This window comes from Phascolarctos cinereus, unplaced genomic scaffold (genome assembly GCF_003287225.1).
Source record: "Phascolarctos cinereus isolate Bilbo 61053 unplaced genomic scaffold, phaCin_HiC Scaffold_3;HRSCAF=262, whole genome shotgun sequence".
Taxonomy (NCBI): domain Eukaryota; kingdom Metazoa; phylum Chordata; class Mammalia; order Diprotodontia; family Phascolarctidae; genus Phascolarctos; species Phascolarctos cinereus.
Window position 1 is genome coordinate 158,794,341 of NW_027555736.1, and position 1,049,341 is coordinate 159,843,681.

The 1,049,341-nt window shown below is 36.9% G+C and overlaps 1 protein-coding gene and 3 pseudogenes across 1 annotated transcript; 2 read left to right on the forward strand and 2 right to left on the reverse strand.

Moving 5' to 3' along the window:
• Window positions 1–52,147: 52,147 nt before the first annotated feature.
• On the reverse strand, window positions 52,148–757,147 carry UNC13C (unc-13 homolog C). The gene is made up of 32 exons (XM_020981173.2): window positions 754,088–757,147; window positions 605,113–605,135; window positions 604,449–604,510; window positions 515,844–515,922; window positions 513,952–513,957; window positions 512,209–512,280; window positions 494,726–494,945; window positions 467,092–467,319; window positions 458,870–459,011; window positions 419,456–419,625; window positions 413,584–413,699; window positions 410,324–410,487; window positions 385,095–385,251; window positions 377,879–377,947; window positions 375,457–375,546; window positions 372,757–372,885; window positions 305,823–305,956; window positions 273,808–273,893; window positions 211,010–211,136; window positions 210,241–210,337; window positions 209,239–209,382; window positions 192,616–192,693; window positions 183,466–183,543; window positions 155,141–155,229; window positions 141,738–141,887; window positions 130,014–130,137; window positions 128,583–128,639; window positions 118,313–118,393; window positions 108,378–108,525; window positions 59,828–59,920; window positions 57,533–57,692; window positions 52,148–54,859 (listed from the first exon to the last, which is right to left on the reverse strand). The coding sequence occupies exons 1-32, from the start codon at window positions 757,071–757,073 to the stop codon at window positions 54,574–54,576; spliced, it is 6,645 nt and encodes a 2,214-aa protein (XP_020836832.1). The 5' UTR covers window positions 757,074–757,147; the 3' UTR covers window positions 52,148–54,573.
• Window positions 423,076–437,367, forward strand: LOC144456222 (BPI fold-containing family A member 1-like; annotated as a pseudogene).
• Window positions 486,006–486,293, reverse strand: LOC110204944 (small ubiquitin-related modifier 2 pseudogene; annotated as a pseudogene).
• A 102,037-nt stretch (window positions 757,148–859,184) lies between the features above and the next one.
• On the forward strand, window positions 859,185–859,967 carry LOC110208240 (metaxin-2 pseudogene; annotated as a pseudogene).
• Window positions 859,968–1,049,341: the final 189,374 nt, after the last annotated feature.

The following is a 1,049,341-nucleotide window of genomic DNA, read 5'->3' on the forward strand; positions in this document are numbered from 1 at the left end:
CTCTTATTATTAGTGGTTTGAAGCTGTGATATCAGACTCAAAAAGAAATGGAGGCCCCTAAACCATACATATAGAGCCCTGTAGGTGACATATTGACTTAGAAAATCCCATATTAACATTATCTATGTTCTATTGTATTTTTATTTAATTTATTAAATATTTCCCAATTATGTTTTAATCTGGTTTGGGCAGCATTTGAAAGTGTTGCCAGCTGTGTTTGGAGTATTTGCAACTATATTTTGGAGAATACTCTGATTTGAAGTATTTTTTTCATGTGGTTGTTAATAATTTGCAATTCTTCTTTTGAGAGCTATTTGTTCATATCTTTTGACAGCTATCTATCCTTTGTCTTTGTCTTTTTTGTCTTCTTTGCTTTTTTCTTTTTCTTCCTCTTTTCTTCTTTCTCCTCTCCTTTCTCTCCTCTTTTTCTCCTCTCTTTTTCCTTTCCCTCTCCCCTCCTTCCTCCTCTCCTCTCCTCTCCTCTCCCCTCCTTCCTCCTCTCCTCTCCTCTCCTCTCCTCTCCTCTCCTCTCCTCTCTCTCTCTCCTCTCCTCTCCTCTCCTCTCTCTCCTCTCCTCTCCTCTCCTCTCCTCTCCTCTCCTCTCCTCTCCTCTCCTCTCTCCTCTCCTCTCCTCTCCTCTCCTCTCCTCTCCTCTCCTCTCCTCTCCTCTCCTCTCTTTCTCTCTCTCCCTATCCCATCTCTTTCTGTTAGTTGTTTCAACATCCTGGATTCCACACCCTTCTCAGAGAAATTTGATGAAAAGATTTTTCCCCCACTCTGCCTCTTCCCTTCTTATCCTTAGGTGTACTAATTTTGTCTGTGCAGAAGCTTTTCACTTTTATATAACCAAAGTTACCTATTTTATCTTTTGTAATTGCCTATATCCCTATTTGGTCAAGGATACACATCCTACCCAAAGGAGGAGATGAAAGGTATGTGATATACTTCTCTTCTAATATGATCTATATAATCTAATATGATCTTTAATATTAAGGTCACATATCCATTTAGAATTTATTGTGGAATATAGTATAAGGTGTTGGTCTAAGGCCAATTTCTGCTAGACTGCTATCTGATTTTCCCAGCAGTGTTTTTTTGAAATGAGGACTTTCCTAATTATTTTATGTTTTCTGATTTGTCAAACACTGAACATTCTATTGTTTCTGATTCTCCTTTGTTTATTCTATACCATTGATCTACCTCTCTACTTTTAAAATAATCCCAGATAATTTTGATGACTGCTGCTGTATAATATAGCTTGAGGTCTTAAGTGCTATTCCCCCTTTGTCCCAACCTCTTTTCCTTTGATCATTTTCCTTAAGGTTTCAGCTCTTTTGTTTTACTAAATGAATTTTGTTATGATTTTATCAATTTATTTACTTTTTATCAATATGTAAAGTATACATTTGGTAATTTGATTTTTGTTGTTGTTGTCATTCAGTTGTTTCAGCCATGTCTGACTCTTTGTAATCCAATTTGAGGTTTTCTTGGCAAAGATACTAGAGTGATTCACCATTTCTTTCTCCAGCTCATTTTACAGATGAGAAACTGAGGCAAACAGGATTACATGACTTGTCTAGGGTCAAACAGCTAGTAAGTGTCTGAGGCCAGATTTGAACTCAGGAAGATGAAACTTTCTCACTGCCTCAGTAATTTGACATAACATTAAAAGTGTAAAATAATTATGTTGGGATTGTAATTTTTATTAAATTGACACAGCCAAGCTATGAGCACTGAATATTCTTCCAATTATTTAAGTTCTTTATTTCTTTAAGGAGCTCTTCATAATTGAATCTATACAACTTTCTTCTGTGCTTCAGTAGATTGACCCCCAGATACTTTCTTCAATTTTTTAGTTATTTGGAATGTGATTTCTTTTTCTATTATTGCTTCTTAGAGTTTATTATTATTATATACAAATGCAGTTGATTTTTAAAAATCTTATTTAATATTTTATTTTTTCTCAATTACATGTAAAAACAATTTTAAACTTTTTTCTTTCAAATTTTAGTTCCAAATTCTCCCCCTCTTCCCTCCCCCCCATTGAGAAGTTAAGCAATTTGTCATAGGTTATACATGTGTAGTCACGCAAAACACATTTCCACGTAAGTCATTTTGTGAAAGAAAATACAAACAAAAAAACCCCAAGAAAAATAAAGTAAAGAAAAAGTATCTTTGATCTGCATTCAGGCTCTGCCAGTTCTTTCTCTGCAAATGGACAGCACCTTTCATTATAAGTCCTATAAAATTTTGTTGGATCATTGTATTGCTGAGAACAGCTAAGTTATTCATAGTAGATCATCATACAATGTTGTTACAATGTGCAATGTTCTCCTGGTTCTTCTCTTTTCACTTTGCATTCATTCACATATGACTTTCCATGTTATTCTGAAAATATCCTGCTCATCATGTCTTAAAGTATAGTAGTATTTCATCACAATCATATGTAACAGCTTGTTTAGCCATTCCCCAATTGATGGACATCCCCTCTCAATTTCCAATTCTTTGCCACTATTAAGAGAGAATGTAGTTGATTTTTATGGGTTTATTTTGTATTATTGTTATTGTTGAGTCATGTCAAACTCTTTGTGACCCCATGGACCATAGAATGGCAGGCCCTTCTAACCTCCACTATCGCCCAAAGTCTGTTCAAGCTCATGTTCATTACTTCCACGACACTATCTATCCATCTCATCATCTGCCATCCTCTTCTCCTTTTGCCTTCAATCTTTCCCAACTCAGGGTGTTTTCCAATGGGTCCTGTCTTCTCATTATATGGCCAAAGCATTTAAACTTTTTAGCTTCAGTATTTGTCCTTCCAATGAGTAGTCTGAATTAATTTATTTAAGTATTCACTGATTTGATCTCCTTATTGTCCTAGGAACTCTCAAAAATCTTTTCCAGCACCACAATTTGAAAGTATCAGTTCTGGAGTATTCAGCTTTCCTTATAGTCTAGCTCTCACAGTCATACACTGCTACTGGAAAAAAACCCACAATTTTGACTATACAAGCCTTTGTCAGCAAGATAATATTGCTGCTTTTTAGTATGCTCTCCAGCCAGATTTAACAAAGCTTTCCTTCTGAGAAATTCAAAAGGGCCTAGAATAACAGGCAAGTTTGGTGTTGGAGTACAAAATAAAGGAGGGCAGAGACTAATAAAATTTTGTCAAGAGAACTCAATGATCATAGCAAACACTCTTTTTCAACAACCCAAAAGGTGACTCTAGACATGGATATTACCAGATGGTCAATATAATAATCTGACTGGTTACAAACTTTGTAGCCAAAGGTAGAGAAACTCTATACAGTCAATTAAAACAAGACCTAGAGCTGACTGTGACTCAGATCATGATCTTGTTGCAAAATTCAGACTTAAATTGAAGAAAGCAGGAAAACCATCAGACTATAGATATGACCTAACTAACATCCCTTATGAATATTAAATGGAGATGATGAATAGATTTAAGGAATTAGATATGGTAGAGTGACTGAAGAACTATGGACAGAGGTTTGCAATATTATATAGGAGGCAGCAACAAAAAACATCCCAAAGAAAAAGAAGAGCAAACCCCCCCCCACAAAAAACCACCAAAAAACAAAATTACTATCTGATGAGGCTTTAAAAATAGCTGAGGAAAGAGAGAAAGTGAAAGGGAAAGATATACCCAACTGAATGATGCATTCCATAGAACAAGAAAGAGAGACAAGAAGGCTTTCTTACATGAGCAATGCAAAGAAATAGAAGAAAACAATAGAATGGAAATGATGAGATCTCTTCAAGAAAATTAGTGGTATTAAGGGAGTGTTTCATGCAAAAATGGGCATTATAAATGACAAAAATGGTAGAGATTTAACAGAAGTAGAAGAATTAAGAAGAGGTGGCAAGATTATATAGAAGAACTATATAAGAAAGATCTTAATATCACTGATAACCACAATAGTGTGGTTACTGATCTAGAACCAAACATCTGGGAAAATGAAGTCAAGTGGGCCTTAGAAAGCATTGCTAACAATAAGGTCTAATCCCTTAAATCTACTAAGCATCTCTACTTCATATTCATAAGGAATGTTATTTAGGTCATACCTATAGTCTGCTGGTTTCCCTGCTTTCTTCAGTGTAAGTCTGATTTCAGCACTAAGATGATCTGAGCCACAGTCAGCTCCAGGTCTCATTTTAACTGAGTGCATAAAACGTCTCCACTTTTGGCTGCAAATTATATACTCCATCTGATCTTGTTATTGACCGTCTGGTGATGTCCATGTGTAGAGCTGCCTCTTGGGTTGTTGAAAAAGAGCATTTGCTATGATCAGTGAGTTCTTTTGACAAAATTTTATTAGTCTCTGCCCTCCTTTATTTTGTACCCCAATGCCAAACTTACCTGTTATTCCAGTTATCTTTTGATTTCCTGCTTTAGGATTCCAATCCCCTATGATGAATTTGACATCTTTTTTGGGTGTTATTTCTATGTTGTAGGTCTTTATAGAAGTGAGGAGTTTTGGCCTCTTCAGCATTAGTTGTTGGAACATAGCTACTCACCCATTTATCCTTCCCTCATTTAGGCATTCTAGCTATATGTCACCCAAAAAGATTTTAGTAGGGTGCTCTCCTCAGGTTTTGAGAACAATTTGTATAGTATGGTAGCTTAAGTAACTTCTAAAACCAAACTGAAAATGATAGAGGCAAGAATTCATATCTTTACTCCCAATTCAGACCTCTTTTCAATACAACATACTGCTACAAAAAAATTAAATGCTTAAACCAAAAACAAATTTTAGTCCCTTTAGTCAGTAACACACAGTTACCACCTTACTTCAGGCTTCATTGGTTCTTGCCTAGATTGTCATACTAGCCTCTTAGTTGGCTTTCTTCCTCAAATATCTCACTGTTCCTGGCTATCTCACACACTGCTGCCAGCGATCTTCCTTAAAAGCAATACAACCATGGCATTTCCCTTCCTGTTACCTTCAGGATTAAATATTAACTTCATTTTTAAAGCCCTTTGTAGCCTACCTTTCCATTGAATATTTTGTTTCCTCTCACGCTCTGCCATCTAGCCAAACTGGATTATCTTTCTCATACAAGGCTCCCCACCTTCCTACTCCATGTCTTTGCACTGGAATGCCACATGCCTTTACCTCTATTTCATAGAAACCCTCTCTTCCTTCAAATGCCACTATATGTAACGCTTTTCCTGATTTCCTCCTACCACTCCCCTACTGTTGGAACTCTCCCTCCAAAACTATCATGTATTTGGCTACTTTGTATTTGTTCTCATGTTTATTTTGTATATAATTACATATGTATTTATTATCTTCCCCGTTAGAATGTATGTTCCTTGTAAATAGAGATTCTCTAGTTACATTTCATTCATTACATTGGTATCCCCAGCACTAATACAATACCTGATATATAGTAAATAAATGCTGATTGATCAGTTTGTTGGTTGACTAACATTTGTAACTGAAGAGACCATAGTTGGATGTAACATATATAGAGACAAAGTTTGTACTACATGGTATGTGATATTTAAATGGAATTGTAATGTTAGTCCTTCACAGAATCCTCCTCCTCAAGGCCCAAGACAATGGTAAGCATGCAGAAGCTATGGCTACCATGTTGGAAAGGCTTCAAGAACAGTCTTGGTAAGAGGATATATCTGCTTTTTGAGGGCCAGTCTAAGCACAGAAAGGCTTATTTACTAGTATTCTGGCTGCTTGATGACAAATTATACACACACATATATGCATATATGTATGTACATATATATGTTTGTGTGTACATATATGTATATTTATGCTTTTATGATGTATTTTATTTCTATCACCATAGTTTTCTCCTGTATCCCTCCTCTTCTCCTTCCTAGAGAGTCATGCCATATAACCAATCATATTTTTAAGATGAAAAAAATCAACACAACTGATGAATATATCAATAAAGTCTGAAAATATGTACAATATACACTTATGGACCCCTCACTTCTGCAAAGAGGTGGGGGTGTCTTCTCATATCTCTTCTTTTAAGCCAAGGTTGTTGTGCATAATTTTGCAACCTTGACTTCTGATTCTTTTTTTGCAGTTCTTTTCTTTTACATTGTTTAGTGATCTTATATGTAGACATACACATGTTCACATACAAACACATATGCGTGCATGCACACATTTGACTATGCTAACTTAACTCTGTGTCACTAATGTAGGTCTTTCCATGTTTCTTTGTAGCTGTCACAGTCATCATTTATTACAATACAGTAATATTCCATTAGACATAAATACCACAATTTTCTTCAGCCATACTCTAGTCAGTGGGCTTCTACTTTGTTTCTAATTCTTTGCTTTCACAAGAAGTACTGTTATAAATATTTTCACATATATGGAGACTTTGTTTTTATAATTTATTTCTTTGGAGTATAAGTATAATAACTCTCTGGGTCAAAGAGCTCAGACATTTTAATCCCTTTATTTGCCTAATTTCAAATTGTTTTCCAAACTAGATGTACTGATCCACAGCTCCACCAAGGATGTATGATAGTGGGAATATTTTCCCTATAACTCCACCAACATTTACTATTCCTATTGAAGTAAAACCTCAGGGTTGTTTCAATTCATATTTTTCTTATTATTAGCTGTTTGGAGCATTCTTTTGTGTAGTTGTTAATAGTTTGAAATTCTTGTTTACTGAACTGTTTGCTTATGTCATTTGACCACTCAGATGATGGATTCTTTGCTCATGGCAACTAATGTTACAAATAAAAAAATTTAAAAATCTTCGGAGACCCAACCCTTGAGTGTGAATGCAAACTGAGGAAATAACTTGGAGGATGCTGCTACACATACATCAGTGACATCTTCAAGAATGGTATTATTAGGGAGAAGACAAGTGTTTACAATGAATATTTGATAGCAGAACATATCTTTACCTTCTAAAACTGAAATACATAGAGAATACAAGGTACCATTGTGATTATTTGTTGATGATCAAAAAGCATTGATTTGTTAGGGCAAAACACCACATCAAAAACCTTTCCAATGGGGTATCTCTCATGCATTTATCAACATTACTCAAGATCCCTTGAAATATATAAAGAGGTACTCCTTTGATTATTTATATCAAGTGAGGCATGCAACAGAGAGGTATATGCTTAGCAAGGGTTATTCGCCACTCTCATGGAGGAGCTTGGGTTTAGAGTCCAAACTGAAGAGGGATTTCCTGCAGATGGTAAGGTCCCCCAGATGCTCTTATTGCTAATGACAATGTTTTAGCTATGTTAATTCTTGGAACATTGCAGAACCTCCTGGATGTGATTGACAGGCAGTAAAAAGAGCATATATAAAACATCTACACAGGAAGAACCAAGTAAATGAAAATTACCTTTTGTCTAGACCGAGACATGCAATTTTGTGAACAACTAATAGAGTTCATCTATCTATTATATATTTGTCTATCACCTCTGTCTATCAAGCACTTAGACAGGCACTTAAACGAACAATAGATTGGACCCAGAATTAAACAGAAAGAGGTGAGTGAACTGGATTTCCTATGGGAAATTGTAGCTTTCCTTTAATGATTCTAAACTTCTCCTTTAAACAAAGGCCTATCTTTTCTTTTTAATATAAATATTTTTCAAGTTTTGTTTCATGACTGAAAGTCATGGAATACCAGTTTTCCAAAAAAAATTAAAATCAAATATCACAAGACAGTGGTGTGCTTGAGTAATCTGTTCCATTAAAAATCAGGGCCTATGAACAACTAGATTAAAATGAATCATCAAAGAAATATATAACTGAAAAAGAAGATGGGCTGGTTGTAGGGTGAGAGCAGGGAATAACCGTTGAACAACTCTACTGATGTGGTTTTGACATCAGGAGAAAACTAGGAATGTTTCCAGAACTTTGGGTGGATTTCTGGTGGTGGACTTGTGGGAATGTGGATGAAAGTTTCAGGGAACAGCAAATAAAGAATGGGTTATCTCTATCAGTGCAGGGATGTTAATGAGATGGTCAATTGGAATGATCATATTGGGTAGGTATTTTTTCAAATAGGGCCAATTACATGCCCTTCATGCCTCTACCTGTGGGATTCCTGGCCATGTTCTATTGTTTTTGTTCAGTCATTTTTTTTTTAGAGTTGTGTTCAATTTTTCATGACTCTGAGGTATTCTCAGCAAAGATACTGGAGTGGCTCACCATTTCCTTCTCTAATTCATTTTATGGATGAGAAACTGAGGCAAATAGTAAATGACTTGCCCATGGTCACACAACCAGCAAGTGCCTAGAGCTTTATTTGAACTCAGGAAAATGAGTCTTTCTGACTCGAGGGCTGGCACTCTATCCATTGTACCACCTAACTGTTCCACTAAATCACTGAATAGAAGAGCTGAAAGGGAGCTTAGACATTACTTGGTACAATCTAATAATCTTATAGATGATTAAACTGAGGTTGTGAAAAGAAAAGTGATTTGCTTTGCTTAAAGTCTTATAGCTAATAAATGGTGGAGATGATTTGAACCCAGGTCTTCTGACTCCCAGTTCAGAGCTCTTTTCACTATCCCATGGTATACCTAATGAGCTAGAGAGTATCAGAGTAACATCCAAGCTGTACATCTGTTTGTTAATTCTGTTGTTTTGAGTTATGGCTCTATACGATTTTTTGCCTGATGGTGATTTTTTTGGTGTTTGATCTATGGGAAAAATTCAGAGGAGTTTATACTATTGGATAAATCTTTGTTTAAATTCTGGCAGTTTCTGAGAGTAGGGAAACATCAGGATGAACTAACTACAGCCAGAAAATAAATGTGATGAGGCCAATCTCTTTTCAGTTGAGGAACAATTTCTTCTTCCAAAATACAGCTCCATGCTGAGATGATGGAACTCACTCATTAGCTGAGTTATTAAATTTCAACAAATAATTAAGAGTCTACTTGCAAAATTAAACTAGGATTGGTTTGGGGAAATGAATGTTAGATGAAAAAGATGTGTCTTGGTGCAATGCAGGGAGAGTTAAAATTTTAAAGGGCCCCAATGGCCCAGGAACCCCAAATTTTAAAATGTAAAAGCTTATCTCCCTCCATCCCCATGCACAGCAGCATCCACCTAGGGATCCAACCTTCTCAGCCCCTCTTACTGTCTCTGTAGCTTTGTTTCCTAGGCTGTCTGTTGCTAATCTTTGATCTAGTGCTCCATTCCCTGCAGATTCAACTGTCTCGAGGACAGCTTTTCTAAAATACATCTGTTGTGCATAGTGTAATGGCCCTTGAATCAGTCCTACCTCAGATGAAACAAGCTGTGTGACCCTGGGCAAGTTACTCAATCTCTCTCAGCCTCAGTTTCCATATCTATAAAATGGGGATAATAATAACACCTTCTTCACAGAGCTGTTTTGAGGATTAAACCTTACAGTGTCATGCAAATGTTAGTATTATTATCTACTCATCTGGGTGTTGTATTAATCATATTTATTTGGTCTTTGTGGTGAAGGTAGGTGAGTGGGGCAGGGTTATTTCTATGACAGGGGTATTTAATTTTTGAAATAACCGCAAAGGATAAACATTCAAGGAAGAGCTCAATGTGAGATGAAGCTGACTCAGCCAGTATATGAGAATCAAGCTTGATTTGAAATCTCTCCAGAGTGGCGGGAGCTTAAAAAGTCCTCTCCTCTATACTGCAGTCCAGGATGTTAGCTGTGCATATTAATTTGCAGTTTACTGGGTCACCAGACACTTCTTTCACTTCTCATTAGAGCTAAATTACTGTTGACTGGGCTTTTTGCATTGTGCCCTGGGAATTTCTGATATAGTATTGTTATTCAAGTTGCTGTGAATAAAATCATACAGCTGGAAAACGATTAGAATAATAAGTCCCCCAAATAGAAATAAAAGCAGCAGCTCTAGCCCTGACTAGATCAGTGACACAGCAGAGTGAAGAATCTACTGCAGCCAACTATAAAGCATGATGTCAGAAAGGGCGAGAGGAACTTTTGAATCTTTGCTTTGTGAAGGTCAAAATTATTAATGATGCTTTATGACAGATAACTACCTACCTTAAATAGTGGAAGTCTTTATTAAATGTGTGCTATGAGCCAGGCACTGTGCTAAGTGCTGGGAATACAAATTGTGTAAAAAGAAAGACATCACCTGCCCTCAAGGAGCTTATACTCTATGGGGAAAGATGATCCATAAAAAAAAGAAATGAAAAGCAGATGCATGAGGGTTGGAAAAGTTTGGAGTATAAGGAATGAAGCTGAGAAGTGAACCAAGGTTGAGTCCAGAAGAAGCAACTGGGGCAGAAGAGTATACAAGAACAAAAGCTTAGTGCTTCCAAATTTCCAGTTGTAATTCTTCATAAGTTTCTTAGCCTGTGATAAATTGATTGACTTATGGGTATATGGTAGGGTTATGTTTCCATAGCCAAGATAAGATACAGTATTCTTACCAGAGAGAGACTGGTTAACCATTTCAACAACTCCCTCTATGCCATTAGGGTTACTGTCTTGATGGTTGCTATGCTGGACATTCCCATAATGACTTGCATTTGGGCCAGAAATATTGGTGGATGAATCAGATTTCAGCAGGAGCAATGTCCTTTACTCTTTGGGACAGAAACCCTTTATCTACCATCCTAACTCATGCCATTGAGTCATAACTCATTACTGATGACTTTCTTTGGAGACAGCTGTTATTTTTGCATTTGTGCTTTGCCCCCCCCCCACGTTCTAGGTTATAATGTTCCTGATCTAGGGAATAACAAAACCAAATTTATGTTATTATTTAACATTTTAAGCAGATTATTTTGTTAGTAGTAAGCAGGATGGATAATAAGAAAGTAAAACTAGAGGCAGTTGGACCATGGAGAAGTTAGTCAATAAATATTAAGTGCTTACTGTGTGCCTGATTCCATGCTAGGTACTAGGAATACAGAAAAAAGCAAAATACCGTTCCTTCTCTCAGAAGAGCTCACAATCTAATAGGGGAAGAAAACATATGAAATGAAGCTGAAAAAAAGGTAAGGGAAGGAGGCTCCCTGGAGAAGGGAGAATGATGACAGACCAGAGTTAATTTAGATAAGAAATCATAAAATGGTTGCCTTAGACACCAATCTTAAATGGAGGGGCTGGGAGAAGGTTTCCCCATCTACCTTCTACCCTCTCCAGTCAGAGGGAGGGAGGTGTCCTGTACTGAAGAGGTATGAGTTTTAGAGTTGATATGATCTTGCATGGGGACTAGATTCTGAGGGCATGATTAAAGTCAAGAAGGGTTTGACTTGATGAAAAATGAGTCTGAAGTCTGCGGGCACTTGGGCATAAGTTGTTGAGAATTTGGTCTTGGGCAGTAGGAGAGAGAAAGGAAATGGTGACATTCTAAAGAATAGACATAGATTATTAATGTATTGGATATAAGGAATGGATAAAAAGAATGTCAGAGATCATAGAAATTAGAATTGAAAGGGACCATCAAGATCATTAAGTCCAACTGAGTCATTTTACAGATGAGGAAACTGAGGCAGAGAGTGAATTGACTTTCCCAAGGTCATATAGATGGCATGACTCCATAGTTTATAGTTTGGGACATAGAGATAATGATGATACTATTAATCAGAACATGGAAGTTAGGAAAGGATGTCAGTTTTCAGTGATTTCCATGAATTAGACTCTGCAACAGTAGTCAGTGATAATAAAGACATACAGACGGAGAGGCATTTGAGAACATTATAACATGTTTGAAATGTATTATTCATATGGGAGATATATATGTTCTTTCAGTAATGTGTGGCTAAGAATTATGGAACAGTCTTTGAAGAATTGAGACTGAGTATTACCTAAGAGGCAATGGAGAAGTGAATGGAGGGTGTGAGCAGATAGTGATACAATCTCATTATATTGAGAGGTAGAAGTACATACTAAATAAAGTGTAGGCAGCAATTGAATGCTGGATTTGGGAGTCTGGAAGCCTGAATTACATCCTGCCTCAGATACTTAGTAGATGTGTGACTGGGGGGGAGGGATATTTAACTAATCAATCAATCAAATATTTATTAAGTGACTATGCATAAAATTCTGCTGGTACAAAAAGAAGTAAAAGATAGTCTTAAGACTTAACCTCTCTGGACCTCAGCTTCCTCATTTGTAAAGGGAAGGGCTTGATGACCACTAAAGTGCTTTCCAGCTCAAAATCTATCATCTTATGATCCTAAAGCTGCAAATTATATAGGAGAAGTGATGCCTAGCATAACATTTGAAAAACGTATGTAGGGGAAAAAAGGATAGGCTTGGCAAGGACAAGGGGTAGACATCCCACGTGATTCCTTGTTGTTGTTCAGTTGCTTTTTGGTCATGTCCAACTCTTCATGACCCCTTTTGGGGTTTTCTTGGCAAAGATACTGAAGTGGTTTGGCATTTCCTTCTCCAAATCATTTTACAGATGAGAAAACTGAGGGAAACAGAGTTAAGTGATTTGCCCAGGGTCACACGCTAGTAAGTGTTTGAGGCTGGATTTGAGCTCAGGAAATGAATTTTCCTGACTCCAAGCCCAGCAGTCTATCCAGTACTCCACCTAGCTGCCCTTGGTATAAATAATATGTCAAGGAAACAAGAAGGACTTTACTACATTAGGTAGATTCTATATGGGAAAATTCATGGGAGGACATGGACAAAAGTTCCAGAAAGTTGGCAAGCATGGCTGGTTTGTGATCTGCATCTTTGGAGGAAGGACCCACATGGATGAGAGCATAAATCTACTGATAAATTGTTTATTATCAAATGCTTCACCTAACAATACCTCCCAGAAGTACAGAACATCAGGTCACTGCTAAATACTTTTGTGCATGCCATAGCAATGGTAATGATCAACTAATCCAAAGTTAGGACAGTTTAATCGGTTCAATTCAACAATCCATTAAGTACTTGCTGTGAGAAATGATCTCTCAGAAGTGAAGCCTCCTCAAAGGGTTAATAGTTCTCACAAAAGGCAGCAATTACAAGATCACTGGTCATTTGGAGAGAGCTGTCTCAGTTAAATGATAAGGTCAGAAGCCAGATAGAAAGAGGTTAAGAAGAGAGTGAGAGGAGAGAAATTGGAGGCACCTGTTGTAGACGGCCTTCTCAAGGAATTTGGTTGTATTGTTGAAATACACTCCCTTCTGACCTTGTCAAACCTCCTCACTCCCCCCACCCTTCTCAGACCTTGTTTTTTTTTTTTTAAAGCACGTGGCAGAAAGAATAGCCCTACCCTCAACCTAAACTGTTCACCCTTGCAAAACTTCCCGCCTTTTTGTTGCTGGGGAAGATTTCCATGAATTGAGTATGCTTCCTTAAGCCCAGCCAACGGGATAAGGGGCAGGGGTTTAGGGAGGAGGAGCTTGCGTTAGGATATAAATAAGCCTTGCTTTCTGTAACCAACTTGTATTCCCTGGCTGTACTCTGGTGCCATTAGTGTGACGAGGGGTGGTACCCTTTCTCATGAGAAAGCAATAAACTCCTTTCTGCTTTCAAGGTATCTAAGTCTTTGTCTTGATTTTGAGTAATGCTCTCTGTCCCACACACTACTGTATGTAAGGCATTGTGCTGGATGATGGGGACACAAAGACAAAACTTGGACAAATCTCTGACCTCAAAGAGCTTATGTTCTACTGGGAAATATAAAACATAAACAGATAAGTAAATGTAAAAGTGTGTGCAAAATGACACATAAAAAAAAGTTGGAAAAGGTTGAGAAAGGTAACAACTGGAGGCACTGGGAAACACCTACTATAGGAAGCAGCACCCGAACTGTGCCTTGGAGGGAACTAGGGATTCTTTGAGGTGGAGGTGAGGAAGGAGTGAATTAGGGGCTTAGAGGACAGCCTATGCAAAGGCAGGAAGGTAGGAGATCGAATGTTGGCCATATTGGGAAATAGCTGGTAGGACAGTTTGACGGGAAAGTGGGAGTGAATGAAAAGGAGTAACTTGAAATAAGACCAGTAAGGTTGGTGGGAGCAAGACTGTGCTAGCCTTTACATGAGAGTCTTAGGATTTTTATCCCATCCTAGAGGCATTGATTAGGGAATCACTGAAGATTTTTGAATAGGGGACAGACATAAGCACCTGTAATTTATGCAATATTCTTAGTGTTAATCTCAGGCTTTAATATTTAATACTTTTCCTTCCCACTGATATGGGTTTCTAGGTTACATAAAGGGTCAAGCCAATTGTCACTTTTTGTTCTTTCTAATTCAAAGAGATATTAAAAAAACCCTTCTTTACTAAAGTGTTCCTACAATAAAATGCATTTCAAAAATTCATTTTGTGGGAGCACTCATTTTAATAGTTTTGAAATCACTGAATCATAACACAGAAGCTTCTGTAGGTGTAATCTGACAGTGTTAGGAACTTCTGAAGAGGAAAGCAGATTTTAGTCCTTGATAAAGGATTTGAATGGCCAGCAACTCTTGTTTGGTTCTCCTATGTCCCTTAGCAAAGAGCCAGAAGGTCTGTCCCACCCCAAGGAGCCAAAGTGTGGATGGCTAACTCCATGGGAGTTTTCCAGTGCAGCAGCAAATGAATTCCCCTGATATACCTGTAAGGTAGAAACAGAAAGCCCCTTAGTGAAATGTTTGGTATGACATAGACCCATAACTAGCACTAGGTGACTAGGGTTTTGATATGGGGTGCTAATATGGTGGGTGGGATTAGGGCTAGAGGCAAGAGAGTAGTGATCTTCTTAATGGCAAGCACTGTCTTTTATTTTTACTTTGTGGTCCTCCAAGACTTCATGGCATAGCTACTTCCCCCTCGCCCCCAGGCCTATTGCCATTGTGCTCTTCTTCTGAGCCCTACTCTTCCTCTTCCTGTCCCTTTCCTCTCTCACTCCCTTTCCTTCTACCTCTCTCTCCAATATGTTCATTAACACTACCATGGAGAATCCACGATAGTGGTAAACTCTTTAGTGAACATATTTCTCTTTGCTTAATAGCTAGCTTGACATTAATAACCAGATAGTCCTTTAAAGTTATTTCTGCTGTTGTGTTATATCTGTTAAGGAACCTTGCATGATTTTAAAATATGCGTGGAAGGTGTAATGGTAGGATTGGCCCTTCTCCTGCAGCAAATGCACTTGCTCTAATGTGACAGGACTTTTTCTCCCCGTGAATTTGGAGGAATCATGAATATATTGGGTTCATTTACAATAATAGAAAGAATTCCCAAAGGAGTGGAGAAAGGATTTAAATAGTGTGCTTAACCTCTTCAATCAAGTTCGTATTGAGGAAGGAGTTTGATCTGTTTCAAAGGAGGAAGGAGTTATTTAATATCCATTAAATATTTTGTGAAGCCCTCAGTGACATGCAGAGAAGACTGATGTAGAGGCAGCCAAAGGATTGTTTAGTGGGAAATAGAGGGAATGCTGTTTTCCAAACCAAATGGTTTCCCTGAGCAGCTATTGAGCACTAACAGATTAACCAGTGCCAGGAAGGTAGTGCCTTAATGAAGAGGACATCTGCATTAGCTCCTAGGATTCTCTTCTTTGCAAGATGGCATATTAATGTGTCTTCTCTCTGACAGGCAATAAAGGTGTATGAATTCCAACAGGAATAACAGCAAAAATGCACCTCTATCTGGAATGGAAATATAGCAAGCTTCTTTTCTGACATTTATGCATTTGAAACTGAATTATTAAAAACCCCAAAGTCTAAAGTTTCATGAATCTTTTTTTTCTATTGTCTTATTTTTCCTAATAGAAGAAGGAAAAATACATTCTATAGTGAACAGAACTTTGATTTGATTTGATTCCAAAGCTTGAAGGCAGCTAGGTGGCACAGTGGACAGAGTGTTGGACTTGGAGTCAGAAAAACCTGAGTTCAAGGACTGCCTTAGATAATTACAGCCTCTCTCTCAGCCACAGTTTTCCCATCTTATCCAGGTGGTGTAGTAGAGGGAGTCTGGAGTCATGGCTCTGGAGTCAAGAAGACCTTAGTTAAGATATGAATTCAGATATTTCAGATCATCACAAGTTGTGAGACCTAGGGCAAATCTTTTAACCTCTCCCTGCCTCAGTTTCCTCATCTGCAAAATAGAGATAATAGCAGGACCTATGTCCCATGGTTGTTGTGAGGATCAGATGAGATAAAACATGTAAAAGGCTTTGCAAACCTTAGAGTAATATATAAATGATAGCTATTATATATATTATATATACTCCACTAGATCTTTTATCTCGTCAATGTGGTCAGTCCTTTCAATGGTACAGATTACAAATGATCCACACCTTCTTATTCTGTCATTCTTGTGCATGTCTTCTTTAAATCCTCTACAGGGGAGTCAATTCCATGTTCTAGAAGCCTGCCTTTAGGTTTTAACATTACATGAGCAGAAGCACAGGCAACTGGCAGTCCATGTTACCTCTCATCTGTTACCTCTCACTTTTGTTTCTGTTTGGCATGCCTGCTTTTCTGGTCAATTATATCACAGAATTTGAGAACTGGAAAGGCCTTTAATGGACATCTAGTCAAGTTGTTCTTTAGTTATTTTTCCAATTGTGTCCCATTCTTTGTGACCCCTTTTGAGATTTTCTTGGCAAAGATACTGGAATGGTTTGCTATTTCCTTCTTTAGCTGATTTTACAGATGAGGAAACTGAGACAAACAGGATTAAGTGGCTTGCTTAGGGTCACACAGCTAGTGTTTGAGGTCAGGTTTGAACTCGGGTCTTCCTGATTCCAGGCCCAGCACTCTATTCACTGTGCCACCTAGCTGCTCTCATCTAGTCAAACCCAGACCTTAAAAGAATGTTTACTCTAATTTATAAGTAGGCATCTAGCCTTATCTTGAAGGTACTCCAAGGAGAACTCGCTTCTTCAGGCATTCCACCATATCTCTCTTATGCCCTCTAGGCCACTTCTTATATGTAATTTGTCTTTGGGACTATGCCTTAGCTTATTTATGCCTACCATATTTCTCTCCTTAGTCGTTTAGATGACCTGCAATTTTGGTCCCTTCAGAGACTGTAATGTTCTATTATTCCTATCACTGCAAGAATATTGGTGTTTAAAAGATGAGCATTTCTTTGGGGGATAAACTTGCGGTCAATGAAAATGCTACTTCATTTCTCAAAATCCATCCAACCTCCTCTCTTTTTCTTTAATTTTGGGCCCAATTAATTTTCTTTTCTCTAAGCTATATACAGTGATTTTCCATGATAATGGAAACTGTTTTAGTGAGCATATTTTCTCTTTGTTTAGTAGCTAGCTTGATATTAATAATCAGGTTGTCTTTAAAGTTACCTCTGCTGTTGTGTTATATAGGTTAAGGAATCTTGCATGATCTTAAAACATGCATGGAATGCATCTGGTTGAAAGGCAACTTTTAAGGCGGCATTTTGCTCTTAATCCCCTCAAAATCAAGTGCTTGTTTATATCAACAAGCAGTGAGTACTTTGACATTATATACTTTCTGTATCTGTCAATTGTGTGAGCTCAGCAAGGGCAGAGACTATCTTTTTACCTTTCTTTGCATCCCCAAAGCTTAGCACAATGCCTAGCAAACAGTAGGTGCTTAATAAGCTTTTATTGATAGTTCCAGATGGTTTTTTTTCCAGCCTTTTTAACATCAACTACTTTTGTCTTTTTCTAACATTGCCAACTTTTTGGTTATAAGGTGAAACCTCAGTTCTAATTTGCATTTCTCTTGGATCATTCTTTCAAATCTTCCTTAATAGTTTGTAATTCTTTATTTAAGAATTGCACATATCTTATGACCGTTTAAATATTCAGAAATGTCTCCTGGTTCTTTAAATTTTAATTAATTCCCCATGTATAATGGCTATCAGACTTTTGTTAGAGATACTTGATTCAAAGGCTATTTCAGGCAAAAGTTTGGGAATTTTATGATGTTTAAGTTGTCTGTCCCTTAGGATCATCTATTCCGTGTGTGTGTGTGTGTGTGTGTGTGTGTGTGTTGTATGCATTCTTCCCTTACTCATAGTTGTGAAAGATATTTCCTCTCATTTTCTTCTATTAAAAAAAAGATCTTGTCATTTAGGTCGAATGTCAATTTAGAATTTATTATAATACGGGCTTGGTAATTATTGATGTCCTTTCAATAGCCTTCTCCCCCTGCCCCCCAGGAGTAATAGGCTTTTCCCCCTGATCGTTTAATATCTTCCTTTGAGATATTTTGAGAAATCTATCCTTCATTGCGATCAAATATTTTTTCATATTTTACACAGACCTCTTCTGTATAAACTTGGTCTCTTCCAGTACCTTTCCCCATCTTTGTTAAAGTGCTATTTCCACATCTTAATAAACCCATTGGAGACTATAGTGAAAGAGCATAAATGTGTTAGCTTCATTTTTATTGATGAATGAAGTAGCTTGTTATAAAAGTGATGACAAGTCTTTTCTTATTGCCTTCTTACCAATTTAAACTTTAAATGTTCTTGGGATGATCTGGCTTAATTGGGTCTGATTCCAAAATGTTTTCTAAGCATTTTTTTCTTTCACTATCCATATTTTCCCACCATCCTCATTTGAAAATGATGTTATATTCTCAACTGGTATTTCCCTTAACATCCAAATGTCTCCACTTTGTTGTTGTTATTTAATTGTTGCAGTTGTGTCCAACTCTTCATGACCCCATTTGGAATTTTCTTAGCAGAGATACTGTAGTGGTTTGGCATTTCCTTCTCCAGATCATTTTACAGATAAGAAAACCAAGGCAAACAGGGTTAAGTGACTTACCCAGGGTCACACACCAGTAAGGGTCTAAGGCCAGATTTGAACTCAGGAAAAGTAGTTTGTCTGGCTCTACGCTGGGCACTCTATCCACTGTGCCACCTAGCTACCCCAGTGTCTTCACTACAATCAATCAATCAATATTTGCTAAATGCCTACTATGTGCCAGGTGCTGTGCTAAGCACTTGACAAAGGGATCAAGTGTTTATGGCTAAGATAGTTTTGAGGCTCCCCATGGTGGCAATTAAATTATAACAATAGCTTATTTAAATAGTGAAGGTATTTTACTTACATGCAGTAACACTGTTTTGTCTTTTTTTCTCCTGATTTGTTGCTGATTTCAGTCTTTGCCATAAAAAGCCATTGTCCATGAAAAGTTGATTCAAAAATGACTCTTGCATCTGTACAGTCATTTTCTTTCTGTGAAGGTATATTCATCCATATTTTTGGTGAAGTAATTTCACGTTAATAATAATCATCACCTTCCATTCTCATTCTTGTAATGTAGAGGCATATAACTCTGTGTATTCTATAGGACTTTTTATTGTAGCAAAAGACTTAACAAACTTTAAGTTGGACCTCCAACACAGAATATTAAAAAAAAACTTTTTGCAAATCATTCTGCTTTGGTAATCTGGACTTGGGAAAAACAAATTCTAGAATTGTCATAGTCTCATAAAATTTTTGAATTAGACCTTAATTGTTACTTAGTCCAGGATCCAGCAAGTCTTTTGAAGGGAAAACAAACAACTTTTTGAAAACAAGTCAATATAATTTTTGAAGAGATATAAATTATATACAGATACATATGTATATGTATATATGTGCATAGATATCTCAGTTGATGACAGAGACTTCATACCAATATCATCTATACAGTTCAGTGCTCATTTATACATTTTTACTCTTTTAATGCATACATTCTAATATAACACATTACAAAGATCTAATACTTGCTGCCGAGTGAGCCTAGGACCTGGATGGGGTATCTAAATTATTTTTATAGCCTTCTATCATTAGCACAATTCATATTTCAGTTTAGTTACGTGCTATTTCGGGGAGAGGGCAGCTAGATGGCACAGTGGATAGAGTGCTGGTCCTCCTCTTTGTGAGTTCAAATCTAGTCCATACACTTACTGGTTGTGTGACCCTGGGCAAGTCACTTAACCCTATTTGCCTCAGTTCTTCATCTATAAAATGAGCTGGAGAAGGAAATGACAAACCACTCCAGTATCTCTGCCAAGAAAACTCCAAATGGGATCACAAAGAGTCGGACACGACTGAATGACAACAACAGTTTTGGGGAGAGGCTGACCCTTAGAAGTATAAGTGATGAGATAATAGAGATGAAGATTGGAAGAAAGAAACAGGTCAACAGCAAATGTGGGTTGGAGATTTGCCAGATGGCAATATTAACTAAGGACAAGTAATCCTGGTGAAAGACTCCAATGGGGGTGTGTGCTTTGAGCAACAGGGGAACAAACAATAGGGGAGGAGTGAGAACATGAGAATTCTCTATTTGAGCTCTTTAATACCAAAGGTTAGATATTCTTTTGTTTTTTTTTTTTAACTGCCAGAGGTATTGGCATGTTAATAAGATAAGTCAGTGTTCAGATACAGAGTCACTTGATTCTTTTAGCTAAAATAGCTAAAATTAATATTCTTAAATCCCTATTTGGGACACTTGCGCTGCTGATTACCAAAACTGAATTTAATTCACATCTTCATTTCATAGATGAAGAAAAGGAAGTGTAGAGAATTTAAGGTTAGCAGAGTTAGAGCTGGAGCTTATATCTCTTACTTCTAATGTAGGTATCTTCACAACACTATGCTTATGCCCTAAAAAGGAGCTCCCTACGCAGGCCAGGGAATGTGAACAGAGTTGTCTGACTGACGATAGATAAGATTAGTGAGGAAGCCACCAAACTCTACCTAGGTGTTTATTTCTTTAAAACGTGCTCTTTGATCACCTACTCTATTATTTAATGATATGTTTGTCAGTTACAGTATTATAATATTTTTATTTTTAAAAGTCTGAAAAATTTGGGCCTTAATCTTTCCTTTAAACCTATGAACAAACCCTTTTAAGTCAGTTCATGGGTCAAAGGTCAGTTATAGGACCTCATAGAAATATACCCAGTTGAATAAAAATTCACTTCCATCAAATGATGCCTAAATATGCTGAAAGTTGAATTTATGACATATAAAATGTTGACAAAATGTCATACACATAGCCTTGCTAACAAAACAGAGGTAGGGGCACATTTCCCTTCATACTTTTGTGAAGGACCTTGGTCATTATAATGAATCATTTAATATCTGGAAACAGTTATTCCTATGGTGTTTTATGATTGTTGAGACTTTCGCCTTTCTGTATTTAAATGAAAATCATGTTTTATAAACACAGCCAAAATTCAGTGGTGATTTTATCAGAAGCTAATTATCTGTGCTAACAGAGATGTCTAAGGAAGATAAACAACTAAACATGCAAATAATACCATTAAAGACCTGTGATTACTGCAGACTCCTGATGTTTAGAGATTGAAAATAAGTTATTTCAGAACATCCTTAAAACACAGTATTATTAAACTTCCCTTGAGATAATATTAAAGCTGTGTGTAAACAAAGTAAAATGAAATGAAGAACTGTAATAAATACTTTGGTTTTAAATTAAGTATACTGTTTTGGTGATATTATAGTGCTGTTTCCCTGACTAAACCTGTTATTTCATCAGCATAGAAAACTGCTAGTGTGGAAATTCCCTCTGACAGATAAGATTAGTAGTTTCTCTATCATTTATATTTTCATTTCTAACACTTTCATTCATTCTTCTTTCCTTCCATTTCTTCCTTGGATTCCTTCCTTCTTCCTTCCTTCCTTCCTTCCTTCCTTCCTTCTTCCTTCCTTCCTTCCTTCCTTCCTCCTTCTTTTCTTTTCTCTTTCTTTTCTCTTTCTTTCTCTTTCTTTCTTTTTCTTTCTTTCTTTCTTTCTTTCTTTCTTTCTTTCTTTCTTTCTTTCTTTCTTTCTTTCTTTCTTTCTTTTTTCTTTCTTTTTTCTTTCTTTCTTTCTTTCTTCTTTCTTTCTTTCTTTCTTTCTTTCTTTCTTTCTTTCTTTCTTTCTTTCTTTCTTTCTTCATTTGTTAAGTACCTACTCTGTGCCAGACACTGTACTAAGCTCTCAGGATATAAAGAAAAGAAAAAAAAACCAGTCCCTGCTTTCAAGGAGTTCAAAGTCTAATGGGGAAAACAACCTGCAAACAATATAAATTAGCATAACATAATAAGAAATACTGAACAGAGGGAAGGCACTAATACTAAGGGCTGTCTGGGAAGGCTTCTTGCAGAACATGGAGCTATAACTGAGACTTGAAGGACTCTAGGGATTCAAGGAGTCAAAGATGAGGATGAAGAGAGTTCCAGGTATTGAGGGACAGTCAATGAAAATGCCTTGTATGAGGAAGAGCAAAGAGGTCATTGTCACAGAGCATGTGGGGTGGGGAGGCAGTAACATGTAAGAAGAAGTAGAAAAGTAGGAAGGGGTCAGGTTCTGAAGGGTTTTAAAAGCCAAACAGAATATTTTGTGTATGATCCTGGAGGTAACAGGGAGTTACTGGAGTTTAATGACTGATAAGGTGACATGGTCACATCTGTACTCTAGGGTGATATCACTTTGATAGCTGAATAGAGAATGGATAGGAGTGGAGAAAGACTTGAAGTGGAAAAGCCAACCAATAGGCTATTGCAATAATCCAGGCATGTGGTGATGAGGACATGTGCCAGAGTGACAGTGTCATAAGACAGAAGGGAGCTTTATATGGAAGATGTGGTGATAGAAATCATGAGGACTTGGCAACTAATTGGATATGGGCAGTGAGAGAATGAGGAGTTGTGAATTATGCCTAGATTGTGGAGACCCAGGTGACTGGAAGGATAGTGGTACCCTTGACAGTAATAGGGAGGTTTGCAAAAGGTGAGAGTTTTGTGGGAAAAATGAAGAGGTCAGTTTTGGACCTGTTGAATTAAGAATAATGTCTATGAGAAATTCATTTTGTGATGTCCAGTAGGGAGGTGGAGATGTAAGACCAGAGGTCAAGAGAGAGTTTAGAGAAAGAGAAATAGATCTGATAATTATCTTGCATAGAGACTGATTGTGGAATCCACAGGCGTTGATGAGATTACCAAATGAAAAAGTATAGAGGGAGAAGAGAAGGTAGCCTGACACCTTGCCTTGGGAGATACTCACTCTTATTGAATATGATCTAGATAAAAAAATAATCCAGCAAAGGTAACTGAAAAAAGAGTGGTCAGATAGGCAGGAAGAGAGCCAGGAAATAGCAGTCACAAAAACTTAGAGAGAAATGAGTATCAGGAGAAGATGAAAGACAGTGTCAAAGTCTGCAAATTTGGAGAGAGCAATTTCAGATGAATGATGAGGTAGAGAGCCAGGCTAGAGAGAGGGAAGAAAGGAAATGGAAGTACTGATTGTCGGATCTCCCTATCTTGCTCAGCCACTCACTTTTGACCTGCTACATTTCTAGCCTGGGTGTTTGTCTCCCCCCCCCCCCCCCGCCCCACTCCCTTTAGGCGGCCTTGGTACTTGGCCCCTTTAACTATTTGAACCCTTTAAGTTTGAATCTACTGTTCCTAGGGATCTTGCATGAAAGAAGAGAGTATATACCTAGGTTGGGGGTGGGGAGAGGAGAGAATTACCAGGTAATTCTTACCAGGTAAGCTATCCCGCTATAGTAAATACCAGTTTCTAAACACTAATTAATTCTGTCTGGGTAATTGATAATCAATAGGGAATATATTGGATAGAGGCTCATGAGTGTCCATAATAGGCACCTGTAGCCATTCAGGGTTATCTCTTGAACCCTGAGAGCAAAAGTAATAAATCCCTTCCCTAGAGTCTTGACCCACCAATGCAAGTGGGAGTTGGGGAAGTAGCCCCAGTGAAGATATTACAATATACATTATTTCATTTTATTTTACTAGGAGAGTGCATAGGTAAATATATAATTTGTCCTAATGAGAAAATAGACACAGGAAATTGTTAACATTTTATCAATGACCAAGATGACCCATTTCTAGCCAGATACATTTCTAGCCCCAGTACACTGTTCTCTAGTCATCTTTATTCCATGCTGTGCTCTACCCTCTGATTCAGCCTTGTATATAACCTGGGACCTCAGCTTCTTCTCTTCAGTGTTAGATCCCAGATGGGTGAGTTTTCCTATAACTTGACCCAGATCCCAGCATACTTTTCTCTTGTCATCTTTATGACATTCTGGCACATGCACATATCTGTCCTTCTCTCTTTCCCCTTCCCTTCATCCCTTCTTCTGAATATGATAATCCAATTGATAAAACCTTTTGTGGAAAGCAAATGTCAGTCGATTGTCTCATGGCTCCACTTAAAATCCCTGTGACTTCTGAGACCAAGATATCCTTTTCACAGGCATCAGTCCTCTATTAGAATATATGCTTCTTGTGGACAAATTTATTTTGCTTGGTTTTTTTGTATCCCTAGTCAGTACGTGCACAGTGCCAGGCACATAATACACACCTAAATGTTTTTCAGTCATTCATTTACCCCATGAATCAGTTGTAGGGATGATACCAGAACCTAATTTGTTGGATCTGATACTTTTTCTGTATCACCAAATGGACTTTGTATTCTGAACCAATCAATTCACATGCCAAAAGAGGCATGCATAGAGTAAATTTCAGTCCTCTTTAGTGACTTATCTGACTTCACATATTCATTCATTCACTCATTTAAAAGCACTTATTAAACACAAACTGTTTGAGAGTACCTTGTTAAGCACTGAAGTAGATAAAATGTTTATAGTAGATAAGACACATTCCTTGTCCTCACAGCTTTTGGTCTTCTAAGATAAGTTCAAATATAAACCACTTAGATATCCTTACTTGTCAGTGATTCAAATAATTCATAAGCATTTATTATGCATCTACCACTTAGATATCCTTATTTGTCAGTCATTCAAACAATTCATAAGCATTTATTATGCATCTGTGGTATCTTCCAGGCACAGTTTATCAGAAGGACCAAAGCAGTATTGGTCTGCAGCTTGGGGAAGAACATCCCATAATACCCTGAAATTCAACATTGTCCTTTCTTGTCCAGTTCTTCACTTTTCTCTGTCTCCAAATATTCCTTCTGACTTCATAGCGTCTCTACATCATGGAAGAAGACATTTTGTAGTCCCCTAATATACTCTTTCTGATGGCAATGGAAAGAATCCTGGATTGTGCTGGAAAGAATTTAGAATTATGCCCTTAAAATCACTGAACTGTGCATACCCATTGCATGTGCATACCAGTACCAATAATGGGTTTATTAAAGACATAAGAAAAAGAAACTCTCTCTCTCTCTCTCTCTCTCTCTCTCTCTCTCTCTCTCTCTCTCTCTCTCTCTCTCTCTCCATATATATATATATATATATATATATATATATACATATGTATATATGTATATATATGTATATATATATATATATATATAGTAACTCTTTATTAGAAGAAAACTAAAGTAGGTACCCATCAACTGAGGAATAGCTGAACAAAATATGGTATCTGAATGCAATGGAGTATTGTTGGACTGTTGGTTAATTCTCATCCTTATTCTTGAAGAAAACCAAAATGACATCACCATATTGGAGTCAAGGTATAATGTGTCTGACTGTGGCTGATCAGACCAATACAAGCTTGGGAGGCTCTACCACAGGTTGGGCACAAATTGTCTATGAGAAATGACAAAAGGGATGGTTTCAGAGAACCCAAGAAAGACTTATATGAACTGATGCAGAATATTATAAGCAGAAGTAGGACTGATACAACAATAGTATTACAAAGACAAACACCTTAAAAGACTTGAGCATTTTGATCAATGAAAGGATCAACCACAATTCCAGAAGATGCTATCCACATCCTGACAGAGGTATGATGGACTCAGGGTTCAGAATAATAAATATATTTTCAGACATGGTGATTTGGGAATTTATTTTGCTTGGCTATGTATATTTGTTACAAAGCTCTTATTTTCTCTTTTTCTTTCAATATCGGGTGAGTGTGGAAAAAGGGGTTCCTGATATGAGAGAGAGAGAGAGAGAGAAAGGGAGAGAGACATTGATAGGTGAGGCCAATAGATGGCACAACGGATGGAATGCTGGGCCTAGAGTCAGAAACACCTGTTTTCAAATCTGACCTCAGGGACTTACTGGTTGTGTGACCCTGGGCAAGTCACTTAACCTCTGTCTCAGCTTCCCCCATTACAATGGGGATAATAACAATACCTACTTTACAGGGTTGTTGTGAGGTTAAGTTGAAATAATATTTATAAAGTGCTGAGCACAGTGCCTCACACATAGTTGGTGCTATAGAAATGCTAGCTATCATCATCATCTTTGAAAATTCATTTTTTTTCCAAAACATAAAATGAAACTAATGAGGGTTTTTATAATATTTAAAGCTTTTAAAACATAAAAAGGGGGCAGCTAGGTGATGCAGTGGGTAGAGCACTGAAGGAGGACCTGAGTTCAAATTCAGTTTCAGATACTTTGCTAGCTGTGTGACCTTCAGCAAGTTACTTAACCTCAATTGCTTAAAAAAACAACAACCATAAAAAGTTGGATTTTGAGTCAGAAGACCTGGATTCAAATCCTATCTTTGCCATATATTACCTGTCTAACCTTGGGCAACCTGGACCTCTTATTTCTCATCTATAAAATAAGAGGGTTGGATGAGGTGACATTTAAGGTACTTTCATTTCTAAGTTAGAATCTTGTGATCTTCAATAGAGAAGACATCTTTCATGCTTTCACCACCTTTCACTTCCTTGGTGAGAGACAGGACAGTGTAGTAGATGGAGTGATGGACTTGAAGCCAAGAAGACCTAGATTCAAATACCACCTCTGTCATTTGCCATCTGAGTGACACTGAACAAGTCACTTAACCTTTCTCAGCCTCAGTTTCCTCATCTGAAAAATAGAGTGAGAGTTGTACTTGGTGGCCTCTAAGGTCCTTTTCATCTCTAAACCTATTACCCAATGACATTCTCTACTTTTTGCATATTCTAGGAGTGACCCAAAGAGCCCATTAAGGTCATATGGCTTTCAGTGTCTGGGCTGTGACTAGAGCAGGACCTCTAACATGCTGGGGACCAAGAGCAGTCTTAAAGTGGGCTCATATCCATAGCTTATGGTAAATCTAATTATGGACACTTTAGTGAATTCCTCCTAATAATGAGCTTCATGCTAGCAGGATACACATATACACATAAGAAAAATATGTAGGGATCCCAAACCAGGATGGTCTTACTACTTTGTCACTATACTTGATTTCCCCCATGCTAATCTTACATTCTCTTACATAGCACTTCTAGCAGCTGAGGGCTCATTTCAAAAAGTACCAGTAAGGACTATATTACCTCTCCTTAAATAAATACTCTTGCTACACACAACCCTGAATGGGAATATCAGAACATATTTGAAATGCCTACTTCATTCTTACCACTGTAGTTCTACTGCACTGCCTTCCTTATTGTGCTAACACTACCTTGGCATGAATATTCCTGTTTCTTTCTACCAAATGGTGTAGATTTTCATTGTTATTAGTCCTGATCTCTTTTCCCAGTCTAGGAACTTAGCTTGTCAAAGCCACTAGATGTGACCTTAAACATCTGTTCTCCCATTCTTCCATTCAATGTCTGCATCAAGAGCTTCACACCTCCTGCATCTCCAACTCCCACTACCTGTCAGCTGATCTTGTCTAAAGCCTTCCCCCCACCAACCAAATTCTGCCCTTCTGGTACTGTCAGCTTTACCATTCTCACCTTTTTGACCCTCAGCTCCAGTCAATTCCACTTGGAGGTCAGTAATCATCAGCATCAATAGCAGCAGAGATACAATCACCAGTTGGGTTAATCCAGGAGTGAACTAGGTTTGCGAATGTCTGAATGTATGATCAGGTTGAATCAAGGACTTAGGTGAACATACCAAAAGCAAAGCTTCTAGAACAAAGGCATATTGTTTAGCAAGGATAGCAATGCCTCCCATATTAATGCTCCTCCATGTCCTTTTAGATATTACCTGAGTTGGCTATTTGAAAATTAATTTTCATTCTTGTAGTGTTTCCATAGTTCATTAGTTGCAGCATGTAAGCTCACTGAGTGAAGAGACAATTTTGTTTTTCTTGGTATCCTCAGTGCCTACAACAATGCTTTACACATAGTAAGCACTTGAATTTCTTGAATTGCATGAAAACTAGTTATGACTTAGCTTGTGAATCTTTTGAATCCCGTATGTTTTTCTCTCTATATAAGCTAGAAATACATTGTTACCCAAATGCGCATTTCTTCAGTTTTATCCACGGAGACATATCCAACTCTTCAAGGGAAATTGCTAGAAAATCCTTTCTGGGTATAGATGACAGACGTCTATCTTGTTTGGATCAGTCAGCTTTATGTCAGGCAGAATGGTTTATAGCTTCTGGGTAAAAAATGGTTGGAAAGTCTAAATAAAACTATTTACTGATCTGGTTAGGGAAAGTCAATTTGATTGACAAAGTGATACATCACCATGGAGTCAAGAGCTAATTTTTCCTAGGTCAGAGGCATCTGTCTTGTCAACTGATTGACATCAAGCATATTTCTGCTTCAACAGTGGCAAAGTCAATAAAGAAGCAAGACATATTTTTAAAAAATCACCCAAGCCATGTAAAGCAACGTTTGCTAGAGTTTCTGAGGTTATTTTATGCCATTTTTTGACAATGTCGGCAAAACATCATGGTCATATTTCTCCAGACTTGCCCTTTTGTGGGAATTATTGAAATACCTTTCAATATGCTCATGGGCATGGTTAAGAGCATTCTTTTTCATTCAGGTGCCAATGCAAGGAGAACTGACTCATCTGGCATCTTTAGGAAATAAGTTATTGTGTATTAATGGATTTTTCAACTATTTAGAGACCTTTTATGAGCTGAAAATTTTAATTTTCACCATTTTAAAAGTAATAATCTGTGAACAATTGCATTTTCTTGACTTTAAAATGTTTTATAAGTAACTTTTATTTTTTTAAATCAGTTAGATCTGGAAATTCCCATTTTCCTCTCAGCTTCAAGCCCTATAGATTGTATATTTCTTTGTACCAAAGAAAAACAGGTAAAAAAAATTGCTACAGTGGCTTTGGCTGAAAATATAAAAACATTCTGTACTTATAATTATTCCCTGACTATGTCAAGATGGGGAAGGCATGTTTCATGATCTGTTCCCTAGGATCATTAATGTTTTGAGTTTTTTCTTTTGGTTTCCATTTGGCCAATTCTAACATTTACAACTATTTACTTCAGCATTTTTGTACCTCTTTTTGCCAAGCTGTTAATTCTCTTTTCATAATTTTCTTGCATGGCTCTCATTTCTTTTTCCAATTTATCTCAAATTGGCTTTTTTAAAAAAAGTTGATTTTTTAAAAATAGTTTTTTTAAGTCTTTTAGGATTTTTTTGTTGGGCTTGTGTCCCATTTGCGTTTGTTTTTCTTTGAGGCTTTACGTGTAGATGTTTTCAAGTAATTGTCTTTTTTTTCTGTGTGTATCTCGAGCTTCCAGTTAACCATAGTAGTTTTTTATGGTTAGGTTCTTTTTTTGTTTGCTCATCTTCCCAGCCAATTTCTTGACTTTGGATTTTATACTGTGTAGCATTCTGCTCACCCCTGGGAGGAATATCTGGCCTGAGCTTTTGTGTTTTATATCCTTCTGAGCTTTCACAGCTCAGTTTAGAGGTCTGTTAAGTTTTTAGTGCTTCCAAAGTGGTGTGATTTGGGGAAAGGTCTATTCACTGACTTTTTGTTTGATGTCCTGCAAATTCCTAACTTGGGTCTGTTGACTTCTGTGTGGTTGAGTTTCCATAGATTTTTGCTGGACTCAGTCAAAGTTAGCCTGCTGAGATATTCTGCATGTTCAAAGGAACTGAACTATTGTCTTCCTCTTAGTTTTGATCTCCTGCCTTGGTTTATGCACGGCAGGCTTATGTTAGGTTTGGGCTGAGTCCTCCCTCTGCTCTTGAGCTCAGAGCCACCCTCAGAGCTATGTTTCTGGAACTCGTTCCCTGCTACTTACACAGGCAGAGTACCTGCTCCCTCATGACTACAACCACCCCTTTCTGCCCTTGACTTATGATCTGAGACTGTATAATAAGTGACAGAACTGCCAAATGATAGTTATTTCTGTGCCCTGTGCCCTAGTCCCTTCCATCCCTGGGTGCTGGGCTTCTCCTCCCCACTGTTGCCACTTCCATTGTCCTCTTCTGTTTCTGCCTGTTGCCCCATGCTCCTGGCCAGCCCCAATCCCAGTGTCTCTGACCTCTCTGTCTTTGTAAGCTGCTCTGGGCTGGAAAAATGTTTCGCTGTAACTTTTTCTTGGCTTTCACAATGAGAATTTGTTTCGTCACATTTTCTGGGTTGCTGTGGAGGAGCTGTGTTGGGAGAACTAGGCAAAAATTCTGGCTCTCACTCCACCACCTTTACTTTTCCCATTAATGGGTTTTGATTACTCAGAATTTACCTTGTTTTTATTGATCTTTTCATTCACATTTTTATGGCTACTTTACAAGTTGTTCTGGATCTACCCATTTTCCTTCATTCATTGACAGACATCTTTCTATGTGTCTCTGAATTCCTGATAATTATCATATATTCATGCTCAATAATTTTTTTTTTAGGCTATTGGGATTAAATGACTTGCCCAGGGTCACACAGCTAGTAAGTGTCAAGCATTTGGTCTGAGGCGGGATTTGAATTCAGGTCCTCCTGATTTCAGGGCCAGTGCTCTATCCACTGTGCCACCTAGCTGCCCCAATAATTTTTCCATTACATTCATATGTTACAGTTTGTCCATCCAACAACAAAACATTTCAATTGCTTCTTTCATCAGGTCATCATCAAAAAGGATATCGTTTTTAGTAATGTCATTCTCACTAGAACATAGGCTCTTGGGGACAGGAGCCATTTTTCATTTTGTTTTTGCATCCCCAAGGCCAGTCAGAGCCATAACTAGGGTGGGACCACTGAGGCACCAAATTTAAAGAGTTTCAATTTTAGAGGGCCCTGACAGCACTTGAAATCCTTTAGCAGAATAGAAACGGCAGAATTTAGCTCCTAGTTAGCAAGCATAATTAGTTAATAGAATAATCTAGCAGGTTCCTGTCTGGGGTAAGCTCCTCTTCTTACCCCTGAACCCTGAATTATCTTCAGCCTCTTTATTTTCCAAAAGCCATGGGGCAATTCCCTACTCTTCATCTCCAACTGAGAGATTGATTTCTTGGTTTGTTATGCATGTCTTGGGTGCAATAATTTATAGTTAACAAGTGTGTGTTAAATTGAATTGGATTGATGAGTATGATAATAATAACAGTAATAGTAATAATAATAATTTCCTGGAATCATCAAAGTAATATGTGGACTCTTTGGGGGTTTAATTTGAGGGGATGTAAAGCCTTGGAAGGATGCTGGGACTGGGAGGAAACACTAGATAAATGGGAAATCAAGGGGAGCCTTCCCACTGAGGAAGTTATTTGCTTCTGAACCCATTAAGGCTGGCCCCTTTAGTCAGGGTTGGCTTTATGGAGCAGAATAATGAAGCTACCCAATGCTAAATGTATGATATTCTGTGTCCCTGAACCATCAGAAGAGAAGGGACAAGAAGCAATGAGGCCACATATTCCAACACATATAAAACTCTTTAGAGCCATCCTCATGGGATACTTGGTCATTGAAAAAGGCTTGACCTCTTACTCGTGTTTCTGTACCACTGCAGTGGTAGATTCAGAAGGATTTGTTTTTGCTTTTTATGTTCTGTAGCTGGCCGATGAAGGTACCTATGGCTACCCTCCTGGTAATGAGAGAGAGATGCAGTAGAAACAGATTAAGTTCAGGAATAAGCAAGCAAACACAGTCTAAGGATTGTGAACCCATGCCTGGAAAGATAACAAGACTGTTCTGAGAGCTACAAACCCTTCAGAGTAAAAATAACAGGTTCCTGGAGGGAGGTTCAGGTACGGAAGCTCTTCAATTGGGGCTATTTTCAGACAAAACCTGGTGAAAAGGACTAAATAGGGGTTGAAGTTCAGCCTCTGCTATAGATCAATGGTGTTCCTTTCATCTGGAAAACTTTCACTCTTCCTCTGCATCTTTTTCCTCTTCCTTCTTTTTCTCCTTCTCTCTTCTTCTCCCTCCCTCCCTCTCCTTTTGATCAAATTGGATAAAGCCTCACCCAAGAATCCTTGACATTTCAATAGGACACGATTATGCCAAGGCTACCTTGAGCTGCCTGTTTCTGCCCTTGGGTTGAGTCAGTACATGTTTAAACTAGCCTAATCAAATAACTGTGGACTTGTTTAGTATTTTCAGTTGTGTCTGACTCTTTCATGACCCCTTTTGGGGTTTTCTTGGCAAAGATATTGGAGTGGTTTGCCATTTCCTTCTCCAGCTCATTTTATGGGTGAGAAAGCCGAAGTAAACAGGGTTAAGTGACCTGCCCAGGGTAACACAGCTGATTAAGTGTCTGAGGCCAGATTTGAACTCAGGAAGAATCTTCCTGACTCCAGGCCCAGAACTCTATCCATTGAGCCACCTAGCTACTCAACTGTGGACTTCACTCATTAGCTTTACACTCCCTTACCCTCCCTCTTCCTCTCTCCTCCTCCCTCCTCTTTCTGCCCCCAATTAAACACAGATTCTATCAAGGAGTAAGAGGCTATACATCATTAGGTGGACTTTTTACCCACTTGACCTGAATCCCTAAAGAATAAAAAAATGTAGATGTTCCCAGTTTAGTTGGGCATGATCTGATTTTTCATTAGCCATTTTTAGCTAAGTAGGTGATGCTAAAAGAATGAAGTATTATCTGATCTCATATACATTTAGTGTTAATAATGTCTAATCAGTGTTTTACATAAATTAAACTCTTTAATCCTCACACTGAATCAGGGAAGTATATGGTGAAGAGGAGATAGATATAGGTCTTTGGAAACTTTTTTCTTTTTTTTCCTAACTTCACACCATTTCACTGCTGCTTACATGAAGTTTGATTTTAAGATGAAATTCTCCTACTCTTACTTTCCTAGTTGGAAAGAGATCTAAAGATGATCCAACCCAGGCACTTCAGTTGTCAGATAAGGCAGGTGAGGACCAGAGGTAGAGGTGAGTTGCCCAGGCCCACACACAGCCAGTATTACAGCCCACTTTCTCATGACTATAAGTTGAGGGCCTCTTGATCAAATTTCATTATTTCCAAAATGATCTGTTCCTTGGATACCAATCAGTTCATGCAACAGAAGTAGAGTAATATCACAGGATTATAGATTTAAAGCTGCAATGGATCCTAAAGATCATAGTCTAAAATACTCATTTTAAAGATGAGGAAACTGAGGCAGAAGGAAAACAGATAGCTTGTCTAAAACCATACAATCAGTAAATATCAGAGTCAAGATTTGAACCCAGGCCCTCTGATTCAAAATCTTTTGCACTTTCTCCTACAATATAGCTCTTTATTACTATAGGAATGCTTTAGGTATGGTTGTCACTTTTGTTGTTCTACAATGCCATTATTAGTCCATAAACATTTATGTGCCAGGCAGTGTGCTAAGTTCTGGGGATACCAAGAAAGGCAAAAGACAAGCCCTGCTCTCAAGGAACTGACAGTGGAGGACAGGGGAGGCAGTGTGTAGTCAACTACATACAAATAAGCTATATACCAGGGAAACTGAAAATAATCAATGGAGGGCTGGCATTAGAGTTAAAGAGGATTGGGAAAGTCTTTCTGTAAAAAGTGGGATGTTAGCTAGGACTGAAGGAAGCTAGAGAAGCCAGGAAAGTAAACCTTACCATAACTTCAAAACGACCCTTATTTCTAGCACTATTCATATGTTCAACTGTCCCCTGTAATGTTGTATCACCTTACATCTGGATGTCATGAAATTAACGACATTTGGTGGCATGTGCTTTTATTCTGATATCTGGAAGATGTGATTCGTCTTATTTATTCCCCCTTGTGATTGTACAGATTTGTCTTTTCACGCAGACAGAGCCTTTCTCTTCTTATGTCTACCCTCCCCACTACTAAGATGTTTGAACCCAAGGCCTAGAGAGTACAATAAATCAAGTCCATGGTAAGTGGCTAGCCATAATACCTATGTTAATTGGCATGCCTCTCATGAGTTTGGATTTCAACGTAGAAAAGCATTTGCTAGGAATTGGTGATCTATTATTCTAGGTATAGTTTTATCTTGAATATTAGATTTTAAAAAGACTTTGTGAGGAGAATGAATTAATTCTTTATATTCCAGAAAGGACTGCAGCTAATCCATTTGCATAAGGATACTTGTTTAACCTTTAACTGTATATATGTGTGTGGGACAGAGACCACTTACTCAAAATTAAAAACAAAGACTTAGATACCTTTAAAGTAGAAAGGAGTCTTACTAGCTGTGTGACCCTGGGCAAGTCACTTAACCCCAATTGCCTTAAAAAAAAAGTAGAAAGTTTATTGCTTTCTCATGAGAAAGGGTACCCTCTTAGTCGCCACTGTGGGCCAGGAGAGTAAGAGTTTAGTACAGAAATCAAGGCTTATTTGTACCCTAACGCAAGTTCCTTCTCCCTAACCTCCTTTCCCTTATCCCATTGGCTGAACTTTCAGGGGGTACAATCTATTACACAAATTTGCCCAGAGACAAGAAAAAGGCAGGAAGCTTTTCAAGGGCAAGTAGTTCAGGTTGGAGGCAGACTATTCTTTCTGCTAAGTACTTAAAAACAGGGTCTGAGAGGGGGAGGGTTTTGAAAGCAACAATCAAGAACCATTAACAAGAACCACTGACCCCCTGAGGAGACTTCACTTCTGAGAGATCATCTCTCACATATGTATATGTATATGTATATGTATATGTATATGTATATGTATATGTATATGTATATGTATATGTATGTGTATGTGTATGTGTATGTGTACGTGTACGTGTACGTGTACGTGTACGTGTACGTGTACGTGTATGTGTATGTGTATATGTATATGTATATGTATATGTATATGTGTATATGTATGTATATGTATATGTATATGTATATGTACATGTACATGTACATGTACATGTATATGTATATGTATATGTATATGTATATGTATATGTATATGTATATGTATATGTATATGTGCATGTATATATATGTATATATACACACGCATATATACGCACATACATAAACATATATATGTGTGTATGTATATATATAGATATATGTTGTTGTTCAGTCGTTTTTAGTTGTGCTGGCTCTTTCATGACCCTATTTGGGTTTTTCTTGGCAAAGATATTTGGAGTGGTTTCCATTCCTTCTCCAGCTCATATTACAGATGAAGAAACTGAGGCAAACAGGGTTAAGTGACTTGCCCAGGGTCAAACAGCTAGTAAGTGTCTGAGGCCAGATTTGAACTCAGCAAGAGGAGTCTTACTGACTCTAAGCTGGGCACTTTATCCACTGCGCTGCCTAGCTGATATATACACACATATACACATATGTGTATATATATTCATGAAGGCATTTGTGTGTGTGCGTGTGTATATATACATATATGTATATACACACACACATACATACATACTTGTGATGTGTAAATATATGCATGTGTGTGATCTCATTCCATTGGTATTATTTTTATGTTGATACTTCAAATGGGTAGCTCTGCCATTTTTATGGGCATCACTTGATCATTTTCCACATTTTTCAAATTTGATCATAAAGCTTTCAATTATCTTAGTACAAGTCAGTTCTTTTGCAAATTTCGCATCCTAACCAGAGGCACTATTTCTTTTAGCATCTTGCTGATTGTTAGGAATTTTCATAGCTTGTGAAACCTTGTTTACTGGGCCACATATTCCCCTGGGAATCTAAGGGATGTGTTACAGTTCAAGGTTTTATTGGCTTTGTGTAGGATCAAGCATAATAAATTTGGTGTCAGCAGATCTGAATTTAAATCCTGGCTCTAAAATTACTTACATGTACTTGAGCGAGTCATTTATTCTTTTGGGGCCTCAGTTTTCTCATCTGTAAAATGAGAGAGTTGGATTAGAAATCAGAGGTCCAAACCTGGCATTATAGTCTTGTTTTTAAAAATATTTTGGTAACTATTTCCATGTAATTGGTTTTCTTTATAATCCTGTGTGTTTTATTTTATGCATTCTAAAACATTATCCTGAGAAGCCTGCTGGCTAAAGGTTAAGAACTCCTTGTGCATAATCTTTGAGGCTATTCTTCCAGCTCGAGAGCCTATGGAAAGCTGATCTGAGTCCCTGCTCACATTTCTTGCCCTTTACCACCAGGCTTCCTGGCACATAAGTGTTATTTTCTTCAGTGTGAGTATTATAATGAACACTGAGTGGGAACTGACCTTTTTCTCAAAGACCGTTTTTTAGGGGAAGATGAAGAAGAGCCAGGATCTCAGAGCAATAATGTCCCAAACTTATATATGATTTCTTCTTCTCAGTGGCAGGTCCTTCTTTGGTAGCTTCCAGAAATTCCTTTGGTAGCACTCCCCAAATTCATCTTTGTATGGCCTTCCAAATCCTGCCCTAGGGCATTTGAAATTACCCATTGCTCTAGGTATTCTAGCCTTTCAAAATATACATATAATACGCAAATAAGCTTGGGTAGCTAGGTGGACTAGTGGATAGAGTGCCCAGTCTGGAGTCAGGAATACTCATTTTCTTGAGTTCAAATCTGGCCTCAGACACTCACTGTGTGACCCTGGGCAATCACTTAACTCTGCTTGCCTTAGTTTCCTCATCTATAAAATGAACTGGAGAAGGAAATGGCAAACCACTCTGGTATTTTTGCCAAGAAGACTCCAAATGGGGTCATAAAGAACTGGGCATGACTGAACAACCACCACCATAAATACAAATAAATAATAATAACCTTACATGAAAATGAAAATGAATGCTGAATCGGAAAATAAAACTTTTTAAAGTATTAATGAAATACCAAATGTTGTGCTAAGCACTCCGTATACAAAAAAAAAGTGAATTGGCTTTGCATTTTTTCCACAATCCTGTAGCTCCTCAACTTGGGTTTACATTTTTTAAAAACCACACCATAAAAGTGTTTTAATTTTTGATTGAAGTACTCAAACTATTGCCCCAGAGTTTCTGTTAGTAGTAGTGCTTAAAAGGGTATGTTGGGGCAAACCTATCTGTAGATTGTGAAGCTCAGGGTTTCTGTATATCCCAAGGGAAAGGAGTAATGCTTTGCATATGTTCACTTTCAGCCAATAAATGAATTTTCCAAGCTTCAAAAAGAGTACTCAAAGCAGCTAGTTCCTGAGGGGGAAAAATCCAAACTAATTAGTATATGAACTATATTTAGTTACTGACCCTGGGATCTGGCCAGTAAACAAATGCTTTGAGAAAACTTGTGATCTCATAGATGTGAGTATTCTCTTTAAAAACACAGGTCGCAATTTAGATCCATGTCCTCTCATCTTGTGTGAATCTAGTCCACATTCTTCTAGAAATTCTTCATGGGGGATCCATGCTACACTCTTGGGGAGGGGAACCCCAGATTTTTTGAAGTTACATGACATGCCAGTTGGCTCTCTTTGTTTTGCGGTCTTTTTTCCCCATATTTCTGTTGACATCTGTTCTTTATCACTTCTCTTGCCGGATTCTTAATTGGTCATGCATAGTAGCATATGAATATCCACTTTCTACATCTCCTTTGGCCTTTGGCAGTTCTCAACTTTAATTCCTAATTCATAGACTGATATCATATGACATATTCATAAAGAATCACTGGAGGAATATTAGTGTTAAAAAGATAGGCTTTGGTTTCAGGGGAAAATGTGAGGTTATTAAAATAGCTGCATAACTTCCCAAGGCAATTCATCCTGATCTTTTCTTTTTGGTCATTTTTTGGTCGACATCATTGTCCATGCACAATGTCTATCCAAGAAACATGTACTGATAGACCATCTCTACCGATTGTTTTTCCTGCATGTAGAGTTAGGCTGAAGTCTTTTGAGTAATTATGAACTTCATTTTGTAAACTCATAAACATTTCAGAGCCTAATGCAATCAGTACAGTGTCATCTGTAAACAGGATATCTGGAGGATTTCATAATTTATAGGGAATTCCTCTTGTATTTGGACTGCTTGCTAGGCATCCATTATGATAGGAGGAAATATCTATCGAGACCATACATATATCTTTATACCTCTATTGATATCAATCAACTGAAGGTCATTGAACAAAGTTATCTCTGTTTTTATACTTTTTTGAAGAATCTTCTATAATCTCAAAGTATTCATGAAAGACTCCTCATTGGAGAAGAGCTTTTAAAATATCATTTTGCTCAATTGAGTAAAATTTTTAAAAAATTATCAAATAGTCTGGGGTCTTTTTTTTTTTATTCCTTTAAGGAAAATGCACATTAGTTAAGATGCTGTCTACTGTGGAATATTGTCTGTGAGTGCCTGCTTGCTCCTTTTTCAACTTTCAACAAGGATGCCCGTGATATGTGTACAGATTATTCTCATAAAAATTTTGTGGTGATAGGCCTGTAAGTTTGTAATTATTTATATTCGTGTGTGTGTGTGTGTGTGTGTGTGTGTTTGTTTGTTTGTGTGTTACAGGGGAGGCCTGTGACTCCTGCAGATATTCATAATGCTGATTACTTATGGATACCTGGGCTTTCCAGGACCAGTAGCTGTGTTATCTATCTGCAGATTCGCTTAGGGGGAAGCTTTGAGTTGAGAGTTCTTTTTTATAAGAATAGCACATGAAAGGAAAACTACAGTTATTGAAATAATTTTCCTTCTCTCCTTTGATTTTGATATGTGGATGTGGGATAGAGTCAAGTGTTCCTATCTGTAATAATAGCAAATGAAAGGACAACTAGGGGTAAGGAAATCATTTCCTTTTCTGCCTGTAATTTTGATATGGACTGGATATGGGATAGAAAGACTACATTGAAGAACTTCTTTACCAAGGTGTTTTTCCTGTGATAGTAGCAAGGCATGTCACAGAAGGTGGTGGATAAGTTCAGTTGGAACTATTCACACTGTTCAGATGTAATGCCATTACGCTTTTCTTTCTTTTTCATTTGTACTAAACATATTTTAGTTTTAAAAAAAATTTCTCTTGGTCAGTATTTTTTCCTGTTACCAAATAATGGTATTTTCCCAAGCCTTTTATATCCTTCCCTCTTTCACATATCTTTAGAATCATTCTATTAATGTGTTCAAAATTATAATTTTGAATTATAATTATCATTTCTATAGCACAGACCTCTTATGTACCTCCTCCTTCCATTTTTGTTTTCTTCATGCTAAATGTAGTAGTGATTCTAATGTTAGACTTGGCATCAGGAATACCCCAGTTTAAATTTTGCATCAAACACAATAGCTTTATGATCCTGGACAAATCACTTACCTTCTTTTCAGCCTCTTTTTCCTTATATATAAAAAGGAAATAATAATAATAGCACCTGTTTCACAAGGTTCTTGTGAAGATAGAATGAGATAACATGTGTAATGCACATTGCAAACCTTATAGCACAATATAAATGCTGGTTATTATTATTGCTGTTATAATTATTATTATCATTATTAGTTTTTTCCAATTCCTTTTGCCATGTATTATAGACTGTCCAAATGTGGGATTGATTGAGGGAATAGTTTGTTAGAAAATTATTTTTAGATCTTTTCCATTTTTCATCTTTTGCCCTTTCTACTTTATTCTTTTTTTTAGGGGGGTAGGAGGATGGAAATGAGGGTTAAGTGACTTGCCCAGGGTCACACAGCTAGTAAGTGTGTAAGGCTGTATTTGAACCCAGGTCCTCCTGACTCCAGGGCTGGTGCTCTTTCTGCTGTGCCACCTAGCTACCTCTTCCTTTTTTATTCTTAAATGCTTTCAGGATGATTTTGCTTAATTGGGTCCTTTGCTCAGTTTTTTTTTATAAACTCCTTTTCATCTTTACATCTTTTTGCTGCTCTATTATATGGCATTGTTCATATTTTCCCATTATATTTCATTGTAGTATTTTAAAAACAAATTTGTATTATAAACTGGTATTTCCTTTGGATGACACAACTGTTTTGTAAGGAGAGCATGTATTGGTTAGCTGAGGCTATTTCTGGTTGCTTTTATTCTCATTTTCTGATTGTTTTATAAGGGCTAAGCTTCCTTAATAAATGATAGTTATATCAAAATCTGTTCTTTTATCTATTTCCTATTTTACAGCATTAAGAACTTATTAAAATGACTCCAGTAGGTGTTATCTCAAATGTATACCTTACCTTATTTTTTCTTTATTCTCATTTAGTATTGATCTTACTTTTTACTCTAAAAAGTCAATACTCTAACATGTACACAGATAACTCATTGAAAAATAATTTATCCGTTGACAACCAGTCATCTTCTGCTATTTAAGAATTTAGGTCCGTTATTCCAGGGACATCCAATATGGGGGTAGGTGGAGTGGAGAGTTTTCTGGTAGTCTTATTTTAAAAGTCTCATCAATGGGCACAGTGTTCCTTCCCCCCCCCCCAATAAGTTACCATTTGTTCTCTCAATGTTTTATAAGCATTTTGGTAATGCAGTTAAAGCTGTATTCTATCTTAGAAAAAAAAATCACAAACTTTCCTGGTTCCACTCCTGACCCTGGACTTTCTCCATTGCATCAGAGCAATCTTCTCATTGTGGAAGTTCACTCAACCTTTGACTTTGTTATTCTTGAAGTTCTTTCAGCCCTTGAGGCTGCAATTCCTCCCAGAACCTTCATTTTAGAGAAAGGGCCCAAGCCAGCTATGTCTTCATTTCTCTCTATCACTCCTCTGCTAACTCTTTAGACTTTCTCCACCATGCCAGTACCTTCTCCCTCCATCATTCCCCTTTTCAGCTTTGTCTATGTATTGTCTGCCACCATTAGAAGGTTAGTTCCTTAAGGAATGGGAACTGTCTGTTTTTCTGCTTATGTTTGTATTCCCAGTGCCTAACACAATGTCTGGCATAGAAGATTTTTATTGACATGATCCTGAAAACTTTACCTTGCTGAAGGCAGCATAGTATATTGAATGAGACTCAGGTGCCCAAAGGTTCATTTTAGCTCTAAATTTATGATCCTCTGATTCACTTTTTGGGGATATTTTAAGGATTTTTGTTCATGTGTGGATTGGATCAAATGGTCTCTACAGTCCCTTGCAATACTGACGTTCTGAATACTTTAGGTACAGGGATTTTATTTCATAAAATATGATGCTCTAAACCAAATATTATAGTTTGCTGGCAGAGGCAAATATGCTTGTCTATTTCATCCATTTTGGGGGGTTTGAAATTATAAATGCTTATGTTGGAGGCCTTACTCAGCAAAGTAAATAACAGAACAGCATCATGTCCTTTGGTTTATAAGACTCAGAAAGGCATTTTAAAAAGGCAAACTGAAAAGTGGTTTGGGCTGGCCAACTTTATGCCTAATTTCAATTGGTTAAGTGCTAGAGGAAGGAAATATTCTACTTAAACTGATTTGAACAACCCAGTGCTCCATTAGGTGCTTTAAAAAAGAATTCAATTTGGTCCCTGCAGTGGAGTGGCAGTGAGAGTGCCTAACCTCATGCTGTCATGGGCCATGTGACACTCCTAGGAAGATGTCAAAAAGCCCCACTTTCCTACTTTTCCTCCACTCCCTTCCTCCACATGCTTGCTGTGCACAGACATGACAGCACTACTCAGCTTTGCTGTGATGGGTTTTACCCTCAGCTGGATGTGGACTGTGGAATGCTAAAAGTGGCAAGTGGATTGTGACAGGACAGGAGAAAACTGGAATCCATGTGTGCAGCTGCTGATTTCCTGGGGCATATTTGCTGGTTCCATGACAGTCTGAAGGGAAGGATGAGTAGAGGAAACAAAGGTACACCATATACATCTGTACTTACGAATTTTATGCCTGAAATAAAGCCCTACTAAAACAGAACAAAACTTTATTCTCCTAGTAATTCAGGCAGCAAATTAAGAATCCTGCATTCTCCAAAGGTTATAACTGTGGATCAACAAGTTGACTAAGATATTTAATGGAGGATGGTTGTAAATAGCCCTTGCTATGGAGTATATTGCTGTGGAGACTTGATTGCAAGAAGCATAAAGTGCCAGAGAGAAGCTTAGCTGGAAAAAATGGTAGGGTGGTTATAGAGGCAGAGAAAAGGATAATTGATAGAAAGTCCATGTGCTCCACTGGTAGCCAAGCAATGTCAAGAGAGGTAGAGAAAGGACCTTCCTCTTCTTCCAGTCACCCAGAGCATTTATAGGAAGATATCAACCAATAGACCAGAGGCTCCCAAACCTTTTTATGTTATGGTCTTCTGGCAGACCGGTAAAGCTTATGGATCCTCTCTTGGAATAATGTTTTTGAATGAATAAAATAAAATACAAAGGAAAAAAATGATCTATTTTTCATATATGTATACACACAAACATACAATTAGGATTACCACTGAAAATAATTATATTGAAGTAGTTACCAGTATATATAAACAATTATACTGAAATAATTGTCAGTATATATAATTAAACAATTATATTTACATACTTATCAAGATATGTATAGATCTAATTAAACAATTATATAATTATTTCAAATTATCAGTATGTAAATATCAGTTCATGTTGATAACTATTTCAATGTGATTATTTTCCATTGTAATCCTATGTATTTTATGCATATAAAAACATCATTCTAAGAAAGAATCCACAGATTACCCACCTACACCCATGCACCAAATTCAGAGACTCCTAGCTAGGGACTCTTGAACTAGAAGACCTTTGGTAAATTATGAACTGTTCATCTTTTCGCTTGTGACTATACTCTTCTTTTCTCTTGTCCCATAGCATTTGTTGCTTTCTATACTCACAGAGTCACGTGATAAGACTTCAGAGACTACCTAGTCCACCTTGTAACTAAGAGAAGAAGGACCCGTTATCTCTGAAACAACCTATATAATCTCTGTAATTTCAAGTAAGAACTTTTTTCTTCATATCAAGCTTCAGTTTGTCCTCTTCAAACTCCAATTATTTCTCCTCGTTTTATCCTCTGGGACCCAGAAGAAACAGACTAATCCCTTTTCCTTGTATCAGCCTTTCAAATACTCCAGGACAGCCATTATTCAATCATAAGTAATGGAAGATGAATAAGACTTTGACCTAGGGAACCTACATGTAAGGGAGAGGGAGTAATTCTCTGTGCCTTGCAGTGTGGTTTTCTAGTGGCACCCAATGTAGCCATCCTTCTCCTCAGGTCTGCTTTTCCTCCTAGCTCCCTTGAGAAGAAGTTCTGGACGGGGAGGAATGTGTTACCATTTTCTGCTACAACTATCCCTATGGTAGAATTATCCTTAGTATTTTCCCCAAGTGAATTTATATCAGATTCAGTTACAGCTAGTTCAGGCTGTGCTATCATGTTTCTTCTAAGTTTTCTCTAAGTTAAACATCCTCAGTTGCTTCAACGGATCCCCCCATGGCATGATCTTGAAGTTGTTGTGAGGGTCAAATGAGGTAGTATTTGTAAAGCCCTAAATATAGTGGCTGGCCCACACAAGGTGCTTAATAAATGCTTATTCCCTTCCCCTTCCTGTCTTTGACAGGTAAAAAAACCAGGTAAAAGCCAAGCATTCCATCAATACCACACAAACCCCAAAGGATTTAAAATTGGTGTCTTATATGATATAATTAATTGTGATAGTAACTGTTTGAATTGGGGGTTTTCTGTGTGTGAACTCAGGAAATGAAAGAAAGCAACTTTTCTAGTGTATGCAGAGAGGCTTATGTTGCTGTTACCTTCCTAGACGTAAAGGGAAAAATCTTATACAGTATTGATGTAATTAATTATTTCAGTGTTAAGATAAAGCAGTGGCTATATCACAGCCAAAGAATCCTTATAGAATGTAGACAGGGAAGAAGGAGGCAAACTTTTGATTGAAATCAGAGCTGTAACTAGGGCAAGGCAACAGGGGCCTTTCCACAGGGCATTCACTTTTCCTAGTTTCTGCCAGCACCTTTCTCCTTCCCATTTCCCCAGGAGTAGTATCTTCCAATGTCTTGAAGTATATTTTTCCTCTTCCACATAGCCCATTCCAAATGAATTCCATCCCTCTTTATCTTCCCTTTGCCTCAGGTAAAAAAATTTCTGAGGCAAGTCGAAAACCAAACATTTTTTTCCTTAAGGAGGTTACATGGTATAGTGGAAAGATGACCCAGGACTTGGAATGTAGGGAGAGTTCAGTCAGGATCCAGTCTTTGGCACTTGCCCATTGTGTGACTGTGGACAAATTACTTAATCTCTCTGGGTCTTAGCTTTATCATCTGTAAAATATATAAGGAATACCTTATAGGATCATTTTGAGGATCATATTAGAGAATGTTCCTACAGTGTTTTGGCAAACTTTAAAAAGTTCTAAAACACTAGTTAGGGGCAGCTACATAACACTGTGAATAGCACACTGGGCTTGGAATCAGGAAAATTCATCTTCATGAGTTCAAATCCAACCTCAGACATTTACTAGTTGAGTGACCCTGGGGAAGTCACTTAACCCTGTTTGCCTGTTTCCTCATCTATAAAATGAGCTGGAGAAGGAAATGAAAAACTACTCTAGTATCTTTGTCAAGAAAACCCCAAATGGGGTCACAAAGGGTCAGACATGACTGAATTGAATGGACAGCAACAACAGTACCAGTTATCATCGTCATAATCATTACCAACTACCATCACCATCATTAGTAGCAGTAGTAGTAGCAGTATTAAGCCTGATGTGTGAGTTTATTGGTGTAGGAAATGGCCAGTGTGGAGATTCCTTGCACCAACATAGGTCAATAACATGTCTGTAGCTTACAATTCTTAGTGAGTTGTCTTGGCTGCAGAGAGTTAATTAATACTGTAGAAAACAAGGAGTAAAGAACTAGGATCACAGGTATACTCCACACTAAGAAAACTCTATATGTAAAAATTCTTTAAAAAAAAAAGACGATCATGCAATTTAGAGCTTTATAGAACACTAGGTGGTGCAATGAATAGAGTGCAGGGCATGGAGTCAAGAAGACTTATCTTCTTGAGTTCAAATGTGGCCTCAAACACTTACTAGCTGTGTGACCCTGAGTAAGTCACTGTTTGCCTCAGTTTCCTCATCTGCAAAATGAGCTAGAGAAGGAAATATTGCACTGACAGTATCTTTGCCAAGAAAATTCCAAATGGTGTTACAGAGAGTCAGACATGACTAAAAAAAAACAACAACAATAAAAGAGACCGGCTAGTAATACCCCTTCATTTTGCAAATGAGGAACTGAGGTTCAGAGTCAACAGTGACTTGCCCTAAGTCACTCAGGTAGTAAGTGGCAGAGTTAGGATTTGAACCCAAGGTCTTCTGACTCTGAATCCTGTAATCTTTTTATTATTCTCCACTGCCATTACTATTCGTGTTACAAAATAATTCAAATGCAAGTTTTCTTTGAATAGTTCACTCCTTCAGTGAATTTAAAAATAATTCCATTTACAAAAATTTGATTTATATACAACTGATTAAGAACATAGATTCTGCAAAAGTAAGGTAGGACCTTCAAAGCTTTGCCTTTGTATTTTGTATCTCAAAGAGTATAAGAGAAACTGCCTTTGCATTTCAATTGTGTATCAAATGCACCTACTTCTTGCTTTTGTGAATTTCTGGAAATTTTTGTATAAAGCAGGACATATTTTCTGAAAGAATCAATGTAGTAATTGTCGAGTCAGGCCCTTAACAAGGAGTAATCATCAGGTAAACCAAAGATTTGACCAATATTATACCATAATAGTAAACATACAACTATTATGGCTGTTCTCAATAAAAATTGAAAAAAAATGGAAAATGCTTTTCCAAATCCTAGAAAATGGCTGCAAGTAATATACATATTGATTGTATAAAGTCCTAAGAAACATAATACATAGCACTTAAAAATGCAGCTTGACTTGATAAATCTGACATAAAATGAATTTACTAGCTGTAATAAATATCAAATATTTAATTAACATTGACTCTATACACCTTGTAGAATTTAGATATAATTGGACAGGGGTGCGAGGGGAGGATGATTTGGATAACCCATCTTTCTTTTAAAAAGCTATACCAGAAAATTTGGACTAACAGCTTCATTTTCTCTCAATAAATTCCTCGGTAGCTAACAGCTTTTTTCAAGTATTCCACTGACCCTTGAGCTTGGTTCATGGTAGTAGGAGGCCAATAAATTATATGCTTCTTGTTGATGATGATTCATGTTGTTTCTTTTCCTGAAACACATTTTTTAAGGTAAAGGCTAACACCGAGTTGTGACAAGGCATCTGTATACCTTGGGCAAGGTTTGAAAATTGGAGTTCCCTATATCTCAAAGTCGGCCTGGGGCTCTGTGCCTTCATTTAAACACGTGAACAGACTAAGCATAAAACACATGTGTGTGTGCTAGAGAGAGTAAGATTTTCGGGCTTAAAACTGTGTACATTTATAAAAAGGAAATATTAATCCTGTTCCTTGTTACATTCCCCTGTCCCTGGGCTTTTGCATACTCTGCCCATCCTATTTCTCATTTCTGTACTAACCCCCAAATTTCCCCCTTTCCATTCTCTAACCACCTCTCATCTTTTAGATTCTAGTCTCTAGGTTCATAATCTATATGCTGAATGGTAGCTCAAAGGAATGGAATAGAAAAGAAAGACCTATTAAACCTTTCCCCCTCCCCCAGTCCCCTAATTGTTACAACAACTAACTGAGTTAATGTAGTAGTCTTTTATATATCCATATATTTTTTGCTAGGCAATGGGGTAAAGTGACTTGCCCAGAGCCACACAGCTAATGAGTGTTATGTATTTGAAGCCAGATTTGAACTCAGGTCCTCCTGACTCCAGGGCCTGTGCTTTATCCACTGCACCACTTAGCTGCCCCAAGTAGAATTCTTAAAGAAGGTTAAAGGAGACTATAATCTATTTCCCCCTCATAAAATATTCTTACCTTATCACCCTCCTAGAAACTCAAGGGAGGAAGTGTTTCTTCTTCTTATACCTATACTTCATGCTACCTTCGAAAATAAAACTAAAAAAGATTACCTTTAGCATAGCTTTAACTAGGGCATGGTGAATGGGCCTGTGCTCCAGGGCTCCAAAATTTAGAGGCTACTGAAAGCACTTAATGCTCTTTCAATAGAGCAAAAGCAGCTGAGCTTAGTATTTGTTTTCTTTTTCTTTTCTTTTTTTTTTTGAGGGGAGAATTATGACAATTTTTATAGGACATTCTTATAAAGAAATTTCTTTTGCTAAGGAGGATTGGCAACTACTCTCTAATTTATTGTATTAGAAGTCTGCTTGGGTGCACTAACTTTGTGATTTCCCTAGGGTCATATTGTGTATCTTAGAGTTGGGATTTCCACCTCCTCTTCATGACTCACTCTTTGACTGTGTTTCCACTATGGCAATTGCCTCCTCTAGTATACCCCTTCCTGCTGTCAGTTGCATTCTAATAAAACTTCCCTTCTTACTCTGTCATCCTCCACCACACTCTCCTCCACACTGGATGTATCTTGTTATTTCCTCTCATCAGAGTTGTACCATTCCTCTAAACAGAATTAATCTTAGAAATTTGATTTCAGGCTATGTTTTGTGAAGGATGCCCTGAGTGCCAAAGTATTAGGCTCTTGCCTTGGACCTATCAGAAATGTCTGCTAGAGTGTGTATGTCTTGATAACATGCTATGGAATGTAGTCAGGTACAAGATAAAAATGCCTTTTAGTGGCTTTTACAGTACTTGACATTTTTTTTTGACATATTATCAGAGTACTTCACACTTCATTGAGAAACTATGAGAAAAATCAACCAGGTCATCAGAACTATTTTTAAAAACAAGTTTTAAAACATTTTTCACTAGGAAATTGTGAAGATAGGCATCTGACAGTGTCCTGATTGGGGATACACCAATGCCTTTGTGCAGAACCTATCAATAAAATGGATATTGGTGATAAAAATTTTTAATAAGGAAATAATTATGTGAGGAAAGATGGGGAATACCTGTGTTCCTTTTCCATTTGGAAAATTCTCATATTTACTCTAATCACTCTGATTTTTTTCCTTTTTAGCACTGACGGATGGGCTAATTACCTATTAATATCTCACCGGGAAGAACTAGTTTTCTCTATAGAGAAGGAAGAGTGCGTAATGCAATTTCTTTTCATGTAAATATTTCATATGTTTGTAGGTGGTAAAGTCCTATACATGGGTTCAAAAAATCAACCGCACAAATATATGAGGGAGATGTTGCTAGAAAACTATTCTTGTGAAAAATATGTGGAGATTTTAGTGAACTGAAAACTCAATATGAGTCAACAGTGGAGTAGCCATCCCTCCTTTACCCCCCAAGCGATATTATATTGCCCCTTCTCTAACCACCCCAAAAATGATGTTATATTTAGCTGAATTTTTCAAAAAGTGTCATGTCTTAAAAAGGAGGTAATAGTTCCATGGTATTTTGATCTGGTTGGAGTATTGTGTTCACTTCTTGATATCTCATGTTAGGAAAGAAAATTTAAAAAAAACAACAACTGTAATGGGTCCAGAGGGGTCACCAGGATTGTGAAAGCCTTGAGACCACAATATATGGGGTTCAGCTGAAATAGCTGGGGATATTTAGCCGGGAGAAGAAAAGACTTAATAAGGAAGTGACAGCTGTCTGTATCATCTAAAAAGGCTTAGATTAGGCTTGCTTTGCTTGACTTTGAAGGTAAAACTAGGACTGATGGTAGGAGTTGTAGATCCAAGCAAAGAAAAACTTCTTAACAATTAGAGGTATCCAAAAGAATACTGAATTATCCAGGGAAGGCTGAATGATCGCTTTAGGAATGTAAAGGAATGAATTCTCGGTAAGGCATAGTTTAGACTAGCTGAACCTGAAAGTTCTATGATTCTGTGATAGCCTTGATACCAAGTTGAAGGTGGAAAAAAATGGAAAAGAATCAGTCCAATTTATTATTTATTCTGTTTTATTATCCGTTTGATTATTAATTCCTTTTTCTTGTCAGCTTCCTCCACCAATGAACCAATGAACTGACTTGGTTTGTTTTTGTATTATGTAAACTCAGCCTGAAAAATATGTTTAGGTGAATACTACTGTTACTTGCATTGTATAACTTCTGTGTCAAGACTGTGGTTGTTGTTGTTTACTAAATACTGAATACGTTACTAAAGAAGTAAAGCAGTCGTGTCTGACTCTTCATGACCCTGTGGACCATGCTGCCCAAGGACGGTTCTTGGCACATATATGGAGTGGTTTGTAATTTCCTTCTCCCATGGATTAAGGCAAGCAGAGTGGTTTGCCCAGGGTCATACAGCTAGTAAGTGTCTGAGGCTGGATTTGAACTCAGATCCAGAACTCTATCTGGTGAGCCATCTAGCTATCTAATGTAACATGATTTCTATATAATATCCCCTAAAGGGTCAATGGCATAAGTCCAATTAATTTGGCTAAACTAAGGTCCAGTCTGGATTTCTACCTAGATTATGTGTACGGATAGCATACTATCAAGACAAATTTTTATGAATTCCAAAGTTACCTTGCCATGGTTAATTCAGTTATATCATAGGTTCAAGGCCACAGTGAAAGATGTTGCAGTAATTAGAATGGAAGAATCTTAATGACAGAGATTTAGAGATTATCTGGTACAGCCTCAGAGATACATGGCTTAGATCCAAAGGCCACGGAAACATTCCTGTGCTCAAGGAACACTAAGGTTTAAGGATTAATGGTGCCTTCAAAATTACTACTTGTGTTTCCTGGTGGTGATAAACTTCAGTCTGATGCAATTCATACCACCATAGTTAGTCATTGCTAGGTACTATAGCCCAAAAACCTAGAATGTATGGATCTCATTAAATTGAATCCAGGGGGCAAAATATCAGCTATTGGGGTGCCAGCACCAGCCTGGTGAAGTGGAAGGAATATTGGAATTGAATCCTGACTCTGTCACAATTACCAGTTGTGTGAAGTTGGACGAGTCATTTAAGGTCTTTTAACCTCAGTCTTCTTATCTGTGCAATAGGGATAATAATTCTTACATTGTTTATATTATTGTATGTAGTATCTAATCTAATATAATAATATATTGCGTTATATTATAACCCTAATAGGGTTGTTGTGAGGATCAAATGAAATGAGAGGAACATTTTACGTTGCAAACACTATTAGTAATAGGTCACATTACACACTTCATCCTCACCTCTACCTCTTAGAATCCCTGATTTCCTCCAAGGCTCAACTGAGGGACCACTTCCTACAGGAAGCTTTCCCTGATCCCCCCCCTCCCAGTTTTCAGTTGTGTCCCTCTCCTCAAATTATTTTGCATTTATCCATCTGTTGTATCTTCCAGGAGACCATCAGCTTCTGGGGAGCCAAGACTTTGATTTTTTCCTGTCTCTCTTTCTGCCTCTCCTGGATTTTGGAGCTATCAGGGTCACCAGAGAATACCTACTGTAGTCTCCTCATTTCACATAATACTTGATGAATGAGGCTCCATCGAGATCTAGATGTATATGATAAATAATGATAAGGTAACAGAGTCCGTCAATCAGTAAGCATTTATTAAGTGTCTACTGTGTGCGAGGCACTGCAGATACAAAGAAAGGCAAACGACAGTCTCTGCTCCTAAGGAGTTCACAGTCTAATAGGGGAGACAGCATGCAAACAACTGTGTACAGACGTGCAATATACAAGAAAAATGAGAGAGAAACAGCAGAGGGAAAAGGGCCAGGGAAAGGTGTCTTGCAGAAGATAGGACTTAGCTGATATTTGAAGGAAATGAGGAGGAAGAAGTAAAGGAGGATAGAATTCCGAAAGCCAGTGAAAATTCACAGAGTTGGGAGATACATTGTCTGACAAACAGGAAGAAGACTGATATAACTGAACTGCAAAATACAAAGGGATAAAGTGTAAGAAAACTGGAAAGGTAGGAAGGGGCCACATCATGAAGGGCTTTGAACACCAAACAGGATTTTATATTTGATACTGGAGGTGATTGAGAGCCATCAGAGGGTATTAGCTGAATTAAAATGGGGAGAGACTCCTTAGGGCTTAATGACTTGAATAAGGTAATACAAGTAGTGAAAGAAGCAGTCAGGATTTGCATCTGGACCTAGCCCTCATTCTTCTCCACCCCATTGCCTCTAACACTTAACTGCAGTGCCTTGTACTTAGAGGCACTTGACAAATGTTTGTTGAATTGAATTTTTACCATTGCTTTTCTTACAACTCTACTAAATAACAAAAATAGCTAGCATTTCTGTGATGCTTTAAAGTTTGCAAAGTACTTTCCAAATGTTACCTCATTTGATCTTCACAACAGCTTTGGGAGATGGGTACTATAGAAGAAGAGGCAGCTAGGTGGCTCAGTGGATAGATTGCTGGGTCTGGAGTCAGGAAGACTCCTCTTTTCTGAGTTCAAATCTGGCCTCAGACACTTCCTAGCTGTGTGACCCTGGGGAAGTCACTTAACCCTGTTTGCCTCAGTTTCTTCATTTATAAAATAAGGTGGAGAAGGAAATGGCAAACCACTCCAATATCTTTGTCAAGAAAACCCCAAATGGGGTCACAAAGAGTTGCACTCAACTGAAACTACTGAAAAACCACACAAATAGATGAAGAAGCCTTAGTTTGGCTGAGAGCAATGAAGTCATACAATTTAGGGTCATATGGCTAATAAGTGTCCAAGACAAGATTTCAACTGTAGTTTTCCTTGACTTTAACATGGGGATAAGAATGGCTCCCATCTCACTGGGTTGTTCTGAGGAACAATTGAGATAATATTTATAAAGTGCTTAGCACAGTGCTCCACGCATAGTAGATGCTACATAATTTAGTATTCCTTTCCACCTTCCTCTTTCTGACTCGATTCTCATACTCTAGTCTTTGTACAGATGAGAAAACAGGTTCAGAAAAGGTGAAGTGGCTTGTTTATGGTCACAGAATTAATTAATGTTAGAGTCAGGATTCAAACTCAGTTCTCTACCTCCTATTAGTCTACTCTTCTGTCCACTCCCCTTTGCTTCCTCTTAATAATGACAGTAACAACAGGTGGAATGAGGATGATGTGAGATCATGCTTTCAGAGTGATAGAAAAGTACTGAATTCTTCTTCAACCTAGTTTTGATATCATAAATGAAAATTAAGCCTTCAGAGGAAGCCTGCTATAATGTATGGACAACAGGCCGTGGGGTCACTGTGACCCAGGCCAAGTCACTTAACCTTCCAATGCCCCTAGATAACCCTCTGAGAATCTAAGTTACACAACAGGTACAAGTCTGTGCCCTAACTCCTGTCCATTCAAAGAAAGAAAAAGAAAAATTGAGCCTGATTTGCTTTCCTTTTATTGTTAAGAGTGGCACATGAATTTGTTTATGGATGTATTTCTGAAAAGCGTACGTCAAAACTTTAGAAATGGAACCATGTTTCAGATGACTCACATTTCTATAACCCTTTAAAGCTTTACAAAGCATTTTCCTGTGAGGTAGTCAGTACAAGTCTTACATCTTACAGATAAAGAATTGAGGCTCAGAGGGTTGAGGCATCTTACTAACGCCTTCACACAGCTAGTAAAGACCAGCATAACTTGTCTGATACTCTATCCACAATACTACATTGCCTCTTAAATGTCCCAAGCGTTCTTGCTATAGGAAATCATATAGCAAATCCTTAAGTATAGTAAAAATTACCCCATAATTTATTTTGCAAGTTCTCACTTTTGTGTATCAGGTTTCTTTAGTGGGGCAAACAACTATATTCAATGAAGCATCAATGTAAATATTCTGAGCAATGCAATTGTTTAAAAAATTATGTTGCTTCTTGTCTTCAGTCATTTCTGTAACTACAATTATGTAGAAAAATGTTTTCCAGACATAACATTATTTTTGAACTTCACAAACATATTTCATTGGTAATTAGAGTCAAAAGAACCTGAGTTTTTCATTTCTAAACAAGGAAATGATGCTCTATCAGTGAAAGAGGGAGGCAGGAAGTCCTATAAAAGGTTGTAAGTTTTCCATATACAAGTATTTTTTAATGCATGTGCTAAAATATTGTGTTTATGCCATGCATTATAAGCAATCACTGATCCAGCAATTGCCCGACAAGATGCAACACTGACTATGCTTTAAGAAAACAATCTAAGGCTTGTCAAGCCAGTTTTATGCATAAAGACATTGTTTTCCATATATGATGATACCATGCCACAGAGGTTTTCTTTCCCATTATTTTGTATAATAAAATATTTTCACTATATAGGGCAACAAAAATTGTGAGAACTATCATACCCCCAATATTTGATCTAATTGATCAGCAAAACCAGTCTCAGTCAGGTTTGGAGGATCAGTAGTGTTGAATTCATCATATAGATAGCCTACTACAAGTGATTCATTCATTCACTGCATTTGGAAAGTACTGTTGTATACCTGAGTGTAGCTATTCACCTGGGAAAGTGGGACCATAGGAATATAGAAGATGAAAATGTCGATAGTTTATATTAAGAAAAACAAACCATAAATTTGGTAAGAACATTACAGATGTATGGAAGTATCATTCAGTCAATCTTACAGTCAGGTTGGTTTTTGAATAGAAAATATTTTCAAGCACTTCCATCTTCTCTCTCTTTCAAGTTAGATAGTATACTTGGTATTTTGTGGGTACATAAGTAACATAAATTACAAAACTGAAAGCAGTTTCGTCAGACTTTATTTTACATTTTTTTCACTAAATATATGAAGACAATTTTTTTTGCTTCAGTGCATTACATAGTCATGTTGCATTCAGTACAAACTGCTGAATATTTTTTAAAGAAAAAAGACAACTGATTATACAGCTAAGTATGCAAAATGATCTTTATAACTGTCAGAAGGAAAACACTAACAGTATCATTACACGTAATAGATGACTTAGAGAAACAAATTTGCCTTCCTACTTCTAAATCATTTACCCTGACTACATCACTTTCTAAAAAAAAAAGGATTTTGGTAAAAGCATTATGCCACAGAGCAAATACATTAACTTACCTTCTTGTACAAATGTGACATGACCTTGGCAGTTTTGAAGAACAAAGGCTCTTTCACTATATCAAACTTTTTTTTTAAACAAACTAGTGAGCATTGCTTTGTATAAGATTGCTTTAATAGCGTTTCTTCACAGTGATAGTTCAGAAAGGTTGGAAAGTGGTCAGCATAAAATATTTCCCACCATTTCTATTTTCATTTGTATGCAAAAATCATCACATTACATCAGTAATTATAAAATTACAAACACTTTCTAGAAGTAACTGCATTTCTAGCTATGGTAGAAAAAGTTATTGGTCAGACATCTAAAAATGATGGTGAAGTAACATAAAAAAGCTACGAATACAAAATACTTTCTAATGCACAGATAGGCAGTTAACTTGTTAAATGACATATAACAGTAATTTAAGGAAAACTATTAATGAACAAATGGGAAAGCACAAATAATTTATGAATGAGTTGAGGAGATGGAAGTTTGATCATGAAATGAAATTGACATCTGAAAAGATACTCTTGATAATGCGTCTTTAATCTTCATTATGGCACTTCATGGAACTACTAACTTTCCAAATCCCAATAGGCATCAAAAGTCACACAGGTCTTCCACTCACCAGAGTGCTGATAAACACTGAAACATAGTTGATTATGCATTCCCACTGATTTGCACACACATGCACTAGTCAAACAACAATAGCTTATTTAGGTTCTTGAAGATGCTACCTTGCAATATTGGTTTCAGGCAATCTCTTCTGCGGATCTTGTGTCATATTTCAGTCTTACAAATTCCTTAGCCACATCATCATTGGTCCTTTGAGAAAGTATCCTAAGGATTGTCAAGCCAGTGTCATCCATAAAGATGTTTTTCAATAGTGGATACCATGCCCCAGAGCTCCCCTTCTCCACTATATTCTGGAGTTGAATCACTGTCATTCCTATAACTCTATCTTCCCGCGCAAAGCAGTAATCTTTAACTGAGAGGTGAAGCTCATAGGCCTCTGGGCGGTTTTCATTACTCAGGATGCTGTAGGGATTAAAAATATGAATTTTGATCAAGGATATTAATTCTTTCCTGCCCTCTGATCCCCTAACCAACTCTGAAATCTTGTTGATGATTTTGTACATTGTTCAGATACATTTGTACTTGAGTAACTGGAGAGCAATGGAGTCAAAACCCTGATTTTCTCATCCCTTAAAAATCTCTGAGCTTTTTTTAAATGTAGCTATCCACTGTCTAGTCTTTAAATCGTATTGATTTTATAGACAACAATATAGCTTACGACAAATATCCAGAGACATTCAGATAAAGATTTTGTATTACTTTCTTGTAATTTGTTCATTGTACACATAATTTTTTGTTGGACTAACCACTTAAACTTTGTTTTCAATGTGTTTTTTCTGGTAGTTTTAACTGCAGCTAGTTAGACCACATGTGGCAAGGGCTATAGTAGAAAGAGCACTGGATTTGAGCTTTGTGTTCAAGATTAGAGTTCAAATACTGACTTAGCTACTTACTACCTGCAGACAAATTACTTAACTACTCTGATGCTCAGTTTTCTCATCTATAACATAATAGGACTTGACCAATTGATCACCAAGGCCCCTTCCAGCTTGAAATCCTATGATGATCAATGTCACTCTATACTACTCTCATTTTATGGGGGTGGCTATACCACTTCTCTATTAGCTGAATTTTACCCAGACTATCTTCCCTTAAATATGATACTGTGTGACCCTGAGCTATAAACTGATGGGGTCATCCTTAATAGTTTCTAAGTTCCCTTCAGGCACTAAATCTATGATCTTCTGATTTCCATCATGTGCCTTGTTCATAAACCCATGATTTTTTTGTTTTTGTTCAATTGTTTTACTCACATCTGATTCTTTGTGACCCCATTTGCATTTTCTTGGCAAAGATGCTAGAGTAGTTTGCCATTTCTTTCTCTAGCCCATTTTGTCGATGAGGAAACTGAGGCAAACTGAGTGAAGTGACTTGTCCAGGGTCCCATACATAGCTAGTAAGTGTCTGAGATTGAATCTGAACTCAAGTCTTCCTGATTCCAGGACTGGCGCTCTATCAGCTGCTCAAAGTCTCAATATCTTCCCATTAGGTAATGTTCCAACTCATCATTCTAGCATGCAAAATCTTTGATAAAGCTGTCCTTTTGCCCATCCAGTCTATTCTCCCACTTTGCCTTGGGTGCTCTTCATATTTGTCGACTCTAATTTATTTCCTGCAGTTCAGAGCAGGTTCTCTACAATGATGAAAAGATCAGAACAGAAGCTGGTGCTCAATGCCTAGAGACTCACGGGATTGCTTTGTAACCCTACTTCTACATACCACAGTTCCCTATGTCTTCCCTTTCCCCTTCTCCCCCTGTCCAAGCCTTGACTAGAGAGTCATATCAATGTTGATTTTCTCAGGGGGATATCCTGCACAGAATATCAAGATCTACTCTCAAGCATTTAAATTGAATACAAATTCTCTGCACCACAACAGAGCTCATGCCAATTTTTTCCTATGGCAACAGTTAGACCTGTCAGCTATGTGGCTGATGATGGCTTCTACTAATAATCTGAGACAACTTGGCAATGCAGAACAGAACAGAATGAAGAAGGCTGAATAGTGATATTCCAGGAACATTCCTTCCCCCCACCTTCTTTTGATTCATCTTCAGATATTCTGGGCTCTTAATGAATACACTATATATGCCCCAGCAGTAAAAATTTCCCAATTGCTTTTCACTCCAGATTTTTTCTGATCAAACGTTTTACAGGGTCTAACTTTTCCTCCTGGAAGAAACTGTTAACTAAGGTGAGAGTGCATTTTTGAGATAGTCTAAAGCAAAAGTAAAGGAAATAGTGACTAAAGCAAGGTGGAGATTGAGAAATGTTAGAACATATTTAGAATCAGTCTGTGCTATTGGGACAGAGAAAAGAAACCAAATGCAATGCTACCTCTAAAAGAATTCTCCATGTAGCCGATGATGGTTTCACTCCATAAGATCTTCTACATATATGTGTGTATATACACACACATTTTAACCAGACTAAGACCACCTGTTTCTGGGAAGTATATCAGCCTGCAGGATTTAGTTTCTTTGAGAAACTCATTAGAATGATGTGCTATAGCAGAAAGGGTAATAGCACTTACGTTCAGAAGATGTGTTCAGATCCCAGCTCTGTCATTTACTAGCTATGTGAGCTTAGGTAAAAGCATTTAAATTCTGTGAAACTAATTTCTTCATCTATAAAATGGGGAGAAGGCTACTTGTACTGGGGAGGGCTATTTGGAGAGTCAAATGAGACAATCTATATGGAAGTATTTTGCAATTATAAAGTTATATATATATATATATATATGTATATATATATATATATATATATATATATATATACACACACACACATATATATAATTTTCAGCATAAAATCACTACTATGTCTCAATACAAATAAAACCATAATAGCCATCATAATGTTATTATGATTCCCACTGTCACCTAAGAGGGAATAGGGTCTTGAGATTATGGGACAAAGAACAGGTAAATTATGGGCCCTAGGTTTTATTTTATTCACTAGAACCATTTCTATTTCTAATTATTTGACAGACTCAGTTGAGTTATGACTGATAGCCAATTAAATAAATTGTCTGTAAATTGTTAAATTTAATAAATGAGATTTAACTAATACTCACAACTGGAAAGTTTCATTGTACTTGGGCGACCAGGTGTTGCTTTTGGTCTTGGTGCCTTGTTTCCTTTTCTTGTCACCGAGGTTGGGTCCCAGGATAAAAACCTCCACAAAAGGGCGAAACATTGCTGTGGTTTGCCAGTGTAGGTCATTGATGGCAATGACTAAAATGAAAAAGAGAAGGGAGCAGAAAGCATTAGCATGAACATGTGCAGAAAGATAACATTTCCACATTTTGTCCTTAATAAGAAATTCAATATTGAGTGGTTGGTTTACTCCTGCAGTTAAGGAAATGTATCTGAAGGAAAACTGGATAGCTTCCAGGAGGATAATCTAACCATGGAGGGTTCCACTTCAATGTAACTATGAGGGCCTTCGGCTGGAGTTGAAATACTGCTGGGCACTAATCAAGAAGGATAATTTCTAAGTTTTCTTACTGTTCTTATTGTGATATGTAAATTAAGCCAGAATCAATATTTATCTTTAATTAAAGTCAACAAATCTTTTCTTTAAAAAGGGGAAGGTTCTTAGTTGAGATATTAATATCCTGGTTCATTTCAATTAGAGTCAATAAAAATTCACGGTCCATACACTGTGCCAGGATGCAAGAGCATAAAGACAAAAACAAAGAAGTTCTTGTCCTTGAGGAGCTTATAATCTATAATAGCTAGCTGATAGTTAAAGCGATATGTGTGTGTGTGTGTCTGTGTATATATATATATATATATATATATATATATATATATATACACAGACACACACAATATATGTGTGTGTGTGTGTGTGTGTGTGTGTGTGTGTGTGTGTGTGTGTGTGTGTGTAAATCAATACTGAGGGGCAGCTAGGTGGTGCAGTGGATAGAGTGATGGGCTTGGAATCAGGACTCAACTGCCTGAGTTCAAATCTAGTCTCAGATACTTACTAGTTGTGTGACCCTGGGCAAGTCATTTAACCCTGTTTGCCTCAGTTTCCTCATCTGTCAATGAGCTGGAGAAGGAAATGGCAAACCACTCTAGTATCTTTGCCAAGAAAAACCCAAATAGGATTACCAAGAGTTGGACATGACTGAAAAATGACTGAAAGCAAGAGATTGATACTGAGAGGCAGAGTGGACAGAGAGCTGGCCTCAGATTAAAGAAGAGGTAGATTTAAGCTCTACCTCTCACACATACAGGCAACTTTTAACTTCTCAGTACCTCAGCAAGACTATGTGTTACAGACCTGCCTTGACAGTGGGAGTTGTCTCTTTAGGAGTTCCCTAGATCAATGAAATCCCAGGTCCCTACATACTTCCCTTCTCTCACCTAATAATAATAATAATAATAATAATATTACAAAACAAATTACTTTTCCACCAAGCAATATGTAGTTGCCTTTTAAGGCTTATCTATCAAATAATTTTCTAGTCTAAATTAACATTACTGACTATTCAGATTGTGTTCCCACAGTGCCAAAAATCACTAAGTCATTCAGTGATTGTTTTCAAAAACCCAAATATTGGAAATCACAGAGATAAAATCCATCAAATACTAGACTATCCCAATAGCAACACTATCCTGATACCAGTATTCTTTAAATTTTAATTTTTAAATTCTAGACTTAGTAAGCTTCAAAGAAATATTTAAATAAACAAAATGAAGGGATTATGCACAGAACCACAAACACTAAATTGTTTATAATTTGTTAAAAAGTATATATCAAGTTCAACAAATTAAATTATTATATTTTCTTCCATATCCCTTCTGATCATCTTTTCCTCAGAATAGTAAAAAAAAAAATTGCTATCATTATTCTTCAAGTATCTATACCAAGGTCTAAGGAATAGTCCATAAATACTTTACTCAAACCCACTCATTGACTCCACCTGGGAGAAAAGATGGTGAAAAACATTTCCCTCCTCTTGAAAGAGACAAATTGTGAAGCTATGAATCCAGAATGTTGCATATCCTGGTATTTAATATTGATTAGTTAGTTAATAGCTATTTTGGTGCTGGTTCATAGAATTTTCTATGTTACTATGGAATATGGCAAACATTGTATGTGTGTGTGTAAATGAGGAAAGTGTCATGATATAAAAACAAAAATCATTATAAAAATCTCAAAAAAAGAAAAAAAAATCAAAATATTGAGATTTTTTTTCTAAGTATTGAGTTTTCCAACTTCTACCCAAAAACATCTAGAAAATTTCAAAGGCATTTTGTTTTGAGTAGAGATTCAAAGAAAAGAAAAATCACACTTTATTTCACCAGTTATCTAACATTCTAATCAAACACTTGGGTTGCTCAGGCTTCAGATTTACCTTTTACAGTCACTTTGTGCTCCCCAGTTCCTGGAATGGTTGAGATATCCACATGAACGGATATCTGTCCCACTGAATCATTCTGGGAGCGATCTGAAAATAACATTAATAGTATGCTTCAGTTTGTATTCAGATGACATCAGTTCTTTCTCTGGAGGCAGATGGCATTTTTCATCATGAGTCCTTTGGGATTGTTGTGGATCATTGTACTGCTGAAATAGCTAAGTCATTCACAGTTCTTTTATCATGCTATGCTGTTATTGTGTACAATGTTCTCTGGTTCTGCTCACTATACTTTGTATCAGTTCATTTAAGTCTTTCTAGTTTTTTTCTGAAATCATCCTGCTTGTCATTTCTTATAGCATAATAATATTCCAAGACAATTTACACCACAAGTTGTTCATCAATTCCTCATTTAATGGGTATCCACTCTGTTTCCACTTCTTTGCCACTACAAAAAGAGATGCTATAAATATTTTTGTGCAAATAGGTTTATTCCCCCCCCCCAACCTTAAAAAGAATCTCTTTGGGATACAGACCTAGTAGTGGGATTGCTGAAGCAAAGGGTGTGCAGAGCTTTATAGTAACATTTTAACATTTTGCCAGTGTTGTTGTATGGTTCTGAGTCATGGAACACTACATTTTCAAAAGAATTAAAAATGAGTCCACAATGATAGCATGAGGGAATTTGTCAAATGCTCTGCAAAACAAAATCATCAATAGATCCTGATGTACCATGGTATTCATTACTTGGAGTAGGGCTGACATCAAGATACTCAACAGTTATAATTTAGAAATTTAAAGATGATAAAATTAAGGTATAAACTAGGTGTCTTAATTCCTGGTTTGGGACTATTTCTACTGTTCTTGAAACTTACTTGAAAAGTAGTTGGCGGCATTAAATTCTATTGAATCTGATTAATTTTGGTATTCTTGGGTACAGACCAAGTTTTTAAAAATTTTATTAATTTATTTTGATTTATCAACAATCACTTCCATATGCTTTTGAGTTTAAAATTTTTCTCCCCCTTCCTCCCCACCACCCTCCCCAAGACAGTGCACAATCTGATATAGGCTATACATTTACATTCCTATTAAACATATTTTCACATCAGTGAAGTTGTAAGCAAAAATTAAAACCAATAGGAGGAACCATCAGAAAGAGGAAACCAAACTAAACAGAAGAGAGAAAAAAAAAGATAGCGATTCATCTTTCACAGTTATGATTGCTATCTGTGTCTTTTTCTCCATCCTTTCCCCTCCATTTATGCTTTTCTTTCTCCTCTCTCCCTTCCCCCCCATCAGTACTTTGCTTTTGACCACCACCTCTTTCAGTCTCTCCTCCCTTCTATTATCTCCGTCCCCCCTCTTCCCCTTCACCCCCACCGCTTCTTCCATCCCCCCTACTGCCCATAGGGCAAGTTAGATTTCCATACCTAACTGATTATGTTATTCCCTTCTTGAGTCAAACCTGATGAGAGCAAGGTTCGAACAATGCTTACCCCCCTCCCTTCTTTCCCTCTGCTGTAATAGGATTTTCTGTCTTTTCCTGTAATGTAATTTACCCTTGTCTGCCTCCTCCTTTCTCAGTACATTTTCTAAGATCAGACTAATCCACTTACTTGGATCCATTTAACCCGCTTGATTAGATTTTTTTCTTATCATTACATCAATGTCAACTAATATCCACCCCCTTTGTGAATACTCCTTTAACATGGTATAACAACAATACAGTTCTCAAGAGTTGCAAGTGTCATCTTCCCTTGTGGGGATGTAAACAGTCCACCCTTATTAACAACATTTTGTATCTTTCTGTCCCATTTACCTTTTTATGTCTTTCTTGAATCTTGTGCTTGAAGATCAAATTTTTTGTTGAGCTCTGGTGTTTTTATGAGGGCCTTTCTGATTCTAAGGACCTATGGTTCTATGTCTCTATGTCTCACTGTTGCTAGACAGTAGGGTTTGTTAGAATGATATGCTGTTCTGGGAATGATGCCCCTTGAGATTTGGCTCTTTCAACGAGAGGGAGACAGAAAGTGCTTAACTTGTGGGGCAGAGCTGGGAGGGGAGGGTCATTCTGGCTAGGTCTCTGAGGCTCTAAGCCTTCCAAGCTGGTTTCTCCATGGAATCTTGATCTGTGTCATCATAGGGTGACAATCTGCAGGAACCTTGTCTTGTTCATCCCATTTCCAACTGGCAATGTGTAAATAAATGGGAACTCTTTGTGTTGATGATCTAAGGAGTAAGATCCAGGGACACACCATGAGGAAAAAAAATTAGCTCCATCATTTACAATGCAACAGACCACTGAAGGGATGGTTTGTGATTTAAGGGTCAACGTGTCAAGGGCTCATGATTTTAATGGCATGGAAACTTCCTTCAACAACTCAGATAATACACTTATGTACTTTTCTCCATTATGGAGACAGTGTGGCCAGCTAGATGGAGACTGAGGCCTAGGAGTCAAGTGACCTGGGCTCTGGAATTTTGCTATTATATTTCTTGGCGTTGTCAATTTGGGTTCTCTTTCAGGTGGCGAGCATTGTATTTTTTCTATGGTTACTTTACCTTCTGGTTCTAGGCCTTCCGGGCAGTTTTCCTTTATGATTTCCTGACAGATACTGTCCAGGCTCTTTTTTTCATCATGATTTTCAGGTAGTCCAATGATTTTTAAATTGTCTCTCCTGGATCGATTTTCCAGGTCGATTGTTTTACCAATGAGGTATTTTATGTTTTCATCCGTTTTTTCATTTTTTTGTTTCTGTTTGACTGATTCTTGCTCTCTCAGAGTTATTAGTTACCATTTGTCCAATTCTAGTTTTTAACAGATTGTTTTCTTCTGTTAGTTTTTTGTACTTCCTTTTTCAATTGGCCAATTATATTTTTAAGGGATTTGTTTTCTTCAGTGTACTTTTTTTCCAGTTTGCCAATTGTGTTTTTTAGGGACTTGTTTTCTTCAGTGTACTTTTTTTCCAATTGGCCAATTATATTTTTAAGGACTCTTCTACCTCTCTCATTAGACTTTTAAAATCCTTCTTGAGCTCTTCTAAGAAGGCTTTTTGGGCTTCAGACCAGTTCATATTCCCTTTTGATGTTGCAGATGTGGGTTTGTTGACAATGTTGTCCTCTTCAGAATTTCTGTCTTGATCTTCACTCTTCTCATAATATGAATCTATGGTACATTTCTTTTTACTCATGGTTTCTTTATTCCCTGGCCTTTAAAGAGATTGAGCTCTCCTGCTGGGGAACAGAGGGCACTGACCCAAGCTTCTTGTGTTGGGAGCCTAGGTCTTGGTCACTGGCTTTGTGTGCTGGGGCCTCTTATGTTGGCAATTGGAGGCTGTAGGTTTCTGGCAGCTTACCTCATGTTGGGCTGGAATCAGCAAGGCTGGAACTTTCAGGCAATTCTAGGTTGCCTGCTTTTCCTTTCCCTTTTAGCTTTCTTCAGCTCCTTTTAGATGGGTGCTGCAGGGTGTTTATCTGCCTGGGGCCCCTCATAATGCTACCTCCCTCATTTCTGCTAATGTACTGGGAGATTCCTTTGTGGTAGAGTGCTGAGGCACCTGGTGGTTTTCTGAGCTGGTTTCCACCGGTTCCCCCTGCCTTCACTGAGGCACTCAGAGGTCCAGGTGTTGGTGTTTGCCTGCTCTACCACCTGGGCTTCAGGATCTCCTTCTGGTTGACAGTTGGTTCTGACAGCTTACCTGGTGTTGGGTTGGAATCAGCAAGGCTGGGACTTTAGGAAGACTTTAGGTTGCTTTCTTCAGCTCCTTTCAGATGAATGCTGCAGTGTGCTTATCCTCCTGGGGCCCTTTGTAGTGCTGCTTCCCTTATTTTTGCTGAGGCACTGGGAGACCTGTTTGCTGGGCTGCTGCACTGCTGTTCCAGGTTTTTTTTTCTCTAGGGTGATATTTTCTGGGTTTTCAGAGGTTGATAGGGGAGGGTGAGAGCTACTACCTTTTTACTCCGCCATCTTGGCTCCTGGAAGCAGAAGCCAGACCAAGTCTTCTCAATCCTTCCTCAGATGGAGGCCATCTGCTTCCATAAGCCCTAACAGTAGCTCTTCCTCATATTTCTCAAATCTAAGACCCCAAGCATTCTGGTTGCAAAGCCTCTTCTCAGGTAAACCTATAATATACCTCCCTAACTTGGCCCTTCACAGGCTCTGGGTTAGTACTACCACCATTATTTGTCATTTACTTAAAGCTTCCTTGATGAATAACTTCCTCCAGATTGTCTACTTAGTTGTATGGATGCTTAGAATATCCTCCCCAACCATCTTACTAAACCATCCCCTTTACAAAGTCTAAACCTATTTGGAAATATTTCCTTCTTGAAGCTTGCCTGGATGGCTCAGAGTAGAGTGAACTTTTGCTAACCACCTGATATGGAAGTCCTTTCTATTCTTTCTCCTGCAGTACCTTCAAGAGCTGTGCAGATCGTAAATTGGTGTATCTGTAGAATGGAGTGCCCTCATTACATTTTCTGGTCAAAAGAGGGTTAACCAGAATATTTTTTGGTTGGAACCTTTTTTGCTTTTCTGGTCATCATCAAAATTTAGAGAATTCATTTATCTTGTCTTTGACTATGAGCAAGTTTAAAAATGCAAGCTACAAATTAGGAAAATACATCAGTTTGTGCTTGGATCCCTTAAAGAGAAATGTTAGTTATGTTATTTTTTGAACAACTGAAAGTTAAGGAAACATGCCCAGAATCTTTTAATAGGAAATGATTAAGATGCTTGTTAACAACCATAATTTTCCTCATTTCTTCCTTTTTTTTTCCAAATAGCTCTTCTCTATTCTTCATCTACAATATACTCAGGATATATGTCTTCACAGTGATCTATAGGGTCAGATAGGAATAATCCATAATTGTACTCAGCATTGGCTGAATACTTGACAGCAAACCCCTGGGGTAGAAGCATTTACCAGACTGCAAAATACACATTTCCTTCTTCTTGACATGCCAAGGTGTGGAAATCCACTGCTCAGCTGACTCAGAGGTAGCCCTTAAGAATAAGTTGCTTTTTATGCCAAGGAGCCCAAAGTAAAGCAGACCAATTCTCCACCAAAAATAAAGGTTTTCTGCAAAAAGCACATTTTGGTCATGTCTTAATAATATTCTTCTTCAGAATGGCCCCTTAGAATTCCATATAAACAACTCTGTTACTGATCCATTTGGTGGGAAGGTGTGGCAGAAGCAATATTTAAATGGGCTTCACCATGTGGGTTGGGCTAGCTTTCCTGTAGTCCTATACCTCAAAGGCTATATTAGTTTTTTGTCCCAAAAAGTTACTGAAACTATCCTTAAGACTTAATTGACCAAGCTGTCATGGCTTCCCAGTCACTCCAGGCCATAAAAAGTCCCATAGGGAGCCAATGCCCTTCAGACTTGGTGGATGCCCCTTAGCCTTGAGAGTGATCATACCCAGCCGACCATGTGTGCTTGTGTATTTAGATGAAGAAGGTTGTATCTATCTAAATTAATGCTGTATTTTTGCTGAGTATTGCTTTTCATTCTATGGCTAAGCAAACTTTTCTTAATTGTTAGATTTTCAATTTCATTACAACATCAAATCTACCATCAGACTGGCCTGAGTCAGGCTAGTCTACCACATAAAGTATAAAGCATTCAGTAATATGAATTAAAATTCAGACAAGAGGATTAAAATAATAAATATCTATATAAAGAAAACTAAATTATTGAAGCAATTTTTATAGTCATGGAGTTTCCAAAGTTATAAATGAAAACTTAGTTGTATATTTGATCAAGTTAATCCATCAAGAATTTAACCTCTCTCTTAAAATGCCTCAAATGGAAATAAGAACTGGTTTTCTCCATATTGTACTTCCAGTTGATTTCTGCCTCTGCAGAAAATACCAGGAATCTGCCTCCCTCAGACCCAGTAAAGAGTCCTCCAGATCTACCATTCTGCAGGGGATTTTGCAAGCTAGCATTACCGACAGAACGGAAGAACTCTAAACTGTAAGAGATTAAGAGTTCTGATTGCCAAGGAGAATTGAAGCTCCTTAAGAGCAGAGACTCTTCCATTTTTGCATTTGTTTCTTTGGTGCCTCATCAAGCACCCAAGAGGAAGTGCTTAATAAATGCATTCTGGTTCATTGACTGCATTAAATCTCCATGGTGGCATTAAGCAGTAGAACCCCAGCAGTGTTGGTTTCTTGCTATGTGAATTGAGTTTGACATTGGATCTTTAGGTCAGACGTAGCACTGCCAAAACACATGTCACGGACTAAGAGATATGCAAGGAAATGATATATAGGTGAACCAAAAGCTGTTACTTCTCTGTTTGGGTCTGCAGTGAATTTAGGTTTGTTCTGGTCACAGTCCTTTAACTGGTTTACATGAGACAGCTGGCTTTGGAAACTGTAGTACCTCCATGAGGGACCTCATTGGATATGTCATTAACTAGTTGGGCTTTTCTTGTTGTCTGTTTCCCGTGTGGATCACTTCTCTATCTTGGTATGTCACCTATAGTGAAATAAGCAGATGGTTTTTCTCCCCATGTGTCATTATGCATCTCAACCCCCTATAGGTCCTGTTGGTACCTTTGGACGCTGGGACTCTTGGGTTATATAATTTGGGCAACTGTTTCTTTGCAAAATCTCTTACCTGGTCCTATCCCTTTGGGCAATGCTTCCTGATTTAGGATAATATGGGGTAGGGAGTGATAAAAATGTGAGATAGAATTTGGCAAGGCTATAAAAATTCTTAAAATGAAAAACAGTCCATATCCTCAGTGACCTGAGTTTTATGGCTGCAGAGCAAGTCTCCCTAGAAAAGGGAGATAAATTGCCATTGAATCCTCTGAGACCTTTTTCCCATGGGTTTATGACAGCCTGGCCTTTAGATCTATGGCATTTGTTCATTGTAATGACAGTGAATTTTCTGTCATGGAATAAAAGACAAAATGGACAGTAGTATTTTCCAATTGAACTAAAAATATAGGAAGAACTAGTCTGGCAAGGAAAGTAAAAAGATTGAAAAAAAGGAAGGAGAAAATCTTTACTTTCTCCTAAGGATGAAACAAAACAAAATAAAAACCCGAGACAGAATTATAGACAAGAATAAGCTATAGTTTATTCTCTTTTTTTAAGAGAATGAAAATTTTAAACCTAGGCTTATGTCAGTAGATCCAGGATTTGGCCCCCATTCATTCTCTTCTGCCATGGATATCAAATATTATTTAACACAAGACTGTACAGTGCTCTCTTACCAAATGGCAGCAAAAGGCTTGTACTGATTTGATTTCTTTGGCTGGAATTTAAAAAATCCCTACCAGAAATCTTTTTCTCTAGACAAGATGGGAATTCTTTCTTGCATGTACGATAATACTTACAAACACATCATGACCGAGGCTGGAGGGATGGAAGACACTGCAAATTATGATATCCTGTCAGCAGTTTCCTTTACAGAAGATTCTCTTGCCCCTTGCTAATGTGATTTTTGTAATTTCTGCATGGTTATAGAGATGGCTACCTTTTAGCCATCTGTACTGCCATAGTATCACCCAGACCACCAGACTTTAGACTATAAATCCTTGAAGGCAGGGATTGTCTTTTGCCTCTCTTTTGCATCACCAGTGCTTATCACCGGGCCTGGGTGCTTAATAAATATTTATTCATTCAATGTCCCAAGAAACTAATCCACTCAGTTTTGGCCTTTCTGCCCATGGCTATGCTGTACTGCTTCATGAGTTAGTAAAGTCAGATTTACATAATATGCTCAATATACAGAGCTCCACAACAGACTATGCTTCCACTCCCATCTAGTTGTCCTTGCTAATTATCTATAAAGTAGTTACTCTAGAGATGCTACTTTGGAACTGTATTGCTATATAGCTCCAGGCTACTTTCTTTCTACTTTTAAACAAAAACAATAAGCATTAATTTTCTCTTCCTTTCTTCCCACCTCCATTGGGGTGGAAAAAAATCTTTCTTGTAACAAATATGCATACCAAAGCAAAAAAAAAAAATGTAACATTAGCCATATGCAAAAAATGTATGTCTCTCTTCCCTCCCCCCCCAATCTTGAGTACATTACCTTGAATCCTCTTGCTCTCTCAGGAGGTAGGTAACATGCCATGATTTTATTTCATCATAAGTCCTTTGGGAATCATAACTGGTCACTGTGTTCACAAGTCTTTCAAAATTTTTTGTCTTCACAATGTTGTTGTAGGTAAATTATTTTCCTGATTCTTTTCCCTTCATTATGTATCAGGGTACTTTTCACCTTCTCTCAGAATGTAATTCGCACTTGGCTCCTAGCTGGCATTATGCCATCATTGACTAGAAGGTATGAAGTACAGGGCAGGAATCTAAGCTGGAGAACAGGACATCTAGCTTTTAGTCTAAGGCTAATGTGATCTATTTTCTCTCTCTATCTTCTCCCTGTCTATTTTTGTTCATTCATTTATTCATTCATGACTTAATTAGTTTCTGCTATTATGAAGCCTAAGGCACTGGGACATAGGCAAGGATAAGTGACATGGTCCCTACTAATATGTTATCATCTAGTCAGGGGAAATATATCACACTCACAAATATGTAATACTATATAATAAGAGTACAACAACTATGCAAAACTGTGAAGCAAAATGGCATATAGTAAGAGCTTCAGATAAGTGCAATATTAATTACAATAGCCAACATTTACATAGTGCTTTAAGCCTGGAAAATTACTTTGCACATATTATCTCAACCTCACAACAACTGGGGGAGGTAGGTGCTATTATTATCTTCATAGATGAGGAAAGTCAGGTAGACAGAAGTTAAGTGATTTGCCCAGAGACACACAACTAAGGAAGTGTCTGAGGCTGGATCTGGACTTAAGTCTTACTGACTCCAGGTCCAGTGCTCTATCTACCACACCACCTAGGTGCCATATCCAAAGTGCTTTGTGAGGCTGGTAGCAGTCTTTTGAAACATATCATCGAAGAATTGCAAAATTAAGGAGTTAATACTAGTTGACAAGTCTTACTGATTTTTCTCTCCATGCCCATGGCCACCATCTTATTTTAGACCTTCATTGATTATTTCAATGGATATCTAATTGGTATCCCAGACGTAAGATTCTCTCGTCTTTTAAGATTCTCCATGCAGCTGCCAAAATTATATTCCTAAAGCATTAAGTCTGAACGTGTCATTCTGCCAGTCAAAAAATTCTAGTGTTTTCTTATTTTTTCTAGGATAAAATGCAAGTGCCTTACTTTGACATCTAAAACCTTTCACAGATGGGCTCCAGAATATCTTTCCAAGTTATTACACATTGCTGCCCTTCATACAGTCTTCAGGCTTGCTGTTTACAGGGATACCTCCAAGTCTTGGGCAAAGGGTCCCTCACAGCTGGAATATACTCCCTTCTTCACCTCTGCCTCTGTGAATCTCTACCTTCCTTCAGAACTCAACTCAAGTGCCACCTCCTACATGAGTCCTGCAGATGCTAGTGTACCTAGGAATGACTTTGCATTTATTTATATGGGTACATGTTGTTTCCTCCCAAAAGAGTACAAGCTCTTGGAGGACAAGGATTGTTTGATATTGGTCTCTGCATCCCCAGTGTCAAGTATACTATCTCTCTCATAATTGGTACTTAATGAGTACTTTTTGAATAAATGAGTACCAGAAAAGAAGTTATTTTAAAGTTTTCTAATTAGCATTTTGCAATAACAGTACATCTGTCTGTTGTGACAACTCTTCGTTCATTTGTACACTCTTCAAAATTATTTTAAAATTCTCGTCCATGGAAAGTTATGGCTATTTGGTTATTTTGCTAAATTAATACCAGACATTCTTGATAAAAATGGAAAAAAATCCAGCTAAACATCTTATGTCTATAATGCAAAGTGTTTGGGATTTTTGAAAATACCCAGATAATTCAGCATTTTTTTCTCGATCTGTTAGTATCATGTAGACACAGCCTCAAAACTAATTTTTAATTGTTTGTAGCAGTCTATGGGGAATGGGGAGCATAGATCCTATGTAAGACTGGCCTCTGATAAGAAAACAGGATCTGTAAACAAAACTATTACAAAATACAAAAATGTTACAAAAAGTAATATTTGAAAAATATTAAATCAGATTTTAATTTTATGAATTTAATTTTTTTGAAAAAGAAGCCTGTATAAATGTAGTTCAATTAAAAATGGGCTAAACTCAAATACTATCATGGAACAGGGATGTTCTTTTTCAATTACATGTTTTGGAAACTATATCTGTGTATTATTTCAAAAAAACCCATGGACAGTATTATCCACAGGATCATAAAGAGTTGAACATGACTGAACAAGTAGGGAGCAGCTAGGTGTATGGTACATAGAGCACTGGGCCTGGAGTCAGGAAGACTTCATCTTCCTGAGTTCAAATCTAGCCTCAGACAGTAGTTGTGCGACCCTGGGCAAGTCACTTAACCCTATTTGCCTCAGTTTACTCATCTGTATTCATTTCCATCTGAGATGGAGAAGGAAATGACAAACTATTACAGTATCTTTTCCAGGAAAATCCCAAATGGAGTAATGAAGAGTTGGACATGACTGAAACAACTGAACAACCACAAATTTTTTTAGAAATTTTTACAAATAAGATACAAAAGGTCAATGGCTAAATACATGTACTATATTAGAGGCCCAATTTTATAAGTCTTTCCAAGATTCCTCTATTGATTAATTCATAAAGTCTAATGAAAATTTATGTATATGTAGGAACAAGCTTAATTTGATCTCTTGGGACCGTCACCTACTATCTTGCCTCTAGTTGTTAATTTCAAAACTTCTCAAATTAGTAGGTTCTATACTTGCTGCTTCTACCTAGTTCTACTTCTACCTTCAACTTCCTGCAGCCTGAAATAAGTCCTCAAAACTATACCAAAACTGCTCTTTGAAAGCTCTGCAGTCACCTTCTCTTTTACCAAATCCAGGGTTTTTCTCCAATCTCATCACCACTGTTCTCTGCTTAGTTTGGGACACCTAACCTCCTCCCCCTTCCTGAAGTGCACTCAATCAACCTCTCTCTCTGTGTCTTTCTGTCTCTCTCTCTCTCTCTCTCTCTCTCTCTCTCTCTCTCTCTCTCTCTCTCTCTCTCTCTCTGTCTCTATTTGACACTGATGTTATAAGACATCTGTCTCCTTTTCTTTTTCTGGTCCTATCTGGATATGTTTTCCAGGCTTCATTCCTTTTCTTCTTTTTCTATACTATTTCTTTCAGTGACCTTCTCTGGTTTCACAGTTTTAATCATCACTTTTCTGCTGGTTATTATGTAATTTGAATTTCTAGACCCCATACCTCTTATCAATTGAGATAATATTTGTACAATGCATAGTTCCTGGAACCTAGTAGACTAGATAAACACTTATTCTCTTTCCCTTCCTTTCCCTTTCTTACCTGAACTCCAGTTTTAACAGCCTTCAGAATATATTCATGTTGATGCTTACTAACAGGTGACACCTATTGCATAAAAATAAGAGTTCTAATATAATAAAAAAGATAAACTGAAACAGCTCAAGTACCAGAAACAAATTGCATGTAAAAAGAAACTGTGAAATTAGAAGTCTGCTCCAAGAGATAGTACAATGAAGGAATTTAAACAAGATTTAACATTGGTAAGAAATCAAAAGAACAAATAAAAAACACTTTAGGAAATTTGAAAATTGTAGTAGGAACTAAAGCTATAATTAAAAGCTGTTGGGAAAGAGTTACAGAAAATTATTTTTAAATGACCAATAGAATTAGTCTAATAAACTTTTTAAAGAAGAAACAAGCAATAGACTAGCTACAGTAAAAATGTAAATGCAGACAATGTAAAGAAGGTAGAAAAACAAGCTTGGATAATGACTACTGAAAAAATTTGAAATGTGCAGATACAAGTGACAGATCTTTAAGACATGTTAAGATTGGGGAGGCATGGCATTACTGACATCTCAGCTGATTTAGAAAAAACAAGAATATTTGCACATTGTACTTAAGGTGTTATTCAAAAATAATTTCAAGCATTATGAAAATAATCAACAACAGATAGAATCCAGGACCATGAAAGTAACATGATAGTTAAACTCCAACACTACAATGACAAAGCAAAAATACTACAAACTGTAAGAATACAAAAATGCCATGTCAAGGAATATCAGTAGGCTCACAGCAGATTTCCCAAGGAAGATAAGGGATGATTAGAAAAATTGAAAGATGGCATATATTAAGACACAAATCATGAAATCACTTAAAAGGAAAACCTGTAAAGGCTACTTGACACCTTATGTAGTAATATTTTAATAATATTTAATAATATTTCTTTACTGGGGTATATGATAGGCAAGTATGTAGAATATTAGCTCCTTGGAAAAAAAGAACTATATAATCTTTCTATTCTGAGAAAATGGTACACAACCTTATGCATAGTAGGCACTTATTAAATATTCATTGAATGAATGAAAAGGATGCAAAGTGCAAGTAATGGAAGAAAGAAATTTAAAGCTTGTGGTCTTATACCTTTTTAGAAGAGTGTTGCCTTGAAAATGGTTAATGGGATGGGTCTTAGCATATGGGATCTTTCGTGCTCACTGTATGGTAAGTGCTTAATAACTGATTTGTCATTCATTCAGGTTAGTCACATATCTAATACCTTGATTATTCTGAATGATGGAGTATTGTCTTAGACTGTCAGCTTTTGGGTCAGATTTTTGAATGTCTTAAAGTTAGTTGCATGGGACATGATAGCTGCCTTCAAGGTATACCATGTGAAAGAGAAAAGAGATTTTTTTTTTTTGTAGTTTCAGAGGGCAAATGAAACCACCTCTGATGCTCTAGTCATGATTTTATGTCTGCATTGAGTAACATTAACACTGTTGTGGTAATTACATTAATACTTTTGTACAGAAGGACCTTTTTTTTTGTCCTGGGCCTCATGAAAATGGCCTACAACTCATTGAAATATACTAAATGGCTCCTAAGATCACTTTCACCTCTAAAATGGTGCAGTAATCTCTGAGGTCCCTTTTAGCCGTACATCTCACAATCTCATGGCGTTCAACTAGAAGAAAGTCAGATTTTATAGTTGATTTTCCATTGCATATTACATTTTTTTCAGTATCTATATACATATATGCATAGAGATGTAAATGATTATCACGAGGGCAAGGGAGTAGTGAATGTTGGATATCAACAGGCTTCAACAAAACACCAGTAAAGGATTTCACTGAAACAAATGACAGAAAAAGAAAGTGGGCCAGTCACATAGAAAATGCTAGGGCTGATAAGTGGACACTTCTATGCTCCACTGTTATCAACTTGTTATCAGTGATGAAGGCCTCTAGAGCACACTGGGTAGATGACTTGTAGTGGATATGGATACGTTATTCAGGATGCATAGGTATAGATGGGCTATGATTTGCATTTTGGAAGGGTTATCTAAATTAACGAAATAATGGAGCCTTTCGGATATTTTTAGTGATTCTAGATGGTTTGCTTCTTCAAGGTTCAATCTCCTCAACACCAATATCCTCTAGTGTGACTAAGAATCACAGAATATGTGATTCAACTCAGTCAACATTAATTAAGCGCTTACTATGTACAAGGCATTGTTATAGACCCTAATCTCTGGAAGTTAAAATTCAAGAGTTAGTTTCATTGGATGCTGAGTTTATATCTGACTGAAAAAGAAGGGATCGTCATATTATGTAATAAGAATGAGGAAAAAATGGTACATGGGTAACTTCCCCACCCCCAAGTAGTTAACTGAACCACCTTGGACAAGTCACTTATCTGGGTCTCAGTTTCCTCATTTGTAAAAAGAAGGGGTTGGTCTAGATTACCTCTCAGCCCTGAATCTGTGATCTTATGATACTGGAAGAGGAAAAAAAGTCTCAGAAAAAAGGCCTGTAAACCCATTGGTTAGATGATAGTTTGTTAGGGAAAATAGGCAAGAACAGGATAAAAAATCTACAAGGAATTGAGATCAGCATCTAAAGCAATGAACTCATTTGAATCCTTCAAATCATCTAACCGGGTAAATTCAGGAAGATATATCCTAAATATGTAGGGTTATCATTTTACTGTGTCAAGATTATGATCTTTAACTGCCATTCCAGAACTGGCTAAAAAACCCCGCCAAACTCTGCTTGTTTATGCAGCAAATTCTTCTATCCATGTAGTTAAAAACAAGAGTTTGGGGATAGGTATCAATTATGACCAGGACATATGTCCACCCCACAGAGCAGCAATCATGACCAAATTGCTGAATACACTGAAAGAGGAAGTAATTGGACAATGTGTAAGAGCTGACAAGACAAATCGGTATCCTGAATGATCCAGTAATAGGTGTTTGCATGACAAGAGAAGATGGGGAAATTTCTTCTAAGAGCAACAATGGATACATCTGGAAGAGCAGACACAGCAGAATATTTCTAAGAAATAGCTATACAAGCTCTAATGAACCGAACCCCCTCCCCCAAATGTCTAGTGTGAAGCCTTATTGCTGACAATGAAGCAAAAGTTTCTAAAAGAAGCCAAAAAAATATAAAAGGAGCATTAATAACATATGATTACAGTGCTCACTTAATGCCAAAGATTCCAAAAATAAAGACTAATGAACTACTTTTCTAACGACATTGAAGCAGATACTCTAAAGGAAGGAGGAATAAATGAATTAGATCCCTCAAAAGGAAAGGGAAAGATGGATGAAAACATGAAGGAAATGGGAAGGCTTTTGCAAATGATTCTCTACAACAGTCAACATCTTCACAGTCAGACATTTGACCACAAAAAGGACATACAATCCCAAAGTACTTATTATATGTGGAGAAAAGGGAACAACCTTAAAGATTCTCCTGACAAAACATTTCCCATTTTCATATGAGAGGCATTGAGATAGAGTAGATAGGATGACCTCAAAACCAGATAGGGTTTGATTTTTTTATAGATGAGGAAACTGAGGCAAATAGGGTTAAGTGAGTTGCCCAGGGTCACACTGCTAGTAAGAGTCTGAGGTCAGATTTAAATTTAGGAAGATGAGGGTTCCTGACTCCAGACCCAGCACTCAATCCATTGTGCCAAGTTGCAACGAAGTCTATAAGATACTGACATACAGTGGTAGATGGAATTTCCTCACCTGGGAGTTCCTTATACCACTGAAATCAGAGGTCCATTCCATAGCCCTAAGATCACACAATATTAACTTTGTTCAAAGATAATCTCATTACTAACATTAAGTCATGGGTAAAACAGGAAGATGTGGGCTTTGTAAAGATGTTTGTCACTGTTTTGGGGGAAATGTCCTAAACAAATTGCAAATAGAGGAGAAATTCCCTCTAAACGGAGTTCTACAGAGCCTGCTTTTCACTGATGACAACATGCTGATTGCATTGAGCCTAGTGACACAACAGGGTCTCCTAAATGAGAGCTATACTACCCAAGATGAATCCTCATAGCAATCTATATAGGTTAAATCAAATGGATGAAGAGTGCATGTTGTCCTGATTATGGCATGAAATTGATTGGGCTGCCCAGTGAATTAGTACATTAGTCATTTATTTTGGACAGGCATTTCAGGTGGCTAGTCAGGCTGAATTTATTGGGGAAATTGCATAGGATTTTTATAGAAGCCACAGTTACTCCCTGCCCCCAAAGCACATTTTTTCAATGTCAATATTCTCCTGCTGTTGCTATATGAATTTGAATTATGGAACACCACAATCTCAGAAGAATCATAGTGGAAAGATTCATGGCACATAGTATAATGGATGACCTATTGCATGAGAAGCAGCATAAAAGACCATTGGGGGCATGTAAAAGGTAAGCTGATCATGTAATGACAGTGAAGCAAAGCAGCTGGGCAGACTGAGTGCTGCACTATCATGAAATATTAAAAGACCCAGAGGAAGGCCTCCAGCACTAATGGTACATCATGGATGAATTTTTTCTCAAAATCCCCAATTTAAACTTGTTCAGGGTGAGAAGCCCTGAACGGGCTGTAATCTGTTCTGGTGGAGGGAGATCCGCCATCAATGAAACTGGAAGCCCACTGAAATATCAAAACAATTACAGTAATAATTTAACATTTATATATTCATAGAACTACTGCCCTTTTACAAAGTGCTCCTATGTATGTTATTCAATATAATTTTAACAACACTCTTGTGAGACAAGTAAGATTGGTGTCATTAACATGTTACAAATCAGGAAACGGGCAAAAAGTGTTTAAATAATTGCACAAGGTCACAGAGTGAATCAGAGACAGAACTGAAACTAGAATCCAAGATTTCTAAGGTGTAGGTCAAGATGCTGTCCATTGTATTATAATAGTGCTAGCTCCTTTTGCAGGATAACAATAATTCTTTACTCTTTTGCACTTAAGAATTTTAAATTTTGAGAAGTTGTTGGAGCCTAAATAAAAGCTATAAAAGTCTAAAACTGTTCTATTCCAAGTCACTCCTTGGACAGTGTCACTCCTTAACCTAATATTTTAAGTTTCTCAAATTGAACTGATTAAAACAATCAATTGAGTTCATGTTTTAAATAATACATTTATAATGAAAAGGTAAACAATTTAAAAACTATGCTAAAGTACCTACACGTGTATAATAGGAACACATGCTTCAAGTAAATATACACAATACATACAACTATTATTTTAATTTAATAAAAGAATTTATTTTTAGTATTGACAGTTTGCTTCCTAGTGCAGTTAACTTTGATGAATTGGTAAATGAGTAAATGGTAGTTTTAAAAACTGAAAGCGGAGGCAGCAACATCATCGTAAATTTCTCAGGGGGTGTTTTTCTGAAAGCTTTAGGAAAGAAAATAAATGTTTCAAAAGTCATTTCAGAAAATTTTACACATTGATTATAGCCATGCTATCCAACATTTTTATCAAGGACTTGGATCAAGACATAGAAGGCATACTTAGCTAATTTGAAGATCATACCAACATGGGAGAGAGAAAAGCTAACAGAGGCTTGATGGGCTAGAGTTATGGACTGAATCTAATAAGACGACATTTAATGAGGATAAATTACCTGCCCTTGATGGAAAAAAACCAGAAGCAACAGGTGGAAACTGCAGGTTTAGATTTAACATGAGTGGAAAAGCCTTTCCAATAATTAAAAATATGCCAAACTGCCATAGGCTTCCTTAGGAGGTATAAAGTTCTCCATCACTGGAAGTCTCCATAGGGAGGATGGATGGTCAATTGTTAGTAATGCTGTGGAGGGAGTTCTAATTTTGGTAAGGATTGGACTAGATGTCCTCTGAGGATGGTTTCTTCCAGTTGAGATTTTATAATTTTGATATTGGACCCATTTCCTTGTGCCTCCATGTGCCTTTTTTGTGATTTATAAAATAGGAATAATACCAGTCTTGCCTATTTCACAGAGCATTGGTACAACAGATGGTACATCAGATGGTGCAATATATGAGGAAGTACTTTAAAAAGAATTGTAAAAATTTTGTGGCTATAAAATGTTGACTGAAAATGTGGCATTGCCCACAGCCATCATCTCCCTGTATATTCATGTATAAATAACAATTTATCTTTCAGTGACTATATATAAATATATATATATGTGTGTGTATGTGTGTATGTGTATATATATATATACACATATATATATGATTATATCTTCTTCAGTCAATTAATAAAATATCCAAATCTTCATTTTTATTAGAAGAAAAATTTATCTGGAAGAGCTAAAAATTAATTTAAAAAACTATAGCAATTTATCACTGCTTTAAAGGAAACTGAAATGCCTATATTTGGATGATGAGGAATATTTTTTGAGGTTTTATTCATCAATCAAATATTTACTGAATACTTACTGAGGTACCCAGAGGGGGAAAAAAAGGATTAAATGAAATCTTTTGGACTAAGGAATCAAAAGTGGAGTTTAGATATTTGGATTTAAATAGAATGTACCTTAAAGGTATATGAAATACTACATACTAAAAATACCATGTATGTTTTCACTATTGGAAAATTGTTCCTGACACATCAATAAATCTATGGAGAGGATATAAAACATGAGCTATTGACTCTGAAAGCCGGTAGCTGATATAAATGTGGGATAATGAAAATAAATATTAACTCTGTAGGAAGATGCTCTTTGCTCTTGAGACATGGATTGATCCAGAGACATAACTAAGAATTTTTGCACCTAAAAGAGCCCCACAAATTATGTCCAGGGCAACCAGTATTAAAGGCATTCTCATTTGTGGGGAGATTGGAAAGAAGGTGATGATCACCACTGTATGGTGGGGAAATGGAGACTAAGATACTGACTGGCATTGCCCTAAACAGAAGAAGCATGTCACCTGGTAGCTATTTCAATTGATTATTTTTGATAACTGTGCACTGAAGTCAGATCTTTCTTTATACCTATAGTGAGAGAGTAATGGTAACTACCTATAACAAACATAGGGATGCATTTGGGTAGCAGCTAAAAGAGGGCTTGAGGCCAATGCCCCTAAAGTCTTCAAAGTATAATAACAGAATGTTAGAGCTAGAAGGAGCTTTAAGGATGACCTTGTCCAACCTTTTCATTTTACTTGGTAGGAAACTAAAGTCCCAGAAAGGGGAAGTAACTTACTGAAAGTCACAGAGGAAGCTTCAATCAGCTCTTGCCAAAACGGGCTGAGCTGAGATGGAATTATATAGAACCTAATCTTAGAGAATCATAGACTATTAGACCATAGAAAAGAGCCATAGTAATTACTTTGTCCAACCTTGTTATTTTAGAGAGGAGGAAATAGGAGCCATGAATTAGGGCCACAGTCGGAACTAGGACCCAGATCTCTTGATTCCCAGTTCATCTCTTTCAACTAAGCAATTAAAAATTTTAATTTGATTTTTTTGCGATATGGTCAAAATTCTCTCAGTAATGGCAACTAGTTCTTTCCAAGCATTGACCCTGAGTCTTCTGACTAAAACAGCAGTTGAGCAGGGAAATGGCTCCTCGTTCCTTCTTGGACATCTGTACGCCAATGTTTATATAATTCAGGGAGCAGAGCCTAGCAGGGGAGCAGAGTCTTGGACTTGCTCCATACTGGAACTGGGTATAGGCATTAGATGCTTCTAAAGCCAGGGTCCCTATTTACCCTCCCCTAGACCTAGGCCAAGCTAGACCTTGGCTTGAGAAACATAGCCATCCTTAAACCCTTTGGCCAGAATATATTCCCCATAGAATATCTTAACACCTTGTTACCAGGTTCTACTCCTCCCCTGCCTTCTTCCTTGGAGGAATTTATATCACCAGCTATATTCCTTATCTTGGAAAAAGCCCCAGTGGTCCTGTCTTACTTTTTACTATACTGATCATCTCTTCTGAATAGCTCCACAAAAACTGAGTGTTGTATTTATTTCACTGTCACCATATGTAATCCCATGAAACTGAGTCTGTGTATATGTGTGTGTTGGGGGTAGGTCAAGAAGTAAACAATTAATGGGCTTGTTTATCCTCACTCCCTCTGAATCTCACAGATCTAGTCATAACTATAAGGAGGGAATAGCTTAGGTTGTGTTATCTCAAGGAATGTGTTTAAATAGATTTTAATGGAAACAATAACTTGTGGCAAGACTGTCACTGTGCATATCAGGGATAGGGAAACTTCTTTTAACTAGGGATCACTGATCCACAGAAAAATCAACCTACAGCCACATACAAGTAAAAGGAAATTTACAACCAACTTGCTTTGGTTCATTTCTTTCAAGGAGAAAAATAGAAAAATAGTCAATTCACTTAATCTTAAAATTTAAATATTAGGGATATAAATTTTAATCAAATGAACATATTTAATAAGGCAAAATCTAATGGGATGCACATAAAATTCTTCAATTGCATTTGATAATTAGTGAAGGAGAGTAAAAAGGGGAGGGAGGGAGAGAGAGAGAGAGAGACAGAGAGACAGAGACAGAGGAGAGAATAAGAGGACAGTGAGGAAATAAATGAGAGAAGAAAGAAAAGCAAAGGGAGAAGGAAGAAAGAAGGAAGGACAATAGAGGGGTTCTGGAGTTAGGGACCTGCATTTTAGCCTCAGTGTTCCTTCTTACTATTTTTGGGAACTTGGGCTGGTCACTTCCCCTTTCTAGGCTTCAATTTTCTTATCTGTAAATGATCTTTAAAGCCCGTACCAGGTCTAAATCCTCTAAGACAGGAAAGAAAAGTTAACAGTCAGTATCAAATCAAAGAGCAGTGCACAGAGTGCAGGGTCTGGAGTCAGGAAAACTCCTCTTGATGAGTTCAGATCCCGCTTCAGTTACTTACTAGCTGTGTGACCCTGGGCAAGTCACTTAACCCTATTTGCCTCAGTTTCCTCATCTGTAAAATGAGCTGGAGAAGCAAATGGCAAACTACTCCAGCATCTTTGTCAAGAAAACCCCAAATGGGCTAATGAAGAGTTGGACATGACTGACAACTTAACAACAATCAAATACTGACCTATGACTTTCCTACAATTCTAGGTGCCACCCATAAACCAAACACACCTTTCCCCATTCATCTAAAAGCCAAGTAGTTAATATTTTCTGCCAATTCTCTGAGTTTCTCCATCTGCCCTGACATCATGTGTGATGATCGTTGTCACTGCCATAATTTCTGATTCTATAGCAAAACCACTTTCTAGGTCCTCACCTCTGGCAATTTACCCTTCCTTCATCTGCTCCTGTTTCAGAGTGCCAAGTTAAAATAAATCAATACACTGAGAGTGTTACTTCCCAAAGGAACTTTTTGATGATCGTTTTTTTGAATTTGTTAATTCTGAAAGCAGATGAGAGGAACAAGAGAAATTTTAAGCACTTGGCAGTATTTCCCAAAAAGAATGGAAAACTGGTGCAACAGAAAGAGAGCTGAATTTGGAGTCAGAAGACAGTCATATCTTGCATCTGATGCCTATTTCCCATGTCATGTTACGCAAGTCACTGTACTTCAGTGGGCCTCAGTTCCCTTATTTGCAAAATGAAGGGGTTACACTAGCTGGCCTCTAAGGTCCCTTCTCATTTGGAACAAGGACCTTATCTTAAGATGCTATAATGAATATCATGGTGTTAATGCAGTCAGTTGCTACTTGGGCTAAATAAGTTCTGCCATCCCTGTTCTGCTAGACCAATGACCCTAAAGAGGAAGGTAGGACTCAGGACTATGCATAGCCTAGTTCATTACAAGAGATATGAAACTCACATAGACAAGGAAGGTCAGTGGGCAAAGAGAAACAAGGTGGATGATTAGATCTAACTGGATAACTACTACTGCATTTTTACCAGTGGAGCTGTTGTTTGTCCTTGGTTTTCAAAGAGGACCAATGATATCATGGGGTGATGCCTTGACTTGCTCATGAATTGAAGTGAGGCAAAGTGTCTGAAGCCAGATTTGAACTCAATAAGTGAGGCAGAGATGCACAGTCATCAGCCTCACTCTCTCTTCCAGAGACCGTGAAAAGAGGACAAAGGACTGTGGATCTCACTTTGAGTAAATATGAAAGGCAAGAAGAAGTCTGTAAAGACGTATAGAAAGTGCATCCCTTATAATCAATTAAAAGTAATGAAAATGACAACAGGCACTGTGTTAAGTACCAGGTATACAAAGGAATGAAAACAAATAAGCAAACAAAAAACCCCAAAATAAAAACCAGTCCTTGCTCTCAAGGAGCTCACATTCTAATAGGAAAGACAGCATAAAAACAACTAAGGACAAATAAGATGTAGACAGGATAAATGAAAGGTAACCAACAGAGGAATCCTAAATCAGGAGGTTGGGGGATGCAAAAATTTAACAGGGAAAGAAAGGAAAAAGGATGACTAAACTCCTGGAGCTACCGGAAGTAAAACATATGAAGCTGTTCCTATATCAACACTCGTTTGATAATGAGGATAAGCTGGAATATCTCAGGAGGAAGCTTCTCTTTGTATACTAAAGAATGATAATATGGATCTAGAGTAGAGGGACTACAAGATAAGAAATCATAAGGCAATGTTCAAAGAAAAAAAAGACACAAGTGACAATAGTTATCACCATGATAAGGAGTCCTGAAGATAAGCTGACCTGAGAAAACAACAAAGGACTTGGCTATCTTCCTGGGGTGTGTATCTAGGATGGGATAACTGCCACCCCCATCATGTGTTAACTCCTGTGAATAAAGCTGGTGTCATTTTCATTACTTTTAATTGATTATAAGGGATTCAGAATAGGACGCATTTAGGAAATGAATAAGGTGTGGCAGCTAGGTGGCATAGTGGATAGTGTGTTGGCCCCAGAATCAGGAGGACTCATCTTTGAGAATTCAAATCTGGCTTGAGACACTTACTAGCTGCATGACCTTGGGCAAGTCACTTAACCCTGTTTGCCTTAGTTCCTCATCTGTAAAATGAGTTGCAGAAGGAAATGGCAAGCCATTTCAATATCTTTGTCAAGAAAATCCCCAGTGCGGTCATGAAGAGTCCAGCACTACTGAAAAAAATGACTGAACTACAGCCTCTGAGCGTCTAACTTAAAATACATACACATTGAACTCTTGATTATGAAAGCATGGAGTGTGCCTCACTAGGATTAGTAAAGATTTATTAGCCTAGAGTCTTGCAAATCAGAGCAAGAAGGCTTTAAGCTGAAGAGGGAGGAGAAAGGGGAAAATTACCCACATATGTCATAGAGAATATCATAGAGAACTTCAGAGAGAACAACAGAGAACTAGCAAAATCCACAGCAGACAACTTTGTAAGGACAAAGAAAGCAATGAAAAATTATGGTATTCGATGTGTTCATATAAATGCCTACCTATGGTTAACAAATAGGTTGAAGCATGTATCCTAATTGTTATGAGGAAATCGGGCCTCATTAACCTTGAAATTTAGTTGGATGAGGTTCACAATGAAAACATGGCTTTGCAATTCAAAAAGAACAGAAAAGACAAAAAGGGGTGATGGAGCTACATTATATGTTTAAAAAACATGAAATCCAGAAACCCGTAAAGGAAGCAATGAAAAAAAGAACAAAAGTGACATTATCACAGAAATATAAAACAAATCGCTTGGACAAAAGTAGGAATTAGGAGTTCAGGAAACACATCACAAGTCTAGTATGGATACACGTGATATAAGATGGGAGACTTTGTTTTATCTGGAAATCTGCTAGAGCAGACTTCATCTCTTCTAAAAGCAGACTCACTTTATGGGGATGGGTGATATTCATTAATGATAATTTCAGTCTTTAAAAGGCTGAAGAAATGCTATTCTAGACTCACAATTTAAAAAAAAGACCAATATAGAGGATGGGATCTAGGGAAAATAACATTGCATAATGCTAATAACAATAACTTTATATAGCTAATATGAAAAACGTATATAGAACTTGCTATGCACCAGGTATTGTTCTAAGCACTTTACAATTATCATCTCATTTGGTTCTCACAACAATTCTAGGATGTAGGGGCTATTATTAGCCCCACTTTATAGATATTAAAACTGAGGCAAATGGAGAGTTAAGTGACTTGTCTGGGTTCGAACAGGTAGTAAGTGTCTGAGGCTGGTTTTGCACTCAGATATTCCTGACTTCAGGACACCTAACTGCCCCTACGAAAGAGTAGCACAGTTCTGCAAAAATAATCAGGAGTGCTAAAGTCCAGATGAACCAAGGCTAATGAAAAACATTAATGACAACTAAAAAGAAAAAAATAGAGGTATGGTGAGGGCAAAAGGAAGATTAGAAAAGGGATAAGAGCTATGCTTAGGGAAGATGGGATGATAAGAAAAGATGGTGGTGCAAAAGGAAAAGTATTAATTTTTATTTTTTTTGTTTTCTTTTTCAAGGAGAATGATCTTTGGCCTGGGAAAGATAGAAAAAATGCTTAATGGGGATATGAAACTAAAGATAAATGGGAAAATGAAAAGAGTACTTTGTCATCTTCAGCGAGTTTGGGTATCAGATCCTGAGGAAATGTATCCTAGGGTTCTGAAAGAACTTGATGGGTACTATCTGTGAAAACATGTTGGTTGGAAGAAATGCCACGAACTAAAAAAGCTGGTTCAATTTTGAAAAAAAAAAAGGGAAGAATCTGAGGCCTGAAACTTATAGGCTAGTGAGTTTGACTTCCATTCCTGGGAAAATTCTATTAAAAACAGTATTAAATGGATAGTTTGTGAACACTTTCAGCAGTGATCATTGAAAGCCAACATGGCTTTATCAAGAAAAGGTCATGTTAAGTCAACCTCATTTCGTCTTTTGATGAAGTAACTAGACTGGCGGATCAGGGGAATGCTATTGCCATAATGTATTTAGATTTCAGCAAGGCATTTAATGATGTGAGCTACATGATAACAATTGATTCTACCTGGTTGAATGAATGTACTTGAAGAGTAGATGCTAATGGATCATTGTCAACTGGATTGATGTCTTTATTTGAATGCTTTAAGGATCTCATCTTAGTACTGTGCTCTTAGATCTTTTTTAGTTAATGAACTGGATGAAGGTAGAGAAAGCATGTTTCTCAAATTTTCAAATGACATAAATTTTAGAGACAGAGCCAATATATTGGTTAGTAATTAAGATTTTAAAATATATTGACAATGTGGAGTAATGTAACAGATCCAAGAAGATGAGATCTGATGGGCTAACCTAAAGTTCTATACACGGGTTCATAAAATTAGCTTCATAAATACAGGCTGGGAAAGGCATGGATAGAAAATAGGTCATGTGAATAATATATGAATAACATCTAGGGGTTTTACTAGACTGGAAACTCCATGTTAGTCATTGATATTAATCAGTCAATTAACATGGGCAACTGAGAAGTTAATGATATCATAGGCTGCATTGTGAATAGCACAGTATTCAGAACAAAGGAAAATATCGTTCAGTTGTACTCTGCTGTGGACAAACTACTAAAGTATTGCATTCACTCCCTAGAGCCACATTTTAGGAAAGATGTTGACCACTCCAGCAGATACCAGAAGATGAGCCAGATGATGAGAATATTTGAAACCATAGCATCTGAGTCTCTGAAAAAATGAAAGTGTTTGGCCTAGAAAAAAGACAATGTGAGAGTTGAGAGAAATCAATAGCTCTCTTCCAATGAAGACTGTTAGGTTGAAGAGAGATTGGATATCCTTTGCTTGGTTATATAGAGTAGAAGAAGAAGCAACAAGTGAAAATTCCAGAGAGGCAGATTTAGGCTTGTTGTAAGGAAATACTTCCTAATCTTTAGATTTCTCCAAAAATGCAATGTACTACTACATCAGGAGTTAGTGGGTTCCTGTTTACTGGAGATTTTAAAGAAGAGATTGTTGATCTACTTGTCAATAATATTAAAGAGAGAATTACTGGTTAGTTATTGATTGGACCAGACAGATTCTTAGGGCTCTTCCTGAGACACTGTGAGTGGAAAGGCATTTCTCACCTATTTAAAAATAACATTCACTTAGTTTATAGTATTTAGAAGTGTAAGGGACTTTAGAGGTCATCTCACTTTTATGGTCATCTTACAAATGAGGGGATTGAAACCCAAATCATTTTCCAAAAGTCACAACATAGTGAGAAATAAATTTGAGTTACAAACTCAGGTCTTCTGACTCAAAATCCAGTATTCTTTCTACTATGCCATGCTGCCCTTCAAAAAGAATATTCAATCTGGAGTCAAGGATTTGTGTGTTAATCTTGCTCTCCTACTTGTGGGATCTTGAGCAAGTCCTTTATGTCCTGAGGCTTAGTTTCTTAACCTGCAAAATGAGTGAGTTGAATTAAAATCTATTAAATCTCTTCCAGTACTAAATAGACTATTATACTGAGTAAGATCTACATCATATTCCAGGGCTACATTTTATATGGCACATTCCCTTATTCAGCTTTTCTGATATTCAGGTACACCTATATAACTTTAATTTAGCCATTAAATTACCTGTCAAAATGCATAAGACAAAAGACCCTCACTTTTCCAGCCAACTTAGCTCCAGTGAATTTTTATGGGGCTTAAATGGTAATTCCTTCTACAGAAAGTATTGGAACCTAGCCTGGATGCTTGTATCTCTACATGATAAAACATATGTGTTCTTCTTTGTTAACATATTCTCTTCAAATTACTGACTGAAGATTGCGTTTTGAATAGCAGTCCATTCTTTGAAATGATCCAATCCTTGGCAAGTTCCTTCACAACACATTTTCAGTCATTCAGAATAAAACCACATACGGTCTTACTCATATCTCTGTTCAAGGTCCTATCCTGAATAACAGATGAGTCTGCTGAGTAGCATATAATTGTGTGTAAGTGTGTGTTTGTGTGTGTCTCTGTGATCACATACACTCTGGCCAGGCCTTGATTATTCTCTTTACACTGCCGATGACTACAAGGGGGCTAGGAAGCACAGTAGAATGCATTTATTCCCCCTTCACATTTCTCCACCTATATGTCTTGTTTGAAACAATAATTAAGCCCCTAACCAATGGAAAACTTCCACCTACTTTTGACTCTGGTACACAAGGGAAAAATAATTTTAAAAATGTTTATAATTTTTGGAGGACAGATAGCACCATTTTTTCATCTAAATGCTATCAGTCACTAGCAGTCTCTATGTCCCCTACAATCCAGCTAAACTGGCCTTCTTACTTGTGCTCATGTATCCATCTCCTTGTCTTTACTTTTCACTGGCTTTCCCTTACCCATGCTTGAAGTGCTTTTCCTCCTCACTTCTGTCTCTTAAAACCCATAGTTTCCTTAAAGGTTCAACTTAAATACTATCTCTACATGAAGCATCCACAAAACCTCTGTTAATGTCTCCTCAAAATTATTTTGCATATGTTTAATTTTATATACAGGCTATTCCAAAAATCCTGGTGCTTGAATAGCTTAAAACATACAATTGTGACAAAAATGGCTAACAGAATTAAGATGGAAGACTGAGGGAAATATATCTGGAGCTAAGGAAAATATGTTTCATTTGAACTTTAATCTAGGAGGGATCAAAGGATCATCAATTTTGAGTTGGAAGGGACTTTCAGAGATCATCAAATCTAACATGATTTTATAGAGAAGGAGATTGAGGTCCAGAGGAGGCCATATAGGAAGTAATAGTAAAGGTAAAATTAGAAATCATATTTTCTTACCTTAAAGCTAGTGCACTTTTCATTATACCACATGTTAAGTTGATATTATTTTTACAATCCCTCAGGCATGTCTACATATCTCTCCTCTTTCATTTGCCAGACTCTTAGAGTAGTCTACTCTCACTATTTCTACTTTTTCTACCCACTCATTCCTTAATCCTAAAAATTTTCTAAATATCTCATCTACAGATTTTAATGACCCACTTGTCTGCTGGTTTTTGAAATACATCTATTATAAAAGAAAAGGATTCTTCTTTCCTTTAACATAGTAATCTGGCTATTTTTTTTTTCCTGGATGGCTTTTCTACTTCTCAACATTATCTTCTTCGATTACAAAATTTTTTCTCTTCTGCCCTTTGCACTCTTCAATTATGTAGGGCATATTAACTGTAGGTTCATCTGTTAAATTTAGCTTCACATTTTGGAATATGATTTCCATGGGAAATGCTCTCTCAAATTACCTTGCTGCCTCTTGCCAATCCCAGTTTAAAAAAAAATGTCAAGGTAGTTGGTACACCAACAAAAAATGATTTTTAATTGGAAAATTAAATGAAGCTAGGCATCGTGACACACTAATGCCCACAAAAATCAGAGTTAGAATGGGTCAAATATTTTCCACTTTTCACTCAAAGTAAACATTCTACATTACAAGCTGATGTTATAGGTAAATGGATAAGCTTTTTGTGGAAACCTAGCTTCTGATTCATTAATGGACACACATATGGAAAAAACAAAAGGACAAATAATTGAAAACTGTCCTGTTGGCTTATAGAATCTGCTAAACATTAAGTTTTCCATTGGCTGCAGAGAAAACAATAGAATTTTTAATTGAGTCCCATATGACAGGATGAAAAAAAATGAGGGAAGTTCAGAGTTTATAGAGTTCTGAACTTGGATTTTGTCAAGCCTTTCTGTTTATCTTTAATAAGTCATTCTCTTTTCATTTAACCTTATTTAAAGCACAGCAGCTGTGACGTGTGCCCTCTTGGAATATGGGAAGCGTCTGCTTACACTTGAAAAAGCACAGTATTATTGAGTCTCTACCTTTGATTCTTATGCTTTTGAGGTGATGCTGGTTTTTTCCCTTTCTTGATGCCTGTGTTGCAGCTTGTAAAACAGTGTAAAATAACTTGCATGCTGCAATGTACTGCAGTCAACTCACCCTCCAACCAGTTACACTAAAACAGTTATAAGTATCCCCATTTTAGGACAACTTAATATGCAAACATAGAGTATTTTAGAGTATGCGTAGAATCCAGTCACATTTGTTATGTTACCTGTAAAATTCTGACAGATGAAATGTGTCAATATCTGAGATATCTTGCCTCCTTGGATGGACCAGATCCAGTCTTCCAAGGGAAAAGGTTAACTCTAGCTATTGGAGTGGTGATTGTCCTATTTGGAACACCATAACCATATTTGTTCTTTGTGGCAGGGTTTGGTAGGTATGTGATAAAGCCTATTTCTGACTTTGAGTGGTTATGTCTGCATACAAGAGGCACAGGAATGTAGCTGAGTAGGTAGCAGAGGCAATGAATGACCTTTTCCTCTGGGCTTGGCGTTGGTTGTGTTTTCTTCCTCATCTAGAGGAAAAATAGAATTAAGCTTTAAAACTGGGGCGCCCTAAACTTCTAGAGCTGTTTGGCAATTTTTAGGCAAATAACTAATACCCTGTTTATTGCTTGGTCTTCTGAGAATGAAAAAGGGAACTATATGGAATGACTGTTCTAAGCTAATGTGAGATCTCTGGGTAAGGGACCTGAGTCCAGGAGAACCTTATTCTTTGTTCAAAGTTAGACACTTAAGGCTGAAAACTTCCTTCTAGAGAGATATAATGCCTTAGTAGCCAAGGCTTCGAGGGAACAAAACAGTAGAGACTGATGATCCTAGAACATTAGTTTTTTTTTTATAACTTTTAAAGAGCTTAAGGAAGCCTATAGGTTTTAAGTTAATTATGGAAGCATCCTATTTCTTAACAAAGAAGTAGCCATATATTTCACCTCAGCAAGAAGGTAGAGGTAGTAGAGATTAGCTCTTTGGACAGCAAAAAAAAAAAAAATCCCAGAGGAGGATGTGAAACGAGCTTGGAGCAGGCCTGGTGGAAGCAGTGTAATGACATCATTAGAACACACCAGTGATCCTTTCAACATGTTAGGTTTTCTTGCACACATAGGCCCTGGACACATGGTCACTACATGTGCTTTATTTGTGTGCCCACACTTCCCATGGAAGCTCTGGTTAACTCTAGGTATTTGGGGAAAATGTTTTGTTTCTACTTTTCTTATTAAGATACTTCAACAAATGCTTTTGATCTAATTTGTTGTCTGGCTGACAATTAAAGGTAAATGCTTTGGTGAGTGCTTGTGAGGCACAGTTTTGGAGGCTGAGGACCCGTATCATCTTGAATTTGGGTGCCTGTCCTTTGAGAGGTTGGCCATAGCTGCTGCAAGTGGGAGGTGGAGTAGGCATAGAAGATTAGGCATTATCATTATTATTATTATTATTATTATTTATTATTATTATTATTATTATCATCATCATCATCACATGCCTAGTTAGGTTTCCCCTCAGCCCAAATGTACAGAAATGTTGTTGCCATACCTGGAATAAAATGGGATGATCAAACTTTTTCTCCTATCACTTATATACCCTCTCTAGCAGGGTCTACAACTACCAGCATGTAGCAGAACCTCTCTTTTTCATAATTGAATGGGGATTGAGGACTCAAATCTTTATCTTAACCGTTTGTTCCTAGATATCATAACCAAAACCTTAATGAGATCTGACAAATGCGAAAGGGCCAAAGGTAGTTGAAAGAAAAGTGTTTCTATTCAACATACCACCATCAGACTTATTTTCCAAAAATTTCCCTCTACTCCTGTCACATGTTTGCTAAAAACCCTCATTGACTATTACCCATAGAATAAAGTCTGAACCTGATGTTTAAAACCCTCCACAGTATTAACCCCAACTTCAGTTTCTGCCCTCATTTCTCCCTATTGTTACCAACCAAAAAAGTCTACTCACTATCTCCTGAATATACACCATTCAAATTTCTGCTTCTCTAATTTTACTTAAATAATTCTCCTACATGAAAAACTTTGTTTGCTTAGGTAAATCTAACCTGTTTGTTAATGGGCAGCCATCCTGAGAACTTTTTAGTACTACTGACCCCATTAGTAGTTGTTTCTTATTCTGCTAATTTGTCTCACTCTGTCTTGTCTTGTCTCCCCTGGAATCTTCTTGGGGCTTATGACTTACATTGCTTTGAATCTTTCACTACATAGCGCTTTTCATGTAACAGTGATTTAACAAATACTTGTGGATTGACTGACCAAAATGGATTCATTGGAGCCAAATCCCTATATGATTCTCATGAGTTCAAGCAGCCAACTATTCAGCTGCTAGCTACCATGAGTTTTTAAGTGCTCTCTTGGTAGATGGTAGATTTCATGAAAGTAGTTCTATCAGGGGTAGAACTGTGAATTCAGAGTTGGAAAAGACCTCAGAGGTTATCTACTCTAAAGCCTTCATTTTATAGATGGGAAATTGAGGCCCATAAAGGTAAAGTAACTGGCCAAGGACCATAAAAGGAGTATATAGCAGCACCAGTATTTGAACTTGTCTGATATCAACAATTTCAGTGCTCTTTAGCTGTATCGTGTTATCACAAAGAGAGCTGTCCACCTAATAACTGTTTAGTACAAGTTAGAAAGCAGAGCTGACTTCATATTTTTGGACATTCAACAAAAAATTCATGTAACCTACAAGATGCTGAGTTCAGCAAATTGCCTCAGGCTCACTGTTAAACTTGGGACCTTCTGATACTCGTGGTACACGAACCTTCTGTTAGATCCTTAACCTCTTCTCTTTATCTAGCCCTAGCTGTGATCCTCTGGTACTAACTTAAGCCTCTGATTTGGATCCTGCATCCTATTTTCAGTCCCAGTGATATACATAAAGTATTAAGGATGCCTAATATCTTATCCTTGGCTCTGCATGATTAAGCTGGTATTTGTTGTCCCTCTTGGAGCAGGGCTTTTCCTTCTGCTTGAGAAACTTCAATCTAGACCATGAATATATATTGTCCAGTCTCAACTGATGGCTGGATCTGTCCTTTACTGCTGGTTTGGGAAGGGAAGAGAGTAGTATGACTATGAGAGGTGATCAGGGGCAGGTATGTACTAATACTAATGAAATACTAATGGCCAAAAATCATCTCTGACCATGACCCTTTCCAAAGCTACATGCTGAAGGCCGACTTTAGGAATACCATTGCATGGGGTCCTCTTTCTTCCCATTATTTCCTAAATATAAAAAGATAGAGAACTTTATTTGTAAGATTTGCAGAGCTTGATCTTCAGTGTCTAACAACTAAGAGTTATAATCATTTGGCTTGATCCCAAATGAGTTGCCTTTTTAATAGAAAAGCATAACTTGTAATTTTAAAGGATAAACTACTGGGAAAACTGTCAAAAGGCAACTCTTATAGACTGATTTTGGGGAGCCTCTAAAAGTACTAAGTCAACACTCTCTAGGTTTCAGTCTATTCAATCTACTATGGGCTGACCCCATCAGAATTCTAACCGGCTCTCAATGAACAGAGAAGTGGTTATAACTTCAGTAAGTCTAGGAAAACATCAGATTTTCTGTCCTTGACTCAGTCATTAGAAAAAAAATATTTTTTAGACTCCTCCTTAGTTTATTAGAATTAAAAAATCCAACAACCCTGCAACTGGCTTTAATCTCAGCTTGATACTTTTGTCAGTTCTAAACCAACCAACCAACCTTTGATCTGTAAGGTATGTGTCCTACATAAACAATGAATACAAAGTTGAAGGAAAAATATGTTTTATAATCTATTTAAGCTCACTTAATTCCAACAAAATAAGTTGAATTTGTCTCTGAAAATTAATTACGATGATTAAGTTTAGCAATTTCCCACAATAAAAATCTTTCAATGACTTTGATACTTCTTTTTACCCGGGATCTTCTCTACGGTGACATCCTCTTTACTAGTGCTTATCTCAAGTCATCTGGGCTTTCTTATCCAATGCAATTCTTGTCTTCCCACAAATCATCTACACCTTTTTGTTGTTCAGTTCCGTCTGATTCTTTGTGACCCCATTTGGGATTTTCTTGGCAAAAACACTGGAATGAGTCGCCATTTCCCTCTCGAGTTCATTTTACAGATGAAGAAAATGAGGAAAACAGGGTTAATACTTTCCCAGGATCATATAACTAGTAAGTATCTCAGGTCAGAATAGAACTAAGGTCTTCATAACTCCAGGTCTGGAATTCTATCTGCTGTGCTACCTAGCTGCCCCAAAATCATCCATAAAGAATCAAAGTAATATGCTGGAGATCTACTAGATATTTTAATATTTTGTGGATATAAGTGTAGTGCTCAAATTGTCCATGTTTCCACATGTCTTTCTCCCACCATTTAAACAGCCAGCCTTCATTTCTGGTTATATAAATTCCAGATGATGTTTTTTATACCATACTTTGCATATTGGTAAAATTATTGGTAATATGCTATATGCACTTTGTGACTGACTTTTTATTGTCTGTAATATTTATTCATCTGAGCTCTTAGTATTTTTGTTATCACACAAAATGATTTGGTTTATGCCTTCTAGAATGCTGTGTATAAGCTCTGCAGCATAATAACATCACTTAGAATGAGCAACATAGTTGTAGGTTTTTTTAAATTAAGGGATAGGAGCCTTGTCGAAGTGGCAAGATGGTCAGTGTATAGTGTGTGTGTATGGGTGGACGGGAGGATGGGAGGAGGGCATTGTGATAGCTTGCATGTTTAGGTACACCCCAGGGAATTAAGAGTAAATATACAATTAAAAATAAAGGACATATGAAGAAAGATGCTATCTGCATCTTTCAGAAAAAGAACTTTCATCTTCAGAAAAAGAACTGATAAATAGAAGTGTATATAGACTATATCCATATCATATATATCTGAAGTGGGAGAAGTTTCATCATCATACAGGACTTCCTTTTATCAATAAACTCATAGGTCTAGTAACTATCCTTTCAATTATGCCTTATTTTATTAAGCCCAATGTTCTAACTTGTCTTTTTGAATCCTGACTCTGATCCATTATGTTAAATCTCTTTTGGTTTATGTCCTCTGAAAGTTTGATGAGCATGACATTTATGCTATATAGACTATATATGCTATATATAGACTATATCCATATCATGCTCCTGACTTACCAATTTAGTTAACCTGTCAAAAAAGAAATGTAGTTCTTCTGTTGTGGCCTATTCTTGAGGAAATACTGTTAGTTTTAAAGTATATATATATATATAAAATACACGTATACATGTATGTGTGTATATGTATATAGATAGATAGTAGCCACCTCTGGGGGGGGAAGAAAAAAAGAAAATTTACATGATAATCTTGTATATTTGGAAGGCATAGCAAGTTGTACATGGTAGATTTGAAGTTTCATGTGCAATCTTTTTTTTTTATTGTACTGTGTTATGGAAATGTTTGTTTTGTTCTGTGAATTGAAAATAATTTTTTTAATTAAAAAAAAAGAATACAAAGAGATCTTTTTTCCAGACAAACTACTGTCTAGCCTTCTTAAGTTCATTTTATTTTTATCTCAAGTCTAAGGCTGAACATAGGGAGGCAGCAGAATGCAGTGGAAAGAACATTGAGTTTTCTTGTATTCAGATCCCAGCTCTGTCATTTACTACAAGTGTGACTTTGAACTAATCACTTACCCTCTCTGGGCCTCAGTTTTTTTTTGTGTGTAAAATGAAGAGCTAGGACTATAGGTTTTCTAAGGTCCCTTTCAGCTCTAAGACTGATTCTATGTTTGGTCTTACTTTACTTTTAGCTTTATTAAATTTCATCTTGAATCAAAGGGATGCAATTCATTGGAGAGAGACAACTAAGTTGCTGTTTGACCATGGAAAAAGATATACAACCTCTGAATGCTCTAGACAACTTCCCAAGACTATCTGTTGCAGAAAAGGCAATAATCTGAAGTGAGAAAAGTATCATCATCATACAGGAGTTCCTTTTATCAATAAACTCATAGGCCTCATAACTATTCTTTCAATTATGCCTTATTTTATTAAGCCCAATGTTCCAATCTGTCTTTTTGAATTCTGACCCTGATCCATTATGTTTAATCTCTTTTATGTCCTCTGAAAGTTTGATGAGCATGGCATTTATGCTATTACTGAAGTCACAGATAAAGTTCTTCAAAAGCATAGAGTTAAGTAGAGATTTTGAAATATTCCCTTGGAGACTTTCTTTCAAGAACATAAACTGTGAATGACAGCTCTGACATTCAATCCAGTCCTATCTACCTAACTTTACTACCATCTAACTCATGTCTCCATTTTTCCCCCATAAGAATAGCTTGAGACATTTTGTTGAATTCTTTTTTCAGATATAGGTCAACTATATCCATATCATACTCCTGACTTACCAATTTAGTTAACCTGTCAAAAAAAAAAAGAAATGTAGTTCTTCTGCTGTGGCCTATTCTTGAGGAAATCATGTTAGTTTTTTTTTAAGATCACCATGTTCTTTTCCAGATATTTACTAATGATACCTATGATAATATATTTGAGAATTTTCCCAAGAATTGAAGTTAAGCTCATAGGCCTATATTACATATCTTTTTCCATTATTCCCTTTCCTTCCTATCCAGTGGCACCACTCCTGTTCACCAGGATTTTTTTTAATGACTTGGCAATCAAACCTGCCAGTATCCTCGGATGTAATTCATCTGGGCATGGAGAATTGAACACTTTAAGGTAGGCTCAGTATTCTGTCACTGTCTTCCTATTTGTCTTAGATACCAACCTCTTATTGTTCAGTTGTTTTTCAGTCATTTCCTACTTTTTGTGATCTCATTTGGGGTTTTCTTGGCAAATATACTGGAGTCGCTTGCCATTTCCTTCTCCAACTCATATTACAGATGAGGAAACTGAGACAAACAATGTTAAGTGACTTGCCCAGATTACACAGGTAGTAAGTGTCTGAGACCAGATTCAAAAGCAGGAAGATGAGTCTTTCTGACTGTAGGGTTGGCACTCTATTCACTTTGCTGCCCCAACTCCCTATTTGTCTTTTTTTTTTAATTCTGTCTTTTCCAATCCACTTATTTTAAATCTACAGTGTTTGGGACTTGGGATAGGGAAACAGTTGCTTGATTAAGTTCCAAGTTCCTCTACTCTATGATTTTATGAAACATTATATGCCATACAGTATGTTCGGTAATAATGAACACTTTTATAATTTATAGAGTCAAGATTGCCTTCTTTAAGTCCTTTAGGAATCAATTACAAAGCCAGGAGTAATTCCACTTACCTAGGATTTCTTTCTGCTAACTCAGTCTCTGTGGGTGCTCCATCATGGTAGTGAGTATAGAAAGCTCCTTAGCCTGTGAGGCAGTCATACATACATACATACATACATACATACATACATACATACATACTTTGGTCTTACTTTATATTTAAGTTCATTAAATTTCATCTTGAATCAAAGGGATACAATTCATTGGAGAGAGACAACTAAGTTGCTGTTTGACCATGGAAAAAGATACACCACCTCTGAATGCTCTAGGCAACTTCCCAAGACTATCTATTGCAGAAAAGGCAATAATATGAAGAGGGAGAAGTTTCATCATCATACAGGAGAGAAGGAGAGAGAGGAGGGAAGAAAAGAGGGGGAGGGAGAGAGAGAGAGATAAAGACAGAGGGAGGGAGAGGGGGAAGGGGGAAGAGAGGGAGGGGGAGAGGGAGAGAGAGGGAGAAAGAGAGAGAGAGAAGAGAGAGAGAGAGAGAGAGAGAGAGAGAGAGAGAGAGAGAGAGAGAGAGAGAGTGAGGCCTTTTGACTGAATCCAAGTTTTACAGAATGAATCCTTTTATTAAGTGGACTTGTTCTGTGAAGTCAAAAGGCTGCACTTGAGGACCTAAAGGGTCACATGTGGCCTAGAGGCTGCAGGTTCCCCACCCCTGCAGTCTAGACCAACTACTTCATTTTTATAGATAAGTAAACAGAACTTGTGCAAGGTCGCACAGGCAATAAGTTTTATTGGCTAGATTTGAGTCTAGGTCTTTCTACACCAGAGTCAATGCCTGTGTTCATTCTCCTATACTTGAGTGTTCTTCCACAGGCAGTTTGGGAAAAAGTACATATTTCAACTACAGAGGATACATGAACCGGAGGATGAATTAATACAGATCAGCTCTGTCCTGGCCTAAGGACCCCAAAATATTGTATTTTCAATGAGGTACATTTAAGTAAATGACACCCTCCAAAAGCAAGCTGAATAGTGTTAGGAGGACTTGATTTTCCCAATTGATTGTAGTAGGCATTTAATCTTATGCTAGGCATCAGATCATAGACTTAGAGATGGAAGGAACCATGCATACCATTGAGTCCAACCCCCTCATTTTATACTTGAAAAAACTGAGGCTCAGACAGATGAATTAACTTTTCCAGAATCAAGCATTTCTGAGATAGGGTTTGAATCCATGTCTTCCTGACTCTTAGTCCAACATGATATCTGCTTTTCCACACTGCTATTTGTATCTTTTAGGCAGCTAGGCAAATGGACAATATTCATAGACACGAAGAGCTTATAACACTTTTGTTCAGTGTTGGAACTGTTTAGTCATGAAAGTACCTGAATTCAGTGAATAGAGAAGTTTCCTGACGTCTACCCTCATTATTTCATGACAATAACATGTGACCAGACAAATAGAGGAAATGCCCATAAGCCAAGGCAAAGTAAATGAGTCAGGCATTTCACCATGGCAAAGAATCCTTGATATCCATTCATCTGGAAATGTCACACTGAGCTAACAAGAGCACAGTGGTGTACTTTATGTGACTGGTGGCTTTTAAGTAACATAATGGGAGAAATAAAATATCATGAAGGTTGCAAATGGCTTATTTTCCTATCTATTCTACTATAATGCATCTCTTTCAACATGTATTTAAAAACATACGTGCACGCACACATATAAAAAACTAAGACTGTCCACCTTCTGAACTCTGTAATGGGCTTCACAGATTAATCTCCTGTTTTATTACTTTACAATCTGTTTTATTTACTTGTATAATATCCTGACTCCTTCAGAAGACATTTTAACTCTAAAACCAAGAACATCATGTAAATGATGTTGGCAGTTGGGATACAGATTTTTAATGAATTGAGGAAATATTTTCTGATAACCATTCATTCTGGCTCCTCCTGGGGTCTAAGCTTTCAATGCATGATTAAATACTTTAACTCCTGAGCATGTCCAGTGGTTATACGCTAGATAAAGGAAACTGGAAGGAGAAGAATCAGGAAGCAGTATGGTAAGAGAGGCCAATTATTGCTTGTGCCTAGAAAAGCAGAGGCTGAAATTGTAAAAGTCTCTCCTGCTCAGGAAAGAGCCTTAGTTATATTTAAGTAAAGAATAGGAAAGTAGATGTTGGGAGGTGGAAGAGACCTGTGGAGGAAGGAGATAGGATTTATTTCCTTTTCAAAGTTGGAAGAGAAAATATGAAAGTACGTTTCCATAGGGAAAAGCATAGAAGTGAATTTGAAAAACTGATAATTATGGATTATATTTCATGTTATAGATGCCATTTCTGACCTCATAACATACTTGTTATTTCTACATTGGTAGATGAAATGATGTATTCTTCCCTTAGTAGGAGTAATAATAATAGCTAACATGTTACATATACATACATATACACAGAAACATACATATATATGTGTGTGTTTATATGGTTTGTAAAACACTTTACATATGTTATTTTATTTCATCCTGACAACAATCCTATGATGTAGTTGCTATTATTATCCCCATTTTACATGTGAAGAAACTGAGGCTGAAAAAAGTTAAATAACTTTTCCTGGGTCACAAAGCTTGTAAGTGATTGAGGAAGAATTTGAACTCAAGTTTTCCTGATTCTAAGTCCAATGCTCTATCCACTCTACTACCTAGTTGGCATTTACCAGTTTGAACAGAAAGATGGAAATTTTTAATATTTGGAATTTTTTTAGTTCATAATTTTTTTTAAAAATGGCTTCATAAACTTTACTTTCTTTCTGCTCCTGCCCTTCAGAGTCCAATGTGACCTGCTGAAGACCATATCCTTCCAGGATGGTTCTAAGTCTAGAACCCTGGAAAATGTTTTATGGAGAGAGGCATAGCTGTGTGACCTTGGACAAGTTATTTAAATTCTATTGACCCTAATTTTGTTATCTGTAAAAGGGAATTTGCTTGGATGATCTCTTAGGTTCTTCTCAAGTATGACCTTCTTTCACTGATTTTGTGTTGCTTTATTGCTTACTTACAGCCTACCAGGCAAGAATAAAAACTATCTTTCATTACATATAAAAATTAATGGTAGAGAAGGACATGCAGAGAAGGTATATAATAGTAAATTTCAACATTCCCTGCCTATCTTTGAACTAAGAATATGTTTCCTCTCAGAAAAACAAAAATTCATGTTGTACAGTCGATGGTGCAAATGCAGTGGATGCAAATAGAAAAATAAAAATAATCCTTTTCTGCAAGGAATATATATTCTATTAGGGGTAGGGAAATATGCATACAAATAAATAAACACCAAAATATATGCAGTGTTGTTTCAGGAGAGAGAGAGAGCACTAAATTATCTGGAGGACTGGCAAAGTCTTCCAGTTGGAGGTGGAATTTGAGTTAAAACTTGAAAGAAGCTACAACAGTCATTGCAGTCATGTCTGACTCTCCATGACCCCGTTTTGGGGTTTTCTTGGCATACTGGAGTGGTTTGCATTTCCTTTTACACTTCATTGTACAGATGAGGAAATGGAGGCAAATGGGGTTCAGTGACTTTCCTAGGGTCACAAAACTAATAAGAATCTGAGGCCGGATTTGAACTCATGAAGATCAGTCTTCTTGATTCCAAGCCCAGGGCTCCAAGCCCCAAGCTACCGTCTAGCTGCCTTGAAGGAAGCTAACAAATTTCTAAAGTAGAGATGAGAAAGGAACATATTCTAGAACTGAGGTGGGAGATGGGATACTGCAGATAAGGAATAGCAAGTTGGCCGGTTTGCCTGTAACATAGAGTGTACAAAGGGTCTTAATATCCAATAAGCCTAGAAAATCAGGCTGGAAACAGATTGTGAATGACCTTAAATGCCAAAGAGAGGGGTATATATTTTGTCCTACAGGCAATGGTGAGCCACTAGAGCAAAAGAGTAACATGATTAGACCTATGCTTCAGGACAAATCAAATAGTGATGACTACTGGCTTCAGAAAGTGCATACTTTGCTCTTGTCCACTAAATACCACAAGTTTACTAAATTTTAAGGGTATTCATTTCTTAGGAACATGAAATTAATCGTTCATTGTAATAGTCGATTTAAAAAGTGGTTTGTTTTTTAATACTGCGCGTAACTCCTCTCCCTCTGTACCATAAGTGAGACCAAAAGTTACAGTGCTAGATAATAAAAATGACTAGATATATGTCATTTCATGTCTCTGGGCCTCAGTTTCCTCATTTGAAAATGAAGTCCTTTTTGAAATAGATCTTTAAAATTCCTTCTAGTTAGCAGCCACATGATACAATTGTTAAAAATTACTCCCAGAAAACTGGGACACTAATGCATTGTTGGTGGAGTTGTGAACTGATCCAACCATTCTGGAGAGCAATTTGGGACTATGCCCAAAGGTCTATAAACCTTTGATCCAGAAATACTGTTACTAAGTCTGTAAATCAAAGAGATAAAAGAGGTGTGTATGTGTATGTAGAACCTATTTCTACAATATTTATAACAGCTCTTTTGTGGTGACTAAGAATTGGAAATTGAGTGGATGCCCATTAATTGGGGAATGGATGAACAAATTGTGGTATATGATTATAATGGCACATTATAGTCCTATAAGAAATGACAAGCAGGATGATTTCAGAAAAACCTGGAAAGTCTTACATGAACTGACACGAAGTAAAAGGAGCAGAACCAGGAGAACATTGTACACAGTAACAGTCATATTGTATTATGAGCAACTTAGCTATTCTTAGCAATACAATGATCCAAGATAATCCCAAAGGATTTATGATAAAAAATGCTATTAGTCTTCTGAGAAAGAACAGATATTATCTGAAGCATATTATTTTTCACTTTTTTTTGGTTTTTGTTCACATTTTCTTGTACAAAATGACTGATATGGAAATATTTTATGTGACTGCACATGTATAAACTATATCCAATTTAGTGTCTCAGGGAGGGGGGGAAAGATAGAATTTTGAACTAAAAAAAATCCAAATGTTAAAAGTTGTTTTTACTTGTAATTGGGGGAAAAAATAAAATGTTATTTAAAAAAAATCACTCCTACTTTGAGTTCTGTGATGAAATATTTGGACAGAACATTGTTATTAACAATCTAATTCATGTCCCTTCTCTGGGCCTCAATTTCCTCATCTCTAAAATGAGGGGGGTAGGACTAAAGAATCTTTAAAGTCTTCTCAGTTTGAAACCTAAATATATAATTTTCCACATAATTTCTTAAATGCTTCTATTTCTTCCACATAGAATGTGGAAGGTTTTTTTTTTCCTGTAAAAATTAAACATCTCTTGACATCACAAATATAACATCCATGTCTGTGAACAAAGCCACTCCATAGATGTCTAAAATGTAGGCAAAATCACTTTTTCTACTTGAAAACAAATATGTTACAGTATTCTTTAGCAGTAGCTGGGCTATTAAAATGATCAAGAGTATCTCATTTAACTATTTAGAGCATTTGAAATAAGTAGCAATTTCAAAATGTTACTAATAAAAAAGGAAAAGAAGAAATATAATAGGAGAAACACTTTAGCTAAAATTAATTCATAAAGTCATTAACTGTAAAAGCTGGTTCATCATTCAATTGTAACTGAACATATCTTTGATATAAAATAGCCTCTTTTATGCCTACCGCCTATACAATTTAAGTTCTCTGCACCGTAATGTAAGTTCTGTTAAGAAAACTGAATTAAGATGATTAATCACACTACACCTAAGTCCAAACTGTGTTATCCATTTCTTGAAATAAAAATCTATACTTAACTAAGTTAATACTTTCAACATTTTTCACTGTCTGCCTATGAAATATTCAAATACCCCACTAGCAGAATGAAGGAGCAGTTAAGAAAACCATTTTTGATGATGAATATTTTGATTAAAAAATAGATATTTTAGCTTCTGAAACTGTTACACATAATAGGGGAAGAAAAACCAACAAGATTTGCCCACAAGCTGATCGACATAAACTGTAAGTGACCTTGGAAAGGATAATTCTTTGGTAATTACTATAGATCGCTTAACTCTTTCCATGTATATAATACGAGGCATAGCAAAACATTTCAACAGATACAAATTATAATATGAACTCTAGGGTAGGAAATGTCTACTGCACAGAAAGCAATGGTGGTGGTGTGTGTTGGTAAGAATAAAAGAATATAATATGTTTTACAGCTTTCCAAAACAAGGAGCTATCATTTTGCATGAAAGGCTATACTCTGTGAGTATAGCATTAAATACTGTTATTTTAAAATGAGAATTGCTATTATCCTGGGCTCTTGGATTGGATATTTGTGTGCTCCAGTTAGCTACTTAACAGTTGTGTACTATTCACTGTGAGCAAATTGCAGTAAAAGGTATACTGCCCTCCCACTCCTCTCCTACCCCCCACCCCTAATCCCTAATCCCTCAGTGGATAAACCCTGAGAGGTCAAATCATTCATTCTGGTTCTAGGGTAGAATACCCTAAATTCTTCACCTAAGGATCTTGAGGGAGAAAAAGCTGCACAGTATAGTGGTTAGGCACTGGATTTGGAGTCAGGAGGCTCTGAGTTCAAATCCTACCTTAGATACTTGCTAGTTGGTTGATCATGGAGGTCACTTAACCTCACTATGCCTTCTACAATTTCCTCATCCTTAAAATGGAGAATGGCTTGCACTTAAGGTCTCTTCCTGTTCTAAATCTACAAATGAAAGCCAGTTTAATTGAATTTCTACAATAGCTTTTTATCTTTCCTTTTTATATTTATATAAGCATTCTGTGATGTTTTCTACATTCTCCTTTAGAGAGGGTGGGAGTGAGGATGAGAGGATATCCCCAATATTTTTCTTTCAGCTAACATTGTGTTTAACAGTCATGGCCATGATCAACCAGATTAAACTGACTAACCCTTGAGGAAAGGCAATGGAATCTCACAAAAATCCTACTTTGACCTTCAGGGGATTGTTTTTCAAGTCCCTCACACTTGCCCTTAAATACCTTGAGCCAATTAGAAAGCCGATTGATCTTCTTCGTGCCTTTACTATGGTAGCATGCTCACATAAGTGCCCCTAATAAATAGTTGGGATACATCAGGACACCAACCAATTTACCCCAAGGTTACAGTATGCAGAAGACAAGAAGCCAGCCCTACCATAATTCCCATCTCAGCAACACTAGAGTTCAGTGTTTATTAGCCTGCTCTGCAGCAAATAATTTGCCATCAGAAGATCACAGTGGCCTGGACCTAATATATCCAGAAATCCTGAAATTCTACTCTCTTTTTATTTTTCACCTAGACATTGCAGGACTTGTTTATTTGGCCTTCTGATTTCTCACTGCCAAAGTCTCTCTCTATCTCTGGACTGAGGTTCCTGCTGCATGGTTTTGTGTGGTGGAAAAAACCACCAAGGTTTATCTTCCTTACTTGGAATGCTTAAGGAAGATAATAAGGAGCTTCTCTTATGTATGTTCTTTTAGAAACTCATTATTACATATTGCAGGGAAATATGTATGTGTGTGTATGTATATATATATATATACATATATATGTATATGTATATGTATATATATATACATATATATGTACACACACACTTATATACACGCACACACACACATATATATATATACACATACGCATGCACATATATATACATGAATAACAAAAAACTCACAGATTAATAAATCTCATTAATGCTGGGCCCCCATGTATAAGTCCTGAGCCTCTCTTCCTCCTTTACTTTTTTCAGATTTTATTTCTGCATCAAGCCCATTGAAGGCTGTTTGCCTACTTTTGTCTATTAGGTCCTGTTCTGAAAATATTTCCCCCTGCCTTGTAGCAGGAAGTAGACTCCAAAAATTATTACCTTTTCTCCTTGCAAACTTTGTCCTCACTTACGTAGCATTATGCCAAGAATGGTGGAAAGAACACAGAATCTAGGATCAGATAGTGAAATCTTCCTAGATCCCAGGGTCAGAAAATAGGTGTAAATCTAAATCCAACCCAACTAAAATACATTTACATCTTATTGCAGAGGTATCAACCTATAGGCTCAATACTCCAGAGTGCTTCCCAAACCAGATTTAAATATTTGACAAAATAAATAAACATACAATAAAACATAGAAAATAATACATTTGAAAACTATGTCATTGTGCAGCCTGCAAGGAACCTTATATATGGTTTAATGGTTCTCATTTCTATTTGTTTGACATCATTGTCTTAGTGGGGTGCTCAAAACTGACAGTCCCAATATTAAGAATCTAGCTTAATGGTCAGTCATGGGCCATTTCAACATAAAGGCAACAGATATTACTACTTCAAATAACTTATACTTTTTGTTTCACTTGAAAAAAGATTCTTCAAGGACCTTTGTTTGGACATTTTCCCATATTTGACATAAAAGAGAATCTAAGTTGATAAAAAACTCATTTGACTTCTGTGACTCATAAATTTATAATGAATTTTCATCCTTGGCAGTTTGTGTCCTGTTTGGCACCAGAAAAGAAAAAGGCAAAATCCAGTTTCATCCAGAAGGATAGAAGAGAAGGTGAGAAAGACACCAAAATGAAGAGATACAGAGAGGACACAAGAGAAATAACGGAAAACAAAATAGAAAATAAAATTATCAATCAACAAATTTTAAGAACTTATGATAAGACAAAAGTCACACTTATTTAAGAAATAGAGATAGTATGGCTAATTGAGAGAGAGAGAGAGAGAGAGAGAGAGAGAGAGAGAGAGAGAGAGAGTGCTGTGACCCGAGTTCAAGTCTTTCCCTTGATGCATATTGGATGCACGTCCCTCGCTTAACCTGTCAGTGCTCTCGGGTGCCAAGGTGATATTTTTAAAATGTAAGTCTAACTATATCACCCCCTCCTTCCTCCCCCCTTCTCATGAAGCCTCAGTGGCTACCTATACAAAGTCCTCTGTTTGGTATTTAAAGGTCTTTGTGACCTGGCCCCTTTCTAAATTTCCAGTCTTCTTATACTTTCCTCACCTCTATGCCTCTATGATCCAGGCACATTGGGTTACTTGCAATTCCTCAAACATGACACTGTATCTGTTACCTCCAGGCTTTTGCATCGTGTAGCCTTGACCCCCCCCCCATATTCCTGGGATGCTCTGTCTCCTTACTTAGCCCTTTGACTTCCTTCAAGACTGATCAAAAACCACCCTCTGCAGGAGACCTTTCCCAGTCTCCTCAGCTTCTACTACTTATTTTCTCAGATTACCTTCTAATCTACTCTACATAGATCTTTAATACCTACTGTGATATGGCCCCTATGCAAATGTAATCTCCTTAAGGGCAGGGATTGGCTTGGCTTTGCTTGCTTTTGGATCCTTAGTTCCTAAAATCTTACAGTTTTATTCAATATTTCCTTGGACCAAATTCAATTGATTTTCAAACAGTAAGAGAAAATGGGCTCAAGCAAAATTCTTAAAAAAAAAAGTGGGAGTGGGGAGGGAAAGTGACACAAAAACAAAGAGAGAATGAGTAGAAAGGAAATGAGGAAGATTACCTAGTGAAAGCAGTCCATTTCTAGAGTTAACTATAATAGTATCATTCACTTCTATACAATTTTGAGATTTACAAACCCCCTGCTAACAATAACTGTGTGAGCTAGGCGGAACAAGTGTTATTATCCCTATTTTATACATGAGGAAAATGAGACTCACAGAAATTAAGTGAACCATAGGAAGCAGAGAAGCCCAGACACAAAGCCCCTTGAACAACATTCCATTTCATGAGATAATATCTGCACAAAGTTCTAATAAATTGCAAGCAATGATTTCCCCACAGAATATCAGCTGAAAATTAAATGAAAAGTTAACGAACAACGATGTCTGTATTTTGCTGACCTCATGGTACCTTAAAAAAAAAGGCCATTTTCCAAACAAGAAATGGAATCAGATTATATCTAGGTTGCAATTTTTTTTCATTGGTTCTGCCACAATTTTAAAATGTCACGTAAGAAATGGAGTAGGGGGAAGGGTTGGGGAAGTTAATAAATGTGGGAGGTGAGGGAAGAGTACAGAAAATTCACTTGGAACTTAGGTGCTTAGACTGATAAGGATATGTATAGAGAGGCAAAACTGATGCTTTAGTCACCAACCTATGAAATGCATCAGATACTGTCCTAGACTCTGAAGTTACATTTACCCAGAACAATTTACTCAAAGGCTGAAGGACTTAGGTAAATCAAATATTCCCTAGATTCATCTAGATACTTTAAGGTGGGGCTTTTTTTTTGCCCATGTTTCATACAAATTTCCAATTTATTCTCTTTATAAATGTAGACATGGTTTAAATATTATTTTAATTTCAAATATCTAAACAGAAGAATACATGTCTTTATATATATATATATATGTATATATTATGAGAATTTTATTTACATAAGAATTGTCAATAATTCATCTATTATAGCCACAGCCATTTATATAGCCTGGTGTGTGTGTATGTACCACAATGCATTCAGAAAGCAGAAAAGTGAGACACAGCTCTTGTTTCTTTTCCCTCTACAACTTAGCACTCCAAAATTGGTAAGGTAAAATACTGATTTTACATAAGAGCAAGAGGGAATGAAAGATTTAGTAGCTGAAAGTGACAAGTCAGCAGAACAATTCCAAGAAGTGCTTTTTTTTGTTATTTTCAGCATTGTCAGATGAGCAGATTGTAAAATCTAGATGGTAAGTCAACATTGCATATATTGAAATTTAATCCTATGCTTGCTGGTGTTGCCTGATATTTGTCTAGCTAAAACTTAAACATCTATTTTAACCCTGCTTCTGCCTGGGGTACCCCATCATTGTTAAAAGAGAAATTAGGAAGCCTGCCTTAACTGGAAGTAATTAGAAAACATCAGGGGTTAAAGAGAACTATAAGAGAAAATACTAGCACCTAAGGGACTTTCTCGCTTTTGCAATTAGATTTGGAAGAGCTTCAATAAAAGATGAGCTTTGTAGAGACACATTGGCAACTGTAGAATATTCACAGTTCTCTTGGTACACAGGGATCTCTAGGACCCCTAACCTATGAATCAAAATGGTTTCCTGAAATTTCTTATTCATTGGAGTTGAGGTGCACATTTAGATTCTGTACTTTTGTTTAATGTTGAAATGCAAAATAAATTCCCTAGTGTCTGATTAGAACTCTAAGGATTACATTGGATCTATTTATGATAGTAATTTCTTTAAAGAGTCAAGAAACATGGCAAAAAAAATTGTTTGTAGGAATAATATCTTAAGAATCTCAAAGATCAGAATGTTTTCCCTCAAAAATACAGCTTTTACATGTACACTCTCATGCTTTTCACAGAAGAAGTGAGGGTTTTTTTTAAAGTGTTGGGGGGAGAGAAGGAGGGAGAGAGAGAGAGAGAGAGAGAGAGAGAGAGAGAGAGAGAGAGAGAGAGAGAGAGAGAGAGAGAGAGAGAGAGAGAGAGAGAACTTAATGGAAAATGAAAGATTTGATGAACTTTTCAGATAATTTGGTGGTTTTTTTATGTAAATCTCTGTATGGTACAATCTTAAATATATCTTAGAAATGGAGAGAACACTGAATGTAGACTCACAGGACCTGAGTTCAGTCCTAGGTCTGCCCCTTACTGTGGGTTTTTGGACAAGTCAATTAACACCAATATGTCTGAATTTTTTCATCTCTAAAGTGGGATGGTTGGAATATATAACCTCTAAAGTGCTATCTAGACCTAGAACTGGGATCTTATGAATCTCTCATGGCACTGAGTATGTGCACTGGTACCTTGCTGAGAAGATATAGGCAACTACTTGGATTAATTCTCTGTGACTGTGGCTTTCGCTGAGATAGTTGGCCACTGAATACCAGAGGTGTTTGTTAACAAGCCATTCCCTTTCCATTTCCCATTCTCTTCCCTTTGGTCTTCCAGACCACAGCAAGGAGAATAGAGCTGTGATAGAGGCAATGAAAGAGGGAGATTTCTTCCCTTGTCCAAAGCAATTAGTGGAGGGTTACGGTAAAAAGCACATAGTGAGTTCCTTGTGATTATGTACCCTAGAATTCCTGTACCTTGAGTTCCTGGTGTCTTCTGCCTGTTTTCTTTTCTGAAAAAATGTCAGAAACTACAATTTCTGAGAAGGTACTTTATCTCAGAAGCTGGGCATTGACAGTATTCCTACAGAAGCACATCACAGAGATAAGAATGTATTCAGGTGCTAGAGGAGAGATACAAAAAGTAGACCTTCCCAGTTTGGGGGCTCATCTTGTGGATCACATCAAAATAGTTTAGGCACTGGCTTTAGAGAGGCAAAAGTTTGCTCAACAACATGCTTCTTGGAGGAGGAAGAGGATGGTTAATATGTCTTCTATAATCGGAGGACTGGAGTAACATCAAGGGGGAAGAAATAGAGGAGAATTGGATATGTTAATCTTCTTTGGTATTGCTATTCATAAGCCTCACTGAAATTTTTGCATTTTATGTATTTTCTGTGGGGGAAGAAATTTAAAAAACTGTCCCCAAACCAGTGCCCATATTGCAACTTAGTTCCTGCGTAGCATTTGAGGTACATTGCTACTCGCATTTGGGCAAACATAGTGCTACAAAATGAGGATAGCATGTTATAAAATTTCTTAGAGATTTTCTTAGAGAACCTGATGTAGTAACAACAAAACAATGAGACTTAGTGTCACACTCCTGAAGTTGGATCTGGCTTTCATGGGCCCAGGATCTTTAAGGGATCCTATGTTACATATATTAAAAACTGTTAGTGTTCACTCACTTTCATTGTCCAGAGGGTTTCCCCCCCAAGGATAGAAGAATCAAAATAGGTAAACCATGGAGTTTCTGTGAGTTCTTGTTCTATACTGAAGAAATTTTATTGGGAATGACACTCCAAGACTCATAGTTATGTAATATCTCTCAAGGAAATTTTGGAATGCTTTAAAAAAGTTTTAATTATGTTCAGTATGGTTTAGCATTTAATACATTTTATTGCATTATAATTATCTCAAAACTCATAACCAGAATATCCAATTCTCTATGTAGAAAACAAAAAAAAATTACTGTAATAATAGATCCATTAATTAGTATGATTTGTGACAATGATTTCAAACAATGTTAATAAAATAACTTACCATACCTCTGAGTTGTTTTTATTTCTAGCTCCATATATTACTTACTCTGAGAGGTTTGAGTGTCTATGAATTTCTTTATCAGGGCATCAGTAGTTTGGGTGTAAAGACTGAGAGCATATCTAAGAGACTGAAGATCAGGGCTCTTCTCCAAAAAGTGCTTTTTCAGACCATTTCCTCCAGCATGAAAGTATTGCTATTAACAAAAAAAAAAGAAGAAAGAAAATAAACATAAACATACCCACAAAGAAATTAGGATTAGAAAGAAAACATATTCACACTTCTGATGTGAAAGTTAAATTGTAATTAAAAAATATAGGATACTAAATAGGATCACAGATTCAGAGCTAGAGGGAACCCTCAGAGATCATCTATTCTGACCCTTTTATTGATAAGGAAACTGACAAGGCCCTTTGCAGTTATGTTACTTGCTTATAGTTACACAGCCAGCAGTTGGTCAAATCTGTCTTTTACATTCAAACCTAGTGCCTTTTCCACTATAGAAGGCTACCTCTTGGAACACAGATTTATAGTGTTATAAACCATGTGATAGAATTCAATTCAGTTAACATAGATTAAGTGCTATCATGGGGGGAGGAGGAGGGGAAGGAGAAGAGGAGGAGGAAGAGGAGGGGGAGAGAGAGGAGGAATAATTTCACTTATTGGTTTACCTAATATTAATTGAATGCCTACCCTAAACAACTTAAAATCATCATCACATAAATGGAACCCATCAGAACTTAAGAGGATCCTGGGCTCTAGACTATCTTATGATTAGGAGCTGAAGTCTAAAGTCTCTTTCTTCTCATCCTTACATTTTATTATGCAAATGATGCCAAGATGATTTTGTGATCATAAACAATAAGACGTTGAAATAAAAATCTGCTAATCCCTTTTTGGTTTTGGAAGGTACAACTGTTACCATGGGAAGACATTGTCATGAAACTATCATTCACACTCATGTAGGCTCTGGGCACCTCTAGACACATTTCACAAAACATGACCAAGAAAAGCGCAGAAAAAAGCCTTATTCATTTATGTCATTTAAGGCAAAATCTAATTAACAGCTTTTCCTCCCTGCTTTCTTTGTGTTGGCATACATATTTTGTAGGTCAGTAGGACATAGGTTATACCCTACGTTGATTGGGCTCATCAGCTCTGAACTTGCCCTGGTTCTTCATGACTCATGCCATTTCCTTACTCATTAAATCAGAAACTCCCCTCAGTGCTCCCTGAATCACTGTTTCTCTACTCTTTTGCATTCTCCAATGACTTAGTGCAGTCTTATTTTTTCCAGGCTTGCTCAGTCACACTTTCTTCATACACAAAATGTTTTCTCTCATTTCTCTCCAGCTAGCATCTACTAGCTCTCTATTCATTCACCCACATTCTCTCCTTCTGTGCTAGCCTCTCAAACTTTATTGACTCAAACATTCACTCTGAAGACCTTTTCTAACACCCTTAAATAAGCCTGGGGAATTGAGGGCAGCTGTGCATGTCTCAGCCTCAAGAACACAGCTATTTCTCCTTTTCTGTTTTCCAGAGCATCCTCTATGTGAGATAATTATAAAGGAGGTGACCTTTCCTTTCCTTAGGACTGGGCAATCTCTAAAAACTACATATGGAATCTAGTCCCATGACTCTAAGTCATCACTTGGAGTTCTCATAATTGACAACAGAGACCACAACAGCTCTCTCCACCATCATCTCTAAAGATAAAGATTATATCATAGACCATTAGGAAAAATGCTTAAGTGCTTGTAGCATAGTTTTAGTGTCCTGTTATGTCTGGCACAGGTCCACCCAAGGGGAAATGGAAGAACTTAAATGGTGTTTTCTGCGATGCCATTGTGGCCCTATTTGCCCAGTCTTTTGATGTATGATTTGCCTCAGGTAGTGATGGTAAGAAAGTCTTCCCAGGGACATACGTAACACATTGCAACACAGACTCAGATAGTGAAATCTAACCTCCCCAATGCTGCACTTTGTTGTTTTCCACTCATTTCAGTTTTGCCCAACTCTTTGTGATTCTATTTGAGATTTTCTTAGGAAGGATACTGGAGAGATTTGCCATTTCCTTCTCCAGCTCATTTTACAGATGAGGAAACTGAGGCAAACAAGGTTAAGTGACTGCCCAGGGTCACACAGCTAGTAAGAGTCTGAGATGAGATTTGAACTCATAAAGATGAATCTTCCTGACTCCAGGTCAAACACTCTATCCACTGCACCACCTGGCTGCTGCAGGTAAGTGGATACCTCTTGGTAAAGTAGACAAAAACAAAGCAAGGTCTGGAGGATATTTTCAAAAAGTCTACTGTGGTCTCAATGAGTAAGTAGTCTCTGCACATACTAGTTACATTTTACATGCTGTCTCTAATGAATAATTTTGGCTCAAGAGGAGAAACTTCTTTTTCAGAAGTGGGGTACTCTGGGCAAGAAACATTCCATATAATTTTAATCAATAAGCATTTATTAAACTCTGATTATATGTTGAGCACTTTGTTAAGTTCTGGGATTACAAAGAAAAAGTGAAAGTTGTCTCCGCCTCTGAGTAGTTTACATTATAATGTAATAGACTTTTTTTTTGATGTTTTTCTTGCTTTGTTTTCATTCTTTCTTATAAGGAATGACTCTCTTGGACAGAAAGGGAAGGAATATATTGGAAAATATAGGTGATATAAAACCAAAAGATATCAATAAAGAACATTTTAAAAATATACAATGGCATCAATTTGGGAGGCAGTACTTCTAAATAAATGCCATAGAAGCGAAAGATTTCTCTGTTATCACACAAGCTTAGACTGGATCAATGGAAGAATGGAAAAACAATTAGAATGAGCCTGATCTTTCCCTATATAAGGAGTAGGTGGACTGTCAGGCTCACAAGGGTGGACAGTATTCCTCTGTTTATGTTTAATACCTTAAAATAGGCCATGATCCAGAGGAGAAGCCCAGGGCACTCCAGAAGGGAGCATGCAGTGCTAAAGCTGCAATGCTTCCATTTGGCAGTCAGGCTTCAGTCAACTCTCCTGGGGAGAAATCTACATTCATTTAAAAGCAAGCTTTTCCCAGGCATAGAAGCCTATACAATATGAGGAAAAGAAGCTGTTGTAACTAACTAGCAGGCATAGTGCTGAATGGGGAAGGGGGAGTGGGAAGAGGTTGGAAGTGATTGCTCTTATTCTTAAAGGGGAAACAAGTCAATTCTAAAATAAACAAATAAAAATGAAAACTCTGCCATTACATTTGGCATTTCTTAGAAGAAATTCAAAGCATTTTTATATTCATCAATCAGTCAAATATTTCTTTACTGCCTATCATGAGTATTACGTCATACTAGGCATTAAACATTCCAATAGGAGATAGTCTTTTCCCTTAAGAAGCAGCCATAGTCTGGTTGGAGAGATAGGACTGATAGACAATTAGAAAACAGTGAAGACTTCACTATGAAGCAGGTGATGCAGGCAATAGGAACTCAGAGAAGGCAAGAGGTAAGTATAAGCTGGAGCAGGAGGTCATGGATGGGATTTATGGAGAAGAATGTAAATCTTGAGCTGTGCCCTGAATGTAAATGTTATCTTGTCATTTAATTATAACACAGATGCAGTTGGTGCAAGGGATAGAATGCAGGGCCTGAAATCAGGAAGACTCATCTTTCTGAGTTCAAATCAGACATTTACTAGCTGTGTGACCTTGGGAAGGTCATTTCACCCTGTTTGTCTCATTTTCCTCTTCTGTAAAATGAGCTGGAGGAGGAAATGGCAAACCACTCTAGTATCTTTGCCAAGAAAACCCCAAATGGGTCAAAAAGAGTTGGACACAACTGGACAACAGATAAAAGATAGGTACAGTTATTATATATAGTTTACAGAAAAGCTCACACTTTGGCAGGAGCCTGGAATTGGTGGGGCTAATAACAATAATTATTATGAATATTATCATTAAATTGTGTTCACTTATTCATTTTTTTAATTAATTGTTAAGATTCTACTTTTAAATAACCTACAGAAAATGGAGAGGAGAAAAGTCAGTAAGTGACAGGAGATAGCTATTAAGCATCATAAGAAATAATGACAGAAGTCTAAAAATTAAGCAAGATGGTTAGTTTGTATTAGAGTACGGCATAAAGCTTTCTCTTGAGTTTGAGATAACATTGTGCCTGGCACCTAGGACAGGCTTAATCTGTGCTTGTTGATTTAATGGCAAAGTAATTTGCTCCTTTCAAGCAGTCAAAACATTTGACTGATTTTCACTAGCATAACATTCTGAAGGCCTCTTTTTGGCAACTTAATAAATAATAGGAGACTTGTAAGAACAGGAATGACTTCTCTTTCTTAAGACAGAAACCCAGAGTGCAATAGGTGTCCAGAGGAAGAACAAGTTCTAAGATATATAAACTAAATAAGGTACACTCTAGTCATACAAACAAAAACTCAATACAATTCTAAAATATAGAAGCTTAATATAATGTGAAAATAGCACCCCCCCACACCATCCCAATTCAATTATCTCACTATTACAGACAGAGAAAATTCAGGAAATTGTCTTATCTCGTTGATAGACTGCCAATAAGAAAGCCAGTTTTAATACCTTCATTACAAGGTTAGGCAGTAGTTACTTGTAGACTTTCTCCCTGCAGTGTGAAGCCAAGAGCCCCACTGAGTTTTGCAGATGCTTTGGCTACCTTGGAGGCATAGTAAGAGAGAAGAAATCACCAAATGGCATGTGTCATTTCTGGCTAATTCAGATAGTCATTTCAGCTTTTTAGTTTGGCTACTCATTTTAGCTTTTTGATAAGAGATTACCTTCATTAGTAACCATACCAAGTCATTTAAACTTCCAGCCTCAGTTGCCTTATCTGTAAAATGGAAATAATAATAGCACCTACCTCACAGGTTGCTTAGAAGGATATAATATGATAATACACACAAAGTACTTTGCAAATCTAAAGTACTATAGAAATGCTTGGTCTTTGGCTATCTTCTCTATAGCTTTCACAATAATCTTTCTGTACTGGAGAAATTTTTCCCTGGGACATAGTTCTCTAGACTGGTGACTACCTCACCAGGGCCATTATTTCAGGGAAAAAAAGAAAAACAACAGCCAAGCTTCACTTCACTCCCCACTATCCATAGCCTCATCCCTGGGTATTTTCTCCATTCTTTTCCTTCCCAGTCCTAGAATCGTATGCTGTGATCAAATCAAATCAATTGTGTTCCTAGACAGGTTGTGTCAATTTACTTTCCTGTGGCTCTATTCACTAGCCCAATAAATTTCTGGATCAAAATGCTCCTTCTTGGCTACCATTCTCCCTTTTATCTTGCCTGCCTTTTGTAGAATGTAGTCGAGGCAGGGACTGTCTTCACCTTTGCATTTGTATACAGAGTGTTTGGCAAGTATTCAGCGCTCAATAAATGTTTTTTCTTCATTATTTTATTAATATTATTAATAGTAATATGCTTGTTATAAGCTTTTATACCACTGACCTACTATTTAATTTTATGTTGCCCCCTACAAATGTTTTTTCATGATTTTTTTAAACTGAATCTGTAATTTCTTTAGTATAGGGAGCTCTTAGTGAAGAAACTTCCTTTGCCAATGCAGATTGGTAAATGTTTTTGTGTTAGAGAGGCTCTGGGGGGAATGAGAGGCTAAATGACTGGTTCTTGATCACATAACTAGGATGAGTGGGACTTTAATCTAGGTCATGACTCTAGGGTCAATCTGCTGAGTCATGCGGCCTCATCATGCCAAAGAGATGATTTAGCTTGGTTGGGCCTTTTGCCAAGCTTTTGGCAAACTGCTTGTGATAAAATAATATTTCATATTTTTTATTCTCCTTGATAGTATTTTAATAAAAGTTGATATCCTAAACTAGTGCTGCCTTGAACTTCCACATCTCTCCACTTGTCTATGAGATTAAATGTTTGTTGACTAAGGGTGGTTTCTAAGCTCTTCTAGTACATTCATTCCAGCAATTGTTTTCAATCTGTTCAACTTCCTTAGGAAATGGTAATTTGTGTCAATGTCTAGTAGTGGTTGTGGTATCAAGGGACTTGACTGATACCCATCATTGATGCTCCTTATGTGATTCTCAAGAAATCATTCAACTTCCTTGGCCCAAGTGACCTTATCTAGAATAACGTTATTCTCTGAGGTCTTTTCTGGATCTAGATGTATAATTCTATGAAATAATATTGTCCACACTTTCATTTTCCTTCACATTTCTGTTTGTAGGAATAAATATTGCTATGTTTGAAGGCTATTCATTTCTTGTTTATATACTTCCTAAAACCTAACCTAAAAAAGTTTGCTCTAAAGTAATTTCTTAACCGTGTGTTTCCTTGTGTTAGAAATTCTTTTCCCACCAGTGGAACATGGCTGTAGTCTTTGTTTATTGGAGATGCTGAGGCTGGTGGATTGCTTGAGCTCTGAAGCTGTGATTTGCGGTGGCCTAAAGTCAATGATTAGGTATATGCCCTAAGTCCAACACTCTTATGGTGAGGTCCTTGGAGCAAAGGTCCTCCACTACCTAATGAGAGGCACAGGTTATAAACTGAGAAGGTCAAAACTTTCTTATCAATTAGTGGTAGACTCTGGTCTATGAATAGCTGCTGTGTTTCCAGCCTGGGCAAGATAGGGAGTCCTGGTCTCAAAAAAAAAAAAGAAAAGAAAAGAAAAGAAAAAAGCTCCTCCTACCACAAAATGAGACTTTTAATTACTTATATTATACAGCTAAAATTGTAATTTGAGATATAGAATCTACGTGTTTCATGATATATTGCATTGCTGTCACCACATGTCACAAAGCTGTAACCTGTAACTTTGTTTTACGGTGTTCAACACTTAAGGACAAAAATCAGGCTCTTAGGTGTGCAAAGTACAAAACTGAGGCTACAAAGTGGCAGCTTTGTGAAAAAGTTCAATTGTTATGCAGGCTGATTGTTATTTTAATGCATACTGAATGGATGTCTGTTTCCACAAAGTGAGACTTATTTCTATCAGCTGGCAAATGGCTTGTAGAAACAGTGCTTTGCTAATCTGGTCATAAATCACGCACAATAGATGCCTTCACCAGGTAACAACAGACAAACTGGTGCACTGTGAAAATATAGGGAAAAGAAAAAAAATCTAATTTTTGAATAGAAGACTTTCCCCAAAGTGTGCTTGTATATGTGTATATGCAAATAGGGATATACACACATACGTATATGTGTGTGCATATATACATATCTGTACATATATAAAAGAGGCAGCCTTAGAGTCAAGAAGACTTGGGTTTGAGACTTGCTTTGTATATACTGGCTGTGTGACCCTGGGCAAATAACTTAACTTCTTAGGGCCTTAGGCAACTCTCTAAGACAAGGGTTCTTATCCTGGGGTCTGTGAACTTTAAAAAAAATGGTAATTGTAAACTGTATTTCAACATAATTTTTTGTAATCCTATGTTTTTTATTTATTTCACTCATTTGAAACATTCTTCTGAGGAGTCCTGAGGCATAGACTTCAACAGCCTGGCAAAGAGGTCCAAAAAATAAGCCCAGCTCTAAATTGCAGAACGGGTGCTTATCTCCATTAGCAGAGGATGTTTCTTCTCTACAGTGTCCTGTAACAATGAAATTATGGATCTGGACTGCCTTCTGACTACACACACACACACACACACACACACACACACACACACACACACACACATATGAGTAAACCTTCTTGTTTACTTTTTAATTAAAATTTTATGTTAACTTAATTTTTTCCTCAATTCTCTCAGGAGAGAATAAAAGGTAAAATTACAAGAAAACAAGTTGATACCTGAGATTTAGTTTTAAAAACAACAACAACAACAACTTCCTTCACCAAGTCCTATTCTGATGCTTTATCCTGGTGTGATGGCCCAAAGCTCTTGAAGGATTTGCCAGTGGAGAGTAAGCTCTGCCGGTTCCGCTCTGATGGAAGGGATTCAAAGTGCAACAGCAGACTTCACTTACTATTTGCTGACCAGTGTAGCTAAGTATGCAGAAACTTATCAGCAATTGGCCAGGCATTAGGTGACAAAAATCTTTGGCTAGGGCAATGCATAAAACACAATTTTTAAAGGCCTTCAGTCTAGTGGGGTCCCCTTCTGTTTCTGTAGAGGCCTCAATGGAATGGAAGAAAAGGAGGGGCAGAAGGTGCTCAGAAAATTCCTAAAATAGCTGTAAATCTTTTCTTGCTTTAAATCTCAGCAGTCCAAATGTGAAACCTTTATTCAACCAATAATGATTGGTAGGTCATTTGAAGGGCTGTTTCCTGTCATCTGTGGAGGCTTATCAAGAAATCTGGGAGAGGAGTACCAAAGGATGAAAAGGGATGGATGTGTTGCACTTTGCAGCCACAGAATAAGTACCAACATAGATGAGATTACATATCCATGGATATTCTGAAGTTAGAAGGAACAATTTCCATGAAAACCCTCCCCTCTTCCTAAGGCCCTTATTAATGTTTAGTAAAAGCACTATCATCCCCCCAGTCCCTCAGGCTCACATCTTAAGTGTCATCCTTGACTCCTGACTCTCTCCCTCCCCATCATTTCCAATTGGTTGCCAAGGTCTGTCGATTTTGCCTCTGTAACATCTCTCATATATGCCCCCGTCTTGCCTCTGACATTACCATTACCCTGGTGCTGGTCTTCATCACCTCACACCCAGACTGTTGCAATATCCTGCCTGCCATAGGCCTGTCCCCACTCCAGTTCATCCTCCACTCAGCTGTCAAGGTAATCTTCTTAAAGCATAGGACTGACCATGTCACCCTCCTACTCAATAAATTTCATTGCCTGCCCTCTAGCATCAAATATAAAATCCTCTGTTTGGGCATCAAAGCCCTTTGTAACCTCTCCTCATCCTCCTCCTCCTCCTCCTCCACTTTCCAGTTTTCTAACACCTTCCAATCCCCTCCCCATGTACTCTGTGATCCAGTAACATGACCTCCCTTCTGTTCTTCATATAAAATTCCATCTCCCAGCTCTGCATTTTCTCTGGCTCTCCTACATCCCTAGAATTCTCTCCCTCTTCATCTCTGCCTTCTGGTTTCTATGGCTTCCTTCAAGTTCCAATGAAAATCCTGCCTTCTACAGAAAGTTTTTCCTGTTTCTATTTAATGCTTGTGCCTTCCCTCTGTTGATTAGCTCCAATTTGTCCTACATATGGCTTTTTTATATGTAATTATTTCCCCATTAGACTGTGAGCTCTTCAAGAACAGAGATTATCTTTTGCCTTTCTCTCACCAGCCACGCAGTTATTGTTGTTCAGTTGTGTCCGACTTTTTGTGACCCCCATTTGGGGTTTTCTTGGCAGAGATACTGGAGTAGTTTGCCATTTCCTTCTCCAGTTCATTTTACAGATGAAGAAACAGAGGCAAAGTGGGTTGAGTGACTTGTCCAGGGTCAGACAGCTAGAAAGCATCTGAGGCCAGTTTTGAACTCAGAAAGTTGAGTCTTCTGACTTCAGGTCTGGCCCTCTATGTGCCACTTAGCTACAGGCACTTAATAAATGTTTATTGATTGACATTAGTGTATGTTTAACTCAGTCTCTGTACTAGGTACAATGAGAAAGGACATTTATGATACAGTGTTTTAGTGCTTTAATTACATTCGATATATTGTACTTACAGGGTCAGGGGAGTGGACTGATAATTTTGGGAAGATTTCCAGCATCCAAGGATGAAAACAAAAAGTTAACCAGATTACTTGATTAGCCAGAACATTCATTGCTCCAAATATTTTTGTTATGTATATGTTTTTATTCTTAATATGTAGACTTCACCCATATTTCATGCAGTGACATGAACGTTGAAGGACCAAGAGTGATAGGGGATGTGTGGAGAGGAGTAGAAGAGGGAAAATATTGTACTTTTAAGGAAATAATACTATGGAAATTCAGTTAGCTTCCCACAATATAGCTGCAGATACAATGTGTGTGTGTGTGTGTAGAAACAGAAAACTGTACCTTAATTGTGGCCAAGACTACTTCCATGACAGCACACTGTCTTAGGGTCAGACCCTTGGCTTCCTCTCGAATCATGTGATCCTGAAAAACAGGTTAACATTTTGCATTTCATTCATCTGGCAAATATTTTTCCTTCTCTTCATGTAGACAGCCACAACCTTAGTTCAAGCTAGCATTTACTCTCATCTGACCTATTGCAATAACCTTTTAACCCCTCTCCCTCCACAAGTCTCTCCGTCCTTGCCAGTCACCTGCCTAGGTCATTTTTCTAACATGTTGATCTGACCACATTACCCCCTTCCTCAATGAGCCTGAGTGACTCTCTTTTTCTTCTAGGATCTCTATTGAGTATTTAAAGCTCTTTATAATCTGGCCCCTTCTTAACTTCCTATTTTTTTTTTTACCTTTTTCTCCTCCATACATTCTGCTAACCAGCTACATTAGCCTGTTTGCAGTTCCTACAACTTATCACTCCATTTACTGTCCCTTTATCTTGTCACTAGCTATTTTCCATGTCTGAATGTTCTGCCCCATTGACTCCACCTCTTGGTTACTCCAGCTTCCTTAATAACTCAGTTCAAAGACTACCTTCTTTAGGAGGCCTTCCTGGTCTTCCTACTTTCTAGAGCCTTCCCCTATTGGATTACCTACCACCTACTCCGTATGCATCTTGTATGTTATTTATAAGTTCAATCACCACTTAAAAGTAAGCTTCTTTTTTTCTTTTTTTTTTTACTTTTTACTTTTTATTTATCAACAATCACTTCCATAAGCTTTTGAGTTTTAAATTTTTCTCCCCCTTCCTTCTTCCCTCCTCCCCAAAAAGGTGTGCAATCTGATATAGGCTATGCATATACATTCCTATTAAACATATTTTCACATTAGTCACATTGTAAGGAAGAATTAGAACCAATAGGAGGAACCACCAGAAAGAGGAAACAAAACAAAACAGAAAAAAAATTAGCAAATACTATGCTTCGATCTTCATTCATACTCCATAGTTCTTTCTTTGGATGTGGATAGCATTTTACATCATGAGACCTTTGGTGATATCTTAGATCCTTGCATTACTGAGAAGGGCTAAGTCTATCAACGTTAGTTATCACACAATGTGGTTGTTACTGTGTACGACTTTCTCTTGGTTCTGCTCACTTCACTTAGCGTCAGTCCATACGAGCCTTTCCAGGTTTTTCTGAAATCTGCCTGCTCATAATAAACGTAAGCTTCTTGATGGCAAGGGCTGTTATGAATGCTTGCATTTACACCTACAGACTTTATCATTGTGCAGGGCACATAATACATATTTGGTAAATGATTGATGACTAATTTAACAACTCTATTTTAAGGAAAGATGAATCTTAGTAATTGTGCAATTTATCATCTTGGATCCTTAGTTTCCTCATCTATGAAATGGAGGTAATAACACCAATGTTTCTGACCTAGGCCACTAGGTGGCTGTAGGATCAAATGTATACATTTGGAAACTGAAAACATGCACCAAGGATCTCTATTTTCATCTTCATGAGAACTCCAATGAAGATGATCCAAAAACTGTTGTAACTTAAGGTATTGGATCTTGTTGCTTGAAGTTCAGAGAGTGATTTGCCTATTCTTAAACATCCATTAAGTATAAGGTATGGTATGTGAACACAGGTCTTCCTGCCTGTAAGTCAAACTACTCGATTTACTTTGTTATGTTGCATCTATAAAACATATAACAGATTATTATTATTATTACACTTTCTTCATGTGCACAAGTGTTGATTGCAGATAATATTTCATCATATATTAATTATTAGATACTATTTGCTTAAAGTTTGTTTTTTTTAATAGAAAGTGGAGATTTAGTTTTACAAAGCAGTGCTTTTAAATATGTGTACTTATTTCGTTCACTGTACTTACTTTTATTTGTACTTATTTAATTTCAGTGCAGAAATAAAAGACAAAAAAATTTATCTTAAAAGTTCCTCTCACAAAAAAAGTTCTTTTGGCTAATTTTGGAGTAAATATGTTGTCATGTCAATGAAACTGAATTTTAATATCATAGGATTTAGACCTAGAAGGGACCTAGAGATCATCTAGTCTAAATTCTGCTTTTTACAGATAGGTTAGCTAAAACTTTTAATAAAGTCCTCATTTTATAAATGAGGAAACTAAGGCACAGAGAGATAAAAGTCCTTTGGAAAGGAGCTAAGGGGAAACTGATTTATGCCAGCCACCACAGCTAATAAGTATGGTATATAAACATGATTCTTCTTTATTCTCTTTTCTGAATTCCTCATCACAGTTAACTTTAATGAAAATTCCCAAAGGGTTAGCTGAATGTTGGACATACAATATAGAGATCAAAAACAAAAAGGAAGAAAGAAAAGAAAAAAGCAAAAAGCAGATGAATGAATGAGAACATAATAATGAAGAGAAACATTGTCTTTAAGGCTTATCATTTTGTGTCTCACAGATGAGAAGATAATATTTCAGAATGATCATTTAAGATGCATATAGTAAAAATATTTTCAATATACTTTCTTAACTCAGAGGTTGCAAACTCAAAGAAGGATAAAGTTTTGATCAGTTTCCTAAAATGGCAAGCAAATTGTATATTTAAGACATATTAAAAAGTTTGAGCCATATATCAGAATAATGACGAAAAGTTTTTTGGCTTAGATTAACCCAAGTTCATAAGTGAGTCAATCCCCCCTATATCAAGATACAGTGGATAGGGCACCAGCTTTGGAGCCAGGAAGACCTGTGTTTAAATCCTGCTTCTAACACATACTAATAAGCCTCTAAACAATTCTCTATGACTCTAAGTGACAGAAAATTCATTGATATGCTCTGGTACAAGGAGTGTTCTCATTCAGGAGTTCTCTATACCAACCAAAGAAATTTCACAGATCCAGTCCCTATCTCCGTCCCCTAATCCAAGTAGTTTTTGAGTTGATCCTCCTTCTTCCATCAAACTTCACTGAGTTTGGATTGTATCATTCATGCATTTTCCACAACTACTTATCAACAATTTACTTTGATGTTGTTGACCAGAACAGTGCTTGCTAAAAAACAAAAATTATTAAGTTTGATGTAGCAGAGTCTAAGAAGCTCTGAAGAAGAGGCTTGGAAGTGAGTTATTGGTCTAATAAAAACCCAACCCAAGAGGCTCATGTAGGTTGCTACTGCTGCCCTCCATATCTCTAGGCTGCTAGTAACTAACCTCATCTGCAAAGGAGATACAGCAATATCTCTTAAGAGACTTGCTTAGGGGATGTTATATAAAAAAAACCCTATCTTAACGTGAACAAAAACAACTCTAAAAGCCAAGAGCTTTCAGATTCAATGCAATGACTGATCTTGGTTCTAGAGGACATATAATGAAGCATACTTCCATCCTTTTCATGGAGAGGCTCTGGGGGTGACTATGTTGGTAAGTTTTGTTTAACTATTTGCCACTGTTATAAGAAAGGGCTGGGGGAAAGTACTGGGAAATGATTGTGTTATGAAAAAAGTCTAAAAAATAAATAAAGCCTTTTTTTTAAGATAGAGATTTGCTTCATTAGGATATATTTTAGTGCTGCAGTATCTATGGGACTAGGTTAAAAATTCTTCCTTAATATTATGTCCAAGTGTCTTCTGAAGAATGATTACTTTTCCTTATTATTCCATGATATATCCCTCAAAGTCTTTAATATGTCTTGAACTCATAATTTGCTTGCCTTTTAAGGAAAGTTGATCAAAATTTGTCCCTTCTTCTTTAGTTTGGAACTACTTAATTAAGAAAGTATATTAAAAATATTTTACTGTATGCATTTTAAATGGTGGTTATTTTAAAACATGAATCATCTTCTTATCTGTGAGATACAAAGTGATACAACTTAACAGCAAACAATCACTCCTCAATGTCCTTCTAAGAGTCAAATCTCATTGGCATCAAAGTTATGTTCATCAAAGAATTAATCAGAGAGAGCTTAATGTAAGTTTTTAGATTTTTTTTTGGCTACAATATTTGACACTATTGAATATTCCTCCTCAATTTCCTCTGTGGTACTGAATGTTGTCCTAAATAAACACTTATTCAATGCTTACTAAGTGTCAGGTACCATGCTAAGCACTGGGAATATAAATACAAACAAACAAACAAACCAGTCCAGTCCCTGCCCTTAAGGAGTTTACATTCTAATAGAGGAAAACAACATAGGTAGTGAAGAGGGGTGGTGGCCCCTGTGCACTGTGCCTCACCATACTGATGCTGAATTTAGTGCAGACGCCTGATCAGAGTAAATCCGCACTACTGTAGCTCAGAACTTCCAAATTCAGATCTGCCAGCCACAGCCTCCTTGCATTCTGAGATTACCAACATGCACTATCATGCCCAGATCTATTGGTTTGTTTTTTCCTTTCAAATCCCACTGTCAACCACTCCAATGCAGATCCTCATTACATCTCAACTAGACTATTGTAATGTTCACCTAACTAGTCCCCTTGCATAGAGTTTCACCGCTTTGCAATGCATCCTTCAGATAGCTGCCAGAATAACTTTCTTAATACACAAATGTGATCATGCCATCTCCTGATAAAATGCCGTAGCTCCCAAGTGATTAGCAAATACCATATAATTTGGTACTCAAGGTCCTCAGGATTCTGGTTCCATTTTCCAGTTTTATTGCATGTTATTCTCCTTCTAGATAATCCACTGTTATCCAGTCTCTTTGGCCCTTTCCACCTCTATCCCTTGATGCATACTATGTAGTATTCCCAGAGCTTAGCATAGTAATTAGTATATAGTAATACTTAATAATTATGTGTTGGCTGATTAACCTCTTTTAGAAGGGTCTTCCCCAGATCAGCTCCCACATCCTTTCTGAAGCCTTTCTTGAAACCTTTACCTATAAAATGCCTCTCTATTCTCAAATTCCCCACCCTGCTTGATTTGGACCTCTCTTATGCACTTACACTTTAACTTGTATTACGTGAGTATGTGTGTACAGGCTGTGTGCTTAAATATATTTGTCTCATTCTCCATACTAGATTCATTCAGCCAATCAGCAAGCATTTATTAAGTCCTTACTATATTCTGGGCACTATGTTTTGTGTTAAGGATACAAAGAATGAGTTAAATGACCACCAACAATAATTATTTTCCAAAAGCTTGCATTCTGTTGAGGAAGACATGTGCATGTATAAGTACATACAAAATAAATATTTACAGAATATAAACACAAGGGACTTTGGTAGGGTCACCGTTAGAGGGATAGGGAAAGGTTGAAGAAAGGGATGCTTGAATGGCAGCATGATGGAAGAGAGAAATTCCATTAGGTAGAAGGGGATTGTCAACTTTGTGAAAGCTCTGGGTCTTGTTCAGTTTCCTGTGTCCTTGGTGGCTAGCATAACACTTTTTATGTAATAGAAGCCTCATAAATGTTTGTGGAATTGAGTAGCTCTAAAGGTGAGAGAACAGTTCTGACAACTTAAAATGAATGACCTATGTTAGGTATTTCATTGCATTTTCTTCGCTAAAGAAATGGGAGCAGGGAGCAAGTCACAGCTACATGCACTAGTAACTGGAAACTGTGCTATGAAGGAAATTCATCATGTAATAATATTCTTTAAAATGTCTACTGTTATTGCCAATCATAGTCAGTATAGCTCTTGCAAATATCTATTTGACACAAAATATGATCTAATACTATTTTTAAAACATAACCAAAATGAAACAAACAAAAAAAGAACAAAAGAGCAAATAAATTGTTAGTGATCCTTAAATCTCAGAGATTGTTCAGTTGTTTCAGTCGTTTCTGACCCTTTGTGACCCCATGTGGAGTTTTCTTGGCAAAAATACCAGAATAGTTTGCCATTTCCTTCTCTAGTTTATTTTGCAGATGAGGAAACTGAGACAAGCAGGATCACACAGTTAGTAAATGTCTGAAGTCAGATTTGAACTCACGAAGAGGAGTCTTCCTTACTCCAGGCCTGGCACTCTATCCACTGCCCCACTTAGCTGCCCCCAAAGCACTAAACTTGGAATTAATGGATCTGAATTCAAATCCTAAATCTACTACTTACTAGCTTTGTGACCTAGGAAGAAGTCCCTTCCCTGTTTAGAAGTTCAATTTCTTCATTTAGATAAGGAGCAGATTAGACTATAATCCTAAAATCCTCTTCAGTTTTAAATCCTAGGATCCCAGTCCCACCCACAATTCCATCATGCTTGAGAGGTTTGGCTCTAAATACATATGATGAATTTCCCTAGACATAGGAGTTATGACCTCCATGCCTTCACTCCATTTAGATGTGGCCATATCAACATGGCATGATATTTTTTTCACAACTGACATTTTGGGAGTCTGTCAAAGATATAACTGAGTCAGTAGGCTTACAGTGACAAGGCATTCTCAAGGAAGAGGAAAATTTCCATGCATGCCAGAAGACACTGTTGATTTGCATTTGGTTAGCACGCATAAGAGTACCTTAGAAATTGTTGTGACAGATAATACCATTACTAAAAATTCAAGTAAGAACTAATAAGAAAATTAAAAAGGAAAAAAAACCCAACAAACCCAGTCATTAGGTTCACTGTGACTACTACCTCTTACCCAATCCTTGGAGAATAGTAGGAGCTTAGAATTTGCAAACTAGTCAAGGGTAGGGCACTTTTTATCTCTATATTTCCTCAAATCCTCTTATAGTGATTAGCACATGGGTCTTACATTTGAATTCTCCTCTAGATCCCTTTTCTAGATCCCCCCCAAAAATACCAGGGCCAAAGAATAGAGACGTCGTGGAACCTTTTCAGAAACCAGTAAAGGGTCCTTTAAATCCACAGAGACTGTCCAGATGAGGTCAGGCTGAATAGGTGAGCATGCTTTATTTAAAAAGGTAGCAGAAGCCCTTCTGTTGTTAAACTGCTTCTCTGAATAGAGAGGGATAAATCATAATAAACATCCTTCAGGGATTGGTGCTAGGACTGGTCATATTTGCTATTTTCATAAATGACATGAGAGAGATTATACATTGAAACATCTCAATTTATGGATGATGCTAAACTTCTGTTGCTGTGGAGAGACAAAATAGAAATAAATGGCTATATAGGTCAAATCAACAAACATTTATTAAGTGCCTACGCTAGTAACTGTACTAAATACTAGGGATACAAAGTAATAAAAAAATCCCTTCTTTCAATATGGGCAGCAGCATTACAAGGTGAGAGGATGAGTAAATGGACCAAATGAATTTTAACAAAGCTGTAAGTACAATGTAATGCATTTAGGAATAGCTAGTTTGATCTCTCTCTCTCTCTCTCTCTCTCTCTCTCTCTCTCTCTTCTCTCTCTCTTCTCTCTCTCTCTCCCTCTCTCTCTGTTTCTGTGTGTGTGTGTGTGTGTGTGTGTGTGTGTGTGTGTGTGTAAAATGAAGGGCCCTCTTGTTTATGAACTAGGAAAGGGCCCTGGGAATCATAGTTGTTCATTTCCTGAGGACATCAGTCCAATGTGCAGCTGTCATTAAAAATTTTTTAAAAAGCTAGAAGGCTGTGTAGCAGGGATGACCAGGGGAATTTCTGGTTTATTTGCCTGTGCAATGTCCCATAGACTAAGACATGCACTCTTGCTCCTTATTTAGAGACATATACATTGCTAGGATGTTAGAGTGAACTCCTGATTGGTCCCTAGTGACTAGGTCTGTGCTGAAGATGATTGGCTAATAAGTCAGAAGATATACTCTTATTACTGGAGACTATTCAGAAGTCCCTGTGTCATCCTAGAAAGGTGATTCTTTTTCAAGGAGTCAGGACACATGCCCGGCTCTGTGGGAGGTACCCCAGTTTAGTAAATCAAAGACTCTCCATTCACCTATTGAATGTGAATTAAAATTAGATCTGAGAACTGAGTATACTCAGCACTTACATTCCCTGATGTATTTCAGTATTCCTTGACATTCTTGTGGTTATTGTGTTAATTATTCTCCTTTTGCCTGCTTCTTCTCTCCCTACTCCATTATCATACATCTATTCTGTATTTATTTTTAAAATATCTTCGTATCTTCACACTGTATCCCCTTCTTGAGGACATGGACTATTTAATTTTTGTCTTTATATTTCCAGCAGCTAGCGTGATACCCGCAACATAAAAAGCACTAAATATTTTTTGACATGTTGGCTTCTTCGCTTGGCATCAGTTTACATAAGACTAAGAACAACTTTTTAAAAAAATGACTTTACTACCTGACTCACAGTCTTCCTCTTCAGCCTGTTCCCTAGCACAGTCTTTGGGGGCTGCTTCAGTATTCCTATTGATAACTCACTTGGCAATATGAACATATAATGCCCCATTTTTCTCAGTGCCAAAAAACACCTGAACCCCACATCAGCCACACACTGACACATGTTATATGGCAGCTGTTAAATTTCATAATTACCCACTATCTACATCCTGAAATGTCGCACTACAACCACAAACTCTCCCAGTCTCTCCCTCATATTCAACCTATTCTTTGTCCTTATTGTGACCTTCAATCCCCTTATCCATCCCTATTTTTCCACTTTATTTCTCCCACTCTGGTTTCATTTGCCTCCTTATGATGTCTTGTCATGTATGCCAATTTAATGTTCCCTTAACTGCAACAGAATCTCTGGGATAATTCATGTTATTGCCTTTGCCATTCCTAATCTGGGGATCCACGTCCCTGGATCACAAAGAAATCTTATTTTGCTTCCCCTAACTCAAAGCTTCTGAGTGAGAATTACCTGAAAAAAATCATGAAATTCAACTGTTTTCAACAATTAATTCATGATAAATAACCTCAGTTTTGCCCTTGCTGCTGCTCGACAATCTTACTGTATATCTATCTTTATTTCCTCTATTCTACACTGTGAATATTCTATATTTTTCTCTTTGAGCCACCATATCTCCACACCCCCTACACACCTCCAGCAGAACACCTAGCTCCCCACTTGCCTGAGAAGACAAAGGCCACCTTCCACAAATTTCCTCAGCTCTGTCCATTCTTCAAACCTTCTCAGCTCCTACCAACACCCTCTCCTCTTTTTCTTCTTTCTAGATAGTCACACAGGAGAAATAGCCTTACCACTCATCAAGGCTAATCTACTATCTACTTCCCACTCCTGCTTCACTCTCTTTCCCCTCCAATCCATGCTGAATACCACTACTATAATTATCTTTAAAACAACAATGGGAGCAGCTAGGTGGTGCAGTGGATAGAGCACCGGCCCTGGATTCAGAAGGACCTGAGTTCAAATCTGACCTCAGACATATAACACTCACTAGCTGTGTGACCCTGGGCAAGTCACTCAACCCCATTGCCTAGCCCCCCCCCCCCCAAAAAAATCCAAAAACCCCCAACAATCTACTAATGCCTTTTGCTATATACATTATAACATTTCTGAAGGTGGGAATGGGTTCCATCCCCTCAGATTGACTCAAAGGAAAACAATTGAGCAAGAATACCATATACCATAATTCATCTACTAATGTACACATCATTCAGACAGAGTGGTCCCCTGACTTTGTCATCAGGATGACTTTTTCTGTTCCCCAGGATCATTCATTTTTCTCAGAGTACAACTTCCTTTTAGCCTTCATTTTTTAGTCATTGTATATAACACTCTTCATTCTGCTTATTTCATTCTTCATCAGCTCATACAAATGAGAAATTATATTTTTGTATACATATCTCTTCTGTTCAAAAACTTTAGTGACTGCGTACTGTCTACAGAGTAAAGTTCAAAGTCTGATATCAAAAGTTCTCTGTAATTTAGTGTCACTTGGAACTCCTAGCCTTGTCACGGATTACTCTATGCCTTCTAAATTTATATACCATGCCTTCTAAAATATCTCCATGTCTGAAATATTCCCCTGCCCTATATTTACCTGTCAAATTTCTGTTCAATCTTAAAAGCTTAACTCTTATGTCACCTAGTCTAAGAAGCCTTTCCTGGTTCCCACAGTGAGTGCTTCCTCCTCTGATTTCATGTAACACTTAGTGTATAAATCTCAAATATAATTTTATGACACATTGTTATATAATTATCATATGACATTATGTAACATTGTGTGCTATATTTCTTTGTGATAGTATCTTATCTCTCTCCTAGACTATAAAGTCTTTGAGAGTAGAGTTTAGGTCTTATAAATTAGTAAACCTACCCCCTCCTACTCCAGCACCTAGTACAAGGTTCTACACATATAGGTGCATAATAATTTCTTTTTTACCCCCTAAATGATAGTTATTATAGGGATAGTCAGATATTCATTTAATGTTCTTACCTTCAGTTTAGATAACTGTCCAAGATCCTTAGCTGCACTGAAAATCATTTGGGGTCCCTGAAAGCAAAAGGAGAAATGCTAAGAAACTGTTCTTTGTAACACAGTAAAAATGTGGCAAATGATAGGAAAATAAGCTAAGATCTGGGTTCAGATAAATACTCCTTGTAACATTTATTAGCAGTATGATCATGGGCAAACTCTTTTATCCTCTCCAAACTTCAGGTTCTTCATCCATAAAATGTGGCTAATAATACCTGCAATAAGAACCTCACAGAGTGGTTGTGAGGATTAAATATAAGAATGTTTGTATGACATTTGTGCAAGCATTAAAACACTATGTGTTAGCTTTTTCTTTTATTATTACACTTATAATTACTAATTTAAGTTCTAGGCACTGTGTTGCACCTTAATTAACACCTAGCTACATGTTGCCAAGTATAAAAACTATATTCTACCAAAAGAATGTGATAGTGCTGGAATTTTCTGTTTTGCTTTTTCACATTGAGAAGGTTTGGGTTCAAGGGATTTATGGCTTATGTAACTGTCATCACTTACTTAGCCCAGTGCCTGTGACCACAGTTTCCTAATAAGGGCAACTTTAGCTCCACCCCTGCCCCTTGCACATCTTTGCTGGCAATAGGTAACTGCTCAACCCCTGCCTTTTGCTGTGCTTTAAAGTTAAAGTCTCATATTCCCCAAACTCCCCAAACAAGTCTTCTACACTATTAAACCAAGAGTGAAGACATTTCAGGAAAATTTAATCATTCAGAAAAAGTCAAGGGCACAGGAAGGGTAAAGAAAGTACACATATCTCAAAGCAAATCCCATTTCTTTTTAGAATTTCTACTCTTAGAGGGAAAGGGAATAGTGGCACAATTTTTTAAACCAAATTTGTGTCCCTGTGAGTGTTTAATAAATAACAGCCAACATCTGAGTAGCTCTCTAAGGTTTGCAAAGTTCTTTAAATATGGAATCTACTTGAGCCTCACAAATATGCCATGAGATAGGCAGTACATGCCTGATTATCATCTCCATTTCACAGATAAGAAAACTGAGACACAGAGGTGAAATAACTTGTCTAAGGTCATATGGAGAAAAATGTGGGCCAAGACATTGTAAAAATTTAATTTGATAGCATTCATGCAGTTTGTAGGGGTAATCTAATGACAGTGCATTTTGAACAACATTCTTATTAAAGGGATGCACTTTGGGGAGGTATAAACCCACAGTTTCTCTGCAACTGGACAATCACTTAAATTATATTCCCAAGGGAAAGGGCCATTAATATCATCGGTGTTAGGAAAAATATCCCCTGCATCAGAGTTTTTTAAGGAGGCTGGCTCAATTTCTTCAAATTCCAAATTATTTAATTAAGCAAAACAGTTAAAACCAGTGTTTGAAATGTGTATAGACCAGAGCTGAATTCCTTACTGTTTGATCTGTCAAAGGAGGAAGGACAATCTGCTTTTCTATTTTGTTGAGGACGAGCTTCCACAGCTCTTTCAAAACCCGCTTCAGCACTGTCTTTTCACAGATTTTCGCAGAGAGACTTAAACTGAAATAAAATCAGGGAGACATTTATTTTGAAATTTCAAGTCAAGACATCCACATCTCTTTATAATCAGGACTTTAGGGCATTAGCCACCCAATTTCTCATGACCCATCATTCTACCAGGTCTTCATGATGTTCATGGGATCATAGGTTTAAGGTTGGAAGAGATCTCAAAGTGAATCTAGTTCATTTCTCTTGATCTTACAGATGAAGGAACCCAGATTCAAGGAGTGACTTGTCTAAGGTTGGACAGGTAGTAAGCAACAGAGGAAGGAATGAAAGCAGATTCTCTGACCCTAGATTCAGTGTTCTTTCCACTTGTCTGCTCCCAAGGTCACACAGGTAATATGTGCAGGGTGAAGCCTTGAATTTGAATCCTCTGATTTCAAATCCCACCCAGTTTGTATTGCATAATACTTTTATGTAATGAATAACTATCTAATTCATCATACTGTGTGTTTAGTGCAATATAAATTCACTACACATTCTTTCATCATTCATTGCTTCAGTAATGGATAGTCAGACTTCAAAAACCAAAGGAGAATCATAAAATTTTCAAGTTGCAAAGGGCCCCAGTATCCATCTAGTCTAATCCATACCTAAAATCAAAGTGCATCAATAGTATACTGACAAGTGGTCATCTGGACTTCGTTAAGAGACTTCCACAGAGTGGAAACCTACCACCTCCCAAGGCATACCATTTTACTTGCACTCTTATTAGAATCTTGTTTCTTTGAAGTCAAGCATAAGTTTACTTCTTTCCCATCCTTTGTTCTTCCCACTGGGACAAATAAGTCTAATCCATTTTCCATATGATAGATTGCCCTTCAAATACTTGAACACAGCTCTCTTGTCTACTCCAAATCTTTTCTGCCTCAGGTTTACCTTCCCAGGTCCTTCAATTGATGCTCATGTGACAAAGACATAAGGTTGATTATCATCATGACCATCTTTAAAGAATGCACAAAGTAAACATTCATTCAAAACCAAAACATTTTTGATGTTATTTCTTTTTCTAGTTGATCCAAAATCAATGCCTGAGATCAATATGAAATAGCTGATTTGGAATTGGGAGATGAAAAGAGAGGTCTGGGATCTCTCAGCCCCATCTAGCTTATACCACTGAACAGTATGCACATAATTAAGCATAACAGATCAAGGTTCCCACAGCAAATAATTCCCAACATCATTCTCAAATGGCAAGAATTAAATGGCACTACGAAATTTCCATTTTCATCACTATCTGTTGCTAAACCAATAACGGACTTAGGGATTTTTGTTCCTTGGAGACAAATTACAATTGACCATCTCCTGTGTATGGAAAAGCTATGCATAATTTCACTGGAGAAAGACAACAGATTATATTCTTGGTTGTTTAAATTAATTCACCATTAACTCTATTTATGAGAAGATTCATCTAACAATCACTGTTAAGTAAAAAAGGGTGTACAAAGCAGTTGCAAGGGGCCATGATCCATGTCTAGCAGTAACAAAAAGAACAATAACAATTTACATCTATATAAAGCCATTCTTTTACAATGTTCTCCTCTCCTACCTCATTGACGTATGGAGGTGACCCTGAGCTTGTTGCAGTTGAGCCAAGGGACTGCAAGGTTGAGCAGTTTCTGCTGGAAGGACTTCAAATACAGTATTGGCAACAGACTAGGCATACATTCTGAGAAGTAGCCTAGATAACCATGGAGAGGCTCATTGCAACTGATGAGAAAATTCTTTGGCCCTGGCAGACCACAAAATAGCAACAATAACAACAAATAGAGAATGGTGCTCAGTCCTGTTTCCTTCCCTTTATGAAGTGACTGTTAGTGATAAAGAGAAGCAGCAGGTACTAAGAAACGATTTTTGCTGAGAGAAAAAGATTTATCAACTGCCACTGCTAAAAATCCAACAGCCAGAATACATAGACAACTGACCCAAATACGTAACAGGAAGGGCCAAAGATAAGTGGTCAATGGATATGAATACTTTCCAAAGGAAGAGTTGCAAACTGTAAATGACCACATGAAAACATTAAGAAATATTAAAAGAAATGCAAGTAAAAAAGAACTCTGAGATTTTACTTCATACCATGCAAAGAGATGCAGAGGACTCACAACAGAGAAGTAGGACAGAATAATGTATGCATTGTTAGATACAGCCATGATCCCAACTATGGATTCAGAGGGATAGAGGTGTGGAGGAATTTTGTTTTAAGCTCAGAGGTCATCCAATGCAATAGATGGAGATGGGAATGAAGTATTGTGAAGAAACAGAAAGAAAGCCAGTTTGGTTAGACTGCACAATGTGAGGATGAGAGCACTATATAATAAAGCTCATAAAGTAGGGCAGGACCAGATTGTCAAAGGCATTAAATGCTAAAGTAGAGATTATAATTTATCTTGGAGGCATAGGAAGTTAATGGGGTTTATGAGTAGCAGAATGACCTGGTCAGATGTTTGCTGTAGGAAAATCTGGTATCTGTGTGAAGAATGGATTGAAGAAGGGAAATACTTGAAACAGAAACACCACTGAGAAAGTTAATTGCAGTAGTCCAGGCAAGGAGAGATAATGACCGAGACCACAGTGCTTTGGGATTTTTTGTGGAATGACCAACAAGTAAAAATGAATTGTTCTGAGTCTGACATTTTCACTATACATAAAGCCAGGAGATAACAGAGAAGTTGAACATAAAGATAACTCTGAAGTTCTTATTGGAAAGACAAGTGAAGGAGGTGGTTGAGTGAATTTTTATCATATGTTCAAAAGCAACAGGAACTATCATTTCATGGCATAATTTTTCAGTTCATATTGTAGTGTTTATGTATTTGTAAGAAGAGCAACATGAAAACAGATGCAATTTGGGTGCCAACATCTTTTGCAAAGGATAAAATGGAAATAAAATTCAACAAAGGAACTCATTAAGATTCTCCAAATTAAATCAACCTATACCTTGATACTCAGTGGCTTCAATTTAAAGGGGAAGATGGTGAGAAATACATTGGAAAATAAAACTCAGGAGTTAGGATTGAGAGAGACCAAAGGCTTGTAAACCACAAAGAAGTCTTATGCTTAGAGAATATGAATGCTTTCAGAAAAAATCATGAGAAGCTAGACATGGTGAGCACTAAATAATATAATTAGAACAAAGCTGATTTTTTTTATGCACAGGGGGAAAATTCATTACTTATGTAGAAATAATTCCCAAATCAGTTTCCTGTGTATAGCAAATCTACACACAGAGTTAAGATAAAATGAAATGAGAATAAAAATGAGAAAAAAGATATGGTATGTAATTAAAACTTCACCCTGACCATTTGAATAAGCTGTTGACCTCTCTCCCAAGTGGAAAACAGGTGAAAGAACATGCATTATCATAAATCATTTCCTAAAGAAATTTAAACAATGTAAAACAAATGTCAGAATGAGATTAATGAAACCTAAAACCTGTTTCAGCCAGCAAATACTGGATATCTCCTTGTCAAGCAGAGTGATATGACAGTCAAACATAATATTAGTTTCAATAAGTGAATTTATTTGTAAAGTCTTACAGAGAAAGATGATGGAAGATTTACAGGCCTGAGAAAACAATGAGAAGCAGTAGAGGGAAAAACAAACTTAAGGAAAGCTTGGAGAGAGATCCAAAGAAGCATGCAGAAGGTTTTTGAGAATGAAACTGGAAGATAACAAACACATGAAAAATGGAAAAGATCTGTGAAGATTGTTTAATGCTTACTGTCCAGAATAAGACATCTCACCTGGATGTACAACCCCACAACCCATCTCTCTCTCTTTCTCTCTCTCTCTGTCTCTGACACTGTAACTGGACAATGAGCTAAGTATCAGTATATCTAAAACTATGGTTACAGAAAAACCACAGTGTTCAAAGAAATGCCATCCACGCTACAATTTCCAAAGAAATGAAGGTGAGGATCACTCACAGGGCAATGGAAAAATCTCATGGTAGATAGTATCAGGCTGACATAGATTACAAATGAGAAATAATTCAGGAAAAGTTCTATAAACATGTCATAGAAATATATAGCTAAGAAGAACCAAAAAAGGTGGCCTTGTTATGGAATGAGAGTGACAGATAACTGATAGGCAACAAGCTTCATTTTATCTACTCAATACCAAGAAGATCAGAAGATGGTATCCAGCATATTGAATGACTTCCCTGTAGCAAAAATATGAAAGGACCTAGATAAGAATCTCACAGGCTGAGAAGTCATAGCTAGGTTGTGATCACAAATGAGAATACCCACATTGATGACTTTGTCACATTGGACCCTCGCAAAACCTTATCTAGGGCAGATACTATTACCTCATTTTATAGATCAGGAAACACTGAGAGTTTAATGATTTGCTAATCTTATACAAAGATGAAGTGACAGTCCTTAGATTCAAGTCTAAATTATCTGATTCCAACTATAGTTGACATCAAACTGTTACCCATCTAGCCAAGTACAATATTTACTCATCAGTGCATTCCTTATAGTTGGCACTTAATTTGTTGAATATTCCGGATGAATGAATAAGTGGTTCCTGCTTTAGGAAGGGCCAGAACTTTCAGGTTAGAGTGGGCCTAGAAAGGTAACCTCACTAATTCCAATAGTAGTGCCAAGAAAATTTGTATACTTTTAGTGCTGGACCAGAGTTGAATTTAGATAGCATTATCCAGAATGTGGTTACAGCATAATATCACAAATTGAGCATTGGAAGGGAACTGAGGGAGCATCTGGTCCAAGCCCTTTTATGTTGCAGATGAGGAAACTTAGGGCTTGAGAAATCAAGACCCTTGCCCAAGTAAACATTAGAGTTGGGATCTGAACTCAGGCACTGTGGTGCCACAGCCAATAATGCCTGACATGTTATGCTTGTCTCTGCCGCAGTTGTCAAGGTCACCCATTTTTAAAATTCCTAGCACAGTCTGGGATCAAGGGGTTCCTCTAGGGCAGAGATTCTCATCCTTTTTTGTACATGCGTCATGGCCCCCTTTGGCATTCTAGTGAACCCAGTGGACCCCTTCTCAGAATCATGTTTTTAAATTCACAAAATGAAGTACGTAAGACTTCAAAGGAAATCAAAGTTAGTGAAAATAAGTACACCATTTTTTTCCAATCAACATGACAGACCCCACAAAATCTATCCATGAATCTGTCCAGATTAATAGCCTCTGCTTTACAGTGACCTTTGTGGTATGTTCTCTCTAACATTCAGACTATTGAGGGTAACACTGAAGCCAATGTGTATGATTTCTAAAGCATAACTGAGCCTGCAAAAAAGATGCTCTTATGAAGTTCAGGGGCACTAGGGAATTCACCAAATTTTCATAGATGTTTATTTATTTATTTTTACTTCTAATTAGAAATTGGTATTCTGTTTGGGATCAATATTCTTTCTAAGAGCAGCAGACTAACTCTGAGCACAGGATTGGAAATGAAATTGTGGGAATAGAATTAGAGGTGTTCATAAAATACATGCCAAATACAAACTGGATTTTACTAGAGCAGGTTTATAAAATGGCAAGCTTTTCATGACATAGTCAAACCATAAATCACATACTTCATTCATCAAGTCACCGACAGTCAAGAGGGACAGGGGTGTGTGTGTGTGTGTGTGTGTGTGTGTGTGTGTGTGTGTGCACGTGCAAACAAAGAGTGCAAACAGATCACAGATCTGGCAGAAGAATAGATCATGGAGGGCAAATCCTTCCTCACCATTTTGTAGATTAGCAAACTATGATCCAGGTCACACATCTATTCAGCATCAGAGCCTTCAGACCTGCAAATCCAAATCCAGGACTCTTTTCACTGTACCTTACTGCAAACTTTCTGTATTCCATTAATAAATTTATGTAAAACAAGATAGAGGGGAAATGAATAAGTAATTTTGTTAATGTAGGCTGTGTAGGCCTTTAAACATGAAGTGGGTCAGATCTTTAGGCCAAGTGATCTATTTTAGACCTGTTTTAATGAGACTGACTGTCCATATTGGGTAGATTAATCGGGTAACTGATAAACAGCTTTTATTCTAGATAGATAGAACCAGTGCAAGATTTTAAAATAGAGCAAATTCTCTTTAACACTACTGTGAAAGGCTTCTGATGTAACAGCATATACCATGGAAAGATCACTGGATTTGGAGTCAGGCAACTGATGTCTGAATATGGGCTCTGTTTTTTACTACCTGTAGAACCTCTTTATTTACCACTAATATATGACTGATAGCAATATGTTATCTTATGTACTAAGGAAAACAGATTCAAGAGGGCCTATTTACATAATTAAAATCAAAATAGATTAAAATGTTAGGAATGATGGTCCTGCTAAAGTGATAAGATAACAAGAATCAGATCTTGTTGAAGAATTCAATTATTCTACAATTGTTAATTGGGCACTTCCAAAGATAAAGTATTGTTTGCAGGCTATTTGAGACAGTAAAGGAAGAATTCATTAAATAGTTCTGGCTTGAAAGAGTGTGTGTATTCCCTCAACAAACCTAATTCAATGTACAATAATTCTCTAATTGGGAATAAGAGATGTAGTGTGGAGTGATCTGGAAAATCCATGTAAAAGTTTTTTGGTTCTCCCTTTGTACCAGAGAAGAAGTCAGAATTTTTTTTTCTTTTTCTTCTATGGGGTGTTTACAGTACCTTATTATGAGATTTCAGTAAAGTATTTGGTCATAGGCTCTGTGTTGTCTGCTGGCCTTTGTGTGTTGTCAGCAGCTTCTGCGAAACTCCCCAGAAATTCCCATTTATTTTCTTATGGTAATCCATGGTATACTGAAACCTCAATGGGGAAAGTAGCTATGTAGAAGGGATAACTGTAACCACTAACCTTGGTTGTCTCCCAAGACTATCTCATGGGCATTCATCTTTTTTCCTTGACACAATTTCATTTAGTGATCTCATCATCAGCTCCTGTGGATTTACTTATTGCTAGGCAGATGATTGTCAGATCAATTTATCTAGTCCTAATGTGGTACAGTGCCAGGCCTGGAGTCAGGAAGACTCATCTTCATGAGTTCAAATCTGGCCTCAGACACTTACTAACTGTGTGAAACTGGGAAAGTCATTTAACCCAGTTTGCCTCTGTTTCTTCATCTATAAAATGGTAAACCGCTCCAATATCTTTGCCAAGAAAACCCCAAATGGGGTCACAAAGAATCAGACATGATGAAAAAGCAACGACCACCACCTTTCTTTGGACCTTCAGTCTCACATCTCCAACAACTATTATTCTCTAAGTGAATGTCCCTCATAGGCATCTTAAACTCAACATATTCAAAACAGAACTCATCTTTTTCCCCTAAACCTCCCATTTTTGTAACTTCCCTAGTAATGCTGAGGGCAGTACCAACCTCCCAATAATTCATGTTCACAAATAAAGTGTCAAACCTTAACTACTCACTGTCTCATCTTCCACTGCCAATCTGTTCCCAAGTGTCATAATTTCTACCTTTATAAGGTCCCTTGTATATGCCCTGTTGCAGGCCCTTATCACCACTGACACTTGGATTGCAATAGTTCAGGTCTGATCATGTCATTCCTTCTCCCCTAGCCCCATTCATATAAACTTATGTAACTTTGTATTACTTTTAGGATCAAATGGAAATTCTCTACCATGCTTTTAAAGCCCTTCATAGCCCAGCCCTTTCCTACTTCTAGTCTTTTTACACTTTACTGTCTAGTGATGTTGACTTCCTTGCTGATCCTCACAAATAGCATTCTATCTTCCAGTTGTAGGAATTTTCAGTGGCTTGAATTCTCCTTCCTTACCTCTATCTTTTGTCCTTGAAGGTTTATTTCATGTCTCAGTTAAAATTCTACCTCTAGAATTCTACCTCTGCGCCTTTCCTTATTCCTCTTATTGTTAAAGCCTTCCACCTGTTAATTACCTCCAATTGATATAATATATATTTTGTTTGTTCATAGTTGTTAGCATATAGCCTCCTGCGTTAGATTATGAGCTCCTTGAAGGCAGGGACTGTCTTTTGCCTTTCTTTGTATCTCTACCACTTAGTATAGTGCCTAGCAAAGAGTAGGTGCTTAATAAATGCTTGTTGATTTGACTTGATAAACGTATCCTAACATTCCTTATGTAATTTTTCACAGGGCTATCATTTCATGACATTATTTTTGAAGATGCAGCATATGATGGAAATGTTTCATGGTTGCAGAGATCTGAGTTTCTAAAGAATATTCCGTTGTGAAATTCAAGTTAGTGGATCTCTGCTTAAGTTCACTTCATTTTATAACCATGTATCTACAAGACTTTTTATGTAAGAAATGTCTTTTATAACTATCTAGAACTTAAACACCAAACTTAAAAATGATGTTTCTTTAAAGTTATTAAAAAAGACAAATGGCATTCTTGTGACACACATGTATATATGTGTGTTTATAGGAATGTATATATTGTGTATATACATATATGTTTACATGCATGTATATAAATTTATCGGTACATATATGTAGATTTGCATGTACATGTCTACATATATGTAAAACATTCTTCACTAAGTCTTAATTGTTATCATCCTTGAATGATCTTTCTGGAATTTTCCAGAATTTAGACTTAATTAGAAATCATTTGCTCTTTTCATTCATTTACTTAATGGTGGAATTAACCCTTTCTTTTAGCAACTTATCACTTGCCTCCAACTTTTAGTATTCATTCTCAGTGAAATATTTCTAGCTGCTTGCAATGGTCATGGAGCCATTTGGTTTCTTCTGAGAACAACTTTTTCTTCTTTTTTCCTTCTGCCCTTCAGAATACTTTTTTTCAGGAGTGTGGGGTGGGGTATGGGCAGCTACTGCTGAGGAAAATTACTTTTCCCTCTTCTCATTCCATTTCTAAGATTTTCCTACTTGTTACTCAGTTTTTATAGTCCTGTATCTGAATGACCAGAAGATCACTTCTTCCCTTGTCTAAGGAATATAAAGTTGCACGTCTTTTTCTGCGCCCTCCTTACCATCTTTCTTCCCTCTAAGAAGTTCTTCTGATCCTACCCATGAACATTTAACAAGTCATGCCAAACTGAACATGATGTTTTTGACTAGGTTACTAAACTGGAAGATTGTGGAAATAACATTAGATTTCATAGCCAAATATTTTATAAAGTATTGATAGACCATTGTATTTATACTTATAAAGTATTATGATATTATGAAATCATAAAATATTTTATAGCCAAGCATTTCATAAACTATTGCCTGCTATTTGGGGGGAAATGATGAAGAGAAATGGATTAGTGGAAAGTATGGTCAGGTTGATTCAGAACTGGGTAAATGGCTAGACCCAAAGAGTATTTCTTAATGGTTCAATGTTAACTTGGAAGAGGCCCTCAGGAGTTTTTGCTTAACTATTGCTGTTCTACACTTTATCAATGACTTGTGTAAAAGCAAAGATGGCATGATTATTTTCAGATGGCACAAAGCTCAGCAGGCTGGCTAAAGTTTTGGCTGATAGAGTCCACATTCTAAAGGTTATTGAAAGGCTAAAATGTTGTTCTGAATTGAGTAAGATGAAATGTCAATCCATTCATCAAACAAAAAAGCATTTATAAAGCACATCCTATATGCCAGACATATGAATGAAAAATCTTTGCCCTTAAATGGCTTAAATTCTACTGATACTGCAAACCCAATATGAATAAACAGTGTGATGGGACAACCAAAAAGGCTTAATGTTACCTTAGGCTATAGCAGTGTTGGTGGTGGTGGTGGTGGTGGTGGTGGTAGTGGTAATAACAACAAAAATAGTTAGCATTTAGATAGCAAAGTTTGCAAAGCACTTCATGTATTTTCTCGTTTAATCCTTACAACAACCCTGGGAGTTAGATATTATTATTATTATCCTCATTTTACAGATGAGGAAAATGAAGAAGACAAAGGTCAAATGACTTGCTCAGGGTCACATAGCTAAAGTCAGGGGCAGAATTTGAACTCAGGTCTTCCAGCCTCCAGCTTTAGTGCTTTATTCTCCTTAAGTCCTAGCTGCTTCTAAAAGCACTCAGAAAAAAAAAAAGGTAATGAAAGCACCACTATACTCTGCCCTGCCAGACCATATCTGGGGTAATATATTCATTTCAGGGGTGCGCTTTAGGAGGGTCACTTACAAACTATGTAACAGAGGAAGAATGAGAAGAAGGGTCATGGAGGACCTCAAATTTGTACCATATGATGGTGAGTTGAAGGAAATGGAGGACTTAGCCTGGTTAAAAGAAGACTGTAGGGCATAATAATTATTCTGAGGGTCTGAAGGACTGGCATATGAAAAAGGGATTAGATTTGTTCTGCTTGGCTCCAGAGAGCAGAACTAAAAGAGGTGGGTAGAATCTATAAACAGACACAGCTAAGGGGGCCAGGGGAATCCACTTTCTTACAGGTATCTTAACATAGAACAGGTTACCTCAAGATATGCTAACTTCACCCACAATGTTGTGGGCCACACCTAGCTTAGGCCAATTCAGTGATTCAAGCTGAGGTATAGAAGGCAATGATATGCTTGTGTATATAATTATTAATTCAAATGGATGTTACTCCCCTCCTCATTATTGCCCTGGTTCAGAAGGACATCCTACAGGGTAGCAGGAATTCTGCTAAACCTCCACAGCATCACCTTCTCACAGGTTGAGCATTTTTATGCCTTAGGTAACAAGGAAGGAATACTCTTGGCCCTTGTTCTCTTAAAAGGAAAGCAGACCAGGCAATATATAACAGAAGTGGTGCCTATGAAAGAAAGTCTTCAAGTATTGGCTGCATAAGGTTTTTTTTTTTTTTAGTATGGATTGGTCTAGATGGACAGTGATATCCCTTTCAACTCTGACATTCTGTGATTGTGCATATAACTGAGTTTACTAATTAACAGTCAAGTCTAGCAATTCCTTTAAAATTGTATCACACAGAAAAGCATTATTTTAAAAGCTGTTCTACTGGCTGTTCATTTTACAATACATTCTTCTACCTACTTCCATGCATTTTCAAAGGACATCTTCCATGCCTAAAATACTTTCCCCTATACATCTCTGCCTTGTGAATTCCATGTATGACTTAGATCAAACTCAGATGCCACCTCCTCAATGAAGCTTTCTCTGATTCCCCCAGGTGGAAGGCATCTTACGTGACTCAAATTTATTAGAACATTTTGCCTAGAACCCCTTCTTTGCCCTTATCACATTCTACCTTGTGACATAGTCATGTGAGTATGCATCTTAAACATCCTATTATATTCCTTGAAGGCTGGCACTTTTTTTTTTACCTTTCTAATTAAATTTTTTTTATCATCATTTCTTAATATAGTGTTGCACTCATAGGATGCATTTAATAAATCCTTATTAAATTGTTGTAAAAGCACACAAAACCCATAGCAAATAAACTTGGAATGACAAATTAGACAGAACAATGAAAAGAAAATTAACTTCAATTCAAACACTTATTAAGCACCTAACACATGAAGGGCATTGCACCTGGCATAGAGGTAGATAAAAAAGATTAAATTTGACACCTCTTTGCCTCAAGGAGTTGACAGTCTGGTTTTGTAATAAACAGAATCAAAATTAAATGATTCCCAGGGTAGTAGTTAAATAGTTGAAGTACGTACGTTTTGTCCAAGAAGTCCATAAGAGGTCTTAGTACAATTTCTGCATCCATAGCTGCATTGTTCTTGTTGGAGGTGGTATTTCCATTTCCTTTCATCTGATTCAATTCTAAACTCATCTGCTTCACGCACTCTTCAATTATGAGCTGGAAACTAAACATATACACAACACCCCCCCCCCAAAAAAAAGGAATTTTGGAGTGAAATTTGACCATGTTCAACCTCCTCTGTCAAATGTCTTAAATAGCTTGTTTGGGGTGGGGGTTGGGAAAGGGGTCAGGTCAAGTTTCATTACTTAAAGTTCTCCATAAACATGAAGATACGTGGAAACGAGCAAATAATACTCAGTTTGTGGGCATGCTTACAACACCTCTGTGTGTAATTCTGACACAAACTAGATCCTTAACTGTTTATGCTCTCCTCCTGCTAAAATTACTTTTATTTTGTCTGTTTCCATGTTTTATTCACCTAGAATTTAAGTTCCTTGAAGGGTACTATCATTTGGCATTTTCTTATTTGTATGCCTAGGACACAATGCCTTGCACAAAGTAGGTGTTTAATAAATGATTGCTGAATGAATGAATTAAAAGAGCATTTATTAAATGCTTACTATGTGCAAAGTACTGTGCTAAGCATTAGGGATACATGTGTGCTTGTGTGTGTATATGTATATGTGTACTTATATGTGTGTAAACACACACTTACACACATCATATATATATATATGCGTGTGTATGTGTGTGTGTGTATATATGTATATGTATATATATATATATAATATATATATGTATGTATATGTATATGTATATGTATATGTATATGACAGCCCCTGTTCTCAAGGAGTTCATATTCCATTGAAGGAAACAACATATATGTAAGGTTTAAGTAGCAAGTCAAATGTAAAGGTTCTTAAGGTGCAGCGGCAAAGCAGATAGATGGTAATGCCTCCTCTTTAATTCCATTTTCACTGATAAAATATTAACAGTTTTTGATGCTAAACCATTTGACAGAGCCAAGGACATTGATGGCAGAATTTTTTTTCCTGGGTCTTTAGTAGCTGTTGGTTATAGCCATATTGTTGAATGACCTTGGTACCACTGACTTTGGACAGTGCATCTATATATATTAATTAATGATGTGGCTCATGATCTCCTCTGCCTAATTTAGTTCTAAGACTTTTCTTTTCCTAAGATATTTGGACATTGAACTTCCATTTCTTTTCCAGGGATTGTAAGGAGCACTAAAGAGTTCATTTCAATCTAGTGAAATACCACTAATGCAAGGATTCAATTTTTTTCCTTCTCTCCTCTAATCCTTGAATACATTTTAGAGATGATTGTGAAGCTAAGTATGTTAGGAGAAGAAAGGAAGCTAGAAGTGGTGGGAAAGGAAAAAGGGTGCAAAATATTCATTCCATTGAAAGAGTACTGAGAAAGAAGGGAAAATTAATTTTAATCATATATTCAAAATAGGGAGCAAAGATAATATCCTCCTATCCCAGGCTAAGTCTCTTTTCCCCACTACTCATTCTGGTTAATGATAACAAAAAGTAAATAATACTGATAGATTCATTAGATTGCTATATTTAAGCAAGGTAATTATAACCCTAATGATTCTCTCAAATTATCACTGTCATTAATATCTCAAAGCAATGAAATAATAGAAAGATAAATATGCCTTTTTAATTTTGGAGTTTAAGATCATGGGTTTGAAATGGAGCAGAACTTAGAGATTATCTAGTTCAGCTTCCCCTTTAAACAGATAAAGAAATTGAATCAGATAAATTTAGTGTCTTGATCAAGGTCCCCATAACCTGTGACTTTGAAACCAAAGCTCATTTCAATATACCACACTACTCAGCAAAAGCTTATATTCGGTAAAATGATAGTTCTTTGTCATTTATTTCTAATGCAATCTCTTCCCCTTTATTTTTGATGCTTAAAAAAAAGAATGTCGGGGGGCAGAGCCAAGATGGCAGAATGAAAGCAGTGACTTGCTTGAGCTCTCCCCCAAACCCCTCCAAATACTCATAAAAAATGGCTCTAAACAAATTCTGAAGCAGCAGAACCCATAAAAAGACAGAGTGAAACAAATTTCCAGCCCAAGACAACGTGGATGATTGATCAGAAAGATGTATCACGCCAGGCTGGGAGCACAGTGCAGTGTGGGCGTGCAGGCCACAGCGAACCTGGAGCAGGCCTCAGAGGACTGAATCACAGGCAGCTGTGGAGGTTTCCAGACTCCTCAACCCACTAATGCCAAAGACAACTTAGAAGGTCAGTGGGAAAAGTCTGTTTCTGGCGGTGCTGGAAAAGGAAGGCAGGTTCTCAGCTTCATTCCCCAAGAGCGTGGCCCTGGTTGGGGCAGCTGCTTCCCGAGCTTCAGGCCCACAGACTGAGGGGGAATCCAGTGGCTGATCAGAGAGGGATTGCAGGAATCTCTTGGCCAGCGCTAAGGCAGGAATCTCTTGCCTTGCCTGTGTTTGGATCTGGGTCACAGTTCTGGATGATGGTGCTGAGGTAAGGAGGAATGTGGAGTTGGAGCTTGTAGTGGCTGTTGAGAGGAACCCCTCCTCACAGTTACAGGACAGAAAGGAATACTTGTGGTCACAGGCCAGGAAAGGAGTAAACACCTCGCCCCTTATCATACCACCTTGCAAGAACTGAAAATTTACAGGTCCCTGCAAGTATCTCTGAAAACAGCTACACAAACCCCTGAAGCTTGGGACAGTACATTCTCCACATTGGAAGCAGACTCTTACCTTAACAAAGAGTTTAAAACTCAAGTAATTGGCCAGGATCATGAGCAAGCAGCACAAAAAGAGTCAGACTATATTATCTTACTTTGGTGAAAAAGAAGATCAAAATATACAACCAGAAGAAGACAACAAAGTCAAAGCTCCTACATCCAAAGCCTCCAAGAAAAATATGAATCAGTCCAGGCCTTGGAAGAGCTCAAAAGGGATTTTGAGAAGCAAGTAAGAAGTAGAGGAAAAACTGGGAAGAGAAATGAGAGTGATGCAAGAAAATCATGAAAAACAAGTCAACAGCTTGCTAAAGGAGACCCAAAAAAATACTGAAGAAAATAACACCTTAAAAAATAGCCTAACCCAAATGGCAAAAGAGGTCCAAAAAGCCAATGAGGAGAAAAATGCCCTAAAAAGAAAAATTGGCCAAATGGAAAAGGAAGTCCAAAAGATTACTGAAGAAAATACTTCCTTAAAAATTAGAATAGAGCAATTGGAAGCTAGTGACTTTATGAGAAATCAAGACACTGTAAAACAAATCCAAAAGAATGAAAAATTAGAAAACAATGTGAAATATCTCATTGGAAAAACAACTGACCTGGAAAATAGATCCAGGAGAGAGAATTTAAAAATTATTGGACTATCTGAAAGCCATGATCAAAAAAAGAGCCTAGACATCATCTTTCAAGAAATTATCAAGGAAAACTGCCCTGATATATTAGAACCAGAGGGCAAAATAGAAATTGAAAGAATCCACAGATCTCCTCCTGAAAGAGATCCCCAAAGGAAAACTCCTAGGAATATATAGCCAAATTCCAGAGTTCCCAGGTCAAGGAGAAAATATTACAAGCTGCCAGAAGGAAACAATTCAAGTACTGTGGAAACACAATCAGGATAACACAAGATTTAGCAGCTTCTACATTAAAGGACCACAGGGCATGGAATATAATATTCCGGAGGGCAAAGGAGATAGGATTACAACCAAGAATCACCTACCCAGCAAAACTGAGTATAATCCTTCAGGGGAAAAAATGGTCATTCAGTGAAATAGAGGACTTTCAAGCATTCCTGATGAAAAGACCAGAGCTGAATAGAAAATTTGACTTTCAAATACAGGACTCAAGTGGAACATGAAGAGGTAAACAGGAAAGAGAAATCATAAGAGACTTATTAAGATTGAACTGTTTACATTCCTGCATGGAAAGATGATATTTATAACTCATGAGACCTTTGTCAGTATTAGGGTAGTTGGAGGAAAAAAATTATATATATGATAGATAGATAGATAGATAGATAGATAGATAGATATGATAGATAGAGAGGCACAGGGTGAGTTGAAGATTAAGGGGTCATATCTGGAGAATAAAATTAAGGGATGAGGAGGATTATACAGAGAAGAAGAAAGGGAGAGGTAGAATGGGGTAAATTATCTCACAAAAAAAAAGAAAAGAAAAGTCTCTTACAGTGGAGGGGAAGCAGGGGAAGGTGAGAGGGAATGAGTGAATCTTATTCTCATAGGATTTGGCTTAAGGAGGGAATAACATACACATTCAATTGGGTATGGAAATTTGTCTTACCCTACAGGAAAATAGGGGAGAAGGGGACAAGAGCAGGGGGATGATAGAGAGGAGGGCAGATTGGGAAAGGGGTAATCAGAAGTAAATACTTCTGAGGAGGACAGGGTCAAAAGAAAGAATAGAATAAATGGGAGGGCAGATAGGATTAAGGGAAATAGAGTTAATTTTTCACAACATGTCTACTATGGAAGTGTTTTGCGTAACTGCACATATACAACCTATATCGAGTTGCTTGCCTTTTCAATCAGGGTGGGTGGGGAGGGAGGAAGAGAGAAAATTTGAAACCTAAAGTTTTAAAAACATATGTTTAAAAAAAAGTTTTCACATGCTATGGAGAAATAAGAAATACAGGAAAAGGGGTACAGAAGGCTATCCTGCCCTATAGCAAAATAGAAGGGGAAGAGGATAAAAGAAGGGGGGAGAGAAAGAAAAGAAGACAGACTAGGGGAAGGGATGCATGCCATCTTGGGGGGGGAGGGTGAGACGGGGTGAAAATTTGGAACTCAAAAACTTGTGGAAATGAATGTTGAAAACTACAAATAAATAAATTAATAGTTAAAAAATGTAAATTCCTCAAGGGTGGAGCCTATTTTATTTTTGTCTTTGTATTCTCATCATCTACCAGTGTAATCAGCACATAACAAGTACTTAATAAATGTTTGTTGATTGATTGATTAAAAAAAAGAATGTCTTTAATGGTCTCTGAAAAAAATAAATCTAAATAAACAGTACTATAAATATTTAATCAGTTGATCCACTGTTCAGTCTTTAAGGATAACCAGTAATGCCCCTCTTCCTTATGGAAGGCCAAGTCATTATGTGAAGGTAGGAGGAAAGGGGGATATCTTTTTGCTATCATGGAAGAGAAATACTCTTCCAACACTCTCTTCTCTCTGAGAAGTGATATTTTCACTTCAGAGGAGTGAAAAGTCATTCTGCTCTTAGAATCCCCTCAGGGACCACTGCTGTAGGCCATATCCTGGAATTATGGATCCATTTCACTACAGTAGTCAAGATTCTGGGTGTCATCAACAAGGATAATGAAAGCACAACTGAAAACATCATTCTACTCTGGAATTAAATGATGGTGAATCCACACTTGGGATACACCATGCAGGTCTGCTTTCAAGGACTGTTGTTTTTCTCCCTTCCAATCATTTTGCAATTAAAGGGGGTGTTATTTTGTGTTCACTTGAAATAAACAAAGACTAAAACAAGCAATCTTGGACTTCATGAGCTCCTAAGGAACAAAAAAATCACACAAGAGTTCCTAGGAAATGTACTTAATTGCTTTATTTATTCAGAATCATATCAGGCCAGCTTCAGGTGCCAAGTGCACATTTAGAAGAAACATAAAAGAACCACCCTTAGTAATGTAGATAGTTGCTTGTACAGCTTCCTGAGAGACAGTGTTTGGGTCTGAGCTCTCGAGTAAATGCTGGTGTTCATCGATAAAGAATCTAGGCTTTTAATTGACTGTCTCAAATATGCCCTGAATTCCCTAAAAAGATACAGCAATAAAAATCACAAATGACAGAATTATTGAATCTTAAGCTTTAAAACACAAAGCAAAATTGATCTTTGTGCAATTATATACTTAATTTCTTTAATGGAAACAGCCAAATTGGCTAATTTGGAACCCCTAACTAATAAATACTTTGGGGCTTACATGATTCAAGTGGACATCAGAGCATGAATCAATCAGTTGGCTGAATAAGTCTTATCTACCTTGCTGTAGATAGAGACACAGTGATGGAAGCAAAGCCATATGTCCAAGGGTTAATTTCTCTGTTAAGTTTTGAGTATGTCAGCTGTGGTAAGAAACAGGTATCAGGTAGCTTGCTTCTTTTTTTCATCATCATAAACCTAGATTAGTATTATTTTAGCTAATCTCAAACAAATTATTAGGTAAAAGGCATATGCATGGAAGGTAGCTATATATACCAATTTGAAGAATCTCACTTTAATAAAATCACTCTCCATTACCACATAAAACTCATTTTGGAAGATTATAATTTTGCATATTAATAACCTGCTTCTTGGCCAGATTTTTTTCAAAGTCCATTTCATATTTGAGGCTCTATAACTGAAAGATTCCCTTTCAAGAATAAGAAAGCAGAACTCAGGGGGCCAATTTGGGCATATTATACCACAATCTGCAAAGAAACCTTATCCATTGGTATATCAGGGCAGATCATAGAAATGAGCAGCACATTAGGCCCAGAATTAAATGGGAGGCGGGAGTATGCTGGATTCCTTTCAGGAATTATAAAACATTTTTATTGACTCTCATATTCACTCACAAAGGTCTATCTTTTTTTGTTGTTATATTGCATTTTTATTCATTTTGCTAAACATTTCCCAATACATTTTGTCCCTGAATCTTTAGAGAGTTAGCTTGACTAATAGATAGAGAACCCACTTCTGTACCAGAAATTCTTTTAAAAAATCTTATTTAATATTTTATTTTTCACAGTTACCTGAAAAACAATTTTAACATTCTTTTTTTCTTCAAATTTTGAGTTCCAAATTCTCTCCCTCCCTCTCCTCCCCCTTCATTGAGAAGGCAAGCAATTTGAAACAGGCTATACATATGTAGTCATGCAAAACACATTTCGATGTAAATAATTTGGTGAAAGAAAACACAGACAAATAAAAACAAAGAAAAATAAAGTAAAGAAAAAGTATCATTGCTCTGTATAGGCTACCAGTTCTTTTTCTGAAGATGGACAACACCTTTCATCATAAGTCCTACAGAACTGTCTTGGACCATTGTATTGCTAAGAATAGCTAAGTTATTCATAATAGATCATCATATAATATTGCTGTTACTATGCACAATGTTCTATTGGTTCTGCTTGCTTCACTTTGCATCAGTTCATGTAAGTCTTTCCATGTTTTTCTGAGAGCATCCTGCTCATCACTTCTTAAAGCATAATAGTATTCCATCACAATCATATCCAACAACCTGTTTAGCTATTCCCCAATTGATCGACATCAATTTTCAATTCTTTGCCACCAATAAAAGAGCTGTTATAAATATTCTTGTACACCTAGGTACTTTTCCTTTTTGTTTTTTTTATCTCTTTGGGATACAAACCTATAAGTGGTATTGCTTGGTCAAAGGTATGCATGGTTTTATAAAACTTTGGGCATATTTCCAAATTGCTCTCCAGAATGGTTGAATCAGTATGCAATTTCACCAATACTATATTAGTGTTTTAATTTTCCCACATCCCCTCCAACATTTGTCATTTTACTTTTCTGTCATATTAGCCAATCTGACAGGTGTAAGGTAGTAGCTCACAGTTGTTTTAATTTGCATTTCTCTCATCAATAGTGATTTAGAGCGTATTTTTCATATGACTAGATAGCTTTAGTTACTTTGTCTGATAACTGCCTCTTCATATCCTTTGATGATTTATCAATTGAGGAATGGCTCTTGTTCCTAAAAATTTCACTCAGTTTTCTATATGTTTGAGAAATGAAATCTTTATCAGAGAAACTCAGTGTAAATTTTTTTTCACAGTAATGATTACCAATTATGTATTTTCCTCCATCCTATTTTCCCACTGTTTATCATACTCTCTCTCTCCTCCTACCCTGTCTGTTCTCAAAAGTGTTTTGCTTCTGACTTTTATCCCCCTCATGTCAGCTCCCCCCAACCTTACCCTTCTCTCATCTCCTTTCCACTTTCCTGTATGGTAATATAGATTTCTACATCCAACTGAGTGGGTATGTCTGTCCCTTCTTTGAACCAATTCTGATGACCCCTTATGGCTTCTCCCATTTCCCTCTCCACTGTAAAATTGCTTCTTTATGTCAATACATTTTTTTAATGTCATTCCAATTTTTACAATCTTTATGTCATGACATTTTAGCCCATTTGACCTCTCTGTTTCCCCTTCTCCTCATGCATTCTTCTTTTTCATCCCTTAATTTTATGTTTTAGATGACCATACCATCACTTTCAACTCACACCTCTGCTTTCTATGTATACTCCTAACTGCCCTAATAATGAGAAAGTTTTAGGAGTTACAAATATAATTTTCTCATGTAGGAATATAAACAGTTTAACCATATCAAGTCCCTTACGATTTCTCTTTACTGTTTACGTTTTTATGCTTCTTTTGAATCTTGTGTTGGAAAATCATATTTTCTACTCTGCTCTGGTCTTTTCATCAGGAATACTTGAAAGTCCTCTATTTCATTGAACAGCCACTTTTTTTCCTTGAAAGATTATACTCTATTTTTCTGGGCAGATGATTCTTGGTTATAATCCTAACCCTTTTGCACTCCAGAGTATTGTGTTCTAAGCCCTCCAGTCCTTTAATGTAGAAGCTGCTAAATCTTGTGTTACCTTAACTGTGACTCCATGATATTTGAATTGTTTCTTTTTGGTGTCTTGCAGTATTTTCTTCTTGAAGAAGACTGGGAGGTCTGAAATTTGGTTATAATATTCCTGGGAGTTTTCCTTTTGGGATCTCTTTCAGGAGGTGGTTGGATTCTTTCAATTTCTATTTTATCCTCTGATTCTAAAATATCAGGGCAGTTTTTCTTGGTAATTTCTTGAAAGGTGATGTCTAGGCTCTTTTTTTGATCTTGACTTTAAGGTCATAAATTATCTTTCCTGGATGTATTTTCAGGTCAGTTGTTTTGTTTTTAATGAGATTTCATATTTTCATCTATTTTTTCATTCTTTCATTTTGTTTGTTCCTTGATGTCTCATAAAGTCATCTTCCACTTGTTCAATTCTAACTTTTAAGGAATTATTTTCTTCAGTGAGCTTTCATACATTCTTTTCTATTTGGCTAGTTCTACTTTTTAAGGAGGTCTTCTCTTCAGTGAATTTTTTGTATACCTTTTTCCATTTGGTCAATTCTGCTTTTCAAGGCATTTTTCTCTTTATTGGAATTTTGTGCCTCTTTTATCATTTGGCCTAGTCTGTTTTTTAAGGTCTTGTTTTCTTCAATATTTTTTGTACCTCCTTTACCAAGCTGTTGACTGTTTTTTCATGATTTTCTTGCATCATTCTCATTTCTCTTCCCCTATCTCTTTTACTTGATTTTCAAAATTCTTTTTGAGTTCTTCCATGGCCTGAGACCAATTCATATGTTTCTTGGAGGCTTTGGATATGGGAGATTTGATTTTATCTTCTTCTGAGTGTATGTTTTGATCTTCCTTGTCACCACAGGAACTTTCTGCAATCAGAATTTTTTTCTGTTGTTTGCTTTCTTTCTTTCTTTTTCTTTTCTTTTTTCTTCTTTTTTTTTTAGGTAAGTGGGTTAAGTGACTTGCCCAGGGTCACATAGCTAGTAAGTGTCAAGTGTTTGGTGTCAGGCCAGATTTGAGCTCTGGTCCTCCTGACTTCAGGGCCAGCCCTCTATCCACTGTGCCATCTAGCTGCCCTTGTTGTTTGCTCAGTTTCCACCCAATTTCTTGACTTTTAACTCTTTGCTAGATTGAGGCTCTGCTTCCGAAGTGGAAGAGGCACAGCCTCAATCTTCAGCTTTTTTGTACAGCTGTTTTCAGAGGTAATTCTGGGGAATTGTAAGTTTTTGGCTCTTCCAAGGTAGTATGATCTAGGTACAGTTGTGTTTACTACTGTCCTGTACTGTGCACTGATGTATAAGTGACCCCATGTACTCTTTTTGGGAATGTGACTAGGGTCCCTGCTCTCCTGCAGCTGAAAGCTGTGCTGTGCTAGTGCTCTTCCTTGCACTGGGACTAAGACCCAGGACTGTTACCCAGATCTAAGTATTGGCAATGCAACAGAGTCAGGTCCTGATGCTGGCAAAGGGACCCTGTAAATCTCCTTCTGACTCACTGTCTGATCCCCTTACCATCTGTGGGCTGAGAGGTCTGGAAACCACCTGCTACTGATTCAGTCTCCAAGGCCTGATCCTGGTTTGCTGGGACCTAGTCTGTGCTGGATTGTGCTCTTCTCTTACTCTGGTGCAGTAGATGTTTCCAGCTGAAATTCCAAGTTGTCTTGGGCTGGAAAATTGTTTCACTCTGTCTTTTTATGGGTTCTACCTCTCTAGAATTTGTTTAGAGTTATCATTTAAAAGTATTTGGAGGGGTTTGGAGAAAAGCTCAGGTGAGCCCCTGCCTTTACTCTACCATCTTGGCTCTGCCCAAGGTCCATCTTTTAAATAGAAATATTCTAATAGTGTTATATGATGATCACAGAGATTAATTGAAAGGTACATATTGGGAGTGAGCAGAAACATATAACAAATATGGAACTTTAAAGTGGAACTGGAGAAAAGGCTCTTATTATAGAAATATGTGATTGAAAAAGAAGATAGGCTGACCTATGAAGACAACCTCTGAGTTCTTCCCATCAGAAGGTGAGAATGGCCCCAAGTGTGTTACCATACCCTGAGTAGCAAACTTGTTGGAAGCCATGGAAAAGATTCACATAGAATAGGCAAGCATGGGTCACATTGTTGTCTCACCCAAATTAATAAGATTAGAGATCCAATTGAGTATCTGAGTAATGAGTCCAGAAACAGGCTGATCACTTCATTTCCTATAACCACAATAATCTCTCAAGCTTTTCCTGAATCCTAACTTCCCCTCATTTAAAAATAAGTAACATATTGTTGTGGCTTTTGGTTATTGGGGTTTTTTTTTTTTGGTTATTGTTTTTTCAGGGACTAATGAGAGAAGGTTGTCTGCAGACTTGTGATTTCATTAGTATAGTGAACTCAAAACATAGAAATGTCCACAAATTCTAGATCTGCACCTCATCCCTAAATTGTAGTCTTAAAGATGCTATAAGGTAGTGATTTGCCCATAGTTCCATAAGAAGCATGAGTCAAAGGCAGAGCTTCAAGTCAGGTCTTCCTGACCTCAAGGCTGATCCTTTAACACACTATGCTGCCTCCAGGCTGAAGGTTAATGGGTAAACAGCATGTGGAGAGTAAAGACATGGAGAAAAGACAGAGTCTGAGAAAGACTGTTAAGTATTCCATTTCCTCTACTTTGCCTGATACCTCTGTCTAGCAACCAAAAGGCTTCAAAAAATTGTTAACGTATCTTACACACACAGGTAGTCACATCAAATCAAATAAGTGATTATTGTGAATCTGTCTTATTGAAGGCACTGTGTGTGGAGATCAGTTTAAGCTGCTTTTGACATCCAGGAACTTAAAAGTTTGATAGGAAACTATATACTTAGTTCAGATGCAAGCATTATTTAAAGTTCATTATGTGGATATATATGAAACAAGCTTTCTAATAAGTCAATTAGTTTTTCCAAATAGGCAGTTTCCAACTTATCTTTGTCGTAGAGTCCCCTGGTCAGAGAAGGCTACCTTTGCTAAATTCCTAAAAGACAAGTTTCTCTTGGAGAATTATACCTGCCCTCAAATCAAATCACAAGAATAGGAAGTTCTGGGTGAAGTCTAACTTAGAGTTAAATTTGCATAATATATGCATATATGACAAATACATAATGTCCTGGGTCCTCTTCTCTCCCCACACTATTCGTTAGCATTTGTATCTGCTCCCATGGGAATTATCATCCTTGTTCATGTAATTCCAAAATCTATATATGCAGCCCTAATTCTCTCCTTTTCTTGCTTCACCACCTGTTGGATATCTGTCTACACCTTGGTGTTCCATGACCACCTTATCTCAATGTGCTCAAAACCGAATTTTATCCACTCTCTAATTTGACCTGTACTATCATCCAAAATTTCCTGTTTCTTTGGAGGGGAGGCAAGTGTAATGAGCTTGGGTTTTGAAATCAGTTAATTGGTTCAATTCTCCAGCTTTGTTCCTTGCTATCTGTATGACTCTTGGCAAATTACAGCACATTCTTTAGACTTTCTTTTTCCTCATCTTTAAAATGGGAGGGGGTACGGTAAGCAGGGGGAGGTATGAACTCTGCTCCCTATTAACCTTGATTTTTAAAAAATAGGAATAAGGACAGGGACTGGACTTGTGATTTCATTAGTACAGGGAACTCCTGGGAGAGGAGATTCCCTCTACCAATGCAGGCCAGCATCTCAGTAAATGTTAGTCTGAACCTTGCCTGGAGCATTAAACGTTTAAGTGACTTATCTTGGGTCACAAAGCTAGTACATGTCAAAGGCAGGATATGAATCTAGCTTTACCTGCTTACATAGGCAGCTCATTATCTCCTGTACCATAATACCTCATTTTCAGTAGATATTTTCTATATATTTATGTGAGTATACATTGTCTTCTCCTGTCCCAGTAGGATGTAAACTCTCCAAAGGGAATCATTGTATTCTCAATACCTAAGATAGTGCCTGGCATATAATAGGCATAATATAGACCCTTGAAATGTATCTGTGGTCCATGGATGTCTGGTTAAGAATACTTGCTCAAATGCAAACTTCTTAGCCTGGCATTTATGGCCACAGAAAATCCGCATGCAACCTATCTTTCCAGTTTTATTTGATATTATTCCCCTTCATATAGTCTACCTTTTGGTATTAGCTGTTTTCTAAACCTGGTATATTAAGCCTTGGTGATATATTCCTTCCTTTCCTCCCATAACTTCTTGCATTGTGTTTTATTTAAATATGTACATGTCATTCTGTCCCCTTCCCAAGTAGAATGTAAGCCCACTGAGGACTGTGACTATCCTTTTTTTTTCCATTTTGTATCCCCGGCATCTAGCACAACAGCTTGTATGACAGTTAGATTTTGTGAAGGTCTTACACACAGTAAGTGCTTAATAAATCCCCACTGAATGTGAAATCTTTGCCTCTTGTACACTCAAATGCTAGTTTCTAGTAATTTTGCTTTCTGCTTCTTAATTACCAACTGGAGTCAAATGCACATACAGCATATCTGTGGAAGCATCATTATTTATCATGAGAGATGATAGATTTGGCATCAGAGGGCAAGGGTTAAAATTCTGTCTCTGTTGCTTATTTCTTCTGATATCATGGGGTAAGACCTTTACCTCTCTGGGAATCAGTTTCCTCACCTGTAAAATGAAGGTGTTGTACCAGATGACTTCTAGAGTCCCTTCCCTTCTAGCTTAAAACCTATTACTATGAAAATCATTGCTTTAGGTTCTTATCAGTCATGTTCATTACCTTTCACCGTAGATTACGCTGAGTTCATCCAGGACCCCACTGAGTTTTACCTGAAGTTCTTTGAGAACACTACTAGCTTCAGGATCTAGCTGCAAAGAGACCAGAAATAATATTAATTGGGGCTTCAGGTTAACATTTTTTTTGCAAGTACTGTGATTATTATAAAATAAAATACATGTAATATGACTCACACATTTATTTTTGGAAAACAAATATGGAAACACCACCCAGATAAGGAAATCATAAAACAAACCATGAGGGTCCTTATATATGAAAGGATGATTTCAAATCCATAGCATGCAGAAAAACATAACAGACTTGTCAAGCTAAATAGCAAAGCCTTTGCATGCTACTGCAATGGGATTCAAAGCATGTAGGATCATATCTTTAGACTATAGGGGGCCTCTAAGCTAGAAAACTGAGAAAATGACATACTAGATAAATGTGTGCTGCTTCATAATATAATAGGATCCTCAACAATGATGTGAACAAATAGGGCCTCTAGGTACTAATGGGGACAAGCACCAATTTTTTTTTTAGGCAATTGGGGTTAAGTGACTTGCCCAGGGTCACACAGCTAGGAAATGTCAAGTGTTTGGTCAGAGGCCGGATTTGAACTCAGGTACTCCTGACTTCAGGGCCAGTGCTCTATCCACTGCGCCACCTAGCTGCCCCTGACGAGCACCATTTTCAAAGGCTGATTCCATTTACAATTTACTTCTTTGGTTTAAAAAAAATTGCTTATATTAAAGAGTAGCATGTCTCCTATTTGAAGGTGTTTTCATATTTTTCCATAAATGGAATCAAAAGTAAACAAATGAAACAGAAAGGAACCAAACTCTCCAAATGTTTCTGCAGGCTGTGACAGGATTGGCCTATGCTGGGTCTCACTTTCTGAATGCCACTGGGCCACTCAGAAGTGGATTCTTACCTACATCAAGTTCAGCAACTTGACCTCCCTTGGAAAAAAAAGCTCCTGGAACTGATTCTGGCAGCACTTGTTTCTGCATAGAAAAGGAGCTCCTAGCGGAGGTCAGATTCTCTTTCAATGGGATAAGGAGAATTCTGCACAACACAGCAATGTTTCCTCTACCCACAATCTTTTTGGAGAAAAAAAAACCTATCTTTACTTGAGATGAAATGCAGTTTTTCCCCTTCTCCTCAAGTCTCAACATTTTGATCAAATATCTGACATGACATTACCATGAAATGATTTCATGAAAGAGGTATAGTTTTTTACCTTAGTACATCTAAGAAGGCAGTGACATTACATGGATAGATGACAGATGCACTGGAGACTGAATTCAATTTCTTAATTCTGAGAGTCAATAATTTGTTAGATGAGTAATAGACCCAATCAAGCAGTTTTTTTCTTGGTACAATGCAATGCTTATAAAAATGAATGGAAGCTGTTTTGCAAAAACAAAATGGGTTTGAATGTTTCTTTATTTATGGAAAATTAGTATTTTGAAAATACTTATACTTGGTTTCATCCCTGTTGCTGTTTTCTAAATTGTAAAATATTTGAAATTATCAGTAATATAATGTTAAAGTTGAATAATAAAGTAAAAAATGCTGTTTTGAATTTGAGTTAACATGTTTACATAACGATATATACATGGATATGCATATATCAATATTTATTACATTAAAACTAACTCCATCTGTTTCTTATTTTGGATAAATATTTAAATTTCTATAACCTTGCAATCAGTATTTCATAACGTCATAATCCTTAAAATGTCTGCAGGTTCTGCATTCTCATTGTCTTATTTGATTTTCAAGTGAAAGAGAGATATCATCACCCCCATTTTACAAATGAGAAAACAGAGGAACAAAAAATTGAAATCATTTGTCCAGGGTCACACTGGATTTAGGTTTGGAACCCAGGTCACTAGATTCCTACGTCAGTTCATTTTCCACCTAACAAAAGAAACAAAGGGAAGGGAAAGGAAGCAGTAAGGTAATAGGATTATTGTCCTATCAGCCTTAGAGTTGGAAAGAGCTGTAATGAACATCTTTTTTTGTCCCTCTTTCCCCAGAAGAACACTGAAGACCAGAAGGAGAAAATTACGTTTCCCAAGATCAAGAATCTACATTTTTCTTAGCCTAATTTTCCTCTTTGGTAAATCCAGAATGAAAACTTTTAGTGTGGAGGTATTTATTGTGCTTGAACTAGACAATAGGAAAAGCTTTGGAAAAGATAAATTAATAATCAAAATTTACTGAAATATCAAGGACGTTCTTTTTGATGTTGTTCATTATGGTCCAAAGTTTAAAACCAAACTCTTTCCTTTATGCATTAACAGGATGTTTCTTAATGTTCTCTTAAAGACCAGCCTTAACCCCAAATCACTCTGATCCCAGACCAAGCCCTACTTGGTCACTGTTTGGGCCCTTTTTAGCTCAGCAGAATAAATGTAAATAACAATCGTTTCTGTTTTGGCCAGAAACCTCGAGGGTCTTCCTCCCAGATATTTTTTTTTAAATAGGCCACTCTTTGCCTGATTTTTTATTAAGCCTTAATCATTGAATGAGTACTACCTCAGTCAAACTGAGACCTGTTAAAGACCTTAGCTTGAAAAGGCCAAGGCCTCACTGCATCCTGGGCCATCTGAGTCGTCCTGATCCATATCTGGCCACTGGACCCAGATGGCTCCAGAGGAGAAAATGAGGCTGATGACTTTGCACAAGCTTCCCTCATTTAAATCCAATTCACTAACATGTCATGGTATCACCTCCCTGATGTCATGGTCCTCTTAGAGAACCAGAACTAAAAGTAATAGGATGTGTAGAAAAAAAGAAATACTTTTAGGGAACTTCTTCAATGTATCAAAAGAGTCAAAATATACTTTACCAAGTACTTTGTAAATCTAGTGATACGAAGTTTTATCCTATTTATTATTCCTTTTTGGTGGGCAATAAGTAATATTCTCAGACTATAAAGAAACCATTAAGAATGTCTCTCACAGGAATTAATGAGATGGAGCATTCATTTACATGCCATACTGCAGTTGATTTTGATATTTCATTGTGTTAATATGGTCATAAAAATTTGGATGGAAACTGAAAATTAAACTGATTTCTGATGAGTGTAGGTCATATTTAACCAATCCTTTAATTCCATATCTTATCCAATTAGTCAATTGGCTAAGACCAGCTTGATTTTTGTTTAGAGTGGTTGATTTCTGTTCCTATAAAATAGCTAATCTGATTTGATTGAATTTCCTTTTTTTTCTTTAGCCATGTTTGCTATTTCATTGACTGAAGGCTCCCTCCTGCTGATTGATGTTCACCAGTAGAGATAGAATTATGGGGAGGGGAGGGAGTGATCATTCTTGGCAGTCACTCTGGGTCCTGCACTCTCATTCATTCATGGAATGCCATAGCTAGACTACTAAGCATTGTGACTCAAGAAGACCGCCAGTTAGTCCTTCAAAAAAATCAAAAATTTAAAAACACAAAGACTGACATTTACAGATAGAGTAAGCCATAAGCTAAATTACTGCTAGCCACCAAGTCAAAGTGAACGAGGCTTCCTCTCTTCTATTCCATTTAATCCTTTTAAACTCCATGGTTTGTGATCCTTTACCTCTTTCAATTCATGTGATTTCATTTTCTAAAAACATAATGGAATAGAAAGGGTGGGACCTCAAGAGAGGAATACATGTCCATATATACTTTAGAGACCAGAGGATTTGAACCTAGAAATGATCCTAGTGATCGTTTAGTTCAGTGTCCTCATTTTATAGATGAAGGAACTGTGATCCAGAGCTGAAGTGAGAATTGCTTAGTCACATGGGTCACAGGCCCAATAGTTGTAATCCTGGTCTTTGTACTTTGATTCCAGAGGACATTTTCCCTCTAGACTACCCATCCCCGACTAGAGATGATTCTGATAAAGAGTTATTAAAAATGTTTCATTTTCTGTCTTTTAAAATAATTATATTATTTGTTTTTATCTATTTCATGTACACTATGAGATATAGTATTACATTATAGATTTTAAAGTAATACAAACTGTTATGACATAGTATATCTATTTAAGTAGGAGTAAACTTATAATAGTAGGCAGCTAGGTGGCTCAGTGGATACAATGCTGGGTCTGGAGTCAAGAAGACCTGAGTTCAAATCCAGTCTCAGATATTAGCTGTGTGACCCTGGGCAAGTAATTTAACTTCTTTTTGCCTTAATAACTACTTAAGTATCTTTGCCAAGAAAATCCCATGAACAGTCTGGTCCATGGAGTCACAAAGAGTCAGACATGACTGCATGATTGAACAACAATAATACTTACAGTATTTGCTTATAAAATTATTTTGGAATATTTTGAGCATTTTTGGCACAAATTTATTATTTGAAAAATCTGCTCCTTTACATAACATCAAATGGTGTTGATTTAGGTTGAGTGGCCATGTTTATCTCTCAGGAGGGGACAAGTTTCTAAACAGGTGAATTGAATTAATTTCATTGTAAAATACTTCCAACTTCAATTTAACTAGATACTTAGAAATCCTTAGTTACAATGGCATGTTTGTCTGATTACAAATATATCTTAAGAACTGGCAAAATTATTTTAAGCATAGTTTAAGTCACTGAAATTAGTTCTAACTTGCAAAAATGAGAACAGCAATAGAAAAATTATGACCATTTAATTATAATATAATATCTGTAGATGATCATATTTTTACCTTTGTCAATAACATTAGATCACAGAATGTTAGACCTGGAAGGGACCTTGAAAATCACCTAGCCTAACCCTTTTATTTTATAGGTGAAGAAAGTGAGACTTAGGGTCAAAATGATTTGCCCAACATCACACAACTGATGTCTGCCAGAGCTAAAATGAGAACATAGTTCTCCTGACTTCCAGTGCTTTCCATCATACCCAGTTCCTTGCTTAAATCCACATGTATTAAGAGTGCCTTCTCCACTATTGTCACAAGAACTGCGGATGGTAATAATAACAATGATAACAACAATATCAATATTAATAACAATAATGACAAAAGCTAGCATGTATAAAGTACTTTAAGGTATTCGAAGTGTTTACTTATGTTATCCTGTGAGGCATGTATTATTATTATCCTGATTTTACAGATGAAGGAACTGAGGTCAAGTGACTTGCCTAGGGTCACTGGGCAAACAGGATTTAAAGTCAGATTTTCCTGACTTCAAGTCCACCCTGTACACTGCTCCACCTAGCTACCTCTAATATTCGCAAATGTTATATTACAATTTTGAGCCTTAAAAAAAAATTTCACTGTACAGATTACTGGTAATAATAGCACATTTTCCCAGTATTATTATCTATTTAAAAGTTTATAACAGCAAAGAGATAGAAAACGCATTCTTGCACAAAATGTTTGAAATATGCCCTTAGCTGATCAGTTACTTTAAGTGGTATGGCATATCCCAATCTACCTTGTTCTGAAGTCATTTGTGTAAATGTCTTTTTGTTTCGCCTACATGAATAATCCCATGAAGACAGACACTGCATCTTAAATTTCTTTGTATCAGTCTCCCTTTTCCTTTTTGCACATAGTAGGCATTTGGTAAGTATATATTGAATAACTGATATTAAGACCTGACATCTTTCTTCTTTATTTGGACTGACTATAGAGTAAAAAGTTTTTTTTTTAAATTTTAAGAAGTTTGACCTCTGTAAATTTATTTGGCATGAAAAAGTGAGTTTAGTTTATGCACCTGCCCCTCTGGGGGAATAAGAAAAAAAAAGAGAAAAGGGGGGAGAGGAAGGAGATTGACTTGAAAAGAATAATTTCAGTAATAAAAAAATAGAAAATGCTAAGTCAACTCTGGTCTTCATAATACTTAAATCAGATTTCAACTGCATTCTGGGCAATGTGTGGATTTTAATACCTAAGTGCAGGCAAAATGAGTGTGATTCAATTGCTTAAACCATGGAGCAAGGTTAGTTAGCTTCTAAATTTTCTAACCACTAAAGTAAAATCCACCAGCTGTGGTCACATGTACCATGTTAGGTGAGGTAATCAGAACCTCTCTGCACCATTTCTGTTCTTTTCCTAAAAGGGTTATGAGATGAATTCCTAAATAAAGGCTCTTACAAAGGCATAGATGTTTTGAACCATTCGTTGACAAAGAACTTTTGTATTGAAGACATCTAGGGCTCAGATTTGTTCTGAGGAAAGTTTTTTTTGAGAGGAAAGGTGTAATATGAATGGGAGGTATCCTGTGCCATCGCTATAATGTACTTTAGGTTTTTTTTCCTTCCCCAGTATTAGTGAGAGGTTGTTATAAGAAATTATAGCAAGATTGGGAAGATTATTATAACTTGGCATGGTACCAAATTTTAGAATGACCTTTGGATTCATGCTGAACACATCTTGCTTTTGTGTTTACCATACTAGAAAATGGCCTGTGAATCATGTTAAGGACATAGGATTCCATGGATAAAGACCAAGATTTTGTCTTGGGTTCCTTTTCAGAGTGCCCTGGCCTATCTATTTCCTCTGGAACTTAAACAGTCTCTTTCATTTGAAAGATGGTTTCATTCAGTCAGTTGCCCTATTCCCATCTCTTAATGGTTCACATGTAAATAACGCTTTCAAAGTTATCAGCCTTACATTACCTCATTTACATGGCCATTTGCTGGAAATCTTCCTCTTGGGTCATCTATCTAAAATCCCAATTTCTCGATAAAGCGGATGTTCTAGACATCACTCTGTTTAGTACTAGAACTTGTATTGTTTCTCTTGCAAACTGTACTTCTTGTATAGTTCAGTCTCCCAACCCAAGAGTCTCAAGTCATAGATTTAGAACTGGAAGGTCATCTAATTCAACTCCCTCCTTTTACATATAAGGAAAATGAAGCCTAGAAAGATTAAGTGACTTGCCCAGGGTCATACAGGTAATAAATGGTATTTAACTTTTCATTTAATAAACATTAAATAATTAATTACCTACTATAAGCAATATATTGTGTTAAGGAGAAATACAAAGATAAATAAGGCATATCCTTACCATCAAAGAGCTTAAAATACAGCTTATTAAGTAAGACATCTACACAAGTAAACATAATAAAAATTAGAATATAATAAATGTACACAAGGAGGATAAAATGCCATGAAGTCAGATGAGGGGGGAAACCATTATTTTCAGCTAGAACAATCAAGGAAGTCTTCATGGAGGAAGTAGCATTTGAACTGAACCTTGAAGGGTAGATTGGATGCCAAAAAGCATCAATTGGTGGGGTAGGGAGTTGGCAGGCATTCCAGGCATAGGAGAACAGCATGAGCAAAGGTGCGGAGGTAAGAAAGCATGAGGAGTGTTTAGGGGACAGCTAGCAATCTGCCTTGGAGGTAGTACAGAGTACATGAGGGGGAGTTGTGCTTGATAAAACCAAAAAGCTAAGTCTAAACCTACAGATCCCTGAATATGGAAGGAGCAATGAAGAGCCTTTGTCTTTTTTTCCACTTACCAGAAGGTTTTTGAGTACTGGAGCAATATAACTGAGCTGCAGGAAGAACAATCTGGTGGTTGTATATTGCTGGGGAATGTTGTAGGAGGCTAATGAAATTGCCTAGGTCAGAGATGAAGAAGGTCTGAACTAGAGTGATGGCAGTTAGAAAGAGACAGATATGAGAGGTACTGAAGAAATAGAAAGAACAAGGCTTGACAATTGAATGAATGTATGTGATAAAGGAGAAGGAGATATGAAGGAGAAAGGAACAAAGATGACTCAGGCTAGATTGAGTCAAAGTTTACAGAGAAAAAAGTAATTCTATTGACAAAAAATAGGGAAGTCAGGTGGAAAAAATGAATAACAACAAAACTGACAAGTTTAGGTTTAGATATGTTGAAGATGTTCATGAGGCTTTCAGGTGAAGAAGTCTAGAAGGCAGTTGGAATATGGGCCTGGAGCCTGGGACAGTGCCAGAAAGGTAAAAATCACAGAAAGATTGAAATTACTAGAGGAGATGATGTAGAAAGAAGAAAAATTCAAGGACAAAGCATTGGGAGAATACGCTTGTTAAAGGTACTGATACATGAAGCAGACACAGACAGACAAAAGAGGATTGGTTAGAGAGGTAGGAAGACAGACCAATAGTCTGGTGTCACCAAAACCAAAGAAAAATCATATTAAGGAAGATGCAGGGAAAAAAAAAGTGGTGTAAACACTTTAATCAGTGCATTTCCCACATGTCAAGTTTTCAAATGCTTGAAGCCAGAAATCATCTCTAATCCCTCCCTCCATCCATCCATATTTCCTTAGATGTAGGACATAAAAATGAACACAATATCCCAGATAGGGCAGGACAAGCACAAAATAAACTGGGGTTATCACCTCCACCATCCTGATATTAACCCTCTGTTAGCCTAGTATAGAGTATTAACTTTTGGGGGATATCATGTTGCACTACTGATTCATATTGAGCTTGCAGACTAATAAAACCTCTAGATTTTTTGCAGAGGGGCTTCTTTTTAGTAACATGTCTTTCATTTTGTATCTCTTAAGTTGATTTTCTTAAATCCAGAGTAGTTTACCTTTATTCCTATTAAATTATATCTTATTAGATTCAACTCAATATTTTAATCTTCAAGATTTTGGGGGGAGGTTAGTGCTGATTCTGTCATTCAATGGATTAACTAGCTCTCCTACATTTGTGTCTCATAAAAATTTGATAGATATGACACCACTGTCTTTATTAAAATCACTGAAAAATATATTAAATATCATAGGGCCTTCACCTAAGGCCTTTTAGCATAGATGAGAATAGATAATGATTTATCTATTATATATAAATAATATATTGGTATATATGTATCACATATATCTACTAGAAATCATTATTGTCAGATATGCTATAGAGGGAATTCATTTTCAGATACAAGCTGGACTAGATAGTCACTGAGATCCTTTCATCATCCTGTGAAATCATACCATTCTGTCCTTTCAGAATTTTATTCTTGAGAAATTTCTCTCTTCTAGGATTTTAGCCTCAGCTATCTTATTCTTTTCTTAATCCTTTGAAATCTGCTGTCCAAAATAATAAGATGAATGTCAGATTATGTCTGTCCTCCATCACAAATTTATAGAATCATAGAATCAGAGGTTTTGTGCTGGAAAGGATCTTAGAGGCCAGAGTCCAACTCCCTCCTTTTTTCATGGATCAGAAAACTGAAAGAACGGAGAAGACATTCAATGAACAGATGTCTGATGCAGGATTTGAACCCATATCTTTCTAAGTCCAGGGCACTATTTACCAAACCATACTCCCAAAGTTTCCCATCATTTCTACTTAAACAACTGATTCCTCCTAGCTGTTGAGATCTAGAATAGATGTTCCCCTTATGGCTTCTTCCACTTTTTGAAGGATTAAATCATCACTAAGGAAAGGCAAGAATATCTTAGCTGCTTTGCTTTTGGAGGAGAATTCTATCAGATATGTGGATAAATGAAGAGCCCTATCACTAACATATCATGTCACCATATACAAGATTTGTGATCTGTTTCACAAACTCTTTATCTATTTCCCTTCTGTCCTGGTAGTCTGTGCCATACTGTGATATCAATATTGCTTTAATTTCAGCCTTGATTGATCTGTTCACCCAAATGTTCCCCACTCTAGTTTCTTCCTCTTCAATACCTAGATTTCCTCATATAAGCATCTCATTTTAATACACAAATATCTTTTGCCCTACATCTCTTCCCCCTTCCTCCAGCTTTTTACTTAATCTTTTCTCTGTGAATAGGTTAAGCCATAAGGTATCATCTTCTGTGTTCTTGGCTCCCATTCCATACCAAGTATCACTGATGTCCTGTGGGTTTGTTTTTTTTTTTTGCTGAGTCATTTTTTTAGTCGTGTCTAACTCTTTTTGACCCAATTTGTTTTTTTTTTTTTTGGCAAAGATACTGGAGTGGTTTACCATTTCCTTCTGCAGCTCACTTTACAAGTGAGGGAAGTGAGGCAAATAGGATTAAATGATTTGCCTAGCCAGTCACACAGCTAGTAAGTATCCGAGGCTAGATTTGAACTCAGGAAGATGAATCTTCCTGACTCCAGGCCTGACGCTCTATGCAATGTGCCACCTAGTTGCCCACTGATACCTGTCTTAGGTTAAATTTATGTCCTTGTATTATGCTCTTTAGACAATCAATCAATCAATCAACAAATATTGATTAAGTACCTACTGTGAGTCAGGAACTGAGCATTAGCTCATTGGCTACTCTAGCTTTTTATCAATTCTTTATTCTTTTGTGTATAGCTGTCAGAAACAATGGCTTTTATTGCTGGCTCCTTTCTTGTATTTCATTTTCTAAAGATTACTGGGCATTTCTTCTGTTATTCTCTTTCTTACATCATATGTGATCTCTAACCTGGTAGACATGTAGAGGCATCATCCTTTTTGCAGTTTAAAGTCTTTTTTATTAGATTTGCATGACTATAGGCAAATACTCATTTTTTTTTCAGTCCTTGTTACCTATGCTCTAGCTCTTGCCAAGAGCTCATTATTCCTAAATTCAATCCCACAAGCATTCATTAAGTGTTCTTTAGATCCTAGACACTCTGCTGCATACTGGGGATTCAAAGATGAGCAAAATAGTTCCTACCTTCAAGTAGCTTTCAGTTTGCTAGTAAAATAGACCATGAACACAAGTGTATGCATGACAATTTGAGGATGGAGAGATCATTAACAATTGTGGGTAACAAGAAATGAAGTGATAAGTCATGTTTTGAAGGAAGATAACAGAAGAGATGAAGGGACAGTGAAAAGATAAGGCAGGTAATGCTACAGAAAGAAGGAAGGAAACAAACATTTATTGAGCTCCTATGATGTGCCAGACCCTGTGTTAAGTCCTTTACAAATATTATCTCAGTTAATCCTCACAAGAACCATGGGAGGTTAAGTACCATTATTATTCTCATTTTACAGTTGAGGAAATCAAGGCAAACAGAGGTTAAATGACACAGTCAATGTTTCTGAGACCGGATTTGAACTCAGATCTTCTTCATACTCAGTCTAGGACTATACCCACTTTACTGTTAACTGCACATCTCATAGAGTGCTGGACTTGGAGTTAAAACAATCTGAATTTGAACCCTGCCTTCCCTATGTGACCACTGACAAATCACTTAGCCTCCGTTTCCTTATCTGTAAAATGGTGTGATTTTAAAGGTATTAATTTTTGGTATCACCTACCTCACAAGGTTGTAGTAAGGATCAGATGAACTGAGTCTGTAAAGCACTTTGCAAACCTTAACACCCTATGTAAATGTTAGCTATTATTATAATATTATTATTCTAGGCATGAAGAACAGCTTACAAATTTTGGGAAACAGATGTCTGCCTAATTTTGCTGGAACTGATCAAAGATGAATAATGTGAGATAAGGATGAAAAATAATGTGAAATCAGATAGCACAGCACCTTGATTAAATCCCAGTTGGAAAAGTATGTTGTTTTCTTATTTTTCAAAATTCTACAGGCAATAGAGAGTCACTGAAGGCTTTTGAGCAGAGTACCACCTCATAAGTGAGATCTCACCCTGTTCTTCATTGTTAGAACTTATTATGTCTTGAAAGTGTACTGTATTTTCTTACACATGTTCATGACAGTTAGCTGATGCAGCAGATAGAGTGCTGGGCCTGGATTCAGGAAGATCTGAGTTAATTTCTGGCTTCTGATACTAGTAGTATGACCTTGGATAAGTCTCAGTTTCCTGAACTGTAAAATAGGAACAATAATAACCATATGGTTGTTGTGAGGATCAAATAAAATAAGTCCCTGGCACATAGTAGGAGCCTAATAAATGTTTGTTCTTTTCCCTTTCCCATATCTCCCCTTATAGCTCCTCAGCAGAAAGTCTGCTTTAGGGAAGGGGCTATTTCATTCTTTTCTTCATTTTTAGAGATTTAGCCCTGATTCCTAATTGCATTTAACGTTGACCTACATGTTATTCTCTTCCCCTATAGTGTTTTAAACCTATGCGTTTGCGTTTCATAGATATGAGTCCATATCAACATATTCTATGTTAGAATATAAGGTACAACAATTTAGAAGAATTTTAAAGCTGGAAGGGACATTAGAGATGCTCTCTACCTGGAAGAACCCTGTTGAGATGTTATTCTAATTGCCTTAAGGAAAAATGTCTAAGAATTTCATATAGCAAAGTAATCATCATTTTAGATAGCAGTTTGTGGCATTTCTTTTCTTCCTTTGCAATTTCAATGAGCTGCTGTCCTAGAGGCATCTGTTATGTAAATTCATGTTCCTGACTTTATGGTCTCAGAAACCTAGAAGCATCAATATTCGCAGCTTCCATACTGATTAAGGATAATGCACAGGAAACAAAATTATAAGAAAGTTGTCATTTTTAGCTCTAAAGCTACTCATTGACTTCAAGATAAGTAACTCAGTCTAGACAAGCAAAGAAAGATTGACTTATCTCTTTCAACAGACTTAGGAAAGTACTTGAGGCTAGCAAAATTTTGACTTTTGAAATAGACTTTTTCTATGGGAATTAAATGAGGAAGACTTTTTAATTTTGTCAGCATATTTTTTACAAAAATTTTGTAATTTATTATTTTATATTGTTAATAGTACCTTTTTATATATTTTGGCTTTTACTCCATAAAAAAGTATTCCTTAATTTTGCAGAACTGAAAAAAAAACAACTTTTTTTATTTATAACAGGGTTTGGACTTAATATCACAGACTCTTGGAGCTAGTAGGAAACAAAAATCAATTCATGAATTTTTCTCTTTTTAGTGGTGAGGAAACTTAGGAAACCAAGTAAGGCAATGATTTCTTCAATAACATACAGAGTACCAGAGTTAGGACTAACACCCAGGTGTTTTGACTCTCAATTCAATTCAGTGGACTTCTGTCAAGTGCTTACTGCATGCAAGGCATTGTGGCATCAGACAAAGAGAAAAAGAAAACAACACTTTCTCTAAAGGGACATATATCACACTGCTGCCATTTTCCATTGGGCTGCCCTGCTTCTTTTTATTACCAGCTGATGTTGAAAAGTTCAATTGCATCACACTAAAAGTAACATTTCTTAATCTTAATGGGTTTAATTAAGGTCACGTTTTGTGCTTATTTGTGAAAAAAATGACATGATGGTGCTTTTCATTTTGTTATTGACAATAGAATTTGATTACTATACTGAGTGAATATACTAATGAAGTATATGAAAAATACATATGTATTTAAATATTTTCTAAGGATGGAAAGAAATGTTTTCTGTAATGCAGACAACGTTTCTATAATTGCTACTATTTATTCTGCAAAATTTTGTTCCTGTCTTCTATCTTCTTTGGGCTCATTGCTAGCTGTTTTCACATTCTTACAGTTGCTAGTTTGTCCACATCAACTTAATAAAGAAAAACAGGCTGCAAAGCCTTACGTTCTTACAGGGGCAATTTCACATAAGAATTGAGATGGTGCTCCTCAAAAATAAGAAAGAATTGTATTCTCTTATAAAATATTTATCTGAAAGATTTGCTTTTTACAATGCTAACCAGTCTAGACAGGGATTGTGCCCAGTAAAAAAAAAAATGAACTAGAGTTTAAAAAAGGAAATAGTGAAAAAATATTACAGGGGTATGCCTTGGTAAAAATGTCTTAAGGCTTGCTGAATGAATGAAGAAAAATGAAAATGTCTGTGAAAAAAACAGCAACACAAATTCTAGTTTAAGTGTCCCTAGAAATCTTTGAGGAAACAGATGCAACTGTACTTTGAATGACTTATAAGAGTTTAACGAGTAGATTTCATGAAGTCTTTCCATAGTCAACAAATATGTGTGTGTGTATACACACACACACACACACACACATATACATATTTCATTTTTGTATTTGTACCCCCAAATTTAATACTAAATGGATATGTATGTATCCTTCCCTTCTCTTTACGTATATATATTCATAAATTTAGTATTAAATTACATTTAATATTAGAGTTTAGTATTAGAATTGGGAATACAAATACAAAAGAGAAATCATCACTCATCTCAAGAAACCTGCATTCATCTGAGGTCTACCCTAGCCTAGATAGTGCAAGTAAAGTCAGGGAGTCAGTCAGTAGACATTTATTAAACAACTACTATGGCCAGGCACTGTGATAAGCACTAGAGAAGCAAAAGACAGTCCCTACCTTGAGAAGCTCACAATCTAATAATGTAAAGGGGCTGGTGAACCTTTAAATTTATATAAATTTTAGCCATCATCATGATGATTCTCTGTGGTAGCGTGGTACTCAACATACTAACACTGGTATGTAGGCAGTAATAACTAGTAGGAGGGACTGAAAGAGATGATGCTTAACAGGAAGTTATACTAGTTATTAAGAAGGTTGGATTACTAAAGAACATCTGCTTCTGGGACTAAGAAGTCCATGAAAACTTAAGCTTCACCAGTTATAATGGGTCAGAAAAAAAAGAATATAACTATACTCTGTGTGTGTGTGTGTGTGTGTGTGTGTGTGTGTGTGTGTGTGTGAGAGAGAGAGAGATTGTGAGTGAGACAGAAAGACATTTCACATTTCTATTCTTGTAGAATTTCATTATAACATCACATTCTAGGAATATTTTAGGGAATATAGTGATGTGGTCCCCATGCTTGTAGCTCTTCTGTAATCAGTGTACTGCATATGTGTTAATTCTATAGATGAAAATAAGTATTATCTATGTCTTCTGACAAGATCAGTGCTTTTTTCCTCAAATTCTCAGTCAAGTTCTGGGGCTTCTTCAGAAGTCTAACTACACCATCATAAACTTTGAAAAGAGGTAATTTTGTTACCTTTTATTTAAGAAAAACACCTATTCAATTCACCTGTAACTCTACCACTTTGTGGATACAATGGGACTATTTTTCTGCTGGTAAATGAAGTCTCCTCCCTTCTTCCCATTGCCAGGTTCCTGCTGACTAAGAATCTCTAGTAGGGTTTCACTGGTTTAAAAAAAAAAACGTGATAAGAAGATGTGTTATGCAGGGGGAACAGGGAAGGATATCTCTCCATGTTGGTGGCTAAAACATGTAAAAAGACTTTGCAAATCTTAAAGCCCATAAATGCTATTATTATCATCACTGCAGCAAACCTTTCAAACAATTAGAAAATTCCTAACAAAGTATTCTTTTATATGGGGTGCCCACCAAGAAAGAATGGTTATGGGTTAGCTGTGTTTGAGAAGTAAGATTTCATTAGTTTCTGATTTCTTTATACTTTGAGAAGGTATAAACAGAATGATTAGAGTGGGAAATAAGTAATGCAATGAAAAGGAGCATTATTCATAGCTAGAAAGAACCTTAAAGATTATCTAAAAGAGAAGAAAACAAACATTTATTAAGTACCTACTATGTATCAGGTACTGCTTTAAAAGTATAATTTCATTTGATCTTCACAACAACCCTGGGAGGTAGGTGGTATTATTATTCTCGTCTTATAGTTGAGAAAACTGAGGTGGACAGAGGTTAAGTGACTTGCCCAGGATCACACACCTACTAAGTGTCTGAGGCCACATTTGAACTAAGGTCTCCCAGACTCCAGGTCCAGCACTCTTATCTATTGAACCAATTAGCAGTCCCTATCTAATTCCCTCATTTTTAGATGAAAGAAAAGAGATGTCAAGTGACTTGTTCAAGGTCATGTAGGTTATAAGTGACAGAAGTAAGGTTTGAACTCAGGATCTCTGTCTCCCATATTCTTTCCACTACACCATGCTTCTCTTGTGGGGGTATTGTAGATCCCAGCAGAAATGAACTACATTAAATAGAACCCCTGCTTCCTTTCCTATCTCCTGAGCATTTCCTTAATGTAAGAACTTTCTTCATTAGGGACAGAAATAAACTAGTTGAAAATAGGAGTCTGAGTGATTTGTGTAGATTGTGATGGGAAATGAAGTTAAAGAACATCACCTGCTTGGGTGAACCCTTCCATTTGATGGGGATTATGGTAGAACAAAAACAGACAAAAAAAAACCTCTTGACCTTTTCATTGCTTTAATGAGATTACTGGCTAGGTTTAACTCAAGGCGGTTATTGTGGCTAGTTTCTAATTACACCTATTCAATCTCCTTAATGGGTTTCCTCCCTCCTCCCCCACTTTTGGTCCCTCCAGTTCCTATCCTAGTGTCTTACTCATAGTGGACATTTAATAAATGATTATTGTGACTCCATTTGGGATTTTATTTGCAAAGATCCTGGAATGGTTTGCTATTTCCTTTTCTAGCTCATTTTACACTTGAAGAAACTGAGGCAAACAGAGTTAAGTGACTTTCCTGGGGTTGAACAACTAGTAAAATGTTTGAGGCCATATTTGAACTCAGAAAGAGGAGTCTTTCTGACTTCAGGCTTGGCATTCTATCTATTGTGCCACCTAGCTGCCGTAATAAATGATTATAAGATTGAATAATTCTGAGTTCCTACTAGGTTCCATTTTGAGGTGAAGTTTAGTGGGCAGACACAAATAGGTACTAATCTACATTTTTTTGGCTAGTCAATGGGGTGAAGTGATTTGCCCAGGGTCAGACAGCTAGTAAGGGTCAAGTGTCTGAGGCTGGATTTGAACTCAGGTCCTCCTCACTCCAAGACTGGAGATCTATCCACTGCGCCACCTAGTTGCCCCATGATCTACATTCTAAGGGGGAATATCCACAGAGAAGAGATCTCAGGGACACTGGATTTTATATGTACCACTGTAACAGGAAAGGGTAGAAGGAGGCAGGCTAGGAAGAGTAGGAGCTCTGGACACTAGCCATTCTTTATGATTGCTTTGTGGTGCCAAATCAGGTGAAAAATCAAAACTTTCAGTTAAATAATACTATCATAGAGATAAACATAAAATTTTAAAGTAGAATTCAGTAAAATGATACTTAGGATTTGGCAAATGGGTTAACAGTATCATAGGATGATAGGATCACAGATATAGAGCTAGAAGGGACCTCACGGGCCTCTTTGTCCAATCACTTCATTTTACAGATGAGGAATACCATGAAGGATCTGTCCTTTTGAGGTATCTGGCATCAGAGGATATTTTTAGTCTACTGGTCTTTGAGTTATACTAAGCCTGAGAGTGCTGACCATGGGGCATTCTATAGGCTTTGAGGGGTCAGGTCAAGGCCAGGACCTTTGGGCATTCTGAGCTCTTCTTTCAACTGTGGATGAAAGGTTATTGTTACTTAGAAAAAAAGCAAGCAGACTTCTCCCACAGAGAAGAGCAGCTTCAATAAATTATTTTTAGAGAAAAAAAAGCAAAAAGTGATAGATGAAACTGATGGTTATTTTATTATGAGTCAACAACATATTCTATATTAATTTAGCTTTTACGTGTTGAATCATATAATATTCATGTTAAGAAAAATGAAATGAGTAAGCAATACTACATACTGAAAACTGAACTGAAAAACTGCCTGTCAGCTTCCTGTCACTGCTAAAATGACCCCATACATTTAGCAATATACAAAATAGGAATAATAAAAGCCAGAATGTTTTTTTAAAACACAACCCTTGAGATTTGAAATGTGTTTGCAAATTATCCTCTCTCTCCCCATTTTTGAGACATGAACTTTTAAGGATCAGTAAGTTTTTTAGTTTCAAATGTGTGCTATTTTAGTTTAAAATTTATAGTTTAAAGTTTGTACATTACAGAATGTTTAAAGACCAATAGTGTGTAAACCTGAAGTGATCCTTAAAATGACATTGATGAGAAAGTCATAGGGTAGGCTTATATAAAATGGTAAGCCTTGCAAATAAGCTAGTTCTTGAGAGGAGAAATAGTTTAATTTAGTCTAGGGGAGGGGAACCTGTGGGCCTTGAGGCACCTTTTGTTCTGTGAAATTTGGATTCTGTCAAAGGGCTGCACTTGAGGACATAGAGGGCCACATGTGGCCTTGAGACCTCAGGTACTTCACCCCTGGTTTAGTCAATGGGGAGCTAGACTTGGGAGTCAAGAAGACTTGGGATCATATCCTGCCTCAGGTACTTACTAGCTATATGGTCATGAAGAAACCACTGAATTTCTCTACATATCAATCTTCTCATCTGTAAAACAAACGTAATAATAGCATGTATATGATAGAGTGCTGCTAGAATTAATAGAATGTATCTTAAAGATTTTTCAAACATTAAAATATTTTATTAATATGAGCTATTATTAACATTTTTATTATTTAGTATTTTATATTTATATTATATTATTTATAATATCTATCAAACATAATGTTTAAAATATTGTTTAATGTTTCATTATTTATGTTTTATTAACATAAAAGAGACCTGGTTTAAAAAAACAATATTTGTAAAGATCTTTGGGTTTTATGAATTAATTTTCAGAGGGTGCAAATTAAATTAAAAGTCAAAAAAATAAAGAACATAAATCTGTTTATACAGGTTTGTTTGTTTTTTACTAGACTTTTGATTTCCTTGGGAATTCCTAAAAGGAAATTCTCTACTAATGCAAAGAGCACCTCCTTGGCACCTTCTAGTCTAAAAAGAACAAACAGGTTAAGTAACAGAGAAAGTGAGATGTGTTATAGGGTTATTCACTTGTAAATATGCTCCATGTAGGTACACTTTGAAAGGGATAAAAGAAAAAAAAATTGGAACGACTCACTGAAGATTCACAAGGAGGAAAAATAGTCACAGTCTGTTCTGAATGGTTTTCCCCTAAACATACCCCTTCCCTATTACTGCAGAGGCAACATTATCCTCCCAATCTCCCAGGCTCTCAACCAAGTAGTCATCTTTGACTCCTCACTATCTTTCATCCCTCCCCTTCATATCTGATCTGTTTTGCTAAGACCTTACTTCTATCTTCTGACACTATCACCGCTATGGCACAGGCCCTCTTTCCATCTGAACTACTGCAGTAGCCTGCTGGTGTCTCTACCTGCCTCGTCTCTCCACACATCAATCCATCCTCCATTCAGCCACCAAAGTGATTTCCTAAAGCACAGGTTGGACCATGTCACTTCCCTACTCATGGTTATCACCTTAAGGATCAAATATAAAATCCTCTGTTTGGCATTCAAAGCCCTTCATGACCTAGCCCCCTCCTAACTTTCCAGTCTTCTTACATATTACACTCCTCTACATGTCCTTTGATCCAGTTATACTGGCCTTCTTGTTGTTCCATGAACAAGACAATGTATTTCTCAAATCTAGGCATTTTCTTGGACTCTCCCCCATGACTTGAAGGCTTTGTTTTATCAAATCTGCCCACTGACTGCCCCAACTTCCTTTAAATCTCAACTAATACTCCATCTTCTACAAGAAGCCTTTCCCAACCCTTCTTAATTCTAGTGCCTTCCCTCTGTTACTTATTTCCTATTTGTATAGCTTGTTTGTATAATTCATTGTTTTGCTATATCCCCTATTAGATTGTGAGCTCAGTGACGGAAAGGATTGTCTTTTGCCTCCTTTTGCAACCACAGGGCTTAGTTCAGTGACTGGCACATAATAGGTGCTTAACAAATGTTTATTGATTGACTTCAGGTTCATTCTGGTACCATGAGCCTCTGTTTCTATATGGTAGCATTATCATAATATCATGTGTAGTTACGCAACCTAGAAAGAGGGACTGTTAAAGAATCTGATTGCTTACCATAGTGCTGAGAGTGTGCATTGCTAAGAACTGCTCCCGCATTCTCTCTTCTAGTTGAAAATGAACAGAGAAGGTGAATAATCGCAATTTTTATACAAGTAGATAGTGGCTAAAAGGAACATCAAGGACATTCTTGATGGGGAAAGGAAAGAGGAAATGGCACAAAAATGGACAACTTGTAGAAAGTAGGGGATGTGCAAAAATTGGGAAGGGGAGGCAATATTGTATAGCAGAAAGAACACCAACTCTGGATCTGAGAAACTGGGTTCATATCTTAATTGACATTACCTATGGCAACCTAGAGTCAGTAAAGTGGGGCAGTGAATAGAGTGCCAGACCTGTGGTCAGGAAGACAAGTCTTCCTGAGTTCAAATCTGGCCTCAGACATTTACTAGCCATGTTATCCTTGGAAAGTCACATCACCTTGTTTGCCTCAGTTTCCTCATCTCTAAAATAAGCCGGAGAAGGTAATGGCAAACACTTCAGTATCTTTGCCAAGAAAACCTCAAAGGGATCAAAAAGGGTCATACACAACTAAAAACCAACTGAACGACATGCCACCATAGTTATGTCACTTAACTTCTGTGGTCCCTGAAATTCTCATCTGGGATTGAACTAGCTCTATGATCACCAGGCTGAGAACCCTGTGAATTCATATGAAAGAGTCTCAGGTGTCTTTTTTTAATTAAAAAATCATTTTTAGTGTTGTGGTTACTTTATTTACAGGGCTGGTGTTTTCTCAGGATTATAGATAACTAGGTGTCCTATAATTTAGAGGGTGAGTATTCAAATGTATTATTGTGAGAAATAGTAGAGATATATTTGAATGAATAAATAGAAGTTTTATGGATTTATTATTTCTGCATCTACAACACATTCATACTTCTCATAAATCAGCTATTAAAATATTTCTTAAGGAACTTTGTAAATAACACATCACAACTTACTGAAAATAAATTTCATTTTGGAGAATTTTTTTCTTTTGTAGTAAAGATTAGTTTATAGACCAAGTAGACTGAATCTATTTTTTTTCCTGAGTAGTGGCAACACATTTGGTGAATTAAGAGAAACAAAATTAGTTGTTTTTTGTTTGGTTGCTACTACTATCACTGTTGCTGTTGCTCAGTCATTTCAGTCATGGCTGACTCTTTGTGACCCCCATTTGGGGTTTTCTTGGAAAGGATCCTGGAGTGGGTTTGCTATTTCCTTCTCCAGCTCATCTTACAAATGAGGAAACTGAGATAAACAGGGTTTAGTGACTTGTCCAGGGTCACAAAGCCAGTAAGTATCTGGGGCCAGTTTTGAACTCAGGAAGATGAATATTCCTGACTCTAAGCCTAGCACTCTATCCACTGCACTACGTACCTGCCACCAAAAAAAAAAATTAAGATGATGTAATGGGGTCTGAGAGTTGAGATTACAATGCATGCTCCAAGATTACAAAACACCAAGAGAAGAGAAAGGTCACCATGGAACTGAAGGACTAGAGGCATGAGTTCCCTTGGCTATATGTGTTTCTACATGTGTGCTTCACATCCAGTTTGTACCTACTCCTCTCCCAGACACTTGTATATATTGAGAGGTAGAGTAGGTCTCAAATTAATAGGGGGAGGAAGAAGGGGGGTGGGTGGGATTGTTTTATAATGTCAATTTTGTACATGCTTTTTTTTTGGGGGGGCAATGGTGTCTACTGGCTGACTATTAAAGATAAACACATTGGTGAGGGCTTATGAGCTACAGCTTTGAGAGTTGGGGCCCAAGTTGTACCCTTGAAGCTGGGATTCTTGAACTTTCTCTCCCCAGGGATATAAAAGGAAACCTATGCATACTGAGCTGTGGCAGTGACACAGAAGGGCTGTTACATATGCAATTATGGGGCTTAGATATACTTTACAGCTTTGGCATACAGTCATAAGAACATAAAACTTTAAATAGGTATCACTAGATGATGGTCTAATTTGTCAAAACCTGTTGTTAAATTGTAATATATAAATGATGAAAGTAATAATTTACACAAACTACTGCCTTTCTTCCTGGGGTGGGAGGGACTAAAACATTGCTGGAGGACATTGTGAGGAGTTAAGTTAGAAGATTGGTGGACTTAGTTAAAAAGAATGGCCTATATTAATAGAGTATAAAGAAAAAGCCACCCTATTTTATGCTGTTAGCTAGCAAGAAACAGAGTTGAATTTTCAGTATTCATTTTGAAAAATGTAGAGCCATTTTTCAATCAAAAGAACACAGTAACAAACTGATCCTGAAGTCGGCCTCACTTGCCTACTTGTAGCTTCAGCACCTAGGACAGTGCCTGGCAGATAATAGGCACTTACAAATGCTTTTTGATTGACTGAAGTTTTTCTAATAATATGTGTGGTGGATTTCTGGACGTGTTCCAGATAGGCTAGCATTAAAATGTGAAGGGCATTAATCTGGCTCAAGCCTATTTTTCCAGGCATATTATATATTGTTCCCCTTCAGGCACTCCCTGTTCTAACTCACTGTCCTACTTGTGGCTTCCATTATTCCTGGGATTTCATCTTATGTCTCTCAATCTTTACATGAACCTAGGGTACATTCCCTCCTCATTTCTGCCTCTTGGGAGCCTTAGCTGCTTTCAAAGCTCACAGTAGTGCCTCTACCCTACTGCAAACCTTTCCTGATCCTCCCATCACTTGGTACTCTCTTTTCCACAAATCTAATTGAATCACCTGTATGATTGTTGTCTCCCATGTGATGTGTTGTATCTCTCACAAGAGAGTGCAAGCTCCTTGAGGACAGGGGCTGCTTGATTTTCATTTTGTATTAAACATTTGGTGGGGAGAGTGAAACAGAGTTGCCTACTATAATGAAACTTAAGTGACTTGCCCAGGATCACACTAGAAGTGTCAGAGGTATCTGACTTGAACCTAAGACTTTCTTACTCCAAAAGCAACTCTGCACTGATCATGTTATTATTACCTCTCATCTGTATACAGTAGGTACTCAACTCAATGCTTGTTGGATGGGATTGTATGTTTGTGAACACTATTGTAGAGTTCTGTTTGGGGCTGCAGACAGAGCACAGATGTATAGCTGTGGCCACTGAATACACATTCTTATAGTTTCCCATTAAGCAGAGCTCACTTACTGCCTGAGAGTGATTTGTTGTGAAGGGATTCAGAAAGGCTTCTTTCCCTCTGTGCTATGGGTAGCCCAATGATTTGTGCTTTATAGAGTTATAAGGAAAGAATCAGAGAAGTTATGACCATCATCACTACCATCACTGATAATCATTAATAAATATCACTGACATTTATGAAGTAGTTTTTTAAGTTTACAAAACACTATCTCACCCAAGCCTCATGATAATGCTGTGTGGGTAGTGCTTCAGGTATTAGCCCCATTTTACAGATGAGGAAACAGGCTCAATGGTTTGACTGAGGCAGGATTTAAATTCAGATCTGGCCTGATTCCACATCTAGCATTCTGTTCAGTCCAGTAGTTACTTGGAAATTATTTCAATTTTTTAGGCACATACAAACATTAAAAGTACCTTTCTCATCATCAAAAAATGACTTTTTTGGGATAGGGTTTTTTCTTTTAAATTAAAATACTTCATAGGCAATCTTCTGCATAGACTTTTCTTCTGGGCCAAGGAGGGTTACATGAAACTGTAGATAAATAGAGAAGTGTTATATGGTGGCTTTATCTCATTTTAGACTCTGAGCCAATTTTCCCTTCAGCAAATAAATAATTTGCATAAAGTACTCAACTCCTAACTTGAAAAAGAAAAGAAAATATTCCCATATGGTCCTTTTCCTATTTTAGCTGAAAGATGCAAAAAATTCAAGGAATAAAACCTTCCTGTTTTGCTTCTAAGATAGAGTTGGAATCTTCACTTAACCTAAGGTAAATAGTAAAGTGGAATTTCTAAAGTCTTTAACTGAGTCCTTTGTCTTCTCTACTACTGCCTTTATTCCATCCTACACATTACTGCCAGATTACCAACCAGAAAACATTACTTACTTATGGACCTTCCCAGCTCTAAAACTTGCAGCAGGCCTTCACTGACCACATAGTAAAGTCTAGCATATGAGGACCTCCATAATCTGGCCCTATACAACAACATTACTCCAACCTTATTTACCATTACTCCCCTGTATGAACCCTCTGCTCTAGTCAAATTGATAACTCCCATCTATTCTCCCCCCCCAAAAAAAACCCCACACACCATCTGTACATTCTAGCTTAAACTCATATTTTCTCCCCTTGCATGTTATTTCTGCTCTTTCATTTCCACTCATCTTGACATCAATCTCAGGCTCAGGTCTTATTCCTTTATAAAACTCTTGGTAGTTCATTTAACACTCAGTGATTCCTCTTTCCTTTAAACTCCTAAAGTATTTATTATAATTTGACATGCATTATTTACTGCATTGTATTATTATTTATTTAAGAATATTTCCCATGTTCCTAAATTGTCAGCTACTTGAGGTCCAAGACTTTGCTTTATACATCATTGCAATCCCAGAGCCTATAGGTTACAATGATGGACATTCCATAGTGATTGCTATTGATGATGATGGGTGAGGGATGATACTTGGGGTTGGAGAACATGGAAAATATTAGGTCAAGAGCTCTTCCTCTCTCTTCTCCTGTCTCCAGACCTCTTCTCCCTCCATCAATATTCCAAACAAATGAAAGGAACTTCAGCAAGAATTTAGAAAAAAAATGTATTTAAATATACCTAAAATAAATATTTAAAATGTTAAAAAATAATCCCATAAAAATGAGATCTCCAGGAACCTTAACCCTAAAGAAGTCCTTTCAGAAATTTGTTTTAATTAAAGAAAAATACATGAAATAAATGAAAAATTTTGTTATTCAATAATGAAGATAGATTATAGCTACTGAACTACAGAAAGAACTATTTCTAGGCTGTTGCAAATTGCATTTAATTCTGGGGAAGAGCTGCAGGAACCACATGGCTTAAGCTAGAGAAGACAGAGAGAAGGGGCAAAATAGGTAGAAGAAGAAGCAAGCACCATCAGGTGGTGCTAGGTACACATAAACTAGATGATGTGATATGAGGTATACATAATCTAGCTAACTGACAAAAATGTACCTTTATACCCTCTTATATTCTTCTCCTACCATCCAAGGCTATTTGCTATTCTTTTGTGTCATCTTCCTTCTTTTCCGCCATTGATACACCCCTTGACACTCGTTTCTACTGTATGTCATCTATATAAAAATAGGAGTGTTGGGAAATAAGGATGAGAGAAGATGAAGACACATAGTGTGACATGGTGTGACTTTGCAATTCTTAAGTGTGATCATGCCTATGGGTCATTACAATCTAAAGGAGTCGGAAATGTGAAAATAAAGCATAAATAGTTTTCTACACAGTTAGTTTGCCTTTTTCCACTGTGTATTATATTCTTATCTGATGGGTGGAAGGCAGTGAGAGCGTTATAAGGGTAAAAAAACATTTTTGAGTGGGGAAGATGGGGCAGGAGGGTTGGGTTAAAATTGACAACTAAAAACACTTTCAAAGTTCAAGGTTTTATTTTCCTTTTGTTCCAATTAAATTCTATGGGAGAAATGTGTGAGCAAAATATATTCAGATTTGAATAAATTCATTCTGTTTTACTAAAAGCTTCACTCCCTTGACATGACTTCATATCTTTATCTGTTTTCTATCTCAGGGAAGAAAGAAATGGAGGGGAAGAAGAAAAACAATAACAGTAGAAAGAGAGATATAGGAAGAGAGAAGGCAAAGGATAAATGGAAGACTCATGTAAATGTGTGGGGGGTAGGGGGAGAAGTGTGAGAGATTGAAGATAATTAGCATTGTGTCTCTAACAAATAAAGAAGTGGAACATGTACCAATCAATACATTAAATTTCTTTTAGAGGATTTTTTTAGGGAGAGGGTTCTCAAATTGTGTATGAGCAGAGGATATAGGGATGAGAAAGGTACAAGGACAGGATGAAACATAAACTTTGTTTACTTCATCATTTTTGTGGTAAGAAACTGATCCTTTTTAGTTTGACAGAAGTATACTAACTATTAACAGTTAAATTTGGAACAGATGTGACTAAAGAATTCTGTTGAAGTGAGTGCATCATTTTGGGTTAGTAAGCAGTCTCCTATACTAAATAGCTTTCTACTCCTATACAGCTAGCATATTGGAAGGAATACTGGCCTTGGAATCAGAAGACCTGAGCTCAAGTTTGGGTTTTGGTACTTATTCACTGTGTAACCCCAGCCAAGTCACTTAACCCTTCTGTTCTTTAATGTCTTGATCTATAAAATAAGAAAGATAATAGTGACATTACATGGGTGTCATGGGGAAGGTGCTTTGTAAATCTTAAGTTCCATATTAATATTTATTACCTGCCTCACAAAGTGGTTACTAGGGTGAAATGAAATAATGCATGCAAAAAACTTTATAAATTTTAACTTTAAATGCAAAGAATCATTATTACCATAAAATAATAGAGTTGAGAGAGACTTTAAAAGTCATCTAGTTTAATGCCTATATTTTCCAGGTGAGACAAATGAAAATCAGAGGTTAAATGACTTGTTCAATGGATCACAGGCCAACAGTCAATATATCTTAGAGAGAACATAAGCTCCTTGAGGGCAGAGAGGGACTACTTCATTTTTGTTTTGTATCCCCAGTGACTAGTACAATGCCTGATTCACGGTAGGCATTTAAGAAATGATTTTTAGTAGATTAAAGTAATGAGTGCTAGAGCCAGGAATAGAACTCAGGTATCCTGATAATGGGGCAGCTAGGTGGATCTTGAATAGAGCATTGGGCTTGGAATCAGGAAGACTCATTTTCTTGAGTCCAAATGCAGCCTCAGACATTTGCTGGCTGTGTGTTCCTGGGCAAGTCACTTAATCCTGTTTGCTTCAGTTTCCTCATTTGTAAAAATGAGCTGGAGAAGGAAATAGAAAACCACTCCAGCATCTTTACCAAGAAAAATGCCAACTGGGTCATGAAAAATTGGTCATGATGAAATGACAGAATGACAACAAAAAATCCTGATACTGTTCTAGCACTTATTACTCTACACCCCATGACTTTTTGTTAAGTATGGTTTAATAAATAAAGGATTTCTCCCTTCCCCACATCATCTTGGGTAATACATGGCTCTATGGAATGTTATTTATGCTGAAGCTGAACCCTGAGGTTAACAAATAAACAGCAGCTCTGAGGAGGAAAGATGACATTTAAAATATAGCTTAAAACTTAAAAGATCTGTGGTCCTAAAAATTCATGAAGGAGGAGATAGGATTTCCCACAAGAAATCAGTAATTTCTCCAAGACATCCCAAAATAATGAAGATATTTAAATCCTGCATATAAAACCGATCACTACAATGAAAAGGGAAATCTTACAGTTGTGAATATCTAATTCAGCAGGAGAATTTGAGGATGAGATTTATTTTCTCAAAGCTTGCAAAATGTTAACACTTTGGGGAATGGAGCCTTATTTTATCTAAATTGAACAGACACTGCAGGGGAAATGTAGTTCATAAAAAGTCCTTTGTAAAGTTTTGCCCCATGACATGCAGAAATCAATGTTTCTCATGTATTTGATTCTAATTATAAAATGTAGTGTTAAAATGAACCCAATGCCCAGCACTTAACCAGATATTTCATGGAGGTGGGGGAAGAGATATTGAGATGGGAATAAACATAAGTGCCACTTGTGATTAGAAACAATATCCCATAAGAAGAGATGAGATCCTTGAAGAAGAGTTTTATAGCATCTTTAATTTATGAAAGATTAGCTGCCTGTATTAGAGTTTAAATTCAGTTTTCAAACATTTCACATATTCGTTATTACTACAAATGATTTAATTTTGTTGTTGAATGATGGCCACATAGCTGAGGCCCCTGCCTGGTAGTCAGTGTAGAGGGAACAAAGCCACTTCCCCAATGGCTCTTTCTCTGTGCACAGCTCTTCCAACCCCCAGATGAACATTAGCCTTCCCATTTTTAAGCTGGGGAGGGTGATGCTGGTGGCAGGAAGGGGAAGGTATGCAGCTAGTTTTAAATGATCTGCCTGAGCTACGTGAGCAAAAATCAGTAAGTAGGGAGTGCATGGTTTTTTACTTTAGAAAAAAATGGTCAAGATGCTTACTATCACAAACCTCATAAGAGAATCTTTCTCCTTCTTTCTTCTGCTCAGGGCATTGCGAGTCAAAAGTATTGGACAAAGACATGACAAATTACAAAGCACAAAGCACATTTTGGACAGCGAATTTCAGATGTAAACAAATCCCATTGAAACATTAAAAACATACACACACTACCACCACAAATTAGAATCCAATAACAACATTAATATCAAGCTGGCACTACAGAGTACAACATTAAACATCTATAATAGGAGAAAACTTTACAGATCATTAGCATATGAGTTTATGTATGTGTGCATATATACATACATACACCAGAAAGCTACAAGTCTCTCCACAAGACCCCCACCTGCACCTGCTCCTGCCCCTGGAACTAAATTGATTTTCTATCATATGACTTTTTTAGGTAATACTGAATTACATTTGTTTAAAAATAAGCCCCCCATAGTTACTAGCATTTCAGTTTATCATTTTTTTTCTTTCCTGATAAACTAATTGAGAACTTGCTTGACCATGATGCTTTCCTTTGTAAAGACCTGTGTTGCTAATGATCTCTAAATAGAGTACAGCGGGGTGGGGGTGGGGTGGATTACCGACCTCTTTCCCTCCCATGGATTCAAACATTTTTTCCAGCTGGACTCGCAACTGTTGGATGTTGTTCATCAAAATACAGGGCTGCAAAGGAGAAAAAAGGGAGTAAGAGGGCGTTTATCAAGTACATTAAATTCGTGAATTTAGGAAATACAGGCAAATTACCGTGCAGTACTCAGCAAATTGAGCAAAATGAACGGGCTGCTTTCTAACCAATCATCTCTTTCATGAATGTCTTTTCACAATAAGTCTTAAGACAAAGATGGTAAGAGAAAGAACATAATGCATAGAAGTGTTTGGAGAATGAAAAATAGTATCCTTTGATATCCTTAGAACAAGAAAAACTTGCTGCTAAGACTTCTTCTGTTCCTTGCATTAGAATATTCCTTACCTAGAGGGCAGCTAGGTGGCACAGTGGATAGAGCACCAGCTCAGGACTCAGGGGACCTGAGTTCAAATTTGGTTTTAGACCAGACACTTGACACTTACTAGCTGTGTGACCCTGAGCAAGTCTCTTAACCCCAATTGCCTCACCCCAAAAAAATAAAAAAAGAGAATATTCCTTAGCTAGACATTAATTAACCAATAACATTCTGTTTAGAGCAGGGCAGACATAAGAGAAATAAATGTAAGTGAAATCAACAATTACTTATTTTAAGTGTCTAGTATATGTGAGATGCTACTTAGCACTGGGAGTCTCTGTCCTCAAGGAGCTCACAGACTAATGGAGGAAACAACATGAAAAAATTATATACAGACATGATTTAGACAAAATAAACTTGGAGGGAAGGCACAAAGACTGAGGGAGGACCAGGAAAGGCTTTTTTTTTCCCCAGAAGGTAGGACTTTAGCTGAGATTTGAAGGAAGCCAAGGAAGCCAGAAATGAGGAGGGAGAGAATTCCAGGCTTGTGGGATATCCAGTGAATATGTAAAATATTAATTCTAATGTATCTCTTACAACATCATTTGAATTTTTAAAATGTTTCATGAATCCTCAGTGGCTGCAGGACAGAGTATATATTCAAGGCCCTTCCACAAATTGCTTCCCACCTGTATTCAACTTTATCTCTCACTGTTGCTCTATGTCAATTCCTCATTTTAGTTAGACTGGTCTATTTACTATCCCTCCAACACATTTTATGCAGTACTACTTCTGTACCACTGCTCACATTGGTTTTTTTTTTCCACCTAGAATAATCTTCCACCTATTTCCTATCCTTCAAGACTCAGCATGTATCTCTCTTGCTACATGAAATTTTCTCTTATTAGTAAAGCCCATACTATTTTCTCTTGCTTTTGTCCCATGAGTTTGATATTTATCATATGCCACTTTATACTATTAGTTGTTTTTGCTTTGTTTATTTATGAACTCCCCACACACATTGTCAGTTTTTTTTTAAGGTAGGGACTATTTCTGGGACATATCAAAGAATCTAATATAGTGTTTCGAAATTAGGAGGAACTGAAGAAATATAGTTTGATTAATTTAAAATAGCATATACATATATTGGTGAGTAGATTGGTAGTTATTTAGATACAGAATTCATTAAGCACTTACAAGTCAGGCCACTGTGCTAAGTGCTTGGGAATACAAATATAAGAAAGAAATCCTTTTCAAGGAGCTTACATTGTAATGGGAGAAGACACCACATAAAGGGAAGTTGGAAAGAGTAGGGAGCAAGGTACACTGATAGCCAGGAAATGTTACAGAATTCTGGGTCCAGGGGACAAGATAAAGCCCATACTGCCCTATTAGAGCCAAGGTTGATTCCAGGGGCAAAGTCCAATTTGCCAGTGGAGAATAAGGGGAGATGGCCTGAGTGGACATGGAATGGCCATGGAATGGAGATAGCCAGGAAAACAAAACATGTGTGTGTGTGTGTGTGTGTGTGTGTGTGTGTGTGTGTGTGTGTGTGTGTGAGAGAGAGAGAGAGAGAGAGAGAGAGAGAGAGAGAGAGAGAGAGAGAGAGAGAGAGAGAGAGAGAAGCCGTCTAAGCCAACTGATACTCAAAAGGAAGACAGAGATCCTGGAACTTATCTTCTTCCCAGCTCAAAAGAGGTTAGTGTTAATAGGGGCTTTTTCAGGGTCACATAGCCAGTATTTACCAGAGTCAGATCTTCTTGTGGTAATGAAAATAAAATTAGTCCAATCAGTGGTTGTTTCTACTCTCCTGCCATAAATTGTTGCTCAACCAAAGCAAATAGGTGAGTGGATATTTTAAAAATTATATATACAAATAATCACATTTATAAATGGAGATCAATACAACTTTGACAGGTCTTCTTTTAAAATGTAGTGCCTAACAAGTAGTGGAGGTACAATACTTATGATTCTACCTAACAAAGAGGTTGAGGCTGGTGGCCCTCTCGAGCTCAGGAGTTCTGAGCTACAATGAGCTAAGCTGATTGTCTACATTAGTTTGGTATTCACCCCAGTCTTTAAAATTTTAAAAATATTTTAAAATGTACTGCCTTACTTTGATGCATTTGCATTTCATCTTTATTTAATTAAATTGATGATTCAACATTGAGAGGAATTGAATAACTCAAATCTACCTTAACCTCAATCATGAAACAGCTTTTACTCTAATCCCCTTTATATCAAATGAGAAAAACAGGAAAAGAAATACTAATCTAATTCAGAGGGCTCATAACAATTGATGGATTAAGCTAGAGAAACATATCTAGAAGATTATTAATAAAATAAATGACTATCTTTGGAGTCTAGTTGTAATCCCATTTTGCTTTATTTTTTTTTAATCCTCCTCTCTAACAGAATCAAAATGGGGCTCATATCTGAATGATAAAGTTTAGATTTTGGAATGCTTCTAGAACTTAGGAATAATCATAGTGGGGGAGGAGGAGGAAGGGAGTAGGAATATGGTCCATATTTGGACTATCTTTACACTGCTGTAGCAAAGATCATTTGGTTCTTATCGCTGCCTCCTGGATTCCCTAGATTCCTTCAAGCCTCTGCTTAAATCTTTCCTTCTGCAAGGTGGACTGACAATTGAGTCAAATCTAAAACTAACATGTTAAAGTAGAAACATCCTATTGTTAATAAAGAAGTTAGGGTACCTTATATTCTTTTTTTTGACATTGAAAATCTTTTTTTTCTGTAAATAGTATTTTATTTTCTCCAATTACATATAAAGATAGTTTTCAACATTCATTTTTTACAAGATTTTGAGTTCCAAGTTTTTCTCCCTCCCACCTTCTCTCTCCCCTCCCCAAGATGGCAAGCAATCTGATATAGGTTATACATGTATAATCACATTATACATATTTCTACATTAGTCATGTTGTGCAAGAAGAAAAGGGAAAATCCATAAAAATAACACAACAGAGAAAGTGAAAAGGTATGCTTCAATCTACATTCAGACTCCATCAGCTCTTTCTCTGGATGTGGTACCCCATATTCTTGATCAATTTAGACCCAACTGAAATCTGTCACTCAATCAACCAGAATTTATTAAATGCCTACTGTCTGCCAAATACTGTGCTAGGTACTGGAACATCTGTGAGTTCTTGTAATCTCAGAAGAGTGACTTATCAGTGGAAGGTTTCAGGTCAATTTATTATCAACATTATTATAGTACTATCCAGGCAACTGGGAATAATAAATACTATTGATAATCAAAGAAGTAAACCTAAGAAAGGAAATCCCTTTAGTCTGCTTAAGCTAAACTGCTACCTTATGAAGCATGATACAGTCCCTGGGGAAGTTTTGTGTTGGAGTTTCTGGTATACGTACTATTTCAAGAATAATGTGCCTATATATAGATGTCAGGGAACTATTTCATCCAGATCTGAGTGAAAATGGAGATGGGGGGTGGGAAGATGGGCAGAAGGAGAGGAATGGAAAGAAGTCATGATATTATTTTGACCAAGGAACCCTAGAGGTCAAATCATTCAACCTGCTCATGAATATGCAAAGACAGTGACACCAGGACTCTACTAACTATGGGATGAGTCTAAATAAATAAAATTGGGTTTCCTTTGCAGCTTACCAAAATTAGTACTGTTATACATAGCCTCACTTTCTATTTCAGTTTGGAATCTTTCAAGTGTTTGATAAAATTAGAATAAGGATGTTCTGAGAATTTATTTTGAATTTCAAATAAATTTGTAATTCTTTCTACTTGGGTTTTATATATATATATATATTTAGAATAAATGCATATATATGCAAAATGGGGATAATACTTGCATAACACATATATGTCACAGTATTCTGCACATACAAAAGGTGTTTAGTGTTTACTGAATAAATGATATAAAAGGGGATAATAATATTTGATATTTGTTGTAAGGAAATGCTTCGTGAACCTTAAAGTTCTATTTTAATGTTAGCTACTACTATTATTATTGAAATATACGTCTACATGTTAACTTATTTAATAAAATCATTCTGACACTAAAGTGTTCTGGTGTCCCAGTGTGGTGTGTAGGAGGACCCTGGGTTCCTAAAGACTATGCTGTTGATTTATGTAAATGCATGCCTTCCTAGGTCCTATCAAGCTAGAAAGGCCAAGCGATGGATTATACATGTCTGTTGTCCATAAACCAATGTAAATAAATTCCAACAGGCTCATTCCTAGGTTGGCCATAGGGTGATGAATTTTTCTGCCATTACAAGGCTGATATTAAACTATCTAAGGGTCTGAGATCATCATTAATGTGCCCATGTTATTAGATGGCAGGTCTTTGAAACTTTGAAATAATAAAAAGAATAAGTAACATATCAAAATATATTTACTTTTAATTAAATAGCACTATATCACATACTAAAGGAGCTGTTATCAATATAATCTGCTATTCATTGTTGAGATTTCTAAAATTCTGCATAAAATTCCATGGATTCAATCAATCAATAAATATACATTTATTAAGCAGCTACTATGTGCCAGGCACTGTGCTAAGTGCTGGGATACAAAAAAATGTCAAAAGACAATCCCTTCCCTTAAGGAGCTTATGATCTAATCAGGGCGACAAAATGCAAACAGATATACACAAAGCAAGCAATATACAGAATTAATAGGTAACGGAGGGAAAGGATTAAAATTAAGAAGGGCTGGAGAAAGCTTCCTGTACAAGGTGGGATTTTAGTAGGTATTAAAAGGAAGCCAGGAAGGTCAGTAGTTGGAGTAGAGGAAGTAGAGCATTCTAGGGTTTTTGACATACAGAGTGAATGAATTGAGAGATGCAGTATCTTGTTTGTGGAATAAGTAGGCAGCCAGAGTCACTGGATTGAAAAGTATATGGTGGGGGTTAAGGTATAGAAAGACTGGAAAGGTAGGATGGAGCTAGGTTATGAAGGTTTTTGATACCACATACACTTTAGAGGAATGAGTGGATAAAAAGAGTATTTATTAAGTGTTTCTAAATTAAGTATTAAGAGCAATACCAGTACCAAGTCCAAGGAATACAAATGGAAAAGTGAGCCAATCATTGAACTTAAAGAGATCCCACTGTCATTGGAGAAGTCAATACATTTACAGAGAAAATCATCTCTAAAACAGATGGAAAGACCCAGAAGTCCTAAGGGTTCAGTGGTATGGTGAGTATCAAGGCCCAAAAGTCCTTATGGTACATCTACAAGTCAGATAGCAGCAGCCAAGTGACTGGAGAGTGTAATGGCAAAAAATATTGTAAGGTCAGTGGGACCTTAGGACACAGTAGCTGGGCAGATAAGTCTTGTTGTTTCTACTTCTTGCCAGTAGGTTTGTTGCTGATGCCTCCCCACCCAGGAAAGGGACCCAGCTCACAACAGCTGGGAAGTTTAGAGAGAGCATGAGGTTTGGATTTCTTTCTAAAGAAAGAGATTCTTTTAGAATTTCCAAGAACCATTAAGATTGAGACATCTTTGTGAAGTATCAATGAGATGTTATTGAATTTTCAATAAAAAGACTAGCATCTCTTCTCCTTTCCTGGAATTAAAAACTAATTTGTGTAACAAGATACCTAACCTTCCTCTACATTTATGGAAAATTTCCATTTCTATTGGTTCTTTTTTGAGTGATTACATTCAAACATGTCCAAGTGCTAAGACTTTCCTTTCTCTATGCTAGCTATGCTTTTTGGTTTAATAAGCATGATTTCATTTCAAAACTGTTAGTTGATCTTATATAGGAAATTACAAGACGTTTCCTTAATTCATAAGATTGCTTTGGATCTTATAGACATTTTCTCAATCCTATTAAAAGTTTTAGTTCTACTAAGGATTGTTCAGGGATAAAATCCATTTCATTCTTTAAATTTACCACCAATCTCATTCATAAAAACAGAAGAGTGAATCATGTTGGTACTGAGAACCTTGAGCTGGGTTTAATGTAGAAAACAGAATATAGTTTTGTTTTGTTTTTGGCTTATGCCTCAAATCTAAACTCCCTAGTTCTCAGCTCTGAATTGCACATGTAATTTATATCAGAAGTATTTATATTTGGGGCTATATGTGGCTTTCAATTATTTGCTCTCTTTCTATTTACTTATCACCATTAAAAATCTTGAGATGATTGTCATGAAATGGCTATTTTTGTGTATATTTTAAATAATTTTTTATCATTTAAAATTTTGTCATTGTTGCTATTTTACATCACCAAATGTCTCCCAGTATTCTTCCCCCCTACCAAATCTGCAGGGATTTGGTACTTACAGAGATCAGTACCTCTGAGAAAGTGTCATGTCACTATGGACAGCATCCTTTCTCAGGAGAAGGGAAATCAGAGCTTTTGGGAAGGGGGGAGTGATAACTGACATCTAGAAGAGTGGGAAGGCTTGCACCTTGAGAAGAGATTTTGTGACAAATAGAGGAAAATGATGTAGGAGAAGGCAATGAGTGGTAATGAACTGTACAATCAGTGGCATACAGGAAATGATGGTAGGAAAATTCCTTCTGTCAGGCAGTATTTCTCTTTTCTATCTCCTACAGGAATTGGCATTTCTAAAAGTGAAGCAAAACAGGAAAAGAGGAGTAGGGGAAAGATATACAAGGCTATAATGTACAAACTTTAGAGGAAGAACTCAAAATAGGAATCTTAGAAGCTTTAATCCCTTGAGGAATAAAGAGACTAAAGAAGGAATAAATAAGTATGAGAATGATGACTATAAGAACAAAATCTAGACTAGACAAAGAAAGAGAAATAATGAAGAGAATAGGTAAAAGAAATGCTTTTTTAAAAAAAAAGTTCAAAAAATGAAACTAAAACTAACAAACAAGTTGAAAAAAAGGAGAAAGGAAGGTTTACTTGACTACTTAGAGGAAAGAAAGAAGGGAAGAATTAGATTGCTAGATAAAAGGAAGAAAGAAAAAAATAATGAACAAGTTAATTAAAACTCCAAAACTAGGGAATAGGGTTATAAACAGAAGAAGTGACTTGAGGGTAAGAAGAGAGCCAGTAAGAAGAGAGCTGCCTTAAAGCAGATTTAACAAAAATATCTGAAGAAACAAAGTATTACCTTTACAGGGAAAGAGGGAAAACATCCTAATTACAAAAATTAGAGACAAAAGGTGGAAATCAAACTTAACTCATAAATTTAAATATGTATGTTTTCAGTAATATTAGGTGATATGGTTGTTGTTTCCATACTAGAGCTATGATTTCACTGGAAATCTGAATAAGGGAACTACATCAGCCATTGCAGCTTGGGATCTGCCCTGCAATTTATCTTCTTAGAAAATAGCCTGGGAATAGTTAGAGACTGAGTTACTTGACCAGAATCACATAGCCAGTATATGTCAGAGTTAGGATTTGAATCCAGTTCCTCATTACTGAAAGGTTGAAAAAAGGCGGGGGGCAGCTAGGTGGTGCAGGGGATAGAGCACCAGCCCTGGAGTCAGGAGGACCTGAGTTCAAATCCGACCTCAGACATATAACATTCACTCACTGTGTGACTCTGGGCAAGTCACTTAACCCCAATTGCCTTCACAAAAAAAAAAAAGGTAAAAAAGAGGGTTAGCATTATGGCTTTACACAAGTAATGATATTCTTATCTGGGACATGTCTGTGGGAAGGTGGGATGAGGCAGCAGCAAGCAGAACCCTCAGGGTGTCAGGTAAACATGAAAAGGAGTAGAGGGAGGCAGATGGAGCTAGGAAATGAGGCCGCCATGGAGCTGGTGCAGCTGTTCATGGGTTAGCAGCAGTTGGTGCCGCTGCCCAAGGCCAGCAGAACATGGGAAGGTCACTTTGCCTGCATATACAGTTGTCTTCTCATTTCTCTTCCTTGGCCCTAAAGAAGGCTGATGAGGAGAAAGTGGCACTACTTTACTTCACTACTCTATATTGTCTCTCAGCTGACATTTATGGAATATTTTGTTTGTTAATGTTTGTTAAGGACTATATATACAACTTAAAACTACACTAAGATTTTTGGGACTATATGTGAAAATAAATGGCATTATCTACTAAGCTATATCTTAATATATAATATATATTATGTAATATATACTAATACGTGGTTCTATTTGTTTCTTTTAACAATCTTGTGAGGTAGATGTACTAAAGGTATTATTATTTCCCTTTTTACAGATGATGAAATAAAGGAAAAGATTAATTGACTTATCCAGAGTCACAGAGCCAATAAGTATTCGAGTCTGGATTTGCATCTAGGTAGCTGCTGACCCCAAGTCTAGCCTTCTTCCTAGGCACCAAGATGAATAGCTGTGGTCTAGTTTAACCACCCTGCATGGTGACTGGAAAGAGGGCTAAAATTGGAGTCATGTGTGACCTGGTTTTGATTCTAGACTCAGACTAGCTGTGTGGTCCTGAACAAATAATTTAAACTCTTTGAATCTTTACTTCCACACTGTAAAATGGGGATAATAATGCTAGTTATATTTATCTCACAGGGTTGCTGAGAGGAGTAAATGAGAGGATATATATAAAGAACTTGGCAAACCTTAAAATGCCCCACAAATGTCAGCTGTTGTTGTTGTTATTACTAACACATTCTCCTCCCCCGCCTCCTGGTCCCCATTCTTGGTTTTATACTCCCAAGTGAAAATCAAGTGAACAAATGAAAATACTTTGAAGAGGGGAGGGAAATGAGGAGAAAGTAGAACAATTATCTTATGTGTACATTTTCATTTTGTTTAATGATTATTTTAAAAGAATAACTGAAATGCTTTTGAAACACGCTGATATTTTTACTCACCACATTTTCTTTATCACAGTAAGAACTGAAGTCGTTGCAGACAATTGCAGCATACTGGAGTAGAACTTTACTGATGGTCTAAAAAAGAACAAAGAATTTGTTTTATCTGCATAACTGAATATACACTTTTATATATACATATAGTCCAAATAATTGCTATCTCAATGACATTTTCATTAAATCTTCTGGTTAGAGAGGACATTAAGAAATTATTTTATCTATCCCATTGCCTAAGAAAGGATTGTTGTTAAAAAGAAAATAAGAGAGATGAGAATATACTTTTTTTTAAGGGACCCCAGAGAAGGAGGTTTTACAATCTTCCTCAGTGACCTGTTATTCCAAAGTGAAACAATCTCCTCTGTGAGAAAATTATTATGGCTAACCTAAATCCCTCTTGCTGCATGTATCTTAAGGATGTTTAATTTTGTTGGTTCTCAGAGGAGATAGTGAACATCTGGCCATCATCCTTTATGCAAAGAGGTCTTAATACTCAAAAGTTATTATTAAATCATCCTTCAGCCTTCTTTTGTTCAGACAGAACATAAGTTCTTTTTAACCTTTCCTAATAGGGCCTATTTTCCAACTATTAATCTTTGCAGACCATCTCTCAGTTCTTTCCCATGATTCCATATATCAGATACTAATTGGGACTAATGAATTCCCATTTATGTTAAATCCTAAAGATATATTTCCTGGAATTGTATAAGAACCAATTTTATTGAATACTACCTCAAGAATTCCTGAAAATTTTTTGCCAAGAATTTTATTTACTTCAGTAATTTTTGTAATAACTTTTTTCAACTTTTATACTTGTGTTTCCTCTGTTGAATTTTCAAATCATGTTTTCTATACTATCATCATCCTAATTGTTAGTTCTTTATTCCTTTACTCTTCACAAATAAGCAAATGACAGAGAACGAGAGAGAGAGAGAGAGAGAGAGAGAGAGAGAGAGAGAGAGAGAGAGAGAGAGAGAGTGAGTGAGTGAGTAAGTAATGCTAGACAATTATTTTCATCAACATTTGCTCCCTGGGCTCAAAATCTACCATAGTAACAATCCAAGGAATTAACAAAATGGCAAAATGCAAAGTGAAAGGAAGGGGCTAAGTTTACTGTCTGTTCACAAAGATGAATGTCACTATTACCATGGTTTATAGATTTTTGAAAGTCATATTGAGAACCTAGAACTGGATATAAAAATGCAGATAGAAAATATGCTTTGTGGAGAAACACAGAGGTTTACAATAACATGTTAATTCAAGTAGAAACTTGGTTTTGTAAAACATAAAATCTTATCAAGAAGCAGTCTAATAAATCCAGGAGACAGATGGCTGATCATACCAAAATATCTCACAAATACTGCTGTTCAAACTTCACTTTAAGCATAATGCTGAAAATTATTATGGGATTTACCTATGGAGTTAGTTCTCAAATCACTGTTTCACAATGAGAATGGAAATTGTACAAGTAATTTCATTATAGCTCTCTCCACTGGAAAAAAAAAAGGCAAACCATCCTGATTTTAAGAGCCTGTTGTAACTCAGTCATTAGCACCGGTGAAGGTTAAAACTTGATCAATACAAAAATCTTCACTGATGCAAAGCCTGTCGAAATGCAGGGCAAATGCCATCCTGACTTCTCCACCTCACCTTCCTGGGATCATTTTTTATTACTCCCCTTCACATATATTATCTTCTAGCCAAACTGATCTACTGATCCCCTGAACTCAGAGTTTCTTGTTCTGCTTCTGTGATGCTTTGTGGGCTATTCTCATCCTGGCTATAAACACATTACTCACCTCCACCTCTTACAATCTCTACTTCACTCAAATCCCAGCTCATGTACTACTTCTTATCAGAAGTCTTTCTTTGTTCTCTTTTCAATTCATTCTCTCTCTCCCTCTTCCTCTCTTTCTTTCCCTTTTTCTCCTCCCCTCTCTCTTCCAGCCTTCTCCCTCTCCCCCCCTCTACCCTTCTGTTCCTCCCTCCCCTCACAGATTATCACGTATTTATTTAAGCACTTATTCATTTCATCTCATCTCTTAGTAGAATGAATGCTTTTTGAAAGCAGGAATTTTAAATTTTGCCTTTGTTTCCTCTTTGCTTAACATGGGCCTTGCACATAGCAAGCACTGAATAAATTCTTGTTAGATTGAATTATTAGGGTGGGAGAGGGAGTACTAGCATCCTTTCTATAAGCCTCACTTTGGTTTTATCTCCAGATCTGCCCCCTAGTGATATCACAAAAGACAGCAGAATCCCTGAATGCTTTCTTCCCAGAAGACCTGGAAAAGATATTCTTTTCCTTGCAAGTTACACCACTGACCTCCTTTGAAAATGCCTTCATTCACTTCAGTCTGATTAGTCTTATAAGAATAGCATTTGAAAAGCGAAGGTTAGAATGCCAGTATAGTTTGGTAGTAGAGAATACTGGGTCCTTTTCATGATTTGACCACTATTTAGATTAGCAAATCGAGGAGAGGGGAGAAGAAATGGGAAGTGAAGAAAAGACAAAGTCATGAGGTAGAAGGCAAGATAAGAATTGTTCTAGTTTCCTTTTATTTTAAAAATAGACCATGACTTGTTTTACATTGCCTAGATTTTACCCTACATCCTTCCCTCTCCTCATCCCAAGCAGCCTTTCTTTATTATTAAGAATTTTAAAAGAGAGAAAGAAAAGGAGGAAAAAATCCAGCAAATTCATTAAATACATCCCCCTCTCCAAAATGATGCTATGTACAATGTTTCATACTTTTCCATAGACCCCAAAAGAGAAAGGTGATGTGTTTTCTCATATCTCTTCTTTGAGGCTTTTTAGGGATTTCATTTTTATTCCATATAAAATGACTTCAAAATGTGTAAACTTACATGCTTGTCTTAAGCACTTTTTGATCCAGTCTTCCAGAAGACTAGTGGGGTAAAATTATGTCTATCTGCACCATCTCAACTATCTCTGTTCTAGGGGTATGTGTCAGTTTAGAAGAAAAGCCACTTCTCTGGTTGCTTTTAAGAGGGAGAGTAAGCTTTACACTCACCATTTAAGTCTTTATTACCAAGAAGGGATTACACCAAAGACAATCCATCACAAATAAGAAATAGCAAGTAAATCCATTTATCCAAGCAGTCAATAGAAATTGGGGAAAGGATATAGAATAGAATATACTATTATGCCTTAGCTGCCCCAGTGGAGTTGCAGCCATAGGATAGGGTGAAGAGCAGTTTTCAATTTTTACAACAACAGCAACAACATTTTCTTCTACTTTGGGTCACTAACATGTTTTAAGAAATGGACTGTGTGTGGTGTTGATACTACCGACAGCTATTCCATCTGCCATATTGTTATTACAATTAGTAAGATAAGGCCTTTGGGACACAGTCTAACTATTCAGTTACAGACACTTGAATACAAAATTATACTGTTAAGAGGACAATGAGGCTACGTGTAATTGGCTCAATAATAACAACAATATTGGTCTCTACTTAACTTTGCTGAGAAGTCTTTTTCTATGTCTGGATGTAGAAATTCTTCTAAATGATTAGCACACATCTTGGAGTTGAGTGCTCAGTCTCTTATGCAATAAATAAGCTTCCCCCCAGGCTCCAAACAATAAAATAGGGATAAAGACTAAACCCACGATTTTCTTTGGTATAGAAAACTTTTGGACGAGAAAACTCCCTGTACCAATGTAGATTGGCACTTTCTTTGCTAATGTCTTCAAGAGTTGCCTTAAGTTAATAAACCCAAAGACACCAGATTCTGTGATAAGAACTCACTATTTGACAAAAACTGGGAAAACTGGAAAACAGTATGGTAGAAACTGGTCATAGTCCAACATCTTACACTGTATATCAAAATAAAGTCAAAATGGGTACATGATTTAGATATAAATGCTGATACTAAAAGCAAACTGGGAGAGCAAGGAATAGTTTACATGGCAGATGTATGGAGAAAGGAAGAGTTTATGACCAAACAAGAGATAGAGAACATTAGAAATGCAAAATGGATAATTTTGATTACATTAAATTCAAAAGTTTTTGCACAAACAAAGCCAATGCAACCAAGATTAGAAGGGAAGCAGAAGATTGGGAAAGAATTTTTACAACCAATGTCTCTGATAAAGGCCTCATATCTAAAATTTATAGAGAACTGAATCAAATTTATAAGAATATAAGCTATTCCCCAATTGATAAATGGTCAAAGGATATGAATAGGCAGTTTTCATCTGAAGAAATTAAGCTATCTATAATTATATAAAAAATGCTCTAAATCACTATTGATTAGAAAAATGCAAATTAAAACAACTCAGAGGTACCACATCACACCTAACAGATTGGCTAACATGACAAGACAGGAAAATTATAAATGCTGGAGAAGATGTGGGAAAATGGGAACACTAATATGTTGTTGAGGGAGTTGTGAACAGATCCAACCATTCTGGAGAACAATTTGGAACTATGCCCAAGGGGTATACACTTTGACCCAGCAATAACACTTCTAGGGCTGTATCCCAAAGAGATCTTAAAAATGGGAAAAGGACACACATGCACAAAAATGTTTATAGCAATTCTTTTTATGGTGGCCAAGAATTAGAAATTGAGGGAATGTCTATCAATTTTGGAATGGCTGAACAAGTTGTGGTATGTGAATGTAATGGAATACTATTGTGCTATAAGAAATGATGAACAGGTGGACTCCAGAAAAACCTGGAAGGACTTATATGAACTGATGCTGAGTGAAGTGAGCAGAACCAGGAGAACACTATACAAAGTAACAGCCACATTGTGTGATAACTGACTCTGATAGACTTAGCTCTTCTCAACAATACAAAATCTAAGACAACTCCAAAAGACTCATGATGGAAAATGCTATCCATATCCTGAGAAAGAACTATGGAGTCTGAATGCAGATTGAAACATACTATTTACTTTCTCTTTTTTTGTTTTGTTTTGTTTCTTCTTCCTCCTAGTTCCTCCCATTCATTCTAATTCTTCTTTACAATATGACTAATGTGAAAATATATTTAATAAGTATGTATACGTAGAGCCTATATCAGATTGTATGCTATCTTGGGGAGGGGGGAAGGGAAGAAGGGGGAGAAAATTAAAAACTCAAAATCTTATGGAAGTAAATGTTGAAAATTAAAAATAAATTAATTAATTAAAAAACAAAACAACAAAAAAAGAGTTGTCTTGAGTACTGAGAGGATAAGTGATTTGTTTACAGTCACACAGTCAGTTTGGGAAGATATGAATGCAGGTCTTCCTGATTTTGATGTCAGCTATCTACCCACTAATTCAAGTCAATTCCCATGGCCAGAAAGGACAGAAGAAGTATGCACCATCTCTATTCCTTACTGCCACCTCCCAACCCCCTTGCCTAACACCCATTTTAATCTTCATCTAAGAAAAGACAGGTGCAGCTAGGTGGCTTAGTAGATAGAGTGCTGGGCTTGGAGTCAGGAAGATGTGATTTCAAATATGGCCTCAGACACTTACTAGCTGTGTGAGGCTGGGCAAAGTCACTTACCCCTATTTACCTCAGTTTCTTCATCTATAAAATGAGCTGGAGAAGAAGTGACAAATGACTCCAATATCTTTGCCAAGAAAATCCCAAATGGGGTTATGAAGAGTTGTGCATAACTGAAATGACTGAGCAACAAGAAAAGCCAAACACTTAGGCTTCTATTCAATAATTAATTAATAATAATAGGCCTTCGATGTGCCAGGTATCATATTAAAATCTTTACAAATATTATCTCCTTTGTTCCTCATAACAACCTTGTGAGGCAAGTGCTATTATGATTCCTATTTTATAGCTGAGGAAATTGAAGCAAACAGAGGTTAAGTGACTTGCTCAAGGTTCTACAACTAGTAGGTATCTAAGACCAGATTTGAACTCAGGTCTTCCTGACTCCAGGCCTAGGACTCTATTCACTCTGCCACCCACCTGCCTATAACATTATTTATTAATAGATGGAGAGCATGTATTATTATCTGTCTTCTGAGCATTGTGAAGACCTATGGTTAAATTTCAACTTTGGTGCTAATTACCTATGTATCTTTATTACCTTTAGTTCCAGAGACTAAAGGTCTTCTCTGGGACCATTTTTTTTTTATCTGATGAGAGGTTGGGGAAAGGAGAAGGCATGCAGGGCTTGAAGAGGGATAACAATGTTTGGAAAAGTCATGGTGGTGAGTGGGAGAAGGAGCCACTTGGTATTGTTGCTGTTGAGTCTTTTTGGTCATGTATGATTTCGTGGCCCCACTTGGGGTTTTTTGGAAAAAATATTGGAGTGGTTTGCTATTTCTTTCTCAGTGGATCCATTTGTTGGGCAATAAGAAGTTAGGTCACAGACGCAGCTAAGATGGCAGAGTAAAAGCAGTGACTTGCTTGAGCTTTTCCCCAAACCCCTCCAAATACTTGTAATAAATGTCTCTAAACAAATTCTAGAGCAGCAGAACCCAGAAAAAGACAGAGTGAAACAAATTTCCAGCCCAAGAAAACCTGGATGGTTGATCAGAAAGATCTATCATGCCAGACTGGGAGAGAAAGGTTATCCAGCAGAGGCACATGTGCAGGGAAAGACCAGGACTCAGCAAACCTGGAACAGGCCTCAAGGGACTGAACATGAGCAGCTGTGGTGGTTTCCAGACTTATCAACCCACAAACTCCAAAGACAACTTAGAAAGTCAGTAAGAAAAGTCTGTGATCATAGTGAGAGAGAAGCTCAGTTCCATAGGCTGCTTTTCCACATCTTCTGCCCCATGGACTGAGGGGGAATCAAGTGGCTGATCAGAGGAAGATTTAAGGGATCTCTTTGCTTTTTCTGAGGCAGAATTCTCTTGCTTTGCCTGTGCTTGGAAACAGGTCACAATTCTGGGTGGCCATCCTGGGGAGAAGAAGAGTGCTGGCATGGTGGAGCTCATACTGGTGATGAAGAGGGAATCCCCCTCACAGTTCCAAGGCAGAAAAAAGTGCTTGTGGTCACTCATAGATCAGAGCACTGGCCAGGAAATGAGTAAACACCTCACCCTTGATCATACCTCCTTGGAAGAACTGAAAACTTACAGGTCCCTAGAAGTATTTCTGAAAACAGCTACATAAAACCCCCAAAGCTTGGGACAGTACGTTCTCCATAATGGAAGCAGACCCCTACCTTAACAAAGAGGCTATAAATCAAATGATTGGCTAGGATCATGAGCAAACCTCGCAAAAAAGTCAGACCATAGAATCTTTCTTTGGTGACAAAGAAGATCAAAACACACAACCAGAAGAAGACAACAAAGTCAAAGCTCCTATGTGCAAAGCCTCCAAGAAAAACGTGAATCAGTCCTAGGCCATGGAAGAGCTCAAAAGGGACTTTGAGAAGCAAGAAAAAGAAGTAGAGGAAAAACTGGGAAGAGAAATGAGAGTGATGCAAGGAAATCATGAAAAATAAGTAGTAGCTTGCTAAAGGAGGCCCAAAAAAATACTGAAGAAGAAAATAACTTAAAAAATAGCCTAATCCAAATGGCAAAAGAGGTCCAAAAAGCCAACGAGGAAAAGAATGCCTTAAAAAGCAAAAGTGGCCAAATGGAAAAGGAAGTCCAAAAGCTCACTGAAGAAAGTAATTCCTTAAAAATTAGAATGGAGCAACTGGAAGCTAGTGACTTTATGAGAAATCAAAACATTGTAAAACAAAACCAAAAGAATGAAAAAAATAGAAGACAATGTGAAATATCTCACTGGAAAAACAACTGACCTGGAAAATAGGTCAAGAGAGATAATTTCAAAATTATTGGGCTCTCTGAAAGCCATGAGCAAAAAAAAAAAAGCCTAGACATCATATTTCAAGAAATTATCAAGGAAAACTGCCCTGATATTCTAGAAACAGAGGGCAACATAAAATGGAAGGATTCTACCAATTACCTCCTGAAAGAAATCCACAAAAGAAAACTCCTAGGAATACTGTGGCCAAATTCCAGAGTTCCCAGGTCAAGGAGAAAATATTGCAAGCAGCCAGAAAGAAACAATTCAAGTATTGTAGAAACACAATCAGGATAACACAGGATTTAGCAGCTTCTACATTAAGGGACCGTAGAGTTTGGGATATGAAATTTTGGAGAGCAAAGGAGATAGGATTGCAACCAAGAATCACCTACCCAGCAAAACTGAGTATAATCCTTCAGGGGAAAAAAATAGACATTCAGTGAAATAGAGAGCTTTCAAGCATCCTTGATGAAAAGACCAGAGCTGAATAGAAAATTTGACTTTCAAATACAAGACTCAAGAGAAGCATGAAGAAGTAAACAGGAAAAAGAAATCATAAGGGACTTATGAAGGTTGAACTGTTTACATTCCTACATGGAAAGATGATATTTGCAACTCATGAGACCTTTGTCAGTATAGGATAGTTGGAGGGGAAAAATTACATGTATAGATAGTTTGATAGATAGAGGGCACAGGGTGAGTTGAAGAGGAAGGGGTGATGTCTAGAGAATAAAATTAAGAGGTGAGATAGGATTATACTAGGAGAAGGAGAAAGGCAGAGGTAGAATGGGGTAAATTATCTCACATAAAACAGACAAGAAAAGGCTTTTATAATGGAAGGGAAGTGGGAAAAAGTGAGAGGGAATGAGTGAATCTTATTCTCATAGGATTTGGCTTAAGGAGGGAATACCATACACACTCAATTGGGTATGGAAAGCAATCTTACCCTACAGGAAAATAGAGGGGAAGGGGATAAGAGAGTGGGAAGATGATAGAGGGGAGGGTAGATTGGGGGAGGGGGTAATTAGAAGCAAACACTTCTGAAGAGGGACAGCGTCAGAAGAGAGAATAGAATAAATGGGGGGCAGGATTGGATTAAGGGAAATAGAGTTAGTTTTCTGCAGCACGACTACTATGGAATTTCTAGTATCCATTTTTACAAGATTTTGAGTTCCAAATTTTTTCTCTCTCTCCCTTCCCTTCCTCTGAAAATGGTAGTTAAATAGATCATGTTTGTGTCATCATGTAAATCATATTTCCATATTAGCCACAGTTGTGAAAGAAAAAAAACATATCAAAGAGAAAAAGAAATATGAAAAAGAATAAGTGAAAAAAGGCTGCTTCCAAAAAAAAGAGGTTAGTTCACACAGCTAGGAAGTGCTGAGGCTTGATGTGAACTCATGTCTTTCTGACTCTGGGCCTAGTGCTCTATCTACTGGGCCACCAGCTGCTTCTGAGTCAATTAGGGAAATATAAAAGGATTGTTTCCCACAATGATAAACTATTTGAGATGATGTAACATAAATATGTGATGAACCCAGTCAGCATGATTTTATAATTTTTTTCCAGCTTTGTTCAACAGTCTTTAAATAACAGCAAAGTCAGTGGATGAAGATAACAGAAAATTGATGCTTGGCAATGCAATACTGATAATAGCATAAAATGGCAAAAGACCTGAGAAAAGAGGACAGTGCATAGTTGAACTGGTTCATTAAGGTGGTAAAGAAAGAAGAATATAATCAGTGGAAGGGAGATGGCTTGAAAAAGAGTGGAAGGGAGTGGAGGTCACATTGAGGATGAAAAACAAATTTGAGGTTTTAAGACAGAGGGAAAGGTGGAATGACAACAGACTGTGATCAGGTAAAGGGAATTTCAGAATTTATGAACATGGAAGTGATGCATTCATGGGTGATGGCAATATCAAGGGTAGGACCATCTCTGTGTTTAGCTGAGGTGGGGTAGATGAGTAGGTTGTATGAAATGAATAAGCTGAGAAATTAGGAGCCTGGAAGTATTAAATAATATGTTGAAATCCCCTATTATGAAGGCAGTAGTTGAAGAGAGAAAGATTGTGAGCCAGGCACTAAACTCATTAAGGAAAGAAGAGTAGGGTCTTTGAGGCTGAAATACAACAGCTACTAACATTTTGATTAGGCTATAGATATGAATTGACTGAACCTCAAAATAGGAGATGTTACTGAGTGAGGTTGGTGGAGGGAAACCCAGAAATGACAATGGGAATTCTGCAGTAGTCCAATACTCCCACTTTATCCAGTGATTGGGGTCGAGGTAGGGATGAGTTGAAAGTGCAATCAGTGGTAGAAAGGATGGACAGGAAGGAACCAGGTTTCAGTGAAAACCAGAAGACAAGAAAGGAAAAGGTTTAAGATAAAATAAAATTTGTTACCCATGGAACAAGCATTCCAGAAAGCACAGGGGAATAGGTAAGTAGACACAGAGTGGGACATTGCAACACTTGTTTTGAAAGGGATAGGAGTAAGGAAGCAAGCAATAGGGAACAAGTAACGTATACAGAGTACGAGATTTTGAATCAAGAAATCTGGGTTTAAATACTGGTTCTTCATTTTCCTAATAGTGAACCAAGGGTAAATCATGTCATCTTTCTGGATCTCAGTTTCCTCAACTACAAAATGAACAGGTTGGACGAGGTAACACCTAAAGTTATTTCCAACTTTAGTTAATCAACAAGCATTTGTTCAGTGGTTATTATGTGCCAGATGCTGTAAGCACTGGAGATACCGAGAAAAATCAAATAGGTCCCTGTTCTCAAGGAATTCACAATGTAATGGGAAACCCAACATAGGAACAATTGTGTATACACATACATGATATTTACAGTATAAACACATGAAAAAATTAGAGGGATGGCACAACCAACAGAGGAGATTAAGAAGAGCCTCCTATAGAAGGTAGAATTAGAACTGAGTCTTGAAGGTGGAGGTAGGAAGGAAGGAGTAGGGAGAACATTCCAGGTATGGGGGAACCCATGAAAAGGCACAGAATTAGAGTCAAAAACTTCTACTGTGATCCCTTTTCTTTTTGGAATAGCATGAGGTATGCCCATTCTGTCAGTAAAGTTATTAAGCAATGTATCCAGTATATATGGAAATGATCTGAGATAAATGAATAGAAACTCTGCTTTGAGCAAAATTCTTTTTGGTACATGAGGCCTAAACAATATAGGTACACTGTCATTGTAAAAAAAATCATGTTAAAACACCTCGGTCAGCTCTACATAACCCATTGCCAGCCTCCTATATTGTGGTGAGGTTTAGGCACCATTAGAATTTCTTAATTAATTAATTAATTAATTAGTTTTCAACATTTACTTCCAAAAGATTTTGAGTTTTAAATTTTCTCCCTCTTCCTTTGTTCCCCCCTCCCTAAGACGGCATGCAATTTGATATGGGCACCACTTATACATTCATATTAAACATATTTACACATTAGTCATGATGTAAAGAAGAATTAGAACTAATGGGAAGAAACAAAACAAAACAACAACAAAAAAAGCAGAGCAAATAGCGTGCTTCCAATTGCATTCAGGCTCCTAAATTCTTTCTCTGGATATGGATAGCATTTTCCATCATGTGTCTTTTGGAGTTATCTTAGATCCTTGCATCGCTGAGAAGAGCTAGCTCTATCAAAGTCAGTCATCACACAATGTGACTGTTACTGTGTATGATGTTCTCCTGGTTCTGCTCATCTCACTCTGCATCAGTTCGTAGAAGTCTTTCCAGGTTTTTCTGAAGTCCTCCTTTCTCATAGCACAATAGTATTCCATTACATTCCCATACCATAATTTGTGCAGCCATTCCCTAATTGGTGGACATCCCCTCAATCCCTAATTCTTGGACAACAAAAAGAACAGCTATAAATACATGTACATGTATGTCCTTTTCCCATTTTTATGATCTCTTTGGAATACAGCCATAGAAGTAATGTTGCTGGGTCAAAGGGTATGCACATTTTTATAGCCCTTTGGGCATGGTTCCAAATTCCTCTCCAGAATGGTTGGATCAGTTCACAACTCCCCCAACAACAGATTAGTGTTCCAATTTTCCCATATCTTCTCCAACATTTATCATTTTCCTGATTTTTCATGTTAGCCAGTCTGCTAGGTGTGATGTGGTACCTGAGTTAGTTTGATTTGCATTTTTCTAATCAATAGTGATTTAGAGCATTTTTTTTCACATAACCATAGATAAGCTTTAATTTCTTCTTCTGAAAACTGACTTCATTTCCTTTGACCATTTATCAATTGGAGAATGACTTGTATTCTTATGAATTCAACTCATTTCTCTATGTATTTTAGAAATGAGGCCTTTATCAGAGACACTGGCTGTAAAAATTGTTTCTCAGCTTTCTGCCTCCCTTCTAATCTTTTTTTTTTTTTTGCTTTTAGGCAATTGGGGTTAAGTGACTTGCCCAGGGTCACACAGCTAGTAAGTGTCAAGTGTTTGGTCTGAGGCCGGATTTGAACTCAGGTCCTTCTTCCTGACTTCAGGGCCGGTGTTCTATCCACTGCGCCACCTAGCTGCCCCACCTCCCTTCTAATCTTGATTGCATTGGCTTTGTTTGTATAAAAACTTTTCAATTTGGTGTAATCAAAATCATCCATTTTGCATTTCATAATATTCTCTATTTTTTGTTTGGTCATAAAGTCTTCCCTTCTCCATAGATCTGACAGGTAAACTATTCCTTGCTCTCCTAGTTTGCTTATAGTACCAGCTTTTTATGTCTAAATCATGTACCCATTTTGTCTTTATCTTGGTATAAGGTGTAGGATGTTGGTCTTTGTCTACTTTCTGCCATACTATTATCCAGTTTTCCCAGCTTTTTGTTAAATAGTGAGTTCTTATCCCAGAAGCTGGAGTCTTTGGATTTATTAAATAGTAGATTGCTATAGTCATTGACTATTGTGTCTCCTATACTTAACCTCCAATGATCCACCCACTCTATTTCTTAGCCAGCACCAAGAAGTTCTGATGATGGCTGCTTTATAATACAATTTAAGATCTGGTACAGCTAGGTCACCTCCCCTTGCATTTCCCTTCATTAATCCCCTTGATGTTCTGGATCTTTTGTTCCTCCAGATGAATTTTGTTATTGTTTTTTCTATTTCTATAAATAATTTTTGGTAGTTTGATTGGTATGGCAATGAACAAGTAATTTAATTTAGGTAGAATTATCATTTTTATTATATTAGCTTGGCATACCCATCAGCAACTCATATTTTTCCAATTATTTAGATCTGACTTTATTTGTGTGAAAAGTGTTCTGTAATTGTGTTCATATAGTTCTTGTTTTTGTTTTGGCAGGTAGAATCCCAAATATTTTATAATGTCTACAGTAACTTTAAATGGGATTTCTCTTTCTATCTCTTTCTGTTGGACTTTGTTAGTAATATATAGAAATGTTGATGATTTATGTGGGTTTATTTTATATCCTGCAACTTTGCTAAATTTGTTTATTATCACAAGTATTTTTTTTACTTGATTCTCTAGGATTCTTTAGGTATACCATCATATCATCTACAAAAAGTGATAGCTTTGTTTCTTCTTTTAGGCACCACTACACTTTCTTTAAAAATATAATCCTTATACATATATCTGGCCATGTCACTCCTCCTTTCCTAAATCTTCTATTGCTCCTGGACTGTGTCTTATCTAAATTTCACATCCAAGACTTTGCACAAAGTAGTAAACTCAATAGGTATTTACAAAACATTTTGAGTTTAATCTATTGAATTTGGTGTAGTAATATATTATATTAAACATACTTTATGATAATATAATATAATAAATATAACTTTGTTCATCTATCAGAAATATAAATCTGTTCCAATCAAGCATAATATAATAATGTGGGCCTAGCATTTGACATTTTTTTGTTATGTACCCTATATTTACTTAACCATAAACAAGTTTTATCCCCTTAGTAAAATGTAAGCTCTTAGAGGGCACAGGCTATCTCATTTTTATCTTTGAATTTCCAGTTCTAGGCACGGTTCCTGATTCTTAATAAATGTTATCGATGGATCAACTGACTTGGAAAACTTCAAAATTTAGAATGGGAAACGACCTGAAGAAGAATCTAATAAAATTCTCTTATTTTACATTTGAAAAAACTGGGACCTAGAGAGGTCAGATGACTTGCCCAAGATGACCAAAGTATTGAACAGCAGAGCCAGGCCAAGAGTGCTGGTCCTTTAATTCCCAGTTAAGTGTTTCCCCTGCACCAGAGATTCACATGCAACTATTCCATTTCTTTCTCTTCTTGGCAGACAGCCTGAACCCAGCTGCTAATCAGGAGATTCACTTTCAGACTTTTTTTTTGAATGGTTCTTTCCCCTAGTGTTTATCTTGCAGAGGGAGTGGCACAAATATCTGTGTGTTACAAATCAGGAAAGATCTGCTGCCTAGAAAGCCCTTCCCAAGTTGCATCTAAATAAATGCTTTGAGGTCATCATGTGAGAGCAAAGGAGCAGGCTTCTCATTTTACAGGTATAAAAACTGAGGGACAAAGGGTTCCTTCTCAGATTAAAAAGTAGGCTTCAGATGAAAACTCCCTAAAGATTCTATGAGATCACCAACCACTGGCTATCTTGCTGAAGTACACTATGCCCCTGGAGTCAGGAAAAGGTCCATGAAACCTGCATTCCTAAAACAATCCATTCACTGTGTCAGTCCCTTACTCTGTCGAATGACTCCCAAATGTCTCTGAGATAGTAAGAGTTGTTTACATTAATAAACTACTTTTATGGTTAATAAAACCCTATATATCCATGTCAGTTAATTTCATAGCAGGCATATTAGGTAAGAAGGATTGATAAGTATCATAACTTCTGTTTAGGCGTGAGAAGTCTGAAAATTGGAGAGGTCTAGCGATTTGTCCAAGGTCACCCAGCTAAGAAAGTGGTAGAGTTGGGATGGGAACATAACATTCAATACCCTTTTCTCTGTATGATGCTATCTCAAATTCAAGTTCCTCAATGTGCTTGTCAAGCTCTTCCACAATTTATACCCACTTTGGCTTTTTAACCCTATTTTCCAGTATGATATAATAGAAATATCACTAGACAAGGAGCTAGGAAGGAACTGGAATCAATTTCCACTTCTGACTGATCTTGGATAATTCAATTAACTTCTCTCTATGAGCCTCAGTTTCCTCATCTATTAAATGAGGATTTGATAGATTTACCTCCTGGATACCTCTGGGAATTGAGGTATTTACCTTTTGTGCTTGTTGCAAAGATCAGATAAAATAATACTGGAAGGTTCTTTATAATCTTTAACAGTACTTTTAATAGTGGTATCAAACCATTGACTGCATATAGCCTATGATACTCCCAAGTGGGGTTGGAAACAGATGAAAGCATCTCCTTTATGATTTTAATATATTGACATATTAATTTTTGTATACATACATATGTACACATGTACACACACATATACACACGCACACATAAGTATACATACATACACATACAGATGGGGTTTTCTTTTTTTTGGTGAGGCAATTGGGGTTAAGTGACTTGCCCAGGGTCACACAGCTAATAAGTGTCATGTGTCTGAGACTGGATTTGAACTCATGTCCTCCTGACTTCAAGGCCAGAGCTCTATCCACTGCACCACCTAGCTGCCCCAGATGTGGTTTTCTAAGTCATTATGTAGCCTGCAGGGATCCTTATGTACAGTTTGGTGGCCCTTGTTTCTATTTCAATTTGACACCACTACTTAGAAGGACCGAGCACATGTTTGCATTAATTGACATACCTGTTCCTTCTAGTGTTAAAGTACTATGTAAATATTAAGCATTACTGCTATTTACCTATACAAACATTCAGCTCAAGTGAGGCCAGTTTCATACAGGTCATGATCATTTCAATTTTTAATATCTTCATTCATTCTGTTTCTCTGTCCTGGAATATTTTTTCTCTTTTCTTTACCTTTCAAAGTATATTGAATACTCAAAGCTTAAGCTTAAGCCCCATATGGGTAATGAAAGTTTTTCAGACTATTTATTTTTTGTACCCCTAATTTTTAACAAAATTATATATGAACTTAGCCCTGCCATTATTTTGTGCATTTGTCTTGTACCTCAATGACTGTTAAGCCCTTTCTGGAGCTTACAAATGTGTGTGTGTGTGTGTGTGTGTGTGTGTGTGTGTGTGTGTGTGTGCACGTGCATGTTTGCTTCCCATAGAGAAGAGCAAAATGTGAGCTGGATAGAAACCTTACAAATCTGATCGCCTCAATTTTACAAATAAGGAAACTGAAGGACAAACTCAATGGCTTTTCTTCGTAGGGAAATATATATGGGGGGAGTAAAAAGAGTATTGAATAGACTGGGAGTTAGGAGACCTGTGTTCAAGTCATGATTCTATCACTAGTCATCTGAATGAGCCAAATTATAAATTTATAATATAAATTATATGATTCTAACAGAGCTAAGATTTGACCCCCAACTCCTTGTCCAATATTTTTTGTACAGTAGTACATGTCATGGTCCTCTTAATAAGCATGTGTTGCATTGAGACAGAAATGTTAAAGCTTTCTTTCATATGGAAGTTGCATCTCAGAAAAATGGAACTATTCATTATAAACTCTTTAGGAATGTGAACATGAATAATTTTAAAATGGCAAGTATATAGCACAGAAACATGCCTCTGTGAAGCTGCTAGACAAAACTGAAGACAACTGAAGTTGTTGATACTGTCATGTGAAAAAAATTGAAATTTGGCTATTGCCTCAGATGCTGCAACACAACAGACTTATTTAGGCAGCCATCAAGAAAATGAGGAAATTTCACAGACCTAGAAATGAGAGAGAGGTTGACCATTTTTAATCTACCTTTGCAAATCTTCTCATTAAATGGGATAATGCTTCAGGATTAGGGCACTCCAATTTCTTGATAATCTCAAAGCTTTGGTTAAGCTGTGCAAAGACATCTACCACAGAGCAAGAGAAGAGGGCATGGTCTGAAGTCTGCTGGAACTGAGAAAGGAGAAAACAGAAACCATTTCAATGAGCCGGCACATTTGAGACAGTAGATTCATTATTATTCATTAACTGCTGAATCTCATATCATCCAACTCCATCCCACAGTAATAAAATGCTTGCTTTAAAGCAGTCAATCTCTTCCACCTGAATTTGTTGTGGATCCAATAAAATAGGGAAGGTTTATACTACTTGAAATCTCTTTTTGCTGAATTAAGAACTTTGTTATATATCATTTCATTATTTGTCCTGGACAGGGGGCTATGAAAGGTGGTGTTAGAATATTGTAGCACATTCCTCAATAGTTACATATAAGCCAGAGGCAACTCATGCTCCTGATATTTGCTCCAAATGGATTGAAAAGGTCACTTGTCTACATCTTGGGATCTCAGCCAAGTTCTATGAGATTTCTAGGTTTAGGATTCTGGGATAAGGCCTTGGGAAACCAATGTTGTCTTTAGCTTCAGTCTTCAATTCATATTTAGGTTAATGACCATGGAAATTATGGTACCATCTTTCCAACTTATAGTCTTAGGGAGTTGCCTGGGACACTGAGTGGTTAAGTGACTTGAACAGGATCACACAGCCAGTACGTGTTAGAGGCAGAGCCTGAATAAATGTTTTTTCTGACTGAGAATAGCTCTCTATTCACTATACCCCACTGCCTTGTATAACTTAATCTTAAAGTAATAGGAGTTTTTCAGACTCATCACTAATCACTTAATTTTAATTCTCCATTATTGATAGAGGAATTTTCCTCTCTGGGAAATCTCTGTATGAATCAAATCACAGGTCTATTTAAAAAAAAGGCTTTTCTTGACAATGACCAATTTGAAAACAGGAAGTTAAACTTACTCCGTCTTTTTTGTCTCTTCCTAGCGCACCATGAAGAAACTCCATGGACACATCTTCATTTTCATCGAGCCACTGAATGACAAAAGGCTCAAACCATCTAAAAAACAAAACAAGACAAAACTTCATTTGGTTAACATTGGGGCCTACAAGAAACAATTCATTTGTACATAATTAAACTTTAAGGCTGTTTTTAATGGTTTTTTTAAGTGTGTTTTTAAAGTGAGTATACTCAAAATGGCAGTTGTAGCAAATTGAAACATTGTAAACTTATCAAATACCATTCTACCCCTTCTCCCCATGGGAAAGTTTTAATGGATTTTCTGAACTATTTTTTTTTAAATTACTATGAAAAATCTATCTAAATGCCTTGGTATGTAAGTACCTTGCCTAAATACTATGGCAAAGACAAGGAAACAATCTGATAGTATAAAGGATTTCATATATGCCCTCTCCAATTCCAGAGTAGCCTAAATTCTAGCTCTTTAGGAATTAAATTCATATTGTTAGTACCATAATCCAGTTTTCCCCTTCAGTCTGATCATCACTTTTAAATTAGACATTCTTCTGTGTGATTTTTAGTAAAAAAAAAAAAGGAACAGAAAAGACAAAGCAAAAACAACTATGAAAGACAATCAAGTAGCTGCGAATATTTGAAATCTATCCAATCAGAAGGAGACTATGAGAAAGGAACATTAGTGCTGGAGAACTCAAGTGAACTCGAGCTCTGTGTACTGAGAACAAAACTTAAGGGTGAAAAATCACTACTTACAAAGAGTATTCAGGAACAGCATCTTTGAAGGCTGAGAGCTCTCGCACATATTCATTATAAAACCATTTTACTTTGAAATGCAAATTCATATAATCGGTACTCTTGCATAACCGCTGCTTTTCATGTTCTATAACAGATAAAATCAAACATTTAATAAAGTTTGGGTTGCAAATAATGCTTTTTTTGTCACCATCTCTGTCTATCACTGCCTCTTTATCCAGCATTTGAAAAGAAACAAACCCATATATTTGATGTAAGGACAAGGTAAATTGTTAAAGACAAAACCAAAGTGTTTGCAAAATGCTGAAATGATCTGATGGTAAGTTGCATCTAACACTGCGGTGCCATAAGTCAAATACTCCTGTCTCTCAAAGAGTTGGCCATGAAGGGTGATAAGAGTAAAAAGAGAAGTAATATCCTAGGCCTTTTATATTTATCCCTGGACTTCCATGTTTTTATTCCTTTTAGACTGGTACAAAGTATCCTGGTACAAAGCACATTAGACAAGAGTTAAATGCATAATCATGAATAAAACATGAACCAACCTAGAAGCCATAATTGCTGATAGAAATTGGAGATGGGAATAAGTAGGCTCCATTTATCGAGTGGGTTATTTAATACCTAAACACTATGGTAGTTTAAAAGAAATTTACCTAACTATTCAGCCACACTATTTCTCTTTCACACTTAGGCCAAGACAAAAATATTCTAAAACTATAGAATTTTCAACGTTGTTATTACCATTAATTCTAATTTCTACCATCTGAAATACTTTTTTTAGATACCCCCAAAATAATTTAGCTTAAAAAGGTCACTCTAAAGTGAAAAAAAATGATGTTGGGGATATTGATAAAGTATGATGGTGGATCTCATGAACCTCTCAATACAACAGCTATGTTTCCCATGACCATAAAGCTTTGCTGCTGCTACCACCAAAGCAGCCCAAACCAGGTTCTTCGGCTGTGGCATACGTGTCACTAAGAAATTCTGGGGTTCTCCAAGAGGATTGTGTATTTAGGAAATAGAAATCCTAAAATGTTTTCTCGAGCAAATACAAACAAACCAAAACCTACTTTTTTTTTTTGTCTCTTAGATATGCAAGTAGAATCTAAACTCCTTGAGGGAAAGAGATGATTTATTTCTTACCTCTTTCTTTGATGATTCCTGACAAATAGTAGTCCCTTAAATACTTGTTGAATTGAATGGAATGTCTCCTTCCTTGCCTCTGGCTATTGGCTTCCCTAACTTCCTTCAAGTTTCAGTTTAAATACCAGAGGCAGCTAGTAGTGAAAAAAAAAAAAAAAAGAGTGCTAGGCCTAGAGTAGGGAAGACCTGACTTCAAATCTAGCCTCAGACACTTACAAGCTTGTAAGCTCTGTTTGCCTCAGTTTTCTCAACTGTAATATGGGGATAACAGTAGTCTCCACCTAATAGAATTGTTGTGAGGATTAAGTAGAAAATATTTGTTTTAAAAAAAAGTGCTTAGCATAGTAGGAGCATATATATATATATATATGTATGTATATGTGTACACACACACATATATGTGTGTGTGTATCTATCTATCTTACTACTAGTGCCTTCACTGAGAGAACACCTCCCATTTCCAGCACACATAGCTTGCATATACATAATTGTTTGCAGGTTGGCTTCCCTATTAAAATGGAAGCTCTTGAAGATGTGATATTTTCCTATTCTTTGTTTTCCCAGCACCTAGCCCACTGCCTTTCACATAGTAAGTGCTTAATAAATGCTCATTGACTGACAGAATTTAATTCTAACCTTCCACTTCCAACTACATTTTATGAGAGTAAGAAGTTTGTAGAATGAGCTAGATTTCAGTGTTAAATAAGGACATCTAAGTATTATCAATTTAAATTTTTGCTTTAATGATCAAAACAAAGATCAATCCAAATCAATTTACAAAATCAACTAATACTGAAGAGCAGAATTACCAAGATAATAGGATTTACCACCAAGACTTACCAGAAAGCAAAATCATAGAATCATAGATTTTTTGATATTTTTTCTATGAATACTACTTTATTTTTTCCCAATTGCATATAAAAATTTCAACATTCAATTTTTTAACATTTTGAGTTCCAAATTCCAAGTATACCATCATATCATTTGCCAAGAGTAAAGTTTTGTTTCCTCATTGCCTACTCAATTCCACCAATTTCTTTTTCTTCTCTTATTGCTATAACTAGCATTTATAGTACCGTATTGAATAATAGTCATAATAATGGGCATCCTTGCTTCATCCCTGTTCTTATTGGGAAGGTTTCTAGTATATGCCCATTGCAGACTGTTGATTTTTTAAAAGCATTTTTCCATTGAGACCCTCCCTCCTGCCTTCCCACTTCCCCCCTTAGGGCCACTTTGGTATGCCTCAATTCGCATTTTTAGCAATTTAATGTTCACAAGAACATCTTTGCCTTAGTAAGGAATATAAAAGAATAAAATAGTAATGGAGGAACTTCAGGCATTATTGGGGGAGATATTCTTCAAATCATATCCCTGATTATTCTAGCTCCTCTTATGAATAACCTGGTATAAGATGAACATAACCCTATTTTGAAATAAGGCATACCAATTCCTAGCCTAGAGCTCCAGCCTTTTTCTAATTTCTGTTCCCTGTTAATGTGTATTCTTGGTGATTGTCCTCAAGAATGAAGGACATGAACAACAATAACAACAACAACAAGAACAACTGTCCAGGTATCCCTTCCACACCATAGGGGTTAGGGGTGTGGTGCCCCTCTGATCTAGAAAATTTGTATAAACATTTTTGGATCTCCTTTTGTACCAGAGAAATCCGAATTATTATGGTATTAAAAATAAAATATGTTGATATTATACAATGCTATATTTATATTTTATGCATTTCTGAGTTTCTAAACTTTTTCTGTGGCATCTGCTTGCCTTCATGTGTCATCTGCTGCTTCTGCAAAACTCCCCCAAAATTCCTGTTTAATTTCTTATGCCAACCTGTGATATATCAAAACCACAATGGGGAAAGTTGTGATGTGGAAGGGATAACTGTAGGTCATGAAATTTCAAGGTAGAGGTTATTAAGCTTTTTTGAATTATTGACCTTTATGATTACCCTCATTTTACAGATAAAGAAATTGAGGCAGAAAGAGGTTAAGTGACTTGCCCAGCTTCACACAGCTACTGAGTGTTTGAAGCATGTTTAAACAAAGGTCTTTCTGCCTTTAAGCATAGTCCTCTATTGGCTTAGACACCTAATTCTCTTTTCAGATTAATATTCTTAAATTAACAAAATACAATAAATAAAAAGGACGACAAAGGCAACGAATTATATTGAAATAGTTCTTTAAAAAAAATAAGTTCATGAGGCAGCTAGCTAGGTGGCACAGTGGATAGAGCACTGGCCCTGGAGTCAGGAGGACTTGAGTTCGAATCTGGCCTGAGATACATAATACTTCCTAGCTGTGTGACTCTGGGTAAGTCACTTAACCCCAATTGCCTCAAACCCCACCCCTCCAAAAAAAAAAAACAAGTTCACAAACCACAGATTAAGTGGTAAAGAACTCCCATTTCAGAGAGAGATATAAACAGGTCCTTGATGTTGTCTTTTTTTCCCCTTTAAGGATAAAAAGAGAGGAGATAGGAGGAACAATTCTTCTGCTTGCTGATCTAGAAAACATTTCTTCCTTTAGGCCAATCGGAGTCAGCTCCTAAGAAGGTTCTTATCCTTGAGATGTGAGCAATCAGGATTGTAAAGATTCTAGTAGCACTTCTGTTAGGTCAAATTGCATTGAATAAACCTTGGATTTAACATAGAAAAACAATTTTCCCAAGCCTTCCTTTCACAGATAGGCTCCTGGGAACCATTAAGAATTAGACTTTCCCTTTAGCTCTTATGTTTCCCAGAACTACCAATTTCCATAAATTGTTATTAATAACAATTTCAGATGCCACAGATGGCAGTGGTAGCCCAAGAGACCAATTTTATCTACTTTCAGTTTTTGCTAATTCAACAAAGGATTTTGCAGTGTTATCAGAGACTTCCCAAACTCCATAAACCACTGTATTTACATGTAATGTTAACCTCAGTTAAACTTGTGGGGAGGTATCATTTGATCAGTTTTTACAAAATTATTGAAAATCAATTACGTATGTGTCTCTGATATTCAGAGGGAAAATACAAAATCCACCAATGTACAAGCATTAGGTACAATGTGTACAATGTGTACATGGTGCTAGCTGCTGGGGACACAGGAACAAAAATCAAACAGTCCCTGTCCTCAAGGAACTTACTTTCTGTTGAAGAAGACATGCTTATTTACAATTATATGAGGTCTCATTGTAGGGTTCCTCCATGTTAGGAGATCTGGGCACAAACTTTTCAACCCCTCTCACACAATTATATTTAAAATACATATGAAATAAATGTAAGATCATGAGAAGGTAGAGAGATACCAACAGCTGGGAGGTAGGGGTTCAGGAAAGTTTCGATGTATCAAGTATTATTTTTGCTGAGTCTGGAGGAAAACTGGGGATTCTAGGAGGTGAACATGAAGAGAGAGTGAATTACAGGAATGGGGAATCAACACAAAGACACACTGAGAGGAAGCTGGATGGAATTAAAGCGATAATGAAAAGTATGTAGAAAAGACACCCCCTCTACGGTAACTCTCTGTAGTTGGCCATTATGAAAATTGGCCAACATTGAAATAAGAGCTAACAATGGGAATTAAAATGCTCTATCCCCTGGAAGCTTAGAAAAAAAAGCAGGATATGAGTATAGCCTAAGCAACAAGTTTGGGGACATAGTCATCCTAGCATTATCATATGATTTCTTCCTTTGAAGTGAGATAATAAAGGACATGGGAGGATTTCTATATATTTGTGCTAGCCTCAGCCTATCTTTTATGGTAAACCTCAAATCTCCTGCCCATTGATTTTCTTTGCATGTGATGATGGGTCATAGGTATTCCTTGAAGAAGTGAAGAAAGGAGTTAGTAGATGGGTTTCATACATGAGTAGGCCCAAAGACTACAAGAAATATTATTTCACAGGGCATTGGGTCATCATCTATCATAACAGTATTGATGAGTATTTACAAAAATACCATGGAAATAATGGAAGTTTATGCACCAACATCAATCAGATCATGAAGATGAAATGGAAGAGAAATTCTCTGAAGAGCTTGATGAGACTTGACAAACATATGTCAACATATACTCTGATACTTGGTGACTTCATTGCAAAGGTGAGAAAAGGTAAGGAAAGGGAGAAATATATCTGGAAAAGTGGTTCAAGAGAAAGAAATGAGAAAGGATAAAAGTTTTTAGATTATACGGAATCTTTACATATCTACATAATGAACAGTTTCCTTAAAAAATTGTTGACACCGATATGGAAGCACTAAATAACACCATAAAGACTGAAAGTAGCTACATTTTAAAAGATAGAATAAAGACTTTTTACTGATGATGTGGGAATTATCCCTGAATTGTAGGATCATAGATAGAGACCCAGAAGAGACCTTAGAGACCATTTATTCCTAAACCTTTATTTTAAAAACAAAGAACAAGCCATGAGACTGAATAAGTCAGGTTTACAGTCTGACTATAATCATAGTTATGGTCAAAATGTACAATAAACAATTAAAATAATGATACTGAGAAAAAGATATGGCTTACAATTTAAGATGTTTGACTTTGAGTTATTTAAATGTTATTAAAATAAAAATAGTAAATACATAATGGAAAGGACATTGATGCTGACTATAATGATTTTATCCAGAAGTTAAGTTACAGAAATTATAATGATATAAACTATTATAATTAGCATATATTAATTTTCACAAGTAACCCAAAATAATCTAGAAAACACCTTTGGTAACATCTTCATGGTGTTGTTGTATGGTGTGACAAGGCGTGCAACACAACTTCTTCCCAAGACCTGAAGATAAACAGCACCCAGAAGGCAATGGAGGAAGGGAAGGGAATAAGTATACATAGAGCACCTACTATATGCCAGGCACTGTGCTAAGTGATTTACAAATATTATCTCATTTGATCCTCACAACTCTGTGAGCAAAGTGTTGTTATTATCCTCATTTTGCACTTTCAGGAACTGAGGCAAACAGAGGTTAAGTAACTTACTAAGGGTCCCACAGCTAGTAAATATTTGAGGCTGGATTTGAACTCAGATATTCCCACTCCAGGTCCATCATTTTATCCACTGTGTTATCTAGCTTCCCACAATGGAAAACAGCACAGTCAGCAATTATTAGCTTACAACATATAGCCTACAAGGAACTCTGAAGAAGTAAAATATCTTATCAAGGAATTTCATGAAAGAAAGTAAAGAGGGGTTAATCATGTGGAAAGAGCAAGTGATGACAAATGGACAGGCAGAGCATTATATCAGTATCTTTGGGCTGTTGGGAGAAACTGAAGAGGGGCATGACGACATTGGCTGTGGGGCAAAATTTAGAGGAAAAGATAGGTTAGAATCACATAATGTTAGATAGGTTATAATCTGCATCTGTATGGAGGGGATCTTAACTGATGAGATCACAGACACATTTGAGTATTGGTGTAGTCCCTGCTGTCACCTTCTCGCTGATTTAATGCTTTTAATATGATGAAGATGTAGAAATAAGGTTGTTCAACTTGTTGGGTTATCAAAATGGACAGTGAGTGAGGGCTAAGGGACTCTCCATGAATAAAGTTCATGAGTTTTCATGTACAGATTTAGGGACAGCTACTTTGACAGTTTTGAGGACTTTTTACTTCCTTCATGATTTTCTAGATGTATTTTTTTATTGTTGATATTATAAGTGATTCCTGATAAGCAAGGCATTAATTGTACCAACAGCCATATACTTCCTTTCCCCAGATCTCTATCACTTCTAAAGAATGGTGCCACATATTACACAGTAAATTTCAAAAGAAGTTTAAATAATTAAGTTCATTAACACTTCACTGATATTTTAAATAAATCCTTCCTACTTTACAATAAAATGAACAAAATTCCAAAGTCAGATTCCAAAACAGACTGCTAATTACCTTTATTTCTACTCATTATTTTTCACTCAGTGATAGACTAAGTTGACAAAATTGAATCTATCTTATCCAAAGTGAATGATTCTTGTGAATTTACTTAGCCATCAATCCTCCTCCTTATTTATGACAACTAAGTTCCCTGTATCTCATTAACTTAAAAAAAACCCTTTAATTAGTTCCCCAAACTGCAGCATAATAATTTTGTACAAAATTTAATCTCTTGAATTCCAATGAGCAGTATGAATATTTTACCACTAGAATAAAAATGCTTCATAAAAATTATGAAAAGAAGACAACCTAATGCTGCAGAAGAATAAGAATATTTTACAGTAGGTGGGTGTTTTTCCTAGTATTCATTTGGAAACGCATATTCTTTCCCTATAATTTAAGTGTACCCACTTTTAAACAGATTTTTGTATATAAAACAGAAATTAAAAATTGTAGATTGTTTGAATATTGGGGATGAGTAATGTCAACTGCTCCACTCTAGAGTCAAAGCAAGTTTGCTTCCATTCCTACAGCCTCAATTTCCTATTTTCTGTATATCAAATTACTTTATTGCAAGACACTTTTTGTCCATACAGTACTTATTTTCTAATAGTTGATAAATACATAACTTTGATGGTGGCTTTGGTGCCATGTTAAATGTTCCATGGTGGGTTCATAATAATTTGCTCCATCCCCTGAGATGGATATGAGATGCTAGAATTGTGCTGAATATCTGTGACACTCATCATTCTACATGGGGAATAAGGTTATGTGGGTGAATTGTGCTGAATATTACTCAGCAGTGGTCTGTAAGTGTCAGACATATGTGGACAATCTATTAAGTTAATATGGTTCCTAACATTTTGGTACTCCATTAGCCTATTTGATGAGATACATGCCTATAAGGCCAAAGAGCAGGGGTTTGGCTTTTACCCAGGAATATGCCATTGTGCTTTAGTGGTCCAATACTCAACTTATTTGAAAAGACTAAATGTTGAGAGGAAAGAATAATATGAAGAAGCAATGCATTTAATTTCAAAGAATGGATTTAAATCAGAAAACTTGGGTTCAGATCTAGGTGTACTATGCACTGTATGTCCTGCTCTCCTCATCTATAAGATGAGGGGGTTGGAATAGAGGATGTTTAAGGCCCCTTTCAAGTCTAAAATTTATGTGGTCCTAACTAGCACTTAAAAATGAATGTAAGCTCCTTAAAGGCAGAGACTGTTTAATTTTTGTCTTTACAACCTCAGTGTTGTGCCTTGCACATAATTGATGTTTAAAAAGTTAGTTGAATTGAATTAGTTCAATAGGATAAATGCTTACATATGCATCTATATATCTATATAAGACACCAAAGACAGTTTGATATTCAGGACACGCACAACTGTAGATGCACAAATACATAGTTGCAACATATAGAACTCAAAAATTTCTTGGATTTTGCCCTATAGGTAGTTTCCTGGACCTGCGAAGGAGAATTGTTGTCTATTTCCCATTCAGAGAAATCTTCATGAAAGTGGGGTTATTTCAACAATTTGGAAATCTAGAAGGGGAAAAGGTCTAAAGAATAGACCTAAGGAGGGGAAAAGTTGGGACTCAGTAAAAATAAAAAATGATATGAACAAACACATGAATGGAAAAGGCTACAGTATTTCTTTCCTTGCTTAATGAAGTATTTTGTTGATGCAATGGGATTTGTATTTATATTGCTTGTCAGGAGCGCATGCAATAATAGCAATAAACTCCCCATGGAGTATAGAGGAATCAGCAAGTTTGAAGAAAGAGCTTGGTTTTAGGCTGGCTCTTTGTCACTCTACTTGGTGATCCTGTATATTCTCAGCATGGAATTAGGAGGAAGAATCATAATAATTACAGATTTATAGCTTGAAGAGACCATAAGAGGCCGTTTAGTTCAACCTATACAAAAAAGAACCCTATCACTTCTGCTTGAAGATCTCCAAGGAGTGGGATGGGGTTCTACCATCTTTTAAGGCAGTCTACTCCACTTTTGGAGAGCTCTAATTGTTAGAATGTTTTGCTTGAAACCAATCCTAACCCCCCCCTTTTTTTTGCATTTTCTACTCATTACTCCTAGTATTACCTTTTGAAGCTGAAGTGGATGCATTTAATTCTTTTTCTGTAGAACATCCCTTCTGTCACTTATAAACAGTTACCATGTACGCCACCCTCAAGTTTTCTTTTCTCTAATTTAAATAAATCCATTTTTTTCCCAACAGATCCTCTTGGGACACCATCAAGGCCATTCAATGTCCATGACATACTCTAGCTTATCTGTGCCTTCCTTAAACTGTGGTGGCCAGAAATGAACACAACAGTGCAAATGAATTCCTATAGGAGCAGAGTACAGTGGGACTATTACCTCCCTATTACTTGGACTGAACCACTTTAAGTTACTGTTTTAATAGTTTGCTTTTAGCATGAAGAACCCCTAGATCCAAAACACTTAATGTAAATGCCTTAAATAGATTCCAATATTGATGATTTTTTTTTTCAAATTACCCATCACCTTGGACCATTGCTCCCTTCTGTTAGTCACAGATGAGTGAAAGATGACTATAAATGACATAAACCATGACTCAAATCTAGCTGCCTCTGAAATAAGGGCACTCCATGCTTTGGTGAGTTACCCTGGAATAAGCATATACTTTATGGTTAGTGGAACTATTTGCACAATGAGGCAATGTATATACTTTCCAAACTTCAAAGTCCTCAGTAAAAGCCAATTATTATTTCATTTCCAAATAAAACTTCATGGAAAACCACCAATGAGAAGAGGAACAGCAATTGATTCCAGTGTTTTTAAAAACTCAGCACTAAAATGGTTCATATATAACTTAGCAATTGATAATTGTTATTATTTTCTTTAGAATTATTTTTCCTTCAGTAAAGCTGACAGATAAAATGTTTTATTTTTTAAAAAAATAATCAAATTGGGATTTTAGGCTGAAGTACTGATTTTTCTCTATACCTATTTTTGTCATCTGAATGATTCATTCCATCATTTTTTATTCCTTCATTCAAGGAGCATTACAGCTCCTTGGGGGTGGAGACTGTTTCATTTTTGACTCTGTATTCCCAGAACTCTTCATGATGTCTCATATGCAGCAGACATTTGATAAATGCTTGTTGAATTAAATTGAATTGAATTCCTTATCATTCTCATCAACAATATAAAAAAGAATTGAGTGCATACTGTGTATAGTATAAGATGATTCCTTCCACTATAATCACTTTAGAGGGACAAGGTATATACATATGAAGGATAAGCAGAAATAGGTTGTAGTATATAAGTGACAAATCAGAGATGTGGATAATAAATGCTATAGAAATTCAGGGGAGAGATCACTGAGAAGTGGAGCCATCAGGAAAATGAAAACAAAATGGGGCTTGAAGAGGGTAGGACCCAACTTGTCAGCACTTATAAAGCCTAGTTTCCCCTCTTGAGAAGGCCCTGGAGATATGAGCTACAAGGCCATTAGCCTCTTTATAGTATATTTTCATTTGGGAGAGGTGTTGTCGGGCAAAAGAGGCACAGGGAAGGTTGAAGAGTTTGGTGTAGAAAAGGGCAGGTTTGGATGGGAAGAGAAACAAGAGACGCTAGGGAGAATAGGGTGCCTGTTAGGGGGTACTAAGTGTCAGGAAGTAGACCTGTAAGGCAGAAAGCAGTGAGCACTAAGAACAGCTTCATCTACTTCATAATTATGGTTTGGACTGACTAGATCTGTCTCAAAATTTTGGGCAGAACAAGTGGGTAATAAATGTTAAATTAATTCTATCATAGATTACCATTAAAGCATATGAAATCTGAGAGAACAGATTAGGATGGGATTTAGAGAGCAAACAGCTCTGTACACCTTGTTCTTTTGATTAATACTCAAATAATTAAATTCCAAATACTATTAACACATTCTATAGCATTTTGAAGTTTACAAAATGTTTTCTTAACAAAAACTTTGCCAAGTAGAAAATCAAGTTTCTAAAAATATCTGTTACCAACAAAGGAAATATCTCTGATCATATGAACTTGAAGCAAAAGAAAGACAATTGCTGGACCCAAGAGACTTACATTCTATTGTTTTAATGGGGGAAGATAGGACATAAAAGAAAGCTGAAGGACACCCATACACAGGCAACAAAAGAAAAATGAAAAATCAGTTGTGGGGGCACAGTTAGGTGGCACAGTGGATAGAGTACTGGCTCTCGAGTCAGGAGAAACTGAGTTCAAATTTGGACTCAGACATATAACACTCACTGTGTGTGACTCTGGGCAAGTCAACTAACCCCAGCTGACTTCTTTCTTCACCATGCTCCAGCAGCCTTCTAACCCTGAAAGCTATTTTTTACCAAAGTGCTCCATCATCTTTCTTTTCTTGGAAATACTATAACCCCTTCTTCCAACTAGTTGTTTCCTGCTGGAACCTCCATTTTAAGGAAGGACCCCCAAGCCAGTCATATTCGCTCCTTCATTTCTTTCTGGGACCCACTATTGATAATCCAGATTGCTTTTAACACAATATGCAGGGATATGCTTTCCCCTTTTCATCCCCCCCCCTTCATCTTTCTTTTATATGTTGTCTTTTCCCATTAGAACATTAGGATGTAAGCTCCTTGAGGGCAGAGGTCTTTCTTATACTTCCTTTTGTAGCCCTAGGTTTAGCCCAGTGTCTGACATATGGTAAACATTTAAGAAATACTTGTAAACTATAAGAAAAGAATGACCTAAGGAAGATAGAGAGGGTAGAAAAATACAACCCAAAGAAGTAGAGGGTAGATGAGAGAGAAGAAAAACAGCAAAATTTTGAGTAAAATTAACAATATAGCTGAATTTTGATGCCCTGCTCTTACTAATAAAATGTTCCCTCTGGTTTTATTTCTCTAATATTTTTTATAAAATGTGGATTACATGCTACAGTGGATTTGCAATTAGCTAGACCAAACTTTCCTTGCAGTTTAATAGTCCTTGGTCTGGACTTTTTAGTACCATCAAAACTCCTTGCAATATGTAACCTCAATAAGATGATAGGGTTCATGGAAAAGCCTAACTCTAGTTCTTCATTATGCAACAAGGGATCATGGATGAATGCCTTCTGCAATTTGATCTTGACTTTCTATGTCTGAAAACAAGAATTAAGGAACTCGTATCTTTCACAAGGTTGGTATCTCTCAACCTTTACCTAACTGATGGGGAAGATTGTTCCTGATAGAAAAGAGTATAAGACCTGGACTTCACTGCAAGGGATATATGGCTAACTAATTAATTGGTAATAATTTCACATTATATGAGTTTCCAAAGACCTATAATAACTTGTTCATAATTTAAAATAGTAAGGAAGAGAGTCCTTTTGAAAATTTAAACTTTGATGAGTTAAAAATTAAAGGGGTTTTATTACTGTGCTGCAGGAAGTGATGAATATGATGAATCTAGAGAAGCATAGAACACTTTGCTTGAACTGATACAAATCAAAATAAGCAGAATAAGGAAAACAATCTACACAGTCTACACCATGACTACAAAATAAGGTAAATGGAAACAACGACCACACAACCATTGAAAATAAATGTGAAATTATAAGAACTAACTTGGCTCCAAAGAAAAAAATATGTCAAGACACTGTGCCCCCCCACCCATTCTTTTACAGGTATCTTATGTCAAGTTTTCTTTTAATATATTGATCAGTTTTTAATCAGTTTTTTTTCTCTTCCTTCTGTCTCTCTGCCACCCCCCTTTTGAATAAGAAATGATTCTGGGAGAGGGGAGGAAGACTGATAGAGTAGAGAGAGTTTAGGTGATAGAAAACAAAAGGTTAATAAAAAATTATTCTAAAATTAAAAGATTCTCAGATACTAATGAATGTATATCAACAAAATAAAATGCCATTTATTATGCACAAAATATGGATTTCTATGTTTATATAAATCAAAAAGCAAAAAATATTTTATTAAATTTTGAAATACTTTATAAATAGAGGTGATTTAAAGTCTAAAAATAACAAATGATAAAAAACCCTACATTTTATTTAAAATAATAGCCTTTGATATAAATGAATGTACCTGGAAGCCTTTACATTAAATGTGAGGTCATATAAAACCAGAACCTGAGGTAGGTCTTGACATAATGTCTATGTTGATGGATCATCTATGAAGTCATACTCTGTAGTTAGTGCAAAACCCATCACTATGTGTACCTCCAAAGGTTTATCCCTTTAACTTCTGCAGTTTTGTTTGCTTTGTTCTTTGGCTTCTTTTAACTCCCTCAAAGAGCTCAGTATTCTTGGCAACTCTGACATTCATCTTGATGACCCTTCAGAAACCCTGGCCTCCTAATTCCTTCACTTTTTTAAATCCTCACTCTCTCTTATCATGTCTTTTCTTGTCTCTTTATCCAGCCTGAACCTCAACCATATGCCAACCTACTGAAGCTAATAACTAGTATATGGAATCCTCTTGAACCAACACTTGATTCTAATTTGCTGATCCCTGGCCCTGGGTAATTCCCAGCTGTAGCTGCTCATCCTTGCTGCTCCCAGGCTAAGTGTCATGGGAGAATTAAATATTGCAGATTGTATGCAGTACAAATTCATGTTTTCTAACCTCAACTGAGCACTCACTATCATTCAACAATCCTTAGAATCATTTTTTGTTGCCTCCCAAATTCCTGAGGGTTGACTTCCAGACTTGCCTACTCTTCTTAAGCCACATATCCAATTTCCACTTCTGCTTTCTCCAAACATAACCACACATCCTTTGTTGTTGTTGTTGTTGTTGTTAAGGACTTGTGGTTTAGTTGGTATAGTAAGCTTTCTATATGAATTCAAGTTAGCAACTGTTTTCCAATTTACAGTCTTAGACAGTGGACTGGGGATAGAGGTCAAGTGATTCTGCCAAGGTCATACAGAAAGTTTGTAAAGAATCCAACTCTTCCCGACTCTCTGGTGGATGAATAAGTATATGATCATGATGGAATACTACTATGCTATAAGAAATGAGCTTGATGATCTTAGAAAAACAAAGATAGACTTGCACAAAATAATGAAGTGAAATGAGCAGAACCAAGAGAACCTTATATACAGCAACATCAATATTGTTTTAAGAACTTTGAGTGACTAAGTCACGAAGACCTATCTTCATCCAGAGAAAGAACTGATAAACATCAGCATGTACAGAATGATTTTACATACATATGTACACACACACACACACATTCATATTTCTGTCTAATGGTAGCCATCTCTAGGGTGGGGAGAGGTGGGGGAAGGAAAAAAAAGTAACATGATATTATTTGTAATTAATAACAAGTTGTACATAATAGATTTGCAGTTTCATATGCAATAATCTTTTTTCACTATTCTATTATGTTATAGAAATGCTTGTTTTATTTCATAAATTCAGAATAAAATTAAAAAAATATAACTTAATGGTCCTATTAACTAGATGGGAAGGAAGAATTTGACAAGTGGGTAGGCCACCTGGCAGGCACTTCACTACTCATGGTGAGATAGATGGCTATATGATCTTAAAATCCCTCCCAATGGCCTGGCAGCACCAGTGGAGAAAGGCCGCAGTTGGGATTAACCAGGATCGAGGATTAAGAAGGCATTGTCCATAGAGACACTTAAAGATTTATTGCATGAATTGATGAATGAATGATGGACCCATTATTCCAAACTTGAAATATTATGATCATGTTACACTTTTTTCTTCATCATTGCCCAAATCCAATTGTTACCCAAATTCTATGCATTCTACTGTCTCTGAAATCCATCATCTCCTTTTCATTCCAACAGATATTGTGTTAGTCTATTCCCTCCTCCTGGATTACTGAAATAATCTCACAACATTCTTCCTACCTCCAGGCACCCTCTCTTTTATCAAAGAAACTACTGTTCAAAAGAACCTTTAAGGTTGCTATTGAAAATGACATCATCTTTAATCCTGCCTATCTACTGCTGCCTAATAACATCTAATGGCTTTATATTGTCTACCAAATCAAGTACAAACACATTAGCTTGGTATTAAAGCCATATCTTGCTCAGACCCAAATCCAGGTCAGTAGGGCTCAGATCATTGGGCCCTTACTTTATCTTGGATCAGATCACTTTTAGAGGAAGGAAAGCTTGCAAGTCTACAGCTCCAGCTATCCTTGAAATACCTGAATAACACAATATTCAATATCCTAAGAAAGAAGGAAAAAACCCAAGAGAACAAAAGCTTTATCCAGACATTCCTTCCAGAAAACTGCCGAGCTTGGCCATAACACAAAGCCTGAAGACAAAAAGTAGACTGGAGGAATGAGTAAAGACTCCGAAAGAACCCCACCTTAAAGAACTGTTATGGTGACAGGGATAATCAAGGAAAAAAAACACAGAAGAAAAGAATGACCTCAAAACACTGACAAGAAAAGCCACAAAAGAAAATACTGCTTGGATACAAGTAAAACAAGAAATTCTTTGAAAACATGAAATGAGTTTTTTTTTTAAATTAGAAAACTAATTTTTAATCAACAAAATGAAAGTGCAAGAGCAAAAAAAATGTGAAGACAAATTAAAGCAATGGAAGAAAGAACTGCAAAGAGAATTTACAGACTGGCACTAGACATACAAAAACGTACCCAATTAACAAATTTCCTGAAAATTATAATGGATAAAATAGAAAATAATGATTCCTTAAGATATAAAAAATATTAAAGTCAAAAGACTGCAAAAAGATGAAAATATAAGGTATCTCATAGCAAAAACAAATGACCTAGAAAACATATCAAGGAGAAATAATTTAAGAACCACTGGACTATTTGAGAGCCATCACTCCCCCCCTCCACCTCCTTAAGGAGCTTAGATATCGTAATTCAATAAACCACAAAAGGAACTACCAAATCTTGTAAAACAATAGAGAGAAGGAAAATTGAAAGAATCCACCAGGTAATACTTGAAAGCAACCCCAAAATGAAACCCTCCAGGAACATTATATCTAAACTCCTGGGATTCTATGTCAAAGAAAAATATACTTCAAGTAGACAGAAAGAATTCAGTACCAAGAAATGATAATCAGGGTCACAGAATATTATTAGTCACCATTATTAAGGATGAATGAATTTGAGGTAACATATTCTAGAAGACATATCCAAGAATAACTTAACTAGCAAAAATGAGCATAATATTACTGAGTAAAAATGGATTGTTGATGAAATAGAGGACTTCCAAGTATTCCTGCTGAAAAAAAAAGAGCTTTCATGAAATTTCAAAAAATAAGTACAAAAATCAAAAGAAACATAAAAAAGTAAACATGGGCAAGCAATCATAAGCACCTAAATGAGGATAAAATATTTACATTCTAATGTGGGAAGAAGACTTTCACATTCCCTTTGAATCCTATCATCATCAGAGGTCATTAAAGGTAGTCTAATAAGACAGAGGAACTGGGAGTGATTTGGTTATGTTTTGATGATCTTAAAAGATTGAAAATGAATGGTAAGAGGAATAAAGTGAAGAGGGGAAAGAAGAGGAAAGTGAATAAAAATTATTTCATATAAGTGGGGTGTAAAAGCATAGGCTTATACAAACAAGGAGAAAGGGGTGGAAGGACTGGTTGACATGTGAACCTCACTCTCATTTGAACTGGTGAAAGGAGGGAAGTATACTCATACAAAGAGATGAGTACAGAAATGCATTTTGCTTAACAAGTAAGCAGGAAAGATAAGGGAGAATAGAGAGAAGGTAATGAGAGGTACAATAAATTAAAGGAGACATTAGTTGTAGAGGTATTTAAAGGGGGTGAAAAGGCAAGATTAAGAACTTGTCTCTGGGTGAGGCAAAGAGAAAGACAGGGGAGCAGAAGAAAATATCTCCAAACCTATAGTACTAGTATTTTTTTTCCTTTAAATATAAATTTATTTATTTTTAGTTTTCAATATTTACTTCCACAAGATTTTGAGCTCCAAATTTTCACCCCATCTCACCCCTCCACCCCAAGATGGCATATTCTGAATATCCCTTCCCTAGTCTGTCCTCTCTTCTATCTCTCCCCCCTTCTCTTATACCCTTCCCCTTCTATTTTCCTATGGGGCAGAATAGACTTCTGTACCCCATTTCCTGTATTTCTTGTTTCCCAGTAGCATGTGAAAACATTTTTTAAAAAAATATATTTTTAAAATTTTAGGTTTCTAATTTTCTCCCTTTCTCCCTTCCCACACACCCTCACTGAAAAGGCAAGCAACTCAATATAGGTTATACATGTGCAGTTATGCAAAACACTTTCATAGTAGACATGTTGTAAAAAACTAACTCTATTTCCCTTAATCCTATCCTGCCCATTTATTCTATTCTTTTTTTGACCTGTCCCTCCTCAGAAGTATTTACTTCTGATTACCCTTTCCCAATCTGCCCTCCTCTATCATCCCCTGCTCTCTTGTCCTTCTCCCCTATTTTCCTAGGGTAAGACAGATTTCCATACCCAATCGAATGTGTGTGTTATTCCCTCCTTAAACCAAATCCTATGAGAATAAGATTCACTCATTCCCTCTCACCTTCCCCCATTTCCCCTCCACTGTAAGAGACTTTTTCTTCTCTGTTTTTTTTTGTGAGATAATTTACCCCATTCTACCTCTCCCTTTCTTCTTCTCTGAGTATAATCCTTTCTCATCCCTTAATTTTATTCTCCAGATATGACCCCTTAATCTTCAACTCACCCTGTGCCCTCTATCTATCTATCTATCTATCTATCTATCTATCTATCTATCTATTTATCCATATATATGATTTTTTTCCTCCAACTACCCTAATACTGACAAAGGTCTCATGAGTTATAAATATCATCTTTCCATGCAGGAATGTAAACAGTTCAACTTAATAAGTCTCTTATGATTTCTCTTTCCTGTTTACCTCTTCATGTTCCACTTGAGTCTGTATTTGAAAGTCAAATTTTCTATTCAGCTCTGGTCTTTTCATCAAGAATGCTTGAAAGTCCTCTATTTCACTGAATGACCATTTTTTCCCCTGAAGGATTATACTCAGTTTTGCTGGGTAGGTGATTCTTGGTTGTAATCCTATCTCCTTTGCCCTCCAGAATATATATTCCATGCCCTGCAGTCCTTTAATGTAGAAGCTGCTAAATCTTGTGTTATCCTGATTGTGTTTCCACAGTACTTGAATTGTTTTTCCTTCTGGCAGCTTGTAATATTTTCTCCTTGACCTAGGAATTCTGGAATTTGGCCATAATATTTCTGAGAGTTTTCCTTTGGGATCTCTTTCAGGAGGAGATCTGTGGATTCTTTCAATTTCTATTTTGCCCTCTGGTTCTAATTATCAGGGCAGTTTTCCTTGATAATTTCTTGAATGATGATGTCTAAGCTCTTTTTTTGATCATGGCTTTCAGATAGTCCAATAATTTTTTTTTAAGTCCAATAATTTTAAAATTCTCTCTCCTGGATCTATTTTCCAGGTCAGTTGTTTTTCCAATGAGATATTTCACATTGTTTTCTAATTTTTCATTCTTTTGGATTTGTTTTACAGTGTCTTGATTTCTCATAAAGTCACTAGCTTCCAATTGCTCTATTCTAATTTTTAAGGAAGTATTTTCTTCAGTAGTCTTTTGGACTTCCTTTTCCATTTGGCCAATTTTGCTTTTTAGGGCATTCTTCTTCTCATTGGGTTTTTGGACCTCTTTTGCCATTTGGGTTAGGCTATTTTTTAAGGTGTTATTTTCTTCAGTATTTTTTTGGGTCTCCTTTAGCAAGCTGTTGACTTGTTTTTCATGATTTTCTTGCATCACTCTCATTTCTCTTCCCAGTTTTTCCTCTACTTCCCTTACTTGCTTCTCAAAATCCCTTTTGAGCTCTTCCAAGGCCTGGAACCTAGGAGCTATGACTTTGTTGTCTTCTTCTGGTTGTATATTTTGATCTTCTTTTTCACCAAAGTAAGATAATATAGTCTGACTCTTTTTGCACTGCTTGCTCATGATCCTGGACAATTACTTGAGTTTTAAACTCTTTGTTAAGATAAGAGTCTGCTTCCAATGTGGAGAATGCACTGTCCCAAGCTTCAGGGGTTTGTACAGCTGTTTTCAGAGACACTTGTAGGGACCTGTATGTTTTCAGTTCTTCCAAGGTGGTGTGATAAGGGGTGAAGTGGTAACTCCTTTCCTGGCCTGTGACCACAAGTACTCCTTTCTGTCCTGTAACTGTCAGAAGGGTTTCCTCTCCACAGCCACTACAAGCTCCACCAAGCCAATGCTCCTCCTCACCCCAGGACCAGTGCCCAGAATTGTAACCCAGATCCAAACACTGGCAAAGCAAGAGATTCCTGCCTCAGCACTGGCAAAGAGATCCCTGAAATGCCCCTCTGATCAGCCACTCGATTCCCCCTCAGTCTGTGGGCTGGAAGCTCGGAAGGCGGCCAGCCTCCCCCTTCCCCCAGGGCTGCGCTCTTGGGGAACTGGAGATGAGACCCTGCATTCCTCTCTCAGCACTGCAGAAACAGACTTTTCCCACTGACCTTCTAAGTTGTCTTTGGCATTTGTGGATTGAGGAGTCTGGAAACCACTACAGCTGCCTGCGATTCAGTCCTCTAGGGCCTGCTCCAGGTTCGCTGTGGCCTGTGCACCCAAGCCATGCTGCGCTCCAATCTCAGACCACTGCGATATACCTTGGTGATCAATCATCTAGGTTGTCTTGGGCTGGAAATTTGTTTCACTCTGTTTTTTTGTGGGTTCTGCTGCTTTAGAATTTGTTTAGAGCCATTTTTTATGAGTATTTGGAGGGGTTTGTGGAGAGCTAAAGCAAGTCACTGCTTTCACTCTGCCATCTTGGCTCCTCTCCCCCATAGTACTAGTATTGAGCACACTTATTTCTCACTACCATTTTATTTATAAAAAGGGGAAAATAAACAAAAAGAAGGGAAAGTATAAGAGAGAGGAAGGAGGGAAACATAATTAAAGTTCTTAACTGTGATTGCATAAGCAAAATCAGTACGGGTAAAATTTGAAGGGAAGCAGGTAAATATGGGGAAAAATCCTTACAAGTTTTTCTAATAAAGGTCTCATTTCTAAGATACGTAGAGAGCTGATCCAAATTCATAAGAATAAATGCTATTCCCCAATTGATAAATGGTCAAAGTATATGAAGTGGCAGTTTTCAAAGGAAGAAATCCAATGTATCAATAGCCATATAAAAAAATGTTTTAAATTACTAAGAATGAGAGAAATGCAAATTAAAACAACTCTGAGGTTCTATCTCACACCTATCAGATTAGCAAAAAAATCAATACAAAAGAAAAAAGAAATTTACACAATAACTTTATTATATATTTAAAATGAATAGAAACTTATATAGAATAGATTTGTAGTTTCATGTGCAATCATCTTTTTATTATACCATGTTATAGAAATGTTTGTTTTATTCCATAAATTAAAAATAAAATAAAAATAATTTTTAAAAAATTTGTGGGAAAATAGATATATTCATTATTGGTCGGGCTGTGAACTAATCCAGCTACTGGAAGGTAATTTAGAACCATACCACCAAATTCATTAAACTCTGCATGCTGTTAGATCCAGCAATAGCACTACTAAGTCTGAACTCCCAAATACATTAAAGAAAGAGGAAAGAAAGCACATGTACAACAAAATTTATAGCAGTTCTTTTTTTGTAACAGCAAAGAATTAGGAGGTAAAGATTATATCCAAAAATTTGTAATGGCTGAAGAAATTATGGTATAAAGATGTGATGGAATATTATTGTAAGAAATGGTGAAAGAGATGATTTCTAGCAACCTGTATGAATTAATGCATAGTGAAGTAAACATAATAAGGACAATTTATACTGCAACAATATTTTAAAGACAAACAACTATGAAAGACCTAAGAACTTCCATCAATGAAGTAACCAACCGTGATTCCAGAAGACTCACGAAGAAATGTACTGACCAAGTCCTGAGGTAGAGGTGATTAATTCAGAGTATAGATTGGACATTTTTTTTTGGACATGATAAATGCTTGAATTTTTCTTCATTACACAAGTTTGTAACAAGAGCTTTGCTTTTCTTTGAAATAAAAAAAAGCACTTTCAATGATTGAAAAAAATAAAATTTGATTAAAAATACTTTGTGTTAAGGCAAAATTTATATCATATGTCACAATAAGTTCCAAATGTACACATAAACTAAATATAAAAGATAATGTGATAAAATTAGAGGAAGGGGAAGTAAATACATTTTATAATTATGGCTAGTGAGGCATAGAGATGGTAATAGGAGATAAAATGGGAAATTACAATTAGATAAAATTAAATAGCTTTTTAAAAATAAAATAAAAAGTAGTCAGTTAAAAATGCAGTTAAGGGGCAGCTAGGTGGCGCAGTGGATAGAGCTCTGGCCTTGGAGTCAGAAGGATCTGAGTTCAAATCCAGCCTCAGACACATAACACTTACTAGCTGTGTGACCCTGGGCAAGTCATTTAACCCCATTGCCTAAAACAATAAATAAAAAATAAATAAATAAAAATGCAGTTAACTAGGAATAAGTCTTGGTAGCAATACCTTCAAAAAGGTTTGGCATCCCAGATATGTAGGAAAATGATACAAATATTTTAGAAGAAGAACAATCTCCCAACAGATAAATGGTCACATGGCAAGAATAGGCAATTGCCAAAAGAGGAAAGAAAAGTTATTAGAAACCATATGAAAAATGCTCTTAATCACACAAATTTAAACAACTCTTAAGATTCCACTTCACAAGCAACCAATTGATAAAGATGGCAAAAGACAAAATTGGGAAATGTTGGAAGGGACATAAGGGAACATGCACACCAACACACTTGGTGGAATTATGAAATAATCCAACACTTCTGAAAAAAACAATTTGGAACTACTTCTTTAATCCCAAATCACTAAATTACGCATACCTTTTGATCATTCTGATACTGGGAGTATATCCCAATGAAGGCAAAGACAGAGGGAAAGAACATAGATGTACAAAAAACTTCAGTGAAATATTTTTTGTTTTAGTAAAGAATTGGAAGCAAAGTGGGTGTCCAATTATTGGGAAATGGCTAACCAAATTGTAGCATATAAATGTAATATTTCTGATCAATGTAATAACCGATCATGATTTCAAAGACTGATGCTAAAACATATGATGAAGCATATATGATAAAGCATGCCCCCTATCTCTTGGCAGAAAGATGGTAAAATTTAGGTATAGAATGATACATTTTCAGATATAAACAAGATACTAACTTATTTTACTTGACTATATATGTTTGTTACTAGTGGGAATTTTTTTTGAAGCAAAGTCTTTAAAAAAAGATTAAAAATTTATTTAAAATTTTAAAAAGGACCTTACTTGTCTATCAAATCACCCAATGACCTAAGCTGAACTTCAATAGTCAAGTGAAAAAGATGCTTAGATCTGGTGATGTGCTACAATGGAAAGAGTGGCTAACTTGGACTTATAGAATTTGAGGTCAAACCTTGTATCTGCCATTAAGTGCTTATATGACCTTGGACAAATCATTGAAGCTCTCTGGCCCTCAGTTTGCTCATCTGTGAATAGAGAATTGTGGTCTAAATCACCTCTAAAGTTACTTTCACTTCTAGATCTATGATCTATTCTATAACCTTCCCAAATAAGTCAGTATGCCCATAAAGGAATATACTCTGAACTTTTACGAATGATTCACTAAAATTTGCCAATGTAGCAATAGCCTCAGGGTAATTGATTTTATGTTTCCATTAGTAGATTTTTTATTTTGTTCTAGATTTAAATATCTGGTCAAGAGAAAGACAATATATATTTTAATATAATTTTCAAATCAACAATAAACACATTTTTATACCTTTAGTTATTACTTTCATTTTTCTTCACAGCTCATATTCAGAAATCAGTTTTACTGATTTTCTTGATTTTAAATCCCTGTTCATACTTTCACATGATTGTAAAAGGAAAGATAATAATTTCTGGTGATTTCACCTCTGACATTACAAAGATTACTTTCTAATAAATAGTAACATACTAGTACAATGATAAAAATTGCAAACCGTATACTTATCTCCAAATTCATAACAATTGTGTATACTTACAGGTAGGAAGATATGGATAACTTAGAGTTCCAAGAATGCCTGTGTATGTATAGGAATATCTTGTATTTTTTTTCTTTAATTTATTTTCTATTTTGTGTGACCCATAATTTTTCCAGTTACCAATTGGGATTGCAATTATAAATTGCTGCTAATCAGGTTAGTCAGAGGATGATAAGAAGCATAGATTTCACACTTAAGAACACTAATTTAATTTTTCCTACTCTAAGTGAGAGAGTTAACAGTTGGGTTAATACACTCCTAGAAAAACTGAAAAATTTTATAATGACATTCTTACCATAAATGAAATGAGATGACATAAAGAATTTGCAGCAAAAAACCCCAAAAGGATAGATTAAAGATTCTTCTCAGTGGTATATTAAAAGAAGTTCAACCAGTCAAGCAATAAATATGCATTAAGCACCTATAGTGTGCTGGAGGTATGAATAAGATGAAATAACTGTTTCTCTAAATGAGCTTATATTCCAATGTGTCATCCAAGAAGTACATATAAATACATACAGAATAAATGTAAATAAAACATTAAAAATAAATTTAAAGTAGATAAATGCAAGGTAGAAGAAGGGAAGACACTAGCAGTTAGGGGGAATTAAGAAAAGTTTAATGTAGAAGGTAATGATTGAGTTCAATCTTGAAGAAAAAGAAGAATTTAATGAGGTGAAAGTGAGGTACATTTAAGGTATGGGGGGCTTACAATGACATGGAGACAGGATAGGGAGTTCTGTGTATGAGGAACAGAAACAAGGCCAGTTTGGTTGGAATCCAGAGTGTGAGCAAGGGAGTAATGTCCAATGAGGTTAGACTTAGGATGTGAAAGACTCTAAAAACTAAACAAAGGAATTTAAATTTGAACCTTAAGATAATGGAGTAGGCAAATGACATGGACAGATATGCAATTAAAGAAAATCACTTTGGTAGCCACAGGGAGGATGAGCTAGAATGGGGAGAGACTTGAGGAAGAGAGATGAAACGGAGACATTACAGTAATCTAGGTGAGAGGTAGCAAGATTCTGAACCATGGTGTGGACTGTATGAGTAGAAGGAAGGTTTGTATTTAAGAAGTACTATGCACACTGTGTGCCCAAAGACAAGAACTATCATTTCATGGGGCATGAACTTTTCCTTAGGAGTATAAGCAAACACAAAACTATAAAAATAATTGCAACTTATTCTAACTGTGAAAACCTTCCCCACTGTTACTTCCCGTACATCTTCTTATGAAGAGAGTTTATTTCATTAATTATACATGGCTTTCCAGTGCATAGCACAGTGCTTGGCTCATAGTAGGTGCTTAGTAAAAAAAAAATATCTTGATTGATTGATCTAATGAACCTATCTCCTTTGTACCTATTTACATAAATGGTGTCTTCCCCGTTAAAATGCAAATTCCCTGAGGGCAAGAAATGCCCCTTTCGCTTTTTTTTTTTTTGTATCTCATTGTTGTTGTTTGTGCTTACTTGAGGAGGAACATGAGGTCAGGGAGATAATGCCATGACATGAAAGTGAATTGGATTTAAGGGAGGGAGGGCTGTGAAAAGTCACCAACCTCACTTTCTTCTACTGAGACATCTGGGTTCAGTGGACAGATATGGTTCAGAACAACTAGAGATGACCCAGGGTGCAGTGGGGACCTTGGTCTTTTCAAGCTAAGGTCCTTCACAGGTCTCAGTTTGATTGAGGCAATGCCAATTCAATGATTGAGGCTTATTAAGAAATGAGGTAGAGATGGCCTCTTTAACTGGTCAAAAAAAAATCATAAAATTCCTCAGGTCAAGTCATTCTTCTAATAAATATTAACTCTGTGATCATGAGTAAATGTCTTAACCTATCAGCCTCTAAGGCTAGAAGTTACAGAGGAATTACCAATCCTTATTAATAGAGGAGCTTTTGATATTAGGAACTCCTTGCACCAATTAAATAACCAGTCAGGGAAGGGGAGGAGGAAAGCAAAGCAAAGCAAAACAAAACAAAAAATCCAACCAATCAAACAAACAAAAACCAAGAGGCTGTTCAAAACCTGACCCTACTGAGGCCACCCTTTAGCCCCAGAGAGGTGCTTCACTTCTCGTAAAATCTTCCAAGTAACTCAGTTCTGGATAAAAAGGAGCACCCAGGAGCCACACACATACCAGAAATAGATACTGAGTGTCTAGAATAATCCAGTTGTCTGCAGACACATTCACCCAAGGAAGGAGAGGGCTATAATGTGAGCAATCCAATCAATTACATAGCTACGCAAGCCCAGACACAGATTTTGTGATGAAAATGCCAAATGCTACGAGAATTACAATTTTCATAAATTTGGGAGCATCTGTTGTGTGAGTTTCTTTGCAGCTTATGTAATAGATACAACAACAATATTTAGATGCTACTGAATATTTATGTCAAGCTTGCCAGCTGGAACCTGTTTTGTGACTAAAATATCATGGACATAATCAAATGGCTAAAGATGCACTTCTTACATGTTCTATATTGGGACATCTGGACACCTGCCAATCTAAGAATACTGGAAACTAAGTGGTGGTGTCCAGTGAAAGCCAATTTTTCAAGAGGAAACTAATTTTGCAATTGTAAAAACATGCTGGCTACCCAACAAGCCAAGGCTGTAAAGAATGTGAGTAAAAGCCTGGTGAGTGTACGTAAAACATATACAAGATTCTGCATACTGAATGACACTATCTATTGGCCATTAGGGCATGAGCAATCAGAGGGAGAACAGTGTTATACTTTCTGCAGACACTAAGCCTTGAGTTAAAGCTACCTGGGATGGCCTTTATTTCACTCTCATTAATGAAAAAAAATGGTTTAGGAACTCAAAGCCTTCATTATTTGTAATGAATTGTAGTGTGCTGTAACAGACTACTTTTGTGCCTTGGAGTTAGAAAGGCTGATCTTCAACTTATGCCTCTAACACATCATACCTGGATGACTATGGTCAAATGAGTTAACTTACCAGTGCTTCCAATTAAGCTCTTTAAGATTAAATTGCAAATGAACTTTGGTCAATATCAGTGGAGGTAGTTTCCACCCTGGGAATTCCTCATACTTATGAAGTCACAGGTCTAGACCCTCTACCCCATTCATAGCTCCCCAAAAAGAGGGAGATTTTTATATAAATGTATTATTTTAAAGTTTTCTTCGTTTTGACTTTAAAACTGTCATATTTGTTAATTTTAAGTAGCAAGTGCTTATTTAAAAAATTAATTGTATGTTCAACTTCAATCCTAAACCCGTGTGCCAAAGTCTTTTCTAAGGATTATATAAAATCATATATTGAGAAGTCCATAGTACTAACAATGAATGTCATAGGAAACTAATTCTCTCAGGAATAAGTTAAGAGAATATAAAGATGACAGTAATTCTTTTTTTTTTAATTACACTGGCAGCTGATTTGCTTTAAATTGCTAATATAATAATTGTCCTCATTTTAAGCATATTGGTTTCACAGTATTTAAATCTCACAAAATTGAAAATGTAGGGCACTAGTGCATTTAGTAGATAGTTCTTGAAATCTTTTTTCTGGGGAATTCTTTGTAAAATGGTGGCAATTTGTTGGCAAAGTGAATAACATTATAAACTAGTCATATTAACACTACAAATGTCCAGACCAAAAGAAATGGAAAGGTAATTTGTAGGGACTTAGAATGAAGAGGTTTCCAAGAATGGTTAAAACACCTGTGGTCTGGGGCCTGGTACTTTCAAGGGTCAGGAGGTAAATATAAGCAAGGGTGATTCCTTATAACCTTACTACATCTAGGAAGCTTTTTTTGGTTTGAGGTAGGAAATGAGTTCTAGACAAAATTAAATAGGCTTTATAACTTGCTTTCATAATACAGTTTAATTTGTAAACCCCACTACAATAAAATTAAACCCAAGGTCTGAGGTAAAATAGATATTCTGGTAAAAAAACACTGAGTAGTAAAATGGAAAAGAATGGTGGTGGAGAGTGCAATAAGAATCCAGGACTTCAGAAGTTCCTAATGTCTTGCAGAAGTTTCTTTTAAATAGCATTTTGCTATATGATTTGCAATAATTGAAATTTCCAAGAGAACATGTATGGGTTAACTTGGATTATTATCTAGGCAAAATCTGTCCAAGCCCACACACCAACTGTTCACACTGCTCTATTAGCAATTACATTCCATTCAGTTGCCAAATTCCTGATCCTGTCAGTGGAATGAATGAATGAAGGCTTTCCATGACCCAGCAGGGAAGTTTGTTATTCATCAGGATGATTCTGCTTGTTGAAACTGCAGAGATAGTATTTACTTCAGCTCTCAATCTCAGGGGTCATTCTACCATGTAAATGGAAAGAAAATGTGATTTAATTCCCTTGCAAACAGCTTTATTAAACAAACACTGATTTAAGGAAGAGAACAAATTTTAAACTAAGGGATAGGAAATCTATTTTGACATTTCATTTAACTTCCTTGTACTTTTCTACTAATATTATTTGACACCTATTTACTTCACAGAATTTTGATAAGTTTAATGCATTAATGAGAAAAAACAATTAATAAATTAAATGTGCTTAAATTAAGATATGAAATGAAACAAGTTAATGCAAAATTGAGCATATAATGATTGCTTACTTCCTCAAGGAGAGGGAGAGGAGTGATGGAGAAAGAGAATTTGGAACTCATAATTTTAAAAAAATGAATATTAATAATTATTTACAAGTAATTGAGAAAAAAATTAAATTAAATGTTAAAAAGAGCATCTTTGATGAAGATATGAGAACAAAACAGGCAGGCTTTTGCATGCTACATTCTATCACTTTTTAGTCACAGATCTGTCTGTAGGTAAAGTGGCAAAGTACACCGAGAGCTAGTCTTGATGTCAGGAAGATCTGGGTTCAAATATTGGTTATCTGCCATTAAGCTTTGTGACATCACTTAATCTCTTAGTGGCTCCAAGAAACTCTCTCAAATTGCCAAGAAGGTACAAAATCCTGATTCTCCTTCCTGCTAATACCTTTCCTCTGAGATCAACTCTAATTTATTTTGTATATTTTATTCAGATGTGTCTTACTCTTTGTGACCCCATTTGGGGGTCTTCTGCTCTTTGCATTATATCATCTTGATGTTCAAGTTACCTACTTAACATGTAGCAGAAAGAGAAACAATTAGCTTTCTAGACTGCTATGGGAAGTCAATTTTTATATAATTAGAGGCTCATACAAACATTTCATTTTAGCAATATTTTCAGTTTTCTTGGAATATTTTGCAAAAGCTGCAGACAAGTAACATTTGCCTAAGTGGAGTTTTACTACTTCTTCTTTTGCTTATCTTTTGCTCTTGTTATTCTGTAGATGGAATACCCAAAGGGTGAAATGCTTTAGAAAAAAATGATAAAAAAGAAGGGCTAGATTATCAACTCAAATAACTTCAAGTCAAGTGAATTAATCTGGTCACACAATGATCCTTAACATTCTACAGTTCTTTGCCAAATTCCTACTTCTTTTAAATTTTGATTGGGGGGGGATAGAAATAGTTGAAAATGGCAATTGCCCACGTTACTGTATATAATTGGATAGGAAACCTGTCTAGTTATTCTATCAACATATATATTATGGACATGTGTTAGAGATAGACAATAATTCCCAGAATTCCCAGAGAGGTCCCAACATTGAGTTGGAGAAGTAGATCACATTTGGGAAATGGCACTGTTTTTGATGATATCAAATTAGTTTTTGTTGAAAGTTTTTATTTATTTATTTTTTTAGCATCAATATTCCCCCAGTAATGCTATATGGCTACAATCACTTAATAGTAAAATGTATCAGAAGAATAGAGTTACAAATGATCTGAAGAGCAATGACAAGATGGATCCAGGTCAGATATAAGTAACCTGTGACACATTATGAAAAATGAGTTGCTTACAGTAAGAGGAGCTAAGTAAAAGAATTAGTTCCGTCAGAATGGGGATGAGAGAAAAACAGATGGACAGCTGAATGGGTATTTGTACCCAAAATACTCAAAATGTAACAGGAAGACTTCAAGGACATTGCATAGCTCCTCTCTGAAGAATTTCTACAAAGACCTACATGAAAATCACAGAAGAACAGAATGGATGAATTGTAATCTATATCAAAGGAAGGAAGGATTATACACAATGCTGAAATTATAGATAATTCAAAGAATCACGAAGTACCATTCACCACACTTTCTTTTTGGCGACTCTAGTACAGTTAAGTTTGTTAATCAAATGGGCCTTCCAAATGAGAGAAGAATCCTAATAATTTACTATGAAATTGTTAATTAGACTCAAATTTAAATACTACTTGAGGGTAAAATTTGATTCCTATGAGGCATAGCTTAAAAAAATCAGATGAGGTTAGACAGGTACCAGAACACTTCTGCAATTCTCTCATGATCAAACTTAATCTTTAATCTCAAATTGCATCAAGATTTTACTTAATTAAAAGTCTACTGCTCTTTTTGTATCACTACCTTAGCTTTTATTAAAGTGAAGCTGTGGGAGCCTTGAGGGGGTATAGCCTGGACCTGTGATTTCATTGGTACATGGAACTGCTGATAAGGAAACCTCTTCTACCAATGCAGATTAGCAAGCACTACACAATTACAGAATTGTCTTACAGAGTTGCCTGGGACATGAAGAGGTTAAGTGACTTAGAATATAAGCTCTCTTAGTGAAAGTACTATTTTTCTGCTTGTATTTGTATTCCTGGCATTTACACATTTAGTAAATGTTTGTACATTGATTGACTAAGGTTACACAACCTAGTTAAAGGCGAGACTTGAACGATGGTCTTCCTGACTCCAGTGTCCACTCTGCCTAAATCTACTTTTTCCAGCCTTATAATTTATAATTTCCTTTCATTCAATCTCTGCTTTGGCCAAATTTTCCTTACAATTCATTATTCATAACACTCCATTGCCCATTTCTACAATTTTTTTTGTTGGGCTGCCCTTCATGCCTGGAATGCACTCCCTACTTACATCTCTTAAAATCCCAAGTCTTTCTCAAAATTAGGCTTGGACATCATCTTCTACATAAGGCTTTACCTGATCTTCCTGGCTACAACTATAATTCCTTCACCAAGTTATGTATTTTTATTTATATTTAACAAGTGGCAGCTAAGTGGCTCAGTGAATAGAGTGCTGGACCTAGAGTCAGGAAGACCTGAGTTCATATCTGCCCCAAGATACTTACTTACTAGTTGTGTGATCCTGGGCAATTCACTTAACTTCTGTTTGTCTTAATCCACTGGAGAAGGAAATGGCAAACCACTCGAGTATCCTTGCCAAGAAAAGCCCATGGACAGCATTGGTGTGCTATGGTCCACAGGGTCATAAAGAATAAGATATGAGTGAACAACAACAATGTACATGTTTTCTCTCCTGATGAAACATAAGCTCCTTGAGGGTAGTGATTCTATCACTTGTCTTTGTATTCCCAGCACCTAGCACCCAGTGCTTGGGATATAACAGACACTCAATAAAATAAACGTTTATTGATTGATTGGGTGATTGTAGAAAGAGTTTTCTTATTTGGGAGATGGAATCACAATGGAATCACAGATCTAGTTCAAAACAATACACTATATATCAAAATCATTGCCATTAACAAAAAGATTGTCAAAGAAATAGGAACTAAGAAAAAGCTAGAACTTTTACAAAGTTATATTCCTGAAATATTAGCACTAAAATGTAGTTAATTTTTGTGAATTTTTTTCTTATAGACTTATTTTGGAAAAATGGAGGTGTGTTTTCACAGAAAAAAAAAACGGTGTCTAAAATGTTAGATCTCAGGTCAGCTGAGGCACTTACACTTGAAGATCCTACAGGGCTCGGGAAGCTTATTTCACCAGCAGGTAGATTCACCTCCATTGTTACTTGATCATTGATCTGTGGTATCCTGATGCTCCTTGGATCTTATTCTGACAATATTTGTTCTCTGCTTTGTCATTCAATTTACTCCTGCTGCATTCAAGACTTAGTGCCAGTTACAGATTTTCTGTATGCCCATTTTTTCCAGGGTGGCCCTTGGCCTGTTCTGCTAAGCTGAAACCTTAATTCCCATCCTTCTCTCTTCAATTGGAATACCATGGTATGTGGCTGGTTCTTCTGGTCTATGATCTTTATCTAGCTGGCAACCTTTATTGAGCTATCAGTTCATTTGTTGATTTCATCCAAATCTATCCAACTAAATGAGCTCTGTGTTACCCTGGTTAATCCCATCCATACAAGTCCTATCTTAGGCCATGACACTCTAAAATAAATAAAAATCACATTCCAGAAAATGATAAAACTTTAGAACTACTTAAAGTTAAAAATCATCACTTTCTTGAAAAGAAATGTAAATAGCATTCAGATTTTTTAACACAAATCAAAATATTAAAACTAGCAGATTTGTACAGAAGCCATCATGGAAGATGCTTTGTTCAAAGTCCTTCTAATGGAAGAGAAATTCTCCCTACAGTGTAAGACTTTCCAGATACACATGCCTGTGAACAATCGTGTGATAGCATCAAGCCCCATCATATCACAGGGTCTACTGAATGAGATACATAATTATTCAATAGTTTTCAGTCTAGTACTACATACAGAAGGAAAAAAATAATGAATCAATGAAGAAAACATTTTTAAGCTTTTTTTGTGCCACAAAGAGAAAAAGTGATATAGTCTCTGTTCTCAATATGCTTACACTCTGATTGGGAGAGACAACACATACAAGAAAGCTCAGGTCTAGAGCAGATGAAAGGTCCTAGAAGTCTGAAGATCTCAGCAGCCACCAAGATGGCATGGTTCACTGAACCACAGGTGACATTAGTATGGCAGTATAGAAGCAGGGAATGTGGTAGGGTCTGGAGGGCCTTAGAATGCAGTGACAGAACAGACAGCAAGGCCAGGTGATCCTTCTCATTGTCAAAAATAGAGTTTGTGACTCTTGTCTCTGCTGTGTGGGCAGCCAAGCAGTTCACAAATAATTTCTGGGTTACCCTAGCCAGGAAAGGGGGCAAAGGGATATCCCCAGTGGTGGCACAGGTCTTCTCACTCTCTGTTTCATATAGGTTCAAGTTGACCTAGGGCCAAGGTAGGGAATGAAGGGAGAAATCAGGGTCAGCCTGGGTTTTGGTGAAATAACTTGAATGAAAGTTACACATTTTAACTGTGTTAAAGAGCTCATCAGTCTTCTGTTGCAGTATATCTAAAATAAAAATGACTAAACCTATCTTGGACCAAATTAAGAAAGGCATATTTTCCACATTTTGGCAGCACTTGGATAATCAGTCCATTGAGTTAGTCAGTATTTAGATTTAGGAGAGTTGCAGAAGATGAATAATGAAGTGAGCTTAGAACTGGAGAAGAGAAAGAAGGGTAAGGGAGTGACAGTGTGAAAAATGACCAGTACTTTTATTGATTCCTGGTACAAAGACTTTTCTTTTCAAGACAAGTTCTGTCAGTTATGTTTGGCAACTATAAAACTTGAGAGAATTAAAGTAACCCAGAGGACAATGGAAATACAATAAGGAGAAGCATATTTGCAGACTTGACTTATGTTCAAGTGATATAAAGGACATCATGGAGGAAATCTATGTTCAGGAAAGAAGATCAACCAGTCATATGGCAGGAACACAAAATAACAGATGGACAGCATGAGTCCTTCAATAATACCTTTTAATACAAAAGTGTGCCCTCTCACACATTCCATAATACTCAATGGAAGATTGTGTCTGAGGCTGGGTTTAAACTCAGGTCTTCCCAATTACATGTAAAAATAATTTTTAACATTTTTTTTTAATCTGAGTTCCAAATTCTCTCCCTCCCTTCCCTCTCCACTCCCTGAGATGGTAAGCAATATGATACAGGTTATACATGTTCAGTCATGCAAAATACATTTCCATATTAGTTAAGATCACACATCTATTTTTAAGGATTGAAATATCTTTGAATTAGAAATAGTCCTCAGCTAACAATGAGCCAGGACAAAGTCCAGACAAGGAAACAGGGATGGAAGAAGCAGTTTGGGTTCACATAGCATGCAGCCTGCTCCAAAGGTCCACCAAGGACCTTTGACAGAAGAGTCACATGGGCAGTGAAGCTACCTTTACAGAGAAAAGGTTTACAATGAGGTTTGGTCGCACAGGAGGCCAACTCAGCCACATGAAGGAACCTGTCGTGTTCTTCAGGTAAACCAATGAGAGTTTCATAACACTGTCAGCCACTTTGCATGAGAGTGTGAGTTTGAGGCATTAAAAATAAATGGGGGACACGTTAATTGTATACTTCTCTGATGTAGTCATTTCTACCCTGAGAATGTTATGCTACTAAAGTCTCCATATTTTAATTATCCTTCACTGAGCTAGATAATAAGGTGAGTTAGCTGGATTGCCAAAAGTTAAGATAAATAATATCACTACAAATATTCCCAGAGGCCTCTTTTCTTTTCTGCTTCTTAGAAGCCAAATATTTTCATCAGCGTGTTTCTGGATGAATTAAACGCACAATTTATATTCTCTGTGTACTCTACAAGTATGGGTTGAGGAGTTTTAACTTAATTATGGGGGTAAAAAAGAAAAGCCAGAAAAACTGTGGAAAGGCATTTCTTACAGTTTTAGAGTAATTATTTATACCTCTTATTCAGGTCATTTGGATTAACACAGAAGCTTTCATCCTACGAAGTTTTTAGATGAGGTGAAGGGAAAAAAAATCTCAAATTTTAGTCAGATAAAGAAAGTGAAAAGCAGAAGCAGGCCACCTTTATTACTTTACCTACACATTTTATTTGGTTCTTCCAACCCCAGGATTCTAGTGAAAGAAGGCCGAGCTTACAACCAACATTTTCCTTTTTCCTCTCCATGGGATACAAAATCCTGTACAATAATAATCTTTTTCCTTTACCTGTCACAAGCTGACCTCTAAGGTCCTGAATTGTCCAGGATGTGCTCAAATAAGAACCTTTTATTATAAGGAGAGAAAAATTACTTTAGTGTTACTGCCACAGAATTTTAGAGGTTGATGGAGGGGGGAGGGAGAGAAAATAACTGCTTGTTAATTGAAACAATTTAAAAATAAGTCCTCTAGTCTTATACCTACATTTTATGGATGAGTAACTTGTGTGTGGGTGGCAATTGAGGGGGAGAAACCAGTGAAGCATATTGATCCCACAACCACATAGACTTGTCTTCCCAGGCACAGCAGAGAGGTCAGGGCTGGCTACCTGAACCTTCCTTTCCTCCTGCCTTTCATGCACTGATCTTTTCTCTGATCCTGCAAAAAACAAGGGGCCCCTCAGCTTGACTCAATGGAAAAGCAGAACTGTTTAAAACAGCAGGGAAATATAAAGAGGCTATTTTTTGTCACAGAAAATGCCATTCAATAACCATGAAGCTGACACAGTCTTAAAAGGCTTTGATAAAACTGGAATTTCCAAGAAATAATAAGAACAATTACTGCTTATCCATGGGAGCATAGTAGACAGAATACTGAACCTGTAGTCAGGAATATCGGAGTTCAAATTCAGCCGCAGACACTAATTAGCTTTGCGACCCTGGGCTAGTCACTTAACCTCTATCTTAATAGGATCAGCCTCCAAGGGTTGTTGTGAGGTTCAAATGAGATAGTATCAGTAAAGCACATTGCCTGGGACATAGTAGGTGCTTAATAATGATTATTTTCCCCAACTCCACCCCTCTGTGGTAGAAGAATAGGTCAGAAACACCAAAGAGTAAATCTCACAACAGCTTGTGTATACATGAATCTCAGTCTTTCAGTCTCTTTCTCTGTCTCTGTCTCTCTGTCAACAATATGAGGACAGAATTCATAAAAGGGGAGAGGGAAAGAAAATGATAGAAGAGAATATGTAAATGATGAAGAGAAACTTCTGTAAACTCTTAGGAAGGAGAGGGGTTAAAGACGAAGGAGTGAGGTAGCAATGGGAGTTAATGAAACTTGAAGAAAGGAGAAATCTTAACTCGGGGATGGAGGGGGATCTCAACAAAGAATGCTCCCATTGGAGGAGAGATAAATTCTACACTGGAAGATAGGGATCTTACAATGTGCATAAATATGCAGGAATTTGGCACTCAGAGAGACTATCACTGACAGAACTGTTGTGTCCCCATAGACAGCATCCTGCCTCAGGAGAAGAGGAATCAAAGCTTCTGTGGATAACTGGAATCCAGAAACTGAGAGGCAAAGACTGTGAGATGAGGGGGAAAAAATATGGGAAGGGGAAAGGGTAGCAATGAAATGCACAATCAGGGACATAGGAAAATTCCCACCATGAGACAATGCTTCTATCCTATATTCTCTAGGAATTGATATCTCTAAGATTTAGGTACACCATAAAACAGGAGATGACAAGATCTATACAACAATAATGTAGAAACTGTTTAGAAAAGAGAACTCAAAAAAGGTACCTTAGAAGCTTTAATTCTATGAGGAAAACAGACTAGACAAAGAATAAACACAAGAAGTACAAATCAAAGAATAAAAGTCTAGAATAGACATAAAGGGATGATAAGTAATGAAAAGAATGAGAGAAAAATATTTTATAGAAAAAGAGAGAGAAAAAAATTAAACCTAGCAAACAAATTAAATCGAAGGGGAGGAAAACAAAGGGCTTTTACTTGTCTATTTCAATTGAGAGTAAAAAAAGATGGAAAGAATTGTTTAAATAACTAGACAAAAGGAAGAAAAAAAGGAATCAATAAACTAAATACTCTAAAACTAAGGAAAAGGATAATAAATAGCAAGGGGGAACTTAAGGGAGAAGATTAAGCAAAAATAACCAAAGAGTCAAAGTACTGTCTTTACAGAAGAAGGGGAAAAAATTGTAATGAAAAATATTACAGACAAATGGGGAAAAATACAAAATTAACTCTCATAACTTTAAAGTATGAATGAATTAGTCAAACCAACAAAATGAAAAAGAGTAACACATTGGATAAGAAACAAATCCCCACAATCTCTTGCTTACAAAGAAACACAGCTAAAAAGCAAAGTCATACACAAAATAAAATGAGGGTCTGGAACAAAATTTACTGTGAATTGAGTGACTAAAAAGAAAGGAAGCTCTACTAGACAAAGCAAAAATGAAAATTTACAACATAAAAAAGAGATTTTAAAAAAGGAAATAATGTCATATTGAGAAGGATCACAGACAACAAACCAATCTAGATATTGAACACATACTCCCAGTACTTTAGCACTTAAATTCATAGGGAAAAATTAACGAATTAAAAAAGAAAACATAATAGTAGCAGGAGATTTTAATGTCCCCCTCTTAGATTTAGATAAAATCTAACAGAAAGATGAACAAAATGAAAAATACAGAATCAGACAAATTGCAGAAAAGGAAAACTATAGACCAATATCCCTAATGATTATAGAAGAACAAATTAAAATATTTACTAACAAGCTTTGCCCTTCAGCAAAGACACTAGAAAAGATGTCACAAAGATTATATGCTAAGACCATATTGGATTTATACCTAGAATTCACAATTAATCCATTGTCAGGGAAAACACAAACTTAGTTATATTAATGACAAAATCAGCAAAAATCATAATATCAACAGATACAGAAAAAGCTTTTCATAAAATACAACACCTATTTCTATTAAAAACACTAGAAAACATAGGAATAAACTGACCTTTCCTTAAAATGATAAATAATATGTACCTAAAACTAAGAGCTATCATTACATGTAACAGAGACTAACTAAAATCCTTTCCCCTAAAACAGAGGTAGCACAAGTATGTCTATATTCACCAGTACTGTTTTACTAGTACTAGAAATTCTGGCTACAGAACTAAGACAAGAAAAGGACTTTGAGGTAATAAGAATAGCTAAGAAGAAAAAGAATCATCATTTTTTCTTGCAGGTAGTATGATAGTATAGATAACTCCAAAGAATCAGGTAAAATTTAATTAAAAAAATAACTTCAGCAAACTTGCAGGATATAAAATAAACACACACAAATCATCAGCTCATCAGTTTTTCTATGTAATATAAATAAAACTCAGTAGGAAAAAACAGAAAGAAATTCCATTTAAAATAATTACAGAATATATGAAATACTTTTGAGTCTACCTATCAAGATACAAATAAGAACTACATGCATATAACTACAAATCACCATGCTCAGAAAGACCAAAATAACTGAAAATTATCAATTGCTTATATTTTGTGAATATGCAACAAAATGGTATTAAATTAACTTATTTATCAATGATGTGCCAATTAAACTATCAAAGGATCATAGAACTAAAAAAAGTAATAAATTTCATTTGGAGGCAAAAAGTCACAAAGATTAAGGGAAATCATGAAAAAGAGGAAGTGAAAGGGGCACAGCAGTGTCAGATCTCAAACTATAGCATAAAACAGAAATCAAAACAATTTGGTACTGGTTAAAAATAGAGAGATCAGTGGAACAGGTTCAGTACACAACACACAGGAAAAATTGTATTTAGTATTCAACAAATACAAAAAACTTGGCTACTGGAATAAGGACTATTTAATAAAAACTGATGGGGAAAATAGACAGCAGTAGGAAGAAATTAAATATAGACCAACAGCAAAACTTACACCAAGATAAATTCTAAATGGATTTGTGACCTAGGTATTAAAGATCACATCATAAACAAATTAGAAAAACATAGAAAATATTATCCAATAGGAGAAAAGTTCATACCTAGTGAAACAATTGTCATATCAAGTCAAATGTATGTCAATAACACAGATAAAATGGATAATTTTGATTACATAAAATTAAAAAATTATTACAAAAACAAATCCAACAAAGCTAATATTAAAAAGGAAACAATTAACTGGGGAGTATCTTTTAGTGTTTCTCTGCTAAAGATCTTGATTCCAAGATATATCAAGATCTGATTCAAATTTATAAGAATAAGAGTCATTCTCAAACTGATGAATTCTTATAAGAATAAGAGCCTTTCTCTAAGGTTATAGTTCGCAAGGGAAGAAATCCAGGCTTTCTACAGTGATATTTTTAAAAAAATACTCTAAATCACTACTAATTAAAGAAATGCAAATTAAATCAACTACATTAATATTAGTGCAATGATGACAAAAAGAAAAAGGAAAATGACAAATGTTCAAAAGGCTGTGGGAAAACAGGCACACTGATGTTCTGTTAATGGATCTATGAATATATATAACTCTTCTGGAAAACAAATTTGGAATTATACTAAAAAAGTTACTAAACAGTACATGCTCTTTGACCCAGCTATATCACCCCTAGCTAGGTCTATGCCAAAAGGAGAACAAGGAAAAAGGAAAAGATCTTATGTGTACAAAAATAGCCACAGCAGCTCTCTTTGTTTTGTTTTGTCGTGGCAAAAACAAAACAAAAACAAAACTTTACCCTGGAAAATAAGGAGATGCCTATCAACTGAGGAATGGCTGAATAAATTATAATATATGGAGGTAATAGGATACTATCGTGTATCAATAAATGATTGATTTATTAAAATATAGAGAAACAGATATTTAATAAATATATTTATTAAAATATAGGAAATAGATAATTTCAAAGAGATAAGGACATACTCATATGAACTAATGCAGAGTGAAATAAGCAAAACTAAAATAACTATGGGCAGTATAACATCAATATCATAAAAATAACAATTTTGAAGGCCATTATAAACTGATGAAGAATGAAATGGGAACAAACAGGGGAATTTATATAACAGCAACAAGAATGAAAAGACAAGTTTGAAAGAGGAAGAACTACAATCAACAAAATGACGATCCAGATTCCAGAGGCCTGATATTGAAACATGCTATCCACCTACAGATAGAAATGATAGTTTTAGTGGGCAGAATGATGTAACTTTTTTTTGTATGCAGACTACATGATAATTTGTTTTGCTTTACTATGCAGGTTTATTACAAGGATTTTTTTTCAATACAGTAGTGAATAAGTGGGAGACAGAAATGATTTCTGTTAATTAAAAAAAACCCTAAAAATAAAGAAGTTGCTGGGGCTACAGATATGGAATGTTAAATGTATTTTCAGATGATTAGACTATCAAAGGGATGTATTACAGAACTTGACAAAATTCATTTGAAAAAACAAAAGGTTTTCACACTTCAAAATATATTACAAAACAACAATCATAAAGAAAAGTCACAAAGATAGCTAGGAGGCATAATGATTGGAGCGCTGGTCCTGGAGTCAGGAAGACTTGAGTTTAGATACTTGAACGAGAAAAAAAAATTTGTATCAAATTTCTTAGTAAAGGGTTTAGTATCCAAACAATATAGCCAATTAAAAAATACATTATATATTTGCATGTATGAATATATACATATATATGTATATAGTTATATGTCTGCATATTTATAATGTTTATGGATATATACATACACTAACATAGCTATATACCTATATTAGGTTTATAGATATAGATCAGATATATATCTGCAAAATCCATTCTCTAATTTCCCAATAAATAAATGATCAAAGGAAATAAACAGAATTCTCAAAAGAAGAAATGCAGATTATTAACAAACTTAAGAAGAAATGCTCCAAATTCCTCATAATAAGAGAAAAGCAAATCAAAACAAACTTGAGGTTTTATCTCACATCCCACCAATTGGCAAAGATGAAAAAAGATGGGAATACTCAATATTGGAGTGGTTGTGGAAAGACAGGCACACTAGTGTATCATTGGTAGAATTGTGAATCAGTAAAATAATTTTGGAAAACGATTTGGAGTTCTGAAAACATAGTGACTAAAAGCTTCATACCATTAACTCAAAATTTCCATTACTAGTCATATACCTCAAACAGGTCATTGATAAGAAGAAAGTATACATGTATGTGTATATGTGTGTATGTGTGTGTGCACATGTGTATCTATATCCATATGTAGATATAGATAGATATCCATTAACAACATGCTATGTATATCATAATATAGCAGCACCTTTTTGATGGCAAATACAAAGTAGATATCCATAGATTCAGGAATGGCTAAACAAATTGTGGTACATGAACCGAATGGAAGATTATTGTGCTGTTAGAAATATAACGAATCCAGAAAAGCATGGAACAAAGCATGTGATCTGCTGCAGAGCAAAATAAGAAAAGCCAAGAAACCCAGGAGCATATTGACAACATAATGCAAATGGAAAGATCACAAAACAATTAAAACACAATGTTGCAAAATTATAAAGAACAAACATGGCTCCAAAGAAGGGCTATGAGAATACATTCTCACTGTGCCCCTTTGCAGAAATGAAAAGTACTGGGTGTGGTACAGAGCACACATTTTATAAATCTTAGATGCGCTGCTTGGCTTTGTTGACTTTTTTTCTCCTCCGAACCGAGACTTAAAGAGAGTCAGGGATTCGAAGGGGCAGAGATAAGAAGAAAGAGAATCATAGGTATGGGAGACATGTTACAAAGTTACATTACTGAGAAAAATATTGTTATGCAAGGACACCAGCAAATAGGCCAGTCTAGCTGAAACACAGGGTATATGAGAGAGAGTAATGTGAATTCAGTCCAAAACAATAAGTTGGAGCCACATTGTCAAAAACTTTAAAAAGCAAAAATAGGTCTGTATTTTATCTTAGAGTCAGTAGGGAGACACTGAAGTTTCTTAAACAGAGGAATGATATAGTCAATCCTATGTTTTAGGAATATTAATTTGGCGACTTTATGGAGGACAAATTAAAGAGCCTAGAACCCAGGAAACTTGGCTTTTGTGACAATAGAGGCAAGGGGTAAGGAGGGCAGAGCTAGGATGAATAGAGAAAAAGGGAAAGATTCTAGAGATTTTGTGGATGTAGAATCAATAGGTCTTGGTAACACTGTGTACAGATCAGAAAGGAGGGTGAGGAATGAAAAATAAAAATTGCCCCAAATTGACAGACATGGATGGATGATGGATCCAAGGATGATGTTCTTAGCATGGAAGTTAGGAAGAAAGATGGTTTATGGGGAAACAGAACAAGTTCCATTTTGGGCATGTTGAATTGAATACAAAGAGGTTAAAGATCTTTCCCAATATCAATCATATTGCTTGCTAGTGGCGGAACAAAGACCAGGACCCTAGATATTTGACTACCAACCTAGTGCTCTTTGCAGGTATAATACTCTCTTGTATTACTCTACATAAATCCAAGAACCTCAACTAACTGATTTTAATCAACAGTTTGATATTCAAGGCTTACTTAGTTAATTATAAGACCACAACCATCAGTAAACTTTTCATTATTTTTCCTCATTTCTCCAATTACTTACTGTTCTACAAAAAGTTTGTTTTTTATGGTTCTGTTTTTATTTATTTGTGTTTATCCTTGCTTGCCTATTACATTATAAACTCTTTGGGGGTATATACTATTTCCTACTTATTATGAAACTCATTAAAGTACCTCAGATCTTGGCAGGGGCCTCACATGCTAGGCATCTTATTCCCTGCATTGCTTTTTACTACTATGCTACAAATAATGAATGTCTGTTGCAGAGACTATTGCTCACATTCATATGGCACTTTAAGATATGCAAACATGTTGTCCATGACATGTGGTCTACATAAATCACTTCTGCAGATATGTTCATGAAAGAGGAAAACTAGAGCTAGCATAGAATTTAAAGTTTGCCTCAATCATTTGTCATCATCATGGTAAATCATGGATGCACGAGGCATGGTTATTTTTAGGAACATGCAACATTTTCTGGACATTGGAAGATATTTGGAATACATTTTCACAGGGAAAAAAGGCTTCTTTCAATAGGACACTTACAGAAATGACTTTGTGTGCAGTAATCAAGTGTTGGGTGAATTTCCCATCAAGACCCACTCATGTGTGAATGTGTGGCAAAGAGCATCATTTTCAAAATAAGCACAACTTTCCTGGAAAAGGCTTTGTCAAAATCCTCACTTACAACATCAGCCTATTAACTTACAAGTAGAAGGTCAGAAAAGAGACAATTTCTGTTTATGTCAAATGTTTTTGACCAGGATGGAACCTGGATGGGTATTTCCTATATTAACGAATCATTTTGTCCCAAGACTTAACAAATATAGAATAAAGTGCCAGATCACTAAAGATAAGTAAATACCAAGATGAAGAAAGCATAATTAAACAGTTTTAAAACTTTAAAGTGTTTGGTTTTTCTTCATAAATTCTGGCATTCATTTTGCCAATTCATCTTGACAGATAGTTTAAAACACACTTTAAAAATCATTAAATTCAATCTTCCTTACAGAGAAGCAAAGACATCTTTCAAGGAGATCTCAGCTCTGTGACAGACACAAAGATCCTATGTCCATTCTAACTTTATAAACCTTGCTCTAGTACTATGAAATTTATTCCAAAGGGGGAAAACATGCTAGTACATTGCATCAGCCTTTACTGCTTATACCAAAAATTTCCCTGTTCTTATGCAATATGTACTTTGCATATATATATAGATGGAAAAAGCAATATATCTCCTGGTTGGGCTGCCACATTTTAGGAAAATTATCTGCCTTCCAGAGGAGACCAATGAAGGTGAAGAAATGATTGAAAGGTCAGTTGAAAAAACTGAGCATGTTCAATTTAAAGAAGAGACAACATGAGGATGAGATAGTTGTCTTCAAGTATTTTGAAGGACTGTCATGAGGAACAGATTATACTGGTAATTTAAGATCACAGATTAGTGCATGGGAGGTGCAAGGGATAAGAGCAAAGTCAATTGAGTTATTGTATTTTCATGGTACTGTACTTATTAAACCAAGTAAGCTAATACACTTTAGAAAGATATTCCAAGGAAATTGAAACAAACAAAAAATCTTCACCAGATAATTCAGTCAACCAAAACTTCCCTCTTCTTCTCCGTCATGAATATTTACTGAACTGCTGTCCATACATGAGCAGTGACCTTTACTGGACTAATTTGTTTTGCTAACAGAAAATGTACCTTAAGAGAAACTCAAATCACAATAACCCTGAGGTTTCGCCTTATACCCTGAAAATTGGTAAAAATGACCAAAAGTAGCAATATTCGTAATTGGAGGGGTTGTGGAATGATAAACACATTTGTACCACGTTGGTGGAACTGTGAAATAATATAACCATTTTGGAAAGCAATTTGGAATTATGCAAATAAAGTGACTAAAATGTCTATATTCTTTGAAACAGAGGCTCCATTACTAGATTTATACCCCATAGAAGTCACCGATAAGAAAAAAAAATCTCCATATGCTCCAAATATTTATAGCAGCACTTTTTATATTAGATAAGAATTGGAAACAAAGCAGGTGCTAAATAAGTTGTAGCACATGAATGTAATGGAATATTACTGTGTTCTAAGAAAGTATGTGTTGTGATTACAGAGAAGACTGATGCAGGACAAAGTAAGCAGAGGCAAGAAAACAGTTAACTACAGCAATGTAAATAGAAAGAACCACACGCCAGAAAATCAAAAGTAAATATAACAAAATTATAAAGATACAGTAAGACTCAAATGGAGAGATGAGAGGATTTCCCCCCAAGACACCTCCTTCATAAATGTGGGAGGTCCACAGGTGTTAAACATTGCATAAAATGTCAATTTTTTTTCAATACACTGATCACTTGTGCCAATTCCTTTCCCTCTCTAAAAATGCTATTTGTTTTAGGGGATGGCTCTCTGGGAGATGGATGAGAAGGATGCGCCAGGTAACTATGATGATGTAAGAAACATGAGATACCAAGAAGAACTTATTTAAAAAATGAAAAGAAAGGAAATGTATATTAGAACATATTAATTACACTTGTGTTTAAGCAATTTTCTCCATCAAATATAGACAAAAAATATACGTTTGACTATTAGAATAGTTATGGGAAACCTACATTAAAATACACATACATGACATATTTTGGGGCAAAGCCATACTTTTCTTCAAACACTTCTAAGCGACTAAGAAAGTCATTATCCAGGCAATCCATTATATTAAAAATCACCTTGGAATTAAATGAAGAAAGTCTCCAAAATGTCCACACCCTCAGACCCCAGGCTTCTACTTCCAGGCATATATCCATGAAGAAGGTTAATGACAAAAATTTTCATATAGACTAAGATATTTATAGTACTTTTGTAGTAACAAAGACATAGAAAGGGAAGAGATAACCATAATAGCTGATCAAGCTGTGTAAAATGAATGCAACAGAACGTTACTGTGTTATATGAAATGACAGCTAGGAATGTGGAGAAGCATATGAAGTTTACGTGAACTGAATAGAGCAAACAGACTGAAGAGAATAATATACAATGACTGTAATAATATAAATGGAAAGAATAACAACCACAAAACAAACTAAAATGAATGTCATAAAATCACAAAGAACAGGATTGGTTCCAAATAAGAGCTATGAGAAAACACTTTTCACATTCCTTTGAGGAGATAGGGGTGGGGTGGGGAGTGGAATATTGGATATATTGTCAGATGTTCTTTTTGATGCATTAGTTGGTTATGTGATTGTTTTCTCTTCTTGTTAAAAGTACATCCTATATAATACAAGAGATGGCTCTCTGGAAAGAAAAAGTAGGAGATACATAGAAGGAAATTTGGGAAATATAAAAATAAAAGACATCTATACAATTATTTTTTAAAAGATTGCCTTATACATTCCCCTAATGTAAAAAAAGCTAGCAATGTAATTTAATGAACATATTAATATTAAAAATGTCATGTAAATTTTTGCCAAAAAACAAAGCATGGCACCAACAGCAACAAAGTCAGTGTCATAATTTCTATAATCCAAATGGCAAAGTAAGTCACTTAACAGCACATTTTTTTTTGTCTTCAGTAACATTAGGCTCATATAGCAATGAAAATTTTAAAAGCAGCATTAAGTTCTTCACATTAGGTTCTACTTAGAGAAATAAATAAGGACTCAAAGCACAATGTGAAAATATGAGGAAATTGATTTCCACTAACAGGGATTTGTCTGCAAGCTGAAAAAAAAAGTGTCATGAGACATCTGGGTAGTTATTTCAATTTCTAAAAAATGCAGGTCTATCTTATTATGAAATTAGCCAAAACTAGCAATTTCTTTTTAAAAGGGCTTCATAATTGTAAGGCCATTTTTATATTTTAAAAATAGGCATTTCTTAGCTCACTTATGTTCTGAAAAAGGCCATACAACTCCTTAGCACGGTCAGTAATTCATTACTTTTCATCGCCTTCCACCTTCTCCACTTCTGTCTTGTGTTAGAAGGTTTGTAGGATCAGAGATCCTATGTTTAGAGATGCAAGGGACCTCCATCAATAAAGTCTACTTTATAGATGAGAGAGGGAACTGAGACCCTAAGAAATTCAGTGATTTGCCCAGAATCACACAAGTATTAGAAGTAGGACTTGAACTCAAGTATTCATTTCTCCAAGCAGGGAGCTCTACGCTCTGCAGCAAAGGTGTCAAACAGCTCTGCATAGGCTGCTTTCAGCTTACCCAGAACCAGATTAAAATGTAATTGGGAATCATTTGAGAAGATAAATAAAAATACAATGGAACATAGCTAATAATTGTATGTGGTTTTCTGAGTCAATGTGCTCAGAGATCTTTATCTATAGTTTGGTGGCCCCTGTTTTTATTTGAGTTTGACATTACTTCTCTACACTATTGCTTGGTTAACTCAATTGATTCTTTAACTTTTTCTGTTTTTCTGCCCATGAACATTATTATGTCTTTACTTCTCCCTTCTCATTTATTTCTCTTTCTTTGGGACTTGGCTTTTTTGGGTTATGCTTACTCATCCTGATGGCCTTTGCTCCTTGTATTTATCTTGCCTTCTTTATTTGCTATTTGTTTTTTATGTTCATATGCTTTTCTATATGTTAGCTCTGAAAAAGGAAAGTTTCCACCATAATTATTCAGTCATGCAACTTACTAAGAGTTCAAAATTATAATGTAAAATGCTTCTTTGTGTATCTGATGCTAGATTATAAAGGATGGGGAAAAGGCACAAATCCAAACAAACCTACTCAGTCAGTCTTGGCCAAGTCTAGAATTTTAGGAAGCTGCAATGATTCTTCTAGGTCACTGGGGTTCCATTTGTGCAGTTTATCCATTTATGAAGATTTCTAGAACTGTTGGGCCCATAACAAGGGATTTGAGTGCTAGAGCCCATCTGCTTGGCAGCCAGATCACAATGATTGGCAATAAAAATCTCTGCTTATCAGGACTTTGTTAATTCATATCAAAGATAAAAGCATAAATATAGAGCTGGAAGAGACCTTATGGATGTACAAGTTATGGTTGGAAAGGTTGTCAGGATTGTATTGCTATCTTATGTGTAAACACAGGTTTTGGTGCATTGAAGTAGGAGCTGAATTAATATTATCTCAGTCAAAGCAGTTTTTTTTAAAGCCTAATTCTCAGCAATGAGGTTTCAAGCAAAGGCCCTATCACATCTATCCAATGCACAAAATCATGTTCTTTCAAAACTGGCATTTAGACCTCATGACAGAAACCCAATATCTCATATTAGCTTTTAAAAACTAAGATACTGGGGCAGCTAGGTGGCACAGTGGACAGAGCACTGGCCCTGGAGTCAGGAGGACCTGGGTTCAAATCTGATCTCAGATATTTGACACTTACTAGCTGTGTGACCCTGGGCAAGTCATTTAATCCCATTGCCTGGCAAAAAAGACAAACGAGCAAAACCCACCCCCCAAACCCCAACATATCTATGTTGTATATAATATTTTACATTAATACAAAATAAACTGTCAAAAAACCTTATATGTATCCCTCAAATGTTTCACACATTATAAGAGTAGAATAATTTAAAGACACTGATCTAGTAATAAGGAGATTTGGTTCCTAATCCCAATTTAGCCAATAATTATGTGAGGTTGGGCAGTTCACTCTGGACTGTTTACTTCTTTAGTTCAATAATAATAGCTAGCATTTACATAGAAGTAGCATTTATATGTGCTAGGCAGTGTGCTAAATACTTTGTGAATATGATCTCATTTGATCCTCATAAGAACCCCGAGAGACATGTGCTATTGTTATCCCCATTTTACAGATGAGTAAACTGAGGCAAACAAAAATTAAATGACTTGCCCCAACATGGCACAGTTAGTAAGTCTCTGAGGCCAAATTTAAACTCAGGTCTTCCTGACTCTGGGCCCAGTACTCTACCCACTGTGCCACCAGCTGCCTCTACTTTGTAAAATTTGAGGATTGGGAGGTAACTTCCAGGTTCTCAGGTTTACTAATCTAAGAACTGCAGAATGAGAGAATCACAGAATTTGAGATGTAGAAGGTATCTTGGTGGCCATCTATTCCAGGGTCAGCAAAGTGGTCCAAGAACTAAATCTGGGAAATCTGGCAAATTCTGGTTTTGTATGAGAATGGTTTTTACATTTTAAAATTAAATAAAACTACATTTACAAACATACCCAAAAAAATCCGTAGCTCAACAGCCAGCCATACAAAAATCATAGAAAGGTTGGCAGACCATGGTTTGACGACCATTGATCCAGTCCATCTTATACATAAAAGGAATATTCACTAACATTTTATTATAATAGAATTGGTATAATATTTTTATGTTTTACTTAGCATTAAGGAATATGTGAGTTACAGAGAGGCAGAGTGGCAATAAGAGGTTGAGTCAGGGAGACCTGCGTTCAAATTCTGTCTCTGGCATTTATTAGCTAGGTATCCATAGAGAAGTAATTCAATCTCCCTTAGTCCCAGGCATCCCCTTACATTACAAAGAGGCAGCTAGCTGGTCCAGCTGGGTCGGGAGTCAGGAAGATCTGCCTTTCAATCCAGCCTCAGACACTTGCTAGCTGTGTGACCCTGGGCAAGTCACTCAACCACTGTCTGATTCAGCTTTCTTGTCTGTGAAATGTGGAGCACCTACCTCCCAGACTTGTTGTGAGGATCATGGGAGGCAGTATTGGTAAAGTGCTCAGCAAAGCGCCTGGCACATGGGAGGCACTTAATGTTTGCTTTCTTCCTTCCTTAAGAAAATAAATTATTACATATAAAGAAGAATTATAATATATAAAGAACATACAAAATGTACAGAATCATATAAAGAAAAAAGATTATATAAAGATATACAGATATATAAAGAATAAAGAATTATATAAAGAATATCTAAAGTATAATATGTAAAGAATATGAATTATAATATAAAGACAGTAATCTGCATTGATGGAGGTCTATCATACTTACAAAATCAAAGGTCTTTAATATACCAGCACATCTGAAGGTAAACTGATTCTCTGACAATTGAATTTAACCATAATAATGAAAATAATCATTCTTAGTGAAAAAGAACATTTTTCTTGAGAAGTATAAAGGTAATATCCTTTTCTTTATTTAAAAGTGTACCTAAAATCTTTTATTCAGCAATGCAATATGCCTTTGTGATCATTTACTTCATCCCAATTGTACAAAGAGCATGACATTTGGAGTTGGAAAACCTGGGTACTGGTTCTGCTACTTAACTAGCTTTGTGATAGCTGAGCCTCCTCTTTGTTATATTCCTTGAAGTGGCTATTACAATCCTTCCTGATTCCACTAGTTTTAAGTGCCTGCTTGTTCTTCCAATTATCTTATTTATGTATCTGCTTATGTTGTATCTCCTAGTAGAAGGGAAGCCATTTGAAGTTAAGGACTATTTTGACTTTGGAACCCCATTGACAAGCAAGGTGTTTTACACTTAGAAGGTGATTAATAAAGGCATGTGGATTTGAATTGAATTGGAATCCTAATATATGTATTACCTACTTCATTAGATTGTTGTGAGAGTCAAGTGACACCATTTATATAAATAATCTTATAACAATAAAATTGCTATGAAAATGTAAAAAAAATGTACTTAACATAAACATTTGACTCACTCATTGAGGATTGCTAGGTGATGTCTATATTTATTGGAACCAGGATCTGAGGTTGAATCCTGTCCTCAGACACTTACTAGCTGGGTAACTGGGCAAGTCCCTTAATCTCTCTAAGCTCCAGTTTCCTCATATGTAAAATTGGGAAAATAATACTACTTGCCTCATGGGATTGCTGTGAAGACTGAGTGATACTGTGTTTATGTGTGTGTGTGTTTGTGTGTGTGTGTGTGTGTGTGTGTGTGTGTGTTGTATATATATGTATATATATATATCTCATACATATATATATTTTATTATATATACACACATATATAAAGCACTTCACAAACCTTAAAGCACTATATAAATATAGCTATTACTATTATTATAACTGTAATCTATATAGAGCTTTAGGTTTATAAAATGCTTTACATATATTATTTCATTTGCTCCCTTCCAACTCTACATCTACGGTCCCATGATTCTCACTTTAGAACTATGAGGTAATTAATATAGTTATTATTTTTCCCATTTTACACATGAGTAAACTAAGGCTAAGGTTCAGTTACTTGACTACAGTCACATAGGTATCTTAAGGTGGGATTCAAACCTGGATCTTCCTGATCCCAAATCCCATGGCTCTAACTACTGGACCACTAGTGAGCACAGGACATTTGTAAAGAGGGAGTGGTTACCAAGACTTAAAAGCTTCAAATACTCAAGTACACAGATGCAAGATAAGTTTCATGATTTTTCTCAAAACACCGTGCCCATAAAATTGCAGCCTTTGGCAGCTCCCTGAAAATGGGTTTACTGCTTTCTGGCAAGAATTCTCCAGAACAAAATTCCAGCAGTTCATTAATAGATGTGATGTTTTACCTGAGTATTTCTTCCTTATTTCTCTTACACTCCTTAAACCACCCAAAGTGAGTTTTCTTCTTAAGCTATAAGAACATTTTCTCTGATTCCATCCAAATAAGTTAATCTCCCCAGTGGCCAAATTGATTACTGTTTATCATGCCAGGAAGAAGGTAGATAAATGTCAAATAGGGAACCAATTAGAAACTTACATTTTCTGAAAACAAGTTAGCACATACAGGTGAAATGAAAAGCTAATATTTATCTCACTTGTTGTCAGCTATATTATTTTTTTTCCTGTAATGCCTGTTGAATATATATCTTGGAGTAATAAATTATATTTGAAGGCTGCAGGCCTGTGCACTTTCAGCCACTGTTTTCCACTGCTAGTTTGACTTTATTATTATTCAATGTGTTGACTTAGATCCTTTAATCACAAGACTGGCTATGGAGTACAAATTATATAATCACAACTGAGAGCTTTATAGGTCAGCAATCTGAAGCATTACTACAGTATAGTCGATTAATTTTAACAACATACTTCAGGGCATTCAGGAAACTAAAGAACAGAACCATTGCTATGTAGAAGGTCATAGAGCCTGCCAAAGAAATGAGTTCTCAAGTACATGTACCAATCCAGGAAATGTTGGTAGACATCATTTATTTCTTAAGATTTTTTTATTGTTTTTTAAAATTAAATTTTACTTTAAATTAATAATAATTTTCTTCTTCCTACCAGCTTCTCTATCTACCTCTAGAAAAAGAGGAAGGAAAAAACAAAACTATGCAACAAATATGCAGTCAGTCAAAACAAATAGCATTGGCTATGTCCAAAAGTATATGGCTCACTCTACATCTTGAGCCCAACACCTTTTGTCAGGAGATGCTTCATCAGTTCTCTGGAATTGTGGATGGTCACTGCATTGGTTAGAGTTCTTAAATTTTTCAAAGTTGTTTGTCTTAATGCAGTTGTTTATTGTCATTGTATAAATAATTTTCCTGGTTCTGGTCCCTTCGTTCTGCATCAATTCATATGTCTTCCCAGGTTTTCCTGAAATAGTCTCTTTTATCATTTCTAATAGCACACTAAATTCTATTAAATTCATATACCATAATTTATTTTGCTAGCCCTCGTTTCTTTAAACTACCTGTTATTGTAGTCGATTATGATGGCCAGGATTGCTTCCTCCTTCAGACATACTATGGTCACGAGAAGAGAAGTTTCAGAAAAAAATGGAGGAGAGACATTAAAGATATTGGTGGGTGAATTAAAATTTTTGATCATTATTTATTCTTCTCTTGGGAGTAGAGAACTACTGATGAACCCAAAAGACTATTGAACTATGTGGTGTCATGTGACTTTGGTCATTGCTACAAAAAAAAAATGTAAATCATGGCAACAGGAATTCTCCCACTATAGACTGGAAAAACTGAAGAAGCTACATATAGCCGGGTATAAACACACATGATGCCCACAGGCCACCTAGTGTAACAAACTGAGACTACTCTCACTTTGGTTAGTTCTGTGCTCTGCCAGTACTGAACTCACACAGCTACAACTCATATCTTGATTCTCACTAGCCCTTCTCTAAGCCCTTATTAAGATTCTAGAAGAATGCAAGCTTCTTGTCGACCAGTATCAGTGCACTCTCAGTGTCTAGTACAGGGCCTCAAATACCTTAGACAATTAACGAAGGCTTGTTGAATTAATGTGAACCTAACTGGTTCCTTAAGTTTCCTGGGGCAGCTAGGTGGTAGAGTGGATAAAGCATGGGGTCTGGAGTCAGGAAGACTTATCTTCCTAAGTTTAAATATCACTTCAGACACTTACTAGCTGTGTGACCCTGGGCAAGTCATTTAAAACTCTTTGACTCAATTTCCTCATCTCTAAAATGACTGAAGAAGGAAATGGCAAACTGCTCCAGGGTCTTTGTCAAGAAAACCCCAAACAGGGGGCGGAGCCAAGATGGCGGAGTGAAAGCAGTGACTTGCTTGAGCTCTCCCCCAAACCCCTCCAAATATTCATAAAAAATGGCTCTAAACAAATTCTGAAGCAGCAGAACCCACAAAAAGACAGAGTGAAACAAATTTCCAGCCCAAGACAACCTGGATGATTGATAAGAAAGGTATATCGCGCCGGGCTGGGAGCGCAGCGCAGCACGGCATGGGGCGCAGGCCACAGCAAACCAGGAGCAGGCCTCAGAGGACTGAATTGTGGGCAGCTGTGGAGGTTTCCAGACTCCTCAATCCACAAATGCCAAAGACAACTTAGAAGGTCAGTGGGAAAAGTCTGTTTCAGTCGGTGGTCAGAGAGGAAGGCGGGGTTTCAACTCCATTCCCCAAGGGCATGGCCCTGTGGGGGGGCAGCTGCTTCCCCAGCTTCAGGCCCACAGACTCAGAGGGAATCCAGTGGCTGATCAGAGAGGGACTGCAGGGATCTCTTTGCCAGTGCTGAGGCAGGAATCTCTTGCTTTGCCTGTGTGTGGATCTGGGTCACAGTTCTGGGCTGCAGTGTTGGGGTGAGGAGGAGCTGGCATGGTGGAGCTTGTAGTGGCTGTGAAGAGGAACCCCTCCTCACAGTTATGGGACAGAAAGGAACACTTGTGGTCACAGGCCAGGAAAGGAGTAAACACCTCGCCCCTTATCATACCACCTTGGAAGAACTGAAAATTTACAGGTCCCTACAAGTATCTCTGAAAACAGCTACACAAACCCCTGAAGCTTGGAACAGTACATTCTCCACATTGGAAGCAGACTCTTACCTTAACAAAGAGTTTAAAACTAAAGTAATTGGCTGGGATCATGAGCAAGCAGCACAAAAAGAGTCAGACTATATTATCTTACTTTGGTGACAAAGAAGATCAAAATATACAACCAGAAGAAGACAACAAAATCAAAGCTCCTACATCCAAAGCCTCCAAGAAAAATATGAATCAGTCCCAGGCCTTGGAAGAGCTCAAAAGGGATTTTGAGAAGCAAGTAAGGGAAGTAGAGGAAAAACTGGGAAGAGAAATGAGAGTGATGCAAGAAAATCATGAAAAACAAGTCAACAGCTTGCTAAAGGAGACCCAAAAAAATACTGAAGAAAATAACACCTTAAAAAACAGCCTAACCCAAATGGCAAAAGAGGTCCAAAAAGCCAATGAGGAGAAAAATGCCCTAAAAAGAAAAATTGGCCAAATGGAAAAGGAAGTCCAAAAGATTACTGAAGAAAATACTTCCTTAAAAATTAGAATAGAGCAATTGGAAGCTAGTGACTTTATGAGAAATCAAGACACTGTAAAACAAATCCAAAAGAATGAAAAATTAGAAAACAATGTGAAATATCTGACCTGGAAAATAGATCCAGGAGAGAGAATTTAAAAATTATTGGACTATCTGAAAGCCATGATCAAAAAAAGAGCCTAGACATCATCTTTCAAGAAATTATCAAGGAAAACTGCCCTGATATATTAGAACCAGAGGGCAAAATAGAAATTGAAAGAATCCACAGATCTCCTCCTGAAAGAGATCCCCAAAGGAAAACTCCTAGGAATATTGTAGCCAAATTCCAGAGTTCCCAGGTCAAGGAGAAAATATTACAAGCTGCCAGAAGGAAACAATTCAAGTACTGTGGAAACACAATCAGGATAACACAAGATTTAGCAGCTTCTACATTAAAGGACCACAGGGCATGGAATATAATATTCTGGAGGGCAAAGGAGATAGGATTACAACCAAGAATCACCTACCCAGCAAAACTGAGTATAATCCTTCAGGGGAAAAAATGGTCATTCAGTGAAATAGAGGACTTTCAAGCATTCCTGATGAAAAGACCAGAGCTAAACAGAAAATTTGACTTTCAAATACAGGACTCCAGTGGAACATGAAGAGGTAAACAGGAAAGAGAAATCATAAGAGACTTATTAAGATTGAACTGTTTACATTCCTGCATGGAAAGATGATATTTGTAACTCATGAGAACTTTGTCAGTATTAGGGTAGTTGAAGGAAAAAAATTGTATGTATGTATATATATATAGATAGATAGATAGAGGGCACAGGGTGAGTTGAAGATTAAGGGGTCATATCTGGAGAATAAAATTAAGGGATGAGAGAGGATGATACTCGGAGAAGAAAGGGAGAGGTAGAATGGGGTAAATTATCTCACAAAAAAAAACAACAGACAGGAAAGAAAAGGCTCCCATAGTGGAGGGGAAACAGGGGAAGGTGAGAGGGAATGAGGGAATCTTATTCTCATAGGATTTGGCTTAAGGAGGGAATAACATACACATTCAACTGGGTATGGAAATCTGTCTTACCCTACAGGAAAATAGGGGGAGAAAGGGACAAGAGAGCAGGGGGGGGTGATAGAGAGGAGGGCAGATTGGGAAAAAGGGTAATCAGAAGCAAATACTTCTGAGGAGGGACAGGGTCAAAAGAAAGAATAAAATAAATGGGAGGACAGGATAAGATTAAGGGAAATAGAGTTAGTTTTTCACAACATGTCTACTAAGGAAGTGTTTTGCATAACTGCACATGTAAAACCTATATTGAGTTGCTTGCCTTTTCAATGAAGGTGGTTGGGGAGGGAGGAAGGGAGAAAATGTGGAACTCAAAGTTTTAAAAACACATGTTTTAAAAAAAATGTTTTCACATGCAACAGGGAAATAAGAAATAGAAGGGGAAGGGGATAAGAGAAGGGAGGGGGGAGAGATAGAAGAGAAGGCAGACCAGGGGAAGGGGTATTCAGAATGCATGCCATCTTGGGGTAGGGGAGGGGTGAAAATTTGGAACTCAAAAACTTGTGGAAGTGAATATTGAAAACTAAAAGTAAATAAATTTACATTAAAAAAATTAAAAAAAACACAATGAAGGACCCTTGGCTAACGAGAAAATAAGAATTTGGCTTAGCTCTTCCTTAGGATCATATACTTTTGAGCTGAAAGGTTCCTTCAGAACTATCTAATCCAAACTTTTCATTTTGCAGATAAGTTAACTAAAGTTCAGAGAATGGAAGTTACTTTTCAAAATTGACTTATGTAATAAATAGCTGCACTGGTAAAAAAAAAAAGAAAAGAAAAGAAAAGAAAACCCCAAACAGGGTCATAAAAAGTCAGACGTGACTGAAAACAACTGAAGAATAGAATCCTAGTCTTGTCCTTGCTACTACCAGCCAACACTCTTTGATCCCTTTTGGCTACATGTTTCTTGAGCTCAGATTACTCTCACTTTATTTCTGACCCTACCTGGGTGGCATTATGCTGGGCAATATGAGGCAGTTGAGGGAAGGGGTATTAAATGAAGATATTAATTGATCCCTCAAAGGAGACTAATAAATCATCCCTGGGTCATGGAGGATTTGAATAGCTCACCTGTGATTAGAGGTGGGCACCCTTGTTCATGAACTTCCATTTAGGATTCCCATAAACACTTGCTTATGTAAATATACCACTGCCCCAGGCAGTTTAAAAAACCTTAGCTGAGTCTGATGTAGTTCAAGAGGCAACATACCATGTGAAAGCTGTTTTTTTTTCCTTACACTTCATAGCCCGTTAGTGGCTTAGTTATCTCCATCTATATTTCAATTAAACTTTGGAGAGGGATGTTGGCAGGGAGAAGCTATACCAGCCTTAAGAGGGGAAAGTGAAGTCTTAATGGAATGTAATATATTGTGGAGAGGGGTCTGACATTCATGGAGCAGTGACCAATTCTTCTGGAGAAAAAACTGATGATGTTGGGGCAGGGTAGTACATGTCTCTTTTCACTGCTGCTGGGAAGCCTGAGGCTAGTAGATCTCTTGAGTTCAGGAATTCTGAGGTATTGTAGGGATAAAGTTGATCAAGTGTCCACACTAAGTAAGCATCAATATGGAGGGGTGCAGATAGGATGCGTAAGGAGAAGTGAACTAGACCAGGTCGGAAAGAGGAGAGCAGGTTAAAGCTTCCACGCAGATCAGTATTGGGAGCAGGAACGAGAAAAGCCATTGTACTTTCAGTCTGAGGGAGATAGGGAGATCTAGTCTTAAAAAATATTAAAAAGAAGAAATAAAGATGGTATAATGGGATATGGATTTGAATTATAATGGTTACTTAAGTTTCCAAAGTGGTTTAGGGGACTCTTAACCTTATACAGCTGAGCACCACAGAATGAAAGACTGAATAGCTTTCAGAGATTCTCTGGTCTAAACTCCTAACTTTATAACAGATGAGCAAACTGAGGTTCAGAGAGATGACATGACTTGTCCAAGGTCAAGTTGGCATAAAATAGTTGTCAGGCAGTCAATTAGTATTTATTAATTTCTAACTGTCTATTGGGCACTGTGTGAAGTGTTAAGGATATAAAGATAGGCAAAAACAAGTTTCCTTCCAACAAGGAATATGCATCTTGATAACATGCAAATAATCATGTGGATACATGTGGATACATATGAAAAACATGTGTATTAGTTTGTAGACACATACATGCATATACACACATATATGAACAGACATAAGCATGTATATGTGTCTATATAAATGTATAAACATGTATTTTATATATATATATGTGTGTGTATATATAGGTATGTGTATATGTATACATGCAGGTGTCTATCTATCTACCTTTATTTCTATCTATCCACACACACACAGGTGGGGGAGAGAGAAGTGGGAAAAGCCTTCTGTGATATTTAAACTGAGTCATAAATGAAGCCAGGGAAACCAAGAGGTGGAAATGAAGGGGGATGTCATTCCAAATATGGCAGCAGCCAGTGTAAATTCATAGTCAAGAGATGGAGTGCCAGCATGAGAGAGACCAGTAAACTAATGTAGCCAGATCATAGAGTGTTTAGAAGGGAGTAAAATATAAAAAGACTCAAAAGGTAGGAAGGGGTCAGGTAGAGAAGGGCTTGAAATGCTAAAAGGAGAGGATTTTGTGTTTGGTCCTAGAAGTAAAAGGGATTCATTCACTTGAGTTTGTTGAGAACAGCAGTGACCTGCATTCGAAGAAATCCTTTTTGGAAGTTCAGTGGAGGGTGGATTGGAGTGGGGAAAGATTTGAAGCAGAGATCAGATTCCAATTCAATTCCTTTGACTAAAAATCTAGCCCCTCTTCGTCTACTTTGCCAGGGTGTTTTTAACTTTTATATGAAACGGCTAGGTGGGGCAGTGGATAGACTGCTGGGCTTGGAGTCCTGAGTTCAAATCTGGCAAGTCATTTAATCCTGTTTGCCTCATTTTCCTCATGTATAAAATGAGGTGGAGAAGGAATATCAAACCAAACTAGTATCTTTGCCAAGGAAACCCTAAAAAGGGTCACAAAGAGTCAGACATGACTGAAAATGACTGAACAACAACAATGAAACTTAGATTTATTTTTTCCTTCTGATGTTTGCTAGTGGTCTGAATATGGGCCAGTCATTTGATCTCTCTTATCTCAGTTTCCTCATTTATAAAATTAGAGTAATACAGTAATGCATGGAGTGCCAACTTATAAGGTTGTTATGAGAATTCAGGAAATGATGTATGTGAAGTACTTTATAAACTTCAAAGTATTATATCAACATTAGCTATTACTCCTGTTTTTCTTTCCTTTCCTTGGAGGGCTAAGTCCATAATTTTTCTGGGTCAGAATAGTTTGAGTTTATTTTAAATTCTATATTCTAGACATTGATGTATCCCATGAAGCATTGTTTTTATTGCTGTTATTAATTTGCTTGCTGTTGCTGTCTCTGATTTGCATTATATTATGGTGAATGTAATATATTCTGTATGAACAAGACATAAAGCTGAAAGATTTGGATATATTTCATCAATAGTTTAATAGGCACAAACTAGTAACAAACTGGTCTCTGGCTAACACTGATTTGGGGAGCAATATAGCTAGCCAGCTACATAACATCCCTGTAGAGAGTTTGAATTTTTTGTAATAATTGTAAACAATAGAACTTTTTGTGTATAATGGAACCCATTGCTGCTACAATTGCTTCTTATCTGAGAGGTAGATTAATATTATAATACCCAATTAGTGCTAGAAATGATTATTGAAGTTTTGGGCATGGTATTGAATTAACCACCCACCAATGGGAGGAGAGGATGGAGAACTGATGAAATGTAGCCTATTGGAGTTCTTACATAAGCTATACTAAGGTCTTTCTAATGGATGCTTGTGTCACATCTAGATATTCAATATGTCCCAGGTGGATTTAGGGTAACAGTGCAAAAGGTCATAGAAGCAGATTCACAGATATGAAAGTAGGACTTTTCTAAATATCCAATTGCTTTCCCTTCATTGGAAAGGACAATCCCTACCTGGTTGACCATAAGATTATTATTATACCCCTTAAAGAGTAAGGAGTCATTTTGCATGAATTGACTACTTGAACTGCAATTTTTTTTCAGTATCTAGGATCCAGAAAATTAAGCAAGGCATGTCTTTAATCCTTAGATCCAGGCCTGGTTGAGCAAAGTCATCACAAGATATCCTCTTTCCCTTCCCCAGACAAAGTTCTGGCCCTTAAAGATTTCCAACAACTCTATAATGATTTTTATTTGGACTTGGATTTCATTGTTACATGGAACTCCCAGGAGAGAAAGCTCCTTCTACCAATGGTGGTTTGTATTAGTATCTTGTCTGCAACTTAGAAAATTCTCTTAGGGCATGGAAAGAATTCTCTTAGAAAGTTTCTTAGGGCATGGAAATGTCAGGTTACTTGGCCAAGATCAAAAATCCAGTAAGTGTTAGATGTGGGACTTGAACCCAGGTCTTTGTAGCTAGGAGGCCTGCTTTCTACTCACTTCAGGTTGTTGCTACTTTTTATTTATACAACTATTTAATTTGTGTTTGTGGAGATAAGAGAAATGTTTACAAAAACCAACCTGTACTAGAGAGATGGCAGAATGAAAAGGCTACCTCTTAGCAATTCATACTATAGACAACTACAATGGTAAGAATAAAGAAATGGAAAAAAGAGATAAATATACCTTGAGCAGTTTTTTTCTTCCCTCCCCTTCCCTTTCCTTTCTCTTCTTACCCTCATGTATTCTTGCTTAGGTAATTTATTTATCTTCTAATCCCATGGACAGAGACTTATTCCTAAGGAAAAACCCTAGGCAAATACATCTGTTGTAGTTTTATTTGCTTTGCCATATTCCTAACAGTCAAGGGTCCATTCCATAAGCAAGGGTATGACCAAATTAAAAATCAAAATTTCTTAAAGTGAAGACCCAAAAATAGGTAACAGATTGCAACTTGCATCCTTAACAATTAAATCACAGGAAAAATCAAAGTAGAGAATAAGAAGTGGGAATCAGGGACTATGAAAAAAAACAGATTGGGAATTGTTGCCTCCATTCATAGTCATGGCATCGTACACATCAGAATTCAACTATCCATGCACAGGAGACATATTCCCCAGGGAACTATAAAATGAGAGGTTCTACAGTTGACTTCAAAGATCTCTTCTAGCTCTAAATTTATTACTGGAACTGAAACACTAAAGGTTTCAAGGGTATCCATGTGGTATGATGGATAGGACATTGGACTTGGAATCAAGAAAACCTGAATTCAGACAGGCAAGGGTACAAATGGTTCAAAGGTAAAGGAAGGAATAATGTTGCAAGAGGGGTCCACAGTGTTGAGTGTACTAGGGAAGGAAGTGAAATCATAAGAGGAATGAGCAATTGGAAAAGAAGGTAGTGATTGAGAAGCCAAAGATCTCAACAAAGTTTCAGAATGAATTTAGAGATCAAAGGGTGGGAAATGTAGAAGGAGAAGATGTCATGGTCAGAGAAAAATTTGAAAACCCAAGAACTTTGAAGTGGTCTAGTTTTAATTGACAATGAGGTCTAAGTTGTGTTTTCCTGGTTCTAGAATAGAGATGGAGAGCACGAAATTGAGAAGACCACAAAATTTTGAAGCCAAAGTGTTGAGATCAATAAGAATGATATCATATTTTGAAGAGGAAAACTATAAGCTAGCTGTTGACATTTTTGAAGAAGATGTAAGAGTGTCCTTGAAGTAGATGGTAAAGATCTATAGAAGATGGCATTTGATAATTTAAATTTCAGAGCAAGAGGGACTGTTGAAGGAAGGTAGGGTATTAAAGGTCTGGAAGAGGTAGTATAGAGCAATGAAGATTTCAACCCTACCTACTAAACCTCTATATGCAAGAACATGGGAGTATGATTAACTAGCATTGGAGATAAAGGTCAGGAACTCAATGTCTTCAGGGACTAGCCAGGAGTCTTCTAACGTGAAGGGAACTAATGTACCAGTAAAAGATGGGATGAAAAGGAGTTTGTTTACAATAGAACCTGGATTCCAAAGGTCACCGTAGATGTGATGGAAGATAGGCAGGCTAGGACTGAGTTGTTTAGGAATAAGGATATATGTGAGGAAGCAAGAGTAAGAGGTCCTCAACTTGACTAATCTTTTTTAAGACCTTGGAATTAGGGATTTACTTGCAAGTGAATAACATCATATTAAATCTTGATATAACATTGCTTCTGACCACTACCACTACTGCCACCACCACTATTACTACAGTCAAGCATAAAGTAGCAAAAGTTTCTTTGAAAAGCATACCTAGTTTGAATGAACTATTCTCCATTTACAAAAGCAGAGACTTGTTGTCATGTGATTGCTTTAAAAGAAGGGCCCAGTCATGCATTATTTAATGCCAAAAATCCTTGTCTGCCTACTCTTGAAAGTATTAATGATATTGTTTTAAGTTGAGGTTGTTGGGGATGGGAAGCAAAGTGGGTGTAAAACATGCTATATGAAAAAACTGAGGAGCCATTAGTCCCTCACTGGATATAGGTTAGAATATAATTAATTTCATAGAGGAAGTCAAAGAGTAAGAAGAGAGATTCAAGAATGATGGTGTCCATTTCTACCTGAAAAGAACAGGGAAGGCTTCATGAGGAATAGCAGCATAAGTGCATCAAGGGCTTAAAGATGACACAGAAATTATTTAAAGTGACATGAACTGGGTTTTGAAGGAAGATACGTATTTCAACAAGTAGATCATTTTCAGGCTCAGGTTACATGCAAGTTTATGTATGTATGTGTAAATGTAAGTCTACAGAGATGGAAGAAGGCAACATATCATTAGGATATGAATAGTAATACATTTTGATTAGAGCATAGAACTGATGGGGGGTTGGAATAAGTCACAAAAATTGGAGATGTTATGAAGTATCTTAATTATCAAGTTAATACATTTTTATTTTTATTTTTTAAAGGCAAGGCAAAGAATTTCACTAAAGATTTTGAGTGGGCAAGTGATATGAATATGCCTGTGCATTAGGAAAAAGTGATGCATTAAAAAGGAGAGGAAACTGAACACAGGAGGACCAAATAAGAAATTATTACAACAGTCTAAGTAACAAGTATTGAGGACCTAAATTAGGGTGCTAATAAAAAGCAGTATGTCAATTGAGATAGACATTACAGAGGTATACTAAATTAGAAAATAATAACTAAGAGATACATATATATATTATATGTATATGTGTGTGTGTATATATATATATATATATATATATATATATATATACATATTAGATTTACAAGATGCTTTCTTTAATTCATAAGACTTCACAACTAGTTGGCAGCCTTCAAGTTGTCAAACTTTAATGATTAGTAGAAAAATGATCTTACCAATAAAAAATAGAGAAGTTTGGAGGAAAGACACATTGGGATATCTTGAGTTTGAGGTGGTCTAACAGGCAGAAATGGGAGACTGCAGCTCAGAGAGAAATTAGGACTTTGCACATATATTGGGGAGTCATCTAAATAGAGGTAATAACTGAAGGCATTCATTTGGATGAGATTACTAAGGGAGAGTGAATAGAAAGATGAAGAGGAGAAAAGAGAGGAATACAGGAGCAGAGAGGAGAAGAAGAGAGAAGAGGGTCAAGGATAAAAACTTTGAGGACTCCTAAATTGGAGATGGGAGAAGAAAGAGGACTAAATGAAATTTTATGTATCATCCATTTGTATCTTAATCAAAGAACTGGCTTGGTGGGGCTTGGGAGGCTCTGTGTGAAATGTTGCATATATATCAATTTTTTTCAATGCATACATGGATTTTTCTGCTCCCCCCTTCTTCCATTAAAAAAAAATCTTGTAAGAGATGGTCTGGAATGCAGTAGGGGTGGCGGGGCAGAGTGAATAGGAGGATCTAGGCAATGTCAAAATTATAAATGACATCTATTTCACGTAAATATACTAGATTTGCTGCATGCTGAATCATTGTGTCCTACTGAGGCAATTTCCCAGCTAGAGCTTTATAGCTTTTCGTGGATAGATATCTAATCTTCTCCAGATCTGATGTGATAGAAACATGGCTCCATGGTCAGAGTCATAGCTAGCAATTTCTGCCTCTTGAGTAAATGCCGGGGGTGGTGGTGGCATAGAGGTGGGGCTCAACTGAGGTATGGCAGCTAAGGACAAGAAACAGAAACAGATAGCATTCGGTTTCTAAACTGCTGAATCTTGGAGAAAATGACCCTGAGATTAGGCTATTGCTGTTGTCAGTGTAGGAGTGAGGTAGGCAGTGGAAGACGTATACTCCATATTTGCATTTAGAACCCTCCAAATTGCCCAGCCTAGACAAAAGCCCATCACCCTGTCCTTGTCAGGTCTCTGCCCAAATCATCCTATTTCCAAGTCCTGCCAGGTACCAACCAAATAATATAGTAGGAGCTGAAAATATATATATTTTAAAAAATGACTCAGGTTTGCAGGGCTAGAACACAATTCTCTTGAAGAGACACTCATCTAAATCCTGCAACAGGAATGATCTGATTAAAAACATGAAGGCTTCCTCAATGATCCTAAATCCTCCAAGGTCACATTCTCCTTTAACATACAACCTTTAATACAAATTCCTTCTTAACTTCATTCGAAGCTGGAATACAACTGGAACACCAACAATATATGTTTCTGCATGTTTCAACTCTTGCTATTTTATGCCAAAGGTGATTCTAATAAATAGATTTGACTTTCATTACCTTCCAGTGCATACTTAATATCCAGTGCAAAGAGGGTCCACATGATCTCAGCACTAATTTTTCCCATGTTCAGTTCTTGAGGGAACCTGTAACCAAAGACATTTTTCTAGGTTACCAGGTAAGAAATATCATTTAAGGTAAAATACCCACAATGTAACTATGATTTTTCATAAAAATATCAATGATCATTTCAGTGCTATGACACAGAATACACAATGCATATACTAGTGCTAAGGCCACTGGTCATAGCATCAGAGGAACTGTATTCCAATCCTTCCTTTGATTATTATTTCCTGTATGACCTCAGACAAGTCACTTAACTTCCTTAGGTATTGATTTCCTCATCTGTTAAATGAGGGGTTTGGACAAGATGGTCCTTAAGTCTCAATTTAGATCTACAGCCATGATACTTATTAACCTCTGGTTTTCATCACCTTAAGGCATTAATAATAAAATATAGTAAATAAAATAATAAAATATTGAAGGTAATATATCCTCACAATTTTATTATTCACTTAAGCTCTCCAGGCTGTATATACTCCCTGTTACTGTTTCTTCCCTTTTGTCTTAGCCCCATTAATATAACTGTATTAATAACAACCAGGTAGAAAAGGAAAAAAAAAAGACATTAGCTCATGAAATTGAGCTTCACGGAATGTGTAAAATTTTTATTTTAACATGTGGTAATTGCTATAGAAAGGGAATACCATGCCTTTTTTTCTCTCCTGAATTAGGAATAGTAAATGAATTCCTAACTTCCAATCTTCACATTTCACCCTCTTTCTGAAGTTGAGCTTTTATTGCAAACCTTCTCCATGCAACACTCCATTTTCCATCTCTGCGCCTTTTTTATGGAGCTCATCTCCCTTTCAGTTCTAGCTCTTACAACCCTTGATTTCCTTCAAGACTCAGCTGAACCATCATCTTTTACATGAAGCCTTGACTGATTACATCAGTTACCAGCACCTACAAATTACCTTACATCTACTTATATGTATGTGTGTGCAACCCTGTGTATAAAATAAATATTGAAGCTCAAGGTTTTTAAGTCAGATATCCATTTATCTAAATAAACTCATTAGTTGAATATATAATTCTTTGTTATAAAGGATGATTCTCTGGGAGGAGAGGGAGATGAATATAGGGGAAAATTTAAGCAATGTAAAAATAGCAATAAGGTTTATTTCAAAAATTAATATTCAAAAACAGTTTGACAAAAAGAAGGTTGATATGCATGTAGTTTGCTATTTTTAAAAAATGCAGAAATAGGTCTAGTTTTCCTTATCTTCAATATTCTTCCCACATTATCAATTTAGTCAATGATGAAAATGGGAATGGATCCCATGCCTCTTGACCTTCCCATCCAATATTCTATCTGCTAGACCACATTACCTTTCTATGCATTTTTTATAAGGCAGTGAATCAAAAATGTTCCCAAGCATTAAGAGTGTCTCCACAGCTAATCTGTTATTGCATTGGTCTATTGGTTTTACCTTAAAAGATTTACAGTTTGGATTATTGGTTTTGTATTATCTGCAATATTCTTTTTTATACTGGATGAATTCTGAATCTTAATAATAACCATTTGTAGAAGATGTACTCTTACACATAAAACTGTTTTTTTATACAAATGTGTTATTCTCAGGTCTGTTTCAGATTAGATTTTTGGCTCAACATAATGTAATATAAAGAATGAGTTCCAGTTCTTGCTATACTTATTTTTATCTATTAAGATGCTGCCCTTTATACTGTAATAAATACACAAGACTCAAAACTTCAATTTCTGATAGTAGTACAACTTTCTGCAGCACTGCCTCTTTCATTTCTTTCCATCTTTTTTCCTCTCCACCATATGAATAAGAGCGAACTTTAGGTTACATTTACTAAAGTAATTTGGCCAAAGAATACCTTTTGAATATATCGCTAGAACTCATAAACGTTTGGTATAGAAAACAGTTCCAGGATAAAGTTTGAGCTCTCTTCAAATCCTATCTCAGATACTTACTAGCTCTCTAATCCAGAGCGAGTCACTTGACTTCTGTCAGTCTGTTTCCTCATCTGGAAAATGTGGATAACAATAGTACCTTGGTCTATGGTGGGAGTAAGAGTATGATAATATGACTTGGGGTATCACATTTACTGTAAATAGCAAAACAGCTCCATTCCATGGGAAAACTCATATGTGACCATGGACGATCTTTCAGCAATAAAGCCTTCTTTTTTCTGTCCTTATATAACATCTGTCTAGACTTGTGACAGGCCTTTTAAGTTCTCCCAAATAAAACCTATTTGCTATTATGCTGGCGTGGACCCCATTCATTTTATTGATATTTTGATGCCTTCTCATTAGAGTGGGACATCCCTCTAGATGGTCTGATCCCTGACACTAGGACATAGGGTTATTGTAAGGATCAAACAAGGTAATACATGTAAGTACTTTGCAAACCATGAAGCACTACATAAATGCTTGCCATTATAAGAATCATTATTAATAAGTTGCTAGAAATGTAACAAAACTGAGGAAGTGTGGCTTATTTTCATACTGTAAAATTTTTAGGTAAAATAATGTATATTACAGAGAAAAATATTGCTAGCAACAAAATTTTCTTACATGCATTCACATCACGTCAAATGTTTGGGAAATGCTATGCTAGGGCAGTTTATTTGGAAATATCTTTAATCATGTTTTTTTACTGGTAACAATAATAATAATAGCTAGTATTTATATAGCTCTTTATAGTTGGCAAAACGCATTACATATGTTATCTCATGTATTCTCCACAACAACCCTACAAGACAAATATTGTTATTATTCTCATTTTACAGATAAGAAAACAGGCTGAAGAAATTTGAGCAAGGTGCCCAGGGTCATTGAACTATAAAGGTCTGAGGAAAAAAAATTATTCATCCTCCTAACTCCAAGTTTAGCACTCTACCAGTATGTTGAAGCAAAGGAGGATTTTCTCTCCACTATCAATCAGTCGAAGAGAATGAGTGAAGGTGTAATCAGTACTGGAAAAGGTGATCAGGGAGGCTATGTATGAAAATCTGAGCTCCGCAAAATGACAAGAACAGTTTCTCGACCTTTTTTTTTTAAATCCACTCTGTACCTAATATAGTACTAAAGAGAGTTGGCACTCAGTACCCTGGGAAGCCAACTTAGAGTTGTAGAAAATGTGCTACCCTGTGAGATAGGTTCTATTATTATCCTCCTTTTACAGTTTAAGGAAACTGAGGCAGTCAGAAGTTAAGTGATTCATCCAAGATCACACAGCTAGTAAGTGTCTGAGGCCAGACTGGATCTCAGGTCTTTCTGACTCTAGGCCCAGTGCTCTATCCACTTGAGTCACTTAGCTTCCTCTTTTCTGTTTTGTTTTCTTTCTACCTTGTCTGTGAATACCACAATTCAAGAAAATTTTTACTTTTACTTGTCTTTCTTAAAGTACCATCAAGGAATAATTATCTTTTATATATTCCTTTAAGTGAATAATTAAAAAATTCAATTAATAATAAGAGTAGAATATTTTTAAGGATCTGGAATGGAGATATACCCCTCAAAAATATCCCCCAAATAAATACCTTCCTGAGACTTTGTCTCCTATACTGATTCATTGCACTGAAATGAAAGGAGGAAGAGCCACAGATCCCCAGGGCAAAGCTGTCATGGTCTAAAACATTTGGAACAGGCACCATGAGGTCTAGGAGTGATGCCCATTGTTTCTATTAAAAGGGAGATTTGCCAAATTTGGATAAATTATTGGCTGGCTACTAGGTTTGTAATTGTATCCCTGTCTTTCTCCAGTCTTGTCTAATTGTATCAAACTTTCTTTCGGCTGCTTGCTAATATCAAACCTCAGTTAGACAAAAAATGCTCTAGGCTTCAAGCTTGTATTTTAGCAGCTATATGACCAAATCTTGATTCAGGAGGCAGAGCTGTGCTTTTTGTCTCTCTCCACCCCCACTCCCTGGCCCCCCCACCAAATAGCGCTTCTGGGCTTTCCTTATCCTGACAAAGCATCACAATTTATCTGCACATTTGTTGCATGAGTACTTGAGATTCAATGATATATCAAATCATTTATCAGAATTGGTAGTTGTCTTTCCCAAGCTGAAATATTTCCTATGCATTTCCTCCTTCCACCTCAGGCCTTTGGCAATTACAAATTTAAAAGGCCTGGAAAAACTGTCAAAAATATGATTACTGTCAATTCTGCTACTTTTAGACAAAACCCAACTAGTTTACTTTTGGGCTCTCTATGATAAGTGGGTTTAGGATTTGTAGCATGAATTAATTATACAAACTACATTACAGAAGCCATATTTAATATGTTTAGAAGAACAAACACCTTACAAGTCCTGCAAATCTACGATCCTAACACTGGCTGAGTTGAATACCTAGGGACATCCATGTGTGGAAACAGCTTCTGTCTCCACATCTTCAGCCTACCATAAGTTCTGAGTCTGGTATCATCTTGAGCGAATATTTGAGGATGCCATAGAGCGATGACAAAGCATCCCTTCCGGGACTTGTTAGTTTTTTTAAAAAAAGCTTACCCATCATAAATTCATCCCTGTATTCTCAAAATTCATCGCTAGACTGCTTCCCAGGGATCTTGCTTTTTGGATTTCTAATTTTCCCAACTACTACCAGGAAAAATTCCTTTTTTTTCCTGTAAATTATTTCTATGCTGTTATTCCTATTTAATTCAGCCCTAACTTTCCCTAGGCATACTCCATTTTGTTACCCTTCTCTTAAGACTTTTATTTACTTTGGAATCCTTGTTTTATGATAAACGATTTCATGTATGTTATTAGCATTTTCTTCAGTTTCTTCTTCTTTCTCCTAGAGTAATTGAAATTTGGCTATTCCTATGGCAAAGAAGCATCATTTTCTCCCATATCTATCCTCCTAGTTTCAGCGTAAGGTAGAGTGGCTGACATATCCCTTGTTCTTCCATACCATTGTTCTGCTGTTACCAATCAATAACTACTTTCAAGTTCAGATCACTGGAAAATATAACCCTAATCCTATCTTTGGCATAGTCATTCGCCAACTTCCTTCCTTTTTCAGTGATGCTCAGTAACTTTAACATCCATGCTGATAACCTTTCTGAAATTTTGTCCTCATAGACCCTAAATCTCTTCTTAAACTCTACCTCAATTTCCATTCCATTTCAGCCATCCATCAAGAGGGTTACTCCTTAGATCAGGGATGAGGAACCTGCAGCCTAGAGGCCACATGTGGCCTTCTAAGTCCTTGGGTGTGGCTTTTTGACTGAGTTCAAGTTTTACAGAACAAATCCTTTTATTAAGGGGATTGTTTTGTGAAGTTTGGATTGAGTAAAAGGGCTGCATTTTGAGGACCTAGAGGGCCACAGGTGGCCTTGAGGCCACAGGTTCCCCACCCCTGCCTCAGACCTCCCCATAGCATAATGAACTTTTAATGTCTTCTGTTCTCTTTCCATTCCTTTTGATCCTCTTCCATGAAAGTGTCATCATCCTAAGGGCCAAAATCCTCTGTTTAGTATTTAAAATGATTTATAAGTTGGCTCCTTCCTTCTTTTCTGATCTCCTTATGCTTTATTCCTTTCCATTTATTCTACAATCTAGCAATATTCTGTTCCTTGACACAATTTTTGTTCCTTGAACACACTTCAACTCCCAATTCTAATCTGATGCCCTTCAATGGCTGCCTCCCATGCTCTTTCTCCTTACCTCTGAATCCTTACTTCTTTTAAGAATCAACTCAAATCTCACCTTGTGCAGGTGGCCTTTCTTTCTCCCTTTCCCCCTCTCTGTCACCCCTAAATCCTCACGTCTTTCCTCATAGATTACTTCATATCTTTTAAAAATAGTATTTTATTTTTTCTAATTGCATGCAAAGACAATTTTAAAATTTTTATAAATTTTATTTTCCCCCAATTACATATAAAAACATTTTTAACATTCATTTTTACAACTTTGAGTTCCAACTGCTCTCCCTTCCTCCCTCCCCCCCACCCTCATTTAGAAGGCAAGCAATTTGATATGGGTAAAAGTGGGTAGCCACGTAAAACATATTTCCATATTAGTCATATTGTGAAAGAAAACACAGACCAAAAAAATTATCCGAAGAAAAGTAATCAAAGAGTATGCTTCAATCTGCATTCAGACATCCTAAGTTCTTTCTCTGCGGATGGATAGCATTTTTCATCATAAGTCCTTCAGAGTTGTCTTGGTTTGCTGAGAAGAGCTAAGTCATTCACAGCTGATCATCTTACAACATTGCTGTTACTTTGTAAACAGTACTTTTCATTTTGCATCAGCTCAGTTAAGTTTTTCTGAGAGCATCTTGCTCATCATTTCTTTGTCAATAATATTCTACTTCATTCTGCTTCATCAATAGTATTCCATCACAATCACATACTACAATTTGTTTAGCCATTCCCCAGTTGATGGGCATCCTCTCAATTTCCAGTATTTTGCCACCAGAAAAAAAGCCGCTATAAAGATTTTTGTAAATATAGGTCCTTTTCCTTTTTTTTTTATTATCACTTTTTGGATACAGATCTAGTAGTCATATTTCTAGGTCAAAGGGTATGTATAGTTTTACATCTCTTTGGGCATAGTTCCCAATTGCTCCACAGAATGGTTGAATCAGTCCACAACTCCACCAACAATGCATTAATGTCTTATTTTACCCACATCCCTTCCAGCACTTGTCTTTTTCCTTTTCTGTCCTATTAACCAATCTAATAGGTATGAGGTGGTACCTCAGAATTGTTTTAATTTGCATTTCTCTATTTAATAGTGATTTAGAGCATTTTTTCATATGGCTATGGAAAGCTTTGATTACTTCATTTGAAAATGGTTCATATCTTTTGATTATTTATCAATTGGGGAATGGCTTTTTTATAAATTTGACTCATTTCTTTATATGTTTGAAAAGTGAAGCCTTTGTCAGAGAAACTTGCTTCAATTCTTTTCACAGTTACTATTGCAAATTGCATTTCCCTCTACCCTATCTCCCTCCCTCCATTTATTCTTTTTTCTCTCTCCTCTCATTCTGTCGCTTCTCGAAAGTGTTTTGCTTCTGACTACCCTTCCCCCAATCTGCCCTCCATTCTATCACTTCCCCACCTTCTTTTATCCCCTTCTTCTCTTATTTTCCTGTAGGGTAAGACAAATTTATATACCCAATTGAATATGTATATTGTTCCTTCTTTGAGCCAATTCTGATGACAGTAAGGTTTAATCATTTCTCCCCCTACCCTATCTTACCTTTCCTTGTAAAAGTTTTCTCTTGCCTCCATTATGTGAGATAATTTACCCTGTTCTACCTCTCCCTTTCCCCTTCTCCCAGTTCATTTCTATTTCTCTTTTATTTTTTTATATCATCCCTTCATATTCAACCTATATACATATATATATATACATACACATATATATACATATACACATATACATACATAGACACACATATATGTATGTATGCATGTGTGTATATATGTGTGTGTGTATATATACATACACACACATACACACACACATACACACACACACACATACACACACACACACATATATATATATATATATATATATATATAATATATATATATATATATATATATATATATATATATATATATATATATATAAAATATCATCTTCCCATGTAGGCATGTAAACAGTTTAACCTTATTAAGTCCCTTATGACTTCCCTTTTGTGTTTACCTTTTTATACTTCTCTTGAATTTTATATTTGGATGACAGATTTTCTATTCAGTTCCCTCCTTTTCACCAAGAATGCTTGAAAGTCCTCTATTTCATTGAATGCCCACTTTGAAGGATTATACTCAGTTTTGCTGGTAGGTGATCCTTGGTTGCAATACTAGCTCCTTTGGCTTCTGGAAATCATATTCTAAGCCCTCTGATCCTTTAATGTAGAAGCTGCTAAATCTTGCGTTATCCTGATTGTGGCTTCACCATATTTGAATTGTTTCTTTTTGGCTGTTTGCAATATTTTCTCCCTGATCTGGGAACTCTGGAATTTGGCTATAATATTCCTGGGAGTTTTCATTTTGGGATCTCTTTCAACAGATGATCAGTGGATTCTTCCAATTCCTATTTTATCCTCTGGTTCTAGAATATCAGGGCAGTTTTCCTTGATAATTTCTTGAAAGATGATGTCTAGGGCCTCTTTTTGATCATGGCTTTCAGGTAGTCCAATAAATCATTTCTCCTGGATCTATTTTCCAGGTCAGTTGTTTTTCTAATGTGATATTTCACATTGTCTTATTTTTTCATTCTTTTGGTTTAGTTTTATTGTTTCTTGATTTCTCATAAAGTCATTAGCTTCCATTTGCTCAATTCTAATTTTTAAGGAATTATTTTCTTCAATGAGCTTTTGCATCTCCTTTTCCATCTGGCCAATTCTACTTTTTAGGGAGTTTTTTCCTCAGTAGTTTTTGTCTTTTTTTCCATTTGGCCAATTCTGTTTTTTAAGGCATTCTTCTCCTCATTGGCTTTTTGTACCTCTTTTACCATTTGGTCTTTTTTTTAAGGTATTATTTTCTTCAATAATTTTTTGGTATCTCCTTTACCAAACTATGGACTCATTTTACATGATTTTCTTGCATCCCTCTCATTTCTCTTTCCAATTTTTCTTCTACCATTCTTACTTGATTTTTAAAAGCCTTTTTGAGCTCTTCCGTGGCCTGAGACCAATTCATATTTTGCTTGGAGGCTTTGGATGTTATATCTTTGACTTTGTAATCTTCTGAGTGAATGTTTTGATCTTCCTTATCACCATGGTAACTTTCTACAGTCAGATTTTTTTCTCTTGTTGGCTCATTTTTCCAGTCTATTTCTTGACTTTAACTCTTTGTCAAAGTGGGTCTCTGCTTTCAGGGTGACGGGCAGGCTTCAGAGGTTTTGTGCAGTTGTTTTCATAGATACTTTTATGAACCTATAAGTTTTCAGTTCTTCCAAGGTGGTATGATCTAAGGAGAGGTGTGTTTACTACCCTTCTGGCCTGTGCTCTTGTCTGTGAGTGACCACAACTACTCTTTTCTGCCCATATAACTGTAACAAGGGTTCCTGCTCCACTATGGCCACAAGCTCTGGCATGTTAGTGCCCCTCCTCACCCTGGAACTGCCACCCAGTATTGTGACCTAGATATGAGTATGAAAAGCAATGGAATACTTGTGGTCCCCCAGTGACAGCAAAGAGACCCCTGTAATCTCCTTCTGATCAATTGTTTGACCCCCTTACAATCTGAGGGCTGAGAGCTTCCAGAGCAGCTGCTGCCACTGCTGATTCAGTGGCTGTCAAGACCTGCTCCTGGTTTCCTGGGGCTGGGTCTGAGCTGGTGTGGCCTGTGCTATACTGTGCTCCATTCTCATCCACATATGACACACCTTTCCTGCTGACCTAAGTTTTCTTTGTCTGGAAAATTATCTCACCCCATCCTCTTGTGGGTTCTGCTATCCCAGGAATTGTTTTAAGGTATTATGTAAGGGTATTTGGAATGGTTTTGGGGAGAGCTCAGGTGAATCACTGCCTTTTCTCTGCCATCTTGGCTCTGCCTCCCTAATGTTCATTGGGAAAAAAAAATTTGAGTTCCAAATTTTCTCTCTTCCTCCCTGCCCCCTCTCTAAGATGTTAAGCAATTTGATGCAGGTTATACATGTACAATCATTTAAAACATAATTCTATATTAGTCATGTTGTGGAAGAAGAAATGAACCAAAAGGAACACACACACACACACAAAATGAAAATGAAAATGAAAATAGTATGCTTTAATCTGCATTCAGACTCTATCAATTTCTTCCCTGGATATGGATAGCATTTTCTATCATGACTCCCTTGGAATTGCCTTGGATTACTGCAGATTACTTCCTCTCTATTCTGTTTACCCATTGTACCTTGTCTCCCCCATTAAAATATGAGCTCCTTGAGGGAAGAGACCATGTTTTTGCCTTTCTTTCTATAACCTGTGCTTGGTACTTAGCGTTTAATAAATGCTTATTGACTGATATATGTCCTTCCCAACTATTATCCCATTCTACCATCCCTGTTCTGGAATCTCTTACTTTTGGACTTCACATTCAGGCATCTCAATGGTGCACTTAGCACCATGTTAAATTCTGTCCTCCCGTCTACTTTCTTCCACTTCTACTCTAATAACCTCAAAACTTGGGTAACCCCAACTATTCATTGCTCTGTTTCTCTAAACCTAGATTACTTACCCCTACTGGATGACATAGAAACTGCTGATGTCATCCATTATAAATTCCATCCTTATTGACTCCCCTATCACATTCAATATAATGCCTACCAGTTATAAGCTGGTAAAATTTTAACTGGTTCTGTAAGAAAAAAATGTACATGTGACATTTTTTAGACTTGATCTACATTACTAATGTTTTCTTTGTCACTTTTTTTAAGTTTAGAAGTTAAAAAAAACAATAAATCAAGCCTTGATTGTTAGCCTTCGCTAACTTTTGAGGTGTAAATGCTTACCCTGAAAATTTAACAATTGGTTCTAGACAGCAGCAGCTCATCCCTTCCTGTTCCAAACACTCCTCTGTCCTCATTCTCCCTAACTCCATCTCTGCCTTTCTCCTTTAAGCATATGACCTCATCTGTTATTGTTTTCTTTCTTTTTTTTAACCAAGAAAGGTTTTATTTTCTTGCAGCAGCTTTGCTAATTGCGCAAAACAATTTTATTTTGCCATTTAAACATTATCACACAATCCTATTACGAATGGCAAACATTAATTAAGAACAAAACAAAAACAAAAAAAAATTCACAACCTTAATTACCTAGAGGATTTGTCATTGAAAGGGGGAAGAGAAAAACTGCTTTTCTTGCAAGCTTTTCACAAATGTCACATTTTCTTTTAAAAAAAGAATAAAAAACAAAAGTAAAATAGCTAAAACAGAAAGTCATAAAAAGAACTTTACAGAATTGTCAACAATATTAAGACAACACTGACTAGTCAGTTTCATTACAGCATCTCCCAGATCCAGAGCTTCTCCCCTCCCTCCCTCCACCCCTTACCCCTCCCGCTATTCTGGCCAGGAACAGAACTGGCATTTTCAGAGACAGAGGTCAGGACAGTATTGCCAGTGAAACATACATCTGGATCAGAATTTGATACTGCACCTTCCCCATATCCCCTCTCTTCTACCACAAGTTTCATTTCTCAAACGTAGGCTGTAAGAGGATAAAGGGGACAAACCTCCAGCTGCGGGGGAGGGGGGAGGTTGGGGAGGGAAGAAAAAAGAAAACCAAGCTCCACCCATAGAGCTGTCACTTATTCTTCCCTTCTCTTCTCCCCTCTGCCATGAATATGAAACTTAAGCTTTGACTTCAGAAAACCAATCCACATAAAGGGAAAGGCAGATTTAGGATTTCAGGGATAACAGCTTCCTCTTGTTTCTATGTACCATTTCAGTCCCATGCAGGTACCTCTCCAAAGAAAATACAGAGATTGCAAAGGTGGACTTGGGTTTACCTATCTAGTCTCTCAGGACCTGTCTCAGGCCAAATCTTCTCTTTCCCCAAACAGGGGGCCTTGTGGCCGCAGAGGCATGAAGATCATGGTGCTGGCTGGAGTGCAATTACTCATTCCTTTACTAAGAACTGATCCCATGATTGGTTAGTGTTGGTTACCCAAGGTAGGGGAAGGTAGGTCTGGGTCAAAGTAGCTAAAAAGACACCCACTGTCTCTTCAAAGGCAGGCATGGGTAGGAAAAAGAAAAAGATGATGACATGCACAACAGGGCTCGCTGTATGGACACGGAAGGGCCTACCAGGGATATCAAGAGGATTCTAGGAGTCAAAAGAGCATGTGATGTAAAGGAAATAGAAAGGAGTCATTCTTCCATACACACCTCACTGCTCTGAAACTGGTAGGACTCCCCTCCCACCCACCCAGGACTGGAATGTAAATCCAAATAATAAATCAAGTTCACGATGGGTAAATCCCAACTATATTAGATAAACCCCTTCTAGTATTCTCATAAGGGCCAGGGATTCCAATTTCAGCCTGAGCCTTAGCAGATGGTAGATACTATGATGGTATGGTGATGGTGAGGTGGGCCTGTTCTTCATTCAAACCCACAATCTTTCCAGTCCATAAAACCATGTAAGGAGGAATTAGTTTACCTGGAGTTCTTTCTTCATAATGTTGGTAGCTTACACACCCAAATGCTCTCCAACTGGTTGCTTGTACCCTGAAGGATTGTAGACCCTTTCTGGTTGTTCTCAGCTAGGCCCCTCTTTTTCTGTTGTCTGGTTCCATATATGACTGTATGACCCATTTTTAGCAAATTGGAGACAATGCCACTTCCCATGAGGCCAAAGCCTTCAGATCCTACATCTTTTTGTCTGTGAGAGCGTTGCTGCCATTCACTGCTGTCCTATCTGCTGTTTGGACAGATGTGGATCCAGTGTCTTCTTTGCATACTTTTAACTTCTTCATTATTGCCTGATAACAGACAGCTGGCTTCTCTGTTTGGCTGAGCAGAAAGTGAAGGAAATGTGGGTCCCCATCTTTTATGGGGCTGGCTTATATCTGGTTGCCATTTAAACTCAGCCATTGTTCCTGCCATCATTCCTTTCTCTGTACTGGATTCTGGGATTGTGAGACCCATCTCATCCCTTGTGGGGCGACTTCACTTTCTGGGACTCTGTTCCTGGGCCCTTTTTAGTGGTGAACTTGAGCTTCTTTCTGCAGAGGCTGAAGATACTCTCTTCTTTCCTTCTCCTATATTCTTCCTCACTTTCCCTTCAGATAGGCCAGTTTTGTGTTTCTCATATCCTGAGTGCTGCTTACTTCTTTCTTCACTGGAATTACACTGGTTCTTCTCATCAGCAGAATTATCAACTATGATCTTCTGTTCCAAAATAACTTCACAAAGAAGCACTTCTTTCCACAAGGTTTCTTCAAGTTTTTGGGTGGATTTACAATTTTTCCTGGCCAAGGAGGATACCTGCCCAGCTTCCCCCATATCAAGTCTCTGAGCCACAGATTCTCGTCACCATCTTACTGACTTAACTACCCACAGTGCACCTATTGTTTTTAAAAAGCCTGACAGGGGCAGCTAGGTGGCACAGTGGATATAACACCGGCCCTGGAGTCAGGAGGACCTGAATTCAGATCATGCCCCAGACACATAACACTCATTAGCTCTGGGCAAGTCACTTAACCACAATTGTCTCACAAAAAATAAACAAAAACAACAACAAAAAAAACCCCAAACAAACAAAAAACCCCAATCTCCCCCAAAAGACAAACAAAATAAAACAAAAACAAACAAAAAAACCAAACTCTTAAAAAAAATAAAAAGATGGATGCTAATTGATTTAGGTTCCCTCAAATTTATACCCTTGAAGCCTTTGTGTCTTAACCCATCCCTTTCTCATTACATACAGTCTTAGAGGAAGAAGTGGCTATTCTGGTGAGCAAAGGTAATCTCCCATGTGCCTTTGTCTGTTCTATTGTCTCACATCTTCCAGGCCTTACCCACATTCTATTCACCTCTTTTTCTTATATTTTCAAGCCATCTCTACAATACTTCATGAATCTATCCCTTCTAAAATGTATGCACTGTCACTACCTTAGTTCAGTCCCATACTATTTGTTGCCTGGGCAACTGCAACAGCTTTCCACCAACTCTCCCTCTTTCCAACCAATTGTCACAGTCAGAGCAATTTTCCTAATATATATCCCTGATCCCACACTTAGTACAATGCCTGAGATATAGAAGTTGGTTAATAAATGTTTATTGCCTTACTGACTGGCTGTCATTCCACTTCTCCCATGATTCTTCATGAAATGCAAAGCAAAATCCAATCTCCTGAAGAGGAAGGTAGGTTTTTCCATAATCTTGTTCCTGGTTACCTCTCAAACATCACCTTCTATGTCAAATTCTTCATGATCCCCTCAGCTGCTACTGCCCTCTGTCTCTAACAGCTTGTATTAAACAATGCTGCATTTATTTGTATTCTATTTCATTTGTATGTGCATACTCATATAAATTAAAGAAAATAAATATATTGGTGTTGTTCGGTCATTTCAGTCATGTCTGACTCTTTGTGACCCTATTTGGGTTTTGTAGGCAAAGACAGTGGAGTGGTTTCCAGCTCATTTGGCAGATGAGGAAATTGAGGCAAAGAGGGTCACAAAACTAGCACGTGTTTGAGGCCAGATTTGAACTCAGGTTTTCCTGACTCCAAGCCTGGTGGCCTATTCTGCACCACCTAGCTACCATACACACACACACACACACACACACACACACACACACACACACACACCCCCTATACATTCATGTATAAATACATATGCATGTGCATGTATAAATATACACATGTATATGTACATACATGTATGTATGTATATGTGCATGTATGTATGTATACAAGTACACACATACTTATATGTATATTTTCTCCTTTGATCTTAAATTATTTTAAAGATTTTAAAGTTTCTCTCTAGGCTTAAATTCTCCACTCCATCTCAGTGGATACCCTGTGTCCTTCGCTAGCCTCTATAACGCGTCTTCCAACTGTATAAGAGTTAGTTGGCCCTTTTATGAGTAGTGTGATTTCAAGATTTACAGGAAAGCCCAGTTATACATGGTTTTCCTCTCCTACTAGGTTACAAGTAAGCTTCTTGAAGACACCTTATCATGTCCTAGTGACCTCTGTGGGTGCTAAGGTACATATACTATACAGTATAATGGAAAGGACACTGAATCTGGACTGGAATCTGGAGGATTGGGTTCATATTCCATCTCTGATGTTGATCTCATGAGCACACCATTAGAGTGGTGCCATCTTGGCCAAGGTATTTGATCTCCCTGAGACTCAGTTTCCTCACCTGTAAAATGAGAAGATTAGACGAGATAGTCTCTCAAAGCTTGAAGGCTCACCTTCCTGCTGTAGAGCTATAATGTCCATATTGGCTAGAATAACACTCTATGTACATTAGGTAAATAATGGATGAATGAATAAATTGGATTGAATTTTATGTTTAAATACTCACTAGAGCAGATAATCAAGAAAAATTTACTTGATAATTTTTTTTTTACGCAAGTGTTATAGTATATCTTTGGAAGTTAAAACAAAACAAAATGTTCAATAATTAAAATATAGCATTTCTTTAAACATGTTTGATAATTCATACTTTTTAACTCATTTAGTCCTGCCTTTGACATATGACACCTGTGTGACTTTACACAAATCACTTGACCTCTTAATACTTTAGACAATGCTCAGAGAGTGTAAGTTTCTTTTCTTTTCTTTTTTTTTTCCTGGTGAGGCAATCTGGGTTAAGTGACTTGCCCAGGGTCACACAGCTGGTGTGTATCATGTGCCTGAGGCCGGATTTGAACTCAGGTCCTCCTGACTCCAGGGCTGGTGCTCTATCCACTCCACCACCTAGCTGCTCCCCAGAGAAGGTGCCAGAAGGTGCCAAACCTGCTTTGGTAAAGCAGAAGCTCCCATGGCAAGGAAATTAGAGGTCCAGTCCCTATCCCCAGTCATTAACTTAGACAGGCCATCTCTCAAATTAGTATGAATTAGTGAGCCTTAATTGTATACAACCTAATTCAATCATACAAAGAAGTAATTCTCAATCACCAAGTGATGGTTCCTCTCCCATCCATCACTTATAAAGAAGGCTTAATGAAATAACCAATTTATTCTAGCATTATGAGTGTATCTATACTTATTAATGTATAGCAATTAAGAAAACACATGAATGTGTTATACATTAAATCCCATGAGTAACAAATAACCTGAGAATTCAATTTATTATCATCCAGATCTCTTGGTGAAATAAAGAAAACAATCTTACTCCGCTGAATGTGGTAATACTGATTCATGAGTCACAACAGAGAAAATTAAACTTCATTAGATGTAAAGTATTATTTTGATATGCAAAGTTTGCCTTTGAAGAAAATAATGTTCATTATTATAATTCTACAAGCAGTGGTTGTACATTATTGTGTGTCACTAACACAATTAGAGCTGCATTTTCATTGCTAGAATTCAAGAGAGATTTGTAGCCCTTTCACACCATAAGAATTTCAGCATCTGCTAATTCATTCTGCTCTTAAAGCTTGACATATATTACTGTAATTAGCTACAATTTTCTCAAAGGAAAGAGAATAGGCAAAAAGTAACTGTTAACAGTAAAACTTCTTTCTAGCGAATTATAGAAGACTAGGAAGAGGTTTTGAAGCAATGATAAAAGGAAAAAAATAAGAAAGGTTTAACGTAAGAGTGAAAAAGTTTGTTTCTAACAGTATGAATAATAATAATAGGTACCATGTACATGCACTTTAAGGTTTGCAAACATCTCATTTTGTCCTCACAACAAAAATGGGAAGTTCTCTACTTCACACCTGTAGCTTTGCCTGGTTTCAGCTCAGATGCCACTCCCAGGATAAACAACTCATTTCTAATTTCACCACCATGCTGCTAACTCAAGCATTGATGGACACCAGTCCTCAACCTCTGAAGCTCTCAGCTTTACTCCACTTTGCATTTGCTGCTTTGCCTGGTTTCAACTCCACAGAACAACATGCCCCCATGACAGGTACTCCCTTGCCTGGCCCCTCTCCATGCTTTCCTGTCTTTTGTTGTGTATTGTCTCTCTCTTTAGACCGTCAGCTCCTAGAGGGGATAGACTGTCTTTTTATTAACTGTATCTCTGGGGCTCGGCACATAGTAGGTGCTTAATTAATGTTTATTGAATTGGGAAGTAGATGCTATTATTATACCCATTTTACAGTTGAGAAAACTGAGGCAGACAAAGGTTAAGTATGGTTCATACCATATGTGCCTGAGATCGTATTTGAGGTCATAGCTTCCTTTCTTCAGGTCCAGTTCTTTAGCTACTATGGCACCTATCTATCCATGAACTCAACTAATTAAAAATACTTTAAAAATCTGCTTCTCAATTTTAGATCTTGATTGTGTATAATTAAGTAAATTAGAATCAACGCCTAAATCATTTCCTTCTTTTTTCTGCCTCTGCATTCAAATTTTCTAGCTGATATTGGCCTATAGTCAACTTTTACTTAGTAAAATGGAGGTAGTAAGATGAATATGAGTCTGAGTAATAGATTATTCATTGTGCATGTCATAATAATCAACAGGATCTGTGACATTAGTAAAGGAATTTGCTTTAATACCAAGTCTATGGCTGAGAAGTAAGCCCAGGTTATTTTCTATGTCAAATGTAAATGACTTGCCCAATGTTACAAAAACAGCAAATGTCAGAGGCAGATTTGAACCCAGGTTTTGTGACTCAAAACTTAGCACTCTAATATGTCACAAGAAACAGGAAGCTGGGCAGAAGTCCTAAAATACATTAATATGTATTCTAATTTTCCCTTTTATACCTTTTAGTTTTCAACAGTCTTCAAGGGAATTTTGGGTATCTTCCTCACAGTAGATGTTCTAGTTCATTAGCACAAGCACAATCTAAGGAAATAGGGGTAGCTTGTTGGGTTAGTGGGAATCAAGGTATAGGTAAATGTGTAAAGAGATGATATAAATCGAAAGGTTTAATGATTTCAGGAAATTGTTTCCAAAACTCACATAGGTCTTTCAGATATGAGCCAAAGTCCTGGAGAGCAAGGCCTCATTCCAGTATTTGATATAATGAAAAGTTGTTGTTGAAGAGCTATTTAATCTTAATAGTCACATTTTTCACATCTCTACAGTCCGATATGCTATGTCTATAAGCTATATATTTTGGATGGAGTGTGATAGAAACAAGACTTTCAATGTTAAAAAAGGAATAATTGTGATAAAAAACAACTAGACTGATTAGATTAGCATTAAAATATAAGATATAAAATAACTGGAGTTGGAAAGGACCATAGAGGTCATCTAGTCCCTCTTTGTCCCCTCAATTTATAGATGGCCCCCAAATAAGTTAAGTGACTTGTCTTAGTCAAAATGTAGTAGATAGCATAGCTGAAATTTGAATCCTGGTACAATGCACCCTTCTAGCACTTTATCTTAATATTTTCATCATATGCAAGGTCTATGTAAATTCAAAGAGTTGTCTTAAACCTTCCTGGGAAATGTGTATATGTGCATACAGAAATGGAAAATTGTACTTTGTTTCTTATAAACATAGCCGTATTGATTGAAACACACACACACACACACACACACACACACACACACACACATACCTGTTACATAAGAACATAGATTTAGAATTTGAATAGGAGAAGGGAAGGGGAAAGGTATAAGCATTTATATAGCACCTTCTATATGCCAGGCACCATGCTAAACCCTAATTTTTTTTTTTAGAACTATCATCTCATTTGATCCTCACAATAACTCTGTGATATAGGTGCTGTTACTCCCATCTTACAGCTGAGAAAACTGAAGCAAATAGAGGTTAAGTGACTTGCCCAGGGTCATACAGTAAGTGTCTGAGGCTGGATTTGAACTCAAGTCTTCCTGACTCTGACCTAGCACTCCTACAGGTTTCTATAGATCTTTGAAATCATCAAGTGTACCTCTCTCTCTCTCTTGTGTATGTGTGTGTATATATATATATATATGTATGTATGTATGTATGTATATGTACATGTATACACATATATACGTATGTATATATACATGTATGTATATATACACGCACACACATATATGTGTGTGTATGTGTATACATATATCTGCATATATCTACATATATCTCTGTGTATATATGTATATCTATATCGGTGTGTATATGTACATATATGTACATATAAATATACAATATATATGTATTTGTGTGTACATGTGTATATATATATATGCATGCATATACATACATACATACACATATGCATACATACACACACATATATATACATATACATATATATTCATATTCCTGTCACCTGGATACTGTGGGGTTAACTAGTTGTCATGTTAGTTTTAATAAATAGATAAGATACACCAATGTTATAATAACTGACATTCACATGACACTTTAAAGCATGTGTCATCTCATTTGAGTCTCAAACCTTTGTAGTAGGTATTACATTTATCAACATCCACATTTTCCCATTTTTAAAGGTGAGGGAGACTAAGGTTTAATTAATGAATTTCAGAGGAAGGCCTTGAATGCAGATCTTCTAGATATGAAGCCCAGCACTATCTTTCATGAGGAGCTTTCATACACATATTAAAAACAACAACAAGTTGCAGGATAGACAATAAACCCACAGAAATCATCTGCATTTCTAGATACTACCAATAAAACCCAGCAGGAAGACATAGAAAAAAACATTCCATTTAAAATAATGTTAGATAATATGAAATACTTGGAAGCCTACCTTCCAAGACAAATTCAGGGATTATATGAACACAATTACAAAACACTCTTCACACCAATAAAGACAGATCTAAGCAATTGGAGAAATATTCATTGCTCATGGGTAGGCTGAACCAATATAATAAAAATAACAATTCTACCTGAGTTAATGCACTTGTTCAGTGCCGTGCCAATCAAATCACCAAATAATTATTTCATAGATCTATAAAAAATAGTAACAAAATTCATCTGGAAGAACAAAAGGTCAAGAATATCAAAGGAATCAAGGAAAAAGAAATGTGAGGGAAGGTAGCCTAACAGTTCCAGGTTTCAAACTAAATTACACAGTGATAATCATTAAAACAATCTAGTACTGTCTAAGAAATAGAGTGGTAAATTAGTGGAATAGATTGGCTATACAATACATAGTGGTAAATGACCGTAGTAATCTAGTGTTTGGTAAACTCAAAGATCCTAGCTTTGGGGTTAAGAACTCAGCATTTGACAGAAATTGCTGGGAAAACTGGAAAGCAGTTTGGCAGAAAATAGATGTACACCTCACACCATATACCAAGATAAGTTGAAAATGGAACAATGATTCTGACATAAAGAGTGGTATCATAAGTAAATTAGAAAAGCCTAGAAGAATTCATCTGTCAGATCTATAGATGAAGGAAAAGTTTATGACCAAACAAGAGATAGAGAGTATCATGGGAAGTAAAATGAAAAAAAAATTGATGATATGAAATTTAAAAAGATTTTATGGCTTAGATTCTTATAATCTAGCCATGGTTCAGATTTTTACAATCTAGTCAACAGCTCACTCCTTAAGATTCTGCCCAATATGACTGATGTTCTAATAAACCTTGTCTTTGGCTGAAAGAAGGCTTGGGTCGAATTCTTTTGGGCAGAACCAATGTGTTGTGATATTGGGGTCCCAGCACCCCTAAACCCTTAAACCACATCATTTTGGTGGCACATATGGGGAAACTGCCTAAGCCCAAGTTCTTCTCCAGCCAAGATTGGAAGGTATGTAAGCCTTCCCTCCCCACTCCAACCTTTCTTGCTCTACAGGTGGGGTCGCTGTCCAAGCACCAAGGCTGGGAGGTGCTTTTCTGGTAGACAGCTACAAGACTGTCTCACACTCGGCCTGACACTCTCATGCTCTCGGTCCATTGGGTCAATTCGAGGCCATGGACCTGGGTACACTTTCTGCAGCATGGAGGACAAGTATGGACGCCCTACGTGGAAGTGCATACCCAATTCTGTCAGTTCTCTCAGTACTAGAGAACTGGGGAAAACGGTACTTGCTTTTTGGTTCCCTGAGGCTTACCTACCCCCTTCCTTCTACACCCCTGAATCCTCCTTCATGGAGCTTACAGAGGAAAGTTAGAACAGCTAAAAATATCTTGGCAGGTTCTCCTTACAACCCTGGTCACTCTTTTCTCCCTCCCTTCACTTGAGTCAAGAGGGTATGTGTTAACCCCTCTAATAGGGGAAGAGAGTTTCACCCTTTACCCCTCACCTTTGATTTTACCCTCCCCCACCTGGGAGGAAGGAGGGAGAAGGGGCAGCAGCTATAGTGTGGTGCCCCCCCCCCCAGACAATGGCCATTTGGCCCTAGGGCAACCTTTGCCTAGAAGCATCACCCAAGTTCAGCACATCCTGCTCAAGATAAAGAAGCTAGCCTCTGAACTTGGGTAAGCCCTCTCTTTTAAATTTGTATTTTAACTGTTAACGTGAGATGTTGATTGTCTGTCTAAAGTAATTTGGAAATGCATTTAACAAAACTGAAGTCACCTGATTGGTAATGGGTTTGTTTTAAGTTTCAAATTTATGAACTTTTTATATCAGTTATGTCAAGCAACTTTTCATAATTTAGTTACTGCTAGAATAATTTGGCTATTGTTGGTTATTATTTTAATGTGTAAACTAGCTAAAAAGCTTATTTGGGTTATGTATGACTTGCTGAGAATTTACAAATATATAGAAATCTCTAATGATTGGCTTTTTGCACCAGGACAAATTTAAGTTTGAGATGTAAATCCTAGAAAAGTTTTTTCTAAGCTGTGATTAATGAAACTAGCTGTTTCAGGCAAAAGCTCCTAGGATTTTATTTTGAGTTGTCTGATGGGTCATAATCCATCAATAATCAATAATCCACCATCTGAGAGAAATGCCACAAGCTACTCAGAGAATGTGATACTGGTGTTAAGTCAGCATTGGGAAAAGCTGAGAGGACAATTTTAGCCTCAGTCTAAGATGGGATCCTCCTGGCTCAGTTTCCCTATTATGTTCCTTTGAAAAGGAATGTTACCCTCCTGGCCATTCCTGAGTCTGGCTATGAGGTAGATTTGATGCTACATGGTTGGAAAACTAAATTATCTGAATCCAAACAGAGCTAAGGATGTTTTATCCTGTCACATCTAGGCTCTGCAGTCTTTTCCATCAGATTTGTGTCTTCCAGACTACAGGCCATTCACCTACAGTTGGTAGCAAACAGAAGGTACCAGTCAATGTCCCTCCCCATAGTTCCCCAATGCAGCCTGTGCTTGGTTCCAGTCAACCTCCTCTTTGGGACCCCCTCGAGGCAGGGACAGCTCTACACCCCTTGCCAGCAGGAAGCAGTTTCAGAAGCCGAGACCTTCCTCCCTTGCCCCAGAAGAATTTATGTCCCATTTGTTTGAGGGCAGAATGATGAGAATGGGACCCAGACCCCAAAAAAGAAAAACCCTGGACTTTCCCACATGGCCAAATCTCTGGCTTTCCCCTGAGGCTATAATCCCATCAACTGGCCTTTCATTGTGTACCTCCCTATGGCCCCAGGCCACTTCCCACCCTTAATTGTATCTAGGCTCCATTCTCCCTGGGCCACTCCATCCAGGTCCCTGGAATTCTATTACCTCATAGACTACTTGGCCACTCCTAGATCCCTCCCATAGTCTTTCTGTATATGAAGTCCATCTTGTCCATTAAGGTACTTAGATTCTTATGATCTAGCCAAAGGCTTGGATTCTTAAAGTCTAGTCATAGTTCAGATTCCTAAAATCTAGCCACTGCTCTGATTCTTATAATCTAGCCATGGCTCAGATTTTTACAATCTAGCCAATAGCTCACAGACGCTCAAATTCCTTAAGACTCTGGCTAATAGGGCGGATCTTTAATAAACCTTGTTTTTGGATGAAAAAGACACAATTTTAAACAAGCAAAACTAGTGCAGCCAAAATTAAAAGGAAAGCAGGAAACTGGGGGAAATGTTTTACATAAGTTTCTCTGGTAAAGGGCTCATTTTTCAAATATATAGGGAACTGAACCAAACTTATAAAAATAAGAGCCATTCCCCAATTGATAAATGGTCAAAGGAGATAAACAGGCAGTTTTCAGAAGAAAGAATCAAAGATATCAATAGTCACACTGAAAAAATGCTGTAATCATTATTGGTTAGAGAAATGCAAACTAAAACAACTCTGTGATATTACCTCATACCCTCATATTGGCTGACATGATAAGAAAAGAAAAGGACACATACTGGAGGAGATTGGAAAAATTGGGACACCAGTACCCTGTTGGTGGAGTTGTGAACTTCTCCAATCATTCTGAAGGACAATATGGAAATATGCCCAAAGGGCTATAGAACTTTAAGCCAGCAATAACACTGCTAAGCTTGTATCCCAAAGTGATCAAAGAAAAGGAAAAAGAACCTATTTACACAAAAATATTTCTAGCAGTTCTTTTTGTGGTGACAAAGAATTGGAAATTAAGGGGATGTCCATCAATTGGGGAATGACTGAACAAGTTGTGGTATACGATTGTGATGGAAAACTACTGGGTATAAAAAATGACATGCATTTTTTTTTAAAAACTGATGCAAAGTCAAGTGAGTAGAACTAGGAGAACATTATACATAGCAACAGCAATATTGCAACAATAATCAGATGTGAAAGACTTGGCTACTCTGATTAAGACAATAATTCAAGACAATTCCAAAGTATACCATGATGAAAATACTGTCTACTGTCAGACAGAACTGATGAACTCTAAGCGCAGATTGAAGCATACTTTTTTCATTTTTTTATTTTTCTTGTTTTGTGTGTGTGTGTGTGTGTGTGTGTGTGTGTGTATGTGTGTATGTGTGTTTTCTTTTACAACATGGCTAATGTGGAAATATGTTTTACATGACTTCACATGCATAATCAATATCCTATTGCTTGCCTGCCCAAGGGATAGGTAGGGGAGAGAGGGAATCTAGGACTCAAAATTTTAAAAGATGAATGTTAAAAATGTTTAAGTAATTGGGAAATAGTTAATGAAAAAAATAAAAATACATTTTGAAAAGCAACAACAACTCAGAGGCAGAGAAAAAGATGAGGAATTGTAAAACATAACTGAATTTCTGGTCTAAGAATGTTAGTCATAGTCATGCTGTGAAACTGCTTGCCACAAGAATACCTCTAAAAAAGAGTAAAAGGATTTGCCTCAATAATTCTCTCAGGTATGCAAAATGGTACTGGTTGACAATATGTCATTCACAAGTACTTCATAGAATTTAAGGGTACATTTGGAAGCAGCATTAGGTAGTAGAAAAAACAACATACTTGGAGTGAGACAATTCAAGCATGCCTCACCTCTGTCACTTAGGACCATCACTATCACTGCTACTACTACCAGTAGCTACTATTTAACTATCAATTTAAGGTTTACAAAGCACTTTATAAATATTCCATTTGATCCTCATAACAACCCTGGGAAGTGGGTAATAATAATAATATCAATAATCATAATAACAGCAACAACAATAAACAATAAATTTGCAAAGTACTTCATAAATGTTATCTCATTTGGTCCTCATAACAATTCTGTTATTTTTATTATTATTATGTATAATATGTGTTATATGATATATAACATATATTATTGTGTTTTTTTCATTATTACAGTTAATATTATAGTAATAGCTAGTATTTATGTAACATTTTAAGATTTTCAAAAGTTCTTTACAAATATTATCACATTTGTTCCTCACAAAAACCCTGGTGGAGGCAGGAGTTAGTATTATCCTTATCCTTATTTCACAGATGAGGAAACTGAGGCAAACAGAAGTTAAATGACTTGCCCAAGTTCACTCTGAGGCAGAGTTTGAACTTTGATCTTCCTGACTGCAAGTCCAATGCTCCATCCACTGTATCACCTAGCTGCTCCTAAATGGATTATTAGCCTTGTGATCTCTGCTGAATCCCTATCTAGATGAACTTCAGTTTCGTCATAGAAAAAAAGGGCATAGTCATACATGTACTATTGACATTAAAGTATTGTTGTAAAGATTAAATAGGACAATGCATACAAAGTATTTTATGATAGATAATTAATAAATCAATATTTGTTAAGTATCTACTATGTGTAAAACTTAAGCACTAAGGATACAAAAGAAGAGAAGACAATCTTCAAATAGCTTGCAATCTAATGTCAAGCCCTTATAAATGAGGATGAAATGGCTTTGAGTCAAATAAGTGTACAAAAATATCATATTGCAGAAGTCTATGAAAAATTATATGCCAATGAGGTATCACAGTCTAGTCATCTGGATTCAAACATTGCCTAGCAACGACTAACTGTATGACCCTAAGAGCGTCACTTGACCACTCCATGTTTCATTTGTAAAATGGACTTATAATGATCTCTAAGATCATTACCGACCACTGACATTGAGACTGGCAGAGTGAGAACTGTGGTTCTGTGGACTGTCCATGGATACGGTGAACATCTTCAATGAACAGCAATTTCCTTGTTTTAGATTTCATTAGCCAATCAAAAACGTTTATCAAGAGCTTACTTTAAGACAGATGTTGTGCTTGGCATTAGAGGCACCAATTTACAAAGTGAGAAACTCCCTGCCCTCAAGGAGATTACATTCTAAATGAGAGGATCACTGAGCAACTTTATCTTCATTAAATCCTTCAAATAATTGTGTGTAATTTTGACAGTACAGTGAGCTATTATGGTGGCATTTACTCTAATAGATCAAATACATTCTCAGAGTCAAATGTAATAACAACAGGAGATATTCTCAATACCTTTCAATCAACAATTGTGTGATTGTAAAGATGTAGCCTGGTAGAAGAGAATTTACAAAAGCTTCCCTTTCCCCCTCCCTCTCAACTTCCACAAGAGTAACAAAAGTACTAAATTAATTTTAAAAATAAAGTTTAATTCTAAATGGAAGAACCTGAAAATGGTTGTGCAGAACAATGGAGCATTTAAAAGCACTTGCTAAAGCAATCTATAATTGTAAATCAACTTGCTTTTCTGGATCTTCTAACTGGCAGAACCAATATAGAATTCTAGACAATGGAGCTGAAAGAGGGCTGTGATTGTTCAGTTTAATTTCATCATTTTCCCATGTAGAAAATAAATGGAGAGCCAAACTGCCATGCTTAAATTATTTTTTCCTGACCCTGCCCAGTGTTCTTTCCACCATATCTACCTTAATTTAGAATTAGTCCATTTTTTTCTCGAGTCAAGATGATAGTTTAAAAAATTTGAAAGCAGAAATCAAAATTTCAGAAGTTTTCAGAAAATGGACAAACACTTGAGTCATAACACTTGAATGGATCCCTGAGGTTAACAGTGTTGGCATCTCCTCCATCACTGCAAACTGAAACCTTCATCTCAAGGTTCTTGACTACCTATTTCTTTCCATAAAAATCTTCATAGATGATCCTCCCAAAGGAAGGAGGTTTTCCTCTCAATATCCTGGTATTTCAGGGATACCAAAGTATTCATAGTGGTGTCCAGTTTTTGCAGCACTGGCAAAGGTGGTAGGGTGAATATGTAGACAGAAAACGAGACATGTCTTTGAGTATGTCTTTTATAACGTTTCTTAAGCACAAGATATTTCCCTAGGTCCTTCTTTCCAGTCTTTTTTTTTTAGTTAATTATAATAATTCTCACATCTTGGTGAAATAGAATTCTTAGTTCATTTAGTCTGCACTCCCTTCCACTGCCCAAATAACAAAGCTTTTGTGTACTTTCATATTTGCCAGGAGCAGAATGATCTAATTTAAGGTTCTTGATGGTTTCATTAACAAATGTAGAAATTAACATACTGCAATTAACATATGCAAAATATTTTAAATGCCTCAGTTTCTGATGAAATCATGGCTTTTTCACAATATTAAAAAACACCACCATATTTCAAGGTAACATCTGAAGTTTTCTTCCTCTGCTTAGTATTCTCAGAGGGTCTACTTTTGAGGTCTTTTGGGTTTCTGGTTAAAGGTTCACTCTGTTGTCCTTTTAACTTCCGGCTTCCGTGCTGCTTTGCTTACTGAGGGGGCAGTTAACTCTATAATGCTACTGTTGTGTGTCAAGGTTTTAGAAACAGCTTGTTTTCCTTAACTAGGTTAAAAACAAATCCCTAGGGGCAGGTAGGTGGCACAATAAATAGAGCTCTGGCCTTGGAGTCAGGAAGACCTGAGTTCAAATGTGACTTTAGACACTTGATACTTACTAGCTGTGTGACCCTGGGCAAGTCACTTAACCCTGATTGCCTCAGCAAAAAGCAAAAAAAAATCCCTGTAAGTATAAGTCATTGCAATATTATATTTAGTTTTTAATTTAAGTTATTAATGGAATCTCAGTAGAATATAGGTTCTTTGAGAGCACAGAATGCTTACATTTTGGTTTTCATATCCCCAGTACCTAGGATCTCAGATTTTATTGGTGTTGTTTTACAGTTGTGTTTAACTCTTTGTGACCTCATATAGGGTAGTTTGCCATTTCCTTCTCTAGCTCATTTTACAGATGAAGAAACTGAGACAAACAGGGTTAAGTGACTTGCAGTGTCTGAGGGGAGATTTAAATTCAGGAAGATGAGTCTTCCTGACTCAGTAGGTGCTCAGAAAAGGCACCTTTAAAAGTCATCTTGGACTAAATGTGTTTGGAGGATGCCTTATTCATAAATAACATAACTCCACCTAAACCAGAGTGAAGAATCACAAATGCTATAGTACTGGATTCATAAAAGTTTGAATTCAGGAGGTTTTAGAGACTCATCAGCACATCAACAGGAAGTTGTCTAGTAATAGAATGGTTTTTAAACATTAAATCAATTCTTAAAAAGGATTGAGGGATAGTGTTCCATGTTGGTGGAGAAAGCAAGCATACACTGAGGAAATTACGTGTTTTAAAAATATTTTGTTCAGACATTAAGCAGCAGCAGGCCCGTGCCTGGAGCCCACTGACCTGTTGCTTTGGTTGGGTATAAAATGTAAACAGCCGCTTCTACCAAGCATCAGTGAGAGAGGCAAAAGGCTTTTTGTTTGTTTAGTCAGAACTTTGATTTTATTAGATTGGAAATGAAGAGTTATTATATAGAAGAAAGATTAAACTTGTTCTTCCAATTTAATTCAACAAGTACATATTAAGCACCTACTGTATATAAGTTACTGTGCTAAAGAGTAGGGATATAAAAAATCCCTCCCTTCTAGGATGCTTTTTTTTTTTTAGGGGTGAAGGGAGGGAGTCACAACATGTACACAGTTAAATAAATATTATGTTATTTCAGGAGAGAGATATGCTTGGGGAAATAACTTTGTGAAGAACATAACAAATAAGCTAAGCCATGCAAGAGAACCTGTGCAAAGGCAGGGAGATAAATGGAATGTGATACATGGAGGAACACAAAGAAGGCTGGTTTGGCTGGAATATAGTGTGTGAGGTGAAGTAACATGAAACATCTGAAGATACTGGTGGATACATACTGCAAAGGGCTCTAAATGCCAAATAGAAGTTTGTTTTTTGTTTTTTGTTTGTTTGCTTGTTTTTATTTTATCCTAGAAGCAATAGGGAGCCACAGAAGCTTCTTGAGCTAAAAAAATGTCAGAGTTAGATTCGTGTTTTAGGGATATCAAGACACAGCCACATTGAGGACTGACAGAAGAGCTGAAAAACTGGAAGAAGACCAATTAGGAGACTACTCTAGGAGGCTGGAAAAGAGATAAGAGATGAAGAGGTCCTGAATAGGGGGTAGGGCATGCATGTGAGTAAAAGGGAGGGAAGGGTATGTCTGGGAAAGAGGATTTGTTGGGAATCAAAAGAACTAATCTCTGGCCAGGAAATTTGCCATCTCTAGATTTTAAGCCATGGTCCAGAAGTCCAAATCCCTTTCTCAGATGTCATCTCTTTTGCTTCACTTCCAAATCAAAGTTTCACTTCTGAATCCTTTGCCTCAAAGGAGAACAAGTTGGAAAACCCAGCCTGTGTCCCCATGGTTTTATTTCTTGCCTAAAATTTCATAATCATTGGCAATATTTTTTTTTTCAAGGAAACATAGGTCCATGGTACCAATTACCACAAAGAGGTCAGGGAAGATGCAAGCAGAAAAAAAAAAAGACTATTGGAGTTTGTAAGAAGGAAGTCAGTCACATCAAATACAATAGGGCACCCAGGGAAATGGAAGCAGGGGAGAGAATACGCATTTATATTACACCAGGAATTGTGCTAAGTGCTTTATAAATATTATCTCATTTGATCCTCACTACAACCCTGCAAGGTAGGTATTATTATTATTATTTTCCCCATTTTACAGTTGAGAAAACTGAGGCCAAAAAAAGTTGTTTCTTGACCAAGGTCATATAGCTAGTAAAGTGTCTGAGGCCACAGTTGAACTCAGGTCTTCCCATTTCCAGGGCCCAGCATCTGTTGAGCCACTTGGCAGGGAGGAAAGTGATAGCTTCCTTACATTATCAATAAATGTTTATTGACTGAAGGGTCAAAAAAAGTTTCTTTTTACTCTAAGGTACCATTTCTCCTTTGCCACATGGCTATCCTCCACTACCCACTGGGCGATGATATATGTCCTTCACAAAGCAGGGTAGAAATATTTCTCTAATTAACTATCATCCCTCTTGCAAGTGGCGAGGCTGTATTTAACCTGTTATCTGCTGTTATTACTAACAGCAATATTTCACAGTATGTTGATAGCAAAGGATTTGGAAGGTTCTAAACTGCTTATCTTGGGAGGGATAATTCATACACGTGGCCGTAGAATTAACAGTAGTTATGTAACTGGGCTTTAGCTAACAACCTGTGCTCCTTTGTCCTTACTGCCTCAAACCCTGAAACCTACAGAGACAGTTTATGAGGCTGTAGATTTTTTTCTATTTCTACTATTAGCAATTACATTAGTCCATACACTAGCTATCTCCTCATCTAAGAAACTATGGAGATTAACAACAAAATAAAAACACAAATTCCTATGAAATCTTATGAAACAAACAACCACACCAAACCAGAGAGGGGTTGGTCCTAAAGAGGCTAACAGTGTCAAGTAGCAATTGTCTTCAGGCAGATTTCTTTATTCCACTTAGAAGAATGGGAGAATATTAAAACAAAGAAGGAAGAAGTGTCCAAAAACTTCGGTACCATTTTCTTCAATATGGCAGCTTTAGGCTATTAAGTCAATATCAGAATAAACCAAAGCCCAGACTTTCACTAAAGACATAAAGTCCCAGGGTCAGATCAAAGGAAAAACTGCTTAATTATTTTGGGCATTCATTTCATTAGGCATTAGGTATCATAAGCCATAACATTTCTTTCAAAATCTTTTTTTTCCACTTTATTTAGTAGCAGAAATTACTCTAACACAAGTGAAATGTAAATATGACAATTTTCCCATCCCAATTTCAGTAACCACACTCATTGCATGTTATTGCCCCATACAAGCAAAATCTTGAGTGCCACTCTATAGTGGGACACTGATTTAAAGATTTAATTTAACATGCATAACACACAATATGGATCACATGAATGTACTGTTAACTAAGAAACTGGCTATCTCTGGGTAATAAGGTGAATAAAAGAGTTGTGAAAAAAGTTAATATCCTACCATTTTATAACAGACATTTTACTGGTTATATGTTGGAGGGAGCTAGGTGACTCATCTTTCTCAGTTCAAATCTGGCCTCAGGCATTTAACTGTGTGACCTCATGCAAATCCCTTAACCCTGTTTGAAGCAGTTTCCTCATCAGTAAAATGAACTGGAGAAAAAAAATGGCAGAGCCACTCTAGTATCTTTGCCAAGAAAACCCCAAATGGAGTTACGAAGAGTCAGACACAACCAAAACAACTAAATAACTACAGTTCTATGTTGTTTTCTGAAATTCAGTAAGTGTAAAGGCATAACCAATTATTTTAGGAGGTATATTCCCTGATAGCAAAATTCTAATAGGAACGAACAGCCATTACCCTGATTAAAAATGACCCTTAATTTAATACTTGTGTTTTCAAGAAAAAAAACTGCTATGTTTTAGGGACCTTCTTTTTCTTCGTCTTCTCATTCTATATCTTTCTTTTCCATTTCTCTTTTGGACTTGGCTTGCGATTTCATTGATACAGGGAACTGCCAGTGATGAGTCTCTATCAATAAAGAACTATATTTGCTCTGTAATTTATAGCCTCAGATGGTTACCTGCGAACACTGAGCGTCTAAGTAACTTGCCCAAGTTAAAAAAAACTCCAGAAGTGTCAGAGATAGGTCTCAAAAGCAGTTCTTAATTCGATGCCAAGTCCTTACCCTCTATACCACAATACTTCTCTAAGCAAAAATACAAAGACAACAAGTAACAGTGCCTACCTTCAAAGAACTTACAGTTTACTGAATATAGATGTTTTATCAAATTTATTTTCTTCAACAGATGTTTTATCTAAGAAGCTCATTCAGTTGCTATCAAAACAGTAACACCATCATAAATACACCTGCTTAAGTCTATCATGTTCATATCTACTAATGTGCCAATATCCTCTCATTGGACATCCTGTCCAAAGCCAGATTGTAAGGCCCTAGGAGGCAGGAACCACCTTTGTCTTGCTCTGAGTGCCTCTAGGTAAATGACTTAGCTTCTCTAAACCTCAGTTTCCATATCCATAAAATGAGAATAATAACACTTGCACTGTTTATTTCACAGGGTGGTTTTGACTTAAGGTGCTACAGAAATGTCACATCTCCATCCTAATTATCATCCACCATGTTCAAAGCACAGTGCCAAGGCAGATGCAAAGATGGATAATACAGGAGCTTTGTTCTCAATGAATGAATAGTACAGTAAAATATTCCAATAATAATTCAGGACAATTTTCTCTATGCTTACATGACAAACTGATATTTTGTGCATGCAGGTATGGTTCTTTAGTGAAGGGAAATTTAATCCAAACAGTTGCTTAAAATTAATACTTTCAACCCTATTAAGGTGAGATTTTCAGACACAAGCATCCTTAATTATTGTCAAGTTCTGCATTATTTTATCTTTAGTATTCTTTCTAGCTCTGCATAGATAAGAAAGGGCAAGGAGATGCAATGAGAAAACACCTGGTTCTAAAAAAAAAAGTGGTCAGAAAAACTTTGCCTCGCTATCCAATTCAACCCAAATTCAATGAACATGTATTAACTATGCCAGGCACTGACTGTATCCAGAAAGTTAAACGTCTTAAATTAGTTGAGTTAATGTTAATGCTAATTCAAGTAGTAAAAATATATAGAAAGGCTCTTTAAAATTTCATTTGCAACAATTTAAAATTGTTTGAATAGTAACTTATCCTCTTGTGGTAATGTTGATGAATTGTTATTTTATTTGGCTGATGCACTTGAATGGAACCAAGTCCATCCATTTCAAAAGCAGAATACTTACTGATTCAGGACAGGTGTGTATGCAGTTTTATCCTCATCAATAATTGTGACCATCAGAGTGATGAGCTGGGGCCAAAAATCCAAATTCTTGGTGGTTGGACCCTGATCTTCTCGAGGAATGTCCTGTTTCTTACTCTGATTAGAGGACCACAAAACAAACAAACAAAAAAGTCAAATTGAATAATTTCAATTACATCTCAGTGTACAATGGGTAGAGAAAACTGTGAAAAAAATATTTGTGGTTACTTAAAAAAACAAAGCTAAATAAAATGTCCTTTCTTAGTTGAGTAACCATTTGTAGATTGATAGTGACATGGGCCCACAGGAAAAAAAATCTTGTGGGGCAGCTAGGTGATGCAGTGGGTACAGCAGTGGCCCTGGAATCAGGAGGACCTGAGTTCAAATCCAGCCTGAGATACTTGACACTTACTAGCTGTGTGACCCTGGGCAAATTATTTAACTCTGTCTTGCCAAAAAAAAATCTTGCTGATCTGAAAGTGACCCAGTAGAGTGGATTAATGGGAAGGGAAAAGGAAGGGGTCTTTGTAGAAAGTACAAAAATTGAGTAATCCTACTGTTTTAGCAGTCTAGAAATTAGTATAGTAACTAATCCCCATTTCTACTGAATTTGTCTTAAGTATTTTTTATTAGTTTTACATCACAAATTATAGTTGATTTGAGAGTTCATTTCTTGTTACTTATGATAAATACCAAAATTGCTAGCTACAGTTCTGCACTGACTAGTGTGATTCATGATTTGGTGACCTTTAATAGGACAGACTATTTCTTTCAGAATGCTTTGATCAATGTCTTTGATGAGAACTTTACTTGGGGAACCACGGAAGGGGAACACTGAATTTCACTGTCTCTAGTTCTTATTTCCTAAGACCTTAAATTAAAGTATTGGGTCCAAGAACCTATGGGTGCTCAAGTAATGAACTCTTTGGTGAAATCTATATAATTCCTAAAATCACATGCATAAGCACACAATTTTAGCTGAATGACCAAGAACCTATCATTCCAGATGCTTTCTCCCTGTACCCTTTAGTCTCATCTTCATAATCAGAACTGTATAAACATGACTGAATCTTTCATTCTATCAAAACCTCTCCAACTGGCACACTGGCTATATTCTAGAACTCCCATTACAGATCTGAAGGCATGCTGGGATGGAACTGATTCTGAATGATCATACTCAGCATTGAGCAGCCCTTCAAACCATGTACCCTTACTCACAAATAACTCCAATTTGATACTATATACTTATTTCAAACACACCAAAACAGATCAATGGGTTTTTCATTCAGTAAGTATTCTCCCTGCAGGACCACTTGGGCATTTATTGACCTTTCAAAATTAGGCCAAACAGGCAAGGAAGACTTTCTGCTGAAAAATGTACAAGGCTTTAAGTCATTTAGTCAGAGAATTCTGGCTGACTTTATTGAATTAATGACAGACCTGTGGCCTCAGGTGGTCCCAGAACTATGGCCATACATTTAAAATATTGGCCTCAAGAATAGCAGGGGACCTTTATCAGTCCAAGCCTATCCATGAGATTGGTATCTGTGTACCTTATTTTTTGAGTTGTCTTCACTGAAATTGAATCCCTAATACTTTAAATAGGTCTCCATTAAATTTTGTCACAATTAATTAGTTGCATTTTCTATTACCTTCAATTACATCTTCTCTTTCCTGAGAATTTAGGAAACAAAAGAACCCTTAGAATTTTAACAAGGCATAAATAAAATTAATTCTGATGGTTCCAGGAGACAATAATAGAGTACTCTCATTAATCACCACCCTGCATATGCAGTTTTACTAAAAAAAAAAGTTACTGGTTGTAAATATTGTGGTTAAATGAAAGGAAATTACAATTGATAGTATGACTAATATGACAACCAACTTATCATCCCACAAGCAGGAGGCTTTAAAGAAGAGAGTCAAAAGTATATAAATATATGCCAATTCAAAAGCCTAAGAGATGTTACTGATTACATACCCATTAGTCTTATATGCTCCATGGCATGAGGAATTTATTTTTGGTACCATTGTTGCATGAGGATTCTGAATGTTTTTTATAAGGATTAACTAAAAGGTTCATTTACCCATTAGAGTTGTTTACATATCCTACAGCAGTGATTCTGATGAATCAGGTTCCTAATCAGTAACTTTCTTGTACATATAATAACAACATCATCTATAAGGTTAGTGATGGTGGTGGTTTTCAATTCAAGTTTACGGGAAACTGACTGGGCTCTGGAGAAGAACAATTTCTCAAAGTGTTTTCTTTATGTATAAAGAGAGTCCATAGAGGCTTTCACTGTGTGGGAAAAAAGTATCTGTGTGTGGGGAGATGATTATAGACTATATAAGAATTATGTTCCTTTTGCTCCCTCATAATGGTATGTTGAATTTTTCAAAAGTGTCACTCAGAACTTCTCTTAAAGTTCTACTCTGATGCCTAATCAATGCATGGACGTGATGTTGGGTTCTTTAAGGCTATGCAACTGGAGCACCCACTTTGCCAGGTCCTACAAAGACATGGAACCAATGGCAGACTGTGCTTCTTTTTAAAGACCAGACTCAACAATTCCAGAGAAATCGATTAGGAGAAGGTTGGCCAATGGGTGACTAATTTTTTGGCCATAATATCTTATGAAACTATCTACTAAAATGCTGAGAGTTGTGATCTCATTACTGGAGGGATTACCCACAAACCTGGAACTGACATTTGAGTGGGATTTTTCTGCTGTCCCTAGTGGAGTGCTGAATGCTCAATCAGCACATTTTCTCAGCTGTCTCATAGGATATTTGATTGTCACATCTCTCAGGGCTCACTTTTCCATCAAACTACATAGGATGCCTCAAATCACAATGGAACTATGGCAAAGAAAAACCTCCACCACAGTAAACACAGCCTTGGCCTTCTCCAGGTCTTATCTATTCCTTGCCCTCCTTTGCCACTATGCCCTCTGGAATTCTACTCCATTTTAACAAACTCTTTTTCAATTAGGATCTTTTTTTTCGCATTCCTTATATTTTCCAGTTAGTATTCATTGTAACCCAGGTTTCTCCTGAAGGAATTAATATCCCTTGATACCATCTCCATCAGGCTGTCTTACCTTGCGACATCTAGAACAAAGGACTAGGAAGAGAAGTTGCCATATTCCTTGCTCCCTATTGCCACTTTCATCTATTTTCACTGCTACTATTATTCTGCAACGACTCCTTCTCCTTTAAAGTTCCCTCCAGCACCAATCAGACCTGTAATTGCCATCTTTTATCCATTTCTAAGTCATTCTTCCTCTTCCTGAATAAGTTCTTATAGTCATCTTCTTCATCTCTACCCTAATCCCCTTTGAATACTTTGTCTTCCCAGTCCCTCCACCTCAACTTCCATAATCTCTATCTCCAATCTACCTCAATCATACATGAGTGATCATATTTGAGACATCCCCATCAAAGACCTCTTGATGGAAACCAGGAGGATGGTAGTTGCAAGATGGGCAAACAGAAAATAACTTAGCAAAGCATGTAGAGCAGTTCCTAAAGGATCTGGTCAATAAGGTAGGAAATTACTGAAAACATTTTGACTGAAAAGTGTCAGAAGACCTGAATTCACAACCCAGCTTTGCTAATTACTTCACAAATGAACCTTTTTGAGTCCTTGTTTTCTCATGTGAAAAATTAGTGTATTAAACTAACTGCCCTCTAAGGTTGTTTCCAACTCTACATCTATGATCCTTTGGTCCTATGAACTAAGGATTCTGGATGGTCAGGACAGAGTGGAGCTTGGCATACATAGCGCACACACACACACACACACACACACACACACACACACACTCAAAATAAGACTAACATTTTATTGTAAATACAAGAACCCAGGGCAGGTAGGTGGCTCAGTGGATAGAGCACTGGCCCTGGATTCAGGAGGACCTGAGTTCAAATCCAGCCTCAGACACACAACACTTATTAGCTGTGTGACTCTGGGCAAGTCACTTAACCCCATTGCCTAGCCAAAAAATAAATAGATACATAAATTTCATGTGAATACAAGAACCCAATAAGTATAAGCCCACAAAAAAGAAAAGAAAGAAAAGTATATTAATTTAAGATTTTTAAAAAATACACAGAACATAAGTCATTCAGAAGAGGACTCAGACAAAGAATTCAGTTTTCATACTACTGTGTTCAATTTATTATAGATTTAAATGAAACCATGCTGTGCAAACCAGGTGTCAAACATGTGGCCTGTGGTAACATTACTAAGTGTGGCCTGAACAAGATTAAAATGAGAAATATTTAACAAAATAAATACAAATACAATAGAACATAGATAATGCTAATATGTCATTTCTGTCAATATATGGACTGCAGGAATTCTTCCACATTGTTAAGTAGTTCCCATTTCTAAATGAGTACGACACCATTTCTCTCAACATAATAGACTCAGTTTCTTATACAATCCTCTGTTTATGTTCTTTCTATAAGAAAATGTTCATGTTTGTTGATGTATGTGCAGCAAATGATTTTTTTAAAGTTCACATAAAAATGGACAACTCATATGTAAAGCCACCTAATTAATAATGTCAAGGCCTTTCTGACTAAACAGGTATGATGGTCTCCTACTTTGGATTAACAAATTAATTCATAATTATTTACATGTTGCTAATGACAATAATAATTACTTACTTTATATACTATTTTATAGTTACATGATGTTTTTATATATTCTCTTACTCTCACCAGAACCTTAATGGTAAAATAGACATTTAGCATTTCTGAGATAAAAGGGCCCGAATGCCTCTCCCCTCAAAACAAATTGTAGATAATAATACTAATAGGCACTCTGATGCCTAGAGATGTGAAAAGGTAACAAAAAAGTCATCTTTTCTAGCACTTTGCATCATCTAGAACATTATAGGTACTTAATAAATACTCACTGATTTCACTCATTACTTTATACAACAATATGTCCTGGGCATCTTGATTTGGTCATGCAGCTTCCTCTCTTTTCCAAACCTGTAATACTTCCTTCTGACCAGACCCCCAGGATATACCCCAATCCCCAGAGGAGTTAATTTATTCAGCATTGGAACATGACACTGGCGTTGAGCTATACTGATTGGTGAGTGAGTGTAAATTCATCTAATCCCTATATCTAGCCAGGTCCAGACCATACTTCAGATGCAGTCCAATAATATCCATCTATCTACCCTGAATATCTTGCCATATTTCCCTCCCTGCCACCATATTGTCCCTCTACCCTAATGCTTTCTACTATAACTCTTGAAACATCAAGCAAATTAATACAACTATTGCTTCTGAAAGTTTATGGAAATTAATTGCCCTGTGGTTCTACTCATCATCTTTATCACTGCCCAGACCAAAACTACTTTCTTTGGTCACATCTTTTCCTCTGTGTGTTATCTTTCCCCACCATTAGGACATAAGCTTCTTAATGTCAGCCACTGTCTCACTTTCATATTTGCATCTCTAGTGCTTAGTATAATACCTGGCACATTACCGATCGTTAACATATCATTTAGTACTCATCCATTCTTCCCTTTTTATCTGGGAAACAAGGTCAAAAGTGGAGTGGTCTGGTGGTATCTAGAAATATCCTATTCTACTTTTTTTCCCTCATGAAATTAGCTCTTATTGGGATATGAAACTTGAGATTTAATTATTTTCTCTTTTCAATACCCAAGCATATTCTGTGAGAAATATACATTTTTTCTGAATGTTTTTCCTCTTTACCGAAGTGACTTGTGTAATTTTATATCTGGTTTTCTTTCCTAACTTTAATGAGCCCTGGCCCTTCACTTGTCTTTTTATTGTTGGATAACTAATTTTTTATTACTTTCAGTTTTACTGATGTGTTTTGTTTTATATTACCTACATTTACAAATTACTCCTACTTCATGAGAGGTCTCTTGCAACAAAGTAAAACAGTTAATTAAAATTAATAGTACAGTGACCTCATCTAAAAGTGTATGCATCATTTCACACCTATTTTTTTAATCAACAGAAATAGATTTTCTCTCCTTCCCATCCCTCAGCCCTGGCTGCTTGTTTTATTGCCTGATTACCCTTCACCTCATTCCCACCTCCCTCAGGCCAACAATACATTTGCACCTTATTTCTTGCCACCACATCTCAAACTAATAGTAAGCACAGAGAGATAACATTTTAGATTAGAGCCTGTTTCTTTGACATAATTAATACCAAAGTAAACTGTGCTGTTTACAGGTACAAATTAGAAGAATCAGTGCCACTCTCCAGTAGGGCCAAGGTCATCTCACTGGCTTTAAGAACATAAGGGAAAAGGATACAGATTTAAGTCATTATTGCGCATCTATTCACCTTTTACCATACTTTTACTGATCTTGGAGGACCTTCAAGATGCTAAGCTATTACTGGCAGTTTGGAGACTATTTGGTTAAAAGTGGGCTAGCTATGAATAGTTTCTCTGTAGCTATGTATGTAGTCCAAGGGTTTCCTTTGTTATTTCTGTGGTTTCATTAGCACCTCATTGTCCCAAGTGTTAACCCTATAGAGAAATCCCTAGAGCAGTTATTAATGCCCACAGAGAGAGCATCTGTTAAGATAACTGCAGGTGTCATCATCATATTCCAACCATTGAATTGGAGCAGAAACAACCCAAAGTCAATGAGGAAGGAAGCAACACTGACTTCAGCTTTCCATAGTTCTTCAATACTGTCTTAATGACAAGGCAGTGCTTAAAAAAAATGAAAAGCTAATGCCATACTTTGACTACGAGAGCAACAGTTTCAACAAAAAAGAATGGAAAATTTTATTGGGAAATAAAGACCTCCTTGATGAAATTCCTGGATAGAAAAGAGTAGCAATGTAATAGAGTCTTTGTAGTAGTTATAGAGTCATGAAGTCCTGGGTTTGAGTTACACCTATAATAATAGTCATCAAAATAGACTTTTGAATCCCTGTTTTACTTTACATGAACTCTGTTGCAAAGCTATTTGATCCTTGGGCCACTTACTTTCTTCCAGCAGGGGAGAAAGAAAAATGAAGTCATTCATCCAGAATTTCCTTTTCCCTAAATCCACAACTTGAAATCACCTTAACATCAACTTCTATCTTCCCCTCCCCCACTCTTCATTCTCAGGATTGGCTTTTCTTGCCTATGCAGTCTTGTATACTCAATCATGTCACTTTTCATCTCCTTCAAGAGATTGCTCCCTAAATTGTCTCCTCTCCTTAATTTTCAACCTCTCCTGGCTTCTTCCCTGCTGCCTACAAACATAGCCAGATCTTCTCTGTCCTAAGACAAACAAAATAAAACTCTCATTGGGCTCTATGGTCTCCTCATGTTATTCTCCTACATCTTTCCTCCCTGTAATAGGAAGTCTCCTAGAAAAAAGCTGTTTATTCTCATTGACTGTAGTTTCTTACATCATGCTTGCTTCATAACCCCACCCCTCATGAAACTATTCATTTCAAAGTCACCAGTGATCTTTCTATTGCTAACTGCAAGAGCCTTTCCCCTCTTCTCCCAAAGTTTCAGAAAAATGTAAGGTTCTTGAGGGAAATCTATCAATAACCATTTATTTAGTGCCCAAGTGCTAGGCACTGAAGCCCTAGGGATACAAAGAATAAAATGATCCCTATTCTCAAGGTGCTTACATTCTGATAGAGGAGATAACATATGCATTTATAATAATCATGTTTATGTGAAATACCCAGAGGTATACTGCAGTTAGGTGCATTAAGAATTAACTGGTTGAAAGACCCAGACTCAGAGTAGTCATTCATGCATCAAGGCCATGTTGGAGGCCTGCAGTAGAATGCTCTAGAGATTTGTCTGCTCATGATTCTAAATATTTCACCACTTTTTATTGATGATTTGGATCAAATCATCACTGGCATACATGTTGAATTTGAAAATAGCACAAAGTTTGGAAGTACAGAGAACACACTGGAAGACAGAATCAGAATCCCAAAGGGTAGGGAAGAACAACAGAACAAATAAAAAAGCTAAGATTTTTTTAAGGGATAAATGTAAAATTTTGCACTTAGGTAAAAAAAATTAACAAATCTTCAAGGACAAAAGAAGTAAAGCATGGCTAGATAGTAGATTCTCTGAAGAATCTTTGGAAATTTTAGAGAACTAAAGATTTTATATGTCAGTAGAATAACAATGTAGCCAAAAACATGAAAAAAAACCAAAACAAAATTCTAATGCAAACTTTATACTATATTAATAGAAGGATAGGGCCAGGAACAAAGAAGGTCATAGTTGTGCATTATCCTTCCCTAGTCAGATCATATGTGCAATATTATGCTACGTTCTGGTAAGGATGTACATAATGTAGAGCAAATATAGAAGGTGGCAACCAGGCTGTTGAGAGAACCAGAGACAATGTCATGAAGGAACTGGGGATACCTAGCCTGGATAAGGGAAGATTTGAGGGTTAAGTGGGGATGACAGTTGTCTTCACACTTCTGACATTGTCTTGTATAGAAGAATAATTGTACTTGCTTTGTTTAGCAGAGCTAGGAATAATGGATAGAAATTGCTGAGAGGAAGATTTAGGCTCAGTGTAATGAAAAACGTGTTAGGTTAGAACAGGCCAAAAGTGAAATGGAATGCCCTCTAAGTTTGGACTCTCCTTTACTGGAAGTCTTCAAGAAAAAAATATGTCCACTTATTGTAGATGATATAGAGGAGATTCTGGTTTGAGTATGTGTGATACTAGATAGCTCTGAAGTTCCTTCCACCTCTTAGAATCTTTGAAGAAAGATGTCTCATAAACTTATAGATTGTTATAGCCAGAAAGCACCTTAGAGAACATTTATTCCAACCTACCCATTTTACAGGGCAGCTAAATAGTACAGTGGATAGAGTGTTGGACCTGTATTTAGGAAGATCTGGGTTCAAATCCTGTCTCAGATCCTTCCTAGTTGTGTGACTCCTGGCAAGTTACTTAACTTTTCTCAGTATGATTTTCCTTATCAATGAAATGGAGATAATAAGAGTACCTGCCTGAGTTTGTTGTGAGGAGCAAAATGATGGGATAAATGTAAAGTACTTTGCAAACCTTAAAGCACTGTGTGCTGGCCATTGCTATTGTTAAAAGAAATTGAAGCCAGAAGAGGGAAAATTAAGAAAAAAAATCCCAATTCTCATAATTAAGTAGCTGAGCTGACTTGAACTCAGATTTTTTGGATTTTAAGAGATGAGAATGCTGAGAACATACATTTTACTGCTTCTATTGATTATCCAAGGAAGTTTTCATAGGACCCCTATTTAACAAGAAAAACAAGCATTTTCTCTGCAGAAGCTGTTTTCATAATAAAGCATCAGATTGCCATTATTTCTTACAAATACTGTCTGCTCATTAAACAAGACAATTAATTTTTTCTCTCTTTGGGTGCCTACACCAGATATTTACCGGCTACATCAATCTCTTCTCATGATAAAGAAGGGCCTATATTTCGGTCTTACCCCTAACTGTTTGCAAAGAGCATGCTTTTCCCTCCTTTTAAGTATAAAAGTGAGTATTCTGGCTCGTTAAGTTAAAAAAACAACATAAACCTTATAGGACAGTAACACAGGAACCTTCTTGACCACTGTCAGACTAAATAGACACAGGTCTAGTAATGGATTTTATGCCAACATTTATAGACACCAGCATGTTACTAGAATACCTAAGTGAATAAATACACTGTTTTCTCCCAACTGAAAAGAAAGAATTGTGAGAGCATTGTTCTTAAATCACAATAATGCCTGAAAACTTTTTAAAAAGGTTATTTGGACAGAAAAACAGGAAATTTCCTTTTACTATAACACAAAGAATTAAAGAACCTTTAAGGAGAAAATCTTGGTACACTGAACAATTTTGGGTAATAATAGGGATCAGAAAAGTTTTGTTAAATGCTTACTTTGCTTACAGGATTTCCTCCACCTCCCCCCCCCTCACATGAACTTTAGAAGTACACAAAAATGGAAATATGCTTATTTGTATGTAAGTCTCATCCAAATTCATAAAGTCATTTACAGTCATTCAAAACTCTGAAGACCACAGCTTTTAGGACAAATAAAGCAAAAGAAATACACTTTTGCCCAAGGTATATATGTACCTCAGGCCTTTCTCTACCATTTGAAATCATTATACCAATATTCTAAAAGTAGAACCTGATGAAATGTTCATTGTTTTACTGGTTCTGATGATCATGAATCAGAGGCAAATGTAATATTTTCATTGCTAATATATTTATTTTCTAACATATGTATTTCAAAATGTGTTGACACTAGTTTATTTGGAGTAACTCTAAATGGTTCTATGGATTTGGAAGGTATGTTAATCATTTACCTTTAATGTAAACTTATCAGTTTTAAAGACTAATATGTCAAAACTTACATTGTATCATAGGGATGGATATATGCACACACATATCTGTTTATAGATCTGTAGATTAAGAGTTGGAAGAAAATTTGTCTCACCCCCTTATTTTACAGATGAGGAAACTGAGCCCCAGGATAGTTAAATGACTTGCTCAAGATTACATAGCTAGTAAATTTTTATCTGAACATAGGCTCTATGACCCCAAATCCAGAGCCGTTTCCGCAGTAACATACTACACTAATCTTCAGCGATTTGACTCTGTTTTTTGTATGCGTGAACACATAAAGAATGAAAAAGAAAATTGGTTTTCCAAGATTTACTGAGTTAAATTCAGCTTATAACATTTTAAAAGAGGCATGGAGAGACTGCAGTATACCGATAGGCATGAACGAGTGGATGAATGAATGAAGCAATTGATTAATTACATAAAAAGCATTTATTAAAGACATTCTGCTAGGTGCTGGGGATATGCAAACAAAAACAACAACAACAGAGTTTGTATTCTAGGAGGAAAAGCTCGTATGTTTAGGAGAAGCACGACGGAGGAGTAGTTTTGTTTGGTTGGTTGGTTTTAGTCTAGTTCTATTTCTTTTCTAACAAAGATTAAGAGCATTCTGATGATCATGCCATGAAGAATGATTAAATGAACCGTGACCACTTGACTTAGAGAATTAAAAAAAGAAACAAGAGGAGGCTTTATAATGATCTTTGATTGGGTTATTACATAGAAAAGAAAGAAGCTATTGCTTTAGAAAGCAAAACTAGAGCAAACAAATGTGAAGCAGTCTACCTTCATTTCAGTACAGGAATGAACTCTCTGAAGATTGGAGGTAAGAAGCAATTGCCTCAGTGGGTGATGAGCTACCTGATACTAGATATATTCAAGCAAAGTCTTCTTGATATCAGTCACAGAGATGTAGGACAGATTCCTGTAGAAGGCAGGGGTTTGCAAAAGATGATCTCTAAGGTCTCTTCCAAGTCTAAGACTTTATCATTCAATGCCTGCACCTAAGTTTGTTTAAGAGTGCTAAGAAGAGATGAAATCTTAACTCCCTACATCAGAGAACTTTAGTATGCAAGAGGTAGGACATTTTTCATAATAAGTAACTATCATTGCAAGAGAATCAAAGCTAGTGAGGCGACCTATGCATATCACCTTGTTTTATAAAGCAAAGTTCTCCTAGCCAAGTCATACATATGAACACCACTGCTCTGATTTTTCTAACCATTTTTTTTCTAGGTTTCCATCTCTAATGATCCCTTCCTAGCTTTTCTGCAACCCTGAACCATTTCCAGTTTCTTGGCATCTCCCAACCTATCCTTTCTTTACCTTGTCTATCCCAGGGCACATAAAATAAAACTGTGTAAGATATTCAGTTCTTTAAAGTGAAATTTTTGTTTTCTCCTTGCTATACAAAATTACTTGTCTTTCCCTACCTCTACTACATTTCCTCTTCCCCTCTTTTCTATTACCAGTACTTCACTTACTTCCATTATAGCGACTCAATAATCATGAGAAACATATAGAAACCATTTTTATTTTCAAAGTTTATTGTGATCTATTGAAATTCATTCATTTATTCAATAAACATTAACTAAGCACTTACTATGTGCAAGGCACGAAAATCAAATACAAAAATAGTCCCTACTCTCAAGGAATTTACATTCTACTGGGGTATACGAAACATAAACGTAAGCAAATATTTTTCCAAGATTTTCTTTTTATGGAGACATGGAATTTTCATTCCTTTTTATATAACTTATCTAATTAAAATATTCATCTTAGTAGTTACCACAAAAAAGTAACAGAAAATTTTAATCACATCTGGGGACCAAAACGGAAATGCAGAGCAGGCCAAAAACAAAGCCTCCAAGAATCCACTCACCACACGTACCAGAGAGCACAAAGGACTAGTTTGGTAGTATCTGCGGGTAGTGTAGCACGGAACGTTTGAGACTGCATGAGTGAAGGATCAGAAAGGCTGAGATGCCTGACATTGTTTTTCATCATTAGCATAGGAGGCTGTTTATACCTTTTCTCTTCATGCCCCCACTCAGGCATCTATTCCAGACTCTGAAACACTCAAGAGAGGCAGCATGGCCCAGTGGTGAACAAAGCTAACTGGAAGCCTATTAGTGTGGGACAAATGAGAGTAGATATTGAAGGATCCAACATGCAATAGAATGAATCCTCCCTAAAAAGTCTAAAAGCCATTGAAAAAGGACTTTCCTACAGACCCAACTGAGTCTCTGACATCACGAAAAGGTATCAGTGGTAAAAACTCCAAATACACAGTTAAAAACAGACTAAGGATTGTGGACATGGAGGATGACCTATTGTGCCTCCATAATCTCCAGGTTGATACCAATCTTCAAGAGGTTGTGGCTGATAAACAAGGGAGATGGGGAGGGAGATGTGGAGGAGACACTGTATGTGTCCATAAAAACTTCTTTTTAAACATAACCTGTGTAGGAAACTTAGAGTGAGTTACTCCTGCTACCAAAGTAGACTGCCACCTTCTCTACCATTTGTAGTCTTAAAGAATTGCCTAGGGCACTTATGAGTTAAATGATTTTCCAGGTTCAGTTATATATAGGTATATATGTACTTATATATAATACCAAAACATAAGTATACACACATCTATATTAAAGGCAAGTTAATTTCGAGGTGAGGGGAGCACTGACAACTAAGAAGACTAGGAACAGCTTCACATAGGAAATAAAACTTGAACTGAGCCTTGAAGGAAGCCAGAGATTTGAAGACAGGGTAGTAAGTAGAAAGAATATGTAATAACCAGAACAAAGGGAAGGAGATGAGAGATGGAATGTCACATCCCTGGAACCACAAGTAGTCCAGTTTAGTTGGAATATAATGAACATTGAAGATGGGATGGGGAGCAATAAGAAGTCAATCTGGAAAGATAAGTTGAATTCAGATTGTGAAGGCCAAAAAGGAGAGTTTTTATTTCATCCTAGTCATGAGAGCAAGCCAACTAGAGTTTCATGAGCAAGGAAGTGGCATGGCCAGAATTAGGCTTTGCATATCATCTCTGTGGACCACAGATTGGAGGGAATGGGATAGGGAGAATAATTATGAGGCTATTGCTATATTTCAACATTGGGAGAGTTTATAGGGAGACAGATACCCTAATGGACTGTTGGTGGAGCTGTAAATTTGTTCAAGTATTCTAGAACACATTTTTTTTCCACTTTTTTGGCTAGGCAATGGGGTTAAGTGACTTGCCCAGGGTCACACAGCTAGTAAGTGTTATGTGTCTGAGGCTGGATTTGAACTCAGGTCCTCCTGACTCCAGGGCCGGTGCTCTATCTTCTGTGCCACCTAGCTGCCCCTAGAACACATTTTGAAATCAAGTGAAAAAAGTGACTAAAATAGCCACACCCTTTGATCCAGAGCTTCCATTTCTTGGTATATACTCCAAGAAAGGCTCCATAAACACCAAATTGTATATAGTAGAACTTTTTGTAGTTCTTAGAAACAAGAAAGGTACATGAAAGCCTGGAATTTGATGTAAGTAGTGATGACAGATAAAAATTAGTGATAAAAGGGGTAGCTAGGTGAAGCAGTGGATAGCACCGGCCCTGGAGTCAGGAGGACCTGAGTTCAAATGTGGCCTCAGATACTTGACATTTGCCTGCTGTGTGATCCTGGGCAAGTCACTTAACCCTAACTGCCTCAGCAAAAAAAAAAATTAGTGATAAAGATACCTAATTGTACCAAAGTGTTTGGATTCCTTAAAATGTTCTAAACCATGTATAATTTTAAAATATAATCATTAGTGACTGGCAAATGCTTATATAGTTTGCTTAGCTGATTTAACAGCTATATTGTAAAACTGAAATGCATAATTAGTAACTGACACATCTATAACTGTTCCAAGTTTACAAAGCTCTTTACATACATCCTCTTACTTCAGTCTCACAGCAAACACATAAGGTAGGTATAATTACCAGCTTTTTATAGATTAGGAAACTCGGGCTCACAGAGGTTAAGTACCTTGCACATCACACAGCTAGAAAGTATCAGAAGCAAGGTTTGAATACAAGTCTTACAGACTTATGTTTGTGTATTATGTATACATACATACAAGGTCAGCATTCTACAGATTGTGCCAAATTGCCTCACCAACAATTAGGTAAAAAAGTATGTCATTTTCTTTCATTTCAGTTAACCACACCAATATGAAGCCTCTATTGTTTAAGCTAAGAGAATAAAACCTAGGTACCATTTTGGTACTCTGCTTTATCTAATTATATGTAGGAATAACTTTTTTTCCCCAGTGCTATCCCTATAAACCTAAACATCATAAGAAATCAGGGGAGAAGTCACAGAAAAGGAATTATAGCAATTTCCCCCAATAGACAAGACCCTTATACTAAAGGTAAGGAAGAGAATATCATGATATATTCATTGCCAAACCTACTGAATAAGTATTATAGGAATTGCCATCATTATCATCATCATCATCATCATCATCATCATCATCTTCTTCTTCTTCTTCTTCTTCTTCATCATCATCATCATCATCATCATCATCATCATCATGATTTCCTTTGTCTTGATTCAAGTAGGTAGACTCTGGCTATACGCCTATTCTTGTGATTTTCATCATGAATTATTTACTGATTTTAGAGTCAATTAATTGCCTAAGATGAGCTGGAGGGGCAAGGGGATTTGAAGGTTTAACTCATACTTGCAAAAATAGTCAATGTTAGGGTCTTGACTTCTTTTTTAATGCAGTCCTTTCAAATACTTTGAGAGGCGGAAGCTTCAGAATTCAGTTTACTGGGGTTAGTGGGGGTTTCACGATAATTTGGTAATAGCTTTTTCACTTTGATAGCTGTATAACCTTGAAGAAGCCACCATGCCTGACTATATTTCTTCCTCTCTGCCTAGTTAAGTGGCCATGTAGTTAACAAAATATTAAAGATTGTAAAAATATTGGACAAAGAGGGTCTTTTAGTTCTACAGCACCTAAAAAGATAAGGGATAAGGGCTGGATCTGGGTTTTGGTGACATGAAGAACTCCTGGATGAGAAAAGTCCTACAATTACTACAAGTTGGCACCTTCTGTATCACTCATGCTCAGAGAGTTGCAAAGAACACAGAGTTTAAGTGGCTTTCCTAGAGAAGTAACACAGTCAGTATGAGGCAGGAGGGAACCTGAACCAAGTTCAAATAAATAGACAGCTGGGCCTGGAGTCAGAAAGACCTGAGTGCAAATCTGACCTCACACACTTTCTTAGCTATGTGATCTCACGCAGATCACGAGTGCTCTCTGCCTCAGTTTCTCCATCTGTAAAATGAAGGTAATAACACCTACCTCCCAACATTGTCATGAGGATAAAATGAGATAACATTTTTAAGTGCCACACTAACCTTAAAGTCCTATACAAATGTTATTTGTTACTACTACTACTACTACTACTACTACTACTACTACTGCTGCTGCTACTACTACTACTACTACTACTACTAGCTTTGAGGACAGCTCTTTTCTATACCATGGTATCTCTCAATGATCAAGTGATAACAAAGAAATAAACTATTATTATAAAATAAAAAGGCCTTTGTCATATGAAACAATACTGTGGCGGCTGTATAGCAAACAGGGAGCAAAAAGCCAGTGTTGCATTATAGCAGAAAGAACAATAGGCTTAGGGTGAGGAATCTTACCTCCTTGTGTGATCACAGGTGATTATCAATTCTATCAGGGCTGAATAAGGACAGTTTCTCATATCTCTGAAGCACTCTACCATCTATCTCCATGCATTTGCACACAATAGACCCTTCTTCCTAGAATCCACTCCTTCCTGGTTTCTGCTTGTTGCAATTCCTTGTTTCCTTCAAAACGCCCAAGTGCCACCTTCTACATGAAGCCTGTCCTGATCTCTCCCTCTGACTAGTGACACTTCCTTCCCCCCAAAAAAAAATTACCTTGCATTTCTTCTGTATACATATATTTATATACACTTTGCCTCCTCTAAACAAATATAAGCTCCTTAAGGACAGGCAGGGACTATTCCCTTTTTTGTCTTTTTTGTCTCAGTGCCCCTGGTATGTAATCACTACTAATTAAATAGCCTAGTCAGTCAGCTAAGTTTCATAGTGGATAGAGGGCTGGACCTGGAGTCAGGATGATCTAAGTTCATATTCAGCTTTACCAGATGTGTGACACTGGGTTAAGTCACTTAACTTCCGTCTGCCTCAGTTTCTTCATCTGTAAAATGAGAATAACAATAGCACTACTTCTTAAGGTTGTTTTGAGGATAAAAATAAGATATCTGTAAAGCACTTTGCAAACATTAAGACACTATAAAAATGTTAGCTTATGTTGATTAATTGATCTCATCTTTAAAATAGGGATCATAAACCTATAATTTACTTTTAAGAACTATTGTGTGAAAAACACTTTGTATGTAAATGTGAGGTACTGTTATAGTAAATTAAACTAGATTACAAATTTGTATTATCCATGGTCTATCATCTGAGACATTTATTTACTAACCCATAGAATATATAGTTTGTATCTCACAACTTCTGAAATTTCCAATAAAGTTCTTGCTTACCCACAATAATGGGGAAAATTAATATATAGGTAGCATGAAAAGTGCAAATGATCTAAAAACCTTCTTACTCTCAACTTTCTCCACTGCCAAACCACCTGAAAGAGTTCCCTATAAGTAAAGAGGATGACCCATCTGCAAGTCACTTCTCTCTTTGCTTCTCATCCCTTTGGCAGAGGCCATAAAGCAAAGAAATAGCTAGAGAGCAGCAAACAAGGAGAAAAGGGGAAGTAAGGGACAGGGATAATCCACAAACTCAATCATTGTTTAGTCAATTTTCAGTTATGTTTAACTCTTTGTGATCCCATTTGGAATCTTCTTGGCAAAGATATTGGAATGGTTTGCCCTTTTCTTTCCCAGCTCATTTTACAGATGAGGAAATAGGCAAACAGGGTTAAGTGACTTATCCAGGGTCACACAGCTAGTAAGTATCTGAAGTCAAATTTGAACTCAGGAAGATGAGTCTTCCTGACTACAAGCCTGGTGTTCTATCCACTGAACTGACCCATAAAGTCAATAGCCAGTCTGCAAATAATCAAGAGCTGTTAGTAGTATTGTGATGTAGCTGGGTTAGTCTCCCAGCTAACACTCTGCAATCAGAGTTTTCCCGAGGGGTTATCAATCTATTCTACAGGCATAAAATTTATGGGGCATGCTTCAAAATTGTGTTACTTCTTACTAACTCCCAAGTCATTATTTGGAAGTTTAGGGTTACATGGGGAATAATGATCTAAATAGACAATTACCGATTCGATAGTCCTGCTAGGGAAAGAACACTTAGTATCAGGATAGGAAAAAAGGACTCCTACAGTAGTTATGCATTGTATTAGCTACATGGCATGTAGACAATATTCTTTGATTTAATAAATCTGGAGATTTTGAGAACTGGAATTAATGTTCAAAAGTCTTCTCCCTACTCAGCTTACTTCTGCCAGGCAGGTAGTAATTCATCTTATTCTAAAAGATCATCAGAGAAAGAAATTCAATAACATCAGAGAAATATCCAAGTAAATAAATAGTAAAGACCCAAAACTAGGAGGTTCCACTGTTCCTTATGGTCCTGGGAAGCAAGTTAACTGCATGCTCTGTCTTGGGCTCTATTGCTTTCTAAGCAGCATTAGCATTCTAAGATGAGGATCAACCTCTAGATTGCAGGTGATTGTCTTTCCTCCTAATTCCTTCTTTCCCTATTTATTGTTCCCAGTTCTCCTCTTCCCTCTTGGCAATATGTGAACTCATTATCTTTCCACCCAAACTCTCCCCCTCTTCCTAACTTCCCTTTTAAGGCTGTGGGTACCACCCTCCTCCCAGTCCCTTAGGATTGCAACCTAGGAGTTATTCTCAGCTCCTCACTCTCTCTCACCCTAGCTCCTTGTCTGATTTGTTGCCAAATCTTGTCAATTCTACCTTCATGGCATCTTTTGAACACGTCCCCTTCTCTATTCTGACACTGCCAAAACTCTAACTGAGGTGCTCATCATCTCATGCCTGCTGGTTGGTCTACAAGTTTCTTCCCATTCCAGTCCATCCTCACAAAATATACTCAATAAACTCCAGTGGTTTCCTATCACCTTCAGGATGAAGAAGAAAATCCTTTGTTAGGCATTTGAAGTCCTTCATAACCTGCAACCTGCCCACCATTATAGTTTTCCTAAATCTTATACCATGTACTCTGGCAGCTAGGTGGCTCAGTGCATAGAGCACCAGGCTTAGAGTCAGGAAGACTCATCTTCGTGAGATCAAATCTAGCCTCAGACACAGACACTTACTAGTTGGATGATCCTGAATAAATTCATTTAACCCTGTTTACCTCCGTTCCTCAACTGTAAAATGAGCTGGAGAAGGAATTGGCAAACAACTCTAGTATCTCTGCCAAAAAACAAACAAAAAACCCCAAATGAAGTCATGAAGAGTCAGAAACAACTGAAAAACCAACTTAACACACACACACACACACACACACACACACACACACACACACACACTCTGTGATCCAGTTACACCAACCTCCTTGCAGTTCCTTGAACAAGGCACTCTGTCTGCTAATTTTAAGCATTAAATTTTTTGTTTTAATATTGGAGGCAATGGGGGTTAAGTGACTTGCCCAGGGTCACTGTTGGAGGTCGAATTTGAACTCATGTCCTCCTGACTCCAGGACTGGTGCTCTATCTACTGTGCCACCTTGCTTCCCCCATAACTTTAAGTATTTTCACTTGCTGTCCCCCATGCCTGGAATGTCTTCTCCCTTCTTGTCCCACCTCCTGGCTTCCTTGCTTCTCTCAAGACCCGGGCATAATTTCACCTTTTATAGAAAGCATTTCCCAATTCCCCTTAATTCTAATATTGAATCGAGCTCTATTGATTGTATATAGTTGTTTGCATGTTGTCTGTGCCATTAGACCATGAGTTCCTTAGGAGCAGAGACTATTTTTTGCCTATCTTTGTTTCCCCAATACTTAGCACATTCTCTGGCATATGCTTGCTTGTTTAGTCGTAATTCAGTAGTCGTCCAACTCTTCGTGGCCTCATTGGCAGTTTTCTTGGCAAAGATACTGGAGTAGTTTATTATTTCCCTCTCCAGCTCATTTTACAGATGAGGAAACTGAGGCAAATAAAGTTAAGTGATTTGTCCAGGGTCACACAGTTACTAAGTGTCTGCAGCCAGATTTGAAGTCAAGTCTTCCTGACTCCAGACCCAACACTCTATCCACCATGCTACTAGCTACTCCTCCTTTATCTTTTGTCTCTCTTTAACCATTGCTTATCTTCTTATAAGCTTACACAATTCTCTTCTACCATTGAATAACCTTCATTTGACTCTGTCAAATGAAGGCAGTGTGTTCCAGTAGAAAGAGTACTAGGTTTGAAGTTAGAAGATAGGAGTTCAAATCTTGCTTCTGCTACTTATTACCCATGTGACCTTGTATAAATCATTTTACCTTTATTTACCTCATTTTCCTTATCTGAAAAATTAGGAGGTTGGAATAGATAACCTCTAAAGTATCTTTGAGCTCTAAATCTATGATTTCATGATTCTGTGATCCCATTAAGCTACAGTCTCAAATTTCTTTTACTTTGTATAACAAAAGTAAAAAAGGGTTATATACAATAACTGCCTACATTTCCTTAGCTTCCACTCAAAATCTCACGGTTTCACAATCTGGTTTCTGATCCCATTAATAGACTGAAACTTCTCTCTCCAAAGTAATCAAGCATAACTCAATCCCCAAATAGGAGATTCTGTCATTATTGATGTAGATCTCTCTGCCTGCCTGCATTAGGGGTAGCAGAATTGGTGATAGTGAGAGCTCCAGTCTCTTCAGTCCCCTTACAGCTCAAGAGTCAAAAATCTTCTTCTAGCTTTCTTCAGGTCACTGTCTCTTCACATCTTGGGCACTTCTGACTACCAGCTTTGAGAGAGAGGATGGAAGATGCCAATTCCATGTCAGATTGCTGAAAGAATAGCCTCTAGGAAGAAGTTCACTTGAGAGGAATTGGCAGTTTCTGTCATGCCCCTATCCCCAGCCTGATAAACCAGAGACTTCAGGGGAACTTCCCCCATGAGATCCAGGTACCTCTCTCTTGGTTGAGTGGAGTTACTTTGTTCCCACTGTGAAAGCTGTTTCACTCTGTATTGTCTGGTACATTATTCTCCTATGTATACCTTCTCTAATTTTTGTTTGGCTACTGATTTAAATAAATGAGTTTTCTTCGATAATTGTTATATGTGTTCATTGTAGAACTGATATTTGGAGGGAAAAGGGCTAAGCTTAGGATATAGAGCTTGGGATCTCTTCTCTGCTCCACCTACTATTGAAACAGTGATCAGAAGTTAGTTTGAAACTAAAATCTGTATCACGTAGACTAGTAATATCTAAGGTAGCAGATAATATAATTCTAGCTCAGTACCCCCCCTCTAGAGTGGGCAGAGTGGTGGCCTCTAGCCCATGCCCTCCTGTTTCCCTTCCTGTCAGGGAATAAATACTTCTCTGGAGGAGATGGGGAAGAGACTAAAAATGTCTATTCTGCCTCCCTTTGAGCCACATAAAGACATTCCCATGCCACAGTGGATGGGGACAGTTCTCAAAATACATGGCCTCACTACACAGACTTCTCTTAATTGCTCAAGCTAATGCCTTTGTCTTAGTCCTCACTATACTTGACCTTGCTACCCTGATGGATACTATCAACTTCCTTCTGGTTTGTCTAGCAACATTCTCTCATTGTTCTCAGTACCAGTTTGAGAGGCAATTAAATAGAACTGTGGATAGAAAGCTGGAGCTTAAGTCCAGGAAAGCCTGAGTTGAAATCCAGCCTCAGATACTTGGTAGTTGAGAAACCCTGGACAAATCACTTCATCTCTGACTACTTCAGTTTCCTCAACAGCAAAATGTAGATAATAATAGCACATATACCTCAGGGTTGTTATAAGAATCAAATGAGATAATATTTGTTAAGCACTTAGCACAGTGCCTGGCATATGGTAGACGCTTAATAAATATTTGTGCCCTTCCCCTTGTCTATTTGTTTTCAGTTTTTGCTCTGCTTCATCATTATCTGTCCTCTGTTCACTAAATATAGGTATACCTTAAGGTACTATAATGGAAGAGATTCTCTTCTCTCTCTATGCTCTTGGTAATCTTCATGGGCTTTTTTTGTTGTTGTTCAGTTGTGTTCAACTTTTCATGATCCCATATGGGGTTCTCTTGGCAAAGATACTGGAGTGGTTTGCCATTTCTCCTCTAGCTCATTTTATAGGTAAAGAAACTGAGGCAAACAGGGTTAAGTGACTTGCCCAGGGTCACAAAGCTAGTAAGTCTCTGTGGCCAGATTTGAACTCAGCAAAGTGAGTCTTCCCGACTCCAGGCCCAATACTCTATCCACTGAATCACCTAGCTGCCCCTTTGTCAGCTCATAAGGGTCCAATGAACATTTCTATGAAGATGACTTAAATGTATATGTACATATACATAATATGTATATATGTACACAAATGTATGGATATATACATATGCGTATCTGCATGTGTATAGACAGATGTATACATACAGACAGACCTTATCTCTCTCCTGAACTCAAGCACAACATTGTCAACCTGTGCCTGCTAGATACAGCCATCTTGATTTTCCATTGGATTCTCATCTTTTCCAAAGCAGATCTCATTAAACTTTTCCCCAAACTCATGCCTCCTCTCTTCTTTCCTATATCTGCATAAGGAAAGGGGGGATTGGAGGGATAACTGAATAGGGAAAGCCCTACATTTCTTATCACCTAGTTTTACAATCATGGAATCATCTAATTATTTCTTATCCCTCACCACCCCATGTTCCCCAACCCCATATCTATCCATGTCCATTTAGTTGCCAAGTCTTGTCAATTCTCCCTTTAGAACATCTTTCACATATACTTCTTTTTTCTCACATAACCGCTACCCTAGTTTAGGCCTGCATCATGGTTTACCTAGTCCAGAGCTTCTTAAACTTTTTCCACTTGCGACCCCTTCAGTGCTTTTTAAACAGTTTAAGAAGTGCCTACAGTCTACTGCAATCAACCCATACTTGGCCTCCATGCTTTTGGAATCTCCCCTCAGCAATCCATCTAAAATACAGATCCAAATGTCTCATCCCCTTTCAGTGACTCCCCATTGCCTCCAGGAAAAAAATATGAAATCCTCTCTCATTTCAAGCCCTTCATAATATGGCTCCCACCTAGCTTTCCAGGCTTACTTCATATTACTTCTCTTCACACATGACATGTTCTAGCCAATGGGGATTACCAACAATTCTCCACACTTGGCATTCCTTCTCCAGCCTCAGTTTCTTGCATATGTGGTCCTGCTCTACCTGGAATTTGTTCTTTCCTCTCACCTCCAACTGTATAATCCACAGCTTCCTTCAAGATTTGCCTCAAGTGGTCCCCTCCTTCATGAAGCCCTTCCTGATCCCCTCAGAGGCATTTGCCCCTACATACTGTTTTGTATTAACTTCATACATACTTTGTTTTTACTTCTATTGCATCCCTGTCCACCTCCAGAAAAAAATAAGCTCCTTAATGACTGAGATTATTATTGTTTTTTCTTTGATTCTCTAGAAATATAAAATAGTGCCTTGTACATAGTGGGATGATGATGATGATTAATAATAGTAATAATAACAATAGCCATCATTTACATAGCACTGTAAGGTGCTTTGCATTTGTTATTTCTTTTGATTCTCACAAAATTCTGTGGAGTAAGTGCTGCTATAGCCAGGTCTCAATAAGTATAAAGCATGAATTTCCTGAGCTGGTCATATGTATCCAAATTTATACTATTAAAAGTTTTAGTCATGGAAAATATGGTAAGTTGCTCTAGCCCAGTGGAAACATACAGTGTGAATTTGAATAATGCTACTACTTCAGTAGCAGCCAGATGACTCAGTGGATAGAGTAATAGGCCTGGGGTCAGGAAGACCTGAGTTCAAATCCAGTCTCAGATACTTACTACTGTGTGACCCTGGGGAAGTCACTTAACCTCTATTTGTCTTAATCCACTGGAGAAGGAAATGGCAAAACATTCCAGTATCTCTGCCAAGAAAACACCAGGACAGTACTGGCACGCTATGGTTCACAGGATCATGAAGAGACAGACACTAATTGGGATATAGTTACATCTTCGTTTTTACAGCTGAAGAACCCGAACTTAACTCATTTGTCCAGGGCATATAGCTAATGTCTGAGGTGAGATTTGAACTCAGGCCTTCCTGATTCCAAGTCAAGTATTGCAATGCACTATGCCACCTAGCTGCTAATAATAATTTATTACTGTTTCAGATGCCAAATAATTAATGAATTATTTGTAAATAGCTATTTATAAGTAATCAAAAATTCATTCTTCTTTTCAAAATGATATCTAATTGAATTGGGAGGTTTCTTTGAAACAGGGCCAAAATTCTGATCTATGTGGGACTTAAGTAGACCTCTGACCGGGTCTTATTTGTGTTTTAATGTGAATAAGGGAGTTGGACATCACTGTAATAAGGAAATTAAATGTATTACCTATAGATAAAATTCAATGAAATGTAACATGTTGTTGTTCAGTCATTCAGTTGTGTCTAACTCTTCATGACCCCAAGGACCGTAGCACACCAGGCCTTTCTATCTTTCACTGTCTCTTGAAGTCTGTCCAAGCTCATATTCATTGTTCCATGACTTTATCTCTCCATCTCACCCTCTGCAATCCCCCTTTTCCTTTTGTTTTCAATCTTTCCCAACATCAGTCTTTTCTAATGAGTCCTGCCTTCTCATTAAGTGGCCAAAGTATTTAACCTTTAGCTTTAGTCTTTGACCTTCTAGTAAATGGCCTGAATTAATTTCTTTAAGTATTGACTAATTTGATCTCCTTGCTGTCCAAGGGACTCTCAAGTCTTCTCCAGCACCAACATTTGAAAGATTCGATTCTGCAGCACTCAGTTTTCCTCAGAGTTCAACTCTCACAGCCATACATTGCTACTGAAAAAAGCCATACCTTTGTCAGCAAGGTGATGTCTCTGCTTTTTAGTATGCTGTCCAGATTTGCCATAGCTTTCCTTCCAAGGAGCAAGTGTCTTTTAATTTCATGGCTGCAGTCACCGCCTGCAGTGATCTTTAAGCCCAAGAATATAAAATCTGACACTGTTCCATTTCTTTTGCCTCTATTTGCCAGGAAGTGATGAGACCAGTTGCCAAGATCTTAGTTTTTTTTATGTTAAACTTCAAGGCAGCTTTTACATTTTCCTCTTTCACCCTCATTAAGAGGCTTCTTAATTCTTTACTTTCTACCATCAAAATGATATCATCTTTATATGAGATTGTTGACATTTCTATGGGAAACCTTAACTCCAGGTTTTGATTCATCCAGTCTGGCAGTTTGCATGATATACTCTGCATATAAGTCAAATAAATAAGGTGACAATATACAGCTTTGTTATATTCCTTTTCCAATCTTAAACCAATCAGTTGTTCCATGTTTGTTTCTAACAGTTGCTTCTTCATCAGCATTCAGATTCCTCAGGAGACAAGATGATCTGGGACTCCCATTTCTTTGAGAGCTTGCCACATTTTGTTGTGATCCACACAGGCAAGAAAAGTAACATGCCTTTATGTTTTTATTTATTTTTACTTAATTAATTTATTTTTAGTTTTCAACATTTACTTCTATAAGATTTTGAGTTTTAAATTTTCTCCCCCTTTCTTGCCTCCCCTCTCCCCAAGACAGCAAGCAATCTGATATAAGCTCTACATATACACTCATATTAAACCTATTTTCTATTGTGAGCAGCCAGAAAGAAACAATTCAAGTACTGAAGAAATACAATCAGGATAATACAAGATTTAGCAGCTTCTACATTAAGGGACTAGAGGGCTTGGAATATAATATTCCAGAGGTCAAAGGATACAGGATTACAGCCAAGAATCACCTACCCAGCAAAACTGAATACAATACTTCAGGGGAAAAAATGGGCATTCAGTGAAATAGAGGACTTTCAAGCATTCTTGATGAAAAGGCCAGAGTTGAATAGAAAGTTTGACATTCAAATACAAGACTCAAGAGAAGCACAAAGAAGTAAACAGGAAAGAGAAATTGTAAAGGAGTTATTAAGGTTGAACTGTTTACATTCCTACATGGAAGGATGATATTTGTAACTCATGAGACCTTTGTCAGTATTAGGGTAATTAAAGGGGGAAAAATTATATGGATAGATGGATAGATAGATATATAGATAGATAGACAGACAGATAGGTAGATATGTAGATAGGTAGATAGATAGATAGAAGTACAGGGTGAGTTGAAGATGAAGGGGTGATATCTGGAGAATAAAATTAAGAGGTGAGAGAGAATTATACTGTGAGAAGGAGAAAGGAAAAAGTAGAATGGGGTAAATTATCTCACATAAAACAGACAAGAAAAAGGCTTTTACAGTGGAGGGGAGGTGGGGGAAGGTCAGAGGGATGAGTGAATCTTATTCTCATCAGATTTGGCTTAAGGAGGGAATAACATATACACTTGATTGGGTACAGAAAGCTATCTTACCCTACAGGAAAATAGGGAAGAAGGGGATAAGAGAGTGGGCGAATGATAAAACGGAGGGCAGATTGGAGGAGGGGGCAATCAGGAGCAAACTCTTCTGAGGTGGGATAGAGTCAGAGTGGGGGGCGGGACAGGATGAAGGGAAATATAGTTGGTTTTCCACAGCATGACTACTATGAAAGTGTTTTGCATGACTACACATGTACAACCTGTATTGAGTTGCTTGTCTTCTCAGTGAGGGTGGGGAGGAAGGAAGGGAGAAAATTTGGAACCCAAAGTTTTAAAAGTAAATGTTAAAAATTGTTTTCACATGCAACTGGAAAATAAGATATATAGGCAATGGGGTATAGAAATCTATCCTGCCCTACAGGAAAATAGAAGGGGAAGGGGATAAGAGAAGGAGGAGGAGATAGAAGGGAGGGCAGATTAGAGGAAGGGGTATTCAGAATGCATGCCATCTTGGGGTGGGGGGAGGGACAAGATGGGGAGAAAATTTAGATCAAAATCTTGTTGAAGTGAATGTTGAAAATTAAAAATAAATAAATTAATAAATAAAGAAGAGAGGTAAAATGCAAAGAAAGGAAAAGAAAGAAAAGGAAAAAACAATAAAAATAAAGTTAAAAAAGGAAAATATTAAACACATTTTCACATTAGTCATGTTGTAAAGAAGAATGAGAACCACTTGAAGGAACCACAAGAAAGAAGAAATGAAACAAAACAGCAAAAAAGAGAACAAAATAGTATGCTTCCATCTGTATTCATGGATGTGGCACCATGAGTCTTTTCGAGTTGTCTTAGATCCTTGCATTGCTGAGAAGAGCTAAGGTTATCAAAGTTAGTCATTGCACAATGTGGTTGTTAATGTGTACAATGTTCTTCTGGTTATGCTTACTTCACTCAGTATCACTTTATGTAAGTCTTTCCATATAGTTAGTAGATGTACATTTCCAAGACGATAAATTGTAAAAACATCATGGCTTTCCCTTCTCATCAACACGTCAGAAACATTTTTTCCTTCCAGTAAATTATACTTTCTTCAATTTCAACCAGATTTCAGGGACATTCATTTACTCAAAATTTTCAAATAAGTCAACAAGTAATATTTACAACAGCAGCATCTAGACTGACATTGTACATGGACATGTATATTAAAAATTAGTTTGACTAGAGTGCTTTACCTATCTGCATAGAGCAGTAGGGGTGTGTGTGTGTTGTGATGTGCTGTAAATATGATTAAGGGGGAATGGGAAGTACAACCTGATGAATTATTTTCAGGACAGTCATGTTTTCCAATTCAAGGAGCTGGTTTAATATTGTAAAAAATGAATCTCAGGCAGAATATGTAGTAGGATTAAAACGTATAGCTGAAAAACACAAAAGAAATCTGGGTTGGCCAAACATAAGTATTCTAAGCTTTCCACTTCTCTTTTTGTTCATCTTGTCATGTTATAGAACAAAATGTCTTCTACAATCCAGAGGATAGTTAGCAAAAGGGATTATATACAAATGGCTGATCAAGAATTACTTCTGTATCATTTTATAACCAACAAATTCATTTAAAGCATAAGTAGGACCTCTGCAATGGTAAGAGGCATGTTGGATCTTAAATCATTCAGCATTAATATTTCAGGCTGCTGGAAGCTTGAGAACAGACCTTGTTCTCATTTCTGTGCTCCATATTAAATGATTCAATGAACACTGCTGATCTATTTATGTGAAAATATCGGGCCAATTTCTCTCCATTATTAGCTTATTCAAAGTTTAAATTGCTTTACCTGGTGTAGAAAGCTATTCAGATTTTTCTTCATAAAATGTACTTACAGCTACATAAGCTAAAATCTTATTGTCCTTCTCAACCCATCCCTGGCCTGATAGAATGACGATCAGACACTCATCAGTTAGAAACAACTGATTGCGAGCTAATCTCAAGATAAAGATGATACCACCAAGAGATGGCAGAGAGAAAAATCAAACACAAATATGGTCCTGGGGCCAGTCACCTGAAGCTAGCAACAGTGCCAACCCATTATGAATATTGCATTTGTGATGGAACTGTGTTGGCCCAAAGAAGTCACATATTTATTCGAATTCTGTTCACTTTTCATGTGTATTTGACTGGTCACTGAAACAAAGAAATCCAAGCTTGATTTTGTAATTTATCTCATCACCCCACCTACTTTAGCACAAAGTACACTTAGTATTTTTTATGGCCAAATCAAGTTTTTGCTTGAATAGACATGTAATTTTTAAAAATTATGGGTTGACAAGAAGATGGTTCCTATTTGAAAATTTATCTAAAAACCTACTATTGTTCTAATAGAGTCGAATACGCCATCTGTAAAATGCAGTATAGTAGAGTGCAAAGAGAGCTGGATTTAGAGTTAAAAAACCCAATTAAGAAATCCTAGTTTCTATACTATCTGTGTGACCTTGGGCAAGTCACTAGGCCCCACTCTCTGGGCCTCAGTTCTTCCTCATCTTACAGATGCCAGGGGGTTTGGATTGATGGCTTCTAAGGTCCCTTTCAATTTGAAATCTATTATCCTGTGATCATCATATATCTTATTTATACCATGTATTCTATTAGAACATAAAGTATACAATTTATTGTCCCACCCAGACCCGTCCTTAATAATAACTTCACAATTTTTATTGACAGTATCACTATTGTTTACATTCATCCTGTCTCAAAATCTTGAAGGCATCTCTAATTCCACAATCTCCCTCCCCCTCTTCCCTGTGCTAATTAGTTCCCAAGTCCCATCAACTGTAACTTCAAAATGTCTCTTTCCTCTTTGTCCATCTTCCTACTCCGATAGCTACCTCTAATTTAGGCCTTCATTACCTCCATCTTTTATAGCTGAAAAAAATAGCCACTAGGTAGCACAGTGGATAGAGTGCTAGATCTGGAATCAGGAAGACTCATCTTCTTGGGTTCAAATCTGGCCTCAGACATTTACTAGCTATGTGACCCCAGGCAAGTCACTTAACTCTGTTGGCCTCAGTTTCCTCATCTGTAATATGGCAAACCATTCCAGTATCTTTGCCAGGGAAACCCCAAATAATGTCACAAAGAGTCAGACACAACTGACTTTTAAATTAAAGAATATCATCTCTCTTTTCCATTTATCCTTTGCATTGCTATTAAAGCAATATTCCTAATGCATAGATGTGATCCTGAAAAACTCCTGGTTAACAATATTTAGTAATTTCCTACTACCTATATGACAATATACAACTTCAGAAGCTTGGAAAAGATCCTCTCCCATCTACTTCAATCAGTATTCCTGACTTTATTTTCCACTTCCCATCGTATCGTTAATGTTACAGCAGATCTCATTTTGTCCTCTCCCACCTCTCAACGTTTGCCCAGGCTACCTTCTAAATGAAGAGATCCATGTGAACTTTCAAAAACATTTCATACTGGCCACTACTATACTCAAATTCAGACACGTATTGGCTTCTTGAAAACTCCCTTTTCCTATGTGAAAGTTACTGATGTTCAGAACTACAGCAAGCATATGTTTATATTAGCCAGGGCTTCATCATTGCAGCTCCTAAAATACTGATGTAACTCAATGGGGATCCACACCCAAGGACTGCGACCTTTCCAGTCAACTATGCAGGCAGTGGTTGCCCATCTCTGCCTGTCCTATAATCCACTTCCCGTGAACCCAACATGAAGGTTAGGTTAGACATCCTACCTCACAATAACTCTAAACATGAAATTGTTTCCAAAGAGTTGCACTTCCATCTAGGGCTGCCTTCATTATTTTTAATGGCTCCATATATCCCTCCTTCCCTACATTCATTGCCCAGTATTTCACTTCTGCACTCAACTGATACACATTCCATTCTCTATCTTGTTCTACTTCGCTTACTCAATAACTGTTCCACACTCTATAAACATACCCAGGGGCCATATCTCAATACCACTTCAAACCACTCTCTTTTATTAACATCAAGAGAACTTTTCTAATCCAGGGGATTGCAGAAAGCTGTGCAAAACATTATTTTCCCCCACAGAGCTGTCTGGCATCCCCAGAGTTCTCAGTCTTAACATCATGCCTAGATGGAGCCTCCCTCTATCTCCATGCCTTTTAAAACACTTCTTTTTCAAAAACTTGGTACCATCTTCTCCATTCTTCCTTGATCCTCTCTTCTTCAGCTAGATTTGAACTTTCCCTCCCAATATTTCATGATTCTGACTTCTCCTAAATATATACCACATTCAAATTTACTTATACCCATGTTTTATTTCCCTAAATATAAGCTCCTGAAAGGAAGGGACTATGAAAAATATTTATCTTTGTACTACAATAAACAGTGCACTGAATGTTGATTAGATGCAATTGAGTTTTTCACTTTGCTGAACATGTTATTGATTTTTAAATTTAACTTTTTGACTCATTTGTGAACATATTATCAACCGTAGAAAAATGCAAAACTAAAAGTATGTGAGATTCACTTTTGGTGCCTCAGATCTTACTTTTTTATGCCTTTCTCCTCCCTCTGTTGAACCTCATTCATCTTTCTTAAGATGCTCAATACCTAAAATTGTTTTTACATCTAATTGGGGGAACATAAAATATTTAATTTTTCAAAAGATGATCAGTATCTTTATTTCCTCTCTAGTTTTTTTTATTACCAAACTTAGCTCTTAGGAAAAATATGATGAGCTTATTCTAAACAAAATGTAAATGACTGGTTTAATGTATTACCTCTTGCCTGGTTATTTCCATTTAAAGGGACACAACTTTAAGGCAACATATGGAATCCCTCTATGTGGGCTTTCTGTCATTAGTCTGAGGGGACAGGTTGGACAACAAAACCTAAATGTCCCTGACATCACTCTGGGCAGGGGGCTCTGTGAAATCCTTTTCTGAATCATTTCAGTTAAGAAGATGGCATTTCCAGTGGAATGAATACTTTGGTAGGTTCTCCCACCCCAGGCTTTGAGCATAGTCCTGGCAACAGACAGTTTGCATTATACAAACCAACTTAGCTAAGTATATAGACTCTCATTACCAGGAGACTAGTTATTGGGGGATAAATTCTCTGGCCATCACATAAAATAAGGAAATTACAAAATCACATTCAGTCCCATTGAGCACTCTACTGATTTTGCAATGACAGGGCAAAAAATGCTAACAATCATACCCTTTTAGACCATTCACAAACATTAGTTGCCCTTCTAAACATGAGGCAGCTAGATGACACAGTAGAGAGAGCATTGGGCTTGGCATCAGGAAGACTCATCTTACTAGCTGTGTGACCCTGGGCAAGTCGTTTAACTCTGTTCCTCACCTGTAAAATGAGTTGGAGAAGGAAATGGCAAACCATTCCAGTGTCTTTGCCAAGAAAAAGCCCCCAAATGAGGTTACTAAGAACAGAACATGAGTAAAATGACTGAACAACAACAACTTTCTAAACACGAGATCTTTTGTCCAGTGACCGAGTGAACACACTACTGGAAGAACTGCCCAAATCCTGAAACCAAAAGGATAGGAGAATGTGTAGCTATGTGGAAGCTGTAAGGTGGCCAATAGCTAGAGAGAGGCCTATAGGTTCTCCTTGGAGAAGCAAGTAGTTTGTTGTATAATGTATCTGAAAGCAATACATCATTTCATAGAAGTTATCTTATATTGTAACCATTAAAATAATTGTTCCTTATGCACCAACATCTGTTGTGGAGGATGCAGAGGTAAACAGAGAAATTCTACAAAGAGCTTGACAAGAGAATCACAATTAAATTGAGATATACTTTGATATTTAGTAACCTTAAAACAAAGATGGAAATACGTAAGGATTTTGAGAAACCTGTTGGATAACATGGAATAAGAATAAGGTAGGAAAGAAGCCAAAGACTTACATATTGCACAGAGATATTTATTTAAGTTTAAGCTGGTTTAAGTTGAAGTGGAAGTCATTATTGGTCCTCCAGATACTCATGATCATGAATGGAACCATGGTTGGTTGCATGCTGCTTGAGATTTGCAACCACTCCAAAAATTTGGCATATATGTATATCTATATATGTATATGTTTATGTATATACATGTATATATGAAAAACCAAGTGGATGAAGAACGCTTATTGTCCAAATTATGATGTAGAGTAGAATGGGAAATTTATAATGCTTGTCTATCAGGATATATACCAAGTAGACAGGAGGTTGAGAATGAGTTGGATTGCCACTGGGAAACTGACATGCTCCTTTAGTGATACCAAACTACTAACACATAATGAATTGTCTTTTTAATGACAATATTTTATAAGCATTGTGGAACTGTTAGTCATGAAACATTATAGTCTCTGAAGGATTAAAAACGAATATAATTCCAAGGGAAATGGAGAGACGCATGGTACGTGTGACCAGGCTGCAGCATATAACAAATCTGGACAGCCAAGCCAATCTAGCTGAAACAGCAGGTCTCTGACTTTAATAAATGACATTCTACCAATTTTATTAGGTGAGAACTGCAAAGAAAACAAAAACAACTTCAGCCATTTTCTAGTGAACCTATGGCTGTTTTGTATATTAGAAGAATCGAGCAGAAGGTAAAATGAGTATCATGCCAGTATTCTTCCAAAATTGGAGGTGCTCTGCCATGGGGTGTGCATAGTTAATTAAGCTACTTCACTGTATTGCCTATTTATTAGAAACTGGGAAGACAAATTAACTTTGAGGAGATCATTTGTAATTCTGTAATGAAAGATCAGGTAGATAAAGCATTACAGTAAATTTGTTGTTGAGAAAATATTGGAACCATATGGAACAAAAGCAAAACAAAAGACAAGCCAAAGTATCAAATACATAATCCCAATATCATGAACAATTCCAAAGTTAAAAAAAATCAGTAATGCAAAATATAATTTAAAAACAACAGAACACTTTTTTTGTAATTAATATTATCTATGTAGAAAGAGATGGTGGTGAGGACTGAGTATTAAAATCCTACAATTTCCTGATTCTAAAAAAGAGAAGGTAGGAAAAACCTTTATCATAATAGCATCTTGCTGCAAAATACATTTCTATCATGAAGAAGCCATAGAATTTTACCATTCCATCCTACTTCCACCCCATCAGACACACTATCCCTTCCCACTTATGTATTCTCATGAACACATAGATGATAACTCAATTTTATTATATCATTTTAAGTTAGATAACACATTATCCAATATCCATGTCTACTAAAAAAAATGCCTGCATAAGCAGAAAGCTAGCATCAACACATGCATTCTAGAGTGTCTGTCTGGAAGGAAGTCCAGACACAGCATCGTAAAATGGTAACAGTACCAGACTGTTTGCTTCAGTTTCCTTATCTGTAAAATGGGGATAATAGTTACACCTATCTTTTCAGGGTTTTTTATGAGGATCAAATGAAATAATAATTGCAAAATGCTTAGCATTGTACCTGGCACATAGTAAGAGCTATGTAAATGTTAAAACAAATAAAACAAAAGAAACAAAAATAAAATTTAAAAAAAAACTTTGGAGGCAGGAAAGTCCTTCGTTCAAATCCTACTTCTGGCATCTACTAACTATATGGTCGTGTGCAAGTCACAACTTCTCTGAGTTTATTCATCTTTAAAAATGCATGTGTGGGATAGGGTAGGGGGGAGATAATGACAGTATCTCTTCATAGGTTCATCTCAAGGATCAAATAATATAAGATATCCCAAAATTATTCCAAAATTTTTATTGTAATTTTAAGTTTTAGTAGCTAAATGCTTTAATTTCAGCTTTCATTAAATTTAAATTCACTAAAACTCCTGTGGCATCCTGTATCTATAAAATACTCTGTGAATATTAGTTATTTATTATCCTTCATTCTCTTAGTTCTTCTTTACCAGTCTGACTAGTCTCTCAGTCTACTTTTCTGGATTAGCATACATAGAATACCCCACAGTTGTAAGTACACCCCAAGGTTTTCCTTAGGTTTTTTTTTTTGCGTCAACTTTTCTCTCTTGGTGACTTCATAATTTCATGAGTTTAATTATTATTTCTATTACAATGATGACCAAATCTATACCATAATTGTAATGATAATAATAATAACAACAACAACAGCTTTTATATAACCAGCTAAGGCTTGCAAAGCACTTTACAAATATCTCATTTATCTACACAGCCACCTGGAGGCATATGTATTATTATTATCTTTGCTTTACAACTGAAGAAACTAAGGCTAACAGAGATTAAATGACTTACCCAGGCCCACACAGTTAGGAAGTGTTTGAGGATGAATTTGGACTCCACTTTTCCTGACCCCAGGCCTACTTCTCTACTGCAACCAACCTCCCCACCTCTGATCCTCTTATTCTTCATATATCCAACCCCAATTTGTTTCCCAACATCCATTGCTACATCACCAATAGCATATTGGAGATTTCAAACTGAAATCCTGTCTCTCTAAGTAGGAATAATGTGTGGCTAAGTTGGAGGGAAAGTTGAGCTAACACACATTTGGCAACAATGAGGCAGAAAGGGAGTGGGCAGTTTTCAGAGATTTGGTGTACAGCACTGTATTTGCTCATCTGGGTCAGAACACTCACTAACATCAAAACTGGTTTGATGAAAATGATGGGGAAATTCAGAAGCTGCTACATGAAAAATGAGAACTACACAGGGTTTACCAGTAGGACAGTTCATCCATCTCTAAGAAGGCACCATTTAACCCCATCAAAAGCAAAGTATAACATTTATTATTTTCCTGTTTTGTCACGTTGGCCAATCTGTTAGGTGTGATGTGGTACCTTAGAGGTGTTTTGATTTGCATTTCTCTAATCAATAGTGATTTAGAGCATTTTTTTATATGACTATAGATGGCTTTAATTTCGTCATTTGAGAACTGCCTGTTCACATCCTTTGACCATTTATCAACTGAGGAATGACTTAATTTCTTATAAATTTGACTTAATTCTCTATATATTTTAGAAATTAGGCCCTTATCAGAAACTCTGGTTGTAAAAATTCTTTCCCAATTTTCTACTTTCCTTCTAATCTTGGTTGCATTGGCTTTGTGCAAAAACTTTAATGTAATCAAGGTTATCCATTTTGCATTCAAAATGTTCTCTATCTCCTGTTCGGTCATGAATTCTTCTGCTCTCCATAAATCTGATAAGTAAACTATTCCTTGCTCTTCCATTTTGCTTACTGTATCAGCCTTTATATCTAAATCATGAGCCAATTTTGACTTTATTTTGGTATACGGCCTGAGATTTGGGTCTATGCCTAGTTTCTGCCATACCATTTTTCCAATTTTCCCAGCAGTTTTTGTCAAATAGTGAGTTCTTATTTCAGAAGCTGGAATCTTTGGGTTTATCAAGTAGTAGATTAGTATAGTCATTGAGTACTATGTCTTGCAAATCTAACCTATTCTACTGATCCACCGCTCTATTTCTTAGCCAGTACTAAGTAGTTTTGATGATTGCTGCTTTATAATACAATTTAAGATCTGGAACAGCTAGGCCACATTTCCCTGCATTTCTTTTAATTAGTTCCCTTGATATTCTACACTTTTGTTATTCCAAATGAATCTTGTTATTATTTTTCTTAGCTGTATAAAATAATTTTGGTAGTTTGATTGGTACGGCACTGAATAAGTAAATTAGTTTAGGTAGAATTGTCATTTTTTATTTTATTAGCTCGGCCTACCCTACCTAATGTCAGAGAGATGTGGGGAAATTGGAACACCCATACATTGTTGGTGGAGTTGTGAAATGATCCAACCATTTTGGAGAGCAATTTGGAGCTATGCCCAAAAGGCTACAAAAATGTGCATACCCTTTGACTCAGAAATATCACTTCTAGGGCTGTATCCCAAATAAATCATAGAAATAGGAAAAGGACCCACATATACAAAAATATTTATAGCAGCTATTTTTGTGATGGCAAAGAATTGGAAATAGAGAGGATGCCCATCAGTGGGGAATGGCTGAACAAATTGTGGTATATGGATGCAATGGGATACTATTGTGCTATAAGAAATGATGAGCAGGTGGACTTCAGAAAAACCTGGAAAGTCTTGTTTGGACTGATGCTGAGTGAAGTGAGCAGAACCAAGAAACCATTGTACATAGTAACAGCCATGTTGTGCAATGATTAACATTGATAGACTTAGCCCTTCTCAGCAGTGCAAGGATCTGAGACATCTCCAAAGGTCTCATGATGGAAAATGCTATCCACATCCAAAGAAAGAATTATGGAGTTTGAATGCAGATTGAAGCAGGCTATTTGCTATTTGCTATTTTTTTCTCTTTTGTTTACTCTTTCTGATGGTTCATTCTATTGGTTCTAATCTTCCTTACAACATCACTAACGTGAAAATATGTTTAATAGGAATGTATATGAATAGCCTATATCAGATTGGGAGCTGTCTTGGGGAGGGGAGGAAGAGGGAGAAAATTTTAAAACTCAAAAGCCTATGAAAGTGATTGTTGATAAATCAAAATAAATTAATAAAAAAGTAAAGTACAGGAGAAACTTAGATGAAGGATTCTTGGCTCAGTAAGAAGGCAGATAAAATTCAGTTTTATGATGATAGTAACAATCCAAAGTGCTTTTATGGTGCCCTGAAGGCTATTTATGAGCCAAAGACCTATGGTGCATCTCAACTACTGAGTGGAGCCACACTGATTAGGGATAAGGACATAATCCTAGAGATAAGGGCTGAAGACTTCCTTAGTGTTCACAAAAGACCATCATCAATCAATGCTGAAACCACTGACTATTTACTTCAGGTTGAAGTCAGTCCTTCTCTAGCTGGAGTTCTAACTGAAGAAGAGGTTTTGAATTCCATTTAGGTTCCTTTCATGTGGCAGAGCACCTGGTGCTGATTGTATTCTAGCTGAAATTTACAGGTGTATGTGGGGGTGTCCATTGCTCATACAAAAGCTGATTGAAATTTCCCCGGTTATCCCCCAGTTCAAGGACACCTTTATTGTCCATCTCTATAAAGGTACAGGAAATAGATTGTCCTGTGACAACCACAGAAGGATCTCTTTCTTAGTCATTGTGGGCAAGATTCTTGCCAGAGTCCTTCTTAATAGGCTAACCCTTGACCTGGAAGATGGTCACCCACAAGGCTGTGTGTTTGCTCCCATGCTTTTTAGCATGATGTTTTCAGCCATGTTGTCAAATGCTTTCAATGAGGAAGAACATGGTATCAAGGTCAGCTACCACACTGATAATAAATGCTTCAACTTGAAAAGGCTACAAGCCAAGACTAAAGTGGTACACATTGATAATAAGGTTGACACATGCACTGACAGAGCTACCTCAATGTTCAGGAGGCTCTGAAGGAAAGCGTGGGAAAAAAAAGGTATGAGTCTGACTACCAGACTGAATGTCTGCTGAGCTGTTGTGCTGACCTCATTGTTGTATATCTGTGAAACCTGGATGGCATACCAGCACCATGCCAAGAAACCGAAATGCTTCCAATTGAATTGTCTTAGGAAGATTGTGAAGATCACCTCACAGGATAAGATACCAGACACTGAGGTCCTTTCTTGAACTAAAATGCCAAACATCCAAGCTGTATTTCAGAGAGTGCAACTCCAATGCAAGGGCTGGCCACATTGTTTAAATGCCAAATGTGCACTTGCCAAAAAGACTATTTCATGGAGAACTCACACAGGGCAAGCGCTCATACGGTGGTCAGAAGAAGCGATACAAGGACACTCTCAAGGTCTCTCTTAAGAACTTTGGAATTAATTGTGTAACATGGGAGACACTGGCACGGGACTGCCCAGAATGTTGTGCCTTCATAAGAGAAGGTGTTGCATTCTATGAGCAAAGCAGAATTGAAGTAGCTCAAAAGAAATGCGAGATGCTCAAATTTAGAGAATCTATCCCAAATGTTCACATGGACTATTTGTGCCTGACCTGTGGTAGAGCATTCTGAGATCGTATTGGTATGATCAGCCAGAATCAGATACACTGCAACTTGACTCCAACACAGTAATGTCATTTTAAATCCTCTTTGAGAACAAAGGACAGCCAACCAACCAACCAATAGAGATTTCAAACTGAATGCCCTGCCTGTATCTTACATTCAATGTGTCCAAAACAGTACTCTTTATCTTTTCCAAAAACCCATCCCTCTTCTGGGCATCTATATTATGAATGAGGGTACCACTACCCTTTTCATCTCCCAGGTTTGCAAATCTTGTAGTTTATCTCAATTCTTTCCTCTCCCTCACCCCATATATCCAATCAGTTACCAGGTTTTTAGTTTCTAGCTCTGCATCTCTCACATCTGTCTCCTCTCTGTTCACTTGACCACAAACATAGTTCAGACACTTATCACCTTTTATCTGGATTATTACAATAGATTTCTGATTGATTATATCCATTTTAAGTCATTATATTCTATAATACATCCTCCACACTATGGCAAAATACAGTACAGGTCTGACATATAACTCCTCTGCTTGATAAACTCCAATGATTCACTAAGACCTAAACAAAATTATTCTGCCATGCCTCTTGTGTTTGGTTTTTGAAATCTTTCATTCTGGTTCCAAGTCAGCTTTCCAGTCCCATTCCCCATCTCTGCATCTTTGTATTGGCTGTTCCCCATTCTTATAAAGTGCACCTTCTTCATCTCCATCTCTTAAAATCTCTAGGTTCCTTCAAAGCTCAACTCAGATCTTCTATATTAGGCCTCTCCAGATCCCTTTAGTCACTCAGTCAAGAAGTATTTAAGTGTACTTAAATAATTCACGTGCTAGGAGTTACACTGGAATTCAGTTATCTCCCCCAAACAAATGTAATATGTGTGTATACATATACATACACGTATACACACATATGTGTGTATGCTGCCTTGCCAAGGGAACATAAGCCCCTTGAGAAATGATTCTTTTTCATTAGCACATTTGTATTTCCAGTACTTGGCATGGTACCTGAAACTTAATACTTGTGGATTGATAAGCTTTTATAATAATATTGATAGCTCACATATATATGGCAATTTCAGTTTTGTTAAGCACTTTATCTACATTATCTTCCAACCTAACTTCATAGAGTTAATGTTGTAGTGTCTTTGATGGTGGCAAGCAACCCCTAAATGTCACTGCTATGCCCACTTGTTGCTACATGAGAAACCTCTAAGAGATTTAGTGACTGGAAAGCATGAGGAGAACACAGAAAAAAATCACGTGTGAGTGTAATTCACACAGGTGAACCATTATCATGGCCTTCATCTCCCCAGGCATCAAGCAGGATATGATGATGCTTCAAACAGGTAGTCAGCAGCTTAGCTGTTGTCCATTTGTGGACAAATTTAAGCAACCTCTCTTTGATGTGAAACGCAATAGTCTCTTTGTTGTGAAAGACACAACAGATCATCAATAATGCTGCTCTGGGGGAAGAGATTTCTAGTCCATATTGGCAAGGATACCAGATTCACAGTGAACTATTCTTGTCCTGCTAATCCTCTCACCCAAAGTAACCTCCACCATCTGCTTTCTCTGCTCTCAGGCAGCTGAGCATTACACAGATATTCATATTAAACAAACAAATAATTGTAGTGGATTGAGACCACTACCAACCCACACTCCTTGTACTCAGCTACGTCTACGATGATGCTCAATTTTACTCATTTCTAATTCCCATTCCAGCTCTGATTTTGACTTATAGGTCTCCTTCACTATGCCTGAGTTGTCCTCTCCTCTTGGAAATTTCCTCAGCATCTGTGGTCTTCTTGTCCTGGAACATCTTCTCATCTTTCCAGTCCCCTTTGCTCTTCAGTGATTTTTTTCCCAGGGCTGGTTCTGCTTCACTATTATTTCCTATCCCTATTCCTATTTCTGTGTTTCCTTTCTCCATTAGAATGTAAGCGCCTTGAGAGCAGGGACTATATCTTTTTGCTTGAATTTGTATTCTCATGGCTTAGCATAGCGTCTGGCACATGAAAAATGTTTAATAAATATTTATTGTATCTTTCATTTCCTTATGGACTCCCTGTGACATTACCCATTATGTCTGCTCCAAACCTCTTTCTTGATCTCCAAATCCATCTCTTCTTTCATCACTCTCAGGTCTTACTTCTACTTTACTGAGGAAGATGACACATCCCACAAGCCCCTTCAACCTCCCTCTTTTTAACTTGAAACTTTGTATTATCTACCACTCATCAATAAGTAGATACTAATTAAGCACCTTCTATGTGCCAGGCACTGTATTAGCTTCTAAGGATATAACTACAATTAACAAAACAATCCCTGCTTCTGAGGAGTGCTTTACAAACATTCTAATTTGAAATGATATGTCCTTTAGTCCTTCAGGGAATAAAGGTTACACTATACTGGGGGTGTACTGTGGATTTGAGATCCTTGATCTAAGAAGTATTTTTCCAAACCTCATCAATTCTACTTCCATGATATCTTTTGCATCTATTCTCTCCTTCCTACTTCCTTACCACAATCCTAATTTAGGCCCTCATTACCCTTGCCTGGCCTCCTGCATAGCTGCCTCACAGTTCTTACCTGTATCCCCCTGCACCTCACATGCATCCTGTGGATCAAGGCTGGATCAATCATTTTAATACACACTTCAGAGCATTTCACTCATGTGCTCAAAAGTCTTCAGTGACTCCCCTTCACTCATATAATAAAGTTTGAAAGTCTTAGCTGACATGAAAATACTCCATAAGTAGCTTCCAAGCTACTTTTCCAATTCTTAATTTTTTTAATTAAAAAAAAACCTCCTACGTGGTTCTTTAGAAGGAAAGAATGGAAAGAGGAAATAAAGAAGCAAGGAAGAGAGGGAGGGAGGGAGAAAAAGAGGGAAAAAGGGAAGAAAGGAGGGAGGAAGGAAGAAAAAAACAGGAGGAAGGAAGGAAAGAAGGAGAGAGAAATCAAAGGAGGGAGGGAGGAAAGGAAGAAAGCAAGCATTTTCGTATTTATAATGTGTGAAGCACTGTGCTAAGCACTTTTTACAAATATTTCATTTGATCCTCATAACAATACTGTAAATTAGGTTCTATTATTATCCCCATTTTACAGTTGAAAAAACTGAAGCAAACAGAGGTTAAGGGACAACATTCCAGGGCAACCCCCCACCCCCACCCCAATTCAGGAGTTGAAGAGGGCCTGTGTGTGATCTTGGTGCAATTTGTTTTTTCCTGGACAGATATGGCAGAGGTCTGAAGCAGGGCACTGCTGATACTGGAGTGGTTTGTCACTTCCTTCATCAGCTTATTTTACAGATGAGGAAACTGAGGCAAATATGTTTAAGTGACTTGCCCAGGTATACACAGTTAGTGCCTGAGGCAGGATTTGAACTCTGGTCTCCTGACACCAGGCCTGGAACTTTATTGCCTGTAACACCTAGATGCCTTAATTTCTGACTGCTTGATTTGTACTTACAGCTAGGTGTCATGGGCAGCACTGAGTGTGTGTAAAATATATATGGTAATGTTATCTAAAAGAGTAAACACACCACTGTAAGGCCAACTCAGTGTATGACACTTTCCAGTTTATGACTCATCCAGAGTGTGATAGGTGCCTATGAAATCATCCAGATACCTAATTATACTGTGTCATGACAAAGGGCCATGGACTATAGGGACATCTGTTCTAAATGAATGAATTTTAATCAGTTTTCTTTTATAGCAATGTTTGGGGAGTAAATCTTCATAATGCCTATTGTGAAGCTTGTAACAATTATACATTGTGTTACAATAGAAATAGCAACATAGTATGAACATTGTGGATATGGGGCCATCTTCAAAGCAAAGTAAAAGTCAAGAAGACCTGGGTTCAAATGCTACCTCTAACAGCTACTAGTTCTGTGACAATAGGTAAGACACTTAGTGTCTCAGTGCCCCAACTTTAACACAATAAGTTACTGGAGGGTAATTGATCTGCTTCAGTGAATCTCTGCACCAAGAATACCTACAGTCATGGGGCCTCGAGGCCACATGTGGCTTTCTAGGTCCTTGGGTGCAGCCTTTTGACTGAGTCCAAGTTTTACAGAGCAAATCCTTTCATTGTTCTACGAAGTTTGGCCACAGGTTCCCCACCCCAACCCCCAAAGAAACCAGAATTTTGGCTCAGAAGGGAATGAAAAAGAAAGGAAAGAATTCCTTGAGTTTGTTTGGAAATACAATGGAAATTATCCACTATATCTTACATTGAAATATATGTTTAAAATTTAAAATTCTACTTTACTCAAAATGTCATAATATTTGTTGTATCATAGAAGAAAACTATGTAGCACCATTTATACCAGACATTTGATTTGATTGGTATATGGATATATTTGTTCTCAAGTTATTATGCATTCCATAAAAAAGATTACATTTCTCCTTTTGTTAAAAAACATGACAAAAATCAATTTCAATTCTGTAGATGTCACAAAGAGAAAATGAGGTGTGGGAGTAGGGGTGAATGTGAGGGAAGACTATTTTTCAAAGAATTGCTTGTTACAAGATAACATCAATAAAAAGGTACTTGTTATGATTATTTCATAGAGGTGAGTTATCTACAGCATCAGCATCAGTGGACTCTGGAGACTTCACAAAGGCACAGGAAAAGACAACATTAATTTTATTTTAGTTAAAAAGCCATATTGAGATTCATTTGGTCTAAATCAGCAGAAAATTCAGACCTTCTGACTAAAAAATACCCAGTCTCTTCACTTGTTGTACCTTCTAAGACTTATATCTCCAGTATTCTGAACTTCTACAGGATAAATAAATGTACGAGCATAAAGTCAAAGTCTGTCTCATTATTTACTTATAGGTACAAGAAATCCTAGGACAGATGTCATTGTTATAAAATCCTTATGTTAGAAAAATTCACCCAAGTCATGGTTTCAAATAGTAGGCAGCATAGCATAGGAGACAGAGTGCCTGACTTGGTATCAAGAAACGGGTTCAAGTCTTCTCTCTCAGCTTACTTGCTGTGTGACTATGGATAAGCCACCTAACTTCTCTGAGGCTCAGACAACTCTGAGACCACTTATGAAGTTAGATACGGGTTGGAACCTGCCTTGGTAGAGGGAGTTCTCACACTGAGGAAATGATAGATCCTTGATGTATTGATGCAGCATTAACTCTTAAGAACAAGAGCAGGAGAATCATCATTCTAGGACGGATTTATTACATGACAGTGGTACTAAGGAGCCTGTTATGGAGAAAGATAAAATTATCTTTCTTGACATAAACCTCAAACAAACATCTTAATTTTCCTTAATATTAAATTATGAGTCAAGCTCTTGTCTACAAAGTCATTCAAATATTTTTAAATTGCATTTTCAACTAACTCCTAAAAAAATGCCTTCCATATGTTTATTACCCTCTCCGGCAAAGTCATGTTTCCTTTTATTTGTCTTCAGTTTACCCACTATAAGGGGTACTTCCCAGTTGTAATCACCTGAGATGAGTAGGTCAAATTCATGCATACTAATTCATGCTGTAAAGAATATTGAAATGGGGGGGGCGGGGAGAGACCCAGCTAGGTGGTGCAGTGGATAGAGCACCAGCCCTGAAGTCAGGAGGACCTGAGTTCAAATGTGGCCTCAGACCAAACATTTGACACTTACTGGCTGTGTGACCCTGGGCAAGTCACTTAAACCAATTGCCTTAAAAAAAATAAGAATACTGAAATGTATCTGATTGTTTACAAGCAACATTGTATTTGAATTTAAACTGTGGAGAAACAATTAGGGGTTTGGGCTCCTTTAAAAAAAAAACCCATACAATTAAATTGTATTAACCTTCAGCTGAAAAAAGCATCCTTGAATAACAGAATCAGGAACAACTAGGGAAAAGGCAGGACAATTGAATGCTTCACCCTCAAAAAATTGTGGCAAGTTCCAAGAGCTAAGTGAATGATAATGTAAATGAGATAAGAGATCATTTAGAAGAGGGAAGAATTGATTGGCTGGAGACATGGCCAACTGAGAGAAAATAAGGAGAGCATTGAGTGTTGAGAATGAGCAGCCAACAGGTACCAATTATTTACTTAACTCCTTGCCCCGAACAATTAAGTATAGATTGGAAAAGATATGTAGAATGACCAATGAAAATTACTTGGACAGTCCCTGAGTGGGAGAAAGATATAAGCTAGTGTCTGAAAAGTTCAGGTTAGGAATAAGAAATGCCATGTACACTTAAACGTTTTCATTTTATTTTAGTATTTGTTCTATGAAGAAACAGAGACTTTTAGATATTTTTAAAGCTAGAAAAGATCATAAAAATAAGTTAACCCAATGGGGCTATTATATTTTTGGTAAGTGGAAAGCAAACTTGCTTGTGCTATCATTTAAATACTCTCCCTCATATTTTTCTCTTAAAAATCAAATATATGTTATTAATTAAATAATCAGATTTTAATGTGCTGATAATTTTCTTCATAGATTCATTAACATACCACCAATACAATAATATCTTTGACATTTATTTTCTTGCTTTTTTTCTGTACAGAGAATTAAACATTATTGATTGCTATTTTCACAGCAACTTTTGGCGTTTTTATTTTTCAAATCCTGTCACTTATTTGTGTCTACCTCCTCTTTTCTACATCTATCCCACTTTGACTTTTCTTTCCATTAACCCAAATCTGACTCTTCCTTCCATTAACCTAAATCTGACTCCTCCTTCCATTAACCCAAATCTTCCCTCCTCTAAAAAAACCTTCTACTGAAGTGATCTTTCCCTCCTGTGAATTCCTCTAGAATTCTAATTATTTGCATAATGTTCTTAGCAATGTATCAAATATTGCTTTATAATTTATTTTCAACTATTGCCTTGAACATTTTATTTAACTTTTCATGTGTTCCCATATAGATTATGAACTCTCTGAATTCACAGGGAACAATTTTTACCTTTTTTTTTTTTGGCATCCCTCTGAGTACCTAGTACAATGTCTTTCATATAATAGCAAGATCTTTTATTGAATGCATGCTGTCCAGATAGACCACCCAGTTAGATGGGCTACACGTCAAGTTAGTCCATTGCTTAAACAGGCACTAAGAAGAGATGATGAAGTGGTCCCAGAAGTGAATAGGAGGAGAAGATAAGGCTGGATGACATTTAAGAAGCTGCATACCATTTGCATTGGTACCAAGCTCCTCTCTGGAATGAAAGCCCATCTTTTAAAAACCAATATTCTGCTAGTTCCAAGAGGTACCATGGCATAATGGATAGACAGCCAAGAATATTTGTGGTCAAGTACTCTCTGACACATTCAGTCTAGGGGACCATGAGCAAGTCATCAATTAACTTCTTGCTTCAGGCAACTCTAAGATCTTAAGTTGCTGAGCAGTTGCTGACCTACATTGAAAGATTTTTTTTTTCTCATTGGATGTTCTCTATATCAGTAAAATTATGTGTCCAGTCCCTACCCTTATACTCATTCACTGGTTCTGAATCATGGAGTTATGATTTCAGACAAATCAGTCAGTTAGTAAATAATCATCTATTAAATTCTTACTATGTGCCAGGCACTGTGCTAAATGCTAGGGATACAAACAAAGGTGAAAAGACAGTCCCTGGCTTCAGATATTTTGTATTCTAATGGGAGACATACTAACTATGTACATAAAAGATATTTGAATTTTACAATTGATACATTATAAACTGTATAGTAAATGGATGGTAATCTCAGAGGGAAGGCACCAGCAATGGTGGGGAAGAGTGGAAAGCAAAATTATAGATGACCTAAAAGGTCACAAAAAGACATCTGGTGGGTTTAAGTAGGCTGCAGAATAGTGCAAGAAGGCTGGTATGTACACGTGTGAAGTGTACTCTAATACAAAGACACACGTGACCAAAGAAGGAAGTTGACTAGCTTTGTATGGAGTGTGAATATCATGATGTTTTCAAAATATTGAAAAAAGAACAAGGAAAGCCACCATTTATTTGTCAGGTCCTCTACCGGGGAGGAGGGGATATATAGAAAGAAATGAAAGTGAATGAGAGATCACAGATGGTTGGGATATACAGCAGTAGGTGGGAATGCTTCCATTGATTAGTTTGGGGTTCCTTCAAAGTACAACCAAAACCTTTTAAATCTATCAAGAACCCAGACCTTTTGGCCATTTTAATTGACCTAGATGACTTTTTAAGTGTTGCAGCTTTTAGAGCCACACATTTTTTTTAGCCAGTGTGGTTATACTATAGCTTTGTTCAAGGACAAGATTTTTTGGTTTTGTTTCCAATACTCTTACTGATATTGCTTAACATTTTATTGTTATCATTTTAATCCTTCTTGACTACCTTGTAACATTTGCCATTACAGACTTTCCCTTCCTCCTAGACATTCACTCCTTTCTGGGGTATAAGGACATGGTCTTCTCTTGGTTCTTCTTCTGTCTGGTCGCTTCACAATATCTTCTTTTAATCTTTATCTAAGTCACACTCACTAACTGTGGATATCCTCCTAGACTTTGTCCTGGACCTTGCCCCTCTTTTCTTTCTATCCTTTCTCACTTGGTGATCCCATTAGCTCTCATGGGTTCAATTACCATCTCTATGTAGATTAGTCCCCTACCTATATATCCAGACCCAATTCTGACAGTTCTGCATCACCAGCTGCCTTTTGGACATTTCCAGCCGGATGTCCAATAGGTATCTCAAAATCAGCTTGTCCAAAACAGCCCTCATACTCATTTTCCCCTAAATCCACCCATCCCCCAAACTTCTCTATTATGTCAAGGGCACCATGATCCTTCCATTCACCTAGGTTGGCCTACTTTAACACCTGCCTGGATTATGGTAAATGACCCTTAACAGGTCTCCTGGGTTCTCTCTCCTCTCTAATCTGTTATGCACATAATTACCAAAATAAATTTCTTAAAGCACAATTCTGATTATATCACTTCTCTTCTAGGTAGCTAAGTAACTCATTATGTAGAGAGCCGGACTCATAGTCAGAAGACTTAATTAACTTTAAATCCTGGACCTAGAGTCAGTTTTGAAGACCTAACTTCAAATTCTGCCTCAGATTCTTACTAGCTGTATGACCCAGAGCAAGTCATTTAAATGTAATCCACCTCAGTTTCCTCAATTGTTAAACAGGAATAATGATAGCACCTCCCACCAGAGTCGTTGTGAGCATCAAATAAGACAATAGTTGTAAAGCACTTAGCACAGTTCCTGGCACCAGGTAGATGGGCATTAATATTCCCTTCCATTCTTGCAATCATATTATGCCTAGGATAACACTTATTATTTTTCCGTTTAAAGCTCTTCACAGTCTTGATCCTTCCTAACTTCCTAGTCTTTTTACACATTACTACCCTTCACATACTCTGTAAGTCAGCCAAAGTAGCCTTTTTATTGATCCTCACACATAACTCTTCATTTGTGTGGCTTGGTACTATCTGTTCTCCTTGCCTGGAATGTTCTCCTTCCTGATTTTTGCCTCTTAGAATCCCTGATTTCCTTCAAGACTCAGTTCAAAAGACACCTTATGCAGAAGGCCTTTCCTACTATCCCAAGCTGTCAATGCTCTCCTCTAAGTTAAGCCTCCACTTGCTCTGTATGTAGTTTTATGTACATGTATCCTTCATTAGAATTCAGCTCCTTGAAGCAGAAATTGTTTTTTTTTCAAATTACATGTGAAAACAAATTTTAACATTTTTTTTGAAGTTTTGTATTCCAAATTCTATCCCTCCCTTCTTCCTTTCCCCCTTCCCCTAAGATGGTAAGCAATCTGATGGAGATTATACATGTGCAATCATGCAAAACATTTCTATATTAGTCATTTTGTACAAGAGGCCTAAAAAAAACCCCTAAAAAGAATGATAAATAGATAGATAGATAGATAGATACATAGATAGATAGATAGATAGATAGATAGATAAAATAGAGACAGAGATTGAGAGAATAATATGCTTCAGTCTGCATTAAGACAACATCAGTTCTTTCTCTGGGGGCAGATGATATTTCATCATGAGTCCTATGGGATTGTCTTGGATCATTTGTATTGCTGGGAATAGTTAAGTCATTCACACTTCTTCATTGTACAATGTTGCTGTTATTGTGTATGATGTTCTCCTAGTTCTGTTCACTTCACTTTGTATGAGTTCATGTAAGTCTTTATAGGTTTTTCTGAAATCATCCTCCTGGTCATTTCTTATAGCACAATAATATTCCATCAAATCATATGCCACAAATTGTTCAGCCATTCCTTAATTGAAGGGCATCCCCTCAATTTTGAATTCTTGGTGACCACAAAAAGAGCTGTTCTAAATATTTTTTTTTGTACAAATATGTCCTTTTCCCGTCCCTTTTTGATCTCTTTGGGATATAGACGTAGCAGTGGTATTGCTGGATTAAAGGGTATGCACAGGTTTTTTTTTCTTTTCTTTTTTTTTTTGTATCACCCAAGATTACACAGTGCCTGACATGCAATAAAAACTTAATAAATGCTTATTGAGCCAGGTAGCATATTGGACTGATGCCTCTGAGGTGTAGTCTACAGTGATTCCCAATCCCTTTTCTGAGTCCGAACTGAAGTAGCCTAGTACTACAAAAAGACTGGTTTGGCATATGAAGACCTGGCTTGGAATCCTAGCTCTTCCCATTATCTTCTGCATAAACTTGGACAAATCTTTTCATTTCTGCGGGCCTCGTGTTTTGTCATTTGTAAAATGAAGGGCTTGGACAGGGTGGTGATTAATGTCCTTCCAGCTCCAAATCTGATTCTATGGCAGCTCAGAGATCATCAGCCTATGATTTCATCTGTATGGGCAATTCTTTTCACTCATTGCTGACCATAATACCTCTACAACTTAGTACATAGTCTTCAAGAGTTGCTCTGGCCCAAGGATGCATCATCCTATGGCCAGCCTGGAGACGAGCCTCTTGGAAAGCAGACATCCAAGCCCACACTTGAAATCTTTTCATATAGGTAGGGTTATATTTTACAGGTGTAACCTTCAAAAATCCTGAATCACCTCCATGCCACACTGAAGCATGAGAAGAAGATTCAAATGAGAGATCATTCTATGTAGCTTGAATTATTTTCCCTTAAATTTATTACTCACTATTTTTTCTATTTTCCAAGAAAGCTACTATAAAATCTCAGAATTTATACTGGACCAAGAAAGAAGACCCTAAAGTAATATACAGTCACTACATTTTTAAATACAAAATAGTAGGACATGGTGAAAGAACTAAAGAAACAAAAAGAGAAATACAAAGTATTAGGGAAAAATAGAAGGCAGCAAAGACACAGGGATTCTCTTTTCCTTTTGGCTAGTTTCAGAGGACAGCAAAGGAAACTCAATTACATTCTACATTACCATCACAGACAATCTATTTTTAGGGAGTGAGCTATAGAAATGATATTTGCATAATAACAAAACTCTATATCAATCTAGAATTCTATCATTTTGGTCAATTTATTAACTCTATTTGAACATTTCAAATTTCATAGTTCTAAATTGTAGTGGGTCTAGAAAGAAAAAATTGCTATTTTTGGATTAAAAACAAACAAACAAACATCTCCTTTCCAGAAAGGATCATGTCCAAACAAAACCTTCAAAATTCCATTATACTCAAGGCATTATACTTCCTACCTGGATTTGTTGATTATTAACTTAAATGATTAATTATGACTTTAAACAGTTTGATGAAGATCACACTACATAAAATACCTTAGCCCAATACAAAGTTTGATGGATTTGGATTCAGAGGTCCAGATTCAAATCCCAGCTGTGCCACTGACACTGAAATTATCTTGGACATGTTGTCAAAGCTTTCTGAGACCTTGAAGTGGGACTGATGCAATTAGATCTATGTTTTAGGACTGTCAATTTGGCAGCTGTGTGTAATAAATACTGATTAAGCACTTGCTGTGTGTCAGACTGTTACAGATACATAGAAAAGTAAAAGACAGTCCCTATAAGCTCCCCAAGGACCTCACAGCCTACTGGGGGAGAAAAAATGAAAACAAATGTCAACAAACAAAATATGCACAAGATAAATTGGAGTTAATTAGTAGGGGAAAAGTACAAGAATTAATGGGGCTTTGAGAAGGGCTTCCTGTAGAAAGTAAGATTTTAGCTGGGACTTGAAGGAATCCAGGAAAGTGAGGAGGTGGAGATGTAGAGCATATTTCAGTCCCAGGAAACAGTGAATGAAAATGCATGGGAGTCAGGGAATTGAGTGTCTTGCATGAGGAATGACAAGAAGGCCATTGCCACCTCATCATGGAGGATGTAGGGAAGAATAAGTTATAAGAATATTGGAAAGGCGAGGTAGACAAGTAAGTTATCAAAGGCTTTGAATGCCAAAAAGATGACTTTTTATTTGGTCATAGAGGTGACAGGGAGCCACTGGAGTTTATTGAATAGGAAGGTGACATAGTCAGACCCATGCTCCAGGAACAATGATTTGACAGCTAAGTAAAGGATGTCATACAGTGGGGAGAAATGAGACAGGAAGACCAAACAGTAGGCTATTGCAATAATCCAGGCATGACATGTTGGAGATGGAAAAGAAGGGATACTGGGAAACCAATCTGGAGGTGAGTACAACAGTCTACTACAGAGGAGTTGAAATCTTGAATTAGAGGGATAGTAATGTAAGTGGAGAGAAGATATATTTTGGAGGTAGAATACACAAGACTTGGAAATAAATTAATTAGAGAAGGAAGAGTCAAAAGTAACTCCAAATTTTCAAACTTGAGTGGAAGATTGATGGTACCTTCAACAAAGAGGGTCTGTACCAAGATGGTGGCCGTATGACAGGAGATAAGGGGGCATATGCAGGATGTGTTGTGAAGGTAGAAACACAGGACTTGGCAACTAATTGGATATGGAGTGGGGTGAGAGAGAATGAGAAGTTCAGGATACCACTCATGTTGCAAGCCTGTGTGACTGGGAGGATGGGTTTTTTTAGTTCTGTTTTGGACATGTTGAATTGGAGATACCTATGGAGTATCTAGTTAGAAATGTCTTATAAGTAGTTGGTAATAGAAGACTGGAGTGCAGGAGGGAAGGAGGGATGGGGGGGAGGGGGAGAAAAGAAGGGAGGGAGGGAGAGAGAGAACACTAGAACAGGGAGAATATAAATAGAAAAGAATAGAACCTTGGACATAGCCTTGGGGCACACTTACTCCACAGAGAGCATTACAAGGATGGTCCAGTGAAGGAAAATTTTCACATAGAGATTTCTCCAGTCTCAGGCACTTTCAGTACTGCTCTGGACTCCAGCAAAAGTCCCTTTGACTTGCCCTTCCAAGTACGCACTTCCCTTAATAGCTCTTCCAATTCTCTGTTCAGAGTTGGCATTATAAAGATCACACATCAATTACTCCTGCAAATGTCACATACTGCCGCTCTCCATTACAATCCCTTTCACAGCCCGGCAATTCTTTCTTGCTCATCATGTTGTGATTCTCTCGCCTCCACTGTGCTACCTAAGGGTATACTTCCCATAGCTCTCTTCAGCTCCCAGAAGATGCTGGTGATTCCCTTTCTTAGGCAGCTCTCTAATTCCAGATACTCTGGCCTAAGGCTAAAAAAAAAATTGCAGGCACATTTTTAAAAACTTCTCTGAGATCAAAATCCCCATAACCCTAGACAATAGCAGTGCAAACACAGGCATAGTTAAGACTCTGGCTTCTCAAGGCTGACATTCTCCAAGAAAGGAGAATCAAGGAGGAGGAGAAAAATGACTTCTGGGTTCATAACAACTAGATCCTAAATTTAGCTATTTTCTCTATGCAGATGATTCCTATTTCTTTTTTTTTCCAGCCTTAGCCTCCTTGCTGATCTCCAGTCTTGGATCTCCAGTTTCCAATTGGATATTTCAAACTTGATGGCTCATGGACATGTTAAACTCAACATGCAAAAAACAACTCATTTTTCCTTCAAAACCTTCCCCTCTTCCTGGCTTTCCTATTACTCTAGAGAGTACCACCATCCTCCCAGTCACACAGGCTTGCAACATGAGTGGTATCCTCAACTTCTCATTCTCTCTCACCCCACTCCGTATCCAATTAGTTGCCAAGTCCTGTGTTTCTACCTTCACAGCACATCCTGCATATGCCCCCTTATCTCCTGTCATACTGCCACCATCTTGGTACACACCCTCATCCTTCATGCCTGTACTATTGCAATAGGCTACTGATTATTCTCCCTGCCTTGAGTCTCTCTCCCCTCCATCCATCCTACACTCACCTCTCAAGCTGACCTTCCTAAAGAATATATTTGACCATGTTGCTGTCCTATTCAATAAATTCCAGTGGCTCCTTATCACTTCCAGGATCAAATATAAAATCCTCTGAGTTTTGAAGCCCTGCATAACCTAACTCCCTTCTACCTTTCCAGTCTTCTTACACCTTATCTTCAGCTATGCTGTGAACTAGCCACAGTTGGATTCCTGGTTGTTCCTTACATGTGACACTCCCTCTTTCCAGACTCTAGGCATTTTCTGGCTCTCCACCATACCTCCTAGATTCCCTGGATTCCTTCAATTCTCAGCTAAAGTCCTACCTCCTACAAGAAGCCTTTCTCCATCCCCCTTAATGCTAGTGCTTTCTCTGCATTGATTATCTCCAATTAATCCTCTCTATACCTTTTTTGGACAGCTAGGTGGTGGATAGAGTGCCAGGACTGAAATCAGGAAGATCTGAGTTCAAATCCGGCCTCAGACACTTACTAGCTGTGTAACCCTGGGCAAGTCATTTAACTCTGTTTACCCCAGTTTCCTCATCTATAAAATTAACTGGAGAAAGAAATGGCAACCCATTCCAGCATCTTTGCCAAGAAACCACCCAGAGGGGTCACAAAGAGTTGGACACAACTAAAAATGATTCAACAACAACTTATCTTGTTCGTATATAGTTGTTTGCATGTTGCCTTCCCCATTAGACTGAATTCCTTGAGCGGCTTTTGCCTTTCTTTGTATCCCCAGCTCTTAGAACAGTGCCTAGCATACAGGAGGTGCTTCATAAATTGCGGTGAGTTGATGACTTCACAGAGAGTCCTCCCAAAGGCTTAAAGGAACAATGTGCTCACACACCTGGCAATTTTACATTTCTCCAATTCTACTTCAGTTTCTCTTGACTTATCACAGTTTGATACCCTCTCTTCTCTAGTTGGAGCACTCCTTGCCTGCATGAGAACTTTTCACGGATGTAGGGGCTCAAGAGTACACTCTGCTCTCTCCCCAAGTGTCTCACTCCCACAAGATGCTCCATGGAGTATCTGAGTGCTATTATTCAAATTTTGCAAGAATGCATCTCTTAACATCTAAGTAAGAGAGCAGGGGTGCTGTACTACTACATGACAGGGATGGATGTGTAGTCCCTGGGACACATATTTCACCTGTATCTGTTATTTCCTGTATTCTAGTGGGGGGAAAGCCAGTATCATAGAAGAGCATAACAATGTTCTTTGCTAAGCATTCTTCCTAGTATTAAAAGCATATGGCACAAATTCATTGTTATGCTGTATTTGCTAAGTGTTTTCATTTATAAAAATGCTACTTGTACAATAAATGAACTGAGGGCACAAATTAAAAATATAAATATTTAATTAATACTCATAAAAACAAGATACTAGGAATTTAAATGCACATTTAAAATACCAGCTCATTCCTTCACTACATTTGCTTTTTCCCTTCAATTTTAATGCCTCTTTTCTAGTAGAAGGGGTTCCTATCTCTATTTTACAACACTTTTTTTTTATCTTATTCATAGTTTTCTACCTAAAATTCAAATTCACCTAGACTTCTAATCTGTGCTATAGACCACTTTCAAATTCATCTTCTTAATGTACAGACTGGTGCATGTCACACCATTACTTAGAAATATTCAATAGTTCCTCATTGTCTGAATGTAGTTCAAAGTCCTTAGCTTTACAATAAATATTGTAAATACTCTGATTTCAACCTACCTTTCTAATCTTATCTTTCAATCCTCCCTTTCATGTAGTCTATTCTACAGACAAATTGGATAACTCACCTTTTGATGAATGCTTTTCCCATCCCCATCTCTAGTCATTCTGCTCCCTATGCTAGGGAATGAGCTTCCGTTTCCATCTCTGCCCATGGAAATCCTACCTATTCCACAAGACATGAAACAAATAGCATTTTTCCAATGACAAAATGATTTCCCCCTCTCTTCTCCATACCTAGAAATGTTGTCTTCCTCTTTGGCAGAAGCAGACATAGTGGATAGAGAGCTAGCATCTAATCCATGAATACCTCTAACTCACACTACCTACGTGATTCTGAACAAGTCACTTAACTTCTCATGGTTCAAGACTCTAAGTGTTCTGTGCTCAATACTCTAAGACTTGAAGTTGAAGACAATATGACAACTTGCAGGGATAAGATGAGTCAGAGTTCTGTATACCAATGACATCACATGTCCAGTCTCCATCCTAATCAGATTTTCAATCTCTTTCACACTCAGCAATCCATTCTGTATTAGTTATTTTTTTGATGCTGTATTATGTTATAGCAGCAACCCTGGGTTATCCAAGATTATGGCAAGAGAGTGTCAACACTAAAAGCCTAATAAACTGAAAAGCCTTAGATGACTGCCTGGGCAAGGCTATCATTTGCAAATCAGTATAGCTGTTTATAGAAAATATTAAAAATTTTGCACAAATTCAATGCAGATAATATTAAAATGAAAACAGTTAACTAGTGGGGGGAAAAACCCTTTCCTGCAAGTTTCTCTGATAAAGGTCTCATTCCTAAATATATATAAGGGAATGATTCAAATTTATAAGGTTAAGAGCCATTCCCTAATTGAAAAATGGTCAAAAGATGTCACCAGACAGTTCTTAAAGGAAGAAATATCTCTAACTGTATATAAAAAAGTTCCCAATCATTAATACGCATAAATTAATACAACTCTGAAGTTACCTCACATTCATCACCTTGACAAAAAGGGGCTGATGATAAATGTTTGTGGCGTGGCAGTTAACTAGACATATTGAAACACTGTTGGTAGAACTGTGAATTGGCATAAACATTTTGGGAAGCAATTTGGAACTGTAAATAAAGAGTTCCTAAACTGTGCACACTCTTCGGTTCATCAATACTACTGCCAGGTCTATATCTTAAAGAGATCAAAGAAGGGGGAAAGTGTTATGCATACAAAAATATTTGTAAGAGCAAAAAAAAGGTAATAAGATGGGTGCCAATCAAATGGTAAATGGCTGACCCAATTAGGGTATACTAATATAATGATGTACTATTGTGCTGTAAAAAATAAGGAACACTCAGAAAAGACTTGGAAGACTTGTGTGAAATAACACAGGTTTAAGTGAACAAAGCCAGAAGAGTAATTTATAGTGTAACAATAATGCTGTACAAACAAACAACTTTGAAAGACTTAAAACTCTTATCAACTGGATTTCAGAATGCTACCACCTCTTGACAAAGAGATGATGTATAACTAGAAGACACTCCTTTTTGGACATAGCCAATATGAACATTTGTTTCGCTTGACCCGGCGTATGTGTTACAAGGGTTGTTGATTTTATTTTGTTTTTTTTTTTCCTCACCCCTCCCAGTGAGGTGGAGGAATTAAGAGGGAGAAAAACAAATGCTTGATAACTGAAGAAAAGTCAATTAAGTAGGAGAATCAGTATAATTAAATTTGAAAAGGTTCATAATCAGAAGGTTGAATGTCAGGAACTATTTTTTTTTTTGCTGCAGCAATTAATTTAATATGTCATAGGATCACAGATTTATGACTAGAAGGGATATAGGAGGTCAACTAATCTACCTTCAGCTTACAAATGAGGAAACTAAGGCCCAGAGAGTAAGGGAATAACCCAAGGAATTCATTAAGACCTTTGAAGAGATGAAGGTAGTATGATCTTTGTTAGTGGAGGACATATTCTAACACCTGCAATCACAGATTTTTTGATTCATTAAAGTAAATTTGGAATAACAGCCAAGATGAGTAGGATAGTGGATCAATTAGGGAAGTATAAAAAAGACTTTTATACTCATAATAGCTCATGTTTATTTATTGTTTTAAGGTTTGCAAAGTGCTTTAAATATTGTCTCATTTTATCTTCAGAACAGCCCTGGGAGGTAGGTGCTATTGTTATCCTCATTTTACAAATAAAGAAACTGAGGAGGGCAGAGACCAGTTAAGCTTGATCAGGGTCATATAGCTAGTAAGTGTCTGAGGCAGGATTAAAAGTCAAGTTTTCCTTATTCTAAGTCCCTTACTCTATCCACTGAGTCCCCTGGCTACCTTCTGTGGAGGCCTTGTTGGTACTATGTAACAAGAATTTCTAATCTACTCAGACAGCACGATTTTGTGATTTTTCTCCACTTCTGTGAAAAGAGAAGAGAGTAACTAGCACAGGAATGATGGTCTGGAAGAGAACTGAGGGATTAAAAGTCACAGTGTGGACAAAGAGCAGAATTTGTTAAGGGAAAGTTTTTGATCCTGTGAAAACTGTTTGTAAATTATAATTGTCCTTTTACTGAGAGATTTTGGCACAAGACTTAGTGTGATTTAATATAGCTACCTTTTACAAATTAGCTCTAAAAGTACTGCATTTAATGAAAAGTACACTTTAAAACACAACAGTGAAAAAATATTATAAATGTACAGAGCTTGGGCTGTTTTTTTGACCATCATCCTGCAAAACTTTTTTTTCCCCCTGGTTGTTACTTTCATTGCTGAGATACCTGATGTCATTAAAAATAACTGCAAACCATCACAGAAGCACACTGTGATATGTGCCATAAAATTGTTTTCACGTAAATGCAATGACTTTTATTATCATGCTAATATTGCACAGAAATAAAATGTAAACATTATTTTTACTTTATATCAAAATTTTAATGGAAAAATGAAACATGATATATGGGAAAAGTTTTTTAAGTAAATATCGGTATACATATTATTAAACCATTAGATTGTAAAATCCTTGAAGGCAAGGATAACTTATCTTTGTAGTTCTCAGCATCATTTATCATTCTTTTCACCTAATAGATGGTTAAAAAATGTTTAGGGGATTGTTCAATTGCTATTGCTATGGGAATTCCTGTCAAAAGTCATTTTTACAACTAGTTTACTGTTTGTTTTTAGTATTTAATTTAGTATTTGATATGTCCTGCTAATGACAATCTGATATTTAATATTAGTGAAAAAGCTTCTATAGAAACACTAACCCTGATATTCAAATTCAACCTGAGATCACTGGTGTCATTGATGTCCTAATCTTAGCTATGACTATTTTCTGAATCAATACATTCTAAATCTAGAACTTCAATGTTTGCATTCACTTTAGCCATTTCCCCAAATAGCTCCAGAGATAGAAAGGACCCCAAAGGATACCTTGTCCAACTCTCTCATTTTTAAATTTTTTAAATAGAAATTTATTTTTAGTTTTCAACATTTACTTCCACAAGATTTTGAATTCAAATTTTCTCCCCATCTCACCGCTCCCCTCACCCCAAGATGGCATGCATTCTGAATACCCCTTGCCCTAGTCTGCCCTCCCTTCTATCTCTCCCTACCTTCTCTTATCCCCTTCCCCTTCTATTTTCCTGTAGGGTAGGATAGATTTCTGTACCCCATTTCCTGTATTTTTTATTTCCCAGTTGCATGTGAAAACATTTTTTTTTAACATGTGTTTTTAAGACTTTGGGTTCCAAATTTTCTCCCTTCCTCCCTCCCCACCCTGAAAAGGCAAGCAACTCAATACAGGCCATACATGTGAAGTTACACAAAACACTTCCATAGTAGACATGTTGTGAAAAACTAACTCTATTTCCCTTAATCTTATCCTGCCTTCCCATTTATTCTATTCTTTCTTTTGACCCTGTCTCTCCTCAGAAGTATTTCCTTCTGATTGCCCCTTTCCCAATCTGCCCTCCTCTCTATCATCCCCCTGCTCTTTTGTCACCTTCCCCCCCCCCCCTATTTTCCTGTAGGGTAAGACAGATTTCCATACCCAATTGTCTCTCATTTTTTAATATGAGGAAACTGAGTCCCAAGAAGCTGAAATGGCCACAGTCATATCGGCAGTAAGCATCAGAAACAGGATTTGAACCCAGGTGCTCTGAGTCCAGAGTCAGTATTCTTTTCAATAGCTTGTTAGAAATGCATTCATGTGATTTTGTAGACTTAGACACATTCTGCTATTTTGATATTATAAAACCTAGTTTATATGAGTTTTTTGATAATTTGATTACATTTGAGTTTGTAAATATTGTGGATTGTCTAGATCGACAGACTATGAGAGTGGCTTAATTAAGATTTCGGTAAGAGAAGGTATAGAATGAGAGCTATAGCAAAAAAACATTCTTCCATTCCTCCATTCATGTTTGCTTGATTTGTTACCTAAAGAACTTTATTTGAAATACCTTTCTTACTTTAAGACTCTATCAATGCCCCAAATCCCTTCAACCATTACAGAAACATAAACAATACAAGATTCGTTCAGTGACACCTAAGCCTTGGGGGGGAAGGGGGGAGGGGCAGGAATGAAGTGTTACAAACATCTTAATTAAAGGTAGTTAAAATGCCAAAAGGCAAAAATAAAATGAATCCATTCTTTTTAGCCTGTCATCTTTTGTGAACAAAAGAAATCATTGAGGACTTGGAAGAGCATGAAACCAGAACAAAGAAAAAAAAGTCTCTTCCCTGAGAGAAGTGTGATGTACCCTGAGCAGAATCAAATAACCTAAATGGATTTTCGAAAGTCAGAATAATTTCACCACTGTTTGTTTTGTCTAAAATAAGCTTAAAATGACAGAGTGCAAAGCTTACCAAAATCACTTTTATATCTATTATTTCATTTGGTCCTTTGAGCTGCTTAACTAGTAAATAGCAGGCCTGGGACCACCCTTAGCCAGGTCTTGTCACTCCTAGGCCTCTCACTCTTACAACTACAAATCCCTATAAAGGCCCCTGGCCCAGAACAACAGTATGGGTAACCATTTCATTAGCTCAGGTAGGGGCTGAATAACCTCAGTTCTGTTCCTCTTCCTCCCATTAACTAGTGCCAGAGGCTGACACAGAAATTCAGGAATAAACACTGTTTCAAACCAATTTAACAAATTTTAGATTCTAAACTCATAAAGCAGATTGAATTAGGACATCATGGTTGATTCCAAATTGATGTCAATCATAGTGTACTTCATCCCTGAAGGTTCCATTTGATTTCTTTAAATATGTGTGTATAGTTTTTTGAAACAGAACTTTTCGAAGGGTGTTGAATTGTCAAAATACTTTTCTTAATTCCTGTATTCTATACTCTATCCTGTACTCTGGAGAAGGAAGTGTCAAACCATTCTAGTATCTTTGCCAAGAAAACCCCAAATGGGGTCACAAAGACTCAGATACAACTGAACAACAAATATTCTTTACCTTCTCAATATGTACTCTACATATGAATTTTATGTATATGCATGTATAAATATGTATTGTGTGTATATATAGAGACAGCATTTGAGACCAGAACTTTTCAACTTTGAAGATGACTCTCTATGTACTACAACAGGCTGCCAAATGTCATACTGATGTTAAATATACATTTGTATAGGAGTGTATCTAGATCTAGACATAGATCCCCATTCAGATGCTCCTGTTTTCTGATGACATTTTACTGACTGAATCAAGCTTCAAATGTTATCAGAAAACTCACATAAAATAGGTTTTATAACATCAAAATAACAGAATGTATTTAAGTCTACAAAATCATGTGAAAGCATTTCTAGCAAGCTATTTAAAACCTTTGACAATGTGATTCCAGCCTATCTTTCCAGACTAATGTTTATTGATTACAATGGTTGCTCAGTGGTCTTGGGGATATTTAATAGTTTTAAGAAGCCTATAGATATATGTAGAATTATTCTATAATAAGATGACCCTTATGTTTTGAAGAATAGGCTTATGGAACAATTTAGAGGTGGAAGGAAATTTTAGAGATCATCTAGTCAAATCTCAGTTTATAAATGAGAAACAGATTTAGAAGTCTTTTTGTCATTTTGTTATTGTTCAGTTATTTCAGTCTTGTTTGACTCTTTGTAACTCCATTTGGGGTTTTCTTGGCAAAGATATTGGAGGGGGTTTGCCATTTCCTTCTCCAAGTAATTTTACAGATAAGGAAACTGAGGCAAACAGGGTTAAGAGACTTGCCCAGGGTCACATAGCTAGTAAGTATCTGAAGCTAGATTTGAACTCCTGAAGATGGGTCTTCCTGACTCCAGGCCTGGCATTGGATACCCTGTCCCACCCAGTGGTCCTAATTTAAAGGTTAAATGACTCTGTGATATGCAAGACCTGAAATAAAGGGAAATCTATGACCTCTCATTCCCTATTCCTAATTTTTAGGATGTTTTTCTTAGATAAGCTTAAATCTGCCTCTTTTTGACTTCCGTGCTTTCTCATTCTGCCTTTTAGGGCCAAACAAACCAAGTCCAATCCCCGTTTCGTGCAAAAACCCTTCAAATATTTGAAGACAACTAGATGTTCTTGTGTCTTCTCTCCCAAACCACCAATATCATCAACCAGGTCCTTCAACAAGTCCTTACGTGTCATGTACACAAGACCCTTGAAGTCTTGGCACTCATTTATCAATGTCTTTCTTAAAATATGGCATCCAAGACTGAACACAAGACCATAGGTGAGGTTTAACATGGGCTGAATGGTATTATTACTTTCTGATTCCTGAATACAACACAATTTTTTGCGGAACCTAACATTGAATCAACTTTCTTGTCTGCCATAATAAGCTACATTCTCATTTTGAGATTGCAGACAGGAGAATTCCTATCATCTTAGAGATAAACTACTGTCTGGCTATGTCTCTTCTGTCTCATTCTTATGAAGCTGATCTTTTGAAGCCAAGTTTAAGATGGACAGGCAGCTAGGTGGCACAGTGAATAGAGTGCTGGGCCTGAAGTCAGGAAGGCCTCAGGTCAAATTTGGCCTCAGACACTTACTAGCTGTGTGACCCTGGGTAAGTCACTTAACCCTGTTTGCCTCAGTTTCTTTATCTGTAAATTGAGCTGGAGAAGGATAATGGCACTTTAGTATCTCTGCCAAGAAAACTCCAAATGGGGTCATGGAGAGTTGGACATGAAAAACTTTGCTAAGGATACAAAGAAAGGCAAAAAATTCTCTGCTCTCAAGGAACTCACAGTCTAATGGGGAGACTGTATGTAGAGATCACCATGTTCAGATAAGACAAAGACAGGATAAAGTGGAAATAATCAACACAGGGAAGGTACCAGAATTAAGAGGATTGGGAAAGGCTCAGAGTGAATATAAATAGCAATTATTTCTGTCTGTGCCAGAAACCCTTAAGGTTTTCCCCTTCAAAATTGATTTTTTTTTAAACTAGGAAAAAGAAGCCATTCTCTGCCTCAGTTTTTACTTAGCCTTAATCACTGAATGAATGTTGCCTCAAACTGAGACCTGGTAAAGACCTTAGCTTAAAAAGGCAAAAGTCTCCCACTACATCCAGGGCCATCTCCAGTCGCCCTGATCTCTATCTGGCCACAAATGACTATGGAGAGAAAGCGCAGCTGTTGACTTTGCACAGCCCTCCCTCACTCAAATCCAATTCAATGCAAGGCATGTCATCATCTCCCTGATGTCATGGTCCTATTCAAGAATGAAGGACAACCCACAACCACACAACTACAATCATGGAGGGGATATGATTTTTTCAGGCAAAGAATTGGAACAGATTATTTCTGAATCAATATCTCTATGATTCTATGAACCCAGCTCCACCGCCTCCAAAACAGTTCTATTTCTAGGTTACCACACTGTTAATTTCTATGTGGCTGTCATGTAAATATTCTGCTTTACAAATCTGATAATGAAATTAAGTTGTTGCTGCTATTTTTTTTTTTAGATTTAGATGATAAAAATGTATTTGTGATGGGCCAGTATACAAAGGATCCTCTTTAGAATGTCCCTTCTTCTCTATCCTTTTATTCTCCAGGATCCTTGAGGCATAAGTATATGTACTATATTTGTGTTTGGGTACACACATACAGTTTGTTGTTGTTCAGTCTTTATTTCAGTTGTGTTTGACCTTCATGACCCCATTTGGGGGGTTTTCTTGGCTAAGGTACTGAAGTGGTTTGCCATTTCCTTTTCCAGCTTGTTTTACAGTTAAGGAAACTGAGGCAAACAGAGTTCAGTGACTTGTCTAGGGTCACACAGCTAGTAAGTCTCTTAAGCCAGATTTGAACTCAGGAAGATGAATCTTCCTGACTCCAGGCCTGCACTGGATACACTACGCCACCTAACTGCCTCACATGTGCAGTACACGCACACATTCCCTTTCAGGTAATATTTTCTACCTATAATATGTTCTTTCCTCAGTCTTTTGTAAACCATAACAAAAGGGGCAGCTAGGTGGCGCAGTAGATAGAGCATCAGCCCTGGATCCAGGAAGACTTGAGTTCAAATGCGGCCTCAGACACATAACACTTATTAGCTGTGTGACCCTGGGCAAGTCACTTAACCCCATTGCCTAACCAAAAATCGAAACAAAACAAAACAAAAAAACCATGTAATGAAGAACATTTGCCTTATCCAATGTTTAGTCATTATATTGTATAAAGATTTCAACCTTAGAAAAAAAGGGGAAAATGTGCTCCCTCTGATTTCATAGTTTTACCCCTGTTGCTAGGGAACTAATTTCCTACTGTATTCACCTGTTAGTCATACCACCTTCTAAAAACATACTGTGTATTTAAGGAACAAATTCTCAAAACAACCAATTACATAAATCCAAAATTATTTCAATTTAATTTGTGGGTGGGTTTTTCTTTATGTGTTAAAAATTCCAACTCTGTGTAAAATTAGGCTCAGTTGTGAGTTTCAACTTTAAAAGTATATAACTGCATGTAAAAATGTATACAGGAAGATAAAAGTATCTCTATCTACTGACCACAGAACTTGGTCTAAAAGTAAATATAAAGCTTAAAACTTACCAATATATTTAGAGTTAATAAACAAGCATCTTTAAGTGAAAAAATTTTTTTACATCTGTATCAATGTTCTCTTAAGAAGATCATAGCTACATTTATATGACGCCAAAGGACAGCCAAAAAATTATTTTGAAGACTCAATTTTGTAATTTCCTATTCTCCAAAGTATCAAACAACTAGTTTGATTTGACTTATTTTCCACCAAAGCTGTTGATGTAATCCTGGATAGGCACAATCTTTAAGTACTTTGTCAATAAATTTAAAAAACAACAACAACAAAATAAATATTTCTTATTTAGCCACCTTCTCCAGCAGAAGGGGAAAGCACCAAGAAGACATAGTAGACAAGATTCAGGTAGTTGCTGTTATTGTTTTTACTTTGTTTGTACTTATCTACTATCTTGATATAAGTTTCCTACTGAAAAAATAATAATAATAAAAGAAGACAGGAGGAAAGTTTTTTTTAAGCCACATATATGCCAGTCAATGGTTCAGAGCCAATTATCATTTAGGTTTGTGTAGCTATGTGCAGAATCTGTTCTGTACACATGCACGCGCACACACACACGTACACTCACACTCTAGGGATCAAGAAAATTATTCCCCAAAGCACAGGAAGAATCCATTTTCTTCTAGTTATTTCAGAAAGGCAGGAAGACAAGCTGTTAGAGCCCATAGAAAATTGCAACAGAACTACTTTCCTTTGTCTTTACACTCTACAGCCTGAAGCCACTCAAGCTATGGGCAAGTGAAAGTTTCACACCACTGACAAGCTGCAAATTCAGCCACTCTCTGAAACACTGAAGGACACCCTAAAACCTTGTTGTCTCAATTACCCACTCCTTCTGTAACTTCAACAGGTGGGCCGGGGAAGCAGGGGACCCAACTGATCAGGAGTCCTTATCAATCCTCTACAATACATGCATACAAATATGGATACATAGACAAGTATTTGCATATGTATACACACACATTCTACCTCAGCCATCCACAAGTATAATCCCACCTTAGATCTCACCCACCATCCATGATTTTGAATTCTAAAATTCTTCTCTCTGATCATTAATCAAAGGAGCATAAATTTGGGGCTGGAAGGGACTTTAGAAATCCTCTATTTCAATCCCCTTCCTTCTTTTACAGGTGATGACACAGACCTAGAGATGTTAAGTGATTCAGTCCTCCATTCTGCCTCCTCCCAAACCCCCACAACACTGTTCTGCTTCTCTTGAACCAATTCTTTATCTTCTCCACAACCTCAAGTACCTCTTCCCTTTCCTGTTTCCCAAAATTATCATTTTTGTTGTGGTCTCTCTTCTGCCTCTTTACAGTGGCGACCCTATAGTTGATGAGTTCAACTACACACCATCCTTCATCCTTGAATTCTTTGCTTGTTTGACCTACTTCTGTTCATACATTATCAACACTCAATCTTGGATGTATACAATTATCTACCTTTTTTCCATGGGAAGTCATATAAATTCCCGGTATCCTAAACTCAACAGCATCATTATTGGTATAGAACAATGTTTTTATTCTTCCCCAGTTTCTTAAAAAGCAAAATAACTTTTAAATTTTTTTTTATTATGAATTTAATAATCATCAAATTTTTTCAAAGTGTAAAGAACTAAAAGAAACTATGAACATCTGTTATATAATTTGAAGATGTAAAATAAATATGTGCATATGCAGCATACATGTGTATGTATATATTATTATATCTAATTTAACAAAATGGAATACTAACCAGCTCTATCACACTTCCATACATCAGCTATTTCAAAACTTGTTTTCTTTTCCCAAGCCTCCTCCCAGTTCTTTCTTCTATCAGTAGAAGACCATACCTCCTACTTTACTAACAGAGGTCATCAGTCACAAGCCTTTTTTTCATCCCCTATTCCATGACTCTTTGACATTGAAAGCTTCTCTATCATCACCCATTCTATCCTACTTTGTTTTTTTTTTCTATGAGGAAAAGGTACAGAATGAGAAAAAAATGTATGGGTTGTAATATTGCCTAATAGAGGTAATGCCTACCTAGGCTGATTTCATGAATTCATTGTAGATTTAGGGTATAGTTTGTTATGGTGGTATTTTAGCTGGACACCTAGTTTCACCCTATTCTTAAATTGTTTGTACCTTAAATTGTGTTCATCTGCCTTACTCCAGAAAACAAATAAACTTCCTGAATGGTAGTCAATGAGTTAGAACCTCTCAGTTATTTAGGTGTGGACAACAGAAACAGAGGCCATACAATAAAAGATACTCAAAAGCGTAAGTATTGCAAGATATAAGCAGTTCTGCCTATGTGTGACATAGGTTAACCCTTACCTTGCTAATCCCTACCCAACAACATTCATCTAAATATATATTATTCTCTCAGGCAACAGTCTAAAGCTAGCTGTATGACCTGTCCTTGTTTCCCCTATCTCTGGGGAAGTAAGTTCAGAGGGTAACTATATGTGACTATACAGCTGGGATACTTATATAAGCCTTTTTACCCTTAGGCTATCCATATTCATTGTGTCTGAGATTTTTTTGTCGTCTGGTCTTTAGTGTGAGCCCCCTTTGAGCAAATGCCTTAGGCACAAACATAAGGAAGATGTGTTTTGGCCAGATGTTCTTGACAGAATGGGGAGTAGAGTGGGTACAAGTGGGGTGCTAACCCAAGCGTCTCACTCTTGAAGTAGTAAGAGCACTGAACCAAGCAAGTCATGTTTCAAAGGTAAGTGTTTGCTGATAATAATTGACCTCTAATTAAACTAATGAACTTTGCTTGAGAATGTGACTTTGAGGCTTCCTGCCATAAACCAAGAAGCATTTATTAGGCACCTACTAAGTGCTAGGTGCTGGGAATACAAACACAAAGCAAAAAAAAAAATCTCTACTCTCCAGGATCTTAGATTCTTGAAGTCCAAGTCATACAGGAGGAACATACTCTTAGATTATCTCCTGCCAATGAACATTGTTTTTAACATCACCATTATCTTACTGGTGCAAAATATTTGGAAATGATAAATCATAGTTTGGAAGCTCAGGTATATCTACCCTGATTCAGATGTAGACATCACTTTTCCAAAGTGCCTAAAAAGTGAGTGTTTTATTTTATCTAATAATTCTGGAATTCTCATTCTTTGGCTTTAAGTAACTCTACTAAATTTAGAGAAGTCCCAATCAATTCAAATTGAAACAAACAAACAGAACAAAGGCCCCTTGAAGATAACTAGAACTATTTGTTATTCAATAAACCAATTAGCAAACAATTCATTAATGCAATTCTAATTTCTACCTGAATGTCTAGTATTGCATGTTTGTGACTGAGCCTTTGCAAGAGGAGAATAATGAAATATAGTTATCCTGGGCAACCTTGAAATCTCTTAGGGGGATGACCAAATGAATGTGAATCATCTAATTGAGTAGCTACACAGAATGCAGGTTGATTAAAATACATTTTGGTTCTAAATTTTAGGAGCTTAATAATTAAAACTGTGTCTTCACAAGAATTAAAACTTTTTACCTCTACCTGGACAACCTTTCACTCTGGCGATGCTTTCACTCTTTTGGCCTCCTCTTCTGATTTGTTATTTTGATCTTTGGAAACTCCATTTGAGGACTTATTCATACTAGTTATGCTCACTTCTCATTTGGGTCAGCCCCCAACCCTTCAGATTACTTTTTACCTTCCTTGTCTCCTCACTTCCTGTTCTCTTGAGAGTAAAGACTATCTTTCTCATTGCTTGTATTTTTATTCTCAAACTTTGGCATATACTGAACCTTTAATATATGTTTTTATCTAATCTAATCTTCCCTATCAAGTGTATGGCATATTCCTAAGAGGGAAAAAGGTTTCATTTTCCCCTAATATTCTTCCTTTTGTGTGAATAAAATGATATAATTCTAAGATTTTGGAGTGATGTAAAATTAACAAAACGTATATTCTGTTTTACTTCATTTTAAATCCGAGGAAGCAGAATCACAAATAGCATACATTGATCTTACCGGATCTATTAGCTGTGTGTAGAGTTCATGGCAGTTGTCAAAAATATACTTGTATGTGGAGTCTAAACAAGCCCTGACACAGTCCTTTACAACAGTGCTGGCTCTTGGTGGACTTTGGAGTTCTAAAACCTGAGAAAGAGAAGTTTTCCATCAGTTGAAAATACAATTAAGTGAGGAATTGTACGTAGTAATGATCCATCATTTAAAATATACTATTAATTCTAAAAAAAAGAGTGGATCTATATTTTCAATGGTATAACCTTAGCTGCCTGGGACACAGACATTAGGTGATTTGCCAACATTAACAGAGCTACTATGTTCCACAGGTGGAACCATAGCTTTATGATTCTGAGGTTAGCTCTCTAGCTATTTCATCATGATGCCTTTCCATTGATAAATAAATGTAAAATATTGTAGCAAAATATGCAACATACAACATTTATTTATAATGTATATCATATGTTTATAATAAATAAAATTTAAATTTATTTTAAATTAACTTAAATAAGTTTCAGATACTTGGATGGACCTATGATTTCACTGATATGGATATTCTTTTCAGAGATGCCGATCATCAACCATCCATGCTTGTGCATCCTTTTGTCCTTGTCTTCCTGGAAAGTCTGTATAACAGATAAAACCAATATACTGGTAGACTCCCTCTAGATCTCTTGACATTTCCCTTGCACCAACATCTGGCTCTCCACCGGTCATTGCTTCCTTTCGGTATGTGATCACCATACCTTTTTTTCTGTTTTTTTATATCTCTTATGGTATCCTTTTCCAGGATTACTTCTCCAGCGCTTCATCCTGACTACCATATGCAATTCTATTGCCCTTTGGATGATATTGTTTGGCTGTGAGAAAAATGATTATTAAAGAGTTCTTCTCTTCTTCTAAAGTCCTGATTTAAAAAAGTAAAAAGCTTAGTCTCTTGAAGGACATTACTGAGGAGATTGAATTAACTTCTCCTCTAACTGACACAACCCAATCCTACAAGAAATCTCTACTCTCTGGGGAATTCTATTTGATTAAACTTGGTTAGAGACAGATCCTTTTTCTAGATAGCCCAAGGCTGGGGGTGGTCTGAGTATAGAGATAGTTTTTTTCTGTCCAAGGGTGACATGATATGATTCTCAGCCCCTCATTTTAATATAGTTCATCTCCCACTCTGTTTACCAAATTTGATTGCTACTCCTCTTCCCAAAAACACATAAGCTTTGAGCCTGTTGCCATGATTGTCTTTGATCTAATAGAGATGGCTAAATGACTGTCATTTTATTAATAACATGCTGACCTTGTTAATGAAATGATTAAATTACCCAGAAAACATGTTTTTCAATTTTTTTAATCATTACAGCTGTAAGACACTGTATGTGATGCTCTCTAAAGAAATGAAATTAAAGGTCACCCAAAGGGCAATAGAGAGGGGTATGTGTGTGTATTTGTATCTATATGTATTTATTTTAGTGTACATGTATATACATACATACATACATATATTTTAGCTGACCAATCAACCAATCAAACTTGAATTTTAGAAGTTTGAATTAAAAGAAATCTCAGAAATATTTTTTAAACATGGAGTTTTTTTGGAACTTTATTATAGGGTAATTGGGATTTTTTTTACCTACAATAGTAACATTATAATATATATGTGTGTGTGTGTGTGTGTGTGTGTGTGTGTGTGTGTGTGTGTATATAGTCTTTGTCAAAACAGCCCTATTACAACGACTAATAGGTATATTTATTTCCTAAATGCTTTGTCTACTAGACTCTGCAGCTGTTTAACTTAGTCATCCATTGCAGTTCTGACTTTTAACCTAGAAACAGAACTTTTAATCAGTTTTTTAAAAGCCTTGTAATTTTTCCCCTTCCTGATAATTTGTAATCTTTCTACTGAATATAAGACCTTAAGTAACCAGAAGGGGAAAAAAAAGATTTTATAGTATCTTTCAGAGTAAGCAGTAGAACTATACGATATTGATCAAGAGGCAACAGTTTTTAATCTGTTTCCTTGAAAACTATTTAAAAAAAATGTTTTTTGAGGCATTGCATGAGCTGTGCCATCACCAAAATCATCACTGTGCCAAGTAATTACTAGTAAGGTAGGGTAAGATAAGGAGACGAAAACCTAAAAGTAAAACGTCAGAATACATCAGGAACAAGAACACTAGCTGATGAGAATTAAGCCTTCTGGGTAAGGAGATTGTACTGTTTCGTTTGTCTACAATCGAGACCAGAGTTTGCAGGGGTTAGTGTGACAAATGCTAAACCAAGGAACACCATCTAAATGTTGAAGACCATGGGTTGAAATTGGAGGAGCTGCTCTCTCTCTTGGGGTGAATGTCAGTGATGCCATTTGATTTCAAACAATGCAAGGAAAGAAGTGCAATTCCACTTTAAATTCTTTCTCAAAAGATTCATATCTGCTTGGATTTTTTCAAAGAGCCTTGCTCAAGATGGACTTACTTTAAAACTAGGTCAGGCTGAATGTATCAGAAGGCCATAAGTGGTAGACATTTGCTTCCTCAAATCAAACTTTATTGGAAGATTCATCAAGTTAAGGCAGAGGCTAGCACCATAATCACTGAGGCTGAATTGTGTGGAATCAGGAAGAGACAGTAAAACATTACTTTTCCTGAAAAATAAATGTGTTCTGTGTCTCACCAAGACAATGACAGAAATAAAATGAGATACCTTCATTCGAAAAAAGGTGATGCTTGTTAGCAGGTCAACAGTTGATTTCAGATCTTGAAGTCTCTCTGAATTGCTAGCAGGAAAGTTGTCCTAGTTAATTAGAGAAAAGGGGAAATGTAGAGGGTGAAGTTATAGGATCAAACCCTAAGGAAAGAGAAACTTTTTTTAAAGGAAAGTATAAATTTGGTATCTTTTTTAAAAAAGACATTGAGCTATTAAGATGAAAAAGTTTATTCATTAAATATTTCAATCTTTATGTGCTCCAGTTTAGGGGGAAAAAAAACTCCAGAAGGATTCATGTGTTGTTGTGGTCTTCTTGATAGAGAGATGGATTTGGAATCAAAAGACTTGAGTTCAGGTATTACTTTTGCCACTTACTACCTGTGTGACCTTAGATAAGTCACAAAATTTCCCTGGGCCACAATTTCCTTCTCTGTAAAATGAGTCAGATTGGATGACCTTTAAAATCTCTTCTAGCTCTAAATCTTTGCTTCTTTGATTTAAAAAATGTGGGTACTCAGTTTATAAATGTAAATTGTAATCCTCCCAGTTTCTTAGTAATCATGAGTCCCTGTGGAAAAACAATGATGGAAAAAAAAAGAAATTCTATACCAAGCATCTACCCTACACTCAGAGACTTTATATCTTACTATATATCTTATCAAACATCACAAAGAAATAATCAAAGTATGAAACAACATAAATCAGAAATAAAAGATTATGGTATAATAATTCAGAAAAGGAAGTTATTTGTAAACTTCCCTTGTAATTTTCTTAATCCTTATAATTTTTTTTTTCAAATGTAGTCTGAGAAATGCCAAACATGCTGAGTAAGTCTTTTGGGATGAAATACAACGACTTTTTTCAATGCGTAATACATTTTGCATTTAGGGGTCTACTTCTGGGAATAAGGGTGAGGGGAGGGAGGGCTACCTTTCCCACCAGATTCAATTAGAATCATTTCTTTTGTATTATTATGTACAGAAGAGCACTGTCGGTTTCATGGTGGCTAGAGCACTAGACCTGGAGTCAGATCTGAAATTCAAATTCAGCCTCAGACACTTATTAGCTACGTGATCCTGGGCAAGTCACTTGAACTTTGTATGTTCCAGTTTCCTCACCAGAAAAAAGTGGAGATAAAAATAGCACTTATCTCCTAGGGTTGCTATGAGGACAAAATGAGATATGTGTGAAGTGCTCTGCAAACCTTAAAGCACTATATGGAAGAAAAGGGGGAAGGAATAAGTAGCTATATACCACCTATTATGGGCCAATCACTATGCTAAATGCTTTCTACAAATATCTCATTTGATTCTCACAACAACCCTGAAAGGCAGTGCCAATTTTACAGTTAAAGAAACTGAGACAAATAGGTGTTAAGTAATTTGCCCAGATTCACACAACTAGTATGTAGCTGAGGCTGGAACTGAGTGAAGGACTTTCTGACTCCAACTCCAGCATTCTATCCATCATGCCACTAGCAGCCTCTGTATATGCTAGTTGTTATTGTTACTAATATTATTAAAATTATTTATATCACTAGAATTTTGAAGAAGGTTCCTGGTTCTCTTCTAGTCTTCTCTTATTGCTGACTAATTTACAAGATCAGCTAATTGTTACATTGTAAAGTATAGAGTCCAGTATTGAGGGCAAGTTCAATAGGTCAGATGTGGTAGTGGGCATGAAGTGGGGAACATGGCAGTAATCATCTCTAGCTGCAGTAAGAGAAGGCAGAGCCATTGAGGCAGCCCCCATGAGGGCTCCGATTGGCTCTGGCTACCTGATAGAGTTGTTTTGGAAGTGGAAAATCATTGGAGGACAAATTGTGATCAACTCATTTTTACCAGAAGGGTACAGGAACTAGACCTGTGATTTCATTGGCTTGTGGAGTGCTCAGAGGAGAAAACTCCCTCTATTAATGCAGGCTAGCATCTTTTTTTTTTTTTTATACATCGTATAGCTTAGAGTTGCCTTGGCTACTGAGGATAGCCAAGTGATTTCCTCAGGGTCATACAACTGTATATATTGAAAGTAGAACTGAAATCCAGGTCTTCCTGAGTCCAAGGTTGGATCTCTTTTCACCATTCCATGTAGACTCTCAAATATATGACTGCTAAAACACACCAAAAACCTTAGCTGAATCCAAATATTCAGAATCCTTTAATAAATGGAGATCTGAGGGATGGACATAAAACAAACAAAAAACCTTTGGTTTAAAAGAGAAAAATAGAGAGACAGAGAGAAAGAGAAAGAGAAAGAGAGACAGACAGAGAGATAGGGCTTCTAACTTTAGAAAACATCAAACTCCTCAAGTTATCATGGTGGCTTTAAGATTCTACTCTATAAATGATTATTCTGTAATATGACAGCCATTTGGACCCAATTCTGTATTTTCCTCTCAGGAAGATAATTTTGTACATACCCTGTACTTTGACAAATCAATCCTCAAAGAGTTGTGCAACTGATCCAGTAGTTTTATGAACTTTTCTCTCTGTAAAAAGCAAAAAGAAAAAGAAGAAAAAAGGACATGCACTCATTGGTATTTGAATGTTTTTTAAAAAATCACGTCAGGGACAAATGTGCCATTTAAAATGCCTAACATAAAGCATGGGTTGACTGCCTTCCTCTTGGGATCTGTTTGCAAGGCACGTTGTTTTTAATTTATAGTCATATAAGCATTGCTAGGAGATAATAGGAAGTGTATCAGAAATTGCAAAATGTGTTTTGCTGAGCTTCATTTATGCCTGCTGCCATACTCCACCATTCTCCTAATGTAGTACAAATGCTCCTGGCGTCCAGCCAGTAGCCTTCAGATTAGAATGCATTAGCGAGCACCAATCTCCTCCTCTCTCCTCCTCTTCTGTTCTTTATCTCACTAACCAGCTCATTGTGAGGTAAACAAGCATAATCTCCATGGGAAGGGGAAAACATGAAAATATTGAAAAAACAAAGGTTTTGAACCACCTGAACAAATGATAGTTTCATTTCCAACTAAAGTACAGAGATTTGTTCTAATACTCTTATGAGCTCACATTTCTTTTCTTCCTTTCAAATGCATAGAAGTGTATTTGAATGTTCCTTAAACTCTGATCTCAGGATGCCCAAAAGGAAAAAAGACAGAGCTTTCTAACTTCCTGCCCCTTCAGCTAACCAGACTTAATTACCAAAATGAGCTTTCTCATTGGAGAGAAAGCTGTTTCCTAAGCATAAACTAGACACTTTAAGACCACCAAGAGTTATTTCACAAATTAGATCTCTTGAGTTCATACCCTACCTCCCTGAGCACTTTGCTCATTATTAGACACTGACATAGGCCCTCTGGATCAGTTGAGTCTGATAATGTATTATTTGGTTCAATAAGCATACTTCCAATGATTAGTCATTCAACAGGTGTGTATTAAGCCCCTGCTATGACTTGTGCCAGGAACGAGGATGAAAAGACACAAAACAGAAGTTCTTGCCATCAAGAAACTTGAATTCTATCAATAAAGATGGTACAATGTATCCATGAGGCACTGCGCTAGCATCAGACGTGTTGGTTGCTCCTTGTCCTTCATTTGGAAAGAGGACCAAAATGAGGTCACTACATTGGAGTCAAGGTATAGCGTGTCCAATGATGGCTGATCAGACTAGGACGAGCTTGGAAGGCTCTACCACAGGCTGAGCACTAATAGTCCATATGAACATTTGGAGAGGAAATGTCTCTAAATTTGCACATCTCACATTTCTTTTGAGCTACTTCAATTCTGCTTTGCTCATAGAGCACAGCATCTTCTTTTATGTAGGCACATCATGCTGGGTGGTCCTGTGCCAGTCAATAACACTTGATAGAGACCCTGCTCTGAAAGAGTTTATATTCCATAAATCAAAATCTACTCAGCAACAGTGACCACTGATAACACCAATTCACTGAAGATTCACTGAGTAAATAAGGGGCTTCCTGGATGGAAGATAATGAACAACACTATGCTTTACAGTAGGCTGTTCATCAGGGTTGACTGAATTTGTGTCCTATGCAGTTGCACTAGTAGAATTCTAAGAGAGTTCTATTTAGTATTGAGCAAGAGGTTATTCCCCTAGAGTGACTATCAACGTGGGAAATTGTTCCATTGTTGTGTATTCTCTTGTTTCTTATACAGAAGGACAACGCTTTGAGAATTCACCAGTGCTTTACTGGCACCAGTGGTTGCAAATCATTGACAGAATGCCAAGATTGTGTCAAAATAAGCAAATGAAAAACCTGCCAGAAGTCTTTTCTACCCTTGCCTTCCCCCCTCATGTTTTAAAAAGGCTCTAGGTTGCCTTTGGAACCTGCCAATTTATCTGCCTGGGACTTTAAGCAAGTCACTTAACCTCTCTTGGCCCTGTACATTTCCCCTTTTCTCTAATTAACTAGGACAACTTTCCTGCTAGCAATTCAGAGAGACTTCAAGATCTGAAATCAACTGTTGACCTGCTAACATGCATCACCTTTTTTTGAACCAGGGTATCTCATTTCATTTTTGTCATTGTCTTGGTGAGACACAGGACACGTTAGTTTTTTTCATTTTATAGATGAGTCTCTCCATCATAACAAATGTACAATAATTTGCTCTCTTCGCAATTTTAGCCTCACAACGTCTCTCCAACTTGGCCCCTTTTCCCTTTTCTCCACTCACTCAGTCTGTACCCTAGCTCAGGCCCTCAATGTCTCTCACCTGAAGTATTGCTATAGCATCCTAACTCTGCTTCAAGTTTCTCCCCTCTCAAATCCATCCTATACATGGATGCCAAGTTGATATTCCTAAAATACAGATCAGGGTATATCACTCCCAAACTCAAAAATCATCAGGGTTTCCTATTGCTTCTAACATAAAATACAAAATCTTCAATCTGACATTTAATGACCCTCACAATCTTGCTCCCATCTACCTTTATGATTTTATTTCATATTACCCTTGTTCCAGTCATATTGGCTGGCTGTTGTTTCCCTATGTGATGTTCTACTTTTTGCTTTCATTCCTTTGCACAGGTTGTCTGTTTTTCCACTTCCAAAAAAAAAAAAACATTCCCTCCTTAACCCTTGTCTTTTAGAAATTCCTTATGTCTATCAAAGAACAGATAAGGTACCAGCTTCTCCCAAGGCTTTTCCTGATTTCCCACAGTTATTCACACTCCTCCCTCTTGAAATTACTTCATAGTTATTTTACAATTAGCAAAAGGGAGCATCACACTGTAACTAATGGAGTTCTAGGCTTTGAGTCAGGAAAACCTGATATCAAACTTGTCTCCCACTTTTAGTAGCTATGGGACTGTGAACCACTGTGTGCCTCAGGCACCTCCTTATGACTTACGTAGGGGGAGTCTCCCATGCTCAGGAAATCACATGGGGTCTAGCTATTTCCCAGCAAAAGGAATCAAAAGCCCCTTTCAGATTTGTGACAGTATGAATACATGTTGAGGGACAGTCATTTTGTCTGGTTAAGCCAATGACTGGGGGCTATTGTAACGAAGTGTCCTGGTGCCAAATTATTCAGACAACTTCAAAAGTCATATAACACAAAGGCCTAAGACAGGCTTTCTTATGATTTCCCCAGTATAACAAATATAGTGTGATCATTACCCCCATTATATAGATGAAGAAATTGAAGCATACAGAGGTTAAGTGACTTTCCTAGATTCACAGTCACTTAGCAAGTATCTGAGGCTGAATTTGAATTCGTGTTTTCATGAATCCAAGTCCAGTACTCTACCTATTAGGCTACTTAAGTGCCTTGAACTCCTAAGAAATTTTCTCTTGCCTTATATTACTTGCATAAATAGTTACATCCAATTTTAAAATATATTTTCTATGCTCTTCCTTCTTTTTCATGGTATTGGTGAGGGTCTATGGACATAGATTACTATATATATAGTCAGATATGCCCAAAATATGCATGTTAGTTTTGGTAAACTACCTCTTTGTAAAACTTTGCTGAAAGGGATGGTTCTCTGAGTAGGACAGTTTAAAGTTTAAAGAATTTTAATATTTAGAAGTGAATATGATATAAAAAAAAGGTATCAATAAAATTAGGTATAATAAAAAGGTATCAATAAAATTTAAAAAAATTCAAAATAAAATGCATTTTCTTCGACAAAAGGAGAGCAGAATCATCAACTAACAGGAAGAATAAGTCAGCATTGAAGTTTTTGAAATGAATGGAATTTAAAGCATTGAGGCACCTTTTCTGTTTCCTGCCCTGTTTCTATTTCCTCTGAAAGAGAATTTTTTGTAATCACATTGCGGCTGAAGCACTGGCCTCTATTGAAATGCACTCTGCATTCTCTTTCAGGTTAACATGAAATGAAGGGACTCTTCATATGACTTCCTTATAAGTAGGTTTCATGGTTGATGATAACATTAACATCCTTTCTCCCTGAAGGGTGAAAGGCCTAGTGTTCCACAAGGTTAAGCTATTCCTTATAGCAGAGCCCGGCATGATATTGGAAACATATAGAGTATAAAACATAGCCTGCTTCACATGACAGGTAAAATCCCTTGATGATACCATTCCAAATGTGAGGTTTGTATAACAAAGCTCAGCTGGGTTCCAGTGGATGACCATAAATAGCTATACTCTGTTGATATGGCTACAGTCAGTTCTCTGGTCCCTGGCCATGCAAGAGTAAATACGTATAACTAAACTACTAGCCCATAGCTGTTTGCACAGTGTGACCCAAAGTCCAAAAGCATGCTAACCTGAACTTAAAGAAGGATGAAGATGTTTTGCTTATGTTTTGACAATTTTATATTGAAAAAATTTTCATTCCTATTATTGTATTTGATCTGGACCATAAAACTATAGGCTAGAGAGGCAATGTATCCCTTCCCATTTGGCAGACAGGGGTAACTGAGGCACAGAGGAATTAACTGACTCACCTAGGTCACATACCACCAGACCTTCTGAATTCCAGCTCTATGTTCTTTTCATTTGATTTACTGTACCATTTGTGGAAGATCATTTAATCTTTGAGCCTTTCTACTTTGTGCCCCTTCCCCCTTCCACACATCCTCACCAGAAAAATACAACACCTCCCCCAAACCACATACACTCCCTGATTGCCTGCACCAAAACTTACATACAAAAACATGAGAAGAGAACAAAGACTGGGGCTACATCATATCTGTGTTTCCTTTGCCCTACTGGGTTCAGATTCAGACTTCATCTACTCATTCACTATGTTTTATATCTATAGATTGAAAATAGGATTTTTAACCAGGCATAGTTCAGACATGCCTCTCTGCAATTACACAGTCCTTAACACAACATTCAACTGTAAAGTCTTTTAATATGGCCATGCAAGATACATTTAAACAATTTACCGTGCATTGATATTACATAGTAGTGTCTCTCCAAAAAGCTCAATTCTAACAATCATTTAAACTAAATGTATATCCCTATTTTTTCTTATCTATTACATTGGGTATTTACTCTTCTCTTTATTAAAATGGATGATAATGAAGCAAAGTTTCAAAGCTATAGTTTATTTTCACTTGGAAATGAATTATCCCAACATTCAGTTTAAAAAAAACCAAATAGACAGGAACAAAATTTGCATAATCAAGTACACTAATAATTCAACATACAAAGGTTGCCTTAATTGGATATTGGATGCTCAAGAATAGAAAAGAGCTCCCTATTGAATTAGGTGTTGGTATAGGCATGGCAAGAAAAAGGGAATTTAATCAACTTTCTAGATAATTTAAGCTGCAAGTACACTTTTACTTTTATCGCCAAATAAGCCTGTTTGGGTAGGAATGATACAGATAACTCCAATTGTGTCTTCACTTCACTTTTCAGGCCCAAACAGAGTCATGAATTACTTCTATATTTCTAGAGTGAAGCAGGATGTTATGTATGCATATATGCCTTTTATATATATATATATGTTAAATTTTTTAAAATATATGCTCAATATTGCCTAACAAGGTCTCAATAAACATGTCATGAATTCAATGCTGGTTGACTGTTATTTAATAGCCACCATTGTCACCGACAATTATACATGTGGGAACAGAAGGAAAATGTTGCTATACTTTTTTTGCCTGCATCCCTCTTCTGAACCTCCATCTCAAGCCCTCCCCAAACTATACTTTTCAACTTGGGTGAGATAGTTAGGTCACATTGACAAATGAGGGCTTAGTTCATGGTCCTGCAGTGACAGATATACCTTCTAGTATGGTGCAGAAGAGAAATGGTGTGATTTAATAGAATGCCAGCCTTGAAGTTAAGATGGCCTGGGTTCAAATCTTGCCTTGGATGCATACTAGCAAGACCCTTCACCTCTCAGGCCAACAAGCTGCAATTCTGTGGACCAGCATATGCAGATTTCCCCACACTGATGAAGTCAAAGGTCCAGACAACAGTAATAATAATTACCATGATAATGGTTCACATTTCCTTTTTATCTGCAAAATTATCTTGTTGTTATTGTAGTTTGGTTGTTTTTGTCACGCCCAACTCTTTGTGACCCCATTTGGGGTTTTCTTGGCAAAGAAACTGAAATGGTTTGCCATTTCCTTTTCTAGGCCATTTTACAAATGAGGAAACTGAGGCAAACAGTGTGAAATGACTTGTCCAGGGTCACACAGCTAGTAAGTGTCTGAGGCCAAATTTGAACTCAGGAAGTTGAGTCTTCCTGACTCCAGCCCCAGTACTTTATCTACTGTGCCACCTAGCTGTGCCAAAGTTCTCTTTAATACTCTTTAAATTATTTTTCTAAGGTGAGGGAGAAAACCTCTGACTAGGTGCTACTAAGGGGAAGTCTCAAGTAGGAAGGCCTTAATCAGGTGTTAATATGACTTTAACATCTCTAATACCTGAAAATGTTGATATGTGGATTTGGGTGACAGGAGTCTAGGATATCTGAATATACCAAGAGCTGCCATAAGAGCCACAGTTGTGGTGGATGTGGTAGTAGGAATTAGTAAACAATTACACATTTTACTTTAAAAAATGAGAATATAAAGAAAATATCCTTTCTACTACTGAATCAAAGGACATTCTCCAGGTTTATATTTAACTGAATTTAGATTCTTCTCTGACTCAGTAATTGCCTCTGTAAATCTATCTCACCAAAAATACTCAAATAAGTGTTAAAGCTTTAGCACTATAAGCTAGATAGGAACAGGCATGAGGATTCTATAAAGATATTCTGGAAACAACCTAAATCCCAAGGCCCTGGGAATAGGACCAGGATCAGGCTTTCCCCTAAAAACCTGCGAAGAGGGATTAGTTTTCCTTAAAGGCAATAAAACTGTCACTGAAACTGACCAGACCCTGTCTAGCTTGAAGAAACTGGTGACCTAAGGATATAAAAACTCCCACTCATATGGAGTTCGGACTTTGTAATCTGAGGATATTTCAAGACCAAGTGAATCACTAAACCCTCCTTTTCTGATCAGATGCATTTGTATGTGGAGGTGAGGGGGGACCACAAAAGAAGTTAAGTGCTTGTTGCAGAGTAAACTTTTTGTTAATTGTTTAGTGACTCACAATTAACAGGTACCGGTGTCAGGTCCTCCTGTAACAGCCCCACAGACTTAAAAATATAGACAATCATGGAAAAATCAACTCAGAAAAGCCAAAGTCATTGTAATGTACTAAAATCATACTTACGCCAAAATTGGTAGCAGCAAACCGATCCGAGGCAGACACCTGCACATTAGTTGAGACTGTTGGGTGGGCGTAAAAAGCATTTATGTTTGCCAATAAGGTACTCATCACTGCTGGGACACCAGGACACATGTACTTGGAAGACAGACACGAAAAATGCCTGTAATACAAAGGGATTAAAAGCTTTTTAATACATGTCATGTTTATTTAACAAAGATGCAACATTAGACCCAAGGCTAGAAAAGTAGTTTTTTTCAAATGTAACACACACACAAAAAGAAAGAAATAAAAAAGATATAGAACTAACATTTCTAAGACAAAGAAGAAGAATTTCTTTATCAAATTTAACCTTTTCAAGTTCTCTTGTCTCAAGTGCAAGATAACTAATTAGGGCCCTGCTCCCAAATACTACAACATTCCTTTCAACTTGGGAGAGAGAGGGGCAGCTAGGTGGTGTAGTGGATAGAGCACTGGCCCTGGATTCAGGAGGACCTGAGTTCAAATCTGGCCTTAGACACTTAACACTTATTAGCTGTGTGACCATGGACAAGTCACTTAACCCCATTGCCTAGCCAAAAAGAAAGAAAAAAAGGAAAAAAAACAATTTGGGTGAGGTAATAGAATTAAATATTCAAAAGCCAAAGGATGAAATTTCTGTTGACGTTAAGGGATTGTCAAAAAGACTGAGGTCCTTTCTTTAACTTCAGCTTCTAGAACACCATCCTCTCAATGGTCTCTCCCCATATACTTATCCTGCTATTTTAAACATTCAGCATAAAATAAACATTCAGCTTTAGGGATAAGGACTAAACCTATGACTTCATTGGTATAGGGAATTCCCAATTGAGCAAACTCTATTTCCCAACACCAGTCAGCATCCTTTTGATAGAGAATTGTCAAGAGCACTAAGAGATAAAGTAATTTATGTAGGATCATATAGACTGTAGGTATGAAAGGCAAGACTTGAACCCAAGCTTTCTTGGCTCTGAAGCCACTTATGTATCCACTATACCACTTTGACTTTCACCATTCAAGTGAAAAACAACAACGACAATATTTAATTGGAAGATAACATCTTATATGTGAATGTTGACCATTGTAGCCAACTTAGCCTTCTTTTCTTGAACCCTTTGACGCGCATGATCCTGATCTACAGTAAAATGAGCACTCCCCATAAAAGCTCTATCTGTGCTTTTTCATTTGGTAGGCAAAAAAGTAAATCTGAATTCTCGAAGGCTATGGTTGATAAATTGATGCTGTCCCTTTTTTCTTCTTCTAACTGGCTATTGATTTTTGACCTTTGATTTAACTAGTCTAAGTAGTCAGCTATACACAGAGAGATGATTCTGAAATAACTGTTAAAATACTGACAATTTCATTTAAAAATATTCATCAGCATTCTCTGTGTATACGGCCTTCTGATACTCTCTTGAAGAAAATATTCCTTTTATTAGAGATGTGAAGTTCCAGAGTAGTCTACTGCCTTTGGCCTCCATTTCTTGCTCCCAGTATATGTTTCCCAGCACCTTTTCCCAGGAATTCCCTTGTGCCCACCTTAACATTGAAGTCACAAGTTATCAAGGTGCAGATTGACTTAATTTGGAGGCTCTCATCAAGGTCTTCATAGATGGTGTGACTTTCTTGTCCTCTGCAACTGACATTGGCATATAAGAAGTGATTACCTAGAATGGTGGTATGTTTGCTATACAGGTCATGAGCTGTGTAAACCAAAACCATCCAATGAAAAGATCTTTTTTGTTACCATTAGATATCCTGGGAAAACAACTGTGCCAACCATTTTATTCATCTAGGTGAACTTCAAGCCATTTTCCATTTAGCTGCAATTTCTTCTTTTTGTTTCATTTATGGTAAAATATCAAAGTGAATCTGGTTCAGCACCACCAAATTGTTGGTCAGTGAACTAGCATTTGTTAAGCACCAGGCAGTGTGCTGAGTACTGGGGATACAAAGAATGGGTGTTGCCTCAGACAGGTTGAGGCCTGGGAAAGACCTTAGCTTAAAAAGGACAAGGTCTCCCACTGCATCCAGGGCCATCTCCAATCACCTTGACTTTTGTCTTGCCACTAGACTCAGATGACTCTGGAGGAGAGAGTGAGGCTGATGACTTTGCACAGCCCTGCCTCACTTAAACCCAATTCACTTGCAAGTCAAGACATCACCTTCCTGATGTCACTGGTCCTCTTCAAGAACAAAGAACAACAAACAAAACCCAAATCCCTGATCTCAGGGAGCTCACAGTCTAATGAAAGACATAACATGCAAATGACTATGTACAAACAGAATATATACAAGATGAATTGGGGATAATTTCAGAGGGAGGAAATTAAGATTAAAGAGGATTTGGAAAAGGCTTCTTGTAGAAAGTGGGATTTTGGAAGGGGACTTGAAGGAAGCCAGGGAAGCCAGAAGTCAGAGATGAGTGGGGAAAGCATTTCAGGCATGAAGGAGAGCCAATGAAAATGCCCAGCGTTGGGAAATGGAGGGTCACGTGTCAGGAACAACAAAGAGGTCAAAGTCATTGGATGTCATTGGACAGAGTTTGATTAATATTTGTTGACAGTTTAGGGACTATGAGATTCTTTGCACCCTCTACCCACTTTTTTCTTTTTTACCAATCTTCTTTTGTTACTACAGAACAAAAACCAGAAAACTGGTGGTCCTTTTGTTTCTGTTCCCATTCTGCTGGACCTCTCTGCCATGTGGTATAGTGTTCAGTAGTATAATGGTAAGAAGGGAAGTACAAAGTTAAGAGATTGATGGAAGTATAGTTAATGGGACATGGTCACTAATTTGGGATTGCAAAATTTTAGGAATAGGTACAAGTAAGTGCTTCCCATTATGGTGCCTAAGGATATCTTTCTTAGGGTCAAGGAGGTAGCACAATGGATACAGCACTGGATCTATAGTCAGGAATACAAGAGTTCAAATTCTTTCTCAGACATTTAAAAGCTATGTGACCCTGGGCAAGTCATTTAACCTCTGCAGTTTCCTCATCTCTAAGAGGGGAAAGAAAGGGAATAAGTATTTATGAAGTATCTATTATGTTTCAGGCACAAGTATAACAAATATCAACTCATCTGATCCTCATAACAACCCTGGGAACCATTACCCTATTATCATCCTCATTTTATAGTGGACAAAAATGAGGGAGGGGATAATAATATTACATATTTCCCAGGGTTGTTGTAAGGATCATATGAGGTAATATTTATAAAGTACTTTCCAAACAATAAAGTGCTATATAAATGCAATTATTGTTGTTGTTGTTTTTATTATTATTGCCTCCCCATATTTTCTTCATGGTAGGTATACTTCATCTATCCATAGACCTTTCCAGTGATGTCAATTCCTCTAGAAATACAACAAAATAAGACAGGCCATGTGTTCTGATTTCTAAACCTAAAGTCTAACTGTGAGGTCCTTGTCCAGTAAACAACATGTAGACATATTAGAGTGACTGAAGCATTGATTTTATATTTAAAATTAATTTTTGCTGATTTGAAAAGTGTAATTTTTGTGTGTGTATTTAATAAGGATGATTTAAAGATGAATGACCAATTTTCAATCTGCATCAGTAGATGAATTTTCCAAAATGGAAGTTCCCTATGTGGATGAACATCATGGGCCCAACCCTTCCTCCCACTGCAGGGGGAAAATCGTGGTTAGGTTACCTTTTATTCTGCTATATCAAATGACTTTTAAAATCACTAAACAAGCAAATATCATTATTTTGTATAATGTCTCTGCTGGGGCCACTCCCCTCAATTTGTACTTTCATTAACAGGTGGTATTCTCAGGGGGTGGCTGCTGTTCTCAGGTTCTAGGGCAATTCTATGGGTTGTTGCTCCTACTACCATAGCTCTAAAGCTCCAAGCAGTTTGCTTTCATTAAGACTCAGCCAACAGACTTAATTAGCTTTTGGCAAAGGCATTTACCGAGATGGTATAATAAGAACAATTCATGAAGCATTCCTCCAAACAACCTGAGGGCACACTTCCCATCAACTACGTAGGAAGAGCAGGCTTGACTTTACAGTAAACGATGGTAGAAGCACCTGGGTAGGAATCACATCTCTTGCTACTGGCATTTCTTTCTTTCTTTACAGAGTCCTCACACAGCATCCTTTGAAGGTAGCTTTTTACTGGACAAGCTACTTCTCTGGCCCCCAGGGGCAGCTTCATTCTTGAGTCCATAGCTAGTACTTGTCTCTGCCAAGAAGGGGTATGTTCTCTGATGCTGCCTTTGCCCTTTGGTAACCGTCTTTCCTCATTTGTTTTTGTCTTCATTGGATCTCAGCTCCCAGGTGGGTGACAACTCACATATTCAGCATTTTTGACTACGTGGCTTATACAGAAGCAGAGAAAATATTCTCCTCCAACCCTAACTTTGCTGTCCTCTGAGCAAACCTGAAAGGGATATGTCTCCACAAAGTTCTCCTAAGCCTGGAATTCCCAACTGTTGAGTAGCTTACTGTTTTTAGTATTGGTTCAAAGACTAACTGTTGTCTCAACCACAGGTGACTAAGTATACAGTCTCACATTTGTGGCGAGTAGTGGGAAAATTACTTAACACCTGCTCAATACCCTGTGATTACATTCAGGGCTCTGTGACTATACTGCTTGAGTTGGGGAGGGGTGGAACCTCCTCCTTAATATTATCTTCTTTATATATGTCAATTAATTGGGTAACTGAAAAGATTTAGTCCACTTCTGAAATATTTTTATAAAAACTTCCCTGTATCATTTTTATGTTTTCATCAAGGATTTTCTTGAAACATTTAGACTCCATTTGTGCAAAGTTATGTTTCTAATTTTAGATGTCAAAAGTTGATTATATAAGCAGGCAGTTACTGTACTGATACGTCTTTCCGCCTTTTTATTTTGGTAAAGGCATCATCATCTATCAGAGTTTAAATTCTTTTGGAACTTTCCTTTTTTAAAAGTATCTTGATAATTGACCTTTATGTTATGCTGATTTAGCCTGATAATTAAAACAGGATAATATCAGCGATAGGTTTCATGATCTATGCTAAATGACCATAGTCAATACCTTGGAGTTTTCTATTATCTATTTGTATGTTAGGTACACAGTCACATCTATCAGGGTTTGTGCTGATGTGTGGGCTAAGGTTATCCATAAGGTTCACCAAAAATACTCCATAAACTAGGGATTATTTGTTTCATGTTTTTTACCTAGAGATATATTATGACTTTTTTTTTTCTTTATAAACTTGTTCCTGACTTACTTAGCTTGGTTTGTTATATTCTGGTGCTAATGAAACCAATACATATGGCTATCAGAGTAACACCAAGGATGAAGTGCATAAGACTGGGATAAGCAAAAACAGTTCTCATGATTTCCTGAACTAGTCAGTAAGCCTGTGCTTTGTAAATAGATAAATAACAGATAGATGAATAAATGAACAAATGATTGAATAAGTAAATGAGTAAATAAGTAAACCACTTAATAAGCAAAAATGAATAAACAGATAAAATATATCTATATCTTCATTATTCCATAAGCTATGCTGTGTACATAATGTATTTTTCTTAAGCATTTTCCTTACCCTGAAATTATGAGAAGAGCAACTCTCATCCACTATGCTAATCAGAGTTGCATCTCAACTGGTCAACTCAACAGAAGAATCTCACTCTAGCCCAGGTGCAAAAGCTTTCCCCAGAGTGGAAGATTCCCACACAAGCAGTTCTGTTTGCTAAGCATTTTGTCACAACTAGGATTTAATTAGATGAACATAAGATTGCTGATTAAATAGGGAAGACAACCCTGTGTTATTTCAGCTGTATGCTTAAAATTCATATCTTTCAGAACCTCAAATAGTATCATTTTCAAGCATCAAATACCCAAAGGGTTAATTCTAGCACTCCTTGCAAAGAAATCCATTCTATTTGAACTACAATAAAAGACTCTAACATTGATTCTTGCCTCATCTAATTGACACAGGAACAACTGCTGAACTTCAGGAATGGTAAACTTAGAAAATGAGAAGTATCCCACTAAATTCACTTCATTCATAGTGTTTGAATATAATAGTAGGTATAATAATGATAGCTAATGTTTATATAACATATAACATGTTAAGGTTTGCAAAGCACTTTACCTTCATTCTCTGACTTGATCCTCACAGCAACCTTGGGAGGTAGGTCATATTATTATCCTCATTTTACAGATGAGGAAACTGAGGCTGAGGGTTACAAAGTTTAGTAAGTGTCCAAGGAAACATTTTAACTCATGTCTTCTTGACTCTAAGTCCAATACTCTATCTACTATGATGCTTTTCTAGAGCCAATGACCCCGGCCCTAATGGATAATTAGTAGTGTATACCTAAAACCTGGGTGATGGGTATTACGTGGGAGGCATAGGCTTGGACATGGTCTTGCAAGAGGGAATTGACCAGATTTGAGCAGAGGAGAAAGGGAAGAGAAATGAAGAAAGAATGGATGTGGGCACCAGGGTTTCTATCAGACTAAATCCCACCCTGGAAATAATGATGTGGAGCTTTCCCTCATCCGGGTTGGCATTAAACTTCCTTTGTGTTTGGCTCCTGCTGCTATTTATGGAGTTTTCCCCTGTCCTGCTGGGAATCTTGGGGATTTACACAGTAATGTACTGAAAAACAGGAGGTTTTGCCCCCTTCTATGCAGGATTCTGAGATGAATTCTTGTCACTTGTCTGTAACTCAGTGAAAAAGAGAGACATAGGGACTCTAGCTTCCTCTTTCCCCGGGAATTGTGGAGTAATTTGATTGTAATCTAGGAAATGGGTAGAGTTATATTCCTTGTTATTTACCCCATGCTATATATCTATCAGAAGGGTAGCTAGGTGTCACAATGGATAGAGAGCTGGGCTGGAGTCAGGAAGACCTGAGTTCAAATTCGACCTCAGACACTTACTAGGATAATAATATGACCTACCTCCCAAGGTTGCTGTGAGGATCAAATCAGAGAATGAAGGTAAAGTGCTTTGCAAACCTTAACATGTTATATGTTATATAAACATTAGCTATCATTATTATACCTACTATTATATTCAAACACTATGAATGAAGTGCCTAGTGACTAGGCAAGTCACGTAACCCTGTTTGCCTCAGTTTCCATCTGCAAAAAAGAACTAGTGAAGGAAATGGCAAACCATTCCACGATCTTTGCCAAGAAACCTCAAATGGGATCATGAAGCCTTGAATATGACTGAAAAAAAATGACTGAACAATATCAACAAATATATCTATTGAGGGTATTATATATGTGAATGGTGTATATATATGTATATTATCAATTTTCACCATTATTATTTATGTCATATAACAGAGTAAATGCCTTGGTTATGAGGAACAAATTCATAGAGATTGATGGGATAGGGTCATCATGAACATCGTTTTGAGTAGATTGAACCAGAACTAGATTCTAAGAATATAGAAGTAACAAAAAATTGCATAAAATTGCTTACTTAGAAAATAAATAATGACTTCATTTTTTTTACTTTTATACATTTCTACATTTATACATTTATATATTCTGGCATAATGGAAAGAAAACTGGCTTTAGAGTTAGAGGATCTGAGTTCAAATCCCACTTATGAAGCAAGTGGATAATACAATGGACTTGAAGCCAGGAAGAACGAAGTTGAAATCTTGCCTCAGATAGTGACTATGTAATCTTAGGCAAATCACTTAATCTCTTTCAGGCTCAGTTTTCTAATCGCTAAAAATGGGGACAATAATAGCACCTTCCTCCCAGGGTTGTGGTGAGGAACAAATGAGATAATACAGGTAAAAAACTGCATAAACTTTTAAGTTTTAGATAAAGAAGACAATGATTGTGGTTATTATATAAGTCACTTAACCTTCCTAGGTATGTTTCCTTATCTATAAAATGGGGGTGGGGGTTGTAACAGATGCCCTCTGATGTCCCTTCCAATTCTAGACAGATGATCCTACAATTCTATCCTATAGCTCAATCCATTGATTGATTGATTTTTTTTGACTGAAGATGCCCTAGTCTTTAATTTTGTGATGAAATATAATGGTTATGGCATCCTCCAGCAATTTTTAAAAATTCAGTACAAAAGTTTGACATCCTACACCACTCCTTTGGTTTATATTTGGTATAAATTCCCATTTGGTGGGGATATATAAGTTGATTTAGGAAACCTTATAAATTGAACATAGGAAAAAAAGGAGTTATTGGACGTAAAAATAATTGTTGGCCATTCAATTTAATACATAGCATAGAATTTTCCCTTACCACAAGTAAAATACATATCATTAATAGAGGTTACATATGAAAGCATAGAATAAATATCAAGAAACAATCCCAAATGCACTTCAATCTTTTTATTTTCTTTTTTTAAAGTGGTAATTTCAAGGTCATAACCAATATCTTATCATGAAATGTATGACTTATTAAGTACTATATGGTTAGCTTTTTTTCTACTATGGCTTCTTTCATATTTCAATATCAAATTGAAGGAATCATAAGCAGATGTTTATTTACTGCTAACATATCCATAATACTTAGCTGCTTTTAGTGTGATAGTTTATCATGCCATCCAATTATTCTGTGAACATTTAGTAGGCATGTACAGTAGTTAATGTTGTAATGTATTTAATGGTTTTCAGTGTTAATAGTAACCTATACATAATCAAGTTTTTCTGTGATTAGCATTTCAATTTCCAGGGAATTAGATATCATGTGGAGATTTTTGACACATTTTTTTTTGGGAAAACTGACTGAAATATTTCATTTTTCATTTAAAATTCAACTAATATTCTACTATTGCTTCTAAATTATGTTACCTTAAGAACCAAGGAGAAATACTAAATAGGGCATAAAACAAACAATGTTCGCACCCATTAGTAGGGTTAGTCATTTCCTCTATTGTGGGAAAATGAAACTTTGCCTCAAGGCTCCAAAATTAAAAGGGTTCTAATAGCATTTCCTTCAGTAAGTAAAAATAACTGAACTTTATACATATTGATTAAAGAATAGTTCATTAAATTGTAAAATTATGAGACAGTACCTTTTCTCACCTTTCCTTTGACCCCTCAGTGTCAGCACCCCAGTTAAACTTTTCCCTGAATTGGTGACTTTCTAGTGGTGGCCTCATGGTGTTCCACAGTCTCTTTATCTGTCCCTGAAGCCAGTGCCTGAAGGTCTCTCTCTCCATTGGTACTAAGTTCTGTCATCTTTCATGCGGTCTTCCCCCTAGACTGATTTCCCTAGGTTCCAGAATTTTGATTTATGGCTCTGGTCATTCATAAGAAAGAACATTTTGTGATGAATCAGATGTACATTGTCCTCAAAGTCTTAGTGCAGTTTTAAGGTTCAATAGCTTAAAACAAGCCTAAGACTTTTGGGTAAAATCCAGTGGCTGAAGAGGAATGTTAAAGATAATAGCTAATAGCTAATAGCTAATAGCTAATAGTACCTTTGCTTTTCTCAGCCTGGAAAATATGCATGGGATGTCTAAGAGTCAAAACCGCTGCCCAGGTGCAGATTAATGTCCCCAGGCTGGCACTTGCCAGACAAAATAATGAGTTCAATTTCCCTGATATCCCAAAATGTAAACTAAGGAACTGATATGGCAACTGTAAATGGCACTGTGGAGGAAAGAGTATCTCAGATGACTGAAGAGAGAGACAGAGCCTGCCAAGATGACTTGCCAATAGTCAGGGTCTCACTGGTAGGAGTAGGAGGATGGAGTGGAAGACGATTTAAGCTTATTGTCAGGAAAAACTTCCTAAGAATTAGCATTGTTCAAAAGTGGATTGGGATGTGCTGGGCCGCGGTGAAGGCCTTCAGGCAGATGGGTGATACTTGATGAGTATGTTATAGTGGGAATTCCTTTTGAGTATGAGTCCTACTAGATAACCCCTGAGGGGCCCATCCAATTCTCAAATTCTGTGACTCAGGGATCCTGTGATTCTTTGGGGTTGTTAGTGTGTATATTTCCAAGGAAACTCTGAAGAAGGTGCCCGAGGGATTTTTGTATTGTTCCAGGATGGCTACTAAACAGAAGTCCTCTCATTTCCCAGATTTTCTGTAGCCAGCCTGATTTTTGTTTTAGATGACCTAGAACCATTCAAAGATGAATGAAGCAGCCCAAGATAGAAAGAATGAAACAAGAGTTAGTAGACTAATTCAATATACTGGGTGACATTTTACAAGTCACATGACCCCTTATGGTTTTATTTCCCTCATTTGTAGAAATGCAATCTCTCAGGTCATTTTTACTTCTAGTTATGTAAAAAGTAAGGCAATGATCTTTTTCCAGTTTGGTGTTTTAATGTGATCATTCAATTATATTGGAGCCTAGAATGAGCTAGCAATAGCAAAGGGCTGTTAAAACAACGACAACCCTTCCTTTACTCATATGAGAGTTTTAAGTTAATAAGTTTCATAATGGAAAAACTGTACAAGCTCCGAGTTGTGAGACCAAGCCTGAACAAAATTTGTTATTTCTTACTTCTCTCCACCAAAGATGATTTAGCTTGGGGGAATGTTAGGGGAAGGAGAACTATGCTGTGTACCTTGCATGAGAAATCTTCTGTGAGGCCAGGAACAAGAGTATTATATCCTGATGATTGAAAAGTAAGTGGTGAAATAATCTGTTCCTCCGAATCTATTCCTCAGAATCTCAGGAACTTTTTAAATCTCTGCCTTCCCCTTTACAAGATATGACTAAAAGGAATTCATTGAGCTTATTAAAACACATTGGATTCAGTTTTACAACAAAATTAGCCTCGTGTCAAAACAAATTAACAAGTAAAATTCTAGCTTCACAAAGTTGCAACAAAGATGATTTTTAAATCATTATTAATGAAAGGGTTTAGTGGCATATTTGCTGCTGAGAAAAACAGCTATAATTGCTACTTTTAAAAATTAAATATTCTCAAAAATCATGGATATTTAAACTGATGATAATCATTCAAATAATGAGTAAACTCTTCCTGAAGAGATGAGAAAGGGACTCCTAGAATAATAATAATAGTAATAATAATAATAATAATAAAAACCACTTAATGCTGATGTGGGACCACAGGGAATCCCAGTGACACATTCATTCAGTAAGGTTCAGAGGAAGAGGACAGGAATAGCAGTGGTTGGGAATTCTCTGCTGAGATTCTTGAATTTGAGAGTTGCCAGCTTGACTCTACAAGGATAGGCTGTCTTCATTGGTATGCATCCAGGATATGCCAACAAATGTCCTAGGACCATTACCTACTTCTAGTAATTCATGCAGAATCAAATGATTCTGGCAGAAGGTATCTGTCAGTCAGTCAACAAGAAATTTTGCAAGGCACCTAAAAGGTGCCAGGAACTGTGTTAGGCACCAGGGAATCAAAGAAAGGTCAAAAATAGTCCCTGCTCTTGAGAAATTCACAGAAAATATTGCTGAGAATTATTTAGTTCTGGGGTAAACAAAAACAAAAAATGAAAGACTTTAAGGGCACAATGTTTTCATCATTTCTATTGACCAAAGGCAAGGGTTTTATAGGAAAAAGAGAGGGCTGGGAAATAACTTGTAAATATGATGGTATCTGAGAAAAGAATTTGGATTTCTTAGCCACTGATAAAATGCAAGAATGATGGATTCTTGACCGAGGATAGAGTGAGTGCCCCTAACAAAGAAGGTAAACACATTTCCTAAGAGTCTTGAAAATGTAATCAAAAAGCATTTAAACTAAAAAAGGAAGAGGGAGTGAGAAAACTGTTTTTATAAATCCATCAAGCTAAACATAATAGAGATTAGTGACAATGTAAGAAAAAGAATAACAGCAGAGAATACTAGAAATTCTAGGGTGACAAATCCAAGAAATGAGCCAGCCATGAAACAAAAAGGACCCTATGTTTATACACAATGTAAGATATATTGTCAACGAGCCAGCAGAAAGAGAAACCTTCCTGGAAGGAAACACGTTTGATCTCATCTATGTTACTAAAGCTTGATAGAGTGAGATTTCAGATGTGGAATATCCACACCTTATTTAAAAGGACCAGGATAGGGAAAAAAGGGGCCAGAATAAGACTGTATATCCATAGTATATATTCTAGTGAGAAAAATCTAACTAATTGAGATAAGGAAAGGATTTGGGTGAAAATCAACTGAGGCAGAAGAAAAAAAATGTTATTGTTAACAGTGCACATTCTAGGCTATGTGGACAAAAAGAAGATATGCAGAATTTGGCAAATAGACCAAGAGCCTGGCAAGGAGACTTCATACAGTAATGATGGAGACTTTAATTGTCCTAATATATCATGGGGTGTCTCTGCCAATCATATTATCTAGAAAAGGAAACTTACAACAGCACAACTTCATTAAGAACAGTTCATGGGGCAGCTAGGTTGCATAGTGGATAGAGCACCAGCCCTGGATTCAGGAGGACTCGAGTTCAAATCCAGACTTGGACACATGACACTTACTAGCTGTGTGATCCTGGGCAAGTCACTTAACCTCATTGCCTAGCCAAAAAAAAAAAAAAGAACAGTTGATGCTAGTTAGTCCAGTTTCTTTTTGGAAAGTTTTCCTAGATTGGCAGATCAAGGAAACACTATAGGTATAATTTACCAAGTATTAGGTAAAATCTCAAATACTATTCTGTGGAAAAGTTGTAAAGATGTGTTCTAGACATGACTTTGGAATTGGTTGAATGGGCAGGACCAAAAAGCTGTTTTTACTATTTCTACATCACCTTGGAGCCATGTCTTTTAATGGAGTTCCCTAGAGTTCTGTGCTTGACCCTGCATCATTTAACATTTTTATCAATAACATGGACAAAGCAAAGATCGAATGCTTATCAAATTTGCAGGTGTCACAAAACTAAGAGGGAGAGTTAAAATGTTGGATAAGTCAGACTGTAAAAAGATCTCAACAAGGTAGAAGATTGGTCCCAGAATGATGAGTATAAGGTACAGTTGACATGACCAGACAGTCCTTTGTCTAACAGAAATCTGAAGGTCAGACACTAGCTGAGTGACCTTGGGTAGGTCACTTAACCCCATTTGCCTCACTTTCCTCATCTGTAAAATGAGCTAGAGAAGGAAATGGGAAATGATTCTAGTATCTTTGCCAAGAAAATACAAATAGGGGCATGAAAGGTTGGGCATGACTGAAATAACTGAACAACAAAAGGATTTAGTGCTAAAAGTTACAACAACAAATGTTCAATATGAGTCAGTGGTATGACATGCAAGAAGAGATCTAATGAGAGAACTAGCTGCAGTAATTGGCACAGTGTGAAGGTCCAGGGAGGTGACCGTTTCACTGTACTCTAATTTGGTTGGAGTTAGATATGCAGCACTGTAATCAATATCTGGTAACACATTTTAAGAAACACAACGATACATTGGACAGTGTGACTAAGAATGTGAAAAGTCTTAAAAGCATGCCATGCAAGTAGCAGTTGAAGAAACTTAGGATGTTTGTCTGAGGAAGAAATGATTTAAGTGGTATAAGAAAGCTACATGCAAGTATAAGAAGGGTTGTCCTGTGGAAAAGGAATAATTTTTCTTTTGCCTGGGCTGAGAGGGTGGAACCAGGAGCAGTGTGTGGAAGTGGTAGAAAGACAAACTCAAGCTCGATACAGGGAAAAAGTTTCTAACAATGAAAGGTGTCCAAAGGTAAAAGAGCATGTCTTTGGAGGAAGCTGGGTTCTCCTTATTTGGGGTATTAAAGCAAAAGCTGGATTATCACTTAGGTAGGTGGCAGGGGGTACTGCAGTTCAGGCACAGATTGTAATATAGAGTCTCAGATGTCCCTTCCAATTCTAGGATTTTCTGTGAATCTTGGAAAACAGTCCAAAAAATTCTGCCAACACTCTTTGTAAATAGGAAAGCACAAATGGCTTCTGATTTTCCTAATGTTTAATAGCTAGGAAGATGGAAAATATCAGTAATCAAGAATTTCAGACCTTACCAATTGCCTTATCTTACATGAAAGACAAATAAAACCCAGAAAGATAAAGTGATTTGCCCAAGGTCAAATAGCTACTCCATACCAGAACTGGAAATGGGGCTCATCTCAACAGTTTTCTTTTCTTTATGTTATGCTGCCTCTCCAGTTATAATCAAGCTCACAAGATTTCCCACATGAACTTGTCACCAATTGCATCATGAGTCAAGAGACTGGCTTTCTTTTGCTTCAGAAGGTAATGAGAAGTAAATATTTGGGAAAATGAGCATAATAAGATAGAAGCACTGAAGAGAGATCAATGAGTCTCAAGTCTGTCTTAGAAGAAACTCGAGAGGAAAACTTGTGTAGATGAAAGGAAAAATTATCTGCAATGATTAGCAATAGAAACACTTTGGAAATTTATGCACTACCATTTTTTTATGAAGAGTATAGAACAATCTATGCGTAATATTTCATCCATCTTAGACACTTGAGAGGTTGTGTAGATTTCCCAGACCCCTTATCCTGATTCAGCAAGCTTTGTGGCTGCTTATAGAACCAGGTGAGGCTGGTTAGGTTCCTGGGTTTGAGACAAAGGGAGGCATCGTTGAATATAGCAGGATGAATGGGCAATATGAGCCACAGAGGCAAGGAAGGAGGAGACTTATATTTTTCCCATTAGTCCTTTGTGCAATATGCCACAATAAATGTCTTCTGTACAATCAGCTAAGAAGGATTACCTTTGTCAGATGAACCTTCCTTATATTTTCCAAAAAACAAACCAAAAAAAAAGCAAAACAAAAAACATTAGTTTGATTCAGTTTACCAACCCTCAAGAATATAGTTGTTTGTTTTGTTTTGTTTTTTTGGCTAGGCAATGGGGTTAAGTGACTTGTCCAGGGTCATACAGCTAGTAAGTATTACATGTCTGAGGCCAGATTTGAACTCAGATCCTCCTGAATCCAGGGCTGGTGCTCTATCCACTGTGCCACCTAGCTGCCCCTCGAGTACAGTTGTTAGACAAATTAAGGTCAAGCAAAGTCAATGGATACTTTTGTTTTTCACTATTTACTCATTTATTTTGTTCTAGAGGTAAGGTCATAACTTAACAGAGACATAACTAAGAATTTTTAAACTCAGTGAAAGTTCTATGAACCATATCTAGAGCAAGAGATAAGAAAAATTCCCTTTGCTGAAGGTGGGTCAGGGTCAGGGTCAGGGAGGAGCTCATCAGCTGGTACAGTCTTATTTTAACGAATTATTTTTGCCAACTTGGTGGTAAACCATGCTGGTTCTCAGCTGCTAAAATGCTCTCAGTGCCCTATCAATTCACTATCCTGGGCCAAAGCTCTGGTCAGCCTGCCCTAGCTGTAGCTCCTCTAACAAAGATCAAGCTTTTGTGAAGCAACTTGAGCTTCTCTTTATCTTTATTAAGGATATTTTAACATTAAATAAAAATTTTCATGAAATTGCCTGTAGATGATTTAAACAATTTTGTCCAGTCCTCTGTCTCTGATAAAGGCAATAGATAACTCTCTTGGTATATACTTGTATATGATAAACTTTTTTTGTTATAGAGATATATTCCATTTCATGTCTGCTGGTTTGTCCTTTTGATATCATAAAAAGTGTCAAGGGGTCCCAAAAACTCTGTGATGGAAATAGGTACAATGCTTGACCTCATAATAAAAAAAAAAAGTTATTTACAATAAACGGCACTCCTCTTGGCAAAGAGGATAGACTTCTTATGCTTTCCCAAGTTAGAAAATAGTTTTTATTTCAGATTGATGATTGTAGTTGCCATGTGGGAACTAATCTTTCCAGTCTTTTATCAATCACTTGTCCAAACATGGAAATCACACACATTTTCTCTGTTATTATGAATGTTCCAGAACAAAGAATGTTTTTCAAGCAATGAATAGAGCTAATAAATTGGGGCCCCAAAGGTAATATTTGTGGGAAAAGGGCAGTCCATTTATAGTAAGCTTGAGGGAACCTAGGGAACTGGGAAGTATGATATTAGTGTTCAGGTTGTTTACTACCAAAATAGATTGTTTTCCTTTTCAATATGATAAACACCACAGTAAGGAAATTTAATAATTTCCCCTTAGAATTTTTCTTCTGTAAATACTATCCCATTCTTCCTTTCTGGCCCTAATTCTTTAAAAATATGAACATGTGATAAAGAATTATATATTTGGAGTGGGGCACAACTAAGCTTTAATAAAAGGGTAGAAGATCATGGCTTGTACGTGATAGTAATGGAAGAGTTGGAAGGATAAGCAAAGAGAAGATATTTTGTTCACCACATTATGTTTTAAATACCTATAGGGGCTAGCCTTGTGTCAAAGTGGTGCTAGGTAAATGAACAGCCTTTTGATAAAGTCCCAAATAATCCATTTCTGCCCATGTTCTCATGAAGGTGACCCTTGAATTGATGTATAGGCCTATAGCCACAGGCTTGTCATCTTCCTTGAAGATGGATTAACTTTATAAAATAAGTAACCTAAGCAGGATGTATTTTTCTCTGACTCTAATTTTTTTTTTGACACTAGGTCCCTATCTTATCTGGCCTGGAAGTGCAGCAGCCAGGGGCCCAATCCCATCGTTGATTGTCATGGAAGCTGTGATCTGTTATATTTTTGACCTAGGCTGGTTCACCCTCTGAGTCTATCTTTGCCAGAAAGAAAGCTTCAAGATGATATGAGAAAATTTATCCAGTTAACTATTCAACCATTTTTGAGTATATAAAAATGCATGGCATAGTGGAAATAGTCCTAGATTTATAGTTGGTGAATGTGGATTTAAATCTACAGTCTTTTATTTAATATCTACGTGACCTTAGGCAAGTCACTTAACCTCTTGAGTGTTCAGTTTTCTCATTTATCATGTAAGGGTGTTTGGATCTGACATCTCCTAAGGTGTTTCCCATTCCAAGTCTATGATCCTATGACTCATTCATGCATATTGATTCACTCTTAATCCAATGATACACTGGGAATAATGCTTATATTGCATCTTCAAAACTGCTTTGTTGTTAATATATAGTCAAAGGCATCTCAACAAAGGACATTTCAACGTCTAACAGAAAAATGTCTAAAACAGGAATGTCAAACACATGGCCTGTGGGGCACATGGAGCACACCGTGCCATTGGAACTACATTAAAATGTAATTAGGAAATATTAAACAAAATTAAAATACAATGAAACATAAAGAATGTCAATAGTGTTTTTCTAAGTCAATATGCAATTCACAGAGATCCTCAGATATGGTTTAGGTGGGCCTTCTCCACTCATTTCTATTTGAGTTTGACACCACTGCTAAAATACTTAAATTAAATGCAATAAACGTCTATTAAGCATCTACTATGCCCAAGTCATTGTGATAGATGCTGGAGATAAAGTAAGAAATAAAATAAAACAATTCCTGCCCTCAACGAGCTTACATTCTAGTACAGGATCAGGAACGGCCTCAGGTATGTTAGGAGTACCCGAGCTGTACTTTGTAGGAAATTAGAGATTCAAAGAGACAGAAATGAGAATGGAGCACAATCTAAACACGGGTAATAGCCTGGGTAAATGAATAGAGGCAAGATTTGGAATGTCATTCACGGGAAATAATACCTAAGTCATCTGACTCGAACAAAGACCATAGGAAGGGTAGTTATATTAAATACTCTGTAACTATCCATTAGCACAAGACTAAATTAGAAAAATGTTTTCACTAAAGATCTTACCAATACACGCTAAAATTAAAACAAAGTCTTTGTGTAATTAAATCACAATTGACTAAGTTGAAGAACTGGAAAAACAAACAAACAATAACTCATGTCTGATAAACAGATCTTCTTAGCACAATATGAGAAGTGAACTAAGTGTGTCTATATGGGTGATCACAGATTTCCTAGTTGTGCTATGTCAATCAGGTATGAAGAATCAGGATAACTAACTTTCCCCATCTTATTCTGGTTTTCTATTGGCAAATGAAATCAGTTTCAGACCCATGGAAGATGGAAAAAAATATTATTTAAGTCATTTGATTTATTGAGGCCCAGTTACCTGGCCAGATTTTTTTGGTGAGGGAGGAAGAAGAAGGGTATAGATTTCTGATTTCATTAGTGTAGGAAACTTCCCAATAAGGAAATTTTCTCCAAAAATACAGATCAGCAGTTATTCTCAAGCTTATAGTTGTCTATCTTCTTATAGCATTAACCAGGGTATCCAATGAAATCTCAGCATGGTTTTAAATTTAAAACTTCAGGGACATTTTTTTTTGGAAAACATTATAGTACTTTAAGGCATGTAAATAACTTTATAAACATTTTTCTTATCTGCTCCAAAACCCTGGGAAGTAGGTACTATTATTATCCCCATTTGACAATTAAAGAAACTGAAGCAAGATAGAGGTTACACAGGGTGTGCCAAGGGTTAGACAGCTGGTAAGAGTCTGAGGTTTGATTTGAACTCATATCCTCCTGACTCCAAATCCAGTACTCTAAGCACTGTATCACCAGGGCACTAAGAAGGGAAGAAACTTGTCCAGAATCGCATAACCAGCATCAGAAGTGGAACTTGAACGAAGGACTTCCTCCCACTTCAACCACTGGTCTCTCACTAGAGCTTCATATATAAAAGCATAATAAATGGCCGTTTTTAACAATGAATTTTTGAATTAAGCATTGATTGGGTTTTATTGTGCCAACTTGCACCAGTTCAATACATTCAATTTACAAATGTATGCAGAAGTTTGCCATAGAGGATACTTGAGTCAGAAAGCTTGCATAACTGCTGGTTGGTAGTTGTCCTTCATTCTCAAAGAGGACTAAATGACATTACTATGTTGAGTTCAAGGTATAGACTGTGGCTAATCAGACCAATCTGAGTCTGAAAGGCTCTACCACAGATCAGACGCAAATAGTCCAGATGAACATTTGGAGTGGAGATGGCTCTAAATTTGCACATCTAACTTTTTTCCAGCTGCCGTAATTCTACTTTGCTCATACAGCACAGTGCCCTCTTTGATGTAGGCACAGCATGCTGGGCAATTCTGTGCCAGTGCCTCCCACGTCTCACAATCAATTCCAAAGTTCTTCTGAGACTTTGAGAGGGTTCTTGTATTATTTCTTCTGACCTCCATGTGAGTGCTTGCCTTATGTGAGTTCTATATAAAATAGGTTTTTTTAGGCAAACATATGTTTGGCATTTGAATAACACGGCCAACCTGTTGGAGTTGTGCTTTCTGCAGTAAAATTGCAATGCCTGGCAGTTCAGCTCGAGAAAGTACTTCAGTGTCCAGTGCCTATCTTGCCAAGTCATCTTCTGAATCCTCCTAAGACAATTCAGATGGAAGCAGTTCAGTTTCATGGCGCTGGTGTAATATCCAGGTTTCACCGGCATGCAACGGGGCCAGCAGGACAGCTCTGCAGCCCTTCAGTTTGGTAGGCATGCTCTTCTCTCTCACACTCTTCTGCAGGGCTTCCCAAACACCGAGCTAGCTAGATCCAGCAATGCGTGCATCAAGCTTACCGGCTGCGCAGACGTCCCTGGGAGGCATGTTGCCACGGTAAGTGAACTTATCCACAACATGAAAGATCTCTCCTTCTGCTGTAACTGACGGTTCTGCATTCGGATGATGAGGTGCCGGCTGGTGGAGAAGCTCTATTTTCTTGGTATTAATTGTCAGGTCAAAATTAGCACAAGCAGCAGAGAATCGATCCGTAATCTGCAGAGGCTACATTGAAGGCACAGTCATCTGTGAACATCTTTTGATTCACCTTTGCACTGAAATCAGTGAGAATTAAAATATGGTGATTTAATTTGGAGAGTCTTGCCAAGTTATTTGTAAAATGTTCCACCTCTAAAATAGATTTTAGAGCATACGTTGTAATTACTTTCATGGCAATCTTTTTGCTTATGTTTAACATGAACACTACACTGAAATGTGGTCACATGTCCCATGAAATGAGATTTCTTGTTGCCTCTGGAAGTACAGGAAAAGCAAGATGTCAACTTGTCTATTTGTCTCTCCAAGGAGAAACTGTGAGCCATTTACCTAAAACTCATTTTTGTCTTCTGTTTTCATATATAGCAAGAATTTTAAGAATGATGATTCACTTCCTCAAGTGGCATTTCTATCTATCAGTGATGGACAAGGAAATCCCATTGATAGTGCCAGATATATTGTCTATAGATCTATAAAAAATGTTTAAAATATGAGAATCTTAGCACCCTATTCCACTATCACTGAAGAATTAGAAGTGGTCTAGACAGAATGTGGACAATTCTGTATTTTTCTTTGTTTAATGGGTTACCATGGTCAAAGAATGCATCAGCTAGGCTAGCCTGCTAGAGAAAAACTTTTCCGTATTTACCTGGTTGGGATAGTTCTTAGGGAGAAGAAATAGTCTGTCAAATACTCAAAACCTTTCCAATGTGGTAGAACCCACTAGATATCCTGTTGACTCGGTCATTAAGAACCCATGGTTACTTCCACATTGAAATGAAGCATGAGTGGTGAGAGAGGATTATACTGGGAGAAGGAGAAAAGGAGAGGTAGAATGGGATAAATTATCTCACAAAAAAAACAGAAAAGAAAAGGCTCTTACAGTGGAGGGGAAACAGGGGAAGGGAATGAGTGAATCTTATTCTCATCAGATTTGGCTTAAGGAGGGAATAACATACACACTCAATTGGGTATGGAATTCTATCTTACCCTACAGGAAAATGGGGGGGGGAAGGGGACAAGAGAGCAGGGTAATGATAGAGGGAAGGGCAGATTGGGAGAGGGAGTAATCAGAAGCAAACACTTCTGAGGAGGGACAGGGTCAAAAGAAAGAATAGAATAAACGGGAGAGTAGAATAGGATTAAGGGAAATAGTTTTTCACAACATGACTACTATGTTTTGCATAACTGCACATGTATAACTTATATTGAGTTGCTTGCCTTTTCAATGAGGGTGGGTGGGGAGGGAGGAAGGGAGAAAATTAGGAACCCAAAGTTTTGAAAACACATGTTAAAAATAATATTTTTGCATGCAACTGGAAAATAAGAAATATAGTTAATGGGGTACAGAAACCTATCCTGCCCTACAGGAAAATAGAAGGAAAAGGGGATAAGAGAAGGTGGGGAAAGACAAAAGGGAGGGCAGACTAGGGGAATGCATGCCTTGGGGTGAAGGGAGGGGCAAGATGGAGTAAAAATCTGGAACTCAAAATCTTGTGGGAGTGAATGTTGAAAACCAAAAATAAATTAAAAAAAAGAAATGAAGCATGAGAGCATGACTTTCATACTACAGTCAGTGTTCATCATTGTTCAAATATGATTCAAAAATTTAGAAGCTATACCTTCTGTTTTTAACCTGATGGTCTATTGGGCAAACTCATCATCCATAATCATGGTGAAAGAAGGTGGGAAAGTGACAAATTATAATAAATAGCCCTCTGCTCATATTAGCATATTTCTGCCCAGGGTCATGAGAATAGGAAAATAAAGAAACAGTTTAAGAACAGAGGTGTCAACATGTTGGCATTAACTACTTTATAGATTGTTGATGCAGATTTGGTGACTGGTAGATATTACTTTTACATTTTTGCAGATAAATTTGCCTCTCCCCTAGATTGTTTTGTCCATGAGGGTAGGGACTACATATAATCAAAATTCTATCAGCCTGAAAGCACCCAGCTCTGTACTTTTTACCCTATGTGCATCAGTAAGTGTTCCCTGCTGCTAGGCAGAAATAGAAAGACAGAAGAGGATGTGATAAAAATACTGTATGGAACTGAGAAGTATGTCTCCTCCTTTCAAGCTTGACTACTTCTCTTATTCTATGTGAATAGGGATAAGTTTTAAGCTTCTTCAGGACTAATAAGATGAAAACAATATAGCCAAGGTGATTAAAAAAAAACTGTTTAGCCAACAGCTGTCCCTGGGATCCTTTTCTGTGTTCTTTTTTTTTGTTGTTTTATTTAGCTATGTCAGCAGGAAGATGTTTACTTTACTTGAAACCATTAGTTATTCTTTTATTTTAATTGCATCCAAATTCTACCATTAGCAGTATGCAGAGCTATAATAATTGGCATAGTGAAAGAATTCAAGAACACAGTACATTATCATTGGTGTATCCCATGAACTAGAAAAGTGTACCCAGCTTTCAACAATAAGAGAAAACACCTACCCATATACTAGGCTATTCTAAATTACAAGTGGAAGGTAAAATGCTGAGGAGAGTATGAGAGCTCATGTTATAGCTATTCTACAGAGCAGGAAGGAAACCTACAGGCACAAATCTATGGGGAAGAACAAATTGAAGAAGAGCTGGAGACTTCTTTATAATAGCAAAAATCTGGGAAAGCATGAGTGTCTTTTGATTGCTGGATGGCTGAATATATTGTGTGACATCCCAGACTCACAAAATTTGAGAAATGAAAGGGATTTCATCAGCCATCTAACCCAATCCATAAACAAAAGGAATCCCCATCATAAAAAAAAAAACTAATTAATGATTGTCCAGCTTCAGCTTGAAGATGTCCAAAGAAGTGAAACCCACTACCTCTCTAAGGAGACTTTTCCATTTTAGATAGCTCATTTCATTGAGAAATTTTCTTGACATGTAACCTAAATTTTCAACTTCCTAAATTTTAACCTCCTTTTCAGCTTCCAGCCATGGTTCCTGGTTTGGTCCTTTGTAGGGAAATAGAAGAAGTCTAATCTTTCTTCCCTGTGAAAGCCCTTCAAATACTTGAAGATGGCTTGAAGATGGATTCCCTCCTAAGTCTTCTCTTCTCCAGGCTACACAGGCCCATTGTCTTCAATCTATTCTCATATGCAATGGAATGAATGCCCCAAAACATCCTGACTGCCCTTTTCTGGAGATGGTTTATCAATATCCTTCTTAAACCCTGGTGTTTAGAACTGAACATAATAGTCAAGATAAATGATGGCAAAGTACAATGGAACTGTTACCTGGGTATTCCTGCTAGTTTTGCCTTTTCCTACATCCCCAAATTAATTCATGTACACACTTCTGGATGTCATTTTGCCTTAACTCATATTAGGCTTGCAGTCCCCTCAAAAGCCTAAATTTTATTAAGAGCAATGATTGTTTATGTATACCTTTCATAAAATGGAAGCAGATAGCAGAATGGATTAAAAACCTGGATCCTACAATATATTGTTTACAAGAAACACATTTGAACTACAGAGACACATACAGAGTAAAGATAAGGACTACAGCAGAATATATCATGCTTCACCTAAAGCAAAACAAGCAAAGAAACAAATGGGTAACAATTATAATATCACACAAAGCAAAACCAAAAATAAATCTAATTAAAAGAGATAAGCATAGAAAGAGAAATTCTATTTAAAATAACTGCAGACAATCTAAAATACTTGGGAGTCTGCCTGCCAAGATAAACGCAGGAACTATATGAACATAATTACAAAACACTTTTCATGCAAATAAAGTCAGATCCAAACAATTGCTCATGGGTAGGCTGAGCCAATATAATAAAAATGACAATTCTACCTAAATTAATCTATTTATTCAGTGCAATACCAATAAAACCTCTCCTATCTTATGCCTGTAAAGTTTATTTTTTGTGCTCAAGAGCAACAGGTTTCATTTATCCCTTTGTTTCATCCTCTTAAATTCAGCCCAATGCACTAGATTATATATATATATCATTTTAACTAATGTCTTTGTTATCCCATGATTGATATCTCTCCCAGTTTTGTTTCATCTGATGAGCATATTCTTTATGCACTTATTGAAGTTATGGATAAAAATATTAAACAGGGCCAGTCATAGATTATTGAGACATGCTAATGGAGAACTCAGACCACACTGACATTGAACTGTTGACTGGTACTCTTTGGTTCCTGGATTTTCTCATATGAATACACCTTCTCAATTTACAATGTTGTCATACCATCTTTTAACGTAACCTCTTTATTTGGAATAAGGTATGTGTGGGTGTATACACATATATCATATATGATATACATATATATGTGTGTACACACATATACATGTATACACATATGTGTATATATAATTTTGTTATAAAATACAAATATTATAAAAATTTATAATGTACTGGATCAGTAAGTATGAGATTCACATTCCCATTACTGAAGAGTAGAGCAAGGTAGTAGCAGGTAATAACCTTTAATAAGGTACATCCTTTATTTAAAAGAAAAAGGATAGATCAAATGGAGGGAGAGAGAATTAACATTTGTATTTTTAAGATGGTGTACTCATATTGATACAACGGAACATTATTGCATAACAAGAAACAGATTTCAGAAACATAGGAAGGCTAGTGTGAAGTGATACAAAATGAAGAAAGCAGAAACAGGAGTACAGTCAATACAATGGCTACATTGTTTCAAATGAAAATAAGAGTAAAATAGAGTTGAGCTCAAGAGAAATGCAATGACCAATTCCAATTCAAAAGGACAGATCATGAGAAACCTTCCCCTCCCATTTGTAAAGCAAGGGAAGGTGGAGAGGTGTACAGCAGTGGGACTTTGTAAAGGCTATTAGTTTCAGTCCCTGACAATTGTGTTGGCTTTACTATTTTATGCCTATTTTTCTTTTAAAATTTTTATGGTAAAAAAGCATTGGTAAAACTTGTTTTTCAAAGAAAAAATGGCAGCTCTATGAATTTTGGCAATCTTAAAGGCTGATACCCATGACTGAAGCTGGACTAATTGTGCAGCATTATAGAATCCCCCAGCATTCAGAGAGCATCAATGAGGATCATCAGATCATCATAGCTCATCAGAGGAATGACTGTTTCACTTTTCAAAAAAAAAAAATAAAACATGGCCTATGAATATCAAAATCAATCCTCAGTTTCTGCCTTTGGAAAGTAAATATTTCATGTATATTAAATTTTGTAATTGAAATATATTTTCAGATTAAAACTAGGTTTTACAAATATTTCTGCAATTTTAAAACATTCTTTAAAAAAACCTGAAGTAACAATAACTAAGAAACCAAGTCTAAAGTACCAATGTTAATTTAAAGATATTCAATATATCTTTCAAAAAGGCACAAATGTCTCCACTCTGTAGCAACGGCAGCCATGAGGGGAAATGAAGGATGTGAGCTAGCTAGATGAGATCACCAGACTCTGTATTTCTATTTTTCCAAATTGTGGTTGGTATGACATTATCAACTCAGATCAGAATTTCATTAGAAAATGGGCCATAGAGATGTGAGATTTCTCTCTTTTCCTTTAGATTCTCACAGAGCTTTAAAAAAAAAAAGACCCAAAACAATGTGCTGTACTCACGTCATTGCTTGATAAATAGACTCAATTCCATAACGCATTGCAAATTCATCTACTATTTCTTGGGATGCATCATCAAAGAAAACCTTCCAGGCTTCGTCTCCTTTGACTTCTGGGATTTTCACTCCACCATTAAATTTAACTTCAGTCAAGTAATGGAACAGGTTCTAAAGATAAGAGGGTTTTGAATTGTTCAGGGATTCCTCAGTGGAGGCCAGAACTGTTTAAATATAACTCACAGTGAAATTCACTCATATTATCTTTGCTTCTAAAGGTTTCTTACCAAGTACCTGCTTCTAAGTCCACTGGGGAAATAGCAGCAAGAGTGTGGCACATTCTTAATTCACCCTTTCCTTTCCTTCAAAGCCATTCCTGCTTTCAATTCTAACCATCTACATGGACCTACTTACTCAAATGGTTTATTTTTTAAAAAAAAGACATTTTTGATGCCTAACTTCAACCTTAATCTTGATGATTAATGATGTTAAACATCTTCAAGAGCACAAGAAACTACTACAGGTGAAATTTGGTACTGATGAGAAATACTGACAAAGTATACACTTCTGCATTGCTGAGCACAAGCTGATTTACTGGTCTGGCTTCCTTGGGCTGCCAGTCAATTACTGAGCCTTGGGGAATAATTTGGCCTTTATGACTATATTGATATAGAAGAGAATTAGGTCAATACAGTGCAGTGGTGGCAAAATAGTCCAGGCAAGGCTAAAATTAAGTGTTCTGTACTCTTACTAATCTCTCAGTCAAGAACTCTACTATATCCCAGAATACTCAGGGACTGTAGTGTAGACACAGGCTGTAAGTTGAAGACCACTATCTAAGATCACTTCTTCTTCTGGTTCTGAGACCAGCATGAAGGAACAGGAAGTGAAATCTATATAAGTGGTTCCATTTAGTCTGCCTCTTCCCTTCCTATATTTTGGTGCCAGAATTCCCTTCATATAGAAGGCAAAGTACCTTTGGGCAGTTTAAAAAAGATGTTTAAAATGTTTGGAATAGAAAGGCACCATGGTTTAGATAAAGGTTCTTAGCTTGGAGGTGAGGGGGGAGGTGGTTCCATGAACTTTTTTCAAAACAAATTTTTATAACTACAATTTAATATAATTTAGTTCCTATATAATCATACGTATTTCGTTTTATGCATTTAAAAACATTATTCTGAGAAAGAGTTCACAGGTTTTACCAGACTGCCAAAGGGGTCTATGACACAAAACAAGATTAAGAACCCCTAGACCAGGAGGACAAGAACAGTGGATTTGGAGTCAAGAATATCTGGGTTCATACACCTCAGATATATGCAATAAGTGTAACCTTAGGCAAATCACTTAATCTCTCTCTGAATCACAGTGTCATCATCTGTAAAATGTAGATAATGACAACACTTACCTATTAAGGTTGAAGATAATACATATTAAATTAAATGACACTTTGCAAACCTAGTTATATGAATTATTGCTACTATTACTGTTGGTATTATTGTCATGAGTAGAGTAAGACTTGAAATCAAGGCTCTATTCCTAAGTAATTTGTGAACTAAATCACTTAAATTCTGTGGAATAACAAGAAATTAGTTTTAGACTAGTGAAAAAGCTGTTCCATTTGGAGTCAAAGGGAGGACCAGGGCTAGACTCCTGCCTCTATCATTTGCTCCCTGGGTGATTTTAGGGAAGTCCTTTAATCTATCTGGGATCAAGGTCTTCATTTATAAAATGAGGCAGTTAGACTAGACAACCTCTAAATACAAAATCTATTATCCTCTACATCTCCCAAAGTTAATGTCAGAAACAAAAGACATAATTATTTTACCTTTTTTAAAAAATGTTTATGAAGCCAGTAGCTATCTGGACATGCGAACATCTAGACAAGTGCCTCTGTTCATCCTTGCCCCTCACTATATTCAGATGCTGACCTCACACTAGGATGTGTTCAAAAATGGTTTATTCCTTCTGTAGTTTTGCCCCTACCTGCGTGCAAAACACCTGGAAGAGAAGCCTCTGTGTATACAAATGGGGGTCCTTTGAAATACCAGTAAAACTGGTGAACCTCTCTTAAATGTGGCAGTCACTCTCCAATTAGAAGAAAAGAGTTGGGATGAACATAAGAGCACAGTGCCTGGCACACAGCAAGTGCTTAATAAATGTTTAGTGACTGACAAACTCAATATTTATGAATCACTTCAGACTTTCAGAAGAGGAAAAAAAAGTACATGAAAAGAATCTTTTCCAATAGCTGGGTTCCAGGTGAGGGGCACTGTTCTGCTGTTAAATTGTGAAATGAGTCATTAATAAATTTATGAACGTTTTATTATTCTAGCTCTATACAAGGTCTCCCAATTGACTTCTGAATTGCGTCCAAATTATAAATTTTGAGCTTCAAGGCCTTTTATCAACTGGCTCCTCTCCCACGTAACATTAGTTATACTATGGTTACCTTCCTTCAAAATACTACTCAAGATTCGCCATTTCTGTGAAGTCTTCCAAATATGTCAATATGTTTTAAAAATTTTCAGTTTCATAAGTGTTTTCATGAGAAATCACATCATGAATAGAGGGGTCAACCATGAAATCAGGAAGACTTGTTTCTCCCTCAGTCACTGAGCTATGTGCCACTATAAAAAAATTGCTAGTGTTTTAGGTTTTCCTAGAGTTTTAGACAACTCTTCAAGATCATAAATGACAGAAGAATTGCTGATCTGCATTGGTGGAGGGTATTTCCACATCAGCAGTTCTATACACCCAATAAAATTTCAGGCTCTCTACAATTCCTTGTCTTCCCTAAAAGATTAAAAAAATTGGTTCATTAATAGTTGTCTCTTGTGTTAGTTAAATTTCTCTTATTATATTGCAAGCTCTCTAAGCAAAATTCTATGCCTAATTGTTCATTTATTCACACATGTAGGATTTATTAAGCATCTACTATGTGACAGTCACTATACTAGGCACAGGTGGTAGAGAGATAAAAGAGCAATGCTCTTGTTATCAAAAAGCTTATATTATGTTGATAGAAACAATTTATATGCAAGGAAATAAAATGTAATTTGAAGAAGTGAAGGGCACTCAGACCTGGGCTGACCATCAAAATTAGAACTAAGCTAACTCTTTCTTTATACTTCCCAATAGCATTACCTGCCACCATATTCTACCCAATGTAGATGTTTAATAAACACAATTGCCTGAAGGTTCACATATGATAGCCAATTAAGTTAGACTTATCTAAACTTTATTATAGTCATTATTTGATTTACTTACCTCATGCAAACATGTGTACTGTATATGATATGGTGCAACCTTCTCCTCTCCTTTTATTTCAACATTGATTTTCAACCTAATGGCACCAGATACAGCTGATTTATCTGTCCTTTTCTCTGATGAAAGGAAAAGCAATTAGTCATTTTCTACAGTACCATAATTCTATGTCACAAGAGCTCATAAGCTCAAAGCAAATAACGAATATTAAAAATGAATATTTCTAACTCCCATAAGACATGTCCATTGAGTAAACATGATTCACACAAGTCAGATTCTAAGGTGAAATCCCTCTGTTTCTATGTTTTGTGGTAGGATGATCTCTAAGATCACCTTCAATTTCCAAATGCTTTGAAAAAATTGATGTATCTTGTTTTTATATCACCTTCATTTTCAAATATATTCCTCCCCTTTCTCTACCCAGAGAGCCATACCTTGTAACAAAGAATAAAAAAGAGAAAGGAAAAAAGAAGTTCAGCCAAACAAACCAGTATATCAACTGAGTTTGACAGTACCTGCATATTTCTACACCCATAGTTCCCCCAACTATAAAAGACTATTTTTCAGTTTAGGTCAAGCTTTACAATCCTTTCAGAGAGACTCACCATGCAGATAAGGCTGGCCAACAGGTAATGAATTTATTTTTTATCCACACAATTGATGAATATCATCTACTAGGATATGGAGAAGTCACCATAGATGTTTGTCACCAATGAAATCACAGATGCTTTAACCACTGAAGTAATGCTATCATTAATACAAGTTAATTTAACTTTATTTAACAATACCAGGCACTTCTACAGATGTAGGTATATTTATCATGTTTAGGATTCTTGAAAAAGTGATAATTTGGATAGTAAGGGAAGTTATCCATACTAATGGGGCCAATGGAAGTAAGACTATTAATGTTTATGGACAAAACAGCAGCGTCATTTGCTCTAAAGCTTCAACAAATAAAATGAGTGATTGGGAATTCCTCTCTCTCTCTCTCTCTCTCTCTCTCTCTCTCTCTCTCTCTCTCTCTCTCTCTCTCTCTCTCTCTCTCTCCTTGGTCCCTGTTTGAAGGTTCTTGGAAGATAGCAGGCACTTAAAAAGAAGCTTTTAGAATAGAAGTTCAAATGGGAGGCAGAGGGAAAATCAAGAAAAGCAAAGAGAATAGATAATACGCATAGTTAATAATCATCCACTAATAATTGAAGTTCCACAGCATCTTTGTCGTGGAACAGAATTTTATTCAAATACACAGCCTGGTCTTACAAAGAAGACAACCAGATTAAAATTGTAGAATTCTGTAATGTTCATTTCAATCAAACAAATGATCAATTACATCACACATTTAAAAGTGAAAGGGAACTAGCAGTTATCCAAATTAAACCCTGCATTTTACACATGAGGAAATGGAGGTTCAGAGAGGTTAAACTAATTTGCTAGATGTCATACAGCTAGTAGGTTGGTAGAAAAGAAACTGAAATGTGGGTTCTCAGATTCTAGATTCAGCATTTGTTCCACTATATCATAACATCTCTAACAGTTGCCTTGACTTTTTAAACTGAATTAACTGAAGTGGCTACTTTTGGGTTTCCTTCTCTCCTCTTCCTGTCTCTCCATCCCTCTTCCTTCTTTCCCTCTCCTCCTTTTTCCCTCTCTCTTTCCACATGTACTCACCATTCATACCTTCCCCCTCACCCCCCCAATGTGATTTCTAGTACCATATGTGAAAGGAGGGATAGAAGCAAAATCATGACACTTTAATGCAAATTAGAAAATATGACCCAAAAAGGGGAAATGGAAAAGAGTCAATGATAGGATGTTTTCTTCACTGATTTTCTACATCTTTGCCAAAACCTAAGCATATTCCTGTTATATATCTCAATTGGAACAAATTATGAATTCCCTGAAGTAATTAGGCACATTAGAATTCACAGTATTTGAAGTTGTAATTATGTAAATGTGGTAACTGATTTCAGCAATGGAAACACACAGTGCAAATTTGAATAACATGACCAGTTCAGGTGGAGTTATTATTGTCACCAATTGGGACCTTGCTATAGTCATGAGAAGTATTATGGTATGGTGAAGAGAGAATTGGCTTAGGAGTCAAATCCTGCCTTATTAAATACTGAGTGACCCTGAGCAATTTACTTAACCTCTCAGTGCCCTCAATAATTCTCTAAGACCATAAGTAGCCAAAAAGGCTCTGAAATTCATAAGTGGAGGGAGTCCCCAATCATCTATCTATCCTGAGATTCCGCATAATTCTTACCACCTATTTTTATTACTTTGAATTTTAAAAAGGGAACTATATTTCACTGATACTTCCCTTTAGGTGTGTCAATAGCATGAAAGATCTCGATTGCTGAAAAGAAAACCTTTTATTTTATTTTATTTTTTCCTCCATCCTAGGTCTGAAGTATCTTCTGGGAATTTTGAAGCAAAAACAAAAAATCAAACAACTTGAGATATATTAGTCACAAAATTCTCCTCTCAGAGCCTCAGGGCTGTTTTCACAGTTCTTTGATTTCAATTATCATTATTCCAATCTCCTTTCTACCCATCCCACCTCCCACTTTTTATAGAAATAAATTCTATTTTTAGAAGCACTAGGTTGTTTTTGTTTGTTTGTTTGTTTTTGTTTGTGTGTTTTTTTAGGACTTCTATTCAGTATAGTGGTATGGGTGCTGAATTAAAAGAAAAGAAGAATATAGATTAAGAATAAAGTATTTGTGTGGATTCAGTTTTTATCTATTGTATTAATAATAATAACAGTAGTATTGATAAGTAACATTTATAGCACTTCAAGGTTTTCAAAGCACTTTATAAATATTGTTTCACGTTATCCTTACAACAAACCCTGTTAAGTAAGTACTAGGAGGAAACTGAGGCAGAGGTTTAGTGAGCTACACAGCTAGTAAGTGGTCAGAGTCTGGATTTGAACAAAGGTCTTCTGGGATTCAGCTCTCTATTCATTGTGTCATCTAGTCAAAAATCTCTTCTTTTTAAAAAGAAATAACTCTCAAGAACATTAAGAATGAAGGGTAATAGGGTGAGTATGTCAGTGAGGAAAGAAAAGCTTCCTTCCGCTATTATGCTTTGTAATCTTCAGTTATAGAACCAAACTCTAGTTATGAGAATCTATTGTTATTAAGAACATTCAGGTTCTTCTGCAAAGCTCTACATATCTGTAGTTTATTCTCTATATGGGTAATTAATCAAAATACCAAACTGAGGAAGCCCCTATTCTAAATCATAGCCAAACTGGAATGCATTTAAAGACAGTCAAGTAGTTTTGTCACACAGAAAAAATATTCTAAATACAGTTTAATCTCAGTGACTCAGATTTCAGTAATTCCAGATAATTGAACATTGATTGAGCTGAAATTTACTCCTGTTTAGCAAACTAGTTCTCAAAATACAGAGCAAATTAATAGTAATTTTTTAAAAAGTTAAGAAATAAAGGGTATTCTATTACTTGAGAAAGGGGGGGAAAAACAAAACTTGTCAGGTAACCACAAGCATTTTGAAAGTATCTATTTACATACAAAGAAATATTTTAAAGTATTTTGAAAACTATTCTTTTTAAAAACTATTCTTTAAATTAGGTACCCTGAAGATTTTTGCTAAGTAACTTAGTCAAACCTAGTTTGACCTGTCATGTGCTTGGAACTTACAAAATCACCTTTCTAATATAGAAGACTCATTCATTCCAATGGCTTTCCTTTAAATCTGTCAAGTGTGAAATTATTGCCAGCATGAAATTTTTCAAGAAGAAAAAGCATTCTTTCATTTGCTGCAACTGTATTTATAGACTAATAAGTGTACTTTAGGACATTGTTATTTCTTATTGGATAATGATTCACTGAAGACTGAAAGCAGTGTAATTAAAATAAACAAATGCTTTGACTAAATAAAAGTCTCTAGGATCAGTTCTTTAAAAGGAACTCTGGTGAATGAGATGCCCTTTAACTATTGAGTGGGGCAGTAAACCAGTTTTTTGCATAGACACCACATCTCAATTTTGCCAGTGGTCAAAGCCCAGTTATCTATAGCTGACTCCTGGGAATATAATTTAGATTTTTGTTTCCTTAATTTTTGCTTACCAGGTGACCTAATTTTTCTTTAGGGGTTGGGGAGTGGGGTGGACCTTCTAAGGAATTCCTTCTAAGGAATATCGTCTACCAATACAAATAGATATAGACAGCTTGACATTGTAGATAGAGAGTTGGTCTAAAAATTAGAGAGAACTAGATAAATCCTGCCTCTGAAACATATTGGCTTTGTGACTCTGGGCAAGATGCTTGACCTGTCAGGGTCCCAAGTATCTCTCTAAGATTATAAACTACAGGGAAACTAAAAAAATACTGTCGATAATAATATCAATTGACATCATCAGCAGCAGTACCGTAAGCATTTATGTAGGGATTTAAGGTTTCAAAGCTCTTTTTACAGATAATTTCATTTTATCTTTATGATAACTCTGAGAAGTAGATCTCATTATTACCCCCATTTCACAAATGAGGAAACAGACATAGGCTAAGTGTCCTGCCTATGGTCACAGCTAGTGAGTTCAACCTTGAACTCAGATCTTTCTGACTCCAGGCCCATCACTCTATCCATTTGGACCGCTTAAAGTTTTGCAAAGTACTTTACGTAAATTATCTCATTAAAGTCTCAGGACAATCCTAAGAAGCAAATATTACAGTTATTTTTATCCTCATCTTACAGATAAGGAAACTGAGAGTCATGAATGTTAACTGGCTTTCTGTCGGCCACAAAACTTTTAAAGGTCAGTGGCAAGATTTATGCCCAAGTCACTCTGAATTCATTTACAGAACTCTAACTTTCACAAGTCCTTGCCTGTCAAATGACTTTATCACTAGGCAAGAGAACTTGAAGTATATTAGATCTTTTTATGATGCCCAAAGTATGGTTATTATCAAACATTCATTTCCTGATATATAAGTAAAAATAGGGATCCAAAATATATTTTTAAAAAGTGTTGCCAAGTTCCATTTAGGGAACCACAATCAAATAAGTCCATAACTGCAAAAACATATTTGTTGGATATTTGTTTTCCTGGAATTTGGCATACATCTTTGCCAATGCATTTTAGTTCTTGGAGGTATTTTTTAAAATGATATAATTACCTTAAACTTTCCCTGAGATACAGTTTGGTGTAGTGAATAGAGGTCAGCTTTAGCGTCTGGAAGACCAGTTTCTGACACATACTATCATGTTCCGTAGGAAGCCTTTCCTGGGCTCCCACAGCTAGTAAATTTTGTAAGTACCTATTTATATACTTGTTGTCTCCCTTACTAGAATGTTAGCCCCTTGAGGACAGGTATTATTTTGTCTTTCTTTGTATCCCTTGTTGGTTAGCATAGTGCTAGGCATATAGAAAGTACTTATGTGAATTTGTTGATTGATACTAGTGGTGTGATGAAAGGCAAATCACTTAACCTCTCAGAGCCTGAGAGAGGTATCTACTACTATAAACTACAGATATATGTAAATGAAAAAAAAATTGTCTGTATAGGAGGTTGGTTCCTTATATTAATGAAATCATAGATCCTAGACAGGGGTGGGGAACTTGTCCTAGAATAGCATCAATGGTTTTTATTACATATTACATGTAAGTCTTTCTTTGAGTTATAACCCCATTTCCCTTTCCTTTGAATGTGCATTCAGGGGAAGTAACCATCTTTACTTTCCAGTTGAATTATATTGTTTCATCCTCAAACTTAGTCTATAACTCAAAATCCAAGATCAGTTGACATTAGGAGACATCGCATAGTTGTATACCTATGGAAATTTTGGTACATGACTTAAATTAGGGGCCCTTATTTAATTTATTCATGAAACTTATAAAGATAGTTACCTAGGTTGTACCAGACATCCATTTCTCCACTCAGTGTCCTTACTTCAACAATTGTTTGTCCCAAAAAATCATCTGATTCCTTTTTGAAATGTTGCTTGACTCTTGATTTAATGTCATCATCTTCATCCCATACTCTGACTTTGATTCGGTCGGTAGAGTTATGGCATTCACTAAAAATAGATATGTAAGTTAACAACCATTCTTCATAGTCTCAAAAGGAATCTGGGGCAAAATTTATTTTACATCTATCAGATTCCTGAAGAAGTACTGAGTAACATAATCTGTGAGGTTTTGAACTAGGTTGATCTCATTTTAGGGAACATGAAGATACACAGCAAATCATGATTATACATAAGCTCTAATAGTTTAAAGCTGCACTAAGACTTTTGGGACACCCTGGATAAACAGCATTATTTTCATAGAACCAAACAGAACCTCTGACTTAAAGCTGAATCTTCTAACTTTACCTCTATGACTTATTACCTTATACTGTTGAACCATAATCAAATAGAGTTAAGAAACTTTCCCTGAGGCAGCTAGGTGACACAATAATAAATTGCTATACTTGGAGTTAGGAAGAGGTGTACTTGCATTCTCTGCCTCAGACACTTATTGGCTGTGTAACCCTGGGTAAGTCAATTAAACCTCTCTGTGCCTCAGTATTCTTATCTGTAAAATGGATTTAATCATAGCATTCACCTCATAGAGTAATTGTGAGGCTCAAATGAAATAATCTATAAAATACATATCATCTACATCTATATCTACCTATATATAAAGAGATACTGTATAAAATACACCACACGCCTCAGAATGCTATGTGGTTAACTATTATGATCACCATTATTGCTATATGTTAGCTCATGACTTTTTTTTTTTAAATTCAAAGAGGATATGTTAAGCTATCAGCTATCAAAAGCCTAATCTAATTCTGGCCTCACTGTGGCCTAGAAGTGACTCTGTATTTTTGAAAGCTGCTCTAGCAGATCCTAAAAGGTTGAAAAAACTTCAAGTGAGGCCTGGCACCAGATTGTGTATCTCAGTCAGTCAAAAAGCATTTATTAAGTATTTGCTATGTTCTAGGAACTGTGCCAGGTGCTAGGGATAAAATGGAAGACAAAAACAGTCCCTAGCCTCAAGGAGCTCACATTCAGATGGGTGAGCCACCTTATAAATAACTAGGTATATACGAGAATATCTATCTATTTATCTATCTATCTATCTATCTATCTATTTATATCTATCTATCTATCCATCCATCCATCTATCCATCTATCTCTCCATCCATCCATCCATAAATCTATCCATCTATCCATCTATCTATCCATCCATCCATCTATCCACCCATCTAACCATCCATCTATCTATCCATCTATCTAGTTACAGGAGAGGGAAGTTAGAGACAGAAGGACAGAAAGAGAACATGTAGAAAAGAGATCTCATATCTGTCAGCTTAGTACCAGACTAAGTTTGAAAAGACTCATTACCAGAAAGTTGGCCACCAGGCAATGAATTTTGTCAATGGCTGTAACAACATGATATAGAAGAAAAAGTACTAAATTTGCGGTCAGTGGGCCAAAGTCAAATCCAGGTATTCTTTACTACTGATATGATTGTAGGAGTGATGCTTGTGGAGATGTACACATACACACATATAATACATACTTTGTACATAAACATATATATGTGGGTATGTGTGTATACACACACACACACATTATATATATACACACACACACACACACACACACACACATATATATACACACACACACGTGTGTTTTTGTGCATGTGCACACATTTATATATGTCCCTCCTCATGACAGAGCTGAATGAGAGCTCAGCAGGAGATTGCCAGGTCCAGCAGAAGAGGAAATTCCCCTGATCATTACATTGAATCTCAAGTCATTTTACCTCTAACTCTCAATTTCCTCATCTATAAAATGAAGGGATTGAATCAGATAGTAAGTAGGTGGTGCAATGGATAGAGCACTGGACCTGGAGTCAAGAGTACCTGAGTTCAAATCCAGCCTCAGACACTTACTAGCACTGTGACCCTGGTTAAGTCACTTAACCCTATTTACTTCAGGTCCTCATCTGTGAAGTGAGTTAGAGAAGGCAATGGCAAACCACTTTAGTATTTTTTTCTGCCAAGAAAACTGCAAATGGGGTCATGGAGAGTTGGACATAACTGAATTGACTTAACAACAACAACCGATGTCATGTTGGTAAATGTTTAACCACCAGCTCTCTAGAAAAAAAATGAACATGATACACTTGAAAATTTAATCTGCATTACTGGCATTTTTCCATCACTTTCAATCAGCAAGATAATAAATGAATCCCTGATTTGTAGTTTTTCTTTTTTTTCCCCCCAGGTAAAAATGCGCACATTGAAAATTTAGCAATCAACCCACAAACCAGTTTAGGCTGGCTCTAGTATATCCCTGCCTCTGTCATTACTCCCAGCTCTAAAAACCCAAGATCCTATTAACTTCCAGAGACTCTCTACCAAAGTACAGAGGGGTTACAATGGCTATTCTCAGAAAGAACAGCTACACCTGTGAAATCACAGACCATTAAAGTAATAAAGTAATAAGTTCAATATTCACCTTGAGAAAAGCTAGCCCCAGATTTATAATTCTACTACTGCTATAAAACATCTGTAAGACACAGAAGAAAATAGAATTGAAAGTTTTAAAGAATTGTTTTTCTAAGGTGAAGTTTTTATTCTTTTTGAGACAACTCAATATATATTTGCCATGCATTCAAGAATGAACATTTAATTTTGATTATCATTCTCAAATGGTTAAAAATGTAAATACCACCTGTCAACGTATTTGAAATTAACAATTTCTGTAAAAATTTTAGAAACGCAAGGGATTCTAGAGATCTTCTAGGCCAGTCTTATCATTTTAAGGATGAGGAAACTGAAGCTCAGGAGCTAAAGCTGCCCAGGGTCCCATAGCTAGTTAGTGTCACATCTAGGGCAATACTCCAGGACCTCTGCCCCAAGTCCACTGCTCTACTCCACTTATAAATCATTTAAATAACTCATGGATTAATTTCAGGCATCAGAGTTTTACAGATGCTACCATCTCTTATCAACAGACACTGTCTCCATTTCTGTCCAGATGAAAAGAAACCTTTTGTTCTGGTTCACTGAGCATAATTAGCAGAAAGCAAGGTTCATCAGCTGATTCCAAAGGCAGCAACTTTATAGTCCTTTAGTGATGAAGTAAGAATATTTACTGGAGAGCTAAGAGTGTGGCATATGAGAGTCCAAGGAATAAAAATTAAAGGAAAAAAAAACAGAATAACAGAGTTAGGATAAACAACTGAAAAAAACCCTCACCCATCACAGTGGAAGTTGCCTTCATTGATTAAATAAAATTCTTCATTCTTCTGTGACAGTGGCAAAATGACCTTGCTGGACAAATGCTGTTCCTTCCTTTAAGTTTCTTCATAAATTTATGATTTTTAAACAATTTGTTCTCATTGGCCATGGTGGGCCTTGTCCTGCTACCAGAAGGCTGAGGTTGGTGAATCTCTTGAGCTAGGGAGCTCTAAACTGCAGTGGGCTAAGCCAGTTGGGTGTGCCCTCTAAGTACAGCATCAATATGGTGGCCCCAGAGCAAGGGGCCACCAGGTTATCTAAGGAGGGAAGAACCAGTCCAGACTGGACAAGAAACATGAGCAATCCCTGCTCTTTTAGCCTGAACAAGATAAGAAACCCAAGGTGGGTAAAAGAAAAAAGAGAAAAGAAGAGAACAGGAAAAAGAAAAGAAAAAAGAAAAGAAAATTCTTAGACATAAGCTCAGTTTATAATAATGCCCCCCATCCCTCACTAAAAACACCACTCTGTATTTAGATTCAGTGGCAGTTGGGTGGTACAGTGAATAGCGTGCCAAGCCTGAAGCTGAGATAACTCATCTTCCTGAGTTCAAATCTGACGCAGATACTTACTAGCTCTGTGATCCTGGGCAAGTGGCTTACCTCTGTTTGCCTCAGTTTCCTCCTCATCAAAATGAGCTGGAAAAGGAAACAGCAAACCACTCCAAGAAAACACCAAATGGGGTCATGAAGAGTCAGGCACAACTGAAATGACTGAACAACAACTAAAAGGTTTAAAGGAAAATTTCTGTTGATGATGGAAAAATAGTAATCTTTGTCATTTTATGGAAGAAAGCTCAGGTCTCTAATTCTTTTTAGTTCTATCTTGCTCAATTTTTCTTAATGACGGTACTTTCTTTCCTTATTTCTAAGGAATTATTTGGGGGAACTAAGAAAAAACACCTTACCATTCAGTGTTCATATCTTTCCTAAAGTTAATGCCTGCCATTTGCAATTATAGATGTACATATGTGTGTATATTTCCATACATGATTATATGTAGCCTCACAGTATGATGTCCCAAATATCTCAGTGCAACTTACACCTTAATAAGTACATAGTACGTATAGCATATGTGTATATATATATACATATATATACACACATATATACATATATGCATATACATACACATATGTGTATACACACACATATATGGATACTCAAATTATTGGGCTTGTTTGTTTTTGTAATCAATGAGATCAGCTCTATAGTTGATCCTATTCAAGTACAAATATACAAACTAAACTACCAAATTGATTTTCTAAGATCGGTTTTTTGTTATATAAAATAACCCTATTTCCTCTTCCATTCCAGCATAAATAAGCACAGCTTAACTCAGCCTGAGATGGATTACTCCACATATAGAAATATTCTGAGGTTTTATCAAAGTTACTGCTACCTGACATTGATGGAAACATGAGGTACTGGAGATGTAACAAATGTGAAGCTATAAGAAGGCTGATAGAAGGGGAGAAATAACTGTTCAGAAACTAGAAACTGCCTCTGTAGTCTTGGGGCACATTTTGTAAGTCCTCACCACCTGCTTTTTCCTCAACTCCTTGCAATATGATTTCTATCCTCAACATTCTCCTGAAAAAGTCAAGCACCCATTATCAGCTCTGAAAATTGGTGGTTCTAGTTAACTTAAAGTTTGAGACCAGCGGTGGCTAACGCTGTGTAGATTCTGGGAATCATGAGGGGGGAAAACTCTGTCTCTGCCTCTTACTCTCTCTCTCTCTCTCTCTCTCTCTCTTTCTCTCTCTCTCTCTCTCTCTCTCTCTCTCTCTCTCTCTCTCTCTGTCTCTGTCTCTGTCTCTGTCTCTCTCCATACACACACACACGTATATATAAATATGTATATATGACACACACATATACATATGTATACATGTATGTATGCACACATAGGATATAAGCATACATATCCTATACATGGGCATATATGCATATAAATACATATACATCCATGTGTATACATGCATATATTTGTGTGTATATTTATATTAGATCATATTCCGAGAACTCCCAGACTGAATCGTAGAGGACCACTACAAGGAAAGAGTATTGTAGATCACCTGTTGTGATCATTGCCACTTCTCACTTTATAGTATTTATTTTCTCAAACACAATCAAGTGAGGACTTAAAGAAATGAAACATGAATTATTGTTTCTTTAAGTATTAATTTTTAGAGTGACTAAAGATTCAAAACCAGACCTAAAAAAAAAAACAATTTGAAATGGAGAGACAAGGTATTGCAGTTTTCTATATATTTGCAATTTAGGGTAATTATTTTCCCATCTCTGTTTCAAAGTCATGTGGTATTGACATATGCTTTTATAAGATACTGGAGGGTTAGGATTGAATAGTGACTTTTCAGCTGAGTGAGAAAAGCAGGCACTAGTAGTGACCTGAAGTGTTCATATAAAATCCATAGACAAATATCATCTTGGTGTTTCTATAGCCAAAGCAACTAGGCCCTTCCTTTGTTGACCTTAAGCTTCATTCTTCCCTCTTGAGACATTTTTTCCTAACTGGCAACTTCTACCTTCTGATTCTCCAGTATTATGACACTGACCAAGACTGGTCTTGATGTTTGTTTCACTTGTATAAAATGTTGTAAGGATGGCACACCTCTTCCTACAGAAGAAAGCTATTTGTTGTAGACAGAACTTATCAAACTGTTAGATCTGAACTATCTTCTTTCCCTTCAATTCTCTATGGCCTTGGTAGCATACATAAACAGATTTAGAACAAAAGTAATTTTAATTAATTGTTCTTTTCATAATGTGGACACACACAATATGAGCTTACTCCAAATGGATGAGAAAAGGAAAAAAAAAGACAAGTAGGAAACGCTTATTCAGGGGTCACCAAGGTATAGTGAAAAGAGTGATCTGAAAGCTTTGGCGTTACCATACATGAACCTGGAGTGGGTGACACCGACTTAACTTGGACAAGCGTGTTATGTTTGTGATCTCCAGAGAAATTTCTGGGAGGTCAGATGCCTGCAGGAAACATGACATATGGCCTCAAAAAACCCCATCAAAAACAAGGGCAAAACTGCCATTCAGTGGTCACTCATCAGACAGTGTATTAGAAGCATGATGCAGAACAAATTGAATCTTTCAAGAAAGGGAAACTAGAGTTTTCCTCATATGGGACTAGGATCTAATGAAGAAGGATGACAATGGTGTCTGCCAAGATCTGCTTCATGTTAGAGGAAAAACCTATCCCCATTGAAAGCAAAACCTGCTGAGAGCCTTACTCAGTTCATGACTGTCTGGAGACACTGGACAGGTCTCTGGGGAGTAAGATGGGGAGAGAGATCTTCATTTTCCAAGAACTCTGTTATGAACTGTATTTTGTTTTCTTTGGCCTGTTAATAAAATGCTTCTTCTTTGAGTACAAAGACCTGCATACTTACAAGGAGACTTGTTGTCATCAATGTGTGGTGCCATAGAATAATTTTCCCAGAACTTCTGGGTGGGAGCTATGAACTAGAGAGATTTTTAAAAAATACCCTATATGTGCCTGGCCCTTAATATCACGTTAGACCCTACCTTCACAGTTACACATTTGCTCTGTTTGTTGTTGCTCAGTCATTTTTGCAGTCATGTCTGACTCTTTAATCTCATCTGGGGTTTTCTTAACAAAGATACTGGAGCAGTTTGCCATTTCCTTCTCCAGCTCGTTTTACAGATGAGAGAACTGAAGCAAACAGGGTTAAGTGACTTGCCCAAGGTCACACAGCTAGTCAATGCCTGAGGCCAGATTTGAACTCACAGAGATGAGTCTTTCTGACTGCAGGCCTGGTACTCTATCCACTGCAGAACCTAACTGCCACATACTTAGTCTTAAATGGGTAGATTTATATTAATATAACCTCAAGAGGTGGAAATTTTACATATGCAATTGGCTCATTCATTTTGGATATAGGTTAGTAGCCAGTCAGTCATCGACCATTTATTAAGTGCTTACTGTCTGCTGGGCAATGTGTCAAGCCCTGGAAATGGAAACAAGTTAGTAACTAAGGTGCCTGGAATAATGTATAGGAAAGTACACTTGGAGTCAGGAAGACCTCGGTTCAAATGCAGCTCTGACAGTTACTAGATGACCACAGGCAACGTCCTTAATCTCTCTCAGTCCCAGATAACTATCAGTGACCACAAGTTAAAGATGAGTTGCTGATCTTCGTTGGTAAAGGGAATTGGCCCACTGGGAGTTCTTTATACCATTAACTCACATATCTAGACGTCTTCCCCCCATAAAACCTCTAATATTTTATTCACTAAATAATTAAGTAATTAATTCTTTCTGTATATAAGGTCCATCTTGTCTCCATTAAGGTGTGTAGATTCTTAAAATCTAGCCACTGCTTAGATTCTTACAATCTAGCCAATAGCTTACTAACATTCAGACTCCTTGAGAGTCTGCCCAATATGATGGATGTTCTAATAAATCTTGTCTTTGGCTGAAAAAAAGATAATTAAGTAATTAAGAATAACAGTTAACTAAATAATAAGATGTCTGATTAAAGAGACTGAGTATGTAGACAGGTGAGTGTGAGATGGCAATTTGTATAGCTCTAGCCAGAATATGTCTATTGTTAATGTGTATGTTCATTTTATTAAAGTGGGCTAAAAGAAACTGCTAAGAATTAGGTCACGTCATCTTTGTTTCTCTAAAGCTGAAAAAACCCCACATATCCTTTGTTACATTTCTTCTCTGGAGCATTCACTATAATACCCAACAATCTGATACAATTTTGTCTCCAACAAATAGCCTTTTTTATGTAATAATGCAATCTTTTGTCATGTAAAACTATAAGACCATTTTCAAAACAAGTAGTACTAGATTTATTCCTTCCTTTTATTCTTCCAAAAGCAATTATATTGTCTCTGAAGTAATTCAACCATTGATGCTGACATATACAGATACCACTATCCCTCCCTTAATGGAAAAGATGAGACATTACCTGGAAAGTCTCAGCATGACTTCTAAGATTTGTCCTGTTTCCCTAAGCAAGATCTGATTACGGGGGCAGTGAAACAGGAAACTACTAGAAGTTATTGATCATCAGTGGCGGTTACAGAATTCCCTTTTTGGATCCAACTAGCTACTCCACTCACCCAAATCCTCTCTGACTTCAAAGAGGCAACATGGTATAGTGGAGATGACAGTGAATTTCAACACAAGAAGATTTGTGTTCACATCCTGCCTTAGATGCTAGTTGAGTGACCTTTATTACGTCACTAAACTTCTCTCTGACTCAACTCCCCCAACTGTAAAATGGAGATTAGACCATACCTACTTCACTGGCTTGTCATGAAGTTCAAATGAGATGATGTATGTAAAACACTTGGAGACTTTAAAGAGCCATAGAAATGTCCCCCTTGGGTCTATAATAGGCCATCCCTATCATTTTATGCATTATGGTGTTTTTGACTTTCATTTTACTATTTGCTATGGATCTCCTGTACCTCCAAAAATAATGGGTCCATCCTGAGATATAAGACAAATATCATTTAAAGACACAACATATTTTTTCATCATATGTTTAATGAGGGTGAGAGTTAGGACTAGACCTATTATTTTATTGAAACAAAGAATCTTCACGGTGAGGAAATGGACTCCACCAATGTAGATACACACCTGCTCCATTACTCAGAGTTGTCTGGAGGCATTGAGAGGTTAAGTTAGTTGCCTAGGGATCACAGAGCCAATATGTGTCAGAATGGGAACTTGAGCCCAGTTCCTTCCGATTTTGAGGCCAGTTTTCTACTTACTATGCCACACTGCCTCTCATATTAAAGTAATTTTGTAATGAGAAGGTAGTATGGCAAAATAAGTCAATAGGTTGGTCTTAGAGACAAGAAGCCCTGGCTCAATTCTACCTCTGATATATACATATTGGCTGTAGGACCATGACAAGTCATTTAAGTTCTCGGTGCCACTGGTAACCTTTGAAGACTAAGTTATAAATGAATCATTTATTTAGATCATTTGAAAGAATTTCTAGAGGGGACGTGCATAAAGGTCTGGATGAAAAAAAAATAGTAAACAGTAAAAATATGAAACATAGCGAAGTATAAATACGAAAGCAAAATCTGAGATACCATACCAGAAACTATGCATCCTTAGGAGATCTACCTAAGGAAAAAGCTATTTCATGCCTGATGGTCCTTTTTAATTCAGTACCTTAAAGCAAAATTTCCAATCTTTAACACAAGATTAATATTCTGATATGTATATGGATCTATGATTTCATAGACACAACTGCTCCCTCCAGCAATGCAGATTGCAACCTATCCAATCCATGCCTGCCTACCTGGGGTCATCCAAAGACATGGGCATGGAATAGACAATGGACAACTGAAGTAATAAATAAATAAATTAAATACACAAATAGATACATAACTAGACAAATAGATAGACAGATTAAAAAAACAATATTTGTTTTAGCAGCCAGGTGTCACAGTGGACAGAGTACTGGACTTGGAGTCAGGAAAATCTGGGTTCAAAGCCTGCCACAGACAAGTTAAGTTAGTTGCCCAAAGTATTAGCCATGCGACTTTGGGCAAGTAACAACTTTCCTCAACCTCAGTTTCTTCATTTATAAAATGAGAATAATCTTAGCACCTATATCACAGGGTTATTGTAAGGATCAAATGAGATAACATGTACTTTACAAACAATAAGCCACTCCTTAAATGCTAGCTATGTTATTACTAATGACATTTAAACTATATATAATCTCATAATTATTTCCTTATCTAAAAGCTCTGGTAAGGGTTGTTAATGTATTTCCTTGGTATACCTCATAAATTTCTTGTTGAGGGTCAGTTTGTCTTTATGGATGTTATTAAAAGGATCATTTGTATGCCTTATCATTTCAGGAAATGTCAATTTCTACATAGCACGTGTCATTCAGGTTGGCTCACCTACTGCAACACAGATTCAAGCAAGAAAATTTTGAATTCATATTGAGTTTTATGTCTTTGTGTTTAAATGAAACTCTTCTAGCTAATTAAAAAACATACAGGAACAGCTAGATGGCACAGTGGATAGAGCACTGGCCCTGGAGTCAGGAGGACCTGAGTGCAAATCCGACCTTAGATACTCACTAGCTGTGTGGCCCTGGACAAGTCACTTAACCCCAATTGCCTGGCCAAAAACAAAAACATACAAAACCCTTCATGTTGCCTTTCTTGGGTAGATTTTTAAATACCTCAAAATTGTATCAATGTGGGATTAAAACAAGCAAAATCTTTTATTGGGTTTAAAATTGTAACAACACAGCTCTTTCTTATTTTGTACTTACTTTCCTGAATAAAATGCCATTCCTTACTACCCTGATATGTCCACCCTGAAATATGTATCCTATGTCTCCTTTCTAAAGCAGTAATTAGAAATTCTGGTTACCTTGGGTGAAGATCATAAACCATACCTGAGGCAAAGGGAAGAGGGACTTTGGGAAGAGACCTAGGAGGTCAATACCCAAGTCCCCATGGCAATTCAAACAGAGGCTAACTTCTTATTTCAACTAATTATTCTTGCTCACTAAGTACTAAATTTAATTGTTTCTACCTTCTGAAGAAGTACAAATGTTGCTAATGTCCTGTAAACCATGGATAAATTTCTATCAATCCACCCTAGCAATAATTCTGTTTTTCACTAAAGGCTCAGGGATTTTCATCTGTTAAAGTATTTTAAGTATGTATTGGTTTCTCCAGGAACTGGAAAAACCAGGTTCCTTTTATTATGGAAAGAAGAGCCAAGGTCTGATCATTAGAAGAGTATAAAATGACACAGTCACTCTGTAGAAACCATAAGAACCCCAATTTATATTGAGGTACAGAGTCAAGGCATGTCAAAGTAATGTTGTCCTCCAATCCTTCAAGAACTCTCATTCATAGGTTTATAATGTCCCTTCCCCCATAAATTCTCAAATTTGTAGTTTCTTCCAGGTCTATACAGAGTTTTCCTCCCAAAAATACTATGAAGTAATTAGTGCAAATATTAGTGCAAAAATTATGTATGGGAAAACCAAGTCTCACACAACCAGTAAACACCTGCAGCGTGATTCAGACAAATGCCTCCTGACTCTAAGTCCAGTCCTTCCTGGCCTTCAATTCTCTCTTCTGGACAATGAGGAAGTTGGCCTAGATGAATCCTGAGGTCCCTCCTAACATACCACCTACCTCACAGAGTTGTACGGATCAAATGAGATAATGTACCAACTCATGGTATTTTGCCAACCTTAACGTGCTACACAAATGCTAGGTCATCTCACTCCAAGTTCTTTTTCCTTTCTAACACACCACACTGCTTTTCTCCTCTATTTACCATTTCTTCTTCTTAGTCTTCACAACTGCTTTTCCTTCATCCTTTTCTTTTACATTATTTTGCTTTAACTTGACAGAACTATCTCCTTCCTCCTCCTTTCATATTCCATGTTTTTTGTCCCATATCAATGTTCAAAACCCCCAGGGCCGATGAGAAACCCCAAATCTAATACCAATTTCCCACCCCTTAAGCTACAACCTATCCCTTTTCCCTAGATGTAAATTTCCACTCTCCTATAGAGCAATCTTCACATCCTTCCTTCTGCTCTCACAACACAAACTTCATACCCAACTGCTATATGCCCAGTTCTCATGGCCTGATCCCCTTCCTAAGCACTTTAATCTCTGCTTATAGACTTTTCCTTTTCTCTGAAATCTTCCTATATTCCAACCCAAATATCTCAAACCTTTCCTTATCTTTCAGTGACCACACTCCTCCCCTTGCCTAACCCTCAATTCTCATCCTGTCAAAACCTCTACTCTCCCCATCCTTGTATTCCATTTCTCCCTTCTACTCCAAATGTCATATCTTGGATTCGATCCTTATTTCCTTTCCCTAAGCCCCAACACTTACTCCTCTATCTCCATACTTCTCCCATATCTATCTCCTCCCTCACTTTTCCTCACAATCCACCCTTTCCTCAATGATTACACCCAGTCCTAAACCTTCCTCCAATGCCCACAATCCTATATGCTCCCTCTCCTCATCTCTGCCTTCTTGCTTCCTTCGAGCTGCAGTTAAAATCTCACTGTCTACAAGAAACCTTTTCTAATTCCCTTTTATTCTACTTCCTTCACTCTTTCCATTATTTCAAATTTTTCCTGCATATAACTTTTAAAAAATACTTAGTTGTTTGCCTATTGTTCTTTTATTAGAGCTCCATGAGAACAGAGACTGTCATTTGCTTTTTTCTGTATCCCCAGTGCTTACATAGTGACTAGCACATAGTAGGCACTTAATACATTTTTACTGACTAACTATGCTAATCCTACACCTCATATCCAGAATTCCCATATCTCAATCTTTAAACCCCTTTTATTTGTCCTCAATGCCTGCAGACCTGTCTTCTATCTTGACACCTACACTTCTGATCCTTTCCCAGTGCCCCAGCCCTCTCACCTCAACCCTTTTTTTCCCCCAAATCCCTAAACAAATACCAAAAAAAAAAATCAAAAGTTAACAGCAACCCCATAGAAATAAAGTTCAAGCCTTAAAAAACAGGGTCTTAGACTGAGTGAGTTTTAGAATGACTTCCCTTGTTTTTTTCATTGATCTCACACCACGGAAATTGACTCTGTAAATGGAGATATGTCAACTTTAATAAAGTGTACCTGAATATATAACTTATGTAAGGTACAGATATTTTTTGTTATTTTTAGAACGCAAGCTCCTTGACACCATGTCTTCCAATTACCACCACAAGATCCTCTCCAAAACAGTCTAATTCAGGTAGCTCAGAGACAAAGTGAACACTTGAAGGATCTTATAAAGCCAAGAGTATCATACTCAGTCTTTCTCCTACCTTATGGCTAAGTTAATCTATTCATTCTTTTTCTCTGTTATAACTACAACTAGACTAAGCAAACAGTGACTCCCTTACCTGATCTTAACATTCCCCAATTTTTTAAATTTTCTTGTGTTCTGTTTTTTTCATCTAAGCATGGAACTCCCCACAAAACAACTTCCTTTATTAAGACAAATTGGACTTGCCCCGTACTTTATGGTCTTAGACATTTGCCCAGGGTCAAGCAGATAGTATGTCAGAAGACTTGAACCTAGATCTTCTTGAATCAGTTGGAAATTTATCCATTATGCAACACTGCCTCTCCAGAAATCAGAAGAAGGCATTCCTTTCTATTAGCTTCATAAAACTCTGTCTCTGTCTCTGTCTCTGTCTCTCTCTCTCTCTCTGTCTCTCTCTCTCCCTCTCTCTCTGATCTGTTCTCGGACATAATAGATGTCCTTTGATCTTAGCCTGGAGGAAGGATGTTATCCATAAAGGAGGAAATTATCATCATAGCCCCAAGTGGAAGGAGCCATTTGGACTCAAAACGGCATCAGCCTTTTATATAGCAATTCAGTTCTCATATTACAGCTTAATCCCTCCAACTCTGACCTACCAAATGGAAATTCTGTGAGAGATTCAACTTTCACATTTCCTGTTATTGATTAATTATGAAGCAAGAAGTCCATTTCCATTAGAATATTGGCATCCAACTCATTATTGAGTCAAAAATGCTAAACCTATTAGCTTTATTTTTGATTGCAGGATGCAGGCAGATGTTAGGTTACAGTCCTGGAGACAAACTCAGTTGCATTTAATAATGACACCTTCACGTATAGAAGAGCTGAGGATCCCAAACAGTCCCCAACAATTTACTTTTGATTAGGTTTTCTTTGTAGTGTTGGGCTGTACTATTTAAAATAACCTTGTGTCAGAGACAAAGACACAGTGAATAAATGAATAGAAATAGGTATTGAATTCCATGATTAGGATCATTTTCTGACAAAGACCACTAGCATTAAAAATAACTGTCTGAAAGATGTCTCCAAACTTTATTGCACCTTGTACCATTCACATCTGGCACCTTGTACCAGATGCACAGGGCCAGAATGTATACTGAAGGATCATCCAGTCTTCCCTTGCCCCTAAATTCTTTCTTTTCTACCTACTCCCCAACTCATATGCCATTAGACTATAAAGACATATTATGTCTTAATGGAAAAAAACACAGGCTCAGTAGTCAGTTCAAATTCTGTCTTTAATGCCGACTACCTGGGTGACCTTGGGCAAGTAGTGATTTCAATTTCCCAAGCCTCAGTTTCCTCAGCTGGAAAAATAAAGGGTTGGACAAGATAACCTCTGAGATATTTTCTAGCTCTAGATTTATAATATTATCATTCCCTAAGGTTATAGATTTTATTTCATTCCCACTCAGCGCGCGCACGCGCACACACACGCGCGCACACACACACACACACACACACACACACACACACACACACCTTTAATGACCACAGTCCAAATTCCTTAGCCTGACATTCAGGGGCCTCCATTAGTTGAGCTCAGCCTATCTTTTCTTTCTAAAATAAGTTTGTATTGATTGTTTTTATATCGCCTATCACCTCTCCCCCTTTTCCCTGCCCATCTTTAACTACTTTTTGTCTTCTCCTTTCCTGATATTTCTCCATAAGAAATCAAGCCTAACTGAACCACGCCCATTTCCTAAGCATGCTTTATATCTCACTGACCACTGTTCGACTTCTCTTCATGGTGCTGCTTTACTCTCCAATGCCTAACTTCAACTGAGTCTCTACCATAACAAAACAATACCATCCCCTTTCAAGGCCTAGATCACGTACAACCTTCCCTTACCAATTCATCTGGAAGTATTTCAAAGAGTGTTATAAGGGAATGAATACCAGAGGTCACCTAGCTCATTTTACTACATAAAAACTAAGGGCCAGGCAGCTGAAATGTTTTGTTGAAGTCAAATAGCTAGGTCATGGTAGGCATAGAAGGTACACCCAGATCTCCTGACTGCCAGTCAGTATCTTTTCTACTTCATCACATTCCCTCCTTCCCTTGAGCCATCTATGATTCTTAATTTGTTCAACTCACATGGGACTTTACCATGAAGTATTTGAACATGTATCCTGTTTTCTCTACTAAAAAGTGAGCTCCTTGAAGGCAGGGATCATGATATATAGATTTAGATATACATGTACACATAAATACACACATATATAACTATATATTTATATATATACACATATATAATTTTATGTATATATATGCATACGTACAAATATATACATATATATACAACATACACATATGACACAATACATATATATAATGGTATAATAGTCATTCGGGCAAGGCTTGGACTGGATTGAGAACCTAAGTTTCTATTTCTTCCCAGATTAAGAACCAGAAAGGTAGATATTGTTTTATATAATAGTTTTAAATCTTTCTAGAGAGGGGTGTGGAGAAGAGAGGGGAAAAAGAGAGAGACAATAATAGAAACAGAGAGAGACAGAGAAAGAGACCCAGAAGAGACAGCTGAAAAGGAAGAAGTCCACAGCTAGGCCAAAATAATTTATGGCAGTAGGTAATGGGCAAAAAGAGATTAGGCTGAGTAGCAATCAAGGAGGGCCATCACAGGCATCTTGGGCTGGTCAGTTTGGACTGTGGCCCCCATTGTGTCTGCTTCTTCAAGGACTGAGGGAAATATCAACAAAAGGTTTATTCTCTTTCCCCAAGAATCCTTCCTAAGGAAAAAAAATTGAAGGAATTAGAATAGGCGATGAAGAAACAAAGCTATCACCCTTTGCAGATGATATGATGGTACACTTAGAGAATCAGGTAAAAAATAATTTGAAATAATAAACAAATTTAGTAAAGTTGCAGGATATAAAATAAAACCACATAAATCATCGGTTTTTCTATATATTACTAATAAAGCTCAGAAGCAAGAGTTAGAAAGAGAAATTCCACCTAAAATAACTGTAGACAACATAAAATATTTGGGAGTCTACCTGCCAAGACAAACCCAGGAACTATATGAACACAATTACAAAACACCTTTCACACAAATAAAGCCAGATCTAAACATCAGTTGCTCATGGGTAGGCAGAGCTAATATAAAATACCTAAATAACCTATAACCTATAACACAAATTACCTAAATTAATTTACTTATTCAGTGTCATACCTATCAAACTACCAAAAATTATTTCATAGAGCTAGGAACAATAATAATGAAATTCATCTGGAAGAACAAAAGGTCTAGAATATCAAAGGAATTAATGAAAAGAAATGAAAGAAAAAGGTAGCTTGGCTGTACCAGATCTAAAACTGTAGTATTAAGCAGCAATTATCAAAACTACTTGGTACTGGCTAAGAAACAGAGTGGTGGGTCAGTGGAATAAGTTACGTACATGAGACACAGTAGTCAATGACTATAATAATCTACTGTTTGATAAACCCAAAGACTCCAGATTTTGGGATAAGAATTCACTATTTGACAAAAACTGCTGGAAAAACTGGAAAAATGGTATGGCAGAAACTAGGCATAGACCAACATCTTACACCACATACCAAGATAAGGTCAAAACAGGTACATGATTAGACATAAAGGCTGATAGTATAAGCAAACTAGGAGAGCAAGAAATAGTTTACCTGTCTGATCTATGGAGAAAGGAAGAATTTATTACCAAACAAGAGATAGAGAACATTATAAAATGAAAAATGGATAATTTTGATTACATTTAATTGAAAAGTTTTTGCACAAACAAAGCTAACGCGACCAAGATTAGAAGGAAAGCAGAGGCTGAGATTTACTCTAGCTGTCTTGTCAATACAAGTGTTACAAATGCTTAGATTCCTTAAGAGTCTAGCCAATATGGTCGATCTTTAATAAACCTTGTCTTTAGCTGAAAGAAGGCTTGGGTCGAATTCATTTGGGCAAGACCCTCATGTTGCTATTTCAGGGTCCCAGCACTCCTAAACCTCTAAACTTCAACATATCCACTGTGTCACCTAGCTGCCTAGAGGAGCAACCATTTCATCACCACCATTTGCCAAAGTTTACACAGCCAACTGTTGAACACAAATACACCCAGAAATCTTAAGAAACTCTCCTTTGTGGAAGCTATGCACACTATTCAAGGTGGATTGCTTGGAAATTTGCATGCAAGAGTGAATACCAAGTTTTTTGGCCTGGAGTTTTCTTTGATTAAAGTTATAGAGGCCCCAATCTTTGATATTAATATTATACAAAGTGAAGACTGACATCAGCTATCAGCAACGTTCCCTACAACCTTGGACGTGGAAACAAATAAAAAGTTTCTTGGAAATATTGACTTCATAATAGAAGTGAACAACAAATTTCAAATTGGAATACAGATGGATGAAAATGAAGATGATTACCTGGTCATTCAGGACTGTAACACTGACTTTGTCAGTTTACAAGTCAAAACCCACAGTAGGGTACTCAATCTTATCCACAATGCACTTACAAGCGTTCTGGATGCTGCAGTCCCCCGACTGGTAGAGGAAGCACTCTGCTGGGTAGTCAGCACATGCTTACCGAAATTAAGTGTTAAGCTGAAACTAGCTCTTGTGGATGCACTAATATGTATATATGATCTTAGTATTAATTAATAACCTTCCAGAAAGCAGACCAACTTTTTTCCAAACAGGACTTCAGGGCCAGAGACAAATTGCTGTATTTGGCATCAGAAGAGATAAAATGTGTTGTATCTGCCAGGGTCCATCAAATTCTTTTCCCTTGTATTTGGAGCCATTTTCCTTGCATGAATATTCTCTCTGGGAAATATGATTTCTCTTACAATAAACTTCCACTGTCTAAGCAAAAAAAAAAAAAAGCAGAAATCTGGGAAATATTTTTATAGCTAGTCTCTCTGATAAAGGCCTCATTTCTAAAATATATAGAGAAGGGAGTCAAATTTATAGGAATACAAATCATTCCTCAATTGATAAATGGCCAAAGGAAATGAACAGGCAGTTTTCAGATGCAGAAATTAAAGCTATCTACAGTCATATAAAAATGCTCTAAATCACTATTGATTAGAGAAATGCAAATTAAGACAACTCAGAGGTACTATATCATACCTATCAAATTAGCTAATATGACAAAACAGGACAATGATAAAGGTTGGAGGTGTGGGAAAATTGTAACACAAATGCATTGGTGGTGGAGTTGTGAACTCATCCAACCATTCTGGAGAGCAATTTGGAACTATGCCCAAAGGGCTGCAAAACTGTGCATACCCTTTGTCAACATCACTACTAGGTCTGTGTCCCAAAGAGATCATAAAAAAGGAAAAAGGTACCAAATATATGCAAATATTTGTAGAAGCTCTTTTTGTGGTGGCCAAGAATGGGAAATTGAAGAAATGCCCATTAATTTGGGAATGGCTGAACAAGTCGTGGTATATGCATGTAATGGAATATGATTGTTCCATAAGAAATGATGAACAGGCAGATTTCAGAAAAACCTGGAAAGACTTACAGGAAGTGAAGTGAAGCAGAACCAGGAGACCATTGTACACAATAACAGTCACATTGTGTGATGACCAACTTTGATAGACTTAGCTCTTCTCAGCAATGCAATGATCTAAGACAATTCCTAAAGACTCATGGTAGAAACTGCTATCCACATCCACAGAAAGAATTATGGAGTGTGAATGCATATCAAAGCATACTATTTTCTCTTTTTTGTTTTTTCTTCTTCACAGTTTTTCCTTTTTGTTCTGATTCTTCTTTCACAATATGACTAATGGGGAAATATGTTTTATATGACTGTACATGTCTATACCTATTAGATTGCATGCTGTCTTGGGGAGGGGAGAAAGGAGAGGGGACATATTTAGAACTCAAAATCTTATAAAAGTGAATGCTGAAAACTAAAAATTAATTAATTGAAAAAAAAAGAATCTCCAAGTGTCTCTCTATTAACAGGTACTGTAGGATAGTCTGCTTACTTTTTTATTCAGATGTTTCTGCTGACCTGAATTTTGCCTCTACCATAAAGAAGCCAGGAGTTAGCTAAAGATAAACATACATTCAAATTAAAGCAGAAAGTCAAACCTCTGCCTAAATGTTAGGGATGTTCCTGTCTTGGGGCACTGAGCAATTATGAATATACTCCAAATTTGTTGTTTAATATAAACTCCATAATGTAGCAGAAGAGGGAATCACATGAACCTGAGGGGCCATTTTATTACCCTTAGGCTAAAAGAAAAGAAATAACTAAAATAACGGTAATAGAGAATGGAAAATTAAATCTCTAGAAGCAAAAGGGGGTAGGAAGAAGAGAACAGAGGTGCTGGCCATTTCTTCCACTTGAGTTTTACTAGCATAGTGTTTTCTCCAAGTGGGTTGTCAATGAAAAATTACTAAACTCACAGTTTCCTAATATTAAAAAATGTGATAGCCTGAGTTTTCATAAGGTAGATCCATTAAAGTTTTGCATTTTTCTGCCTTCAAAAAAAAAAAAGAAATGTTTCTGAGGAATTTCTTAGCAATTCTGCAGACATGATACCATCCTTTCTGTATTCTATTAAATTGTTACACCTGTATATGTTAATGTCTAGGAAAGATTAGGAGAGAGAGAGAGAGAGAGAGAGAGAGAGAGAAAGGCTAATAGAATGCTTAGAAGAGTTGATATAGCAGAATAATTGAAAGAAGTCTAAAATACAGGTGAATGAGGCAAGAGGAGAAAAAGAACAATTATAAAGAAAAAAGACGGAAAGATAGGATCAGATAAATAGTTTGACAATGAGTCAAAACTCTTAAAAACTGAAAGGAGGATTGAGGGCTTATTCTTAACAGAGCATAATATAGGAGAAGTTGGATATTGATATCCCCTTCTTCAGGAGGGCTGAGTCAAGAGAATCAAGAATGAGAGAAAGGGTGTGGGGGAGCGGGGCATGGAAAATTTAGCCAAGTTCTGGGGGAGCTGGCAAGTCTGGGAATGATGAATAGAAATAAAGGTACAGGAAGTCAGCCTGGGCCAGAGAGCAATACAGTACAATTCCACAGTTATTAAAATCTACCTTGGGCAGAGTACTGTGGTAGGAACTGAGCACGTTATGAGGTTTAAATAAGAAATTGTCCCTGCCTTCATGCAAATTACAGTCTGGTAGGGGCCCCCTACACATAGCATCACAAGCAGCAAAGGACTATGATCCTAAGGTTGTGGCCTAGGAAGGATTCCATCTCCAAATCTTTGTAAGATAGCAGTTGTAGGGGAGAAAAATCAACAGAAACTGACATTTTGCCACAATATGCATTAATGGATAACTTATGGAAAAAGTCTGTTTCCAGACTACAAAGGTATCTTGTGGAGTATACTATAAATAGAATTTTGGTGGAAAATGAGAGGGCTACAAAACAGCTTCTAAAAAGGAACACTTGGTTTCTCTCTCTCTCTCTCCCTCTCCATCCTCTCTCCTCTCTCTCCTTCTCCCTCTCCTTTCTCTCCCCCCATTGCCAAATGTAAGATGGGCCCATAGAGAGGAAATAACACCAGTACATGTACGTGAAAATATATTGTCTAACCCACTGGCCTTTTGATTAAATAAATCTGTAGAATTTCAAGTGTTAGCTACTGTTCCTGTTTGAAAAATTGAAGCTTAACAGTATTTCAAGCAGAATTTAAAACTTCTATTGCTATGAATGACTTCTTCAGAGGTAATGGCAGAAATTAAAATACTTAAAATACTCTGCAAAATACTAACGTAAAAAATAGAAGGGAGAAAGAACTAGATCTTCTAAGTCATAACTGAAAGTTGTGTGTGTGTGTGTGTGTGTGTGTGTATGTGTGTGTACGCGCGTGCGCGCATGTGTGTGCTGTGTTGTGTTGGGGGGTAAATCTCCACTGTATTTTTGCTTCCTCTTAGCTTTCTGTGTTTATGTCTCCATAGGGGATGTCTATCATACCATAGCTATTAGCATACTGTGCAACACAGTTCAAGCTCCAGATCTTTGGATCTAGAGACAAACTTTGGCATCAGATACTATACAAACTGAACTTGAACTCAGGTCTTCATAACTATGAGGCCAATTCTCTATTTACCATCTTTCATGAGGTAGGTACTACAAGTATTATCATTCACATTTTAAAGATAAGGAAACAGATTCTCAGAATTTAAGTAACTTGACCAAGATTGCAGAATCAGAAAATGGGAGCGGATTTGAATGCTTATCTCCTCTCCATTTGCCACTATATTATGCTGTCTCTATCAACTTACCAGCTATGACAGGAGCAATATCCTAACCCCATCTCCCATGCAAGTTGTGTTAATCTTTTCCTGAAAGGTATTGAGACATTCCTCAACACTTGGTTGGCCCAGGGTTCTAAAGGCTCAGGCCATTGACACCACTTTCTCATTACCTGAGTACAAAGGAGCCATGTGGAGCTCCAGGCCAGGGGCTCTGATTCTTGGCTGGTGGATCACAATGGGTAATCACAGTAAGGAAGCTTCCTTTAGCTAATTCCATTCAAGTTGTCTTCAATGCCAGTCTTTGTATATCTCTCTCCTGCTATGACTAAACAAATCTCTTTTTGATAACTATGAAATGACCTGTGAATGTTGGACTCTGTCCCAGTATCAAACTCAACCTACTAGGAAATTGGTCTGCTAGACCTGGTCCAGAACACTGTGACCTAGAAAAGTTAATACAAATTCTGAAGAGACCAAGGCATCAACACAATCTAATTCAATATTTAGTAAAGGAGTCTGACTATATTAGCGGCTCTTAAATTACCAGGGGTTCTTGAATATATCAGCTAGGTGGCTCAGGGGATAGAGTGTTGAATCAAATCAGGAAGATGAGTTGAAATCTGGCCTTAGACGCTTAATAGCTATATAACCTTGGGCAAGTCACTTAACCTCTTTCTTCCTCGGTTCCATCATATGTAAAATGGGGATAATAATATCACCTTCCTCCCAGAATTGTCTTGAGTTGTTATTTATAAAGTACTTTGTAAACACTATTAAAGTACTATGTAAATGCTAGCTTTAATTCTTATCTTAACCTGGGATATGCAAATTAAAAAATAATTCTGATAATCAAATTTTGATTTCCTTGGTAACACTACATATTTTATTTTATGCATTTAAAATCATTTTTTCCCAGAGAAGGGGTCGATAGGTTTGACCAATCTGTCAAAAGGGCCCATGACACAATAAACAGCTAAGAACCCTGGACTATATACTCCTCCATCAACTCAAATAGATGATGATCCCTCTTCTATCAGGCAGATTGTACTCTTCCTATGAATTTAAAATATTTAATTTGAAGATTTCCATGTGTAGTGATTTTGGAGAAGGAAATGGCAAATCACTCCAGTATCTCTGCCAAGAAAACTCTAGATGGGATCATGAAGAATCAGACATGACTGAAAAATGACTGAACAAAAAGAATATGTGTAGTAATTGGAGAAAGTTGATTTGGAACATTAATATTTTTACCTTTCACACCGGTCTCCCAATGTTGATGCCATGAAGAAATCACCAAAAGCCACCAATTCTAACCTAATACAACCCACAAGTTAAATTCTTCCTAGTTAGAGGGAGGTCACAAGGATATGTTCAGTGTGCTTTGTCATCCATTCCCACAAAAGCTTCTATTTAAAAAAAAATTAAGCTTATTCATTTTGCCATAACTTGATGATTTTTTTTGTTTAAAGTCACTTTGCTTTCTTATAACATAATTTAGGCTGATTATTAAAATGGAAAATAAAATGAGAAAATTCTAGTACCAAATATGGAGTAACATGGAACTAAGCATTATTCCAGACAGACTCAGTCTACAGATTTATAAGACAACATTATCTAATGAGTAAAGTAGACAGAAAAGAAAGAGGAGATGCTCCCCTGCTCAGGGATTCTATGGATTCTTACAGAGACAGAGGGAGGGATTGTCCCCACAAATCTCTTTTATCTCTTGTTTGGCAAAAAGGGGGCAATAGCTGTTACATGTTGGGAAGATGGACACATCCCATACCACCCCTGGCCAAAGTTAGAAGCACTGTTATTGCACAAGGGATTGGGGCATGGCCCTCAGGTCAAAGAATTTAACCTTGATTCGGAAACATACCACTTTCTTGGATAAGTAGACCACTCCTCTTTATGAAACTGCTCAGGAACTTTTGAATGAACCAGCTTCCCCTAAACTGAACAAAAGATTCCTGACTAATTTCCCAATCAATGATGTTAGAGTCCATCTCTGACTTGTCTATCTAAGCAGTTAACCTCTGCCTATATCATAAGCTGGCCTCCCTGACCTAACTATCCGTGCCTTGGAGTTTTTAATCCAACAATCCAGTACTACCTGTCTCCCTCACCCTAGCTGAGCCTTCTAGACCCATCAAGACTCTTAAGTTTTCTGTACCTTTGGGGAGACATGATTTTCTTTAGCCTTTGGTCTACTATATGACAGATTCCCTGGCCACTCTGTCCATTTCTGGATGTGCTTCTGACTTTATACCTCAAAAGCATTCTCAGCTTTGCCCGGTACCTGGGACCTTCCCACTCTGGAACATCCCTTCTCCCATTGACAAGTTCCTCCATTTGGTGAGGGTCCCGAGCCAATTAACCTTTATCCCCCACCCAGCTGTGCTTGTGACTTTCTAGACTTCAACACCATACCTTCAAATGAGTACTCTCTTACACTCTATGTTATTCCTCCCCTCCTTCAGAATGTAAACTTTCTGATGGCAGGGACTGTCTTGAGCACCTTCCCTAGCCTCCTAGCCTGCAGATTGATCTCTCCTACTTATCTGATTCCCTGGATTATCCTTATGACTGAATCTCCTGGTATAATTTGGTCAGCCTGTGTGATCCATCTAGTTCCCTGACCAGTATTCAATTTCACACAATTCTGCATGAATACTTCCAGTGATGGAGAACTTACTACTTAATGTGGCAATCCATTCCTTCTTTTTTTTTTTAAGGCAGTTCAAATGGTTAGAAAATAGTTTATTATTCTGAGCCAAACTCTACCTTCCTACAACTTTCACCCTTTGGTCCTAATTCTCCTCTTTGGAACCATACAGAACAAGGCTAGGGGCAGCTAGGTGGTGCAGTAGATAGAGCACCAGCCCTGAAGTCAGGAGGACCTGAGTTTGAATCCAGTGTCAGATACTTAGCTGGGTGACCCTAGGCAAGTCACTTAACCCTGAATGGTACAAATAAATAAATAAAAGAACAAGTCTGATTCCTCTTTCACACATCAGATTTCCACATTTTTGAAAACAGTGATTACATACCTTTTAATATTTTTTCTTCTGCAGGGTCATCATCTCTAGTCCTTTCAAATGTTCCTCATAAAACATTGATCAGAGATCTCTTACTGTCTTGTCCTCCTCTGGTTGTATTCTATTTTGTCAATATCTCCCTTAAAATATGGCATCCCTTGTAGACCACAATGGGCCAGTTGTGGTATGACTCATCACAATAGGATGAGATGATCATCTTCCTTATTTTAAAAGGCCTGCTGCATTCTTCTGTTTTTCTCCTTTAAGTATAGGTTTCTTGCATTCTTCCTCTATTATTATATGCTAAGACTGCATTACCTTTTTTTGGCAGACATATCATGCTTGCAGTTCATTAAAACCTCAAAGACTATTTCACAGGTAGTCAAGTCTCTCCGTTCCTGTATTCATGCCAACAACCTTTCAATCTAGGTGCAGGATTTTGTCTTTTACCCAGTTAAAATTCATCTTATTAGATTAGATCTATATTTATACTCTGTTGGAAATTTTGTTCTATCCCAAGTCTGACATCCACTGCATCCACCATTCCTTTCAGTTTTGGCCCAATTTGATCAATATTAAATTTATGCCTTTTTTCTAAATCTGTTTTTTTTTTTTTTAATACTGAACAAAACAGAGCTAGGAAAAGAATGCTGGCCCATCTTCACAGTGTTCTTGAGGTTTAATTTCACATAATAACATTAACCAAAACTAAGAGGAAGAGAGAACAGAAGTAATAATGGTATGGAACAATATGTGTGTGTGTATGTATGTGTGTATGCATGCATGCATGTATGTATGTATGTATGTATGTATGTATGTATGTATGTAAAGAAACTGAGCCTATTTGGCATCATTTATGATATTACATCATCTCACAAATAGACTACTCTACCCCCTCCCCATTGACATCAATCTCCTATTCAACACTCTTTGAAGCCAGTCATTTAACCAGATATGAATCTATCTTACCATATTATCATCCAGCCAGAAATTTTCCACCATCAATTTAAAAGTGGAGAAGGCCTTATTTATCATCTATTCCAAACAATTCTCAAAGTCTGGTGCAAGAAAACAAAAGGATCCCAAAGACCCCTTCATGGGTGTTTTCCATTAATTCTAGCAAATTTTTGGCTTATCCTTCACAATCTGTCATGAATATAGTCATATCCATTTTTCATAAGTATAAAGATCACAATTTTATGATAATAATGCTAAGACATTTAAATTATAATACAATAAGTACCAATAGACATAAACTATGCAAAGAAAAGCTCTTGGGAGCCTCCCCAAGAATTTTAGAGTGGAAAGGGTCCTAAGACCAGAAATCTGCTAATCTATTGATCTAATCTAACCCCTTGATTTTATTTTTTTTTGGTCTTTTATATACATGTTTCCCAAATTAAGCATTTGTGGATGAAATCAGTTATTTTGTGATTTTTAGTGACTTATGTTTTCTAAATTGATTGGTTTGGCTTTATTATTTGAAAATATCAGTTTAACCATTTTAAAATCCTTTTGAAGCAGGGCAAGGGCAGTTGGGTGGCACAGTGGATATTGCACTGGGAAGTCCTGAGTTCAAATTTCACCTCAGACATTTATTAGCTTTGTGACCCTGGGCAGTCACTTGACCTTGTTGGCCTCAGTTTCCTTATCTGTTAAATGAGCTTGAGAAGGAAACCACTCCATTATCTTTGCCAAGAAAACCCCAAATGAGGTCACAAAGAGTCAGATGCAAAAACAGCAAAGAGTATGTGTTACTATTGCACAGACTGTCTCCAGTACTGCTTTTATTGAATGCTGGATTTTTTTTGCTTTTCTCCCCATGAGTAACTGGAGAAAGTGAGTAAGTGAAGCCCAGAGATAAGGCCCTTCCCCAATGTCTCAGAAAAATTGAGTAGCAGAGTGGGGATTTGAACCCAAGTCCTCAGACTCTAAATCAAATACCCCTACCATTGTGAACAAACTGCCTCCCAAAGCTAACTAATCCTTTTATCCAAAAACTATCAATTTTTTTTTATAAAAACCACTGAATTTCCCTGATTGTCACTCTAGTAACTCTGAAAGAAAAGGAAATGAAGTCATTTTTGCATGATTTGTGTTTAGCAAACCCTGCTGGCTTCTAGTCTTTACCATTTTCCCCTATAAGCCCACAATCTGAAAGCTCTAATTAGGTTTTTTATGGGGATGCATCAGTATAATGTATATAAGCCTGGAATTTATGCCATCCACATTTATAATTTTTATTGGCTTTAGCTTATTCTACAACTTTTTCTTTACCATATGCATGATACCTTTCTTACTCATCCATGCCAGTCTTTGGTATTCTTCTTTGGCTAAGCATCTCTGCTTCCTTCCAAATGGAATCCAAATGGATTAGAAAACTCCCTGTGAAATAACATTTATTTTTACATGCCTCTCCTTTTCTTTTTTTCTTTTCTTCATCTGGTTCATTTGAAATTATGTCATCAGAACTTGATTTCTTTCCCTCTTGACCATCTTCCCTTTCTGAGAGTTATGCCAAATGATCATAAGTATCTTTCATCTCAGTTTATTGAAACCTGCTTTTTTTAAAGTATAAGATACATGGCTGATTATGCTTAGTACTCCCCTTCTTGACTATAATGAATTCTAAGATGATAGGATCATTTCCTCTCAGAATTTCAACCTTTCCCTCACATTAACTGGGCCCTGCAGATTAAGAGTTCTCGACTCACTCTATCTTCTGAGAAAAGGTAATAATTTCTCATGAAAAAGTAGTTGGACTCTGCTTTTTCATTTTTTAAATTTCTCTCAAATACAATATTTCATTATAAAACTATAATTAAAGTTATAGGATTCAAAGTGTACTCTTTCAAGCCTAAATTCAGGTAAGTTTTATAGGCTCACAGATTTAGAACTGGAAGGAACAGTAGAAAGCATGTAGTTCAACCTACTCATTTTGCAGATGAGGAAACTGAGGCCCAGAGCAGTAGGCTAACTTGTCCAAAGGCAATAAGACACGTCTTGCCAGAAACCATTTCAAACATTTTTGCTTTAAACATCATAGCATATTTTGAATGAAATACCTTCCTTCCATATTACTCAGCTTTACCTTTCTCTTCCTCAAACTGGGACCTGGCACTTCAGCTCCTCCTGACTCAGGACTTATGTTTCTAACTCACCACATCTCTAGACACCCACAGACCCATCACACTGCATTTTGACTATCTTCCAACAATTGTCAATTCTATCCTGCCCTTTTCCAGTTCAACATTAACCCACTCCATACTAGCATTCCTAGAAAGGACATATCAGTCAATTGACAATAAATATAGTAGGAGAAAGGAACCAGAGCACAAAGCCTTAAGCGGCCAATTATGAATATGTCTACTAGCCCCACTCTCTTTTTTCTTTTTTTTTTGACCCTTAACCTATATTAAGAAATTGTGGATAAAATTGGTCAATTTTTTACTTTAGTGACACGATTTCTGAATTGATTTGGCTAGACCATTTGAAAATATAAGTTTAACCATTTTAAGTCCCTTTTGAGGTGGGGCAAGAGTATGCATTGTCATTGTGTAGACTATTTCCAGAACTGCTTTTAATGAGTGCTGGAAATTTTTGCTCTTTTCCTCATGAGTAACTGGAGAAAATAAAGTGTTTCTGTCACAACAAACATAATGCCAGGTGACAGATGGGCTAATAACTGAAAAAGAGGCAGTGCCTTATTGGAGAAAGATATTTGGGACTTGAGTCAGAAAGGCTGAGTTTTGTTACTTTTTTATCTGTGTGTCTTTAGGCAAGCTGTCTAATTTTTCCAGGCCTCAGTTTCTTCTTTAAAGTAAAGAGTTTCAATTAGATGGCACCCGAAGTTCTATTATTTTTAGGCAGAGAAGACAAAAGGCCCAGGGAAAAAGAACTGTGAATGCCAGGGAAGACTAAATCTATGAAACTTTTTGCCTCTATCTTGCACTGGGGATATGTTATCAAAATACTGAAAGATTCAAAGCAGGGAGGGGTTCCTAATCTGGGGGTCATGGACTTTTAAATAAATACAATAACTCTGATAACTAATTCTTTCTCTAATATTATAAACCGTGCTTAGTATGTGGAGACTTAATACTCACTAAACTGGGAGAGTACACTATATGCATCGTCTCAGGTTTCCAAGGTTAATACAAGCCAAGAGAGGAAGAAAATTCCCTATAGGATAACTAGACCATTCAGAGATTAAATTTAAAAAAAAAAAGAAGTTTTTCTCTGCTTTCTTATGAGATTCCACCAAAAGTTTTTCGATTGGCTGACAATAGGGGCAACTTTCCATACTGTCTGACATCTAATTACCTTTTCTGGTTTTGGTATACGAAAGTGTCAAACTTGAGGCCAAGAAAACTCCTGGCTACAGCCAAACCAGATTAAAATATAGTTGGGATATGTTTAGCAAAATAAAATACAATATAAATAATGTTAATTTGTGGTTTTCTAGTCAATATGATACCCACAGGGATCATTTCTATTTGAGTTTGATACCACTGGTATACAGCACATATATTAGCCATATGTTTAGCAATATTTAAGGCGTGTGGATCCAGCTGGAATTAAGTAGAAAAGCTTACTTTTGTCATTTATCTTAGTTCTGCAAGTATATTTAGTAAAGATTCTCTCCATGCCTCTGAGTTTTTATTTGTCCATGGGGTCCAATTCTAATCAATGACAGCATCAAAGTTTATTGGTAAGTTATAGTACCAGAACAGAATAGCAAACATCACATAAGGGGAGAAGGCAACATCAGGATCTCAAGAAGGAAAAAGTTTCCACTCACAAAAAACAATTGTACTTCTTAAAATATTGCACCAGTGATGAAGAAAGGGTATGTAAAAGTAACCTTTGAGACTTCTTAGAAGAGAATGTTATAAAGACAGTTATAGAAAGGGAGCAAGCAGTGGTTGGGCTTTTCAAGAGAAGAACAAAAACAATTTAATTAGGAAGGGCACATGACTAATATGGAAATATGTTTTGCATGACTGCACACATATAAATCATATGAAATTGTCTTCTCAAGGAACAGGAGGGGAGAAAAGAGGAAGAGAATTTGGAACTTAACATATTTTTTTTTAATTTCAAAATTGTTTTTACTTGGAATTGGGTAAAAAGAAAATATTAAATGAAACAACAAAGAAAACAAAAAATGTTTAGAAGTGCAAAACACATTATGGGCCAGTAGGGTATAAAATTAACTGTTGGCAGTACGTTTTTAAGGGCAGCTAGGTTGCGCAGTGGATAGAGTGCTGGTGCTGGAGTCAGGCAGACTCATCTTCCTGAGTTCAAATCTGGATTCAGACAGTTACTAACTGTGTGACCCTGGGCAAGTCACTTAACCCTGCTTACCTCAGTTTCCTCATCTTTAAATGAACTGGAGAAGGAAATGGCAAACCACTCCAGTATCTTTGCCAAGAAAACCACAAATGAGATGACGAAGAGTAGGACGTGACTGAACAACAACAACCAAAAGTCCATTTTTAACCAATGAGGAGTGCGCATCAATGACCTACAATGTGCCCTGTGCTATACGAGGTGCCTGAACCACCGTAGCAAACAACATGGCTCCCATCTGTCAAGACAGAAGTTCTTGATGGTGGTTGTTGTTGGTGTTGTTGTTGGTGGTGGGTGTGTGTGTATTTGTGTGTGTGTGTGTGTGTGTGTGTGTTGTGTGTGTGATGGACCCCTATGGCCATCTGGTGAAGCCTATGGACACCATCTCAGAATTATGATTTCTTACCAACTTTTGTAATCAAAAGGAAAGAAAAATTTTAGTTAAGAATTAGAGAAAATGAAGAATTTTTTCCAAGTTCAATGATCCCTGGAAATCTACCTATAGATCCTAGGTTAAGAATTTGTCTGCTAAGAGATTCCAATTTAAATGGGATAACAACACAAAATGCAAGAAACAACAAAAGTACAATTAAGGTCTGAGCTTATCGTAAACTAACGGCTCATACAGCCAACCAAAAAACTGTAAGCCCTACAAAAAGTAATTTCTGGTTACAGGGCCAATTATCTGATACTGTCCAACTGTCTCAGTGGATTTTCAGAAGATCATTTTCTTTTAGAATCACTAGTTTGGAAAAAATGGTTCATTGGAGTACTTGGGAGAATTTTCAGAACTATCATTATGCTCTAATTAATATAATTTTGCATAGTCTTAATTTAGGCAGTGACCTAGATGGTGTCTAAATTACCTTGAGGTAATAAATATATTTATGAGGTATAAATGGAAAAGTTATTCAATATAAGAAACATCCTTCACATAGCTGCCAGAGTGATATTCCTAAGATTCAGATCCAAAAGTATCACCTTCCCCTTTAAAAAAAATCTTCAACAGCTTCCAACTGCTTCTAGGATTGTGTGTGTGTGTGTGTGTGTGTGTGTGTGTGTGTGTGTGTGTGTGGTGTAGTGGGTGAAGGTACTTCAAAAATGTAAGCAACTGTACTGATGCAGATAGGTAACTAGTCTATTACAGCCTTAGACAGTTGCTTGGGGTCTGAAATGTTTAGTAATTTTCTTATAGTCAGGCAGGTACCATGCGTCAGAGACATGGATTGAACACAAGTCTTTCTATTGCCAAGCTTGGCCATCTTATCCAATCAATATGCCATGCTATTTCTCTCTTCAGCTGGGAATTTACAATCTACCATAATGACGTCCTCCTACTTTTCAAGTCTTATTTCATATTACCCTCATTAACATGGTCTCTGTTGCAATCAAACTAGCCCACGGCTCTTCTTCATACACAATATTTTATCTTCCACTTCTTTACCTTTGCTTAAGTGGTCCCCATGTCTAATAATGCTATTATTATAATTTGCTGTTTTTCTTTTCACCTTTCTGCATGAGGCCAGGAATAGCATTTTTTCTGAATCATATGACCACACTTTATGCATATCATTGTCCTCTTCCCATAGCAGACACTTAATAAATGTCTCTTAAATGGGCAAATTCATGACTCTTTAGATAGTTTTACTGAATGATGAACACACTCCTGACAATGTGTATGTATACAGCAGTGACCCAAAGGACTAATGAAGGATATCACAATTTTTGTGAGGGTTTCAAATGTGATCTGTTCCGTGAGCTGAATTGTGATTTGGTGCAGGTCTACCTGGTGAGACGTGAGCCTAGAACCTAGATCTCCTGGACTTCCACCGCGACATTCTTGCCACCATACTAGATTGCTTCTCAGATGACCAACTTTCAGTCCCTATTTATTAAACAAGGAAGAAATGACCAATGAAATAACTGATATAACATAAAGTATATTTTGGGTGCATGTGTAACTTGTTAATCTTATTTACTATAATCAAGAGCAATCCTTATGATTATATACTTTGCATGTCATATTCCTTGAATAATTTCAAGCTTTCCAACCTAATCAAGTGTGATTACTATCCTCTACATTCTGGTGTCACTGCTGACATATATGGTACAATCTTGCATGACAGATTACTTGATGATACTAATGGGGTCATTATGAGTTGGCAGAGAATACCAAAAAACAAAACAAAACAAAACCCAAAACATTCTCACTTTCTACACAGTATTTATATATTTTATGACGAAGGAGAAAGGGAAAGGGAACAAACATTTATCAAGCACCTACTATGTTCCAGGCACTGTGCTAAACACTTTAAAATTTTTATTTCTTCAATATCCGCAACAAACTTTGGGAGATAGATGCTGTTATTATCCCCATTTTACTGCTGAGGAAACTAAGGCAGACAGAGATTAAGTGACTTCCCCAAGGTCACACAGACAGTTAAGGGTCTAGAGCTGGACTGAACTCAGATCTTACCGACTTTGTACCCAGAGCTCCATTCACTGTACAAAAAGTTCCATGCTCCTAATCTAGGATTTAGGGACAGAGATTGGACATATGATAGTATTAGTACAGGGAGCTTCTCAGGTGAGGAAAAGCCCTCTACCAATGCAGATCATGATATTTTCTGCAATTTATATTCTTAGAGAATTATCTAGAACCCTGAGAGGTGAAGTGACTTGTCAAGGGTCATACATGTATATGAGAGGCAGGACTTGAAAACACCTTTTCCTAGCTCTAAGTCCACCTCTCTCTGCGCTATATTGCATTTCCTCTCAATCTAGGATTTAACTGATTTTAAATCTTTGATTTCCTCTACATTGCCATTTTAATCTTAGTCGTGAAGGCATTGTGAGATAGACAAAATCATAGTATTTGATACGAACTCTGCAACAAAGTTCAATGTATGCTCAACTCATAGTCTGCTCCATGTTTTTGCACTATAGGTTGGGCCAAGATAAAACCACACAGCATACTTAGGTGGATGGAGAATGTCTTACCTTTCTACATAAGGCTACAGGCCTGAGCATCTACATCGTACTCACAGAATGCCAAAGCTAATATACAGGTATGACTGGCACATGCTTCAAGTGGGATTAACAAGCAGATATCACTGGTGTTTCAGTGAATTTGCAAAAGTGTCTTCATGCCTGACATGTACCTTCCCCTCCTGGCTTGCAGAACCTCAGACTAGCTAGCTCCTCTCTGAAGCCTTCCCTGATTCTTACCCATCTGGCCCCTCTCTAGCTGTTGTGTGCACTCTCTCTCTTCTTCTAAATCACCTTAAATTTACTTTTCTTGTATATGCTCTATGACCATGTAAATATACAATCCAAGCCATCTAACTCCCAAACTATTTCACTTGAACACCAAGATGAGTCTCCCTAGAAAACACAAGAAATAATGCATCCCCTTGCTTCTAAAGAAACAGTTTAGATCCGAAGTACCAGATTTCAGCACTAGCTGAATATGAGCACAGTTATAATTAGTCACGAAATGCTATGCTTTTCAGTTCTGCCCTGGGAGCAAAGATAAAAATGATGCTTACGTTTGGATAGTGCTTGTATTGTTCAAAGCACCTTTGCATGTTATTTATTGTCCCTTCACAGGATTTTATTAGAAAAGGCAAAGAAACATTATTCATATTTACAATTCTTCTCTAAGTTACCATAAAACACAGCCCCTCAAAATCACACAATACTATTTCTGGTCTTATTGAATAAAGCAAATTCAAATTATTTTTCCTTGTTTTCTCTCCCCATCCTCTTTTCTAAGCACGATGAGAAAGGCAAGGCAAACATTGTTTTATAGATAAAGAAACTGAGACCCAGAGATGTTAAGGGATTTGCCTAAGAAAATACAAATAATAGTACTGGATGAGAATGGAAATCAAGGTCTTATAACTCCTACTTCAGGGCCCATCCCACGATGCCACACTACTCTTTATTTGCCAAGGACTGAGGGAGGAAAATAGAGAAGAGACTATACAGTAGCAACATGGATTCTGTATTGTAATTATAGACAGTCCTTGTGGCCCTGGATAGCCAACCAGGGTCACCATTTTACATATGGATCATCCATCAAGCGCCACTGGCCAACTCTCTCATCTTCTGGCTGTGATGACTGAGCTGATTAAAATTTCCCTTCTTACCAAGACTACAAAATTACCATTATCCATTTCAAAGAACAACACAGATGCTGATCTTTTCTCTCTAATAGACAAATGCATAATTCCTTGTATCTTTAGCAGCAAATTAAGAAACATGTCATAAGCATTTGAAACACTTACAAGGGAGTCTCCAGGATGATGGCATATCTGATGAATACTTAATAGATTGTTCATATTCTAATATTGTAACTAACTTTGATTGGAAACGAATTATGCACTGTAAAATTCAGGGCTGGTCTACATGGCTTAATGATTAGAAACAGAGAGAATACAGAGCAAGAGCTAATTTTAGAAGAAGTCATGCCACTTTTCTTTACCATTGCTGAGATACAGATGACATTACATGCCATCGAATATTTTACTTAATCTATGAAAAGGTATTGGTATGTCATCTGCACAAGGTGAAACTTCAACTCAAACTTTAAATGTAAATTTCAAAGACTATTTATATGACCTCTCTATCTGATTAGCTTTATGATCCACTGTGATACGCATACAAATAGAGCTTTTTCAAAGGCAAAGGTGACTTTACCCAAAGTTTTTACAAAGACAAAGGATGGCCAAAGCCTTTTCAAAGGCCACATTTGCCATTTCCTCAAACATTCTTATTTGCTTCTACCCTGGCCCAATTATAACTTAGCATTTCAATAGTACTTCACAGTTACATAGTCACTCTGTATCATGTTATATTTTTGACATGATCAAAATATTATTACTGTGTTTAGTCCACAGTTTGTCATGGATGACGATGGATGACATGTGAGGAGAGCTCAGGTTTATCTTGCCTGTGGCAACCTGGAAGCCCAAGCACAGACCTAATAGCCCAGGACAGGACTTCTAGATTAGTGGTTGTTTTAGGACTGGAATAGGTTGCCAGTAACATGTGCATATTTGAAAAAAGATATTTTAAAATAACTCAATATGAATTAATTTTCCTCTGGTTAAAGAAGAAACTCCTTAGAATGAGAGAGATAAATTTACAATAACTCATGTCATTTTATAAGTAAAATGGACATCTGCATTCAATAGATCAGTTCTGAAACTAATTAAAACTTCTGTGATCAGGGCAAAGACCTAGAATTCACAAAAAGATCTGACAAAAGTTAACTGAGTTAAGAGATAATAATGGCATCGATTGGAAATATACCAGCCAGAGAAAGATGGGAATATGCAAAGGATGTATGACTTATTTAGAGGTGAAATCCTGACATATAAACTCACTGTGTTAACTTCAGATTGGCTCTGACTTAATAATAAGTCCTAAGCAGTTAAATGCACAGGTTGCTAAATGTTTTGTCCAGGGTTGTAAGAGTTACAGGTATGATCTTGAACTCAGGTTTTCTTGGCTTTAAGTTTATCACTCTCTTCATGGACTCTCTTCAATCACTTCATGTTGCTAGAGGAATCAGTGAAGTAATTCTCCCTCAAACTTTTCTTACAACTCAGAGTCATTGGTCATAATAAAAAACAAAATGAAAATATAAATTACAAAAATAAGTGTATGATTTTAATAACTCTCTGGATGATTTCCATAAAGAAAATCAACTGATACGTTAGCATTTTATACCACAGACTTTTTTTTCTTGCATATCTGTTTTATCTACAGGATTCTATATGGTTGACAGGGTGCCACTGATTCAAATTGGAATTCCTGCTGCTTCATTGAACTATATAAAGAATGCCACTGAAATGTGCAGGAAATGGGTACATTGTTAATGTCAATATAATTTTGAATGCTTTATTAAAAATGAACCTAAACACAGTGGCATCCATCTCAACCAAGATATACAAATGCAAATTATTCATATTTTCAATATTTATTCCAGTGAAATCCATCTGAAGGATGAGGATGGGATTAAGTGTTGAAGCCAAGATTTTGGACTAAATTAAAAACTCTTCCATTTTCTAACTCAGATGCTTTGGCAATCTTATTTAATTTTATTTTCCTATTTAATTCAAAGGAGTGATTTATAACATTCTTTCCAACTCACCAGAGTGGAATTAATTTAGTGAATTCTAGTATTGCCTCACCTGTGCCTTTCCCATACCTAGTCTAGTGTAGATCTGTAAAAAGCAATTCTGTAGCCTAGGGGAAGCATAAGGAATGAGAAGGAGTGTGGCAGGAGAAGGAGGGACAGAAAGCATCCTCCCAGATATCAGGCACTAGGAAAAATGACCCTTGTTGTTCTGCCAAATTATAGCTCTGGTTTTGCCTAATCCCATGTAGTAAAACTGAGTTCAGTCTTAATTGTGGGAGTTTGGATAAAGAAGATCAGGTATGGGCTTTTTTCATCCATATTAGATTTTCACCGTTCTTCTACACCATTCCTTATCAGAGGGTAGGCCCAACCTCAACAGGACAAATGTTCATTATACATCTACACATGCAAGGGGAGCCCCATTCAGACTATGCTACTTCAACATAGGTGCATACTTTCAAAATGAAGCTTCCAGGTGTTGGAAGATGAAGGGCCATTTTTCCTGGGTATTTAGTACTTTATCATCACGTGCAATACAGGCAAAGTTCTGTGAGTCACAAAGAATTGTCAATAGAGCCACTAGAGTCAACAATATTTACTTGACAGAAAAAAAAAGGTAGCAGGAGACAATACACACCCTTCAACTACTCATGGAAGCAACAAAACAAACAAACAAAAGGTTTTTGGAAATGTATAGCAAAAAGATAAGATCAAAAAAACAACTGAGAATCATGAAAGAAAAATATGTGTAGCATCCATGAATGCTAAAGGACAGTTGCAATGACTATAATGGTAGTCATGGGAAGCTTCATGAAAGAGACAAGAGTAATCTCTGGGGGTAAGTGTACAGGAAAGAGAAAGTGAGATATATGCAGGAGATAGTAAACAGGTCATCTAGGCACATGTGAAGGCTACAGACCATGTCTAATGAGTCTAGAAAAGGGAGAAACAGTTTTCTGTTAGAAAAGGCAGAGTCTGAAATCTATGATGAACATTTTTATTTTTGCTTTCCTAATATGTTACTGACAGTCATTTTATACTCTTTTGAGCAAAGGAGCAAGGTAAAGGGCACTTGAGAAAAATTATTCCAGCTGCTGGCTATAGGAACATTACAAGATGAGTCATATTTAAGAAAGAATTCCCTAACAAAAAGCTGCTACAAATTTCATAGGTTACAGAGAAACTAAACAATCTCTTCTCGTAAATGGTTAAAAACATTCTAGACACCTCCTCAGTCTATGCTGGTGCAAGTGTGGTTCAGCCTGAAGTAATGAACTAGCTGACATCCTGAGGTACCTTTCATTTTCTTTAGGCACAAATTCTTCTGTATCCATCATTTTTATGCAAATGTTTTACAGTGGTATACTTCCAATGTGGGAGTGGGAAAGGGAGAGGGAGAAGGGAGAAGAAGAAGGAGAGGGTAAAGGAGAGGAAGGAGGAGAAGGAGAGGGGAAGAAAGAAGGGGGGGAGAGGGGCAGGGGAGGGGGGGAGGGAGGGAGGGAGGGGAAGGGGAAGAGGAAGATCCTCTGATGATTCTAAGCTGAATCACTAGCTCTGACTTTGACCAGATAAACCAGATTTATCCAATTTCCTCACCTTTATGTACTTCTCTGTCAGTGGAGTGCTAGATTGTTTCCCATAAACACATTATGCTGCTCTTTTTTTTTTAAACTGTGTTTTTAATTCTGTGGTTTTTAAGAATGGATATTAGTCCAAGGAAAAGTGAAAAGATTATAGCTTTTAAAAAGCCATTTCAGTTGTTAGAGATATTGCAGGAAATGTTGGGGGACAGAAGCCAAATGTTTCAAGGAACATTCAAGACCACAATGAAATGGATCAGTCACATCAAAACACAAAGGAAGTGAGAAACCAACACCAAAAACTGACAAAATATTGCAAAAAATTAAGCAGCTTATTATTAAGCTTAATAAATTAAGCTTATAAATTAAGCTTAATAAAGCAAACAAAGTCATTCAGAGGATCCTAGCAGCTGGGTCATATGCTTCTTGAAGTTTGAAAAACAATGAGAATCAGGGGGAAAAAAGCAAACTAATAATAATTTCTATGAGGAAGAAAAAAAATGGTTGTCATGGGGTAGTTGTTAAGGACTGGAGTACTAAAAAACCGATGAAAATCACTTTTTAAATTCAAGACCATACCACAAACCACTGTCAAAAGAAGTCTTTAAGATCTGCACCTTTTTATCAGATTGTTAAACATTCACCCCTAAAATGTTTGGAGGACTTTTTTTTAACTTCCTGTAGTTGTAGAAGTCTTGATGCTACCAAGGGGATGATGAACTCTGATTAATGATAATGAACTCTAATTTAAGTATTGATGTAGCTCCTATCTCTGGATCACAATGGGTTCTGGTAATTTTATGGAAGGAAGGAGGGGAGGTAAAGTGTTCTAAAGTAATAACAATGAGAGTGAAAACAGAGAGGGAGGAAAAGGGTTAAACCTTGTTCAAGGTGCTGCCACTGGGGACAAGTGCAGTTCTCGTTCTCTCCCTCTCTCTCTCTCTCTCTCTCTCTCTCTCTCTCTCTCTCTCTCTCTCTCTCTCTCTCTCTCTCTGTGTGTCTCCCTCCCTCCCTCTTCCTCTATAATCAGTTCCCTCTTTCAATTACCAGATTTTCTGTGCTTTCCTCTCTGCCCAAGTATAAAAACTTGACATGTTTTCTTAGCCAGGAATATGAGTAAAAATTAGAAAATTGAGAATAATCGGTGAGAATCAAAGACTCAATAGCACCAGCACCATGTTCTAACTCTCAGATGACTGCTAGATTCTACAGCATAGCACTGCAACATGCCACAAAAAGGTAAGGAATCTTAGCTAAGGGCTGAAGAAAAACACTTTCCAATGCCCTAGGAGCACTGATAGGCTATACAGATATAGGCTAGATATAGAAATATGGACAGTTCAGAAATATGCAAAACAACCAATGTGATATGTGGTTTCATGAAGAATTAAATGATATTTGTCAAAATCTTGTAAACTCAATGCCATATGTAAAGCATGTAATTGTAGCAAAAGAAGGAAATATCAGATATTAAAATTTTTTAAGGTTCATTGTATATATCAATTTATTTAATTATTTTACTTTGGTCCAATTGATTTACATACCTTGCAGGGTCATCCAAATTTTGGGCCACATAATTTCCTTAGCTTCCTTATAAAATGTTTCCATTATCATATCACACTGTTTAAAGAAATTCTTTGCTTATCATGACTAACAATTTTATGTCAGGAGAACAACAAAATATATTCCTATTACTAATTTTACTAAGTACTTTCTGAAAGAAAAATGAATTTTTTTCTTGTGTATTTGCTTTATTTGTGCGCTCCAAAATCATTTTGCTATATACTGCATACTCACAAATAAAACTTTTCATCCCAGACTGGATTTAAGTTTCCAAAAATAGTTTTGGTTCTTCTCTTGTTCTTTCCAACTTGAACTGTAACATATGGATCACTTGATCCTGTTTTGTCCTTAGCCTGTAAGCCTTGGGCAGAAACCACTGAAATAAAACCAAAAGAAAGGGCTTTTACTGTTAAGAAATTCATAAGATTATGACAACATCTTGTATCCCAATCATTGGTAGAAGAGAAGAGTATAGGCACATGAAGTTTTGTAAAAATGGGTATTTAACTAGATTTAGTTACCCCATTATATTTCTTTATTTTATTTCTAAGTAATGTTGCTTACCCTAGAACACTGCATTGCTTCATCTATCTAAAGGATGTTCCACTGGTTCTTCAAACGCTGCAAGTTCCCTAAACTCATTTCTCTTTCTGGCTTTACTATTTTTGTCCCACTATTCACTTAGTCTCTTATGTTGGAAACAACATTGTTCTTGACTTTTCCCTATCCCTCACCTCTCACATCCAGGTGGTTTACCAAATACTCCTTTGTGTGTCTTACTGTCTGTTCCTCTTTTTCCACTATTACCACTACAATCCAAGCCCTTATTACCTACTGAATGTGCTGAATAAACTCCCAATTACTCTTCTGTTCTACTCTTTCTTTCCATTCCAATTTTTCCTTTACAATCCTCTCAAACTGATTTTATTTAAGTACAGATCTAATCATATCACTCAACTTAAAATTATTCACTGATACCCAATCTCATAACCCAAATTCAAACTCCTTTGCCAGTCCTACACAACTCAATGTGGTCACTTGTAACCATATTTATCTCCTATTTCCCTGCATGTATTCTATGTCAGAGTTATGTGAGGTTATTTATTGTCTCCTAAACACAACTTGTACTTTTCTTCCTCCAGAATTTGCACATGCTATTCTCTATGCCCATGGCCATGGCCAAATACTGCAAAGAACACTGGATTTGAGACAGAATTAGATTGAAATTCTGTTTCTCTGATATTTAATATTTCTATGACCTAATGCCAGTCACTTTACTTCCCAAGGCCAATTTTTTCCCCTACAGAATGAAGGGACTGGATTAGATCATCTCTAAGGTCTCATTCAGATCTAAATTCAATAGCTTCTATGTTCTCTCTCCTCCTCTTCAACTATTAATTCCTATATTTAAAAGTTTAATTCAAATTACATTTCTTCCATGAAAATTTCCCTGATTCCACATTGTCCTCCTCTCAATCTATGTCAGTAATGACCTTTTACTGCCTGGATCTTACAAAGCATTTAGTTTTCATCTGTCTCACAAACTTTTCAGATACTATCTTGCATTCAAAGTTATCTATGCAGGTGTCAAATTCTTTTAATTAATAATAAGCTATAAAATTTAATATTCATATCTCCTATTCCTGATACTGTGATCTGTGCATAGCTTTGTTTCAATATTTTAAAATTCAGCTGAATTAATGTGCACAGTGTAGTCTTTGGGAAATAAATGGCAATGATTGAAATACTATTTATGATGTATGTTACTATTTTTGGTCTTTGCATCTGAAGATGTATTCAATCCTTGCCATGTCTACAGTGTCATAGATTTAGACCTAGGATAGAGGCCATGCAGTCCTACTTTCTCTTAGTTGTTGTTGTTGTTTACAAATGAGAAACCTGCGGTCTAGAGGGTTTGTTTTTTTTTAATATATGTTGGTATTTTTTTTAATTACCAATTCTGTCCCTTCTCAATGATCATTCTTCCCCCCCAAAAAAAAAAATCTTTCCTAATAAATAAGTATATACTCAAACAAGCAATGTGCTCAGTCATTTTCAGTCATGTCTAACTCTTCATGCGCCTATTTGGGGTTTTCCTCTCAGAGATACTGGAGTGGTTTGCCATTTCCTTCTCCAGATCATTTTATAGATAAGAAAACTGAGGCAATTAGAGTTAAGTGACTTGCCCAGAGTTACACAGCTAATAAGTATCTGAGGGCAGATTTGAACTAAAGAAGAAGAGTCTTCCTGACTCTATCCACTGTGCCACCTAGTTACCCACCAAAAATCAAGACATCAGCCATATCTGGAATTGTATGCTTTATTCTAGATCTAGAATCCACTACCTTTCTGCCAAGAGGTAGGAGAGAAGTTTCACCAACCAGTATTTTAAGGCACCACTAGTAATGACATTGATTAGAATTCCAAAGAGATTAAGAGACTTGCCCAAGTTCTACTATAGGTCGTAAATGTCATAGCCAGGAGGTGAACCCACAAGGTGTGACTCCAAACTCAAATATTCTTTCCCTTATACCACATGGGCTCCTCCCATGATTGTCAAGACTTAAATGTTACTCATAGTTATATTCCTATCATCACTCTTTCCTTCCCAGCTTATCTCTTTCCCACAAACTGGGAAAGAGTAAGTGATGAGAAGGAACACAACTATGAGAAATGTAGATACATGCGCACACACACATATTTATCTTATTTTTGAACCAAAGTAAATGTGTATATGTTCACACAAGAAAACATACATATATAACATATGTGAATCTACATATACATATACACATATAAATATAAATTTAACTTTTTAGCCAAATGTGCATATGTGTATGTGCATATACACATGAACATATATTTAGTGTGTGTGTTTCTTTATATGTATAAAAATAAACATAAATGCATATATACTAATCTTAGTATATTTGGTTTCATGTGTGTATGTATGTGTATATATACAGACATGAAAACATATATAATAAACACATATCCATATGTCCACATGTATGTATATGTATATGTATATACAAAAGATATTATGTATATGTTTTCATATCTGTATATATACATACATATACATATATTTACCTTTGGCATAAAAAATAATGGGAAAATTTCTAATTTTGCTGCAAATTTAAAACTATTTATAATTCTTCCTTTTTAGGAAGGAATGGCACTTAAGAACAGTTGTCTATTTTTAATTAGATTTAGGAGTAAATTTTAGATGGTTAATAAAGTTCATTTATAACTTATACCCTTGGTAAGGAGGAAAAGTTAGTTCTAGTTACCTGCTACTAATGAAGCACTAACAGATACTCAAGATCAACATAACATCCATGAAGTCCTCATTAACCCAGGCCTTGTCACCTAAATATTTTTAATCTTTCCATCAAGCATAATTTTAAGGGTTTTATTACCTGTAGTTACTATTTCACAGGTTCTTTATGAGGTCTATATATATAATATATGCAAAGCACTTTGCAAAACTGAAATTGCTATATAAAGATTAGATATTATTATAATAGAGATAATGATAATAATAATTAACATTATCATTACTATTATCATTGTTTTCTATGAAAATGTATGCCTTTCTACTCCTTCCAATGTGATGGCAATAATAAACAGTAAACTAAACCTAATTCAAGATATTTGTACCTGGATTGAGGAGGACCTGAGTTCAAATCCAGCCTCACACACATAACACTTACCAGCCATGTGACTCTGGGCAAGTCACTTAACCCCATTGCCTAGCCCCCCCATCCCCCAAAAAGAAGAAATTTATAGAGCAGTATTTTAAATAAGAAATCGGTGGGGTTTTTTTTTTCCTCACATGTATAAAAGAAGCAAAAGTTATCTCCAGGTTCTAACTTTGTTCCAATTGTTATTAGTTCAATGAAATTTTCAATAATATGTGTATTATTATAACTAATTATCAATAGGTTAATATATAATAACATTAACCCAAAGGGGCTGTTTAATATTCAGAATATACCATAATACAATAACCTCCTTTCCCTCGAGCCAGTTTAGTTTACTCAGTCAAGACAAACTTATGAACTCAAAGGTTCATGCATATCTCAGATATATGGCTGTGGATATTTTCATTTACACTGAAGCCCCTCTGACAAGACTTGATATTAACCTTTTGTTGTGCATAACCTATACATGCTTATGTCATCTCTACCTCTATAGATATATGTATAGAAAAATTCTTTAACATAATCTCCAAGGACTCCCTCTGTCACTTTTTTAATAGGCTAAATCTTATTAATCTTGCTAATCTATAAGCAAAATCAGAATACATTGCAGCAAAGTGGAAGGATTGCTGGTGGATTTTCCTTGAAGAAGCCAATAGAGGAATTGGCAGGGATGGTTTGGCCCTGTGCCTAGTGGTAACAAGAAATGTTCTACAGGACTTCTGATCTATCACAATGTTAAGTACTTGCAAAAAAGACTACCATGAAAATAAGTGCTGCTTTCATAATGTCATGTGTTGCAGATTAAGAGATTAAAAAAAAACAACTTCTAAGAACTTTATAAAATCCTTTATACTCAGTGACTTCTACATAAAGAAGAAAAATAAGGAATTTGTAAAACAAGCAGAAAATATGAATCAGTAATAGGAATGAGAGAGGCCAACGATTTGTAGACTACAATATGCCTTGTGGCTATAGGGTACATGATAAATGCTCCCATCAAGAGGAGAGTTGGAAGGTACAGGACACCCAGAGAGTATTGAATAAAATCACCAAAAATGAAACTAATTGTATTTTAGTAGAGAGGAAATGACTCATTATGATACAGGAATCATTCCAGAATCAACTGTGTACAGTCAGACCACTGACTTGGTGGCTCAAAAATAAAAATTGGTACAAAGAAAAGAATAAAAATGAGAGAAAATGTGGCAAGCAATTAAAACAATGTCATCTTCAGGTATTGCAATAAGCTCCTGATACCAAAAAATGCGTATTAACAAGATGATTTTTCACAATAGCTCATTTGTTGTTGTCATTCAGTCGTTTCAGTTATGTCTGACTCTTCATGACCCCATCTGGGGTTTTCTTGGCAAAGATACTGGAGTGGTTTGCCATTTCCTTCTCCAGTTCATTCTATAGATGAGGAACTGAGGCAAATAGGGGTAAGTGACTTGTCCAGATTCATACAGCTAATAAGTGTCTGAGGCTAGATTTGAACTCATAAAGAAGGATGTCTTTCTGATTCCAAGCCCAGTGCTCTCTATTCACTGCACCACCCAAGCTCCCCTGGCACAGTAGATCCTATCTTTGACATTACGCAATAGACAGAAAGATATAGAGAATATAAGATTCCACTGAGCTTATTGTGTGTTGGTGATATAAAAATGGCATTATCTTTGGAGAAGTACATTAAAGGCTGTCTCTTAACAACATGTCAAAATATATCAAACTTACATAAGAGTCTTTGTAAGACACAAAAACAGAAGTAACATTGAAGACAATATAAGGAGAGGCATTCAAAAAGAAGAGCTGTATTTCTCTAATAGTATCTGCCATTGTTACAGTATTTACCCCATATAGAATCCATGCTGAAAAGAGTTTTTCTATAGCTGTGGATCCCTCCCAATGCTCCTATACATGGGTGACAGTGTGCTTGATACACCAAGTCTGAGAATCTGGCAGAGCCTCCTGCATAAGAATTGTAAACACTCAAAAGATTTTTGGTCTAACCATCTGCAAATGAAAACTATCATGAGGATGAAGAATTTCTATTGCCCAGATCATGGCATAGTGTTAAACAGTCTGACCTATGAGAATCATCCATTGGTGCATATATCTTGCACCAACAGTACAAATGGACAATAAGTTGGGACCTAGAATTAAACAGGAGGAGGACAGAGGATTGGATTGACTTTGGGAAATTGCAAATTTCCATTAATGCCCCTAAACTGCTTTCAGAAAATTAAGATCCAACTTTGTCATATCAATATTTGTCATATCAACAAAGTTATGGACCACTAGTCTCTCTAAAAAAATTAAACCTGCCCTAAGACATCTCCAAAAGTCTCATGATGGAAAATGCTATCCACATCCAGAGAAAGAACTATGGAGTTGGAATGCAGATTGAAGCATAGTATTTGCTCTTTTGTTTCTTCTGTTTTGTTTTGTTTCCTCTTTTTTGTGGTTCCTCCTATTAGTTCTAATTCTTCCTTACAACATGACTAATGTGTGATATGTTTAATAGGAATGTATATGTAGAGCCTACATCAGATTGCATGCCATTTGGGGAAGGGTTTGGGGAGGGAGGGGGAGAAAAATTTAAAAATTCAAAAGATTATGGAAGTGATTGTTGAAAACTAAAAATAAATTAATCTAAAAAAAAATCAAACCTGAGAATCACTCAGAAGGCAATTTAAAGGTAAGTGGTGGATATTAGCAGGCCATAATACTTAACAAATGTGGAGTTGTTTTTTAGCTGTGCCCAGCTCTTTGTCACCCTATTTAGGGTTTTCTTGGCAAAGCTACTGGACTGATTTGCCATTTCCTTCTCCAGATCATTTTACACATGAGGAAACTGAGGCAAACAGGGTTAAGTGACTTGCACAAGGTCACATAACTAGTGTCTGAGGCCATTTTTAAACTTAAAATGAAAATGAGTCTTTCTGATTCCAAACTCAGTGCTCTATTCACTGTGCCACTTAGCTGCCCATACATAGCAAATAAAGAATTACAAAGAACTAGAGTAAAAGATATCATTAAAAAACCACTACAATGATAAAAAATGATGGGATGTTTAAAGACCAGCAAACATGCTCCATTTGCATCCTTGTATCAGGAAAATGGAACAAAGTACTTCCCCAGGACTTTGGGTGGACTCCTTGAACAAAACGATGTGAAGATGTGGATAAAAGTAACTACAAAATGATCAGGAATGGATCAGTCTATCATTGCAGGGAACATGACTGATGAGATAACAGATCCATTTAAGATTGTATTAATAAGGTAATGAATTAAAGTGAATTCGTTGGTGGACAGTGCATTCAACTGCACAGTGCAGATCAAAGGATCTGCATTCAACCTCCCACTCTGTACCTACCTATGTGACATTGCAAATAATTTAATTTCTCTGGGCCAATTTTTATTATATGTAAAATGAGAGATCCAGTGGTCACTAAAATCTCTTTCTGGCCCTAACTCCTATGATCCTCCTATATCTATGAATTAGATGATTTTGCTGCCTTTGATCAAATTAACCAGGTAAGAACATAATCTGCATGTTATTTTTCACCATGTAAAGTCAACACAGGTGACTCAAGATCCTAGAATAGAGTTTTCAAGATGCAATACCAGTTGTTCTTCGTGACACAGAAGATTCTAAATATTAGACTCAAGAAGTAAAAACAGATAGAGAACCTTGAACTTCTATTTTCAAGTGCTAATTGGAGGTGATCTTTGTTTTATTAGGAAACCCATGGAAAATGTCAGTTATTTTTACAATTAAGCAATGGCACACACACAAAAAAGTGGTATCTTTTACAATTTGTTTGGTATTCAGAGTAGATAAAAAAGGAAAATAAAGTAAATAGTCTCAACTTGAAAACAGAATATCTTTAGGCTAGAAGAAATACTTTCTTTTTTTATGTATGGTTGGTGTTGGAAGTTGATAATGGCATTTGATAACAACCAACAGAAAGCTATTTGATGTATTGTGATAACCACACATATTTTAGGTTTTAATTTTAAGACCATTGCATTTCAGAATCACAAAATGTCAGAACTCGTCATCTTTCCCCTCAAACCCCACCACTTCCTACCTTTCCTATTATAGTAGAGGGCAACAGCAATCCTTTAAGTATCTCAGGCTCACAACCCTAGAGTTTCCTGGATTCCTCACTATCTCTCACCTCCACATCCCACCTGTTGCCAAGGCCTGTCAATTTTACCTTTGCAATATCTCTCCAACATGGCTCCTTCTCTCTTCTGACACTGTCAGTCACTAACTTGTAAATATCCTTTCTCTAACATAGTACCCAGAAGTGATCACAATACTCCAGATATTCTCTAACCAAGGGAGAGCAAAATTTTCCTCCCTTATTCTTGTCATCTTTATTGTTATTAGTTATTTGCTATAATTTTTTGTTATTTAGTTTGCTATAATTTTTTTCTACCATAATCTATTTGCTTTTTATTATAATTTCCAAGGTTTGGGATAAAAATCTCATTATGAAATAGTAATAATAATGAACTAAAATTTATATAGCATTTATAAAGCTTGCAAAATGCTTTACATATATTATCTCATTTGGATCTCAAGCTAAAAGATGTGTTTTTATCACATCTGTTTTATAGATAAGAAAAACTGAGGCTGACAGAGGTTAAGTCACACATCTAGTAAGTTTTTGAAACAGGATTTGACTTTAGACTTCCCAAATTCAAATTCAAAATGAGATATATTTTATTGGATTGTCTTACCTGTGATGGTTATTTTTGCTGACCACTTAGATGTCCCATCCAACACACTCTGTTTGGCAGCCTTTGTATATTGTACAAAGTCTTCTTTGGAAACTTGGAACATTTCCTGAATCACTTCAAATACCTCTGGTCTATTTCTCTCTCTTATTTTCATCCGTTCCTTCATGGCTGTAATGATTGTCTGAGTCTTATCTTCAGCACCATGCTTGGAACTCTTCTCTGCAGCTCCTAGGATAAAAAAGTTAAGCATTATCAGTATACTCATTTTTTGATGGTTGTATGTCCACTTGGCATATGTTGCTCTGCCTGGTTTCAATTCCATCAAACATGATGCCCTTGAATCAGGTACCCCCTGGTGCCCCATCCCCCCCACTTCCTGGTTCTTTGTTGCCTCCCACCACCCATAAGCTCTTTTAGGGGAGGGACTATCTCTTTTTTTTTTTTAATTGATCCCTACTGCTTAGCACAGTTCCTGGCACACAGGAAGCACTAATAAATGTTTATTGGATTGCATTGTTGGCAGAAGTCAACAGAAGTCAACAGGTGGATAAATAAGATTACCCTATTATGAAGAGGCATAAGGAATATTATAACAATGTCAATGATATAATTTGAGAGACGTTACAAACTCCTTAAGAGCAGAGACAGGGTCTTGCACATTTCTTTGTATCCTCAGTGCTTAGCATAATATCTGGCTCATACAAGGCACTTAACAAATGTTTGCTGACTGATTGAGATTTATGACTGGAACATTAGTCACAGTAAAAGTGAAGGATAACTAGTTGACATGCTATATTTATATCCATTCAATACCTGATATTGAGAAATTTGAAGGAAGGCAGCTAGATCATTGGGTAGATACTTATGGAGCATTTATAGAAGAATATGGATAAGAGATACACTGGATAGGATGGCATAAATAGGTTTTTATCTGTCCCCTTGGAAGAAATATGTATACCACTGAAATAACAGAGACACTGAAGTACAGAAATAGGAGGAGGCAACATGATGCAATGGGAAGAACAGTCTGGGATTCAGGAAACCTGAAAGCATAACTAACTAGCCTCAGAACACAGAAATCTTCACTTTCCCTAAGATTTGGCATGAGCACCAGATTTTTCACAAGGCCCCTGCCTCCTTGAATTTTATTTTTATTGTATTTGTTTTATATGTACTCTATATGGACTTATTTGTGTGCCTTCCCTAATAGAATGTAAGAATCCTTGAGAGTAAGGTTTGTCTTTTTTAATTGTCTAACACAGTTGCTGGCATATAGGAAGTGCTTAATAAGTGTTTTCTTCATTGAATTATCAACCTTGAATGAGGTACTTAATCTATCTGAGCCTCAATTTTTTTTTAATTCTGAAAAATGAGAGAATTGGACTCCCCTTCCAGTTTAAAAATATATGATTATTCCCTTGAGTGCTTTTGATGTGGTCAAGCAACATTCCTCAAAACCTGTACATTTTGATAGTTTTATATTTTCTAGCCATGATCCTCTCAAATTCACTTCTCACATATTCTTCCTCTCAAGTATATCACCTACAGACTGAGAAATTCTCAAGTTCAACTTAAGTTCTAACAGTTCCCTGTTCTGTCCTGCATTATAGGACCATGGGTTTTACTTTCATTGGTCTTCTGTCTTTGACATATAGAAGGGAGGAAAGGGAATGCATATCTGTAAAGCACCTATTATGTACCAGGCACTTCACAAATATTATCTCCTGGGTTCTTCACAATAACCATGTGAGGCAGGTACAGTTATTATCCCCATTTTACAGTTCAGAAGAGTGAGGCAAACAGAGGTTAAATAACTTACCTAGGGTCACATAAGCCAGAAAGTCCCTGACATTGGATTTGAACCTAGATCTTCCTCACTCCAGACCCAGCATTGTCCACTGCATGACCTAGCTGACTAGGAGCTATACATATGTACTCAACTACCATTGCAGTGCCTGCATCTGGCCACATAAGGTTCTCTGTCTACATAAAATTATGATGATGCAATAGCCAAGACAAATTGAACATAATAAAGATGGAGCCACTCATCTTTACATCCCCTTTTCTTATACCACCAGGCAATGGTGAAGAAAGGACTAGTTAATTCAATTATAACTATTTCCCAATTATATCTTTCTGTTTACTGGGCATACTATAAGGGATAGCATTAAAAGCTCAAATATTGAATTCCTTTTTGATCTCTTAAAATACAATTTCTTAAGAAATAATACAGTTTAAATTTTTCATTTTTAGTAAGTACAGTATTTATTTCCTATAGTGAACAGATTTTAAAAAAAAATAAAACGACTAAATGACTAGAACTGCCTAAAAGTGATGAATATTATGAATACATAAAGAGCTGATTACCTGTTTTTTTATCTTAGCTTAACCTCTGGGAATTTTACACCGACATTTAAAAAGCAAAAGAAAGTTTAAAATGGAAGCATCCCACTGAAACTAATTCAAAAGATCATGCTAAGTGCCCTTGTCATCCATTTTAATGTGCACTATAACAATCACAACTTGTGCATACTAAAATATTAAGTGTATTTCTAACAAGTTAATAACAGAATGAATATATTTATATGGTATAATCATCTTATGCTGGTTTTAAATTGCTGCAATTACATAGCTAATAGTCTTTAGGAAAGTGGCAAAGTGAAAGGTTCTGGTCAAATCTAGTTCTCTCTACTTCCATTTCAAAACCCGTAAGAAATTCACCAAATATAGTAAAAGAACAAGCATTTTCAGGCAAAAGATCTCCATCAGATTAAAACAACAACAACAACAATAACAAAAACCTATTAACACAACATTCTGCTTGTCCCTCCAGTTACGACTCCAACTCTAGTCCTGAGCTGGATGCTTCTTATGATTGGTAGCTAAAGGGGCTACTGAGTGAAGAGTTTGAAACTAATTGCAAGAGAGACAGACAAGATCCTCACTAATTGTCACAGATTTCATCATAGTTTGGGAAAGAAGTTTCTGATTGTGAATAATCCCAATGACAAAAAAAGAAATATTGAAGCCAAGTCAAAAAACCAGGAAACTAGATCATTTAATATATGTACCATTAAAATAACTTACAGTAAAATAAGGACATAGCAAGAGAAAAGAATCAAAGAATCAATTGACTCCAAGAAGAACATAATGCAACAAAATGACAACAAATATCTCACTACTATAATTCAAGAAACATAAAAGAAAAATATCCAGAATTACTGGAATCAGAGGTCAAGATGTATATTCTAAAATCTATAGGTCAAAACCAAAGAGAAATGCCACATATAATACACCCAATAATGCAACTTCCAAGGTTCAGTAAAGCAAGCAAAACAATCTTTATTTCAGAAAAGATAAAAGTTAATGATGCCACATATAATGAAAAAAATACTAAAATTAACTAATGCATATAATTAATGGTGTATACATATTCACATATAAATATGTCCACATATACTAAATATATGTACATATATAAATGTGTATATATACCCTATACACACATTAAATGGCAAAATAAGTACTTAAAGTTAAAGCTAATTAAATTACTGGGAGATCTAGACAGTAAGACAATATTTGTTGAGGATCTTAATAGGTGTTTCAGACTTAGACAAATATTATGAAAGATAATTGGGAAAGAAGTTAAGGATCTGAATAAAATAATCAAAAATAGATATGAAATATATTTGGTGATTACCAAATAAATTAAGATTACACTTGTTTTTTAGTATAGTACGATGCATTTATAAAAATGGACCACGTACTAGAACATGAAGAACTCATAAATGAAAAAAGGCATAAATTGAAATATATATTTTTCAAACAATAAAGGAAATAAAAAACGTCACAATAGAAATGCGAACAAATGACTAAGGCATCAATAATGGGAAGATCACAAGACAATTTAGAGAAATAAATCATTGTAATAAAAAATGAAAATGAAGTTAGTTGGCACAGTAGATAGAGCTCCTGCCTTAGAGTCAAGAAAACTTGAGTTCAAGTCCAGCCTCAGACATTTGACACTAGCTGTGTGACCCTGGGCAAGTCACTTAACCCTGAATGACTCACCAAAAAAGCAAAAAAAAAAAAAAGAAAAGAAAAGAAAATGAGACAATATGCTAAAATTTGAGAGGTGGGGGGGTGATAAAGAAGGCCTTAGGGAAAATCTGTATCTCCCTAAGTTATATTAACAAAAGACAAAAAGGATGTAGTTTGGTGGTGCAGTGATTGCCTTGGAATCAGAAGTCTCATCTTCCTGAATCCAGATCTGGCCTCAGACACTTACTAGTTGTGTGACTCTGGGCAAGTCACTTAACCCTGCTGACCTCTCAGTTTCTTCATCTGTAAGATGAAGAAGGAAAGGGCAAACCACTCCATTATCTTTGCCAAAATAACCCCAAATGAGGTCAAGGAGTCTGACTTGACTGAAAGGCCTCAACAACAATAACTACCACAACACTTTCAAGCACCTAGACACCAGGAGTTTGGGAGAACCTGTTCTTAACCTAAGGACCTAAACTCAACACATTCAAAGATTGTAAACAAAGGAAATAGTTTTTACAATTCACTTTGAGGGACTTTATAAATATCAATCAAGTAACATAAAGCTGGTGTATGAAATTGAGGCTCAGGCAGATCAATGGCAAGTAGAAACATTTGTGCTTTCTGTGTTATGCCAGTTATATCAGCTAAACTGACCGGGTACAGGACCTGGGAACCCAAACCCCTCCCCTCAACCCTCCTTGAGTTTTCTCCTTTGCCCACATTGTTAAGTCTTTGGTGTTCACCTGAGGCATCATCCCAGTAATCCTTATGCCCAATCTCCCAATTCTGTTACCTCTGACCCAGCCCAACCTTCATTGTCTATTACCTCCCTCTTGTCCCTGGCTACTTCTCAACCTATCTAGACTCCATTGTCTTGGTCTAGGGTTCGACCTCCAGTCACTCCAGCGTACTGGCCACTCCCATCAAGATCCTCCCTAGACCCCCTCCTCCAGTCATCCCAAACCACTTGGCCACTCCTATATCCCTCCCACAATCTTTCTGTATATAAGATCCATCTTGTCTCCATTAAGGGGTTGAGATTCAATCTGGCCCATGGCTCAGATTCAATTTACCCCACTTGTCTATACAAGTATCACAAATGTTCAGATTCCTTAGGAGTCTGGCCAATATGGCAAATCTCTAATAAACCTTGTCTTTGGCTGAAAGCAGGCTTGGGTTGAATTTATTTGGGCAGGACCTACATCTTGCTATTTTGGTATTTCAGTATGCCTAAGTCTCTAAACCTCAACAAAACTAGATTAATTTATTTACCAAACACTTCTCAAGAATATCTACACTTCTTATTCCTCTCAACTTTCAAGCATAGGGACTGAGAATAAGCTAAATGCTAAGTTCCTTGAGGCTGTGGGTCTTGTTTTATACAGTTTTTTGAATCTCTTCCTTTACTCAGGTCTATTTTGTACCTAAGAGACACTTACTAGTTTAACTTAGATTCAATAACAATAATCAATCAATCAATCCATACACATTTATTTTTGCACTTTGGATAAAACCAGATGAAAGTATGAGGATGGGTAGCAGAGCAGACAGTCTGACAATGGGTGCTTTCTCAATGGGAAAAAGTTGAGAGGGAAGATGGATCCAAGTAGAGAGGCAATTTTTGGAACTGGGGAGCAGGTGACGGCTCAAGTATGGGTGCTCTGCCTACCAAAATAGGACCTTGAGGTGACAGATGGAAACAATAGTTTCCACATGGAGGAACTGGGATCACAAATCCTGGGGAGGAAGCACACTCCCCAGATGTCAACAACCAAGTGCATAGCTCAATGTGTTTCATGCTAGTTTCAGTTCTATTGAGTATAGTATTAACTTGATCGTTCAGAAATCAGAGAAATATAATACCAGATTTTTAGTTTTTCTAATTATTTCAAGAATTCCTTTCCCCAAATATTTTTAATAGATTCTTATATTAACTTGGAAAAAAATACTTTAGTGTTTTAAGCTTTCAGACTTTATGCTTATGATTATTTTAGGCTTTTCAGATTTTTTAGGTTTATTTCAGTGACCTGAAGCCATCAAATACAACTATAATTTTTGTCTTCATTTTTGAAGACTTTGAAAATGTGCTGATGATGCAGCTGAGATGCTAAGATGTGTGCAGTCAGTTCCACATGGAACTCTGGGCAAGTCACTTAACCTCGTTTGCCTCAGTTTCTCATCTGTAAAATGAGCTAGAGCAGTAAATGGCAAATCACTCCAGTATATTTGCCAAGAAAACCTCAAGCTGGATCACTAAGAGTTGGACATGACTGAAATGACTCAATAAAGAATCCGGTGAGGTAGGCAGAATGTTTCAAGAAATACTTCTTTTACAAAACAAACTGTACATGATATTGCTTTAGATGAATGAATATAAGTTCTATAAAGTGCCTGACAAGTGGTCATCCTGAAGACCTCCAGGATTCTTTGACGCAATCATACTTTTTGATAGTTCCTAAATGTCAGAAAGGCTTCCCCTCCCCCCATACTAGATTTTTAAAATTTACCATTTTATAACTTCTATCCATTTTTACTATATCAGCCACATGGGAACAAATAAGACAAGTCCTATCCTTTTCTTTTTCTCCACAAGACAGTCCTTTAAATCCTTGAGACTATCTATCATGTTACCCTCAAGTCTTCTCTTCTCTAGGCTAAAAATACCCAATTCTTTCATCTTATCCTGAAACAGCAAAGCCTCTAGTGCATACACATCTAGCAACCTTCTCCAGCTGTTAGTAAAAGTGAGCATGAGATGGTGAAATTCATCCTGATATGGGAATGAATAGAGGAATATAGCAAGGATACTTCTAATCTAACAGCAAAATATTCAATGCAATAATAGAAAATAAAAATAAATTAAGCAGAGTTGTGGCTAAAGAAAATTTGAAATAATAGGGATACAAAGATCATTTTTTTTTTGCAATATAATTCACAGCATGATAATCTAAAGCCATAAGCAGGGAATATTACATTTGAGGTGGGATATGGGGAGAATTCATGTGACCAGATGAGGTTCCCATGGTGCTAAAAGATCTGGCTACTACCAGGGAGGTGAGGGAGGGATGGTGTTATTGAGATTATGGTGAATGAAGAACAGGAAGCATCCTTCAAGATGGTGCTATCATCACTCTAGATTTTGATTTCCTGGAGCAAAGCTAAGGTCACTTCCTCTTAGAACTAGCTCTGTAGCAAACCTAGATCAACAGACAAATCAAAATCATAGCTAACACAGGGAAATGATCATATGCCTTGTAAACTATGATTCTGGTGCCTCTGTTCTATCATTAATGCTGGTTTCAATTTAAAGTGACAAACACTATTGAACTGTAAGATTATTTTAATGGACCTGTGGTCCTGTGGGAAATTGCCCGTAAGGTAACTCCATCTACCAATACACATTTGCAATGACAATTCCAAGTTTTAGAGTTTCTTGATGATCTTGACAGATTAAGTAACCTGCACAGGAAGGACCTCGCATCCACTATGATCAGAGGTAGGATTTGAACCCAAGTCTTCTTGACTTCTATGCCAGCTCTCTCTTCACTACACTATGCTGTTTTTCTAAACCAATACTATTGAAAATTACTATAAATCTAGTCCTTGGCTTCAGACTTGTATCTTTCAAGAAAAGGAGGTCATGCACACATGGCTAGAAAGTAGAATTTGGCTCATATGCAGCACGTACTAAAAAAACCAGCACAAAAGCTTGGAACCAGCCTAATGCTTAGAGTGATTAAGAGGAGATACATTAAGAAACAAACCATTTTTAAACAAGCAAACTGAGGAAGGGGAGGGAGGAGCAGAAGGACAAAGGTGAGGAGATGTTCTAATTGAAAAATAATTTCAAGGGTTTATCCCTATGATCATTCCAAGTTTCTTAGAACTCTTAAAAACACCTCCACAAAAACATAGTAGGTATGGAATTAGTTTACATTAAATTAATATTTGAAAATACGGACATTTAACATCTGAAGAAACTAGAGGGTGAAAAAAGTTATTGCTTTGGAGCCTTACTTACACTTCAGTTTGCAAGATGATAGAAAGCAACATTGCCCTACATACATGGTGGATCTCAGACCATCATATCATTCACATGCTATTTTTTTTCCTATTTAGGGCATAATATTTTTAAGCATCTTTTTGTTTTTCTTTCCATTTCTTGTGAAAGTCTGTAGGTGGCTGAATGCTTGGTGTTTTCTTCGCTTTCCTTTAATTGCCTCACATATAAATGGTCTCATCTACTCCCCCTTTAACTTGTCTTCATATCCTTCCAAGGAACAGAATTGCAACTCCCCCATTCCCAAACTTCTCCTCCCCCTCCTCTTCCTCCTCATGAAATCAAAGCATAAAAGTCCCAACACATTTTCTTGAAAACAATAGAAGACTCCAGTTTTATCACAAGGGTGACTTTATTTTTAAAACAGGCAGGGTTCTTAGACACTATGACCCAGATTGACATATGGCACTATCTGATCCTATCAAAAGCAAAAGAAAATACCTGGCCAGTTACTGGCTCTTTAACCATTCATTTCAGCCAAACAAATTCAATATTAATAAACACTATCCTCCCACAACAGAAAAACAAAAATAAAACAGAACAACAACAACAAAAACACCTTTCCCTTCCAATCACCAACTATTTTACTATTATATGACAAAGTGTCAACAATCTTAAGCTACTTGAAAAAATCATTTAAACATAAAGGAGTGCAAAATTTCAAAGGTGTTTCCAATATTGTCAGCCAAAGTAATAACTCCATCTCAAGAACTTATATTTCTAAAGATCATGGGTTTTTAATCTGGGGGCCCATGAACTTTCCTAAAAAGTATTTTGATACATGAATTTTTATATAATTGGTTTCTTTGATGATCGCATGCACTTTACTTGATGCATTCAGAACCATTATTCTGAAAAAGGCTCCACAACACCCAAAAGGCCAAGACTGTCTGTTGCTTCAGTGCTCTAATGTTTCTAGCATCCCTTTGATGTGGGTATCCCTTCTGCTAATGAATGCTACAATCTATCTGTACTGGCCCATCTCCTGTGATTTTTGTCCATGCCCTCCTATCTAAGTTTATCCAGCCTACTCAATATATTTGGGGCCTCCCCTGCTTTTTCCCAAAAGTAAAAGCAGACTGATGGATTTCACACATTATCAATCAATTATCCTTACTCAAGCAATATGAATATTGTCTTTAGATCTCATATGTTGATATGATGACATCCATTACAGTGCTTCTCCTTTGTAATTTCTTGTTTATAATTGGTTACAGCTTATTCAAACTCACCAGGACCCTCTTCATTGCCCTCTGAGTTATATTCAACTTCAATTTTTAGGAGACTATAGCTATGACTTGCAGCCCTTACAATATAACGAGTTAGAAATGAGAGAAATATTTTGAAAGGGGGAAAAGTGTCAACAAAAAACAGTATCAATTCATAGAAAATAAACAGGTCATGCCAAATGAGCTTTACTTCCTTATGAGAAAAAGGAAAAGAAAAAAAACTAAAGAGAGAATAAAGAAGAGACAGAAACTGATAGAGAAAATGAGGAAAAGAGAAGAGAGAGAAAAGAGATGGGAAAGACTATATATGGATCACTTGAAGAAACTACGGATGATTAGCCTGGAGAACACTGAGTATTTGAAGGACCATGAGATCTGAAGAGGGATTAAATTTGTTCTCTCCGGTCACAAAGGAAAACAGTAGGTGGCAATATGAAGAGGCAGATCTAGGTTCAATACAAGGAAAAACTGCCTAAATTGTTGAGATATACAGAAGTGGTGGGCTTTGTACCACTACAAGTCCTCAGATGAAAGCTAGACCATTTCTTGGGACCTTTTCTTCAAGATTCCTGTTCACTTAAGGATTAAACAAATGTCATGTTTAACTTCGAGTCAGGTAGACATGAGCATGAATCCTGCTTAATGTGATCTTGAGAAAGTCACTTAAGTCACTTAAGTTAAGGAACTAGGAGGGCATGGACAAAAATCATACAAGATTGACCCCTTAAGTCAACATGTTTCTTCATCTATAAAATGAGAATAATAGCATCTGACTCATAGTTATCATCAAATGAGGTAACACATATATAAATGTTACATTGCAAAACAAAAAGTGCTATATAAATGCTAGTTGTCATTGTCATCATCATCATCATCATCATCATCATCTTCTCTGGTGTCACTTCTAACACAGATTTTTTTTTATTTCTCTGATGCAGCAATCTAGGTATTTGGGAGTCACTTTGACTGTAATCTTTGAACTCCTAACTTTTCAAAATATTGTAGGAACATAGAAACACAGACTTGGAGCTTAAAGAGACCTTAGCAGAAGCCATTTAGTTCAACTGCTTCATTTTACAGATGAGAAAACTGAGATGCAATTGAGATAGGAGACTTGTTCTAGGTCATATAGGTATTAAGTGGCCAGGCTTGGAATGGTTGCTATTTTTTAAGAGAGGGCTCTCTCAGCTAACTTTATGTTATGAAATATTATAGGAATTAGGGCAAGAAATTATAGATATATCCCTTTAGATTAAAGGCACTGTTTCCTTTTGATTAGGGTGTTTTCTTCCCAATAAAAGTAGGTAAATAGAGGGAATTAGGATACATAAGTAAGCTTTCATGAGGAAGTAAGAAGTCTGGAATTTGAGAAACAGCCTAGCCTTGAAAGGTTTGCATGTTGGGAGGAGCCCTATGAATAACTGTTACAGGTAGCATGAGTGTTAAGTAACCAGGGAAAAATGATTACCAAAAGGGAAGTAGGAGGGTACTAAAAAGAAAAAAAAATGCCTATATAATAATAAAATAATAATAATACCTGAAAGAGGTTAAGTGATTTACTTAGGGTCACACAGTAAATATCCTAGGCATGATTTATATTTATGTCTTCCTGACTCAAAGTACAACATCATATCCACTTAATATATAAGTAAAGGAGAAAAGGCCCCAAGAAATGATCACCTAGCTTTCCTTTGAAGACTTCTAGTGATGCAGAACCCACCACTTCTGCATGACTCAACAGTTTAGGCAGTTTATTCCACATGGCCCTACCAATATTCCTTAATGTATTAGACAAACAACTCTCTCAAAAATACTTCTGAGTTCAAGGCCTGCCTCTAACGAATAGCTGTAAAATGAGGAAAATAATAGCCTACTTCACAGGATTGCTGTGAAAACCAAATAAGCTAATACCTGAAAAGTGTTTTGTAAATGTTAAATGTCAGCTATTATTGTTGTTGTTATTATTATTATTACTATTATTAATAGTAGCAGCAGTAGCTCTGTGCCCTTTGGAAAGTCATTTAACCTCTGGGCCTCCCTTCACTTATCTGTAAATTAGAGTAATTTCTACCTGGTCTGCTTACTCAATAGGATTATGGATAAATCAAATGAGATTATGTATGTGAAAGCACTTTGGAAATTGTAGAATCTTATGCCAAATTCAGGTATTTTAAAAACATAATCTTTCTGGAAACCAATAGACACAATATTCTATTGAAGGTATACTGTTTTCCATTTCCTTAGACTAATCGACCCATTACTTAGCTTAATTTTTTCCCATTTTTTAAAACACTGAAAGTGGCAATATTTTATTCTGTAAAATGTTATCCACACTGAATTGAGCTGAAATTGCTTCTGAAATGTTAATAAAGCATGCTATGGAAGCAAAACTCTGAACTAGTAATTCACTGAAACAATGACTGTAAAAGAAAATATTAAGAATATAGTAAGGTGACATGTCTTACAGACATTTTTTTTGCAAGCATGACAATATGACAGTGCCTTTATCTCATATGCCTTCCTAGAACAGCAGAAGTCAATAGAGCCTGTTTAACATTACCACAGCATATCAATCAGATAATGACTGCAATGAATGAAAAGCTTTTATTAAAGGCTTATGCCATGTGTTACACATTTTGTTGAGCCTGCCTCTCTTTTGGGGGACAGAGTGTTATATTTCATTGATATAGGAAAACGGCCATGATGAAACTTCCCACACATACCAATGCAGACCTGAACCTGTTATACAATTTATAGTCTTGAGAGAGTTTCCTGGGACAATGAGAGGTTAAGGGAATTAACCAAGGTCAGATAGCTAGTCTGTGCTCAGTGGGCCAGGTAGCCTCTCTGGGGCCTAGATTTTAATGGTGGAAAGGGTAATGTGTGTGTGTGTGTGTGTGTGTGTGTGTGTGTGTGTGTGTAGCACAGGGAGGAAATTAGAGTCTCAGAAGTTACAGTAACGACAAGACCTTTTCAAAACAACAATAGTAGTGTTGATTTAATTATAATTTTCTTTGGAAGAGATTAGAAGGGGGAATGGGGAAGTCCTTTGTCAGAGTGGGAAATGGCTGGGTGAAGAAGAGTCTTCCTAGTCTGAAGAATGTTGAACTGAGTGGCTTAGAGCCTTGTTTATAACATCAAAAGGAGGACTAATCAACAGAGGCCATCCACCAAATGAAACTGACTGATTTATTGATTTAAACTGGCCCTTATTCTCTTGCTCCAGAAAAGCAATCCTACTTGTTATGGTACAATAAAGAATTCTTGAGTACTTACTGAGTGCTGAGCACTGGGGCAGTTAGAAGATTAGATAAGACAACTGGTGTCTTCAAGTTGGTGACAGTCAAGCAGAGGGAAAATGCCACAAGCAAAACACTCTAATGCAAAGTCATATTACAAATGTGTTAAGGAACAGCAAAATAATGTGTCATGTGAAGTTAAATGGGATAGATAATTAACAAGAGTGGGTAGTGATGAGAAAAGACTTCATAGGGAACATAGTATATTGCTACCTCTCACACTCTGAGCCAATTCGCACAATTTGCCTTATCTGAAATGCAGAGCCATAGCCAGGATGGATTGACTAGGGCCTTTGCTCAAGAATACTTCCTATAGCAAGTTGGGATTTGAGTTGGTACTTAAAAGAGTCTATGGGGGTTGCTAGTCAAAGTGGAGGAGGGAGAGCATTCTAGGCATGGGGGACAACCAGAGAACATACCCAGAGCCAAGAGATGGCGTGTATTGTTCGAGGAAGAACCAGGAGCCTAGAATCACTGGAGGAAGAGGTGAGAAGACTGGAAAGATAGGGGAAGCTAGGTTATGAAGAGCTTTGAATGCCAAACAGAATTAAACTTTTGCTGAAATGCCTTAATATTTCCCCCCTTGCCAAAATACTATTCTCCTTTCAAACTCACTCAAAACTCACTTTCTCTGTAATAGGTAAAACTTAGCTCTTTAGAATGGCATATAGGATGAAACACTGATTGTACAATCAGCGGACCTGAGGTAAAATCTCACCTCTGGTGCTTACTGCCTATACAATCCATATCACTTAATCTGCCCAGCCCATAATATTTTCATCTACAAAGTGAAACTTCAGGAAATGAAGTGACTTAATTAAGGCAACATAGGTAGTAAGCATCAGAGGTGGGTCTTGACCTTAGGTCCCCTGTTTCTGCTGTGCCATTCTGAGTAATAAGGCATTATCCATTTAAAAGAAGTGAGTTTTGAGCAGTTTGGAAGGAAGAGAACTAGCCTGGAGAATAATAAGGTAGCAATGCATTTTAGCAGAATGGCAGGTAGGATTTTCTGGTCTCCAAGAGAAATCATTCTAAAGTGAAGAGTTGGACTAGATGACCTTCGAAATCTCTTTCAGCTCCAGATCTAGGATCTCTACTTCCAGTCACTCCAATGAACTTTCCCCATCCTTTATTCTTCTTCCCTTCTATCTCCCCAATACTTGATACTTCAGTGTGTATCCTAGTGCAAATGTAGATGAATGTGTGTGGCTTTATAAATTTCTTTTGAGTCCATCTCCATCTCTATCCATGCCTTCCTTATCTTCTTGCTGGACTTACACATTAGAGGTCAAGGTTCCTATCCTTCCTGACTCTGAATTGTTTGTATGTTGCTTTGCCATAAAAATTGATACCCAATAAGTGCTGTCTGATGGATTTAAAGTGGTGCTGCTGCAACATATGGATAATAAAGGAAGTAAAACAAATTGAACCTCATTTCTGATTTATAAAAAAGAGCACATCAAATGGATTTCACTAATTCAATCAATTTCTAGTGCATTGTAATATTATACATTATACATTATAAGTGTTGAGTGCATTAAATAATGTATGCTAAATATTACATATTATATTGTATTACATAAGGTAATCTATTTTATAAGAATATGTTAGGCACATTAGAAGGTTAAGATGGGAGGGAACATATAAATTAAGGAACAAATCTTGTTTGTATATTTTGATGGAATTATTTATATCTATAGGCAGGTGATTAGATGTTATTGTCCTTGGAATGTGCGATCAAGGAGGCTATGGAATCTCCTTGAGCCAAATTTAAGAAAAATATAGATAACTCAGTTTGACAGCATAAAGATGCCAGTATGTCGTAGAGAAATAAGCACAGGCACTGAAATCAGAAGATCTGGGTTCAAATTCTACATAGGACAATTACTACCTGCATGACTTCCTAGGCAAATCACTTAACCTTTTCCAGCCCCAATTTCCTCATCTGTAAAAAAGAAAAGGTTGGAATAGATAACATCTGAAGGCTTTCTAGCTATAGATCTAAGATCCAATAATTTACACATTCTTCCTTCTTATTTAATTTTCTCTTCCCTATTTGAGGAAGAAAGTTAAGAACAAATGTTTTTTCCACATGATCTCTCTGACCTCTCAACACACAATTTTCTCCCTTGAAATAATTAGCTATTCTTGAGATCCTTAAGACCAGGTGTACAGCTGCAGACATAGTGATTTAAAGAATATAGTAATGATTCCCCTATTGCTTTTTTTAAAAAAACTATTCTATCATGGAATAAGCTTTTGAATATATATATTAATAATATAGATATTACGTGTAGGTGTTGGGGCTAGATGCGATTTGATTTGTAGCCCCGAAGATTTCATTATACAAATATACGTACATATATGTGTGTGTATATACATATATATATACACATATACATATATTTACATGCATATGAATATAAAAGAGCTATGTTCACTTGTTTGTTTTGAGGATGAGAAAATCTCAGGGAGAGAACTTCCTCTATTGATACATATATCAATTTATGACTTACTAGATAAATCTGACATAGTTTCCTGAGGCAGCCAGGTGCACACAGTGCTGGGCTGGGAGTCAGAAAGACCTTAGTTCAAATTTGGCCTCAGACGCTTACTGGTCTTGTGTCTCTGGGCAAGTCACTGAATCTCTGCCTCAGTTTCCTCAACTATAAAATGGGCATTATAATAACACCTATCCCTCTGGGTATCTGTGAGAAGCAAAGAAGGTAGTATTTGCAAAGCACAAAGCACAGTACATAGCACATAGTAGGCACTATATAAATATTTATAGCCCCTCTCCACCCCTGCCCCATTCCTGTGGTACAAGGAATAAAATGACTTGTCTAGGGGACCACAGATAATAAGGGTCAAAGACAGAATTTGAAACCAGGTCTTAACTCTGAATTTTCTATGCATCCTACCTCTGTTCATGGTCATCCCCACTATTCTTCATTAATGCTGACAAATATAAACTATACTTTCATAGAAGTTCTCTCCAATACTGTTTGTATACACACACATATGCCACCACACACAAATTTCAACTGGTGCGAGAGAAATTTTATACCAATTCCATTAGTACTGATTTATAGATTTGTATTATTTGATTAAATTTACCAAAACCGATATCATAGAAAGGCTATTTGTCCTCCCCAAGAGATCCTTGTTCTAATGCATATATTGCCTAGGAACTGAAGGATGGGCTCTGAGGATTTTGATAGCCTTCTCCAATTAACACATGCCTATAATAAGCTTATTCTATTAGCTAAGTGAGACCTTCAGAGGCAGACAAAGTGGGGAGCTAATATAATAGCAAGGAGACTCTAGAGGGGAATGGGGAAAGGGAAGATCACCTAAGGAAGAGAGCCAAATGCCATAACCCACTAGGAGTTGGGAAGAACAGTGACAATTTAGGTGGTAGAGGATTTACAGTATAAAAGTTCTAGGTTTGGGCTCTACTTGCCTACCAGGGAAATGATTCACCATCTTGAATGGGGATTCTACTCATGCTAATATAAGAGCCAATAAAGCAGTGTGTGTGTGTGTGTGTGTGTGTGTGTGTGTGTGTGTGTGTGTATTCATATTAATTAATTTGGCACAATGAGCCTCAAGTATGTTCTTGAAAGAATAGCATGTGCCCAGGGTGCTGTGGCTTGCTCATCCTGCCTTAGGCTATCGGACAGAATGTGGAAGGCAGAGAACTATAGAAACAACTACTGAGCAGACTCATCCAAGGAACAAATTGAGTGGTGGTTCCTTTGGAAGAATGTTCTTTTTTTCTGTCTTTTCTTAGAACCTCCATACCAGCCCATATCTCTTATGTGGCTCCCTCCAGTTGGGAGAAAGAAAGACAGGCCTTAGGAAGAGAGGTATGATTGTTGTTGTTATTGCTCTTCAGTCATTTCAGTCATGCCTGGATCTTCATGACCCCATTTGGGGTTTTCTTGGCAAAGATACTGGAGTGGTTTGCCATTTCCTTCTTCATTTTACAGATAAGGAAACTGAGACAAACAGAGTTAAGTGGCTTGCCCAGTGTCATGAAGCTAGTAAGTGTCTTGGGCTAAACTTGAACTCAGGTTTTCCTGACTCCAGGCCCAGCACTCTATCCACTGTACCACCTAGCTGCCCCAACAACAACAATACCTCTGAAAACAATTACCTTCTGAAAAAGCATCTTTATCAAATAGGATTCAGGAAAGGAAGAAGACTCCCTCCCAATTATTTCTTTTTTCCTATCTTTTCTTAGAACCCCCAAACCATCCCATATCTCTTATATGGCTTCCTCCAACTGGGGAAAGACAGGCCTTAGAGAGAGAGGTAAGATGATGCCATTAACTATGACCAAAAGGCTATAAAAATGTGCATACCCTTTGACCCAGCAATAGCACTTCTAGGATTATATCCCAAAGAGATCATAAAAATGGGAAAAGGACCTACATGTACAAAAATATTTATAGTAGCTCTTTCTGTGGTGGCAAAGAATTAGAATCTGAGGCCCATCAACTGGAGAATGGCTGAACAAGTTGTGGTATTTGAACGTAATGGTATACTATTGTTCCATAAGAAATGATGAAAAACCTGGAAAGACTCGTATAGACTGATGCAGAGTGAAGTGAGCAGAACCAGGAAAATGTTGTACACAGGAACAGCCACATTGTGCAATGACTAACTTTGATAGACCTAGCTCTTCTCAGCAATGCAAGGATCTAACACATCTCCAAAAGTCTCATGATGGAAAATGATATCCACATCCAAAGAAAGAACTGTGGAGTTTGAATGCAGACTGAAGCATACTATTTGCTCTTTTTTTCCTTCTGTTTTGTTTTGTTCCTTCTTTCTTGTGGTACCTCGTATTGGTTTTAATTTTTTTTTACAACATGACTAATGTGAAAATTTTTTAAAAAAGAGGATACCCACTACCCTTATGCTTTGACAAGAAAGAAGTACCACAACAGAGGTACTCAGGCATTTCTGAAAGGGAAGTACTTCATTTCTACTTTCTCACACTTCTATAAACATTTAAAAATCATAGGACGCTATACTCCTTTATTAGGAGTGAAAAGGATACAAAAACAGACTTTAAAAAAATTAAAGCATGCTTTCAAAAGCAAGGGGGAAAATGATTTCTTCCTGGTTGCTAGGCTAAATCTCACTTTCCAAATTCTACTCTTCCTCTTATTAATATCACATTTAGAAATAGGACATGTACTTAATTGACCCAAGGACTTTTAACCAGAAAAATACAATTTCTAGGAAAGAACCTCTCCTGGTTTTTGGCAGCCCTAGGTCACAGAGGTAAGGCTTACATCATAGAATGAGGTCTGAGATCCTCGCAATGCTCATCCCAAACCCTTATCCATCTCTGAAACAGTCAAATGTAAACATAACACTGCTTAACTGACAGATTATAGGGAGGTCAGCCACATTGTCATTTTCATTCATGTTCCTTTTTCAATCCTATTTTCTCTGAATAGCAATTACCAAGCTCAAAAGAAGGCTTTGAAATGAAACTGAGAGCTCAGACCACTTCCAGCTGAGATATGTTGCCTCCCTGTTGTCTGTAAACAGGTGTAGGGTGGATGCCAGTTGATATGTGAGGTGCCCTCTAATTCTTATTGTCTATGTTTTATTCTCTTTCACAGAAAGAGCACTATAGGAATGTTATCTAGAGTAGTGACACCAAGTAAACAGCCTAGAATTGGTTATTTATTTACTTATCTTGCTTTCCCCCCATCCTATCATAAGCCTTTTGGAATACAGGAACCATGTCTTATACATATTTGAACCCCCTCAGTAACCAGTACTAATAGCCTTGCACATAGTAGGTACTTAATATGACTTGGCTGGATGAATGCATTCACATATGTTTGCATGAACTCATAAAGGAATGAATGCATGCATGAATAAATGAATAAATACAGGTCTAGATGACCGAGCAACCCATGACTCTCGTGAGTGTGTCATGTACTCTGATATAATCCATTAATTTTTTTTTTAAATTACATTTAATATTAATCCCCATCCTTCAGTTTTTCTCAAGTTAGATTCTCTGCCCTGAAGCACGCTTTTGTCTTCATCATTGTTTTTTGTTTTATTTTATTTTATTTATTTATTTTTTGGCCTGTGACATAACACCAGTTATTTTATGTATAATAAAGGAATGGTGGAAGGGAATCAAAGGAGAGAGAAAACTATACTGCAGTAGTCAGGATATGGATGAAACAAATCTTGGTTTTCTAATTGTGAATGTATTGTTTTCCTTGGGAGCATGTTCTCTTTTTAGTAAGCACCTCCTGTCTGGTGCTGGAATACATCAATTGTATCTTCATCCTCCATTTCCAAATGTGCAGGTGTGTCTGTTTCATTGATTGGTTGCCCATCAAATCGGAATCAGATCTGCCTCATTGACAAACCCTGTCATTCACAATAGGCTTTCATTGGTTTACTAAGTGGTGTGTGCCTCTTAATCTGAAATCACACTATTGAACCATCTTGTCCTGCCATCTTCAAATTAATGTGGTAGTTGTTTTCAGTCTCGATTCCTTCCTTTGGCTTTTTGTTGGCCATGGTGAGACTGAGGGTCTCCTTAGCTGCCACTTCACAAAAGAGGCACCAGGATGGTCCACTCCAAGAGAATGGAGGGAGAAGCAGCAGCAGCAAGAGCAGGAGGAGCAGCAGGAGGAGAAGATGATGGTGGTGATAGTGAGGAAGAGGAGGAGAAGGAGGAGGAGGAAAAGGTCTTTATCAGTTTTTAAGAAACTTTTCTTGAAATTATCTGTTGCTTTGAAATTAGGCTTGAAATCGTGCCATTCAGTCATGATTCAGTGGTGTATGACTCTTCTTGACCCAATTTAGGGTTTTCTTGTCAGAGATACTGGAGTGGTTTGCCATTTCCTTCTCCAGCTCATTTTACAGATGAGGAAACGGGCAAATAGGGTAAGTGACTTGCCCAGGGTCACACCGCCAGTGTCTGAGGCCAAATTTGAACTCAGTCTTTCTGACTCCAAGCCTGGCATTCTACCCACTGTGCCACTTATCTGTGCTAAAGTTATCTACAACTGTTTTAAAGGTAGGGGACAAGACAAGGGAATAGCATTCCTATCAACAAGGAAACCTACAATAAGAGGCTTTGAATGCAATGTAATGCAATGCAAATGAAATGAAAGTCAAATGAAAGCAGTAAATGTTTCTTTTTAAATTTTATTTTTAAAAATACCATGGGCAACATTATGACAAAATCATATTTATCAGGGGAACTATCAATGTCTATGTGGTTAAACTCTCGGTCACTCTTCAAAGACCTGTTTAGACTATAACCTGAGTGCAATTTTGATATTCCCCTCTTTCCCCATGGACCTTGTCTGTATAATAGAAATTGGTGGATCATGAACCCATATAACTGCCTTTGCAGTTGGCTCCCCAAGGATCTTAACAATGAATACAGATTGCCACAAAATGAGCAGCTGTGGTAACCTGTATTCATCCTGAAGTCAGGCTCAGAAAACTGCACATACCATAAAGACCACTTTACTGACTATAATTCTGACCTCTAGTTCAAGAAAATGTCTCCTAGCAGACTGGTTTATTTTACTCAAACATTCTTTTCTATTTTTCTCAAACATTCTAGAGACAGGTAGGTGGCACAGTGGATAGAGAGCCAGGCACAGAGTCAGGAAGACCCAAGTCACTTAACCTCTGTTTGCCTTAGTTTTCTCATCTGTAAAATGGAGATGATAATAGCACCTATCTCCCAGGGTGTTGTGAGAATCCATTGAGATCACAAATGTAAAGCACTTAACACAGTTCCTGGCACAGAGTAAGTACTATATAAATATTAGCTATTATTATTTTCTTTTTCATTGTATTTGCCAAAATGGTTCTTAATGAAGCAGATGGCCATTTGGCATGGGTGCACTAAGTGGCAATATGGTGTGGGGGAAGGAGACTACTAGGTTCCAATAGGGCTTAGTTTGAGCCCCAGCCCTGCCAAGTGGCATTGAACAAGTCATCTGACCTCTATGGACCTCAAGCTTCCTGTCTATAAAGTGGGGATAACCTACATTACGGAGTTGTTGTTTGGAAAGTGCTTTTGAATCGCAACACATTATTTACCTGAGAGATTTTATTTCAGTTTCAGTTGTTGTGATGGACATATGATTTCATTAGTGTAAAGACTGAAATTTCTACTGATGCAGATTGGCCACTCACCTGCAACGAGAAGACTTAGAGTTGTCTGGGAGTGCTGGGGTGTGGGGGTGGGTTCCGTGACTTGCCCACTGTGGCATAGAGATGATGTGTCAGAGGAAGGATTTGAAATTAAAGTCTTTCTAACTCTAAGGCAGGTCTTCTATTTACTACACATGTTGCTTCTCATTATTCATATTCTTATTGTGGTAGCAGTTGTTTTTGTTATCATTCTTACATTATTATTGCTGTTGCTACTGTTTTATAGTTAATAATTATGTCATCTGAACTTAGGTGAGGAGATATATATTTATGTATTAAAGGATACATTAGGAAAGAACTATGGCCTATTCAGCTCATTATACTCTTTCCAACAATGGTACCACCAAATATTATATTGGAGATATTATTTGACTTATGAGATCCATCTCAAGAGGTTTTGAGACAGTCTGAGTAGGGTAGTAGAAAGTATCCTGGACCCGGAGTTAGGAAAACTTGGGTTCAAATCCTTCCTCAGACACTTACCAGCTGGCTGACCCTCTGATTAGCCACTGAACCTCCTCACGTTCCTTATCTGTGAAATGAGGGGGTTTGGACCTCTGGCATCTGAAGGCCATCCAAATCTATGCTCCAAGTCTAAGATCCTAGAATCTCCACACCTGAATATTTTGCTACTCCCCCTGTAAACTGTCCACTCCATATAAACTATAGTAATATTCTCCTGGACAGGCCAAGTGCATTTGTACCTGAGAACCTCTGTTCTTCCCGTACAGGATACACTCTCTATTTCTCCTCATTAATCTGAACTCTACCTTTCCTTCAAGGCCCAGCTCAAACTCTGCCCTGACCCCAGAAAATGGTTGCTCCCTTCTCTGAATTCCAATAGCATTTATTGTCTCTATCACCTATTTTGCAATCATGAAATTATTCCCACTCTTTTTATCTTTAAAAAAAATGGATGCCCTATATAGATGACCTGACCCTTGATAGGGACTCCAATCACAGAATCTCTGAAAAAGGAAGCTTTCTGTTGTCATGTGGAACCATCTACTTCCATGAAGAACTCTACTATCCCAAGCTACCCAGTTGAAGAGACTTCAGAGGATGCATGAGGGCAGGGCCAGGCATATATATGACAGGATATAAAAATGCAAATACCCAAGGGCAAAATTCATATAGCAAAAAGAAAATCTTTTGGCTAACAAAATACTGATACTTGTTTCATAACAAATAATTGTAGCCTTCACCTTGGCCCTAGCATATCATCTTCTTAGATGGAGCTGTAATTCCTGGATTATGAGCTCACTTCTACTTTAGATACAACATTCCACCTCTGGCCTTTGTAGCTTCACAAATTGTTAATTCCATTCATAACAGCATTGATTTAGAATTGAAAAGGACCTTAGATATCATTTAGGCCAACTATCTCATTTTACAGGTGAAAAAACAGTACAGGTAGCAATTTGAACCCAGGTCCTCTTAACTTCATTTGACTGAAATTCTAATTCCTACCTATACAGGTAGTGCAGTGATTAGAGTGCCCATCTTCCTGAGTTCAAATGTGTCCTCAGACACTTACTAGCTGCATGACCCTGGGCAAGTCACTTAGCCCTCTTTGCCTCAGTTTCCTCATTTGTAAAATGAGATGAAGAAGGAAATGTCAAACTATTGCAGTATCTTTGACAAGACCCGAATGGGGTCACATGTTGGTCATGACTGAAATGACTGAAAAACAACACCTCCAAATAATATAACCATACTGTGCTGGTAGATGACTCCTGGCCCTATGTATTTAAGAAGTTTGGGATTGCAATGACCATGCTTGTTATGAGAAACCCTGTTATTTAGTAGGCACAGGAATGTGGTGCTTCTGTAATAAATTTGATCTATCCACCTCCAACAGTTATCACCCCATCTCTTCTCCTCGACACTCTCTAGCTTTTTGTGATACTGCTTGCTCTTGGCTTTCCCACTACCTACTGCTCTATCTCATTCTCACTAGAGATCTCTTATAAATCATCAGAGCTCAGATTCATCACTGAGAGAACAAACATTAGGCAAGTGTCAGCACAAAAAGTTCTCCTTCCCTTTGTTGCTGAACTCCTGAGAAGGCTGTCTTGAATAGATTCTCTCTCTCTCTCTCTCTCTCTCTCTCTCTCTCTCTCTCTCTCTCTCTCTCTCTCTCTCTCTCTCTCTCTCTCTCTCTCTCCTTTCCTCTTACTCACTTTTAAGGCTCTATAGACTGGATTCTGACCTCATCATTCCACTGAAACTGCTTTCTCCAAAGCTACCAGTGATCTCTTAACTGCCAAACAGATTGTCCTTTTTTTTTTAATCCTAAGATTCTTTGACATCTTTGTAGCCTTTGTCATTGTTGATGACTGTTTTCTTCTTGATACTCTCTTCTTCCTAGGTTTTACTCTCTCCTGGTTCTCCTCCTACTTGACTGCTACTCATTATCCTTTGATGCATCATACCTTTTAGTGCTTTTGTCCTGGGGTCTCTTCTCTTCTTAAACTCAATATGTCCAAAACTGAACTCATTATCTTTCTCTCCAAATCATGTCTTCTTCCTAACTTTCTTATTATCGCTGACAACATCACCGTCCTACCAGACACCCAGACTGGCCATGGAAGTATCATTCTTCACTCTTTTCTCTCTCTCCTCTCTCTCCTCCCCAGAGCTAATCTGTTGCCAAGGACTGTTGAGTTTACTTTTGTAATATTTCTTATCTATTCCTCCTTCTCTCTTCTGACACTGCCACCACCCTCTTATGGGCTGTCACTCTTTCTCATCTGGACAAGTCTCTCATCACTCATCTACAATTCATCTACAACTCATCTGCCTAACTGGGCTTCCTAAAGTGCAGTTCTGACTATGGCACCTCTCAACAAATTCCTGTGACTCTGTCTAAGATCAAATATGAAATCCTCTTTTTGGCATTCAAAGACTGTCATGACCTGCTTACCCCCTAATTTCTAATCTTCTTACACCTCACATCTTTCACCACGTACTCTGGGACCCAATGACGCTGGCCTTGTTGCTTCTCCCCAAACAAGATATTCCATCTTCTGACTCTAGGCATTTTCATTGGCTGTCCCCAGTGCAAGGAATGTTTTCCTCTTCATCTCTGCCTTCTGGCTTTCTTCAAGTCTCAGCTAAAACCTCACCTTCTATAGGAAGGCTTTCCTAATCTCCCTTAATTCTAGTGCCCTCCCCTTGTTGAGTATTTCTAATTTATATTGTCTATAGCTTATTTGTACATATTTGGTTGCATATTGTCTCCCTCATTAGATTACAAGCTCCTTGACAGAAGGAACTGTCTTTCATTTTTCTTTTCATCCTCAGTACTTAGCACAGTGCCTGGCACATATTAAGTGTTTGGTAAATGTTTATTAACTGATTGTAATTGTGGAGATATCCTTTTGAGGTTTGTGGTCTGCTGTAGGAAATCATCTGTGAAAACCTGCCTGTTCCCTTAATTATTTTACCTAAGAAGACTCACATGAACAGATCTTTCTGTTACAGACTTTTATGAAGATAAGAAGTAAGTATATGAGCTGGCGATTTCTGGTCTATTTTTGCTTGCCTGAGGGCTAAGACTTTTAATAATAAAATGTGATGTTGTTCATTTGTTTCATTCTTTGAACTAACATGAAAACAGACTCCTAAGTGCCTTTAAAATTGTGTCCCTCCAGAGCATATTTCTCTAATATGCATTCAATTAGTTCCAGCTACTTTTCCAGACTATTCTTGATTATTAGCCCCACATTCTCAAACAAGTTAGGTTCTGAGGTGTTAGGATCCATATATGGGGGTTCCATTGTCACTGGGGAGATAGAATTTCCACAGCCATTGGGGCAGATCTGTTTCCTTTCATACAAATTTGTTACTCTTTCAGTTTCAGCTAAAAGCACCCTTGGGAAGAACTGGCTTAACTGAGTTTCACAAGAAAATTTCTTCAGTCTAGTCCCCCACCACCCCCACCACACACTGCTTTTTGTTGTTTAGTGAGATGAAACTGCTTATAAAGTGTATATGGATGCTGTCTTGGGATGGGGAGAGGAGGGAAAATTTAAAACTCAAAAGCTTATGAAAGTGAATGTTGAAAACTAAAAATAAATAAATTTACAAAATTTTTAAAGTATATATGGAAAACCAAGAGAAAAATACACATATACATGTCCATATATAGTGTATGTATACACATGTGTTATCATTCATTCGTTTTAGTTGTGCTGGATTCTTTGTGGTCTCATTTGGGTTTTTCTTTGCAAAGATAATGCAATTTCCTTATCCAACTCATTTTACAGATGAGGAAACTGAGACAAACAAAGTTAAGGGTCTTGCCCACAGTCACAAAGCTAGTATCTAAGGCTGGATTTGAAATCAGGTCCTCCTGACTTCAGGCCCAGTGCTCTATCTACTGCACCATCTAGCTGCCCCCAACACACACACATACATATACACATGTGCATATACACATAGACATACATACTTCTGCATACATACAAATAAAAAACATTCATTTCCCTCACACATACCTTTGACTTCTCTGTGTCCTCTCTCACATATTAGCTCCTTATATACACATGAGTATATATGCCTACATACACATTTATGTAATAAAGATTTCTATTGTTTTTATTCTTATTTCCTGTAAGAGATATAGGGGATGTATAATCATACCTATTTAATAGATGAAGAAAATCAAGCAGAGAAGGGCAGTGACTTACCAAGGAATGAACCACAACATGCCAATGGCAATGCTAGAGCTGAGACTCTCAGTGCACGTAGCCTCCTATGGCCTGCGTTCTCTTTTATTCTTGAGTTTCATATATGCATTTAAACATGAAAACATCACTAACCTCAAATATTCTGAGTGCATTCCACTAGTATTTTAAAGAACTACACATTTAAACCAATATAAAATATTACCCACTTACAAACAGTGAATATTAGGATTATATGCAGAGGTTTTTGATATTTAATGATCAGTTTATTATCTATTGTACATGAAAGAACAAAAGGGGAGTGAGCTAATTATTTATGTGTGATCCTCACCATCTTTCTCGAAGGACACTAGTCATTTATTACATGCTGCAAATACATTTTTTTCTCCTCCATTGACTTCGCCCCACCCTACCATTCTGATTGGAGTATTTCTTAGAACTACTATATACAATTAATCATTTTTATACAGTGGGTCAGATTTTAATTGCATCTGTGTTCCTCTAAATAAACTGGATGAATAACATTGATTGTAAAGAGGCTTTGTTTCCTCTTTAAGTAGGCACTCCAAATGGCAGATTTCTCTAAAGAACAATACTATTCCTTGAGCTGAAAATATATTCATATGTATTCATTACCATTAACATAGCTTCTGTGTGGTCATGCAGAGAGAATTTTAATCAGGTAAAAAGGCTGTGGAACGTATATGGCTGAAATTATGACAAGCCCTGGCAGTATCTCTGATTTCATCTTCCCTTTGACATTTCCCTGTGTTTTCTACAAAGGAATCTGCTCAATTCACTCAGTCCCTGTGTTGGACATTCCACATAAACAGAAATGAAATAGGTAATGAGCAGATGGGTCAAAGAAAGCAAGATTTGTGAGTGCATATCAGCATTTAAACAGAGGGTCCTGGAGATAGTTTTGTTAGTATCTTAGATTAGAAAGGTCCTTTTGTTTTGCCTACAGATGCAATTGAGGGCCTCATCAGAAACTTAAAAAAAAACAAAACCCAAACATCTTTCATAGTTCAGTACTGTGGTGGTTCAGCAGCTAGCCAAAGGTTAACTAAGGCAAAGAACGTGCTGCATGAATGCTCTAAAGTACACAATTCGAAATAATCTGTTAGAAAAGGCCACATCAGGTACTCATGCATCACTAGAAGAGTTGGCCACGGCAGGATCCTAGCTGCCAGGTGAGACTCTGTGCAAATCATTCCTTTGTCCTCAATCTGGGAAGCTCAGGCAACAATTTATGCTGCCACAATTCCACGGGAATAATTTGGCCACTGAAAATGAATTGCAGATGCCACCTACCCATCTACTTCCTCACAGGGCCATTGGGTTAAGAAGACATAAAGGAGGTTAACTCTGGAGAAGAAAAAGTATACAACATTGTGTAAATGCAAAATATTCAAATATCTCCCTCAGTGCCAGTTCCACTGACAGCATATGGCTGAAGAATTGCTTGTGGGGTCACTTTGTTTTAAGAAGGCTTACTTCACTGAATCGAAACCCAAACCCTTTATAACTACTTTTCATGTTATGGCTGCCCTTTTCTGCTATAAAACCTGGATGCTGTAACAGAGCTATTACTATGGTTTTGGTGATCAGGAAAATGGTCCTCCAAACAGCTTTTTAGAACAAAATCAGTTGGTGGTGGAGAGACTGTGGGACAGGAGAGAAAGAGAACCTGGCACAGAAGCATCTGTAGGCTGGGACTCTAAGAGAGAGAGTTAAGGGCTGTTGCTAACAAGTCTTCTTAAAGAGGAGGAAACAGGGCAAGGCCAGGCCCAGGCCCAACTCCAGGAAATAAGCTCCATTATACCTAGTGAAGAAGTGCATGTTCAGAGCCCTCTAAATCCGAGCTGTATGGGACAGAGTCTGACCTAATTATGACTCTGCCCTTCCATGTGAATGACAATATAAAACCAATTCATCACCTTATGAACAGTGCCATGTCTCCACTCAGTGGCTATTTAACTGGCCAGCCTAAATAAATTGTGAGAAATGTCAAGTTTTTACCTAGAAATCATGCAGGTACCGTATTGCTTGAATACATAGAATACTTGACTGAATACTCACTCTGCAAACAGTCAGCATTTAGAAGGTCCTGACACTTTTCATGACATTTGACACCGCACTCCATGCACTTCATGCCTTGTCTTGCTATCCCCCACAGAAGACCTTCACATTCATAGCAGTAGGTTGGGGTGGTAGCTGTCCACACCTCAAAATTGTGAGGGGTGGTAGATGACATTGGGTAGATCAATGCTTGTAGAGTCTTTTTGAAGACATGCATCTTCTGTTGAGTGGGAGGAAAAAGGAAAACAAAACCAAGAAAAATCAGTCTTTTGGGGTAAATTTGCAAAATGATATTGCACAGAGACTTCAAATAAAGCATTACAACAAACCAATTCCCCACTTTATTTCAAAATAGTTGCTCTGAAAGAGCTCATACTTATACATGAGTCTTACATACTCCCTAATTCTACTGTATCTGCTATGGAGCCCAACTTAGTTGGGCATTTATTTCCATAAGTGGCCAAAATTGTGAAACAGGGTAAATGTGTCTTCTAGGCCATCCCTTCCACCTTTCATATCAATATCTCTTGACTCTCTTTCTCCATGTATTCAAAGGACCTTCATGATATTCCCTGGCTGTCTAGAAAAGTCCTGCCCTAAAACCTACTCAGGCCAGTATTTATGACTCTGAATTTGTTTGCCCTCCCACCTACCGAATTCATCAATGAGATTTTAGGAAGCTGCTCTCAACAAGTTGTCATTTAGAAAAACTCTGATAAACTCAATCACAGAATTGAATAACTGTTAAGGCTTATTCAATCACTCCTACAAGCACTATCAGCTCTTTAATGGGACTATTCCTTAATAATCTATAGGAATTAATTTCTGATGGTAAAATTTTATTATCAGCAACAAGATAATGAAGGAAAGAGGTATTTTTTGGGGGGTGAGGCAATTGGGGTTAAGTGACTTGCCTAGGGTCACATAACTATTAAGTGTCAAGTATCTGGTCTGAGACTGGATTTGAACTCAGGTCCTCCAGACTCCAGGGCCAGTGCTCTATCCACTGCACCATCTAGCTGCCCCAGGAAAGAGGTATTTTTGAAGGGGCTGTCCTGGTGCTTCCCAAATCATACCATGTAGATGATATGCCATAATAAACTCAAATCTGTCCTAAGTCACACTTGAAGGTAATTTTGCATGAACATCTAACACCTAACTAGGGAATATATACATTTTAAAGTAGCTTTACTGCTGCATAAAGCTAATAGGGAAAGTAATATTTCAATGATCTAAGAATGACATTGATTTTTTTAAGAACTTTTTTTCTGATTTTTTTCCATTACCTTCATATTTTCCCCCACCCAGTGAACCATCCCTTATTCCAAAGAAACATTAAGAGAAAAAAAAATTAGTTCAACAAAACTAATCAACACATCAACAAAGTCCAATAATGTATTCAATATTATACACACATAGTACTCCACCTCTCCAAAGAAGGGAGAAACGTGATTCTCATACCATATCATTTCTTCAAAAACAAGGTTGATTGCTAGAGTTACACAGTACTCACTTTGGTTTTGTTTTGTTTTGTTTTATTTATTTCCATTTACAATGTTGTAGTTGTTCATCTTGTCCTGCTTACTTTACTCTGTATTAGTTCATACAAATCTTTCCAAGCATCGATATATCCTTCATATTCATTGTTTCATTTTGAACTGTAATACTCCATTACATTCACATAGGATAATTTATCTGGCTATTTCCATTTCAGTGGACATCAATATTATTCAGTTCATTTCTTTTTTTATAACAAAAAGTGCTATGGAATAGTTTGGTGTATATGTCACCTTTTTTTCCATTATTTTTTTTTTATCCTTTGGCAGTATATATCAAGGTATGGGAATTTTAGAATAACCACATTTAAATTATTATACTAATGTAATTTCTCTACAATAATGGTAGCTACAAACTTTTTTATGTTCATTGTACTAACTCAGATTATGTTCATTTTTGATGCTGCCAAGGAATCTGTTTGCCATACAAACTTTAGCTTTGTATATAGAGATATAATTTTCTTATAATATAAATCTTCTCCCAGTCTTCCATGTACTACTCCAGTAAAATGTAAATGCCTTGAGGGAAGGGATTGAGTCTTTATCTTTATATCCCCAGAAGAATAGCAGAAACTTAATAAATGCTTGATGAATTAAACTACACCCTTATATATAATATTTCAACATTTCAAAGGGGGTAATAATCTCACTGATTTGCCAGTTCCCACCAACAGATGGAATAGATGTTTGGGGAATTATGCCCTTCAATCTATTATTCACACTGTTGCTAAAGTAAGACTGCTAAAGTCCAGCCTAACCATGTCATGCCTCCTATATAAGAATTTCGAGTGATTCCCTATTGCCTCCAAGACAAAATACAAACTCTCTCATTTGGCTTTTAAAGGCCATCACAATCTGGCATTGGCTTCCCTTTCATGCTTCTTACACATTAGTAAAGTCTTTTCATCCTATGTAAAATATGTCATTATAAATTTTCCATGAGAAAATGATAAAAATTGAAATATGATAAGAGTGTGCACATTCTTTTTTTCTCTACCAAATTGTAAACTCCCTGAGAATAGGATTCACATTTATTTCTTTAATCTTTCTCTGGAGCTCCAGCTCAACATTACCAGCTACTTATTGGTTATTTCCAGTTGGTTGCCCTATAAGCTTCTCAAAAATCAACATGTCAAAAACAGACCTTATCACCTCCACTTTTTTTCCCCACACTTTCCTATCTTTTTAAGGGCACCATCAAGGCTGAGAGTTACCCTCAACTCTTGACTTTTCCTCATCCCCTCTTATTCAATCAGTTGCTAAATCTTGTCTACCTCCACAACATTTTTACATAAATTCCCTTCTCCCCACTCACATAAGTCACCACCCTGGTTTAGACTCCTAATCACCTTTGGGCAGCAAGGTGGCAAAGTGGTTAGAGTGCCATGTCTGGAGTCAGGAAGACTCATCTCCTGGGTTCAGATCTGGCCTCAGACACTTATTAGCTTGTGGCCCTGGACAAGTCACTTAATCTCATTTGCTTCAGGTTCCTTATTTTTTTTTTTTTGGCAATTAGGTGGCACATTGAATAAAACAGTGGGTTTGGTCAGGAAGACCCAAGTTCAAATCCAGTCTCAGACTCTAACTAGCTGTGTGACCCTGGGCAAACCACTTAACTCTGTCTGCTTCAGTTTTCTCATCTGTAAAATGAGCTAGAGATGAAAATGGCAAACCATTCCAGTATCCTTGCCAAAGTAACCCCAAATGCGGTTGCAAAGAGTTGGACATGACTGAAAAATGGCTGAAAAATCACTTTTAGACTGGAGTAGCCTATCATTTGATTTCCTTGTCTCAAAATGTCTCCTCCCTTGAATCTATTATTCACATGGTTGTAAAGTAAGACTCCTAAAGTATGGCCTGGCCATGTCACACTTCCTATGTAAGAAATTCTAGTGACTCGTTGCCTGTATTACAAAATACAAACTCCCCTTTTAGGCATTTAAAGCCCTTTCCAATCTGGCTTCGGCTTCCCTTTCAAGCTTCTTACATTTTAGTCTTCTTTATGCACTCTATAGTCTAGACAACTGGTCTACTTGCTTTTCTTTATATACAACATTCCATCTCCTGTACCTTTGACTTTATATATGCTATCTTCTTGACCTCAAATACGTTCCCTCCTTGCCTTTGCCCCTTAGAATATTTAACTTCCTTCCTTTCAATAGCACCTTCCATATGACAACTTTCTTGATATTTCCAGCAACCAAGCCTTCTCCAACAAAATTATTTTGCATTTACATAGATGTGCATGATTTTCTTCCTGTGGAATGTAAGCCTTTTGAGGGCAGGGACTACTTTACATTTGTTTTTGTATCACTAGCATCTAACATAGTGCCTAGAACAATAAGTTAATTTTTTTTTATAAATACTTGTGGATTGATTCCTCAATTCCTAACAAGGTTCTATTTATATCATAAACATAATGCTTATTTAATGAATGTGTCATGCTCAGCTTTTCAACTGATTATGTTGATCTTGTCTTAGAGAAAATCTTTCAGCTATAAAAGTTGCCTGCTAGAGTGTAAAATGTTATTAAGCTTTTCATTTAGATGTACCAATAGAGTTTCGGCCAGTCTTCAACAAAATCTTTTATGGTGTTACTTTTTTGGAATTTAGCTATTGAGCTCTAAGAGATAAGAATGGAGTTGAGCTCTGTCCAGCAACTTTCTGGCAGAAAATCATTGCGATAGTTTGGGGAAAAAAAATACCACTATAGCAATTTTAACATTATATTGCCATAGAATGTCCAGCGGGTACAGAGCAGAGCCAGCTACAGAATCTAAGGAAGGAAAAGGCATGTATATGGATTCTCATTAGTTCAAATATTTAAAGAGCCACATTGGATAAAGAAAAGATGTTCTTGGTTAGCCAAAGGGTCTTGCATCATCTTCTAAGACTGAATAATCCATATTCTTTTACATATTTTAGAAATAAATTTTATTTTAAGGAATAGTTGCTCAGTTTTCCATAGAAGCAATTGCTTTAGGATAGAGTGCTCATTTAACAGCAGCAGAAATTGTTACATCATCACAGGTGCTGGGGAAAAGGAATAAAAGACTAAGGTACTATAGTTGGCTGCTTGTATTTTCTTTTGTTTAAGCACCATGACCCATTATAGCTGAAAGAGTCAGGTTAATTTTTAAAGGGAACATGGAAAATCTACTAGATAGTACATTGAAAATCAATTGAATGGGACATTAAAGTAAATCTTAACATTTAGAAGTTAGAGAGAAGCTAGAGAAAAAAATGCTAGATAATTAAATAGAGAAAATTCATCCACAGTGGCAAGAGAGAATGATAATTTAAAAAAATATTTTCCATTTTAAATTTGGGGAATTATAAGCATTAGTTAGCCAAAGATGAAACTAATTAAAAGTGGATGGCTTGTAGAGATGTGCAGTACTCCAGTAAAATAGAAAAAGTAGGGAATATGATATGAATAAAAGGTCAGTCAACTCAGATGTCTTTACTGTGGTGTATAAGTAACCCTGGGAAAAGGCTCTGCCAGGGGAATGTAAGCTGTGGCAAGTTAGACAGTACTGGAAAGGCTTGTGGTATTCCTGGTAACAGATTGTTTGCTTCCCAAGGAAAAGTCTAGCTAAACATGGAAAGGATTGTCACCACTTGGTTGGTGACTTACTGATAAGTTCCTTGGCCATAGCAACCCATGAAACAAGAAATATTTAAAATTGCCTTATTCCTATGCAATCCACTTCTACTTCTGGAGTAATGACCATGGCAGAATCTCACAAAAGGGAGGAGATGGTGCTAATAATCACAGTTTTGACATTTTCTGTAAATGTGAACTTAGCTATTATTACTTAAATGTTAGATCCACTGATCAATAAGTGGTGATAATAGTAGAAAGACTGGATCATGTTAATATTGGCATTAATCCCACAAAAGAAACTAGGAGAAAAAAATAATTTGCAGCTAAATGAAAGTCTTCCCTGGTAAAGCAAATAAAGGTTTGGGCAGTTAGTTTGTTCATATATCCAAAGGCAACAGCCAATAGCTTTATGTTTGGTCATCTTTCATTGATATGTTCATGGTTACCATTTATAGAAACCCTTCAAAGAAGATAATAGCATCTTATGGACCAATGCTCACTGCAGACCATCAGAAGGTAGCAATTATATGAAGAATCTGATTAAGACTTCAAAAAGAAATGTACGTGTATTTTAATATTTTATGACTTTGATCAAAAATGGATACAGAGTAGAACAATGATTAAATATGTTGGAAAATATGGCAGAGGAGTAAAAAAGTAAACAAAGGAGAGCAAAGGCTGGTAGTCTTGCATGGAAGTCTCATGTCTAAAGATACCACAAATGCGTTGATCAAGAAGATAGTGTAGAGTCACTGTACATGGCAAATACCATCTAACAACAAGATTGGATTATAACTTAATAGAAAATATTAGTTATCAATGTAGGATTCATGGCTGAATTATCTACATGTATAATCAGACCATTAACTTGTTAAAGCAAAGATAAAAATCAATATCAAATTAGAAGAATAAAAATAAGAAGCCATAGAGTGCAACTGAAACAGGTGCAACTTTACCCATTTAAATAAACTGTTGATGACAAAACTGGGAAATGAATTTTTAAAAACCCAAACATTCATCTGGACTATCACCATTTCCTAAGTACATTAATTGATGTAAATTAGATATCACAATGAGAAGAACAAAAGAGTCCAACATGGCCTTACCTAGCAAATGTTTGATCTCCTGGACAAGTTTACATACAATATAGCAATGTTTTGGGAACTTAAACTCACTTATAAAATCTTATTACAGAAGATAGTGGAATAACATGAACTACACCAAGGGGCAGCTAGGTGGCGCAGTGGATAGAGCGCCGGCCCTGAAGTCAGGAGGACCTGAGTTCAAATCCAACCGCAGACCAAACACTTGACACTTACTAGCTGTGTGACCCTGGGCAAGTCACTTAACCCCTATTGCCTAAAAAAAAAACCAACCCAAAAACATGAACTACACTATCTCATAAAGCAGAAGCAATGGAGGGGAAAACAAAGGTACAGAAAGCTTACAGAAGACTCAGTTAATCAAGATCACCCCCAGGCAATTTTAGGATGAAATCTGAATGACAACAAATAGGTGAAAAATAGAAAAGTTCTAGCATAATTATTAAAGCCATTAATTCCATTTGAGACAACGAGTCATCATATATGGATTAATCATGGTCCCCAATGTGCTGCACCAAGTTGAAATGAAGCTTTAAAAACTGAAAATAGCTGGACTAATCAAAATATATGCAGAGAACATGGACAGCAAGTATCCATCCTGAAGGCAACAATTGTGAGGATACTAAGGAATTAATTCTCGTTAATTAATCTGACATACTTGCAAAAAATCATGAGTTACCACCAACAAAAATGATGATCAATATTCCAATAAGCATTAGCCCATTTAATCTGTACATGAATTGAGGATATCCTTGATGAATATATGAGAATGGAAAAGGCAGGCTTTCACAAACAATATTCTACAGCAACTACATATTTACAATAATATAACTCTCTGAAGAGAACAACAAAATCCTATTTGTTGGCCATTTTTAAAAAGAATTTGATTTGGTAGAGCAAAATTTAGCCTTAAAGGTTCTCCTCCAACAAGGTGTCCCCCCTCATATGTTAAAGCATGTAAAACTCACTTTTTTTAAATGCAAGAGTTAAAAGAGAAAGAGTATATGTTAGCAAAAATAAAAAATCCTCCTCTCCTGAAGGATCCAGTGCAGAGTCCAAATTAAAAAGGAATTCCCTATACATGATGAGGTCCTATTTGTAGGTGACATTGCATCAGCTTTATTAATCATTGAATATTGCAGAACCTTCATATTTAGCCCCACAATCACTGAAAAGAACTCAATATAACTGGTTACACAGGAGGAAAAAAAAAGTAGAAGAATCTCTATTGCCCAGACTATGATAAATACCTGGGTGGGTGGCTCACAGATCTGTTCTGTGTGTGTATGTGTGTATATACAGACATGCACATATATATCCATAAGTGTACACATACATATATATTTATATTATTGACCTTTCTCTGTATACACACTACATATAATATATAATAATTACACATATATCTAGATGGAAAACTCATGGAGCTATTGCGGCTTTTTTTGCTACTAGAAAGATAGGGTGGTACAGTAGACAGAAGACTGAACTTGGAGTCGTGACCTAATTTGCAGTATGACCATAAGAAAATAATATCTTTGTACCTTCTTTCTCCCATATGTAAAATGAGGGTAATAGTACTTTTCATATCTATGTACATATATATAAGCATGTCTATATATGCATATAATACACATCACACACACATGTATTTATTTAGTAAACACTGCATTTCAAATGTATGATAAACTGGGTGCAGAATTGAATAGGAGAAGAAATGAAATTGGGAAGTTTCACAATGCTTTTATTGACACTGACGCAGAACGTTGTCAATAAGGCCACAGTCAGTCAAATGAGTTTATATTAACAATCCCTACCAGGCTATCAAATAAGTGAAGAATGCAAATCACCAAGATAATGATGTGGACACTAAGTTAGTCCATCAAAACATATAAAGAGTGTGTCTAAAGTTTTAGTGCCATGTTAAGCTTAAATAGATTAATAGCATGAGTAGCTTTAATAGATTAAGATGTGTCTGAGACTTTTAGGACACTCTGAGTATTGGATAGGTCCTCCAAAAAGAAAATAGATTGCACACAAGCTTGAACAGGAGAAGGATACCAGGTTGTATTTCATTTGGGAAATGAGCAGTGCTTCCAAAAATCCTGACCCATTTCCTGTAGCCAAAAATCCATTTAAAAAAAAATCTCTGTGATATCATATTCCTATAAATCATGGGACACTGTAATCTGTGAAATCTCCTAATTACAGGAGACCCAAATAGCCTTATAAAGACAAATAAAGTGTCTAAATTGGAGGCAGCATAATACCAGTGGTGATTGACACGTGACAAGTAACATATAACATACCCTTTATGATTTACATCCCCAGAAAAAGAGGTGACCAGTCATGTAATAAAAAAGGATAGATGGATAATTCAAATGTTATATCGATGTTCATTTGAAAAAAAAAAGAGTCCGAATGTAAACGTAAAGCCTATATCAGATTGTGCGCCCTCTTGGGGAGAGTAAGGGGGAGGAAGTGGGAGAAAAATTTTCAACTCAAAAGAATATGGAAGTGATTGTTGATAAATCAAAATAAATTAATAAAATTTGAAAAAAAAAGAAACAAAAAGAGTCCATAGTAGGTTCTATGGCATGTTTTGTCTTTCCTTTATATAGGCAATTAGGTGATGTAGTGGATAGAGCACTTAGTCTGGATTTAGGAAGACCCAAGTTCAAATTCAGCCTCAGACACTTACTAGCTATGTGACTTTGGGAAAGTCACTTAACCTCTGTCTGCCTTGTTTTCCTCAACTGTAAAATGGCTATAATAAAAGTACCTATCTCCCAGTGTAATTGTGAGGATCAAATGAGATAGTATTTGTAAAGTGCCAGGGGTTAATAAATACTAGTTCCCAGGGGGAAAAACATAAAATTGTAAGACAAGATGAGAAGATGTAAATCAGCTGTGATAATAAAAACTGGCATTTATGTAATATTTTCAAGTGTACAAAGTGCTTTAAGCATTATTTCATTTTTGCCTCAAAACATCCTCTGAGATAAATGCTATAGCTATTATTATCTTCACTGTATAGATGAGGAAATTGAGGCATAGAAGCTTAAGTTATTTCCCTGTGATTACACAGCTAGTCAGGGCCTGAGGTCACATTTGGAATCTGGTCTTCCTAACTCTAAGCCCATCATACTCTCTACTATATCATGCTACCCTTCTAGCAAGGGGTCTCTAAGAGATCCATTAATATGTGATTCAAGAAAGGTATTCAAGTATCAGTAAGTATTGTGACCACAAATGGTTTTATACAAATTGAGCACCCATCTAACTTGTTAGAATTGCCTCCAAATGACCTGGCTATTTTGTCATTATTTAGAATAGTTAAATCAACATGTTATGAAACCCTAGAAATGATCTCAAAAAATATTTTGACCAATGACAGTGTTAGTGAATAAATTTATGACCTTTGAAGACTACAAAGGGAATGATACTTATTCTGACATTGTTTGGGTTTATTCATTTTAAAATGCATACAACTAGTTTAGAGTTATATGGTATCTGTTGAAATAGATGCTCAAATAGCTAAGAGTAGTGTCAGGATATTGGTCTCTGAGGGTAAAAGTAGTCCACAAGGGTTTATAAGCAAGAGTTGTGGGGAATAACAGAATGTGTTTATTTTTTTAATGTTTTTATACCAATACACCAATGGACCAGTTTTCTTGTTGAAAATGAACATTCTCTCAAATGATGCAGATCATAATTTAATATTCCCTGCCCATTTCATATGACTCATCCATGTTTTTGCACAAATTTCCCATGAGGGATCTACTAATGAGCTGGGAGCCTTTCCCCATGTTCTCTTCATGCTGAATGGGAAGCACTGCAACTATGTACCAATCGTCCTTGGCTTATGATAAGTGAGGGGTCCATCTTTTCCTTTAGTTATATATTTCAGCTGGAAATTCAATTAAACACAGTACTTTATCAAAACAGGTCCTGTGGTATAGCACTGAGCACTGGAGTCAGAAAGACCTGGAATCGCATCTGGTCTCTGACAGATGCTTGTTACCTGTATGACCCTAAGTAAGATTCTTCTATCAACTCCCTAGGACTCTCTGAAGTTATAAACAGGATTTGTCTGTGTTTATGTATCACATGTAGAATTTCCTATTATTTAGAAAAAGATTGATATAATCTGTTGATTTTTTTCCATCTTAACAATCAAATCAAATTTATTTTATAGCCAAACCCCTCTACATGAACTGAAATTGGGTATTTAGATGTGTACCTTCTCCTAAAATTTGACTAAAATCAGTTTTGCTAATGTCTACAGATATTTTAAACAATAAACTTAATCTAAACTTAAACTTGCTTCAACTCTATAAACATATATTATGGTACACATACAGATTTATTGATCTTAACAATGGCAAAATCTCCTCCAAATTCTTCATTCAAGAACCAGAATATTTAGATTGCAGGAGAAGAAAAAAAAAGATTGGCCACAAATACGGAATTAAAATAAGTCTAAGAGTTAAATAGTAATAGCTGGTATTTTTAAAGTGCTTGAAGATCTGCCAAGTGCTTAAAAGCAGACCTTGTCTTATTTGATCCTCACCATAAACCTTTGAAATAGCTCCTATAATGCTGGGTCTAATGTCAGAAAGACCTGAATTTAAATCTGGCCTCAGGCACTTACTAGCTGTGAGATCTTGGTCAAGTCACTTGACCCATTTACCTCAATTTTCTCATCCATAAAATGGAGATAATAATAGAACCTTCCTCCCAGGATTGTTGTTAGGATCAAATGAGATAATATTTGTAAAGTGCTTAGCACAATACCTGGTACATAGTAAGCATTATATAAATGTTAGCCATTTTTCTTATTATTAATGAATAGTAGTAGTAATTAATTTTATGTAGTAGTATGAAGAAAAGGAGAATAGCTAGGCAGTATATTGGTTAGAGTATGGGTTTGGAATCAGGAAGACTCATCTTCATTAGTTTAAATTTAACCCTGGGCAAGTCACTTAACCTTGTTTGTCTCAGTTTCCTCATTTGGAAAATGAGCTGGAGTGGGAAATAGCAAACCATTCCGGTATCTTCACCAAGAAAACTCCAAATGGGGTCACAAAGAGTTGGACATGACTGAAATAACTGAACAATAGTAGTAACAGTAGTAGAATTAGTAGAAAAAGTAATAGTAGAATTAGCAGAAGTAGGAGTAGGAGTAGAGGAGGAGGAAGAGGAGTAGAAGTAGTAATAGTAGCAGTAAGTAGTAGAAGCAGTAATAGTAGTAGTTAGTAGTAGTAAGTAGCAGTAGCAGTAGTAGTAGTAGTAGTAGTAGTAGTAGTAGTAGTAGTAGTAGTAGTAGTAGTAGTAGTAGTATTTACAGCTAAAGAATCTGAGGTTCCAAGAGGTTAAGTGACTTACCTTGGGGTCACAAAGCTCTCATGTATCTAAATTAGAATTTAAACCTAGATCACTCTGACTCCAAGTACAAGAATTTATGCACTATACGTATTACCCTGTCTGTATAATAAAGAGCATGAGTCAGTAAGAATTTTTACCAAGGGTAATGATGTGCTCTTTTATATCATATTGGAATCAATATCCAATTTTCCAAATGTTAAGAGTTGTCATTGAAATGGTGACAGTCTTCTTTGGAATTCAGCATTCTCTTCTCTCCAACTTAGTTAATAGTGTGTTAATGAATAGCACTCCCCCTTCTCCTTTATGAGTTATGTAATATAGAGGTACATTGTTTGTAGTCTAGGAGACCTAGTTTCACATTCTGGCTCTAACACTTCCTAGCTGTGCATGAGGATGTATAAACCAGTGAAATTCTCTAAGCAGGTTTCCTCATCAGTAAAAGGGCAACATTTGTACAACCTGCCTCATAAAGTTACAGTGAAGAAAGCACTCTGTAAATTATTATTATTATTATTATTATTATTATTATTATTATTATCATCATTATTATTAATTTATTACTATACATACCAATTTACTTGACCATTTCTTTCCCTGGGTTCCCAGTAACAAGCTTCTAAGACTTTGGGATAAACCAACCAGCCCATTCCAGAGCTTTCATTGAATAGTTTAGTTGTTGTTTTCAAGGCCTGGTTTTATTACTGCAAGGTTGGTAGGGAGTGGGGAGAAGGTCAAGCAGGGAGAGGGAAAGAAACACCTTTAAATGATTTCATGGCCTACGGCCAGGTCAGAACCGTATTGCTATTGGCCAAAAGCTGTACAAGACTTAGGAAGGCTATGTACAATGTGACCTTTAAATTAAGTTATAAAGATCAAATCCAGGGAAAAAAAGTGAATTTCAGAGTGTCAAAATAGGTAGTATTTCAGAGTTAGTTTCATAAAAGAAGCCATTAAGTCAACATATCACTGTGTTGATTTAAGGGCAATGTCTAAAACACTTTCAGCTACACTTTTTGAAGCAGTTAATGCAAAGAGTGACTCTAAAAGCTATATCCCTATCCATCTCAGACAAAAACGAATGCTTTCCCAGCAATGTTCTAGAGTGACTAATAGCCAAAATTACTAAAAAAAAATACTAATAACGTGGGGGTATGAGATTTGTAAGGCAGGATGAAAGGTAAGGTAGCTGATCCTCTGATTCAGTCTTACAAGTACAATCACAGTGGGCTACGAGTGTCTGGTGGTCTTCATTATTCAATCAACTAATCAACAAGCATTTAATAATCATCTCTTATATACTAGCCACTGACAACTATCTTCAGTCATGGTCAGAAGCATGATTTGGAAATGGATTTCCTAAAATGTCTGATATGTCCCCAAAGACTTCACTGTGGTGGTTTTTTTTTCCTCTTCAAATTCAAACTTTTGAAGAAAATATATGCATATTCAGAGCTTAGATTATACTCGATTATGTTTTTGGATGTCTACTCCACTGGAGCAAATTATATTCATTTTAAATGATATGAATTCATTTTTGTATTCCCATAGCCTGGGCTACTACACACCCACACCTACACCGCCCCATATACACGCACAGGCGCACATGCGTATGTGTGTGTGTGTGTGTGTGTGTGTGTGTGTGTCTACAGTTACCCCTGCCCCCATAATCTGGAAAATCCACATATAATTTTTGGCCTTCCTTTCATACCAGAGAAGAAGTCTGAATTATGATATTTAAAATAAAATATGTTGATATTATACAATATTTTATATACATTTTATGCATTTCTGAGTTTCTAAACCTTTTTATGTCATCTGCTTTGTGTGTCATCTGAGGCTTCCACAAAACTCTCCCAAAATTCCCATTTAATTTCTTATGCCAACCTACAATATATTGAAATTGTAATGGGGAAAGTTGCAATGAGGAAGGGATAATGGTGTATACACACACACACACACACACACACACACACACACACACAAGTGTAAAGGAAATAGAGAGGTTAGGAATGGTGGGGAGAGATTCTATTTCCTTTTCCCCAAGGACACAGCATAGGAAATATAACTTATCTCTACATAACCCAGATGCATAGTTATGAAACAAGTGTAGCTAGTAGTAATAGAGGAATAAAGCCAGCAGCATTTATGATTAGAACTTCTCACCAGGCAGCTGCTGACACTCTACTCCTACTAATAATACCCGATTTTAGTATCATAGGAAAGGGATTTTGTGCCTAGCCATAAGAGTCACCAGGGGCTCTGTGATTGGCTGAGGCACAGGGTGATTTGTGGTTCACATGGATATAGAACATCAAACCCACAGAAGGTCCTTGTTTCTGCCCTTCCTCTGAGAACCTGACACCCTGCACCAGGGTTCAAATCCCACTCTTTACAGTCCCAGTCATGGGGCTGGGAGGACAGAAGTGGGGGTGGAGGGGGAGCTGGGGAATATAAGCTCACTGAGGGCAGGAACTGTGCTTTTTGCCTTTCTTTGCATCTGTACTGCTTAGCCCAGTGCCTAGCACATAATAAGCATTTAACAAATTCTTATTGACTGAGCTGAATTCAAGCACGTCTTTCAAATGCTTTCTATTGAAAATGTGAACAAAAAAAGTTACCAGCCTTATAATGCAGGAATGATGACAGCTACCTATTCAGACACAGAAAACAGCTATAAGTAGTGATGTCTAAATTGAAAGTTAAATAATGCCACTAATACGGAAATATAGTTTGCATGACTTCACAGATATAATGGTATCATATTGCTTGCCTTCTCAATGGATGGGAGAGGGGCTGTAGGGAAAGGGAGAATTGAAACTCAAAAAACTTTTTAAAAAATTAATGTTTTTCACAGAAGATAATGTCAAAAATAACATAAGAAAAGAATGTCTATGAAAAATAAAATTTTACTCTCCCTACCAATTCTTCCTCATATATTCTGTTATTGATGTTCAGATCTGTGAATATTATTAACGTAAGGAACTCCAAGTAGAAGCTCTTTCCACTAAATTAGATTGCTAACTCCTTTGTAACTTAGACTTTAAGAAGGCAGTCTGGAGGTTAAATGACTTGTTTGGAGTCATACAGCTAGAATGTGTCAGTCAGAACTTAAACCCTGCTCTTTCTGTCTCTGAAGCTGGCTCTCCAACCACTATATGAATTGGTCTCCCTTACTAGCTAAGTGAGAAAAAAAAATCAACCCTCTGTATATTATTTTAACATTAAAATTTAGTCCAGAGCATCTTTGGAGAATACAATTCATTTACTTCTCCCAAACTTAAATTAATCTTTTTACTCATAAAGGGGAGGAATTGGTGAAATGAAGCACTTGGCTTTATTTTTTTCATTCCTGGCACAATTTTAATGAAGAAGATGGCCCCAAAATATGAAACATCATTTTGGATCAATCATTGAAATCTTCAATTTCCTTAGGAGGAATAACATTTTTTTTTACTGCACTTTGCTTTTATGAAAATAGAAAATCAACCTCTTGCTATTTTTTCACCTGGTCAGCCCTTTATCATTAATATAAGAGCAAATACTTTCAGCCAGTTCCTTTTACCCTGAGGATGCCAGTGAAGAGTTCTGACATTGAAGAACTGATTTTATTCTATTTAACATTTATCATTGGTTTTCACATAACAACTGAATGTGACAGCTTGTAGAGTCTGACACTGAAATGGGGCTGTGCTACAGAAGTCACATTTCATTTACATTGCCAGACATGTGCCCTTTGGAAATGGGCATCTGAGGTTTTGAAAGGGTTCTCTGTGGACTCTGACCTCACCTCTACCACGCCACAAACCAGAAGCCGCATCACAAAGCTGAGTGGTCATTTCTAGGCTAAAACATAGCTCAGTATATGCTGTAACAAAAAATAAATGAATAAAATCCCATGAAATTAGAAAAAGTCGAAGCTGAAATTTAATAGTCTTTGCATTTTCATTTCCTTTTTCTTAGCCTTCGTAAGATTGCATGTCTAGGGTAAAAATCAAACTCCATATTTCCAAAGACAATGAAAAGGAGTTCCCCCAAACCCAGGTGAAGGGCATCCTTGTTTTACTTTCTTTCAAGGTACAATTGATGATGTAGCACTTGGGAGGAATGGGGAAGTCTCCTATCCCCTCATCCTGGGGAAGAATAACAGAAACATCAGAAAGCACTCATATATTCATGAACCAAAGCCTTCTCTCTCTGCCTGCCCCAGCCTCCAACTCTACCTCAGTCCTTGGACACAAATAGTCTTCACACTTCCATTCCAGTCTCCTTGGAGAATACTCCTAGTCATCTATGCTGCCTATACTCCAGCTCCCTGGGCAAACAATGCCTACTGGTCAATGCCTAAATTTGTTGTGGAGAGCAATTAAGTAGTTGATAAAGCGAACAGATACAAGAAGACTGGAGCTCAAATTCTTTCATAGACAATAGCTGCATGACTCTAAGAAAGTCACTTGACCTCTTCTAGCCTCAGTTTACACATCTGTGAAAATGGGGATAATAATAGCACCTATGTCACATCGTGGTTATGAGGATCAAATTTGATAATGTAAGTAAAGTGCTTCTTTATGCACCTTGAAGTACTATATAATATATAAATGTAGTATAGCTCTAATAATTAGTAATTAGTAATATTTTGTATAATGTAGTATAATAATTTATATTTAAAAATTTTAATAAATAACATTAATTATATTTATAATTTACAATAAACAATATTTATTTTAATATATTAAATATAATTAACAATATAAATAAATGAATGTGTTTATAATTTATAATAAATAATAAATAATTTAGTATGATAATTAGTAAAGCTCAAATATATAGTGATATATAATATAGCTCTAATAATTATCATGTATGATAGAATATTATTAAATAATAATATAAAATTTAAAATTATTATTATTATATTCAACAGATAAGAGGACCAAACTTACAGTTCGAAAGATCTGACTTCTATCCCTTATAATCTCACAGCCCTAGAAAACTTTCTTAAACCACGTTAGAGAAGAGCTTCTTATCTTCCTTAATAAAGGGATTCTTTAACCCAGAATTCCCTGCATAAATGAAATGACAAATCTAGATCCGCCCTTCTATGTCCCGGCCCCCCAATGGTTGTAACCACTAAAAGGGATAAAGGTATCTATGTTCCCATGTCCAATGAGACAGACAGAATGGCAGACAGAACAGCAGACAGACAGAGTCAGAGAGAAACAGACAGAGAAAAAGACAGTGAGAGACAGAAACTGAGACAGAGAGAAGGTGAGTTGGGAGAGGGGCAGGGCTTGAGGTTGTATAGGATGCAACATGGGTTATCTGAAAAGCAAATGCTTATCTGTGACAATAAAAAGAGAGAGAGAGAGAGAAGTTATCAGACTGGGTGTTGCTGATAGCTTGTGATTATCCAAAACGATATCCTGATCTGAGAAGATAGAGAGAGTGATGCCAGCCACACTCCATGCTGAGAGCTTTATGTGGGAAGGGTCTGTCATGACTTGTCATGAAAATCTTTATAGCCATTAGTACATGTAGGGACAGTGTCTGAAAGTTACTGCACTAGAAAGTTGAGGGAATAATGAGATATGGGGACAGATTTTCCCTTCATTCTCTCTGCTATTTACCTACATCTTTTTCATATTGTGTGTTGCACATAATTTATCTCAGGAAAAATGCCCCAGTGAAGACTTGTTTATTTTTCATCTCAGTTATACATCAGAGAACATCACCAAAACTTAAGGAGATAAACTTTCTGCGGAGCTCTGCTCTACTCCCTCCCCATTAGTAAGCCCTTTGATAACATACTTCATTTTTACATTAGATAACACTTACCAATTCCTCATTGTTCAGAGATGTCCGAATAACCATGGCCAGGGAGATTCCAGATTTTCGGGCAGCTAATGTCTAAGGCAAATATCATAAAACCATTACTAATAAATAGAGCAAGAAATGCCAATAAAAATACGAACAACAAAATATTAACCGTTCCTGCCTGACACCTAACATGTGACATCTTAATTTCTCTTTCCTTTGGTAGCATTAGGCAGAGTACCATTTATTTACTTTGGCATGTTCATATAAAGACCGCAATTGGGATTTTCTTGGCAAAGATACTAGAGGTTTGCCATTTCCTTCTCCAGCTTATTTTATAGATGAAGACACGAGGCAAACAGGGTGAAGTGACTTGCTCAGGGTCACACAGCTACTAAGTGTCTGGGGTCAGATTTGAACTTGGAGAGATGAGTCTTCCTGACTCCAAGCCACTCTGTCCACTGTGCCACTTCATTATCCCAATCTAGACCATTTCCTAAAAGTTTCCAGATGAGGGCACTAGGGTCTACGTTATTAAAGAAGTAGTCAAAAGACTTGAGTTTCCCTTCTAACTCTTACTAGTAATGTAGCCTTGGACAAAACCACTTTACCAATATAAGCATCAGTTTCCTTTCCTGTAAAATAGAGATAAAAATCCCAGTCTTGCTTAAGGGCTGAGGAACAAATGACATAATGGAATTGAACTTAGTTGGAAGGGTATAATGTTCCATATATAGGTATAGAGCATTGCCATAGAATAAGTAAGGTATAAATACTATTAACTGACTTGTCTAAAGTTTAACCACAGTCTAATAGTATTTATAGTTTTTTTTAAAAGAATCTCTTAAGTAAACACAATCAGTTTCTTAAGTAAAACTTGATTTATCATATGAAGTTGTTGTAAACTAAGCAGATGTTAATACATGATGGATCTGGAACATTGATTTAGGACTTAATTTTAAAAAATCGTTCATAACCCCATTGAAATGGTCTTTTAGATCCAGCCTGAAAAATGCTGTGCTACTTTCTCAAAAATAGTCTGGTTTAATGAGAGAGAAGTCAAGATTGGGTGTCAAAATACTAGGGATGTATTTTTGTATTTGTCATTATGAGGATGCAACTCAATTGGCCTGATTGTCAAAATGAGATACCTAATATTTATGAAGATTTGGGGCATATAAGGCATGCAAAGTTTTTCTAATGACTGAGAAAATGACAACTATGTAAGTCTTTAAAAGTAGCTTTCAGTTAAACACAGGGAAATCAGGAGAATCACCAGTTGAACTCCACTCTACTGCAAGCATAATTCCCCTTTGGAGCTCCATAGTTTTGTGCTATGTTTTCTAAAGGAGAACCATTCCCTGAGAAAAACCATGGCAAGCTTACCTTCAAAGTTTTTAACAGCCTGATTTACTATCTCTAAAGAGAAGAAATCTCCCCTCAAATTTGCAGGGACTGTTTTGTTTGTCCTTTGTCACAAAATTAAGTTGTTGATCAGTTGTCCTTTGGCTGAGTCCAATTCTTTGTAACCCCATTTGGGTTTTTCTTGGCAAAGATACTGGAGTAGTTTGACATTTCCTTCTCCTTCTCAAAAAGTATACTTAGTCTTTATCTATTTATTTTGTTGTTGTTGAATGAGGTGATATATTCTTGGATTAGCTCTGCCTCATATAACAATCCAGTTTCCCCTCCTCATAAATTAAATGCAATATACCCTTGGGAGCTCAACATATAGTAATTGAATGAATTTAAAAAAATACTTACCATGGCCTGAAAAATTCCAGCAGTGGGAAGAAACAGAGTATGAATAATTAGCTATTTAAAAGTAGAAAACTGTATAATGATGTTAAATAAACATAAAACATTCTTAAAATTCCACATTGCATTAGAAATGAGATAATCATTCAGATGTACATACAACCTCTTCTTTTGTAATATAAGCATTTGGAACTAATTTTTTTTGTACTTTATAACTATAGTGATAGTTTTTGAATAGATTATCATTAGAAATAAAAATCACTGATATTTATGGCAAGTTTTTATGCATTACCAGAAATAAATGGTGCATTCTAGGCAATACTTAGGAAATACTAAGGAATACTAAGAAATACTTAGGAAAAAATGTGAAAAGATTTTGTCAGACATTAAAAGAATTTCATAATAATTTCTAAATTATTAACTTATATTTTAATTTAGATTTCAAATATTCTGGAAGGAGAAAACTGTATAATCTTAAATAGTGTATTTCTAGTGGAATCTGAAACATATTATATTCTGATTTTGAAGCTGATTTATTTCCTTAGTTATATGCTATTTCATTGGTTAACATCTAATCATATTCCAAAGATGGTAAGGTAAGTTCAATAAGGAGTAAATAGCACAATGGATGGAAACAGAGTGGGAGAGAGGGAGGGAGCAGAGGAGAGAGAAAGGGAAAAAAGAGGGATAGGGTAGAAGGCATATTACTCACAAAGTGAGTAGTACACAATAAGATGATTCCTTTTACTACACTTTCATTGCATATGTTTTAACTGGCATTTTAAAGATTCCTATCCTGTTTACTTTTACCACTATTCAGATCTCATTCTAAATTGTAGGGGATTGCTAATCACTGTGAAGCTCTATAATGTGCATGGCCTAATGAGCATTTTAATGACTAGAGTACCACAGGAATTTTCAGTGGTAATTAATATTCTTCAGCAAAAGACGATTTCTAGTTAATTTTGTTTAGACCAGAGCTCACCAAAGAGTAAGAATTCTCATATGCCCTACCTGAATTGATTTCTTTACCTCAATTACTACTACCTAGTTCCATAGTAATAAGTGAATGCTGAGTGAATTGAAAACTTGAATTGGTCTTTAAATTTGGCATATTAAACTCAGTCATTTTTTTTTCATTAATGCAAACAATTCCATTTTAAAAGGGCCAAAATACAGCTGTTCACCTAAGGTTCATATGGCACTCTGCTGGATGCTTTCTTACTTAACTGTAGGGTGATTTTGCCTCAATTCATAATTTCAAATTGTATCAATAGCAGGCATAAAGTTATATTACTACCAGATTTAAAAATATAGAAGGCAATACCTTCACTGAGGAGAAGGAAGAAAATATAAATATAGCATTCATAGGCAGCTAGGTGGCTCAGTAGATGGAGAACCTGCCCTGGAGTCAGAAGGACCTGAGCTCAAATCTGGCCTTAGACACATAACACTTACTAACTGTGTGGCCCTGGGCAAATCACTTAACCCCAATTGCCTCACAAATTTTACATCTATCTATCTATCTATCCATCTATCTATCTATCTATCTATCTATCTATCTATCTATCTATCTATCTATCATCTATCTATCTATCTATCTATCATCTATCTATCTATCTATCTATCTATCTATCATCTATCTATCTATCTATCTATCTATCTACCTATCTTTCTGTCTGTCTGTCTGTCTGTCTATCTACATATATATACACATGTATATATACGCATATATATATATACACATATATATATATGCTAATTTGGATGAATTCAACATCTTAGATATTTTAATTCATGCGACAATTGTAGGCTAAGAAGTTAATACAAAAGGCAATTTTAAAAAATGAAGTAGAAAACAATATACGCAATCAGATAATCATCCCAAAGTTACTTACCACATCTCGTACAATGGGCAAGGTTTTTTTTCTGCGAAGGTCAGGCATGCTGTCAATACCATAGAGTCCCCTGCCAGCCCTGTAAAAAACATAATTATTAAAATTATTAATTTTTAAAATTTAAATTATTTAAATATTAAAATTATTTTTTTAAAAAATTATTTTATCAAGTAAAACAATGTTCCATCAGAAAGTAGCATCCTAGGTCTGATGGTTAAAAAAAAAGTCATACAGTAAAAACAAGACAAAACAAAACTGAACTTGGACTGTGGAATTAAAGTACCCTCACAAAGTCCACTGTACAAATTTTAGGATAGTAAACCACTGTAGATATTAGAATAAAGATCCACTACTCTTCCTTTCTAGCTTCCCCAAATTACTCAACTGACATCTGAAGAAACCCAACACTTTGGGATTATAAACCATGATCTTCTTGGATTGAATTACTCTTTATGGGACAAAGGCATACTTGAAAGAATACACATTGTTGGTTTAGAAATATTAAGGAAACCAAAGTGAACAATGCTTTTGATCTAGACCCAAATTGTCAGCAATTATAAGAAAATTATCAATAGTTTAGAAATCACTTCCCTAACCTTGCTCTTCCACCAATGTTAAAACTTTAAAAACTCATCTTTAATAAGTAGAGGTCCTTTATTTTAAAAAATAAGATGAAATTTATGTGGTATAAATGATATATGTTGGGCCCCAGAGTTATTAAGATCTGGGCATAAGTCCTATTTCTGTCACATAGTAGTTGTATAACCATCGACAAGTTGCTTAATCCCCAGTTAACTCTCTAAGAAGCTAAATTATGGAACCATTACTGTAGCTTTGCATAAAATGGGCAGAATTTCTAGACCCAGGCATTCCCCACACCCATGAAATTACAGGTGTGGACAAAATAAAATACAGTAGGCGGATATAATTCACCTGAGGTTCCCCCTCTTCCCCCAGTAATTAATTTAGAAGTATCACACAAGGAAGATAGTTAAATCCTCCATGAAGTCTGTTCTATGTAGGCATTGTAAAAGGCAGACATTAGAAAATTTCTCCTATCCAGTTTCTATACATGATAATGAGAAACTATGTTTTTATGATACCCATTTGCCACTTTGTCTATAAGGTATATAGTAAGAAGAAAGGAGAGTGATTAGAATGTAGTGTGTGTGTGTGTGTGTGTGTGTGTGTGTGTGTGTGTGTGTATCTTTGTTGACTTTTCCTAGGTATCAAAGACAAATTACACTTATACACTCCCAGCAAAGAGAGTATTATTTCAATTCAGAATTTAGAGAGGTAGAGGTGGAAAGTGGAGTTAAAAAGAGGGAAAGGGATTAAGAGGGATACAGAGATAAGATGAGGAGGGAGAAATGAGAAGGTAGAAGGAGAAAATTGGAGGTAGAAAAGAAGAGAGACAGGAGTAACAGGCAAAAAAAAAGTTGGAGCTCTAAGGGCTCTTTCTGCAAAAAAAAAAAAAATCGTATGACTTATGATTTTTAAAAAAGTTCAAGAGATTTCCTTAGTCATCTAGTAGGGTACTGAAGCATCAGGCAAAGTCCATTATATCCCCTCAATTGAACTAGATAAACATTTACTTGTAAGCTGATAAATTTAATAAAATTTACATTTTAAGTTTTAAAATATTCCCTGAACCTGATATTGATTTCTTCAGTAGTTAAAGAATGCTGTACCACCAATCATTTGCCTCTTATAATGAGACCATCACTATCACTGCAATATCTGGTGACCATTCAGTCAGACTACAGAGTGCAATTTACCCAGTATAAGCAAGAAGTGAGAAGAATAGGATGAGGTTAGCACATACTGCAACTACTGTGAGAAGTTAGAAGAACTTATAGAAAGTAGAGGTCTGGTAGAGAAACAAGAGTGAGTTGTAGAATACTTTTCTGGAAAGGTATTTCCAGAATACACCTTCTGGAAAGGAGTTTAACTTGCTGTATAGTACCTGAATGGTTTATACCAGAAGCAGAAAAAAACCAAAAACCTAATCTAGGTCAAGATATAGACTGACTATGGCTGGAGACAGAGCCAAGATAGCACAGTATAGTCAGCAACCCAACTGAACTGTCCCCTCCAAACAACTTTAAAATAACTCCTCAAATCAAATTTTGGAGCAGCAGAGCCAAAACAACAACAAAAAAAGTTGGATTGAGGTTTTTTTTGAATATAAGATGACTCAGGAGATAGGTAAAAGAGGTCTGTGACACTGGTGTGGGTGCCAGCCCAGAGAACATGTGGGCTATGACAATGGCAGCAGCCTTGGGTGCTCTCAGCCCAGAGAAGTAAGGGAGTTGGAAAATTAGACAGAAAGTGATTACAGGGGACCCTTTACTGGTATTGGGTACAGCTGGTGCTGGTTGGTGCTGATCTATTGACCATACATAGTTTCAGGGCAGAGAAGAGTGCTTGTGATCCATTACAAGGGAATAAAGGTTCTGGTCACATTCCAGGGCCAAGAAGAGTGCTAGGGCTTGTGGCTAAAGGAGCAAGGAACCTGGTCACAGTTCCAGGGCCAAAAGGAGTTCTGGTACTTGTGGTTGCAGGGGATCAGGGGACTTTCCAGGTTAAAGACCAAAGTGCAGAGCAGGAGGGCAGTAACCACACCTCTGCCTGATTCACAGAGCCTTGGAAGCACTGAGAACTTGCTGACTCCCAGACCTAGCTTTGAAAATAATAGCATGAAAAAGCCTGAATCTTGGGAAAGTATCTCCCCACTTCCAGGTGAGCAGAGGCAAACTTTAACATAAAGTTCAAAGTCAAGAAATGGACTGGCAAAATGAGCAAACAACAACAAAGAACTTGACTATAAAAGCTACTACAGTGGCAGAGAAGATCAAGACACAATCCAAAGGAAGATAACTAGCTAAATAAACCTACAACAAAAGCCTCAAAGAAAAGTGTTACTTAGACCCAAGCTTAACAAGAATTCCTGGAAGAATTAAAGAAAAAGATGAATGGCAGAAGAAATATTGTGAAAAGAAATGAGAGTGATGCAAGAAAATTATGAAAAGAAAATGACTAGCTTGGTAAAAGAGGCACACAAAAAATACTGGAGAAAATAATGCCTTAAAAATATAATTGACCTAATAGTAAAAGAGGCACAAAAATTCACTGATGAAAAGAACTTCTTAAAAAGCAGAATTGGCCAAATGGAAACAGATGTATAAAAGTTCATAGAAGAAAATAATTCCTTAAAATTTAGAACTGGGCAAGTAGAAACTAATGACTCCATGAGACATAAAGGAACAATAAGACAAAGTCAAAAGAATGAAAAAAAAAGAAGAAAACATGAAATAATCTCATTGGAAAAACAACTGACCTGAAAAATTGATCAAGGATAATTTAATAATTATTGGACTACCTGAAAAAAACGTGATTGAAGAAGTAGCCTAGACATCATATTTCAAGAAATTATAAATGAAACCTTCCCCAATATCTTACATGCAGAGGATGAAATAGAAATTGAAACAATCCATCAATCACCTCCTGAGACCCCAAAATGAAAACTCCTGGGAATATTACAGCCAAATTCTAGAGTTCCCACGTCAAGGAGAAAATACTGCTAGCAGCAAGAAAGAAATAATTCAAATGTCATAGAGTCACAGACAGAATCACACAAAATTTAGTGGTTTCCATGTTAAAGGAGCAGAGGGCTTAGAATTTGATATTCCAGAAGGCATAGCAGCTAGAATTATAAACAAGACTAATGTACCCAGCAAAACTGAGTACAGTCCTTCAGTGGGAAAAAAAGGATATTTAATGAAATAGAGGACTTTCAAGGATTCTTGATGAAAAGATCAGAATTTAATAGAAAATTTGATATTCAAACACAAGACTCAATAGAAGCATAAAAAGGTAAACATATACAAGTAATCATAAGGGAATCAATACAATTAAACTATTTATATTACTACATGTAACTCCTAAGAATTTTGTCATTATTAGGACTAAAAGTCTCAATAGATAGAGGGTATGAATGTGAGTGGATTATGATGGAATGAGCTCAGAAAAAAAAGAAGGGGTGAGAAAGAGGAATTGGGAAAGGAGGGAAGGGAGAGATAGAGTGGGAGATTTTTCTCTCATAAATGGGAGAAATACAAGGAGATTTTTTTATATTGGATGGGGAAATAAAAGGTGTGGTAGACAATGCTTGAACCTCACTTTCATCTGTATTGGTTCAAAGAAGGAAGAATACACACTCAGTTGGGTATAGAAATCTATTTAACCCAATAGGGAAATAGAAGAGAAATGGGATAAGGGATTTGTGTGTGGGAGAGAGATGATAAAAGGGAGGTTGGATTAAGAAAGGCAGTAACCAAAGCAAAACAGACTTTTGAGGAAGGACAGGATAAAAAGAGAAAGCATGAAAAACAGAAGAAAATAGGAGAGAGGGAAATACAAAATTAGCAATTACAAAATTGTGAGCATGAATAGGATGAGCTCACCATAAAATGGAAGTGAATAGCAAAATGAATAAGAACCCAGAATCCAACAATATGTGGTTTACAAGAAACACACTTGAAACAGAAAGACAAACATAGATTTAGAATAAAGGGCTGGAGTAGACTCTATTATGCTTTAGCTGAAGTAAAAAAAAAAAGCAGAGGTAGCATCATGATCTCAGACAAAGCAAAAGCAAAAATAGACCTAATTAAAAGATACAGGGAAACTACATTTCACAAAGAGGTACCATAGACATTGAAGTAATATTTTTAAAAATTAAAGCAATTTTCTTTGGTAAGTCTCATTTCTCAAATGTATAAGGAACTGAGTCAAATTTATAAAAACAAGAGCCATTCCCAAATTGTTAAGTGGTCAAAATATATGAACAAACAGTTTTCAGAAAAAATAAATCAAAGCTAACTATAATCATATAAACATGTTCTAAATCACTACTGATTAGAGAAATACAAGTTAAAATTACTCTGAGGTACCATTTCACACCCATTAGAAATGACAAATGTTGGAAGTAATAAGGGAGAATTGTTGCACTAATAAACTGTCAGTGAAGTTGTGAATAGGTCCAACTATTCTGGGAAATAATTTGGAACTATGCCCAAAGGGCTATAAACTTGTACATACCCTTTGACTCAGCAACACAACCACTAGGTCTGTATCCCAAAGAGATCAAAGAAGAAGGAAAATGATCTATATGTAAAAAAATATTTATAGCATCTCTTTTTGTGGCGGCAAAGAATTGGAAGTTGAGGTGATGCTCATCAATTCAGGAATGGTAGAACAAGTTCTGGGATATTATTGTAATGGCACTATTGTGCTATAAGAAAAGATGAAGGCGACAGTTTCAGAAAAACAAAACAAAATAAAGGAAAAACATGGCAAGACCTATATGAACTCAAGCAAAGTGAAATGAGAACTGGGAGATCGTTGTTTTGTTTTTGAATATTTTTTTCTCCCAATTACATGTCAAGACAATGTTTAGCATTTATTTTTACAAGATTTTGAGTTTCAAGTTTTTCTCCCTCCCTCTCCTCCTCTCTTCTAAAAACGGTAGGCAATTTAATAAAGGTTATACATGTGCTGTCATGTAGAATATATTTCCATATTAGTCACAGTTGTGAAAGAAGAAACAGATGAAAAGGAAAATGAAAGAATAAATAAGTGAAAAAGTATGCTTTGATCTGCATTCAGGGTTCAGCAGTTCTTTATCTAGATGGTAATAGTGTTTTCCTTTGTTAGTCCTCCTTAGTCCTTGTCTTAGATCACTGTGTTGCTGAGAAGAGCTGAGTCATTCATAGTTGATCATCACACAATGTTGCTGATATTGCGCACAATATTTTCTGAGTTCTGCTCATTTCACTTTGAATCAGTTCATACAAGTCTTTCCAGGTTTTTCTGAAATCTGCCTGTTCATCATTTCTCATTACACAATAGTATTTCATTACATTCATATACCACAGCTTATTCAGTCATTCCCTAATTGATGGGCATTTCCTCAATTTCCACTATTTTACCACCACAAAAAGAGCTGCTATAAATACTCTCACACATGTAGGTCTTTCCCCCCTTTTTTAATGATCTCTTTGGGATACAGACTTAGTAGCAATATTGCTGGATCAAAGAGTATGCACAGTTTGGTTGTCCTTTGGACAAAGTTACAACATGCTCTGTAGAACAGTTGGATCAGTTCACAACTCCACCAACAGTGCATTAGTGTCCAAGTTTTCCTATGTCCTCTCCAACATTTATCATTTTCCCTTTTTGTCAGATTAGCCAATCTAACAGGTGTGAGGTGGTACATCAGTATTATTTTAATTTGCATTTCTCTAATCAAAAGTGATTTAGAGCACTTCTTCATATGCCTATAGATAGCTTTGATGAAAACTGCCTGTTTATATATCCTTTGACCATTTATCAATTGGAGAATGGCTTGTATTCTTATTAATTCAGTTCTCTATATATTTGAGAAATGAGGCCTTTATCAGAGACATTTGCTGTAAAGATTGTTTCCCAACTCACTGGTTTCCTTCTATTTTCTATTTCAATGATCTTATTTTTCCTCCTTTTGTCTTCTCTCTCCTTTTACCCTTTCCTTCCTCGAAAGGGTTTTGCTTCTGTCTACCATCTCTCCTAGTCTGCTCCATTGAATTCCTTGTTTTCTTTTCCCCTTTACTTTTTTAGGCTTCTCTTGGATCTTGATGTTGGAGATCAATTTTTTTTTTCAATTCTGGTCTCCTTATGAAAGCTTGAAATCTTGCTATTTCATTGAATGACTATTTCTTTTTCTCTTGAAGCGTTATTTGTATCTTTTTTTTTCCATTTGGCCAATTCTACTTTTTAAGTAGTTGGCTTTTTTCCAATTTGTTGACTCTTTTTCACAATTCTCTCATTTCTTTTCCAATTTTTCTTCTACCTCTCTTATATGATTTTAAAGCTTCTTTTTGAGCTTTTCAATGAGTTCTTTCTGGGCTCAAGAGCACTTTCCAGTTTTCTTTGAGGTTTTGCCCATAGGTATTTTGACACTGCTGTCCTCTTCTGAGTTTGTGTCTTGATCTTTCCTGTCACCATAATAATTATCTACGGTTATATTCTTTTTGTTGTTGTTGTTATTTGTGCTCATTTCTCTCTCTCTCTCTCTCTCTCTCTCTCTCTCTCTCTCTCTCTCTCTCTCTCTCTCTCTCTCTCTCTCTCTCTCTCTCTGCCTTTTTCTTTTCTTTTAAATTTGAGCTGTGCCAGGGTGGAAGGGGCACTGTCTCAAGATTCTTGTGCCAGGGGCTACAGGCCCTAGGTATTTACCTGATGCTGCTGTTATGTTGCCCTGAGGCCCAAAAAGGGATTCTTGAGTCTGGTGCTACATCGAAGGGGGGTTCAGTGGAGGGTGGCTAGTGCTGCTGGAGGCCATCGTGTTCTGGCAACTTACCTGGTGCTGAGCCAGGGTCCTGGTGCTGAAGCCCTTGGGGATAGTGTGTTTCTGCATTTCCCCAGGACTACACTGAAGCTGTGGAGGTCTGGCCTCTGGTGGCTGCCTGTGTGCCCGGGGCTATGCTGAAGCAATGGGGGGAGGGGTCCTGGTGTTGCTATTTGCCTCCTCTACCACACTAGGGCTCAGGATCTCCTGTTGGTGAGGTGGGGCTTCCTGTTGTCTTGTTAGGATGCTTCTTGTCTTGGACTGCATTCCCTTTTTTCACCCAAGTGAGACAGACCTTTCTTGCTGATCTTCCACATTTTTTGGCTAACAATTGTTTCACCCCATCTTTTTGCTGGTTCTGCTGTTCCAGGATTTGTTTTGGGGTACTATTTTATGGTTGTTTGGAGGTGAACATGGGAGAGTTACAGCAATTTACTGTTTACTCTGCCATCTTGGCTCTAAGTTGGGGAGATGGTTGTGCACAGTAACAACAATGTTATAATAATGATCAACTGTGAAAGATCTGGCTACTTTAATTAACACAATGATCCAAGACAATAATACCAAAGGACTCATGATGAAAAAAAATGCTATCCACCTCTGGAGAGAGAAATGAAAATCTCTGAGTGCAAACTGAAGTATATTTTCTTGCTTTGTTTTTTTTTTCTTTTGCTTATTTATGATATGGCTGAGATGGAACTATGCTTTGCATGATTTCACATGTATAATTGGTATCATTTTGCTTGCCTCATCAGTGGGTAGGGGAGAGGTGGGAGAGAGGAAGGAAGAGAATCTGGAACTCAAAATTTAAAAAGAAAAAATTTTTTAACAATTTTTCTTTTTCAAAAAAGATCTAGTTGAATCAGTATGGTCAAATTTAATAAACCAAACCAAACTTCAATGTCTGCTTACCTGACTCTAAAAAGATGCTTAATTTAAATATGTCAAATAAAGTCCAAATATGCCTAGAAATATAAAATTCATTATTTGTGCTGTATGATAAAGGATTTATAAGATTTGCGAGAGGAAGTGATAACTCCTAAAGATTAATGTTTTATAAACTCATGGTTAAAAAAATTGAAAAAAGAATCATTATCCAGTGAAAATATTGAAAAAATTAGATAGCAGTTTGTCAAAAAAAAAAAAACAAAACCAAAAACTTAAATTCATTTTATGCCAGATGCTAAAAATAAGCTAATTGGGTTGATGCTATAAATATTCAATGAAATCATGTATTATGGAAGAAAAAGCAATACTATATTCAGCTTAAATATAGAAAAGAGAAAATAATATCTGTACAAAGAGTGGAAAAATTACTGGGAATAAATAAACATATATATGTATATTAGTTGGATTATATGGAGGTGGGGGGGGCAGGGATTTTGCATGCCAAAATTCTTTGATACAGAAAGAAAAGGGGGAAAGGGAGTTGAGAAATTTTTTTTACAGTAAGTTTATAATCAACTCATCTTTATAGGATCATAGGATTTTAGAGCTAGAATAGACTCTGGAAATCAATAATCATACATGGAGTATCTATAAGGGTAATACCCATTTTCCAAAGGAAAGAATGGTCAAAGATAGGAACAAGCAATTTACAGAGGAAAATATACAAACTGTTAGCAACCACTTAAAAAGTTACTCAAATTCTCTAGTCATAGAAATACCAACTAAACAACTCTAGCATAAAAACCTGTATGCAACAGATAAGCAGAAATATAAAATCTAAAAGGGATGAAATTAAATATAAGTGGGACTTCAAGGGGAAAGCATTCTGCTAGAGTTGATGGGCTATACCCTGGTACAAGTTTCTTGGAGAGAGACCTAGAAATAAGCGTAAGTTTCAAAATTAATCATTCCTTTTAATCTAGCAATCTTCCTTCTGGAACTATATAATAAGTATATTATTAAAAGGAGAGAAAAAATATCCTTCCTTCCTATAAATACTAATTGTATGCTTGCAAAGGACTACACAATGTCTTAGCTGAGCTGGTAATTTCATACTTTTCATTGTCTTCCCCCCTCCCATCTAGTATATTTTGTGTGCTAGAATATATAGGAACACATGAACATAGTGCTAGAAGGAATCTTCATTGTTGTTCACTTGTTTTTAGTCATGTCTGACTCTTCATGGTCCCATTTGGGGTTTTCTCAGCAAAGATACCAAAGAGGTTTGTCATGTCCTTCTCCAGCTCATTTTACAGATGAAGAAACTGAGGCAAACAGAATTAAGTGACTTGCTCAGGGTCACACAGCTATTAAATGTCTGAGGCCAGATTTGAACTCAGGAAGATGATTCTTCCTGACTCCAGGCCTGGCACTCTATCCACTGTGCCACCTAGCTGCCCAAAAAGAATCTTAGAAGTAATCAAGTCTAGTCTCACGTCCCCCTAATTTTATGAATGAGAAAACGAGGCACAGAGATATTAAGTGACTTGCCCAGGGTCAATCATCTAATAAATAGCAAAGGTGGAAAGTGAAACTTTCTTATTCCAGGCCCATTATTCTATCTACTATACCAAACTACCTTGTTTTTCTCCCAGTTGACATGTGATGATGCAAGGAACAACTATGTATTAACTGTTTTTTCTCTCTCTCTGTCTCTCTCTTTCCCTCTAATATTCCTTGAAAACAGGTCAGATTCCCTAGTCTTACCCAGAAGCTCCCTAGCTCAGTTTTCACACTCCTACATGCTGTGTACAATTATACGAGTATACATATATATATATATTTTGCCTGGCCCCATTTACCTTAGCAGTTCAGCTTGACCCTTGCACCTACCACTCTAAAGTGTAAGGGAACACATCAAGACCAAAAGCCTATCTAATTTGGGGGTAGGAAAGTAGGTCTGGAAGATGCTTTCAGATGCAATAGTAAAAAGAATCAGACATCTGAGGAACAGATAGAGTTGAAAGGTTCAGGCAGATATTTTAAGTCAGATGTGCAAGAGAATGTGAGATGCTATCATAAGGGGCAGGAACATGGGGTCCAGTGCCAGGAAGTTCTCAAAAAGTCATCAAGAAAAACACTAAGAAGCAAGCAATATTGAAATAGACTCTTCTCCCACAGCAGAGGGAACAAATTTCCCTCTGCCCTCTTTTATCCTACCTGCTAGGAACAGGGAGCTCATTAGGCTCTAGATCCATAGGTGTTTATCCTAGACAGAAGGTGATCAGGAGTCTACAGACCAATCTCATAATGAATGCAGAAAATGTGCTGATGACATCACCAGAAAGTCCTGACAGTATTATGGTGCGATACCTCCTCTCCCACTCAAGTAACCTAATTGCTTCAAATGTAACATTGAATCCACTTCACAAGATGCTCCTTATTCTTTCCAAATAGACTTTCTGTATCAAACCAAATAACTATCCACTGAATCTCAGTATGTCCCTTTCTCTCTACTGACAGGTCCCCTACCTTCTTATTAAGACTCTCATCATCTCTGGACTATTTTTTTTTTGTGAGGCAGTGGGGGTTAAGTGACTTGCCCAGGGTCACACAGCTAGTAAGTACCAAGCGTCTGATCTGAGACCAGATTTGAACTCAGGTTCTCCTGACTCCAAGGACAGTGCTCTATCCACTTCACCGCCTAGCTGCCCCTGGACTACCTCAATAGCCTCATAGTTACTCTCCTTGTTTCCCTGTCTATCCCTTCTCCAAATCCTTTCTCCATAGAACTGCCAAAATAATCTTCCTAAAGCACATGTCTAACCAAGGCATTTGCTTGTGCAAGAATCTTTAGTTGTATCCCGTTGTCTCTAGGATTAAATCAACTTCTCTACTAGGTTTAAAGCCCTTCACCATGTGACTCCAGTTCAATTTTCCAGATTTAACAGCATTCCTCTACCTTTCCAGGTATCACATTATTTATTATATTTTATACCTGTCAATGACCCAGTAACACTAAACTACTCCTATTCCTTGAACTCTACAGTTCATCTCCCATCTCTTGCCTTTGCTCAAGCTATTTCCTATCCTGGGATGCTCTTTCTTCCTCTAGCTCTCTCAACCTTTGGTTTCCGCTAAGACATCTCAAATTCTGTCCTATGTCTTTTCCTGTATCCCTCAGCTGCTAGTGTCTTGCCAACACAGATTACATTTCATCTACTCTATATATTTTTTGTATGTACCAAGCAATCTACATGTTGTCTCCCTTATTAGAATGTGAGCTTCTTTAAGGGCTGTAACAATTTTTGCCTTTCTTCGTATACCCAGAATTTAGCATAGTGCCTGGCATGTACCAAGTGCTGAAGAGATGCATTTTTAAAATTTTATTTATTTTAAATTTATGGAATAAAATAAGCATTTCCATAACACAGTATAATTAAAAAAAATGATGATTGCACACAAAACTGCAAATCTATTATGTACAATTTGCTATTCCTTTTAAATATGTAATAAAGTTATCATGTAAATTTCTTCTTATTCTTCCCTCCCCTCCCCTCTCCCTCAGAGATGGCTACCATAAGACACAAATATGTATGTGTAAATGTGTGTGTATATATATGTTTATATATAACATGCATATATACATATATACACACATACATATATGCATACATACACACATACATACATACACATAAACCATTCTACACATATTTCTATTTATCAGTTCCTTCTCTGGATGTATGTATAGTCTTCCTCCATAGGTCCTTTGTTGTTAATTTGAGTATTTATAATAATCAAAATGACTTAGTTGCTCAAAGTTGTTGTTAAAACTACATAGCTGTTATTGTATACAACAGTGTCTTGGTTCTGCTCATTTTGCTCTTCATTATGTCATGCAAATCTATCCATGTTTTTTCTAAGATCATCAAGCTCATCATTTCTTATAGTACCATAGTATAAATGTTTTTTGATTGATATTTTATGTTCCAGCCAAATTAGACCATGTGTTGCTCCCCAAAGTTCTATTATATCTTACTGCCTTCTTGCCTTTACATGTGCAGTCCCCCACACCTGGAATGCATTCCCTCCTAACTTCTGCCTCTTGAAATTCTTACTTTCCTTCAAGGCTCATATCAGGTAACCTCCTTTTAGAAAAAGCCTGCCTGGAATCATTCCAGTTAGATATTTTTTCACTCTTCAAATTATCTTGTATTTATTTTATTTATATATGTAATTTCCCAGTATCATGTAAGTTTGAAAAGGATATTTTTTGGTCATTTTTTGTTTTTATATCTCCAGGACCTAGCACTGTACCTTCTGGAAAACAAAGGTTTAATTTACTTTACTTTTTTATTTAACTTATTGACTGTGAGTTGCAGGAGACTTAAGAAGCCATCTAGGCCTACTGTTATCTTTGAAAGAATTGCCTTAGCAACTTTCCCAATAGATGGGGTTAACTGGCTTTTGTTTGACATCTCAAGTGAGGGGGGAGGAAGAGATGCATTTTTAAAATTTTATTTATTTTATTTTATTTTTAATTTATGGAATAAAACAAGTATTTCCATAATACAGTATAATAAAAAAGATGATTGCAGTGAAACTGCAAATCTATTTTGTACAATTTTCTATTTTTTTTAAATGCATAATAAAGTTATCATGTAAATTTCTTTTTATTCTTCCCTCCCCTCTCCCCCAGAGATGGCTATCATAAGACACAAATATGTATGTATGTAGATATGTGTGTGTATATGTACACTACTCTCAAGGAACTTACTGTGTAGTAGAAGGGCAAAAAGAAAAACATTTATTAAACACCAACTATGTACCAGGTACTGTTCTAAGCACTTTACAAATTTTAGCTCATTTGATCTTCACAGCAGCCCTGAGAGGTAAATGCCAATATTTTTCTTATTTTACAGTTGAGGAAACTGAGCCAGAGGTTAAGTGACTTGCCCAGGGTCACATACATAGCTAGTAAGTGTTTGAGGCTGATTTTAACTGAGGACTTCCAGACTCCATGCCCAGAATTCTATCCACTGTACCACTTTGCAGTAGGGGATAAAGACAGGAAAATTTCTGGAGTTAAGAGACCTGGTTTCAAATCCTACTTATGATATTTATTACCTATGTGACTTTGGACAAGCTACTTAATATCCCTGGCCTTAGTTTCTTCATCTGTAAAATAAAGACAATGGCCTATGTGGACCTTGAGATACATTCTAGCCTAGGTCTAAAATCTTATAAAGATAACTATAATATACATTACATGATAAATGTATTAGATAATTCCTAGAATGTAATCTGCCTAAGTATATAGAATACATACATGCATTTGTGTGTGCATGTATATGTGTATGTATGTATGTAAATGTGTATATGTATGTATATGTATACACACACATACACACACACATTTTGTCTTTTCATCCCCAGGACCTAGGATCTACTTTGGTCACAGAGTTGGCCCTAAATAAAAGTTCATTGAATTGAAATAAATTGAATTAAATGAAATAGAATGTGATGCCTGAGGGAAAAAGTTATTGCCAACCAAAAATAACAGAAAAGACTTCCAAGAGAAGTTAAATTTGAGATGACCTTTACAGTATCATTAGAAATTAAACAAGTGATGGGCGAAGATTTGATGTATAGGGGAAAATGTTATAAGGATTTTGAAGAGCTTTACTGTTTATACTGGAGCTAATTCTGAATGTTGCAAAGTATATGACTTCTGAATTGCCCATCACTTCCTTGAAGATTTTATGTACTAAGGATTTGGAATCCTTTCAAAGTGATTTAAACAAATAGTTGGGAAATTATTTTGATGTTTGCTGTCTAGTGAGTCCATCACTCACAAAGATAAATGTGAAAGGATTTCCTCCTTGGTTGTTGCCAAGAAAAAATATAAGGCCTGGCATTTCTTACAATCTATCACTGTTATGGTATTCAGCGAGCTGTCTAGCAAGCCCTACCACACTCGTAATCCTTACAGAAGAGATGGCTTAAGCCTCCTGGGTCTTTAATTCATTGTAGGCAAGTGTGGCCATCATCGTTATGGTAGGTTGGTAGGGCTGCTGGTAAACACTAAACAATCATTTTACTTGACTTGAATAATTTCTCTGAGAAGCTGCATCCAGTCTCTTCCCACTCCAATCCAATGAATATAGCACTGATAGAGGAATATACCTTTCACTAAATGGCTTCTGAGTTATTTTCCTGCTCTAAATCTATGATTATCTAAAACACCAAGTTATTCATATTGCACTCTTAATAAGAAATCTTTAATAGTTTCCTATTACTTAGAGGATAAATTCCAAATTCCTTAACCTGGAATTTAAGGCTTTCTGCCATGTAAATCCTATGGCCCTTTCTAATCTCTTAACTCAAAACTGAAGATGCTGTAGTGAAATTGGTACTTACCAGGCTGTTAGAATACTGTTTACCATCCTGCCTTTGTCACCCTAGGCCATTTTACTGTCAAAATACCCATCTTTTCCTCCTGAATCATCTTTGTCCTTTGAAATCCTATATACGCACCCAAATTCATCTCATATGATACTGCATTCATGGAATGAATGCACTCCACCAGAAGAGAGCTCACCTTTGGCTCAAGACCTACTAGCTAGAACACTAATACGGAACTTTACAATACTTAGACAGCTAGGTAATATAGGGGATAGAGTGCTAAGCCAGGAGTCTAGAAGGACTGAGTTCAAATGTGGTCCTTGATACTTACTAGTTGTGTGACCCTAGGCAAGTCATTTAATCTCTGTGGGATAATAATAACACCGACCTCAAAGGGTTGTTGTGACCATCAAATGAGATATTTGTAAAGTGCTTAGCCCAGTGCCTGACACGTAGTAGGTGCTATATGAATGCCAGCTCTTATATTAATTGCAGACATTAATTCTATATATAAGGGTTATCTCTTTATTAAACTGTAAATTCCTGGAGAGAAGGTACCATTACTTATCCATCTTTATATTCCCAATGGAACTTTAAATATAGTAGGTGATCAATAAATATCTGTTAAATGAATGTTTACCTTCCACTCCTCAAACTCTATGCCAAAAGCAAACAGAAATTGGGCATAGTGCTTTGATACTGAACTGTTCATCAAAATAAAACTGTGAAAACTACATAATGATAGGAAACTTTTTTTCATTGATCCTAGCACAAAGTAGGTGCCCTGACCTTGCTTGGCATAATCAATAAATCATAAAAAATTGAATGCTAGAAAAGATCTGAAAATTTATCTAGTTCTTACCCAGATATTTTGAATCCCAGGGCCAATGCTCCTTGGCTGTGATAGCCAAGTGAGGTTTAAATAGCATTTGCTTGAAAGTTTCTTAACTTGAATTTCATCATAGGTATGTCATTCAACATGTCTCTGCAGATAAATTCCAGATCTATATATCTAGCCCTAATCTCTCTCCTGAACTCTAGTCTCTCATCACTAAAATTGGTTATTTTTGAACTGGAAGGCATAGAGTCCTTCCCTTAGATTCCACTGGATTCCCCTTCTTCTTGCTCACCTTCCTGAAAACATCTTTCCCCACATTTCTACCTGGAAGCCAGTGCTCTATCCCACGTATCATGGGAAGGAAACCAGAGTGTCAACTCAACTCCAATACTCAGGCCACTCCTGCCTTCTCAATGGTTCTGGACCCAGGAACACCTAGCTATGCTCATTGGGGCAGACACAGTCACTCATATCCCTACAATGAACAGAGTCACCAACTATGAATCTTTCTGAAAAGATGGCAGCCATTTGCCCTTTTACTATTCCCAAAAGTTCCCTGGACTTTATCCCATTCCCTACTACCACAATGTCTATGCCAGGGATGGAGAAATTGCATCCTTGAGGTCACATGTACCCTTCTAGGTCCTTGGGTATAGCCTTTTGACTGAGCCCAAGTTTTACAGAACAAATCCTTTTATTAAGAGGATTTGCTCTGTGAAGTTTGGATTTAGTCAAAGGGCCTCTTGACCTAGAGGGTCACATCTGGCCTCTGGGCTTGCTTTTTTTTTTTTTTTGCATCACCAGTACTTGGTAGAGTATACTTTATTCATAAGCTTTTCAATTTCAACAGGGCCACCCCAACCCTCAAACCCACTTCTATTCATAACTGCCCTATTTCTACCTAGGGCACTATCATCCTTCCAGACAGATTGCTCCACAAACTGAGTCATCTTCAACTCATCAACCTTCCTCATCTACATAATCAATTAATTGCCAATGCATATTAAATATGCCCACATCACCATCTCTCATGGCTACGTCCTTCTCACTATTCACACAGTAGACACCCTAGTTCATTGCTCTCATTAGCTATTGCCTAGGTGCTACTGTAATTACCTCCTAATTTATCTTGCGGCCTCAGATTTTTCCTCTAATACATACTCTGCACAGCTACCAAAATGATATTCCTAAAGCCCAAGTATGACCTGGGTATTATGCTGTTCAATAAGCTCCAGTAACTCACCATTGCCTCTAGATTAAAATACAACTTTTTTTTTTTTGACCTTTAAAGTCTTTCACAATCTGACTCCAAAATCACTTTCCTTCTCACACTCTGTGATTCAGGCACACCGATTTGCTTGCTCTTCCCAAATTAATGTCTTTTTACAAGCTTGTCAATATACCTTAATTTCACTTTCTTCTCATCTTTGTCTCTTAGAATGAGGTAGCTAATCAGTTCTGATTAATACTAATTGTGTGACCTCAGGAAAATCAGAGCCTCTCTAGTCCCCAGTTTTCTCATCTATAAAATGGGGTTAATAAACACTATCAATAGCATTAATTAATAATGTTTATACTACATATTTCATTGAACTTTTGGGAGAAAGGTACTTCGTAAACTTTAGGATGTAAACTTTCAACTCATTTAAATATCAGTTGAAATGGATTTTACAAGCCAGGTAGGGATTTTAGTGGAAAAAGAAAAGAAGTAGGGAGATGACTATACCTGGAATAGAAGAGTCATCTGAGCAAAAACATGGCAGAATAAAATAACAGTATATGTTGAAAGCAATGAAAATCATCCAGTGTGAGCTACAGCACAGAATGCATAGAGGGGGAAGATAAAACTACAAATGTAGGGTGGTATCAGGTTGTGCAAACATCTGAAGGGAAATGATTTTAATTTTAGTGCTAAGCAATAGGGAGCTACTGAGGATTTTGACTAGATCTATGTGTACATCAGGATCATTGAAGAAGGGAATAGAGTAGAGGAAAGGAAGACCTCTGTTAAGGTTATCACAGTAGTTTAGCTAACAAAGATCTGTTTTAGGGAAGTAAGTTCAAACTACAATAAGAATAACAAGAAGTAAAGCAGCATAGTGCCATTCTTTTCAATGCCTTCTCATGCCTTTATAAATCCTAGTAAAACTTCAACTAAAATTTCTAGGAAATTTCTAGGAAGGTAAACAGAGTCATTTAAGAGAAAAAAAATCATCTTTCTGCTTTTCTAGGTATTTACGCTGCTAAAGCTACCTCATATGTCTTAATATTTTAAGTTTTCTTCAACCCCCTGCCAAATGTTGTTAACATTCCAACCTGGATTCAGTCATGTTTCAGGTTTTATATGTTTCTATAGTACTATTATAATAGCTAAGGATTAAGAGGAAAAAAAAGACATTAAATTTTTACTCATCCAGTGGGATGGAAAAAAAAAGAATTCCAATTAGTGTTTCAGTGTCTGTATTTTTCTGACACAGCAAATAAAATTGACTAATCTTGTTCAGGTATTGGTTTTATTCTAAGTGTGATTAAAGCAAAGAAAAAAAATAATTCTTTAAAATTCCTCTCAAGAGTATTAGTTTTGGGGGCAGCTAGATGGCGCAGTAGATAGAGTGCTGGCCCTGGATTCAGGAGGACCTTAGTTCAAATCCGGCCTCAGACACATAACACATACTAGCTGCGTGACCCTGGGCAAGTCACTTAACCCCACTGCATAGCCAAAAGAAAAAAAAGAAAGAGTATTAGTTTCAACTCAATTCAATTCAAGTAAACACACATTAAACACAATATGCAAGGTGATGTTCTAGGTGCTGAAGACAACAATAGTAAAAATGGTAAGAGGGGCAGCTAGGTAGCACAGTGGCTAGTACACTGGCACTGAAGTCAGGAGTACCTGAGTTCAAATCTGGCCTCAGACCAAACACCTGACACTTACTAGCTGTGCAACCCTGGGCAACTCACTTAACCCCAATTGCCTAAAAAAATGGAAAGATAAAAAAAAAGAGCTTCAAAGAGCCTTCAAAGAGCTTACACACAGATTCATACATCTTAAATAAAGTAATATAACTTCCAAATGAATTTAACTTTGATTAAAGGAAAAAAAGAAAAATGAGCCACATCTACTTTCTAATTAATGCATGCACATAAATTCTTTCCCTAATAAGCACAGCGGCCAATAAAATGTTGGTCTTTTCCTCATAAGGCACATCCTGAGAAATAACATTGCTTAGTGGATGAACTATTGACCTTGAAGTAAGGAAAACCTGAGTTCAAAGTTTCACTCGACATACACTAGTTCTGTGATGACTATAAGCAAGTCATGAAAACTGTAGAAATTGGGGCAGCGCCAAGATGGCAGAATGAAAGCAGCAACTTGCTTGAGCTCTCCCCCAAACCCCTCCAAATACCTATAAAAAATGGCTCTAAACAAATTCTAAAGGAGCAGAACACATAAAAAGAGTGAAACAAATTTCCCAGCCCAAGACAACCTGGCTGATAGAAGAGCGCAGCTTGGCATGGGCACACAGGCCACAGCAAACCTGCAGCAGGCCTCAGAGGACTGAATTGTGGGCAGCTGTGGCAGCTTCCAGACTCCTCAATCCACAGATGCCAAAGACACCTTAGAAGGTCAATAGGAAAAGTCTGTTGATGTGGTGCTAAGAGAGGAGTGCGGGGTCTCAGCTCCATTCCCTGAAAGCGTGGCCCTGGTGGGGGCAGCTGCCTCCTGAGCTACTGGCCCACAAACTAAGGGGGAATCCAGTGACTGATCAGAGAGGGATTACAGGAATCTCTTACTTTGCCCATGCTTGGATCTGGGTCACAGTTCTGGGTGGAAATTCTGGGGTGAGGAGGACTGCTGGCACAGTGGAGCTTGTAGTGGCTGTGGACAGGAAACCTTCTTCACAATTCCAGGACAGAAAGGAGTGCTTCTGGTCACTAACAGACCACAGCACAGGCCAGGAAAGGAGTAAACACCTTGCCCCTTATCATACCCCACCTTGCAAGAACTGAAAATTTACAGGGCCCTACAAGTACCTCTGAAAACAGCTATATAAACCCCCTGAAGCTTGGGACAGTACATTCTCCACATTGGAAGCAGACTCTTACCTTAACAAAGAGTTTAAAACTCAAGCAATTGGCCAGGATCCTGAGCAAGCAGCACAAAAAGAGTCAGATTATATTATCTTACTTTGGTGACAAAGAAGATCAAAATATACAACCAGAAGAAGGCAACAAAGTCAAGCTCCTACATCCAAAGCCTCCAAAAAATATGAATCAGTCCCAGGCCTTGGAAGAGCTCAAAAGGGATTTTGAGAAGCAAGTAAGAGTAGTAGAGGAAAAACTGGGAAGAAAAATGAGAGTGATGCAAGAAAATCATGAAAAACAAGTCAACAGCTTGCTAAAGGAGACCCAAAAAAATGCTGAAGAAAATAGCACCTTAAAAAATAGCCTAACCCAAATGGCAAAAGAGGTCCAAAAAGCCAATGAGGAGAAGAATGCCCTAAAAAGAAAAATTGGCCAAATGGAAAAGGAAGTCCAAAAGATTACTGAAGAAAATACTTCCTTAAAAATTAGGATAGAGCAATTGGAGGCTAGTGACTTTATGAGAAATCAAGACACTGTAAAACAAATCCAAAAGAATGAAAAATTAGAAGAGAATGTGAAATATCTCATTGGAAAAACAACTGACATGGAAAATAGATCCAGGAGAGAGAATTTAAAAATTATTGGACTATCTGAGAGCCATGATCAAAAAAAGAGCCTAGACATCATCTTTCAAGAAATTATCAAGGAAAACTGCCCTGATATAGTAGAACCAGAGGCCAAAATAGAAATTGAGAGAATCCACCCATCTCCTCCTCAAAGAGATCCCCAAAGGAAAACTCCTAGGAATATTATAGCCAAATTCCAGAGTTCCCAGGTCAAGGAGAAAATATTATAAGGTTCCAGAAGGAAACAATTCAAGTACTGTGGAAACACAATCAGGATAACACAAGATTTAGCAGCTTCTACATAAAGGACCACAGGGCATGGAATATAATATTCCAGAGGGCAAATGCAGTAGGATTACAACCAAGAATCACCTACCCAGCAAAACTGAGTATAATCTTCAGGGAAAAAATGGTCATTCAGTGAAATAGAGGACTTTCAAGCATTCTTGATGAAAAGACCACAGCTGAATAGAAAATTTGACTTTCAAATACAAGACTCAGGTGGAACATGAAGAGGTAAACAGGAAAGAGAAATCATAAGAGACTTATTAATGTGGAACTGTTTACATTCCTGCACGGAAAGATGATATTTATAGCTCATGAGACCTTTGTCAGTATTAGGGTAGTCAGAGGAAAAAAATTATATGTATGTACAGATAGATAGATAGATAGATAGATAGATAGATAGATAGATAGATAGAGGGCACAGGGTGAGTTGAAGATTAAGGGGTCATATCTGGAGAATAAAATTAAGGATGAGAGAGGATTATATTTGGAGAAGAAGAAAGGGAGAGGTAGAATGGGGTAAATTATCTCACAAAAAAAAACAGAAAAGAAAAGGCTCTTACAGTGGAGGGAAAATGGGGGAAGGTGAGAGCGAATGAGCGATTCTTATTCTCATAGGATTTAGTTTACATAGGGAATAACATACACATTCAATTGGGTATCGAAATCTATCTTACCCTATGGGAAAATAGGGGGAGAAGGGGACAAGAGAGCAGGGGGATGATAGAGAGGAGGGCAGATTGGGAAAGGGGGTAATCAGAAGCAAATACTTCTGAGGAGGGACAGAGTCAAAAGAAAGAATAGAATAAATGGGAGGGCAGAACAGGATTAAGGGAAATAGAGTTAGTTTTTCACAACATGTCTACTATGGAAGTGTTTTGCATAACTGCACATGTATAACCTATATTGAGTTGTTTGCCTTTTCAGTGAGGGTGGGTGGGGAGGGAGGAAGGGAGAAGAATTGAAACCTAAAGTTTTAAAAACATATGTTTAAACAAAATGTTTTCACATGCTACTGGGAAATAAGAAATACAGGAAATGGGGTACAGAAGTCTATCCTGCCCTACAGGAAAACAGAAGGGGAAGAGGATAAGAGAAGGGGGGAAGAGATAGAAGAGAGGACAGACTAGGGGAAGGGAACTCAAAATCTTGCGGAAGTAAATATTGAAAACTGAAAATAAATGAATTTATATTAAAAAAATAAAAATAAAATTAAAAAAACCTGTAGAAATTAAGGGAACAAACTAGGCATATTTGAGTTACTTTGCATTTGCCCTAGAAGAGAGGGAAGGAGAATAATGGTAAAGAAGAAACAAAAGCTTTATATTTAAAAAATTAAATTAAAAAGCACAAAATACTAAAAGTTATCTCTTTAGAAATGTGTAACTCTTAAGTTGTAACCTCAGGAGTTTCTATCTTGTAAATACTAAAAGCCTTTGCATCTACTTCCATGAAACATTATCTTCATTGTTAACATTTTAAATTTGGAAGTTAAATGAGAAATAAAAACTTAGATGACAGGTTCTTAATAATTTTTTCATCATTTTTTCACCACTAGAAATCTAGTGGTGAGGATCTATTGATGTCTAAGAATAATATGTATATATTATATATACATAGTGAGTGAAGAAAAGTCTTTATTACACTTCTGGAGAGGAAAGCAGGCACAACACACTTTAGTAGCATGTGAGTGCTGGTTCAGTGGTACAATCAACTTTCAAACAGTTAACAATATTCATACTCTACCCACCAGGATTACTATTGGTCTAGTTCATCTGAGTTACATTCTTCCTGGACAGCCCATGTCATGTTTGTCCGTGTTCTTCCTTGTCATGTTAGGTCATGATCAAAAGTGGCAGCCATTTCCACCCTTGAGGTGTGTCAGTTAATATTTTTTTTGTTTAATTAATGCTTGTTTTTTAATTCATTTGTTTATTTTTAGCTTTCAACATTCACTTCCATGAGATTTTGAGCTCCAAATTTTCTCCCCATCTCTCTCCTCCACCTCCAAGATGGCAAGTAATTTGATATAGGCTCTACATATACATCCATATTAAACCTATTTTCACATTAGTCACATTGTAAAGAAGAATTAGAACCAATTGGAGAAACCATGAGAAAGAAGAAACAAAAAAAAAAGAGTGAGAGAGCAAATAACATGCTTCAATTTGCATTCAGACTCCATAGTTCTTTTTCTGGGTGTAGACAGCATTTTTTTTCTTGAGTCTTTTGGAGTTGTCTTGGATCCTTGCATTGTCAAGAAGAGATAAGTCTATCAAAGTTGGTCATCACACAATGTTGCTGTTACTATATACAATGTTCTCCTAGTTCTGCTCACTTCACTCAGCATCAGTTCATATAAGTCTTTTCAGGTTTTTTTGAAATCTGCTTGTTCATCATTTCTTTTTTTTTTGAGCATATTAAATATTATTAAATTTTATTATTTTAATATAAATTTATTTTTAGTTTGAAATATTTACTTCCACAAAATTTTGAGCTCCAAATTTTCACCCCATCTCACCCCTCCCCTGACTCCAAGATGGCATGCATTCTGAATATCCCTTCCCCTAGTCTGTCCTCTCTTCTATCTCTTCCCCCCTTCTCTTACCCTCTTCCCCTTCTGTTTTTCTGTAGGGCAGGATAGACTTCTGTACCCCATTTCCTGTATTTCTTATTTCCCAGTAGCATGTGAAAACATTTTGTTTAAACATATGTTTTTAAAACTTTAGGTTTCAAATCTCTCCCTTCCTCCTCCCACCCACCCTCACTTGAAAAGGCAAGCAACTCAATATAGGTTATACATGTGCAGTTATGCAAAACACTTCCATAGTAGACATGTTGTGAAAAACTAACTCTATTTCCCTTAATCCTATCCTGCCCTCCCATTTATTCTATTCTTTTTTTGACCCTGTCCCTCCTCAGAAGTATTTGCTTCTGATTACCCTTTCCCAATCTGCCCTCCTCTCTATCATCCCCCTGCTCTCTTGTCCCCTTCTCCCCCTATTTTCCTAGGGTAAGACAGATTTCCATACCCAATTGAATGTGTATGTTATTCCCTCCTTAAGCCAAATCCTATGAGAATAAGATTCACTCATTCCTCTCACCTTCCCCCATTTCCCCTCCACTGTAAGAGCCTTTTCTTTTCTGTTTTTTTTTGTGAGATAATTTACCCCATTCTACCTCTCCCTTTCTTCTTCTCCAAAATATCCTCTCATCCTTAATTTTATTCTCCAGATATGACCCCTTAATCTTCAACTAACCCTGTACCCTCTATCTATCTATCTATCTATCTATCTATCTATCTATCTATCTATCTATCTGTACATACATATAATTTTTTTCCACTGACTACCCTAATACTGACAAAGGTCTCATGAGCTATAAATATCATCTTTCCGTGCAGGAATGTAAACAGTTCAACATTAATAAGTCTCTTATGATTTCTCTTTCCTGTTTACCTCTTCATGTTCCACTTGAGTCTTGTATTTGAAAGTCAAATTTTCTATTCAGCTCTGGTCTTTTCATCAAGAATGCTTGAAAGTCCTCTATTTCACTGAATGACCATTTTTTCCCCTGAAGGATTATACTCAGTTTTGCTGGGTAGGTGATTCTTGATTGTATTCCTATCTCCTTTGCCCTCTGGAATATTATATTCCATGCCCTGTGGTCCTTTGATGTAAAAGCTGCTAAATCTTGTGTTATTCTGATTGTGTTTCCACAGTACTTGAATTGTTTCCTTCTGGCAGCTTGTAATATTTTCTCCTTGACCTGGGAACTCTGGAATTTGGCTACAATATTCCTAGGAGTTTTCCTTTGGGGATCTCTTTCAGGAGGAGATCTGTGGATTCTCTCAATTTCTATTTTGGCCTCTGGTTCTACTATATCAGGGCAGTTTTCCTTGATAATTTCTTGAAAGATGATGTCTAGGCTCTTTTTTTGATCATGGCTTTCAGATAGTCCAATAATTTTTAAATTCTCTCTCCTGGATCTATTTTCCAGGTCAGTTGTTTTTCCAATGAGATATTTCACATTGTTTTCTAATTTTTCATTCTTTTGGATTTGTTTTACAGTGTCTTGATTTCTCATAAAGTCACTAGCTTCCAATTGCTCTATTCTAATTTTTAAGGAAGTATTTTCTTCAGTAATCTTTTGGACTTCCTTTTCCATTTGGCCAATTTTTCTTTTTAGGGCATTCTTCTCCTCATTGGCTTTTTGGACCTCTTTTGCCATTTGGGTTAGGCTATTTTTTAAGGTGCTATTTTCTTCAGTATTTTTTGGGTCTCCTTTAGCAAGCTGTTGACTTGTTTTTCATGATTTTCTTGCATCACTCTCATTTTTCTTCCCAGTTTTTCCTCTACTACTCTTACTTGCTTCTCAAAATCCCTTTTGAGCTCTTCCAAGGCCTGGGACTGATTCATATTTTTCTTGGAGGCTTTGGATGTAGGAGCTCTGACTTTGTTGCCTTCTTCTGGTTGTATATTTTGATCTTCTTTGTCACCAAAGTAAGATAATATAATCTGACTCTTTTTGTGCTGCTTGCTCAGGATCCTGGCCAATTGCTTGAGTTTTAAACTCTTTGTTAAGGTAAGAGTCTGCTTCCAATGTGGAGAATGTACTGTCCCAAGCTTCAGGGGTTTATATAGCTGTTTTCAGAGGTACTTGTAGGGCCCTGTAAATTTTCAGTTCTTGCAAGGTGGGGTATGATAAGGGGCAAGGTGTTTACTCCTTTCCTGGCCTGTGCTGTGGTCTGTTAGTGACCAGAAGCACTCCTTTCTGTCCTGGAATTGTGAAGAAGGTTTCCTGTCCACAGCCACTACAAGCTCCACTGTGCCAGCAGTCCTCCTCACCCCAGAATTTCCGCCCAGAACTGTGACCCAGATCCAAGCATGGGCAAAGTAAGAGATTCCTGTAATCCCTCTCTGATCAGTCACTGGATTCCCCCTTAGTTTGTGGGCCAGTAGCTCAGGAGGCAGCTGCCCCCACCAGGGCCACGCTTTCAGGGAATGGAGCTGAGACCCCGCACTCCTCTCTTAGCACCACATCAACAGACTTTTCCTATTGACCTTCTAAGGTGTCTTTGGCATCTGTGGATTGAGGAGTCTGGAAGCTGCCACAGCTGCCCACAATTCAGTCCTCTGAGGCCTGCTGCAGGTTTGCTGTGGCCTGTGTGCCCATGCCAAGCTGCGCTCTTCTATCAGCCAGGTTGTCTTGGGCTGGGAAATTTGTTTCACTCTTTTTGTGTGTTCTGCTCCTTTAGAATTTGTTTAGAGCCATTTTTTATAGGTATTTGGAGGGGTTTGGGGGAGAGCTCAAGCAAGTCACTCATTTCACTCTGCCATCTTCCAGTTAATACTTAATAAGATCATTAAGCAAGTGTAGTGGAGAAAAGCCTTTGCCCTGTCAAGGCCCCATCCTTAACCCTGCTGGGTTCCAACCAGTTTAGCCTCCAAGGCTCTTTCTTAAGGAACGAGTGGTCTGCAGACTGTCTGGGGCACTTTCTGATTGGTTCAGGGGCTATCCACAAGATCTTGGAAGTCCTCAGAATCCCCTGTTCTGTTGTGGAAGCCTAACTCCTTAATCCTTTCTTACAATCCCCCCCTTTTCTTTTCTAGTAAAGATTTGGCTTTCACACATTCCCAATTTCCTCATTCTCTAATCTCTTTAACATGATTTCACATCACTGGCAGAAGTCTCATTGGTACTTTCAATCATCGTTCTTATATTGCCAGAGCCTGCCATCTAAAGTCCCACTGTGGGTCCTACTGGGATAATTTTAGTGAGGGACGTCTCTATTAATAGTTGTACCAGTCCTCTGCTGAATGGAACTATACAACATCCTACAGCATTTAGTACTCCTGAATGGATACAGCCATTTCTTTCCATTTGCCAAGCCAGGATTCTAACCATCCCTTTTAATCAATTATCTATCCCATAGTTCTCTGCCAACTCCTAAGCTAACGTGGTTAAATCTTGCAAAGCCTTAGTGATGGCTCCATCTGGGGCTATGCTGCTGGGCAACATTTCATCAAGGGATTTTGGGAACTTAAAACAGTATGGGAGAAGGAAGGGAGAAATTGACCAATGCAATGACAAATTAAAAAGGGAACAGTCCCCTTATTAAGTACAGATACAGAGACCCAAAAGTAACCAGAAATTGTCCATTTAAAGTTTAAATGCAGAAAATAAAACACATAGGATTAAAGGGAAGTAAATTATATTGGAATACAGTTATCAATATATTTTTTTTAACAGGCCAAAGACCACAAATTAAGAATCCTTGACATAGGTAGATTAAGCTAGAGAATTTATAAGCTCAGTCACAGCTGTTAAATACACAGTAAGATACTTTCCTGGTCTGAAACTCTCCTTAGAATTCCAAGAAACATAACAAAAAGGTAACCCTAACAGGTCTAATGCTAAAGACAATTGAAGGTGTTTTTGTTATTGTCTTTCTCTTCAACATATCTTAGGTACCAGGATATTTTCTAGGGCTCTAAATTGCAAATGAGTTGCCAGACATTATCCACTTAGTTCCCTACATCTGTTAAATAACAGGGTAAATCTAAACAAAACAAAACAAAACAAAACCAAAAAAACCCCAAAAAACCCTGGCCAGGTCCAAAATTACAGTAAACTGCAAATGTCTGTATTATTTTTGTTTGGCATTAAAGCTAATTTCCATATTATTTCCCTCCAGACAAACAGCATTCATTTGTAGTAGTCTCAAATCATAAGGTCATTCACAAGCTAATGGAAGATCAACTTTTAAAAATGTTTTACTTAGATATTATTTGGACAAACAGAATCCAATATTCGACTGCAGGCAAAATACATTTCTGAAAACCAAATGCTTGGATTTCTTTTAATTATACAATGCTATAGAAGTTGACAGCACATTTAATGCCCCTGTACCTTCTAACATCCCTTCTTCCTTTCAAATCACCAACATCAAGTTGCATAAGGATGAAATGTTTACATGGTTCCTAGCATTTGCTTGCAGGAATGCATCCCTTCTTCCCCACCATTTCTCAGAATACTTAGATTTTCATGGCTCAGCTCAGGTGTCACTGTATCTATTAATTCTCCCCTTATCCTACCATTTAATTATCTGTCCTTCCTCAAATGAGAAACAGTGGGTAGTGTTGGACTTGGATTCAAGAAGATGTGAGCATGAATCTGCCTCCAACATTCACTAGCTGTGTGACTCCAGGAAAGTCTCTTATTTGCATTTGTTTTCTCATCTGCAAAATGGGTAAAATAATAGCATCTACCTCACTGGAGTGTTGTGAAGATCAAATGAGATTTTGTAAAGTATTTTATACTATATAAATGCTAAATATTATCTTCAAAAACCACAATCCACCATCACAAATATGGAATGCAAACTTCTTGAAAGCAAGGATGTTTTATTTTTGTTTTCCCCATCACCCACCTAACTGTGATTTGCAAAAGGTAGACACTTAGTCCCCTTCAGTATTTCGGGGCAGCTAGGTGGAACAGTGGTAGAGCACTGAGCCTGCAGTTAGGAAGACCTGAGTTCAAATTCAGCCTCAGACACTTACTAGGGATGTGACCCTGGACAAGTCACTTCACTGGTTTGCCTCAGTTTTCTCCTCTGTAAAATGAGGTGGAGAAGGAAATGGCAAACCATTCCATAATCTTTGCCAAAAAACCCAAATGAAGTCATGAAAAGTCAGATATGACTGAAAAATGAAACGCACCCAAGACACTTAGTAAATATGGAATTGAATTGAAACGTATATTTTTGAGCTCTATAGCTCAAAGGGGTGTAAGCTTTCTAAGCTTTTCCTAACCTGTCATAAGAAGTGATGCTTCCTTTCTTTTGTCATAAAGCTACCTTTTCCAAACTTTGAGAATTGTATTTTTCTAAATCTATGGAGTTTATTCAATAAATCAGTGTTGACTTTATACACTTTGTGGCTTTATAAGCTTCAATCATATTACCTTTCCACTTATATCCTTTACCATAAGCACTTCTATCCCCTTGATTATTTCATCTCTTCTTCTTTTGATCTGTTTCTCCTGTATTAGGGCTTTCTGGAGGTTCAGCAACTAGAACAACATGAATTCCAGATATGACTGAACTATGGATCAGGACACCAAGCTAGGAAAAGTTTTTCTGTGTTGTTTGCAATACCCTTCCTGATGATGCTCAGAAATATATTGGGCATTTTAGCTTTAGCAGAATATTAGATCAATGACTTCAGTGCATTGAACCCTCAGTAACTCTTGGATTCTTTTCATAATCTAAAATTGAGTAAGAGTGAAGCAAGAACTATGTATGTAATGTATATAAACTTTCTAAATGCCTCTGATAAGATGTGATATTAAAAGCTCTGGCAAACACCGAGTTTCCATTCTTTAGAGCAGGCCTGCACAACCTGCGGCCTGACTGGCCTCTTACAGCCCTCAGGTATGTCAAAGGATTTCAGGCACCCCCAAAAAACATAGAAGATGTTTTCTTTACATTTTTTTGTGGGCTGCCCCAAATCCTTTGGCAAGCTACAGGTTGTGCAGGCCTGGTTTAGAGGATAATGTTTACTTACGAAAGGAAGTGTCTTAAAGATTAGAACTAAATAATATGTATGGATAACTAGACATGTTTCAAAATTAAAATAAAAATGAGATTCCCAAGAGATCAGTGTTGTGAACAAGATTATCTAATATTTTAAGCATTTATCAGGAAAAAAAGAGTTTCTAGTGAAATGTTTAAGCTTGCTAAAAAATAACAAACAATTGTCGTTGTTGTTCAGTAACTCAGTTGTGTCTGACTGTTCATGACCCCATGGACCATATTGTCCATGTTTTTTTGTTTTGTTTTTTGTACTTTTTAAAGCAAAGATATTGGAGTGGTTTGCCATTTTCTTCTTCAATGGATTAAAGCAAACAGAGGTTAAACAACTTGCCCAGGGTCACACAGCTAATAATTGCCTGAGGTTAGATTTGAACTCAGGTTTTCCCGACTTTAGGCCCAGTGCTCTATCTACTCAGCCACCTAACTGCCTCTAACAAACAATAGAATAACACAATTATATGATCATTTGAAAATAAGTGCAGGAAGTTTAACTGTGTGAATTAAGTACCAAGCCCTACTGCTAACTTGGGTACAATCCTCCATTTTTATAAGTAACTCCCTTCATTAAAAAAAAAAAAAGCTAATTTGGTTGTTGTTTAAATGAATAAACAAAGCATTCTGAATTTAGTGACCTAAACAACAGTCTGGGAAGCCAAGATTGTATTGCCTTTTCTTTCTATTCTAGGTTCTAGTTCTTACACTTCAATCTTGATGTGTCATATGTAATGGATGCTTATAAGTGCAGACTAAATGAATACTGAAAGAATCCCCATTTCATTGCAGCTGATGGCTGTGGATTGAGTAAGTAAATGGGTAAACTCTCAACTTTGGCACCTAGTACCCAGTTCTAAGTCACAAATCCATGGTAAAATGAGAAGACCTGCACTCAGAAGTAGCCTGGTGAAGCTGTACAGCTCAGATCCTCAAAAACAGAGCAGGGTCTCAGTTTTAACTTCTAGCTCAATCTGGAGCCCATAAAAGAATAACAAGAGCAAAGGTACTAGCCTAAAGGGAGAGGCTGAGGTTCTGTCCTTCTGAACCAGCAAAGTTTCCAGGTGGCTAATAGTGGCTGAGCCCAATAGGAGCCTACTGTTGCCCAGATCCAAACCAAGGTTAGGAACTTGCAGAACTCAGAGCCAGAAGGAAGCAATCAGGCTCTGATCCAGATCATACCACTTCTAGATCACTGAATATTTAAAGGTCCTCAGCCTAAGCTGTCCCTGAATGTGGAATAACACAATATTCTATACCCTAAGAAAGCATCAGCAGGGTCACAGCCCACACCATCACTTCAGAAATGCTCAGAGCCTGGCACTAATATCAGGTCTGAAATCAAGAAGTGGGCTGAAAGAATGAGAAAACAAACAGACAAAAAAGAATCTCATAATAAGAAGCTATTGTGGTGTCAGCAATGCCTACGACACAAACCCAAAAGAAGAGAATGACTCCCAAATTTCTACCAAGCAAATCCTCAAAGAAAAGCATAGCTTGAGTATAAGTTCAATTTGAATTCTGGAAAGAGATGAAACAAGAGATTTAAGAAGTTTTTTTTTAAACGGTTTCCTTTTTTATGTGAAGTAAGATCACTAGAGGAAAAAACTGGAAAAGAAATGAGATATGGAAAAATTACATAGGGAATTAACAGCTTGACAAAGATATACAAAACTATGCCCAAGTAAAATTAGCATAGACCAAATAAAAGCTAACAACTCCAAGAGAAGGCAAGAAATATTAATAAGTAAAGTCAAAGGGCCGAAAAATAGAAGAAAATGTAAAGCGTCTAATGGCAAAAACAGTTGACTTGGAAAATAGATCAAGGAGAAAAAAAATTAAGAATTATTGAATCATCTGAAAGTTATGACCAAAAATAAGAGTCTACATGTTATATTATAAGTTCTCCTATCTCTTAGAACCAGGGGGCAAAATAGAAATAGAAAGAATCTACTGGTTATCTCCTGAAAGAAAGCCTTAAATGAAAACTCCCTGGAATATTATAGCCAAAATCCAGAACTTCCAGGTCAATGAAAAAAATATTTCAAGCTTCCAGAAAGAAAGAATTCAAGTACAGAGACACCAGAGACAAGCTCACATGACTTAGAAACCATAACTATAAAGGAGTGGACAGTTAGGACACAATATTCCAGATGGCAAAGAATGTAGGCTTAACGGCCGAAAATAACATATGCAGAGCAGCTAAGTATAATTCTACAGAGGAAATATGAGCCTATAATGAAATAGAGGACTTCCAAACAATCCTGATGAAAAGAGCAGAGCTGCATAAAAACTTTGAAGTTCAAACATATGACTTAAGAGAAACATAAAAAGATAGATACAAATGAACAATCATAAAGGACTAAACAAAGATGAACTGCCTGTATTAGAGTTCATAAATAAAGTCTGATTAGACTGGGAGTTTTTCTATTCTGTCTAGATGATCTTAAGAAAAGAATGGAAAGAGAGTGGAAAAGAAAAGAAGTCTGGGAGAATTGTTTCACGAAATGGGGTCAGTAGAAGTCTATACAAACAAAGAAGGGAGAGGCAGCTGACACTTGACTCTCATCTCATCTGGACTAGTAAAAGGCAGGAAAAATACATGCACAGAATTGGGTATTCTTCAATCCAATCCAGTGAACATTTGTTAAGTACCTATGACATGGCAGGCACTGCACTAAGTCCTGGGAATAGAATTAAGGAAAAGCCAATGCCTGCCCTCAATGAGGCTACAATCGAAAAGGGAAGACAATACACCAAAAGGAGTCAGAAAACAGGAGTGGGGAAAGGGGATCAAGGAGTACCCAGCCTGGAGGCATCTTATTTTGTGGAAATGAAACCAGGTAGAGCAGCAGATGTAGATGGAAGTGAGCCCCCCACAAAGGAAGGCATTGGAAAGAGTTTGAGACTCCTTCTTCCAGCCCTCCCATCTCCAGAGAAGAGCCTGAGGAGCCTGTGTTAGCCTCAGCATGGTAACAAGATCGGAGGCGAAGAGATTAACTTGGGAGGTATCTTGTTTAATGGAGTTAAAACCAGGGAGAGCAGCAGCAGAAGAGTAGGTGAGCCCAGAAAAGATTTCATTCAATAGGCAAATAGAAGGGAAAGGGGAGAAGGAGAAAGAGGATTGGAAGGAAAGCAGATTTAGTTCTCAGTAAAACAAACTGTAAGGATGTACCGAAATATTTATAGCCCTTTGTTTGAAGTGGCAAAGAACGGGATTCTGAGGGTATAGCCATCAATTCAGGAGCTGCTGAACAAATTACAGCTTATAAATATGATAGAACACCATTGTACTGTAAGAAATATGAAGGAGGTGGTCTCAAGGAAACTTGGGATGACTTATATGAAGTGAAGTTGAGTTTAGTGAATAGAACTAGGAGAACAAATCATACAATGATAACACTGAAGGCAAAGAACTTTGGAAGACTTAGGGACTCTGCTCAGCGTTAACGACCCACCATAACTGCAAGGGACTAAAGATCAGCAAACAGAGAAGTGAAGGGCATGTGCAATATTAGGTAAACATAATATACTATGCTCACATATGTGCATATGACATATTTTATATGCATATATATTTATAAAAACTTATATACACATCATACATATTTTATATGAACTTTATATATACATATATATATATATATATATATATACATGGGGGGGATGTTTGTCTGTGTACGTATGATATACTTTTGGATATGGCCAATGTGGAAATTTGTTTGGTAAGACTATGAGATCCAGGACAGCACTATCTTTATTACCAAGCTTTCCTTTTCTTTTGGGGAGGGAACAAAGAGCAGAAGAGTACAGTTTGGACCAGCGATTTCACTGATGTAAGAATCTCTCGTCCATGGAAACTCCTTCCTCCAAGGCATATCAACCACTAGTCTATAACATAATAGTGTTGGATAGGTGCCTGGGCGGTGAGATATTATACAACTTTTCTGTGCCCACACAGCAACTATTAGTCAGAAGCAGGATTTGAATCCAAGTATCTCTAACTCTGTCCATTATGTCAAGCTAATTTTCTTATTCTTGATTAGGTTTGCATAATACCTCAGAGTGGACTTTAAATCCCAAAGCACAAACAATACAGCAAAAGTGAACCACCGAATGATATTATTTTGTTTGTGTTTAAAGTATTCCTTCTGAGGAGAACGTATGGTAAAGTCTGGGCCTAGTGAATCCGGGGTACTAGCAGGTCTCCTTTCTTTTCCTTGGGCTTGAGGTTGGATGGAGGGTATTCTAGGAAGCCATGGGAAGACAGCAAGCCATTCATCATGAAGCAGGTACCTTGCTTCCCTTCCTGTTTTTACTGTGTGAGCACTTTGCATACTACAATATATCAGGGGTTAAGCAGGAAATTCACTGTTGTTTTTGCTTAGAATGACTTGCATTTTCAGGTACAGTTGTTGGAATTGAAGTAAAGCTTAAATACACACACACACACACACACACACACACACACACACACACACAACTAATTATAGGTATTTAAACAGAGACAAATCCTTCCAAGTTTAGCTTAATATGTAATCAACCCTGCCAGTACACTGTCAGACTCTTATACTACCAACACTTTTTAAACACAGCATGGTGGGTTTTGTTGTTTTTTCCCTGTTAAGGAGAACTAATTAAGGTGCCATTGTAGTCACAAGACAGAGTAGATATGTGACACTGGAGTTCCATGGTGTTTTCTCTCTATTATTTTCACAGGATTTTCCTAATTACAGCTCAGGATCCGAAATGTTATTCTGATTCTTACCCAAATCCATCAGAGATGTGATAGCAAAGCTACAATGACAAAAGTTCAGGTCCTACTTGTGAAAGTTGTTGGCCAGATGACCACATGCAATTCATGGAAGCTCTCAGGGTCACAGGCAACTCTCTAACACCATGAGCTGCTGATCTGGAGAGATGGAAGGACTTTGTAGACAGGGCATTCATTCACTACACCAATGAAAGGAAATGAATGAAATAATTCTCCATTTTCTATCAGCAGCTCTGGTTTCTACTCCAGGAAAATCATGCCTCTCCCTGGATAAGCTCATGATGTGAAATCTCAACCCCATGCCTATTGACTCAGTTTTTAATACTCAGCATCTTCTAAACTCTCTCAGTTACCTGTCCCCACTAACTGGAGGACTGGGAGGTGGAACAACATTGTCATTGACAGAGAGCTCAGAAGTCTGTAATGCTCCATTTTCCATCAGCAGCTCTGCTTGTTTTCCATTCCACAAAACGTGCATTCATGCCCAGTACCTTCTGGTACCCTCTACCCATTACTACCCCCAGCCTCCACCCACTTTTCCACTTCCTTTTGTTTGCTGACTTCCTCCCATTAGATTGTAAACTCCTTGAGAACAGGGGCTATCTTTATTTCTTATTTGTACCCACAGCACTTAGTACAGTCCCTGGCACTTAGTAAGTACTTAATAAATGCTTATTAGATTGAAATATCAAATTTGGAACAACTAGAGCAAAAATCATTATCATCACCAGGACAATAGTTTGCTTCTGAAACCTAAGCAAATAATCTATTCTACTGAGCTAAAATATTATCCTTCTATTTTCTACGGGTATACAGGTCTCACAGTCTAACCAAATTTAATGCACTTCCAATATTGCGCCAGGAGTAATATCTAAGCCACCCACATAATCAGAAAGTGAACACCAAAGGGCAATGCAGTCTATTACCCCCTCTCCTGGATTCAATTACCCCTTGTAAAGTATGTCCTATCTACAAAATGCAGAAGCCTATCAGTTCAAGCTAAGTATACCTTTTGTAATAAGTATGAGCCCCTAGTAATTCTAATTTAGAACCACTTGTGATCAACTGCTGTGTCAACACACTTTGATATAGGGCTAACAGGAATATGTATGTGGTTTCTTCAGTGCAAAAATAACACCCAACACCCAACATGAATCCAGTCAAAGATACTTGTAAGACTGCATAAGCATTTAAACTTTGCAAAGAAAACTTAGGAATGAGGTTACAGATATAGCTCACTTTTAAGCAAATGCTTGTTTAGTTCAGCTAAGCTCATATTAGAAGTAATTTAAGCCTCCTTTCAAAGCAGCCTTAATGCTGCACTTGGTTTTGAATGACCCTAAAGAGTTCTTTGATCTTAGGCAGCAAATCATCTGTCAGTTGCAAATTCCATGCTTATCTGTAAAGAGGTGGGTTTCTGATATTGGCATCAACAAAAAAATAAGGGATAGAGACAGTGAATAGAGACTGATTTTGTGATTTCATTGGTTTAGAGAATTAGTATATTAGAAAACTCCCTCTATCAATGCAGATTGGCACCTTCTTTACAATTTACAGTTTTAGGGAACTGTTTAGAGCAATGGGCCAATATGTGTAATAGGCAGGACTAAATCCAGATCCCCTGGCTTCAAAGTAAACCATCTCTACATCACATTTCATTTCTCCCACAACCAAAAATGACAGAGAAGCCTACCTAATCTTCCTTTACTTTATTTTTGGGGCCATTCTTATATATAATTTTTATGTGGTATAAGAAAATAGATGTCTCTTTATTAACTGAAATTCAACTAAGTAAATAATGAGCTACTAGATTCTTCTCACTTTCTCCCTCCCACTGCTAGATTCCCCAACCCAGGGAGTTATGACGTGACATCGTTGACCATCAGAAGACACATCTTTCATTTGGACCATCACAACATCTTCAAAAATATATGTTCTCTCCCTAAAGCCTCTGGGCACAATTTATTCCAAGCCCTGGTCATTTTTTATACAAAAAGAATTTTGATCTCTTATCCTTTGGATCTCCTTGCCACTGGCACCACATTTTTCAAATAAACCTCTAATACTCCTAAAGGTAGAAGTTGTTTCTGTTCAAAATTTACTGTAAGGAACCTAGAGCAGGGTCATAATGAGGCAGTGGCTTCCAGAATCCATCTGATGTTTGACTAGTCCAACTCCTTCATTTTTACAGATGAGGAAACTGAGTCTCAGGGAGGTTGAATGACATATCCAAAGTGAGAAAGAAAATAAGTGAAAGTGAAAAATTTTAGCATTAAAAGACTCATGGGAACTCCGCTGTCTAACTGAAATTAAAATACTTTGGTTCTAAGATAAAACCAAAAAAGGGGGAGGGGGATAGCAGGAGAATAGAGGACCTTAGCTGGTTGTGGAAGAAAAGTAGTAGTGAGGTGAATAAAAGTCACTCTTTCCTTTTCTTCCCCCTCAAGGAAAAGGCCTCACTTAGGTATATTCCACCAGAGTTATCTTGGATTTAAAAACAGTCTTCTTTTCTCTCTCTCCTCAGCCAAAGAAAAGGGCTTGAACTAAGAGCAATCACAGAACAAGATTACTTTGGTGTCTATAATAAAGGAAAAGTCATGAGTCAAACTTAACCTAAAGAACATGGAGAGTCTAGACTAAAGGAAGACCCTGGAAGCAAAGGAAAGGTCCTCAACTTGATTTGTCATCTTCAGAGTGAGGGAGAATTAGAGCTCAACTCCTGAAACGTAAGTAACAAAAATGAATTAAAAATGACAAAATAAAAGACTTGTATGACACCACGGATGCTTAAGACACAAACATGGAAGAAGAGAATAACTGAAAAACAACTATCAACAGCTTAACAAAAGAGCTACAAAACCTTGCCTTGTAACAAACTCCCTAAAAATCAGAATGAATAAAGTAGAAATCAATGACACTAAGAAATAGCAATTCTTAAAATCACAAGAATGAGAAAACAGAAAAATGTAAGATATCTCATACAAAAAGCAACTGACTGGCAAAACAGATTAGGGAGAATTAATTTAAGAATAACAGGGTTATCTGAAATCCATGACTTCTCCCCTTCCCCCCCCCCCAAATAAAGGAACCTAGATATTGTATTTGAAGAAATAATTAGGTATTTCCCAGACAGAGCAAGGGGACAATGTGAAAATGAAAGAATCTACAGTTGCATCCTGAATGAAAACACCTAGGAATGCTCCAAGTCACTATTAATTAGAGAAATGCAAGTTAAAGTAACTTTGAAATTCTATCCCCCATACCCACCACATAGACAAAGATGACCAAAGAGATCCTCCCCCCATATATATAAATTATATATATGTACATATATAATATATATATATATATATTATATATATATATATATACACACACACACACACACTCACATACACATGTATGCATACATGAATGCCATTTTATTTATATAGGAGGGGCAGCATGAAAGCAGAAACAAGAATTCCTTCTTGGTTGCCTTGTGAATGGGTAGAACCATTCTATAAAGTAGTTTGGAATTATATACAAAAGTTACTGAACAGGGCATGCCATTTGACCCAGCTAAACCACTGTTAGGCCTATAACCCAAAAGCGATCAAAGGAAGAGGAAAAGTTCCTTTATGTACAAAATTATTGATAGCAGCTCTTTTATAATGGTGAAAGAAAGAAAGAGAGAGAGAGAGAGAGAGGAGAGAGAGAGAGAGAGAGAGAGAGAGGGAGGGAGGGAGGGAGGGAGGGAGGAAGGAAGGAAGGAAGGAAGGAAGGAAGGAAGGAAGGAAGAAAGAAAGAAAGAAAGAAAGAAAGAAAGAAAGAAAGAAAGAAAGAAAGAAAGAAAGAAAGAAAGAAAGAAAGAAAGAAAGAGGTAGAAAGAAAAGTAAAGGAATGCCCATTAATTGAGGACTGGACAAGAGAGTTGTCATATATGATGTGATAGAATGTTATCATACTTTAAGAAATTAGGAAGTAGCTGATTTAAAAGAAATAGACATGTGTGTATTCATATACATAAATATATGTACGTGTGTAAACCTACATGTACACGGATGTGTGCACATATCTGTGTGTGTGTATAGCCAATGAGGAAATTTGTTTAACTTAATTATATTTATTTATTACAAGGAATTTTTTCTTTTTTTTTTAATTAGGGCAGAAGAAAAATAGAGAAATGACAGATTTCTGTTCATTTAAACAAAATTAAAATAGAAAGGTAGGGAGCTATGAAATGTTGATATGAAATGTTTCATTGCACTTTTAGATAAGGTCACAGTAATGTTGATTTTGCTTAATTGTTTTCCTTTTTTTTTATAAGAGAACTTTCATATAGTAAGGGTAACATGAAAATGTTTGTAATTTAAAAATAAAACATGTTAATAAAGCTTTACAAAATAAGTAATAGAATTTGAAACCAGACCTGGGTTCAATCTAACTCTAATGAAGATACTTCGCCATAGCATATTGCTTCTCAAAGAACAGAAACAAAATATAAATTACCAACATGGAAGGCAGTATATAAGTAGTTGAATTATTGGCATCCAATTTGAAACTACCATAAAAGTTTTTAGGCATACATAAATACACTGTAGACCACTACCAGATCCTCCATAAATTGCTATCATATGGTAACTGCTTGTGTCTATTGGTCAGGAACCTACATGAATCTAACTGTTCTAGAAGCTGTATAACACAAATATCAGGCCCTTCTCAATAACACAAGTAGCAAATTCAGTAGCCTTCTGAGGAAAGCTTTCTGTTATCAAGAGAATCCAATCAGACTTCCATTGAGGGGATTGCATGCTTGGTGCCTAATGGCCCAAGGGCTGTTCGTAAGCATAAACCAACTATATCTATGCACTAATAAGAAAAAATGCTATTCAATAATGCCTTTGTTCATTTCCTCAGCTATGCTTGGAGATAAAACCCAGCTATTATTTTATCTTTAAACTGAGTCATCAAGTTTCTGCAGATATTGGGTAAATAGCATCTAAATATGGCAAGGAAATTAGAGATTACCTATTCCAATAATTACATTTTTCAAGATAAGGAAACTGAGGGGCGGAGCCAAGATGGCAGAGTGAAAGCAGTGACTTGCTTGAGCTCTCCCCCAAACCCCTCCAAATACTCATAAAAAATGTCTCTAAACAAATTCTGAAGCAGCAGAACCCACAAAAAGACAGAGTGAAACAAATTTCCAGACCAAGATAACCTGTATGATTGATTAGAAAGGTGTATAGCGCCAGGCTGGAAGCGCAGCGCAGTGTGGGCTCACAGGCGAAGCAAACCTGGAGCAGGCCTCAGAGGACTGAATCGCCGGCAGCTGTGGAGGTTTTGAGACTCCTCAATCCACAAATGCCAAAGACAACTTAGAAGGTCAGTGGGTAAAGTCTGTTTCTGTCGGTGGTCAGAGAGGAAGGTGGGGTTTCAGCTCCATTCCCCAAAAGCATGGCCCAGGGCGGGGGGGGGGCAGCTGCTTCTCAGGCTTCAGCCCACAGACTGAGGGGGAATCCAGTGGCTGATCACAGAGGGACTGCAGGGATCTGTTTGCCAGTGCTGAGGCAGGAATCTCTTGTTTGCCTGTGTGGATCTGGGTCACAGTTCTGGGAGGCAGTGCTGGGGTGAGGAGGAGCGCTGGCACAGTGGAGCTTGGAGTGGCTGTGGAGAGGAACCCCTCCTCACAGTTACAGGACAGAAAGGAATACTTGTGGTCACAGGCCAGGAAAGGAGTAAACACCTTGCCCCTTATCATACCACCTTGCAAGAACTGAAAATTTACAGGTCCCTACAAGTATCTCTGAAAACAGCTACACAAACCCCTGAAGCTTGGGACAGTACACTCTCCACATTGGAAGCAGACTCTTACCTTAACAAAGAGTTTAAAACTCAAGTAATTGGCGGGATCATGAGCAAGCAGCGCAAAAAGAGTCAGACTATATTATCTTACTTTGGTGAAAAAGAAGATCAAAATATACAACCAGAAGAAGACAACAAAGTCAAAGCTCCTACATCCAAAGCCTCCAAGAAAAATATGAATCAGTCCCAGGCCTTGGAAGAGCTCAAAAGGGATTTTGAGAAGCAAGTAAGGGAAGTAGAGGAAAAACTGGGAAGAGAAATGAGAGTGATGCAAGAAAATCATGAAAAACAAGTCAACAGCTTGCTAAAGGAGACCCAAAAAAATACTGAAGAAAATAACACCTTAAAAAATAGCTTAACCCAAATGGCAAAAGAGGTCCAAAAAGCCAATGAGAGGAGAAAATGCCCTAAAAAGAAAAATTGGCCAAATGGAAAAGGAAGTCCAAAAGATTACTGAAGAAAATACTTCCTTAAAAATTAGAATAGAGCAATTGGAAGATAGTGACTTTATGAGAAATCAAGACACTGTAAAACAAATCCAAAAGAATGAAAAATTAGAAAACAATGTGAAATATCTCATTGGAAAAACAACTGACCTGGAAAATAGATCCAGGAGAGAGAATTTAAAAATTATTGGACTATCTGAAAGCCATGATCAAAAAAAGAGCCTAGACATCATCTTTCAAGAAATTATCAAGGAAAACTGCCCTGATATATTAGAACCAGAGGGCAAAATAGAAATTGAAAGAATCCACAGATCTCCTCCTGAAAGAGATCCCCAAAGGAAAACTCCTAGGAATATTGTAGCCAAATTCCAGAGTTCCCAGGTCAAGGAGAAAATATTACAAGCTGCCAGAAGGAAACAATTCAAGTACTGTGGAAACACAATCAGGATAACACAAGATTTAGCAGCTTCTACATTAAAGGACCGCAGGGCATGGAATATAATATTCCGGAGGGCAAAGGAGATAGGATTACAACCAAGAATCACCTACCCAGCAAAACTGAGTATAATCCTTCAGGGGAAAAAATGGTCATTCAGTGAAATAGAGGACTTTCAAGCATTCTGATGAAAAGACCAGAGCTAAATAGAAAATTTGACTTTCAAATACAGGACTCCAGTGGAACATGAAGAGGTAAACAGGAAAGAGAAATCATAAGAGACTTATTAAGATTGAACTGTTTACATTCCTGCATGGAAAGATGATATTTGTAACTCATGAGAACTTTGTCAGTATTAGGGTAGTTGAAGGAAAAAAATTGTATGTATGTATATATATATAGATAGATAGATAGATAGATAGAGGGCACAGGGTGAGTTGAAGATTAAGGGGTCATATCTGGAGAATAAAATTAAGGGATGAGAGAGGATGATACTCGGAGAAGAAAGGGAGAGGTAGAATGGGGTAAATTATCTCACAAAAAAAAAACAGAAAGAAAAGTCTCTCACAGTGGAGGGGAAACAGGGAAGGTGAAGGGAATGAGTGAATCTTATTCTCATAGGATTTGGCTTAAGGAGGAATAACATACACATTCAATTGGGTATGGAAATCTGTCTTACCCTACAGGAAAATAGGGGGAGAAGGGGACAAGAGAGCAGGGGGTGATAGAGAGGAGGGCAGATTGGGAAAGAGGGTAATCAGAAGCAAATACTTCTGAGGAGGGACAGGGTCAAAAGAAAGAATAGAATAAATGGGAGGGCAGGATAGGATTAAGGGAAATAGAGTTAGTTTTTCACAACATGTCTACTAAGGAATTGTTTTGCATAACTGCACATGTACAACCTATATTGAGTTGCTTGCCTTTTCAATGAGGGTGGGTGGGGAGGGAGGAAGGGAGAAAATTTGGAACTCAAAGTTTTAAAAACACATGTTTTAAAAAAAATGTTTTCACATGCAACTGGGAAATAAGAAATACAGGAAATGGGGTACAGAAGTCTATCCTGCTCTACAGGAAAATAGAAGGGGATAAGAGAAGGGAGGGGGAGAGATAGAAGAGAAGGCAGACCAGGGAAGGGGTATTCAGAATGCATGCCATCTTGGGGTGGGGGGAGGGGTGAAAAATTTGGAACTCAAAAACTTGTGGAAGTGAAAAAAAAATAAAAACAAAATCAAAGGCAAGATAAGGAAACTGGGGCCAGAGCAGGGAAATGAAAATTCAAACCCAGGTCCAATGACTCTAAACTCCACATACTTTTCCATATCCCATTGCCTCCAAATGCTAGAGGCAATAAAGACAACTCTAGTTTTCAAGAATGAAATGTATTGGCAGTCTCCCATAAAACCATACATTCATGTGGTCATAGCTTTCTAAATTTATGTTGTACTAGAGTTGTTCTTACCAATCCCAAAAGTCCATCTACTTATAGTTCCTAATAAATATTTTCTTAGGAAAAAAAAGGAATTATTGGCATCCCAAAAAGCATGATAAAATAAAACTTAAACATCACACTTTAAGATACCAGAATATTAGAACTAGGGTACAAGTACAGATTGCTTGAATACAAAGGTTACTGTGAGACAGACAACATAGATATAGATCACCCAAACAAGCATTTATTAATATAATAGATCCTGTTCTAGGGTCTGGGAATACAGAGACAAAGAATAAAATGATTCCAACTTATAAGGAGCTCCTTGTTTTCATGTTTAAAAAGGCAAGTTCCAATTATTTGGAAAAATTACTTATTTGGAAAATCTTAGTTCCCAGCTCTGCCAGGTAGATGAAGTGTGTGTGTATGTGTGTGTGCATAAGTGATTATAAGTATAAGCTAATGATCTTATTCCATTTTCTCTGAAATTCATTCTCTTCTTCCTTACTTTCGAGTCTATCAGCAGCAGCTGCAGTAGCACCATCAATCTTCAGAGTATGACTACTGATAAAGGCACAATCTACTCTACAGGGACTTTAGGACCCTGTGAAGCACAGTTCTTTCAATAATTTTTATTTAGGATAAGACTTGCTGCTGCTGCCCAGGGATACAACTTGGATATCATTGTCTATTAGTAGGATGTTGTATTTTCCCCACCTTTCATATTGTTGTGGTACCGAGAGTTATAAATTTAATGGGAGGACACAACCTTTCAGACTTCTGGCATTCATGACATTGTTTATGGTGAAGTAATTTCCAAAGAAGGCGGGGGGGGGAGGAGAGAGAGGAAGATATAAGAAAAAGAGAGGGAGAGAGGGGAAAAAGGAGTGAGGGGAAGGGAAAGAGGAGGAGGGAGAGGGGAGAGGGCGCCTTTTTCTTGCAGTTTTGCTTTGTTATCATTTCCCAGATTACAATGGTCCAATTACATATAGAGAGCGGACTCCTTCTACTTACTGTGTGTTGTCTCTATTTTATTGTCATCATAAGGTTCCCATCCTTTTATTTCTTTTGCTTACAAGCCTCACAACTACCTCTAGTATAATTTATTGGTTAGTCTAGACAAGCCCATATACTGCAAGTATCTTGTTGTCTGTGGTTTTATTACTTTTACCACTGCCACACACTTTGGATCACACTGTGCATACTTTACTGCTTAGACCCGAAGATGTGTTGTGACTCATAGAATCTATTAATTGTTTCTTTAGGATCAAGAATCATTAAAGAATTCTTTAGAATCAAGATTCATGGTCTCTTTTCCATTAACCAGTATCCCTTTCCTCATCAAAGAAAACCATTTAATATGTTAATCTCCTTCAGGAATGGTGAGCAGCCAAAGCTAGTTTATCATAGAAGGATTAAGCTCAGGATAATTCAAATGGTATTAAAAAATATATCTGCTCCAGTATGCAATGGAACTTGTTTTCACTTAAATAAGTATTTAAGCTGATTCATAGGGGAATTATGAGGGTCCTACATAAATTGCAATCAAGCATTGTAGTGATTGAATGTGGTGAGGAGGGTTAGTCTTCAATAAAACCCAAAAGACCTAAAAGGGAAATAAATGTGCTGAAAGATGCTTTCTTAAGGATATAATTTCATTTAATTTATGTAAAACACTCAGTGCCAGATGCTTGGGCAAGTTTTACTAAATACTTGGTGCTTGCCTTGGGATAGGAGGAATGTTTGTGTCCTGTATAAAGCCTAGCACATTATGGCTGCTCAACAAAGTTTTCATTAGATGTAAAAATTAGCGTGCTCTAGTTAACAAGAGTAGATTTAAATGGACAAACCCTTTAAGAACTCATGTCTTTTTGTTTGTTTGTTTGTTTTGGTTCAGGCAGAACTCCTGGTAGGAACTCAATTTGGTATGATCGAGGTGTATTTAGAAGGGAATAATGAAAAATGAAGCTGATGATGGGAGTGTTAATAGATTTTTAAAACTCAGGAAGGTAAATCTGGATATGATCAGATAGGAAGCCAACACACATTCTGAGCACGGGATATGATAAAGACGCTTTTGATGAAATATTTTTCTAGTAGCTCTTTGAGAGACATTATAATAAAGAGAGAGAAGAGGCAAGAGACAAAACTAGAGGCTGCTTTAGTAATACGTAAATGAGAAGTGCTTTGTGCAGAGCAATGGATATGGAAATAATAAAGAAAGTCAAAGAGAATTAGCATTGACTGGGCAGAGAGAAGGCCCTCAATAAACACAAATTGAATTATTAAAGCAAGGTGAACTAAGAAAATAAAATCAACAGATTTAGTAATGTGGATAAGGCAAAGGCAAAAGAAGAATTTAAAATATCTACAAATTAGATTTAGAGACTTCCAATGACAATAAAAAAGGTGAATCTGACAGAGACATAATAAAAGGAAACCTATTTTAGAGAATTTGAGGTGGGGAGGGAGAAGACAAAGATTATTTAAAAATGTCAGAAAGTTTATGAACAGAGATACTGGTCTATTTTTTTTAAAGGTCACCCATGTACCTGTGATATCTAAAATCTTGTGAAAGGGCTTTTCCAGTCAAAAATGACAAGGTGCAATTTCTTAAGGGAGTCAGATTATTCATATACTGCAAAACAAACAAAAAAAACAAAGACAAAGATACCAAAGGATAGGAAAATGACTTAAAAACAAAAAAAGAATAAAAAACAATTAAAAACCAAGTCAAATAAAGGATGATGAAATATATTTTTTAAATACCATGGGAGTGAAACAAAGTAGATTCCCATTATTTAGGGAATGGTAAAACAAATTATAGGTGGCTCAGTGGATAGACCACTGGGCATGGAATCAGGACTACATGAGTTCAAATCTAGCATCAGATACTTACTAGCCATGTAACCCCGAGCAATTCACTTAACCTCTGTTTGCTTTAATCCACTGGAGAAAGAAATGGTAAATCACCCGAGTATCATTAGCAAGAAAACCTCATGGGCAGTATGGATCACAGGGTGACAAAGAATTGGACACTACTGAACAACAAAACAAACCATAGTACATTAATGTGATGTTATAGTACTGCACCAAAAGACATGATACATTTGAAGAGTTCAGAGAAGAAAAGAAAGACTTGTATGATCTCATGAGGAGTGAAATTCACAGAAGCAGAAAAACAGTATACACAATAAGAACAGAAAAATGGAAAGAACAAAAAGGAAGAGAGAGAAAGAGAGGAGAAAATTCACCTCTCCCTTCGCAAAGTTGAGGGATTATCTACTTGGAAGGTTACAAGTATGGTGCTACTCATGTGACATATTGTTTAATCTTGCTGAGCTGCCTTTTTCTTGTCTTCCTTTCTTTTTTATATGGAATGGCTTACAGAATTATGGAGAGAAATATTTAGAAATGAGGGTGATATATAAAAGAGACATCAATAAAAATTCTTCAAAATCCCACAGAAGAACTGAAGCCGAAAACAAGAGAAGTACAAATCAGAAAAGAAACAATGTAGGACACCACAAGAAACATTTTCAACAGGATAAAGGTAACATTTTAGGATTGAGTGAGAAATAACACTAATAAGAAAATGCACAAGTCCAAGTAAAAGTAGTGTTTATATATATATGTGTATGTGTGTTTGTGTGTGTGTGTGTATATACATACATACATACACATATATATATGTATATATATACACACACACACACACACACACATATATATATATATATATATATATATATATATATATACACACATATATATGTTTAATAACAGGAGGAACTGAAGCTAGGACAAAAAGGTGTCTAGAAAATATCTAGAGGAAAGAAGCATTTTGATCTCTAAGAAATATTTTGCTATAGTATCAAACAGAATTGTAGATAATTCTAACAAATTTGAAAGACAAGCTCAGACAACACTGAATTCTCAAAAGAATTTGAAAACATAAAGATTTTAGTGATACACCTGAAAGACAGATATGGTCACTTGTTGCTGCTGTTGAGACATTTTTCATTTGGGTCTAATGCTTCATGATCCCATATGGGGTTTTATTGGCAAAGATACTTCTCCAATGAATTAGGCAAACAGACAGAGACTTAGTGAATTTCCCATGGTCACACAGCTAGTAAGTGTCTGAAGCTGGATTGGAAACCCCTTCTTCCTGCCTCCAGACCTACCACTCTGTCCATGCAGCTGCCCCCATGGTCACTCTGCCCACTTACCTGCCCCCATGGTTACTCTTGGGATAATGATACTCTGACAATGCCAAAAATCAAGAATCTGAATAGTATATTCTAGGAAATAGAGAAAATGTCACCAAATTAACAAAAAAAATTGAAAATGGAAATAGAATGATTCTTCAGGGTCTGAACAAGGACTAAAGTTTCAAATTCCCTGAGTACATTATAAATTTCAACATTATGATAAGAAAAAAATGACTTCTTAAAGACAAAAATAATGTTGCAAGAATGTAAATCATGATCAATTCTCAAGAAAGACAAAGGCATCATGAAAGTAAGAAGATTACACAATTAAAAAGCATGAGCCATAAAAACAGAATTATCTACCCAACAAAACTTAGTCTACTGCATGAGAGATATTTAAACACTTGCTGACACTCAGTGTTAAATAAACTACAGGCCATAAAATATTAGGGGAATAATTTCCACTTTGACAAAAACTGTGGTAAAGTTGAAACGCAGTTTGGCAGGAACTAGCTTAAACCAACCTCTTACATGATATATACAATAAGCTTAAAATGTGTAAGCCACAGAAATGAAAGGTCACACCATAAAAAAAGTGATAAAGAAAACCAATCAGGTACCTTTCACAGTTATAGTTAAGGATAGAGTTCTTAACCAAATATCCTGTGTAGGCAATCACAGAAGATAACAGTGATGGTTTTGCTTACTTGAAGTTAAAAAGTTTTTGTATTAACAAAATTGGTGCAACTAAGATTATAAAAATAGTTACTGATCAAACATTTCTGCAAAGGGTTTTATGTCTAAGATATGTAGACAACTAACATACAGTCCCCAAAAGTCTTAATGCAATTTTAAGCTTTAATTGCTTAAAAGCTTTTTAAAGTTTTAATTGCTTAAAACTGCATTATGACTTTTGGCATATCCTGTATTACAACCTAAAACCACTCCTCAGTTGATAAGTGGCCAAATGATATGAACCAAGAGTTCTCAAAATAAGAAAAACTCATTATTAACAAGTTAATGAAAGATGGCTCCATATCACTAGGAAAGTAACTCCAAATAAGCAGAAAAATGAATGAATGAATGAAAAACCAAGGATTAAGTGATTACTGTGTACAGAGCACTATTTTGAATGATAGATTTACAAAGAAAAAGAAGAGACAGTACCTAGTTGCAAGGAGCTCACATTCTAATAGGAGGCAAAGAGAACATATGTAAAAGCTTTGAGTTGCAAGTCCCATAAAGGTCCCATAGACCTCTGGGTATCATTTCCACTGATAAAGCTATGTCATCTTTTTTTTTCCTTTTTATTTAGTATTTTATTTTCCCCCAGCTGCGTGTAAAAACAATTTTTAACATTCTTTTTTAAAACTTTGAGTTCCAAATTCTCTCACTTCCTCCCTTGCCTCACCCCTACCCTCCACTGAGAAAGTAGGCAATTTGATATGGCTTATACATGTGTAGTCATACAAAACATTTCCATAATAGTCACGTCCTGGCAGAAAATATAGACAAAAAAACTCTCATGAAAAATAAAGTAAAAAAAAAAGTATGCTTCAATCTGCATTCAGTCACCATCAGTTCTTTATCTGGGGATGCATAGCATTTTAAATCATAAGTCCTTCAGAGTTGTCTTGTATCATCGTATTACTGAAAATAGCTAAGTTATTCATGGCTGATCATCGTACAATATCACTGTTACTTTGTACACAGTACATTTCACTTTTCGTCAGCTCCTACAAAGTCTTTCCAGGTTTCTCTAAGAGCATCCTGTTCATCATTTCCTATAATACAACAATATTCCATCATAATCAAATACCATAATTTGTTCATTCCCCAATTGATAGGCATCACCTCAATTTCTAATTCTTTGCTCCCAGAAAATAGCTGCTATAAATATTTTTGTACATATAGGTCCTTTCCTTTTTTTTCCCCCCCAATCTCTTTTGTGATATAGACCTAGTAGTAGAATTTCTAGGTCAAAGAATATGCATGGTAGCCTTTTGGACATAGTTCCAAATTGCTCTACACAGTGGTTGAATCAGTTCACAACTCTACCAACAACATATTAATGTCTCATTTTTCCATATCCCCTCCAACATTTGTCATTTATCTTTTCTGTCCTATTAGACAACCTAATAGGTATGAGGTAGTACCTCAGAATTGTCTTAATTTGAATTTCTCCACTCAATAGTGGGTAAGAGTATTTTTAAATATGGCTACAGATAGCTTTGATTACTTCATCTGAAGACTTCATATCTTTTGATCATTTTTTTAATTGGACAATGGCTCTTATTTTTGTAAATTTGACTCATTTCTCTGTATGTTTGAGAAATTAGGCCATTATCAGAGAAACTTGCTTCAAACTTTTTTTCGCAGTTACAATTGCTAACTGTAGTTCCATCCATCCTATCTCCCTCAAACCCATTTATTCTATTCTCTCTCTCTTTTGACCCTGTCCCTCTTCAAAAGTGTTTTGGTTCTGACTGCTTTTTAAGGCATTCTCCTTCTTGGCTTTTTGGACCTCTTTTACCATTTGGCCTAGTCTATTTTTTAAGGTGTTATTTTTTGGAGTCTCCTTTATTAAGCTGTTAACTCGTTTTTCATGATTTTCTTGCATCACTCCCATTTTTCTTCCCAATTTTCCTCTACCTCAAAATGTTTCAAAAGAGTATTGCAGATAAAGTAAAGGGAAAAGAGAGAGAAAAGAAAGAAGAAGAGGAAGAAGAGGCACAGCTAGCCAAGATGATTATTTTAACAAGAATCATCTTATCCTGAAGTTTACATCAGACCAAGTTACAATCAAGAAATTCAATGAGAAACTATAGCAGTAAAATCTTCTACCCAAGAATTGCAAAAAACTCAGCCAGACTGAGTTCAAATCCAGTCTCAGGCACTTGACACTTACTAGCTGTGTGACCCTGGGCAATTCACTTAACCCCACTGCCTCACCAAAAAAAGTCAGCAAGAAGCACATAGTCAATGGAAAAGGGGATTCCTCAAGCAAAAGAATTACCAGGACAACCAGAGACATGACTGTAAGACTGTAAGACTGAAAACTTCAGCACGTGGACCTCGAAAGCCACATGGAGCATCATGAACCATCTCATCAATGTCGTCTTGATCAGTGTGGTGCCACAGTCCTTAAGCGGGGATAGCTCAGGCCAAAGAGCACTGCCATGCTAGATATCAGAGTAGGCCCTTAAGATCTCACTTTCTGGGGGCAGCTAGGTAGTGCAGTGGATAGAGCACTGACCCTAAAGTCAGGAGTACCTGAGTTCAAATCTGGCCTCACATCAAACACTTGACACACTTACTAGCTGTGTGACCCTGGGCAAGTCACTTAACCCCAATTGCCTAAAAAAAAATCTCACTTTCTGAACCTCAAAGAATCAGGATAACCAAACACTGGAAGGTGGGGGGTCAATACAAGATTCCAAGGGCCCCAGGTTGAGACTAAGGAAAGCCGGTCACTTCAGCCAACAAAACGAAAACCAAAACCAAAACAGCTGGAAGGCACAACTTAACCATGACACAAAGCCTCAGTTCTGGAACTAAAGTTGGACACAAGGAATAAATCAATGAAAATACCAACCAGTATTAAAATTATCATAAATCTATCTCTATAACAACTGTAAGCAGAGACTCAGAGGAAAAAAAATAGATTTTTCACATTTGAATGCCCAGAACAAATGAAATGAGATGATAATTAAAATAAAAGCCCTGGAGGAAAGAACTAGAAGGAAAATAAGTAGTACAAAAAGAAAATGGCAAACCTTAATTAAGAAATATACTCTTTAAAAGCAAGAACAAGGAGAAAGGGAAAGGGAAAAGTATATTTATATATCACTTACTATATGCCAGGCACTGTAGTAAGCACTTTTTTTCAAGTATTTTATTTGATTCTCACAACAATCCTGTGAGGTAAGTGAGGTAAGTGTTGCCTCGAGGAAACCGAGGCAAACAGAGGTTGTATCACTTGCCCAGGATCACACAGCTAGACATTTATGTCTGAGGCCAAATTTAAATTTAGGTCTTCCTGACTCTAGGCCCAGCACTCTATCCACTGGACCACCAACTTTTTCAGGCCAAACAGCAGTCAATAATCTTAGAAGATAGCCTGAAGTATTAGAATACTTCATAAATAAATACTTCAGAAAGGGTTCATAAAGGAAAAACATACAAATAAGAAGGAGGGCTAGGGGAGTGGGTATCAGATGAATTACTCAAGTTGTAAAAACACTCAGATACACTCATACAGTTTGGGACAGGGAAAAGGAAAGTACATAATGTCTACTATGTTCTAGGCACTGTTAAGCATTTTTATAAATATTATCTCATTTGATCCTCAGAACAACCCAACGATTTGGTAGGTGCTGTTATTATCTCCCTTTTATATATGAGGAAACTGAGGCAATGAAACGTTAAGTGACTTGGCTATGGTCACATAGCTAGTGAATGAGGCTATATTTGAACTTAGGTCTTCCTGATTCCAGGTCCAGTAGTCTATCCACTGTGCCACCAGCTGCCCCAATCCTTCTTTCTGTGTAGAAATGCATCAAAATTTTTAGGGAAAAAGAAGTGGAAATAGGGAAGTGTGCTAGGGTTAAGTAGAAAGATACCAGAGAAGGAATATCCATAAGGAAAATAAAATTATCTTATCCTAAGTATGGAAAAATAGAAGTGGAAAAAAGAAAAAAAAGAAATTGCATCTGGATTCTCTCTTAGACAACTGAGGTATACCTAAACAAATTATGGCATATATATATATATATACATATATTATGGCATATATATATGTATATGTATGTGTGTATGTGTGTGTGTATACACACACATATATACATATATGTATATATACATATGAATAGTATTGCATTTTAGAAATGACAAAAGAGATAATTTCATAAAATCCTGTGAGTACAACAAGATCAATTTATACAAAGACGGTAACATTGCAGATATATATGTATTTATATCTATATCTATATCTATATCTATCTATATCTATATCATCTATATCTATATCTATATCTATATCTATATCTATATCTATATCTATATCTATATCTATATCTATATCTATATCTATATCTATATCTATATCTATATCATCTATATCTATATCTATCTATCTCTATATCTCTATATCTATATCTATATATATAGATATAGATATAGAGATATAGATATATAGTTTGGAAAAACTCAACCATGCTTCCAAAACATCTATGATGAGGCATATTACCCAATTCCCCATGGGTAATGGACAAAAGATACAGAGATGTGCATTTTTGCCCAAAAGCAATACGTGAATCAGCTTTGCTTGGCTATGTTTCTTTCTTTCAAGTTTTTTTTTCTTTTCTTTCTCTTGGTTAATTAGAGGAGTGGTTGGTTCCCTAAAGTGATGCTGAAAAATAGAGAGGAACTGTAATTTTTTAAAACAAAGTACAGAATGTACAGAAGAAAAAAGAACAAATTAAAAAGTACAAATCAGCAGAACATCTTGAAAAACACAGGTAAAATTTATTACATAGTTTTTTTAAAAAAGTAGTATTTCATGAAGATTCACTATTTCATATGGTTTTCTGCTGTTATCTATTGTGTGCATGGAAATACTTTTTTGTCTGTTTGCTTAAGTTCCTAAGAAAAAATAGACTAAAAGAAAATAATGCAAGGTCAGAGCAATACCAAACTAATGCTCCTTTGACAAAGGGGGAGTAGGAGTGAAAGAAGACAACAAAGTACTAAAAAATAGAGATATATTGCTTAGAATCATTTTGTTAGTTTGGGTTAGCAAGAGAAATAAGAATACCAAAGTATGTATTTACCTTTCCAATAAATCAAACAGCAATTTGATTCAATATAACAACCATTTATAACTTGCTTATTTTGTACCAAATACTATAATAGGCACCAGAGATAAAAAAAAAAAAAACACGTGCTCACAGAATTTATATTCTATTAGTTGGAAATAATAGGGAAAGCTTTAATAATAAAATATATACCAAGTAATTTCCAGGGGAAGTCCACTGGCAATTGGGGAAGAGGGCAGAAATCAGAATGGTCTTCTTTTAGGACATTGTACTCATGTTGAATTTAGGTAACTAAGGATCCATTAAGATGGGGTAGGGAGGAAGGAGCATGTTGCAGTCATGGGGTATATATAGGCTATGAATGGGTACAGAGATTGCAGTTGGAATGTGATATACACAGAATAGCAAGCAGGATGGTTTGACTTGAATATAGAATACAAGAAAGAAAATTACATGGAAAGGGTCTTCAAAGATCAGGTAAAGTAAAATTTTAAGGGCTGTGAAAGGCAAAAAAAAAATTGTATATTATCCTAGAGGCAATAGTGAGCCACTGGAATTTTTTGAGCAGGTGAGTCACATAAACAGACTAATGCTTTAGGAAAATCACTTTAAAGGTTGGAAGGTAAGTTAATGATGGGTTGAAGAGAGGAGAGACTTGAGGCAGGGAGAGCAATATGAAAATAACTGCAACAGTACAGAAGAAAGGACATGAGGAGGGCCAGAATGAGAGTGGTGGCCTTGTGCATAAAGAGAAGGATTTGGATGTTAAGAGATGTCATGGAAGTAGTATCAAGAAAACATATCTACTTACTGTATGAGAGGGGTGAAGAAGATGCAAAAGTTGAGAATAATTCTGAGATAAAGAATCATGATCTAAATAGAAAAGAGTATAATGGATAGATGATAGTGGAAGGGAGTGTCAGCACGGGGAAAAAAAAAAACAACCCTGGCTATTCATCCTCCTCTTCCAGTGTACTGGGAGACATGAATAAAGGTATATCTAAAATAATAGAAGAGAGATAAGCCCAACAATATTGACACTAAATGTAAATGTATGAAACTCTCCAACAAGAAAAGCTATTATACAGAATGGCTTTAAAAGTAGAATTCACTATTTTGATAAAAAATACATTCAACCCAAAAAGATTCAAAATCAAGGAACTGTTTAAAATTTATCATGCAGTTGCCCAATCATTAAAGGTGAAGTGGCCCTTATGATTTCATATAATGTAAAATTAAACTCAGAATGGATTCAAAGAGATAGGAAGGCATGGGGGACAGCCAGAGGAAAAACAGAGAAATAAGATGGAATGTTTATGTGAGGAAGAGCTGAAAAGTCAATTTGGCTGGATCATCAAGGACATGAAGTATAGTAATTATTATACTTACACTGGGAAAGTTTGGTTAGAGTCAGGTTGTAAAGAGTTATAAATACCCAGTGTGGTGAAATTCTTTGAAAAAAAATACACCATGGTACATCACTGTAAGAGTCTGAATGTTTATCAGCAATAGTGTTGTTATTGCATATGATTTTATGGATAAACAAGTGTGGACTCTCCGGCAATATTAAGGAAGCAGTCAACTACTCTTTGAGTAGCCTTGGAATTATAGTCCAAAAGAAATAGGGTTCTTACCCTTTTTGTATAGTGGATCCCTTCAACAGTCAGGTGGAGTCTATGGAACCCTTCTCAGAATAATATTTTTTAATGTCTAAAGTAAAATGCAAAGAATTATAAAGGAAGCTGATTATGTTGAAATATGATTATCAAAATACCTTTTAAAAATGAATTTATAGACCTCAGGTTAGAATCCCTGGGTTAAAATACAGACACCAAGCTGGTATATGGTATAGAAATTGGCAGTTTAGCAGTTAATACAGAGTTGCTGTTGAGCCTGACTCTAAAGAAATGAAGAGGTAACTGTGTTTCCAAACATGTCCACAGGCCATCAGTTCCTGCCTGTGTAGCTGCCAGAATGATAAGAACTCTCAATTTACAATAGATTCCAGTGCTGACAGCACTGGCCACTATTATGAAAAAAAGAGACTTAAGATGGCATAAATCAATTAACACATTTATTAAGTACCTATTAGGTTCTAGAAGCTGTGCTAAGTTCTGTGGATAAAATCCTGAATCAATTAGCCCACAGTCTCAAGAAGCTTACACTCTGTAAGAGGCAATAATGTATATTAATAAAAGTATTTGTGGGATAGTATTTACAAAATAAATACAAGGTATTTTTTGGGGGAAGTAGGACAGGGAAATAGCAACAAGGAGGATCATAGTGTTGGAGCTGTGCTTCGGCAAACAAAACAAAACAAAACAAACAAATAAAAAAACCCAACCCAAACCTAATGATTCTAAAAGCAAAGATAAGAAGGCGGCATTTTCTAAATACAGGGGACCCCAATACATAGGACTGAGACAAGTAATAGAATGCTGTGTGTGAGCAATCACAAGATTGTTTTGGATGGATTGTAGAATGCTTGAAAACAGATGATGATTAACAAATCTATAAAGGTAGGTTGAAAACAGGGGCTGACGGGCTTTAAATGGAAAACAAAGGAGTTTGCAGTTGATCCTAGAGGTAATAGGCATCCACCAGAATTTACTGAGCATGGTTCAGAGTACCCAATAAATTGCAAGGAAAACTAATGGGCCCAGGATATGCAGGTAGGAGAACAGATATGAGATTCTGTAACAATAATAATATATTCAAAACTATGAATATTACGTATAATAGAGAAACACTGAAAGCATTCATAGTAAAAACAGGTGAAAGGGAAGGAAAAGAATAAGCATTTATATAGTACATACTATGGGCTAAGCACTTTAAAAATACCATCTCATTTAATCTTCATAACAACCCTGGGAGGTAGATACTATTATTATCTCCACTCTATAGAGGAGGAAATGGAGGCAACAGAGTGACTTGCCCAGGCTCACATAGGTAGTAAATGTCTGAGGCCAAATTTGAACTCACATCTTCCTGACTCCAAGCCCAGCACTCTAACACTACACCATCTAGTTGCACAAACTTATCTCCTCTTTTCACTCCTATTTGACATTTTATAAATTTTAGCAATGGATAAAAGACATGAAAAAAAATGCAAACAGTGAATTACTTAAAATATCTTTATTAGCAGGTAGAATGGTCATATATTTAGAATGTACAAGAAAATAAAAAAAACCTGAAGTAATAATTACTTTAGGAAAGCAGCAAGATATGACAGATCCATGAAAATAATCATCTACATTTCTTTATACCACCATCAAGAGCAAGGAAAATTGATAGAAAAATACCCTTTATAGTAATGAAAAAATATATCATACATTTGGGCATTAACTTATCAAAACACATAAGATCCATATCAAAACAACTTCAAGGTGAATTTGCCAGAAATCAAGGAATGATTAACTGAATTAAGGAAAATCTCTGGTTCAAGATTAAGCCAATCAAAATAGCAAAAAAATGATACTCTCCAAACTAATTTATGGATTTGATGCAATATATATCAAAATACTAAGGCATTTTAGAGAATTTGATAGAGTCATAACAAAATTCATATGGGAAAGTTGATAAGAGTGTCTTCTAAAAATCTACCCAAAATGTAGCAGTGGATAATCTGTCCTACCAGCTTTGAAGAAATAATACAGAGGGGCAGTAGGTGGCACAGTGGATAGAGCACTGGCCCTGGAGTCAGGAGGACCTGAGTTCAAATCCGGTCTCAGACCAGACACTTGACACTTACTAGCTGTGTGACCTTGGACAAGTCACTTAACCCCATTGCCTAGCCCAAAAGAAAGAAAGAAAGAAAGAATATAGAGTAAAAATGGAAAAAGCTTTCTGATGCTGAAAAATATATGTGTATGTGTGTAGTATGTGTGTATGTATATATGTGTATATGTATATACATGTAAACTTGAAAGGATGTTACATAAATTAGGCCTGATGGAAGTTTCTACCTTCAATATCTCCACCTAAGAGATGAGTCCCATTCTAGTTAAGGACAAGGGTACAGACATGGGAGAGAGAAGTATGAAAACACAAGACAGAGAGTGTCTATACCTGTAATTTTAACTGAGGGATAAGTAGTGCAGGCTTTGAAAGTTAAGTTGAAGACAAAGAGTAGATCTCCCAAATACCTGAAGTAAGAGTTCAAGCTTTATTCAGTAAGTAATAAATACGGAGTCAGTGAAGGTTTTTCAGTACAGGAATGTCATGACGAGAGCCATACGTGAAGGTGACTCAGGAAGTGGTATAAGGATGAATAGAAGAAGTAATAGTCTGGAGTCAACAAGACCAATTTATAGGTTTTTGTAATTGTCTAAGCAAGAGATGTGAGTTTGAATAAGAGAGGTTGCAATGGGAGTTAACATAAAATAGCCAATATCAGACACTTACAAGCTATGGTTCCCTGGGCAAGTCACTTAACCCTGTTTGCCTCAGTTTCCTCAATTGTAAAATGACCTAGAGAAGAAAATGGCAAACCACTTCAGTATTTTTGCCAAGAGAACCCCCAAATGGGGTTGGACACCATTGAAACAACTGAACAAGACAATAGGAGAGATACAAAGAAAATAGAATCAAATAGGAGTCAGCAATTAATGGAATGAGTGAGATCAACAACAAAAAAAATTATGAAGTTCAAGAGTTCTTTGTGCCAGGTACAGTACTAGGCAACAGGAATACAAAAAATCAGATGGTGTCTACTTTCAAGTAGTTTACACCGTATTGGATGAGGTGAGGAAGAATTAAAAAAAAACACTTCAAACTTCTATGCCACAAGGGACTGAGAAGATGGTGGAAAGAGTGAACAGTTTAGTTTTACTGGAGTGAAGGGGGATATATAGGAGAAGAATAGGAAATGACAAAGATAAAAATGCTGGGGGGGGAGGGAGGAAGAGTAATTTTGGAGAGAAATAAAGTTCAGTTTTATTTGGCAGGACATCCAAGTATCTATATAAGACTTAACCACTTGATGATAGAAAGAAATAAGGTGCTTTGATTAAAACACTAAATACTATTAAACTAATAAATGGCAGCCTTAGGCTTACATCTTGTATTAAATTCTTTCCTTTAGGTATTCATATGAGCTACTACAGCCAACATTGATTCACCATGATAAAAATTATGTTTAAATATATTGCTTTCCCAATTAGTTCCTATTTGCCTGATCTACATATGTGTCTCAATTATTCCTGTCACTTTGTTTATAATAGGGTAGCAGACATCCTCACCCTTATAAATTCTGATGTCTTCTACTTTGGTAGTTAATTATTTAAGACATTTATTCCCCCCTCAAGGTTTTTGAAAGTGCTATTAAAATATTTCTTTAATTACAATATCTTTTCACTTTTTAAGAATCAAAATTCAAAAAAAAATATGAAAATGTAGGTTGAACATTTGCATCAAACACTATTCTCCACTTTACATCCAGAAAGCAATCATTTCCCCAGGAAAGATTAGAGAAAAACTCCCTTAGGCCTAGCACCTGATCTAGACTCCTCATTTTAGCATACACTTTTCCACTCTTATCTTCCATTGTCCTCTCAATGCACACCTTTTACTCCTAACAAGATTGGACTATTCCTTCTTTCTAGTTTCCCCTGCTTATTCTCTTCCTTCTGCCTCTCTACCATCTTGATTTACTGATACCTTCTTTAACCTTTAAGACTCAGCTTAAATGACACTTCTCCTTCTTTGATGATGCCTTTCCTGATAAACTCAATTTCACATCATCTCTCAGTCCTATGAGTCTTCATACCATCAAAACAGTTTTTGTATACCTCTACTGATATTCATCATATTCTACTTAGTTATGTGTTTTCGCTTATCTTACCTTCTTCAAACATTACAAAATATTTGTGGCTTCATTTGTGTTGGTATTCCCTCCACCAATGAAGGTTACAAACTTTTTTTTCCATACCACTGCAATCTTTATGAGCTGACATTATCTAAAAACTGTTGTAGTCTAATAGACAATTTTTGTGTATCTCTGGTCCTCAGACCTCTGGTCTGATCATCAGACTAAGACAGAAAATATAGTCTGTTAACTTCACTGTTAAGAGCCCATCTGCTTAACTATTCTTGAGAATAGTGTCCTTTATTGACAAATAATTATCTGCTAATTTTTAGTGTGTGTTTGTGTGTGTGTGTGTAGCATATCAATACTCCTCCCTTTGCCCACAGATCTGGCCTGAATAGGCATCAGTGAAGGTCATGTGACTGAATTGCAGATGCTTTCTCTAGTTAATAGAGTTGGATCTCCTCAGTTCTAAGCTGATTTGTTCTTTAGAAATGGGTGACTCCACTTGCCCTTAGGCCCACCCCCAGAATCAACAATATCAGATATAGCATAGAACTTAGAAGGCAGAAGATCCAATTTTGCTTCCAATTCTCAGGAGCACCTGAGCAGCAGGCAATAGATACCTTAGCAACTAGGAAGATAATTTTTTTTTTGTTTAAAGCATGTGACTCTACTAACTCACTAGCTATGAGGAGGCTTTAGGGAAATGGAAATAGGATTTCTGCTCTGCTTCTTAAAATGCCAGACCACCTACAGTATCTCACTCTTTCTTTTACATGGCCAAATCTTCTTTCCATTTCACCACTCCTCAAATCATTGGCTAGAGAAAATCATATTAATTTTCTTTTATCATTCCAATTCTGTGCTCCATATTGAAATCTCTCTCTTTTCTTTTTATCCCCTTAAGGCACCATGTTTGGAATTTGGAGTCCAACAGAGCCATAAAAAGAGAGCACATTCGTAATGGGATTTTTTCCTATTGACATAGAATGTTTGTATGCTTTTATTTTGGGAGTTATTGATAAAATTTATATTTTCAACTGATATAAATAATTTGATAGATTTACATGTAATTAATGTTAGAAATTTCCCTGAAATACCGTGTGTTCATTAAATATCCTTTGTCTTGAGGAAACTTATATCTATTTATTGAATGAGATTCAACCCATCATGGCAGTGCTCAGGATCTCTACAGTGACTGATGAGGAATGAAATTCCTTCCTCGATCAATTTTCACAGGGCTCAATGCTGTTCCAACTTGACTCCATTTCATCACTTAGCAGTATGATCTTAAATCAGTTCACATCTGTGCCCCAATTTTCTCACTTGTAAAAGAAGAATAGTAATACTTGTATTACCTTCCAAGGCCATTTTCAGGGATATGCTTTGTAAACTTCACAGGATTAAATAAATCGAGCTATAACTATCTACTGGCAGGAATTTCAAGAGCTTAGGTTCAAATGGTGTAACCTTTGAGAACCTAGAGTCATTTCTACTCAATGCCAAGTTACAGAGTAGAATACCATCCTTCTTAGAAAACTGTAGAGCTTTTAAAAGCTAAAAGTAGTGAATTATTGATCTTTGTTATTTCCCTCAAAATTGAGCATAGTGATTTCTTGTAAACAGTAGGTACTTATTAAAGTCTATATTGAGTTTCAGAAATGAGTACATGATGTGGGAAATGAGCCTGTCACAACTAAAAAACAAACCACTAGTTTGATACAATAGTCAAAAGAAGCTCTCTGTCATTTCTGAGCTAGAACAGCTAGGGGTAATATAGAGTAATGTAAATCTTGGAGTAATATAAATGCTGCCATTAAGGGGGGGAAGTATAAGATTTTTCTAGTTATAATCATTTCCAAGACATCAACTTGTCTGCTTTTTTCCATTAGATTTGACTATCATCTCATGCAGACATTTTCCTACTGCCATTTTACTGGACAGAACATTATAGCCCCCTTCTAAAATATATACAATTCAACTGTTGCCAGAGAGTGGGAATTAACACAATGAAAGAATAAGCTACCACTGCTGCTTGTCTGTCATCCAAGGAAAGGCAAATGCTGGGAAAAGAAAAAAATATATAACTTTTTTTGATGTGGAAATCCTGTTATATTTTTTTCTTGACAAGAACAAATTAAACCTGCATTTATATAAACACTACTGCCCATTTTCAGTTCATTAAGTCAGTAATCAGCCATAAGGTTAATTGTTTATTACATTTCCCCACACAGTAGACAAATTTTGGGTTTGCTATCTTTGAAAAATAGTCAATTTGGATCATGTTGGGACAGCTGGAAGTTACTCCTACATCACGGCGAATTAAAAAAAAAATAGTATCAAACACCACTGCTTTTGTGCAAAGGCTTCCTACTATTATCACTGGCTATAGCCAACCTTTTAAGAAGACAGATTAAAATAGCCATCTTTGTGCAACGATTTGAGGGGAATATCTGGATAGATCACCTGCCTCAAAATATAGAGAAGCAACAAGATATATTGGGAAAAAAAACTGCACTTAGAATCAGAGGATCTGGGTTCACATCTAAGCTATGCTACTCGCATTAAGACCTGGAGCAAATGACAATCTCTTTGGCCCAAAGCATTGAGAATAAGAAGCAAAAAGACTTCAGGACATAATGAATCACTAATTTCCCATGTGTCAAGCAACCAGGACAATTTTTTTCTTAATCTAAATATATTATTATTAGAAATAGGAATTGTAAGAAGTGGACTTTCTGTTGTCTTCTCTTGTTAGTCCCACATTATATGAACCATTATTGTTCAGTCATTTTTCAGCTGTGTCTGACTGTTCATGACTCCATTTGCAGTTTCCTTGGCAAAGATGCTGGAGTGCTTTGCCATTTTCTTCTGCAGTTCGTTTTAGAGATAAGGAAACTGAAGGCAACAGGGTTAAGTGACTTGCCCAGAGCTGCAGAGGTAGTAAGTATCTGAGGCCAGATTTAAATTCAGGAAGATGAGTCTTTCCCAACTCCAGGCCTGGTACTCTATTCATGGTACTCTGTACTGCTGGTCAAGAATGAATCAATAGGAAAAATGGAGGAGTGAAAGCAGTGACTTGCTTGAGCTCTCCTCCAAACCCCTCCAAATACTCATAAAAAAAATGGCTCTAAACAAATTCTGAAGCAGCAGAACTCACAAAAAGACTGAGTGAAACAAATTTCCAGCCCAAGACAATCTGGATGATTGATCAGAAAGGTGTATCACGCCGGGCTGGGAGCGCAGTGCAGTGCGACTTGGGCACACAGGCTACAGCAATCCTGGAGCAGGCCTCAGAGGACTGAATCTTGGGCAGCTGTGGAAGTTTCCAGACTCCTCAATCCACAAATGCCTTAGAAAGTAGGTGGGAAAAGTCTGTTTCTATCGGTGCTGAGAGAGGAAGGTGGCGTCTCAGCTCCGTTCCCCAAGAGCGTGGCCCTGGGGGATTGGCAGCTGCTCCCCAAGCTTCCAGCCCACAGACTGAGGGGAAATGCAGTGGCTGATCAGAGAGGAACTGCAGGGATCTGTTTGCCAGTGCTGAGGCAGGAATCTCTTGCTTTGCCCCTGTGTGTGGATCTGGGTCACAGTTCTGGGCAGCAGTGCTGGTGTGAGGAGGACTCCTGGCATGGTGGAGCTTGTAGTGTCTGTAGAGAAGAACCCCTCCTCACAGTTACAGGACAGAAAGGAGTACTTGTAGTCACAGGCCAGGAAAGGAGTAAACACCTCACCCCTTGTCATACCACCTTGGAAGAACTGAAAATTTACAGGTCCCTACAAGTATCTCTGAAAACAGCTGTACAAACCCCTGAAGCTTGGGACAGTACATTCTCCATTGGAAGCAGATTCTACCTTAACAAAGAGTTTAAAATCAAGTAATTGGCTGGATCATGAGCAAGAAGCACAAAAAGAGTCAGAATACATTATCTTACTTTGGTGAAAAAGAAGATCAAAATATACAACCAGAAGAAGACAACAGAGTCAAAGCTCCTACATCCAAAGCCTCCAAGAAAAATATGAATCAGTCCAGGCCTTGGAAGAGCTCAAAAGGGATTTTGAGAAGCAAGTAAGGGAAGTAGAGGAAAAACTGAAGAGAGTGAGATGAGAAAAATCATGAAAAACAAGTCAACAGCTTGCTAAAGGAGACCCAAAAAAATACTGAAGAAAATAACACCTTAAAAAATAGCCTAACCCAAATGGCAAAAGAGGTCCAAAAAACCAATGAGGAGAAAAATGCCCTAAAAAGAAAATTGGCCAAATGGAAAAGGAAGTCCAAAAGCTTACTGAAGAAAATACTTCCTTAAAAATTAGAATAGAGCAATTGGAAGCTAGTGACTTTATGAGAAATCAAGACACAGTAAAACAAATCCAAAAGAATGAAAAATTAGAAAACAATGTGAAATATCTCATTGGAAAAACAACTGACCTGGAAAATAGATCCAGGAGAGAGAATTTAAAAATTATTGGACTATCTGAAAGCCATGATCAAAAAAAGAGCCTAGACATCATCTTTCAAGAAATTATCAAGGAAAACTGCCCTGATATTTAGAACCAGAGGGCAAAATAGAAATTGAAAGAATCCACAGATCTCCTCCTGAAAGAGATCCCCAAAGGAAAACTCCTAGGAATATTGTAGCCAAATTCCAGAGTTCCCAGGTCAAGGAGAAAATATTACAAGCTGCCAGAAGGAAACAGTTCAAGTACTGTGGAAACACAATCAGGATAACACAAGATTTAGCAGCTTCTACATTAAAGGACCGCAGGGCATGGAATATAATATTCCGGAGGGCAAAGGAGATAGGATTACAACCAAGAATCACCTACCCAGCAAAACTGAGTATAATCCTTCAGGGGAAAAAATGGTCATTCAGTGAAATAGAGGACTTTCAAGCATTCTTGATGAAAAGACCAGAGCTGAATAGAAAATTTGACTTTCAAATACAGGACTCAAGTGGAACATGAAGAGGTAAACAGGAAAGAGAAATCATAAGAGACTTATTAAGATTGAACTGTTTACATTCCTGCATGGAAAGATGATATTTATAACTCATGAGACTTTGTCAGTATTAGGGTAGTTGGAGGAAAAAAATTATATGTATGTATAATGTAGATAGATAGATAGAGGGCACAGGGTGAGTTGAAGATTAAGGGGTCATATCTGGAGAATAAAATTAAGGGATGAGAGAGGATGATACTTGGAGAAGAAGAAAGGGAGAGGTAGAATGGGGTAAATTATCTCACAAAAAAAACAGAAAAGAAAAGTCTCTTACAGTGGAGGGAAACAGGGGAAGGTGAGAGGGAATGAGTGAATCTTATTCTCATAGGATTTGGCTTAAGGAGGGAATAACATACACATTCAATTGGGTATGGAAATCTGTCTTACCCTACAGGAAAATAGGGGGAGAAGGGGACAAGAGAGCAGGGGGATGATAGAGAGGAGGGCAGATTGGGAAAGGGGTAATCAGAAGTAAATACTTCTGAGGAGGGACAGGGTCAAAAGAAAGAATAGAATAAATGGGAGGGCAGGATAGGATTAAGGGAAATAGAGTTAGTTTTTCACAACATGTCTACTAAGGAAGTGTTTTGCATAACTGCACATGTATAACCTATATTGAGTTGCTTGCCTTTTCAATGAGGGTGGGTGGGGAGGGAGGAAGAGAGAAAATTTGAAACCTAAAGTTTTAAAAACATATGTTTAAAAAAATGTTTTCACATGCAACTGGGAAATAAGAAATACAGGAAATGGGGTACAGAAGTCTATCCTGCCCTACAGGAAAATAGAAGGGGAAGGGGATAACAGAAGGGGAGAGAGATAGAAGAGAGGACAGACTAGGGGAAGGGATATTCAGAATGCATGCCATCTTGGGGTGGGGGGAGGGGGGAGATGGGGTGAAAATTTGAACTCAGAAACTTGTGGAAGTGAATGTTGAAAACTAAATATATATATATATATATATATATATATATATATATATATTATATATATATATATATGTATGTATAAAAGAAAACTCCAAAAAAAATATATCCAAAATATTAAAAATCTTATTTACAAATAAAAAAGAGAGAAGAATGGAAAGGATCAGAGTCAGAGAAAAAGGAGAGAGGAGGAAACCTTTTAGGATATTGAAAGAAATGATTGAGTTGGTAAGTGCTTTTATCATAATAAAGTACAAAGCTCTAAAAAAAAGAAAAAATTTAAAAAATTTAAAAAAAGAATGAATCAACAACATTCTTTAAATTCCTATCATCTTGAGACCACTCTGCTATGTCATGTGTTTTTTAAGGGTTGTAGATAATAAAGTCCCTGGTCTCAAGGAGATAACCATTTGATGGAGGAAACAAAATAGTAACAAAAGAAAATATATACAATTATAGGTAACAAAAGTATTCACAATTAATAAGAGCTACAGAGAGTACTGACATGTACCCATGCATTGTTCTAAACTGGTCTCTATAGAAAGCATGGTATTTACTCTCCGATTTAGAACTCTGTGTCTTAAGGGCAATGTTGAAAGAAGATATGTTTGCTGCCTAAATAGAAGTAAACTTAGTTAAAAATTTTAAAAGCTACATTCGTGCATTCATTCAACAAGCAATTATTAATCAATTACTATGAGCACGGGGATAAAAAGACAAAAAGAAACAATTGCTTCCTTTGAGAAGATTACGTTCTACTGGAGGTCAAGAGCACATGCACATAAGTAAGAACAAAATATATACAAAGGAAATTCAAAAGAATCCCTGAAATGTAGGCATTACTAGCAATTGGGCGCCAACATGACAGGTTAAGGTATTAAGGTGGTATCCCTAAAAGAGATAGCGAAACCCCAAAGTGGGACGTTTTGAGGAAAACATCCAAACTTAGTTTGGACATTATGAGTTTGGAGTCCTTTTGATAACTCTAGGTAGAAAAACAAACAGTAGCTAACCTTTATATAGTACCTTCTATATGTCAGGCACTGCACCAAGTGTTATGTAAATATTATTTCATTTGATCCTTACAATAATCCTAGGAGGTAGGTGCTGTTTATCCCCATTTTACACATGAAGAAACTGAAGCAAACAGAACTTAAGTGACTTGCCCCGGATCATACATCTAGTAAGTGTTCGAGGCTGGATTCGATATCATCTGGAAATGAGTACCTAAAACTTAGGGGAGAGATCCAGGCTGGGAAGAGATCTGGGAGTCAGCTGCATAGAGACTGTGCTTGAAACCTGGGAATGAATGAGAAGGCCCAAAGGAAAGAATAATGGAGGAAAAAAAGGAGCGTAGGATAGAACCTTGTGGATTTGTTGTTGTTGAGTCATTTTTAGTTGGGTCTGACTCTTCGTGATCCCTTTTAGGAGTTTTCTTGGCCCAGATACTGGACTGGTTTGCCATATTTCTCTAGTTCATTTTACAGATGAGGAAACGGAGGCAAACGGGGTTAAATGACTTGCCCAGGGTCACACAGCTAGTAAATGTCTGAAGCCAGATCTAAACTCAGGTCTTCCTAACCCCAGGCTTGGCATTGCATTCATTACATGATGCATATACCCTAAACTGGTGGATATTCACCTTAAATGACTGGGAAAAGAATGAGGAACTAGAGAAGGAGACAAACATGAAATTATTTAAGAAGGCAGGAAGAGAATCTGAAGAGGCTGATGTCTCTAAGCTCCTTGAGAGCATAGATTATTTCTTTCTTTTTTTTTTTTGTATTTGTATTCCCAACAGCTAGTATAGCACCTGACAGATTGTCTGCTTAATAAATGCTTGTTGGTTGATTCAAAGTCAAGGGAGGAAGCATATATATTAAAAAAAAATGATGAGTATATGGAGGAGTGTTATTTAACAGTCTAATGCTATAGAAATGTCAAGAGGCAAGGGAGCAGGCATTTATATAGAGCTTACTATGTGCCAGGCACTCTGCTAAACATTTCACAGCTATTATCTCATTTGATGCTCAAAACAGCTCTACGAGGTAGGTGCTGTGATTCCCATTTTATAGTTGAGAATACTGAGGGGGACAGATGTTAAGCTACTTGCCCAGGGTCACACAGCTATTGAGCATCTAGGGCTGGTTTTGAACTCAGGTCTTCTTGACTCCAGGCCCAATGTTCTATCCACTATACCACCAAGCTGCCTAACTGAACACTGAATGTACTGATGAAGATATTGTTGTTGACCTTTGTGAGAAATAGAGTGGTATGAAAAGAAGCCAAAATACAAGTGAAGAATAAATGACAAGGTTATAAAAAAAGCCAATATAGACAACTTTTCCCATGAAATACGGTTATGAAGAGGAGGGCATTAGGATGGCTTATGAGGGCACTGGAAAAAACTGTTTTTGGAGGATTTGAGAAACCTGAACATGCTTACAGGCAGGTAGAAGAAGCCACTTTGTAGGCATGTAGGATGATGTCAGCAAAGAGAGAAGGATTGTAGACATCTGAGGGAAGTATAAGAAATATTAGAACAAGGTCCTAGAGCTGATGAAAATGGCAGAAGGATTAGCTGCAGGAAGAAATGGGGATACTTTTCCCTCTGAGACAGGATGAAAAGAAGCGGAGGAAATATGTGTGGGAGGGAATGGGAAGGCATAGTAGTATAATGCATTTTCCTTCTTCACAAGGACCTAGCTTAGCAGTGTTTAATACTGCCTCCATGGCTTTCTAGATGATTGAGGGGACTTACGTGGGTCAATGGACAAGGCCTTAATTAAACTTGCCCAGTCAAGTACACTATGCAGAATAAGCAGGGATATACCCTCCCAAAGTTAGCCCGTATAGTAGGAAATCCAGCCCAAGAAACTCATCTACAAGGTCTACTGGAAGATGAACAATGGCTACCAGTCAATGTGTGCATAGACTGACATTATTAGTACTCTACCTTTTAAGGTTATGTTTTATATATAACAGGGACAGCTACATGGTGCAGCAGATGGAGCACCAAGACTAGAGTCTGGAAACCAATCTTCTTGGGTTCAAATCCAGCCTCAGACAATTATTAGCTGTTTCACCTTAGTCAAGTCACTTAACCTTGTTTGCCTCAGTTTCCTCATCTCTAAAATGAGCTGAAGAAGAAAATGGCACACACTATTCCTGTATCTTTGCCAAGAAAACTTCAAATGGAGTCACAAAGAATCAGACACGACTGGAACATTACTGTCTGGATATATACACATGCACTGAATATATACAATTACATGGGTTCATTAGACGTCTTTAAAAATAAAGATATGCCCCAGTTAAATATGCTACTCTTTGTGCATTGTAATCATGGAAATCTTTGGCATTTTGAAGAAATGCAAATTTCTTTGGAAATTCTTTCATCTAAATTAAGCAAATGAACTTTTAAGAAAACTTCTGGAAAATATCCTGCTTTAAACCACTTACAAATATTTTCTTTGTTGGTTTTAATGCCTTTTTAAACAAAACACTGCATGACTACAGAGTTGCATATTTACATACTATTTTTAATTTGCAAATTATTTTTAAAAAATGCCTGATCAGTTTTTAATCTTTCGGGGTGTTTGATCAGATATGTTACTGTATCAGCTAAATCCTTTGATTTTAATGTTTCAAATTCCTACTGCTAATTTTAACTTGATTTTTATTATGTAAAAGTTAAATCTCACTGCAAGGTGTAGGAAGTTATTGTTTGAATAAGCTCAATGATGTAGACCGATTATTGAATTTTAACTGTTACCTGTGGCACTCTCTTTTTCTCTACCTCTTCCTTTCTCCCTCTCCTCCATATCTCTCTCCCTCTGGCCTCACCTTCCAACCTTCCTCTGTCCCTTTTCCTTTCTCTGTTTCTCATTGGTGGTTGGGTTTGCTCTTATTTCTATGCTACACTAGTTTGTCAAATAGCAGTTGCACTGTGCAATAATTACAATAAGGACTGGGAAAAAATTTTTATGTCTATAATGTGTCTTAGAGTTTGTGATAGTATTTCTATCTAGTTCTCAGTGATTTCAATGTGACCAAGTCTTCTGTACTTTGTCACAAAAAGTGGGTTTTTCAAGTGATTATATTTTGGTGTGTCATAAATAAGAATTTCTGATGTGTATCACTGTCAAGACTCACTTTGAATTAAAACACACATTGTAGCAAAAAACAAAATAAAGATATGAATATTAAAGGCAGTCTTTATTAGTGGTTGCTAAGCTAGTAACATTTTACTACCCAACTACAGAACTAACAAACTGTCATTCATAAAATCGGCATGTGGTATTACTGAATCAGGATGAGATTTGAAGTCAGCAGACAAGCTCAAAGTTCAAGTTTTCCACTTCCTAAATTTATTACTTGTGGAAAGGCATTGAACCCTTCTGAGCCTTAGTTCCCCAATCTGCAAGGTAAGGTTATACTTCCACTGTCTATATCAGAGGAAGTTTTGAATATCAAATGTGGTAAACATCAGCTATTAGAGTCAAATTAGTACATCAAAGAGTTCTACCAGCCCTCATACTGCCTCTGTGACAAAACTGAAATCTTAGTCATTTTCCTGAAACTCAAAGAAGTTTAATGATTTGCCTGCGCTTACACAGCTAGTACATGTCAGAGGCAAAATCTGAACCCAGTTCTTCTTGACTCTGCTAGGTAGGCTATCCACTATGTCATCCTGCTTTGCCTTTTTGTAAATAACAGGGATTGTTATACAAATACAAAAACACATCATCATCCACAAGGAGTCTTTGACCTGATTTTCCAAGATCTGTGATCAATCTGTTTTGAGTCCACATACAATGAAATGGTAATATGAGCGATTTGCTTTTAGAAAAATGGCACCCACATGGCATAAAATTAAGGGAGAGATTTGTTTTTAATAATTCTGAAATATAAGACAGTACAACAGAAAAAATGTTTTGGGCGTTAGTGTATGTGATTGATGAGTATAAACTCATGATTTAGAGCATAGCTATTCTGTGTCTTGAGAAATAATATTTCAACTGTCAAACCGTTTCTAGGATATGTTTTATTAGTTCAGTTTACTTTCAGAAAATGCTTTAAACAATAGACTATGGTAAATGGACTAATACATCATAATAGAGAAACACTGACAATGTCAGTATAGGAAACTGTCATTTGCTCTTTTCTTATTAGTGCCTGTTCCCCTAGAAAGAAAACAAGCCCAAAGCTAAAATAAATTGGACTAAATATTGTGTATGAGGGGAACATATTGTGTGTGCATTGATGACTTCAGAAAAAGGAGTGCACAGGGGATCTCATCAATGATCATTCTAAGAGAAACATTTTATAAGCTTTTTGGTTTTTTAAGATAACGAATAGCTTTTCAAGGATACTGGTATAGAATGCAATTAACATATTTCTGTAGGGAATTTCATATACCTCATCACTTTTAAAATTCATTTTGGTCACTTATTTACTGCATTTTCTAAAATTCACTAGCTCTCTGTTGGTAAACATCTTTGCAATCATTTTATTTTAACAGCATCTAGTGATTTTTCTGGGCCTCAATACTAATTTAAGACACATCTCAATTCAATTCAATAAAATTTCCATTTTCTTCTTATATGGAAATATTCAGGCATATGCATGTAAATATATGGAATACATGAAAATAGCAGCCAAACCCTTGGGCAGGATGGAGAGAGTAGAGGTGAATGAATAGACTTGTAATTTCTTCATGGAGAAGAATTCCAGGGTAGAATTTTTCTTTTCACAAAAATGCAGATATATATTTCCTTTTAACTTAGAATCTTAGAGAATTGTCCAGAGGATTAAAAGGTTAGATGAGTTACACATAGTCAACTAGACAGTATGAATCAAAGGCAGGGTTCAAATGAACCTAGATTTTCCTATCTTTATCACCCTGTTTAGGCCATACCACACCACCCTCATAGTAGCCAAGCACAAAGAAGGCATTAATGTCTTTCCCAGGATAAATGATTATGGAGTCATATCCTGTATATAAAGTTGGAAAAGACTCTGGAGATTAAGGATCAATCAGATCCAGCCCCCATCTGAAGATGAGGTCAAAGGTCATATAGTTAGTTCACAGCACAACTGAGACAACTAGACTATGCTCTTCTCCAGATAGCTAGGTGGCACATTGAATAGAGTGCTGGGCCTGGGGTCAGTAAGACCCGAGTTCAAATACAACCTCAAACATTTACTAGCTATGGGACCCTGAGGAAGTTACTTAACCTTATTGGTATCAGTTTCCTCATGTGTGGCAAACCACTCCAGCATCTTTACCAAGAAAAGCCCACATGGGGTCACAAAGAGTTGGACATGACTGAACAACAAATGCCCTTCCCACTTTAAAGGTAAAAAGACTGAAGCCCAGAGAAATAAAATAAGTTGTCCAAGGTCACAATGCTAGTTAATGCAACAGACTGACTAACCCATCTGGTATCCAAGTATTACTCCACAGTGCTTTGAACCACTTAAGCTTACTCAACAACTGGATTTTTTACATATAAGAAGAGCCCAATATGTAGACTGCAGGGCCATGGACACTGATTGAAAAACACTTAAAATCCTGAGGGACTTAGAGGCATCAATGAAAGAACAAAAATGGGGCTCCATTTCCTTTTCATAATTGCTAATAGTGGTCTGGCTTCTGGGCCTGAAAACTAGTATTCTCTAAGCCACAAGATTCCTTCCACAAAATAGTAATTTGTTCATATCACTTAAGCCAAAATGAAGCAACTAATGGGATTTTCCTAGTGACTAGCTTATTCCAGAACCCAAAGTAATGTTTTGATCAAAAATCAAAAAAACAAAAACACGCATCTAAGTAGATGTGCATGGTGGTGGTGCTATTTTCACATTGTCAAGCTGTGAATAAATAAAGCAAGAAGCATTTTAAAAAATCAAAATAACAGGTTATTTCCTTATGACAAGATACAGAAGCATGTTTGATTAAAAGACACCATCACATCATAAATACTATAGCATATGGAAAGATGTGGAAAAAATACTGAATTTGTACCCAAGAGATGTAGGTTAAAATGCCAAGGGTCCCAAGACTGTGGGCAAGTCTCTCACTTCCTTACTATCAGTTTCCCCATTTGTTAAATAGGGATAATAGGAGTTTGTACAACCTCTAAAACATTAGTATTATACTAATGGAAAGTGATAAAAATGGTGCTATAGAAAGAAAAATGGATTTAAAGTCAGAAAAGCCCAATTCAAATCCTGGCTGTTTAGCATTTAATTTATCTGGGCTTCAGTTTCCTCTTCTATAAAAAGAGGAGACTGAACCAGAGATAATCTCAAAGGTCTTTTCTAGTTCTGAATCTGTGATTCCAAGATCCACTACAGAAATATGGAGTTGTTGACATTAATACTTAAAGCACCAACTGGAATGCAAAAATCCATGAATTACTGTAGGGAATCACTTGGCTAGGAATAAAATTAGGCAGCTGCTGTACTCTATTCATTCAGTTAGACCATGGATAAGCAGTGACTACTCTTTTCCTAGATTGTTGTGTTCTCCTAAAGCTGCCAATGTTCTATAGCCACTTGCAGCAGCCTTCAAATCTAATGGAGTAGAACTCCAATATAAAACAGCTTATTAAATGGATTTTGCCAAAACATAACTACACACCGTAAAAGACTATTATATTGTTAATCTATAAAGTAAGGCTCTCCCTGGCCCCCAACACAAGTAATTTAGTGCTACTGTAATTCCTACCAGCATTCCTTCCCCCTCCTCACAGTGCCTTAAACGTTATTAGTTTGATTTGTTTTGGCATATGGCATTTGGGGCAAAGTAACACTTCAATCTTTATACAAACTAAGTCAGCCACGGCCTTTTGGGCTATGCTCTGCAACTGAAATCAATCATTCAACAAACATTTATCCAGCCCCTACTATGTGCCCAGCATGGTGCTAGACGCTAGGAATACAAAGACAAAAATTAATCACGACCTGCTTTCAAGAAACTTACATTCACTTTGACAAGCTGTGAATAAATAAAGCAAGACGCATTTTAAAACAAACAACAACAAAACCTCTTGCATTCTATCAAGAGGAAGAAGTTTGAGGATCTTGCATTTTGCGATTAGATATATCTTGAATTATTTGAAAATTTCCCAACAGGAATATATAGATTCAATCATTTAGTAAATAGAAAAATATATTACAGATATAACAAGCTCAAACTAAGAGGCTGAAAAAAAATGTATGTATATATATACATATGTATATGTATATATATACATATATATGTGTATATATATATATGCATATATATGTATATGTAGGGGGTGTGTGTATGTGTGTGTGTGTGTACGGTATTCATGGGCAGTCCCCCCAAGTAAAGATCATTTTTCATATTCTATTTCTGTGTCTGTCTGTGACTAATGAGGCCAGCCTGAGACTAAAAGGTTTTGCCACCAATGGAATACATTTTTATACCCGGAAGATGGGTTCTGATTCGATTTCCTATTTTTTTGTTAGCTTTACTTTATTATAGCGATATATAGATTCAAAAATTTACTGTGGATACCTTATTTTACTCTATATGCATGCTTGTCAAACAGTCCTGAAGCAATCTCTCATGTCATCATATCACATTTTTAAAATTGCTCTATAGAATGTCTCAAGTTTGGGGGGAGGAGAAGAGGGAGAGGAATGAGAAGGATGCTGCTTCTCTATCATTTTTCTATGCTTAGTTCTGAGAAAAAAAATTCATTTGTAAGTTGGGGACAGAGCTTGGAACAGACATCTTGACTACATGGTGAGTTCATAATTTAGTTATTTGACACTGCTCCAACATTTTAGGCATATGCAATTGAATCTGTGTGTATATGCGTGCTCCCTTGTGTTCCATCTGCCAACCACAACCATTCTATGACTTCAAGAAAGCAAAATCACTTCTGTGCCACAATGGGGTACAGGAGAAGTTCATAAATTGAGGACTTATTTGATAATTATTTCTGTATAAAACTCCTCGTGTTTGCTTTGTCAGGGTATGGAGGTGGCTCTGTCTTCTCAAATGTTATGCCAGTAATATTCAGTATCTGGCAGGTCTTACCCAGCTGGAAGTGCTTCAGATAGAAGCCCTGTGATGCCTTGTGTCTCTTGGTAGAGGACAAATTGGCCTCAATACACAGATGTTAATCACCAGAAAGTTGCCCGTGAGGTGATTTTTCTTTTTTAGCTCCAGGCTCCCAAGAAACAAAAATACAAAGTGATATTCCAGGCCCATAGTGTTTCCTTATTCATTCACAATGATGATAGCACCGCAGTGAAAAAGAAGGTAGAGGAAGCTAGGAATCATCAAGGGTTTAGATCACCTGCCAATGTGGATTCAACTGTTGGTACATTTAGTGGTTGATATCAAAGAACTGACATCTGAAGGCACTGATCCAGATCCACAATGATATTCCCCATAGTTCCTACTATGTGCCAGGGACTGTGCTAACTGCTTTACCAATATTAACTCATTTAGTCATCACAAAAACCCTGGGAGGTAGGCCTTATTATTATCCTCATTTTACAGTTAAGAAAACTGAGTAAGACAGAGATTAAGTGACTTTTCCCATGTCACACAGCTAGAAGTATCTGAGGCTGGATTTGAGCTCATGTTCCTGACTCTAATCCCACAGTTCTATCTACTGCATCAAAAGACATAAAGAAGTAACTCTTCTCATAGACATGACTCGAAGAGCTGGTAAAGATGGTTTCCATTGAGTTTTCAAAAAAGAATAGCAGCTAAGTGGTGTAGTGGACAGAGCACTGACCCTGGAGTCAGGAGGACCTGAGTTCAAATCCAGCCTTAGACACTTACTATCTGTGTGACCCTGAGCAAGTCACTTAAGTCTAATTGCCTCCAAAATTTTTTTTTAAATAAAAAAAAGAAATATTAAAGAAATTTTGTCACAGGCTACTGGTTATCTCACCTTGCAATGCTCACCATTAACTATGCATGAACAAGTAGAGGTACTGTACTTAGAACACAGAAGGGGAAAAAACAGTCCACATTTTCAAGGAATTCACAGCTTAATGAAAGAAACAGCACACAAGCCACTGTGCACAAATAAGATACAGGCTTAACTGGAGAAAATGTCACAGGAGAAGGAGGTAAAGATGAGCAAAGAGAGAATTCCAGGCACGGGCACTAGCCAGGAAAAGAATGCTTGGAGGCAAGAGATGGAGTGTGTGGGAGGACCAGCAATTAGACCAGAGTATGTGGAGAGACAGGAAGTACATAAAGACTGCAAAGGTAGTGAGGGACCAGGTTGTAAAAGCCTTTAAAACCCAAACAGAGGATTGTATATTTGATCCTGGAGATAACAGAGAACCACTGGAGTTTAGTGAATAGGGTGGTCACATGCAGTAAGATTACAATTTCAATTTATGTGGCAACTTCTATTTCACAAGGCAAAAATAAAGATAAATCATATGAAGAACCTGACAATATACCCCAAACTTTGTAAAAATATACATTCATAGTAACTTTAATGTGAAAGTGGGAATGGGAGAGACTTGAGGAAATTAGATAGAGATATTAAGTATTTTAAGTAACTTAAGGTATAAGGATATTAGAAAATCATTAAAAATGGCAAGAACAAAGGATAATGAGCAATATCTCACAAAACAGCAAAATAAAATTCAGGAGAAAGGGAAACCATAGGTTTAACACTATGCTAAATAAATCACTCAGGAATCCAGTTTTAAGATATCAGAGAAAACAATTTAAAAAATGGAAATGATCATCAAAAATAATGGTGACTGAGAAAGCCTAAACTAACAATGAACTATGTCTTTGCTTTGTTTTTTAAGAAAAACAAAAACAATTCTTGAAAATGTTCAATGAATGCACCAGTTATCACAGTAAAAAATGTTGAAGTGGGAATAGGCTAGCTTTTTGCAGATGATTTTCTACATCAGTTCACATTTTTATGGCCACGCAGTAGAATGAAAGATATAAAAACAAGCTTCTGATGTGTTTATTATTTATTGATTTTTCTAAAAGAATTTGATTTGGAAGAACAAAATGCATACTTGAAGGCAACTCCAGATAAGGAATCCTTCATGCATGTGTTTAAATCATAATTTACACAATGACAGATATGAACATAACTTTGGTCAATAATCTACTAAATATTTACATCAAGGGAGATATAAAACAAAAAGATATAAGCTTACCTCAGGTGCTTTTTGATAATATTATATAAATATCCTGTACAAATTAGAGGATTCTCTATCAATGGCATATTACTCCAATCATAGGTATTTGCTGATGGCATTATTATCAATTGCATTTAGTCCCAAAACACCACAAAACACTCAATGAAATCAAGGAAGTACCATGGAGACTGGCTTAATGATTAACACTAGAGAAATAGATTGGATGAAAAATACACAGTACCTAGACGATAACATCTAATTGAGCCTCTTCAAGAATCTCGAATGTTGCAAATGTATAATGAACTAGGTCCTGAATAGCAGAGAAAGAAATCAGACTAGATATTGCTTGTAAAAAATGCTTAATACTTTCAATGATTCCAAATGATTTGATGAAGCAAAAGTCCATTTGTTTAATATTAATAGCTCTCCTGGTGATGATTTTGAATCATGAATTACTAAAATCTTAAAATAATTAAAATTGTAAGTTATTCAAAGGTCCATGGAAAGATACATAGAAAAGACATTATTAATAGTTTTCATGTGAGCCATGGCATAAAAAGTTCAACTGAAAGAATACATTAGGGAAAAAAAGAAATGGATAGGTTATGTAGTAAGAATGAGAGATAAGAGGTAGACAACATTACAGTACTTCATTAGTACCCCTAACATATTAAAATAATGGGAACAAGACCTCTAGTGTGTTTGGGTATACTCCCTATAGAGAATTTGTGTAATGTATGCTGCTGGATAAAAATTGCCCAAGATAAAAAGGTATGGGAAGCTTTTAATTAACATTGGTAAAATCATGGACTGATAAAACTAAGGATCTTTTGATATTTTAAAGCAAGGTAATAGTTATTGTCTTGGAAAATTCAATTGAGAGGCAACACTAATCATAAAACTTCTATGTTCCTTCTTGCTTTTAAACGAAAACAAAAGCTTATAACACCTTACAATATTTCTTATATTACATTAGTTCCTTTCTCTGCTCCAAATAGCAAAATGGAAATTATACCTCTATGTTAAACTATGACTTCAATTTTAAATCTAATATCACCGCTTTCAAAAATTTAAACCATATCCCATTTGTACATTTAAGGAAATATTACATTTCTTTATCAATGCCAGTATTTCATGAGAGGATTACAGGTTCAGAAAATACACATTCTCTGAGGTCTTATGGATCTGAATTGTTGGATTTATTGTCTATACTTTGGGAACTTTTTAATAAAATACTTTGATCTTTCAATGATTGTGTTAATCCCATTTTTTTTTAGCATATGACATATTCAGGAATGGTGCAGTGAACAGGGCACACAGGTTTCTAATTAAGTTAGACCTCAAAGTCTAAGATAGGATTGTGGCAAATCTTTAAGGAAAAAAAAAGAGAAAATGGGACAGCATGTCAGGATTGGTACATTCCCTTTAACTGCAGCTTGTTTAATAATCTACAGGTGACATCCACAGAAATAATGAATTTTACAATATGATTAGAAAACGCATTTTCATTCATTCACAAAACTCTCACTGAACAACTTCTACAAGTAAAGAATTTTGGTAGATAACACGCAAAAGATACGATGTTGAGTGAGTTACTTGTAGCCTAACTGGGGAGAGATGGCATTAACAGAAATAACTAGAAATACTATGGGAATTCTGAGAAAATAAGTTATTATTTCTGACTACAACATGGGGTTGGAAGTCAGGGAAAATTGCATAAAGGAAAATATGATTGATCTATACCTGGAAGAATGGATAGGATCAGGATAGGTAGAGATGGTAGAAAGGGACTTTCCAAATATCATTGCTATGACTAATTTGCCTAAGCCTTAAATTGATCTGTGATCTCATTAATATGGTTACTCCTATTAATGGTGCAGATCAGAGACTACGTATGCAGAATGTCATCCATATCCTTCCACAAATCCTCCACAGAAGGTTCACCTGATGTACTGGGATCTTTCATCTCAGGATCTGAGCATTTTGTGGGTAACCTTCACTCTTCTTACAAAATTGGCCTCTCACTTTTTCAGTCATACAGCAACTTGATAGAGTTTGTGCTACTTCTTGCAAGTAAGTTGTCATTGATATTTTACAACATATTTACCTCCACCATATATTACTCCCTTGCCCCATTAGGTAACCTGGAATTTTAGATATTCAGAGAATGAGTTATTTCATGACCCAAGTATATTGTGTTGGAAAAAGAATGCTAACATCAATAAAATAGGCTTTAGTTTTAAGAAAAAACTTGGGATCATTGGCATAGTGCACAATTTCCAAAATGCAGCCCAGGTTCCCTATTTCTCCTGTTTCATCCTTGGCCTAATTCTTTGGCCATCTGCAGTATCCACCTAAGATATATTTGGGCTGCTCAACCAGCTGTATTCTATAGTCTGGATAAATATTCTTTACATGCTAAATTTGGCAAATTAGTTCCAAAACCTATCTTATTTGTCTATGTTCCCTCTAAATCTCCTTCTGTTCTAGGGCAGTTAGGTAGTACAGCTGATAAAGCATTGAACTTGAATTTAAGAAGACCTGCATTCAAATTCTGCCTTAGAGGCTTAATATCTCTGTGACCTTGGAGAAGTCATTTCATGTTTTCTCAGTCTCCTTTTCCTCATCTGTAAAATGGGGAAAATAATGATGGCTGTATCTACTTCTTAGGATTGTGTGGAATAAATGAGATATATGTAAAGTGCTTTATAAGCCATAAAGTGATAGCACAACAACCCTGGGAGGTAGATACTGAAGTATGATAGTGTGAAAATGAAAATGCTAACAACCTTGATTTGCTCAAGACCCCCAATTATCCAGGTAACCAAGAAGAGTTGTATAAAGACGGCTTGTATTAGCTAATATATAGAGTGGCTTGACATACCAACAATCCTTTGTGGTAACTGAGAGTAAACTGAGTTGGGTGTGCAGAAAATCAGCAATTCCAAAGCCAATTAAGCTCATGCCAGCTTTGAAGCAGGTCCTGATCTATTTGGTGGTTTATGGACCTTCAAGAGACATCCTTGGCTTCAAAGACTTCCCTAATTCTTGGTTATGGGGCTCTCAGACACATCCTGTTTCATGGTTTTTAGAGACAACCCCTTTTTTACTGTCTATTCTCAAGCTTTGAACTGTAGACTCCTTATCACCAAGAATGCCTCCTTCTGATTTATGTATCAAAGGGCCACAGCTCTGACACCTGAAAATACCTGGATTTCTCCCTCCCCTTTGTGAATGTGGCTTCCTCCCTCCTTCCTTTCTGGGATCTGTCCAAATTCCCACCATTTCTCCTCCATTTCTCTGTCTTCCTTTGTTTGAAAAGTATAAATATCTCACTCTTTCCAACCGGCTTTGAATAGATGTGGACCCTGCCTCACTGTTCCAGCTTGCGAGCTCCATCTCAAGCAATAAATACATTTATAATCTGTGTAAAAAAAAAAAAGAAATATATTGTGCATGTATGCATTTCTTCTGTGAATTGTTATGTGAAATTCTTGTTTGTGAATCTCATGTAAGGAGATTATGGCATGTTTTGGGACCATATGTAATCACTACAAACTCACATCCACAAACAGGAGCATCTAGTGGACCTCTCCATTTATAGGAAATCCCTCTTTTATTTAGACTCTAGTCTGGAAATCCACCATGAGAATGCAAGTATATTTGACGAGCAAAAATTTCTTTGTTTCATACCTAACAATGTCAAGAATCAGATCATTGAATAAAGATATCTCCATTTCACCTTTTGAGGAATCTCATATTTTTAAAGGATGTTAAACTGTAAGGCTGTATTTTGCTCTACTGGACCAAATGACTTAAAAAATACTCAACATACTGGGACCTCATATTCTCTATACCTTTCAGTCAGTTATGTGGCTCTCAATTTGCAGTCTGTTGTAGAAGATCACTTGTGAAAGTCTGACTATTCCCTTCTCAAATTTTTGCTAGAGATGTTCTGAATATGTTTGTAGATTATCTCACACAGATTTTGCAAAGGAAAGAGACTAGGCATACCACTCCAGAAATACCAATGCTCTGTCTTTTCTCAGTAATAATAACTGGTTTTGTCTGGTTCAGAATGTTCCTTGCTTTCAAATATTTGAAGAATTCATCCTTCAACACTCAAAAAACAGTTTTGCTTTCAGCATACACATTCTCTGTTCATATCTGATCTAGTCCAGCTGCTCTTCTCATTTTAAAATACCATTTGCTCTTCACAATGCAGCACAACAGTGACTGTGATGTTAGAGTCCAAGTGCAGATGGTTCTTTTGTCAATGATGGAGAAAATAGTTATAGAAATGTTGACAAACATTTTCCATTTTTCACATGTTGTCCTCCATCTAATAATATCTTTAAATTTTCTATGAAAAATCTGGATTAAACAAGTCTCTTACCAAATTTTCTGGAAAACTGTTTTCCTTCCACCAATTCTCACTGGGTTTTTTTTTTTTTTGGCTAGGCAATGGGGTTAAGTGACTTGCCCAGGGTCACACAGCTAGTAAGTGTTATGTGTCAGAGGCCAGATTTGAACTCAGGTTCTCCTGAATCCAGGGCCAGTGCTCTATCCACTGCACCACCTAGCTACCCCAAATTCTCACTGTTTTAAGAGGCAATGTTGTTGATAATTTTCCACATTCCTCCGCCATAAGATTTTGCAAATGAATTTTTATTCCGAACTAATGTGCCCTTGGTGAATTTTTTTTTTCTAAAGGAGTTCTAATGTTTGTTGACCCAAACACTTTCTAGGCTTTGTTGGTCTTTTCATTGTAGCAACAACTTCACATCAGTTGAAGAGATACAGGCAATAGTGATAATACTAGTTTGTTTCTTTGTCATTTCTTACTTATCATAAACATCTTGTTCAAATAGATCTGGTTGGAGTCATTTTAATTTCATGCCATATCTTCTCATATTTATCCTTTCTTCCAATTTGATTTTTTTTTACATTTAAGAAATCAAGTATTTTGAGTGCACACCATTACCATCTAGTAACTTGTTTATTACCTAATTCAGATATAGTCATTTTCATTCTTTGTGATATTATCACCTTCTGTGCTTGTCAACTTCTGTGGGGTTTTTAAAATAATGTGTAGATGTGGTTCAATAGTCAAAAACATTTTAGACTTTTTTTTTAAATTTTGAGCCATATTTCCCCAGGATATGTTGAAGGGGACTTACCAAGTTCTTTGTAGAATTTCTCTGCTTCTTCATTTTCCATAACTGATGTTGATGCATATACTTCAATTATCTTCTCTGTTGGCTGTCTTATGATCATTATGGGTTCTTCAATCTATATTATAAGGCCCCATAAACTATAGCTTCCATGATTCATTTCATAGTGTCTGCATCACAGTTTCTATAACCTTTCTAAATGATAGGTTTACTTTTAAAACTTCTAATTATAAACATTATCCTTGAATGCAAATTAATTGACATTGCTTATTAGCAAACACATACACAGATATATACATTTGTGCATAACTGTTAATAACTAAGAATTTTCTCCCCTCATTAGATTAACGATGTGTTGAAGGTTTATTCTCTCTTCTTATAGATGTTGAGTTACTGCTATCTATATTCCCAAGAGGAAAGACCATAAGCACACCATAAGGTCTTTGACTCTTTCTTAGAAACCCACCAAAGCTATTTTGCTGGTGCTGTTCAGGCAATTCAGAGGCAGAACTCCCTGAGAAGACTTAAACCTATAAACTATAGGTTTCTTAAGAACAAGATTGTCTTCCCTGTGAAAAGACTTAAGTTCTATCCATAGGACTAATATCCTATGGATGTATGTAATTTTAATTGTTTTTCACTTGTTTTTGCTTTCAATCATAAAACCAACAGATTAGGTACACACACACACACACACACACACACACACACACACACACACCCTATTTGCATAATTATCACTTCAAAAGTAATTGTCCAAATGGGCTAAATGACTTCATAGCACCAGAGTGTCTAAGATTAGATCCTCCACACATTTCCAATCATGACCTTGAACAAATAGGAAAACATTCCACCCTCATCTTCTTAATTCTCTCAACCAATTTCTGTGCTCAAAGATCCCAAAACATTGATTTAGAAACAGAAGAAATAGAGGATACATTGTTCTCTACTGATCATAATCCTGGAATCCCTGAAAAGAAGAGAGTATCTATAACACAGAGAACTCTTCTTGTAAAAAAAAAAAAGAGGAAAAACTGAGATACCATCATTGGAAATGCTACACCAATCTGAATTTATATTTTAGCATTCCACAACTTTGTATTCCTTACTTTGGTAGGCTGAAAAGAAAGCACTTCAATACATTTTCTTCGCTTGTATAAGATTTGTATGTGGGTTTTCTCTTTTTTTGCTCTTTCTAGTGCAGACGTTGGATCATCACATAATCAGTCAACACGCTGCCAAAGGGAGGAATTCACACAGAAAGTCTGCAGCTGCAGTGAGTGGCCTCAATTCAAGGTGAGATAACCAAATGTTCCATGAAGTGATGTTTCTTATTGCCTTTGAGCATTCAGTGGAATTTAGTCCTTTATTCGCCTTTTCAAGGAGAAATTATAAGCCATCCTTCCATTTAACATTCACGTACTTGTACCTTATTGTTTCAGTTAAAGGAGGGATAATGTCAAAATTGACAGTGCAGTTATTTTAGTAGTGTGCAGCTTCAGTGCTTTTTGGGACAAGGATTTTACATTTAAAGAAGCAGCCATTAAGTAAAGGTTTATAGATCAGCTAAAAATCATATGATTCTTTGTGCCTTCCCAACCTACTTTTTTTTTTATCACTCTAACATTATCTGTGCAGCAGTAGATCAAGCCTATGTGCCCCTTTTGGTGTTAGTTTGTTTTGTTATTTGACACGACCAAAATATTAATCATGTAGTAGGTAGCCTTTTAGTAAGAGGCTTCTATTTGCTTAGACTGGTTTTTGGAAAGCAGACAGAAGTCTGTGGTTGAACCTATACTCAATGCCTTTCCAACATAGTAGAAGCTGCCCAAGTTTATGACATTGTCCTTGGAAAAGTTAAGGTCAGCTCTATGCCACGGAGAGAGGACTTTCATGGAGGCTAGCTTTTATCATTCTTAAGAAATGATACTAAGCATAATTCAAACTTCAGACATGTGGTCAGCAAAATAAGACCATTGTAAAAAGCCACAGATCAGAAAAAAAAATATTTCTAGAAATGACAAAAGGAAATATAAGAGTAACATCCAAAAGCAATAGCAACTAATGTCTCTAAAAGTCTACTAAACTGTTGGAAGAAAATGTCTTCTCCAAATAAATGAATTCCTGTACAGTGTCATCTAAAGAAAATGGAAAATACTTTATAGGTATGGGAGTCACATTTTCCCCGTAAAACCAGCAATAAGTCTCAAAACAGCGAGTTTATAGCTGAGTGGTTAATATTGCTGCAGTCAGACGTTCTGGTGGGGACCAGTGAGTAAATGCTGTCATCAAAGAGAGTGAGTACATCAACACTATGCAAAGAGGGAAACAGTAACATTTCAGGCAGAACAGAGAGTCTTCTACATTTCCCTAAGGTGTGTCAAGCTTCATGACTGTAGAATTAATTTCAGGTCTAGAAGAGATCTTTAAGATTAAGTTTTCCCCTATTCATTCACAGAAGGTGGATGTCCAGAGCCCAAAAATAGATAGTTGAGAAAAATCTTAAAGCCTTGTTATCTTAAAGTTCACACATCAGATGTTAGGGTTCATTAATATTACATAATTCCCTATTACTCAACAGGCTTCCCAGTGTTAAACAGGACTACATTAATTCATGGTTCTTTGCACTGCGTTTTAGAACTAATTATACTCATGATAGAACTAATATTACTTCCAGAGACTGGCTGATTTGGGGAAACAAAGTGTATCAGAAGCAAGGCTAAAGCCAGCTTAAACACCAACAAGGACACATCTTGGTCATGGCCACATTTACATAACAGCAAATATGGCCCTGACAAATGCCACTTTACCATAGTATCATTAATGCATAATCAATGAATTTGATCACCTGAATGCATAATGTCAGGGAATCCAATTGTGATGTTAACTCAATTATGTATTTATTTTATTACTTAAAACATTATGACCATGGACCTGAAGGCCCCCCAAACACCATTTCATTTAATATCATATTTTAATAATGTTAATTGTATAACAATTTGTGGTTTTCAAAGAGCTATACATATCTCATTTGATCCTCCCCCAAAACCTGTGAAACAAGTACTACAGATATGACTAGCCCTATCCTTAATACTTTAGAGAACTTTATATGCTGAAGATTAACTATAAAGATGATTTTAAATTTTACATAAAAGAAGAAAGATTATAATTCCTTTACCCACCAAATTTATGCTTAGTTATATGAAATATAATATTTGCACTCTTTCTTTAACCCTTTCTTCTTCATAACCAGGAGTATATAATGCTATTGTACGTTAAATAGATGTGAAAGAGATTAGGCTACTTTCCTACTAGACTTTGCATCAAGTGCAGTTTATAGTAGGAACAATATAAATACTTATTGACTGATTTATGGAATGATTTGCTGGAAAAGGCAAATCCAGTATCAGCAGATTTAGCAGGCAAATTTTCAAGGGTGATCTAATTTTAGGAAAGACACTGAGGAGGACACAAAGAAGGAAGGAAAGGCTATGATAGTCACTTCAAGGTAGAAATATCAGATGATTCAGATCTTAGCTAATTGAAACAAAGCATCCTTTGTGTTTTGGATGTACAGTCCCCAGAATCTTTTATGAGAAAAATAACCCTCAAATATAGAGGCTAAAGAAACAAATAAAATGAAGAGAATCTGAAGTTCAATAAAAAAAAGCTGGCCTAGGCAGCAGGAAGCTTGTGTTCAAGACATATGGATGACACCATGTGACCTTGGGAAAGTAATTTACCTTCTCTGGGCTTCAATTTACCCTACTCAATGAGACAGCATCAAACTCTATTTGCTGTGTATAAAATAAGGTATGTGTTCTGGATTAATTATGAATCATATATGAATATTATTTTAAATATTTTCTTGGCAAGAAAGGCATTATGAACAATTGCCTAGAAAATGCTTTTCTGGGGTAGTTAGGTGGCGTAGTAGATAGAGCACCGGCCCTGGACCTGAGTTCAAATCTAGCCTCAGACACATAACACTCACTAGCTGTGTGACTCTGGGCAAGTTACTTAACACCAATAGCCTCACCAAAAAAAAAAAATGGTTTTCTACAGCTTTAAGAAATTAGCATTTTAAATACTACTTTAGGATTAAAGGATAATGACCTACAAGGTTTCTGAACACTAAAATAAATAATCACACATGTGTACACACAGACACAGACACATAAAATTAAATGAATACAGAGACACTTCCCTGACTATTGGTCTATTAATCAACATTATGTGAGTTCTGTTTTTAAATAAGTTCTGAATAACCTTAATTATCCTATTACTTGGTTAGCATATTACCACCTTATCAATAAGGATATTAGGAAAAAACGTCAAATGCCTTTTTGAAATCACAGCATACTCTGCCTATGGCACAGCCCTCATCAAATAATCCAGTCAAAAATGAGGTCAATGACTTGTTCTTGGAAAACTCAGGATGGTCTTAGGGCAGGGGTAGGGAATGTGCAGCCTCAAGGCCACATGTGGCCCTCTAGATCCTCAAGTGCAGCCCTTTGACTGAATCCAAACAAACCCAAAAGGATTTGTTCTGTGAAGTTTGGATTCAGTCAAAGGTCCATATTTGAGGACCTAGAGGGCCACATGTGGCCTTGAGACTGCACCTTCCCCACCCCTGCGCCTTAGGTTTATGACTTCCTTTTCTGGTATTCAAGCCCACAGTCTGGAGCATCTACCTTCTTTCCCCCTTCTCCCATTGTTGAGTTCCTCCTGGAATCTCCATTTTGTGGAAACATCAAGGCCGGAATGTCTTCATTCTCCTTCTGGGCCTGTTGCTGACTTTGCATGAATTTAAAAACCACTCCCAAAACCAGATATCTTAGTACCACTCCAATTTTGTTTTTAGCTTCTTTCTGTATATTGTCTACCCCATGCATTCACATTAGATGCAAGATTCTTGAGGGTAAGAACTGTCTTTTTGTATCCCAGAGCTTAGCTCAAGGCCTTGCACACGGTAAAGACTTTAAAATGCTTGCTTCCTTCCTCCCACCTTTGCCTTTGAAAACCAAAACACTGTTTGCTTATTTCAAGTTTCGTAGTACTTTGTCCAGTCTCTGTTATTCTTCGGAAGCCAGGGACAGCAGTTTAGTAATCTTATTGACCAGTTCTTTCACTACTGTTGGAAATAATTCCTTTGAGTCAGGTATATTAAATTGAATTGGGGACAGCCAGGAGCTCTTTTGCTATCTCTTTATTTCTCTTGAGTTTCAATTTCTTATGTTATTCAATTCATTCTATAATTAAATTCTAGTGTAGTCAAGGCTGCTATTTTGAGAAGAGAAGAAAAAATGGGGAAGTCTTCCACAGACAACCTTAATATAGCTTAGAGACAATGTATGCACACTCCCTAGCAGGGAACTGACTACAAGTGCCTAGAAGACAAAATTTTCTAGATTCACATTAGCATAAAATCTCCTTTTTAATATAACAGCCACCAGTGAAAGGTTTCCCCCCACATGACACCAAATACAACAGATCCAGAATTTTATAGATACAAACACTCACCTCCAATAGCAAAGATCACAACCAATCCACGTGTTACCACATGTGACTCAAGCTCATATCTTCCCTGAAGTCTTCCACAGGGTGTTCATTTAATATGCTAGCTCTCTTGTAGGGTCTCTCGACGTTAAATACATACCAATGGAATATGTGGGCTCTCTGTTACCCTTTGCACTTGCTATATGACTGACTTTCCTCCCTTTCCAATCATACATGTCTTTGACGAACTCTTACACACTCACCTGCATGCTTCATTGAGAATATGTTGCAGCCCATTTCCACCCACCATATTTCTTTCCATTGCTGTCTGGGTGATGTGTAACTCTATTTCTTGAGAGACTAGGGTTCTTTGATTCTCAGCCATATAAAATCACTAGAAAAATATCAGCAACAAAAATATGGGCCTTTTTTTCTGAGGTACCAAAATTAAAGTAATACAAAATCCACTAAACATAGCCAAAATATTCATTTTCTGAGGAGGAGTAGAAATAAAAAAAAAAAGTCAAGGAACTCAGTCACAGGATCTAAAGCTAGAAAGGACCTTAGACATCATTTAGTCCAATCTGCTCAGCTTACAGATGAGGAAAATGAATGGCTTTTGGATCCAAATCCTATCCTTCAGTTGATTCACCATGACAGCTCCATTATATGACTTTAGCGTTGTCTGCATTATGAATTCTTTGTCAGCCTTGAAAGTCTCTTGACTTTCAAATGAGCAATGAATAGGAAAGGAGAGACAATAAAGATTCTAACAGTAGTTGGGGAAGCAGAATTTTTTAAATAGTGTGGAAGAGAAGAAACATGGAGTGCAGTAGAAGAGAGAAGTGGCTAAGGGAATGCAGACTTGGGTGGTGCTATTAGATTTGTGTTTCACAAGTTTTGGTGCCCCAGAAACAAAATCTCATTTTTTAACACCAATACTTTTCTGGCACTATTATATAGATAAGTCATAGAACCCTAGTATCTGAAGAATTATAGTTGCACATCACCAAAAGATCAACAGAAAAATGTATGATGGGTGTAAACGGGTGGTAGCATATTCCCAAGGAAGCAAGTAATACTTGAAGAGTAATGATTGGTATAACCAGAGACATAAAACTGTAAAAGAAATTAGATCAGCTATATGTCAAGGACAAGCAATTAAAATCTAGCCTCTGACACTTATCAGCTGTGTGACCCTGGGGAAATTACTTAGCCTGAGTTTGCCTCAGTTTCCTCTGCTATAATTGGGGATAGTAATAGCTCCTACCTCATCGGCTTGTTGTGAGGATCAAATTAAATAATATTTTAAAGTTCTTAGCAAAATGCCTTGGACACAATAGGCACTTAATAAATGCTCACTCCTTTCCTCCCCATCTCCCTCCCTTGTAATGAGAGCAAGCAGGGCAAGTTTGTATTCTACATATTTCACAAGAGAGGAAACTGAAGAAGTCATTTGACACCTCTGCTTCTCTGAGTTATACAGTAGGTAGCAGCACAACTCAGACTCTAGCTAAACTGCTAGTTTACTAATCTTTCAAGCACATTACCCTGCCCAGGGCAATATCTGTATGATAGATCTGTTTGTATTAGAATCACTTTGTAGAATGGTGCCAGACTTTGTTAATCTGCTGATGAATAAAACTAGAAAGGTGATCTTTTCAACTTGATCTTAGGAGACTTTGTTTCATATTCTTAAGTCTAGAACTAGGGTATAACCTCAGGGTTTAGCTGAAATGACCATTGGCTCAAAGAGCTCTGCTAACTTTCTCAAGACATTATTCTTTTGAGTTAGGAGCACAATCCCAACCCAACCAAAGCTTGGCAATTCTTTCCACTTCAGAGCAGAAGTAGCATGGTGTGCAAATGCAACACTCCAAAAAGAGGCAGAAACCTTCCCCCAAAGGCATGTAGTCATGTTGGAAACTGTTGTTTTGACATTTTGATTAGCACCCATGGGGAAAGAAAAGATGTTCCAGTAAGATTTCCAAGTAAAGAAGTAATTGAGCAAGACCCCTACCTAGCTCTTTAACACTTGAACATAAAAATATATTTGTGAATAGCACAAGGCTCCAAATAATCAATGCTATTTAGCATCTTGCATGCAGATAATGAATTTTGGAATAAGTTGTCTCCCTTTCTCCCCAATTCTGTGTTTTCCTGAATGATTTAATGATTATATGGTCAAGGATCTGTGAATCCAAGGGTGGGAGAACTCCACCTACCAAAGTGGACTCATATCCCTAATATTCCTAGCATAATGCCTTGTACACAGAAAGCATTTAAGTGTTTATTGATTGATGGGTTGAATGATTCAGAGAGCATTTATCAAGCCCTATTAAATGCCAGACACTGTATAACTTAGTAGATGAGAATTAGAAAATTGTTTGAGGCTCAGAAAAGTTGAATGACTTACCTAGTCATGGAGCTAGTGTCAGAAGTGAGACATGGACCAAGTTCCAAAATGTATTCAACACACCACCCTGTCACTCTCTTAGCATTTGTGGGGACTCAAATAAAATGTCTTTGATTTCATTCTTATAAGAAACTCTCCTTGTGATCAGCATCTCCATAATGAGAACTGGCAAACGGTCCAGAATTTCTATTTTGAGAGAATTGCCAAGGGGGCATTGAGTTTAATGGCTTGCCCATCGTCACAAAGCCAGTATAAGCCAGAGACAAGATTTGAAACCAAGTCCATATGATTCCATGGCTTTCCCCCTATCTATATATCACATATACCACACTCTTCCTTTAGATAGCATGCATCTAAGAAAATAAAGGATAATACTGTCTATCGTCCCAATGTACTACTGCATTGTCTACGTTTCAACTATCTTCTCAAGAAAAAATCTCCCAACCCTGAGTGCAGAACTCATTGTAGATAGTAATTCTACAGGGGATGGAGAAACCACGAGAGACTTGGTGTAAAGGATAAGAAAGGCAGTGAAATTATACTTACCCAAATGCTTGGAGCGCACTGAACTGGGAAACATCCAGACCACTCCCACTTACTATTCGAGCCTTAAATGAAGAATAAGAAAAGAAAAGTCATATTTAGCATTTTACAGGTACAACATTTGTGTACTGGGGACACAGGTCAACTGCACTATACATGTAACACCTAGGATGACAAATGCTAGGCAGGGTCAGCTGCAAGTCAAAGCTACTGTATTTTTGTGTGGTAGAGTGGTTTTTTGTTTATTTGTTTTTGGGGCTTTTGACAATTGGCTGTCAGCATTTACAAAAAAAGCACTGGGAGAATCCAGGACAAGCTTGTCTTCCCCAATACTTGTTCTGTTACAAATCTTCAACTATATAGTGAAGACTGTGATGTGTTCAGGAAGGGCATGATTAGTCAGACATAAGAACAGTTTCCGTGTTTGACCGTAGCAGACCCCTAAGTTGGCAGATATGAAATAAAGGAAGCACAGCTGTGAAAGGCTAACATCTTAATAAATGCAACATATTAGAGAGACACTCAAAGGACAACCAAATGATGGAAAGCTGGGAAACATGCAGATATCACAACTAAAACAAAGGAACAAAAATCAGGTCAACTATATCACAAACAAACATGGACAATAGACAAGATCCCTTAGGAAAAAAAAAATATGATTTGAAACCTTTTCATCCACAGAACTGCTATCTGAAAGAGAATCAGGAAAAGAGGGGATAAATGTTAGATGAAAGAATTTCCAAGAAAAAAATCTAAATATATTCATATGTAAGTGAACAAACTATTAAAATGTTACATTTTTAAAAAATAATAAATAAAAGTGAAAATTACTATACAATATCCCATGGTTCATGCTTCTAGTACATGTATGACTGAGAGTTTAAAGAACCTGAAAGGATGCCAAATGTTTGCAAAGTTTTACCACGTTGGGAAATTAAAATCATTTATCCATTTTTGGCATCTCTGGATGTGTCATAAAATTCATAGCAGGCTGTATAGAAAGAGATTTAATATATACATTTAAATATAGAAAAGACATCAAAGGTAAACTAGCTCAGTCCTTTACCAAGGGATATGAGCTGTAGTCCCATCCCTGCCCCTATGTGCCTTTTGGGAAACTGAGGCCCAGAGCATTAAGTGACTTGACCAATATTAGACCAGTATTTACATTGAGGATTTCTCACTCTAAAATCCAATATTATCACTTCTCCACAGCTAATTAAACAATCACCAAGGGTTACAGTTTCAGTATTTGAGCCTTTTTTACAAACTGAATTTTTAGGTCATATTTGATTCTACCATGATTAAATCCACAGTCTGCTTATCTATCTCACTCAGTAGCATTTTTTCTATTGTTTTAAAATTGATTGTATTTATTCATGCTAATAATAAAAGTAGATCTAATCAAATCTCTATCAAGTGGATAGGGTAACATGAGAAGGGAAGAGGTATTCTAGTTAATTTTTTCTCTTTTTAGTTTGACTCTTGTGGTAAAAAAAAAAATAAATCTCTCAACCCATTTTCTTTTTTCTTTTTTTTTTTTTGGTTGGGCAGTGGAGGTTAAGTGACTTGCCCAGGGTCACACAGCTAGTAAGTGTTATGTGTCTGAGGCCAGATTTGAACTCAGGTCCTTCTGTACCCAGGGCCAGTGCTCTATCCACTGTGTCACCTACCTGCCCCCCAATCCATTTTCTTTATTCATTAAATATCTGTGATAGCAACCATATCTTGGTCTGTTTTTGCTGATTTTACAATATGCCAAGACCACTATACCAAATATCAATTTCACTAGACAGTACAAGTAGATGAAGATTCAGAAGGTGAAGGACAGAGATTAATCGTAACCAGCTCTAGGAAACTACAGTACTGTTCAATGTGAAAAGTGCTATTCCATGAGTCTAAGGATATGGGTTCTAGATCTAGATCTTCCTTCTAGGAAGGGTTCCCTTCCCTTACTAGCTGCATGACTTTGGAGATAGTCATTTACTCTCTCTGGGCCTTGCTTTCTTCATCAGTAAAATGAGGCAATTAGACTAACTAGATGATTTATGTAAGGTCCCTTTCAGGTCTGAATTTTTATGATGTCTAGTTGATTTTTTAAAAACATAAATAACTCTCCCTCATGATCTTATTTTTTGTGAATCATGTTTTGCTATGAAAAGAAGAATGCTAAACAGAGTTTAGTTTAGTACAGGGTTCTGGTAGCTCCTATTTGGATCATATGGTGTATAGCTATATTACACTGAAGCCTCAGTCCATTTCATTGGATTATTTTCTCTCCCCCATTATATTACTCTATAAGTAAATCTTCTTGGATGGGCCCAAGACACATATTTGACTATATGCTAATTTTTTTACAAAAATAGCTAGCCTTTGAACTAGGATCCAGTGCATGGATTTTATGAGCATGCCAGAGTGCTCTGAAAAGTTTTGTGATTAGAAGTGGACATTTGTTTTGTTCCTTCATACAAGAGAATAGCTGTTAAATTGTTTACTGTATAACTGGTCTATATACTTTTCCATCACCCCGTAGATATAATTCCATTCTTATTGGGAGATGCCATGGGAAAACAGTCACTGGATTTTCACTATAGATGACTATTTTACTCATCAATCAGTATCCCACAAAATAATAGAAAAATAATGCAGTTTAATATCTACAGTCCTACATGCATTAACATATCCTTGCCATTTTCTAAGATGAAAGGACACTATCTGTTTCTCTTTAGTATGGGATTCAGCTCTCTCTGATAGATGTGTGTATTGTATACAAACACATAAATCGACGTGTGCCTTTCAAGCACTGAAGGGGAGTTGGGAGACCTGGGATCCAATTCCATCTTTGCCATTTATCAGCGTGACCTTAAGAACATTGTTCAGCTTCCCTGCACCCCAGTGTCATCTACAAAAGAAGGTGGGTGGACTGGATCACGATAACAATTCACAGGTGTTCTGCGTTTTAATGTCTAAAAAGAATTTGCCTAAAAACTCTCCTAAAAGGAATATGTTGAAGAATCATTATCCTTATTTTACAGATAAGAAAAATAGAAGTTCACAGGTAAAATGACTTGCCCATTGTTCAGTTGTGTCTGACTTTTCATCACCTCATTTGGGGTTTTCTTGGCAAAGATCCTAGAGTGGTTTGCCATTTTTTCTCCAGCTCATTTTACAGAAAATGAGGAAACTGAGGCAAACAGGGTTAAGTGACTTGCCCAGGGTCACACAGTCAGTACCTGTGTGAAGCCAGATTTGAACTCAGGAAGATGAGTCTTCCTGACTCCAGGACCAGTACTCTATCTGTTGTGCCATATAGATGCTCTGACTTGCCCTTTGTTACATGGTAAATAAAGAACTACCAAATCCTAGACCAGAAGTCCTGTCTCCTGACTTGAATTCCAATTTTTTTCAAAGTTTATTATGTGCATTTCTTTTTTCAGTTAGGTGGTATTTTTTCCATTAAAACATGCCTCCCCTCTAAAGGGATTTTGAGGTTCCTTTCAGCTCTAAAATGCCATATTTTTATGTTTCATATGCATTACATTTTCATTATACATGACGATTTATATTTTCTAATTATTGCCACACAAAACAAACACCATTTCATATCTATATTGCATATACATTTTAAGAATGCTTACCTTTTTTCCTAAAGAGGGAAAAAGAACATCACAACTTTTTTTTTTCAGTAGGTTGTTCCTATTTCATTAATCATGTTTGTGCATGATACTGGCAAGGGGCAGTATGTCATAGTCACAGCTCCATCTGGCTTTCCTACTGGCACCTCAGATTCAACACATCCAGAACTGAAAAAAAGTCACCTTTTCCTCTAAACATGTTTCTTCATTTCAAATACTGTCAGTTCTCTGATATTCTCTCCATCTCCTATGTTCAAAACCTTGGATTTATTCTTTCACTTGTCCCTATCCCTTAATTCTTCTATCAAAAGAAAAAGCCCTAAGGATTCTACTTATGTACAATTCTATGTAAAATTTCTTATATTCAGCTCCTCCTCTATTTCTACAGCTACCACACTCATTACCACCTACTTAGTTATTACAATAGTTCCTTTTAATAATTATACATATGCCACCATTCTCTCTCTTTGTTCTGAAACATTCTTTATGCCCCTTCCAGACTAAAATTCATTACTAATATTATTCTGATCATGTCACTCCTCTGTTCAAAAATCTTCAGTAACTCCTCACTATTTATCAAGTAAATTTCCAACACTTTCTTCCAGCATTCAAGGTCCTCTATAATCTGACACCATGCTACCTTTCCTGCCTCATTTAATCTTACACACTCGTTGGCTCCAGCAAAACTCAACTGTTTTTGGTCCTTGGAACATGACCTAAGATGTCCTTTCTTCTCTGCCCCTCCCCATACTTTTACTCACGCTGTTCCCTCTACTTGAAATATCCTTCCTCCCTCCTTTTGCTAGTGAAATCCCCATCCTTTTTTAAATTTTTATTTTTTTAAATTTATGTAATGAAACAAGCATTTCCATAACATAGTATTATAAAAATGATGATTGCACATGGAACCGCAAATCTATTACATATAACTTGCTATTCCTTTAAATATGTAATAAAGTTATCATGTAAATTTCTATTATTTAAATTCCATCTCAAATGTCACTTCTGCCATGAAACTTCCTCTGCTCCACCCTGTGCATAATAACCTTCCACTGAGACTTCATGCAGTATTTTGTTTTGTAACTCTCCAGTGAACCCGTCAGATGATATTATGAAATATTGTTATCTATATGTATTAATTCCCTCCCAGACTTTGAACCCCATGAGGGAAGTCATTACCTAAGTTTTATTTTTACTTCAGGAGCTACCACAGTACTCTGTAGACCTAATGTGTAAAAAAACATTTCATGAAAAATTGAATAGACATATAAGTTTCCAAGGAATAGAAATTCTAGGTTCCTCTCTTACCCAAGGCTGCCATTAAACCTTGTGGAATCAAAGGCCTTTGGAGATGACGGAATGTGTTGGCCATTATGCACTCTAGAAAATATTACTATTTTGTATCAATCATCCATAAGCACTTTGTATTGTTCTTTAACATAATTTATATCAGAGATTGTACTTTGCTTTTTGTCAAAGAGTATTTTTAGGAAGTGGAGAAAGTTAAGAGAGGAATACTTACTGTGATCAAAAAAGATGAAGGAGCTCTTGTGAAGACAAATTGTTAAAATAATAATAATAAGGCTTAGTAGTCAGAGAAAATGGAGATTCAGTGGGGATACAATTGAAGTCTAAGTTATTGAGAGGTACATATGACTAGAGTGGTCCTAGACATGTTCAATAAATTCTGAAATGCTTAAATTATAAATCATAACTTAAAGCTTAAAAATAGACAATGCAGTATGATACAAAAATATTGGACTACAAGTCAATGGATCTTTGATTTATGACAAAAAAGGAATGACCACTTCACTTTGGTATACAATGATAAAAAAAGAAATATTGCAAAAGATAGTAAAGATTGAAATCATAACCAAATTAATTACAATTTAAATAAATTCTTGGATTACAGGTTCATAATAGGATATTGAGAAAAATCGTGTTTGGCGTCATTTCCGTGCCATTTGAGGTTGCTATCATGGAGGATGTCAACCTTATTTGAAGATATTTAGCCCGGAGAAGTGAAGATCTGGTGGCTATCTTTGATAAGTGGAAAGGTTGCCAGCGGAATTAGATTTGTTTTGCTTTTCCCCAGAGAGAAGAACTAGTGGCCCTGAGTAGAAGATGAAAAGAATTAAATTTAGACTTGACATCAGGAAAGACTGGGACAGTTAGGCAGATAGAATGCCAGGCCTGGAATCAGAAAGACCTGAGTTCAAAACCAGCCTCACATACTTACTAGCTGCGTGACCTTGGGCAAGTCACTTAACCCTGTTTGCCTCAGTCTCCTTATGTGTAAAATGAGCTGGAGAAGCAAATGGCAAGCTATTCCAGTATCTTTGCCAATAAAAACCCAAATGGAGTCATGAAGAGTTGGATACAACTGAAGGACTTCCTAGCAATCAATGTAATCCAGGATTGAATGTGTTACCTTCACAGAAAGGGGATCTCTCGCCCCACTGGTCTTTCAGCAAAGGCTCTATGAATACTTGCCAAATATTGTTAAAGGGAATTTTTTTCAGGTATGATTAGGATTAAATGCTCCTGAAGTTCCTTCTAGTTTTGAAAAATTCTGTGATTCTTAGAACAAAACATCTCCTGGTGCCATAGCCATGGAAAACATTTCCCATTTCACAAATGAGGAGACAGACTTGGAAAGGTTGTCCAAGATCTTATATCTAGCAATAGATAAAGCTAAGGTGCAAAATTCCTGACTCCAACTCCTTGGAAAATATCTATTCCTAGATTCTTATGACACTAAGGAGACCTGAAGCTGATTCATCAATCAAAACACTGTGATGATTGCCCATACCATCGTTCTTCAAAGGATACAAGTGGTCTCAGATGCAGATCAGGTTACATAGAGTCCACTATGCCTGAAAGGACAGACTGACTAAGGAATGCTCCTTGTGTGCTCATTGTGAACTGATACTGAGATAGTAGCAACACAATAGCAGATACAAGAAACATACTAGGGGACCGCAGGTGGTCTTATCATTTCCACTGATAGTTTCCCTTCCTATAGGATGGGAATGGGATGAATCCCAACAGGGCAAAACACACATGAAAATGTGGCCCTGCAGGACCATGAACCATCACGTTGCCCCCTTGCTGCAATCATCCTGACTCTCTCTCTCTCTCTTTCCTTCCTCTTACGTAATAATCTCTGTCTGCAGACCTGTAAGAGGCCAAACTCTCACACTCTGGCAAGTACTACCTTGCCTTTATCACTGAAATTCCCTGGCTACATACTGACTTGGCATGGACCAAAATGCCATTGAATTATCCCAGTACAACCACTACTGTTCCCTTCCTTAATTGCCATTAAGTTTGGATATTATAGTCCACGATGCACCCACATCTACTTAGTTAAGTGGCATCAGTTCACAAGGAAATTACAAGTACTCAAGTTTTGCTAGAGCTATATGCATAGTGCCCCTCTCCCCCTTCAGAAGTGCCTACCTAGGAATTTTGCTTATATGCTTTCTCACCTTACTACCTTTTATTATAAACCAGAATTTCTTGTTATCTTAAATAATTCAATTATCACATAATCTGTCCTGTCATTCTGTCTTTGTTATGCTAACACCATCAATTTTACCAAGTCATTTAATCTCTCTGTGCCTCAGTTTCTTTACATGTAAAATCAAAAGGTTGGACTCAATTGTCTCTAATGTCCTTTCCAGGTCTAAATCTATCATTCTATGGGCAGACCACCACTACCTGACAGAAATTAGTATTATTATTCATGATAATAGCTAGTATTTATATAGTACCTCAAAGATTATGATAGACAGACAGACATTCAGATAGATAGATAATTTCATGTGATCCTCACTGCAATCCGGTAAGGTAGGAACTATTATTATTATTCCTGTTTTACAGATGAAAACACCAAGGTTTGAGAAAGGCTAAGTGATTTGCCCAATGACCCAAAGCTTATATTCCAACTCAGTTTCTGCTGCCTCTAAGTCCATTTCTCTGTTACCTAGAGTTTACCTCTAGCATGACCCTGTCCTTTCTTGCATCTAGGCAGGAAATCTTTCAGACTCACTGGGGTCAGTCCCACCTGGACCCACATCCAATTTAGCAACTGTTAATTCTGTTTCTTACCACCCCTTTGGAGCTTCCCTGACCTTCAGTCATAGAAACAACGAGCTATGATTATAGAATATAAGGGCTGAATAAACTGCTCTCCAGGAATAAACTGCTTTGATAAATTACTTCTTTCAGAACAATGAATGGTTACCCAAAAGAAAAAAATTGTGGGCACAGTTTCTTGGCACAGATGTTACTCCTGCTGATTAACCATAGGCACAGGTCCTATAAAGCACAGTAGTAAATGGGGAAAGGGTACATGGCTTTGCCAATGAACATTCTGCATTTCAAGCTGATTTTTTTTTTTTTGATGAGAGAAAAATTAACATATTGATCTTATTTGCAAAATGAAGGAGCTGGACTTGGTTTCTAATGGCCCTTCCCACTCAAAATTCTATAACCCTATTTTTTTTTTACCATTATTCCCTAGTCCTGCATAATAAGAGCTGTATGATATTTTCCCCCCTCTTTCCTTCTTTCCCTATTATTTCACTGATAAAAGGAAGTCTTAATGAGGAATTTCCCTTATCAATGCAGATCAAGACCTGAATTGCAACTTAAGAGGCTTAAAGGAGCTGTCTGAGATACTCAGTGTTTACATGATATGTCACACAGCCACTATTTATAAGAGGCAGAAGGCCTCGAACCCTCAGTATTCCTGACTTACAGGCCAGCGCTCTATTCACTAACTCACACTGTTTTCTAAATGCATGCTATAATTCTTTTCAGTGCCCATCTATAACACTTAAAATGGTTTTTACTAATTTTTTCCTTTTTTTAATTCGATTTTCTTTTTAGATTAATATTCTTATTTTTTTCTATCTAACTCCTTTGTCCCCAAAGAGAAAGTAGGGAAAAAGGAACTCCTGTTACAAGCATGCATAGTCAAGCAAAACAAATTTCCACACTGGCAACGGCCTCTGCCTGGCCCCCAAAATGTCTCAGTCTATACTCCAAGTCAATCACCTCTCTATCAGGAGGTAGGTAGCTTATTTAATTGTGAGTCCTCTGGAACTGTGGTCATTGTGTTGATCAGAGTTCCTAAATTTCTCAAAGTTGCTTGTCTTTATAATATTATTGCTATTTTATAAATTATTCTCCTAGTTCTGCTTATTCCACTCTACATCAGTTCACACAAGTCTTCTCAGGTTCTCCACAGCTGTCCCTTTCATCAATTCTTAAAGCAAAAGAGTACTTTATTAAATTCATATGCCATAACTTGTTCAGCCATTCATTAATTGAAAGGCAACCCCTCAGTTCTTAATTTTTTGCTACCTCCAAAAGATTTGCTACAAACATATATATATACATATAAATATATATTTGTTTGTTTGTTTGTTTTGTTTGTCTTTTTTGCTAGGCAATGGGGTTAAGTGACTTGCCCAGGGTCACAGAGCTAGGAAGTGTCAAGTGTCCGAGGCCAGATTTGAGCTCAGGTCCTCCTGACTCCAGGGCTGGTGCTCCATCCACTGTGCCACCTAGCTGCCCCTACAAATATTTTTGTAAATATAGGTCCCTTCTTTTTCCCTCATTTCTTTGGGGTGTAGACCTAGTAGCATTCGTAATTGTAAGTAATAAACTACTTCTATTTTGCTTTTATGAGGTTTGTTTGTGAAGTTAAAAAAAGGGGGGAGAGGAGAAAGGGGAAGGAAAGGGTGAAGGCAAGGAGAGGAAAAAAAAAACAACAACCCAAAAAACAAGGAATAGAATGCATTGAAACACACCAGGGAAGGGGTTCTTAATCTGCCCATAAAGATTCTGGGGGGCCTGTGAACTTTCCATTTTTAATATTTTGATAATAGTATTTCAAAAAATTCACTTTTTTGCAATTTGATGTTATTTCGTATGTTTAAAAACCTTATTCTGGTAAGATGTCTCATGGGCTTCACTAGACAAGCTTTTATGGAATGTTTGCTATATGTCAAGAATCATGCTAAGCACTTTACAAGTGTCTCGTTTACTCTTTACATACAACTGGGGGAGGTAGGTGTTATTTTTAATCCCTTTTATGGCTGAAGAAACTGAAACAAAGAGACATTAGGTAACTTACCCAGGGTCACACAGTAAGTGTCTGAAGCTGGATTTCAACTAAGGCTTTCCTGACTCCAGGGCTCCTAGCACAGTGGATAAAGTGACCAACCTGGAGTGAGGAAGGCTTGAGTTCAATTCTGGCCTTGGACACTTACTGGCTATCTGACCATGAATAAGTCACTTAATTCTGCCTCAGTTTCCTCATATGTAAAATGAGCTAGAGAAGGAAATGGCAAAATACTCCAGTATCTTTGCCAAGAAAACCTCAAAAGGGGTCATGAAAAGTTGGACACTACTGAAAAATGACTAAATAACAACCACCACCAGCAACTTCCTGACTCCAGGTCAAGTATGCTATCCACTGTGCAACCTAGCTGACTAGGTAGGGCTCCATGACACCAAAAAAGGTATGCTCATAAAGTAGACTAGCAATGAACCCAAATCCAACAAAAATTTTTTACATGGTAACTCAGTAGAGGGATGAAAATGATATAGAATAGACCCTTACACTATGCACAACATATTCAATACAAGATAACAGTATGATAAAAGCAAAGGAAAGCTTCGGAAAAAGTGCTATAGGAAAATTTAAGAGAGATGACTTTTAGCTAGGGCAATCCGTAGAGTGATCAGCACCTGAGATGAGCCTTGAAGGAAGAAAAGGATTTCAGACAGCATAAATGATGAGGCAGAACATTCTGAGGATGCGTGGAAGTGAGGATATTCAGGACCAGATCAGGGAAGAGCTATCAGTCCAATTAGCTCAATTAGTGAGGAGAGAACTGGGTGGGGGGAAGCTGAAAATGTAGGTTGAAGACATATTATACAGGAATGATAATGTCTAATTTAGACTATGAGGACCTCACATTTGTTATCTGTTAAAATGAAGTGACTAAACTGGGTGACTTTCTAAATGCACACTAGCATGGGCAAGTCACTTAACTGCTCAATTTCTTCATCTAAAAAGTTCAATTTCCTCATATAAAAAGGAGGATGAGGAGGGTATAACGATACAACCTCATAGGTTTGTGATAAAGAAAATAGTTTCCATTCCTTAAGGTGTCCTAAAATGTGAGCTATTATTACTGATACTCTATGCATCCTTCAAACCCAAGTCAACTATCATCTCTTTTGTGAATTCTTCCATCCTCTACCCCTGGCATTACTCTGAAATGGACACGGATCCTGCAGGTTGCATATAGGTTTAAAAAACCACAAATTAACATAATTCATGCTGTACTGTATTTTTATTTATTTTGTTAAACATTTCCCAATTACATTTTAATGTAATTCCCCTAACCCCACCCCCACCTCAGAAATTTGATATCTCTGTTAGTCTAAAGTAATCACTGCCTTCTTTAATTCTTTTGCAACTACTGTCTATGACAATGTGATATGGCTACCAAAAATGTCAATCTCAGCTTGGAGTGCATTAAAGAGATGTAGTGCCCAGAATAAGGAAGTGGAGAGTCCTATCTTACTCTATATAATCAGATTATATCTGGAATGCTATGTTCATTTCCAGGAACCACATTTTAGAAAATATATTTACAACCCAGAGGATGATCAGAAGAAAGTAACCAACATAGTAAAGGGCCTGGAGATCATTCCATACTAGAATCAGCCAAAGGATCAGGGGATATTTAATTTGTAGAAGACTTATGAGGTATATGATAATTATTTTTAAGTACTTGAAGAAGTTAAATCGCTGGAACAAGAATTTAACTTGTTCTACTCGCCTCCAGAGAACAATTACTGAAGAGTGAGATCAGTTTGGCCTGGATGATGGATGAATTTAAAAAAAAAAAAAAGGCAGTTGACTTGGCATTTGAAAATGGATAGCACGTCAGCAATAACAACTCATGTTTTTGGAGTACTTTAAGATATAGAAACTTTTTTTTTCATTATAGTCCTATGGGCTTGTATCATTATCTCCTTTCCATTTTTTAAGATGATGAAATTTAATTTCTGAGCAGTTAAGTGACTTGCCTATTTTGATAGGCACTTTAGAGATCACCCTGTTCAATTACCCCACTTTAAAGATGAGAAATGAGCTCCATCCTTTACCATTTATATGAACCTTGAGAAACTCACAACCTCTGCGGTCCTGTTTCCTTATTTGAAAAAAAAAATAATAAGAGGTTAGACTGGATGACTTCCATTTTTTGCTCCAAATCTAAATCTTTAATCTTAAATACTTTGATTCTTGACTTTATATATAAAGAAAGTGAGGCTCTGTGAGATTAATTTCCCCAAGGTAACATAGCTACTTAAAGCTGAACCAATTTGATGCACATGGAAGAATTTTTGGACACTATCAAATCGATCAAAAATATCTTGGAAGGTCCATAGCTTTAGCATCCCTCAATTCATATCCTTGTAGATGCCTGCATATTGATCTAAGACAAGAGTTCTTAAACTTTTTGGGGTCATGGACCTCTTTGGCAGTCTAGTGAAGCCTGTGGATCCTTTCTCCAAATAATGTTTTAAATATGTAATAAAGTACATATGATTAAGAAGTACACCAATTATAATTAAATGTAATTTTAAAGATAAATTTAGCTACAGGTAAAGAGCACTTGTAGTCAAATTTATTTTAAAAAATATTGATAATTATATTTCATTTTAATTGGTATACTTCTTCCCTGGACAGCTAGATGGCACAGAATGCTGGACCTGTAGTCAAGAAGACTCATCTTTCTGAGTTCAAATCTGGCCTCAGACACTTACTAGCTGTGTGACCCTGGGCAAGTCATTTAACCCTGTTTGCCTCAGTTCCTCATCTGTAAAATGAGCTGAAGAAATAATGGCAAACTACTCTAATATCTTTGCCAAGAAAAACCCAAATGGGGTCCAGAAGAGTTAGACATGACTGAAAATGACTGAATAACAAAGACCCCTTACCTAAAGTTCTTTATTTAGGTAAGTGTCAATTTAGAGCAGGGGTGGGGAATCTGTGGAGGAGGCCAGGAGTGGTTTTCTAGGTCCTTAGGTGTGGCCTTCTGACCTAGTCCAAGTTTTACAGAAAAAATCTTTTTGTTACAGTGATTTGTTCTGTGAAGTTTGGTTTCAGTCAAAGGGCCACATTTGAAGACTTAGAGGGCCACATGTGCCCTTGAGGCCTCAGATTCCCCACCCCTGGATTTAGAGTCTCAAGACTCAATATTCTCATTTTTTTTCCAACTCTTATAACAAAAAGATTAGAAAAGAGTGTACAGGGACCCTTTTGAGCTTCCAAGGTTCTAATCTATTTTGTACTCTATAGTAATTAAAGAAAATCAGTATGATCAGCAAGTTATATAATGATGTTTCTTTTAGACTATGAATGTGAACTCATTTAAAACTTGTAGCTCTTGCAACAAATACTAATTGATAGCTAGCTTTACTTCCTAGAGTTATATTGTAATCATTGGCATTCTCTGAAGTTAGAGTAAGAGTAATGTGGTATAAGAGCCTGCATATAGTAACTACTCAATTGACCCACCCATACAGTTTTTAGATTCAGAGGTTAATTTAACACTTTAATCAGCTTCATTCTGGAGAACCACTTAAAAGAGGGGACAATTATACTATACTCAAGAGCAAACAAGAAAAAAAAAGAACTTGAACCAAGTTTGAGTTCAATTCTCAGCTCTGTTTAAGTATGCATAGGAAAAAAAAATAATGACTGTTCATTCAAATTAAAATGTTCATTTAAAAATATGGCTAGAACTAGGCATTCCTTGTTTGGATGGTAGATAATTATAAGTTTTCTTAATGAGTAGAAGCCTCAAATAATCATTCAAAATCAACTCTATGATCAGTCATTTGTTATGTCTGGAGCTATCAAAGACTCCCAAAAGATGATGGGTAGAGTTTCAGTACAGCCACTTTTGCTCTAATAGAAAAAAAAAACAGCCAGGACTATTATTTAAGTACCTACATCTTCACAAACTTGCCTATAGCAGCAAATTGATACCCTAGTAGGGTTCCAAATACAACCACAGATCCCAAGATACCTGCTCTGGGTGGGAAACATGGACACAACACACTGTTGTGGTGGCTTCTTTCCCACAGATCAGCTATGAGGGAAAACACACAGAGAGATGGCCCTAATAAGCAAAACTTCCTGGGAAACACAGATGTGGCATTCATGCTCTGTTTTATTGCCTATGTGACCTTGGGCAACTTACCTAAACTCCCTAGGCCTCATCTTAATTACCTTTGAAGTAACACTGTTGGACTAGATGATTTCTTCTAATTATCCACCCATGAAACTTACCTAGGTCTGATTATTACTTTGTTTACAACCAAATCTGGCCAAAAGCAACAAGCTTATGGCCAGTCTGATACTATACTAGCAATACTCACAATTTTTAGGAGCAGAGGTTGAGGACTGAAATGGACCAATTGATTCTTCAATCAAAAAGGGCTTATGAAATGTTGGGTACTATAAATATTCTAAAAATGATAAACAAATGCCCTTGCCCTCTAAAAGCTTACTTTCTACTGGCAAAGACAACATGTATATAAATAAGTATACATAAAGTGTTTCGAAGTCCCCAAGTTTATATGTTGTTTTAAGCTAATGCTATTAAAGCTTAAAACTGCATGAATACTTTTAGAATTACCTACATAGGATGCACAGTAGATAGAGAGCAACCTTAGTGGGGAGGTATCAGTAGCAGGAGGAACCATAAAGGTTTAAGCTAAGTGTTGATGGAAACCAACATTTGAGGGGACAGAGAGAAGGAAGAGCATTTCAAGCACAGTAACAAAGGCAAAAGATGGGAAACGAATGGGCATCAACCATTGATGAAATGAGAAAAATCAAGTAGGAGGAGGAACATGCAAGAAGATTAGAAAGTTAGGGGCCAGGTTTGGGAAGACCTTTAAATTCAAAACAGAGCTTTAGCTAGGGCTTCTTTGTTGTTCAGTCATTTTTAGTCATGTCTAACTCTTCATGACCCTATCTGGGGTTTTCTTGGCAAAGATACTAGAGTGGTTTGCCATTTCCTTCTCCAGTTCATTTTGCAGATGAGGAACTGAAGCAAACAGGGTTAAGCGACTTGCCCAGGTTCACATTGCTAAGTATCTGAAGCCAGATTTGAACTCGTTTCTTCTTGACTCCAGGCTTCACATTTTATCTGTTGGTCCACCTATCTGCTCCTCACAGATGTAATAGGGAGATAGCCATTTTACAGAAAAGGAAACTGAGATCAAAAGAAATACGTAGATATGCTCAAGATCATACAATAGAACCAGAATTCAAATCTGGGTTCTCTGGGGCTCTTCTCACTCCTCAAATATTCATTTGATGGACTGTTACACTCAGAGGATGGTAATAGCAGTATAATGAAGTTCCCCTCTTATTGGCCCTATTATTTCCCATAACTAAGTTGTTAGCATAATCATGACATATTCATATAGCCTTGTAAGTTTTGCAGAGCTCTTCCATCCCAGTAATCTTGTGAGGTTGACAGCACAACTATTGCTCGTGTCATTTTATAAAAAATTGAGTTTCTGAGAGATGAAGTTGCACAGCTTTCCTAGATACTATGTGTGATCTGAGGCACGGTTTACATGCAGGTCTCCTGACTTCCAAGTCCAACACTGCCTACCTTGGCACCTCTTACTGGCTTTAGCTCTAATATCTTTGATGTAATTCCTCCAGATAGCAGAACTGGTTTTACTCTGAAGTTAGATATCAAATCTAATAGAACATTTCTACAGATATTTGACACTATTCAGCAAATAGAGGGTTAGGGATAGGGACTGCACTTGTGATTTCACTGGAATTAGGACCTTCTGGATGAGGAAATCCTTTCTATCAATATGGATCAGCAACTTGTAGATGTAAAGGGTTATGAACTGAGATGTTAAGTGACTTTCCAAGGGTCACACAGCCGGTGTCAGAGATGAGACTTGAACACAGGTCTTCTTGTCTTCAAGGCTTGCTCTCTATCAATTATGCTATGGCCTCTGATATTGGACACTGAAATTGATTTCCTTCTATTTAAAAGCCCGTAAGCTTGGAATCGACTAGTAACTTTCTATTTTGAAGGCAGTTGCCTTCAGTTTGAACCTCCCAAGAAAGAAATTTAATCCTTTTCCTCTCCCCAATTAGAGAATCTTTCTTTATCTCAAAACATCCAACATAAATGTTGATGTTAGCAAGTCAGAGTGAGGGGTACAAATTATTTTAATACATGATCCTTTTAGGCAGCAAGAAGATTCTTCCACATAATTGCATCTCAATCTAGGTTCCTTTTCTTCACATGTCCAAAAATATCATTATCTAATGAAAATACTCAAATGTATTTGAAACAACTCCCACAACAGAAGGAGAATAAGCAGAATCTAACCAAGATTTCAAAAAGTCTGCTATAGATACTTCAGGTTTAAAAATTCATTTTTATATGAAAGAATATCCAGAAAAGCAATAGGCCTATTTGGTCTGCCCTTGAATGATTTTTGGTCTCAAAGAGTTTTTCTTCTGCTCAAATACTAGGTTTTCCCAATCACAAGATGTCATGTCATTCTGTTTTCTTCTGTTCTTGCCTATATTATGAGTTCTTCCTCCACTAAAGTCCTACTCTTCATAATTTTCCAACATTATAGGAAGGTGACCTGAAGTTCTCAATCTTCGAGTTTTAACAGGTCCTAGCAAGTCAAACAAGTTGAAAAAGAACTCAGATATGCATCTGATGATGGTTAGTGGCTGAGGACCAGTCTACCTTTGAAAGGAACTATCAATAGAAAGTTGATGAAAAGGTAATCTTTTTTCCCTCAAACACAGCAACTTACAAATGCCATCTGAGATGAGGCTTTCTTTCTTAGCTTTAGAGAGTTTTGACCTATTAACAGAAGGCACAAAGATACTCATGAAATTACTGATCCTTGAAATACAAAAATATACAAAGTACAAAGCAAAGATGGGGCTCATCACAAGGTTGGCCATTGGACGATAAATCTTTTCAGACTAAGCTGCTCATAAAGATTATCTACTAGGATACAGAAGGAATCACTGGGCCATTAATGGAGATAATACCACCACCAATGGAATCATAGTATTGTATCTTTTAACTTTGCCTCCCCCTGCCATATCTCCAATTATAAGGATTTTAATTTTAACCTCCTCCAAAATCAACAAGTCTTTCCACAGGGTCTTTGAAGGTTTTTTTTTTCTTTTCATTTTATTTTTTTCATAGTTACTGGGAATTGGAAAAAAAATTCATGTAATCCTGGGACTAAAAAAAAAGTCTTAATAACTCACCTTCCTTTTTTTTTTTTTGAGACAGGAACTGACAAACCATCCTAAAAATAATGGGAATACATTGTATTTTAAAAAATTTTTAGAGAATGAGATTCTACAGCTTTTCATTGTTATTCAATATACTGATTCTCTTTTTATCTCCTGATTTTCTATTAATAGATTTTATGAATTATAAATAGTCACTGGAAATCACCTCTGCTCCTCCCTGTGAACAGTATTGCCAGCAGGGTCTCAGGGCCATTTCTCCATACTCATTGACATACATGGCCAATCTGGACCTTTCTGAAGCATTTTAAAATTTGATTATCCCCTGCCTCCTGGATATTCACTTCTTTTTTTTTTCTGTGCTTTTTGGTGGGGCAGTTGGGGTTAAGTGACTTGTTTAGCATCACACAGCTAGTAAGTGTCAAGTATCTGAGGTCAGATTTGAACTCAGGGCTTCCTGACTCTAAGGCCAGAGCTCTATCCACTGAACCACCTAGTTGACCCCCTGGATACTCATTTCTTCCTGGGTTTAATGATATTCTTGCTTTTTCTACCTATATCACTGCTCCTTCTCAGTTTCTTTTGCTGAATCATCAAGTACTTACCACCCCTAACTAGGTACACAATGAATGAATGTGGATGACACTTCCACACAGGATGAATCTTGTGGTTGCTTGAAGAGTCATGTCCTTCAAGCCCTTTGAGACTTGGATAAGATACCAATCTAGTTCAAAATCTGGCATTGTAATAGTAGGCCAATCTAGTGATGGGCATGCCTTTGAGAGGGAATTACATGATCAGAGGATAGTCTTGTGAAGTCTAAAAGGTCAGAAGAATTTAAACATCTCATTTGCATTGGCAGCAGTGTCCCTGAATGGCTGGCAGCCATGGGGATCTAGGGACAAATTAGAGATCCTGAGGAAAGGCAGATTCAGCCCCAAGGGCATCAGTCCTCAAAGTCCTGCAGAAAAACAACGCACACCAAAGAGAAACTTTGTGAGGACTCCACAGAGGGAGGAAAGGACTGTCCAAAATCACAAGGTTTTTACTCATTTACCGCAAAGGCTCATTAAGCTTGAGTCTACTTTCCCCTAGACCAGGGGTGGGGAACCTGCAGCCTCGAGGCCACATATGATCCTCTAGGTCCTCAAGTGATTCAAGGCCAGTTGGGTCTCAGGGCCATTTCTCCATGCTCATGACATCATGGCCAATCTTTGAACCAAAGGGGCATACTTGAGGACCTTGAGGCACCCCTGCCCTAGACTCCGTCTATTCTTGTGAGAGAATGTATACCAGGCTTTTGGGAGAATTACATTTATAACAAGTGTTCTTATTTTGTGTTTCATAAATCTTCTAATTAAAAGCTAATTAGGTCTGGCTGGCTAGTAACTAATACAGAGCATTCCAGATGAAGCCTCATACGCTCTAGCAGTGGAAAACAGCCCTTCAGGTTAACTGAGAATTCTGAGAACAATCAGTCATCCTTTGAGTGATCCAGTCAGGGCTAGTAGAAGTTGAGAAGTTAGCTTCAGAAGGGTTGCTACGCTTGTATTTAATTATGTCTACATAGATAAAATGTAAGCTTCCTGAAGGAAGGACTTTAGTTATTTTTTTGTCCATGTATTCCCGGACTTAGCACTGTGCTTGACACATAATAGGCTCTTTAGAAATGGTTACTGATTGACTGAAGGAGTTACCAGGGATGAGGAACCTGTGGCATGAAGGCCACATGTGGCCTTTCTCAGTTGCGGCCTTTGACCGAGTCCAAGTTTTACAGAACAAATCCTTTTACTAAGAGGATTTGTTCTGTGAAGTTTGGATTCAGTCAAATGGCCACACCTGAGAACCTAGAAGGCCACATGTGGCTTTGAGGCCACAGATTTCCTACCCTAGTAGACCACTGAATCAAATGACTTTTGCTAGGTGGCACAGTGGATAAAGTGCTGGGCCTGGAGTCAGAAAGACCTGAGTTCAAACACTGCTCTGAAACCTACTAGCCGTGTGACCCTGGACAAATCACTTAATCTCCATTTTCTTCAGTCTCCTTATCAGTAAATAGAGATAATAACAGTACCTACCTCATAGGTTGTTGTGAGGATCAAATGGGATAATCTTTACAAAGCACTTGGCACAGTGTCCGGGACATAGTAACTGCTATATAATGTTAGCCGTCATCATCATCATCACCATCATCATCATCACTATTATCCTCTAATTTTATGTAGGAATAAACTGAAGTATGGAGCTGACAGTAACTTACTAGCCAAAAGTCAGAAAGTCAATGGCAGAATCAGAATTAAAACTTGGATCTCCTGATTTCTAGTTAATTTTCCCCATGATGCTTCCCCAAATAGCCATGGGAGACACAGTTCCTCTGTTGGGGTTATTTTGTTCACCTGAAGGAGAGATTTATGGACTTTTTTGCTTCCCTTTTTAGAGTTGGAAGAGAGGCCTGGCTATTATTCAGTTGGTAACTGAAACTGTAATGATAACTTATATGTAAGCAGCATTTTAAGATTTATAGGGGACTTTTTTCACAACGACTTCTGAGGCATTAGTCTTTCAAGGATGAGGAAGCTGGGTCTGAAAAAAGTAAAAAGATTTTTCCATAATCAAACAATTAGCCTGTGTCAGGGTGGGATTTGAATTAATGCTGCCCACCTCCAGGTCTATTTTCCTTCCACTACAAACTGTCTCCCATGAGCTACTATCAACAGTTTCTGAGGTTCTAGCCACAGCTTGGAGAGTACAAGCAAGTGTCTAAGACAGTAATCATTAGCCTAACAGCCGGAAAAGACAGAATGAGGGAGAAACATTTGCATCCACCAAATAAATAAAAATGAACTGAAATATGTGGCCTGCAATTAGATGCTACAACAATATGAGCATAGAGGAAACACCAAAGTAAATTAATTACAACTTTTGAATATAACTGAGGGCTGCTGCAAATACTCCTTGTAAAAAAAAAGAAAATGATTGGAACTATCTATGGAATCTCTTTAATCCAGATATGAGTCATTGGTTGCTTCCCATTTCCCTCTTGTGCGCACACAACACACACACACACACACACTCACACACACCCAATGGTATGCTGTCACAGGAACTGCCCAGTGTGTCGACAGTAATTAAATAAACAGAAAACAGACCAACAGGCTTGCTCAGAGGATCTGCTGTAATTAAATTAGGAGGGACCTAAGGGACCTTGGGTGGTTTTCTGACAGCAGATGAAAAGCTATTGTAAATGGAGCTGATCGCCTTTTTTCTTGACACTTCTTTCCTTCTTGCTATGTTTGAAGCTTATTTTCTTAGCAATGGAAAGCATTGTGGGTTTTTTTTACATTTTGGAAATTAATTATTCTTCAAAGAAGACTCAAGTTACCCTACCTGTAATATTGATGCAGAAGTCTCCATCAAACATACTCACGATCCTAGTGTTTTTCTGGGGCCTAGCAAATTTCTATCCTTTAGAAAGATTTATTTGTCTCACCTATAGCATATTTGTATTAATTCAATCTAGTAATATTATTTCTTTTGGACATAGTAATAGATTCTATTCTACTTAGAATCATTAGAATATCAGACCTGGAAGGCACTTTGAGGGTCCTCTTTTCCCATGCCCTCACTTTACAGAGGAGTAACTGAGGTTCAGATGGCAGCTAAGTGGCTCAGTAGATGGAGCACTGAGCCTGGAGTCAGGAAGTCACTTAACCTCTGTTTATCTTAATCCACTAAAGAAGGAAATGGCAAACCACTTTGCCAAGTATCTTTGCCAAGAAAACCATGGACAGTATTGGTTTGCTATGGTCCATGGGGTCACAAAGAGTCAGATATAACTGAATGACTGTGCAACAACAAAACGAGGCTCAGAGAGATTTGTTACAAGAACCAGATTAGAACCTAGGTCCCTTGACTCTCAGTCAAGGGATGTTTACACTATACAAACATTTCCCCCCTTGAAATCTGAGCTCCCTCCATAGAATCATAGAATGCAGGAGCAGAAGGAACATTTGTGATCATCTCATCATCAGATTCCTAAATTTAGAACCAGAAGGAGTCCTTAGAGTCCTTTAAATCCAATCTTTCCATTTTACATATGAGGAACTGAAGCACAGAGAAATTAAGTGACATCCAGTCACACAGTTAAGTATCTGAGTTGGGATTTGAACCCAGTCAGCCTGACTTCAGTTCTTACACTTGATCCACTACACCATGCTGCCTTGATTTATAGATATAAGTCTATTTTTTTTTCATTTTACTATGGTCCAAAATAGTTAAATGGTCTCTATCAGAATATACTCATGTCACCCAATTCAATTACAACTTTGAGCAATCATCCTATAATTGTAAAATGGACTCCATTTCCTGAGGACCAGCCTAGCTAAATATGGTGAGGATTGCTACCTGTAGTCTGGTCACTTGGAGTTAATCCCTTGGTCATGGATCCTATGAAAATGTAAAACCCAGGATGACACTAATGATCCCACCTTGGCTCTTGTGATGATGGTGGTAGAATGGTGGGAAGTAGGGGGCTAAGAATCAATTTTTAGACCATCTAGATACTTTAATTTAGTTATTCATAATCTTAGTGAAGACTTCCTTGCCCTCTTAGCTTTCACTGCTCTCTTCCTTCTCTGAATATTTATGGCACACATTATCAGTACCAGTCATTTTGGCACTGAATCATACACTGCTTTTACTACTAATCAAATGATTTCATGTATGTGGTCCTAATTGCCTCAATGGAATTATAAACTCATTTAAGGTAAGAATTCTAAGTTGTATTTCTGCATAATAAACACTTGGCACAGTCTGAATATAGTAATTAAGTGTTTAACATTACCTGATGAATTAACAGAGAAAAAGAATAACCAAGGCAGAGAGCAACTGAGGTATAAAGACAGAAGGATGAAAAAGTTAAACTTCTGTGGATTAAATGCACATCCATTGCCAAACATGTTTTTTAGTTTCTTTTTTATTTATGCTTCATAGAAGGAAGTCTACTGAATAGGAAATGTTATATACATTCACTTTGCTTGAGTGGTTTTATGTTATTAGAGAAGTAATTGCATAAATGTGTTCTACCTCAGGCCTCCTGAGTCCCATTGGTAAATTGCCCAATCCCTACCAAATCAGTGGTTGACTTAAGGATGAAAGATGAAAATGCTTCTTGTAGAGGCCCATTAAGTAAGCCCTTACTTACATTGTGGAAAACCTGTCAGTTTTAAAAAAAAAGCCTTGGATTTGGATTTGAAGGGTCCAGATCTGAATATTGACTTTGTACAGGCTCCAAGAGCTTAAGAAAAGGTAGTATGGGTGATAGAAATTTGGTTTCCTCTATTCTTAGTGAGTTCTATTTTCATGACACTACTTTTTCTCTTAAGATACCAACAGCTCCTTGTTATACATGTCCTGTGATGTATTTTTCAATGTGTTAATGACCTACTATAAGAAAATAAGGTTTCCTGGAAAGACTTATATGAACTGACACTGAGTGAAGTGAGCAGAACCAGCTGAACATAAGACTCATGGTGAAAAATGCTATTCACATCTAGAGAAAGAACTATGGAGTCTGAATGCAGACTCTCTCTTTTTTGTTTGTTCTTTCTCGTGGTTTTTCCCTTTGGTCCTAATTCTTCTTTATAACATGACTAATGTGAAAATATGTTTTAATATTAATTGTACATGTGTAGCCTATATCGGTTTGCATGCCATCTTGGGAAGGGGGTTGGAGGGAGGGGAAGAAAATTTGGGAACTCGAAACATAAAACAAATAAATAATAAAATTTTAAAAAAAAGAAAACAAGGTTTCTACCTGAAAGCAAATGATCGAGTTAATGACTGGAGATATTGGACAAATGGGTCATAAGTATGATGATGAAGCCCCTTAGGAATCTGAAAGGGACAAAAACCAGAGCCCAGATGATTCATATCTCTTTAGAAAAGAAAAGGGACACATCTTAGATTTAGCAGGACCAGAGAAGATAAATGTAGCAATAGAGAATGTAACTAAAGTGGTAATAAAATGATATTTTTTTTCTGAACTATACCATGACAAGTCACAGGATGCAAAACCTCAAATACTGGTTATTTTGTAGCAGAAAATCATTTTGATTTACAGTGGTTATTAGTGGTTTGAGATGAGAGATAACTAGATGATCATTGGTAGGTTTTGACTTCTCATTTTGTTACTTCCTTTTCACAAGGCCTCTTATCAGACATGCCCTCAATTCGTTGCTATCAGGAGGAAAATTATCCACTCTCAGATGTCCCTATCCTAAGCCATAGATCATGGTCTTGTATTTTTATTTCATATTTCTGTAAATGTGAGTCTCAGAAGTATTCTTACTCATACACCTCAAATAAATGAGCTAGTTCTGAATCAAGGTCATTGCTATTGGAAAGTGAATGACCCAAGGTATCTGGATAACCATCATTTTTAACAACACAGAAATAGAGGAATTAATTTTTTAATATTATTTTAGTGACTATCATATCAGATAGAATCAAAACATTTAATTATCCAACCATTTTGGAGAACAATTTGGAACTATGCCCAAAGGGCTACAAAAATGTGCATACACTTTGATCCAGCAATAGCACTTCTAGGGCTATATCCCAAAGAGATCAAACAAATGGGAAAAGACCCACGTGTACAAAAATATTTCATAGCAGCTCTGTTTGTGGTGGCAAAGAATTGGAAATTGAGAGGATGCCCATCCATTGGGGAATGGCTGAGCAAGTTGTGGTATATGAATGTAATGGAATACTATTGTGCTATAAGAAATGATGAACAAGCTGACTTCAGAAAAACCTGGGAAGACTTATATGGTCTGATGCTGAGTGAAGTGAGCAGAACCAAGAGGACTTTGTATACAATAGCAGCCACATTATGTAATGACTAAGACTGTTAAACTGAACCCTTCTCAGCATTACGAGGAGTTAAGACATCTCCAGAGGCCTCGGGATGGAAAATGTTGCCCACATCCAAAGAAAGAACTATGGAAGTCGAATCGCTCTCACTTATTTTTACCTTCAGTTGAGTTTTGTTTCATCTTTCTGATGGTTCCTGCTATTGGTTTTAATTTTTACTTACAACTTCACTAATGTGAAAATATGTTTAATGGGTATGTAAATGTAAAGCCTATGTCAGATTGTGTGCCATCTTGGGGGAGGGGGGAGAAAAAGGGAGAAAAAATTTTCAACTCAAAAGCATATGCAAAAAATATTTTAAAAAAAGAATCAAACATTTAAACATTGAAAGGATTTCAACAGATACGAATAAATACTTTCAAAACAGAAGAACTATTGTTCTGGATGTGTTTGCTAGGGTGGTGGTCAGAGAAGAGATGAGAACCCACTTCAATGTAAAGGAGTTAAAAGATCATCATTTACACCTTGTTTCTGAAAGATATCAAATTACATTTGTCAGTAAAAGAATATAACAAAAATCTTCTCCCTTCAAAGCCACAAGTGAATTTGCTGGACATCTACCAAGCCATTTTCCTTGAGAGACAAACTTTTCAAACATGCATTGGTAGTTGTATTATTTATGCATATATTTTCAAGTTTGGGTCACAAAACTTCCGGATACTTAGGCTATCACTATTCAACTAGCATTTAAGATTTGCAAAGCACTTTACATACATATTATTTCCTTTAATCTTCACAACAACCCTGGAGGTAGGTAGTGCTACTTTTATGCCCATTTCAGATGAAGAAACTGAGGGACAGAGAGTGACTTGCTCAGAATCAGCTAATAAGTGTCTGAGACAGGATTTGAACTCAGATCTTCCTTACTCTATGTCCTGTACTAAGTCCACTATGGCACGTAGCTGGCACTATACCACCTTGCTGTATAAATCTACATTCCTCTCCCTCTTCTCATAGATAAACTGTAAACATCTCCATTGCTTCAAAGGCTCAATTGATAAGGCTATAGCATTAAGTAATGTATTTTTCTCCTTGGCCTCTGCCAATGATTCAGGGAACAGTGATGCCTGATCATGGCTATATGAACCCAAAGAAAAAGCTTCCTGTAGGCATGGTTGAGTCTCGGATTACTGTACATGTCTAATAATTTTGCTTTTCTGTATAACCACTTTATTAAAAGGACAAGAGAATCCTATTACCTAACCATGTAAATACTTCATGGCTCTATGATTTTATAAGAGTAGGGAATTCCCAGAGTAGGAACTCTATCCACCAACAAAGATCCTAATGATCTAACTTAGTAAATTCTGGCATCCCAGTAAATTCTACTAAAAATCCCTGAGTAACAAAGAGATTAAGGAATTTGCCAAGGATCATACAAGCTAGCAAGTGTAAGAGGCTTGACCTGAAACCTTGACTTACTGACTGTAAGCCCAAGAAGCCCATTTTTGGTGATATTTCCTCTAACAAAAAATAATATTTAAAATAATACAATTTAACATAAGATTAAGAAAGACACTTAGCAAAAAAAAAAAAGATACTTAGACACAATTAACTACAATAAAATTCCATTTAACTAATATTTACTAAATGCTTCTTATTTCTAAGACACCATGATAGGCCATAGTGACCCAAATGTGAACAACATAGTTCCTGTCTTTAAAAGACTTAGAATATAACAGAGAAAATATGACCTATACACAAGTATGTTATAAGATAGAATATAATCAGAGAAAAATATAATTTTACCTAATAAAAATAAGGAAGGAGAAGTTACAGAAGACTTGAGGGAAGAAGTGACATCTGACGTAGGCCTTGAGAGAAAATTATTTCAAGCAGAAATATAGAGGGAGTATAAATCTGACCTACGCAGATCCACAGAGGCAGGGCAGGACAGGAGAAGATCAAGGAACAGATAGGCTAATTTGCCTGAAATATAAATTATGTGAAGGAGAGCAAAGTAAAATAAAGCAGGAACATAGATTGAAGCCAAATTGGGGATTTTAAAGCCAGGCTAAAGAACATTTCATTCTATAGTTCAGTTGTCTCCAAAGTGGAGGTGAGACCCTGCAAAGGCTCTGAGTCTTATCCCAGGGTATCCTTGGAATGCAACTAAGGATCAATCATTAAGAGAATGAGAAGATTTGGGTCGTATCCTGCCATTACTCTGATAACAAGTCTTGGGCTTTTCTTCAACACACCCACACCAACCTTTCTCCCCTAGTGTTGGAACAATGTGAACCTTCACTCTGCTGTATAAGCTCCCAACTGCCCACCATCACTACCCCATATGAGTCAAAGGTCCAAGTCTCAGATATCCTAGGCACCCAAAGCAATAGTAGCTCCACAGGAAAGTTTCTCCCCCATCCTCTGCCTCCCAGATCATCCCTGGATTTGCCTGTCAACTCTCAAAAGGCAGGTTCTGTGCTTTGCAGCTGTGAGTAGGAGCCCTGCCAACACTTTCCCATTTTGAGTTTGACAGAGTGAGTAATACAAGAGTAACAGAGATGGATGGGTTCTGGATTACAGATCTCATTACTACCCCCAAAACCCACCCCTCTTCCAAACATTTCTATCACTTTGAGAGAACCATCATTACCCTAGTCACCGAGGATCTAACAAACATTCTGTTAGCATCAACTCCTCACATTCCCTTGTGCCCCAGACCCTTCAAATCTAACCAACTGGAAAATATTGCTAGTTCTTTCTCTACATCTTTCACATTCATTCATTTCTTTACTCACACAACTCATCACTTTTCACCTAGACTATTGTTTTAACTTCCTAATTGGTATCCCTGCCTCAAGTCGCATCTTTCTACAACCTGTCTTCTACACTATTGATAAACTGAATTTCCTTAAGCATGGGTCTGACCTAGTCTCCTACTCAGTTAACTCCAGGTAATTCATAATGACTTCAGGGTCAAATATTACTTCATCTTTATTGTGCCCAGTTTCTATTTTTGTGACATCATATGGAAGATTATTAGTGTAGCAGTACATGTAGATAAGTCATGAATTAGTAAATATAACACATATAATAGGTTATATTCATTTTTTTTTAATTTATAAGGGTGCATAATCAAAGTCTGGAGACAATGGAGAGCCCCTTAAGGCTTTTGAATAAGGAAGTGATATTGTTAGATATAAGAATTAAAAATAATATTTTTGGTAGCCATGAAAAGGACAAATTAGGGAAGGAACTAGAACCAGACTAGTTAAGAGGACATCATAATACTTTAAGTAATAGGTCATATCGAATGATTTGGGGGTGGTGCCATTGTGGTTGGTGAAGAGGGGGCAAATATGAGAAGTATCTTAGAGGCAAAAATGGACAGAACTAGGCAAGTGACTAGATATAGGGAGGTAAAAGAGTAGGAAAATTCAAAGAAAAGTCTAAGATTTCACAGAGTTAGTCAATGACTACCCATAATCACACAGGTAGTAAGTATCTGGGACAAGACATAAGCCCAGATCTTCCTGGCTTCAAGTCCATCCCTCTACCCACTAAACTATCTTGCCTCTCACACTATCTCAATCTGCCTCACACTACCTGTGTGACTTGAGCAAGCCACAAGCTCCTTAAGCCTCAGTTTTCATATATGCCAAATGAGAGCATTGGAAAATGGCTTCCAAGGTTGCTAAATCCATGGTCCTATAAGAATCTTGGGCTTTCTGATGGGTTCATGAGTGCTCAGCTCTCTCTACTGGTTTCTTCTATGTATTTTCCCAATGTGACAGATTCATTTTCAGCTCTATATAGTTTGATTAATTCCAAAAGAAAAAAAATGAGCACCTCTATTATCTCCATATATCCCTAGCATGAATCCCTTGAGTAGATTCTTTTCTATTCACCGAGGAGCAATTTTTTTTCCAACTGATTCTTTTTCCTCATTCACTACCTGTTCTTTGAAGCTTAGAGTGGATGTAAAAATTATTTGAAATCAGAACACAACTGGTACGGACTAGACTATTCAGGCCTACAATTATAGAGTATTCTCAGAATTTCCTTTTGGGGGCCATAACATGGCATAAATATTCAATTAACTAGAAAAATTGTTTTCTGCATATTTCATAGAATCCTAGATCCTCAGCATTGAAAGCCCTTAGTAGTTAATGACTTTGACCTCTTCATGAAACATTATCTTTTCTATAGCATGCACAAGTGTTCACCTAGTCTCTGATCCATCACCTCTAGCAATAGAAAATTCACTGCTTTCTGAATCAGCCTATATTCTCTGCTTTTGGATTACTCCAACCACTACATAATTCTTCCTCATATTGATCTAATGAATGCCTACTGTTAACTTCTACTTATTAGCCCGATTTCTGCCATCCACAATATAGAGCTGGTGGAAACACATTTTACACATGACAACCTTCAAATATTTTAAGACTATGATTGTTTTCTCTTCTATGGTCTAAGCATTGAGTTCCATCAGTGACTTTTCATTTAACATTATGTTTAATTACCTCACTCTCCTGATCTCTCTCTCCCAATATTCCTCCTAAAATTTTGGCATATAGAGTTGCACACTGTAATTCAGATGTAATCATACCAGTGCAGAATACAGCAGGACAATTGCCCTCCTCATCATGGATGCTATAATTCTAATGATGCAGTTTAAAATTGCATTATCTTTGTCTTTTACTTGCATTTCACTGTCAACTAGTATAAAGCTTATCATTTATTTTTTTTTAATTTATTTTTTAAAGATCTATCCGTTTCTCTTTCCTCCCCTGTGCTTTGGCAGTTGCTTCCTTGAAGCTAAATGCTAATCTTTGCATTTTTTGGATAAATTTTATCTTGCTATATTTAACCTATCATTCTAGTTTGTCAAGCTCTTTTCTGGATCTTGACTTTGGTTGCCCAACATATGAGCGTACTGATTCTAGCTCTCTGTCATTTGGTGATTTTACATTGTTCTTCCTTCAATCGCTGGGAAAAAAAAGACAGAAAAGGGCAATGAGGAAAGCCCTACCACACACCAGTATTGACATCTCTCCAGACTGACATTTATTCAGTGGAAAGAGTGCTGGATTTGAAGTTCTATTCCTGTTAACATCACTTACAATGTGTATGACTTTGGACAAGTTAATTAATCTCTCTGGACCTCAGTGTCCTTTTTGTGAAATGGTGGGATGGGAACTAAATAACTTTTAAGTTTCCTTCTTTCTTTATAACTAGAATCCTGTGTTTCCATGCTTTTTGGGTTTAATCATGGGACCAGCTCTGACTTTATCTAACTATCATTCCGTCTTATGAGAAAGGAAGTTGAGATAAACTGCCAAATACTTTGTTGAAATCCAGTTTTTTAAAAAATTTCTATGGTATTTCCTTGTTTAAATTAAATTTATAGTGCGGTTATTTTGCTACTCAAAATTTAACTCCCAGTAAGGAAAATTGAAATATGACAGTAAGTATCAAGGTATAGGCAGTGGTTTCAAAATCAAAATACTTATACTTCATATAATGGCAAGTCACAGGCATTCAAACAATTCTACAAAAAATGGCTAACTGATAGACCAGATCAGGAAAAGGTATATTCTATCACCTCTATGGCTCCAGCCTCCAAGTTTTGCTTTTTTTTTAAATGAGGGAAGGATATTTTACCCAGGTTGTGATCTGGTATTTTCTTCATAGAATCTGTGTCCCATTCAATAGGGCCAAGAGATTTGGTTCTGAAGATAAACAATGTCATTGTCTAGGCACTAAAAATTTCTCCCTGTCCTCTACCATTGCAGTCTTCATTGAACAGGGTTATTAGCTAGTGGCATGTTGCCATCTTAAAAAGCCTTTTCAAGCCATCTGAGTGCCAGAAATCACCAAGGTTTGGGTAAATTTGACTTTTCCTGGTGAGGCACTTTGACTTAGCAATCCTTGACCACAAGAACTATACTGCCACTGTCGCTGATGTTACTATATTTTTTGAAAATAGATACCCTGCTTCTCAATCAGCCAGAGCAGGCAAAATTGAAAAATACTGAACAGTATGTCAACATCTGGTTTAGGAATACTAGTGAGTATGTAGTAACACAGTGATAGTGGGGGTGCTGGGAGACTGGTATATGGCTAATGACTCAGTACTATCAAAACAGAAAATCAGGCTGACAACTCCAAATCTCATGAAGAAATTGACAAATACATAGATACATAGAGATAAAAAAAAGTTAGGAGGGGCTTCCAGGAGCCAAGATGGCAGAGTGAAAAGGTAGTCGCTCTCACTCTCCCCTATCAACCTCTGCAAACCCAGAAAATATCAGCCCAGGAAAAAAAAAAACCCTGGAACACCTGAACTAGAAGAAAGACAGGAGCAGCAGTGCAGCAGCCCAGCAAATGGGTCTCCCAGTGCCTCAGCAAAACAAGGGGCCCCAGGCAGATAAGTACCCTGAGCATTCATCTGAAAGGAGGTGAAGAAAACAACCTAAAGGCTTCCTAAAGCCCCCCTTGCTGATTCCAACCCAACACCAGGTGAGCTGTAGGAAGCCTCCAATTGTGAAGAAATCCTGAAGCCCAGGTGGTAGAGGCAAACACCAACACCTGGACCTCCAGTGCCTCAGTGAGGGGGGAACCGGTGGAAACCAGCTCAGAAAACCACCAGGAGCCTCGGCACTCTACCACAAAGGAATCTCCCAGTGCATTAGCAGAAACGAGGGAGACAACACTGCAGGGGGCCCCAGGCAGATAAACACCCTGCAGCACCCATCTAAAAGGAGCTGAAGAAAGCTAAAGGAAAGGAAAAGCAGGCAACCTAGAATTGCCTGAAAGTTCCAGCCTTGCTGATTCCAGCCCAACACAGGTAAGCTGCCAGAAACCTACAGCCTCCAATTGCCAGCATAAGAGGCCCCAGCAACAAAGCCAGTGACCAAGACCTAGGCTCCCAACACAAGAAGCTTGGGTCAGTACCCTCTGTTCCCCAGCAGGAGAGCTCAATCTCTTTAAAGGCCAGGGAATAAAGAAACACCATGAGTAAAAAGAAATACCATAGATTCATATTATGAGAAGAGTGAAGATCAAGACAGAAATTCTGAAGAGGACAACATTGTCAACAAACCCACATCTGCAACAACAAAAGGGAATATGAACTGGTCTGAAGCCCAAAAAGCCTTCTTAGAAGAGCTCAAGAAGGATTTTAATAGTCAAATGAGAGAGGTAGAAGAGTCCTTCAAAAATACAATTGGCCAATTGGAAAAAAAATACACTGAAGAAAACAAGTCCCTAAAAAACACAATTGGCCAATTGAAGAAGGAAGTACAAAAACTAACAGAAGAAAACAATCTGTTAAAAACTAGAATTGGACAAATGGAAACTAATGTCTCTATGAGAGAGCAAGAATCAGTCAAACAGAAACAAAAAAATGAAAAAAAGATGAAAATGTAAAATACCTCATCAGTAAAACAACGACCTGGAAAATCGATCAGGAGAGACAATTTAAAAATTATTGGACTACCTGAAAATCATGATGAAAAAAAGAGCCTGGACAGTATCTTTCAGGAAATCATAAAGGAAAACTGCCCAGTCCTAGAACCAGAAGGGAAAATAACCATAGAAAGAATCCACCGATCACCACCTGAAAGAGATCCCAAATTGACAACCCAAGGAATATAATAGCAAAATTCCAAAATTACCAGATGAAAGAGAAGGTGCTGCAAGCAGCCAGAAAGAAACAATTTAAATATCATGGAACCACAGTCAGGATTACACAGGACCTTGCAGCTTCTACATTAAAAGACCGCAGGGCGTGGAACATGATATTCTAAGGCAAAGGAGCTTGGAATGCAGCCAAGGATCAATTACCCAGCAAAAATGAGCATCATTTTTCAAGGGAGGAGGTGGATATTCAATGAAATAGGAGACTTCCAAACTTTCCTGATAAAAAGACCAGAGCTCAACAAAAAATTTGATCTTCAAGTACAGGACTCAAGAAGGACTTAAAAAGGTAAATGGGACAGAAGATACAATATGTTGTTAATAAGGGGGGGGCTGTTTAAACCCCTACAAGGGAATATGAGACTTGCAACCCTTGAGAACTGTATTGTTATTACACCTTGTTAAAGGAGTATACATAAAGAGGGTGGATATTAGTTGACTTTGATGTAATGATAAAAAAAATCTAATCAAGTGGGTTAAATGGATCCAAATAAGTGGATCAATCTGATCTTAGAAAATGTACTGAGAAAGGAGGAGGCAGACAAGGGTAAATTACATTACAGGAAAAGACACAAAATCCTATTACAGCAGAGGGAAAGGGGGGGGAGCATTGTTTGAACCTTACTCTCATCAGATTTGGCTCAAGAAGGGCATAATATAATCAGTTAGGTATAGAAATCTAACTTGCCCTATAGGCAGTAGGAGGGAAAAGGGGAAAGAAAAGGGAGGGGGAAAGAAAAGGGAGGGGGGAAAGAAGGGAGGGAAGCAGTAAGACTAAAGGGGAAGAAAAGGGAAAGGGATAATAAAAGGGGGAGGGACTGAAGGAGGCGTGGTCAAAAGCAAAACACTAGTGAAGGGGGAAAGGAAAAAGGAGAAAGAAAAGCATAAATGGGGGAAAAGGATGGAGAAAAAGACACAGATAGTAATCATAACTGTGAATGTGAATGGGATGAACTCTCCCATAAAATGGAAAGGATTGCAGAATGGATTAAAAACCATAATCCTACAATATGTTGTTTACAGGAAACACATTTGAAAAAGAGTGACACATACAGGGTAAAGGTAAAAGGCTGGAGCAGAATATATTATGCATCAGCTGAAGTAAAAAAAGCAGGGGTAGCAATCCTGATCTCAGACAAAGCAAAAGCAAAAATAGATCTAATCAAAAGAGATAAGGAAGGAAACTACATCCTGCTAAAAGGCACCATAGACAATGAAGTAATAATCATTACTAAACATATATGCACCAAATGGTATAGCATCCAAATTCTTACAGGAGAAGTTCAGGGAGTTACAGGAAGAAATAGACAGCAAAACTATACTAGTGGGGGACCTGAACCTCCCCCTCTGCACTAGATAAGTCTAAAGACAAAATAAACAAGAAAGAAGTTAAGGAGGTGAATAGAACATTAGAAAAGTTAGGTATGATAGACCTCTGGAGAAAACTGAATGGGGATAGAAAGGAATATACTTTTTTCTCAGCAGTACATGGCACATACACAAAAATTGACCATGTACTAGGGCATAAAAACCTCACAATCCAATGCAGAAAGGCAGAAATATTAAATGCATCCTTTTCAGATCATGATGCAATAAAAATTATATGTAATAAAGGGCCATGGAAAGATAGACTAAAAAATAATTGGAAACTAAATAATCTAATCCTAAAAAATGATTGGGTCAAACAACAAATCATAGAAACAATCAATAATTTCATTCAAGAGAATGACAATAATGAGACAACATACCAAAACCTATGGGATGCAGCAAAAGCAGTTCTTAGGGGAAGTTTTATATCTCTAAATGCTTACATAAATAAAATAGAAAAAGAGGAGATTAATGAATTGGGCATACAACTAAAAAAACTAGAAAAAGAACAAATTAAAAATCCTCAACTAAACACCAAATTAGAAATATTGAAAACCAAAGGAAAAATTAAAAATTGAAATTAAGAAAACTATTGAACTAATAAATAAAACTAAGAGCTGGTTTTATGAAAAAACCAATAAAATAGAAAGCCTTTGGTTAATTTAATTAAAAAAAAGAAAAGAAAACCAAATTACTAGTATCAAGAATGAAAAGGGTGAAGCTACCACCAAGGAAGAGGAAATTAAAACAATAATTAGGAATTATTTTGCCCAACTATATGCCAACAAATTTGACAATCTTAGTGAAATGGATACATATTTACAAAAATATAAATTGCCCAGATTAACGAAGAGGAAGTAAAATACTTAAATAACCCCATCTCAGAAAAAGAAATTGAACAAGCCATTGATGAACTCCCTAGGAAAAAATCTCCAGGGCCAGATGGATTTACATGCGAATTCTATCAAACATTTAAAGAACAATTAATTCCAATACTATATAGACTATTTGGGAAAATAGGTGAAGAAGGAGTCTTACCAAATTCTTTTTATGATACAAATATGGTGTTGATACCTAAACCAGGAAGAGTCAAAATAGAGAAAGAAAATTATAGACCAATTTCTCTAATGAATATAGATGCAAAAATTTTAAACAAAATACTAGCAAGTAGATTGCAGCAACTTATCACAAGAATAATACACTATGACCAGGTAGGATTTATACCAGGAATGCAGGGTTGGTTCAATATTAGGAAAACTATCAGCATCATTGAGCATATCAACACAAAACCAACAGAAACCACATGATCATCTCAATAGATGCAGAAAAAGCTTTTGATAAAATACAACACCCATTCCTATTAAAAACACTAGAAAGCATAGGTATAAATGGAGTCTTCCTTAAAATAATAAATAGCATATATCTAAAACCTTCAGCAAGCATTATATGTAATGGGGACAGGCTAGAAGCATTTCCAATAAGATCGGGGTGAAACAAGGATGTCCATTATCACCACTGTTATTCAATATTGTACTGGAAACCTTAGCTTTAGCAATAAGAGAAGAAAAAGAAATTGAAGGCATTAGAATAGGCAAAGAAGAAACAAAGCTATCACTCTTTGCAGATGACATGATGATATACTTAGAGAATCCTAGAGAATCAAGTAAAAAACTACTTGAAATAATAAACAACTTTAGCAAAGTTGCAGGCTATAAAATAAACCCACATAAATCATCAGCATTTCTATATATTACCAACAAAGCCCAACAGCAAGAGATAGAAAGAGAAATCCCATTTAAACTTACTGTAGACATTATAAAATATTTAGGAGTCTACCTCCCAAACAAACCCAGGAACTCTATGAACACAATTACAAAACACTTTTCACACAAATAAAATCAGATCTAAATAATTGGAAAAACATCAGTTGCTCATGGGTAGGCCGAGCTAATATAATAAAAATGACAATCCTACCTAAGCTAATTTACTTATTCAGTGCCATACCAATCAAACTACCAAAAAATTATTTTATAGAGTTAGAAAAAATAATAACAAGATTCATTTGGAAAAACAAAAGGTCCAGAATATCAAAGGAACTAATGAAAAGAAATGCAGGGGAAGGTGGCCTAGCAATTCCAGATCTTAAATTGTATTATAAAGCAGCAATCATCAAAACTGCTTGGTACTGGCTAAGAAATAGGGAGGTGGATCAGTGGAATAGGTTAAATATGCAAGACACAGTAGTCAATGACTATAGTAATCTATTATTTGATAAACCCAAAGACCCCAGCTTCTGGATAAGAACCCACTCTTTGAAAAAAACTGCTGGGAAAACTGGAAAAGAGTATGGCAGAAACTAGGCATAGACCCAAATCTCACACCATATACCAAAATAAAGTCAAAATGGGTTCATGACTTAGATATAAAGGCTGATACCATAAGTAAACTGGGAGAACAAGGAATAGTTTACCTATCAGATCTATGGAGAACAGAAGAATTCATGACCAAACAGGAGATAGAGAACATTATGAAAAGCAAAATGGATAATTTTGATTACATTAAATTGAAAAGTTTTTGCACAAACAAAGCCAATGCAACTAAGATTAGAAGGAAGGTAGAAAATTGGGAAAGAATTTTTACAACCAGTCTCTCTGATAAAGGCCTCATTTCTAAAATATATAGAGAATTAAGACAAATTTATAAGAACACAAGCCATTCCCCAATTGATAAATGGTCAAAGGATATGAACAGACAGTTCTCAGATGAAGAAATTAAAGCCATCTATAGTCATATGAAAAAATGCTCTAAATCGTTATTGATTAGAGAAATGCAAATCAAAACAACTCTGAGGTACCACATCACACCTATCAGATTGGCCAACATGACAAAACAGGAAAATGATAAATGTTGGAGAGATGTGGGAAAATTGGAACACTAATACATTGTTGGTGGAGTTGTGAAATGATCCAACCATTTTGGAGAACAATTTGGAACTATGCCCAAAGGGCTACAAAAATGTGCATACCCTTTGATCCAGCAATAGCACTTCTAGGGCTATATCCCAAAGAGATCAAACAAATGGGAAAAGGACCCACATGTACAAAAATATTCATAGCAGCTCTTTTTGTGGTGGCAAAGAATTGGAAATTGAGAGGATGCCCATCAATTGGGGAATGGCTGAGCAAGTTGTGGTATATGAATGTAATGGAATACTATTGTGCTATAAGAAATGATGAACAGGCTGACTTCAGAAAAACCTGGAAAGACTTATATGGTCTGATGCTGAGTGAAGTGAGCAGAACCAAGAGGACTTTGTATACAATAACAGCCACGTTATGCAATGACTAAGAATGTTACACTGAACCATTCTCAGCATTACGAGGATCTAAGACATCTCCAGAGGCCTCAGGATGGAAAATGCTGTCCACATCCAAAGAAAGAACTATGGAAGTCGAATCGCTATCACTTATTTTTACCTTCTGTTGAGTTTTGTTTCATCTTTCTGATGGTTCCTCCTATTGGTTTTAATTTTTACTTACAACTTCACTAATGTGAAAATATGTTTAATGGGTATGTAAATGTAAAGCCTATGTCAGATTGTGCCATCTTGGGAGGGTGGGGGGAGAAAAGGGAGAAAAAATTTTCAACTCAAAAGCATATGGAAAAAAATTTTTTTAAAAAAATAAATGAATAAAAAATTTAAAAAAAATTATTTTAAGTTAGAAATAAATATTAGTGTCTTGAGAGGTGGTTTCTCTTAGTGGATTAAGGGACAAACAGCTAAGGAGTCAGGATGTCCTGGATTCAAGTTTCACTCAGGTTACCCCTCTACATGTGTAGAAGGAATTTTCACACTACAATTGAAGGAGGAAGAGGAGAAAGAAAATGGAGAAAAAAGGAAGGAAGAGGAGGAAGAGAAAAAAGGGGAAAGAGGAAAAGAAAGAAGATGAGGAATGAGAGGAGGAGGAGGAAAAAGACAAAGAAAAAAAGGCAGAGAAGACTGCATAAAACTATGCAAATATCTTTATATATCTGATGGGGCTTTCATGACAGGAAGCTTGATGTTCAGTTGTTTCAGCCATGTTTGACTGTTCGTGACCCTATTTGGGGTTTTCATGGCAAACATACTGGAGTGATTTGCCATTTCCTTCTCCAGCTCATTTTACAGATGAGGAAACTGAGGCCAATACAGGATTAAGTGGCTTGCCCAGGGTCACACAGCTAGTAAGTATCTGAGGCCAGATTTGAACCCAGCAAGATTTGTCTTCCTGAATCCATCCCCAGTGTTTTATCTACTGTACCACCTAGATGTTAACTGAATTTGAAGCAACTCTTGCTTCTATGTAAACTAGAAAAACAATCAAAATATTTTTTCCAACGGTGATATTCATCACCTTTGTTAGTAAGTAGTAAAGGAAGCAAAAATGAAAACTTATTTAAGTAAATCAGTCAATCCTTAAAGAACATTTAAAAACTTATTCTTAAATTTAAAACAAATACCCTGATGATTTTTTTTAATCCATCAAGTCCGTTTCTGTTGTCTCTGACAAAAGATATATTCTTTCTTATATAAATGAAATCCCTAGCCTGCATGTTCCATACCTATATGGGATACTCACATTAGTATTACAGAGCTGAATCTCTGGAATATAAGATTACAAATAATAAATTAAGTCATTGTCCCTGAATCCTGTCCAATCATTACAATTCCAGCTCTTGTTTATTATAGTTTGCAATGACATTTTTATGCATATAACTCTGGTCTCCAAAAGGCAAATTTAATTATGTCTTTCGATGAAGACATTAATATACTTAAATATAACTCTGGGAAATGAATATCATGACCTTTATAATAGGAAGTCATGTCTATCTGTGCTATTGGGCCCTTGCCTCAGTATTAAGATCTTAGCTACCATGAGAGGCGTCATGAAAAAGAAAGCTCTAGTAAGTAATAAAAACACTTAGTAATTTTGACTAATGAGCAAAAGCTAGTCTCAATTATAGACTATTTAAAAAATAAATGTCATCCTATTATTTTGAATCCACACAATATTTAACAAAGGGTTTCCTAGTGGTGATCCTTATGGGATTTGCTTTAATGAATGCATAAAATTAACTTAAATTAGCCTTTTAAGGCTTTTCATATAAACAGACACAGATGATTCATAGATCATTGAAGCCTAAGAGCTACAGCTCCTTTAACAAATGAGGAAACTGAGTCTCAGCGGTATAGTAACTTCCTCAAATTCACAAACCTAGTTAGCTCCAGACAAGATTAGAACTCATCTCTCTAGACTCCCAGTCCAGCTTTGTTTCCAGGACACCATGCTGCTTGGTCAGTTCAACCCTAATGGGACTATTCAATTAAATACTAAAGCTGGTTTAAAATTAATTTCCATTATTATAAGCACTGAATTTAGTAGGTTAAATCCATTCCCATTGAAAAGGGGATAAATTTTCTCTTTTTGCAAAAATCTAAAGGAAGCAATGCCTATACTATGAGACAAGTTGATTCAAACACTTGTTGTCATTGCCTGGAATAGGTTTTCCCTCCAGACTACGTAAAACCAATTCATTCTTCAGTATCTAGATTAGTTCTTACCTCCTCCTTGACACTTTCCCTGACCTCTGCAGATTTCAATAACCTTCATATTATTCTGAACTTAGAGTCTGCATTTATAATCTGTACCAAACCAATTTTTTTTTACTTTTCCATGCTTATATTTTAATTAAGAATATGACACTTTATTAAAGCAATGAAAGCTAATAAAGTAATAGTAATCATAGTGTATAATTATAAAATCAAAGACTGGCTAGACAGGAAAAAAATCTTAGGAATTATTTGATCTCATTTTACATATAAAGAAATTGAGAACTAGGTAGCTGCTACATACATATGAAAGATGTTAGTTATTAAATGTCAAGTCAAATAAATGTTAAGAAATCCACCTGTAAATGGAAAAAAAATGTTTTAGTCATATAGGGCTTTTGACACTACAAATTATACAATGTGAGTAATTCCAATTCCATAACCATGGAAGATTGGAACCATAAAACTAAATTCATTTGCCTTTTCAAATAGGAAGACATTAAAAAAGTCTGGGAAAAAAATTTCTGGATTTGGATTTAGGATCTAGGTTCAAATGCTGGATCTTCTACTTGTTACATTTATTTTGGTGATGTGTCACAATTTTATTTAGCCATTCCTTAATTAATGGGCATCTGCTTTGTTTCCATTTATTGCTGCAAAAAAATGCTGCTATAAACGTAAAAGCACTTGATGTCTTTTTGTCAATGACCTCCTTAGAGCATATGCTTAGCAATGAAATGTCTGGGTTCAAAGGGCGTGGATATTTTAGCCTTTTATTTACATAATTCCAAATTGATTTTCAGAAACATTGTATTGCTTCATAGTTCTACCAACAACACTGTAAGTGTGCCTGTCTTTCTAAAACCCCTTCAGCACTGACCATTCCCATTTTTTGTCATCTTTGCCAATGTGCTAGGTATAAGATGAAATATCAAGGTTGGTTTGACTTATATTTACCTTATTATCAGTCATTTAGAATATTCTTTTATATGGTTAACAGTGTCCAATTCTTTTGAGGACTTTTGTTTTTCCTTTTAAAACCATTGAGAGATTAATCATAAACTACCTCTTGTGTTTTTCAGTTTTGTGTATTGGTGCAGTTGGTAAGGGGGCTAGGCCTGGAGTTAAAAGGGCCTGAGGTCAAATCCAGACTCAGACACGTGCTAGCTATGTTATGCTGGGCAAGTCACTTAACTTCTCTCAGCCTCAATCTCCTTATCTGTAAAATGAGAATAATAGCACCTACCTCACAAGTAATGAGGATTAAATGAGATAACATTTATAGAATTTTATAGTTCTTAAAATACTATACAAATGCTAGCTATTAATTTTGATGATGATAACGATGATGATGATGTTTTATGCCCTGACGTACAGATAGAAAGTTCCTTGAGGAGAGAGACAATGTCTAATTCCTTTGTACTTCCCCCAAAGTTTAGAAAAGTAAGCATTAAAGGAAGGGAAAAGATAGGGCTCAAATAAAAGAATTTACATCAGTCATCTACTCTTCTCAAGGCTGTTATAGTAACAACAACTCATTTCCATGTAAGCTTTTGAGGGCTTTGCAGTGTACTTTACTTAGAATAACCCTGTAAGATAATTTGTAAAAGGATTCTCTTCAGTGTATAAATTAGGAAAGTGGGACTTAGAAGGAAAAAAATGACTCATATAGCTTGCAAGTGTCAGGGCCACAATTAGAATCCAGAGTTTGCCTCCCTTCCCTTATTCTTTCCACTCTACCATGCAGCCTTTCAAGGTACTGTGAGATTAAATCTTTTTTTTTTTAATGCATTCCTTCTTTGGGTGGAAAAGCAGATGAATGAATAGAATTTTTTCCCTTTGTGTTGTGAAAAAGAAAATGTCAAAGGAGGAAGACAGATTCAGTGGGCCAGCCAACATTTCTATGCTACCTCACAGAGCTGAAGGTCATAGTTACATCCCAAAAGCAATTTCTTCTAGTCTGGACAGAAGCATGTGCTTTCACAGAGACTCGTAGGGGAAGGCAAGCGAGAGGAAAAGGCCATGAGACTCTGAGTGCTCCATTTTGCACTTTGTAGGTTTGAGCTCACACATACACGAACATAGACACATCTGTTCATGTGTAGAGTTTTAATTTAGTGGGGAAAGGTTAATAAAAAGAAAGCAGTAACTGGGCACCCAACTGTCCAGCATGCAGAGATATATAATATGATGGGACAGCTAGGTGGAGCAATGGATACAGCAATGGGCTTAGAATCAGGAAGCCTCATTTTCATGAGTTCAAATCCAGCTGCAGACACTTAAAAGCTGTGTAACCCTAGGCAAGTCACTTAACCCTGTTTGCCTCAGTTATTCATCTATAAAATTGGCTGAAGAAGGAAATGACAAACCATTCTAATATTTACGCCAAGGAAACCCGAAAATGGGGTCATGGAGAGTCAAGCATGATGCACATGAACAATGGACATGTAATATTTTATGTGTGGGTGCATAATATTATATACATACATATAAATACATACATGCATACACGTACACACTTCCTAGGTGGGGGTGGGGGTGCCAGATGTCACCATTTGAGGGAACTCTAAGTATGGATACTTTCTCCACTAGTGCAAATCAGCAACATATCTGTAACTTATCATTTCAGGATGTTGCCTGTAAGCACTGAAATGTTAAATGACAAGAAGGTCTTGTGAAAAGATCACTGGCTCTAGACTCAGAGGTCCTTGGTTCAAATCCATGTCTAATAATTCTTACTTATGTGGCCTTGGTCCAGTCACTTAACTGCTCTGGATCCCAGTTCCTTCGATTGTAAAATGAGGAGCTGGCCATTGTGATTCCTTCTGGCTCTACCTCTAAAGGGCCTATTTAACTTGCCTTGCCACATAGCTAATGTGTGCCAGAAACAGCACTTGAACCCCAGCTCTTCTCAACTCCAAGACCTTCTATCCAATATGCTATACTGCCTCCTGATTGTAAGCATACACAAACTTTCTACATTTGGCACATTAAAAAAGAGCATAATCATACTTCTCTTGACCTTGAATTTCCACTTCTAGCCTCATGTAACACCTCTCCCTCTTCCCTACCACATTAATTCCTTCACCCACTACATATACTTTCATATGCGTGTGTGCACACATTCAGTACCTCTGTTTACCCACTCATCTCCTGAAGAAAACACAAAAAAGAAGTAACCGTGTTCAGCCTGTCCATATAAAGAGTAAGATTCAAGGCCAGACCTGGGTGTTTTCAGGTGAATTCATGAAACCTTCTGCACCATTTTAGAAACTAATATTTCATTTTTTATTCCATTCCATCTCTGAAAGTGACCTCCATCAAAGAATGTAGGCTTAGTGTGAAACTAGGCTCTGATGCTCTGCAGGTCAATATTTCCCAAACCCCAGCTACCACTTAGCCAAAAAGTAAAGCTCTGCTGGGCAGAGCCATCCCAATAATTCAGCCGCTGTATATGTCTTGCTATGTTTTCTTCCCTGACTTTCATTATCTTCTTTTCCCTCTCAACATCGCCTTTCAGAATAGTAGACCAAGATCCCCTTCCCAAAATCATAGTAGTAAGTAGCAGAGCTGAGTCTGAACTTCGTTCCTATTGATTCAAATAGAGCAGTCCATCAACACCAATTCTATAGCACCCTAGGAATATAAAAGAAGACTTAAACATTTGCCCTAGACTTCAAATTTCTTATAATCCATTTGGGGAGATAAGAATTGAATTGAATTGATCTGAGATGAGCCGAGGATAGCCTTGAAAGACTTTAGGGTATGACTGATATTGTAAGGGAAGCAGAACATGAAACAAGGCAGAATAAGTGTGACTTGTTATCAGAAAAGAGGAGAAGCTACTCTGATCCAGGGATGGTAGAGATAATTTGGGTAAGTCTAAGGCAGAGATTCTTAAAATGGGGTTAAGCAAAAGGATTGTTAAAATTGGATGGGAAAAATTATATCTTCATTTTCACTAACCTATTTAAATTTTTCTTTAATAATGAATGTAGGAAAGAAAACATTATTCTGAGAAGAGTTCCCTAGCCTTCACCAGACTGCCAAAGGAAATTCATGACACATAAAAAAGTAAAGAACCCTTCATGGGAGGTGGGGGTGGTGCAAATAATGGAGAGCAAAACACAGGATTTTTGATTCATTGGTAGGCAATAGGGAGCCACTATATGCTTTTAAGTAGACAGCAGTATTTTTCTGCACTGGTGCTTACAAGTTATACTATTCATCTATCACAGGTTTTATAGTCCCTCCCTAGGAGGAAAGGTGGCTAGAGGTCAGAGGATCATGGGAATTCTCCTGAAGTGCTAACTAGGCATTCCATAGACAGAATGTCATGGGCTCCTATTTTGATCAAATAAACTCTTTGCCAAATTAAGGTCACCAAAACACCACAATCACTTTTTGTGAAAACCAAGAGATTCTTGAGCTGTTCATAAACCTCCTCTCAGAAGGATCGTTTAAGTCCATGAAACCCACGAGGCAAAATTACAAATCTTAAACGCTACCAAAAAAGAAAGAAAGAAAGAAATGATGATCTTGGCTTCCTGTCCTAGACCTACAAGGTAATTATAGCCACAAATTGTAAACTTCAACTCTTATGAACTCCTTGCTGACCTACTTTAAGAGTGAACTGCAGAACGAAAGTTTCCCTATAGGAATTCCTTGGCATTTGATGAATGTAGAGATCACCATTAGGTGATCATAGTTGGCAAATTACCCAAAAAGAAAATAGCCAGCACTGAATTTCCTGGGTCAAAATGTTTTTCCTAACAGTGTTTTGAAATGTGTGTGTGGAAAAGGTTTTATAGTATACGTCATTTCCCTGCTGTGATATGAATTGAAAAACTGTAATTCAACACAGCTCATTATTTGTTCAGCTTATTAACATTGTGCATCATTTTTCCTCTATTCCATTGTAAGAAAATCAAGCTTAACACCTTGGCCCTTCTAGTCCCCAGTTCAGGAATTAGAATGGAAAAGAGGAAGGCATGAACAGAAGAAAGAATTTGGAGAACACAGGTAGGTTATACAGCAAAGCAGAGAAAGAGAAGAAAAAACCAAAGCAATGGCTCTGTGTCCAGATCCACCTGTGTATTAAGCCAGCTCCCCAGTGTTCTTCACTAGGGTTACACTACTGGTTCCCAAAGAAGTTATTAATAACAATCCAGCTGGTTATTGGCATCCTTGGCTATTCGTTCCTTTTTATATTTGTATAAACACAAACGAAGGAGATAATTTGCTTGAGTTTACATGCACACAAGCATGACTAAGGAATATAAAGCAATAACACTTCATTCTTGCTTGTATGTAGTACATGCACACATATGTGAAATACACAAACATCAACACTACAGCCTCTCAAGCCCTCAACACACACACGCACACACACACGCACACAAAATATTACAGGGCTTCCTACTGAAAAAGAGACCTAAAATCACTTAAAAGCTCAACCTAATTGTCCATGCTACTTTTTAAAAAACATTTTATTATTATTATTTATAACTGGATCTCCCTATTTTCCCCAGCCTGGAAATACATTGACTACACACAGGTATAAACCCACTGCTTATTGGCCCAGAATCTTTTGGTCCTGCTGTTTCTGAGCTGAGGCAGTTTGTCCTTTCTAAGATAGCCAGGCACTTCCCTCCGTTCCCCTCGATTCTGGAGGCTTACTATACTGGGGATGAATTTACAGATGACACCCAACTGGCTTTAGCCATTTTACAGCTAAGCGCAGCCAAACTCAGGTGAGCCCCCAGTCTCAGCATTGTGAGTGGGCATTGTGAGTGAACCACACTGACTCTATCTTGTGACTCAATTCCAGATCTAGCTCAGTTCCTTTTGTATTCAGTCACGGGTCTTAGCCCAATTTCTGTCTTGTGAAAAACCTCATTCAATTATGGGAATTGTGAGAAACCTTCATTTCACTGTCTGACCTTAGCACTGCTTCACTGGCAAGCTGGACCACCTCTACCAGTTACTTAGAGACCCTTAATTAAGGACCTAGGTTATGCTGACCAGGAACACAGCCAGATCTGAAGAGTGATGCAAGGAGTCTTCCAACAATTCTACATCTCAGGTCCTGTACTGGTTACTCAGCTAATGTTTCCATGTTCCTTTCATTGAATACAGACACTTAGGAAAACCTCTTTTTCCAATTTCAGAGAATTGTACCTGCTCACTCTTCCTCCTATCCCCCAACTCTCAAAACTCACTCATCCTCTTCCCAACTTAGAAAGCCCCTAATCTTTCCTCTATTTAGAAATCAGATTGCTTAATCCACTATCCTGGTTTATAAACTGTTCATTGTTTACTTTTAATGCATGAAAATATGTCTCTCCCTGTATTCTAGATACAGGGCCAAGTTGAGGAGGCCTGATCCTGTTCTGTCATACAATTGGCATGCATTATGTAACAAAGTGATATGCCTGGAAGCTTGAATCTTTGTTTCCTCATTTTTTTTTTCAGATTTCACCCATTACACCACCCTAGTAGTAGGATTTATTTGTGTGTATGGCTATATTTATACCCCTGCTGATTTTAAAATAAAGTGCATCAAAATTATTTAAGTCCTTGAGAAGCACACACCTGTTATAGCATATAAAATTCAAGATGGTATCACTGCAGGATCTACTAACTTCATGGGCAGAAAGCTATTTCCATATTTTTCTGAGATCTTAGACTTAAAGCTGGCAGGATCCTCAGAGTTCATCCTCCACCTTCGCATTTTATACATGAAGAAATTGAGGCTCAGAGAGTTAAAACTTACACAGGTACTTAGTGTCAGAGCTCAGATTCAAGTCTATGCCCTCACCTTGTCTCTGAAACATCTTTCTTCAAATGTCTAAGGGTTGCAAATATAGATCCCTAGGAATTTCTTTCACTGGAAAAAGAATTTGAATTACTGTAGGTGGATGGAATTTACACAGTGCTTGACTAAATTCAGTAACTTTGTTTTGACTGTTTCAATATTTCTTCTCACCATCTAAAATTGAAAGGTATCCTTATAACCTTGTAGCAATGACTGATTAAACATAAAGCAAAGGAGATGGGCTGGGAAGTATTTTTTTTTTCATTTTAAGATCACCTACCCAGTGAAGATACCCCCTCTAACTTGTTCCCAAGGTCCTTGTACACTTAGTAAGAACACTTTAAAAGCTAGGGAGGAGAGTGCTAAAGGAGTCTATTGTCCCCATCACAAAGTCCATGGCTCCACAAGTCATGGCTGCAGGGATTTTCCCCAAACCCCAGAACTCTGAGCACTGTCAGGAATCTTAGGTTTGGTTTCAATACAGCAGAGCTCAGTGAGCTTCCAGGAGGCAAAGAATAGACTGCAAGCATACTTAAGAATATAAGGCTCTCCAGGTACAAATCTCAGCTCTCTACATTAACTTACACTAGGGATGGGGAATCTGTGGCCTTCTAGGTCCTTGGGTGCAGCCTTTTGACTAAGTCCAAGTTTTACAGAACAAATCCTTTTATTAAGGGGATTGGTTCTGTGAAGTTTGGATTCAGTCACAGAGCCACACTTGAGGACCTAGAGAACCACCTGTGGCCTAGAGGCCATAGGTTCCCCACCCAACCTACCCCATTGCTCCTGAATTAGGATGCAGAACCTCATGTCCAGGATGTTCTCAAAGCCTAACAAGTATCAATAAGAGCTCAAGAAAAGAAGACTACAATGACCTTATGGCATCGTCTCTATTCCCTTCCTTGATAGCCCATTTTACAGAGAGAGAAATTGGAAGTCCATAAAGATGAAATGAAGAACCAGGCATCCCTAACTGATAAGTCTCCAAAGCTTACACTCTCTGTGGAGGCCAGTTTCCCAAAAGATTTCTCCCATTTTAATGTCATAGTACAAGTTTCCCCGCCCGCATGTGACATGTCGATCCATTAAAAAGCAATTATTAAGCACCTACAATGTTCCAGGAGCTGTGCTGAGTGCTGAGGTTACAAAGGCAAAAGATAGACCCCTTTCCTAGGATTTATCTCTTGATCTCAGCTTCTTAGAATTCTTAGTTTCCATCAAAATTTATCTCAAGCATCACTTCCTTCAGGAATCTCATTCTGCTCTTCCCAGCTTTGAGGGTCTCCTTGAACCTCCATCTAAATACCAGGTATTTACCTTATATCCACTTGGTATATACTTTATATTTACTTATACTACTATTTCACCCAATAAAGGCAGAGAGCCAGTCAACAAGCATTTATCAAGTGCCTACTATGTGCTAGAAAACTAGGCTAAGCACCAAGTATACAAAGGCCAAAAAAACCAGCTTTCAAGAAACTCAGTCTGATAGAAGAGATAACATGCAAACAACATTGTACAGACATGATGTATACAGGATAAATTGGAGATGATCAGCAGAGAGAAGGGACCAGAATTAAGGGGAATTGCACTGGATGCAAAATTTGATCTTGGAAGTGATAGGGAGCAACTGGAGTTTGCCATCCAGAACAGAACAGAATGAATACTGAGGAAGGGCCATTGGACCAAGTAAGTCATAGATAACTGGTAATCTTGGAGACAGAAAGTTCTATTCTTCCCTTCAGGAAGCTGAATTTGACATGGATTGTAGTGGGGAAAGACATATTATGAGACCAACCAGAAAGCTACTGCAATGGTCTGGGCATAGGGTAATAACTGCCTGCATTTCGGTGGGTATCTGTCTTAGAGGAGAGAAGAGGGCATATAGAAGACATATGACAATGGCAGAATTGACAGAATTTGGCAACAGGTTGGATATGGGGATGTGAGAGATGGGAGGTGAAAATGATGCCCGTTTCAAACTAGGGTAGCTGGTAGGATGACCTTGAAAACAGAGGGAAACTGAGAGCACAGAAAGTGTTTCATTTCTGTCATTTTAACCTTGGGCCACCCATAGTGCCTAGAGGTTTAATGGTTGTCCACATTTAAAATCTTAGGTCCTAGCTGAAAAGTGCTAGCTACAAAATCACTAGAGTAAAAAGTCTGTGTTACAATAATTTCAGTTATCCCAAAGCACTCTATAAACTCTATGGACTCAGAAATCTCTTTCCAGCTTGTAAAATGGAGCTAGTGATAATTAATTTACTTTAAGAGGTTATAGATTAATGTAGCAGAGAGAATGTTAGATTAGGAGTTGCATGCCCAAGGGTTGAATTCTACTTCTGTAATTTACTACCTGTATGACCTCAAGCAAACCACTCAAGCTCTTTGGGAACTCAGTTTTCTTACCTGTAAAATGAGGTGGTTTGATTAATGAACTAGGAGGACCCTTTCAAGATATGAATCTATGATTCTCTAATTCTATGATAAATACTTTTTTTTAACAATTGCATAGCTGAAATAATAAATGTTCTTTGAAAGACATTCTCTAGCATAATACATTGTACACATAGTTAATGAGTGGGAATTTAATTCTAGTTTTCTAGAAGTTCTCTGCAGATCGGGATGGATTCTCTTTGGAAAACTGATTAAAAAATCATAAATGATTAAAAAAAAAGTGAGTGAGAATTGCTGATCCACTCAATGGAAATTTCTCATTCTAGGACAGGGGTGGGGAACTTTTGGTCTCAAGGGCACATGGGGCCTCTAGTCCTTTGACTGAATCCAAACTTCACAGAACCAATCCCCTTAATAAAGGGATTTGTTCTATAAAACTTGGACTTAGTCAAAAGGCCACACCCAAGGACCTAGAAGGCTATATGTCCCTCATCCCTGTTCTAAGATTACCAATCATCTGTGACTTACTGAATCCCATGGGCTTTTTTCAGTCTTTCTTTTTTTTCATCTTTCTGCAATTCTGGAAACTCTGTTGCATTCTGGAAACTCTGGTTCTCTTAGGCAAAGTGAGTGTACCACTGCTTCCTGTTGATCCTCTGATTTATATGGATGCTCCACCCTTTCTTTACTATATCACCATCTTCCTCCTTCCCATTTAGAATGGGCATTCCCAAAGTCTCTGCCCTAGGCCCTTTCCTTTTATCTCTCTGTACTCTTTCCCCAGATGATCTCATAATTTCCTATGGATTCACTTATGCCCTCTATGCATTATACTGCCAAAACTCTATTTCCAGCCACAATGTGTCTCCTGAAATGTGCTCCCCTGTTACTAATTGGATTCTGGATATCTGTACCTGAATGTCTCATCATTTAGTGGATGAGACTTGAAGACAGTACACAATAATCCATCTCCCACATCTATGCATTTGCACAGATAGACCCCATAGTTTCAATCCCCATAGCTCTTTGCTCTTTTCTGCCTCTAAAAATCCCCAGGGTCTTTTTTTTCTGAGGCAATTGGGATTAAGTGACTTGCCCAGAGTCACACAGCTAAGAAGTATTATGTGTCTGAGGCCAGATTTGAACTCACGTCCTCCTGACTCCAGGGTCAGTGCTCTATCCACTGTGCCACCTAGCTCTGCCCAGGGTCTTCCAAAGCACAGCTCAGGTTCCATCTTTCATACAAAGCCTCTCCCTGTCCTTTAGCTGTTAGTACTCTTACCTCTTTAAAAAAAATTGCTTTCTTTTTTACTTCATCCATACTTTTTATTTAAGAAGCAACATTTTGTAGCCAACTGGCACCTGGTCAGGATGACTTGGATTGAAGTCCTACTTCTGAAACACACTACGTGACCAACTTAACCCTTAGTTTCCCCTGGCCAACTCTATAAGCTTCTAAGCAAATGCCGATTTGCGTGAGTCAAGTGAATATTCTTACCAGGAATTACTTATACCAACAAAATCATAAGTCACATTAAAAAAAAAAAGTACTCTCTATCACTTATACTCACACATAACATATCTTGCCAGCAGTAATGTCATTGAGGGTAAGGACTTTTTCATTTTTTTTTATATGAATACAAGTCCTGACAGTGTTATGCAAGCAATAAGTGGTTAATAAAGGTTTGCTGAATTAAAAAGATAAGAAAGCATGGAAGAATTATGATCTCAAATGGCGAAAAATACACCCATGCTACTGAGATTATAGATTCGTTGAACTATTGAAGCAATCATAGGTAACATCTCTACCATCATTATTATTACATAGCCAGTGTTTATATAGTGATTTGAATTTTATAAAGTGTTTTTAAAATATCTCATCTTACATAGCAACATGGAGATGTAGGTGCTATTATTCCAATTCTGCAGAAGACGAAGCTGAGGCAAACAGAGGTTAAGGGACTTGCCCAGGGTCACACAGGTAGTAAGTAACAGAGGTGCCAAAGATAATGAGAAATTTTCTAGCTTTTGTATGTTTTGTGGACCCTTCCCCAACTGAAAAAAGTGCCTCAGAAATATACTGAATAAAACAACGGAACTGTATGGAATCAAGAAGGACTTAGACAAGCGTTAAATGGAGACAATAGGATGTTTCTCCTAGGCATTCATTATTCCTTGCCCTAACACAGTACAGTACAACCCAGAGGTTTTAAAAAGTATCCACTCTTAATTGATGAAGCCGTCTTTTAGCACGAATTGAGCAATGCGTGTAAAGAAGTAAAACACACTCCCATTAAATTGTTCATTTGTATTTAGCGAGATTACTCCCTGTTTGACAGAAGTTATAAACAGCCCTTTTCACAAGTTCCAAACAACCAATTTGCACCTTTAAAAAAGGGAAGATCTGAAGAATGTGCCTCAATTCAGAATGAATCCTGATCAAACTCATTTGCTCTGGTAAAGCAAACTCAAAGAAACTATTGGAGAATGAATAAGTCAATCAGCCATTTTGTCCGCATCCTATCAAACAGTCATTTTCAACATTGTTTAGTATTGAATCAACCATTTGTATGGATAATATGAAGTAATGGAAAGAGAGTGGATTTGTAGTCAGTAAATTTCAGATTAAATTCTTGCTAGGATTTTTAGCTGTATTACCAATTAATCTCTGTCTCTGTCTCTATCTCTGTATCTCTGTATCTCCCTAAATGAAAGCTTTTAACGATATAATTTCATCCCTCAGGACTAGTATGGCTTCATCCTCCAAATTTTGGAATGTTGTCTCATTGTCATTTTCTTTAATGAAATAAACGATTCTTTTTATGATGTGCTCTTTGAAAATTTCTTTAGGATTAAGTTATTTGGTCTCCAGTTGATTTTAACTACTTTTTTTCCCAGTAGCCTCTTCACTAATACAATTTCCTTGCTGTTAAGTAAAATATCAATAATATTTCTGCTTTCCTGCTCTTGTTTATGAATTTATGTCTTAAGCCACTATCAATTTTTGTAAAAGTGCCATACACAGCTAAGAAATATCCAAACTCTTTTCTAATTCTATTCAATAATTATAAATTGGATATGATAGCCAGAGTGCTACCACATCTAATTTTTCTAACATCTTTTCAAGTGCTTAACTTCTTTCTTTTTTTTGCTATATTTATCTAGGGCTCATGGGGTAAATTTAGGTCCCCCATTGTTATAGTTTTATTGTCTAGGTTTCCTTATAATTCATTTAAATATAGCTTTAAGTGTTTAGAAAATATTTCTTTGAATGTCTATGTGTTAAACATGAAAATCAATTCATTGTCTGTCACCTTTCAGCAAAATGTAGTTTCCTCTCCTTCTCTTTTAATTAAGTCTATTTTTCTGAACTTCATTATGACCTCATCATCCTGAAAGATCATTTCAGTCTTGGTACTCACACCTTATTTGTATTATCTGCTCCTGGAACCCTACTTAATAAAGGGTGGAATAAAGAACTTTCCCCAAAACCTCTATTTAAGGAAGGTGCTCAGGCCAGTTATCTCTTTATTTCCAAAGTGGTTACACTTCTTTGGAATTTTTCCTCCTGTCCCAGGAGCAGTCACCTTCTCTCCTCCTTCTTCTTATTCCTGCTTTCCAGCCCTCACAGCCATCATTTAGGTAAGCAGCTACTGTGGAGAAGAGATCAGCTATACCCAGCAACTGTCAACCAACTGCCAAAAAAACAGGGCAGGCAGGCCAACATAACTAGAGGAGTAATGTGCCCAAGTGAGAAACAGGAGGCAGTATGTGCCAGGTAAGTCAAAGCACTACCACCACCAATTTGAACACCATGTCCCCTCAGATACTGATGGACACAGCCCAGGACCCTGAATCAAAGAGCCCTGGGAATAGCAATGCTTCCAGTCCAGTGCCCTCAGCTATCACCTTAGGTAGCAAAGCCTACAAAGATGCAGCTTGGTAACCATCTTTGTAAGTGCTACAGCCAAAGGTACTGAAGACCTAGAAAAGAAAGCTCGTGGTCACAGCATAAGCAAAATTTTAAAACATGGAAAATTACCTGATTTATGGATAGAAGAAAAGCTCATGACCTATCAAGGAACAGAGAAGATCACATGAGAAAAAAAGAGATCATTTTGGTTACACAAAATTTAAAAGGTTTTGTACAAATAAATTAAATAAAGCAGACTAAAGAAGAAAAAAATGGGGAAAAGATCTTTGCATCAAGTTTTTCTGACAATAGCTTCATTTCTAAGATATATAAGGAACTAATTCAAATTTGTAAGAAAAAGAGATATTCATAATTGATAAATGGTCTAAGGATATTAACAGGAAGTTCTCAAGGGAAGAAATCAACACTATAAACACATTAAAAATATTTCAAATCACTATTAAATAGAGAAATGCAAATCATTGCAATTCTGAGATTCTACCTTATGCCTATCAAAATGGCAAAGATGGCAACAAAGTAAAATGAAAAACATTGGCGGGGCTGTGGAAAAACAGGCACAATGGTACACTGTGGATCTGCAAAAGAGCTCAGAGAAAGATGAAAACATGCTTTATGTAAATAAATATATATAAGCTCTCTTTTAGTGGTCTCAAAAACACTAGAAACTAGAGGAGACTTCCCATCAATTGAGAAATTGGTAAATAACAGTATATGACTGTAATGAAGTATTTTAAGAATAGAGGAAATAGATGGTTCAAGAAGAAATGGAATGACTTATATCAACTGAAGCAGCATGAAAGTACCAAAATCAGAACTATTCACACTATAAAACCAATATGATAAAAACAGTTTTAAGACTTTAATAAAGTAATGAAAGAATGAAATGTGAGATCCAGAAGAACAATTTACATTACAATAATACTATAAAAATGAAAGCTATAAGAGCTATGATCAATACAATAATAATTCATGATTCCAGATGACCAATGATGAAACATGCTATCCATGACAGAGAAGTGATGGATTTAGGAAACAAAATGAAACATATACATACTTTTATATATAACTGCTATGTATATTTATTACAAGAAATGTATTTTTTTCCTTCTTTCCCAAAGGGGTGAGCAGTGGGAAGAAACAAATAGATTTCTTATCATTTAAAACAACAGAGAGGTATGGACAGGTGCTACTAAGGTGAAATGTTGCAAGCACTTTCAGATGAGGTCATTGTATTCCTGTTTTACTTTATTACAAGAAAGATGTCACAAATATAGCTGTAATCTATAAATTTCTGTTATGTAAAAGCAAAACTTCTAAAAAAATCCTAGCTAGACTACTTGCTAATTATATGACCTTATGTGTTTTATATAAACCCCTGGACATCCATCCTCATTTATAAAATGAGAGAATTAGACTAGATGGTCTCTGATGTCCCTTTTAATTCTAAATCTATGATCCTATGAAATAGCCTTAGAAGAAACCAATGAAACATTCATTTGCTTGATTTAAAAACAGAAACAAAAGACTTTTCCTCCATATGTTTTATCAGTGTGTAAGTAAAGCCTTAGGGAAGAATAACACTGCATAAACACAAGAAAAGGGAGGACTGAAACAGAGACTAATTCAGATAAATACATGGGAAGTCAGGAAAGGGCGCTAAGGTTCTGGATACTAATCAGGAGGGAGGAGTAGACAGCTGGCTAAAAGGCCAATTTAAATTGAGATAGTAAAGGACTCCTTTCTGTTTATGTCCTTTTCATTTGGAATAGGAAAGGGAAGTCGCTGCCACATCATTAACTGAAACCTGATTTGCCTTTGTGGACACTACTCCCAGAAAACCTTTCTAGTAGCCATGGTTCATCTTGTCCGCACACGTCCCCAAACACAGCACTGTCCCTCACCTTGCCCCTCAAATGCCCAGGAGGAAAGGTCACTTTTATACAGCCACCCCCCCCCAATACCACTTTCATGCCCTTGATTTGCCACTATGAATCTTTTCATGCTCATTCCCTATGTCCACATGACCATTTTCAAATCCTTGTGCTGTCACGTGTCATTAAGGAAGTCACATTCCCACTTTCCTTAAGTAGTTCAGCACCTAGTTCACAGTCTTCCAACTCAGCTTCTACCAACATCCTTGCTGCTTTCAACATTCACAATGATAATGCTCCCTTTTTCATCAACTTCCTCAGTTAACATGATACCCATCTGAATTCTATTCCAACCAGTCACGAGATGGGGTATGAGAAGAGGAGGGGCAGAGGGAGAAGACATTATATCTGAAAATACTCCACACCTCCGAGATTCTTAATTCTTGTTTCCCTCTCTAATCACAATTACCTATCCTTCTACCACTTCTGTCATTGCCTTTCCTCTTGATTTTAACCTTTGCCTTCATCTCAATCTCTAGTCCCTGTTCTTCAATCCCTCCCTATTGTTCTACTCCATCACAACTTTGTCTTTGTTTCCTCTATCTTTATAGCTTGACCCTACAGTTAGCTATGTTAAAAAAGGCGCTCTTCTTTGCCTTCTATCCCTTATTCCTTGTCCTTTCCCTATTTTGCCCTCTTAATCCTCAGCTCTGGGGACCTTTCCCATATTTGTCTTCCTTGTCTATCCCTGACAACAACTACTTCAAATCTTCTCCTTCTCTTTAAGCCTACAATTTGAAATCCACACTCCTTTCTGACAGCACATGTATGACTTCACCTTCTACTTTACTGAAAAGCTTAAAACCACTATCTTCAAATTCTCACTCTTTTCATTGAACTTCAGGAGATAAATTAGCCCTCCTCCTTTCTGAGGTTGACCTGTCACTTGTGTTATTGATCCCCTTTCTACCTATCTTCTCTGGAATTTATTCCCCTTCTTTTTTAATCTCTCTCTAATTGTTCCTTTCTCACCACCTAAAATCATAGTCATTTATTCTACCCTAAAAACACTGAATATCCCAATGGATATATGATCTCATTGATTTGGTAGTTTACTACAATGATGCAGATTGAAACCTATCTCTGATACCTCTCTTGTGTGATTCTTATATATGCCATCCCATAAATATGCCACTAACTCAATGTACTGTAGGCCATCCTCCTACAGTGTCAAGAGGCCAATTTTGTTGGTTCCTCTGCCCTTAATTGTGGAAGATCTTTCTTGGTTCAACTTCGGTAGGTCTTTCCCATTTTTCTTAGTTGTCCTGCCATTTTCAATAAATGTCTTTGGGATGATTTCAGATAGCTGGATCTCTTGCCAAGCTTTCATGCACTGGTTTTATCCTCTAATGTCTTTCTCGGCTATGTAAGACGATGCTGTTCATAATCATCATCCTTCAAGAAATGTTGCAGATGAGTTTATATTCTAAAACCGCTGTTGCCTTTGGCTCTCTCTGTCCTCTTGGCAAATAAGTAAAATGATTCCTTTGTTCTTTTGTGGCACCTGATTCACATTCGCTAAATTTTGGCATAAAAATAACATAATTGGGGTTAATGTTAATTCTGAGGTTCATTTCTCATGTTATGACTTACTTAAAAAATTAAGATTGAACTGTTTCAATTCTATGTCCTATCCTTTTCTCATTATTATTCTTTTTCCTGGCTTTTTACTAATTCTCATACTTGCCCTGATGAGTCAGTGGTCTAGCTCTTCATAGATAGCTAGTTCAGATATACCCACCATATTAATTAAAAAAAATTTTCCTGTCAAAATATAACATATTTTGGAACCAAGGTGGTAGATGATAAAAGGAAGTACTGCCATGACTTCCTCCCACAGCAACTCAAAACATATCTAAAAAAACCTATCAGACTGAGTTATGATTGGGAAATCTAAGAAAAATCGCAAGAAGACTTTTTTTTTTTTACAGGCTGATCAACATAAGGAGACAGAGAGAGTTCTTTGGACACTAGGGACAGGGAATAGCTAGCAACATTCTTGCAGAGACTATCAGGAAATCACAGAGAGCCATGACCCTGTCCCAGAACAAGAAGCTACCCCAAATCCATTACAGAGTGGCCTAAATTTGTACAGAATATAGGAATAAGTGCCAAATGGCAGCTTTGTTTTTCACTACCCCGCCTGAGCCACAACTGAAGGGCAGACTGAAGAAGTGACCTGTACCTAGGGGTATTCATCTAGAGTAAAAAAATGGTTATGGACCCCATATTGTGGATTCAGCAAAAAGAAAGTATAGAAACAAGCAGGTGTGGAGCTCAGAATCTCAATTGCAATCCTCAGTCCTATCTGAAGCTTACTGAATAACCAGCACTGGTAGCCCATAGAGAAAACTATAGTTCTGTCACTCTGAATGAGCAGAACTTTCCAACTGGCTGATTGTGGCTGCAACCAGCAGTAGTCTACTTGAATTCCAAGTAGGTTAAGCCAATGGGCATGTTGCTCAGACCCCAAACAAGGTAAGGAATTTTGCAGAGCTCAGAGTAGAAGAGCAGTGATCAGACTTTGCAGTGGATCACACAACTTTAAGATCACTGAAACCTTGCAAGTGCCCAATCTGATTCATCCCTTAAATTCTGGAATAATGTAACATTTCATAACCCCAAGAAAGCAACAAAAGGACCTGAGAATGGACAAACTCATTCTAAAGATTCCTTCCAAAAAGTATGCAGACTCCAGACCTAAAGAAGTCCAAAGGTAGGAAATAGGCTAGAAGAACAAGCAAATGAGTGGGGGGAAAAATAATTCCACCATAGAAACTATTATAGTAGCAAGGACAATCAGAACAAAAACCCAGACAATAACCCCAAAATACCTACAAAGAAAGATTCAAAGGAAAATACGGTTTGGACAGAAATTCGGACCGAGTTTTTTTTTTTTAATAAATGATGTGAGAGCAGTAGAAAAAAAATGGAAAGGAAATGAGAGCTATGAAAGAAAGAATTGGAACTGGAATTAACAGCATGTTTACCCAATCAAAATTAGAATGGATCAAATAGAAACTGATGACTCCACAAGACAAGAAATATCAAAGCAGTCAAAATGCTGGAAAATAGAAGAAAATCTAAGGAATTTCAGAGCAAAAACAACTGACCTGGAAAACAGTTTGAGGAACAATAATTTAATAATCACTAAACTATCCTATAAATGATGGTCAAAAAAGAGCTTCAACATTATGTTTGAAGAAATAACAAAAGAACCCTGACCAGCTCTTATAAAACCAGAGGGCAAAGTGGAAATAGGAAAAATCCACATATGAGAGAAACTTACAAATGAAAACTCCCTGGACCACTGTAGCCAAAATCTTTCACTTCTAGCTCAGTGAAAAATAATTAAGTATCCAGAAAGAAAGAATTCAAGTATAGAGGCACTATAGTCTGGATCACACATGATTTAGCAGCCACTGCTATTAAAAAGTGGATGACTCAGAATATAACTTTTCAGAAAAGGATATAGTCCTACAACACAGAAAAACGTAATCAGTAAAATGGACTATAATCCTATGAGGTGAAAAAAAATGGCTCTTCATTAAAATAGAGGTCTTGCAAACACCAAAGCTACATAGAAATTTTGAAGTACAAATGTAGAAATCAAGAGAAGCATAAGCAAATAATCACAAAATACTAAACAAGGATGAAACTATTTACATTCTAAAATGGGGAGATGATACATGTGTCCCCTCTGAATCCTATCATCATGAGGTATCATAGAGGAGATCTAATTAGACAGAAAGCATAGGAATGATTTCATTCTGGTTGTTGTGATATTTTGATGATCATAAAAGAAGAATCAAAATGGAAGTCAAGAGAAATACACTAGGGGAAGGTTGAAGAAGGATGGGGAAAATTATCTTACATAATTAGAGTAAGTGGAGTTTATATAAACAAGGAGAAAGGAAGATAGAGCAGATAACACCTGAATCTCATTCTCATTTGAGCTGGTCAAAAGAAGGAAGAATATACACAGTTAAAATAGAGTACAGAAATATATTTCATTCAACAGAGAAACAGGAAGTAAAGCATAGAAGGGGGGGAGGGAGTAAGGGGGAGTTTAGATTAAAGGAGGGATTAGTCCTAAGCAAAACAAATTCTAAGGACGTACAAAAATAGCTTTTTTTGTTATGGCAAAGGACAGGAAACTGATGGCATTCTTATCAATTGGAGAATGGCTGAAAAAGTTACAGTACATAAATGTGATGGGATATTATATGTGCTATAAGAAATAGTGATGGGGATCATTTCAAAGAAACCTGGAAAGATAAATATGAATTGTCAGAGTGACAATACACAGAGTGAAGGGAGCAGAAACAGTAGAATGATTTATATATCAACAATAACATAAAGACAAATAATTTTGAAGCAATGACCAACCAAAATTCCAGAGGATTTATGATGAAAACATGCTACCTATGTGTCAAAGAGGTGATAGATACAGAGTTCAGATTAAAACATATTTACTTGGATATGATCAATATGGGAAATTATTTTATTTGACTACGCATATCTCTTACAGAGGTTTTTTCTTTCTATTTTTCTCAATTGGTGGATAGAGATAGAAAAGAGGGAGAAAACACATATTTTGTTGATTAAAATAATTTAATTGGAAAGTAAATAATTTATTCCAATTTTGCAATACTAATTGGTGCCTGCTATTTCAAACACCTACAAATTCTTTTCTCCAAGAAAAGGTTCATTATATAAAGGTACAAAGATTCTTTGTAGTCTAAAAGTCTTCTAATTCCCAAATTGCCAAGTTGCGTAATTTTTTAATAAATCCTCTTTCATCTTGACCACAATGTAGCACTTGATAGAGCTGACCATTTCTTCCTTATGTGAGGGTCTTATCTTCTAGTTTACCTCTAATCACTTTATCATATCTTTACTATCTCTTTTGTCAGAGGTATCCAAATTCATATGCATATCACATGGAGCTCTTCTCTCTTTTCCTCCCTCCCTCTCCCTCTCTCCCTTCCTCCCCTTCATATGTATGTGTGTGTGTGTGTACATATATATGTGTGTATATATATATGTGTATATATATATACATATATATGTATATACATATACATATATATGTGTATATATATATATTTCTCTTTTTAGTGGCCTCATCCACTTCCATAATTTCAGTGATTATCATTATTTGAATGACTCCTAAACCCGCATCTCCAGTACCAGTCTCAGGCCTGAGTTTCAATCTTGCATCTTCAATGCTCTGATCAACATCTCCATATAGAAGTAATATAGTAACCTCAAATTCAACATATCCAAAGCTAAACTCATTATCATTCTCCTTCCTCTCATGTTCTCCGTTTCTGTGATGTTACCACCATCCTTTTTCCAACAATCATCCAAATTTTAAATTTCAGAGTCCCATTTTTGCTTTCCTCACTCTCACTTTTTATTGTCCAATCGTTTACTATGTTTGGTCAATTATGGCCCAAGATTTCTCACATCAGCACCCTCTCCTTCCCTTGTATTCCTATTACTCTTGACCATCACTATCTCTCATATGAACTATTATTATATGCTCCCTAACTGGTCTTCCTGCTTCCAGTCTTTCTTTTCTCCAATATGACCTTCACATAGATGTCAAGATAGACTTCCCAATGCACAGTTCTGACCATGTACCTCACAGCCCCAAAACTTTTAGAATTACATTATTGTATATTGGATAAAATACAAATTCTGTAGATATTTAAGGTTCTCTATAATCTGGCTGTCTTTTGCCTTCCCAGGCTTAATTAATACTTTTCCCCTTTATATACTCTATACTTCAGCCTAACTTGACCATTCTTCAGTCCCACTTTGCATTCTCCTTTCTACATGAAACCATCACTTACACATCAAAGATATTCTCTCTCCACATCTCTGACTGCTGAGATTCTTTACTTTCTTCAGGCCCAACTCATTTTTTCCTATTCTATGAAACTCCTCTCTCCCCAATCATTGCACTAAAAATGACCTCTCATTTCTCAAATTCTCCTAGAATTTTTTGATGGATTCTCAGTTTTGCCCATATCACATTAATTATTCCTTTTATCTTGTTTATGTGTTTATTTATTTGCTTTTGGATGAGGCAATCGGGGTTAAATGAGTTGTCCAGGGTCACACAGCTGGTAAGTATCATGTGTCTGAGGTCGATTTCAACTCAGGTTCTCCTGACTCCAAGGCCGGAGCTGTATCTACTGAGCCACCTAATTGCCCCCTATCTTATTTATTTCTATACATACCTTCCCTCAACTGACTAGCAATTCCTGCCCTAAGGGAAGAGACTGTATTTTTCATGCCTTTACTATTTAATAAGTAAATTTTAGATGCTAATGTTTATTGAATTCAATTAAATCATTTCTGTTGTAAACAACATCAAGTTTTCTTTGCAAAATTCATTGTGACCTCCTTCGTGCCACAAGTCATGATTAATCATTAAATGGATATGTTTAAAAATCACTTCTCCAATAAAGAGATTAGAGAACCCATGTCAAAAAAAAAATTGTTGAGGTCATAGCCAACCACATGGCCCCAGATATTAGGTTAACAATTCCCAGATTCCCCTAGGCAGTAAAATTCCAGAAGTTACAGAAGAAAATGAAAGCCCATTGAGTAATCCATTCCATGTCTTGTCCATTTGGGATTATTTATTCAGGTCTGATTTTTAATTCAACCAACTTAGTCTGATGATTCATAGGGCTGATGGATATAAGCCCTGGAAACCATCACCCTCCCCCCAACTTCCCCAGAACTCTCTCAGTATAATCCTTTCAACTGTTCTTGCATGTGGCCTTTGACCCTGCCCCAATCTCCATTTCTCTGTTACCTCTAATCCAGCCTACCCCTCATTGTCTGCACCTGGTCCCACCCTAGACTGTCACTCCTTGATTCCATCTAGACCCCTTCCATGCAGCCCAGGTCCCTGGCATTTGACTGGGATACCTGGCCCTTTCAGGTCCTTCTCTGTTACTTCGCAGTCACCCAAGCCATTGGTTACTCCTAGATCACACCCAGATCTTCCTATAGTCTTTCTGTATAAAAGCCATCTTGCAATGGCTCAAATTCCTTAAGAGTCTGGCCCGTTTGTCAAAACAAGTGTCACAAATGCATGGAGTCTTAAAAATCTTGCCCACATCAATTGGTATTTTAATAACCCTTGTCTCTGACTGACAGAAGACTTGAGTCAAATTCATTCAAGGCCAGACCTGTATCTTCTGCCTTTGAATTTTGGGGTTCCCAGCATCCATAGACCTCAACAGGACCATATGAATGTGGCTGTGACAACACTTATTTGTGAAATTCACACATAGAAAATTAAGTGGCTAATATACCAAATTACCTAACATGTTTGGAACTGCATGGGAACATATGAACACTTGGTTTTTCTATCCAATTAATAATTTTCATTTCAGCACTTAGCACAGCCACAAAGTATGACCTGGTAAACATTCAGCACCTTTTAATATAAGCTTAATTTAGTTCCATATAACTCTTCTTGAAGTTTTAGCAAATTATTAAGAAAAAGAATATAGATACACATATAAAAGGAAAAGCTGGCCAACTATGAGAATACTGAAGAATAGACTTGATAGGCAAATGTAAAAACAACAACAAAGCAGGCTGGATAGAAAAAAATTCTTTGTAGATCAACTTCCCAAACCACTAGGGCTAGCCCTGAAATGCATAAATACTGTCTATGGCTTGCACATCATAGGACTACTAGGTTCATTTTTGAGTGCTGTCTATACTAGGGGGAAGGGGAGAATCTACACCTCCAGGCCACATGTGGCCCTGTAGGTCCTTGAGTGTGGCATTTTGACTGAGTCTAAGTTTTACAGAAAGAATCCCTTTCAGATTCCCCACCCCTGGCCTTTTCTATTAAATGGAAATAAATACTTGAGAGACTTAACTAGCTGCCAATGGAAACTTCCTTTAAAAAACCACAAGAAAAACATTACTCTTGAAATATCCAGACAATGCAGTTCAAGTTGATTGTTTTTGCTGCAATTATCTAAATAATTGTTTCACTATCCACTCACTTTTCTAGTAGACACTTGACCTTGAAGTTGTATTGTGTCCTTTGATGTTATTTCCACACATCATCATGGTCTTAAATAGTCTTGCTAAAAGGTCAAGCCTCGAATTTCCACTTCTGGGAGCCAAGATGGCAGAGTGAAAAGGTAGTTGCTCTCACTCTCCCCTATCAACCTCTGAAAACCCAGAAAATATCACCCCAGAAAAAAAACCCTGGAACACCTGAACTAGAGGAAAAACAGGGAGCAGCAGTGCCTCAGCAAAAATAAGGGAGGCAGAACTACAAGGGGCACCAGGTGGATAAGTACGCTGCTACATTCATCTGAAAGGGTGAAGAAAACAACCTAAAGGCTTCCTAAAGCCCCGCCTTGCTGATTCCAACCCAACAACAAGTGAGCCTCCAATTGTGAAGAAATCCTGAAGCCCAGGTGGTAGAGCAGGCAAACACCAACACCTGGACCTCCAGTGCCTCAGTGAGGGGGGGAACCGGTGGAAACCAGCTCAGAAAACCACCAGGCCTCGGCACTCCACCACAAAGGAATCTCCCTGCATTAGCAGAAATGAGGGAGACAACTGCAGGGGGCCCCAGGCAGATAAACACCTGCAGCACCATCTAAAAGGAGCTGAAGAAAGCTAAAGGAAAGGAAAAGCAGGCAACCTAGAATTGCCTGAAAGTTCCAGCCTTGCTGATTCCAGCCCAACACAGGTAAGCTGCCAGAAACCTACAGCCTCCAATTCCAGCATAAGAGGCCCCAGCACTCAAAGCCAGTGACCAAGACCTAGGCTCCCAACACAAGAAGCTTGGGTCAGTACCCTCTGTTCCCCAGCAGGAGAGCTCAATCTCTTTAAAGGCCAGGGAATAAAGAAACACCATGAGTAAAAAGAAACGTACCATAGATTCATATTATGAGAAGAGTGAAGATCAAGACAGAAATTCTGAAGAGGACAACATTGTCAACAAACCCACATCTGCAACAACAAAAGGGAATATGAACTGGTCTGAAGCCCAAAAAGCCTTCTTAGAAGAGCTCAAGAAGGATTTTAATAGTCAAATGAGAGAGGTAAAAGAGTCCTTCAAAAATACAATTGGCCAATTGGAAAAAAAATACACTGAAGAAAACAAGTCCCTAAAAAACACAATTGGCCAATTGAAGAAGGAAGGACAAAAACTAACAGAAGAGTATACTGAAGAAACAAGTCCCTAAAAAACAAATTGGCCAGTTGAAGAAGGAAGTACAAAAACTAACAGAAGAAAAAATCTGTTAAAAACTAGAATTGGACAAATGGAAACTAATGTCTCTATGAGAGAGCAAGAATCAGTCAAACAGAAACAAAAAAATGAAAAAATAGATGAAAATGTAAAATACCTCATCAGTAAAACAACCGACCTGGAAAATCGACTCAGGAGAGACAATTTAAAAATTATTGGACTACCTGAAAATCATGATGAAAAAAAGAGCCTGGACAGTATCTTTCAGGAAATCATAAAGGAAAACTGCCCAGAAGTCCTAGAACCAGAAGGGAAAATAACCATAGAAAGAATCCACCGATCACCACCTGAAAGAGATCCCAAATTGACAACACCAAGAATATAATAGCAAAATTCCAAAATTACCAGATGAAAGAGAAGGTGCTGCAAGCAGCCAGAAAGAAAGAATTTAAATATCATGGAACCACAGTCAGGATTACACAGGACCTTGCAGCTTCTACATTAAAAGACCGCAGGGCATGGAACATGATATTCCGAAAGGCAAAGGAGCTTGGAATGCAGCCAAGGATCAATTACCCAGCAAAGATGAGCATCATTTTTCAAGGGAGGAGGTGGATATTCAATGAAATAGGAGACTTCCAAACTTTCCTGATAAAAAGACCAGAGCTCAACAAAAAATTTGATCTTCAAGTACAGGACTCAAGAAGGACTTAAAAAGGTAAATGGGACAGAAGGATACAATATGTTGTTAATGGGGGGGCTGTTTAAACCCCTACAAGGGAATATGAGACTTGCAACCCTTGAGAACTGTATTGTTATTACACCTTGTTAAAGGAGTATACATAAAGAGGGTGGATATTAGTTGACTTTGATGTAATGATAAAAAAAAATCTAATCAAGTGGGTTAAATGGATCCAAATAAGTGGATCAATCTGATCTTAGAAAATGTACTGAGAAAGGAGGCAGACAAGGGTAAATTACATTACAGGAAAAGACACAAAATCCTATTACAGCAGAGGGAAAGGTGTGGGGAGCATTGTTTGAACCTTACTCTCATCAGATTTGGCTCAAGAAGGGCATAATATAATCAGTTAGGTATAGAAATCTAACTTGCCCTATAGGCAGTAGGAGGGAAAAGAAAGGGAAAAAAGGGAGGGGGAAAGAAAAGGGAGGGGGAAAGAGGGAGGGAAGAAGGAGAAGAGCAGTAAAAAGGGGAAGAAAAGGGAAAGGGATAATAAAAGGGGGAAGGGACTGAAGGAGGTGGTCAAAAGCAAAACACTAGTGAAGGGGGAAAGGAAAAAGGAGAAAGAAAAGCATAAATGGGGGAAAAGGATGGAGAAAAAGCACAGATAGTAATCATAACTGTGAATGTTAATGGGATGAACTCTCCCATAAAACGGAAACAGACTGCAGAATGGATTAAAAACCATAATCCTACAATATGTTGTTTACAGGAAACACATTTGAAAAAGAGTGACACATACAGGGTAAAGGTAAAAGGCTGGAGCAGAATATATTATGCTCAGCTGAAGTAAAAAAGCAGGGGTAGCAATCCTGATCTCAGACAAAGCAAAAGCAAAAATAGATCTAATCAAAAGAGATAAGGAAGGAAACTACATCCTGCTAAAAGGCACCATAGACAATGAAGTAATATCATTACTAAACATATATGCACCAAATGGTATAGCATCCAAATTCTTACAGGAGAAGTTCAGGGAGTTACAGGAAGAAATAGACAGCAAAACTATACTAGTGGGGGACCTGAACCTCCCCCTCTGCACTAGATAAGTCTAACCACAAAATAAACAAGAAAGAAGTTAAGGAGGTGAATAGAACATTAGAAAAGTTAGGTATGGTAGACCTCTGGAGAAACCTGAATGGGGATAGAAAGGAATATACTTTTTTCTCGCCAGTACATGGCACATACACAAAAATTGACCATGTACTAGGGCATAAAAATCTCACAATCCAGTGCAGAAAGGCAGAAATATTAAATGCATCCTTTTCAGATCATGATGCAATAAAAATTATATGTAATAAAGGGCCATGGAAAGATAGACTAAAAATTAATTGGAAACTAAATAATCTAATCCTAAAAAATGATTGGGTCAAACAACAAAATCATCATAGAAACAATCAATAATTTCATTCAAGAGAATGACAATAATGAGACAACATACCAAAACCTATGGGATGCAGCAAAGCAGTTCTTAGGGGAAGTTTTATATCTCTAAATGCTTACATAAATAAAATAGAAAAAGAGGAGATTAATGAATTGGGCATACAACTAAAAAAACTAGAAAAAGAACAAATTAAAAATCCTCAACTAAAAAAAATTAGAAATAATTGAAAACCAAAGGAAAAATTAATAAAATTGAAATTAAGAAAACTATTGAACTAATAAATAAAACTAAGAGCTGGTTTTATGAAAAAACCAATAAAATAGATAAGCCTTTGGTTAATTTAATTAAAAAAAGAAAGAAGAAAACCAAATTACTAGTATCAAGAATGAAAATGGTGAAGCTACCACCAAGGAAGAGGAAATTAAAACAATAATTAGGAATTATTTTGCCCAACTATATGCCAACAAATTTGACAATCTTAGTGAAATGGATACATATTTACAAAAATATAAATTGCCCAGATTAACGAAGAGGAAGTAAAATACTTAAATAACCCCATCTCAGAAAAAGAAATTGAACAAGCCATTGATGAACTCCCTAGGAAAAAATCTCCAGGGCCAGATGGATTTACATGCGAATTCTATCAAACATTTAAAGAACAATTAATTCCAATACTATATAGACTATTTGGGAAAATAGGTGAAGAAGGAGTCTTACCAAATTCTTTTTATGATACAAATATGGTGTTGATACCTAAACCAGGAAGAGTCAAAATAGAGAAAGAAAATTATAGACCAATTTCTCTAATGAATATAGATGCAAAAATTTTAAACAAAATACTAGCAAGTAGATTGCAGCAACTTATCACAAGAATAATACACTATGACCAGGTAGGATTTATACCAGGAATGCAGGGTTGGTTCAATATTAGGAAAACTATCAGCATCATTGAGCATATCAACACACAAAACCAACAGAAACCACATGATCATCTCAATAGATGCAGAAAAAGCTTTTGATAAAATACAACACCCATTCCTATTAAAAACACTAGAAAGCATAGGTATAAATGGAGTCTTCCTTAAAATAATAAATAGCATATCTAAAACCTTCAGCAAGCATTATATGTAATGGGGACAGGCTAGAAGCATTTCCAATAAGATCGGGGGTGAAACAAGGATGTCCATTATCACCACTGTTATTCAATATTGTACTGGAAAACAGCTTTAGCAATAAGAGAAGAAAAAGAAATTGAAGGCATTAGAATAGGTAAAGAAGAAACAAAGCTATCAGTCTTTACAGATGATATGATGATATACTTAGAGAATCCTAGAGAATCAAGTAAAAAACTACTTGAAATAATAAACAACTTTAGCAAAGTTGCAGGCTATAAAATAAACCCACATAAATCATCAGCATTTCTATATACAACCAACAAAGCCCAACAGCAAGAGATAGAAAGAGAAATCCCATTTAAACTTACTGTAGACATTATAAAATATTTAGGAGTCTACCTCCCAAAACAAACCCAGGAACTCTATGAACACAATTACAAAACACTTTTCACACAAATAAAATCAGATCTAAATAATTGGAAAAACATCAGTTGCTCATGGGTAGGCCGAGCTAATATAATAAAAATGACAATCCTACCTAAGCTAATTTACTTATTCAGTGCCATACCAATCAAACTACCAAGAAATTATTTTATAGAGTTAGAAAAAATAACAACAAGATTCATTTGGAAAAACAAAAGGTCCAGAATATCAAAGGAACTAATGAAAAGAAATGCAGGGGAAGGTGGCCTAGCAATTCCAGATCTTAAATTGTATTATAAAGCAGCAATCATCAAAACTGCTTGGTACTGGCTAAGAAATAGGGAGGTGGATCAGTGGAATAGGTTAAATATGCAAGACACAGTAGTCAATGACTATAGTAATCTATTATTTGATAAACCCAAAGACCCCAGCTTCTGGGATAAGCCCACTCTTTGAAAAAAACTGCTGGGAAAACTGGAAAAAGTATGGCAGAAACTAGGCATAGACCCAAATCTCACACCATATACCAAAATAAAGTCAAAATGGGTTCATGACTTAGATATAAAGGCTGATACCATAAGTAAACTGGGAGAACAAGGAATAGTTTACCTATCAGATCTATGGAGAACAGAAGAATTCATGACCAAACAGGAGATAGAGAACATTATGAAAAGCAAAATGGATAATTTTGATTACATTAAATTGAAAAGTTTTTGCACAAACAAAGCCAATGCAACTAAGATTAGAAGGAAGGTAGAAAATTGGGAAAGAATTTTTACAACCAGTCTCTCTGATAAAGGCCTCATTTCTAAAATATATAGAGAATTAAGACAAATTTATAAGAACACAAGCCATTCCCCAATTGATAAATGGTCAAAGGATATGAACAGACAGTTCTCAGATGAAGAAATTAAAGCCATCTATAGTCATATGAAAAAATGCTCTAAATCGTTATTGATTAGAGAAATGCAAATCAAAACAACTCTGAGGTACCACATCACACCTATCAGATTGGCCAACATGACAAAACAGGAAAATGATAAATGTTGGAGAGGATGTGGGAAAATTGGAACACTAATACATTGTTGGTGGAGTTGTGAAATGATCCAACCATTTTGGAGAACAATTTGGAACTATGCCCAAAGGGCTACAAAAATGTGCATACCCTTTGATCCAGCAATAGCACTTCTAGGGCTATATCCCAAAGAGATCAAACAAATGGGAAAAGGACCCACATGTACAAAAATATTCATAGCAGCTCTTTTTGTGGTGGCAAAGAATTGGAAATTGAGAGGATGCCCATCAATTGGGGAATGGCTGAGCAAGTTGTGGTATATGAATGTAATGGAACTATTGTGCTATAAGAAATGATGAACAGGCTGACTTCAGAAAAACCTGGAAAGACTTATATGGTCTGATGCTGAGTGAAGTGAGCAGAACCAAGAGGACTTTGTACACAAGCCATGTTATGCAATGACTAAGATTTAAACTGAACCCTTCTCAGCATTACAAGGATCTAAGACATCTCCAGAGGCCTCGGATGGAAAATGCTGTCCACATCCAAAGAAAGAACTATGGAAGTTGCTTCTCACTTATTTTTACCTTCTGTTGAGTTTTGTTTCATCTTTCTGATGGCTTCTCCTATTGGTTTTAATTTTTACTTACAACTTCACTAATGTGAAAATATGTTTAATGGGTATGTAAATGTAAAGCCTATATCAAATTGTGTGCCATCTTGGGGAGGGTGGGGGGAGAGGAAGGGGGAGAAAAATTTTCAACTGAAAAGCATAAGGAAGTGATTGTTGATAAATCAAAATAAATTAATAAAATTTAAAAACAAAACAAAACAAAACAAAAAAACAGTTGCTTATTAAGACCTGTGGTTCAACTTGACCACTGATCAGTTATAACTTGCATTTTGTGTGTTTATTTGGAAAATAATGTAATCACTATGACTTTAATTCTTACACAACAGATAAAACATGTACAATGGTTTAAAAAAAAAGGTCAAGCCTCAGATGTTATTTCTAAAGAATCATCTTTATGAAGCACAGACAAGATGGTGGATTAGGGACAGCCACCCAGTTGAATTTTCACAACTTTCCTTTTGAAACAATTTTAATTAATGCCTCAAATAAAGTTTTGCAGCGATAAAGTCAATAAAAGGTTGAGATGAGACATTTTCTGGTCTAAGAAAAGTTAAGAGATTGGTAGAAGAAGTTTGAGACAGTGAGGTAAAGGCCTGTCTGGAGCCTACACATAGCAACAGGAGAAGCATCAACTTCAGGAGCTCTTTGGGTCAGAGATGCTAAGGGGCCCAGACAGAAAACTGGTTAGAAAGAAATTTACAGACAGCCTTTTGTTGGCACTTGGTACAGCTGGCACTGATTGGAAACTCTACTGTCCATATGCAGTTCTGGGTTGCAGTTCTAGGGCAGAGAGGAATGCTGGTGGTTGGTCACAAGCGAGTAAGAGTCCTGGTCACAGTTCCAAAGTAAAAATGAGTGCTAGCACTTGTAGCTACGGGGACCAATGGCCCTACCTGGGTAAAGACCAGAGCTCAGAACAGGAGATCAAATCAGTGACCACACCTCCCCCAGGATAACACCACCTTCAAAACACTGAAAACTTGCAGACCATGAGAACTAGCTCTGAAAACAGCAGCACAAAAAAGCCTCAATTTTGGAACAATGATGCCTCATCCTCAGGTGAGCAGAGCTTAACTTTAAAATGAAGTTCAAAGTCAAGAAACAAGCTGGAAAATGACCAAACAACAAGACAAGAAATTAACCATCAAAAGCTACTATGGTGACAGGGAATACCAAGACATAAACTCAGAAAAAGACAGCAATGTGAAAACAGCTATAAACAAAGCCTCAAACAAAAATGCTGATTGAACCCAAGTACAACAAGAATTACTAGAAGAGTTAAAGAAAGAGATAAGAGTTAAAGAGGGCATATTGGGGGGCAATGACAGTGGTATAAGAAAATTATGAAATAAAATTGACAGCTTGGTGAGAGAGGATCAAAAATACTGAAGGAAATAACACTTCAAAAAACAGAATTGGCCTAATGGTAAAAGAGGCACAAAAATTCACTGAAGAGAAGAACTCCTTAAAAAGCAGAATTGGCTAAATGGAAAAGGAGATACAAAAGCTCACTGAAGAAAATAATTCCCACTGGCCCTGGTTTCAGGAGGACCTGAGTTCAAATCTGGCCTCAGACACATAACAGTCACTAACTGAACAACTCTGGGCAAGTCATTTAACTCCAATTGGAAGAAAGAAAACAAGAAAGCAAGCAAGAAAGCAAGCAAGCAAGAAAGGGAAAAAAAAGAAAAGAAAAGAAAAGAAAAGAAAAGAAAAGAAAAGAAAAGAAAAGAAAAGAAAAGAAAAGAAAAGAAAAGAAAAGAAAAGAAAGAAAAGAAAAGAAAAAAAAAAGAAAAGAAAAAAGAAAAGGAAAGGAAAGGAAAGGAAAGGAAAGAAAAGAAAAGAAAAGAAAAGAAAAGAAAAAAAGAAAAGAAAAGAAAAGAAAAGAAAAGAAAAGAAAAGAAAAGAAAAGAAAAGAAAAGAAAAGCATTCCTTCAAAATTAAGATTGGACAAGTAGAAGCTAATGACTCCATGAGACATCCAGAAACAATACAACAAAATCAAAAGAATGAAAAAGTAGAAGAAAAATAGAAATATCTCATTGGAAAAACAACTGACCTAGAACATATATTGAGGAGAGATATTATTGGGCTACCTAAAAGCCATGATCATAGAAATAGTCTAGACATCATATTTCAAGAAATTATTAAGGAAAATTAACCTGATACCTTAGATCCAGATTGAAAAACAGAAATTGAAAGAATCCACCAATCACCTCATGAAAGAGATCCCAAAATGAAAACTCCCAGGAGTATTATAGCCAAATTCCACAACTCCCAGGTCAAAGAGAAAATACTTCAAGTAGCCAGAAAGAAATAATTCAAATATCCTGGAGCCACAGTTAGGATAACAGAAGATTTAATGGCTTCTATGTTAAAGAGTCAGAGGGCTTGGAATATGATATTCCAGAAGGCAAAGAAGCTAGGATTACAACCAAGAATCACCTACCCAGCAAATTGCATATGATCCTTTAGGGGAAAATGAATATTTAATGAAATAGAGGAATTTCAAGCATTCCTGATGAAAAGACCAGAGCTAAATAGAAAATTTGATATTCAAACAAAAAAAAAACAAGAGAAAAATAAAAAGGTGAACATGAAATAGTAATCATAAGGGACACAATAAAGTTGAACTGTTTATATCCTTATATGAGAAGATGATACATGTAATTCCTAAGAACTTCATCATTATTAGGGCAGTTAAAAGGAATTTACATAGAGAGAGGGCATGGGTATGAATCATTATGTTGAAATGATCTGAAAATAATAATAATATTAATACAGGGCTGAGAAAGAAGCATGGACTGGGGGAAGGGGAGAGGAAGAAGGAAAATGGGGAAATTTTTCTCACAAAGAATTGATGCACAAGGAAGAGTTTGCATAATGGAGGGGAAAAACTGGCATGAAATGATGGGCAATGCTTGAAACTCGCTCTTATTAAAATTGGTTCAAAGTGAGAAGAACGAACAAATGCACGTACATTGACACTTAACTGTGTATAGAAATGTCACTTACCCAAAGAGGAAATAGTATGGGAAGGGGGCAAGAGAAAGAGTGGGGGGGTGATAAAGTGGAAGGGGAAGGGCAAATTAAACAAATCAATGGTTGGAAGTAAAATAAATAAACATAGGAGGGGGAGGGAGGGGGGAGGAGGAAAGAGGAGAGGGAGAGGGAGAGAGAATGGAGGGAAATAAACAGTAATCATAACTGTGAATGTGAATGGGATGACCTTACTTATAAAACAGAAGCAGATGTCAGAATGGATCAAAAACCATAATCCAATAATATATTGTTTACAAGAGATATATCTGAAACAGAAAGACACACACAGAGTTAAAATAAAGGGATGGAAGAGAATCTAATATGCTTCAACTGAAGCAAAAAAGACAGGGGTAGCGACCATGATTTCACACAAAGCAAAAGCAGAAATAGACCTAATTAAAAGAGATAATCAAGGAAACTACATTATGCTGAAGGATACCATAGACAATGAACTAATATAAAATTTCATAATAAGTTTCTTTGATAAAATGCCCATTTCTCAAATACATAGTATAGAACTAAGTTGAATTTATAAAAATACGAGCTATTCCTCAATTGATAAATGTTCAAAGGACATAAACAGGTCTTTTTCAGAAGAAGAAATCAAAGCCATTTATACTCATGTGAAAAAAATGCTCTAAATGCCTATTGATTGAAGAAAGGCAAATTAAAACAACTTTGAAGTACCATCTCATACCTATCAAAAATAACAAATGCTAGAGGGGATGCAGGAAAAATAGGCACACTAATGAACTGCCAGTAGATCAATGAACTGATCCAACCCTGGAGAACAATTTGCAACTATGCCCAAAGGAGTATAAAACTGTGCAGACCCTTTGACCCAGAAAAACCACTAGTAGATCTGTATTCCAAAGAGATAAAAGAAAAAGGAAACATACCTATATGTACAAAAATATTTACAGCAGCTCTTTTTATGGTGGCAAAGAATTTGAAGTTGAGGGGATGCTCATCGATCAGGGAATGCGTGAGCAAATGGGCATATGATTGTGATGGAGTACTATTGTGCTACAAGAAATGATGAAGGGAATGGATTCAGAAAACCATGGCAAGACCTCAATAAACTGATGTAAAGTGAAGTGAAAAGAACCAGAAGATCATTGTGCACAGTAACAGCACAGTAAACAGAAATGTTTTGCATGACTTCACATGTATAATTTATATCATATTGCTTACCTTCTCAATGAGCAAGGAAAGGGGTAGGAGGGAGGGAGAGACTTTGAAATTCAAAATTTTTAAAAAGTTAAAAATAAATAATAACTTTTTTAAAATTTAAGAAAAAATTCATTTTCACTTCCTTTGGGAATACTGTGGGTTGATTAGGGATTGGTATAAGGAGGTCCTAGATGAATTGATTCCCCCTGTCAATACATAGTCAGCACCTTCTCTGTAACATATAGTGTTAAAGAATTATCTGGGAGCACTGAGAAATTACAAGCATTTCCAGGGTCATAGAAGCAATATGAATGCAAGGAGGACTTGAAAACAGGTCTTGCTGACTTCCAAGGCCTGCTTTCTATCCACTACCCCATGCTGTACATCCACTGCCATCTGAATGTCATTACTGGCTAAAATTAGGGCAGCTATGTGGCACAGTGGATAGAACAGTGGGCTTGGCATCAGGAAGATTTATCTTCATGGATTCAAATCCAGACTCAGACACTTACTAGCTGTGTGATCCTGGGCAACTCACTTCATCCTGCTTGCCTCAGTTCCTCATCTGTAAAATGAGCTGGAGAAGGAAATGGCAAACTACTTCAGTATCTTTGCCCAGAAAACCCCAAATGAAGTCACACAGAGTTGGACATGACTAAAAATGACTGAATAATAACTGGCTGAGATCCCTGAAAACTAGACATATTACTAGAATTCTATTTAGTTAAAAATGTTCTAGATGTATCCATTTCTGATGTCAGTCTTTCTGGGTAGCATAGCAGTTGTCCCAAATTCAAAGCAGGACAAGTATTCTGGAAACAAAACATTCATGAAGATGGTGAGGTAAAATTGCCTATTAAATCATATTAAGGAAAAAAAATCCGTTTGGAGCAAACCATTCACTTTTAATTAGGAGTCCTGGTCCTGGAAACCTATCAGCCCTTCTTTCATTATAAAGCACCTTTCTGTCCATCAGTTTCAAGTCAACACTGAACTCAATTAGCCATCTTATTCTAACCAAACTTAAAGACATATCTTTTTCCATTGAAATTTACTATTTATTAGAATCTGTAATAATAAATGAGGCCTGTAGTTTGAAAAATTATAGAGACTTTGAGCATGAGACCAAAAGGAACTAAGATAAAAATGTATTTTCAAGGTGAAGCATTTATTGTCACCTATGACAGTCACCAAGGGACCAAGGGAGGGGTCACCAAACCTCTCTCAGAACCTCACACTAAAAATAGTCAGTCATTTCAAATGTTCTATGAATCAGAATATAAAATCAGAATATGAAACCTACAAAAAATTAGCCAATCTGGGAATATTCTATCCTTCTGAATATTTGGGAAAGCAGAGAACAAATATTCAAATGACTGACTAAATTCTAATTTCTAAATTTTGAACTGTAGCTTTCAAGATAAGCTTCCCTCTCTCCCTTTTGTCTAGTTTCTCTCTCACTGTTTCCCTTTCTCCCTATCCCTATCTCTTTTTTCTTTTTCTAACAGCAAAGAGAAGAGTCACACAAAGGAATCTTACTAAACAGGGTTTAAGAAATCACTACAAAGATTTCCTGAGCACCTAAAAAGTGCCTAGTAATGACAGACTTTTTTTTTATCCTCCAACCAATTCCAAGGGGATCTTCTTTCCAAGTTTCTCTTCACTGTCACCGGTATATCCTTAATCTTTAGCAAGTCAGTGCCTATTGAATAAGATGGGTAAAGTCTGTTTCACGAGATTTCTTTGAATATTAGCAAAGTTCTGACATATGAGCTTCAGAACAATATGTGCCAAATTCAAAGTATGCCCTTAATATGTGGAATGTAGCTGTCACATGATTCTTGGCTCTGTCAAGAGCAGGGTCAATTTTCCCATGTGACTCATAAGCAGGTGCACTATGACCCACCAGCAATCAACTCTGAACTTGCAGATGTGAAGTAGTGTTCCTCATCAAAATCAGACTCTGATAGTCCTTTGGGGTCAGAACAAAATCTTACTTTGAAATCTGACTCTACTCACTCTCCCGTATATTTGTTTGTTTGTTTGTTGGGGGCTTCTATGTTTGTTTTTTCTGTGAAGAATTGTACAGAGTTGTTTTATTTTTATTATGTCTTTGAACTTCTCTCTCTTGACACTAGAGATGAATGGGGCTTAGTCTGAATCTCAGTGTAAAGGGTACAAAACAGAGCACTTGTTTATTTCCAGGAGAATTGTCTATTGATGTATTTAAGTTGTAAATTAACTGAACTGTATTGGGCAATAACAGAGATCTTTAGCAAGAAATAAATTATAATTTAAGAAAAGGGAAATTAACAGATCAAGATTATGAATGTCCTCTTCCCTGATTGTATTGCTCAGTTGTACTGGCCTTACTGAAAAAACACAATCAATCAATAAGTGTCTATTAAATACCTACTGTGAATTAGACACAATGGTAAATGCTGCAGATATAGAGACAAAAATGAAATAGCAGTGGAGACAGACTATGGTTATATAAATATATTCAAACTATACTCAGTAATTAAATGGATCAATCATACTATCAATTTGGAAGAATTATCCAAGGACAAAGATTGTAACCCATGCCTACCTGCTAATCTTGTGTGAATCTTGTCCATGGCCTTACATATGTTTGCCACAGAGATTTCTATCAATGTTCTGGAGGCCTTCTTTACTTTAGGAGAGGGTACCATTAGAACATGTTGTCTAACCCATCCATTATCCATCCATTGCTTTCACCACCCATCCAGCCCATTCTTTCTATCATACAATTTCTCAATGGCATCTTTTGCTCTGTAATTATATATATATATATGTGTGTGTGTGTGTGTGTGTGTGTGTGTGTGTGTGTGTGTGTAATATATATGTAACATATATATGTGTGCATACACACGTATATATGTATTACTCCATTAAATATGTATTAAAATATATGCATATTGTACATATATCCATATGTATATAAACACATATATATGTGAACATACATTTGGAGCATTCTGTGATTTCATTGGTTTGAGAAATTCCCTGTAAAGAAGGGCTTTCAATTAATGCAGTTAAATGCCTGTTGTATACCTTATCAATCAAGCAACATTTATTAAATGCTGCTATGGAACAAGCACTCTGCCGTCTTAGAAAATTACGTGAGGTATTGAGATGTGACTCATTAAACGTGGGTAAGAGGCAGGATTTGAACCTAAGTCTTCCTGACTGAAAGAGAAGCCTACTCTTTTTCTACTGTGCCACACCATCTCTCACTTTTCATACAAAATGAATACTAGATAATTTTTGGAGGGGCAGTCACTAGAAGGTGATTTAAAAAAGCTTCATTATTTTCCAAATCTATAATGGAAATAATAATTATTTTCCTAAGTCTGGTATGCTATACCCCATCATTCTTAAACAACAAGATGGAGGCAGAGGGGGCAGAGCCAAGATGGCAGAATGAAAGCAGTGACTTGCTTGAGCTCTCCCCCAAACCCCTCCAAATACTCATAAAAAATGGCTCTAAACAAATTCTAAAGCAGCAGAACCCGCAAAAAGACAGAGTGAAACAGATTTCCAGCCGAAGACAACCTGGATGATTGATCAGAAAGGTGTGTGGCGCGGGGCTGGGAGCACAGTGCAGCGTGGGTGCACAGGCTGCAGCGTGGGCGTGCAGGCTGCAGCAAACCTGGAGCAGGCCTCAGAGGACTGAATCGCAAGCAGCTGTGGAGGTTTCCAGACTCCTCAATCCACAAATGCCAAAGACAACTTAGAAGGTCAATGGGAAAAGTCTGTTTCTGTCCGTGCTGAGACAGGAAAGTGGGGTTTCAGATCCATTCCCCAAGAGCGTGGTCCTGGGGGAGGGGGGGCAGCTGCTTCCCGAGCTTCTGGCCCACAGACTGAGGGGGCATCCAGTGGCTGATCAGAGAGGGACTGCAGGGATTTCTTTGCCAGGGCTGAGGCAGGAATCTTTTGCTTTGCCCGTGTTTGGATCTGGGTCACAGTTCTGGGTGGTGGTGCTGGGGTGAGGAGGAGCTTGTAGTGGCTGTGGAGAGGAACTGAAAGAGATCCCCAAAAGAAAACTCCTAGGAATATTGTAGCCAAATTCCAGAGTTCCCAGGTCAAGGAGAAACTATTACAAGCTGCCAGAAGGAAACAATTCAAGTACCGTGGAAACACAATCAGGATAACCCATGATTTAGCAGCTTCTACATTAAAGGACTGCAGGGCATGGAATATAATATTCCGGAGGGCAAAGGAGAGAGGATTATAACCAAGAATCACCTACCCAGCAAAACTGAGTATAATCCTTCAGGGGAAAAAATGGTCATTCAGTGAAATAGAGGACTTTCAAGCATTTCCTGATGAAAAGACCAGACTAAACAGAAAATTTGACTTTCAAATACAGGACTCCAGTGGAACATGAAGAGCTAAACAGGAAAGAGAAATCATAAGAGATTTATTAAGATTGAACTGTTTACATTCCTGCATGGAAAGATGATATTTGTAACTCATGAGAACTTTGTCAGTATTAGGGTAGTTGAAGGAAAAAAATTGTATGTATGTATATATAGATAGATAGATAGATAGACGGCACAGAGTGAGTTGAAGATTAAGGGGTCGTATCTGGAGAATAAAATTAAGGGATGAGAAAGGATGATACTTGGAGAAGAAAGGGAGAGGTAGAATGGGGTAAATTATCTCACAAAAAAAACAACAGGAAAGAAAAGTCTCTCACAGTGGAGGGGAAACAACAGGAAGGTGAGAGGGAATGAGTGAATCTTATTCTCATAGGATTTGGCTTAAGGAGGGAATAACATACACATTCAATTGGGTATGGAAATCTGTCTTACCTTACAGGAAAATAGGGGGAGAAGGGGACAAGAGAGCAGGGGGGTGATAGAGAGGAGGGCAGATTGGGAAAGAGGGTAATCAGAAGCAAATACTTCTGAGGAGGGACAGGGTCAAAAGAAAGAATAGAATAAATGGGAGGGCAGGATAGGATTAAGGGAAATAGAGTTAGTTTTTCACAACATGTCTACTAAGGAAGTGTTTTGCATAACTGCACATGTACAACCTATATTGAGTTGCTTGCCTTTTCAATGAGGGTGGGTAGGGAGGGAGGAAGGGAGAAAATTTGGAACTCAAAGTTTTAAAAACACATTTAAAAAAATGTTTTCACATGCAACTAGGAAATAAGAAATACAGGAAATGGGGGTACAGAAGTCTATCCTGCTCTGCAGGAAAATAGAAGGGGAAGGGGATAAGAGAAGGGAGGGGGTAGAGATAGAAGAGAAGGCAGACCAGGGGAAGGGGTATTCAGAATGCATGCCATCTTGGGGTGGGGGAGGGGTGAGAAAATTTGGAACTCAAAAACTTGTGGAAGTGAATATTAAAAACTGAAAATAAATAAATTTATATTAAAAAAAATAAGATGGAGGCAGAGACAAGATGGCAGAATGAAAACAGGGAGTCCCCTGAGCTCTCCTCTAAACCCCTTCAAATACCTCTGAAAAAATGACTCTGAACAAATTCTAGAGTAGCAAAACCTCTAGAGTGAGGCAGATTTCCAGCCTAAGAAGGCTTGGAGGGTCCCTGGGAAAGGTCTGTTGCGCTGGCCTAAGAGAGGAGCATCCAGTACACAGGGTGTAGCATAGACCCAGGACTGAGTCATGGGCAGCGGTGACAGTATCCAGTCTTCTCAGCCACAGATGCCAGAGACAACTTAGAAGGTCAGTGGGACGGGTCTGTTGGAACTGGATGAGATAGAAGCGCAATCTAGCACAGGGGTGCAGGTTATGCCAATACAGCCCCAGCCTCAGCAAACCAGAAGAAGGCCTTGGGAGTGACTGAATCAGTGCAGTAGCAGTGGCAGCAATGGCAGTGGTGTCAGTGGTGGTTCCTGGAGCTATTAGCCCACAGACTGAATGTTTGAAAGTCACCTATTTCGACTTCTTCCAAAAAATGGCAGAGTAAGTAGTAAGTCTCTCTCACCCTCCCTTATTGACCTTGAAAAACCCAGAGAATATTGCCCCAGGAAAAATTCTGAAATAGTGGAGTCAGTAGAAAGAGGAGATACAGCAGTCTTTTAGCTCATGAGGCTAGGGGGATTAAAGGAAAAGATCTCTCTTGCTGTGGCTGAAGGGGACCAGCACAGGGGCCCAGCAAGCCAGTGGCAAGCCCCACCTCAGCAAACCAGTAACCAGGCCCCTAGCCCCCATCAAAAGAAGCTTGGGACAGTGCCTCTGTGCCCCAGAAGCAGAGATCAACTTTAAAAGCCAGAAAAAAAAAAAACAGACAACACGAGCAAAAAGCAACATAAAAAAGCAATGACCATAGAGAAGTATCTTGGTGACAGGGGAGATCCAAACACAAATTCAGGAGAGGACAACATTGTGAATATTCCCACATCTGAAATCTCGGAGGGGAATATGAACTGGTTTCAAGCCCAAAAAGCCTTCTTGGGAGAGCTAAAGAAGGATTTTAAAAGTCAAATAAGAAAGGTAGAAAAATTGAACAATTCCTTCAAAAATACAGCTGATAAAATGAAAAAAAAAGTACACTGAAGAAAACTCCTGAAAAAGTAGAATTAGCCAAATGGGAAAAGGACGCACAAAAACTAACTGAAGAAAACAATTCATTAAAAATTAGAATTGAGCAATTGGCAGTTAATGACTCTATGAGACATCAAGAATCAGTCAAACGAAATCAAAAGAATGAAAAAATAGAAAAAAAATATAAAATATCTCATTGGATAAAACAACTGGCCTGGAAAATAGATCCAAGAGAGATAACTTAAGAATTATTGGTCTACCTGAAAGCCATGATGAAAAAAATAGCCTGGACAGCCTCTTTCAGGAGTTCACAAGGGAAAACTGCCCTGAGGTCCTAGAACCAGAGGGTAAAATAGTCATTGAAAGAATCCACTGATCATCTCCTGAAAGAGATCTCAAATTGAAAACACCAAGGAATATTGTAGCTAAATTCCAGAATTATCAGGTCAAGGAGAAAATCCTGTAAGCAGCCAGAAAAAAAAAAATTCAAATATTGTATAACCATAGCCAGGATTACACAGGACCTTGCAGCTTCTCCATTAAAAGATTGGAGGGCTTAGAATATGATATTCCATAAAGCAAGGGGGCTCGGATTACAACCAAGGATCAACTACCCAGGGAAATTGAGCATAATCTTTCAGGGGAGAAAATGGACATCCAATAAAATAGGGGACTTTCAGACTTTCCTAATGAAAAGACCAGAGCTCAACAGAAAATTTGATCTTCAAATACAAGACTCAAAAGAGGTATAAAAAGATAAGCAGGAAAGGAAAAACAAAACAAAACATGTTTTTCAGTAATGGCAAACTGTTTACATCCCTACATGGGAAGGTGATAATTATAACTCTTGAGAACTGTATCTTCATTATGACAATTAGAAGGAATATACATAGAGAGAGAGGGTACATTTAAGTTGACTTTGATGTAATGATATAAAACCTAATGAAGTGGTGAAAAGGAATTGTAATGGGAAAAGAGGAAAGGAGGAAGCAGAAAAGGGTAAAATATATAACATGAAGAGACACAAAGACATATTACAATAAAGGGAAAGAAGGGAGAGAGAAGAGAATTGTTTGAACTTTCATCAGATTTGGCTCAAGGAGAGAATAACATAATCAGATAGGCACAGAAATCTAAGTTGCCATATAGGCAATAGGAGGGGAAAGGGGAAAGAAACTTTACTTTTCTCTACCTAATTCTCCAAGCCAGAAGATAGCAAGTATTTGTTCTGCTGGTCCTTGGGTGGTTAGTACAACTCCTGCATCCAGGGATTGTCTACTCCCTCAAACCCACCGTGCAAAGATAGTTCACTCTTCCCTACTAATGCGTGAGAAAAGAGTCATGATTTCTTTATTACCAACAATGAAATTTCAGTAGAAAACTTAGGTCATCCTTTCCACTTTTCACATGTTTATAAACTAAAGAATGAATGAATTACAAAGCATTTTTATTAAACACTATGTATCTACAATGTACTGTGCTAAGTGCTGGGGATACACATAGAGAAGAAAAAGCAAATCAATATTTTCCTCCCTTCCAGGCACCCTGCAATCCTGCTCAGGTGGCCTGCCTAATACACATAACATTCCTTCACCTAACTCAATGCCTTTGAACTGACTGTTACTCATTCTTAAAATTTTCTCCCTTTCTCCTCCACCTCTTAACTTCCCTGATTTCCTTTACAATTCAGCTCAAATCCCAACTTCTGAAAGAAGTCTTTTTAGCTCTCACCTGCTACTGATATTTGCCTTCTGAGATGACCTTCTATCTACTCTGTATATGTGACACACATGTGTTCATATACACATATATCACATATAAGTGTATATGAATAAGTATACATATGCATATATGTTTACATGTCTCCTCCCTTAGCACATGCACTTCTTGAGGCCAGAGACAGTGCTTTTGCCTATTTTTCTACCTCCAAGGCTGAATACAGGAGCTAGCCAATAGGAATAATGGTTAGTACATGTTAGTTGAGTGATAGATTGAGGGAGACAGCTCCTGTTCTTAAGGAGTTCACATTCCAGTAAGGGAGAGATACAGGAGGTGTCAGCTGCTTTTGTTGTTATTCAGTCATTTCAGTCATGTTTGACTCTTCATGACCCCATTTGGGATTTTCTTGGCAAAGATACTAAAGTGGTTTGCCATTTCCTTCTTCAGCTCATTTTATAGATCATGAAACAGAGAAACAGGGTTAAGTGACTTGCTCAGGGTCACACAGCTAGTTAAGTGTCCAAGGTCACATTTGAACTCAGATCTACCTGACTTCACATCTAGCACTCAAATCAACCATGCCACCCTGAAGCTGGTAAGGTCAAAAAGTCCTCATAGTACTTAGAGTCAGTAGCAAAGCAGATGGTAATATATTTTTTGAAAGTGATTTTTTATTAATATAATCATAGAGGGACTAATATTTTTGGAGATTTACTACAAAAGACAGAAGTTTTTTTTTCATAATAGACAAAGGTTATATTGTTGTTATTTTCCATTTTATTTCTCAGTTGCTACTTAATTGCAAGAGAATTCATTAGGAAAAATGTGTGTGATGCTCCCTAAAGATTGTAGGATCCCAGATCTAGAAATAGAAGGGATCACGGAAGCCAGTTAGCCCAACGCCTTCATTTACAGTGAACCACAGCTCTAAAGAGGGAAGGACCGTAATAGCCATTTAGTCCAAACTCCTCAACCTCCCCCAACCACCACCATTTTATTAATGAGGAAACCAAAGCCCAGAAATATTAAGTGACTCACACCAGGAGATTGAAAACCATAAGTTTGTTTTTTTTTAAACCATAAGTTTTAAAAGCAAATTTCGAATTTGGGTTCACTGACTTCAGAGTCAATGACATTTGAAGACCTGGATTAAACTCAACATGGAGAACACAAAGAGAAAATAAAAATATTCTTTCCAAATATAACTCAGCAATAACCTATTAAAATCACATACAAATAAAGGTTTTGGGCAGGAATAGGGAAGGCCACATGTGGCCTTCTATGTCCTTGGGTGTGGTCTTTTCACTGAGTCCAAGTTTTACAAAAAAATCCTGCTCAAGGGGAGGTGAAGTTTGTGATTCAGTCAAAGGGCCTCACTTGAGGACTTAGAGGGCCACATGTGACCTTGAGGCTGCCTAGCCTCAAGCTCCCTAGTCTGATTTTGGGGTTTCACAATAAAGGAAGTTATTTCAGGGTTTTGGGTTTGTTTGGGTTTTTTTGGAGGTGCTGTATGAGAGGTACAATGTGCCCCAACTAAACCATATATTTTTCATTTGAGCTGGAGACCCTCACAGCCTTTTATTTCTTCTGTTTTTCTGTTAAACCAATCATTTACCTATGTACAGCTAATTCAAAATACTTACAATTGACTTTGGAAAAATATGATCTTTTAGCAACAGACTCACATACATCCATAGTTAACATCAATATTAACATGTAATTTTCACTGAGTTTATAAGCACATGAATGATTTGAATAGGATTCAAGTAGCGATACGAGAATTCTTGGAAAACTTTCATTTTCCCCAAAAGGCATGCTCTAAGCCTTATCAAAACATGCCTCCTATCCAACCTATTCTTATTAGTTACATGATGACTGCTATAGTTTAAGCCCTTATCACGTCTCTAGCCTGGAATGCTACAACAGCTACTAATTGATCTCTCTATCCCATGTCTCTCCTCTCTCTCTCTCTCTCTCTCTCTCTCTCTCTCTCTCTCTCTCTCTCTCTCTCTCTCTCTCACACACACATACTCCATTCAGCTACTAAAGTGATATTCCTAGCACAGAGGTCTTACCATGTCATGTCCCCCACCCCAACCACCATCATCAATAAACTCTAGTGGCTACTTAAAATCCCTTTGGTTTGGAACCTAAAATCCTTCACAACTTGGCCCCAAACTACTTTTCCAGACTCATTTTCTTCACACACACTACAGTTTAGACCAAACTAGCCTTCTTACCAACAACTGTCCATCTCCTGGCTCTAGAGCTGTTTCACATTTCTGAAATGAACTTCATCTTCAGACTTCCATCTTCTACAATCCTTTTCATCCACTTCTACATGAAACTTGTCTTCATTCTCTCACTACTCAATCTTCTGTCTCAAACTACCATGCATTTATTTTGCACGTGTTCGGTATATAGTGATTTATATACATATTGTCTCCCCCTTTAGAATGTAAGCCATTTGAAGACAGCAAATGTTTCACTTTTGTCTCTGTATCCCTAAAGCTTAACATGTATTAGTTACTTCATGTACGTTTGCTAATTGATTGATCAAATTTTCAGATGTCACAAAATGGGGAGAGGAAGCAAAGATACTAGATAACAAGAAGCAAGATCCAAAATGATTCCAACTGACTAAAATGGGGAACTGGAAACAATAAGACACAATTTAATAGAGTAAGTGTGGAGTTTTACCTGTAGGTGTAAATATGTTATAAAGGAAACCTGGTTGGTAACAGTATGTGTGGGAAAAGATAGGCTAAGGGGGTTCAATTTGTCATAGAATCATAATTCTTTAAGTGGAAGGAAATTAGAGGTTATCTTGTCCAAACTCCTCATTTTATAGAGAAACTCAGAGAGATTAAATAACTTGTCCAAGGTCACACAGGTACTAAGTGAAAGAGTCAAAATTTGAATTCAAATCCAATGGCACCAAGTTTAGCATGCTCCAGCCATTGTCTCCATAGCCTTGCCAAGGCCATTACTACCCTGAAAAAACTTCTACCTTAGCACCCTGCTGTCTTAATTGCCTGGACTGTCTCTCCCAAATCACTAATGCAAGAACTCCATAGACACCAGCATCTCACCATATTCCCATTGTTATCTAGGTTACAGATCTTGACATCCAGCTCTCAACTCTTAGTCATCTTCTAGGTGAGTCAGACATTGGATACCTCAACCAATTGACCTAGAGAAGTGGCCATCAGCTTTCTCTCATCTCCTTACAAGGTAGCAAAATAATTATTTGAGAATCTTAGTCAGTGAGTGTGAATGTGCAAAGGACACTGCTCATCTCCTTCTTGCCATCTGTCATGACAAAAGGCAACATCTTCAAAGTGATATTTCCAGCTTGGACCCCTGAAAGCTTGAAAGCAAAAGTCCCCCTTTGAGACAGACTCACCAAGCCCTCTCGAGAACCTCCCACCATGGCCTCTTACATTAGCGCATCATGAGGTTTCTTTAGTTTCTCAGTTGCGTCCCTTTAGGGCCTAATGATACGAACAGTTCGCAAGAAACATGCACTATTTGCACAGCTGGCAACAATTACAAGAATTGTTATGTTTGCAAAAACATTTCTAAGATCCTAAACTTGACAGATTCAGAATCTCCCATCTCTTACTCTTATCTTGGCTATAAAAATGGACTTAGTAACCTCTAAAGTTTCTTTCAGCTATAAGATTCTAATTTAACCACTTAGGAGTTTGAACCATGGGAAGAAGTTAACTGGGTAGATATAAAACATGAGATTTTTATAGCTTGAACACCACCATCTATATGTAAGTTTCTTGAGGTCAAAGACTGTTTTCAGTTTCATTGCTTGGTGCCTGGGGCCTAATATAGTGTCATGAATATAATGCCTGCTCTGATTTACCACTTAGTTCCATATACAACAAGAAGCCTAAAAACTGATATTTCAGCAACAGTAACTGGCTGTCAGCAATGATATTTTTCTCTGGGAGCAAATTTTAGCATCTATGCAGACAAGAATTACAAGGATTTCAATCCATTAGAATCTTTATTCATATCTCTTTGTGGTTCTGATCACAAAATAAATTTAAACTAGCATTGTTTGCTTGGAAGGAAAGATAAAATAAAGACACTGAGTCTAAGTTAAAGGAATCTTACAAAATATACAAGTCTTACAAATGGGTGGATGTAATAGGGAGACATTTCTGCTCAATAGAGGGATGACTTTTCTAACAGTGGTGTGGGATGCATCATGACTGAGAAGGGGATGTGGTATAATCCAGAGTATTCAAACAAGCTAGGTGATCATCTGTCAGGTCTTTGGGGAAAGGGATACTTGCCTTGAATGAAACATTGAACTAGAAGGCCTCTAGTGTCCCTCCCAACACAGAGTCGAAGATCTTATGATAAATTAAACTGATGGCTTGCTTCAAAACAACCAGAATCACAGAACATATCCTGAAGTGAGAATTATCATCACAATGGGGAACCTAGGGGCCTTAAGGCCCATGCTGTGGGAAAAGAATTCGGCCCAGCATTCTGTTCCCATTCCAAGCACTGTATTTCTTGCTAAAACAGCAGAGAAAGTAAGTGAAACTTGTCTGATACAGGTAAGAATAAATTAGGAAGACAGGAGAAATGGAAATAATGCTATCATTTATTCAAAAGCACTAAAAGAAAAGTAATAACATGTATACATTGGGGCTTAATGGTAACATTCTAAGTACATAAAGAATAAAGTATTTCGTAAATATCACTTCTTTATTATCACTTTTGAAAAGCAAACTTGGATTCTCTTGTCTTGAGGTGGGGATTACTACAGAATTCTGATCAAGCTGAGGAATCTTCAGTTTTCCCTTTATGTAGGCTAATAAGAGGGAAAAAAAGTTCATCTAAAAGCCTCCAGCATCCCAGGACAATTTTTAATAGCTTAGTTCCCTTGCTCATATCATTTTGCTGATAAGCTGGTTGTTTGCTCACATTAGGTGTCTTAAGGAATCTAAAAGAGTGTTGTTCACTTTTCTAAAACTGTTATTGGCTGTGCCAAGCCTGCTACATCTTCCTTTTTTTTCCAGTGTGGTAAACTTTTTTAAATGCCTTTTTTCAGATGAAATAGAAGAGGGACAATAATTTAGATGGGAATGATTCAACAACTCTTAAAAGTTATTTACCAACGATTTCAGATATTTAAAAGGTAAATTTATAACAACGACCTTTGAAGCCTTTGAAAATTACAGTTGAGGAAACTGAGGCAGACAGAGGCTAAATTACTCACCCAGGGTCACATAGCTTGGAAGCGTCTGAAGCCAAATTTGAACTCAAGTCTTCCTAATACCACACTTAGCCACTGTACCATCTGGCTACCCAGTTGCGTGGCCACATATGCTGAGCTAGCACTGAATCTTAGAATAGAGGCAACAAGAATGTATTAAGCACTTACTATATGCCATTCACTGTTCTAAGTGCTGGGGATACAAATCAAGCAAAAAGCAAAACAAAACAAATTAACAAACAACAACATAACCCAATCCTGGCCAGAAAGGTATTCACATTCTAATAGGGTAAGACAACATACCAAAGGGGGTTCTCAAAGCAATGCGGGGTGAGAAGGCACTTATGTAGTGGCACAGTGTTGAAGTCTGTAAAGTCAAAAGCACAGTCCAGAGAGGAATGAAACTTGCTGCCCTGGTCCCCTCACCAAAATGATGCACTGGGAAGAACTCACCAATGGAAGAAGGGCTCTTTACCATTTATAAAGTGAAGCATAAAGTCTACTCCTTTACATGGCATTTTCCTCTGCCCTTGTTCCTATCTGTCCCTCTTTCATGTATCTTCAAGCTTATGTACACCCCGTTCAAAGGTGCCATCCTTCCACATTCACTAATTCTAACAATGGCAGAATCATTTACTACCTTGGACTCTTCCATCATCTTTATTTCTCATATTCAATCACCTCTTAAGTGCTACCATAAAACCTTTGGATGATCTCTCATGTGTTTCCTCTCTATTGCCACTGCCACCACTCTAGTACAAACCCACATTACCATGCCTTGGAAACATCTCCATATATTCCACTACTGCAATAATCATCTCCTTCATTTGAACATGACATTCCTTTGCCAAAAACTCTTTAGGGGTTCTCCACTGCCTATCATGCAAAGTTCAAGTTCATTTGTCTGGCATTCGAAGTCTTCCAACATCTCCACCCATCCACCTTACCTCATTCTATTCCCCCACATATGCTTTAGCTACACAACACTATTCATCATCACCCATTCCTCTAGAATTGAAAGGGACTTTACAGAGGCCATAGCACCCATCTTGTACTAGTACTAGACCAATTATCCTCTCCGCAAGTGGTCATCAAGCCTCCTTGAGAACTTAGAGTGCAGGAGAACTTGCTTCTTCAGGCAGCCCATTGCACTTTTCTATACTCTAATTGCCTAAATCAGCTTCTCTGTAGCATTCTTCCCTGATGCTTGTTCTGGGTCATATAGAACAAGTCCTAATCCCTCTTTTACATGGCAATCCTTTAAAGTCTTGAAAACAATTATCATGTTATCCCCTTTCCACTTCCCATTGACTGAGATATTCTTTATACAGAAGTTCACATGAAAATGACCTGAAGATTTTAGTAGAAGTGTGTCTTGGCCAAAAAAAAAAAAAGCTACCGTCATCTTCTATATCAGACTTACTCAAAATAGCACAGGTGATTGCCTGGAAGGAAATTCCTTCAACCAATTCAAATTAACATCAGGTCTTCAACTTTTAGTCTTAGAGAGTTACCTCTCACCCTAGAAATTTAAAATGCTTTGCCCAGGGTCACCAAACAAGGCTGTCTTAGAGGTGGGATCTGAACCCAGGTCTTCCTGACTCCAAGGCCAGCTCCCTATCTAGTCTGTAATACTGCAATACTCTAAAGTGATCTTGGGCTTCATTAACAATGTCTGGAATCAGGAAAGTCATTGCCCCACCATTTTCTGTTCTGGTCAGACGAGATCTGGAGTATTGAATTTGATTCTGCATTGTCACGTTTTAAACACATTGGTAAACTGGAGTACATTCAGAGGAGAGAAATCAGTATGAAGAGAGAGCTAGGAGTCACACCATAAAGGGATCAGTTGCTGGAATTGTGGCTGTTAATCTAAAGAAGAAAAGATCTAGGAGATAAGGTGATCACTGCCTTCAAATATTTAAAGATGAGTTACTCAAGATATTTATTTTGCTTGTGACCATTACTTCACCAAATGTAGAACCAAATGGACTGAAGTTGAAAAGAGGAAGATTTTGGCTGCCTACCCATTAGAGATGGAAAACAAGGTAGACCAATGGATAGAGAGCTGGCTTAAGAGCCAAGAAGACTTGGGTTCAAGTCTAACCTCTAACACATAGAAGCGAGTCTGATCCTGTCTTCCCCTACTCACTGTTTCACTGCCTCTCTATTACCTTCAGAATCAAATATAAAATTGTCCTTCCTTTAAAATCCTTCAAAACTTTGAAGGCCTTTCCTAACTTTCCAGTATTCTTTCTGTCTTATCTCCTCCAAACATGCTCAATACAGCTACACTGACCATCTTTCTGTTTGTCAAACTTAGCTTCTCTCTCTTGACTCTGTGCCTTTGCACTGGCTGTCCCCCATGCCTAGAATTTTCTCTCTCCTCACAAGTGTCTCTCAGCTACTTTGGCTTCCATCTGGCACCTCAGATACCACCTTCTACTACACATCTTACCTCTTCCCCCACCCATGCATTTGCCTCCAAGGTCACTTTCCATCTCCTTAGCTCTTTATATGTTATCTCCCATTAGAATGGCAGGGACAGTGCTTCTGTCTTTCTTTGTATCCCTAGTACTTAACACAGTGCCTGGCATGTAGCAAGCCCTTTTTATATATTTGTTGACTGAATGACACATTCTCAATATCCCAGGCAAGTCTATACCACCATGAGTTACCAAAAAAATTGAGTAATATACCCTGGTAAAGTAGATTCTTCATAGATATTCCTCATACCAATGAAAACACAGGTCTGATTTAAAAAAAAAAAGAATTTGAATGCCTTTCGAAAGTGGGATCTGCTATTTTAATAATATGCTATATTAGAAGTATATGAGCTTCTCATCACCAACAGTCTTCCAGAGGAGAGACTGAATGACCACTTTCAGGGATATTAAGGTCGATGGAAAATAATCTGAGAAGGGAAGGCCCTAGAAGTGAGAGGAACTAGAAAAGTCCTCCTACAGAAAATGGGATTTGAGTTAAATTTTGAAGGAATCCAGGGAAACTGAGGCAAAAGTAAGGCAGATAATTCCAAGCATGGGTAACAGCCAAGTAACAGAAATAGAATTAGATTTGGGAGATGGAATACTATATTCAAACAGTGTGTGTGTGTGTGTGTGTGTGTGTGTGTGTGTGTGTGTGTGTGTGTATGTATGACATGCACATGTGTATTTATATATACATAGAAAGTCTTAATTTGTTCTCTTCTGGTCTTCAAATGGCCTTCAAGGGGCATAGAAAGAAGGGAAAGGCATGCCCTTGTGAGCCAGGCTCCTTCTACCTATAGTCCTGGCTTGGACTACTCAATCCTTTCAGTATGGAATTGCAGTCTTAGTATACAAAATTTAACAATATTCTCCTCTCTAATGCTATTTTAAATACATGGTTTCTAGATGCTAATTTTACTTCATCAAGACTTGAATTCTTGGTCTTAATCCACTAATTGGCATAAGCAGTTACAGCTTTTTTGGTCCCATAATATCTAATTAAATACAATAACAATAATTACATACCAAATAAGAAATATCCATTTGGCTAAATGAGTCTGTGTGGTTTACCTGCACTTTCTCATTTTGTCACATTACCACTCTATTTTTTTGTATCTGTTATTGTCTGAATAGCTCAGCAGCACCAGGTTTGTGAGCACATCACTGCTGTCCCTTAGACATAGAATCTGAGTTGAAATGGATCTCAGGAATCACATAATCCTGAGATGGAACCTCAACATCCCTGAAAGCAGTCATTTAGTCTCTCCTCTGGAAGACCCTTGATAATGGGAAGCTCATTTATTTCTAAAATAGCATATTATTAAAATAGCATATCCCACTTTTGAGAGGTATTCAATTATTTCTTTAAACCAGACCTATGTTTTCATTGGTATGAGAGGTGTCTATGAAGAATTTACTTTACCAAGACATTGGTTCTACTCTTTTTTCCCCCCACCTCATAGTCTTATAGACTCTCCTGGAGCACTCAAAATTTGTCATTCAGGCAACAAACATATATTAAGGACTTGCTACCTGTCAGACACTATGGGAAGCACTAGGGATACAAAGAAAGAAAGAAGCACTGTCCCTGTCATTCTAATGGGAGATAACGTGTAAAGAGCGGAGTATATGGATCATATATACAGAGAAGTTGGAAAATGACCTCAGAGGTAAAGGAATGTGTTGGGGAAGAGGTAATTTCTATAATAATGGTACATCTTGAAAGAAGTCAAGGTAGCTGAGAGACACAAGTGAGGAAGGGGAAAGAATGGGATGAAATAAATACCATTCAGAAGCCTAACATGCCTGAACAGTATTTCTAACAGTTGTCACACAAAGAAGTCAAGCTGGTACCATTATCGGTGTGGGAGTAGGAGAGTTTCTCTCTAGTTACACTGCAAGCAGTTTTACTCATCTCATAGGGGAGAATTGAGCTACACAATTCTCTATTGTCCAGTAACTGTGTTTGTCAGGGTAGCATGCATTTAAAAAATAATCATTTATTCTGTTTTTGACTTTATAGATGAATACTGCCTACTAGCTATTTAAATGGAAATGCAATCAACTGATAACTTGATTTGCACACTTTGTAACCCATCTGTAATTTGAGGTAATCCCTGTGAAGTCTTTCTGGCATGATCCTGAATATTCAAGAGGTAGTGTATATGAATAAGTGAAGGTAAAAATGTGTCTGAACCTCTGGGGACTCTTCCGCTAGAGATTCTTCTGCTGAGTCAACACTGAAAATCCACATGGCCAAATTAGGGAATCTCTTTACCTTGATAAGCTTCATGAAGGAAGCAATCCCAGTGTTATCTCACTTTTGTGTCTCCCTCAGGTTTAATTCACATTTATAGACTTGAATCATTCCTTAAAATTGAAGAAGAAAACAAGGGGGCTTTGTCAGGAGGGAACAGTTTGAGATTATTGAGAACACTACCATTTCTTCCTTAAACGAGTCTGCCTGGTCTCCACTTATTGAATTCTGGTCTTTGCCCATCTCTGCTGCCTGTCCAAGAGACCTGAAACAATGAATTAATTAAATGGATTACTCCACTCAACTGTATATCATAATATGTGCAATGTGAATTCTTCATTTGCTTTTCCCATGTGGATTACTAGTCCAATTTCTTTTAGTATAAAGGTGGTTCTGCCAATGGTATAATGAAATAGTAGCTGGTAAATATTGATTAGGAGAGGACGTAGAACTGTTCTGCTCAGCCCCAAAGGGCAGAACCATTAAAAAGTGAGTGCATTCTGCAGCAAGGCAAATTTTGACTCAACATAAGGAAAGACTTCCTAACAAACCTAGCTGTGCAAAAGTAGAATGGCTGGGCTAAACATTTGTAATAACAGAGATTCCTTCTGTATATGGATTAAACTAAATGGACACTGAAGGCCCAATCCAAATCTCAAATTTTGTGATTTTTAGCCTGATGTGACAGTAGGTTCCATTTCACAAATAGTTCTGAGGGGAAGGTCTGCTGGGGAAGCTTTTGAGATTTCCACTGAGAACTATTCAGGTACCTATTGGACTAGACGACGTCTGAGGTACCTTTTCAACTCTGAGATGCTGTTATTTTGGAGTTATTATACCCCAATCTAATTCAATGCAATTTGTAGGGAAGTCTATCAAGGCTTGTTTAACAAGTTCATTGCTTAATATGTATAATTACAATAACTATTAGTAAAATGTTCTCTTATAGCTCAAAGTACTGAGTATTTACTTTCCCCACGAGAAATAAGGATAAAATTGCCTCTTCTTGTTATGGATTCCTAGATTCTTTAAATTCCATTTTCCTCCTTCTACTACAAACTAGATCATCCATTAAATATCACTTCAGTGTAAAAGCAAACAAACAAGTGTCATTCTTTGAAAAAAAAACAGGAGGAGGAAGAGAAAAGAGAGGCCCTGAGTAGTGTCCACGAATCAAAAATCACGGAAGGGTTTCTAAAAAGACAAACTTCTCAATCTACTTTGGTCATATGCACAGTTTTCTCTTTTTCATGCCCTGTTTAGTCCATTTAAGTGAAAAATAGTGTGAAACATAGCAACTCCAATAATGGAGACACTTCCCAAGCATGTCTAATTGCAGGTTCATTTTGTCCTGAACTTGCCTTTGTCTCAAAGTTTACCTACAGATAAATGAGGGAGAAAATCCTTACAGAGTCAAAAATAAATGCCAGCTTTCTGGAAGGAGATCTAGAAGGCTGTTTTTTTCTTTTTTTTTTTAAATCCCAAACCTACCTGAGACAATCTATCCATGAAGACCTGATATAAGATAGAAATAAACAAATAAACAAATAAATAATGTTCAGAATATTTTGTCCCTCTCTGGTTTACCTTCATGGAAGTAGGAAAGTATAAAAACAGTGTAAGACAGAACCAGTCAACTAGCAGGCTGTCTGGAAAATCCCATGACAGCAGCCAATGATTTTGAAACAGATATTGCAATTCAAATTCATTCTCAAATACTAAGAGTGACAATTATTGATGTTAATTAATTTTTCTATCAGAATGTTTGCTGGAACGAGGAACAAGGCAGTGGGAATGGAAAGATTCCTAGGCACAGATGGCAGAAGACGTGGCTCCCAGCTCTGTGTTGTCATTGGTCTGACTTGAGATTTCAAGGTATAGCACACCCATATCATGTAAGCATCTGCTATTTTCCATATTTTCACTATCTCCTACAATTCTCTTACTTTTAACTCTTTGTCAGGGTCTGGTTTCCTTGTGCTGGCAAATCAGAAGTTTCTAAAGTGGGTGGCCATATCACTACAATCCATTCTCAGCATCCTAGGAGTAAGCCTAATATGAGAAATCGATTCCTACTACACATGACTCTTATTCCAGAGCCCTATGCCAATGTGCTTCACATTTAACCGATCAACCAAATTGGTAGTTTTTGCTTTTTTTGTTTGTTTTTTGTTATTTTTCCCTTCAGTGCTGTAGTAAGTGCACAGAAAAATCTCAGCATCATTTCCATGTGATCAGATTCAATTATATAGGATCATTCAGTTTTGCAAAGACTCAATATTAGGTAATAGTATGGACTAATGTAACATTCATCTGCCATACAAATTAAATCAATTTAAAGAAATGAATAGTCCAGTAGTACAAATAAAGCCTGTAAGTAATGTTAAAATACATTGCAGTAGATGGCACATTGTGTAGAGCACTGGGCCTGGAGTCAGGAAGACTCATCATCCTGAATTCAAATCCAGCCTTAGACACTTACTAGTTGTGTGAGCCTGGGAAAGTCACTTAACTTTATTTGCCTCAATTTTCTCTTCTGTAAAATGAGTTGGAGAAGGAAATGGCAAACCAGTCCAGTATCTCTGCTAAGAAAACCGCAAATTGGGGCAGCTAGGTGGCGCAGTGGATAGAGCACCAGCCCTGGATTCAGGAGGACCTGAGTTCAAATCCGGCCTCAGACACATCACACTTACTAGCTGTGTGACCCTGGGCAAGTCATTGAACCCCATTGCCTAACCAAAAAAAAAAAAGAAAAAAGAAAAAAAAAAGAAAACCTCAAATGGGGTCACAAAGAGTGAGACATGACTGAAAAAATGATTGAACAACATTGTGAATAAACTAGAAGAATGTGGAACATATTACTTATCAGCTTTATGGATAAGAAAATAATTTATGAATAAACAAGAGACAGAAAGCATTGTTAGATGTAAAGTGGATAATTTTGATTACATACAATTAAAAAGATTTTATACAAATAAAACCAATGTAGTCAAGATTAGAAAGCAGAAAATTAGTGAGGGGGGAGGTTATAAATGGTTTCTTGGATAAAAGCCTCATATCTCAAATATATAGAGAACTTAGTCAAATTTATTAGAATTTGAGCCATTCTCCAATTGATAAATGGTCAAAGGATATGAGCAAGCGGTTTTTGGAAGAAGAAATCAAAGCTATATACAGTCATATGAAAAAATGCTTTTAATCATTATTGATTAGAGAAATGCAAATTAAAACAACTTTGAGATACCATCTCATACTTATCAAATCATAGAAATGATAGAAGAGAAAAATAACCAATGTTGGAGGGTATGTGGAAAAATTGGGACACTAATACACTATTGGTAGAACTGTTAACTGATCCAACCATCTTAAAGACCAATCTGGAATTTTGCCCAAAGAATACCCTTTGACCCAGCAATATCATTATTAGGTCTATTTCCCAAAGTGATCAGGGAAAAAAGGAAAAGAACCAGTATTTTCTAAAATATGTATAGCAGCTCTCTTTGTGGTGGCAAAGAACTGGAAGTTGAGGGGATTTCCATCAATTAGTGAATGGCTGAATAAGTTGTGGTATATGATTGTGATAGAATACTACCATGCTGTAAGAAATGATGAGCAGGTTGATTTTAAAAGAACGCAGAAGGGTTTGCATGAAATAATGGAGAATGAAACAAACAGAACCAGGAGAATGTTTTATACGTTAACAGCAATATTGTTCAAAGAGTAACTGTGAATGACTAAGTTATTATGAGTAATATGAATATTCAAATAAACTATAAAGGACCATGAAGGAAGATACTATCTACCCCCAGAGAAAGAACTGACATGGGGAAGTATGTATTGCATACTTAATACATAAATGTTTGAGACAAATGTTTGTCCTCCTCTAGTGGGAATTGGGATGGAGGTAGGGGAGACAGCTCAGAACTAAAAATGTGACAAAATAAATGAACATTTAAAAATAAAATAAAATACACTGCAGTATCATTATTAGCTCTGTCTTCAAATACCTTCAAAAAGTAAAAAACAAAAATCCTTGAATAACTCCAAATTAGCCAGTCAAGTCTCAGAAGAATCAAATAAAATATCAAACAATATTGTAGAAAGCACTGAAAACATATATACATTTTTCTTATGAACTTTTTGAGGATTCATGTACATTTCAGAAAAACTGCTAAGCTTCAAAATTGATTTATTAGCATGACAACTATCCTTCCTATGCCATTTTAAAGATTGTCTGGAGTTATCTTGGCTACTATTCCTTCATCTACATTCCTCAAACTAGAGAGAACCAACCAGAAGTATTCAATCCAATAAATCATTAAATGATTAAATTATAGCTCTCAGCATTTCATCTTGGGGCTGCATCTCAAGCCATATCTTTCAATTTGAGAATACAGGAAACTAGGTAACAGAATCATCTCATAGCCTCCAAATAATCTTTAGTATGAGGGTCTCATAGCTTTCAATATTAAAGTGCTCACAGCTATTACATATAAATTAGATGCTAGGAAATAGGACATTTCAATGATCTTTACTGTGTATTATAGTCTTTTCTCTGTGGGGCTTGGGTTGTTGGTTTGTTTTTAGTATTTTCCACATAACTATCTTTGTTTCTGTACTTAATAAAATTGACCAAAGCCAAAAGGGGCACCATTTGACAAAGGTATCAAGACAGCCTCATTCCAAAGAGAATCTTAAAAGTTGGTAACTAGAACAACTGTTGACATTTACATAGTGCTTCCAACTAGTGGGACCCACTAAACTCTATGTAAGGATTCCTGAAGTTCATGTATTGATTTTCAAAAATCAGATGATATCATTATCTATGTTCCACTGTATTGTTACTTATTTTGTTAAATATTTCCCAATTATATTTAGATCTTCACACTAGGGCATATTTTGAGCTTCAGTGGCACTACCCCTGCTTCAAAAGTTCCAAAGTACTATATGATTTCATTTGAACCTTACAACAATGATTTTACTGTAGGTATCATTATTCCCATTTTGTAGATGAGGAAATTGATGATCAGAGAGATTAAGAATTTATTCATGGTCTCTCAAATTATCAGGCTAACAAGAGCAGTTTAAAAAGTTCCTGTAAATAAGGCATTGATCTGTGTTGTCAATATTGCTTATATGTGGACAGTCTCATCCTCCTGAAGGTAAAGCAATTACCTGGAAGTTAATGCTGCTTCTAGGAATATTCAACCAAAATTGAAAAAGTGTTCTGTCATCAAATTGGACAAAACAGGAAAGTAGTAGAAAAATTGACTGTGAATACCTGTGTCAGCAGGAACTGAAAGTATACAGTCATCAAAGGGAGTAGGCATAGTACCTTTCCACTAGCATAACAAAGTACAAGTCAGTCAAAATGCAAAACAAAGCCCAATTCTCCCTTGTACTAGCACAGACTGATCTCTTGGACAGGGTTTTAGCTATAATAATGTACACACAATGCTTGAAAAATACAATTCAGCCTTCTGGGACATGAAGCAGAGAAGAAACTTTCCAACAGTTATAGCAGCCACTATACCCAGCATTTCTCCCTCTCTAGTTCATTGGGAGACATTATTGTACAGTGGAAAGAAAAATGAAGTTGAAGTCATCAAATCTATGTTAGTTCAACCCTGGGCTTTGCCATTTACTTAACTCTTACTTTTAGGCCACTTGCTTCCTTTTGCTGGGCTATAAAATGAAAGTGGGGGAGTAGAATACATGACATCTGAAGTCCCTTCCAGCTCCAATTTTCTGTGAACTCTCACCTCTGAGTTAAGTTGTGCAAGTGGAGATAGAAATAGCAAATAATGTAGGCCAAAGAACTGACTTTGGGGGAGCATAAGGGACAGCAATGAGTCCTAACTATCTGTCCTAACTGTCAACAAAGGACAGAAGTAGCCGGATTTCAATGATTCTGTAAACATATGGAGTACATAGCCTTTTCCCCAAAGCCAATGTCTTTGGTTACTCTCCATCCATAATGGGATGGTCATGACTCTCCTATTTTGCCACATTAAGACGATCTGAATGGTCAGAATTCAACCACTCTCAAATCTTACTTAAGACACTGGGAATTTTGGCTTGACTATGAAAGCTTTTGAAAGCCTGAGTTCACATTTACTTGAGAAATCTATTGTCAGGGGAACCATCAGTCTTTGGGAAGGGAAACAGAAAATGCCTCAGGAATAAGTCAGTTCATATTTTATTCTCACAAGCCAGCTGCTGACTAACCAAAACATGGAACTGTAAGCACCTTTTCTTTGAGGATTCAGTTCAATTCAACAATCACTCATTGAGCAATTACTACCTATAGAAACACTGTGCTAGGAGCTAGAGACACAGACAAAAACAAAAATAATGTCTGCCCTCAAGGGCCATATATTCTACTGAGAGAATATAATGTATATGAAGATAAATATATAACGATTTGAAGACAAGGGTATTTACAATTAGGAGATCAGGGAAAGCTTCATAGAGGAGGTGACTCCTTGACCCCCAAGCTGAGCAAAGAACAGAAGTTTAAAAATTTGAAAGAGGGAATTGAGATGATACATATCAGGTATGGTGGATAGTTGGTGCAAATGTATGGAAGAAGGATACACAATTATCTAATTGAGCTGGAACATACAGCATAATATGAAATAAATCTAGAAAAGTATATTGAGAAACAAATTTCAGAGGGACCTAAATACCAGACTGAGTTTTTATTTTAACTTTAAGAAAGAAGGGAGACACTGAACGTTCATGGGAATGTTATAGTCAGAGCCATTTCTTAGGAATATTATTTAGGAAGCTATGTTAAAGATGTATCAGAGAAGAGGATGAATTTAAGAGTGGAACAAATCATTCCCAGATGTCATGCTATGTTTACCCTGTGAGTTTGAATAGAATGAATGAGGAAAAGGACAGAGACAGGTCACTTTGGTATTCATTCAATTTCCACACCTCTGTTTCCTCCACTATTCATTCATTCATTCATTCATTCATTCATTCATTCATTCATTCATTCATGTATTTGTTTAGCTTTTAGGCAATTGGGGTTAAGTGACTTGCCCAGGGTCACACAGCTAGCAAGTGTCAAGTGTTTGGTCTGAGGCCGGATTTGAACTCAGGTCCTCCTGACTTCAGGGCCGGTGCTCTATCCACTGTGCCACCTAGCTGCCCCTGTTTCCTCCACTTATGATCATGTCAAATGACACTAAAATACATTTTGCAAAGAAAAATAATTCTAATAAGGAGGAAAAAGGGGGAGTTGTTTAAAGAAAGCAAATGTGGGTGCACAGGGAACTCACCAACTATTTTAGATTGTTTTAAAGAGGTACCAAAAATGAAAGAAAAGGCAGGGAAGCAGAAGATGAATACAAAGGTATGGCGCCACCCTCTAAGAACAATCTCTGGAACGTTAGAGCTTATAATTAGCTGGTGGGGAATACTAAATACAATTTTAAAGGGAGTTTTAAGGCTATGTTGGGAAAAAGAGGAGGATGAGAAGGGGTAGGACTACTTCTTGGTGTGGAGGGAATGGATGATTAAGATGGGTGATAGAAAAAAGGTATATGCATAAAACACTTATTCTCCAACCATTTCTCTGCCAACAAGAATGATCCTTGGCCTATTCAAAGGTGGCACAAAAATTTGCTGAGTTGTATGTAGGAAAATGGGAATCACAACCATTTTGCAATATCTTGATGATCAAATGATGTGAAAATCTCCCAGATACATGGTGGCCTTATGGAGGAAAGTCCCCAACCACTATTAAGGAGAAATAAAATGTAATAAACTATGCAAACATATACCAAAGTGATTGGTCTCATCCACTATTGTAACCACTATTTGTTGTCCTTAGATAAGAGATACCTGAAGACTCATTCAAATGGCTACTTCAACGTCACTGTCTTAAATGAAATGGACTTCTAAACAATTGCTTTAGTTTGTAATCACTTCACCTTGTCTCCTGCCCTTGAACAAGGAATTTTTTCCTGTTATGACAACAAACCCTGCCAGATATATGGCAAACATTTCCCCAAAAACCCTCTTTTTCTCCTTTGAATGATTCCCTGATTTCTCTATCTCCCAACTTGCGCAAAATACTTTTTTTTTTATCTATCCTAAGTTGCATATCTGGAGGTAAGGGGGGGAAAGAAGGGAGAGAATTGGAGGAGAAAGGGAGGAAGAAAGGAAATAAGGATTTATTAAGTGTCTGCTATGTCAGGCACTGTGCTGAGATTTACCTATCTTATCTCATTTGATCCTCACAACAACTCCAGGAGTTAGGTGCTATTATCCCCATTTTACAGTTGAGGAAAAGCTAGACAGAGAGTAATTGACTAAAAAGTCACAAATACCAAATCTGTACCCTAAAAAGCTCTATCAGCACACAGTCTACCATAGCACATTAATAAATTTCTTTGCTTTGGCCTCCTATCTGTGACCCATAGTCACTGGATCCTCACAGGTAGATATACTTCTCCTAATAGGCCCCATTTTTCTCAGATAAGAGAACTCCCCTACATGAAACCCAATATAAGTAAAAAGGGGAAAATACCTAATTCCTTAATGAGTTCAAGTCATGGGCCCAGACAGATTATTAAAAAACTTTGTGGATTTATTCTTGAGGCACTATCAGTAATCTTAGAAAAATTGTGGCCAATGAGAGAAGGGCTACAGCAATTGAAATAGGCAAATGTCATAACTTCCAGAAAAAGTGAAAAGAGTGGAGTCTGAAAAATACGGACCAGTAAGCTAGAATTTTATTCTAGGCAAAATTCTAGAATGAATCATTAAAGGAACTCATGTAGTCCTGGCTCTACGACCAGCTTTCTATCCAACGACATATTGATTATGTGACACTTGGCAAATTACTTAACCTGTTGGTGCTCTAGGCAGTTCTTTAAGACTGTTACTTGTAGAGAAGGTCCTGACTAGCATTGGTAAAGGGAGTACTCATCTCTATCCACATCCTATTATTAAAGGAATGGTTAATGAACATCTCAGAAAGGAAAGAGATGATACCAAAGAAGGAGAATGACTCTATCAAGAACAGTCAATTCCAGACCAACTTTATTTTCTTTTGGAAATAAGAGTATTAGACTGGTAGATCAGGGAAATATCATAGGCAGAGCTTACCTAAATTTAAATAAGGCAATTCACATGATCTCACATTATTCTCCTGGGCAAGGTGGACAGATATGGGCCAGACCAACAGTAGAGTTAGACAGATTCAGGAACTGGTTGAAGGACCCAACCAAAAGTCCTTAATGAGTTGATGCCAACCTAGTGGGAAGTTTCTAATAGATGAACCTAGGGGTTTATCCTTTACTTTATACTACTCAAGATTTTTACTAGTGACTAGAGTGGAAGAATAGATACAAGAATTTCCAATTTTCTCATGGCCAACATCCATGAAGTATAAATAACACATTGGATTACCAAGTTAGTTTCCAAAATGCAAGAGAATGGACCTACTCGGGAAATGGGGGCTTCTGTTTTATTAAAGATCTTTAGTGAGGGCTACATAACCATTTATAGATGGGATCCTTGTTCCAGTATTGTTTAGATAAGATTGTCTTTAAAATTTCTGTGAGTCATTGAAATAGTATTACCAATATTTAATCTAGGCCTCTAGAACTAAGATTAGAGAGGCAAAATGATTCACAATCACATTAGTGCTTCAGAGCTTCTGATAGCAAGTCAAATTTAGGTGTGATTAACACTCAATAGGAAGGAATTACATCAAAGCTTTATTTACTTTAATGCCACAAGGTACCTTCATTCAAGTCTTATGTTCACTTTTCTGTCTACTTCTTTCTGGTGGTGGGATGGTAATGAAAAAATGCACTTAAGCCTTTCTTATCAGTTTTTATTGTAAGATTAATAAGAGTTGGAATAGACACAAAGTTAAAGCTGTAACTGGAGGGGTGGGATGAGGGATTTCCCAGGTTGCTAAAATTTAGAAGATGCCAACAGCACAATCCTAGACCATGCTTTCTACTACCTTGCAGCTGCATCCCAATATGTTTCTCTTCACCCAGTCCAATTGTCAGCAGAGCAGTGAATGCAGCTTCCTATTTCCTCCAGAGGCAAGGTCTCCATAGTTTCCACCATCATCAACTAGCCTAGAAATTTTGAGATATCCTGAGCCATGTTCTGTCATCATGGCAGGTACTACTTATTTCAGTTTCCCCTTTCATCATCCCCATCCATGCTCAGACAGGAAAATTTCTGGTTATAAATGTGGTAGAAATTTTTTTTCAATCCCAAACCAAAGTAAAGCAATTAGCCACAATCTGGCTCATTACCAAATTGGAGCCAAAAACACAAAGATCCAGATCTAGGCTTAAGTAGACATAGCAAAAAAGAATGTGAGAACATGAACAAATACAATCAACTACTTAAGCTGGTAAAGTATAGTCAAGAATTCCAGAGATGAGAGGCAGGGTAGAATAGGATAGAAATAATATTATTATTCAGGCTCAAAGAGAGAGCTGGAGCATCCACAGAAAGAACTATGAAATTGGAAAGCAGATTGAAGAATACTATTTGCTATTTTTTTTCCTCTTCTGTTGAGTTTTGTTTCCTCTTCCTGGTGGTTACTCCTATTGGTTCTAATTCTTACTTACAACGTCACGAATGTGAAAATATGTTTAAAAGGAATGTATATATATATAACCTATGTCAGATTATGCACTGTCTTGGGGAGGGTGATGGGGAGGAAAGGGGAGAAAAATTTTAAACTCAAAAGCATATGGAAACAATTGTTGATAAATCAAAATAAATGAATTTTTAAAAAAAGATAGAAATGGAGGAGATCCTGAAATTGGAAGGCTAATGCCTGAGGATTTTAAATACTTGGCAATCACCAAACCACGGCTGGGAGGTTAACCCCTGTATTTCAGTCTCCCTGCTTCTTCATAGGGTCCTTGCAGTCCCCAATTGTGATGTACTTTGCAGTTCAATACTTCGAGGAAGACACTACAGATTTCACATATAGCAAGGGACACAGATAATATTAGAAGAAAATTCCGCTGTGACTGTGAATTTGGAAAGAAAAAGTCTGAGAAACTAGTAGTTTATTCTCACTACCCTAATATTAGCCAGCTGTAATAATTTCACATATTGTACGTATGCCACATATTGTACATTCTTGCCAAAGTGCTTAAGCCTGCATCTAATTTTAAAGTGAAAACAAAAGATTTTCCTATTAATAATTCTTTTTCTGGCATGTCTCAGCCAATAGTAATCTAGAACATCTGAAGCCTTTCTTCACTTACCCAGCACCCACACTACCTCAGATATTCATAATTTCTTGCCTACCTACAGCAAAAGCCTTCTAGTTGGACTCTCAATTTCCAGTCTTTCCTCTTTCAATTCATTCTTCCAAAAGCTGCCAAAATAATCTTCCTATGCACAAATGTGACTGCATTATACTCCTGCTCAAGAAACTTCATCAGCTCTCTATTACCTCTAGGATAAAATACAAATTCCTCAATTTGGTACTTAAAAAACTTCACACCTTGTTCCCAAACTACCTTACAAGTCTTTTCACCTTCTAAATGAACTCCATAGCCCAGCTAAACTCCCTTCTTAGTGTTCTCCACACACATCACTTCATTATCTCCAGTCCAAGCTTTTTTCACTGGATCCAGGCCAGTGGGAACCTTCTCCTTCCTCACCTCTGCCTCTTACAATCCCCGTCTTTCTTCAAAATTCATCTTAAGTGCTATCTTCTATAGGAAACTTTTCTTGACCTCCCCAAGAAATCAATACCTTCCTCCCAAATCATCTGATATTTAATGTGTATATATGTACATTTTATCTCCCCAGATTGAATGTAAACTCCTTGAGGGTAAAAGTTGTTCATTATGCATAGAATACAAATATACCCCTATCAGTATAGTGCCTGGCACATGATATTTACTTAATAAACACATGTTAACTTGAAGGTAGGGACCATGTATTTGTCTTTCTTTGTATTCCAAGCTAGTAGCACAGTGCCTGACACATAGTAGGCATTTCTTAAATGGCTTCTTGACTGACCAACTACCCAGAATCCCTAGTTTCCTTTTAGTCTTTCCTGATCCCCCTACTTGTTAAGGCCCTCTTCTCTTCTCTTCACATTTTCACATGTGTACTTTTATGTTTATGTTTTGTATCTCCCAAGTGGACCATAAATTTAAGGGCATGCACAGTTTTTTTTTTCCATCTTCTCTTTGCATCTTCAGTGCCTAGCATAATTCCTTGAAAACAGAAGGCACTTAATGAATGTTTTTATTAGATTAGATTAATAAGAGCCTCTAAAGAAACATGAACGGTATTTAATTAAAACCTTTTCACAGAAAGCAAATGAAAGATATATTGGTCTACTCATGAGTTTAACTATTTGTGTCAGTCTTTATACCTACACTCATGGTAGATTTGTAAGGGAAAGAAAGGACTTAAAAAAAATTGTAAAGGAGAGAAAAGACTTAAGAAAAAAGGATTTAAGGGGAAAGATGAATTAAGGAATTATATCCTAGATTTTTGGCCAAAAATATACTCAGGTAATTTTATTTTTTTAATGTGATATCTTCAAGGGAAAAAAAAAGTTGGGTAAGAATTATATGACTAAATACAGTATTTAGAAGAATTCCATCTAATTCTTCCATGTAAATTTCTGTTACTAGCTAGCAGCTTCTCTTGGGTAATCAGCCACACTGCCTTGTTTCACTGCTCTCACCTGCATATTGAGTGAAAAAGTATGGACTCAATAAAGGTTTGTTCTACCCTGATGGTAACAACATTTAGCTGTGTAGCAGCATCTGTGTTTGGTAAAAAAAAGCAAGACATTGAAACAATGCACAAATGTGCCCAAATTGTTAACTTTGAAGATAGAAGAGCCTTAGCCTTCTCTTCTTCGATCAATCACAAAGCTTTTCTTAAAGGAGCAAGATAGAGGTAGCAGCTTCTTTAAAGTGTCCTAGCTTTAAGCAATCAATTTACATATTACTTTTAGCTTTCTAATATGCTTTCCTATATACTCTCTTCCCTCATCAGTTTCCTTGTCTGTCAAATGAATGGGTTGGATTCCATGTTCTCTATGGTCTTCATCCTGCTCTACAGTCAGTCATATTCTGCCTTTATTATTTGATCCTTATGATTGTTCAACAAGGTAAGTAGGACATATATTATCCCTACTTCACAAGTGAAGAGTCTGAGCTTAAGTGACGTGAATATTCGTAATTAATTATAACATAAAGGCAGCAAGCCCAGCAGTAAGGTAAACAGAAAAGAGTCCTGGATTTGAAATTTGAAACCCTAATCAAGCCCTAGCTTGGCCATGAACTAGCTGTATGACTCATGAACATTTCCTCACAATATTGTGTGGGAGCTGAACCCCCACTATTACCTCAAATTCCAATGAGAGTCCTGGTACAACAAGGCCTAAAATGGAACTGTTTCTGGATACACAGGTCTTACTATCAAATAAGAGAAGCAATGCAATATAGTAGGTAGAGCTCCGGACTTGGAAAAAAGAGCTGGATTCAAATCTTGCCTCTGATATTTACTAGCTATGTATACTTTGACAAGTCATCTAACTTACAGGTGCCCAAGACAACATCTAGGACTTATTTGTTATGTGACCAAGAGGGACATCATTTAACTTGAGTCTTGACTTCTGCCTTATGTGTCAAATGGGGATAACAACATCTACAAATCTTACCTCACAGAATTTTCAAGATATTGAAATGAAATATAATGTATGTAAAATGCTTTCACAAATGAAATATAATGTATGTATGTGAAATGCTTTCAAAACTTGAACTAGCCATATAAAAGGTCAGCTATCATTTTTATCATCATTTATTAAAGTCACATTGGTGCTGGTAGAAGTTTCCACACTGAAATTTCCTCATGCTGTTGGAATCATAGATTATTTATATATCAAGATTATCAAAAATAATATACTCTACAATAACACTTTTAGATGTACCAGTGACCTGGATCCTGGGTTCTGTAAGGCACCTTCTATTAGCTGTGCAGAAGTCTCAATAACATTTTAAAATTTTTGGTTCCATAACATAGTAGCATAGAAAAACAAATGATTGTACACAAAACCGCAAATCTATTATCTACAAGTTGCTATTTCTTTTAAATATATAATAAAGTTAACATTTTCCCCCAATTGACATTATAACTTGACAGTTTTCACTTGATTCCCTTAATTTTATTTCATCATGGCATGGATTTAGTCTGTATAATTCTTATTTAATAGAATAAGTTGAGATAAACATATTCTATAAAGGCAAATCTGAGTCATCACTTGCTCTAGAAAATGGAAGGATTTTCCAGTGTTAATAATGAGTAATGTAAGACAATTAGTTGAGTAGCTAATTTCCAGCAGCTCCCCAAATTCACAATGACCCTGTTGGAAGGAAATATCGAATACTTCCATTTGCATTTTGTCTAGACATGGTTACAGAATTAAATTCCCTGAGTTAGATCAGCTTAAAGTGGCAAATAAATCTCTGTCATCTGCACAATAGTACTTACTTTTTAATTTTATAGCAGCACATGTCAAGAAGAAGAACATAGGTATGAATAGTAGGATCTCAAGGAATTTATTTTCTCAACCACTAAAGAATGATCAAAAAATTGGATGAACATAACCACATTGTATGAACCAGACGACAAAAAGAAACATGGGAAATTGTATCTATAAGAACCAGTTCATCAGGAGCTAAGCTCCAATGAGAGACCTGCCCATTTAAAATACTACAAAGACTGTCTTTATATTTTACCAAAACAACCAAATAAAAAGTTGAACATTTAAACATTTCACACCATGTTGACCAAAAGGAAATTATTTAAACTTAGTTTTACTATTGGTCTTATTTAATTTGATCAAACCAGTTTGTATTTAATAGATGAGGTTGTTTTATAATAAACATTGCAACATGTTGATCTGTGCAATACTATAGTATATCTGTACAAAACTGCTCTACCTCTTATTCAGGTCAAAACTTACACAATTGACCCACCAACTCACTGATATGGTTACTGCCTCTAATGAAGCAAAAGGCAAACCATCCATGCTTTTAAATCCTAGGCAATTCTTGTTCATATTTTCCCATAAATATTTAATAGCTCAGTAATCTAGAAAAATGATAGAGAACCTTCCCGTGAGTTTTTTTTTTTATATTCCAGGAGTAGTAGTGAAACATGTTGGCCAGCCATCTATTACCCTTTTATACATTCATTTATTTCACAAAAATTTGTTAAATGCTACTCTGTTCAAGGTACTGTGTTAGGTACTGGAGATACAAAGAAAAAAAGGGAAATAGTCTCTGCTCTTGTGGAGCCGATGTCTCTCAGATGGAAATAGGGACACAGACAAATAGATAGTCATTTGGGGGTGGGAGGGGAAAGTATAGGGAGATCAGGGAAGTTTTCATGTAAAAGAAGCCACTTGAACTAAACCTAAAGGAATATGGAGATTATAAAAGGGAGAGGGGAGTGTGCAGTAAATTTCTCTAGTATAGGTTTAATCTCCAAGATTTATAGGGAACTATTTCAAATTAATAAGACTATATTTGAAAAAAATAGTAAAATGATATGAATAGGCATTCCTCAGTGGAATAAATCCAAGTTATCAATGCCTACATGAAAAAGTACTTTAAACATCAATAAGTAAGAAGTGCAAATTAAAACACATTTGTTTGACAAAGTTGACTGAAAAAGTACTAATATTTCCCAGCATTTTCCTGACATAGCTCCCCACCATTACCAATGACATGATAGATTAGGACCATGCCCTTCCTGTTTCTCCCCTTTAACAGGAGTTTTACCTTTCCCTAAAAGGAGACAAAGCTGTTCCCAGGAATTAAATGGTTCCATTTTCCCTTATAGAGCTTCCTGGTCACCTAAAGGCATAAAATATCCCATGCTGTATATATCTTATATGTGCGTTGTTTCCTCAAATAGACTGTGAGTTCCCTGAGGACAGGAACTATCTTTTGCCTTTCATTGTATCCTCAAAGTTTAGTACAATATCTGGTATATCATAAGCACATTGTTTACTGACTGAACATGTGCAGTCAAGGTCTCTCTGACTTGTATTTTTGAAGACCACACAAGACACTGCATCCCGTCATAATATACTGTCTTCATAATGGACACATTTCTATGTGATGGAATATACTCAGAGTGGGTAAGAAGATCAGCAAAAGAAAAATGTGTATAGAGAAAAAAGAGAAGAGGGCCCTTAAAGGATGATAATTCAGTGAAGGAGATTGAGGAGTAGTCAGACAGGATGGAATAAAACCAAGAGTAAACAGTAATAGTGCTACAAAAGTCCAGGGAGGGAAGATAATCTAAGAGGAAAGGCAAGACAAGATGGTTAAGTTAACAAGAGATGAAGAGAATGAGAACTGAGAAAAGGCCCATAGATTTGGCAATAAAGAGGCCACTCAGAACCTTAGAATGAGTAGTCACTTCATGGCAACCCACTTCCTTTTCTGACCATACATTTCCTGGATGATATTCTGGGAAACTGTGGCTGGACCATAACAAATACACAGTGAAGAAATCCATACTGAAATTAACACAATTTTAAAAACAATGAGGGATTAATTTTCAAGGCATCTCAAAGAAGAGAAAAATTATAGTATTATTACCAAAAACAAGCAGAGCATGCTTCAGTAACTACAATCCTATAGTCCAACTTTCTTATCTCCACAAAATCTGTTTAAAGAAGTTCTACTAATATGCAGGGGAGGAATCATTATTAAAAATAGGAGGAGACAGGTTTTCAGAAATGACTTTCTGCAATAGAAACATTAGTTAATTTAAATATTGTGAAATCCAATAGGATTTTAGGTATGTACATAATTTTTTGAAGCATGTAACACAAGGAAGCAAATTCAACCTTAAAGGTAGCCTCTGCTCCAACAAAGAATCTCCTATGCATATATTAAGATCATACAAGATTCTTTGATGAATATAACCACAGATATGACTTAATTCAATAATTCTCTGTTGATAAATGTCAAGAAAGGCATAAAGCAGAGAGATTGTCTTCGTGGGCGGCCTGCACCAAGTCCTAATGCAACAGAGATTCCCATAGATGATGCAACATTACAAACGCTTCAGTTTGAGAATGACGTGTTCACTGCTTCAAACTCTAGAACCTAAAAGGATTCCTCATTGAGATCAATGACCACTCAAACAATCTGGCTGAAGCAGCAAGGCACCCTGAGGGAAAGACAAGAAGCAGAACGTATTGGGCAGATGAGGCCACTATAACCACTTTGATATCAATCTCATCTCATACCCCAAGAGAGACATTTGATGACCTCGAACCCAAGGGGATGGCAATGCTTCCATCCTGGTGCCTTGAACCATCACCCTGGGAAGCAAACCTGTGGAGATACAGCATTGTAACTGCTCCTGCAGATACAATAGCCACATCAACTGAAGACCCAGAAAATAAAGGTCTTTTCGCCAAAGTCCTTGGCACTTTCAAATAAATGGTTCAGCATCAGAAACTGATAAAATTTTATTAATGAAAATGACTTTAAAGAAGAGATATTACCATATGCTTTGCTACTATACTCTAAGGACCATGGGGCCTTTCCATCTGATCTGTAGATGAAATCTTCTATATGTGTTGTCTACCTCATTAGAATGAGAACAGGGGCTGTCTTACTTTTCTACTTCTATCCCAGTCCTTAGCACAGTGCTTTGTATGTAGTTAAGTGCTTAATAAATACTTTATTGATTCATACATATATAGGAAAAAACAAACTGATGAAAGTGCCTATTTTTCAGATTTTATAATGTGTAGTTGTTTAGTAAACCCATTGAAGTGGTCCATTAATACATACATCTTGGACTGCATGTAAATAATAAGTAGATCCCAGAATTAAATAATAGGGGGAAAAGTAGGATAGACTGCATTTGGGAAATATCACTTTCTTTTTAAAAAAAGTTAGGAGTCTATTATTTATTTATTAGCACTCTCAGTAATCCTAATAATCACTCTCTATTGAAAGCCCTGTTTTAAAATTATTTTTAATAAATTAATTTATTGAGTTATTAACAATTACTTCTTTAAGCTTTTGAGTTTTAATTTTTTTCCCCTTCCCTCCATGCCTCCCTCCCTAAGACTACGTGCAATCTGATATAGGCTCTACATATCCATTCCTATTAAACATATTTTCATATTAATCATATTTGTAAAGAAGAATTAGACCCAATAGGAAGAACTGCAAGAAAGAAAAAAAAAACAGAAGGAAAAAAAAAAGAGCAAATAGTATGCTTCAATCTCCATTCAAACTCCATAGTTCTTTCTCAGGATGTGGAGAGCATTTTCCATCATGAGACTACAAAACCCCATTTTTAAACCAATATTCTCCTAATGATGCCATGTGAAAGAAAATTATAGAAAACTGTAATATTCAAATAAATTTTTTAGATGATGAATGATCCTAAAAGCAATGGAGAGCTATGCAATGGCATGAGGAGGTTTCCAGGGTATTACTAGTGATGGCCTATATGCAAGAAGCAGTGTAAGGGATATCATCTAGGTCAAGTCTATAAAACCAAAAATAGCCGTGCTCTGACTACATGTGACACAGACACCCACACAGTTCATCCAATCAGTTCTGCAGCAACTGCTCATTTACCTCTCAGAAAACAACAATCAACTATAGAATGGTTCATTCAGTTTACTGTCAGGATTAGCATGAAAAACAAAGTAACTTAGTCAAAACCTTGTTTTCATTCTCTTTTACCCAACAAGAACATAATCACAACATGAAAAAAAGATTTGGAAATGGTGGGACAGGAGAACGATGAAGGAGGGAATAAAGTAAATGATTAATAAAGAAAATGGCTTAATAGATTCAATCAGGATCGAAACAAATTTGGTGGCATTGCAATAACCATAATATTATGGATTCTGTTTTTTTTCCCTAAAAGATAAACTGCTCACTAATCATGCTTCCCCCATCTTGTAGTTACGAAAGTTAATTTTTGAACCCTCATGTAAAACTTGACATTTATTCCTATCAAGTTTCATCTTATTAGATTATCCAGACTGTCACATCTTTTTAGATCCTGTTATTCAACAATTTAACTATCTTTCCCAGCTTGGTGGCATATGAAATTTGACAAAGCATATCATCTTCATCCAAGTAATTTATAAATAATGTTAAAGAAATCTAGAATCAGATCTGTAGGGCAATCCACTTGTCATTTCCTTACAAAGTCATCGACTATTAATGACTAATATTAAGCAAAACAGTATTAGTCAATATTTATATAGTATTTAAGGTTTGCAAAATGCTTTACATGTGTTTTCTCATTTGCTACTGAGAACCACGTGGGAGTTACGTGTTACTTTTATCCCCATTTGCAAATGAGGAAACTAAAGCTGAGATGTGTTAAATTATTTGCTCAGGGTCATATAGCTAGTAGGTATCTTGGGCAGGATTTTAATTCTGGTCTTCCTGATTCCAGATCCAACCCTCTATTATGCCAAGTAGCTTCTTCTACTACTATTCTGATCCAAAACATGATCCAACCAATTCACAAATCTTCCTATACTATCATCTAGATAAATCCTTCTGTCTTGTGCACAAGAATAGCATGAAAGATTGTGCCAAATGCTTTTATAAAATCCAGGCAATATATGTCTACGGCATTCCCCTGATCTATCCAGCCAATACAGTAGCCTAGTCAAACAAGCAAACAAAAAGGAAATAAAGTTAATCTGGCATGACCTGTTTTTGATGAAGTCATGAATCAAATGTTTGAGTCAACATCTTTTGTTTTCCTCTTTCCACCCATCCACACTATTACTAGAGGAAAAAAAACATTTTAGCAGGAAATATGCAGTTTTGTTGGTGGGCTCCTTTGCATGCTAAGCAGGGGGGCTTATTACATGATCTTGATACCTAACTCTGAGAAAATTTGCACGACCTTCCAGTACATAAGCTTAAGTAAGTTCCCCATCAGCAGAGCTCTTTAAGCAAAAGCTAGATAATCTCTAATCTACCTATTGTAGAGGAGATTCCCATCTCCCTATTCACTCACCCCTATGACTATGATATCCTATGGCATTTAATAATTAATATTTATATTGCATTTTATGAAGAGCTATTTTAGTAAGGTTTGCATTTCAATGACCATTCTTGTTTAATCAGCCTCAGCCTCTGTCTGATTAAATAGCCTTGGAACCCAGGACAAAGGAAATAGTTTGGCAGTGGGGCAAATGGAGATGATATCAACCTATTTGACAAACAATGAAATGGAGGGAAAATGGTAGATTTCATGGTTTTTGTCAAAACTGAAATCTAACACTCAGGGTACCATAATGAATATTGTTTTCTTCACTTCCAAGATATTTTTGAATTGTCATACAGTCCATATCACCTTTGATTTCTTTGCCTATTATGTTTGGTGCCATTTTTGCATGCCATTTCCCTCAGGAGAAAAATGTATCTGTCACTATCTGCATCTCCCATTGTATTCTATCTTCATATAACTAGGCCTTCAATGAAACTGGACTTCTATACTTGCTTTTTCCTACAAATACTTCAGTTTCCTACCTTTGTGCTTTTTCTCATATTGTTCTTACCCCACCACACCCCTGGAATATCCTTCTAAGATCCATGCCTCTATTTCCTACCCAGCCTTCAAAATTCATCTCCAATTCTGTCTTCATCCAAAGGAATTCCCTGATCCCTTTTATCAAGGAAATGATCTCTCCCTCCTTTGAACTTACATGATGTTTGCACCTTTCATAATACGCTTTCACACTATATTTCATATTACAATTATTTGTGACTCATCTTATCTCGCCTACTAGACAGTAACATCTAGAAGCGTAGAGACTATTATTTGTTCTTCTACATATTCTTTGTTATACTCAGTACAATACCTTATGCGTAGCAGATCCTCAATAAAAATGTGCTGAATTTAATTGACTCCTACACCTCTACTACTTTGTTCTTTGTAACAGAGTGGGTAAATGAGTTCTCTGAATTCAAAATTTTCCCTCAGGGTATTTATAATAGCTTAATCCAGCCTCTGATGAGAGGATTAGGCCAGTTATATTATTCAAAGTAATCAAGTGAAGTCATTTGACCCTGTTGTGTATTTATCATTAGTAGTAGCATGCAACTCCATTTTTAGTCAATCTCTTTCTCACTGGAATTCCTAACTCCAAGATTCACTCCAATCCACTACCTCTTCTCAAAATCACATAAAATAAATAAATATTTTTCTTCCTTGCTTGGTTCTCTGTCCCCATTAACTTCAACCCCCAACCACCAATATCTATCAGAAGAAGTCCTAGCCTTCTACTCCACTGAGAAAATAAAGGCCATCTGTCATGAACTCCCTGTATCTTAACTCCACATCTCAAAATCCCTCTACACTTTCACCCATCCTCTCCTCCTTTTCTCCCACATCTGACAACGAGGTGACTTTCCACCTTGCCAAGGTCAATACCTCTACTCTCTACTCCCATGACCTCACTTCCATTATTCCCACTCTTTTTCCATTTCAATCTACCGGCTCTTTGCCTGCTGTCTAAAAACAAGCTTATATCATTCTTCTTCTATTTAGCAAGACTCAAAACTGTAGTCATCATTAATTATTACCTTTCCCTAACTCCATACAGTTATGACATGTGACAAATCTTGTCATTACTAATCCCATAGCATCTTTTGCATCCATCTACTTCTCTCAACTCATAGAGTCACTATCTTAGGTTGAGCCCCCATCACATTTTATAATAAAAGTCTCCTAATTGATATCCTTAATTCCAGTCTTTCTTCCCCTACTCCATCTTCCACATAGATAGCAAACTATTTTTTCCAAGGCACAAGTCTGCCCGTGTTACTCCTTTGTCCAGAAAGTTTCAGTGTTTACCTGCTGACTATAACACAAAATCTTGACTCCTTAGCTTTGTAAATTTTCCATAGACTGACTCCCACTTACTTTTTCACATTTATTTCAAGATTTCTTTCTTCTCACACAGTATGTTATATATCCAGACTTGATTACTAGCCTTTTCTAAATCTGAGATTCCATTCTCCCTTTCTATTACGTCTAGGTCAGTGAACAATACTGCACATTATCTTAGCTAACGTGAGGTCTACATAGCACAGGGAAATTAGACATAGTACTCAATCCATCCAATTACCAGAGACTGCCTTAATCATGGCACGTATCAAAAGTGGCATTACCTAGTCCCTGCCAAGTGGCACAGCTGTACAGATGAGTTGTGACCAATTAGATTAATCTTAGTCCTCGCGAAACTTGGCAGTGATTCTGCAGGCCTGAGCAACCTTAGGGAAGTAACTTTCCATTTAGTCTATAAAAAAAGCATTAAGATCACTTCATTGTACAGTCATCCAACTCAGATGCCATGTAGACTATGACCCAAGGTCTCTTTCCTGTGTCTGAAATGAACAACCCCCAACCTATATTCACAATTGACATGGCATGCAACCTAGTGAGTTGAGCAGGCAATAACACTAAAACTGTTTTAAATGAATGAATCTGTCATGTGCTCAACAGGGCCACAAAAATATAGCGTGTATGGTGTGCCTAAATAATCATACAACATGAAGTATATTCAGTGGTTTTTCCACAAAGAATTAAATTTGTGTAGTTTATACTGAAGTATTAAACATGAAAAGTGGCAGATGCTATGCTTATAGACAATGATAGTATCTTCATACAAAGATTAACAATATCTTTCCCATATATTAGTTGATTTGATCCTCACCATAAGCCAAGCCAAGCCAACAGGTATTTATTAAGTGCTATAAGAGGCATATAGTACATATGTTGTTCAGTAGTTTCAGTCATGTCTGACTCTTCATGACCCCGTTTGGGGTTTACTTGGCAAAGATATGGAGTGGTTTGCTATTTCTTTCTCCAGTTCATTTTATAGAAGAGGAAACTGAAGCAAACAGTTAAATGACTTGCCTAGGGTCACACAGCTAGTGTATGAGGCCAGATTTGAACTTCTGAAGAGGTCTTTTGATTCCAGGCCCAACACTTTATCCGCTGCACTACCCTAGCTTACCATTGTCATTTTACAGATAAGAAAATTGAGAATCACAGAGATTAAGTCACATAGCAGAAAGGGTGGTAACTACGAACTCAGAGGACTTGGGTTCAAATCACATTTTAAATCCCACTTGCCAATCTGACCTTTGATAAGTCACTTCTCTCCTCTGGACCTCAATTTCCTTATATAGCAAATCAGGAGGTAGATTACATGGCCTCTAAGATTCCTTATAGATCTAAGCCCATATTCCTAAAGGTCACAGATATAGTGACAAGAACCAGGACTCTTACCTTTTAATACAATTGCAGGGTTGCTTCAATCCCCTATGCAATAGTAGAAGCACAAACCAAAGATGGTTCTACATACTGTATACATAATTCTCATTACCCAAAATACTTTTCCTAAAAATAAAAGTCTCACATTTGCATTTCATTCCTCTTTTAACAGAATCACAAAATCTCAGAATCTGAAGGGATCTCAGGGGTCATCAAGTCCAACCCATTACAGAACAAGAATCCTGCTACATCATTCTCAACACATGTCATCTGGCCTTTGCTTGAAAGCCTTCAATGACAAGGCAGCTGCTTCATCCCAAGGCATCCCATTCCATTCTGGGTTAAGGCTAATTGCTAGGGAAAAAAATAACCTTCCCCTTCTGTATCTTCGTTCTATCCTCTAGGGCTGAACAGAACAAATATAACCCCTCTTCTATGGAAAAGCCCTTCAATCAGAAATCACGTGGCATATTCTGCAAGGCACACAGCATTCTGATTGCCTCCTCTGGATATTTTATAGATGTTTCTCTACCCTGCTTAAAATGTGGGGCACAGAACAGAACGTAGTATTCCAGAAATGGTCTGATCAAGACAGAGTATCATAATATTTTGCCTGCCTAGGCCAGCACACTCTGCCTCTCTCAACATAGTCAAAGTTTGCATTAGTTTTATTAGGCAAATCATGCTATTGTCTGATACTGAGCTTGTGGTTTACTAAAATCCTTGTGGTTTTTTTTTAGTTCAACTATAATCTGGCCGTGCCTGCTCCATCTTATACTTGTAATTTTATTTTTTTTTCTACACAATGCAGTTAAGTGACTTGCCCAGGGTCACACAGCTAGTAAGTGTTATGTGCCTGAGGCTGTATTCGAACTCAGGTCCTCCTAATTCCAGGGCTGGTGCTCTATATACTGTGCCACCTAGTTGCCCCCTTTGTAATTTTATTTTTTAACCCAAGTATAAGACAGTATTTTGTTAATCCGACTATAAAGTTTCTATTCTTAGGTTTAACTGATTTTCTAGCCTGTAGAGACCTTTCTGACCATGGATGCAGTATGTTAGCTATCTCTCCCAGGTAGCTTTATGTCATTTTTCAAATTTGAGAAGCATTTCAAATATGTCTTTATCCAAGTCTTTGACAAAAACATAGAATAGTATCCCTGGTGCCTGAGTCACTCCACTAGAAACCTCCTTCCAAGATGAAATCAAAATATGAATAACTACTGTTTGGCTCAGGACACTCAAACAATTCTGAATCCATTTCACTGTGCTATCACATCTCTCTCCATCTTTCCCATAAGAATACTATGACAGACTTAATAATCTTGCTGCATCTCTGATGGCCTGTTTTAACACATAAATATTCCTGGGAAATACCGATCTTTGTTCCTATCTTTGTCTCTCTCAAATGTTTCCAGTGTGGCCACTATTTTTGATCTGTAAGAATAAAGAATACCTTTATTCCCCTACCTTCCTCTGCTTCACGTAAGTTGAAGGGAAGCCTATTTCAGACTGCTACTACAGTTCAAAGTTGACACCTCTCATAGGTCACTTCAAGAGTACTAATTCCCTCCTCTCTCTTAGATGATTCTGGAAGGCCAGACAGTCAGAACTGTCAAAGTGAGGAATATAAATGGGAAAAACTCACTGTACAGAGATTTTTGAAATTATGCTTAAACTCCTGTGAGTTCTCTCTCTCTCTCTCTCTCTCTCTCTCTCTCTCTCTCTCTCTCTCTCTGTTTTACTAAAATGTTAATTTGCTGTTTGAAGGAAACATTAACAGTTTTTCCTGCAAGGCAACTCAGACAGAAGTAAAGGAGGTTTCTTGGTCTGATTTATCATCCTCCCTCACAGTCTGTTGGATATGTCCAAGTAGTCATCCATTAGGCACTTCAAAAATTAACATGCGTAAAACAGAGCATATTATTTTTCTTCTCAAACTGACACCACTTCCACACTTCCCTGTGTCTGTAGAGGATATCACCATCCTTCCAGACTCCCAGATACCCAACCTCAGACTCATTCTCAACTACTCATTCTCTTTCCCCCCAAATATCCAATCAGTTGCCAAGCCCACAATATCCCTTGTATCTGTCTCCTTTTTAGCACACTCAACCACCACCAGTTCAGGCCCTTATTATTCTGACCTGGACTACTTTAATAAACTCCTAAGTGTTCTCCCCTCTCCAGCCCATCCTCCACATAGCTCCCCATATGACAAAGCACATGGCTTTAGGACATCAATATATCATTCTTCTATACTCAAACTCCAGTGACTCCATATGAATACAGGGTCAACTACAAACTTTAAAAAAAATCGTTTAAAGCCCTTCACAACATGGCATCAATTTACCTTTCCATTTTTTTTTTCATTCTAACATCATTTCCCTTCACATGTTCTACAACACAAGCAATTTGATCGCCTTACTTTCTTCACATGTCCTCTCTCTATGACTACTATATAGGCAAGATGGCCCCCACTTTGACTTTTAAACTTTTGAACTTCACCTTTGACTCTTGAACGTCCTCATTTCCTTCACAGTTTAGCCACAATGTCATGTTCTACACAAAGCCTTTCCTGACCATCCTCCCCCACTCCATGTGCTACCGCCTTCCCCCAAAGATTTTCTTGTTTCATATATATTTGTGTCTGATCAAATATGGACATTTTATCTAATAAAATGTAACCTCCTAGAGGTCAAGGATTGTTTCATTTTTATCATCGTTACTTCAGTGACTACTGTAGTGCCTAGGATATAGATGCTTAATAAATACATATTTATTAAGCCACATATTTCCTTTTCTGCTCACCCAATTATTATCTTGGCTTTCTCTGCTTCCTTTATTTTTCCCCCATAAAAAAACAGCATGGGCTAGTAGATACACCATGAAATTGTAGGTCCTTGACAAAGTACAAGGTCTCCACTGAATATAAATTCCTTGAGGACAAGGACTTTGCTTTTTGTCTTTGAAACTCCAGTTCTTTACACATATTTGTGGTTGTTCAGTTGTTTTAGTAGTGTCCAACTCTTCATGACCCCATTTGGGGTTTTCTTGGCAAAGACACTGGAGTAATCTGCCATTTCCTTTTCCAGCTCATTTCACAGATGACAAAACTGAGGCAAACAGGGTTAAGTGACTTGCCCAGGGTCGCACAGCTAGTAAAAGGTGAGACTGGATTTGAATTCAGGAAGATGAGTCTTCCTGACTCCAGGCCCAGCACTTTATCCATTGTACCACCTAACTACCCTCCCTTATACATAGTAGGCATAAAATAAGTCCTTTCATTGCGTAATAATTCCTATTAAGGTAGAGGGGTTTAAATTTTTAAATATGTTATATTCAGCAAATTTTGGAGAGTGATTAATTATCAACGAAACAATTTTAAAACCCTGTCCAAAGTCAACCATAAAACTAGATGAGATATTAGAAGTAATATACCGAAATCTTACTTCAGGCATAAACTCCTGCAAGCAATAATACAACCTCTACTTGGAAGCCTTCATCAGGAAGACACTCATTATCTAGTGAAAAAATCCTTTTCATTTTTAACAGCTCTAATTGTTAGACAGCTTTTCCTTATGCAGCAAATATGGTATGTATATGTATGCGTAGCAACAAAACATGTGGAACTCACTCCCTTCCCTGGGCTGGCTTACTCACCTCAACCTGTACCCACCCTGGGTAGGTCTTGGGAATTTCTGGGAGATGAGAAAGCGTAGCCACCATACTGCTACAACTAACCCTCAGGGTATTCGGAACAGCCCCGTGTGGGAGAAAGACATTCCTACTACTTGCCCCTCTGGATCCTCCATTGCCAACTGTACTTCCCATTTACACTGACCAGTCACCGTTGACACTTCAACATGGAACATTATTAGACAAGAAGGCAAAATGAAAGGAAGGGAGCATTTATTAAATGCGTATGATGTACTAGGCACCATATTAAGCACTTTACAACTATCTCATTGGAAACTCACAACAATTCTGAAAGGTAGGTGCTATTATTATCCCTACTTTACAGTTGAGGAAACTGAGATAGGCAAAAGTTAAGTGCCTTGTCCAGGGTCACACAGCGAGTGGCTTGGGTCAGATGTGGACTCAGATCTCCTGGACTCCAAATTCAATGCTATATCTACTCAGCTACCTAACCACCTAAAAGGAATAATCTTAATCCAACATTTATTAAATGGAAGGCAAAAGAAGAAATAATCAGGATAATAGGTCTGCTTATAAACTTGAGTTTTCCTACCAATGCACACAATGTCCCTATTAGGGAGAATATGAACGTACTTATTGGCAGTTGAGTAGGGCAACCCACATATGTAGAAAAACATATGACTGGACTACAGGCCTGGATGTCTGTGGTCTCCTTATACATCTTAACTTCGGTTGAAAATCCACAAATCCACATTTATGTCAAGCATAACACAATCATACAATAGCTGCACAGTACTAAAACAATTCTTTGATTAAAAAGTTTCCCAGTAATAAACTTCAAAGTTGTAAGAAAAGTCAACTTATTCAAATTAACTATGGGGAAAAAATGATCTGTGTTGGTGTTCAGTCATTTTTCAGCTCTGTCCAACTCTTCATGACCCCATTTGGGGTTTTCTTGGCAAAGATACTACAGTAGTTTTCCATTTCCTTCTCCAGCTCATTTCACAGATGAGGAAACTGAGGCAAGCAGGGTTAAGTGACTTGTCCAGGGTTACATAGCTAGTGAATGTCTGACCTCAGATTTGAACTCAGGAAGATGAGTCTTCCTGACTCTAGGCCTAGCACCCTATCCACTGCACCACCTATTTGCCCCTAATGCTTTGTAGCCATCTCTATCAATAGTCAATATTTTGGAATGCTTCCTTTCTGGACCTCTCAGAATTCTCTATCTGTCCTTGAGCACTTTTATCTAAGGAGCTACTTTTTCCCTCAGGTTTTTTAGAATTATTAATACTTTTTTTTCAAACTACTTTTCTTTATACTTTACACAAAATATCCTTTTTCTGTCCTTTACAGACTATCAAATATCTCCACGAAAAAGATATAATATCATATTTATATTTAAACTGGAATGTGTCTCCCTATAACTTCAACCTGTTGGTCGCAGTTCAGTACTCTGAGGTCAACCAGCTAATTCTAATCCACCTTCCAAATATTCCAATCAGTTGACAAGCATTTATTAAGTGCCTATTTTGTACTAGGCATTGTGCTAGGCACTGTGGATACAAGTGCAAAGAATTAAACAATCCCTACTTACTATGAGGGCAACTAGATGGCACAGTGGTTAGAGTGCTGAGCCTGGAGTTCAGGAAGACCTGAGTTCAAATCTGTCATCAAACAGTTACTACCTGTGTGCCCCTGGGCAAGTCACTTAACCCTGTTTGCCTCAGTTTCCTCATCTGTATAATGAGCTGGAGAAGGAAATGACAAACCACTCCAGTATCTTTGCCAAGAAAACCCCAAATATGGTCACAAAGAGTCAGACACAACTGAACAACTATGAATTTGTGTTATTCTGGAAAAGGAGGGGCACATATCAAATACAAATACGTAGTGAATAAATATAAACAAATACTAGGTAATTAAATACAAAGTGATTACCCTCTGACTCAGAGGTTCCTATTAGGCATACCCAAGAAGATCACCAATGAGAACAAATTCTCCCTATACACCAAAATATATGGCACTATCTTTCATGGTAGTAAAGAACTGGAAACAAAGTAGATGTCCATTGACTGGAGGTTGACTAAACAAATTCTGATACTTTAATATAATGAATGGTACTATAATATAAGACATCATGAATATGATAAATACAGAGAAGCATGGAAAAATTTAAATGAACTGGTGCACAGTGAAGTAAAGCCAATCAATAACCAGTCAGTAAATATTTATTAAATGCTTACTGTGTGCCAGGTACTCTGATAATAGCTAAGCCAAGAAAGGACGATGACAAAACAATCAAAAGCAAATATTGTGGCATTACAAAGATCAATTACGGACTCCAAGAAGATACCTCTCCCCTCCCTTTGAAGAAGTGGAGGAGCACAGCTGTGAAGTGTTGTTTATATTTTCAGACTTTTTTCAATGTATTGATTGGTTTTTATCATTATTTTTCTTCCTCTTTTTCTTTTTTTAATTAAAAAATTATAAGGGATGATCCTCTTGGAGGAGGAGGAGATGAGATGCTGGGAGAAACTTAAGCAACGTAAAAAAAAAGATTTAATAATGTATTATAAAAGAAAAAGCAACCATAAACAAATACAGGTACTTTGGGAAGAGGATCCATCAGTAATTTTGTGGGAGGAGAGGGAATGAGTGGATGCTTCATGCTGAAGATGGTGCCTTAACTGTATATTAAAGGAAAAGAGGAATTCTATGAGGCTGAGATGAGGATGGAATATCTTCTGAGCAGGGGAAATATCCAGGGTAAATTCACAGAGACAAGAAATTCAGTGTCCTGTATGAAAAATAAAGAAAAGTGCAACTTGTCTCAAATAACAGAGCACAAGATGGGAAAAGGGGAAGGGGAGTATTATACAATAAAGCTAGAAAGATATATTAGGGCTGACGGTTTTCAGAGCTAAACAAAGGAGCTTATATTTTATTCTGGAGGCAATAGGAAGACACTGAAGTTTATTGAGTAAGAGTGAGTGTATAGAATGGACTGGAATGGTGAGAGATGAGGCACAGAGACCAATTAAAAAGTTCTTTCAATAATCTGGGTGAGAGGGGTTGAAGGCCTCGATTAAGGTAATAGTTATATGAGTAGAAAGGGCAAAATACAAGAGCCATTAATAAAGGTAGGAATAGCCAAACTGGGGAACTGACTGGCTAGGAGGATGAAGAAGAGGGAAGGGACATGGATAATGCTATTTAAGAACAGGCATCACACTCTCCTGTAGAAAAACATTTGTAAGTCTCTCAACCAATCCTTGTATGACATGATTTTAATTTGAAGTTGACATCTTCCTTTGGACACACACACACCAGCTTCTGAAAATCCTTCCTATGATATGTAACCTAGAACTGGGCACAATATACCTAGTACTTATAAGTAGGCAGAATAGGTGGTCATCTACCTCACATGCTTTGAAAGACCCCCACCCTCCAAGTATCAAGCAATTGCCTTATATTCCATCATTAGCAACAAATTCCTTTTGCTTAAGTATTACTCCCAAGGGCCCTTTTTTAAAAGCACAATATACCTATTGTAAGAAATAATTTATTTCATCACTACCATTTTAGTGTGGATTGATTATATTGAATTAAATATCCCTGTGCTCTCGGGGGCAATATAAGAGTGGAAAGTCATGGGAAAATAATAAGGGGAAGAAAAGTAGATGGAAGGGTAGGAAAGGTTAGGGGGTAGCATAATATACCAAAGATCAATCATGACTACTTCTATTGTCAATATTCTCCTTATCTCTCTCAACTGTCTCTTTGACCCTCTGTCTCTCTCATACTCATGTTGAATTGAACTCTCTAAATATTCTTTTTCAGTTCTAAATGTTTGCATTATTTTTCTAGAATCAAAGACCTAAAAGAGACGTATACTGGTTATGAGACACAGGGGAAGATAGTTAGCCCCTCTGTCCTCCAAGTAAATTTTATAAGAATATAAATTGCAGAAAATTTGCCAAACCACATTGCCAGAGGGAGTCTTTTAATCTTGACATTCCTTATGCCAATGAAATTTAAGGGCCAACTTTGACCACATCCTTAGTCTAGATAATGTTTATCATTGTTACTGGGACATTCCAAATGGATCAAAGAAACCAGAGGAGCAGTTCTGTTGGCAGAAGCAAACCACAAGCTACAGGAGGCAGTCTGGCACAGCAGAAGACACAAAGGATCTGGGTTCAAATCCCCTAATCCTTTACATATGTGAATTTAGAGAAGTCCCTAAACACCTGGGAACCTTAATTTCCACAACTATAAAATAAAGGGATTGGAAAAGTTGATTTCTGAGGTCTTTTACAGCTCTAGCTCTATGATTCTATTATTTTCCTTGCCTATCTTCTCATTGCCTTTAAAATTTGTCATGATATATAGAGCACTGGAGATTTTAAATTCTAGATTATTATTTGATTGTGTTATTTACTTACCAGAGGAACTGTGGTATCACTAAGTATTTCTGAGGGACAATGAAGAGTATAAATCTAGATTCAGGAAGAAACACAAGGCAGCTATGTTTCTCTAATATTTAATACTAAAATGATTTTTTGGGGCATTTTTCAGATCTCAATCCCAATACAAATACATAGAAACATTGGATGGTTTGCATTTGTGTTTCTCTAAGTTAAGTGATAGCTTAAAAGTAATTAATCTATTTACTAAATGCCTTTAAAATTCCACTTAAGGGAGCAACCATTTTTCTGGTAGCCTCTATTTATTGCACTAAATCATGTGCTTCTGCTATTGGCTATAAGAGTCAGTGTCTTTAAATATAAAATTAAACCAATATGTCTTGGTATTCTGCTATTGCACTGGTAAAGGTAGAGTCATGGAAAAAGATCTACAAATTGGATCTGTCACATGTTACAATAGCATAAGTAAACATGTCCCTAATAACCTATTTACATTTCAAATCATGTAGTCATTTTGCAACCAGAGAGTTTAAAGAAAATGTTCTTTGGAAAGTTGGTTTCTAGGGCTGTCCAAGTATCACTCATGTTTATTCAGCTCTATAATCAGGGTGAATCTCTTATCAAACCCATATGATTTATCTTGACATAGAGATAGCTATCTTATGAATGCTTTTCTTATAACCTGATTTTCTTTGTAAATCATTCACTTTGAAGTGAAAAATGGCAAATGATCCAAAGACACCAATGTATTTAAACCAAGATTTCGAATGACTGAATTCATAACTCAAAAAGATTGCTTAGCATAATACCATTATTTGACAGTGGACCTTGGGTTGAATTTGTTTTCTTCCTCTAGGTCAAGCTCTAAATTGCATTTCAGAACTCGAAGTAGAGGCTTCAGTCTTTGATCCTTTCTAGAAGAAAGACACATATGCTATATGAGCAACAAGTTACAAAGATGGATACAGCAGAGTCATGATCAAATAAAAGTTACAACAAAATTATTTATGCATGTCTTACATAATTGCATTTAATAACAAGCATTTCATGCAAACACTTATAACGGGTATTACTTTTCTGTAGATTAATCCACTTTTATAGTTTTTCTCTTCATATTTCACTAGTTCTCCAAAATGTTTAAATGGAATCCAATACCATCAGTTTCCTCCTATATCATGTACACTTCAGTTTCCATTCTAAATACCATAGCATGTTCACATGCTATACACAAACCTGGAAACAATTTCACAGTAGCTAGAGTTCCTTTTACCACCACTAACATCCAGCCTCAAGTGCGTGCATATGCACACACAAGTTTCTCATGTTCTCTTGTGCCTTCCCCAATCTACTTAATTGATGTATTATTGTGAAAGTCTAAATGATCCAAAATCCCCACTCCCCTTCCTCCAGTATCATTGCTTCATTTTTATTGCTAATGACAAATGAGAATTAATCCCTCAGGATAGCCTGAATTGTTGGCCCCCCTATATTTACCTAGTACCACCTTTCATAATGCTGTCAAGATAAGCTTCCTAATAAACAAGTCTGATTATGTCATTCAAAAGCCGTTCATGCCTTATGGCCTATAACACAGAGTATGAATTCCTTAAACTTACATGTAAAGCCCAACAATCTGCCTGAAACCTACTTTTCCTGACTTATTGGCAAATTCTGCTCCAATCAAATCAGATTACTAATTGTTCCCTGATCTTGACCTGACAACTTCTGCATCCGTGTATTTCTGCTGTTGATCTTTCCCACCTAAGACATATTCCCCTCTTCACCTCTACTTGTTAAAAACCCTTCTCTTGCTTCAAGGCTCAACTCATATGCCTAAATCTTTCTCATCCTATGTAATATAATGATTGTATCTACAGTATTTATAACAGGGGACTAGGCAGTCAAGGGCCAGATCTGGGAGCAAACACAATAGGCTTTACCTGCCTTTGACCCATGTGGGTATAGAAGTGGAGCTAGTCAGCTTCTGTCTGGAAATATCAGATGATAGGCAATGCAGGGACTGCCCACCATTCAGATTATATACAAGTATTTTTTTCCCCCCTGTTTCCTATTTTCCTGTCTACCTACTTCCTGATGAAGAAAACTCTTATTTGCTTGCCTAGTTGGAACTGAATTGAATACAATTCAAAGAGCCAAATCTCATTCTATATCCTGGTGGAAATGGAGAGATGAGATACTGTATGCCTCCAGGAGAGGGAAAGAGGCCTTGTATCCTTCCCTTCCCTCTCCCCAAGGTGCCATGTAGATTATAAATACATGTCACTTCTGTCCCTTTGCCTCTTTGTTCTTTCTACTGTTAGGTGGATAAATATTGAAGGCAGGGCAGACTAGGCTGCAATCTTATGAGTTTCAAAATGTTGGAAAAGTTATCAAAGGTCCAGGAACTAGAGACCATCCAAAAGTTTTCCCACAGCTGAACCATATGAGAACGCAGCCCCCAAGAACAACCTGTAAGATACATCCAGGCATACGGAGCTAGAAAAAAATAATAACAAAATTCTTCTGAAAGAATAAAAGCTCAAGGATAGCAATGGAATCAAGGGAGAAAATGAAAAAGAAGGTGGTCTAGCCATACCAGACCTCAAATTGTATTATAAAGTGGTAATTATCGAAACAATCTAGTACTGGCTAAGAAATAGAATGGTAGATCAGTGAAATAGATTAGGTATAAATTACATTATAATAAATTACCATAGTAATCTAGTACATGATAAACCCAATGATTCAAGATTTTGGAATAAAAACTCATTATTTGACAAAAATTCCTGGGAAAACTGGAGAACAGTATGTCAGAAACTAGATATAGATCAACATCTCACATTGTATATCAAGATAAAGTCAAAATGGGATTTACATATAAAGGGTGATACTATAAGCAAATTAAGAGAGCATGGAATAGTTTATCTGTTAAATTTATGGATGAGGAAGAATTTAGAAGCAAAGAATATATATATATAGCCATTACAAAATATGAAATAGATAATTTTGATCTTATAAAATTTAAAAAGTTTTCACACAATCAAAAACAATGCAACCAAAATTATAAGGGAAAAAAATGGCAACAAGTATCTCCGCTAATGGCTTCATTTCTGAAATATATAGAGAACTTTATTGAATTTATAAAAATACAAGTCATTCACCAATTGATAAATTGTGAAAGGATATGAACAGGCGGTTTTCAGACAGAGAAATCAAAGCTATCTATAGTCATATGAAAAAATGCTCTAAATCACTATTGATCAGAGAAATGCAAATTGCAAAAACTCTGAGATACCACCTCACATCCATCAGAGTAACAAACATGACAGAAAAGAAAAATGTTCGACATTGGAGGGGCTGTGGGAAATCTGGGATACTAATGCACTATTGGTGGAGTTGTGAATCAATCCAACCAATCCAGAGCAAATTGGAATTATGTCCAAAGGGCTACAACACTGTGCATACCCTTTGATCCAGCAATAACATTGCTAGGTCTATATCCCAAAGATATCTGCCCTCTAAAAAAGGGAAAAGGACCTATTTGTACAAGAATATTTATAGCAACTCTTTTTGTGGTGGCTAAGAATTGCAAATCAAAGGGAGGTCCATCAATTGGGGAATGGCTAAACAAGCTGTGATATATGCTTGCAGTGGAATAACATTACACTATAAGAAATGACAAGCAGGATGATTTCAGAAAAACCTGGAAAGACTTAGGGGAACTAATGCAAAGTGAAGTGAACAGAACCAGAAGAATACTGTATACAGTAACAGCAATATTGTTCAATGAAGAACTGTGAATGACTTGGCTGTTCTCAGCAACACAATGACCTAAGATAATCGCAAAGGACTAATGATGAAGCATATTATCTGCCTCCAGAGAAAGAATTGATATTGTCTGAATACAGAAGGAAGCATGCTATTTTTCACTTTCTTTCTTTTTTTTTTCCTTGTATTGCTCTTCTTGTACGAAATAACTAATATGGAAATGTTTTACATAATTGCACACTTATAACCTGTATCCAATTGTTTACCATCTCAGGGAGTGGGGAGAGAGGGAGAGAGGGAAGGATAGAATTTAGAATACAAAACTTTAAATAAAAATTGAAAACAAAGATATAACCAGGCAGTAAACTAACTAGATAGACAAGACACCTCCAGAATCAAGCAACTACTCATCTGGTACCCATACTAACACCTGGAAATGAACTTAGACACTCACTTTGAGGAGTGAGGTGGTAGAAAGCAAGTCTGTGCTGCATTTGGGGAGGTATTTTATATTGTGCTATATCCTTTTTTTTTTTTAGTAACTATCGTTTTGTAAAATCTAATGAATATTAACTAGTGAAATGATACTGGGGTACTAATTAATGGCAGATGTTATTGCAGAGAACTTCACTGGAATGGGGGCTCAAGCTAATAGCTAACAAATAGCATTAGAAAAACTCCACTGCCATTCAGGATACCCCTACATTTTAAGTGAAAGTTTTAGTCAGCTAAGCTTGAGAACCCCCATCTGCTGATGGGCACGTGAGTTGGGAGATTGTCTGAAGTCACACTCTGTAGAGGTATGTCTGGGATAAATATTGAACCATTTGCAGGGGTCCACAAGAGAGATTCTCAACCCAGAAATCCCCTTTATCGGATTTCCTAGTTTACAGGATACAATAGAGTAAATCTTACAATTTTCTGAAATTACTCCCCTGACCAGCACTCTAGCAGGTCTTCATTTACCTCCATTTCAGCAAGTTAACTTGTCATCCCTCAAACTCTAACAGGAACAACCATGACATTTGGCCTTTTCATGCCCTTTTTGTTTGCATACTCTGCATTAAGCCCAATTAAAAGATCTTTTTCTATTGCACAGTGAAAGTCACAGAACCCCTGCATAGACTGAGTTGGAGGCAGGAGCCCTTTATTATACACCATAATGCTCTTCCAGAAGCAGGTGCCCTAAACCTCATGTGTGTTACCAGGAGGTAGAATACATTATAGAGGTTCCTAGTACTAGGGCATCATTGATCATTCCCATATCACATATTGTTTTTCTTAGTTACAAGAGATAGCTATATGGTGCAGAAATTGAAGCGTTGGACCTAAACAAGCTAGGAAAACTCAAGTTTAAATCCTGCCTCAAATACTTAATAGCTATGTGGGCAAGCCACTTAACCTTTGCCTGGCTCAGTTTACTCACCTATAAGATGAGGGTAATACTTCCCAGAGTTGTGAGGATAAAATGAGACAATATTTACAAGGCACATTGCAAACGTTAAAGCACTATGCAAATGCTGGTTATCATTATTATGATGATGATTAACTAGAGGCAGGGGTATTACCATAAAGGAGGGTTTTTTAAGTATCAATAATATTTATTTTTAAAGGGTTTGATGAGAGAAGGGAGAGAGGGAGATCTAAAAGAATTTGGAAAGAAAGAGAAAAGGAACAGAGGTTATAGGAAAAGAAAAGGAGTGACTGGGGAGGAAGACAGGGTGAAGGGACAGAATGGAGGCAGAGCCTAGATAAGTGGGACTGTGCCCAATAAAATCGAAATATAGTTGGAAGAAGTGATACTTGGCTTTTAAGAACACTCACTCTTCTCTTTCAGAATCTATAGTAGAATCCTAGCTCATCTTTTAATTCCAAAGGAGCTGGGAAATGTTTAGATGGCAAGCCTCTTACCACTCCCTTCATCCCAACTCCATGCCTTCTCAAAAAAAAAATTTTTACAAAGCTGGGCTTGGTTTCCCAATCCACAAAATGGGGACAGGGTGGTATAGTGTGGAATGACTACTGGATTTAGAGTCAGAAGACCTGTATTTGAACCCTAGGTATGCTTATTTGACCCTGGGCAAGGCTTTAACTCAATTTCCTCATCTTTACAAGGGGAGAAGAGAATTGGGAGTCAATTATCTCTAAGGTAATTTTCAATTCTAAAAGCTATAATCCCTATGTCTTTCCCCTCTCTACCTCACTGAGTCATTGTAAGGTTTAAATTAAATGAGACAATATACGTCCAAATACTTCGTGAGCTGTGATATCACTATGGAAGTGTAAGATTGTTACTTAGTTAAGGAAGTCAGCAGGATAAAAACTATAGATTTTGGTTCTACCTAATTTCTCTTTGAGGTAAGGGAAAAATCAATGAAATAAAATGTCCATGGAGCATCACACAACATTGATTGTCTTCCTGGTTATTTTCCTGGTATTAGGAGATCTCTACTACCCTGCAGCCATTTGCAAGTGTGTAGATGTTATCTATGTGACTCTAGGCAAATCATTTAACTTCTATGGGCCTCAGTTGCCCCATCTGTAAAATGAACAGTTTAGGTTAGACAGTCATCTAGCTTGAGATCCAAGTCCCATCTTAAAATAAAAAAGCTTATAGTAAGGCAGTTTTCACTTTATATCTTCTCTGCATTTTTGCTGCATTATGTATAGGAGACTACTTCATAAAAACTAGCCGTTAGAAAATTAGGCATGGTAGTCTTGTGACCACCATGTGTCCCCCAAATAGTATTTTGTCTCCCACCGGCTTGTTTTCTTTCTCCCTGATAAACCCCCAAAATGATGTTTTTCCATGACCTCTGACATCCAAATCAGCCAGCTCCAGGTAGGCCATTCAAAATCAAAGAATAAGAACCCCACTCGCAGAAGAGCACTTTGGAGCACAGCTTCCTGCTGAAACACCCCCTCCTTACTGAATGGACCTGTATCTCTGTGCTCCCCAACATAACGCTGCCTTTATGTGTTTAAGTCCATGCTAGTGTGCATGCCCAAGTTGTATGCTGGATCTCTTTTTCCCTTCTTCCTCATTGTTCGTAATAAAGCCTTGCATTGAACCAATTCCCTTTGTTTTGCATGTAATTTTCAACACCCAGACTCTTTAAAGGGTTGTTTTCCCCAACATGTATGCCTGACCCACAGGTTTTTCCTTAGACATAAATTGAGAACCTGGACAAGGAATTAACCTATTGATAGCCACACCTACATTGAGGGAGTGAACCCAATTGTAGAAAGCAAGAATGGATAGGGAAACCCTACATCCTCCCAGGAGAGATTCATTGATGCCAAAGGACTGTCATAGAATACCTCCTTTCTTCATTTCTGTATCTTTACTCATTCATGCAATAGTTTGTTATGTTATCCTAGTACAGGAAGGTTACAGCACAGTGGTTTCACTAAAAGGTACCATCCATGGAGACAGGACTTTGCCTTTCACAAGTCAAAGGATGCTATTTCCAGAACACATTTCATCTAAAAGCAAGGAATACCCTATGGTCATATTTTGGTTTCTGGATATATTTAGCTCATACTTAAGCCACGTAATGGAGAAAGTATTAAAGAAGGAAGGCGTTTGGTGTGGTAGAAAGCAGTGACCCAGGATTCAAAATCTGCTTTTGATTGTTGCTATGCACATGACCTAATCGAGTCACTTAACCTTCACTGGCCTCAGTTTCCTCATCTGTAAAATGTGGGTGTAATTCTAGATGGCCTCTTACCTTTAGGTGAGTTCCTCTTTTCCAACAGTTATTGGTCAGTTATAAGGTTCCCAAACCTCACCATATGCCCATATTGCTTTGCATCAGCCCTAATGATAAGACCTAAGGACCAACTGATCTTTCCATCTTGCCTGAAACCAAACATTTCCATAAGAATATTCTCCCTTACACTCCTTGAGGGGGGAAAAAAAAGCTCTCAATTTTCTGTTTATATCCCCAGTACTTAGCAAAGTACTTGGCAAATATTTTTGCTGTTTTAGTCATTTTAGTCATGTCTGCCTCTTTTTGACCCCATTTGGGGTTTTCTTGGAAAAGATAGTGGAGTGGTTTGCCATTTCCTTCTCCAGCTTATTTTACAGATGAGGAAATTAAGGCAAACAGGGTTAAATGACTTGCCCAGAGTCAAACAACTGCTAAGTGTCTGAAGCCAGATTTGAACTCGAAGATGAGTAGGCATTTTCATTGTTGTTTGTTGTTCAGTCATTTCTAGTTGTGTCCAACTCTTCATGACCCAATTTGGAGTTTTCTTGGTTAAGATACTGGAGTGATATGCCATTTCCTTCTCCAGATCATTTGACAGATGAAGAAATTGAGGCAAACAAGGTTAAGTGAGTTACCCAGAGCTACGTAACTAGTCATTTTTAAAGGCAGATTTGAACTCAGCAAGATGAGTCTTCCTGACTCCAAGCCCAGTGCTCTATCCATGGCGCCACTTAGCTGCCCTTGGTAAATACTATGCACTTAGTAAGTGCTTTCCTATGCCATTCCGTTCTGAATCCCTTTCTGTTCTTTATCCATGATTATAACAGGAATTTTAACCTGTCACTGTAAATTAAGAGAATCACATCATCGTTCATTATTCCTAATGTTCAAAGCAGCATATGGTGTCTTCTGCTGACACCAAAGTGAGCTACAATATTACCCCTGGTATTTATGCTTAGTAAATTATATTGCCTTGTAATAAACAATATAGGGTTTAATCAGTCAATCCCCTTATCAATGATTCCCCCAGTAAGAGAAAATTTAAGGTGTTAAGATTTCTACCTTGAAAAAAAAAGTATGAAACTGGGAGAGAGTGCTCTAGGTTTATGGAAGAAATATTTCTTTATTTTTTATGCTCTTAACATTTTAGTAAGTACTTTCGTTTTAAGCTAATGGTGTCAACTAGCTAGCTGGAAAATGAAGGTGAATCCATTGATGGAGGCTCAAGAGCTATAGTTTTATCAGTGAGTATCCACAGATTGCCTTGAATATAAGACAACTATTCCCCTAGAGTACAACCTAAGAATGTGGGGGTCAAGGAGATACAGTAGTACCCCAGAATCTACAGTAATTAAGAAAGTGTAATCTAAAGGATATAATGTAAGCCCAGGATTTCAGAGAGTTGAAATCCCAACTCTTGTAAAATATGTGATGCTAGATAAGTCATCAGCTTTTCTGTTCCCCAGTTTATCTATCTATGAAATGGAAATACTGATGTATGTCTCATACTTTTCAGTGATTTCCTTTTTAAAAGAAAATTGACTAAATTTTCTCTAAGGGGCCTTTCAGCTCTGAAATCAGTAACTATGCATGCTATATTACAACAAAATTCTTTTCATACCACCCTCCAACAAATATACCAAGAATGTATACACCCAAATGATTGGTTTTTCCTTCTATGAAGGCTAATGCACTAATTCCAATAACAATATGCTAGTTCAAATTCTTATGAGCACCTTTTTTTGGAGAATCCTACAGAAACTGGGACCTGTTCTTCTGAATATCCTCAAAGATAATAAAAAAAAGTGAAATAAGATGACTGATTTAGCTAGATATGAATGGTCTCTGATATGGCTTCTCAATGTACATTTCCCCATGCCTATATTATTAACTTCAGGAATCAATTTGTTAAAATATGTCATTTCATTACATGATCTGATAACATAGATTTTGTCTCTATAAATCTATCAACCATTCCATGTTTCCCTATACATAGACTTCTTTGCTTAGTATGTGATCTTCCTCAAGCACAAACCTGACCACATCACTCTCCTGCTCAGGAAACTCCAGTGATTCTGTTTTGCCTCTGGGCCATACAAAATACAGTCTTTACTTCATAGTCTGACTCCAGTCTATCTTTGGAGAATTTTTTCATATGCCTCCTCTTCACAACTTTATGTTACAGCTAAATTGGCCTACTTACCTCTCTTCAAACTCAGTATTTAACCTTCTATGCCCTGTGTCTAGGACACACTTATTTCTCACTTCTACCTCTTAATCAAGTCAATCACCAAGCATTAGGTCAGCATCTGCCAGGCGTCAAACAATATAAGGTTCCCAAGTTTGTCTGTTTGTTTTTTCTAGGCTCTTTTCACATGCTACTTCCATTGTGAAGCATTTTCTGTTCCTCTAGTTGTCAGTACTTTCTCTTTGAATATTCAATATATATGCTGGTCTGTTGATATTCTGTATTTGTATATTTTTCCTTCACCCCCAGAAGAATGTATGCTCCTTGAGAACACGGACTGTTTCTTATTTCGTCTTAGTATCCCCAGGACCCAGGACAGTATTCTCCATAGGTAAAGCTTACCTGCTTGCTCGGTTGGATATAAATTCTATTAGAGAGGAAAAGATACTTGAAATGTGGTTTGTATAACTTTTAGTGTCTTCGGCATTCTACAAGATTGTAACTATATTCACCAAAGGAAGTCCCTAATAACAATAGAGATAGACTGGGCTATCAGTACGCTATGTTTTATCACAATTGAACACAGAACTATTGTCATGCTTCTTCTTGTGCACCCACACCAGTACATTGCTTAACAAGAACTTTCTGGTGCACCTGTGAAGAGAACTGCTGTAACAACTTTAACAGAGGTGTTTGGTTGGATTAAGATGGAAAAATATGGTTTTCCTTGAAAATGAATAAATTTGTACATGATGAATGAGAACCATAGAAAGACTTAAATGAACTGATGCAGAGTGAATTGAGCAGACTCAAGAAAACAACATACACAATGACTATAATAATACAAATGGAAAGAATAGCCATAAAGAAAATTTCAAAAGTGAGACTTGCAAAATCATAAAGAACAAGCATAGCTCCCCCCTAAAAGACATGAGAAGACATAGATCCCTACTATTTATAGAGGTAGAAGGCCCACAAATGTGGGACTTTGCATATATTTTTCAAGGTTTTTTGTTTTGTTTTATTTTGCTTTCTTGAATTTTTTTTTCTCTTTTTTCTGCTTTTGTGAAAAAACCAAAAACCAAAACCTGTTATCTGAGAGCTCTCTGGGAAGGGGTAAAGTACATAGCAGAAACAGATAGTATAAAACCAGAAGGTTTCATCCAAACTACTTTTAAATGAATGAATTGTGTTTTAAAATAATTCACAAAACAATGGAACCCCTTTCCAGCTTGCCCCAACCTGTTATTTCTTTTTTATCTTCACTATGAAACTTCTTGAGAGAAAAGACCTGGCAGTATTTTCTATAGGGATATGAACAGATTACTAGACAACTCCAGAAATGAAATGGACAAAAACCCACTTTTCAATGTTAATGATATTCCTTTATATGACCTGCAGTTCCTATGCAGAAAATACTTCTGGGCAAGTCAGCCAGGAAACTGTTTTTTTTTTTTTTGGTTACTGCTGAGTCCTAGGTACAGGCATCTCTAAGCTACACACTATGCATTTGAGTTCTGTGCTCTAATATGTAGCTTTCTTTATTTGTGTTTCGAGCCAGGACTAAAGTATAACGTGACAGGTCACCCTGGGATTGCCCTAGATTCATAATGGTCTTTTTGCCAGGAGACTTAGAAAGATTCTGTTTCAGTTAGACCAGAAAATAGTTAGACCAAAGAAGAATGGGGGTGGGATGGGAGTAATGTTTTACATGAGGGCTGGCATGTGAATGAAGGGTGAAACTTCTCCTATTTGGCCCCATCAGGCAAAAGCAGGACTAATGAGAAGTTGCAGAAAGACAGATTCTGGTTCAATGTAAGAAAAGATTACTTATGATTAGACTGTTGTGAAGTGGGATGGGCTATGTAGGTAAGTAGTAAGTTCTCCATTATTGGAGATCTTTTTTTTCCCCTCCCCCTGCCCCACCCTAGAGGTGGCTACCATTAGACACAGATATGAGTGTGTGTGTGTGTGTGTGTGTGTGTGTGTGTGTGTGTATCTTTACTGAGCCAATTCCTCAACATCTCTCATAGTTAATGATTTATATGAATGAACTAAATCTCTGACCTTTTCATCAGTCCCATGGCTAACTGGATGATATTTCCTTTATAATCATAGACATTTTCATTATTATATCAAGTGCCTTGCTCTCAAATTTGTTTCACTGTGCACAAAATTTGTTAGTAACTTTTGGTCTTAAGTAATGGTCACTCATTTTCATGCCAACAGGAAATAATATGACTGGATATTGACCTTAACTTCTAGTAATGACTATCTTGCTGACCTTGAAGGTTCTGCTACCATAAATTGAAATGTCACAACACATCCTCGGTTTGATTACTACTACTATTACCACCACCACCACCACCACCACCACCGCCATCACCTTCCTTGCCTCCTTGTGTTAAAATGCCACACAATATATCCATTTGCACTGTTTTATAGTTGGCCTCAAATGCTTCAAAAGGAAAAAAAAATGAGAACTAAGAGTACTTCATTTAACATGAACTCCCTAAAATCACTTTGTCTTTTTGTTATTAACATTAACATTATAAATAACTATAACACATATACATATATATGTATATATTCTCATATATGCAGGTGTATACATGTGTATATATACACAAATAGCCTATACACATATATATGCATGCTTACATACACATGTATACACCTACATGTATGAGTATATATATACATACATGCATAAATAAAACTTGTTTATTAAAATTCAGACATGATTAAATTGTTTTCAATCCACATACATGAAAATGCAAACATAAAATAGGCATAATCATTCTAATATTTTATAGTTGGAAGGAACCTTCAAGGTAATTTAGTACATATGAGTAAAATGAGGACCAAATCACTTACTAGAGGCTTGCCCAAACTTACACAGAGAATTAGTGACAAAGCTGGGATTGGAACACATCATGACTTTCAGAGTTAGTACTCTTTCAATTATAAAGTGGGAATTTTTTTTTTTAATTTGCAAAAAGATTTGCCATAGGATTGCTAGCATGAGCAACTAGGACTTTTAAAACATATTTATTCACAAAAAAAAGAATATGCACATCCAATAATAGGAACACATCCATCTTACATCTATACATAGATTTATGGCTTTTGATCATACTCCTCTCAAGGTTTTACATAATATAATCACTTTTCCCTAGATAAAAGAACAATCTGTCCTTATTTGCTATTATGTTACAACAAAAAGATTCTTTTTTAAAATGATTTTGACCTTTAGACTCTAGAAAATATTACTCTTAAACAGTTGTCTTTTGTTAAGTTTAATTTTTGCCATTTCTTTATAGGTTTAGGTCTACAAATCTTAAGTTTCAAAGGCCATTATTTTCTCCTAAACATTATCCCTGGGTTTCAAGCAAAATGCTACCTTTGACGAGGCCAGTGATATAGAGGCTGGCCTCCTACTCTGACTTTTACCTAAGTCAAAGAGAATATAACATATTTTTCTACCAAGTTATATCTTTTTCCTGTCAAAACAGAACTCATGAAGGCCTAAAAAAGTACACACGATCACTCTTAATTAAGATAGCCACTCTGAATCAACTTAAGAAATAATATTACCTGGCCATATTATCTTCTATCTCTAGCTCTAGTTGCTCTATCTGGTATAATACAGAACTCTACTCGCTATTCCTAATGAAACCCTTCAATAATCTTCAATTATTGTTAAACACTATAAATGAAATACTGATTCTTTCTACAGCCATAAATAAAATTCACCTTCTATACTCATCCTGAACATCTAGGTTTGTCCAGTGTCTATTATTCCCTATAAGAATCCTACTAATCAGGTTAGGAAAAGCTTCCATTTATGCTAAAGAATGAGAACCACTTCACATCCTCCATTATTTTTCTCCTTACTTACTTGTTGATGTCCCAAGTCTATATATGATTGGGCTATGATTTCAATTAAAATTATAGAGTTTGATCCTTACTAGCTACAGGTTGGATTTTCTCTGTCACTACATTGTCAGCTATTCTTTGGCTTAGCTGAAATAATTCCTCATGTGATTTTAGTTATCGTCTCTTCAGACGTCTAACTTCCTCTTCCACCTGGTTTGGTAGAAAAACTAAAGAACAAAGTTAATAAACACATTGGGCATGTGTATATCAGCAGTATATACACCTTTGCTTATGTTGCTCCAATCAGAAGGGGGTTTCACAGCTGGTAGCCAACTTCCCAAATTTAGCCTTTTGAAACTTGAGCTTATACTGTTAGATTAATTTACTTTTATATGACACTGGTCACTTTGGCAGCAACCTCAAACAGGATCAGTTACTTTTCATTTTAAAGAGACCATACCCATTTTCATAGAGTGCAACATTTTAAAACAGTTTAAATAGAACCCAACAAGCAGAAATGTAAAGGAGTTTTCAGATCAGGCTACTGTCTTATGATTAGCTGTAAAATGACTGAGAGAAATTAATGTGTTAAAAAAAAATCTGTCACAACACATTTTTTCAGACTTCTCAGAGCCCCATTCCACATTACAACCAAAGAGGTCATCTGAGGGTTCACTAGGGATAAGGTTAAGTATAGACCAGTGCAGGTTCAAGCACCCAGCAGCTGCCTTAGGAGATATCCACTCAATGGGCAGGCTAATCTGAATAGTCTGGACTCAGAGATCTTTCCTCCATTCAAAATGAGAGTTTAGAGCAGTTTCAATTGGGTCCTTGCTAAGCCAACATATATAGCAATTTTCCTATGGCCATTTTGATTCGTAAAACTGTCCAATTTCTTTAAGACTGTATGGCTAATTTAGAATCAAAGAATATTAAAAAAGATAAACTTAGAGGCCCAATCCAACTCCCACTCAAGACTAAATTAAAATAGTCTGGAATCTGAAGCTCTGTCAAGTTGAAGAGACCCTTCTATTAAAATATGAGAATTTAAAATAACATTATAAAAAAATGATGAAAATAAATCATGAAATTTTGTATTCATATAGATTAGGACACAGGCTAGAATGTGGTTAAAACTCATCTAAGCACAGATTTTTGCAATGAGCCTATGTGCATGGAAAATACCTATGAGAATACTTTATGGATTTCAAATAGCCTACATAAAAACTCTTCATGTACAACCAAGCAAAAACAATTGCACACTCCATTCTTTACCAAATGGAATCAATACATGTTGCTTTTTGTGTGTTGTTGGTAAGATATAACATTTGAAGTACTTTGTGAGAGTGGCAATCATTGATATCAATAGTTGACAATCTAAGAAGTTTGTCACTTTTCCATCCACGTAGGACTTGTCCTGAAAACTTTTCTTACCTTGTTAAGTGACTTGCCCAGAATCACACAGCTAGTGAATGTTATGTGTCTGAGGCCAGATTTGAATTCACCTGACTCCAGGGCTGGTGCTCTATCCACTGTGCCACCTAGCTGCCCTATCTTGGACCTTTTACAAATTTGAAAATTGCCTTACTCTTGGGTAGCTTGTTACCCTGAGACTCCCAAAGAGCTGTAATCCTCTTCTACACTTTTGAAAAATCCACTGAATTTTATTGTGCATGGTAACTTGATATAAACCCTGGTGTCTTGAGTATGTTTTTACATTTTGTAGTTAATTATGTAAAACTTGAAATTTAAGAAGTTTTATTTTTATTTCTTGGCCCCAATCTGTAATTTATTTCGCTTGTGCATATATCTGGCACTTCCCCCACACATTCCTGGAGTCCCTTCCACAGCATACCAGAAATAATGATAGCTAGCATTTAGTATTTTAAGCTTTGCAAAGTGCTTCATATGTTGTGTTACTTGACCCTCACAACAATCATGTAAGGTGGGTGCTATCATTATCCCAAATTTATATATAAGGAAACCAAGAGTGAAAAATGTTAAATAAATTTCCCAGGGTCATATAGTTAATAAGTATTTAGTATTCCTGAATTCAAATTCAGTGTTATAACTTTATGCCACCTAGTTACCTAAAGAAGGTCAACAGCCTTTTGTTTGGATGCTTCCACTGATAGAGAACTCACATCAAAGGCCACCAATGCTGTTGTTAGGTCGTAATTCTGAGAAAGTTCTTCCCTATATTTAATCAAAATCTACTTCCCTACATCTTCTAGCTTTGATTCTAGTTGCTTTATCTGGCATAATACAGAACTCTACTCACTATTCCTAATGAAACCCTTCAAATATTTGAAAATTATTATCATGACTCCTCTTAGTCTTATTGTTTAGAAGCAGCTATAGTATGGTGGCTTCAGAATCTGATGGTCTGGGTTTAAACTCTGGCTCTTCTAAGTACTTAGTGAAGTTGGATAAGTGATGGAACCACTCTGGGTCTCAATTTACACTTTGGAAAACTAAGGGTCTTTGGAAAACATAGGGATTTGATAGTTTTTAGGAGCCATTACAGCTCTAATTCTTGTCATCACAATTCAATTATTTCCTTCAACTATTCTTCACATTATATTATTGCCAGATCCAATACCCTATTCTTGTTTGTCAGAGTCTCTAAAAAATAGCATTAAAATTGAGCAAAATTTTCTAGATATAATTTGACCACCCACTCACCCTCTTATTTCCCTTGTTCCAGATGTAACACTATTATTATGGCCTAAGATTATGTTAGCATCCTTAGCTGTCAAGTGTATTTTTGGCTTAGATTAAGCTTTTGGATCAGTTGAAATTCCACAGATTTTTATATTGAGTTTTTTTTTATTTTTTCATTTTGTTTTCATACTGCCTAGATTTCCCTGGACCCTTATTCTCCCCCTTTCCAGAGAGCCATCCCTTATAACAAATAAGTTTTTAAAAGTAAAGAAAAAGAAGGCAGAGAAACAAATGTTCAGTAAAACCGATTGATAATTTAGGGAAAAAGATACCTGACATTAGATGTAATGTTCCAAACAAATCAACCTCTATCTCCCAAAAACCATTGAAGGGGAGAATAGTATCTTCTCATCGCTTCCTTGGAGCTGATTCTTCACATGCTTATTCTGCACAATTTTGTAACATTCATTTTTCCAATTTTCTGTGGTTTCATTTACATTGTTATAGTCATTGCATTTATTTTGTATCAGTTCATGAAAGTCTTTCCACTTATCTCAGTATTCATCAGTCATCGTTTTATGAAGTAATAATCTACTATATTCATGTACCATAATTTGTTTAGCCAGTCTTCAATTTATTGACATCTATTTTTCCCTCAATTCCTTGCTACCACAAAAATTGCTACTGTAAATATTTTGGTGTATAAGAAGCCTTTCTTTTTTTTTTTTGAATGAACCCCTTGGGGAATATACCTAATGGTGGTATCTCTGGGTCAAAGGATATGAACATTTTATCCACTTCATTTACATAATATAAAATTGCTTTCCAAAAGGGATTACTAATGCACATCTCCACCAACAATGCATTTGTGTGCCTATCTTTCTACAATCCCTTTGATATTGACCCCCAAACTTCTAACATGAACTGCTACCAAATGTGGACTCCCCTATCCCATTATCAATACACTTAATTTTTTAATGTAAATGCAAGACTTTCCATGTATCCATGTTAATTTTCATCTGTTTGGTTTTAGTTCAAAAATACTATATACATAAAGCTAGTTTTGAAGGTTGATTCTCACACGTAGTATTTTAACTCTTCCGGTTTTGTATCAATTGCAAATCTGATAACCAACATCCTTGAGAAAAACTCCAAGTCTTTTCAAGCTTGTCCTGACTCTTTCCCAAATCCCATTTCTACCACTCACTGCATTCTTACAGAAAACTGTATCTCCCTCAGCTCAATATTCAAAATAATTAGGGACACATGAATGTGCTATTAAAGCATTGTATGATACATTTCAAAATCTATTGTAAATTATTTTTAGCCCATATTAATTTGTATTATCCACTTCCCTCTTCCTTTCCATTGACATCCCCAGAAAAAAGTATGAATCTTACAGAATCTCTATCTACTCTGGACACCTAAAACTTTTATTTGTATAAGACTATGAACATCTTTTTCACATGATATATATTTTTATTCATTGTCTCTCTGAAAGTTCCCTACTTCCTTTTATAGTAGTACATAATTCTCTCTAAATCATCTCTAGCATACTACCACATTCAAATAGGATCTTAATAATTTTTTTTTAAATATCTATGTTGTCTGTTCCCTTCTAAGGTCCTTGCTATAAGCTTTAATAGTCTATTATTCTATAGTGCTGAAGACAAAGCGTGAAGATTGAAAGACATGAGTCATCTTTGAAACTACAGGTCATAAAATGCTGTCCAATGAATACGTATTCTTCAATTAAGTAAGTCACTGAAAGAAAGAACTTACTGAGTGTTTATTGTTTATCCAACTCTGTCCTAGAAACTATAGGAAATACAAAAGTAGTCAATAGCAAGATACCTGCCTTATAAGACAAAAAATAGCCAACATTAAAAAAAAATTAAGGCAATTAAATACCAACTTGTGTGGTGCTGACTTTAAATCCTATAGGAATTTAAGAGAAAGTAAAATGACTGCTGTACTAGTTTGGGAAAGATGGCAAAAGACAAATACACTTAAGTGTTGGAGTGGTTGAGGAAAGTTAGGTCCATTCAAACACTACAGGTGAAGCTGTGAATTGATCCAATTATTCTCAAAAATAGTAATTATACTGTTACTAAAACATAACCAACCTTTGCTTAAGTAATACTACTTCTGGGCATATACTAGTCTTCGAGGAGATGAAAGTGGGAAAGCTCCCATATGTATGAAAAATATTTGTGGGAAAATATTTTAGTAGTAAAGAACTGGAAGAAAAGTCAATGCCCAAACACAGCAGGGGCCTAGTATTAATGAAGAGTTAAATGGTCAATGGAACATACCAGACAAGTATAACCCAGAGTCAATGAAACTTTAGTTTCATTGGGTCTTCAACAAACACAAGAACACCACCTGTATAAGGATTCCCTATGCAACAAAAAATGTCAGTAAAATCGGTAAACTGTCTGGCAGAAATTCAGTTTAGATCAATATCTTATACCATATTCTACAATACATTCCAAATCAATGTGAACTAAACAGAAAAGGTCACATCATAATAAAATTAGAGAAAAATGAAAGAAGGTGCCTTGCACAATTGTGTATGGGAGCAGGAGTTCTGAAATAATAGATTAGTGTGATAGAACATAAAATGTAGAATTTCATGTAGAAAATATAAAGCGTTTTGCATAAACAAAATCAATGCCATTAGAATTAAAAGAGTTAACTTTGGTGGGTGTAGGGGGGGAAGCCTGGTACTTCTGTTTGGTGCCCCCAACCTCTTCTTTCCTATCTCAAGACATGCTTACGTGGTATCCACTTATAGTCTAAGAAACACAGAACAACAGTGTTTTTTTTTTCCCCTCAAGAATATGTCAAGATTAGGATTAATAACTGGAAAACTGAGAAGAGAATAGTGGAAACTTCTATAGAAGCTGAAGACAGGTTATAAACCTGCACCCAGGAGAATTCCAGGAATATAGTCCAGCATGAATCTGAGTATAGAACTGGGAAAGATACCCCTTTACTTACTGACCATATAGAAATAGGATGACCAGGAAGACAGATTTCAGATTCTATGAGTTTAAGAAAGACTTATCTGGGAGCAATTAGGCTTGGAAAACAACATCCAAAAATAAAACTTTGTTTACTCCGAATGTAGCTGAACTTTTATCAGCTTTCTTTACCTGCATGTAGACCATACCCTGAACAATGTTCATGCTTTTGGAGTAAAGTACCTTTTGGGTGCTCAAGAAAATTTACCTGAAATTGTTTTGCTATCAACACTTCTCTATAGCCCTAAGGCCACAGTCCCCAAAGACAAAAGCTTCCAAGACTTTTAGTCATAATAATAGAAGTGATAGCCAAGGAAGATCAACTGGTCTTTTCATGTTTCTATATGATATAAATATTCCTTCTGGCCATTGTATGACCAAAGTGTTTCAACAAGCATCATCTGTGATATTTTCCAGATTCCTAGGCAGGCTACCTCTTGGGTGAAAAAGGGGTGAAATAGGGAGGAAGCTAGAAGGAAAGGTTTTTCTTCTTAGCCATCAGGAGTGTGCAAAAAAAAATATACAAATTAAAGATGAAGTTAGGAACCGTATATCTTAAAGTATTGCAAGGGATATAATCTAGCTTGAATGAAGGATAGGACAGGAACAGGAGGATGGGGGCTCCCTTATTCCTTCATACCCACCTATTTCTTTCATGCTGAAGTAGAAAAGGGGTGAACCTGACCTTCAAGATCATCACCATAATTCTTTGGACATTCATTACCTCATCTATAAACGAGAGGATTGAGATAATTTGTCTGAAGTCCCACAAGTACTGCATAACAAAGCTTATATGAGAACCCAAATATTGCCATCCTAAACTCAAAGGAGGAAAAGTAAGCTCATTAAACATACTTCTCTTGGAACTATAAAAGAATAGTCCGAAGAACGTACTGCATCAAGTAGACATCTCTATGGTATAACTCCTAGAATCCTTGGTTCCTCCAAAGCTCAGCTGGTGTACCATCTGTACAAAAAGCTTATTTCTGACTCTCCCAAGTAGTCTATGCCTTCCTCCCTAAGATTACTTTCTATGCACTCTGAGTGTATCTCCTTTTACATACCTATTTGAGAATAAGTTAGTCTCTTCTCCCTCCATCAGAACGTGAGTTCAGGGACTGCTTTTTCTTTTTCTTTGCATTCCCATTAATAAGGACAGTACTTTGGCATGTGACAATTATTTAATAAATTTTCTTAATTGATCAGTACCCTCATTCAACAGTGGAATTGCTTTGCAAATTTTTTCTATTTATTAATATGTGTTCACGCTATTTCCTGCAAAAGAAAATGTAAGCTACTAGATCTGGGGAACAGATTAACTTAAAGCAAGTAATGATACATTCAATTCTAATGCAATGCCTGCTGCTCTTTCTAACACAAACTTAAAATAGTTTAAATAAAATGCCTGGCTTAGTAGGAGTGGGTGGGTGGGGGGAACTAATCTATTAGCAATAGAAACTCTTACTCTGAGATACCACCATTTCAGAAGCCATATGAATAGGGGCTGGAGGCGGAGCTCTGAGTAAGAGGTGGGATACATTCTTCTGCTAAGAAAAATTCATGTAAAAGAAACATTAAACTCTAACTGGAGGCATATCAAAGCAGGCATCAAATTCATCACCCTTCAAGCAACTGTAATACTCCATTTATCAGCATTTAAGAGGTCCCTGGCTAGACCAGGATTTAAATCTGGAAAAATTAAGAACTGAATCTTTTACTTCAAAACCTTGATGTGTCTAGAAAACTTGAGGTTTTTCCATCATTTACAATTCCTTTTGACATTTGTTTAGTGGGAATTAACAGTGCCAGACAGCATTCTGAATTTTTAATAATCTGTTCTACAGAAAAACAGGAACAAAATGACATTTGTGTAAAACTAGTGAAAATTTGGCAGCCCAAAGCAATGAAAAGGCAGAATAGTGACTTACTTGTGGTATGATAGCAATTTAAATCTCATTGCCATGATTTTAGGAAACTACAATTTTCAAAGGAGTATGTTGCATTAATCATTATAAAACAGATATATTTCCAAGTACCCTGGGATACAGATGGGTCACTGGCTATGGCATACAGATAAGAGCAAGGCTTCTAGGCAAAGCTGGTGGTCTGATTTGGAGAATTATCCATAATTGTCTCTTCCCCTGCTGTACCATAATTCATTAAATCCCCACAGTGGTCTCTCTTAGGGAATAAGGCATTAAAGGTCTTTGTTAAAATGCTATATTTCCTCTGAGAAGGAAATTAAGGCACTGTAGATCACCAAACCTATTAGGCATTGTAAGTCACCAATACTTTAGCAGCAACTAGTTTATTAAATTATCTCTCACAGAGAAGAAGAAAACAAGTATTTATGAAGCATCTACTACATGCTCAATGCTTTACAATATTATCTCATTTAATCCTCATAACAATCCTGGGAGGTAGATAATCTTTATCATCCTCATTTTACAGTGAAGAAAAGTGAGGCAGACAGAGGATGAGTGACTTTACTGGGGTTACACAGATAGTAAATGTCTGAGGCCAGATTTGAACTCAGGTCTTCCACATTGCAAGCCTAGTGCTATACCCACTATGCCACCCAGTGCCTCAGAGATAGTGGAACTCTAAAATAATTTAACATTGAACAAGTTTTGATGAGTACACTGGACAACCATGAGAGTATGAAGTCCCTAGAGATTTGAAGCTATAAGGAGGGCATGGGAGAGCAACACTGCAGTGGAAACAAGAAGGAATGGTGGCAAGAGCTGGTGGGAGGAGCTTCCAGAATAAACAATGAGCTCAGAATTTTGCCTACAGCTAGATCTGACAGTAGCAACCCTAGGTTGGAAGTGCTCTATGGAAAGGGTTGAACTGGGTAACCTCTACCATACATTTAAAACTGTAATATCCTACAAAGTAGCTATAAATTATGAGGACAAGGGTAATTCAATTTACAATCTTGAGCCTTGAGGGAAATCAGGCTCCCACCATGCAGAGAAGAGCAATCCCTACTCTATCTCACGTCACTTAAGGAGTCAACCAGGATCCAGTATGGGGCTAGAAGCTAGAGAACAAAGATACATACCAGGTTACATTTCTAGGATCTCTTCAATCACTAGCATCTTTGCTAAATAAATTATTTATAATGATAGCACTGTGTAGCACTCGAATAGCCTATCACACACACTTTAAGACTTTAAGATCTACTTTTACCTTAGCTTACCGAAATACTTGAAAACAAAGAAGTAACTCATTTTTATAATTCTATAATTCTACAGAGATTTTTCAGGGAAAAGTGAGTCATAGGGTTTCATAGTAAGATTCTCAGGGTTCCATGTAGTTTGGGTTAGAAATGAATAAAAGATGTCATAACTGCCTAATGGTGGCCAGAGTAAGAAAATCTGTTGACCCCAAGCCAATGCCTAGGGAGCAGATGTCCATGCCACAAAACTCATCCTGGAACTTGGCAATTTGTGGGGCTTTCTCAGTGGAGATGAACAGCAAGGATCAGATCTGGACACTGACTCACTACTATTCCTTGGCTAGCTTTTCTTCCAAAGAGCCAAAGACATATTGGCAATGCAGGATGGGGAAGGTTGCCCAGCTGCTGCTGAAAGGGAACATGTTATTTTGAAAATTAGACTATTTCAGCCTCTTGAGCCATCAATCTGATACCCTTTATCAATATGAGAATAGCTTGGAGATATGTATGCTAATTTCCTTTAGAATAATTAACTAAAGCACTTAAAACAGATCTAGAGAAAGTTAATCTGCAGCATCTCGACTTCAAAATGTTAAAGGTAATCCAATTCCCTAGGTCTAGAGTAGACAAGGCAGTTACTTAGCCTAAAATTTTGCTTTTCTGTCTTAAAATTCTGAAAAGATTCAGGTTCTTGACAGCTTACATGTTTGTGCTTTTCATGTAATTTTCCAGAGGGATGCAGAAGAAGGGATCAGATAGGCACATAGAAACAAACAGGATATTTCTGTCATATTTCATTAAAGAAAATATATACTTTTTAAAAAAATCAAATTGTAAATAACTTGTTATTAAAAAGTTAAGGTATGATCAGTTTAATTTTTGCCTATTTTAATGTTGGTTTTTGAGTGGTTGCTAAGATTTTTTTAACTTAATTTTTTTTTCTTAAGAGATAAATGCCTTTTCTTTAAACACATTTTGCCAAGATAAATTGTCTTTAAAAAGTCAGTAAAATGAAATTCATGGCTCTGTGCCCTATATATAATCTTGCTTAGTATTTTGTACAATGCTATCTAACTAACTTTCTATCACAGCACCAAGATATGATGCTTCTCTATTTGTCTTCATATAAAGGGCTAAGAATCCAGAAAAAGCAAAAACTGAAAAAAATATATTCAATTGTTATACAGGTAATATAACAATCAGTAACTGAAATTTAAGAACAGAGAAGTAGAGACTACTCTGGAAGTAAGATAAATATCCAATCCAACATAAAGTAGATTTCAGGGAATTTTGACTCCCTTACACTTTCAAGTTAGCTGTACATTTGCATAAAAAGTCCCAAAGAAGAAAGCCAATCCATAATAAAAGTTTCTAAAATGTTGTAGGGCCATATATTTGCACATGGGTTTGGAGAATGTTGTTTACTTTAAGTATAAGAAATGTCTCTGTTAGACTAGGCTCTGAAAAACCATTCATCTGAGGAGAAGGACATGACGCACAATTCAATTTGAAGATATGGAGCTTCTTGGAGCATGTCACTGGCCAGAGATAAGTGTCTAATCTAAATATGTCTTATTTAAGGTCTGTGAGCAAGTTAAGAGCCAAGAGATCCACCAAAGGGTACAGATTCAGAATAGAAAAAAAAAAGAAAGTTGGCCTGGGAAGAGATAACATTCTACATCATGGTACACTAAATTTAGGAGGAATAACCACAGACCTGTCTTGATGGACTCCAGCTCCCATAGACTCTAGGAAATAGCAGTCCCCAATAGCAATCTATAGCAACTGTTAGAGAAGGAAACTGCAACACACAAGGTCATGACCATGATTAGTAATTTGACTAGTGACTTTAGGATCACAGGACCATAAATCTAATAGAAGTTAGCATTAATATAGGGCTTCAAAGTTTGCAAAACCCTCTACAACTATTATCTCATTTAAACTACAACAATCCTGGGAGGCTGGTGCTATTGTTATCCCCTTTTTACAGATGAAGAATCCAAGAGACACAGAGTTTAATGACTTGCCTAGGATCAGATAGTAGGTGTCTGAGGCAGGATTTGAATTCAGGTCTTTCGGTCTATTTATTACACCACTGCTTGCCAATCTAGAGGAAAAAGGAACCACGTAGTCCAATGTCCTCATTTTACAGAGGAAGAAACTAATACCTAGAAAGTGGAAGTGACTTGCTCACCCTAACAACCAGAATAAGAAAATTATGAGTGAATATCTGTTTCAAGGACAGGCAAGGGAGAAAAGTGTCAGATTCTGAATGCCTTATTCCCAAGGGTTGAAATCTTTGGAGATCATATAGGGAATAGTTTTACTCATATAAGGAGCCCAGAGGCAAGAACAGGACTTCCTTGGGTCATTGGTAAGTAAAGTACATTCCTTACAGGCAGCAATCCCAAGACAGATAGCATCTTATGGGAAATGGAGGTGGGGAAAGTGAGAGACTATAGCAAGAGTATGCTACCAATTCGCACACAGAGCTACAAGATGGGAAAACAGATTCTAAGGAGACTGAGAGTCAGTATCAACTGATTTTGTCAAATTGAATCCACAAATCTATAAACTAAGACCTTAGAATGTGATCTATCATCCAGCACTTGACTGATTCCCCTAACTCTAAGAATATGATTTGTAAGACAGCAAGTGAAGAGAAACAACAGAATAAGATAGAGTTATTTGGTGATTGAATATTGTCTTAAAGAAGAATTAGGAAGGTTTGGAATGTCAAAGTTAAATACAAGGAATGCAGTGGGCACACAAGCCAATAAAGGAAGTCAGTTTTATCCAGGGAGCAATTCACAAAATAAAGGCATTGTTCAGGGAAAATGAACATAGGGTAATCTGCTGGTGTCTTAGATGGGGTAAAGAGACTCACTATGGCACCAGAGTGAATGGGGCATTCTCTGCCAAACCAGTAAAGTCCAAAGGTTTTTGTTTTGTTTTGTTTTTAAACAAGGTTCTTATCTGGGTTTAGCAGGACCAGGCATTAGCAGAAGGAAAGAGGAGTTGCTGATTCATGCTAGTGGGGGTGAGGGGGTAGGAGGGAAGAATCCTGGGAAATTGCCAGCTAATTAATATTCAAACTTCAATCTGTGGGAAAAGGGGCTTTTGGCTCTATTACTGTTAATCTTCCTATGACAAAGTAACTCAACTTCCCTGACATGGATTTTTGAGCTTTCCTGGCATTTATTTTAGCTGGTCAGGAAGGCTACTAGGGTCATTACAGATGCAGAGAGTTAGATGTTGGAATTTCTGCCTTTATTATTTATTTCTGATGCCTTGAATGTTTCCCAGTAAAGTTTACCTGGGTATATGTGTGTGTAAATGTATGTATGTACATACTCTCCAGTTTCAAGGAGCAAAGTAAAAAATAAATAAATAAAAAGTGTGTCTATTCTCTTCTAGATAAAACTAGGATAGTGAGGGTTACAAGTTCAGAGCAAAGATGTATGGATTTGAAAAAAGTTGGCGATAATAGGAAACCAGTCTTTGATCTTGCTAATTAAAGAGTAGGTCTAGGAGATGATCCAAGGTGTGATACCACAGATCTTATCAGAGAGTAGGGGTAGGTAGAGGGATAAGGAATGGACCTGTGATTTCACTGTTATTGGGAATTTCCTGGGGAAGAAATAGCTTCCTGCATCATCTTTGCAAGTCCTGTGCAGTGCACAGAGAAAGGTTAAGAGACTTGACTAGAGTCACAGAGCCAGTACATGTGAGACATGGGATGTGAACCTAGATCTTCTTGGCTTCAAGAGCAGCTCTTTAGACACTATACCAGACTGCTTTTACACAGATTGAATTCCCTCATTTCTGTTGCTATTTTTCAAGTCTAGTCAAGTTAGTTTATATGTAAAGCACAGAGCACCCTGACACATTTCAACCGTGGTAGTGACTGAATGGTATCAGTCATGAAACAAATTCACCCAAGTGCTCAGTGATCTGACTGAACTAACCAGAAAATAACATAAAACTGTAACTCCAGTAAAAGAAAAAAGGCCTTTTTACCAGTAATTTAATAATTATATTAACTACCTTCTAATTTCTTGCCAATAAAACTTGATCTGATGAATCCATCCCCATATACATACAGTTAAATTAAATAAATATCTTCATTTGGTTATCAGGGATGATAACAATGACTAATAAATGCTCATTAGTCAGTAGGGGAAAGAGTAATATTAATTCATTAAAAAAACTATCATCATGGATAATCTCATAAAAAATACTAGGACACTTGTCAATAAGGTAAATCATTGAGATAAATAGTGGGAGACTTATCAGGAGGGTAAACCATGGAGGTCAAGATAAGTTGAGGTAAAATTTATATGAAAGGTCATAATTCAGAAAATTAGACCATTAAAAATGTCTTTGTATTAAGATGATGACTTTTCCCACATAAAAAAGGAAACAAAATCAAATTGCCTCCTTAAACAGTATACTTAAATATACTCACAGAAGCCAGGTCCTGAAATACTCCAGAACTTGAACACTCCTTTATGCCTAGCATAGTATCTGAACTATATAAATGCTTATTTCTTTCACTTCCTTCCTTTACCAATGGGACACCTAACTGTATGTTCTACTCATGTAACACGTTTAGAATTTCCTGCTGTTTTGGGGACTATTTTCTTTTTTCCCACATTTTAAGTCTATGTTGTCTTCAACTAGGTTTTTGATTAGGCACTGGCCCCTCCCTTCTTTCTGTCTTGATGAGTAAAATACAGCCAAGGCAAATATTTTAGAGATCCATTATGGGACAAGGGGATGATATCCATAAATTCACTCATTTCTTTATGCCTGGGGTAAACATCATTCCCCCACAACACATACTACAGAGTTAAGAGATGATTTTAATTTAGCAAGCTATGTTTAAGTATGCTATGGTTTGAACTTTTTAGGCTTAATTTTTTAATTTAATTATTTTTTTTTAATTGAGGCCTTAATTTTAGCCTCTCCCCAGCTTTAGAGGGGACAGCTTGAGTAAAATATAATCCCACCTGGAAGAAGCAAGTCTGTACAACAAAAGTAAATTATTTCTCCCCAAAATAAATATAGAATATACCTATGACAAAACACCCTTTTGCATTATAGGAACATTACATTTATAATGTAGCATTTAAATTTAAGTACCTCCAGCTAGAATCTTCTCCTCCAGCTCTGCCATTTGCTTCCTGTATGCTCTTAAGGCAGCTTCTTTAAAGGAGGGACGAATCCTCTTGGGTTTTGGTACTTCTGGAGGCTTTTCAGGGACATTCTGGTTTTCATCTTCCCTTACTTCCACTTCAGTTATTGTTCCATTTAAAGGTTCCAATCCCTCTTCACTCATCAGGTCATCTACTTGCCCATCATACCCCTCATCTTGTGGTGTTTCATAAGGTGTTTCATATGAAGGGTGTTCATACTCCTGGACATTATCATCCATTTCAGGAATGCTAGTTCTATTCTCTAGTTTAGCAAGAACTTGCTCCATCACTTCTACATAATCTGTTTCATGTTCAGTTCCAGGCTCACTGTAGTCTTCCTCATCCTCTGCTTTGTAGTAATATGGTTCAGTGTAGACATCAGAATCAAGGGTGGTACTTGACTCATTTGCAGTAGACTGGGATAAAGTTCTAAATCGCCCCATTAAGGATGACCCACTGTCCTCATATCCACTCAGGCTCTGAGTGCTTTTATTCCACACAACTTCCAAAGCTGATTTAGCTCGCTGAAGGGTCGATCCAAACTTTGGGAAGCTAAATGTCTTATCAGAAAGATCTATGCTCAATCTGCTGTGCCAAGACTTGGGTGCAGCATCCTCTGAAGCATCACTTGGTAACTCACTCTGGCTCCGATACAGCATTGGCAGTTGATTTTGATTTTGGTAAAGTTCATTAGAATTGGCTGCCGGATAAACATCATATGGGCCAACCCATTGGCCTTGTGTGTCATTATCCAACCCTGGGCATGGGGAAGAATTGTCATCTAACGTAAAATCATAGCTCTCTGAGTCATCTGGAAGGTCACTGTGGCACTTTCCTAGGTCATCCAGATCTTTGTTGTCACCATCCAGCTGTGGGTCTGACAGGCTGTTGGTGTCATAGTCAAAACCTTCCTGTGTAGATGAATCAAGGCCCAAATCTGCACCTTGTCCTGACTGATTCCATTCTTTCCATGGTGAGAGATCATCTCGTAAAGAGAGCTGGGAATCACTGTAATTGCTTCTGTCTCCTGATACACACACTACTCCATTACTGACACCACTGTCCACGGTTTCAGTGTTCTCTATTTCATTGGGACCTTGGTCATTTTGAATACTCCTGTTAAAGTTCTGGTCCTGGGAGCTGCTATACCAGTTGGTGCCATCCTGTCTCCTCTGCCAAAGTTCTCTGTCTGAAGAAGATAAGAGAGAACTTCCATTTGTCCTGGTGAAAAATTGATTCTCTGAAAAATCCTCTGAATAAGATTGACACAGTTTGGAAAAATCAGATTCAGAATGGCTCAGTTTTGGTGTGAGAAAATCACTTTGTGAATGCCAGAGGGGAGCCATCTCAGCATAATAAGCTTTGGATTCCTTCTCCATGGTATCAGATTCGGGAAACTGTGTAGCTTGTTCATCATAGTCTGATTTACTTGAAAATTTGCCGCTATCCGCAGTTTTATTCCTACTTCTAGCATTATGAGATTTTGCATTTGACTTTGGACCACTTGCTTTGGTTTGAAACTCTGACTTTGATATCACAGCATAGCTGTTTTTATTAAGATCAGAATCCAGATCTTTATCACTATCATCTGGTGACTGCCAACTGCTCCTTTTGATTTTAGGCTCAAGAGTAGAGAGCTTAATGTCCATACTCTCATAGGTTTGGGAGGTTGGCATTCCTCTGTCTTTTCTTTCTCTGATGTCATGAGTTAGAATATCTGTTGACACTCCAATGCCTGTTCCTTTAAGTTTATAAGACTTTTTCAATATGAAATCCCTCTGTTGAGGTGTTTCAAAGTATACAAGTATGGGGCGAGGCTTCGCATTTGGACAGTCCCTTTGCTGCCCTATTCTTTGAGCAAATTCTATTTTTATAGCATGGGGTGCATCTGAAAACCCCATTTTATCTATGAGAATCCGATATACAACATTTTCAACATATTCAAATCTTTCTTCGGGCACATTTAAAAATCTCAGACTTGCTTTGCTTCCGGTATGACTTATCTGTTTAATATAATCATGAATGTCTCTGGTTTCCCTTCGAGACTGGACAAAGCCAGTACGTAGCTGTTCTATTTCGCTTTGGACAACCTCTACACTACTAGAGATCTCATCTATGGAGTGTTTGAGAGCATTGACATGGCCTCTTAATTCGGAAAGTTCTGTTTCAATCTGGCTTATTCCCTGAAGTTCCTTAAATATCATTTCCATAACATCATGGGTTTGGCTAATGCAGCCAGATGAACTAAACCCAGGTTCAAGGGTGTTTGTTTTCTGGGGACGGGCAGTTCTGTCTAAAGATTTGCTTCGGAGTCCCCATGTTTTTTTCATTGTGCTCAACTCTGAATCAGAGGAGAGGAATTCTTGGCTCTTTTTCCATTTCCTCAATTTGCGTAAGGCTCCTAGTTTCAGGCTATGTAACGTGCGCTCCCCATCGGAGCTTCCCTCAGAGGGAGCTAGGCTGCTCAAGCTCTTTCTATTGCGTCTCACCGGCATTGCGTGTGAAGAGTGCTCCTTGATTTCAGCGCTGCCCTTGATCTCACTTAATGATTCTGAGTAGGAGCTCTCAATAGAGGATAGCTCTTGAACCAGATCCTCATTACTGGTGTTTTTCACAAGAATATTCTTTTGCAGTCCGTTAGCAATCGCGACACGATAACTGAACGTGGGAGAGAGGGAATATTCTCTATTGACTTCGTCTTCTGTGGACAAGTTGCGAGCAGATGAACACTTGGCAATGTTTTTAACGGTGCTTTTCAAAGTGGTAGAAAATTTAGGGGGTTTTGTCTGGCCAGACAGAGGAGCGTCTTGCTGTTTTTTGCTAGGGCAATTTTCTTTCTTTTTTGTAGTATTTCCCAATTTCTTTGTAAACATTCCTTTACAAAGCTTATGGAGAAAAGGTAAGATCAGGCTCTTAAAAAAGTCAGACACCATGGAGAGTAATCTACATGTCCCTTCCTGTTTAAAAAAACTGAATGATATACCCAGATGGAAATTTGAAACTCCAACCTAAGCATTACTGTGTTTTATCAATCACTTGAAGACAGTTGAGATGTTAAGCATTACAAATTTCTTGTCGTTGCATGAAGAAGGGTAAAGCTCCATTCATGGAAGATATTCAATTATGATGGAAAGCCACATTACTCTTTCTCTTCTTTCCATGGCTTGATGTAGTTTCTAAAAGGGAAGGAATTTTGTTAAAATAAATATTAAAAGTAAAAATTCATTCTACTCTCAATATTTAGGATCCCTAGAATCAAAATTAAGCTTAAGTGTCATATATAACACAAGACTTTTCTTAAACTCTACAGTATGAAGGCCCTCTCTACTCGTACATAAATTGGCATGTTTTTGTATTTATACATTTCTATTCATATTTTTCCCCCAGTAGAATGTCAACTCCTTGAGGGCAGTGATCATTTCTGATCTTTGCATCCCTATTACCTTACACAATTCCTGATACCTGGTAGGCACTGAATAAATGATTGCTGAATTGAGTACTTCACCAGATACCATTGAAATACCCATAATGCTTTTTCTAGATCAATATAAAAATGGGTTATGGTTCTTTTTTTTTTTGATAAATGGTGATTGAATTCAAGCAAATTCATTGAAAAAAAGTTTAAAAGACTTCAGTAACTGGTTAGCAATTATCTAGCAATCAATTGGGTTTTTTTACAAAGTAATTATTTACAACTATTACTAAAACTACTTAAATCATTCCCCTAAAGTGGGTTGTATATCAGGACACTGCTAATAATTATCAATAGAATACTAATAAATAGAAAACATTTGGTCCAAGTGTGATGTAAATGGCAACAGTTAATCTAATATAATATTGTCATTTTATCTTTGCTATTATTTATCATAACTGTACTTATTAATATTATGACTTTCTCAGGTTTTCTTTCCCTACCAACATTTTTAATTCTGAGTCAACACACTTACTAAACACCTTATATAACATATAGAGACACTATTGATATGTATAAAGGAAAATACAAAGATAAATAAAGCATGATTCATAAAGGTTATTATTTCACTAAATTCATCACAACAAATATAAAATTCAGATTATGGTCCTGGCCTCATAGAGCTTACATTCTACTGGACCCAGGTAATATGGAATTGTAAGACCTTTCTTCTCTTATTTTTAATTATTTGTTGTTACATGCTCTGGTTATTTTTCTTAAATTACATGAACAATAAAAGGTTTACATTAACTAAGTACATCATCAAAAGGCAGCACAATGTTGTGGAGAGATTACTGGAGTTGGAGTCTGAAAGACCTGGGTTCAAATCCCATCTCAGACATTTACTAGGTGTGCAAGCTCTGGGCAATTCAATTAACTTCTCTGAGCCCATTTCTTCAACTGTAAAATAAGGAGGTTGTATCAAATAACTTTTGGGGTCCCTTTCCAGGTTTATATAACCAATCCTATTTTTTAAATGGCCAAGTAGGCTTTAGATTTTTTTTTCCTTATGTATTGAATCGAGAGGGTTTGAGGAAGAACTGAAGACCTCAGAACTTTGATACCTGTCCAAGGCTGATCCTCACAAAACAAACAATCCAACCCTAATAGTTTTCTCTCACTTGGAAAAATTCAAAATTTTCATGGAAAAAATATCATTGTTTGCAGGAAGAACATGTAGAATTCAAGAGGAAGAGGATGCAGGTTCAGAATAGTTTACTTAGGAAAGGAGGCAAGTAACAATAGTGTGGGATAAGGATTAAGATGGGGAAATGGGGTTCATTCACCCAGTGAGGTCAAGGTTTGGAAGACAGGAATCAATCATCAGAGCAATATAGAAAAGCAACATGTTGCTTTGATTGAGGGGTAGGAAAGAAATGCTCAGAAGCCCTAACCACAAGAAACACATTTCTCTTTCATTCACATTTAATCCCACTTCACACACACACATTTTCCCTTGACCTATTAGCTGATGTACTTAGAGTCCAAAAAGTTCTGGAATAGAGCTTCTCTGACTTGACACTTTAGCCACTGGTCAAAATAAGGAATTAAGTAGAGATAAGCACAATTGATAGGCATCCCTGACTGACTGACAGATGATTCTTTTTTTAATGGAAGAAAGATCAATGTGATCTAAAAGCAAGGTAATATAAAGAAACACAACAGGGAAAAGGTCATCAGAGAGATGGCGGTTGTTGTTGTTCAGTCACGTCCAACTCTTTGTGACCTCATTTTGGGTTTGCTTGGCAAAGATACTGGAGTGGTTTGCCATTTCCTTCTCTAGCTCATTTTAGAGATGAAGAAACCGAAGCAAAGTTAAGCAACCCTCAACAAGCCAGGGTCACACAGCTAGTAAGTATCTGAGGTCACATTTGAACTCAAGCTCTGCTGACTCCAGAGTTGGTTTTCTATTCACTGCATCTCCTCAGAGAGAGAGATCTAACTGCAAATTACTATGATGGTTTAAAAAAAGGGCCACAATAAAACTAAAAGACAAAAAATATTGCCTCCAAAATGCTTAAATTGTCATATAACCTAGGTTTAAACCTGTCTCTGATGTTTACTAGTTGTATGACTTTGGGCAAGACACAATATCTCCAAGCCTCAGTTTCCTCATCTATAAAAGTAATTTTAAGTAATAGGTGATTTAGATAATTAGCATAATAACACTTATACTACCTTATGAGGTTATTTGTAGGCTTAAATGAGATAATATATATATAGAACCATTTTGGAATCTCAAATGTCCAATGGGAATTCTAATACCTGTAGTCCAATATGAAAACTCAGACCTTCATTTTCACATTTTATCCTGAATAACTGTTAAAAATGAGAAGATATTTTAGGTGCCATGGCCAACTAGAACCAAGTATATATGTTGTATAAGTATATAGATGTAGATGTATTAGTATATATGTAATTTCATTTTCTTGGGACAGAATCATAAATCAGAGGATCATAAAATTTAAATCCAGAAGAAACCCTAGAGATCATTGCGTCTAACACCTCCTTTTGTAGATGAGGAACCTAAGGCCATATAGGTTGTGAGTTGGAAAATAAATCTAGAACAGAAAAAGGTCTTAAACAAAAATCTCATCCAAACCTCTCATTTTACAGATGAGGCAGATGAGGCCCAGAGAAGTTACGTAGCCTACTCAAAGTCACATCGTAAGTGCCAGAGCCTAGACTCCAGCTTGGGTTCTGGGATTCCAAATTTATTACACTTCCCACTGCTCCAACCTGCCTAAAGTAAACCTAGGCCCATAATTGTTATCCCTGAAACTTGTCATGGAAAATAGAAGAAGAAACTCCCAAACTCTGTTATTATTGAGGAATGTGCTGGATTGGATAAATTAATTTCCCAATTTCTTAAATATTTTAGCATGCATTTTGATTGGAGGACATTAAGAAAGCATAAGAAAAATGCACATACAAGTGTTTTGAACACTGTAAAGCACCATATAAATTTAAGTTATTGTTGCTATGGCTGGGGAGTAGAGAGCCTGTCTATAGATTTGTTGGCTGAACATCCTTGGAAATGTGCCAATATCTACTCTGATACTGAGACTTTTAAAAGCACAAACTGAACTCAACTAATAATAATAATAGCTATCATACGTATAGCACCTTAAGGTTTACAAGGTACATGACAAATATTATCTCATTTGATCCTCACAACAACTCTGGGAGGTAGGTGCCATTATTATCCCCACTTTACACGTGAGCACCCTGAGGCACACAGCTACTAAGTGCCTGACACTGATTTTGAATTCAAGTCTTTCTGACTCCAGGTGTAGCAATCTAATCAATGACATCATCCAGCTGACTGGACAGGAAGCTGTCTGCAGAGTTTTAGTCAATCAGTCTTTCTTTGAGTGGAACACATTGTCAGAAACACATCCCTTTCATTTCAAGCAACTTGAGGACAAGGAAACTGAGGCTAGTTTGATTGCTAAGGACAACACTAAAGATGTTAAAAGATCTGTTTTTAGTAGGAAGTAGATTTTTAAAAGGTAAAGAAAGCACAATAATGGATAATGGAAAGAAATCAAAATGATAAAATGTTTACTTTGCTTTCATTTTTTCCTACCAAGGGAAAGTATTTTTAAATTCAGGATAGTAACATAAATAAATGAATGAATGAATGAATGAATAAATCAATCAATAAATAAATAAATAAATAAGTAAATAAACAAATAGATAGATAGATAGATAAAATAAATGACTGAAAGCCCAAACAAAATGAAGAGATGATTAAAAAGAGGCTTCAGTTATCTTCACTGAATACCAGCTGCTTGAGGACAGGGATACTCATTTGTCTTTATATTCTCAGCACATCTCCTGGCATATAGTAGGTCCTTAAAAGCTTATTAAATTGAATGAGTTGAAGTCACAAGGCCCAGAGAAGCTTCACCCCAGGGTGCTGACAGATCCAGCAGTGGTGGTTACTGAGTAATAATCATGGAAAAAAGAATCAATGGTCAATGATCGTTGAAAAAAATCTTTGAAAGAGTAAAAGGTTCATTGTAAATCTAGAGGAAAAATATTCTTCCAATTTTTAAAAAAATAGAAAAAATATAGAATCTTCCATACTTTCCAACTGTAGGTCCCTGGTAAAATTCTAGAATCGATCATTAAATGCTCACAAAAGGAATGGGGAGTTCACTAAGCATGGATAGGCCAAAACCAGCCCATGCTAGCTTCTACTCATTTCCTTTTCAAGAATAGGAAGAGAATTAATTATAGATCAGGGAAATGTAACATGTTGGCACAACATTGTCCAACATTGCTGGTGAGTGAGGTATACAGGATTTAAATTTTTTTTTTTGTCTTAAGAAAGGCTGACTTCATTAATACATTTAACAAAATCTTTTACCATATCTTTCGGAAAAGGCAGAGAGATATGTGCAGTCCAATTAGGTAGATTTTGAATGGGTTAAAACATATGGCACCAAATAACATTAAGGTGATATTCTTTTCAAGCTATGTATCTCTCTCACCACCCTCTTTCTTCTGCCTTCAGTATACAGATTTCCCCCCGTTATATAAAATTAACAAATACAAATATAATGAAACTTTATAGCTTTAAAACTTGGAAACTAATCTGCTAATTTCAGGCAGAATGACTACTGACAGAGAGGCAACAGGCCCAGTGCTCCTACATCTACATTAACTTACTTTACTGTCACTTTTGGAGGCTTGGCTCTATGGCAAAAAATGCCATATAGAAGTAGACTGTCAAAAATAAACAACTATAAAGAGTCTTATTGGTGGTGCATTGGAAAGAATCCTAGATCTAGAGTCAGAGGAGGTAAGATGACATGTTGGTTCTTGACATTTGACCTTAGGAAGGTCATGTAGTCAATCAATAAGAACTTACTGAACACCTACTATGTGCCAGGCACTTGGCTTAGTAATATAGAAACAAAGGCAAAAGATAATCTGTCTCAAGGAACACACAGTATAGAAGAGACAACATGAAAACAATTATATATAAACAAGATATACATATGTATATATGCATTATGTATATATGTAAATCCATAAGATATAGAGATACATAAACATAGATTGATAGATATAATCTCTCTACATATCTATACATTACTTATATAATCTATATATGTAAATACACACACATACCTACACACATGCATATATGTATGTATATGTATGTGGTTATATGTGTGTATTATGTGTATTGTGTATTGTGTGTATGTGTGTATACATATCTGGCTGTGTATATATTTGTGGGTAGATGTGCATGTGTATATACGTAGAGATAGATAGACAGATAGGACTACTCTCTGGACCTTGGCTTGTCTCTACATAGAATAAGGAGGTTAGACTGGATGATGGAATAAGATCATTCCAGTTCTATATTTATAATCCTATAAAAGATTATGAAAGACACAGCAGATAAAGCACCGGGCCTGGAGTCAAAAATACTCAACTCAAATATGGCCTCAGACACCAGTGGCATGACCTTGATCAAATCATTTAACCTTGGTTTGCCTCAGTTTCCTCAACTATAAAATGGAAATAATAATAGCACTTACCTCCTAGGGTTGTTGTGAGGATCATCTGAGATATTATTTGTAAAACAGTATAGTGCCTGGTAGGTTCTGTGTTCAAGTCCCACCCTGACAAACAATGGCTTTATGACCCTTGGTAAATCCCTTAACCCACCCCTCAGTGAGCAAGGCAACCTTCCAAGACTCAAGTTCCAGAGAAGGTATTCAACTGGTTGATCTTTATACCAATGAAATCATAACTCCAGTTCCAGTCCCATAAATATGTACATGTACGTGTATAAAATTTTGGGTAATTATATCATATATTATATATTATATATTATATATTATATATTATATATTATATATACATTATATCTATATAGATATAGATATAAATGTCAACTTCTATGTCCTCAATCTGCTTGATTCTCCTTCAAAAATATACATAAAATGTACATCCTGCAGTTTTGTACTTAGTACAAAATACAAAAAGCATTAACCCAACCAAATTAGCATCCCCCCCTTAAAAAAGTCAGGTTAAAAATCCATGCACATTTACAGTAGAATATAAACTACTCAATGGAAGGGACTATGATGTTTTGGCCTTTTCATCCTCACCATTTGGCAGAGTGCTTGGCACACAGTAACTTAATAATGCTTGTTAAATTTAATTGTATCTGGTTATCACATACGAATTCTAACATAGCACTTTTCCCATTCTCTTGGTTTTCCTAAAACGATGAAGCAGATTGAGATCCTTGGGTCAGCAGGCGATGGAGCTTAAGTCAAACACAAGACTGTTCAGTTATAGTAACTTTCATCTACACATTTGGAGCTACCACCTTACTGAACTCAACATTGCTGGTGGGTGAGGCAGAAAGGACTTTATTTTTCTAAAAAAACATTCACTGATTTTGAGTATAAGAGAATCATGAAATGTTATATCTTGCCAATGCTGAAATGAAAGAGCTAATGAACCTTCAAATCATAATTTATTCCTGCTTTATTATTAGGATTTTGTTTAATGAATTTAATAAATAATTATTATTTATGTTGCTTATCATATATTAAGTTGCTGTCAAGACTGCTGAAGAGGTAGAGGGGTTAGCTTGAAGCTTCAGGTGAAGCAAAAGGTCCCACCAGAGCCAGCTGAGGAAACAGGTTCTTTTCCCCCACCTCTGGTAAGCTTCCCTTCCAGCCCTAATCTATTTTGTTCTTATCCAGGAATTTTCCCTTATCAACTTGACTTTGCTCTTCTGTGTTCCTGACTTTGGACAATCTGATTCTCATCTCCTGTTCCTCACCTTTTCTCCAGTCTGTGGCATCTGCCTTACCTCAAACCAGTGTGGCCATGTAACTTTAATCCTGACTGCTCCCCTGCTCAATAATGTGATTGGATATTTTTTCTCTTGGCCTATCAACTTTGATTAACTCCACCATAGGGATTCATCGGAAAGGCCTCATTAACATATTACATTGATATTTATAAAAATCAGATGATGTATGAGAAAGTACTTTGAAATGTTTAAGAGCTATAAAAATATAAAGTATTGCAATTATCTAAAGTATTTGGAAGATATTCTCTTGTAAAACACAAAGAATACTCAATTTGGAGGCAGAGGGCCTGGGTTTAAAGCCCAGCTTTGTCTCTTCTCTGTAATCTTGAGCAACTCCCAAATTCTCTAGGTTTCTGTTTCCTTGGTTGGTTGGTTGGCCTTCTTTCACAAAAAGGACCAAAATGATGTCACTACTTTGGAATTGAGTTACAGTACGCCTGACTGTGGCTGATCAGACCAATATGAGTTTGGAAAACTCTACTACAGCTCGGGCACAAATACTCTATGTGAACATTTGGGGTGGAGACTTCTCTAAATTTGCATATCTGATATTTCTTTTGAGCTATTGTAATTCTGCTTTGCTCATAGAGTACCATGTCTACTTTGATGATCTCTTTCCTTATCTACAACCTTTAATTTTCCTTCCAATTCTAATTCTATGATCCTAAGGTACTGTCTTTCAAAGTCCATCACAAAGTAAATCCTCGGGTAATGGAATTCTCATATAATTTGTATGAGGACAGAAGTTTGGGTTAGAAGAAAAGAACACTATTGGTAGTATGCTGGAAAGAACATTGATTTAGAGTCTGAGGACCTGGGACCTCTGTCCCCTATTATCTGTTGGACCTTGGGCCAGTCATCTAACTTTTCTGGACTTCCCTCAACTTTCTCATCAGAGAAATGATTGATTTTCACTAGGTGACTTCTAAGGTCCCAGCCAGCACTAAATCAATGAGGACAATGACTAGAAACTTAAATTAAATTTCAATAAAAATCTGGGATTGTTAGGCATGCTAACTAAAAAGACTTAAAATTAAGGCCAAACATTGACTAGTCAGCAAATGGACTCAGATATTTTTAAGGAAAAACATAAGTCCTGGAACCACAATATCATATTGCACGTGTTGGTGAACAGTGATGTCAAATTCAGATAGAAAGGCATATTGTCTTAGCAAATGACAAATTAACGTTATCTATACTGTATTATGCTTGTATTTATTTTGTAAAACATCTCCAACTACATCTTAATCTGGTTCAAGATGTACTCGGGAGTCTTGCAGCTCCTTATGTTTGACACCTCTGGTGAGCCAACATAGGAAAGAGGGGAACGCAAAAGCAACCAAGAAGCCTTAACAGATAAGGACAAGGGACAGGTAGAAACATGGAGAAGGTGAGCAGATGAGCAAGAAAGAAGCAAAGGTGAAATAAAAGGGAGTGAAAGGAAACAAAATTATATAAAATAATTATTATCATTTTAGCTGACATTCATATAATGCTTGAAGGGGAAGAGAGAAGAGAAGGGTACACGCCTTTATTTATTGCTTACTATGTGTCAGGCAATGTGCTAAGAGCTTCACAATATTTGATTTCATTTGATTCTCCCTACAACCCTGGGAGGTGGTTGCTATTATTATTCCCTTTTTATAGTTGAGGAAACTGAGGTAGACAGGGGTTAAGGCACTTGCCCCAAGATCACGTGCCTAGTAAGTGTCTGGGTCTTTTGCATCGGTCTCCTCTTCACTCACACCGCCATCATCCTTATTCAGGCCTGTGTTATTTATCTCCGGGAGTGTTGCTATAGTCTCCTAATTGGTTTCTCTGCCTCTAATGCCTCTCCTCTCCAATCCATCCTACACACAGCCACCAAAGCAGTTTTCCTAAAGTGTAAATGTTAACGTGTCACTCCCCAACTCATTCAATTTCATTGGCTCTCTATTTAACCTTGAGAATTGAATGTACACTACTACATTTAGCATTTACAGCACTTCACAACCTGCTCCCTTTCCTGCCTAATTACATATTTTTGCCAAATTGGCCTTTCACTTATAGCACTGCTCTTCACGTATTGTACTCCATTTCCTTTCTCCTTGCCTTTTGCATTGGCTTTTCCCCAAGCTTCTTTAAATGCTCATTTCAGATAATATCTTCCTCATAAGGTCTGTCCTGTTACCCCATTTATTAGCGCCCATCCCCCTAAAAATCTCATATGTCTTGCATATTTAAGAATTACAAAGCACTTTATTTACATGACAATGGTTAATACATTGTTTTATTTATTAATAAAATTATTTATTAATTTAGCACCATTCCACTTGATCCTTACAACATCCCTACATATGAGGTAGTTGTCACACATATTGTCCCCATTTTTAGATGAGGAAATGAAGGATAAGAAAGGTTAAATGATCTGTTTCTGGTCATAGAACTAATATGTGGGTGGCACTGTATGTCTCTCTTATGCATAAAATGAAGGGGTTGGATGAGGTGATCTCTATAGCTGTGATCCTAAGTCACTAAGGCACTCTTTTAATGAAATTTCATCATAGAGTAAATCTTTGGTTAATGAAATTCTCGCATACCTAATATAGTAAGGCAGAAGGAGGAAGAAAAAAAGCCCATCAATGTAGCAGAAAGAATATCTAATCTGGAGTCAGACAACCAAGATTCAAGCCCCAGCTTAGTCAATTATTGCTTTCATCACCTTGAATGGTGATGGGTCCCAATTTTCTTGCAAGTAAAATGACAGTGTTGAACTAGATGACATTTAATGTCCCTACAAGCTCTAACTATGATCCAATGAGTCTGTCATGAATTCAAATTCTTGCTCTGCTACTTACTACTACTTACTAGGCTAATTATCCTCTAGACCTCAGTTTCCACACCTATAAAATAAGAGACTAAGCACCCTGCTCTTTTCCCATTCCCACTCTAAAAAAATAGCAGTCTGAAATTTGCCACCCAGCTTTTGACTAGGCAAAGATTCCTGATCGACACCCTCTTGATTTTCCTCTTTGTACAGTAAGCACTTGTCTACCTCCCTCAGTGACCTCTCTTCCTCCTCCCAAATTCAAACGCCGGGTCTTCACTAAGACTCAGTTCTTGAATGTATGCTCTTTATTCTTTTCATATATTTCCTCCCTCACAGACTCATGCAATTTTATAGTTTACACAAGAAGTGTTAAACTCAAGTCCCTCAGGCCACAAGCTCAGAGTGCTGCTGATCCAGATTAAATTGTAATTGGGAAATGCCTATCAAAATAAACAAAAATACAACTCAATCTAATATTAATTTGTAATTTTCCAAGTTAACACACAACTTCAGAGATTCATTTCTATTTAAGTTTTGCACCACTAGTTCACCCTTTCATCTTTTTGCTGTTGACTACCCACATGTGAACTTCCAATCAAAACTTTTCACTCACAAAAGTCTCATTGTTGAAAGAGACTTCAAAGGCCTCCTTACGCGTAGCATGAAACCTCTCTATAACATCTTTATGAAGTGGTCATTTAGCCTTCACTTGAAGATCAGCAGTAACAAGGAACTCACTAGCCCCAAAGGCAGGCCATTCTACTTTGTGGTTGCTTTAATTGTTAGGAAACAATCTCTTACACAAGCCTACATCTGTCTCCCAATTTCCATCCTTTGCTCCTACTTTTGTTCTCTGTGACCAAACAAAACAAGTGTAATCCCCTCCCCCTAAATGATAGCCCCTCAAGTATTTCATGATAATTACCATGTTTCACTTTTGTCTTCCTTTCTCCAAGCCACACATACCCAAATCCCTCAGCCATTCCTCATATGACATAGTTTTGTGTCCCTTTGCCATCATGGTTACCATTTTTCTGGGCCCTGTCTAGTTTGTTGATATCCTTCTTAACATGTAGTGCCCAAAATTAAGAATAATATTTCACATGTGTTCTGACCAGGGGAGAGCTTAATGAGAGTAAATTCTTTCTTACTCTGAACATTTTAATTACTGCAGGCTTTGTTTTAGCTTATTTAAGAGCCATGTCACCCTTCCATCTACTGGCACTCAAACAATGGACTTCCCCCAGAAGACCCTGCATTTGTGACCATCCTTTCTGATTGTATCTTCTCTTTAATCACAAGCATACTGGTGCCAGAGTACAGCCAGAATATCACTTACTCTCTATTATGATTTCTACACTTTTCCATCATTCTTCTCCTTTGAAGTTCACTCTATCAAAATTCATCACTTGTTATCTACTGGCATACCCCCTTTCTCAAGAAGGTCAGTGCCTGGCTCACAGTTCCCTTCTCTACCACATCCTCTTAGTTCCCTTCTCTACCACATCCTCTTCGCTTACACTAGGGAACTTCAACATATGTATTGATATTCTCTCAAATACCCAAATCTCCCAGTTCTTCAGTCTTCTCAACTCCCATGACTCAATCCTCCACTCCATCACAACTATGCACAGGGAGAGTCAGATCTTTGACCATGTCATCCCCCATAATCATTCCACTGTCACGATCAAGAATTCTGAAATTCCTTATCTCCCTCTATGTCTTCACCATGATGCTCCAATACCTCTTCCCGCCAAATAATTTCAGGCCATCACCTCTTTTATAAATTCCCTTTCCTTTCTTCTCGATCTCAACTCTTTGATTAATCAACTCTTCACTTTCCTAAATTTTTAAAGCACTTGCTCCCCATCCTATGGTTGCTCATAGCCTGCTAACTCCCAACCCTAAACTCTTGCACTCCTAAAGAAGCTAGAGAAAGTAGCGACCTTGTCCACAGCAAATTTGCATTCTCTGATTTCAGCTGAGCCCACAATGCTGCAAAGCAATTCTATCCCCCTCTGCATAGAGGCTGTTACTAAGATTCTCTTCTCTTTGCAAATTTCCCCCAATCCTAACAACTGAGGACTCCATTTTATGCTTTACTGGGTAAGGGGGCCATTCATCACAAGCTCCTACTTTCTTTCTTTTCTCTTTTTTTTTTTTAGGCAATGGGGGTTAAGTGATTTGCCCAGGGTCACACAGCTAGTAAGTATCAAGTGTTTGGTCTGAGGCCGGATTTGAACTCAGGTCCTCCTGACTTCAGGGCTGGTGCTCTATTCAAGGCTCCTACTTTCTACCCTTCTCTGTGTCTTATAAGCCCTTGATATCAACCACAAGTCTTTCCTCTGTTAGCCTCTGTTCCTGAGACAACCAACCCAAGGCCAACCCTTGATCCTAACCCCCTCTGTCTCCTGCAGTAAATTGCCATCGTAATAATCCCCCTTTCCCATTTATATTTAACTTCTACCTACCTACTGCTTTTTTCCTTGCTGTTTGCAAATATATCAAAGGCTCCTCCATTCTTAAGAACCATTCCTTCCAGCTGTAACCCTATTTCCTTCTCAGTTAAAATCCTAGCAAATTCATTCAGAATACATTTATTAAGCACCTATTATGCTAAATGCTGAGGACGATAAAAGGTTTTGACTAGAATTCAGGGGTGGGGAACATACGGCCTCAAAGCCACACATGGCCTTCTAAGTCCTTGGGTGCATCTTTTGACTGAGTCCAAGTTTTACAGAACAAATCCTTTTATTAAGGGGATGTGTTCTGTGAAGTTTAGATTCAGTCAAAAGGCTGTACCTGAGGACCTTGAGAGAGCCTCAAGGCTGCAGGTTCCCCACCCCTGAACTAGATCCTTGCCCTCATAAAGCTCAAAGCCTTGTAGAGAGGCAGCGTAGTATAAAACCTGGAGTAGTAAGACGTGTATAAGTCCTAGTTCAGCCAGTTAAAAGCTATGTGATGAGGATAAACTCCTTTGGACAGTGAGTGCAGTGGCCATGGTGCTGGACTTTTAATCAAGAGCCCTGAACTTACATCAGCACTACCAAAGACCAGTAGTGTAACCCCAACAAATTGCTTAACTTCTCTCAGCTTCTATTTTTTCATCTATTAACCAGCAACAATATTTCTTGCACTGCCTAGCCCATAGAATCATTGGGAAGAAAGTATTTTGTAAGCCTTGAAGTGCTATGTAAGTTATTATTGCTATCCCCAAATATATCAACTTATGAGCTCTATCGCATTGAGAGGTTTTTTTTGGTTCTGTGTCATCAAAAAACGTAAGAATCATGAACTATTCCTTTCTATTACATAGTGCTGAACCCAACAGAACAAAGCCTGTAGCATTCTACTATGGATGTCCACTATGGACACCCTTACAGGTTGATGTCACTCCATTCTTAAGTCTTTGGATCCAATTATTCAACCATTCGTGAATTAACTTAACTCTGCTTGCATCTAGCCCATATCTCCATCTTTCGCTCACAAAAACTGTCAAATGATTTGTTGAAATCCAGGTACCTTATGGATATATGCACAGAGCCTGACACATATACTAAGTGCTTAATAAATGCTTGTTGACGTTGCTCTGACGTAGCAGTTTAGTAACTGCCTCCTCACTAAATACATTTATCTAAGGCTAGATTTTAGTAATCCTATTTTTAACAGCTCTTTTTTGCTTATCCCTTTCAAAGCTTAAAAGTGAAGGGTTTTTTTTAATACCACCCTGTGTGGCAAGCAGTACAAATATTATTCTCCCCTTTTTATGGCTGAAGAAACTACCCAGAGAGTTTATGACTTAGCTAAGGTCACGTAGTTAATCAATGTCAAAACCTGGAGGGAATTTCAACTTTTATTCTGAAACCAAGAGTTCTTCTTCATGTTCTCTGAGGGGCAGAAGCCTCCATTTTCAGGGACACAATTGGAACTGCAAGAGAAAATAAACCTCAATATTGCAAAAATGCTCCTCCTCCAAAGAAGGGTCTCCTTGGGTAATCTTACAGCTTATTGTATCATAAGATCAAAGATAGAGTTAGAAGGGAGTTTAGAGGTCATCTACCACAATCGTCTCATTTATACATGAGGGGACTAAGGCTCAGAGAGGTTAAGTGATTTGCCTCAGACCACTGAGATAGAAATTATGTGTTCTCTGACTCCCAGTCTAATGTTCTTTTCACATACCTACAAAAGATCCAGTGGCCAAAAGAACAGATGAATATACTGACCATACAAAGGTGAATACATACAGAGCTTGGTGCACAAAGGGGAAACATTGAGATACTTATCATTCTTTGGAAGGAATACCCAATGTAATTATTTTGGGAGTTAAAGACATATGGCATTAGGCAATCGATGAACATAAATGTGCATCAGCCATACTGCTTTCTTTACATAGTTAGTTGGAGCTTCAGAATACTGTTGCTTCCTTCAAAACTTCTTATTGATTTTGTAGAATGACTGTATTTACACATGAGGTATTCATGGGCTACAATCCAACCCACCCATTTGCTAGTTATCATTCATCTGCAGCTTTTCAGTTAAATCAGAGTTAACACATTCTTAGCATGGTCTAGCTGAAATTTAGATAGGCATGCAATTTACATGTTTAATGACGTATATGCCATGATAAAGAATTAAAAATATTAAACATTATATTATTAAGCGCTTCATGTCAATGCTAAACAAAAGCAAGTTTACTTCAGCCATTAGGCAATTTAAGATATTGATAACTTTTTATGAATTTTCTTTAAAAGAAATGATCAGTGATGCTAATGAAGGAAACAATTTAAGTGGCTTGGGAATCCTAACCTTAATTTTACTTAAAACACTCATGTGTACATACATACACATACACACACACACACACACACACACACACACACACACACCATTTTGGACTGAGCACCTTAAATTATCCATCATTGGCTTTTGTCCAAGATTTAGATTCAAATTATTCCCCATTATGAGCAAAAACATTATACTAAATTCAATGTTTTCATTCTAAAATTGAGTGGGGCAGGGAGGTAATTTGGTGAATGCATGAATTCTGATCCTTTGCCATCCTTTTAAACATCCATTAAAGCTTAGGAGCCTACCTACATTTACTAAAGAACAAGGACATAGCCAAAATTATACAGCAATCAGTGGCAATATTATCTAGAAACTAGAGCCTTTCCTTTTCTGCCAGTATAGTAATGTTTCATATTCTCAAGAAATGCTTTATAGAATAGAAACTATCAAGGAATTATAAGGAGGATATTGTTGGTCGACTATCAGTATAGATGACCTATGTTGTTTTCTATGTGTCTGAAGCAGCAATACCTCTCCTTGTACAGATGTGAAATAGGCAGAAAACAAATCATTTTCAGAAGGAAACAGATTACTAATTGCATCCTGAACCTTTATTGGTCCTTACTCTACTCCAGTACAGAGTTCTGTATGAATATTAGGTTTAATTCTTTACGTCTTCATTGTATCCAAATGTTTCTGATTTACAAAATAGCGTTATTGGTACAGTATACTTTTAAATTTATTCCTAAAACTTTTCATAATTTTAGTAATGTAAAAAATTTTAAATGTACTTATTCATGTTTGCATATGCACCATGTATATATATAGGTACTATTTATATGCATTTAAAATAAATTAAATAACTGTGCTTTTTACCTTGTTATAAAAAAAAAAGTAGGGAGAAGGAAACGAAAGAATACAAAGTGATTTTCAAGATTTTTAAAAGGTCATGTTAAAGTTTAAGATTCCCTTTCCTTCCCAAATTTCAAGTTCAGAGGCTAAACACCTTTGATTTATCGAAAGAAGAGCTCATGGAGCTAAGTTGCTGAAAATTTCACCTCAACTCCAACTTCATGCCTATGGTTTATAGGAAATTTCCATGTTTAAAAAACATTCTTTCCCACGTAAGACAGGACTAAGAAAGCAAGGGGACATATAGCATCCAGGTGCTGATTCTTTGGTTTATATCTTTTTTTATCTGAGTATTTTCTAATTTATGCTCAAGTGCTCCCTAAAAGCATATTTTCCTTTCCCTCTGCTTCAGTGATGACATCCACTTTTGGGCATACTACCATCTATTTGCCTTGCCACTGCCCCTTCCCTTCTCCCCATCTGCAATAATATCATCCAGGCTGGACCACCACCTACCATGCCTTGCCTCTGCTCAGTTTGGGAACTCTACCCCAAGTCTAACCTGTTCTGATATGTGAAATGATTATAAACTCACCCAATCCATTCTATCTACATGGCATCATGTCATGTTTAATATTTTATCCAGCTGTCTTGCCATAATCCCTGCTATGTAAGTGATCTCATCCCACTCCATTTCCCACCTCTTGCTCAAACTAATACTACCATTACTTCTGGAAAGAGTGAGACAATAAACTGTCCTATTCTTCCACTAACTCTTATACCTCACACCAAAACTCCCTTCCTCACCATCCTTCCCCTATGTGTGCCGTCCCCTCTATTAGAATGCTAGTGCCTTGAGAGTAGGAACTATTTAACTCTTGCCTTTGATCCCCAGGGCCTAACACAGCAGATGGCAAAGTGTAGCACTTGTTAAATGCCTTTTTGTTCATGGACCATATTTTCTAGGCCCCTTCTTGCACAGAAGTCATTTTTACCAATAAGCCAGACCACCTGAAATCTTGATTGTTCAGAGATCCTAGTGGTTTATGATTTGTGAGCATATAGCATCACCAGAAGACTGGACTTTGATGGCATGAGACATATTGGAATTATTAAAAGTACTGTATGATAAGAGACACACAAATCAAAACAACCCTAAGGTTTTACCTCCTATCCAACAGATGAGCAAAGATGACTAAAGGTGGGAAGAGTCAGTGTTGGAGGGGTTGTGGAAGGTAGCCGCACTAATACATTGCTGGTGGAGCTGGGAAGCAGTACAAAAATTTTGGAAAGCAATTTGGAATTATCCAAATAAAGTGCCTAAAATGGGTCACCCTGTGACCCAGAGTTCTACTAGTAGGCCTATCCAGCAAAGAGGTTATTGATAAGAGCAAAGTCCCCATATAAATCAGCGTTAGCATAGTAGCATTTATAGTGGCAGCAAAGAAAGCAAAACAAAGTAGATGCCCAGCAGTTGTGAAATAGCTTAAACTGCAGTACATAAATATGAAGGAATATTACTGTGCTATAAGAAACAGTGAATATGATGAAAAAATCTGCATGATCTGATACGGAATGAAGCAGAGGCAAGAATGAAGCAGAAATAACATATATGATGACTACAACAATGGAAAGAATAGCCACAAAATGACCCAAAGTGAACGTTGCAAAAATTGCAAAAACAAACAAAAAACAAGCATGATCCAAAAGAAGAGGAATGAGAAGACATCTCTACTCTTTTTATTTTTATTGTTTTCATTTTTAGGTAATTGGGGTTAAGTGACTTGCCCAGGGTCACACAGCTAGTAACTGTGAAGTGTTTGGTCTGAGATTGGATTTGAGCTCAGGTCCTCCTGACTCCAGGGCTGGTGCTCTGCCCACTGTGCCACCTAGCTGCCCAAGACATCCCTATGCTACTTCTTATCAGAGTAGAGAGGTCCATGGATATATCATACATATGTAAACATGCTTTTGAATGTTTTCAATGTATTGATCAGTTGTGCTGACTTTTTCTTCTTTTTCTTTTTTTTTCTTTTAAAATATTCTTCTATTTTGGATGGTACCCTGGAAGGGGCAGAAGGAGGGTATTGGGAGAAATTCTGACAATATAATCACCAAAAATAACAATAAAGACTTAATCAGAAATAACCAACAGAGGAAAGATGGTGAAGGGAATAAGGAAAGATCCTCAAAGGAGGCTGCAGAATCAAAGATGACATCTTGTTTTCTAGCCTGGGTGATTGGGAGGATGGTGGTACCCTCACTAATAATACTGGCAATTCAGTTTTGGAAAATCAATGATATTTGTAAACAACCATCTAGAGAACCTCACAGAATTCTTCTTCTGAAGGCTCATTTAAACATTCCTCAGAACAAAGTTGAACATCTTTGGAAAACACATCTCCCTATCTCATGTCCTATAGCAAAAGTGAAGAAAAAGTGAAAAAGAAAATAGAGATGGCAACCTGCATAATGTGCTGGTAACCACAGATTGTTAAAAGGTATCTAGGAAGGTTCTAGAAATCCTAGATGGGCCCATATTGAAAGATTTATTGGAAGGTATGGCAAGAGTTAAGCAGGAAGGAAGGTATGTATGGATTACTATTTGAACAGTTGAATAACCACATTGATCAGTTTACCATCAACTGGCCAGCATGGACCTCAGTTTCCATAAAATTGGTTGAGTTAGACTAAATGGCCTTAGAGAACCCTTTTTATTCTAAATCTAGAATCTTTTAAGTTTTGAATTATTATTTTAAGTGATAACTATGGTTCAATTTGTTCAGAATATTGAATATAAATATAAGATAAAATATTAAACTCTATATTTCAACATGAAAATGCTTTATGTATCAAGATACATTAAGCAAATCATACATTTTTTTTCTGTTTAATCATTATGGTCAAATCACATCCATATTATCTATTCTCTCTAAGTCAACTTGGGAACAGTTCCTCCCTGAGCACTTACAGAAGAGACTTCTCCTTTCTTACTTTTTCCATATTATTTCCCAGAATTAGTATTAATCTTGACTCTAGACAAATTGTTGAATCTTTCTTAATAGCGTACACATGAGGACTACCTTGAACATTTTTTCAAAATATAAGAACAAGTATAACTTCACTTTTTTATTTCCCTACAAAAATCCCTCAAATAATCTGAAGCAAGTAATAGTATAGTTAGGTGGATTTGGGGGCTAAATGACAAGTTTTGATTTGGGGACTATGTTAAATTTAAAGTTTCTAGTAGGGCATTCAAGTGGAGATATTCAGAAGGCAGTTGGAAAGAAGGTCTTGGTATTTTGGTGATACATTGAATACAGAAGCATAGATCTAGGAGTCATCTTCACAGAGGTAATTGAAGCCATAGGCTTGTGTCAGAAAGACACACACAGAGAAAGACAGAGAACGAGATGGAGAGTTAGACCTAAAAAGGGAAAAACTTGGGGAGTTTATTTATTTATAAATTTATTTGAGAGATTGGAAGATGAGGAGCAGCAAAACAGAGTAGTAACAAAGTGTTAGGCAAACCGTCAAAATGCATCATCATGGAAATCAAAGAACAAGAGCACATCCAGAAGGATATTTCTAGTGCCAAGTACTATAGAGCTGTCAAAGAGAATCAGAGAAGAGAGGTCACTGGATTTAGCAATAAGGGGTAATAGTGACCTTGAGAGTGTTTCAGTAAAATGATGAACATGGAAGCTAGATTGCAAAAGATTGGGGAGTCAGTAATATACATGCAACAAAAGAAGTATAAACAATTCTTTCTAGCATTCGGTTAATAAAGATCAGGAGAGAAAATATTGAGTGTAATTTGAAGGCCTGGAAAGATCAAGAGAAAGCTGTTTTATGACAGGGAGAATGAGAGTATGTGTTCAAGCTGAAGAGAAGGAGCATGTGGAAAGGAAGAGTTGGCCTTTTTCAAGATCAAAGAAACAAATACATAGAGGAGACAAGGGAGAAGGGAATAGATAGATAGTATTGTCACTTCAGCAAGGGAGTGTGTCATCTCATCTTCAGAAAAGAGGAGAGTGGATTGGTTAAGAAGAGCTGACAAATGCAGTTAAACAAGTTAACAGCAGATGGCTTCCATTTTTTTTTCTCAATAAAACAAGAGTCAAGGTCATTTGCCAAGGGAGTAAAGAAGCACAATTAGATAACTGAGGAAAGAAAAGTTTTGGAACATTTGTGAGCAATGCGATATAGAGTCCTAAAGAGGTGAATAAAAGGATGACCATCCAACAGTGAGGGGCCAGTTGAAGTTATCATAAATTTGTAGGATACCTAATCAGAATCATTTTCTGATTTATTCAATCTGCATTTGAAAGCTTAAAAGTAGAAATCTAATCCAATCCAGGAAACATTTTTAAAGCAACTACTGTATACTGGGCACTGGGGACAAAATGAAAAAAAAAAAAAAAGAAAAAAGTCCTGTCTTCAAGGAATTTACATTCTATCAAAGGAGTCATGGGCTATGACTCAGTCACCTCCCTTCCCATCCCCCAACCACTAATCCCTTCAAGGACTCACCAGCCATGACTTCGAGTGAAAAACCAACAGAATCAGTAACTCTATCCAGGCCTTCTCAGGAGCCAAACTCCACAAAATTAATGTCCTGCAACAGAGAGCCTCTCACAGGCCTCATCCACCATAACTCAGCACCCTTTTTGGCTGCATTTGAGGGCACTCCTAAGATCTGTTGGGCATAATCCTAGGAGTCTAAATGCCTTCTGTGAATCTTCTGGTCACTTAGAATCCCTCCCAAACATACCTTGGGGGTAAGGGAAACATTCCCCAGGACTCTTACAGTCACAGCCCAAGGACCCTCCTGGTCTTAATAGTAGAAAGAAGTCAGGGAAAGGGTAAAGACTGCAAGTGGGAGGTGGATGTGGATAGAACTGGAGGCAAGAGTCTGAAGACACATGAGAATACTGAGTACTTAGAGGGAAGGGCATCAAGAGAAAGAGAGCACCTAACAGGAAGGTTGGGAAGATAATGAAATAAACTGTTTTTGTTTTTCCAGATTTGTCCAGAGCTGACCTTACTTACCTATTCTATTCTTTTCCCAGAGGCAACTCTCTATATGTTCTCTTTTGGTCATACTGCCTAGAGTATAGGGAAAAAATGGTTTAAGGAATATTCTAATTTCCTTAACACCATTGAGAAGCCAAGTGTTGAAGTAATGACTTCTTGATTTAGAACTGGAAGAGTAGGGTCCAAACTCTGGCTCTGCTACTTTGCACCTGTGTGGTAATAACTGGGTATATAATTTAACCTCACCAGTCCTCAGTTTCTACATCTACAAGATATGAGGTTGGACTAGAACATCTGTAAGAACACATTGAGCTTTCAGAGTCTAATGCCTGTCACACCTCCTTGTTTTTTTGTTGTTCAGTCATATCAGTCATGTCTGACTTTGTGACTCCATTTGGGGTTTTCTTAACAAAGATAACAAGGTGGTTTGCCATCTCCTTCTCTAGTTCATTTTATAGACAAGCAACTGATATAAACAGAGTTAAGTGACTTGCCCAGGGTCACACAAATAGTATCTGGAGACAGATTTGAACTCATGAAGATGAGTCTTCCTGATTCCAAGCCCAGTACTCTATCCACTGTGCCACCTAGCTACTACCCCCATGTTACAGGATTAGAATTCAGAGTGTCTTTACTGGATGAAAAAATATGTGCTCACTCTGAGTCCATCATGACTCATAAAAATAGCAACTATGTTCTGATACATTCCATGGACCACAATAAGGGAAAATCCACACTTAGAATTTTAGATCTGGAAGTGACCTTGCAGATCATCCAGGAAATCAATCAGTAAACATTTATTAAGTACTTCCTATGTACCAAGTAACATACTAAGTGTTGGGAGTAGGCTTTCCTTATTTTACAGATGAGGAAATGAATGTTCCAAGAAGTTCACTGACTTGCCCATGGTCACACAGAAAGAAAATGACAGCCCCAAGATTTTCCAGTTCTCAGTTCTAAATTCTGCTCTAGATCTCCTTCTACCATACTGCCTCATTCACATAACAGATGAATTTGAAGGTAACTATTTGCCCTCCCAAATAATTTAATCCTGGGTTGCCGGGGTTTTTTTTAATTTTGTTTTTATAAAGGAATATCAGTAATGCATTTGAAATCTGATTTACTTTACATGTAACTTGGTAGGAGCACACATTTTGAAAATTGGGGCATGAGTATTCTAATCCTTCCCTCCCTCTCAAACCACCAGGCAGCTTGTCTCATAGATTAGTGTTGACCAGGTCGAAGAATCAGATGAATTATCTTCCACAAACTAAGGTGAAACAGAAGCCCATTCACATTTGACAAAGTAACAACCTACGGATTTGATAGTAAATTAGGGAGTACCCAACTGCAATTTTCTTTTAAGGTCACCGCCTTGGTGCTTTAAGGAATCATTTGGGTAGATTAATTTTTTTTCTATTTTTAGGCCTGAATTTTCTACAGGGCAATCACTTCATGCATAAACCAAGAAAGATTGCCTAGGTCTTTAACAATTAAATAGTAGTTGTTAATCAGATTTTGTTGACAGCTTCCTAACTTTGTAATTGGGGTCTTACAACCTTGCCTATATTGACAAATGCAGGCAGAATCATTGGAGTTCAGGGGAGTTTACGTCTGATTACAACTTTGGGATGTCACATTCAGAGTCTAACTCACCAAATTGATGTGTTGTCCTGGGATTGACACACATTTATTATAGATGTCTTCATACTACATTTTCTAAATACTGGGGTAACACTCATAATCTGGCATAACCTGTGCCTTAACTGTCTTTAAATATGAATCTGTACCTTGTGACAAAGAACCAGGCTTCAGTTTTTCTAACTGCCCTTTTGGGGTTTGGGTTAAGTTCCTATAGCTTCCTATCCTTATCTTATTGCTGACTACTCTCCAACCCTCATTTTTTCCCTCTCAAAAATGGGCATGAGGAATCCTTAAAGCATTGCATAAATGTGGGTTATTGCTCTTGTTAATAACCCTTGGGGGAAAGACACCTAAGAAGGATCTGATTTTAATTCCCTTGAGGTGATTTAGGTCCCAGGGCTCCTCTACCTTAAGGAGAAGTGAAAAGATATAGTACTCCTTTATTGTCATAACCTGAAGAGACAATGGTAAATCACACTGAAACAATGTTCTGAAGATTACAAAACACAGTCCTCACCACAACTCTGTGGACAGGTGGTAGATGGCACATGTATTATTACCCTCAGTGTAAAGAAAAGGAAAAGGAAGCTCAGAAGTTAATTGTAATCCACATTTTAGAGAGCATTTTAAGATTTACAAAGCACTTTCCTTTCATATTATTATATCTCCAATTTCAGAGCTGGAAACTGGGCCCAGGATTTTGGGCAGATCCCTTCCTCTGGAGGATTTTACCAGAACTTAGATAAGAGTCACACAGAATAATGTGCAGAGAGATCCAGCAGGATCACAGATTTAGACCTGAAGGGATCTTAGAGAGGTCATTGAATCCAACCTTCTCATTTTACAGATGAAGAAACAGGAACAGAAAAGTGAAGTGACTTGTCCAGCATCACATAGCTGGTAAGCATCTGAGGTAAGGTTTAATCCTAAAATTTCCCAACTCCAAGTTGACTGACCTAGCTACTAATCCACCCTACCTTTATTCTGTTAGGAGCAGCTGCACTAATGAGATCACAGGTCTCAATGAAGTATCAAAGTTTATGCCCAATTTAAAGATGAGCAAACTGAGACTCAATTTTTCAGGAGTTTATCCAGAGTCCCACCAAACTTGGTCTTGAACCTCTGCTTTTTAAGTCTAGTACTCTGCTATATGCCCCTGCTGCTTCTCTACAGTTAAGTAGAGTAAATGTTGAGACCTTTAACAAAAATGACAGGCCTACAACAAATCATCGTAATGTATTTATTTCAGATGTATTTGTAGGTTTGTTGAATGAAATTACTGAAGTGCCATAAGACAAGGTAAATAGCCATGCCCAGCATGTGTTAGGCCTCCATAAATGCTTGTTGATTCATTGATACGAAGTGGAGGACTCTGGGCTTGGTACAATTCTCCATGTAAATGGGTATCAATTATTGTGGAGGAAAGAGCCCTAGATCTATCGGCAGATGACTAGGATTTGAATCTGCTACTTAATGACTTTGTGAACTCTTCTTTTGGAAATTATCTTTCTTTCACATTCTAGATATCTTGTATGTACAATGTTTCAGATGTCTCCTTCACTAGCATGTGAACTCATTGAGGCCAGGCACCATGTTTTTGCCTTTCTTTGTATCCAGAGTAACTAACACAGTGTTTGGCACGTAGCAAGTGCTGTATATATGTTAATTATTACCAGCTATTATCAATAATGGGCTGAATTTAGACAAGTCATTCCACTCCACTGGCCCTCAATTTGCTCTCTTCTCACTTGTATGAGGACAGTAAGATTGAATGATCTCTGGAGTCCTATCCAGACCTGTTTATTTATGTTGAATTTATCCACCCTGGTAAGGAAAGGCTAGGGGTACCAAGTATTCCAAGAATAACCATTTGCTTGCTGCCCTACTAATACAATCCCCTTTCCTTTTGCTCTTCCACTTATGGGCCCTGATCAGCCTCATGCCTTTATTATACTTTCATAGGACAGTCAGAGTATACTACCTTATCTTAGAATCTGTCTTTTGGTGTAGATTTCCTATCGAACCAACTAAACAATAAATCCATCAAGGGCAGGAGCCTGTGACATATGCCTTTTTATTCCCAGTGCCTAATACTCCCAATGTCTTACAGATATTGGGCTCTCAATTAATATTTGTTGATGATGAGGAAAAAATCCCATTTATTTATAAGAAGCATCTCAACAACATAGGATATGACTCTTACAATTAATCATCTCCATGGCAGAACCTCTAGTAAACAATGCCGTGTATGGAAGAGCTGAGCCGAACGCTTCACAGACCTCCAGTGTTTTCTTCCCCACCCCTAATCTCTACTTTCTGCCTCATTTTTGAATGCTCCATCACATGGATCCTCTTGGAACTCAAATCTCTGCTTTAACCAAGATAACTGTCCTCCCCACATAAGTCTTACTTATTTTTGCCTTTGTATCTCTGCATTACCTTTTTACTGCCTAACAATAACCTCCCTTCTCCATCTAGCCTGCCCTTCATAACACTGGGAGGAACTCATCTCTTAGGAAGCCTCTGATGACTAATCTCACCCAACTCCAGCAACTCCCATTCTCTAGGTCTCTTCGGCACCTATACCTACATAATCACCTACAGGACCAAGGGACATGGCAACACAGGTGACAGAGGATTAGAATTGGCAGCAAGAGCTCAGGTTGTGATTTTGGAACCCAATTTGAGATATTACTGATTTCGTTTTTCCTTCAAAAATTGTCAGGAATTCAGTAATTAACCCAGGAGTAATCCCCTAGACTGAAAATGTTTTCTAGCTAGACTAATTAGAACAGGGGCATTAGCATAGATGGCAGGAGATCCACCTCTTAATCAGAAATGAACAGGCATACTATCTAAGCTAGCAGAGCAAAGAGAGAAAATGTAAACATAGCTTGTTGGGGGGAAGGAGACATTGTCTGCATTATGGATTATCTAAGGCAAATTTTAAATCCCAGTGTAACTTTCCCTTGCCACTTTAAATACTCCTGGGCATCTCTTAATGCTGCCACCTTGCATATACCTAAGACCTTCAAAACTTAACCCTTCCAATGGAATTGTTTAAGCACGGTGCCCTCCATATGTGAAAATGATTCCTGGTCCATCAAAAATGTGTTTTGAACTACAGTAGCTCTTCCCTGAACTAGACAGTCTCTCACCTGCATGTCTTTGCATAATCCGCGTAACTTGTGCCTAGAACACACTCCTCCCTCACTTCTGTCCCAGAAAACCATTTGTCACGTGTTACATAAGGCCTTCCCAGATACCTCCCCTCCAAAAATTATTCTGTAATGATATTTACTTTATTCACATCCATTCCATCCCTCCTCAAAAGATCAGATTGTTGAACAGAAGAATGTTTTTCATTTTCTCTATCCCCAGCACCTAGCAAATTTCCTAACACCTAATGGATACTTAATCAAGGATTCTTGATTGATTAAAATTCTTTGTTTCCTTCAGACTCAACTCTGGGGCTTCTTCCTTTAGGAAGGCTTCCCTGATCTATCCTAATTGTTTGTGCGTTTCCTCCCACATTATATTGAATTGCCTTATTTTACACATATATTCTAATGGGACGTGAGCTCTGGGAGGACAAGGACTACTTTTCATCAGTCTTCCCTGCCCCCCAACATCCAGCACACTGCCTTGCTCACGTTGTGGACGTTGCTATTGTTGTTGTTCACTTGGTCAGTCATGTCCAACTCTTCATGACCCCATATGAGGTTTTCTTGGCAAAGATATTGGAGTGGTTTGCCATTTCCTTTTCCAATAGATTAAGGCAAACAGAGGTTAAGTCATTCCCCAGAGTCACACGGCTAGGAAGTATCTGAGATTAGACTTGAACTCAGATTTTCCTGACTCTAGGCCCAGCATTCTACCCACTGAGCCACCTAACTGCCTGCCTTGCTCATAAAAGATGCTTATTAATTGTTGAATAGAAGAGCTTTGCTGCTGTACCCATTTTCCTTCATGTTCAATGCATCCCTTTACCATCAATTAGTAAGCACTTATTAAATGCCTACTATGACGTACACTGTAATAGGCCTTGCAGATGACAAGCATGAAACAACTTCTATTTGCAAGGAACTTACAGTCAGATGGAGGAGATGTACACATAGAAGCCTGAACAGCATAAATAGAAAGAGGACAAATACAAAGTAGTTAAATACAAGGTAGTTGAGGGGGGAGGACAGTGGCATTTAGGGGTGGAATTGTAGAAGATGGTGCTTGAGCTGTATCCTGAAGGAAAGTATTCCATGAAATGGAAGTAAGGAAGGAATTAATTACAGATACAGGGTATGTCCAGGGCCAAAGCAGAGAGATGGGAGGCAGAATGTTGTTTGAATGAGCAACAGAGCCAGTTTAGATGGATCATAGAGTAGAGGTTAGAGAATAATATCTGATGAAGCTACAATGATAGGATAGGGCAAAGTTGTGAATGGCTTTAAAAGCTCAACAGCAGAAGTCAGCTTTTATCCTAGAGGCAAGAGGGAGCCACTAGTATTGACTGAAAAGGAATGATCTAGTCAAGAAAATCAATTTGGCAGGAGTGAGTTAGAAGGACTGCAGAAGAGAGAGACTTGAGGCAGGGAGGGCAAGTTAAGAGATTGTTATAATAATGTAGGCAGGAGGTAATGAGAGCCTGGACTAAGAGGGTAGCTCTGAGAATAGAGAGCATAATGAGGGTTTACTCAGGAGACAAACTTTAAAGATGGATGTTTGCAACCAGGGTGCACTATGGCCTTGGGACAGAATCACCGTCTGGGTGAAGGAAGCTAACTGCCTCATACAGGATATGAGCACTTAGCTATTCAAAATGTTCTTTCCATTCCAGATTCAAATACTTCTGATTTGGGGATTGTCACACTCCATTACCCTGCATAATTGACAACTTACTACATTTACATTATTTATACATTTAACTTATTTTGGGATGTAGCATAAGATAGTATGGAGAGGGAACTGGCCTTGGAACCAAGAAGACATGACACATAGTGATAGGCATGTGACCCTGGGAATATCATTTAACCCTTTAGCACTCTGGTCACCTCTCTAAGATGAGCTGCAGAAAAGGTGCCAGACTACATTGTTAAAGAGAGTTTCTTCATCTGCAAGTTCCATGGGCCAATGAAAGCATAAGTCAAGTCCCTAGCTCTAAACTTAATTTATATAATAAGGTTCTGTTAAATGAAGCACTGGAAGGAGGTGGAGTACTCTGGTTAATAGTATCAGTGGTTCTGTGAGCAGCATTAGAGTAAAGGAAACATTTGAGACCATCATTGGCACAAAAGCAGGAGAGATACTTGTCTGACGATATTCTAGTCAAAAGGGAGAGGGGTAGTCTCACCTTAGATAGAACATAAGGCAAAGTGCTTCCTGGCACATACACATTCATAGAATGAAGAATTCAAAGCAGACCATATTTACTGAGGTAATAGAAAGGGATTAACATGAGAGAAGGGAGCATAGTAGAAGGTGGGGTAGAGGGAGGAGGGGGTTAGGAGGATATGAAGAGGAAAATGTTCCTGAACTAAGCTCAGTAGCAAGGGAGCCTGAGTTTGGCCATAAACTCACCTGCAGGAGTCAGGAAGAGTCATGCATAGTCCCCATCTGCATGTATTTCAAAGGAACAGGGTTCCCTTTTTGTCTTTCGTAGAATTAAGCCTGAAACAAGATGAGGCCTTCTTAGTTCACATGGGAATTAGGCCATGAATATTAGTGACTCAATGAATTCAGAACATGGCAGAGAGGTATCAAACTGAGGCTTCCCCTCTCAATATTATATATATGCATGTATATATATATATATATACATATATATATATATATATGCATGTATATATATATATACATATATATGTATATGTATATATATGTGTATGTGTGTGTGTATATATGTGTGTATATATGTGTAAATATATATATATGTGTGTTGTGTATATGTGTGTATATATATGTGTGTATATATATTTGTATGTATTGTGTATGTATGTATATGTATAGGTGTATGTGTGTACTTATACGTATGTGTGTCTATGTGTGTGTGTGTAGTTATATACATATATGTGTGTGTATGTATATATATATATGTGTGTATTTATATATAACCAATTTTTAAAGAATTAGAATGATCAAGCAATCATTTATTACATAATTAGGCACTTGGGTCTCAAAAGATCACAACCAAATAGTCCCTGACATCAAACTAATGGAGAAAAAATATGTGTACGGGGAACTAAATACAAAGCACAGTTATCCCATCCACACTGTGGAGGTTTGAGGCGCAGTACCCTGACGATCTGGCAAATCTGTGAAAAAAAAAATTTGGCCCTCCCTTTGTACCAAAGGAGTCTGAATTATTAGGTTATTAAAAGATAAAATATGTTGATATTATACAACACTATACTTATATTTTATGCATTGCTGAGTTTCTAAATCTTTTCTGGTGGCCTTTGTGTGTTGTCTGCAGCTTCCAAAATTCATAAACAATTCCCATTTAACTTCTTATGCTGACTTGCAACATGTTGAAACCATGATGAGGAAAAGTTGTATTGTGGAAGGAATAACCGTGCATACAAGGTCATTTTGTAGTAGAGGGGAGGCAGCAGTTGAACAGGGTGGAGGGTAGAAATCAACAACACTTCATATAGAAGGAGGTGGAGTGTGAACTGAGACGTGAAGTAAACGTTGGCTTCTTACAGGCAACGATGATGAGGAAGTGCATTCTAGGCATGAGGGAAGCTAAAGCAAAGACACAACAGATGGGAGATGGAGTACCTTGTGAACTGTTTTAGCATTAAAATCACAATGAGCACAGGATCATAAATCTTAAGCTGGAAAGGATCTTAGAGGTTATCCTATCATTTTATAAATGAAGAAAGTGAGGCCTAAGGTGGTTAAGTGACTTGCCCAAGGTCATACATGAGGTAACCTGAGCCTGAATTCCATCTCAGGTCCTATGACTCTAAGGTCAGTGGGCTTTCCATACGCCAAGCTGCCTCACTGGCTCACTGTCTCTCTCCAGATTTAGGAAGGAACTGCACATCTTGCAATGCCTTTAGGTCATCATTATGATGAACCATTATCAATATGCAATACTACCGACAAAGAAAGTGTGGTGCCAGGCATTAAATGGCTGTCAAGGTTTTAAGTTCCCAGACAATTTTCAGAGTCCTGGGTTCTAATTTTTTCCCACTAGGGAGTCCAGGGTAGATGTATAGACTGACCTTCAGTATTATCAGTCTAGATTTAAGAGTCCCTCTTTCACCTAGGTTTCCAGCTCTTTCAAAAGAAACAAAGAAAGAAAAGAAAAAAGAGAAGAAAGGTAAGAGTGGCACTAAAAATTTACATTGTGCCCCAAATCATGCTGTTTCAGAAATAAGCACATCCTTCCTTGAGGAGCAAAAACAGGAGGGTGAGGGGAGGTGGAAGGAAAGGATAAGAATAAGCATTTACTAAGTCATTACCAAGTGCCAGACGCCTTGCTCAGCACTTTACAAATGTCATCTCATGTGATCTCCCACCAATCTTAAAAGGCATTATTATCTATTGTCATTAGTCATTTCAGTCTTGTCTGACTCTTCATGGCCCTATTTGGGGTTTTGGGCACAGATATTGGAAGTAGTTTGCCATTTCCTTCTCCAGCTCATTTTGCAGATGAGCAAATTGAAACAAACAGGCCTTACGTGACTTGCCCAGGGCCACACAGCTAGTGAATGTCTGAGGCCTCAGAAAGATGAGTCTTCCTGACTTCAGTCCCAGCACTCTATCCACTGTAACATTTAGCTGCTCAATTTATAGGGGAGGAAACTGAGGTAGACAGCAGTTAAGTGACTTACCCAGGATCACACAACTAGAAAGCGCCTGAGGTTATATTCAGACTTGGGTCTTTTTGACTAGCCCAGAGCTGTGTGTACAATGCCACTTAGATGCCTGGATTAATAACAGATATAAAGTACTTTGTTATTAAGGTTTTCTAAGTGTTTTTATTTCTACAGTGAGAGAGGCAACAAAGTATAATGGGTAGAGAACCAATCTAGGAAAGAAGATAGGTTTTCAAGGCCTGCCTTTAAATCTCTTAGCTTCTCAGTATAACTCTAAGCCTTAGACTACAGAAAAGATGCTGATCTTCCTTTTTTTTTTTCTTAAGAGTATTCCCTTTGTCAATGTAATTCCAGGTTCCATCAAAAAAAAAAAACCCTACAAGGAAACAATGAAAGATAACCACACTGGTGAGTCCATCTGATCCCTCCTTATAACTTCCTGAATACAGGGTATGTTATGTCCTATTTAGCCCAAGTCCTCCTTCTTACCACCAATATCATAGTAGAAGGCCTAATTATTGTATCTCTCTCCTCCACCAACTCCTCAAATGGTTAAGACCATTGAAATTTCTAGGAATGCCTCAGAGACTGATTCCCAGTATCAGGTCCTACAGAGGTCTTTCTATTACAGTGAGGTTTACACACAAGCCACCTTCAGTCTCAGAGCTCTTCCCAATAAATAGCTAGCCTTGTTTCAGTCTTTTAGAAAGAGGCAAAAGCCAACTTTTCCCTAGAGTCTGGTTTTTTAAGGGTTTCCATGCATTACAATCTTAGCACTTCAGGGATAGAAGAGACCTTAGGGATAATCTAGTACAACACTCTCATTTTACAGTTGAAGAAACAAACCAAAATGAGTCAGCCAGCTAGTTAGTTGGCAGAATCAAGACTATAAACCAGGCATCCTGATTCCTGGTTCAGTTCTCTATGCACCGAACCAGGCTCTTCCACTTCTTATGATCCTGTTTATATGAAGTTTAAGGGGATGATTTTTTTTTCTTTTTTCATGTTTGTTTAGCTACAATCACCATATACAAATTGAAGGACCAATTTTAAAAGTCACTAAGCATTTATTAAGCACTTTCCCTGGTGGAATGGGTGGATCAAAACAATTTGCTCCAATGGCCATGAAGGGGCTGAAGCAGGCACTGCGGAGCTTGGTTAGGCATCAATGATGCCAAGGTCATCCTCTGCATCCTGGGCCATTGCCGGTCTTCCTGCCTTCCTTATGTCCTGCCATAGGACTTTGATGACTCAGGAAGAGAGAGGTTGATGACTTTGTGCAACTCTGCCTCACTTAAAACCAATTCACGACATCACCCATGACGGGTCCTCTTTGAAAGCAAAGGACGGAGAGGGTAAAGCCCACATGGCAGAGAGAAGCCAAGAAGTTGCCTGACTTCTCCTCAGTTTCCTTCACCAACAACACTAAATTAAGCCTCTAAAAGAATAAAGTGACAGAAGTCACGAAATAGATGAAGGGAAACAATTTTCCAGACCAAGATAACTTAGAAGGACTTCAGGAAAGGTCTGTCTCACTTAGGTAGAAGTGCAGGCAGAATCCAGGCAAGCCGGCAGGAGGCTCTTAGCCACAGCACAGATCAGCAATCAAAGCCCCAGAGTTTTGGCTAAGCAAGCTAGTGACACAGCAGGCCAGCTGTGAGACCTCCAGGCCCATCCCAGCAAGCAAGCTGCCAGTCCCAGAGGTCCCAGAAAGCCAGTGGCCCCCAGAACAGGAAGTTTGTGATAAGGTACCCTGTATCCCAGGAGCAAAGCTCAACTGCAAAAAATGAGCAGGGGCAGCTAGGTGGTACAGTGGATAGAGCACTGACCCTGGAGTCAGGAGGGCCTGAGTTCAAATCTGGCCTCAGACACTTGACACTTAACTAGCTGTGTGACCCTGGGCAAGTCAATTAACCCCATTGCCTAGCCCCCACCCCCCAAAAAAAATCCAGCACATAGATTTTTGAATTTTCAGGGGCAGCTAAGTGGTTCAGTGGATACAGCACCAGTTCTGGAGTTAGGAGGACCTGAGTTCAAATCCAGTCTCAGACATATAACACCAGCTGTGCGACCTTGGGCAAGTCACTTAACCCTGTTGCCTGGCCCCCCAAGAAAAATTAGCAAAAAACTGCCTGACCATAGAAAGCTACTATGGCTTTGACAGGGAAGGTTAAAACACAAACTCAGAAAAGGACAACAATATAAAAATGCCTACATGCAAAACCTTAAAGAGGAATATGAATTGGTCTCAAGCCCAAAAAGTCCTCTTAGAAGAGCTCAAAAAGGATTTTAAAAATCAAGTAAGAGAAGTAGAAGAAAAATTAGGAAAACAAATGAGAGTTATGCAAGAGAATTATGAAAAAAGAATCATCAATGCGGAAAAGGAAGCACAAAAATTGACTGAAGAAAACAACTCTTTTAAAAATAGAATTAGCCAAATAGGAAAATAAGCCACTGAAGAAAGCATCTCTTTTAAAAGTAGAAATGGCGAAATGGAAAAGGTGGCACAAAAGTTGACTGAAGAAAATAATTCCTTAAAAATTAGAATTGTGCAAGTGGAAGCTAATGACTCCATGATACGTCAAGAATCAGTCAAACAAAATTAAAAGAATGAAAAAATAGAAGAAAATGTAAAATGCCCCATTGGAAAAACAATTGACCTGAAAAAAAAGATCCAGGAGAGATAACTTAAGAATTATTGGACTACCTGAAAACCATGATCAAAAAAATAAAAGAAAAGAAAGGAACCTGGAAAGCATCTTTCAAGAAATTATCAAGGAAAACTACCCTGATATCCTAGAACCAGAGGGTAAAATAGTCATTGAAACAATCTACCAATCACCTCCTGAAAGAGATCCCAAAATGAAAGAAGGTTGGAGCCAAATTCCAGAACTATCAGGTCAAGGAGGAAATACTGTAAGCAGTCTGAAACAAACAATGCAAATATCAAGAAGCCACAGCCAGGATTACAAAGGACCTAGCAGCTTCTATATTAAAGGATCGGAGGGTTTGGAATATGATAATCTAAAAGACAAAGGAGCTTGGATTACAACCAAGAATCAACTACCCAGCAAAATATGAGCAGAGGGAAAAATAGCCATTCAGTGAAATAGGAGTCTTTCAAACTTCTTGACGAAAATGCCAGAGCTGAACAGAAAATCTGATCTTCCAATACAAAACTCAAGAGAAGTACAAAAAGGTAAACAGGAAAGGAAAAAAAAAACATGGCATTCAATAAGGTTAAACTGTTTACATCCCTACATGGGAAGATGATACTTATAATTCTTAAGAATTCTATCAGTGTTAGCGCAATTAGAAGGAGTATGCTTAGAGGACGTGGGTACAAGTCGACTTTGATGTGATGATAAAAAAAAATTAAGGAGTGAAAAAAAGGATCGTATTGGGAGAAGAGTAAAGGGGGAGGCAGAATGGGGTAAATTATATTGCATGAAGAGGTATGAACAACCTGTTACAGTAGATGGAAAGAAGGGAGGGGTGAGCATTGTTTGAACCTTACTCCCATCAGATTTGGCTCAGAGAGGGAATAACATTCACACGCAGTTGAGTAGAGAAATCTATCTTATCCTATAGGGAAGTAGGAGGGGAAAGGGAAAGCCCTCCTTTTTCTTTCCCCTTTTCCCTCCTACTTCCCTATATGGTAAGATAGGGCTGATAGAAGGGAGGACAGATTGAGGGAGGTAATAGTCAGAAGCAAAACACTGGTGAGGAGGGACAGGGTAAAAGGAGAGAGAAAAGTATAAAAGGGGGGGAAATAGGATGGAGGAAAATACACAGTTAATAATCTAATTGTGATTGTGAATGGGATGAACTCTCCCATAAAACAGGAGTGAATAGCAGAGAGGATTATAAAATAGAATCCTACAACATACCATTTACAAGACATTACACATTATTATATTTACACGTTGAAGCAGAGAGACACACAGAGTAAAGGTAAAAGGCTGGAGCAGAATGTATTATTCTTTAGCTGAAGCTTTAAAAAAAAATCAGAGGTAGCAATCCTAATCTCAGACAAAGCAAATACAAAATTAGATCTAATTAAAAAGAGACAAGGAAGGAAACTACATCTTGCTAAAAGGTACCATAGACAATAAAGTAGTATCAATACTAAACATCTATGCACCAAGTGGTATAGTATTCAGATTTTTAGAGAAGTTAAGTGAGTTACAGGAAGAAATAGACACCAAAACTATACAAATGGGGACCTTAACCTCCCCATCTCAGAACTAGATAAATCTAACCACCAAAATAAAAAAGAAGTTAACCAGGTGAATAGAATTTTAGAAAAGTTAGATATGATAGACCTCTAGAGAAAATTGAATGGGAATAGAAAGGAAATAGAAAATGTATATATATTTTCTCAGTGGTACACGGAACCTACATAAAAATTGACCATGTATTAGGACATAAAAACATCACAATCAAATGAAGGCAAAAATATTAAATGCATCCTTTTCAGATCATGATGCAATAAAAATTACATGTAATAAAAGGCCATGGAAAGATAGGTTAAAAATCAATTGGAAACTAAATAATCTAATTCTAAAGAATGAGTGGGTCAAACAACAAATCATAGAAACAGTCAATAATTTCAGAGAGAATGACAATAATGGAGCAAAATATCAAAATTTATGGGATGCAGCCAAAGCAGTACTTAGGGTAAATTTTATATCTTTAAATGCTTACATGAATAAAATAGAGAAAGAAGAGATCAATGAATTGGGCATGCAACTAAAAAAGCTACCAAATGAACAAATTAAAAATCCCCAATTAAATATCAAATTAGAAATTCTGAAAATCAAAGGAGATTAATAAAATTGAAAGTATGAAAACTTTTGAACTAATAAATAAAGCTAACAGCTGGTTTTATTTAAAAAAAACAATAAAAAAGATAAACCTTTGGCTAATTTGATTTACAAAAAGAAAACCAAATTAGCATTATCAAAAATGAAAAGGGTGAATCACCACCAACAAAGAGGAAATTAAAGCAGTAATTAGTCTACTTGCAAAGACAAATCCAGGAACTATATGAACATAATTACAAAACACTTTTCACACAAATAAAGTTAGATCTAAACAATTTTAAAAAATCAATTGTTCATGGGTAGGCTGAGCTAATATAATAAAAGTAACAATTCTACCTAAATTAATTTATTTATTCAGTGCTGTACCAATTAAACTACCAAAAATTATGCTACAGAGCTAGAAAAAGTAATAAATTTCATTTGGAGGAACAAAAGGTCAAGAATATCAAGGAAATTAATGTAAAAATGCAAAGGAAGGTGGCCTAGCCATACCAGATCTAAAACTAAATGATAAAGCAGCAATCATCAAAACTATTTGGTACTGGCTAAGAAATAGAGTGGTGGATCACTGGAATAGATTAGGTACACAAGCCACAATAGTGAAAGATTATTGTAATCTATTGTTTGATAAACCAAATGACTCTAGCTTCTGGTATAAGAACTCATTATCTGACAAAAACTGCAAGGAAAACTGGAAAATACTATGGCAGAAACTAGGCATAGTCCAACGTCTCACACTGTATACCAATATGAAGTTTAAGTGGGCACAGGATTTAGACATAAAGGGTGATGCCATAAGCAAATTATGAGAGCAAGGCATAGTTTACCTGTCAGATAGATGGAAAATGAAAAAAAAAATTATGACCAAATAAGAGATAGAGAATGTCATGAAATGCAAAATGGATAATTTTGGTTACATTAAATTTAAAAGTTTTGCACAAACAAAACCAATGCAACCAACATTAGAAGGAAAGCAGAAAGATAGGACAACATTTTTACAGTCAGTGTTTCTGATAAAGGCCTCATTTTGAAAATACGTAGAGTACCGAGTCAAACTTCTAAGAATATAAGTCATTCCACAATTGATAAGTAGTCAAAGGATGTGAACAGGCAGTTTTCAGAGGAAGAAATTAAAGCTATCTATAGTCATATAAAAATGCTCTAAATCACTATTGATTAAAGAAATGCAAATTAAAACAACTCTAAGTTACCACCTCACACCTATCAGATTGTCTAATATGAAAGAAAAGGAAAATAGTAAATGTTGGAGAAGATGTGGGAAAATTGAGACACTAATGCATTGTTGGATTTGTGAACTGATCCAACCATTCTGGTGAGCAATTTGGAACTATACCCAAAGAGCAAACAAACTGTGCATACCCTTTAATTCAGCAATAAGCACTACTAGATCTGCATCCCAAAGAGATCATAAAAAATGGAAAAGGACCTACCTGTACAAAAATATTTATAACAGCTCTTTTTGTGTTGGCAAAGAATTAGAAATTGAGTTAATGCCCATCAATTGGGAAGTGGATGAACAAGTTGTGGTGTACAAATGTAATGAAATACTCTTGTGCTATAAGGAATGATGCTGAGTAAAATGAGCAGAACCAGGAGAATATTGTACACAGTAACAGCAACATCGTGCAATGATCAACTATGATTGACTTAGCTCTTCTTAGCAACACACTGATCCAAGACATTTCCAAAAGACTCATGATGGAAAATGCTATCCACATCCAGAGAACAAACTATGGAGAATGCAAATCAAAGCTTACTATTTTTGCTTTTTCTTGTGGCTTTTCTCTTTTGTTCTGGTTCTTCTTTCGTAACATGACTAATATGGAAATATGTTTACATGATTGCAGATGCATTACCTATATAAGATTGGTTGCTGTATTGGAGAGGGTGGATGGGAGGGAGGGAAAAACTTTTGAAAATCAAAATCTTATAAAATGAATGTTGAAATTACATGTAATTGGAAAAAATAAAATAGTCTTTACAAAAAAATTGAAGAAAAAATAAAACAAAGGACAGACAACTAGGTGTAATGCACTGTATCAAGCGTATTGATACCATAGCCTTTTTCCTAGAGTCAAAGAATAATAGAATTGAAAAGGACATTGCAAGTCACCTAGTCCAACCTCAACTCAAATAATTTATCTTACCTACAGCAGCTCCAAGTGATCATCCAATCTCTGCTTAAACATATTCCATGACAAGGAACTTACTTCCCCTTAATTTCTCTCCTCCTAATTTTGGGTAGTTCCTATTGTTAAGAAGTTTTTCTTTATGTTAACCTTAAATGAGCCTCATTACAAAATCCGGAAGGATCTCAGTTCTACCTTCCAAGGCAATGTCCTCATTGTTCCTCATTTCTCTACCATTTGACAATGTTGATTACACATTCCTGAATGCACTCATTCCTTGACTTTAGAAACACATTGAAATGGATTACTGTCATTTCTAATCATTCCTAGGTTACCCAGTAAATTGAGCATGAGGGCAGTAGTCCTTCAAATCTAGTTCCCTGACCCTTACTAGCTTTGAAACCCTGGGCAAGTCATTAACTTCTGTATGCCTCAATTTCCTCAATTATAAGATGGGGATAATAATAGCATTTACCTCCTAGGGTTCTTGTAGGAATCACATGAGAAAATATTTATAAAGTGCTTCGCACAGTGCCTGACATATAGTAGGTGCTTCATAAATCCTTCCTTCTTTTCTTTTCTCATTGATTCTTCATCCTCTTCCCAAACTGTTAACATGTCTGTTTTCCAAGGATTTATCATAGCTTTTTCTTTCTTTTTTTGTGTCTGTTTTCCAAGGATCTCTGGTTTTTTTTCTTCCTTCTCTCTCTTCTCTCCTTTGCTAATCTTATTCACTACTACAGATGCAACTGAATTCTTTAAAGATGATCCACAGATCTACACCTGATTGGAAATTCTTTCCTGAATTTAAGATCTATACCTGCAACTTCCAATGTGATATCTCTATCATCATGTTTTACCAGCACCCCAAGTGCAACATATCACCCCTCTAATGAGCTTATTATCTTTCCTGCATAACCTTAATTTCTTTCTACCTTCACTGTTTCTGTCAGCTAACTACCATCCCCCATGATTGGGTATAAAGTGAAAGTCAAAGATAACATAAAGGTTTTAATCAACTACAAAGTCCTACTGATTCTATTATCACAGTATTTTCATACCCATTCTCTCCTCATGATTCCCACTGCCCTCATTACCTCCTAGAGCATTCTAATTGCCTCTGAAAAGACTTTCCACTGCCATTCTTTCCCCTTTATCACTCAGTCCTTCACAGACCTACGAGACTAATCTTATACATATATCTGACTTTCATTTAGCTGCTCAGAATTCTTCAATAGTTTCCTAAAAATTTTACCCAATGCAATTCACTTACCTTAGCCTGGTTCCATAATCTGACAATAGTCTAACTTTTTAATTTTGCCTTATGTCACTTCCCACCATGACTTTTATGTTCCAGCCAAACTCCACCATTAATCTTGTATTTACCACAATTTCAAATCACTCTTCATAAGCCTTCTTATCATCTAGCTGCTTATGGAATTCCTTCCTGTCCTTGAAAGACCACCCCACATGATGACTCAAGGAGATTTTCCATAATTTCTGTCTTCTCCCCTCATCATCATCCCCACAGTCAATAATGACTTTTGTTTGTTCTTTTATGTACAGTTATACATATTTCTATATTAGTTTTCTGAATATATGCTATAGCCCTCATTATGCCATAACTGGTTCTTATGTACTCAGGAAGAAAAGATGTATAATTTATCTAAGTTTTGCATGTCTCCCATGTTAAGAATAATATTTCACATGCACTAGATATTTAATTGGTTAATGTTCATTCAATTCAGTAAACATTCTCTAGTTATCAAAAGAAATAATGAAGGAGATGAGAAAACAATTTTAGTAATTTTATTAAATCTGTTGCTATTGACAAAACACTGAATACAATTTTAACTACATTTCTTAATATACATAACTGGTAAATCAACCCCAAGGGCAGACCTGAAAGAATATAAAAGGGTGACATAAAAGGTCCAAAAGGTGTTTATGAAGGAAGGGTAGCCAGCTCAGGATTTCCATGCTGGACTGAGAAGCTTGAATTTTATCCAGTATTAGATAAGGGAGCCATTAATGGCTTTTGAGGTGATGAGTATCACAATATAATCAGTACTTTGAAAAGATTAATCTGGCAAGATGAACTGGAAAGAGGAGAGACTAGAGTCCAAGTTGAAAATTATTGCAATAGTCTAGGAGGGAGGCTAATTAAATTGATAAAAGGCCTTAAAGTTGGTGGCAGAGATTGTAAAGTAAGGAGGAGATGTAAATATCAAAAGAAAAATTTATAGAATGTAGTAACTGGTTGGATTTGGGGTAAGAGTGAATGAAGTATCAAACCTGAATCAGATTTTAAGCTTGGGAAATTGAGAGAATGATGGGGCCATTAACAGGGAAGTCAGTTTGGGGAACAACACAAGAAGTTCAGTTTTAGGTATGTTGACTTAAGAGTTACTGGCAAGAAATCCAATTAGAAATGTCATCAAAAAACTGACGGAGCTAAAAACAGAGATACTGGAGTGATCAGCTTGGGGATAATGCTTGAAGCCATTTAAGGGGATGGAAGTCTCTAAAGGAAACAGTCTGCAGAGAAAAAAGCTGCAAGAGTAAACCTTGGGGACTATCTACATTTAAGACGTAGGAGGAGAAAGACAAGCTATTGAAGGAGACAGGGACTAAAGTTATTTTTCATTAACTGCCCAACCACTCTATATTGTTGTGGCAGGTGGCTTGAAGATAAAAATAAATTGTTCAACTACATGTACTGACTTTGTCAAAACTGGAACTAAATGGTGATTTTTTAGAAAGTTACAAATTGGCCTTAGGTTTTGTTTTGTTTGTTATTCAGAAGTTCTTCAAAACAAAACAAAAGTTGCCTGTTACGGCATAAGTTGGGGGGGCTTTGTCTTTTTTCCCCTAGAGATGCAAAAAATATTTCAATATCTGCCCAAGGAAATTTATTTTTGCATGCTTTGTATCTCCTTTTATTTGACTATGAGCTTGGAGGCAGTTAGGACAGGTTGGTGGCAGAGTAGAAAGAACACTGGGCTTGGAATCAGGCAGACATCTTCATGAGTTCAAATCCAGCCTTAGATACTTAATAGCCATATGGCCCTGGACAAGTCACTGAACCCTGTTTGCCTCAGTTCCTCATCTGTAAAATTAACTAGAGAAGGAAATGGCAAACCACTCCTATATCTCTGCCAAGAAAACCCCAAAATAGGGTCATGAAGAGTAGGAAATGACTGGAACAACTGAACATTGCAGGCAGATACTTGACAGGATTTTTGCAACTTATTACCCTGATAGGATCTTTCATATAACAGACATTTTAGCAACTTTATTCAATATGAATTTCAAGTAGAATTAATTCTGTATAATCTACCTTATATCCAAAAATTTGGTATGAAAGACTTGTCTAAAAGGTCATATTATACTTTAGTGGTTAAAACCTTCAACTAGTAATCAAGAGGTGAGGTTCTATAGTTTACCCACCCTGTATTGGATATATTTTCATTTGAGGAAGAAAAAATGATTTTTTTGTCTTTATGATTTCTAACATCTGCACACATCTAAACATATGGAGTTCATTTTCACTCTTTATATAGATGTTAATACTTCACGTGCAGTACTGTTTGACTTCACATGAGACATTTAGCCATTTAATTCACTCTCCTCTTATATAAAAAAGAAAATAATAATCTCAGTCCCTGATCTTAATATTTTTATAGGATGTTATTTAAGCAAAAAAGAAGCTATACCTTAAATAGAAATTAACAAAGTAATTTTATAATTTATTAGTTGACAATAAGACAATTTAGAAAATAAGCATACTGTACTTTTGTCTTTGGAATTTGATAGCCGATGCATACTGGAAAGGGAGGTAAAGGAAGGCATATTAGATAAAGATGTAAAAGTTTTGGAAGGAGAGAGGAAATAAAATATGAGACAAAGGGTTTAATGACAATATTTTACATTAATTTATTTTAAAAATAGTTTTATAGTGATTGGTGTGAATAATAAAATGTTTGAGGCAGAATGATTATGTATTGCCCCCTGGAGTTTAATTTCCAGAAATGATTCCTATGAGCAGATATTTTATCTAAAAGTATCATCAATAGTATGTGGTATAATTACCACACCCTGAGAACAAGCATAGAGCACAAATGTAAAAACAAAATTCATTTCTGCCTCTAGGGGGCAGTACTATTTTTTGAACAGAAAGAATTCTTTGCTTATGGACTTTTTGTTGACTTTTGATATAAAGATTAGTAAAAATACCTCTCTCCTCTTGAATAAGCTTTAAAGCATAGAGTAGAGATGTAGGTAACAGTATCCATTTATTCCCATACATATTACACATTGGTTGTTGGATTTCAAGGAAAAGTTAGAAACCAAATTGTCCTGGTTCTTGACCTTGTCCAAGGTCCTACTGACCTTGAGATCCATAAAGAAGTTTATAGCTTCATGTGTCACCAAAATTTTAATCATTTTTAAAGTAAGTTAAATATTATACTTTATATTCTGAACTACATTTTAAAAGTATAATATAACAAAAATTAATTTTATAAGCAAATGAAGTTATACATAATACATTTGAATATTATTAAACTGACAGGGACTTTTGATTTGCCAAGAGTACTTTCTGTTTCTACAGAGCTGCTGCATATATTTTCCTCTTCTAAAAAAAAATTTCAATTTAAAAACAGGAAAAATTTGCAATCTTTTTCTTAATCTCAAAATTGCTTAAAATTGTACACTTCCATTAATGGGGTGAGAGGTAGAATGAGAAGGGAACTAAAGGAGATTGATAGCAGCAATACCATAGAGCAGTTGGGGATGAGAATGGGAGATCTGGGGGAGGCAGAGGAGAAGAGGTAGGAGGGAGGGCTTTAAATTACAGTTGGTTATACTATATATAGAGACAGCTAGGTGGTACAGTGGATAAAATGCTGGGCTTGGAGTCAGGAAAATCTTAGTTCAAATCCAACTTCAAACACTTACTAGCTGTGTGACTCTGGGCTAGTCATTTAATATCGGTTTGCCTCAGTTTCCTTAACAGCAAAATGAAGATAATAATAGCACCTACCTTCCCAGGGTTGTTGTGAAGATCAAATAACATACTGATTGCAAAGCACTTAGCACAGTGCCTGATATATAGTAAATACTATATAAATGTTAGCTATCATCATCATCATCATCATTACTATTAAAGACAATTGTGATTAGTGTAAAGATACTTTAAGTTATTTGGAGGAAAGATGCCAAGTCTTAAGTAAAAGCAGTATAAAGTAATAGAGTTCTGGTCTTTGACACAAAAGACGTGGGTTTGAACCCTCCCTCAGCTGTATGGGCCAGTCACCTCCTTTCTGAGGGCTCTACTTTCATTATCTGGAAAATGGAGACAGATTTGTGCTACCCACCTCAAAGAGTCCTTTCAGAGGAAATGCTTAGCAAACCTTAAAACACTATACAAATGTGAGTTACCATTAAAGAGTGCAATTCTTTCCTTTAATCTGGGAGGATGCTAATGTATTTTGCCTTCCATCTGTCCTCTCTGCCCTGGCCAAAGTACTTAGTATATGAGCTGAGAGTCCTCAGAGTCACTATGTATTAAATATTTACTTCTATTTGGGGAAATACACTAGTAACAACATGCTCAACATAATTAGCTTCCTCATATTTTAAGACCAACACAATTGGAAGCGATTTGTACTTTGGCAGAACTGTAGGCATTCCTTCTAACCATTAAGCTCACAAAACTCATCCTTGTCCGTGTCTTCTCATAAACTTACCACAGGGAGTTCCACTCACTGGGTTGGGAATATTTTCCTCTGTATCTCTTGACACTGAATACATATAAGTCATTTTTATCAAAGATAGTCACCAATTCAACCAAAAAGATCATTTTTATGATCATCACTTGCATTTACCTAAATAAGGGCAGAATTTGACCACAGGAACTAGCCACCAATGGTTCTAGTCAAGACCTAATGATAGGTTTAGGAACAATCAAATTAGAGACAGAGACAGAGAGAGACAGACAGACACAGAGACTGACTTCTGTCTACCTTAATCCTTGTGATCAGTTGGAATTCATTGCTTTTTTTTTTAGTTTGAAAGAACATTAAGAAAGATAAACACCACTTTCAGTTTTCAGTAATCTTAGACCAATTTAATTGAGGGGGATAGGGAAGGGAGAAATATAAAACTCAAGCATCCCTTGTCTCATGGGGTAAAGATCATTCCCTGTACTACACCTTCTGCAGACACACATACTCTTCTTATATCCTCGATCCCCAAACAACACTGAATAAAGCACCTTTCTCCATCTGCCAATCAACCTAACTCTTTTTGTGTACTTTCCTAAGGAGTCTAGTGTTTCCTGAGCTAAATACTCAATTCTTGTCATTAGAATGATTTCAAAAGCTCTCATTTCATCATTTTGTCATGCTATCCATTCTAGTGCTCAGAAACTCTGGCATTTGGTAAATATCAGTGGTGTTGTTGTTGTTTTACCAAGTGGGGAAGTAATTTGGTTTGCATAAGCAGCAATGAAGATGTCAAAAGGTTCTATCATTTTTACTTAGTTTTGGGGAAAAGTAGATCTAAGCTACTTGGATTTTCCATTCATGGGAAACTGTGACTAAGAGTAATAGAACTTGGTAATTCAGTTTCTTGAGCTCTACTATTAACTCTTTCTTGATTCTACTAGGTCTCGGTTAACAACGTGAGTATTCTTTCTCTGGCAGATCTATGTACTCTTGAAAAAAAAATGATAGAACTAAGCAAACTTTCCCATGTTTTCATTGTTTCCTACCTCATCCTCAAATATGTGAGTCAACAATTAATTTTAGAAAGATTTTATGAGATTGATCAATGGGTGTTTTTATGTCAATCACAGGACTTTTCATCCAATTTGACAAGTTAAAAATCCTAGGTTCAAAACCCCACACCAAATTTACTATTCAATCAAAAGTGACACCTTGAAACTCTTAGCATTTCAACACCGTGTATTTTTTTTTAAGGAAAACTCACTTTGGCATACAATGTGTTACCTACTTCTTCCATTTTTTAAATTTTTTTAAAGTAAAAAAAATCATAACTTTAAGCTTTGTCATCTAAATCTAGAAACTGAGGGTGGAATACTACCATTGTTGTTGATATAAATGTTTTCCCAATGTATAGGAGATACAGCTGCAGAAGTTAATGGTTACTTCTGCTGATAGAATATGGACCTTGGTTGTTTTTTTTCTTTTGTTTGGGTTTTTTTTTGTATTTTTAAAATATATATTTCTTGTATATCTTGATCTAGTTCTGAAATACATTTAAAAATGCACTTGAAGCAGAATGCTTTCCAAAAGCAAAATTGTAGAGTGTTCATCTTGGACAATTAATCAAAAGCTAGAAATGCAGAACCAGCTACAAAAGCTTCATTTGTCACTGATGCTTTGTGAACTAGGAAAACAGTGGGATGACGGTGACCCAACCCAATGACATCTTCTTGCTTTACTAATCTGGACTTAGCAGCCCATTAACTTTGATTTTCTGCTTTCCTCTATTTTTTTTAAAGTGTCCCACAGCTAAAACGTGGTTCAGTCATCACAGTAATGCCTATATACCCTCCACCCCCACCACAGAGGGGGAAAAACCTTATTGGTTCCTATGCAGGTATTCTACGGAAAGTTGAGGGAAAAAGGAAACAATGTTAGAAGGCTATATGAGTGAGGGACCTTTGAAATGAAGCCTAATTCACAAGTATGCACACCAACCACTGTAATCAACTGAATGACAGCGTTAGGAAGGGAATCATTTGCCAATATATGCCTTACAGAAGGGAGCACACCAAAGTACAAATAAAAAGAAACATACAAATGCAAGTAAAGGAGGCAGAAGAGATCAGAGAAGAGTACGTACCTGAGAAATTCTTCTGTTAAAAAAAAAACCGGTATACATGAGAAGAGAGTACCCCTCTCTCTCCTTTGCAGGGAAATCACTCACAATCCTGCTCTTGTTTCTCCTTGTCTTTACTTAGCGACAAATGGCTAGTACCAAGCAAGAGGCTTGCTCCCCAGTGATTCGCCTCAAGTGCAATCAGGCATGCTGTTAGTCTGCAAGGGATCTGTTCTTGTCGATTCAGTCGTGCTCGGAGGCAGCATCCAATTCAATTTCACAACTTAGCTGCTGGCCCCAAACTGCCTTTGACTCCCGCTGGCAGCTCCTTTCTTCTTTGCTCCAGGAGGGCAAGATGGGGAGCCCATCCGCGCCTTTGCTTAGCAGGAGACACCACCACTCCGCTCCATCAACAACTGAGTAGCAGAAGGCTCTCGGTGCGCTGTGGGCTGGCAACTTCACACATCACTGTTCCCCCGCCACTGCTTCTGAATGCAGCACTGACTGCATTCGCCCTAGCCCTCCTCTGGAAGCTAACAGCGCGGCGGCAGCGGCGGCTGCTGCTACTGCTGCTGCTGCACACACAGACCCAGGCAGAGAGACTGAGAAATTAAAAGAAAAAAAAAGTCTTTGCTCCCTGGGTGGTTATCACAAGTGATGCAGGTACCAAGCTTTGGCGGGTGTTATCCTTGGTCACCATACAGATAAGTTGGCGCGGGCGAGGGAAAGCACAGCTTCGCATCTCTGCGGAGGGAAGACAGGTTGCTAGGGCCACTGGTAACCTAACCTTTCTGTCCCATAACCCCAGTGGTGGCACCGGTCCCTCCCGGTTTCTACTTAGTCGCATCAGTAGCTGGTCATTTTGGTAATGGAGCTGAAGGATAATTTAATGATCACCGTTCTGAATTTGATGGCTTTCATTTCATGGGGGGGGGAAAAAAGTACAATGCATTTAAATGAGGTACATTTTCCAATTAGCCGCTGAGAAGCAGCTGATAGGACTGAGGGTCTGGGAAAGAAGGTACTGAAATCCCATCCCAAGGGATCTGGCTGTTACATATTCTAAGGGACCCTTTCATCATATTTGCCAGACCACTAAGTTTAAAAATTACCGAAGCATATGGGAAAATGAATACGATTCATTTTAAAATATGAATCAGGGTCAAAACTTAGGAAACCCATGGTTTCCTCCTCACAGAAAAAAAAAAGTTCTCATATAACACTAGCATCGTTCTGCCTTTCAGGCCCCCTCCCCCCTCAAATCTGGCCAAGAAAAGTAATCCATCTCTCCAACCTTACAATAGCAAAACATATTACCTAGTCCTCTTCCCCATCCAGTTGAAGCAAAAACAATGTATTAGATTTTATAATAGAGCTTTAAAGTCTCTCTGCTACACATTTAAACCTCAGATCTAGTCTAAAGAGAGGGGGGAAAATACTATTTTCATCAGTGGTGAGAACTTAGTATTTCTCTTTTTGTCAGTGTTTGGGAAATCTAAGGATATTTCACCTTAAAGAAATCCAGCTAAATATCAGATGATAGCCAGGATATACAAAGATAAATATATCTCTCTGTCCAGCATTAAGATAAACTCTATTTCACCTATTTCACATAAATCAGACTGTTTGGTAGGATCATTTGTGTATTTCTCTTGAAACAGCAATTACCCCAAGATTATTCATTATATGATCAAACCTGGGTGTTAATTAATAGTTAACTTTGATACAATTGTGTTGTTGTTTTTTTTAATTCACAGTAATCCATAACTAATCCATACTGTACAATCTCTGTCAGAAAGTATACATTAAGCCTTTAAAATTAAAAAAATATCTCCTAAATTGAGATCGATTTATATGCCAGGTAGCCAACTGAGCCCTACCCAATCTTGTTCTCAGCCTGCTGCTTAAACAACTGCTAATGGCCTAAAGCAGCTGCTTGTGGTCTTACAAGTAGCAACAGGGTGTCAGAATTTGCACTGGTGTGATCTCCACCTTTAGCAGCCACTTAAGTAGAATGCTAGGGGAAGCTCTACTGCCCCTTGGCTGTAGCTGCTGGGAGCAGCAGCACAATCACAACAGGACAGTGGACCTATTGGACATAAGTTGCGAGTATGGATTCAAACTTTAATTTGGAAAGAAAAATTATGGTCAACTTCCCTATAACAAGATTGACATCTACCTTTCAATATACAGGGTATCCCAAAATCTTCAGTCTGCTTTTAAGCTAAAGGGGCAGTTAGGTGGGGGCAGTATATAGAGCACCAGACTTGGAGTTGGGAAGATTCATCTACCTAAGTTCAAATATAGCCTCAGACACTTACTAGCTGTGTGACCCTGGGCAACTCACTTAACCCTAATTGCCTCAGCTTCCTCATTTGTAAAATGAGTTGGAGAAGGAAATGGCAAAACACTCTAGTATTTTTGCCAAGAAAACCCCAAATTGGGTCACAAACTATCAAGGATGACTGAACAGAAAAGCTATAGATGCTTAAAATTGTCTAATAGTTCTAAATAATACCATTTAGTCTATTACACATTTAAATAAATTGATAGTCATTGAAGCTACTACAGCTTAAAAATGTGCTAAGACTTTTGGAACATCCAGTGTAAAGGAGTACCTAACATGGTACAGTAGAAAATGTGCTAATTTTAGAGCCAAGGAACCTGAATCAAATCCCACCTAGGAATCTTACTACCTTCTGTGACCTGGGACAAGTCATTTATACTTTCTGGACCTCTGTTTCCTGTGATACTATAAAATCACAAATGTAGGCAAATAGCAGATGTGTTACCTGGCTAAAACAAAGCTCTAGGTATCAAATAACAAGAACTTAGATGGATCCCATGAATGTATCATTGTGCTTATTCCCTCCATTCATGCAGATCACAACCTCCATGCAATTTCATTGTGTATGGTTTTTGGTCCATACTTTTTTATAACCTTCATTAAAGTGATAATCAGATGCCTCATTATGTCATGGAAGTGATTCTGGGTTCTTGAAGACTATTCCAAAAGAGTACAAGCTCTGAAGATCCTAGATAAAAACAACAAAGGCTTCAGGTACAATGCCTGTGATAGATAGATGGACTAGATTTGTCCAAGCAGCAGCCTAGATAAATTTAGGAAGGCTCATCAACAGATGTGAGAGGTGATGAATTATTTGGCCATAGCAACTCTCAGAGACCATCTAAGTTTTATCTGTGACTTGTGTTATCATCTGCATAGGAGTTGGGAATAGGGAGAGATACTATACCTACAAAATTACTCATCTTCAAATTACTGAAGAAATCTTTATGTACATCCTACATTCCTGTAGATGTCTTAATATACAACTTTAGTAGGCAATCAATATTTTTTTCAATTTGATTTATTCATTTAAATACTTTTTTTGTCCAGACTTGTAATTTAATCAGTTTAGATAAATCTTGTTCTAGAAACTCCCCACACTAATACACATGGGCAATTCATAATTAACATATAGTCACAGTTCTTAATCTTTTTTATATCATGGACCCCCTCTGGCAGTCTGGTGAAGCCTTTCTCAGAATAAATGTTTTTAAATGCATAAAAGATGGGATTAGAAATGAAACCAAAGATTCTTAAAAAATAAAGATGTATTTTTTTTCTATTGAGGTTCACAGATGCCCCTGAAATCAATTAATAGGACCCTTAGAAGATCCACTAACCCTTAGATTTACCTGGAGTCTTGAGAGATTAAATGACTTGCCCATCATTAATTACACAGCTAGCATGTTAGAGACTGGACCTGAATCCAAGTCTCCTGTGCTCTAAGGCTGGCCCTCTATCTCCTGCACCATGACACATCTCTATAATTTGCTACCTATAAGAGTTAGTTCATGTAACCTACAATAGAAATTCGAAACAAATTAACAAAGGTAACAAGATCCTTTCATAAGCAGGCCCTATGACTTACACATGGCTAGAAGGCTGAAGATCTGAAATCCAAGTTCCAATTCAAATGCTCCTGGATAAAAGGAACTTGTTTCAGTGAATGTGATACAAAGGACTGTCAAAAAAAAAGTTTCAATTTTTCCAAATTGGAAAATAAAACAAAGAGACCTAGGAAGCAAATTCTTCAAAGACAATTTCTGTGTTTTAATAAAGGCAGTTTTTGGTTTTACTGATCAAACTTCTAGAGATAACCATGGAAATACTTCACCATGGAAATTATTTACTTCTCAAAAAGCTATTGAAACTGTTAGTGCTAAATAACATCTGATTGCTAATAAAACATGTCACTACTAGAAAGAAGATGCTTTGACTACTTACCTACAGAGTCATTAAAATTCCCCAAAGAACCTGGTTACATGGAGGGGGAAGTATCTGATGAAAATCTGGTTTGAATAATATAGTTACACACAGCCATAAGTAGTAGAGCATATACAATAACTATAAATTTGTATCAACAGCTGATACCCTTCAGTTTTGGCCAGCTAGTTTGTAAACATTTTAATGTGGTATTTTGTAAAGAGCTTTTCAAAAACCGATTCACTTTATAAGTTATACATCTGAAAATCAGGGATATCTGCTTGCTTCCCATTCGTAGCACAGCACCGAACACAACATAGGTGCTTAATAACTACCTGTTGATTAAAGGATTGACACTGGTAAATTCTGACTTGTATTTTCCCCCTCTGAATGACACCAGTAAGAATATCTGGAGTACTAAAGCCAATATTGAACTGCATCATTTTCATGCAACCCAATGCTTACTAACCCCCACCATCAGCCTGATCCCTCTACTTGCTAGACTTTCTTCTATTTAAAATTATGTGCATACTAACTTATCTGTTAATATTTTAAATCAACCCAAGAGAATGCAACATCCTTGAAGGCAGGATTTTTCTTTTCATTTGTCTACGTTTAGATTAGATTGGATGTGTTCTGACCCAATTATAGTTTGGATAAAAGAATGCCAAGGTTTCTCAGGGATATCATTTTATTAGTTGATGAGTTGGGACTGGTCCAAAGCATACCATGTCAAAGTGATCTTCCTAGCAGAATTAAACAACTAGCTTTAAGAAATATAAGTTCAGCAAAAGTGAATGTATCAAACTTTTGCAAATTTGAATCTCTTTTTGAAGCATCCCAGCTCTATTTCAAGGAACTCATCACCTATCCAGATCATTAGCTGCATGTGTTTCCATGAAAAACATAAGGGAGGAATGACATATCAAGATAATTGAGGTAAAAATTATGGCTTCACCTAAAATAGCCAGCTATTTGTCTAGCTCTGTGTAAACAGATACCCAAGGGGGACAAATGTCAGGGAATAAACCATATGGTACAGCTTGGAATAGCTTGCCTGATGCATTTCTATAATAAATAATACCTTTAAGCTGGTTTCAAAGCAAATGCTAAATGCTTGTGATGAAATTGTAGGTCAACATTTTTACTGTTACATGTGAGTTTTCAAAGACAAAAAATTAGGATCATTCAATCTAAATTCATCTCTGGCTTACCAGCTGTCAGGATCTTAATGCCAAATGGCTGAAATGCAATGTACTCAATATAATATAGAAAGACAACTAGACCTGGTATCAGGAGACATCTGTGTTCAAATACTGCCTTTGACACTTACTAACTGTGTAACCATGGGCAAAAGTTGCTTAACATCTCTGAATGCATGTCCTTATTGTAAGATGACTTGGAGTCCCTGTCTCATGGGGTTGCTGTCAGGTTCAAATGAAATCATGTACATGAAGCATTATATGTCGATATCATCCCACCTTTTCACTCTACCTCGAAAGTCTTAATTTGAAATGATCCTGATATAGGAAGCTTTATTTCATTTAAGGTATTTTAACCACAAAATTTGAATTAAATACACATAAATTTATCATGTATATGATCAAGTGGTTGGAGCACATAGCCAGACAGTTTGAGAGAAAGATTAAAGTCATTGGCTCAGTCCCTGTGTGAACCAAGTAGTTTTCATGGGCCCACAGTCAGAGCTGTTACTCTTCATTTTTGGCTAGCTATTTCATAAACCTTTTTAACCTTTGTTACCATGGGGATCCTACAGTAGCAGAAAGATGAATAAAAGTAAATCTATCACTGCTATTGGAGAATCTCAAAAAATACATACACCTTAATCATAATAGATCCTGTAATACCTTTAGATGCAGGACCTAGTCCTGAGTGTGAATCCTTCTTCAGACACTAATCGTGTGGCCTATGATGAATCACTTTATCTCCTTCTTATTCAGTTTTGACACATGTAAAATGGAGATAACAGTACTCTCATCAAAGGGTTGTTGTGAGGATTAAATGAAATAACATCTGTAAAGTGCTTTACAACACTTAACTCCATATGCAGGAGGCCCCAAATGTCTTAGTACAATTTGACACTACCAAAACTTAAAAATGCACCGAGACTTTAGGGACATCTTGTATAAATGTTAGCCGTTATTATTTTTAAGATGCTAAAGTCAGTATATTGCCATAATAATGAATATGAGCATTCATTATTAATAAAAATAATGCAATGAATAAAAGCAATAGCAAAGATTTTTAAAGATTATCTTCCTCAGTAAGAAAAGGTGATTAAAATAAGTCAAGTGGAAGATCATCAAGACATACTTGGTGAACAGCATGATACTTCTATGGCTCAGTGATTTCATTAATGTGGGTCCTTGGTACAACAGGTATATGAAGCATTTTTGTGCGAGGCACTGGGAATATAAATATGAGACAAACAACGTCCTCAAGGAACTTATATTCTACTGAGAGATAGCTTCTAACCCTTTCACTAATAAAAGGTTACAACCACTTCATGCCTTTTTATGCTATCTTCATAGCTGCTGTCACCAAAGGGTTCACCACCTTACAGTGAAGCCACTGGTGAGCTTTTATTAATTCAGCTAGGGAGGCCTCAGATCAAACATACAGACAATCATCAGGCCAACACTGGCGAAACATGTTTGACTCAAGAAATGAACAGTGTTACTACATCCACATTGCCTTCTGTTATCCATTTCATTTTCTTTTATTACATTTATGCTCAACATTACGATCAATCTAAGTAGGAGATTAAAACATTGATACAATTTTTGAAGGGTCTTAAGTGTAGTGGGGATGGAAGCAATCATGGAATCCCTGTCCAATTAAGTCCATCAAATTCCCTTGATAAAATGATTAAAAAGTTATAAAAATATGGTGTAAAATTGTTCACTTTTCAGCATCCTAATTTGCACATTATCACAGTATTCACCTTCCAGATATTAACTTGTCCATTTGCTTATGAAAGGATTAGGAAGCTAGGTTGAAGATCGACAGAGAATGGATTTACCCTAGAAAGAAAAATTCTAAAATTTTGAGGAGTCAACTTTGCCATCATTTGTGCTGCAGAGGGGAGTTGCAAATAGAGGTTTCTATGAAAGAAAAACATTGTTCCTCAGAATTTTCTCTTCGACTTCTCCCTTTCCCTTCTTGGGAGTATAGGGCAAGGGTGAAGAGAATTTCTTCCTCCTACCCACCCCCACTGACAATAGCATCTTATAAGAGAAGTATATGACAGTGTCCAGTTTTGGAGTCAAGCCAAGTGGCAGAAGTTGAGACTCTTCTGTGTAGCCTGTCTGTCTCTGTCTCTGTCTCTGTCTCTGTCTCTCTCTCTCTGTCTCTCTCTGTCTCTCTCTCTCTGTCTCTCTCTGTCTCTGTCTCTCTCTCTCTCTCTCTCTCTCTCTCTCTCTCTCTCTCTCTCTCTCTCTCTCTCTCTGTAGTTGAGGTTAAGTGACTTGCCTGCAGTCACACAGCTAGCGTCTGAGGCCAGATCAGAACTCACATCCTTCTGCCTCCAGGGCCAGTGCTCTATTTACCGCATCACCTAGCTGCTGCTGTAGCATCAGTTTTTGAAAGGATTTAGCAGTACCCTAGTCTAGGCTATCATTTGAGTTAAAACCAAGAACTGATGATGACTATAGCTAAGCAGTGAAATAGCAACCTGCAAAAAAAAAAAAAAAGCCCTGCAAGACCAAGGTCAAGGGGAACAGTGAAACAACATCAAGTGCTCTGCACTCCTTCAGTGTCAGAGACATGAGCTGCTTAGCCTGGCATGCGCCTTAGCCACATGTGTTACATATATGTGTAGCTCTCTGCTTGTGAACTTCTATCTATTATCATTCTAATTGATACTGTGGGAGGCTGTGGGAGAGCTTACCCCAGGTTTATGGGGGAGGTGTTTTATTGCCACTGTTTTTACTGTATCGTTTCTGTAGACGCCTTTACTTTAAACCAATTATGTTCTCTGGCTAACTGGAGTTAAACTAAACACACTAATGGGGGCTCATGAGATAGGTATAGGACTACATTGAACCTGGGATAATCACTCTTCAGGAATCTAACTGGTGAATGTAATTGGGGATAGGGAGAAGGATACCAGAGGAGGTGCTACCTAGAATTGCAATAAAAGTACTACATTTGGAGAAATGTCAATGGAAACTATTAAATACCCTTATTCTTTTGTCCCTTATTGTAGACCAAGAAAATCATTAAAATATCAAAAACAAAATGATGCTTTTAGTAATGTAAACATCCCCAAATTGTATACCCCACTAGATGTTTACTACCAGAATCTTCTGTCACTAACATTCTCCCAACTCCCTGTTGAGCACAAGATTACCATTTGGATAATCTGTTCAGATTTGCAAGCACAGACTTCAAATTTTGCTTAGCAAAGATATCTTCTGTCTTTAATGTTTACATGGATTTAATAGGATATCTATCAGACCCTCCTTGTCAAAGTTAAATTCAATCACAAATTGAGTCTCTTCTCTAAAGTAAATAACAATTTTGATGAAGAAATAACTTAAATAAGAGTCTTTTAACCAGTTTTTTGGTTGTCATGGAACCCTGTAGCAGTCTGGTGAAGCCTAAATACCCCTGTAAAAAAAGATTTGGAAACCCAAGATTAAGAACCCCTGCCTAACATCACATACTTATACCCAGGTAAGAAGTATGGCAACAAATGGTCCTTAGGATTTCCTTGCTTTAAAATACTGAATTTTTTCCCCTTTCCTATCTATGGAAGTCAAGAATAGTAATGTAACTAGGTCTGTCTCCCAAAGAGATGAAAGAAAAAGAAAAAGGACCTATATGTAAAAAAAATATTTATAGCAGCTCTTTCTGTGGAGGCAAAGAATTGGAAATCGAGGGGATGCCCATCAACTGGGGAACGGCTGAACAAGTTGTGATATGCGATTGTGGTAGAATAAAAAGAGGAATGCTTTCAGAAAAAACAAATGGCAAGCCACTCCTGTATCTTTGACAAAGAACAAACCACCCAAATGGGGTCACAAAGAGCTGGACACAAGGGAAAAATAACTCAACAACAACAAAGAGAGCAGAACTAGAAGATCATTGAACACAGCAACAACAATATTATAACAATGATCAATTGTGAAAGACTTAGCTACTCTGATAGATCCAATGATCCTAGACAATTCTGAAGGACTCAAGATGAAAAATGCTACTTACCTCCAGAGAGAAAACTGATGAATTCTGAGTACAAATGAAAGTATATATGTGTGTGTGTGTGTGTGTGTGTGTGTGTGTGTGTGTATACACACACACACACACACACACATATATTTGCTTTCCTTATTTCTTTGCTTTTTTGTGACATGTCTAATAAGGAAATATATTTTATGTGATTTCATGTGTATAATTGATATCACATTGCTCACCTTCTCATTGGGTGGGGAAGGGGCTGAACTGAGGAAGATGATTTAAGAACTCAAAAATATTTTTAAAAGAATGTCCTAATTTTTTAAAGAAAATTGTAAAGAGCATCGCTCTTTACAGTTAAGAATAATGGGTTTGCTACCAGCTAGCTATGCGACCCTGTGAAAGTCATTTATCTCTCTTGGCCTAAGTTTCTTCGCCAGTAAAATGAGGTATTTAGACTAAATGACATCTAAAGTCCCTTCCAAATAAAACATTATTTTACCTGTAATTTTGAGGTGTCATTAGTCAGCTTCATTCAGGAGGCCAGTGTTTTAAAAGCCCTTTCTTACTGAATTGCTGACTTGGAAAAACAGTAAAAATGACCTACATGCAATTTCTGTCAGCAGCAGATAGGAAGGATAACAATATCTGTGCATGGCCTAGAATGAGTAGAAGAATAAAGATGCTGCCACTTGGCTAGAACACCTTGCAGGACTTCTAGTCCTGAGGAAGGAGATAATTACCTACTTAGTATTAATATAGGGCCCTAGGCAGTTGGAAGGCTGTTGATTTTTTTTAAATTAGCCCACCTCTAGTCTTGCAAAGGTAAAGCAGGGAGCAGAGTGGTCTGTGTATGAAAGTATTTGGGACTGCTGACATAGCCGAGGCAGCACTGGGGAATACTAGCTTTCTACCATCGTGAATTTCATGTTTTCTGTGGGTTTGGCGGGCACTGCTAGACACACAAGGCTACATCTCTTATCTTTGTTCTCTTGGGAAGATGAGCTTCAAAACTGCCACTAGCTGTGTCCCTGGGGCTTTGGAAGGAATGAGAACAGAGAAGAGTAGTGTCTGCATTAAGTAGAGATCCTGAATATTTTTCATGTATTATGGACCTCTTTGGGCACTCTGGTAAAGCTTGTGGATCCCTTCTCACAGTAATGTTTTTAAATAACTGAAGATAATGTGAAAGACTAGTGGTTAGTGAAAATAAAGATGTATTTTATTTTTCCAATCCAAGTTCCCTGTAATCTGTCCACTGACCCCTTCAGGGTCCTTGGACCCCAGTTTAAGAACCCTGGCACCATTTACTGATGCTTAGCAAAGGATGCTAAGAGAACAATTTACATACAACATTGAAAGTCATCAGTGATCAATGTAGTCATAAGTCTTGATGTCAGAGGTAGGCCTCCCTTGCTTTGGAAGAAAGATGGTACACGATAAGTCCATAATGATGCCCATCTCCTCAGAACATGCCAATGTGTTGTTTTGTTTATATATCTTTGCCACAAGGGAAGGTTCTTAGGGGTAGCTAGGTGGTATAGTGGACAGAATGCCAGGCCTGGGGCCAGGAAGACTCATCTTCCTGAGTTCAAATCTGGCCTCAGACACTCACTAGCTATGTGACACTGTTCAAGTCACTTACCCCTATATGCCTCAGTTTCCTCATGTATAAAATGAGCTGGAGAAGGAAATGGCAAACAATTCTAGTATTTCTGCCAAGAAAACCCAAAATGGAGTCATAAAAAGTTGGACACTACTGAAAAATGACTCAACAACAAGAAGGATTTTTAAAGGAAAAGAGGTCAGTAGGAAGTAGATAATGTTTCAAAAACAGGAAAAAATTTTCAAAATATGTGTAAAGAAAACCCCACTTGCCTCCAGGCTTACTTTTGTGTTATGTGTCTAAATACCTTAAAGTAAAGCTTCTTATTAGTTGTGCATAAAAATAGAGCTGGAAAATACTAATATTAAGAAAGAAGAATAATCACAAACTAAATATATTCAGTATTTTGGAGCCATACCCTTCCCTCATAAGCTTCCAAAAACACAGCTCTTTTTCAGCATTGAAGATATTTCATTTTTCCAATTTCTATCATATAAGATTGCTAGTTTGTAAGCTATTTAACACCATTTGTGTCTATATAGTTTATGCATCACAGCTTTGGGGTTTTTTTTTCCCATTCTAAGCAAAAGCTCTATATTACATACATGAGCCACTTAATGAATCACAGACAACAAATTCCTTGAAAATGTCTTGCTTTAAATGGTTGCTTTAAATCAAAAATATCTCTTTGGAGCATTCAGTTATTTTATACAAATTAATAAATCTTTCCTTCCTGTTCCTGACATTTTCCAAAATAAAAAATTATACTCTTTTGAACCTACGTAGCCCAACAATGCTCTTTTTTGAAGAAAGAAAGAGAGGGACAGAGAGGGAGGGAGGAAGGGAGGAAGAAAGAAAGAAAAGAAAAGAAAGAAAGGGAGAGAAAGGAAGGGAGGAGGGAAGGAAGGAAAAAAAATAGGTTACAGGTTTTAGACCAGTTGTAGCATTGCATAGATTTTAGCAGGATCTGGCTGTAAGCTGAATTTTGAAATAAATGAAGTTTGTTTCTAGTGCCTCTCACTTCTCCTTTCTGGCCCTGTCCATTCCTTCCTTAGGCTTTTGCCTTCTCCTTCCTGCCAGGCTGCTCTTGCTGCCTCAGGAGAGTAAAGCACCTCATGATCTGAACTTACGAGTTTCTTGTTGTGAATGAGTTTAATGTACCAACCAGGAGGAAAAAGAAAGCAATGGAATAAATCTGACACATTTAGGGAATTTCAGGCGGACGCGAGGACACTTGAAGAGTTTGTCATTCATGTGTTTTAGTCAGATGAGCCTTTCCGGCAAGCCTTCTTGACCTGCTCTGTAATGAGTAAGGACCTACTGTACTTTTCATCTTCAATCTTTGGAGAAGAGGGGGGAGGCCTTGGACATTTCATCAGTTGGGAATTCCTGGTATGGAACTCTCTCCACCAATACAGACCAGCAACTCGTCTGTAACTTACAGTTTCAGAGAGTTGCTTGAGGCATTAAACATCTTACTGGGTCACACAGGCAGTACATATCAGGTACTAGCATTGAACAATGTCTTCCTGACTCCAACGTTTGCCCTCCATCCTTTATGTTATGAATGACAGAGTTTTATGATAATCTACATTTCAAGGACCTGAGTTACTTAAAGAGGAGACTGACCGAAACTCACTCTTGGGGTAGGAGTACAAGGTGGAGATTGGGAACATATGGGCAAATACCTGGGCATATCCTGGAGCACAGTTATTCAGGGAAAAGGGGGAGGGGGTAGTTAATTACAATTCTCTGACCAAACGTGAATAGATCCATGCTCAATTATGGTTGGTACTTTGTGCAATAATGCTTCAGTGATAAAGAATCTGCCAGCTGCAAGGATGTAGTAAAGAGTCTACCTTCTAGTTCAACCCTTCCAGGAACATAATGCAGTAATAACTGATACAATAATTACAGTTTCTGATGAGACAGTTTAAAAGCCTCACCTCCTTTCCTTCCCTTGGCTATACTGGAGTTCTGCCTGGAAGACTAAAAAGAAGCATCCTCTCTTTCACTTAACTTAGAAATGACCTGCTCATTCTTCTTCTAGGACCTGCTACAGTTGGCAATATTATTTTAAAAAAAGAGAGAGACAAAGCAGGTTCTTAATTCTATAAGGCAGCATTATATCTGAAACAGGCTCATTAGAAGCACCTGCTTTATCTCATAAGAATCTAGACTCAGACTTTAGGTCACTTCATCTAACATCACTTTAGGGACAAAGAAACTGAGGCCAATAGGGGAGTATTTTGGCCAAGACCATACAGGTAATAAATGACAGGGTTAGGATTTGAATCCATTGTCTTTCACTCCAGCTCCAGAATTCTCTCCACTGTATCACACTACTCTCTACCGTACTATGCTGTCTTCTAGTTATGCTCTTTCTAGTTTTGAAGGCATTTTCAAGGTCTTTACAAGGCATGACTGACAAATAATAATTATTATCCCACTTTTATATAGCATTTAAGATTTTAAAAGTGCTTAACTTTCATTGTAATACAAATATTAACAGCGTAGCACGTGTTCTGGGCTCACGTACCCATTCTTACAGGCAGTTTGGGTATCCAGAGCAGGGCAATTATACCCTCCCTTCATCTTGAGAGGCTAAAGGTTTCTTTTTCATTCTTTAGTTCATAAGACCCAGCCTGCATACTTCTCCCCTGTGACTATGGGTTAATATCAATTAGTCAGTTAAACTTGATTAGTTTTTAGAACTAATGTTCACTTTGGGAATTACTTTGATCATATACTTGGCACAAAACATATTCCCCAAAATCTGTTACACACAGTATAAACAAAGTCTATAGGAAAGTGGACTCAAGCTTAGAGATCATATACAGGAAAAAGTATAACTCGTGTCTCCTATGAAAGTCATTTTGCTGGAGTCCTCAATATATCCCCCTAAGATATTATATAGCTTCTCTGCTGGGCTCTTTGTGGAACCCTAAATATGTACTTCCTCATTGCATTCAGTCTGTCCTCATCTCCAGATGCATGCACTTCTGTCAACTGATCCAGAACACTATTACTAGGATGCTGATGAAAAAGGCGAACTATTACAGTCCTCCAAAGTTTGCAAAGTTATCCTCTAGTCAAAGTGAGGAAGCAGAAGGAAATCAAGACTGAAGCTGATGCCAGGGTTCTTCCCTCCCTTCACAATCAATTTCTTCTCAGGGCTTTGGTTCTCGTTCTCTTCTTCTCTCTCTCATTCTCTCGTTCTCTCTCTCATTCTCTCTCTCTCTCTCTCTCTCTCTCTCTCTCTCTCTCTCTCTCTCTCTCTCTCTCTCTCTCTCTCTCTCTCTCTCTCTCTCTCTCTGAAACCATCTGAACACGCTTCCTATACGATGTATCTCCATTTTATCCAACAGCTTTCAAAGACATCTAAACTGGTTGAGTACTTTTTTATACTTAATCTCTTCTCCATGATAGTTTGATTCTAAAGACATATATGTTTTCATCTGGTTAAGGTATCAGAGTGTATTTTACCATCTTGACACTTACTTTATTTTTATTTTTATTTTTGCTAGGCAATGGGGTTAAGTGAGTTGCCAGGGTCACACAGCTAGTAAGTGTTATGTGTCTGAGGCCAGATTTGAACTCAGGTACTCCTGAATTCAGGGCCGGTGCTCTATCCACTGCACCACCTAGCTGCCCCTTGACACTTTAAAGCAGAAGAGAGTGATTATCTAGGCCAGAGGTGGGGCACATGTGGCCTTCTAGGTCCTCAAGTGCAGCCCTTTGACTGAATCCAAACTTTATAGAACAGATTCCCTTAATAAAAGGATTTGTTTTGTAAAACTTGGGCTCAGTCAAAAGGCCACACCTGAGGACCTAGAAGGGCACATGTGGCCTAGGGGCTGTGGGTTTCCCACCCTTGGTCTAAGCTGCCACTCCTCCCACATTAATTGAATTATTGAATTGGAAGGGATATCAGGAGCTATAGAGACCAAGTTATATCTGACCAAGAAATTCCTCTACAATTTCCCCAGCAAGTAGTCCTCAATCTTGGCTTGGAGATCTTTAGGGAGGGGAATATCTATCACTATTTTAGGCAGCCCATTCCACTTATGGATATCCACTTTTTTGCAGGGTAAGCTATGCATCTGAAACTTCCAACAATTGCTCCCAGTTCTGTCTTCATCACCCACCTAATATACATCAGTTTAGACTCAGGATTTTAGAGCTAGAAGGTATGATAAATTTGTATTTAGAGATGGAAGGGACCTTAACATCACTTGATCTAACCTCTTTGAAGAAACAGAAGCCCAGAGACGCTTTAACTTACCCAGGTTCAAATAGGTAGTATCAGGAGCTTGCCTTGAACCAAGGTCATCTGATGCCAATGCTAGTGTTCTTTCCATTATAATGTACCATTTTAAGATATGGGGTATGCAGGAAGGACTAGCACCTCTGGTTTAAGGGGCCCTTTTGGCTTCTCATCCAACTTTGATGTCTACCTAGCACTCAACCCTCACCTGTGGCTCCAAGAAGTTGTAACATAAGTAGTGGCCACACTTGGGTGAAGTGTCTCAGCACATAGGCTAAACCAGGTTGAGGGTAACCGACAGGCCCCAAACCTGTTGGTGAGTTAGAGCAATGTCTAGTCCAAGCATGTGAAGACTTCCTCCAGAGGAGGATGACAATAATTTGTTCCAGCAGCCATGAAGGCAGCTGAAGCGGGTGCTGTGAAGTACTTAGAGCCTGGTCAGACCAAGGTCATCTACTGCATCCTAGGCCATGACCAGTCATCCTGACTTTTGTCTTGCTACTTACTGGACTTCAATGACTCTGGAAGAGAGGAAGAGAAGGACTACTACTTTGTGCAACCCTGCCTCTATTAGATCCAGTTCACCATACAAGTTAAGACACCACCCTGTGATGTCATTGATTCTTTTCAAAAACGAAGGTAAAACCATTCTGATAACCATTTATCTGTAAGATACTATCTGTAAGATTATCTGCAAGATAACTGTAAGAAACAACACTGTTATTTATCCCAAGAATTTTTTATTTCCCCTTTATTTTAGTTGACTCCATGGTCTTAATTAAATGGAGTATAAAATCCAAGAGAGGCAGCATGGTATATTGCCCCAGAGTCAAGATGAATCTGTGTTCAAGGCTTGTTTCTGATACCTGCACTTTGCCATGTGACCCTAGATAAGTCACTTAACCTTTCAATGCTCCCATACAAATCTATAAGCCTAAACACTGCAGTTGCCAATCTACATTCATAGGGATAAATTCCTGACTGGAAACTTTCTTCTACCTTTGGAATCACAGGGGTGTGTGTGTGTGTGTGTGTGTGTGTGTGTGTGTGTGTGTGTGTGTGTGTGTGTATGTGTGTATATCATATGTATACACACATGTATGCATACGTATATACCTCTCACAGGTGTCATGATACACATATATATACACATACTTGTGAGATTATATATTTATATCTATACATATACACATATATGCATATATGCGAATTCTCTAAATTTAAACTAGAGATTTAGCAGTGGTAGGCTTTGTCAACAGCTTTAAAATCAAATGTATTTGCAGTTTCATGTACAATCATCTTTTTTTCCTCTTCTACTACGTTATGGAAATGCTTGTTTTGTTTCTTAAGTTCAGAATAAATAAAATTTTAAAATGCTATTTTAATAATAGCTAAACATTATACAAGGTGTTTCAAAAGTCTTAGTGTGATTTTTAATTTGTCCTAAGACTTTTGGAATATTCTGTAGAGCACTTTAGAAACGTTAATGTGTTTTATATACATTATCTAATTTTATCCTTATGAAAGCCATGTGAGACCAATACTGCAGGTATAATTATCTCTATTTTATCAATGTCCATGGCCAAACATCTGGTGTTAGAGGCAGGATTCAGACCCAGTCCTCTCCAGATTCTTAGTCCAGAACTTTTTCCACTATACTGCATGGCCCCGTTTCCCATTTTGCAAGAGCAGGTACTGAAATACAAGAACATCTGTTTTAGAAAAGATGTTTCATCTGGGAAAGTTCTCTATGTATAGGGTATGATTAGAAATATAATCAGTCCCTTCTGGTTGGAAGGTGACGAGTTAAGGGGAAGAAGAAAAGGATAATTGATTGTGTTGTGGGATAGTAGCTAGCAGGATATAAACAGACCAAAGGAGATCTGGATTTAAATACCCTCTCAACACACTAGTTGTATGGCCATAATGCAAATCACCATAACCTCTTTTAGTCACAGTTTTCACATGGGTAAATGGAAGCAATATCTATTGCACTTACCACATGTGGATATTGCAAGGGTAAAATGTGTACATAAAGCACTTTTCAAACTCTGATGTACTATTGCAAACCCAGTTCTTATTAACATAATAGCAATAATATGGTACTTATGCTTGTGCTATATTTTATATTACTAATACACAATTTGATAACCAGAACAACCATGAGATGACAAAATAATTATTTTTTTTCAGTGTGGTACCCAGGAGCAGCAGACAAGTTTGATTCATTCAATAAGAACCATAGAAGTGTAATTTTGGAAGGGAGACAGAGGCAACAAGCACATTGTGGGTTAGAAGTCTGGGATTTGAGTGCATAAGTCCCAACTTTGCTATACAAATGCTAGCTGGTTTATTCATGCAAGTTGTTACTTATTATGTGACCTGTCTCATATAAGTCTTTTATTTTATAGATAGAGAAACTGAGGCCAAGAGAAATCAAGTACTTTGCTCAAAGTAACGTAGGAGCAGAGCTGGGACTAAAACCTGGTCTCCTTACTCTGCCAAGTGTTGTTTTCACAGTGGTGTCATCATTCTTAGAGAACTTAACCCTTTGATGTCATACACTTCCTTCTGGGGGCCCCAATGTCCAGAATGGCTAGTGGCTCACATGGCCCTCTACAACTAAGCTGCCTGGTGTTATGCCTTACTCCCTGGCCATGTTCCTCATCTGCCACCCTCCCTTTGAGCCCCTATATACTCTGGAAAGTTCCTCCTGATTAATCAAATCATTACTTCCATTGCTACCTGAAAGTCTGTCTGTCCAATCCCCTAAAGCTCCACTCGTAGTCCTTTGTAACTTTTTAAACCACTGAACTCCTCCTCCTGCTGCCTCTTTCTCTTATCTTTCTCATTAGAATGTATAGAAGCTTTCTGAGGGCAGGAATTTATTCCCTTTTGAAACTGGATCCTCAGCACACTGTCTGATACAAAATAAGCATTTAATAAATCTTTCTCATTCATTTATTCAGGGATTTTTTTTTTTACATCACAGATTTAGAGCTGAAAGGGACCTTAGAAGGCCGTTAAGCACAACTGTTTGATTTTACAAATGAAAAAACTGAGGCCTGGAGAGATTAAGTGACTTAAAATTATGAAGTTAAGGATCCCACAGCTAGTAAGTATCCAAGGCAAGACCTGTCTCTTAATTTCCTATAATTCCCTATTGATTGCTTCACAGCTGTATCTCAAGTACCAAAATATCTACAAGTAAATGGAATAGGGAATTTTCTACAAGATGTGATATGAGGGATATTTGCCTAAAAATATCTCCCCCAAAAAGTTTTGGACCTGAAATCTTACTTTTAGACATATTTTTTTTAAGATTAAAGAATTCTCTCTTGTTAAAATACAATATCCCCAGAAAGGCAACCCATATGAAGCTATTAGCTATTAATATTTTACCATGATGGAAAGCATGGTGTTGTTGTTTGTCCTTAGTTTTCTAAAGGACCAGTGACATCACAGGTAATGATTTGCATGTGAAATGATTTATATGAGGCAGAGCTACACAAAGTCTTCAGCCTCACTCACACCCAGGCTGGAATGCAGTGGATGACCTTAGTGGCTTCTGTGTCTGACCAAGCTCTGAGAGCTTCACAGCACCTGCTTCAGCTGCCTTTATGGATACTGGAACAAATTCTTCTCATTTGCCCGTTCCACTAGGGAAAGTCTTCACATGTTTGGGGTAGATATTCCCCTAACTCACCAACAGGTTTGAGGTCTGTCAGTTCCTCAACCTGGTTTAAACCCTCTACCGTTTTACTGGGGTGTGGCTGCTGCATATGATACAGCTTCTTAGAGCCAGAGGTGAGAGTTGGGAGAATCAGGTGGACACCAAAGGTGGATAAGCAGCCCTGAAAAAGGCTTAGCAAGCCCTCACACCATAGGTGCTAGTCCTCCTGAGCGCCCCATATGTCCCAGAAAACATGGTACAATAGAAATGATGCATTGATTTGCAGTCAAAATATATTTTGTTCTGCTACTAACCACTGGTGTGAAATTAGGCAAGTCACCCAAACTCTTCAATGCTGCTTTTCCATGTGTAAAATAGGACTGTGACTGCACTATCTCTGAGGTTCTTTTTTGTTCTATATTCCATGACCTTGAGAGGTCATGGAATTATTATTATTTATTGTTTACTTTTATTTATTATTATTTTATATTATTAGCTGTGTTACCCTGGAGAAGGGGTCATTTAAATACTACGAACCTTGATTTTCCTCATCTATAAAGTAGAGATAAAAGCACCTACCTCACAGTTCCGTGTCAGAAGTGAAATGTTATCAAATGAGATAATATATGGAAAACGTAATGTAAAATCCCTACATAAATGTCTAACATCATACATTTATCTGCTTCCAATATTTATGAAGCACCTATATTCTATGTATAGAACACCACTGTTTGCACATAGTAAGCCCTTCACAAATGTATGTTGTATTGCCAGGATGTGGTATTGTTGAATTGCTAGGATGTGGTACCCTAGAGCTTTATCACTGTGATGTAGTAAACAGTTCTCTAGCACTGGTTCTTCAAGAGTGTGCCATCTTTTGGTGGAAGGGAAGAAGGTCTTAGTATGGAACTTATTCTTACAATCCATGAATTTGGGCAAGATTCCTCTAAGCCATGAATAACACTGTGCTATGACCTCACCCCTCTCCAAAAATAGGATTGACAAACTTTGGCCTCATTAGATACATGTCAGCTGTAGTTTTGTGTGTTCAAACTTTTTTGTTTTGCTTAGGGGGGAGGGGAGGAGGAATTTAGAAGGAAATCTATAGTACTTTTCATTGCCCAAGAGAACAGGACTAGATATGGAGAAGCCATGAGAAGCTGAGCTAGCATGAGGATCCAAGCCTGGTCAAATGGGGACAGCGAAAAAAGAGGGGCAAGCAAGAAGGTGCTGAAGGCCACTTGAATCCTTCCTAATTCTGCTGAGGTCCAGATTCTACAGTGACCTCTATTTCCCTTCTCTAGGTACTATGTTCTAGTTCATTTAAAATTCGGTTCCCTGTTCTTCATTAGGCCTCTTTATTCTCTCTAGCTATCCTCAGAGTCCCCATAACTTTTTAATCTGTGGCCTTGTTCTCTAACCAGGAATCTGAGGGCTGGGTTATAGCCCATAGACCCTAAAGCAATGTTTACTAACCTTGTATTCTAGGGGAACTTCCCTTTCAAGTAATTTGAATAGAGAGTCTACAAAGACCATTTGAATATTAGCGTTCCTTTTCTCTTTATTTTACTAATTATACCAATTATGTAGGGCAAATTTTCTCAGTATCCCTCCCCATCCCCATTTATCTTGGGGAAATTCTATATTTTTAGGAACCTGGGAACAAATTTATGGGTTCAAGCCTCAAAGCCAATAAAAAAATAAAAATATTGAGAAGTACTACAAGAGTTTTGACTCCAGACCTATAAGCCATCATCTCTAGAGGCAATGTGACATAGGGGAATAATAGCTAACATTTATATATTGTTTACTATGTGCCAGGAACTGTGCTAAACACCTTACAATTATTATCACATTTGATCTTCGTAACAACCCTGGGAGGGAGAGAGGTGTTACTATTATCCCCATTTTATAGATGGGGAAACTGGGGCAAAAAGACAGTACGTGACTTGCTCAGGGTCAGCTATCTAGTAAGTCTGAGGCCACATTAGAACTCAAGTCTTCCTGACTTCAAGCCCCGTGCTCTATTCATTGCACCATCTAGCTGCCCTTGACTTGGAATCAGGAGGAGTTAGATGTAAATCCCGCAGTTTATACATTAGATTGTTTGCCCCTGGGCAAATTATTTAACTTCATTCAGCCTCCATTTCCTCATCTCTAAAATGGGGATAATCATAGCTTCTGCTTCACCAAGTTATCATCTGAATCAAGTGACAAAAATATTTATTAAACACTTTTCATAATTTTAAGTTGTATAAAAAATCTTAACTATAATCTTATTCACCCAATGTAGCTTTCATACTCTGCCTCCAATTATCTGAACAAGGAAGGCAAATGTATCATTTTCCATCCATTTTAGGATGACTCTAATCGTGCAAAGGTAGGGAAGCTTAAGGAGCTCCAGATAGGCAATACATTTTTATCCCAACTTACTAGATGGTAGCTCTTCACCTGAGTATCAGTGGTTCTGATGGGCTGCTGATTGGCATTCCTCCATCATTCAGCAGTTCTCAGAGGTTTGGTCACTCTCCTCAAGTCCTCTCTGCTCTATAATTCAATGTCTTCCGAGTCCAAGACTACATCTGCTACCACTCCTGACATTGTTCTCTTCCAACTAAGACCTCTTAATGTCTTGGTTTTATAAACAGATCCCCTCCCCCAGGGTGTCAATTGTTGTCCCCTAGTTCTCCTCTTCTCCACAAAGAGCTTGTGGCTTCTCTCCTGGGCACTCCACTAAAAGCCAAGACCTGGCTGCGCTCTCGCTCTCACAGTACCTGTAGAGTGATTACACAGGTCTTTCAGCGACTAGTTCTTTTAAGAACGTAATCAGCACCCTGTGGAGTTGCCTAGGGAAACAAGCCTGTGTAATACCAGTTAGTGTCACGATCTCATAAACTCTCTCTAAATTCCCTTCTTTTGTGCACTGAGGCAGGACCCAGATGCATTCATTTTCCCTTGACTTGAGGTATCTTCCCAGGGAGTTGCAGTATAAACTGCCTTCCTCCCAGCCATGTCTAAACAGAGCTAAAAGGAACCTTGGTGACAATCCAAAATTCATCCCTGGATCACAAGGTACAAAATTGCAAATCAAATATTAGGATCAGATCCGGTATCCCATTTGAGAGAATTGAAACTAGCTTTCAGAACCTGGAAAGACTTATATGGTCTGATGCTGAGTGAAGTGAGCAGAGCCAAGAGGACTTTGTACACAATAACAGCCACATTATGCAATGACTAAGATTGTTAAACTAAACCCTTCTCAGCATTACGAGGATCTAAGACATCTCCAGAGGCCTCAGGATGGAAGATGCTGTCCATATCCAAAGAAAGAACTATGGAAATTGAATTGCTATCACTTATTTTTACCTTCTGTTGAGTTTTGTTTCATCTTTCTGATGGTTCCTCCTATTGGTTTTAATTTTTACTTACAACTTCACTACTGTGAAAATATGTTTAATGGGTATGTAAATGTAAAGCCTATATCAGATTGTGCACCGTCTTAGGGAGGGTGATGATGAGAAAAATTTTCAACTCAAAAGCATATGGAAGTGATTGTTGATAAATCAAAATAAATTAATAATAATAAAAAAAGAAATGTCTTTCTACAAAATAGATACATTCCAATAAAAGGGTATTTACTGGTAATGTCTTTCTGAAGTAGCTTGGTTTTCCTCTTAGTTCACTTGTTTGTCTTGGTCTGTACCTGAAATCATGTGCCATAAATTTTTTTTCTGTCTTGTTTTCTGCAGAACACTGGACCTTTTAGGTAAACTCACACAAACTGATCCAGGGCAGTTTGTGCGTAGAGGCAGAGGGCACCAAAGAAACAGTTTAGTTTCAGTTATTCTGTAGTCCAAAGTCTCTATAACACATAGAATGGCCTACCAATATGAATTGTTTTCTGGAAGTCCCAGAGGGAGGAACTGAGTATGGCCCCTGAGTGCATAGGCAGTTAATGTTCCTTCCAGAAAGCAAAGCCTGCTTTATACTGTGCTTAGGCATTCTCAGCAAATAGAAGCTTGCATTAAGCACTTCTAGGGCTGTATCCCAAAGAGATCAAACAAATGGGAAAAGGACCCACATGTTCAAAAATATTCATAGCAGCTTTTTTTTGTGGTGGCAAAGAATTGGAAATTGAGAGGATGCCCATCAATTGGGGAATGGCTGAGTAAGTTGTGGTATATGAATGTTTGTGGTTTGCTCTCTGTATAATACCTTAGATGAATTGGATACCTTAGGATACTAAGAGGCAGAGCGGGGATTTGAACCCACATCCTCTGGTTCCAAACTAAGACCAAATATCACATGTAAGAATATACCAGAAGGAGACTGGTACATTAAAAAAACAAACAAACAAACAATGAAATCCCCAAACTGGCAGTGGCTTTTTTCTGGGTGGCTGGGTTATCTTACCCAGAGAATCCTCATCTAGGGTGAAAACAAAGCCTAACATGGGTGTGCTTTATACCAGAAACCTTCTGAGTTCTGATAAGATCTTTACTTTTGGAGAAGCCTGTTACATCCTGAAGCTCTTTAAATAGAGAAGCATCTATGTTATCTATTTTCAAACAAGGACTTTGGGCATGACAAAGGCTGCTTACTGCAATGGAAGATGTTTCTTTTCCTGGAACAGAACTCCATAGGGGGGAAAACCCAGAAGGTTCAGAAATCATCTTAATGTGCACATGTGTTTGAGTATAGCTGGCAATATAACTCTAAATTCCTCTATTTCTTCTCCTCAGTGACCCTGACTGTTGTCAGGGACTCTGAGATGCTAAAGAATTACATCTTTTCCTTATTGCTTGTCAAATTATTCACATAGGACCAAAGGTTGGCTATAGATGAAATCCAATTCCTAAAAATATCTTTTGAGGATTGGGGGAGGGGATGACAAGGAAGAAAAAAACATGACCTTTCATACATATTTTTATTTTTTGGAAAGCTGAATAAGAGGAGAGGTCATTCTTTACTGAATGAGGTTCCTGCCTGAGGCAGCTATGGATTATTTTATATTAGATCTGCAGAGTTCTTACATATGAAGGATCCTTAAGTGTTGTTTGCTGGACATTAGGATTTCTGTCTTTAATGGGAAATGAACGTATGCTTTTGGAATGTTGAGAGTGACCGGGTTAACTTCAAAAAAGGGTGATTTTTGTTAAAAAAAACTGGTTAAGTGAATTTTCTCTCATTTTTCATACAGATCATCTTGGTTCCATATAAAATCCAACACCTTAATCAAATAACCAGGAAGACTGGGAAATTTTGTAATAATTAAACACTTTGATTCTCTTAACCCACACCTCCCCGCCCCATCTCCTCTTCTGCCCCCAGAAAAAGCTGGAAACAAGGAAGATTCCCATTGATTAGAGAATAGCTAAACAAATTATAGTAAGCAAAGAGAAGGGAATATTATAGGCATCAAGAAATGAATATGAATAATTCTGAGGTGCATGGAAAGACATATAAAGTGATGCAGATTGAAGCAGAATCAGGAAAGTAATGTACCCAATAGCAACAACGTAAATGGTCATAATAACAAAAACAACAACAACAACAAACCCTTAACTGAATGCCAAGTAATTATCATGACTAGGCTTGGTCCCGGAGAAGAGATGAGAAAATGTACCATTCTCCTTTCTTTGGAAAGGTGGAGAACCACAGGCATAGGACTTTGCACATATCCTGTTGGTCAAAGTTGGTATGTTGCTTAATTTTGCTGAATTATACTCCCTCCCCACACCCACCCCACCCCACTTTTTTATTTTTTAAGCCTTTGTTACAAGGGATGGCTCACTGAGTGAAGGACAGTAGAGGACTGTATTCAGAAATCAAGGTGATAATAAAACAAAAGATAGTGATACAAATTAACAAAAAAATAAAAATAAGCAATTAAATAAATTAAAAACAAGACACCAGTAATAATGGTACTTGTCCCAAAAACAACAGCAACAAAATCACTCCCACACTGAGAACATTTCCAAGAGCATTTTATTATTCTAACTAGCCTATTTCAGCAGTATAGAAAACTCCCAATGTGGGAATTTCCTTCACTTACCCAGAAAACAATCTATGAATTACTAGATGAGTGAGGACTGAGAAAGATACAGTATATGAAACTTGTTCAGGATTCTATACATTAAGTAGCAAAATTTAGATTTGAATCCAAATCTTCCTAATGCCAAGGGGCAGAAGGCAAGCTCCAGAATTACTAAGACCCAAGGTTCAACTTTTGCCGTGTGTGTGTGTGTGTGTGTGTGTGTGTGTGTGTGTGTGTGTGTGTGTGTACAGAGAGGGGGAGAGGGAGAAATGATAGATCTTTATGTATATATCAGCTATATCTGTGTGATCAGAGACAAGTCAATTAACATCTTAGTGCCTGAGGCAACTCGTAGGATTATAGATGGAAAAGTAAAAAAGATCTCAGTCTACTGGGTCCTAGTTCATCATTTACAGATAAGGAAACTGATGCTTAGTGAGGTGACTTGCTCAAGGTCACACAGGTCTTCATGGGTAGTGGGAACCCAAAGAGTTGAGGCTGGTTTTGTTCACTATCCACAATCTCATGTGTGAAGTGGTATTCCTTGGCTATTTAAATCCTTCATTTTCACCATAAAGATGCCACTCCTCCCCTCCAAAGCCACCATTATCTGTGTCCTTTGAACAGCATTTGATATGAGAATCTAGTCATATTTTTGGTTGCCTGACATCAACTGCATAATAATCAGTGAGTCACTTAACCTAAGTCACAGTTTCCTCATCTGTAAAATTCAGAAAAAAATTCTATAGTCTCTATCTCCCAAGGTTCTTGTTCAGCTCAAATGACATAATGATTATAAAGCATCTTAATAACATAACACTTTCAAGTTACATATAAAGGTCAATGATAACTTATTTCATAGAAACTCAGAGTAGCAAGGGACATCAAAGGTCATCTAAACAACCAGTAACTAACCAAGAATCTCTCTACAACATTCCAAGAAGTTGTCATCCAGAACTGACTTAAAGACCTCCAATTAAGGGTAATCCATTTGCCTCCTTTAACAGCCCAAGACATTTTAGTTATCTCTAGTTGTTATGAAGATTCTTTCCTTACATCAAGCCTCCATCCACATTTCTAACTTCCACCCATTGTTTCTAGGTCTGTCCTCTGCAGCCAAGCAAAATAAATCTAATCCCTCTTTCAAATCCCAATCATACAACTAAAGGCATCTATCCCTAAATGCTGCATAGTCCTACATTCTCCAATCAATCCTTATTTGGCATGACAGACAATCATACAGTGACCCTTTAGTGTTGCTGGTAGTAGATTTTTGTTTTTTTCCTGGCAATCAGAGCACACAGTCATCCTCCTTAAATTACATCATCTGTCCACAGAGTCCACTAGGCTCTGCAAAAACAATGGGGGAATATTCTATGCTTCTGAAACAGAGTTACATTGAGTACTGCTTAATTCCAGAAAATCAATTCTTCCCCGACATCTCTCCTTAAGGAAGTCTGCCTGAAAGATGGAATAGAGGGAAAAAATCCCTGTCTTGTCACAACTGCTTAATTATAAATTTTATCTCTAGCAATAAAATTGTCCAGCTAGTTTTATTTCCATTGGCGTGTGGCACTTTGATTCCTCAGGAAACCTCCTCTAAATTAAGTTTGTGGGCCTTCAATGTCTCGCCCAATCGCAAATTCTATAATTTCTGTAGAGCAAGAGTCCAGGAACTTTCTGAACGTAATTGCATTCCTTTCTAGTTTTATATATTTTATTTTGTTCATTAAAGACATTTTGAGAAGGGGGTCCATGGGCTTCACCAGATTGATAAAGTAATTTAGGACCTTAAAAAAAAAGTTAGGAATCTTTGATGGAAATACACGAGTCAGCTGATGAGTTAGGGCACTAATTCAGGTACTGGGTCAATTAGATGCCCTCTCAAATAACCATTTGTATTCAGAAATCATCGAATTGCTTCCGTTTCTTTTACCTTTAAGTATTCCACCCCCAAATCCACCAGTGTCTCCTTATATTTTAGTGATCTTTAAAGAAAGTAGCTTCAGGATGTAAGCCCTTGCAAATGGCAGGGGAAACTAACTTTTGAAATGTGCGAGTTATTTTAAAATAAACAGAAGAATGAATTTTTACCTAACGGAGGACAATGGCTCTGGTAGCTGATTCATGCCCCCTGCTGGCTTAAGCAATTGGTGCTCTGGAATGCAGTCCTGCAGATTTCAGGAAAACTTCTGTGGTCATGAAAATACAACTATTTCTTCTGTCAGGTTACAATAAAGACAGCAAAAATAAATAAATAAATATAAAAAAAAAGTAAAGGTAACCTGTATGTTGACCTAGGGAATGTCATTTGAGAAAAATCAAACAAACAGAAGGAAGCTGTGAGCCTTTTGCAAAAGCACGGAAAGTTACCAACAGTTGATTTGTATTCAGAGGGAATCATATCAGATCCAGAGAGGGGAAAAGGGTAGCTGTCCTTGAGGATTCAAATGTCTATTCCCTTAAGGTGAGTCTGGTATCAACCAGAGCAGAGGTGTCTATATAATTTGGTTTGATGACCGAAAAAATTAAGCAGAGAGGGGATGTAAACCTTGCTCCAGAGGAGGCAGGGTTTAATTTAATTTATTACTCACTTTCCCTTAGCAGAAATTCAATAATGCAGCATTCTTTCTGCATCCATATGGCAGGTAAATGCTGCAATATTGAGATGGAAAACTCAGCATTATAGAGATGTTATCACTATATCACTTAGCAGAATAGATATTACAGCAGAGTTTGCTGTAAAAAGATTGGCTGCTAAGTAAATTAGTACTCCATTGGCTTTTCAGAGAAGGGTCCCATCAGAAATATTCTTGGTCTCTGGCACTAATAATGTTGTACTTAGAAATAGTTTCTTTTTAACTGGATTTTAAAGAAATTTTAATTCTCAGTAATGCTCAAAACAATATTAATAATTATTAATAGTTTAAAAAACTAATGACTAACAATCAGTAAGCTGTTTTAAAATTTAGACTTCCCCATTTCTAAACTGTTTAGTGAACAGACTTATTAGTGGGTGTTGGCAAAGCTTCATGCTCTCTGCCTGAGTGACCTAGGAAAAGTCACCTTACCTCCCTGGGAAGCAGTTTTCTGGTAAATAGGAGAGGAAGAAGGTTAGATTGGAAGACCTCTAAAGTCTCTTCCAGTCCTAAATTTATGATCTTATTATATCTCATTGTTATATTAGCCAGCTGTTACAGCTGAGCCATGAAATATAATAGGGGAACCCTGTACTCTGCTGATGATAGTACCAAATCAATCGATCAGTAAACACTTATGAAATACTTCTATGTGCTGGCCACTGTGCTAAGCACTGGAGATACAAAAAGCAAGTCGATGCCCTCAAAGAGCTTACAATGTAATCAGGGATAGGATGGTACGTACAAGCTGACAGCATGGGCTCTACTGCTCTCTTTCCCCTTCAAATTCTCAAAGTTTCTGTAGACAAAAATGTATAACCAAGTGCAAGTGATATATAATTCATTAAGTTAGAGAAGATTCTACTTCAAGTACTGGGTAAACTAGATGTCCTCTTACGTGTCTCTCAATGCAGAGATTCTGTGACTTTATGAATTCCTGAAGTTTGGTCCTTTGAACAGTAGTGGAAAAATAAAATAAAACAAAACAGGGGAAGAGAGAGAAGGAGAAGATAATAGAAGAGAAAAAGGCACTTTTCTAATGTCTATATATTTTTTCTTCCCATCAAACTTTTCTCCCATCAAGGGTTTCAGACTTTCTAGATACTGTGAATATCTTGAAGTCCATGCATATTTAAAGCATGATTTTTTTCTATATCTCCTCATTGGAAAAATTAAGCATCTAGTCATGATTATGCTCACCTTTTCTTAGGCACATGAAAACACAGAAAAGGATCTGCAGTTTTCTCAGTTTACCTACACAGATGTCAGATCATCTATGGCTTTCTAGAGAAATCCTTAGGATCTGGCTAAAGCACTGAGAAGCTACATTAAACAGCTCGTAAGTGAACCCAGATCTTCCCAAGTCTAGTACTTGATCTGCTCTTCACCTGCCTCTCCTGGCGTATGTAGAACCACATTATTATCTTATAATGACTTTGTTATAAACACAGTAGTTAGAATCCCCACTGGTACAGTCATCTACACACACACACACACACACACACACACACACATATAAATATATATATACACATATATATATATACACACACACACACACATATATACATTATATACACATATACATATGTATACATATATACATATATATACATACATATATATATACACACACATACATACACACACACATATAAATATATATATATATACATATATATACACACACATACATATATATACATATATACACATATACATATGTATACATATATATATATGCATACATATACATATATACATATGTATACATATATACACATATACATATGTATACATATATATACATACATATACATATATACATATGTATACATGTATACATATATATACATATATATATATGCACACATACATACACACACTTATGAAGTACCTATGGGCCAGTAACTGGATATATGAAGATGAAAAATGACATGGCTCCTGCCTTTAAAGAGCATTTGAGTTTATTAGAAAGATTGCTGAAGATGAATTGCCACAAAGGGTCTCCTGAATGAGAAATCAGTGAACAAAAAGGTTCAAGAGATTTCCTGGCATCACTGAACAAGTGGTTAGGGCTCAGGCAAGATGAAGAGAATGTATGATTTCTCAACTGCACCATGCTCAGATCTTTGGATTGTCCCAGAAAAGACTTCACTGGCTGGCAGAGTAAAGCCTGAGGGATAAAAGAAGGAGGGGTAGCAGAAACCACTAGGAGAGTGTGTCAAATTCAAACAGAAATAGGGGCCACTAAACCATATGTAAAGATTCCCATGTGTCACATATTGACTTAGAAAACCACATATTAACATTCTCTTTCTTCTGTTCTGTTTTTATTTTGTTAAATATTTCCCAATTAAATTTTAATCTGGTTTTGGTACATTCAGGAGCACTGTGCATTAAGATAATCATAAATTCTAGAAGGAATTGCTTATAGGAGTCAATGTCATATAGAAGAAATAGTACTGAATCTAGAATCAGAAGATATGGGTTTGAAACATGTTTCTGATTTGTTACTGCCCATATTTGTCTTAAGCATGTAATTGAATCTCCTTGGGGCCTCTGTTCCCTTATTTGTAAAAGAAAGGGTGGGATTAGATGACTTTTGAGCTCCTTTTCAGAAATGTGATCTGCTTGACTAATAAATTTTGCTTATATACAAACCTATGAAGAGGTACAAAGAAAAGTTAAGCTAATGCACTTGACTCACAGAAAACCCATAAAGCCCCCAGAAGAAATTATGGTATGGATTAATGGGGAAAACAAAAAAACCACCTACCATAGAAAAAAATATATGTATACTTATACATTTTATATGTATTTATATTTTTATATATTGTATATTGTATAATATATATTTAATAAATACATTTATTTAATATATACATATGTGGCCATGTATGAATATATAAATGTAGACATATATATATATATATATTGAGAGGGTCAAAACTAGATTTTTTTGCCAAATAACATAGCACAAATTCTTTGAGGAATTTGATTGTATAGTGTTAAACCTGAACAATTTGTGACATAGAAGTCTCACTTAGGGACCTAAATTGGTGATTTTCACCTTTATGTTGTATCAACACTGCCAGAAAAAGACATGACATAGTACATAGAATTCTCTACTAAATAAAAGTGATTTTGTCCTTATTAAAGTCTCTCCTCCCCATTCCCTCTTTCTCCCAGCAAAGAAAACTTCTCATTACATAATACTTTAATGGCCCAAATGAATTTCAAAATTATTGAAGCCCTGAAGCATTAAAATAAGTCATTAAGTAAAATGACCAGTTGTGCTCATTCCTCATCTTAACTCACGGAAGATAGGAATTTGTACCTTGTTTGACATGTATTTCTTATTTATATGTATGAACAGGAATGAGATAGATGTTTAACTTTGTGTACCCTTTAAGACTTTTAAACTGAGTGTTTACTGGAGAACAGGATTGATGGTTTTTGCCTGCCACCAAAAGAAAACAAAAAAACAAAAACAACTTTCTTATATGTTCTCCTTCCAGCCATCCTTATTCCCATAAGTATTTCTGTTGACAAGATTCAGGTTTTTATTCTCCAGTGAGAGTACACAGAAGAATACCATGAAACCTCAGTAGTTTTAATACTGTAAATATTGAGTCCCCATGCATGAAGGGATCCACCGTCCTATCTGAAAGCCAGTTGTGAGCTCCCGGGAACTACTTTCAGTTTGGAGACAAGAAAGTCCTTAAGCATGGCCCCTCTTTCTCTTTATCACTCTCTGAGATAGGTGTGTGCCCCAAGTGAACAGTGATGGATTGGGGCGTAGAACAAAAAAAAATGCTTATTGTGCCTGACACATAGAAGGTGCTTGTTGAAAAACTGAATTCAGGGAAACTTAAGAGTCTATTTTGATCATATGATTAACAACCAATTAAAGTTTTCATCTTTGGCTCATATTAAATATAATGATGGGCACTTACTTGGAGGGGTATCACAGTACTTTGATATATCTCAACAAGGATTCCTTTAGGGCTCAATAAAATATGGCTTCTGGTAGAGGCAGCTTGGTGTAGTAGGCAGAAGACTGGATTCTTAGGCCTTCGTATCCATGTATCATGGTACAAAGGAAAGGACACTGGCTCAAGAATTGAAGGTCCTGGGTTCAAATTCTGCCTCTGCTTCCCATAAGGCAAGTCACTTAATCTCCCCAGGCCTCAGTTTCCTCATCCATAAAATAAAAAAGTTCGGACAAGATAACCTCCCAAGTGCATTCCTGTTCTAGGGTTCTAGATCCCTATGATCCTATGGATAAGGAAATCTTGTCCCAGCCACTAAACCATTTGTGTGCTACTTTAAACAAGTCACAACTTCTTTGAACCTCACTTTATTCATCTGTAAAACAGGAGAGGAAGTTGCATCATTAAAGTCTCTTCTAGCTATAAACCTATGCTTCTAGGAAGCATAAATGAGTTACATTTCTGATTAAAGATAACATTGGCACGATGAGTGGGTAGCACTGTGGAATGGCAATAGAAATTAGAAGTATTCCACCAAGGAATAAAAGAAAAGGAATGTGTATTGAAATTAAGTAGAGTTATAGAAATAAGCCAGCACTCATGGTAACAAAGTTGTCCAAAGAAAGAGTATTCTTATTTTAAATAAGTAATTATCCCAGGATTCTTAACCTGGGGTTTGTAACATATTTTGAATATGTTGATAACTGAATTTCAATACAATTAATTTGCTTTATTGATTAAAAAAAAACACTTCTGAGAAAGGATCCAAAAGTTTCACCAGACTATCTGAAGAATCCACAAGACCAAAAAGATTGATTCTTTCAACTGGTTCAACCTTATGCAGCATACCAAAAAGCATTTAACAAGAACCCTTTGCTTAAAGTGCCAAATTGAAATAGATCCCACTGCCTCTGGAGTCACCCATTGCACTTTCCAGATAGCTTTATTTGTTAAATATTTTAAATAAAGTTTTACCTCTGATCAAACCTAACATTGCATCTCTGCAACTTCCAGTCAACACTCCTCTTTTGCCTCCTGAGACACAGCAGAATGAATCGAAAGCATCTTCCAGATCACAACCCTATACAAACACACACATAATTTCATTATGACCCATTCCTCCAAGGCTCTTCTTCCTAAGATCAAACATCTTACAACTGATCATCACGTGGCCTGATCTTGAAGTGTGGGAAGCAGCATGGAGTAGTAGAATAACTTTAGACTTAGAGCCAGAGGACCTAGATCTAAATCCTCACCATGTGTTATACCTTGGACAACTCACAAAAATTTGAGCTACTGTTTCTCCATGTGTGAAACAAGGAGGTGGACTAACTGGCATCCAAGGTCCCTTTAAGCTCTGTGTGATCTCATATTTCTTCAAGATCCTAATTGCCCTTATCTGGACATTCTCCAGTATCCTTCTAGGTCCTTCTTAAAACATTATGTCCATTACTGAACATAATTCTCTAGACATGATATGACAAATCTAGGCTATCATGAGACTATCACTTCACAAGGTCTCTAACTGCATGTCTCTAACTGCAGTCCAAGGTAGCATCAGATTTTTTAGCTGCTGTGTTTTATTGTCCTCCAATACTGAGCTTGTAGGCCACTAAAACACTCAGATCTTTTCCAACTAAATTGTCTAGTCATATCTAGTCATATCTCTCTTATCTTGAAGTTGTGAAGATGATGTTTCTGAACCCAACTCTAAAACTTTACCTTTATTCTATTACATTTCACTTTATTAGAATCATCTTAACATTCCAATCTGCCAAATCTTTTCTGATCTTGACGGCCACTCAAGGTTTTTGTTGTCCCTTATAGTTTTGTCATCTGCAAAATATGGTAAACACATCATCTGTCTATATTTGTCACTGGTGTGTGTTAAATGGCAGGTGTAGGGCTACTCAGAGATCCAAGGGGCACTTCAACTGAGACCTCCTTCTGTGGTGACAATTTGAGTCGTTAATGACTTGTCTTTTGGTCTGGCCATTAGGTAGTTTCAAAGCTACCTAACTATACTATCTTGAAGCCCAGCAGTGTTAAAAAATAGTTTGAGGACCGTAGGCCATAGTTTAAAGACCTTTGGACCTTTAGCCCACAATTCTCCATTTTTCCTTAAGAACATAATGAGAAACTTTGACAAATGCTTTCTGAAATCTCAGCAAACTGTATCTAGAGCATTCTCCTGATCTACTAGTCTTGTAACTTTGTCAAAAAAGGAAAAGAGAATATATTCTGACATCACCTGTCCACAATGCCAATTCTGGCTTTGTAATTTGGCCTCTTGAGTGGCCCTACCTGCCTGAAAGGTATTATCTTCTATAACAGATCAGTTAGGGTTTTCTAGCCTTGTGAAGCTTCCACTGTAAGACAGATCAGTTTGCAATTTTTAGTGCCATGAGAATGGAAGCAAAAGCCAGTTTTCTTAGGGCCTAGCAGAATGGTCTTCATCTTAATCATCACTAGTTATTATTCACCTGATAAGATGTATACTCACAACAAGTATAACTTCAGAGGAGACACCAGTGAAAAAGAACAATAGATTGGAAATTGAAACATGTGGATTCAAGTCAAAATTTCCACTTATCAGCTGCATGACTTTGGGTAATCTATATCTCCTCTGACCTTTAGTTTCTTCATCTGTAAAATAGAGGGGAAAGTCAATTAGGAAGTATTTAATGAGCACTTACCATCATGTGCCCGGCACTATACTAACAGCTGGAGACAAAAAACATTGTCTGCTGTCAGGGAGCTCACAGTCTAATGAGAGAAACAACATGCAAATGGCCATGGATAAACAAAATATAGACAGGAAAAAATGAAGATAGTCTCATAGGGAAGACAGAAAGATCAGGGAGGACTGGAAAACACTACTTGCAGAAGGGAGACTTTGGCTGAGACCTGAAGGAAACCAGAGAAACCAGGAGGAGGAGATGAGAAGGATGTCCAGGTATGGGGACAGCCAGAGAAAGTGCTCAGAGCCCACCATAAAATTATGAAGTTAAACATGTAAAATTCTTTATACGTAGAATGAAACATATTTTTGACCAATAAGGGATTTGTTTGTATTCACCACGCATAGTTATCACAAAGATTTTGCCTTTCTTTTTTTTTTCTCCCCCATCCTAAATTCAGGAAGGATATGGGAGGGAGAAAAAATGCATTCTCATTTTAAAATAATAATGAAAAAGTGAAAAAAGCTTTAGGAATCATTATATAAATGTGTTATAAACATTTCATTGTTAAACATATAGTCTGCATCTGGAACTGAACCAATGGGTAATTAACTTCAAATACTGTCTGGTAATCATGATTACCAACCCATAAGGCTTCACACTCTAAGAAAAAGATTCACAAATTTTATTATCCTCTTGCCCAGGGAATCTATTCCCATTATCTCTCATTATTTCCTTAGATTTTGATCATTTTGAACAGTCCAAGACAGGGTCCTTGGATACCCATGGGAATAATTATTGATCCCAACTGTACCCCACTATTTCTGAAGCTCAAGTGGATTATTATATCATCTTGAGAATAGAACTTAATTCCTGTCCTAAGGTACAAATGAATAACAGCTTACTTCCTAGAAGATTTTATCACAAGTTCTCAAGTCCATTTTACCTCTGTATCCACTATTCTCTCCACCCCCCTTCACCAAGTTCCCATATACTAAATAAAAACTCATCTATAAGCAACATGAGCATAGTAATAGAGACCCAGAAGTAGATTTGAGGATGGGAACACTTTGTCATGCCAATATGTTTCGGAAGAAAGTATCAATGTTTAGAATAATCATCTTCAAAATAAGTGCTAGGTCAAACCAATAGTAATCATACTCAACCGATAGCCTTGTCTTTATTAATAGATCTTCTTGAATGATGCCACAAATTCAGTCTGGAGTTAACTGTGCATGAAATCTTAGAATATGATATGCCTATATGATATGGAGGAGAAAAAGACCCCTTTGTAGTAAGACTAGGACTGAGCCATAGAAATGACAAATTTGGGCAGCCCTCAGCTAAATAGTCACAACTCATGCTGTATTAGTTTAAATGTGGAGTTGACCTTGAACTCTAAAAGTGTTCTGAAACTAGAAGAAAGAAATTTCCTTAAATTGAAAATAATAAATTGAACAGAATTATGGATTACCAATTCAACATTAAGTACCTACAGACTGGTACTCTTGCTTAGAGGTACAACTAGAAAAGCACAGTCCAAAGGACTGAAATTTAAATGGTTCTGACAGCACTTTATGCATCTTTAACAAATAGAAATAAGGAAACTTAGCACCAATTAGTGTAGAGACAGGGAGACAAGAAGCTGCATATTAATTCGTTCTGACTTGAGCAACTCCATCTTGAAAAGAGCCTCCACATCAGTATGAAATGAACAGTCACACACAGCTCTGTGTTTACTGGTTATGTTCCTACTCTTTCCAAGTTCTAGCCATAGAACAAAGCAAAGTTGCCTCGCTCATCTCTCCTTGAAACCAACAACAGATGAGTACACCTCTGCACCTCACTTTCAAGGTTAGCAGAAGTTCTGGATGGACTGCTTTCCATTCGTCCCTGGTTCCTAGATTGATAAGAAGCTGTTTGTATTCAGGTCAACCAAGGAAAGCTTTAAATCAATGGATTTCTGAGTTCTGAGGCTTATAAGGTAGGTTTTTAAACTGATTGGTGCCCTGAATTTGTGGACTGTAGCCTTTTTGCCACAACATTACAGGAAGAGTCGAACCAGCAAGCTACCGAATAGCTGGCTTCTTCACTGTACCAAAATAAGAACTTCCCAGTCCCATGCCTTTCCCTCCTCCAGCATGTCTCATCTCATGTCCCTCCCTCCCCTCCAAGGACAGAATTACTTGTTCTCTCTCTGCTGATCTTTCAAGCTAGTCTGAACACTGTGGGACATAAGGTCAAAGGGGAAAGTATTTTGGATCCCAGATAAACAAAGGAGGACCATGAACAACTTTTAAAGATGATTGTTCTCGCCTTTGTAAATACTAAACACTCGGTGCTGGATATTCACAGTAAAATATTTCCTATTCCCTATGTAAATAAGTTTATTCTCATAATACTACTTTTTTTAACAACACATTAAATATTGCCATGAAGGCAGAGTTCCTGTTGGGTCACAGTTACAGCAGCACAGGCTTTATGGGCCATGTGTAAAAACCTGCCTGTTAGAGACAGAGTGCACGTATGTTTAAATGCCCATATGGGCTCATACTGGGCTCTGACAACCATTTAAAGCTATTCAAAGACCGGTCCAGGCAGTCTCGAATTCATAAACAACCAACTTAGAAATCACTCACAGAAATGAAAGAGCTGCTGTGCATACCACACCTAGACCCAGGAGGCTACAGGAGAGAACTTAAGGCTTTTGAAGAAACTCTGGGTTTAAAGGTTAAAGGAGGAAAAAAAAATTATGAGAGTCAGAAACATCCTAGTGTAGCAGATTCTTAAGAAAATCTGGATTATAACCATGAGGCTACCTTGCCAAAAAGAAAAATGAAAAGTCTTCCTGCGTGTTTCCTGTATTCTTTTCCCACTCAACTCTAACACTCCTTGAAATTCTATCAATTATAACTTCATTTAAGGCAGGTTCTTTTAAAAAATGCAATGCTTCTAGAAGGAGAAAGGGGCTCTTAATCATTTACTCAGTGTGAATTAGTTTAATCAAATCACCTTAAACAATTAGCTCAAGTCAGTTGCACTGACGTAGTAGGAGAGTTTTGATGGGAGAGAAAGAAGAAGATTCCTATGCCTAGAATAACACTTTTGATTGGCGAAAATGGGTCATAGCTAGCAAGGCATCACCATAAAAATGCTCTCGAGTGAAATTAATAATCTCCTTGATCACTTTGTCGCTTTGGCTACTGCGTCCTCTCAGAACCTCTCTCCTTCCTTGGCCCCTGTGGTGCTTCTCTCTATTGGTTCCCTGACCTGATCTTTCCTTCTCATTCTCCTTTACTGGATAATCCTTCTTCAATCATCCTCAACTATTCATGTTCCCTAGGTTTAGTCCTCAGACTTTTTTCAGTCTTTAACCTCACTCCTTTAGTGATCCTTTCCACTCCCTTGGATTCAGTGTGTCATATGTACATAGTTGGCTGCCAAATATTCATTTCCTAATATTTGTCCTGAACTCCTATCCCATACTCCCAAATATATGGGAGATTATATATATATATATATATATATACACACATATATATATAAAATAAACATATATAATACAGGATATAAATATATAAATATAAATAAAAATATAAATCTCCATCTATATCTCACAGCAGCATCTCAAAGTTAACATTTCTGAAAGAAGCTCATTATATTTTCCCAAAAATCTGCCTCTACTTCAAAGTTTTCTTATTTCTTTTAAAGGCACTACCACTTCCCTAGCCATACAGAATGTGACCTAGCTACCTTTGATTCTTCTTTCTCCCTAACTCTTGTTATCCAATTATTTATGAGACTATAACTTACAGTTATAGTATATATAGTGAGCTATAGCAGGATTTATGCCAGGTCCTTTTAATCTAGCCTCTTTAACATCTTTACATCTGCCTCCCCTTTTGGGAAACACTTCCATGGCCTAGTCACCTCTTGTCCCCACAACTGAAATAGCCTCTGAGATATAAGGCCCTAACTTTCTAACCCTTCTTTGTGGAGATGTAGCACTTTGGGAGCAGAACACTGCATATGTACAAAATTCTTTGATGTGTTGACAATTTTGCTAAACTTTTTTTTTCATTGTTACAAGGGATGGTATTCCAAGTGCAGAGGGTGAGAGATATATTTGGAAATCAAAATAATACAAAAAATAATAAATAGTAATACATTTTTAAGATAAAAATTTCCTAGTTGTTCTTTCTGCCAATTCTTGCCTTCCTCAGCAGCCAAAATGATCTTCCCATGGCACAAGTCTGATCTCTGGTCAAAAACTTTCAGTGTCTACCTATTATTTTTAGGATAAGATGCAAACTACTTAGCTTGACATTTGAAACAAGTTGTTTCTATCCTGCTTTTTCAATCTGATTTCCTCTTATTCTTTCAAGGCAGCCAACATGATATAATAGAAAGAAGGCTTAATTAACTTCTCACAAGGTCCAGGTTTACTTCCTAGTTTTGTAACCTACTGCTTATATGACAGGCAAGTTGCTTTAGACTCTTTGACCTTCAGTGTCCTAATACGTAAAGTGAAGGGCTTGGATTTAATGACCTCTAAGGTCACTTTCAAATGTAGATCTATGATCCTGTATATTTCACATTCCAATGAAACTGAATTATCTCTTCTGTGAAATCCCCATGCCAATTTTCTCCTCTATTCATTGGTAAAGGATATTCCCCAAAACTCCCCTCCTACATACTAGTAGGCCCTCATCCCTGCTTCTCTAACCCCTCCAAATACTAGCTTAGGAGTGAAATCGGTGAAACTTTCACTGATGCCATAGCTGTTATTGCTTTTCCCCTTTCCACATCAATCTCATCTTTACCCCTTTCACTCTCTACCATGCATATCTTAGCATGCTTTTACATATCTGTAAAAATGTAGTATATATGTCCTGTCTCTAGTAGAACGTAAACTCCTTGGCCATAGAAATTGTTTCATTTTTGCCTTTTATCCCCAAGACCTAGCACAATATCTTACATATAGGAAGAGGTTCATAAGTGTTCGTTGAAGTTACATAAAGTTATTTTACCAACACCTGAAACTGTTCCGTTTGAAGCATTTTCCAAAACCTGCCCCCATTCCTATCCCAGTTTTGACTGGGTAGTTATTGATTCCTTCATGGCTGTAGTCTGGCCTTTAGGATTCATCTCCCTTCTAACCCCTAACTTGAGTGACCTGACATGGCCTTTATCTATCCTCTCTACTGTGACTTAGACTATGCCCTTCCTTCCTCTCTCCTCCAATAGGATAGATCTCTTCCTTAGATCTTTTTAATTGTTCCTAATTACATGCACACTATGATCTGGCTGCAGATAATTTTGAAGCATGAAGCTCTGTGAAAGGCAGGGAAGGTTTGAGTGGCTTACAAAATGGAGTGCATGAGAGTAAGTGATGCCATAAGAGGGAAACTCAGCTTGTGGGGTGTAGGAAGGAAAAAGGAGGAACTTTTGTCAAGTAGTCATTCTTAATTTTGCTTAGTCTTATATATCACAAGTAGGAATGCCTCAGGTTTTTTTTTCTTTTTTTGTTTTGTTTTGTTTTGTTTTAGAAGCAGTTGGTAGGATCCTGTACTGTTTCGTTGCTCTCAATCCATAGTTTCAAGCAGTTGGGTCTGGCAGCAGTACAATTGCCCTCAATTTACTGGATCCTAGAGAAGGCTCAAACTGCAGCTAAATTCTAAAGAGATGGAATTTCACAAGTCAAGCTGCTCTGGTTAGATACCTCCCAGCTATGGTTACTACAATTGCCCACTTCAACTGGGCTGGAGTCTTTTTTTGTTTTTTGGTTTTTTGTTTTTCCCCTAGTTTTCTTAAATCTCTTAGTTCTACTGAGGTAACAGGAACCCAGGCAGTGAAGAAGCATGTTTGTGTTTGTCTTCTGTTCTGCCGTTTTCCAGCCTTTAATTCATCATCTACAATCCTAGTGACTGCACTTCCATGTTGTTCTTTTCTTAGTGCCTTTTTTCTTAGCTAAATTTGATGCCATTGTAGCCAGAGCCAGAAATGTTATAATACATTAGAAAAGTCACAAATTTTCCTTTATCAAAACAGAAGTGGTCTCATATCCAAGATACATAAGGAATTGATTCAATGTATTAGAATTTATAAAACTGGGAGGCATTTCTCTATAGAATAGTGGTCAAAGAATATGAATAAGCAGTTTTTAAATGAAAAAAAGTTCAATCTAACAACAACTATATGAAAAATGCTTTAAAATGCTAATAAATAAGAAAGATGCAAATTAAAGGAACTTTGACATTCTACTTCATACCTATCAGAATAGCAAATATGACAAGAAAAAGAAAATAACAAATATTGAAGGGGCTATGGGAAAACAAGTATACTAATACACTATTGATGGAGCTGTGAATTGATCCAGGTATTCTAGAAAGCAATTTGAAACTATGCTCCAAAAGTTTCCATAGTGTGTATAGTCTTTGACCCAGCAATAACTCTACCAGGCCAAAACCACAAAGAAATCATAAAAAGAATAAAAGTCTCATATGCACAAAATTATTTATAACAACACTTTTTGGGGTAGCAAAGAAAGTGGAAACAAAATAGATGTGATCCATTGGGCAATAACTAAACAAATTGAGTTATACGAATACAATGGCATATACTTGTGATGTAGGAAACAATGAATATGATGAAAGTAGATATGCATGGGAAGAAAGATATAAACAAAGTGAAGTCAGCAGAACTAAGAAAACAACATACTCAATGACTACAAAAATGTAAAAGATAAAATAGCAAAATTATCAAAACTGAATTCTACAAAACTGTAATGATCAAGGTTGATCCCAAAGAAAATAAATAAGGCACCTCCCCTTTTTTACAAAACTGAAGGACTATGGGTATGTAATACTGCATATGGCATCACTCTTCTTGATATATTAATTTCAATAAACTTTTCCCCTCCTCTTTTGTTCTTTGTGATAAGGGGCTCTCCAGGAGGGCAAAACATAGTAATACAATGAGTAATGTGGATAGTGTAAAAAATATGGAAAAGAAATCTTCCCAGAGTTACTCAGAGAGTGAGGGCAAACCAAAAAGAAAAAGAAAAAGAAAAAGTGAAGAAATTAAAGCTATTGTCTTGATAATTTAGCTACTGTTGATTTTTTGCCTGAAAAACAGAAACAGTAAAGGGTATGGGAAGTTTAATCATTTAGAAAACTGCTTCAGTTTTCTATTTATTTTGTCCCAAATTGTTAGTATATTTCAGAGGAAAAATACACTAGAAGTAAGACTAAGATGCAAAAATCACTTCCTTCCTACTTTCTATCCCACCAGACCAGATCCAGATGTATCCATTATGTGGTATATTCTAACATTTATTTACGTTGTACATGATTTTTATCTGCATACAGGAAGATTGGCTTGGAATGTATATCACCCTTTAATAAGGAACATAGACAAAGGGTATCTGTCCAGTTATTTTTGCCTCCCATTCATAAAACCAAGTATCACAAAAAACGAAGCCCTGAAAACACAATCTACCCACTGACATCCACCTAAGGTTAGGGAATTTTCAGACTTTGCTCATTATAATGAAATATACCTTTTGTTCTGAAAGCCAATTCATTACACTAGCTTGTGATTCATGTAGAGACTGTCCTTCAAATTGCAGACAATGAGAAATTCCTGCTCTCAAATAATAAACCAAAACACTGAAAAGGAATCCTATAATACAATTTAACATCATCTTAAGAACCTTATATTTCCATAACATACTGAATAAATCAAAAATTAATAGAAAAGGAGGTCACTAGTTATATAAAAATAATCTCAAATAGACCTATAAGTCAAGCTAACAAGCATTTATTTAGCACTTATTATGAGCTTGGCATTTGTGATACAAAAAGAGGCCAAAAAACCAGTCTCTGTTCTCAAAGAACTTATAATAACAATGGAGGAGATAACATACAAACAATTACATACAAATAAGTTCAATAGTGGAGTAATTATAAAATACAAATAAGGAAGAATTTCTCAAGATCTATTTCTATGTTTTACATTCAATGGAAATCCAGATTCAGACATTATCAGTCAATAAATCAGCAAGAATCTATTGAGCTCCTCCTGTCTCTGTAAGTCTCTAAGTTGCAAAGAAATCACTAACCTGCACTGGTAAAGAAAGTTTCCTCACCTGGGCTTTTCCTGTATCAATGAAATCACAGGTGCAAACCCTTTCCCTATCCCAGTGTGTTAAGGTCTGTACTGGGTGCTAGGTAGAAAAATATGGACATGTAAGTGGATTCCAATAGGGAAAAGTTAAAAGAAAATACTCTGAATACTGTCTTGTTTTTGTTATCTCAAAACAAAAGCTGTCACTTGTTACTGCTTACCCTTTGTAAGGGGAGTGACCTTATATAAGGAAAGTGACTACAGGTTTACTTCTGAAGTGATCAAGCTCCCTGGGACTGAGCAATTTATATCAGACTCTAGATTCTTCAGAGTACAAAAAGCTTTCAAGATTTCTACTGGGGCCCTATAACCTCCAAGATAGGCAAGCCCAAGAGAAAAGTCAAGGGCTTTGAAAAGATTTCCAAGGAAATAGCTGATGCTAACTTTTTGACCCAATGTTGTTACTACCCAGCCCTCTGCTACCTACTGATCCTTAAGAACTCCTGCGGTTTACAGCACAGACCAGTGCGCGATAGTTTCCTCAGGAATACACAACATGTTAGAAGGCAAACACTAACTCACAAGAAGTACACAGACTCACCAGAACTATACTGCTTTGCCACAGAGAAGTCTCACCCATCTCTCTTGGCTTCTTGTTTTTAAAGTTTAGTTTTCCAGTCACAACACGAGAACCAGCAAACATCACCACCCCCTCAACAGAAAAGCCCTTGCTTTTATAAGTTCCTTATGGTGTGGCTGATGTACTTCTTAGGACTATTGGCAGCAACTGCTAACCTTTTTTTTTCTCTTACGGATCAATAGTTCTGGCATCCTGAGTGTGGTAACAAGAAACCTGTCGGCTACCACTGCCTGTTTAACATTCTCTATAAAAAGTCCCTAGATTTTATTACCCTGAAAATTGGAATGTCAACTAAGTTTTCAATATTTCAATAAAAGGCGAATTAAACATGCATTGGTCTGAGTTCCACAACAACAACAATAATAATAACTATCATTTTTATAGAGTTTTAAAATTTTCAAAGGGATTTCCAAATACCTAATTTTAACCCTGGGAAGTAGATGCTATTATCATCCCTGTTTTACACATGGGGAAACTGAAGGAAACAGAGGCAGCATTTATACTTGCCCAGAGTCACACAGGAAGTATCTCAGTCTGGAATTGAACTCGACTTCCTACCTCTGGGCAGCCAGGTAGCACAGTGGATAGAGTACCCTTTCTGTAGTAGTAGTAGTAGTAGTAGTAGTAGTAGTAGTAGTAGTAGTAGTAGTAGTAGTAGTAGTGGTAGTAGTAGTAGTAGTAGTGGTAGTAGTAGTGGTAGTAGTAGTAGTAGCTCTTCACATTTATGTGGTGCTTTAGAGTTTACAAAGCACTTTAAATACATTTGATCCTCACAACAACCCTGTGAGGTAGGTAGGTGAATTATTATTAATTTTATAGAGAAACTGATGATCAGAGATTAATATCATTTAACAATGATTTGCCCATGGTCACATATTAATAAGTAATCAGTAAATATCTAGGAAGGGATTTGAACCCAGGTCTGATTCTCTCATCAAATGGCATTGAGTCAACACATCATAAGGGCAGCTAGGTGATGCAGTAGATAGGCCTGGAGTCAGTAAGACATGAGTTCAAATTCAGCCTTAGACACTTACTAGCTGTGACAAGCTGGGCAAGTCACTTAACCCTCTTTGCCTTAGTTTCCTTATCTATGAAATAAGCTGGAAAAGGAAATGGCAAACCATTCCAGTATGTTTGTCAAGAGTCAGATGTGACTGGACACTAACAACTTCCTACTTCTAGGTCCACTGTACTACCTGAAATAAATATAGCATCTGCAGGCAGCTCTCAAGATTCTGCTGATCTCTGCTCCTATTCTATTTCCTTAGCCTGGGATCAAAGAGCAAAAAGGGGATGGAAAATGTCCATCTGCCCTATTACGGTTTATGCCTTGTTGCTTACAAACAGGAGGTCAGACTGGATAGCAGTCTTTTTTTAAGGCCCTTTCCTAGTTCTCATGATTTTGTAGTTTGCTTTATGTAGGATTGTATCATGTCATGCCAAATCCTAATGGGCATGTATTTTATATTTAAATAACCAGTGTGGTCCTGAGTTTCATTTACTCCTAACTTTTCAAAATCTATTGGACCAGAATTATAAAAGCTTGGTAGGGTAGAATGAATGTTTACTATCATTTGTTCCCACCCCCACTATGGGTTAGCCTACTTTTTCCCTAAAAGGCAACAAAATTGTCCCCAGAACTTGAATGGTCCAGGGGCCAAAGGCTTAAGCTGTTTCTCCCTCAGTTTCCTGGTAGACTCTGACCATATGACATGTTTGTTTGTTTGTTTGTTTTTAACTCAATGGAGTAAAATACCCATTGCAAGTAGAGTCAGGGCCTTTCAGACTTGGTGAATATCCAATACCATGGAAGTCATTATACCTTACTCTGCTGATCAGACACAGTTTCACATGGAGGCAAAAAATGTCCTTATTGCTTCCCAACACCTTACCTGACTAACAAGCTATGTACCTGAGTCTATCCACTGCCATCATTTTGATTTCAACTCACAAGTCAAACTTTTACAGAACTTTGTTCTTTCTACTCCTGTCATGTTCTCCATCAAGGCTGGAATCTTACTAATCCAGAAATATCTGTTGGGTAAAAGTGTCTCTTAAAGCTAATTCCTATGTTAGCCTGAGAAACAGCACTAATTTGCTTTGACTTTTAGCTCTTGCTTCAGGAAATCACCTTAAGCATTAGGCAGCAGATGCCTGTTGGTGACCCTGGTTTTAGTTTTACCCAACATATATTAGGGCAGTTCTTTTTAAGACCCATAACTCCACCTTTCTCTAACATTCCAAATGTGTCTACTTTACATCACATCAATGAAGATCCTTCACATAAGATGAAAATGTGACTTCAGGTCATTTTGCTATATTAACTAAAGAAAAGGGGAATTCTGAAACTTTATTTCAAAGTCCGTGTATCACATCAAAGATCTAAACCGTATTTAGAAAGAAGCCTAAATTAGCCCCATGAAGGCATTTCCCTCAAGCCTGTTTATGACATCTCTCCCTCCTAAAATTTCTTGCTGCATTTTTCTGGCCCTCCCTTTTGTACTTACCATGTTCTCTCCTGTTTCATAATTAGGATAAATATCTTATTCCCCTTTTTGAACATAAGCTCTGAGGCATGGACTAACAACCTTTAATTCCTGCTCGTGGGGAGGCTAAGGCTGGTGGAGTGTTTGAGCTTGGGGGTTCTCAGCTAAAATAGAGCTAAAACTGAATATTAAGTCTGGCACCAATAAGGTAAGCCTCCAGGTTGTCTAAGGAGCGGCAGATCAATCCAGGTTAGAAATGAGCAGGTCAAAGCTTCTATGCCAATCAGTAGTAGTGCCTAGCCAGGGGACCTAGAGGGCCTTGAGGCCACAGGTTTACAAGTTTACATGAAAGTGTAAAGTTTTTAACTTTTTTTTAAAGTCTCTGGTTTCTTCAGTATTCAAAACCCCTATTATGGAAACTCCTCTACTGATACAGCTCAGCTCCTTATCTATAACTTATAGACTGAGTACACCAACAGAGTAAGTGACTTGACCAAGGTCACAAAGGCAGTATGTGTAAGAGTCAGGACTTGAATCCCCCCAGTATTTTTTTATTCCAAGGACATCCTTCTTTTCATTATATCATGTCACCTCTCATTTTTATATGATGGTTAGATTTATGTAAACTTCTTTATGAAAATATAAGAATTTTAGAACTGGAAGGTACCTTAGAAATCACTTAGTCTAACCACTTTCTTTTAAAGATGAAGAAACTGACACCCAAAGAAGGAAAGTAATTTCAAGGTTATGCAGCATTATCACATTTTTTAACTCTTCCTACCGTATCACCAGACTATTGGAAACAGTAAAGGAAAACAAAACTAAATGTTAAAAGCCAGGCTAATATGATAACCATTCATTAGGAGTTTATGTATTTATACTAGCCACTTCTGTGTGTTCTATCTGGGTTGCTCGGAACTAAATTTTTATTAGTGAGAAGAGATCCTATTTCAAAACAAATTTTGATCAATCCTTTGCATATGATAAGGTGTTCAGTAACACTCTTACATACTCTAATTCCAAATGTAAGAGGAAAGCTCTCCTGGGAGTCACTGAGCACGATTTTTGAAAGTTTCAATATTGGTTTCATCTTAAAAAAAAAACATTTAAAAATCCTTTCAGATCTCATTCCTGAGAATGTCCTCTATTAAGATTACATACATACATACATATACATACATACATACATACATACATACATACATACATAGCATTTGTTGAAAGAACACAGAATGTTTAGGAAAAAAACAATGCATGACATGATCTATCTGGAAATATCTGAAAGATCACCAGTTAGATGAGAGAGTAAACCAGTTCTGCTTAGCATCAGAGGGCAGAGCTAAGACCAATAAATAAAATAGAAAGACACATGATGAAAGAATCATAAGTCTAGAACTGAAAGGGGCCTCTGAGGACATATAGTGGAACACTCTCCTTTTACAAATGAAGAAACTGAGGCTCACTTACTTACCCAGAGGCCAGATTACTTGAAAGTATTACAGGAGCCTAGGGCTATTACTGCTTGGGGATAGGAAAGCAATGGCAAAGACTGGTTTAGTTGTCTAAGACATAAAGGATGGGGTATCTTAATGGTATCTGAGATAATATTACTATGTTTAAAAATATATTTATCTTGTTATCTCAGGGGTGCATGTTGGAAAGGAAGAACAGGGCTGATAAATAAGGTTTGCCAGGCACTTAAAGTAGGAAAATAACCACACACAAAAAAGACCAAAGCAAGTTACAAGAAGTGTACCACTTTAACTTTAATTTTTTGTGTTTTTTTTTCCTTTTGGTCTGTTTCTTTTTTCATAACATGACTAAGATGGAAATATGTATTATTGCACATATATAACCTATATCAAATTATTTACCATTTTAGGAAGAGGAGAAGGAAGGAAATGGAGGGAGGGACAAAAACTTTGAACTCAAAATGCTAAAAATTAATGTTAAAATTACAAATTTGGAAAAAATAAAATACTTTTAAAATAAAAGTAAAAAAAAAATTAAAAGTTACAATATCCAGAGGATGAACTGAGGAACAAATTGAGGAACCAACAAGTGAAACAGGACTATTACTAGTTCAAAAGAAAATCTCTTTCCCTCCTGGCTCACCTAGAGACCAGGGACCTATGCAAAACTGTGTTAATATGTGCCAACAATATTATAATGAGAGAAAACACCACTCCTGGTGGGATACCAAGGAACATCTGTGGGAGGGAGGGGCAAAGAAAGATCAATGCCTGTAGGCATCACAAGGATGAAAGAAGAGGGAGGTATAGCCTAGTGAATTTGAAATTCTCTAGTATCTTTGCCAAGAAAATTCCAGATAGGGTCACAAAAAGTCATGCATGAGTCAAACCACTGAACAACAACTCTAAAGGGAAAGCGTATGGAGCCATGACTGCACAAGTTGTTGGTTGTTTTTTTTTTCTGTTTGTTTTCCAGACAGATGCTAGCCCTAGAGTTATGTGGGGTTGATAAAATTTTTAGATAAATGAAAGTTTCCTCTAAATTATTCTCTACCTCAGAATGCCATGGTAGAAGAGAAGACTGGGGATCAGAGGATCACAGAAAAGCTAGAAAGAACCTCAGAGGTCATCTATTCTGACCTCTCATACTTTAGAACAGGAAACTGAGGCTGAGATATAAAGTGACTTACCCAGGAAGGGGTAGTAAGTGGCAGATTCATGATTTAAACCTGGGTCCACTGACTTTAATGTTCATTTCACTGCACCTCAGTGCAAGAAAAGGGCTTCACTGCTCCTTTTTGAGGAGCTGACTGTGTGGTAGATTTAAGAAAAGACTGAGGAGACTTGGTCAGTGGCTAGAATCTCTGCTGAAAAAAATCCTTGAGAAAACATTTGATAGGAAGTGGTAATGCTCAGATGATTGGAGTTCAAAGTTTCAAATAGGGAAAAGGAAGAGCCACAATATACTTTGAAATAGTTAAAATTGGAATAAATTCTTGTCCTTGGGGAAAGAAGGTTGTGCCCATGGGAGCCGAGTATAGGGGCACTGTAAAGTTTATTTGCTTAACATTACAACATTTATTGTTTGGCTAATTAGAGAAAGATAGATGCTCTGGTCTGGGTTGTCTGATTGGCTCTGTGCATGGGTGAACAGAAACATTCACAGTTAATTTAAAAGGTAGAATAGTTGAGTGAAGAAAGAAAGTTTTGTGTAAGATAAGAGTTGTACAAATAGATGGATAGAGATAGAATATGTAGAGCATTTATTAAGTGCTTGTCTTGTGCCAAGCACAGTTATAAGCCATAGGAATACAAATATAAGCCAAAAAAAAAGTCCTTACCCTCAAGCTTATATTCTAATAAGGAAAGACAAGACATAAGATGGAGCTGAAAAGCAAGTGAGGGGGTTAATGAAGGTACCTACAGGGATAAGGTGGAAAAGTCCAAGAGTCAAGAGCAGATCCTGAAGAAAAGTATACAAGGCTAGTGTGAACACTTCCTCAAATGGAGGTTCCAAGCAGGTTGCAAGCAGAGCTGGGAGGCAGCCACAGGTATCTTTAGGTGGAGGTATCTTTAGGGCCAGAAGGCAGCTAGGATGGAGGTGTTGTTTTTATTTGGTCCTTTGTACTCAAAGAGGTTATCACAATGATATGATGTTGGAGTCAAAGTATAGTGTGTTCGACTGTGGCTGATCAATCTAACACAAACTCAGAAGGTTCTACCACAGGTCAGGCACAAATAGTATGTTTGAACATTTGGGATAGAGATGTGTCTAGATTTGTGCATCTCGAATTTCCAGGATAGAGGTAGGATCAGGAGTGAAGCCAGGAGAGGAATGAGCCAGGTAGATTACTAAGTGCAGTAAGAACACTCAAGCAAGAAACTAAGTCTTGAAAGCAAGGTAGCAAAAGACACAGGGTAACTTAGGGATTGCTATGAGAGGAGCAAAGGTTAAATGAAAAGTTGAGGACAGAGGGTGCAATGCATCAGACAGTCACTGGTGAATACCGATTATTTGAAAATCAGGAATTACCACAAGAATATGTGAATGTAGGAGAAACAAACTCATTTGGATAATGAGCACGCCTCACATACCTGGTACTGTCTATCCCCCTCTACTCCCCCAACTTTTAGTCAAAGATACTGTTGTTGCTTGTTTTTCATTTCCTAAGAGAACTCAATGATATCACAAGTGATTTCTTGACTTTTGTATGAATTGGATTCAAATAAGGCGGAACTGCACAAAGTCATCCAATCCCACTCTCTCCTCCAGAGTCATTGAAGTCCAGTGGCAGGATGAAAAATCAGGACAATTGGCAATGGCCAGGGATGCATTGGATGACCTTGGCTTCTTCCATGCCTGATAAAGCTGTAAGTGCTCCACAGTGCCTGCTTCAGCCATCTTCATGGCCGTTGGAACAAATTGTTTTTGTCTGCCCATTCTGCCAAAGAAAGCCTTCACAGGCTTGGGGTAGATACCCCCCTAACTTGCTAGGTTTGAAGCCTATCAGTTACCTTCAACCTGGTTTAGCCAGTCTGCCAAACCCATGTACCCAGGTGTGGCTGCTGCTCATGTTATAACTTCTTGGAGCCACAGGTGAGAGCAGGGTGGCAGATGGACACCAAAAATGGATGACCAGCTCAACAAGCCCTCAAACCAGAAATGCTAGTCCTCCTGAACACTCCAAACATCCCAGCCAAAGATATATATGCATGTGTGTATGTATGTATACATACATACTGCATAATATTATATTATATATACATATGATATAGGATATAATATACATGACATAATATACAATATAATGTATACATTAGACAGATAGAGAAAGCCAAAGATACAGTAGGCTCAATAAAACACTTAGATAAATTCAAGTTTTCTTCGTGCTACTTTGCAGTTCTAGATGGCCCTATGTGACGGTTGAGAAGCAACATCTTAATTTGCTATGTAGAAACTTGTGGGAATCTTGGAATAGGGATTGTACCTGTGATTTCATGGGTTATAGGGACTTTCCAAGTCCTTATAAACTCACTGTACCAATGCAGCTCAGTATCATCATTCCAATTTATACTCTTAGAGTTACTGAGAGCACTGAGGTTAATTAAGTCACTTAGAAAGGGTCAAACAACTAAAATGATGTCAGAGATTGGACTTGATGCAGATCGTCCTGGTTCAGGAAGCCAATTCTCTAACCACTATGTACTCTGTTTCTCAAGTTTATATATTGTGAAAACTGTGGACCTGGAAACCTGCCAAGTACTCAGCTGTTCATGATTGTAATTTCATTAGCCAACATAGTTTACTTCTTTTTTTGGAGTTTGGGATTTTGGAAGGGTGGAATTTTGACAGGATTTTTGTTTGTTTTTACTATGTCTGTTTCTGTTTCTTTATAATCCTTTTAAGATGGGTGTAAGATAAAACTAAACTACTTTGATTGGCTATTATTACATGGGATAGTATTAGGAGAAACACTCTGAGTACAAACAGAAGGACTTTGGGAAAAATACAAGTGTTTCCTGGTGGTACTAATTGCTTCCCACCTCTAGGGTAATTAAATCTATATTGGAAGGTGGGGTATTGTTGAAACCATCACCATTGACTAGAGATACCTGAAATAATACCCTTATTTTCTACCATGTGCACCATGCAAGTATGTCTTCAATACTATTGGTTAATAATTCTGCAATGGTAGCCCATGAATTTCTACAAAATACATAAGGGGAAGACTTTCATGATGGATCCCCAACTTGACACTCCCCTGGCAATAATGTGGCAGGTTAAGAAGTAATCAAAAGTAGTCAATAAAAAGGCTGGATTTGGAGTCTGGAAGACCTGATTTTAATTCTGTTTCAGACATGTACTAGCTGTGTGACACTCTGCAAGTTATTTAACTTTACTCAGCCTCAGTTTTGTCATCTGTTAAGTGGGGATAATAAGTTCTTACCTTCCAGGGTTGTGAGGATAAAATGAGATTATTATATGTAAAGATCTTTGCAAACCTTAAAAGCAGCATATAAATGTTAGCTATTGTGATGATTATTGGGTCCAAAGGGCCAAATACTATTTTTCTCATTTCTTGTAATTCATTACACTTATTGTATTCGATAAAATGTGGTGGGGTGGCAGTGGGGGACAGTATTATAATATTATAATATCCTGAGGATTAAACTGGTATAAGTAGCCTGAGTAGAGGCTGTTTCAAGCAAAGAGTCTTTCAACAGTATTTGCAGTAACCTTACAGGCTTTTTGAAAAAAGACTATTACCACAATAAATTTCACATCCATGCATGACAGAAGCAGGTTTGGGGATCACCATACATAGATCATCTCAAGGTGTTTATGAATTCTCCCATTATTTCATCACCTATCTTGGGGTGCAATTCTCTCCTAATCCTTTTTGTCCCATCCTTTGTTGTCTAAATATCATTCTGCCTGATAAAGGATGCAGGAGAAAAATAGAATTTTTAAGTTTTTCTTTTTCTTCTGCTATCTGATATGATCATCTCAAGTTTTGTTTTTAATATTCTAATCTATTGTTTATTTTTTAACCATTCTTTTCTTTTTAACTCATTTTTTTCAAGAAGTAGATCTATACTGCTTTGTTCTTCTTCTAACCTCCCCACCACCACTACTACCACATAGCTAAAATAGTCTTTTTTTTTTTTTGCTGCCCCTGCTTCCATCTTCTGGACATTAAAAAAAAACAAACTACATTGGTCATAAGTCCCCTGTACATCTATGTCAATCTCTTTAGACAAATCCCTCTTTTCCTCTTCATCGGCATTTATTTTTCTTTGAGTCTTTAAAATTTCATTATACATTTTAATCCCTCTTGGGATGATTTCATTCTAATAATCTTTTTTTTTTAGAACCTGTTGAAATCTATACTTCCCAAATATATGGTATATATCAGGTATGGTATATTTCCTCCTCTATCAAAAATTCTACCCAAAGTTCCCATCATTTCTGCCTATTGGCACCCATGATTAGTGGATCATAATACTGGCATGTACTGGTTTCTCAAATTAGACAGAGATAGAATGTGTTCAAGTAAGCCTTGAAAGGAGAGGTTGGAGGGAAATAAAGGGCCAAGGCTTGGAAAGACCAGTTCCAAGTGGGACCCACCAATCAGGAGCACTAATGGTAGCACCAAAATTATAAGTAAGAAGGGTATTAAGTTCAAATTTCTCCCATCTCATTATCTTCTCCAAAAATATCCCTGCTTTCAGGATGTCCAGATCTACAATTTGTGTTCCTGCATCTAAAACTTACATTTTCTGCTAATGATAATTCAGTTCATAATCTTTGAACATGTTCTCTTAAAAAAATCTAATAGATAACGTTAGAAAGTGTTGACAGCATAGGTTTCCAAATAGGACATTTCATTTTGTGCTTTAGAAAAAATGAAAAAGTCCTAGTGTAAAGAAGCCACATTTCTGGGAGTTCTTCTTTTCATTGCAAACATATTCTTCCATCTGCAACTTGAAGTGATTTCTTTAATTCTGATCCCTGTACAAAGAGAGAATCAGTGGCAAGATTAAGCAATTGAAATGATTGAGAGAAGAAAACAAAAGCATTGAGACCTACAGGAAAATGCCCTTTCCTCAAACTACTGGGTTGTTTTCCAAGTCTGTTCTGCTCCCTGTTTCCTCTTACCATTGCTCCAGTCCGCATGTGCATGCACATACCCTCCCACCCCCCACAGATGTGTTCCTGTCCATACACTGGATCATTCTAGGCATGAGTAATTTCATGAGACCATATACTAGGGTGACTATGTAGATGTTGTCCTGAAAATAAAGGACACATGGGAAAAATTCCTTGAATAGTCATTGTTCTAAGCAGAAAAGAAACTTGACTAAAGAAAGAACAGAGCTGAGATGAGAAGTACAAAATGTAGCTGAGAAAGGCAACATGAAAAGTGCCCTGGAATCAACTTTTTTAAAATGAATTTTATAACCATGGGGAGAGGTACTGGGGCAACAGCCTATGGAAGGTAGACAGAGACACCAGAATACCGCAAGGATGCTGTTGTGGTAGTTGCCTTGAAGACACTGGGAATGGAGATGGAGAGGAAACAAACTGTCTAGTAGCTTCCTTTTTAACTAATTCTTGATACATAGTGTTAAGCTCAATTATTTCTATTCCATAAAAAAAAAGAGTGCAAATATGATAGTACCTGATAAATTTTGATGCCCTGGACAGAGCTCGGATCACCCCACCCTAGTTATGTCTCTGGAAGGAACAGAAACATTGGGAAAGACTTTATCTAGGAGGGTATAAGGGATTCAGTGCATCTGAAATTGGATATTTCAATGGGAACTTGAAAGAACTAGCAAAGAGTTCCTAGACATGGCATGTAGTAAAGAAGACAAATATATATAAATAGGACTATTTCCTAAAAAAAGGAATCAGAGGATAATGGAATTTTAGAACTAGAAAGGGTCATAGAGATCATCTAATTTGACCACCTCATTTTACAGATTTGGAAATTGAGGCCCATAGAGATTAATGAAATCAAATAAATAGCCCTAATATACTATTCTAAATATTGAACATTTCCAGTTGATCTCCCTTCTTGTATTTTCTTCCCCCTACAACAATGATGAATACCATTCCCATCACTTATTGCCTTTGTACCTATATGCATACTGCTGAACATAGGTGCAGAAAATGATGCAGCTATTCTAACTGGGTCCACAACATATTTATGTTCCCTCAACTAAGCAATCCTACTATACCTCCTTTATCAATTCATTATCCCACCCTCTACAGAAGCTCTTCCAAATCTTTTCATTCAGCCTCAATCCTTCCATGACTCTCCCTCTCCCCACTCTCTTATTTGAGAGCATTCTTCATATTTTACAGAAAAACTAAAAGCCATTCATCATAAGCTCTTTCTTCTCCCCTTTCCTCCTCGCCTATCACGCAGGTGCCTGCTGCCACTTTCTCCTCCTTCACTCATCTCACATAATGTGGCCTTACTCCTTATCAAGGCTAACCCCTCTATTTGTTCAAGTGATCCCATTCTAGCCTGTCTCTTCTAACAGATTTGCCCCCATGTCAACCCCATTTTTTCACTTATTTTCAATCTTTCCTTCTCTACTAGCTAATTTCCTACTGCCTACAAACTCACCATTATTGTTGTTGTTTTTTATTATTGTTGTTGCTCAGTCATGTCTGACTCTTCACGACCCCTTTTAGGGTTTTCTTGGCAAAGATACTGGAGTGGTTTGCCATTCTTTTTCCAACTCATTTTACAGATGGGGAATTGAGGCAAATGGGGTTAAGTGATTTGTTCAGGGTCACACAGCTAGTAAGTGTCTGAAAACAGATTTAAACACTTCAGACCCAGGACTCTATCCACCTTACTGACCCAAATATGCCCAAGTCTCTCCTCACCTGAAAACACCCTCTCTTGATTCTTCTATCCCTGCTAACTATCATTCTTTATCTTTTCTGCCCTTTGTAGCTAAACTCCTTGAAAAGGTCATCTACAATAGGTGCTTCCACTTTCTCTCCTCTCATTCTTTCCTTAACCCCTTACATCTGGCTTCCAGCCTCATCATTCCACCAAAACTGCTCTCTCCAAAGCTACTAACTTTCTCTTACTTGCCAAATCCAATGGCCTCTTCTCAGCCTTCATTGTCCTTGATCTCTCTGCAGCCTCTGACACTATGGATCACTCTTTCTTCCTTGATACTCTCTTTCTCTAGGTTTTTGAGATACCACTTTCTCCTGGTTTTTCTCCTGCCTATCTGTGCTCTCCTTTGTCTCCTTTGTTCAGTCCTCCTCTAAATCCCACATTCTTACTGTAGGTGTCCTTCAGCTTCTGTCCTCTTCTCCTTCGATGCTACATCACCTGGAAATCTCAGCTTCCATAGATTTAATTACCATCTCTATGCTGATGATTCATTCTCAGATCTATCTTTCCTGCCCTAATGTCTCTGCTGTTATCCAACCTCGCATTTCCAACTGCTTTTCAGATATTTTGAACTGGATGTCTAGTAGACATCTTAAACTCAATATGTCCAAAACAGAACTCATCATCTTTCCCTCTAAATCCTTCTCCCACCACCTTGCCTATTACTGTAAAAGGCAATACCATCCTCCCAGTCCCTCAAGTTCACCATCTAAGAGATATCCTGTATTCCTTGCTATCTGTTATCCCCATATCCAAGCTGTTGCCAAGGCCTACCAATTTCACCTTTTCAACATCTCTCGTATGTGCCTCTTCACTCCTCTGATGCCGCCACCACTCTAATATAGGCCCTCATCACCTTATATCCAGATTATTGCAATCGCCTGCTAGTGAGTCTGCCTGCCTCAAAGGTCTCCGACTCCAATCCATTCTCCATTCCGCCATTTAAAGTGATTTTCCCAAAACACAGGTATGATCATGTTACCTACCCCTAATCAATAAATTCCAATGGCTACCTATTGTCTCTAGGAGTAAATACAAAATGCTGTTTGGCATTCAAAACCCTTCATAACCTAGTCCCCTCTTACCTTTCTAGTTTTCTTATACCTTACTCCCCACCATATACTCTTCAATCCCGTGACACTGGCCCCCTGGCTGTTCAACTAATAAGTCACTTCATCTCTTGGCTCCAGGAGTTTTCTTTGTCTGTTCCCCATGCCTAGAATTTTCTCTCTTCCCTGCTCTGATTCTGGACCTCCCTGGCTTCCTTTAAGTCCCAACTTATATCCCACCTTCCACAGGAAGCCTTCCTCAACTCTTCTTATTTCCAGTGCCTTCCCTCTTTTATTTACTTTCCACATATCGTGTATATAGCTTGCTGTGTAGATACTTGTTTGCATGTTGTCTCTTCTGTTAAATTGTGAGGTCCTTGAGCGCAGGGACTCCTTTTTCCCCTTTGTTGTATTCCCAGTGCTTAGTTAGTACAAGGCCTGACACATAACAAATGCTTAATAAATAGTGATTGATTTATCTTCTTTAAACACCCCTATTTCATCATTTTAGTTACTCTGCCATCAAAGTCTTCCAGCTCTTCTCTGTTTGTTTCTTGCTCTGAATTACCTTTTCAAATTTTTGTGCCAATAGATGTTCTCCAATCCAGTAAGGCCAGTCTTATCAATCAAGTCTTTTTAAGCACGTACTATGTGCCAATAATGCCACTGTTCAGCAGGAGAGGGGAGAAAGAGCATCTAGCAAGAGCCAAGCCCTGCTTCTTCCTGGCGCCTCAGACCCAGCCCTGGGAGCAGGCAAGGGCTGAAGCCCAGAAGTACCAGCAGTGGTAGGCAGCAGAGGAGGAAGAGGAGCAGCAGTGGCAGTGGCAGCAGCAGGGACAAGGTAAAGACTACATGGGCCACACCATCAGTATGTCTATGATGGCTAAAGCCTTAGTCTTCCAGGTCTCAGCCACAGAACCTCGGCCTGGAGATGCTACGTTTTATCAGCAGCTGAAAGGGGAACAAAGTTTGCTTTCTGATAATGCTTCTTTTCTTGACATTCAGACCTTTTTGCAAATGTGTGAAAGTGGCTCATAGTGGTTTGTAGAGAAAATACCAAATAATGTCTCCATCTGGTAAAGTACCTTTTATTCACATGGGAAATCGAGTGGTATGAGCACTTTGTCCAATAGTTCAGTTCGTAAAAGCCAAGGGCCTTTCTCTTAGTGATGGGTTGGATGAAGTTCTAAAAGCAGAAATGAAAGCCTACGTGGAATTAGCCAATAATATGCTATTGACAGCAGAGCTGTATCTTCAGTGGCATGATGAAGCTACAGTAGGCGAGTTCACTCCCTCTCCATATGGATTTCCTCATTCTTGTCCTCTGAACCACATCTTGGCTTATCAAAAACAATGGGAAGTCAAAGGCAAGATGAAAGCCATTATGGGGTAACAAGACTGGAGCTGGTCTTAGAAGATGTAAACCAGTACTGTCAAGTTTTTTTCTCAAAGACTAGGAATACAACCCTATTTCTTCAATAAGCAACCCTGGTCTTTGGCCATCTCTTCACAATCCTTATCATTCGGTTGACCAACAAAGAACTCTCTGAAAAGGTGAAAAATTACACCATCCTCCTTGCTTTCTGTAGAAGAATTGAACAGAACTACTTTGAAGAAAACGGGAAAGGACACATCCCACTCAGGCTGACCTAGAGAGATTTGTTGAATTAGCTACTTAAAGGAAAAGTCTAACTCTTAAATTATATTCAACTTCATGATTATAAGAGTATCAGAATTTTACAAACATACATAACTTCTAGAAACCTCCAGTTGTTTAACAGACGTTTTATATGTATTTTGTAGCCAACTATACACTAAACAATTCTATTGAATTATTCTATTGAATTCCAGATTATGTATGTTTGTTTCCTTGAAACAGGTATGCACATTAAAATAAAGCTTTAACAGTGATACAATTTTCCTCCCCACAATTGCTGTCAGTTTCTTCATGTGAATTGAAAAAGTGCTTTAAGTTCTTCCCAAGGGCAAAGACAAAAGACAAGACACAGAAGGTGATCTTGCTTAGTTAGATGGTAAAATTGGCCATGGGGGGGGAATGGTCATTTTAGGACTGAATCAATATACACTTAGAAAATTTGCCTATTTACAAGATGTTTAGATCATATACTAGTTTAATATTTTAAAAAGTAATTCTGGTCTGAAATCAGTTGGATGAAAAGAGATACTTCAGAAAATGGTTAAAGTCCATTTGATAAAAAAGATAGCTCTACTTTGTGATACTTATATCAAAGGATTATAGATTTAAAGCTGGAAAGGACCTCATATATTTTCGGCCAGGCGTTCGGGGTTAAGTGACTTGGCAAAATTCCACCATGTTATTAACAGCTAATTAAGTATCAAGTGTCTGAGGCCAGATATGAACTCAGGTCCTCCTGACGCCGAGGCTGGAGCTCTATCCACTGTACCACCTTGCTGCCCTGACCTCATATTTTCTTCAATTTTTTTTTCTTGATGATTTTTCCCCTTAAAATGACTAATCACAAAGTAGTATTGTCACTAATAAGGGACCATTAACTATATGCAATGTAGAAAATAATCATGAAAGTGGTTGAAAATTTTTTATGTGGCCTTTCATATTTTTCTATTTTCATTTTGTTTTATGTTTTAGCTCCCCCCACCAATAAACAAAACACTAGAATAGATTACGAGGCAACAGTTTTCTTTCCCCCAGGGGAAAACATTCTTATTGATGGGAAATTTTATCATGTAACTATTTTCAAAAAGTTCTAATTTTACTGCGCACTCTAGGTATGAACTGTGGCTCTTTCTTTGCTTTATTCTGACTTTCCCCACCCCAATCCCCCCAAAATCATATGCTTTGAAATCTTTATTTAGTCTCTAATGCCATTTTGTTTAGTCTTTTTTGTCTTCTTTTTCAGCCTTCTTTATTTTTAAAAGTTTCTATTCCTCAGTTACTTCGGTTTATGCTGACTTTTCTTTAAGACCTATTTTGTCCTAATTCTTTTTTTTATATATATATAATCCTTTTTCTTTAAAGGTTTTTGAAAAAATTCCACCATGTTATTAATTTGATAATCTTATATCTTCTGTACATACTTTTTGCTTTTTATATTCTTTCTGTATCATTCAATACATGGAATTTAGGTTTTTCCTTGATGCTTTTTAGATGGAAAGGCACCAATATTAGCACAAGATATATTTTTATCGTTATCATTACAATTTGCTCTCTTCTTTCTGTTAAGATAAAGGGCTTTAGGAGACAGTGGCCCTTTATTCTAAGCTGAGATTTCTGCTCTTATTTAAGACTTACTATCTATGGATCACTTTAGATCTTGTTGCTGTCCTCTGTCAAGGTGAATCAGCATCAAGGCAAAATACATTAGAAAATGGAAACCTTGACATCCCATTATGGTGATTTGGTTTCCTGCTTTTACCTTTTAAATTGGAGCATTTAAAGCCAAGTCACCGCAGCTAAAAATTATCACTGAAAAGTCAGCGCTGCTCGTTCTCATTCTGCTTGCTGACAAAAAAAGCTAGACCTGTTTGTTGTTGTTTTGTTCTCTCTGCCAAATGTTGGAGGTACTGCCCTATTTTGTGAATTTTAACATGTGATCTCACAGAGTGGCTCATTAGGGCACTGATTAGAACAATAAGGAAAAGAATTATTGTAGTCAAGAGATACTATACACCCAATGTTAATATACTTTAGGTTTCTTACATGAATGAAATATTTATAAGGACCTTAGTACATAGTGCCTGGCCCATAATAAATGCTTAAAAGTTCCTTCTTTCCCTCTTTCCTTCCTTCCTTCCTGTCTACCACCCAATTTCCAAACTAACAATTTCCTAACTTTTCAACTTCTTTCTTTCCTAACTTCATTCCTCCCTCCCTCTCATTTTCCCTAATACAAATTATTTCTGTGAAACTTTTTTCTTTTAAAAGTCTCATCTGGTTGCTTTTTGATTGCTTTAAACCTTTGGACCAGTAGGTTTTTTTTTTCAAGGCTTTTGAGTTGATTAGGACCAAAGGAATTATCAACTCAACTCCTTCATTTTGCAGATGAGGAAACTGAAGCCTAGAGAGATTAAGTGTCTTATCTAAGTTCATCTAACAGTAATAAATTTGGGGAAAATAGATAGAAATGTTCTATATCAGGTTTATTTATGACTTTTTATTCCTGATAATATTGATTGACTGATGGTTAGTGGATTATTTCTTAGCATGGTAAGCACCTACTAATTGTTTGAAAAATAGTTAATAAATGGCTGGTTGTTTGAATGCCTCAAGTTTGTTCAATACTAGAATAAAGCTTATGAATAAAATATTAAATTTTACAATATTTTAGTTGCATAGTATTTTAAAAGTAACAGGTGAGTACATATTCAATTGTTTTGTGTTTTGGCTTCTCTGACTTTTCCATATACATGTTTGTATATTATGGTTTGTAATTACTGTATGGATTCTCAAATAAAAGGAAATGTTTAATAATATTTAGAATTATATAAATGATACACCCATCCTGTTTAAATTCCTGAGTGTCTGGATTGTTTGACCCTGTATGCTCAATCATTTTGTCTGGAGCCCTGTTCATATGATAATTTCTCGTCCTACTAAAGGCAGTAATTAGAGCTGTAATTGGATGAAAATCTTTATGTCTCTTATCCTAGGGCATCTTGCTTTTGTGTAATTTAACTTATTTTCCTTCTGAATGTGTTTTTTTGCTGTCTTTTTTCCCCCTTTTTTACTGTAATTAAGTAGCTATAGTGCCAAATGGAATCAAAAAGTCTACTCTATTAGTGGAGAATCTTCCGAAGAGCTGTGTGGCTTGAGTTAATATAATTTGCCGATGCCAAATCTCTATATCTATAAAATATGCATAATATTTGTGACCTAATTATTTCCTAAGGGTTTTTTTTTAAGAATGATATTTGAATTTGCCATGACTTCCTTGGGGAGCATTGGTATCCTTAAAAGTCACATTAATAAGAACAAGAACAAAAGGCTTTTCTGAGAACATATTTATATTCACTGCCCAGATCTTTGTCATGTATACAAATATTAACACTAAAAATCAAAATAGCGTGTGTGAGCTTTAAAAAAATCTGTAATGAGCAAATGATATTGCTAAATACCTGCTTTATATTTGAGTGTTGACTGTCATTTTTAAGATAAAAATAATAAAATTCCTTTTACATAATTCCCAAAAAAGAAGAATGTCATGGTCTTTCCAACCTCCATGTTTTCACCCACCTGTTTCTCTTCACTTGTAATGTCCTTCCTTCTTTCCTCCAAATATTTAAATCCTAAGCATCTTTCAGTAGCACAGCTCAAGTCCCATCTCTCCATGAAGCCTCCCCCAAATACTCTGTCATATACTTCTTGCAGCCTTCTCTAAACTCCAATTACACTGTCAGTAATATGCAGTTTATCCTTTAATTAATATCATACAGATATTCAGTATTGAAAGACAACAAAACAGTGGATTAAAAGGATGACTTTGGAGGCCTAGGTTCAAATTCTTTGTCTGACAATTATTATCCATTCGACCCAGAGTAATTCAGTTAACCTCTGTGTGCCTCTGGAAGTTCCCAAGGATTTGTATACTAAATCATAGACAGGTTGTGACATACTAGAATAGGAGATCCAAGCTAATAAAAATCACAAACCCTTCCTGTATTTACATGTGTATTAAGAGTAAAAGAGCTAATAATAGGTGACAAGCATGCTGTTCACTCTGGTTTGGCTATTTTTGAATAGTTTGACCTGAATGAGAAATCACAGTCTCTGATTGTCTCTTGCTGGTTGTATGTTTCACTTCTAGATTCTCAGGATTAAAGTCATAACTTTCTCCTTGCAGCATCCCATATTCTCTTTGTCTAAATGGGAGGCAGAGAATAGCTAGCTACATGAGCATAGAGGAGGCATTTGATAAATACTTGTCTTCTTGAAGGGGTGAGAGAGATGGGCTGTCTACTGATCAGACTGGTCCACTCGACTTTGGCCCTCTCTTCTCATGAATTGTACAGAGAAAAATGAGTGGAACCTATGTGAATTCAGTGGGGGGGAGGCAGGGCTAAATAAAATGCATAAAGAACATTTTTAGAATTTCCAAAAACTCAATGACCTACAGAATTACCCAAGTAAAAGGACTAATCTTAAGTTAATTACTAGAAGCTAAATTCATTAAGAAAAAAAAAAAAGGAAAGCCTTAGTAGTATCTCTGCCTTTTCTCTTTAAAATACAAGAGGAACGAATGGGAGAAAAGGTATTCCTCTTCAGAAGTAGGGAGAAAGAAGGGGAAAGGGAGAGTGGGAGGGAGGGTGAGAGGGAGAGTGGGAAGGAGGGGAAGAGGGAGAAAGAGATCAGAATTTCAATTTCCCTATTCAACTTCTTATTTGTACTCTTTAAAAATGTGACATTTTGACTTTCCATCACGTGCTGGGAATGAGGAGTAAAAGTATGATTTCTTTCCCCTTTGACTTTCAGGAGTTGCTTTACAATGGAGTTTCTTGCTGCTTGAAAGTATCAATTGGAAACTTTTTGGAAGTATCTACCAGCAGGGTACTGAGCCAAGAGTGTCCTGAGCATTTTTTTTTTTTAGAAACATTGCTGTCTATTAGCAGATCCTTCTTCTTCCCCTGCTTGTGTCTCTGTCACTGAGGATAGTGATACCAAAAATATCAATGGAAACATGACTATGGTGATTTTCAAGGTCAAACACATCAGGGGCCATCCTCCCCCCCGCCACACACACACACACACACACACACACACACACACACACACACACACACTTCATAATAGGTTGTCCTCTCCATTTGAAGGGGATGGGATCTAGAGATGCTTTCTTACAAACATATGACATTATTTGAACTGGGCATGAAATTTAACATAGTCCCTGAAATGTAGTTGATTTTAGAAAGATTTTCAAAAAGCATGGTGGAAAAATATTTTTTGTTTAGTTCAATAAACCGTTCTGTTTTGTTGAAGTGAATTTTTAATGATAGTTAAGGAGTTTTTCTATTAAACTACTTAGGTATTCAAGAAATTCAATTATTGCACCATTCTAACTGGATCTTAACTATATAAATTGTAAGAGATTCTTGATTTTTGGCATTTGGGACACCTCTAAAACTGATCTTTACTTGTAAAATGAGAAGCAGCTGGTGGGTAGTAGATAGAGTGGCTAGCTGGCCTCAGAAACAGGAAGACCATTCAAGTTTTCTCTCTGGTTGTATGAACCTGAACATGTCACTTAACTTCTCTCTGCCCCCAGATAACTCTTTACACTGTAAAATTCTAATCATCACTGGTGAAGGTAGTTTCCTCACTGGAAATTCCTTGTACCAATTCAGTCAAAAGTCTGTTTTTTTTTTTTTAAAAAGTCCAATCTCTGCTGTTATTCATATATGTCTATGGGAAATCATTTCAAAGCCAAGAGTTCTAAAGACTTATAACTAATCAAGGGAACAAATGCTCAAAAACGTGAGTAAATGTTCTGAAAACAAAGATTGCAGGGGAGCAATCTATAAAAATCACCACCACGAGTAATTCTGCTGAATCTTCAGCTGAGACAGAAGCAGTACACGGGGAAGATAATACAACTGAATTCAACCTGATTATCTATTTTTATACTTGACTAATACAGAAAGATGTTTTGTTTTGCATTAATTTGAGAAATCCCATAGAGAGGTAGGTGGTGTGGTGGGAAGGGAAGAGAACAGGGAGTCAAGAGACATTAGTTCTAGTCTCAGCTCCCTCACTTACTAGCTATGCAGCCATGTGGTCTGTCCCTAAGTACTCTAGCTTGGCAAGCCTGATTATCTTATATCCACAGGGGTTTGTTTATGTCAATAAGTATCTTCTGGAGAAAAAGTTGAGCTGTCTCCACTACTTTACCTTACCCTACTTTATCCTAACCTACCATACCCTACTCTACACTAAGGGTATTTTGAGAGTTCAGTCTAAGAATTCATTAAATATGTAGAAAACAGTAACCATGCCTTCTTTTATCCTGCCAAATGCTTAGACAGTGCTCAATAAATATTTGTTAAATAAATGGAATAACAATAAATAGCTCACATTCTTATACCATTTTAAAGTTATAAAGTAACTTCATAATCATCTTTATTTTTACTTTTTAAAATTTGAGTTGCTATGTTATATCTTCTTCATCTCTGAATATATCCCTTTCCTCTCCTCTACCTGGTGAGCCATCACTTTAACATTATAATTAACATTAAAAAGAATAGCTAGCCTTTACTCAGTGCTTTAAGGTCTTTCTTATTCTGTCTAGATCTCATGTCACCTAGTTGCCAATAACAAATAACAATAATAGCATTTATATCGCATTTTAAGGTTTGCAAAGCACTTTATATGTTACCTCATTTGATCCTCACAACAACCCTGGAAGGCGAGTGGTACAGTTGATAGAGTGTGGGCCTGGAGTCAGGAAGCCCTGAGGTCTGATTTGGCCTCAGACACTTAATAGCTGTGTGATCCTGGCCAAGTCACTTAACCCTGTTTGCCTCAGTTTCCTCATCTGTAAAAAGAGCTGGAGAAGGAAATGGCAAACCACTTCATTATCTTTCCCAAGAAAACCCCAAATGGGGCCATGCAGAGTCAGACACAGCTAAAACGGCTGAACAACGAGAAGTGCTAGTGCCTTTCCTTATTGACTATCTCCAATTTGTCTTGTATGAAGTTTGGTTATAGTTGTATGTATGCTGTCTTCCTCATTAGATTGTGAGCTCCTTGAGAATAATGACTCCCTTTTGCTTTTCTTCATATCCCCAATGTTTATAGTGAAATGTCTGGCACTTAGTAAGTGTTTAATAAATTTATGGACTTAATAAATATTTATTGACTGCTGTAATTATCCCTATTTTACAGATGAGGAAACTGAGGCTGAGAAAGGTTAAGTGACTTGTCCAGGGACACAGAGTTTGCAAGCATAGTTATTCTTCAACAAAAATAAAAAGAAAAAGAAAGAGGGGTAAAAAAATTGTTTAGTAAGACAGAAATCAAATTTCAAAGTATATGCAATTTTCTGTACCCATGTCTGGAAAGATGAAATTTTCTCCTCTTATCTTTAGGACCAAGTTTAGGCATTATAAAGCATAGCATTAGGGGTTTTGTTATTTCCCCCCCCCAAAAAAAATGATATTTTTCCAAGGAAAACTTTTGGCAGAAGTCATTATATTGGCTTGTACTGACATATAGACTTTCCTTTTCCTTACTTCTAGACCTTGCTCATTCGCCTCTGATACATAATCATCTGGTTTCATTCTTGAATTAGATGGCAAATCCATCCTTTTGACAAAGCTAAGGCTGACAATGGTTTTTTATCTAGTGGATATGTTAGGATTTGGTCTATCTGGAGTATCCATCATCATGGGGTCTGATTATAATGGAATCTCAGGGACACATGGCATATAACTCTTCACAAGGAAAAAAGCTTTTACAATAGACGACCTTATCTGCTTATCTGCTTAAGAAAAAAAAAGAACAAAGGATGACCCTCATATCAAAATTATCCTCTGCCCTTGTGACTGGGGCTACCCATGGGTATGAGCTAAGACCTCATATAATAAGGATATCCTTGAGACCTGACCATACATCTGCATATGGGCTATAAGCACGCTGGAGTATTTGGGGTCATCTAGAACCACACTAGAAATCTATCCCTTCCATAATAGCTATTTATACTTTTATGAATCCCATAAGCATAAATTTCCTGCATGGAATCCTTGCCACAAACTGCTTTATCTTATGCTACTAATCCTATGGGGCAGGATTTATTTTGCCTTGGGGGGTCAGGGTAGAAAGTTTTAAAAGGCATCAGTGAGCCAGACATAGGACCAGGGGAAGGCAAGATATAAAGCCACCCACTACACAATACATGGTGGAGGGAAGGGATGCAACATGGATTTCTATGGAATTTGTTTATAAATGCATATATTTTCATTGCCAAAAAATTCCATTCTGTTCGGCATGTACATATTTATACCTGACAAGCTATGCTAGGGCATAAAATAAAAGGAAGAGTGCAACCAGGTTAACTGATAGTGCTGATAAAAAGCTAGCCTCTGCATGAAGTTGAGACACATTGAAAAAACAATAGGAGACAGAGGAGAGAAGAAATTTTAAAAAAAAAAGTAGAGATGGGGAAATAGATGGAAGTAGAAATGAGGATGGTAAACAGGAGACATAACAGTGGAGAAGAAGGTGTGACAAAGATGGAAAAGGTAGGGTAGGGTTGGGTGTATGTGAATAAGAGTCACCTATCAGACTTATAGATAAGAAATGTCATTTCTGTTGGGGAGAGGAGAAGACATCTATCAACACTGCATCCCTCTAGCCTCTGAAGTCCTCTGTCTACTTCCCCAGTCTGGTGAAATTCATGGAACAGAATATAGTACAGAATACAATAATAAGAACTAAGTCATAAGACAGTAGAGATATAGAGCCTAGAACTAGCAATTTTCAAAATGTGGTCTGTGGACCCATGAGAGTCTGTAAGACCCTTTCAGTGGTTTGTGTTTTTTTAATTTAAAACTATTTTCATAACAATTCTAAGATATTATTGGCCTGTTAAAATGTTCCTCCCATTTCCAATTACATAACTGTGTAAGGCTGTTTTTTCTTCAAAGAAGCAACATATTACAACAGAGAGAATGCAAAAACAGATAGAAGAATCCAACTGTCTTTTATTAAGCCAGACATTAAAGAGATTTGCAAAAACATGTAAAACTATAACATTTTTCTTACTAATTATTTTTGTTTTGGAAAATATTTTCATAAAATATTAACATGTTTTATGAACATAGTATTTTGAAATGAATTGTTTTTGTGAATATAACATTTCGTGTGGATATTAATATATTTATGAAGAACGTGTTTTCTAAAACAAAAACTATTAGTGAGAAAAGTATTAATGTTAACATCTAATGGGTTTGTTATTATTTTATAAGAATTAATATATAAATATTTTAAAATTTTATCAGTTTTAATTTCTAATACATATAAATATAAAGGTGTATGAAGAATATATATAAAAGAGTATAAAAGTGGCTTCAATAATTTTTAAGACTGTAAAGAGGACTTGAGACCAAAAAAATTTCAGACTTGCTGGCCTAGACAAACATGAATGCAAACAAAATGCTCTCAAAGGTTTTTATTAAAGATGCCATCCTATGGTTTGGATTCAGATCTTCCTATAGTGAAAAAGTACATAAATAGAAAACAGTGTGCTAATTTTAAAATTAAAAATGCATATCTATAAACAATGTGAAAAAAGAATGATCTTAGGAAAACAAAAAGAGATCTATACAATACTGCTCTGTCAGGCACCCTGAATTATATAGCATGGTTCAGAAAGGACTACTGATTAAATTATTTGTAAATTTTGAGTCATGTAAAGCTATAAAAAAGTACCATATGAGATATCTGTCTAAACTGGAGCATCTATATTCTATGAATGGTTCTTAATGAAAAGATCGCCAGATATTACTATCTCTGACAAAATGATCATTGAAAATGTGAATACATACATATTTGTATGTATGTATGTATGTATACATATATATTTTCTATCAAGATTTGTAAAGACCCATTCTTTAAAGCTGGCAAATAACTGAAGTAATAGATGTTTACTTTTGTTACTAGGTATTTTAAAATATTGATCAATTGTATTTTCAGAAGAGTGGATTTGGCATTTTAAACTTTAAACATGGGATTTGAAGGCCAAATACAGCTACAGAGAAAAAATCAGCAAATTACAAATTTGCAGGAAAATATTGAGGCTTTTTCAGTAAAATCATTTTTGACCACATTGTATTCTCATCAGTTTTTGGAAGTTGATTAAAGTGATTTATTTTCCTTGTCAACAACTATTGTGGCAGATGTTAGTGATCATTAAGCCAAGTCCCCACTGAATTTAAACAGAATAAAGAGAGATTGAGATAGTGATATGCTAATACCGCTACTGATACAATTTTAGGTCACCAAGTTTAAAACCAATTCATCCCAGAGCAGGGGTTCTTAAACTAGGGTCCATGAATTTTGTGTGTGTGTGTGTGTGTGTGTGTGTGTGTGTGTGTGTGTAGAGTGAGACAGAGAGAGAGAGAGAGAGAGAGAGAGAGAGAGAGAGAGAGAGAGAGAGAGAGAGAGAGAGAGGACTATTTTCAATATGATGGTTTACTTTTTAATTCCATGTATTTTAGTTGATTCATTTAAAAACATTATTCTGCAAAGGAGTCCATTGACTTCACCAGCCCAGGAGGAGGAGGAGGAGGAGGAGAAGGAGAAGGAGAAGGAGAAGTTAAGAACTCCTGTCCTGGGACTTTCAAGGATGCCCCACATTCACTAGTTGCTTATAAAAGTCAAGCTATTGTATGTGCAGACAATTTCTTTTTTGATGTGTTCTGCCATATTTTTCTACCCTCAGTTACAAATCATTTCAAAAACATCCTTAAATTTACCTAAGGATAGCAAAGTTCTTCACTCTATTGCCAGACAATTGTGGAAACCAGAAAATAGGATCACTCTCTTGAGACTTCTTTGCTATTTTCCTAACTCATACTGTTAATAAATATAAAATAGTAAAAAATGAAATTTCATGAGAAATCCAATCCAATGTATATATGTATATACCATTTTTATAGCGTATCATGTATGCTTTTGGCTCTACTCTCTGAGGGTGAAACCTGCTATATTTGCCCTTCAGTGTTCTAGGTTACCTAGTATCTCTTTTCTCTGCCTTCAGCTTGAACCCCCATTAGCTCTCTCTCCTCCCTCATTTTAGGAGGACAATGACTAGCACCTCCAATTCCATTTAATCATTTGATGTCAGACTAGATTTTACAGAGGGATATTTACTTTAAAGATGTAGCAAGAACAAGCATACTTTCCCTGACCTTGACTCCTCAGGGATGTGTTTTCTCTCATATATTTCCTAGGGAAGGGGAAAGTAATAAGACTTATTAAATACCTACTATGTGCCAGGCACTGTGCTAAGTGCTTTTTAATTATTACCTTATTTAATCCTCATGACAACCCTGGCAAGGGTGCTATTATTATCCCTATTTTACAGTTGAGGAAATTGAGGTGAACAGAAGTTAAGTGACTTACCCAGGGTCACACAGCTAGTAAGTGTCTGAGGCAAGATTTGAACTCATGAAGATGAGTCTTCCTGACTCTAGGCCCAAAGCTTTATCTAATAGGACTACCTAGCTGCCTTTAGGTGTCTTCAGAGATCCAGGTCTCTGAATGAAGAGGATCAAAATTTAATTTAATTTCTACACAGTATTGATCCCACTGAGTTCATATCTAAATGCAGCATGGTTTCCAGATCGGTCCAAGTTTCAGCCACTTCTGGGCTAGGGATCCAAAGCGTCTCTCCCAAAGTTTGCTCCTTGTTCCACCAGGCATTGATACTGTACTGGCTGCAAGTCTGGACTTGGGAACACCAGGATATAGAGAGGAGCCCTTTAGACCTTTCAAACTCACAAGATTATGGGCTTCATTCCCTTCCTCATTCAAAGTAGTAGATGATGCTGACACACTTGAATACCTCCCATGACCTCAGGAAGGTAATGCCATGACATGCAAATGAATTAGATTTGAGTGAGGTAGGGCTGTGCAAAGTCATCAGCATCACTTTCACCTCTGGAGCCATCATTTGTAATTTTCAGTGGAGGGACCACCTCTTTTGCCACAAGAGGAGAAGACGGCTCTACCATCTCTTTCGCTCTGTCTCTGCCTCTCTTTGTCTCTCTTTCTGTCTCTGCCTGTCTCTCTCGCTCTCTGTCTCTCTTTCTCTCTCTGTCTCTGTCTCTCTCTCTCTCTCTCTCTCTCTCTCTCTCTCTCTCTCTCTCTCTCTCTCTCTCTCTCTCTCCCTCTGCTTATATCACAATGGCTAAGCTTCTATTCTTTCAACAAGAAGGGCAAACCCTTTTTACAGGCACTGGACAAAGGAAATGCTTCAGCTGCTTTCTTTCCACAAGGAGAGTGAGTGGTCTGTCAGCTTTCACAGTCTTAGCCCCATATAAACAAGGCAGCCAGCTAGTTAGAATCTGCAAACATTTAGTTTATTTTTTGAACTTACTTCCTCCTACTTGGACAATCCAAGTCCCTGTAACAAGGTTTCTGTCTGACTTAAGGTTAGAAAGTCCCCTTTATCTCCAGTCAGTCATTACTGTGAACCTATAGGCCCTCTCAGACCACTGTGGTGGATATACTCCAGTAGACTGCAAAGTGCTTTGTGGGTCTAAGGTCCCATAGCATCTTTCAGTCGTGAAGATCTGCTATGTAAATAAATGAATTGAGGAAGGTAAGAATAAAAAAAAAGCCAACTTGATCAGCAAAGCTTACACTCACACCTCATCTCTTCTGTTCTAAATTCCTACCTTTCTCATGCAGATGCAGCTGGCAATAAACCTCCTAGGCTTTGAGCTTATGTATACACATATTTCTGAAATAATGAGAAATGCTCCTCCTTCATTCTATATGAACAAACAAACCTACTCCAAGCGAGAGCAATGTCTAAACTGATGACAGATGCTTATAGCTCCATTGCATTAATATAGCAGAAATCATAGAAAATACAACAACAATAACAACAACAAAACAGAAAATGGTACATACATGTTAAAGGATGCTGATTGTAATAGTAAAGAAAATGATTTTCTGTAGGGTGAGAAGGTGGTTTCATTCAGCCTTCTCTCTAGCACTATGTAAATGTCATCTATAATTAATCCTGTAGAGAAACAGACACGCTGCACTGCACAGAAGGTCATGCATCTCACACACACACTCTACTCCACCTTTTTGAGAACAGGTAAATGAAGAAAAAAAAGCAGGCTGAAAATGGATTTTTTTTCAGTGAAGCAAATATGAGGAATACTGCCATCAATACTTCAAGGATCTGTGGCTTTTTTCAGTCTTAATACTCCTTCTACCAATGCAGAAAACTCCTCCGTGCAAAGAAGGCTGTTTCATGATTTTTAGCTGTGGTTGAAAAAAATTCGTCAGCTGAAGAAAAAATTTCATCACCTTCTAGTGATATGCCTGTCCTAAATTATCTGGACTGGTTTTCAGAAGACAGACATACAAGTTATCACTGGGCCCATAACTGGTTGAAGTTTGGTAAGATCTTCCATTGTTTAATTAACTCCCTGTCCACCACAATGAGGCATTGTTGGGGGCAAATCTCTTACATAAATTAAATTCATATAGATAGATAGGTAGATATGGATATGTATGTACATGTATATATACATATACACATACATGTATGTATATATACACTTATATACACGTGTGTGTGTGTGTGTGTGTGTGTGTGTGTGTGTGTGTGTGTGTTTTAAGAAGGCAGGGACAAAGCTTGACCCCAGAAAAGAGTTAAGAAAATACCACTCCCTCTCTTTGTTGCAGAGGTAGAATACTATAGTTATGGAATGCTGCTTGTACTGTCAGACTTGGTTAACGTGTCGGTCCTGATGAACAGCTTCTTTAAAAAAAAAATGCTACAACCATTGTATGTTGGGAAGAAATGAAGGGAAGATTACATTTGGAAACAAAGTAAAAAACAAAAAATATGAATAAAATGAGATTTAAAAATAATATTAGCAAAGATAACCAAAATCTGTGAACCATCAATATTGGAGAGGTTATATGACAGAAGGCATAGTATACTATTGGTAGAGTTGTGAATTAGTCAACTTTTCTGGATATCAGTTTGGAATCATGTAAGAAAATTGCCTAAACTGTTTATATCATTTGACATAGTAAGCTTGTAATTGGACATATATCCCAACACAGGAGTCTTCCAGCTTGAACAGACTTCTGACAGGCAGGGATCTTCTAGGGTAAGAAGGCTACTAGAGCTTAATGTTGATAGATAAGGATATAGCATTTTGTTTTGTTTTTAGAGAAATTTGATCTTATAGAGGCCCTGACTCTGGAGTCAGAGGACTTGCACTTAAGACCCTCTGCTCATATAATTTATATGATCTTTGGCAAGTCATTTCATCCTCATGAGCCTCAGTTTCCTCATCTGTGAAGGAAATTGTACTAGATGCCTTCTGAGGTATGGTCATGCATATATTATTATTAACTTCTCCCTCAGCCACCACCACCAGCTGCCCAAGTTTTTCAATAAGTCAAACTCTGGCCAACGGTTTTAATAAACTAGCCCCTCCTCTCACACATCACATGTGCTTTTTCACATAGAGAGGAGTCTCTGTCTAAAAAGAAAAATGATTGCACAACATCAAGTTTTAATCGACACAAATATAACTGGCCTTGGTAAATTGACTCACTTCTAAGACCTTTTTTGAAAAAAATAACAATTGTGATTTACTAACATATCTGTGTGTAAACATGTACAAAAACAATTGTTTCAAAAGCATTTAAGCTAACCTAAGATGGCTTTTATCCCTAGCCTTTTGTACCTAATCCCAAGTTTTTAAACTAGACTCACCCAATAGTAAATCTATCTTTTCATTTTAGTGAGAATGTTCAATTAAGATTGCAAGAGACTCAAATATCAGAAGTTCAGGGACCCTGGAAATCTGGCCCCATTGTGCCAAACAAAAACATGCATGAGATTAGACACAAGGACATAAAAAACAAAATATTCACCCATAATGCTTAATGAAAATGTTCTAATTAATCAGAAAAATATATATGCTTAAAGTAGCTAGCATTTTCCTCTCCTTTAAGCTGTAGTCACTATCATTAGATATCACTAGGCTGTGATTGTGGCCTTATCAATAACATAAATTCCATTTAAAACATACCAGATTTTTTTTCTTTCTCAGTGTAAGTATACTGAGAGCTTCATTAAATGACAGCATTCTTAAGTTCATCAACAAAGTAAGCAGCAACATCACTTTCACCCAGTGGCTGGCCTGGTGAAAGAGCTTTAATTTCTAGAAACTACAGATATAACTGAACAGTATCCTTTTCTGTAATAACTAACTCCTAAATCATCCAGTAATCCTCATAATCTTCCTAGAAGCCTCAATTTTAGCTTGGCATCTTTCCAAAAGATACATAGCCAACATAATAATAGGAAAAAAGTTATTCATTCTGCCATTGATAAAAGGTATCTTTTGTATTAATTCATTATACAACAGATAAAATTCAAATCCCAATAGCATATCATGGTGGTTATTGTATTTGCAAGTTTTATCTTCTAGGATTCTTCTAGGAAAATAGCTAACTAATCCCTTAGAATTACTTATTCCCCTTTTGATACAAAGAATGTTTTTATATTAATTTATCACATAATAATTGAAACTCTTCCTAATTTTCATAGGATATGATGGTTGATTGAAAAGTTGGCATTGACATTTCCAGCAAATCAGCTAACTTGACCCCAAAATAATTTTGCATAAAACATACAATATTTTGGATCTGTGCACTGAGTTGGCCTCAGAGACAAGAAGACCTGGATTCAAGCCCTGTTTCTGATAGTGTCATCTCCTCTCAGCATGCCCAGCCATTCTCCAAGACTCTAAGTTGAAGAAGGGTTGCAGATATTTTGATTGAAGAAATCCCCCAACCAGAAGTTTCTTATACAAACAAAATAGTTTGTCAAGCATAGATTTGAAAAAAAAAATCCCACAAGAAACAATCTAATATGATATGCCTGTTCTCATAACTGAACCAAATACAATAAAAATGTATTTTCCCAAGTAACTTAAACAGATTCTAGTTCTTTGTATCAGACATATATTTTAGTGGAATTCCTATTCTGAATGTTTAACTGTCAAATATCCATCAATATATCCATCAATGTCCATCAATCAATAAGCATTTATTAAGTACCTTGTATGTGCTTCACGCTGTGACAGACATTGGGGTTACAAATAATAGAATGACACAATACCTACTTGTAGGAAGTACATTTTACATTTTTATTGGGGAGATGATATTTATGTTATATTGTTATACTGTATTATACTATTTATACCATATTATATCATAATATATATACATATACATACATGCCTGTATAGTATATTCATATATTTCCATATATTTCTATTTCTAGATATAGATATCCACTGAAATGTATATATGTCTGTATGTGTATATACAGAGTATAAAAAAGAATAGACACAAATAAATAAAAGCTGGTTAGGGAAGGACAGCATCAGCAGTTGAAAAGTCAGGAAAAACTTCATGTAGACAGTTGTGCTTGACCATCATCTTAGAGGAAGATGATTGCAAGTGGCACAGGTGAAGAAGGACTGAATTCTAGGCATGGAGGATGTCCAGTGCAAAAGCTTGGAATACCATATGTGAGAAACAGAGGGCCAGTTTATCTGGATCACAGAGTGTGGAAAGGAAAACAATGTACAACGAAGCTAAAATAGTAATTTGAGACCAGGTTATGAAGGGCTTTAAAAATGAAACAGAGTTTATATTTGGTCTTAGAGGTGATAGGGGGCCACTGGAGTTTGGTGAGTAGAGAAGTGACAATGGTTACATCTGGGCTTAAGGAAATCCCTCTGACAGCTTGGAAGAAGATATCTCTCACCTTAAAAATGCTCACTAATTAGGTCATTAAGCTGCCTAATTGATCAGTCAAACACATCCATTTTCATTGGGTATCAACTATAAGACCACATTACATATTTGCCCAGTAATATCACCTCCCCAGCTACCTTCTGAGCGGTGATGCAGTGCACAGAGTACTGGACCTAATATCAAGAAGACCTGAGTTCCAATCCAATTTCAGATACTACTGGTTGTGAGACCCTGGGCAAGTTACTTGTCTCAGTTTCCTCATCTGCAAAATGGGAATAATAATAGCACTTACCATTCAAGCTTGTTGTGAAGATTTGTATTTGTAAAGCACTTTTTAAACCTTAAAGCACTATATAAATACTATCAATCCATCATCATCATTATTTTCAATATTATTACTATTATTATTTTCTCCCTTAGGCACCACCACCAGCTGCCCAAATTTTGCAATAAGTCAAACTCTGGCCAGGGGGTTTTAATAAATTAGCCCTCTTACCTATCAAATATGCCTTTTCACATAGATAAGAGTTTCTGTCTAACAAAAAAAAATTGATTACACATCATCAAGCTTTAATCAACACAACTATAACTGACCTTGGTAAAAATGACTCATTTCAAGACTTCTTTGGAATTCCTTTTGTAATCTTAAATATGTGGATATGCCAAGGGGTCTCTGGTTGTGTCATGGATTGAGCATTAGAGTTAGCAAGACCTGGAGTTGAATCCTACCTACTTCAGACACTTACTAGCATTGAGAACCAGGGCAAGTCACAACTTTTCTAATCCTTGTCCCAACATCTCTTAGGTATGACCCTTTCTCTCTACTTACACAGCTACTTGGTGCTGGCCCTCATCACGTCACTATTACAATATTTTTCAGGTTGGTTTCTATGCTTTGAGTCTCTCCCCAGTCCAGTCCATCCTGCATTTGACTTCCAAAGTAATCTTACTAAAGCACACAAATACACAGATGACCACGTCACTCCCCTACTCAATAAACCCCAGTGGCCCCTTATTGCCTCTAGCACCAAATACAAAATCATCTTTGGTTTTTAAAGATTTTCACAGCCCAATCCCTTCTTGTCTTTCCAGTGTTCTTATACTTTACTTCCCTGCCCATATTCCACCATCCGATAACAAGGGCCTTGTTCCAGACTACCTGCCTTTTCACTGGCTGTCCCCCAAGACTGGAATGCTCTTCCTGTCTTCCCTGACTTCCCTTAAGACTCAACTCAACTCCTGCCTTCTGCTGGGGGCCTTTCCTTGTCCCCTGTAGGCCACCACCCTTTCAGTGTCTTTCTTCTGAGATTATCTCCCAATTGCATTGTCTATATCTACATGGTTATTTGCATGTTATCTCCCCCACTCCTGCCCCAATTAGATTGTAAACTCCTTGAGGACAGGAACCATATTTTTGTATCCCCAGTGCTTAATACAATGCCAGGAGCATTGTTATTGCTGATGTTGTTCAGCTGTTTCCAATTCTTCATAATCCCAGGAACCACAGCACACCAGGCCCTCCCATCCTCCACTGTCCCTTAAGGTCTGTCCAAGGTCGTGTTCATTGTTTCCATGACATTATCTATCTTATCCTCTGCTGTCCCCTTTTCCTTTTGCCTTTAATCTTTCCCAACATCAGGGTCTTTTCCATTGAATCCTTTTTTCCCATGATGTGGCCAAAGTACTTAAGCTTCAACTTCGTATTTGACCTTCCAGTGAATAGCCTGAATTAATTTCAAGTATCAATTGATTTGATCTCCTTGCAATACAAGGGACTCTCAAAAGACTTCTCTATTACCACAGTTTGAAAGTGGCAATTCTGAGATGCTCAATTTTCCTTATAATTCAACTCCCACAGCCATACATTACTATTGGAAAGACCATCACTTTGACTACACAGAACATTGTTGGCAAGGTGATATCTCAATTTTTAGGTACTTATTGACTGGTTGACTAAGCCTCAGTTTCCTCATCTGTAACATGAAGACATTGGACTTTATGACCTCAAAGATCTCTTCTAGCTCTAAGTCTATTTATTGTACTATTTATTAGGTGGCAAACTTTTCTCCACATCCATCCATCCACCTGTTTCCAAAGAATCAACTTCAGCGACCAATTCCAATGGAATTTACTCAGGCATAGGACTAAATCTGTGATACTTTGACCCAGACAAGCTTTGTGTGTTACTGCCTTTCCTACTTTGCAGGCCATGTTATACACAGCCAGAAGACAGAATAAAAACAACAAGCCACTGGGAAATACACATGTTCTTTGATGAGATTTGAACAGGGGAGATCTGAGGGACATGAGAGTAAAAAGGCAATATTTTTTTTGGCACTAGCAAAGATTAGGCTGAGATCCAATGTCCCTGGTAAATAACAGTGTGGCTCTTACATTTTCACAGGGGATTGTTTCTCCTGGAACCACAAATTAAATGAGGCAGACTCTGCTTCATAGCCTGTAATTTTACTTAGCAAACTATGTCTGGAAACTCAACAAAAGGGCCAACTCTGCCTTTTCTAACTGGGGAACTGAAGGATGGCACAACAATTCTGCCTTGAGATTGGAAATACAAAGACACCTGTCTTGCTTGAAAACTTTATTTACCCTCTCCCCTGGTCAGTCAACAAGCATTTATTAAGAGTTTGCTATGGGCCCCACCTGGTGTTAAGCCCTGGGAATAAAAAGACAAAAAGAAAACAGTCCCTTCCAGCTCCTTTCAGGTGTAAAACCAAGGCTAATTGCTCCAGGAAAAATACAAATAAAAACAAAGCAGGTATAATATCTTCCTTTTCCTTTGGGCAGGAGAGGCAGCGTTGCCAAACACACACCCTTTGGGAGTTGAAATCTTACCTGGCCCCAAACAAAACAATGTCTTGCTTTTGGCTCCTCTCCATAGACTGGAATGCTTTTCTTTTAACCCCATCCCTTCTACATCCCTGACCTTTTTTCACCCTCTCCAGCTGTTAGTGCCTCTCCCTCCAAAAAATAACCCTGTATTTCTTCTGTATATGCTTAGCACATATGTAAATCAGGTGCATTGTCACCTCAAATAGAACATGAGCTCTTCGAGCACAGGGATTGATTTCACTTTTTCTGTGTATCCCCATAGCACCTGACACCTAGCAGACAATCAGCAGTGCTGGTTGATAGACTGATGACTAAATATGAAAATTAATACTATGAAAGGAAAGCATGGGAATTGTGTTAGAACTGTATCTAAACTGTGAGAGGCTTCAGTTGGAAATGGGAATCTAACCAAATACTTGGGAAATTTTCAGGATTGCAAGGATCTCCCTTGAAATAGAAAGAAAAAGCAAATCTCTGGGGTTTTTTCAGCTTCCTTCAAGATTCAGCTCAAAGTGTAACTTCTATAGTTCCAGTTTTCCCAATTGCTATTGTCTTCCGCCTTTCATGTGACCATCTACCTACTCCGTACATATCTTGTATGTACCTAGTTATTTACATGTTTTCTCTTCCATTAGAAGGTAAGCTTCTTGAAGGAAGGAGTTATTAGGCCTTTGTACTCTTAGTGCTTCAGGCAGTGCCTGGTACATTTAGTAGGTGGCTCACGGAATGGAATGCTGGGCCTGGAGTTAGAAAGAGTCATCTTTCTGAGTTCAAATCTGGCTTTAAACACTTACTAGCTGTGTGATCCTGGGCAAGTCACCGAACCCCATTTGCCTCAGTTTCCTCATCTGTAAAATACGCTGGAGAAGGAAATGGCGAACCACTCCAGTATCTCTGCCAAGAAGACCCCAGATGGAGTCACAAAGAGTCAGGCATGACTAAAAATGACTTAACAGCAAACAACAACCAAAAATGCTCACTGGCTCCCAGATGGACATTGTACAGTGGTTTCTCTCCCATTAATTGGATACTGATCTCTTTCAAAGTCTGGTAGTAGCTACATAAAGTTTAGCACAGAACAAATATGTCATTAGCTATTCTACTGATGAGGTAATTATTTCTATCAGATTTCCAATTAGAGGCTCTTACTTTGTGCATTGTGCATTAATCGTAGCTCATAGAGAATCACAGATTCAGAGCTGAGAGTTATCGAATTCTCAGAAATCATCTAATCCAACCTTCCCATTTTACAGATGAGAAAACTGAGATCCACAAAAGTGAAGTGACTTACCTAAGATTACAAAGGAGGTGAGTGCCAGATTAGCTTCAGATCCTAGTCCTTGGCCTTCATCTCAGGTATTATCTCCACTATGCCACAATACATGAATACACGTAATGTACCTTCTATAAGTACACATAAGGAACATTTACTGATAGATAGTTATATTTCAAAGGAAGGTGAAAAGCATTAATCACATGTGTCCAAAATAGTTTATGGTACAAGTAGTTCCAAGTGTGACTTCGGCTTTCTTGAGGGTTTGAATGAACACATTCCCTTCAATGATGCAGATCAAAATCCATCCATTCCCTATCCTACTATACAACTCTTGTCCATATCCTCCAGTAACCCTTCACAAGAAGTCTACCCCAAATGTTGGAGGCCGCCCTTTAATTCTCCTGACACTGTGTGGATCCAGCAGACTGCACAGCCTATTTACCGCTTGGCCCTTGTCCTTACCTGTATCTGTATGAGGACATTCTTTATACCAAGGGTATCAAACTCAAATAGAAACAGGAGTTGCTAAATCACACATAAGGATTTTATGGGCCACATATTGACTTAGTTTTTAAATATAATATTATCTACGTCTTGTTAAATTCTTATTTATTTTGTTAAATATTTACCAACTATAGCTTAATCTGGTTCAGGCTGCACTTGGGAGTATTGTGGGCTGTGTGTTTGATACCTTTACTTTATACCACTTCTCTTGCATTCTTATTAGTTAGCAATGTGTTATAGTCAGCTCCCACCCACCATGAGTCTCTCCATTGCCCTTTGGGTGAGCCTCATCTTTGATTCTTCAGATGCTACAGCATTCCATGACTCATAGCCCTATAGTATCAACAAAAGAAAATTGTTTACAAGTATGAACTTTTGATTATTAGGGGTTAGAAAGGAGATATTTTCCTTGTGGGATTCCTGAGCAAATGCCATCTCTGGTACCACACCAATATGTGATGTGGAATAAATAACTTTTAAGATTTTAACTTTTGCACATGAGACAAGAGAATTAGAGAGGCAGCCCTAAGATGTACACCAAATAAAATCACCTTAAGCTGAGGCTAAAAATATGCCTTAAAAAAATGGCAACAACTCAGATCCAAACATCTTTTTGTAAAAATAAAATGCAGGGATGTCTGAATGAATTTCTCATGGGATTCTAAGATTTACATCTGGATGAAACATAAGAGATCATCTAGGCCAACTTCCTCATTTTTCAGATGAGGAAATTCAGCTTTATGGAAGTTAAGTAACTTATACAAGATCACCTTGATCTTCTGAATCCAAAGCTGGCTCTTTCTACCCTCTCCCCCCACCCCAGATACACACACCATCTATGCACTTTTAATTGACTATAATCCTAGTCTTTATCCTTCTATATACTATTTTTTCCTTGTGAATAAACCCTAGAAAACAAACACCTGTGATCTAAAGTGTGTGGCACAAAGAGTAGAATGGAAGATTGGGTACTAGTACCAGGTGCCAAGATGATAGCATATAAAGGGGTTGGAGGATGGGGAAGGGAAAGCTCATCAGGGATCCGGTACAACAGAACATGACCTAGAGAGGCAAGCAGGTTTTATGGGACCAAGAAGGACTAGGCCTCAATATTATGACCTAGGTGTTAAAGATCAGGGAAAGGAATGGACAGAATGGAATGGAAGGACACTAGGCAAAGGGCAAGGGTGTGCTGGCTATGTTCCCAGAAGGAGCTAAGCCCACAGAAAACTACTGCAGTCATCAAATCCCAAAGCCATAGGGCATCATCCTTCACAGTGTCAAAGAGAGGATGAGAAAGCTCCTAGAATAATATGAAGACAGTTTTCTATAGGTACAGTTAATCATAGAAGACACAAGAACTGGGTTAGGAATCCAGAATGTACTGTAACGACATATTTTTTTTCCTGCCATAGTTGATTAATAGAATGTCTTGACAAAAGGAATTGGAACACAGGGAGCACCTACTTAATTTCTTGTATGAATTAATGGGAGTAGGAAGGGATATATTAGCCATTTAGAGAAAGTATTTATGTTTCAGGTAAGGGTTGTATTAGAGGTATAACCAAGTCTGAGGTTCTGTGATTCTAGATTTCCCATTTGATTGGGAAGGCAAAGGTTAAAGTTCTTCAAACTAATGTCCTGCTGTTTGCAAGCCCAGCTACAATGCTATAGCTGACCCTACTATAGGGGAAAATAAGCTAGGTTTGGAATCAGAAGGATTTGGTTTTCATTCTGAGTGTCCCTAATTTACTGAGGGATAGAATTGTAGATTGGAAAGAAATTTGACCCTAGAGACAGGAGGCTTAGATCAAAATATCATATCTGACACTGACTAGCTAGGTGAACATGGGCAAGCCACCTCATTTAGCTCCTTGGCTCATGTTTTTCTCATCTAGAAAATGATCTTTTAAAAGTCTTTCTAGAAGTAACATTCCATGAGTCAAAGTAAGAGAACATATCCAAAGTGCTTTGAAAATTTTAAAACCTATCTAAATGTGAGGTATCATTATCATCCAATTCCTCATTCATAGATATCTCTGTGTCCCCCCCAAAATAAGGCAAGTTCCACTCACTATTACCTGCTGACTGCCTTAAGAGGGTAGACAATTTGAAATTTACCAGAGGCCTGGAGATAATTTGTCCAAAGCCCCTATAATTCATTGTGACCTTCACAAACATGATGTTGATGGTGATAACTAGCATTTATATTTTGATTCAAAGTTTGCAAAGATATTTGCATATATTACCTCATTTGATCTTCCCAACAATCCTGTGAAGTGAGTCAATTATTATCATCCCCACTTTGCAGATGGGGGAAACTGAGGCACCAAGAGGTTAAGTGACTTATCTAGGATCATATAGTTAGTAAGTGTCTGAGGCAGGATTTGAACTCATGTTTTTCTTTCTTGATAGCCTGTGTTCTCCCCACTATGCCACCTAGAAACACCAACGAAGATGTTATTAGATTGGATATTCTGGGAGGAATTTTTTTTTAATATTTGACACCTTTCATACACAATGTGCAGAGATGCCTACAAGTTCAATGCCAAAGAAAATATTTGCATTAACTTTTCTAAACTCAAAAGCAGTCATCGTAAAAACAATGTTTGATTCCCAGGGAGGGCCAACAGCTGTGTTTGAGACCTTTGCTTTAAACCTATGTGTCTGTTTTCTTTGGTACTTGGGGGTCCAACTCACCAATGGTTCTGCTATATCTGTAGTAGATATTTGCCAGGTGTACTTATTAGTGGTTATCTAGATTGACTATCAAGACCTGCCTAAATAAACTGGATTATTTGTATAACATCTGCCCATCTTTCTGAAGAAAAGATCCCTAACTACGCACTAACATCTCACCCAAATACCTTTGCCCATCTATTTAAATGCTACTGGGCCACATCATTGGTGAAAGAGGATAGAAGCTTTCCTCTGGAAGATGATTGCAGGAAGAAGCAATACAGCCACATCAACCCTCTTCCGCTCCTATTGTTTGACTGAGAAATTGGCCAGTTGCAGCCATCCCTCCCTCCCTCCCTTTCCCTCCACCCAATAGGAATGCAATCACAAGCAATCTCGGTCCCAGTTGTCAAAGGCCATTATTGGCAGCAGGAGATAAGACAGGATTTGATATTCCTCATTGGTTCAGGAGTCTCAGCCAGGGCCTAGGGATTACCAAAGACATTGAAAGATGCCCTTCTGGGAGAAGGGAAATCTGACGGGGGCACCTATGAAAAGGCAGACAGCTTTTGATGATTTTCTTTTTCTTTTTACTTCTGTCTACAAAAAAAAAAGCAATTCTCCCATTTAGAAAACAGAAATGACAGGAGATTGGGGAGAGGGGGAAAGAACAAGAACATGGGAAAAATAGTGGTTGACTCTGGAAGAGATGTGATGAGGTACGGACTCTCTTTACATCACATCCTCTGGTGATGAACAAGTGAGATAATTTATGTGAATGCATTTTATAAAGAATAACATGCCATGAAATTTTAGCTATCATCATCATCATCATTAATTCTCTAACGTATTTTTTTGAGTCAGTGGGATTTTCATGTTTAAAAAGCATCGCTATAGCATGCCCTCTATTCTGAAATCAGAGCTATATATGATGCCTATGTTCATGCTAATCTAAATATAACTATACTACACTATCCCATCAAGACAGGAATCACCATTTTAGATGCCATTATGTGCCCTCTTTTTGAAACCCCAACACCAGTCTGGTCATTTCTGTCTCCTTATTTTCTTTCTGTTTCCCATCTTTCCTGAGACAGCTGATGGGGTCTTTCCTGAGAAAATGTAAAAGTATCTGATTAGCAAAAATACATTAATATCTACATCTCCAATAGTAAGGAGAGCATATAGGGTTCAGAAGTATAGAATTACGAGATGTCAGAAGTCAAGGTTGAAGGAACAAAGTTAATGTAAATTGACCGGCCAATCAATAATAGTTATTCAGTGCCTGTAATGCTGTAGAGTCCAGTACTACATCTACAGAAGATGTGCAAAAGACATGGACTTCGCCATCAAAGAATTTACAATTGTGCAGACAAAATGAGACAAGCACATAAATGTAAGTAACGGAACCTGTACGCAACTAACCACCAAGATACACATATAAAAGTAACTAGCCTGGGAGGAAGGCAGAATGAAGAATGGGGGTGGCTACCAGAGTGGTTACCAAGACTGGAATCAAGTACAGCTGAAATGAAAAAGGATAAAGCATCACATTTATGGTACACATATAGACAGCACACACTTTTTTTGGTGCCTCTAATGAAGGATAAAATCTAGACATTTCTCTCATCATACCCTCAGCCTCTCCCCTTTCCCTAGGCTGAGTTCTGCAGAGAGTTTTTACAATCTGCAGGACTCTGTTTCTTTGCAAATATATGTATGAATTTTATGGCCAGATGAACCACACTGATCCTACCTTTCAATTTTGTATGAATTAGTCACATCTGGATTCCATCCACCCACCTTCAAACATCACTCACTACTAAAATATGTCTTTAAACAAAACTGGATTATTCCCTAAAAACATTAGAGTCAATGTAGCTTACTGAGAGACTATTCAGACTTAGAGTCAATGCAATATACCTGGGTTTGACATCTGCCTCTGGAATTTACTGCCTGTGTGACCATGGGCAAAGTTTTTAACCTCTCTGAGTCTCTGTTTCCTTATCTGTAAAATGGAGATAAAATCTGTAACATCTGCCTCACAGGGTTGTTGTGAGGCTCAAATGAGATAAGATGTGTAAAGTGCTTTGTAAATCCTAAACTGCTACATAAATGTCAGCTGTTATTGAGTAATTTGTAGTCTAATATGGGGAAATGGGCATTCTTTTATTCAAGGGATAAAAGACATGCAAAATTACATAATTCAATTCAACAATCATTTATTATATGCCAGGCATTGCAGACAGAAAGTTAAATATAACACAGACCCTGCTCTTGAGGAGTTTACAATCCAATACCACACAAGACAATATATATGATGCAGAATACTAATGTAAAGGAAGCATGCAAAGAAAGTACTATGATAAATCTGAGAAAGGGAGGAGGGAGAGACATCTAGCAGACATTGGAACTATAAGACCAAAACCCTGGGGAGAGTTTGAGGCTGGAGACACAGATTTGCATAGAGATGATAATTGAAGCCATGGGAATGGATGAGATTGTCAAGGGAGAGAATATAGAAAGAGTAGAGGAAAAAGGCAAAGACAGGCAAGGAGTATGGGGACACCTACGCTCAAAGGATGGGAGGAAGAGAATGAATCAGGAAAAGAACAGTCAGAAAAGAGAACTAAATAAGTTCGGTGTCAAGGAATCCAGGGAAAAAGAAGGCATCAAGACAGGGAGTGATGAACAATGTCAAATGCTACAGGGAAGTCTGTCAGTCAATAAACATTTATAATGCCTCTATCATGAGCTGCACACTATGCTTGGGTTGAGGATACAATGCAAGGCAAAAGACAATTTCTGCTCTCAAGAAACACTCACTCAAGAAGAATGAGAACTACAGTATCCTTCAAGGTGTAGCCTCCACCAAAAAGCCTTTATGATCACAAGATTCATAGGAGTTAAACCTGGAAGAGATGTGTGAAATTATCAATGGAGTATAAGCTTCATGAGTGGAGAGAGAGTTTTTCATTTTGTCTGTCTCCCTTCCTACTAGGACAGTGATTTGTACATGGTAGATATTTAATAATTAAAAAAAAGTTTCTTGAGTTTTTGAGTTGTTGAATCAAATCAAACCAGGACTCTCATCTTACATATGAGGAACCGAAGCCATTACTCTAAATTTTGTAACACTTAGTGTCCATGTCATGCACTTAGAAATCAGCAATAGACTATACTGTGACATCTTTTCTATTGCTGCTTCAATAGCAAATTGAGTATAATAATGTGGCTTCATTTTTTGTGTGTATTTCTTATCTAACTCCCCAACTAAACTGTATGCTCCTTGAAGACAGGATTCATAATCTGAAGTTTTCTGTAACCCGCCCTTAAATACCCAGCACAATGCATTGTACATAGCAGAGACTATGTAAATATTTGCCGATATTTATTTGATTTAATATCTCCAGCTGTATTTCAGATGGTGTGAACTTAATTCAAAGGGAATTCTTTTTTCTTGAGACAGTAAAACTTGAAATTCTCCTAGTGACAGGTGATGGATGTGTTTTAGATTGATTTCAACTGGCAGAACCAAAGTTCATCTAATATAGAGTGAAGTTTTGGAGTCCTTTTCTTAGCAGTGGGATGCCACACTCTATTATGTCTTCTATGTGATAAGATGGCCTCTTGAGGTCTGGGCTTGGCCTGAAGCTTGTGCTATTTACATAGTCTTCCCATTTGTCAAAATGGGCTCTAAGATTCTTCTATCAGCATGTTCTGCTAGTGTTCATTTGTCTGTGGCAGCTTTATTTGATGACTTTGGATGATGGCTGAAGGAAGCTGTTTAGTAACCCAAACATGACATTGAGTCTTCTTGGCTTTATTTCCAACAGAATCAAGATTGTGTTTGCAGATGTTATCACAGCAGGCTATTTTTCTGAGGTACAGGTCACTCCCATCAGGATGCATGCTGCAGTCCCCTGACGCTGCAGTCTCCTGATGATGCAATCTCCTGTTGCTGAATTGTTGGGCTTTTATTATCACAATGTCTTTTGAATCCTTCTGTTCTGTCAGCAAGGTACCATGGATACTCCAGCTGCCACAGCTTTCCTGACAATGTGGGTTATCTCCATCATTCATTTATTTCTATTGTAGCTTATATCATCATAGATTCAATTCATAGAATCACAAAATCTGTGTTGGAATGGGGGACAGATCTCAGACACTACCTAGCCCAACCCCCACCTGAAGCATAAACCCCTCCTTGAAAAGGTAAAGTGAATCAATTGACAAATATGAAGTGCTGAAGTTGGAGTCATGGAACTAGCTTTTGAATCCTTGCTCTGACACAATCTGTGTGACCTTGGATGTCACTTAATCTCTCTTGGACTCATTTTCCCTGTTGGCAAATGAAGGCATTGAGGCAGATGACTTCTAAGTTTCCTTCTTGTTCTCCACCTACAATGTTCTAATTCTATGTTTACTTTGTATATTCGATGCACAAGACATATGTATGAGAGATATGATAGCATAGTTGACAAGAGAGTATCATTCCAAGAGGAAGAAAGTCATGGGTTCAAGTCCTACCTTTGATACATACTAACTGTATGACCACGAGCAAGTCACTTAACCACTCAAGACCCTAAGCACTAAGACTATACACTAGAGGAAATTTGGTGATTTGTATCAATGTAGGGAATTTCAATACCAGAAGGTTCTCAAAAATCACAAGTAAGGTAATGTTTTATGTTCAGGGGACAGAAAGAGAGAGACAACACAGACAGCATTCTTTTGGAGCTCACAATTTAATTAAGGGGAAAGTATTACATGTGTGATACAAGGAAGAGTGAAATTAGTGCACAGGAGAGTGGTCTAGGCAAACTGTGGAGAGAAATTTGAGGTAGATTATTTTCACCTTGAAGAAGGAAGCCTGAGAAGGCTTCATGGAGGAAATAGAACCCAAGTCTGAGCTTGAGGGAAATGAGAATTTTCTCAAAATGGAAGATGGGATTGAAAAGCCCATCCAGGAATGAGGAAATGGCATAAACAAAAGGCAGGACACACAAGAATGAGAATAGGGAATGCATAATAGTATATGTTGGCTAAGTTATAAGAAAGCTGGGAGGGAAGTGGGAGCCAGGTGATGGGGAGCCTTGAACCCAAAGATCAGTGCTTCATACTCTATTTGTTGGTTAAGGGGGCAGTTACTAAAGAGATATGAGGAGAGAAGTGACTTTGATAATAATGTTGCAGTACTCAGGGAGTAGTATCAAGAATAAATAGACAGGGATTGAATGGAAAGTAAAAAGACCAGTTTGAAGGTTATTATAATAACCTAAGAGGAATTCCTGGACAAGAATGGTTACAGTGGGAATGGAGAGGAAATGGATATGAGATTGCAAAGGTAGAATTGGCAGGACTTGACAACTTAGTTACTTAGAGGGAGTGAGGGAGAAGGAAAGGTCAAAGATAAGGTAATGAGCCTGAGTAACTAGTGACAAGGAAGTATCATCAAAAGAAATAAAAAATTTATAGCAGAGAGAAATTTGGGAAGAATGATGATGGGTACAGTATGGGACTTATTAAGTTTGAATTGCTAGCAGAGGTGAAAAGCAGGGATGGATATACCCACACACAATAGAAAAATCTGAAGAATCAGTGGTGAAGTCAGATGAGAAGTAAACATGAATGGCCTGGACAGGAACACACCATTTGGAAAGAGAGGAGTCAGGGGAGGAGGTATCTCCAAGGTAATAAGGATGCTGTGGCAGAAGTGGAAAAGTCTCGTTGGACTAGATAGCTTTTGTGGTCTTTTCTAAATCTGAAATCCTGTGATACTGTGTCATCTATGACTGACCTGCCATGACAGGGTCCTGCTACCAACTCTGCAGTTACCTCTGGTCCATTGATGCTGCTACTGTTTCCGCTTTTTCCAACTACAACCACTCTTTCTTTTCACCAAATCACATATTGTCAGGTCTACAATCCCTACTATTACAACTGTCAGAATACCAGCAACAGCTATAATAACAGCTACCATTTCTATAGTGTCTTAAGGTTTGCAAAGTGTTTTACATGTGTTGTTTCATCTGAACCTCACAATACCTATGTCTTTATTCTCCAACATTCTCCTCAATTTTGTTGACATCCCACCCAACTGGGAAAACTAGTTTAGATGAATCGGTGGATTCCAGCCCATTGTGTTTTTATAAGGTCTGAATGGAAGTTAATACAATGGAATAGAAGGATACAAAGAGTAAATAAGATGCAATTATTAATAAATTAAGGCATAGGTATTAATGTATTATTTATATATCTTATTTAAAGGGCAAAAGTAAAATATTTTGCAAGATTTAACACATATGTATGCAAAGTGTTTTGTATACCATAGAATACTTTTTTATCTATCTATCTATCTATCTATCTATCTATCTATCTATCTATCTTCTATCTATCTATCTATCTATCTAGTTATCTATATCTAAGAGAAAGAGACAGAGAGAGATGGACAGAGAAAGACACAGTGAGACAGAGACATCCTATGGTATAAAAAAAACACTTTGCATACATTACCACCTAACAACAACCCTGTGAAAGCAGTGTATGTATTGACTCCATTTTACAAATGTAAGTCTAGAAGGAAATATCTCTGCCTCATGGTATCTCAGAAGCCACATAGTAATACAAATTCCCTTCTATAATGTTTCTATTGTGCTTAATAATTTAATTAATTATTTGGATAAAGGCAAGAGAAAGTGTCCCTCTCTCCCATCTCTAGGAGTCCCTAAGCAGAGGTTGTTATAAAGAGAAGTCTTGTTCAGTTAGAGATTGGACTAGATGACTTTTAAGATCACTTTTGACACTGAGATTCTATGAAACTGAAGCTCAGTTAAGATCAAATGTCTTCGTCAGAGACACCCAAGAAGTAAATAGGCAGAACTGAAGTTTTCTGCAAATTTTAATATTTATTTTAAACTTAAATACATAACAAGAAAAGAAAAAAAAAACACTGCCATATACACAGCAGAACACGAGATGATTCAGTATAAAACAATAAATTTCCATTTCAAGAAAACCTGTATAATAAATACTACACATTGTTTTCAAAGCTGCCCAGCTTTCCTTTGCTTTCTTGTAGGTTTTCTTTTGTTCTCTGCTATATACTTTTTACCTTATTTTCTCTTCCCCCCTCCTAACCCCATTCCCAACTTACAGAAGGCTACAATTAAGAATGGATATACATGTACATATAGATAGATATCTATAAACATACACATATACATCATATATATATATGTAAGACCATACTAATCTTATTTCCACTTGTCGTCTGTTTCTCTGAAGGCAGATAGCATCTTCCTTCATAAGTCCAAGTCTTCCCATGTTTTTTTTAAATCAACCAGCTCTCATTTCCTACACCACAGCTATATTCCAACCCAATCACATTCTATCTGAAAGATTGTCTATAAAAGTTTTTCCCCAATTTTCTCCATTCCTTCCATTCTTGGCTGCAAAGGTTTTATTTATGCAAGAAAATTTTAATTTAAAATAATCAAAATTATCCATTTTATACTTCAATAATGCTTTCACTTTATAATATGGTTGAAGATCTGATATTGCTGAATCTGCTTTCTTTCCATCTTTTTACCCCCTGGTTTCTTTGAAGTCCCTGACTTTTTGCTTTTCCATATGAACTTCGTTATTACTTTTTCTAACTCAGTAAGATTTTTTTTGTAATTTAATTGCGATGTCATTGAATTAACAGATTAGTTAGGTAAAATTGTAATTTTTTATTATATTGGCTTTACAAATCCGTGAACAATAAACATTACTTCAATTATTTAGATCTGACTATATTTGTATAAAAATGTTTTATGTTTATGTTCATATAATTCCTGTGTCTGTTTTGGTAGTTATATTCTTAGGTATTTTATGCTGTCTAGTTATTTTGAAAGGTCTAAACAACATTAAATAATATTGCTCATAGATAGTACAGTTTTCTTATTTTTCTCTTGATTAAACCTATTTTAGCTTTAACTTTGCCTGAGATCATGATTACTACCCCTTTTTCTACACAAGAAATTCTACTCCTGACCTTTATTTTACCTTTGTGTGTATCTCTCATTTTTGTAGCATTTCCTGAAAGCAACCTATTGTGAATTCAAATTTTTGATCTGCTATCAGTTTCCATTTTATGGGTAAATTCATCCCATTAACATTCTAAGCTATAATTACTTGTTATGGATTTTTCTTCTATCTACTTTTCCTCACTATCCTTCTCTCCTTATTCCTATCCCTCCTCACTCCTCTGCTTTACTCCTACCCACTACTTTGCCATTACTATTCCTTAACCTTTCCAAGAGTCCCTCCCTTATCCTTTCCTCCTGTCCCATCTCTTTGCCATCTCATTTCTTTCTGTATTTAAAATATATGTTTTTTACCTTTCTAGTTCTATATCTATATCTATATCTATATCTATACCTATATCTATATCTATATCTATATCTATATCTATATCTATATCTATATCTATATCTATATCTATATCTATATCTATATATGTTGTTCCCTCTTTAACCCATTCCCAATGAGAGTAAGACTCCATCACTACCTACCCTCCCCCCTGCTAGCTTCTTCTGTATCAATTTTTCCTTTTATGCCTCATTTGTGAGATAATTACTTCTTTTTATTTATTCCTACAGTTTAATATTTTTTAGAACCACCTCATCATACACAGCTTAGCACAAGCCTTTTTTTCTGAACTACCCAAATAATGATGACAGTCATGACAGTATTGATAATATTTTCACATATATGAAGTAAACAATTTGACCTCATTGAATCCCTTATAACTGTTCTTTAATGTTTACCTAATATTTCTACTGGATGTTATATGTTGATTTTCCCTTAAGTTCTGCTATTTTTTTCACAAATACCTGAAAGTCTGTCAGTTCATTAAATAGCCTTTTTTTTTCATTCACAATTATAATTAACTTTGCTGGGTAAGTTACCATGGGTCATAACCCCAGCTCTTTTGCTCTACAAAATATAGTATGTCAAGACCTACAGTCTTTCAACATAGTGGCTGCTAGGTCTTTTGTAATATTTATTGTAGATCCATGATATTTAAATTGTTTCTTTCTTGTTGCTTCCAGCATTTTTCCTTAACCTGGGAGCTTTGAAACTTGACTGTGCTATTCCTGTAAGTTTTCCTCCTGGGATCTCTTTCAGGTGGTAATCAGTGGATTTTTTTTTCTATTTCTGCTTTGCTTTCTTGTTTTAGAACTTCAGGGCAATTTTCCTTGATAATTTCTTATAACATTGTATCAAGATTCTTTTTTTAATCATAATTTTCATGTAGTCCAACTATTTTCATATTATTTCTCCTCAATCTGTTCTTCAGATCAGTTTCTTTTTCCAATGAGATGTTTTACATTCTCTACTATTTTTTCATTCTTTTGATTTTGTTTTATTATTTCTTGGTGTCTTAGAATGTAATTAGCTTCCTTTTGCTCAATTCTAGTTTTCAAGGAATTATTTTCTTCTTTAAGTTTTTGATCTTTATTCCAAGTTGGTTGATTTTCTTTTCAGGATTTTCTTGGAATGCTTTTACTTCTTTTCTAATTTTTCCTTGATCTCTCTTAATTGATTTTTAAAGTCCTTTTAAAGTTCCTCCAAGAACTCTTTTTGTCCTTGGGGCCATTTGACATTTCTCTTTTAAAAAGGATGGGGTTTTTTTGTTCCATTATCTTCCTCTGAATATGAACCCAGATCTTCTCTATCCTCATAGTAGCTATTTATGGTTGGGTTCTTTCTTCTTTGCTTACTCATTGTTATTATATTTTTTGTTTTATTTTATTTTTAGCAGCTACTAGTGTAATCAAGTTGTATCTCTGAGGTATGGGTAATGATGATCAGGTATTTGTTACTGTTATTTTCTGAGGTCTGTCCCTGGGCCCCACCTTGGGCTCTCTTCTCCAATCCTAAGCCACAGCTAAGGACCCTAGCCACACTGTCCTGCAAATGATTTTGCTCCCTGTGGTCCCTCAGATGGCTGCAAACTACAGCTGTCCTCTTTGCCCTGGAACTGAAACCAGGGACTCTGCTCTCCTGCAAGTGCTCACAGCCAGTAGCTACTGCTGCTGTACTTCACCAGGTCTGTGTTAGGTCCTTCTCCCCAGCAGCCACAGCTTGGTATGCATCTGATCAACACAGCTGTGTTTGGCATCCCTCAATGATGGAAGGTCCTTCAATCTTCTCCTACTCAGCTGCCAGACTCCCACACTGTCTGTGAGATGACAGTTTCTAAGGCTGAGGCTGCCTCCCAACCCTGCCCCCAGGGCTTGTTGTTTGTTGATTCTTCAGAGTCAGCCTAGAGGTGTTTGCTCTTTACTCATGCTGAAACTTCACTCCTGGACGTCCCTCATTTCCTCGAGTCTTCTCAAGTTGTCTTAGGAGAACAACTGCTTAAGTCTAGCTTTGATTTATTTCCACTGTTCTACATTCCCTCTGAGGCAATGTTCTGTTTTCTGGTTTTTGTGTTTTTTTGTTGAGGAAATTTGGAGGGCCAAAAGTTTTCTGACCTACTCTGTCATCTTCCCAGAATCCTTTCCCTGGAATTGACATTTGAATCTACCTCCACTCCTGCTCCCATCATCACTCCACTATAATGCATTTGCTTCCACAGAGGTTCATAGCTAATCCCGACCATATATATTTTATCCCTCAGAAATGAGTTTATGAGCCAGTAAATTAAAACTTTTTAATACATCCTATAGTCAATGAAAAAAAAAACCTGTTACCTAAGCTAGACATGTATCAAAAAGCGTTCATAATTTTCATTCAAATTATCCTCACCAGACAAATAAATCTTTGGGCTAAATTCCCTAGGAGTATTATAATTTATGAGAGAAAAACTGAATTTTAAAAACTAATATTAATACTGAAAATTCAATTCTTCTATTAGTACCAATTCAGAGATAGAGAAATCCATTTACTTCCTCATCATTTGGCTGAGCATTTATCTTTTCAAAGGTTTATGCTTTTTGGAGTCAGTGATTAAAGAGCATATATTCATTCTTACTGAAGGTTGATGAATATGTGCAAATTGTACAGTAAAGTTCTTCTTTAACCCTTTTCTGAGAGCTGGAAAGAGTAAATGTTATGAATTTCAGAAAAATATAAGATGAGAGACCCTCAATTAAATTCTACAAACCTTTATTAAGTATCTTTTATATTCAGCACACTGTGCTAGGTGCTAGGCATACAAAGAATAAAGAAGATGAAATCATTAATAAATTGACATAGGCATTAATGCAGTATATATAATATATATATATATAATATATACATGTATGTATATATTATATATATATATATATTATCATTTAAAGAGCAAAAGTAAAATATTTCACAAGCTAGATTATTACCACTTCATCACCAAAGATATTTTAGATGTCAACCCTAGAATCTCAAGGTATTAAGGCCAAACTTCTCTTTAAGTAGGATCATGTATAATTGGAAAAAGTTAGGTAAGAGATGTGGCAAAAGTAAGGGATAACCCATATGTTCCATTAGTATTTGTGTAGTTTCAAGAATGTAAACATTCCCTAGCATATTGGGTGGAGTTTATGTAAACGATTGATGGGAGGGGGAGGAAACAAGCATTTATTAAGCATCTACTCTGTGCTGGACATTGTGCTAAGCACTTTACAAATATTATCTTATTTAATCCTCACAACAACCCTAGGATATAGGTGCTATTAATATCCCTATTTTATAGGGATTTTATAGTCAAGGAAACTGAGGCAGATAGAAGTTAAATGACTTGCCCAGCATCATACAGCTAGTTAAATACTTGAGGCTGAATTTGAAATCAAGTTTTCCTGACCCAAGGCCCTGAACTTTATCCACTGTGTTGCTTTAGATGGGAGGATATGGACAACAATTATGCCAGATGGGAAGGTGCGGATGGTTTGTGGTCAACGTGAAGAAGTATTCACATCAGTATGATTACAAAACTACTGATACATCAAAGAATCATAGGACCATAGATCTAGAGACCTCAGAGGCCATTTATCCCAACATCTTCCTGTTATATATGAAGAAACTTAAACCTAGATGATTTGTCCAAGGTCATAAGGTTGAAATTACCAAAGGCAGGATTTGAACCCAAATCTTCTGAAACCAAAGCCAGTGCTCTTTTTGTTCCATCAAAGGAAGAAACCTGAACCTAGAACTAAAAGGGATCTTTGAGATAATCTAGACCAGCAGTTCTCAAGGTGTAGTCCACAGACTGCTGAGGGTCCTTGAGATCCTTCCTGAGAGCCCAAGGGGTCAAAACTCATATTACTAAGATATTGTTTGCCTACTAGAATATCCCTCCCTTTTCCAACTGCATATCTGTGTAAGGAAGAATTTTCTTCATTTACGTCAACCAAAATAACATGTAGCAAAAGAAGGAATGCAGAAGTATATAGAATCTGGTTGTTTTCCTGAATTTTTATTGTCTTTAAGCCAGACATAAAAAAGAGCTGCAAAAATATATCAAATTCCAATCTTCTCTCTGCTTTTGGTTTTTGGAAAATATAGTAATTTTTCATAAGACATGTTATTTATGTTAACATGATGGGATTACTATTCTTTTTGATGAATTAAAAAACTATTTTGAATTTATAAGTTTTAATTTCTAATGTATTAAATATTAATAGATGTGACACATAAATAAAAGTTCTTTGTAGTTCTCAATAATTTTAAAAGTATAAAGGGTTCCTGAAACAAAATGATAACTGCTATTCTAGACCAATCCCCTCTTTTTGCAGAAGAGATAACTGAAGCCCAGACAAGTTACCTAATTTGCCCAAGGGTACACAGAAAGTAACAGAATTGGATTAAAATCTAAATCTTCTGAATACAAAATCTGTATACCAGACATGCTCTTTGATAATGGGATTGTTTTAGGGAAATTACAGTTTAATAAAGAAATATTAGATATTCATTAACAGCTTGTCAGAGACTTTCTATCAGTTTTTCAGAGATATTTTTAGCACATGCGATTACTTTTACAAGGCATTTCTGAAAACTAAGACAAAATATGGGGCCATGTAGTGCAAGCAGAAATTTTACACACATACACACACACTCACACACACACACACACACACACACACTCACACACACATACACACACACATTGATAACCAGAAAATTTCAGTGACTAAAATTAAAACATTGCAATAATGCAAGTTAAGCATTTAATTGTAAAAAACAAAACAAAACAAACAACAAAAACAAAATCCTCAACTTGTAAGGCTACTAATTAAATGCACAGGACATTATTCTGTTCTATTCTATTTATTATCTGTTGAGAATATGCACATGCTTAGTTCTATATCAATAGCTATTAGTAATAAAAATACATGACACAATTCCTTCTCTCAAAGAACTGATCATTTTATTGGGGAAATAAGCACAAGACAATGATGAGAGTATGATATGGTTAAGAAAGATATCACCGATCAGAATAAAATTTTAGAAATGCTAGGCATGATAGATAGTCTAATGATCATTAAATAGGAATAGAAAGAACACACAATTCTTAGCTGTGCCTAACATTTTTAAAAATCATGTATTGGGGCACAAAGGCAGAAAAGCTTATTATTGTTATTGTTATTATTATTATTATATAAAAATATTAAAGACATCCTTTTTGGTCACGTGGTGGCAAGCATTAGAGATGGGATCCAAGACCCCTGACTCAAAAGTCAATGCTCTTTTCATTGTACTAGACTGACTCTTCTAGTATGAGGGTTAGAAAGATCTCAGATCTAGTCTCAATCTAGGAGGACCTGATTTCAATTCCTCCTCTGATGTATACTGTGTTATCCTGAGCAAGTATCGTCATCACCATCATAACTAATTAACATTTATATGGTGTTTACTATGTGGCAGGAACTATGTTAAATGCTTCACTATTATTATCCCATTTGATCCTTACAACAAAACCAAGAGGAAGGTGCTATTATTATACCTAATTCACAGATGAAGAAACTAAGGCAGAGAGAAGTTAATTGACTCAAGATGACTGAGATAGATAATTGTGATGGATAAGGAAGAGAAGGCACAACTACTCAAATTTTAATTTGCTGCTATTATCTCTATCAAACAGAATAATCTTCAGGCTAAGAAGGACAGAATAAGTATTTTTGGAAGGATACCAGTTCCCTCTTTTGTAAGATGAAGGGCTCAGATTAGATATCTCTCAGTTCCCATCAAGTTCTAAAATTTTTATTTCCTCTTCCTCTTCACCACCCAATCTCTTTTTCTAGTTTATTAATGTTTTGGCATACACACTAACATCACACATGAAGGGTTAAATGCAATTTCTTATCCCCAACATTTTTTCAGAAGAAACCTTTTTTAAGCATTAACTTAGTAAGCAACTAGATATCATAATAGATAGAATGTTGGACTAATGAAGAAAACCTGAATTTAAGTCCTGAGACACTGACTAGCAGTGTGACTCTGGGCAAAAGAATTAACCTCTCAGCTTTAGTGTTCTTATCTGTAAAATGAGGGAGGGGAGGTTGACTTGATGGCCTCCAAGACCCCTTCTAGCTCTTCATCTCCAATCCTATGATCATTATTTACTTAGTACATATTGATTGAGTGACATTTGAAAGCATTAGGAGACCCAGATTCCAGTTAAATTGGTTACCATTTAACTTTTTTAAATTCTCCCTGAAAAAAGAGCAAAGTTTCTAATACTTATCAATTAATTAAATCCATTGCCATTCTCTAGAGAGTTTCTAGGACTGGGAACCCTTTCTAACCATCAGAACATAACATCAGTAGTGAATAGGAGGGTGAGAATCTAGAGTTCAAAATCCTAGCATGTTTGGGCCACTGGTAAGGATATCAAAAGAAGGCAATCCATTTAAAAGTTACAAACAATAAGGGCTTTTGATCAGAACTCAGAAAGCGCTCTTTAAAGGACTAGTCAAGCTGGATGGGGCTAATGGGTAGTTTTGAGTTATTTCCACCTAAAAGGAAACAGAAGCCTTCTGACACCTCATGATGCAACTCCTGCCCTTCCTGATGTCATAAAAACACCCAAGAGCCTTACTCAATACCTTTGGCCATTGTCTCAAATAATGTTCCCTATAGACATCCCAGGAACTAACATTCCTTATTGGATGGGGTTATGCCTCTTTGCCTTTATCCATGTGTGTGTACATGCATGTATATGTATGTATATACGTGTATATATATATATATACATATGCATAAATACATATTGTGTGTAAGTAATCTATATTGTATACATATGTTATTCAACATATAATATGTTGCATATTATGTATTCTACAATGCATGGTATGTTGTATATGTTGTATATTCTACAATATATAACATATTGTACATGTTATATATTCTATAATATATAATATATTGTATGTGTTATTTATGTGATATAATATATGCTATATTATGTTACATATAATTTATATAATATATTATTAACATAATAATATTATATTACATATTATATTAATAATGTATACTATAATATCTAGTATAAATTATATATTCTATTATACTGATATATTCTGATTAATATATTATATTATTAATAATTTATCATTAATAATTGGTATTTTATATAATTTTCAACTTACCTAACTAGGATAATGCCTAACTCTTAACTCTTTGTGACCCAGACCCAGCTAACACCAGTAGCAGCTAGCCCAAGAGGAAAGGCTACCCAGCTTTACAGCAGAAAGGCGAACGGTTGGAGAATTGTATGAGCATTTGTGTATCTATTATCTATCACTACCAAAATGGTACATGGTATTACAGAGAGAAGGCAAGAGGTGAATTTTGTAAACTCATACTGAGGACTGAACAATGGTATTCTAGCTCCATAGCGCAGTTGGTTTTTGTTGGGTTTTTTTTTCAATTTCCATCTTCCATATACAGAAGTGGGAGGTATTTTAGGGATCTATGATGGGATGAAGATTCTAGCACCAGTATCTTCCCTACTCTCAGCTGTAGCGGAGGATGGAAATGGGTACAGATGGTGAGTAGGAGGTTGGAAGAACAGACTCTCTCCAAATCCCCTGCAGTGCTGGGAGAACCTCTGCTAATAGATACTAATACACTGAGATGTTTAAAAGCACCTCAATTTGCTGCTAAAAAATATTCAAGGGGAGAAAAATTTCATGAGAAAGAAGAAAAGCAGAATTGATATGAGTAGGTAGCCCCTAATGTAATCTATATAGGCAACTCTACTATGTATTAATTTTCTACATAGACAGAAATGTCCTCTGATCTTCACTCACTCCAGTTTATTGTTATTATTATTGAGTTGTTGTCACCTCTGAAATGGACAATTATAATTGTACTTTCTGTCTCTAGCTTCTCTTCTCCAACCCACCCTGCTAATTACCTCTGACAAATTGACGGTCCTAAAATTGCAGGTCTGACCATGTTATTCTTGCACTTGAAAACATTCAATGGCTCCCTATTGCCTCTAAGATAAATTGCAAAATGCTAAGCCTGGCACTTAAAACTTCCACAATCTGGCTCCTACCTTCCTTGCCAGTTTTACTTCATATTCTTCTCTTTCACAGATTCTCCATTCCAGTCAAATTAGCCTCCTAGCTGTTTCCTGTACTGTTGGGAGCCGAGTCCTTATGGAAAATCTGTAAGTCCTTACAGACTTAAGGGGTCAGTAGGTATAGAGGCTTGCCTCAAGATAAACGTTCCCTTGACTCTTGCCCCAATTCCGCTTGTTATACTTTGTTGATTCCAAGTTCTCATTCATGACCAGCCTTGAGGCCAGGTGGCTGACTCAGGCAGATAATACTAAGAACTGGGCAGGGAAACAATAGATATTAATTTTGGCATTAAAACTACTTCTCATGAGAAAATAAGGATCTTTAGCTGCTTAGTTTGTGTATGTTATTAATTAGTGCTTGTAGATCATTTCTCATGGTACAAAGCTGTTTTTCTATGGGTATAATGAGGAAACTCCTGAAACAAACTAGTCTTGAGCATTAACCTCTAAGACTCGCCTAGCCCAACTTTTCTTTCTCCGTTTTTCCTCACCGCTCTGTCCTATACCACGCCAGCTGCTGGCACTGTACGTAATATTCAATCTCTCACTTTTCTTTTACTTCTTTGCTTTCTTCAAAGCAAAATTCAGGTGCCATCTCCTATGACAGGGACTTTCCTGATCCTTTAAGTTGTCTGTGATGACTATTTCTTAAAATTATTGCTTTTCATTTGGACCTATGACTTCATTGGTTTGAAGAATTCTCCCTTTGGAAACACCTCTGACTTGAAACTAAAACCTTCCATATATGTTGTTGTCACCACCCTTAGAACATGAGGTCTTTGTGAGCAGGGATTGTCATACTTTGAATTTGTGTTCTTAATAGTGCTTCACACATAGTAAGTGCTTAAGAAATACTTCATTCATTCACTCTCTTCACCGAAGCAGATAAACAAGTTTTCTGCAATTTATAATTGTAGAGAGCTATTGAGGGCACTAACAGGCATAGTGACCTGCCCAGGATTGCACAGTCAGTATATTTCAGAAGTGGAGGAGAGGGTCAAGACTTGAAACTCTAGATCTTCCTAACTGTAAGGCAGATTCCATAAGAGCCACAGTGTCTATGCCATGTTCTCTCCTTCAAGTACAATTCAGGTGCTACCTGAGTTACCAGAAGCCTTTCCAGATCTCCACACTTTTAGTGCCACCTAATTTTTGAAATTACTTTGTTTCCCTGTGCTATTCACTTCTCTGGGTAAATGTGGCATCGCCCAGTAGAATATAAACCCTTGATGGCAAGGGTTGTTCACTGTTGTGCCTTGCTCATGTTGTTGTTCAGTCATCTGTCAGTCATGTTGACCTCTTTGTGGCCCCATTTGGGGTTTTCTTGGCAAAAATACTGTTTGCCCTTTCTCTCCCAGCTCATTTTACAGATGAGGAAACTGAGGCAAACAGGGTTAAGTGACTTGCCCAGGGTCACACAGCTAGTATCTGAGGTCAGATTTGAACTCAGGGAGATGAGTCTTCTGATTCTAAGCCCAGTGGTCTATCCACTGTGCTACCTGGCCATCCACCTTACTCTTAGTCAGCTTAATGAACGCTTGTTGAACTGAATTGCATGAATTTGCGGAAGTATCAGAGACTATATTTCCCTGGCCACTGCAGAAGGAAGCACTGATGATGTGTTTGATTGATAGGCTTTTCCATGCAGTGACACAGCTGTGCAGTGATTACAGGAGCAACCCCCACAGCGTTCAACAACAGCCAGGCAAGCTGGCAAAGCAGAGAATGGAAAGGGGGAGGGTGAGAAATGAGCCCAATGTACCCTCATCCTTTCCCAGGGGATCCACGCACAGCTGCAGATGCAGAGCAACAGAGAAACGTCGACAGAAAACAGCAATGTTGTTCATATTTGTCTTCCCATTATTAGGATTCTCAAAAAGAAGTGAAGTGTTTAAAGTCATAATAGGACCTACTGTCAAAGAAATCACTTCAACTGCATCAGGTGAGCCTGTTTCTTAATAAGTCAAACAGAGCGTTTTGAGATATTTGCTCTGGGGTTTCTGCAACTCACAAAAACAAGTTTAGCTTCCTTGACAAATTACTCTTCTACATTATGTAATAACAAAAGAAGCTTGTCATAAAAATCTCATCTCATGGAAATCTTGACTCCACTTGCATAAGATAGCCATGGCTTCTGCACACATAAAGGCATCAAATCGCTCCACAAACTTTAAAAGGTTGTCTGAAATGCAGCATATATAGCATCTGGTGCTCTCATTTTGGATAACGAAAACAAGCCTAACTGTTAGATCAGAGGTGTCTGCATTATCTTTTGGGGGCTCAAGGTCCCATTTCGATTTTGCTTAGTGCTCTAGGGAAGACTCTAAGCTATAGAGAAAGTACTGACTTTCACTGGTAGAAGGAATTCCCTTCTCCAGAAGTTCCAAAGAGCAATGAAATTACAGATCCCACCTCTATCTGTTGATATCCTTACAGCTTCCTCAACACCCTGGAATTTCTCCATTTGCAAACACTGTGACCACAAAATACCAAAGGGAGGGAAGGCACTAAAATGGCCACAAATGAACCAAGTTATATCAACAATAACATCTGTTTAGTATCAAATGTCCAAGGTACCAGCTATAATTATTCCTTATCTTTTCCTCCATTTTCATTCCTCCCTTTGATCCACTTAATAGTCCTCAGTCCTTAGAATATTACGTTTACTATGAAGAAGGAGTTGGAGAACCATGGAAAACAGCTTTCACAGTTTCCCTAAGCCCTAGAGCAGTTGCCTCATCAGGCTTTGTGTCTTTGGACCTGTGTCAAAGCCTAGTTCATCTATTTAACTCTTTGGTCACTGTAACATAAACAAAAAAAAAAGTGATGTCACAGCCAAGTCATTGTTGTTCATCCTTCATTTTCAAAGAAGACCAATGGTATCAAGATGTTGGGGTAAAATAGTGGATAATGGGTGATATCTTGACTTGTGTGTGAATTGGATTTGAAGTAGGGGCAAAGTTGTACAAAGTCATCAGCCTCACTCTCTCTTCCAGAGTGATGGAAGTCCAGTGGCAGGACAAATGCCAAGATGACTAGTGATGGACCAGGATGTATTGGATGACTTTGGTGTTTGACCAAGCTCTAAGTGTTTTGCAGTGCCTGCTTCAGCCACCTTTATGGCCATTAGAACAAATGTTCTCATCCCTCCATTCTTCCAGAAGTCTTCAAATGCTTGGGGGAGATATTCACCCAATTCACCAAGGTGTTTGAGGCCTGTCGCTTACCCTCAACCTGGTTTAGCCTGTCTGCCAAGAAGGTATATAGGGATGTGGCCGCTGCTCATGCTGCAGCTTTTTGGAGTCACAGGTGACAGTTGGGTGACAGGTGGACACCAGAGGTAGATGAGCACCCCTAAAAAAGCTTGGCAAGCCCTCACACCAGAGATGCTGGTCTTACTTGAACATTCACACTATGGAATCCAAAAAGGTATTCAATGGTTTAGTATGCACCTATACGTTCTATATAGCATGACTGAGGTCTCTCAACATATTTTCCACATAAATAATAGAAACCTTAGAGAGGAAAAGGGCTTTTTTGTTTTGGTTTAAGATATCTGGATTATGGATAATATGTGACAGCTGACTAATGTCTATTAAATGGCTAAGACAATTTCACCCACATCAATATTTAGGTTAGCAAACCAATGTTTTATTTATTGTATTGTCTTCATTGAGATTCACAAAAAGGACTTTTAAACACCTTCCCTCCACCCTGCCCTCCCACTTAGCCTTGGATGCAATATAAATACTGGAACAATGCAACTCTTTTCTAGCTTCAGAATGTTTTGATACATGACCAGCCGCTAATGTTTAAAGGGACCAATAGTTAAATAAACAAAACATTTGGCTGGAACTGAAGTGTTAACATGGGTGCAATTGAGTTTGCTGGTCTTTTATGGATACTAGCAGAATAGAAACATTAAACCAAAATCATCCACTCCTAACAATTAATAAAAATGTCTGAGGAAGATGAACTCCTTTCTTTAGAGTACATGAGGATTTAGAATTATGAAAATAAATAATATTTATAGGATTGTTCAAAAACTAACTTCTAGGAAAAACTGCTTTAAACCTCACCTCAGGCACTACCTTCTCCAAGAAGCCTTTTCCTGAGTTTTCCCAGTTAGTATTATTATTCATATTTTGTTGCTGTTCAGTTGTTTCAGTCATGTCTTACTCTTTGTGACCTATGGACAAGATGTCCATGAGATTTTCTTGGCAAAGATATTGGATTGGTTTGCCATTTTCTTTTCCTATGGCAAACAGAGTTTAAGTGACTTGCCCAAGGCCACACAGCTAGGATGCTTCTGAGGCTTGATTTGAATTTGGGTCTTCCTGACTCTAAGCCCAGTGTTCTATCCACTGCACCACCTAGCTCTACTTTGCACACACAAATGCACACATCTTATAGTAGAATGAAAGTTCTTTGAGGGCAAAAGTATGGTCCATTTCTTTTGTCTTTTTGTACCCAAGTCTTTTACACATGTTGAAATATACAAAAACTCTGTGATTTCATCAGCTTAGGAAACTCCTGGTGTGAAAATTTTCTTCACCAATGAAGATCATAACCCTCCTGTAATTTAGCAGATAAGTTCTAGGGAGTTACCTGAGTCACACAGAAGTTGTCAGTTCCCCAGGATCACAAATCTGCTAAATATCAGTGGTGAGGTTTGAACTCAGGTCTTCCTAACCCCTAGGCTAACACTATCCATTATGACATACTACCACCTATATAATAATGGCTTAATAAATCTTTCCTTTTTTGAATTTGTTAAATCATATAGAATATTTTTTTCAAGTGTTGTGTAACATGGCCTATATGTGGTAGTACTCAATGCGTGACTTTGTAGAGCCATTTATCGAAATACTACTTATCAAATGTTAGGAAAGGTAGGTGATGAATGCATTGCTTTTGATGCAAATGATTTATTTGCACAAATCTTGTATCATAGTTTTTGGATGGTTTAACATGAATATTATTTGCCACTTATCCTATTTGTCCCAATCTTTAGCACTAAGTACTCCTTAATGCTAATGTTCTAGGACCAATACATTCAGCTTGTCTATCTATTCAATATTAAGCTTCTGAGAACTTTTAAAATATAGGCTCACTATTTTCTGAGAATTATAATTCAGCAGTTATGCTAAAAGAAGAAAAGCAGGCATTACTGACTATATCCTTTCTGAATATCTCATTCAGACTTACTCTTTCTTCATTACCAAATTCATGAATAGAAATATTACTCATAGCAATGAATAGCTATCATCATGGAGGACAAATGAACAATTTAAACTGAGTAATAAAGTACCTGTTGAGCAGTCTACGCATCAGGCTGACATTCATCATACTGATTAGTCAATGGATAAAATACATAGACCACTGTTACCTCTCAGCACATATTTATAAAATTATGCTATGATGATGGAAAAGATATCAGACCCAGATATCTGGTGAAAGCCTGATTGAATGGTGGATTAAATAGTCATTGTATTTGTAGAAGCCCTAGATCTGTGTTTAACTTACATGGTAATAGGTAACAACAGTTTGCCTTGTTTCTATATGTAGACAACCTCTAATACAAATCAGATAAGGGAATATTTGGAAATAGTTTACATTGGTAATGGTCTTAATTCTCTTCTTCACTTTGCCTGGGTGACCTGTCCTTACTCTCTTCTACTCATTTTGTAGAATGTAGTTGTGAGTCCCTTAGACCCTAGTAGAGAGTTTTGCTTCAATGATTTATACTCAACTGCATTGGAAAGAGCCAAAATTTATCTCTGATACTCTACTATTCTCCCTTACGTGTCCAGCCTACCTTTCATATCCCAGGAGTCTAGTTATCCTCCATAGGCCCCATGGCTAGCCAGGCTCATCTATGATGGTATCCTATCCTGACCTGTAATGACTCCTGCTTCAAACTTTGCCTCCCCTCCAAATTTTCCCATCCTCTGTCTGTCCACAGATAAATGTACTCAACTATTTCCTTGTAAGAAACATCAATAGCAGTTGGGAGCTGTTCCCAAGTGAAACTTATATAAGACTATGGAGGAAGTGGATGGGAGAATGAAACTCAAATATTAGAACACGAAAGGAATATAGTCACACTTTTTTATGCAAAAGTCCATTTGAAGTCCATTTTTATATCCATTTGAAGTCCCAGGACCTTGGGTTCTTGCCTGGCCCTAAACTATACTTTCTTGTATAGTTTTTTTTTAAATCTCAATGTTTAAATCTTTAAATCTCAATGTTCCTCTACTATCTATGTATGTTTCCCAACTTTGGACATGTCTCTTGCAGCATGTGGAAGGATTATCAGACTTAGAGTCAAGAGACCTGACCTTGGACAAGTCATTCAATATCTCCGAGCTTGAGATTCTTCATTTATAAAATAGAGGGAGGACCTAGGTGACATTAAAGGTCACTTTCACCTTTAAATATGTGACCTAAATTGGATATTTAAATCTTATCACAATATCATTGTATATTAAATCTATTATCAAAACTTAGTATTTCCTCCAACACTGTAAACAGTTCTCTGCAGGTAGTACATGTCTAATATAAGTTGCTTAAGTTGAATTTGTTGATTGATCTCATAAGTAGCATCCTTTTAAGATGGAGTGTTTCTTATAATGTTATTTCCTTCCTGGAAACAGGCCTTGCATGCCCAATTTATTCATAGAAAAGTAAACTTCATTAAAATATTCCCAAAGCATCTTTTACATTTTGCTGCCATAAGAGATTTTCTTTTTCTGTGCCACTCTCTTATAAGACCACAAAGTCATAACCTACAGTTAGGAAATATATCCTTCAAGACTTTGGGAGAATTTGGCTAAAAGTTTCATTTTGTATTTCTTGCTCCCCCATTTTCTAATTTATCTTCCAAGTATTCTTAGATCTATATCACTGCCAGCAACTCTCTCTTCATTTACCTTCTTAAAATTTTGTATTTTGGGCACTCCATTCTGGATCTACATCCTATTGAATGGATGTAGTTGCATTAAGTACCAAAGTGAATATATCATCTCTGATTTCCATATTCATAAAAGACATATTATCTCTAGATACAAACCCATATATTTTTAGAAACTGACCACAAGCATCTTTAATATTTAATAACTTCTAGAATTGCCAGGGTAGAATAAAATATCTATAGTATACTTACTTTAAAATGAGAAAGACTGCAGTATGGAATAATGAATAAAGGATTGGCCTCAGAGTCAAGTCAAGTCTCACCTCTGACACATGCTTGCTGTATGACCCTGGTCAAGTTACTTAACCTAGACCCCCCAGGCAACACCTTAAGATCATAAACTGAAAACAACAACCAACATGTACATATAGGGAGAATTTTTTCACAGGGAGGTCCCTGTATAGATGAAATCAGAGGTCTAGGCTGAACAAAAAAAAAAATCCATAATGAAGATTATAGAAACACTGTAGGATTTTGCTTTCAATATATTCATAGCCTATGATGACCTATATAAAGATAGATCTAACTTTACACAAAGCCATGCCCTAAAAACATGTATATAATTTTAGTTTTCATAAATTTGAGGAAGACAAGAATCAAACTCTAATTCATCTTTTATGTAAATCTGGATTATTATACATTGGGTTTACCAAAATGTATTATGACCCTATTGAATATTTCTTTAAAATTATATTAATTTTTCTCAAATCAGATGTGATATGAAGCTATAACCCCTAGAATATGATGGCATCTTTGAGTTTTAACATACATTATTACTGTGGCATAATAAAAGCATGGGCAGCTAAGTGGCACAGAGCATAGGGTACCAGGCCTGTAGTCAATAAGGCCTGAGTTAAAATCTGGCCTCAGACACTTATTAATTGTGCGACCCTGGTCAAGTCTCAGTTTTCTCATCTGTAAAATGAGCTGGACAAGGAAATGGCAAACTGCTCCAGTATCTTTGCCCAGAAAACCCAAATGGGGTCATGAAGAGTCAGATGTAACTGAAAACAACTGAAGAACAACAAGCAACAAATGACAGAAGCACATTGAACTTGGGAGACCAGGAATGTGATTCCTAGCTCTCTCAGTGATTAGATGTGTGACTGTGAACAAATCACTTAACCTCCTCCAAACTTCAGTTTCCTTATCTGTAAATGGAGATAATTGATAATCCCTGTATGGCCTTCTCTCACAGGGTGATTGTAAGGAAAATGCTTTATAAACCTTAAAGCAACTATATAAATGTGAGTTATTTAATTTTCTTTTACCAAAAACATTAACAAAAGAGTGGAACTAAAAATGCAAATGACACTTAGATAAACAAATGAAATATTATAATAAAAATATTTTAGTTCAGGTATTGCCCTTCCATGAGGCTATTACTCATTGGGAAATACCAAGTTGAAAATGTTCTTCCTTTTCAAGTTTTCCTAGATCACTTCTCCTAGACCTCTTCTTTGCACATATCAGAATTTACTTTATATTACACTTATCTGTTTACATGCCCTATTTACCTTAATAGGCTATAAGAACCCTGAGGACAGGAATGATTTTTTTATCTTTGTATCTTCAGAAATGTAGAATCTTGTATACAGTCATTGTTTAAACATTTACTAAATTATTTAATTAAATTTTATTTTTGTTTTAAATGACAAACTTTTATTCATCCTTCCCTATGTATATTACCACTGATGTCAAAAATTTGATAAATCCTATCATTACCTTGGTAGCTTAGGTAATGATAAAAATTTGGCTTAATGAGCTTTAATAGGGTTAAAATTATTTGGGATAGTGAAAAAAGATCATATGATTTAGAGCTGGTAGAGACTTCAAATATCATTTAATTTGAGTCCAATTCCTTCATTTGACTGATAAGAAAATTAAGCTCTGGTTACTTCACCAAAGTCAAATAGGTTCCAAGTAGCAAAGCTGGAATCAGTTGGAATTAATTGAAAAAGATAACTAGGACTTACCCCAGAGCATCACCATCTAAGTGAGGTGGGTGCACTTCTTCCCTTCAGCAGTTCAACATGCCTTTCCCTTGCTCCCTGGTCCTTTGCTAGACTCATATCATTAAGAACCACCTCCCCTACTTCTGGTCCCTGTGTTCTCCTATGTCAGTTATATCATGCTCAAATTGAAACAGGGGCCACTAATCCATATGTAAGGACCAAAATTAGTTTGAAAATGTAATATTATCTATGTTTTATCATTTTAAATGTATTTTATTGAATATTTCCAAATTATGTTTTAATCTAGTTCCCAGAGCACTTGGGGGTCTTATTGGCCACGTGAATCTTTTTGCATCCCTTGCATGATACCTTTGTCCTACATCATTCCCTCACTTGCCACTTTGTTGGTACCACATTCTACCCCATCTCCCAGAGCAACTGTGTCTAACTAGGGAGGTCTCTGCCCAACTCCCACCTGATTTCACCCCACATACCATAATTCTGGTTTACTTCTCTGGATGCAAACTCAGACCCTCTGATTATTGATCCAATAGCCCTTCCACTCTACCATGCCAATTAATTATTCCTTCCTTATCTCAGATTCTATTCAGGCCTAGGATTCTCTTCTCTCATAGCCCATGTTGTCCAATCATCTAGTGTTCTCAGAAACCACAGACCCGCTCTCTCTCAGCACCCCTCCCTCTTTTACTATTCATTAGCATTTTAATTAAGTCATTGCTTTCCTAAAATCAAGTTTTCTGTTCTCTAAGTGGAGTGAGGTAGAGATGGAGGAAGGAAGAAAAGGAACAGTCTCCTGAAACTGGCTGCACACATTATCTGCCAAAATGTCTTAAGGAAAATGATTCTCTTTTGACTTATTTTGCGATACTTTTTTTTTAAAACAAAAGAATGATGAAAAGTGGCTCCTTTTCAGAGAAGAAAGGGTAGGAAAAGGTTCTAAACTTATTCCCTGTAGAAATCCTTTATTCTTTGTTTTTTCCATTCTTTTTTTTTAGCCAATTGGGGTTAAGTGACTTGCCCAGGATCACACAGCTAGTAAGTGTCAAATGGTTGGTCTGATGCTGGATTTGAACTGAGGTCCTCCTGACTTCGGGGCTGGTGCTTTATCCACTGCACTACCTACCTGCCCTTGGAAATCCTTTATTCTAAGCAAGCTTTTAGGTTATTGACATCATAAAGTAGATTTAGACCTGGATTACCCCTTCCCCAAGCTCATTTTATGGGAATAATATTCAATCTAAAAACCTTTTCCACTGTTCTCAAAAAGCTGACTCATAATTACCTTCAAAGCTACTGTATCAGGCAAATAGGGAAACTCAAAATGAATAACAGCGCCATTTCTTTGTTGATAGCACACTTAACAAAAATGTGCCAACACAAACTAATTCACTGACTTAAAGTAATTATTACCAAAGATGATAATTGAAAGAGTAGAAGAATCTCTAGAAAGAGCAAAAATAAAAAGTATTTATAAAACTTTTAAAAAGAAAAGAAACTTATGATCAAGAAAGAAAATGGGCTGGTCATGTGGCAAAAGTAAGAACAACTATCTGATTGTCTGTTTGCTCCATGTTTATTTCAAAATGACAGGAGAGAGTTAGAAGGTTCTCAGCATGTCAGGTAGGCCTCTGTGGTGAACATGGGGGATGACAGGCAAGAACTGTACAGGATGGACAAACATGGATAAATTGCAATCTGCATCGTTGGAGAGAACATTTACACTGATAAGATCATAGGTCTATTTGAATATCCATTAGCATAGTTCCTTCTGTATCTGCAGTAATCAATTGCTCATTTCCTTGGTATGGTAGACAGGACACTGGACTTGAAATTAGGAAAAAACTCTATGTTCAAATCCTGCCTCTGATATATATATATAGTAAATATGTGACGCTGGACAAATGACTTAGCCTCTCTGGGCCTGTCTCCTCATCTGTGAAGTGAGGGGATTAAATTCAACATCTGAGGTCTTTGATTCAGTGAATGTTTATAAAGTTGCTGTCCAATGGAACGTAAGAAGGAAAGAAACTTCAAGTATTTATTAAGGACCTCATGCGCCAGGCACTGTGTTAATATTATCTTTAATAATGTTACAAATATCTTGACAATTATTATCTCATTTGATCTTCACAACAACCCTGAAAGGTAATCATTATTTATAGTTGAAGAAACTGAGACAGAGAGAGATGATATATGTCTGAGGTTGGATTTGAACTCAGGTCTTTCTGACTCTAGGCCCAGGCAGTCTTTGTATGTATTGAACTACTTAGCTGCCCTTAGCTGCCATAGACTTTCTATGATGTGAACCAATGAAATCCAGTTTGACTGGTTCAGCCCTATCCCTAACAGGCATACATGCTAAGTGTTAACTGACCTGGAGACTAGACAACCCTGCCCCCACCTCCAATATCCAATTTTATGTTGTGACACAGTTAGGATCCAGTTCCTAGCTTCTAGCCCCTCACTCCTCATTTGTTTCTAGGTAATTCATGAAATGTCCTCATGTTAGTTGCCACCATATCCCATTGCCTCACCTAACTGGTGATAGAACATTCTCATAGTAGTTACACATTGGCTCTTTGTCTAAAAAACTTTATATAAATTTGATCCCTGAGTGTCTTCGGGCTTTTGATCAGAAAAGAGTACATCCTGCTGTACATCTGAGCCACCAACCTCCTCATGGAACTAGGGACAATGGGAACCACATAATACTGCTATTCCTCAGTGATCCAGGCCCAGATACTTAGTTCTAATGTCAGACTGTACATCAAAATGCAGAGACTTAGAAATCATGTGCAAGTGTATTCGAATAGGATGAGCCAGAGATGAATGGAAGCTCTAATAGTCCATACGTACTCTGATCCTCCTATTCTCGAGAGAACTCTGAAATAGGTAGAACCGGCTTTAAATGATACAATAAAGCTGTCTCGAACAAAGACACTATTTTATTGCTAAGTTAAAAATCCCCTGCTTATATAACTTAGGCTTACAAAATGGCTTTTTGTGAAAGCCATGACATTTGAGTAAAGAAGTGATTGACCCATTTTCCATAGTTCTTCTAGCTTTTTTAAAAAAAAGAAATTTTGTCCATAAATTTATTTATTTTTAGTTTTCAACATTAACTTCCACAAGAGTTTGAGTTTCAAATTTTCTCCCCATCACATCCATCCCCCAACCCCAAGAGAGCATGCATTCTGAATACCCTTTCCCCTAATCTGCCCTCCCTTCTATCTCCCTCCCTTCTCTTATCTCCTTCCTCTTTATTCTTCTGTAGGTCAGGATAGATTTCTATACCCCTTTGCCTGTATATCTTATTTCCTAGTTGCATGTGAAAACAATTTTAACATTTGTTTTTAAAATGTTGGGTTCCCAATTTTCTCCCTTCCTCCCTCCCCACCCACCTTATTTTTTTTCCTCAGATTTAGGAGTTGAAATTTAATTGTGAGAGTATTTTCTGTGATAGAATGATATGAGAAGTTGACTTTCCAATATTCTTACCTTTTTCTCTGTTCTACATACTCTAGAATTCAGCAATACTAGCCTCCTCACTGTTCCTTGTACATTACACTCTCCCTCCCAATTCTGTGCTTTTTCATTGTTTGATCCCATGTCTAGAATGCTATCCATTATCATTTTCACCATCTGGTCTCTCTGGCTTCTTTCAAGACTCAGCTCAAAAAAAAAAAAAACAAAAATCCACTTATGTTGTATATGTTGCCTTTCTTTATATGAACAAGTAATACATTTATTAAGCACTTACTTTGTAAGAGTACTGTGCTAAGCACTGGGGACACAAAAACAGAAGCAAGACAGTCTTTGCTGTCATGGAGCTTATATTCCACTGGAAGAGACAACATATATGGAAGGTTTCAGCTAAAGATGAAAAATTCTCATGGTCCTTTGGGTACAGTGGAAAAGCAGATAGCAATTACTCTTTAATGTCATTCCTATTGACAAATCGTGTTTCTCATGTTGAGTCATTTGAAAATGCCAAAGACTTTTGTGACAAGAACTTTCTTTCTGGGCCTTCAGTACTTGTATCTGCAGCACCTATGGGAGCAGATGCCAGACCACAACTCTATAGGGATTGCATCCCATGATGATGGCCATGGGCACTGTGTTGGAAGTATAGTCCCAGGCTCTTATGTTCAAGGTTCTGGGATGTCCCTAGGGGAGTCTGATGGGACATAATGGCCAAAATGGTAGTGGTGATTTATTTACCTGGCACATGTTGCCTCCTGCCTCTTCCCTAGATCCCCCACTGCTGCAGTTAGTCTGGCTTGCCTGCCCTGTGAATGGCAGTTAGTTGGCAACTGGTAAGAATAATAACCTCTTTTCCACAGAGTTGCTTCTGAGGATGATGACTAAGAATGCTGGTCTAAAAGCAGGAACAGTGGACCAGGGATGTCACACATCCCAGGTCTTTTTAGCTTATCTGCCTCTGGTAGTGTTTGGTCAATTAAGCAGTCACTCAGTAAGCATTTATTAAACATATGCCATATTAGGCACTGTGGTACATGAAGAAAGGCAAACAAGCAGACTACTCTCAGCCCACCCACCCTCATTGAGAAGGCAAGCAACTCAATATAGGTTATACATGTGCAGTCATGCAAAACACAGTGTTGTGAAAAACTAACTATGGGGGCGAAGCCAAGATGGCAGAGTGAAAGCAGTGACTTGCTTGAGCTCTCCCCCAAACCCCTCCAAATACTCATAAAAAATGGCTCTAAACAAATTCTAAAGCAGCAGAACCCACAAAAACACAGAATGAAACAAATTTCCAGCCCAAGACAACCTGGATGATTGATCAGGAAGGTGTATCGCGCCGGGCTCGGAGCACAGCGCAGCGCGGCGTGGGTGTGCAGGCCATAGCGAACCTGGAGCAGGCCTCAGGACTGAATCTCAGGCAGCTGTGGGGGTTTCCAGACTCCTCAATCCACGAATGCCAAAGATAACTTAGAAAGTCAGTGGGAAAAGTCTGTTTCTGTCTGTGCTGAGACAGGAAGGTGGGGTTTCAGCTCCATTCCCCAAGAGCATAGCCCTGGGGAGGGGGGGGCAGCTGCTCCCCAAGCTTCCAGCCCACAGACTGAGGGGGAATCCAGTGGCTGATCAGAGAGGGACTGCAGGGATCTCTTTGCCAGGGCTGAGGCAGGAATCTCTTGCTTTCCCCCTGTGTGGATCTGGGTCACAGTTCTGGGCAGTGGTGCTGGGGTGAGGAGGAGCGCTGGCTTGGTGGAGCTTGTAGTGGCTGTAGAGAGGAACCCCTCCTCACAGTTACAGGACAGAAAAGAGTACTTGTAGTCCCAGGCCAGGAAAGGAGTAAACACCTCACCCCTTATCATACCACCTTGGAAGAACTGAAAATTTACAGGTCCCTACAAGTATCTCTGAAAACAGCTACACAAACCCCCTAAGCTTGGGACAATACATTCTCCACATTGGAAGCAGACTCTTACCTTAACAAAGAGTTTAAAACCCAAGTAATTGGCTGGGATCATGAGCAAGCAGCACAAAAAGAGTCAGACTAGAATCTTACTTTGGTGAAAAAGAAGATCAAAATATACAACCAGAAGAAGACAACAAAGTCAAAGCTCCTACATCCAAAGCCTCCAAGAAAAATATGAATCAGTCCCAGGCCTTGGAAGAGCTCAAAAGGGATTTTGAGAAGCAAGTAAGGGAAGTAGAGGAAAAACTGAGAGTGATGCAAAAAAATCATGAAAAACAAGTCAACAGCTTGCTAAAGGAGACCCAAAAAAATACTGAAGAAAATAACACCTTAAAAAATAGCCTAACCCAAATGGCAAAAGAGGTCCAAAAAGCCAATGAGGAGAAGAATGCCCTAAGAAGAAAAATTGGCCAAATGGAAAAGGAAGTCCAAAAGATTACTGAAGAAAATACTTCCTTAAAAATTAGAATAGAGCAATTGGAAGGTAGTGACTTTATGAGAAATCACGACATAGTAGAACAAATCCAAAAGAATGAAAAATTAGAAAACAATGTGAAATATCTCATTGGAAAAACAACTGACCTGGAAAATAGATCCAGGAGAGAGAATTTAAAAATTATTGGACTATCTGAAAGCCATGATCAAAAAAAGAGCCTAGACATCATCTTTCAAGAAATTATCAAGGAAAACTGCCCTGATATAGTAGAACCAGAGGGCAAAATAGAAATTGAAAGAATCCACAGATCTCCTCCTGAAAGAGATCCCCAAAGGAAAACTCCTAGGAATATTATAGCCAAATTCCAGAGTTCCCAGGTCAAGGAGAAAATATTACAAGCTGCCAGAAGGAAACAGTTCAAGTACTGTGGAAACACAATCAGGATAACACAAGATTTAGCAGCTTCTACATTAAAGGAGCACAGGGCAGGGAATATAATATTCCAGAGGGCAAAGGAGATAGGATTACAACCAAGAATCACCTACCCAGCAAAACTGAGTATAATCCTTCAGGGGAAAAAATGGTCATTCAGTGAAATAGAGGACTTTCAAGCATTCTTGATGAAAAGACCAGAGCTGAATAGAAAATTTGACTTTCAAATACAGGACTCCAGTGGAACATGAAGAGGTAAACAGGAAAGAGAAATCATAAGAGACTTATTAAGATTGAACTGTTTACATTCCTGCATGGAAAGATGATATTTATAACTCATGAGACCTTTGTCAGTATTAGGGTAGTTGGAGGAAAAAAATTATATCTATGTATATGTAGATAGATAGATAGAGGACACAGGGTGAGTTGAAGATTAAGGGGTCATATCTGGAGAATAAAATTAAGGGATGAGAGGGGATTATACTCAGAGAAGAAGAAAGGAAGAGGTAGAATGGGGTAAATTATCTCAAAAAAAACAGAAAAGAAAAGTCTCTTACAGTGGAGAGGAATCGGGGGAAGGTGAAAGGGAATGAGTGAATCTTATTCTCATAGGATTTGGCTTAAGGAAGGAATAACATACACATTCAATTGGGTATGGAAATCTGTCTTACCCTACAGGAAAATAGGGGGTGAAGGGGACAAGAGAGCAGGGGGATGATGGAGAGGAGGGCAGATTGGGAAAGGGGGTAATCAGAAGCAAATACTTCTGAGGAGAGACAGGGTCAAAAGAAAGAATAGAATAAATTGGAGGGCAGGATAGGATTAAGGGAAATAGAGTTAGTTTTTCACAACATCTCTATTCACATGCTACTGGGAAATAAGAAATACAGGAAATGGGGTACAGAAGTCTATCCTGCCCTACAGGAAAATAGAAGCGAAAGGGGATAAGAGAAGGGGAGAGAGATAGAAGAGAGGACTTACAAGGGGAAGGGTAATTCAGAATGCACGCCATCTTGGGGGGGGGGGAGGGGGAAGATGGGGTGAAAATTTGGAATTCAAAACCTTGTAGGAGTGAATGTTGAAAACTAAAAATAAATAAATTTATATTAAAAAAACTAACTATATTTCCCTTCATCCTATCCCACCTCCCATTTATTCTATTCTCTTTTGACCCTATCCCTCCTCACAAGTGTTTGCTTCTGATCACCCCCTACCCCAATCTGCCCTCCCCTCTATCATCTCCTTGCTGTCTTATCCCCTTCCCCCCTATTTTCCTGCATGGTAAGATAACTTTCCATACCAAGTTGAATGTTTATGTTATTCCCTTCTTGAGCCAAATCTGATGAGAATAAGATTCACTCATTCCCTCTCATCTTCTCCCACTTCCCCTCCACTGTAAAAGCCTTTTCTTGTCTGTTTTATGTGAGATGATTTACCCCATTCTACCTTTCCCTTTTTTCTTCTCCCAGTATAATCCTCTCTCACTCCTTAATTTTATTCTCCAGATATCATCCATTCATCTTCAACTCACCCTGTGCCCTCTATCTATCAATCTATTTATATATATAATTTTTTCCCTCTGACTACCCTAATACTGACAAGGTCTTATTAATTACAAATATCATCTTTTCACAAGCTCCACCAGGCCAGCACTCCTCTTCACCCCAGGACCACCACCCAGAACTGTGACCCAGATCCAAGCAGGTAAAGCAAGAGAATCCTGCCTCAGCACCAGCAAAGACATCCCTGCAATCCCCCTCTGATCAGCCACTCGATTCCCTCTCAGTCTGTGGGCCAGAAGCTCCAGAAGCAGCTGCTGCCCTGGGATTGTGACAGGACTGGGGCTGGAACCCAGTTTCTCTCTCACAGACTTTTCCTACTGACCTTCTGAGTTGTCTTTGGCATTTGTGGGTTGATAAGTCTGGAAACCTCCACAGCTGCCCACGATTCAGTCCCCTGAGGCCTGCTCCAGGTTTACTGAGGCCTATTTTGCCTGAGCACCCATGCTGAACTACATTTCTCTCCCAGCCTGATGAGATACATCTTTCCAATCAACCTTCCAGGTTGTCTTGGGCTGGAGATTTGTTTCACTCTGCCTTTTTGTGGGTTCTGCTGCTCTAGAATTTGTTTAGAGCCATTTTTTTTTTACTTTTTTGTGAGGCAATCAGGGTTAAGTGACTTGCCCAGGCTCACACCGTCAGTAAGTGTTAAATGTCTGAGGCTGTATTTGAACTGGGGTCCTCCTGACTCCAAGGCCAGAGCTCTATTCATTGCGACACCTAGCTGCCACCAGATCCATTTTTTACATATATTTGGAGGGGTTTGGGGGAGAATTCAAGCAAGTCACTGCTTTTACTCCATCATCTTGGCTATGCCTCTCTTCTAGCTTTTTTAAAAATGATATCTTAACATTGTAGTTTTTAATATGTCACAAAGTTGCCAGATGTTGCATAGAGACTAAATTCCATTTAGTCAATAATCTAGAATCATAGAGGAATATAATTTTATCAAAGTATTGTTGTTAGAATGAAATATACTAATGGTGACCACTTCAACATTGAAGTGGTTTTGAAAGTCAAAGTGTAATAAGGCCAGCTGATACACAATGATCTTAGATCCTTGATTAGAAGAGTCAGAAAAACAACACTTGGGAGTATTAAAGCAAACATATAAGTTTGCTTCAAGATAAATCTACATACTGAAAGTAGAAATTATAACATGATGGAATGTAAAAAAGCAGTAGTGGTAAGTTTAGATCATATTATGCATGGAAATCTGAAGAAGGCAAGATGCTTAAGTTTTATCTTAAAAAAAGAAAGCTCATTTAAAGCAAAATATCTTAGAACAAAGCCAATCAAAAACATGCTCCCATGTCAGGATTCCCTCAGTATTACAAATTTACAGGACACATAAATTTATGGTCCTTTCTTATAATCTCTTATCCATATAGTATTAACTACTCAGCACCTTGTATGAAAACAATCCTGACTCTTGCCTTATGTATTGGTCAAGCCATTTACATTCCATGAGCCTCAGCTTCCTCATCTGTAAAATTTAGATTAATCAATCAATAGTTATTGACTAAGTGTCTAGTAGATACCAGGAACTGTCCTCTGTTCTGGGGATCCAAATACAAAGAGAGAAACAATCCTTTCTCTCAAGGATGAAAATACTTACACAAGAAACCTCCCAGGGTTGTTTTGAGGAACACACTCTAAAACATAGGTTCTTAACCTGCTATGTATGAACTTGGGTTTAAAAAATATATTCTGTAAACTGTATTTAAATGTAATTGATATCCTTTGCAATCCTGTGTATTTTATTTTATGCACTTAAAAACCTTGTTCTGAGAAGTGGTCCATAGGTTTCACCAGAGTGCCAGTGGGATCCATGATGCAAAAAAGGTTAAGGATCCCTACTCTAACACTTCAAATCCTATATAAGAAGGTCATTGCTATTGTTGTTGTCATTGTTACTTCATGCTCAGCTTTTTTGATGGAGTTCAGATAGAAGTTATTCAAGGACAGGTCACTATCCTGTTAATATTCTCTTATATTTAATGTTCTACATTTTATATTAAATGTTCCAATGTTCATTTGAGTAAAATAGCTGCTTTGTATAATGGAATTAGAATGTCAGGATGCAAGTTCATCTTTCATAGGGTCACATCTTCTAAGCATCCCTGGGAGCAGACAAAATGACAAGGAATGACATACCTGTTCTGTCTTCCCTACGATCTTAATTTCTTCTTCTGAGTCCCCAAATTTTGAAAGTTTTTTTTAAATTTCATGTAGTTTGGAAATTGAGTATTTGGCATAATGAAATCTTTTAAAAATGTTATTCTTAAATTTTATGGATCAGTCTTGATCCTTTTAGTTGTGGTAACAATACTAACACACCAAAAATAATTTTATAATGATCCAACAGAATGCAATTAAGCATGAAAATATTTGGTTCCAACTCTAAGACTTCTAGAAATTCAACAGCAAAAATTAAACATTGAATATGTGCCCATAATAAGCATTGTCCTGTGCTAGGTGCTATGATGAATTCAAAGATATGTGACAATGCCTAATCTGATACACCACTTATCTCAAATTTTTGTGTGACTGGATATTTAAGACAATCATTAAAAAGAATCAAGGAACCTATAATCAAAACTGTTTCTAAGCAGGAGTGATCTTCATCTCAGGGCATCACATTTAGAGGATACTGAATGGAACTCAGTCATTAAGCACAAAAACAACAGAGTTTAATACATTATTAAAAATAATTAGTTAAAATGAAATGGATTAAGCTCCGTTCCTAATCTACTTTGCTTGTATCTCCCCAACCCTAGGCAGTGACTCCTCAGCGGACATTACATGACTGTTTCCTGGAGGTTCTATTTGATCCCAAATAGGTCAATATTCTTTTCCCCACCAAATTGAGGGCATTCTCCATGTCTCTTGCCCTGAGCATGGTCTTTCCCCCATCCTGACCACTTGGTGAACCAGTTCAACTCTACATCATCTTCTTCTCTTGAGTCTCTTGCCCCTTATCATATTTCCAATTGTTCCCTGTCAAGACTCACCCTTTGATCACTCTCACCATTTGTTGCCTTCCCTGCTATGCATGTGCCACTGAATAAAGATAGGAAAAATCATGCAACTGTGCTGACTAGGTCCAATTCAAATTTATGTAACATAAACCCAACTGGACCCTCCCTGCTGTAAGGCAATCCTTTTATACATCCCTAATTAACTCACTATCCCACTCACCACAGTGGCTCTTCCAAATTTCATGCCTTCTCAAGACTTCCATGGCTCCTCTACCCCTACCCTCTCAACTGAGAACTTTGCCTCCTATTTCACTGAAAAATTTCAGGCCATTTGCTGAGAGGTCCCTCTTCTTTCCTCTTCCTTAGCCCAGATCACTCAGATATCTTCTGCAGAATCTTTTAGCTATCAAATCCAATGGCTTTTTCTCAATTCTCATTCTCCTCCACTTTTCTGTAGCCTTTGACACTGTTGATCACCCTCTCCTCTTTGATACTCTCTTCTCTCTAGGTGTTGAGGACATCACTCCCTCTTGGTTCTTCTACCTATTTAACCATTCCTTCTCAATTTCCTTTGCTAGATTCTCATCTAGTTCACATACTGTAACTGTAGGTGTCCTGGACTCTGTTCTCTTTTCCCTCTATACTCCTTCACTTGGTGATATCATCAGCTTCTATGGATTTAAGTACCATCTCTATGCTGATGATTTTCAGATCTACCTAGTCTGCCTTAACCTCTCTGCTGACCTCCAATCCCACATCTTCAATTGCCTTTCAGACATCTAGTGTCAGATGTCCAATATGCATCTTAAATTCAATATGTCCCAAACCACTCATTCTTTCCTCCTAAACTCTTCACCTTTCCTATTACTCTAGAGGACCACATCATCCTCCTAGGCCCTCAGGCCTAGTCATCTTCTACTCTTCACTATCTCTCACTGCTGCCCCATATCCAATCTATTATCAAGGCATGTTGATTTTACCTTTTCAGCATCTCTTGAATATACTCTCTTCTCTTTTCTGACATTACCTAGTATCTCTAATCCATCTTTCTCCATTCAACCATGAAAGAGAGTTTTCTAAAGTGCAGGTCTGACCATGTTACCTCCCCCACTTAATAAATTCCAATGGTTCTCTCTCACCTCCAGGATCAAAATCAAAATGCTCTGTCTGACGTTCAAAGTTCTTCATATCCTAGCCCCTTTCTCCCTTTCTAGTCTTTTTACACCTTACACCCCTCCCACATACTCTTTAATTCAGTTCCACTGGATTACACTGGACTCCTCAGACAAGACCCTGCACCTCCCAGCACTGAGCAATTTTACTGTCTGTCCCTATGCCTGGAATGCTCTCCCTTTTCCTGGTTTCCCTGGATTGTCAAGTACCAGTTAAAATCCTACCTCCTACAGGAAGCCTTTCTCAATCCCTCTTAATACTAGAGCCTTCCTTCTTTTGATTATTTTTGTAAATTTATCCTGTAAACTGTTTATTCATAGTTGTTTGTATGTTGTCTTGCCCATTAATTTGTGAGTTTCTCAAGGACGGGGTCTGTCTTTTGCCTTTCTTAGCATATTGCTTAGAACATAATCATATGTTCATTGTCTGATTAACTTACTATTACTTGGTATGAGAACAAAAATTCCTGTTTATAGCTCTGTTTTGTATTCAAAGAGACAAGACGTTGGGATAGCAGAAAGAATACTGTGCATGGACTCAAAGGACCTCAGTTCAAATTCAACCTCTGACACCTGTGTGAGCATGAGGAATTCATTTAATCCATCTGGGTCTCAGTTTTCTTGTATGAGAGACAAGGATTTTGAACTTGATTACTTCCATCCATTCCACCTTTAAATATGTGATCCTATGATACATGTAAATTTTTAATATTATTTCATAATTATAGAATAAGTCAGAATATTAAAGATATCAAGGCATCATAGTATAAATGATAAATGAATTGGTAGAGACACAATGCTGTTGTGGTTAAGTGAAGAGAGAGATCAGCATGAACTATAATAATGGGGAAAAGTTTGAAAGAGGAAAAGGGACTTGATCTAGGTCTTGAAAGATGAGTAGGATACAGATCATCAGAAAAAAATGGAAGAATGTCATTTTAGGTTGGGATACAATCTAAACAAAGTCATGGAGCCAAGAATGGTCATGATGTCATAAAAAAAAACAGGCAATAAACCAGTCTTATTATAGCAAATAGTTTGTGTAAAAATAGTTTTACATAAAGTTAGAATGGGAGGTTGGGGTAGAAGGAGAGGCATGGATTATGGAGTGTCTTATATGCCAGCCTATGAAATATGTTTCTCCCAGTAGGTAACTGGGAGTCATTGGGCATTTTTGAGAAAGGGAGTGACATATAAAAGCAATTTTTTAGGACCATTCATCTGGCAGCTGTTCATAAGACTGAGCAAATGAAGGAAATATAGGAGTCAGGGGAATTAGTTAAGATAATACTACAATGAATTTAGGCAAGAAATTATAAGGTAGGTTGATGTGGGGTGACATTAGGGACAGTGAGAAGGAAAAGAAAAGGAGAAAAGGAGAAAATTTGTGAAAAAGAGAAAGCAAATTGTAATTGATTGGATGTAGGGTGTTAGGGAAAGGGAACAATTAGAAAAAAATATTTAACTGGAATACAGAAGAGCAGGGTTCTAATCTTGGCATGACCATTCCCCCCCAAAAACAAATTAATTCATTTCCTTTTTGACTTCCTTACTTGGGTAGATGGTAACAGCATTTTATGACAAATCATTCAGTTTTGAATAAGTCAAAGTCATCTTTGATTCATCTCTTAAAAGCACAGAATCAATGAATTCAGAACTAGAAAGGTCATAAAATCATAAAATTTAGAGCCGGAAGGGAGCTTAGCAATCTCAAGCTCATAAGACTAGGAAAGGTCTTTAGAGATCATGTAATTCCAGCCTCTCATTTTACAGATGAGGAAACTCGTGCCTCCAGATGTACAGAGCTATAGGATGTTAGAGCTATAAAAGATCTTAGAGATCAATGTTCTCATTTGACATATGGGGAAACTGAGGCCCAAAGTGATAGAGAAATTTGCCCAAGTTCATATAACTAGTTATTCCAGAGCTAGCCCTAGAATCCAAATCTCTTGACCCTAATATATTTATTTAAAGCTTTATTGGTGTCTGTTTTTATTTAGTATTTCATCATGTGTCCTCCAGGACAGAGATTCACTATTCCAATTAATAAAAGTTCAGCTGCCTTTCAGAGAAGTATTTCTCCTTACATTGTTGTTAGTCATTGTGCATATTATTCTCCCAGTTCTGCTCAATTCATATTGTATCTGTTCATGGAACTAATTCTACTTTAAAAGCTATTTCTACTATGCTACAGTAGAAAATGGAAATGGGAAATTTTGGTAAAGAAATAAATTGGTTAAAGCAATCTTGTCAGTATTGCTGCAGAGGGTGGGAGTGGAGGAAGCACTCAAAATGGGGATGAGAGGAGCGACAGAAAACTCTACTGGAACCACAGAATATCAGCATTGGAAGGCATCTCAGAGGCTATTCAGTCTAGCACTTCTACAATATCCCCAGCAAGTGATCATCCAGCCTTCAGATGAAGACTTCTAGCAAGGGGAAACCCACTCTATCTTGAAGTAGCCTCTTCTGTATTTAAAGTCCAGAACTAATTCTCAGAAAGTTTTCCTTATATTTAGCTGAAATACTCACAATTTCCTTTCATTTATCCTAGTTCTCTCTTTGGAACCAAACAAAACAAAATCTATCATTTTTTCTGTCTATATAAAAGCCCTCAAAACATTTGAACATGTGCCCTCTAAGCCTTTTTTTCCCCTCCAGGCTAATTATCCAATTACTTCAATTTGTCTTTATATGGCATGATCTTGATGTCCTATACCATTCTGATCACTACTGTTCAAGTACAACTCAGTTTATCAATGTCTTTCCCAATGCTTGCCACCCAGAACAGACCACAATGCTACACATGTAGAATGCTATTGAACAGTATTACAGTTAGTGTTGACTGTGCTGGAAAAATCACCACGATTTTCAGTCTTTCCCAGGTTCTGGAATTTACTAATTCAGTATTTGGCACAACCAAATACTTGGACCTATAGGATAACTTTGCCTCATCATCTACAAACTTGGCATCAAGACCATTTTGACTTAGGGGGAGGAAAAAAAGGAAACAAGCATTTAAGTGTCAACTATGTGCCAGGCACTGTGTTAAGTATTGAGTATTACAAATGCAAGCAAAATGACGGTCCCTGCCCTAAGGGAGCTTACACTCTATTGGGGAAAGTCAGCACACAAAAGAGAGCTCAAAAGGGTGGGGGAAGAGGAGCAGGAAATGAAGGTACCCTGGAGGGAGCATGGTTGTGAAATCCAGAAGTCAGGAACAGGTCCAGGATGGGAACGAAGACTGTTTTGGGTCTGTTATACCGAGAAATGAGCGAGTTGACGACCCAAGCTAATTTTAAATTGTGGACTTTATTAGCGCGTGGCTGCCAGGGATATTCACATCCAAATCAAGCAGCCCCCATCAGGGGTTGAGCTAGGGTTTATATAGGGAGTATACAGGACAGGGAGGGGGATGGATCTTTGAAGTCTGGCAAGAGGAAGAGGTTTTTTTGGGGGGGCTGGTCAAGGACACCCTTCTCCCTCTGTGTAGATATGATAATGCTCTGCAAACTTTCTCACAATGGAGGCTTCCAGAGATATGATCTGAGGGCTGTGGCCTGAGCAGCCAGATAAGGGTCTTGCTAAGGAATTTGGAGGTTTCCAGAGACATGATCTGAGGGCTGGAGCCTGAGCAGCCAGATAAGGGTCTTGCTAAGGAATCTGGAGTTTTCCATGGCCTAAAGGGTTCTACTACCCAAATGGTAAAATAATGTTCTGCATTACATTGGTCCACCACAAAATGGAGACCGCAGGAAGAACTCATCAATGGGAAAAAGAGGTGGGCCTTGCAGAGGAATATTCAAGGTTTAAAAAGATGCAGAGACAATTGGATATTCCATGTCCAGGCGGCCCCAGGTGCTGAGAGAAGTTCCCGGATAAGTCCAGAAATCAGGAACAGAGCCAGGAGAGAAACAGGGCTGAGAAGTTGGGTCATTCACTATACATTTTCCTAGGGCAGAGAAGTAAAAAGGAAGAATTATTGGTGGGTGGAAAATGAGGGAGTGAATGAAAAACTTAAACATTTTTCCGAATGTGGATTGATGGGAAAAGATTTAGACAAAGAGGATGTAACATATAAGATGGATGGAGACATCCAAGAAGACCTGATTCTCATGTAATGGAGATATTGTAGGAATGAAAGAGATAAATAGAAAATGTTTGGGAAGAAAGGTGCTATATAAATACAAGGATTTCTTATTGAAATGTTTGAAAGTAGAAAGGAAGCATATTATGATGTGTGGCCTGAGTGTTCATAGGGAAATTTCCTTGGATTCACTCCATTCCTATACAGAACATAACAGAACACAATGAGCAGTTCCTGCCAGGGAAATATTAATGAGTTGCTCCTGTTCCTGAAGTGCCATTTGAACAAAACAAAATCATGAATATTTATAAAAATCAATTAACGCTTGCTATCAAGCAGCTTGGGAAATGACAGATTACTGCAGACATCTCTAGGAACCTCAAGCAAAACAGGTATTGGGCAGTTGTAAAATGTGTACATATATACATACATACATACATATGTATATATACATGTATACACATATATATGTATATATATGTATGTATATATATATATGTGTATATATACACACACGTATGCACTGCAACATACCAGTGCAACAAAGAAAGGGCCTGAATTTGTGATCAATTTGTATTTAATGCAGGTCTTAAAATTTTGCTCTGTTAACTAAAAGCCAAAAGCTAAAAGCACCAAAGGTACTGGAGCAGAAAGCAAGATGTTCAAAGGGGTTGTTGAATAGTTAACTGATGTCTTAATAGTTTATTATTTCTGTTCCTCCAGTTCCACTCTCTGATTTGAATCTTTCTCTTTCCTTTTCCTCCCCACAACCCAAATACCTTCTAGACATTCAACTGGGTGGAGGGCCAACTGCCTGCCTCCCCACTCCCACCAACAGCTGCCATTCCCACTGACTTCTAGATTCGTATTTCAATCTCCTGTTTTCTTCTGATCCAGCTCCAGCACCAGACTTATCTCAGTGAGGCTTTCTCAAGAGTAAGCTGGACCCACAGCAGCTTCTATCTCCATATAGGCCCCACCTCCAGCAGCAGATCTGACAAGGAGAGTCACCCCAGTATAACCAGCTACCAGCTTCCTGCTTCTGGGGAACCCCTGATAGTCCCATATCACACTTCTACCTCTTACCTATTGACCTGATTTCCAGACCCATGTGTCATAAATAACTCCTCCAAGATCACAATATCACCTTCCATGAGGCCAGGCCTCGAGGGACAATTTTGAACCATTTAAACGATCATCTCTCTCAATATATATACATGCTCTGGCTGGACTCATTCCTTAATGATCAATATACTTTTACCCCCTTTGACTCTCCCAAACCCAGTAGTGCTCCAGCTGTTAGGAGGGGAAAAAAATTACTTTTCCCTACCCCAGTTCTCCACTCTTTTATTTCCATCTAAATTGACCCTACTCCGCCCATGTCCCCTTCTACATTTGCTTGGCCTTTTTGCTATGCTTTCTGCAATGCCTGCCCCATAATTAAACTAGATTCTATCTTAGACATTTTTCTTTTTCACCCCTTCTACCTTCTGGAACTCACCAAGATTTGACTCCCTGCTGTTGACATTGCTTCAATGGCCACTCTTTCAAACCACATTTTCTTTGAAACTACTGATGGGGGAGTGGGGCATGATACTTTTTTACTCTCCACTGCCAAGACTCTCCCTTACCATTATTATTTAGTAATGTCTCTTCCCTTGATGTTCACATTAGATAAATTTATAACCCAATTAAATCCAGGTGAACATCATCATTTTGCTCCTTTTTCAATAAATCCAATGCTGGTATTATTGTCTTTCTACCCTGACTCTTGCCCTCATACTAGCTGATTTCAACATATATAGTGACATTCTCTCAAATACTCTTAACTTCCCAGCTCTTCTATACTTAGAGATGGTTGTGTCATTAATATCAACATCACACTGGTGTGATATTTCACTTCCAATGTGATGAACCTAGAATAAATATGTAGAGACATCTTCACGTATGGCTAATGTGGCAAATTTTTTGTTGGACTACGTAACTATTTATTGAGAATTTTTGTTTTACTCTATGGAGGAGGCACTAGTTTTAGGGATAGATTAATTAAAAAAAACTTATCACTTGGAAAATAAAAAAATTAAGTAATTAAAAACTAAAAGTATTCATGAAATATAAGCACAAGGTTTCAATCTTCTCCTCATACCCTTGACTTCTCTTTTTTCTTACTTCTGAAATATGTTTTTCCCCTATGCTCATCTTTGCATGAAGTCACCAAAATAAATGTTGATTTAACTTGGAAGATTTTATTGAGTTCTTCAGAGGATTTCTCTACCTCTTCATCTTCTGAAATGGATATGGGCACATAAAATGCAATTATTTTCATAGCAATATTTCTTGTCATTAGTTTTGGAATATGAGATGACCAAATGACACATGAAATATTTCTTCTTGCCTCTAGATGTTTGAGAAAACTAACCCCACTAACTTACCAAGGAGAACCCATGGGTCATACTGCCATTGAGCTGCAACTTCCTTTTATCTTCTATGTTTATGGTCTTTTAAGGTGAAAAATGTCAAGATGAATATGATTCATCTTCTACTATAGAAGGTTCTCTTGATCATTAGAAAATATCCCTCATATAAAGCACCAATAGCTAAGTGAATGTTTCAAAATCAATGTATTGTCAATACACTTTGTCCCTTTCTTTGCTGCCATTACTGCAGAAGCTCACAGAGGCTACACAGAATTGAGAGTCATTTTGTATTTTTCATTTAATGGGTTCCTGTGGCCAAAGGATTCATTATCAAGAATCCAGCCTATGGGTTTGGAAGCAAAGGAAAAAGACCCCGGATCTTTGATGTTCTTGGCATAAGTAACTTTAATCTTAAACTTGCCTCCAGTTTAGAATAAAATGAGCAATTTGGTTCATCCCAACATGGGGTTTGTTTTCACTGTTTCTCAGTTCCCCTTGCTATGACAGCCACAGAACAAAACAGAGGTGGCTTACTCTGCTCCTATGAGGCCAACAATAGCTTAATAAGCCTCTGTCCCTCATCCAAGGTCAGTTATAGCCCCAGACTGAATAGACTCCATTTTTTTCTGCTACCATATACATATGTGCACTATATTATTTAATTATTATCTTAATGGCATTTGATTATTAATACTATTAGCTTAACAATATTAGATTATTCAGAGCTTACTTGGTTGAGAAAGGAAAATTATTAATCAATCTTTCCCTTTCATAGCTTATCATAACAATAAAGCTTTTCTATCTAACCTTTATCTAAGTTTATGAACTGCAGACCACTTACTAATGCACTGATAATAATAAGCTTCTCTATGCTGAGCTAGAGTGACCCTCAGTAAGCAATTATATAGTCTGTCATCAGGATCACACTAAAGCAGTTCTAACATGAGAGAACCTGCCAGAACTTGCCCATGGACATTCAGTGCCCATTTCTTCCTGTAATTCATCATGTGGTTTTGCTTAGCTCTTTCCTTCGCACCATTTTTACTCTACCTTCAATCACAGTTATTTCTATACTGTATCTCCTCCTTTCCACTTCATCCCCTAGCCATGACATTGTAAGTACATTCAGTGCAAAGTCTTTATTTTACTTCTCATTGAGTCCTCAGTGTCAATTCTAAGAGGAAATCAAGATAAAAAGTACAGTTTAGTCCAAATCTCTCATTTTGAAAATAAGGAAATGGAGGCCAAGTGAGCTTAACTGACTTGTCAAAGGGCACACAAATAGAAAGGGTCAGAGGTGGGGTTTGAACTCAAATCCTCTAACATTGGAGCTAGTGTTTTGTTTTGTTTTTTTACCAGTCTGCAAATGTCTTATGTTTAATAGGCACTCGATAAATAGATGTTTTTTTTGTCAGTCCATTTTGCTTTTGTCAGTCTGGCCTTTTCAGTTTTGAAGGAGTTTGACCTATTTGTAACTTCTACTCATTAGGCTTAGTTCTTCCCTTTGGGACCAAGTAGAAGAAATCTAATTCATCTTCAATATGTCAGCTATTCAGATGTTTCCCAACTGTCTTCAAATGTTTGAAACTGTCATGTGGAAGAATTTCCTTGTACTGAAATTATGTGTGTACTTCTCTTAACTCACTTATGTGGAAGAATTTCCTTGTACTGAAATTATGTGTGTACTTCTTTTAACTCACTTAGTAGACCCTAAGTTTCTGGAGGGTAGGGACGCTATTTTATTCTTTATTACATGCCCCCACAGTGACACTTAATAAAATGACTTGTTCTGTGAAGCTAGGATTCAGTCAAAGGGCTGGACTTGACCTAGAGGGCCAGTAGATGAATGGCCTCAGGTTCATATGAGCTATGTGATCCCAGGCAAGTTTCTTAACCTCCCTCTACCTCAGTTCCTCATTCATAAAATGGGGATAATCATTTCAAATGGCAAGGCTTAGTAAATCTTTATTGAATGAATTAATAATCTTAGCTCTAGGTTGTCTAGTTCACCCCATTCTAGGGAATACTGTTGTCCTTTAGGTTTTTTAGGGATGCAACTGACACTCATATCCTATTACTTTAATTTCGTGTTGGGATAAAATGAGGTCCTCATAGGTTATTGAACAGTTAACAAGAGGAGGTTTATTTAACCATTCTATATCAAAAATACGTAACAAGAATATAATAGCACTTAGTGCTCCTCAAAGTCATCTGAAAAAGAATCTTATCAGCAAAGCAGGATGTGATGACTCTTGGTTGTCAGACATCCAAGTTGGAGAGGTCCTAATCCCTTTAGGATAGAACTTTTTTATGAATCTAAGTAACTAAGGAAGCCCAGTCAACATAGCCGGACTATGCCAAAAAGCATCTTGAGTCTTGCCTACCTCAAGGCTAACTTAGTCCTGGCTTTGTTCCTTTTCCTAATCCATATTGGGGGAGGGAACTCTGGTAGAGATTGGTTCTGTCACAAAGTTAAACATTTGGTCTCCATTGCTTACTAGATTCTAATTTTGTAATATTCTAGGATAGGGCAGGTCACCAAAGTTTATCATTATTATCACCCAGATTCTTCTTTGTCCCTCCCCATCTTTTCCTCTGGGCTCCCTGTGAGCCCATGCTTTTCCCCTCCCAACTATTCAGCTCTAGTCTTCATCCTTTAATTCTCCTCTAAAGTGTAAATGACTAATAGCTAAAGGTGACCACTTTCAATAAAATTTGTGTTATTAGACATCAAATTCTTAAGCTAAGAGAATAAAATTCTGAAAGGTTATTCTGGCATCTGCAAACATATAGGAGAATCTTTGTTTTTGTTTTTCTGGGCACAGAACTTTTCAGGTGCACCTTAACATTACACCATAATTTATCACAAATGAGACCCTGGGTCCTAGAATTCCTACTCTATGACCTTATTAAATCTTCCCTCTGCCTAGAGAAATTTTCCTAGAGAATACAGCCCTTGCAACCTGAATCAAATCACATTAAAATCATCTATCCATGACCCTTTTTACAGATGCAGAAAATACTTCCCAGGGAGAATAAATTACAGAATCATAGAACCTCAGAATTGGAAGTAATCTCTGGGGACAAATCCAATTCATTCCTGAAAAATCTTTACTATAACATAGGAACAAGTAGTCATCCAATATTTCCTCCAGGACTCCTAATGAGAGAGAACCCACTACCTATTGGGGTATCCCATTCCACTGGCATATATCCCTTGCTCCTAGATCTCTCCTCTCCTAAAACAAGCCTACTTCTTCCTTCAAAAGCCCTAACGTTCTTGAAGGAAACTCTCATGCCTCCCCTCACTCCTATCTTTCCCATCTTTTTAGGGTAAATATTTTAGTTATTTGAACAGTTCATAATATAGCATGATCTTTAGGCCCCTCACCATTAGTGCTGCCTTCCTTTGGATGGTCTCCTGATTATCAATGTCCTTCTCTAAAATGGAACTTCCAGAAATGAAGATAATACTCCAGAGGTAATCTGTCAAGGGGGAAAGTACATTGGGACTATTTCATACCTAATCCTAGACATTGTCTCTCTTAATGTAGTTTTCCTTCACATTAGGTTTTTTTTTTTGGAGGGGGGAGGGTAAGTGGGTGGGAGCAGGGCTGTCTTGACTCTTAGTGAGCTTGCAATCAGTCCTCTAAAATCTCAACTTTTTTTTTGCGGATTACACCTAGCTTCCTATTTCCTACAAATTTTTACAAGCATAACATCTGTGATTTTGACTAAGTCTTTGATAAAAAGTTTGAATAGAACATTCCAGAGGTAAATAGAAAACTCTCCACACTCACAGCAAACTATTAATGACAACTTTTTTTTCCAGATCACATCATTCAAATGAATTGTCCCCAAATATTCAGCTAATCAGTGATAATGCCAGGACTAGAAAACCCTGTCTACTAACTTCTAACCTAGTACTCTATGTGTTAGATAGCAGCTAGATGGTAGCACCCACGTTTACATAAGTAAAACTTGAGTTCAAATCTGACCTCATTATCATAAGAGCTGTGCAACCCTGGGCAAGTCTGCCTCAGTTCCCTCATCTATTAAATGGGGATAATAATATCACCTACCCACTGGGTTGTTGAGAGGATCAAATACAGTATCATATGTAAAACACTTTGCAAATCTTGAAGTGTTATGGACACGCTTGTTATTGTTGTTGTTGTTGTTATAGACATATGTTCATTACTCTTTTGCCATCAGTTTCTTTAAATACCGTCTTTTTCTCTCTCTCTCTGGCCCCCGTCCATTGTGAGATGATTGCATAGATGTGAAAGGTTTGTCAATCATTTGTGAAATCGGACTTTCTAACCTTCATCTTTGCATTTGGTAATTTTTGCCTATAAGGACTCAGGGCTATTTTAGATAATAAACAATAAATACTGGAGCAAAGTATAGTATGTTTGTTGAGACCCTTCCATTTGTTTGTAATTCTTCAAATTCCAAACCAGTCTTTCTGAAGTGAAAAAGGTGTTCTGAAGTCTTAAATACTCTTGGAGTTGTGCCAGACAGGAGGAATAATAAATTTCAGGAGTGAAATTCACATGTTCTACTCACAAAAAAACTGACTAAAGCTTAAATCCCCTGTAATCTCCCTTTGAAAAAAGCCACTGTGCTATATAAGGTTTCTAAAGACAAGTATGATTGGGGGCAGGAAAGGTTGTGGAGAAGAGAGGGGGGAAAGTGATTTTTGGAGGGGAAGAGTGGGTGAGGTAGGGGAAAGCAGAAGTGGGTGTGCTAAGGAGAGAACTGCAAACTAGGTGTGTGTTGAATAGAAAAGAGAACAAACTGAAGGAGACAATGGGAAGATGGCAAGAGCGTTATTTTGGAATTTCTAGGTGGCACAGTGGAGAAAACTCCAGACCTGGAGTTAGGAAGACCTGAGCGAGGTGATCTTGGGCAAATCACTTAACATCTGTTTGCCTCAGTTTCCTCACTTGTAAAATGAGGATAATAATAGCACTTACCCCTCAGGGTTGTTGTGAGGATCAAATGAGATAATAATGCAAAGCACTTAGTATAGTACTTGGCACATGGTAAGTGCTATTGTTGTTGTTATTATTATTATTATTGTTCACTGATTAGATAAGCCTTCATTAAGTTTTTGCTCCCACTGCACTAGGCCAGATGCTGATAAAGATTCAAATAATACACAATGCTTGCCCACTAGGAGCTTATTTTCTATTGGGGTAAACAACATAGAAAAAAATATAAATAAATGCAAAATGCATTTATTCATAGCAACTACAAAGAAAGGGGGTACTAGAAACAGAGGGTATTAGGAAAGGCCTAGAATAGATGATCCTTGAAAGGAGCTTTGAAGGAAGCAAGGAATTCTAAGAGGCCAAGGTAGGCTGGGGATTAAAGGTACAAAACCAGATGATGAAATATCATACATGAAAAACAGTATGAATGAAAGGTAGAATATATAGCTTAGATAAAATTGATAACTATGAGACTTCAAAAGATATGTAGCACTCCTCCTCCTCAATGAACAAGTAAGTATGTTTCCTTTATTTTTCTTGGAACCCTTCAATGACTTCTTTTAATCTTTTTTAACTTATTTATCAGGTATTCAAGATATTCTATAAATTAACACCTGTCTAATCTCATTTTCTATTCCCTTCCAAAGATTCCAGCCCTCTGTCCTCCATACATGCTGAACATTGTGGCCTCCTCACACGTCCCCTATGTCTTCTCTTCACCCACCCATCCCCAACTGTCTTATCTTTGAAATCCTAATCCTCCTTTAAAACCCAACTGATATGCAACCTTCATAGGGAGTATAAAAAGCCTTGAATTTAGAGCCAGAAAACTTGGATTCAAATCCTGCTCCTATCATTTTCTATCTCCATGATTTTAGGTAACATACTTTATGATTTGAACCTCAGTTTCCTCGGTTTTAAAATAAAGAGATTGGACTAATCAAAGGTATCAAACTGCTGCATACATACCACAACATTCGCCAGTACAGCCTGAACCAGATTAAACTGTAATTAGGAAATAATTAACAAAATAAATAAAAATACAATGAAACATAGATAATCTCAACCTGTGGTTTTCTAAGTCAATATGCAGCCCATAGGTATCCTTCTATATAGTTTAGTGGTCCCCATTTCTATTTGAGTTTGGCAGCTCTAGACTAGATTGACTACTAAGGTTATTTCTAGCTTTTAATCCATATTCCTTAAGGAAACTTTTCTCCATTTCTGTAGTAATGCTTTTTCTGAAGCATCAAGATATCCTGAGGGAAAAATAAGTGGTTGCATGTACCAGGTAAGTCAAATTCCTACCTTCCCTCAGACTCTGAGAAAGATAGCTGCGTACAAAACCGGGAATAGTAGCACCCTTACACACACACACACACACACACACACACACACACACACACACACTCCTATACCTTTGGCCCTTCTTCCAGTCCAGCTCCCATAGTCATTGTCAAGGTCAACAATTTTTATGGAAAATAGACCTGTATCCATGATGGTAATGCAACCCACACTGGCCAAACATTATCCACTACTGGTAAGCCCAAGAACTCTGAAAACAGCAGCAGCCCCAGACAACTGTCCCTGCTTACAGCCCAGCCCTCAAGCCATGACAGGAGAGCAACCCTTATGAGCCATACATTCCCATCAACAGCCATGGATGCCAGGCAAGTTAAACCATCACTGTCATCACCTCTTCTCAGAGCCTGATAGAAATCCAAACCCTTAGCCCCAAAACACCATGAATAGTAGCATCCACCAGGACACAGGACCTTTTTCTAGCCCAGCCTACCTAGTTATGCAGGGAAGCAAGCATTATGGCTGTGAGACCTGGCAACTGCAACTGAAGGTACTGTGTTACTAGTCTCATCAGTAGTCACAGCTACCAAAGACCCAGAAAAGAAAGTTCTTTTGTTATTGTTGTTCACTCATTTCAGTCATGTCCAACTCTTTGTGTCCCTATTTGGGGTTTTCTTGGCAAAGATACCGGAGTGGTTTGTCATTTCCTTCTCTAGCTCATTTTACAGATGAGGAAGCTGAGGCAAACAGGGTTTAAATGACTTGCCTGATTCTATCCACTGAGTAATCTAGAAATAGACAATGGCCTTATTAGTGGAAATAACATCAAAGAAGATGCATTACCATCTGCTTAGCTAAAACCTACTATATGGGTTATATCCCCATATTAGAATGTGAACTTCTTAAGAATAGATATTATTTGCATTCCCAGTGCTTTGCACATAGCATTTATTAAATCTTTTTTTTCCATTTATTCTTTTGTCTTTGAAAATCAGGTGGACCTTTGTTCCTCTCTGATTTATGAGCTTATATTACTTTGCGTTATGGTTATTTGTATATACATCATAGCTTCCTCCTATACAAGCAATTCTATGGGCTGGGACGATAACATTATCAAAACTGTATATCATTTCAATATACCACAGTGCTGTTTTGTACAACATAGGCATTTAATAAATGTTTGTTAGCTTGAATTCATAGTATCATATATTTAAAGTTGGAAGGCATAGTAAAGATCATCTAATCCAACATTCTTTATGTTACAGATGAGAAAATCAAGGCCCAAAGAAATCAAGTGACTCATACAAGGTTACAAAGTATCAGAGTCAGAATTTGATCCCACTTATTATTTCTGGCAATTAATAACTTATTGTAGATTATTTCAGTTGCTGACCTTTAGTTATATCCTTTATGCCTCTGGAGACCAATGAGGCCTTCTTGGTACATCATTGAATGTGTTCATGTAATTCAGTTAACAGCAATTTTACCCCTCTCTCCTACTTTCTGGAAGGACTCTGTAGCACAGAGAATGATGGCTTCTTGCCATGGTAGTTTTCACCAGCAGCAGCTGGGAAAAATATCTCTTGCCCAGCCCTACTAAGATGAAAGCACATCACGGATGTTCATATTGGATCTCACAGGAACACAAATGACTAGTCAGAAGGCTGAACACACAATGGAATGGGCCAAGGATTAGTTGTTGAGGCAGAAATAGAAACACAAGCAATTCTGGTATTAGGTGGAATCACATATCCCAATAAATAAGTAATTGGGATGTTGGCTAGCCATGGTAGGACTGAAAGTGTGCTAAAAGGGAAGGAGACCACCCATTATACAGAACTGGAGACTCATAAGATTGTGCCTTAAAACCATGATTTATGGTTTAAACATGTGCTCAAAAGTTCTGGACTCTCTTTGGCCAATCCTTCATTCCAAATAAGATTTAAGAGAACTCAAATCTAGACCTAGCTTTGCCACGAGGCAGTTGCATGGCATTAGGAATGTTACTCAGCTTCCTTGAGTCCCAGTTTCCTCAATTATAAAATAAGGAGAAGAGGGAATCAAATAACCTCTAGTGTTCCATGCAGTTCTAAAATTTGTAATTTTGCTAGTCTAACATATTAGATTAGATAAGCATTCATTAAGTTTTTGCTTCCACTGGACTAGGCCAGATGCTGATAAAGATTCAAATAATATACAATCCTTGCCCACTAGGAGCTTATTTTCTACTGGGGTAAACAACATAGAAAAAAACATAAATAAATGCAAAATGTATTCATTCATAGCAACTACAAAGAAAGGGGGCACTAGAAACAGAGGGATGGAGATAATAGAGCCAGAATCCAGCCACCTCATGGGCTAGCCAGGAAGTAGCCATTTATTCCTGAGATCCAAATGATCAGTGGCCAGAGGAATGGGCATACTGGTTTTTCCCCAGTGCCACTTCCAGACTTTCCCTTTGCTGCCATCACTCAGAATAATCCCACACTTCAAAGTTCATTCCATCTGTCTATATCATACTATGCAGATACTGACTGTAATTAACAATTGGTGATAAGGAGTTTAGAACCTGGTTCACTATCTTTCTCCCTACCCCACCTCCAGCTTTTAAGTTTAGTTACTTCAATATACATGTTTTTGTCCTCACAAGGGATCTGGTTTCCCAGTTCTTGAACATGCTTATTTCCCATGATCTTTACCTCCACTCCATCTCATCATAAATAGTAAATAGGAATTTGTGAATGGTAAATTGTGGCAAATAGGAATTGTGAATGCCACCCTCTCTCTCTCTCGACCCACTACCAAGCCCAGCTTTATTTTCCTCGCTTTAAAATTTTTATCTGATTCCTAACCAGATCATTATTATAGCTGCTCCCTAATCTTGATTCTCTTTCCTCCTTATCCTTCCTCTCATTCCTTGCCAAACCTAAAACTGGATTATCTCCACCATCAGCTTTCTCCAAGAATATTCAAATGGAAAATATGCAACTGTGATTTATGTTATCTAACCTTGACTGGTCTTTCACTGTTACTTGATGATGATAATTTATTATTCTTTAGTTTTTTTTAACAAACTCCCAACAGCAACAATTTAAAAACTTTTCTTCTCTCCTTAGATTCCCCATACCAATCTCATTCTACTTCCCCTTAGAAGAGAATCTTATACCCTCCTTTACCAAGAAAACTAAGGTAATCCATCATAACCTCCCTCTCCTATACCTTCCCAGTTCTATACCTCAAAATCCATCTACAACACACATATTCCCAGTTCTCTCCTGTTTGCTCCAGCCTCTGGTAAAGCAGTGCCCCTTCTCCATGTCAGGCCTTCTATTTATGTGCTGGATCCCATCCACCTCCTCCAAAACCTTGCCTCATCAGTCATCCTCTGACCCTGTAATCTTCAGTCTCTCCCTATCCATTGTATATCTCAGTCCTCCTCGCCCCCCCACAAAAAATGCACAGATTGTTACTATTCTTAAACCAAACATAAAAAATTCTTTACTAGACTCTGCCATCCCTGCAAAATCTCTATAGATATAGTAGATAGATAGATAGATAGATAGATAGATAGATAGATAATCTTCCATTTCATAGCCAGACTCCTAGAAAAAGCCATCTACACTCACTAGCTAGAATTCCTCACCTAAAGTTCATTTCTATATCTCTTGTAGTTTAGCTTTTCATGCCACTGCCTAATTGAAATTGCCCTCTCTAAGATTATCAATGATATCTTAATTGCTAAATCTGATGCATTTTTTCTCTCATCCTTGTACTTCTTTTTAGCTCTCTGAAGTTAACATTACTGAGTTCCCCTCTCTTGCTGGATATTGCCTTCTTGGCTTTTATGACAATGTTCTCTCTTGGCTCTCCTCCTACTTATTTAACCAATTCTACTCAATATCCTTTCTTAGTCATTATCCTTCACTGGCTCCCAAACAACGCTCTGTCCTAGGACCTCTCATCTTCGCAAAATTCTCTCTTTCAGTGAGCTCATGAGCTCTTATGAGTTCATTGATCAACTATATGTAGATGACTCCAAAATCTGTATATTTAGTTCTTACTTTTCTCTGGAGTTTCAGGATTTCCCATAAGCATATGAAACTCAACATCTTTTGCCCCTATCCCTTGCTTTCTTCTACTTTTTTTCTTTTGAAAGTACCACCATTATTCTAATCACCTAGATTCACAACTTAGAAATCAGCTTTGCTTTCTCAATCTCCCTCAATCTCAGCATCAAATATTGACACAGTTGCCAAGCCTTCTTTATTCCCCCTGTTTCTCGTTATCTGTCCACTTCCTGACACATCTCCAATTCAGGCCTTTGGTACCTTCTACCTGGACTAAGGCAATAGTCTCCTAATGATCTCCCTGTCTCCTGTCTCTTTGCTTTCTAATCCAGCCTAAAGGATGTCAATGAAAAGTATTAATGGGAGTAGAGATAGAAACTAGGCCAATGATTTCTTTGTTATAGGAGACTTCAAGGAAGCCCTTTCTATTAATACAGGGTGGCAACTTTCCTAAAATTTTGAACCTTATAAGACTTGTCTAGAACACTAAAAGACTATGTAACTTGACCAGAATTATGCAATCATTTGTCATAGGCAGAACTTGAACCCAGATCTTCATGGCTTCAGGGTCAGCTCTCTATCTCTGTACCATACTGCTTTTTTTTAATGAATGGAATAAATGACTTTAGTAAAGTGGTAGAAAAAGACACAAAAGTCATCTGCATTGCTATATACCACCTCCAAGAATCAAAAGAAATTGATAGAAATAGATAAACCCTTTAAAATAATATCAAAATGTAACAATTATCTCTGCATTGATTTATCAAGTCATAAAAAAGATCTACTCAAAGACAACTTCAAGATAATTGACAGAAGTGAAGTTAAATTTGAACAAATGGAGAGTTTTCACCTTCTCATGGTTAGATCAAGCAAATAAAGTAGAAATAAAAAAAAATTCTCCAAATTGATTTGCAGATTTACTATGGTACTAATCAAAATTCTAATAGCATATTTAATAGAATTAAGGCCATAAAATTCATATGGAAAAATAAACAGGGAAGAAAATCAGGAGCTAGATATAAAATATCTAACAGAATCTAAAGTATGAAAAAGAAAGCCAGCCAAGGAAAAAGGGAGGCTGGTACTGACAAATATCAAAATGTACTGTAAAGCAATAATTATCAAAACTGTCTGGTATTGGAAAATAAGAGTAAAATCAATCATTGGTACAGAAAAGAAAATCTAGAAATAGAACCCATTGAATATAAAAGTTGAATGTCTCATAAACCTACACTTAAAATCACTGGGGAATAAAACCACTGTTCAATAAAATCTGCTGGGAAAACTAGTTATGTATGGCCCCCTCCCAATAAAAACAGGTTTGCCTGTATACCTCATACTATACACCACAATAATCTCTAACTGAATCAGTAATATATAGAAAACAAAGCATCAAAAACTGGAAGACGTGGTAATAATATACTAGTTTCTCCATGAAAAGAGGAAGGAGTTTTTTTTTTTAATCAAAGAAACTGAAGAAATCATTGATAGATTTAATTATAACAAGATAAAAGGATTTGGTACTTTTCCTATGATACTTGGATGAAAGCTCTTAGTTTCCTTTACGGGCTCATCATTCATATTCTTCCTGCTAACTGTGGGTGTAATCCAAGACTTTGCTGGGTCCTTGTCTCTTCTCCCTCTATACACCTTCAATGCCCTCAATCAGCTCCCACTTGTTTAATTATCATCAATATGCAGATACCTACAAGATTTACATATCCTTTTTTTTCCCTTCTCTCTCTGGAACTCCAGTCCCTTATCTCCGAATGCCTTTTGGCTATTTTGTCCTTGATGTCCCATAGGCACCTCAAACTCAAAGTTTCCAAAATGGAACTCATTATCTCTCCCCACAAACCTATCCCTCCCTAACTTCCCTGTTTCTATTAAGGGTACTACCATCTTTCCAGTCACTCATATTTATAAATTCAGAGTCATTTTGAACAGCTAACTCTCCGTCACATCACATATCTATTCAGTTGCCAAGTTATGATTCTACCTCTACTTCTGTCTTACCTGACTTCTTCCCTCCACTCACTTAGCCACTACCCTAGTTTAGACCCTCATCACTTTGCACCCAGATTCTTACAACAACTTCCTAATTATTCTCCTTACCTCAGGGCTCTCCATTCTCTAATTCATCCCCAAACAGTTGTCAAAGTGATGTAACTAAAGCATGGGTCCAACCAATCATTCTTCACCTCAAGAAACTCCAGTAGTTCCCTTTCACTTCTAGGATAAAAATAGATATTCCTCTATAAGTAACATAAGGCCCTTCACAATTTGGCTTTTTTCTATCTTTCTACATTTATTATACATTATGCCCCTTCATGCACTGCATGATTCAACCAATCTGACTTTCCTGCTGTTCCACACTTCTAACAGTCCATCCTTCATTTCCATGCCTTTGTACATTCTTACCTGCCTCTTAGAATATATTCTCTCTTCATTTCAACCTCTTAAAATCATCTATCTTCTTTCAAAGTTCAACTCAAGCCTCAGAACCTCCTACACAAGTACTTTTCCTAATCCTTCTACTTCTACTGTCCTCACTTAACCCTCTAAACTACCTTTTATATAAATTGTATATACTTACACAAAAGAAGCAATGTTGCATCATGAAAAAGAGCTAGTTACCAACAGGAAGTCCTTGGTTCAAGTTTCACCTCTGGCATCAAACTATTAGGTGTATGATCTCCAGCGATGCACATATCCTCTGACAACACTCTATAATTGTAGAATAGTAGTGTGAAACTCAAATAAAAACTGGAGCCACCAAGTTGTCCATAAAGCCCCCAGCTGGCTGCATATTTACTTAGAAAACCATATATTATTCATTCAGTTATTCACACTCAATTCCATTGAATTTTTAATTATTTGCTAAATATTTCCCAGTTGCATTTTAATCTGGAACAGCCTAATATAGCCCAAGGGCTGTTGTGTGACATCTCTGCTGAGAAATGCAAAGAATGCAAGAAAGTGTAGACCAGCATTGATGCAAGTTAATTTACCTCAGCACCTCAAAGTTTCTTCGACCAGTGAAATCAGAGTTTCAGTTACTATGCTGTACCCATAAATATACATGGTATGTCTTTAAATAAAATGTAAGTTCCTTGAGGGTAGAGCCTGTTTAATTGTTGTTTCTGTGTCTCCAAATCCTAGTACAATACCTGGTGCATAGTAGATTTGTTGATTGCTTAAAAGATTTGTTGACCTATACCAAGATAAGGTTGAAATGGCTATACGATTTAGACATAAAGAGTGATACCATAAGCAATTTAGGAGAGCAAAGAATAGTTTACCTGTCAGATCTATGGAGAAGCGAAGAATTTATGACCAAAAAAGAGACAGAGAACATTATAAAATGCAAAATGGATAATTTTGGTTGCAATTAAATTAAAAGTTTTGCACAAACAAAACCAATGCAACCAAGATTTAAAAGGAAAAACAAAAAACTGGAAAACCACTTTTTTACAGCCAGCATGTCTGATAAAGGCCATATTTCTCAAATATATAGAGAACTTAATCAAATTTATAAGACTATGTCATTCACCAACTGATAATTTGTCAAAAGATATGAACAGGAAGTTATCAGAAATAGAAATTAAAGTTGTCTATAGTCATAAAAAATGCTCTAAATCACTATTGATTAGGGAAATGCAAATCAAAACAAATCTGAGGTACCACATCACACTTATCAGATTGGCCAACATGACAAAACAGGAAAATGGTAAATATTGGAGAAGATGTGAGAAAATGCGCAAATGCACTGTTGGTGGAGTTGTAAAATGATCCAACCATTGTGGAGAGCAATTTGGAACTATGTTCAAAAGGCTATAAAAATGTGTATATCCTTTGACCCAGTAATAGTTCTTCTAGGTCTGTATCCCAAAGAGATCACAAAAAAAAGTAAAGGACTCATATGTACAAAAATATTTATAGCAGTTCTTTTTGTGGTGGCAAAGAATTGGAAATTGAGAGGATGCCTATCAACTGGGGAATGGCTGAACAAGTTGTGGCATATTAATTTAATGGAAAACTATGTTCTATAAGAAATGATGAACAGGCAAATTTCAGAAAAAACCTGGAAAGGCTTACATGGACTGATGGTGAGTGAAGTGAACAGAACCAGGAGAACATTGTACACATTAACAGCAATATCGTGCAATGATCAACTATAATAGACTTAGCTCTTCTCAGCAATACAATGATCCAAGACAATTTCAAAATACTCACAATGGAAAATGCTATCCACATTCAAAGAAAGAACTATGAAGTCTGGCTACAGATCAAAGCATATTGTTTTCACTTTTTTTCTTTCTTGTGGTTTTCCCCTTTTGTTCTGATTCTACTTTCACAACATGACTAATGTGGAAATATGTTTAACATGACTGTATATGTATATGTACATCAAATTGCTTGCTGTCTTGGGGAAGGAGGAGGGAAGGGAGGGAGAAAAATTTGGAACTCAAAATCTCACAAAAATGAATGTTGAAAGCTGTCTTTACATATAAGTGCAAAAAATTAAAATAACACCATCCAAAAACAAAAAAAAAGATTTGTTGAACTTGGTTATAAACTATCATACTAGCAGATGAATTAAACCAGAAAAGAAATGATTATCCCACAGCTGGAAAAATCAAGTTTCAAATATTTTTATAGGCTGAAATACCTACAACTATAGAAGGAAATTTGTCAGCAGAAAAATTTAAGTTAAAAAAAGGATTACAGAAGAATTCATGAGGGTAACATGTCTTGTCAGGAATTTGTATGTAAAAGATCTGAGGTGTTTTAGTGAAGACAAGCTAAATACAAATCAATATTACAATATAATTGCTTAAGAAGATAACAAAAATGAAGGCTACATAAATAAAGTCATAGTGTCCAAAGCCTAGAAAGTAATAGGTCTCCTCTACTCTGCCTTAGCCAGCACACCTTGTTCAATCCTAGCTCCTATATTCTGAGGAATATTAACAATTCAGTGTGCCTCCAAAAGAGGGCAACAGAATGATAAACAGTAGGGAAATTGTATCCCATGAAGAATAGTTTAAAGATATGATCATGTTTAGCTTCAAGAAGATTTTTTTTAAAAATAGGAGACATAGGGTGTATTCAAGTATTTCTTAGAATAATGGAATGCTTGAAACAGAAGTATTCTTAGAACTCATTCAGTCCCAACCCTTCATTTTACAATTATATAACAAAGAAGTGGCCCAGAATACTAAACAGATAGGTGACCTTAGAGACTAGAAGACCTGAGTTCAAGTCTCACTCCTGAAATGTACTATAGGTTCTATAATACTGGGCAAATTGCCTCTCAGAGCTCTGGTCAATACAAATTGCAGAGGAGTTAACAACCTGCATTGGTAGAGAGTTTTTCCTCTGAGTTTTCTGTATGCAATCATAGGTCCAATTCTGTCCTTCATAACAAACAGATTTGTAACAAAGATTTTTTTTTCTATTCTACTCCAGAAGGTAGAGATGGGTTATTATATCTATTAAAAAGCAAACAGGAGCAAGCAATACAATGTAGTGGGCAAAGCCCTGGCTCTAGAATCAAGAAGAACTTGGTTCAATTCTCAGCACCCCAACTTACTTTTCCAAATGACCTCGGGAGGTCACTTAATTGTTCTGGGCTACAGTTTCTCATTTGTGAAAACAAGGGGTTTAGACTAGATGGTTATCAAGGGCACTTCTAAACTTGATCTTTTATTATAATATTGAAAGATCTGTAATAATTAACTATTTGAAATACAATTCAAAACATAAATACTATAACCTGGGTGTAAAGCCTCCAACATTTTTCATGAGATTTTTCTTATTTGGTGTAAAAAAGTGATGACTTAATGTTTAGTATGTTTGTGAGGGGCAACATTGGTATGAGAGCTTTGGAGAGGAGAGACAGTGTTCATTCCTGCTTCAAGAGAGACACACAATTCTAGGCTTTCTTCCTTTTTTTTTTTAAGCCATGTACGCTTCTTCTGTTCACCTCAAAAATGAAATTAAAGTATTCCTAAGAGATAAGGGGGCATATTTTGACAACCCACAAGAATATACATGTCTTATATAATTCAGAACTTTGCACAGTACCTGGAACATAGTAAGTACTTAATGTTTGTTGTTTGGTTGAATATTTATTGATCTTACATGGACAACATACACCTTACAGAAATGAAAAATCAGAATGAAAATCTGAAAAAAGCGAGTATATCTCTGTAGGTACATGGAAAGAACTGAATTGAGAGAATAGGGAGTAACCTTTTTATAGGTTCAAAAGTGACAAAGCCACTAGTTTCCCTAATCCTTATTCTTTAAAGAGTGAGGGTAACTCAGACTTACACACACACTCAACTCTATCCCACTTTAAATTACACTAAAGACCATTACATAGAGTAAGTAGCAACAAACCCATTCATCCAAGCAAATAACAACATATATCACAGAGGTTTACAAGTGAAAACATACCAGAAAATATGCAAGAATGAAAGATCTCCTTAGACGGTAGTGAGCTAAGGTCTTGTTCACGTAATAGAGAGGCCAAGTCTTTACCACGGGGGTAATTCCTGAGAAGCCAGCTTCCCTTTACATTTATGCCAGAGAATCTTCCTCTTTCTCCTCTCAGGAATGAGTAAAACATTTATATAGGGGGAAAAAAGTATAGGAATGAAAGGAATTTCCCTACTTGCAATTGAAAAGCACTGATTTGAAACCAAGAATTAGCAGCCTGTGTAATGAAAAAACAAATTTTTTGGGGGGTGAGGCAATTGGGGTTAAGTGACTTGCCCAGAGTCTCACAGCTAGTGAGCATTATTTATCTGAATATGGATTTGAACTCAGGTCCTCTTGACTCCAGGGTTGGTGCTCTATCCACTGCGCCACCTCGCTGCCCCACAAAATAAATCTTTCTTGTGAAAAACAGGGATAATAGGGATATAGCAAATATTTCTATTCTCATAATTACTATTTTCATAGTTTAAGAAATGTCAGTTATAACAACGACAAGACAAAAAACTAAATGAAGAATCATTGAGAAAAAGCTACATATCCTTGCAAATGACATGTTGGTTTATTTAGAAAACCCAAGAGTTTCAATTTTTAAAAATTTAACTGTGTTTTAGAAATACAATGTAGTACGGCAAATATACAAAAACATTTGACATTTCTATTTATCATTAAGCAAAAGAAGAGAAAGTATTAGAAAGAGAAATATAATATAATGACAAACTTTGGTTATTACCATACTAAGATACGCATAAAAAATGAAATAATATTTATAGAAATAATGGAAGAATTAGAAAATATTTAATAGTCACAAGTAGGCTCAGATGATATTGTAAAGTTGACAAAGCTACTTAAATTAATATAAAGATTTAATGCAAAAGTAATTAAAATATCAATGGGATACTTTACATAATTATGTTATATAATAATCAAATTTGTAAGAAGAACAACAGGTCAAAAATATAAAAGGAAGCTAAGAAAATAGATTCATTCAGCTAAATATTAAATTTTATTATTAAGCAGTGATTCTGCAAAATACTTTGTAGTGAATAGAAAAAATAATTTAAAAAAAATAGACCAACAGTATTGGATAATCCAGATCTTGAGCGGAATGTATTTTCATGCTTGATAATTTTTAAAAGTTTATCCTGTTTATTGATAAATTTTGATTTAACACAGTGGACATGTACAAATTTACAAAACATACTCCCTGAAAACAACTAAGTAAAATCATACTAAAAAGTAACTACAACTGATAGCCTGCAGAACTATTTATTAAAAGACACGAAGATGGGCTTTAACCTTAAAAAGGCCACTCTGCTGTGTTGTGTATTGTGTTTAAGCTAAATTTTGTTCCTGTTTAATATTGTTTTTTAATTAAGGTTTTATTTTTTAATTAACAGAAATCTATTTCCTCTTCTTCCCACTCTGTACTCCATTAAAAAAAAAAAGAGTGAAAACAAACTCCATGCAACAAATATGCATAGTCAAGCAAGATAAATGTTCCCATTGTCCATGCTCAAAGCATACATCTCACTCTGTACCCTAAATTATCACCTCTCTGTAAGGAGGTGGATAGCATGTTAAATCTTTGGTCTTATAGAATTACTGATGGTCATTCCACTGATCATAGTGCTTAGAGTTTCAAAGTTGTTTGTCTTTGCAGTGCTGTTCTTAAATTGTTCTACAGGTTCTGCTCATTTCATTCTTCGACTATACAAGTTTTCAAATTGTTGATTTTTAAAATAATATTATTATAAAGCATTCTTCTGATTCTGCTGACTTCACTCTGCATCAGTTCATACAAGTTTTTCCCCAAATCTCTTTGAATGCAAAATTAGAGACGAATGTGCTTTAACAACAACAACAACAATAACAAAAGAGCTATGTGATCTTGGACAAATCACTTAAAGTCTCTATATCTCATTTTCCCTATCTATAAATTGAGGAGTTGGACTAAATTCAGCTTAAATCAAAAACCATTTCTTAGGTGCAAGTATCTACCATGTACAAGGTACTGTTCTAGACACTGAGATAAAAAAAATGAAATAAACAAAATTCTTGTCCTCTAGGAGCTTATAAAACAATCTAACTAGATTATTTCTGTAATTCCTTTTTTACTTCAAAATTCTGATTCTAATAAAAAAGTTATGCTTCCCACAAATACCAAAATACCTGTATCAATGCTATTTGTGACACAACAGCCCCCCAAAAAAATCTGGGGGACAAAAAACTGGGAACATGGTGGATGTTCATCAACTGGGGACTAGCTGGAAAACAACAACAACTAGTATTTGAACATGTTGTGCCAAAGGGATCAATAAATAGGATGAATTCATAGATGTATAAGAATTATATGAACTGATACAGAGCAAAATAAGCTTGGGGAAGGGTGTAGAAATGTCACTTTCAGTTTTATTGACATGTTTTATTTTTACATTACATGCATTTACAGATTATTTCCACTTCATAAGAGGTCTTCTGTAACAAAGTAAAATTGATAAGTAAATCTAATAATAAAATGACCTTATCTGAAAGGGAAAGGGAACACAACATTTCACATCTGTAGCACTCCCTTCACCTCTCCATTTTTTTAAATTAAAAATCTATTTCCTGTCACTCCCACCCCTTGTCACAATGAGAGAAAGAGAAGAAAAGGCAAATATCTTGTACTAAATATGAATAGTCAAGCAAAACAAATTTCCTTAAAGTCTGTCTAATAAACATGTATATATATATATGTATACATACTTTTGAATATATGTGTGTATATGTATATATGTGTATATATATATATATATATATATATATATACATTATATAAAATGAATGTTATCTACAGTAAAGATAAAATGAAAGGCAGCTAATAAGGATCAATGATACCAATCTTGGTACCAGAAAAACTTCTCACATTTTGGTGGAAAGTTAGGAGACTGCAAGTGCTGTCAAATTATTTTTGTATGTATTAATTTATTGTAAGGGTAGATTGTGTTTCTAAGGATAGGTAGTGGGGAGGGATTATGATATCTACATATGATGGATGTGTAGAACACAAAAGGCATCAATTAATTTATAAAAATATATAGCTGGTGGATTTATGATCTTAAGCAGTCTTCATCTTGCTTTCATTCATTTGAATGTTAATGTTTGCTGGAGTTTGTCAAGTACACAATAAAAAATTCCTTTTGTAGAAAGTATGCTTTGTTATTGTCAGATTAAATTACAGACTGTGCAAATGAGCTATTATTTTTTAGCTGTGATAGGCCCAATAAAAGCAAAGTAAAATGTATGTGCTGAAAAAACTTACAGGCTATAAAAATGTAACCAAGTAACAATAATATTTTTAAATGTTCAGGAAGTAGAGTAAACTCTTATGAATATGAACTCTCTAAAAGGGAGAACTGCGTAAATTTTGTAAAAATACAGAATTACAGAATATTTGGAAAGAAAAGTAGTTATTTCAAGCACCATATATTCTATCAAGAAAATATAAATGGGTTCTAATAAGTAAAATGAGAGAAGTTAATGAAAGACTATAATTCAAAACAAGCACATAGCTTTATCATAATATATTGCATACTGAAAAATTCTGGTACACAAAATAAATTCAGTGCTTGAAACTTGAAGACACACTGAATGATTTTTTTTCACTTCTTGGTTCCCTCCATAGGAAAAAAAAAACCTACTAAACTTTTACTCATGAAAGAAACCTGAAAAAGGTTCAGAGGAAGAAATTATTTCTATCCTTTTATTCCATAAAAATTTTGAATTACTAGTATGTGAGAGTGAATAACATGGTCTTGGGGGTAAGTACAAGATATGCCAAAGGGATTGAGTATTTTAACCATACAAGTGACACATATCCAGAGTTAATCAGATGATTTGTTATGTTCCACAAGTTCTTATTAATAACTCAAATATTTATTAAGTACTAACTATGTGCCAGGTATTGTGCTAAGTGTTGGACATCAACATCACATTCTTGTGATGTTCTTTACATTGGTTTTTATTTTTATTGCATCATTCATACTCAACTGACCATTAAAAGGGGCATATGTGCATGTTACCATCAGCATAGGCAGTCAAAACAAATAAGCAATTTAAAAAAGGATCTGTGATATCACCAATGTAAATATTGCCTCCAACAATGCCAACTGCCACCTATCCTTGCTTGTCCATACTTTGGGACTCTTGTCCATGTTTTTCTATAAGTTTGACACAAAGGAGCTTTACCCTAAGTGCTGGATGCCAATTTTTTCTTTCTTTCTCTTGACATCATGAGGATCAGTTCATTTTTTCAATCACACATTTCTTTGATAACATCGTTTATATAACTTCTCCATAATTCTACACACACACTTTTTTCAATGTGTTGTAGCCCGTACATATCAAACAAGTACTTTTCAATTGCCCCTCAAATGACCCTTAATTTCAATCCTTCAATTCCTGTGGCATTCCATGACTCATAACTAAACAATAGCATTGAAAAATTAATGATATCTTAAAAATTAACTTTTATTTCAAAAGATCTCTGTAATTTCCCAAAGACAATCTGACCCACTAAATTCTGAGCCCAGGTCATTGCTCATTTGCAGACTCTGACCAAGAAACAACTCCTGATGAGCAAGATCAATATACTTTGTCCATTCAAAGAATTTTTAATAATCTTTTTGTTTGTTTTTAGTTCTCAATTTCCTGGTTTTGCATTCTGTAGTGATCAAATTAGCCAAAAAAATTCCAAAGTCTTTACTTCTTATATGTGACTCATGCCCCTGTGCCCCTACATCTTGTGCTCACATGGACCAGTTCCAATCTCAGGGACTTCCCCAAAGGATCACTCTCTTTGAATCACTTCTCACTGCTTAAAGTTCATTCAGGGTAAGTAATCTCACAATGTAATTCATAATTAGGTCTCCAACGATTGGAAAAATAGGTCTTCAGATGCTATACAAGCACTTGATGATGATATAAATATTGGAAACAAGGAAACCTCTATTTTACCCCACAGAAAATACAAGACTCACAAGAGCCCATAAGTAAATATGAAAATCTTATAAAGAACTCACAATAGCCTATAAGCAATCAAAACCATCACTTTTCAGCAAGATCCTCTAAACCCAGGAACATCTTGTGCTTTTGCTTCCCTTTATATGAGAATTGAACTTTAGATTGCCATGAAAGCAATCTCCCTTCCCTGACATTCCAGTCACATCTACGGGTCTTTTTATCTCTCCACCCTTAATTTATTGAATCATCCTGAAATCTGGACTCCCCTCAAAAGGGAAACATACTTTGGAATGTTAGGTCTAACATTCCAATGACTTCTCAATTTCATTCTTCAAAGATACCCAGAAGGTACTATAATTATCTTCATTTTACAGATAAAGAAACTAAGGCTGAGAAAAGTAGATGGCTTGCCTAGGTTCAAAAGCTCTTAAATGTGTAAGGATGTTGCCTTCCTGACTCTAAGTCCATCCATCTATTCACTGCACTACCTAGCTATTAATTGTCCCTTCCCTCAACCTCACCACACACCTGATTCATTCTCTGGATCTCCCTAAAAGAAAGAACGGAGCAAGAAAGAACTAAGTCCTAAATTCAGTACCTTTTTATCTGCCAAATCAAGAGTCATGAAAATGACTCTTCCCAACAAAGCCCATGCTACCAAGAGCCTGGGCTATCCCATTTAATATTGGGAGTAGACCACATCAGTGAAACTTATCCTTTAGGAAGCATGAAGGAGTGACTTCAAATCAACAAAATCTTGGGGGAAACTGCAGTCATTAGCAACAATAACAAAAGTAATAATAATAACTAATATGTATGAAGTGCTTAGTGTGTGATAGACACTGTGTTAAGTGCTAAGATACTTAATCAAATTTGTTTCCTTTTCTCAATAATGACTAAGGCCAATGTATTGGCTCATACACTTGACAGGCAGACAAAATCAAGTCTTGACCAAAGCCTCACTGTATTGTAAGCTCATCAGATTGATCAGGGAGAAATATTGATCAAACGTGTACAATCTATCAATAGTTTAATAATTTACACCACTCTGTCAACTCATCAAGTAAATCAGGGAATTCTCCTAGTTAACCCCTTAAATGTGTTAACATTAATAACTGAGATTCATATGGCTATTTAAAGTTTGTGATTTTAATCTAATAGCAGCCCTCTGAGGTAAGCAGCATAGGTATGATTATCTCCAGTTCATACATAAGGAAACTGAAACTAAAGAAGGTATTTTTTCTAATTAGGTCACAAAGCTAATAAGTGCCAAAGACAGGATTCAAAGCTGGGTCTTTCTTCCTAATTCCGAGTCCAGCAATCTCTCCACTAAACTAAGCGCCTATACTTAGTCAATTAGCAAGTGGTTACCAGGTGACTACTCTATGGAAGGCATTGTGTGAAGCACTTTGAATATGAATAAAACAATCTCCAGGAGCTTGCGTACTATTGGAGAAGACCATGTGTCTGTTTGCTTGTTTGTTTGTTTTTGGGTGTGAGGGGGGCTGTCTGTTTGTCTGTCTGTGTCTGCGTATCCGTGTATACAGAAGAAATGCAAATTAAACAAAGTTTTTAGGGAGGGAGACCACTAGCAAGTGCCTCGGGGGGAGGGGGAATCAGGAAAGGCTTGATGAAGAAGGTAGGACTTGAGCTGTGTCCTAAAAGACGGGATGGATTCTGAGGCTGTAATGAAGAATGAGTGTATTTCAGGCATGAATGATGTTCAATAAAAAGGCATGGAGAAGGGACTTAAAGCACCACGTGTGAAGATCAGGGAGAAGGCTTTTTGGGTCGAATTGTGAAGTACATGAAGGAATGTAAAGTTTAGGTTGGGGCCAGGTAATGAAGGACTTTAAAGACCTAATAAAAGTTTATATTTTATCCCAGAAGCAATAGGGAGCCACTTGGTTTATTGAATAGGGCAGTGACACGTAGATAAACACTTAAGGAAAATTACTGTGGTAGCTATGTGGGAATGAATTAGAATGGAGATAAAGTTATAGCAGGGAAACTAATTAGGAGGCCATTGCAATAACCTGGAAAGAGACGACGAGGCCCTGAACTAAGGAAATGCCTGTGTGATTAGAGAGAAAGAAGTATTTGGATATCAGAGATGTAGAGGGAGAAAGAAGATTGGGCAACTGAATGTATATTTAGGAGCAAGGAGCCTAAGACAAATCTGAGGTGGTGAATATAAGTGACTAAAAGAAAAGGGGAAAAGGGGGGGAAATTACATGATAATTTTATTATATATTTAAAAGGAAGAGCAAGTTGTACATAATGGATTTGCAGCTTCATGTGCAATCATTTTTTTTATTATACGGTGTTATGGAAATGCTTGTTTTCTTCCATGAATTAAAAATAAAATAAAATTCAAAAATAAAAATAGAAAAGAATAGTGAGAGAAGTGGAAGTTGTGATTATGGACAAGTTTTCTATACTTTGGGTGAGAAAGGCAGGAGAGATATAGAATGAAAATTTGAGGGGACGGTAGGAGCCACTGAAGGCTTTTTAATGGCATTGGAAACTTGATCATACTTGAAGGCAGTAGGGAAGAAATCAGGACACCAGAATAGACTGAATGAGAGAACTGAATGAAGGGGGAGTCTCATGGAGAAGAATTGAGGGGGTGGGATCAAGGACATGTTTAGAGAGACTGACCTTGACAATGAAAATGACCACTTTGTAATCACAAATTAGAGGAAAAGAGAGTGAGGGACAATGTGTTGAAATGAAGAGAAAGGGGAGCCTCACTTTTCTCTCAGGTTTATGTGTGTCCAATTTCAATTATTTGAGTTTCCTCTTTCAAAATAGACTAGAAGCCACCTAATAAGCAGGATCAGCTATTCAGTGATCCACATTTGTAGTTAAGACTCTAATTTGATATGATGTTTTTCGTTGTGCTATCTGGCCATGACTCAAATTAGCTTTTGATATTATTATTGAAACTCAATTTAATTATCATCAAAACAATAACAGGAATATTGCTATTCTTTGTTTCCCAAAATGTGTGACTTTCTTATTCTTTGAACTCAGTGCATGGGAATGATTCAAAAACATGCATTTCTACTTTATTTAATGATCGTGTGTCATCATTTCATGGTTTCTAACAACAGAAAATAGCAGAACCCTAAAACTCAGAGACTATCCAATAATATTAATAACAATAACTACATTCATATTATACTTTAAGTTCTACAAAGCACTTTATGAATGTGGCTGGAACCCATGAATTTCTTCATCTACTTGAAGTACTGTTTTTTTTTTTTACTGAATCCAAAGGTTAATGATGGTGATAATTTAAAGAGAATGATTGGTGAGACAAGTGTGGTTAATTATCTGCCCCTTCCACCTTACCATACTGTCCAGCATCTGCTCCTTCCTGGGAACTAGAGATTGGAGTCACAAGGGGCAGAAGGCCATTGGAGAGGACAGGACGATCATGAATCAGTACAGGAGCTCATTGGATTGTATGCTTGCTTCTTATTCCCATTTACCCTTGAGATTTAAACAGAACTTTCTTCTTTACCATATGCAAGAAATGGAAACACAAATTTATTAAATTCTTACTGTGCACTTGCCCAGAACATAAAATGAGTTTAATAAATGCTTATTGACTGACTGACTTCTTTGCAATTTTACTTTACTCTGTTTAGTAAAAAAAAAAAATCTTTCACAGAAAACTGGATCACCTATGAATCAACATAAAGGTCTGACAAGGAGTGGCAATTTTTCCAAGTAGGGTTGGAGACTCTGTAGCTATAAATTGGCCTATTTTCCATAATCCTAAGCAACAATTTTATTTCATGGACGATGGGACCAAGAGGAAATACACAGAGCTCAAGATAAGAGAGGAAAACTAATCTAAGATTTTGCAGGCCAAGCACCATCTGGTGGGACACCCACCAAGCCTTTTGGAAATCTCTCTCTCTCTCTCTCTCTCTCTCTCTCTCTCTCTCTCTCTCTCTCTCTCTCTCTCTCTCTCTCTCTCTCTCTCTCTCTCTCTCTCTCTTCTCTCTCTTCTCTCTCTCTCTCTCTCTCTCTCTCTCTCTCTCTCTCACACACACACACACACACACACACACACACACACACACACACACACAAACATCAGTGAAAAGGAAAGACCTTGCAAGTGTACTTAATAAATTTGTTGAACTTGTCAACTTAGTGGACAAATTATATTTTATACTTCATTGATGGTTAATTGATTTATTAATAAAGTGAGAGCCTTTTCTCATGTTTACAGAAAGGGGGATATGAGTAGGGTGTAGATTACTAGATTACTATTACTACTGCAGCATCTCTGTCACTTGAGACACCCTCGATTGGTGTTTTCAAATTCCTGTCAGATACTAATCTTTAGGATAAAGGAATGAGAAACTGGAATTTGGGGGAATTCTTAAGAATTTCTAAAATCCTTGTTGTTCCATATTTTATATAATATTTGAGTATACATATTCTAAAATAATAATTAGTGACTATAATAATAAACAGTGAATCATTTTTCTGAGATAGGATTATACTAAAAGTTTCAGAGTTTACTGTAAAAAACATGATAATATGTACATTTTTATTATGAACCAATATATGACAATTATTTAAAACATCTGGCAATGAGTTCACTGATTTCTTTTATCTTTTTAAAAATACTTCCATTATTTTTCATACTCCTTACTCATTATTATATATACTCAAATCATTTAATAAACAAGAATATTAGGTTTAATAATTTTGACAAAGAATTGTAGGCTATACCAAATATTTAGACACAGGAAAATCTCATCAAACATTATTATGTAGTATACAAATAATATAAAATTCAGATTTCCTAGCAAGATTAACAGCCCTATACAGAATCACATATCCAAATTGGCCATTTAAGGACTTATTTCAACTCCAAAACTTATTTCTGGCATTTATAGGATATGTATAAAGAATTTACACACCCACCTCACAGGGTTGTTGTGAGGATTCAATGCAATAATATTTGTAAAATGGTCAGCATAGTGTTCTGGACATAGTAGGCATTTCATAAACATTTCTTTCCTTCTTTTCTATGCATATAAACTTATTAATTTATGTTTATTTGCAAGAATGCAGACAGGACCATAAACACATACTTCTATATTTAAAAACTGACAATAATTACAACCACATTTGACTTATTAGATCATGACCATTTCTTTCCTCTGTTAACCTGTCCCAGTTCCCAGAAACATTGACCTTTACCTTAAACTCAGTGTCAGTATTTCTTGCCCTTCCTTTTGATATGATGACAATGAATTCCTTTGAAGCAGTAACATCTCTATAATAATTGTTCCTCTTTAATTCTTACAGAATTATTATATTTCCCCAATCTCTCAATATATTTTTCTTGGGATTTGGAAAATCATAAATTATCTGAGAAACTCCAGGAAGGAATTCCTGCACAGAAAAACTACCCACAAGTGTATAGATGGCTTATACCAATGTCAAATATAACATCTCATTTGATTCTTGCAAAAAACCTGTGTTGTTGTTTTAGTTATTTTTCAGCCATGTCTGACTCTTCATGACCCCTTTGGGATTTTCTTGGCAAAGATACTGCAGTGCTTTGCCATTTACTTGTCCAGTTCATTTTACAGACGAGGAAATTGAAGCAAACCATGTTAAGTGACTTGCCCAGGGTCAGATAGCTAGTAAGTGTCTGAGGTCAAATTTGAACTCAACTCTTCTTGACTCCAGACCAGAGACCCCATCCACTGTACCACCACAACCCTGTGAGGTAAGTACTATTTACTGAAGCTGAGAGAGAATTGACTTGCCCAAAGTCACAAGACTAATTTCTAAGTCAGGTTTTCAAAGTCTCCCTCACTTCTGGTATAAGACTGTATTCATTTTATCACACTGCTTCCTATTTCCCAGGCTTTTGGAAAGCTTTCAGTCTGAACAGCTTAATGTCTTCACTGTTAATTTATAGTCAACTAATAATTGACTGGGGCAGCTAAGTGTTGCAGTGGATAGAATGTGGCTCCTGCAGTCAGGAAGATTCATCTTCCTGAGCTCAAATATGGCCTCAGACACTTAGTGGCTGTGTGACTCTTGGCAAATCACTTCACCCTGTTTGCCTCAGTTTCCTCATCTTTAAAATGAACTGGAGAAGGAAATGGCAAACCACTCCAGTATCTTTGCCAAGAAAACCCCAAATGGGGTCACGAAGAGTCCCACACAACTGAAATGACTGAACAGCAACAAAAAATAGTTAATTTAAGATAACTTTAGAAACCAGTCAATAAAGGGTTATTCATTAAACTTATAAAAATGTTGATGCCACATAAATTATATATTAAACCAACCTTAACTGACTTATATGTATTTGTATATGTAAGGGGTGGAGAAGGAAGGTCCTTTATGTAGAAACAGCCATCCAAAAGGTAAACTGATTAACAGAATCTGAAATTCCTGGAAGTGCTCTATTTGAGAAGAAAATAAATATAGTCTGACTCTTTCAAATACATTATTTCTCTTCCCTTGCATTCTATTCTGAATTTTATTTTCTCTATCATAAGTTGTACTCATTTACCCCACTTTATCATTTCTATATCCCTCGAAAAAACCCTCAGATACCATAATTCAGTGGCAGGAGTGGGTTGACAGAAAAAGAGGTGAAAGGTAACAAGAATCATGTGGTTTTTAGACCGTTTTTTAAAGAATGAATTGGCTATCATGACTATAAATGTGAGACAATTTGTACAACTAACAAATTGGTCCACAATTATAGAAACTTGAACATATCCATCTTGACATTGTCAGGCTAAATAAAATTAAGAAGTTGCTACTAATCGGAAGAATGGCTCTTACAAGTTCTTCTTGGAGAGCTGAATCAAGTGTTTAACAGAATTTATTTCATCATGTGCTCTAGGGTAACAAAAGGTACAATCTAATGGTATACTTAATCTTCTCATCTTATCTACATAAAATGAGCATAGGCATGAAGAGAGTTGACTCTTGTGCAACTATGTCTATTCCAGAGAATAAAAAAAAGTGATATTTTATGAAGAACTTCACAAGATCTGAATCAAGTCAACATAGTTACACACACACACACACACACACACAGAGGTGTTATCTAACTTTGATAGAAAGCTGGATATACGAGGGAATCACAAATAAAATAAAATTTTAAAATATAGTTGAATATTATTAAATGAGAAAGAATGAAGATGTAGATTCATCAGGAAAATCATGCATATACTTCAGGAATATTTTTTCAAGGAAGTCATGAGATACTGTGTGATTATACCAGTGACAACAACATTCCAAAAAAAAAAGGAAATAATATTATCAATGTGGAGTCATTTTAAACTCAGCTATTTACAATCTTTTAATAGTAGAACAAGGTGAAAATTTGTATATGCAATACATGGAACAATAACAGCTCCAACCTAGCATATTTAAATAAACTATTGACTGAAAAACAATTAAAAATGAATAAAGGTAAAGACATTGCCTCTGATTATTGCTGTTTATTATATAAGTTTAAGATATAAAACAATTGCCACAAATAGTTCCAATGAGGTGAGAAACAAAAAGGAAAAATAAAAATATTAAGAAAGGAAAGAGGACTATGCATACGTTTAAAATGGGGAGGTTGCTGTGGTTATTGTTATTGTTGAGTCATGCCCAACTCTTTGTGGCCCCATTTGTGTTTTTTGGTTTTTGTTTTGTTTTTTTTTTTATCAAAGGTACTGGAATGGTTTGACATTTCCTTCTCTAGCTCATTTTATAGATAGTTCCTGCCTATGAGTTAAGCTTCACATTCCTGGGATGGGAAAAGTTCATAGTGACATGCAAGACATCTGCCAATTCCAATTGGCTGCTTCCCTTTCTTCCCCATCCCTCCTAGTCTCACTGGGGCAAGAACTGTCCATAAGGTCAGCACTAGCTTGTTGCAGTTGTTACTGGTCATTCTCCAAGAAGTACCTATCTTGAGAAGAATGCTGTTCCAGATTAGACCTGGGTCCTGCATGTGCACTAGTTCCTACGTCAATGAGGAGAGGTAGGCTCCTTTCCCAAATTGTTCTGGACGATGGAATGGATACATAAACCAACACATTTTTCTATTCCTAATTATCAGGCTGTGAACTCTAAGAAAGAAAAGCAACATAAACCATGCCGTTTAGCATCCCAAACAGGAGCTTGCTGACTTAATAGTTATATAACCTTGGACAAGTCATTTACCCTGTTTGCCTCAGTTTCCTCAACTAGAAAATGGGAATAATAATAACACCTACTAGGATAGTTCTGAGGATCAAATGAGAAAATATTTGTAAAGTGCTTGGCATCATGCCTGGCACATACTAGGTGCTATATAAATGCTAGTTATTGTTGTTGTTGTTATCTTAGGAAGAGGTGGAAGTAGAAACTAGAGGGGACTGTTTCTCTGGAAATACAAACTTAATATAAGAACAAAGCTTATAAAAACAGGCAATACTTGTCTATCACATAGAAATTATATGGAATTTGTACAGGAATGGGCTCTTTCAAGATAATTCATAGGCCAACGCAGCAAACAGAGGTCACAATTAGGCCCTGGTTAGCAGTTCCCCCTATTTCTTTCTCTGCATTCTGAAAAAGGAACAATAAGAATTTTTCTGTTGTCTTGTTTTTAGCAGAAATAATTGAAGGACTCTCCCTTTCCCTGGGCTATCTATGGAATACTCTCCATATTTTGCCTTTGGCCTGGTTTTTGATCTGTATAAGGAATTTATAATCTGGGTTTTATCCCTTAGGGCAGAATTTCTACCAACCTGGTCATTTCAACCTGCCTCATCAGACCGTGAACTTGACATAGTAACACATTGTGACAGAGGGATGCAAACACCTACATGTAATTTTGTACTTTTCTCTACTAGTAGTGTACACGTAATTGAGCTCTAATCCTTCCCTCCTACTTCTACCTCCTAAGTTTGAATAGAGCATGTATTTATAAATCAACTTTAATCTATTTCTTAGAGTCAGTCCTTTCCTAGCCCAACTCCCAAACTTCAGGCTGGATTGCTATCAAAAGCTCTTCTAATAAATAGCTTGTCCTCAACTTTTTGGCTACTCTTTTTTTTTTTCCAACTCAGATACCAGGAAAGCATTCCTGTTTAGCTGATATATGTAAATGACAGGGTTGCCTTCTTTTCCTGATGATTCGTTTATGAGAAGATAGAATCATAGATTCATAGCTATAAGGGAGCTTAGAGAACATCTAATCCAATTCCATCATTTTATAGCTGGTGAAATTGATGTCTAAGCAAGTCATAATTTGCCTGAGGTCTCACAGATTGTAACTGACAGAGGCAGAATTTGAACCTAGGTTCTTTAGCTCAAAAAATCAATGCTCTTTCCATTTTGTCACCCTCTATATTCTCTTCCGAGTAAATGTCAGCAGCATAAATCCATCCAAAAAGAGTCACTATTTCTTTTCCCAACCCTGTGTTCTTTTCTCTTCTACCAAAGATATTCAGAGGAACCCCCCTTATCTGCGATTAGAGAGCTTTCCATCGAGTTAGGCATGTGACTTCTGGCATATATAGAGAGACTTGTTTTCTGGCTCAACACTATAAGTCATACTTTGTGCTGATGCAGCAATCCCTTGTTGCCGTTCATGGACTTAAACTTGAGAGGATGGTGGTCATTTCAGCTAATGTGTAAGAATATGGGTCTTTGATAAAGAAGATGAACAATCAGAGGCTTCTACTTGGTTCCCTGACTCTTTGATAAGGAGAAGGGATGAGGAGAGTTCCAAAGAAGATTAGACATTGAGTCAGGAAGTATTGCTTACTTAATAATCTCTTTAAAAAGAAAGGATAAAAACTGTCTGTGTATCTGTCTGTCTCCCTGTCTCTTTCTGTCTTGTCTCTGTCTCTCTCAGTGTCTGTCTGAATTTGTCTCTGTGTCTGTCTCTGTCTGTCTGTCTCTGTCTCTGTCTCTCTCTCTCTCTGTCATTCTTTCATTCAAGGAAGTCTCTTTGTTTGAATTCAGCTAATACCAATTCTGCCTTGAACTTCTAGTAAGGATAGAGAGGAAAGAATTTCCTTTTCTTCTCTTTCCCTCCCCAGCCACAGCTACAAACACATGGCAGAAATTATATATGCTTTCATAGGTAATCCTGAGATTGGATCTCAAGACCCTGGCTGCCTCTTCTGCTTTGTATTTCTTTCCTAGAGCACAGGTGACTGACTGGCAATCGTGAAAGATGGACATTTCCAGCCATAGTCAATAAACATTTTTAAAGCACTTACTATGTGTCAGGCAACAGGCTGGGGATACAATTACAAGCAAAAAGAAAGACTTCCTGCCCTCAAGTAGCTTACATTCTAATGAAGGAGTTTAAAAGGAAGGGGAAAGGCATAGCTACTAAGACCAGAGAATGTGTGATGGCTAATCTGGGACCTTCTCCAAAATGGAGATTCTGGGAAGAATTTACCATTGAGGGAAGGAGTTTGCAGGAGCAGAATCATCTTAGCAGTTACTTCATGAGTTCAGGAAGTTTGGAGGTCCTAGATACTAACTGGGAGTAAGACATGCTTTGTGAAAAGTACCTTTCTTGGAGGAAGAGATGTACACTGTCAGAAGGATGAGCCATATATGCCTGTTTGCTCCTAAGGTATGGAACCTAAGGTATTGGTGCTCAGACTTTACAATCCAAAGTGAAGGTCAAATATCTATTGAACAGACAGAAGGGTTTCTGGGGAGTCTTTTCTACCTGCTAAGTGAGCACAATAGGAGTTCCCAGTTGCTATTTCACGTGTTAAATATTTGTCAATGCATGCTTTGTCTTTATCTTCTATGCATTTCTTTCCAAGTGGAAGAAATAAACAGCTGTCCTAAATCTGGTATCTACTGCTTTGTACATTGAGTAATTCTTCTAGAAAGGATTCAAACCTTTTTTTTTGGGGGGGGGAAATCCTAGACAAAAGCCATATGTAAACTCGACATTAGAGATTTCCTCAAAGTTCTATTCTAGCATGGGAGCATAACAGAGTTTAAGAAAAGCTCTTATTGTTGCTCTTTCTTTAGATTTAGGCTCCCTTGGGACTCGTCTCAGACTACACAGTTTCAGAGCAAGCTTCTTCTTATGGGAGACAAGTAGCCTTTTCTTTTCCTTCCTCTACTTTCCTTCATTTATTTTTTTTCTTTTCTTCTTTTCTTTTAGAAGGCTTCATTCCTTCCCAGAAGCTATTTGGGAGCCATATATAGTAGTCTCCTTATACAGTACTGCTTGCTTACATACATACTTGGTTCTATTTAATTCAACAAGTATGTAATAAACACACACACACACACACACACACACACACACACACACACTACAAAAAACAAAGAGGAAACCTCTCCATCAAAGGGGGAGGACTACTCCCCCAGTATCCGTACAAATAAGTCAATATAAAAGTTCAGATAAAGACTAGTTTTGGTTATCAAATGGATTAAAAAATATAGCTATATGAAGATATTTAAACAGACCTTCAACAGGATTTTTAACTACATGCAGTAGATGCTCAAATCACTTCAACAGATATTTATTCAGTGGTTATTATGACTAAGGCATTGTGCTAGGTAGCTTACTTAAAATATCATCAATAGGGGCAGCTAGGTAGCACAGTAAATAGAGCTCTGGCCTTGGAGTCAGGAGGACCTGAGTTCAAATCCAGCCTCAGATGCATGACACTTACTAGTTGCGTGATCCTGGGCAAGTCACTTAACCCTGATCGCCTCACCAAAAAGCTATGAATATATACATATAAAACTGATTAAAAAAAAGTTAAGGATTTGTTGAAGTAAAATTTGAACACAATGACACTATGCTTAATTTTCTAGAAAAGAGAATGTCAGGATCATTCTAAAGCTATTACACATTATTCTCCTTCACACACTCTTAAGTTCCAGCCAACTTAGCTGGCTTATTGTTCCTCATAGACAATATTCCCCCAACAACATGCCTTTGAACGGACTGTTCCCCAGGCCTGGAATCAATTCCTTCCTCCTTACCTCTGCCTTAGAATTCCTAATTTCCTTCAAATATCAGCTCACTGCCATGTTCTTCAAGAAGACCATCTTTATCCCTTTCTCTTATCCCCCTCACCCCTCCCCATTCATAGTTGTTAGTGCCCTGTCCCCAGAAATCACATCATATGTATTTTAAATTTAATTTTCTATACACACATTGTGTCCCCCTCCCCTCAGTAGAATCTAAGATCCTTGAGGATGGGGACTGTTTAATTTTTGTCTTTGCATCCCCAGTGCCTAGCACAATGCCTAGAATATAGTAGACAATTAATAAATGTTTATTGAATTGAATTAAATTGAGTTTAATTGAATGTGAACAGTGCTATAGGTGAATTATATTTAGTGATTCCTTTAAAAAAAAAGTTAAAATCAGACTGTGATTTTCCTCTCTGAGTGAGATGTATGTCAACTCTTAGAGTGAAAAAGGACAGCATATTTCCTTAAAGGTTTCGTTTTGATGTTAGTGTAATCTCTGTCATTCTCAGCTCTTGCTCATGTTGAGACTCTTCTCATAGGCATTAAAATAAAACTGTGTCACAAGTATTTTAACCGACAGCTTCTTGCTCTGATTACTTCCTTCTGATTTAATGTACCCAGACACCTTAAACATTTAGGAGCCACCCCCAAAACTGTTAAGGAATTCTAACCACCCAGCCCCTGCTGAAGTCAATAGGTAAGGAGCAGCAAAGTCCTGGTGTCATCACATTACCATGACAACACTAGCACTGAACACAGGGGATGTAAATTGGGTCTTGAAAATTAATAAGCTGTGGTGAAAAATCTTACGTACTAACTCTGACAAGTGGTACATAGCTATATGAGACCTCCAATAATCTTCTAACATTTCTACACAAGAAATGAGATCATGAATCTATTTTAAGGAATCAATTCAGCTTAGCCAGGGACCCTGAGCCTGTTAACGTAGGGATTCCTTTGACTTGAATATACTGGCCTCAAGGGAAGATTCCCTTATTAGGCACAGGAACTGTAAAGCTGCCTTGTAGGGCTTTGTTGTACCTGGAGGTACTCTAGCAGCAACTAGGTGGCAAAGTAGATAGAGTGATGGACCTGGAGTCAGGAAGTCTAGAGTTCAAATCTAGTCTCAGATATGTATTAGCTATGTGATTCCAAGCAAGTCACTTAATCTCTGTTTGCCTCAGTTTGTTCAACTGTAAAAGGGGGTAATAATATCATCAGTCTCCTGGTATTTTTGTAAGGATTAAACAAGATAATATTTGTAAAATGCTTAGCATATAGTAAGTACTTAATGAATTCTTACTTCCACCCTCTACTATTCCCTGCCCACTGCTTGGCTACTTGATAGCTATAACCATAAATTGAATCTCTAGGTTTAGAAAGAATAGGTTCATTCTTGGGGATTTCTCAGTTGTTTGTTTTACTTTGTTGCGGCACATATCCCCAACCTGGTAGTTCTCCTGGGAACATCAGAAATGATTCATGCCTCCGTATACATAAATAAGAAAAAGGCCTTCATTCTTCATGTATGCACTCGAGTGACTGAGAAATTATTAACAATAGGACGAGATTTATTTAGCCCTTTAAAACAAAATATACATGTACTCCAATAGCCCTAGTGCCCATGAATAGGCAATAATAATTCTCTGTTCTTCTTAAATGATCCTCACCTTCCCAGGGATCTCTACAATTAAAAAACAAAAGTTGTCATCAACCTTCCACTACAGTGAATTGTACTTCCCATGGACTATATGGTCCTCTAGACTTTGAGTGCTGCAAATTGGATAGATCCCACTTCCCTAGAGAAATTGCTTGAGGTCAATAGAGCATTGATGCCTTTCCTCAGGCCTATAAAGCTCACATAATTTTCATTACCAATGAAGACAAGGTTCGGGTTTCCTCTTCTTTATTTTGTCTCTGTCCCTTGTTTCAATAGTCTGCCTTTGGCTCCTGCTTGGTCCAAGAATTCCTCCATTTTCTATTATAATATGCTCTAATTGCATTGTTGCTTCTTCTGCAGTTCCCAAGAGGGGTCCTGTGGATGCACAGGTCTCCTTACAGGGAACTAAATGTATCTCTCTTTAGCCTTCTCTCCTCTTTCCATCTCTCTCTAAGGTTGGTGGTATGGCATCTAGGTGGAGAAATACCTAAAGAGGTAGACTTAGAGTAAGGAAGACCTAAGTTTCAACCCTGCCTCAGGTGCTTATTAGCTCTATGACCCCAGGCAAGTAACAACTCCTGTGAAATTCAGTTGTTATCATTTTAATTTATAAGATGAGGATTACAATAGCACCTATCTTCCAAGATTTTTCAGAAACTTAGATGATGTAACATGTAAAGTGCCCTACAAATGTTAAAGTGCCATATAAATTGCTAGTTATCATCATCATCATCATCATCATCATCATCATGATTATGATGCTAGCTATGCACTCTTTTAAATGCCAGCCCACAAGGTTGTGGATCCAGTTTATGAACTTGCCATAAATCACCAATCATTGTCAATGTGGTAGCAAAGAAATAAGACAGCTCATACTATTTCAAATAGTTAACTTTATAAAGGGGATTTTATAGTTTGTTGACATCATCAATACAAGAACAAAGGGATCATGCCAAAGGAACAACAAGGTGCCAAGACAATGCCTGGCAGGCTTACAATATAATTATGAGTTACTTGAACAGAAATTCATAATTGATAGGATTTTGAGCTAGAGATGCATGGCTTATGGAACAGAAGCCATTAAGAGAGGGCACATGGTATTGTTTGGAGAATTAAGTAAGAAACAGAAATTCAAACAAGACCAGTCTTGGGCAAAATTATGAAGTAAGCAAAGTATGTCCCTGATATCCTCCTATATCCACCTTTTTTGGTGCCCTTTCTTCTTGGCATCTTTAAATTACGTCCTAGGTGGCCAATTCACCTGAGTTGACTCTCTGGGTTTCTACTAATCTCTGTTCTCTCATGCTACTTTCTAGCTTTCCAGAGCCTCACATACACATATCTATGCCCTGAATTCTGTATCTATCAACTGTATATATATATATATATGTATATATATATGTATATATATGTATATATATATATATATCTCAACTGTGTGCCTCAGTCTTATCCATGAGACAGTTATACCTCCAGAAAAGATCTGATCAACTAATTCATGGTATGCTGTTAGTAGCTAGTGATAGCTATTATTTCTTCAAGTTGGCACTCCTCCTTGAAATATTTGCATTGTAATGGGTGGGAGCGGGGGTGGGTGGGAGAGAATTCTTTAATAAACCAAAGGAATTAAGATATAAATGTAGGGAAATCTTCTATGTAAATGTAGCCAAGTCTTCCAACTCCAAATCCAGTGACATTCCCACTATACAAGAGTATCTGAACATGACAAAACAGAAAAATGATAAATGTTAGAGAAGATATGGGAAAATTGGAACACTATTGCATTGTTGGTGGAGTTGTGAAATAATCCAACCATTTTGGAGAGCAATTTGGAACTATGTCCAAAGGGCTATAAAAATATGCATACCGTTTGACCCAGCAATAGCACTTCTAGGGCTGTATAGCAAAGAGATCATAAAAATGGGAAAAGGATCCACATGTACAAAAATATTTATAGCAGTTCTTTTTATGGTGACAAAGAATTGGAAATTGAGAGGATGCCCAAAAATTGAGGAATGGCTGAACTAGTTGTGGTATATGAATGTAATGGAATACTATTGTGCTATAAGAAATGATAAGCAGGTGGACTTCAGAAAAACCTGGAAAAACTTGTATGCACTGGTGCTGAGTGAAGTGAGCAGAACAAGGAAAACATTGTACATAGTAACAGCCATGTTGTGTGATGACTAACATTTATAGGCTTAGCCCTTCTCAGCAATGCAAGGGTCTAAGACATCTCCAAAAGTCACATGATAGAAAATGCTATACACATCCAAAGAAAGAACTATGGATTTTGAATGCAGATCGAAGCATACTATTTGCTTTTTTATTCTTCTGTTTTGTTTCTTCTTTCTTGTGGTTCCTCCTATTGGTTCTAATTCTTCCTTACAACATGACTAATGTGAAAATATATTTAATAGGAATGTGTATGTATAGCCTATATCAGATTGTGTGCTGGAGGGAGTTGGGGAGGGAGGGGGAGAAAATTTAAAACTCAAAAGCTTATGGAAGTTTGTTTATAACAACATAAATTAATAATAAAAATTAAATAAAAAATTAAAAAGAGTATCTGATATTTTTCAAATTCTCATATCACAGTCAGTTACCTAATCATAGAGGACCATAGGTTTTATATCAGTTTTTCAGGATGTGAACAGGAACATCCAAATGTCCCAAAAAACATTGTATTTTATCTCATTTTTAAAGTTTAGGTTGCTTTTTTGAAAAATTAGGCTTAGTTAAGTTTTAGTTTCTGTGATAAATTATAGTCACGTCTTTTATGATTGAATATTCAATAAATGTTCACCTTAAAAATTAAATAAAATTCCTTAAGTTTGTATCCCAATAAAATATACTACATATACATATGTGACACTGTTGCCTGTATATCCCAGGCAAAATCACATCCCTGCCTTGTTCAAAAAGTTGCATTGGCTTCCTATTGCCCTTAGCATAAAAGACAAACTCTTCTGTTTCACATGTCAGTCCCTTCACAATCTGCCTCCAGTCTGCCTTTCCAGGCTAATTACATATTGCTCCCTTCATGAATTCCAGAGTCCAGCCAAACAGACCTCCTAGCAATTCCCAGTACACAGCATCCCATCTTCTATTATTGTGCATTTGTACAGGCTATCGGGAGGCACTTCTTCCTCATTTTGTCCTATTGGCAACTCTAGCTCTCTTCAAAGGCCAGCTCAAATGCCAATTCTTATATGAGGCCTTTCCTGATTCCTGCAGTTAATATTGCTGTGTCCAACTTGCCCCCTCCCCATCACTTTGTATTTACTTACATGCATGCAAGTTTTTTCTCTTATTGAATGTAAGCTCATTGAGGGCAAGAATTGTACCCTTTTTTTTGCCTTTGTATCCTCAATGACAAGCACTTAATAGGTGCTGGCTGATTGATAATTCTATTCTTCCAAAGCATATTGGTCAGAGACTTGCTTGAAATCTTCTCTTGGCATCTCTCCCCCCTCCTCCTTTAAACTTGTAATATCTACAATTTAAAAGTTTCCCTTCCTTATTTAGGGGTAATTATGTATCTCCAGGTTCATAGGATCACAGATTTAGAACTGGAAGGAACCATAGAGGCCATCATTTCAACCTTCCTCATTTTAGAGATGAGACCGCGAGGGATTGTTAAGTGACTTGCCCAATTGCCTACAAGTAGGGAGTAGCAGAGCCAGGGCTGGAACTCAGATGCCTTGACCCCAAATCTAGCACCTTTTCCACTGTAATTGTGACCCCAGGGAAGGAGCTAATGTTATCCTTGTTTGTCTTAATAGCTATCAAAATTGCAGCTGCAGAGACAAACTTAACAATGAGGATGATAAGGAAGTCCTTTAAAAAGTTACCAGAAAAATATTTGGAAAGAGGTAGTACCCAGGAGAGTGGCAGGGTGGAGAAAGCTTAGGAAAGTTGAGAGGAAGAAAATGGATCCAAATGTTGGAGCAGATTAGGCAAAAGCAGCATGAGTAAAATATTTCAGAAAAATATAGGTTCCCTAAGAATAAGGTCAAGAATGCTCCTAGCGTAAGGATTTCTGGGAGAGGAGCCAAGATGGTGGAGTAGAGGAAGCACTCAGCTGATGTCTCCCAACATCCTGCTCCAAACAACTTTAAAATAATGCCTCAAACTGAAATCTGGATCAAGGAGAGATAATTTAAGAATGATTGTACTACTTGAAAGTCATGACCAAAAAAGAGTCTAGACATCAAGAAACTATCAAGGAAAGTAAGCCTGATATCCCAGAGCCACAGAGTAAAATGGAAAATGAAAGAATTTATCTACTACCATCTGAAAGAGATCCCAAAATGAAAACTCCCAGCAATATTGCAGCCAAATTCTGGAGCTCGAGGTCAAAGAGAAAATATTCCAAGCAGCCAGAAAGAACTCATTTATATATTGTGGAGCTAAAGTCAGGATCATACAAGATCTAGAAGTTACCATGTTAAAGGATCAGGAGGCTTGGAATATGATATTCCAGAAGGAAAAAAGAGCTAGGATTACCACCAAGAATAATCTACCTAGAAAAATTGAGTATAATTCTTCAAGGGAAAAAATGATTTTTAATGAAATAGAGGACTTTCAAGCATTCCTGACAAAAAGACCAGAGCTGAATAGAAATCTTATTTTCAAATACAAGACTCAAGAGAAACTAAAAAGGTAAATATGAAAGAAACCATAAGGGATTCAATAAAGTGAAACTGTTTACATTTCTATATGGGAAGATTATACATGTAACTTGTAAAAACTTTTATCATTATTAGGGCAGTTAAAAGTATTCGACAGAGGGCACAGAAGAGGGAAAACTATTTCATATAAAAGAGGCATGCAAGGAAGAGCTTTTACACTGGAGGAGGAAATGGTAGGAGGGAAGGGTGGGCAATGCTTGAACCTCACTCTCATCCAAATTGGTTCAAAGAGGGGAAATTATATGTGTGTGTGTGTATGTGTGTAAGTATATATATATATATATATATATATATATATGTGTGTGTGTGTGTGTGTGTGTGTGTGTGTTCAGTTGGGTATAGAAATCTATTTTACCTAACTGGGAAGAAGAAGGGAAGAAGGGAAAAGGGAAAAGACAAATGGAGGGTGGTGATAAAAGGGAGGGAAGATAAAAGAAGGCAGTGGTCAGAAACAAAACAGACTTTAGAGGAGGGACAGCACAAAAAGAGAGAGAGAAGTATCAGCAAAAGAAAATAGGATAGAGGAGATGCAGAGATAATAATCAAAACCATGAATGTAAATGGGATAAATTTACCCATAAAATAAAATGGATTAGAAACCACAATTCAACAATAGGCTGTTTACAAAAGCACACTTGGAATTGAGACACACCTAGAGTTAAAATAATGGACTAGTGCAGAATCTATCATGATTCAGCTGAAGTAAATGGACAGGTGTAACAATCATGATTTCAAACAAAGCAAAAATATACCTACTTAAAAGAGATAATAATCGGGAAACTAATTCTTGCTAAAAGGCACCGTAGACAATGAAGTAATATCAGTACGAAACATATGCACCAAATAGCATACTATCCAAATTATTAAAAGAAAAGTTAAAATTACCAGAGTAAATAGATAGTAAAATTATATTAGTGAGGGACTTCAACTTTCCCCTCTCTGAGTTACATAAATCTAACCATTAAATAAAAAAGAAAAAAATTAAGGAAATAAATAGAGTCTTAGAAAGTTAGATATGACAGACCTCTGAAGAAAATTGAATGGGAATATAAAGGAGTATACCTTTTTCTTGCCTGTACATGGTACCTTCACAAAAATTGACCATGTGGTAGGGCATAAAAACCTGATAACCAAATGCAGAAATGCAGAAAATTATTAAATGAATTCTTTTCAGACCATAATGCAATAAAAATTACATTCAATAAAAGACTGTGGAAGCATAGATTAAAAATTAATTTGAAATTAATAATTTAATCCTAAAGAATGAGGGGGAGATCAAAGAATAAATCTTAGAAACAATAATTTCATTAAAGAGAGTGACAACAATGAGACAACATACCAAAATTTGTGGGATGCAGCCAAAGCAGTACTTTGGGGAAAATTTATACCTCTAAATGCATACATCAGTAAAATAGAGAAAGAACAGATCGATGATTTGGGCATACCACTAAAATAATTGGAAAAAGAACAAATTAAAAATCTACAATTAAATACAAAAACAAAAATCCTGAAAATTGAAGGAGAAATTTTAAAAATTGAAAGTAAAAGTATGAACTAATAAATAAAACTAGAAGCTGGTTTTATGGGGAAAAACAAGAAAATGGGGGGAGGAATTGGTTTATTTGAGTAAAAGAAAGAAGAAAACCAAATAACCAAAACCAAATATCAAAAATGAAAATGATGAATGTATCACCAATAAAGATTAAATTAAATTAGTTATAAAGAGTTACTTTGCCCAATTATATGACAATAGAACTGACAATCTAAGTAAAATGGATGAATATTTACAAAAATATAAACTACACAGAAGATGAAATAGAACATTTAAGTTACCCTATCTTAGAAAAAGAAATTAAATAAGTCATCAATGATCTCCCTAGGAAAAATTCCCCATACTAGCTGTATGACCCTGGGCAAGTCACTTAACCCCAATTGCCAAAAAAGAAAAGAAAAGAAAAGAAAGAAAAATTCTCCAGAACCAAATGGATTTAAAAGTGAATTCTACCAAACATTTAAGGAACAGCTAATCCCAATACTACATAAACTACTTTAAAAAATGAGTAAAGAAGGATTCCTACAAAATTATTTTTATGACACATATACTGTTTTGATGCCTAAACCAGGTTGAGCAGAAATAGGGAAAGAAAATTACAGATCAATTTCCTTAATGTTATAATTGCAAAAAGATATTAAGTAAAATTCTAGCAAGGAGATCAAAACAAGGAGATTTTCATTTTTGATATTGGTAATTTGGTTTTCTTCTTTCTTTTACTCAAATTAACCAAATTTTTTTCTATTTTCTTGTTTTCCCCTATAAAACCAGCTTCTAATTTTATTTATTAGTTCATTTTTTACTTTCAGTTTTTAAAATTTCTCCTTTGATTTTCAGGATTTCTATTTTTGTACTTAATTGCAGATTTTTAATCAAATATGTCACAAAGATCATGCACTATGACTGCATGAGATTTATACCAGGAATGTGGGGCTGGTTCAATATTAGTAAAATTATCAGCATAATTGACCACATCAGTAACAAAACCAACAAACATCATATGATTATATCAAAAAATGCACAAAAAGCCTTTGACAAAATACAACACCCATTCCTATTAAAAACACTAGAAAGTATTGGAATGAATGCAGCCTTTCTTAAAATGATAAATAGTATAAGTCTAAAGCCAAGAACAAGCATATCTGTAACAGGAATAAACTTGAAGCCTTCCAATAAGATCAGGAGTGAAGTAAGGATCCATTATCACCACTATTATTCAATATTATTTTGGAAATACTAGCCATAGCAATAAGACAAGAAAAAGAAGTTGGAGGAATAAAAATAAGTAATGAGGAAACAAAACTATCACATTTCTCAGATTACATGATGGTGTACTTAAAGAACCTTAGAGGATCAACTCAAAAACTAGTTGAAATAATTAACAACTTTAGCAAAGCTACAGAACATAAAATACATCCACACAAATCATCAGCATTTCTATATACTAACAACAAAACCATTAGGAAGAAATAGAAAGTGAAATGTCATTTAAAATGGCTGCAGACAATATAAAACACTTGGGCATCTACCTGCCAAGATAAACCCAGAAAAAATATGAACACAATTACAGAACACTCTTCACATAAATAAAGACAGATCTAGGCAATTGGAGAAATATTAACTGCTCATGGATAGGCTGAACCAATATAATAAAAATGACAATTCTATTCAAGCTAATTTAACTTTTTAGTGCCATACCAATCCAATTACCAAAAAGTTATTTTACAGAGCTAGAAAAAATTATAACTAAATTCATCTGGAAGAATAAAAGGTCAAGAATATCAAAGGAATCAAGGGGAAAAATATGATGGAAGATGGACTAATAGTATCATATTTCAAACTATATTATAAAGCAGTTTGTCTCAGTTTTCTCATATGTAAAATGAGTTAGAGAAGAAAATGGCTACAGTATCTTTGACAACAAAAACCCAAATGAGGACATGAAGAGTCAGACATGACTGAAATGACTGAACAACAACAATCATGAAAACAATCCAGTACTGGCTAAGAAACAGTGGTAGATTAAAGGAATAGATTAAATACACAATACCCAGTAGTAAATGACCATAGAATTCTAGTCTTCGATAAAGCCAAAGTTCCAAGCTTTGGGGGGGCTAGTAATAACTCATCATTTGACAAAAATTACTGGGAAAATTGGAAAGCAGTTTGGAAGAAACTAGGCATAGACCAACATCTCACACTATATACCAAGATAAGGCCAAAATGGAAACGTGATTTAGACATAAAGGATAATATCTTAAGTAAATTAGGAAAAATGTAACTGTCCAATCTATTCATAAGGGAATAGTTTATGACCAAATAAGAGATAGAGAGGATCATGAGAAGTAAAATGGAGTTTTTATTACATGAAATTAAAAAGACTTTTACACAAACAAAACTAATGCAAGCAAAATTATAAGGAAATAGGAAACTAGGGTGAAATTGTATAGCAAGTTTCTCTGATAAAGCCCTCATTTATCAAATATATAGGAAACTGAGCCAAATTTACAAAAAATAAGAGCCATTCCCCAATTCACAAATTGTAATGGCAGTTCTCAGAAAAAGATATAAAAATTATAAATAGTCACATTAAAAAATGACTGACTTGCTATTAATTAGAGAAATGCGAATTAAAACAGCTTAGATATTCTATCTCATACCTTTCAGATTGGCTACCATGACAGAAAAGGAAAATAACAAATGCTAGAAAGGGTGTTGGAAAATTGGGATACTCTTGTACTGTTAATGCAATTGTGAACTAGTCCAACCATTTTGGAAAATAATTTGGAAATATACCCAAAAGGCTATAAAACTGTGCATACCTTTTGACCCAGCAATACCACTACTACTATGTCTGAATCTCAAAGAAATCCAGCAAAAGAGAAAATGACCTATTTGTACAAGAATATTTATAATATTTGTGGTAGCAAATAATTCAAAATTGAGGGGATGCCCATTGATTGGGAAATGGCTGAAAAAATTGTTGTATATGGCTGTGATAGGCTACTATTGTAGTAGAATACTATTGTACTGTAAGAAATGACAAGCAGGGTGGTTTCAGAAAAGTTTGGGAAGACTTGTATGATCTGATGAAAAGTGAAGTGATCAGAACCATAAGACATTGTACATAGTAACAGCAATATTATAAGACTGATCAACTGCAATAGACTTATCTGCTCTAATCATGACAAAGATCTAAGACAATTCCAAAGAACCCATGATGAAAAATGCTATCCACTCCAAAGCAACAACTGAATGAAGTATACTTTTAAAATCTTTCTTTATGTGTTTTCTTTTGCAACACAGCTAACATGAAAATGTATAATTGAAATAAAATTATTTGCTTTCTCAAGGGGTAAAATTTGGAATTAAAAAATTATTAAGTGAATGTTAATTTTTACATGTAAGGAAATATTTAATGAAATAAATAAATGTATACTTAAAAAGAAAATTACAGAATAACAGATAAAAAAATAAAATAGAATTAACAATAATATCTAGAATTCATATTGTTCTTTAAGGTCTGCAAAGTACTCCACATATATTATATCATTTGATCCTCACAAAAACCCTGTGAGGTAGGTACTATTTTTATCTCCATTTTACGAATGAGAAAACTGAAGCTGAGAAAGGTTAAATGCTCAGGCTCACACAGTTAATAAGTGTCTGAGGCAGGATTAAAACTTGTGTCCCAGATTCCACATCTGATAATCTATCTACTGCAACATCTAGCTGCTTCTAAAATAATGTATAGGATGCACTAAGGAAAATTGGAGATATTATATTAAAATTTTCCTGCCCACTTGGGACTTTCTGATAAGACTATGCAGAGAAAATATGTTCTGAGACATATCTGATCTTTAATGTAAATTGGCTTATTTATCAACTGCTCTATCCTCAAGGTTTGCACAATCTCCTTCCTTACTTCCTTTCTATTTCAGAATGCTACATACTCTAAAAAGAGCCTGAAAAGTTATAGAAACTCAATCTGTACCTGAAGAAGCTGAAACTTCTGTAAGCATGCAGTCTTCCTTAAGGCACTTACAAATTTCTTTTCATTTCAGTTTGGCTTCTTACTTTATTTACCACCAGTCTTATGGACCTGCCTAGTAGGTGAGATTGTTCCTTGGCTTTCAAGGTACATAGGCTGAAAAATTTATCAATAGCACTGACAGGTGAAAAGAGGTACAAAAAGGAATTGCAAGGAGTATTGTAAAAAAAACAACTTACTCCTACTATACAATCTAACTCAGAGCTATCTGTTCTAACAATAACTCTCCATAGCTATTTCTTTATATTTGTTATGAGTTTTTAAAATACTACATATGAATTACATATGTGAGGGTTCTTCCCATTTTTAAAAAATTTATTTATTTTTCATTTTCAACATTTACTTCAACAAGATTTTGAGTTCCAAATTTTCACCCCATCTCACCTATTCCCCCACCCCAAGATGGCATGCATTCTGAATATCCCTTCCCCTAGTCTGCCCTCCCTTCTTTCTCTCCCCCCTTCTCTTATTCCCTTCCCCTTCTGCTATCCTATAGGGCAGGATAGATTTCTGTACCCCATTTCCTGTACTTCTTATTTGTCATTTACATGTGAAAACATCTTTTTTTTAAATATGTGTTTTTAAAACTTTGGGTTCACCCACCCTCACTGAAAAAGCAAGCAACTCAATATAGGTTATACATTTGCAGTTATGCAAAACACTTCCATAGTAATCACGTTGTGAAAAACTAACTCTATTTCCCTTAATCCTATCCTGCCCCCCCATTTATTCTATTCTTTCTTTTGACCCTGTCCCTCCTCAGAAGTGTTTGCTTCTGATTACCCCCTTTCCCAATCTGCTCATTCCCCTGCTCTCTTGTCCCCTTCTCCCCTTATTTTTCTTTAGGGTAAGACAGCTTTCCATACCCAATTGAGTGTGTATGTTGTTCCCTCCTTAAGCCAAATCCTATGAGAATAAGATTCACTCATTCCCTCTCACCTTCCCCTGCTTCCCCTGCATTGTAAAGGCCTTTTCTGGTTTTTGTGAGATAATTTACCCCATTCTACCTCTCCCTTTCTCCTTCTCCAGTATAATCCTCTCTTATCTTTTAATTTTATTCTCCAGATACCACCCCTTCACTTTCAACTCACCCTGTGCCCTCTATCTATCTATCTATCTATCTATCTATCTATCTCTATCTATCTATCTATCTATATCCATATCTATATATAATTTTTCCCTCCAACTACCCTAATACTGACAAAGGTCTCATGAGTTATAAATATCATCTTTCCATGCAGGAATGTAAACATTTCAATCTTAATAAGTCTCTTATGATTTTTCTTTCCTGTTTACCTCTTCATGTTCCACTTGAGTCTTGTATTTGAAAGTTGAATTTTCTATTCAGTTCTGAGTGCTTGAAAGTCCTCTATTTCACTGAATGACCATTTTTTTCCCTGGAGGATTACACTCAGTTTTGCTGGGTAGGTGATTCTTGCTTGTAAACCTATCTCCTTTGCCCTCTGGAATATTATATTCCATGCCCTCTGGTCCCTTAATGTAGAAGCTGCTAAATCTTGTGTTATCCTGATTGTGTTTCCACAATACTTCAATTGCTTCTTTCTGGCAGCTTGTAATATTTTCTCCTTGACCTGGGAACTTTGGAATTTGGCTACAGCATTCCTAGGAGTTTTCCTTTGGGAATCTCTTTCAGGAGGAGATCTGCAGATTCTTCCAATTTCTATTTTGCCCTCTGGTTCTAAAATTTCAGGGCAGTTGTCCTTGATAATTTCTTGAAAGATGATGTCTGGGCTCTTTTTTTTGATTGTGGCTTTCAGATAGTCTAATAATTTTTAAATTCTCTCTCCTGGATCTATTTTCCAGGTCAGTTGTTTTTCCAATGAGATATTTCACATTGTTTCCTAAGTTTTCATTCTTTTGGATTTGTTTTACAGTGTCTTGATTTCTCATAAAGTCACTAGCTTCCAATTGCTCTATTCTAATTTTTAAGGAAGTATTTTCATCAGTAAGCTTTTGGACTTCCTTTTCCATTTGGCCAATTTTTCTTTTTAGGGCATTCTTCTCCTCATTGGCTTTTTGGACCTCTTTTGCCATTTGGGTTAGGCTATTTTTTAAGGTGTTATTTTCTTCAGTATTTTTTTGGGTCTCCTTTAGCAAGCTGTTGACTTGTTTTTCATGATTTTCTTGCATCACTCTCATTTCTCTTCCCAGTTTTTCCTCTACTTCTCTTACTTCCTTCTCAAAATCCCTTTTGAACTTTTCCATGGCCTGGGACCAATTCATATTTTTCTTGGAGGCTTTGGATGTAGGAGTTTTGGCTTCGCTGTCTTCTTCTGGTTGTGTGTTTTGATTTTCTTTGTCACCAAAGTAAGATAATATAGTCTAACTCTTTTTGCACTGCTTGCTCATGATCCTGGCCAATTACTAGAATTATAAACTCTTTGTTAAGGTAAGAGTCTGTTTCTGTTGTGGAGAATGTACTGTCCCAAGCTTCAGGGGTTTTGTGAAGCTGTTGTCAGAGATACTTCTAGGAACCTGTAACATTTCAGTTCTTCCAAGGTGCTATGATCAAGACTGAGCTGTTTACTCCTTTCCTGGCCTGTGCTCTGATCTATAAGTGACCACAAGCACTCTTTTCTGCCTTGGAACTGTGAGGAAGAGTTCCTTTCCACAGACACTACAAGCTCCACCACGCCAGCACTCCTCTTCACCACAGGACCGCCACCCAGAACTGTGACCCAGATCCAAGCAGGGGCAAAGCAAAAGAATTCTGCATCAGCAGAGAGATTCCTTTAATCCCCCTTTGATCAGCCACTTGATTCTCCCTCAGTCTGTGGGCCAGAAGCTCATGAGGCAGCCCCTGCCCCAGGCCATACCAGGGAAATAGAGCTGAGACCACCTTGCTTCTCTCTCAACACCACAGAAACAGGCTTTTCCCACAGATCTTCTAAGTTGTCTTTGGCATTCATGGATTGAGAAGTCTGGAAACCACCACAGCTGCCCGCAATTCAGTCCTTTTAGCCTTGCTCCAGGTTTGCTGTGGCTTGTGTGCCCACGCCAAACTGCATTCTGCTCCCAGCCCTGCGCGATATACCTTTCTGATAAACCATCCAGGTTATCTTGGGCTGGAAATTTGTTTCACTCTGTCTTTTTGTGGGTTCTGCTGCTTTAGAATTTGTTTAGAGCCATTTTTTGGGGGGGTATTTGGAGGGCTTTCGGGGACAGCTGAAGGGAGTCACTGCTTTCACTCCACCATCTTGGCTCTGCCCACCTCTTCCCATTTTTTATAGTGGAGTATAGGCTGCACTCAAATATGGCCCAAGGCAAATTTGAGGTTACCACTGAGTCAAAATCACAGCTTATAAATTCCTATTAATATTTCTTTTTCTCTTTTTTAAACCAAACTAAACCAGAGTACTTATTAATTCAAAGCCAAAGGTACTGAAATACAATATTGTAAGAAATAAATTAGTGATAGAGACTAAAACTGTGATATTATTGGTATAGGGAATTCCCAGATAAGGAAACCACCTCCAGTAATGTAGGTCAGCATCTTCCCTGCCTTGGGCACTGAGAAGTGACTTGCACAGGGTGACACTGTCAATATGTATCACAAGCAGGACTTTAACTAGGTCTTTCTGGCTTTGAAGCTAGTCCTCTATGCCCAAATGCATCTATACTACTATAGAAGAACATAGTAAATAAGAAGGAAAATACCATTCCCAAATGCACTGGTGTCCCCTTGCCTTTGTGGAGAAAAGGAGTATGCATATCCAGGACAGTTTACCCTCTTAGGAATTCATCCAAGCTGGAACCCTTCTCTAATTTTAAAGCCACTGTTGTCATCTACCATTCTGCTGATACTGTTTGTTGGTCTGCTTTCTTTGATGAACCACATCCAAGCATCTCTTGCAAGATGCTGGTATCATGCACTGAGCTAGTTTCTCTTCCAGGCTGCTATATGCTGGTTTTCAATTGCAGTTGCTGAATGACCTATTTTCCATGCTCCTTTTGTGCTCTAGACAATAATCTCAGGAATGTTCCAGCTATTTTGTGAGTCAGACCCATAGTTATGCCAAAACAATCAGTAGTAACCTTTAACTCTTGTCTACTGAACAATTGCTTCTGCCTCAGGAAACACACACCAGCATAGACCTGGGTTGCAGCTAGATAATAACCTTTTAACTCCCATCATGGTTTATGAGCATTTTCACGGAGCTTCACTTAGATTAGATTGGAAGGGAGGATTCAAATTCATTCAGGCTCAAGAATCAACATTCTCTCTACAATATTGCTACAATTTCTATGACATGACTCCTCAGTTCTACAAAAGAGTAAAAGTTTCACATTATCTCTTTCTGTACACTAAAGGTGTGTCCCTCCGCTTTTGAACATATTGCTTACAGTTTTAAAAATGCATTTATCAACACATCTCAAGCTCTAAGTAGAAATAATAATGATGATAACTAGCATTTATATTGTGCTTTAGGGTTTGCAAAGCACTTTACAAATATTATGTCATTTTAGCCTCACAACAACCTTGGGAAGTGTTATTATTACCCCTGTTTTACAGAAGAGGAAACTGAATAAGACAAAGGTTAAGTTAAGAGGCATCTAGGCCTCACAGTGGATAGAACACTGGTCTTGGAGTGAGAAAAGCTGAGTTCAAATCCATCCTCAGACACTACTTGTATGACCCTGCTCAAGTCACTTAACCCCTATTTGCCTCAGTTTCCTCATCTATAAAGTTAGGATAATAATAACACCTGCCTCCTGGGACAGTTTTGAAGGTAAAATGAGATAATATTTATAAAGTGCTTTGCAAACCTTAAAGCACTACATAAGTGCTAGTGATGATGATGATGGTGATGATGATGATGATGATGATGATGATGATGATATGATGATGATGATGTTGATGATGTAATGTTCCTAGGGTCACACAGCTACTAAGTGTCAGAGCCAGGATTTAAAGTCATGTCTTCCTGACTACAGGCCCAGTCTTCTATCCCCTGCAGCATTTAGCCTCCTCTAGGATGGTACTAATTTACCTCCAATTCTTCCTGGCAGAAATTCTATTATCTCTTGTTTGATCAAAAAGTTTTGGCAGGAAATCATAAATTTAAGGTCTCTAGTTGCTTTCATTCTTTTCTGATTTTAAGTTTTGGAATCTAAATCATCAGAGAAGAGGAAAGATGACAAGTATATATACAATTATAAACAGCACAAGTATAAAGTAAATGAATACAAATACATGCAAAGTAATTAAATACAAAAGTAGGGGTTTTTTGGTGGGGGGCACTAACAGTTAGGGGACCAGAAAAGGCCTCATGCACAAGGTGATGTTCTATTAAAGGAAGAGAGGGACTTGGAGGCAGAGGAAAGGAAAGGTTTCATTCTATGCATATGGCTCATTAAATCTATTTTTTACACTAATTCAAGTTATGTTAAATTTCAGAGGGTGACATATTCTGACTTAATCCCCAAATTTTGGTCTTAGCTTCTGACTGATATTTTCATTCCACATAGTCACTGATTACGGATGACAGTTTAAAGCCCCTTGTTGTGCTTCAAAGAATTATGCAAAGAAAGGCAGGAACCATGGAAGATTGGATATTCTGTCAAATTCAGTTAGTTAGCTTTACTTAATTGATTTTTCCCCTTTCTTAATCTTTGTTACATGGAATGTCTTTTGGGGAATGGAGGAGGGAGGGTATATTTGGACACAAAGGGGATGTAAAAACAAAAAAAAACTATAAATAAAAAATAAGAAAAAAGAAAAGAATCATACAGAGATTTATTAGTGAAGTAGTAACATAGTTTTTATTACCATTCCCAGAAAGAAAAAAAAAAGACTCCATATTGGCCCCTGAACATGCTCTCAAATTTCAAAAGCGAAGGAGGCTCCCAAAGTACTGATTTACTCCAGTCATTCCAATGCAAATTTTTCTTTTCTGCAAAAACCTGAAGAGGGCTTTCTTCAAAAGGTTTACATTAACCAACCACCAATCTGCAGGTTGGAATTTTAGCCCACAGGTTGTTAGCAACAAAGAAATTTGTACAGGCGGAAAATCACACTTTGCCATTGCAGAGCTATATTTGAAAGAGATCAATTCCACAGATACAAAATATTAGTTGGGTTTTTTTTGTTGGGTTTTTTTTTTGGGGGGGAGTTTCTTTTGTGGTCTGGATGTGTGATTTTATTCTACAGGAAGCTCCTTATTTCAATGCAGATCTCCATCACTCTGAATCATCTATAGTCTTAGAGACTTGCCTGAAAATACTGAAAGGTTAAATGATTTGCCATGGGTCATATAGTCAGTAAGTATCAGAGGCAGAATGTGAATCCCTTTCATTTGAGTTTGAGGCCAGCTAACCCCAAGCCATTAGGCCATGCTGCCTTTCTGAAACATTGTCTTGTTAAAATACCATTATGTGTAGCCCTGGTCATTCTCCCCTCAGCAGTGAGTGCTGTATTGACCTTGTACCATACATTAAGGGGAATAGGAAGGAAAGGGCGCTGAGGAAGCTTGTCCTCTGAGGAAACTGTTATGATTGTTGAAGAGCTGTTGCATTTTTATCACAGCAGGAAGTTTATTCTTGTTCTGGCAGATAATTAGAATCATGAAAATTCTGTTTATTTAAGAAGCCTCTGCTCCTCTCTCAGCCAGTGTTTTTGAATTATCTGTTTTACATAAGAAAACAGGACGTCTTGTATAAAAAAGTATTCAGTCCATCATCTCTAAAAGTAGATGTGGAATAACAGCTGCAAAAAAATAACTCTCTTTGCCCCCACTCTATTTTAATAATGCTTATAGATATGCCACACTTTCAATTTTTCAAAATATTTTCAAATGTTTTTATCTTTGTAGTTTTTTTTTTTAAATGACAAGAGTCAGTATGTGCCAGATATTATGATAGGAGATGGAGATACTCAAAGGGATCTATGATCTCACTGACGTGGGTGGTCCCCATAGCATCGCGGATGGCAATCCATCCATGCCTTCTCATTCTTTACAATTCTTGTCCATTTTCTCCCTTAATTTTGCCATAGGGCATCCACCTAATGTACTGAGGGCCTCTCTCATTTTCTACTTATAATATATAAATTATAGCATTTATATAGTATGTTAAGGTTTACAAAGTACTTTACAACTATCCCACCTGATTTTTGGAATAACTCTTGGAGGTAAATATATTATTATATCCATTTTATAAATGTGGGAAAATAAGGAAGACAGAGTTTAAATGACTTGCCCAGGGTCACAGAACTAGAGTCAAGAGATTTCAACCCCTATCTTCCACACTCCAGGGCCAGCCATCTACCCATGGTACTACCAAGCTGCATCTGTGTCTTGATACCAGTGGAGTACTTGGGGCATTCTACCCCTCTGTATAACAAGGACGTCTTCTTCATTGGTCATTTCTTTGATGAGATCCCTTAACCTGGTTCTTCTTGAAAGTTTTATTTGTTATGTGTTATAGCTTCCTCATACCAGCTATGAGCCTCTCCATTGCCTTCTGAATGATAGGTATTCTTAATTCTTCATAAACTGTAGTGTTCCACATCTCAGCAGCTAGGTGGTACAGTAGAGAGAGAACTGGGACTAGAGTCAAGAATACCTCAGTTCAAATTTGACCTTAGATATTTACTATCTTGTTGTGACAGGCAAAGCACTTCACCTTTTTGCCTCAGTTTCCTCAACTGTAAAATGTGAATAATAATAGTACCCACCTCACAGGATTGTTGTGAGGACCAAAAGAGATAGTATTTGTAAGAAACAAAACAAAACTCTTAGCACAATTCATGACATATAGTAGCTACCATATAAATGCTTAATCCCTTCCCCCCACTCTGAAACTACAGAACAACAGTGGGAGAATAATGGTTTTTAAAAGATGGGCCTTTGTTTCTACTAAAGTCTGATGTCATTAAAGGAGCTTTGAAATTTCTTATAGGTGCTGGGAAGAGGAGCAAAATTGGATTCAGGAAGACATGGGTAAAATCCTGCCTCAGACCTTTGCTAACTTTGTGACTTCTTGTAAATCATTTCATTCTCTGAGCCACAAATCACTTCATTTGTAAAATGAGAGTGGTAGACTTGATGGTCCCTAAGATCCCTTCATTTATAGTTAACAAAACTGAGGTTCAGAGAGGTTACTAGCCAACTATCACACAACCCTTAAAGAAAGATTTTAATCTAGATCCTGTTGACACCAAGAGAGTTGTGCAAGCTCAAGCTTATGCTGAGGGAATTTGAACTCAAATTCTCTGATGCTAGAGCTAGGACTCAACCATGGACCATTCTATTTCTCATTAAACTTGGAATCTATGATCATATGACATTTTCCCTCAGAAGTCACCTTGCACTGGTGAAGATTTCTTTATTTAAGTTTTACATTTGTACACAATTCTATAACTGAGTTATGCAAGAGTTATGGAAATGAGAATATAAGTCCTAGGAAACCTGGACAGAGTTTTCAAGAATTAACAGATGGAAAATATTTTCTTCCTCCCCAAAAATACATGTGGGCAACATCGATGCTTTCAATACCCTTAAGCACTGTCTACTTGATTCTGTTACTTTCCCTGTTAAATAAAGGACTAAACAATACAAATGTTCTTGATGTTATATCTGGAGGTCCCAGACAACAAATGGGAGAAGTATTGTCCAGTACGTGGTGCTGACAATCCAAATTAGCAAGTAAACAAATGGTTCACATGTATAAGGTCATCAGACATCCCAGATTCCCTAAGAGAGCCCCAGTTTCAATTTCACATCTCATTTTTGCCTCCTGACTGCCCCATAGTCCTGGATTCATTCCCAGATCAAGACTTGGCTTCTGCCTGGAGCCAACCAACTGCCGGAAAGGAAAGGAGCCAGAATCCATAAGACTTGGAAAAGGAGATAAGCCTGAAGGTTAAATCAGCCAGCCAACAGGTAATATTTTTTTTCCTAAATGGGAGGAGGGAAAATAAGCATGAAGTCTTTCCCACTTCAAAATAAGATCCCAGGGTAGACCACCAGGAACTGTGTTCTAGAGCTGGAGTTTTGTTTTTCATTTGTTTTTGTTTTATTTTATCTTTTTTTGTATCATAGATCCCTTTGGCACCTCCAGTGGAGCCTGTGAACCTCCTTTTCAGAATTATGCTTTTAAATGCACAAAATAAAATGTGCAGGATTACAGAGGAAACCTACCTTTGTATACATATTTTTTTCATTAATTTTTGATATATGTGTGTTTTTCTTCTTTTCACTTTTTACCATTCCTCTTTATCTTTTTCAACAACTACCTCCAACTTTTCTGTCCTTACAGAATGTGAATATGGACATCTCAAATAATCTTATCTCTGGAGCTGAGTGTTTCATGACAGAAAAAAAAGGCAAAAGAGAAGCTAAACTTCAAAAAGACAGTCCTCTCTCAGCACAGAACACTCTGAGATTAATCTGCTTCCAAATCTTTGTATCGTATAAACCATAAAGACCCAAAAGGACCAAAATAACACTATCAATACTGTCTGTCATGGACAGTAAATAAGGCATTGGAAAGTTTAGCCCTGGGTAAACTGTGCAGAAGTCAAAAATCCCCTGTACCCATAGTAATTTTGATCTCTGAAGGCATCATCTAGGCTAAATAGCTTCCTTAGGACTGTGGACACCTGAAGTTAGTTTCCCTGCATGGTTAGATGTGGAATAACTAGGAATAAAGTACATACTCCTTTGAGTTATGTGATTTTAGGCTAATCAATGAGTCTCAGGGTTTTGCTTTTGGTTTTGTTTTTACTTTTAAAGTAAGGGGACTGAATCATATGACGTTTAAGGTCCCTTTCAGCTCTTAACTCTATGTTCCTAAGGAACAGACAATGAATCAATCAATCAATAAGTATTTATTAAGCACTTGCTATATTGTATTTGTTATTATGTTGTAGATATTAAGCTTAGCATTGGAGAAACAAAGAAAAAGCAAAAACAATTCCTATCCTTGAGGAGCTTACATTCAATTTGGGGAGACAAACTATACACAAAGAGGTATAAACACAACAGAGAAAAATAGACTTCAGATAGTATTTTCTAGGAATCAGATCCACCTACTCTAAGGTTCCTAACACTCTTCCTGGCTCTTCTTATCTGGAGATTCAAAATCTGTTTGAGAAAAAACATCTCTCACCAAAATTTCCATTAAGCAGAGTTTCCTCTTCAGGGGAAGAATTCATGACTAAGGACTGTGCAAAGTATATTCCACTGAGAGAATCTTCTGTCCTTGGCCAAAAATTGAATGCTGATCATTTCTCCTAGACTTTCAGATGAGGATTCAGGAAAAAAAAAATCCTCAAACACCAAGCAAGATGGACATTTCTTTAAGGAGATGAAGAGAGTTTTCTCAGACCCTCACTAGGGTCAGAGAATGGGTTTAGCCATAAAACAAATGTCCATATCATCTTTGAAATGGCTTGTTTACCTTCTATTGGTGCAGATTATTCATTCAATTCAATAGGAACTATTGTGCCAGGTAGTACAGTGGATAGAGTGTTGATCTGAGAGTCAGGAAGACTTGTGTTCAAATCTCTCAACCATGATTGTCTCATTTGTAAAATGAAGATAATAATAACTCTTACCTCTCAGGGTTATTATGAGGATGAAATGACTTGACATATATAAAGCATGCTGCAAAACTTAAAGCACTACAAAAATGCTATGATGATTATTAATAGTAGTATGTGAATATCAAGAATATTATTAATGTATGTTAGACCACTCATCAATTTCAATTCTATTCCCAGTATGTTCAAAATGTAGAAGCTGAATATTCACTGTCTTGCCCAGAAAATTGTTTAGCTTTTATGAACAACAGGAAAATGGCATAGGTTATTGAGGGCTCAGAATGGAATAACAAGAAGAGAGTGAGCCACATTGCCTTTGGAAAATTCCACCTATATTCATTCAGTGATCTTGTATGCCTATGAGGCAGGAAAGATCATAGTCACCAATGAATTGAAGTGGAGGATCATACAAAAGGGCAATGGAGAGGTGGGCTTAAGTTAGATACAACAGATTACAAAGGAGGACTCAAGCACTATGAGTCATTTATATGATGTCATCAAAAAAATCTATAATTAGAAAAAAATGTGCTGCTCAAGTGTCAGGAATAAAAACTAAGGAAATCTTATTAGCTTCATTGATATATATACAATCAAGAGAATGTGAGGAAAATCCCAACACAATGGAGGAGCCTCAAGTGACAAATCCTAAGAAAGAATCCTAAGTAAAGATAGGAAAGTATTAATAGATTGCGATCTGCACTTTTGGAAGTAATGTCCATATTGATGAGATCACATGTACTTTGGATCAATTCTATCAATCAGTCAACATTTATTAATCACCTGCTATGTGCCAGGCACTGTGCTAGGCATTGAGGATACAAGACAAAAATGAAACAATCCCTGTCCTCAAAGAATTTATAAACTAATGTAGGAGATGGCATGTACATATTTAAGTACATGCAAGATGCATAGAAATATATATGCACAGTAATTTTTCACGGGAAAGGCAATAACTATTAGAAAAATAAGTAGGGATACACACATATACATGATACATACAAATAAATGCAATGTAGTTAGGGAGGGTGCTAGCAGTTGGGGAAGAACAGAAAAGGCTTCATGTAGAAGGTGGTGTTTAAGCTACACCTACAAGAAATTAGGTGATTCTTTGAGGTTGGAGTGAGAAGGGAGTACATTCCAGGCATGGAAAACAGCCATTGCAAAGGCATAGAGATGGAGGATGGAGTGCCATGTAAGAACACAGAAAAGGACTGGCTTTAGCATGCAGGAAGGAAGAAAGGTATATACGAGGCTACAAAGATAGGTTGCAGCCAGCTTGTGAAGGGCTGTAAAAGAGCACTTTAAAAAGTACTCCAAAAGAGTCATTTTTTAAATTTAATTTTTTTATTTTTAGTTTTCAGCATTCACTTCCACAAGATTTTGAGTTCCAAATTTTCTCCCCATCTCATCCTTCCCCCTACCCAAGATGGCATGCATTCTGAATACCCCTTCTCCTAATCTGCCCTTCCTTCTATCTCTCCCCCTTTCTCTTATCCCCTTTCCCTTCAGTTTTCCTGTAGGGCAGCATAGATTTCTATACCCCATTTCCCGTACATCTTATTTCCCAGTTGCATGTGAAAACAATTTTTTTTAACTTTTGTTTTTAAAACTTTGAGTTCCAAATTTTCTCCCTCCCTCCCCACCCACCCTCATTGAGAAGGCAAGCAGCTCGATACAGGTTATACATGTGTAGTCATGCAAAACACTTCCATAGTAATCATGTTGTGAAAAACTAAGTATATTTCCCTTAATCCTATCCTGCCCCCCATTTATTCTATTCTCAATTTTGACTCTGTCCCTCCTTAGAAGTGTTTGCTTCTGATTACCCCCTCCCCCAATCTGCGCTCCCCTCTATCATCCTCCTACACTCTTGTCCCTTCCCCCCATTTTCTTGTAGGGTAAGATGGATTTCCACACCCAACTGAGTGTGTATGTTATTCTATTCTTAAGTCAAATCTGATGAGAATAAGATTCACTCATTCCCTCTCACCTTCCCCCATTTCTCCTCCACTGTAAAAGCCTTTTCTTGTCTGTTTTGTGTGAGATAATTTGCCCCATTCTACCTCTCCCTTTCTCCTTCTCTCTGTGTGATCCTCTCTCACCCCTTAATTTTATTCTCCAGATATCACCCCTTCATCTTCAACTCACCCTGTACCCTCTATTACACACACATACATATAATTTTTTCCCTCCAACTACTGTAATACTGACAAAGGACTCCTGAGTTACAAATATCATCTTTCCGTGCAGAATGTAAACAATTCAACCTTAATAAGTCCAAAAGAGTCATTTTTATTTTGTCCTAGATGCAATAGGGAGTCAATGCAATTTATTGAATAGGGGAATAGTATGGCCAGATCTGTGCTTAAAGAAAATCACTTTGACAGTGAGAGAAATTATTATTTTCTATTATATTAATAACCAATTATTAAATTAGGATTAGGGCTTTTTCTCTCTATTTCCTCATTCTGGGACCAGCCCCTTTAAGTCAGTCAGTCTCTGAAGGGCATTGCTGATAGATGAGATTGCCCAAATCCCCCCAGAATATGCTCTTTGATCTTGGGCAGGACCTCACCCACCTAGAAAACCTTAATCTATTTAGAGTGTAAATAGAATCTTATTCCAGACCTAACACATTAAGTCTATGCCCTTGCAGTCCTCCACTGGGGTTTAGGGTAAACCAGCTCATGAAGGAAAAAACCAACCAGAGTGGATTCCTTTGTCCAGATTGCTAGAAGCATCTGAGTCTCATGATCAAGCCACATTCTCAGCAAGAGGAGTGGAAGGCTTTCAGCCCACATCTTCATTTGAAGGTTCACCCCCTCATTAATTGTTCACCAATCAGGGTTGATTTTCACCTGTTGGGGCACCCTCTTTTCTAAATGTATTTAAACATTCAATGATCTCCGTGGTTTTGTCTTTGGTTACCAAGAGAAACCACTAACCATTAATTATTGTTTATGAGCTAGCCTAATTAATAAATTGATTATTAATTACTAGAAACTCTGTCTCTTGGACTTTTCATTTGTCTCAACAGATACATGGAAGTAACTTAGAGTAAGACAAAATTTGACGCAGGAAAACTCCTTAGGAGGTCACTGATAGTGGCCTGATAGTCCAGGTGAAAAATGATGAGGACTTGAACTAAGATGACAGCTATAATGAAGAGACAAAGACAAGAGATATCGTGGAAGTACAAATAGTATAATTTGGCTACTGGTATTCCTTAAGCATCAGTCTGACCATGTTACTCTTCTTCTCAAGAAATTTTAGTGGCTCCCTACTGCCCCACAGATAAAATACAAACTTTTCAGTTTGGCAAAAGCCTTTCAGAATGTTTCAGTCTACCTTTCTAGGTTTATTTCACATTATTGCACTCATGAATTCTACATTATATTGGCAAAGTAAGCTCCCTGATATTTCCTTTCTCATGCCCGTTCATTGCTCTACCCCCTCATCTTTACTTCTTGAAATTCCTGGTTCTCTTCAAGGCTCAAATCAGTTGCTACTTTCTATCCAAGGCTTTTTTCTGATTCCCCTAGTTGTTACTGTTGCCACCTCCAAAATAAATTTGCATTATTTTGCATACATTTCATATTTACTCACCTATATATGATAGAGTCAGTTTTTTATTGAATTGGACAGTTACAGAAAACTATGGAGCAAAGGAGTTACATGATAAAGCAATACATTAAGAAGTTTCCTGAGCAAGTTATGTGAACAATGGTTTGAACAGGGAGGAGCCTGGAGACAGAGATAGCAATTAGGACATTGCTTACTGTAACAGACCAGGGAAGAGAAAATGAGGGCTTTAATTAGAATGGAAGCAGTGAGAGACAAAAGAGGAAGAAATAGGTATAATAAAAATAATAACAATAACTAGTATTTACATAGTGCTTACTATGTTCTAGGCACTGTGCTAAGGACTTTACAAATACTATCCTATTTGATCCTCACAGCAGCTCTGGGAGGTAAGTCTTCTTGTTACTCCTGTTTTGTAGATGAAGCAAACAGAGTTTAAGTGACTTGCCCAGGGTCACACAGCTAGTCAACATCTAATGTCAAATTTGAGTTCAGATCTTCTCAATGAAAGATATTGAGAGTTAGAATTGGCAAATAACTTCCCTTCATCTCTATCCAGATAATTACTTTAATTATACAGTTGTATGATACTAGTAAGTACAAGAAGTGACCATCTCTCTTTTCCCCAATCAGAACCTTTCTTACCTGCTTTACTTTGTGTTCCAAGTTTCTAAGATTGCATCCCTGCTATTTATAATGTGTTTTTTTTTTGCTGAATTCTGTATTAAATAAAATGCTCATTCAATCATTTCAAGAACAAATATCACAGACAAGATTAGACACACTACTTTCTGATTTGGTTTGCCTTCTGGAACCTTTTAGTAACAGCTACAAATATCAGATTATACCAGAAACTTTTTTTTCCCCTAAAAGGGGCAGTATCAGTTCAAGGAGAAGGGAAGAGAGCATTTTAACATAATTTAACAATAACACATACAGATATAAATGCAAATATATTTAAATACATATATTTATAGATATATGTATGTATATACATATATAATAGCTCCGCCATTTACATACACATACATGCACACACACACACACAACACACCACACACACACACACACTGCTCCACCAAAGAATAATTTTGAGTTCTTCCAGGCACATCATGATGAATTTTTCTTTTCCAATTAGGTTGATTTGAAAAAAAAGAATTCATATTGCAGACGTTCTCACGACAGGGTGTCTTTCAAAAGTATAGGTCATTCCCATCAGGACATATGCTCTAGCCTGTTCTCCAAAAACAGTCCCAGCAAGAAATAAACATAAGGGTATTTTTACTCATGGAAGATGAAGATCTGTATTAATAGTATTTAACTTTTTTACAAACAGCAAATATATTTTCCTTATTAGAAAAGCAAAATATAAACTTCTCATGCTGTGTTTAAACATCTTGAATTTTGGGAGCCAAAATATTCTTTCCCTTTTTCCTGTTATTTATCTACATGCAAAAAAAAAAAGAAAGAAAGAAATAGGTGGAAAATGTTGGCTCAAAAATGCCCCTTTAATCATTGAAATAATTTTTTTTTAATTACTTCCAGGAGTGTCTAAGGACAGAACTCTAAGCAGGCTTTAAACTCCAAGCAAATTAATTTCCCCTTTCCATAAGAATGGCATTACGGAGCTCCCACAACATAGGTTTCTTCATATGTAAAGTTAGAATAAGAATGCCAGTGGTGTTTACCTAAAAGAGTTTTGTGAGACTGCAGTTCAATCCAATAAGTATTTATTAGATGCCTACTACCTGCCAGGCACTATGCCTAGCATTGGGGATATAGAGACAAAACCAAAGCAATCCCTGGTCTCAGAGCTTACATTCACTACAGAGAAATGACTACATAGATACATAAATACAAAATATATAAAGAGTAAATACGAAGTAATTGATGGGGATAGAGAAGAGGAGTGAGCAGAGTATTAAATGGTAGGGAGATAGGGAAAGGCTTAAATATACATAAAATGCTTTGTACACTTTGAAGTGCCATATAAATTTTATTTATTATTCTCTATTTACAACATATTAATATAGTGTTGAATATATAAGTACTTGACTGAAACATATAATGCTTAACCTCATTAAAAAATATTACTTACTGGGCAAAAAACTCCCAAAACATTTTTTTCTGCGCATCTGGGAAATAACACTATGTAATGATCATATGCATACATAAGTGAAATGGGATAGCTTGGAAGGTAGTGGGGTTTCTATCACTGGGACATCTTAGAGCAGAGGTTGTATGACTATCATTGGGGATATTATAAATAGGCTCCTAGTTATGCCTGAGAAGTTATGCCTCTGACATCCTTTCCAAATCCAAGGTTATGAGAAACTGTGTAAATTTTTTTCACTCATAGGACTATCCGGTGATTTATTCTGATTTTACATGCAACTTGAAAAAGTTTGATTGGCCGGTTTTTGAGTTTGTAGAATATTAGACATTGAAAATTAGGGCATGTGATGATTGTAAACTTTATATTTTTGATGTTATAGCTATGGTTCTGTCATGTTTATGATTATAAAACTCCAGTATGGTTATCACTCAGGCTAAATCATCGTAAAGCCCATAAAAACATATAGGCAAAACAGATTGTACTTTTCTGTGGTTGAGTCTGTATTAGGCAGATAATGCTTTCCACTTTTGAATAGATGAACTCTTGATCCACAGCATGGGGCCTTGAGTCATTCTCCTTCTGGTACCTTAGATAATTATTATAAAATCTTTCTATCAATCTGTGCTCTAATAAGGAAACTCCCCTACCTGAGCTTCACTGAAGCCTGGTATCAACAAGTGGCCCTCCCCAACTAAAAACAAACAAGAAACCTCAAATTTTTCCACCACATCTGGGGATGCTTAGGAATTTCCCCTTCTCCATCTGGGACCAATTGCCTCTTCTCAACCAAGCCCATTCTTAGGGTACATAATTTTGCCACCTGAATCCCAACTTTGAGCATGTTTCCTCCCTCATATGTCTCCTTCTCCCTCATGCTGAGTGGATTCCTTATAACTGTAAGAATGTCTATATGATTGCCATATAACATGTATACATATGCTTTGTTTGCCTGCTTGCTGCACCACATGATAATAAAGCTCATGATTATATCAATTTCTTAGTACCAATTTTCCAGAAATTTCCAAACCAAGATATTTATTTTAACCCAAGCAGTGAGGCCAAATAAATCTGGGAAGAACAAAAAGGAGTGGAAGGAGAGATTGTTATTTTCTTGACATATGGGTCTCAAAATGACTTGAAAATAAGTTTTATTAAGGTTGATGCCTTTTTGCTTTCATACCACAGTTACTTCTGGGCAAGCCCTCTAGCTGTACTATAGTGGAAAAAGGAACAGACTGAAGTTAAAGGACCTGGGTTCAAATTCTGCCACTGATGCTTGCTATCTATGTGACCTTGCACAAGTCACTTAACCTCCCCGGACCACATTTTACTCACCTGTAAAATGAAGGGGTTGGACTAAATGACTTCTAAGTCCTTTCCAAATCTAGATATATGATCCTATAATCTTATGAAATGTCATTTCCCAATCCCCTCCCTTGTGAAAAAAAGAAAGAAGGAAGGAAGGAAGAAAAATGGTTGAAACAACAACTAATGCAATGACGATATCTGTATTAAACATTCCATTTTCCTAGTCCCCTATTTCTCAGCCAGAAGGAGGGGAGTATGTTTTATTATGTGTTCTCTGGAACCATAATTATTTGTTTAAATACCTAGATTCCTCTTTCTGTTAATGACTTTTAATTTACATTTTTGTAATTATAAATTGTTCTTCTGAATCTATTTTTTTCACTTTGCATTAGCTCATGTAAATCTTTCCATGCTTCTCTGAATTCCTCAATTAATAATTTTTATGTACAATAACATAACATTACATTCATATACTACCATTTGTTCATTCATTTCCTAATTATTGGGTATCCAATTGGATTTTAAAGACAAACAGAATTATCTATTCTATTGCGGACTGTGTGAGGCTACCATAATTTTTCTCTGGTGATATCATTTTGTCAAATGGTAGGAGCAGGGCCATGTAGAAAGACAGATGCTGAAGTAAGGCCGTGATAAGTAAATGAAACAGATTTTTCTCCTATCCCAGTTCCAAGGCATTCTCCTTAATCCTCTCTCCTTCCTCTTTTTACATTTCCCCTTCCCCTCTCTGTTCTTCCCCTTTCTTTATGGATTCTTGTTTTCCCTCAGGCATCTAAGGGAGGTGCCATTTCATTTTCTTTATTTAATAAATTTTAGACTTGAGAGAGGGTTTGCAGTAATGATCATTCACTTTTATTGCATTTAAAAGTTTTTAGAAGTACTTTTCTCACAGTACTACTAGGAGATATACAGTACACACTTTTATCTCCAATTTCAGATAAGGCAACTGAGACTAAAAGAGATCAAGTGGATTGCCTACAGTGACAAAGTTAGTCAGCAGAACTGGGATTCAAATCCAGGTCCTCTGACTCCAAATCCAGTTATCTTTTTATTAGGCCAAACCTCAAGAAAATGCAGGAAAGAAACATTAAAGGAAAGTTTAGCAAATAGTCAATATGTAAGGAATATTGATCAGAGAGTATTTCTCAGATAAATTTAATAAGTATACTTCCACTGCTGTAGATATACTTAGCTTTTTTTTTCCCGCCTTTTTTCTGTTCATAACACAGACCTGAGAAAAGCAGAGAGGACACACACACATGCGCGTGAGCACACACACACACACACACACACACACACACACACACACACACTTGTAGACCAAGGCAAGGGACTGACTCCTCCCACAAGAGGTTATCTTCCCAAGATTTTGAGACATAGAATTACCTTGTAGGGAAGCCCTACTGGAAACCAACCAGGAGTTGTCTTTATCCCCTATAGGGGAAGAAATATGCTTATCATTGACTGGAGGAACTCCCATGACAAACCTCTTTTTATATATTTACTTTTAATAATATAATTAATAATATTACTAATAAAATATTACTAATAGCACTCATATCACTCTTTAAGGTTTGCAAAATACTTTACAAGTATGATATCATTTGATCCTCACAACAACTCTGGGAGGTAGGTGCTGTCATTAACTTCACTTTACAGATGAGAGAACTGAGGCAGACAGTGGTTAAATGACTTGACCAGGATCACATAGCTAGTAATTGTCTGAGGCTGAATTTGAATTCAGCACTTCCTGATTCCAGGTCCATTGCTCTAGATATACAACAATTCAATAACCTTCTACCTGGCCTCCCTAATTCAAGTCTCTCCCCTTTCCAGTATATTTTCTACACAGTTACCAAAGTGTTATAACTAAAGCACAAGTCTGACTATGTCTACTCAATAACTCCAATGACTCTCAGTTCTTTGTAGGGTCAAATATAAACTCTTCTCTTTGGCTTTTAAAACCCCACATCATCTGACTTCAATACACCTTTCCAAGTCCCCTTTCCACACTCTGCTGTTAACCAAATTGGTTTCCTTGCTATTTATAACACAGTAATCCATTTCCCATCTTTGCTGGCCCGTATGCCTTGGAATGAAATTCTTCCTTGCCTCTTATAATATTATATTTTCCTTTAAAATTCAGTTCAAATGACACCTTCTCCATGAAGCCGTTCCTTCTCTCTCCATCAACTAATGCCCTCATGACAAATAGCATTTTGCATTTTATTTTTAATGTAGCCTTTATATATTTATGTATGTACATGCTCTCTCTCCCAGTAGCATACAAATTCCTTGAGGGAAGGAACTGTGTTTCTATTCTGAGTACCTACTATAGTGCTTGGCACTCAGGTAGATAACAAATGATTGCTGATTACTTAATAGCTTGATCCTGATAATATGTGATCTCATAAATATACATGTTGTATCCTCAGATTGAATGTGAGCTCCCTGGGACCAGGAATAGATCCATTTTTTGTCTGTATCTTCAGCACTAAGCATAGTGCCTAGTATATATTAATTAACGCTCGTTAAAAGAAAGAAGGGTGGAAGGATGGATGGTTTGGAGAGTGGAGAGAATGAAGCCAGGGAGACCAATCTGAAGGCTGCTGCAATAGTTCTGTTGAGAGTAAATGATGCCCTGAGCTTAGGTGGCCACGTGAGCAGAAAGATGGGGACAGATGAAAATGATGTGGAGGTAAAAATGGACAAAATGTGGCAATTAATTGGGTGGGTGAGGAAGTGTGAAGAGTTGAAGATGACTCCAAAGTTGAGAATTTGAGTGACCACAGTGATGGTACCATATATAGAAAGAGAAAAGTTTAAAAGAAGGATATGATTGGCAAAATAATGAGTTTAAGTATGCTGAATGTGAGATGCCTGTGGGATATCCCGTTGGAGATGTCTAAGAGTTAGTGATGTGAAACTGAAGAAATACATGTACTAGATATCTGGATTTGGAAGTTTTCTGTGTAGAGCTGATAATTGTGTCCATGGGAGCTAATCACATCAACCTGTGGGAAAATGTAAAGAGAAAGGATCCATGACAGAGCTTTGGAGTACATCCATGCATAGGGGACTGGATATGTATGATAATGGAGCAAATGAGGATGAGAAGGAGCAGGGAGACAGAACAATCTCTCCATATTCAGGAGAGATCAGTGCCATGAAAACCTGGAGGGACAAGAGTATCAAGTAGGATAGGGGAATCAAGAATATCAAATACTGGAGAGAGGCCAAAAACAATGAAGTCTGAAAAAAAAGGCCATTGTATTTGACAATTAAGAAATTCTTGGTGAGGTTGAAGAAAGAAAGTTGAATTGAGCATTGGGATCTGAAACCAGATTCTAAGAAGTCAGGAATAAATAAAATACATCTCTTTGGAGAAGTGGTGGAATACAGGTATGGAATAAGACATACATTGTTAGACGTGGCCAATTTATTTGTTTAGCTAAAATTTACTTTGTTACAAAAGCAAGTTCTATCAGCACAGGAAAAGTTATTGGGAAGTGACAGCAATGTTAAAAAAATGCATCAATAAATCATTTATTTGTTTTTAAAAAGAGTGACTAGTAGGTGAGAAAAAGTTTCCTAGGAGTTTTGTTACAATGGGGAAGAAGTCACCTTAAAGAGACAGAAGGATCAAGGTAAGATTTTTTTTTAAGAATGGGAAAGATCTAGACATACGTCGTGGCAATTACCTCGCAGGGTTGTTGCAAGGTTAAATCTGATCATATATTCGTAGTCTTTGTTAAAATAAAATACCCAATATATGCAATTATTATTATTATTATTATTATTATTACTATCCTTGTTATTCCACCCAAATCCCGCTTCTATGTATCCTTCCATTACATGGAAGTGATCTTGGATTCTCATAGATTGTGCTAGTAAAGCAAAAGCTCTGGCAGTGATTCTGTGAAAGCTTCCAATATGGGCACTGTAGCACACCAGATGTCTGTTGTCAAAGGTCCTGCTTCATTAAATTTGGAGAGCCTCATCACCAGGAAGTTGGCCATGAGGTGATGATTTTTTTTTGGCCATAGCCTTTCACTAAGGCTAAGGAGACCTGAAGCCTGAGTTGGAGGGATGAAATCACAAACTGTTTAAGCATTTAATCATAAATGTCATTGGCCTACTTTTGCCATAGAAAAGTGTTCACTACTTAGAAATTTTTTTTTCTAGTAGAAATAAAGAAATTTAGATGTTAACTTGTTTTGTTCTACACTGATTGATAGCCTTGAGGACCAAGGAGTATCTACTAGCAGCCAAGTTTGCCTCCTAAAGGAGTATTTGAAGAGAAATGTATAGTGGGAAAATCTTTTTTAAAGATTTCTTATGAAAATGAGACTGAGGAACTATACAAATAAACATTGAAGATTGAAAATGTTTTTATCCTTAGCAACTCACACTTTGTTTTGTTTTGTTTTGTTTGTTTTTGCCTAACTTATTCCCTAGGATGAGATTAATAGAAATGGAGAAAAATCAGTGCCTTTCCAGTAAGGAAAAAATTAACTCCACAATAGAATAAAGGTAAGAAGTGAGTATGGAATAGAAAAACTAGGACTGCAAATACCTTCACTTTTTTGCCCACCATTATCTTCCTAATTCATTTTGTATAAATTTATATCAAAAAAGGTATACTATCTCAGCTCATTGTTGGATAATTTGTAGTTCTATTGTAATTTCAGACATCTTGCTTTCATATTTCCAAAGTTATTCCAACTGAGATGTGAAAGGAAATCAGAACACTAATTACATCTCTTAGGAGGTACTTTAACAGGAGAAATTTCAATGTGGCTAATTCAGCAATTGTAATAGAGCTTTATTTATTATAGCAGAAATCTAGGATCTAGGCTAGTCACCTTTAACTCCAAAGCAGATGAAATTCATTCTTATGTCCTTGAGAGTTGGTTGGTTTGAGTTAATCATGAAAGATGAAGGAGAATTGGAAAATAGGGTTTTCTAGACTATATTCTTAGTCCTAATGGATACCCAATTTTATTAGCTATTCCTCATGCCTGGTATGCTCTTTGTCCTTTTCTCCAACTCCTGGCTTCCCTGGCATCCTTAGAGTCCCTGGTGAAATTTCCTTTCTCCCAGAAATTTTTCCCTTTCCCCCCTTAATGAAGTGCCTTCCTTCTGTTGATTATTTCCAATTATTATATAGTTTGTATATAGCTTGTTTGTAAATAGTTGTTTTCATGTTGTCTCTCATATTATACTGAGAGCTCTTTGAAAGCAGGGACTCTTTTTTTTCTTTGTGTACCCAATTCATAGCACAGTGCCTGCACATAGTACATGCTTAATAAATGTTTGTTGATAATTATTTCAGAGTGAAATTGCTTGTTCAGAAATAGATCTGAAAAGATGAAGTCGTGTCCTCAGTCATAGTTACAAATAGTAGGATGAAAATGTTGCCAGCAACAATTTGGGGTTTATTCATTGGAACTTCTTCAGTGAATGGACCTTAGGATTCTAGCTCCTAAATAAAAACCAACTTACATTCCTCCCTGATGCTTTTAGTTCACTGATATAATAGAATGAGTGGTAGATTTGAAGTCAGGGAGTTCCGTTTCAAAACCTAGCTCTGCTGGGTGCACCTTTCAATTTAGTTAAGTAACCACGGGCAAATTATTTCATGTCTATTGAGTCTCAGTTTGCACATCAAAAGAACTAGAAACCAGATTAAATGACTTCTAATATCTCTTTAAGCTCTAAATCTATCATTCTATGATGTAAAATATCTGTTCTTGAATGCAGCATCCGAATAGCCTGATAATCTTTGCCAAGCCCATTTTATGCTAAAGTCATAGCTACAGAGGGCCATTTGCTTCATGGCACAGATGAATACAAAGATTTCCCTAAAGACAAACATAATCTGATTGTTCCCATGTATGCTGAGCTAGCTCTTCTCTAACTCTCATTTTTCTTCAGGTCATCACATAGTCCTCACAGAGCACCAATTAAGGGATTCAAAACCCAAAGATGAAAATCTAATTCATAATTACTGTGGACTTTACAAAGTGCCTAACTAACATCTCAAACTCTAAAACTATGTTCCCAAATAAAAATGTCTATTCATAAACACCATCTGGTGAGCTTGCTCCTCGCCTTTGATTACGAACAAATATGAGCAAGGAGCATGCAGCCATGTTTAGAGTTTACATAACCCCTTCTAATCAACATTCACATAAATGAGTTTCTCCCCTTCATGGACATCAATACAATGCTTTTGCATTAATTTTTTTTAAGTTTTTATTTGAGGAAATGCATGAATTTGTACTTAATTAGATTATTCATCTTTCTAATAGTTCCCAAACTTTGACTTCCACCCAACTTAAGCACATATATGAATCCTCATACTATGACTGGTGACAAATTCAGCTTTTCCATCTGGAAGATCTCTTTTTCTGGATCTCACAGAGATTTATAGTGTCAAAGTGACATCTAGTGGCTCACTCCACTTGTTAAAGAACAAACTAACAAACAAGTTTTCAGCTTTATACTCCAATCACAATTTTTTTAAAAAATCAGCTAACAAGCATCTATTCTCTCTCTCTCTCATTTAAAAGAAAAAAAGAAAAAGAAAAAAATGTAAGGCCATTTGCATTCTACAGTATCCACCTGTTCTCAAAAATAAAAAGTGTCTCTAAGATAACCATTCAGTGTAAGTTGGTTTATTAGGTGATCAAAAGTTGCAGCAGAATAGGTCTGCCTGGGACACATATATACAAAAAAGGAATGTCTCTTTAAATTCCCGAGATCTCCTGCTCAAAGATTGTAACCTCGTAACAAATATACATAGTTAAGTAAAACAAATTCACACATTGGTTACAACTGAAAATGTATGTCTTATTCAGCATCTTGAATGTGAATAACATAATTCATCATCATTCCTCTGGAATAATGGATGGTCACTGCATTGATCAGAGTTTTTAAATCTTGCATAGTTGTTTGTTTTGCAATGTTTTTATTGTATAGATTGTTTTTCTGGTTCTGTTCACTTCACTTCGTATCAGTTCATCTAAGTTTTCCTCGATTTCTCTGAACCTGTTCCTTTCATCATTTCTTAAGGCATGCTAATATTCCATTATATTCATATACCATTATTTTTAGCTATTCTCTATTGATGGGCTTCCTACTTAGTTTCCAATTCCTTGCCACTACAAAAAGAGCTGCTATAAATATTTATGTGCATTCAGATTCTTTTTCTCTTTCTTTGATCTCTTTGGGATATAGCCTTGTAGAATTATAGCTGAGTTGAAGGGGGCACACAGTTTAGTGACTTTTGGAACAGTTCCAAATCTCTTCCCAAATAATGCTACAAATTTGCAGTCTCACAAACAATAGATTAATATTATGATCCAATCACAACTCAAAGAAACCAAAGCCTGTGATGCATGAAGGAGCATAAACAATCTGAAAGGCATAAAAGGGTTATAAAATTAAAGATTTAGATCGCAGTACAAAGGATAAAACAGTAGGTTTGGAGTCAGTAAGATGAAAGGTCAAATCTTCCCTCATTCATTTTCTAGCTGTGTGACTTTGGACAGATCATTTAAGTTTTCTGGGCCTCAGTTTCCTCACAAAAATGAGGTCTTTATAGCTCTAATTTTTTTATCTGATCCTATGATCCATGTTCAAAACTATCATAACCCCTACATCCCATGACTTCTCCCCATCCTCATAATCATAATTATAGCTCAAAAAAAGGATGTTTATACTTTGTTGTCTCTTTTTACATAGATTCTCGTTCCTTTGATAGAAAAGTTGGGGTTTTTTTATCACTAGTCATCAAAAAAGGCAAAAGCATGTACAAAAATATTTATAGCAGCTCTTTTTGTGGTGGCAAAGAATTGGGAATTGAGGGGATGCCCATTAATTGCAGAATGGCTGAACAAGTTGTGGTATATGAATGTAATGAAATACTATTGCGCTATAAGAAATGATAAGCAGATGGATTTTAGAAAAATCTAGAAAGGCTTACACGAACAGATACAAAGTGAAGTAAGCAGAACCAGGAGAATATTGTGCACAGTATCTGCAATATCATGCAGTGATCACCTATGAGTGACTTAGCTTGAATCGTGATGGAAAATGCTATCCCCCATCCAGAGAAAGAACCGATGGAGTCTGAATGCAGATCAAAGCGTACTATTTTCATTTTCTTTATTTTTTCCTGGTTCATCTTCCTTCCTTCCTTCTTCCTTCCTTCCTTCCTTCCTTCCTTCCTTCCTTCCTTCCTTCCTTCCTTCCTTCCTTCCTTCCTTTCTTTCTTCCTTCCTTCCTTCCTTCCTTCCTTCCTCCTTTCTTAATATGACTAATACGGAAATATGTTTTACATGATTGCACATACATAACCTATATTAAATTGTTTACAAGGGAGGATGGTGAGGGAGGGAGGGAGAAAGTTTGGAACTCAAAATTTTTAAAAATGAATATTAATAAATTCTCTTTATAATTGAAAAAATACTATTCAAAATAAAGTACTGAAAAAAAGAAATTACTAGTGATCTCATAGTAAAGTACCAAGAAGTCTTATGGCAACAGCCATTAGTGGGTCTTTGCAATTGATTCTGGAAAAAAATAAATAAGGGAGATGATGCTGAAGATTGGCAGGATGTTTCTAGTAAGTTTTTGATTAATGATACTCACAAATAAGAGTTTGGACTTGGCCATTCAATAATGCGTAGACAAAAGTAACTGGAAAGTTCAAGGGACTGCAGTGATTTTTCTCTGTTTAGGCTAGTTATATATCTTAGATATATACTGGAGATGGAAAATTAACTTGGATAGACACTGAAGATGAAAAATGGAACAAGAGAGAGAAGGCTGGCTTTCACTTGGGAAAATGTAGAATGCTTTTAGTGACCCCAAGCTTCTCTCTGAAACAAAAGCTTATCTTTCTAATATGAGTTCTCTTTCAATGGCTCTCTGTGATTTAGAATACTTTAAAGAACTGTAGTTGAAGACCATTCAAAGAGCAATGAATAGAAATGGGTATGAATGGGCTGCAGTGTATTACCAATAAAAAATTATGCACCAAAAATGGCATAAGGATAAAGTCAAAGAAACATATGATTGAAGAAATAAAGCAAGGGTCAATGAACTACAGCACACAAGCCACATCTGGCCTGTGGCCCATCACTGGTTTTATACTGCCCTCAAGCTAAGAATATATTTTTGTATTTTTTTTTGGTGATGAAATTAGGGTTAAGTGACTTGCCCAGAGTCACACAGCTAGTGAGTGTTATGTGTCTAAAGCCGGATTTGTACTCAGGTCCTCCTGACTCCAGGGCCAGTGCCTGTCCACTGTGTCACCTAGCTGCCTCTCTTTTTATATTTTTAAATAAGGCTTTATTGTATTTTTAAAATATAAAAATCATTCTTGGCTCATTGGTCAATTTGGCTTGCAGGCATATTGAGACCCCTCATCTTAGGGATAAAATTAAAGAGATATATGATAGGATGAGAAGACGGACTAGTCACAGCTAAAGTGAAAAAAAATGCCAGACTGATAGTTTGTGTGCCCTTTTGGCACCCATACAATGTCAAGGAATCTAAAGGAAGGTCTAAAACACGTTGGTTGAACTATTTATAAAAGAATTGTGGGAGGACATGAACAGGATTCTCACAAGATGAAAATGGACTACCAACTGCACCATTACAATGAGTATCCACATTGAAGAGATCACAGGTTTTTTTGAAGTCTCAAAGCCCAGGATCAACTTATTTCTGAGAGCAAATATTTAATGAAGTCTTACATGGAAGGTCATATAAAATGATTCAGAGTAGACATTTATGGTTTGTTTGGTTTCTTTTGAATACTAAAAATTTGGATTATCTTTGGAAGAAATCATTCTAGTGGTTCATTATACATAAAGCTGCTTAATCTTTACACATTTTCAAAATATATCACCTAATTCTGCCTTAGGAAATTACATGGATTTAGGCATGGATTTGTGAAAGGAAGAGATGATAATAATTATAACTGGTATGTATGCAGTGTTTTAAGGTTTGCAAAGTGTTTTACAAAAATTATTTGAACCTCATGATGGTAATGCATATATTATTAGTACCACTTTACAAGTGGGGAAACCAAGGTTACTAGAGGTTAAATGACTTGTTCATGGTCAAGTGTCAGAGGCAGCATTTAATTTGCTCTTCTTCATTCCAAATCTTACACTCTTGCTCTGCCATATTCTCTTGACATCAGTAGTCTTCCATACTAACGATAGCCTCCAACGATCTTTCCTGTATTTCAGAATTATTTCAAAAGAAATGAACATAGTATGCAGCATATTTCCAACTTGTTCATATATCATTTTGAATGGCTTTTTAGTCATTCACATGAGTATGTTTTTGTTTGAGAAAACATGAATTTTCAAAAATCCTGATTACTTTTCTTTTTGATATTTCAAAGTTTGTACCTATTCTCAATCCTACTGGGATTTCTGTGTTCTGATAAAGCCAACTGAGGGATTATGTAAAGATGGTGGAATAAGCCAGGGCATTACCTGGCTTTCCCAAATCCCCCTATAAATGACTTAAAATAATGCCTCAAATTGAATTGTAGAGCACCAGAAACAATAAAAAGTTACAGTAAACCAATCATCCAGCCTAAGACAATTTAGGAGGATGCTAGGAAAGATCTAACCTAACAGGGTGATGGTCTGGTCAGAGCAAAATGTAGACACCACATCAACGAAAAGCAAATCTTGTGTAGAAGGCAATCATGACTTTGGAACTTTTTCTCCACAGACAATAGTCAAGTCAGGCAGATGATCGGGGGAGATTGTGAGAGTTCTCCGCCGGCATTGGACATGGGGCCCACACATCATGACTGAACACCATTCCAGGCTTTGGCTACAGGTGATGAGGAGTGAGTACATGCCAGTGAGTACAGTTGCAGAGGTGCAGGGGCCCTGCTCACAGTTCTAGAATAGAGAGGACTGATTGTGGACACTTGCAAGAGAACCGTATTTTGGTTTCAGTTCCAGGGCAGAAGAGTAAACTGATGCTTGTGGTCCCAGTAGAATGGAAGTCAGTGGTGCATTTCTGGGACAAGGCAAATGAGATTTTTTGAGATAAGGAGCAGGTGTGCAGAACCCTGGTTACAGCTCAGGGCTGAAGAGAAGTACTTGAGGTCACTCATAAAAATAGGCTTAAGCCAGAAGAGCAGTGGCCACATCAGGCCTTGAATCATGATGCATTAGAAGAACCGAAAGGTCAAAAACCCACCTTCCCCCCACCCCCAGAGAGAGCTCTAAAAACAACAACATGAAAAAATCTGAAGCCTGAGACCTTATTCCCACAACCTGAGGGCAGAACTAATCCTAACATAAAGTTAACAGCCAAGAAATAGGCTGTTAAAAATTAGTAAACAACAGAGAAAGAACCATAGATAGTTACTATAATGATAAAGAAGATTAGGTTCAAATTCAGAAGACAATGAAGTCAAAGTAGCTACTTATAAAGCTTCAAAGAAAAATGTAAGATGGTCACAAGCTCAAAAAGAATTATTGAAAGAGCTTAGAAAGGACTTTAAAAATCAGAAAGGTAGAAGCAAAATTGGGAAAAGAAATGAATAATGCAAGAAAATTATGAAAAGAAAATGAACCAACTAGAAGGGCTCCAACAACTTATTGAAGAAAATAATTCCCTAATAATTATAAGGGGAAGCTAATGACTTTGTAAGACAGCAAGGTGAACTCTTCAAGTAGCTCTTGGACTGTGTCCAGCAGAATCTTGCAGTTCCATGCAATGTGGATAGAGATTTTGTGGGGTGAAAATAAATGCTAGTGATATTCGTACATACAAATTAAACATAAAATTATCTATTGAATTATTGCATATAGAATTTTTGAATATGAAAATAGCTTATTCTTCTCTTCCTTGTTCCTGAATTTTCTTGACTCAGAATTATTCTGAGAGTATTTCATAGTCCCAAAACTTCCACCTCAGACATTTATGTGTTCTTCAATTTATTTCAAATCCAAAAGTTTCCAATGAACAATCACCTTGGTAAATTATGTTCTAGGTAAATTCTAAAGTCTTTAAGGTTGAAATATACCCAAACTAAACTGGTGAAAGTGCTTTATGAATTACACACAAACAACAATACATACAATAAACATAATAATAGAAATAAGACATAAATAGAAAAGAACCTAAATGTAGTGATAAATATTGATTTCATATGACCAATATTGGAAAAATCTTTTCCTTATATTGATTCATGTGACTAATGTTGGAAAACACTTTTCTTCATTGATAAAAGCAATGGACTATGTGTGTGATATTGTCTACACTAATTTCTCCATTTCCTTCCTACTCACTTCTTAACCCTTGGCTCTGACTTCCCACCTCATCACTAATCTGAAGATATCCTCTCCAAAGTTACCAATGATCTCTCTGCAACATTTTGGATTATTGAGGATATTCTCCTCCTGGACACTCTCTTCTCTCTGCTTTTTTCATAAAAAAGCACTCTTCACTTGCACTCTTGTTTCCCCTCCTAGATGTCTATTTTTTTTCCCAAATATTCTTTCCTGGATCACCAGCTATGTTGAACACCATATAGGTGTATCACTGTCCTGGGCCTTCTTTTCTCTTTTTATGCTCTCTCACTTGGTGAGAGATGGATTTAACTATTATTTCCAGGCAGATGACTCCATTATATATCTAATCTCTCTGCTAAGATCAGTTCTCCATCTTGAACTGCCTATTTTGAACTAGATGTCCCATGGGAATGTCAAACTTAATATTTACAAAATGGAACTGATTATATTTTCTCCCAAAGTCACTTTTCCTAACTTCCTTCTTCCTGTCATGGGTCCACCATTCTTCTACTTAGCCAGGTTCAGAACCTCAGAATCATCCTCAACTTGCCATTCTCCCTCTGCCCACATATCCAAACCATTGTCAAGCCTTATACAGTTCATCTCCACAATGTCTCTTGAATTTATCCCTTTCTTTCTTCTTACTGGGCCACCAAACTAGCTTATATTCTCATCACCTCTCACCAAGGATATTGAAGTAACCTGATAGCCTCCTTGACTCCAAGTCTCACCCCTCTCCAATTCATCCTCCACACATCTGCCAAAGTGATTGTACCAAAGCATTGGTCTGACCATGTAAGTCCCTACTCCAGTGGCTCTCTATTACTTTTATGATCAAGCATAAAAACACCTATTTGGCCCTCAGAATCCTTCACAACCTGGCTCTACTCCACCTTTCAAATTTTATTTTCTTATTCTTTCTTTCTTTCTTTATTATTTATAACTCCCCTGTACACATTTCATGGTCCAGCCAAACTGGCTGGCATTTTTGCTGTTTCTCATATGCAATATTTCATTGCCTAGCCCCATACCTTTACACTGCGTAGCCCCAAGCCTAGAATATGCTTTCTCCTCATAGAATTTCTAGAATTGTTTATTTTCTTTCTTCGTATGCATTCTCTACATATATATGTGCGTGTGTGTGTGTGTGTGTGTGTGTTGTGTGTATACATATATACATATATATATGTTGTTTCCCATGGGAGGAGATAAGATCAGAAACTGTTTCTTTATTCTTCACATCTCTATTGCCTAACACAATGTCTGACAAAAGTAGATGCCTTAAAAATACTTCTGATTGATTAATTATATACTCAGTCAGTCACCGTCATTGAATCACTTGGTTTCCTTACCTTTTACTATGCTGTTATAAAAACCATTGTTATTGGAATGGGAAGAAGGTGATTATTGGTAAATGAATATTGTGTAATAATAAAAATAAAATCATAAAACATAAGTTTAAAGAAACATACATATATGTATATGTATATGCTTATCTGTATAAATTGATCTCTGGTAATTCCAGCCTTTAGCACAATTCTTGGCACATAATAGGTCCTTAATAAATAATAATTGACTGATTGTGTTAGGCCCATTTTCCTGTTTAGAAGCTAAAGAGAAAGGAGAGAAATTGAGCTTCATTCCTCATCCTGGGTGTCCTCTCGCTCTTTATTGGCTCACTTCAAATAGGTTACTTCAAATTTGGAAAAAAGATAAAATTAAATTTTTACAACTCCAAGGCTAGTTTTTTTTTTCCATTTCTCTTCATCAAAGATGTCATAGTGACACCTAGTGGATCAGTCTAACATAGGCCCAATCACATTTAATAAGTCTCTAAACAGTTTTCAGATTCCCATATTTCTGTGAAAGCTGAAAAATTAAATGAACAAAGAAAAAAGAGGCTTGATGAGATTGGGTAGCAAGAACTAAACATGATTTCATAACTTGCTTCTATATTCCTCAGAAGCCTGGAACAGAAGAGAAAGTGAGAATTACTGAGGGTGGGGAGTTGGCAAGGTAAGCAAAGTGAAAGAAAAATACATTCAGATCTCCAATGTGCCATATAATCACAAATTCATAATCATTAAAGACAAATTCCTATATTCAAAGTCACTTGGTCTATAGACTCCCAAATTCTATGAATGCTCAGTTTCAAGGTGATGACATACAGAATCAAAGAATTACAGAATATTAGAGCTAGGATAGACCTAAGCAATTATCTATTCCACCTTACCCCTCTTATTTTACATATGTGGAAACCAAGGCCTGAGAGGTTGGATGACTTGCCAAAAGTCACAGCTAGTAAATAGGCCAGTCGAGCAAAATCTGTGTCTTCTGATTTCAAATGTACTATTTCACCTTATTGGCCTTTGCCGATTCCCAGCCTCACTACAGAGTTCATCTTGTGATCAAGTTACTGAGGAATTCTAGTCTAAGAAGAATTGTTGCTATGCTCAATGGAGCTTCAGGGTTCTCTCTCTCTCTCTCTCTCTCTCTCTCTCTCTCTCTCTCTCTCTCTCTCTGTCTCTCTGTTCCCCTAAGGGGGCACAGTCATATCATTGGACTCAGGCATATCATGATGGCTTTCAATCCTAAGGGAGCCTGACCTCTAATGAGAGAGGTTAGACTTCTTTTTCTCATGCTCTGGTTTATTGCATCCCTTTCTTGGCGAAAAATTGCTTCAAGGCTTAAATTTTTGTTTATTGTTGAGCAGGGTCTGGGTCTGGGCAAATTTTTTTAATTTTTCAATAACTATATTTCAATACAAATAATTTCTCTTATAATCTTATATATTTTATTTTGTGCAAATTGCCTAAGAGGTCCACAATATAAGAAAAGTTAAGAATTCCTGTTATAAGGTTTCCTAAAGCAAGAGATAGGAAGGTACTCAACACACACTATGAAAAAAAAAATGAAAGGTGTTTATCTCCTCACAAAAGGAAAGTGAAATACAAAACACTCAAACATATTCACTGACAGAAAAACTACATATTTCATCTACATCTATATGTGATTCAATGCATATCACCATGATTCATACATAGTAGAAACTCAGTCAATAACTGTTGAATGAATTAGAGAAAAATATTCTAATATATCAAAGCCCTATGATTTCATTGATATATGCATTTCTTCCAATAATGCAGATCACAACCCATCCTTGCCTATATATCTTGTGTGCCTACTGCTATTATCCTCCCATAAATTTGCTATGAAGAGTCCATTCAACATGCTAGGAATCTTCTTCATGATCTTTTTGCATTGTGTGGATACCAAGCAAGTAGGCTGTTTATAGGTTATCCCATACTTTTGCTATATGACCCATGGCCCATCTTTTCTTCTGATCATACATTTCTTTAATGTCATACTTTATGCCACTTCTCTTAACTAATTCATGTTTGTAATTTATTCTAGTCAGCTCATGCTCACCATGAACTCTCCAGTACCATTTGGATAAGGCTTAACTTCAAGTCTCAGTAAACTATAGTTGTTATTTGTCCTTCTTTTTCAAAGAGGACCAATGAGACATCACAGGATGATGTCTTGACTCTTGCATGAATTGGATTTAAGTGAGGCAGAGTTGCACAAAGTTTTTAGTCTCATTCTCTCTTCCAGAATCATCAAATTCCAGTGGCAAGACAAAAGTCAAGATGACCAGCTTGGAATGCAATGGATGACCTTGGCGTCTTTGATGTCTGACCAAGCTCTAAGTGCTCCACAGTGCCTGCTTCAGCTGCTTTTGTGGCCTTTGGAACAAATTGCTCTCATCCACTCATTCCATTGAAGGAAGTCTTCATATGCTTGGGACAGACACCCTCCTAACTCACTGACAGGTCTGAGGTCCATTGGTTATCCTCAACCCATTTTAACCCATCTGCTGAGATATTTTACCTGGGTGTGGCTGCTGAGCACACTACAGTTTCTTGGAGCCACTGGTGAGAGTTGAATTCCAGGTAGATACCAAAGATGGATGAGCAGCCCTGAAAAGGGCTTGGCAAGCCCTCACACCAGAGATGCTACTCCTCCTTGAACATCACATACAGCCCAGCAGCTAGGAGCCTTAGTGGGTAGAGTCAGGAAGAACTGAGTTCAAATCTGGCCTCAGACTCTTACTAGCTATGTGACACTGGGCAAGTCGCTTAAACCTCTCTTTGCTTTAATCCACTACAGAAAGAAATGACAAACCATTCCCATATCCTCCAAGAAAACCTCATGAAGAGTCAAACACAACATGACTGAACAAATTAACAGTAAATTATAGTATTTCATTATTGAAAGCTCACTAGAAGAATATTGATATCAAAAAAGATGGACCTTTGTTTCAGGAAGAAGCTTGGATCTATCAAAGAGAATTGTGAAATTGACCAAAGTCAATCTAGCCCATTCTCCCTTACATGTTAAATTCTGGGCCCAGCTTATTGTTCATTTTCAGTGTCTGTCCAACGTATATACTTATGGAAGAGATCTAGAAGTTGTCCATGCAATTGCTTGTCAGAGTCTGTATAGTAGGTATTTTTCAACCACGTATCTTTTTCTTTATGCATATTGTTTCTCTACTTTATCGAATGATTATGGTTCTCACTAAGAAAAACCTCTAGTATTTAGTGGCTTGATGCAATTAGCACAAGGTTATCCACCAACAAGAATCTTGCCATCTATAGGGAATCCTTCTTTGATTTGGGGGGTTTCAGCAGTTAGATGACACAGTGGATAGAGTACTGGGTCTGGAGTCAGGAAGATTTATGTTCAAGTCTGGCCTCAGATGCTTACTAGCTGTGTGACCTTGGGCAAGTCACTTAACCTGCTTGCCTCAGTTTCCTAATCTGTGATATGGGGATAATAACAGCACTGAAATCTCAAGATTGCTGTAAGAATCTAATGAGACAATAATTATAAAGCACTAGCACAGTGCCTGACACATAGTAAATACTATGTAAATATTAATTATTATTATTGTTTTTATTATTATTCACCAATTCAACAGGCAGCATTATAAAACTAGCTAAATATGAACTCAACTCCTCTTGATTCCAACACCCAATCCATTGTGCCACTCAGGTACCTCTATGCTTTCTATTATTCATCACAGATATGAAACCACAAATGCATTTATTGTGGGCTTAATATGTACCAGGAACTACACAAAGTGTTGAAAATAAAAATACAAGCAAACAAAAAATCCCTTGCCCTCAAGGAGCTTACATTCTAACGGGGGAAGATAACATATAAAGGGGTGTTATAAAGGGGGTATAGGTAAGGGAGGTGGGCTATATACCCCAATGAATGGTTTGAACCTAGTGGCCAGGAAGTAATCTTCACATATGCCTTGGCCACAGTTCAAAAATGCTTTAGCAGATGGGGATATCATTTGATAAATGAAAACAGAGTAGTTGGTTAAACAGCATTTATTAAATACCTACCATGTGCCAGGCATTATGCTAAGTGTTGGAGATATATAGAAAGGGAAACAAACTAGTCCCAGCTCTCAAGTAGCTCACAGTCTAATGGAAGAGACATCAAAACAATTATCTATCTATCTACACGTACACACAACTCTATATATATACATGTATACAGATAACAATATATACATATACAACTCTCTATCTATATGGACACAGATACATAATAATTGGGGCTAATCTCAGAAGGAGGGCACAAGGTTACGGAACACTAGGAAAGGCTTCTTGCAGAGGTGGATAAAGGAAGCAGGGAAACCAGGAGTTAGAGATGAGGAGGGAGAACAGTCTAGGCATGGAGGAAAACTGATGAAAATGCTCCTAGTCTGAAGATGTGGGGTCTTATGAGAGGAACATCAAGGAGGCCAGTGTTACTGGATCATAAAGTACCCGGAGGGCACTAAGGTGTGAAAAGACAAAATTTAAGAAGGGGCCAGCCTATGAAGGGCTTTACAAGTTAAAAAGAGGAGTTTATATTTTAACCTGGAGGTAATAGGGAGCCAATAGAGTTTCCTGGATAAGAGGGTGACGTGGTCAGACCTGTACTTTAGGAAGATCAATTTGACAACTAAGAGGAGAAAGGACTGATGTAGGGAGACACGAGGCAGAGAAACCAACCTGTAGGCTATTATGGTAGTCCAGGGTGAGGTGATAAGGTCCTGCACCGGGGCAACTGAAGTGTCAGGGGACAGAAAGTAATATATGCTAGGGATGTTACGAAGGTAAAACAAACAGGCTTTGGCAATAGTTTGGATATGGAAGTTGAGAAAGAGTGAGGAGTCAAGAATAAAACCTAGATTTTGAGTGTGCTCAACTGGGGTGATGGTATTGTAGACAATAATAGGGAAGTGGAGATATAGAAGGGTTTTGAGGAAAAGATAATTACTTCAGTTTGGGACAAGTTGAGTTTTAAATGTCTACAGGTTATCCATTTTGAAATATGTAATAGGCAGTTGGAGACGAGAGACGGGAAGTTGGAAAGAGGACAGAGCTTGACAAGTAGATCTGCATAGAGATGATAATTAAAACATGTGATCTAGTAAGATCACCAAGAGAGATAGTACAAAGACAGTAGAGAAGAGGGCCCAAGACAGGGTTTTAATGGGCTTCCATTGGGCTAGGGGTGACACTAATGAAGACTGAGCAAAGAAGCTAAAGAAGGACAGCCCCTGGGCAGAACTGCAAAGTGTTAAAATATTCTTCGTTGTCTCCAGACTCCCTTTTTCTTAATTCTCCCCAGCCCCACAATTGAAACAGGTAAAAGATCTGACATCAGTCATATGATTGAAAAAGAATTTCACACTAAAGTACAATCAAAGAGTTTCAATGCTACTTCACTACAGCATCTTTACATATATTCATCCTTAATTGTAATAGGAGCTGGCAGATTTGATTCATTTCCTTCCTCTACTAGCTCATTGACTCACTGTTGCCTGCTCCTTGGTTCTATTGGCCACACCTCCACTCCCCTCAGAATTGCATTCCCTAACCTCTAGGTTGAACCTCTTTAACAGAAAAGGGATGAGCAGGCAAGGTAGTGGTGAGCAGTGAGGAGACATGGCAAGGCAACTTCCAGACAGATTTCTCTATACAGTTCAAACATTTTTATCTTCAGGGACCCTCTCACCAGAAAGCTATTTCATAGCTTCCCAGGTTCATGATTATTGGTAGGGTATGGTAAGAAATAAGCAACCCTAGGCTTACACTAATTTCTGTCTTAAGACCCTTCCTTTGGAAGGAGCCTTCTAAATTTAGGTTTCGCAACAGGTAAGACAAAACCAAAATTAATATCAAACAATTTTCCCCTTCTTTTTAACATAAACAAATTACAGGGGGTTCACATAATCAGTTTCTCTTAAAGATAATTCATGCATTAGTAAGTGAGGTGATTTTGGAGAGAGGAAAAAGGGCTTCTTGGAGCACTTATAATCATATTACACTTGTTCATAGGGTTGGTTCTAGACTAGATATCACCAAATCCTGAAGAGGAACTTTGATCAAAGACTTAGATGTAAAGGAAGGGAACTTAGAGATCATCTAGACCAAATCTCTCATGACACAAATGGAGAAATTTGGACTTGTCCAAGTAATTTACAGATTTCAGATTGTCCTGACTCCCTATCCAGTCATTTCCACTCTATCACTTCATCTTTGGGAGCATCTTCAGAAATCTCCAATTCTCCTCAAAGCTAATGAAACTAGATAAAAGACAACCCATAAAATCTTTAGGGTATCCTAGAGTCCTGAGTCTAGACTGCCTGGCTCTGATAGAGTAAGAGGAAAACATATTTGTTACATACAAATTATCTGTTGGCATCCAGTGAATGTTGATTCATCCAAAGTAGTTTAGAGACAGACTTACCTGGAAGTTTCAAGAGCTGGAGGTTTCTTCTTTTCTTTATCCTCCACCAGCCTCACCTTATTAAAATTCAGCGCTAAGTCCAAGAGTAGAGATAGGAGAGTGAGCTGATAGAAAAGGAAAGAAAGAAAACAGAGGCTTCCCAACCCTCAGGATGTGTTTTTTAAGAGTTTTAAGAGGAAACAGAAATGAAGATGATATCTATGTAATGGGGGCTTTTGCTTCTCCTAGGAGCTGGATGTTTCCGTGTAAGCCCCCTTTTATTTAGACGGCTATAGTCAAGTAAATGCTTCTTGAATTGAATGTTGTTGTAGTTGCTCCCTTGCACTTGAAGAGGACTGATGATATCACAATGTTGGAGTCAAGGTATAGTGTGTTCAACTGTGACTGATCAGGACAATGTGAACTGGGAAGGCTGTACCAAAGGTCAGGCATAAATAGCCCATTTGAACATTTGGGATGGAGGTTTATCTAGATTTGAATATTTCTTGTTTCCTTTGTGCTACTGAGATTCAGCTTTGCTCAAAGAACACAGTGTCTGCTTTGATGTAGGCACACCATTCTGGCCAGTCTTGTGACAGCATCTCCCACATCTCACAATCTATGCTAAAGTTCTTCAGAGACCTTTAGAGTGTCCCTGTACTTCTTCCTCTAAACTCTGTTTGAGCACTTGCCTCGAGCTAATTCTCCATAAAAGTCTTTTAGGTAAATGTACTTCCAGCTAGGAAGCCAGCCCACTGGGGTGTCTCGTACCTTATCTTGCCAGGTAATCTTCAAAATCTTTCTAAGACAATTCAAGTGGAATGACAGTGGCTGGTAGGCATACAACAATGAATTAAGAATCTAAATTCCTCCCAAGGCCTTCCTTTATTGAGGACTCAAGTTGCCTGCCAGCTCTTCATTTTCAGTAAACTATTCATTCTCTTGATCAACTCCATTTTATATATTGTCTGCACACACATCCCTAGTTAGATTATATGTTCTTGGAAGTCAGAAACTGTCCTTCCTTTTCTTATTTAAAGCCCTAATGCTTAGTACAGTGCCTGTCACTTAGTGGATGCTTAATAAATGTATATTGACTGACAGAACAGATAAGTGGTATGCCCAAGCCTGCTCAACTAAATTAGTAATAGAAACTGGATGAGAACCACAGTGAGTCTTCCCCAGCCCACCCCACAAACTAGGAATGTGGTCCAAACAGTAATGTATATGGGGCATAGCATGTGTACTGCATTATTTGTGAAAATGTGAGGCAGAATATTTGGACTAAGTGGAGGAAGACTGTGCCTGAGGAATTTTGTTTTTCTAAAAGCCAAAAAAAAAAAAAGTGAGCCAAAAAGATGGGCCAAAAGGGCTCAGAAGATTGAGAAAACAGAAGATCGAGAACCCCAGTCCAGTGGAGTTCCAAATTAAAGGGACATGAAGTCATATTTCCTGAAGGGTTTTGAAGTATTTGTTGGCATGAATCCTGCATGAAACACACTATATTGGGTAGAGGATGACAAGAGGAAAGTTGGTTTCCTCCATGAAAGTTCAAGAGAGTTTAGAAGGAATAAAGAAGAATTGGGACAAGACATACTTGAAGAGCCAGGTTCACTCAAATTAGGATTCAGGAAACTCATCACTGGACTTCCCATACCAGAGTAGCAAATGGTCACTCCAGCGTGCTTTTCAATCAGCTAAATTGCAGTGAGATGGTTTAAGACCTTCTTGAAAAAAATAAAAGAATCATATCCCCATCTAATATTGACCCATTTTGGAATAAACAATAAAAGAAGATATTAAAATTTAAGTGTCTGGTCAGTTTCTCTGTAAACTTGGTTGTAATGAACTGGATGCCACTATAAATCTGGTGTAGCAATTCCCTCTAGTGGGCAAGTAAGGGAACAACACAGAACAATGTTCAGTTCTTGTATCTAGCCATCCTATTAATGTCTTAGTATTTAGAATACCAAGATCTAGTACAAAGAAACACAGAACACACAACAAAGACAGTAAGGGAGATACACTCACAAGATAGTGGAAACAGGTCAAATCAATTGGAGTCCTGACTGAAATTGCTTATACTCTGTTGGGGCCCTAGAGGGGATGGGGCACATCCAACCAGTAAAGTCTGGGAGTGGGGATGGAGGAGGGGAGAAGAGGTTATGGTATTCTTATTTGAGTCTAGCAAGACTTGGAATTAGGGGAAGAGAATGAGAAGCTTGGAAAAGGTACTGGTGCTGTTTCATGCTGGTGAGAGGAGGAAAGACTTGGGGAGTAGTAGAAAGGGGCTTTTGGCCATTACTGCTGGTCTTACTCTGACAGAGTGACTCAGGGTTTTTGAACTTCCTAGGGTCTCCTCTGCCTGGTAGGGAGGGGAGGACACTTACATCATTACAGAAACTAGGTATATTAAGGAGTCTGTCTACGTGATACACCCTTTGAGTGGTGCTTGGAAAGCCCTCCATTCAAAACCGTCATCACCACCTTAAATTCTACCAAAAGGAATTCAATTCTTTAGAGCATAAAGATTTTCCCACTTCTCAAGAAATTAAGACTTAAGTTTCAGGGATAAGAATTCATTATTTGGTAAAAAAAATTATTGGGAAAATTGAGCATAGACCAATATTTTATGCCATTTACCAAGCTATGATAAAAATAGTTAGATGACCTAGATATAACGAGAAATATTACAAGAAAATTTGAAGAATATGGAATATAGTACCTTTCAGACTTAAGAACAGTTTGAACAATTTATGAATAAACAAGAGATAGAAAGCAGGGGGAGGTGTAAAAATGGATAATTTTGATTACAGTAAATTAAAAGTTTTTTGTATAAATAAAAGAAATGTAGCCAAGATCAGAAGGAAAGCAGAAAATCTGGGCAAAATATTTATAGACAGATTCTCAGATAAAGGTCTCATATCACAATTATATAAAGAACTTTGTTAAATCTATAAGAATACAAGTCACTCCCCAATTGTAAATGGTCAAAAGATATAAGCATGCAATTTTCTGATGAAAAAATCAAAACAATTTATAGTCATATGAAAAAATTCTCTAAGTCATTATTGATTAGAGAAATGCAAATTAAAACAACTTTGAGATATCATTTTACACTTGTCAGATTGACTAAAATGATTGAAAGGAAACCAACAAATGTTGGGGGGGGTGGAATGTGGAAAAATTGGGACACTAATTCACTGTTGATGGAACTGTGAATTGATTCAAAAATTTTGGAGAACAGTCTAAATTATGACCAAAGAGTTATTAAGCTGCCTATACTCTTTAACCTAGCAATACCACTACCAAGTCTTTTTCCCAAGGTGATTAGGGAAAAAGGAAAAGAACCTATATGTTCTAACAGCTCTCTTTGTGGTGGCAAAGAACTGAAAATTGTGAAGATACCTGTCAATTAAGTAAAGGCTAGAAAGTTGTGGTATATAATCATGATAAGCTAAAAGAAATGATGAGCTCAATAAGCTTAGAAAAACATGTATAGATGCACAAAATAATGAAGGGTGAAATGAACAAAACCAAGAGAACAATGTATACAGTAATAATAAGATTGTTTCAAGAACAATTTTGAGCGACTAAGTCATTTTGACTATTATAAATACCCAAGTTAGCTATAAACAACATATGAAGGAAGATGCTATCTACATCCAGAGAACTAATAAATAGAAGCATGTAAAAAATGGTTTTACATAGGTGTGTATTTGTGTGTGTGTAATGGTAGCCATCTCTAAGGAGGGGCAAGGGGAGAAAACAAGGGGGAAAAAAGAAAGTTACATAATAACTTTATCACATATTTAAAAGGAACAGTAAATTGCAAAAAAATGGATCTGTAGTTTCATGTACAATCAGCTTTTTTTCTATTCTATCATGGAAATGCTTGTTTAATTTCTTAAGTTCAGAATAAGGTAAATAATTTTTAAAGGATAGGAAACAAAAGAAATTCTTATTACAATGTGTATTTCATTTAATAAATCAACTGTTATTATCTAACAATACTAAAGCAGGCATTAATTGATGGGGGGCAGGGGAGGGGGGAAGAGGAGAGTCTAGTAAAAGGATTCAGGTTGGAACCTGGGTGACAGGAGCAAGGGAAAAGGTATTGATATGGATCGTAAAAGGTTTTCAGAGTTAAATTTTGTAAAAGGCTAGACTTGTTGACAAGGAAAATGAGGTCATTTTTAGAAATATCCTTTATCCCTTTTCAGTGCCATGCTAGGCTAGCCCCCCAAAGACCTGGTTTCTTCTGCATCTCTGGAGGCTACCCTGTGATACATGACACCATACCCAGACAAAAGTCCATGATACCAGACTTCTAGGATCTGTGGCTATTGCTACATCCCCCTTGCCCTCTCTAGGAAAATTTGGGCTATCTCACAGGATCATAGATCATAGAGCTAGAAGGGGCTTTGGGGGGGGGTCATCTACTCTAGCCCCGTAATTTTTACAGAGAACACTGAGGTCCAAAATATTAAACGATTTGACCAATGTCACACAGGTACTTAGTGATTTCATATCAGATGCTCTGATTCCAAATTCAGTGCAAATAATTAGGGATAATCAGTGCCACAGGAGTTCAGAGGAAGGGTAGATAACAAACAACAAAGAATGATCAGGGAAATTTTTGCAGATATACAATGTGAGCTATACTTTGAAGAAGGATAGAATTTGCATAGGCAAAGGAAAAGGTGTCATTAGGTAGCTCAGTGGATAGGGCATCTGGGCCTAGAGTCAGGAAGCCCTGAGTTTAAATCTGGCCTCAGATACTTACTAGCTGTGTGACCCTAGGCAAGTCACTTAACCTCCATTTGACTCAATATCCTCATCTGTAAAATGAGGATAATAATAACACCTACTTCCCAGGGTTGTTGCGAGGATCAAATGAGATATGATTTCTAAGGGCTTAGCATAATGCCTGGCACATAAATACAAATGTTAGCTATCATTTTAAGATGGTTGTAAAGTAGAAGGATAGTCACCAATGGTAGAAAGTAAAATGTGTGTTTGGGGTTCAAGGGAGTGTGGCTGATGATTCTCAGATCTATCTGTCCAGCCCTAACCTCTCTTCTGATCTCCGGTCTCATTCCCCTGACTACCTATTGGACACATCTAAGTGGATGTCTTATAGAGATCTTAAAGTCATTACCCTTCCACTTAAACTCTCCCCTCTTTCTAACAACCTTGTCACTCAGTCCCTTCGCTCCCCAATTCAGCTGGTCATCCACTATCATCTTCCAGTCCTCATTCTCTCCCCTCCATCCTCATCTCCAGTCAGCTGGCAAATCCTGTTGTTTCTAACTTAGTATCACCTTTTGTATATCCGTTTTTCTTTTCTGACACTGCTATCAGCCTGGTGCAGACCCTCATCACCTCAAACCTGAACTACTGAAATAGCCTGCTGGTTGTGGTCTCTGACTTAGTCTCTCTCCACTCCAGTGTATTCTCCACTCAGTTATTAAATTAATCTTTCTAAAGCACAGGTCTGCCTCTATCACCCCACCCCATTTAGTAAACTCCACTATCTCTTTGTTATCTCAAGCATCAAGTTGAAAATCCTGTTTGTTTTTGGAAACCCTTCATAACCTCAATCCTTCTTACCTTTTCAATCTTCTTACATACTATTCCTCTCCATATACTATGTGAGCCAGTGACACTGGCCTATTTGCTGTTCCTTACGTAAGATGATCTATCTCCCAAATTCAAGCATTTTCAATGGCTATCCCTCATGAGTAAAATATTCTCCCTCTTCTTCTCCATGTCCTGGCTCCTGTGCTTCCTTCATATGTCTGCTGAAGTCCAATCTATACACGAAGGCTTTCCCATTCTCCCTAATCTTGATGCCTTCCCTATGAAATTATCTCCAATTTATCTTGTCTATATCTTGTTTACACATAATTGTTTACATGGGGTCTCCTCCATTAGATTGTTAGCTCCTTTATCTAAAAAACTGTCTATAAAAATTTTCACCCAATTTTCTGCTTTCCTTCTGATCTTGGCTATATTTTTTTATATAAAAACTTTTAAATTTCATGTAATCAAAATTATCCATTTTGTACCTAACTCTGCTCTCTATCTCTTGTTTATTCATATATAGTTCACTTATCTTTAAGTCTTAAAAGTAATATATTCTATGTTCTTCAAATTTTCTTGTAATAGCTCTCTTTATATCTAGGTCATGTATCCATTTTGACCTTGGTAAATGGTGTAAGATATTACTATGTTATGGGAATGCTTGCTTTATTTCATAAATTAAAAATCAAACAAATAAAATGAAAACAAATAAAAAATTATAAGCTCCTTGAGAGGAAGGACTAATTGTTTTATATTGTTTTTGCTTTTGTTTTGGTCTTTGTTTTGTCTCCAAGCAAAGTGTTTGGAACACAATAGATATTTAAATGTTTATTGATTCTACTAGACTTAACTTGAGTCACAGGTTATCTTTGCCAAGAAAACCCCAAATGGAGTCATAAAAAGTCGGACACCACTGAACAACAACAACAATGATTTCCAGCAGCTAGATGGCACAGTAGATAGAGCACTGGGCCTGGAGTTAGGAAGATATGAGTTCAAATCTGGTCTCAGACAATTATTTGCTATGTGACCCTAAGCAAGTCACTTAACCCTCTTTGCCTCAGTTTTCTCATCTGTAAAATAAGCTGAAGAAGGAAATGGCAAACTACTCTAGTATCTTTACTAGAAGAAAAACAAAACAAAAAAGAACAAAAAGGGTCATGAAGAACTGGACACAACTGAACAGCAACAACAACAAATGCTTGTTGATTTCACTAGGCTTGACTTGAGTTGCAAGCATGTCTGGAGCTAAGGATTTACAGAGCGATGTAGTATAAAATAGGTTTGGAAAAGCAGGTTTGGGGTTAGATTGTAGAAGGCCTTCAATATCAGGCTAAAGAGGAATATAACTACCAACTAGAGAGTACCAAGTATTTTAGCTCCATCTAATTTATCAATGTTACAGATGTGGTCTTATGGAAGATAATCTGACCCCCCATGAATTTGAGAATATATTGATATAATGGTATATTATGATATAAATAGTATATCATATTAATTTACATATAGATAAATTGATAGAATGGTATATTGTGGTATAAAAAGTATGCTATGACATGTTTCCCAGCAGAGTTCACTATGACTGGCCTCTCTTGAGGGTCCTAGTCCCTTCCCCCATTCTCTATATATCTGACCATGTCTCACACACATATAATCTCTAATCAGTGGGGAGGTAGAGGGGTAGGGGTGGGGAAATGTTACCCAACTTTAGGAGGGATTTAGTCTAAGATGAAATTCCCAACTCCAAGGGACTTCTTTTTTCTTCAAAGCTAAAAAACAAAAACCTTAAAATACACATTGAAAATATAACTCATAATACGCTTCAAGCTCCAAGACCATCTGTTGATTGCCAAGGGGGGATCATTATCTGCCACCCAAATATCCTTCCCTCTCTCACATTTTCTATTGCAAAACACAAACTCTGGTTCCCTTTAAAGTTATCTCATCTTTATGTAATCATCATTTTTTTAAAGTAAATAACTAGTGAGCAAAAAACACACAAAAACATTTATGTACCAAAGCAGCCCTTGGTGATTAACCTTGTCACCCATTGCTTCAGGCGATGAACAAAAGTGGAGACACAGTGAGTGAGTGGAATGAATTTACCAGTGATTTTTCAAGAAGCCAGAATTCAGTCACTCTTCTGGATTCTCTTAATAAACTGGAGTTGGGAGCCAGGGGAAGGAACAGGCTTCAAACTCAAAGAAGTGACTCAATTTCCTTGGGAAAAGTCCTGCAATTACTGCCATTATTGTGATCTTTGTGCTCTATCTCTATTATTTTATAGTCCCTCTTTAAAGAGCTCTTTAATTTTATTTTGGTTTAACTCATACTTGTACCTGAAACTCTCTGGTCTACAGTCCTGATCTCTCTTCTAGCTTAGAATAAAGGTACTTACAAGCATCTTTATCAATTTATCCTTCCTCTGAGGTGGTTTGTCTACAGAAGAACTGTAAGATGTAAAAAGAATGACAAAAGAAACGGGTTCATAGAAACCTGTGATGACTTGTATGAACTTATGTGGAGGGAACGTTATCAGTAATATTATAAAAGTAAACAACTTTGAAAGACTTAAGAACTCTGATCAATCAACCCAATGACCAAACATAATGACTGATGATGAAGTTTGATACTCATGCCTTGATAAAAGAGGTGATGGATTCAAGATATAGGATAGATAGATAGATAGATAGACAGATAGACAGAGATAGGGAGATATTAAAATATGATCAATGTGGGAATTTGTTTTGCTTGACTATAAATATTTGTTGCAATGGTTTTTTTTCTTTTCTTTTAAATTTAGGATGGGGTGAGAGGGAAATAAATGCTCATTAATTGAAACAGGAAAATAAAACAATAACAACAAATAAAATAATTTGACTACCTGAGAATATTTGTATGAACTGTTACAGCATAAGGTCAGCAAAACCAGGGCAATTAATACGATTACAATATTGTATACAAAAACAACATTGAAAAATCATAAGAACTATGATCAATTCAATGATCAACCATGACATTAGAAGACTGATGATGGTACCTGTTTCTCATCTCTTGACAAAGATGGTGAACTACAGCTGCATAATATAACATGTTTTTAGTCATAACCAATGTATAAGCTTGTTTCATTTTTCTATTCCTATTTGTTATGAGAAGGCTTTTATTTGTATGTATGGAGGGAATTGTAGGAAGGAGAAATAATACCAAAAATAGAGGGAAAAAAACCACTGTCAATGAAACATTTTTAGAATTATACAGAAGAGAACAGAAGGAAGTTTGCAGGGTGATACAGAGAAGCAGAGCAATGTAAGAACTACTGAGTCACTTAATAAGTACTTTTAAAAAAGCTGTATATAATAAAGGTTTGCAGTTTCATATACAAGCCTCTTTCTGTTCTTTTTATGTGGAAATGAACATGTTTATTGGCATTTGTTAAGTTTGTGACCGTAAAAAATAAAAGTTTTAAAAATAAGCCAAGAAGGATTTTAATATGGTGCTCAATCTTGGCTTAAGTTTTGTTGAATCTCAAAGAAAGATGACAATTAAAGCTACTACCCTTGGTTTACATCTGACTCATAAATTCTTATCAACTCTAATAGATCTCATTTACCTTATTATTCGTCTAAAAGAAAGCACTTCTATGCATTCTACCTCACACAATCTTGTCATCTAAAATCATGGTTTAATTGGTCGAACTGAGTTTGTTATTATTTCTTTGAAAAGCTGCAAATGCCAGTTGGGGACCTCACATTCTTCTGGAAGACTAAAGAGGGGAAAAGGAAAATAAAAACAGACAAACACACCAAATTTGCGTTTTATGATGCTACCCAATGAAATACAAATACTAAAATTGCTTCCAACTGACTGAAGCATGGAATTCTGAAAATATTTCATTCTACTAGAGGAAACAGAGATCATAGGATAATAGATTTAGAACTGGAAGAAATAGACCTTAGAGGTAATTTATTCCCTCTCCCCCATTTTGCAGATGAAGAAACTGAAGACAAAGAAATTAAGTGACTTGCTCAAGCATATACAGGTAGTGAGTGACAGAAGCAGAATTCAAACCCAGATCCTCTGATTTTAAATCAAATATTCTTTCCACTGTAGCACACTGTCTTATATGCTTAAATACTTTATTGGAAAGTATGTTTTATTATATTTATTTTTATTTGTATATCATTTTATTTTTATATGTTTATTTATTATTATTATTTTAAGAGAGACTACCTGGTATGTTTCAGGGAGGCACGTTGGACTTAAAATACAGAAGACCTGGGTTCAAATCTTGTCTCTGACACTAGCTAGCTGTATGAACTTAGGCAAGACATTTAATCTCTTACAAGCCTTGGCTTCTTCATTTGTAAAATTAGATTAATAATAGATATAGCAGCTGGCTGTAGAGAAACTAAAATGAGGGAATAGATAGAAAGCACCTTGGAAACGGTATGGCATTGTAGAAATGTCAGTTATTTCTCACTTCTCTTTCATCATCAAAATCCTAAAGAATTTGGAAGAGGGTAAGAAATTCCACATTGTAAAAAATTTCCTTGACTCAAACTGATTTTTACCCCAAGTCATTTTCTTATAGAGCAGCTAGGTGGTGCAATGGATAGAGTGCTAGACCTGGAGCCAGGAAGACTCATCTTCCTGAGTTCAAATCTGACCTCAGACACATACTTAATTATATGACCCTGGGTATGTTACTAAATCCTGTTTGCCTCAGTTTCCTCATCTACAAACTGAGCTGGACAAGGACATAGCAAACCACTCCTGTATCTTTGCCAAGAAAACCCCAAATGGGGTCATAAAGAGTCAGATACATCATAAAGGACTGAACAACAACATTGTCTTATGCTGGATGAAGCCCAGGATTTGGAGTGAGAGGGTCTATGTTCAAGTTTTAACGTATTATACTATATGAGGAAGGCAGGTGGCAAATAGATAGATGGCTGAACTCCTGTCTATTCCACAAATAAGATATTCCACCTTTCAGCTTCAGACACTTTTTTCTGGCTATCCCCCCATTCCTGTAATGTTCTCCCTGCTCCACTCCAACTACTGATCTCCCTGGCTTCCTTTAAGTCCCAGGTAAATTCCTTCTTTCTGTTAGTTATTTTCTATTTGTGCTATCTATAGCTTGTTTTGTATATATTTGTTCACATGTTATCTCCCCCATTAGTTTGTAAACTCCTGGAGGGCAAGAACTATGTTTTGCCTCTCTTTGCATCCCTAGAGCTCAGCACAATACTTGGCACACAGTAGACTTTAAATATATATTGAATCAAATAGATTCAAAAAGACCAGAGTTCAAATCCCGTGAGCCTGGGAAAGTCATTTAAGTGCTGTCTGTAAAATGGGGTAAATAACAACACTTACCTTCCAGGGCTGTTTTGAGGATAAAATAAGATATTACTTGTTTTGGTGAGGCAATTGGGGTTAAGTGACTTGTCCAGAGTGACGCAGCTAGTAAGTGTCAAGTGTCTGGTCTGAGACTAGATTTGGACTCCGGTCATCCTGACTCTAGGGCTGGTGCTGTATCTACCACACCATCTAGCTGCCCCCCAAAATAAGGTATTATTTGTAAAGAGTTGCTTAACCCTTAAAGCACTCTACAAATTCTAGCCGTTATACTGGGTTTGAACTCTGCCTCTGCCACTTAGTAGCTATGAACTTGAACAACCTTTCTGAAGATCGATTTCAAGGCAAAAGGGAATGATAATGTTTTCATTACCTGCCTAACAGCATTGTTGTAAGACTCAAGGAGATAATATATGTAAAATACTATGTAAAGTCAGTAACAATTCATATTCCATGTATATCATTTTACTCATTCAACAGATGCTCCAAAGACAATATTGTTAATATTTTTTACTTTATATGAAAACAAATCAATAACATTCTCCTTTTACACATAAAACATTCCTTGGTCAGCATTCAGAAGAACTTCCTTCTTACTTTAATTACCAAATGTGATCAAAGAAGACATTTGTCCTGAAGCAATTTGTGAAATTGTTTATATTTTTAGGAAAGGGGAGATTCAATCTCCAGCTTCCATAGACACTCACATAACCATGTGAGTTTATATGTGTGTGTGTTTTAACATAATGTTCAGCACTTAAGTAAGTTCTTAATAATTTTAATTGACTATTAATATATACATGTATATGTATATCTATGTAGATCTATGTACATCTAAATAGATATGCACTGATATATGTTTCTTATATATACATAAACACACATATAAATATATATACAGATATATAAATATGTAAATGTGTATGCATATATATGTATGTTTGTATATATATATGGATGGATGGATGAATGAATGGATATACATATTGAGTGCATGCACCCATAGTTTATCTTTGCAAAACAATGTCTTGTTGACAGAAAAAGTGACACTTTCCATCGGTACTTCATCACACTAGAGATAAGATGCATAATAAATCCTCCCTGTTTGACACTAGCCTAATGTACTCTAAGTTAATGTTCCTCTATGTTTTAACATGCTGACATCTGTCTAGGGTAGTTTTAAGCACTAATTATGCAGGGCCAAGGGGATGGTAGGGAACAAGGACTTGTTCTTGACTGGAGGATATAGTGATATTTGTAGCTGGCTAAAATCCAGGAGCTCTACCAACAGGCCGCTTTTGTCTCTTAGCTCTGACACTACTGGAGTCAGGAAATTATTTTATGAGTTATAGCTATAATCTGATGTGACCTGATTTTTAAACAAATTTGAACATCCATAGGGGTACATTCCATTTCTAACACAGAACTCTTGGGGAGTTCTAAAGAAATTGACTTTTTCCAACATCTGTGAAATTCCACTTTGGGAAGTCCCCTAAGACTATGGCATATTCTTTTAAATATTCTCAAATATATGTGACAAATTTTAGACCTTTAAAAATAGATTTGATTTCTATAAGCAGTGGAAAAACCTTCTAGAGCTCAGTCCAGTGAGTAAAGAGAATGAACAAACAGGGTCATTCTGTTTGAGGTTCAAAAACAAAATGCTGACAATGATTTGACTATGTGGCTCTAAAGCTACTACCTAACAAGAAATTCAGAACCTGTTTTGAGTAAATGCAGTATTTTGAAATAAATATATGTCCTCCCAAGGTGACTACTTGGAAGAAAATTATATTTATTGGGTGTAGGAGAAGAAGATTCAATTCATTTCAAACAGTTAAGTGTCTACTTATCTGTCTTGCCCTCAAAAAGTAAAATGTAAGCATGTATTGAGAAGGGATAGAGTGCTACAATGGGAAAAGGCTCTGGAATAAACCAGAGGGGCTAGATTCTGGGTTCAAACTTTATCTCTACTGCTTCTGATCTGTAGTGACCTCTGGCAAGTAACTTAACCTCTTTGACCATCAGTTTTATTATTCCTTCTCTTAAAATTTATAATTCTATTACCTGAGTCCCCTTCAATTCAATTAAATTCCCTGCAATTCAACAGGCATTTCTTAAGTATCTGCTGCATGCCAGGGACTGTGCTAAGTGCTGGGAACAAGTCAAAAATGAAACAATCCAGGCCTTCAAGGAGTTTGTTCTCCTGAGAAGAAACAACATGCTCACAGATTTAATGGGGCTTCAACTCCATGGAACATGCACAGATAAGCAAGCATAAAATGTTTCCAAGGCAAATGCAAAGACATTTTTCAGTGTGAGAAGACTAATAACTTTGTTGTAGCATATATTTTAAATATTACAGTGGAGTTGAAAACAGTCTACCCCACGTTGTTCCTTATACTTTATTAGATAGAAACAAGTCTCAATCAATCAATCAACTGCAGTCTTTAAACTGAATGTGAAAGGTCTTTGAAAGCTATTTGATGAAGTAAATGAACCAGATAGGAAGCCTATGCTAATTGATTGAGGAATTTTTTCATGCCTTTTGGATCCTCTATCAAAGCACCAGGAGAGATGGAATAGAAGTTTCAATGAGTGGCAGATCAGGAGTTGTAGAGACTGGGGCAAGCCTGGATTGCCAGTAAATCCCTAAGGAAGAACTGCCTGAGGGAGGTAAGGTGGGGTGGGGGTAGAGAGAAGCCTGGGTTTGGCCTTGGCTATGTCTCTTTCCCCATCTATTTTGCCTAGAAGAAGGCACCTTGAAAGCTTTGAAAGTTTCCAAAGGATTTTGGACCTCTCACTGGTCTCCTAGTGGTGTCTCTAGATCAACTGATATAGCAACTGTATTGGGAGTTAAGGAAAGATTGGACAGAGATCCGTAGCTCTATAAGAATCCCATCAAAGAAATTACACCATGCATGCCTAACGGGAACTTGAATACTCCACAGATGAGAGAAAAGGACTCCTAGAAGACAGGACCCGTGTGACTTATCACTTTGCCACATGTGTTCTTGAAACTTGAGCCCTCTTCCTCCAGGACTTTGCATATACATGTGAGAGAAAGCATCACATACCTGTGGTAATATTTTGAATCAACTACTCTTACTATAGCACCCTAGTAAATGTCCCTTTCAAAAAGCTACTTAAGGCTGGCTGACTAAACATTCTTTCTCTTCAGATAATCTTGTGATAAAGCACACCAATTTGGGCTTGAACTAATGGTATTAGACAATGACACCACCATCACAAAAATTCCTCCAGGGTACCTCTAGAACCTTGAGGGGGATATGTAGCCTTGCTAAAGGGCCTGAGATATATCTGTGAGGATGGGAATTAGGATAAGCATCTTCAGAATTTGTACAGGCTGTACCAAAATTAATATCATTGTTTTTAATCTCTCTTTTCTTTGATTGATTCTTTTTCTCATAGGTCTTGAAGGCTTTTCAAGGCTTTAGCCAGCCACATTGTCTTTCTTCCATCTCAAAGAAACCTTATTCATTTGCCTTATGGATCTTATCTATCACCTTTTAACATAAGGTTCATGTGAGTAGAGATTGTTTCAACTATTGTGTTCGCATCCCCAGAGCCTAGCATAGTATCTGGCACTTAGTAGGTGCTTAATATATGCTTGTTAAGTGATTAACTAAAATTCCTTCTTCTTTGTTCCATAAAGATGGAGAAGACTTCAGAGGTCAATTCATTTGATAGAAATAGAGGCATAGAGGTGAAGTGACTTACCCAAGCTATGCAACTAGTAAATTTCAATTCAGTTTAATTCAGTAAAGTCTTATAAAGCATCTACTTATTATTTGTAAGGTACTGTGCTGGGTAATGGGGATAGAGAGATGGAAAAAAAATAATCAAGTAATTTGCAGTCTGGGAAAATGATATGTACATACCTAAGAATTATGTGATGTAGAGCATGATAGAGTCAGAAGAAAGATCTAAAGTACTCTGAGAAAATGTGAAGAGGGATTTAGCAGGGGGATATCAATGAAGGTTTCATGGAAGAGGTGGCTCCTGAGCTGCACCCTGAAGAAAGAGAAGACTTTCAACATGGTAGTAATTGACTGGATTCAAAGCTCAAAACCAAGTCTCCCACCTCCAAGTCCAGGGCTCCTTCCACTACAGCACTTTGTGGTTCATTCCATTGAATCAAGAGCATAATTGAAATAAGGGTCTACAGCTGCCCCAAAACAAACTATGAAGCAAAGGTGGCCATTTTCCCATCCTAAAGCTATCTGAAGTCTAAATCCTGGATAACTAATCACCATTACTGCTCCATTCACCTTTTAGTTAAAAATTTCTGACTATCACATCTGGTTGCACTAATAACTAGTTGACTCCTTTGTTCTGCTCCTAATCCTGGTGAGATTCCCTCTTAAAACTCTTCTTCTTCTTACAGCATTAGTCAGAGCCTCCCTATCTGAGTCCTAGTTCTGCTTTCAATTTCAGGCTCAAACTACTCACTCTCACCTGAATCTCAAACCAGCAGTTCCCCTGAAAGGATCTATAGAATAACCCTGAAGTAGCTCCTCCCTTTCCTGGCATATAGCCCAAGAATCAATCCATCTTCATAAATTTCGAATCATTATTCTACAAAGAAAAACATTTTTTTCATATCTTTATCCCACTCCTGCCCTCCTTCACCAAACTACCTTGATGGGTAGGTGAGAAATCATATGCATGTATACTATGTTCTCAATATAAACATCAGAGCATACATATCATATCTAAAACTCAATTATATTGGGGTTATGTCAGCCCCTGGTAAAAGAGAATCACTGTCAATCTACATATGCTTTTTAGAGAGTTACCTCCAACACACACACACACGCATGTGCGTGAGCACAGAAACAATATATGTTTGTTCAGGCCAATTGATATGGACATGATAGGTCACAAGAGCTTTTAGATTGTGGAATGATTTTAGAACTACCAAATAATATCTATCTGGACATGCTGGTCATCAAATTTGAGCAATTATCTCAAACTATGTGATGGAGTTGTATCTTGCTATAATTAACATAGAGGCAGGGTGATATGGTGACTAGAATACTAAACCTGGGACCAGGAAATCATCTCACACTTCATACTAAGATATGTTCCAAATGGATATATGTCTTAAACATTAAAAGTAACATCATATATAAATTAGAAAAGCAAGGAAGACATTATCTGTCCAGTTTATGAATGGGGAAGAGTTCATAATTAAACAAGAGAGAGAGAGGGTAACAGAAGGTAAAAAGGCCAATTTTAATTACATAAAATTAAAATATTTTCATACAAAAAAACATAATGCAAATAAGAAAAGAGAAACATGTAAAGGTGGAAAAAATCTTTGCACTAAGTTTCTCTGTTAAAGATCTCATTTCTAAGATACATAGGGAACTGATTCATATTTATAAGGATAAGAGTCATTCCCCAAGTGATAAATGGTAAAAGGATTTGAACAGGCAGTTTTCAGAGGAAAAAAAATCCAAGCTATCCATAGCCATACAGAAAAAAATGCTCTAAATAACTAATAGCTACAGAAATAAAAATTAAAATTTGGCTAATGTAACAGAAATGAAAAATGACAAAGTCTGGAAGACCTGAGGGAAAACAAAAATGTTGGAATGTTAGTAGAAGTATGAACTGATCCAGCTTTTCTGGAAAACAATTTGGAACTATGCCTAAAAAGCTACTCAATTAAGAATTCTCTTTGACCCAGCAATACTACTACTAAATCTCTGCTCCAAAGAGATCAGAGAAAGAGGAAATGGACCCATATGTACAAAAGAATTTATAGCAGCTCTATTTGAAGTTATAAAGAATTGGAAACTGAGAGGTACCAATCAATTGGGGAATTGTTTAACATGTTGTGGCATGTGAATATAATGCAATACCACTTTGCTATAAGAAATGATGATGGGATGGTTTCAGAAAAACCTGGGAAAATTTGTACAAATTAATGAAGGGTAAATTGAATAGAACCATGAGAACAATGTCTACAATAATAACGTTATAAAGACAATCACCTTTGAAAGTCTTTGGAATTCTGATCAACACAATGACCAACCATGATTCCAAAGGACTTACAATGAAACAGGTTCTCTACCTCCTCATACAGAGGTGATGGACTCAGAGTGCAGATTGAGTAACTTTTTTGGACACCACCAATGTGGGAATTTGTTTTCCTTGATTATTCATGTTTTTTACAGGATATTTTGTTTTCCTTTCTTTCTTAATGGTGGAGAGTTGGGAGAGGTAGGAGGGATAGAAAGTAGATCTTCATTTGAAAAAAAAATTAAAGAAAAGGAACTAATCAGAAGAGTAAGGAAACCAAAATGATTGTTTCTATTATGATTCTCCATTTAAAATGCACCGTTAACATGAAAACCCCAAACGTTATTATGGTAAGAAAGAGGTTTTCCCTATTACAACCAACCACATCAATTTGCTTGCTGAAAATGGGTACTCAAATATCACCCCAGGAGTCATATGGACATGAGTATACATTGTGGAGAAGCACAATATTAGTTACTACTGCACCTGATTTAGATGAAGCTATGCTTTGGGAATTGAAAACAGTACCAAACAGCTTCCTAAGTAAAGATCAATCTTGAAACTGGAGATTAAGACAGATACTTCAATCATAGGAGGAATCATTGTTCATATTGGAATATATAATACATACATTACTATATCTGTGAGAATAAAGATGCAGATGCTAAGCAGAATTACGAAGGACATCTTTAAATAGTTTTTCTCCCACAGTTTATCAATGAAACTTCTAAAAGTTGCAGAAACATAAAGTACTTGAAAAAATAGGTCTTTTCTTTCATAGGAAACTTGGAATCATCAAAGAAACTTTGCAATCCAGCCTGCTTTTCACCAGCTTTCAACTCTGAACCCAACTCATTGTTTTGTTTGTACTGTTGTCAGTCTGTCATAGATATAGACATAGATGAATTACCTCTATAGTTCATCCATCCAAATGTGTTTTTAATTTGGGCAATAAACATTCTTCATCCACTTGATCTCTTCTGTGAGCGTGCTTAAGCCAAATTCTTTTGAATGATTACAGAACTCTTCCAGAGATTCCATTGTTCCCAGCATTGATGAAATCAGCACAATGTCACCTTGAAACAGGAACATTTGGAAAAAGTCAGTATCTACAACCTGGATTCAGTGCTGTTTCTCTTCCACCATGGTTGTAAAAACCTTTAATGAGCATACATGAAATTATTTCATGGTTTCCCTGTTATTCATGACTATAGTATCATTGACCAGGTTTATATTGTTATATCTTTTAATAGATCTTCAACTGACTTCAGGCCATTTTGAGGATGCATCTAGTCCTGGCTATGCAACCAATTTAAGAAGGATGCTCTTAACTTGATGGTTAGCAAACCAGAACCAGTGACAAAATGTATTTCCATTCTTCACAGTCTGTCCAAGGCATACACAACACTTCTTCTCCTTGTGGAAAGTCAGCATCAGTCAACCACATTGATACACTCTGCCCTTATGCTTGAGTATGTTTTGACTCTATTATACACACACACACACACACACACACACACACACACACACACACACACACACACATACACACACACACCTTTATATCTCTCCCCCTCCCATTAAAATTTAAACTTCTTGAGACCACTGGGGCATACTCATGGTTAATAGGCATGACCTGGAGGAAGATCTAGTAAGAATTTGAAAAGGAGCGGAGCCAAGATGGCGGAGTGAAAGCAGTGACTTGCTTGAGCTCTCCCCCAAACCCCTCCAAATACCTATAAAAAATGGCTCTAAACAAATTCTAAAGCAGCAGAACCCACAAAAAGACAGAGTGAAGCAAATTTTCAGCCCAAGACAACCTGGATGGTTGATTGGAAAGGTATATTGTGCTGGACTGGGAGAGGAGCTTGGCTGTATGTGGGTGGGCCGACCACAGCAAACCTGGAGCAGGCCTCAGAGGACTGAATCTTGGACAGCTGTGGTAGTTTCCAGACTTCTCAATCCATGAATGCCAAAGATAAGTTAGAAGGTCAGTGGGAAAAGTCTGTTTCTCTAGGGCTGAGAAAAAGCCAGGTGGTATCAGCTACATTCCCCAAGCATGGCCCCGGGGCGGGGGCTGCCTCCTGAGCTTCTGGCCCACAGACTGAGGGGGAATCCAGTAGATGATCAGAGGGAGATTTCAGGGATCTTTTTACTAGTGCTGAGGCAGGAATCTCTTGCTTTGCCCGTGCTTGGATCTGGGTCACAGTTCTGGGAGGCAATGCTGAGGTGAGAAGGAGCATTGGCGTGGTGGAGCTTGTAGTAGCTGTACAGAGAAAACCCTCCTCACAGTTCCAGGACAGAAGGGAGTGTTTGTGGCCACTAACAGACCAGAGCACAGGCCAGGAAAGGAGTAAATACCTCCCCCCTTATCATACCGCCTTGGAAGAACTAAAAATTTACAGGTCCCTACAAGTATCTTTGAAAACAGCTGTACAAACCCCCAAAGCTTGGGACAGTGCATTCTCCACATGGGAAGCAGACTCTTAACAAAGAGTTTAATACTCAAGTAATTGGCCAGAATCATGACCAAGCAGTGCAAAAAGAGTCAGACTACATTATCTTACTTTGGTGACAAAGATCAAAACATACAACCAGAAGAAGACAACAAAGTCAAAGTTCCCACATCCAAAGCCTCCAAGAAAAATGTGAATCAGTCCCAGGCCTTGGAAGAGCTCAAGAGGGATTTTGAGAAGTAAGTAAGAGAAGTAGAGGAAAAACTGGGAAGAGAAATGAGAGCGATGCAAGAAAATCATGAAAAACAAGTCAACAGCTTGCTAAAGGAGACCCAAAAAAATATTGAAGAAAATAGCACCTTAAAAATTAGCCTAACCCAAATAGCAAAAGAGGTCCAAAAAGCCAATGAGGAGAAGAATACCCTAAAAAGAAAAATTGGCCAAATGGAAAAGGAAGCCCAAAAGCTTCTGAAGAAAATACTTCCTTAAAAATTAGAATAGAGCAATTGGAAGATAGTGACTTTATGAGAAATCAAGACACTGTAAAACAAATCCAAAAGAATGAAAAATTAGAAAACAATGTGAAACATCTCATTGGAAAAACAACTGACCTGGAAAATAGATCCAGGAGAGAGAATTTAAAAATTATTGGACTATCTGAAAGCCATGATCAAAAAAAGAGCCTAGACATCATCTTTCAAGAAATTATCAAGGAAAACTGCCCTGATATTTAGAACCAGAGGGCAAAATAGAAATTGAAAGAATCAACCGATCTCCTCCTAAAAGAGATCCCCAAAGGAAAACTCCTAGGAATATTGTAGCCAAATTCCAGAGTTCCCAGGTCAAGGAGAAAATATTACAAGCTGCCAGAAAGAAACAATTCAAGTACTGTGGAAACACAATCAGGATAACACAAGATTTAGCAGCTTCTACATTAAAGGACGCAGGCACATGGAGCAAAGGAGATAGGATTACAACCAAGAATCACCTACCCAGCAAAACTGAGTATAATCCTTCAGGGGAAAAAATGGTCATTCAGTGAAATAGAGGACTTTCAAGCATTCTTGATGAAAAGACCAGAGCTGAATAGAAAATTTGACTTTCAAATACAAGACTCAAGTGGAACATGAAGAGGTAAACAGGAAAGAGAAATCATAAGAGACTTATTAAGTTGAACTGTTTACATTCCTGCATGGAAAGATGATATTTATAACTCATGAGACCTTTGTCAGTATTAGGGTAGTTGGAGGAAAAAATTATATGTATGTAGATAGATAGATAGATAGATAGATAGATAGATAGAGGGCACAGGGTGAGTTGAAGATTAAGGGGTCATATCTGGAGAATAAAATTAAGGGATGAAGAGGATTATACTAGGAGAAGAAGAAAGGGAGAGGTAGAATGGGGTAAATTATCTCACAAAAAAAAAACAGAAAAGGCTCTTACAGTGGAGGGGAAAGGGGGGGTGGGGAAGGGAGAGGGAATGAGTGAATCTTATTCTCATAGGATTTGGCTTAAGGAAAGAATAACATACACATTCAATTGGGTATGGAAATCTGTCTTACCCTACAGGAAAATAGGGGGAGAAGGGGACAAGAGAGCAGGGGATGATAGAGAGGAGGGCAGATTGGGAAAGGGTAATCAGAAGCAAATACTTCTGAGGAGGGACAGGGTCAAAAGAAAGAATAGAATAAATGGGGGGCAGGATAGGATTAAGGGAAATAGAGTTAGTTTTTCACAACATGTCTACTATGGAAGTGTTTTGCATAACTGCACATGTATAATCTATATTGAGTTGCTTGCCTTTTCAGTGAGGGTGGGTGGGGAGGGAGGAAGGGAGAAAATTTAGAACCCAAAGTTTTAAAAACACATGTTTTAGAAAAAAATGCTTTCACATACAACTGGGAAATAAGAAGTACAGGAAATGGGGTACAGAAGTCTATCCTGCCCTACAGGAAAATAGAAGGGGAAGGGGATAAGAGAAGGCAGGGAGAGATAGAAGAGAGGACAGACTAGGGGAAGGGTATTCAGAATGCATGCCATCTTGGGGGGGAGGGGAGATGGGTGAAAATTTGGAATTCAAAATCTTGTGGAAGTAAATGTTGAAAACTAAAAATAAATAAATTTATTGAGTAAATAAATGAAATTCAAACTTCTTGTTTCATTTGAAAAAAAAATTGTATTCCCAATGCCTGACCCAGTGGCTATCACATAGTAGGCACTTACTAAATGTTTGTTGATTGATTGATTGAGGCAAGAGAAGGTAATGGTAGATGAATACAAAGGTATATCACCATTTTGTAAGGATGATATCAGGCATGCCAAAGCTGAGAATAGCCTAAGGCTTCTGATAAGAACAATGCAAAGTGCTTTTTAAAAAAAAAAAAACCTGTGACTGAGGCCAGAAGAAGATCAAAGAAGGAATAATCCCGACTCTTAGGCTACATGAGACAATGATAACATAAGTCTGACTGAACTAATCAGCTCATGTTTTCTCCCCAAAAGAATGATCTGCAGGACAAAAAAAAAGAGTTAAAATGATTAAGGGAGTGCATAAAGAGGTAATAAGGGAATCTAGCTACTTCAATTACTTCTATGACTATGACTAAATGAAGTATATATAATCATAAATTTAGGTTTCATCTAGTTCAGTCCCCTCATTTTATAGATTCGGAAACTGAAGTGCAGAGAAACTAACTTTTCTGATGCCATACAGGTAGTAGTAAGTAACAGACCTGGGATTTAAATGGTCCTCGAAATTACAATCCAATGCTGCTCTTTCTACTGTGCCTCTTTATTCCAGAGTACTGAAAAAAATATTCTATGTGATTGACAAGTCACTGTCAGTGATCATTAAAAGATTTTAGAAAATGGGAGAGGTGGCACCAGAATCAAGAGAGGTAAATGTTGCTTCAATTTTCCAAAAATGGAAAGATGACAGAGCCTGAAAATAGCATATTAGAGAGCTTAACTTCTTTTCATGGAAAAATACTAAGAAACACTATTAAAGAGAAGAAAACAGCAATCATTACCAGTCAGAAGGACTTTATCAAGAGCAGGTCATGCATTACTAATTTCATTTCCTTTTTTTGACAAGATGATCAGGGGAATGGTGAAGACATAATATACTTAGATTTCAACAAAGTATTTGACAAGTCTTTCATAATGTTCTTGTTGACATGATAGAGAGATGTGAGGTAACTGATAGAATAATTAGGTAGATTTGGAATTGTTTGAACACTTGGACCAAAATAGCAGTCATTGTGGATTTATATTACTCTATAGGGTAGTGTCAAGTAGAATGCTCCCTTGTATCTATCTGGGACCATTTAATCTTCAACATTTTTATCAATGACTTGAATGAAAACATGGATAGCATTTAATACAATTTGCTGTTAAAAAAAACTGGGTAGTCACATCAAAAGATTTTGGATGATAGGATCATGACCTCAAAAGATCTCAATGCTCTGGCATGGGAGGCTAAATCTAATATGGCTTAATGTAATGGGGGCACATGCAAAATTTTCCACCAGGTTAAACAAAATCAACTTCATAATTATAGAAGTGGAAAAATACATGTTTAGACAACAATAAACACAAACTGAATCAATGGTATGAGACATGTAGACTAAAAAAGCTAGTACTGTCTTATCTGTGTTGAAATACAAAGTCCAGAACAAAGGAGAGGATTATTTTATATTACCCTACTTTGAGGAAACTACATCTAGGCTAATGGGTTCAGTTTGGTAAACATTTTAGGAAAAACGTTCACAAGTTTGAGTGCATCCAGAAAAGGGCAACCTGGATGGTGGGAGGCATTGAATACACAATATACAAGAATTCATTCAAAGAAATGACCATGACTGGCTAAGAAATAGGGAGGTGGATCAGTGGAATAGGTTAAATATGCAAGACACAGTAGTCAGTGACTATAGTAACCTATTATTTGATAAACCCGAAGACCCCAGCTTCTGGGATAAGAACCCACTCTTTGAAAAAAACTGCTGGGAAAACTGGAAAAGAATATGGTAGAAACTAGGCATAGACCCAAATCTCACACCGTATACCAAAATAAAGTCAAAATGGGTTCATGACTTAGATATAAAAGCTGATATCATAAGTAAACTGGGAGAGCAAGGAATAGTTTAGCTATCAGATCTATGGAGAACAGAAGAATTCATGACCAAACAGGAGTTAGAGAACATTATGAAAAGCAAAATGGATAATTTTGATTACATTAAATTGAAAAGTTTTTGCACAAACAAAGCCAATGCAACTAAGATTAGAAGGAAGGTAGAAAATTGGGAAAGAATTTTTACAACCAGTCTCTCTGATAGAGGCCTCATTTCTAAAATATATGGAGAATTAAGACAAATTTATAAAAACACAAGCCATTCCCCAATTGATAAATGGTCAAAGGATATGAAAAGACAGTTCTCAGATGAAGAAATTAAAGCCATCTATAGTCATATGAAAAAAATGTTCTACATCATTATTGATTAGAGAAATGCAAATCAAAACAACTCTGAGGTACCACATCACACCTATCAGATTGACCAACATGACAAAATAGGAAAATGATAAATGTTGGAGAAGATGTGGGAAAATTAGAACACTCATACATTGTTGGTGGAATTGTGAAATGATCCAACCATTTTGGAGAACAGTTTGGAACTATGCCCAAAGGGCTACAAAAATGTGCATACCCTTTGATCCAGCAATAACACCTCTAGGGCTATATCCCAAAGAGATCAAACAAATGGGAAGAGGACCCACATGTACAAAAATATTCATAGCAGCTCTTTTTGTGGTGGCAAAGAATTGGAAATTGAGAGGATGCCCATCCATTGGGGAATGGCTGAGCAAGTTGTGGTATATGAATGTAATGGAATATTATTGTGCTATAAGAAATGATGAACAGGCTGACTTCAGAAAAACCTGGAAAAACTTATATGGTCTGATGCTGACTGAAGTGAGCAGAACCAAGAGGACTTTGTATACAATAACAGCCACATTATGTGATGACTAATATTGTTAAACTGAACCCTTCTCAGCATTACAAGGATCTAAGACATCTCCAGAGGTCTCGGGATGGAAAATGCTGCCCACATCCAAAGAAAGAACTATGGAAGTCGAATCGCTATCACTTATTTTTACCTTCTGTTGAGTTTTGTTTCATCTTTCTGATGGTTCCTCCTATTGGTTTTAGTTTTTACTTACAACTTCACTAATGTGAAAATATGTTTAATAAGAATGTAAATGTAAAGTCTATATCAGATTGTGTGCCATCTTAGGGAGGGTGGGGGGGAGGAAGGGAGAGAAAAATTTTCAGCTCAAAAGTATATGGAAGTGATTGTTGATAAATCAAAATAAAGTAATAAAATTAAAAAAAACAAAATAAATAAAAAAACAAAGAACTGACCATGTTAAACATATTGAAGTAAAGACTATGGGATACTATATCAGTAATCTTTATGTATTTGAGAAAGGTTATATATGTGGGAGAGGAATTATAGCTCCTATGCTTGGCCCTAGAGGGCAGACTCAGGAGGAATGGGTCAAAGTTTCAAAGAGGTAAATTTGTGTGTGATGTAAAAAATGCTTCCTGACAATTACAATGGCCTGAAAGTAGACTATGCTGCCTCAAAGAAGTAATGATTTTTCTATTCCTGGAGGTCTTGAAAGCAAAAACTTCATGACCCTTGGGGGAGGAGTGTTTTCTAAAGGACATGCTGACTTAATGGTCTCTGAGGTCCCTTCCCACTTTTAGATTGTGACTTAAGTCCTTAAATGGACTTAAAAAGACATCTGTTGCCCGCAACCAGATTGTACACCAAATGGAGAGGAGTGAAATAACTTATGAAATGGGCAAGGCAGAGCAGAATTACTGACTCAGTTTATTCATCTGAGGGTACAGGATATATAGAGAAAATCTAGCCTAACTTCAAAGAGTCCTTCCCGTGAGATATTCCCCAGAACATCTGCTGAGGATGTGACAACATGAATTTCCTCGTTATCAGGGTTCCTAGATTGAGTTGTATTTTCCAAGGTTTTCCCAGGCACCTTGGCACCACCTGCATAGAGGAGTGAATATGTAAATCCAAGGTTCAAAGAGTGAGAAGGAATGTCTCAGGGACTTCCTAATCAGGAAGGACTTGGAGAGCCGTATCACTTAATCAGTGAGCCCTTTTGGGTAAAAGCCTGGGCAGAGGTCAAACTCTGCCTTGGATCTTAAACCCTTATCAGACTCTTAAGATCGGCCCTCAACAGACATCCCTTCCCCCCTCTCTGTACCTTTACACAAACTGATCTCTCTGTCCTGAGAATCTTTTCCCTTCTCTGTACAAACTTTAAGAACTCTGAACATCTTTCAAAACTCAACTGAATCATCTCTTACATGAGGACTTTTCTGATTCTATCAGCTACTAGTTTAGCACCACCCTCCCCAATTGCTTTGTATTTATATTTTAAATTTATTTTTATATTTCCCTTGATATAGTGAACCTTAAAAACAAAGATTGTTTTTTCTGCTATCTTTGTATATTCAGCAACTAGCACAGTACCTGACACATAATAGGCTCTGGATCAATGCTTCTTGATAGATTCATTGAATGATTGAATGATGGATTCACCTAGGTTAGCACAGGGGAGTGGAAAGTATATTCTATTTATAATCAGAAGCTATAGCATCTAGTCTTGACACTTCCTAGTTGTGTTATTGTATGAAAGTCACTAATAATAACACAATAATACAATAACAAGTAGGAAGTGTCAGGACTAGAAGCTATAGCTGGGTAGCTAGGAGGTGTAATGAATAGAGTGCTGGCCCTAGAGTCAAGAAGTCTCATCTTCCAGAGTTCAAATCTGGCCTTAAACACTAGCTGTGCGACCCTTGGCAAGTCATTTAACCCTATTTGTCTCAGTTTTCTTATCTGTAAAATAAGCTGGAGAAGGAATTGTCAAACCACTCCATTATCTTTGCCAAGAAAACCCCAAATGGGGTCACGAAGAGTCAGACATGACTGAAAATGACTGAAAACAACATGAAAGTCACTTCTTCTCCCTATGCCTGTGTTTCTAACAAATAAAAAAGGAACACTAATAGTTGCATTAACTACCTCATAGGATTATTATGAGGAAAATGGTTTGTATACCTTAAAAACTAGGTGGCTTAGTGAATAGAGTGCTGGGTCTGGAGTCAGGAAGACTCGAATTCAGCCTCAGACATTTACTAGTTGTTTCAACATGGACAAGTCAACCTCTGTCTCCCTCAGTTTCCTCATCTATAAAAGTAGGAATAATAGTAGAACCTATCTCTCACGGGTATTATCAGGATCAAATGAGGTAACATTTGTATAGCACAGTGCCTGGCAGATAGTAGGTACTTAATAAATGTTTGTTTCCTTCCTTCCACTGCATAAAAATGATTATTTAATCATCTTCAGTCTTTTTCTTTTAATTAGATTGTTCCCTGGCTATGAACATTGTCAGATCTCTCCTGGAAAATATTCCTTTGACCTTGCTATCATTGAAAGTTACTATTATATCTCTTTCCTTTATTGCCACCCCAGACTTCTTGGAATCACAGAATTTCTCAGTTGGAATGAACCTCAGAGACTATTTCTACATTAGTACATTTATGAGAAAGAAAATCCCCCTACAACATATCTGACAAGCAGTATTTCACCCTCTGTCTGAAGAACTCTGATTTGGAGGAACCACCGCTTTTCAAAGCAGCCCATTCCACTTTTGCCCCCTTGAATTTTGTTTACATAACCTAAATTTACCTCTTTGCTATTTCTATCTATTGTCCCTAATTCTGTCATCTGGGTCCAAGCAGAACAAATCTACTTTCTTTTTATCAAAAGAACTGTCCATACCCATTGATTCTGTTTCTTTGCCACACATTCACTCTTTAACCCTTGAAATCTAGCTTTCATTTCCACTACTGAATGGCTTCTACTGAAACCATTTTTTGAAGGACATCAGTGACCATCTAACCACAAGTCCTTTTCTCAATCCTTATTCTCCTCAATATCTGGAACATTTCATGCTATTGGCCCTGCCATTTCTTTTCAAAATCTCCTCTGCTGCACACTTCCCCTTAGCTTTGGGTGTGGAATCTGCCCTATACATACATACACTGTCTGCCAGAAAGCCATTCCAGGTTAGAAGCATTTAATGGGTCAGCATATACTCAAAAACCAGATCTCACAAGCCTGCACTTATGTGTCTTCTCTTACTAGTCTAACTAGAGTACCTGTTGGTTCAAAGCAAGACATTTAACTGAGTAGCAAAGCAAAATAAATGACACAAATGACTGCCATTATCCACAGAAGAATACAGTCCCCATAACTTGACACCCCACTAGTGAAGATGGAAACACATACAGGGAATGTGTGAGCGGCAAACACATCTGGAGGGGCATTTTTTAGAGCTGTATGATGCTAGATGACATCGTCCATCATATTGGCCCCGATTTCTGAGACATCTGCAATGAGTTGATGGTGCTCTTTATTGCCCCCTGCTGGTACTAAACTAAAATGCTTTTTCTTCCCTATAGGGGACGGTATTTGCTTGCTCTTCAGCCTCTTTGTGAGGCAGAGCCCAGCCCGCAAAGAAGGCTTAAATACTTTATGTGTTTTATTATTTTTTAAACTTCTCTTTCTTTCCTTTTTCTACCTCAGGCTCTTTCAGTAAAATTCTGATCTGGATTATGATTTGAATTTTTTTTTTAACTCCTATCATACCACTGTGTCCCCTTAGCCTAAGTCACCTTCAATCATCCTGAGGAATTCCTTGTTGTTGTTATTCAGTCATGCTTGACTCTTTGTGATCCCATTTGTGTTTATTTGTGTTGTGTTGTTGTTGTTTTGCAAAGATACTGGAGTGGTTTGCCATTTCCCTCACCAGCTCATTTTACAGATGAGGAAACTGAAGCAAACAGAGTTAAGTGACTTGCCCAGGCTCATACAGCTAGTAAGTACCTGAGGCTTCATTTGGACTCAAGTCTTCCTGATTCCAAGTCTGGCACTCTAGCCACAATGCCACTCTACTAAGCAAAATTACAATGGAGCTGGGCAGAGTAGAATGAAGAGGTTTCTTTCATGCCTCAGTAATGCCCCTCATTTCCATGCAAATCAACTCAGGAGCAAGACTGAAAAGCAACTGGTGAAACTGTTGCAGTTGGCAATCTTTGCTTTGTCTCCTTCAGCCTCCCAGTAACCAAAACTATTCTTCTCCCTACTTGTGATATTATGATATCCTATTCTCCCACCTTCCTTCCCCTCTTCATTTTCTTTGTTGCATCCTTCAGCCACCTAAACAGTTCCCAAACTAGTTCCCAAAGTTTTTCCCACCCATGTGGTTCCCAAAGACTGTAAAATTGTCATCAGCCCTTTTTTTCCCTCTATATTTCAGTCCTTTGAGAACTTAGCCATCTTCCTGGATTTGGTTGTTATCTTCAAATGAATGTTGCAAGAACCAGATTAAAATGTAATTGGAAAATATTTAATGAAATAAATAAAAATACATTTAAGCATAGATAATATTACATTTTGAAACTAAAAATAGGCAACCCTGAGGGATCCTTATGTATGGATTAGTGACTTTTTTTTTCCTATTTGAGTTTGACACCACTGGGCTAGATCATCTACTCCAAGAAGAAATCTATGGTAAACACAATTTAATTTTGGAAGCCCTGAAAGATTATTTTATAAGATATCTCAGGGACAGGAAGATAAGAAGGGGATGGGTGGGAGAAAACATCAAATTATATTAAATGCAGTTTTGTCTCTTAATCAATGTTCCCTTGGCCAAGTCACCTAAAGTTTCTGGGTCTCATTTTCTTCATCCAGAAAATGAGAGGATTAGGCAAGATGACTACAATGTGTCCTTAAATCTCAAAATCTACAATTTTATAATCCAATCCATTCTATATACCATTCCTAGATCAATCTTCTTTTGACTCTAGGGAGAAGCAGAGCCCCAGAAGTAGATGGGAGCTTTCCAAGGGCTGTGAGGCAAGGCAAGACAATGCTCTCCAATGGACGGATATGAGAGACTAGGCAGAAAAATCAACATTATTTCTTCCCGCCTGAACCTAGCAGAATCCCCAGGTTCCATATGGCAAGGCCAAGTCAAGGAAGGAACACATAAGAATGTTTTTCTCCATCTATAAGTGTTTCTGATTGACACAATCTCTTCCCAATTGTACAATGTTCAGGTGAATGACCAAGTTACTTTGGAAGTTGTTTTGTTTATCTCTGAAACTCTCTTGGTTTTGGATCCAAATCCAAAATGATCCCTCAGTGATTTATTTCCTCTTCTAAGCTTGTAGAAAGCATCTAACACACACACACACACACACACACACACACACACACACACACACACTCATACACACACACACACACACACACACACATTCATACACGCACATATGCACTGAATTTCCCTAATCAATGTTTTGTGTAATTTGCAGGACACTGTGTAGATAATTAGTGGTATGGAGTAATGGTTGGGGTATTGGCTAGACAACCTAGATTCAAATTTATCCTCATTATTTACTAGGAATGTGACCATGGACAGGTAACTTAATTCCTTGGTACCTCAGACTTACCTATTAAATCACAGAAAGGTTGCTAAAGGAATCACACATCCTTGTATGAATTTAGTGTGTAGAAGGGTAAGAAATAACTGCTTAGGACTGACGCTTAGGAGATCTCTTATAAAAAATAATATCATAGACACAGTGTTTGATTTCATCCCTTAGTTAATGTAAATGATTTTTTTAAATGTCTTTTTTCATTGTCTATAATGTTCTCCTTTCCATTAAATCATTAGCAACTATATGTATGTAGATGTGTATATATACGATATATATAGTGTGTGTATTTATAATATGTATATATGTAGGGTGTGCATATATATAATATGTGTATAGATATAGTGTGTATATAGTGTATATATATTGTATGCATACAGTGTGTATAGATATAGTATGTATATATATAGTGTATACTTACAGTTTGTGTATATATTATGTACATATAATATATACATATATGTATGTATACATATTACATATATATATATGTTGATTTGGAAAGTATTAAGCACCATACAAGTAGAGGGTAGTATTTTTGTTATTATAAATTGGAGATGACTGCAAGTTCCTAAGATTGGTTTGTCTGAGATAACAAATCTAATGCTCAGAGACTAACTACATACTCCCATGTTTCATGACCTTTTCTGGGGTCATGAAATTAAGTTCTAAGAATTAACCTTCTCTGTATGTCACACTGTGCAGAAATCTATGGGGCAGTTTTTCTCGTGGAAACTTCCATTTACTGATGATTAAAGAGAGGATGTTGCAGTCATTTATTTAAGACTCTCAGACAGAATTCACAAGGAGATGGCAAACCTCAGACTGTTGCTGAGTTACCCATTCTGCTACACTGTCTCATATCATTATTCCTTCTTCCTGAGACACAGAAATTGTGTGTGAAATTTTAGTTGTGGTCATTGTTACAGTGACAACTTTAAATTGCTTTACTGTTCACCTTTTCTGAGACAGAAAATTCTATCATTTGAAAAATAAGTTGACTTGTCTTGTCTCATTTTGCTTTCAATGGAGGCACTTCCAAAACCTGAAGCAGAAATGCATTTGACCTTGAAAGCTTGTGTAAGAAAAATAACCTGTCTAAATGTTAGTTTTCACCTAAAATATTATATTATCAGGCTGCTCAATGGCACTGCTATAATCAAGAATCTGCCATCATTTATTCTTTTTAACTTCAAGTTTCAGGGTCTTATAACTACTTTGAAAAGTCAGTCCAAGGTAAAACTTGGCAGTACAAGGTCTTAATTCAGGACAGATATTTTTAACCAATTTTTTTAAAAAAGCTTTAATTGTCAATCTCAGTTGCTTTCTATATAAGCCTTTGAAATGCTGTCTACTAGAAATTAATATATGTAAATATTCACATATGTTTTATATATATATGTGTGTGTGTGTGTGTGTGTGTGTGTGTATGTGTGAATATGTGAATGTTGTCATTCAGTAATTAGGCTTATGAGACAAGACTCCTAAGAAATCATTCGATCTATAACACAGAGTAAGACCTCTGCGTTTAATGGTTTAAGCAATGTCCTAGAAGGAATTGCCCCATATTTAGCAAAATATTACTAGAAGTATTTTTTTGTGGCAGCAAAAAAAAATAATAACCATAACAAAATAATGTTGAAACAAAACAAAAACCTAGAAACAAAGTAGATGTCTATCAATCGGGGAATGGCTGAACAAATTGTGTCATGTGAATGGAATGATGGAATGTAAAGAACAATAAATGTGAGGGAGTCAGAAAAATTCATGGGAACTAATGTAGATCAAAGGAAGTAGAACCAGAAGAACAATACACATAAGCACTACAATAATGTAAATGAAAACATCATTAAAAGGCAAGTCAGACTCTTTTTAATTATAGCAAATATTCCTTGTCCCAGAAAATTTGTTGTGAATCATACACTGAAAGGCGGGTGGAATGTGTTGTATGCTGTCAGACATAGACTCCCTGCCAGTACCTGTTGGTTTTGCTTGATTTTTAAAATCATTATCATAAGGGCAGGTTTTTGATGACATATAGAAAGGAGATATTAAGGGAAACAACTGTTGTAAGAAAACAAGCCATCTACAAATTCTTAAAGATAATAAGATAATGTCTCAAAATTGTTGTTCAGCATTATCAAACATTTGCTGATCAAGAGTAGGTGTATTTGATGGTTTATTCAATTGGAAATTACTACGTATGTAATGTTGGGCCATTTATTTCATCTCATTGGGCCTTAGGTTCCCTCACTATTAAATGAGGGGGTTGGAATAGAAGAGCTATCAGTTCATTCCATCCCTAAAACCCTATGATCCTGTTCTTGAAACTTATGACTGTATAAGTCAGTTTTACGTAGTTTGTATAAGATGGAATCTCTGATTTCAGATCACAATCTCGTGGGAAGCTTATCTAGAATCTCAGTACTAAGCTCCACTAACTACAAATTATATTGTGAAATGAATTCTATTCACAATTTCTTCCTTAAATGATTACGAGCAAAGAGAGACCTAGACTTTGTAGTATTCCTCTGCCCTGAAAACTGAACTGGTTAGTGTTCATTTTTAGGTATAACTAAAGATGTTGATTTGGGATGGCGTAAAGCTATTGATTATGAGGCCAAGTTCAAGGGTTGTCCCTTTTCCACGGAACTGCTGTCAAGAAAGATGTCAGACTGAATTCCTCTTAGGATGGTTCATAGACTGAATGTCTCAGACAATCAAAGGAATGAATTTATTTGTTGTGAGGGAACATATTTACCAAATAAATAGGGAACTTCAATGCTATGTGACAATAACCATGATTCTTATACCCAGCCCAACATTTGCTCACTTTTCATTAAGATTTTACTTAATCGAGCAGCTCTCAAATATGTAGACCTGTAGGAGTCCCTGAGACCCTTTCAGATGGTACTCAAGGTCAAAATTATATTCAAAATAATGCTGAGACATTTTAATTTCTAATATAGTGTATATACATAATGCACATAAGCAAAAGTTCTTTAGGGGGTCCTCAATAATTTTTAAGAGTGTGAAGGAGTCCAGATGCCAAAAAGTTTGAGAATGGGTGGCTTAATGGATAGCTATAAGATCACAGGGCAGCTAGGTGATACTTTGGATAGAGTGTCAGGCCTGGAGTAAGAAAGATCTGAGTTCAAATCCAGCCTTAGATACTTACTCGCTGTGTGACCCTGGGCAAGTCACTTAACCTCCATCTATCTCAGCTTCCTCATCTGTAAAACAGAGATAATAATAGCACCCACTTCCCAGAGTTGTGAGAATCAATTGAAATAATAATTGTAAAGCACTTAGCAGTATATGTGGCACATAGCCAGCACTATATAAGTGTTAGCTATTATTATTCTTGATAATAATAGAATTAATAATGGTTTAAATATTAAATTAATTATTGAGTAAACCATTAATTAATCACTATTCAAGAGGCTTATTTAATTTATTATTGTTTAATTAGTAATTATTAAATTAATGATTTCATAATAGTTGGAAGGGACCTTTAAAGTCCCTTCATTTTACTGTTGAAGACATTGAGAGCCATGGAAGTTAAATAAGTTGCCTAAGGTAGCACAAGAAGTAAGTGGCAGAGCCAGGATTGGAATCCATGTCTTCTGACTCCAAGTCTAACACTCTTTTCCCTTCACCAGGCTGAGGAAAGACTATAGCTTTCCTGAAGGAGTTTATTTGTGTCCCATGAACTCACAGTAACTTTTAAGAGCAATGTAGTTCTTATTCAGCCCAATTCTTTATCGCTGTAACCTCTATCTACTGCTCATTTTCATTTGTGACTCTTATAAAATTACCAAAGACAGACCCATTTGAATAGATGTTTTAAGATTTAGGGCCAGAAAGGACTTGAGTTCAATATATTCAATATATTCCATCATCCTTGCCCCCATTTTACAGATGAGGTTACTTTCAGTCTATTGTATGTAGACCATACCAGGTGACTTCCAACCTCAAAGGTACACAGTATCGGCAAACTTTTACCTCTTTGCAACTAAAATAATTTGACTTTCAAAGATTCATCTTTAAAACCTATGAACTTAAGACCTCGATTCATCCTTCTTATTGTACCCTACATGTATGGTCAAGAGGGTGACAATAGATTAGAGAAACTGAATTAGGAAGCTAAACTTTAGACAAGGTTGCAGAGACAGGAATGGTCAGCAGGAGCAGGTGATAGCATTTAGCTGCCATACAGGAACCACTATCAGAAAACCATTATCAACCATTATCCCAAAAAATCATAATTGCAGGTGACCTAAAGGGCAATGGAATGCCACATGGAAGGCATTTAGAGACTGTAGCATACTTATGCACAGAACAGTCTCAAGGGTATTATCTAATTTAAAAAGCAGGTGGACCAGTCATTTAGTGAAGGTGAAAGATAACAGATGGGAAACCTGAGTATTGTACTACTATCTCTAAATATTAAAAAAAAAAATCTAGAGGAAAATGTCCAGGGCATTGGGTAAGTAGTCTATGGTGGATTTATGGAAGAACATGGATAAGAATTACAAAGGATGAGAATTCATGGGTGGGTTTGACTCAGACCATTAACATATCAGGGAGCACATAGAGCCTGGATACTGCCGTCCTTGTGCTTTTGATCTGGAAGGGGACCATCACTAGTCATCTTGACTTATGTCTTGCCACTGGATCCCAATGACTCTGGAGGATCCCGTAGGCTGATTACTTTGCACAGCTCTGCCTCACTTAAATCCAATCCACTTGCAAGTCCAAACATCACCCTCCTGGCATCATTGGTCCTCTTAGGAACAAAGGATGAACAACAACAGTCTGAAAGACATTCAGTGCTGTGCAGGTAGCAAACCCCTTCTCTCTCACCTGGCCCCATTCTGAAATTCCTGCCTTCCTGGTGCTTCTCTGCATAGGGACCAGCATTGCTCACTGACCCCACGGCAAAGCTGTGGGATGGGCCATGCCCTTTCCCAAAAAACTGTACACATAGTTGGACTGTCCTCTGAGCTGCTGCTATCCGACCAGACACTACCAGACTGTCAGTCTTCTGTACCTCCAGTGCCATGCCCAATGTCCTCTGTACTATAAGCTCCACCCTACATTTCCTACAGTGCTCCAGGTGAAAGTATTTCTAACTGTTGCTGGTGATTTACATGGGTAAAGGGAGTACTATGGATGAGATCATCTAAATATCAATGTGTAATATACTTTGAGTTGTAAAACACCAGACCAAATATCACAGATAAGACCTAAGTTCTGATTAGGGAACCAAATTTCTTTCAGGGAGTGATCTGCGACATAGAATCAACCTCAAAGGCTTCCTCAATAGGTGGTAGGTTCCCATCCGTGGAGGTCTTCAGGCTGATCACTTGTTGGTCATATTGTATTAAGAATTCCTTGTCTGTATAGATTGGACTAGATGGACCCGAGCTCCCTTCTAAGTCTCAGATTTTGTGATTCTGTGACAATAGGCACAAAAGTACAAAAAGAGACAGAACAGTTAAAGCAAACACCTTATTTTGTTGTCTCAGGCACTGGACACCAAGCTGTCACATAGATAGGCTTGATTTAAAAAGTCAAAATAGAAAAAAACTTCATTGGTCAGATACCAAGAAGGAGCCTGGGCAGTGTGTGTCTGTGTGTGTGTGTGTGTGTGTGTGTGCATGTGTGTGTGTAAAGTTTTCTGAAGCAACATGGAATCTTAATGAGGAAAATATCAGATGTTAGTTTTCTGTTTCAGCAGCCTTGTTTATACTTTCATCAGGTTTAGAGCTTAATAGCTATCCATAATTGTGAAGTATTCATTTGATGGCTAATAGTTCTATAGTCCTGCAAGTCCTTTTTATTTCCTAGCTTAAATTCCAGACTCTGTTTGGATTAGCTCAAACTCTTCAATTCTTAGCACAGCACCATCATGGATGGATGTTTAACAAATACTTTTTGCTTGTTTCAATTGGTTTGACTACATTCTTTTCCTTAGGCCTTATTTTTGTTCAGTACTTTTAATAAGCCAGATCTAGTTGAAAAGAAAGCAAATTACTCAGGTACCTCTGGAGACATAGTTTAGTCTTACTAAGAAGAGGAGATGTGGGCACAATCTAAGTATCATAATAATGTAACACAACTACCAGGGAAATTTTTCTCTATTCACCTGAATCACTTTTACAAACAAAACCCGTAGCTCAATGAATTATAAAGTGAGCAACCATTTGTTTTCTGATTCACAGAACTGAGGCTGGAGATGTTTTGCTTATAGAAATGGGGTAAAGGAGGAGTTTGGTACTTTTCTGTGAGTACAAAACAGACCAAAGGAATGGCAACTTCCCTGCCCTTCAGTTTGGGATGAGGTGGAGTGGTGAGGAGAACTCTTAAATAATTGGAGAAGTTAGAAGAGGTAGACTGCAAGATTTTTAGGAATTAGGAAACCTGCTATTTTGTTAGGCCAGTAGGGAACAAAAACAGAGTTAAAACCATAGATTTAGAACTTCAAGAGACCCTAAATGTCATCTAGTACCATCCTTATCCCCTATTTTATAGATAAGGAAACTGAGGCTCAAAGAAATAAGTGACTTGCCCAAGGTCATCACTCCAGGCTAAGTAGAAAAAGACCTCCTTGGAAACATCCTAGCTAGGAGAAGATCAACAAGCATTTACCAAGCATGTCCTATGTGCCTGGCACTACCCAGTCCTGAACATTCTTAACTGTAGAAAGGGAATGCTAATTCTATGTTTTTATTTGTTTGTTTGTTTTGGTTAGGCACCAGGGTTAAGTGACTTGCCCAGGGTCACACAGCTAGTGAGTGTTATGTGTCTGAGGCCCTATTTGAACTCAGGTACTCCTGAATCCAGGGCCAGTGCTCTATCCACTGCACCACCTAGCTGTCCCCATGTTACTTCTATGTTAATAACACTTGTAAAATGATGTGCAAACCTTCCAAGTTCTATAAGAATGCTATTTACTGGGGCAGCTAGGCATCTCAGTGGATAGAGCTCTGGCCTTGGAGTCAGGAGGATGTGAGTTCCAATCCAGTCTCAAATACAAGACACTTACTAGCTGTGAGACTCTGGGGAAGTCACTTAATCCCAATTGCTTCGACAACAACAGCAACAAAAAGAAAAAGAATGCTATTTACTACTACTACTGCTACTACTGCTACTACTACTACTACTACTACTACTACTACTACCATCCTGGGGAGCCTCAAGAACTAAGGCTAAAAAATCCAATGGAATTTGTAAAGTAAAAATAAGTAGTAGTAAAATAATCCTGGAAAAACAGATAATACTTATATTTTTTAAAGAATGCAGGAACAATAATTTGGGCTAACCAGGGTGTTTTTCCCCTACTTTTAGAAGTCTATGTATTTGAAAAGTCTATATTCCTTTTATCGTTTGTGACTCATAGACCTGATATGAGACTACAGAATAACTTCTTCACGAAAGGGGACCATCCTCCAGTACCACCCCCCCCAACCTTGGGACTTAACACCTGGCCTTACCCACTAGGTTTTCCT

Bases quoted from the DNA above. Each gene is read 5' to 3' on its own strand.
- UNC13C (XM_020981173.2), bottom strand. From the start codon at position 757,073: ATGGTGTCTGACTTTTTTAAGAGCCTGATCTTACCTTTTCTCCATAAG. The intron at 605,136-754,087 runs GTACTTAAATTT...ATTCTCTTTCAG, and splicing joins GGAGAAGATTCTAGCTGGAG to ATAGCAGTTCTGTGGATGAA. The intron at 375,547-377,878 runs GTATGTACAAAA...CTAATTAACTAG, and splicing joins TTGATTTGTCAAAGTACAGG to GACAACTTTCCTGCTAGCAA.